This window comes from Pezoporus wallicus, unplaced genomic scaffold, assembly GCF_028554395.1.
Source record: "Pezoporus wallicus isolate ANWC-B61680 ecotype Strahan unplaced genomic scaffold, APGP_CSIRO_Pwel_v1 scaffold_6362, whole genome shotgun sequence".
Classification (NCBI taxonomy): Eukaryota; Metazoa; Chordata; class Aves; order Psittaciformes; family Psittacidae; genus Pezoporus; species Pezoporus wallicus.
In genome coordinates, this window is record NW_026637663.1 from 3,047,334 (window position 1) to 4,051,256 (window position 1,003,923).

Sequence of the window (1,003,923 nt, forward strand, 5' to 3'; positions counted from 1 at the left end):
GGAATCAGTAGAGAAACATTTTTGAAAACAAAGAGAGAAGCATTTTTCTAAATTTGCTGACTAGAGATAGAAATATTTCCTTACAAACTGTAATCAAGTATGATACAATGGAAAGTGGTAAATTTGTCTCTTTTTTGCTGAATCACTGTCAGTGCTGTTCTCTCAGATATATCTGGGTGAAGTTGCTGAAGAACCGTCAGGAGCAGTCAGACGTGGGGTTTCCTTCTGGCAGGTTTGGACCAGTGCTGTCTTCTTCAGGCTTTTCTGTTGCTTGAAGGGGAAAGGAAGGAAGCACAAGAATTTTGCCTGGGAACAGAATCTAGTTGTTTAGAGCTGTGCTGCAGCTCTCCACCTCTGTGTACAGTTTCTCTAGATCAGCCATCACAATACTAGTCAAATGCTAAATCAGATAAATTAAGACAGCATGAAGTGAACCAGTCTTCGGAGTTGACAGTACGCTTTATCCTTATCTTGCTGCAAGTGTTGCTTATTGAGCTTACTGCACTACTTGTGTAGTAGTTTGAGCAGCACTGTGAACATGAGGAACATAGCAGTTGTTACCTCAAAGTGTGAGAATATTTGGCACAGAAGGATAAATCTTCTCAGTCTTCCAGGGCAGAAGAATCTCTTAGAATCTGGCCTCTCAACTCCAAGTGCCCCACGTTCTCCCCTATAAATGCAAATTTCACTTCCATTTACATAATCTACAAAATGTGTAGGCAAAAGGCTTTGCTACTGTACTGTTTTGCACTATAGGTGGTACCTTACTAGTCATATGCAAAAAGCAAACCCCACTGCTTGCTGTCCTTTGAAAGCATGGCTTTTATTTCCCAGCAGTGGTGTAATGTTTCTTCTAGAGTGCCATTTACTGAATCTTTTTTAAAGTGTACATTTTTAAATGAAATTATTTGGCATGCAGTTTGTGACAAGATAAGGCAGACATATAAATGATTTTTTACTCAGAGTCACAGCTCCCAGAGTTTTATTTATGCTAAGCTTTGAGATATGTTTTTTCCTGAGGGAGCCAAGCTGTTACATATTATCTTCTAAATCTACTTGGTATTCATATTTCACTGCCAGCTGTAATTAAATATTAGACATTTTCATTGTTGTTATAGAGCTGAATTATTCTAAAGATAATTATTATTGAATATTTCAGCATACATACTGTACTTTATCCATTTAACACACACTAAAAGAAGCCCAGATTGCAGTACCAAGATCAACTCTATTTTAATCTGAAAGATGAAGATGATTCAAGGTAAAGAGAATTCAATTAACAAAGGCAAACCTAGATGTAAAAATATACAGACTTCTTTTTTGGTTTATATCACCATAATAAATAATCTTCTTGGAACATATAATTAAATTTTAGTGTTTACAGAGTGTATTTCTAGTAGAGAACATAAACCCACAAGCTCTTGGATGCCCTCAGGTTGGTTTCCCTCTTGTTTTGTGCTTGGTCCTGTTTCTCTTCATTACCCCCATGGGTGCCTGGGACAACTTGCAGAGATACGCATGCCCATGCAGAGGAAATGTTTGCCAAGTCTGGCTTCATGGACGCTAAGCAAGCAATGCCAGTTCATAAGTTTCAAAAAGAGGAAGGCTTCCTTCTACACATAAGCAACAGAGCCAAGAGCGCGTGGGAGTTCTGCAGTCCTGTTCATCCTGTCAGGAGCTGCACTCTGTCTCTGGCAATGATGCTGCCATCACACTTCTAGCCATAACTAAGTTTACTTAAAACTCTGCAGGTCCCATCATACACATGCACGACAGGTCTCCGTGCAAGTCTCTGAGGCTATTGAACAAATTATGTAGCTAAAGTTGGGTGAGATGAATTCCATTCTGATATTTCACAGCTGAAATAAGAGTAACAGCCTGAATAAACACTGCAGACTTAGTTTGTTCTGTTTTGTTTCATTTCAAATTACAAATTAATTAGGGTTTTTTTTAAAGTTTTAGATTTTTTTTCAAAAAAGGCATTTTCCAGTTTAGGAAATCTTAGATCCAGTTCACACATCTCTATAGGAATTCCAGCATCCTTACAGTGTCATCTGAGGATTAAAACTGATTTTTCATGTCCTGTAAATTGTGCAAACTATGAGACTCTCGCTGTAAACAGAAATCAGGTTTACAGCCTATACCATCTCAAACTTTGTGGATGTATGCATACAGATGTATATGCATTAAATGAGAGAAGATCAGGATGTGTTCTATTAAAATCTGGCGGATTCACACTTTCTTTTTAATGGCAGGATGTAAATCTATACTGAGTGAAGCAAACATATGTGACAAGGACCTATCAAGTCAGTCTCTAGAAGTGGATAATCTTGAGTCAATGCTGGAACTCCTTTCTTTATTCACCTTCCATGCCCTTGCTTATGTCTCAGATGAATGCTCATAATCCCATTCTCTGGCAAGTTCTTCCTAAGAAAGAGATGTTTCTAGTCTAGCCTTATGAATCACACCTACCATACCCTTTTCAGGCCAGAAAGAAATACAGGAGCTGATCTATAGTCCATTGACTTCAATGGACCTTGATCCAGGGGCATAAATTACATGTTTCTACATGACAATTAAAACATTGACTTGTTAGGGCAGTCTTTAACCCAGTGAAACTGCCTTACAGTGAACGAGTTTTTCTTCCACAATCAGACAGACATAAACACACACACACAAAAAAAAAAAAGATTCAGACTTCTTTTATTCCCAGTGTTTGTGGATATGAAATATAGTGATGAGCTCCTAAGTAACACACTATCAAAGTAAAATTAAGCATTGTGATTATGTCCCTAGCCTGTTGGCAACAAGCCATATAAATTATAAAATAGACCCAGGTATAAGAAATCAAACCATAGAATAATCAGGGCTCACAGTAAAATACTGCTATTAAGATAATGTACTTAAATGAGCTACATTGATTGAGTCATTCTGTTGCATCCCTGCACTTTAATGTAGCTAGCCACTTCTGCATATATATTAGCTCACCAGTGCCAAAAAGGAAAATGACCTTTAAGAAATGGCCATTGTCCTCTCATTGTCACTTTCTTTCCTCTCATTTTCTTAATTCTGCCTGATCACTTTTGGTACCTCACGCCTTCATCCTTTTGTTTCCTCAGACTTTTAATGTCACTCCTAGCTGACATAGTCGACTACTCCACTTCTTTGCAATTGGACATTTTTTAGTAAGCCTGGACTTCTTTATACCTCAAGCTTCTTGCTCTGCACTGAGTGATACCAGGCACATCCGTATTTTCAGGACTCTACTGTCATGCCATATAAAATATTAATTCAAAGTTGATAAAAGAAGTCCATGGCCCTGGACTTCATTGTGTGCTAATAGTATGTTTTAATCAAAGGGCTAGCTTCTTAGCTGGGAGTTCAAATCAGTCAATGAAATACATGACTAACATCTTTGTACTCACTTTTTATTCAAATGAAAAAGGAAATAAAGTTTAACATTTTGACCACTGCATTTATCGTGTTGTCTTTTTTTTTTTTTGTTTGTTTTTCAAAACTGAATTGTGCAAATCCTTAGTGGCATGTTGGATATGGACAGTATCCATTTCATTTCAGAATAGACAGTGTGTAAAGCACGTAAAACAGTAAGATTGTTCAGGCTTGGAAATGCTAGTAAGCTTTACTTACTGTGTTAACACTGTAAAATGAAAGATGTCTTTCTGCCCCTCAGTGAATGTATTTAGCTGTGAATGTATTTTCAGAAATACAACCATATTCTACTTGGAGAATGATGGTAGGGAAAACCCCTGAGAAGTCCTGCCTCCCCTTGCCATGTCCAAAGTACTGCTGTAAGCACAACACTTAATCAGAACCACTGCAACAATGGTCATGGTTAGAACTGAAACTGCATCCTTAGTTCGTCTTCCAATGGTAACAAAGTCTGTACTGAATATGTAGGCAGGTTTCGTGTGGTGTGTTAGAAATACACAAGCACAAGTATTGCATAAAGCTGGATGTTCTGTGTTAGAATTTGGCTAGAAAGCAAGACCCCTACAGAAGGAACCCTGTTAAAATTAGGAAGGAACCCTGAGAAAACACTGAAGAGCCGCAGTCTTCCCTGTGCCAAAAGAGCTGTTAAGAAATACTGCCTCAAAATCAAAAAACGTGCTGAATGAGCAAAGGAGTGGGCAAAGACAAAACAGCTGATGCAGGGGACACTCTCCAACCCCGCTGACACACACACACTCACACACACATATACAGGCTGCTGTCTCTTGCAAGAGTTGTTGATTCCTAACTGTAAATGTCAAGCAAAGTTCCTAATGGAACTTTGTCTGCTCTCCATGAGACAGACTGTGTAAGTCCAGAAAGGTGTAGTTTACCCCTCTTTGTACTACAATGGGCAAGTTTGTCCGCTAAAACTTTTTACTTAGTGGATTTAAAAACTTCAATGCGATTTTGGTATGATTGCATGTGCAAGAAAGCAAAAACCAACAAACTTGGCCAACTTCTGAACTCTGTGACCCTGAAACCACTGGTAATTTCGTTTAAGCAAGGGGTTCAGAAGTTTGCCCTGATGAAAACAAGCTTTACGCAGCAACACAGGCTGGCCTCAGCACCACTAGTCAAACCAGTGATCTCCCATGCAGGTTCTGTTCCACTCCAGGCCACAGTTCCAGCACCACTCAAATCTACACTGAGGGCGAGGACATTTCATGTGCATGCAGCCACCTGCAAAACAGCAACAGAATTAGATAATTTAATTGAGAATTATCAGTGTGAAAATCAACTTTCTTAGGTGCTCATTTATTAACTAAGTAGAATGTTTAATAAAAGAGAAGTACAAACCTGAAGAATATTTTTCCTGAGCTTTCTAAAACTTGCTACTCCATTTCATATTGGGGTGTAATGTGTTGGTCTCACTTAAGGGACTGCAGGAGTAGGAGGAAATTAGAAATGACTGTACTAGGGTCAGCAAAAAGAGATGACAGTCTGTGGCCTCTGAAAGCAGACATGGAGGTGTCTCCTCAAGGATACTCTACCTTAGTCCAGCTGTGAGCCAGAAGGCGAACAAAATGCAATTCTTTTTTTAAATTGGATTCAACAATTTAGGGATTTGCAGAGAGTAAATCAGGAGATACAGAATTTGGTGGCTGACTTCTGATTATATCAAAATGACAGTAGTAATTTAAGTTGATTTGACCTTCTTAGTATCTGAAGCAGTCTTTTGATCGTGTGTTTCCTGTGTGCTGAATTTCTTACTTGCCCATACTGTGAGAGCGGCTTTAATCTCTGCCCACAACCTTGATCAAATGTTTATCTTGTAATATATAAAACATTAACATTGTCAAATGTCATTACAGAAATATACTTCAAATGGAAATTATGTTGCTTACCACACAAAGAGATGTCTTGTCTAATTCAAACTGAAAGAAAAGCATAGAGTATGAAGAAATGCTGAAATGTCATCTTGGTTTGACTCCAGATGGTGATAGGAGGTACAGGGAGTGCTTGTTCCTGACTGTATGACCTGTTACCCTTACACCACCATTTTTATAAATACCAATCCAGAAGGATCCTCAGAAGGTAAAAACAGCAGGAGACACAAGAACTGGTCTGTTAAATTAGGCCTGCCTGCTTCATTTGACAGAAAGAGAAAACTAGCTGTGATCGCATGGTCTATTTAACTATTTATATCTTTTTTTAAGAGATGCAATTCACCAGACATTTTTGTCTTATTTAAATGTAAGCGTACCAATGGCCAGCCTCCATGTCACACTTTACTTATGGTTTAGGTCCAATCTTCTCTTCTGATTTGTATTAAGCAATCACTGGGTAAAATACGTCTCAGTCCTGGTGCAGGACTGAGACCTGTGGGTACCTTGTGGTCAAATATGTGCTCTACCTGCTAAGCTACATAAATCATGTTATTCTCTGCTACATGGCAATTGAGATCAGCAGTAAGAGTGGAGAGTGCCTCAAGCAGCATGGCTTACAGCTTTGTGGGTACAGCGGTCCTCTGAGAGATATGGATGGGTGTTTAAACTCACTCAGAGTGGGAAAGTGTTTCACTCTTTCACTTTGGCTAATACAGAAATGTTATTGGTGTACTGAAGTATTCTACAATGCCTATAGCTATACAGGCTATTATAGAAAAGTTATTGACATAGAGAAATATAGGCTATTACAGAAAAGTTATTGGCATCGTCACTGTCCCTTGTAAAAGACAGTGTCCACAGAAGCATTTGGGGAGTGAAGACACAATTATTCTCTTGTGTGGACTCAGTGTACTCCTCCCAAATGAGGACTGCTGGAAGATAGTGTAGAGTTGTCAGCCTCTTGACACCTGCTGTACTTAGGCAGGAGTGAGGTGATCCTTTCAGCTTACAAATGTCAGCCTAGAAGGTGGCACGTGCAGTACCCATGACCAGAGAAGAAAGCAAGCACTGCACTTTTTAAGCTTCACTCCTTAATTCGCAAGATCACAGAATCACTGGAGTGGGAAAGGTGACTTTAGAGATCATTCAGTCCAAACCCCACTGCTCAAAGCAGAGACAACAAAAGAAGGGTTATCAAGGTTGCATGCAGTGAGTTTTAAATATCCTAGAATGGAGACACTTTCTGGGGTATCTGTTCCAGCCTTCAATCACCCACATGGTAAAAGCATTTTCTTATGTTTAAGTGAAATTTCCTGCATTTCAGTTTGTGCCCATTGCCTTCTGTCCTTTTAGTGGGCACCACTGAGAAAAGTTTGGCTCTGTCTTCTTTGCTCCCCACACCAGGTATTTCTGCAGTCCTTTTTTTCAACTTTGTAACCTTCCATTGGACTCACTCCAGTCTGTGTACAGGGAAGCCCAGAACTGGATCCACCACTGTAGACGTGTCTCCCTGACCTGCTGCCGGTCATGCTCTTCCTGCATGGTGCTGCTGGCCACCTTTGCTGTAAAGGCATGTTGCTGGCTCATGTCCAACATGCAGTCCACCAGGACACTCAGGTGCTTTCCATCCTTTTGGCCCTTAACCTGTACTGGTACATTTCCCTTTATTGAACTTCATGAGGTTTCTCTCAGCCCATTTCCCAGTCTGTCAAGGTCACTCTAAATGGCAGCACAATCGACTGATTCCATTGTGTTGAAACTGTTGTGGCTTTGGCATTTTGCATTATGAGGCATTGTTCTGACATGGATCAGGGTATAAGCAAGCAAAGGTCTTTTCCTGCTCATTATCCGTTTTCAGTAAATATTTTCTTTCAAAGATAAAAAGTATAATGGCCTTTATTTCCTTTTTGATACACTGGGGATTTTACAAGCAACTTCTCTGAACATTAGTGGGAGTTGTGTAAATGGTGTCAAATAGGGATATCCTGTTTGTGACAAGTGACAACCTCCTGAAATTTAACAGTAAAGATTTTGTAGTAGAGTCCAAGGGAAGGTAAAGTACTGCCTCAAGTCTGTCCAGAAGTCTTTTTTATTTGGCTGCACACAAACTGTTAAGTATGAAAACTCAGGATTATTATTTGTCTGTTTCTAATCCAGTTCAACTTCTGTTTTCCAGCCTGTTTTACAAGCCTGTAAGTAATTTTTTTGACCTACCCCTCTGTTATCTCTCCTCTGCTGCCTACCTTGCTCTCTACACTTTGCCAAATCTTGTCTCACCTTCCCACTCTTGAATTCATGCTTTCTTTCCTTCTGCTTCTTGTGCTTGAAGAAGTCTCCCACTTTCCATCTGCCAACTGCCTTCTCTTCTTTCATCAAACCCTAGATCTCAGGATTTTGTCCTATTTCTTCCTCAGTAATATTACTGTGGTATCACTATTTGAAGTGTTCTTGCAGTTTACAGTGTCTTACTTGGTGTTTTCAGCATCCCACTGGAGTAAATGCCACAAAACTGAGAGGCATCCTCCATACTTAATATTTCCATTATATATAGGCAATAATTTGGGTATATTTTAATTAACATAAATACAATTAAATTTTGGAACAGTATGAACCTTTAGGGTTCCTTTTCCCCATTTTAACCACCCAAGTGCCAGTAGTTTGCTTACGTTCCTACATAGTAAGCATTGACTAGTGCAATCAGTTTGGCAGAGTTCATGTTTCTTCCTCTAACTTGTTCTTCTACTATGGGCATGTCACTGGGTTGAGATTAATCTCATCTAAACTCAGCTATATACTGTGTAGAATTCTGCAGCAGGACTAATTATCACACCCCACTTTTAGGTGCAATTCTTATGGCCTACACTAGACACATTCTGTTTCATTGTGAGATGAGTTTTACCCTACAAATGTCTATGTTTTACAGTGACAATGAAAAATCTAGACAACTAGATGAATATTCAGTCATATGAATGCTACATCCAGTGTCTCTCTAATGCCTCATTTTCCTTAGCTATAAAACAGAGGACATTTTGTGAGGCTTAAGTAGTGGCTTTAGAACTACGTGATTTAGATGTAGTGATTTCAAGATAGTTTAGTTAAAGTGACAGGCATTCTTTGGAATAATAGTGTGCGTGTGTACATATGAACATTCATACATTGATATTATAAAAAGAATTTTAAAAGATAGTTAAGAATGAAATATCTAATAAATTTACCGTTTTTCTCTACTGGAATATTGCAGTTGGGGCATGGCTTAGTTGTCTTCTTGATTGTTTCTCTAGATGCCTCTTCCCATCGAGCTTGCATGGCTGCATATTCATCAACTACATATCCCTGCAAAGAGCGAAAAAAACCACCTGTGGGCACAACACTGAAAGGCTGTACCGGGACATGATATCTACATTGAAGCAATAACTATCTATCCATGAGAAACAGACAGGAGTGATTGCCAGGCCAGGTAGGTTGGACTTGTTGAGAGATGCAGAACTTTGCTTCAAAATGCAAACTTCTTTTCTCCCAGTGTATTGGGTTAGATCCTGGGCTGCAGGATGGTGGGAGGAGATGCTGCAGCTGGAGCATGTGCCATCCCAGGGGTCCTTCTTGCATCCAGCTGCAGCAGAGGCTGCTTCCTCCACCCTGCTCCCTGCCCTGAGTGGAAGGCAGAGCCCACAGGAGGACACAGAAGGCATTAAGCCATGCTGCAAATGCACAAGACAGGTAAAACAGAAGGCAAAGAGAAGCAGGAGTCAGATGAACCCAGCTGAGGTGTGACATGTTAACACCATAGGCTTGATTCTGCTTCAGGAATTAAAGCCCTCCTTGCAAGGAAGACCAAAACATCATGGCTATGAAACACTTGGTAACACAAAATGGTGGGGTCCCTGGAAGGAAACTCTTTTTCATAATAAAGCATAATCCTTTGTTCCAGAGGTCTAAATGTCATTCAAACATAAATCCATATAAATTTAAGAGGCCTTAAGAGGCACAAAGAAGAAACACAAAAAAATTTGGAGAAAAAGTAAAAACACCCAACCCTAGTGAACAATGAAAGCAAGTAGCTCCCCAGATAGAGCGACACAGATGAAAAAAGTCATCATGAAGAGGGTTTTAAAAGGGACTCCTGTGTTTGTCCTATTTATGACTGGGACAAAATTATGTAATCTACACAAGTGTCCTACTTGGCAATTTCCTACCTAAAATGATAGTAGAAGGACAAAGGAGATGGCAGTGCCTAGGGTCATTTATATCACACAAGGTTGGTAACTATGTGAATAGCAGCTGTAAACAATGTATGTAGGTCCCAGCCTTGAAGTTCTGCTCTGTCCATTCATGGTGTGGTTTGTTGTTTTTTTTTTTTTTGAGCATGTGGGAAAATAATGAGCTTAAACTAAATTACATCATTTGCAAAAATTCCCCTAACTTCTTTGTGTATATCTTCAACATACTTGTAGGCTGTACATGGATATTTTAAATATATTTATTTCTATCAAGACAGAAAAATAAAACTGGCCCAGTTTTGAAACATGCAGCACAATCATTACTGCTTGATTTCTGCTCAGCTAGTAGAGGTTTTACTTAGATAAAACCTATGAGTTGTTGCAGTGTCAGTGAGTAAGACCTAGATTTTATTTCTTAGCTGAAGTCACCTGAGTTAAAATGGAATAACAAAGAACGATATCTGCAGAAACTAATTTCCAGCTCATCTGGTGGCCATTGCAAGGTGCATTAAAAACAAAACAAAAGAAAACAAATCAAAACAAAACCCCAAACCCACAAAAACCAAAACCCCAAGCCTTTTTAATCAGAAAATCTCAACAATGGTATTATTTTTTTTATTTTACTACCAACATCCATCTCTTCACACCTTGAATTGCTTTTGTTGCTCCTCACTTAATATTCTCCAACTTGCTGTTATTTTTGATGTCGAGGGGACAAAAGTGAACATAGTCTTCTCATCTGTATCCTTAGAAGTGACTTTTACTTTTGTTTTTCTGCATCTGGAGAGGGAACTCGGCTCTGCTCCCTGCTGGATTATTCAGCAGTTTGGCAAAAGGATGACCTCTATACAACATCACATTAGTAAGTTCTGGGAAACAGAAAAAGCAGCTCAGGCTAATAGCAAAGAACATTATCTAGTATTGATCTTGCAACACCTTGATCTTAAAGGATGACTTTAGTAAGCAATCTGAGATAACTCAGAGAGTCCTGAACACAATACGGGGAGAGTGGGGAACACCTGACCTGGGCCTCAGTTTGCGCAGTGACAGAATGAAGTTGACGTTAATTTGATCTCATTGTGATGGGAATTAATTGCTTAACATCTATACAGATGATTCAAGATGAAAATCAGTATAGCAGTGATAAATCTTTGCTATTCTTTTCAGAATAATAGCTATATGAGACCAGAACTATTTTTAGGTTGTAGTCAACCCAAAAGAGGTTCACAGTGGCTCTGTTTCTCTCAAATAGTCCAAATCCAAACTGTGTGGTTCAGCACTTGGAAACACACTTTTTCTCCATCTTCTTGTCTTTGTTGTGCCCTAATAGCAAATGAGAGTGAGGAAAATTTCACATGCCAAATTGCTAATTTGATTTGTATAAAGATACTTGATTTTAGTTCTGAAAACAAATGCAAACTCGTAAAAGCTTAGGAAGAACTAAAATAAACAACTTCAAAACACTCGTATGCAATTCACCAAGAAAGAACAAATTGCTGAAACAGCAGTCAATTATTATATCAATATTTTCCATTGCAAAAATTCTAGCATGAACTAGATGCAGAAGCATGATGTTTTCAGCCCGTTAGAGCTGAAATGTCCCTCCTGAGCCCAAAGCTGCTGAATGCTAAGTTAAAAACTTCCTGCTACAGGAAGCAAATGCAGAGTAGTACAGTGATGGAGTCCTGATTCAGTAAAGAAATCACACCATACTGATCTATGAGTCTCCAGTGTTCATGTGCTTTATTTAGCGCACCACATACAATCACTGCAAGCACACATAGATTTATCTGCATTTTTTCCTCAAACAATAAAGGAAAGGCTGTTCTCCATTACCAGTATCTACTTAAATCACATTCTTTCACCCTAAGATAGCAAATCTAGTCTCTTATTTGATAATGGCCTAGGTAATAGAGCAGGTTTATCAAGCAGAGGTGGCTCAGTTTATTTGGCCTCCTGATCTTGGGTAGGACGTTCAGAGATGCACATCAGTTTGACTTTAATCACGTGTGATACTGACCTCACACAGTATGTTCCCCAATTACTACAAAATGTTTGCCCTAGTAGTGAAAAGCTACTAGATTCTATCCATGCCGCTTTATGAATTATTTTTTTTTTAATGCTTAACTATGCTGCACATTATGACCAGGAATGAATGCCCCAAAATAACAGCAAGCTACAGTAAAAGCTGTTGCAAGCATTATTCAACATCCCCTCTGCAATATTCCTTGAGTGAGACAGTGGAAAAAGTCTGTCTTGCTATCTCTGGGTCACACTGAAGGGCATAGAGTTACTTCTGTTTCTACGCTGAGAACTTTGGAAAAGTTAACAGGGATAAAGAGATCAGAGAGACTGCTGAGCACCATGCAGCAATACAAGAACATGTACATGAAAAGCTTTTTATGGAGTTAATCAATACCAGTGAGTACTGGAAAGAGTCTTACAGAGACAGAAAGCATCTTGAAATAGAAATAAATTGTCCTTAAAGCAGCATCTCATTCAGGTAATAGGGGACACATCAACTTGTCGGTAGAACTACATAAAGTAAACCAAGTATGTGTTCAGAGTCAGCTACTAAGTAGAATCATAGAAGAGTTAGGGTTGGAAAGAACCTTAAGATCATCTAGTTCCAACCCCCCTGCCATGGGCAGGGACACCTCACACTAAATCATGGCACCCAAGGCTCTGTCCAACCTGGCCTTGAACACCACCAGGGATGGAGCATTCACAACTTCTTTTGGCAACCCATTCCAGTGCCTCACCACCTTTACAGTAGCACCATCTAGATAAAAAATTTATGGAAAAAGTTCTGTTCTGGAAGTATTAGATATATAATGTTTAAACCCAATATCTACTGCAGAATATAATGCAATATGTAAGCACACCTTTTTATGATCATGCTTATTTTACCTAGCATAGAAAATATCTGAAAACTGAAGACCCTTGATTCAGAATAGAATATGAAGCTGTTAACATTATGCTGTGTTTAGCTTTAGTACATGTAATTTCTAGACTTCTGCTTCTTTGCTCTTGGTGCTTAATTTCTTTCTGATAAGCAAAACTGGTCATGCATAGCTTCAAAAATGCATCCTAGTGCAGCTTCCTTTACATCAGAAATACCTATTCTTTTGATCAGAAATGCTCTGGTTTAAGTTAATTTTCCTTGGGAAAATAAGATTAAAAAAAAAAAAGAAAGAAATGTGTAAAATGATGATTTTATGTGACATACAGAATTCTAGAAAGGTTCAAAACAGAGCATATTACTCATTTTCTAGCACGGATGTGAGAATCACTATGGATATTTGAAAGTGTTTGAAAGGAAAACAAAGAATAATTCATTGTACACAAAGCAATGTTCAGCCCACCATAATACTTAGATTATCACAGCCCACTAATTATTTTGGGCTAGAGCTCTAAGCAAAAGCAGCTTCATCTGTTGAAGCCTGATCCATGAGGGATGGTGACAGTCAGACTTGAATTTCCTTTGTTTTCTCAGTATCTACTGGGCTGTTTTGTGAACATGTTCACATGAATTAATCTCCTGTTGTGTTTAGCGGGGTCTTTTGCTTCAGTTGTGGGGAGTAAAAATAGCAGATGTCTAGGGCACTAGATAAATTGGAGGGACTTTGGGTTAAATGAAGTTGTTAAGGAGTAAAAATCTCACAGAGGTGTACATAGCTATAGGACTAATGTTCTAGTCTAGAGAAAGTTTTGGGCTAATTAAAACACTAAAATATGTCTATAGATAAGGAACAGGAACGATATCTACCAATGGGAATATGTTTCCCAAGAAAACAGAAGTGTCAGTGCCACAGGGACGCAGTTAAATTCACATGAAGCAGCTTTGTGCTAGCCAATTTGTCTGGTGTGCCTAGGTAATTCTGCCATTAAAAAGAAGTCACTTTTTGATGGCAGCAACTAGCTAAAATCAAAGTGATAGACACATGGTATTGTGTCTGATACAAACAAAAGAGACTTCCACAGAATAAAATCAGAGAGCTCTGTTTTGGTGACACTGTACATCAAGGTTCTCGCACTGCCTCTTGGGGCCATTCATATCATCATGAATTAAATTCAGGTAGTTGTGAATATTGAATTTACACTGCTCTACAGCAGAAAATCTAATCTAATACAGGTCATTCTTGTAGGACTGTTTTCCATGAGTGGAGTAAAGATGTGCCTTCTCCCATAAATTGCAAAAAAGCTGCAAATGACTGTCAGCTTAACCTCATCAACAACAGCACCCTGTCAAGTCTTTTTAGTTTATTGCTGCCCAAAACAGGAATTCTAGAATTCTCTCTTTATAGTTCCCATCTCTTTCTCATTAGACAGAAAGTTAAGACCTATTCTCAGATTTCCTCCGGTGCATCTTTATTTATAACAGAGAGATTAATTTTACAGGACATTTCCTGGTTATAGTTATTTTTCTTGCTCCTTTAATTAGGCATCTGTGGGTTGAAATGTCCTGTTCTTGACATTGTGAATATACTAGGTACTAAATGCCCAAGCTTTTCTTTTACAACTGCTTAAGATACTTTAGAAATCAAGCTAGGTGAGCCATTATTTTTTTACAGCCATGTTTTATTTAACTTTTTAAATTTATCTGATGGAAAAAAAATCAATGGTCTAATAATAGATGTTCCATATTTCATACTGTGACTGAGGACTCATTGAAAGATGTTATATATGATGAACCTCTTCAGTAGCTTTTTCTTTCACTAAAATGCAGAGAAATTATTAATGTTTTTTGTGGTCAGCATTAACTATTTATCATTTTGATTAATGTCACCTCTCTTTTGAGTAGAGAAAGAAGTTTCCATACAAATGCTGTGTTTCTCATTTTAGCTTTTGCCTGTAGTACACCATTTCCAATACCTCACCATCTGTTTTGATGTTCTAAAAGCAGTAAGGAAAGTTTGCCGAAACAGTGAAGGAACAATTCTTAAAGTGATATTTGCAATATTTAGAGCATGTATACAAAACACTGACAGCCATGAACTGATTCAGAAGGTCATGTAAATGTGGAGTACAATATAATGTATGTTTTCCCTAACAACTCACTTTTCACTGAAGGTTCAAGCCAAAAAGGAGCTTGCTGCTTCCTTCATACAGTAAGTCAGGGGACACATAGTAATTCCATAGTTTTGTCAGCATTATGGCTTTCTGTTACACTTTAATATACACATTGCATAGATTTCAATTTCACAGCAACATTATAAGAAATACACTGCACCAAGACCGATTTTACTGAAGGTTTGGAAAATATTTCATGTCTTAGCATTCAGCTAAGGACATTTTGGAAGCACCTTTTTTGGGAATTCCACATTAAAATCAAATTTTGAAATATCTTGTTCTTACAGTGGGCCAATATGTTCTGCTATATAACTACACCAAACTGCCACCCACATAGAGACCCTGCATGCTTGCTGGAAACCTACAGGCATAAGAGATTAGACAAGATGCTGTTTAGTGGATGGATAAAGAAGCCTGGCAGGCAATAACTCTATATTTTATACCACCTACTGGCAACTTCAAGACCTGCATACGTGAGGCAATGGGAGGGAAAGATGGGCTAGAGGCTCACCTGCAGCCCAAGTGAGCTGGGAGCTTTAGAGGAATACATTACAAAAGCACTCAGCAGCATGCCAGGTGATGTGACAGGCTTTCCTGGATGTGTGCACACATACGGGTGTGCTTTTATGCTGCATCTGTGCAGCAAAAAAGCATTTCTGGGAAGTGATCAAATGGGTCTGCTTCAGGGCTGATTGTTTGCCTGAAGGCTCATGACTGAGTTAGGTTTGAGACCATAAACTATGGTTAGGGTTGCAGTCAGGGCCCCAGTGGCATGTGCTGATGAGCAGAATCAGCCTGCACTGATTCTGCTGAGGCACTGCACTCCTTTTGATTAGGTCTGATGGATTCCCAGGCTAACAGGGGTTCTGGATACGTTTTACACTGCCAGTGGCAGAAAATCAAAGTTACTGTCTGAATCCTGTTTTAGCTACGTTAGTACTGTAAGGACTTGGTCCCAAATAGCAAACAGCTGAGGTCTGATCTGAAGGTGGTAAATTTGGAGATAGGTTTTGGTATTTTGGTGACCAAGGCTTCCATCTTAGGGCTACAGCTGGGAGAGGCAGCATCCCACAGGTTTGGAGTGGCGTTGAAATTTTACAGCACTAGCTGTAAAATAACACCAAAGGTTTAGAACATGTAGCTTTCTGGCTTAGTAAAAATGCTGTTGCTCTTTCTTGTAAGAGGCCACAGCTTTTGCGCCAGACCAGCACCACAGGCCTCAGGATCCATCAGGCTTTATGTGGACTTTTCTTGGCCTGCCTAGAGATTTGGTTTAGCAAGTGACAGCAGTTATCTAATTACGAGGTGACTATTGCCTATTTTGCTTTTGCTCTTGTATAATTTTTATAATTGCATGTTTTAACAATGTTACATGTATTTTTGTAACTAACAGATGGCAAGGACAAATATAGGTATTATGGGCAGAATGAACTCTCTCTGACCCTACAGTAAAAAGTCATGCAGAGGCGTAAAGGCATGGGATGGTAGCAGAGGCCTTGAAAGCACAGGCACAGGATAATATGGGAGGCCCTGGTGTTATAAACAACACTCCAGTGGTTAGTTACCCAAAAGCAGCCTTTAGAAATCAGTAAAACAGTCTTTAAGGATAACAAAGAGAACAAAGACATAACTGACTTAGGCAGAACATTCCATAGATAGTAAATTTGGATCCAGTCAACCTGCACACCAGTGAAGGAGTGTGTTTACATATAAAAGTGACCCTGAACATATCATACAGTGAGAAGGAAATAAAACATCAATATCAACATTATTCTCTTCCTGGTAAAGGATTCACTATGCCAGGCCGTCGCAGACTGAATTGAGCCTCGGACCCAGAGGGGCAGCGGAGGGTTAAACATAACACCAAAGAAATGGGTTTTACCAGAAAGTTTGCATATCCATTATTTTAACTATATATAAATTGAACTATAAGACCCAGTGTTATTGTAAATGGATTAAAAATAGTTCTTCAATTACCTTTCTAAGACTTCTATAAGACTAACATTGAATCTTTTACTTTGCATATAGGATGAACCTGGTCTGAAGACCTTTAGCAAGTAATGAGATTTTCGATTTTCAATGTAATAAAATGGCAGAAATTCAGAAAACCTGTTCTATAACCTGTCACCAAAAAAACTGCTACAGTTTTTAGCTGCATCAGCAGCTAAAGGTGCATGGGTTTTGCTGGACTGCATGGTTTTCAGGGCCAGGGTTGCTAGAGCTGGCTGGAATTAAGGCTTGGACTAGCACTAGATATGGCCTGAGAGGATTTTTAAGGAGCTTGGGTTAGATCCTGGAGCAGAAAAGACCACTGGGCAAGTTTTAAGACTTCAGCCACCATGGATGTTTAATCCAGTTTAGATGTACAGCTGTTGCTGTCCCAGGGTTAATTGCGGAGTTTGCTCAAATGAGATGAACTGGATTTACATCTGGTCCTACAAAGACTGCCAGACTGGTTTTGTGGGATGATGAATTAGACATTAGATGTTCTTTTAGGTTCAAGCTTTTGAATGCAGGTAATTGGAGAGATTTGTGCACAGCTGTACTATAGAAATCTACCATGATATTTATTCTCTTAATTCACAGCAACCTCTGAAAAAGCAAACTTGCTAAAAAGTTGTTACCGTTTTATAATCACACACCCAGTGGCTTGGCAGAACAAGATAATCAGCAGCTAAACCATCCTGGGGAAATTTTTTTTTCATAGAACCATCTCTGAAACATACCTTTTTATAACCTATTTTATCCATTTTGTGTCTTTTTTTCCCAAATATTTATGTCTCTGTGCCCCACACTTTGGTCACTTATTATATATGCACTACTTTTATATTAGTGTCATTGCTATCGCTATTATGGTTTACCTTGCAGATGTCTTATCAACATGCCCAGCACCAAAACTGTCCTGGGAGCTACTCTGTATGTGTTCAAATCTAATGTGGTCATATGTTGTCCGGTTGCTACTGAGCAAGAAGATGCATTACTTATTGTGGTAAAAAGCAAACTGTCTACAAAGGTTTTGTGCTAGGAAAGTCGGGCTAATTTTAAGCTGGGGACTTAAAGAGGAAGCTGGTTTATGGCTAGATTCCCCACCAGCATAGACTGTCTCTGGGTGAGGTTAAAAGGGGCCAGGAAGCTTGGTTTTGTGGTGTACATAGCAGGGACTATGTGGTTATCTCTAAACCTAAATCTGGATGGAGTAACCTTTAGTGTCATTGATTCCATCATGAACACTGTGCCTTTTAATCCATCAAATACGATTACTTCTCTCATCCCAAACTTCAAACAGCTCCAAGAGGCTGCAGTGGTTTTAAAAGAAAGCTTCTCGACTGGAATTGCCACAGAAACATTTTATTTTCCCTGAAATTATGTATGTTTCACACTAAGAAGGGTTATAATCAGCCCTGCAGCAGTAAGTAAATGCTTAAGATGAACTTTCAATGGCCTATCAGAGCTAAAAGTGGGCATTTTGATAGAAAGAGAACATTCTGTCCACACCAATGGACCATGCAGTATCTGTGCATAGACCGGAAAGAATATGATATGCTAGTATTTAGAACTAGGCTCCTCTCTGCACGGCTGCTGCTGAGTTTGCCTTTTCTGCCCCAGGCAGCAAGCATTACCCTCTAGCTTCCCACCATTATAAGGTTCAGCCTCCTTGGTTTCGAATAGCCTTAAGCACCACATGTGGTACCTGCTTTATCCCTCTTGTTTCTTTTTCTTCCTCCTGCCAACTGACTCCATTTTCCCTTTCTTGATGCCTTCCCTCCCTTCACAATTCCACCAGCTCTGCTCCCCACTCTTGACCTCAGGCTTTTTCCTTAGTCCTTCTGATATCTACCCAAGCACAGGCCCCTTTCACCACCACCATTCCTGCTTCCTAGACCCTCATAATTGTTCCTTGTCGCTTAACAGGCTTACTCCCCTTCTTCTCTCTTCCTTTTCCTCTTTCTGAAGCTTTCACAGCAACTCTGACAGGTCACAGTCACTCCATCAGCTCTTGGCCTTCATGGACACTTGAATGCTTCTGTATCAGGCTCTCTTTCTGAGGGATTTCCTGCTCCAAGACTTCCCAAATGGGTCACACAGGCTGCTTTGAGTGGCACCACAGCTCTTCCCTCTCTCCAAGTTGCCATCAGCTCCTGGCTACCCAGATCCTCCACACACCACTCCTTTTTGTCTTCTCTTCCAGTGCTTTCACACCCCTAATGCTCCACCAGATGCATCTCTGTAATGCTAATTTCGGCCTTGACCTACCCACAGTGTTTCCTCTCATACTGGGAATGTTAGAGACATGCAGGCATTTGCAGAAATGTGAAGACAACAGAAAGTCTTTTCACTACTATAGCTGCTAGAGGCTAAAGTAAAACCTGCATTTTTCTCATAGAAAGTATTTTCATGAGACCATGTATCCTGAACCAGTTTTGGAGAGGAACAGTTTGGTGACAGAGTGTCTTGTTGACCCTGAAATCCGAGTGAAAGGAATTGTACCAATGAGATCTGTTTCTAAAATAAATAATATGGAAAGAATATGGAGAGGAGGCAGCTACAGGAGATGAAGACAACCCTGGAAGTGTGTTATTCCCACCTTGAAACAGATGACGGTCAAAGATAAAACAATCGTTCTCACTGCCTCAACAAGCAGCGCAATACCAGCAAGTTAACTCTGACACACAGGGTTGTGCATCTATCACAGGGCGGCCAAACAGAACAAAAAGGCTGAAAGCACAGATGGATAAATGTTTAAATTAATCCCAGTGAGAGATGAAGACACATGCCCTGTGTTCCATATATGTTCTACGAATGATTTGTATGCATCTTTATGCTTGCCTTAGTTTAGCTACCTCTCAGTTTGCTCGCCTGGTTAGAGAAAGTGAGGGAAAACATTCTTTCAGTGGCACATCACCATCTTGTGGAGAAGTTTAATTAGTGCAGCTCTCAGCTGGGAAACGAAGGCTGACCTAAGTCTCTTAACCTCAGATTATGCTGGAGTCTGAATGAATTTTGGGTACTTATGGTCTTGTTCATACTGGGGAACTGGCTTGCACAGTTGCAAGATTTATTCTGGTACTATCAGTTTGCTCTTCTGGAACAGGTCTTTGAGAGCACAGGAAATTTTTCTGGATCAGCAAAGGTGTCAACATTGCATTCAGACAGCAAAATCAGTTAACTTCCCTGAGTCAACGGATCTAACAGGGTGCAATTCATGTGCTGAGATCCTGGACCAGATGGATGAAGGGCTTCCACTGTCATTCAGGAGAAGCTAAGACAATATGCAAATATTTAAAATGAACCACTTCTTCCTATGGTATTCTCATTTTTCCTGGCACACTTACATCTCTGCCATAGAGCATGGAAATTATACAAACTAATATCCACAAAGCCAACACCGTTGAACTTATTTGTAAGGTTCCATGATGGCTTTCAGTACTCTAGGCAAAACTTTAGGTATAAATAGGAGTCACTGTTCCTGTTGAGATATATTCTAATTCTAGTTCTATTTAGTTCAGGTAAGGCATTGAGCCTTTGTCTCTTACTTTACTAGGCTTTTGGGTACTTCAAGCATCTCTCAATGTCTCTGTTGAAGTTGTTTTTACATAAATATGACTAGGAGCTGGAAGACTGTTGTAAGTCTACTGCAAAGAAAAGGAGACTTCTTTAGAGAGGCTAGTTAACCTGCAAATCTCCTTGTATATATATGGCTTCAAAAAAAGGTGTTTGCACAAATTAATGGAATACAAATTTGCTGATAGCTGCTAAACATAAAATACCAAAATCTAAATACCAAGTCACAAGAGGCTAGAAAAGTAGATGGATTTTGGGTCTCATACAGTACATGTTTCAGGGCAGCAGAGGTAGATAGCCTGACTACTAGGATACAGGCTGTTTAATTCTGCCTCAATGAGTGCTAATTGTTTTTATATATTAGAAGAGTTTCACTAAGAAAGAGTAAAGAGAAGAATCTCTACACAGCTCATAGCCTAGTGCAGTGTCTCCAAAGTATGGCAAAATGAACTGTCCCATAGTAGCACACAGCAAAAAGATTTCCAACAGGCCTCCAGCTCCCTCCCCAGTCTCTGTGGTCAAAGAGTGAGAGGCCCCAAAAGCCTGCCTCGGATAGAGCGTGCCTGCAGGCACTGACAGGAGCTGGACATGCTTTGCTGAGAGCTGGCTAGATGAAAGTCCATCAGCACCTGCCCACAAGCCTGTATCTGCCACATTGGACTATGTGGGGGCTCAGGATTTGAGTTTCCTCTTAGCATCAAGTATACCAGACATCAGTTTTCTGCTTCCTAGGTGCATATCCTGGGCATCAAGCTGTGAGATACTTATGGAGTATCTCTCCTGTTAGAATCATAGAATAGTTAGGGCTGGAAAGGACCTGAAGATCATCCAGTTCCAACCCCCCTGCCACGGGCAGGGACACCTCACACTAAACCATGCCCCCCAAGGCTCTGTCCAACCTGGCCTGGAACACTGCCAGGGACGGAGCATTCAAAACTTCCCTGGGCAACCCATTCTGTTCTTTGCTCCCTCTCTCTCTCTGAAAGACTATGATTTATTTTCCATGGAGATCAGGGAAACTTGAATCTCAAACAAAGAGAAATGCCACGAGAGAAAAACTATTTCCTGTCCAGGTCTATAGCTGCAATAGCTACAAAAGCTACAAGATTATAGAGCAGCCTAGAGTAATTATCATCTAACAGCTTCCAGCCTAGGCAATCCATTTCTTTATTTCCCTAATCTGAAACACAAATTATTGGCATTTTCTGCATAGGCTATATAAACCCCCAGTTATTCAGTCCAAACCCACATGATTTCCTGACTGGTTCACTGAAAATAAGCTGAAAGGCAGCAAGGCTACAGAAACACAAACATATTCATATTGAATAGAGACAACCCCAAAAGCCCATTGGGAAAGCTTTTTTTTCTATTAACTGATGGCATAGCCTGTGTATTCCTGAGAGAAATCAGCTACTCTATCAATCAAAGCGACTGAAATCTACTGCAAAGCCAATCTGGCAACTCCGATGGCTGCAGTAATTCAGCATGAATATAATTGCTTTTACTTAGGATTATAATTAGGACCTATTTGACAAATGTCACTCTAGTTGGGCCAGGGATAATGATCAGGAGTTGTGGGATCCCTACCTTCGGGGCGATAGCTCCCTGCAGGCTGAGGAGAGAGCTGCATTCCCCTTCATGGTATTCTTCTTTACATTCACGGCAGAACACAAACTGGAAAACAAACCAAAGCACGCAAGTCATAAAAACACATTAGGGATATAGACAGCAGGTTACAATCACGAAGAGTCATACAGCAGATGATCTCTTGCCCTTGTCATCCCATTAAATTCCCATAATCATCCTAATTGTGCATCTTATTATATACTCTGATCATTAACACAACAATTTGCTGTTATTTTTATACATTTCATTGGTGAAGTAACATAAATGCCATTATTAAAAATGAGATTTTGCTACATGGTCCATTTAGGTACATAAAGTCATACTAGATACTTTTGGGTGTGGTTTTCCTACCGTAAAATCTGTTTATACAAAGGGTGCTGGCTGAAACAAGCAGTTCTGCTTTATAGTGTTCGCTAATGGAAATAGTCTATTCATATTTCTGAATCAAATAATTTCTCTATGGAAAACTATTGCTGACTTGACTTTACATAGGTCATATGAAATACCATTCTTGAGAAAATGATATCTATACTTTTATAGAATGGTTTAAAAAAAAAATCCATAGAAGGAACACAATGATAGGTTACTTAACACAGGTTTTAGGTGACTATTTCTAGACACTTACTTCATTTCTAGCAATTGTTCTGGTTTCATCTTCCTTAAATTGCATGGTTCTTTATCTAAGGCTTCATTGAAAAGTAACGTCTTTTGCAGATGAGTAAAAGAATTGTCCCTAGCTCAGTCTGAGCTGTTTCTGCCACCTAAACTGATTCATATGTATCAAGATTGATGCCTTTTTTTTTGAACTCAAAAATGAAGATAGCTGTCTTGACATGTGTCAAAATCTTTGACCCATCAATGCTGCATTAAATTCTGTGTCCTTGCAGGTAAGAAGAAAAGTCAATAATGTAAAATGGGTTTCTCTTATGCTGTTTTAAAGCTATACTGTCTTGATGCAACTCCAGACTCTGAAAGATCTCTCAGCGGTAAGCCATTCTGACTGCCGTCATAAGCAAGACTGATATAACAGCCTTGATTTTTAGATACAAGCTGCATTCACATGTAATGAATAAAGGATATCAGGAGGACATGGCACTAGAACATTTGTCTGCCACAAATTCCAGCTGTTGGAATTTCATTTTGAACTCTTTCAAGCTGTCACTTTTCTAAGAAGCACTGAAAATGATATTTCACTGTCATGCTAAAGAAACTGCACTTTTATGAAAAGGAGCATTGTGCAAGTCTGAAAGGATTGATTCTGTTCTTCAGAAAGTCAGAGAAATGGGGAGCAGAGGGGTGGAGTTAGTGTTCTAACTTCCAGAGATATCAAATCTAATCACTTATTTGCTCTCTTGTCCCTTCTCTCCACTATTTTGACAATGATTTAAAACGTTTTATTTTACTTCAGGTAACACGGATTTGTTAATTCACTTGTGCTTGTTAGAATACAGCTTAACAATGGAAGCACTTTTGTAAGGTATGTTGTATGAGAGGCTGCATTATTGTAAAAGAGCATCATATGAATATAACAATTTGCACTACATTAGCAGTCAAAAGTTTCAGCTATGTTAAACACTGCTCAAACACATAAGGAGGGGTACTTGCTGTCTGGATACCTAATATCTCAAAGACTTGTTATCCTTTAACAAATAAGGTTATGGCCAGGTTTAACTGTATTTCCTACTATTTGTCCTATTCTCTGTTTCCTTCATGATTTTATTTCCTTATGAACACATCTGGCTGAAGGGATTTTGTGTACAATTGCTTTATCACTGCCTTATCGCACAATGCCTCAGCTTGTGTTCTGCACTCCAGTCTCTCTCACTTTTCCTACACAAGTGCAATTTTAAACCTTCCATAAACACTGAAAAGGGGGAAATAATGAAGAAAGAACACCACCACCACCATCCTCCAGGCATATATTTTGCAAAGAGTTTCCATCTGCCTCACAATGCAGTTTATGTGGCATTGCTATTTATTATAATAATAAAATTCACAAACTCATGCTGTATTATTTAAAGATGTGAAACGCATTTTCTCATTATAGAGCCCACTTTTTATACTTGCCTTTAAAATGGAAAGTCCTCAAGATCAACATTACCAATGTTTTCCCCACAGGATTGCTGTCCTAGAAGCATGCATGGGTGTATAACTGGGCCTTTCACTAACAGCTGTATATCCTGCAAGTATATCCGTGAGTGAGCTTGCCACATCCTTGTAATGAAACAAAGCCTGATTTTTTTTTTTTTTTTTGGGGGGGGGGAGTGAGACAGGATACTCTTTTCACATATTTTTAGAAAATGGATGAGATGTAAAATCAGTTCTGTGGCAAAAGAACACCCTGGAGGCTGATCAGTTTGTCAGAATAAATAGGCATCTCCCAACAGAAATGCAGTAAGTGCTCCCTTTTTATGGCAAAGCATGCATCATAAAGAAAAGGCATGTCACAGCAAAGAGCAGTTTGTGGTAGTTTTATTCATTTTTTACATTCTGATACAAAAAATATAATAAAGTTTCAGTAATAAAATACAGCAACTGCAAAAATGCTGTCAGTCAACTAGTGTTTTGTGGCTTCATTAATATTAATACACTTATTTTGCCCTTGGAGAAAAAAAAGGATTTAAGTGGTTCAGTCAGGATTTAAGACTTTTGCATAAATTTAATATTAGCAAATGTTTAAAATTACTATAAGTAGTGTAATTACTAATAATAGTTACACTTTCCTTTCATTTACCAAAAAAAAAAAAAAGACTGGCAGATTATTGTGATAATATCACAACAGCATATAAACTTTCTATGTCTTTGTGTATTTAGTACTTACTTTCATTACCCTTGAAAAATTCTTCAGTTGGAAACAACCAACACAAAGAATAAATACCAAAGGTCTCAAACCTATCCCCTAGGTTTATGCAGTAAAAAGAGGATTAGCAGGGAAAACCCCAAAGCTTTTAAGGGATTTAGGCACTGGAAATCAATATAACCTGTGTGTGTGCTATTACAGGCTTTTGAATACCTGTAAAAATGTATGTTACAGCCCTAAGCAGAAATCCTGAATCCAAGTGATCTTAGAATAGGAGGTATTTAAAACCTCAACAAGGATCCAGATCATGTTTTTAAAATCCTCCCATGTTTATGATCATTCAAACAACAGGTAAAATCAGATCAAACTCTGGTCAGCAGTATGGAATTCAAACCCCACAGATCTGCAGCGCCGACAGTGATGCCAAAAAAAAAATGAGAATAGTGAAACCAAGCTGTAGACTCAGTTATTCCTGACTGGCCTATTTATGGCGTTTTAAATTTGGGAGTGGCAGCAGAATGTAGCTTTATTTTTTTTTGTTTGTTTGTTTTTGTTTTGGATGAAAGGAAAACAAGTTTGTCATTTACATGCTATGCTGTTCTTTTGGAAACAAGATTTTGTCATTTTCTTTTTCCCAGCATTTCAAAGATCTGCTTTCCCTTGGATTAAGCACCAGAGCTCTCATTCTCCCTCTTGCCTACTGCAAATGCCTCTTCTTTGGTCTCTGATAGTATCTCCCTATAGTGATCATAAAATATTACTGTCAAAATTATCTTTCTTCCAACTTCAACACAGTACTCCCATTCTGAATCCATATACAAAGCTTCCAGTTTGAGCTCCCTACTATTATTTTAAAGTTATTCCTCAAATCAGAGATTCCTTTTCTTTTTCACCCTTACCTCCTTCCTGCATGTGTCTACACAGCAGCATGAAGGCAAGATTGCTGTGAGGTATCCATAGCCAAGGTTTAATCTGCATCACTGTAGGTGCACTGCAAGTACTTCAGTGTGAGCTAAGAACTCAAGCACATACCCAGATTTCTTACCAGGCTTCTGCAGTCCATGTTGAAATCTGGACTGCCACATCTTCACTCCTACAATTATTACTATTAGCTAAACTGTACACGTTTTGGCCAAAGTGTATCTTCCAAAACAGACATTCACATCCAGATTAAAGATATCAGGCGAGGAAAGATGCACTTTCATCTCTGATAATATCTCCCTGTAGTGCTCATAAAATATTACTGTTAAAATTATCTTTCTTTCAACACATAACCATGGCTCAGTGAGGCATCCATACTGTATCATCTGATAGTGATGAGACAATGCTGCTGCACAGACACCAAACACATCAGTTGGAACCCAGCCCCCTAAAGCCTTTTACTGATATCTTACGGTGATGATTTCTTAATCAGAACATTCTGTAGTTTGAAATCTTACAAAAAATGAAATTGATTTTCACAATTATTTTTTCTTATCAAACCTGTAATCTCATCATAGAATGAAATCAGTTTCCTCTGATATGACATGCTGTCATTAAGAATATATTGACTAGCAATCCTATCAAGATTGTTTTGTCTTCTCTTTCTTCTACCTTCTACCTTTTTTTCTCATTCAGTGATGTCTGTCTGGACCCTTCACTATGGATGTGAATCACAAATTCTTAATCTACTGAATGCAGGCAGGATCAACACCTCTGTAAGTACTGGAGCTTTCTGCCAGTACTGCAAAACTAGTACAGAAAGAGACACAAAGGTTCCTCAAAACAATGACTATATAAACAAAGAAAATCAACACAGATGTTTTCACCTTTCATTTAAAATGTAGCATACAAGCTTTATCCTGCCTTCTCAGGCAAGCAAGTACTTCAAGAAATCAATGCCTCTACTCACACTTTCCTCTAAAATCAAGTCTAAAACCAAGCCAAAAGAACACTACATTGTAATCATAATTCATTCTAAGGGTGAAATAAACCAGAGCTGACTTATTAATTTTATCATTTAATGAGCAGCCAGAAAATGCACATTAAGTGCTACTGTAATGTCAAAAGGCTACAGTATATTCTAAAGAGAATACAAGGGAAACCAAGTATAATCTAAGATATACATAGAACTAGACAGACTTGTTTTTATGTCTTCAAAACCAGTTTGGTTATATATTGCACATCAAAGCAAAATAATGTAGCATTGTAAGATACTTGGCGTGGCTTTGATCACCAGAGCATCATAGCATCATCCCTCTCACCGTATTCCTGTAAAACAGCAACATACTACTATTTCTGTTTTAGTGACTGGAGCCTAATTCAGAGAAATCCTTGGCCACAGATCCCTAAAATTCGAGGATCTTAATTAAGTTGATGTGGAAACACAAATGCCATTGAGGATCCACACCAAAGAGTCTTGTCCAAGATCACACAGCAGCACTTTAAGGGAGACTTCCAGTTTTTAAACACTGGAGTCCCCACTGCTCGTCCCAGGTCATTCATCAAAAGAACAAGACCTCGGTTTCAAAAGGTCACGACTTAGCCTAATAAAAGCAATCACTAAAGTATTTCCATGCCCTTTATTTTTCTGGGGGGAAGTGTAAATGAAAATATGATGGGGGAGTGCAAATAGCGAGTCGCCAATCACACAGAAGCTCCTGTGAGCTCTAACCAGCAATGTTTATATTGTATACAGCAAACGTATAGTTGTTTGTTTTTTTCATCAGGCTAACAGGATGTTTCTAATACATTTTTCTTACCTGGAGAGTGTTTTATTAAATAGTAACATAAACAAAACACTGGAAAGGCAAAACATTCCTTCTTTTCACCTGACAACTTGATCACTTGGTCAAAAAAAACCTTGAAAATGTTAAATATTATAAAGCACCAAGTTTCAATCCTAAATGAGCTTTTGTAGTCAAACTACAGGCTGCTGATTGGAGCAACAATTTATAGTGAAAATATAAGCATGACCTAAGAGAAATCAAAGCTATTAGAAAGTGACATACAGAATAGCACTGCCCATAATACTCAAAGGCATCTCTTTAAAGTGTTTCTGATTAGCAAAATATAGCTTCCAAATTCACTTTCCAAAGTACAAATTATAACATTATATTGTTATAGTGAGTGACACATACCTACAGATTTTTTTTTTTTAAGAAAGCCCCCAAACCCCAAATTTCACCAGGAAAGTTTTCACCATACAGTGTATCTTTTGAGTAAGAGAGCATTTGGATTCTTAGCTAGAGTTCAAACCTCCATACACACAGACTAAGCATTTTTTACCATGAAACTATGTATTATGATACTTATATCCATTCAAAGTCAATTAAAACCACCTCCCACGCTCCGCCAAACGTCACAATCCTTGTGTTACTGCTGTGAACCACATGTCTGAGTATTGGATTGACTTTGCCTCTGGCATTTTGTTATATCCAGCATCAAGCGTGAGACTGTCATCTGCACACCCTGTCTTTTGGTGTTTCTTGTGCTTACAGCAAGAAACTTTAAAAGCAGTATATTTGCCATCCGTAGTAGCTATGTTTACTTAGGATTTGTGACTTTCCCAATTGTCAGTTATAAAAAACCCTGCAAATTCTACAATGAAGATAAATGCCTCAGTAGAAAAAGTATCCATTTTTAATGATGCCAGCCTTATCAGATAGAAGGCAATTGAAAAGCACGGTAGTACTTTCAGAGCAATTTTGATTTTTCTCCTTATAATAAAGTGAACATATTTACTATGCATATTTCATCTAAAATCAAACTTTTGTGAGAAGCACAACAATCTGTCAAAACATGGTGTCAAAAATGTAGCTGCAGTCTCTGTGCAGCTTTTGAAATCTTCGGGCAATTTGTCATCAATACTATAAGAGGCAATTTTCTATAAACATTAAAAGCCTTAGGTGTAGGATGCATCAAAACATTTTAAGACATTTCAGTGTGTTTCTTTTGAATCTGAAGGTGAAAGTCTCCCTCCTGACTTCTGCAAAACAACCCATGGGCTCATTCCCTAAGATCTAGATGACGACATGTACATCACAAGGCTCTTCAGAGAGTGCTGATGAGTTTGTGTCTGCAGACAGACAGACTTTCCTGGAGCTTGCCTTACATCAGGCAGCATTAACCTGTAAAATGGATTGGTAAAATGGGCAGCCTAAGGTCAGAGAACCTGTCTCAGACCTCCCCAAATCTTGTTTGCTGATTTATGTGGATAGGCAATCTCACTTCTTCTTTCCAGACCACTTCTGAATTGCCTTGTGGACTAAGCGCTGCAAGGGACAGAACAGGAGGTTCACAAGGGTATTGCACAGTCTTGTTCTCAGCATGTTGACTGAGATGTGAAACTTACTAGCCTGTTCCTGTAAACAAGAATGAAAGCCGAGTTAGTAACAAGTGGTATATTGAAAGTACGAAACCCTGTTATTTGTTGTGCTATTATGTGTACATAATAGAGTCAGGTCTTATTGAAGAATCCCATCTGACAGCTGACTACACAAGCAAACGTGAGTTCAAACACTGCAAAATTTTCAAAATAGGCCATAGTTTTGGTTGTCTGAACAGGCACATCTAGCCCTGCCAGAGTTGCACAGCTTTACCTGGAAGCAGAACAATACTGTGCCCTGAAGCATTAGGAAGGGATGCCCAGAATGATGCCAACAAAGCTACCTCTGGAAAGGGAAGCCAAACAAGCTCCAACAAAGTAGGCAGCTGCCTACAGCGGCAGGCTGCTAAACACTGCAAGACATTTATGTCCTTGTTACTCACCTCACCTATGCCAGAGCTGCAGACAGCCATCAGAGAGAGCAAGTCTTCTAGCTTGTCAGGCTACAGGGACTACGACAAGACCTCAGATGTTAAACATCACTATCTTGAGGAGTTCTTCCTAACCCCAGGAAATGCTGCTGCCACAGACTCCGATCTGTCCTTCAGGACCAGCTGTCACAGGCAGGCATCTTCCCCTGCTCTTAATTCCTGCATACCCGCTTCTCTCTGCCTTCTCATTTCCACACAGCAATAGCCTAGCTCCTTTCCTTCTTCTTCAGGTGGCAAAACTGAAATTTATTTGCATTTTACACTGCTGAGAAGCTTTAAGGTAGCCCTGCTGGATGCCTTACAGCCATGTCAGTAACCTGTAGATAATGCAGCTATAGCACATTTGGTACCTGGACTGTTGTATCTGCATGGTGCTGCACTGTGCCGAGTAAGATGTTTCAGCACTGCTTGTAGCTAGCTTGGGGGTGCAGAGCAACAGAGATCCCTTACTTCACTGTATAGTATAGACATGACAAAAAAACGTAATTCAGTATTACGTTCTTGCTGGCACCACTGGAGGCAAAAAAACAATTGTGTAATGACTTAATTCTGTTCCCATTTGAGTAAGTCGTTAAGTGGTACAGACATCTAACCACATCTACCTAGGTATAATTTTGAGCAATTTTATGCCTGGATGACTAATAAAATGCCAAGTGGATGCAGGTAAATGTAAAATTTCTACGAATTATTTCCATAATAAATAATATTTATATGAGGAAACATTGAAAATAACTCAATATTATTGACACCTTATAATTTAATGAAATATATTGGAAACTAAATGAAAGGGATAAGGGAGTTAGTCACTTATGAATATGAGGAATATTTTTAAAACAGTCAGAGATGTAAAATGTATCAAACCTGTGATTTAAAAAAAAAAAATAGCATTTTTGTAAGATAGCGGATATTATTCTCTATTTTGAGTATCTCACAGAAAATGTAGCATTCCACTCATATCTCATAAAAAATAAAAAAGAAAAAAAAAAGTGAACCAAATCCCTAAATACATGATATGCAAAAGGCATATATTAAAACATGAACTGTGTATCTCTCTCACTCACAGTAGTACAAATCCACTGTAACCCTAGTGGAACAATACACTATTTACCCTAGAACAGATAAAGTCAGAGCAGGAGTTATGTTGTAGAGGAATAAAGCATGTTGTCACCACTGAAAAGGATACAAAGAAGAATAAGAAGTAAAATTTCATATAGAAGAAAGCATTATTTTTAAGGAACAAGAATGCAAAGAAGGAACATGATAGTTATCTTGAGATGGCTTTAGAAAGTATAAGACAAGGCGTTTTACAACTGCAACAGTGTACACTGTGAAGATATTCTTCCTGCAGCACATGCATCACTTCTTTACACGTGTGATGTCAAAATCTGGGTTTTTTTTTGCAACAAAGTGGTTGGAAGCTACATTAAAATATCACTTCGTACAAGCTTGAAAAAGATGTTTTGTTGCTGAATGCATAGATCAGCTCACAAGGGATGTCATAAGGAATGAATTTTATTGCCTGTGGCTTTAGCTCCTGCTCTAGAAGCTTTGGAGCTTTTAAACAGTACAACAAACCTGTTTCCATATGATAATATTGCTACTATGAATGCATGCCCTGGGCATTTGAGCATCTAGCCGCACATTTATATGTGCAAACAGACTTGGAAATCTGATGGATTCATTAACGTGCTTCTTGAAATGAACTACTGAACATGCAGAGTGGGAAGCTGATGAGAGTTGAGCAATTACCCAGTGCCTAATTCACACTGAATTGTAATAGAAATCAGGCCACTCACTTCCCTGAATGTTTTTTAAAATATTCCTAACAGAACCAACGCACCCCAAGTACAAACTTTTATTCCATGCATTCAGTCTGTGTTCCTCTAGCCATCTGCAAGAGGTGCGTATTTTGTTCATCTCCTGGCTGCTGGAATTCATCTCCATTACAAAAAGCCATTCAGCGGTATTGAAAACTTTCCAGAGGATGGCAGCAGTGACACAGGAATTGACACAAGCAGGCTTTGCTAATCTTTTGCAATTGAAAAAGGTTCTAAAAAATCATACTCAATAGCTAAGATCCTGTTCAGGGTTACTAACAGCTGACACATGCAAAACCAGCCCTGACAAAACAGTCTCATAAAGAAGAAATGGTATTCAGATGCACTGAAACACATAAAAAGAAGCAAGGGGTGCTCCTTGTTTCAAGGGCATTGCATTTTACTTCTCTTGAATCTGCTAACAGCTGAAGAAGCCCTGTGAAAAGAATATCTTTCTAAATATGACCATCTAGCAAATAAAATAGCATAAATAATGTATCTTGGATAACTGTGGTGCTGCTTTATTTGGCTCATGCTATCTCCTATGCGTGCACTTCCTTTTTATAACTATAAACACACATCTAGTCCATGTGCTAGGGAGAGCACAAAATAATGAACAGATTTCTGTAAACCTCTCTCTTCTAAGGAAATGCCTACCTTCTATACAAGAGCCCAGTGAAGTGCCTTACCTCTCAGTGATGAGATTAAGCAAGACATTAGGATATTTCCCTAAGAGAAATGTGCATTTTTCTTTTTTTTTTGGTTTGGGGAAGGAGAATGATCTTAAGCCTCTATGCAGCTTCTTGTTTAGGTTTGTCTTATGAAGAAGTGAATCCTTTAAAATTAGACGATAACTAAACTACAATAGTTAAATCCAAACCATGTTCTCTTCAAAGACCAGCACCATTCAGTTCAACAACTGCTTTGTTCAAATTCTGAGTGTGAGTAGTAATTTACTGAAAAACAAATCTTGCATTAGATAATTCTAATTAGAGGTGTTTCTAAGCCTGAATACTGATGCTGAGCAGCACTGAGAAACTTTGGGCAAATTTCAAAAGCTGATGAAAACTTCGTGTTAAGCCTCAGTCTAAAATTAGATGCAGCCAGACCTCGGAACTCCATCAACTCCAAGCTCTGAAGGATGGATTTAGACTCAGAATCTGCAATTGCAAGTCATCTGAAAGGGGAATAAAAATTGTTTAGGAGAGAACTGCAAAAGGAATTGCAAGAAGTTTTGAAAACCTTCATATCTGGTTCTTCTGAATGGGGCATCATCTCTGCAAAATGTTCTATAAACACAGCTGGAGAAAGTATTGGAATGAAAATGAAAATATCACGCTTCATCTTTCAAGGAAGAAAAGCAGTGCTTCCTGAGAGGCACAGGCCTGATAAAAAATCATTGATAGCTGGGCTGGTTCAAGCTAGGAGTACCCTGTCACAACCCAGAGCTCCCATTAAAGATCCCTCAATTTCTGTATGTTCTTTTCAGTGTAAAGGCCAGCTGTGTGGTTTCAAGTGATTTTCTTCTGAAACAAGAATGCTTTTTAAAACTTGCACAGTTTGTGCTAATTACATTCACAGAGTATATAGTTAGTCAATAATGTGACTTCTGGTCTGACCTTTTGAACTGATCCTTTTCTGGTTTCTTGATCCTAGACATTTTCTGTAAAGTAATTATACAAAGTACCAAAAACTGAGCCTTGAAATGTGAGCTCAGAATATTAGCTGGTTTATGGAAAATGCAGACAATTTTTCTCTTATCTCAGCATTGTTTTGGTGAACACACAAGAAACATTTTAGCAAAAGAAACTCTGTAATTCAGATTCTGAATACATATACATATGTGTATAAAGCCAAAAAATATTGTCCTGTATCAGCATATACTGACAGGTAGCAAGATCCCTGTCTACAAAAAATATGTTTAATGTTTATAAAAAATACTTTTACAACTCATCAATTTTATTGCTTTTCTTTGGATTTCTGACAGATCTACAAATCACCCAACATTCACTGTATTTCTCTCATGCCTGGGAGGGAACACACCATGTCATGAGCAATGTAGAAGTTTTCTGTAGTGCACTGAAGACAATTCCTTGACACAAATGATGGAGGTGCCAACAAGGGGACAAAGTCTGCTGTACCTTATACTTCCATTAAGGAAGAACTGCTTGGAGATCTGAAGACTGGAGGCAGCCCAGACTGCAGGAGCCGTGAATTGATGGAATTCAGGATCATGAGAGGGAAGAAACAGGACCACAAGCCTGGACTTTAGGAAAACAGAGTTTGGCCTGTTCAGGGAAATGCTTTGAAGAATCCAATGGGAACCAGCCCTGGAGAAAATGGGGATCCAGGAGACTGGCTGATGTTCAAGGATTGTCACCTCCAGCTCAACCATGGTCCACACTGACCATCAGTAAGTCAATAAAAATATAGAAATCTGCATGGAAATCTTCCAGAAATCTGTATAAAAATCTTCCTCACGCACATCAGTATAGATAGATGTACAGTGAATCCCTAGGACCCACAAGTAGCATAAATTTCACTGCTAGTAAACATATGATATATAACTACAATCTGTATGGAACAACAGATTACACTAAACCAAAGCCCAGATGCTCACCCTTTTCTCAGCACAGTCAGTAAAGCAGATGTGACTCTTAAATCCCATGGAAACATTCATCTGCACGTGCACTGGTACAGGACCACACCAAGCTGAACTTTCTGCACAACATGACAGTTCATATCTGCAAGTATTACTCTCTTCACATGCCTCCTGAACATAGGAAGAGCCTCATAATAGCTGTTAGAATTCAATAAAAACAGTAATACACTTCTAACAATGGTAACAATATCACCTTACCAACGCCAGTAAGAACAATACTACTGTTTAACACAAGTTGTATCATCTCTTCCTCTCATCCCCTTCCCTGCTTTGAAAAGGCTCAGAACCAGCTACACCTGGAAGCCTTCCAGCTATGAAGCCACATGACTTTGGAGTGGTCTTGGGGCAGGAACAAAAAGGTATGTTTGGCAACATTTACCTTTTCTACCTCCCAAGGTATCCTTAAGGTATTCTATGCAAATGAGTCAAGTAAGTAGGGTAGCATGAGCTAAATTCTGTATTCAAGACCTGCATAAAAAGCAGATAATTAATCAAGGGGAAAAAAAAAAAAAGGAAAGTTTGTTTTTTCTATATATTATGAAATTATAAGTTATATAAAATTATATATTACAAAACTGAGCCTGAGGAAATTATTACTGTATATCTAATCCCCACTACATGCCTGTGGTTCTATTCTGTTGCTAATCATGATATTTTGGCCCTTTTTGGGTTTTCTTTCTGCATAAATCAAAGAGAGAAGCATACTAATGGATCACTGATAAACAGAAAGGTATCATTTACCACAAAATAATTATAATCTCGGAGCAAATGTCATATTTTTTCTCTTTTCCTCTCAAAATTCAAAGCCCTTTGTTACTGGGAATTTAATGCAAAGAAAAAAGAAAATAGCCACTGTTAGTGTATGACCCCACTGTATTTTTGTTCTTCAGCTTCAAAGGCAACCTGTAGCTCACACAGAAAACAAAGAAAGGTTACTTTTGCAAACCATATTAAAAGCACTCGATAATAATGGCCCCCAACCACTATCTGCCTTACTGCACTATTTGGGGCTATTACTGTAGCTTTTTATTAAATAGGCATCATTAGCAAACCTTAAGTCTTATGTTGCGTTACCCTTACGCTGTATGCTTACTGCAACTGTGTGGCACAAGATCCTTCTGACTTCAAGCATGATTTTTGGATACATAGAAGGTCAGAATTTTTCTACAGGCACCAAAACAAAATGAGGCAAAGCATGCCTGCTTGCACTGAAGTGACAAAATCATGTTTGTCAAATAGAGGCGGACTTTAATTTGCCCTTGCAAGTTGTGATATGTGTTATTTTCCCACTGGAAAATCAAGTGCGCATCACTTTTCTCAGCTGCTGTATGAAAAAATTGTAGTTCATGGAAAGCTTGCAGGTATTAATGGGAAAAGGATACAGTTTGACTTACAGTTCAAGTTATCTTTATTTTCCATTACCAGAAAGTGTTATGTTTTCAAATTAAAAGTGGTCCCAAGCTACAAAAGTCAAGGTTTGTAAAAACAATTTGTTCAATCTCATGTTCAAGGAACAAGCTGGAAATGAATCCATGCTTAGGTTCAGGTCACTTTATATATCCTCTTCTTGCGGACTCTAGCGCTTGAGGAGTCACTATCCACTTTCAGGAATGTGGCAAATGCTCATCTCTTTTTAAGATAAAATTAGAAAGTCAGAATTAACAATTATTGGCTCTAGTTTGTCCACCATCCTGGGTGCTTGTAGTAAATACCTAGCCATCTGTCAGTACACACACACACACAAGCAGAATTATGCGACAGCACCTCTTCACGTTGAATCACATACAAGCTTCCAAAGGGAGATAACTTTACAAGATACAAACCCATGATTTTCTTTATTTATAATAATGTATATGCCATCTGAACTAGTAATGTGACAATAGATAAAAGAAAGGAATTGCCCCTGAAGTCAAATAATAATGTACACCTTTGCTATTTTTTTTTAAAAAGCTTAATTTAAACTAAAGGAAGTTTTGACAGATGTCACTGTCGCTGTGGGGTCCAATTAGATGTTTTTGTCTTGCATAATGACTGCTAAAGATACGTACACATGGCATTACACAAAGAATTAAGATGTATAAGTCTTAATCAGAGCTATGTCTAATGCCTGAGAGTAGCAGCCTAGGCATTAGGTCCCCATTAAGAATGAGCTTAATTTAAACCATTTGAATAGTCTCACCGAAATGGATCTCAAGTATAAGCAGATGCTTAAGTGAAATTTTGCATTAGGTCTTTACTCCTAGTTCACAGCAAATTTATTTAATTCAACTTTACTAAGAACTTGTATTAGTAACATATAAAGCCAAACAATTAAACCACATGTACTTACTTACATAAGGCTTTCCCAATACATTGCTTTTTACACCTGATAATTGACAAGTCAACCTACAGTGAGTCTTTGTGAATCTTTATTGTCTTCTCTACTGTTTGTTGTTTTTTTTTCTTAAAGAAGAAAATTATTTCAAATATTTATGGTGTTCTTGGTGTTGCTATTGGGCCATCTCAACCCCCTAACAGCTCTGCATTCAAATCTGTCCACACATTTAAGGGTTTTCAAAGGAAACTAGTGTTACGCCTATTCCTTTCTTGCCTTTGGTCTAAGGGTCTTCCAATTATACACATCCGATACATGATGGTTGCACATCTTGGCCCTGAACTGTAGACAATGGGAGAGCTATAAACATATAAAAGTAGTATTTCTGTCAAGACCCTCACAGGAAGCTTGTCCATTAGCCACAGAAACTGTAAGGCTCAACAAGATGTGTGGTACTCTGAGATAACACCTGCCTTGTGGGTGTTGCGAAGTATGAGGCAGAGGCAAATGCTTTTAGTGACCTGCCAGTGTTATCTTACAGTAGCACACATACCTTGGAATATCCTATGAAATTATAAAATAGCCCCAAACTCACAGAAAATTAGATCTATTTTTTAATTTAACAACTAAACAAAAGAAATGAGGTGCATAATAATTCAATGGCCAGTAAAGAGCAAATAGCTTATGAAATGTTTTATTTCTGGACTGGTGAGGAGAATAATAGGCAGGGTCACAGGTGAATGAAATAAAATGTCACATACATTCTTCATGCTATTCAAGCATAGCAATTTCCCAAAAGGTCCTTCATTAAAACAAAAATGAAATAATGGAAGAGATAGTTTGGAAATATTGTTTTCTGTTTTTTTCATGCACCTTCATTTTTCTCAAGAAGCCCTCCTATTTATAATTCTGACTGGGATTTGGAATACAAATTTTTCAGCCTGTAATTTACCTTATATAGATACATATAACTAGAATAATCTAATGTTTCCAATAATCTGTATAGCAAACAAAATTCAGTGGAAATACAGAATCCTTTCCTAAAGTATTCTTACAAAACAATAATCATTATTATTGAATTCTTAAAGGAGAGAAAATCATTTATCAATTTGTTCTGAAATCTTGCACCCTGCACAATGTTTAGGAAATATCAGGTACTATTCTGGATTTACAGTGTTTTGTTTTTTGCATTTATGAAAAAAAGCCTGTTCAGTTATATGGGATTAACTACTAAGAGATACTAAACCAGCAAGTTCCAGCTGTCTGTTGCAGCAACCTTTCAAAAATGCTGTTAACAAAATCTGTCAACCATACTCTTTGAAAGCAAAAAATCCTTCCTAATTTTGTTGGACAGTCAATTACAGATAAAACATTTTTGTCCAGACCACCACAACAACTAATGCCTCAGTTCTTTGTTGTATCGGTAAATAAATATTGGCTTTGTCTGGCATAACTGACCAAATATTGATTGCAACTCAACTTTCAAAAAAATCTCGCTGGACTCCATGTCTTAATGGCTTCTTGAATCAGTGGGTTCCACTTTAGTGAAGTACTTTACATTCAAGAGGGAGTTTCCTCTTGTTTTTCTGTGAGAAATGGTTATATAAAATTCATATGCCAGACTATAATACACCTTTGATACAAAAGGGAAGGAATGAATCAACATTCAAACAGTGTAACAGCAGCATAAGACTGCACATACTTAGAATTTCTTAAAAGTCTTACCTTAGCTGTAAAGATACATTATAAATCCACCCCTGATATTTATGCAGTTATTTCATATAGTATTATTTATTTCATAGCACATTTGCTGAAAAGTAGTATCTTGTTCAAGGGCAAGATCTCTGCAGACAGACAACACCCTTTACTAGGCCAGCTGGTACAGCTAGAATACTGAGCAGGGCATTGGGATATATACAGTCATCTTCATTTTGATCCAAACCCAAAAACTTCTACCTTTTAGGAGTTTCCCAGAATGAAAGAAATTAAGAAAGCTTTTCTATAAGCATTAGCAATCAAGACGACAGTTTTATAGACATTTGTATAATGAGTTTGAGAGATGATATGGATTTTCTGATGCTTAATCAGACTTGAGCTCATAATGCAGCTCAGGACATTTGAAAGGTCTCTCCCTCTTTCTCTTCCATCCCATTACTTAAGAAATTTGTGGAAATGTATCTGGTAACGTACAGTTAAAATAGGCCCCACAAGCTATCAAGTTACTACAGGGCTGGGAAAGATCTGCAAATACACAGAAATAGTGCTATTGCACAAGACTTATTTCCATGCAAAATCAGGATAAAAAAATTTGGGCTCATCTCACACTTTCTGACAGGCAAAGTCTGCTGATAAAGAGAGAACAAGAATGTGGAGCAGATACATAGTGATGAACACAGGGTAAGGACTTACAGAGTAGAGAACAGAGTGACATGTCCCATTGTTAAATCTGCTCCTCTTTGTGCTCTCTATATAATTTTCTTTCGTGCTCCTGTAACTCTTTATCCTTCTTGCTGCTGTATGTTCTGAAAGGCAGAGAGCTATCTTTTAAAGGCCCTCAATAGGTTTTTGGTAACCTATTTTATGTGATCGTTAGCCTTCATTATGTTTCCATCATCTGATTTTCACATTACTTAGCTTCATTTTTTGCTCTCTGTGAAAAAAGAACTGCACCTACATCTAGGTTGGCTTCTAGCTTTTTTTATGCTAATACTTTCCATAAATTACTTTAAAGGTTTTCTGTCGTTGTTGTGGTTTTTTTTTTGTTTTGGTTTTGGTTGGTTGGTTTTGTTTATTCCCCCCCCCCCCCCCCCCCCGAAAGAAAAACTTCTATTTTGCAACATTGTGGTGCTTAAATATTCGAAACTTGTTACCATTTTGGTCGTTCTGATTTGTTTCTTTTTTTGAAGAGCAATTATACCCCGAGGTGCAGAACACGACAGGGGTTATAGCATTTTTGATGCAACGAAGCTGGTGTCTTATGTAACAAGACCATCACCTCCCAGGCTTTGCTTCACTCTGTTTACCCCAGCAATGCAATCCAGCATCTGATTTGCTTCCAGCACTGCAGCTGTATTTTAGTCCAAAGGCTTTATGGACTTTTCTATAAACAGCTCCCAAATCTCTCTTGCATTAAATAATCCGTATTTTGTCCTGGGAAGAATTATTATTTTTTTTCCTGCGAGTGCTGATTATCAAGGTAGCTGAGCCGCAGTTGTTTCCTTTCAACCTTCCTACTGATTCACTTGTGGCAAGACGATAATGGGGTGCATGTGACACCACAGCTATTTCCAAGAGGCAGAATTTGGATGTCATAAACAAATGTGGGCTCATTTGTTTGAGCTATCAAGACAAAGCCAGTTATAAAGAAGAAAGCTAAAAATAAGCTTTTTCTCACACCATTATTAACTAATGGTAAGCCATGAATCATCTGTGTCTATTTAATGTTACTTCCTCATAAGTTATGTAGATTCTCCCCTAGAGATGACAAAACAATAACATTTAAAAGTATTTGTTTTATGGTTTTTTGATTGATCAGGCTGTGATCTGATATACTACTACAGCAAGTTCAGCAGAGGACATTGACAATTGTATGTGATATAAAGGCAAACATATTGACACATAAACACAGGCCATTTACCATGCTTTTGAGCCATTTTCCTATAAAGTGTGTAACAGAAGTTACAAATACATACTTTGCTTGTAGTTGACTCTGTAGTCACTACAATATTGTGGTTTTGTCAAAAAAGTTTGTAATGGAGAAAAGCTACATTTTGTCTTGCTGCTCTCTGGGTCCTGTTATATGCTCCCAGGGGAGCAGGGGCTCTGGCATGTATGGATGTATGGGTGTTGGTCGACAAGAAACGTAACATGAGCCGGCTTCAGTGTGCGCTCGCAGCCCAGAAAGCCAACCGTATCCTGGGCTGCATCAAAAGGAGCGTGACCAGCAGGTCGCAGGAGGTGATCCTGCCCCTCTACTCTGCTCTTGTGAGACCTCACTTGGAGTATTGTGTTCAGTTCTGATGTCCTCAACATAAAAAGGACATGGAACTGTTGGAACAAGTCCAGAGAAGGGCCACGAGGATAATCAGGGGACTGGAGCACCTTCTGTATGAAGACAGGCTGAGAAAGTTGGGTCTGTTCAGCCTGGAGAAGAGAAGGCTGCATGGAGACCTCATAGCAGCCTTCCAATATCTGAAGGGGGCCTATAGGGATGCTGGGGAGGGACTCTTCATTAGGGACTGTAGTGACAGGACAAGGGGTAATGGGTTAAAACTTAAACAGGGGAAGATTAGATTGGATATAAGGAAGAAATTCTTTACTGTGAGGGTGGTGAGGCACTGGAATGGGTTGCCCAGGGAGGTTGTGAATGCTCCATCCCTGGTGGTGTTCAAGGCCAGGTTGGACAGAGCCTTGGGTGGCATGGTTTAGTGTGAGGTGTCCCTGCCCATGGCAGGGGGGTTGGAACTAGATGATCTTAAGGTGCTTTCCAACCCTAATTATTCTATGATTCTATGATTCTACAATGCAGGAAAAGCTGTGGTAGTACAGAGTGGACAGAGAGCAGAACCTGACAGCTAGGGCATGGATACAGGGTAGGACTCTCTTGAGAGGTACAGGTGACTTGCTTGAAGAAGGCAGCAAAGCAAATGGTAAGTCCTTATAGAAAGCAGATGAGTTCTTAAAAATCTGGAGGGCTCTCTGAGAAGTTTGTTGTAGCCTACAAAGCCACTAACAATTGATGGGTTGGAAAGCAATATGGAAGTAATGGCACACTTGTAATACACACTGAAAGATTTATCTTCTCCCAAACATTTTTATTTAATGTCTTGGCCACCAGCTTTTCTCTGTTTAAAATTATTACTTTATCCTATCTCAGTATAAGGAATATAAATATGTATATGTACACAATGTATAGTTGTGGGTGCACATGTGTGTATCTGGTTTGAGATATTTTTAACAAAATTCCAGGGATGGAAAATTATTTTTTCAGCATGCTTAAAAAAGTGGGACAGTTCAACTTTATGGCTTTTCGTTAGTTGCACGTCCAGCCATAATATACAGCAAGAATGCATTACCATTTGGTCAGGTAAATGCCTCTTGGGTTCAAAAGACAAGTCAATTAGAATTTTTTTCCTGTCATTACCATTTTCTAATGATTAGTCTTCACAGTGTTTGTCTTTCAATCTCCTCATGAGAATCGTGTTTCAATAAATAAATGAATTCTACTGAAACCAAATCGCTGGGGAGAGGTTTTAATATCCTCTGAACAACATGAAGCCATTTATCAAAACTGACTTAACCTCTAGGACTATGCAATCACCTCTGGAGTGTGTTTGGGAAGGGTTCTTTAAAGGGGATCCTACAGCTTCAAGTGCAGAAGACACAGCTGAGATCCACCTGCAAAAAACTGAGAGTGAGACTCCCTGCATCAGGTTTCACCATGGGTCCAAAGTGTGTCTACTTCTGTCTCCCACATAAGCTTCCCCATTTCAGTGAGATATCTCATCAGAGATCCAAAGATTTACTGAGAGAGAAGCATGAAACTGGGCAAATGAAAGACTTCAGTCTCCTGACTGTGCAGACAACCTCAGCCCAACGTTTATCATTCTTTCAGAAGCATAGCCAGGTTTCCCAGTAAAGGACTGTAAAAAGGTAGTACCTTCAAATGCTTTTCTATCCTACTGCTTCTGTACAAAGGAACACTGTTGGTGTGTACTTCAGGCTAGATCCAATAAAGGACTTGAGTGCACTGAAGTTAAATACGCAGTATTTGATGTCCTAGAATGAAATACAGAAATTTTCACATGAACAGCAATTTGGTTTAGGTGTTTCAGAGCAGCACAAAGCTTCTGGCAGACAGATGTGTTGTTAGCCCATTGGGACTATATAGCGGCCACAAAGGGACTAGGTAGACTGACTATTAGAGCTTAGGCCTACACAGAAATGAACAGGTGGTACTTTGCAGGCAAACACAAAGCAGGGAGTAAACAGCCTGTTTTTTCAGTGCCACTGCAACATGAGTGGAATTCCACAGGAATGCATACTGGGAGCTGCTGTTCATCATGCCCAGCCAGGAGTCTGCAGTGAAGTGAGAGTCTGCAAATGACACTACGTTGTTTAGAGAAGCAAGGATGAAGGCTGATTCTGAAGAACTGTAGAGGAACCTTATAAGACTGGATGAGACAGCATCAGGTTAAATTCAGTATTTATTTTGTGGCTGATTACTCTGATTCAATACAAGATATAAGGGGTATCGAGGAAGATAGTAGCAATGGAAGTCAAAGCAGTTGACTGGAAGGAAGCTTACTGAGGACTTACTGCCAAATGATGTTATGCTAGCTAAAAATCACACCTTTTCAAGAAAACCTGGTCAAGTACAAGAGAAATCCAATGAAAGTAATTATAGACACACTGGTATTGGAAGCATCCTTAGCTAACTGGAGTCTGAGAAGGTGTAAGAGACAGTACCATAGATGCTGCTTCTTCTCCTGCTCTTTCCTAGGGACCTGCATAAGGCTACTCCTGGGGACACCATACAGGCTTGGTGAAGCCCAGATCCAGCGCAGCATGGCCATTGCCCTCCATAGAGGTGTGTGTTCTGCCTTTGCCTAAGTGCAGAGCCCAGGCATGTGCTGGTGCTTGGCCCTGGGGCAGGGGCTAGGGGTGTTTAAGGGTCAGGTGGGACTCAGTGAGGCTGGGTGGGTTGGACAGTAGAAAAGGGACAGTAATACTGTAATTCACTGGCACGGAGATTTAGAACTGGACATTATTGTGGTACTGCTACCAGGGCAATGGGGCTGGCAATGGTACCACCTACCCCTGCTGCCAGAAAGCTCTGGCAGTAGGATCTTGTTGGGGAGTAGACCGACAATGAAGCCCCAGAGCATGCCATGACAGCTATGCCAGCTGACTGAAGGAGCTACAGGAAACTGATCTACCCTGTGGCTTAAACTACATTGAGAGCCATGACAATGCCAGAGTAACTCAAGATAGAATGCATTCCTACACTACTACTCCTCCATTTGCACTAAACTGCATCTTTGGTGATGCCCCTGCTGAAGGAGCAGCGCAGGAACTTGTTCTTCATATATGAGATGCTGACTATGTAAAAACAGGTCTGGCACAACATTAAGCAATGAAAAACTATATATGGAATGAGAATTGAAACCCAAATTTAAAATTAAGGGCTTCAAACTCAGTTCTTCTTCCCAGTCAGTTACAAATTATATAGCCTTCAGTATTAGCCTAAAAGAACAGCAGTTCTTGACAGCAGTTAACCTCTTTTTTCATTACTGGGGCTCTCCCAGTTCCTCCAGATCAATAGCACTCCTATGTGTCTTTATAAATCTGAGTAGCAGATCTATTCTCATAAAGTTGACCCCATCTTGCTTTTCTGCTGAAAAGCAGAAAAAAAATGTATTTTAAGGGATATTTGAAACAAGAAGATTAAATTCTCTCTTAGTTATGCCATGAATAAAATCCAAAAAAGAATGCTACATTCCTTGGTTTTTACATGTTTTACCCTTGAACTGCCTCAGAACATAGTTATTTTTGTCATTTTTTTTTCACATTGCTTTTTTGCAATCCTGAAAGTTTTTAATGCGAATTGACTAGGTTAAAAGGTGCCTATATTTCATAACCTATTAAAAGAATGAAACCCCTTTAGTTTATAAAACTGACATTGTTTTTATATTCGGCAATTTACTTTTAGAAACAGCCTGAGTAAGTAAATGAGTCAGTGCAGGTCTATCCTTCTTCCCAGTATGTTTCAAACCACATTTTTATTCAGGGTCTTTTATACCAGCATAAATCTATTCCTTCTGTGCTCTAACGACTAATGTGGATATTAAAGGAAACAGATTTTTTCACTGATCAAAGGGTATTTCAAAATAAAAAAAGCACGAGGGAATGTGTATATTGATTTTAAGTTTCTTTCCAGATTGATTTTACAACATTTGTAAGCTAATCAAATTTCATAAGGGTCATAGAATGGTTTGGGTTGGAAGGGACCTTTGAAGGTCATTTAGTCCAAACTTCCTGCAATGAGCAGGAATAATGTTGCTACTCATTATATTCCATATAATATTCCAGCAGTAAAGCTCTTACCGTTTATCTCAGGTCTCATGATAATTTGTACCAGGTCTCACGAGTGTTTATACTTTTTCCCACTGCCTCAATCCCTGAAATCCCAACATTACAACCAGCTCCCATGCAAAAATGGGTAATCCTGGTATTTACTGAATTTAATCCTGGTATTTACTAAATTTAATCTGATAATTTAATTTTAAAATTCAGCTCGACTTTATACTAGCATTTTCTATGTAGATACTTCTCAAATGGAGGATACCAGGATGCTTATGCATGTATGCCCACTCATCTTTCTAAGGGTTTTGCAGAAACTTTGTCACAGTGAACAGGATAATAAAAAGCCTGTTTCCCAAGCTAGCTAATAGTTGTACGCACCACTAACTACAAATACAGGTAAATGTACTTCAGTGGAACGTAACTTAACTACTCAGACAGCTAAGTAAAAATGCAAGTTGCTACAGAATGATTTACAACTTGCTTATTTGTTAGTTGATGACAAGAAAACAAGTGAAATACTTTGGTTTCCTTTTACTGAGAATATTAAAAAAACCACTTCATGTCTTTTCAAAGACAACAGAGGAATTTCTGACAAGATGCTGAAGCCATCAGATATCATACACAGATTCGCAACTAAATTTGCTTTAGGAGCAGAGCCTCTTTTATGTGTGGAAGACATTATGAAGGCTATGTCTGTTTTTGGAGCTGTAAGTTTGCTTTTACAAGTGACACATCCATAGAATAATAATGACAGTAGTAGCAGTAATATTAATAAAATCTAAATAATACACCTGTATCATTGCTATATAAGAAATGGAAACTAGAGGAACACTGACTTTCAGTTCTGCTTTAACTCACCATGCTACCTCCAGCAAGTCACAACTTCTCAGTCTTGTCCCCTGCATTTCTGAATGACTGTGGGAAGCAATTCAGAAACTTCTGAATTGTACAAACTAAAATCCCTCATATGGCAAGTGCACTTGAGCATCTGCACTCTGTGAATGTGGAGAGGGCAGAACCTCCCCCTTCAAAGCACAGCTCAGCCACACTGGGGTTGTCTGGGGCATCCCGGAAACAGACACACAGACAGACAGATCCTGGGTGAGGTGATGTAGAAGGTGTGATTATTTACCAGCCTTCATAAGAAAGCTGTAACTAGCAACAAAATGGAGCCAACTGTAACCTAGGAAACTGCTGTGAAATAACGACAGAGCAATTGAGCACAACTGCTGCATGGGTTACATCTGCACAGACTTCAACATCTGTAAGTAAGCTACCAAAACCCCCTCAGCTTCTCACTAACAAGCTTTTAAAGGGCCTATATAGCAGAACTAGGAGTTTGGCCAATAGCTGCTCAGCAGAGAGCAGAAGGTGCTCTGTGCATAGCAGAAATCAGTCTTCTGGGAGTGGGCTCCAGTGGAAATGTGACAGCAGCTCTAATTCGGGGCCTTGGAAATATTTTCAGCTTATCTGTGAGGCTGACAAGCAGTTGTTCAAAATTTATATTATAAGGTATGCACTCCATAAAACTTTAGAAAAAGCCCTTGACCCAGAATGAACATGTTAAAAAAAATAGCTGTAAGACAAAGGTATATGTAGGCTGCATGCAAAAGAAAGGTATGTAATACAGTTTGGATACCTTTAAGCAGATTTCCTTATATTAGATAGGTGGGGCTTTCTGCAGGTGTAAGTAACTCTAAATTTCAAAGCTTTAGGATATACACTGGGAGCATTTTCTCCCTTTCCCCCAGTTTCTGGATTTGACAGACTCCCCTGCCTTCCCCTACCTACTAATCTCAGCAGTCCTGCTGACCTCAACAGAAGCTTTAAAAAACTGGAAAGCATTTCCCAGAACTTGGAAGGACACAGTATCTTTTGGATACAAATATCCCAGTGCCCAAGACCATAAAACATGTAAATTCTGCAATGTCACTAAACAATTCTGAGCCTGCATAAATTTGCCATGTGCAAAAATTAATATTTATTAGACTTCTACACTTCCTAACCTTTTGTAAACACACAAAATTCTGGCAACTTCACTTATTCTGAGCAATCCTCTTCACTACAAATATTCTTTTTGTTTTCAGTGGTATCACTTTTGAAGTAAGATACCATTTGTTGTGGTTTAAGCCCTGTCAGCAAGACAGCCACACAGTTTCTCTCTCATTGCCCCCCTTCTTGTCCTCCCCCTGCTCCCGGAGGGATGGGGAGAAGAATCGAAAAGTATGTAACTCCCACTGGTCAAGATAAGAACAGTTTAGTAACTAAGGTATAACACAGATCACTGCTGCTACCACCAATAATAATAATGATAAAGGATATAACAAGGGAAGAGAATACAATACCTCACCACCCGCCGACCGATACCTCGCCCCACCCCACCTGACCGAGCATCGACCAATACCTCGTCCAACCCCGCAATGAACTTGCCCTTCCGGGTAACTCCCCGTTACATCCTGGGCATGACATGCTGTGGTATGGAATACCTCTTTGGCTAGTTTAGGTCAGATGTCCTGTATCTGCTTCCTCCTGGCTTCCCCTCCTCCCTGGCAGAGGATGAGGCTCACAAAGTCCTTGGCCAGACTAAACATTTGAACAGCAACTAAAAACATTGGTGTTATCAGCAGTGTTCCCAGGCCAAAAGTCAAAAACACAGCACTGCACCAGCTACTAAGGAGAAAAATGACTGCTACTGCTGAACCCAGGACAGTATCCACCCCTTATTCCATACCATTCACCTCATGCTCAGATCCCACATTTTCAACATACCATCACTCTTATCTTAGTGCAGTCTTAGGAACAATCCCTATAAAACTGTTGAGTCCATCTGGTCCATGATGTCGGGCTCTATCTCTTGTCAGTCTTTCAGAGCAGGAGAGGCGGTGTTCACACTTATGAATAACCTAGGCAATAGCGTCCATTGCTAAGTCCACCCCTCGATCATGAGTCCATCTCTGTTGCATATCTGCTCTGATGGCCTGAAGTGTCATGGGACCACCAGGCTCAAAATATTTCACTGTCCCCTTCAGCAGTTTCTGCAACTTGTCACTGGGGACTCCATACAACTCCTTCCATCTCCAACGCTTCCAAAGCACTGGAGGGGCCCAGTGGACCAGATACTTGCCCATACTGTCCCACACACCCTGCCACTCATGACTGTCCAGCCTTGGGGAAAGTCTCCTGGTCCTCCTATATCATCGTCTAACCCTAGACAAGACCCAAACCCGACTCTGCTTAACTGTTGAGATCAGACAAAATGGTCGTGGGCAAAACACAGTCTGTATGTGTGCCAACATGCTGATCCCCATCACAATCAGCAGGCAGGTCCCAAGGGTACCCAAAGGCCATTCAAAACCTTCAGAACTCTCAAATGATGCTGCTGTACTTGTCACTGGGGCTGGTGTAGCTGCTGTGCTTGTCACCGGGGCTGGTGTAGCTGCTGTGCTCGCTGGCTCTCTCACCACCAGCTTCTCTTTTTCTGAGTCCAGCTCTTCCTCCTCTGCCTTGCTGGGAAATGCTGCATGGTCTCCTGCATCCTCCACTTGTTCTGGGTGCCTGATGCTGGACCCAGCTGAGGCTCCCAAAGGTGGTATCTTGCTTTCCGCATCCTCCCGGGGCTCAGGCTCCCGGGGCTCAGTGGGTGGCTGCTGGGGGATGCTCTCAGCCGCTGCGGGGCTGGGATTGGCCGTAGGGCTTGGCTCGTCCGCCACCTCCTCCCACTGCTCAGCAGCCGCCTCCTTCCCCTCTTCAAATGCCCCGACCTCCTCCACTGGCAGCCACTCCCTGCCGGCCACAAAACACAGCACTGCACCAGCTACTAAGAAGGAGAAAAATGACTGCTACTGCTGAACCCAGGACACTGTTGAACATGATTATTTCTTCTATTTGACCTCCAGGAACAAATCCGATGATTGCCTATCATACAATAATACAGTAGAGAACTAGAATCTGTATTTTGATTTGAAAAGCCATTCCTCTCATATTTTTCTCAGTCTCTTTTCCTTTCTTCCCGACGTGGAAAATAAAAGTGTCCTAACAGTGCACACATTTATTTGAAATATATAAAACACAGAACTTTGGAGTTACAGTGACTGCAAACAGAAAATCAGATATCAAAGATTTCCTACAACCAAATGAAGCATAGGCTCTTATGAGGCTACAAGAACAGGAAAAAATTGGTAAAGTTTGGATATGGATTTAAACTTTTGCTTTAGGGTTATCACAAGAGCCCCCAGATTTTAATACTTAGTAATATAATAAACTGTGGAATTTTGCTCCAAAGACCCATTTCTATGCTGAGTATTGTTGGGAATACATAGCACATATGAACCTGGCACATGAACATTGTTGGGCTCTGGAATATACAGAACATTTGTTTCTTGCAGCTGCTGAACCTTTTGAACTGTGGTGGGAAAACAGATCCAACCGCAGGAAAAAGGAGTTGTTTGGACCATTTCCTTAAACAGGTTTCATACTGTAATACAAGCAAACAAGGAATTGCTTGAACAAGGATTTTTTTATACATACATAGCACCATGTTTGGGTTTGTTTTTGTTTTTTTTTCAGATGAAGCTGAAGGCTGATTTGGTATAAAAGGCAAATTATTCTATCACCCATTAGAGGATAATAGAATCATAGAACAGTTAGGGTTGGAAAGGACCTTAACATCATCTAGTTCCAACCCCCCTGCCATGGGCAGGGACACCTCACACTAAACCACGCCACCCAAGGCTCTGTCCAACCTGGCCTTGAACACCACCAGGGATGGAGCATTCACAACCTCCCTGGGCAACCCATTCCGGTGCCTCACCACCCTTACAGTAAAGAACTTATATCCAATCTAATCTTCCCCTGTTTAAGTTTTAACCCGTTACCCCTTGTCCTGTCACTACAGTCCCTAATGAAGAGTCCCTCCCCAGCATCCCTATAGGCCCCCTTCAGATACTGGAAGGCTGCTATGAGGTCCCCATGCAGCCTTCTCTTCTCCAGGCTGAACAGACCCAACTTTCTCAGCCTGTCTTCATACGGGAGAAGCTCCAGTCCCTGATCATCCTCGTGGCCCTCCTCTGGACTTGTTCCAACAGTTCCATGTCCTTTTTATGTTGAGGGCACCAGAACTGCACACAATACTCCAGGTGAAGTCTCACGAGAGCAGAGTAGAGGGGCAGGATCACCTCCTTCGACCTGCTGGTCACGCTCCTTTTGATGCAGCCCAGGATATGGCTGGCTTTCTGAGCTGCGAGTGCACACTGCTGGCTCATGTTAAGTTTCTCATTATCTCTGGATGGTCTCTATAGATTAACATATCAACAGAGAACTGCGGTAAAATTCTTTAGCTGTCAAAGACTACATTATACGTGGGCTGTGAATGAATGGATTTGGTTCTAATTTCAGAAACTCCCATCACAGAAAATGAAACTTTTTCCAAAAAGGAGAAATATTGAGGATTCACTTTCTTTCCAAAATTATCTGACAGCTTCAATGCTCAATGACATACAGCCTGTTGTTCCTCAGAAAATCTGTGAAAGCCACAGCTGCTGTGTCACCTGAATTTTACTAATGCACTATTCACATCATTAATAAAACCATATGGATGGACCATGCTTTATCAGAAACAACATCAGCATACACAAAAGCTTGTATCCTGCCCACGTCTGATACATTGCCGATGACTGTGACTAAGACAACATGATCATATGTTATCTATGCCTGTGCAGTTGAGTCAAGGCTGCATATGCTAATATGACATTTTCTTAACTTTGACTTCCTAGCTGTTCATCCAGAATATTTTTGTAACCGTTTTTGAAAAGGAACTTATTTATCCATAAAAAAAAATTATGTCATTTCAGGGTCTTAATTCTGATTTCTTACTCTTGAGGTTCTACGGTATCAAGAAGGCTTAGTTGCAAGTGTTGAGGACCACAGATGAAGTAATATGAAGAAATATCCCTAAAATGAATTTTCTTGTACACAGAAATGGTGGTATTGTTTATTTTATAAAGCAGTATTTATGACTATATAAGTGCCTCTATGAATGTCTCCATGAGCCATGCACTAGCTACTTTTGTTGTGTTTTTCACCTATAGTTTCATCAAAGGCTTTAAGGAAATACAGAACAAATGTGGTCCCTCTCAACATTCCCATGTCTTTTCACTGTTATAGACAGCTACTACTAGGTAAATTTCTCATTGTGGTCTGAGTTCATTTTTCATGTCAAAACAAAATGCTGTTTATTGGCTCACATTAAGGAAAGAAGAATATATTTCTACCAATGTGGAAAATTCCTGCTTTGAGTTGTAAAATTCAGACATCTTTTGCTCTAAACTTGGGTCAACTCAATCCTCTTAAGTGTCAGATTATTCAAAATGCAGACTGAACAAAAATTAATAGCAGCTTATCTGACTGAAGAAGAAGAGATAGAAGAGATCCTCCTTCATGACACTCATTTCTATTTCTGCTCATCACTTTCTGTCTCTGTTGTCAACCATGCGTTTGTCCCTGTGCTGGACCGATTCTGCAGCACTTCCTGTGCCAGGTGTCGTGGTTTAAACCCTAGCCAGACAGCTTGTTCACTCACTCCCAGTGAGTGGTGCCGGGCTGACAACAATCACAACAATCAAGCCCCCCCCCCCCCCCCCCCCCCGCGGGCTCTCCCCTTTCCCCTTCCCCGCTCCTGGAGGGATGGGGAGGAGGATCGAAAGGGTGCAACTCCCACGGGTTGAGACAAGAACAGTCCAGCAACCAATGTACAACACAAATCACCACTGCTACCACCAACGACAACAATGATAAGAGAAAGTAACAAGGGAAGAGAATACAATACCACCAGCCAAGAAACGAGTTCCACCCGGAAGCCCGTGTCCTTCCGGGTAACTCCCAGTTACCCCCCACCCCGGGCATGACGCGCTGTGGTATGGAATACCTCCTTGGCTAGCCTGGGTCAGGCGCCCCGTCTCTGCTTCCTCACGGCTTCCCCTCCTCCCTGGCAGAGCATGAGCCTCACAAAGTCCTTGGTCAGGGTAAACATCACTTAGCAACAACCAAAAACATCGGTATCACCAGCACTGTTCCCAGGCTGGAAGTCAAAACACAGCACTGCACCAGCTACCAAGGAGAAAAATTGACTGCTACTGCTGAACCCAGGACACCAGGCCTGCCCGGCAGGGACACATCAAGGTGACCCTTTCTAGATAGAAATGATGGACAGCAGGGAGCTACTGTCTTCCCACAAGACTTGGTCAAGCTTCCTCACAAGACATTTAATAACGGTGAAAGCAGATGACAAGAGCTTTTTGCCTCTGGCTTTTCTTGGCCTAGGGCAGCCCTTGAATGTACAAGAGCACCAGCTGCTAGAAAGTCTTAGAGAGAAGCAGAGCTGAAGAAAAAAGCTCCCCAGAAGGTGAATGCAGCCCTGGGCACATCTGGGGAACAGACAGACATGTTGCTGAGCATACGTCTAGGTCACAGATTTGAAATACCAGGATTTCAGTTTCCCTTGAAGGAACTCTGGACCCAGAGGGAAGGTCTCCAACTGAGTTACCAGCCCCTTCTCTCCGCACCAAGATAATAAACAAACCAATGCTTCCCCTGCCAAGGGCAAGGGAAAAAGGAAAAAAAAAAAAAAAGAGAAAAACTGAGAGGATGAGGTTTTCCCTATTCGTTAAAGAGTGGCAGTGCAGTCCTGCCCTCACACCCTACTAAAGACAAAGTGTAGATACCCCTGGCTGGAAGAAGATACTATAAGAATGGCCATATTCAATGTCCTTCTTCACTTTGTAGCTCATCTTTACCTTCATGTAGAGGAAAATCTTGTGCCTAACACAGCTCCAAGTATGATGCAAGAATTGTGTTGGCTCACAGGATGACTGCTGAGGCAGTGTGCAATCTGGGTGCCTCTTTTTATACTCTTGACACCAGAGGAGAATGGAATAAAGGAAATTACATCTGAAATAGCAAATGCAGGGTTTTGAGTCACCACCCAGAAGCATCTTTTTGTAGATGAAAACTGCAATCGTTTTGACAAGCAAAGTGTAGTTGGGTGTTTTTTGTATAATTTGACTTATCTGGGTTTGCTTTTTATAGATCTCTTTCCTACCCACAATGGCAATTTCCTGTTTACTGTCTTTTCCAAGTAAAACATCATTTGTTTCCCTTTGTAATTAAGACATTAAAAATTACAGCAGTGTTCAGTCATAAAAGTTGCAGAGTGGTATAGGCTTTAATAGTAGAGTTTGATTCTTACAGAAAATGCAGGGGGAGAGAGAGAGAGAGAGAAAGGAAAAACATTTTTTCCTTGCATCACAGCAAATATGCTCTCCAGAACTAAAATAAATATGAATTTCTAAATTCTGACTTTGGTAGTGGAGGTCACTTCCATTCACAATGCAATAGGATTTGTTACGTGGAACTCCTTATTGCTAAACAGTTCAATGTGTTCTGCAAGTGTTTATGTGAAATATGACACACAGTTTGTTTTTGTGAACATTAGCACAAATAAAACTTGATGGAATTATATGTTTGCAATGGGAAAGTAAACAAGCCCAAAACATAGGTAGGATCAAACCATATTCACTTTAAAACTGAGTTGCTTTTTGAAGAAAAAGCTTTGCATAACATTAGAGTTCCAATATGAAATATCACTTCTACCATAAAATATGCCTTCCAAATTGGGCAATAATTAACAAATTCAGCTGTAGAGTATTTGCACTATTTTCAATGCTCTTTTGTAAACCAGCATTATTCACAGAGACTAAGGTAGAAGAAAATGCAATCAGACTGTACAATGCACTGCTTTGATAAGCTCAGTATATCATGTTTAACAATACTGGTTGTGTAAGTGCAATATTTGTATTATCATTTGTAAAAATATTTGATTCACTAATTGTGCAAATATAATAACTTTGTTTTTGGAAAGCTAAAGTGTGTGAAAGATCTTCCAATCTTAGTCCAATTTGGTTGTGTCTGGCTTCAGTTTTAAGACATGGTTCTTGTAAAACTCCTACATTATTAGGTTTTCAAATTCTCAGATGAATTAGAACATCCTTAGGAGCTTCCCCAGGAAAGGGAAAAATCACCCTTTAGATGCTTCTGTTGACTTATATTAATTGAGTAGTCTCACTTTTTAAGGCATTTTCTCCAGATCTAGAATAAATTTTGTGGCTCTTATCTGATCCTCCTCCTATTTTCCACTGTTCCCAGTCATGACATCCCTTTTCTCACATCACCTGTTCCTGCTGCATCATCCTGGGAGTGCATGGCCCTTATGACCCACAGGTCCTTATCAAGGTCTCCACCACTTTCTTAAATGTAGTCCTGTATTTTGCAGGCAGTTGTACAGCTGTACCCATATATTAAAGTGCACTTTTTTATTATCTCAGTTTCTGAGAATGACTGTGTCTTTGTTTACAGTTCCCACCAGTCTGTGTCACGCACAAGTTCTATGATGGGTCATTTCCACTCACCTCCAGATCAATGATTAAAATGTGGCTTTATACCAATGTCTATGAAAATCAAATGAAATCACTCCCATCCAGGATAATTTCTCATTGGCAACAGCTTTTTGACATCTGTTCAGTACATTAGAATGTCATAAGTTATGAAGTCAAACCCCTTGCAATAAATCATAGTGCATTGTTTCTACCCAATTATATTCATCAACCAAATATGTCATTACATCTGAGATTTAAATCAAGTTTGTTGACAAGATTTTCTCTACATAAAATCACCCTGTCTGAAATTGATTATTTTCTTGCCCTTTAACTTTTTATTAATTTAATTTCATTGGCCCTTTCTTGGTTTTGTCAGGGCTAGGTCCCTGACTAATCGGCATATTTACCTGGGACATCCTACTTGATATTTTTTATAGGGAGAAGATACTATGTATTGTAACAACAGCTACCACTTCATCATTGTTTTATTTCATTTTGCCAGAACCTCCTCTCTTCCAAGATTTATTAGAAAGAGCATCAGCAGACTTTAGACCTCCTTATCTGTCACTTTCGGGACTTCTGAATACACATTATTGAATGTACTTACTTAGAAATATTTATGCTAAGTACACATTTCTGCAGTCCTTCCAAGTTAGTAAAGGCTGGAAAGCCTGCATGCGAAATAAAATGCATTATGCTACCTTTTTTCCAAATAAAGAGCTAAAATATTTATAGAGCCTATTGATAATTTTGCTGACTAGATCTAAAGATGAGACTACCACACTTAGGCTTTCTTTAACAATGAATATATTAATTTTTGTTATTCTTATGTTCTTATTTATACTTGAAAACATATTTGTGCTGCAAATTTAGCAACCATATTTTATAAAAATACTCCTTTTTTATTGGACTCAAGTGAATACATAATACATTTTGTACCATTTAATGTTTATGTAAGCAGTAGTGTTTGCAAAACCTTACAGAATAAAGTGCCTTAGAAGGCAGGAACAAGCTTGGTGGTTTTGGCCTGTGCATTTCATTACTATGGTCACTCTATGACCGTCTGCTGTCGTATTCAAAGTATTCACAAACCCGCTTCCTCACTAAAATCTCTTACAATTCCCTTTAAATGGTTTTCTTCCATGCCTTCAAAATTTATCCTTGTAACTTCAATTAAGAACTTCAGCTCTATACCTGCTATTGTCAGGACAACAGGCTGAGAAATATACTTAATACCTTATTCCCAATTAATGAAAGTATGTGCAATTTTCTTAAAACTTCTGAGCACAGAGAAAAAAATATTTATAAAGAAATTTAACTGTATCTTTGCTGGAGATGGTCAGAGTTTGAGACAGGACAGCAACTTCCCACCAAAATCCCCATTTATTAAGACTCTCCTTGAACAGACCACAAAGAACTACCAGATAATGCAACAGTAGCCTTTGAAGCTATTTGAACTGAGCCTGCACAAAGAACAGGGATCAGTAAAGAGTAGTCGCCATGGACAGAGGGGTGGACTGGATGGCATTTCCCAACTGCCATTTCAGTGGCTCTGCAATGTATAAACCAATCATATGCCAAAATGATCAGTCAGTGAGTGTGAGACTGATAAGTGCTTACGTATACCTAACAGGACTCATCTACCAAGAAATGAGAAATTTTCTTATTTTGAAGCGCAGTTTATGTGCAAGGCTTAAAGTCATAATTACCCACGATCACAAACCATGTATCTCAGATTCATTGCAGCTTCAGAACAATTTTGCTTATATTTTTGCTGCTTGAGGTATCATGTACTGCGAGGGTAGTCCATGACAGCGTATTTCAATTAAGTGTCAAAACTGACAGTCGTCTGGGATGGGACAGCACACTATAAAATTATCTGTAATTATTAAAAGTGATTGCCATGGCCTTACCACTGTCCCATGCATGAGGGAAGATACTGAGAATGGGGCTGTGTCACTGTATTTCATTAACCTATCCCACATTTTAATCCAGACTGAACTAAGCCCTGTGGTTGATTACTTTCTACAATCTGTGCTAATTTGTGTAGGTAGCGATTCGTGTGGCTCTCTAGCACTGCTGCTTTAGAAACAGAATGTGATCCAGCAACTCAGACTTATTCCTTCCATTGCTATGCAAGTTCCACAGAGCAAGCAGAGAGAATCAAGTAGGACAAGTTGCTTCTCTTTTAATCAACTGCAATGGCACACAGGACAGACAATAATCCTTCTGCACACTGTGTTTAAAGGAAATTAAAGCTTTCTGAAGGATAAAAAATACATACACTTACAAAGTGAATTTCAGGGATTACATTTATCCACAGTTATATGCGAAGGAGATAAAAAAAGAATCTCCCTTTAGTTTTAACAATATCTAAAGGTGAAAACAATCTGTGACTGAAATTTACTGCATAAAATGTGCTTCACTCCCCCCAAAAGTTTCATTTGCAAGCTACTTTCCTATGTGGTATTCAACTTCCAAAATTCTCAGTTTTGAGGCTTGATTGCATAAGATCATATCTCCAATTAAATTAAACAAACAAAAAATTTTACTTTATGAGTGAAAACAATGAAAGCACTTAAAGGTTCTGACTATATTCCTTAGGAAAAAGCATTCTTACATAGCTGCTCTCTAGCACTTGCATCTAAGGTCCCCATACTAACGCAACTTGACTTTTGTGCATCATCTTTGATTTCTAGGAAGAAATCAAAATTTGGAATGCATAGGACAGATTAATGCTTCCCCCAGCTACTTAAACTACTGGATTTTGTCTATGCTGCCATTTAAACTTACCATCTTATTAAATTAAGCCTCTGAGAGATGAAGTGACAGCTAGAAAAGTCCTTGATACATCAGAAGTAGTGGCATACCAGGAAGAGATTTGACAGCACTAATGTTCTTGGGAATATGAGAATCTTCAAGTTACAGACACCTTGCACAGGTTTGGTTTAGTTTGATACCCTCAACTGAGAAAAGATGCCCTCAAAATTGCAATCTTGTTTTATTAAATTCACAGTTTTCAGAGTTCAGTGTCAAGACTGGATTTTCTTAAGACATTTGAACACTTGTCAAAGAGTATTATCTTAGTTTTGCTGTGCTGTCCTATATACTAAGATGTCCATATCAAGACTGATCTTGTGAGAAAATTTCTGCTTACATATGCAATAAAGGTAGTACTCTGTCTCCATCATAAAGAATGTGCAAATTTCTGCTTCAAAGAAACTCCAAATAAGTTTAAGATATGTTCCTTAAAGTCGATCTGTATTGCCGCAGATGTACATAATGCTGGAAACAACTTCGGGAAAGAGAAATTGCACTATGAAAATCTAATTTTTGGTATTGCCAAAGCAATAAAAATATTCTAAATCTAAGTTGCAAGCCAAAGATGCCTTTCAGTTATTCTCAGAACTGAGGTTTTCCCCAGGTTTACCTTCAATCTCATTTTTGTTTTCTTTCCTAATGAAAGGGATACAAATGGGTTGTTTTTGTGGTTTCTGCAGTTTTGCAGTTTCCAGGGCTACTTCAAAATATCTTCTTTGGAAAATATCAGAGCTCTAGTTTGAGGTCCCTCCCCTCTTTACTTTGGCCTTCATTATTTGAAAGGTAAAGTTGTCCTTTTCCTCTTAGCCCAGTCCAAAAATGTGTGTGGGTAGATAAAAATATATTCAACACTGGTTTAATATTTTTCTCTTAGTTCCTTACATGGTTTAACAAAGTTCTTTTCCTAAGGTTTTGGAACATGGCTTAAGGTGATTTAAATGTATGCCTCACAGAATGGACCTTTCTTTGAAAGTTGTTCCAACTGAGAAGGAAGAGAAGGAGATACAAGTTAAAATGGACATAGTGAATCTGCAAAACACACCAGGAATTCAAAGTAATCTGACTTTTAGAAGGACAGTGTTATCCATTCAAATACTTTTTTTGTGTCATGGTCTATTGTGTACATGCTTCCATATGTTCAAGCTGTTTTATTGTTAATTTTAATACAAATGGGAAGAACTAAACAAAATTAAAGAGTTCAGGCATAAGCACTGACCTGAGCTATTTATTTATTTTTTCTAGCAAAACGGATCCACATATGTCACTTAGGAATGTCATTTTGCAGGCTGACAGATTTGCTGATAACACCACTCTGCTATATAGAAAAAAAAGTTAAAGGTTATCACTGCTCCCTTTCTTTTTGTAGGCTTGTGTATGCTGGACATTTGGCAGACATACCATGACCTTTAAATCTTATAAAGGCTGCAAAAATGGCTGTGTCTTTTATATAAAGTTATACACCCCAACTACTGATTAACTGAAGTCTCGAAATTTCCTGGAGAATTTTTGAAATGTTTTCTCTCTAAGGCACTTCTAAGTGAGGGTGACAAACAAATTACTCTCAATTGAGTCTGGGATATTTGATAGTAGATTTCCAGTTTTATAAAGGGTTTACAGGTGCTAGCAAGTGGCAAAACCCATCCATCATTCTAAAGAGCTGCTGCTGGAGGTTTCAAATTCCTCTCTTTCAAATTCAATGTTTTGCCATAAGCTAAAACCATGAGTGATGCTTTGTAATCACTGCAGTGTTGCATGGTTGAATCAGGCAGCACTTCCTAAGTGTCACGAACCTTGGTCCTGACACAATAGAGAACAGACACTTTCTTCTTTCTCCTTTTGAATCAAACATATTAAAAGCAACTAAAACTTTCTCAAAGCAATCTAGCTGTTTTCTTCCCAAATGGTGCACTGAGTTTTTAGCATGTGACATGTCAAGAATGTGAAAAACATAAAAGCCTCACACTTTCACCAGCATATCTAAGAAAAGCAGACAGAAATTATAGCTGGAGCATTTGGGTGGAGTAGACAGACCCTGTGTGACTCTGGCTGACTTTAACATCTAACAGATGGGACTCCATATCACCAGATCCTTCTGTTGCTCAGCATTCATTCTGAAAGAATATACTTCTTACTGCAGCCTTGAAGGTCTTTAATTTACTGTGTTTTTTTTTAAATGTGCTGAACTAAAGCTGCATTTGATTGTTTAGGGATAAAGGTCTGAAGGGCTGTGTTTTAATTTCCAAGTTATTTTTCTAGCCACAAGCTCAGCATAGCAGCCTTCCAGTATCTGAAGGGAGCCTATAAGGATGCTGGGGAGGGACTCTTCATTAGGGACTGTAGTGAGAGGACAAGGGGTAACGGGTTAAAACTTAAACAGGGGAAGTTTAGATTGGATGTAAGGAAGAAATTCTTTACTGTAAGGGTGGTGAGGCACTGAAATGGGTTGCCCAGGGAAGTTGTGAATGCTCCATCCCTGGCGGTGTTCAAAGCCAGGTTGGACAGAGCCTTGTGTGGCATGGTTTAGTGTGAGGTGTCCCTGCCCATGGCAGGGGGGTTAGAACTAGATGATCTTATGGTCCTTTCTAACCCTAACTATTCTATGATTCTATGCGCTATAATATTATAGGAATAATAGTAATAATGCTCTGAAGATGTGCTGCAAGTCCCACCTTTTTTCAAAGACTAAAGAACACCATGAAATTACCACTCCTGCTACATTTAGTCATCTAAGCCTCCTACCACAGCTATATCCCTTACAAGAAGAAAACCTGAAAAACAGCCATTCTGTGGATCTGGTGTTTTTCCTACACCACTTAAAGAGTTCTATTCCACAATGTAAGGCTCTTGCTTACCTAAAACTTGGTTTAAGACACTAATTTAGCTGAGAAAAAGGAGGTGTTAGCTTTTCCCTATAAGAGCTTGCCATATCTTCAATTATAAGTGATGGAGTGGTGCTTTTCAAGCCTGACACTGCTTGAAACACTGATCCAGAATCTGCTAATGAACATTTAAAAAGTTATTTATCTCTGATCCACATGTCTGTGGGCAGCTGGATTCTCGGATCACTGCAACACTTACATATATTGCCTTGAAAAAATGTCAGATTACTTCCATTCAGGAAATATTTTGTCACATCTGCATTCACATATAGCTGAATACTTCCTCCTGGGAATACAGAGATAAAAATCAGTGTTTCATCAAAATCTGTGTGAAAAAACAATATAGAATTGGATTGTTTCACAGGGCAGAAAACCTGATTTTTTTTCACCATGATTCTTTATCAATGGACTTATTTACTCTCATCCACTTTCTACTGCTGATAGAAACTTTATTCCAAGGCAGTGCTGAAAGACATTCTCCTTCATCGAAGTTACATTGCTCCCAATATTCTTTTTAACATCTCTTTTTCATGTCCAATACCTTATCCCAGAGATAATTAATTATTCAGCTATTCAGGTTTGTTCTCTGATGGACTAAACCAAAGCAGCATCATTACTACTACTAAAAGAAAAAAAGATTCACTGTGATTTTGCTTTGGGTGGTTTATCAGGCTCTTTTTTCATGTTGCTGTGACCTTCAAAACCTCTTAGACTAGTCCATTGGTGCTAAAAATATTTTCTTTGTACATCTTTGCCAATTGTATGCAGAGTAACTTTGAAGTCATTGATAAAAGAAGTCATCAACAGGATAATGAACTGAGCTTCTCATTTCTTCCCACCAGAGTCAGCCTCCACGACTGTATTTTTTTCCTGAGGTACAGTTGGTAACACAAAGATATTATCATTCTCACAGTCTTCTTTCTCAAAGGAATAAGATTTATTTCATCCACCAAAGAACTTTTCCCCTAGAAAGGCAGATGGAAACGGTTTCACTACAACTCTTATGTGTTGAGACCTACTCATGAAGTTGCTGTTACTTCTTACTAAAAAATTGAATGGGTATGCAAACACTGCAACTGCTGCTAGCAGGAGTTGCCGCTTACCTAGAGACCACTTCATTTAAGAATTGTGTGCCAATATAGCTTCAAAACTACATACGTATACTGAGCTGAAATCTGTTAAGAGAAGTAAGAATCTCCTAAACTACAAAACATCTCATGTTCTGCAGCTCCCTTTCTAGAGCTGCCTTAGTGGGAAAGTCTACAGGAAAACCCTATAGGCTTGGAAATGAGCTTGGGAGGTCAGTGACTGGTATTACTGATAGCTTAACTGAGAACTAATGAAGTTCTACTATATCTTAAGATGCTTAAAAAGGCATTTTAGGCTTAACCTGACCCAATTAAATATGCTTACTTACTATTCATATAATTCCATGTAACTAACTTTAAAGCACCACATTCAAATCACTTATCTATTTTATTCAGATTCTGGTTTTAAATCCAACCTCTTTGTGGCACTGCAAGCTCAACATAAAACACCTTTAGTGTTTTCTGAGTTGCTTGGAATGCCTAAGTAAAAACTGTTTTCTTTGTTTCCTTATCACAATAACATCTTAAAAAAATTATGACATCTCTATATAGCTTAGCAAAACAAGTACTTGGCAGAGGTAGCATGCACTATACTGTTATTTCTAGCTAATGCTTCCTCCTGATACAATCCCACCATTTTTATAGAAAGAGTTATTCTGTCTAGAATAACCTATTGTGCCCATTGCATTACAGCCAAGAAATTAAACCTTTTCTACTGCTGGTATCTGAACAGTTGTGATCTAGTTTGTCTACGTATTACACACAGAAATAAAACACTTAGTATTGTACAACAGCCTATTACAGAGATAAAATGGTTCGATCCTGATAAAGTTATAGAAAGGGAAATGAAACATTATTTCACTGTGAGATTTTTTTTTTTTGTGGATAGCAAGCAATAAAGCAACATTATTTTGTATGCCATAACTAATGGACGGTGCAGACTGCAGTTTTGTATTTTTTAGGTCTATGTCATTTCTAATTGTCCTTTGGGGATTTTTTCACTGTGCAATCAGCTCCTTCCTTGAGATCCTCTTTCTCTATTTTGTTTTTTTTTAACTAAGTCTGTTTGCCAGTATATGGTTGGCTTGTACTTTTACTTGGAAATGTACTGTGATCAGCTCAAACAGCATTTTTACTAGGGTCTTGCGGTACTTTTAAAGATGGCGACATTGTACAATCACACATCTAACCCACACCTCAAAGAATCAACGCTTATTTAATAGTACTATGACTTGGAAAGTCATCCTTGAATAAGTTGCATTTTTGGAGATGCTGTGAAAAAGGTGAAGCAGAAAGGGCTGGGTAGAGCAAGAAAGTTCTGTGAGATCAGGATCTATGAGGACATGCAAGAAGACAGAACTCAGGGCTAAACACCTGTAATATGTGCATTGCTGATCAATCACAGGTGTTGCTTGTCTTTAGGGGACAGCACATGGACAATGTGCATGAAAATGTAATGTTTGATGGATTTTTGCTGACTGCAATGCTCTAGACTGATTTAAGGACGTGAGAGGGTGGGGATCAAATGGGAACTGTGTCCCCACTGTGGCAACACAAGCCACTGTGGAAGAGCTGCATGATCCTGAACTCAGCAGTTGAGGACTGCAAATTCAGGGACAACCTATGGCATTCCTATCTTAATATCAGCAGAAACAGCTTTTTTCATCTAGACTGCTCATCTAACAAAGTGGAGGTATCAGTTTAAGTACAAAACCTGTTAAATGTATTATAGTGGACAAGTAACAAACAATTATTGATACTTCAGTCTCTTCAACAGAATATGGCAGAGCATTAAAACACACATATTTTTATTCCTAACATAAATTGTTAACTACTTCTTATTCCTACTTGCTGCTCACCTCAAACATTTAGCCCTAGCTGACTGCAATATCTGCATGGCTTTGGAATCTGAATTCTCATCACACCATGCTTCTTCATCCTCCATTTAATCCACATATTTCTCTACTCATACCACAATTGGAATTTAAAACTCACTTTTGATCTATTAATAATATCAGACGTGTTTGTAACAGACCTTTGCCATACATTTAAGGCAATAGGAAGACTGACAATAACTTCTTTTTTTTCCAGGCCAGACTGTGCTCTAAATTCATTTTAATGATACTTAACTTGGGCAGCATGTTTTATAATCAGATTGTAATTTTGCACTAGGGACACACCACACCTGTGATGGGTGAATGTTGAAATCTTTCTAAACATCTAAGTATCTAAGACTTACTTCTTTAATTTATTGAGTTTTCTTTTTCACAGATCCACAGCTACTTTCCAGTAGGGTTTTAAGAGAAGATAGCTGTTTCATGATTCATAGCATAAGTAGGTAGCATTTAAAATAACAAACATTAAAGCATTTGAAAATAATTTTGCTGATATCTTATACATGTATTTAAAAGAGCATAATATGTAAAGATCATAAGAAAAAAGCTCTTTACAAACTCAGTACACATGAAGTGAGGCATAGATTATGTAAGGCTAAATTTTTAAATGTGGGCATCTGAAACTGAACACCTGTTTCTGCATTTATATTTTAGGGATATGTGAATTAATATTTACCAGAAGAAGATGTTCCTGCAATTAAGTCACTGTTTGGGGCACTAAATACAGAATCATAGAATCATAGAATAGTTAGGGTTGGAAAGGACCTTAAAATCATCTAGTTCCAACCCCCCTGCTGTTTCAATTTTTGCTGAGAATATTTTTGCTATGCCACAGTTCCCAGTGGTACTGCTTTACCATACAGGCTCAGGACAAGCCATCTAATGTGAAAAATGTATCTATATGCCAAGGTGACAAATACCACCAAGAAGCTATTGACAAATACCTACTTATTATAATAGTGAATAATAGTCTATTACTTTTTTTGTGCCACAATTTGGATTTTAGTGACTGTTTTAGACACTTAAATGAAAATATGTCCTTTAGCTACTTGTCAGGTTATATATTGACTTTAGCAGAGCAACCCCAAACCTCAGGGCCTTTGTGTTGAAAACTACACCACATTTACTCTTTAATAATGTTCCTCTTTTGATCAACAAATTCAAGACTTAAAAGATTATAGAAGCACAGAAGAGAAAGATTAATATGGACTCCTGATTTCAAAATAATAAGATAAGTAATTACTGTAATAATCTAAACCTGACAATGTGCTGAACTCAGGACACAATGGCTTAGATAAGGTAACAGTTTTCATGCATTCTGAAGGAATATGATGGGTATGCAATTTTATTCTTTTGCTGGTGTAACTGTCAAAATGGACAAAAACGTAAAGCTATATTCATTCTATTCCCAGGCGGCTCTAACTGCGGTATGAAAAGGAAATCATGTGTGGTAATAAGTATCAAAGAAATGCTACCATAAAAGCCTACCTATTTATATTAAAATCCTTTCTGTGATCTGGGAAAGAGGTAATGAAAAACTCAGTGAATACAGTTTACAAACCTATGTAAGCTTGAAAGTATTTGCCATGTAAGCTCAGACACATCTATCATTAGAGGTCAGCAGTGAAAAAGAAAACAGACTCCCAGAAGCCCCAAAGAAAAATGTTCTTGAAACAACAAGGTCACACAGCAGTGCGTACTCAAGATAAGGTCTAACATACCAAACAATGACAATGTTTGTGCTATTGAAACATGAAAGACAGTGGTGGATAGCTGCAGCATTGGAGTGCTAAAGCTTTTCCATCTAGATACATCTTGACAGTGTTCTTTGGTGATGCATGCCAAAGCCAAATCCAACCCCTTTATTACTTTGGTTGGTTCAGCTTTATCTTCACAGGAGTCTGCATAGCTCCACTGCCAAAACAATTTTCCCAGCAGATACAGCACGTATTGTGAAATGCACCCCCTCCACCCCGCCCAAACCCCATAACACATCTGTTGCTTATGGAGTGGTGAGTCCTGCTTCAATCTTCATGCTAGACCTATTCACAAGCATGAATTACATGGCACACATTCACATTAGCAAAAGCATGAGAAAGCAACTGCATAATTTAGAAGGAAAACCCCAGAAAATCTAAAATATATTTCTGTATTATTCCTATTAGTGTAGCGTGACTAAACATAGTGGTGGATTTATCTCTGTGTACCTAATCAAAGGCCTGATTCAACTTCCTTCAACGAGAACTGCTGAGCTGCTGTACAGTCACCCACACGGCCTTGCTTGCTGCCTCATGCTACTGTTCCTGTGTTTATACCTACACATTCACCTCAACAGTGTGAATACCTCAGCATCTCACTGAAGGACTGAGGCTTTTGGTTTACAGTTAATCTCTGTAACAAAGGAACAGAGACTTCGTGGAAGGTTATAACTCAGTTACTTTTTATCAGATAAATGAAACGTAAAAAAGCCGATAGATTTTTGCTAGTAGGAAATACTTTCAGTGCCATGGTATTCACTCTTGCCTTTCCTTCCTTTGAATGATTTGTTGAATGATTCATTTTTATGAAATAGTTGGGACTTCCCCTGCCTCAATATTGTCCCACACCAAATAATCTGTATTTCTACTCAGGAAAATGGTCAGAGATGTAAAACTGTCTTTATGCTTTTTATAACCTGTCACTTTCCTCTGTCATAGACTCCTGATCTACTTTGACAGGTTAATAAGCATCACTTATAGGCAATGTCACCCCTGCAAAGCTACATGTCTTGCACATAAGCCAACCTATTGCCTTGAATCAATTCTTTTCCGGGACAGAACACCTGAAACCAAAGACTCATTTTGTCAGTCCCATGACCATGCTTCCTGGAGCTCTCATCCCACAATTAAAACAAGTTAAAAAGGTAACAAGAACATAAGAATATTCTCAGGATCACATGAAAAGTAATAATCCTCAGCATCAGTCAGAACTCTGAAACTGACTGTAAACAGATTATCCGAGTCATAACCCTTGAGCCATGAATTTCTTCTGTTTTCCATTCTTGTGTTTTTGACATGTAAATTCCAACACATATGCCTTCCAGACACTTTTGTGAGACCTCAGTCATGATCAGCCTCTTAATGATCATTTGCTATTTCATATTGTAATTGAATATTCATTTTCACCTTTCTTCTGTGTTACATATTTCTACTGGCACTTCGTTTATAGTTGATTATTGCTACCACTTTTGCATGTTGAACTGCCACATTTTGGTGATTCCTACATTAAGCAGGGTCAGATGGTTTGAGTCTCAGATATAAAATAAAGTAACTCTGTTACAGACATACGTGAAACTAGATCTAAATATATTGACGTGTATTAAGTGCTTGGCATCTGTATTAGCATGGCGGTATACAAAGCATGACACAGTTACATTATTATAAGCAGTAAAGAAGATTAATATGTTCTATCTCTTTATGTCATCACATCAAAAAATCATATCTTAATCCTGCCTTCTATGTGGTGCAAGAATATACTGTCAATTATTAATGCTTCTATTTTATTTCTTAAACATTCACTGGATTGCTATCAGTAGTAATACTGTAATACTCATTTAGGATTTTGTAAAATAGAAAATCTATGAATGAATAGAAAACCTATTAATTCAACCTTCTCTTATAAAAAATAAAATGTACCTTCTCCTTATTTTCACTATCGAAAAACTCCCTTCTCTTCCCCTTGTCAAACCAAGGTGTTTTTCCTCTGTTTGCCTCTTCTGAGCCCTTGTGAAATAAGGACTTTGTCCTTAGTTCTATTTTCTTCTCTTTGTATAATCTTTTTGGGGTGATTAATCTATAGACATACATTTAACCTGACAACTCATAGACCTCCTTCTCTACTCCTTACTTGCCTCTGTCATCCACACTAAATTCTTCGTATATCTCCAATATCTCCTCAGATAGATTCCTAGCCATACCATGAAGTTAAATATGCTTAAATTAGAATTCTTCCTTTTTCTCCCTAGTCTATCTTTTGTTTACCATGGGTAAAAGAACTATCTTTAGATGAGTGAGTTGGTACTCACCTTTCATTTTTACATCTTTCATTTCTTTGTGATGCTTTGAAGTGTTTTTCCTATTCATACACATATCTGGAAATGTCTGATGAGAGCTGTTTTGGGTAGTGCTCTGATTAATAAAATATCCTCTTTTCTTGCTTCCATTTGGATTGCTGCTGCAGAGATCATCTACCTAACCAGTATCTCTAACTATGTCACTCTCCCTCTGCTTCCCCCTTCATCTTTTTTTAATTTACCGTATTTAGCCGAAGCTACTTGTCATCTCTTTCAAGACCTTTCATTGACTATTGTTTCTTTACATACCATTTGTCATTCACCAATACAAAATACTGATTCATATCAGCCCACTATGATAATGTCAGCCTCAATCATCTAATTGCATTATTGCTTTCTACCTTAGTGCATTTGCACCTCAGAAAAGCTCCCTATAATAAGCCACATAGAATTTTTTTCCTCCAGTTTCACATCTTTGACTGTGAAGCACATATTTGCTTTAATGTCTACCTATAAAAATAGCTGAGAATAGTTAGGACACTCATCTGCTCAGAGTCCTGCTTGTTGTCCAGTTGTGCTACTGCCCGTGCACTCTCACTTCTCTACCTCTATCTGTTGTCTTGTGTCTTATCTTTTTATTTTTGTTACCTTTATTTTGATATCTCTTATAGTGGGATTTGTTCCTTGGTCAGTCCACATGAATTGCATGGCACAAAATAACTGCGTAAGTCTGAATACAGGTGTAAGTTGGCAGCAACGTCATACTTACGGTCAGAGGGGAAAAGAAATAATGAAGTTAAGAGTTTCAAACTCAGAATTATACTTATGGTTTTACTATTGTTTAGAGTGCAAAACTCCTTTCAAAACAATTCAAAACTACAGCTGCTGCAGAAAGATTTATTTTAAAATGCATAAACCCAAATTTTTACATTAAGATATGAACTGTATTCAACAAATTAAAGTTCATTTTTTAAGTGAGATAGACAGGTGATGGGGTGAAAACCCCCCAGACCAGTTCTGTTCCCTTCCCCATCCATTCTTGCAAAACAGTATTGAAGATACAGAGTAAATACCAGCAATTTCCCAAAAAGCAGTTATTCCAACACTACTGCCTTGGCAATTGCCTATCACTATCCTTAATAACCCTATAGGAGACATTGTTTAAAACTTATAGCTGTGTACTTAGAAAAATCAAAAGCTTTCAAAAGCACATTGACATGCACTGGTTATTTGCCCTGAATGACAGCAATGAGATGCCCAGGATACTTTCTGACCAGACAACAGAACAAAAAGCACACAGCTCTGTAATTAGGTGTAAATCCTTTGGCTGAATGAAAGACTATTACTGAGCCTGAAAATAGAGTTTGGAAATCCAAAGCTCTACATGAGGAATGCTACACAGTACAACCAAGAACATTAGGGAGTCTATTATACTGAGGCAACCACACGCCCACACAATAAAAGTGGTGTGCTCATGTTGTCTTTCCTTTGTAAAGCATTTGGGGAAAAATGATAATAATAAAGAGCAATTTGAGTCAGGATTTCAAAGACTGGAAAATCATTATCTGACACAGAGAGAACTATCATATGGAAAATGACTACCTTTAGTATTACCTTGAATGCCTGGAATGCTTTATAGAAAAATGAGAAACATTTTTTTGTTATTACAAGCTTTCAAAAAAAAAAAAAAAGATTTTATACATGCAGTATCATTCTACTAGGAAGAGCAGCACTTAGCACTGCAGTGTGCCAGGCACTCAGATACCCAGGTGATAAACAGTATCAGCTGTTCACAGAAAGCCCTGGGAGTCTAGATGACTGTTGAAACTTCTTATAATATCTTCAGAATTGAGAAATGTCCCTTCATTTTCATCACCTTTGTGAGAAAGGAAGAGTGAAAGTTTAATGTGTAGAGTGAAAAGAAATATAAAACAACCTTTCAGCACTAAAACACTAGTCAGTGAGACATTATCTAGCTGTGCTTCCTGCAGTCTTTGAGATCCTGACCTGTTACCAGGGTGATATGACTCTTATTTACCACAAAACAGTAGCCTGCCTACCTACTACCCACAGCTTCTTCTTAAAAATGCCTAAGTTGCCCTTCATCATGTGTAAATTGGAAGAAATTATTTGCATTCAACTTAAATCATACTGACTAGACTCAGTGGCAGGAAACAAGGAATAGGACTGTTATGGCTCCCCAGCTTAGCCAAGACTTTGACCCTTTTAAATTCAAGTTGCTTTTTCTTGGTGGTACAATCAAGTTGTCTCTTCAAAGCACTGTGGCAAAGCCACAGTGCCATTTTAATAATGGCCCACATATTTTAATCTTTTTTAAGGCACTCTCTGCAACTCACTTTTGAGCTATGCACACTGCACAATTATCAGAAAAGGGGGAAAAAAAAAGCCCCAAAACAACAATACAAACAAAAAACCAACAGACCTGTTTCAGTTCTGCAATTTGTTTTAGTGGCAGAGAAAGTTCCATATGGATTTATACCTTCTTCGTTGCCACCAAATAACCTTTGGAAAATTACTTACAGTCCATTTTTCACTATTACCTCTAAGGCAGAAGCTACAGGACAGGTAGAATAGAATGTTAACCTCTCTCCATGAAGAGATCCGAATTATATTTTAAATGATAGGTCACCAATGAAATTACACAATCAGGACCTTAGGCTAGTCATTTTGAGTAGAACTTCTGTTATAAGAGGTTAGGGAAAAAAAGACAAAAGAGTAGGAAAGCAGTATCCATGCCAGAGCTGGTAAAAGATAGGTACTTGTTACTCTTAGATTCTCAAACTATTATTGTTTTCAATTAAGTAAATTGATGTATCACCTTTTTTTTAAAGTGGTGGCATGCCACTTTTGAGTGAGTGAAAAGAAGAACTGGGTTTGTTCAGCCTAGAGAAAAGAAGACTCAGGGGAGACCTTATCACCATGTTCCAGTATTTAATGGGTGGCTACAAAGAAGATGGATACTCCCTTTTCACAAAAGGTCACATGGAAAAGACAAGGGACAATGGGCACAAATTACTCCCAGGGAGATTCCAGTTAGACAATAGAGAAAAAATTTTCATAATGAGAACCATCAGCCACTGGAATAGTCTCCCCAGGGAAGTGGTGGACTCCCCAACATTGAACGCATTCAAGATTCAGCTGGTCAGGGTGATAGGACATCTAGTCTACATCATGCTTTGCCAAGAAAGGTTGGAGCAGATGATCCTTGAGGTCCCTGCCAACCTGGTATTCTATGATTCTATGAAGGTGCTAAGAGCAAGAAAATGCTTGGGACACTGCAGCAAGAGATGCAACCTTTAACATATTCCCCTGTCCCTGTGAGAAACCTGGAAGGTTCAGCCTTAAGCTGGTATTGAGTTCTCAGAAGCATGTGGCTTTGAGATTTTTACTTCAGAAACCAAGGCCCTTTTTGGTGTTTTTTTGAAAAATATTAAATATTTTAATATGGAGAGCAGCATGCTGCTCAGCAGGTCTGAAATCTCAATGCTGCTCTGCATTTCTGGAGCCAGACCTTCAGCTGGTGTAAACTGATATAGATGTTTTGTTTTCAGTGAAGCAAAGCCAATTTACAGCAACTGGGAACTGAATCTACAGCTGGTAAAGCATTCTTGGATCTTGGATACATAATTAATAAAAATTAATATTCATTCAGCAAATAGTTACTGTAGATAATTAATAACTGAAACATTTACTAAGTTTTCATCTAACAAGTGAAGAAAAATGTATTTCAGCTTTATACCAAATATGCAACTAGTTTCAAACGAAAAATATTTCTACTTGAAGAAATTACTTCATTTACTTTGCTAGGGCTTGTCGAAAAGTTGTTTTAAAATGCTCTCCTAAACAAGTTCTAGGAGGGTAAATTAAAGCACTCAGTGGTAGGTATTTTTAATACCATTTTTCTTCTTTCTCCTGTGTACTCCCGTACGATTATATGTTTGATGACATTTTCCAGGAGACATGCTGAGGTCAGAGTGCATGTGGATTTATGCAATTAAATAGAAAGAGCCCATGCTATCAATTTCTCATTTAGTCTATGGGAAAATCCAAGTTGCATAGCAAGCAATGATAAAAGATAATGCACTAAATCTGAATAGGTTCATAGGCACCAACAGAACTGGAAGACTGGTTTCAACTCATAATCAAGATGCAAATGTATAAATGTTTAAATTCACAGCACTGAAAGTAAAAAAAGAGACATTTTCTGTGACTTGGCAATGTGTAAGATACTGTTGAGCAAGACTGAACATCTCTCACCATTAATTACATATATATGAACGAAACACATATACACAGTTTTGCTTTGTCACAGATGCTGCAGCTTCACCTTCACATGGCACAGACTTTTTTTAGAATTGTGAGCTATTTTAGTTATTCATTTATTTTACAGTTCCAGGAGTAGAGTAGAAATTTTTATCTGATTTTGCACACCCTGGACAATGTGGCATATGCTTTCCTGTTACTGAATGGTTAATGACTTTCTAAATCAGTTTGAAGGCCTAAGGCAAGGAGTGTGTGGTTAGTACATTTGACCAGTCATTAAAGTGTCTCTTGCTGGAAAGAAAATCCTCTAAGCCAAAATTATACTTGGGTTTTACACTAGCAGCCTACCCAGTCCGTATTCCAAAATTTTTATGTAATAAGCAACTTATGAATAATTCTGTAAAAATTTGAGGAGGTAAGGAATCCTCTTTTCACCTCGTTGCAAGCAGAAGACACATCCTGAAATCCAAACTGCATGATAAGGACCTCTGTAAGGACTTTTCCAGTAAAGAGATAGTCCTATTTTCTGTAGAGGTAAACCACAGTCACTAAAACCTCCCAAACAAACCAACCCACCCCAATCCATTTTAATTTAACAGGATAAGCTTATTGCTTATAACCATAATGCTTTCTATTTTTTTTCTCTTCACTTAGAACAACCTTCTTCAGTACTGCAACCCAACAGTTTTGAAAAGTCCAGCTGTTGGTGTGGGAGACACAATGTCCACACTATGTTTCAGCAGTTTTATTTCAAAGCTTTAGTCTGTCTTGCAGACTGAGTGCTCATTAGCAGCAGGAATGCATGATATAAGCTCTTGGACCTCATTGTTCAGTTTAATTTTTTCAGGAAAAAGGCCAGTTGATGTGCCCTGAGATCATGCTATGATGTGAATCAAAGTTCAGTGAGTGGGAACAATCAAGAAGTTTGCTTCACATGTGCTCTGCTGAGATGAAAACTCTAAGGCCAACACATATTCTGATATCCGAGGTGTTATGAATTTTAAACAATATTATTTCCACTCTGAAGTTTGTAAATTTTTAATGGAAATAAGATTTTTCTCCCTCTTGTTCCTTCCAACCTTTATTCATCCTGTCACTTTGTGGATAGTTTTGAATTGACCAAATACTTACCTAAAGAAAAGAATGAAATTACATTTTTGTATCAGTGTGATATTCTAAACAGTATCTTTCAAAGTCCTTCTGATATGAAAAAAAAGATGGGGACACAGAAAATTATGAAGCCATTTGTATGAAGTGCCCTGAAATCTGAAAGGAAAACAGCATAATTCTTTTCTTCTGATCATGGTTTAAATTGGACCTACCTTATGGTGGTATGATTTGGCCTGGCTTTGGGCTACCCAGTGTTGCCTGGAACACCTGGAGAGTTATGAAGGAGTGGCTGGTAGTACATAAACCAGCTGAAATTTGGACTCTCAATTCATTCAGATGCCTAACTTTCCCATTACTTACTACACTGTGATCAATGATAAAACAGACATTGACGCATCTATAATGAGTTTGATCTCCAATAGGATTTGAAGCCCATTCAGTGTCATAACTCATCTGCCTAAACTCTACCCAATTTCTGTGCTTAGAGCTTCAGATAGCTAGTCCACTGATTTAGGCTATATTTAAAGATTAGGGCCCTAATCTTCAATTCATCCCTATCAGTTGTGTTCAATTTATTGTCTATTTTCTGTTCCATGTTTTTTATATGAGACAATGATATTTCCACTTCTAAAATGAAAAAACTGCAGAAAAAACTCACATTGTTGCGCACATTACATGGCCAAGCTCCCTATTTTTTTCACATTTTGAACCTCTTTTCCTGTATATCTGTTCACCAGTCCTGGTTTTTACAGTTAGTTTAATATTTTTTCCTCTCCCACTGCTTGTTAAAGCATCAAGATGCTGCCTGGACTACACTAGCAGTTTCACTGAAGTCTATGCAGCTCTGCCAACTTTCACCTTCTCAGAATCAGGCACATGACAACTCCTTACATTCAGGACAAAGAGCTAGAGCTCTGGCTTGCACAGCAAAGGCAACTCCCCAGGGTGTATTTAAAAGCTTTTCTTTCTCAAGGATGACTGCAGATGTCATGAGCATGAATTTTACTACTGACATGTTGATCTCCCTTATTGTATACCAGAGATGCCTAAAACACCTTTGGATTTTTAAGGCCTGTAAAAATATTTGCTACTCAAACCCCTAAACTGCTTCATGCATTTTTTATTCTTTTTAATTGCTTCTGACACATAACAATGGATAAGTTTTCATCAAAAGTCCTCTACGTCATTTGTTCTAGAAAAGGAGGACAGGGATGATTCTGCTTCCTTACCTATCAGCAAATGAAAAGGCATCAGACTAATTCTTTCTCTTGACCCATCAAAGCACCAGCTCTGCACTGCAGGGTCAAGGTATCTACATCTACAGAGGGGCTATACTTTGAAAAATAATCCAAGCAAAAACTAGGTTATCAATCACATAGCATTGTAATTATAGGTATATGACACAGGGACAGACAGCTGTTTGGAAACTTCTTTTTGGCTTGAAACACTACTATCTATAGCACCACTTGATGCTCCTAGATGGATGATCTCTTGGCTGACTCTAAGCCTGGGTGGAGCTGTGCCATCTGAACACATGTGCCATCTAAATTACTTGGCCAGTATTGCTAGGGGTTCAGTGCCAAGTGACTGTAGGTTTAGACAGGCAGCATACATAATATGGTAAATGCAGGCTCCTCTGTAAAACTCCTATCCTCTCTGACAATGCTGCAAATTTGGCTTTACTTTCCATCCAACATGTGACTGCACCTGTTGGTGCTTACAGAAATCCTCCTTCCCCAGACAAATCCTCACAGCAATAAATGACCATTCAAATGGTGTTAGGCAAGGCAGGTCCTCATCTACCTAGGAAATTAAACCCCCCTTTATATAGATATGAGAAAAATAATAGGTGTCTTCAAAACTGAAGGGTCTACAGGGACTCCTCAATACAATCACAACATCTCTTTTAGTATGTTTGATCTCATTGTGACAAATCCAATTAAATTAATCTGTTTTTTCAAAACACCGCAGTGTGATATCAGCACATCACTTAGGGAACCACACCTAACATGCTGTCTACCTGCGCTTGTATTCATACTTACTGGTAAAATCAGGACAACTATCCCATTACGCTTCATGTGTACACAAGCTGTGCAGAAAAGATGCAAAATTTCCAACAATTCAGGAAATGTTTGATTGCACAGAGTGCTAATGGAAAGAAATCCCAGCCAAATTGCTTATGCAGGCACCGTTCTGGGAATTTTTTGCTCTACAAAATAATTAGCTTATTAAGTCACTTACTGGAAGGTGATCAAATACCAAACCCTAGCTTCCAGTGAGTACACAATAAAGCTAACTAGTTTGGTTGCTATCATTTTGTCACCTAGGTTCTATCTGTCATGGTTTTATGTAGGTGCAGGTTTGAAGGAAGAAACTCTATGCATTGATGTGTGTGTGCGTGTTTGTGTGTGTTACAGGAGTAGGTTAAATATTATACTACCATTCTCCAAAGGAGAACCTTATTTTACAATACAGAAAAGAACTGTGCTGCTAGAAAGCCTTCCCCTTTACCTCCCTATCAAATCAGATGCATCCAGCCTTGGATGACTTACAAACTCAGTCAACTAAGTTGTAGAGAACGTGAAGCCTTTGAGTTAGTTCTTCTTGAATATGGAATAAAAGCAATTAATAATCAATAAGCTGAATATCTGAGGGACTTATTCTGGAAGAGAACTACTTTGAATACACTACAAAACCAATACCTTCAGACAACAGAATTTTCTATTTCCTAGGAAACCTACTGGAGAATGAGAGAATGGAAAAGACCTATGATATTAAATCCATGCAAGTATTAATAAAAGTGAAATTGCTAAAGAGAAATCCCTCCCACTTTTCACTACTGAAGGATTAAAATGGCTGCAAAACCAAAGCATTGCTGTGAATGAAACGGCTGCGGTCTCTTGCAGGACTTACTGAATGCTGCCACTGACATCACACAGTGATCAGTTGTGAGAGTGCTAGAGAAAAAAACGAACTACTGTAACTTTTCCACACTTTGCCCTGACTCTTCCTGGGATGTGCCACAGTAACAGAAGAATGAACTCCTACTTCACAGTTGTGTATCACCACCCATCACACACAAAATAGACAAAAAGTCAAAAACTGTATGTCAACTTACACACTGTTAACTGAAAACTACTGAGTGACCTAAGGTGAATCTCAATTTCAAAATACAAACTGGCATCCCTTACCCTAATTAAACAGTGAGATACTCAAGGAAACAAGGAGGTTTCTTAATTAACTTAGATGATGCCAAATAGCTTTTTCCATGATGAAAAGCCAAATGCACTTAATAGTCGAATGCAGTTAATTTTTAGAAAGAAGTATGTTTTCTCTTTTCAAAAGCATCAAGTACAGTTTTTAACCAAGTACACTGTAAAAGAGTTCTGGTTTTGTTTGAGAGGATTTTAAGTCATACCTGTTTACTTAAACAACGTTGTTTACATCCAGAGACACAAAGGCAGTTAAAGGACGGATCATCAGATTTTCCATTATCCACTTATGAGTTCATTTACTGCTTATTGGCAGAATTTAAATATTACTGCAATTAAATAGATTTTTTTTTTAACACATAACAATACAGTTTCAAACAATTCTCTTCCATTTCCTAGATTTTTACTCACTGCTCAACACCACGGTCTTTTAGTACCTTTTAGCAATTCAAGGAACAATGCAGTTAACGTTTTGTACTTATTTTCCTGCAGTATCCCCACAGGGAACTGGGTACATAGTCTTGGTCCAGTAGGAATTTTTTTTTTTTTTTTTGCTGTTTATATTAACAAGAATTTATATAAGTGCCAGGGGAAAAAAGGTCAGAGAACTGTCCCTCTGGAATAGTAAGCAGTATTCCTGCTGCTCATTTTATCAGGAATGAGCAAGGGAAGATTTTTAGAAATGATGAATGGAAAAATATCTTCATCTGTTTACACACACAAACACACAGAGACACACAGGCACATGTTTTATGTATGCATGAAAAAAATTGCCATCTTTGAAACAGCCACAGTCGTATGATTCCCCAAGATGAGGCTACTTCAAACATCTTTAGCTTATCACCTCAATACTGTAAATTTCTATTATGTTCTAGAGAAAGGAACCTTAATAGGCAGGTAAAGAACTTGCTTTGTTTCTGTCTCTTTTGCTCTGAACCAAATAATAATCACCATAAAGACAAATTGGCCACCTAGAAAAAGATAATGCAACACGGGATGGCAGTTTCTGTAGCATCAAAATCACTTAGGTACACAAGATACATTCAGACTCAGAAGGATTTGAGTTCCTAAATCTCTTTTATGCTTTTAAAAATTTCCCACAGTTTTGGTTTTCTTTTCCTAGAATCACCCCGGCAATTCCATTCACTGCAATGAAATAATTTGTGATTCACAGTGCAGTACATAAGAGGAATATCATACCCTTTATCTCTACATGACAAAAGAACTTCCTTTTTTTCCAAGGAAGAATTTGTAATTTAAATGCTAAGACTCGGAAGTGGGAGTATGGCACCCCTGAGGCTTTGAATGAGTTTCTGAATCTTGCAATTCCAGGTTCTCCATCTGTAAAAAAAGAGGATAATACTTTCTTGTGCAGTAACAAATAGAAAATAATGAAAGTACCTGCTGCCTCCTGCCATGGGACAGGTGTCTTACTGCTTGGGCCAAGAAAAGGAAAGAGATTCCTTACCAGCACTTTTGCTCATAATGCCTACAACAAATGCCATTCTGTAATTCATATATGCAATATATTCAGAATGCAGGTTGAATATAAGTACTGCCTTGGAGGTGTAAAAATACTGCATTAACTTGCACTTTATTTTAGTATTATTTTCCAGTTCTAGCAGTGAGATGTAATTGTTTTTCAAATTTGGGGCGCACACATCTTCTCATATTTGTTTCTTAAGGGTGTAATGGCTTAAGCTGAACCCAGGACATAGGGTTACTTACATTCATACTGAATCATACCTGGACTGCACCAGTGGGAAATGTATTTACTAGTTCCTAGTAAATACATCTGAGTTCCTAACTCAAAGCAGATTCTTGCATTACTTGAGATATTGAAGTAAATGAATTGGTCTCACAATTCATGTCCGACACCACCTTCAGCAAAAACTACCTTCCATATTATGCCCTGGTGGGCACATTGTGTTGGCTTTTGACCTTTTTCATTCCAGAAAACCACATCCTAGCACTGTATCAGTGACACATCCCTGAGACAGATTTCTGCTTAGGCATCATAAAAATGTATAACCTAAGACACAAAGAATCACGTAAGTGAAGAGACTTGTTAGCTCAGTAGTTACTGCCAAGGAGCTGGGTATTTAGATCAGCTCTCTTCATGGCCCTCTTCCCTTCCAGAGTGGTAAACACAGCATCTGCCTGCTCCAGCATGGGGATGTAGGTGGATATCTGCTCCACCATGGACCTCCGTGAGCTGCAGGGGAACAGCCTATCTCACCATGGTCTTCACTACAGATTGCAGGGGAATCCAGTTATCCTTGGGGTTTTAACCCACCTTTCTTAAATCTTTTGTCCCAGAGGACATACCACTGCTGACAGGCCTGACCTAGGCCAGTGGTGGGTCCATCTTGTAACAGGGTGACATTGCCTTTATTGGAGATGGGGGAAGCTTCTAGCAGCTTCTCATAGAAGCCACCCCTGCAGGCCCCCAGCTACCAAAACTTTGCCATGCAAACCTAATACAGTATTAAATACCAAAATGAACATCACATGCTAGTCTGTTATTTGTCTCGCCATTTAGTTTAGCATTTATATTAAGTCCCTCCCGCCCCATATTTAAGATGCCAAGAAACTCCCAGGGAGAATCAGGAACCTTGCCAAAGTGCCTAATTTAAGTTCAATTTGTTCTCAGACTCTGTGGGACAAAGCCATGACATAAAAGTACCACTATCACAAAGCACTTCATTATTTTTCAGGACTGAAACACTTGACAAATAACACATTCTTACTAGTGCATGTATGAAGGCTGCCTAAATCCCCATCTGTATTAATTATCTCACAGAGCTTGAAGAAGTTGAAACTTAATATCTCGATTTTTCAAAAACTTTTGCAGAATCCCCACCAAGGGTGAAGATGACGGAATTTAAGATGTTTTGAAACTTGCATCTTTTAGAAATCTCACTCTCCTGAATTCAAAATTTTAAACAGGAAAAAAAGGCTATGTTTGGATGCAAACGAAGCTGTGAAGTAGGAGCAGAAATAACAGCAGGAAATAAATCTATCAGCAGAAGCTGCTGCCTGTCTTTGGGAACTCATCTAACGAATCTTGTGATTCAATAACCTCCACTACATCAGTGAATCATCATTCCACTCTTTATTAAATTCTTCTGTAGTCACAAAATCCTATCAAGGGTCTCCTTTAATTTTAAATCTATCTGTTCAGCCTTCATTCCTAGTCCCCACAGACCACTTTTATGATAATAATGCTGAGTCTACATTAAGTTGGATAGAAAGAAAATGGAGAAATCCTTGAAATCAAGCAGAGCTCATCTTTCTTAAACTGCAATAACCTACTGTACACTTCAGCTGAATACTGTTTGTAATAACTTCCCTTGAGTACCGCAGTAGTGTTGGATACCAGTACTTGAGAAAATTGAACAGAAAATAATGTAACATTTCTTTTGGCTCTACCTTCTACTGATATAAGGCAGTCTTGTTCGTCTTTTTAATTTAGATTTTTAAAAAGAAACACCACACAAGGAATCTGCTGCACTGCCAAATCCAATATATAGCTGCAGGATGTGTCGGAGAAATTGCACCTAATTGCTGCTGTGCTAACATAAAAGAACAGTTCCTGCTCTCCTAGACATAAAGGAGGTGGAGGAATCATGTTCTCCCCCAGAGATCTAGGGCAAAGAATGACAACTCTTCCAGAAACTGTTTTATTGCGGGGCTGAAGATATGCTAAAACACCTTTTATGCCCCCTTAAGAAAAAGTATTTTCCAGCCTTCCTGGTTAATGGAGAAGAATACCTGTTAAAAAGTACCTTAAATAAATAGAGAATATTGATAAAGTAGATAAAATATAAATATGTGCAAGGACAGTGGCTTTTTGATTTTCTCAGTAATACAGCTTTCAGTACTTTTTTGAAAAATACAAAGTTTAAGCTCTACCTTGTTTAACAAAGAAAATGTAAAATTGAGCTGAACTGATTCATGACCAAAAGCAATTTTTCCAAGAAAACATGTAGAAATTGCTGAACTCTCTCTTTATGGTCCAACTAGTAAACCTAGACCCTTCCAAGGAATCGTTGCAGTTTTTCAAAGACTCTATAGAAGAAATTAATGCCTTTTGTCATCCTTGCACCACTATGTGGTAAATAATGGTCCAAAACATTTTCATGTAGGCTGATATAGAGCCAAGGGAGAAAATAGTTCATTAATCCTTTGGGGAGATGCAGTAGGTTCTTACGGGAATTCAAATAAAACCAAAGAGATGAACCTCGAATTAATATGTGTGATGGTTAAATAATGATGACTTGAATGCCTAATGCTGAAGGAACTACGCTTACTTGATAGACCCATGAAATTTTTCAAGATCATTTCACCTGTGTGAAATTCTTCATTGTGCATGACTGCTAACAAGTACTGCGCTAACTAGGACAGCCAACTTTTCCAGGAAAAAGCTAAATATTTTCACTCATGTATCTGAGGCTTTCACTCATTCAAGCTGAGTCCCACCATTGCAATCACAGTCTATCTGTTTTACAGTGTGCAAATCATCAGGCTTGATGAACCCTTGTTGCAGGATTCTCTTTGCATATTACAATTTTGTGTACATATTTCAGAGAAGTTATATAAACAGTACTAAATAATTCAAAACCATTGCCCAACATGTTTTCATTATATTTACAGACCAAAGACTCCATAAGCAAGAGTCCTTTGCACAGAGGAAAGGTCAGCTTTAGTATATGCTACAGTTTGACAGTGAATAAACAGGCATGGAAATGAATTCTTGATACAGAATTCTTGAAGCTCTTGTACAACTGATGCTACAGATGTGAATCTACAAAAGAATATAAAAACATGAAATGGAGAAGAAAAAATCACCAAGATGCACCTACATGAGAATTGCAGTTTGTAGCAAAAATATACTTTTGAAGCAGAACTCCTAGCCACATTCACCTAACAGGCTTTGATTCATGTTGTGACATGGGCTGGAGCATGAACGTGACTCTTTTCTGACATAACTGCATTGAAAGACATACTCCAAGATCTCACTTAATGCCATATGCTACTAGTGGGTATTACGTCGATAGGATAGATTAGCGCTAACCTGAGGTAGAACTAAAATGTTAATAGTATCATCACTGTCTCTAGCACCAACTATTTCACTTTACAGATCCATTATTGAAACTACATTTGCTAATGCAGATATAATTTTAGTATACTGGCAGGATTGCAAACTATACAGAAGTCAAGCAGGGAACGATTCTTGATACAGACCCCAAATTGGTATGTGTTGCAGCCTGTAGATTAAGTTTTGTGTGCATACAAATATTTGATTACAGAAACTGCAAATCCAAATTACTTCAGATTGAGAGTCATAGTGCTGCCATCTGAAGAAGTTTAGATGTGAGCTGAAAGTCTGGCTCCACAGTTTTGTCTTGGAGTCCTATCTGCTCTTTCGAATGCCTTCCAGTCCCACAGGAAGTAAGGAATAAAATCTTGACCCCAGTCAACCCCACTCAAATTCTGGTGTCAGAATTTTGCTACTGACACCAGTGGGACAGGGGTTTCATAAGTAAAATGCATTTCAATACAATAATTTTAGTCTGTTTTACAAAGCTCCTATTAGACTTCAGTTGAACTAAGTGAAAATAAAACATGCAGTCATCTAAGAACACACTAAATACTATTTTTAGGAAATTCTGCTACGTAATAAAGTAACTAACAATAACTTATAACAAACTAACTAATAAACATTTAAAGATTATGATCTAAGGCTTTTACGTGTTCTCTGCGTCATGAACATCTGAATACCTAGTACACTGAAATGTCAAAACAGACACACCCCCTTACAGAGCTCATGCACCTCAAGTAAGACTATCAGGCACAATGGTATCAGTTCCACATCTGAAAGTATAATTTGCAAACTTGCACTCAGCTCCTCCAGTTCACATTGTCTCCCACCAATACGCAACTGGACTCTGAAAGAATTGCTTAGGCTGTGAACTCTCATTACTTGCATTCATACACATTACTATTTCCACAAGCAGGGAGGCTAAAATAATGTATAGAAGACCCTTTTTTTGCACTGATAACATGCTATGATATAATACCAAGCTGCTAAATCCATTATCATTGATGGATTAAACCCCAAACGCTAATAACTGTAAGTAGTAATGGGATAAGAAAAACACTTTCATTTGTAAGGGGCTATTAATAATCCAGCAAAAAAGAAAGACATTTTCTAAATGATGCATAAATATGCAAAAATGACACCCTAAAGGCTGCAAATACAAATTTCTAGGAAAAAAAAAAAAAAAAAGGCTCTTCTTTTGTCCTATACTTTGAAATAAAATATATATCAAATTATAGAAATCTGATATGTTGGACCTAGGTTGTTCAAGGAACCGTCCTATTTCTATTAGGTAATAGTTAAATCATTACCATTTGATTTTTACTCATGAACTGCTACCCTGATTTAGTTTCCAGAGGACAAGGGTTCATACTGCAAGTACCAACTTCATTTGACAGTGTACGCAACAGTTGCAACTGGCTTATTAGGGAGAAACAAATTTTAAGAGACAGTAACTCATTACCTTTAAAGAAGATACTGCAAAGGGGACTAGTACTACTTTGCAATTTATATTGAAAGACAAGTTCCAGTGATGAGACATCATTTCTCTACCATAAAAAATAAAAATTAAAAAACTCACTCTTAAAAAAGTACATTTGATACAAATTCGACTCCTTACTGACTCTGTTATTTATTACAAGACTGATTCTAAGGAGTACAAAATTGACCAGATGGAATAATAGATGCTAGTAGCCACATTTGTTCTTTAACATCAACACCTGAATCACCATGAAAATCAAAGCATATTAATTAAAACTTTGCTCCTATACAATTTATCATGATTTGTTAGAAATCAGCAACTGTGATTATATAATGACTTGTATTCTTCCCTTTTTTCCTTTCCCTGAAAGCAGAGAGCACAGCAAAAGATCACTATCAGTAGATAATTTCATAATAAGGAAAACTGAATATTGCTTTCCAGTATGTGTAAGACTTACATGAATTCCATAGGTCTCAAAAGCATATTTTTCTATCAGGATCAAAAGATAATTTCATTGAATTTATTAATTCAAGGGGTATCCCCTGTATTATGTTCTAGTTACATACAAACAACAAAAAATGTTTCTAGAACAAAATCTAATTTAGTATTTCTCTTTATTGATAGGCTAGTGAAAAATATTAGGTAATCTTATCTACTTCCACTCTTTCTTCCAGTGAGGAAGCTGCCTTATAATAAGGGTACTTGTTTCATGACTTAACTAGCTTTCTTACTCCTTTATGATAATTACAATTTCGTTCTTATGTTTTATTTTCTCCATTTTATATCTGGTTCACTGGCTCTCAGAAGCCACTTCAAAACCATTCCTATTGCTCCATCATGATTTTGCTGTCTTTAATGCACTATTATCAATAAGAACCGTGTTTATTTTTCATGTATTTTAGTTTACCTTTAACAGACAGCAGCTTGATTTCTTATTCATTAGCCATAAAAAGAAGCAGTCTTTGTTGTAAGGGATCAAAGACCAAAGATGGGATTCTATGTTTCTGTATGAAAAGATGTATTTGATGAAATTCCATTTCTCCACTGTTTATCTAACAACCCTTTCATCATAGGCTAATGGTGGTAGCAGTATTCATCTCCACACAGTCACATAATACTGAAATTCTGCCTAAGCATACCTGAATAATCTTTTTCCTCAGCACTTCTGGGGAGTAAAGTTTTCAGCAAATTAATATACATGCATGCTCCTTGACTTCTTTGTCCTTAGTTGGTTGGGGTTGGCAGAATTTATTTTTAGCCTGTGCTTCTGCTTATCCTACATCTCTGTCCATTTTCCTGAAAAAAAGTATGCATAAGTACACATTCACCCATAGAAACAAACAAACTGTGAGCAACTCACAGAATGACTGTAATTCTACTACCAAATAATGGTTTGTTTTCTGGGCTATAAACATGGGAAACATAGATGTAAAAGAGAAGAAGGTGTTCTGATAAAACCTTTTTTATTTTTTTTTTAGCGGAAACACCAGCAAACCAACACTCATTTAACACAGAAGTACTTTAAAAGCACCTCTTTATGCTAATAGAAGGTACATATAACCAGTCTTTGCTCTTGGAAAGCATGGGATCTAGAAGTCCATTAATAATACTCCCTAGATAATTTTCTTTTGATTCTCCACATTAAGATTTGAGCATTATAAAAAAAGAGGTGCAGGTAAGGCTTCAAAATAATAAGCCAAGTTTGGATGTGAGTCTAAATGGGAATGAGTTGCTTCTTTTTATTCCATGTTAAGATTTAAGCCAACTGGCTAAAAGTTTTACTATTTTAATACATACTAAGAACTCCAGTAAGCAAAACTTTCTCCTGCCAGCTTCTGGATGTATAACCATGGTATTACACGCTAGTTTCCAGCAATGTGTTCTCTGTATAAGCATCTTTTATCTTACTTATTTTGTCTATTATGCTCTATATTTAACTCTAATCATCTGTACAATTTAAAGTGTACAGAGAGAGAATGTAAAGACAGTGAAGTGTAAAGACAGAGCCATCTCATTCAACTGAACCACTCCCTGTGGATGTTCAGTCATATCAGCAGCCTTCAATGGAAAAAACCCAACTGTTAATGCTGTCAGAGTTTTAGGACACAGCATAGCTACTAGTGATAATAGCTGTAACAGATAATAGCTGTGGTGATCTTGTTTCTACTTCTCCTGGTACATAATAAAATTATTCACTGAGCTCCTATCAACTACATGAATAAATTACATTTGAGTGAATGCCTTGCTTGATGGGGCTGATTGGTCTTTCCAATAGAAACTTCATCGCAAGAAATGGTCCCAACATAGCACGTTCATGTTGATATTTTGAATCCAGGTTGAGTTAGCAATAAACATAGGTTCTTCAGTTCAATGCGTTTACTTCATGGCGATGAGTATCAGTTGTATGGCAGTGACATAAGCAGTAACACAGCGTGGCTGAGCTTGCATTCTAGGTACCTTACAGATGTGAAATATAAAGGCAGTTCCTTGTCTCAGAAAGTTTAATGCAGTACCAAGCATCGACTCCCACAGTACCATTTTTACAAAGTGCATTTCATATGGTATTTACACTGTAAGGAACTGTACAGTTAATTAAACTTTTGAAAAAGCAGAATACTTTGCATACTTTTTATACACAGGCCTAAAAATCTTGGTGCAGACAAAAAGCAGATCATTCAAAATAACTGAACTTCAGTGCCTAAAGAGTCATTGACTACAGGATAGGCCAGCAGCTTGAATAAATCCAAGTGCCAAAGAGCTCAGGTTGCTTTGTAAATGAAGGTCTTTGATAAATAATAGATAATAGTGTGAGTGTAACAAGCAGAACGTGCTCTATAGAATCACAGAATGGCTCTACTTAGGTGTTACTTTGGAATTGCTAAATTGGAATAATATCTGTGAATTTATTCAGGGCTGCCAAATGTGTGACTAATTTGGAATCTGGTAATAGTAAAGTTTATCTAAATGCTTTAGCACCAGGAGCCACCTGAATAGTTTTGACTTAAATAAAAATATTTCCTTGAAACACTTGGGAACATGACGTATCTGTAGCCTAATGATTCAAAAATCAGGTTGTTAATAGAACTACCTGATTACTCATTAATAAAAAGCCATCATCAAAGTGGACAATATTCTTTCAGGCAGCATAATGCTAACTTCCTAATTAAAAATAAATTAATTGCTGAAGACTGTACTAAGTCATATCCAGAATAACAAAGCCTTTGTTCAACAGACAAGAACTTTTTTCAGGTATCTTCAGAAGCTCCTTAAAGAACTGGTGCATGAAGAGTAGACAATTATCACTAAATCCTGAGAAACATACTTGCATAATTTCCCCTGGACTACTGACACTACTTGTTGATTGAAGTTAATTACTTGCATGAGCTCCAGCAACCCAAAAGAGCAATTTTACTTCTATAATGGGTATTCAATAAACCTGTTCATTTCCTGACCACAGAAAATAGAATCTGGTTAAGTTCATAAAACATAAAAAAAAAAGATCCCAGAAAGCTTTGTAAAAGGGTTTCTCACATATGAATGATTAAAGCATTAAGGAGTGCTCACTGACATTTCCTTTTATTTAGTCTTTTAAGAGTGAGAAATATTTCCTTTACTAAAAAAGTAAAACCAGTTTGTGCAGACTTTCAGAAGAACTAGAATGGATATTAGTTGCCCCCTGTCTCTGCACTATAACAGTTGTACTACCATGTGCCAGTTCTGACCGATGGAGTGTTTCTCCTTGTCTCATAGATGGTGACAATTGCAAGAACCAAATATTCAGGAAAATACAAGCAAGTTTGTAGTCACTTAGTGATTTAATTACCTTGATTTTACATGCAACTAGATCATAACACAGCATGTCCCGGCTGGAAGGAAAGATGCAGTTCTAAAAGATGAAGTACAAAACCTATACAGTTAGTTCAGTGTTTATTGAACATAGAAATATGGGTCTGTCTAAATTACAGGGGGTTCTATAAGTTATTCTGTGATCTACAGCACTGTCCAGAGTACCTGTGGCACTCCAGGTTGTGACAAATGTATGTTGAACAAGCTCCTCCTTTTTTATGATGACATTTACAAAAGGCTCCTTTTAGACAGCTTTACGGCTGTTCTCTGTAAACCTGTATCAGGCTGGCAGACTGAAAGAGTAATACTTTATTAGTACACAAAGACAGGTCATCTAATGATGGAAAAATAACCTAAGGTTAGTCTCTGCAAACTTCTGACTGACTCAGATTGTGCTGAGGTCAAATACCTACTCAGCCATTAGCAGCTGGAGTTTCATTAATCCTCTTACCTTAGAAACCACAGGCAACTCTCCTGGAATACAGTAACATTAGCAATTTACTATTCTTTTATCATGGTTTAAAGTATTCTGGCTGTGATAGCCATTCCTTGTGGCTGATTTGTTTCTGAATGATGTAAGGCTAAAATGTATTACTACAAATTTTTGCCTCTCCAGAGAAGGAGGGTAAAGTATGGAGATTTTTTCTGCATTCCTTAATTATCATTACTACATTCTTCCTGTACATTCTTTTATACTCAGAGACTTTTACTATTGCTGTAAACGTTCATATATTTATCTGTTAAACTAATAGCTGTCGCTTTCCAGCTTGCACAGCTCTGTACATAGCATTTCTGCAGCATGTGTGAATAAGCAGCAGAAAGTACAGCAAAGTAGTGCTAAGTTTGCACAGTTAAAATAGCAAAATGTCTGAAATTCCCAAGTGAGGATCCAATAGCATTGTTAGCTAAGCTGGTCAGGTCTGTATATTTTGCAATGTATACTGCAGATTCAATTATGATCACTGAATTAAATGATGAAAAAAAGATGGTTATAGATAATGCTTTCTATAGATAGCATCAGTTATTATCTTGTGGACAGATAGTCTCTATCTTTATAGATAGATAAAGGTATCTACTTTCCTCCTCTTTGAGTTCTTCTCTGCTTCCCAATTCCAATTATTCATTAAGCAGCTTCTGTGAATCATCTATTGGTCTTTTAATTTAATTTCCTATGTTAGAACAAAGAAGAGAAAACATTTACAAACCACTCTCCTGAATTTTCTGAGTATCTTCAGGAGCTAAACAGGGTTGACCTGACTCAAAATGAACCATAATAATCTATAAGCAAGAATCAGCCAAAATGCAGAAGCATGTCAAAGGTCCTTGGGGTATTTCCTAATTGTTTTACCTTGCCCAAGTAGTGCAAAACAGTGGAAAGTTGAGGATCTGGTTCTTAGCTACTAGAAAAATGATCTCCTAAAATATTTCTGCACCTGGTATGACAGTTAAAACATTTGACATAGTAAATCCCCTAGGAAACCTTTACTGCACTGTGTAAGTCTTGAAATAAAGGGCAATAACTAAGCACAAACCAAACCTACTTAGATAATTGGAATTACCTGTTACTGTAACCCTCTTGCTTCCTTCCCCTCACTTCCTTTCATCATGCCACTTCTGAAGTTTCATCTCTGAGGCAAGGATATAAGTTTTCTATGGTGTTGTTGATGTAGAGGCAGCAGGTAAAATGGTGAATATCCCAATACAAGAAGTTCATAATTGTCCATTAGAATTATGACTATGCTATTCCAACACCCACACAGTAACAGAGGCCCAATGCTGTTCAATTATCCCCTAAACCACTCTGTAACTCCATAAATTCAGTCCAGTACTAATCATGTTCAATGAAACTGAAGGTTCCACTAGTGAGACATATATTTGTACCTATGCAAATGTTGGCCAGATTAGATAATAAACTCTTTAACAATAATTTATCACTCCATTCCTTGTGCTTTTTATTAGATTTTTTTTTTTGACTAAGTGCTTTATAATTTTCTTTTAATGAAAGCAGATAATCTGATGCCATTATGATACGAGATCTCTATTTAGATTACTTTAATTGAACAACAAATTAGGGCACTGGAACCTAATGTTTGCTTTATCACTCTGTTTTATCTGAATTAGGAAAAGAATTATCACCATACAATGTGAACAAGCATGTGCTCAGTAACTTCCTGTGAAGTTGATTAGAAGTTGCTGTGAGCAAATGTAAACCAACAGCTTCAAATAGTTAAAAAGATTCTTACGAGACCTTGAAGAAATGTAAGGTTGGGAAAAGTTGATGCAGGTAAGGGCTACTGTATAATTCTGGCAGCTGTGATCCCATTTCACCCCTCTTTTTGGCTTTGATGTAGATGTTTTTTCAAATGCAATGTGACTGGAGTAGGCAGAAAATTGAAAGAGCAAGAACAAGGAGCACAGTTAACACCGCATGGCACAAGCTGTGCAAAACCAGACGGCATTCTGCAAATAACATCTAAAATCGCTAGGTGCGTTAGACACTGCTCTGCAATTTGGAAGATTTAACAATTTTTGGGATTATAACTTTTCTCTTTGTGCTGTAAGAAAGATTCTAGAAAAAAAAAACCTTAACTATTTAGCTCTCACAATAGGTTTTATTTCCTTGACTACTAAAGTGCAATGTTCTGATACATTAACACAACAACAGATTGAGAGGTCTTTATTTAACACTAGTAGTACCTCTGGTATGAAATTTATTCTCTAATAATAGTGATTCTTGTTCAAATGCACAGAGTTCAGTTTGTTTCCCTACATGAGATTTAGAAAAGATCAACCTAATGTCTTAGTTGCTGTTTTCTATCTCTAGATTGATGAACAGTGACTATATACACTGCAGTCAGGTGAATTATCTTTGCTCACAAAACAAAAGAAATGGTAAGTTTCAGTTACCTTCAACATTTGGAGATATCAATTAAAAAAAAAATTCCAGTATCAAAACCTTCAGGTATTCATCCATTTATTTAACAAAAGAAAATTCCTAACGAAATAAAAAGGAATAACAACTGATAAAAAATTGAGCAATGATTTTTTTTTTATCTTTGAGGCTTTGACAGAGAGGGAGGTTTCTAAACTTGGTCAGATGTGAGTACAACACTATCAAAGATAATTTAAAATCTGGAAAATCTTAACAATTCTAGCAAAGAGATGGTTTTGGCCACGTTCACATACTAAATAGCATTCTGTAATAGAAATAGACTGGAGTCAATACAGTTCTTGTTATTGTCTGCACTGAAAACATAAAAAAAATTATTGTAGTAATGTCAAGAAACCCCATTCACAACCATGTATGGCTGCATCACTGAACAAACACAAAACCTGCCACACATTTAACAGTCATAAGTAAAAGGATGACTCAAGCTAGCATCACTGTAAACAATGCCACCATACTCTAACTCTTGGGAATATAATTACCCCTTTCAAAACAGCCCAATTGATTTATGTCACTTTAATCCTATGTAAACTCTGTCTAGCATATAAAATCATCTGAAAATCATGGTGTCTCAAACCTCTGAGGTCACAAACCACCATCAGGCCTCAGAATGTCCTGCATATACTCAATTTCTAGGGGCAAGCACTAGAATGGCAGTATTTATGATTCTGCAGACCAGCTATAGTAACTGCCAACATCCCTATGTACCACAATGCACTCACTGAACATCAATGAACTAACCTAATCTAGCTGTTCAATAACATTGACAGTCTACACCTGATGTTTAATAGCTTGAACTATGCTTTTCTTTATTAAATTATAGCAAATTTTAAACATTCCTGCTTATTAAAGGATGACATGGGAGCCTGCTGCATGGTTTTGGGAGATTCTGGAAACTAAATAACATTCTACATCACATCAACATTCCCAGCTCCCCAAGATACAGTAATGAACAACTAGATTTCTTTGTTCTTAATGTCTCAGTGACTTAATTTGTCTTTCTCAAGGGTATGCAATTTTAAATGGTCTTTTGTTCTATTCTTCACCCCCATAATATTCTCTGTTTTTCCTCTGATAGGTTTTCAGTGAATTCAGAAGAGAAAAAAAGGCTGATGTTATAATCTCTTTGACCTAACAATCTGTTAAAAATCAGTTAGACAACCCACTAAACTACACCATATGTTTTACGAAAGTGGGTGTTTAACACTTGTGCCAAATTTCTCCAAAAATATTTAGAATAGTCCTCAGGCAGTTGACTAATGTGAACCAAACAGGTTTTATTTCCTGATAGATTTTATCCAACAGTATGATGAATACCTCTTCCAAATGAAAAAGCAGGGGCTGTAGTTCCCAGCATTCAGAGGGCCTTCAAATAATACCAAGATAATTTTTGTTTATAACTCTGTGCCAGACTGGCTTTGTTGCTATGTTCCTAGTTATCTTAAGACCCTATTATCTCTTCTCATGCTTATCCTTTCAACAGAGACACTTGCTGTGAACATTATAGTTGAGGGAGAAAATAAGCTATTTTTCTGTTCAAGCCATCTGTCTGTTTTAACAAATTCAGCATGGTCTCTCTCATTTGCTCCTCTTTTAAGTTTCTTAGACAGCTTTGGGATAGTTACTGGACAGAGAGGACTGTCTGAAAGGCTTTTTTTGGGGGGGGTGGTGTTCTTTCTTTTGGGGGGAGGATGTTAGGAGCCTGCTGAAACTACAAAGGAAATAGTTTTGCCATTCAATTTTACTTTATGACACGACAGAAACCAAAATGCTTTTTTGCATGCCGAATAAGGAAAACAAATTTAGCGATGAGTTTTATTCACTAGAAAACTTGATTCAGACCCACCAACACTACTTGTGGATTTGGCCTGGGCTAGGCACATAGGTTTCATGGATTCTACTTTTTCAGGTATATTCACGAAATCAAGAATGTCTAGGAGCAGATGACAAGGAGACAGCAGTTCTCTCTTCTGACTGAGAAGCTGTGAACCTTTGTCTTTCAGAGGAAATACCCTGAACACTGCATGTCTGGAGGACTCTCCTTGAAAGTACTTCAAAGATCATCAGATGAATAGCTCAGATGGGTGTTTCCTACCTCCTGGGAAGATGGGAAGTTTCAGTTCCCCTTCCTCCTTGTTGATGTGACTTAAATCTAGCCCAGCATTCTGTTACTTTGCTGCTACATACATATTTCTTGCTACAGGAGCGAAACAGACTGTTTTGGGCCAAATATAAAATTTTTATATATGTTATTTTTCTTTGATGACTCAAAGTCTTCTTCATGAGATGGCTGAACCAAAAGATTGGTCCTTGATATGGTCCCTTTACTGATCAGAGGAATCATCAACAGTGAAAGAAGAAATTAATCCAGATTCAGAACACACTTCAGAAAGATGATCCATCCCTAACTGTTCTCTCTCATATCAAGTACCAAGCTCCACTGATCAGATTTCATTTATGTAAAGTGATCATCTTGATTCAAAGGGGAAAACAGCGGTTGTCCTGAATAGTAATGGAAGCAAAGGCCAAGAAAGGACAGAGTCTTTATTGTATTTTAAGTACAGAAATTTTTAAACTAAAGCAGGAAATTTGTTCTTTATGCAATCAGAAACACTTTTTACAGCAAGGACTGAGAGTCAGTGAAAAGCATCCATTGCTATATATGCTCACAATCAGAAATATCACAAAAAAGGAAAATAATCTCCCTCAAATGGGAAATAACCTCAATAATCTCAAAAGCAACCTCAGTAATATCAATCTTTTTTGTTTTAGTGACCAATTTTTCATGAAAAAGTAATGAAATTTTTTGGTACCTATTCCTTTAAAAATTTCACAGAAGTGCTGAGAGAATTGCCATTAGAAAGAACAAAGGATAAACTGTGTTAACAGGGCACGGTCTTTAGGGGAACGCTAATTTCTAGGAGCCCCTAAAACCTCAGATATTTACTATTGTCATCAGTTGCCACACACCCTGCTCTGAAAATAAATATACATAATTATTTCCTGGACTGCTTTATTTGCTTAAAATACTCTGATTTTATCACTCAGCTGCAATGTTACCATTTGATCACAGGTCAAGATCAGAAACAAAAGCACAAGCAGTGAGTTGCAAAGATTCTATGTGGTTCAAGCAGCAGATGGGTTGCTTTCTGAAAAAAAGAATCTGCCAACTGGCAGGAGAAATGTTAGACTGGAAAAACAGTGTCTCAGTTTTGTGGAGACAGCTCCTGCAGTGGCATTCATTTGTATCATGAGATGGACTTTGTCTCACGGTCAGCTCTCAGCTGCAGCATATGGAAGAATGTTTTTTATCCCCTCATTCTCTCTCACACACACACATCCTCAATGTCACTATAATAATTCTTTAATATTAAATCTCATATTAATATTAATTTGCTCACATACTCTGAATTTATTTAATCTCCAGGTACCAAAGTTTCAAATTACAGTTTCTTGAGTAAGGTTTAATATGCAGGTACTTTTTAATGATTTGAAACCTGCAGTGCCATAAGTGTGCTTAGTGATGAGATTCATTGTTCAAAAGTCAACATTTCTAGGAGAGTATTTGACTGTAATTTAAATGAGAATTCACACACAAAAATGACTTATGACTTCAGCAAGGCTTTTGGCACTGTCTCCCGTAACATCCTCATAGGTAAACTCAGGAAGCGTTGGTTAGATGAGTGGACGGTGAGGTGGATGCAGAACTGGCTGAATGGCAGAGCTCAGAGGGTTGTGATCAGTGAAACAGTCTAGTTGGAGGCCTGTTGCTAGTGGTGCTCCCCAAGGGTCAGTACCATGTCCAGTCTTGTTCACCTGCCATCGGTGGCCTGGATGAAGGGACAGAGTGTACCCTCATCAAGTTTGCTAACGATATAAAACTGGAAGGAGTGGCTGAAAACACCTGAAGCTGTGCTGCCATCAGAGAGACCTGGACTAGCTAGAGAAGTGAGTGGAAAGGAACCTAATGAACTTCCAACAAAGGTAAGTGCAGGGTCCTGCATCTGCTGAGGAAATAACCCCATGCACCAGTACAGGTCAGGAGTTGACCTGGAAAGCGGCTCTGCAGAGGACCTGGGAGTCCTGGAACAACTTAACCATGAGTGACCAATGTGCCCTTGTGGACAAGAAGGTAAATGATATCCTGGGGTGCATCAGGAAAATTGTGGCCAGCAGGTCAAGGGAGGTTACCCTCCTCTACTCTGCCCTGGTGAAGCTGCATTTGGAGTACTGTGTGCAGTTCTGTGCTCCCCAGTTTAAGACAAGGAACTTCTGGAGAGGGCCCACGGTGGGCTGTGAAGATGATTAGAGGAGTGGAGCCCCCCTCTTACAAGGAAAAATTGAGGTAGCTGGGCCTGTTTAGCCTGGAGAAGAGAAGAATCAGAGGGGATCTTATCAGTGCATACAAGTATCTTTAGGGTACATGTCAAGAGGATAGGGCCAGACTTTTTTTCAGTGCTGACCAGCAACAGGATAAGGGGCAATAGGCACAAACTGAAATACAGGATCTTCTATTTGAATATGAGGAAGAACTTCTTCCCTTTGAGGGTGGCAGAGCACTGGAACAGGCTGCCCAGAGAGGTTGTGGAGTCTTTCTTGGGAGATATTCAAACCTGCCTGGACATGATCCTGTGCTACCTGCTCTAAGTGAATCTGTTTCATCTGTGGGGTTGGACTACATGATCTCCAGAGGTCCCTTCCCATCACAACCATTCTGTGATTCTGTGAAAATGTACATTACTACATTTATTGTGGTAACTATTATTGACTTTCAACAATAATGGCTTACATAAGCATCTCAGGCACTGAAATATCTTGCTCTGCACATCTGCTTATGTCTGGTCGACAGCCCATACTACGCACATTTATAAAGGAATTCGGAAAGAAAAGAGCAATAAGAAAATCTAAGAAAGAAAGAGGAGATTCATCTGAAAATGCTGAGAATATTATTAATAAAACACATGCTCATAATGAGTGAGCACTTTGAAAAAGGGCAGCGTTTAAACTCTGAAAACTCAAATGGCTGAGTTAAAACACCTTAACAAAGAAGAACAAAAGTAATCTCTTACATAAAACCCATGAATCTGTAGAATTATCACCATCAGTAGATCTATTGAAAATTAGATTCTTAACCACAAAAGAAGCCCTTTACATCTTTCTGTGGGAGGGTATCCACTTGCATACAAGCATACATGCAGACTTTTTATCAAAACACAGGTGAATTCCTAAATTCTGAATTTTTTCACTTTCAGACTCTAAAATGAGAATTGCATGACAAATGTCTGTATGCTACCTCCTCATGTACAAACTCACATAATTTTGCTTTGGAAACTGTCCTGGTTTAAGTCCAGTCAGTAATTCAGAACCATGTAGTCACTCTCTCACTTCCCCCTTCTGGAGGGATGGGAAGGAGAATCAAAAAGAATGTAACTTCCATAGGTTGAGATAAGAACAGTCCAGTAACTAAGGTATAACACAAATCACTACTGCTACCACCAAGAATAATATGATAAGGGAAATAACAAGGGAAGAGAATACAACCACTCACCACCCACCGACCGATACCCAGCCCGACCGAGCAGTGATCTACCCCTTCTGGGTAACTGCCTCCAGTTTATACAGTGGGCATGACATGCTGTGGTATGGCATACCTCTTTGGTTAGTTTGGGTCAGGTGTCCTGTCTCTGCTTCCTCCGGCTTCCCCTCCTCCCTGGCAGAGCATGAGAGTCAGAAAGTCCTTGGTCAAACTAAACATTACTGAGCAGCAACTAAAAACATCGGTGTTATCAGTGCTGTTCCCAGGCTGAAAGTCAAAAACACAGCATTGCACCAGCTACTAAGGAGGAGAAAAATGACTGCTTCTGCTGAACCCAGGACAGAAACTCAGTTGTTCTTAGATAAACTAAGATTTCCTACTTTCATTATTGTCTATTTCATCACTTTGCAAGCAAAATGTCTTAAAGACGACTCACAGCTTTTCCTGTGTACAACGAGTAACGAGTCTATGCCTAGCTTTATATTGCCTTTATTTTAAGGATTTCCAGAGACAACAAGAAGAGTAAGCTCCATCTGAGAAGCGATTTAGCAGAGAACATATTTTAATTCTTACTCAGCTTCTGAGATAGGTTGACATAGCTGAGGATGAGTGGAAAAGGTGATTTAATGTTCCACCAAATCATGACCCAGTCATTTTCAGGCCAATTTCAGACACAGTAAAGTTTCAGTGAGGCTGCTTTATCCTAAATTGACTTTCCCTAGCACTAATCTGATTAATCCAGTTTTACTGCTGCGAACGGATGGATTAGCATAAAGAGATCAACAGTTAAGAAGACAGCCTGGAATATTTCAGATTCTCTTTTATTCCATTAATTTGTATATGAAACACAAAATCAAGTCAGGAGTAATTTCCATTAAAAGTTATGTAAGTACTCAAAGTATTCCTATGCAGTTTCTGAGTTCAGATTCTTTCTATTTTGATTATTTAGCTATATGCTGTACCTAAAGTTTGTTCTAAGCACAACAGCAAATAAATAAGCACAAGCATGTAGGAAACATCTACAGCCTCGTGCACCCTACCTCTCAAGTAATTATTTCCAAGGACTTCCCTTTTAGGTTACTGTGACTTTGACACCTTTAAATCAATCTCATTGTGTTAATATTAATCCTAGATCCAGACCATGAAGATGACAGGATTCTCTCAAGATACAGTAGGTAAATGTATTAATGCTGGCAAAACCTTGTTCTTACAATGTCCATAGAAATAAATCTCCAAAACAAAGTGTTTTAAAAATATAGCAACTTGGAGATTAAATGATATGTTTGGTAATGTTTGGTATTTTTATAATGATCCTACTAGGGAAAATATGTGGAAAAAATTAAAAAAGATATTGCTATGAAAAACTGCCTGTGAAAATTAACTAACAAATCATATAATTATCTGATTAAACATTTAAAATAAAAAACATAACATTGAAAACCATTTTAAAAAATGAAACATCACAATCTTTCATATACAATGTATGTATTTTGTGATTAAATACGTAATGAGATAGAACAAGAGGACTGTAGAGTGATTACATGATGTTTTTTAAAGAGTTTCCCAATGTAATTGGAGGAAATAGTAAAATTAACTTTTCATTTTTCCTTGCCAAAATAGAGGTCCTTCCTATCTTGCACCACACTATCAATTTTGCTAAACTACAGGCTGAGGTTTATGCCACTTCCATAATACGATATCAGCTATAATATACATAAAATCAACCAAACATTTGTCACTGATATCAGGCAAAAAGTGGGGCCAGGAATTTTCAGTGAAGTATGTCAACTCTGCAAGTTAAAACTTTTCTTTCTTTCTTTCAACTGCAAAAGTCTCTTATAATGTATAACTCCAGAAAGATGTTGAAAATAAAAATAACTAGGAGGAAAGCATTTATTAGACTCACTGGTGTATTTTATAATACAGATAGTGTAAGTGGCTGATTTTAGTAACAAGGTTAAAAAAAAAGAGTTGACATATCCTGGTCATATCCTACTGGGGTTAATTCAGATTAAAATCTGACAATCCATTTTATGTTTACAAACTATTTCTCAGCAGCTACCTTCTGAAAAATGATGCAGCTTTTGAAGTCCTAAAAGGTATCTGAAAGCATTGAGGAACAATTAAGTAAGCTAAGGTTAGAGCTGTTTTCTTTACTGAATTTCATTACACTGAGAGCTCAAACTATTTTGCAGCATCTCAGAAAGAAAATGAGTCCAGCTCTAACCAGACATTTACACACTCCTTATCCCAGAATTTGTTGACAGGGTTCTGATTAATTCAGTGACATAAAAATCATTGTCTCTAAGTAAAGAAGTTTCCTTCAGCTTAAGCTATACAGACAGTATCATTAAATATGTGGAGCCCTCATGAATTTTTCAAGGAGACCTAATTAAGAGGTACGCTTTAATATGCATGCATCTTATTTATTAGCAGGTTGTATCATACACCTTATATTGTACTTACCTGTACAATGATGTCACTATAGCCATAAAGATATAGACTTTCACCCTACTTGTACACTGCTTCCTCTTAAAATCACCAGAAAATTATTTCTGCCATAACTATAGCCTAGCTTCATAAATGTAGGCACCCCCATAATAAAGCTCTCATAGATCAGCTAACATACATTAATAAGCCATTGAAAGAGACCCCAGAAACATCACATTTCTCCTCCATTAGATGATTTAAAATCCAATTTGGAATATAAATGGAAGAAAAGACAAACTGACAAAAGTTACTCAAGGGGTTAAAAGTACTTTGTGGAATGTGTGCAGAAAGAGGAGAAGAGGGACAAAAATAATCCTCAATTTGTAAGAGTCTCTCCAAGCGGAGGTTTAAAACCTGACACTTAGCAAAAATGTTCTGAAATTGTGTCTCTGTAGGGCATTTTTTAAAAAAAATCCATTAATAACATGTTTGCTGTTGTTGAAGTGTCTATTATGCAGCTCAGGCTGTGTGAAAGCCTGTCTCTCCACAAGAGAGGTATGATAGGCTTGTTGGGAGGGAAAGGAGATGACTGAAGATGGATATGTGCTGCCCTGTTGACAAGTGGTGGGGACAGGCAAGGAGATGGATCAGTAAAAATTTCCATTAAGTCAAGAAAAACACAACTTGCCCCTAACATCACCTCTGATAGTTTCTTAGACCAGCTGCTTCCCCGACACCCTACTGAGGAACAAATTGCTTTCCTAGCAGGACATTTGGACACTCCTGCATTAATAGATATGGATCCCAGCATGCCAAGCCAAGCAAGAAGGCAATTTAATATGAGCAACACTGTCATCTCAATTTAGGACAACAGTTAGGATGCCCTACAGGGCACTGCAACAGCTTCTAGAAGCACACAGTGCAAGACATTCTGTCTGTCTTAAGGCTATAGAAAGCTGGTATTTCTAGTAAATAGCCAAGCCAAGGAGAATGGAAAATGTAAATGCATAGATGACAACAGCATTGTACTGCCTAGAAGCATCAGTTTCAATTCAAAGGGCTTTCATTTCTGTGGAGAAATGCAGCAAAATTTTCAGGGAAAGAAAAGAGAAAAAATTTCGAGGAGACAGGAATAACACCAGGTTGCAGGCATTTCACTTTTAGGTAGAGGCATATTTCAGAACAAAAAATTTGCCAGTTCAGATAGCTGTCTGGCATACGTGCTCACAGTGCTAAGTAACAGGAAGGACACAAATTTTTAGTATGCACTTTCTGACAGTGAATGCTTCTATAATCTGTGGTTGTTTTCAGTAACGTGCTGTTATTTTTGCACAAGTGTGCTCTTCATTGCAATCTCCAGTAAACCTAAATAGGAAAATAGTTTTCAAGTGCATACTTGAAAACAATGGGCAGTGTAGTGCAAAGTCTCCATGGCTATGTGGAGAGAAGGACTGGGGATTTCCTGAGTTACCAGCACCTGCACTCCTGCAAGTCTTTTGTAGTTCGGTGAGGCAATGAGTCTTTGATTATATGTGGTAAGAGAAGGATAAATAGTGGGATCATCTGATAAGGGAATAACAAGACTTTTTCTGAATCTGACCCTTTAGGAAGAAAATCTCCTCCAAATATGAGGAATATATTTTAGGATTAAGTGGTGTTGCAGACAGACTATATTGGAAGGATGCTTTATAAGGAAGTTGAAAACAGGGCTGTGGGAGGGAATTTAGAGATGGCTATGAGAGAAAGGGAGTGAGCAAACATGTCATCACTGGAAAACAGAGGTTTTTCCTCTATGCTACATACAAATATCAGATCTACATGATAGATAAAGCAAAGCTGTGACCCTTCATCTGGATATCTTGATCAAGGATGCTTTAGAGAATGTATGTCCTGGTCAACCATCTATCCCAGTTTTGCAGAGCAAACTCTGACTTGATCCATCTCCAAACATGATTCAAGTATATGGTTATTCAAAATGTTTCTATCAGCAATGCAAGCCCTTCTTCCTGATCACTTGCTGTTCCTGAAGATGGTCATCTGTGCATGACAGTGCACATTCTTGGTACAAGTGTAGAGTTATGGCACATGTCCAGACGTTTAACCAGTATCAGGAAGACATTACAGGGAGATTTGCTTCCCCAAGAAAGACATTACCAACCCCAGATATACTATTTCAAAATTTCTAAGTGAGCATGAAATTTCACAGAAGTGCTGAGGGTGAGTGTTATCCTCTGTCTTCAGGAGACCTGCTCAAGGTCCCTTCTCTGACTGGTTCATCTGCACACCATATAAAGATGGTATGACCAGAATTGGCAGCATGTGTTGACCACTTCCAGAAGCAACTATATGATGTCTGGATAGCTACTACTCTGACAAAATCAGCAGCTGCTATAGAGGGCCAACCAATTTTTTCAGGAGTATAAGCAGACAGGGGGCCTTTCTGACTACAATTCTCTATGGTCCTCACAATTTTCTCATTTAAAATGACAAGGAAATAGAAGGCTGGAAGCTCTGATGGCTTTACACATTGCAAGCCCATTGCAAGCCAACTAATGATGCAAGGGAGCTTTCTTCTTTGAGAAGAAAGAGAATGCAGATAATTGTTGACTACAATGCCAAAAATGGGAATCCCTGATTCTACTGGTAGCTTCACTGCTTGAAGCTGTTTCTGGTCTCCTATGCGTCACATATGTTAGTCAGATGGTTTCATTCAGTATTCTCTATCTCTAAGTTGATCTAAGCTGAAAAATGTCTTCAACGAATTCATGCAGCAGGAACCGGGTTATTTAAAAACATTAATAATAACACTCAAGGAAAATGCTGTGTTTGAGAGGACTGTATAAGGGGAGGAAATAAACTGTACATAAATAAAGGTAAAAGAACACATACACACAATAAATAAAAATGCTACATGAATAGCTAAGTGCTGAAGAACCAATATACAACAAATAAAATATGAAGGGAATTACGTGAATCTAACTGTACTCAGAAGTTTTAAGATAAATATGAAGTTTTTACCACAAAATTGAGGGTATTTTTCTGTTTTAAAGCAGAGATAGTTGAAAACATCCGACAAAGACTGAAAGACTTCTTCACTTGCTTAATAGCATGTCTAAAGGCTTTACTTCAAATGTGGGTTTTACAGAGACCCACATTTAGGTGAGAGGATGAAATCACAAGACAAATGATAGAATTGAAGTGGTACAAAAAGGCACGGAAAACCCACATCCATCTATACACACACACAGCACAGGTATGCATCATTGATTCTGAGAAAGACTCCTACAAGGAGCTGGTTCATCCAAAGAACAGAGTGAAACTAGAAAGATTTCTTTTTAAAAGGCTGAATGTTTCCTTCCTCATTAAATGTCCACACTGATTTTATGACATGGTGGCTAGTTTATTCTGTGTTATCACGAAGTATCAGCAGTGTCATCTCATAAGCAGCTGGCTATTTGAAGGAAAAAGATTATCTAATCATATTTTGGCAGTGGGAACTCACAAGAGAGATGAAAGAACTAATGTCACTGTGAGCTAGGATTTGCTTTCTGTATAGCAGAAACAGTTCTAATATTCTAATAATATAGTTCTAAATAAGAACGCCACAAGGGACGTGAGCTCTCCTTAGGTTTATGTATGTTAGTTGCTGACAGCATATAAGCATTCTGCAATACTGCACTTATTAGATTTTCTCTTTTTCATCTGGCTTTTATTTGGGACTTTGTATTGCTAAAGCAAAGTCTGCTAGAGACTGGAATGAGCAGAGAGTCAAGCAAATACAGAGAAAGGTGTTGACTGCACAAAACCAAATTGTTTGAGAAAAGGGTAGAAAGAAGACCCTTTTCTTGGATAAGCAGCATTTTTAAAATTGATATCTGCCTGTTTTAACTGAGTCATAACATCAGAAATGAAAACAGGGCCCACTGCTCAGGTTCGTGTTTCCTCACTGTGCATTTAATCTGCTATTTTGGATTAGGAGAAGTAATTTACTGTGATTTATACACCTCAGTCCAGCATTTGCTTTTTTTTTTTTTTTTTACACTACTATCCTCTTGACTTCAGATCAGACTGTGATCTGTTGCTGTTCCCAGATCAATTTTTACTGTCTCTTTAAGCATTTATTCTCTCATAACATATGGCTGCTGGTGTTTGTCTAACTATAGAAACTTTACATTTATCCTAACTGAATTGCTTTCGAGTTCCAAACTGTTTGCTATCCCCTTGGTACATATCCTATGCAATTTTAATAACCTTACACTATAACCATTCATCAAGGCATCAGAGAAAATATTAAAACCTGTCAACCTCAGGACAGATTTGAAACATCCCTCTGCTTTGATTGCAAAATGCTGACAAATAGTCTATACACAACTTTCCAACTAGTTACATATCAACCTAATAAAATTATCATCTAATCTTGTATTTCCTAATTTGCCTATGGGAATTTCATATGAAAAAATGCGAAGAGCTTTACTGTATTCAATACAGATGACATCAGCTACTTGTCTACTACCCACAAGTCTAGATTGATGTGATAAACTCTTGCTAAGTCCATGCTCCCTGAGGCTTCCTTTTTTTGTCCTCCTGGTAATTACCAGTAGTTTGATTATTTGCTACAGTTTTCCTTCAGGAATTCAAGTTAAGCCTACTCGTCTATAAGTCTGAGATTTTTTTCCGTCTTTTTACATACAGACTTCATGTTTTTGACTTTTTCAAAATCTTTCTTACATATTCTTAGAAGTGAACATTAATGTTGTGGATTTTCTTCAGTCATTCCCAGAGGAAAAACTCCATCAGGTCCAGCTGATTTGAAACCATGTCTCTATTCTGTCCTTTCCCCACTAGAGCTGGTATTTTTAACTCTGTTTCACTGGTTTTAGCTCTGCTAATCATCTGAGCAGGTCTGACTTTTTAAATTAAGTTTGAAAAAAAACAAGTAAACTTTAGCCTTCTTGGAGCTGTTTAATGACACATTTTCTTCTCCCATGAGGAGCTAACTTACAGCTTCCTTGACCATTCATGTTCCTGTTTCTATTACTTCTTTATGGAAAACTTTCTGAATATTCTTTGGTAGACTTTATATTAAAAGTATTTTATTTAATGCTTTCCACTTTATGACTTTGTCTCTGTTTTTTTTTCTGTTTTTCTAGCTGGTCCTACTGATACAACCTTCTTAAATTTTTCACAGACTTTCTTACTTTTCAGGTCGTAAAAAACATTATCGTTCAAGCAAGATGTTTTTTTCCTTACCTTTCCTAGTTCTCCTTTACATGGAGATAATTTACTATTGTGCCCTTAATATGATTTCTTTACTGAAGCTCCCTCTTTCTGCTTACATCTGATTTCTTATTAGTCACCCAAGCTTGCTTACTTCTGCTTTCCACAAATCACTGTTTATCTCTTGCTTCACTTGCAGAATTATGTTTTGATATTTTTATTCACTTTTGTCTAAGGGACTTTCTCTAAAAATAACCTCTAAAAGAATCAAACTTTTTATTTCAGGAGTTGACCACTGGACATCAATATGAAAGAATTTCAATACTGTTTCTTTCTGAAACAAAATGGAGAGAACATGTTTGAATTACACAGATAACATTTTTGCAATCAGGAAACATTTGCAAATGTTGTAGGGCAATTTATTTCTGTCATGTGTCATCTCTTCCGCAGGAATACTCTGCATGGGTTAAATGTTTTCTAATGCAGTTTTGACTAGTTATATGTCTCACTCTGAAAATAAAAACTGAGCTGCTAGTTCTCTGTTGACTGAAATCATGTAAGAGATCTTCTGCTAATAATGTCACATCCCACTGGGACAAACACTATTTGCATGGTTTATAATAAAAACAATTCAAAAACACTAATGTGTTTCCATGAAACCTTGTGATGCATATTATGAAACCACCACTGGTGAGAACCACAGTAGCATATAAAAGCCATTATTTTATTATACATTTATTGCTAATTTTGTTTGCTCTTTGATTTATTTAACTCGCCAATTAACAGTTGTTTTCACTCCTCTGATGGGAGGATAGGGTGAGTTATTAGCTCAGAACAATACCACTATTTGGAGCCACATTTTTGCCCATCTCCAAATCCGAAACACTTTCCTGAATAACCTTAGGAAATTACTCCATGCCCAGAAAAAGCTTCCTGTTGGTGGAAAAGGTTTTAAAATATGATAACTGTAGATACCTGAAAACACAGGTTCCAGTTAACTCCTTCCAGGCTGTGCCTACAAAATGCAGGAGCACTCTTCAAGTCAAGACAGGGGGTGAGGATATGGGTGGTCCTCTGAGAGTTCTGAATATTCAGTAAGTAGCAAAGTCTGGTAAAGCTTTCTTTATATATGATAATGTTGTAGAACACGCTACATGCTCATTTTTTTATTTGCAGATGATATTTAATATTAAGCACTGGCTTTATCTTGGTGGCCTAAACGTCCATCTTTTTTAATAAACCATTTCAGATGTGCATAAAAGACTTATCACTGTCATTATCTGGCATTACATATGTAAGCATTTTCACCGGCATAAAAGAGAAAATGACAGAGATAAGTACAAAACATACTATTGCTATTTGATATTTCTTGATGGAAAAAACGATCAGTTTAAACCAGCCTCTTCTACTGCTTGTCTGAACAAGTGAGCCACCAGTACCTTTAAACCTTACTCGTTATCTCTTCACTTTCAAGTGTCAGTGGAATAGATTTTCTATCATGGCAGTGACTGTCACCCTACTTAATGTGAGAGCTCTTGGAAAAAAAAATATAATTGACTGATATGAATGACTTAATTTTTGATAAATATAGGGATAAAATTGAGTTAACTGGGATTTAGTTATCCACCCATGATCTTCTGCCCTTAGCCAAGGCCTCCATTCACAGATATATTCTTTTAGAATCACAGAATCATAGAATAATTAGGGTTGGAAAGGACCTTAAGATCATTTAGTTCCAACCCCCCTGCAGTGGGCAGGGACACCTTACACTAAATCATATCACCCAAGGCATCGTCCAACCTGGTCTTGAACACTGCCAGGGATGGAGCATTCACAACCTCCCTGGGCAACCCATTCCAGTGCCTCACCACCCTAACAGGAAAGAATTTCCTCCTTATATCCAATCTAAACTTCCCCTGTTTAAGTTTTAAACCATTACCCCTTGTCCTATCACTACAGTCCCTAATGAAGAGTCCCTCCCCAGCATCCCTGTAAGCCCCCTTCAGATACTGGAAGGCTGCTATGAGGTCTCCACGCAGCCTTCTCTTCTCCAGGCGCAACAGCCCCAACTTTCTCAGCCTGTCTTCATACAGGAGGTGCTCCAGTCCCCTGATCATCGTTGTGGCCCTTCTCTGGACTTGTTCCAATAGTTCCATGTCCTTTTTATGTTGAGGACACCAGAAGTGCACACAATACTCCAGGTGAGGTCTCACGAGAGCAGAGTAGAGGGGCAGGATCATATCCTTCGACCTGCTGGTCACACTCCTTCTAATGCAGCCGGGGATACAGTTGGCTTTCTGGGCTGCGAGCGCACACTGAAGCCGGCTCATGTTCATTTTCTCATCAACCAACAACTCCAAGTCCTTCTCTGCAGGGCTGCTCTGAATCTCTTCTCTGCCCAACCTGTAGCTGTGCCTGGGATTGCTTCAACCCAGGTGTAGGACCTTGCACTTGGCATGGTTAAACTTCATGAGGTTGGCATCAGCCCACCTCACAAGCGTGTCAAGGTCCCTCTGGATGGCATTCCTTCCCTCCAGCGTATCAACCGAACCACACAGCTTGGTGTCACCGACAAACTTGCTGAGGGCGCACTCAATCCCACTGTCCATGTCAGCGATGAAGATGTTGAACAAGACCGGTCCCAACACCGATCCCTGAGGGACACCATTCATTACTGGTCTCCAGCTGGACATTGAGCCATTGACCACAACTCTTTGCGTGCAGCCATCCAGCCAGCTCTTTATCCACCGAGTGGTCCATCCATCAAATTGATGTCTCTCCAATTTAGAGACAAGGATGTCGTGTGGGACAGTGTCGAACGCTTTGCACAAGTCCAGGTAGATGACATCAACTGCTCTACCCCTGTCCATCAGTTCTGTAGCCCCATCATAGAAGGCCACCAAATTGGTCAGGCAGGATTTCCCGTTAGTGAAGCCATGCTGGCTGTCACCAAGCATCTTGTTGTTTTTCATGTGCCTTAGCATGCCTTCCAGGAGAATCTGCTCCAAGATTTTGCCAGGCACAGAGGTGAGACTGCCTGGTCTTTAATTCCCCGGGTCATCCGTTTTCCCCTTCTTGAAAATGGGGGTTATATTTCCCTCTTTCCAGTCGTCGGGAACTTCACCTGACTGCCATGATTTCTCAAATATGATGGCCAGCGGCTTCGCAACTTCATTTGCCAGCTCCTTCAGGACCCACAGATGGATATCATCAGGACCCATTCTATTATCCTTATCACAATTTTTCCTTTATTTTTCCCTGCGGATGTTTTTATGAGCACATACTGCATTCTGGTTTTCTATTATTTCCCGCTGAATTAGAGGTGGTCATTGTTCTCCAAATCTGTCTTTGCTTTTCATTAATATTATTATTGTGTAAGGGATGTCTTATTTAATTTGTTCATTATATTTTAATTTTATTTTATTTTCATAGCCCTCTCTTGACTTTGCAACATTTTCTTTACTCCCTCTATTACAGCTTAGTGAACTTAGTATCACGGTTAAGGCCGAGATGCGACTTCTATTCTAAACTTACTTTTACAAGCTTATAACTTTTCCCAGATACTCTCTTTTAGGCTGAGGGTTTTTAGATATTCATGCTTTGTTAGAAGTGGATTTTGTTTGAAGGTTCAGCAGCTTCATCTATTTGTTTTGAATTGTCCAACATGAAAACATAGCAGTTTTTCGGCAATCAAGACAGTTTTCAGATGTTTCTTTTTGACTCTGATAATTGAAAATCAGCTTTGTTTCAGCACTTCAAAATCAGCTTTGATTGTGGAATGGTGGCTTTGCTATCTCTTTGAAATGGTTTTGAAATAATAAAGTTCTGTGTGTGACATCATCATTAAATAACTTACTGAAGTAGTAGTGACAAGGAAAGTTGATCTCAGAATAACCCTGTTCTACTTCATATTATTTTAAAGAGCTGTTTATTTTCTGTGAAAAAATGACATTTAGTTATATTTTAAATCTTTTTTAATGCCATTTTCGTCCCACTTTTCCTGGAATGTAGCCTAACGAGATGCATTACAGAGTGCTCAGTCAGTTTGGAGTCTATACAGTATATGGAAATAATGCAACATGTGCAATGAAAAATAAACATTTCTCTTGTACTGGTGAAAAGACAAGCAGTTGTTTTGCTTCATTGCACAGATATACTGTTGCAATTATGAGAAGGTGCTGGAAGGAGCTTTTGCTTAAAGGTCCAGTAAGAAATCCTATATAGCTGTGAGCACAAAAGGAGCACTGGTATGCTGTAGACAACTTCTTGCTTGTCTTCACGGAAAAGTTGTTCTTCAGTGAAGAACTAATGCAGAATACCCCTAGCTTTTCTGTGGCCCCTCCCTATGGTATACTTGTACTCTGCATTTGTTGCCATTCCTTTTTTCATCACTAAGGGCTGCACAATCTCAGGAAGTAATAATTTTATGCCCTCCACATGGATAATGGTGTTGTAGCCTTGAAAGAATGAATCAAGAGCCTGGCTGACCAACAGAGACTTTACATATTTCAGAGAGTTGAGGTAAAGCTGAGATGAAATTCTTCGGGAATTTCTTTTATCACCTAATGGAGAAATATAAAAGCCTGAAAACATTTTTAATTGGGGTGCTCCCTTTAGAAGAAAAAAAAAAAAAAGAGGTGTCATTATGTCTAAGTTTCAAACTGACATAAACTGATGCTTTCCATATTTGCACTTACACAAAAGAGGCTTAAATCCCAAATCTCTATTGCACTGTTTCACTCTGACATCAAATGACGTGAAGACTAAAAGTGCCACAAAAGCTGTAGCTGGTTTTTTTTTTTTATCTATGAGCCTTGTGATTTACTTTTGAACTGGGCTATGGGCCAGAACTGCACCAGAACCAGACACATAATGAGGACATATTTTCTTTAGCGTTTCTAACTTTGAGTTTTTTTCCTGGCTAAGTTACAAATACCAGTCAATAGATTAATTCTAATCTATGATCTTATTGTTCTGGTCCTATCTTTTTACTCCATCATTTCTCATTGATTAAGCAGCTCTCGCATTTTACAATAACGTAGTGATACAATCTACAGTGTCTCAGGAGACCTTCATATGAAATTTCATATGCAATTTCATAAGCAATAAATAGGCTTACTTTGATTCATATTTATTTTTCTTTTCATTTATAAGTGATTTTCTGCACTCAGCTTGTGTTTTTCTTTCCTGTTCAAATACAGAAAGTTTTTAGAAGATTGCTCAAATAAGTCTCTTGCTCAATTAAAATCCTGCCCTTGGTGGCTGCCATTCTCAAGCAGCACATCCTCTGCTGATTGCATTATTATTCCCCTTCCAGTGATTCAGTGATAGATCTGTTTATTCATACCAAATCTTCCATTAACCCCCAGTTCTGCTAACTTACAAATTTATTTGGATTCATGATTAGAAACTGCAGCCAGTATGTCAACTGTAGAAAGCAGGAAATCTCAAGCACCTCTTTCTTGTGGTCTGGGACAGACTGTTATAACCAGAATATTTTAATCTGTTAACTGAAGGAATCACACACTGGTTTTAAATGGCTACTCTTTTCCATCGTGTGCAAAGTGTCTCTCTCTACCACAAAAGGGAGAATAATCCTACCCTGTATGCAAGTGGAATATGAAGTCAGAAGACAGAGCTCAGTTTCTCATACATGCAGAGTTAACTAGAGATTCCTATAAACAGTTTATTTCTTATCTCCTACTGTTGTACTCCAAGCCCTTCCTGATGGGCCACATGATAAAATATTGTCTGCTGACTGTCAGACATATTTCTAGGCACTTTCTTGAAGAGGAGAGAAATAGTAAGGAAAAAGTAGTTCCAAAACCTCTCCAGTCATAAACTTCCATTATATTTAAGGCTTGACAGAATTATGAGTTCACCTAATATAATCTCCTGAGCATCATAAGCTATTAAATATCACCCAGATACTGCTACATGGAGACCAATTATTTTAATTAGACAAGAGCACTTCAGTTATCAGGAGACTAAACTGTAATGTGCCACTGGCACAGACCAAAATAGTCAAAGATGTCATCAAAGCCTGAGGCTCTTGCAATAACAAGGAACTTCTAGGTTAGAAAAGCTCTCAGAATTCCTGGAGATGGTGTGTCACTCATCCATCAAGTTTGGCATGGAATGTCAAGTCCCTGCCAATGAGACTTGAGAGAAAATTTTGACATTTCTTTCAAATTTGGTGATCAATTTAATCCTGACCTGAGCATCAGAGTATCATATACTCAATCAGTACCTAAGAAAAGGAATCAGTCAACCAGAGAAAGCACTTTTTAAAGGCAGTCTGTGTGCTAAAATCAATTTCCAGTAAGTTGTGGACATGTTAAAATGTGCATATTTTTGCATTTCATCTACTGTAAAATGTTGTTCTCTTTACACAGGTGAAGAAATTAGAAGCCAAAGTACCTTCAGCTCTGGAATCTGAATACTGAACGAGTGGCAGAGTCAAGTGTTTTTGTTACCTCTAATATGAAAATCCCTAGTACCCTTCCAGAGGAATGGTTGATCTAGCAGTTTAGAAGGATAAGATTTAGTTGATAAATGCTAAAATCAACTACTAGAGTAATTTTAAACTTGACTCCTGCCTTATCTCAACCTCCAATTTAAAATGGGTCTCACATGCTTGCAATTTTAGCTCATTCCTATTTCAGACAAATTGGCAAATTTGGGATCATTTACCTTCATCAAAACATTGGTTTACAAATCCCAGTCTAATCTGATTTACATTCATAGAAACGAGGATTATCTTCGCTAGTTCCTAGGTCCACATGTCCAGCTTTGACTATCTTTACAAGCAGGAACTTGATTTTATCCTAGTTTTCTCTAATACAACTTCCCTGACTCAAATACAGTGTTATTCTACTATCTGTGTTCTCATGCTATCTTACAGAGACCAGCAGCCTCCATTCCTTTATTGGTTAACTATGTCTTTTACCTCCCTCCTTGCTCCTTCTTTCTCAGAACACATATGACAGATTTTAAATGGTGAACTACTACGTAAGCCACAGAATAATAAATCCAGCCAAAAAACTGAAGATAACACACATTCAGTACAAAATCTGCAATGTGCATGTACAACAGCCATGTTCCAAACGCCTGCATGATGCAAAAGTTAGGGAAAAGCTATACCCTGCATAAGCTAAGGGATATAGAATTTGCTCACATAAAATGGGACATTCCATAATATTCCAAACATCTAGCAGACAAAACTAACGAAGTTTCAATTCTAGATCATTTAGAGCTGAAAAGTCTCACATGTTGTTTTCTAGCGTTATTTTAGTAGCTAGTTCTTCGTGATTTGAGATGTAAAGGAAAAGGCAGTTATTCTTCTACCTACTGAATGCAGGCAGTAAATTGATTTGGTCTCCATATAAAAAGTAGTTGTTTCGCTTTTGCAAGTCTTATGAACTAATGTGATCCATGTTATTAATAATGGAAACATTCTCTGGATTGCTTCATCAACTCACTGCTGACAGTGGAGTTTCATATCAGCCACCAGATCAATGAAATGAAGCATGGCAAGACATGGGCAATGGAAATAATGCACCTTGACAATAATACAGAGGTTGTTGATTATATAGCGCTATTATAGGTTAAATGTTTTTATTAAAACATCAACAGTCTACTGCATCTTAAAAAGCTCCATGCTTTTACAGTTAATTTTAAACCACATAAACTAGAAAAAAGCTGCAAATCCAAAAAGAATTTTGGTCGGCCTGAGAAAGGCTGTCATATTTTAGCAATGAAACAACTTGTTTAGCTGCTGAAGCATAATGTGTCAACAAGATGGAAAAGATGGAATTCCACTTTCTAAAGGCTAGAGTGCCCACTCAACAGAAGGAAGCAATACATGATTACAGTTTAGAGCTTGTGGAACAATGCTAGCAACTCAGTATTTAGCAATAATAGAAAATGTCTGTCTCGTTTTCATTCCCCTTGAAAAAACTCCCTACACAATATTATGAGACACTCCCACTGTGAGTTGGTTTCTTAATCTCAACAATATCTTCTATTACTTTATCCATGGTAATGCTTTTCTGGTGAATTTTCTTAAAAGCAAAACTGATGACATACGGAACGACAGACACTTGAAATGTAATAACAAAGAGTAACCCTTCAATTTTACAACGTGTACTAGGTAGCAGCAATCTCCTATTTCCATTTTAGTGTTCTGCAAATTGCACAAAGGTAAATTTTAAGGTCTTTTATTTTCTGAATTATTCTGCATTTTTCAAAACATTGTAGCCTCTTATTTCTGCTTGTGCTTCAACATTCATTCCAATCTTAAAACTGAGACAAAAATTCAAATCATTGTGCACACAGCCCTTCTTCACCCATGACCTTTTATTCATCTCATTATAAAATTAAAAAGATTTTTTTCAGTGCAATCGTCTTCAAAGATTGTATTGAATTACCACTACTCATCTTGACAATCTTTATATGTTGAAATAGTTTCAAAGGCGCCTACTTTTTCTTTACATACATTCAAAATTTTCCTGGTACTGCTAATGGAGAAGCAAAGCACGTGTCTTGAACCAAACATTTATACCTACATCTCTGTTTGAAAATAAAGTCTTTTAGGTTAGTCAGACTTTTGAATTTTTGATCAGGCAACATATAAGGAATAATGTGCCAAAACTAGGCACAAGATGGATAGAAAGTGCACAAAGAAAGTACACACTGATCATGACAATACATTATGTTAGAGCTGAACTTTAACACCAAAAGACTTACTTAAAACTGCCAGATGTGAAAACCGCTTTTCACTTCTAGACTGTAGTACACTTACAAACTCTCATGCACTTTAATATACACAAAATAGTTCTGAAAAAGTAATTGCAAGCTAGTTCAGATTTGGGGGGGGGGGGGGGGGGTATAGCTACACTCACATAGCACTCCCATTGAGATATAAAACCCTAAAATAAACAACCCCACTCCAGAAGTTTAGAAGGACACAACCAACTCATAGAATCATGATTTGTACTACCAAACTAAAGTGGATAGAATTTGTTGCTTGGAATTTTCATAACTCAGATTTGTTTTCTCCAAACATTTTTTCCCAATTATTAGTTTGCCTATATGCATATTACTGTGCTTAACAAAGACATCACTGATCATGAAACATGCATGCTAGGAAATGCATGAACAGGAGATAATGGACCACAAAAAACAGCTTTGCAAACACCAGGAATGTATATTGCATATTGCACGTCTCATGTAACTATTTTAGAGTGTCCTCTATTCTATTAAGCTTTCTGAAAAGGCAGACAATTATTAATTCTACAAAAACGCTGCAATTGCTTTTGACATATGCTTCCTTAGCCATGGAAGAAGAATGCAAGAAGAAATCAATGGGGAAAAATTGCTGGGAGAAGCAAAATTGCCTTAGGGATTTTGTTTTATGTAATACAATGATCTAGAAATTCTATTTATAAGGAACACAGGGTATTTATAGCCATTATTTTGGGTGACTTCTTGCAGTCTGCGACGTTAAAATTTCACTTGTCTGAGAAGGGAACAAATCTTTAGTGAAATCTTGCTCTTCTTCAATGGCATTATGCTTACAGAACAGTAAATACAGTGTGAAAGAGGTAAAATAACCCCAAGCTTTGTGCTCCTTTTGCAAGGTTATAAAACTTCCTTTATCATTGCAAATTTATTACACTAAGGTTCAGTATACACTTGCAGACTGGAGTTTTGCATTAGGAGACAGAATGAAGGGCCACAAAAACATCACTTGTGACAGCTTGTTTCTATGACTGTTTAAATTGTCACCCAGACCTTGGGATAGTTTAGAGTTGTCTCAGGACTTCCATGAACCTTCAAGAGTCAAGTCTCCTAGCAAGGGATTTTCAAACAACAGAGGATCTCTGCAAATATATTCTTCTTGCTTATTCAGACTATGATAGGAATGAGTAAACTCAAGAGGAAAAGACTGTCAGAGGCTCTATTTCCACTATCCTCAGTCTCCCATCTCACCCCATACCAGAGGATATGTCAACTGATATGGCACGCTGCAAAATGTTTACACGGTTGTGGAACAAGGGCTGGGATGCAAGTCCCTCATTAGTCAGTTATCTCACTGAAAGATATTGACAGGGGATGTTTTGCAAGACAGATGAGCTGCATGTGTAGAAACAAACAAGTAGCACAGTCTGTTTTCAAGCTCCATTCTAACCTACTTTTAACCCCAAATTATTTTCTTTAATATGTAGGAAATAATATGCCAGTATAATATAAAACAAGACAAAAATGTTTATTCATAGAGCTTTTGTATGCCTCAATTACCACAGCTCTTCCTGCGCACAGGCCAGCTAATACAATATGTACTGTCTTCTAGGTTTTGTTGCTGATTTCTGATATTAAATATGTCAAAATTTTGTATCTCAGCAACAGAAGTTAGTAATGTAGGTCTGATGCATAGCAATTAAGGTCGAACAACAGTGTATAACAGTAGTATCTTGGTAAACCAATTAATACGTTTATGGCTAATGATAAAAAATATGAAAGATTAGGCAAGAGTGATGGCAGTCAATGGTACAGCATATCTTTGGTGAGGACTATTCATAATCATTAAAAACATATTTGCAGGCTACTTCTCAAGTCAAAATAGATCTCTTTTGTTCTATTTCTTTGCCTTAAAGCCTGAATAGATAGCAGTGCCTGAGTGCAGAGGGTACATATGGGGATGCTTAAATTTAAACCTTGCTCCTCACTTTTTGGTACAGTTGTCTTACCAGGCTGTTTCTGGGCCCCATATATTTCTGTTTCCAAATTTCCTGAGACAAAGCAAAATCCACTATCTTTACCTTTCCCAAAGGCCCCTGTGGCAATTACAAGCCTTCTCTTGAAGACTCACATTTAGCTTTGACACCAATAGCCTTGACTTTGGAAAACCAGATTCTAGTTCCTCATTTCAAATACCAGAGAAAGAAACTGAGAAAGACAAAATGTCAGTATCCTAGCCTGGCTCAGTTACCTGTTCGTATTTCAATGCTCTTTCATGTTGGAGTCCTTACATGTTTGGGACTGCTTTGCAGGGTTTTTTTTGCTGAATAATGGAATACGTATTTTGCTTCAGACCCCAGTGTCCAGTTTATTCTCTATTTCATTTTTTCTGCCTCTCCTTTTTGAAAATGGCTGCTGAAAATCCTTTTTAATTTACTTCTCTACTTTCTCTTGAAAACCTATCCCTCCTATCCCCCTTGATCCATCTCATCAGTTAATTAAAATCCCCATCTATTTAACAGTTGATAGCTACCCTTATACTGCAATTCCGACCCAAACGATTGGTCTGTTTTGTGCAGTAGACAACTATTTCTCTGCAAGGGCTTTTGGGTGAATAACAGACCACTGATGTTAGATGTAAATTCTGTTGACAGCAATATGCTATCAACTGTGAACTTTATCCAAAGACAGAGGTTCAAATACCCTCCAAAAGACTCTACATGTCTTACGCATAGCTTAAACGATGACATCTATATTCATAGAGAACCTCCTGGTTCACATTACCATCCTTATTTCTTGCTTACCAGCTTCAACAAGAAACCTAAGCTGTACATGTAAGCATTTCAAGGCTCCTTTTGCAGCCTTAATTGGGATGGACAAAAGGGACATTCTTCCTCTTGGCCTTTCTTTGAGCTTATAAATCATTGTGTAAACTCGTGAGGAAGCCCAGAGCTCTGAAGTGGATGTTCTTGGATTCCATAAAGAGTTCACATTAAAAAAGGCCAGGTTTGGGAGAAAACTCACCATAGTTTAACTTTCTGAATAGAAAAAACTCAAAATGACTTCAGAAAATGAAGCAGAAATAAACAGTTTTCCTAACTGTCTTGGTATCCTTGCAGGGGGATCCTTACCTGCAGCCAGCTTTGTCTCTGGCAACTGACTTTAGTGTTTAGACCCTCACCATCATCTGTAACAAATCTTCCTTGAGGTTATCATTTGTCAGGGTGCAAAGAAAGATTTAAAGACACATATTTTTCACTCTGTTCCATTACAGATTCTGAGGAAGGGCCTTAATGTTACCAAAATTTGGCTTGCAGACCAGCCTCTTGCTTCTAATTTCAGCATTAGTGAATTGTAACCCGTAATGTTCAAAGATGTCACGTAATTCAAAACAAAGGGTGAGGTTACACTCAAGGCTGCAGATTTTGTCTCTAACCAGCACAGCACAGAGTCCATAAAAGGAAACAGAACAGTTTGCTAAACCAGGCAATACATCAATCCTCTATGCTATGTACACTTTATTTACAGGGCATTTGCAGATTCAGAATGATGATGAATGAAGCTGCAAACCAGTTTGATTTTCATCACTTCAAAGCAGAGAGCAGAGTGAGAATCATTTGTGATTTTTAACCAAACCCTAATAATTAATCCAGAAGAATTTCCTGGTTTTTACTCAGTTTTGTTTCTTATTACTGTCCCACCTTCTGCTTTATTTCCTAGACCTATGTCTGCTCAGTGAGTCTGGGGATTACTCTGTTTTACATGCACCACTGCATGGACAGATAGGAAGTTTGACCAAGGTCGACAGATGCTAACCTACTCATAGAAGACAGGCTACTGCAAATTCCTAGTTCAGCAAACAATTATTCTTCCACGGTATCAGTTTGGGCAACACCAAAACTGCAACAAAAAGTGCATTTTCCACAAGAAAGACAAGGGCAAGAGCATGATAATATTTTATAAATATAGGTATTTTCTCTTTTCTCATAGCCTGCATGGAGTCACTTAGTACAAACATCAGTTAGTTACATCTTTTATTTAGATATTTCTCTCTACATATTTCTATTTCCCTCAAAGCTTGATTATCGTAAAGTACCTGTTTTTTTCTACTGCCCAAAAAAGTCACTGATCAAAAAAATACAATCTGACCTCCTAGCAAAAACATTTTCATGTGTCATGTGGTTTTGTTTTCCAGAAATCCACCATTATTTAAGCATTCACTCTTCTTAAAAATAATTTTATGAGCAAACAAAAAGATTTCTATATTTCTTTTCATTGTGTAGCTTAACACCTATAAGCAAGGTCTTACTTATAAAGAAAGTTGGTGTTTATAGAATAATGATTTGCCCAAGATCCCATTCATTTTTGCTGAGTGCAAGGAGAAGGTCAAAGCACATTTAGATTGTCATTTGCACAGTTCAGTTTCTTACTATAACTACTCAGCAACTTCTTAAACCAAGTAAAGCAAAGAATTCTGGAATGGACATAGTCTATGCAATGAAGTCATTGTTCCTAAGCCATGGTGCTATATTTAAATTGTTTACTGAGCTACAGTATCCCATTCTGGTGTGAAGGACAATTCAGTCACTGATGGAAAAATGAAAAATCATATTGTACAATATCCATTGTTTCCCACACACGAGTAGAAAAATGTATGCTCTTACCCCACAGCCTATTCCATTGCCTGGTTCACATACAATTTTCTTCACTCCTGGTTCAGGAAGCAAACCTGCTCCACAGCCGGGAGTTGGACACAGCACTCCTCCCATCTGCAGCACGCATTCCTCAGCCCCATAGCGCTGGTAGCGGTTGTACTACAATACAACACACCAGTGTTAAACTTCCAACAACACACAAATATACACCCCACTCCCAAACCTTTGAGCTTGAATCTACCCCACATAACCAAGTCAACCATCCAGATGTTAACCGTACATTCTGTGACTCCATGTCTTACATGCTAAGTTCAGTTATTTGCAGAAAGTGTAAAATTTCACAGTGTTGTTAAATGGGGTGTCACTCTGAGCTGACTCACATCATACACATCCTTTTTGTGACTCACAAATATCATTTGCACTACCAGAAAATTGTGGGGGATATTAAAATCGAGAAAATAATAGACTGTTTCTGTAAGTAACCTCAAGAACTCTTACACTGTTACAAAAAAAATACTGTAAGCATCATAAATGTAATCCAACAGCAGATACTGATAAATGCTGAATAGAGACTGAAAAGAAATTCTCAAAACCCCTCAAGGATCTATAGCTAGAAGTATCACATAATGATTTACAGCTAAAGTGTAGTAAAAATCGTGCAGCCAATTTTATTTTCAAAATAGATTTCATGAAACTGATTGGCAAAATAATTCTCTGACACACATTTATTTCAATGTTAGGTGTAGGTTTTTTCCAGGGTCTCCCAAGAAATTTTCTTAGTTTCTGCAGTTTTCATCTAGTTCCACCCTGATAGCCTAAAAGGCTATGGAAATGCCTTCATTTCAATGACGGAGACACAGACACAGAGCAATATTAAATAACATGCTCGGTGTATCCTCACTAACAAAAAAGCCCACTCTGAAATGACTGATGCCATTGCAATAAATTTCCCTGGTCTAACTTACCCTGCTTTCAGCTGGAGATAAACTGAGCAAGTACAAATTATGCTGTGTACATGTAAATCACAATCACTCTAGGGTTCTGTGTTGGTGCAGTTCCACACTAATGGCTATATAACCATTGTAAACCAGGCTTCAGATTTGCCTATAAATCTGGCCTACTGTAAAGTGAAATAAATGAAAGCATTTGGTTCTAACAGCCCCAAAGAAAACAGGAAAATCCAAAGGCCAAAGAGGAAGGAAGTAGCATGAGTTTTCTCCGCGAGTGGAATGAATTTATGGCGGGCTAAAGGAACAAAATGGAGCTTTATGTTACAGCACTCACAGCAGTATTTAGTGCTTCATAAACTTTTATCTCATAACTGCTCATGAAAATCTTGTTCCTTTTTGGGGGCGATAACAAACAAAAAAGTCTTTCTTCAATCTGCAACACTCCCCAAAGAAATCCCACAAGGAAAACTCAAGGACCAAATATTAGGACCAAAACCTCATACGCAAAGCATACAAAGAAGCATTTTAAATCATAACACAGGGGCTCCACTGCATGTTTTCTGGGTACATTTGAGATTTTTCTGCAAATATTGCCATAACATATCCTGTTACACTGTCTTTTTAAAAATAGTATATGACATCTTAAACCGTTATAATATAGAGACACAAAAGTGCTCGATCACAGGAAGAAATAATTAACAAACTGAAGGTATCTGCCTTTGTCAATTTACAAAAAATCCAAACAAAAGGAGGACAAAATCTAAAAGGAGAGAAAGCCTTCAATATATCACTCAGTGTGTGAACAACAGACAGAAATCCTGAATTAAGGATCTCAGATCTAGAAAATAACAGTATTTTGAGAAATGTAGGATAAATGTCTGCAAAATCTCCTTGAATACAGGGGCTCAACAAGTTGACTAGTGTCTTTCTATGTTATTGTTATGCTCGAACATAGAGTAATGGCATAAATATTTAATGTTGGAGTCTACCAATTTTCAGCAAAGTTTGTAATCCTTGCACTAAATACATGCTGAGTGCTCCAAGTTGTTCTGCGCGCCTTGAACAGAAATATGGGTAACCACAGCTGCAAAATTCCCTGCTGACCTAATTTTTCTTCAAGGCAGACACTGGACCTGAAGGTGAGGATGGTGACTTACTGTGTTAAGAGGGAACATTGTGCTGGATGTGGGATTGTTAGCAGCTTCTCATTACGGCAGCAAACACCAGCGACATTGTAGCTGAGATTCTGTCAGCATTTCCATTATAAACTCTCAGTAGAAAAAAGGGATATGCTTTCCAGTCATTAACAAGGCAAAAAAGGACATGGAGAGATTTCTCCCATCTTGCCTCCTTTTTGTTGTTTTAATACACAAAAATGTAAGATAGATAAGCTGGGAATCAATCTGTCTTGTTAAAGAAAGTTACAGGAAAGAAATGTCCAGTCTATCTACTGGCAAACTGGACAAAGCCATTATATTCTGTCTAAAAATTTGACATTTTATACTGGTTCAGCACAGGACTTCTACCAAATCAGTAGAGCTTGTCATCAGTGTTTTTCACACTATAAAATCCCCCTAAAATGATCCCATTTCAACACAGGAAAAATCCTACTGAATGCATTTCCACATTTTGACATCTAGTTACCAGCCTGTTTTCTACCTTCAAAGTACAGATACATTTATAAGGTGTCATTTTCCAATTTCTTTTTCTTTGTGCCTGCACACTAGCTCACATAAAATCCAGCAACCAACTAAACCACATAGAGCAGAACGCATATACTTTTGCTGCCGTAACACAGTCATACATAACATACATGGATTTATATTCTTTATTCAGTGTCCTGAAACAAAATGACTCACTTTACATTAACGGTGCATTTATAAAAGGCTTGTAAAGGACCAAATCACTTATTAATTAATAATTAAATAATTGCATATAGTCACAAATTATGTCTATTAGAGGCATTCTTTTCCTATATATCACAGCTATACATATCACACAAGACTGATACAATCAACATGCTTATAGCAAGTCAATTTTCAAAAGCCCTTAAATGTCTTTGGAGCCCATGACGTATTTTTGATCATATGCCTGGATGAGATATTTAAGGATACTCAGCAGACAACCACCATCAATCCATTTAGTTTGGATTTCTGTGGTTGTGATGCCTATAGTTGTGCTGGTTGCTTGGACTCTTTTTATAATTAACAGGAGAGATAGGACGCAATTAATCTTTTTCTTTTAGATTTGTATGTGAGAACTAAGCACGGGAGTGCCCTGTTCTATTAACAATAAAGAGAGATCAGACAATTTTTTAGATACTGACACCTGAAATCAGGTGACTCCCACAACAGCTGTTTCAGTTCCAATAATCCTCATCCTAAATCATCTGGCCTAAACTATTTTTGAAAATAAGGTTTAAGAACCTAAGTAGCTTGGACTGTGAACCACTTCACACCATATTAGCTCTTCACACCTTAAACATCTAACCTAAATAAGTAATATAGGCTCCAAATACACTGAATGAGAAGAATCAAGATCCCAAGAAGGGAATAGGGAATTTATCACTGCTTACATGTGATGTCTAAGATAGGTAGGATGAATCTCCTTGTGGAAGTGCTATAGTTGAAGCTAAGAAAACTAACTTAGGCTTGATATCTGACACATAAAGAGCTGTCATTAAAGAGGAGTCTATGAAGTCTTCTGTATGTTCAAAATATTTCACAGTATTTATTAGTCAATTACTATCAATGTGCCTCCTATTTAGAGATACACTCATCATCATCACAGTGTAAAATGGTTCTTCATTCTACAAGAAGCTAAAATATCTCCAATTATTTTTAGGAAAAACTTCTTAAAAAGTTTAATATATGGGGAACTTGACTGAACTGGTATTCATGGCACCTGATTTCATTCCTGGCAGCAGCACAGCCTTCCTGTGGTTTTCACATAAGGTACTTAATCTATGCTTCTTATCAGTTGCCCACTTGTAAAGAGGGAGAATGATACTTGCTGATTTCATTGTAGTGTTAAGAGGCAAAAGCCATTAATAGTCATGAGAACATCAAATACTATGGCAATGAGGCTCATAAAATTACACAGATATCACCAGCCGTCTCCTGCTGCTAGAAAGTAGCTTTTGAGCAAAGCACGTCAGCAATTTATATGCTACTGTAATAAGGACCTCAGAAATACAGGTAGATAAGTAGTTGTTGGATTCACCATAGAACCATATATTTCAATGCTTATTTTTTTGGGGAAAAAAAAAAGACCTAAAAAATATGATTTACCCTGAATCAACAAGGCTAAGACAGTTAAAGGCATATGAACAAGATAAACATAAAACGTTCTGATTTTTTTTTTTAATCTTGTGAACTTTCCCCTCAATTTGTGAATTGTCCCAGTCAACCAAAGCTATACTTTTAATGGAATAAAATTCTAACTGGAAAAGATTCACAGCTCTACTTATGGTATTTCAACCATATAATGAAGTTCTTTTGCACAATCTGCTCATAAAGACTTGTCAGGGCCTTTAGAAAGTATTTTTATAAGTGATTATAAATTACAGTATGACACAGATATGGAGGCTATATAACTGTAATCATTTATTCCCTGTTCCCTATTTTCTAGATGGGGATGGTTTTTCTTGAGTCATAGAATGGCACCTACTTGGTTTTCAACCAGTGGAAATTCAATCACTTGATGTTGTAAATCAAGGGTAATATAAATGAAATAATTGGGCTGACAAAAGAATAAAACAGGTTTAACTATAGAATTCAGTCTTTTCAATTACATTGAGATTCAGATACTAAGCAAAATGGATATTCACCTGGATGCACAAAACTTGCAAAATGCTCTTTGTGAACACAGTGATTCCTTACCATACTATTTAATTTGCAATATGCTTTAATATCCAAGAATCGTAGAACAGTTTGGGTTAGAAGGGACCTTAAAAGATCATGTATTCCAACCTTCCCTGCCATAGCACATATGCCTTGTGCTATTTTGCTTGTGCCTTTACTCTTTGGGCACAGTTTTATTTTCCTTTTTTTTTTTTCCCCTCACACCTAAAGGCATCTGCTCAGTAGTAGCCTTGCAGGGAACTTTAGACAAAAGCTTAATAGTAGATGTACAGCCAAAATTTTTAATCTTTGAAAGGTAATTCAGTTACTTGTTTCTTTTAACTGCATGTAATAGTCTCAAATGAAAGAAAATCTACTTTCTGGTGTCAGATTGTTTTTACTGCTCTTATAAATCAAATAACCATCTGTGTGTTTCAAAATTAGATTGTGGAGGCTATTAGTCCATAATGTAGACTAAGCACTTTATTTATATGTATTATACACACAAAAAAAACCTTAGAATTAGTTCTGTAATGTAATTAGGCAACTTAAAGTATAAACCCCTTAGTACTTATTGGACTAGTGTCATGGTTTCACCCCAGCTGGCAAGTACCATACAGCTGCTTGCTCACTCCCTGCACCCCGCTCTCCTGGGTGGGATGGGGAGGAGAATTGGAAGAAGATAAAACCTGGTACAAGTCAGGACAACTAGATGACTATACAAATATGTCATCTAAAATACAGATTAAAAGATGTGGACTGACATGGGTCTCCATGAGGCAACCTTATTTAATTTTTCCTGAGTTACTGGGCTCCTCTGCTAGCCAGTAGTAGGATAGGAAGTGGAGAGCATCAGCTCCTTGTTTTTCCCGCAGAAGCTCCACAAAGCAGACCAGAAAGACAACCACCTTCTAGAAGGCTGGAATTTGCCTGACTTTGGAAAGTCATGGAAAACTGGGTGAGGCAGTCTCAAGAAAATATTTAGATAAGAATCCCCTGACTGGATCAATGCAACACAATTCATGGATGAAATTAAACTGGAATAGAGAGGGGGAAAGAAAGGAAAGACTGCAGTTTGCAGAATGATATGAAAGAAAGCAAAAGGTGAGGAATATGAAAATAGAAAATAAAGAGTACTGAGAAGAGAGGACACTGAAGCAGGTTGAATCGGAGATCAAACTGAATATATGAGAAGCAATATGCTGCAATGAAGAAAGTGGACTAAACATAGTGTATGGCTTGGCACTATATTTACAAACCATTGAAAACTTGAGATCCTTCAGCTGGTATTTGGGTGATCACACTGAACAGACTGAATGCTGGAGATAAACATCCAGTTCCTTCCCTTCCTTGTGGAGCTCAAATCCATATTCCTTTCTCCCCTACAAGTAACAACCACCATGGCTCTAACTGATTTAAGGAAATATTTTCTGTTGATATTGTTGCAAATTGTGCAACTGAGATTCAGTCAAATAGATACTGGATTCCAGGAATTCCACTTCTCAGGTCACAGGAATAAATACATTCACATCCTGTGGAAGCAGATCAAGGTCTGTACAAAGGGGCACATCACTGGTCCTAAGAAAATGCAAGACGGTAAGCTTTGTTGTGTAATTCCAGCTATATAAAAAAAAAAAAAGTGATGTAAAGAGGATCAAGAGTTCAATTTTAGAGAGCAGGCAATGGATTGGTGATGACAAATCCAAAAGCTGAGACAAATGAGATAGACAGAATTCAGATATTAAGACAGAAGAAGTGGAAAAAAAAAGGAGATAAATGTAGGTATCACTCATGTTAAGTAGTAGCTGAAGCCAGGGGTCTGGGTGGGAAAGTGCAGAGGTGCAAGAAAAGAGAGATTTGAGAATGTTAACAAAATAGGTTTGGTTTAGTAATGACAAAGTGGGAAAAAATATGCAGTGATTCTGCCCCCGCCAAGTGTGTATTATTGAGAGGTGACTTTTTTCCAAGTGTAGTTACTAAAAATTCTTGACCCATAAATATTTCAGAAGCACTTTGTTGATCATATCTGACAGTTTCCTGCACTGAACTCAGGTGATTAATTTGAATTGTCACATGACATTATTTTTGCTGGAATGGGTTAATACATAGCAATTAGTTTAAGACTGATTTAAAATTAATATTCTGTAGCATATACTTGAAATGCACTTGCCACACATGTCATTCCTTTAAAACCTCAATTAATGTTAAATGATTTCTGTCCACACTGTGATCTCTTAATACTAGATTTCCACATTTCCTGAAGTTACAGCTCATAGCAAAGCCCACACACCTTTGAACAGCATCAGGACGTGCATCTGCAGATTTTCAAATCAGGGTATTCCTTTGCATATGTTTTCCCCAGCTGGCAAGGAAATGTGAAAAAATAAAAAGGAGCGCTCCCATTTGGGTTTGTTCAGATCCCAGGGATACAAACACCCACAACATTTCTAAAGAAAAAGTGAGCAGTAATATGAGTTGCAGTAGCAGCTGATAGAAGAGATCTGTTAAAACTGATCATTCCCCTGTCAAAATATCAAGAAACTGGCCAATACATTCTGCAAAGTTGTCAGAGCAGAAGATATAGCAGAGAAGCGCAGCTATACATTACTTAGCAGCTTCTTTTCTTGCCACTAGCATGTCATCTGCTTCATCTGCGCTGTGACCTGTTGGGGGCACTCAGGTATAGCAGCAGATTGCTTGCGATTGCATTATTTGTTTTCCCTTCCAGCCTTCAGATGTATCTGCTATTTTATTCATGATTCACAATATTCCATTTAAACAATTAAACAAGATTTTTTAATCACTTTGGGGAGAAGAGTGAAATTTCTCAGAGAGTCATTAGGGAGACTCCATAACAGTTCACTGCGCGTCATCTTACTATATTGGTATACTGTAGCAGTTAGGTCTGAATTAAAGTGTTTTCTCTGCTGTTTCTGGCACTGGCCTGTTGACTTACTTGCCTTCCACTGTATTTGGCCAGATCCCATATCTAGTGCATCTTGAACATATTTTTGTAAGCAGCTTATACTATCAACACTTGTAGAACTATTTGCATTTACTTGCAGAGACACCCAGCCTGAGAGGGCAAATGGCTACTGCCATTTCTTATATTGTACTATTTTTCAATGGCTCCTCAGTTAATAAATCTTTTATCCCAATACTGAGTGTATCTCAGGAACCTATGAAGTGAAGCAGTTAGCCAGCAGGTTGAACTGCACCCATTATTATGCTAGGGGAAATGACGGATTATGAACAGTGAGATCAAATTGCAAAAAAAAAAAAAAAAAAGATCAACAGAGCTAAGGACAATTAGAAAGCTTCGGGTTTTATCCTTCCTGGGGCTGCATGCCCAGGAGACTCTCTTTGCCTTGTACAGACCTTTGTGGACTGGGAATCTCTGTGAAAAGGACATCCAAACCAAACCTGTCAAAGCTGCTTTTGGAGAGTTTTCTAGGTCAGAGTCTCTGGCACTTTCTCAAAGCATCAAGTACCAAGTGGGGTAGCGACCTATTGATTAATGTATTTGTGTTGCGTATTATAGCAGCTACTCAAAAAAAACAGTTTTATGTGGTAAATCAGGTATCCAAAATGCATATCATATACCAGGGAAGCTTATACCCTTCTATTTCACCACGACTACGACTACCCTTCTATTTCAGACTACAACTACCTCTTTCCATAAAGTCTAAAAACAATTCCATCTTTAAAACCCCTCTTGTTGCCACCAACTAAACCTTAAAAGATAGGCTTCTCAGCTGGAATGAACTTCCAATAATTTACATTCCTGAGGGAACAGAAGACACAGGAAGTTTACATGTCCAGCAAACTACCAAAAAGTTTGACTACTTGGACAACTGTGTCAGTTTTTTGTACAACTGCGGTCAATTGATGAGGTGAGTAGTTCGAGAGAGGACGCTTTCCATAGCTAAGCGGAGGGAAGCTCAGCGTCCAGGAGCCTCAACTCAGAGCGGCGACGGCCAGCGAGGGAGCCTCGAGTCCCCCACATGACTTGCCCAGGAGCCGGCAGCTCAGCTGACGAGAGCGAGCAGCTGACTCACACGGGGCGGAGCCAGGAGGGACGGCACCAGCCCTGACTGGGTAAAATCCTGCCCCCAGGGAGCGCGGCGAACTGAGCGGGACGAGGAAACAGAGCGGGCAGGCGAGCGGGCTGGTGAGCATGCGTCCTATGACCAGGGTCCGGTCCGGGAGCTCTGCTCTGGCGGCGGCCAGCGTAGGCACCCAGACACAGAAGATGAGAGGGGAGGCTGCAGTGCAGAGCTCGGGGTGTAGAGAGGAGAGTGCCTGCACTGGTCTGGTGAGGGGAGGGTGCGCAATGGGCAGGGCTGCACTCGGTGCTCCCTGGTGGAGGTCCTCCTGCAGCAGGGGCTGAGCTGCGGTATGCTGTTAATAGGCTGCGAGATGTCAGGGAAGCTGAGAGGAAGCAGGAATCCTTGCTCCCGGCCCAAACTGTGCAGGGGCCTCGAGCTTCACCTCTAGATCATGAAGAAGGAGGCCGTTAACCTGGGAATTAGTGCCAAAAAAAAAAAAAACAACCCACCAAAAAAAAACAAACAAAAAAAAACAACAAAGGAGGAAGAAGACAATTAAAAGCAAGGGGCTTCCTCCTAAATCTGTTGTCCCCACCCAGAACAGCTTTGCTGTCCTGCAGGGGGCTGATGAGGAAACACACTCGCACCATGAACGGCTGATGCACTGGTAGAGAAGATCGCTATTGGTGCTGCCAGGAAAAAGTGGTGGGTCACAGTGGTAGGGGACTCTGCTTTGAAAGGAACAGAGGCTCCCATCTGTCGGCCTGACCCAGTCTCAAGGGAGGTGTGTTGCCTACCAGGGGCACGGATCAGGGATGTTGCAGAGAGACTGCCTGCTCTAGTAAGTCCCACTGACTATTACTCACTTCTAGTGACCCATGCGGGTGCTAGTGATATAGATAGCAGTAGCCCAGAGAACATAAAGAAGGACTACAGAGCCCTGGGAGAGGTGGTTAGGGGCTCTGGAGCTCAGATAGTCTTTTCATCAATTCTCCAGGATAAAGGAGAGGACCTTAAAAAGGCTGGGAGGACCTTAAAAAAGCTAGGAGGATTTGCCAGGTTAATAAATGGTTAGAAGAGTGGTGACATAGCCAAGGCTTTGAGTATCTAGAACATGGGATTCAATCTAGTAGGCCAGGTCCACTGGGGGCTGGTGGAGCTGGTCTGACAATGAAGGGGAAGAGTGGTTGTGGTAGGAGGCTTGCCAGACTGGTCAAGAAAGCTTTAAACTAGATGCGTTGGGGGAGGGGGGCATCATTCCATCCCAACACACGCAGTCAGTTGCCAGCACCTATAATAAATGCTCTGAGCAATGTAGAAGTACCCCAACCGCACCACCCAATGAGCCGGCTTCATTTGGAGCTTGGCTCAGTTGCCTCTATACAAACGCACGTAGCATGGGGAACAAACAAGAGGAATTAGAGATATGTGTACGTCTACAGGGGTATGATATAATAGGCATTGCAGAAACATGGTGGGATGGCTCCTGTGACTGCAGTGTTGGAATGGAAGGTTACAGGCTCTTAGAAAAGACAGGCCTGGCAGGCGGGGGGAGGGAGTTGCTATTTATGTTAGTGATAGGCTAGAGACTATGGAATTCTGTCTGGGGACAGGTGAGCAGTCAACAGTTTGTGGGTCAGGGTTAAAGGGAGAATGGTGATGGGAGACATTACTGTGAGGATCTGTTACAGACCACCTGATCAAGAGGACTCTGTGGATGAAGCTCTCTATAGACAGATAGGAACAGCCTCACACTCGCAGGCCCTTGTTCTCATGGGGGACTTCAACCATCCTGATATCTATTGGAGGGACAGTATGGCCCGGCAGAAGCAATCCAGGAGGTTCCTCGATTGTGTGGAAGACAATTTCCTTATGCAAGTAATAGAGAAGCCAAGAAGGAGAGGTGCCGTACTTGACCTTGTGCTCACCAACAGGGAAGGGCTGGATGGAGATGTGGCGCTCCAGGGCAGCCTTGGTAGCAGCGATCATGAGATGGCTGAATTCGAGATCCTCAGGACAGTGAGAAGAGCGTGCAGCAAGCTCACTGCCCTCAACTTCAAGAGAGCAGACTTTGGCCTCTTCAGGAACCTGCTTAGTAAGGTTCCATGGGATATAGCCCTAGAGGGCAGGGGGGGCCCAAAGACTGTTGGTTGATATTCAAGGATCACCTGCAACAAGCTCAGGAGTGCTGCGTCCCAACTGGAAGGAAGTGCAGCAGGAGGGCCAGGAGACCTCCTTGGATGGATAAGGAGCTGCTGAGGAAACTTTGAAGGAAAAAAGAGGCTTATAAAAGGCGGAAGCAAGGACAGGTGGCCTGGGAAGAATACAGAGATGTTGTCTGGGAAACCAGGGACCACGTTGGGAAAGCTCAGGCCCAGTTAGAATTAAAATTGGCTAGGGATGTGAAAGATAACAGGAAGGGATTCTATAATTACATTGTAAATAAAAGACAGACGAGGGACAACATAGCCCCCTTCTGGAAGCTGTCAGGAGAACTGGCTACCCTGAATTTGGAGAAGGCTGAGGTTTTTAGTGACTTCTTTGCCTCGGTCTTCACTGGCAAATGCTCTGACCATACCACCCAAGTCTTGGAAAACAGATGCAGGGACTGTGATAATGAAGACCTTGCGCCCACTGTAGGAGAGGATCTGGTTCAAGACCATCTTAAGAACCTGAACGTACACAAGTCCATGGGACCTGATGGAATCCATCCGCGGGTCCTGAAGGAGCTGGCAAATGAAGTTGTGAAGCTGCTGGCCATCATATTTGAGAAGTCACGGCAGTCAGGTGAAGTTCCCGACTACTAAAAAAAGGGAAATATAACCCCCATTTTCAAGAAGGGGAAAATGGATGATCCAGGGAACTACAGACCAGTCATTCTAACCTCTGTGCCTTTCAAAATCTTGGAGCGGATTCTCCTGGAAGGCATGGTAAGGCACATGAAAAACAAGAAGGCGTTTGGTGACAACCAGCATGGCTTCCCTAAGGGCAAATCCTGCCTGACCAATTTAGTGGCCTTCTATGATGGGGCTACAGAACTGATGGACAGGGGTAGAGCAGTTGATGTCATCTACCTGGACTTGTGCAAAGCGTTTGACACTGTCCCAAACGACATAGAATCATAGAATAGTTAGGGTTGGAAAGGACCTTAAGATCATCTAGTTCCACCCCCCCTGCCATGGGCAGGGACACCTCACACTAAACCATATCACCCAAGGCCTCGTTGAGCCTGGTCTTGAACACTGCCAAGGATGGAGCATTCAAAACCTCCCTGGGCAACCCATTCCAGTGCCTCACCACCCTAACAGGAAAGAATTTCCTCCTTGTATCCAATCTAAACTTCCTCTGTTTAAGTTTATCCCGTTACCCCTTGTCATATCACTACAGTCCCTAATGAAGAGTCCCTTCCCAGCATCTTTATAAGCCCCGTTCAAATACTGGAAGGCTGCTATGAGGTCTCCATGCAGGGTTCTCTTCTCCAGGCTGAACAGCACCAATTTTCTTAGCCTGTCTTCAGACATCCTTGTCTCTAAATTGGAGAGACATCAATTTGATGGATGGACCACTCGGTGGATAAAGAACTGGCTGGATGGCCGCACACAAAGAGTTGTGGTCAATGGCTCAGTGTCCAGCTGGAGACCAGTAACGAGTGGTGTCCCTCAGGGATCGGTGTTGGGACCGGTCTTGTTCAACATCTTTGTTGGTGACATGGACAGTGGGATTGAGTGCGCCCTCAGCAAGTTTGCCTATGACACCAAGCTGTGTGGTTTGGTTGATACGCTGGAGGGAAGGAATGCCATCCAGAGGGACCTTGACACGCTTGTGAGGTGGGCTGATGCCAGCCTCATGAAGTTTAACCATGCCAAGTGCAAGGTCCTACACCTGGGTCAGAGCAACCCCAGGCACAGCTACAGGTTGGGCAGAGAAGAGATTCAGAGCAGCCCTGAGGATAAGGACTTGGGGGTGTTGGTCGATGAGAAAATGAACATGAGCCGGCTTCAGTGTGCGCTCGCAGCCCAGAAAGCCAACCGTATCCTGGGCTGCATTAGAAGGAGCGTGACCAGCAGGTCAAAGGAGGTGATCCTGCCCCTCTGCTCTGCTCTCGTGAGACCTCACCTGGAGTATTGTGTGCAGTTCTGGTGTCCTCAACATAAAAAGGACATGGAACTGTTGGAACAAGTCCAGAGGAGGGCCACAACGATGATCAGGGGACTGGAGCACCTCCCGTATGAAGATAGGCTGAGAAAGTTGGGGCTGTTGCGCCTGGAGAAGAGAAGGCTGCGTGGAGACCTCATTGCAGCCTTCCAGTATTTGAACGGGGCTTATAAAGATGCTGGGGAGGGACTTTTCATTAGGGACTGTAGTGATAGGACAAGGGGTAACAGGTTAAAACTTAAACAGGGGAAGATTAGATTGGATATAAGGAAGATGTTCTTTACTGTAAGGGTGGTGAGGCACTGGAATGGGTTGCCCAAGGAAGCTGTGAATGCTCCATCCCTGGCAGTGTTCAAGACCAGGTTGGACAGAGCCTTGGGTGATATGGTTTAGTGTGAGGTGTCCCTGCCCATGGCAGGGGGGGTGGAACTAGATGATCTTAAGGTCCTTTCCAACCCTAACTATTCTATGATTCTATGATTATTATAGAACTCCTTTTAGGAAATTCTAGATTAATCAGCAACTCTTGAAGCTTCAAGTTAAAGCCTTTTTTTTTCTTAGCATTATTTTTCTTTCAGTGCTTACATTTAGATAGAAAAAAAATTATTTGGCGGGCATACAGAAGGTCTTGAGTGGTTTAATTTTGAAAGCTGCTCAAAACCTTTCTCTTTTAATGATATCAGTAAAAATTCTATTTTTTAAGTGTTTGCAGGAAGCTTATACTTGCTGAAACTTAGACTTGATGAAAACACTTAAGAAATGGTAGTGACCAGCATTTTGTATTAGGAAAAAGTTGCTTGACTTATTGAGTAATTTGACTGGAATTTTTTTATAAAGGTAAAGAATGATGGTAAAAAATTGATGAAGCAGACCTCTCTAAGGCATTTGTCATGATGCCACCTGGCATTTTGATTAAATATCTAGAATGGTACGAAATTATCATGCCATATACGAAGAGTTTGAAAACTTACCTATCTGGCATGTTTAAAATAATTGTAAATGGGCAATCAGTATTAAGCAGGTGTGTTCCCAAAAAGGTCCTTAAAGTATTGATTCTTGGCCTTATGCCACCTAAAGTTTGTTTCAATGACTTGGAAGAAAACCAAGAACATAAAACATCATAAAGAACATAGAACATTATAAAGCTTGCAACAATTTTGTAAGAGGAAGTAATGAACATGTATCTTGGATGGTTAAGTTCATGCTACAGAGATATCTGAACTGTTTTTCAGAGTTAAGCAAACAACTTTTCAGCCCAGTCACATGTAAAGTTATTTTTCTAGGAAACAATCTATTACCCATCATTACAGAACAGTATTTCTGGTTGGGAAGCATTGTGATGGACTGTGAGCTGAATCTGATCTATGTCCATCCATGTCCAAAAGCACTAAGGAACCACTTAGATGAATAAATAGAAATCTTTAGAAGGGAAACTGTATTTCTTCTGTGGCAGCCACTGGTTTAACCAAAATCCAAAACTTCCAGTGGGAATCTCCACTTCAAACTGCAAAGTTCCTTTATTCTGTCTGAAACAGATTTAGGTGAAAGTCACCTGACAAACAGCCATTTTACTGTATAAGCAATTATTTTAGTTCTGTTTCAGGGCTATGGTGACTTTTTTCTGAGTTGCATTCACAGACTGAAGTAATTTATTATGATGATCATCTATTACCTTGTGACAGGACAAAGGGAGTAGGAAATGTAAAGGATCTGAACACTGAGGAACAGGAGATATGCAATGTAGGGAGCATACTGGTAGGGTGGTGGAAAGAAAATAGGCTGGGAATTTTTCATCTTTCACTATGGAGAGGTATAATAGGATCTAATGTCTGCAGCGACTTGTAAACAAAGAACTGATGTTTTCCTAGGCAATATATTCCAGTTTAAACAAGAATTAATCCAAGAAAGTAATGTAATGTGCATTCTAAAGGAGATCAGAACAGATTATCACAATAGTCCATTCTGCTTTTATAATCTGGCCTTAAACACATAAGCATTTAAAAAATAAATCAAGATTGGACATGAAGCAGTACATGACCCTATTATTCTTTCACTGTTGCTTGGGGTGGAAGGTATATATGTTGGGTTGATAATACCAAAACTGTAAGCAGTCTGAATAAAACAGTGCTATAATTATGATTTTTTTTCCCATCTAGTATGCATGATAACAGAAAACACTCTATATCTTTTTAAAAAGCAAATATGTAACTAAATACAAGTAAGAAAAAGCCATATGAATAAAGACTTTACCTGAAATTCCTTTCTTTATTCATTTAGATGTATTTGAATTTTATTTCTTTTTTTACCTAGGTTTTGAACCAACTTCTGTCTGTCAAAGTGTGTGCTAACTTCAAGCAGGATGCGGTCATCAATGGACTCAAGATAACAATGTTTTTGTGGGGAGAGAATATAATTGTAATATTCTTTATACTTGTATGGGCTTATAGAATAATTAAACCATCATGGCAATGTTCACTACTTGCAAAGACATTAATGATAATCACTGTATGCAAATAGCCAGTTTCTGAAAAAGGCAACTGTTTACAGGTCAGACCCATTCTGCAAACAACTTTCCATCTGCACAGTTTTACGCTCCTAATGCATGATGACAAAAACTTTTCATCTCTTTAGGTGTATTCAATAAAAAGAAGAGTAATTTCATCATGAAAGTCTGAAAGAATACCAAAAATATTCCAAGTGTCAAAAATACTGTATTTATTTGATTAGCGAGGCTTTCCTTTTCAAACTCCTCTAATAACTTCAACTTCTCTTATTATTGGACAGAAATTGATTATCTTTTCTCCTGTGGTTCTTCATGGCTTACATCATCCCACTTCTGATGTTTGTGTAACCATATAATTTAGTGCTTTCTTAGTGCAAAGAAAGCATTAAAAATAAATAAACAACCTTAAATCTGATATTTCCTAATGTCTGAATTCTTCATTTGTACTCTTAACTCTTTTAGCCTTACTTTTTATGTCTATCAGTTTCTTTTCTAAAAAGCAAACAGAAAAAAAAAAAGTCCATCAATTAAATTACAATGTTCTGTCAGTGGTCATTAGCAAGCCTGAGGTCTGCAACCCCATCCTCAGAGCTCCTCTGAGCTATCAAGGTCTGCCTGGTTCAGCCGTCCCACTCATACTCAGTCTCTTGGTTTAGGTGTTCCTTACTTTCCCTTCAAGTCTCTCCCTTTTTCCCACTCCTCCTACTCTGCATAGCTTCACCTCCTTGTGCAGCTCATTAAGTACAGATCTTCCTTTATTTACCAGTCTCTTTAGCAAGTTTGCATAATTTGTCATTCTCTTTCAGTTCAGCCCTTCATCCTAGCTTCTTGTCTGCTTTCTCCACCTACCCTCTTTCACCAGGCAGCCCCATGTCTCCAGTGTCCCGAGGCTTCATCCCACCCTGCCCTCCATTTGTCAGCTGGCTGTAATTGGTCTATTGGCCCCATCAGTCCTGGTCATAATTTCTTTTATTACTTCTTCCTAAATCCTCAGTCTCACCAGATTCCTGCTTCCAGGATCTCCTTTGTCCTAGTCTGTTTACTGTCTTTTTCCATTCCTGTCAGACAAACCCTCCCACACTCCCCATCATGCTGCCTTCTTGCTGAGTAAAAGCTGAGTCCCTGAGGAATTTGGCTTTTGACTTTCTGTAACAACTGAAGTGGGGACTGGTGGGGGAAACCTGGAAGTCTAGAAAACGTACCAGCAGCCTCAGCTGTGATAAAAAAAAAAAGGAGAGTGAAGGAAAAGAAAAGCAACAGGGTGTTCTTGACAACAGAATCTGACCTAAAAACTAAGAAACAGTCTTTGAATTAACATTTCAGGAGCTGCTCCTACCTCTGTCACAGCCCTCACAAAATCTTGTCCAAGTCCCTTGGTGCCAGGTTCCTTAAGAAATGCACATATTCTCATGTACAACACGTTAATGCCAAGCTTTCAGGCCTTAGTACTTGCAACTCATTTTGGCTTTATAACCAGTACATTAGGAGAGATACTTCAGATACAAAGACAACTTGAATTTCAGAAGCATTCAGCATTTGAAAATTCAACCTATCTCTCAAAATATAAGGCCATTACTCAGTATATCTGTATGGTGATTTCATTATTGACAAAATAATAATTATGACTGTCTTGTGAGTATTGTAAAGCAAACTTCGCTAATGCTTTCCTAAAATCCCTCTACAGAAATAGTTTTATGAGTGCCAAGCACAACAATAATTATGAATGAGACACTTCTAAAAGAGAAAAAAAGACAACAAAAAGTATATCATGAATAGCTGTAAGTATCAATCCTTTAGTTGGATTGTTTGCCTGTCTCCTGTTTTAGAAACCCTGTTTACTGCTGTAGTTGAAAGCTGAAAAGCTGTGGCAGATAGCAGATGTACCAATTAATAACCTGTCAAGGCTGATGGATAGAATGAAAAGAAAATCTCACATACATCTCCTGTGTGGTTTTTTCCCCACATTTCAGGTCACTGGGGGTCATGAGAGACATTCTACCTCCCTGGAGAGAGATGAAACTGTCTCATTAGCGTCTATCTTCCATGACATTAAGATGCTGCCTTTGAGCTGCTGAGATGCTGCTAACTCACCTGTTCTTCTCCCAGAATCCTGAAGTGATGAAGCTCTTTAATCAGGGAGTCTGGACAGCCAGCTGTTAGAAAGAAACAAAAATATACATTTTAGAGCTTCCTGTCAGTGCAGTTTCAGCATAAGATACATAGATTCAGGGAGGACAGAATATACAGATTACCTTAGATAAAGAAGATTAGAAAGATTAGCCATGGTTCTGTGGGCACCAGAATGCTGAAAACCATGTATCAAATAATCCTTCTACATTTCTGAGCATGCTACCAAGAACACACTTAGAAAGGTTATATTCAGAATATTTTAGCCCTTTCCCCAAAGAACTACAAACAAAAGCAAGATGAAAAGGGCAGCACTGTCTGCCAGATACTGCCAGCCCTTCAGTGTAAGCCAAAAAGTGTTAAAAAAGGATCTCATATCAAAATCTTGGAGCTGCTCAAAGCTGAATTCTGATTCACACATCAGGTCTGGACTCATTTCTAAGCATAATACAGGCTTTCCTTGATTCCCTGAAGGATTTCATAGGCTCCACAGATCACTTTAATTTTGGCTGTCACAAATACAACCCATTTCACAAATACGTTGTTGTTACCCACAGGTATAATATACAAACCAACTATGCAGGCAGGGGAGTGATTTGCCAGAATTTTGCAATGAGGTTAAGGTTTAATTACTACAGAGTCTTGCATCTGTACCAGTCAGTAAGAAAGAATATGTCTTGCTAGATACCATGCACTTTACTGACATGCTCAGACTGTGATTACCTTCCTGGTGATGAAATCCAGGGCTGCTACTCGCTTTTGTACACTACTAGACTCATGTCTGGCATGGGATAAAAGTGCAGACTGTGAAAGCAATCTGTGTTTTATTCTTCTTGCCATAAATTGAAGCATCTGCTTGTGAATAGATAAAATTCCTTAAAAGGAATTAAGAGCATAGCTCTCCCCAGAATATGGAAGGAACTATGATTTTTATCAACTTCCTTTCCTGCTGATGAAGCTACAAATAGTTACCTCTCACTCTAAATGACTGCCATTAAAAGGATGGAAATTAATTTGGAGGCAGTTGTCAGGAAATCTCCATCAGCACTGTGGCTTCACTCAAAGCCAATGAGGCATGGCCTACACTCATGAATTCTGTTGGCATAGCTGTCTCTTCACACAGGATACAAAGAGAATAGCCTTTATACTTGCAAGCAGCATAACTAAAAAGGGCAAAACCCCTAGTATAGACACAATTGTCAGAGAATCATAGAATCACAGAATGGTATGGGTTGGAAGGGACCTTAAAGCTCATCTAGTTCCAAATCGCCTTCCATGGGCAGAGGCACCTTGCACTAGACCAGGTTTTGCAAAGCCCCATCCAACCTGGCCTTGAACACTTCCAAGGATGAGGCATCCACAGCTTCTCTGGGCAACCTGTTCCAGTGACTCACCACCCTCATAGTAAAGAACTTCTTAACATCTAATCTAATTCTCCCCTCTTTCAGTTTAAAGCCATTACCCCTTATCCTATCACTGCATGCCCTTGTGAGAAGTCCATCTCCAGCTTTCTCCTAGGCCCTCTTTAGGTACTGGAAGGCTGCTCTGAGTTCTACTAAGACAAATCTCCTACTAGTATAACTTCAGATACTTAGAGAATTGATTTAAATTATATTAGGATCACCTTATTGCTGGTAAATGCTTTATCTCCATTCAGAGGAGGTATGAGTGGAGAATGAACCATCAACACAACTTCATATTATCCAGCTATGCATAATTTTTCTGTCCATTTTCACTGGGATTTACATCTTCATCTTCCAGCTCATCTGAACCCTGAATGTATCTCTGCCTCACTAACTTCTTGACCTGATTTGTAGCCCAGAAATGTTGACTTCTCTGTGTTTCAGATTAGAACTCACTGCATAAAGCATAGGCCCTCCCTCCTAACCTCAAGCCCTTATGTAATTAATAAATTACATGTCATTTTCTCTGAAAGTATCTTCATTGACTCTACACTGCTTTAGGTATTTCTATGTGTAGAGGATAATTATGAGTTCATGTAACACGGTGTTAATCTTTGTTGGATATTAGCTTTGTAACGCCAACTACACATTGCTTTCTGCTTTTCTGTGCTTTTTGCAGTCTTCACAGCTTCTTCTTCAACCAATCATTTCTTTCTTCCCTCTTATCCTTTCCAATTTATTATTTACTATATCGCTTAAGATGGGAATGTTTCCTTTCTCTTGCTATCTTTTTCTTTTACCATTCTATTTCCTGAATGCCTGTTTCTCCCAGAAATCCATCCCATTCTGCCCTCATGCATAATTTATATAATCTCTCTTATGTGAACTGCTTATATGCATTCTCTCTTTCTTCCACACTCTGGAACCAAGGATCATTGTGAAAAAGTGTGAAGATATATATAGACATCTATATATAAACATGTATATGTTTATTTGAAGTATACTAGTTGTTCATTGCTGGATCCTCTTCGCAATACAGTATTTTGTATAGTCTATTTTTCAAATACTTGCCAATCTATTTTTCAGTCTTTTCATAGTACAGACCTTCACTGGATCTTGAAAGCTGATTATAGAAGAGATCCTGAAATTACTAGCAAAGGAGAAAAGAATGCTTAAAAAACATGACGCTGTTGGCATGATGCTTTCCAGCAAGAATAAGTTCAGAAATGTCAAATGTGTGTAATATTGGATTACACTGGCACACATGAAGAGTCTGCTGTCTGTAAGAAGTCCTTTCAGGTCTTCACACTGCAGAATCAATAATTTGCGGAAACAATGGAAATTATTGTTGTCAAACAATAATTTGAGGGGGAAAAAGGAAATAAAGTAGAAACATGGAAAACAAAAAAGGAACTGAGATGGAAATATCTTCCTTTCTTTTTGGATATTCATGGATTTATTTCTGATATTTCCTATTCCTACTTTAATTTCTTCTGTTTTGCAAGTGGAACTTTGTAAAACATGCTCCAATGCTTTGACCCGTTTTTACCAGCTATTTGGGAGTCTTGGATGATGTTGAATTCTTGCACTGTCATTAGAAACAAATGCTATAACAAATAGCCATTCCATTTATAAAAAGGAGATTAAAAAATACCTATTCTTGTAAAAAGCATTAAGAACTATTTGTTATCTCATCCACAAAGCTACCCATATATGTATCTCAGTATTCATCTATACATAAACACATGTGATGACTTGAAAAATATTACAAGTTAAGCACCAGACTCCAGTGGGTTCACTGGCAAACTGTGCATAGCAAAGTTTAAAAGAAAAATGTATTTTCTAAGTCTCTGATGTGCAGATAACACATGCCACATGAAATAAATAATCTGCACTTTATAGATTTCTGCTATTTTGTGTAGAATGTTTTAAGGATTAGGTTTTATGCCCCCTATAGTACAGAAGCCCTTATAATCAATGGTCTCAGCAGTCACTGAATCTTTCTGTTTCCTTCTTCTCAATTATTACTTGAAAAAGTACAGGTATACATAAAATTTCCACAGACATAAACCGAACCATAGGAATATTAAATAAATCAATCAATGACAATTACACATAGGAGTGTTAAAAGGAAATGATGTAAAACCATGAATAATTGCCTTTAATCAGAAGCCAAAATTTAGGATTGAGGACATCCGCAGACTGATAAAAAGGCAACTAAACTGTTTATTAGTTCCTTCTTTCAAGTCACATTCAAACCTATGTGTTTCATATGTTCTCACTATAACAACTGTTAGAAGCTTTTGCTAACTGTGAAGGCAGAGCAAGATGCAGAAAATATAAAATTGATGCAAATCTGTAGTATATTCATACCATTTTTTACTCTGAGATATAGCCATTGTCCTCAAAGCAATAAGACCCATAAAACTAATGTGATGTCTTAGGAATGAGCCTGAGTCTAACCAGGAAACTAAGTTATGAAGGGATGATATCCAGTTCATAGCATCAGCAGCTTTATAAACTCATCACAAGTAATTTCTTTGCTTCCTATCTAAGCATTTATTACTTAAATTAAATTTAAGCATATTGTTTGCTTCTAAATGTTCCATCATACCCCAGATTACTTGAATAATTTTGTTGTTGCTAAATTCTCATATTGCTTTAACTCCAAATGCTGCACTTATGAATAAAAAGTACATACAAAGTTACAGAAATTTTCAATTGTAAATTTACAGTTTACATTGTGGTATTCTCATCATAAATGTATAAAGATATTTTTAACCTGTTCATATATGTATCTCCAAGAGAAGAATAAAGAAGCAAAATTTAGGAAGGACAGTTTTATGTCTTCTAATATCATAAATCCCCTGACTTCAACTGGTCTGAACACACATTTTCAGCTTCACTTGTAATTAAACTGTGATTCTAACTACTACCAATTTAATTACCCAAGTCTTCACATATTTTTTTCTCAGACAGAATTAGCTTCTGGTTTTGTTTTTGCTCAAAATTATCACTTTGCATTACTTACATTCTCCAGTGAGAAGGCAAAGGAAAAATTAAATCAACCCTTTAATATTGCATAAACTGGCAAAATGAAACAAAAAAAATTACTGCTGTTACAAACAGAGCCAACTGAGAACCAGTGGAAGTGCCAGGGCCCTGATGGCACCACCAGCCCTGACTGTCCATGCCCAGCCCCTCTGGGATCCCCACAGCCCAAGACCCCATGTTAGCATCTTGGGCCATCAGCCCCAGTGATGCTGCAGCAGGGCTGGTCTCCATCTCCCCACAGCCCTGGACAGCCAAGCCATGGGCCTTCCTGAGCCACGTCCATCTGCAGTATGACATTCAGGCTTGGCCTCAGCTCATCCCCATCCCCAGGCAGGTGCTCAATGCCCACAGCTAGGACAGCCCTCGTTCCTCCAGCTGCCTACTCCTGGCTGGTGATGGGAAGGACCCTGGCCAAATTTTAGCCTCAGAGAATCACAGAAAAATTATACAATATCTTCACTGACTGTAGTTACAAGCACTTATATGTCTACTGTAGGACTGTGTGCTACATCTTCTACTATCATTTGGCATTACTTTCTCTTTGCATTTAAATTTCATCTTTCTATCTAAATTGTACAGTTAGGTGAGATTCAATTCACTGAATTTAAGCATCAAAATATTGGCTTTATGAGTCTAATATATTCACTGCAGGCTTCCTTTTTAGCCAGTAGAAGGCTTCACCTTCACAGGGTAATTTCCATCATCTAAGACAGGCCCAACAAAGGTATCCCATTACCTCCATTAATTTAGGAATCTAAGGTGACTAGGTAACATTTATAGAAGTAACGTTCAGGCTTTTAAATTTAGACAATCTTAATTCCACACAACAACTACAATCCCAATAATTTCTGCACATGCAGGTTGCCCAAAGGAATGGCAAATTCTTCATCCCTGGCAGTGTTCAAGGCCAGGTTGGACAGAGCCTTGGGTGACAAGTTCTAATACAAGGCATCCCTGCCCATGGCAGGGGGGTTGGAACTAGATGATGTTAAGGTCCTTTCCAACCCTAACCATTCTGTGATTCTGTGCTTAACTTTGAGCATGTAAATTTTCCCATCATATTTAGCTCTGTGTAAACTGAGCATTTACATTGTGAACACAAGTGTAACTTCCATTTCTCTCACTTAAAATCTATGTCTGCATCAACACTTGGTAATTCTGAAAAGTACATACCCTTATGTGAGCTCTGAACAAAACCATGTAAAAATATTTATCAGAGTACTTCAAAGGATATCTTTCCACAGTGCTAATTGTTAAACCAAGCTTGTGACTGAAAAATGTTTCAAATACCTGAGAATAGCTGCTTCAGCCTGAGAAAATAAATGGATGTGTGTCCTTTTTTTCCTGATTGCTCCTTGTAGAATCATATCTGATGAGTACAATTATGAAAAATACTCCATATTACCAAAAAAAAAATTCTAAAAGTTTGGAAATGCAGTACTCTAATGGCAGCACTTGCAATATAGCAACAATTACAGATATACATATATATATATATGTTCCCAGGCTGAAAGTCAAAACCACAGCACTGCACCAGCTACTAAGAGGAGAAAAATGACTGCTCCTGCTGAATCCAGGACAATGAGCAATACTTTTGTAAACAGTAAATTACTGAGGGTTTTTTTTTTTGTTATCTAGATAATTTTCTACTGCAACCAAACTTAAAGCTTCATTTATAGATGTATGCTGTGCCTACAAGATATCTTCCCTTGTATAAGAAAGATTCACGTTTTAAAGAAAGAAAGGTAATAAAACTGTTCTGAGGATAACTTGTCACCTCAAATCCCAAGCCTTATATCTGCAGATCTTAAAATTCGGAGGATTCATGTGGGTACACAACTTTACCTGGAATATCAAGATCAATTATTGCTAACCAAGCTTAATCATAAAATTACACATCAGAGTCAAAACTCTCTCATAAAATCAGCTTGCAATCACTAGGTTTACCTATTGATTTATTAGTAACGAAAGTCCTTATTTACCTTCTGAATTCTCAGTGTTGATTGTGCATTCAAGCCACATTTGCAAACTGAAATTCTCTGACCACTAACTCATGCTTACACTTCCACACCTGTTTTAATGTAACTGGGGTAGGTACAGTCACGGAACATTTTTCTACGAAGAAAGAAAACAGAACTACTTTCTGTTCAGCAGATGCACAGTGCTTATTCCCTTGTCTTACCTATAGGTATCAGAACTTTTCTCAGCAAGTATAATATGTCTTAGCTGCAGATTTATTTTGAAGTGCTAGATGAAGCATTCAGGCTGTTGGACACACTAAAACATCTGATAATTTTTTTTTGGAATATATTGTTGACTGCAGTCAGCAGTATGTCTACAAACTGGGAGACAACCCCTTAGTACTCAAATATCTTGCACTGGCCACCTTACAATTGCTGTAAGAAATAACATATCCAGTAAAAGCAAAAAAAAGTAAAGTCAGATATTACTTGGGGTTCTTTACTTGTACTCATGCCATTTTGATAACATCAGTTTGCAGATGCTATTTTTCTGTACAGTATTCTAGATAAGTAGATACAAGGTATATGCCCAGAAAGAGACATATTGAAGTGTCTCAATAATACAAAAGGAGGTCTTTTCAAAACCAAGAAATATTGAATTCTGGCCTTTAAGTCAGCAGGCATGTATTTAGGCTGCAAACCACATTTCTGCAGTTGGGGAATGCTAAACCAGAGAGCAGGACGTGTCCCTGCCCATGGCAGGGGGGTTGGAACTAAATGATCTAAAGGTCCTTTCCAACCCTAACCATTCTATGATTCTATGACAAGCAATTGTTGCATGTTATGAGCAGTTACCAGAGATGTTAGTTGCCAACCTGAATGGTTGTTTTTGTTTGTAAGCACTTAATTTCAAAATCATCTAAAGGCACTGGCATTTTTGCCCTCATGAAGTACTTGTGCAAAAATTCTGCAAAGGGAGTGCAATAGAGTTGGGAAAGTATCGCATAAAGTTTGACTACTGGCAGCAGAACAAAGCATTTCAGAATACAGAAAATTCTGCTGGCCTGGCTCTTTCTCCCACTGCACACAGTTCCGGACTTCAATGTGTGGCTCTCACCACTTTTTTTGTAATGATGTGTTAAAGCCAAATGACTAGAAGTAATGAACCACATTATTAGTAGCCACTAGTTTCTACTAGGGTCTTTCTTTTAATCCTTACAATAGAAAATATCAGCAGGAATACTGACCTGACATTTCAGTTTGCTTCCTTGCTTGCTGTTTGCATATTTAAAACAATATTTAAAACAGACTTGAACAAGTACTGTTTAATCACAAGAGCACTCAAACCCTGAACTGTGCTAAACTGAACAATGCCAGCATGCCACTGCTTGGTTTTATTGGGAGTTTTCTGTATATGCTGCACTGCTATGTGACCAACTGTTGAAAGAAAGAGTCTGTCAGAAGTGGGGAAATCTTATAGAAAAAATTCACTGTTGCCCAAGAGACTAAGACTTCAGGGCAACAACGGAATAGTGCAAACATATACGACTAATAGTCTGTACTATCTCGTTGCTTGATATTCCAGTTTAAATTATAGGTGTAAATTATCCATGCAATTCTCAGTAAAGTCAGTGAATACTATACTCACACAATAAAACAAAATCCTGTCTATCTGTAGTAATGAGAAATTGAACTATGACCTTTACTGCTTGAATACAGCAGCTTCATGAGCAGAAATAAAGAGAAGACTCCCTTCTTTCCATTCAAGTACTGACTTTTGTTGACTTGAATTTTACAGAAACAACTTTATTTGCTTCTTAATTAACGGAAGCTACTCCTACAGTTTTGTTATAGCATAAGTCAGAAAATCAGGATATCTAACGCTCCTAACATAGCCAGGTGATTTTCTTTTTATTTATTTTTTTTTTTTAAATGAGATACAACATAGCTACTCTGAACTTCTTTTCGAAGACTCAACACCTTCTTCTATGAAAATCTCATTGCAGGGATCTGGGCTGAAAGGAGTGCTTCGGTCTCAGTATGCTAGGTTTTTAGCTCGATCAGCTCAATTCATGAAAGGCTTTCTCATCTTTTATTTAAAAAGTAGTTGAAATCTCTAAAGCAACTGTTCTCTCAAATTCTCACCTTCATGCTGGCACTGGCCTCTGATGATGATCAGTACCTTTGAGCAGGTAAGAGAGAGGTCAGGAGCTTTCAGCATGTGGTGTAGACTTTATAAGAGAAGAGACTGTCTTCTCAGGGAAAATCCAACTTATCCCTCAATAAAAGTCAACACATGACAAAAATACCTATAGAAGAATTTAATTTCCCAGTTACTGAAGAGCAAGTCTTTAGAAGATCATAATTTCTGAATGCCAGAATTAAGCAGGTACAATAAAGAAAACACCTGAAGATTTCTAAGCTGAATTTAAACCAACGTTCACACAGCCATTTTCACGTTCACACAGCCATTTTCTATGTGATGGTTTGATAACAGAAGTTTACTGTAAACTCTAAGTGCAAAGAATGAGATTTGGGGAGTAAATATTGCTTCTTTTTCCCCTTAAAAGTTGAATGAAAGAAACAGTCTTCCTATAATTTTTTTGAATAACAGATAGAAAGAACAGTTTCAGTAATTTATGTTGCAATAAATTTCCGTTTCACTCGTATTTTACCAAGTGAGGTTATTACACTATGCAATGTAGACGATGTAATGTAGAATAAGCCATCAAGAAAGATGTGGCCAGGTGCCAGAAGGCAAACACATCTTTCCATTTCTTTAATTACAAAACTGATGTTCAAGGATCTTAAAATGCAATTTTTAAAGGTTATTTTCTGTCCATAGTACAGGAAAATCAATATGCCAAGCTAAAGAAAAATCTCTCAGAGAAAACAAGATGCACACATGTAGGTCTCACTCTTACTCACACATGCATAAGCATGCACAAAATTACTGTTGGTGGAAGGAAAATGGCAAACAGTATTCAGTGACCCAGAAACAGCAATGCTTTTCATTCTACTTTTGCATTATTTTTTTTTCCCCCCACAGGATATGATGTCATTCTGTATAAACAGTATAGAAAAAATGCTATTCCTTTAATCTGTGCAGCATTCATAAGACTTCAACATGAGCCTTTTACTGAGAGTTTAGACAAATATTTAAATTGCTACATAAATGACTCAGGCTATAAGGCAAGCCCAGGCTACTCTAAAAATAAATGTTCATGGACAATAAGCCCATCCAACCAAAAAAGGAATTTAAAAAAGCTATTGAATATATTATGTCTCACAGAATAGTACAGACATATCTGGATGAATGCCTACGATTTTCTCTTTTTCATAGGGATTTTATGACAGAAAACCGTTTCCAGAACACCGAAGAATGAGCTAGTTGTCTAGAAGTAAACTGCACTCTCACAATGGAGTTGAAGTCTTAATTGTTACCTAATTCTCATATTCCTCCTTCGCAAGAGCAACATACATATGCATATCTTATTGTTCTCCATAAGGGAACATGGCAAAATTCCACTTGTGAAATGAGGATGGTTTTGCATTTCACCTTAATCAGAGCAAATTAGGGCAGGTGGTAACCCTGCAGGCAACATAATTATGAAAAATACTGTGTTCAATACAAACTGCCCTTCCAGTCTTCAGGTCTAATAGGACGTCATAGTACAGTCTTCTTACATTTTACTGGCAGCTCAGAACACAGAAGTCCACAGAAGGGGAGGACTACATACTGCTCTCATTTTTGTCTGTGCAAATCCAGACAAATAATACGTATATTCTTCAATACTTACTCTAACGTAAGAGGCAGAGTGTTCCTGGGAGTGCAAAGGCTGGTATGGGATGAAAACTAAAGTTGAATACAGAAGAAAAAGAACTTAACTCACTCTCTAGTATGGTCTAATTCTAATAACATTGTGTGAGACAGGCTAATCCTGCGTTACAAACAGTGATTTGTTTTTCTACTATAAAAAAATGTGACAAGCAGACATAAATACAAGAGATCATGCTGTCTGTTCATTTAACAGAAAAGAATTGGAATGACCTAAGAGGTTCCCCAAAGATAGAGAGTTAAGGATTTTTCTGATTTTATATTGATATACTGTCCCTATTCTCGAACAGACCACTTGTGATGAATAGCTGGTGAAACACATCTGAAATAAGCTGAAAATTTAATGCAAAATTCTACTCTACATTAAAGGGATAATACAGCCAGGCTCATTTAGAATATTACTCCTCTGAAGACACCCCAAGCACTACAATAACAAATGTTATATCAAAGATGCACTCAGCAACAAATGCAATATGAGTCTCTGCGAGGCGATTTTTCAGTATGTCAGAATTATAATATCACTCCATGGAAACAAATTAAGCAGCAGAAACTTGGCTGTTGGAATCACTTTATTAGCAATGCAGTGTTTTCTCATAAAGAATGTTTTACTTTGGATCTGCCAATGAACATCAAAGATGGCCTATCTGTTTTTATAGTGCACAACTTATTATTTGCCTATGACATAAACAAAACACTTTAATATGCAGCTCTCTGCAGCACTGCAAGAAAAGAAATATTGACAATAGCAAAAAAATTCCTGATCATTTTTACTGTATGGCTGAAGTCCAGTCCAGTGTGGGGGTTTTTAATCAATGGGGATAAACATTTTAATCAGGAGGGATAAAACCAGTACACTAGCACCAGTGAAGGAATACTGAACAATTTCTACCTGGTGGAGGAATACTTATTCTTAAATACCCATGGACTTCTGAAAAATATTGAAAAATATTCTGCTCTAGTTAGTCATCATGCTGATACAAGAATTGACTTAGTTTTGTCCCTTGTGCATAAAAAAGAAAACAGCCCTTGCTAGGTGGATAGGCCCTTTCAATGCGTTGGAGAAGGATGCTGCTCCTGCACTGTGGGCATAAATTTTCAAGGCTCTTCCAGTTTACCCCAAGCTCAGTGGTCACACTGGACTAGGAGCACAGGGGAAAATGAAAATGTTTTACTATGTACAGGGCAGGAGAGAACCCCCACAGCTCAGCATTATGCCATCAGACTCATCAGGACACTGAAGTGAATTAGTGCAAGCAATTTCATGAGATAATGCTAGCAATTTAGTACAGAGCAGCTGCTGCACCATGCTAGAGGATATTCCTTCTAGTCTTTACTTACACAGCCACAAATAATTTCTGAGTTAATCCAGAGCAACAGCATACATCGTCTACCTTTACCACCTTATACAGAGATATGTTATGCCTTGTAATTAGTTGGTCTTGTCTAACATTTACACAATAATTCCATTATCACAAGCCCAATATATCTTCATTAAATTAGATGGTCTATGTGACACTATTTCTTCTAATATTTGAATTTCTTCCCAGCATGTCTATTTTTTCCCTCAGCTACCCTTTTTTTTTGTATTCTTTCAACAGTGTAGAGTATCTAAGCTGTGAGCCTGAAGCCAGAATAGACAGGTAGAGGAGCAGATCTCCAGCCTTATTAACTGCATATATGAAACCCCACAGGATACAGAGTTTGACTGCAGAGGACTGGTGGATGCTGGGTGCACATATTTGGGTTTTTTCCCACCTTAGGTACTGCTGTATCAATGATTTCGAATCAGGAAAAAAGAAAAAAAGGTCTTTCTGAAAATTTGTATCTAGTGGGATCCTAGAGTCACATAGCATAGCTTGGCACTATGAATGCTGATGCAGACACTAGAAATCAGGACTGGAACACCTCTGACCTCAATGCTAAGACTTAAGCAGGCTGATAAGCCCACTCAGATCTGGTGTCCCCCAGACATCCCTTCTCCCTCCCACACATGCAGTCTCCTCCTTGCCTGGCAACAGAGAAACAGAGCTCAGGCATGAGTGTACTCTGCTTTTTCTTTCCTTTTGCAAAATGGAAAGTCAAGTTATTGAAACTAACCATACAGTTCAGCAATTTTTTTTTCTCATGTCATTAAAATGATCACTTGACTTTGCTTCATTTCAAGTAGATCACCGAGTTGCAGTTGTAAAAAATAACACTAGGTCTCATCACCTGTATGCTTACCTCCTGACACCACGTTAACTACTTTTTCTGTAGAGTACTTCTTAGCAGCCATTTATGTGTTAAGTACTGAACTCTGTATCACTTTTGCCTTTCAAAATTACATTGCTTGCTATGTATTTTCCACTTGTGTCTGTTAGGTCATGCATCAGAAATTCATTCCTTCTACTTCTGTATGGCTCCAGAATACCATCATGCATGAAATTTCAGAGGTACATTTTTTCCTGACTAAGAATTATTTGATATACAGCTATAAAAGTATACATAAAAGCTAAAAGCCCCTAGAATTATTTGGAGAGCAAACAAAATATCCCTTAAGCATTAAATGGGTTGGAAATTTTTCATACTGTGCTTCTGCACCAGTTCCTGTAGGACTGTAGCTTAGCTCCTGCCAGCTTCAGGAAAAAGATCATCAATTATGATAAATGATTCTGTATAGAAGGATTTGGACACATGCTACAGAAAACTGCCTCTAATGAAATTATCTGATTCTTTTTTAAGGATCAATAATTTATTTATAGGCAAGGGCCTCAAAGGTTAATTTCTAGTGCTTTACTCACTAAGGTATCCAGCAGTCAAATGACTTGTAGGAGACACACAATCAGAACTGGGTAATCCACATCATCTTGTTTTAAAAAAAAGTCAGGTTAACAAATCAATGATACTTACACACTAAAAAATTGGTTTCCACTTAAAAGCTGACTGGATTTACAGAGTTCACATGTAGCATAAATCCTGTGTCCATGTAATTTAGCAGGATTCCAGGCAAAGTGATTCTCCCCTCTCTTGTCAATGTACAAGACATAAACTGGCCTGCAGAAATCCTATTGCAGTTTGATGGATGTCTACTGAAGGAAACAGGGGAAGAGAAAAAAAAGAGCGAAGCAGGATTTTTGATGTTTGGCTACAGATTGCTGTCACTGGTCATTTTCCTATCTCTGCTTCCACAGCTAACTGTGGCTTTCCATTTAGAGAGCTTTTCCCTGCTTTACTGGTTATGCCAAGAAGTATGTATGCTACATTCATGGGGTTTTCATCCATTTTATCATTTTAATTCTGCTCACACTTGTTGCACACGTTATTAAGGAGTCAACAGTGCAGATGCCCTCAAGCAGTCTGTAGCATTGAATGCAAAAGTTAACTTTGCTGCAACAATTCCTTGGTATGTGCATGCACGTCTCCTTTCTCTCTCTCTCTCTTTCCCCCTCTCTCTCTATGTCTTTACTGCACCCCTTTGAAGGTTGTGGAGCATTATTTGCTTTTATTTTTTTGTTACTTTTGGAATTTGATGGAGAGTGTGTTGCGGGAACACAGCACACTTGAGAACATTAGGAATATATCCTCCTTCACTGGGACAACAGCAAACAAGGTAGCAAACACCTGAAAGGCACAATGATATTTTTTTGTGCAACGGCCATTGAATTAGAAAACCTGTGATATAAACCTGATTTGGGTGACAGGTGCTTAATCAACTGAATCTCCAACAATTCTAATAATAGTTTCCTAACTTTTTTCTGTACCTGGAAAATATGATCTCAAAACAGACATAAATATTTGCAATAAAAAAATACACAGTGTCACTTTGCTTTTTTTCAGTCTTGTCTCTACAGATCAAGCTGAACTGAAGGTTAATGCTAACGTTTAAAGACAGGCTGTGCATAATGTAAGCAGACGAGACATTTTCAGGTTTCAGGCTAATGCTTTGTGTCTTTGTTGTTCAGGAGAGTTTCATGTAGGAAAATAAGCTAATGTCAATGACTATTTCAATATTAAATAGATAAATAAATAAATAGAGACAAAGGAAAACATGATGGCAGTGGCTGAAATGAGTGGCATGTGGACAGTACAGTAAATAATTCTGCTGAGCACCATTCTAATTTGTCCCAGTCTACTACAACCAATCACTCCTGCTTCAGAGACTCTATCTTAGATTTTTCAAGCCAGCTAGCCTCTATTTCTTGATAAAAGACACAGCAGTATTTCAGAAAATTGCAGACTAGATAAAGAAGAAACCCAGTGCTAGAAATAATTGCCTGCATTTTTTTCCTCAGCTGAGCTAATCCTCCCTCCAAACAGTTGAAAAGCTAACTATCTTCCAAGTTAGGTCTCAGTAATCCATCTCTATTGGCCACAAAATAATGGCCTTGACAATATTGTAGAAACACTGCTCTTTGCAATACTGTCTGCTAGAAAAAGCTGGGAATATAATATTTGAGAGGTCAGCAAGTGCAAAAAAGGACTGGCTGGAATTGTGCTCTCCACAATACTGGCTGGACATAACATGTGCTTGTGACACAGATGACACACTGAGAACCACAATGCACAAACGCAGAAATCATTCAGGCCTGCTTCTTCCTTCTACCTCTCCCTCCACATCCCCCTTCTGGGAAAGAAAATATAATTTGGGGTTTGGCGAAGCTGGAGCAAGAAGTACATACTACAAACAAACAAAACACTGAACCTTACAAAAGGTCCACCTCTTAGTATCTCGTCTCTGGTACAAATGCTATGAGAAATGCATAAGAAAAAAGAAGAGTTAAGTATCTCTCTATACCATCCTTATCTTCAGAGTGAAGTTTTGGGACATTCTGTGATAGAGGATGCAACCAGACCACTTTCTTCCCTTGCCACTCTTCAGAATTCTTCATTTAGTCACTTTGGGAACCCTGAATCGTTTTGGTCTCTACAATATTCTTAAGCAATAAGTGCCACAATTTTAATTTGCAGTGGGTGAGCTTCCTCTATTTTCTTTATATCTGCTGCCACATAGTTGTATGGCTATCTCCACTTCTCACATAATAAGAACGGGTAAACCCCAATTCATCTTTTATATTACTCTCATGATTTTGGAAAACCCTATCACATCTTGATCCAAGTATCTCTTGTCACAACAGAAAAATAAGCATCTCTTCACATACAAACTGTTGCATACCTCCGGCTATCTTTGCTGCCCTAAACAATAGCACTTTGTTTTTCAGAGGAAATAACCAAAACTGCACTTGAGAGCAAGGTGTGCTCTCAATTTAACACAGATAGATAAATAACATTTTGTCGTTCCTCAGAGTTTCTAAGATCTTAATTGCCCTTTTGACTTCCACTTAGTGCTCAGGTGATATTCTTAGTGAATGATCCAAACAGGACACCAAATAAAGGAGGCAGCAGATGAGAGACCAGTGCTGCACTGCCTGCTTTGCCCTTCTACACTCCAAATGATGCCACCTCTGTTTCTTAAGAAGCCTTACTAGAAAGCATGCTCAAAAATACTAGCTGTGTCATGCTGAGAGCTCTGTAAACTGTATTGCTTTGTTACACCAAACTTGCACTAATGCATTGCAGCCAAAGATGGGCCAAGGCCATTGACCTGACTTGCCTTCCAGTTAGGTAGGAAGGCTTGAGGCTCCACCTCAGCTCACCTCAGCTCACCTCAGCACTGGAACTTCCCTGCTGATAACAGAGCTACAGCTGCCCCTGCGCAGTGTGCCCCATTGGCATGTCATAGCATAGCACTGTTGCCAGGATCACTTTGCTCACCACATCCTGCCAGAAAGAAGTCACTATACAAGAGGTGCCATGCTTGACCTCGTGCTCACCAACAGGGAAGGGCTGGTTGGAAATATGACGCTCCAGGGCACCCTTGGTTGCAGCAATCATGAGATGCTCGAATTTGAGATCCTCAGGAAGCAAGAAGAGAGTGCAGCAAGCTCACTGCCCTGGACTTCAAAAGAGCAGACTTTGGTCTCTTCAGGAACCTGCTTGGTAAGGTTCCATGGGATATAGCCCTAGAGGGCACGGGGGCCCAAGACTGTTCATTGATATTCAAGGATCACCTGCTCCAAGCTCAGGAGTGTGGCATCCCAACTAGAAGGACCTCCTTGGATGGATAAGGAGCTGCTGAGGAAACTTTGAAGGAAAAGGAGGTATATAAAAGGTGGAAGCAAGGACAGGCGGCCTGGGAAGAATACAGAGATGTTGTCTGGGAAGCTAGGGAACAGGTTAGGAAAGCTAAGGGCTAGTTGGCTAGAGATGTGAAAGATAACAGGAAGGGATTCTATACATACACTGCAAATAAAAGAGACTAGGGACAACGTGGGCCCTCTCCAGAAGCTATTGGGAAAACTGGCTACGCTGGATTTGGAGAAGGCTGAGGTTCTGAATGACTTCTCTGCCTCGGTCTTCACTGGCAAAGGCTCTGACTGCACCACCCAGGTCTTGGAAGGAAGACACAGGGACTGTGAGAATGACGACCTTGGGCCCACTGTAGGAGAGGATCTGGTTCAAGACCATCTTAAGAACCTGAATGTGCACAAGTCCATGTGTCCTGATGAAATCCATCCGTGGGTCCTGAAGGAGCTGGCAAATGAAGTTGCAAAGCCACTGGCCATCATATTTGAAAAATCATGGCAGTCAGGTGAAGTTCCCGACTACTGGAAAAAGGGAAATATAACCCCCATTTTCAAGAAGGGGAAAATGGATGACCCAGGGAACTACAGACCAGGCAGTCTCACCTCTGTGCCTGGCAAAATCTTGGAGCAGATTCTCCTGGAAGGCATGCTAAGGCACATGAAAAACAACAAGGTGCTTGGTGACAGCCAGCATGGCTTCACTAAGGGAAAATCCTGCCTCCAATTTGGCGGCCTTCTATGATGGGGCTATGGAACTGATGGACAGGGGTAGAGCAGTTGATGTCATCAACCTGGACTTGTGCAAAGTGTTCGACACTGTCCCACACAACATCCTTGTCTCTAAATTGGAGAGACATCGATTTGATGGATGGACCACACGGTGTATAAAGAACTGGCTGGATGGTCGCATGCAAAGAGTTGTGGTCAATGGCTCAATGTCCAGCTGGAGACCAGTAACAAGTGGTGTCCCTCAGGGATCGGTGTTGGGACCGGTCTTGTTCAACATCTTCATCGCTGACACGGACAGTGGGATTGAGTGCGCCCTCAGCAAGTTTGCCTATGACACCAAGCTGTGTGGTTCGGTTGATACGCTGGAGGGAAGGAATGCCATCCAGAGGGACCTTGACATGCTTGTGAGGTGGGCTGATGCCAACCTCATGAAGTTTAACCATGACAAGTGCAAGGTCCTCCACCTGGGTCGGAGCAATCCCAGGCACAGCTACAGGTTGGGCAGAGAAGAGATTCAGAGCAGCCCTGAGGAGAAGGACTTGGGGGTGTTGGTCGATGAGAAAATGAACATGAGCCGGCTTCAGTGTGCGCTCGCAGCCCAGAAAGCCAACCATATCCTGGGCTGCATTAGAAGGAGCGTGACCAGCAGGTCAAAGGAGGTGATCCTGCCCCTCTGCTCTCATGAGACCTTACCTGGTGTATTGTGTGCAGTTCTGGTGTCCTCAACATAAAAAGGACATGGAACTGTTGGAACAAGTCCAGAGGAGGGCCACAACGATGATCAGGAACTGGAGTACCTCCGGTATGAAGACAGGCTGAGGAAATTGGGGCTGTTGAGCCTGGAGAAGAGAAGGCTGCGTGGAGACCTCATAGCAGCCTTCCAGTATCTGAAGGGAGACTCTAGGGATAATGGGGATGGACTATTCATTAGGGACTGTAGTGACAGGACAAGGGGTAATGGTTTAAAACTTAAACAGGGGAAGTTTATATTGGATATAAGGAAGAAGTTCTTTACTGTTAGGGGGGTGAGGCACTGGAACGGGTTGCCCAGGGAAGTTGTGAATGCTCCATCCCTGGCTGTGTTCAAGACCAGGTTGGACAGAGCCTTGGGTGATATGATTTCGTGTGAGGTGTCCCTGCCCATGGCAGAGGGGGTGGAACTAGATGATCTTAAGGTCCTTTCCAACCCTAACAATTCTATGATTCTATGATAAGACTGCAGAATGACTTACCTAGTTTCTAAGGGGTTAAGGATATTGGAGCTATGCTGTGGTGTGAGGCATGAGGAAGAAAACAAAATGGACAAAAATCTGATAATCTGAAACTAACACATGAAAATGAACATATCAAAGCTTTTATCTGAAAGTTGAACCCAAGGAACAAAAAATATTGAAATAGCACAGAAATAGGAAGAACAAAGAAAACGTCCATCAGCCTCCTCCTTTTCATCTTCTAAAGGACAAATACTTATCAAAGAGCAGTATATTTACTCTGTAATAAGTAGCCTTGTAATTTTCATTATAAAGGTCATGGAATAACAAGAAAATTACAAGGATCATTTTATTTTCTGACAGATTAAATAGCACAGGATTGAAAATTCAACACTAGACAATGACTGATGTCCAGTGGAATTTTTCCAGTCCCCAAAGCATGGTATTAAGTAATGTAAGAAAAGTGTAATTAACCCTTAACTACACAATATTTGCAAAGGCACTGTATTCTGCTGTATGTTGTATATGATACTGTCAGCATCTTTTCATCAAAGCAAAGAGAAATGGAAACAGAAAGCACTTTTTTATACACGCCTTACAGACTTGAATTTGAAAACTGTGAAGAGTGATTTCTCTAAACTCTAGATGTGAAACCCTGGAGTTTCATAAAGAGCACAAGGCTCCTTGCAACCTGACCTGTGCACCCATAATGCTGGAGCAGCCAGTGTTTATGTAAAGCCTGTATTGAACTCATGCAGAAGATTCCTGAAGATAATTTGTCTGGTGCCCTCAGTTTTCTTGTCTGTACTAAGAGAAACAAGGGCCTCAAACCTAGACAACATATGACCCACAGTAAATGGAAAATGAAATCTCCATTTTTAACTTAATCTTTCATCTGCAGGTCCCTCTACAGGTTTGGTTTTGTTTGGGGTTTCTTTTCATCTCCGTAGCTCTCAGGACAAACTCTTTTGCAATGGAAAATCTAACTTATATGAAGTACACTGCATCTAGCTGTGCAGAGGTGATATAGTATTTACTTTTATTTATATTACATTTGAGCTGAAAGTCTCCCTTTTGCTAACAACCCCACTGTGCTAAATAGAGGCTGAACATGTAAAACGGAACAGATGACATAGTCATTTTTAAGTCTATCAGAGGATGCCATGTGCACGGGTGATACAGAATCTATGGCAGATTCCCCAAGGGAGGGGGCTGAAGCAGAACAAGAGAATTCCATGTTCTTCCATGTTATGGATATAATGACCAATGCAAAATTGGGATTTTAATTGCCTTTCAGCATGACAAGATGTGAGTTTGGCCTAACTTAGTGATCTTACAAAAAAAAAAATAAAAAAATGACACTGCCAAAGATAATTATCCAGCTACCTTTTACAAGCAGAAAACCATAAATCCTATAACTTGAATTTACAGAATATAAACCAACAATGTGCAGCAGACTCAAATCTATGTTAGAGAATGACAAGGCAATGCTGCCCTGAAAGTACCTTGGGAACTTCAACTGGCAATGGCAATTGAAAGTTATAACATCTGGCTCTGAATCCTCACATTATGACTTTGTGAGGAAAGAAGAACAGTCATAGATGGGTGACAAAACATCAGTTTCATATTTTCTGACCTTTCTCTCAAAGTCTTCACAATATTTAAATATGGCTCACTTCACTTTAATGCATGTATTATACTATTGAAAAAAGAGAAGATCTGGATTCCACTAAACCTTTTATGGAATATACTAATGTACATTTTACTCAAGAGACTGAAGTCTTCTCTTCACAGGCATTTCAGCCTTTTGCATAAATGTAAGTTTATGCAGGATTTAAGAGAAAAAATAAAAAACCAACACAAACAACAAAAAAACACAACACAAACAAAATAACAAAATAAACAACCGAACAAAAAAACCCCACCTTTTTTATGTGCTCAAAAGACCAGAACAGTTGAAATTAGCGACTTCAGTATGCTAGGTACAGCCTGTTTCTTTTACCTAGCTTATTTATTTGCCTTACTGGGAAAGGAGTTATTAGAGCCCACACGTTACTGGCCCTAAAACCTGCACAAAAACACAGAGGATGTCATTTAAGTAACAGGTCCCTTATCATTCTTCTGCTTTAACAATATAACTATTTAAACAAACAAAAAAAACAACTTTAGGGCCTGAGGTAGCTCTATTTTTACAGTAAATTTTGCTAATATATTGCTTCATTGGCAGGAGGCAATCTGTAGCTTATGCAGTCTGTAATATTCTCATATACTAGTTCTGATGAGTGAGTTCAGTGCTCAGGAACAAGCTATCTCTGCTTTGAAGGAAGTAGGGCTTAGCTGGGCTGAAGGATAGATTGGAAAACCAACATCCTATATAATCATTTGTGTGTGGTGAACAGAGAAGAGCAAATGGGGATAGTTTCACTAGGAAATTGAAGGTAGGTGTACAGGAAGAGGAGATGGGGATTGAAGCATACAGAAAAAAATCAGAACACTGAAGACACTCAGCACCAGCAGAGCTATTTTTCATGTCAGATTTTCTTTAACCTGCAAGCTCTCAGGGCCAGACCCATTAGCATACTGACCATGATGCCTCAACCCAGGCACTGGGCTGTATTTGCAGGACAGTGGCCTACATTTTTATGACAAATGAGGTCAGGAAAAGGATGGGTTGCACTGAAGGAGCTGACAGCTGACAGCATCTCACTGATAGAGGGAGAGGTTCAGAACAAGGGGCTGTGCTGAGATACATTTGTAATCTGAGAGACCTCAGTGAGATGGTATCATTCATAGAGTATGTGGGGGATGTCCAAAGACAGAAGAGCTGAATGCACATCTCCCAGGAGAAAATGGCTCCTCTGCAGGGAAGAATATGACTGGTCACTTTGCATGTAGATTGTTATACTCCCTAGCAGTAACAGCTATGTGGAAGGAACTAGTAACAAGCAAAAAATTCAACCAAGAATTGGTGACAAGCATGAGAGTGACAAAAGGAGCCCCCTGCCAAATATGCTAGGCACAGTAGTGGATGTGTCACTTCTCAGAAGTATGAAGCCACTGAAAAATTGCTACAGCACAACACAAATGAACTCTACTCTTGTCCATATCAACCTGCGTGGACAAGAGCTATACTGCAAAATGATCTTGTGAACATCAAAAGGGGCTGAAAGCTCTGAGATGTGAAGAGATGGCAGTTCTAGGGCTATTCTGATTAGTCCTTTTGGACAACTGTCAAAAATCAGATAAAGACAGATATGATCTAGAGGTAAGTATAGGTAGTGTTCACAGGAAGATAATTAATCTTCTCAAACATGGAATGGTGTTCCGTGAATGCAACTTCCCAAAGTTCATCTCAGGGTAGTTAAAAAGTACGTGAAGCAAACTCACAACTTCTTGCAGTTTCCTTTGAGAACACAGGGAGAACAGGTTTTCCTCAGTAAAAAACAGAGAAAAATGTCTTTAGTCCTTGACTTATAAGAAATAATAACAAACTTAAATAGCTGTATTGACAGTATGTTCAATGTTGACAAGATCCTTGCCCCTAAGAAGAATTTTGGGCTGACCTATCACTCAAGATCCTCTGTAAAATCCAGTTGACGGTGATAGCTTCAGGGTCTGTGTTCAGTGTTTTTCATTTCTCCGTATTTCACATACAGTTTCTCCAGCAGTGACATATATTAACATTTGTGCATCTCACATAGTGTCTACGCAGAGGGAATCTGAATGAAGAGAGACATTGCATGGAAGAGGTATTAAGAGGTACAGTCCTTGCCCCTTCCACCCCTAACTTTTACAGCCAAATACAGGACTATTCAGTTTATGTCATGATTTAGTGCAGCCTAAGGAATAATTTAATTTTTGCCACCTGCATCATTTTAAAGATGTTTTGGCATTGAGGGACTGCTAAATGAGCCCTATATAGACACCCTTTTCTATTCCTCCCTCTCTAGGCTCTCTAATGGCAATTCCATAGCTCTGTGCTACCAGTCAGGAAGGGAAATCTCAGCTGACTACCTGATGTCACCTCAGTTTAGTAGTTTCATGAGGGCCTGGATATGCTCCATGACAGAATGTCAGCACTTAAAAAGATAAAAAACACTGCTGTTATAGAAAAAGGTAAATGGAGATTACTAAATATGTATGTGAGGAACACAGTATTATTTATCCATCTCTTAAATATACATTACATGCAAGTTTGTCCATCACTGAGAAAGCCACTCAGTCTCTGAAGAAAAACATGTGCAAAAATTTCTTTAGAGGTCTAAAACAACATCCATGTGTATCATATAGGACTTTTTAATGGAATCATATTTGTATCACTATAAGCCAATACATTAATAAATTTATCTTCTAAAAGGAAACCTTTTAGAAGGGCATACCACTAACCTAGAGGCAAACTGGCAATAATAAACCTACAATGGGTTTAAAATAAATGTGTGGTATGAAAATACATACACCAAAAATAAAATTGAAGATTCATCCCCAAAGAAATAATAAAAACAACTATCAATATATAGCAGTGTGAGTATCCCATAACTTCAACTAAGCAAACTCTAATGTCTACATCCAGAAGTCTGATTCTAATAACTAATCCACAGCATATGTGTAAAAAAAGTCCAGGGGCCCTTGGTTGCCTCACAAGAGTTCTGGACAGAAATAAATTAGAACTTTGCCTTATGTGAACTGGGATTTGGTATGACCTTCATGCTGCAGACCTGCCAAGCTGTAGCCATGATGAATGCAATCAGACAGCTATTAGTGTTCTAATTTAGACACAGCAAAACCCATTGAGTAATGTCAAGTGAAACAAAAAACAGGACTGAGTGTGAAAGTGCTTTAGTTCCCTTTAGGTAAAATTCAAAGGACTTTGTAACATCAAGGCCTTGCTGAGGCGGGCATGAAGGCCTTGGAAGTGATGAGGCAAGATTGCTGATCAAATGTGGCCAAATCCTGTTACAGTCCTCAGAGGAAGATTAAAGTTTCTGCAGGGATGCTGTGTTTTGCAAAGTTGAGCAAGACAGTTAAAATAATTTTGAAAGTTTGGCTTGTCAAGAATACCTGGAAGATTAATTCTTAAGCAAGAAACGCGTGAAGGAAAGTATCATTTATTTCAATACTGCTTTATCATTTTAGTCAAGACCCTGTCTATGAAGAACACTTGAACAATTTTCTGTGCGTCAATATCTACATAAGCAGAAAGACACAGGAGTGAAAATCTCTCCCCTGGATCTGACCTATTTTCAGTATTTTAACACGTACCTGAAAATGCTCCCCAAACCCCTACAAAGCTGTATGTGGAAAAAGTTCAGGATACTGCCAAGTGGGAAATATGTAAAATATTTTAAGAGTAAGGAACTACCTTTTCTCTCTACTACAGTAGACACTGGCTCAGGAATATTCAGTTTCTGTCGTTCATCCTTCCAAATTTACAAGAAAATAGAGGATGTTTTAAGCTCAAAAGCAAATTTCTGCTGATCAGATGTGATTAGATTTTCAGCCTGTTCTAGATCAGAGGAAGTCTCTAGATAAGTCCAGGTCTAACAGAAGGACTAAATGTAGTTTGGAAGCTATTTTAGGGGCAAATTCTGGCAGGGGCAAATTCTGGCAGGGACATAGGGTTGACTTTATTGTTTCAGAAGCAAATGTCTGCTGACCTCACCATGAAACCTCTACTGTCCCTGCCCTAAGTGATAATGGCATAATCATTACGATAGAATAAAAAGCATGATGTCAAATGCCCAAAAGAAGATTCAACAACCTATGAGATATCAAAAAATCAGACACAGAGAAAATAGGAGTTATAATTCTGTGAAGATTATTACTGCTGGTTATAATAATGCATTGGAGGGTGGTGTGGGTCTACACTGATCTGGCACAGCTGGTAGATGCAGCAGTTGGGTACATTCAGCCCTTCAAAGCTCACAGGTAATGTAAACCAGGATAAACCAGTCTGTCTTGAAAAGAGACAGCAGTGTAAGCAGACAGAGAATCTTTTTCATTTGGGCTTGAAACTGCTTGAATACTCTTTGCAATGTTTTCTAAAAACTGCCAAATATGTCAGAACCTAGACTTGAATATTGGGAGTGTGAGAATCTAGATACAAATATTTTCTTGCTTTTCTCAGAAATTTTGTTCATACAAAGGACTCAGCTGGCCAAGGCCAAGTCTACCCACGGGAGCTTTAGCGGGTTTAACAATTTGTGGGTGTTATATTTGCATTATCAGAGCTACCAATACAGATAATTTTGCTAGGCAAAAAAAAAAAAAAAGCCAAACAAAACAAATGAATGGGTTTATTCTATTTAGAAACAGAAACTGCTTTTCAGCTGTGAAATGGGCTCAGGTCCTCTTACAGCAAACCAGGTGACACAGGCTACTTCTGTTTTCATAGATAAATACAGTGATTATTTATATAGTTAAACCATGAGAATGGTCCCTGGTGTACTTTTGGCCCTTGCACTGTCTCCAAAAATATGTCAGAATGGTTTCAGAATAATAACATTTCACGGTCCATTTCCCAAAGACTTTCTGCATGCAGTTGCCCTCATCTGGAGGCTAGAAGAGCTTCTTAGCATAGACATAGCTGCTTTTGTGCCAGGTAGTCTTCACGTGCCCAGGTACCTTCCTTTTCAGTTTTAATTCACTGCTTTTGATACCAAGTCTGTGGAAAAAAATGCTGACCAACACTATGTACAAAAACCTCCTGAATGTTCTACTCTTTTGTTGATCTCTAGTGTCAGAACACAAGAACAGACCTGGACTAGAAAAAGGTCAATTATTCTCTCAGTTGTATTAAGTTACTATTTAATTAAGTAAAAGCAAAGTTAAAGCTCTCATTATCCTAAAATGGAAGCAGAGTTAGGCTAGAGTGAAATGGTTTTGAAAAGACAATACAGATGTGGTACTTAATGGCAAATAATAAATTCCTTTCAAATAAAATCTACTCCAAGCTAAGACTGGAAACATATTTTGCTATCTGTCAATTCCTATTAGTGAGATTCTGTACAACCCCACTTGCTGGGTGACAATTCCTGACATCTAGGTTTTGATTTATGGTATGTCCTGAGGATTAAACTACTACTTAAGATTTACAATAATTGCTGGAGCTGCAGGGAAAAGAAGAAACACAAATCATTTGGTATAATAGAACTTCATGTGTACGAACTGCTGTATTAGCTTATCATTCAATTGTTTTAATGTTCTAACTCAAAGGCTCCTATCAAAGAATTACTAGTCTTAATAACAGTATGAATTACTGGCAGTTTACAGATTATTCATTTCAGTGGCCATAAGCTCCCTTTCCTTTGAGACCTTGTGAACTTCAACTGCAGTAGATTTATAGCTCTACTTTGGGAATCGTTACTTAAATTCAGTTAAGACTTATTATCATCCCTTACAAATTGTTAACATTAAGTTGTCTATAATGAAAGGGTTTTATTATAGAAAAGAAATTTACAAGTTTAGATTTAATAAGGGCTTCACTTCCACTGGACAGCAAAATGCAGCAGTATCAAGTCTCAAAAGCAGTTTAAATGACTGCTAATTTCCTAAAATAGCCTAAAGTGAAACTTATACTTTTTATTTTTGTGCATTCTCTTCTGTTCCTGAATGTTTAAATGTACAAAATACACATAATCGTCAGTATGAGAGCAAGAGCAAGTTTGTATACTTCATCTAGTATTCCAGTAATTGTGCTATGGAGGGATGCAGAAACTCCAACACAAAACTCCTTAACTCACTCTGACTGCACGGAAGATCATCATTAGATACACTCAAGGGTTCAGCTATCATTCCCTTTCTAAGAGGAAGAAAAGACTGAAAAGGATAAATGATATCACAATGAATTAAAGTGAAATAAATGAGCACAACATACATAAGTGGAAAGTAGCATGGTACTGCAAGCCAAGGATACTACAGAACTGCTTAGTGCTCAGTAAGTATGTGGATACTTGAGCTGGTAGATTTGTAAGCAAAGCAGCAGATCTGGTCACTTTCCAAATAGCATAAGCAGCATCGCATAAGAAATATGATTTTCTTAGCAGGTGAACTCATACTTTTTCTGAAAAGCAAGAGGTCAAGGGGCTGCATATGAACCTGTTTAAAATGTATATTTAAAAAAAAATGTTTTAAACAAGCTTCTCAGAGACATGACTTTTTGAGTATAATACTTCTGTATTATACCTTCTGTTCTACGTAAATGCTTTCACAGTGACACAAACTTTCATTGACCTATTCTGTCTATTAAAACCTGCACTCTTACAAAAGTCTTGCTCTGTGATTTTTGGTGGTAGTAGAAATTATAATGCAATTATTTAAGACATAGCCAGAGCTGTAAACTTTCAAGGATTATTTGAAATTTTTTAATGGAACGCCTACTGCAGTATGACATTAAGTAACTGCATAAAGGTTGCTTCTTTACTGCTGAATTTTTCTGCTCTACAATGCTTGATTTTAGAAGAAAGCATAACAGCTCCATAATTCAGGATACTATGAAATGATGATAACAACCTTACTATCAAACTTAATTCATCTCCTGGAACACCAAATTTGGTAAAAAAAAAAAAGAAAGTTTATGAATATTTCACAACCGTCTTGGAAACTGCACTTACACGTAAAGAACCTTGCAAAAACAGTGCTTTAAAAATAAATATTTTAGATGCATGGTTTAAAAATATATTTTTAAAGTGGAACTGTAAGCAATTGCATCAAAAATTCCATTTCAAAATTATTGTTATATAAGTGTGTAAAACATATATCATGAAAGCAATAAAAACACTTCAAACTTGGAGTAATAAATACTTCCACTGCTTATAAGCCATACAAAGAATGAAGTTGTTCAAAGAAGTTGTCCAAAGATTTGAAAAACAAGCATCTTAATAGTTTTCAAACAAGTCACAAACATGGAATGGGTAACTTTCTAAAAAAACCCAAAAAAAGAGTATGTCTAATTTCAAAAGGTTAAGCTTAGCCTGCAGCAGAAAAGCAACAGATTTGGTTCTGTTGTAGGAACAAGTTTCATAAATTCATAACTTAAATGGTTCTAGAATAACTATAGTGTTATGATAGCTTAGAAATGACATTGGATGCCTGTGCAATTAGAACAAAAAAACATATTGCCATTATTATAACAATAAAATAAAAAAAAAAATCTGAAAACCAAGGATATTCAAAGTAGAAACATTATGTTTAGAACCCCACAGATAAAGCTATGTTTACCAATTAGCTAAAAATCCTTACTGCCTTACTTTTTTTCCAAGTATTAATGAAGATGCCCACCTACAAAAAAATTTCTTTGCTTCAGTAAAACTACCCACATATTTCAGCTGATGTTTTTACAGAACATTCGTCATTCCAAAGCTCCCTAATAAAATGTTGGGATGCCACCAAAATAGTTCTAAATGCCAGTATATTTCCCAAATTTTGACAATTATTTCAAAATGGTACTTGACTCATTTTTAAGCTGTTTTTAGATGGAAAATTCTCTCACGTATCGTGACCTTGAATTCACTTTTAGCTACCCACAGAAAACCAGTAATTCCCTGCTTTGATCCATGTATGTTAACCCATGACTTTAAAACCCAGAAATGAGTCTGAAGATATTGCCTCTTTCCCCCATTAGTTGCTCTCCTTCTTCCCCTATTCCACCCTGCAGACAGGATATGCAGTCATGATATCACACATGTTAAATTCCCCTTTTTACAATACAGGATAGTATTGTAATCCACCCCATAAACCTCAGAAAGAGTTCAGATTAGAAAATCAAAGTAGCTTTGCTAATATTCACAAAACAGTTACCTGTTATTAAAGTGATTACTATGTACACCTGAAGACAGCTTGTGTGACATAGCATGCCACACCGGTATTGTTTTCACTCCCAAAGATGGAAACAACACAAAAAATGAAGTATTCCTTTCTAATGTCCATTTCAAGTAATCTGTGTTTTCTTTTACCATTTCAAATAAAAGTAGCACTTGAAAACCTGAATTCCTCAAATTTGCCATTGTTTCAGTTAATGGATGTAACAATTAATAATGAATTTATAATGCAGTTAGGGTTTTGAGGACCTAATTGAGATTAGGTGCCATCAAATTCATCATTATCTCGTCAAAATACACAATAAAATTAAGTTAAATTCCCTTCTTTCTGGGCTTTTTATCTAAAGGACAGTTTTGTAAAGACCATCCAAAATTTGGAGGGCAACTGGGTTCGATCATATCCATAATGGTCTAAAAGAGATCCCAGAGCCATTTTCCCTTCCTTCCTCCCCTTTATGTTATCCTCATAATGAAGGGAAAAGATTGCAGAAATATATGACTTTATTTATTTTATTTTTAAAGACATTCAAGGAAACATTTTGCTCATTTCAGACCCACTAGTGGTCTCCCACCCAAACAAAATCACAGGTGACCGTGCAAACCAAAGGCAACTACATCAGTATGTGTTAGTGGAAGAGTTTTCCTGTTTACTGTTCTGTGAAGCGTTGGGTGTAGAACAGAGAAGGAGGGAGAGTGAACTATCCCACACAACATCTTTTCATCAGTAAAACTGACTTTAGGAGCTCCAAACCTGAACATGTGGTGAAAGAGTTTTGCTGCTCCAAAGCCGTGTCAGTGCAATTGTTGTGAGTCTACATTGTGAATTACACAAGGGAACTGTACATATTAAAATCAACACTGCAAATTTCTCACCATGACCCTGTTATGGTCAACCCAGCTAATTCCTCTGCTTTACATCTGAGTGCAGCCCCAAAAAAACTGCACTGACCCACTTACATGGATGGCCAGGATTTGGGACCAGGAATCCAGAGACAAACAGTTCAGGTATACCTGCAACTGGCACTGCTGTCAAAAAATTGGTACATAGAAATGCAATGTGAGAGAGACACAGCAAGGTAAATCCAAGGAAAGTACAGCTTTGAGAAAAGCCTAGAAAGGAATATATTGGGATGAGTACTCCCCAAAAGGCACTAGACACTGTGAAAAACACATTATCTTCTGCTGTGTCCAAATAAACAGGGCTTTCTTCATAAATTGATAAACTCTCCCAAGGTAACATCTGAAGCTGTAAGCATTCTTCTTCTACCCAGAAAACTCACAGGAGCAAGCAAGACAAGTGCTCCCCAAGTGGCTATTCAGTGAAGGGCTATCAAACACTTCCAAGCATAATCCTAAATTATGTATAATTGCAAGGAAGACTTCAACTGTAAACACAATCACCATGTTGTACATCAAAGAAAAAAATTCATTACATATTCATTCCTGATTTGGACCAATACAATTAATCTATACAATGCTGTAGCCCTAGACTTCTCTATGGACTGACCACATAAAGAAACTGCAGTAGCAAGGCTAGATGAATAGATTTCTCCAGTCCATTATCCTCTCAATCATATCAGTCCAACTGCTTGTAAACCTGATTATTGAGAGATCCAGTCACTTATGCTTTGTTGCTTCTTAAATAAAATAGTGATATGGTTTAGTTCTGGGCTCAGAAAGAATTGTATCGACTGAAGAGGTAGTAAAAATGGTGCAAGGGTAAGAAGAGGCTGGCATGATGGGAGGGGAGTACATATGAATTTCTTGAGATGTTTCTGCTACACATCACTCCATCTTTTGAAAGAAAAAAACAAAACCAAACAACAAAACAACGAAAAACCCTCAAAGAATGTTTAGGGAAGAGGTGATCAGCAAGAAGCAGCAAAAAGGCTTAATATCTCAAGACAATAAAAAGTATCAGAGATATAAGTGTTCAGTATGGAGACTGTTAAGTCCAGAACAATAACACTAGTTTTGATGGTATTATTTATATGCAGGAAACTTGTGACTCCTTGTCATTTTTTGGCTCATCATAAAAAACCCTGGAGGGATCTGGTGGGTATCATGTTAGGAGAGTTGTTGGCAAAGACAAGACTTGTGGAGTCATGAGGATAAATTTAAAAGAACAAACCATGAGACTTAAGGGATACATTAGCATTCTGTCTCTGCCCCACTCTGCACAGAATGAAAGGTGTATTTGGAAGGCCAAGAATGTTATAAATTCTGCTGCTGCTGTAAGGATACCTGCTTTCTTAGTGGGTATTTGGTTTACTTAAAACCTGTCAGAATGAACAAAGAAATTGAATATTTACCTTTAAATGTGAATACTGTGTAAAAAATTGTGTCATTCAATCGGGTCATTCTATTGTCATACCGGCTGTGAAGGAATATTACAAAATTCGCCAATATGTCATTGCTGCAAAGAAAGCCTTCCATTAATCCTAGAATCATAGAATAGTTTGGATTGGAAGGCACCTTTAAAGGTCACCTAGTCCAAACCCCTGCAACAAGCAGGGATATCACTGACTAAATCAGGCTGCTCAGAGTCCTGTCCAATCTGACCCTGAATGTCTCCAGGGATGGGGAATCTACCACCTCTCTGGGCATCCTGTTCCAGTCTTTCACCACCTTCATCATAAAAAATTTCTTCCCTACATTTAGTCTGAATCTACCCTCATTTAGTTTAAAAAAGAGGTTTCATTTTGCCGTTGTGTTTTTGTGTTCTGCTTTGTTGAGTTGAAAACTGTTAACAGCCATTTCCTAAACTAATACTACTAATATCGCTGTCCATATTTGAGCAAACTACTAAATACTGTTTACTTATTAGAACACAGTGTGCAGCAACAGCATTCTATTTTATGCACTCAACTCATAAATACGTCAGCTATCTTCTCAAATACCATAGTGTGTAAAAGCAAACAGTAGGGGAGAAATTTAAATTTAAGAGATGCCATTAAAGCTATCACAGGATTTGTCAATACGCATGTTGAACTTCTTGTGTATGAAATACTGTAACAGGGGAGCTACTGTAGAAAATTGGTACTTCAGGCTACTGGATGGAAAACTGTAGAATTAATATTGCTGGACTCCTAGAAATTTCACTGCCTTCACAAACTTGATTTTTTTTTTTGGCTGCTCCCTCCCCTTCCACTAAGCAAAAAGCTGCATTAGAGACTTACACTCTGTTTTATAGCTTAAGCCTACCTACAAACTATACATCAATACAAGACTAATTGTGCATAAAATTTAAATTCTATTGCACTGCTACATAAAAATGCAAAATGCTCCCGTGGTATAATGGCTGGCGCTGAGCTCAATCCAATAAGGGTTGCCCCAAGGCAAGTTATCCAAATGCAATTACCTCTCACATACTCGAACTGCGTTCTTTCACAACATTACTTTTATTATGCAAATGTATAAATCTAATTTTAATCCGCAAGACCATCTAGAAGATTAAAGCAATACTCGTGTCTTACCTTCACTAACTGTAATTAAAGATATTTAAAAATTTAGTCTTGAAGGAATGATTCTAATGCAAGGGTGAGCTCGATATTGCCCACAACTTAAATTATAAAAGACAGATATTAGAAGAAAGAAAAAATGCTTAGATTCAATATGCTCAGTTGCTCTCTCTTTTTCTTCCGCTTTCCTCCTGGAGCAAGGGGTCCTCATTGTTCAGATGAAGGCAATGTGGAAATGGGACTATGGACTAGAAGTCCCTGTTTCAATAAGGCAGGCAGAAGTACTGAATATTCATTGCCCTGCAACCTGTGTAGTCATTTTGATGACTGGTAGTTGCATTCCTATCGGGCAGCGTTTATACTCACTCTACACAACTGTGACTGACGATGGAAAGTGCTGAAACAATGAGTGAGCCATACTGGCTGTGTCAGCAGGGAAAGAGCAGAGTAAAAGCCTGTGCAGAAAAGTGCTAGGATACAAGGACAAAAGGGAAAGTGCCATTCACAATCAAGTGGGATGTGGAATGGAACAGACTACTGCTTTGATCTGGTACGCCTTTGTAGGATCCCATGATTTCTTATGATCTGCCTGGGGAGAGGGTTTATTCCAGGGCCAAATGGACCTGCTCCTTCAGCAGGAACGAGGGGTTTTAGAGCCTCTTCTATCAAGGCAGTCCTCTTGACTGGTGAAAAAGCACATCACAGATAATAACTGCTATCCTGATAATCCCTATTGAAAATTAACAGTTTTTAATAAACCCATCCAAAATGCACTCTGATTTCCTGGCTGTTATTTTGGGTTCTCTGGTAAGGACCTATTATACATGTCCAAGAAAATAATTTATATTATATAGGTCTCATGAATGCAGAAAAATGAAGGGATGGAAATTTCATTCCAGTTGTGTTTGAGCTGAAATACTGAGGAATCCATTTTTCAGTAATAAAAAGTACAATGAAAATTGAAATTAAAATAATCTTAAGGAAAGGTTGTGACAATTCCAGGAAGAAAAAGCAACTTACAAAATGCTGTGGTCCTCATCCCAGACAGCATCTTTTTCTTTTTTTTTTTTCCTTCAAAGAACTTGTTCTAAGTATTTTCTGAATTTTAAAGAGGAGTCCACACACAGTCACACAGTGTGCTAGAGATTGGAAGGGACCTCGAAAGATCATCTAGTCCAATCCCCCTGCCAGAGCAGGAACACCTAGATAATGTTACACAGGAATGTGTCCAGGCGGGTTTTGAATGTCTCCAGGGAAGGAGACTCCACAACCTCCCTGGGCAGCCTGTTCCAGTGTTCCGTCACCCTCACTGAGAAGAAGTTTCTTCTCAAGTTTAAGTGGAACCTCTTGTGTTCCAGTTTGTACCCATTACCCCTTGTCCTATCATTGTTTGCCACTGAGTAGAGCCTGGCTCCATCCTCGTGACACTCCCCCTTTATATATTTATAGACACTGATAAGGTCACCCCTCAGTCTCCTCTTCTCCAAACTATAGAGACCCAGCTCCCTCAGTCTTTCCTCATAAGGGAGATGCTCCACTCCCTTAATCATCTTTGTTGCCCTGCGCTGGACTCTCTCCAGCAGGTCCCTGTCCTTCTTGAACTGAGGGGCCCAGAACTGGACACAATATTCCAGATACGGTCTCACCAGGGCAGAGTAGAGGGCCACTTCTTGGCCTTTTGGCTAAGATCAAGTGTAGTGTAGTCCAAATACTTCTGAAGCCAAAATGACCACAAAGACAGAAACATACAAGAATCAGCAAAAGCATTTAGTTACTTACTTTCTTTAAAGTGATCTTTAAAGGATGGCACATCTAAAACGTCTTCCCCCTCTTCTCGTTATTTTCCAACCTTGCTTATTAAACTATTTATAATGCCGCAAATTCTCATTTTGTTAATCTACTGATTGATAACTTCATTCAAATAAACAGGACCCTTCTCAAATCTCAGTACATGTAAAACAGAATTTAAAAACCTAAACATGAATAATTCCACAACATATAGTTCATTTACCAGTTCAAATGTGCACATATTTTAGATTAAATGGTTCTTGGAAAAAAAACCCCAGAACTTAACAACTCAAAAATAAATGAGTGAAATACACAGATGGATGATATTCTTTATGTTCTGTGATGATTTTCTATTACCATTGTGAAAAAAGAAAATACACAGAATTTTTGAATTCCATAATTTTCCTATAGTTGTCACTGTAAATTAATAACATTTTTTATGGCCTATAATATTCTTTTTCAACTGCAATTTTTTTACTTCCAAGTTCAAAAGGAAATACACCTTTTCAGGCTCATTTCTTTCTGCATTACTTGCCAGCAAATGTCATAAAATATTGGTCAAACTATACTGACAAATATAAAAAGACAAAACCACTTCAGAAAATATCCTGTATAACATGTAATTTTTCGTCCCTAACTCTAATAAGGAAGGGCTAGCAAATGAAAGCTGATTCTCCATTTCCATAGTATGCTTTGTGTAGGTATTTCTTCCCTTCCCAACATACAGTCTCATGTAGGAAAGGGTGTGTCCCAGCATGCTCATGGAATTACAAAATACATTATAACTTGGATTTTTATCCTATTGCCTATTCCCTGTAGACTTCTGTAACCATCTCGCTCTCTTCCTCTTCACTTGGTTTTGAAAATTTTCCTAACTGCAAGGACTGCTGTGTTTCGCAACTTCACCCATTTTTTGATGTTATTTTATATTGTGTTTATTGTGTTATCATTTTTATTTATTAACCTTTCTCAGTCAGAGATGAAATAAGGTAACTGCAAAACACAGTAAATTCCTAAGACACTGTAAATGCGTGTAAAGTGAAGACAATGTAATTTACCCGTGCTGTGTCATGGCACATCTAATCTTTGGATTACTCCTATAAAATTAAATGAGTCAACTCCAGATACCTCATCCCAGTGGCTTAATTATGAGGTTTTTAGGTAAGTAAATATGCTTCTAAGAGAGGTTTTATAGAAATGCACCTTAGATGTAACTTTTGAAAGGAAAGGATAACATGAAGTGGAATAAACAAGTACTTTTTAGAAGTCTTAGAGGCACCTTGGAGCATGAGAGGCAGCATGCTTGCTGAATTATGTAACAGTAATTACAGTAATAACATCTAAAAATTTATATGTACTTCCACTCCAATATAAAACAATTAGATTTTAAGATGGTCTCAGTTGTTACTAAATACTGGTAGCTACTAATATCTCAGAAGACTGTTTTTTGTTCCAGAAATGAAAGGGCACGTAGGTCCAAAGGGATACAGTAGGCAAAAACATGGGCTTGTAGCTGCAGTAAAAAGCACTTTGACAGCTATTTAAATTAATAGGGATGAGCAGTGGATTGGAAAGTGATTGGAAAGAACAGTGATTTCAGTTTTATATACAGCAGCTACAAGCTAACACTGAAAATCCACATCTGTGTAGTGTTCCTAGTCTTAAAGGCATGTTAAGAAGCTGAAGAGGGTGGAGAAAAGATCCACAAGAATGATTGAGGACTAAAGAAAATATCTTACAATGATGGACTGATGGGCTTAATCTGTTAGACTTGCTGGAAAAGAAAATTGAGAGCTGACTTGATTACAACAGGTAAGTATCTTCATCAGGAAAAAAATACCCAACCTGGATAGGACATGATGCTACAGTGGAGAAATACTTGATGAGAACCATTGGTGGAAGCTAAGGCCAGGCAAATCCAAATGAGGATGAACCACAATTTCTTTTGTAAGAAGGTGGCTTACTAACCTTGAGCTAACTAGCAAGAAAACTGGTAGTTCCTTTGTGACTTCACAATACAAATCCAGTGCCTTTCTGAAAGGTGTGCTTTTGTCAAATAGTCATGCTTTGTCAGATTAGGGGGTTTCAGGAGCAATACACATGGAAATGTGCAAAATACGATGCTCTGTGATATACAGGGTAACCAACTAAATAATTTATGTACCCTAAAATTAAAATCTAAAAATCTGTGAAATCAGAATGATGATCTTTGTTGCTACAGTTTAAAGACTTTGACTCAGAAGCTGATGGGGACAGAGGATTCCTTGGCAGTGAAATCGTTGTGACTCAGCTATGCAAAAGGGCAAAAAGATACTAGATATCCATGAAAGACGGCTCTGAGGAGCTATAGAAACATTCAGCTGGCATCTCTAAAAGAACTACATGACCCATCACTACGAACTTTTGCAAGGCAGGGTTAATATTAATTGCTTAATGTCTGCATTAATTCTTAAGGTAGACTGTAAGTTGTCAAGTCAAGAGTGAACATTTTCCTCCCTTGCCCATCTTTGGTTCCTATCACCTACCTGGATATTCATATTTAAACAGCTGATATTGAATAGACTAGGGAAGCAGATAGGGAACCTAAATGAAAAACACGTTCATAATCTGTTGGACTTTTGAAATCAAAACCAAAAGCAAACAAAATATAAAACCATTTGCTGCAAAAAAGACCCCTAATAACAAATTAATAACTAGAGAAATAAATTTATCAGGACAATCCTGATGGTTTGCCTTTATTCTTACAGCTGAAAACATACTTTATCACATGAAGGAACCACTATGGAATAAGTGTTCAATCTCCGCCCTCTATATTTTAATGACTTAAAAATCAGTCCTTCCCAAACTTCCTGGATCATAGACTACCTATCTTCCAAATTTCTTTCATTTTAAAACTGTAATATTAATGTGTTAATTGAAAGTAGGTAATACAGTTCCATGGACCACCTGAAGACCATTTTCTGGCTGGGCCACTACTTGCCTATTTACAGATTAAGAACCACTGACTAAGACAAGGTTCCCCCAAGATCTACAGCCTCAGAATGGAAGACACTCCCCAGGCTAAAAACTGGGGTGTTTGAACCTATCGGTCCAGTGAAATAATTTTTATTTTCCATGACATTGAGGAATAAAATAATGCAATCACCAAGCCTGCTCATTCCCAATAATTTAGCCTTTGAACTGGGGAAATATACCCACACTCACCTTCTGCACACAGATTGCTATGATAAGCATTGTTGAAGCGGTGCAACTGATTATATAAAGGGCTTTTGTATTACAGTAGTATAAGAAGGAGAAAAATAGAACTTGACATACCTTGCTGACTAGAAATCTTCTTGGCTGGTGTGACAGAAACAGGAATAGTTTGCGCTTCAAACATTAGAAAACATTTTTAATTGGCTGAAAGGTGATAAAACACACTGCCTTGTTATGTGCTATCTGTTGGATCGAAAAGTCTTTAAAGTGCTGCAGAACTGTAGTGAAGATATTTTAACAAGGTATTTGTAGGGTAGGCTGTGCTTATACCAAAGATTCTCATCAGATATAAGTACAGTCAATGTAGCCACAGAGGATTTCAATAAAATATTGAATTAAATAGGTCACTGTGAACTAAATGAAGTTACAGGTACAGAAGGGAAGAAAACGTAAATATGTTGCTCTTTAACCAATGAAATAAAGCACCCAAAATGTATATTGAAACATCTCTCATTTAGACAGTTCTGTTTGTGAAAGGGCATGTTTAAAAAATAACACTCCAGAGCTCTTAAAAAAAAAAGTGTTTTTTTTAACAGCTATCAGTCACCTTGTTCTGCCAGAAAACTGTAGGATAACAGTTACATGTTATCCCAAAAGGGGGAACAAATTACTAGCAAGATCTGGCTTCACAGGAATGTTTCTTTGGCTTTATAAAAAGAGAGCACTAACTCTAATTCCTCATTTCCTCTTAAATTTGCTTGTAACTTTCTGTATTAATTTTAGCGTGCCCAACAGGAGTTGAGCCTTATAGAAGTAGTGTGAATTTCATTTTACCAGACTTGGGATAATCTGTAAGCAGTCTATTCTACAACATTCATACTGGATGAAAATCAGCTTTATAACAGTGATGCTTGTGAACCCTAGCACAGTCAGCCAGTATGTACAGGATGTTTTCTCATTACTGCTAATAAACTCTCTCTAAAAGCTAACATACAAATGAAACACATGCGCATACACAGGAATCTATGAAGACTAGAGAACAAAAGAAAGAATTAAAAAGTAAAGACATTTGCATAAACTTAAAATTACAGTTTAAATTACAAAATATGGTGCTGAATTATTCACATAAAATACTCTGAGAAACATGCAGCAAAGGCCCAACTTTAGACTATTAAGCACTGATTTTTTTTTTCTCTTTCAGAAAATTCAATTCAAACTTTAAACTACTTTTTTATGTCCCCTTTTCTGTTATCAGTCAAATTTAGGATTTACTCTCTTTAATATACTTGCAATAAAGAAAATGGGCCCCATAAGGATCCGGTCTCCAAACTTACTTCCCATGCTCTGAAATGCCTGAATGTAAATGAAAGATCAAGGAAGATAAAATGCAAGAAAGATAAAATCCTAAACAACTGTTTCTATTCAAAAGCATCTGGGCAAATTTGCTTGAGGTATACACAGCAGCCTTCATGCATAAGCAATATCATCCTTGGTTATTCATGGAATACGTTTGCTTTTACTGTCTTCTAATCTGCAGCAATTTCTCCCTTGTTTCCATGTTATGGTAAGTGCATAATAAGTGCCAGCCTTCTGGCTTCTCCTGTGTTGCAGTCTGTACTGCAGTGATACGTAAGAATGCATTTCTAAAAATATTTGTTAAAAATTAAAGTGAAACTAGTGGGAACTACAACAACATAACCTCTTTCAGCAACAGAAAACAAGGTACATTTTCTAGCTTGACACAGATGACTTTGGGTAAATTCTCAGTGTTATTGCCCAGCATAATCAGCGCTAGAGACAGAAAGAGAAAAAAACAAACCCCCAAACCAACAAAAAACCCAAAACTTACTCCAGTTTCTACTACGCTCTTGTGTACAATGCCATATTATTCCACTGATGCTTGAGCTGGAAGACCATTTTTTTTCTCACCCATTATTGTAACACCTGCATAGGCCCTCAAAGCTGAAGGTATATACATCCACTATTTCCTTAATACTTCAGTAAGTCCATTTGTATGGAAAACCAAAAAGATTCTCAAATGAAAAACACAGAAGAGAGCTTGTTAAACATGAAGAAACAGCATCACCTCTGTGCCCATACAGGCAGCCCCAAAGCTTTCTAGGCACAATCTAGACTATTTTAAACTCTGGTTACTAAACTTCTTGACTTGCTGGAATAGTAAAATTTTCCAAATGGGGCTCATTTCTGCTGTGCTATATCCCAGTTCTGCTGCTTAGTATAGGTACTGTAACTGTGAGGACAACTTCCACAGAGGGAAATTGTGTCAAATCTCAATCTGCTACAGTACATTAAATTTTGTCGGTTTTAAGCTGAGTCCTGTAGACACTAGCACAATTTTCTTTGACTTGATATGTAATAGGACATAGAAGTGTTAATATTTTTACTTGATGAATTTGGTTTTTGCTTTCAGCAGCAGACAGTTATGAAAAGTTACAGTGGTACATTAGTTACAGTAATTTGGTTTTGGGACACAAGCAGAAACAAAATCCATTAACAGAGCCAATAGCTATAACCAAAGCTAATAAAAAGGGCTAAAGGCAATTTGTAAAAAGGAGTCTGAAAATGTCTACAAAAGAAAGAAAAGTTAGAGTGATCTTTAAAGTAGCTGAAATAATACTTTTTTTCCAATACTTTACTTAATGATTTTCATTTTAAAACATTTAGCAACATATACGTGTAGGGTAATGCAAAAAATTCCTTTTGTTTTCTCTAGTTCCATATATTTATTTACTTTAAATGCTTATAAGACTTTTGTAATGCTTATAAGACTTTTTCATGTTAAGATGAAAAAATACACCAATCCAGAAACACTAAAATGAGATCCTCCCTATAATTCTAAGTCTGTATCCAGGTCCATGTTCCCTTCATCTTTCAGTAGTGGAATAGCCATGTATTATTTTAAAAAAGCATGATATGCGTGATTTTTCAGAACCCTTTTCTTTTTCTGTCAATCCTCTCAAGACAGAGCTATAACTTGATCCATCACGAATCTGACCTTAAAGATATTTGAACTTTTTCTTTCTGAAATTAAGTACTTTGAATGACATAATTAATTAAAAGACCACAAGGAATGATGTTCAAGATACCAGTATGAAAACGTGAGACAGTCTGCTCGTGAGAAAAAGCAGGACTCAAGAAGCAGCAGAGAGACTACCCATGGATCAGTAGTTATGGCACTTTAAAGCAGAATGAGATAACCTCATTTATTAAAGTATGTTACACACCAATTCTTTTTCTTGAATCAGAGAAGCAAAACACTATAGTGTTTTCACTAGCACTCACGCAAAAATAGCATGATAGGTGACTCAGAAATGGACTTAGGGACACTGGATACATATCATTAGTAATAAGACATATGGCTTTGAGTTCTACACATTATCTGAAATTGATTCAAGACACTATGGGCTACAGAAAGCACTCTAATGGCATGATGTATGTAGCCAGTAGAACCAAGTCCATCAGCAAAAACAGCCACCACACAAATTTATGTGCCACTTAACACTACTGCTTCTTGGCTGTGGGTGGGGCACAGTGAAGGATTTGCTCTCCTAAGGCAAATAAAGAACGGTAATATTTCATTGCTCTGGGGGACTAGAGCCTGCAGTATAAAAATCAAAAATGGTCATAACTAGAAGTAGGCTCTAGCACAAATATTCATCTCCATTAACCAACAGAAAAATCCGGTTATCTCCTCTTAATTATCAGAAAATTAAAAATGTCTGTGTGCACTTGTCCACACAAAGAGGGTAAGGCACAGTAAGCTGCAGCATAAAACTGCAGCAGATTTGTAAACTCTCTTAGCTCATTTTGGCCACCAAGCAACTTACTCCATTTGAAAAGTGCAGTAATGAGCCTCATGCAAATGCAGTTTTAGGTTATGGGTTTCCACAGGAAAAGCTAACAAGGAACATAGCTGGTAGACAGCTATTTGCCTACTCTATCTGTTCATACCTTAGGGTAAAAGTAGCTTAACCATATATAATGAAAATTCATAATATTTCATCATCACAAGCTTGGGATGTTCCCCATGCCATACAGTTAAAAAAGCAGGTATTATGCTCTCTGACAGTCTTTAGGAAATTGGCAGCCCTTCATCTACATAGTGAGCAGAGTACTAAAAGTACACCTGAGTAGGACTTGAATAACAAGCTTTTCAACTTTTAATGACCCAAGAAAAAACCGAAGAGAAACACAGAATGTCACATCCTCTGATACCCATCTTCTCCATTATTTTTACAGTACAAAATTGACTCTTTGAGTCTGTTGCTTTGAAAGGAACAGAAATTTCTCCAAGAGCAGGAGCTGAACATGACAGAACCACTTAAGACAATAACAGTATTCCTTTACACATATTATAGTGAGTGGAGGCCATCAGCATCATGTCTTCATTTGTAACTCTGCCTTTTATGCAGAGATACTTGGCCATTACATGACCATAGCAAGACAGGCAAAAAGCAAGAGGGAAAACACTAACTTTTAAAATAACATAAGTTGGACACCACACTAAAGAAAGTCCACAGTTTTATGATGAAAGTAGTTACTGCAGAAAAAACTGCCATCAGAAGGATTGAACAGTCTGTAATTTTAATCTATTACTACATAATGATACCATATTTTGGTTCACTGATCTAACATTCTAAGACCCCTATACCTATGTTCATACTCAAATTTCACTTACTAGCTTCTAGAGTAGCTAATACTTCTGAAGAACTTTACTTTAGAAAGGGTTAGAAGGCTATAAAAAAAATCCAAACCCAAACCAAACCACAGCCCCCTCCAGCTTCAATATTCAGTGCAATTCCAATTTCATTTTGCTAGACATAGCAATGGCAGAGATGAAGTGAAATGAAAGTAGGTTCCCTAATCAGGGTGTCCTAAGTTGCAGATGGCTGGAGAGTTATCTCCCAGCCGCATCTGGAAAGCTGTACAGGAGGAAGCACTACTTGCTTTTACATCCTGATACAATCTTGTCATAGTCTTTCCCTTACTGTCCTCTGAGGGAGATTTTGGTTTGACGCAGTATGTTAAAACAAAAAGAAAAAAGAGAGAGATCCCAGTAAGTTAATAGTTTCTACTGTATAAGTCCAGGGAACAGAAATCTTTCATTTGTGCTTTCTGTCACTAGAAAGAGAAGTATATTAAGTGAGCCTAGAAGCCATACCACAGTTTTGTATAAGTGAATCTCAAAAGAACTACAAAGAATTAGTGACTCTGCCCTTGTTAAAGGGAATTGCTAGTTGTATAAAAGCTGCGCTTCAAGTTCAAATTATTCTGAAAATCCTGACTCATATCATTATTACATTTCATGCCTGTCAGGGTGTAAAGGGTTGAGCTAGTTTAAGACCTTGCTCACTTGAGTAAATCAGCTCTTCAGCTCAAAAGCTTACACAAATTTTGCTTTGGTACTATTGAGGATACTGACGTTAGAGGTAAAGTGAAAGATTTCACCCAAAGTAACAGACATACTTGGCAGTATTGTGGGCTCAGAAGAACTCAAGCGGAGAAGGAGAACACAGATGAACAGAGCAATTCGCAGCCATCGGGGTCTTATTTCAAACTGTATTTATCTCCACTAGGTGTTCTCATCTAGGAACATCAAGGTATGATTAAGAGGCCACTTCATGTCTTCTGACACCTTCTATGCTGCTGAAACCAGGACCAATTTTGGTGCAGAACACCAGATATCTAATCCGCTATTCCTCGTTCACAGGTATGTGCACTTTAACAGCTCTGCATGCCTTTACAAGCTTACTACAAGCATGGGGTAGCAAGAAACTGGGTGGACATTTTTCTATCTTAAAACAGCTTGAAACCATAAACAGAAGAGGTGTAGAATTGAATCCTTTGAGTTACAACCAACCTACAGGGACAACATTAATTTCTATTTCCCTCTACTCCATTACAAACTTTCATTATTCCTTTATTCTTTTTGCAGATACTCAGCCAGAGAGGCCTTAACTAGTAAATGCTCCTTTGGCAGGAAAAGGAAAAGACTTTGCAGGTAAGAATTAATTAACCTGTATAGCTCCTTCACTGTTCAATTCCAAAGAGCTCATGGAGGAAATGGGGAAAAGCTGGGTTGTGGTAAAGGGGAAGAAGCCAGGCAATTAGAAATGAGGATGTGAACGTCAGAGGGAAATGAACCTGGTAAAATATCCATCCTTTTATACGGAAATAAACTGTGTCCATAAATCCACATATGAAGAGTTAATGATACAGAACAACATCTGCGCACACGTCCTTTCAGATCTGCTTGTCAGAGCAGTGGCAAATTAAAAGGTTCATTTAGAAGAAACCAAGTTCCAGTTTGTCAGCAGACTATCAGAAAAAGAACAGAGAGAAAGGATCCTATCCCCATGTTACTTCTCCGGTATGGAAAAAAAAATATGCTGGAAGGGCTTGCCCTACTAGCCTTTTCAAAACCACAAAACCCAAACAGAACCTACCTTACTCTTTTACCATTCCTGGATTAAAAATCCCAACATGTTATATGTGTAATATCTCTGTTACTTTAAATGGGTGAAATCACACTGCTTACTCATATATTAAGAAAAATGTTTTGCCATTACACAAAAGATGAAGTATGACTGCTATATTTATCTGTTCATGTATTGGTACTGAGAAGTAATTTACAAAACAGAAAAAAAGCTACGGGAAGGCCATTGTTTGTATCTAATATTCAATGCAGATTTCCAATTTATAGATAATTTAGACTGCATATGTTTGTTTTCTCTTAATCATATTAACACAATAATATTTTAAATAGTCTTACATGGTTTATGTACAATCATGTACTGTATATGATATTACCTACAATTATGTCACTGTGCCAAGCTTCTTATGAGATCAAAAGATCTTTGTGGCTTAAATGGACTCTGCTTAATGCATCTGAATTGCTTGAAAGAGAAGAATGAACAGGCTGCAGTAATTTAGTATAGAGAGATGGTCAGCGAGCACCTCTAAGAAAGCAAAGCAGTAACTTCTGCTAAACAAGGACTGCTTTCTAGGTTATAGCTTTGAGTTGTTGCAAATGGCAAAGATGATCTATTTTTCTACACGAGGAAGGGTTATCATTTTATTATCAATAAATAAGTACTTAAATGCATAATGAATGTGGCTAACATTTTCTTTCCCTATTTGGTGGACAGGAAAATTCATCTCCTGTAAAAAGGGAAAGGAGAAAGTACATCTATCATTAGACTAACCTTTGCCCTTGGAATTCATTTTGAGACATAACCTTCATTTACCCCTTACAAGGGCCCACAAACAACATGTTTACCATCAGACTGCCGGTAAATCCCATCTGTACACTAGTCCTGATATACAGAATTTAGCACTAAAATTAGATATATTTTGTCCTTCAAGAGGTACATACCCACTTATCATATCAGAACAATAATTTTACTCCAGTCTGCTCCATCTAATCTTCTTCCTCATCATTAAGAAGCATGGAGATACAGAGACAGACCTAGGATGACACAGTAGAGCATACACGATGCTTCCTGGTCTTTTTTTTTTATTCTTTTTTCTCCTCTGTGTTATAAGCTCTTAATTTCTCTTTTACATACTTTTGAGCATAGGTCACACTTTTGGTGACCTCAATTCTGAGCAGCTTATCTCAGCGAAACACAAACCTTCTCCCAGGTAAGATTCTGGCAATTGTTGTAAGTAACAGTTAATCTGGTAACTATCTTTTCCTTTGGAAACAGAAACAATATTCTAACAGGCTGTTGGCATGAACATTTGATAAATGTTAAAATTAAACTGACCACATCTGTATACGGAAGCACAAGGACTGCTTCACCAATTAGAAACAATATACGCACCTTCACAACACCATGACTTGCAAGCTGACAGTGAGAAGATCTACCCCCAAAAAATCCCAACAAAACCAAACCAATAGATTCAGTTTAACAATGCTTCTCTATCTTTACACATTCCTTTCATTAATATAGATGAGGCCTAAAGTTATGAAAGCTGTGGAAGAAGTAAAACTTAATTCATTAGCTGATTAGTCCAAAAACTGTACAGGACTTTAGGTTTTTTGTATGAGCAGATGGAGGCAGGCAGAAGTATATGTGACACAAAGCCCTCTACAATTTTCTCCAAGGATAACCTGATTTTCTTCCTCAATCTTTTCCACAGCAAAGTCCTAAAACTTAAACAGGCCAAAGAAATTATTGTTTTAAGGGAGTGTCGTGTGAAGGGGGGAGATTTTCTCAACCCCTAGTGTCTGATCTATTGGTGTCCCAGGAAAGCTGAGACCCTTGTGCCCGACCAGTCTGTCAGCGTTGCCTTACAGAGATCCTTCACCAATAGTCCTGCTGGATCAGAGGGCAATTCGACTGACTTGTTCAGGGAAATAAGCCAACAGCATAAGGGAAACCCCTCAGTGTGTCTGCTCACTTTATCTGCATATTTTACCCACTGCCAGAGACTGCTAGTGTCAATGAAGGACTAACACTAGCAGCTTACGGAATAACACTCTTTATTAATATAAAACCCTGAGAAATTAAGGTTCAGACACTGACGGTGATAGGGACTGTCTGCAAAAACAAGCTTGATGTGATACACAACCAGACTATAATCACTAATAACAGCTAGCATCAGTTAGTTATTTAGCATGTATAAGATAAAGTTTTTACCCAACAGGCATCCCTCAAGGGGAGAAGACAGATTCAGCCCATTCACTGATCCCAGAAGTTACAATGGAGTCTTCCCTGCTTTCCCTTTCCTAATTTCACATATTTATACAATTTGATTCAGGTTAGTAACTCCCTGTAACGCCAGTGTAGAGAGTGGTCAGTTAATCTGCATAAGGTTACATCATTTTCATCAAATGGACAGCCTAGTCATGTTTTGGTGATGTGTGAAGCTGTACGCTGACAATGCCTATGTGCTGAACCAGCCTTCAAGAACAGGCTTTCCTGAGTAGAGATTAATTAGCTCTGTTTCTTTGCCCTTCTACAGAAGGGCAAAGCATTCTCCCCCACTATCAGTTCTTTGTTCATAAGTGTTGTTCACCCTGACCTTGTAGGAGGCCTTGTATCTGTCCAAGCTTCTCCCTAGTAACACAAGTTTCAATTTTTTAACTCTGTGTCTATGGAGCTTGAGTGACTCTAGTCATACATACTGTGTTACTGATGGGTGTAAAATCCTGTCACCGCTTTTAGAAATACAAATCTAGTTTCCTTGTTTGGCAGCTGCTGCGTGGTTTATCAGTATATGGTGCCTTCAACTTCCTGCTTCTGCCTGGCCCCAAGGCCTTTGCTCCACTCCACCCTCTGTTCAAGTTTCTCTTAGCATATGCCAAGGTTGCAGGGTTGCCTGGGGGAGCTATCACTGGTAGACTCCATACATGCCAACCGCATCCCATCCTGGAAATAGCAGCTGCATTTTACCCTAAGGTTTCCTTAGTGTTATAATACAACTTTGGAGGACTGGGGAGCAGTAGTCTCTAGCTTCCCCCATTTTCACACAGAGAGTAAGGCATGAGGCTAAAGCCAAAATTTGTAAAGTTAAAAGCTTATAGATGAGCAACATTACTTATTAACAGGCCTGAGGTTTTTGTCTTTCATGGAGAGGTCTAACAGTTTAATAAACCATCAAAAATTAATGTATTTTATATAAAATTAATTTTACAAATATTTGGCACAAGATATACACAATGCATATTCTTTCTCTTTTATTATCTGTAATAATTTTGTAAGGAATAGTCACATGAAAAAAGGACACTTTTAAACAGCTTATTTGTTCCTGCCTGTTATTAAATCCTTGAAATCACAATAATGTTCTCATGACATCACAAGTATTTCCACATCAACCATTTGTAGCCATTGCATTTACTGAAATAATGAGATGGACATTTCAAATCCAAACTCATTTTTATGTAAATAACCCTATCATTGCAAAAAGAAGAAACAAAACTACAGAAAGCATGCATTTGTACAGTCAGAAGAGTCTGTAAATATAATGAATGTTTTTCTGTGTCTGCCACGAAATGCCAGTGCAGTAAGAAGTGAATAGACTTTCCGTGTTATAAATGAATACACAGACTGGGAGAAATGCTCCTTCCATTTCAACTCCAGTCTTCACTAATCAATTGCTGCACTGTACATTTTCAGTTTCATGGGAAAGAAAATTACAAACTGCACTATTTTGATGTTTCAAAAGGAAAAGGGAAGAAGGATGAAAAAAAAATATTGGAAGGACCTGGACAATATTTTTTTTACTCTTCACAACATAAAAAATACCACGTTCTTTGAAGTACAGTTCAGAGTGCAAGTACCTGATGCACAGATTTGCTAGGTTGTATTTGTGACCCTCTGTTGATTTAAAATGTTATCTGAGCCATCTGGCTTAATCGCATCTTCATCTTCCACTGTGCTCTAAAAAATGGCAAAGCAGCACCTAGCAGCCACAGTGCAGCCTTTCACATAGATAGGCAAGTATGGTACCTTTGTCCTTTACAGAACTCATTTGACTCAAAGATGGCTCTGTGAAATAACGTATTTTTTTAAATAAGATCCTTGCACAAGAAAAACTGCTTTTGAAAATGCTCTACACTTAGTTTTAAAGTGTACTGCTTTCTGCACAGCCTTGGGCCTATTACTCAAGACACTGTAGACTGACCCAATTCTCCCTCATTCCTCTAAATCCTCATCAGCGCATATGTGATCACCCCGGACAATGTGGTGTGAATTACTTTCTCTTTGATTATTTTTACTATCTCCCAGCACTTCTCAAATTCTTATGTCTCTTTTAAGCAATAGTACTCTAATCCTGTATGGTTACATAGTCGGGGCTGATTTAATCTTTACCCTACACTGCAGCTAGAAAAAAACTGTGATGCTACTGAATGTGAAGTGCTTTAATATTTTGCATTTTAGGGAATATTTGGGGCACTATCTCCCAAACTTATCTGCTTCTTCTGATACCATTCCCACATCTTCCCTCCAAGAGGTACCAACAACTTCTCCACATGAACAAAATGGCAACACTTGAAAGCTTTTCACTTGGAGCTCTTTAAAGAGAGGTTCTCAGCCACTATCAGAGTGACATTTTCAGGAAGTGATCTAGGCTTTTTAGACCTTCCTTTGAAGGTGCTGAGAAACTTAAATAGTCTCACACTAAGAAAACAAATTACACCCTCTAGACATTATTTAAAGACAAACCATTACCATCTTAGATAAACCCACAGTTCAGAGCTCTTTACTAGAGTACCTACAGAATGAAGCTTTAAAATAGTCTATTGTAATGAAAATTCAGTTTCTAAAAGACTATTGCAATTCTTTCAATATTCCCCTTAGTAGCATTCTCTATTTTGAACATCTGTTAAAAATCAGTAGCATTAATTTAATGGAATAATCTGACTGGGCTCTTTTGAAATTAATCAAACAAATTAGCATTATGGATTTTTAACAGAGACTGAGAAGAGCTGATTGGAATGCCACACACTAAAGCAACAAGCACATCTGTACAGGAGCACAGAATTTGCAGCAGATAAGCTTCCATGGTGCAAAAGCACTTTTAGGGTCACACAGTTGTCATGCATTCATAAAGTGATAAAGGAAGGTCCTATTCCGTCAAGTGAGATATAATTCAAATAAGATAATTGCCAAAATAAAAGCATTTCCTCCCTTTCTGCACCTTCCTCTGTTAACGAGGAAGTCGAATAATTGCATAATGATAAACGACCTGAGACACACTGTTCCCAGACATTCATAACAGCTAAGTGCTGTACTGATCATATAATACTGTGATGTGCTGGTATATGATTCAGTCAATGGAACAAAACAGCAGGGCAATGTTAGTTCTATCCAGCTTTACAGAATACCTACCTGATACATTCATCCTTGAATGAAAATAAAAATAAATGTGTTACAGTTGTACTCAATGACTGCTTAGTAATGCAAGTTCTTAAACCACAAAGCTTCAAATTTGGTATATAATACTGAGAAGACAAACAGTGACAAAATTTTTTAAATGTGATCAGGTTCAATACATGACATCAGTACCAATATCCAGTTTGCCTGTGCATCTGCAAAGTGTGAAACACAGAAGCATAATCTCTTGTGAAATTTCCAGGTCTTACACATTAATAGTAGGTCAAAGTACTGTAAGGAGAGGGCAATCTCTATCGCACATGTGCAATTCCCTTCATTCTTGGCCCTTCTCATAATAAAAAATATAAAGGAAAATAAAGATAAAAACTAGGGGGATCAAAATTAATTAATTGATTTTGAGACTGTTTTAGATGTAAATAATATAAAAATACAGAAATAATAGCAAAAAAGTTAAGCTGTATGAAAAATCAACTTTATGTATTCACTGTTCTCTAGTTCTTTATTCCATTTGTATTGCATTTCTCTTTTGAGAATGATGTTACTGAAGGAGGTTCCATACGGCTTTTGTTATGCAGGAGGTCAAACACTTATGATGACTATTTCTGGTCTTAAATTCTATTCACCTATCATAATACTAAGGTATCCATTATTTCTTATTTACTAGCAGGTATGTGCTGCTATATCCCTTGTCTCCTTGAATACTATTGTAATTGTTGAAGATCACACAATCTTAAAGTCCTCCTTTCCTAGCACCTCCTTTCCTTTCAGATTTCTCATTTATTTTATTCTTTCCCTTTTTACCTCATTTGCATTCATAAAACAGTTCTGAAATGCTAGAACAGATAAGCTATCTTCTTCCATCCACAGTTTTGGTCTGTGTATGTATTCTCCAACCTCTTTTCCTCTCAGTTTGGGTCTGTTTTGGTCATAATGCAGAGGACCTGTCTGCTGCTCTCCTGTGTGGGGGCTAGCATGACAGGTTCCAGTTTTCACTGGCTATAGCATGGTACTGGAATAAATATGTCTAATGACAATATTGGAAGGAAGGTGAGTTTTCTTTTCATTAAAAAAAGTTAGAGACTACAATGCATCACACAACTGAATGCTAACACTGAATATGCCGGGCAGTTATGGCTAAATGTTGCATGATCAGTCAAGCCTAGATAGGAAAGTTTATAAAGAAGAAAGAATACTTGGCTGAAGGGCTGCTGAAGGAATTTCACAGAAGTTAGAGCTATTGCTGCTCTTGGCAGAAGTTTCAGAAACAGGATTTTGTCCCAAGTGTCCCCTGATATCTAGCAAGATAGAATATGAAGCAGAAGAGCTGAAGGTATCAGGTCAGAAGGACAAAGTTCAAAACAGAGCAGAACTATGCAACTCTGCATCAAGTATTTATGCATTTCAATGCCACACACCAATCCTGATGCTGGCCTTTCAGGCTGTTATTAGTAATGCTACAATTCACAGTGACACCTGACAGCTACTACAGATTCTGAAAATCTGAAATGCACCTCAGTATTTCTGGCTATACTGATTTAGACCAGAAAAGTTCCGGTAACGTTAAAGATACTCAAGTAAAATTCAACAAACAAAAAACTGCAAAGCATAGGGATACTTAATCAGTGCAATGAACTTTAAAATAATTAATATTTATCATCTTTCTCTGTGATTTTAGATTAGATTGCACACAGAACTAACAGCCTTTACTAAGCGTGCCATGTCATCTCACACAAGTGTCTTATCTGAAATAAACAGCAACTGGTGGAGTATGAGACCTCTTATCAGAGTTAGTAGAGCATGACCAAGAAGAGGATTTGAAATATGATTCTAGAATAAATGGAACTTCTTGAATAAAAGTAAGAATGATTTTTAAAATCTTGCTTGGCATGTTTTGCTGGCTGATCATTTCCATTTTGTAGTTATACTTTTGCAAGCTAGATCCATGACATTCTTTTTATTTTGCTGATATTACTCCCCCCAGTTGTCCACTTAAATTTACTACATCTAAAAGCCAAAGCACATTACCTCCAAGAGCTCTGGGAGCTTACATAATCTGAATCAATTTCATTACCATAAATAAATGTCAAATGGCTGAAATAAATTTTCTCTGATTAAACTATCAAGGGCAAGAACATGCAGGACAAGTGTGTCTTTGTTTTATGCCTCTTAACAGTTAAAAAAAGGGGAAAAAAGAGTGATCATAAATGATCTTTATACAGTAGAAAAAGTAAGGTGATGCTTCTCAAAGACAAAGAATGACCTAGCAGTCCATTCATTGACTAAATAATTCTGTTTCAGGAAAAAATCTGAACACCCAGTATACTAAGTATTCATAACTTGAATCATATTTTGCTGCCTTCAAACCTTTGTAACAAGTTTTTCTGCCCCCAGCTTATGAAGAAAACCATGTTTCCATTTTCCTAGCTATCCCAAATAAAATACAGTGAACTCTAGCATCTTTATACCATCCTTGCTCAGAGAATTCACTCTCTTAAAGTGGCTAAAGTATTTCCAAGAATTTTATTCATAAATTATTCTTACTGCTCTAGTACCTGGAAATCCTCTAGAAACATCTGTTTTTTACCTCTGACAGTAAAGGGGCTTGAAGTGACAGGCTCAGTTGTCAATGTCTGTTTTTCTTGGCTGAGGTCTCAACCAAAACACAATCTCTCCTCTGGAAACAGATGTTCAGGTCCCCAGGTTTAGTAAGAAACAGCACTTTGAAAAAAATTCAGGTTTCAAAACAGTCACTTTCAAGGTACTAATCTTTCTTAAATAAAGAACTGTAGATGAATGGGATTAAGTGGTAATGCTAATTTTGAAATTCATTACAGAAATTCAGAAACATTTCTAGTATCAATATAGCACTTGTGACTTATACTGTACATGTGTATCGTCCCAACCATTATTCATTCCAGCTTCTAAAAATACAGCTATTATGAGTACTGTTCATTAGTGTCAAAACACAAGTGTACTTTAAATATTCATCTCATGCATTATGGATAAGAAAGAGTGGACTGACAGAATGTCAGAAGTAAATGGATTGAAAATAACAGTTTAGGGTTATCTAAAGGAGATGCAGCCCTTCAAACTGGAAGTATCACTAACTTACATGTTCTTTTAATCAAAATTGCCTAAGGCAAAGTACAGCTACATTAAGTAAACAAATACAGTAAATTGGTGGTATTTCCAAACTACCATCTCTGAGCTAAATCCTAAATAAGGTTGTTTTGAAAAAAAAACCCACAAAACCACCCAAAAAACCAACCAAACAACCAAACCACTTGGAACCAACTCAGCTGAGAATGTTACAGAGTTAGAATCAGGAAAGGGCTCAAAATGAGAAGATTTGGAAGAACAGCAGCCAGATTTTGATTATCTCCTGGTTGCATTACATTCCATCAACAGGAGAGAAGCTGCAAGCATTTCTCAGTACAGGTACCACAGGATAGTAAAACGCCATACTAGGAACAAAAGGTGTGATTTCTGAATGACAAGAGTGCTAGCTCCCACTTCTGATCATGGCCTCAGGGCAGCCCACTAAAGACAGTGAGTAAATTATCAAAGAAGAAACCCTCCAACAGCTGCTTTCACGGTTGTGTTGCCTATGTCCAGGCACCTTTTCTGTCCCAGCTACACAGCTCCCTGCTTGTTACAAATTTTAATTGGCTTTAGCTGATGAGCACAGTGGCTTCATCTAACTTTCAACAGGTTAGAGTTAGCTGTGCACCATTCTTGCATAAACTTTGCTTTCAGCTGAGTTTAAAGCATGTCCAATGTAACTGAAGGTGGATTTGGTTTAGTTATCAGACTAATGTAGATACTGAATTATTTCTGAGTTAGTATTGTATGATATGGCTGTATTGATTTTACAGATGGGTCTTCTAGGTCATATCTCAGTTTGGTTTTGCAATCTTTGCTTCCTGATTTATTCTTCATCTTGTGCTTAGTCCCTGCTGTTCACTTGTATCTCTGTTAATCACTGTACAATTTAAGGCACAATGAGTTTTTAACTGCAGCATGCGAAACTGGCCCCATGGAAAATGATGAATCACCTAGCCCATCCACTACCTGCCTCATGCAGTGCTGCACATACAACAGAGCAAACAGTGAAACCCAAACAAAATTCTCTCTGTATTAAGCCTATCCTATAACATTGGACATGAGGGACAAAAGAAAGCTTCCATCTCTACATCAGATTGCTGCAATGCCTTAATTCAGAATATTAATACAGCATAACTTCCATGCCTTAAAAAAAAAAAGGAAAAAAGAAAGAAAGAAAAAAGAAGTAAAAGAAAAGAAGAAAAAGTAAAAGTTGTGAATTGATATGGGCATTTGGGAAGGCGTATACGTGAACAGGAAAATGTGTGAAGTAAGAGAAGGAGAAAAGCTTCTCTTTCTTTCTGTTCAGGGAAAACTGCAAGTTGAGCTTGTTCAGCCTATCTTGGCTGATCTCACTGACTCAGTCTTGAACAATCTTTGTGAGTGACTATCACTGTAACCATAATCACCCCCCCCTACCCCATCCTGGCCACAAAGATGATTAGGGGTCTGGAGCACCTCCTGTATGAAGACAGGCTGAGAAAGCTGGGGCTGTTCAGCCTGGAGAAGAGAAGGTTGTGTGGAGACCTCATAGCAGCCTACCAGTGCTAAGTCCAGCTTTCTGAAGGGGGCCTACAAGGATGCTGGGGAGCGACTCATCATTAGGGACTGTAGTGATAGGACAAGGGGTAATGGGTTAAAACTTAAACAGGGGAAGTTCAGGTTAGATAGAAGGAAGAAGTTCTTTACTGTGAGGATGGTGAAGCCCTGGAATAGGTTGCCCAAAAAAGTGGTAAATGCTCCTTCCCTGGCAGTGGTCAAGGCCAGGTGGGATGGAGTCTTGAGTGACATGGTCTAGTGTGAGGTGTCCCTGCCCATGACAGGGGGTTGGAACTAGATGATCTTAAGGCCCTTTCCAACCCAAACCATTCTGTGATACTATGAATGGTAACTCGTAAGCAATCTCCCTATCTCAACCTATGAGCTTTCTCATCCTGTTTTCTCCTCTTGTTTGATGGAGGGAGGGATGCAAGCAGCCGTGTGGGAATCTGACTGTTAGTCAAAGCTACCCACAACAGTTAATAGCCTGGGTCTGTGTGGCATTGATTCTAATCTTGTAACCCCTATTGGATATTCATAAACTCTGTGAAGAGAAATGTATATTCTCCAAGGCAATTTGCAGCTTATCTTGCCATACATCAGATATCTGGGACATTCTTAATTGTCTAGTACCTTGGTTACTAGGAGGCTAACTGTACAACAAAGGAAGTGAATCTACATGCAATCCCATAAGCATGTATTTTCACATTCTGAAAATAAAATAGCCTATAAATTATTACAGATTATGACCCATCTTTCCAAAATTATTACATAATGGGAAATATTATTGGGAAGATTGTTGTGCCCATTTTTCAGATAAAAAAACAAACCAAAACACCAAAAACCAAATTTTAAATAGCATTAAGGAATTTCTCAAAGAAATATCTGGGAACTAAGCCTTTTTGAAAATCCTGATCAGAGCAATAAAAATGTCATCCATCCTTTCCCCTAACCAGCTAATATAACAGCTGCTATTATTGCCATTGACCATTGATAATGCTGCATTTTGATAAAAAACTTCCATCAAGGCAAACCCCAACATAATCCTGACAAAATAATTGAACAGTATCAGAGGTTAAAGCTTAAGTGGATTAGAAAATTGAGATGAAATTTCTAAGACAGACAAAAATATAGCACAAATGTAGGCTAACTTGAAGGACTGGGATGTCATTACTAAGTGCTGAGAACATATTTGTCTCATTAAGATTAGTTTTGCCTCAGGACAAGTTATTACACATTGCCTATAGAATTTATGACAAGAAAAAAATAGATAGCAAGAATAGACCTGGCATACATCAGACTATATCGCTTTTATGTTGTTTTCAAGAAATTAACATAGATGGTTGCTAATAAAGCTTAAAATCGTGCAACCTATTTAGTTTCTAAAAGCTAATTTCATAATGCCATAGATATCTGCATAAGCCATATATCAGAGAACTGGGAAAGAAATAACTGATTACAAACTATAACGTTCCTGAAAAGATTAAAAAAAAAAAACCAAAACAAAACAAAACAGAAAATATGACTCAATGATACTTTTTCCAGCCAAGTTTCTGCTTACAAAATCAATACACTATTAATTCACCTCTTCGGTTTTCGGCAATGGAAAGTTAATGCAGAAAGTAAGAAAAACCACTGTACTTTGAACAACTTGCATTTTCACAGCTTTAGCGCCATTTCTGCTTCTCAAAAGCATTCAGGAAAATAAAAAAAAAAAAACCCTCACAAAATTTGACACGTAAGTCTGAAGGACTTGGGGCATTCTAATGGGGCTTTCTAATTTCATATGATTATGAAAGAATAATTTGGAATGGCCATAGAGACATATGCAGATGTTGCAGAAGTCATTTTATACTCAGCAATGCTGAAAAAACAGACGTGATTATTAGAGTCAATTAGATAATATTGGTCTGAAATGAAAGCGCAAGGCCTGGCCTAATGATATCACCTTTTTCAGTTGCTGAATTAAAAACACAGCTTTTAACATCTACATGAATTAAGATTAAATATGCACCAGCACTTTCAAGAGTCTTTGGTTTAAATCTTATAAAACCCCTCGACCTTTTAGCAATGCAGCAGCTTTCTTGTGATAGATCAAACAACTGTTACAATTAGCTGGTTTTCTAACCCCTGAGTTCAAAATGAGGAGCCAAATATTCAGTATTAAGTGACAACCGTACTTTCTGTTTAATAATCCATATTTTAGTAAAGCCCTCCTTTGGAATACAATATTGGGGTGCATAGCAAAGTAGGACTGCAAGACCAGTTACCTGTGCTTGAGGCAATAATTTCTTGCGTAAATACATATCTGTATCTTTCTGTTTACATATTTGTATTTTTTGTAAAGAGAATAATATGGATTCTCTTACACCCAATTCTTTGAATCTGTTTAAATATTAATAAATTTTTAGGAGCCCAAGGGAAACTAATTTTAGCTGGACATATCTATCTAAAGAAAATTTCAGCTACTAAGGCAGGCATGTAGTCATGAAGTTCTTGTAAGCTATACGAGGCTCTGTTTTTAACAAGACTCTTCCAACAACTAAGAACTCCATTCAGAGTGAAACTTAGCCTATGACTGCTAAGTAACTTTCTAAGTAGTTCAGGCACTGGATCTTGAGACTGAGAAATATCTGGTATCATTTCCTGAAGGACAGCATCTTTCTCTCCAGAGACTCCCTACAATGCTCTTGCCCACTGCAGAAGCATTATGTTCCCATACAGGATCTGAGAATTCAGCCCATTTAGGATGCAACTCCAGATGACAAAGCCATATTCCATGTTCAATGAAACATGGCACTTAATGTCATTGCTGCTGTAAGAGCTTTTAAATTGTGTGGCAAAACTCAAACCTTCCAGTGGTTTTATACTAACTGAAAGAGGGCAATGGCAAGATTCAGTCCAGCAGGAAAAAGAAAGAAGCTGTGGAAAATCTATGAATATAAGCACAATTATTGGACTTGAGGGAAAAGCCTGTATGCTGAACAGCTACTATGATTAGCCAAGCCATATGTTTGCGAAAGATCTCACTGCTCACCCAACACATTTAATGGGCTCCCCTGACAATGCCCCTTGTTAGCACTCTCTTGGATACAGACATGAGGGGAGGAATCATGGAAACATGCACCTTATCAACACTGTAAATGAAGAGAAAGATATAACCTCAGAGTCTGCATCTCCCAGGGTAAACAGAGGAAATGAACATCAATTTCTGTAGATAATTTTGTCAGAATTAAAGTTGCGTTTTGTGTTACATCTTTACACAACCATTTATCTGCAAGCCTCCGTGACAAAATAGGTAAGCCAACTGACATGGAAAGATTGAAAACTTATAATTCATAGTATTTGACTACAGATATCTTTGTCAAAAAAAAAGTAGTACCACTATTTAATGTAGGAGAATGATAGTAGTATTGCCTATCACCTTATAGATTTGCTGCTCTGCAATACATGCTATAGCAGCTTGACAAAAATATATTCAGGCATGCTGAACTTGCTCAAAGCACATAATCTGTGAGTTCTTGGTCCAGTCAAATTGATTCTTCAGTTTCAAAGGAAAGAATCTTTGGTTGTCATCCTGAACAAAGAAAGAAAAGAAAATGGCATACCTCTGTAGAGGTGATGTAGTATCTCTCAGGAGCATGTGGAACTATGAATATTAATTACAGTAATTACTGCAGTTTGTATCAAGCAAGTAGAGGTCTGACTGATGCTTATTTTTCATTAAGGGATTCCTGATGAAAAGACACGATGGTTACAAACATCATATTCAAAGACTTGTATACATAGCTACATTTGTATAATCATATGACATATCAAAGCAAGGCAGGACTTTAATGCTAGCTAGTGTTAAAAGATTCAAAAGTGATTGAAAAGAGAGGAACAAAGCTCCTTCTATTAAAGAGGTTCTAGCTACCAAAAAGAGGTTACCAGCAAGTCAATTTTTGCTATTGTAAATGCCAAGCACTTGACAGTGAATCAGCTGTCAAACTCGGCAAATCTAAGACATTTAGATTGAGGTTGAAAGAATTCCTCAGTTGATGAAAAAAAGCTAAAGTATAATGATAGCATTCTATGAACAATCAGAGCCAAAGTCTTTTTAAAGATACTGCCAGGAAAAGAAAGATCTTAATTTGGTGGCAATCCCACTCTGATTCCAATATTAGACATAATCCAGTGTAACAATTTGATAATCTCTTGCAGGACAACAGATGTGATCTCACCACCCCTCTACAGCAATGGAATAACTCATTGAGATTATCTTCTGCATGTTATTTTACTGATAAAGAGAAATAATTTTTCAGTATCTAAGGCTGCTATTCACCCTCTGTTCTTTTCTGCAACCAGACATATTTGCTGCGGAGCCCCTTCCTCTGAGAAACAAACTCTCACCAGTTCTTTTACACTGGAGGCGCAAACATGACTGACAGTCCCGAGAACGGCACTGAAGAAGGAGGGAAGAAGCTTCAGAAGGTGGTAATGCTCAACCCCCCCGAACCTTCCATCTCTTTCACAGGATAGATAACTCTACTTGGTTAAAATACATGGCAGTCTGCTCACCAGAAGTTACTGGTTTAAGGTACACAGAGATTTTATTGAAGAAAGGAACAATAGTTTGTGCCTATTGATATGACTTCAGAAGCGTGTCCCTCATTAAGCACAGCATTACTCCATTCCTAGTGAACAGCAGCAACTAAACAGTTTAAAATTTTGCAGGCTCTTGATGCCTCAATTGCAAGAAAAATGATACAGCAGAATATGTGGATCTGAAACACAGAGAATATTGACAGAATATTTACTTTCTGGAATCCGTTGCACCTGTTACTAGGAATGTCTTCCAAGAACAACAGCTTGATGATCATTCACAGAAATTTAGGGATCTTGGAAAACAGCTGCAGTTGCAACTGTAAAAAGAATATCAGAGTCCTTTCCTAAATTCCTGCAGTAGAAACCCACAGAAAGACAGTAAGTGAGCAAGTACTTTATGGAAAAACAGTCCAAGAGAACCTCATAATGTGCAGCTTCAAGCTGCAGAACAGCTGCAGAAAACTTGCTCCCTGCAAGGAACAAATATGTGAAGTCTTAGTTTCATTGATCTTCTTAGCAGATTCAGCAGCTTTCAGAGAAGAAGAACTGCAAGAAATTTAGTATTTTATCTGGGAATGCAGGATCTTCTTCCCTCTCACCTAGACATTCTTCCCCTGCCCATCTTATCCCACTCCACTGTGTCAAATTAAACATGCTAGACCTAAGAGCCCTTCACTAACAGCCAAGAAAAGTTTAGAAGCTGAATAATGGTGGAAGTTCAAGACTATGTTTCATCCAGAGGCTTATTAAAGGGGAATAGTAAAAGAGGAAGCTAATCTATTTAAAAGCTCTAGGAATGACTAATAGGTGCCATATGCCACTATATGAATTACAGCAATTCCTACTAGTAATTAAAGTAGGCTTTCCCAGAAAAAAAGAATCTAAAGGCTTTGGGGCTATTGGCAATACAGTTGAGAACTCCTATTTTAGTATTGGTACACTGAGAGGAGGTGCAATGAAGCATGTAGCTGTAGTGTGACAGAAAAGGACTTTTCATCAGAATAAAATATCACAGGACAATCTGAATAAAATGGGGTCATGGTATACAGCAAAAATGCATATTTAAAACTTTGTAGTACTGTCAAAGCTGGGCCACTTTAACGGCTGTGCTAGTCTACAAGGAATACAGACAGGTCCTCAAAGAAACTATAAGAGGGTTTCAACAATAATGAAAAGTTAAGGGTACTCTGCTTTAGGCAGGCACAGAAGGACTATTTCCATTCAGCAGAACACTAGAAGAACACTGGAAGAAAGAGAGAAGAAGCACAGTATGCCCCTTTCCTTTTAAAACTACAGAAGAAAAAGCAGAGGCAAGTCTTTTAGAACATGACCCTCATAACACTGGCTAATGGTGCAAGAAAACACATGCTCTGCAGTGTGAATATGCATATACATCAACAGGGATGTATATGAGTAATTTGAAAATAGAACTGATTCACACCCCACAAAAAAAGAAAAATAAAAATGATGGGATGGAATGAAAAAAAAAATAAAAGAATTGTTAAATTTAACATGCAAGCCCCTCAGGATTATACTGGCTTTTGGCAGACAGATGACAAAGCAAAGCATAAAATTTCAAGAGGTATGCAGTACAGAGCAGAGCACTGTAGCATTCCTGATGCGAACGACAAAACACTTGCTAAAAAGTAAACAGAACTATACTATCTAGATGAAACAATGCAAATCAGAAATACTTTAATCATAAGATAGCTAACCATGCACTCCTTGCACAAATGATGTAGATCATACAGCACAGATTCATCAAAACCTGCAACATGATTCAAATATCATCTTAGAAAGACCAATAAAGGAATAAGATCATAACTTTCAAATTAAAAGTTAAGAATTCATTTCAAAGTAGATTGGAGAGCTCATGCTTACTAATTATTTTGTTAATTTGTTGAGATTTTTTTTTTTTTAATAAAAAATGGAATTTACAGTAATTTAATATTTTCAATTGGTCCTCAACTGGTAGCCTTGTTAAAACTCAAAAATCTTTTCTGAACATTAAGGCCTACAGAACATTTATGCTTTTTGTATTAATGAGAATACTGCAGATTAGCTAATGTGAGGTAACTAGTTGCTGCTGTTGTTTTCAGTTTATTATTGCAAACACCATTTTATCATTTAGTTCTGAAGAGTTTTACTAATCATCTGGTAGCAGGAAAAAAAATCAATGAATATTTGGAAAGAAAAGGAATTGCATAGAGGTGACAATGAAAACCAAAATGACAATCCAGGCAATTTAATCCACCCCTCTTTTGAGAAACAGTGCCAAGTAGGGAGTATAATGATGAGTGCCAACAGCAAATAGGTGTTTCCTTTAATCAATATAAATATTGAAGATTTTCAAATGTTTGAAATGCTGATGCAGACATCTTGTTTTTATAATTTCCAGGAATAGATATTAACTTTTAGATGAAAGGCTTGTTTACTGCTTTTAATCTTTCAAGCTCAGCAAATAAATCGGTTTTGTTTATTTACTCGAGTGTTAAGCACACTTTATCATAGAAATGTCTCTTGCAAATTTTGTATATTTTGAGCCCATTTTCCGGTTTATGCTTTTAGCCTTTTGGTGCCCTTTTTAAAAAAAGCAAAGTTAGCATGCAAAAAGCATAATTTAATTGAGCAATAAAGATCCTAATATTTTCATGCATCTAAGAAATTTAATATGCTCTACAGCTCACTGAGATAAAACCAGTTCAATAAGGTTTTGCTTTTTCCCCCTCATTGTTTACTTAAGCTTTTATTACCAGTGTGGTTCTCATGATGGGTGAAGAAATGACAGCACAGAAGCCTTGAGTCCCCCACATATGCACCAGCTAGGAATGGTTCAAGTGGAAGCAATTCAAAGTTATTCCACCAGTGCAGATCCACTTCACACCTGACCTAACAGTGCCATCTCTTCTAAAGCAAAATGGCCAGTCAGGTTTCACGTTCACTGAATTTTTTACCCTCATTGTGGACTTCAAGCTGTGCCAAACTGTGCATAAGGTTTCTATAATGCTCTTGCCAACCTACCAACAGTCAGTCTTCAGACAGCTCTGTAGGATTTGAATAAGAGCTTCCAAACCTGCACAATTAGGTACTGGACACAGTATTTCCAGTATCCTCTCAGGGAGAATGGTGAATATGAAAATGATCATAAAGAGATAATAAAGGCCTACATAAATGGACAAACACTGGTCTGACACTTAGCTGCGTATCTGGTAAGGTATCGTTTACATTTCAAGATTTGATTCAGATGTTTGTATTTTTTATAAGGCATAATTCTTCATATTTAATTTCAAATCTCCGCCAATGATTCTTTCAGCACAGTTTCTAGTGTAACATTATGTCCTGAAGCAAAAATCAAAGCTACCATGCAATATATGCCTCTTCGGTAATTTATCCATAATAGTCAAGAGCATGCATCAGATTCCAGTAATGTGGAAATATATTTAAGAAATAGATTTCCTCTTTTATTTTCCATGAAAAGCACAGTATGATATGATTTTCCCTAATGCATGCATAAAGCACTTCTGTAACGGCAACACTAATAAAAAGAGAGAATGTAAAACTCTACCTTTTCATTTGAAAGAAAGAGGTTCTTTTACAGACGTCATATTTAAATGCTTGTACTGGGATTTTAAAATGTTTGTACTGGCATATAGATATTATTTTAGCACGGTTGATATGGAGTTAACTTCATTCAGAGCATCCCAGATGGTGCTGGATTTTGGATTTGTGAGTAAAAGCACACCAGTCATTTGGCTTTTGCTGAGCAGCACTTGCATGGCATCAAGGTTTTCTCCTTTTCCCACTCTGCACCCCAGTGAGTAGGCTGGGGTGAGCAAGAAGTTGAGAGAAGAAACAAGCATGATAGCTGACCTGAAATGACCAACAGTCATACTGTATGATGCCATGCTCAGCAAGAAAAGCTCAGGGGGTAGGAGGAGGAAATAGGAATATTAACTTCTAAATAACAAAAATAAATAATGGTATTTCAAGTATTAAGTAACTGGTTGTGTGATGAGGCCCTACTTTCCAGGAAATGGCTAAGCATCTGCCTGAGAATGGGAGGTAGTGAGTAAATGCCTTATTTTGCTTTGCTTAACAGTCTTTATCTCAACCCATGAGTTTTATTGCTTTGGCTTTTCCTATTCTGTCTCCTGTCTCACTGAGTGACTGAGTGAGCAAGTAGCTGGGTGAGTCCTTAGTTGCTGACAGTGGCCAACCCACTAAAGTGTTGTTTTAGCCACAAAGTATAGAAGAAGCCATGTTTTGCCATTATTAAATAGGTGATCAGGAATGGCTGAGACTTCCTAGCACCACTTATGGTAATGCTCTTACACTGATATTTTAAAGTTGATTGGGAAATTAGTTGGTGTCTGCACTTCCGTACATACTTTATGTCCTTCTTTGCAAAAATCTGAACCCAGTTATGTTAGTGTCACCCATTAGGATGGGTGGAGCACGAACATAAACTGAATTAAGAGTAATCTGAGAAAAGTGTATGTATTATTCAGTCATATGACAAGCAATATTCCATAGTTTCAGTTCACTTATATATAGGTTTTATGTCATTAGACCTCAAGTCAGCAGAAAGGTTAATATAGTAAGTATCTATTTACAAATATTTCTTTATTTATTTTACCTGAGAGAGTTAGGCTTGCTCAGTCTGGAGAAGAGAAGGCTCTGATGAGATCTCACAGAAGCCTCCCAGTTCCTAAATGGGACCTACAAGAAACCTTGAGAGGGACTTTTTACAACTGCATGTAGAGACAGGACAAGGGGGAATGGCTTTAATTTGAAAGAGCGCAGATTTAGATTTAGATATTAGGAAAACTTAGATATTAGGGTGGTGAGACACTGGCACAGGATGCCCAGAGAAGCTGTGGATGTCCCATCCCTGGCAGTGTTCAAGGCCAGATTGGATGGGGCTTTGAGCAACATGGTCTGGTGGAAGGTGTCCCTGCCCATGGCAGGGGGATTGAAACTAGATGATCTTTAATGTCCTTTCCAACCCAAACCATTCTACGATTCTGTGATTTATGGAGTTGAACACTAAGGCACAACATAGGGTATTTTGCTAATCTGAACCTTATCAGCCAAATGAGTTTACCAATGAGCTGAACCTTTGCCAGATTTGTGCTGTATCTGTGTCACGAACAGAAGTAGTTAAAGAGAGGAAATGAACAAGTTTCCCATTCCTAGGTAATGAAATATCACTTGCCCTGCAGACCTTCATAGAAGATGAGAATAATGAGGCACCAGCTAGGTTCCATGAAATTACAGCAAAACGTAGAAGATGGGGCAAAGGATCTCACAGTAAAGACAGTGGTGGACCTATTCCATACCCTACCTCTGACTTGCTAAATGACCTTTCATTTTCACCTCTTTGGATTTCAATCTCCTTAACTGAAAATTGGTGGTGTCAATTATAAGGCACTGCAAAATCTGCAGACAAAATTGCCATCCAAGGCCCACAGAAATCCTAGTGCTATCAAACATATACGATCAGCTACTCTAGCCGTAAAAAGCAACAGCTGAATTGCCAAACATTGACTGATCATTGCTAACAATTATTTATGGTATTACTGTTATTAAGATTACTACTACCATCAGCATAACATCTAACTACAGACCAAGTGAATGATGCTGCACAAACACTGAATAAAAAGATCCTATAGGGTTTGCAATACAATAAACCCCCCCCCCCAAAAAAAAACAAACACAACAACACAACCCAAACCCCCAAGACAACAAAACACAGCAAAACAAGAGAACAAGGGAATGAACACTGTCAGAAAGATGAATGGACTAGTTTGATAGCCAGTAATTTTACCCCATTTATATAACACTTGTATACACCAGCTAAGAGTGCTAAAACATGTATTCACTTCAAGGAGTTGCACCAGTGCCATCTTCAATGACATTTTTGCTTTTGGCATTGCAGCTACAGCTGCTTCCTGTTCCTTTCATTTCTGCCTGCTCGGAAAATTAAATTACCAATTTGCTTTTTACAACTTGTTAAGGTTTAACTATGCCTAAGACTATTGGAATGAAAGTAAGACTAATATAAATCATATTGATTTTTTTCTGCATGTAGAAAGGACCATATACTGATGAGATGTATGTATCAGTCATATCGAGAAATCTGCTATATTTGTTTGTTACAGAGGGGACCTGATGAGAGAGCCGCATAAAGACTAACTACCACAAAGAACTGAGTTCTAAAACCTACCAAAACCAGCAGAGTGAATAAATCTGATCAGCACCTTTGGCCCTTACTAAGAAGGAAGTGTACCCAAGAGCAAAAATTTGGTTACAGAACAAACTTGTGAGTTCCATAAGGAGATACAGGAGCAACCTATTGCCCCTTCCAAGTCCCCCAAATGAGACTCCTTCTACGAAGATTTTGTGGGTTTTGCCTCTCCATGGGGTTTCCAAGAGAAGACACTTTTGCTGGATGTGAGTCAAATGAATATAGGATTCCTGTTATTCTGTCTGAAGTCTCCTGCAGGTATGTATTGCATAACTCAATTACTAAATATAAAGGATATCCCTTAAAAGCCCCTTGATGTAACGTGGACTCCTTGCATGCCAAAATGATGTTTTCACTGCACTCTGGTTGCTGACTCCCCTTCAGAAACCACTTGTAACCCTGATTCTCTCTAGTCAATAGGGCACGGTGCTGGAATTTTGACATTTATGTGCACAGAAATCATGCTTACTGTGTAAAACAAGTGTGTGAAACATGCTTGTGATTTTTGTTGAGCTTATTATCCTACGTATTCTTTTTCTGTCCTGATCAATATATGATCTTTCGACCCGCCAGGACACAATAAACAACAGAAGGCATTATTTAAAGCAAACTTTTCAAATCCTAATTCTTTCAAGCTCTTTATTACTGCACAAAGATCAATTTACAAATACAGTAGGCAATATTCCAACAAAATAAGAAAATTGCACTGAATAAAAAACAGCCATTCTGCTCTCCTAAAATCTCATTAGGAAGAAAACTGCTCACAGCTCAAAACCAGAGAAATAGCCATTTTAAAATAGATTCTATCTGCCGGCATCCATCATCCTTTCTCCTGTTTGTCAAGACTCTACGGCCTTCAGCTCTGCTTTAATTCATAATGGTAAATTAAGTTCATCCTTTATTTAGTCTCAATTTAATAAATTACTGCTAAACGGTCCTTCTGGTAATTAAGTAACATAAAATAATGGCTTTACAGCAGGTCATTTAAACTTGTTCTGAGCTACAGAACAGCTAGTCCACAGCATCATAAGGCTCCTCTCAGTTAATAGTTATCTACCAGTCATGAGTTTTAGGGGGTTCGGTTACTGTTTCTATAAGATTATATTTTTCCATGAATGCAACTTTGGATGGTTCCATGAACAATTTAAAACTCAGGAACAGATATTTAGTATTATTACAGTTCATGTTGATATTCATATAAGTGATTCTTAGGTTATATTAGATAAAAGTGCTAGAACTTCCCCTTCGATCTCTTGGTGTCCTTCTTAAACTGCTCAGAATAAAAGCAGCATCAAATTGGTCTGCTAAAGAATTCTAGACCCAACTAAAAAAATATCAACCTGCAGCTTAATATAAATCATTCTCAAAAGACAGGGTGGAAATTTCTATTTTAATGCCCAGAAAAATGGGGTTTCTTTTTATTCATTGAACTGGTGGGAGTTCAAAGCTGTTCAGGTTAATCACATGCACTGCAATATTAGCTAAAAAATTCTTCTCTATCAGATTTTGGTCTGGATGCAGTTGCAGACTATCTGGAGTAATGCATGGATGTGCATCTCCTTCCTCAAAGTTATGGCAAATGACAAATGAATAATGCTAATGAATGATAGCATTTTCAGGAAAGAGCATGGATACAGAGTCACAGTCTCCATTTTTTGAAGAATATTTGAGGTTTTTGAAAGAACATTAATTCCAGACAGCAGTACATTGATAACAGCAATGTATCTACAACATGGACATTGATATGGTGTCGTGGTTTAAACCCAGTCAGGTAACTTGTTCACTCACTCCCAGTGACATATGGACATTATCTCCATTGATATTAGCTGAGTCTTGTTATTAAATGTAAATTCACTTGCAAAAATTTATTGAGCTGTAAGGAGTTAAACATAATTCTAATGTCCCTGGTTTCAGCTAACCATATTAGATTTTCTTTGCTTCATCGTGAATATTTTGTTGAAGATAAAAAGTCTTAGCTGCTATTTTAACAAAAGAATATAAAGAGCTATAGTCCAAACATCCCAAGATAAGATGGGAAGTTTAAACCAGGAGAAATACTTTGCAAGTGAAAAATGCCTCAGAACTCCCTCCTGCCCAAACAAGATGTTCTGATTAGCTTACAGCAAAAGTATTTTCTTCTCCCTTCACCTTGAGTCAGTTTGTCCACCATTAATACAAAGTATGCACAGCTTAGACATATCAGATGATACAAATTATATTCTTTGAAAATAATACTCCTTGATATAATGGGAAATGAAGAAAATATATCATCAGAGAGAATGATGGGCATTACATTCACAGGCAACTTTGGCCACTTACCCAGTCACTGTGTATTATAGCTTCATATTCCAATAAAAGGATGACCATGTGGTTTGTTGTTTCATGGTTTGGTTTTTTTTTTAGTCTTTGCTTCAACTAAAATTACTATTAACCCAAACCAATTGGTTTATGGTGGTATAATCAAGTTAGTCTTTTAAAACAGAAATTATACTTGAAACATTACTTGTGCATATGCCCTTAATAACAATTAACAACTGGAAAATTTTCTCTTTAGAAGAAATTCTAAGTGCATGAAGAAGACTTTAGACAAAGGTCACACTTTTTATTAGGGTAGTTATGCATTTGTGCAAATCACAGATTCCTTTTGTTGCTAGAATTAACACAGAGAATCATAAAATCAGAATCAGGGTTGGAAAGGACCTGAAGATCATCTAGTTCTACCCCCCCTGCCATGGGCAGGGGCACCTCACACTAGACCATGTTGCTCAAGGCTCTGTCCAACCTGGCCTTGAACACCATCAGGGATGGAGAATGAGGTAAGCCAGTGGTTTTTGTGTTGTTCTGAACCTCTAACGTTATTAAGTTGTTGAAATTTAGTAGAAGAGTAAAAGCTAATCGATTGACCCAGCTGGTGTGCAAAGCATGGCAATGATCACCTCAAAGGCTAATCATTTTCCCAGAATACTCTCAGTGTCAACTTCAAGAAGGAAATGTGAAGCTTTACTATCTTCTGTCACACGGGCAGAATTCAGAAAGTAGTAGCTTGCGGGCAGTCTGTGTCTTACAGTACTCAGCTACCCCTGAGAGTCAAGTGTTCTTAATGAATGTCACAGTATGCATTAGAGATACTGTTTCCTAGTGATAATAAAAAGATTAAGTAGGTAAAAAGCAGCTATCAGCAAAATAAAAAATGAATGGTATGCTTTCTAAAGTGGACAAGGAAAAAAGTACTACGATGATGGAAAACCAAACACCATCAGAATGTCTTCTCGTAAACCCTGAGATAAAAGAGATAGCATTCTGGCACCTATTAATATAATAGCTTCATAACAGCTTTTGTGATACACAAAAGTATTTTGTGTATCAGAAGTATTATGTGGATAAATATGTCCATGAAGTCTTTCTGGGTGTCATATAATCATGCATTTCTAACTGCCTTAGTGTTCACAGGAGGGAATTTATCTCTTTTATATGTTTAATTTCTTCCCCATTCTCTGCTTCCATCATTCCACTGAACACAACAACAAAAAAACAACTTGAAAGTAAACTGAAAGTAGTAGTACATAGTACTTTCTCCTCAATACAAAGGAATTCTCTTTTGTTTGAACCATAACAAGCCAGGAAGCAGAACAGAAAGTAGAATCCAAGAAGTAACCACTTTCCATGGCAACCTCTCTTTAAATGCTTCATGGCAGGACCAAGAGGAGACAAGTCCAAATATTCACATATAGTTTTAAAACCATATCCAACAACTACAACCATATTTATTAAGTTCTGTAAACTTTCTTCCAATACCAGTTCACTCAGCTTTCTGTGAATGTGCACACAACAGCAGTTCAGTACACAAATATAAAATACTTCCAGTTTACATTCTTTCTGATGTCTACACATTTTTCAGTTGCAGGTCTACACTAGATATAGGAAAATATTACTGAAATGCTCCATAAATGTCCACTGTACTTTAAAGTAGAACGTTTACTGGCAAGATTTCCCCAGGACATGTAAGTTCAAATCAATATCCTCCAATAACTTTTATTAACTGGGGCAGTCCCTTTATCAGCTTCACTCAGAAAAAAAATCTACTTACACTGAAAGGAAAGGAATACTACAGAAAAAAGCTTTTGTTTTTCTTTTCGTAGGTACCATATTCTGGTGGGAGTTATTTCTCCTCTTTCAGTGAAGCTTGTGGTCTAACACTCATTCCTTTCTGACTTAGGTAAGAAGACCAGCAACATTAACAAATGCCTGTGCATGCTGCAGAAGCACCTTCTGAATGCAAGGAAGTGGTAATTATGGCTGATGGCAGCTGTGTTCTCTCAGCACTGTAAAGGCAGTACTGTGCATGTGTAGATCAGATTACCACATTAGGGACTACTAGAGCAACCTATGCCACAGGGAACATGAACAATCAGAGATCACACCCTTGCAAAACTAGTGTTTTCAGCCCAGCTATCTCCTAGAGGAAAAGAAAGAAAAATCAAGGTTTTGGGTGAAGCTAAATCTTAACATAACTTAGTGTCATAGGTGCAGTGGGAAAATCGTCCAAGAAAAATCCTGGTAAGTACTGAATAAACAAACAAATTTCTCATGTAGTTGAAGGAAATTCATTGAAATTACTTTTGCTACAACAATCATATGGGAAAGAAAGCTATTCAGAAGCAGAGGAGACATAGTACATGCTGTTTCATGTGTTCAAATGAATGGGTCCTGCTAGCAAAAATAGCAGTGTGACAAGCAAGTATTTAGCAGAATGGGCTACAAAGCCTGCAAAAACTTGTGATCTAGTCACAGTCATAAGAAAACCTGCAACAGCCCAATGGTAGGTCAGCAGTGCTCTTCAAGCCACCGAGGGCAGATGATCAGCTCTCATCAGCTTGGCTCGTATTGCTGCTGCTTCTGCTGCTACCTCCGGCCATGAACACACTGCTTGACTTTTCTGCATAGCAGTTTCCCTTACTGGCAAAATGTGAAGAAAAGTACTAGCTTTCCTTGTCAGAAATTTTTGGATTTACAAAGCACTCTAAAATAATCAAAACGCAATGCAGTAAGTTGGTATTTAATAATACTGTTGTATTATTGTGTTGCCATTCACATGGAAGTATTTCAAAGACCAAACAGATCTTGGTGGGTAAAAATTTGTCCTTAGCATGTTTTGTTGTAACAGCTTATTTGTCATATGCTGAGGTAACAGATTAGGTTTCATTTGCAAAACCAGAAATACATAATTTTGTCAAAGATAACAAGACTGAAATGATGAAAGAGTCAAATACTGCAACTCAGCATGTTAAGGATACATCATGGATGAAACTGAAGCTAAGATTTTTGAAACTGAGCTTTTTGTCATTCTAAGGATGTCTTAAATTAATATTGATCTATTTGGTAAGCAAATCAGTCAAAAATATAAGTTCTTCTTAAAATAATTTTTTTCAGTCATTGATTGTCTTCTGGTTTAGAAAATCAAGTATATTGAATACACACATCCATACAGAACAAGCAGAACATTTTAGCATGAGAAAATCTATTATGCTATCAACCATTACAGTTGTCAGGCAGGCAGTATTTGCAACTTTGTTTGCACATCTATTGTGCCTGACATCAGCACAATATGGAAAGGATTTTTCTACTACCACTTCCGATCATGGCAGTAGGATTAGATTTTAGTTTGATTTTTTAGGTTCAAATCCTTTCCTAAACCTTGTTGTTTCTGAAAGATAACATCTGTCTGTCAACTAAGCTGACTTACAGATCTATATAACTTGGTAGAATGAATGAGAACATTTTTAAGAAGCATTTTAAAAACCTGTTTCAACCCTCATAGTTACATTTCCATTACTGATAATTTTCCTGAGAAAGCATCCCACAATAAATATGCTAGCATTTGTCTCAGGCAAAAATGATGGATGTGCCTCTCCAGGATGAGATTTGTAGCAGGGCTAGAGCATGTCCTTGGCCGGATCAAGCAAAGGACACAAACAGCTGCTGTAATCAATTGATACTGTGAAACTGTCAGATTCATGATCAAAAAATTCTAAACTTCTTTCTTACCTAAATAGGTCTGGAATCCTTAAATGGGAACATATAGGATAGACAGCCATTGATATCCAAGCAGAGGAATCACATATATCCAGTGAAGCCTTAAGATGACTAACTTCTATTTAGGCTCTTAAATAACCATTGACTTGAATGCACTGCTAGGATACTCAATATTCCTTTGATTCATGACCAAGCACCGTGAAATGCCTGTGAAAATTCCAGTCAACAACAACAAATCTTTCTTATACTGAGATAGAAAACAAATTTGAGTAAGATGTAAGCACATCTCTGATTTTTAACTTAAAAAGAAATTTACTGTATCAAAATGCAGTGAACATAGTAAACCATGTTATGCATAAGCACATTAAAGTACTTCCTATTTAGCTTTAGTATTGAGGATGTTGATGATGTTGCTATTGTGCAATGAAGATGTTGAGAATACAAAAATTACCTGCATATATATACTAGTATTCCAGTTTCAAGTCTGTCAGACGTTTGTGTTTTAGGAGACCTAAATTATGCATGGAAAAAAAAACAGATTTTCAGGTAACATTTGACACCAGTTTACTGTCATAGTCATCAATTTATGAAATGTTGCTATCTGTCTCCTAAATGATCTGTAAGCTGGTAAAATCTAACTTAGGCCATTTTGTGTAAAGCAGAGGAAAAGAAATGGAAGGAATAATTCCTAGGCACAACATCAAGCCAATATATTAACAAAAGGAATATAGGGGTTTTCAAGGAAAGGAGAGATGGTGCCAGCTTCTCCACGTGATTATTCTTTCCCTGCTTTCCACTTCCTTTCCTTGCTTTCCAACTTCTTCCCCCATGGTATAACTTGTCTAGCCATTAGTTGAAATAGAACTTTTTGCTGTTCTTAACACTTTGGTTGCACAAAGCATTGCTTATACTGCTGATTTGTTTTCACCATACTGAGCCTCCTCCTGGGAGGCAAACAGGCTACTTATGTAAAACTACCCAAAATGAAACTCTTTGGAGTTAATTTTCTGATGAGGCCCTCTCTGTCTCTTGATTCAATTTAAACAGAAAAAAATAATCAAATTTATTTCTCTCAGAGTGATCTTCCTACAAATATAATGCAATTCTTTAAACTTAATGCCACTTCCTGTGAAATGCTCTTTAAGGCAAAAAAATCCCTTGAATTTTATTAGATTTCTCCACGATATATTTAATAAATCAGTCAGTTTATTAAAGCCAAGTAAAGAAGCTGGTGGTTTACCAACATAAATATAGTAATAATAACAACAACAACAAAAAACCCCATACATTTTAACCTATATATGCATCTTTAAATACTCAAACCAATAAATCTGTAAAATTAAAGTATATATGTAACAGAGCTCAGGACCTGTATGCTAATATGAGGTCTTCTTTGACAAAGACTTCCTTAGGAACGAAGGCTAAACAATTCAACCTGTAAGAGTTTAAAGAAACTGAAAAACACTTAGGAAATGTGATCTAAAAGAATTTGCCCCTTGTGCTATTATACCTGAAGACAGGATTAATATATTTCATTGTACTCTGTTGTTTAGTAGTGAAGATCTCAAGTCATTATTTCATACAATCCCTTTATATCTTAAGAGCAAAGTTGAAAATAAAGTGACCACTTTATACTTAATATTAAAATCAAAAGGTAAAAAAACCCCTGATGTGTAGAATTTACAAAGATCTTCAGGTGTAGGCCACTAACATTATTTTTATAAGATTATTTTTTCTAGTTACTACTGGGAATTTTGATATTTGTACATTTTATCTAATACTTTTGGCATCATGAAATCACCATCATGTCCTCTAGAATAATATGCAGTAAACAGATTACATAAATAATACTAATTTTACCAAAAAAAATCTCATTACAGTTACAGAACAAGGTGACCAACACGTGAAGAGTGTAGCAGAGACTATATGCCTGTCTTTGCAAAAATCCACTGTAACCACTACCCATTGGCTCCCAAGCCAATACTGTGAAGGCCCAGTGACACTGTCTGCTATAAAGAGCAACACTGGGGCACATTAGCAAATAGCATGTTTCATTTTAGCATTAAAAATGTAGGTAATGGAGGAGGTATTGGAAAAGAATGTTAATTGTGGTTGGATTAGGGGACATTACTGCCCCCCCGCCCCTGCCCCCCCAAGTAGAAGCCAGTTGTTTTTTCTTCAAATATTCTTCCTTCAAATACTTCATAAATATCACTCAGAACTGCCTCCTAGTTTATCAATTTGGAGATTATTTGTTTTCTGAATTCTCAGGTTCTTTGTCTGAATACTATTCATTCTCACTCCACTGGTTGGTTTCTTCTGCCTATTTCCCTCTGACATATATGTGTTTAAATAATATATTAATTCTGTATCTTTTTCAGCTACTAAAAATCTGTTGCCTTCTGCTGTAAGAATTACAGGGAATTCAGACCAGTAGAGGTTTTTTGCACATATATTTTTCTAATTTCAGTGTAGCTAACTCATCAGCCCAACATATGCAATCATTCCTCCACTTGTTCTTTCATTTGAGAATATTTAAGTACAGTAAACTGGCATTGGTCATACCTCCATATTATTGTAAGGGAAAGATGTTAAATTATATTCTTGTCTGTGATTGCTAAAAGACTGCTGAGAATACATCTATATTAAAAATCTGAGTTGAAAACTCAGATGAATCTGATGTTTTAAGAGACCGAAAGAGGAAGAAACTAATAAAGCTAAAAGAACCACAAATTAAGAAGCAAGTTTAGCTACATTTTTTTTTCTTTAACACAGATATATCTAGTTTGAAAATATCTATACATGCTATTCAGAACCTTGCAGCATGACTCAGCGTACCTCCCGTAAGTATAACCTTGTATGTGGCATGTTGAATTGCATTGCCTTCATGCTGCCTAACCCTCCAACATCATTAGCAGTCAGCAGAGTTCCTCAAGATTTTCTCTAGCCTGAATTTATTCACTTCATTTGAAAATGTAAATAAAATGAACCATTATTCAGAGTATTTGAGTACCCACAGCGCCTCATGATTTTAGTCACGGAGTCGTAGATATTCTAAATTTGTGAAGACCAATTCAACAATATATGATATCATGCTGCAGCCAGAAAAAGTTAATATGGCATAAGTTTATGTGAACAGAAATGCCATGCACAGAGCACACAAAGTAATTCTTCCAGCCTACTTAGACTGGACAAGATTGACTCAAATGGACTGTGTTATGTTTTGTGTAATGCAGCCCAAGACAGCAGGCTGGTGTAGTGTAGAAAGCAATGAATGGTTGTTTATTTGGGTTTTGCTTGGTTTTGTCTTGAAAAAAAGAAGACTGAAGAAAAGGAAGGCATGAACATGCAAATGTGCCTAAAGGATCTGCAGGGAGGCAAGAGGAGAGTCTCTGTGACCACAGCCAACAGAGGAACAACACAAAAGAATCATAGCAAAAAGAAATCCATTTCACCTGTTCTGGGAAGCTTGTTGAATAATAGACAGCTGAGAAGAGGTAGAACCTATGTCACTGGAATTTTTCGGTAAAACAAACCTGATTACTACCTTAAAAGCTTGGCATGGCATGACTGACTTGCCTTTGGGAAGGTGGTTGGACAGGGATCTCTTAAAGATTTTTCAGATTATAGTCTCCAATTCTGCATGCAAAGCTTTGAATTCTTTAAAGGTTTCACAGTCATATGCATATTCATCAAATATGCACACAGGCACAAGTAGTGCCTGACAAGGGACCCCATTCTATGCGCATAAACACTGCAGTTCCAACAACTATCACATTAATTCTCCATGAGAGAGAGGAGGCAGGGAATGGACAGGGATTGTTATTAAAATTCCTTTAGTAAGATAATGCTAAAAGGAGATTACTAATATGGAAACAAACCAGGGTGCGTTTCAACAGTCAATAGGAGGCAGTAGGTTTTCATAAACCTCCATATGGAGAAGATGGTACCTGTGGCACAAGATTCTTATTCTCATAGTATCAATAGATATTTTAAGAGGGAGCGGGAAAAGTCATGTATGTCTTACTTGTCTAAGACATCAGTTATCAATTTAGCTGGGCAGACACTAGTTCCTATATATTCCTATTTCCTAATATGAGATAATGCCACTATATACTTCTAATAAAAAGTCAGGGCATGCAAAAGGACATCACAAATGCAGTGCCTACTGAGTTGGCCTTCCCCAATTTATGGCTCTACTAGGTGTATAAAAATTTAATGGAAAAAAAGATTATGTCCCTAACACTCACAAAACTCACAGATTTAGCCAGCCAACATGAACATCACCATTTGATATAAATACCTCAGTGTGGGGAAATAATGTAATCAAAAATGGTAGAGAAGCAAATAATGTGAAAAACCTGTCTGTACCTTAATTAACAAGATGGAAAACAGGATATGCCAGTTACTTCTTTTCAGTCATTATACATTCTACCAAGTAATACTACAGCATAGAATTATATTAAAATATATCACTAATCTCTTTAGTCCAGAGGCTTTTGCATTCTAATAAAAGAAGGCATTACAAAGGTGGTGAAATATCAACTTTTGCTACCTTGCAAAAAATCTCAAAACAAGGTGAGAGAACTGGTATGAAAGATTACCTAATATGGCTAGAAATCCCCTTAACACTTCTCCTTTCCCTCATATCTCACTTTTCCAATCCCTCTCTACTTTTCCCACCTGAAATGTCTTAAAAGAGAATGTAGAAGTAAAATCCATATGCTTGGAATTTTATAATTAATAAGTGGGAAGCCAATTAGTATCTAACTGCTTTGGGTTCTGATGAAGTATTGTCCTTGAGCTGGCTATGCTGGCACTTGAATTTGCAAGTTTCTAGAAGTTTAAGAAGTAGTTTTAAAACACTTAACATGCTTGGCAGAGTTTCACTTTGTATCTTGATGCTTCTATTGCAACTCAGGCCCACATGGAGACATTAGTGAGTCATACTATTCACACTTGAAAAGAAACTAGAAGAGAAAAAAGTAGTGTGTGTGTATTTTAAAAGGAACTAGACGAGGAAAACAGTCTTGTTCTTTCTGCTAAGAAAAGAACAATGAAATTAGAATTTTAAATTCAATTCTCAAATAAAGTGTTACTACCACTCATTTCCCTTGCCACTAGTTTGTAAAATAATATCTGCATTGCAAAGGCAAATGTGCAGTATTTTAGACATATTTTGTCTTCCCTTGGAACATCAGTTTTTTCCTAAAGATACTGTGCCAAGCTATCAGAAGAGATATTTTTTCTGAATTTAATTTCTATAATCATGATGACATCTTTGTTTCCACTGCATAGAGCTATAAAATGAGAAAGCGGACTTTTCTGCTTTTGTTCTGTCACTTTGTTTTTACAGTCACTGTGTTTTTACAGTCACTGTGTTTTTACAGTCTCTCTTTGATTATAGAGAAAGTAAGTTACACTTTGGGCCTGTATGAGACTTATTTCTAGAAACTTACAAATATATTTCTAGCTCTACATGCAGAGCACTTTTTAAAAAGGGCTTTGTATTAAAATCTGAAAGACTGTGAGAGTGATAGTAGGCTATGTTTGTACTGTTTTCCATTCTTATTAATAAGTACCATCATAGTTACAGATTGAAACTGCAGCATTTCTCTCTCTTGTGGCAATCCATGGCGCAAGAACGAGCTATCAGAGTTTTAATACTTCATATATTCTGTAAGTTAAGTACAGTTCTGTATGGCTTTGACCTTTTCAATATTCCATAATTTGACTGACTGGCTACTCTAAGTTTTCCCCTGTTTACAGTCTCAAAAACCTGTGGGGAAGAAGCAAAATGCCCAGCCAATCAAAATAGTGAACACTGAAAAGATCAAAGTAGTAAAACATACTACAGTCTTTCACAGAATATATTAGGCATTAAAATTTTCATATCACACTATAAAAAGATAACATTTTCCTCTGCAACTCTAGATACTATAAAAGTGGAGACACTAGTGCTGCAAAGGTGATATCACTAAACCAAAAAACACCATTTATGCTACTCATACATTCTTGGTTTAGAATGTCACAAATTTCCCCAAATAAGTAGCTCTTTCCTAGCACTGAAATGAAATCAAATTCAACTTTATTTTGATAACTTTAATAAAAACTCATGACTTTCTAGTCTGCGTTCCAGTTTTGGAAACTGAAGGGCTAGATGCTTCTGATCCCGCTGAATGCATAACACAAAACTTCTGTCAACATCAATCAACATTTCTGGCTTGGCTTTATGTGGTACCATTCCTTTTCTTTGTGGTTCACAGACACGGGAGAACCTACTAACATAGAGGCAATTTTAAATTATTTTTTTTATAAGACTCATTTGCTTTCCTCTACTAGTGAATAAATAGTAGCATGAGCAGGTGACATAAAAAAAAGAATACATCACTTCATCACTTTGCCAATACAGCATTCTACTAAGAAATAAAAAAAAAGTCATCTAAGTCAAAGATGCTAATAGTACACAATAAACAAAAGAGATTAAAAATCAAATGTAAACAACATTCAGACGATATAATCTGAATACTTTATGGATTCATTTCCATGTAATCATTGCAGCTTAATTGGGTTATAGAACTATAATGTATTACCCTGTTATCACAATGCATGTTTCTTTATTTAGTTGTTAATGAAACAGAGTTAAACAAGATGAAGAGCACTAATATGATTTGATTTGTAATTCTTTCCTTGAAAATGCCCAAGGAACATTCTTATTACTAATACTCTTATCAAACAGGTTGTTCCATTTGCTACCTTTTGAATGCAAATTGCTAATGTGTATCCTTAACAAGTTGCCAAACCAACACACAGTTAATTAGAAAAGTTTATCCCTATAATGTGGATTTATCAGAATCTCTGCTCATCTTTAGAAGCAGACCACTTATAAGAAGGATGTTCAAATATAATGGACAAGTTGCTCACCTTGTTTGCAAAACTGCCTTTTGTGGCATGATCAGACAGCAAGCACAGTCACCAAGGAAACAAAGAAAGAGGCTACTCCAACATCAACCTTCATACTGGAATAGCAAATATCTTATAAGACAATAAGAAGTTACACTATTTGCAAATAGAATAATAATTTTTGTTATAAAATTTATAATTTAATACCTCTGCAAAGAGAAAAACAGAGACAATGGTGCCACCTAATTTGTTGCATTGTGATGGTGAGCAAGGTTTACAGGCAATGGTGCAGAGCAGCAAGCATGAATCTTCCTCGCTACTCTCTGTTATATTATCTCATACTGTGTGCTGTGCTGTTCTGTATTTCTCCCTTCATATTGCATTACAGTTATCACATATCCCATCCTGTTTATTTTTTCTTTTATCTATCATGACTGCCTCTTTTACTGTCTCATTGAAATGGCCCAAAAGAACTTCTAAAGGGCAACTCTCCCACAATTTCTGAGGAAAATGCTATCCTACATGTGAATTTGGAAAGAAAAATTTGTAACAATAGGTACAGTAGGACTCCACAGAGTAATACTAGTAATTTGGGTAGGGTCAAGGGGAAATTACCCATATGCTTGTATATCACTCTAGAAATCCCTGAAAGGAGGTTGCAGCGAGGTGGATGTCAGTGTCTTCTCCCAAGTGACAAGTGATAGGACAACACAAAATGGCTTCAAGTTGTACTAGGAGAGGATACTAGGAAAAGTATCTTCTCTGAAAGGGTTTTCAAGCACTGGAACAGGCTGCCCAGGGAAGTGGTTGAGTCACCGTCTCTGGAAGTATTTAAAAGATGTGTAGATGTGGTGCTTAGGGACATAGTTTAGTGGTGGACTTGGCAGTGCTAGATTAACATTTGGTCTGAATGATCTTAAAGGTCTTTTCCAACATAAATGATTCTATGATTCTGTGAGTATCAATAAAGAATCCAGGCAAGTATAGAGAAAGATTAGCAATTTGTGCAGGATATGAGACGTGACATGATACAGGTAAATGCCAGGCAGGAAAAAAAAAAAAGAAAAGAAAAGTCAATGGTAATTTGGTAATTTTCCCATAGAAAAAGTGGATGTAAGCTGGTTATGAATATGCTGACACTGGAAATTAGATGATGATTTTTAACAATAAGGAATACATTTCTGTAAAAATATCCAAACAGTAGCAGCTGAAGGAAAATATCCTCATCTTGAAATACTAAAGGAAAAATATATTGTCAAACATTTGTATTGCAAATAATTTTTTTGCATCACTTTCTACAGCCTTGGTGAAGAGAGGATTTACTTTTGCTCCTTATAATTACATTTATTTTGTATGCATACTTATTAAAGTATAAGGACTGATCTAGACAGATGTCTCACCAAGTTAAATGCTGTAAAATTGAGCCTGTGAAATTGCATGAGTCAATCCCTCTACAAAGCAATTGCAGTCATCAAGAGGAATATGGACTAAAAGAAAGATTATTTCCCATTTGAAAGCACCTGTAATTGTGCAACAGACATTAAAGGACATATAATTTCTTCTGTCTCAGATGCTCATCAGAAGAAAGGTTACACTGACCATCGCCATCGCCAGTCTCCTTGGCAATATAGGTCTAAAAACCTTGGAAACATACTCCTAAATACCAGCAGAACACTCATGTTCTCCTCTATTAAAATGCTAACAGGAAATTTAGAGTTACTAAATTATAAGCACTGTACTTCAGGGAACAGCTGAGGAATGAAGATGCCAAATCTCAAGCATTACTATCTGGCAGATAGCCTAACAGAAATCAATCCAGTTCTAAAGGAAAATCTCCTATAGACCAAGTGGAGATTTAAGGAGAGATGGCAAGTAGAAATGAAGTTCACTTCCAAGCAGAGTTGTTACTGCAATCAAAAGATATTGCTATTTTTCACTATGCCATAAAAGTTATTTGCTGACTCAGGTGCTAAGTTACCAATTTAGAAAGAGTGAGGACTCTGGTAAGAGGGGCTCTCTAATCACTTCCATAACTGAACTGAAAGTATCCCTTGCAGTTGGATGCATGGAAATATGGTGATATCTCCAACTGATTCTGTGTATCAGGTGAGACCTTGAGCTGTCCTCACAATCACAAGCTTACAGTCTGCTCTTCTTGCTATTTAACTGGATGTGAAAGAGGATGTTAACAAACAGGTTTATAATTTAATATGTTCACAAATATCATATGGAGTATTAGTTTTTCTCTGTGTTTGATGGTGAGAGCTTCATTTCTCCAGAGATCAGATCAAAGCACAAGCCTAATTTTGATGCTCTGTGTCATTAACTGGAGGACTTGCTATTCTCTCTTATATGGGAAGATAAAGGCACCCAGCTTCACAAAGCCAGGACTACCCTTTGTGACTATACACTATATTGATGTGGGAGAATATTTTCATGAATGAAGACCATGAAATAAACAACGTTAAAGTTTGAGGAAGAAAATGTGGGGGTTTTTAAATTAAGAGTATTAATTTTTAAAAATAGCCTGGAAAAATAATAAAAATTAAGATGTTCCTTTTCCCCTTCCTTACTCGTAGATTTTATATATATATTAGCTCACTGAAGAAAAATCTTGGGATATAGAAAATACTAAGACTAGGGAAAAAAATTCTATAAGAACCTTCTCTTCATCCTCTGCTTTTACTAAAGACTTTTACAAAATTTTAGGTTCCAATCCCTTTCCATTTTTGGAACTGAAGTCTTAGTGAGATTTGAAAAATTTTTATATGGCTTTTCATATGAAACATTTTTCATATGAGAAAGGCTATTTTTATGCTGCTTTGCTCCTACAGGACAGGCTGAAGAATTAATGGCTTGCTCTCAAAAGCCTCTTGTAGAGAGATTTCCAATGCCATTTAATAAACTCAAGACATCTGAATAAACATCTAGATTTTCTTCTTGCAACCAGCTAAGCAGCTTTTGAATTTTACTGAATGTATATTGATACCACAGGCATCAGGTAGCATTAAATAACCTTAGTGGATCAGTTGAACTGGGTCTTACTGTTAAATAAGGAAAGTATTTACAAGGATAAGTTTAGGAACAGCAGGCAGTTTTCTAAGGCTCCTTCTCTAGTTAGTGAATGGTGACAGAGAGTCTTAATCAGGGACTCTGCTCCTGGGTTCCAGATTTCTTGAGTTCAGGATAACAATTGTTCTGTTGTTGGCCACCTCTTCAGCAATACGTAGGTGGAAGACATATAAGGTAAAAGTCAAGAACTAAAACACCATAATTTCAGAGTAAGAACATCAGAATGAATGTGTATCACTAATAATAAATTACAAACATTTATCTACAGTGTGTGTTTTACACATTAGTCCAGTGAGGATTCAATGATACTCTAAGTTTTCCAGATGTTTCATAAAATGGCATATCAAAATGAAACTGTATTTGACAACAAGAGCACAACTAAGCACAAAAGTGCGAAGAAGTCAAGGACACAATGAGGGACACAATGAGTTGGTGGATACAGGCTAAAGAATAGCATATGTGGGCACTACCAATTGCCAATTATCAATTAAGTATCTGGCAGTTGAATTACTTGCTGAAATACTTCCCTTTTTGTGCTTCTCCACCCCCCCCCAATTCCCTTTAATCTATCTTTCCTTTTCCTTTTCTCTGACACACTAATATTTTCTAACCCTAAACTTTTCTCCTCACCACCTATATCCTAGGATAATTACTTCCTCCCCTTATGTAGAAGAGGAAGAGATGTGACTTGGAGAACTGTGCATGAGAAAAATCCTGGAAATATAGATTTGAAATATGTAATACTAAGAATTCTGTTATATTAAGACATGGATGTGTTCTGGCACAGATCTGTCCCAGGCCTTATTGAATGATGGAAGCCTATTAAAGAGAAATCTCAAAGCTACATTGCTGAACTAGCTTCTACGTTCCACCAGTTCAGATTTCATCTGCCATTTCTAGTAAATTCCCATGTGTTTGCTATTCTATTTGTTTCACAAATGACCTGATTTAAACATGCTTAATTTGTCTGCTGATAGTGAGCATACAGTCATATGATACCAAGCAGTTTAAAATCTCTCCATAGGAAATAAGCAAACTCAGCATGAATTTGATCCCAGGCCTCCTCTGCTCTTTCCCTTTTGTCTAATGCAGCATATGCATAAAAAGAACATAGGTTCAAGAAAAAAAATTAAATTCCAACTGCTGGGTATTATCACTGATGATATTTGTCAGAACCCTGGAGTATAAAATATGTTTTCTTGATAACAATGGTATTACTAGTTGCTGAGAGAGACCACAGTCGACATTCTTACAAAAAATGGGAGTGACGTAATAAAGTCAGCTGAAACAGCGGTAAGAAAGAGAAACATTATGTAATTATTACTGAAAAGCTATACAATTCAGACCAAATCTTCTCATTAATGAATGCATATTTATTAATAAAAAATGTTGAGTAATCTATAAGTCTAAGGGAGTATTATTGTAGGGATTTATTTAAGTCTCAATGTAACAACCAACAATCATTATGTCCTCCAACCTGTATATACACAGACCTATTTTTAGATGTTATTCCAAAACAAACAAAAATTCGAGATGCTTTTATACATGATGAATACAAATTGAAAGACTTATATAATAGCTTTGGTTTGGTTTTTATGCTGTTAAAGACAGGCTTAAATTCAGAGTGGATGCACAACTAAGTTCTGTGTAGGCAGTCATATGTAAGAAAATGTAATAGTCACATTAACTGTATCATCAAAGAATAGTTAACATGTACAAGTAGGATGTCATTACTGAATTTCATGGTAACTTTTAAGAGGAACAGAATTAAGGCGCAGCATGAATTATTTTGATTGGTGTTACACTTTTCACCTATGCTGTATATGCCTGTATGTATCACACTCCTTCCTAAATTCCCTCTGCCTCTTTTTTTCCCCTCTTCAATCTCTTTTGTTCCATAAGGCACTTGCTATCTCTTGAGGGTTAAAAGAGGAAGGAAGGAGATCAGAGACATACAAGTACTCTTATGTTCATGTGTCTGGGAAAATGACAGAAACCATTTGCCATCTGTTGACTCCATCTTACTAAGCAAGGGATCAACTGCACTGCTGTCCAAGGGAGGTGGAAGGCAGCCCTCTGTTATCTATTTCATTCTATTTCAAGAGTGACCCAGAAAACCACAGAATATAGGTCTTTATCAAGTTATAGGAAATGACACCATGCTTTAACAAGTAGATGTCTATGAAACTACTCTGCTTTCTCAAAGTCCTGGATAAATTGCATAGCTGTAGCAGTCAGTCAATAACTGGTTGTTTTGATACCTGTCAAAGACAGAGATGCCTCTCTCTGATCAAATATATATGGTGATTAATACTGTGAACATGCTGCAGAGTGCACCAGTGAGTGCTAAAATGGCAAATATGAATTTACAGTCTCAGATACTGTCAGACTTAAATACAAAGCTGAGTTGTGTTGTCCCTGTGAGACCACTCTACCTTCGGGAAACAAAGACAAGTAACAGCTTTATGCACATGTTTAGGTTTACAACAAAATGGATTACTTTGATTTGCAGAACTAGCAGGGACAAGTGTTAGAAGGCCTATTTAACAAACAATACCTCCTTTTCTGCTGGAAAAAAACCACAAACCAACTAACAAACAACAAAGAATAAAACAATGGCAAAAAAGATTTTGTATCACCATGCATTATCCATAGACAGGAAATCTCAGCAGCTTTAGGAAACAGAAATAACAAAAGCCATGGGGGAAAAAATCTTGATGCTCTTGCAAAATGAAGACTAAAACTGGAATTAAGTCAAGGCAACTAAATAGCAAAAATATAACATATTTGCTTATAAGGCTTCCCCCATCTTTTCTATTTTCTTAAAAAGTGTAATGAATATTATGAGCATCACCTAAATGCATGGAAGTCTGAGTATTTCTACTGACTTTAGTGGAGTTCAGAATGGTTCAATTCCTGTGCCATGCAGGTTTAAGTGCACAGTCAGGGTAAACGTACTGCAAAATCAGTGCACAATTTACCCAGCTAAAAAGACAACGGAAAAAACAATGGCCTGTGTGCTGAGAAGACAATAGGAGTAAAGAGCTGTATCCAACTTATGTTAAAAACCGAATGACTGGTACACAGTGAGGTGCTATGCTGTGAACTCACTATACATACAACACAGTAACTGTTCCACATAAAAAGCTGTGAAATAAACCTGCAAGAAGAATCTTTTACATGCTAAGGAAAACATCAAAAAGCCAGTTTTGCTTGTCTTTCTTCGACTGGTTAGGAAATGCATAATTATCTACATGTATCTACTGCTCTGTTTGCAGAAATGATCAATGCCAAAATTACTTTGCGCATGATTATTCACCAAAGAATTCCATAAGTACTACTGAAAAGTAGGACCTAACAGAAATAATGAAAAGTCACTAGATAGAAGGAACTGATCACAAGTCATTATGAGGTTTTGCATAGTAAGAAAACAATTTATCTCATCATAGTCCAGAGAAACGTGCTATGACTGTAACCGATGTTGAAATAAGCTGCATGGGAGGGAAATGGGCTACACACCAGGAATACTGAAATAACTCATAGTTTCCAAAAAACCTGGAGAGTCAAGGCAAATTTTAGAATTTAGCATACAGAAATCAATTTAAAAAATTGATAAATTTAAACAAATCACTAATTCAGATATCAAAGCGGAGAAACATAAGTCCTTTTGTGTGATTTATTAGATATCTTTAGCTTCCTCAACTACAAATAAAATCAGCGGATAATCTGAAAACATAAAAAAATAAATATTAGTTTCCTAATACTTAGGCTTTGCAATTTGCAGACATATAATCAATTTCCTGCAGCATTAAATGATAGGAATATTCAAATGATAGGAACGGGCTTCAAATCTGAACAGCACTCAGACACTGGTGAGTCACAATTAATGCTTTTCTTTGTAGTTCAGATCACTAAATACATACAACTTATTTTTGTGATGTGATGCATTTTCTTGTTGAAAAATACCACACTTGCTGAATATTAAGCTTGCAATGTTTAAAAAGGCACACTGCCATTTTAAACAATATATCTACCTACTGTCACAACATTCCGATGCAGGTATTATGCCACATTCTGACCACGTACATTACAAAATATATATTCGTTTTCTGTAACACAGCACTTACTGAAAACATCATAACAGCCTGTTAATGGTTTAACAACTAAATTAAAAAATAAAGTTTTTGAATAAGAACAGCCTGAGTCTGTCCCCAACTGACATGGCTTTATAAGGCACATGTTTTTTTCACTCACTTATGATCCAGACTCAGTTTCATCCACAGATTTGGAATACATTTAGATTTTTTTTTTGTTTCTTCCTTTGTGCACTACTAAAAGAAATTCTTATACCTTATTTTATTCCTTTTTATCAACTGTCTTATCATTTATACATACTTGGGTGCTGACTAGCAATGAAACAAGAGTCAAGATACTACCTGCAGACTTAGTGGTACAGTTAATAGGCAGAAAACTGGGATGTGAATTTACATGGCAGGAGTGGATGGCACCATGGACATTCTTATTAGTGGTTTTAGTATTTGAAGCTTTTGACTGCTTAATTTAGGGCTTTGTGGGCTGCTTGGATGAATCTTAAAAATGCAGCAATATACTGCAAATAGGATCAAGCCTAAAGCCAAAAGACCTGCAGCTAATTTTCAAGAATCAACTCAAGCAAAGAAATATTGAGGCTAATAACAGTATTACAAGACAACCAAGGGTCCACCAGGTACTAGAAATACATCTTCAGAACAATGGAAAACAAATCTCAGTTATTCAGCAAGTTTCCTATGTTGAAAACACAACAAAAATGTTTTATGCTGCATCAGCCACCGTTATCTACTGAGAAAGAATATAAAGTGGGAAATAGCTCTTTCTGCTTATAGAAAGTATATTTTTTCTGTATATTTGCTGCAACTCCTTTCCCACATAAGTTAATGGTAAAACGTCTACTGATCAGAATAGAATGAACAAAACTTTGATAAATGAAACTTTTCCAGTTTTTGTGCAAAATACATCTAAATTAGTTCAACACAAGATCTGCTAAAAAGGGTTTGAGTTTATGAACCTGTTTCTATGAAACAGGTTCATAAACATGGAAATTTAGTTCAATACACTCAAGCCAATATGCGTTTCTAGCAGAGAAAGAGATGGCTGAACAAAACGGGTCATCCAAGATGACATGATCCAGGAAACATGAGATGGGGAAAAACAGAGCAAGAAAAAAGCAGAGATCAACTAACTGACTTTGGACTTTCAAAAGACTACAATAATACAAAGTCAAAGCTGCCACTCAGTTCCATGCAAATAATTTGATTTCTTTTTTTTTTTGCAATGTATTACCTCAGGGATTTCCTTTAACATTTGGTAGTACAGCAAAATTTCTTACTTTACAATAAAGTATAACAATGGTGTTCTAGAAACCTCCACCATTTGAAACCTACAAGATGATAAGACACTAAAATTCCACTACCCCTTTTCCCTCATAGCATTTAATTTAACTAAGCTGCTGACTGACCTTGCTTAAAATTTGTCAAACATTCAATCATTATGTAAAATTGTATTTTTGGTGACAGAACAACTTTTCTCGGCAATGTACGCTGCAACTGTACAGAATATAAGGGGTTTCACACCCTAAAAAACGTTAGTCTTTTACAACTAATAGTGAAAAACATACTCTTTTGCTGAGCAGAGAGGCCATCCATCACATATATAGTATCTGGATTCAGATGGTTAACAACTGAGATAAAAGCAATCATACAAAATAAAGCTCTTCACTACAAATCAGAGCACTCTGTGAATGAGAATCATTCACTGTTCCCTGAACTTACAGTAACAGAGACTCTGAAACAACTGCCTGGCTGATTTCTTCTGCTTTCAAAACCAATTAGATAGATTCATTATAGTAAACTTTTGAAGAAAGGCAATTTTAGGTTTTCTATCTCATATTTGCTCCCTCCACTGGGAGGCTGATTTTCCTTAGCAATTTCTCTGAATGCAGTACCTAATGAAGATTCCCACTTTCATCATAAGCAGACTCCAAGGCCCCCAGAACACAGAGCAAAATTGCTACTATACCGCAGGGTAAAAAACCTACCATAGCAGTCATTACCAAGGGTAGGCAGAAAAACCAGACTAATTGGAGGAGACTTTAAGAAATAAGAATACATATAATAAGTGATAGTACATGAAAGGTCCCTGATATCCCCAAATACTGCTCATTTTAGATGTCTCTAAAGAGTCGTGGGGTATGTGCGAGGAAAAAGCAATGCAATCAAGATTGTTCCATTGACATCAGGTAACTAAAGCCTAGTCCTGTTTGCCTGAAATCTAGTTTTGCAGGCATCTCAAGATGATGCAGGCATCTCACTACAAAGTATTTTCTGCTTAGAAACAGAATTTACTGCTTAGTCTGCTTAGAAACAGTAAGACTCTTTGCTTCTGGTGCCTACTATTCAAGAATAGTGCTTGTTTTCTCTGCTTCTGTCTCACCAGGGGAGGAGATAAGACAATCTGGGGGTTGGATAAAAATGAAAACTGCTTTTTTACAAAAAATGTGATGCATACAGAAACAATCTCTCACAAAGTAAGGCAGTTATCTCATTTACTGCAACTGTACAGTAATGTAAAGGGTGCACAGAAAACACCACAGCTTCAGGTAAGCCTGAGAGAAAAGCCTAAACAGTATGAATAGACATGTATTTTCATATAAATCAATGGAGCAAGTCCTCTGTTTAGCTCTGATTTTCACTGAATCAGTGGCTGTAGAGTAATGACTAAGGAATCCATAATACTGCAGGGAAGTGATTAAACTTTAGCATGACAAATGTTTATGTGTTTGTATTTTCTATAACTAATGGCTGTAAGCATTGGCTTCAGGCATTAAAAAAACAGACCCCGATTTCAATAAAATGAAAGTTGCAAAATCTAAATGATCATTTATAACATGAATAAATGGAGAAAGGTACTTGAAAATAAAGGTAATTACTGTAGGAATTTCTGAGTCACCCTCTGATGGCATTCATTTGCCTGAAAAGTAATAAGATTTGTGACACAAGCTACACAGTTGCAAGAGATAAACTACTTTAAGAAGCGTCCATCCTTATTTAATACTGGTTGATGAACCACAGAAAAATATTCTACTCTTTAAATATTTATCATATTGTTAAATATTAAAGATTAAACTTTTCTTCTTGATTGCCAAATCAGTATTATAGAGTTGGAAATTGTTTACAGTATTCTACAAGAGGATCGCTACCTGTCAGTAGTAGATGACATAATTTTCAAGCCTCTGGCTGGTGACAGCTTTCTTGCTGTGAGATAGCAAGTGTAATTAAAAGTTTGGTTGCAAAAGCATTTCCATTTTATTCCTGGTGAAGAGTGTTTCTGCTTTATGAATCTTCAGACTACAGGGTTGAGCAAAAATATTGACTTTTCCTATAACTGTGGCTTAGGATTTGCAGGCTGAAGTGAACAACCATTGTTGAAAGTCCCTCAGAATAATTATTTCTATTTCTTCAGTGACCAATACAGAAAAAGCAGTGAATTTATGTCAGGGTAAAACAAATCTTGTGAAATTCTGACACAATATTTCTAAATAACACTTGTTAAATAATGGTAAACACATGAAGATATGTAAAAAATGTAAATCAAGTAATTAAGCATGACTATTAGTCAAGGCAATAAAAAAAGCAGACGCCATATTATCAGCAGATTGCAATGCATTACTTCTAAAGATATGATAGAGAAGTAGCAATAACCTGAACCAGACCTTTAATGCTAAATAAGCAAATGATTATGAAATTTTATACCTGCATCCAAGCTTTGCGGTTGGCTCTACTGCCAAAAGCTACAGATCTACACATTTATAAAAGATGCAGTATATCAGAAATACACATCTCAGCTTATTCTACTGCACAGTGTTTTAGAGAACTTGACACTTCAGAGTTGCTGTTACCAGGAGAGAAAGACAGAAGCAATGTTGTTGAAGAACGATGAGGTTTAGTAGGGAGGTACGCAAGTTATCATTTGAAAAAGGTAGATCTGAAGTTGTCATTACTGCAGGTAAAAAAAGGCAAATATTTTTAGTTAACAGTTCAGTGGAAGTCCTGTATTACAGAGCTGTAGTGGGCCTCTATCTAAACTTGCCTAGTAATTCTAACCAAAACCTATTGCAGAGCTTTTTATTAGCAAATGCCTTAAGCTATACACAAACCCACAGATTATATTTCTAGGAAAAATGACAGATCCTCCACTCTTCTCCCAATCACAAATATGCTTATTTCCAGTATTTCTGCAAGAGAAACAGGTATTACTGCTTGGTCAACATAACAACTGCACATATTTTCATATCCAGCAATGTATTACATTCTTGTGCCCAGCATTTTGCAGTATTATAGGATGTTATGTGATATTTATAATTTAAACACTGAGCAATTTTGATTATTAATATGCATATGTCATAAACATATAATTAATCCTCTGAAAAACACTCATTTCTACATAAAATTGTTTATCTAAAGATTCTGCCCACAGATTTTTTTAAATTATTATTTTTCTTAATTTCTATTTTATTAACTCATAAAAGTTGTTTTTGCAGTTTTGTTTTTGGAGACGGTTTAGGGCATTGGTTGTCTTGTTTTGTAAATTCCTAATCTATCTGCAATTAAAATAGTCCATAACTGTGAGAAATAGTCTTTAACTCTGTGTGAATCTCTGAGAATCAGTACTTAGGACTGGGTTTACCTTTTTCTCACAATACAGGCAACCTGGACTCGGTGATCCAGGATATTAGAGGAAGACAGGGACAAACTGGACCAAAATACCTTGTCCAAAGGATGTTGGAGCTCAGGAAGGCCCAGCACTACCTTTTCTGAAAGGCAAATGGATATAGCATGATCAGCCTGCTTTTTTTCTTAATTTTTTTCTGAAGCACTGGTGAATGATGGCTCTTGAATACCCTGGCACTCTACTGCAGGTGAACTTCATGTCTTTACTACTACAATGGTCTTGTGCTCTGTGATGGAATTGTAGAGTTTTCAGGCTTTATGGATGATTTCTATGCCTCCCAGTAGTTATTTCAGGAGGAAATAATAACATATATATATATCACAGCATATTCTTCCTGTGTCTCTTATATACAGTCAAAATACTCTGTTGTACTTTTTAATCCACAGGATAAAAGCATCCATCTAAACATTCCTTGCCTTTGTTTCTCACAGATTCATTTGTAACAAATCAAGAACCTACAGGTGAGAAGTCTCATGGACTGAAGCATGCTTTTCATTCCCTGTTTTCCAACAGGGAAGTGAGAATTTGAAGGCATTCAAGAGAGAAAATCAGACAAAACTGAGGGAAAGTTTGATATAATATTTTGAAATACCTTGACTCTTTGCTAGTCTATAAGCTGGCTTTAGACAATAATTTGTAGCATTATTAAATATCCTGAGGTTAATTTATGTAAACAATCAACTTAGATTTACAGTTTAAATTATGTGAATCTATGAATTTGAGACTTTCCCAGACTCTCTACAGCATTTTTCTTCCCAGTTCTTATGCATCCTTATACCAGAACTGCACAGGAGTAGTCAGAATGAAACTCTATTGGTCTTCAACTGCATTGTCACTACAGAATCCCCTCTTGGCAGAAATGAGAGCCCCTTCCAACCCTGCATCCCTTTAAACCAGCACAAAGGTGGTTCTCTAAACACTGTCTCACATGAGCTGTGCCAGTGACAGCGTATCATACCTCACATCAGGGAACTTAGTATTCTTGTCTCTAAGACAGTGGTAGGTAGTGATGGAAGATGGCAGTACATTCTGTATCAGCTTTAGGAGAGGACTGGGTGGTAAACAGCAGTCAAGAACTCATGCTTTAACATAAAAGAGACTTCCAGATCCAAAAAAATGGATAGCAACCAAACCCAAATTTTAAATGCATCAAACTGTATTTTGGAATTACTAGCAGAGAATAAGCACAGAATCATACTGTAGCATTTTCACAGTCACTTTGTAAAGCTGAGCTGCACCTTAAACAGTAACATTAAGAGTATCTAGACTCTAAAGAGTATAAAAATCAATTCCAGGAGTATAGATCACTCTATCATATACTATTCAAAGACTGTAATTGCAAGTTAGTGTTCCATCTATGTCTAAACCTAACAAGATAAAATTGCAAAAAAAAAAAATTTATTGTTTGACATCACCCATAATAAATAACATGTCCTTTATTCTGTAAGGGAATTAAAAGGACATACATTTTTTGTACATATTTCAATTTTATTTCTGATGCGACTCTATGGAATTAGACAAGACGGTATTTGGCCAAATACCACACAGAAAGAAAACAGGTTGGATTTCAAGGACAGTGTGTAAGAAGACTCAAAAGTCAATGCGATTATTCTATGCCTTTGTTTCCAGGGACAGTTTTTATAGTTTCAATAGTGGCTTCAGTGAAATCACACTAATTCCATGCTACAAAAAAACCTGAACAATATTTCAGCAAACAAATACTGCATGCTTTTGTTAGCTGCTTTCACGTTATAATGCCATAGCAGCAACTAAAGCTAAATTGGATATTTTTATTTATGTTTTTTTTAAATATATGATGCCAAACTTGAAGGCATTGCCTGCCTTCCTCAGTTGAGCCACAACATCAAGAACAGATTTTCATTCCACGGAGAACAACAGAATTTGACCCTTTGATCTTAGAAAAAGTTTTAAAGATAGTATGTATAATAAATATATGCCCATTGGAAGGGTATGGGTCTCATAAATTTGTCCTGTAATGGGTCCTTGGCTTGAACAAGCAAGAGAAAACTGAGCAGTAATAGTGAAGACAAAAGGTAGCATTATTGTTTCAAAGAGAGTGAGGAGGAGGTAAAAGAGCTCTCTAGAACTCAGAGAACACACTGGCTGAAGAACTCTTTCAAGAACAAACAAAAGGGATAAACTTTATTGTTCCATGAGAATTTACGCCATACTGATACTGCTTTGAAACAATGTGAACTTAATTCACAAAGAGCAGCGTCTACAACAAACAAATGTACCCAATTGCAGAAAAAAACTGAAGGCCACATTCCTGCAGCTCAAAATGTCATGAAAACCTTAGGAACTAGAATATCTTAAGGTCCTCTCCAACCCTCACCATTCAATGTTTCTATGATAAATGCATAAACATTAGTACTTCTATTTATTTGTAAGGCTCAGAGAGCTGTGCACCTTCTAAAATTAATAAGCAGTGTTTCAAACTACTCCAGCTTCCCCAGATTTAATCACCATTAAACCGTTTATGATGGTTCCTCCCTTAATATCCTTTGATATTCTTATGTATAATTACTTTTTATAATCGGTGCATAGCTATTAAGTGATGTACTGCTAAACCTTCAGGTTTCAAATGGATAAATATTAGCCTAATGTGCTCAATCAATGCATAGAAATAGCTTTAAGCACTTTTCCTGCCAGGGAAAATATTTACCATATATCATAGTTAGATTAGGTTGAGGTACTAAGCAGCTGATAGAGGAGGATTGAAAGCCTGGAAATCACTTTAAAAGTCCTTGCATTTCTGTGAAGGACATCTTCAACAGAGAGAGAGCTCTGTTACCTTGAACTTCCTATAAAACAGAGTACTTAGGATCAGCACCATGGCAGAATATTTGCTTCATGAGACACAAAATGCTCCTTTCTATTGAGAAAAATTACTAGAGAATACAAAGAGCTTCTCATCTCTTTCGTTTGCTGAATTTTTCAATCTAAATGACAGCTCTGGATTAGGTTGTTAAAAAAAACAAACTACTCCACTGAAGTTTACACTGTAGCTGGGGTCATGCCTGACAAGATATACAATTAATATAGTAGACTTAATTGCACAACTCTTAAAGAACATAGCTCTTAATAATAATAAATGAGTACCTTCAGTGCTTCTCAGTTTAAAGATGAGTGGCAGGTGGAATAATTTCTATATACCTTAGAGAAATTGCAATACTGTATTCAAATTGAGCTATTTGACTTTCTTCTTCATTCCCATTTAATAAAGTAAGAAAGAGAATGCAAATTACATTTTGCAGGTGTAAGTCAATTGTTTAGGAATTCTTTCTGTCCAGAGAAAAATTTACTTACTGTAAGAGTAGTGCTATAATAACAATGAGTTTTCCAGAACTGCTTGTACATTTAGATACAAAGTTAGAAAACTATACAATGCTTTTTCCACTGCAAAGAGGAAAAGTTTCCGTTAGCAAATATGTCACATGTAAATAATAATCTTAATATTTCTTGCTATCTTTTGGTTAACTGCCAAATTAATTCTTATTTCCTCAAATGTACTGAATATGAACTGATTGGATATGTTAAGTGGGCTAAATATATAATTTTCCATATTTCAGGCTGTTTACCATTTGAGTTGATTATTATTCTTCCTTTTGTCATTTATTATCGAAGTTGAAGATTTTCTTACACATGGGAACAAAAATATGGAATTCATTAATTTTACCAAAATATTCCTGGTAGCACTGTTAAAACACTTTTGCCATTGCTGTTTTTACTCTATCACTCAAAACTCCTGACACACATCATTTGGCATTCCAAACACTGGTCATCTTGCTTCTCCATTTGATTTTTTTCTGGTTATATAGCACATAAGTGACCACTGACAGGTAAAACACTAAAATGTAAATTAATTTGAAATTAAATACCCACTATTTGCCCTCCTTTTTAAGTAGATCACGATTAAACAGTGAGTAATTAAACTTTACAAATTACTCATCTTTCAGTTTCTTGAAAAGAAATTGTATTTTTGAATAATGTTGCAATCCTTCATGAAAGAAAAGTATACTTTCTTTAGAGCTTGACTTAATCCAGTAGTTTAGTTCAGTATTATTCTTTCAATAGCAAATAGATTCTACTGAATAACATTAACAACACCGAGGAATTACTTAAAAGCAGAGTGCAAGAGGGTAAAGTAAAATGATCTCAACCATGGTTTTGAAAAAAATTTTTGTAACTTTTGAGAGGCAGCTCCACAATGTGAAGACAGAATTATGTTCCTTTTAACTCAAACTCTTGTTTCATAAATTATTTCTTATTTCACATACAGAGTAATTGCTGTCACCTCTTGTAAATCAGGATATTTATTCCTTTTCTTTAGCGCTTTTTCAATACCTTCTTAATGAATACAACGGTAGGCTAAAACCAGCAAGGACAGGCACGACACATTTCTGTCATGCAAGCAAAGATATAGGATGAACAGTAACTGCAAGAAATGCTCATGCCATTACTATGTCTCAGCCTTAGAAAGCAGAGGAAAGACAGACAAAATCAGAGTTTTGGTGACTTAGCTGAAAATAAAATCATCAAATGCCAATTTTCCAGCTCAGCTTTTGCTAATTCAAATGTGATTGAACATTCCATTCATTTTTTTTCAGAACAAAATGGAAGAGTCATCATTTTAAGCCAGAATCCCAAGCACAGATAACAAAATTTGACATTGCTGGATCATGAGTGCTGGATTCACTGTGTTTTTCTGAAGGCATTCTTCATCTTCCATTAGCCAAAAAAATTTCTCCAACCCTGAGTGCTGCCAACTCAGTGAAGAAGCCAGCTACTGACTGTAAACAGACTAATTTCTTTCATTGAAGAAGATAGTTATTGTTCAGAGCTGAAACTGACTGGTGCAGGAAATTATTGGGATTCCACTGTTGTTACTCTTTTTTGTTACATCTTTATCCTCAAGATTTTTTGATCCTGTTTTCTAATGCAAGATTTACATGATAAATATCTAGCTTCACTAACCTACAGCATTGTTGAAAGGTTTTGAAAAATGGAAGATGCCCATGAACTGAGATAAATTATGCATATCAGTAAAAAAGGCAATTAAAAGTACTTAGAATGAAGGATATTTGCACAATTAAAACTTCATTTAAGAACAGATCTGGCATACATCTGCAAAAGCAGAACAGGAAAAGAAACAGCTTCTGGTGAAATAATTAGTTTTCTTTCATTTTCTGCACTACGTATACTACAGTTATTTCACCTCTTCCTACCCCATCCATTATACTAGTTAGTTCTTCAAACAGAAAAGAATGAGGTTATTTTGCAGCTGTAATACTAGGAATACTCTAGGAAGAGGTTTTGCACAGACGACAGCACAGAATTCCCTTGGCAAATACAATTTAAATTCAACTGATATGAACAACAGCTTAGAGTTTCAAAAATGCTCACTACTCATCAGCTCTCGTGTTCTCAGTGGGAACTGCTGGGTGCCGAGTACTTTTGAAAAAATCTGGTTTTGTACTCGGAGCTGTGGGTTATGAAGCTATTTTCAAAACCTGGCCCGATATTATTTCTTGTTGTATTGTAAGGAATGGTGACAAGATCCTTTGTCTAGGGCTATGAACTATACATATATTTTTACAGTACTACAAAGAATTATAGGAACATATAGCAAAGACAAAATGTGCATTCATGAATGTGGTTAACATAACTAATTAACATTATGCAAGTAAATGAGCTACTTGTTTGTTATTGCATTGTAAAAGAAATAATATTTGCATGCTCCATTTACCTCATAAAAAAAGATCTAAACTGTTCATTCCCAAATAAATTGTGAAAAGAAATGTGCATGTGAAATCAGTGGCTAATTGCACATGTAAACCCCACACTGTTTTAATTGTAATAGTTCCTTCTACCCATAAAAGTGCACAAATTCTGTTTATGCATTCGAATAATCTAATTTTACCAGGTGTCTATTAAACTGAATTTGCCACTGTGAAATGCATTTAAGGACATTAAAAAAACTTGCAAAGTGTAATTCTGTAATCCAAAAGCAACTCCATATGAATTTTATATTGCTCCACAACCACCTTATCCAGATTCTATCCTTATTAGATTTCAGCTCTTAACTCATTATTGAAGCACAGTTTAAATGAATGAACTACCTTATGTACATTATTTGTTCTCAGAATTATTTAATAAAACATTGCTACAGGTTTACAGTTGCGTTAGTCACTGATCAAAATAAAGAGGTTTACAGAGCGCATCATCACACAACAGTAGCGAAAAATTTTTGTCATAAGATCATTTACTCATGTGTCCTTAGAAAAAAAATCTCTGCAAAATCAGAATAACATAAACATCTCTTTCCTTGTCCCACTATTTCCAGTCTCACCACATGTGCTTACTGATTAGGCTTCAAATAACACAGAAAAAAAAATAATTCTGTGAGACTGAATTAAATTTTTCTTGCAGCATGATGCGTAAATGTCATGACAGTGATTCATCATAGACAGAAACATGAGGATCAGAAAAGTCTATCAGAGGAATCTTATGGATGGGGCAAGAAGAACATGGGATGAGGAAGCAAAAACCACCAACGAGGCATGGAACCAACCTTTATTTTTATATCATATGCGAACTATTTAAGTTTCAGGGTTGATAGAGAAAATGTTTGGTTTAGTAGCAGACAAAGTGTATTTACTATTACTTAAAAACACAATAAACATTGCACAGCAGTGCTTCATTCATCATTTGGAGTGCAATCATAGTATACAGGGTGATGAACAAACTCCACATTTTTTGTTCAGTGTCACATGGGTTTCATACTCCTTAGTGACTCCGTGTGAATGCATCATAATACAAACTATGGAATGAGGCAACTACACCAGTAATTCTGCACCTGGCATGACACACGACCTGCATATTGAGGGAACTGGCAGCTTTGTGATTCGTACGCATGACCTCATTATACAGTGATGAACTAATAGCTGTGTTAGCTGTGACTGCCAGCTCCTTGGACAGATGGAGAGCCAGCAGTGTCATAGAATGCACATATTAAAATCCTTGTTCCTGCTGAACACAAAAGTGCAAAGAGCAATTTGTTTTTCTGACAACTATGTCTAGGACATCACCTAGCATACAAAAAGGCCTTTGAACTACCACATTACATTGGCCTCTTTTAGGAGACTAAAACCTCAGAAATATTGGCCCTGTTGTAGGCCTTTCACCTGCATCCCAATATTCTTCTTGGTCATTTGATCAAAATAAAAATGGCACAAAGTACGCACATATAATTAGAGAAATAACGCCCTTCTCATTTTCACTGTGCCTCTGGGCAGCAGTGAACCTCCAGGATTCAATGATTATCTTCTTTCCAACCTGTCTAATCAGGACTAAGCTTCTTTTCTTCTAGTCTACTCCAGTAATTTCACTACTCCTGCACTGAAAACCTGAGATTCTAGAGGAAGAATCAGAAATCCCTATTTCTTGCTAGAACTCTGTGAAATGTACTGTGCTGAAGTACTGAGGAAATGTTTCCAAGGAAACCTCAGTGAAAGCAGAACTTCACCTAATTTTCTTTTTTTTTTAAATATCATATCAAATTCAATAAGAGGTGTCCTAAGGCTTGCAAACATTTTACTGAGCTTTGGCCAATTCGCAACTTCAAAGATACTGCAGAAAATAAAACATTTTTTTTCAGCTCAACTGGAAAACTAAGCATCAGACTCTTATTTGACTGAATTGCATGTGCATTCTACTATTTTTTAGAGCACAGGTAAACCTATCAAAAATATTTGGAAGTCAGGCATTTCTGAATGCATGTAAATGAAAATTAGGCCCAGATCTGCACCTTTGTGTGCATGCATTTGAAAACATTGTTTCATGATGCTAGTTTCAGTGGAGCTGCTTCTGAGTTACTTTCGGAAAGTATCACATATGGATCCAACCTCAAACGAACTACTGAGAAATAGTTCAGCAAAGGCTTAGTACAGAGGTTTTGTAATGGATCAAATTTAATTTTATTAACCAAACTCCATAACACTCCCTCTTCATTGGCATGGAGCCTTAATGAGCATTAGCTTCTGGATACCAGCCACTGACTGAGTTTTCACTTGCTCTGATAATTTTAAGCAGCTGGCTGCAAGCTTGATTTCATTTCCCATCTCTTTCTTTTTTCTCCATTACTGACTAGGTATTTCAGAATTAAATATGCATTTGAATAAAGTCTAGAATCCATGAGACCGTTCTCCTGGTCAGCTTACATTGCTTTTCTAGAGAAAAGGGGTTTTAGCTTCTCCAGAGAATGATGGAAACTTCTTCTAAATGAGTTTATGAGATATCTTAGGGCGCCAGACACACAATTCCTATGAACAGTCAGTGGTGGCCCCATACCTTATACATGTACATAGCTTTGTAAATAGCACTGTGACAAGGAAAAAAGGAAGCAAGCTAGGATCTCCCAGAAACCAGAGAATTCAGAATTAACAGACTAAAGCATTTCATAGTTAGTTGCAATTCCACTGATAAAGTTTCACCTGGTATTTAGCAGAATAAAGTGCGATCTGGGTTTCCTACAGGAAGTGAAAAAGACTAAGAACTAACATGAGTAGGTAGGGAGAGTTTTTCTACTCTGTACAAAACTCTCTCCATAGAGGCCAGGTCTGATTACTTTCATAAAGACCAACTTGAGTCGGATTTGTGGTTTCAGTAAAATATTTGCTTTGGTGTACATTAAGCCATAGAGATACCAAGGACCTTACAGCAGGGTATCAGGAGCACTGGAAAGCCAGAATTTTATGCTAGACTGACATTTAAATTGCTTTAACAATTTACTTGGCATTTGCATAGAAGCTGTAGACAGGAAGCTGCCTACATGCCAAGAATTTTGTTACAGATGAAAGTCCTTTTGTGACACATTGCACTGTTTGGTTTGTACCTTTGGTACGCTTAATCCCTCTAAAACCCAGAAAAAGTCCAACATATACATATGTGAATGGTCAATTCAAAATGCATCATTTTCTAATCAGTCACATCAGTACACAATTAGTCTAAAACGCATTTCAGTAGTCTGTTACCTATAAACCCCTCAATCTTACATGACCTTTAAATTGAGAAGGCATTTTAATTCAAATTGCATGTACACTTTAATTAAATATCAACTAGTGAAATAATTAAGTGGATGCCTGTAATTTTCAGTCTGAAATACATTCTTCCATTGTATGGTCTATGTGCTTGCACAGTTTGCTCTTCCCTCCCTCTTCCATTTTTTTTACTGTTCAAACCAAAGTGTTATCAGCAAGGATAAGGGTAATTAAATAAACTCCAACAAAAACCACTAAAACACCCTGGTTAGAAACATGGTTCCATTTCTAACATCATGATTACAGTTTCATGTCTGAAATAGTCTGAATGGCTCAATGTACTAGAACTTGGCCAATATGAATGCATAGGTGGTTTCTTTGAGACTCACAGAGATTAGTATATAGATATAAGGACTATATGTTAAAATTCATAATGAAACATTTTTCAGTAAAGTGTAAGTTTATACAGGCTGGAAAAAACCTTGTCTGTAATTCATCATATAAAGGTTTTTGTCTTCTTAAGCATCTAAGTACCTTTCCAGGAACTTTTTGATACAAAGCATTCTCTTTTACAGGAGAGAATGAATAAATTAGTAGACTGGCCCAGAAGGGAATGAAACAGGCTTTATCTGAAAGCTATTAAGTTGAGAAGAAATATTGCTATGTGTTAGTAATAATGATAAAAATGTTAGTAATAATGATAAAAAAAAGAGAAATTATGAAGAAAAATGTGAGAAAGCCAGAACTTCATTGACAACAGAAGCATGGTCCAAGTTTGAGATGCTAGTAGAAAGGGAGAGATTCCATAAACAGAGTACTTCTGAAGAGGTAAGGTTTATCCTTCTGTTTAAACCAAGAAATGCCAAATTCTGCCTATACAGTGAGACTTTAGCCCAAACCACAGAATGGTAAATATTCTTAAGATTATAGAATGCTTAGTAGGGTTGTTTTGTTGTTCGGGTTTGTTTTTTTTTTTTCTCCTCTCTAATTTATCCCATGTTACTCCGTGGGGTGTGTGTGTGTATATAATGAAAAATGAAAGGGTTTCATAAAAGAAAAAAAAGCTTTGTTATGGCAGATAACTCACATGAAGCATCTGATGAAATTGCAAACTTGATAGCTTTTGTTCAGAATGGAATAACACAAAATACTCTGCAAGAATAAAAATCTTGCTTTTCTTCTTAACTAGTACAAACACATTTTTGCCTTGGGACAATTCTAGGTGTCTTCTAAAATATTACTAATCAAAGTTGGGTACATCTAAAGCCCACTTTAAAACATATAACAAGAGAACTTATAATTTAATGTCTGGATAGACTAAATTTATATTTCTTTGAAACCAAGGAATTTCAGAGAAACTTTGATAAACTTAGGCCTGTCAGGTGAGAAGTATAAGAAGCAAAATGATTAAGAGTTGATGGTTTTGCTTTTGTGCAAGTACTACTTTGGGGGTTATAAAGAGTGAGGAAATGCTTTAGGAGTGCTATTTTAGTCTGCATGATTACTACTTGTGCCAAAGGTAGCAAGCACTGAGTGGGATCAATAACAACTCCTCGGCAGGTAAATACTGTCTCCACAAATTGTGTAGTTTATTTTACGAAAGGATAAAAGCACAGTGAAAGATTGCCAGCATCTTCCAACGGTTCTGCATAGAAAGCTGGAGGACAACATGAGCAGTACTACATAAACCTAGTATGTTGGCAACGACATGAAGAAATTAAAAAAGCTAGTAAAGGAATACACACAGAGAATGAGAAATAAGTGTGACTATGTCTGTTACTAAAATAAGATAAATTGATCACACAATTTTCCTTGTACACAGAAGAGATTTACTTCCATGAGCTAAGCTACTACACCATTCGATATCACACAGGAATAAATGCTTGGCCAATTTAGAAATATTTCTAATTTTTCATCAATTACACTAATTTTTTGAAGTGGCCTATATTATTATCTCTTTATGTTTCTTTTTCTTACTTTAACGGGTAAGAAAAGTAAACAAACCAGAGTTTCAGTTGTTAATCTTGTTCATTCTACCACGTATTGCATAAAATAGCATGTCTTTATTCAACTGAACTCCCAAATGTGTATACATCTTCCCTGCAAATAATTACTATTACATGAAATATGATGAGTGAAAATACATAAATGCCTTACTCCGCTGAGGGACATGACTTTCTAGGAAAATAGCAAGAACTGCTATCCTTTAGAATTGGGGTGCTGGGACCCAGCTGTGATAGGGAACATGCCTGGGAATAAGGGGAACTGTCCTTCATGGGGAAAGTCATTTCCCCTCTTCATACTTAACTGGAAAGTGAGAATAGAAAACACAATTTCTTTCAAGAAGAAAAGGCAGAAAAAGCATTTTAGAACTTGTGCACAATCTTTCAAAATTAGGAAGTTGTAAATATGCTTCTTGTAGAAATCCTATGAAGCAAATCAGGATGCTAGTAACGTGCAATACTGAAATCAGAGATTATTAAATTTACCTGATTGATATACTTGAAAATGAGAAAGAACCTTTGTGTACATGTGGCTTGTTAGACCTTCTGAAAAACATCCCTCAACCTTTTCAAGTCAAACACGCTTTTGTCCTTTAGGAAAACAATTAGCTTTTATTTTAAAGATGCCTGTGATGAAGAATCCATCAAAATCCTTAACAACTCAATCCAATGTTTAACTGCCTTCACCGTTAAAAGTACTGTATTTGCTTATCTTCAACACCATTGCTCAATACTGTGAAAACCCGCTACTGCCAAAGTTCTGTCTCCCAGAGATGCAAGAGTTCTTTGAAGTCATAATTTATAATTTTCACTATTAAAACTAAGACGACCTGGCCACTTATTTCTTTGTACTCCATGAAACTATTTTTCTGGGATATCTATTATCCCTCTTGTGATTTATGAGACTCTTTACCAAACCCTCCACTTCAAGCACGGAATTCAGAACTGCAGAAGCTCTCTGCAGAAGCATTGAGGAAGCTCTCACCACACTGCCAAAAAATGGGAGTAATGGCATGTTTTTCTTTATGTGTATTCATCTGATTATATAGGATCACTTCAGCTAAATATGCCATGGCACTGCACTAGGATCAGTGTCAGATTGACTATTTAATGTGACCTGTTAAATCTTTTTTAGACTAGCTGCTGTTGAGGAATGGATTCGTATATTCTATAAATATGATACATGTTCCTTTTTCCAGATATATTTTCCTAATGAAATGCCCAGTTTTTCTTTTCTCAGTTTGTCAACTTAGCCAGGTTGTTCCGTATCAATAATGTTTTCTCTCAATTACTGACAACTACTCAAACTTTATTTCTTCTGCAACTGCTTTTTTCATAAAAGTTAAATGCAACCAACAATATATTACTATTATACCTTATGTTTCTATTATAATCTATTAACTGTAATTCCTCATTTGACATGAGCTCTCACATAACCAAAACCCATGCCATGTACAGCTAGTGCTTCTAGAGCCCTTCTAGTGCATCAAGATATGCTGTCTTACTAAACTGTGAAAAAAAGGCTTTCAGAAGGCTGTTATTTTAACATTATTCATATTCTAACAAAACTTGTAATCTCATGACAATTATAAATATGAGTTCAGAAGCACACATTTTCCACAATTCATTTTTAGTTGTTTTTAACATTATCCTTCTCTATCTCTTCACTAGAGTCTGAAAGGCAAATGACAGGCCTTCAGTTACCTGAGTTTTCTGGTTTCTCCTTTCTGAAACATTTTAGCACATTAGCTTCCTTTTTCCTTCAAAACTGTTCTCTAAAACCTATTGTGTACCAATGTTAAGAGTCTGCAAAGCTTCTCAGCTAGTTCCTTTCAAGCAAAGCTGTTCAGCAAGGGGCTCTGGCTGTGATGCCAGACATCATTCCAAAAGACTAATGTCAAAAAATAAATAAATTGTTGTTTTAGTAAGTAGATGATGTCAGAAAAATTGCAAATAAGCTTTTCATTAGAAAACAAACCAGACCAAGAGTAGAAATGTATTGTAACACTTTCTAGCAGAGTCTGGTTAATCATGGGATCCTCTTTGAAAAACAGATTCAAAATGCTTAAACGGGGAGTCTTGGCAGGAGACCCAGATGTGCCAGGAAGTCTTCGTTTATTTACAGGCTTGTCAAGCCACTCCTGTCAGGACTGTCAGCCCGTGGTACAGAGAAACACTGCCTCCTTGCCCCAAAGTCTTAAGTGTGGAAATTGTGGCTTAAGGGAGAAATCAGTATTTTTGAAGAAAAGCCAGTAGCACCCTCTCAAAGCATGCTTCCTGCTCAAAATGAAGCTCTTCCACAGAATGGGAGGCCCTCAGGGAAGGGCTGCAGCAGCAGCAGTGAGATGCTGGAGGCCATCCCAGCATGGTCCTGGGGTGGCTGCTTTTACCCAGGCACTGCTGGTTATCTGCAGGCCAGCAGATACCTTGGGCTCACATATTTGATAAACCACTGTTAAACCAGTGAGGTTACGATGCACACATGTTGTTACACATGACTAAACGGCATTCATATAATTTTGAAGATAGCATATAGTAGGGCTAAATCAGCCTTAGCATTGATAAAGCTCATTTAGGATAAACTGTAAAACTATATTCACTCTGTCCAGACAAAACTTAGGATTCTGTTTTTCTTTTAAATATCTTTCTACCTGCACTTTCTAAACTTCAATGCAATTACACTCCTGCAGCTGCAAGCAGAATTGATAACTCTCTTCTTGTGCAGTAGCATTTACTGTGGTTTCCTCCTTGGAAATTCTCAATATATAAATCAGTAGCATCTGCTGGGGTTTTTTATATTTTTTTTTCTTTTTTTTTAGTAAATACACAATTACTGTGGTAGTTATTTCCTTACCTAAGCTTTGAGTCATCTTATTGCTACATATCTGTTGGCTTAACATGCTCTAAAGGACAAGAAATAATTACAGTTTGACTAAAATCACAAAAAAGGAGATATATTCTGACACAATGTCCATTTCTCAAAAAAATATTTGCAGTAATATTAACAATAAAAGGTTTATCATTAATATAGCTTAAGATGGCCAAACCAATTAAAGATGGCATTTGTAGAAGATTTTTCTTTACATTTTCAAAAATAATGAAGTAAGAAAAAAGTTCTTAGAAAAGAGGCATGACAGATAAATCAACAGAAAAGATAAGCTTAGGTTCAAAAAAACCTAACAAGCAGGCTAAATAAGAGGTAGAGAGCATTCAATGGAAGATGTATTGGCAACGATTACTTTCTAGATGAAAAGCCTGAGACTGATTTCTTAAAGCATTAATATTTAATAACTTTGCATTTGCACTGTGTTAGACCGCTACTTAAAAATGAAATTGGCTTATAAGTTTTTATAAGAATTGCTGGTCTGCCAGACACTTAAGGATACATTTTCAGCACTGTGCCTAGGAATTAACATTAATGGGATTTATGCAACAAAGTCCCTGAGCACCACTCTAAATATTACTCTGCTTAGTAACTAATTTAGTGTGGTTACATGAGTGTAAATAAAAGGAGAATTTTGATCTAATACTTTTATACTATGAACTAAGTATATGTAACAGTTTGATTCTGACCAATACAAAATAGCATAGTTACATTAAAACAGTGATTTATGTTAGAACACAAATTTCTTTGTACAGCAATTGAAAATGGTTAAATTCATCAGAATAATATGATAATTATCAGTACAAAAAAAAAATGACTTCTAGATAATAGTATATCATGGTTTAGATCCAGCCAGGAACTCAGCAGTGTGTAGCTGTTCGCTCACTCTCCTCCTTCCCCGCACCACCCCAGGGTAGGATGGGGAGGAGAATCAAAAGAATGTAAACCTCACAGATGGAGGTAAGAACAGTTTAATAACTAAAATAAAGTAAAATATGGTGAAAATAGTAAGAATAGCAACAATAATAATAATAGCAGGAAATGACAAGAGAAGAAATGAAAGCTCAGAAAACACAAGTGATGCACAATACAATTGCTCATGACCTGCTGACTGATACTCAGTCTGACCCAAGCAGTGATCAGTCCCTTCCAGGTAATTCTCCCCAGTTTATATACCGGCCATGACATGCTGTGGTATGGAATACCCCTTTGGCTAGTTTGGGTCAGGTGCTTCTGCTCCCTTCCAGCTTCTTTTGCCCCTCCTCACTGGCAGAGCATGAGACTGAAAAGTGCTTAATTGGAGTAAGCATTACTTAGCAACAACTAAAAACATCGGTGTGTTATCAGGGTTGTTCTCAGGCTAAAGCCAAAATGCAGCACTGCACCAGCTACTAGGAAGAAAAAAATAACCATTGCAGCTGAAACCAGGACATAGTAGCTCTAAGAACGGCTATCTAAAAAATGAACTGGAGGCACAAAGTTCAGATCTCCATGTTCTGAATAGTGAGGTCCAAATATTTTGTCTTTGACCCATCTTCACTACTGCTTTAACAGATAATATCATTAACTTGATCAAATGCAGGAGATAAAAATGGTTTAATATTGTATTCATGTGGTACCAGCCCATTAATATTTTAATTATATAGTATATTTTATGTTTTGTAATGTATTAATATATTGTTTCACTTAAAGGAGCAACCTTTTTTATTAACAACAAAAAAATAAATAAATTAAAAATAATGTCCAGTAAGCCCCAAACATACAGGAGAATTTACTGCTGTGCCACTTCTAAAACAGAATTCACAAATCTAAGTACTGGCTTCTATAAATTCTTACCTGTTTCCCTGTATGTTTTGACTTAAAGAAAAAACAGAAACGAGTAAAATAAATATAAATAAAACCAAAAGTTGAGCTATATTACAGAAACACACTTCTTAAGTCACCAAGTATAGATATTTACTTCTATAGGCAGGTACTTCTTACAATCCTTATCTGAAATTTATCAGGCTCTATCATAAAAGTGCTAAGGCTGTTAACCTCCACAAAATTTGCTCTAGAGCAGCAGCTTTCAATGGTTAGAAAAGTTATATTTTCCATCCTAAACTGATCTTTGGACAGTTTATAGCCATTTGGTTTTATGAGAACATATCACTTTAGCTCTTCTCATGCTCTAATTTTTATCATCTCTATGATATTTCTAGGCAGCAGTTACATCCCCTTCTCAGATCTTCATTTTTCTAGGTTAAAAGGACCAAATTCCTTTGACTTCTCTCCCACTACCCCTTTCACCCTCACAGTATGTTATACTTCTTTCAGTTTACATCAGATTTCCTGAACTGGCAACCATAACAACACGTTATGATGTAAGCACCTGCATAGACTACCATGAAATGAAAGATTACCCCAAAACTTTCACAACCTCTTATATTTCCATATTTATTTACTGTTTGGCACTGTAAATGTCCCTTACTGTATAAGACTTCAAATATATCACAAAGTTAGTACATCTAGACATGCTACCATCAGCTGTGAGAGCTGATCTATGATAACTGCCTGCACATTCAGTCTCCACAGAACGGTGCTGGACACACTCAAAAAAGTTAAGCAAAGTATCTCCACTGCTCTGAGCTAAGAGCACATATTGAGCATATATATCAGAGACACATTCACTAGTTATTTGTGTGGTAACATTGTTGTTCACTCAGTCACAGAACTACATTTTCATCTATTACTACCAACACACTTCAGCAAAAAAGCTTGCAATTTTAGTGTTAAGAGATGAAGGACACATTTCCCTTGGAATCAGGATTGTTTGGGTTGCTGCTGTTGAAACACTGTAATTTCCCACTCAAGACATTTTTTTGTAAGTCTGACTATGCTTTTGCTCTCTTTGATGAGATGCATGTATTCATTATTCATTTTTTTGTGTTCCTACTTCACATGCAATATATGGAAATAACAAAGGCCAATGCATAATATATACATAATTTTAACACATGAAATAACATTAGCTGGTTTAAAAGAAATTCTTAGATAAGCCTCAAAACAGCCTTACTGCAACATGCTTGTATATTACCTGGTAGCATCCTTGGACATGCATAAGTTCTCGTGGTAATTATTTCCAATGGGAAATGAATAATTCAGGGGCCATAAAATGGTGATTTCAGATTTGGGAATTACAAAAATACCCTGTGGGACATATACTCAGCTTCCTATGTGACCCTGGGCAAGTCAAAGACTTTATGGTTCGGTTCCCCATCAGTAAAGTAGGAATATTAATATTTTCCTTCTTTAGAAATCTATTTTAACAGCAGTATTGGAAGCCTTACAAGTAAACAGAATAGAAAATACACCTGGAAAAAGATACTATGTACTATTACCTATTAATAGGTAGAAATAAGCCTCCACCTGTGGCCGATTTATTTCTTACTGTGATCATGCCTACTAAATAGGTACTTAGAGCTTCCTTAAGTGTTTGTCTGGGATAAAGGAGCATAGATCTCTATTTCTGTGAAGCCTGAGGCAAAAAAGTAGGTATTTCCCCTACTGTTACTCCAAATGCAGGAACTGTGTTTCTGAAAGAAAGCAGCAATGTGTTTTCAGCTACAAGGCAGATACTGAATTGCACCAAACATGACATTTTTGGAAGAATTCTTTCTGGTGTTTATGAGAAGAGATAGAATTAGGAAAAAAATACTTAAAAATTATGTTCTGTAAAATCATTATGGCACTGTAGCTTAAGTCTAGTTTTTTACTTAACCTGCATGAACAACTGAGCTTATTTAGCATAATAAAAGAATAACAGCTCTATTTGTGATATATCCTAGGCATAGATTCATGAGCATATAAATAAATTGAAGAACCTAAGATGGGCAATGTGCTTCCAGCTTTTATTTTTTTACATGTTCTTGTTTACAACCAGAGTGATACAAGGATCCAACAAATAAAAATATAAAAGAACTGTACTGATCCATCAGTTCATCTAATCCTTCCCCTTTGACAGGGGATAGATATTTACACTCTCTAGTTTTAATCCGAGTCTACTTTGGTAAAAAGAATGGTATGCACTGACTGATCATAGATAAAACTGTATAATCATATTTATAGCATACAGGTAGTATGTTTTTACTCATGTCATACTCTATAGATGGGACTGCTTTCATAAAGTGAGATGAAGGTATTTTTACATTAATTAATGCAGAATGGCTCGCTTGAATTTTTTTCCACATAAAGGAATCTCCTTTCTTAGTCAAACATTTTTGTTCCATAAAATTTTCCTTCTTTTTGCCCTTCTCCCCCAAATGGAGTCACAAGAAACATGTTCAGATATTCAATTCTACATACACTGTGGTAGAGATAAAATGGAATACATTAAGAATCCCTCGAGGAAAATTACAAGGATACCAACTTTATAGGACAAAAAGATAACCCTCCATCCTTAATGTAGGAATGATTCCACCTTGCTGAACGTCCACAGATCACTATGAAGTATATGCAAGTATTCACATTTACTGCAGGAACTCCCTAACCTACTCACCCTGTCCCAAGAATAATAAATATCAGCCAACATGTGTTAACACTGATAGCAGCGTATTATATTATAGAATAGTAGCCTCATAGTGCTGCCAAGTCTCTAGTGATCATGTGGGGAATACATACAGAAGTACACAGAATATGTATATATAATGTACATACAATCTGCACCTAATACCTTATAAAGTGAAGCAGTACTATGAGTGCAAAAGAATTGCAAAGAGAAATGAATAAACCTCTTCTATGTGTAGTGAATGGCAAGCAGAAACAATATTGTAGCCATGCGTGTAAAAATGGCTAGCTGCAGAGGATCTCAAAGCGTAATATATCCTCCTGTTCAAGAAAATAAAGGACAGTTTTCACCTTTGTCTAAAATCAACTATTTTACTCAGCCAAGTATTTCTTAGTGAAACTAAGTAGCATTAGCTAAACAGCTCAGGAGAAGCCTCTCCTAAAAAGCACCTTATAATGGCACAAATTTATGTCAATTAATATTTTAACTATTAATTCTAGGGTAACTTGGACAGAATAATAATAGATACAAAACCAGAAGGACAGCTGTCTAGTGCTGGCTGAGAATTTCAGCAAGAACTTAGGCACTGCTTACAACAGTGTGCTGGTTTTGGCTGGGCAAGAGCTAATTTCCTTCACAGTAGCTAGTGTGGGACTGTGCTTTGGATTTGTGCTGGAAACAGTGTCAATAATACACAGATGTTTTAGTTACTGCTGAGCAGTGCTCAGGCAGAGCCAAGGCCTTTTCTGCCTATCACACTGCTCCAACAGTGAGGAGCCTAGGCATGAACAAGAAGCTGGGAGGGGACACAGCTGGGACCACAGCTGACCAAAGGGATATTCCATACCATAGGTATCATGGTCACCAGTAAAATTAGGGGGAAGGTTGGCGTAGGAGCCTGTGCTTGGGGACTGGCTAGGCAGGAGTTGGTTAGTGATGAACAATTAAAACACTTGTCTATCTTTGGTTTTATTTTTGTTATTTTCCTGTTCATTAAAATTTATTATTATTATTTTATTCCAATTATTAAACTGTTCTTATTTTAACCCACAGGTTTTCTCATTTTTACTCTTCTAATACTCTTCCCCATTGAGCTGGGGAGGTGGGACTGAGCAAGAGGCTGTGTTGTGCTTAGTTGTTGGCTGAGGTTACATCACAACAAATAGCTTTTCATTTCTAGATATGATACAACAGAACATGTGCTCATGTGATGTCAAACTTGCCGGAGGACTTGAGCCATGCAAGCTGAACACACCTGGAAAACTCCTTGAGCTTTTTTCTTCTTCCAGATACTAAGTTTACAGAATTTGGCTTCCCACAGAGCTGACTCTCTGAATGCCAAGGCTGAAATGTTTACTTAAAAATAGCAACCTATGTTTCCCAATGTAATTTCTGTCTTTTCATGAAGCCACCTAATAACTAAGTCTAGGCAGAAACTATTACTGCTCCCTTGAGTAGGTCTACATCTGCTCACTTTAATGTCATAGTGTAACAATCACAAACACAAACTAAAATTAGACATTTTATGGGCTTTTATTTAAGCTTACATGATTTCTTCTGACTGATGTGAGCCTTTGAGCTACACATAGACTCTACACCTGATTTCAACAGCAAAAACCACAGCTGTTTTAACAATATTGGTAATCAGATGATTTCTTTTTCTCAGAATAACTACCACAAAACATTAATTTGTTGGCTTGATACTACTGGTCCAGATATTTGATAGACATTAAAAGTGCAGCCAAGGTACCAAGCACTTAGTACAGACATCAGGTGCCAGGACAATAGAGTGCCAAAGGTACTGGCAAGCTCAGTTTTGAAATATTGGCCTGATCTGGGAAAAACAATAGCAGCAATCCAGAAAGCATTGGTAATACATCATGCTTGATCCAATACTGAAATTGCAAGCATTAAACATTGGGTGTTTGTTCTGCAAGTGAGGGAATTCTGTTAATTTTGTGAACTTTCTGAAAAACAACTGAAAGGTCCTGGACACAGCAAGCAAACCATAAGGAAATAAACTGCTTAACAGCAGGTTTAAGTAAACTCAGAGCCACATGCAACAGCATTTTGATATGCTTGGCAATAAGCAGAACCTTTGTTCCATCAAGCAAACAAACTGGAAAATTATTGAAGGCTTTCGAAGTTATGTCACTATGAAGTCCAACTGAACAGTGTATCAGTAACTCAAATGACAGATACGGCTGAAAATAGGATACTGTAGATTTCCTTTTAAAAAAATAATTCGTAAGTGAATGCAGGTTAATGATCAAAGTAAGTTGGCTGCCCTTCTCCTGTATTTAAAGCTTCAGGGGCCACTCCTGAAAATAAACACATGATGTATTCTCTTTCAGCATATCTTTCTTGGCATCCCTTGTGAAGGTGACAACATGCATGCCAAGTAAGTTAGCCAATTAACCACCAGCAACATTGCTCAGAATATTTATATCAGAGGCTATATAAAGTAGCAAAAGTCTGTTTATAAAACTGAGTACAAGCTGCTGACACACTAGCTTGCAATTTCAAGCTAGTGACATGGTACTTTATACACTGTGGAGAACTTCTGCAACAAATCTGGAACAGGAAAACCATTATGGTCAAGAGGAGAGAAAGTATACGATGCTCCCTGACAGACTCTAGCACACTAGCTTGCTACAGAAATATTTTTGAAGTAGCATAGCTCTTCACACTACTTTCATAGTTTTTGAATAGGCTTCTTGTCTCACAGAGTTTACATTCCTATCATAGTATTGTATCATGAAAAGAAAGGAAGGAAATGTGAATGTAAAGCAGAGATCATTCTAAAGTCAAAGAAAACAAGTGACATATCACAAGTGGGCAATAAAGATGTAAATGTTAATAAGCAAGGAATTTATTACAGCATCCAAAAGAGAATGGGCATCACAGGAGAGAAGACCAGAACAAAGAGTGAGTCAACAGGCATCAGATTTGGTGTTGTATTTGGTAGTAAAGAGTAGAAACATAAAAAGAAAGGCAGTGTATATATTGGGACCAGAGAGGAATTAAGTAAAGAAATGAAGATCTGTGTGGGAGGACACAAAAGTTCACATGAAGCAGATCTCGATGCAGCTGTCTGAAGTTTGGACTCATGAAGTCTAAAAATGGTTAGATAGCAAGACCTAACGTCTCAAGACAATAGCATGCCGACACCCGACTGATACTGTTTGACTACACCTGTATACATTTGGCAGAATCTAAATGGCACTACCTTGTGCTATGTGGACTTCAAAATAAGATGCTCTTAGAAATACTTGAATCACCCACACAACAAAGCTGTGCCTTGCTGTACAAAGGAGAGCAAGACTGGACAAGCAGCTAACACAGATTATTACTACATTCTTCAGAGAAGCTCACTGGAAGCTCCCATTTTGGTTTAAAGCTATATTATTCTATTGCATTTTATTCCCAAAAGAATGACTTTGTAAAACAATTACAATCTTGCAATATTTCTCATTCTTAGAGAAAGTTGATGAGGAAGAAGTGAGTTGTGTGATAGCCTGCAACATTTCATGCACAATTTGCAGCATTCTTTTACTTAATAAGAACCTATACTTAGTAGCAATAAAGAAAGAGAATAAAGGAAGGCATGGTAGCATATATGCTTGTAAGAGACGGGCCGTAGCAAACAATAAAGTGATGCAAACCTAGAGAGAAATAATCCCATATATTCTATGCTATAGTGTTACTAAATGGGACTCTCAAACACAGTCATGAATAATCCCCATTTTTTTCCACCCTGAAAAAATAAGCTGGCATTGTTTTCTAAATGGAGCATTACAATGCCTGTTCTTTGTTCAGCCCTCCATGGAACAGTATGGTGTGTAAAATCTGTCTAAAAAAAAGCAGTCTCTCTCTTTCTTTCTGCTGCCATGGATATGACATCATTTTTGCCAACCGTTGCTAAGTCATGAACAGAGGGAACATTTCCTTTTCTCACACAGAGGGCAGGGTATGAGCCAGAGCTACCAAGAGACACAATGTTCTCTTTATGCAGCCAGAGAAAACAGTAAGAGAGGGCTGCTGATGGTCTGGGAAATGGCAGGCAGCCACAGAGCAGACAAAGCTGACAGTGCTGCCTGGCCAGTCTCAGTTCCCACTAAATTGGTGGCCTGTTTTCTCATCTCAAAGAAAGGGAGGGAGCAAACTAAAAAGGCCTACATCTTTGCCACCTAACTCTTGCTGAGGCAATGCTCTGGTCCCTTGCCCTTTCCAAGGAAGGCTGCATCCTCTGGTGGAAAACAGGAGAAGGAGCACATAGGATGGATCTGGGGCCTGCTGCTTCAAACCCCATTGCATGCTGCACCTACCAACCATGAATATAATGGCTGGGGGGAAAAGGATTCTTTCAGAACAGAAAGAAGTTAGGACCCAGAACTCAGTTATAGTCAGATTAAGAAGCACTCTAAGACATATGCTTTCTGGACTCCTGTAGCCTTAAATGCAGGTCCTGAATTCCTAACTTGGTATTTCTTAGTAGGCAAAACTAATGTCAGTATCATATGAGAAAGGACTTTTGATACATGACCTTTGATCATTTCCCACACTTGCATAGCTACAGGGACATAGATTACAGTGTTGCAGTTTACAGTGGTCAACACATAAAACCTTCTGGTAATTGAAAGAAGCTCAACTTATTTACTTCTCAGAAAACACATTAATGAAGCATGTTTTCTGCAGCACTTCTGCACATCTTACAACTGAAACAATGGCTTTCTCCCAGATCTGAAATCTTTCAGAGCTCACATTGTGTGACTTGGACTGAGGAAGAGCAAATGTTCACATTTTCTTTAACAAAGAAGATGATTTCTTTTCCTTATTGCAGCTATCCATCACTTTTTTAACTTAAAATAGCCAGACTACAGTTATTTTTGCATGATTCTGTCCTAAAAGAAAAATAGAATTTCCTGCATCTCAGATAATGGCACCAACAAGAGAAATCAATTGCCTTTTGTTTTTTGAAGAATCTTTATGCAAGTTGAAAGGGATGACATTTTTAAAGGGCGGGGGAAGAAAAAAGAAGAGGTTGTATTTAGATTCAATCTAAAGTACTATTTTTCCATTCCACCATAGCCAAGGTTTTCACAAACTGCTCTCTTCCATCAGGATAAAAATTTACTCCAGCTAAGTTATCTCTGGAATAGGTAAAAATTTAAAATATGTGCTCCTATTTTCTCATAATTCTTAATTTGTGCTAGAAAACAAGAGAAGAATACAAATACATGTTGGCTCAAACCCTGCTTCAACTGGCTGTTCCTGTATAAACTACCAGTAGGGGACACTAAATGAGCGGAAGATTTTCACACTTATTTAACAGATATACAAGGTTGCTCTTAACATGGTTAATGGTGGAAAGCGCATACATTAAAATCAAAAGCCTCTCCAAAGCAAAGCCTCCCTTTAATATATATCTTTGGCCTTCCTATGGAAATAATTTTGCATAAGCAAATTTCATGAGCACAGACACCTATGTGACACAGGCACATGTTCCACTGACACACTGACGTGTGGTACAATATTGTATTTAAAAGATACTCTGTGTGTGTTTGCATTTCTGAGTACAGATGTTATGTGTAACTTGAGAAGTTTTAAGGGTGAACTTTCCAAAACAATGGTTATCAATTTACTAAAAAATGCACTCAAGTAGTTTGACAGGATGGGATTAGCATATAGTACATAGCCTGTGGCATAAGAGAGCCTAAACTTCTAGCTCCTGTTCACAGTTAGATACAGCATCATGAATAAGCAGTGAGCTTCTGTCCTCAGCCATCAAGGGAAGGCTTGATCCTGCCCTCAAATATGAAGGCACTGTCTTGTAAAATCAGCTACTTTACTAGTACTGCATTTGATATTACAAGACACAAAGAGATGCGTGCTGGCTTACTAAAGAGAAAACTCAAAGCACATAGAATAACACTCCTCCAACAATCTCTCCTGCAAAAAAAGAGATGAGTACTAAAAAAAGGGCTAATGGAAAATAACCTTGTGCCCCCATCTTCAGCGTAAGAAGAGAAAAAATAAATGGCAATAGATATACATATAAATTCCCAGAGTTCAACAGAATAACAGCATCAGAGGCAAGGAATTTATATTAAGCCTTTCAGAACACTTTGGACTCTACTGATGGCATTTGTTTTGAGTTCATTCACGCCTGAATGCCCAGGAAGGAAGCAAAGTGAATGTGCAATGTTGAGCTCGCAGGATATGTTGCTTGATAGGGTGCTGGCATCACCAGAGTTCATTTTCCTCTCAGACCCCAGAGCTGCACAAGTGTATTACTGTGTGCTTTTGTGCAACACTAGGGAAGCTGGAACAATTCCACAAACTATATGGATGAAAAGATGGAATGCATCATCCCACAAAAATGCGCTCCTTTTCCCCTCCTCCTTTCCCAAGAGGAGGCAGAAAACGTGATCTTTTTCGTAAATCTCTCACAGTCCTTTATTTTGTGTTTGCACTGAATTTCTCTTAATTGAACATACTGTTGGAACTCAAATATTATAGTAACATAAAGAAATTGTTCATGCTATGAGAATTCCCAGCACTGCAGATCCATGTTCTATTACACATGCAAACTCCATCAAAACTGCCTTACAGTTTTGCAGAAGAGTTTTAACCTAATCTAGCTTTCCATTGTTTTTTGGCACTTGCTCACTTCTCATTTGTTCAAAACTTAAATTTCAAGCTCCCCTCCTCCATGCCACAATAAGACAAGAAAAATTTACGTGAATCAACATAAAAGCCTGTGGATTAGCAGTGAAAATATCCTAAACCAAATAATTCATATTTGAGAGTATGATCTCATCAAAATTCACAACCCCGGAAGTCTATTTGCATTAATTATTTAGGAAGCTTACTAAGGAGACTATGAATACCATGTCTGTTTCTTTTTTTACTAGATGAACAACTTTTTGTTAATTAGATACAGTGTAACTAGCATCATCAGGAGAAAAATGTGCCACTAGGGAAAAGAACGCTACTAATGTAATGAAACATTGAGAGATAATGAACCTAGTCAATAGATAATCATGTACTTTTGGTTAAGAAAAGTATGATTTTACATGCTTGACGAGTCTAAAGCTTTGGACTCTTTCAGAAATTGCCACAAAGCATCTAACAAAAGTTCCATGATGGACATAGACCAAACTGGTTTAAAAATGTATTTAAAACAATGTAACCAGGAAGTGAGCTGAGTCCTCTGTTTCAGCTAACATAAATGTTCCAGAGTGAAAAATGAACATGAAGTGTTTGATGCATTTGCAGCATGATTATATCATATCAATGGAATGGCAAATGTTAAAACTTTCCAAGTGAATTAAACGGGCATCGTTAAATAGTTGGTCATTTTCTGAAATTAGTACATTCAAAGCATTAGTAACTTTAAAAAGGAAAAGGAAAAACTGACCAGCTCTGTGCTGAAGAAATCGCTACTCCCTGCAAGCACTACAACTTCACAGTACTAGTAAAAAGTAAAAAATTATTATTGTGACTAAATGCAGTAAATTTGCCCTTAGGCTCCTCAGCTCCTTAGATGGGGTGCTAATGATTGAAAAATATATTTCAAAATCATACTCTGATAAAAAAGTACTACTGAAAGTCCCAGTGAAATGAATCCTGCTGAACCTTAAGATTACTATCATTTACTTGTTTTATGAACCCACATTGCAGCTGCACTCAGTGACCCAATTTCTTATGCCAAATAAACTGTTGCAGAAATCCATTCATGTCCCCTCCAAATAGCAGAGGCTGCTGTACAGCAGGCTGACTTGCCTGAAGGGTAAATGAAAGAAAATGGAAATCACCTACAGAATAAATAAAATCTTGTGGTATGGTCCATGTATTAGAAAAGACTGAGCATAATGAGACATCTCATCAGTGAAAGAGTAAAAGGGGAAGTCATATTAATCTGAAATCCTCTTGGAAATGATTCATTATAGCCTGCTGCAGAATTTGGGAAGAAGCTCCTCCACTAAAACTTCTTGGACATTTTTCATTATAGCATGCTCTCAGGAAGCCCTGAATGACAACATTTATGAGTTATGATGGCACAGATTTAGAACTGTGGATACTACTACACATTTCCATCTTACCCTCTGGTAAAGTCAGGTTTATTGTAAAATGACCAAAACCACACTGGTCCATATTCTCTGAACCCTAAGACTGCACTTCCATACAAAAAATGAAATTTTAGTTTTGAAAGAAGCACTCAAACATTCATTAATAGGAACACACCCCACAAACCAAGTTGAATTATAGACCTAGAGAACCAGGGGTTTCCCAGTAACAAATGGTGCAGTAATTAAAGTAAAATAATAATTTGCCATCCAGTGCAAACTGAACACTGACCTACAAATGTACATTACGTACTCATCTCTCCTTTCAACCATCTATTTCCTAGCCTTAAAGAGAGCTGGAGAAACAAGCGTCTAGTGAGTAAACATGACCATATTTCAGCTGAGATAACAAAAAAAAGTGTTGAAATCCAATTTCTGGGACAGTCAGACTTCACTACATGTTTCCCTGAACAGCTATCCAAATTGAAATTTCAATTTTCCAAGCATTACTGCTTTCATTTTCTAAAAGTTTTAATGCTGATGAACTTTTCCATTTTCTTTCATCCTTATTCACAGTTCTGGGAGCCTGCTAATCCTTTGATTAAAAGTTTACATTTATTTAAAACCACACAGTTTCCACTTGGTGTGAGTGCAAAACCAGTTATGTTAATCTCAATTAAGTAGAAAAAATCTGATACCTCAGATACTGTACACCCATTTCAGGTGATAGTAAGAAGTCATGTGGTACCTGGAATATCTTTAGCTATATTTCTAAAAGTTGGATTCTAAAACCAGATGTTCCCAATATTTTAAACCGTAAATTTCTGATACAACAATTCAGGATTGGTTGCAAAATCTCTGTTGACAAGTCTGTATAATCTATTATTCAAAAAAACCCAAAATGCAGATCTAGGTTACAACTTGGAACATAAACATATTTCTGGTAGAAAATTACTATTATTTGGTTTAACTTATGGAGCAATTCAATACACTCTTGCTTTTTACTGGTAGAGAGAATCCTCCGAAAGTAATGCAAACCTTAAAGTGTGAAGGATAAAAATCAACATTTCCCTGATTCATACTGGCATGATATACCATTGCGATAAAATTAGTATTGCCCTTTCGAAATGGAAAACAATACACTAGCCTATTCATTCTTGATATAAAAATCACTGGAACCAATTTGCTCTGCCCTGTAGATAACTTGTGCTCATTCCCTTTAAAGTTACAGCAACAGTAGCCTCACAGCAACTTAATCATCATAAAAACAAAGTGCCTTTATTCCTGAAACATGAATTAAATTTCTGTAGAAATATTGATTGGATCACACTATTTCTGTCAAACAAGAACAAGTTTCTGTTTGAAATCCATGGATGGTGCAGAGTCTTCCATTTTACACAGAAATGAAGGAAAACATTTGTACCTAGTGGCCTCAAACACATAGGTGAAGGTGATATAAGGTCACCAAATGGGTGACCTAAATAGCTGAAACAGTATCAAGAGCTCAGCAGGAGAACTTTACTCATTAGTGAACACATGCCCTGTATAGTGGTATTCAAAACAGCAGAAAGCAGCACCATTTGTAACTTCTACACATTTGATACATACGAAGTTATATATACACAAACATATATGGTTGAAAGCATATAAATATGTACAGATACCTTTGAATATGCAATCATACATAAAGAAAGCATAAATTCTTTCTCATATGTGGATATTGGCCAACCTCTGATACGTCTGGGTCAGGAAATGCTTAAAAGTCCTCTAGTTTATTTAGGGATTATGTTTGTAAGAGGTGGGAGCTATAGGCTGCATGAATCTGGAAATATTCATCCATTTTCCTCAAAGTTAAATATCTACCATTCACCTACAAGCTGACCCCTGGTCACAGTTTGAGAACTCCAGGTTGTCAAGAGATCTTTTATCTTCAAGGACTGATCTTAGCCATCTGACTGCAAGGGACCTAGTGGGTGACCTAAATAGCTGCAACAGATTCCAAGTGCTCACCTGGGGCACTCTGCTCAGCAGTTAAAAAACCCCTTCAAACCACCAAAACCCACAAATAAAACCCTGTTTGTAACTACATTAAGAAAGCATTTTATTCAGTATATGTCTTTTCACTTGGGGTCCCAGACAACTGTTCTATGTTCTGATTTTATTCAAAATACGGTCTGGTTTATTTTCAAAGATAAGGGCCTGATCTGTAGCCAGTAAGTGTATTTTTAGCACAACAGGACACACATGGTTCAATAACTAAACATGACACAGGGTTTTAGATTGATGTTCCATGCCTTGCTTCTTAAAGGTTTACTTATGCTCAGTCTTTATTGCAACCCAAATCCTCAATTTGAATTAATATGTGATATAATACACTAACCTGCAGGAACAGTACTTTGCCCTTGTGCCCTGAGGATTGTAAGCCTCTCAGAAAGTACAAGAACTCTTATCAGAAGACCTAATAGGGAATCTAATCCTGCAGATAAGACTAACATGGAATGGGATACAGAGGAGGGAAGAAGTGGTACAGAATCCATTTAATCGCTTGAGTGATACTGTAAGCAGTTAAATTTATTACATTTATCTACTTTCACGGCCAGTTTACATGACTAGATAAACATCTTGCTTGGGCATTTTGATGGGATCATAACAAGGGAAGAACTTTGAAAAAATAAAAATCCCAGAGACCACAATAGTGTTTTACTGAGATTTCCAGTGCCCTTCCCCTTTAACTAAAACCCGTAAATAAAGAATCATAGTGTGGAATGGATTTATAAACAGCACTTCCAATTGATTTCAGTGGGGCTTGCTTTAAAAAATCAATGGTGTGACACACCATAAAGATAGAGATTAATTTTTTTCCTACAAAATACATTAACTATGACAAATTACAAATTGGTTTTTAATATTCATGTCGTTGGATGATGGCATGTACTATTTAGAAGTCAAAAATCAAATTGGAGAAAACAGACCCCATTTCTTACATCGCAAAAGCAAAACAGTATGTAAAAGACAAGTAGTAGAGAAAAACAAAAACAAAGGTAGTGTAGAATTCAGAACATTTAGAAGAAAGTTCATCAAAGTTACCTTCATAGTAGATAAAAGTATCATCAATACATTAAGCAAGTAAAATAGGAATTTAATAAACCTATTACACATTAAAAAGAACCCCCCGATCAAAAAAAAAAAAGAGTGAACTTTGCAAAGTTATTTATATGTTTACTGCTAGCGATGACATAAACTCAGATGATATTTTCATGAGAAAATACTGAAAGGGGTATTGGAGATGCTATATATACCCTCTGACAACCTAGAAGCAAACTCTCCACATGCACAGTTATAAGAAAATCAAAGATAAGCCTCCAGCGTGTTTCCTGTTACAGCGCAGGGGCACAATTATTCTGAGCTTGGAAACAAATCCCAATCCATAAACATTCAAAGCTGTGACAACTGAATGCATCCAGTGGAGACTGATACAGTGTACCATAAAGTTCAGCTTTACAACCGAACTAAAATGAAAATTACAACCAAGTTAATAATTGTACCTAAAAATACCCACTTTGCCCTTTGTTTTAATTTTCTTTTTTTTCTTCTGATTTTAAGGATATAGGAAAATGCTAAATTTTCTTAGCACATACAAACATAAGACACACAGCTGATAATCTTGCTTCCCAAAAACACCTTTCTTTTTAAAAAAATCTAAACCGAAACCATGACACCTACAGCCCATATTTCAACATTTTACTCTGAACTCTCTGAATACTTTAAGGGGTTTTCAATATCTCAATACCTGTTACAGACTGTCTGCTGAAGCACACAAAAAGTGTGGCTAGTTAGTGCTAGGTGAATATGGTTAGTCATCTGGTAACCTACTCACTTAAAAACAATTGAGAACAACCTAACTTCACTATTCAGTTTTTGATTCATTGTAACAAAAGATAACATTCAGACCTTTCAAAGACTTATTTTTTTATCTTGAAAATATGATTGCTTATTTCAACTGAGGTTTTGGGATTTTTTTTTTTTTTAACTAATTGCATCAGCTTTTTGAAGGAAACAAAACACTGGATTCTCTTTTCAAGAAAAGCAAAGGAACAGAAGACAAAACACTGCTATTTACATAGAAATATTTTTCAGTTTGTAAGCAACCAAAGTTCTAAGAATAATATTCTATATAAGCCACATTAAATTTACACTAAGTTGTTATGGTAACTCTATTTTTTAACAAAAGGAAATAACACAAGTTTGCACTTGGACATAAATGACGGAACACCATCCTTTTGAGGATCTTAATAAAACTACTTATGCAAGGTTATTCGTATAATTATTTTGCATTATATGCTACCTACCTATTCTTTCAGGAAAAGCTACAATGTTCCCAGGGAGTGCATGGACATGATCACTTGTTACTGTGATCTCTTTTCTTTTTTTAGCTTTTATTAGCAATAAAGTAAGCTTGCCAAAAGTACTGTGTATGGACAACTGCCATATTTTAATTTCACAATATCAGGAGCAAAAATGGATTGAGGAGGCACTCTGAACTCATCTCTGATGGTTAATGCTTTGCTGAAAAAAGGACCTCTGGTGTCATTTATAATGGTTTCCTGGAAATACCTCCTCATTAGCATCAATTCAGTTTTAAAATGACAGATTTCATTATAATATCAATGGTGCACTACAAATGGTAACATGATAACTTTGGTATTTCTATATATAAAATGATTTCTATAACTTTAATGAAAATCACAGTCACTGCACATCAAGCTCATTATTCATTCTAGCAATGAAAATTTACCCATTCATATTTCACAGACTGGGGTGGGAGGAATGCTAAATAAAAAGGAAAGGCCTTGGTACATGTTGCTGAAGATCTCCATTTTAGCACACATACAAAACTAGCCAAATCCTACCTACATTTTTTTTTTTTCTTTTTCCTTTTTCTCTTACATCCTCATCAGAGCCTTCACAACATAGATTTAATCTTCAGGAGAACAAATGTCACATGTGAGTCACTTTGCTTTGCTCCATTAATTACACTTTGTATAGCTTTTTGCATATTACAGCCAAGAAGCAGGTTTGTTCTGGTGGCCACGTACAATTGTGATAGAATTGGCATGTTACAAGCAGCTGTGATGTACAGCAATAAGAGACAAAAGAAAAAAAGAAGTAAATGTGACATTTTCCTCCTGAAGCTTAAATGAATAAGCCCTGAAGAAAACTAATGATGGGGCAAAGAAATACCGTGAGCCAACTCTGTTTTGATGTAGACAAACAAAAAGGAGGAAGAATAAATCAGGCAGAGGCTCCATTCCATTGATATTTCTAAGCTGCATTGAAGACTACTTTGCACAAAATTGTGCCCAAGACAAAGACCCAAGTTGAGGGCAGTGCAAAGACAAACTGTCCAAAGGGAACTCCAGGAGGTACTGTGCCTCACTGCTTCTGTTTTACAGACCTGGGGACAGCCTTTTATTCAAGCTGTTCAAAAAGCATTAACTCAGAGTCTCACCATCTCATTTGAAAACTGTGACATCTTCTTGGAAGTGCAAATTCACAAAAAAAGTCTTCCTTTTGGTGTAAGCTTAACAGTGATTTCATTGAGTAACTGCCAATTTTTCTACGACACATTGTTAAAAGTAACAAAGAAGTATGAGGAGGAAAGGAAAAAGAAAGGAATTCATTGAGCTCAGCAAATTGTACAAAGCTGGGTCTAGAGAGTAGTTCATTGAGCCCTTGCAAAAACATTGGAATTCCTCCAAACCGGAGACCTTACAGACTTTCTGCACAGCAGAGTATCAACACATCCAGGGAGGTTTGCCTTCCCTGGGAAGAAACGAGCGTTTGTCTACTCGTTTTCTGGTCCTATGAAGATGACTGTCTAGGCCTGTGATGGAGCTGGCATGGGTTATATCTATGGGCTGCCCGGGCCCATCATATTTAGTATGGATACATAAAAAGGATCACCAGTGTGTGTCTATTCATCAGCACCCTCCCACCTCACCCCTAATTTTAAGAAATTACATGTCCATAACCTCTGTTTATGGTTAAAAGAGTTCTGAGAAAATGAGGAAATGAAGACCCCATTTTAAATTAAGTGAGAACCCTTCTTCTCGCACTTTGCCTTCTTCAGAAGGCAAAATCCTTCTGTGGGCATATTACATACACTAATTTTTGCTATGCCAAGAAGCACTGCACTGTCATTGGATGTGGAGATTTTAATTCCATGTCATAGGAGAATACGCCTACATCTAGGGAAAAATAGCATTTATCTTCACCTAAGATTTCATGGAGGTTAAGAGAATTAGAAACCTTGCACACCTAAAACCAGACTTTTTTTGTCTTTCAAAGATCTATTTTAGAAGTGGAGGGAAAAAAAAAAGAAAATAAAAAGAGAGTATTAAAGATTTTTCCTACTTTCTGGAAATAGTTTCTCTCCAAAGGATATAAATAACAAATTTAAAAATGAAGGAAGAAGAAAAAAAGGAATAAAACACTAGATGCAGAGGAACTTATTCAACAACACAACAGTAGTGACTGCTGTCCTTGCTTTAGGCTTCAAAAATCCATAACAGCTGTGTCAAAATCCTACCCTGTGGAAACATGTAAATTCTGCTGCTGTTGCTGCTGGCATCACTAAATCTGAATGTTACCCACACTGTGTGACAGCTAGTAAATTTTCTTTTGTTCAGTAAGAAACAGAAGCCACAGCCCATTCACTAAGACTAGTGATTTGTAAGGGCATTATTCCAATGTTTGTCCACATAGAGGGATTCTTTTGGTGATATATTTTCTCTCTGAGAAGATTTTGTACTACCTTTCTGAGACCGCATTGACAATTTTACACTGTGACTGTCTATTCTCACGGCAAAACTAGACGCAATTCTCTTTGTGCATACACCTACTCAACTATGTACTTGCTGTTTTACCCTCTTAGATATATCAGAGGGAAATACACTACTTCTTCAAGTTGTAGAAAGAATAAGAAATCACTTAAATAATATTTTACACTTTTAAGACTGTTATAATGTATTCTCTTTGCAGCTTTGCAACATAAATCAAATGAAAAACATTACTTGATAATACACAGAAGGTGTAGTGGTTTAAGCCCAGCCAGTAACTCAGAACCACATAGCTGCTCTCACTCACCTCCCCCCTTCCTCCCCCCCCCCCGCTCCTGGAGGGATGGGGTGGAGAATCAAAAGAATGTAACTCCCACAGGTTGAGATAAGAACAGTCCAGTAACTAAGGTATAACAGAAACCACTGCTGCTACCACCAATAATAATAATGATAAGGGAAATAACAAGGGAAGAGAATACAACCACTCACCACCCACCGACCGATACCCAGCCCGACAGGGCAGTGATCTAACCCTTCCAGGTAACTGCCCCCAGTTTATACAGTGGGCATGACATGCTGTGGGATGGAATACCTCTTTGATCAGTTTGGGTCAGGTGTCCTGTCTCTGCTTCCTCCCGGCTTCCCCTCCTCCCTGGCAGAGCATGAGACTCAGAAAGTCTTTGCCAGAGTAAACATTACTGAGCAGCAACTAAAAACATTGGTGTTATCAGCGCTGTTCCCTAGCTGAAAGCCAAAAACACAGCACTGCACCAGCTACTAAGAAGGAGAAAATGACTGCTACTGCTGAACCCAGGACAGAAGGCCATTAAGGAAAGACTGTATGGACTAGGGTTCATGGCTCACATTCTAAAAAATAACTCATTTTATTTTAATCAAGTCTAACTCATAATCTTGGCTGCAAACCAGCAAAACTAACTGGCAGAATAGGGGCAATTTATGATATTTTAGGGAAGCATCATCCTCTGATTTGAAAATGCACAGAGGTTCACTGGACTCGATTTTACATTTGATTAAGGTGACTTCCAGACTGGACTTTTTAATTTAATAATCATCTAAACAAATGACTCTTTATTTTATGCTAAAATTCTTAATTTCAGTAATCTCCTCCAAAGCCAAAAGCCACTCACACTGATATAGTAAAAAATTGTTTAATCAGAGACTGCATATGATGATAAATTGGTATGGCATTTGTTCTTCTGCCCTTTTAATGCAAGAAAAAGAAGTGGCTTTCTAATCAACTTATCTGGTGACTTCTTCTAGACCTCTCCTTACCTTACAGGGTATTACAGTAAACCAACAAATACAACTGTGCTGCACAAAAAGCAGAAAAAAACAATGAACAAAAAATCTGAGACATTTCAAGACTAAAAGGATATAGCTAGATTACCATAAAATATAGTCAGTATCTCACTGATAGCAAAGTAATAAAGTGGAGTCATTACCCTATTAATAGGAAAGTAATGAAATAGATTGATAGCTATGATGAGAGACTGGACTGGATGCCAGGTGCCCACTAAAGCTGCTCCATCACTCCCTTCCTCAGATGCACAGGGTAAAGAATATAAAACAAAAGGCTAGTAGGTCCAGGCAAGGACAGAGAGAGATTGGTCACCAATTATTATCACAGGCAAAACAGACTTGAGTGGGGCAAATTTCTTACCACTTAAATCAGAAAGGATAATGACAAATAAAACAAAAGCTCAAATGCACCTTGCCCCCACCCCTACCTTCTTCCTAGGCCCAACTTGACTCTTGATTTTCTTTACCTCTTCCCCCACAGCAACACAGGGGGACATCCCTGTAGCCCCCTCTCTCCCTTCCCCTTACCACACAAACCCAATATACACATGCAGATTTAAAAAGCATTAGGTCTTTCAGTTCAAGATAATGAATTGAAATGCATGTGCTTAACAATGTAGATAGGACAGTGTGAAATGGAAACCAGTGCTGTGCACAAGGCTAAATGAAGAGAAATGCACCTATCCCAGACATGCCCCTCATGTGCCCGCTCTCTGGTGGTCTTCCTAGGGCTGCTGCTTCTATCCTGGCATCAGAATAACTGGGTGTCTGGAGACACTCCAAAGTGGAGGAGGATCCCATTGGAAGCACTAAAGGGAGGGTGGAGGAGAGTTGCCCAAAGTCTGACGGGAGCAAGAGGCAGGGAGGAGAGACAAGTACTCTTAGGATCAAAGTTGCTTTCTACATCCCTGTGCGCTTCATAAATAATGGAGTAGTTCTCTTTCTTGCACAGTTTTTACACTGTTATAACTCTAAAGAAATACCATTGGCCTGAAGCTAACTGTAAAGGGGTGATGAATCATAATAATTATTAAAACCAGTAAGTAGTACATAAATCCAAAATTCAAAGGACTTTTATAACTGCCAGTCTTTGCTGTGTATATAATGTACACAGGACCTGTATAACTGGATAGTATGTGGAATCCTTTACTCTCAAAGGAAAAAAAAAAAAAAAGAGGGAAGGTGAAATAAAGCCACCCAGAATCAAGAAAACATCTCAATAGCTCTTCCTACTATTTTCTGTAATCACAGACTTGTCTGTAGAACAGCATCAGAGCATACTCACTCTGCTTTCTACTCATATTCTTCATCTACAACTACTTCCTAAAACTCCCAAGGAAAGAAAAGAGATTTATCCAGATTCTATGTTCTTAAAGGGAGCAAATGGCAAGCTAAGGCATCTCTCCCAGAAGCAATGTAAACCTCTGCTTTTGCAATAGCTTAATTTATTAAAGTGCCCTGTATCTTTAAGTGACTAGAACTACAACTCATTTGCCTCAAAACTTTCCTAAGAGTTGTCTTAGTTTATGAACCTTTATGAATTTCTCCATTGTTGCTAATATTAATTGAAACAATTAACTGTGAAGAACAGTGGTGCAAAAATATTAGTAGCACATCATTCTTTGTAGTTAAGAAGTCCTTACCAGATTATTGCAGAAACACTCTGGAGTTCTAATTACCTATGGAAGTCCCACAAGGTTACTGCAGAACATGGTAATTAGATAGTTGTAATACAAGGTGTTAGCAGGGGATTGAGGATTTGTGCTAAGAAACATGGTGTTTTCATGGCTATTTACTGTGCAGAGTACCAGCATTTAATGGAATTTAGTGGAAATCTCCAATGACAAGTGTAGTTAAAAGGTGGGAGAAATACCTTAATAGGGATTCAGGAGCTGGTGAAGATGATTAAGATGATTAAGGGAGTGGAGCATCTCCCTTATGAGGAAAGACTGAGGGAGCTGGGTCTCTATAGTTTGGAGAAGAGGAGACTGAGGGGTGACCTTATAAGCGTCTATAAATATATAAAGGGGGAGTGTCACGAGGACGGAGCCAGGCTCTACTCAGTGGCAAACAATGATAGGACAAGGGGTAATGGGTACAAACTGGAACACAAGAGGTTCCACTTAAACTTGAGAAGAAACTTCTTCTCAGTGAGGGTGACGGAACACTGGAACAGGCTGCCCAGGGAGGTTGTGGACTCTCCTTCCCTGGAGACATTCAAAACCCGCCTGGACACATTCCTGTGTAACATTATCTAGGTGTTCCTGCTCTGGCAGGGGGATTGGACTAGATGATCTTTCGAGGTCCCTTCCAATCTCTACCATACTGTGATACTGTGATACTGTGAAATACCTTAATAGGGGATTCAGGAGCTGGTGAAGGAAGACTAGTTATACTCCACCATGACATTTATGTGAACAAAAATCACTCGTGTCAAGATTTTTATGGAATTTAAAAAAATCTTGACCATGTATTTAATGCAAAATACTTTTCAGTTTTGTGCACAAGGTGTTTTATATAAGCCAGGGCCATTTGACAATCCATCTATCACTCGTAAAAAGGATTACGTCCCTTTCTGGGGTTCACAGCACACAACAAAATTATTTGGCTCATACTGTGTCCAGAAGTCTTTGAATTCTGAACTCAATGGACAAGGTCCACAGATACAAGGTGGTGTTAAAGCAAAAGCTCAGGGCAAGGTTCAAGCTTATACTCCTGGCTCTGCAGCAAGACACGAACTATTATTCTCTTACTAGATTCCATGCAGTAGAAGCAGTTCAGCATTACTAGCTTTTTAATTTAATTTAAATGCATGCACAAATACAAAGGCAGAATGCTATTTAATTATTCTAAGATAAAGAGTATATTTGGAGTACCTAAAATTGAATTAAGTGGCACTACTGAAAACTCACACTGCTAAACAGGAAAGAAAAATGTGGTCCCTAGTGTTTCTCTTCTATATAGCTAGGACATTCTAAACACAATTTTGCAGTTCTGAAGCCATTCACATACACCACTACTCAGGAAGAGTAGGAGGACTTGACACAAGGCTCCAGCCTTTCTCAATCTTTTCTTTACAACTCTGTGAAGTGGATATACAACACTACAGATGAAAATTATTGGACAAAGAGGAAGGTAGTGGAGAATCCATCTCTAAACATCATATTAACATTTTACATGATTGTTACTATAACTCATTTGTTCATGATTGCTAACATTAAATCTGAAGAACCAGTCTTCCACAATGCTTTAGGAACAGTCTTTCATAGAACTCTCTGTATAAAGGTAGATAGCTAAGCATAGAGCAAGTTTAGATCTCCCTCTTTATTAAATGGTAATACTGCCATTTAATCTTCCTTACCCACTGCCATCAGTAAAATACACCTTTCAGCTTTGTATGTCATGCTGATTAATAGGACGTTTATACAATTCTGAAGAACACCTAATACTTAAGTTTTTAATTTAAAAAAGCACAGTCCTCACTGTCTAGATACATATATTTAAAACACATGTATTCTATAGCTATTACTATACTTAAGCAAATAACTACAGAGATGCACAAACATCCTAAGCTTCCCTAGTATTTTTCAGCTCTTTTAATCACAGAAAATATTTTTTGTTACGCTTATTCTGAGTCCATGACCTTTTAACCTATCATCTTGCCCACCTCAGTATAACTTTTGATTTGTGACAAGAAGATAACAGTTGCTGCTGCTTAGTTCATGATGGTGACTCCTCTCTGTGGAAGTTAAATCCTGGGTCTTATGATCCTGGCCCAATTAAAGCAAGTTTATTTTGCCATTTTAACTCAACATTAATTAAGAGTTTGTTACCTTCTGCAGATCTTTCTAATGAAGCCGGAATGCATACGGAGTGCTGTGGAAGAAAAAGCTGCCAAGATATGAAAATTCATGTGTGCCTATTTTTCAATATGAAAATACTCAAAAGATATGAAAATCCATATGTCTATTTTTCAATGAATCAATGAAAGAACTCTTTCCCAGACAGAAAAAAAGAAGAAAAAGAAAAATAAGAGGGAAAAGGAGAGAAATTCACCCTGAATGACTGTTGCCTTTCAGAAAAAACATCTTTCCCAACGTTAAAGCACAGAGTTAAAAACAAAGAGAGAAAGCAGCTGGGTTGCCAATTCTTACCAAAGAACTTATCCTGAAAAGATTGCCTTTTCTAATTTGATATGAAAATAATGCCAAAGGACCAAAGGAGGGAATGGGGATGAAAGGAAGATGTAGGTATCTACATCTACATTCCTATCTGTAGGTAGGAATGATGAAACTGCATGAAAGCAGGAACTAGGCTGAAAGCATGTACATCTCCTCTAACACATGATCTCGCAGCAGAAAGGTGAGATGGTTGGAAGGATGAGATATTTAGAAATCTCAGTGAAGTAGGGTTTTTCTCTCTGGGAAGTAAATATCGCACTTTAAGGAGGTTACAAAATACAAAGATATTCACTGAAAGTCACTCCTTTCATCCACTCAACATGCACATAATAAAGTTTCACATTGTTTAAGTTATCCATCTGTTAATGGGCATGACAGCCCAGAGTATCTCACAGCTTTCCAAAGGACATTGGGAAGTTTTGCTTATTGACTTATTGCAGTATATGAAGTGTAAACTGATTTTCTCATTATTATTTAGATGTATTCAAAGCTTTCACATCCTGGGTACTGACAGGACATAACTGGCTAGCAATTTTATCAAGTAACGCATCTATACCTTGGGGAAATATATTTTCATGGCATATACTGGAAGTGCTAATTGACTTTTATTTCCTAATAACTGTTGAAACTAATAAGTCTGGAAAAGCTGGTGATTTCAAAGAACTGTAAATCAGACATTAAGACATTCTTCAGCCTGTCAAGCCTATATGTAAAAATCTTAAAAAGTCATATTTGAACTTTTGTCCTCTGGACTGAATTAATGAATTCATCAATAAGTCAATCGTAACTGTCATAATGCAGGATGTTGAAAATCTAATAACATCATATATGTAATTACTTGTACCGTAAGTCATTGGAAAGGTAATGCAATTGCCTTTCCCTGCATCAGCAGAATGGCAGTATGGAAAAAACCTCAGCTGCAGCTAAGACATACAGGACATATTTGGCATTATGCCTCAGGAGTTGGACTCTTAAAAACTGATCTTACTGTGTGCATCTGACAGCCTTTTTCCTTACTTTCTTTTACCAGCCATTAACCCAGTTTTTAACACATTGGCTGATTTTGTGGAGGAGTACAAATTAAAATTATCACAAGACCTGTGAAAATCAGCAGATGGCCAGAGGAAGGGGACCTTGTAAGTGTCTAAAGGAAAGGTGGATATAAGAGCTCATAATGTATTAGATGGCAGAGAATCCACAAAGACAACTGACAAAATGTCTCAGCTATGAGAAACTTTTCAGTCAGTGCTTGTATATTCTTAAGGTACTGCAGTCAATTAACCAGGATTCACGCATCCAAGGGAAACCACTTTTCATGCGTTCTTGCAGTTGAGAGAAATCACTGCAATGCCAAGCCTGACTACCTTCTTCTTTAGCTTCTAGAACAGAACCTATCTTCAAACGTTTTTGCCTTAAAGGTGGGCAAAGTTAAAAAACGAAAAAAAAAAAAGGCATTAGAAAGAGAATAAGGAAATTTATGAATTGGGGTGGGGTGGGGGGAAAGAAGAGAGAGAACAAAGACCCCCTCCCTGCAACCTACCTCCCCTTCCAAAAAAAACCTCAAAACAAACCAACAACCCAAAGCCTGAAATACACAGATGACAGTGTCAGTGCTAAGGAACAATGTTAGGGGCTTCACTCACCCACTATGTTATAAATGAGGCTCAAATAAATTGACGAGAGCCAGACCAATGAATCAAATCGGTTTATTGAGCAAGCGACAGCAAGCAAAACAGCGCTGGGTGGCCGGGGAGTCCCTGCTCCGCCAACGGCATGCACCCCACTTCCCCAAAGTCACTGGTTTTACACTCTTCTTCATCCGATATATGTGTCCCTAGGCCACTGGAAATGGTGACACCAGGAATACATGGTTGGGACCCATGCTTTTATAAAATGAGACAGCTTCACCAAATTTAACTGGTCTGTTTCATTCACTCTGTGGGTTCTGACTCATTCAAAGTACATTAGCAGCCGCAAAGCTGACTGACAACTGCTTCCCTATTCAGTGTTTATAATTGGAGTGGAGGTGGGAGTTGATAAAAGCAGGGAAGAGGCATAACAAGGCCAAAGAGCAGAGTGAAAGGTAAAGCTGGCCGATGGAGTTAAAAAGAGGGGATGGAAAGCAAATTAGATACCTCATGCTGCCAAAGCAATAAAACAGTGAGAGTCTGGAAAAGAAGAGAGAAAATTGGTGAAGTTCAATCAGGAACGGAGAGGAAATAGCCCAGTTAGAATAAAATGACTGGCAGATGGAAGAAAGGAGGATGGTGCAGGGAACAATCAAAGACACAGAGTGCAGATAAAGAGACTTACAGAAAAGGGAATTAAGGAGTGGAAGGACAGTGTCCCTGCACTGAGGACATCGGGAGAGCTCAGCTTACTAAAGGTGAGAAGTAAAAACACAAAGGAGAGAGATAATGAGGGGAGAATGAGATGTTAAAACCAAAGAATTGAAACAATATCTGCCACTAAGTATTCCAGTAAACCTGAAGGAAACACTGAACTGGCAAGATCAGAACACAGGGAAAGTATGCCAAGCAGTGAGACAAAGGGACTTCAGTATGTGTGTACATCTGCATGACTCATAAGATGATCTAGTCAGCACTAGGAATTTCAGCAAAGTCTCCTTTAACACTGAATAATTTAATCACCTTTATTTTTTGTCCCAAAAGCAGATTCCCTTTTATAAGCTAGAGTAGCTTATGATCAAGGATGTTTCCAATACAACAACCAGCAACATCACTTCTTCTGGAGCTATCAGCTGTTTGCTGGTTTGCAGTTTGCCAGCATCAGGTGACTTTGAGACCTGAATCTAACAATCCATACTGTTGCTCAAGCAGGAAACTTAAGTTTTAGTACTGAATTTCCACTAAGAAACTCTTAAATATAAAGTCATATTAAAAGCCAAGTAAGTCACAATTCATATAAAGCGCACCATAAATTCTATAGAGTGACTAGACACAACAAAATTTCTGTGAAAAAATAACAGAAGTAATTATATTTTCAGTTTATCCTCTCAAGTCTATAGGGTTGATCCCACATCTAACCTGCAAAGGCAAGTTTCAGAGTGATTTCAGAAGAAATCTGAAATGCACTTGACTAATATTTCATTAATGATCCACACTGTTGGCTTGAAACACATGGGCACATAAAGCCAAAATACTCAAGAGTTACTTCTAACAGTACTCTTTGAAATCAATACATCTTTCCAATGGAAAACTCTTTCAGGACTACATATCTCATTGACACTTCGGCCATCACTAATGTTCTTTCTCTCAGCAAGGTCACTATTTAGTAGTCTTATTTCACAACTAATCCAGACATCCAAATTTCTAACAGAGGCTTTTTTTTTTTTTTTTTTCCCATCTGAAACCAGGTTTTAGAGTCATGGTATTAGCAGTTTTGTAAGCCTTAGCTCCATTGTGGTTTAACAAGGGACTGTAATGCTATATACAACTGTATCTATCACATCTCCACGTTATTTTCTCCTACAACTGACATCTGCGGTAAGAAAGGTCCTTTCCTGGTCACCAAGGATTTTATAAGCATTATCAGTAATGTAGTTGGTCGCATTATTTGCAGACAATACTCAGGCATTTACAGTGAAGAAACAGACAGATGCCATGCTGACCACTTCATAGAGCAGCAAAGGACTATCAGAAATGGGGGTTCTAATAGAGCTATTGTGTCCCATTTCACTTCTAATAACTGTGATCTCTTTGTGTCCTTCAGCAAGGTTTCAAGACACTAACCACTCAGAGCTTAATAGCCATATAGATTCTCACTAGCTAGCAAAATCAGATGACAGAATAATTTTCTACCAACTTTTTCTTGTGCTTATATTTATCTCAAATGTAATTCCCACAATATCTAATGATATTGCAGTTCTGTTTCTGTTTTCTGTGTTCAGTGACTCACCTAGAATATCTTTGTCTTGCAACATTATGCATTGTTTGATTAATCTCCCTATGCATATTTTAACATCTTAGTTACTGAGTCTCCAGCTTTTAAAATGTTTCCAGAGTCTTCCAAACTGCACCATTTTCTCCCTTAAAACTCCTTTAACTGCCTTTTAAATTTCTTGTGGAGATTCAAGCTTACGATACTAAGGACCAATAAAACTGCCCTTGAGGCAGACTGTCAAACAAACCCTTACTTTCAGCAAACAATACAGGTTCTATATAAATTAGGCACACAAGTACAGAATTGATGAGACATAAACATCACAAAGAGCTAGCATACCCCCAGTGTCAAATCTCATATATTTCTTAAATGTTGTTTCAGGTCATGAGAAAAGTGTCATTGAGAAGAAATATGATACAAAGAAGGAAAAGTGAATGGCCAGGTAGTCCAGTAGAAAAGGGGAATGAACAAAGTATGCAAAGGGAGTAATCAGGCAGCTATGGAGTAAAATTAAGGGGGAGGTGTGAGAAAACAGCCATTCAGCACAGGGAAGAGGCACTCACAGCAAAACAACAGCTTTCTGAATGTCCCCTTCAGTTTCTCAGAGCAGGAGCATTGGCTTGAACATCTCTGTAGTTTTAATCCTGAAGGCCAAATGTGGAGAGAATGGGAATATCACCTACACTGCAGCTCTCCCCAGGGTGGGGAAATCATCTCCCCTGCACTGTTGTGACCCTCTGAAGTATGGAAGAAGGAGATACTGCCAATTCCATGGCTTCTCCATGCAGCCAACAGTCTTTTTTACTTCTGTAGCTGTTTCTACTGGCTGGAGTCCACTTCCATCTTTCCTCTATGTTTGCTGATTTCTCTTAATAATTATTCTCACCTCCATTCCTCTTCCTATATCTACATGAGTTTTACCTCTATTGTATCACATTATGGTAAAAATGTTTTGTTTTGTTTTTAATGAAATGCTGAATGAATGAATTAATGAACAAACAAAGCAACAAACAGAAAAAAGAACAGAATATTCACAGTAGGGAAAAGAACGTAATAACACTGCATATAGTGAAAAATAGAGTCAGAAATTCCTACCTCAACTGACCCCCATGCAGAGTATGCATCATGTTATGAAGTTAAATGTTTATAGTTTCTTAATAGGCAAGGGTTCAATTCTTCTAATATAACATAAAGAATAATATCAAAATGACTTCATCTGGAGCTTCAGAGAAATATCTAAAAGGAAAATCTGACTACAGTAAATGAAGTAGCCAAGGCAGAATGGCAATTTCTGACATTTCTTAACTTCTAACCTGAAACTCTACCTTTCTGTATATCTATGTGCATGTGTGAGTATATACGTACATGTGTGGTTTTGAATATATATGCATAGTAGTCACACATACAAATATTTATGTTTATATAAAATTCATAATATGAATTTGCAAGGGATAAAATAAACAGTGGCAAAACCATGAAGGATGCTATGCAAGTCATCCTAACTGAGCAATATTAAGCCATAAAAAGCCATCATTCATCCTGCATCCTATATATATTTTACAAATATATTCCTATAAAAATGTTAAACGAGTTTTATAAATTTTATTAGGATTATATTTCATATCTATCTGCTTGTAAAAGCAGGCTCTCTTAGTACTAAGATTCCAACTGTAGAGGGCCCTGAGGGAGAGCAACAGTATAATCTTTTTTTCTAAAACCTCTCAAATTATGCAAAATGGATTTCCAACATATAAAAAGTGTAATAATCTTAAAGTCTGCTGTGAGCTAAAAGCATGTGCCAATGGAAATCAAGGATTCCTCCCTAAAAGTATAAACTTTCCATTTTTATTCCTTAGATTTGCAAGATAACTCTAATTGGCGCAGCCTTAGCACTAAACTGTGCACAGACCAGCACTTTAAGAAATCTAACTTTTAGCTGTCTTTGTGCACATTCTGAGAAGACAAAAACATGAAAAAGAAATGTTTCTTTTGCAAGCTGTACTAAACACTTTGCATTTGATATTCCTCAAGAGTCTGGAATTGTAAAGGTGTTCCAGTTAAATCCTGGTGGGACAAGGGCACGTTGATTGAAGTGGCTATAACTGCACATAACCACAAAGTATATAAATGATCACAGAGGCAACTAATGTGCGTGGCATTATACAATGTGACACATGAATAAAATGAGGGATATTTTGGGGAGTCAGATTGGCTAAGTAAACACAAAAGGAAAACTGCAGGGTGATATGTGGCAGAAGCCACACAGGAAGCTTATGATACAAGCAGAGTTTAAATTTGGTTTTTTTTATGTGTAGGCTACCGACATGTATTATAGATAACAAACAAAAATTAGAGGTCTAGTTTACACACACGGAAATGGAAACAAGTGTTTTGGCAGTAAATTTTTCAACTCTGGCCTCAACAAAATAAATTAACACTGTCAGAAAAGGACAGTTTCTGAGTGATGATTGTCTCAAGAAGCCTGGATGATCTCATTTCTCCAAGGGCAAAAGAGAAACTCTTCTAAGGCTAATAGGCCAAGTAATACATTTACATTTAAAAGTTACATTTCTCTAGCCACTTAGAAGGAGAAGGACTTTTACAGTAAGGGGAAAGCCTCATGCGACAGAACTTAACCTGCAAAATGAACTTAAGAGAATTGTCTTTCAAGAATACATGCTTAAACATGATAACTAAAGTAATAATTCATTGTTAAAAGCAGTCACTTTGATCGTAATCATATTTTGCTTTCAGCTGTGATAACTATATATAGATTTCAATATCTAGTAGGGTTACTAGATTTGAACTACGGTGTAAAGCTATTCACTAGTGGATTGAAGAATTCTGGGAAGTTGATTACTTTATAGCAAAATAATGGTCAGAGTAAGCTTTAGCTGATACAGTTAAATTTCTTTGATAAAGCTACATAATGTATGTACTTTAATGTAAAAATTTAAAAATGTAATGTAAAGCTAAACAAAAATGTACTTGTGCATTTGAATTGAATTATCTTCCCAAAATAAAATGTTCAGTATATAAATATAATATAATTATGATATAAAGTGAAAGCAAAATACAGATATGTAAACATATCTGTACACATATGAAACTTGATATGCAGGGACAGAATCATCAATCTAGAGTAACTTTAGTCCTTTCAGTTCATTTTATAAATACTCAAAGTAGCAGAACAGCAAGCTGAATCAGGACTACTCTTTACAGGTAGAAATCATTCCATTCTGCTTGGATTTGTTCAAATTCCTGGGTGTAAGTCTACGTCTACATGCTGCCAGATCAGCAGTTTGTAAGTGGGTGGCTAAAGCAAGCCAAGATTTCAGTGTTATCTCTTCCAGATTTTACTGGTGCACTAGTATACACTTTCTGGCTGCAAACAATAACATACTGTATGTGTCATATTGTTAGTACTATGCCTTAATTTCAGATGTAAAACTGCCTCTCAAAATAGAGCAAAGAATGAATTAAAAAAGAATGTCGTCATACCAGAACTGTGAGAAACTAAAAAAGACAGAGGACCATATTTTCAGGTTCCTTTGATATATCACAACATATGGTGTAGAGAACATTTTATATTTACAACTTCCCCAAAATACAGAATTGTCATTCATAAGAAAACTCTTTTGCACTTTTGAATTCTGCCAGAATTTCATCTCATTTTATCTTTATTATTGGCATAAATCCACATTTTCAAATAGTGCCCAAGATAAGACATTTAATTTATCTAAGAAATAGTTTTTTGTTTTCTGGCCAGGAAACTCTCTACGCACATGAGGGCCCACCAAAACCTAAGTTTTCAAATTTGTGAGCGCTATGTTACTGGGCTGAATTAATTGTAAAGAATTTCTGGTTTACCATTAAAACCTAACACCTATCCCCATCTTAGGCACTTTTTAATTTCAGGATTCAAATGACTTCCTGTCCTTACTTCTGGAAAACCAAAAGTATGAGTACAAATTTTCTTATGTTGCATATAATATCACTTCCATTATCCCAATTCCCTGTCAATCTGTACAAACTGATTATTGCCAATATTTGAATGCTTTGTGAGAGACAGTGATCTTAATATGCACATAGCAGCCATAGGAATATCATGCTAAAGTTAGGAAACTCTCCCACTGCAAAAGCAGCGTGGTCATGGTCCATACCGCACAGTATCTAAAGAACAAATTCAGCATAGAGCTGGCCTATACCAGAGGTATACTGTTCACTTCCCAAATTTCAATTAATGTACAGGCTCTTGCATGGCTAAAATGAAAGCATAAAATGAAAGTTAAACTATCTTATATTTGCTCTAAGGTTGGACCTTGCTATTTGCACTAAATCACAGTGTTGCGCTGCTTCAGTATGTAGCTACAGAGTATGAGACCTATCCACTGCGTCATATATTCTTTCAGCTCTACAAATGCTGTAAATGCCTACTATTTTGCAAACAAAATATAGATTAATCCAAGGTTGCTTTGTTTGGGTTTGGGAGGGTTTTTTTGTTTTCTTTTTTTCTGTTTTGTGTTTTTTTTTTGTTTTGTTTGTTTTGGTGTGTTTTGTTTTTTGTTTGTTTGTTTTATTGTTCGTTTGGGAATTTTTTTTACCATTATCAACCTGGATTTTTTATGTCCAATATTAAAATGTCAAATCTATTCTAGAATGGTGCTTAATTGGGACTTAGAATTAAAAGCAGTGGAACAAAGGAGGGAAAAACACCTTCATGAGCTTCATTCAGTACAGAAAATACACTGTAATACTTTCTGTGCATCTGGATAGTCATGTAGTATATGATGTGTTTTGAAACAATGCGTTTTTCAGGTTAGGATGCATTTCCAAATATGCTGTAAAAATACAAATAAAGTGTGTTTATTTAGAAGTAATAAAGCGTTTCATTGAATCAGTCCATCTTGATAGCACTAATGTTATCTAGCAGTGATTTTAATGCATGGAAATGCCTTTATCCAGGCAAGCATGCAAGTCCATGCATAAACATAAGCATGTGAGTACTAACCAACTGGGTTAAGCATGTGCAGCTAGTCATGCATGTTCCTGTGCACTGCAGATGAGCAATATGTTTTCTATTGGTGAAAGACTAGCTAAGTAGCAGCACATCCAGAATTTTCTTACAAGACGGAAGCAAAAGAGTAAGCTATAGGTTACTTGCAGTAAGAGCAATGAGTAAAAGGTGGGGGAGTCCTAGGTTACTTTAGGATGAAACACAGAAATGGGGACAGAATGACAGAAGAAAACCTTGTTACAATTTCTTCCTCTTATTTATTGTGGAAATCATCTAACTGAGCACATGAGGTTAGGCCTTTAAGAGGTAACATTATTACAGGCATAATGCAACTGTTTTCTCCTCAGCTTTTGATATTGATTCTGTGATGGGAAAAGAATTTTATGTGACATGCCCATAAATCCAGATGAAGTCAGGAGGAGATAAGGAGGATATGACTAGTTTTCAAGAATATTTGAACAATATTCTACATTTGGTTTGATAATTAAAACATCCTAAATCCTGACGCCATTTTTGATTTTTAGAAATAAACCTTAATTTACTTTGTAATAACATGCAATGTCACGAAATTGATTCTTCACATAATTCCTCTTGACTAGATTTATTATTATGAAAATTCTACTCTTCATTGAATAAATATACTATTTGTAAATATTTCTGCCTTGAGGTATTTTCTGATGAAAATTATTTCTAGCTTTTAGCAAAAATAAAAACTGATTTCTTAAGTGGATTTCTGTAGCACCTAAAAATGCACAGTCACACCAAGTAAATTCAGAATAGCTTTCATGATAGTCTATGGAAACTAGTCTATAAATTCTTGAATAATGGAAATAGCCCAGGTAAAATTCTAATTCTGACAGATATGTATGAGACGTTCTATTCTCTTACTAATAACTAGTTATGGTCAAAGTATGCAATTCATTATTCAAACAATTATAAGAGAAAACCCATCATGTCTAGTGCAACAGTGCTATGCAGTTTCTGACCTTAACTGTGCTATAGCTTTTAGTAACTGCTGAGTAGTGATAGCCTGATTTATTTGTGACTGCAGAACTCCCTATTCAGACAGTATTCACCTATAAATATGGCTGCTTGCACATCAAAAGACAGCTATGTTAGAGCAGAATAAAGTTTGAAGCCTTTATAGAAATCCTAAATACTTGATAGAAAAGTAGACAAACCACTGCATTTACTAATAATGTATTTTTGCATTCTTTGATTTGGTGTTCTGGAGTGGTGGGGTAGTTTTCTTTTTAATACCAGCATTCTCAAGCAGAACAGCTCTGCACGGAAAGTCATAAAATTCACACTACTTACGCCAGTAGCTAGAATGACTTCCTTCACAAATAAATAATTAGGCAGATTTACAAAACACACATTATTTTCCCAAGTGACTGGAACAGCTCCAAGCGATTAAATACGTAATTAGGTAGTTTTTCTAAAATGCTTATTATTTACCTGAGAGTCTCATTGCAGACTCTGGTAAATACTGTCTCCCTGTTAGCAGTTATTACCAAAACCACACCTCCATAATTTCCAGCCTTCCTCCAGCAGTGATATAAACAGAGGATATTACTTAGGGCAATGGATTATGAAAAGCAAAATCCAACTGTGCCAGGCAGCCTATTTAACTGACAAGCTGAGATTCTTTTGTACCTGGCATTACACTCTTTCATATTACAAACACAGTAGAAGGCAAACAGAAAGACTTTTCTACTTTTTGGTACTTTAGTTTGTGTTTTAGCTGGCCAGAAATCCTGCTGAAGGCTGTCTCTATGTATGTTTATATGCATGTATGGCTACAGAAAAAATGAGAGAAAAAAAGACTCAAACTCTCGTTATCTGTCTCTTCCTAGTGAAAGAAACGTCATGTGTTTGTCACAAAACAAATCAGAAAGCCCCTCAAGCCCCACACTCCTTCTGACATAGCATTTTCTTTCCTAAGCAGCTGTCTTGGGCCAAATTATCAGAAAGGACCAACCTTCATTTGTACCTTCTCCCATTGCCTCTCACTAGAGGATGCACAGTCACAGCCTGAGGTTTGCAACAAGTGAAATGTGAATATTGCTGTTCACAATTCACTGGCTGGTGTCTAAACTAGGCACAGAGAGATGGGAAAGAAAAAGGTCAGGCAATAAGACCTAGCTGGTTCACTTATGAAGCCAAGGGACAATACTAAATGCCCTTTTCCTAGTTATCACAGACAATAAAACTGACCCTTGGAAGTGACCCCTTTACATTACTTCACCACCAGAGTAAATTTTCCTTACGCTTTTATCTGCCCAGAGGCCTTACTGCTTTGTGGCCCTTACAGAAGAGATCAAAAGTGACTGGAATCTCAATTAGAAAAAAGAGGGCAGGAGGACACAGCAAGGCATGACAAAGTGAGGGAGACAAAAGAAGAAATGAGAAATGAAAAGCAAGAGTAAGAGTTGGGAAAAAAAGCAGAGGGTGAGCAAGTAATTTTTAGGCATCACCAAATAAAGCAACAAAGATGGGCAGACAACAAAGGGAATGGCAGTGAAGGACAGAACAGAAAATACTCTGCTTCTCAGAAAGAAGAAAAAAAGGCAAAAATAAATTGTGAAAAGGCAAAGTAGAATCAGGATAAGCTTGCTCTTGAGTGAGGGACACAGAAAAAGAGAGAAAGAAATCAGACCAACTATTCAAGAGGCTTTTAGTATGTATTTTTTTCTGTATTTCCCAGTAAGATGTTTCGTTTATCTGTTGTTTTATTTTTAGCACCTTCAATTAAGCTTTTTATATCTTGCACATATATAAAATGAATTCACAGTCACAACCAAATAACTTAAAAGGGGTTGAGAATTTCTTTGGAATACTAATCTGAAGTTGATATCAAATTCTGCCTTGGATATTTCGGGGATTTCAGTAAAAATCTAACAGTAAAACATTCTTGAAGCATTGGTGAGCATTTCATGCATTGAAAGGCACAGAACTGAAGATGGAGTAGATGAGGTGTGCACCAGACTCCAGCAACTGCACACTTTGCCAGGTCATTGCATTTATAGCAGGTGCCTCATTTTTTATGAGGTTTAAAGAGAGACATCTAGGGCAAAGGGGAACAGAGAAGAGAACAAAACAGGTACTGCCAGGCAGACACTGGGTGACTGAGCACACTAGGATGCTACTAGATGCTCTCAGTTTCAAATATAATTGTTCCCATAACATTTGGATCTCTGTTACAAATAAACACTGTAGGATGCATTTTGGTGCTGCATCTTGCTAAGCCTGTTCAAGGCCTATAACACAAAATATTCTACATATTATGTAATCTTCTGAACATGGCTGTATTACAACTTATTATTTACTGTTGAAATTTATCCATGAGCATTTGCAGTAAGCAAAGTATGCAAAGATATTAACATGGAATGTGCAAATACTGTTCAAACTTAAACTGTTAGTGAAGGACACAAAGAGCAGGGGTCTGGCAAGTTTCATTTCCATAAGCATTTCAGAAATGGGAAAGTCTTAGAAGAGAAACTCCTTCACCCTCATATTCAAGACACTGAAGCAACATAAAAGCAAAACTTGAGTTCCACAGTTATTCTTAGCTAATTGCATCCCTTTGTCTTTTAACCCTTACTTTGGCTATGAATAAGACTAAATCATGCACTAGGAAAGTTCATCTTTAGAAGATGTCCCTGATTCTGTCCAACCATGCTATTCACCTAAACTCTGCAAACTGCAATGTTAGTGCTTTTACAGACATTTAAAAGTCAAAACATAAAATATTGCAGTAAATATTAAATTGTTTTGGAGAATAATCTGTTCTATTATCCTCTTGCTTTCATTGAAATAATGAGGCTACATTGTTTTTAAAACTGGAAAAGGAAACATAAACATTTCTAACTAGCCCAAATTTATCAGGCATCAAAGTACAAAAAAGCTAACTGTAAGCATCCGAGTAATTCCTTTACAAGACCTTATTAAAACTTACCATCTGCTAAACACGTGCATTTTTATCTTAAAGAATCTAGACTTATTTACAAATAAGAGTACTCTGTTATATGGTGGCAAATCTATATTAGCACTAGCTTGACAGTTTAGTGGCCTCTTACTGTATGTAACAGGCTGGGACCCTGCAATCCACATTACCTCTTTCCATGGTCTTCTCCCAACTGCCTGTGTTCAGTGCCATTGCTCCATCTACCCTCTGTGCAATAGCACTTCAAAACCATCCAGCAATAAACCCACAACAAATGTCATGCAGGTAGATTACAATTGCAATAACAAAGGTCCAATTCTTGAAATTGGCCTATGGCATCAAATCCTAAGGAAAAATACTAAGGTGCAATAACTTCAGTCAATTCCAAGACTGACACAGTGCAATGTGCAGATGTTCAGATTCCATGAAAAAAAAAAAAAATCTCTTGAGCTAGCATGAAAGGATTTTGAATAAAAGCACTGCAGATTGCATCTCAGTGGCATTTCACCAGTGCAAACAACACCATTTGTTCTGACTTTGCTTCTGATTTCCACAAAGTGCTTCAGCTACAAGGAGCTGGTTTGACTTCCACACTTACAGGATCCTTTTCTGTGTTCTTAGGGAAGGAAACAAGGCTACCAACTAGCAGTAGATGACATGACAGCTTTTGTAATGTGAACATGGATTCCCCAAGGACCAGAATGAGAATGTTATTTCATCCACCACCACTTCTAGGCAACCCCTACATTGGAATGTATTTGACCCAAATAAAGAATGAAAATCTCTTTTCTAAATGGTACGCCTTATCTCCTCCCACCCCCCCCCCCCCATGACTTTCTTTTCTTGAAATACATTTCTGGGGAGATAGAATTTACTGAGATGCAGTTTCAACCATGTTACTTTTCATAACCCTCGCTTGCACCTACATTGTGCAATCATTTGACGTATCTGTTGTACCAAGAACAAATCTGATTTTAGAGTTTTAATAAGAACTTGCATCAATAAATTATAACAGATTGGTGATCAGTAGCATTATTTATATGCAATATTTTTGTAGCCCTTACAATGCTGATGTCTGCTTCATGGGGATTAATTATTTTCATAATTTTGTCAAAGTAGTAATATAGAAAATGTCAAAAGAAAATTAGATTTTCAATTTCCAGACCCAGAAATTTAATTAAAGCCAACTCCTTGTTGAAGGGGAATGTCCTTAGCTGGTTCTATGATATGGCAGCAGCTCTACATGCTGCAATGTGGGAGACCAAGTCTTGGAAAGTGACTCGGGGAATATTAATCACCAGACTTCAGAGACTAAACACATGCTGAATGTGCCACAGTTGGTCTCAGCAGGTTATACATGGAGTATATAAGTTAGCAGACAGTAATAATTTTTATAAAGGCCGCTGCACAGTCCACCTCAGAGATGGTGCTATACTGAAAGAGACCCTCCTCTGCTCAGGTAAAAACTGATACATTAGGAAATCTCTTATTAGGAAGGCATGAAAGGTCAGCTTCCCCTCCTGCTGCTCTAGTGTAAGACAAACACTTCAAGCACATTCTAGCTGCGAAAACCAGCATCTTCTACAGTCCACTGGACATTTTTAGAACACACACTCAGGTGTCTCCAGTCTGTGGAAGAACAGTCCACACATAAACCACTGAACTACTGTCATTAAAAACTAAATTCCCAGCCTTGCCAAAATGTGAATGAAGCTGGAGGCGTTATTTTCTCACTTTACCCACTCTCCCTCTTTAGAACTTTTTTCTTTCATTCCTTGAATAGACACTAACAGTTCTTAATGCACTGCTTCTTTCACCTCTCTCTCAGTCCCTTTCCTTCATGACCCTTCGCCCTTTTTTTCCCTGTATACGATTCCTTTCTTCTATTTATCTCCCTTACCCCCATGTTTCACCCAGACTCTTCCTCATTAACTGCCCATGGACTAGACTGGGAGCACCCAGAAAGGGGATCCAGGACGTCTATGCACTATCCAGGGACAACTGAATCTAGTCCTGGTTCAAAGTGAAATCTGCAGCCATGAATGAACACAAAAGCTTCCTGTTCAAAAGCTGATTCTTCTTTCTTAAAAAATATGTTTTTCTGGAGAAGACAGACTCCAAGGAGATAACGTCTAAATCACTGAACTTGCTATAACAGCGCTTTATATAAGACAAATTAGAAAACAGCTTGAATTAAAAGCCTATTCAAGTAATTGAGTGTAAAGTTGATGACTAACAAGACTATTACTTTATTTTATTGTTCATGCAAGTGATGATTTTTCTCAGTCAGCTGGCAGCTTAGAAGTGACTTGCCACCCATATACCCACATCAAGTGATTATTGTAAGATAAACCAATATGGGCAGAAACACTTCCAGTCAGAATGAATACCTTTCATTTCCAAAGACGAAGCCACAGCATTCACTGACTCAATCTGAGAGAAAAATTCACCTTCACTTCAGCTGGATGTGGATATTATGAAGGACAGACAGACCCCCCAACACACTTCTGCCATTGCTTCAGTATTTCTATATTTGACAGTGGACATCTTATTTCATAGGAAAAGAAGTCTGCTTTGAAAGTTGATTTCTAGTTCCTCTGAAAGCCAATTGATTTCTAAGCAAGATCTTTTCATTATCTCTTATCCTTCATTACTGCTAACCAGGGTAAGCCTATCTCCATACAATTCACAAATGAAATATATTTCAACAGAAGATCTAGTAAGAGATAAGGTAGAACACCTATGGTTAAGACATCTCATGTTGAATTTAATTACTTCAACTAATATTTTTTTAAGGATCACATGGCATGATTTCACTATAGCTGCTCCCAGAGAAGAATACAATGCCTGCCTCAAACACACCATGGGATCAAGCTCTGCTTGTTCTACAGATTGAAGCTGTTTAGATATGGAATTGGCAATCTGGTGCTACAGAAACAGAGCAGACTTGAGGGAACAAACCTCAGACATGGCTGCTTGAACTTCAGCCAACACTGAAAATGGAAATGAAGCAGCTGTTGTGACTTCTAAACGTATCCTTTGAGCTAGCCTCATGTGCCTGTGCTAGTAAAGAACACAAAAAAACCTACTTGATACACTGTTGGTTCATGTTTATTTCATGCCCACAGTGACAGTAGAACGTAGAAGACCATAAAAGATTCTTCAGTGAACTGCTGCAAATTCAATTAACTCTTGAAAGTAAAAATTTGGTTCATCTATGTGCTTTTTCCCTTCTCCACCAAAGCCTAGTTGCAATAAACTTGTAATTACTTGAACAAGGTCCGGTTAGCTTCACCTACTAGATGAGGACAGAAAGCAGCCTAGTTGTATTCCCTGAAAAGCTTCCAAAATTTTTTAAAAATAAGTGGACAATTTGGTCAACAAGGCTCTTTCCTCCAACGTGCTGCACAGAGCTATGCTATTTGTTCAGTGCACATACAGTCTTACAGAAAAAAATCATTACCCATCTTAGCATATTGACCAAGAGTTACAAAAAGTTAAAAGAAGGGCAATTAGAGGAATCTACTCTTAAAACATAAGGGGTGAAAAAGAATCAGGGATTGGTTTGGGTTGGAAAGGACCTTAAAGATCATCTAGTTCCAAACCCCCTGCCACAGGCAGCTTCCACCAGACCGGGCTGATCAAAGTCCCATCCAACCTCACCTTGAACACTTTCAGGGATGGGGCAACTTCTCTGGGCAACCTGTCCCACTGTCTTGTCACCCTGACAGTGAAGAACTTCTTCCTTATATCTAATCTAAATCTCCCCTCTTGTAGTTTAAAGTTATTCCCCTTGTCCTATCACTACAAGCCCGTCTATGAAAAACCCTCTTCAGCTTTCTTGTAGGCCCCCTTTAGGCATTGGAAGGCTGCTATGAGGTCTCCATGCAGCCTTCTCTTCTCCAGGCTGAACAGCCTCAACTTTCTCAGCCTGTCTTCATATAGGAGATGCTTCAGTCCTCTGATCATCCTCGTGGTCCTCCTCTGGACTTGCTCCAACAGTTCCATGTCCTTTTTATGTTGCCGTCATCAGAGCTTGATGTAACACTCCAGGTGGGGGCTCACTAGAGCTCAGTAGAGGGAGAGAATCACCTTCCTCAACCTGCTGGTCACGCTTCTTTTGATGCAGCCCAGCATACAGTTGGCCAGCTCACACTGAGCTTCTTGTCAACCAACACCCCCAAGTCATTCCCCTCAGAGTTGCTCTCAATGCATTCTCTGCCAGCTTGTATTTGTGCTTGGGATTGCCCTGACCCAGGTGTAGGCCCTTGCACTTGACTTGGTTTGTTGAACTTCACAAGGTTTGCACAGTCCCACCTCTCAAGACTGTCAAGGTCCCTCTAGACAGCTTGCCTTCCCTCCAGCGTGTTGACCATACCACACAGCTTGGTGTCATCAGCAAACTTGCTGAGGTTGCACTCAGTCCCACTATCCATGTTGTCAACCAGAACTGTCACCACAAATGCTCTGAAAACTGCAATTGCTTGTTTATTAATTCCTCAGAGTAGAAAAAGCCTTTTCTAAGTTGTACAATACACAAAGAAAATAAAAAGCATTTCTCCAGCATCTTACAACTGCTTTTGTATGCTCAGATATTTCATACCAACAAGAAATTACAAAAAGTTTATAGCTGCCAAGAATTTAACAACCCCTCTCTAAATATTCAACTTAAGGAGCACTTTGAAGAACTTCCTAAAACTGCAAATATGCGTGCTTTCAATCCCTTTTATTTTATTCCCCTTATAATCACTAATATTTCTTTCCTTTCCGGTTTCCTAAGTTACTTCAAATATTTTTTTACGCAGGGCTATTGAAGAACAGAGATTTCAGAAAGTGTTGATGTATTGAGGCTTCACAGCAGGTAAATCTTATTGCTTGTACCAACCAGTGCACTCTTCTTGAGAAGGCTCTGTCATAGATCACTGACCTTCACATTAAAACCCCTCGCACACACAGACCTCCTACATTTAATAGAGATTTTGTCTGTAATAGAAAAAAATCAAACATACTATTTGGAGTTATCAAATCCAATACAGTTTTCCTCCTCCCTTTTACTTGCCAACTGCTTAGGCTACCTGTTTATTCTCCCCTTTTCTTTTTGGGTATTATGAATTTGAAAGATGTTTCAGATCGACCACTGCAATGGCATCCTCCACAGGAATAACAAGGTGCCATTATTATACAGATATCATGTAATGGGATAAAGAACTTAATCTTAATATATATGCCTCCTTAATCAGTCCCTAGAAGCTTTCTTTCAATGGAACACGGCTCTCAAGGCAATTTATTATACTTTAAAGCTTTAGTCCTTTTTATTAGCAGTTCTATACCCAAACTGGTGGTAATTTCACTTATTTATTTATATATCTGTGTGGCAAAATCAGATTACTTCCAGACACAATAGTGTTTTGCAGTCATCAAATAGTGTTTTGCATCTTTTATCTGGATTCCGTTAAAACACATCATGCATATGATTACTCATAAGAAATAAAGTAATGACCAAGACATTTTGCAAAGTGCCTACAGCAGTGTAAAACCTTGCCTTTCCTTAGCCTCATCACCTTTTCTTCTACCAAAGATCTGTGGAAGTTTATTTTACCCTGGGGACCAAGACCTATAAAGCTGTAATGTTATTTTAAAAAGAAACAGTATTCATAGGAACAGCATGTGTTTAAATGGGCTAATACATTGAATATTTGTATACAATTCCTGCTCTGAGGTAATGCTATGAGATTCTTTGCCCTGCACAGTAACTAAATAACCATAAATGATCTTTCATGCATATGCAAATCTATCCCTCTAAGCACCTTATTAATTATTTCAAAGATACTTGGAGGTCACCACTCATGGAAATTTCTATGCATGAAGCCTCATTAGTACAAGACACCATACAGAGAGATGGGATAGATTTTTGCTGCCATTTAGCAAGGGCAGAGAGAGTATAATCTGTAGCGTTTGCTTTTTTATTTTTATGACCAATAAAATCCAGCCAGCTCCTATCTGTAAGTCCTTGCTCTGAGCTGATACAGTGGGTTTGAATCTTGGGGCTTCTGCTACACTACTCTCAACAGCTAATCCTATCAATGCACTAGTTATCATGCTCAGAACTGCAGTCCTCAACGCTGGCTGTTCTCAGCTGGAGTAGCGCTGCCTGGCAGCATTAGCAGCTAAGCACTAAGAAATTAATGTTGTTCTTCTAAAAATTACAGCAATGACACATTTTGTGTTGGAACAAAGCAAACATATGGAATTATCAAGGTGATGTATCACAGCTCATCAGCTGAGATGATAGCCTTCTTCTGAGCATGTATTATCTCCTGCTTAATTAGGCCACATAACAGAAATCAAAGAAAAGCAAGGATATAACCATACAAAATACCTGAACGCAGTAACAAAATGCATCTTCTGCTATATCTGTACCAGGAAGCAAGAAATTGAGCCTACTTGAGAAGCACTGTTTATCTGAAATGCCTAGATGCTTTCAAGCTCAAGTTATCATACACATGTGATGATAATGCTGATCTTGTCTGTCACTGTGACCCTTTGCTGTAGCAGCTGCTGTTTATTTTTATTCTGTTGTGTGTGGTGCTTTCACCTCTAGATTGATCCAATAAAAGATATTAAAAACTTGCTATGTTGGTACATTCCCTTGATAAAAATCAGGAACAGTGAGTCAAATGTTAACAGAAACTTCAGGCTATGTTCATTATGTTATCTCTATTTTTGAAAAACACTAGAATGAATGGAACTAATTGGAAGTGCAAACAATTTAAATAGGCTTAATTACAAAACCAAACCCTCCTGTACAGTTCTAGGGCAATGTGTGCACACATGCCTTGAAGAAATGGGGTAGTTTTTAAGGAAATCTGTTCTTACTGAAATGGAAAATAAAATAATTTTTACAAAGTCCAAAGTCAGAGTATTAGTATTTTGTATTCAAGACACCATATATGCTATTTCAGTATTAGTCCGTGATGTTTAAAAATACATGTATTAATACAGACTGTTTTGATCTGTCTGTGTAACCTGATCACCTACCATGACATAAACCTCATTACAGTAAATACAACTTTGTCTTGTATTCCTTTTAGAAGCAGGCTCAAATCAACCTCTAACCTTTCGATAAAGCTCAGGTCTAATATTTTTTGCTCTGAGTCATGCTCTGTCAGATATAACATGTATTAAACCAACACTGACACGGTAAGAAAGAGAAGTCTTTTCTTAGCATGTCCCATGATATTCATTCTTGTCAAGTGAATTCATTTTAGGCTTTAACTGAGGTAATTAGAGAAAGTTGTGTCAACAGTGCTTTACCATCCTCACATGCAAATACAAACTGGAAAGTGCAGTTGCAAAAATTAAGATTGCTAACTGTAGACTGCAAAAATGCTATCTTATACTATAAAGTAAGAATGCAAAGATAAGTGAAAAAGAAAATAACAGGATACCGTTTTGAATGTTTCTCAATTGAACTCATTGCTGAGGAAAGCCACCAGATCCATAGCTATGAAGCAGGCTAAAATCCTCTGTAGCTGAACAGTAAGAAAGAAAGGGTTGGCAACTCATGCATTACTCTTCTTCACAGGTCTGATGCAACCTCAGCCTCATGACTTTCTCAAAGAACAAAGAATAGTCATCAGTTCCTAACTCCAATGTAACCTGGTATTTTCTTGCATACCAGAACATAGCTGCAGAAATGAATCACTGAAGTTATAATAGCACTGCTTAAATTCTTCATCCTGCAAAGCACTCTGAAAGATAATGCTTACAAATGCCTTTTTTGGTACAGAACTGATAACACAGCAGACTGATGGAGGTAGAAATCAATTTTAGGTTTAGATGGAATATTATTTAAAAGTGCTGAATACTCATACACTGTGACTGAGAACCTCTCCAACACAAAGCATGCCATCGCAGTATAATGTCAATACTTCTTAGAGATAATCAGATTGGCTCTGAGCAAGCAGGTATGCCTAGACAGCACCACACACCACTGTGCAGAGACACTAGCACAGATCTCAAAGCAGTATTTGCCTTGTCAGTCCTCATCAGCCTACCAGAAGTGTCAAAGAGCCCATAATATGTGCTATACTGACACAACTATATTTCCTTCCCTTCAGCATTACAATTCAGCTTTACCTCTAGAAACTCTGTACTGCACAGCAGGGCACTACACTGTGGCAAACCTAAACTATGACCTCCACTGGCACAGGACAGCACCTCTGCAGAAATTTTTCCAAGAAACATTCTTACTAATAGGAGCTCAGAGAGAAAATGTATCAGTTATAGTATTATTATTACTACTGCTATTAGTACCATCTTAATGTATAGTATTCTAAAAACAACTTTCCTATTTGGGGAGTCCTGAAACTTTTAAAACTTCCATATTTAGCTATTTTAACACTTAAAGTACAACCCAGCTAAGGCTAGATTCACAGCAACAGCTGCTTTTCCATTACCACAGCTGAACACTATCTCACGTGAACAGCAGAAGTACCATTTATCTTTGCACATCTTTTACAATATTCCTTTCTCAGGCCAAGCCAATGTCTTCCTCACCATGCAAAGACTGAAATCGCATCTCTGAGCATTTCACTCTGTCTTCTTGCATCTTCCCCTCATGCCATACCTACTCTGTTTCTACTGCTCAATTCCCATAGAGTTCAACACATAGAGGAGAGAAAAAAACTAGCCTGCTACTGCCAGGCAGGGTTAAAAACTTTTGCAAACTTCTTAGTCTCCTCTTTGAGAAAAAAAAAAAGACAGACAAAACTTCTGAACAGAAGTAGAGTTAATTAGAGCTGCAAAAATCCTAATACAAGTTTTGTGGAGCATGACTAGCAATGGGTTTACAGACAGAAGTTGTGTAAGGGTCATTAGTTTAACATAACATCTAAACTGGAGGAAACTCTGTGATGCTAGCCATGGCAGCAAGAAGGCTCACAAGAGAGGAGAAAGATGAGTTGCTTGCTGCACCACTGGAACAACTGATCAACTTAGGGAGCTAAAAGGAAAAGAGGAAGAGAACTGATAAAAAAAGAGGGAAAAAAGGATGGATCCATCTCAAGTAGCTGATTAATTTGTGTGGGAGCAGAAAATGGGTTAAATTTTGGAGAAGCAAGGAAGGAGGCTCAGCGTACAGACTGCCACACAGTACTATAGTAATGTCAAGGTCAAGGAAAGAGAACTGGGTATAAAGTTCCTGTCAAGTTCTTAATGACAAAATTTCTTACACAATGTTATAAAGTGTTTCGTGCAGTATGAGATCAGTGTGTAAATGCAGTAGCAGAGCAAACTGTTGGGGTGTAAGTAAAATGAGACCTGGTGAGACAGCACATAAACAGCAATTTGAGTGGAAGGTGATGACCATTGCTATCCTGCTCCTGAAGCAATTAAAACCAAGTGAGTTTAACGGTTTTTACTACTGTTCTTTCACGTTCTTACTGTTCTAACATGTTCTCACAGTAAGTAAATGCCACTCTCCTAAGAAATTTTGTCTTTTTTTTCCCCTATCTAGTAATTTGAAATCTATTTGCCAGCCATTCATGTAATCAGGCAAATCTATCTTCCGTTCAGCTTCTAATATGCTGGAAAATTATACAGTACTTGTGAGCACATGTTCAAACATAGCAACACGAAAAATAAATTCTAATTTTTTTGTTCACAGCAAAATTTTTGAGAATTTGCAATGGAATCAATTCTCAAAACATGTCTTCAGGTTCAGTGTAAGCCTTTATTTTGTTAAGTTAAACCGTCTCCTGCTCAGGTAGAACAGATAATCCACCATCTTCTCAAGTAGAGATGGCAGATGTCATTTCATTCAATGACATTCAAGCTGACAATTAGTAGCAATAACTTCATCAACAGGAAGGCTATTTGAAATTCCCATTGCAGTCCTCTTTTTATTAGTACTTGAAGACAGGCCAAGAAAGTTAACACTTTACTTAATTTGAAAGTGGAAATGTGGAAGTCAAGGTGATATTTTTTAACTAGAGTGTAATGCTATCATCTGCTAACATTTTGTGATTATAAAATTCTAATGTAAAGAAAATATCACACAGTATCACAGTATACTAGAGATTGGAAGGGACCTCAAAAGATCATCTAGTCCAATCCCCCTGCCGGAGCAGGAAAGTATGCATTTGCTTTTAAAAGAAATGCCCTTTCGAATCCAGTTAATTCCTCAGTTCACATGTCTAGCAAGAAAGGCTCCGATATTCAAATATTTTCTCCATTAAATTAAACAAGTCATATGAAAACAGTATGATTCCACACATATATTCAAAACTAATAGGTGATTAAAAAAAAAAATCTTGACATGAAATCAAAATCACATAAATTAAAAACCAAAAAAAAAAAAAATCAGTTTAAACATACCTACACAAGGGAGAGAATAGCCAAGCTCTGGGTCATGGATGAACTGGCGGTCATTCAGCATAGTCACACAGTACAAGTGGAAACAGTCTAGGCAAATGACATGGCGATGCACACACTGGAACACAAGCACAGGACTCCTGTAAAAAACAAAAACAAACAAAAAAAAAAAACAAGAACAAAAAAAATCCAGTGAAAATGATTAATAAGGATGGGATCAAATCTGCAAACTGGCCACAGCCAGGAGAGGCAGCACCTTCCAATATTCTGCTCAGGACCAGCACACTGGAGATGAAAGAAAAAATGAGTAAGTTAGGAAATATTACATACAGGTGAAATGTGCCTTCACTGCAGTCTTCACTGCAGGAACACCTGATCGGTTTGCTCTAATACAGGTTAACTTCTGCTAACTCCTGATGGACGTACCTTAACTGTTAATTCTGAAACAATGACTATGAACACCTTGATAAAGCACTGTTTGTACTCTGTTATCCTATATTGCTTGCTTATCTCTCCTTCTTGAAGAGTATTATCAACCTTGAGTATCAAAACTGGAAAACTTGAGACATGTATAAGCTGAGAAAAATGCTGAACTACTTTTATTTGTCTGTGGGCAAACAAACAAATGGGTTATAGGTTAACATTTTTAGTAACTATGAAGAAAAGGAATTATTTTTAAAAGTAAAAGGACAAATTTTCACATATTCATGGTACTCCAGGATACAGGTATTAAAATACAACATCAAATACAGTAGTACTTGTGACAAAATCATTAGAGTTAACAATACTCCTTTAGCTTCTATAAATTCTGCTAGACGATGCTATGAAAACCCACTGAAATAGTAAATAATCAAGCCCTCAATGTAAGAATACAACTGCAAAATGTAATCAATAATAATTTCAGATACTGTATATAAGCATTTAATCTTCCATGAAAATATGCTTTAGAGCTGCACATACTATAGAATTCATGGCAGTGTGTTGGTATCTCCAAAAATACAATTTCTGTGTTTTAAGGATTTTGTTGAATAAAGCAGATTAGAAACTGAATTAAATAAAACCTCCCCATTACTAATCCTTATTAGTTACCCCCTTGCTGTTCTGAATGTAACAAATAATAATTTTTAAAAGACAGCTGTTAGGCAAAATGAGAAGCTGATCTATATCATTTTAGATCTGTATGGTCCCAAAATCATCTCTATAAGAGAACAGGAGGAGCAGTCATCTTGCCCTTTGGGACAAAAGTCCCCAGTGTTCACCAGATAAATGAAACCTTAAGCAAAACATCCCAAATATTTCTTTCTGAAATGCAGATATAATTAAAATTTCCTATAACTTTAATGGATACATCATTTTTAGGGTTAACTGCCCATTTTTATTACATCAGTATCTGAGTATCTTTTTTAGTTTCATGGGAAGCTCAAGGGATCTAAATTCACAACACTTTAATTTCAAAGACAAAACTTATCTTATGCATAAGAACAGATCCACAATAGAAAGCCATCAGAAGTTGAATGTCTTAAAAAAAAAACCAGGCCAGAAATAAAAATGGCATTATCAACACTTCCACCTGAAGTTGTAGGAAACCAAGACTGACAGCATTTCATTATGCCAATGAACTAGTACTGCCAGTTACTAATGTAAATTATTTTTTGACAAATATTTTTGCTTCTTAATATATTACAACTGTTTTTAAATAAATGCTCCATCTCTGGCAGTGTTTAAGGCCAGGCTGGATAGAGCCTTGGGTGATATGGTGTGGGGTGAGGCATCCCTGCCCATGACAGGGGGGTTGGAACTAGATGATCTTAGGTCTCTTTTCAACACTAACCATTCTATGATTCTCTATAGTCCAGAAAAAGCACAGCTATATACCTATACACTTAAACTGTATTGTTAGAACATTTTAAGATTAACGTTGTTCCTATCTTTTACCAGTACCAAACTTGCAAGCAACGCGCATGAACTAGCTATAAGTCTGGGTTCTGACTGTCACAAAACATGAGCTTAAGCTTTCACAGCTATTATACTGTCTGCTAATTTTGCAACCCACAGTATCTGCGGTGTAAGGCTTTGAGAAACTCAATCTGTATGCAATGCAGATTTATTCAAACTCATTTGGCACTGGAACAGTCACTGTATTCCAACATTTTCAGATTTTGTATCAAAAGAAAGCACTTCTATCTTAAAAGTGATACAGAAGTTCGGTCCCTAAGATCAGTAAAGACAGAGATGTAAAGATTATATTCATAATGGCGGGATGAAACTAGTAAGTACCCATTTAGGATAACCCCAAGAGTTATTAATAGAAGCCTTGCACCAAACACAATTTATTTTAGAAAGGAGTATTATGAAAGTCAAAAAATTTGCCATATAATGTAAAAAGGGCCCTTGCTCAATCTAACATAACAGTCTAGTAATGCAAATCTGGTATATATTTTAGAAGGTATTTCATAGGTTCCATTTACATAATACATTTGGCTGAATTAGAGGCTTCATGAGAATACTATATAAGAAAAATGTTTCTCACAGCAAGGGATAAATTGGTCCTTTTTATTCACCAATTACAAACGTAACCACTTTTAAAAATTGAAAATCCAACATTACAACGCATCACAGAGAATTCCCATAATAAGTCACTTGCTCCTGTGCTCTGATTTTGTCAGAATGTTATCAGCATGCATTTACTTAGAGAAAGAAAGGAGAATCTAAAATGTTTCTCCTTGATATTATTGCTGTCAGATACCTGTGTGGCACAACAGCGCCATAGCTGGAAGTACTACCTGGTCTACACACTCTTTCCTGAAAAGCATCACACTGCAGACAATTCTCAGATAGACTACAACAGTATACTAACGAAATAGACATACAAAGACTACATCTTTTTTAGATAAGAAGCTCACTGTGAAATAAATCTCCTGACAGTTATTAACATACTGTGAGTGAGCCCAGTGGCTATGAATGTGAGGGGCTACTTAGCATAAGGAATTATTTGCAGACATAACAGTGGATTAACTGATGTATCTTTCAATGCCTGCTGAAGAAAAATGTGGGCAACTTGTCCCTTGCTTGGTCTTTATCCTTCTTATTTTGAAAAAAAGCTTCACTGAGTAAAGGTTAAACAGCACACCACATACATCAATCCATTATTTTTTAGCAAATGTGAGTTGTCACAGTCTGAAGCACTTCAGATCAAAGAATACCTCTAAGCCTGTAGAAATCTGTGAAAAACATGTTGGACAAATCTGTGAAACCCCCTTGGGGTCATTTCTAGGTGACAGTTGGATTTTTCTCACCTCAATCTCAAAATCTTAACCAAATAATAATAAAAAAACCCTTAGCAGATGTCTGTAAGGCTGCCTTGTTGGGATTACAGTCAGCAAAGCAAAAAAACAGCCATTTGGGATTCATTTCTGTGCAGTAAATAAATCTGAATGCACACAGCTATATCACAGCCTTTAACCCCACCTATGAGTGCTGTATTTATCATAGCACACTTCTGCATTTCTAATACATTTTTCCATGTTGGCAATCTTCCTGTACTTCAAAAGGCTCTCTAAGTACCACAAAATAATTTCATTTATAAACGAATTTCTATGCCATTCCTTAAGCAGCATTCAAGCAGTTTTGGCTCTACCCATGCACCAAAACAAAGTTATAATGCCTAATTATCCAAATTATTCACCTACCATGTCTTCCTCATAGAGCTGTTATAGGAAGCGTTCTAATTCGTACAAAGCTGGTGGCACACGTGGTTTTCCTGTCTAATGCGTACTGTCCACAGTCTTATGCAAAACTACTGAAAGGATTGCTCATTTATGATGCTTTAAGTTCATGGTTTTCTTACCATTAAAATACTTCCAAGTACTTCCAGTTAGAGTAGATTATTAAATTCCATTAGAAAGATGCTACTAATTATACAAAATATATAGAAAGCACAGAAAAAAATCACAGGGATTTCTCTTTTAGAACTGAGGCAGTTTGAAGGAAAGCATAGCAACAAATTCTGCCTTTTAATGAGCAATACACCATTAAGGGTATTAGAAACAGTGACCTAGCAATTGCAGACAACCTGTAAATAAGAATGCAGACCTCTAATTATTTAGACAAGGGTAGGTATGTGAAATGGGTATCATACAATAAAAAAGAAACAATGATAAAATACCAAGAAATCTCAGTTACAACTTTGCAATCAAGAACCCATATTTCAAGGACTTTTAGGAACACACTAAAAGTACATCCCTGCCTTCCCTTTCCTAAGAGATGAAAATAATTCTTCACAGACTGTGCCAATTAAAAAAAAAACTGTGTATATAAATACAGTATTCTCAGAAAACTGACACATTAAATCCACTAAAACAACCAAAAAAAATCTGGTTTTGTGTCTTTGATCACTTGCCACACAGCACATCAAAGGTCATAAGGTGAAGGTTATGAGCAGCACGAGACATCACTGTGCAAGCTTACATTTTCTGGCTGTGCTTCTGTATAAAAAATGTACTCTGACCCACAGCTGTTAACTTAAAGGGGCATTGGCAAGTGAAAACTGACCTACTTTCTCCTGTATTATGTTACATGTTTTCCTCTAAAATGTGCTTTCATGTTTCTTATTTCTATTGGAAAGCAGCACCGTGCAGCCAGAACCCAGGAACAGCCTGACAGCAATAAACCAGAATATAAGAAGGAAGAAGAGTCACACTTTAAATTAGCGCTCATCATGGCAAGTGCTCTTTTCAGCAGTGCTCCTGTTAACTCTATTGTTAAGGGTTTTTTTCGTGCTGTGGAAGTGACACACATTATTGCCTGTAAAATCTGTGATCACTGTGCCAGGCAACAGCATCTGCCTCCCGACAACACAGGCAAAGGAATTCAATGTTATGTGCACTGGTACGTTCATATGAGCACCCAGCATTAAATATGTGCTATGCCTGCTTGCTCAGACATGCCTTGTATGAGCTCTGTCTTCAGACAAAATAACTACTGTTGGCACTAACAGCCGAATCTTATGTATCTAGGAAAGGACAGTAATTAACCTGGAGAAGAAATTTTTCCTGTAATCTATCAGATTAGCTGTCTACAGCACTCTGCACAGCAAATAACTGATAAATCAGTCATGCTTTGAAAGGAGATCAGTAGAACCTGCTCCTTTTCCTTCATCTGTGTTTTTAAAACCAACTTAATGCTCCACTGGAGGGAAAAGGAAAAGACCTCAGTAATGGAAAGAAAAGATGACAGAGGAAGCAGCTCATTGAACTGTCCTAACCCAAGCCCCAGTGCCAGTTGACAGTGGAAACACAAGAACAACCAATGGGACCAACCTAAATGTGGAAAGTCTTTGTTTTTCCACACGGCATGGAGGACTTTGCACGGATGTGGCTCTTCAGTGCTCACTCGCCCTTGGATATTGATCCACTCTATTCCTCCCCGCAATCCCCTGGGAGCTCAAGGATTGCCCTGGCATAGGGCTCATGATTTTTTTCACATGTATGTAACTGCACTCAGTAGTACAGCAGCAGTAAGACTGCAATTATCAGTAAGAACACAGCAGAGCAGCCTCCTTAAATGTTAACTCAGAACCTTTATAGCTTGATGAGCACCAGCTTACTGTGAACTGATCCATCAATACTGGCTCTTTAGCATGCAGTCACCTACTGAAGCCTTTGTCCCCAAAAGGTGGCAAATACTTCTTTCACCCTCCCGCGGATTTCAGTTGGCTCACAACAGACTTTCCTCTCCCCTGCGGCAGCACTCAGCCTTCAGCACCACAGGCAAAACTGCTATTATGGGTAGTCCACACAAGCCACACACCATTTTGCCTGGAGCCTCCCTTTCACAGGCTCCTAACTTACTGTTTGGAGCTACTCAACTTGTACAGACTAGAGATACGCAGTAAGAAGTCAGCCTAGTTTGATTTTCAGAAAAGGAAACCAAAACCATACAACCCCAAAAACCCAAAACCATCAGTGAGGTAACCAATGAAGTCAGGAGAATGACTTGATATCACAACAGGAGGAGGAAGGGCTAATTGCACCTGCACAAGCACTATCATGCAATCCTTCAGTAATTAAAACTGAATAAAGCCAAAATGCCTTTGCACCCTATTGCTTTCTTATTTCCCTGAGTGGTTGTTGAGGATCCCATTGATTTCTTTCAAGGATTTAAACTTTAGTCTTACTCCCTACATCTATGCTAGTAAAATTAAATTTGTCAGGAAATGTTTTTATGCTACTGGGACGCAATTGTCTATGCTCTTAAATTGCTAAAATGGGCCCCAGCATTGTTTTAAGCTTGCCAAATTTATAGTCCCAAACAGCTCCTGGTCACAGTCCAGGGTTTACCATGTGCTGTCTCCAACGGGCAACAGTAATTTGGCCACCCTACTTTAAAAACGAAGAGAGTTTAATAGTACAAATTTACAGTAGAAGAGCTTTATTCTGGGACACTTCTCTTAACACCAATGCTTACTGAATTATTCTCTTTCTTGATTTTAGATTTACTCCTCCATTCACAAACCAAAACTTTTAAGGCTGCCTGTGAAAATTACGCTGTATGTAAACACACTGCACAGAAGAAAAGTTTCCCAACACAAAAGACAAGACAGAATCATAACCTCTTTTTGATTTCTTGTGGATGCTGAAATCCCTGAAAAGATAAAAGTGGAAAAAAATATTGGGTATCATCTTAATGGATGCTGTCACATTATCCTCTTCATTCCCTGGGACTCCACGAGGGACTATGACTGTTGGATGCAGCATCTTTCACTGTGTAAACTTCAGTTATCCCTTTAGAATGTGTTTCTTAACATGTATAGAAGAAAAGACTGGAAAACAAGGTAAGGTAGAGAAGAGGAGGAAGGGGAAGTGTCGTGGTTTAAAACCAGTCAGACAGCTCGCTCACTCACTCCCCCCTCCCTTTCTCCCTCTTTCTTTCCTTCTCCACCCCCCCCCCCCCCCAGGGATGGGGAGGAGAATCAGAAGAATGTTAACTCCCAGGAGTTGAGATAAGAACAGTCAGATAACTAAGGTATAACACAAATCACTACTGCTATCACCAATGATAAGAGAAAATAACAAGGGAAGAGAATACGATACCACCTGCCGAAAGGAGTCTGACCCCCAAAAGAGACACCATGCCCTTCTGGGTAACTCCCAGTTACCCCCCCCGGGCATGACATGCTGTGGTATGGAATACCTCTTTGGCTAGCTTGGGTCAGGTGTCCTGTCTCTGCTTCCTCCTGGCTTCCCCTCCTCCCTGGCAGAGCATGAGGCTCACAAAGTCCTTGGTCAGAGTAAACATGACTTAGCAACAACTAAGTGTTACCAGCTCTATTCCCAGGCTGAAAGTCAAAACACAAGTAGCTGCACCAGCTACTAAGAAGGAGAAAAAAATGACTGCTACTGCTGAACCCAGGACGGGAAGAAAAAGGAAAGATGTAAGAGGGAAAAGGAGATACACCAGCTGTATCACTTCTATTTGCTCCTAGAGAATTATCGTTTACCACCTTGTTTTATGGTTTTCCTCATCTTTCTTGTCAAATATGAATATTCAATTTATATGTTCATCCAAACAATAGCTCAAGGGTGCTTCCCATTAAATGAGTCTTCAGTCTCAACCAAAAATGTTATTTTTATCTTAGAAACAAAAACACCCTCAAGTTACTGTTTTATTTCTTGATAGAAACCCCTCTTTTTCCAACTCACTATCATCATAATTTACAGATAACATTTACCCTTTCCTCCTCAAGGCAAATACCTTACCATAAATGTCAAGATGCAGTTACCTGAGAACGCTTTCTACATCAGCACCTCCAGTCAAAGGGAAGAAGAACAGGCTTTGGGCTAGCAAATCTTACTGAATGCATTTTGCCTTTTTAAGTGTACAAAGCAGTTAATTCCCCTTAATAGTTTAAAGGAAATGGTTTACAATGTCCACCAGAAAATTGTTCTAACAGTGAGAATGGCTTGCTTATGTCATTTTTCTATATTGCTTACAAGCACTATCATAAGATATTCATACTGTGATTTTTCTTTTATTCTGATCTTGCTATGGCACTTGCCAGAAGAACAAGTGTGGAATTTAAATGCCCAGCATCCACACAGCTCTATGCTTAAATTTCTTTTGCCTTCTCCATCTTTATCCCTACATGTCAGCTTACATTAATTACACAAAAGAGTAAATCAAATCAACTTTCCAATAAGGAAAAAAAAAAAAGAATGAAACACACAAATTAAATAGTAAAAAACCAGACATTATTACACGGTTTGGGAAGTATCAATTCTGAATTTGTAATTGAGCCAAAAAACCTAAACCAAACCAAAATTTTGCACAAAATTCAACGTTTTTTAATTTTTAGAGATTAAACTCAACTCAGAAGAGGATTCTAGAAGCCTAAATAATTTGATGTGCCTATTTCCTGTTTAATCATAGTATACATTTTCATTTTGTAGCGCCTGCTTAGGGGCTGGCTTGTCCTCTTTGTGTCTGTTCTTTCAAGGAATTACAGTATACATTAGAACTCAGGTAATTTACTGTTCTTTACAGAGAAATGTTCAGGAAAAATCTTTTCCCATTTGTCCACCTCACGTAATAATCTGTGCAACACCTAGGAAGTCTGACATTCATCCAAATATAACTTTCTGGTTTGTACAGTGAAAAACAACAATAAATAGGCACATATGAGATTTATCAGCTTTCCCACAACACATAGATCATTCCTACAGAGACTACTCATACTCTTCTGTTACACACTATTACAGGAAGTAACCTGTCCTCAGAAGAGAGGACAGGATATAGGCAGAAACTTGATATGTAAAAACTAATTCTAAATAAATTCAAAAATATTAATAGGCATTTACTAAGGTAAGATTTCCTCTGCCTTCAATTTCCTTTTGACACATCTGTCAACATGCTATACTTACTGCATATGACCTAGGGTCTGCATTACAGTCTAGCTACCAGGAAACAAAGGAGGTGTCAAAAGAACAAGAAAACAGAATGGAAAAAAATCAAGACAACATTTTTAACATAGTCAAACACATTTAACATGTGACATAATATCTCAATGTCTTGCAATCATCATGGATAACATCACTGCTCCATTTCATTGTCTGCCGATATTCATTCACAGTCTGATTAAGGCATAAACTATATTAGACAAATCTTTCATTACAAATGGTGGATTTCTTCCATCACAATGGCAAAGATAACATATATGCACAGGGAGTCTAAAAGCTGGTTTAGCCCTAAGAATCTGTACACCACTAAAATATGCCCAAGGAACACATTTGGACTCTGTGACAAAACCCTTCCTGCACCTTGTTTTGTTCAGGGAATAGAGACATACATCATTACTCAAAACATATTGATAAAATGAACACGCGAGCATCACTTAATTCAAAATGTAGGACAAAACAACAAACATTTCTCAAAAGAAATCTATCTGAAGCTCCTTCATTTTCTGTTTCAAATTACAGAACAGCACCAGAAATAAATGACAATCCCACCTTATATTTAAAATGGTATTTACCAATAATCATTGGAAATTAGATCACTTATGAATCTCTATCTTTTGCTTTTAAGTGAAACATTCAAACTATTGTACTTTTTTTCTAATCATTTAAAAAATATATAAGAAAACAGTACTTCGAGCTATATATTTTTACCCCTAAAATGTACTCTAAAGTTTTACTTGAAGTTTTACACTCATAAGTTTTTTTTTAAGTTTGTGTTTTTTTAAAAAAGACAGGACCTACTGAAATGCACCTACTTTCTTTCATAAACTGTCCCCTCCGTCCCGTCCCCCGCCCCCGAACTAGCAACAAACCACAACCAGAAATCAACAAACCAGGATATAGGGGAATAGCTTCATCGGATTTTGGTTTTTAATTTAGATGCTATGTAGAAATAACCTCTGGGATTAAGATTGTGCATGGTAAAGAAATAAACTTTTTTTAGGATGTTAGTAATCAAGAGTAAAGTACATCAACTAGATTGTAGTCTACAGATACTGTCAGATAAAATAAGGGGGAAAAAAAAAAGGAACACAGATATGCAGATTCCCTGCCTCAAATCTCTGCACCACACTATCTTCAGATAGAAAACCTTAAGAAATGCTATGTGAGAAAATGTTTTTAAATTAGGGAATCTCACTTCTTTATTCTGTTTCAAAAAAACCTAAGCTCATAATGACTCATGTAAAACATTACTCAATTACACTACTATCAAGTTCACATGTAACAAAACTCAGAAATGAAATGTCAATAGATGCTTGATATTTAATTTTCAAATAATTCTAATTCATCTATTTTCTAGCATATATATGATTTCTCTGCCAAATTCTAGTCTCATGAAGACAGAAACTTCTCTGGCAATGATGAAGAGAGCCTTGAAATTCAGTGATGAGAAATGGAGGGCTCATAGAAAATGCAGCTGTACAAATTACATTAACAAGTAGGGCTACTAGGAGTACAAACTTCTGAAGTCATACATCCTGCTCTCAGTGTCATTTCATGTCTTTGAAAGTAGTTCATGCAAGGGATTCATTATTTCTTCAAGAGAAAGAGTGCTGTATTGTGCTCAGCCCCACTCATTTCTATACAGATGGACACCGCACGCTTTGATTAGCATGAAAGCAATGACTGAAGCTGATAGGAATCTAGTGTTGCTTCTCTGAAGATACTATAGAAATGCATTTGGCTGCAGTCTGCAAAGGAGTATCTAATATTACAGCAAAAAAACCCACACAGGACACTGACAGGGAAGTTGCCAAAACGGCTAACAGAAAAGTTACAACTTGCACTACTCTCCTAGGTCTGGTTCTGTTTTCATTATAATCAATAGCTAAATTGTCATTGACTTGAGCTGACCAAAGTTTAGACTTACACTTTTTTTTAATAAATACAAAGACATAATTCAATGTGAAAAATAACATCATCTGAAACTGACAGGGGCAGACCAGGTGTTTTAATCCATCAAAAAAATTTATTGTGCAGCAGCTGTATACAGAAAATTTGTGTGTACCTGTACACCTGCTTAATTTTACCTGGAAAACATTCTGCTTTAGCATTCATTGGACATCTTTGTATTTTTAAGTGGAGGAAGACAGAAAGTTCAGTTCTGAAATAAAACTGATAAAAGCTTAACCAGAATTTCCTTTTCTGTCAAAATAGAAGCTTTCCCCCTTGTTCATACCACTTATTCAGGAGTCTGAGGGACTAAGGGCAGTATGTCTCAGTGCTATGCTCTGCCTGACCTGATTTAGTGTTCAGAATCACAGAGAACAAAGTTCATCAGCCTAATTAAAGCTGGAAGGGCAATAAGGGACCATTTTTATGATGCTCAAGCTACTAACTATGCTGGGCTTTCTAACAGTTACATCTTTGGCTGCATAGGTACTGGAGCTGACTGCCTCATTTCTCCTTTTGGCAACTTCGTAATCATCCCTTGGCAATGCACAGACTGGGAAGGAAAAAGAAAAACAAAACAAAACAAAACAAATGTAACCCTTGAAATGACAGCTATTAGAAATACTCAGCAATCGAAGTGTCTGGATTCAGTTCAAGACTCTTCCAGAAACTACCAACCCTGTGAGCATGATAGATTCCCCAAAGAAGGTTCAGGCCAATTCTTATCTAAACTGGCTCTCACATTTCCCACTTGTACAACATACCAATTATGCTTCCCGTTCTTTCTTATATTAGCTGACCTGACATTGACCTGTTCATCCATGTGTGATTCATCAGGTTTGCCTTCTGCTTCTTAACACAAGCAATAGAAGACAGCAGCCCTTGAATCCCAATCTGCTTTGGCGAAGTGTGAGAAGTCAATGACATTTCCTTGTCATTTGCCATCAGGAGCCCAGCAGTCTCCTGGAGCTCTGAATCACCACATTACATGTGCTGAGCTTACAATGGAGCCGCTCAGGTTTTATAAACAGTGTCTACACAGGGTTTCAGTGTACTTGTGCAAAGGACCTTTTTATTTAAGGGTTGGCCTCGCTACAGACAGCCTTGTTACAAGGGGTGAAGTTTATCGGATTAGAAGCAACACTGTTAGTATTCAGGACACATTTCAAAGTGCATATGACATGTCAGCTGCTTATATATCTTCCAATTCTGCTTCACATATTCCTTTTAAAGTTAAACATGAAGTGACAGAACTGTAGAAATATCTGTGTCCTGCACTTTGCGAACATAACAGCTAAAAAACCACCTTGACATGTCAGCTGACAACTGAAAAAATATCTCTGACCTCTGCTGAGGCATTCTGATTTTCTTAACATCAACTACTTGTAACAGAGAGAGGTACCGAAAATACATAATCATGAACACAATTATATATATATACTCCACAATTATACATATATATATATATAAATAAAGCATGAGGAATTTTATTTGCATGCCCCCGGATATAGCTTCTGTCTTCGCTCCTCTTTCTATGCCTGTACAACTACCTATTCTACTTTACAGAGACATCCCAGAGAGCTAAAAAACAAAAAACAGCTAGGTAGTTTATTTCACATCTTTGTAGTTATTTTCTTTTAAAATATATCTTCCTTCATCATCCATTAACAGATACACCACTTTCAGCAGCTAGTTCTTCCATCATTTAAAAAACAGAGCACTCCCTGCAGCAACTCCTTTCCTCCAGAATTAATTCCCTACTACACTGTTTTTTCTCTCTCTGTCCTCATGATTACTTATTTGAGATAACTCTAGTTCAACCTACAGCTACTGTTTCCATACCAAGGCTGGTGTGGTCACCCTGGGTTCCAGTGGAGCTAGGAATCTAGTGCAAGAAAAGAGATGACCCTCCCACGAAAGTGATGCTACATGACATTTTTCCTGTTAGCTTGAGTCTGCATTCTACATTTACTGTACAAATTCCCAATTTCTAGAAACAGAGGTAACAGGTATAGATTAATTTATGATAAACACCACATTGCACATTGCCAAAGGATTTTTTCTTAGCATTACTCACATCTTAATTTTATGTTCAATCAACTACCAAGAGGCTTTTGATCTTTTAATATTCAATATTTGAGAAGTTATATGAAGACCTTTCATTCACCTAATAGTTGGATGATAGGGTTTATTATGCTTTAAATGCACGCTTTGGAGGAGGGGGAAAGCTGTAGTTCTTTAAAAGCCACACATGCCCTTCACCATCCTGCACATGCTTGTTGATTGTATGGAGGCATTTGTTTTGTACCTTGAAAGGTAAGAGCTTCAGCAACCCTGTCAAGATTCTTATCTGTACTCAGAGGATGGGGCCTAATTTGAATCTTGCTTAGTTCTGCATTAATCAGAACTGACTACACACTAAGAACAGTAAAACTGGTCAACTGTGAAACCAGTGGGAGAACAAAATTTTGTGGCAAACCAGACACTTGTAACTCTTTGCAGTGTTTCTCAGATAATGGGTCATAATCAGAACAATGGGAAAATTGCAGTAAAAATGTCATTTCAATAAACAAAGTTAATGGAACAGTCTTAAAGAGATCAAAACCTTAAAAGTTGGGTGTTACAGGTAACAGCAGTGCACATTTCAAAGATAAAAGAAAAGGAGGCCTATTATAAAAATCCTTGTCTTCAAATTGGGCAAACAAGTCACCTGAAAAGTTTGAGAAATGAATCCATAGCCATTTAATCCGTTTTACTTATTTTTCTTTTGGTATTTGCTACAGTTATTTGGATAGCCTTCTTATTCTAAAAAGTCATTATCGCTGTCTGTGATGGATATTTCTGAAAAGTCTAGCTAAGATGAAGCTCATGTGCCTGTTTCAGGGAAGAAAGTGCCTTCAAATGTTCTTTGAAGGCTCTCCATAATGCTCTATAATAGAGATGATACTTAATCAATCTGGAGACCAACCATGTGCAGTGCAATATATGGTTGCTAATGAAATGTATGAATGTGTAACTTCTTGACCAAAGGGGTAGAAAAGCTATGAGATGTTCTGCAACCAGGGGCTTTTGGAGATGTAAGGGCTGAAGGCTGAAGGATCACCTCCTCCAAACTCAAGTGTGGTCCACCCCAATGCTGAAAGTCAGGCAAAAATCTCAGAAGGCCTGTATGGATGAACATGAGCTCATAGTAAAACTCAAACATAAAAAAGAAGCACACAGAAGATGGAATCAGACTGCAATCCCAAACTGAATAGTGTGCATGAGGGGTTCTAGACAAGATACTGGTTAAACAGAAGAAAGTTATGGGAGGAGATTATTTTATTTTGTTCGTGTTGGCATTGTATATACTAATTTTAGCAAGCACAGTATCCTTTCCCTCCCATGAGGGACAAAACTGCTTGCAGGGCTCCTCTGTACCCTTGTTTAACCTGTGATACTGCAATTGGAATTTGTCACTATAGGAGCTACATCTGATGTTACAGCCTGAAGCGGAGCTAAACCAAAATAAACAATCTGCTCTATTCTGCTTAGACTAATACGACAGTGATGTAAACCCCAGCACAGTGAAAAAATGCATAAACGGGCTGCCACACTAAACATGTACACATAAAACCAGCAACACAGCTCAGAAGTTTTATTACTAATACTTACTGAGTGAAAGAAGCCTTGTTTGGACTTTTCTATGCAACAGTATAATTTTTGTGAGTGCGTTAATGTGGAAAATATGCTTATTATTTCAAAAGGCCCTGAGAATTTTCTGCTGCACTGAGACAATATCTTTTTCGAAAAAAAAAATATATATAAAAATATAAATAAAATAAAGTTTAGTCAAGTATTTGCGTTATTACAACTTGTGCAAAGTTATTAGGGTGGGATAGCTAAATGGGATTATTTTATCATAAATATCCCACAGTGACACAACTGTGCAAATATTTGTCCCAATATCTTGTGCTTGAATACAGTATTCATCCCCCTCTCTATGTCTCTCTTTCTGGTTTTTGATTTAGGGTCTCTGGAGCTTTGCCAATGCTCAGCTGTTCATTCCAGTTGCACATACAGGCTCACTTATGCAGTCACATTGAAGCCCGAATATGGTTATTCCTTCTACTCAGGTTCACTTGATCAGAAGGGGGGGAGAAGGGGAAACATTCTGTTAAATTCATCAGCTGGAATGGCTGACCTTAAATCTAGAGACTTACATGCAGTCATTTTTCCTTTTCTCTCTCCCAAGCTAAGAAAGCCCTGCAAAGGCAACTGACTGAGCAGGTCACATTCTTCCATAAAGATACAAAGAGGTTATCTTGTTCAAATAATTTTATTTCAGGAAAAAAAAGAGGATGGAATAAAAAGGAAGGCAACAAGGTCAATTCAATAACACCACAGACTGTTTTCTAACTGCTTTACTATGCATATATTTTCAGCTCCAAAGATGCACTTTCACACAGAGCATTTTTATATAAAAAGGCAAGGAAAAACAGCAACAACAATAAGAAAAATGTGAGTAAAGCAGCTCAGGAAAGTTAAGGGACTACGAGCACAAAAGCTCCTCTTTCCACATCAGGCAGAATTTATATGGCATCAGTGCAAGCTTTTCCATATAGTCCTGCCTGTGACCTCAGCCTTCCATCAAAGGAGATGAGGTTATCTAGCCTGAGTGATAGCTCAGGTCTTGTGTTGTTTTCATCAGAGGCCCCTACATGAGCCGAGCTAAAGTGAAACAGCCAAAATTTAAAATTAATGCTACGGAAGACACTTAAAAAGCAGAAGATACCCTCTCGCATTTTGCAGAGAAACGGCTGTCATTTTACAAACACCCTGCTCTGCTTTCTTGCTCCTGCCTTGCTGATAACCCAAAGTGTGAATTGCTTGTTTTCCCTACTGCTGCAGATCATGTGCTGGGTGCTGGCAAGGCAGAACTCAGGTCTCACTTGTCACTTCTGATCGTGCCGTGGGACCACAGAACTGCAATATTCGCAAGGTTAGAATTCCTCTTGATGTTTCAAACTCTTGCTTTAAGCAGCTTTTTCTACCACATCCTACTAACAAAGGCATCATGCTTTGCTTGTACTTGTTTCTATTCTCAAGCTGTATCTCAGACTGAATCTGGGTATTTCCCTAAGTCTCCCTTCCCCCATTACAGCAGCCTTCAGGCAGCAGAAATCTTCAGAGCTACCCCTAGATGGGGCTACTGTCCACAAATCGCTGCACTGGGAATACAATTCACCGAACACAAGAAACTGAAATTAAATACTATTTATTAATCTCCTGCCCATTTATTAACCCCCTCATCCCTCATACATATTTCTTTGGCCTAGGCTGGCACACGGCAGTGATCATATTAAAACTTTTAACTCTCATCTCTTTTCTGCCATAAAATAAGAGCTATTTTCTAATGACATAAAACTAGACAGAAAAAGGAAGAGCTAGCAACTGCTTGGAGAAAGCTCTGGATGCTTTCAGCTTAGCAGCAGCCAGCAAGTGATGCAGGGACAATTGTGTCATGAAATCCTACACTGAGATATTTCAACAAGATATAATAATGTTGAAAACACCTAGGGGAAGCATATATTAATTTTTCTGCTTAACTTACATGGCACATAGCATCTTTCACATTTATTGCCATGCAAGTTCTCCTTCATATTATTTCCTATTTTCAGCTTCCCACTTGTTTTAGCTGTTTGCAATCAATGAGCATTACATATTGAAAAGCCAAAGCAAATCCCTAGAAAACATGTTTAATACCCAAATAAAATAGTTTAATGAATTCTTTGTGATTTTAGAAAGACTGAAAGAGTGATTTCACATACCGGAATGAACAGTGATGATAGAAACAGATAAAAAATTACTATGAATATTTACAGGTCCACGTCCACTTGATTGCTTCAGGGACCCATCCCATGCTGACCTACACCCTTAAGTCATTTCCACTTACGCTGAGAGTCCAACTCACTGTCATATGAGTTGGAATTTTTTTACATTCACTATGTACTATGTAAGTGGACAAAAACAGGAAGGAAAGAATTCAGTCCTCTATGATTACTAGTTACTGTCAAAGTGATTTTTATGCTGTTTTGTTCCATTCTAACTTGAAGACAGTGAGATTTTGCAGTTTTCTTCCCAGAACTAGTTTTAGAAATTTGAATGTTCAGCTTTCTGTAAAGGAAATTTCTAGAGGAGTTGGCAGTACTGCTATATGAAAAGATTAAATGATTCCATACTAAATACAAAAAGAAAAAAAAAAAAAGAAAAGGAATAAAGAGCATGCATAGTAGAACAAAGCAATCAAATAGAAGTAGACAGAATAATTATAGATGTCTGAATAACACTCCAGATGGCATTTGGGCATCACAGTTAATAAGCAGGCTGTTTCAGGGGACCAGCATGTTAGCACATTATTGCAACAACTGGAAACCAGCAGCTGAAGCATGTCTGTCTGATTATCCAGGGAGCAGGCTACATGCAGTAGCCAAACCCAAGAAAAATACTGTCAAGATGCTTACTTCTATGACAGGGACCAATTTTTTTAACAGTAAGGAAATACTTAAAAGAAGCCATAACTAACAGCCATAACTACCAGTCATTTCATGAGGAAGTGGTTTTAGGCCAGTTAATCTGGCTTAAAGTTTGGGCATTCAGAAAATGTATATTTTTTGTATTAATACCTACGTATTGAAATCAAAATTTCTACACTTTGAATCAACTGAAAATTAAGATGGTTCCTGTGTTCATCTCCCTCTGTGCAAATTTGTTTTACTAGAAGCAATGATAATAGCTGAAAGGGAGTTTACACTAAGATTTAATTTTATTTCCCTTTTCACCATTGTAATCCGCAAACTACTTCTGCAATTGAAACCGTTGAGGTTGAATGCGAAATTTTCTGCCAAAATAAGCTTGATACCTTGTCAGTTATCTTCTCAAATGAAATACATCATCTTCAGTACAGCAAGGAGTGCAACTGCAGTCCTCAGGAAATGTATTTCAGAGATGGAAGGTCTGATATTTCCATCAATAGAAAGACCCTTAGCAACACCCATCCCATAGTAAGCCCTGAATTTATTCTAAACCAGAAATTCTTTGAAAACATAAGATACAATATTCTCCAAAATGTCAAAAATTATACGCCTTCTTACTTTCAATTTCAAATCAAGGTTACACCATACAGCTCCTACAGAGCTGAAATCAGAAACAAACTCCTTGGTTTCAGCTCTGGAATTAGAAAGTTTAGTACTGAGTATCCTCATTCTTTTTCTTTGATTCCTGTCTTTAGGTTTTCCCATTAATGAATCTTTGAACCTAAACCAATCTACACATAAAAATCCCACCAAAACAAACAATAAACCCCTTAACACTAATCCCTATGGTATCAAAACAAAGATATTTGAAATAATCTCTTATGGTAGGGTTTTTAACTGTTTGTATTAAAAAAAAAATAAATAAAGTTCTTCACTGCTCCTTGGTTCAGAAAAAGTCTCCTTATAAGTGCTGTAGCATACAATTTTAAATTTAAGCATTTGCAGACCCCTCCTACCTCCCCAAAGATTTCAGTTACTTGCTCTGAAAACAAAAAAATAAATATTATGGTTTGTGGGTTTTGTTTGTTTTTTGGTTTTTTTTCCCTGGAATTGTTATGTCACTGTATCAGATGATGCTGATAACAACAACGTTTGGTTTGTAAAAGATAGTGAAAGTATGCGGTAGTTTTATAGCTCACTGTGTTATTAAATATATTTACCTATGTACACACATTCCATCCTCACTGAAGGATCTCCTGTTGCAATACGGAACAGTACCAAGCTTGAAGTACCTTAAGGTTGGCATGCACACACATTCCTAGTATCTTTTATCCTCTGGGAAGAATGAAAATATCAAATACATCATAAAAGAAGGCTATTTATGACTATTTCATAGTGGCTTCTTTGGTTCTTACTTTCTTACTTAGTATCTACTTCAGCTTCTCTACATCCATGTTAAAAGACCTACAAAAAAATCTAGACTGTCCTGAAAACAGCCCAGGTAGGAGCTTCGCTTGATAAATTATACTGGATCTCATGCGCATCCTGATTTGAGCGGGTACTGGAATTAGCAAGGTCTTGCCTTTTTTTTTTTAATCTTTTCTCCATTGTGTTTAATGTCATGGTAGAGAAAAAACAAACAAAAATATCCAACATAACCTGAAATGCTAAGAAATTAAACACAAGTCAGAAAACAGACAAAGGTGTTTGTTCTCAAAACATTACACCCTTTAAACATAATTAACGAAGATGTAAATTCCGCAAGGAAAATCAGAGTACTAAGTATTATTTATGTACAGCTTGATTAAGTAGAAGTCTGTGGGAGGTGTTTTTAGCATGTTTTGGACTATGAAACACTGCATGCCAGATAAGCCACAAGGGAAAGAAAAGGCATAGAAAGAAGCTGGAAAATTTAAAGGTTGCCAAGTCTCTTAGTGTCAGCTCAAGGGTTCCTAACCACCCTGTACATGGAAATCTCCTTGAGCAGCATCTAGATCATTAAAGTAAATTAGAGAAAAGCCAAAGAAGCATAAAAAAAATGTAAGAAAACTTTGGTATACCAACAGCAGAGCACATCTTACATGCTTGTTGTAGAGGTGAAGTTAGTAAGAAATGGCCTGCCTCTGCCAGACATAATTTTTATGGAGTTTAGATTCTAACATGCACTTCTCTCACCTCCTTTGTATTATGCACACCTTGCCTCTCTTCTCTTCCCTTTACATCCTGCCAAAACACTTGACAAAACTTCCGGAGACTTCTGCTGTTCTATTAAGCTCACCATCAGCAAAAAAGCCTTTTCTGTGAATTAAATTCCTTTAAATAAAACTCATAACAGGTACACAAAACTCTTCCTAAAGCCCAAGAACTCATTTTTCTCAGGATTACGGTTTATATCTTGCCCAGATTACCTTTCCGGTTTTTATTTCATCTGTTATTTATCTCAAATGTCTTTTTTGAAGTCTGTAATTTTTTGAACAGAGGTCTATTCAATGTAAACAACATATATAAGAAAAGAGGGGAAAGGAGAACAAAGGTGGTCCTCATACAGGGTATTTTCACCTGGACTGCATCAATCATGAATCACCACAATACTGAAACAGTACATGAAGCCATACCATGGTCTCCGGTTAAACACAGTAATATAATGTGCTTGCTGTCTTCAGAGGAAGTGTGACATTAAACTCAGAAGTGTGTCTTTGAATGGATTCAGTGATCGTCCGTGCTAAGGCCACTGAAAAGCCACCAGTGAAGATGGCTTCACAGTTCCAAAGTTTTTCAGGATTTTTCAGTTCTAAATGTATAAATCACCTACATTAAAATAAGATAAATCGTATTGTTCATTTACAACAGAAGGAAGGTACTCATGAAGCTTCTCTGAATTCTCAGCTCATGAAAATGCCACTTATCTACAAGATGCTTAAAGAAAAAGGAGATTATTTTTCATTATTTGAATTATAGTCATACCAAAGACACAAGGAAGATTGATACCTCATTGTGCTGGGCACAATATAAAATATAGAACGAAATACAGGTCCTGACATAGCCAAGATAAGAATCTAAATAAACAAAGGAGGTAAAAAAGCGTGAGGAAATAAAATTACTTGCCTTGAATAACAGGCACTTTTTTACCCCATGAACAACAGAGACAGCACATAGGTGTCCTGAATCAGGATGAATGATGTCTGTGCCTCACAGCATCACTGAGAGAACAGAACAAGTGTCTTTCAGAATCAGTCTAAATCAAAACATTAAACTCAAATTGAGAAAAATAACCAGAGCCTACAAATACCACGATTGTCACTGTCGCAAGTTCAGGCAATGGAATCTCTATCTTCCTTTCTCAGTAAACATTCAAACTGTTTAAAATTTACTCATTTATTGAGAAGTCAGGCAGAGGAAATCTCATTAGACAGCCACCTTTATCGGTAGACATATCTGCACCAATATCAGACAAGGATGGTGGGTGAAGGAAGGTGATCCTACAGAAGCTTACTTTGAATGGTTCCTGGTTCCTCTGGGTTCACAGACCAGAGGGAAACTGAACTCAGATATAAAACTTTGAAGAGTGTTTTTCTGAGAAAAGTAGCATTTACTAAATAGAAAATCAGATTTATCAACTGTTAAAGAAAATAAAAGGCTTTGAAAATCTTCAGAAAAACAGCTGTCATCAGAAAACAGAAAATGAAGTGAAACCATGATGTCAATGCAATTTTACACCTTTAAACCTTTGAGTATTTTTCAGACAGTAGCTTAGGTCACTAATGAAAATAGTTTATTAATGTTTAACCAGCTCCCTTGTGAGGCACAGCAAAACCCCCACAGTTCATTATGATAAGAGGCCTTTTTTGTTTGTGCTCCACATTGAAGACCCGAATTTTGAATAGGTGGGAAGCTGATCAGCATAAAAGAGCTTGTCAGAGTGCAGATAAAAACTTTTGAAACTCACAACTGCTTTATGTCTCACTTTGGGCTGACAGTCCCTCATTTTCAACATACTCATATTCTGTCAACAGGATTTTTGTTAACATAATGCTGTTGAATAGCGAGCCCATAAAATGAGACTGCTAAATCCCAGCTTTATTCTCTAATGACTGCCTATCAAATATGTTCAGATTACCTGTCAACGAGAAGATGATTTTAAATTTCTGGTTCTTCAAGCCGTGTGGGAACCCAAAATTCCCAGCACTTCTGTCTTTGATAATCATGCCAGTAAGAGAAAACAAGCAATCAGAACGTAGCTGACAATCACATTAATTATGCCAGCAAAGTGCAAGAACTTATGCCTTTGCAGCTATTATGTTTCCCAGACAGAAAAAACCCCACACTATTCAGTAAAATAGATAAATATAAATACGTTAGGGTTAAATAGTTACCATTTATTTAAAGCTTCCTTTTCGTAAAAGCACTGTGAGAACTCAAGGATTTGTAAAATGTAAGAATTTCCATAAAAGGAGTGATGTCCCTGCACCTAAGCAGAAGCTTAAGGTTTGGAAGAGGTATGCTGAGAATCTTCTGTCAGAGATTTTCTGGCTATACATGGAGGGAGGTCTTTTCTACACAGCCAACTAGAAGAGATACTCAGGAACAAATATCCCACAATAAATATCTTGATATAGTTACCATGTTTGAAGTGACTGTATTGTGCAGATATTCTGTTCTAGAAAAATATGTTCTTGCTTAGAAATTCAGCAAGACATGCAGATTGCAGCAGTTATTATGAGAATAGCTTTTCCATTTAACTCCCTTGTTGCAAATAAGCCTTTAACATCACTTATCCACGTTTTACAGATGAACAGCTGAAGCAAATAATATCCCTCAAAAAGGAGGATATAAACATTAAAGATTGTGTGTTTTAATTCCCTTAGTAATGAGCCCAATATAAAGAATTTTAAGTAATAAAGTAAATCGTGAAGTAAAGGATGTTGTATGTATAACTTCTGCTGCTTACTTAGAATCAGTTGAAAGGTACAGCATTAAACCCCACCTTTTCACTCTCTAAAAGTAAATCACTGCTTTAAACTGTATGAAATACAGCACACTTCGTTGTTATCACTGCACTACTTTAGAAGCTAAGGACTGAAAACTTCTAGGAGGGTGGGCATGATTTACCAATGGAATTTGCTGTAGTGATACAAGGGTGATGTTTATAAAACCTAAAGGAATGTTCTTATGATTTGGGTTTTTTTTTAACTTTTTATTTTATGACAAAAAATTCTTTTTGTTTGCATAGGCTTTCTGCTCAAAGAAGAGTAGAAGATAGAAGCTTCCAGGGCTCTGATATCTGTAGCAGCAATAAACAGCCTGGTAGCACTGTCAAATGCATCAGAAATCTGACAGGAGGAGGGAAGAAAAAGGCAAGGATTAATTCTAATCAGATCAGACTTTAAAATTTTCTAATGCAGATTATTTTTCAATATTATTATATTTTTACTAAAGCCATACAAAATAGACTATATACTTTTGCCAACATTTGTCATATTCCCTCTTACATGCTTCAATTCTACTTCACTGGTTCCTCTGAACTCAACTCTTTATACATGGCATTGAATTACAGTTATAAAGGTATTTATGGCTGCAGTTCAGGTAACCAAGAATGCTGCCAGTTTTCAAAGGCAAATGAACCTACGTTTTTCTCTTTTTCTGTTTCTTTTTTGAGGGGATTATGTTTGTTTATTTTTGAAGTAAAAGCTTCAATTACTTCTTCTGGAATGTTAATATTCCGAATAATAATGCAGATAATTTTCTAACACTTGTGTATTGCCAGATGAAGTTACAGAAAATGAAAAGGAAAGCTGATGACTGTATTAATTACATTATTCAGACAGAGCTACAGAGGACGTCTTCTTTACCCCAGAAAACACAACATAGTCCTGGTCACTGAGGGGAGATTTTCTGACCTACACTGCATATCTGCTTGACAGTTGAAGCAGTCAGAACGCTTTGAGGGAAAGTCCTTAAGTGTGTGCAAAGTTAAAAAACACTGTGGGGTATCAAGAGTCACTCAAGGACATACAATAAACTGTCTCCATCAAGGTAGGCACGCCTCAGGCAAATATCCTTGTATACATGCAATAACAAAATCAAAGAGCACCATATTCGCATATACAATAAAGATATACAGTACAGATCTGAAAATACACTGAAGACAAAGGACCACCCTAATGTTCAAGTTAAGTAGATTGTATGTTTTGTTGCACAGAATTTGGAAGCAAAGCTGTACAAGCAGCAGAGACTTTGTCTATATACAAGGCAATAGAAAATTCACCCATGGGAGGAACTACATACTGAAAAAACTAATGAATTAGGTTAAAACCACACTCAATAAGCAAAGAATTCAACTGTGTTCATTATTGCCAAATTTTTCAATTTCCCGACTTTTCAAAAAGCAAAGCACTTCAAATACAGTCTAACAATTCCGTTGAAAATTTTAACCAAACAAGAAAGCCTGCGTATTTTTCTCTCTTTCTTAATCTGTAATTCCAAACCACAGGTGTAAAATATAATTAAATAAAATAAAGACTTTAGTAATGCAAACAGAACAGTACCTGTTGAGGAGCAGTGATATCCCTTAAATACTCCTCTTGGCTATATTAATGTTCTGTATATTAATTTTGTCACAGTTGTTTTCTAAAAGATACTGTTTATATCATATCATGCAGATTATATTTGAGTCTATTTAAATGAAAAAAAGAACTGGCTTAAGGTTAACTCTAACTGTTGTTACAGCATAAAGTTGTAAAGACAAACCAGTGACTTTAAACTCTTCATGATATTTATGCTGCTGCAAAATGCATTTTTATAGCCTCAGCACTTGTTAGGCATTAAATAGCTGTCAGAGGAGATTTCAAGAGTAACCTTGTTAGGTTTTAACACAGGTTTCACAGCACAGCCAGCCTGACTCACTAAAATTGCCTAGCTCAGGTATAAGCAGCTCCACTGTACAGTCTTACATTAAGTTACTGTGTCCTTCCCTGTCATTATAGGATAGCAAAAAATCCCTCCCTGTGTTCAGTGGGACTGTTCACTAAAATTAATTGAAAAAATAAAGCTACCTATGTGAAATACTTATTTTTCACAGTACTGAATTGTTCTACTACATGTTGTTTCCTTAGTGGAACTTTTGACAACTTTGATTTTACCTCCATTTTTGGGCAAGTCCCACTGGCTGACTGATTCAAGCCCAGGATGCTGGAGTGGAAGCATTGTCAGCAAAACTGGCAAATAAACACCAGGTGGGCAATTGGGAAAGCAAGAATCTGAATTACTTTGGACCCATGTGATACATGAGAAAACAAAATTTTTCAGGTCAGCTAGGAGGACACCGTGGGCTTCTCCCATAGGATACAGACTTAGAATGGAGAAGCAGGTATAGAAGTAATTAGTAAAGACCCCCACAGGTGAAAACAGAAAATAAGGCAACAAAAGTCACTGAGAGCAAAATCTTAAAGCATGCCAAGGAAGAGGACTTCTATGGGAAAATCTTCAAGAGAAGCCACTAAAGAAATGGAGGGAGTGACGGCAGAGCCAACAGAGTGCTCCCATGAGAGCCAGAGAATAAGGGTGCCAAGGAAGGGAAAAAAAGAAGAAGCCCAGAAAGAGAAAACCAGGCAAATGTTTATATGAAGTTAGGGTAGAGTAAAACACTGACACCAAGCCAGGACAAAGTAGTTGATGGCTTCATTGCAAGCAGGTTCTCTGAAGTGGAGAGCATGGCATCTGTTGAAAACACAGAGGGCAACATGGTCTAATCTGTTCTGTACAGGTACTTACACCATGCTCACCACCATAATGCGAATGCCCTCCAGCAGTGCATTAAGCTACATGATTAACATCTGCTAGCAGTTGTGCTAATTTCTATCATTCTATCACATACTACAAAACCAGTGAGAGTTAAAGAAGCTCTTCAAATCAGGCCTTTTTGAGGCAGGAAGGTGGTTAATGGATATTCAGGTTAATGTACATCCCACTGAGTTCTGTCAAGACTGTAAATCACCATCCTAGGATAAATTTCTATTTATCCAGAGACTACAGTGTTCATTGCAGGTAGCATCATGACACAGCCCTTGAAAGGCTAAGTTACAGGAAATAACTTTTCAAGCAGACTGCCCACAATTTACAACAAAATTTCACACAGACCCATTGTGAAGTGCAAAGACTGCAGTTAAATCCCTGTGGCCTGATTCTTCTTTCATTTACAACCAGGTGATCCTTATGTAACACCCACTACTTTCAGTACTTGCTCCTCATTTAACTCTGTGCAAGGAAGGACAAACAGATTTTTTAAATCATGGCTGACTTCTCACTTCCCTATCTTAATTCATCTCCCAGTAGCAAGTTAGGTCAAAAAATATTAGCGGAGTGACCATCCAGTACAAGGGAGAGCTACATCACTTACTGAAGAGTTATTTAAACTGTGACAAGAATTAAAAACACTCTGGCCATTCACTTTCTGTCTAACAAGTACTTAGTATCGAAAATAATTAATCATAACCATTGTAGTGTTACATAAGAAACAATTGTTCCCCTCTGTCACAATTCGGCTGCATTTCAAGGCTCTTGATATAAGTTTTTCTCGAGCAGCATATTATTTCCTGATGGGGTGGGTACCACGAAGTCATACTTCTAAAAGGTCTCTATTCATTTCAAGAGGAGACAGAACAGCATTACAATTGTCTTTGGGATAACTAAAATGTGTGGGTAGCTGCATGGAAACAGTATTATACAGTGTGAGCAATTGCTTAGTCGTGCCTTTCAGTTAACTAAGCTTAGGCTTGTTTTTTTTGCCTCAATTAGCCACGCAAGTCAGCTTGAATGTTTCACTTCTGGGAGAAATTTCACAAGCACCTCAGTCTCCATTTTACTGTCTGAACAGAAATTATCAATAGGCAGTTACTGAAGGAAAGGTGTCAGAGATTTATTACTGATGGAAGTTTGTAACTCTCATTCTGGGTTGACAGCAGTTAAAATATTTTTACAGTACACAACTTCCCTATAAAGCCTTTTTTCTGCTGGGGTTACATCCTAAAGAGAAGGAATTAGCATAAAAATACTAGCAGTGTGCACACTGGTCTTTAGAAAAAATTGATTATTGCAAACTAACTGGAGGCAAAAGTCTTCAGAAAAAAAAGTAATCTTTTGATAAAGTTTATATACATAAAGAAAAATTAGAAAGTTTGACAGTGTTTTATTCCATGGGGTGGCTGTAACATTTTTGGCACAGAATATATAGGGAAAAAAAGAAAACAATCTGATTTCTAAACTAAAACCTGTTTCCAGCATTAAAATCTATTTCCCTCAGCTGTCACCTGTGATAAAGGGAAGAAAGACTCAAACTCCTTTTCTTTTCTTCTGACAGCTGCTGTTCCACAACAGGCCAGCCATCCTGCTGTGGTTTGACACCTCTTTGTCAAGCAGGCTGTTTCCTCTGCGTGAAGGCACCTGGTGCTGCAAAGACCAGACAGAGGACTAGCTACAACGGCAGCACAGCCACAGCAATGACTGAGGATGGGATTTTCAAAAAGGTTCAAGTCATTTATGATCAAAATCCCACTGAAAGTTAATCATTGTCTGGGCTCCAAAATTACTATATTCTTTTAAAGACAAACAAAAGAAGCCTACCTTCAAAAAAAAAAAAAATCATTATAACATTTTCTCTAGCTTACAATGAATGCAGTATGACAGATGATAGGGAGGTGTTTTACAGCTGTGAAATGCAACTCTTCCTTAGGTTTTAGTTCTTGCACCCTTTTTAAGAAAAGGTCTTTGTTTTAGGCAACTCAACTCCTTGTTGCAGATGGGCTTGTCCCTAAACACTCTAAAAAATGACTTTTCATTCTATAGAGCTCATATAAAGATTCAGACATTATTGCAAAATCTTGGACGTTTTCATTATGTGTTATGTTAGACATCTTCAGAAAATCTTACCCTGGATTCCCAAGCCGAAACCAAGCACAAGAAATAAAATTGTGAAGAAGGGCCTTGCTTTTGTGGTGTCCAGGGTGCTTCAGTCCTGCTCTTAAAGGTATATATTAAAGAAGCTTTTTCAGAACACCAAATGCTGAGTGCCTCAGAAGAGAACTGGGAAGTTCTTGACACTTCCATCTTGATAGATGCATTCTGGCCTTATCTTTTCTGATAGCAGCTTGACAAGGGGAGGCTAAAAAGGACTGTTAGGTCTAGGCTGCCCTTACATGAAAGAAGAAACTGAAAAGTCTAACTAAACCACTTGGCTGCATATTTTATGCTACTGAGACAAGAAATATAAATGGCAGAACAGAGTATCAACCTCAACTCAGGATAACTTATATTATTTTCCTTACAGAAAACCTTGAAAAAGTTTGCTTTGCTGCTTTGCATTTTCCTCTGGAGTATCAAATGTACTAGAGAACACAGCAAAAGGCCAGAGTGAGTTTGGGGCAAAAGCACTAAAGATTTAATCCTGCTCTGTTATCCTAGTTTGGTAACACAAAACACTTAAAAAATACAGTATGTCCTGTGCAGTTCAACATGCCAGTCTGTATTTTTTTGCCTCTGGTTAGCAAACAGTGCAACTTAACCACAACTCAATTTACAGCTGTGTGATAGCCAGCTTTAGTTGCTGTCAGTCATGCAGCCCCTAAGGAAATTAATCATAATCATAATTTTGCGCAGTGACTTTGCAAAGACTTTGTCATTAAAAAGCTTGACTATCCTTGTTAGTAAGGTTTTTAAACTTTTACTTATGACAGTTTGTTCTCAAAGCTTTGTATTGGGAAACACTTGCTAAAGATAACTAGGAAAAGTGCTAATTCACCCTTTTTTGTTTCCTCTGCTAGAATAGCTTCTTGATTCTAATTAATTAAAATACACTTGTCATGTGAGGAGCCATTGCAGCTGTCACGAGGATATTATTTATTTTTTAAAAGAGGAAAAAGCTCTGAATCATTCTGACATGAAGAAAGAGTTTTTCTACTTAAATGCCAGAGCTACACAATCGGTTTCGAGACCCCATTTTTTTACTGTTTGGCATTTTGGACGAAATGACCTAGAAACAATAAAATAATGTATACGCTAAAGTGGCATTACTAGTAAATAGTTCAGACCAGGTTGCCAGAAAAGTAAGGTTAAAGGAAAAAAAACAAAAGAGTTAGAGAGCTGATGCACTGCCTCAACTGAAATGGAAGACACAGCTGGACAGCTCAGCTCCAGGCTCAGGTCAAAAAAAGTGAGGATGCTACAGCCCCAGTGTGCAGACAGACCTGGAAAAGTGACATAGGGCAAAGAAGTGACCAAATCCAAGTTGTGCTAACACCTCCTTGGAGCCCTCAAGCCCACAAGTGGGGTATAAAAGCAACCAGGTTTGTTATTCCTTGTTTCTGACAAGAACTGAGCTTATCTTTTCACGCCTAGCAATCAACAAAGAGCAAGTAAAATCAGCTTCAAGTTTTTCTGGTGATACAAGGCAAACTGGCTTTAAGGATCTAGAACACAGATATACTGATAGAAACATGAAAGATGTGGTAGCAAGACAGTCCAGTCAAGTACCACGGCTGACTTGACTGGACTGCCTTGGAGATAAACTAAATCCAAATGTGCTTTCTTTGATGGTGCGTCCTTGTTGCTATTATATTTCTTAATTTACAGTGGTAGACAGATGCAAAAGTGCCAAAATAATAAAACTGAGGTAGTTGTATGGAAAACGCGAAGCATGTATTACCCATGTGCCTCCTTTAAACTTGTAGTCTTGCACAGAGCCATTTTACACTTCAGTGAAACTGTCCCTGATCAGAATTTCCTGCAACACCGTAGGGGAAAAAAATACCTGCATGCAAAATCACGTCAACAAATGCTTCTGAATGCAAAGGTCAGAGAAGAACCAAACTGTTATCAAGATTACATTACCAAGAAAGATTCCCAGAGTGTGTGAAACATCAATAAAAATAAAAGAGACCTGAGAACACAAGCTGAAAATTGTTTGCTTGCAATTATTCCATTTATTTTTGTGATGTGCCTTTCTGTTGACACATTTATCCCAAAAGGATACTCAATTTTCACAGTAGAAATATCATACAAAGAATATGGAATTCTCTTTCAATGGAAAGTGTGGAAGCACACATTCAAAATCAGAAAATAATTTTCCAGTGCTGACAACACTGAATCTTTATTTCCCTGGTTATCTCTGCTATTCAATGATCAAACAGCAGAAGAACTAAGATACTGGTATCTCAAATAGTGTAATTTGTAACCTAAGCAAGAACAAACAAAAAGTACAGAAGCCAATTTATCAATGGGAGGTGGAACTTATTAAGAATTCACTTCTGTTCAGCATTTATTATTTTAATATTCAGGTCTTTCATTTCGTAGTCTGCACAATTCTCTTCATTAAAAATTTGAAAACACACAAATATATATTCATACCTCAGGGACATTTTCCTGAAACATGTTTGTATGTATTTGTTATAAACATGGGCAAGCACTATTTAAACAATCTAGTCTAAATACGCACATATATACAAATTTAGAGTGTGTATCTACATATGCAGATCAGGTAAACCTCTGTGACCTTTTTGCATATTTAATTACCCAATTTGCTCACAAAAAAATGCTTATTTTTTATTCCTGGTGAAACAGATAATAGGTAATACTTCATAATTTAGTTATTTCTTCCTAAACCTATTAGCACAAACATGAGCACCCACGAATTATTTCAAGCACAAGAGAAGTGCTTTCCACAAAAGAAGTTACTCACGCTGTAACGCTTTGCCACACAAGTCTTTATACAAGGAAAAGGTGTCTAACCTAAAATGGCGTTGGACTCAAACTTTTCTCTCACAGAGTGAAACTCAGAATTTTAAAGAAATAAACTGCTGAATAGTTTATGAACACTGCGTATTAAGACAATTATTTTGTACCTTTGCAAATTTTTAGAAGAGGGTAAGACATCACAGATGAAGACAGGTGCCTGTACTAACATCAAATCTTTCAACTGTTTTCACTGCTGTCAATTAAGAAAGGAGTTGATGATGTTGAATGCCCTAGATTCAGGCAGTGCCTAAAAAAAGATCCTTTCAAGGATTTTGAGGGTTGAATTCATGGCATTTCTTGCACAAGAAATGTTTCTAGTATTTTCTGCGGATGATAATGTCAGTCCCAAATTAAGGAACACCTTCACCAGCCCGACATTTCCAAATATAAACTGTATATTGGAAGGAAACAGGGCTGCTCTTTAAAAGAATCTGATCATTTTGTATTTATTATTGCCAAAGAGAACTGTCAGTTTTTCCTAAGAATTTTATTATATAAAATGCTACAAGATTTCTGCTTTTTCCTATTGACAAACACGAATGAATATCTGGGTGCTAAAAGATAAAAGTGAGGATGCAAAGCTATTCATGATCTCTGCATAATGCTGGAAAGCAGCTGTATAGCCCCTTTTTCCATCTAACCCAGAAAATGCTGCCAAGTATTTTACAGAGCATGTGGTCAAGAGTGAAGCATATCGCCGAAGACTAGCTGGTAAAACTGAATCTCTGGGAAATGGATGTGATACCAGCAGAGTGGCAGAAAATATCAGAGTTAATGTCAAAATTATACATGACCCCTTTTCTGAGGCTGTGCCTACTTATTACTCACATTTGCAATTTGGGAATACTCTATCCCCTGTTGCTACTAGAGAATCAAGCTGCTGTGGGTGTTTCACAGCAGTATTCTTCATTGGTATGTAACCAAAAGACTCCAGCCATCCTGTTGCTTCCACCTATTTGCATTGAATTGCCATTCATTTCCAGTGAGCTATTCCAATCATGAGTTTATACATCCCTTTAGCTACAACACTGCACCTGCCTTAGGTGCCTTTAACATGTTATATGACAATTCCTCCTCCAAAATCCATGTAATGTAAGAGATGGCTAAAAAAAGAATAACTTGGGGACATGACAGTGTTTATATGATAGCACACAGAAGAGGAATAGCAAGAAGCATTTTGCACCAGTCTTGTTCTCTTGCCTTAGATTAATGCTTCATCCACTGGATTATGTTGCATTGCCGTGAACGCTTCCCCTCATGCAGTATGCAAGGTATGATTAATTTTGCATAAGCCATTTACAAATACTACCCTAAATCTTATAAACCATGGACTGTAAGGTAATTGCTCCAATTTGATTCTTTGAAAGCATATGGATTCTGTATTTAAGAACAAATCCTGAATTCCATCAATGATTTGTGGAACATGATTATCATACCTAAAATCTGAAGCCAGTAAAAGATAAAAAAATGAAAGCAGAATATAAATTATCCAGCATCAGTGCCTTCTCTTATAATGAGAAAAAAAATATTTAGACAGGAATTGATGATGCCCGAGATTCACACTGCTTTAGCCTGTAACAGGCTGACATGCTGTATTTCATGGTGTAATGTAATCACAGTTGCACTTTTTTATTGTCCAGCTCTTCTGTATCCTGTAAATAGCACTAGATAAGCCTATAAATAATAGTGTGGTAGCTAATTGGGCCACAGCCATATTTTTGTTTTTATTTCCTTGATGCATCCTATCATATAAAACCAACATAAACCTGGTAACACTAGGAAAAAATAAGCATGATTAGCCTTCCCTATATGCAATTGTATGTTTTAAGATCTGGCTAAGTGGCTTGGTAGGAATTCATATTGTTAAATAAAGTCAAAATTAATTGTGGAAAAATCTTCATATAACACTACAGCATTTTGCATTCCATACCTATGAGAAAACTTCCAGATCTTTTTGTGGAACAGCTTTCCTTTATCCTTATTCTCCTTTATTTGGGCAAGTAGCTTATGTGCTTAAATTCAGCTACAATGGGAGGATGAGAAAAAGAATATCAAATACAGTTAAGAAAAATTTGCTGTATCTTTTAAAAGTATAATACTACAGAAGTTTGTATAATAAAAAACATAGTCTTTCATAGTCTTCCAGGGCAAAAAGTAACTGCCAATTATAGACTGTATGAGCTGGCACTCCCCTTTCTGAGTCCCAAGTCTCCTTTGAGGAGTTTCAAGCTAATTACCCAACATATTATTTAACCAAACTTTCCCTCATGCTTTAACTACAATTTTCTGAATTAGATGTAACAGAAGTCTCAGCCTATTAACTAGCACGGCCTTATAGATTTATATGGGCTTAGAAGGAGAAACTGTATGGTCACCATAAAGTCACCCTGGTGATCTTTGCCCTTGCTTTTGAGTATTTGTTTCTTTTACAGCATTTTATTCTAACCTCTGCTGATAGGTATCAATGTTAAAGGAAGCTCAGGCCATGGTGGGTCTTTGAGATGTTAAAGTATCTCAAATTTTACACATAGATCCGTTGCATTCATTAAATTAACTTTGCTCAACGGTGCTCTAATCTTTATGGGTTAGCTTGCCTCTTTTGTCCTCAGATGGATCAGACTCAATTTACCTGGTGGATGAACCACCAAAACTCCAAGGAGCAAATCAAACAAGAAAGATTTTTTTTTTCTTTTAGTTTTTTTCCTTTTTTTTTTTTTTTTTTTTTCTTTTTTTTTTTTTTTTTTTTTTTTTTTTGGGGGGGGTGTGGTTTTTTTGTTTGGTTTTTTGTTTGTTTGGTTGGTTGGTTTTGGTGAGTTTTCTGGGTTTTGCTTGTTTGTTCTTTTGGCATATTTCCTTTCTCTGCATTTGAGCATTTTGATTTCAAAAAAGAACACATGATTTTGTAAGTAAGCTCCAAATCTTTTGGATATCATTACCAAATAAAAAAGGCTTTCTACTTGATATATATTTTCTTGCATAGTCAGACAAAGAAAGAAGCTTAGCACCCCTGTGAGCTCGTCAAGAGTACAAATCTCCAGGGATACAACATTAAACACGGAATACTAGGACACAGCCGGAACCAGGGGAAGCCAACAATCCGTCTAAACAATGCAGCAACAGTGTTTCCTTGGTCTCATTTTGGATGGAATCTCAACATCCATTCTTTCAACTCTTTAAAACTCCTGCAATTTATTTTCTTTCCTTCTAAATAAATTATGTTGTTGCTTTTCCTGTGTTCTGTTCTATATTTAGCCCAGAAGTCATATGCTGCTTAGCCATAGTTATCCGTCTAGCATTTCATACAGTTTAAAAATTGATTAAGGTTGTAGAAATTTACTGCCAGGAAATATTGCCTGTTGGATTCATAATCTAGTCTAGGTAGCTTAGAAATGAGGTATTTTCTTAACAGTGTCCTCTACAACATTCTCACAACCAAGCTGGGAAAACACAGTCCAGGTAAAATCTCTATCATGATGTGCACACATCAATTAACACTTCTGCTCAGAGCAATAATCAGTATCAGGCCTAGAATCTTCATCTATTCGAAGTTTTAAAAAACATCTTGTAGGACTGAATAGATGACATGCCTGTGACCTTTAACACTAGCTTTAGAAAGATTAAAATGCCACAGGGACAGGATGAGAGCTGAAGAGATAGCCCCAGATGAACCAGATAAAGGAAACAGAGCCACTTCAGAAGATCAAATGGGGACTAAAAATGCAGAATAAGTTACTAGGCAGAAGAAAGGCATAAATAAAAAGTTGAGTAGTTCCTTAAATAAATACAAACAATGAATTATACACAATAATGAGATCATAATCAGACATACTTCAACATGGCATGCACATGGAATATGTAATACACTCAGGGTAATTATTGTAATTTACCTACTGCTGAAGAATACTTAGCTGGAATATTCCACCTGGTTTTGAGCATCACAGTTTAAGAAAATATGACTAAACTTGAGCTATTTCAAAGGAAAACAAAATAACATTAAATCTTTTTTTAAACATGAACTATACAGAGACTGAAGGAATTAGGTTTTTTGAGATCAGAAAAGAGATAAAGGAGGTAGATATCATGGAGAGTTTCCAATGCCAAAAGAATACAGTAACCCTCTGCTCTTAATGTCTGCAGAAAAAAAACGTTAAAACATCAGCTTGCCTACCAGAGCAGACAAGCCATCCTTTCTCATAGTAAAGGACAGAAATTCCATGGAAAAGACTGCGTGAACAGTACAATATCTCCATCCTCAGAGGTTTTTAGGAGCAAGCTAGATAAATATCAGCCTGGATTAATTTCAGCATATTTGATCCTGCCATGGATGAGAGGTTTGATTAGGTAGTCTCATGAGGTGTATCTACTTCTGTATTTCTGTAACAGTCTTCATTCTGATTTTTGTTACTCAAATGAAGCCATAACTTTTCAGTTCATTATCTCCCTGCAGATTCACACAGGTTTTCTCTATTTTCCCCTTTCTAACAGTAATGTGTTAAAAATCCCCTGTGCTTCCCACAAGTTAACCATCTTTGGTATTCTCAGATAATTTGAGCATTAAACTAGTTCTCTCTGACTGTGGAAGTAAATGACACAGTTGTTGGGAACTAATGCAATGTACAGATGACATCTATTATTAAGGGCTAGTAGGTAATCCACCAAAGATGAAAAACTATAAACAACACAAACTCTGCACCAAAAGGGGAACAGGTTTATATTACTCCACCTTTAAACCATGTTCCAGCAACTTGAAACTTCAACTCCTGAAAAATTAGACTTCTTAAAATAGAGACAGAAAAATCAGATTGAGCTCCCTATGAAGAGATCCTTCTTATAGGGACTTAATTATTTCAAATATTATTTCACTTTGCTCATGAAACATGCCTCATTTTTTCACAGAAACTTGTAAAACTGTTAATATTGATGCAATTTGGAGGTAAACATTAGACAACTAAACAGACATTGAACTAGAAGCTCTTGTTTTTATCAAAGATTCTGTTGTAATAGTACTTTATATCAAATCCTTGATTAGCATCTCTCATTCTCCTGTCATCCAGAAGTCTTCATTATATGATCACAATCTTTTCTATATTGTAAACAGTGAAGAAAATTAACTAGAAGTGGGAACTTTAGTAACTAATGAAGAAGCCCTAAAAATACTTTTTCGAAGACAATTTCAATCATGTTCTCCAATCTTAATAATGAAGAACACTAAATGTATTTCACTAACACATGAAGCTCGGCAGATGCATTAAAAAAACAAGGTTGTAATAACTGGTATGAATCAGAATTGGTCTGCTTGAAACAAGACACACTCGCCCCCTGTAACTCCCATTAAATTTGACCATGACAACTTTTACAAGAATAATCAGAACCAAACCAAATACATGAGGAATAATATCAAGAACAGAAGTTTATCTATTTTTTCAGCTATAAATTTGGTTTGGATTAAGTTTATAATGAGTATATTCTAATTCTGTGTTTGTACAGGCTTTGGCAACTTGTCAATAGTTTGTTAAAACAGACAAATCCATGCTTGTGACAGTTTGATGATAAAGTCATTAAATTATGACATTTTGAGGATATTATCAAAGAAGATGTGCATAATATCAAATATGCAATAGAAATGATTTAAATTAATTTTTACTTTTAAAGTTTAATAAGAATATTGACATTCAAGTGACTGACTCAAAACTCCACTTTCTAACCACCTAGGCTGTAATCATTTTCAACTTTGTTAAACTCACTTACTTGTCTGAGTTATTAAAATGATGTACCCTGTGTTATTATGAGTTAACAGAGAAGTGCTACAATATATACCAAAGTTATTCTAAAGACAGGTAAAATTGAACCTATGATTCTTGTATGTATGATCCCTTTATGTGATTCATGTAACAGCTTTTTCTCCAGGCTGATTACAACAGGCAGTAAAAATCAGGATTTAACACAACTGATACTACATATTTACAGATATTCATTTCATACTATACACTTTATTCACTAACCTAAAACAACCCCTTTGATCTTCTCTTCTTATTCATTCTCAAGATATATGTACTTCAGCACCATGCAAAAAAAAAAAAAAGAAGACAATTATTCTCTGGGCTCTCCCAAAAGGTGGATGTGAAGGAATTCTGTCTCAGCACAGACTGCCAGCAGGCGTAGCAACCTTGTATGACGGTACGTCAGATAATTATTAATTTAAGGAATAACTAAAGGGAAATGGGATGATTCTGGAAAAAACATGCTTTAAGTACATTTGGAAGTACACTTTTTTCTCATTAAAGACTAAACATTTTACTGTCACATTCAATGTCAGATTCTGTGCAAGTTCTTGCTTGGGTTCATCTATGCTAGAAAACAAGCAGGAAGTTCACTTCTCAGAGCAGCAGAAACCAAGACTGATTCTGAAGTTGTAAGTTCAAGGACTTACCAATACCTTCACGGTGGTCTGAGAAGCACAAAGCAAGCCATGAAAACGATCTTTATCAACATAAAGCTAACAAACAAGTCATACAATCTCTCCCTGTAGAGCACCTAATTTATTCATCTAGGTTTTCTATAAATGTGTCTGTAGAACACAGTCAAAACCCATCTTTTACTATATAAAATACATTATATTATTAAAAAAATACATTATGTTACCCCACCAGCAATCAAGCTCCAACCTAAAATTAGTTAAGGATCAGGTAGGGTTCCCCAGCATCTTTCTTCCTCAGAAGCTCTCCCCTCATAGCTGACGTCCTTGAATTTCTAGCTTAAAATTTATTCATGGCCGGCCTATGTGAAATTGCTTTTTATTTTACCAAATTAATAAGTTTAGATGGCTTTTTCTTCAGAGCTAAAGTATTCTGTTTCCTGATTTTCTAAAATGAATTTCAATAAAATTAATAAACTGTAAATTTGATTCAAGTACAACACTGATCTAAGAAATCTTGAGGATCAGATCTGATTTAAATGAACTGCAAAAAACTTGGAGGGTGCCAAGGAGAATGTCTACAGCAGACATGGAGCAGGTCTGTTACAAATAGTTACAGACTAACAGAGGAAGCCCCTGTTGAAGTTTCTATCTAAGACAGACTGAAGTATTTATTAGTAAAGAAAACACACTATTTTTGTTTGCTACAAGGGCTAAAGAAGGCACTAAGGTTATTGTTACCATTTAAAGGAACTCCAGGGGTTGCGTCAGGTTGAACTGTGCTCATTTTCAATATTCTGTGCGTTCAGGTTTTTCTTTCCCTGTCATTCAGAATCTGCAACAAGTGCAGTAAAAAAAGGTAGCAGAAGCTGTACAAATACCCATGTGTTAACATGGCTGAGAGGATTAATCTGGAAAATTAATCCGGATATTAAGTAGGCATTACTTCATACTATCAGAAAATGAGAATTGTTAGATGCACATATCATATGTGTCTGAGCAGGGGAAAAAAAATGCTGTGATCAAGCTAAACTGTTTTTAAATAAAATTTAAAAGAGGATGGAAGTGGAATATAAAATGGGACACTTGCTCAAAGTTTATTATGATGGCTATGCCTCTATCTTACACTGGCCCATAGACGTAATGATGACACAAGGTATACCAGGATTTGATATCCTCAGTAAGTTACCCCAGAAGCTTTTGAAAGGGATTTCAAACTTCTTGAAAAGTGGTGATAAAGAAGCAGTGTTAAAAAATTCAAGGCTGGGATCTGAAATTCAGTGCAAGTAAAAGGGAATTCTCACTAGGTATTCTGGTCCAAGTTTACATCACTGGGTGCATGGATGTAGATAAAACATAGACCCAGGTGCAACACAATAGGAAATGAGAATAGTCAAAGTTCTTGTTAGGTGTGCTCAGCTGCTTGCCTAAACAGGACTCAACAGAAGTAATTTCTGAGTGACATTCTGCTGAACTGAAGGAGGAGTGGAGGAGTGATAGCACAGCTTCCCTGGCACACAGGGCTGCTCTTATCAAACACTTTAGCTTGTTTACTTACTGCCAAAGTTGCCTGAAAGTATTCTGTTATAAATGAAGTATGGAAATCTGGAAGAGTGAGACAAATCATTGGAAACAGAAAAGATGTAATAAACCATTAACTGATTCTCCAAGTTTTACTTTTAATTGTGCTGTTGACTCCTATGAAATAATATCGTTTTAAATAGGGTACAGAAAATGGGCAACTATCACACTGAATGCTTTGCAGATATATCCACAAAGACAGACACAGCTGTGCATAGGATGGCACAGATGTTTTAGCTTTATTTTTGTTAGCTCTCGGTCAGATTTTAAGAGTAGATTACTCACAGCTGTTGCACACAGAAAAATACTGTACTGACACTAATACTCATTTACAGTAGGACTCATAGTACCAGTACTAGATGTAGAGTTGCTGCTGTAGGTGAAGAGGTGAATATCCATTTATTCTGGTCTTTAGTCTTCCGGACAATAGTAATTAACTGTTGTAGCCCTAGGTGAATGTTTGTACAGTACTATACTTGTCCCTAGGAAGTACTGGCTATGACACTTTAGATGAGTAAGGACCAGTATCTGCAGTCACATTCAAGAGGATGAAAATTGTATGTTAGAAAGAAATTTCTCCCTGTGGTACAGTATTACACAAGTAAGTGCCTTATAGGATTTTACATCTTTCTTTCAAACATCTTCCACTGCTCCTTTCTGAGAAATAACATTACATGGAACGTAAGAATTGCCACACACAGTGAAGCGCACATCTTTATTGCGTTTTCCTCACTCCTGTCTTCTTTTAGCTTGAGTTAGTATCAGGTAACCAAACTCCTCAAAAACTACAGAAAAATATGTTGCACTGGATTCAATTAAATTAGCATGTATAATCTCATGTATATTTTCCCCTTGGTGTTCAGGACAGGTTACAATATTTCCCTTTCCATATTGTTTCCTGAGTAAAAAACAGATGATAATTCATTATTGCACCTTCAGAGTTAAGACCACAATTTTCACTTAAAATTCAAAGCAAAACCAAATAAAAAATGTTCTGCAACAACAATAACTGGTATCACTGCCCACACAAAAACTTATCCTATAATACCTGATATTTTATGTTTGGGTAGAGTTCTTCATAGGTACCATAATAATCATACTAGAAGGAATTTATATGATTTAACATTGCTGGACTTAATATGGTTTAAAATTAATTGACGTATCATGTAAATGTAGAACACAAGGATATGATTACTGCTGAACAGGTGAATTCTGATGTGTAAACGCAATGCCACTCCTTCCTCCATATGAACTGCATAAATTGAAAGTCAAATGTCTTTAATTCAGATTTGTGTTAGAAGTGGTAATTTTGCTATATCATCAAGGCTAAAATCCCAGGGTTAAAGTCCCACTCTTGCATAAACATGTATTTCCATTCATACTGTTTTTTTTCAAGCAAAATACCTGAAATAGATGATGCTTCCATATTCTGGTTTACTTCTTCCATTTGAGACCCTGCTGAAAGTCTTCCTCATGGTGACCTGCTCTCTGTGGCTAAGCAAGATGTATGGACTACTGACATCTACTTTTTCTTTTACAGAATAATCTGCAAAGCAGCAAGGTCTAGGAACAACTTAAATCATTTTATTTCCTTTAGCACTTTAGAGGAAACTGAACCCCAAAAGAGACACAAAATGTACAGCTCCTGAACTCACAGGTCAAACAAAAATACAACACTAAGGTCCTGTCTTTGTTATTTTCTCAAGTGAGTCATCTCCGAGTTCACTTGAAAGTAGTTAGACCCCAGTTTCTTCACTCACCTCAATAGCTAGCAAAAGATCTTTTAGACTTATTTGCTCAATTGTCAGATGTGGTAGTTACCCACATAGGGAGGCATATACCATGAAAATAATGTCTGAAAATTAAATTCCTCAGTTTTATCTCAAGGACACTCTGCTTTTATAAGGTATTCTTTTCAATAAGGCAAAATGTTCATTGTTAAGCTTCTTTTCATCTTGCAAAACCAAGGATCTGACCACACAAGTCAATGGTATGTTTTTATTCCCTGTAATTTTTATTCTGTCATTTTATTCCCTACTTTATCATAAGGACTCAATCTTTTCCTGAGACTGAGCTTGCAGCCCTGCCACCAGTACTGGTAACACTTCTGATTTACCATTCTCAGGGAAGCCCCTCATGACATGCTGTCTAGTAACATATATATATGTAAACAGAAATCATTGCCTTAGTGAAGACAGCAAAGCCAAATTTTTTCAGTGTTACTCAAATTCATTCAAAAAGATACTTATTCAATAAAAATATGCTTAACAAATTCCCAGAACAGCAAGCATATTTCATGGAAATTCAATGCCCTTTTGCGCTTTTACCCGAGAGAAATCGTGACGGCATTCCTTTACGATTCCTGAATGGATTATGCATTGTAACAGAAGAATTTTTAGAGTTTAGAAGGAAAAATGTTACGGGATTTCTTTCCTTGTATCCTGATACTGTTGCAAGCTTTGTCCAGACTCATATGTATAATCCTGAAGTATGACTATGGGCTGGTCTACCACAGAAAAAATATTCCTACTTTATATATAAAAACTCTTCTGCAGCTACCTGTTGAATCACACAGATTTAATTGTATTTCAGGATTCAAAGAGAAGTAACAAGGCAGCTGAGAGGTCCAGTAAGAGGAACAGAGTTTTTTTCAGTGAGTATATTCACAAATCACGGATTTAGGTGTGGTAATACTTATTTCTATCTAATCCCAATCACCTTTGTTGACTAGGGAGAGCAGGGCACTGTTACTACAACAAAGTCACCAGAAATGCTGCAAGGACGCAACTGTTTCTAGCTGTACTCATTTGTCATCTGCTTAGAAATGTCTCTAAAAAAATAGCTCATCCAATCAAGAAAGGGAAATAAAACATAAGCAGGCCAAACAGATAAGTCCAGGTATCTGGATGTGTAAGCAAGCTGAGCGGCTCGGATGTGTTTGGGGTAGACAGCTAGATCAAACTGAGTTTTTTTATGCAATTTGGGAAACATATACATTTCAAACACACACGAGAACCCTAAAGATATGACAGGAAATGCAATTTAGTAGGTATTTCAATTCCCACACTGAGATAGGATTCCAAAGCTGAATCAGAAATAGATATTTGAAATTATGTTTATATTGTGTTTCATACAAAATGAAATATGAAATACATTTTAAATATTCATGGTCATTACTGTTATATCAGAATGAAATTTATCTCCATTTTAGAGAGAGATTGCCACTCTAAGAATTTTAAATGGGAGAATTTTTCAGGGGAAGTTATTTTATGATGCAAAATAGGCACTGCTCTTGATTGGTGAGAAGTATATGAAAGAGATACCTGACAGTAATGAGATGCTTTTAATTTTTCTGTTGAACAGCTTACCACAGGGGCATCAGGATATGACTGGGCCTTCCTTATTTTGAAATAACACAGACTTCATCCATATCTGACATCTAGTTCATGTATTTTCTAACAACAATAAAATTGGTGCTAGTAGGTGTTAAGATTAATTTACAAGACATTGTTCAGAGATGAGTAGGATTTTTAACACAGATCTATTATGACAAGGCAGATTTTAGGTGAATGCAGTTCAAATAATGAAATGTATTGTGGGCAGTAATCACATCTGAGATGTCTAAGACTGAAGAAATCAATCTGATGAAAGAGGTGGGACATACTGAACCAGGTGAAACATGGATGGGGTCAGAAACTGTTAAAAAGAACAAGCTAAAGTCTTGACTAAAATATTTTGCAATCTTTGTTGAGAAAACTCTTGCTTAATTTGCACACTAAGACAGTAAATATGCACAGCTGCTCTAACTGAAGTGGAATAGGCTTCATACTTGTCCCAGATGACTTGCTATGAGTAAACTACATTTAGATTAAGGAAAACCTGTGAGGATACATTGAAGCATTTGAAACTAGATACACACAAAGTAGACAAACCTCTCTAGAAGTTCTTGTAATGTACTGTAACATTGTGTTTGGATTCAAGGTGAAATTTCATCTTACAAAATGTTTTTCTTAGTTACAATTTATTTGCAATTGCCACTTTTTGCAGTTTGAAATTCACCGTGAGTTCACTGAGGCAAGCATAAAGTGCCCAGCTTGCATTAGTAACTCCACATCTCTTTAAAATGCATGCAAAAACAGAAAGCGTAAAGTACTATCATTATGTTGTGCAGCTAAACAGCTGTTCCTTTTTCCTGTACACTGACTTTTCCGTTTCTAGAAGAGTGCCAAATGCCATTACAAGGGTTCATGGAAGATGGTGGTTTACTTGCGGTTTCTATCCTGGAGACAGAATCCTTGCTTCCCCCCTCCCTTTTTTTTTTTCCCCCTATACTTTTCTAAGACAAACGCTACTCAGAACACAAACACATTTGCTTTTAGTAATTAAAAAATAGGAGTTTCCAACATTACAACTGGTTTCAGCAGTATTGGGTCTTCTGCTTACAAATTAACCCTGTGAGACTTTGTTAATCCTTCCAATTTAGGAAAAATAAGAGGAAGCAAAAAAGCTACTTCAAGTAGAGTTCAAATAGAAGCCCGGGTGTCAGCTAAGCAAGAACATAGTCTGATACTTTCACCCAGACCAAATATGCCAAATATTTCTGCTTGATTACATTGTAAATAATAGTTGATTTTGCTACAACACCACATTCAACTATTATGTCCCAAAAAGTATTCACTAGCTTCATGATTACACTGATGCTTCCACGATGGACCACAGCCTCCTGACCTAGTGATAGAAAATGTGTGTGAAAGACAGCTCTAAACCAATAGAGAGCAACAGTGATAATAGCCGAAGAAACTTTCCACTTCCACAAGGCACTGCATCAGCATTTCTTAAGAGATTTTTTTTAAAGAATTTATCAGATAAAATATTTTGAATCCTTCATTTTTAATGAGAACAAGAAAAGTACAGATAACAGTTACTTTAAATTTGTGAAAATTGAAATTATTTTGCAAAGGATGTGTCATAGTCCATGACAGTTTGTTAATGGAAAAAGCTGTGGCCAGCCTGCTTTCAGTTTTGTTATTTTCCAGTTTTGGGAGTGCTTGACTTTTCGATCTTCATAGTCTTATGATGAAAACACCACCTGTACAGTACCTCTTATGAGGTATCTGAGGCTGTTCTATACAAGACAGGTTTCAGTTACAGTAATTTATACACTAACATGAACGTGTGATTTACCTCCTTAGTTATCTGGAATTATACACATATGTGTACATAATATTATAATTAGATTGAACTCTACGCCTTTTATAGAACAATGATTTCAAGTATTACGCATATATATCTAAAATAATTTATATTGAAATCATTCATACTTGAAATTATCATTATAGAAAAGAATTTAATAGCTCCAGCCAAGCACTGAAAACTGCTAACTTTCCCACTCAGTTAAGCTGCTAATCATTATTGAGACATCCAGAAATCTGCAGCTGTGAAGTGATATTTGAGGTAAATTTGCTTCCAAGGCAGATAGCAGGTGAGAAAAATCTGGAAGATTACAATACATGCCAAGGTCAGTCCTCATATACCGATACGAAGAGATGTATCAAGTAGCAAAAGCATCTCTGCTTCAACAGCAGTCATTCAGAATGGCTACTGTAGTTTCTACAGCTGGGTGTAAATCTGGGAAATTAATGGAGTTAGAGCAGCCAGTGCTACTACTAGCACAGTCCTGGGAATACAACAGCTACCCAGCAGCAAGGGCAAACTCGGCAAGAATCAGAATTATTTACTTCTTGAAGTTATGCTGAACCTCTGCAGCCTATTATAATAAAATTATCTCTCCCTATCCCTGCTTCTTAACAGCTTCAGTCCATCTTGTCTTTAGAATATATGTATTTTTTTTTAACTCTTCACATGAATGCAATCACTGTTTCTGAAAATTTGCTCTGTTCTTCTGCCAAATCTCAGGGGTAAACTAATTGCTAATGTGACAAAAAGGAAAACATTTGTCTGCAGCAGCAGGTAAATACACTTTATCTGAAGAGCAGGCAGCACTATGAAGATGAATTGTGACAGATTCTTGCCTTTGTTAGTTTATTGCTAATTAAAATAAATATTTAACCAAGTTAATTTTCCCTAAATTGAGTCTCTTTTGCCCATGACAGTAATTGGTAAGGGATCTTCCTGTCTTTATCTTGACCCATGAGCTTTCTTTCTCCTGTTTTTCCTTGGCTGGGGGTGGGATTAAATTGAAGGGTAGAGGGGTTGGAACCAGGTGATCATTAAGATCCTTTTTATCCCTAACATTCTATGAGTCTACAAATTATCCAGCACCTCTAGTTCTAAATATCTCTTTTTCTTTATGTTCTTCCTATTACTGTAACCATCTTTGTGTTTTCCTCAAGCCCACAACATACGGAAAGCTGATAACCTGTATCTTTTTCCCACAACTTAAACTTAACCTTCCTCCTTGTTCTCTATTGTCACATTTTTCTGCCTTAAATTCATTCATTAGCTCACGGTCACGAGTTTAGTCAGAATATCAAGCAGCAGGTCAGCTTGACCACGTCAGGAAATCAAACAGAAACAATTTTCAGGAACAGAAATCTCATTATACTTCCCAGCTCCAACTCACTTGGACTCTAGGGTGCTTACAGTTTAACACTAAAAATAAATAAAGCACAATCAGTTTATTTAAAAAAAATGGTGATCTTTAAAGAGATAACAAGGGAATTTCAAGCCTACCCACACTCAGAAGTACTGAACTCACTGCTGGGAAAAGACAGCAGCTGCTGCTCCAATGCTACACACAGATGAGCAGAGCACTGCATTTGCTTTGCTATGCTATTTTTCCTTTGTTGACAACATCACAACTGTGCTCCTGCATGCCCTAAGGGACTACTGGGAGTTGCTTCAGCTGCTCAGAAAAATAACATAAAAGTTAGTTCCGTCCCGTCCCCCCCCCCCCTTTTTTTTTATTCATTGAAAGACAGTTTGTGTTAAAAGAGCTAAGCGCAAAGGGACCAGGATGCATTGCCAGCTGCTTTTTACTCCTACCTATCTGTCATCATTCAGTGTGTATAGTCTAAAAACCAGGCATAAAAACAATCTTAGAAATGGCAAGGCGAGATCAGACACCATGATGCCAGAAGAGATCCTCCCATGCAGACTGAAATAGATGCTAAAGACTCTGGGTAAAGAAAAGGCCCAGTAAGTCTCAGCTGGCCTTTGTCTTTTTTTCTGTTCAGTAAATCTCAGCTGGCCTTTCTCTTTTTTTATACCCTAATCTCTGACCACCAATGCACTGCTTTCAGTGCAGCACCCTGCATTCAAATACTAGACCAAAGATATCACATTGCCAGTTGTGCCTGTCATGGCTGTGGTGCACAGTTACCTGTAAAAGCTATAATTATAAAAAGTATATATACTTTGCAATACAGACTAATAAAACCCATATGGTTTTCTAGTACTTGAAGAATACTTTAAAAAATAATACCTTTGAAGAAAAATTCTATAATACAGAGCTTTATTTTTTTATTTTTATTTTTAATTGGTGACTTCAGCAACATTATTTTTTCTGCTTCTCCCTGTTGACATTAATTATAACATCCATGGCAGTGGGCTACAGACGGGCTCTAGGTTACAGAGACATTTGTGATAATGAAAGGGGCTGAAGTCACAGATCTCTGTTTCTAGACTGAATCACCTTTTCTCAGTAAATGTTAAAAAAAAAATAAAACAACCAAAAACCTGTAAATGACCTGTAGGTTCATTTTAGTAGCATATATATAAAATAAACAACTTTGAAAAAAAGAAAAAGGCAGATACATCATTCCTACTTTGCAACTGATAAGGGATTACAGTGTCTCCAAAGTCTATTTGGTTTTATCCACTTCCCTTCTCTTGATTTTTGTATTTTGTCCCTGTCCTTAACCTATAGCCCACAGAAAGAGTAAACAGCTGCTAACAGTGCCAATAACATTCAATAGTTCATGTTCCCTTGCTCCTTACCCAGGCTGAAGTAACCACATTTGGTATGCGTTCCATTCTGCAGCATCCTGGAAACCTGCAGCCTGAACCTGTTTTTCAATTTAGCAGCAATGCACTCTGAACAGCAATATGTTACGGAGCCAGCTGGTCTTCCTTAGCCTTTTACCCTCTTTTAATCTTTTGGTGTTCTACGGCCACCTCATCTACTCTTGGCTGCTGTAACCTTCAATCATGTATCATATTTGTTGTATTCTTTTAAACTGCCTTAACCTTCCTGTTGTAAAGGACAGAGACACTGTGATTAGCATTAGAAAACAAAGTAATCCAATGTTCCAATTAATGCAGAGATTGGAAGGAAATTTACAGGTAAAAGCATGTGAACATTCTTTGGTGTGTATTTTAAAACAAAAGCAGAGGAACAAATCCAGACAGTTTATATTTATAGCTCCCTATTGCAGAATTTCATTCATAAGTTTATATAGATATGCATACTTCTACATAGAAGTATATACAACTATACATCCACACACCTGTAAAGATGGCCAACTGCACATGCCCTTGTTTGCAAGCACAGACACTGTTTACATATACAGTCACAGAATAGCAAAATGTATCGTTTTTACACAGTTATTTGGTTAGCACAATTATTACAGTAAGAAATGAACAGCAGAGAGGGAAGGAAGGTTCCATCTAGAACTTTAGACAAACTGACCTCAAAGTATAGAAACAGAAAAGGCTTACTTTGCCATTAATTAAGAGAACTCAGAGAAAAATATGGTATTTAAATTAGATAAGCATTAAAAATATCAGATTTTTCAGGTCTTCAGATACAGAACACTTTCAACTTGGGTAGGAGCAATCCCAGGCACAGCTACAGGTTGGGCAGAGAAGAGATTCAGAGCAGGCCTGCAGAGAAGGAGTTGGGAGTGTTGGTTGAGGATAAAAATGAACATGAGCCGGCTTCAGTGTGCGCTCGCAGCCCAGAAAGCCAACCATATCCTGGGCTGCATCAAAAGGAGCGTGACCAGCAGGTCGAAGGAGGTGATCCTGCCCCTCTACTCTGCTCTCGTGAGACCTCACCTGGAGTATTGTGTGCAGTTCTGGTGTCCTCAACATAAAAAGGACATGGAACTGCTGGAACAAGTCCAGAGAAGGGCCATGAGGATGATCAGGGGACTGGAGCACCTCCTGTATGAAGACAGGCTGAGGAAGTTGGGGCTGTTGAGCCTGGAGAAGAGAAGGCTGCGTGGAGACCTCATAGCAGCCTTCCAGTATTTGAAGGGGGCCCATAAGGATGGTGGGGAGGGACTCTTCATTAGGGACTCTAGTGATAGGACAAGGGTAACAGGTTAAAACTTAAACAGGGTGTCCTGGGTTCAGCAGTAGCAGTCATTTTTCTCCTTCTTGGTAGCTGGTGCAGTGCAGTGTTTTGACTTTCGGCCTGGGAACAGAGCTGATAACAATGATGTTTTGGTTTGGCCAAGGACTTTGTGAGTCTCATGCTCTGCCAGGGAGGAGGGGAAGCCAGGAGGAAGCAGAGACAGGACACCTGACCCAAACTGACCAAAGAGCTATTCCATACCACAGCATGTCATGCCCAGGATATAACTGGGAGTTAGCCGGAAGGGCTGGAGACTGCAGGGTTGGAGGAGGTATGGGTCGGTGCTTGGTCAGGCTGGGGGGGGTGAGTTACCGGTCGGCTGGTGCTGAGGTGTTGTATTCTCTTCCCCTGTTATTTCCTTTATTGTTATTATTATTGGTGGTAGCAGCAGTGATTTGTGTTATACCTTAGTTACTAAACTGCTCTTATCTCAACCTGTGGGAGTTGCATTCTTTTGATTCTCCTCTCTGTCCCCCCCTGGGAGTAAGGGGAGGAAAAAAGAGGGGGAGTGAGTGAATGAGTTGCCTGACTGGGTTTAAACCACCACACAGGGAAAGTTTAGGTTGGATTTAAGGAGGACGTTCTTTCCTGTTAGGGTGGTGAGGCACTGGAATGGGTTGCCCAGGGAAGCTGTGAATGCTCCATCCCTGGTGGTGTTCAAGGCCAGGTTGGACAGAGCCTTGGGTGGCATGGTTTAGTGTGAGGTGTCCCTGCCCATGGCAGGGGGGTTGGAACTAGATGATCCGAAGGTCCTTTCCAACCCTAACTATTCTATGATTCTATGATTCATTCGATAAAGTCTCTTTGCTGTTCTTCTGGTCTAGGGATGATGGAGAATCATATGGATTTTTCTACAGATATTAAGAATTTTAGCAATATAGTTAAAAGAAGTGACCAGAATTTCACCCATTAATCAAGGGACACCATTTAAGTTCTAGCATTGTTAGTTTATATTCTTAGACAAAATTCTCAACCTTTCTTAACTGGAGCACAAACGTGATTGTGAGTATGTGTAACAGAAAACAGTTTTAATCCTGAAAATCTTAAGCACAAAATTTCAAATTCTAATATACACTCCAGAATCTCAGAGTGTGCATCTCAGACATAAGCCTACATAGTATATATTGAATTAAATGCTAGCAGTAAAAAAGAAGTAATTTCTGTTCTAATACTGTCTGTCTCTCTTCCTATTTTAGCCTGACATCTGGTATCACAGCAGATTTCTGCCACCAGCAAGGTCAGGCAAACACAGACATCTTGACACTTACTGACTGTAGCAAGCATTATTGCAAAGATTCTTATATGGGTTTGATAGCTTCTATTTTTTCCCAAGTGTCTCATACAGAAAATAACAGCTATGAAAAAGACAATCTTAAAAATGTACAAAACCAGAAACCAGCATTAAAACGATCCAGCTAATGAAAGAAACAATTACGTCATACAACCCTAAATGCAACTAAGTTAGAGCACCACCATGAAGTGAGACATGACTTCATAGTTCGTTATTCTGCCATGATATACGTTAGTTTACACCTGTAGAGGATGCTGTGTGCCAAGCATAGCTGTAATAGCTCAGCAGTATATTGCACATAACCTCTACATCAAGCACAGATCCGATCAGCCTAAAGCCTCACATGCAGACTCAACTCCCCAGCTCCTAATGAAACACATCATCGTGCTAGAAGGTATCTCAAAAAAAACAAATCCACACACACTCACACACTTCTTGAGCAAATAAGTTATTGAGTTCATTAAGCTTAAGAAGCCAATTGCTTCCCTTGCCATCTGCTAACTTATTACATCCTGAAGACTTGCCTCAGTCTCATGCACCATGGTTATTGGAATATCATCTGTCCACCTGCAATCCTGATTGGCTGGAATAGAATATTTTTAGACACTAGTAAACAGACATTTGTAATACAACTTTCCTGTCCTTGTGCTGCTGTTTACAACTCCTCAGCTGTGGACTACCAGAGAACCCAGCCCCACTGAAGCAGCAGAGACAGGAACAACCATGATAATGAGGTAGGCAGCCAAGCCTAACCTGGCACATTAAATGATGAATCAGACCATATACTATAGTCACATGAGATTTCTCTTCAGAGTATTATTTTCTTTCCTGTTAAAATAGTAGACTCTCTGACCTCCATTTCAGGATGATGTGTAGCTCTTCCAAAGAATACAAATAATAGAAATAATTCTTCTTCTTTTAAAAATAAGATTGTCTTCCCAACATCATTTAATAAACCTAAATTTTAAAAGCATATTTAAATCCCCTTTCCAATATCAAAGTTGATATTTTTTCAACGGCTATAGCCACTTTCTTGTTTTCCCACAGAAAACTGACTTCTAGATCATATAGACTCAGTAGGTGAAAGTAATTCTTGCCTGATCACTGGAGCTTGGCAAAATTACACCAGAGAAGAATCTGGACCAAACCTTTCTGAGATACACCAGCAGGAAGATGCCCAAACACTGTACTGTTCCCCTGTTTTGCTCTTAAACTGAAATCCCAACCCATGTTCCTACACAACCATTTTGATTCTAAATATATATAAGCCTGTAACAATTATGAAAACAGTATCACCTTTTGGAAAGCAAAAGTTTTTTCATACTACTGGAGTGAAAAGCACTAAAGAATATATGCCTGTGATCCATCCTGGCCAAAGCCTGACAAAGGTAACTTGACCACAGAAAATATATCTGAAGTAAACATGGTTTCATTTACTGAGTTATTCTGAGCTGCAGTTTTAGCATTCTTTATTCCTGCTGCCTAACATTTAGCTGTAGAAAGAACTTCTGTATATCCAGCTGGATTAAACAGCCTCAGATTTTTTATTTATTTATTTATTTCACAGTATCACAGTATGCTAGAGATTGGAAGGGACCTCGAAAGATCACCTAGTCCAATCCCCCTGCCAGAGCAGGAACACCTAGATAATGTTACACAGGAATGTGTCCAGGTGGGTTTTGAAAGTCTCCAGGGAAGGAGACTCCACAACCTCCCTGGGCAGCCTGTTCCAGTGTTCCGTCACCCTCACTGAGAAGAAGTTTCTTCTCAAGTTTAAGTGGAACCTCTTGTGTTCCAGTTTGTACCTATTACCCCTTGTCCTATCATTGTTTGCCACCGAGTAGAGCCTGGCTCCATCCTCGTGACACTCCCCCTTTATATATTTATAGACGCTTATAAGGTCACCCCTCAGTCTCCTCTTCTCCAAACTATAGAGACCCAGCTCCCTCAGTCTTTCCTCATAAGGGACATGCTCCACTCCCCTAATCATCTTCGTTGCCCTGCGCTGGACTCTCTCCAGCAGCTCCCTGTCCTTCTTGAACTGAGGGGCCCAGAACTGGACACAATATTCCAGATGGGGTCTCACCAGGGCAGAGTAGAGGGGAAGGAGGACCTCTCTCGACCTACTAACCACCCCCTTCTAATACACCCCAGGATGCCATTGGCCTTCTTAGCCACAAGGGCACAGTGTTGGCTCATGGTCATCCTGTCGTCCACTAGGACCCCCAGGTCCCTCTCCCCTACACTGCTCTCTAACAGGTCGTTCCCCAACCTATACTGGAACCTGGGGTTGTTCCTGCCCAGATGCAGGACTCTACACTTTCCCTTGTTATATTTCATCAAGTTACTCCCTGCCCAACTCTCCAGCCTGTCCAGGTCTCGCTGGATGGCAGCACAGCCTTCTGGCGTGTCAGCCACTCCTCCCAGCTTAGTGTCATCAGCAAACTTGCTGATAGTACACTCAATTCCCTCATCTAAATCATTGATGAATATATTAAATAATACCGGTCCCAGTACTAACCCTTGAGGCACTCCACTAGTTACAGGCCTCCAACTGGACTCAGTCCCATAGACTACAACTCACTGGCTTCTCTCCTTCAGCCAGTTCGCAGTCCACCTCACTACCTGATCATCCAGTCCACACTTCCTCAATTTAGCCGTGAGGATGCTGTGGGAGACTGTGTCAAATGCTTTGCTGAAGTCAAGGTAGACCACATCCACCGCTCTGCCATCATCCATCCACCGTGTTATTTCCTCATAAAAGGCTAAGAGATTGGTCAAACATGATTTCCCCCTGGTGAAGCCATGTTGACTGCCCCTCATAACCCTCTTATCCTTGATATGCCTTAAGATGGCACCAAGGATAAGGTGTTCCATCACTAAATTTTGTTTGTTTGTTTGTTTTGTTTGATTTGTTTGTTTTTAATTCCTGTTACTCCTTCCTTGGCCACAAGAGGTGTATAAGAAAATCACAACACACCTATGTTAATGTAATTATTATTTATAGTGTTGTAGTAACCAGATGCCTTAGTTAGGGAGGTACATGGCTGTTCTAGATAAAATCAAAGGCAGAGGCACAGATGATATTACTCTTGAGGAGCTGAAGAACTAGACTACAGCAGAATGAAAGATACAAGCATCCTGAGGTTTGGATCTCTTTGCTGTCTGCTGCCCACAGGAGCTGCCCTGCAGCTGCCTGGCAGCACACCAAAACAGAAGCCCAGCACTGCACCATAACAGGAAGCATTCCTGAATCCTGTTGCCAGCAGGAGCAGGAGTCCAAGAGAAGACATTTGCCACTACTCTGCAATTAACTGCATCATCTGAAGTTCTCTGAATTAATAGCTTTAAATACAAATGCATGAAGATTAGTATTTTGTTCACTTGACGAATAGTCTTGCTGATAAAGGTTGTGAAAATATCTAAGTCCCTTGAGAGTAAGTGAAAGTTTGACATATTTTAAACATGCTCCTTACTTCAGTGTTGCCTTGCAAATTCATAGCTTTGGATGTGCTGGTTCTTACCCTTCTGTTTCACAATTATCTTGCCCGTAAAATGGATGCATTAGATACTCAGGTGGCATGGTAGTTGGCTTGTATCAACTATCACAATGCATTTGAAAAAAAAATAAATAATGACAGCATAACAGAACAAATCATACTTTGCAGGTAGGCAAAAGTAAGCAAGCCTTACACATCCAAAACACATTGTGGGGCATGTGGTGAGGACAGTCACAGCTATTCTGAAACAGCCAGTAATTCATCAGGAGCAAGATCTGGAAAAATATCGAGGACATAACTGTGTGCCTTTCTATAGTAGATAAGCAGTTAGCCCATTAAAGCCACTGGAGAGTACTTGCACTAATGCCGCTAACATACACTTGTAGAATCAGGATCCAATTTAATAGAATCATAGAACAGTTAGGGTTGGAAAGGACCTTAAAATCATCCAGTTCCAACCCCCCTGCCATAGGGGATTTCTCACACTATCAATGTTCTGTATCTTAGACTTCTACTCTGTGGGATCATGATTGTTTTGGGCAGGACTTCACCTTGGGGTGTGTCCTTAATTTATTACTGTAGGGTTGAGTAATGTACCCATCACAGAGTCATTCATGTTTTATTAAAATTAATTTCAAGGGAATGTAGTTTCTTAGGAAGCATGTATAGCACTTTTTAAATGCTTTGGCAAAACAATACCAGCAATAAGGAATAATGTTAATGTTTCCTTTTTTCATTCATTTTATCTTCAAACAAGTGAATTCTAGCCTCAGAGTATACAAAGGAAAAAAGCAATAGGAAACTCCTGCTATTTTCTCCCAGTTCGTCTGATCAGTCTGTCCTATGCCGCTTCTCCTGGAAAGAGTCCCCCTTTGCTAACACAGATCTTTAGGATTTATCTGCACATCAGGGTTAGCAAAATAAAAAAGTTGTTTGCAAGGCATGGCTCTCCCTACCAAATGTAGATGGGTTTTCTTTAATCTCATCTCTGATCTTCACATGAATGCTTCTTTTAAAGTGCCTGTTTTCAGATCTTTGTTAGGCATGTGGGAACAGCAGAAAATAATTGCTTTGTCTGGTAGATCTTTTATTGTCTGAGAGACCATTTTAAAGTGAAGAGATGCCACCTGCTATGAAGTTGTCTCATTTGGTAAGTGATAATTAAAGGCTGAAACTGGAAATGGCAAGAAAGAAATGTTGATGGTTTCTTGGAATATTTCAGCCACTTTAAAGTGAGGCTGATCCAGAAATTCCCATTTTACAAGGAAGAGAGAAAAGGAGGTGGGGGAGGGAGAGTGTGCACACATGTGTGTGCACTGGGCATGCATATACTCAGGGAAATATTCAGCAATACGATGGTGATTGTGACCACAGGTACAATAGGACTAACATTTTGTATGACAGGAAGCACATACACACAAAAAGGCAGTCCTATAACAAGAACTAGAGGGGATCAAAACAGCTATCACTGTTTCAGATGTACACAAGATGACAGAGTTCATACATCACCAGCACATGCCACCGCTGCGGGCACTTTGCATATGCACCAGATGTGGTATCAAGCTGGTCTATACAGAAGAATCATTTGTCAGTGCTGCATTTTCCACAAACAATATTTAGTGTGGTCAACAGCCTTTGCTATAAGGAGAGCAGAACTGTTAATTTTGTAATTGTGTCACAATACAGAGAAAAAGGAATAAAATTAAAGTACAAAATGACCTATCACATTTGTTTGACAGGTACTAATTCACTTTGATATATCCCTCACCATAATTTCATTGGCAGGGAAACCATACATATTTATAAGAGTGGGAGCAGGCTGCTGTTGTTCTGTTTGTAATTTACAGCAACAAAGAATTCATTTAGATTACCATACTTGAAGTCCCAAGGTGACTCTGCTGTGGTTACAGGCCCCCTGCTATGCAGGATAGCTAACATAATAAAGAACAAAGCAAAACAATGCTACACTGAGACCATGGCTCCCGGGTAATCAATTCAGGTATTTACAGCTGAAACAATAGCTCTGTGCAAATCAGCATCATTACTACAATTTGCTGATAGAAACCCCAGGGAACTCAGGAACTATCTGCCTGCGAAACAGCTGATTAATCCGAGTTACTTATGTTTTGTTAATGCGTTATTGTTTCCCATCATAATTAACAGTAAATCATTAAGAAAAGCACAAGGGAAGTATAACCAAATATACAAGATAGGCATCTCTTCTACCATTCTGGCCTTCCACATTGGTCATCAAACACATCTGTCATGAAAAGGAATGAGACCAGTTTCAACCTTCTATACTGTAAAGCACCACTGCCACACTCACCTGAGGTTTTTTTTTGTTTTGTTTTTGTTTTTTCTTAATGTTTGATTCTAATCTTACAGACTTCTGAAAAAATGCAACCATGGACTCTGGGAGAGCAGATTTAATCAGTCTACTGCTTCTTCTCCTTTTGAAAGCTTGCTGTCTCCCCATTTTCCTACTGGAAAAGCAAGGCACAGAAAAAACTTCATTGGCACTGCCTCTCCTTCAGTATTTTGTCTGATGAAGGAAAGGTGTCCCACAGGACTGAATCATTCATTCCTAGTGGAAAAGACCCTAATTCTCCCTATTCCTATGTTTCCTTAATTTTCTACTAATGTAAAGAAAATGGCATTTATGCACACTTCAGAATGTGCCTGCTCAGAACTAGCAATTCATCTTAAAGAGAGGATGAGGCAGACTGAGTTGCTTCACCTGTCCATGAAACAAAGGTGCACAACTATTCACATTGAGTGTGAATTAACCTTACACCGACTTGGAATCTGGCAGAAATTACTTCTTCAGAGAGGGATATTTTCAACACTTTGCAACACAGGGTTAAGAATGTTTCTACTTACAAAGAAATTAGATGGTCTAGTTGATACACCATTGCCTGTAGCACTGTCAGAGTAATAGTTGTTTAAATCTGCTTTTGCCTCAGTAAATGAATAGTCACCATCCAATTGTTCTTATGCTTGCTGTAGGCTGCACCTAAAACAACTACACAGTTGTACAGTGGCCAAAAAAACTCTGGATTTCACATTAAAAGGCAATTCACTTGTAGCTAAACTGAGACATGTCACAGTCACTATTTGTTTTCATGGTGAATATTTTAGTTTCTTCTTCTACCGTTAAATTTTGCAAAAGCATGTCTTCCATGTTAATCTGCTGACTGACAAAGTGCACAAGTATAAAACACCAGAGAAAACATTATTCTGAGCATAAACTGAAATTCTTATATGGATCCGGTATGGATCCATTCCCTTGTTGCAAGCAGAACTCTAAGGCAAGGAGAGAAAGTCTGGAAATGTCATGGCAAAGTAGGGAGTTCAGTCATCTTCCAAACATGATGCCAGGCACAATTTATGTAGCCTTGGAATCTGAAGAACCTCTAGAGAGTGGATGGAACTGTAGAATACTGCAAAGTGCATGGGGAGTCTCTTGACAACTGACTAGTCAACTTCCCTAATGAGAAACTGAGACATTCTTCCTTGAAATTGGAAAAGTATATGCTGAAAGTCTTACTTCAGTGTTTATGCCTATATGCACGCACTCAACAACTCTGTCACGAAAACAGAGTAGAATAATAGAATACTTAGACTTGGAAAGGACCTTAAGATCATCAAGTTCCAACCCCCCTGCCACAGGCAGGGCCACCTCACACTAAACCATGTCACCCAAGGCTCTGTACAACTCAGCCTTGAACCTCGCCAGGGATGGAGCATCCATAGCTTCCCTGGGCAACCCATTCCAGTGCCTCACCATCCTTACAGTGAAGAACTTCTTTAGATCCAATCTAAACTTCCCCTGTTTAAGTTTTAACCCATTACCCCATGTCCTATCACTAAAGCCCCTAATGAAGAGTCCCTCCCCACCATCCCTATAGGCCCCCTTCAGATACTGGAAGGCTGCTATGAGGTCTCCACGCAGCCTTCTCTTCTCCAGGCTCAACAGCCCCAACTTCCTCAGCCTGTCTTCATACAGGAGGCGCTCCAGTCCCCTGATCATCCTCGTGGCCCTTCTCTGGACTTGTTCCAACAGTTCCATGTCCTTTTTATGTTGAGGACACCAGAACTGCACACAATACTCCAGGTGAGGTCTCACGAGAGCAGAGTAGAGGGGCAGGGTCACCTCCTTCGACCTGCTGGTCACGCTCCTTTTGATGTAGCCCAGGATACGGTTGGCTTTCTGGGCTGCAAGTGCACACTGAAGCCGGCTCATGTTCATTTTCTCATCGACCAACACACCCAAGTCCTTCTTCACAGGGCTGCTCTGAATCTCTTCTCTGCCCAACCTGTAGCTGTGCCTGGGATTGCTCCGACCCAGGTGGAGGACCTTGCACTTGGCATGGTTAAACCTCATGAGGTTGGCATCAGCCCACCTCACAAGCATGTCCAGGTCCCACTGGATGGCATTCCTTCCCTCCAGCGTATCAACTGAACCACACAGCTTGGTGTCATCGACAAACTTGCTGAGGGCGCACTCAATCCCACTGTCCATGTCACTGACAGAAAAATTGAACAAGACTGGTCCCAACACTGATCCCTGGGGGACACCACTTGTTACCTGTCTCCAGCTGGACACAGAGCCATTGACCACAACTCTTTGTGTGCAGCCATCCAGCCAGTTCTTTATCCACCGAGTGATCCATCCATCAAATTGATGTCTCTCCAATTTAGAGACAAGGATGTCATGTGGGACAGTGTCGAACACTTTGCACAAGTCCAGGTAGATGACATCAACTGCTCTACCCCTGTCCATCAGTTCTGTAGCCCCATCATAGAAGGCCACCAAATTGGTCAGGCAGGATTTGCCCTTAGTGAAGCCATGCTGGCTGTCACCAAGCACCTTGTTGTTTTTCATGTGCCTTAGCATGCCCTCCAGGAGAATCTGCTCCAGGATTTTGCCAGGCACAGAGGTGAGACTGACTGGTCTGTAATTCCCCGGGTCATCCATTTTCCCCTTCTTGAAAATGGGGGTTATATTTCCCTTTTTCCAGTTGTTGGGAACTTCACCTGACTGCCACGATTTTTCAAATATGATGGACGGTGGCTTCGCAACTTCATTTGCCAGCTCCTTCAGGACCCACGGATGGATTTTATCAGGACCCATGGACTTGTGCGCGTAACACAGAAATGATTTTTCTTCCAATACTGCCAGCACTAGCAAAGCTGCTTAGTCAGTGACACTGCTTCACTGCACTTAATGGGATCATAACATATCCTGAGCTGGTAATGAACTGAAGTGTGACTAGAAGTTTTCATGAGAACACATGTGAAAGGTATTTTAGAAAAGAGCAACAAGAAGAATACAAAAAAAAAAAAAAAAAATCAGAAAAGAGCCTAAAAATAGTTTAGCAAGAAATCAATGACTGAAGCAAGTAAGGCACTCAACTTCTGAAGTTACCATGACAGTAGTAACATTTGGGGGGATATTAGTATTGTTTGAGCTCAAACTTTGAATGGGGCTGGAAATTAAGTCTCACGGCTACAGCATTAGGGGAGAGGGAGGTGGGGAATTTGCTTGAAGTCTTCAATTGTTTTTTAGAAAGAACAAAAAATAGTTAATTCTGTGAGATATATAATTAAAAAAATAAATAAAAATATATGTATATACACAAGTAGTAGTTTTGTGTCCATATTCATTCAGTCCCCTCCTGTATACTAAGCTAAAAATGCACACATTCAAGTTGAATCACCAAAAAAGATTACAATGCTTAGGAAGTCTTTTGTGTTTAAATTTTGGAACATTAAACCTAAATAGGCTGAAAAAGAATTATTTTGTTTGTTCCTTATATATGTATATGGGATAACCTCACAAAAGGTTGCTCAGGCCACGGCAAAGATTCTTTTCCACTGTGTTATTTCCTTATGTTTCAGATAGCTTTTTTGATATGCTCCCATGTGACAGGTTATCCACCCAAAGCAACTACTCTTCTCTCAGAGAGATACAGATAACTCGGTAATATCCCTCATGATTCAACCTGCATTTTCTGTTTCCTACTTTCACTCACTGTGCATGGTAATTTCCCACAGGATTACAGAGATGAAAGCTCCTGCTTTTCACTGCTCAAGCATAAAACTATGCTATTTTTATTGGTCACATTTCTAATACCAAATTGTCATACAACTGAGCTTTCAGAATCACTATCCAACAGTATCAGCTATTTAGAGAAAGATTATTGCAGAAACTTGGAAGCAGTAAAGAACAGAAAGTTCAGGTAGGACATCTGGTAATTTAATTGTTAGTAACTTAATTTCTCAAATGAACAGTAAGTCACTGTAATGAATTTCAACTGAAAATGGGGCAGAAGTAATCTGTCAAAGAAAACAAAAACACCCTGGTGGAATGAATTATCAAAACGTGAGTAGAATCTAGACTGTGCACAATCTCCCAGAAGGTGTTTATTTGGGATAAAAACAATTTTGTGGACCTAACAAATGAAATATGAACAATTTTTTGTCAGAAGTTGTTACCTTTCAGTTGGTCAAATTTAGCCCCACACCAAAATATTACATGCCAAAGGAGATTCATGTGGAAAGATTTTGTATACACTCAGGGTAAATAGAACTACAGGCAGTAAATAAACCAGAACTGGGACCAAATTCTAGATTCAAAGCATTATACTTTAAATTCCAATCACTTTAAACAACTTAAGTTTTATGTAAAATTCAAGAAATAAGAGAATAAATTGAGAAAACAAGTATAGGATGACAATAAATAAAAACAAGACAACCCAGCCTGGAGAAGTAAATAAGAGAAAGGATGAAAAAATAACAGATTATACTTTAAAAAGAAAGCATGTTTGGAAAATGGGACTGAGAATCACCATTTCTAAAATGTATTTTTCTGCAGCTAACTGATATTAGGAAGCATTTGAATTGCACATTGTTATGGTTTCCCTCCCACCCTAGGATATGTCTATGCCAGATAGATATGGCCTGTAAAACACACTGAAGGCCAGCTGCTCACTCCTTTCTCTATACTTAATGATTTTGGAAGAAGTAAAATATCATCATCTTTAGTGATAAGTTTGACAGTTGTCCTCTGCTTTGTACGATAGTGTAATATTAAGTACTGAAAGGTTAGAGAGTTTTCAAAACAATGAAGTTGTAAAGCACACAAGGAAAAAAATATTAAGGATGGTTAAATAGTATATAATAAAAAAGAAACAATTAGGTAAAAGGGAGTACATGCAAATTTAGCATAAACAATGAAAAAAAACTGCAGATGCAACCTTCAAAGTTGTAGAATATAAGCTTAAATTGGACATTCTGCAAGTCCTGTTCTCAAATTCCATTTAATCTAGACAAAATCTCAGTAGCTTTCATACAGAGCAATATTACCCAGTAAAGATAACCTTCCTATCCTTAACCGTTTTCTGGGGTTTTAGGGGGGTTGTATGATTTTTTTTCCTTTTCTGAGCAAGATGTAGCTAAGCTTAGTATATGTGACATTATGGGAAAGTCAAGTTTAGGAAACAAAATAAGTTGTAGAATTCTGTAATTGACACTAACCTGGTTGTAATTATGGTCAGGGGAATGATCCATCAGCAATAAGTGTAAAGAAGTACAGTGCAGTAAATCAATCTGCTTCAGTCCTTCTTTGTTGGGGTACCTTGTCAAGCACTACCCACGCTACTTAGCAGCATCTAAGACGTACAAGATTATCAGCTTTGTATTTGAGTCAACTATTAAGCACTGAATTTAAAAAAAACTTTACATTACAAGGCAAATATCTCTCTATTCTGGTATTTGGTGAAGATAAGCTTTGTGAATTATTTGTTTTAACCTCTTGAAAGGCAAAAGTATTTCATTTCATGAAACACCCTTGATTGTCAAAATATATATGTAGGTCACAAAGTGAGCAAAGCTTCAGCCACAAAACTGTGTTTTCAGAAGTCCCATGCAATTATCTCCTCACCTAGAAGGCATCATTAAAAGAGATTTAGAAAAGCAAGAAAAAAAATTAAAAAGAAATATTATCCTGAAGGTAGGAGTTGAGAGGTTTTAATATCTCACCCAGCCCAAAAAATTCATGTCATTGCCATTTAAAATCATGACAATAAAATAGCTATACTCATAAAATCAGCATATAAAATATTTCAATCTGTAAGCCTTTCTAATTGTATTTTTTTTTTTTTAATCAAACAATCAAAACTGAAGGTTGCCAATCAAATACAAATAAGCTGGAGTTCTGGAAAAAAGGAAAAACTTGCAGACCTCAGAAGAGATTAAGTCAGGGTTTTCAGGGTAGAATGAGACACAGAGGTACTTGGTACACTGAGGGTAAACATACTTAGACAACAAAGCATCAAAAATTTGACAGCAGTGAAGCAAGATAAGGGAAATAATATCACTTGAACCAAAACTGTTTCAAAGGTCTGAAATTTTCCATAGAAAGAGTATAACACCGCAGTGACAAAGATTACACCATGGCACCCTCAACAGACAACTATTATTCTGCTGTTTTTTCATGGTAACAACATCAAAACTAACCTTTCACTTTAAAAGGAAAACAATAAACACTGAGGGAAATACTATAACAAATGTTAACAGAATAGAAACAGGTAGAAAAGACATAAGTCAATAAGGAAGAAATGAAATAGCTCAGTTGCAATTTTAATCTAATCAGGGTGGCCTCCTTAAAGGTTTCTTCAGAGATATCCTAAAAGTCATAGCTGGTGGCACAGATTGCCGTCACCTCTAATGCAGCAATGTCTTTTGGGAAGGTTATATATCAAAATGGCATTTATAAATACAACTTTGTTTTGCAGGTTGCATAGATGACAGCTGAAGGACAGAACATACAGTTGCAAAAAATACACAGGTTTGATTCTAAATGAATCGAAGTACAAAACCAGCTTACTGAAGGGCAACATTAGGTAATTCAAAACATGCAAAACCCTTTGTTTCTGCACCAGTCAGGAATCAGAATGAATCCTGAGCAAATCTACTGGTGGTGACTTGGAGGATAACCTTCCCAGTATTCTATCAGCATGTGAGAGCAATGTGAGTCAACTTCAAAAGCTATTAGGATTTTGTCTTCTACCTCACATAGTTGGTCTAATTCCACAAAAGAATTTGAGTACAAATTGTGCCACTGCTATGCAGAAACCACTCATAAATTCTATGCAGTAGGGAAGAGGGGAGGGGAAACTAATGCTGTTCAAAAAGCAGCTATGGAATTATCAACATTTTTGGACATCATGCACTGTTTCAAAGCTGGCATTTATATAACAGCCTAATAAAACACTTTGATACTACTGAAATGCAGGCAATGATGACATTTTAGGCTTCAAAGGTGATATGAAGTCTAAATGATTCCCAAAGTAGGCAGTAGGTTTTCTTCTGTCCACACTACAATAAGTCAACACACATTCTAGCTAAACATCTGAGCTGAGTTTCCAGAAGACTAACTCCACATACACAGAGCAAGTACACTAGCATGTCTGCAGAGGCAAAAAAGATGTACATTTATTCAGAACTAAATCATCACTTTAAACATCTCATCAGGATAAACCATACCTCCCCAAAGCATGAGGTCATATAACACAATTGCCCCTTCACATTCTAAACCAGCTAAAGATGAATTATTTATTAAAAATAAAAAACAACCAAACTCATTAAGCATATTCCAGTACTATTTCTGGATGTGAGGACAGCAATCAGAAAATGTAAAAGGATCAGACCGAATGAGTCTAGGACCTGACTGAGCAAAGCACACACACCTGCATTTAAATCCTGCTGATTTTGATGGGATTGTTCAGATGCAATAAACTAAACACAGGTTTAATTGCTTACTGAGCCGAGGCCACAATTTAGGTATAGAAGTTCTACAGAACATCAAACAACCATGGAGACCCTAACAGCATACTGCAGACACCTCTATAGAAATATAGAGGTAACACTAAACATTGTATTAAATGAAAGCCATCAGAGAAAAGAAAATTATTTCTCAGTAGATTCAATTTTTGTTCTTTTTCCCAGGGTAGGGAGATGCACTACAACCAGAGCAGAAGTGGCCACATTGCTACAGCGGCACATGAAGCAATCAACTCACATCTAACTTGTAACACAGCACTTCTAACACATTTATGTTTTTTCCCCCCATTCTTTCTAGATCCAGGAACACTGGAATACCTTAACGTTGACAGACAAAAAGCCCTTAAAGTCTTAGGTTTTGGTTCTTGGGCTTTTCCATAGCAAGGAATAAAAGGCAGAGATGAGGCAGGAGGAGCACTCTAACACTTCCTGTACCTTGTCACATCACAGTGTCTTCAAGACACAGCTACTGTTCAGTCTTGTCATCAGCTTTCGTCACTTCCTCAAAAACTGAATATCATCTGTCAATTTTAATGATTTCTTGCTTGCTTCCCTGTTTGTGTAACACAAATTTGACTTTAAAGACACAAAACCTGGGAATAAGATTGAGAGGGATGTGTAGAATGCTTTAAGTCATTATTTTAACTTGCTCAGATTTCTAGAAAGTGATGTTTCATTAAGCAAAACATAATTCAAATACAAACATAGTTAGAAAGTCAAAGATGCAATAATTCATGACCCTCTAAATAACAAGTTAATTTTGGAACAAGATTTTCACAGCTTGCCACTGTCACTAAATAATAATAAATGTACTACTTTAGCATGTAGCAAATTAGGTATTTTCAAATAGTGTGTGAAAGAAATGAGGTCTTAAATCAAACATAAGGTATGCTGTTAAAATAACTATTCTGATAATTCAGCTAACTGAATATAGATACCTGGACGCTCTTAATGTCTTAAATAACTTTCTTTGAACTCATATACCAAAACGTTTTGAAATAAGTGTTTACAGTCTCACCCTTTTTCTTTTGTGGCTGGACAGTGAACATCCCAAAAAGAGAGTCTTTAAGCGAGGACTTCGTACTTGCAAAACTATCTTGTCCAGGCATTCTGCTGTTGCTGACCTTGCTTGATCAGGGAGGCTGGACCGCATGACCTCCAGAAGCCCCTTTCAACCTCCACCAATTGACAATTTTTAGATTCTGTGAAATGCAGCCTATCGAGGAAAACTAACGCTAGGTCAGAGATGACACCAATGGCTGAGACTGCAAACTGTTGAGATGAGCTGTTAGATGAATGACACTCGTTTAATTTCCAATATCCACACACTCCCCCTTTTCCTTCTTTTAATCAAAACAGAAACTCCATTTTTCTGGTTTTAGGATGAGATATATTAGCAGGAACAGAGAGTTCTAACCCCTTTGCTCTCTAAAAATACTTTCTAGATTGCTACTGGTGACAATCAATTTACTTGCCTGCTTAAAAATAAGCAAAACAAAATAATAATTTTATTTAAAAGAGGGAACAACAAAATTTTTAGTGTTATGAAGGTCACGTTATTTAATTCAGACACCCAGGTTCTGTAACACGTCTTTTCAAACGCAGATACTCTTGTAAAGTGAAGACACCCTAGTTTTGACCCAGCCATAATGGAATATCTAAATTCTGAAACAAGAAATGAATTATTCTTCCTCGGACCAAAGAACTCCTTTGGGCCTTTCAGAGGACAGATGGGGAAGATCATGCATTTTGTTGCTTATGTAGGCCAATCTGAACATCTCATACTGGGTGGAAGTCTATTAAAGTGCTGCCCGACTTACGGATAGACACCGCATTGACTGGAAGACAATTCCTGTGCCTGTATTATCAAGCAGGCACATCATATTCTTGATTTTTTTTTTTTTATTTGAATCAGTGAAAAAAGCTAGGCTTTTGCAGTATTTTGATTTTCATCAAAAGCTATACACATCGTACCCAGAATATTTCCTGAGGTTTGTTTGTTTGTTTAGTATTAAACAATAGTACCTAGAACTTACTGCATTAAAATGGACGAAATGCCAGTGAGTTGAATGTAAAGTTTTTTTCCTCTTAGTATTCTGTACTGAGAGCACTCTGCATGCTTTTCACAAGCACTACTTAATTTTTGAGTTTGGCTAATCATAACTCTCTAACTTTTCATCTTCTTACTGTGCAAAGTTTATGATATTGTAAAACCAGAATAACAAACCAAAATATTGTAATAGCTGGAGAGGATATTAAGCATATCAGACATATAGAGCACTTTGCATTTAAAACACAAAAGAGGGATTGTAATAGGGTAATTCATAAAATCTGTAGCACAGAAATTAAATAAAGATAAGAGTATTACAGACTGCCATAAGCCAGAATCACTTAATAGCATTAAAGAGAAAACAATGACCACTAGAGTCTATGAGATAATCTAGGTACCCCTCAAGGGCCTGTGCATGCTTCACTTGCTTTATGTGAAGCCTTTCATGCCCTTAGAGTACAATGTTGTTAAACAGTTCTCAAGGTCACAGATGAGCACAAGAGAGCCTGGTTGTGCATCTGTAGAAGATACTTATTTCTGGAAAAATTATACTTCTATTTATGTGAAAATGATATGCGGTTATGCAGCACAGAAGTCCAAACCTGCAAACGCTTATCCCCATTGACATCACCCAAAATAAAAAAAAAACAATAAACAAACCCACAAAACTGTTTGCAGAATCAAAGTCTAAAGGGTCAAATGAGAGTTGTTCAAGGTGCCTGCACACCCGTTACAGGGTTTCCAGCTGACAGGAGGAAATGCTGAAGGTAAAAGGAAGTGCACTATCCACAGCAATGTGTCATTCCCACTCAAATCTGGGTAACTATGGGATAGGTAGAACGAGGTGAAGAATGGTAGATTTAGCTTTATTCTCTTCTTCCTCCCTTACGTTATCCAGTACAGCTTCCTCTACAATTAAAGGAAGAAGTGGGAGAAGGAAGAGAAACTAGCCAAGAGGGTTCAGCAGGAAGCAAACCACAGCTCTGAGCAGTTGTTCTGCTTCTCCATTAATCCCAGGACAGCAACATTACAGAGAATCTTTGAGGAGACTTAACATTTTGCCAAGTGAACCATAACACATTATTAGGTATCAACATGCCAGATAGTACAAATATTAGATTTCTGAAACTAACGTTCTAATAAGAAAATACAGGCATTATAAAAATAATGGAATAATGATAACCCAAACTTAAATAGTGGACAAAATACTGTATTAAAGAGAAAAAACCAAAACAAACAACAAAACAAACCAAACAAGCAAACAATAAACAGCTTTCTTGGTTTTGTTTGAAGAAAACGGCCAACCAATGAAATATAATGAAGCAAGCAGCTGAAATAAAAATGGATCAGATAGTCAAGCTGATAAAGAAGGAAGGGAAGAGAATTACTTGGCATTACTTGAGACCCTGTTAGCTCCCAAGAGTAACTAAAATGAGGAAAACTTACTGGTGCTTTAAGTGACTATTAATACCAACACAACCTTTAACAGCTAACAATACTCACAGAATTTCTATGGGAGGGCAATTCAGGGAAGAAAAAAAGAAAAAAAGAGAAAAGAAAAAAGAGTCCAAAGGTTTAAAGGTTTCAGCAGTTACTCCAAAAAAGAGATGAAGAGTTGATGCAAGAAGGTAACCAATAGAGTGACCAAGGCATAAGATGGTAATCAGTTCTTCCTGGGAAGCAGCTTAACAACTTTGCCATTCACAACTGAAGGACCTGGTAGGGGCCAATTTATCTAGCTATATTATCATGACCATTCTTCACTAGCCATAGAGGCCACAAATACTTAGAGTCAGAATGCCTAGTCAAAAATTCCTCTACTCCTAGGGACCATCACACTTACCTCTCAAAGATGGTGAAGAAGTAAAAGGTTTTAAGAAAAAATTTGATTTAATACCTACTGCAGGATATTTATTTCTTTTTAAAACAATTACTTTAGCAGATACACAGACAAGAATACATTCCCACAAAAATATAACAACTATATATCCATCATTTCAGCCAATATTTGAAGTACAAGAAAGAAAAAGAACTACTTTTTTAAAAAGTCAATGACAGAAATGTTTGAAATGTCTTTTCTCTCTCCTTACTTCGGTATTTTACTTTAAACACAAGATTAGATTACAAATGCATTGAACTGAATAAATGACTTTTTGAAACTGTTTTATCTTTATATAACCAGACTGAATCATACTGTAGCTTCACTTTCATCACATGCTTCCTGATCAGGACATGGTCCGATTCCTTTTCAAGCACACATACCATAAGTGAATAAATATAACTTCTTTTGTTAGAAAATTCAATACAAGTCAGCCAGTTTGGAGGCCCTATTCTGTAGGGCAGCAAAGACATAGCCTTGCTCATGAGTATAGTTCAAGATTGACATCAGCATTGTCAATCTGTTTGCAAGAAGAGGCTGGCCAGATTCATAAAGGTAACATCTCTGAGTGCAGTCAGCCTTGCGGTACAGGGTATCTCAAGAGGCTGGCCATGGGTTTCTTGGCAGCTGTGTGTATGCTACTGACTTCAGTGGTCACAGAGAATGTACCTTATGGGAAGAGGTTTGACTGTTCTTTTTGTTGCTGTGAACAAAACAAGAAAAAAGATGAACTGAATTTGCAATCTGAAAACTGCAAATAGCATTTGCATACCAGAAGAGCAAAGTTTCTGGTTCCTAATTTTACCAGAAATATGGGCAGACTTGTCTCCTGTGCGAAGTGAAATAAGAATAGGGTAATTAGTGGGGAGAAAAAATGTTTTAAAATGTTTCAAATAACCAAAGATTGCTTATAGAGAACACAAAGAAAGAAAGAAGTACATACACCTATGTATTTATATATGCATATATTCACATATGTATACATATGCATTATATGTAAATAACTACGAAGAAATTTCACCACTCCATTTTGCTTAATAAATCTGTAGGCATACGCACACTTAGAGTGACACAGAACTGAAACTGACTCAGATAAGTTTTTGTTGAAATTTATAGTTTTAGAAAAACTCTGAGGAAGATCTGAAATTTTTGCACAAAGAAGCTGCACATATGCCAATTCATGCAGTCAGCAGAGTAGGCACCTTTTTTTCCTCTTACCTTCCTATCTAGCAATGCACATTTGTTCTACCATTTTAATCACTATTCATTAATACTGAGGTTTTTTCGTTAGTATTTTCAACCACAGCCTCAGTTGATCTCCAGGGATCAAATGTAAGACAGGCCCTCTCTGCAAGAGGAAGTTATGAGTGTTATTGGAGAAATTATTTTTAAAAAAGTAGGAAAAATGTTGATGGACAACTACTTTTTTCCATCCCACTTATTGCATTTCAGTTCCACTAGGAAGGAATTACTTTTGAATTTTTTTGTACTGATATAAAAACATGTTTTCATTGGTGCCATTTTTTTTTTGTAGTATTCTTACATTGACTTGCTAGTGCAATATCACTACCATGTATGAACTTGTACTGGGAAAATGGTCTCTATTGGCATCAGTCTTCAAACGTCTTCATGCAGCTCCCTTAAGGTGTCACAAACATTGATGGAACTTAACACGAAAACCCCTATGATTTATTTCTTGCCATTTTCAAACCACATGGCAAATCAGCATCTTTTTGCACCAAGTTCATAACAGTTATTTATAAACAATTTCAACTTGACTTTGTCTATGTTTCAAGTTCCACCAGGGGGCTGAATTTATTTTCATTGTCCCTACCTCACCTTGCTCTGGATTTTCCCTTTAAGGAAAATTTAGTTTTGTTGCTATCTTTGTTGATAACAATCTTGAGTCTGTCACATTACATTTTACACTAAAATGCTTATTGTCATTTATAGAAACACTATTTCTGTATCGCTTAGTATTTGAAAATTACTGTTTTAAAGTAAACATGTATTTAAGTACAATAAATGAAGTTTTATGCAAATACAGTCATTTGGAGGAAGAAGGGACTTCTCTGCCAAAGAGCTAAGAAACTTAGAACACTGCTGGGTTTCTCTTATAGAAGAAACTAAAGAACAGAGACTGGCTTCAGAAACTGCCTTGTCTTCAGAGTCAACCTTTAATAACATCCAAAAAATGAGGGAGGGGAAGAAACAGCTCTGAATGAGCTGCTAAGAAAAAAATAATCCCATTAAAATTACACCGATCGCTTCTGAACAATTACAACACTGTAATGCACACTCAGTTGCCTATAACCACCAACATAAAATACGTAAACTATTTTCCTTACACTGATTGTCAACTCAGTCCAGTCCTATACCAGCCTATTCCATACCACTGGTATAAAGAGAAATAAAAGTGTGTGCCCATTATACATACCTATTTTTCCCCTCCTTTTTCCCTTTGTTTTGGGGGTGTCGGGATTTTTCTTGTTTTTTTTTTGTTTGCTTTAATGTTGTCTATTTTGTTTGGTTTTGGTTGGTTGTGCTTTTTGTTGGTGTTGGTTTTTTTCTTTGTTTCATTTTGGTTTTGTTCTTGGTTTTGTTTTAAATCAGATTGGATTCTTGGTGGTTTTTGTGTGTGTCTTTTTGTTTGGGGGTTGTCTTTTTTTCCTTTGTTTGATGGAATTTGGTTTTGGTTTCTTTTTTTAATTTGTTTGTTTTGGTTTGTGTGTGTGTGTGCACCCGCATGTGTTTTTAGTTGTTGCTTTCATGGAGTTTTTTTTTGTTTTGTTTTTCCTAATCCATTTCAATGCTGATACTCACAAGCATAAACACAATGCACATGTCACAGCCAGGAGAAGGCTGATGAATTCTTCAATTGACCTTGAAAAAAGATCCCTTGCAGCCTGGCAAAGGCAAGTCACAGAGGTGCAGAGGGGAGCAGCAGATACACAAGCTAAGCAGCAGATACATAATCTAAGCACAGAGCAGAAGCAGCAAATGGTTCAGTGATGCCCTGTCAAGGGGCTGTCCTCTGTTCTGTAGAGGAAGGCAAGAAAACCCCCATGGACTCTTGCAAGCCCACTATAGGGGAAAAAAAAACAACACCTTCCCTCAGCTGCAGGGCACAAGAGGCCATCTCAGAGCAGCTTTCAAATATCTTAAAGAGGCCTTTAAGAAAGATGGAGAGAGACATTTTATCAGGGCCTGTTCCCATACAACAAGGGGTAATAGGTTTTAAACTAAATGAGAGAAGATTCAGGTTGGACATAAGGAAAAAAATCTTTACAATGAGGGTGGTGAAACACTGGCACATATTGCCTAGAGAGATGGTAGATGCATAATCCCTGGAGACATTCAAGGCCAGGCTGAATGGGCTTCTGGGTAACCTGGTCTAGTTGAAGATCTACCTGCTCATTGCAGGGGGGCTGGACTAGGTGATCTTTGAAGGTCCCTTCCAAACCAAACTATTCTATGTTTCAGAACATATTTCTGAAATGTATTTCTCTAGCCCTTCTTGTTTTTCCAGTCAAAACTCTGCACCTCTATGCCCCTGAAACTAATGCACATCAAAAATACTCTAGATTCTAGAACTGGGATTAGTACCTTGCCCCAGATGTCTATTTAAAGCCATATGTATACAAGTCCTATCAAATTTCATACATTCTCCTAAAATGTTGGTTTGAATTAGGCCTTTCTAAAATCTGATAATGATCCCTGGTGAGCTATTACACTGAGGAATTGAATTGTTATTTATTACCTACGACAACAGTTACTGTTCCATATTAGATCATTAAGTGACTCTGTGAAGTGTCAAGCTACATTTAATATTAAATACTATTAAATATATGACATATTTAGACGTATTACGATAGGTTCTCTGTCTTATGAGTAGTCTGTTGTGTTTGATTTCAGAAATTACATACTGGTACTTTTCCTCATACAGCTGTTCTCAAGTTTTGCAAAGTTTCTGCAAATTAAAATTATTTTTCCATGTGCATATTTAGGTTTTTTCTGCCTTGCTGCTTCATTCTATCTCTAATATTTGCACTCTTTTTTCACTATGCTGTAAATACCAAACACATCTTCCACAAATACTTCTTATTCTTCCCAACCGTTGTTAAATTACAATAATAAGAGTTTGACACTACTGCTATAGCAGATGTCAATGATTTTTATGACTCAAAAATGACCTAGAAAAACAAACCGCACTGGAAAGCCAATGTTCAGGTTCCTTTTTTGTTTTTTAAAAAAATGGAGTTTTATAAAGCTAAATATACAGAATATGTTTTCTGTATATCTAAAGCTAAATCACATTTATTCTTGCAGATTTTATTGAAGACATAGCAGCCTAAAGGGATTATTCAATTATCAACACAAATGCTAATCACCAACTCTTTATGACTTTGTTAGATTTAGTAGCTCTGTTTCTTTGACTTTAAACAATTTTTTAAGTTATCCTATAAAGATTAGGCTTTAATCGATTTAGTGTTCATAATTTTTCAGTGCTCTTTATAGCAGTGTTTAGGAATTTACTTATTTTTATTTGACTTCTGCTTCAGTGACAGACTACGCTCTCTGCATCTGTTTCAGTTCACTGAGTTGTCTATATCTTCTCCACTTTTTTCTTTGTGGAATGCACTTCCTTCCTGAAGAATTGATGATAATGCATTAAAAATTAAATTTCTCAAAACTAAATTAAATAGATACTCATTAGTAGCAACTAAAATAATTTGTTCTGTATATATTCTCTCTCTAGGACACTGACAATAAAGGACAAAACAAGAAGTGCTGGATAAAACAAATTGGGGAAATGAAATTGAGAAGATGCACTATATGTCTCCTGAAGTTAGAAATGCACGTTACATTACATCATTTCACAAAAGAAAAAACATTCAAATGTGATTCTTTCATATACTCCTAGCACTGTTTCAAAAACACTTAGAAGTACCTGAGTCATATATACCTATATGTACAAACATATGTATAAGTGTAAAATATCAGCAGTGGGTCAACAGACACTCCCTGCTATGAGATCTTCCTACCTTTGATAATTTCTTTCAGTTAAGCAGAAAATGAATGCAGTTTTCTGCCTTGACTACTTCTGCTAATATTCAGTTAATCAGAACAGAGCAGTTCTGCCCCAGGTAGCTGGAAAGTGGCTGAAAAGAGGTCATAGCTGGAAAAGCTGGAGAGACAGTAAGTACACTCTTTTTTTGGTACCATGGACTCCTGAGGATGTCTTAGAGTTCAAATCTGCCTCAATACAGTAGAAAAAACACAAACGTAAAATGGCAAACAGAGCAACATTCTTCATAAAATCAGCTTCTTAAAGAAATAAATTCATATAGACGTAAGTTTAAAAGACGTTTATTTTTTTGATACATGCTATCAATCCATGCGTACATGCACATTTTTGTGCATATATACACAAAACCAAAGCTTTATCTGAACTATACTTGAACTTTCACACAATAGACACATTATTCCTCTATACTTTGTTACTGAAGAACATCTGTCTCCCATCTTCCATCAATGATTCATTAATGACACATTGAACACTGGTTACTAAATATCAATTCATTAAAAACATTAAAGCAGCGTCTTTTTTTAAAAGGGCAGAGTTCTCACTGCTCTATCTGATATTATAAAATTTTCTTCAGCTGTCACATTTAGATTAAATATATTGTTACCCATTTTTAAAATATTACAAAAGAAAGTTAGAAATAGCAAAAAGTGATAGTCTGACAGCTCTCAGATTACTGAAGTACAAGGTTAGCCAAAGGGCCAGCTGCTCAGCAGACAGGAACAGCTGAAGTTCCTCCCCAGAACCTTCCCATAATGCCTCATATGAGATCTGAAAGAAACACATATCTGCTATTTCTGCCTCTTGCTCCTGCAGACCTCAGGTCTCTCTTGAAATTATTAGGCTTGCTAATTAGCTTCACCTGTGATGGTAAGGCTTTGAAATGTTAATATATCTCCAAAGACAACTGGATTGTGACCTCCAATAATATTTCTCATAGGTCATTATATTTCTAGCAGAAATGTGATAATGTTCAGCTATTACTAACCTTGCCTGGAGCAAAACTAACCAGAGTTGATAATTTTGCCCTCTGTGTAAAGTAATTAATTTTAAAAAGTAAGAAACAAAAGTCACCGATACCTGAAAATACCTATGAAGAAAAGACCTACTGTTGGCTTGCAAGTTTCAAAAATCTCTCTTTGAACAGCATTTCACAAACATCTGCTACTCTGCTTTTCTTAGACATTGCAAATGAATTCTAAACTTTAATACTCAAACTTACAGCACTTGCAGAAAATACATATATATATTCACTAGCTAACGTTCTTCATTGATTGCTCATATGCAAGCAGACATACTCTAAGGCTTCTACAGAATATTACAAAGTAAGGTCTATCAAATTTTGCACATTGTGTACTTGGTCAGATTAAACATTTCAGTTTTAGAACTATTAATTAACCCAAAAATATTTAAACTGTTAAGTTTGTGTGTCTTGCAACATGCATTAAAATATATAATCAAAGAAATCTGTAAAAGCAGTTCACTGTATTAATCATGCCATAGCTAAGAATGGCAGAGAAGACACAACATCTAAGATAGTGCTACTGATAATACTCTGCAATCGGTAGGCTTCAAATGAAAATTCAAATGAAAAATAAAATTGATTATATGTATTGCACCCCATATGAAACTGGAGATGCACATTACTGAAGTAAATGAAGATTTACATTAGAAACAAAATTCACTTGACTACCTTAAAAATTCTTAGCAGTAGTTGTTTCAAAAGCATGCAAGCATGCTACAAGTCATACGGATTTATATTCAAATCAGCAGGTAGTCAAGATTCTCCCTTCCAGTTAACCTTCCTGTCAACTGTACACTAAAATGTGAAGCAAATGTCCCAGAGGGAGCTTGACATGCTTGTAAGGTGGGCTGATGCCAGCCTCATGACGTTTAACCATGACAAGTGCAAGGTCCTACACCTGGGTCGGAGCAATCCCAGGCACAGCTACAGGTTGGGCAGAGAAGAGATTCAGAGCAGCCCTGTGAAGAAGGACTTGGGGGTGTTGGTTGATGAGAAAATGAACATGAGCCAGCTTCAGTGTGCACTTGCAGCCCAGAAAGCCAACCGTATCCTGGGCTGCATCAAAAGGAGCGTGACCAGCAGGTCGAAGAAGGTGACCCTGCCCCTCTACTCTGCTCTCATGAGACCTCACCTGGAGTATTGTGTGCAGTTCTGGTGTCCTCAACATAAAAAGGACATGGAACTGTTGGAATAAGTCCAGAGGAGGGCCACGAGGATGATCAGGGGACTGGAGCACCTCCCGTATGAAGACAGGCTGAGAAAGTTGGGGCTGTTGAGCCTGGAGAAGAGAAGGCTGCGTGGAGACCTCATAGCAGCCTTCCAGTATCTGAAGGGGGCCTATAGGGATGGTGGGGAGGGACTCTTCATTAGGGACTGTAGTGATAGGACAAGGGGTAATGGGTTAAAACTTAAACAGGGGAAGTTTAGATTGGATCTAAAGAAGTTCTTTACTGTAAGGATGGTGAGACACTAGAATTTGTTGCCCAGGGAAGCTGTGAATTCTCCATCCCTGGCAGTGATCAAGGCCAGGTTGGACAGAGCCTTCAGTGGCATGGTTCAGTGTGAAGTGTCCCCGCCCATGGCAGGAGAGTTGGGCACTAGATGAGCTTAAGGTCTTTTCCAACCCTAAATTTTCTATCATTCTATGATTCTAAGAAGAATTTCTACACCAAAAAGAAGGGAAAAGTAGGCAGGTTTTGGTCTCCTAGGTGGAGAGCAAAGATCATGCTTTATATTTAGCAAAGTTGATGAGTGAGGTTGTATAAAATCCTCCTCCTTTGTCCCCTGTCAAAGGACATGTACTGTATTGAAGCGTATTGAACAATAGCTTCACTAATCTATTCTTTTCTTCACAAACATGTAGAAGCTGTACGTTGTCTTAGTGAGATGCAGTTGCAATGCAGACCTTAATAGACTCAGAGGTAAACCAGTAAGAATTGCAATGTTGTTCTGTAACTGCCATACTAGTGGTTAAATTCAATGTAAAGGTTAAGGCCACTGGATTTCATGCATAAGGCATATGTTCCAGAAGCCCATGGTAGAAGTGTTTGAGTTTAAAACCTACCATATGCACCACTAAAGAATGAAGGTCTATTTTGGGCATTATTAGATTTTATTCACCTTTCAAAATACCAACAAAAGTGCCAACAAAATCTTTTCTTTGCATGCTCTTGCTTGTATGACAACCCAGTTATTACAGCTGTAACAATCAGTACTCTATAGACTTACCTTAGTGGGGAAAAGAAAAAAAGCTCTAAATCCATTAGTAACAGTTCTTAGTTTGAGATTTGATTAATTTACTTTAAACAAGTGATTCTTAAGAAATCCCATTAATTTCAGGAACATTAGGAGAGAAAGCAGTATGCATTGTCCCTGATGGTCATAGTACTTAGACAAAGTAGATTTAATTCTTAACATAATCTTTTCCCACTCTCCTCTTCGAACTACTCAAGGTATATAAAGACAATAGAACATAACAGCCAGAGATTCGGAGCAGAGACCACATTATCAACACAGGCCACAGCAAGGGAAAATGTTCTTTAAAAAAGATGAGCTAAATAAAGATTTAATAAATTGCCTGGATTATAACGGCCCAAAGGGTAATTTTAGGATGCTATATCGCAGAAGCAAAAAGAAATAGCAATTAGAAGTAGAGAATAAGGTGCTATTTACTCTTCTGAAAAAACAGCACATGGGTAGTCTTTTAATGGACACTGTCTGCATTTTGATCTCGAAGGGAACAGGAAGTTCCTGGTAAAACTGTTCTTCAAATAACAGCAAAAATGACCTGAATCAATTTATAGGACAGCTTCTTCACTTTAAAAATATTTATAGTTCTTACATTTTACTTCAAATCAGTGTACAATATTAATGAGCAATATGGAACAGCATATAGAGGTCAATAAGGAACTTGTCACACCTTCTATATCAACAATAGTCATAAACATCAAAACACAAGTTACTACATTACAAAAATCCTAAATCGTGTAATGAGCTGGAGTCTTCTTTTGTCAGGTAAAAAACTCACAGGAAAAGTCCAAAACTGAAAATCATTCTCATATAGATTTATTGCAAAGCAAATGATTCTATCCCTTACCACTTTGGAAATACTACTCCCCAAAAATAAAACTCATGAGTTGCAGTCTTGACTCTACACTCTATAGTAATGGACATGAGTAAGCAGAAGCGATAGGGGGATGGCACAAGAAAAAAGAAAAAACAAACACCACCACCCCTCCACCCCCCCAAAAAAAAAAAAAAACAAACCAATTAAGCCAATTAAGACCTAGGGAGAAGCTTGGGAAGCTCAAAGTAGTCCCACCAGAACCAGATTAATGCATAGCTATCCCTAATGACATGCATAGTCATTAATCCTTTATTGACTGAAAGAGAACTGCCTACTGAATTTCTAACAGGACTTCCTACAGCACATTCACTTTGAGATTTTCCCTCCAAGTACTGACCTTCTCCAATATTCTTCTGCCTATGCAATCTAATGTGATCACAGTCTGGATTCATTTGGCTGAAAAGAATTAAGACAAAGACCTTACATCGCAGTTACCCTTGAACATGAAGCATCCGCACTTCTAATTCTCATCACTAGCAAAATGAAGCTCTCAGTTCCAACTCTAGTGTTAGGAAGATCAAAGAGTAGAAAAATGTATTACAAAATTCCACTGGCTAAAAAATATTTTTTTTTCAAGATTATGAAGTAAGGATTTATTTGATAAATAATTCTAATAACAAACCAGCAAATACTACTACTTCTGGAGAATTATTTCTACCTGTTCAGTGACAGCAAGCTCCATTTATCTTTTACATTTATCTGTATTCTCTTGGAAGCTAAAAATAATGGTGCCTGTAGGAATTGTAGCCTACCTAGTTTATGAAAGATGACGTGAGGCACTTCTGTTCTGCACGTTTTATTTTTACACTGCTTAACACTGCTATTATTCCTGAGACTGATTTATCAGTACCCTGGGGTACTCCTAACCCCTTTTGATGTTATTTCTACTGGAAACAGTTGACAAAAGCAGATCTCCCCTTGAGGATTGCACAGTTTTAGTGTTTGTTTCAACTTTCAGCCATTTGCTCAACCTATTAAGCGCTTCTTCAAAGGCATAAAAGAGCAACCCATCACCTTGAATGCTACAGAAAAAAAAAAAAGCGTAAAGGCTGCCAAGTCACACTAACTCTGCTGTAGATAAGCAGAATACATTGGAAGGCATTACACTACATGGAATACTGCCTATGGATTTGGCATAACCCTGTAAGGGTATTTGGCTCTGAAGTTGGTCTGAGCTGCATGAAAATATTCATAGCAAATATAAACTACTATGCAAACAGAAAGCATGCCTAATGTAAATTTGAGAATAAAAATTGGCAATAGATGTAAACATTGCCTCCACTTTGTATTTTTTCTATATACCACGGAGTACACTACTGCTTTAATTCGATTTTATGAGCTCTGCAAACCTTGCTAAAACCATACAAAAGCCATGCCAAGAATCTTGGAGCTTAATTGCTCTGCTTGTGGTGGACTAACTGTCCATGATAAATGGACAGAAACAACTAGAGAAATTGTATATCTTGCTGCAAACAATATTTAAGAAATACATAAACAGTACCTGGTTGTCATCTTTTCTGATACAAATTTTGTTGGCAAAACAAAACGTATTTTGAAGACATTGTGAGGTTTCTTTTTTTCATTTTACTGTAGTGAAGGTAATACATAATAATAGTTAATATACCCAATACAGTTCTTCCCCTTTTGCACCTGAATGCTAGAGAATGACAACAGTAGGTTTCAGAAAATGCTACGAACTCCAGAGTGTCCTGGATGCTACTTTTCAACTGCATAGAAGTATTAGAAAGTAATCACCAGCACAACTACACATAGTCACTTAAATTTTTAACTAAAGTAAAAAGGTTATGGTATTTGTGCAACTTATGCAAGTTATATATAAATATTCCAAAAACCACTAAGCCAAAGAACTGGAAATTCAAAATACAGCAGGTTTCATAAATAGCCCAAGAATCTACAATGACCTTTGTGCAGCACTGATAAATTATTTCATTGTTTGATCTCTAGCTCTTTGCAAAATTTTCTCATCTTTGACCATCCTTGCAACAGAAAGAAAACCCAAAAAAACAGAGATTGAAACTAAACTAATTTCTTTCACAGCTTTAACTGGAAAATAATTTAACTCATCTAAACATAAAGGTGAAGTTTAGAAACTCACAAGATTTGCATATAAAACAAAACCAAAAGATAATATGGTCGTCTCAGTACCTCTGTTCTTGCTATCACCTACAAATGTTTAATATTACACAAAACTGTATAATAGGCTTGTGGCTTTAAAAAAATATGAAGCCTCTGAAAGATAATCAACATTTAATGCCTGGATACACTCTCAAAAATTTAGTTACCCTTGAACATACGCACTTCTCACCACTAGCCAAATGAAACTCTCATTTCCAATTCTAGGAAGATGGAAATGTGTATCAATATTTTGACATGGTAAGACGGAAAATTTTCTTCTATTTTACTTCCTGTAACATGGCCTAAAGAAAGTGTTTTTAGAATTTTATTCTTTTTTTAATAGAGAGGAGAGCTTAAGAAAAACACACAGTATCACAGTATGTTAGAGATTGGAAGGGACCTCGAAAGATCATCTAGTCCAATCCCCCTGCCAGAGCAGGAACACCTAGATAATGTTACACAGGAATGTGTCCAGGCGGGTTTTGAATGTCTCCAGGGAAGGAGACTCCACAACCTCCCTGGGCAGCCTGTTCCAGTGTTCCGTCACCCTCACTGAGAAGAAGTTTCTTCTCAAGTTTAAGTGGAACCTCTTGTGTTCCAGTTTGTACCCATTACCCCTTGTCCTATCATTGTTTGCCACTGAGTAGAGCCTGGCTCCGTCCTCGTGACACTCCCCCTTTATATATTTATAGACACTTATAAGGTCACCCCTCAGTCTCCTCTTCTCCAAACTATAGAGACCCAGCTCCCTCAGTCTTTCCTCATAAGGGACATGCTCCACTCCCCTAATCATCGTCATTGCCCTGCGCTGGACTCTCTCCAGCAGCTCCCTGTCCTTCTTGAACTGAGGGGCCCAGAACTGGACACAATACTCCAGATGCGGTCTCACCAGGGCAGAGTAGAGGGGAAGGAGGACCTCTCTCGACCTACTAACCACCCCCTTCTAATACACACCAGGATGCCATTGGCCTTCTTAGCCACAAGGGCACAGTGTTGGCTCATGGTCATCCTGTCGTCCACTAGGACCCCCAGGTCCCTCTCCCCTACACTGCTCTCTAACAGGTCGTTCCCCAACCTATACTGGAACCTGGGGTTGTTCCTGCCCAGATGCAGGACTCTACACTTTCCCTTGTTATATTTCATCAAGTTACTCCCTGCCCAACTCTCCAGCCTGTCCAGGTCTCGCTGGATGGCAGCACAGCCTTCTGGCGTATCAGCCACTCCTCCCAGCTTAGTGTCATCAGCAAACTTGCTGATAGTACACTCAATTCCCTCATCTAAATCATTGATGAATATATTAAATAATACTGGTCCCAGTACTGACCCTTGAGGCACTCCACTAGTTACAGGCCTCCAACTAGACTCAGCCCCATAGACTACAACTCTCTGGCTTCTCTCCTTCAGCCAGTTCGCAGTCCACCTCACTACCTGATCATCCAGTCCACACTTCCTCAATTTAGCCATGAGGATGCTGTGGGAGACTGTGTCAAATGCTTTGCTGAAGTCAAGGTAGACCACATCCACCGCTCTGCCATCATCCATCCACCGTGTTATTTCCTCATAAAAGGCTAAGAGATTGGTCAAACATGATTTCCCCCTGGTGAAGCCATGTTGACTGCCCCTCATAACCTTCTTATCCTTGATATGCCTTAAGATGGTACCAAGGATAAGGTGTTCCATCACTTTCCCAGGGATGGAGGTGAGGCTGACCGGTCTATAGTTACCCGGGTCCTCCTTCTTGCCCTTTTTGAAGACTGGAGTGACATTTGCTTTCCTCCAGTCCTCAGGCACCTCTCCCGTTTCCCGAGACTTGGTAAAGATGATGGAGAGTCGTCTAACAATGACTTCCGCCAGTTCCCTCAGCACCCGCGGGTGCATCCCATCTGGACCCATGGATTTATGGATGTCCAGATTGCTCAACTGGTCTCTAACCCATTCCTCATTGACTAAGGCAAACCGCTCCGTCGACCTGACTTCATCTAAGGTCTCAGGGGTACAGGGCTCTTCAGGACTGCCCGCAGCAGAGTAGACAGAGACAAAGAAGGCATTCAGTAACTCTGCCATCTCTGTATCTTCTGTCACCAGGGCACCCATCCCGTTCATCAGTGGGCCTACATTGCCTCTGGTGTTAGTTTTGTCTGCCATGTATTTGAAAAAGCTCTTTTTGCTGTCCTTGACCCTTCTTGCCAGGTTTAATTTTAAGGAGGCCTTAGTCCTCCTAGCTGCCTTCCTACATCCTCTAGCAGCAGCCTTATATTCCTCCCAAGTGGCCAGCCCCTCCTTCCATGACCTGTAAACTCTCCTCTTCCACTTGAGCATACCCAGCAATTCCCTATTTAGCCACGCAGGTCTCTTGGCCCTCTTCCTTGACTTCCTACGTGTCGGGATGCTCCGATCTTGAGCACGGAAAAAGCAGTCCTTGAATGTCAACCAACTATCTTGGGCCCCTTTACCTTCAAGCAGCCTTGCCCATGGGATTTCCCCTAGCAATTGCTTGAAAAGGCCAAAGTTTGCCCTGCTAAAGTCCAGGGTTGCAATTCTACTTAGTATTCTACTAGTCCTGCCACACAAGATCCTGAACTCCACCATCTCGTGGTCGCTGCAACCAAGGCAGCCCTCAACCCTTACTGCTTCAACCAGATCCTCCTTGTTAGTGAGGATGAGATCCAGCAGCGCTCCTCTCCTGGTCGGCTCATCCACCATTTGCAGGAGGAAGTTATCATCCATACACTGGAGGAACCTCCTGGACTGTGGCTGGGTTGCCAAGTGGTCCTTCCAGCAAACATCAGGGAAGTTAAAATCCCCCACGACGACCACGGCCTGTGACTGTGAGGCCGCTCTCAGCTGCCTGTAGAAGGCCTCGTCAACTTCCTCACCCTGATCCGGTGGTCTGTAACAGACACCTACAACAGTATCCCCCCTGCCAGCCTGCCCCTTAATTCTCACCCACAGACTCTCAACTCGCTCATCATCTGTCCCTGGACAGAACTCGGTGCATTGTAGTTCCTCCTGCATATAAAGAGCAACCCCACCACCCCGCCTGGCTGGCCTGTCTTTCCTGAAAAGGACATAGCCCTCCATGACACAGTAAGTTGTCAGGAACAGATGACTTTTCCTGCTGTCTAGAAATACTTAAAGTACTTGAGAAGCCAGTGGACACAGGTCCTGGACATAGATATTCTTTATCCCACAAAGCTCAGTTTTCAGTTCAGCAATTTTACCCCTTCATTGTACTCACAGTTTTTGTTGACGTGTTTTGATGCTTCCCGAGCCCTGCACATGGAATATTATTACATGAATAATCCTTTTGCATGCCATCTTACCACTAGGCTAAGAAGTGTACTCTCATTGCAGACCTAGTTTCTGCAATGAGCCTTTATGTTTTCAGCTTTAATATTATCCTAAGCTGGCTGTGATGAATAGCCAAGGCCACCTATCACAGCACTGTGTAGGATATCTGTCAGTCATTGCCATTTGGCTTGGAATCAGGATCAGCCACTGTACCTCTTTCATTTAGCAGGACATATGCATACCAGGGCTCTGCACTGCAGTAAGGCAAACCATTCCTTTTGCCCAATGATTTGTTCGGAGGCACAGGAGAACTAGCCACTTTTAAGTAGTTTAGTCTGCATCCTTGCTGCAAAATGCTGAGGTACCAATTTGGCCTTTAACCTGTACCTAGAACCCAGTTCTGTAAATATACCACAGAAGACAGTGCCAAAATAATCTCTTTCTAGAAGACACTTTATAAGAATCAATTCTGAGTTCAAGCATTGCTTGCAACTTTAATTTTGACCAACAACTACTTTACAATTTTCTTTGGTATGCATTTTAATGCAAGGAACGGTGCTACCTGCACTAAGACAGCATCAAGGTACAAGAGTTTAATGTTAGTTAACCAAGAAAGAGAGAAGTAATTGAAATAATATTGCCTACTTACTTCATTTTGTGCAGTTCTGTAGTACAAAAGACCTGCTTATGAGTAAGAGATTAGGAGGTGTCCAGAAGAATGGAGGTCACCCACAAAATCTTATGAACTATTCCATAAGGCAGAAGAGATATCACCCTCATCTTCATTTCACTGCATCACCTGAGGAACAAGAGAAACCTACACCTATAGCTCTAGGAAGTATAAGAAGTCAAATTCTGAATACATAAACAGAAGTCCATTTACAACCTTTAAAACCTCAAGAAGGCTGCTAGATTACTCTCCTGCACTCTTGGAATCACTGATTTCACTGCTGCCTGCCAAACAATTAATTCCACAGCCAACAAGACATACTGAGTCAGAATATTCTCCTGACTTTATGGAGACTGAAAGGGATAAAGACAGCCTACAGAGCAGTTGTATGATACCTGCCATCTATTCCTCTTATGTCACAGGATTCTGAGATCCTTCTATGATCAAATGAAATCTGTCAGCCATCCAGAAAACTAAACCAAACTTTCATTATATAAAAAGTTTCTCTATGCTCCATAATGGAAGACAAACCTATTTATGAACAACTCAATCTCCCAGATTGTGTGCTGAGCTAGAAATCTACTGGAACTTAGGTCTCCCAAAGTTACTTGATGCCTTAAAATAATGAGAATTGATATGCTTTTGTGACATGTCAACAAGAATATCACTAAACTTCACTAACACATTTTTGAAAACCAATAGTTAGCTCCAGGAGCTGTTCAGCTAAGCAAATCCAGAAAAGAGTCTTATCTCTTTCTTCCCTTTAGGATTTTGCCACAAAATGGAGGAAAAATTACAACTTCATGAATATGAGTGAATAGGCCTGTACTGAATATATCAATTCAGGAAAATACCAACATAACCATTTCAAATTTTATAGAAATAATTACAACAAGATCTGAAGCCTAACTAAGTATATTTATGGCTGATATTCTTCCCTCTTACTCTTGGGAAAAGGTGAAAGCTGGGCTCAGAATGGAAACTTCATATTATCCTTAATTACAGAGAGGTTAATAATGCTGCATACTTTACTGGGGACAAGCTATCTAAACTAATTCAGCATGTCCTGCTTGCAAGGTAGTCTCTGTATGTCAGTGCTGTAAATGCTGTGTATATGGGAAACGATGGACAACGTACTCTTCTCTGCACTGCCTAATTATCTTTTAATCTCTAAGAGTCATTTTCTTGAGCCAAATAATGTCAGCAACCAACCAGCTGTTATCAACGCAGTAGCATGCAAGCACAACACAATATAATTATGCCAGCTCTGTGATAGAATCAGAACAACAACCTATTATTTTTAACAGGGAGTTTACTTCCAGGAACCCAGCTTTTCTTCCCCCAAAAGATATCTGCTACCAGTTTCAACCATGCTTCCCCCTATCCTGTAAGATTTTCCTAAATTCCTTCTAATGCAAAATCCAGACTAATCAATAGCAGTAGAGTATATAACATGGTGTTATTAGTTTTGAATTCCACCCCAAAACATCTAATCAGGAGATAAATGTGTTTCAGGTAATTCTTCATAGCAATGGTAGCTGTCTTTCTTGGGCAATTAGTTTTTAATCCACGCATTTGCAAGTAACAGTGTTCTTGAATGTATGTGCCCACAGACCATACGATAAGATGGATTACAGTATTTAAAACTGCAGCAAACAAGAAGATGAGAACAGATTCACTTTGATTTATAAAGCAAACACCCAAAAGTTCCTTTCTGCAGGAAGAGTTTGTCCCCCTCTAGATTCAGGCTTTCTTTCATTGGCTCTTGAATACAGATTAGTATCAAAGGTCTACACACACTACTATCTTGAGCACCTGAGGTTGTAGGAATTTAAGCAGTTATATCTCCATATGCTACTCAATTAAGGTACAGAAATATAAATTGCAATCATGCCAGCAAAATAAAAAAGGCACACCTCAAAACGTGGCTCATATTCCACCATGATACTAGGGAAAACAAATGCTTAGAAGGAAAAACAGCAGAGGAAAAAAGCTCCTTGAAATTGATGAGTAGTCTGAAGCACTAAGACTGTGCATCTCTGACAATTTTTGTTGTACTTACCTAATATCTGTGCATGTTATACATGTGATACAGCGACTGTTTGTTGTAACGAGGTTCAAAGACACAGATGTTTCACTGTCACTGGTTGGGTGTGCTCCACATTTAAAGTAAAACTCCTGAAATATTGAAGGAGAGATAAAGAGAAGATCACATACCTGCTGCTCATGTCCTTTCTTTATCTTAAGCTAACTGACATATGAGACAACAGACAAATCACCACTGCCAACGGAAAAAGGAGGACAATCATTAGGAAAGGCTTAAAAGAAATTCTTTGCAAAAGTACCAGTCTAGGCGAGTATATTGTTCAGTGATTTCCTTAGCAAAGATCTACTTGTGTACTAATTTGGTATCAGTGTGGCACATTCTATGATTTTCTGGATTTATAGAAAGCAAATTTAGTCAAGACCAGAATACTAAGCATTGTCACTAAATGTAAACATTGCCACACTTTCCTTGTTACAGATGTTACCACTTTTGAACTCTAAATCACAGAATTTTAGCTGTAAGTTAGTAATGTCCGGCTTTGCTTTTGTGATGTTGGAAATCTAAACAATTTTTACCATTATATTCAAGGGAACTCACATTACATTGCAATTACATATTATATTGTGTTTGAATTAAGTTGCTTGAGTCCATAGTTCTTTATATAGCCTCTTAAGACTGTTTCCATTAGCATAATGCTTTCTATACAACTGCATGTTTTGTTCTCTTTTCCACTGCACCCCAGGGAAAGCCATACCAAACATGCTGTGCTTTGATAAGCTTTTGTTATAAGAGATTGTTTTAAATGTCCAAATCACTTTATGCATATGTAAATAATGGCAGTCTGAAGACATGCGCTTTGCAATAGGAGCCACAGATTAAACTCTGCAGTCCTTGTTCCTATAAGACTTCTTTTTCTAGTATCAAATTGTGGAGGTTTGAAATAAAAACTTTAAGTGCAGAATAAATGAAGCGTGAATTGGAAGGTACGGGTATAAAAGCATCAGAAGAAATGACAAGAAAGTGGCATAAATTTCTGACAGGTGTTGATGGCATCAAGATATTAAGATTGCAGATGATTCTCAGGACAACCAAAACGGGGGAGGGAAGGAAGAGGAAGGACAAAGGGAAATAATAAAGTACAGCAAAAGAGAAAGACATAGTGACAGTGAATAAAATCAGCAGCATTTCCAAGTGACTCACAGAGGTGGGACAGGAAGAAGGGAAAAAATTACCATTACTGTCAACTTCTTTAGGGTGCAAAAGTCACATTCAAAGCTCAGCATTAACAACCCAAAGCTGTACAAAACCATTTGCTTGGCAGTGTTTCCCAGCACCACTCTGAGTTCCTAGCTAGACTACCTGGACACATATTTTGGTGCTTGGTAGTATATGAAAGCAAGAGAGTGAGTGTGGCTGAAAGAAATCAGTTTTAATACAAAAATTACTTTCCCTTCTATACAGACTTGCACTGAGATTTCATGACAATACGGTATTAAAATGAGTCCATCGCCTTGAGCTTCACAGTAGGAAGTCCTTCATCTGCAAAACAGCTGTCAACCACCGTTTCTTCTCAGTGATGACCATTTAGAGATATTCTGCATTTTCACATAAGACACATACATTACTATGCAGTAATACCTCTATGGTGAAAACTGGTAACTGGGATATAAGAAGTGTATAAATACAACTTTCCTCTTAGGTTAAGTCAACCCTGCTTCTCAGCACCAAAATATACATGTGACACAAAATATTCAAACTCCACTATAAGTTAAGGACTAACTGTCTGAGGCATGTGTGGTAGCAGTTTAAGAGAACTAAGGGGTCAGAGTATAGTTTAAAGGCAAATAACTAAAGTGTCTTTCTGTCCGGTTTCCTAACATCAGGAACTAGCCCCAAACAAGAAAACACTCTTGAACATACCCTTATGCAAGACTTTAGACTTTCTGTGGTTTTTTCTTTTGTTCAAGACCCAGTTACAGACACTTTAAACATTAGCTCAACTTGAAGCATTTCAGCAGTCAAGAATGAGTCAGTGGAACTACACCTTCACCCAGAGTACCTGAAAACTTTACAAAAATCTGTAACTTTATTTTCAACCTTTAAAAATATATCCAGTAATCCTTATATTATTTAATAATGGGTTTTGAAGCTTGGGTTTTCTTTGCCTTTTAGTGTGATTTTACTTTTGTTTTAACTAAATGAGAAGAAGCATTTATTTCAATGGAGAAGTCTTGGAAATTTCTCCTTGCTTCAGTATTACTTCTGCATACAACTAAGGATATTGACAACTCACTATTTCAGAACAGAGAAACTACGAGCAAGGAAGCATACAAAAGAAAAACATATTTCTTTAAAATTAGTTATCCACTATAATAAAACTTCCTTTGGGTCAAAAGCAAAGAGAATAATAGAGGAACTGAGTTATAAAACACTACAAACAGCTTTAGACTTTTCGCTATAAAGCGCCTGTTTATTGATTCTAATTGGTTTTGATAATACCTAACAGTGGCTGTAAGTTTCTCATCATGAAGCCTGTTTAATGAAGATGAAAGGGAAATAAAGCAATACATTTCTTATTCCATACTCAAAGATATATGGGATATTGCCCAAAACTCAGAAGGGAAGGAGGAAAAAAGGAAGGAAATTCAAGATTCTTGTGCTACAATCCCAAAATATTTTTTCTGTAGTGTTAGGAAAATTACTTCTCTATACTTCTGTTTATCAGGCTGGAAACTGCTTTAAGAAAATTCCCCTATTAATTATATTTACAATGTGCTTTGGTGTTGTTGAATGGGGGACATTATAGAATTTGAAAATACTATTTTTATTATTTATATTAATTTGAAAATACTATAACAACAGAAAAACATTGTCTTCTCCAAAACTATTCACTGAACTCCCTGCTTGAATAAGCTGCAATTAAAGAAATAGCAAATTTTAATATTGAATGCAAACAGAACAGAGAGTTTGTTAAAATTATAGGGAAAAGAAAATCCCTGAACACTATGGCAGGTATTTGCTCAGAAGAAATCTTTGAGATTAAAGAATAAAAAAAGGTCATTTTTAACAAATGTGTTGAAACTAGCAGTACAGTAAAACTAACTGACATAAAATGATACCCTTTCTGTTTGCAAGGGTGATCATCCCACAAAATGTGCAGTTCTGTAATAGCAACACAACAGTCTTCATCTGCAGGCCCGAGACATCAGTGCTGTGATGGGAATTCAGAAATACAGAGAGAGACTGGAATCTGAAAAACTCCTTATGCTGAGCGCCTGACAGTTCTGAAATAACATGGGCTGCTTTTCCACTTTTTTATTTATTTAAATCATAGTAATAAACATTCTGAATGTTCAAAGGCTTCTAAGAAAGTCCTGAACTCAATTAAGTTTCCAGTTGCAAATAAAGATTTATGTGGCCTGGTTTTACAGGAAAAATCCACAAGTATTTTTGATACATCTACCACGTTTCCCAGAGACTTAACATACTTCTTGTAATGCAAACACAACTTTTTTTATGGCAAGGCATATACATATGAAGTTTTAAAGAAATATAACCCATCAGCACAAGTTGGGTTATCCAACTTCTTTCAGCAATAGATTTGCTGAAAAATATGTAAGGGGGAGAAGAGTTTTGTCACTTTTCACTCTTCAGCCTTGCATGTCAACAGGCATGTAAGTACACCTATTCTTTTATTTAGTCTTTCACCCAATGTATGATAGCCTAAGGAGGAAAATGTGCTGGATCATTTAATCCAAGTCATTTATGTTCCAAGGTTAATCTCCAAACAGGCAGAGAGACCCTGGAGGCAGCCAATTTAAGGCTAACCTTCTAATTTTACCGCAGTCAGTCATACAAGCAGTTGTCACTTAAGCTTGACATTAACATTTCTCTCTATACTTGTCTTCTATTATGCTATTTGAGACAATACCAGAATTTTAACTTTATAGTAAAAGGCCTTTACAGGGTCATTATACCAAACATAAAAGGGACGGTGTCCTGGGTTCAGCAGTAGCCGTCATTTTTCTCCTTCTTGGTAGCTGGTGCAGTGTTTTGACTTTCGGCTCAGGAACAGAGCTGATAATGATGTTTTGGTTTGGCCAAGGACTTTGTGTGTGAGCCTCATGCTCTGCCAGGGAGGAGGGGAAGCCGGGAGGAAGCAGAGACAGGACACCTGACCCAAACTGACCAAAGAGGTATTCCATACCACAGCACGTCATGCCCAGGATGTAACTGGGAGTTAGCTGGAAGGGCTGGTAGACTGCAGGGTTGGAGGAGGTATCGGTCGGTGCTTGGTCGGGCTTGGGGGGGGAGTTCGGTCGGCTGGTGGTGAGGTGTTGTATTCTCTTCCCCTGTTATTTCCTTTATTGTTATTATTATTGGTGGTAGCAGCAGTGATTTGTGTTATACCTTAGTTACTAAACTGCTCTTATCTCAACCCATGGGAGTTGCATTCTTTTTGACTCTCCTTTCCGTCCCTCTGGGAGCAGGGGGAGGGCAAGAAGTGGGGGGAAGCGAGTGAACAAATTGCCTGACTGGGTTTAAACCACAACAGACGGGCAAAAACTCATGCAGTTTATGTCACTATCTGACAACCTCTGTAATATTTAAAAACAGAACAAACCACATTATTCCTCCTTTCTGCACTTGTGTTCTCTCATTTGGTACAAAAATTTCTGATAAATGCATGTGTGGGGAGATTGAGTTCAGTATTTCTGTGCCACAATGAGTAAGGATATCAAGAAATTACTGCAAAAGCCAAGACAAAATTTATTGCTTTTCTTAGTTCGGAAAGCAAACAGTTTTATGGTCACCTTCTACTGCAGTAAATACCTTTAGATCACTTTCTTGCCTAAAGGCATAGGTCCCATGAAATTGTGAACATTCTATTAAACACTACAAATGTCTTCCTTTTGGCAGTGTACCTGACAGATTGCTGTTCAGAGAAGGGAGCAGGCATTGGTCTTCCATACTTTGTCATATTCTTCACTCCTGTTATCACTTTTGTGTCATATAGCATCATAAAATGTGCAAGGGGAAAGAACAGGTTCAAAAATATATGGCTAGTCTTAGCTACTTTTTATGAAACTCAAGAAGAAAATGCTCAAAAATACATATATAAAAAAAAACACAACAGAAAAAAAGAAACCCCTCGCAAAAAGAATCCCCTCCCCCCCCAAAAAAAAAACCACCACAAACCCAACCTAAACCTTCTCTGATATTTTCCCAAAAATATCTCTCTCTACAGTCTGTCCTTTCAAATAAACATAAATTTGCATACCCCTACCTGCTGACAAGTGAACTTCTATATAGATAAGGAACCAACATTAGAAAAAGACCAGTCATACATAAATTGAAGAGTCTTGGTCTGAAACAGAGTAAGGCCCAGAAGAAACTTTACCCTTTTGATACATGTTTCCCAGTCCAGTTTACTGCACTGTCAGAAAAAACAATGCTCTTTGCTAACAAGTACCGAGACAGCCTGCAACTCTGCTGATGCACAACATATACACATGAAGCTACAGGTTCCTACCCCAGCTTCTCATTCACTCATGTAAAAGACCCTATGTAACTCAGGCTTGGAATTTCTCATTACCATTTCTTAACAAGATGGGGACCCTACAGCATTTTTTCTCCAAATGAGACACTCTTATTTATTTAGGATTGATAGGCAAAGCCATTTATAAATATCCTATAGCCATTAAAGGTGTAGTTTTCATTTTTCAAATTATCAGCACTCTTAAATCTCCTTTCATCTGTATCACCATAATTATTCCCCTGAATGAGAGAAAACATCAACACCATTGTGGCACACTGCTCAGGTGATGCTTCATTTTACTATCCAGCTGAAAAAATCTAATATTCAGTGAGTCAGAGGACAGGCTGAAAGAAATCCACTTCAGAACACTTTTGAAATCAAGTATTTCTTCAGGAATGTTCTGGAAAAGATTAGGTTTAACTCTGAGCAGAGACACCTTAAAGTTCCCAGGAGAATTGCAGACTGTGGCTTTTCAGGAATAGGACTATCTCCACAGTAGGAATTATCTCACACCCATAACAGGCACTGCTTTTAAAGTGAAATAAGAAAAAAGTGTTATAAAAGCTGTTTGAATTAAACTGGCTAACTAATATGAGGAAGGCTGTACAGCCAAAAAATTAATTCTTTGACATTACAGCAATCAAGTCTTAAATAATTTTATGATACACTCAGGAATGTGTTTTAGTCATAAGACTGCTCCACTTCTGTGAGCCAAGGATATTTTGTCTAGCTCTAGCTACTGGAAAACATCTTCCTTAAAACAGTGGCATGCACTACCAAATTCCCAGTTCCCTTATGCAGCTCAGCAGGCACTACCAAGAACCTCAGATCAGGTATTTGAACATTGAGAGCATCACCTAGGACTAATTACTTAGTGAATGCTTCCCTGCATGGTTTGTTTCTACTAACCTAGTACTCCAAAACCTAAACAGCTGTTAAGATCAAAGGAAGAAATTTTTAACCATAATTAAAATATAATTGGGTTTGGAGTCCCAAAACCACATAAATACAACAAAAGCATCCCTACTGCTACCTAAACGTCAGAGAGCAGTCTTCTGTTTCTTTTTACATTTAAAGCTCATTCGGAGCTGTTATTGTAACATTTGTAGTTGCAAAACTAACCTTAGGCTCTGCTCCTGTCATTGTCACTCCTTTCTATTAACATGATCTCCATTCAAGAATATTTCTTTTCTACTTTAGGTCCCCATCAAAATCAAATCTCTCTGGATTTCCTGCAATTCATAAACTCCATGCTTGATCATGATACCAATACGTAAACACACTTCCAAAGCGCAGCTGACTTCCCTAAGCATGCAAGCCTTTAAGATGTTGGTCACTTCAACTGTTCCCAATGGTAACAGGAATCTTTCAAAAGCAAAATCACTACATGCAGTCAATATTTTTTTTTCCATATAGAAAAGAAAAAAAAAAAAAAAGGATTCTTGAAGTAGTTTTTCTATTTGAAAGAGAAGATCCTGTGGAAAACTCAGCACCTGATCTCAGACCTACATACTCAGAATTGCATTAGAATAATCAGCAAGAATGAAAATCAAATGATGTCACCAACACCAGTATATTTTATATACATTTCTACCCAAGTTTCCCCACCCTTACACTTTAAAATCACAGAATCTCTGCTGTAGGACATGCAGCAGAAGGGCAGATAGGCAGCTTATGGACGTGATCAGAAGTGTGAACTTTGAAATAAGTGCCTTTATGGGATGCAAGGAGAAAAACAGATACATTAACTCTGACCTGTGTGAATAACAGGGGAGGGAGGGAGTTAACATTTTAAATTATTACATTTCCAAGACAAGAACCAGTTTGGGGGCAGAAATGTTCCTCTCCTGCATTTTTCCAAACTTTCTTTTCTGTTCAACAGTAACAATTGCAATCTAAATGTCTCCAAGTGACTAAAACACACACAGTATTTCAGAGAAAGAAATATCAACATATCTTTACAGTATCTCCTTTTTATTCTTAGTCAAGGCTGTTTAAAGTTCATGGAAGAAAAACTTTAGAACTATACAGTTTTACTTCTTTCTCTCAGAATCAAAACATATTCACCATTTAGTTGAGGATATAAAAAACAATTTGTTGCATAGAAAATATTTGAACAGATAGCTTATGATATAGAAAGCATTTTGAGTTTAGTGGGATTATGGGATGAAAAAGGTACATGCTGTTCAAAATTCTTTACAAAACCCAATTTTTTCATCCTGACTGAGTCACTTAAAGTTTTAAGCACATAAAAATATTTAAACACTCATGGTAAATGATTTTAATACATTTTCAAGGGCTACAAAATAGATACAACCTCTACTCTCCCCCTGTCCAGACCTCACACTTATTCATATTCTTAAGAAACAACAGCCATAAACCCAACAAATAACCACCCAAAACAAACAAAAAAAAACCCCACAAAACAAACAACACCCCCAAAAAAACCACCTAACCAATAAAAAAAAAAATAGAAAAAGATCAAACCCCCCAAAAACCAAAAAAACACAAACAACCAACACACAAGCAAGGAAAAAAAAAATTTGCATCTTTATTCCTTCTGCAAAGGACAACATTTCAATGTTTTGTTTTTTCCAGAATTTACTGGAAGAGCAACAGAAATATTATTCAAAAACTAGTAATAGGACAGCTGTACGTACAATTCAGTTTTAATAAGCAGACTAATTTGACATAACCAAGATTATAATAATGGTTAAAAAGCATTTACTATCAGTTTCTGAAGGAGCCATAAATTCTTATATGTGATTTTCAGTGATTTATACTAACATGGCTGCTTTTGTACAATGATGCATACAGCTTATGTATCTATTGTCTCCACTACAAAAAAAAAACACAAGTATTACATTTCGGTTAATAATTTATATTCAAATATTAAAAAAAAAAAAAGAGATGGGTATAAGTAAGTTCAAATAACTGCCCTGATGGGTTATTAACTGTAAAAAGCTACAACGTCTGGCCTCTGAGGTAACATGCAACTATAGTTTTGTAGGACTTTTGTGAGTAAGAAAACTAATGAAAAACGCAGTGCCTATCATGTTATTCTTTCATTGTCTACTAGAAAAGACAAAGCGCACAACTGCCTTGGGAATCTCTTTGCAGCTGCTGCCCACACAGTGCTACCTCAACCACCAAGGAAAGTACTCCGTGTGAAAGTGACTTTACAGCAGCATTTCTCATTTGTTTTCCTTGTCTAAAGGCAGCCACACACCATACTTGCTTCACTTCTCTGCAAGCAGTGGCTCAAACAATCCTGTCACTAGTTCTGCTGTCATTCCTTCAAATAACAATATTTTCATGACACAGAATGAACAGGACTCCTCAGCATGATCTAGCTCTTCTATCACCCATTTTCCCACCGTATAGACAAAGAAATATGAAAGCTGTAGGGCATCATGTCTCATTAGAAAATTACTCTTTGCCTAGAATGTTACCTTGTAGTGGAATCAAAGGCCAATCAAAGTGGAATCAAATAGACAATAGCCAATCAGTCACCAGAAATGCGTAACTAACATCACAGGTACTATAATGTCTGCGGTTTGTAAAGATACAGTAAAATCATTGTAAGCAAACAACTTTTCAGTGAGAATGGCTATGCTTTCATATAAAATAACCTGAAAGATGTTAACCTTCCTTGCCCCGGATGTTCACCACCCTTCCCTCTCTCTGCTCTGAATTTATTTTATCCATTTTTCCTTTATAAGTACAATTTCTGATCAACACTAACTTCTGGGCTGAACCAAGACTGCAGTTGTCAGGAAGATTAAATTACCTAGCTGAGGCTCCAGAGCCCAGCCTAAATTGTTCTGTTGAATTTGTTCACCAGGTTTTAACATTTATGAAACAGTTTGTTTTGGAAAACTCCTTTGAATTACTTGAGCCAAAGAAGTCTCAGTTTCAGAGTAGCTACTTAAGATGTATTATAATAATCATATACTGAACATTAGTGCCGATTTGTAGGACTTAAACTTTCCATTCAGCCTCTTTTAAAGTAGAATCCAACTGCCTAAATTTGTTACCAAGTGCTTCCGGTAGAGAATCAGTCTTTTGAGCTTAATTTCCTCTGGCAATCAGACTTGAATTTTTATGTGAATGTAAACCACAAGAAGGGTTCAAGGAGACAAGAAACTCAAATACTATCTGATATTAGATCCTCAGGCTGTATTTCTTATGGCACAAAAAGCTGTTTGCAATTACAGGTTTGACTGACTTGTTTCGTTTCCAAACATGCTAACAAGCACTTGGGGTAAAGATCATGATCAAGTACTCAAAATGACTAGAGGGTAAATCTGAAATGCATAAGAAACAGGACTCCCATGCTTGATTTCTAAACACTGCACACAGGTGACATTATGTTGTAAGGTCTCCCATAGAATCTTACTTTGAGCTTCAGAGAAAATCCCACAGAATTAACAAATCACAAAATGTTTAGGTAAGCTACATCATTTCTTTAATTGAATGCTACTTTTCATGAGTATTCTGCATGACACCACCATTGCCATGGTCTAGTCTGTAAATATTGCTGAGTTTCTGCAATACATACAGTAGATTCACATCCATCTAGTCTTATTACAGCTGAAACATTTAAATTTTGTCCATGCCTTAATACTAAAGGAACTGGTCAGGTTCGAAGCTTAAAATAAATAAATAAAAGAATAATAATAAAAAAAGCATTTTTAACCCAACAGCCATCTTACAAAAAGTTAGTTTTGGTTCTAGGTTTTCAGCCTTCAGCTAACATCATCAATGTCTTAGAGCCTCACATCTATCCATTAACCATATGGATGATCTACAAGTCTGTAATGTAGCTGAAAGGAAGTAGTAAGACACCTTTCATTTAGCACTAAGGCTGCCTCAGGGGGAGCATCAGTATTTATGCCAGGATGCTGGGCAGACAGAATTAGGCTGCAATACTGCAGGAGTGGCTCTTTGCCTCATCACTGTGTCTCAGCTCTGAAAAATTGGATGGCTTGTTCTGTCATTTTTTCTACGCCTGCCATAGATCAGAATATGAATGAGGATAAACCAACCAGGCAAGACACTGCCCAGCTACATTGGAAACAATGAAAGGAGAAGAGGGAGGGTATGGCAAAAGTCTTATTTTCTCCCTTGGAGGTTCTTACACGTTCTAGATGTTCTTGAAAGTTATAGATGGCTGCAGTAAATGAAGTGAGCTGAGGTGACAAACAAACAAAACCTGCAAAAACACCACACCAGAAACCTCTTCCTTTTTGATAATATCATACTGCAAAACTCACTGAAATCTTAGCCATAAACTAAATTTGTTCCCTGGCATTTAATGTTCTTTTTATATATATATGTATATATATATTCAGTATATACAGATGAGCTAGATACACTATACATGTAAGATGAGCTAGAAGAATGTACACAAGTTTCAGTGGGAATTCCATTGTCTCCTCTATACTTGTTAGGGAAAAAAAAAAAACAAACAAACCCCAAAACCCCCCAACATTTGCACTGCACTCTTATCTATACTTTCTACCATAAGAAATCAGAAAAAATGCAGAAAATAAGGTTAAAAAAAAAAAAAGGCATTTAAATTTATTTCATGTGCATAGTAGTATAGAAGCAGCCAACATCCATCAGTAATTGACAGCACAATATCCGATCTGAAAATGCATTTTTCTGTTATTACAAACAGAAAAATGTGGACATTATTTCCAAGATGATTTAATAAATACACATTATCTAGTGCAGATGTCTATTTGCACAGGTTTAACACAATGCTGATGGTGCCTTAATAGACCATTTTCACTGAAGTGAATTAATTTGGTTTTCCCAGCAAACCACTATCTATTTACACTGCCTGCGTTGTAAAAACAAGTAGCACAAACCCCAAAGAATTGTTTTTTCCCCAGTTTAAGAAATTATGTCCAGGGAGAATATGGCTACATCCACACTAGCAAACAGCTTATGGTTAAAGAATATCCAAGAGCGTTTCTGGGGGACTGAGCAGAGTAATCCATACAGTTGTAGTGTTAGCAAAGGTCCCCGATACGTTTTGGCTGGAGCCATTTCTCACAAGTACTTTTAAGGAGCAGGCACACTCAAGCACTTTTCACAGTGCGTGGCTGGCCTCCCTGTTCAGGGTACCAACAAAACTTACCAGCTATAGATACGCTATGCTCTGCACTGCCTAGCTTTCAGACGTGAGGAATTTTACCAGCACATGTGATGTTGGGGTCCTGCTAAGAACAGTAAGCAGGGCATGGTTTGCATCTACTACCAGAAACACATTTTCTTGCTAGGTGGCAATATTTCCTGGTCTGATTTCCAATAGTCTTCTGACCAGACAGTTGACTATGGACAGGACACTTCTACCTTACTCTGTTGTAGAACACTTCGTACTCCCAGAATTTATTAAGTAGATTTCTACCTGTAGAAATAGCTGTCAGTCTTGTATAGCTAGGGACCCGAACTAGGCTCTAACTCCAGATCCTGTCAGGTACCCTGAAACTCCTCAGTGCAAGCCCAGACAGGCAGCATATCCAACCTAATGTTGCTAAGAACAATCTGACCTTCTCTACAAACATGATCAATATGTAAAAAATGAATACAGAACACAACTTCATGCAAGAATAAGCTTTTTTTTTTCCCCCCAAGAGATATTTTTGCTACAATATGCCATCTCCTAGGTAACCAATCCGTGCTCTCTATTCTGAGACTCCCCCAATCACAGCATTCTTTCCGAAAACAAAGTGAGAAACAAGCCCTCAAGGGGTATGTTCCAAGACACCAGTTAAATATATTCAAAATTATCTCAACATCTGACACACATTTTATACCTTTAAAATAAAAGCACCACATGTGGCAACAGGTGAAAGTGTTACTTTCAACGCAGTGGCAAGCATTACGCTAATGCAAGTGGGTTACTTGTTTTTAAGAGGTTCTAACAGTCTAATTTTTGCTACTTTTTTTTTTTGGGGGGGGGGGGGTGGTGGGGAGAAGGTGGTTTGGTTTTGTTTTGTGTCTGTTGCTAGCCTTTTTTTTCTTGTGAGAGAGAGCGAGAAGGTGGTGGGGGGTGGTGTAATACGGACTCAATATTTTCTGGCATGGTGGTTCTCCATATATTTTGAGTATTTATTTCTATATATTTTCAAAAGAATAATTATGACTTTTAAAGTTGCTTAGAAAGCTATGTATTTTAAATTGAAGTTTAACTGAACTGCCCAAATTTATCAGATCAGCTTTCTCAGTTAGAAAAAACTGTTGAAGATGATTCTTACAGAGTTCCAGCTATATATATATATATACACTTCAGAAAATACTGTGAATTACAAGAATTAAGTTATCATAGCAAATCCTTATTGACAGGTTAACAGTCCTGCAAGCAATGCATTATTGCCTACCGGTGTTTAAGATAAAGCTTCCAGAAATCAATCTGTTTGTGGGTCCCACCTTCAACAGACATAAAAGTCACAGCACCGTTATTAGATATCTCCACAGTGACTTTTGTTCTTTTCCCTCTTTAGAGCCTCAAATTCACAAGAGGCCAATATTTCTGTTTGAAAAAAAAAAAACAGAGATATACACTTACTGCTTCTCCTAATAGCACTGTGACATCAGTGCTTGCTGAGAAGCTATTTCTTGGTAATTACCACACAGGCACCAGAAGTATATAACTTTCTTAAAAGCAGAAGGCACTAAAACATTGATGAAACTTGAATATTCCTGTGCCAGCTGTGATGTTGCAATGGTGAGTTAGCAGGAGCACAAAACAGCTTTATGCATCTAAAGAACAAACACCACTTTTCACTAGAGCATTCTTTCCCCTTCTCCTAGGGACAGTTCAAGCACTAGTAGCTTTTAAATGTAATTTTCCACTGCATTTTTAACTGCAATTTTTAATTTAATTTTTAATGTTTTGTGTTGCCCATGTACACTTAAGTAGCATGATGGAAGAACTGAAGCATTTGATTTCAGAATGCCTCAAACATTTACTGAAGTCCCGAAGAGCTGCTATGATATACTGTACAACCGATCAGCAGACTTATTACTCAGAGACATGAGATTTTACAAAGATGTGAAAGAGAACTCCTGCAATGCGTAATGTCAAAACCATGGATAGCACACTCTTAAGTTGTTGGGGGGTTGTTGTGGTTTTTTTTTTTAACTGTATTTCTAACCATCCATTGTGCTGAAGCAAGGGGAATACCTTACTTCTATACATCCTCCCAGCAAACAGATGGAAATAACCGAATATTTCTAATGACACTACAAGCTTTACTAAGCCATTTTTATTTATACAGTTAATTAATATTAATGAAAATTAATGTCCCAAAGGGGGAAGTGCTTAAAGCATAGAGCACTGCTAACTTCAGCAGACTATTTGTATATTTGAAGCTGGATATATACTTTAAGTATCTTCCTTAGTTGTGCTATTAAGACACAAAATCATAAAGACATTCATTATTACAATTTAAGCTTTCTAGACTCAACCAGTCAAAACAACAGTTTTATTCATACCTGACTCTTCTGAGCTAGAAATATATGTTGCATACTGAAGACAAACATATTCACCTGTCCCCATTTAAATATACTGCTATTAGAACCCAGGCATTTCTGTCAGCAATTATTCAAGAGCTGTCCACCATATTAGCATGAGACAGAGCCCATAATCTGTAGCAGCATTTCCAACACGAACTCCCTTGCAGCCCCTGGTGAGACCAGCTTACAGATGATGGCACTATGTTATCCAATACCAGCACATCTTACAATCACTGCATGCTTATTTTAAATTTAGTTCTGATTTGTAAATATGGGCTTATTTCATGAGCTGCATGCACAGAAGACAGCTTACAAACTGTTCAGAAACCAGTTACAGGCACAATTTCTTAAAAATAACTAGACCAAAGGTAGAGCAGACAATTGTTAATCAAAACCTAACACCTTCACATTTTAGAGTCTCAGACCAGAACATTGAGCGTGGAAACCATAGGTGGGAAACAGATTTTATGCCATGGTAAATTTTATAGCAGCTTTTAGATTTAACAGAATATTTCACACAATGTGTCAGCCTACAAAATGACACAGTTATTAAGCACTCAATAACAGTACTTGCCAGATGTGAATGAAGAAATTGTGTTCTTCCATATAAACGCTGCCTGACATTTGAGGAGAGACTCCTATATAACCACGCTGTACCCTAACAAAATCACCTTCATCTGGTTTGATTGCTGATAGATGATTGCAAGAACATGTTGCATGCTTGAGTGAAAATCCAATGTTTCAATCACCAGTAATGAATTTGCAACAGCTGCAGAGAGCAGCATATTGTTTATATGTCATGTGCAGTGAACAACAAAAGATTCAGTGAAAGTGTTACTGAAATTCATTGAATTATAAAAAGCTACCCCTGAACACATTAGACGTGCTGCCACAGTGCATGCAAAAAAACATACCAAACAAGCTGTATTTGAAAGAAAATGCGGGTTTGATTTGTGAAACAAGGAGCAGAGTAAGCACAATATTAGGGGTTGGAACTGACTCTAGTGTATCTTCTTGAGGTTTTTTTCTCTGGTTTTAATATAATAGCATTTCATTCATACGTTTCAATTACTGCTTCCCGGTTTGAATAAGGTCCCTGAATGCCTGCATATTTTCTAAAATTCGAATAGATCAAACATATGAATAGTATAATCACCTACAAATAATATGTGGAAATGACTTGTTGAGCAACATACAACAGAAAACTGTAACACTGGTCTCACTACTAGGCTCCAGACCATGTTATGGTAGTAACATGGCAGCCAGAGTGACACCTTCTTCCCACATTCCTCCCTGCTATAAGTATACAATATACTGAACTGAGATTCCTCCTTCCCTTGCGATCTTGCTTGGTGTAACTAAGACTTAATAAATGCATATATTGGTCTTATTTATCCTTTATATCACAGCCTGATAAATCTGTCTTTCTTAAGAAAGCTGTTCTGGTAACATCTGGTTATTTCACCACACCAGATCATAGAACAAGCAATCCAGCCAAATCTCTCATCTCTAATAGGAAGTTAAGAGTAGCTGCTTAGGATGCGTGTGAACAAAACAAGACTTGAAACTAAAAAACCACCAGTGGACAAAACATAAAATAGTACCTGCCCAGAACATGTTCGTAATCTCCAGCAATTTGTTACTCAGACTTCCTAAACCAGGAACATCTTCACAGTTTATAGTTTTCAATATTTTGTTGTTTGGCTTTTTTTCCTTCCATTTGCCACTTTTTGAATGCATTGTAATTTCCACCATGTATCATGTTAGAGACTTCAGCAGTTTAATTATGTGCCATACAAAGAGGAATCTCCCTGTGGTTGTTTTGAACATTGCAATAACTGGAAAAGGACACAGTATGAGGCCAAAATAGGTACATTATAATCTTACAACGTTGTTAAGTCTTTATGACAGCAAACTCAGCACAGGTACAGAATGAATCCATTACTGCATGCAGTGCATCATCGACACACTTTACAGACATTTCTGGAAGCTAAACCTGTTAAAAATTTTAGAGGTGCTTTTACATTCAGTGTTGATTTGCAAATACTATCTACTTTTCATCACAGCCAATGGAATTATCACCAGAGTTGTAAATGATCTACAATTTGGTCAGATGAACACAAACTGTGCTCTGCTCACTTTCCACAAATCGGACCCTCAACACCGAGAGTCTAAAGGAGGATATAGAAATGATCATTTATAAAACATTAACTGCTTTCTAAGTGAATCTGAGGCATCAAAAAAATTTGAAAAGCTGTTGACTTGTTAATAGAAGGTATTGGTCTTGCCAAAACTCACCAATTCCTGTTACAGAACAAATATTCAGCTGACCTGAAACTGCCTCTCATCAAATGATGAAGCATCTACACTATCTGAAAAAATTTTCATTGAGGGAAATGTGAAGTTGAGTACAGAACAACTGCTTATTCTCAAAATGCAGTTTTTAAGGAACAGGCAAAACATAGCAGTTGAGCACAACCATGCTAAGTAATTGCTCATATAAGACAGAATAGAACACCACTTTCATCTAAAAGCATGATTAATGCTCCTGTTCACAAGATTAGGTTTTCTAGAACTGAATTACAGATGCAAAAATTAAGCAAATGAATTTTATTCCCCCCCATACCCTATGTGTTTCAGTGGCAGTGTTAACAACAGAACATCAAAGAGCAGAGGATTTGTTTGAAGAAAGCATTATAATCTTCAGCATACTTGGTTGGATCTTTTACAAATTTGTGATATTTCCATACATGTAAGTAGAAACAGTGGTAGCAATACATGCAAGATGACCTAAGCTTCCCAAGACAAAGTACAAACAAATGAGTTCCTCTGGGTTTGTGAGAACATCTATGCAAATTCCAGCTCATGAAAGGCTACTGGCAACTCTTAACTCCACTGCTGAGATCTGAAAACTCACAAGCAATTTCAAAGACCTGGCTTCATCTTAGGTTTAAAATTTTTATGGTGCCAAAAATAATGCATTGATAAAAAATATTCTTAAAGAAACAGTTAAAAAAATAATTTATAGATAACCAAATCTATCTGTCTGTATATATCTAATCATAACTCATCACTGTTGTTTGCCAGTGGTGAGTTTTGATGCAGACACTGTGACCCATCAGAAAATGTTTTCTAAAATACTGTGGCAATAGTCTATTTCTAGGCTGAGAAAGAAGGAATAAGTGCTCACTTTAAAAAGAGTGAATAGATCTTAATTTTAAACGCTTGAATTTTTATTTCCAAGATAAATAATTTAGCATTTTTGTCCTTGTATAGAAATAATTCTGTTTTATAATTCTTTTTTTAACCTATCATTGACTTTTCTGCACTGAGAAGTAGAATAGCCAAATTTATAAAGGAAAAATTGCTCTACTCCAGAATAAGGTTGCTTTGGGAGCAACTGTTAAAAAAAGTCTAATTATAGTTTCCTAAAGCAGTAACTGAATAGAAATGTAGACTTGAGATAATTTGCAACTAGTGTGAAGAACCCCAAAACATATTAAAGAACTTTAAATGCAAAGAAAAGTCAACCACTTAAGTTGTTGGTTTTTTTTCACTAATCAAATGCTTGAAGTATTTTTAATTTGCAATTGTGATTAAGTTCCTCAATTTAAAGGCCCAGCAAAAATTACCATAGTATAATGACATCACCATTGCACACTATTCCAAAGTCCCAGAGGTATTGTTTTCAGTGCTGTGCCCCCTCCTCATTCCTTCTTAGAAAATGCATTGGTAGCTAAACAAAAACACCCGCATTTAGAGATGATTTAATATAGAGATTTACATGAACAAAACCACATCACACCATCATTTAGGGCAGCTCTATATGAAGTAATCTAGATAATCATAGGCATGTAAGCCTGATACCAACCCTTGACAGCATAAATAGCTAATATGATACTTGATTAATAAAAGAAGGATGTGTAATTAATGTCAATCAACAAGGATTTATGGTGACTAAACCCCATCAAACTAACCTGACATTTTTATGAGATTACAAATTTAGTGGAACAACATAATACCAATGCTGCAACTTACCCTGATGTGTGTTGCATTTGATAGAGCACTGACATTTCGATTAAGAAACTAGAACATTATGAGATCAGTCTTAGATAGGTTTAACTGATATGTTTCAATATGTAATTGAATCGTCAAATGTCTGTTTTTCAAGGTGGTCTGGCACTGACCACCTTCTAGACCCATGCTATTGAAAACATTTTTTAATGATCTGGAAGAAAGCAAACTATTTACTCAAAGTTTTCAGATGACACAAAAGCTGGAAGAGACACTCACAAAGCCACATGAATAGCTTACTTAGCTGAGATCAAACACATAATGTACATTTTAAAACCACCAAAAATAGTCACACCTATAGATGCAAGTGCCATGCATGCAGGAGGGAGTCTGTCCATGGAGACAGCAATTTGAAGTGACTGAGGTTTTTTGGAGAATGAACTTGAACCCTCAGGAATGGCATTACAGTTAAACTATCTAATAAAAGCAGTGGATATCAACACAAGTAAGCAGACTGTAGCACCCCTGTAATTGGCACTGACAGCATTACTATTATAATTGTGCCTTATCCTGATGTGTGAAAAATGTTGAAAATTGGTAGAAGTACAGCAGATAGCTGAGCAAATGACTAAGGACTGGTAAAACGAAGTTTCATTGCTTAAGTTTCAGAACATTAAAGGAACGGATAGGGTATATCCAAACTTCAGTCTATGGATACTAACATGAAGAAACAGGAGTTTTAATAAAGGAGATTACATAGTACTATTTTTTTCCTAGCTTCAGCTTCTAAAATTTGTACATTTTAACTATTGATATGCATGTGACAGGCAAGGTAATTAATTAGTCACACAAATCAAGGAAGAGTTTTCTTGTTAATTAATCACCGGCTTTAAATCAAGGAGATAGGTTTTCTTGAATTACATGTTCTTACTCAAAAAAAGTCCTTAGCATTAGGACAAGGGGTAACAGGTTAACACTAAAACAGGGGATGTTCAGGTTACATATAAGGAGGAACTTCTTGACTGTCAGGGTGGTGAGGCACTGGAACAGGTTTACCAAAGAAGTGGTAAATGCTCCATCCCTGACAGTGTTCAAGGCCAGGTTCAGACAGAACCTTGGGTGACATGATCTGGTGTGAGGCATCCCTGCCTATGGCAGGTGGGTTGGAAATAGATGATCTTAAGGTCATTTCCAACCCTAACCATTCTGCAACTCTATATCCATGAATCACTTCTCACCCATGCCTGCCAATTACACACTTGGAAGTTTGCATTGCAAATAAATTGCCTTAGAGGGTGTTTTGGGCTTCATACTTTGTACCTCAGCAATTCCCAAACAATTGCACAGGACCAAAGAAGATATTGAAATGCTAGTGCACACACCAGGCTTCCTTAACAAATTACATTTTGGGATGCAACTGTTCAACATGGAAATAAAGGAAGAATAAAAAACAAGTCATACTCACTGATATTTTATTTTATTCATGGTTTTGTGGGGTTTGGGGTTTTGGCATTATTTGTTCCCTTTTTTATTTGTTGTTTTTTTTTTTGGGGGGGGGAGGGGTTGTGTTTTTTTTTAAGCATGTGATATTTAATCTCTAATGCAAAAGGCAAACTAATACAGGCAGCAAGAAAAAAAAGAAAGTCACACAGTTTCTTGGTATTAATAAATATTTCAGGATTCTTAGACTTACTCATAGCAATATTATGACCTTGCAAATAAGCACCAAGGACAGACAGACATGGTATGGTTCATTCCACAAACAGCAAACAATATCACTGTGCACACACACAAAAAAAACCCAACAATATATAATATAGCAAAGTATCAGAGCCTTCCTATAATGAGATGATAGGTCTTTAGTCAGCAACAATTGCATTCTGATAACATCACTAAATTTACTTTACTTTTGATACTCTGCTACAAAAGAGAAACTCTGCTATAAAAGAGAATTTATTTCTCTTCTCCTCTTCTCAACATAAAATGAGGTCTGGGCTGATCAAAGCAAAATGAGATAAAAAAAATGAAGTATATTTTATCTGAACGGTGATATTTGAGAACAACAACTTTGGATGCTTGAAAGATAAAAAAAATATTTGGTAAGCTGTATATTTAAATCATCTAAGTTGAATGCTATTCCCTTGATTGCTTAGTTCAGCCTATTCTAGATGAGCACAGACTCCCTGAGGAACAGATTGGCTATGAAAAGCTTACATAATATTGCTGCCCTGCCGTCAGAGCTAAACCTAATGATGGCAAACATGTAGGAGAAGGAAACATGACATGTTCAAAAATTTCAGTATAATAAAATTGCAAGATTCAAATCACAGGAGGAATGAGGAAAAATAGCAGGAAAAGATACATAAATAAACTAAATAACCCACTCAAAACACAAAACATAACGTGCTTCCTGCTTCCTTTTGCAAACACTTTGCCCCCAGACATACCCTGGAACATTGAACAGTGAGGCTACATTATAGTGGAATCCAACTGCTTAAAACCCTGTATGATGACCATATACTAATCATATATGTTTTTAAGATAAGTGACTCCACAGGAAAAAATCTTTGCTGTGGACACAAAAGATTGATATATAGCTTATTCAGAAGGGTATACTGATATTTAAGGAAACCCAATACTTAGGGGTGATCTATGAGATCATAGAAGTTCTGTTGCTCCTTTTAGAAACACTTTGCTGAAAAGTAACATCTTTTCGGGACTGAAGAAAAGAAAAACGCTATTCAGTTATAATGACAGACAGTCAAGGCAGTCTTCATCAGGAATAAATAAATCAAGGTAACAGTAGTGAGACATAACCAGGGATAGAAGTACAGTTTTATTTCCGTTAAAATGGTTATAATTTTTCCTTATTCACAATGGCTTAAGCCATATCTGACTTATAACCCTGTTCAACTATTCCATTATTGTTTGTTAATGTCTACAACTCCTTCTGCACACCAAGTGAGAATCTGAAGAACATTCCACAGGTTCATAGAATCATAGAATAGTTAGGGAGTTAGGGCTGGAAAGGACCTTAAGATAAACTAGTTCCAACCCCCCCTGCCATGGGCAGGGACACCTCACACTAAACCATGCCACCCAAGGCTTTGTCCAGCCTGGCCTTGAACACTGCCAGAGATGGAGCATTCACAACTTCCCTGGGCAACAAATTCCATTGTCTCACCACCCTCACAGTAAAGAACTTCTTCCTTATATCCAATCAAAACTTCCCCTGTTTAAGTTTTAACCCATTACCCCTTGTCCTGTCACTACAGTCCCTAATGAAGAGTCCTTCTCCAGCATCCTTATAAGCCCCTTTCAGATACTGGAAAGCTGCTATGAGGTCTCCACGCAGCCTTCTCTTCTCCAGGCTCAATAGCCCCAACTTTCTCAGCCTATCTTCATACAGAAGGTGCTCCAGTCCCTTGATCATCCTCGTGGCCCTTCTCTGGATTTGTTCCAACAGTTCCATGTCCTTTTTATGTTGAGGACACCAGAACTGCACACAATACTCCAGGTGAGGTCTCACAAGAGCAGAGTAGAGGGGCAGGGTCACCTCCTTCGACCTGCTGGTCACGCTTCTTTTGATGTAGCCCAGGATACAGTTGACTTTCCGGGCTGTGAGCACACACTGAAGCCGGCTCATGTTCATTTTCTCATCCACCAACACCCCCAAGTCCTTCTCTGCAGGGCTGCTCTGAATCTCTTCTCTGCCCAACCTGTAGCTGTGCCTGGGATTGCTCCTACCCAGGTGTAGGACCTTGCACTTGTCATGGTTAAACTTCATGAGGTTGGCATCAGCCCACCTCACAAGTGTGTCAAGGTCCCTCTGGATGGCATTCCTTCCCTCCAGCGTATCAACTGAACCACACAGCTTGATGTCATCGACAAACTTGCTGAGGGTGCACTCAATCCCACTGTCCATGTCACCGACAGAGATGTTGAACAAGACCAGTCCCAACACCAATCCCTGAGGGACACCTGAGGTTTATGAAGTTCAAAACAATTTACCCTATATTTTGTGTTGGAGACATGACACTGTGTTTCAGAAACTCACGTATGTTCACTGGAGTGCGAGACTGCTGTGAAGCTCATTCCTATGAAATCACTACTTCAGTGGTTTACAGTGGTGTTACAGCTCTGTCTCTGCATGCCTACGAAACAGCTGTATTATTTCTGTGGCTCTTGATGACTTCTGAATAGCATGAACTTATGAAGAGAAAAAATGTAATAGCATTTTTATACACAGAAATAGAATAAATTATACTTTCACAATTAATTCCATGGACATTGGATTCTGCATTACTGATATTTGCAAAGCTTTTTCTTTTTATCTTGGAAAATGTATTGTGATCTCACTATTACGATTTAGTCATTGATTTGGACAAAGTAATTATATAAAATAGTTCTAACATTATTTGAAAATCTTAGATAGCAAACAAATATGGAAAATTTTGATTAATTACTTCAAATATTCCACTGGACAAACACAGTTCTCCTTTACTGCAAAGAGAGTAAGTTCATTTCTCTCTTTTCAAGGGAGAAGAATAGGAGCTTGTTCACATGACTCCTTTCTTTAAACATAGCAGTAAATTTTGCTCTTTGATTATGCAGCCATTTGGGAATGTTTCTAGTCAAAGAATATGCTGGCTGACAGAAACGCAAAGTTTCCTCCTTTAAAGAATTCTATCCTTTAAAAAAATAAGCAATAATTAAAAAAGAGGCCAATAAAAACCCTGATGTGTCAGTGCTTCACAATTTTGTGACACTGAAATAACTACATTCCTGTAGGAGGGAAAAAATGGCTCTTCGTCTATAGAACAAGACTTCATCTCCCTCTGTCTACATCAAACTTTCTGATAACATTCAGATACAGCACAAGTTGGACCTCAGACATACAGATACAATTTCTTCATGACATAAAGAGCAGTTTGTAAATCACTTACTAATTAACCTCAGCTAACATATGCTTAAAACAGGTTGTCTCCTGAATTTTGTTCAGTGATGCCTTACTGAAAGATAACACTGATCCTTGGCTCTGCTAAGTATGTAACTTGCCAGAGGCATTGACAGCAACTGGAGTCATGGGACTTAGCTGACTGGGTAACACTTGTTTGCCACAGCATTAGATAGTTAAGATTACATTTTTATGGTCAGTGTTTTTTGGGTTCACCCCCCTCACCTCCACAAAGGCAGGATGATAAGTCACTCCATTTTCTGCTTTTCAGGGGGAAAACACAAAACCAAACAAACAATGATTCTGTGAGGGAATGTGTTGTAGCTCAGGAGCCAGGGTTGCCAAATGGCATTGTTTTTTTCACAGAGATTGAATTAAAAAAAAAAAAAACAACCCAAAATCACAAGCAAAAAAAACCCACCCACACCACACCAAAAAAACCCCACTGTAAGTAGTCAGGTATGTTCTGAGAGTCCCAGGGCATGACAAGACTGAGAATCTTCATTATGTGCATTTGTGTATAAGGGCTCAAGCTGATACCTGTCAAGGAGACTCCTGCCCTTGCCAAAAGCACACTTTATCATCTTAAGTTTCCTCTGTCTTTAAAGAAAACAGGAGGGACTTCTCCCCAGTGATGGTAGTAGCACAGTGACAACAAACAGGAAGCAAAAGTTGATCAGGCAATCAACTCTTAGGAGTAGTTCCTGAAGCATAACAGGCAGATACAGTCAATCTGCCCTGAGGCAAAGTGGTGCTTTCTTTTACATACCTAGCAGAGTATTGCTGAGAGAACAGCACATGCATGTCTACTAACTGCCACTTTCAAAAGAGTGGTTGAGCTACATGAGCAGCTACTATATGGAGCACTCTCAGAAGCAGAAGCCTGAAAACTGCAAGACTTCAGTTTTTTGGCCATGCATGGAGACAACTATAAATCACATGCTGTTAAAACAACTGTTTGGTACCTAAACCTACATAAAAAAATTCTTGACACCATCTGTGGCCAAGCAGGAGACACCTATGAACTTGCATGGATGTGCTACTTCACGACTGTCTTGCTGGGAAGACAAAGAGAAGACTGCACCAGATCAGATGAGTGCCTGTGAAAAGGCACTCATGTCACCCCAGTCTGCAAATATTTGATGAACAGAATCCTTTCATACATACAAAGTTTTGTGTTCACCTCTAAAAGCTACATCAAGAAAAACCACTTAAAACTAGGCTTTTTCCTGAGAAGGAAATACCTCTAAGATCTTGTCCTGGGTTTAGTAGTAGCAGTCATTTTTCTCCTCCTTGGTAGCTGGTGCAGTGCTGTGTTTTGACTTTCGGCTCGGGAACAGAGCTGATAGAGATGTTTTGGTTTGGCCAAGGACTTTGTGAGCCTCATGCTCTGCCAGGGAGGAGGGGAAGCCGGGAGGAAGCAGAGACAGGACACCTGACCCAAACTGACCAAAGAGCTATTCCATACCACAGCACGTCATGCCCAGGATGTAACTGGGAGTTAGCTGGAAGGTCTGGGGGACTGCAGGGTTGGAGGAGGTATGCGTCGGTGCTTGGTTGGGCTGGGGGGGGGGCAAGTTATCGGTCAGCTGGTGGTGAGATGATGTATTCTCTTCCCTTGTTATTTCCTTTATCACTGTTATTATTGGTGGTAGCAGTAGTGATCTGTGTTATGCCTTAGTTACTGGACTGTTCTTCTCTCAACCCGTAGGAGTTGCATTCTTTTCAATTCTCGTCTCTGTCCCTCTGGGAGTAGGGGGAGGGAAAGAAGGGGGGGAGCGAGTGAACGAGTTACCTGACTGGGTTTAAACCACAACAGACCTCTTCAGTACTAAACAATATCTAATGCATTAACAGATATAAGTTTACTGAAATAATGATTTGAAAAATGTTCCTTAAGAATTTGAGGTGTCTATGCTGCTTCTTACTGATGTCACTTCAAGAAGCAAAGGAAACAATGATAAGCATGTGGGAGAACAGGCTGTAAAATAACTGGTGAGAAGAATCTACTTCTGTGGGCAAAGCCTGAAAATCAGATTTGAAAGATTTGATATGTAAGAAGGTGTGTATATTATCACTGCCCTGAAAGCTTCAAATTTCTACGATAGTTATAAAATAAGCATTGACATAAATGTTTTAAGTATTACATTCTGCATTTAACCTATGCATACTTGAATAGGTAAGAGTTCTACTTCAGTGAAATAGATAATATAAAACGATTTTATCCTTCATTCCAAGCAGCAACTGACCAAGTTTTTCCCTTTTGCTAAACATTAGAGATGTTATCTGATGCTGAACAGCTCTTTGGAAGTGTACCATACATGTCAGTTTACATCTATTTCTGCAATTCTAACATGGTTAGAATTCCTACAAATACTTATTCTTGTAAGTGCCACCATACTTGAGGAAATATGTCAAAATCTTACCGCTACATTTCCGTTGCACCTTTGGGACTGGCAAACACCTCTTATTCTGTTGGGCATCAGCACATCATCCCAGCAAGATGGACCCTTCAGAATAAAACCAAAGCACATATAAAGCAAAGGCTTTAATCTACATAATAAATAAACATAAAAGTTGTTTTGTTGCCACTTTTCCTAGTCCTAAGTATTTTAAACTTCAGCTAGACAATTTTATTATGTTTATGATGAAAAAAAGCCCCATCAGATTATATTACAATATTCATCAGTAAATCTCAGTCACTGAGAGAACCTACAACCCCTCCATCCTGAGGCTGAAACGGCAGATATATTTTTTTTCTATCTTAAGACAGGGACTGACTTAATTCTGACTAAAAAAACACTACAAAGACTCATCTTCTGGTTCAACACTGTTTGCACCTTGATGTGCAGCAGAGTAGGGTGGGAAAAAGGGAAAAAACTCACAATAGTTGGAAGTAGAATACACAGTTAAAAAGACTGAAAACACAGAAACAACAAAGTACAGAAAAGCTAACCTAGTCTAAGTATTTAATGGCTGTAATTTCACTGAAATCTGTTTCTGTTTTCATGGGATGCTGCATTCATTTTCATGAATGTTGATAATGTTCCCTGTAAATGAATTAGACTTTTTGTCACCAGATAAAGCCTTTACCTAATCATAATACAACATAATGAAAATGTAAAGTGAAAATTCTTAGTAGATTCCTGGACATTTACATTAGCTTCAAGATTTATTTGTCACTGTTAATAACAACTTCCCCCATGTCCCCAAAAGACAATAACAAAAAAAGATAGAAAATCTTTAGCAAACTTTGCTTTCACTTCTTGAATACAAAGAATTAATTTATGTGTGTACTACAGAACACAGAGTAAAGATTATAATTATCTTAATTATTCAGAACTGCAAAACAGTATGGTTAACAGGATGATTTATCAAAGAAGAATATTTATATCTATGGCATATATAGGAACATTTATTAAAATATTACCCATCACAAAAATTTTACAATATGCTAGCAAGTCTCAATAGTAATCTCACACCAGCTAATACTTAATTAATAAAAAATTAAAATTAATCAGATAAAGAAATACTAAGCTACAGATATCCATATACATAGCAGATATGGACAACTAAGAAAAATATTTGCTTCTCGGATTACTCAGTGTTGTGGGTAGTGTCACTACTCCGGAATAAAATGAAAACTTTACCCAGAAGAGAAATTATAGGTCAGTCAAGGCATTTAATTGTATTACTGAAATTAATCCCTACTTAAATCACGTTTGGATTACAAAGTAATCTAGTACCACATCTAGATCCATCTTCTTCATACTTCTGTATGAGGCATTTCCTCAGTATAGTGCAGATATGTGTGAGATAGCTCTGAACTAAGTTACTAATGTAAACTTGGTTATAGAAAGACAGATCCAGCCTACCTAAAAACCGAGTAAAACAGCTCTCCTTCCTACTGTCATAGCTGAAGTCCTGGCATTTGAGAATGGTAAAAAAGAGCTTGAACATGTGTAAGTTGTACTGCAGGCATACACAGGGGTGGCTACTGTTAGATTTGCCTTGTTGGGAGAAAAACAGCTGCAGTATAATATAGCTAGTAAAAAGTAAGAATACTTGAAATTGTGGGAAATAAACCCCACCAAAAAAATCACCACAACAAAACCACAAATTCCACTCCACCTCCCCCCTGCCCCCCCCCCCAAAAAAAAGAAACCCAACCGAAAAACAAAAAGTTTTTTCCCCACACAAAATTGCATTAAATTATTCAAAACATTTATAGAAATCAAGTTTCCCACCAGTTGTTCCAGTGGCTTTTGACCTCTTGCAAAGTTGACACTTTGCAGGTAGAACAGCAGGGCCTCCTTCAGATATTGTGTATTTTTTCCTGTTTTCAACTCTGTAGGCAAAGGCTTAATTCAACACACCCCCATTTATTTGTTTTTCCGCATGCCACCCAATATTGTGTAGATCTGTAGCATACTTCTCAAGCCGTTTCCCTTCCATTCCTCATATAGATAAAAGCAGACTAACATTTAACTCTCTTGGTATTTTAGACAACAAGAAACATGACACAGTATACAAGACTTACATGCTGAACTGAAATGGAAAAACAGAGTCTCTGGATTTCTTTGTTTTTTGATTTTTTTTTTTTAATAATTATTAAAATGCAATTTGCTGGTGGTTACTAAGCACAGAAGCAGCATTTTGGTGAATTATTTATAACAGCTCCTGTACGTCATTCCTGAATGTAATAGTTATCGCAAAATCCATCGTGTGTATATAAAAATTCAGGTTTATCTTCCCAGTGCGTATCACTTAATATTAACATACATTAAATTCCATCTGCCACTTTGACACCAGATGAAGCCTGCATACTGAAGTCCACAGAGGGCCTTCTCATAGATGCTTCCTAGGCTTCTCCATACTGAGTCCATCTGTTTGTTCACAAGGACGAACCAGCTGTATATTGCATTCTCACCAAGCGTTTCTTTTATATAGCAATCATCTAGAGAACTCTCGTATGCTTTCTGCCCCTTTTATACTTTAAAAGAGCTCAGTAACAGTTTTCATGCTGTTGACAAGTTATAAACTTTTTGCTTGCCTAACTGCATTTTTATATTGAAGGTGCTGGAATTAGGTGCTTATTTTGGTAGTTTTTGCTTTGGTTTTTTTTTGTTTGGGGGGGGGGTTTGGTTGTGGTTTTTTTTTCCTAGGTTTTCTTGTGTCCCATTTTAAATTTCTCATTACTCATTTTTTCTGAAAGATGCATCCTTGATTCTAATAAGATTTCCCCATCCTGTTTTTCTACCCCTATAATTTAGCCATGCCAGCTTCTGTTCAGTTCTTAAGTTTTTGTGCTCATAATCTTTGATTCCAATACAACTCCCACATCTCCCCCAAAGCTTTAACTCTTTAGCTGTCCTTTCTAGCTTCTTCTCAACAAGCACTCTTTACTTCTATGTATCTTTCTACAAATTAAGCACAATACTTGTGCCTTTCTCAGATTTTGCGAAGTTGCTGAAAATATACTACAGTCATTCTAAAAGACTGTGTCTTTGTTATTGACATTATAAACCAGGTCCTCTGAATCGCCTTCTCTTACAGGTTCTTTGATCAGCTCTACCATAACACAACCTGATACCAACTGAAAAAGTTCACTCTTGGGATGATGGTTTGTCATGATACTTGAATAATTTACATGAAAACAATTCAAATATGCCACTATAAACTTTTTCTTACATTCTCAAGCTTTTAATTTCTGCAGTTTTAGAATCACTACCATCATCTGGTCAAGTGGCTGTTAATGGGAGTCTTACATATTTTTTTATTTGCTCCATTCCTGGCGGTGTTCAAGGCAAGGTTGGACAAGGCCTTGGGTGACATGGTTTAGTGTGAGGTGCCCCTGCCCATGGCAGGAGGGGTGGTACTAGATGATCTTAAGGTCCTTTCCAACCTTAACTATTCTATGATTCAGGCTCAGATTTTTGCTCCATGAGGATACTGGGTAACCCACTGACTTGCTGAAGAAAAGCAAGACTAACAAATTAGCATTTTGTTAAGATCTATCCCTCTTTCTTCATATGCAAGTTTGTTATTATACATTTATTAGAACATTTGTTTTTTCAGTTTAGAGGAATTCAGTAGGTTTGCATACATTTAGATAATCCTTACATAGTTTCCTTCCTTCCCATACTTGGAAAGAGGACGCTAGAAAGAAAGGATGAGAAATAAAAAGCAAGCATGCTTTATAAAATTCAGGGTCAGGTATGGGACAGGGACAGAAGGAAACACTCATTAGAAACCAAACAAACTAAAAACAAACCCTAAAGCTAAAAAGCCACAAATGCCCCAAACAAAAACTACCGAAACCCCAAGCACAACCACTTTAGTCCTGGTCATGACAACATCAGCAGTAAATCTTCCTGTTATTTCATCTTTGTGCAATTAATACAAGACTCTCAAAGTTAATGATACTATGTCAATATACACAGAAAAATAATCACAAGTTTGCTACACACCAAAATAATTTAAATGTCTTGTAAAAGCAGTTCCACAGGTATGTGTTACCGACCCTCATAATAATTATGTTGATTTCATAAGATGAAAGTATTTCAATCTTATCTATTTAACAGAATTAACAGTTCAATTTCACTGAATTTATTTCAGGAGAAAAATTCCCAAGTGTTCAGTAGTTTGCAAGTAAGAAGGCATAGTAATTCTTTAGCAAGAAAGAAAATACATGCAGAACCATTCATAAGGTTGAATAAGATCCTATAAAAATGCACATTGAAAACGGATTTGATACCGCATCACTACGTTGAGTAAGCCACAGTCTTATAACAGTTGAGAAACAGGCCGTTGATTCACGTAAGAGAATCAAAAAAGCATCCTTAAAGAAACCAGAACAGAATTGATGCAGTATTGACTATTGTTAAAATTCAACTACAATTAGTGAAAAAGCAGGTCCAAATATGCTTAATATAGCAATATATTTATTAATAGTAACAACAATAGCATGAATTTTGCTGTCACCTCAAGGTCTTGTCTATAAGGGAAAACTAGTGTGCTCTAAGGCCTGGTGTGAACTTCTAGCACTCTCTGCAACAGTTTCCTCATGACATTTCTCAGGCACACAAGGGTACTTTTTGCATGAAGAATCTGTTTGAAATAGGAATATGTCATCTTCCACTTATGGCATGCTAAAAGCACACACACAGGAAGGTAGTAGCACAGTTCCATGCTATCAGTGATTACTCAGCTGTTCATTCGTGCTGTAGCTAACAAATCCCTATTTTTTCCTTTATAGGAAACACACCCTATCCAACATATCTTTACATTAACTATTGTGATGGGCATAAACCCCATAAGTCTGCCAGAGCCAGCTTAAGTCAACAGCATTTTCTCTTTGTTCTAGCAAGTGTTAAAAGTTTTTAAGGGACAAATTAATTCAGCAGGAAAAGTCCAAGTTGGACTGGCAGAACACCTTGAGTTTGTCTAGCAGTGAGCAGTTGAGGGAAAAGAGTAACAAAAGAACACACCCCCCACCTCCAAAAACAGAAACCAAATCACCAAACAAACAAAAAAAAATAATCCCCAAACCTACAAGACATTATGCCTCACTTCCCAAATTTTTAAGAAGGAGCAAATCTTTTTTTTCCCCCGTGTCTGTGCTTGGCATTCTTCAGGGCCATATTTTATCACTACTGAAAAAGTAATACACTTCCAAAAGTTTCAACATGCTTGAGAATTTTAGTTTTCCACCTTCAAACAAAAACATAAACAACAACAACAAAAAAAAAAAAGGCAAGAAAGGCATTTATTTGCCCTAGGGGAAAAAAAGAAAAAAACACCACAAAAAACTGTGTATGCTAAATGTTAACGTTCCTTTAGCAACAGCGCTACTAAATGCCATTGCTATAATTGCATCAAAATAAAATTAGGAATTCTGGCGAGATAAACAATTTGAAAGGCAATTTCAGTATCCCTCTTTCTTGAGTCTAAGAGAAGCTTGTCAAACTGCAGGCCAGCCAATCACTCGTGGTGTTGTAACACTGCAAGCTGTAGTGTTTGCAATTATTACTTTGCATTAATCAAGAACAAACTGTGAGAAGAACAAAGCCCTCTGATTGCAAGATTAAAGCAACTTGCCCCTCTTGTACAGAACCAAATGGCTCATGGAGAAAGCTATGCATTAAAATGGATTTCTCAAAAAAGAATTTTCCAGTGTACAAATGGGAAAATGACAGAAAAAAGCCGTGTCAAACACAGCTGTGTATTGCCCAAATAATCAGGTATGGAAATTTTTATTATTTGGATGTATGGCAGTTGTTCCTTATGTTTTCCAGGGGGAAGATGTCCTGGGTTCAGCAGTAGCAGTCATTTTTCTCCTTCTTGGTAGCTGGTGCAGCGCTGTGTTTTGACTTTCGGCCTGATGTTTTGGTCTGGCCAAGGACCAAGTGAGCCTCATGCTCTGCCAGGGAGGAGGGGAAGCCGGGAGGAAGCAGAGACAGGACACCTGACCCAAACTGACCAAAGAGGTATTCCATACCACAGCACGTCATGCCCAGGACATAACTGGGAGTTACCCAGAAGGGCTGGGATTGCAGGGGTGGAGAAGGCATCAGTCAGAGCTTGGTCAGGCTGGGAGGGGCAAGTTATTGGTTGGCTGGTGGTGAGATGTTGTATTCTCTTCCCTTGTTATTTCCTTTATCATTGTTATTACTGGTGGTAGCAGTAGTGATTTGTGTTATACCTTAGTTACTAAACTGCTCTTATCTCAACCTGTGGGAGTTGCATTCTTTTTGATTCTCCTCTCTGTCCATCGCCGCGCGCCCCCCCCCCCGGGAGTAGGGGGAGGGAAAGAAGGGGGGGAGTGAGTGAACAAGCTCTCTGGCTTTCTGGCTTACATTTGAAATGAAGCTCCTATGCAGCATATAAAGAACAGGGATGATTGATGTGATTTTTTTTTTTTTTAATGTATGAGGGAAGTACAGAAACCCATGTACATTCCACCAGTATATTGTACCAGTACCCAGTACAGTGGACAATATACCCTGCTCATCTACTCTCAGTGTACTTCCCATCCAGTAGCCAAGATTTCGTATTGAAGAACTACAACTGAATTTTGGTCAATGACCAATCAAGAAAAAAAAACCCTCCAAGAACAGAAATACTGTCTGGAGACCCCACATGAAAAATTATTCAAAATGCAGTTGCTGACATAATTGTTGACCTGTGAAGTTAGGGAAAGGTCAGAAGCAGAGGTCAGCAACAGAAAGACTCTGAATCATTTAAACGGCAGGAAACTATCCACATATTCAATACTTTGTATTTTCCCTGCTTTATATTCAACTCCAGTGAAAAACATGCAGCAGAATATCATTAAAACACATCTTTGTACTTCCTAATATCTACATGAGAGACAAATCATTAAGATGTTGAGCATATGACCCAACAAAGGGATAAGTATTAATGGAGAAGGATTTTTAATATTATGTAAGAAATAACTTCAGGTACTTGAGAGAGTTTAAAAATCAGCATACAAGCTACTGGTAAAGTGCTGAATCTAATGCAAAACATGCAAGTACTCAGGCTCCTCTGCAAAATGATGACTACTGACCTATCTACATGAGAGTATTTGCAGACCTGTATGGTGACCCCTCAGTATTATTTTAGCCAACACTACAAAGTTCCCAAAATGTTAAGGTTACCTAATAAAAACTGACTTTCTTTTTGCCAGTGTAATGGGCATCCAAACCAAGCTGCTACAATTCACTGCTTCCCATGCCAATATAGACAACTCTGTCTCCCAGATATAGTAGGAATCAAGATGTATTCTGGCAGTAAATATATATATGCAAACACATATTAACACAAGCAATTAATATTACAAGAGCAGAATTAGATCTTGCCTACTGTCACAGGCCTAACCCAGCTTTACAGAGATCATACAGTCTTTTTGCTGTTGTTTTGTTCTACTCTTTTCTATACAAGTTTGAGCTCCCTTTCACAATACAAGCACTTCAGCCTAGTAAAAATATTTCATAAGGAAACACATTTTCCTACAACTGCATAGGCATTTTTAATAAATAATCAGAGCTGCTTCTCAATATCACCTGATTAAAGCTTGTCTGCTTCTCTAAAATGTAGCACCTTCCAAGACTTATTCTTATTATGCAACCTCTATAATATACCAAAGCAAGTGACTTGCAAGATGGCTACAAATAGATCCTGGAGGCTCATGAATGTCTTGAAACAGACAGGTAAGTCTGGAGAAGGGTCAGCAGCTAGTAAACTTCAAAATACTAGTCAAAGCCTAGAGTCTGTGAGAAAGAAGAAAGAATAGGGCTTTTCTTGGACAGAAAAAATAGTTAAGTAGGATGTTACTATTCCTAAACTAGTACATTCTTACTTTTTTTTCCCCAGCATCCCTAACCCAGAACATGATTTGTTCTTCACATTCCACATTTATCATTAAAGCAGTATTGCTGAATGCTAGATTGTTTCTTCTGAGATTCGTATGGATATGACACATTGAAATAAAAGCTTCCATCCTATTTTATTAGTGCAGTAATGGAGATGAAAAATTAAGACTTTGATACACCAATCCACGTTTTATAAGTTCTTAACAAGCTTAATTTAGGAGAGCAATCTGATAATCTTTTGAAGCACTTACTAAGAAAAATCTAGCTGTTAGGCAAGCAATACTCAATTAAACTCAGCAGAGAAGATTCATACGGCACTTCCCTAATAGCAAAGAGATTGGGTATCTCATTTCAGTTCAGAATAAATAAATCTATTTGCATCATAACATTAATGCAAAGTTCCATATATATTTCAGCATTCTTTATCTTGACAATTATGAATACAACTAGGCTACGTTTATCAAATAAGGTACTTGCTATACTTCTACTGAATGCTAGAATATCATATAGACATTATGATTTTGTTCCAAAATAAGACTCTGAACAGCAGTATCCAGTTTACCACAAAACACATTTCTCCAAATTCCCCAAGCACAGCCTAACAGCATCCACCACTAGGTAAAAATAAAATTTATAAAAGAGATTACTACTGATTTAGCTAGGAAGTGTTTGCTGGACTTTTATAGATGTTCCATTTACAATACTTTAAAATTTATTATACTAAATAATCTAACGGAGGTTAAACCTGCCAGACTGGCAACCTTCATAACCAAAATCCTCTGCTTAGCCACAAAGCTTATCACAAAGGCAGAGGTAATTAAAGCTTACCCACAGTTTACACAGACCTGTAGAGGCCACTTCTAGCAGCAATAGAGTAATTTTTTTGTTCCACAACTTTGTTTCCTTACATTTCTGCTAGGAGTGACACTAATAGACTAGGACACAACTGATAGGATATATGGATGTAAGAGACAACCTGTATGTTATTTAACAACACGGGAGTTTTCATTCTCCTACATCCTGCATTTAAATACATGCTACTGTGAGTGATGTTACTCTGCATGTCATACTAGAATCACAGTGAGAATGTCTCCTGTGCCATACCTCATTGCAGGTAAAACCAACCAATTTGCCACAGCCCCTTTGACATGGCACCTCCCATACAACAGGGAGCACAGTATAAAAGAAGACTACTAAGTTAGGCCTGAGTCTAGTTTTAAAGGGGTTTGTGGAATAGCAATGGGAAGACTTGCAGTAACAGACTACAGAATCCATCAGAAGAAATCTTTTGCTTATTATTGACTTTGGTCATTACAGCAAACAATAAAGCACATGAACAGCTTTACTTCAGTATTATTTCTCATATGAATAATGTTAATCACATGGTTTAAGTCTTTGTGGGATTGAACCTACTGGTCTGATTTCTAGTGGTATTTTAGAGATGAGATTTTCCTTTCAGAGTGCCCAGCCTAATTAGTACATTGACAGTTTTATGTCAATAGTTATAACTCTTCCAAAATGAAGTAGCTTACAATTTGCTGAACTGCTTGCAGTTGAGCAATTAGGAAGACTTCCTGTGTGCTAGTTATTTTCAAACATCAGAGAATTGCATCTCTAACTGAAAATGCAGGTAAGTACAGTAAAAATAATATCCATCTTGTTATTTTACTGATCATTACTTTTTCTTTCTTATCACAGGTATCTTTGCATTTTGGGTTGTTTTTTTAAATTTAAAAAAAAAAAACACAAAAAAGAAAACAAACAAACCAAAACCAGGAAAAAAAACAAACCTGTGAATAAGATGTTTCAGTAAGTTGTAGTCTTTCTTTTCTTTCATATTGTATTACAGGACATGGGTTTGTAAGAGTAACCCCACTGATTTCAACTAAATAATGAAGACTCGTACAGAGACACCCAAGATAAAAGTTTCCAGAGTCACCTCTTCAGCAACAATATACATTGTGTTGCTAGTGCAAACAATTTTCACACAAGTGATTCTTAATTTGGTTTTGGACAGCTATATCAGTGGATCTTCCTCACAAAACCAAATTCAAGTACAGTAACTGTAGCTGAGAAATTGAATTGAGTTCTGAGAGTTCCTGCTCTTCCCTTTCCCCCTCTGAGCTATTGTTCACTGCACCCTTATTTCCACTGTTTTTACTTTGTCCAAATGGTCACCTTTTCATTCCTGTGGAACGACTCATGCTCTGAGGATACTAGATATATTAATGAAGAAAATAAAAAGAATCATTCCACGTTTTTACTAAGAATAAATCTCAACTAATCCATGCAGGTCTAAAGCAAAAGGGCCACTAGCAAGAGACTAACTTCATAAGGCATTCAAGCAATTTTTTCAGTTACTGCAGTTATATACAACTGTAAAATCAAGATTACACACTGTAGTATCTGAAGAAATTAGATTGCTATATAGTCCATTTTTGATTTTACACATAATCAGACACCCTGAAAGACAAAACTATACCAACTTCAGCAACAATATTCTTATGTTCCAAAAAGAAAGCTAACAGGCTATCAAAGACTTCTTAAATAAAAATTAAAAAAAAAAAAAAATCCAAACTTAACAGCATTGCAGCCATTGCTGTTTGAGTGTTACAATGCCTACAAACTTTACATACCCATCACAGCATTCAAAGCTGAATGCATCTTTATTACAGTTATTCAAAAATACAGGAAATCCTGCATCAGGTGGATTATTCAGATTCATTTAAGATTCATTTAAGGTTATGTTGCAAGTATGGTGCTTTTAGGGTTTGGTTTCAATTTTTCCTCACCCAGCATGATCCTACTAATATACAAAGGAAATAAAACAATGATTCACTAAGCATTTTACACAAGCACATAGCTGTTGTTAAAGAATTAAGATTGTGCCAGGTGGGTCAGTAAAAGCTTTATGAGAGACCCCATCCATCACACAGAGCCCTTGGCTAGCAGGCAGAAATCTAAGCATACGAATGCTAGTGAGAGCGGTTAGCATGACAGCCTAGAAAGAAACTAAAAAAAAAGCAGGAAAAAGGACCAAAACACATACACAAAAAAATAAAGACAAGGGAGCCCTCACCCCTGTAAAATAAAACTACTGCTCTGGTGTTTCATGACAGATAGTACAGCATCTCTTCTCACAGCAGAAAATCCTTCAGCTAAGAACCTGTTTTGGATTATGGTACCTGATTTTTTTTCTGAATCTTATCTGCTATGCTAAATCTCTTGAAGAATACAAGCATTGATTAAACAAAAAACAAACCCACACACAAAGCCAACTTTATACAGCTACCCAGTAAATTCTAGAGGTCTGACCTCCAGAAGTTTGACATGAAAGCAAAGTTCAGGATCTTGCTTTTGCCATCAATTTATTGAATCAACTGCTCCTTGTACAATGCAAAGAGTCACTAAATCATAGAATGATTTGGGTTGGAAGGGACCTCTTAAGGTCACTGAGTTCAACCCTCCCTGCAGCTGCAGGGACATCCAACCAAAATAGGCTGCTCAGAGCCCTGTCCGATCTGACCTTGAATGTTTCCGGGGATAGGGCTTCTACAACCCCTCTGGTTAACTTGTTCCAGTGTTTCACCACCCCAATCATAAAATGAGTCTTCCTTATGTCTAATCTAAATCTACTATCCTTTAGTTTAAAATTATTACCCCTTGGCTTATTGCAACAGACCCTAATAAGAAGCCTGTCCCCATCTTTCTTACAAGCTCTCTTTATGTACTAAAAAGCTGCTATAATGTCACCCTGGAGACTTCTCTTCTTCAGACTGAGCAACCCAAACTCTCTCAGCCTTTCCTCATAGAAGAGGTGCTCCATTCCCCTGATCATTCTTGTGGTATAACACGATTTAATAACAGAGGCATATTCCTAAAATCTAGTATCAAATTCTGAGGCTACTTCTCCTAAAGCAATGCTTTAAAGACTAGCTCAGCCTTTTTTTAATCTCCACATCTCTGTGCATGCATTTTGAATTATTTTTTAATTAATTTTGATTTTTCTAAATATTGGCACTAAATGCTTCAAGTCAATCTTTATGGTTTTCATGCAAATCAAAGGAAAGGTGAACCAACTCAGGCTAAACGGGCATTTGAACACAACTTTCCCATTTACTGGCAGAAGGTTTTGTATGGGCCAATTCATAAAGTGCAAGGGTTACTGCTACCACCTGAATTTTGTGCCAACTTGATTTTGCCTTGTACAAGGTTATCTCTGTGAATGTCTTACAGACCAGGCTTTGAAGAATATAGAGAAATGCCTCATTTCTTTATAATTGCTTCGAATCGCTCACTTAATTCCAGGAGCCAATTGCTTAAATAAGAGGAATTTTAAGCTTTAGCATTGAATTTCCCTGTGCTCCAGTGTTCTGAAAAGACACCTGCAAATTTTAAAAGGCAGCTGAGCAAGGCATCACTTGGATAATTCCACTCTGCATCAACCCTGTCTCAGGCTCATCAGTGCTTTCCTAGATTAAGCTTTTTGTTTCCTCCTACTCAGTAGAGCAAGATACTTGCTGGTATAAAATCAAATCAGTAACTCTAGCCACATGTAGATGCCATGTCTGAAGTCACTTCAGAAGCATTAGAATGTGTAGAAATAGGTTACCTTAAAAGGTAACTGCTATCAAGATATTTTGAAATGTACAATTCGAGATAGAACAACAAGAAGCTACATTAAAAAAAATATATAAATATTTAATTTCATGGTAAACTTTCAATTCCCACTGAATTCTGAACAGGACAAATAAAAGTTTTCTAGACATGATATCTGCATTTCATTTATGGAGGTTATAACTTGCATTCAAATTACTGAATCCATTTCAGGCTGACTGCTACTGCTGAACCCAGGACACTGTTGCAAACCATGTCTGCCAAGCATTTTAGTTTTCAAAAAAGAATAGGCCCTCAGACATAAAACCAGGGTACATCCATATTGGCTTGACAATCAGTGCAAACTAATCTGCATTTCCACACACTTCATCACATTTTATTCTGAAGAACGAGTTTTCTTTTATTGCAATCTCTTTTAATATCCATTTCTTTTGTCAAAAGGAAAGACAACAGATAAGTTATTTGAATGCTTGGCATTTTACAATGCAATAGTAACATTCTAACTATTACTGTGATGTTGTTTTCCTTGCTTATGGCTCAGTGTAAACCGTGACAACAAATAAAATTGAAGTGATTAACTAGAATTAATATTATGACTAATTTATGGTTCAGTGCCTATGGCAGTGGTTTAATCAGTACTTTTTATTTATCAGACAGGTTTTGCTATAACAAATTTAGCTATAATGAAAAGGACCCAGAACTGTCACTTTCATCACAATATAGACGCGCAGTACATCACACTGTATATTAACAGAAATGTGCAGAAGTTCCTCAAACACTAACACTAGCCCAGCCACTCAGTTCTACACAACTGCTCTTTATATTCCCACCATTCCATGTCTTATACATTTCTCCAAGACTCAGTTTCTAATATTAGGCACAAGTTGTTCTTTGTATTATTCTATGCTCTTTATCTCACGTTTTGGTCCATTCTGGCCTGAACAAACACTGTATCTGCAGAGCAACTGCAACTCTGTACACAGGATAATTTCAATTTGAGTCAATTCTCTTTGCTACAATGAAGCAGAGTATCTCCTTGTTGCAAAATCTGGTACCAGTTACTACACACTGAACACCTCTGATGAAAACCAAAAGGTTTGAATACAACGGACCCTTTCTGGATGAGATGAAAAACAACTAATTGGTCATCTTTATACAGCTTCTTTGCCCCTACATCTCAAGTTATGAGGTTCTTTACTTGTCTCTACCCAAAAATAAGGGTATAAAACAATTGCCACAGGATGATTTTTTTTTTTTTTGGGTGTCAGGAAGTTAAACCAGGATTTAATGTTTCTTCTCAACATCTTCATTAATTTGGAATGCCGGTAATAGCCAAGATCAGTAATATGTTATATTATAAATACATAGAACTGTAATATAGACTAATAAGAGTGCCATTTTACCCATTAGTGTTACGCTACCTTCCTTCCTACCAATATTCTTCCAAGGGAGAAACCACTTGATTTTAAGATCAGAAAAAACAAATAATCTTTTACAACCACTTAAGCAGAAGTTAGATTAATTCTATATTTACTTTAAAGATAAGAAGTTAGTTGCAAACTATCAACTCATATTTTCTGTGATCATACAGTATAATTAGATGAAATTGACAATGCACACTACATAATGGAAGATACACATATGCTGATAAGTCTCCATGCATCCACTATTTTAGAGCATTTTCTTGAAAATGCTAACTCAAAGGGAGGGTGGACTACCACAAAAAAAAACCAACCTAGTACACCAAACCAAAACACCCCAGCTCTTAATAGCTGCTTTATAGCTCTTTTATGGTTTTCATCATAGTAATCCTTGTTATCTCAAATTTATGCATATGCCAGCTATATTCAGCCTTGCCTCATTTATTATAGAAGCAATGACCTTTCAAACACTCTCCTAGTCTTCCTTTAAAAGGAAGGAAAAAAAAAAAAAATCCACAAACAAACATGTGAGTGACAGTGAAGTGGAAAATTAGCCTTTTGTAACAAGTAAACCATCCTTCTCACCATATTAAGAAAACCATAAGACCGAACAACAAAAAGCATACTGAACCATGCAAGGCTGATTTCACTGTGCATGCTCCAAAAACGTCCTTGACATTGCTAATGTTTGTCATGCATACAGGTCCCAGAGCCAAACCTCCATCTGGAAGATATTTGAACTACCATCCAGAGGCATTTCAGAATCTGAACCAAAAGGTTTACAGCATTACAATCCAGTTAATTCTATTGCTTTTAATTCCAGCTGGACTTAAAAGTCTTATCTCTACACTCCAGGCCTTCAGATAGAGCCTATCACAGTAACACCAATTCCCAGAGAATTCAACTCCATGACCCAAGTGAGATTAAATCCCTCCAGATAGCCCAAGTAAATGGCTCATAACTTGTTTTTGTCACTTTTGCTAATGCCTTTGTATCATTGGGGGGGAAAAAAAAGGCAAAAAACCAAGAAAAAACACAGCAAAGGTGTAAATATGGACAAATTATTTAAACTGCACTTTCCCCCTTCGCTCCTATCAGCAATTCCAGTTGTCTGGTTCCTGCTGAGAACATCACAGATATTTACTGGCTGAACTCCCTCTTTAAGTACTGTACGAATCAGCTACTGAATATCTATACCTACCTGAGTGCTCTTATTTCTGGTGAAACACACAAACAGACACGGAAATACACTGTGGGGAAGAGGAGATGTATATTTGGTATCAGTTGTACTGAAACACCCTCAAATCAGGTATTTCCACAGCATGTCTCATGTTAAGCAGTTTCACCCAAAAGAGAGCAGACTTAAGCTGAAAGGGAGCACTTCAAGCCAACTTGTCATGACATATTTAGTTTCTACTCATCATGCAATATTTGTTTTAATGAGCTGAAGATATAATTCCCAAGTATTCCTTTCAGACAAATGGGAGAAAAAGGGAGTAACTTCTTAAAATACTGTAAGCTAATAATGAGAAATTCTGTGCAAATTAAAGAAAAAAACAAAACAAAACAAAAACCAGCATAATCCTGGAAAATACTCTCTTGGCATATTTTTTTACTTGAGGTTTTTCTTTTATTTCATTCTTTTTTTTCCCAAAGAAAGGAGGAGTTTAGAGGGGAACAAGAGAAAGGGAACAAAGAAGAGTCTAAGTTAAAGAGAGTTAATTCCCACAGAAATCACCAGCATTAAAAAAAAAAAATTGTTCCAACAGATTTTGAAAAATCCAAGTAGGAAAACAGAAGAAACATTTATCTAGACTTTGTAATTCCAATCTATTGAAGTTCCATATGTTCAAGCACTACAGAGAGACAGGTAAAACAATCACCTACCAGAAACATACCTCTCTTCTTTCCAGGATAAGAAACTGACCCCCAAAAGCCTTTGAAAGGAAGAGAAATCCACCTTCAAATAATATCATAGCACAACACTGATAAAATTCTCCCTCTGCTTCTGTCAGAAATATCCCACCAAAAACAATAGCAAACCAAAACCTGAGGATCATCTTACATACAGGTGAGCAGGATCATCACTGATGGTTCATATCAGCTGCAGCTGAGTTACCAAATCAGAAGGGAGACTGGTAGCTGGGGGCACTGGGCTAGTGCCAGGGCAATTGGTGGACCCTAGGTGAGGGCTGAGATGAGATGCAGCTAGAGGACAAAGCCTTGGTCATGTGTGCTGAGGCAGCACCTGGGCTCACTTGCAAATAGGCTAATCCAGGGAAAGACTGAGTCAACCTAGAACTGGATATAGGAGCTTGTGTCTCGGCAAATGCCAATGGCTATACTTAAGTCACATCCTTTCTGCTAGGGAATGTGGGTGATATACTGAGGTTAGTCATATCTATCCTTTGTAACCAGATATTGGGAGGCTACTGATATTATTTCTGGGTAGATGCATAGGCAAATTTTTTTCTGGTGGTAGGTCCAGAAAGCACTATGCCCTCAACCATGCCCAGAGTGCACACACCTAAACTGGCTAAACCAGTCATCTCAAAATTACTCAAAAAATGCTGAGGATGCACTTTCTGTTTGCAGCTAAAGAGTCAGGGATGTGTTTATGGCTCATTTAGATGCCTTTCAGTAAAAAAAGACATTGTGCCTATGCAATCCAAATGAAGTTACATCCACAGGGGTAGTCAGCAAGAGGGAAATGACTCTGTGCCAGTGAGGCAGATGACTCATCTTTAGTCTTAATACTGTTAAAAGATGACAATACCTAGGTAGTACAGGTCAGTCAGTTTACTGGTTGTAAGATTGCCACCATATATTAAACCACAGAATACCTTTGTAATGTGTGTGGCACAGCACAGTAAAGATACAAAACTTATAAATTTATTACAACTATTATTGAGCATTTAGTTAAGGCTGAAAGAACCTTTATTTTATAACATCTCAGATGTTGTATCTTAAAAACCTCTGAAAATTTATTACCTGAAAGTGATTTCCATTCTTACTTTGCTATCTGGCTTTCATTTTCATTTCATGATGTTGTGGTTTAAGCCCAGCTGGCAACACAGAACCATGCAGCAGCTCGCTCACTCCCCCCTCTTTCTTCCCCCTGCTCCCAGAGGGATGGGGAGGAGAATCGAAAGAATGTAACTCCCACAGGCTGAGATAAGAACAGTCCAGTAACAAAGGTATAACACAAATTACTACTGCTACCACCAATAATAATAATGGTAAGGAAAATAACAAGGGAAGAGAATGCAAGCACTCACCACCCACCAACCGATATCCAGCCTGACCAAGCAGTGATCTAACCCTTCCGGATAACTGTCCCCAGTTTATATACTGGGCATGACATGCTGTGGTATGGAATACTTCTTTGGTCAGTTTGTGTCAGGTGTCCTGTCTCTGCTTCCTCCTGGCTTCCCTTCCTCCCTGGCAGAGCATGAGACTTGGAAAGTCCTTGGTCAGAGTAAACATTACTTAGCAAGAACTAAAAACATCGGTGTTATCAGTGCTGTTCCCAGGCCGAAAGTCAAAACCACAGCGCTGCACCAGCTACTAAGGAGGAGAAAAAATGACTGCTGCTACTGAACCCAGGACAGATGATGATAATTTTTTTATTAAAGATGACAAATCCCTGGCCTTTTAATTCATGACAATATTTTGAACAAATTTAAAAAGAGATGTAATGTTTGGGCTTTCTTGCATGCAATTGCGTGCCAACATACTATAAGTCAAATTGATGAATATACCAAATGCCAGGGTAGCACAATCATCTATCAAGCTGTAAGGTGGCTAATGCACTTACATTAGTTAATAGTATAATGCACATAAACCAGAATTGAAATAATTAACAAGCGGATCCTAGCATGCCCTGGACAACAGGAATGGTCTTGAGCAAAGTTGCACTTTCCTCTTTCACCTAGGTCTATATGGCTTCTCATGGCGGAAGGTAGGGGACTACAGTGAATCTGGTTTATGGTTAATAATTTTTATGCACAAATATGCACTCCTATTTCTCTTGAGCCTTAAGTTACATGTCCGTAATGCCATGGCAATGCCTCTTTATTTGCGCAGGTGTCTACATTTAATATCAATAGTGAAACACCCAGAGAATTCCTGTGAGAGGTAACACTGGCTCAGCAACCTGCTGTCACAGCAGTCCAGCTGCTTAACCAAGTCAGAACATATTGCTGTGGTGTGTCAGGGAACAAATTAAGCTTTTAGAGGAGATGAAAAAGGCTATATTGAGCCCCATTAGATTTTTTTGCAAGTAAGAAGCAACGAAATAGAAGGCCTTCATAGAAGGCTGGTTAAGGTATCCTAGGAAAAAGCTTCCGATGAGAAAAATTAAATTTGATACTTGTAATTTTTGCCTTTTGCTGTTAGCAAAGCTGCTAGTGATTCTAACTATACCAGAGGCTTAAGAATGCTTTACCCAAAAGAAGTACAGTGAGTTTAATTTCATTCTTTTCCAGTTACATATTAGAGACCACGGCTGTTACAAAAAAACAAAACCAAAACTACTAGGATCCCTGCTTTTTCTGACAACACAGATAGGAGCATAGCTTTTCTCTTTCTAAAGAGCTTGCCATTTTCAACAGCAGAACATACTTTATCTGAAAGTCTCCTTTTCTAGAAATGAAGCTGGTATATTGCTAATGTATTTTACCAAGCAGCTCACACATTGTTGATATTCTTTTTATTTTTAATAGTATTAAAATCTTTTTCTTGGAGAGACATTTTGTGTTTTCTCCATCATTTCTGGCTCCAGGCTGCACCATCTTCTTAATCACTAATACAATACATTACAATTTGACATGAACAAAATACAAATCAGAGTTATGCACAAAGCTGAGAATAAATGTTAAAATGTAATGCCAAGCCACACACTGAATATGAATTGTGCCTTTGCAGAGATTTTTATTTCAAAACCCTGTACAAAATGCAATTCTGGGACTTTGCTGAGTGCAGATCACATTTTTAGATACCTAACTTAAAAGAGGACTTAAAGGTCATCAAGCCAGATTACATTCTGTTCAACACAATAAAGTGCAGCCATGTGTAAATTATTATTGAGCAAATTACAAATGATTCATGGCAGATTTTTCATTAGAATGTAATGTCTCCTTTGCTGTAAAGTCAACATTATGATCTACAGTTATTTCTTAGAGCCCTTTCTATTAAACTAAACAGGAAGAGAGATAATACTTTCATTTGTACCATTTATATCTGCATACAGTATAACCGATAGCAAAGTTAAATTCAAAACTGCCCATCCCTATGCTATTTCAAAACTCTCAATCACAAATTCAACAAGACTCACTTCACACAATATGTAAAAACTTTAGTATTATCCCTAGTATTTGTTTTGTCAAGGTAGGCTTACCATAAATAAATAGCTTCTTGTAACTTGCTTTAGCACTACTTTCTGTCAATCTGCAGCTATGTTTTTCACTCTATGCATGATCATCACTCCCCTCTATTTACTTCTTAAAGGTTATAGAAAAATATCCTTGCCTGCTCTTCAGAAGATAGCCACTTCAAAGACTCTTTTGAGAATCAACAGCCTTTAACAATGTTTGATACAAAGCCAGAAAAGGGCATGGGCTAAGTAACAGGAGAGGGAATGCTTAAGTTAGCACTGTGGGAAATAAATGCCAAAAACTGTTTATCACACGAATGAAATTATCTTTTCCCTAAATAACTCCCCTTCACAGATGCTTATAGACAACACTTCAGTGTGGATATCCACCCTGTTTTCAACACATCAACTACTTCTTGCTTCAGTACTCAGACACTGTTCTGCTTGCTGCCAGATGTGAACTTAAGCAGGCGCTTCACCCAGCCATCTTCTGTGGCTTTAGGAGCAGACAAGAGGATAGCACTTTGTTTTGCAATACATAGTGATGGGAGAGTGACTGGGATTGGAAAAAAAATGAAGGTAAAAAAAAAAGAAAATCCTTTTTTTCAATAGCACAACATTAACAGTAGAGAGAAAATTATTAAAGATCATTAGTGTACAACTACCAAACAAACTTTTAAAGAGAAAAAGCCAGTGTAAGACAATGAAATGGGTTTGGGGTAGCCTTTGCTAGTAATTTAAGTAGATTTTAAATCTTTACTTCAAGATTAATATAAATCCAAATTACATATTACAAAAAAAAAAAGTAATTTCTGCAAGAATTTCATACAAGATAGCTAACTAGAGGATATAATTATAAATTAGAAAATAAAATATTTCAAAGGTTTCAAGAGATAACTTTGGCTATCTTTGCATGCTGGAGGGGAGCAGCATGACAATAGCAAACTGTATAAAAGAACATTTATGTCACACATTATCATACTAGAGGAGAATGTGAGATGATTAGAGTAAGAATTCCAACTGGAATGTTTCTGGATCTTGATGATCCCGTTATGGATATGGTCATAAGGCAAAACTTTTAATTTCTACACCCAACTTTAGAGCTAATGTTCTCTCTGATACTTGGTGAATTTCTTAGTCTGAAACTCATTTTCAGAAACCTGACTTTCATGGTTGCTTGATACTACAAAACAAGCTAACTACAAATAGCTATTAAAAAATAATTCTGATTACCTGGCTCTAGAAAACCGGTTTAAGATATTGAACACTAAGAATCTATACATATATTGACTTATCTTAATGAAAAGGATCTGATTTTGCAGAAGGTAAATCAGTGGGTGAGTGGATGCTTTGCAAAAGTCGATCTTATTTTCCATTTGTTTATATATCTAGAAATATAGCTGCAATCTGCCAATTTTTGGTTTCCTTCTCCCACAGTAAAATTCCTTAAGATTATAAATAATTTTAATTACTAACAAGAAGTGAAAGGAATTTGATCAGTTCATGTTTTCTCTATATTTTAAGTTACTTGAGTGGAAGAAAAGTAGTCCGCCTGTGAAGAATTAGTACTATTAGAACTGTCCTGCAAATAAAGTGGAATAAAGCCATTTCACAGGAACACGTGCCCTGAAAAATGGCCCCAGTTTAGCAAAGTATTCAAGTGAATACTCAAGATTAGACCCATTGACTAGGCAAATATATGCTGAAAACTGAATCTAATTTAAAATGCGTATATGTGAAGAAAACATGAAACCACTGTCAATGGCTGCATTTTCCCAGTATCATTCTAACATAACTTGTGACTAAAACTCTAACAAAAGCAAGCAAAAAAAAAGTTATCCAGAATCTTAGTTTCTGGAAATATGCAAACAATATTTCATCAACTTCTGTTTCATAAGATTGAAATGTTAATTATCCAATGATGTTTTATTAATACATTGCAAAAATTAATCTGTTAAAACTACATCTATCTAGTTTTGCTAATGAAAAAATAATTAGACAAAGAAAGAAGCAAACAAACTAAAAAGATCAAGCTGATACAGTCTAGAGAATAAGGCTTGAGATCATGTTACCACTTCTCAATTTTCTCTCTCCTGCATTGCCAACCAAAGTTTCTCTTTCAGTCATCCAGGGGCTTTTATAATATCTAAAATTCTCACATACTAATAATGTTGGTTTTGTTTGTTTGTTTGGGGTTTTTTTTTACAAAATAGAAAACCAAAACAAGCATCAGTAGAATAATATAAAAAGTAATACCTATGAAACTACAATGATCCCTTTAACTACCTACTGCTTCTCACACCAGCTCACGACTAATGCAAGAAATACGGGAGGACTAGGTCAAATGGTAGTGATGGCTTACAAAGGAACACCTGACAGCCTTCAAGAAAAAGGAACTGTTACCTATGGCAAAGAATAGTCTTCAAGTTTTAATCCTAGTAGCTTCAGAAGTATAACAGTATATTTACCAGTACATAGTTGAGATCATAATCCTGTTATTGGCTAATGATTCATAAACTGTCACAAAGTAAGATTTTACAAATGCTAAGTATGGAAATCAGTCATTTCTTAACAAGACCACAAGATGCTACGACTGACCGTAAATTCAAGAAATCATCCTTAACCTTACTAAAATGGGTAATATTATGTCAAAACTAAGGGTTACCATGTATCAAAGATAAACCCATATTTCATTTTGCTTTTTCCAAGATGGTAAATAGTTTAGATCTGTAACTCCATAGTTATCAAAGTAATACATACAAAAGCCTGGACAATCATGTGCACTGTCAACAAATATATTAACTCTAATGCAAGGCGTTCTTCATATAACTGGTATATCTTTAAAAACCTTAACCCAGCAACTCAAGCACAGGGTTAACTTTCAAGCATAAAACACTCTCTACTGAAATAATGAGGTTTGCTGCACATGGGCCAATTATGTTTAACAAGTCTTACTCACATTCCTGAACTTACATAGCTGTTGCACATTTGAAGATATCGCTGATATAAGAAATATGCACAGTAAGCCATGTTGTGGATCCTAACATCCACAGCACTGTGCCTTCTATTATTTCTCTGAACCAGTGAGGGATGCTAGTTCACTGAAGGTGATATGAAGTCCACGTAGCTAATATGTGAAATGAATTTCTGATATATTCCAACAAAGGAAAAAGAATCTGAGGTAATGAGTTATGATGCATTACAAAGCAGGGTCAACAATTAACAGAATCGGATCTGCAGTCAGCTGGAGTATTTTATCAAAAGATCAAAATCTGACCTAACAAATTTATTCTGAATTCATCTGATCTATCGTTTCTGGTTTTCTCCCCGAGTAAGCTGTTTTATTTATAACAATTTGTCTCGGAATGCTTTCATCAATCCTTTAATATTTATGTTTTCCAGGGATAATAACTCGGAGTCATAGTGGAGACTAATTAATTAATTAATTAATTCCCATTTTTATGTTTGTTTGATCTGTAATTGCATTGCAGTAGCTTTCTACTCGGTCATGAGAGTAATTAAAATAAGGTGGAAGTATGTCCTATAACATATAAACTTCCACCTAAATGTATTGCAATGAAAATATTTGTGTGGCTTCTCAGATACTGTGGTAAGGAAAGTCAAGAGTAAAACCAAGAGCGACTTATACTAACTATTTAAAACAAGCATGTTGATAACCAGTGTTGCTGAGTAAAAATGTGGTTTAATGAAGACAGTTTGAAATCCACAGCAGAAATGTATCACCACATAGTTACTTGCTTCCTACACAGATAAAATGTGGTTCCAAAAATGCATGTGAAAAGACATATTTTTCCCTCATAAATGACAAGGATACTTTCTTATTTATTTTCTTTAAATTATCTCCTCGCTGAAATAAAAACAAAGGACAGCAAAGGGACCAAATGAATTACAAAGTCAGTTCTCTGCAACTGCAAATCTCCATAAAAAAGATGTTACATTCAAAGCTATCTATAAAATATCTACTCTGCATGCTATCAGACCATGAGCAACAAATATCTTTTGTGTCCTAAAACAAACTTAAGATGTGCAGTAAAAAAAAAAAAAAAGAAAAAGGAAAAAAACACAAACCCCCCAAAACAGGGAAAGCCACAATCATATTGTAACACAGGAGTTGGCAATGACTTTATCTCCAAGCACGAGTGGGATATATCACATAGTCAAAGTGAGAGATTTTATTATAAAAGAAAGCAACTGTATACAATTTTTATCCAGGTTTAGGTTTTTCCACTGTGCATATTCTAAAGAGGAAGACAACTGCAATAGTTCAAGTCAAATATATACCTAGGTACCAAAATATCCTTTTAGGCCCTTGCAAATTATTAGCAGAAACCCTGAAAGCATTGTATTAATAAAATCCAACGTGTTGCAAACAAAAAATACGGAAGGTGGAAATAATTCCACCTTCTTCATAACCCCTTGAAAATGTCCACACAATCACAGAAGTTCTGAAACAGGAAGCAACCTCTACAGATTGTCTAGTTCAAGCCCCCTCCTCTAAGTAGGATCAGCTGGAGCTTGTTGGTCAGGATGGTGTTAAGTTGGGTTTTGACTGTCCCTAAGGACAGAGACTACAAGCTCTCCAGGCAGCCATTTTCAAAGTATGCCAAGTGTTGTCACTGGACACCACTGAAAAAAGCACACCTATGTGCTAATTTTCCCATAGGAAATTAGGAGGAAATTCTTTCCTGTTAGGGTGGTGAGTCACTGGAATAGGTTGCCCAGGGAGGTTGTGAATGCTCCATTCCTGGCAGTGTTCAAGGCCAGGCCTTGGGTGATATGATTTAGCGTAAGGTGTCCCTGCCCACAGCAGGGGGGTTGGAACTAGATGATCTTAAGGTCCTTTCCAACTCTAACGATTCTATGATTCTATGATTCTATGTCTTCTTCATTCCATCCCATCAGGTGTTTACACACATTATTTGAATGCTAAACACTAACATTGTACTGATTTTTATTACAGTATTTTCATATTCATCTTTCTGTTCCTATACGTCCTCTTGCTGTTTTACTATTTCAATTGCTTCCCATAACAATGTTTTACAGTGGTCTCCTTTTCCCACAGTTTGCTACCTGTTTCACCCCCTCCAGTGTTGCTGAATCTTCACTGCCTGCCCTTCTTCCCTTCCTTGCACAACAGCCTTTGTTCCACAATCTGTTTCTCCCACCAACCTTTACTTCTTTTCTTCCCCTTCTGCTTTGGATGGTACTGTATCAGTTGCCTCTGTCTCTGTCCTCTCACACTTTCTCACTGAAAACGTATTCTCCCTCTTCTGCACTGCAGTACCCTTCTCTCCCAGATTTCAGTTACTGCTCTCCTTTCTTCCCCCCTCAACTGAGACTATTATTTTCCACAGCTCCACAAGATTTCACCAGCTCCTTTTAGGGACAGAACAGAGAAATGGCAGACACCACATGGCAGACACCTTTCTGTGGTAATGAACTCTGTCACGATTGAGATTCACTTGCAAGATAAGGCAAAACAAATCTCTGACATAACCACATGCGGATCTCCCACAGAAATACAGAGCATTCCTTCCAAAGAGGATTTTTGAGGGTTTACTGGCAGATGAGCAGTGAGGGGCCCAGGAGCTGCTTGGGGGAGGCAGCGGAGCAGTGCGAATGTGGCAGCTGCCTAATTACCCTGCAAAGAACTCAGATGTTTTCCACATTTTATCAGAAGAACTGTTGGAGACAGTGGAACAAGATGTAGATGATTCTTGGACATATTTTTTGCTGCTCCTCCAAGTGAAGAGAAGAAATGGTCTGATACAAGGGCTAGCTCTTGACGCATAGCACAGAAGCTGTTTTCATCCGCATTTATGGGCTACCTAAGGAGTTCTAAGAGGAAAAGCTTAAGGAGAGCATGAAGAGTCAGGTAAAAGCCCACGTAATCTTTTAGTAGACAGTTACAAAGAACAGCTAAACAATAAGACTTACAGAGTAAATTACATATATAGTATAGAGAATGACCCTATAAATAATTTGCTAATCTACATAATGATATGTCTTATAACCTCAAAATAATTCCTTTGAATATGGTACATCAAATTTTACAAAAGCACATATGAAACAGAAAATCCTGAAAATAAATGTTACCTGAAATGCTGTCCATCAACTTTTTCTCACCTCATATTCATTTTTTTAACACTTAAAACTTCACCAAGAGTGTCTCAGCCCATTATACCTCGAAGGTGAAGTGTGTTCCATACAATTTGCTATATGAAGCACCTTTCAGATAAAATATTAAAATCTGGTAATGATCAAGAGCACTGAGCACCAGAAACTCTTAAAGACTTAAAAGGAATTACACTTGCTCAGCACCTTGAAAAAAGACAAGTTAGTCCAGTTCTGAGTTAGTGTGCACACCAAAGCAGCTCTGCACAATTTGTATGCTCAAAATTATTACCTTATGCCTTTATAAAGACACTCAGTAATGTGGCACTTAGGAGCATTCAACATGCCTTAGATTTTATAATCAACACCTTTTTCTTTTTTTTTTTTAAAAAAAAGGAGTAAAATGCAGTTGCACCAGTTTCTCTGTGTAACTGTTCCTCTGTCCCCACTGCAGTAATGAGTTTCATGCACCATTTCTCTGTCTGCTTGCAGCTCTCTGACCTATGAATCAGGCACTTCTCTATGATGGGAAAAGTCATGCCTGACAGTTCTTTAAAGGGTCTTTATTTCTCTGCACCTTGGCTTAACCAAGTGCAAAAAATACAGGATAACATTTTCTATTTCACAGCATGATTACACGAGTACACAATTTGAGTTAAGTACTGAGCAATGATTAAAAAAACCACATCATATCTGGGAAGCTATTTGAGGTATTTGACAGAAAGATGAAAAGGTCACCACAGTGTGTAAAAAATACAAGAACAGGATATATGTATGTCAAAGAATCATATTTAATTTCTGCAATCCTTTCTTGTCAAGAAAATTTCAAATATAACGAGAAAAAGAACTTACAAGAAAATAATACAGGGAGAAAAAAACCCCAGCAAATCCAGTCTTTCAATTTACATTTTAGTCTACAATGTATTTGTGGTGGCATCTTTGTATGGCGAAGACTGGTCCTTTAACCATGCAAAGCTATAAAATATCTCCTGGAGAGAAGCTTGTTTTTTAAAGAAAGATCCTTTCTGAATTAGTATTTTCAGAACACAGTGTTTCTGAATTTTCATAAGAACAAGTGAGTTCAGTGAGGTAGTTTAAAATCTCAAAATAAAACACAGTTTAATATATTTTTATTTAAAAAATGTTTTCTGTGGATAAGCACATAGTTTTTTTTTCTTAAGAGTAAGATCTTACTCTGCCTGCTTACACAACCTATCTCTGATCTTGTCTGTGCTTCTGCTATCTTAATATATACAGTAAGACAACCCTGAAATATCTGGATCTTGCCTATAATACTTTAATAAGTTACATGATCCACTCATTTCTTTGATCATTATGGCAGTGTTTGCTATGCAAGGAGTTAATTCCAACAGGAGCTAATTGCTTGCAGACAAGAGATAACTACTTCTGAAAGCCCCAACCCCTCACTCTCAGTAAACCGTGCAGGTGCTGTTTGCTCAGGCCATGAAGAGATCAATATTGCAATTGTACAAGACAGGGAAAAGCCTGGTAGGAATTTATGGGAGGAAAAAAGCCAACAAACCATAAATAAATGAGAGATCCTGAAAATAGTGAGAAAAAAGTCCCAAAAGGAGAGAAGGAGAAAAAATCAAAGACTGCCTGGAAGTTGACTGAAGCCCACTTAACATAAGTGGAGTATTTGGATTGACAAGTACAGATATTTGTTTGTACTAAATTCACCTTTTCTTGTTATATGTTGTTCCTACTGTTGAATTAAACTATAGTTTTTTTTCAAGTAAGCTGGTTTGGTTCAAAACATTCACCTTTTCCCAACAAAAGTAATTGCAGAAATAACTCTAATCCACCATACTCTCTGGGCATTTACAACTGGTAGCAAGACTGCAGCAAACTGGTGTGGGAGTCATAAAAATTGGGGCAGGAACTATTATATTAAAGAGTAACATGGAATGTCTTTAAGAAATACCTGTGATGACACAAATAAATCTACCCTTGTGTAGTGGAAAGCTGAAGTTTCAGTTTTGATCTGAAATATAGCCATATTCTGTAAAACTTAAAATGAACTGATTCTACTTTTTATGTTGAGCAGGTAGCACATTAAAGAAAAGGGAATCCAATGTGCAACTGCTTGGCTAACTCTGTCTTTTGAAAATTTCTCTTTCCACAAGAATATTAGCTAAATATGAAAACAGCAAAACCAACTTCTTCCTGAAGACTTTCATCTTCCAGACTTTCAAAATATAACAGGACCATTAAGAAAATCTATTACCTGACCTGACACATTTACCAAAAAATATTAAAACAGCAGAATAGGAAGATGAAAGAAATGAAGCAAAATTCTAGAAATGGAAGTGTTGTTGGGAAATATCTACAGACCTCACAAGTCTCATAACATGGGCACAGTTCATAGGAAAAGTGCTAAGAGGCGTAAGCTCTAGTGTTACAGAATTGAGAGCACCTTTGTGGCAGGCCCATCTAAACATTCTGAGCCAAACGGAAAAAGGACAGTGAGTCAAATTGGTACTGCCTATCCTCATCACCCTGTCTCCCAGATTCATGACAACTGGAGGTTGTTGAGCAAATAGCCTCACCTGCCAGGGCTGGCCTTTGCCAGAAGCTATAGGAAGGCTAGCAACTGAGCATCTTAGGGAGTTGCTGCTACCAGTATGGGATTGCCTTGTGATAGACTTAAGAATCAAATCCACATTAAAAAAAAAGGCTTCTTTCCTGATGAATCCAGCCTTTTATTCTGGAAACATAGACTCCTTGCTGTAGTACACCATGCCCACAGTAAAAATGTCTAGCTTTGCAAAGTTTCATAACATGTGTTTTACCTCTCACTCCGCACGGCATTCCATATAGGAGTAATTAATTTCAATATATGATCTCTAAAGCTATGAAATATAGCTAGTATAAGAGGAGATCCTCAAAACAATTAATAAGCTATATGAAATGGATCTATTTCTAAAATACCTGGGACACGGTAAGAATTATGCAGATAAATTTGACTAAACTTGAAATTGAAAGGAAAGGGGGTGATAAAAACCCTGTGCAGTGAGCTTCACAGCCAGGCACGGACACTTGGGTTGTCAAGCGGGTATTTCGGGAATAAAAAGCAAAAAGACCCCAAATCTGTCTGTTCTGCAAAGGCTATATTACTACTTAATGTTCAAATCCACCTTTGTACAGTACGTTCTAAGCATAAAACTAAAATAATTCCTGTGGGTCTTATTTACAGGTTTAAACACTGAAACCCTTTATATATATTCTCCAATTATTAGAGGAGAAATATTATAAAGACACTTTGATTATCGCTCTGAACTTTACTCATTCCTTCATTTGTGTGTTCTGGTTTGCCTGTTTTTTTCTTTTAACCTTAGTTGCTCTTCTTCCCATATCTATCCTTACATCTCTTTATGGTGTAAATACCATTTATGCCACTGTTCTTACTGCTAAAAAGTACTTTTTCAAGTTGGTTACCTCTTGATTAACTTTGATATCTCTACTGTAAGAAATGAATTCAACTTCCCCCAGCAAAAATCACAACATAGTGAGAATGTAAATAAGTTCCAGTGGCTAGCCAGCTATGAAATGACACCAATTATCTGTTCAAATAGCACAAACTACACAAAGTAAGCTGGACTTAGCATCACCTAGGATGACTAAGTGCATTACTTTCTCTGGGGATAAAATGTGTCACCATAGGGGATCAAACAAAATTAAATATCTTCCAAAATCATTTTTCCATTTTTCCTAACTTTCTAAAATCTTTCTTCTTAATATCTTGCTGATAGTACTATAAATTGCACCCAGAAAAACTACCAAAAAAGGAAAAATACAGTTCTGCTATATTACTTCTTATATGTCTTGGTTTTCTGCAATGTTAAATTGCTTATCAAATTTTGCATTGAAACTAGTCACAGACAATAGAACAATATTCCTGGTTGTACTGAACATGATGCAGCTAGCACTAATAAAATTGATTTTCCAGCTTCTCTCCCTCACAACAGTTGGCAAAGTCAGATGAAAATTGCATCCACCTGTACTAAGGAGATACTGACTTCCAGGAGAGCACAGAAAAAGTTACTGACAGAAGAAATGTCTTACTGTGAAGGAGAGTCTGGAGGATGCATTTTTACAAAAAGCCGGCACCCTCAAGTCTTCCTTTTCTCTTAGGAGAATCATCTGTTTCTGAGGATGATGTAAGTGTGGAGGTTTGAGTTTACTTCTCAAGTTGTAACATTTCTCTGAATAGACTTTCCACCATCAAGAGAATATTAGACACAGTGAAGCACAGGTTCCTCAGCATTAATTGCTTACCTTATTTCAAAAGAAAACACCCACTTGAATTACAAAATGGATCACTGAACAATTTCAATCAAATCCATTTTCTGAAATCTTTTCAAAGAAGCTTTAAATGTCTCACATAAATTTCAAACTAACATTATCTTCCATTTCTTGAGACTTAATTCTTAGAGTGCAGTGGAAACCCATCCTTCCATTTTTTCTCCCCGGGAAACTTTCAGTTAGCTAAGCAAAATTACCAGATTAAACATATGTTGTAATTTGAGCTAATGCGGTATAAGGCTCTATGATGACAATTTCAGATTTTCATATTGATTTTCTCTAACTAGACCTTCAGAGTCACTTTCAGGTAAGTAAAGTTCATTTACATTAAGGAAAGTAAAGTTCATTTACATTAAGGAAATACAGAATCTTTGCTCAAAGATGTGAAAGATTTTTCATCATGTTTGTTGTCAGCATGTTAATTGGAATGATGTCAGCTATTTCTTCTAGTCTAAAAACGAGGAACTAAATTCTTCCTTGGCATCAAGTCATGCACTGAAAGATGAGGGCACCTTGTTTTCTTTTCTAGTCTGGTGTTTCAGAAAAAGCAAAGAACCAGAGAAACATATTATGACAGGTAATCATTTGCAAACATACAACTCTTTCAACATCTGCCATGTTCAACTTCATTTTATAGCATCTGTCTTGGCAATATAAATTGTGCTTGGCTTCAAAGGTGCTCTGTGCCACACAGTGAAGAAAAACAATCATGACAACTGAAAAATAAAGCACAGTATGGGGGCAGGGAGAGAGAGATGAGAATGTAAAAGCTGTTCACTTTTTCTAGCCTTACTTTAAGCAAGAGACTCTTATGTTACCTTTCCTGCATCCTTTAAGAACCAGAGTTTTGCCAATGGAAGAAAAGTGACAACTATTGCATTTATGAAAGGTACCAAACAACCTCAAGCATTTCCAAAAGAAAGCAATTTAGCCCAGCACACACAGACGAATAATGTCAGTAAAAATTTATTGCTACAAGAATTTTGTTTTTGTTTTAGACTCAGAGGCTACATTATAAACGTTCTGAGAAAAGTAAATTGGGAAGTGTGAATTTCACAAGAAAACTATGAGGGAAATAAGGTAACTTTGTGTGGAGTGCTACATCATCATCACAATTTACCACAAAAAAACTGTTGTCTTCATTTTCAATTTTAAATCTCTGTTAAAAGCTTACTTTTATGAGTTTAAATACATTAAAAAAAGCTTGACAATATACCAAATATAACACACTATATAAAAAAAAAAAAGTTGTAAATCTGCCTATTTCACTCCACCCTATTTTCCACAAATTTACAGACTACACACAGAAATGTTAGCAATGTTAACACATATTGTCAATGTCTATATGAGATGCTTTTCTGCTTTTGAAAACAGGTTAACCAAGAAATAAAATATTTATAATAAATTCTCATAAAGTACAACATTGTGCAATACAAACATCTGAAAAATTGGCTGCAAGCAGCAGTGGTGTTTTCCTTGACCAGTACTGGTCTACATATGTGCAATACACTACAGATGAAGAACTCTGTGAGCAATAAACCCTTGACACAAGACATAGATGAGATTCTTCAGTGGTGCATTAGGAAGCATTTCCAGTACAATGAAAAGCAAACCTTTCCTTGCTATTTGAAAAGACAAAAAACTTTCCCTGAAGCTCAAAAAAAAACCAACCCCAAACAACCCCACCACCCCCCCCCCAAAAAAAAAAACAACCAACCAACAAAACAAAAACAAATTTTGCCTTTGCATTAATGATGAAGAAAGGAAAAAAAGACATTGATTCAGAAGTTTACTACTAAAAGCAATATTAAAGCACTTACACAAAGTTTAGTTTGTGCTTGAACATAGCCTTTTCAAGAATGTATTTGAATGTGTGCTTATGCCTCAGTGGATTAATGCCTTTAATTATGTCAATAATTAAAGACAACAATTTACAAAACTTACCACCAATCATATTTAAAACGTCCACACATTTTAATCCAATATTCCATTTAATCATGTTAAGTAAAACACTTGTTTTTATCTATGATAAACCATCTTATGAAAATTACATTTTCATTTTTCTCCTCATGGTTTTCTTTCATTAATGCAATGTTTAATAATTAATGCAACTCAAGTAAGATGGAAGAGACAGTGTTACAGCAAAAGGATGCAAACTTGGAACCACTACACCTTGTAGCCAAATTTTCAGCTCTGTCTTCCTGACTGTAAGGATCTGTACGGATCTGTACGGATCTAGATAGATTTCCAACAGCAGCCATTTTAAAATGAAGCAGCTTCTTCCTTACTTCTAAGGAGCATCCAAACTTTACTGAAACACTAAGCTTGCCTCCTGCAATTCCCTGGTACTGCTGAAGAAACAAAAAGTTTCAAAAACCCGTTTCCAGTTTTGCAGTAGGTCATGTGCCACGGATCTATCAGATGAATGAAACAGAGTGCTGTGTTTCTTTCTGACCGAGCTCTTGGAGGCCACCACAGAGGTAAAGTCTCAAACAGAGTATTACACATGCCTGAAAGTCTGTCCACAGATTGGCTTGCAGGGGCTGGGGAGGGGGAGAAGGCATAAGTGTTCCAGAAACCACACTGCAAATAGCCTACTTTTGAGTGTATAAGCTAAATTTGTGGTAGTAGGTAAAGTATAAATTAAACATGGAAACAGATGGATATTCAGAATATAACCAAAGCATTGTGGAAATGAAAATATTCATCTTAGTTATAACTCATGTGTGTAATCTGTAATACAGATATTTATCTTAGAAGGACACTGTCAAGGTGCTCCTCATAACTTTTTCAGTATTTCTTACTAAGTTGCAAGCTTGTAGAAACTTTTGGATTGGCAGTTAGAGCCTGAGTTACTGACAGACCAGAGGCAATACTGCGAGGGGCAGTGCGAGCTTTCCTCACCAGGACCTATGCTACAGCTCATGCCTGCAGCACAGAGACCCCTTGTAGGGCTCCTTTTCACTTGGTTCCCCTTTTCACTGAATTCTTCGGAGTTGCAATCATAGAAGTAAATGATACAATGTGATATGAGTCTTATCCTTCTACTTGTGCTTTGCTAATCCTTCGAGCACATCAATTTAAATCTGGTTCCCTAACAGAAAAAAAGAAATCCCGAACAAGCTTGTCTAATTGTAAGCATAAGAATGCCAGAAAGATAGTCATACACTTTGGAAACAAACAAACAAACAAAAAAAACCCCACAAACAAAAAAAAAAAGGAAAAAAAAATCCCAAACACTGTTCATTTGCTTCCGTTAAAATGCAAAGAATTAAACACTCATGAAAATATAAAACCAGCCACTGAAATACAGCCTACATTTTACAATGACATCTTACCAAAGCAAGGCCTTGTTACTCTACTGATGCAACTGTGTTTTTGTCATGTATCTAACCTAGTTTTAACAAATGTGGTTCAGCTGCGCTTACCAAACAACTTTCTCTGTAGCAAACTACGCCATTGCTGTACTTACAAAATTTCTCATTAATTTTGCTTATATGGGAATTCTGAATACCTTATGACTCAACAAGAGACTGAGTCCAGGGAAAAAGCATGCGGAAAGCAGAATGGCATCAGATTAATGTAGTAACAACCTATGCTGGTCAGCTTTTTAATTAGAGGATAAATAGGAAGGCAAATAACATGCACAAGCAGGAAAAATAAATGTATGAATTCAAGTGACGGATTATAATTCTAATAAAAAAAACCCAAAACATTGTTGTTTGTCAAGGTGATTAATATAGTTTAATTATGTCACAGGTAAGATCTGTGTATAAATCATGTTTAGGGCATCTCACACCAAAGAGTAAAAGAATTCATTAAATGCATCTGGACAGACACTTTATTATCTTTCACAGTGTGATTATTTTTGGAAACCCAAAGAAAAAACACCTCTGTCTCCAAAGGGACTGAAATTACAAATGGGTACCTAATTTTTAAATCTTTTGTCCTTGTAGCAGAAAAAAAAAAAAAAAAAAAAATCACTTTCTCTATAGGAATGAAAGGAGAGAAGAAAAATTAATACATGGGCACTTGGGCATTTGGAATAACTGAGAGGTATTCACAGTCTTATGCTATAAGCAAGATGAATGAGCCAGGAGAGGAGAGGGATGGGATGAACAAGCCAGAGAAGAAAAATAGATATTGATTTTTACCATCAGACAGACATCAAACTGTAGCAGTCACGCATAATAAGCAACATATGATTCAAATTTCCCTTTAATTTCATGGATGCTCTGCCTAAGAGGGCTCATTGGTTTTGATTGTTTGTTTTTATTCAGGATGATTTGACAAAATTAGCTTTCGCTGTTCCTTCCTTTATTGTTGATTTTTTTTTTGCACAGCATTTAGAGAGAAAATGGACTGGTAAACGCTACTATCTCAACAAAGTCAGTGATATCCAAACCTTGAAATCCAATTGCTCAGAAGACATAATAATTGTAATTTGTTCAATAGCCACACAAATGAAACAAATGCTTGCTTGGTCTTTTAAAGTGAACTTTATGTGAGAAACTAGAAGGTACTTAATGTTCTCCTCTGACATCACATCAATTCATGGTACTACATAACGCTAGAAAGAAATGACATCTTTGGCACTGCTGTACTGCAGGAAGTACACTTCAGACATATAAGCTATCAAAACGTGAATTGATCTGATTCCTTTCCATAGAATCATTGCTGAGAATTTTGTCCTTCACTATATATAATAATACTGAATCTGTAGCTTATGAATCTTTTCATATGTTTTAAACATTTAATCTAGAGAAGAATGAGCTTTGGTTTTAAAATAGTAATAGAGTAACTTTTCATGCAACTCTTCTAGTAGTTTCCATTTTATGCTCCCTGTAAAAGTATCTCAGACTATTTGATGGAAGGAATATTTGGTTAATATCTAATACCAACTAGAATAAAAATGAATATAATAGTATAACGCTTTAGGCCTCACAAAAGTTCATGCTAAAGTAGATGCTACTGAAGAGCAGACTGTAACAATCTCAAAGGATTAAAACAGCTCCACAGTCAGAGAAAGAGCTTTTATCTAACTCTGGGGAGCACTTTTAATGACATGGCAAGAGATACAAGCAGAACATAAAACCAAGAAAGAACAAGAACTCAAAAAACTTAACAGGGAAAAAAAAAATATATATTTGGATGCAACCAAAGCCACAAATTGAATCTGATTAAAAACATGGATTAGCAAAAGATCTGATAATTCTATAAACCTACAGACATTAATTTTGGCTAGATCTGACATTACTAGGTAGTATTTCAGGAACAAACATACAGCAAAATAATCTTCCCTTTATCAAGTATGATTTTCCCTCTTACAATTAGTAGTTATTACTGACAGTACAGTAGGTGCATTTAACAACTTAAAAGCATTGCATTTTGAACTCTGAATACTGTTAGAAATGAAGAATATGAAGAATACCAAATTTCTTAATCTTCCCGCCTAAATGGATTTAATTTTTAAACAGACATGCTTACAGACTTCCATACAATTCATTCTGTGCTCAAGAAAAGGAATAATCTGTGGAAGGTAAAGTATGTCTCCATGAAAACAGCCAATGAAACAATGAAATGTTTTAACTACAGTTAATGACATGTCTTAACTACTGTGAAACCTCAGTAACAATGAAAGAAACCAATAAACCCCTTAAAAAAATATAAATATATCTGGTAGCTAGCCCTGTGGCTGGCATGACTGAAGAAGTCCTTCCAACTTCTAGCAGACCAGAGAACATGATTTCCTTTAGGGTCAGTCATGGCCCACTGTTAAGACCTGACTCAAACCCAATGAAGTCAATGGCAGTACCGCTGTCTGCTTATCAGTTGATGGATTGAAACATGAAACCTAAGCAATAACACCATCTTGAAGAATGTTGCCTCAGAATGAGGAAATCATGTCTGGAACATAAAAGGAAGGAATGTGATTGTCAAGTGAGCGTTGCAAGGGAAGTAATTGAAATTTGCCGTATACCTTCATTAGCAATTCAATACTGAAGATTGAATAAAGCAAAATCTACCTTCCCGGATTCTTTGGAAAGAGTTTTGAAGAAGGCTGATCCATCCATGAAAGAAACAAAATATTTGTGATTTCAAGGAATTTGAGAAGCAGCAGGGAGAATTATTATTACTGTTATTACACAAAGGAAAAGTATAATAATTTAAGGCATATGGAAAATGAAATAAGATCTTCTGATTTCCACTTCTCTACTAGTATGGTAGGACAGTATCGTCATGCTGCTATATGTACATATTGTGGTATAAAGTTGCACAAATATTTACTTAAACTACCCTTGATTTGGAGAAGGCTGAGGTTCTTAATGACTTCTTTACCTCAGTCTTCACTGGCAAAGGCTCTGACCACACCACCCAAGTCTTGGAAGGCAGATGCAGGGACTGTGAGAATGAAGACCTTGGGCCCACTGTAGGAGAGGATCTGGTTCAAGACCATCTTAAGAACCTGAACGTACACAAGTCCATGGGTCCTGATGAGATCCATCTGCGGGTCCAGAAGGAGCTGGCGAATGGAGTTGCTAAGCCGCTGGCCATCATATTTGAGAAATCATGGCAGTCAGGTGAAGTTCCCAATGACTGGAAAAATGGAAATATAACCCCCATTTTCAAAAAGGGGAAAATGGATGACCCGGGGAATTACAGACCAGTCAGTCTCACCTCTGTGCCTGGCAAAATCTTGGAGCAGATTCTCCTGGAAGGCATGCTAAGGCACATGAAAATCAACAAGGTGCTTGGTGACAGCCAGCATGGCTTCACTAAGGGCAAATCGTGCCTGACCAATTTGGTGGCCTTCTATGATGGGGCTATGGAATTATATGAGGCACAAAAAATTATCCTTAGATGACACAATGGAAACAGCTTCAAAAGTTGTTACATGTGACTCCTTGGAAAGAACCTTGGCTGGCCTAAATTTAGCCAACAGCCTTCCTTTGCAGTTTGCTTTTTTGTCTGGAATTTTCACTTAGAAGTTACAATTTATTATTTCAATGCTTCATCAACTGCCTGTCTTAGAACTGTGTTGCTATTGTTTGATTAGGCACAACAAACTTACTTTCGTACCCGGGACAGTTTAACACAGTGAGGTGCAAGTAGATGACTAACACGATGAGTTATTGAACAGACCAAATTAAAACAGAATACAATTAAGGCTGCTATCTGTCTGGATGATGGATGCTCTTTGTTTTCCTCTTTTAAAATCTAGTTTTCTGTCTCACCAGTTCAGCCTGTAATTCCTCCACAGAAGATTTTTAACATGCTGTGTTTCCAGTCAAATGGCAAATCCCTCCACCCCAATGACCTCTAATATATGACATTTTGTCCCCTACACCATTTTCCAGTATATGATTACATATAGGGAAAGGCCACACATTTTACTTCAGATATCAGTGTGCTCATGGGAGCTAACAATTGGAAATAAATGTAGAATGGAACAAAACCAACAAGAGTGACTCTCTACCGTCACCCCCGCAGCATTTTGGGATGTCTGACTTTCTCATATTAAAATTCCTCAAAATAGAGCAATAAAAATGAACTCTGTAATCTGGGAAGAATTCAACTTTTCTAAAAGCCTGCCATGATGGCAGGATAATTAGGAGTTAGCCCAAAAGGGAATCATAAAGAAAGAGATAAAGCTTGCAATGAAGTTTGCTCACATCATTAGAAAACCTGCAGGTTTTCCTCTGAATTAACTCAAGACACTGCGGTGTATCTTGTCCTTATGTCAAAACACTGTATCCTTAAAGAAACCCAAAATACTTTAATTGTTAAAAAAGCAAGAGATTTCAAATACAGCAGTGCTTTACAGTACTTTTACTATTTTCTTTACTGCATAAATAGCACACTATTGAGGTACTGATGCTCAACAAATGATAGTAATGTTCAGGAGGCTTGAGTAACTCCATACAGTATTTCTTAACCAACTGGTCCCTTGACATTAAATTTTAAAGTTCTGACACAACATCTCAGAAAATTTCCATGCAAATGTAGATATGCTTTGCTTTCTAACTGGCATGTTTGGAAGCTGGTTATAAAATGACAAGTAGAGGTGACAGCAACAGAGTACTGAAAGGTACCTAAAGAAGGTGCTGGTACATAAAGAAGGTGAATTGACTTGAGGCTGGCATCAGTTCAACATAGTACAAGCTATTGACATAGTCAAGTGGAGAATTTCTCTTTAAAGTTCTACTTTAAATGATCAAAAATTGGCATTCATGTATATAATAAACTGGGAGGAAGAGCTGGTACTTAAAAGATGTCTGGGCACAAAATAATAAAATACAATGGACCTTGAAACCTATCTAAATGATATTCTAGGGAATCTTTTCTGACTCCCACCCTTTCAGAGACAAAGATAATGCTGAAAGACATGATGGGATATGATGTCATGGCAATTGATGATGTAGAGATGAGCACGCAATAAGAATCAAAAGGGTCAATATATGTTTCATCTACGTTTGCAAAAGGTATTCTGTCACTGGAAAGAATGATAAAATGCATTTCCTATCTGGCTCTTGCATGACAGCACCTTTGCTTAATTCCGTTTCCAGAATATTATTGACAAATATGCATGCAACAACCAAGGTAACAAATGTTGACACATTGTAAGGCTGTACCTTGCTACAGAACCATGGTGATTAAGCATAGAAAACGGAAGCATCTAAGATTAACCTGATAAGCAGAAGAAATGCAAATTATGAAAAAAACTTTTCCTAAAGATTCCTTTAAAAGTTTTATTCTTGTTGTTTTAAAGTATGTGTATTTAACAAATATGAATATATTAATCCTCAAATACTCTAGTGAATATTTCTCTTTTTCTGTTAGAGAATATAAGTATTGGGTTTCAGTTCAGTGAAGTATTTACTTAAGTATTAAGCCTAAGCACTTGACTAATTCCAATTTTCTAACTGAACTACAAGTATCTTACTCATTCAAGACTAGAGCCCTTAAATATTCAGGTTCATGACTGAAATGCTAGGAGAGCCAAAATTTGAAGTTCTCAGAGGTTCTAACTCGATGCCTTAGCTAAGACTGCTTTGCCTTCTATTCATTAAGCTCCCAAAAAGAGCAGCAGAAGCCAAAGGCACTCATAAACATAACCAGGGGATTAGCAGCACTGGTAAACACTGAATATCAACCATTAGCAGAGAGATGAAGCAGCAGACTATCACAGAGGTTTTTTCCCACATCTTAGTCAATATTTCTTATATATAACAGTAAACACTCTTATGTTATTCAGTACATTCACAGTCACATCTATAGCATTAAACATAGATCAGAAAGCATGTTTAACCTGTATGCATGAATCTGAATTTACAAAGCATGCTGTAATGTTTTCCTTTTGCTCTTACTACTCAATATTTTAAAATTTTGCTCTATATAGTCAATCATTAAAAAAAACTCTGTAAAGAGTAGGACTGAATACCAAGTTTCTCACGGTATTATTCAGCAGGAAAAAAGAAGTCAACTTATGTAAAGGAATGGGAAAATCGTGTATTTATAATACTGAAATTCAACTACCATCTGTTAGCCTCTAAGGCAGCTTTCACTAAGGCCATCACCTCTTCATGAGTCACTACAGGGAGCTATCATTAACATTAGCTATGATTAATGAGGATGTTGCCTATTAGAATTATTTCACTCTAAAGCTTAGTAACATTCTGACAGTGTCACATAGCCTAACCACCGCCTTCATCCTCTCAGTAGCCTCATTAAAAAAATCCCTGTTGTAGTTTACTTTAGATTATACTGCAAAACCTTAGCAATCCTGGGAGTTTCTCCTTGGTTACAGACATAGATTGGTTCTTTCAGGCTGCCTTTGGAAAGTACTAAGATGCAACCACTGAAAGAAGAGCCTGCATGCACTGTAACACATGGGGTTTAACAAATTAAGGTAAAAGGTGAAGAAACCTTTCCTCACATAGCAAGTTGACACATCATGGATTTGCTTCAGCACCTGAGGTGTAACAATTCTTTTTCCCAAGCTATAATTCTTTTACTTATGAATGTCATACAGAGAAAAGAAAAATTATCTGAATTGCTAGACCTAATTCAGTCACAAGGCAAAGAAGCCAAAATGTTGATCTAGACTCCAATGCTATAAATCCAAAGAAACTTAATTCTAACCAGTATTTTCCAATATGCTGCTGTTAATAATGCTATTATTAAACACTATTCTAAAGAAGAAAAACTTTGAGATCCTACTTTTCCTTATCCCCTGAACACACTTGATTTGTTGTTGTTGTTGTTTTTTTATTGAAGCTAAATTGTGTGATGTTTTCCTTTTGGGTCCTTTGAATGTATCCAACAGGGAAAAAAATATGTCTTTTCTATGTGGTTCTTCCACCCAAAATGTCTCTTCTGTCAAGTGGGAAAACTACAGGACAGTTCAACCAGAAGTAAGTAAAATAATCAATATACTCCATTTCTCAGGAACAGGAGTGGTATCCTGCTTTGGTCTCCCCAGATTATAGCGACTGTATTTCCACTTTTCAGTCCAACGTTTGGGCTCCATCAAGTATGTACAGTAAAACTGGCACTACAATAAAACAAACGACTATTTTCATCACACAAAATGTCTGTTAGGTATAGGAAATATCTTTTGCTTGATAAAATCAGAGTACATTAGAAGAATGTACAAGCAGCAATGAAGGTACTAAAAGCTTCAAAAGGAAAGTAAGGAAAAGTATGAGAGCTGGACTTAATACACTCTTAAAAGCAAAAGCAATTATCTTGTTTTAAAATATATTTTAATATGATTACAGAATAGTTCAGCTTGTTGAAATAAATAACTAGTGCAGTAAAAATGAAGACTAGGTGAACTGTTTTATTTAATAACTTAGAATGAGCTATTTCGGGGTAGCCAAATAGTAACAAAAGAACTCACTGAAAAAGTAACGAACTCTAAAATAATTTTTTAAATGTCTATTTAGGCAGTTCTGCTCTGAGGCTTTCCAAAAGAAAATATATAGCTGCTTTGCTAAAAGCAATCTTTTTAGTTCCTGTTACTGTAAATGCAAAAGGAAAAAATGTCTTAAAATATAATTAAACCTGAAGCTTAATGTCATAAAGAAATCTCCTGTCATTAAATCCATGGTACTTCCCTGCTGAAGGACTTTCTAACAGCATTGGTCTTTGTGCCTCTTCCTTTCTCTTATGGTTGCACTGTCTTGGGTTGCCTGGAAAGGACAGTGCCACTAGAACAAACTGCTTCTGAATGATGTGATGGTGTTTCTCCTTCAAAAAGGGACAGTTCCTTACTGCTGAGTAACAAGACATTTAAAACATCATGAGCAGACTGACCCTTATTCTCACTTCACAGGCTCCTGCTTAATTTGGGCTTTTGGTCAGCTTAACTGCTCCCAGGAAAAACTAACTTTTGTAAATGTATTCCCTAATTTAGAAGGGGCACTGTGAAATCCTGGCTCTCTATAAATATTGTATACCAAATTTTATTTACCATTTTTGTTCCTTGTTTATATTCTTTACTCTGTCCACCTGAAACAATTAAACAAGGCTGGTTGGTTGCATAAACTAATCTAATACAAGAGTTTCAATAAAACCTAATTTTATTAAAATATGAGAAAAAATCACATTCACACTGCCAGTGTTGTTACATATAAAAGCGCTTCTTAAGAACTTTTTAGAAATTAGTAAATATTACTGAGAACTTAATTCTCCACTTTAAAGAGTTTCCTTTAAAAATCTTCAGTCTTAGTACAAACCACAAAAAAAACACCTCACCATTTTCATTTACCAGAAAACATCAGTATATTCTCTGGAGCTGTTGAAAATACTTAACTTCAAGCAGGAATATCCCTCCTTATAGTCTACACAGTGCTTCAGACTGAAACTCTAAGGAACTTTCTTTTTGCTTTACCAATAACTGAATGTACTGTCAAAAATCAATCATAATGTCTTTGCTGAACGTTTTGGTTGGATGACAAATTGACTGACACATAACTATTCATCTTTCATAGTCCCCATTTCCGCTGTACTGAACACTTTGCAAATATTGAAAAATAGATAAAAAATGGCTACCTTTTTTCTGCTTTCTTCCATGCATAGAAGAAAAAAAATGGATTTGTTTCTAAACCTGTTTGAATCTGTATGAGGAAAAGAAAAGAATTTTTTTAAGAAATTTGCCCTGCATTTAATTCTGAAATGGTCCCGTTCTAGCTTTCACTACTTTATGTTTCACCACCTACCTCCTCTACACCTTCTGCTTATACAGACAGTTTAAATCACCCCCGATTTTCAGAAGGGATGCACTATGTTCTACAACCTTACAATGGAGTCCTTAGCTTACTTAAAATTTGTATTTCAGGGCCAATCTGATCTTTTGGAATCACATAACCTGAATGAAACACAGAGTACTGGCACACAAGGAACTGAAAAAAGATTTCAAGAAGCAAGGCTGAAAGAATGCCTGGTCTCATGAATCCCAGAATCTTCCATCAAAGCTTTGTCCTACCCAATATAAAGACTACCTCTTCATTCCTTGTGATCTGCCTATTACCAGTTTTATGCTTATCAGTAACAAATTTTTACCTATCTAACTAGTCAAATTAAAGCCTAAAAATATAAGGTTCATTTTCTTCCAAATCTTGTCAGGTGCAAGCATACAGGATCCTTCACAATCAAGAACAGGATTTTTGTAACTCTAATGAGATTGACACATAAAATTGCCTGTTATTGACAGTGCTAGAAAATATTTTGCTGTGTACCAGCTAGCTTATGGCAAGATACACTATTTAATGACTTTGTATATTTCAAGCATTCTTGAAAAGCGAAGTCAAGATCTGCATGGTACATTCACAGTGTTGCTATGAAAGATGGAATCATAACAGTTTCGTAGCGAAAAAGCTGTTAATTATCTATCTATTAGAGACTTCAAACAGGACTGTATGCTCAGAGAAAAGTCAATGTAAAAAAGCAGAGCACTTACTCTAGATGTTCAAAGGGACCAGTAGTTCCAGAGTTGGGTACATTGCATCTGTAATTTTCCACCTCCAGCATGCTTGAATCTTAAACTGTTTTCTTGTGGGTAGTGATATTGCAGAAAACTGTACCTATTGCTTGCTAGTAGTAGGAGAGGAAAAGGCAAAGGTCCAAACACCTACTAAGAGTAGTGAAAACTGCCGAGGCAATTAGGAAATGTACATACACACACAACAGTGAAGAAGCTTGTGTTTAGGTATATTTACTGCTAAAAGTTATTTGAATGCCAGTTTAAAATGCCTCCTTTTATCTGCATAGTAAGTAAATATTTGCTGAAAACCTGCTGCTGTAAATGTTGCTCACTTTTTCTCATTAATCAAATTCAGTGTTTAAAACTGCCATAAGCTCCTACAACATTTTCCTAATGACTATCACTTTTGACTATATATCCCATGTTTTTTCTGTAGCTTAAGTAACTGTCTTAAAATCCATCTCCACTAGCAGATATACACAAAACTTAAATGACTGAGCTCCAGGCTGACAGAAGTAAGGTGGAAGGAGAACAGTAGAGCTAGTATCTTCTGCAGTTGAAGACTGATAAAACCCAGAAATCATGCTTCAGTTGACTACACGAATAGGCTAAGAAAAATTCTAATGGTTTTAAACCAGCGAATAACTCAGAAAATGAACATAGCACGTTGTGCATTCCTAAGCAGCTCCATAAAACAGTGTGATACTTCCAAAAAACACATTTAGTCCAATAGTGCTGTCACCACTCTCTGTGAATGAGAGACCGAATATCATTAGGCACTGTAGCTTCTATTATTACTGTCACCCACAGTGAGCTGCAGATCTTATTAATCTTACTAACCAGCAAATGCATCTCTCTATTAACATTGGCACATACTTAAACATTTTCCAGGCTAATTGTGTAGAAAATGTGCAGACAATATGTGCACAAGTGAATGGGAATGTGCATCCACAACAGAAAGCATCAGCCAATGGATACCTATGTGCATGCAGTGGTATGTTGCCTTGCAAGAGTCCATGCTGGCAGCAAGCCTAATTTCACATTTGGCTAAAAGAGAACACAGGACTCCCCAAAACATTTTTAAAAGCACATTTTTGAGGGTGTATGCATTCATATTTTGACTTTACGCTGAACAAATTATGGAAAGATTAGGTTCATTTCACAGTCCTCTTCACATCTCAAAGTCCACATGCTTCAGACAAATAGAAAAGACTTTTGTGTTACTCAGCAGAAGTTTCTTCAACTGGTTAATTGTTTCGATCAGCAGTGACATCTAGCCCTCTGCTTAGAAACCTGGCAGTCAAGGTATAGGAGTTGCTTGTGAGGATTAGCTGGAAAATGTGAGGTTTGCAATCACCCATAGTTTGCCATAACCTTTCTGAAGTTGCTAAGAAAAGATTCAGATGGTATAATTAGGAGTTTTCCAGAAGGAAGCCCAAATTGAGTTATTCTAACCTGATATTCTGCTTAGAATATCCTTAAGAAAAGCTGCTGGAATAATCTCCCCAGGGGGGTGGTGGATTCCACAGCATTGGACACTTCTAAGATTTGGCTGGGCAGGGTGCTAGAACACCTAGTCCAGATCATGCTATGCCAAGATAACCCTTGAGGTCACTTCCAACCTGGTATTCTAGACTTCTATGATTCTTGTATATTGAGAACATGAAGACAGCACCTTTAGATGAACAAGAATTTATTTCATTCAAGAGTATTTAATTCTAAACAATGAAATAAGAATACGTTCAGTCAATCTGGAATGGAGCTGGAGGAGTGGCTTCTCCTGTTGGAAATGCCACCACAATGAATCTTTTGATATAGAAGATTCCTTCTGCCTCTGTTTCTGTACTGGAAGAATGCTCTAGGCAGCGTATGCTAAGGAATACATTTATTTGCCATGCTGACTGTTGGACCACCAGCAGGCATAAGAAAACTGAACACAGAATGGTTTGAGTTGAAGGGACCTTAAAGCTCATCTAGTTCCAATACCTCTGCCATGGACAGGGTACCCCGTCCACTAGACCAGGTTGCTCAAAACCCCATCCAACCTGACTTTAATACTGCCAGAGATGGGCATTCATAACTTTTGTGGGCAACTTGTGGTGTTTCACACCACGTTCATAGTACAGAATTTCTTCCTGATACCGAATCTAAATCTGCCCTCTGTCAGCTTAAAGCCATTTCCTCTTGTTCTGTTACTACACGCCCTGTAAGAAAGTCCCTTAAGGCTTTCCCTTGAGCTCTTGCAGAGGGTCTGTACAGGAAAAAGATTCTGGATCCCTGAGTGTAACACTTTCATTACTACCATTTCCACTGAAGTTACCAATTAGCAAAGTTTTTTTTTCTTTTGTTTCAAAAACACCAGTGGAAACAAGAAGAGACTCAACAACTTGATACCATTCAGAGTGTGGTCTCAACTTTATCTGGTGCATTTCACTGCACAACAGAGAATGTCAGGATCTTAAACTAAAGGGATGAGAAGCTCTGGTATGTGGCCTGAGCTGGGAATCTGAGAGGTAGACATCAGCAGATTCTATACCTCACTAAAGTTTTGCATAGGAGACTAACAGGGCGTTACCCCAGATATAGCAAAAGATCAGAGAACAATATATATTAGAATTCAAACCCCACAGTTTTAAAGGAAGCTACATGTTGTCAGGCACTTTCTAAAGTGTTTAGAAACAAGTGAAAATGTACCAGTGGAAAACATAACACACCCCATCTCTAATAAATTCTATTTCACTCCACAACATTGCCTGCATTTTCTGAAGATCTTTGCCCCAGGTTAAACAGACCTACATTAATAAACACAGTAAGCGATCTTTCTGTGTTGTGTGGCAAATTCTGTCACGGTTTAGAAGCCCTCGGGAGTTTATGACATTCATGAAAATACATTCCAGAGAACTCACACATTTTTCTCAAGCAGTTTTCCTAAAAGATTGAAGCAGTTTTTGAGGAGCTTACAGAGTCACAGAAAAGCAGGAAAAGGATTTCAGCTATTAATAGCTCTGGCAACACAGAACTAACACGAAAACTATGATTCTATCTCCCTCAGTATCATGCTATAGCTATTGATGATACCACAGTTATTGATCCATCAGAACTTCCATTATAAACCTGCATTTTCAGAGGTGATAGAAAACATGCTATTTTTCCTGAGCCTTAGACATCTCAGCCCAAATGCCAAGACTTCATTGAATCTTCTGCCTCCAGAGGAAAAAATGGAACACTTCTAAGAGGATCTAAAGATCCTTTTAAGTCACACACACATTTTTATTCCATTTTTGAGAAATATTTCACACACAATAAGCATGGAGGTGAATTTAAAAACATCACATATTTACCAAGTGCAAGGTCCTACACCTGGGTTGGGGCAATCTGGCACAGGCTACCCAGAGAAGCTGTGGCTGTCCCACCCTTGGCAGCGTTCAAGGTCTGGTTGGACAGGGCTTGGAGCAACTTAGTCTAGTGAAAGTTGCTCCTGCCCGCAGCAAGGGGCTGTAACTAGATGAGTTTTAAAGGTCCTTTCCAACCCAAACCATTCTATGATTTACCAAATGTATGGTATAATAATACTCCAAAATCTAAGGCTATTTCTCTGAAGTACTTGATTAGTATGCTTCCCTCTTCATTTGCAAGTTTAAAAGCTTCCTTATACTCCTTTACTATCCCTAACAATCCAGTCACTAAAACATGTACCTTGCAAAAAAAAAAAAAAAAAAAAAGAATACGTGCATTTGATAAAATAGAGAATCCACACTTGAAGAATTTAATATAATTCAAAAAGCTGAATACTCTGATGGTTAGTCAAAAGTGATCAATACAAAAAAGCATCAATAGAAAAGATTTCCATTGCAAAAGACAAATAAAATCTGCCAGATTTGGTCCACAGAGATTTTTAATGTATGAACAAACCTCCCTAAGTACATATTTAAACAAATGATCAGAGTATGGCCTTTTGGGTAAATAATATTTCATTATAAAGACTCTGAGGGGATCATTCAGTTTCTTACATTCTGCACTGCACGTTAAACATACCTGAAGACATGGAGCAAACCTGCTTGTCAGGGGAACCACAATGGCAGTCAGAATTTTTTCCCCTGTGTATTTGACTGGCTTTGTTTACTGTCTTTATTTGAAAATCTCCATGAAGGGAATGAGGTCAGTGCTGTGTCACAGCAACAACAGAGCACACATTATTTTGCATTCCTGATTTTCAGGAACTAAATTTAATTGCCATGGTTAGGAATAAAAGAAACATTCTTAGAATCTTAAATAGTTTCAACAAACAGATGTGACACCACAATTTAAACTAAAAGGCTTAAATCAAGACTCTGCACTGAACTTGACATGCTACAGTTATCTTTCAGGTCTATGCCACCTTACAAGGCCTTTTTTTCCATATTTTTCAAGTTGTCTTATTTCAGCCAAAGACAGACTGGAAAATATATTTATAACAAATGTTTATTTATTTTTAAAATAAAATCTGTGTTATACTGATGATTTTTTTTCATAACTCACAAATATAAAATATCAAACTAAGATTTTGCTAGTGAATTGATTCTATATTTAAAAAAGAAAAACCTTATTTTTTCACTTCTCTGTAAAATCTTAAAGCATTTAAATTATTTAAGGTATACTTTTTATTTCTGTCCGACTTAATTCAGAGAGAATATTCTTTTCTCAATGCTGTACTCTGCTTTCAACAAAATAGTTAGGATTATCTTTGGAAATCCAGCTGGGTTAACAGAAAAACTAATTTGGCAATAGTCATTCACAACCCTAATAAGATTTCCCGTAACAGCTCCTGAACAAATAGTTGTCGTCCCACTGCCACTTGTTTTCTTGTATCCAGAAGTTTGAAGCGACTTTGACCAACTGTTTGTTTGCTTTATTTTAGGATAACGGTTTTTCCAACAGCTGCTCCACTGTAAAATTTCACATTTACTGGGAACTACAAGCGGAAAAATTATAATCAAGAAGGTGAGAATGGCAGTCTGGTACCTGAGAGCAGTTAAATGCAATGGCAAAGAACCCAGCAGTGTCCCAAAGAAAGCAAATAATGTAACCACATGGCTGCCTGCCTCATTACACAAAGAAATATACCCCTGCAAGTTTTGCCTTCACCCTGTGCTGTGTGGAATAGCAAATCCCAGCATTTCATACAACAGCTGTTACAGTGACTTTATGAAGTGTATACTCTTCATCTTCCTCTGTGCTGTCCCTCCATTTATTTTTTTTCCTTAATCAGGCATCAGCAAAACAGGCATAACTGAATCTGCTTTGTGGCTTTCCATTACTTATTTCTGTATATCTGTTCTGGGACTAGACAAGATGGTGGGAGATGTGGGAGAAAGTTTGCACATCGCTGTTTCAAGACAGTATTAGTATAAATGGCACTGATATAGCAAAGCATCTTCCCACAGGCACTAATTAAAAAGCAATAAGCTCAGTTGAGAAGTCCCTTTCTTTAGTACTGAAGTTTTCCTCCTTTCCTCCCCAATTACAACTACACATTAAAACCTGAGACAAAATAAAGGTAGGAGATAGATAGAAATTTTTAGCACAACCCAAGAAACAAATCTTGTTTTGTTACTCTCCTGTGCGTGCTTTTGTATAATGTGTTACAGCTAAATTTTTCTGACTAAATAGCCTTATTTTTAGAAATCTGAATGTGCAAGGGCTGCTTAAACAAAAGCCACAGTTCTGAATACAGGATAGTGACTTCACTGCCAGTGAGTAAATATAAATATTTTGGGTATTTTTTGTAAAATGTTAACTTTTTCAGTAGTTATCACATACCCATCACTGGCTGGGATGGTATTACAATGTGTGTAAATTGCATATTCCTTTGTGAACATACATGGTTAGCCAGATTATATTTTGATAGTAAAGCAAAAGCAAAATCAGTGTGAGGAAATGGAGATGGTTCACCATGCCTGTAAATAACATGCAGACAGCTGGCAGAGCACAAATTAAGAACAAGCAAATGATAACTCAGAATTCACCAGTGGGGAGAGAAAGGAATGGGGGAAGGAGGGGAGAAGAGGGGGCATTTAATTTTTATTTGCACCTACCAACAGCTTTACTTCTTGTAATTCCAAATTGCCTATTATCTCTTTGCTTATGCACCTTGCCTCTAGGTAAAGACATCAAATACAGAAACTCTACTTATGAGGTAAATGCCTCAGTTCCTAACAAGGGAGGAAATTGGGTTTTACTACTGAGGAGCCAAGGACCAGCTCCTTGCTTTCCTGATAAAGATGGGTGAAAAGCCTAAGCTTAAGGACCGAGCCATATCCTCTAACTCTATTTCCCCTAAATCTGTAAATCTCCTTGGTCTCCATCTCTCAGAGATAACGTAGCTAAATTCAATAAAGTGCACTTAATTAATTGATTAACTTTTAATTGAGACTCTAGTCAGGAAAGAACTGCCTGCTTATCCTTCGCAACAGGATGCTGAAGATCCTACTCTCTTTTTCATAAAAATAGGCTTTATTCCTATAAGTAGGCCTGTAGATGTAAGAATACAGACCTTTAAAAGGGCTATGTTAGGTACCGGTAAAAGTTTAGACAGACCAAGCAGGAGCTCAACAACGGTTACAAACATATCAGAGAAGTGGAGTTGACTCACCAGTACTGAGTACCTGACCTGCTTCTGTGGTCCAAGTTAGCAAGTTTAAAGCCCGCTCTAGTATATCTACCCTACGCTGCCGTCTACAGTGAAGAAGTGTAGGGAGTCTGGTTAAGATTTCTGTCCCTTATCCCACAACTGATTTCAATATTTGAGTTTGTTTTTCTCTCCCCATGTATGCTTATTATATTCTTATACAGACACCCAGAGTATAAAACATTTTCTTTTCCTTCTGAAAGAAAAATACTGCACAAATGTAAAGACTAGGTGACTTACCAAGAATTTCACTGCTATCTCACAGAGAAAGAAAAAAAGAGTTTTCTTAAATAAATAAATAGACTCGCTCCTTAAATCCCTAAATCAAGAACACAGGAAATACAAGTTCCTGATGGGCTGAAGACCAGAACTGGTAATACAGAAGGAACAGAAGTAACTTTGGGATTATGGTACCTTATCTGTTGAGGGAAACCATATGTTCTGAAAGTGATACGCTTGCTCCTGGGACTGGGGAGGTGGGAGGCAGGGTGTAGGGAGATAACAGATATACTTCACTGTGGCATTACATTTTAAAGTGCTTTACAACTGACCCTTCAGCACCAAGGTTGAAGAAACCACCAAACTGGGACAAAGTTCTACTCCGCTCTGTAACCCACGAGGACTATCTCACTGGCAAACAACAGGCAAGAAAATTAAAATTAATACTCAAACCCAAGTCAGACAGGTGGCAACAGGAATCTAAATCTAGGAATTTTACCATTTTTTTGTAATTTTCTTGGCATAGTTAATGCTAGTTTTGCTTTGCTTAGATGAAAAATTTTCAACCCCATCCTTGTTACTGGCACCTGAACTGAAAAAACCTGTGTAGTAAACAGGACAGTTTAACCAGTGGGGTCTACTCTTTAACTGTTCCATGTAAGGTTCTCTGCTGCAGCAGTCACAGAAGCAGTTGTCTCTTACTTTGAGGCTTTGTTGTGGTGCTGAGTAACTGCTGCAGCAAATTTTCTAAACCCTATTGCAAAGATACAAAATCATGGTGAAAAGATTCTACCACAATGCAAAGGCAGGAAAGGGTTCCTTCACTGAAAATAATTTCAGAAGGTGATGAAGAGGAGTGTAAAACTTTTGAATACTATTTTTTCATGAAGGATTAATCTTTCTTTCCATTTTATGTGTGAGGGTGAGGTATAACTTCACTCAAGTCAATTTATTACAGGTCTAAAAGTTTTACTGTAATGTAAAATAGGTATAAGTGATGGAGAATAAGGCCCTCTTTCTTTCATGAACTTTCAAACTCTCTATATACCTTCTACTCAATTAATAATGGCTAGAATGAATGTGTTACTCTCATATTTTTTACAGTACATATTTAATAAACCATGAAGAAATACTGTATGTATACTTCAAAAGAGCCTATGTACAGTAACAGTGATTTTCAAACCATGAACAGACATAATCTGTTAAAATAGAGAACACTGTACTTGTTTATTATACAACATCCCTGTAAACAGATTGTGAGTCTCTCCATATCAGTGTTCCCAGCATCACACAATGAGATTGGTGCCTGAGGAGATCCTCAGCCATTGGGACTTCCTGCAGATTGAAGTTGCACTGCATGGATCTTGTTGTTTACATGATTTTATGCTATACTAAAATTACACTGTAACTGTAAAATACCACAGCTGAAGACAGTGCTTTTTTTAAATCTGGTTTGCATATCTGTTGATATTTGCCCAAAAGACACCATCCTGACATGATTCTACTCCAAAGCTGAAATTTTATTCTGATGTAGACATGGTGACAGGGGAGGCAGATCAAGAGACCTCTTTCTTCCTTCATGATCCCTATTCGAAAGGGATTTTACAGGCACACTAAACCAAACCTTCCCCTGCCTCTCTCAAAAAGTCCTCATGTGTGTCTGCATTATCCTTTCTCTCGAGTCTTTGTTTGCAGAGTAAGAGCAGGAGGATAGCCAAGGAGTTGCTACAGTCCTACCCTTTTTCATTTCATATGGAGACTGATTACCAAGAAATTCATCAGAATTTTAACAGCACAGCTGAGGTTGACATGAGGTTGTAATGGACCACAAAATAACTTCTTTTTCCACCTGTGTGCTTCCAATTTCTGCACGAATATGAGATACCTTGTTAATAGGTGTGTTGCATTCTGCTGAGTTTTAGCTGTGTATGGAGTACAGCTATAAAGGTACTGAAACTAGGTAGAAAAATCCTTGTAATTCCATCTTAAATTTAGGGGGCATACTGATTTCATTCCATATCTTTCAGGGACAAAGACAGTAATCAACACAAATACCAAGAGATAGATATAGATTCCACAAAATAACAAAGCCACTTAAAACATATTAAAAATTGCATAACAGCAAGAATTAATAACATAAATCCTTTGCCTTTTGCACTTTATTCTACTGCATTTTGTTTTCAGGAGGAGAACTAGGGTTTTTCTATCATTGCACTAACCATATGGTCAAAGGGAGAACACAGTGACTAAGTGGTAGACTCAGCCTCAACAATTTGCATTTGAAAAGGAGCAAATCCATGTTTTCCTCCTGCTCTTTCTCCTTTTTTTTTCCCCCATGCCCTGTACCAGTTGCTACAGAACTTGTCTTTACAGCATAAGACAAAGCATTGTACAGAGACAGTTTAAATTCCTGACGGTACAGGAAGCTTAGGGTCTACTTATTAAAAAGAGCCTGTCCCAGATGTTAATCTACTAGCTTTACCAGCAGTTTTTTGATTTATGCACACTGTATAATTGGAGAATGTTTATGTATAATTAAAGTACATTCAGACAGGTAAGTCTAATATAAATGGATTTTCTAAGTGGGATGCATCTATATACACTAAACTAGCGACAAGATTGTCTCATTCTATATAGGTCTAGTTTCTGAAATTGCTTGCTACACATTGCTGAGACCCATTAAAAGTCAGTATCAGTGGCACAGAGATTGGTGAACTTTTCTTTATCATTAACCTCTGTGTCACTTAAAATACTGACAAAGACCAGGTTCTGGACCAGCTGTTTTCACTGATCAGGTAAAACCTTCTTTTCTTCAGTTGAAAGAGTAATAAATACAGGATCTACTGTTTTATACTTGTTAGTCACTTTATGCATAGATGATTCACGCGTTGTACAGAAAATCCTCGCTGAGAAGTAAAAATACCGGACAAGAGGTGAAGCTGTTCATGCAATATGCTCTAACAAATGAAGTGCATCACTCCTAACATGCTTGATCACATCCAGGTTTAAAAGTTTGGCATAATCAGTACTTTGGGGGAGAATCTTTAAAAAGGAAGGAGCAGAGAGTATTCAGTTACATTTATTCTCATTAGTATATCATTTATGGATCTCACATAACCTTATTACTGCAAAGGGAATAAAATCAAGGGCTGATTTGGCTCACTAGCTACAGTAGCCCTTCTTTTTTGAGAGAAGCCCCCAATTCAATTTCTCGCTGGAATGGATTTTTCGCAAGTAAGGATAATCCTTCATTTAGTGTTTACACACTTGGTTACCTCTTAGCATTCTTCCCTGTCATATCAGGTTTTAAAATTTTATTTAAAATTGGCAGAATTCATTTATGCATTAGCTGGTTTTATTGTAGTTATGGACGAGCTGGCATTCAACAAATTTAGCATTAGGAAAGAATAGTCATGATTTTATCAGAATATAACAGGACCCATACCCAATTTTACCTTCATTTTCTTGTGGCGTGTTACTGTTCATGCAGAAACAGAGCCAGCCAGCACAAAATGAGTATCTGTACTGGCAAAAAGTAAACCATTTATTATTTACTCTTCCACCTCCTCCCTCCCTTCTTACTGAAGACAGACGCACTCATGCCCCCTAATTCATTTTATCAGAAAATACATAGCAAAAATGGAATTATTGCTAATTATGTGACCCCCCCTGATGTATACAGAAAGATTCTGCTTATTGCACATTCTTAAGATTCAATTATATCAGTTATATTTTAAATAAGAAAGATACAAAATGTCAATTATCTTTAATGGGATTACAAATTGAGATATCTGACAAACATAAAAACGGAATAGAAACTTAAGAGTCACACTGAAGGAAAAGTTTTCCAAGTACAAATATTTTAAATAAAACTACACAATTTGTAGAGTTAAAAAAAGCTTGTAGGTTAGAAGAACCTTCATCTAGCTATTGTTGCAGTAAATGAAGCCTGTGAATTTTAATTTCCTTTTTAAATTAGTGCTCTGACAAAGACAGCAATCTTCATGTTCATCACTGGGCTTGAATTTCAGGAAACAGTTTTTTACATTAGCAAAAATGCAGCAGTGAGGCAGAAGGGGACAGCAGAACCAAAGAGGCGACCTGCTGGCTCCTGTTTCTGATCACAGCCTAGAACCTGAACAGCCTCTTCCTGCATTCCTCTTAATTGGGTTAGCCACCAGGATAGGGTGAAACTAGGTCTAATGTACTATAGCATCAGCTGAATAATTATGAATGCACATTAAGGAGTTATTATCACAAGATCAAGACCTGAAGCCAAATTAAGAGAAAAATAAAAAAAAAATCTCTTGTCACTGTTCAAAACTCTTGAGACTGAGGCAGCACTTGTTATTTTTAAAATCCATCCTCAATAAGTAATCCTGTGCATTAAATCAAGAATTGATGGGATTTTCCAACATTACCTTTTACAAAAAAAAAAAAAGTGTAGTGCTCTACATAATAAACACCTTACTTAAATTGTAAGCTAAATGTGATATTCTAGAGGATAAATTATAACTATTGCACAGTCGAAGCACATTTTCTTATATGAGTTGGTATTTTTGGTTTTGTTTGGGTTTCTTTTTAAGGATTTTTAATAGTACACAAAAGTACAGAGCATTTACATAGCCTATCCTATTAGCCCATGATAAAACTAACCCTCAACCTGTCATCTTACAATTGACTGAACTGGTTTATATCCTATAAGGCAGGAGATGTATAAACTGTTCCTTCTGGTGGCACCTGACTGCCCTGTTTTAAATCTATTTTGCTTCTCACCAGAAGTACTGTCATGCTTCAGGCAGAGGCTTAATCTGATGACTTGATGTCGACAGAAAGCTCCATGAGCCTCAAGACTCATGCAAGTAAATAGATAGTCTTTCAGTTTGGTGATTTTTTTTTACAAAATGGTATGAAATTATTCCTAACTGCATTCAGAAGGAGCTTGGAATGTCTGGATTTGAGCTAAAGTAGATATATTTACGGATCCAGAAGGGATTGAAAATTATTCTCCCACCCTTCAGCACCACATAAAACACCGGGCAAAGTTTGCATTAACCACATTCTTGAGCATTTGCCAGAGTTTGTTAGTTCAGAAGAAAGAAAGCAATCAGACATGAAAGGAACTGAAAACTTCCCCTTACTTCAGGAGATTTATTTTTTTCCATCTGAAACTAAATTTTTTAAAGCTAGCAAATCAAAATGTAAAAAGAGTATTAACACCCTGAACAAAAATGTTGTTCAGGTGAAGACACTGCACAATTGCACATCCTCTTAGCTGCACAGGTAGTAGTGAGTGAACAGACAGCCAAACTGCAGCTCAACATAGTTCAGGGAAATATTTCTTGATTTTCTGAGAACATGCCCTACCATCTATGACATCTCTATCGGTATCAGACAAATAACACTACCCTGTGTTAGTTTGTTGTTTTGTTTTCTTTTCAAAGTGATGGACATTATTCTTGGCAATGCTCCTGGGTAAGGATGAGACAGCAGCATTTTCAGCTGGTGTTTTACATGCAAAGCCAGATGGAAGAAAGCTAGCAAAAAATATCTATTGGTGCTCTTTACAGGAACCTGAGCCATGGGCAGAAAAGCACTGCTCCAGGCAACTGATCATATCTGGAGTCCTCCTCTGGACTTGCTCAAGCAGGTCCACATTCTTCTTGTTCTGGGGCCCCCAGAGCTGAACACAGTCTTGTAGGTAGGTTTCTCACAAGAGTGAAGTACAGAGGGAGAATCACCTCCCTCAACCTGCTGGACACACTCTTTTTGATGTAGCCCAGCATTCAGTTGGCTTTCTGGGCTGCAAACGCACACTGTTGGGTCATATTGAGCTTTTCATCAACCAACACTGCCATGTCCTTCTTCCCTGGGCTGCTCTCAATCCATTCTCTGTCAGCCTGTACTTGTGCTTGGGGTTGCCCTGACACAGGTGTAGGTCCTTGCACTTCGCATTGTTGAACTTCACGAGATTTGTGTTGGCCCGCCATTCAAGCATGTCAGTGTCCCTCTGGATGGCATCTCTTCCCTCCAGCATGTCTACTGCACCACACAGCTCGGTGTCATTGGCAAACTTGCTGAGATTTCCATCATATATTATACTAACAAAGCTCTGAGGAACAGTTTAACGAGTTTGACCTTAATACCTTTAGATCACAACCATATCCAACCAAGTCTAAACAATGTAACTTAAAATTAGCTGGTTTTTTTAGGTACAGAAGTCTGAGTTTTTGCTTACATTATTTTATAGTAACCTAAACCTTTTTTATTAATTTAGTCCAAACCTAAGAAAAAAACCCATAACTTCAGACATGAGGCAAAAATGTACAGATTTGGAGGGGCTTCTTCCACAATGATGTAGAGACCTGGTTATAGGTTTTTATTAGTCATCTTAATTGTCAAGAATATTAAAATATTATAATTAATTGTAATATAAATACAATATTAATAATATAATTAAATATTTTATAATTAATAATATATATAAATATTATGATATGAGCATAATATTAATAATATAATTAAAGTATAAATTACATCACCTTCTTAACAGAGATTAAGCTACACATTTAAGAAAATGGTCTGGTGTTTGCTACTTCTGGTACTACAATACCTTAGGTAAATATAGTTATTTTTTCCTCCTGAGCCAGCTGGTGCATTGGATGTTCAAGCACCTTAAAATTTAGGGAAAAAAATCCTGAGTCTTTAGAATTGTTTAATATTCATCATTATAAAAAAGTTGAAATAATGTATTGTGAGCATGATCTCTCTGTACCCCCAGCTACCCAAGGAATAATACTGGGAAGACAGAAGTTGAGCTGTACTTTAATAAAGAAAGCAAATTAGGAGACTTACACACTGGGATATCTGAATTTCAGTGGCAGATGCCATATTAAAAAAAGACCATTACACAGTCCAAGATTCATTTGTACTATATTACATCCCAGTAACACATGCATAACATATCACGGTCTCACTGAGTAGAAAAAGGGATGAGAGAGAGACAGATCTGAGAAGGGGGGACTGAGAAGATTTTACTTACAAATACAGCTTAAGATTAGAGTAGGTATGCCTTTAATGTTTAAAATGCCTATGAACAGTCATTGTATCTTCTTTCAACAGAAAAGGCAAAGAAACTTCAGAGAGAGGGCATTTTTTGTGAGGGAGGAGTTACTTCATGGAGAGAAGGCTCTTGTTACATCTTGTTAAGACAATGACAACAGAGCTGCCAATAATCAATATGTCAGACGTAAACTAAAGATATGCTAATTTTTAATTTCCCTAGCCAAAATAACACCTTTTTGCTGTCATGTTGTCTGCACATATGCCAACAGAGGGAAACAGTGGTCACTCTCCGGTTACATTTCTGCCCTCAAGAGCAGCCCAAACTAAAGCTGAGTAACTTTTACTCATCACATCTATTGGTACTCCCCCGCCCCCCAAACACACCTTCTTTTTTTTTTTTTTTTTCCCAGAAGTTATACATCTAAACAAGGATGTAAGTAATACAAATAGAAATAGCACAAGACCCATAAAGGAATGAGACAGATAAAGTCCACACTCTCATCTACAGGTATACATAATCCCATGCCACCCAATTTTAAGTGCTCCAAATTTCTAAGAATTTCAGGAGCAGCAGGAGTTATGAAACCCAGGTTCTATTTATTGAAGGATCCCTGATCACAATTCAGAGAATATGCAATGTTACACAAAACCAATTCAAACACAACTAGTACTTTGGACAAAACAAGTGTTACTCTGAGCATGGTATTTTTTTACTAGTCCAGGGGTCCTTTCAGAGGTGTTCACTGACAGGACCAGAGGTAACACGTATAAACTGAACCACAGAATCTGTTGCCTTGAATATGAGGAAAAACCTTTCTACTGTTAGGGTGACTAAGTGCTGATGCAGGCTGCACAGAGAGGCTGTGGAGTCTCCATCCTCAGAGATATTCAAAAGGATATGGTCCTGGGCAACCAGCTCCAAATAGCTCTGCCTGACCAGGGAGGGGCTGGACCAGGTGACCTCCAGAGGTCCCTTTCAACCTTAACCAGTCTGTGAGTTTCTGCTTCTGTGATATCACAGCAACTGAGAGGATAAGATATACTGAACACCATCTGTATTTCTAGGCATACATCTATCTTCTCTGGCACAAAGGGTTCATAAGACATTTGATTCAGAAACTAATGTAAAATTTCTCTGAAAGTAAATTTGGTAACTGTTTTACTTTTCATTTCTGACTGTTGTCACCCAGGCTGGAGTAACTCACTTTAGGCTCCACAATAAAGGCCAGTTTTATTTCACAGCATGACCTGAAGTGATACACAACACTGAAGTAATTTTCACTCTTTCCAATAATTGGTAATTTTTTTTACCAGCTTTTAAGACACTTTATAATGCGTAATCTCACTGAAAACACATACTGTAATAAATATTACAAATCACGCATAGATAACTTGGAGCTTCTAATAGAATTAGGAATTAAAATATACTTTTTTTTTCCCATTAAAGTGAATGAAAAACCTATGCTATTTTTTCAACACAGAGGCAAAACTGTTTCCTTTGCAAAGTTTATTCTGAATTAAAAAAAAATTGCTGTTTCTGTCTTTTGAAATGGATGGAATAACCTTCAAAAATAAAGTATGTATTCATTTTCATTTATCGTATATACATAAATTAAACAATTGATGTCCAGTGCAGTGAAATTTGCCTTAAGGGATATTAGAAAAAGAAACTAAAGAGGCAGCCAAAAACTTGAATAAAACTATATCGAGTTTTCTGAATCCTTACAGCTGTTCTCTTCAGATGGAGCTTAGCACTTTGGAGGACCACCTCAATGGCAGTGTCACTATGTAAGGCAGGTGCAAGAGTGAGGATGTCCTTTAAGGTGCTCAGTGAAAAGTGAGACTTGCAGCCGAAGAAAGAAGTGTAGAAGAAAGAATAAAATGGTTATAAAATAATGTTGCAGTCACCCAATATTGAGCTTTCTTATTCCTATAATTAGTGCCACAGTATCTTAGAAAGGCCCTAGGAACATTTGTTGGAGCAGACTTTCGATGGCGTGGCAGGATTTTGCAGATTCTAACATATTACCATACGAAACAGATTTTTAAGGTAGAAATGCAGGTTTTTGTTTGGGTTTAAGTTTCTTTTTTTCTTCTTCTGATACTCGTATTACTAAAAGCAATGGACTGTCTGAGCAGTGGCAGAATAAGATGTGTAGACCCCACAGGATTGTTCTTAGGAAAGCTCCACCAGTAATTCTGGACTCCGTGTAAGGTCAGAACTAAATTTACTTAATACTGATATCCTTCACCAGGTCACTGCAAGCAATAGGAGAACAATAAGGGAGAGTGGATGACACAAACTCCTCATGAGGATACCACCTGTGGAACTACAGTAGAAATACTAAAAAAATTGGCCTCCTTGGTCAGGCTAATTAGTGTTAGACTCTTCTATGATGGAAAAATATCCATTTCTGGAACAGATTTTGTTACTGGAAACTGTTCAAACTAACAGATATGAGAGAGTTTTTGTTTCTATGGAAAGGTTTTGTTTACCATGGAACTGGACATGAACTACAAACACCATTAGGAGGCAAGACTTACTATCATACTACAGTCCTGCATTAGGTTTCAGCAGTTCACGTTCTGCAACCCTGTCACTGTCAGATCGGGTCATGAGAGAAAGAAGTGCACAAAAATATACAGTTCCCTGTGTTATTTGGGTAGGGAAGGGATCAGACTATGCCCGATTTCTCTCTGGCATCCTGGCACACCTGGGCTTGGCCTACACAACAAAATAACTTATCTGCATCTTCAGATGTTTGTTCACTTACTCTCATAAAACACCGATTTACTGGAAAAAAAAAATAGGCTTATGATTTTGTTGACTTAATATAACTAATGCAGAAGGGTATCTTCAATCTGTTGACATCCTGGAAAAGAATAGGTCCAAGAGCCCTTTTTCTCTGCACTGGTCTTCTCAAAATGGCAGTAACACCAGTGCCCAGTGCTGATAGTTTAGATGTCAGAATTGAGACATTTTTCATTATTTATGTAGAAAGAAGCACATATATTGAATACATGTAATTTTTTGTAAGTACTGCCTTTGTAGGCCTAGTGCAGGGAAATTAAGCTATTCTTGTACTACCACATTCATTAGCCGTGACCCAACAATAAATGGTTGCTTCTCATTTGTTAGTTTGACAAAGGAGCACACATTACAGGGGTAACTTTCTTATGCACAGAACTCAAGAGAAGTATTTTAACACATAGAGTTTCTTATGTGTTAGCTAAAATATATCAAAACCATTTTTATCCTCACAGCAAACATGGAATTTTAGAGAGACAAATAACTGTCATCCAGTCTCAAAAATTCAATCACATTTTTAATATCTCCCCAGCTTTTGAAGGAGATCACGCTTTATCACATTGCACTCCACTGGATGTTTATTTTACAGTTTAGCTTCAAATGCCAAATTGATTTTTTGTAACCTGCTCTCAATATTACCCCAGCAATGGTAAGCGGCAGTAGGGAGAAGCTGCCTCAGCAGCAAGGGCATCATAACTGCAGAGGGGCTACTTGTCCCTTTCTCTTTTTCAGTCAGCCTTGCTTGGATACAGTAAGTAGTACTCCTTTCTTTCTCTGTCATCAAGGCAGGATACAGCTAATTAATTCCAGAAAAAGTATGTGATCGGAAATGAGAAGTGGTGAGAGGTCGTGCACTGTGGAATGGAGTTTCACAATGATACATTAAAGAAAGATCAGAAGTAAACTGCCTTTTTATTTTATATTACTGAATATCTCTTCTAAGTTTATATTCATTAAAAAGAAACCACCCTATTTATATAACTCAATTAAAATAGGAAGTAAGAACTTGAAGAAAATTACTGTATTAAAGTTCTTTCTTCTCCTACGAAATATGAAAGTAGGAAAATCAAAATACTATGCTACCATCTATTAGGAAGACCACTTAAACTACTTTGACCTGTCAGTCACTTGAAAGGCACTCAAAAGAATAGCACTTTTCCCTTGCACAGCTGCAATGTAGCATACAGCCCACACTGACTGACAAGGTACTTAAATGACAAGCTTTTCATGACAACAGAGAAACAAAAACCCGTAAATGTCAATTTCTCTGTTAGTTTTAAGACTAAAAGCCATAAATGAAAGCAATATTCCTAATATCACAAACACTGAAGGAGCAGTTCTGCGTCAGAGGTGGTTTAACAAAACCCATGAACTCAAGAAGCTCCTCTGGAGCCCAGATGGCAGGGACAGCTACAGGACTGTCAGCACCAACTGCTGAATAAAATCCATGATGTGCTGCAAATTCCAGAAACTAAGTCTCATATCTGCTGCAAGGAGTTAAATCAGATATGAATATAACTCCCCATGTCTAAGAAGAGCTGAAATAATGATGTGAGGTGTAAAGAACACTTGAAAAGTATAGAAGAAGTTGAGTAAAACTCCTTTGGTCCTTGTAATAGAGGATATACTGAAAACTCAACCAGTACTACCAAGGACACAACATGAAGATTTCAAGTAATGAATCTTGAATCCCCACAGTAGAAATGGCCTCACTGTAGCACCTGTGGCTGAGTATGGAGACCTAAAGTCTATTTACTGCACTTCAATCCAGAGTCTTACTCTGGTTGAATATATGACAAATCAGTCAAATTTTACTGTCTTCTATACCAGGAGTACGCCACAGAGTCAGTTACACTGAAAAGTGTGCTTTATGTGTATAGCTTGGTGTATACCAGTCTGCAGAATCAGGCATTTTGTTTGCAGATAGGCATTTTCCTTTTCACTAGAGAGTTAACATTGTGAATGTTAACACTGCTATGGTTAAAAAAAAAAAAAAAAAAAAAAAAAAAAAAAAAAAAAAAGGATTGTAAATCTGATTTTTTTTGTGGTTCAGTTTGTTTGTTTGTTTCTTGGAAAAGGAATATCCTTATCATCTAAATCATTGTTTCCGAAACAAATTGCAGTCTTGTATGTATTTGAAGTAAATAATTTAAAAGCTTAAAAGCAGCAACAACAACAACAAAAATAGTGTGAAATGAATGGCTAACATTTTCAAGCTATTTGAATAAAGTTGCTGCCAGGCTTGTTGGTGGTCTACATAAAACTCCCACATCCCAATCTTTCCATTCTTTTCTGATTGATTAATTAGAGAAACTATGGAGAGGTGGTAATTTTGCAGCAATTGATGTTCGCTTATAAGTAAATCAACCTGGTATATATCTCCCATAAAGCATTAGTTCATGAAATGTTCATAAAAATCAACCTAAGTGTCAACTGGAAAATCACAAATTAATTTAAATTACAAATTTAATATTTAGATGGATGTCTTTGGTAATAATAAAAACACTGGGCTTTTTAACTTCACAGAAATACAGCATCATAAATTTACTCTGAGCATCATATATTAAAATGATGCTATACAAATAGGCATGACAGTTAAATAAGGTTTTAGCATAAGGGTGTTTAAATGAATAGGTAATATTTTAATATGCCAGTCAACACACCATGAAAAAAAGAAAGCTCAGTTTAATCAGGTTGGTCATTTGTGGCATAGGTAGGAAAAGGATTAGCATGTAAAGTAAGTTAAGGCTGCCCAAATCTTTGTGTGGGTTTTACACAGGTATTCGCTTTCATCTCAATAAAAGAATTAGTGTAACCAGTGCTGGTTTACATGGCGCTTTGCTGCTTATGGCACAAGAGAGCTTATCAAGAACACTGCTGTGTTGACATATAAAGGTCAGGCACAGTTCACAGAGAACTGGGGAAAAATTAATGCAGAGAGGTCTCTACACCATTAGCAAAAAATAAATGGGACTTAGTACATATTTCAAACTTCCCCAGCTGGAAATATTTTCTGTCTCCTTGGAAGATGAACCAGAAAGTGAGAAGAAAAGAGGTCACAAGGGCCAGGGACATGCCAAATCTCCATGTAATTTCATAACCGCAGAACTGAAGTAGATGGTATGTATTTATAAAACAAACTGACTGTTGCATAGCACATTCACAACAGTAAGTGTGCTCATATTGTAAATACTGCACTTTGTTAAGTCCTGAGGACTGCCAGCCCAAAGTGCTGGAATGGCACATCCACTGTCCTTAGTACTGTGCTTTGCTTCAATTTGATAGGAAAAGAATAATAAAATATTTTCTTTGTTTTGGGGAGAAAGTAACAATAACCTTAAGTACAAATTATTTTTGTAGACAATCCTTTGAAAACTAAACCAGACAAAAATCACCATTTGATAATCCCTAAAAGATATTTCCCTTTTTTGTATTCTTATGCTGAAGTACCTTCTAAAATCATCTGAAAACTGGGATTTTTTGAATCAATCTTGAAAATCATCAGTGATTCCACTACAAGTTTCCAGTTACTTTCTTTTCTTTCCAGTTGTTTGCTTTTCTACTGTAAAATATGTTAACAGGAAAAAGAAGTAGCTGCACTCTGCTCATTCAATGGAAATTATCAGCTTGTGCATATTTATTGTGTTATTGGCCCTGCGTTTGCTGAAAGTATGCAGACCCCTATACATTCCAGACAATCAGATACAAAAAGTGTATTTAGAATATCCCATTCTGGAACTTTTTATAATAGAGTTTTATCATAGAGCTATGAGGGATTCTTGGAAGACAGTGAAGAAATTGATTTTTTTACTTTTTTAAGTCTCCAAAATGAAGAACATTATTTAGCAGAAACTGTAAAAACTTAAAAGTTCAGAAATCTATTGAAATCTACTACAAGGATTATAATGATTCCAAACCAATAGGCACAAATGGGATAGTAACAATTTCCAAAAGTTAGCATGCTGAAGAAAGCCACTGAGTCTAGCAAAAGACATGTTTTGTGCTGTCAATGCAACACATAAAAATTCAAACTCATCTAATGACAACATCAATGTCTTTCAGCAGCACTCACTGCTGGTATTCAAGCTGAGTACAATGTCATCTGTATTTTCATCCTGAAGATAATATCATTGGAAATGTATGCAAAAGTATGGCAACTTCTCTTCTTCTACACTTTATTCTTTTCAGTGAGAATATAGGAGCGGCCTTTTTAAAGTCTCACATGCTATTACATGTAACGACACTGAAGCACTGAGCTACATCAAGGACATGAAGTTGTAATTAACTACTTTACCTTGAAAGACAAATTTAAACACTTGAACATGTGCCAAATTTGAAAGCCTACCCCTAACCTAAAGCATGGTAAAGTCTCCTACAAAACTTAAGCCTCTCACAAATCAAACCTCGTTGACAAACACTGATTTATGAGAAAGGACTCTCATTCCCCAGTAGTACAACCAGTGAAATTCAGCAACGCAAAGAAACATTCCTCCAAAACTTAACACTACTGTGCATTCAAGTCAAACATCATTCTCTCATTCTAGAATAAAAAACAAGCTTGACAGACCTACTAACTTTCTGTCCCAGCAGAAGTCAACTTTCCCTTGACTCTACATGCAGCAGCTAGGCTGGAAAGATAAAGATTCCCAACTGCACAGCCACTTAATCCTTCCTTGTCTCATTCCATAATATTCACAATCAAGACATGAACTGAGGTCTTTCTGTGTCCTTAACAACTGCTTCAAGCTTTCTTATAAGCATCCCTAATTACAACTTTTTAATACACACGTATTTGCACACGTGGTACATAGTACCAGGTTAATCATTAAGTTCTTAAAATTTAAAGCTGAGTATTGGAGCTCTAGTCTGCAATGTGTTCCTTATGTGAGCTGGAAATAATGGAGATAAGCGAGTGAAATTTTCAGAATCCTTTGAATTACTCTTCTGAGTTATGATCAGCAAGAAAAAGAAAAAGTAGAAATGTATATATACATGTAGGTAAATAGGTAACATTAGATATATCATTTCCATATACTCCAAAACCTTGAAACAAACACACACAAAATCTTACCCTTGTCAACGTCAGTGTTCCTTGTTTACACTCACTGCAGCGGACCCTGAGTTTCCCAGGTTTCACAGATTGGCAGATACTTTTGCAAAAAACATAGAAGCTGTTGTAATTAGACACACCTGTCCGGAGGAAAAAAAAAAAAAAAAAAAAAAAAATGAACTAAGATTTTGATATATACTGAAAATCAGCAAAAAGCTGTTCTGAGAGGTTTCTATTTGATTCGCAAGTGATAAGTAAAATTAGAAAAAGTTGACTAATTTTCAGGCCTGAAAATAGCTTTGTGATCAACTTATCTTACCTGGTCTAGTTCCTAACACTTTCAGTAACTCCTGCTTCTGGATCAGTAGTTATGGGTGAACTACAACGTTACTCCTAGAAAATGCATCCTGTATTGAGTTTGAGCTTATCACTGATGAGCACCAACTGTAATCTTTGGCAAGTCATGTATGATATTAATTATCTCAGCTCTCCATAATTTGCATCTTCCTTCTAGTCTAAATTTGTCTAGCTGCAAGTTTTACTGAGTTCAAATTGCATGAAAATTTCCTTGGACAAAGTTTAAGAGATTGAGATTGGTTTGACTGGTATCACAGCAAGAAAACAAATATTTAATTCAGGAATTTTAGTTTTATTAATGGAAGACTGAAAACCATTTCTTTATTCTTCCTGGCAGCCGTATAACATAGCAAAGTTTGTAGACTGCTGCCAAGATATTAGGCCAAGTAAATTCTCAAGGAAAAATAAATGAAACACATTCTGTTCTGTGAAACTATGGAACAGAAGATGATATGCAGAGAATTGTGTAAGCCTGGGGCAATGCTAATGAATTTAATTTCACATGCAATCCTGATCACTGTTTTGAGTAGATCACTTTTTAGAATGGCTAGTGCTATTGCTTAGAAAACAACAGAAGATTCACTGCATGGTTTTAATCTAGACTACACATCTCCAAATTCAGAGATTCAAGTTTACTACCTGAACTTGACCTGAGACCAGAATAATTTTTTTAACAATTTTTTTCCCCTTATCAAAAGAAATGGTTGTGGAGATTTGACACATGAAGATTGGTGAACTTCATAATCAACAGCATCCCGTTAGAGATCAAAGGTTTTTCACTTTCTTCCCCATTCTCCTACTTCTCCCTATATTTATCAGCGATATACTTTTAGCATATATTTGAATCCCAACATGTTACCACAGTAGATGTAGAATACTAGTTTAAAGCATGACGGACTTGCTTTATTTTTACATTTTCTTCACATGATAAGGGTCCGACCCTGTGTTTTACCACAGAAAATACCTATCAATTTCATGTTACACCTCTTCAGAGGTGTGCCACAACAAATGTGCAACTAGTTTCCAAAACTCAACTTCAGAGAACCACCTCATCCAAAAAACTTTTTTTTCTAAGAAAAAGTATGTAAGTGACTTCAAAGAAGATGCACACTGCTGAAAGAATAAATCTTGTAACACTTTTTCAAGTATTTGGAAACATAAATTACATTGGAGTACATCAGTGATGTATCCAGTATTAAGTTAGTTAACTGATCTATCAAGTGTTTTCACTAGGCCTCCCCGGGGATTATTAATGATCAGAGTAGAACATAAAACAAAACAGAATTTAAACTGAATTCAGGTTTTGTGGAAAATTAAAATACGTCTATACATTCACATACATAAATTTTTCATCTAAGTACAATTCAAAAGGTTGAAAGCACACTTCTCAAAGCAGTCAAAACCACAGTTCTGAGATTAAAATAGTTATGCTAAAGTATTTAATATATGGTACAATGTTGAGAGGTGAATACAAACAAAAGATGACATTTGGATCTCTAGTCATTCATATTTTGCCTGAGGCTCCTAAAAAAGGATTTATTGCACATCTGGATTAGACTCTATTTAGCTAGAATGCAGAACAAAAATGTAAGCTACAGTAGTGCAAATGAGGACGAGTACACTTGCAAATGATTGAATTTTATCTTTGGTGGTTCTTATATACAGGATAAGCAGGTCAGTCAATAAAACAAAAGGGTAGTACCTATAGCACAGTTCAAAGGAAATGCTACATAGAATCATAGAATCATAGAATCATAGAATAGTTAGGGTTGGAAAGGACCTTAAGATCATCTAGTTCCAACCCCCCCTGCTATGGGCAGGAACACCTCACACTAAACCATGCCACCCAAGGCTTCGTCCAACCTGGTCCAACACCGCCAGGGATGGAGCATTCACAACCTCCCTGGGCAACCCATTCCAGTGCCTCACCACCCTTACAGTAAAGAATTTCTTCCTTATATCCAAACTTCTCCTGTTTAAGTTTTAACCCGTTACCCCTTGTCCTCTCACTACAGTCCCTAATGAATAGTCCATCCCCAGTATCCCTATAGCCCCCCTTAAGCAAGAATGCTACTTCTAGTAAAGACCTACAATAAACAAGATTATTTCAGCCAATTATTCCTGACTCGGTCTCAAGTGCAGTAAGTGAGACCAGAGCCCTTTACCTATTTTGGTATCACCAGTCCTCTCCCATTGCTGCAATTTCTTATGCAGGCAGTCTAATGAGACTCATGTCTGCTTGTATTAACCTGAGTAGATCTGTCTGCCAACACTCACTGTTCTAATTTGGCCCTGCTCACCTGCCATGACCCTAATGACCCTTCCAGTCAAACAGAACCATGCTATCGAGTACATAAGCCCTTACAGAATAAAATATTTTGTTAGTTGAGCTGACACTTTTCCAGATCCAGGCCCCCAATCACTGATGTCTCGCACCCCGTCTCACATTTTATACCAAGTTTATTTCAAGCAGTAAACTACTTGAGGAAGGAATCATGCTTTCTGACTGCTTTGTGCTCTAAATTCATTCTATCTGGACCAAGAGATAGAATTATATTATTGATAATACTCTGCAAAATATTCATAGGATAGTGTAGCATAAATCAGTATGACTGAATACTGCAGTAAAAAACAGCAGTCATAGGAGATGCCTAAAATGAGTCATATTGCTGATTTACTATAGAGGATAAATCATATGCATTAACTTGATAGTTACACCATGCAAAAACAGACTATGTTAGCTCAATACTCATTTTTCCTAGCACTTCTTTTTTTTTTTTTTTTTTTGTCAATTTTCATGAATATAAAAAGTGCCCCAAACTTTAGCAGGAAGGTGTAAATGGAGATTTTCAACAAATCATTCACCATTTTATGCAGATATGCCGATTTCATTCTCACAAAGTGCAGTTACATCATTAGGTGTATATACTGAGCAGCATCACCAGGAGTAGTGAATACTGAATTAAAAATGCAAATGCTGAAAGTCAGCATACAGTACTATACTGATGGCCAGCATTAAACTCTCTACTAACTTGTTAATGTTACTGCATATTTTAGCATGGCCCTTGGCTGCGACATCATCCCCTTGAATTTCTTTTTCAGAGAGGAACTGAAAGAAACAGGAACAGAGAAATCTGCTTTATGCATCAGGTCTGACATAGCAATATCAACAAGAAATGTTACGGAACCGTTCCAGGAATCACTGAAATTACTACATAACCATCCTTAGAACCTTGTCTTTCCTCACTCAGTCATGGTCTATAACATTTCATGAAGCTTTCCTTTAATATTTTATAATATTTGCACTGGGCAAGAATGTGCAGGCAAAGCAAATTACAAGTTGAAAAAAACAGAATTCCCTTTATAAATGCTGATTCTGATACTTAACATGAGCATTAACACCATAAATAAATAGATTATAACTACTAGTCTTTTTTTGCAAAAAGTAAAAAAGATGCCATGAGAAATTTGACCTTACAAACCTGAGTTTCTCACAGGTCCAAAAGCATTTTCAACATATGATCATCAGCTTTTTAAGAAGCCATCTCCCATAAGTCAAGCTTCAGATAAATCTGACTTGGAAACACAGAAATAAAATCTCTTTCATTTCACTGACACTTGATGAATTAGCAGCCAAATAAATAATTTCAGTCTGCATTGTTGACTTCCTCTCTTAACTTGTTTCAATATAGCAAAACGCATTTAATGCACAACAACCTGGCAATACTGGACTACCTTAACTACTCTTTGCATTTGGTGACAACACTTATGGGACTGAATCTTTCAGGGAAAGCAAGTGAATGACTCCTGTCTGAAGAGAAATGCCTCGCCTACCTACAGTCATAGAGAATTCACAACCTCCTTCCTCAGGTCATCTGTGTTAGTATTTTAATATCTTTGTCTATAAGAAGGTACTTTCATTTCTAATTTTCTGTGCTGAAATTTAACAATTGCATTCTCTATTTTCCACCATATATATGGAAGCCAATTAATTTTCTTTCTCTTTAGAACAGGCTTTTGTATTGGGTAGATATATTTTTATATATTAGATACATTTTTGCATAGATTAGTCAACCCTAATACAGTCATTCCATTCTTACATGTAATACTCCCTAGAGCTCAAAATATTCCACTTAGATTTTTCTTTAAATTGTTCTAGGTGCAGCTCCCTAAGCTTGTCATAATTTTCCAGCTGAAGACTTTGCCATGCTGAGCATAATAGGGTTCTTGGTCTCAATTTTTTTATTTTTTTTTTTAAGATCTTGAAGGTTATACTTCTGTTTATCTGTTTCTGTATATTATTTTGCTTAACATTATGGGCGTAACTGTTCCTGGTTACTGTTCAGTCTATGATCTAAAATTAACCTCCAAACCCCTGTCTACTTTACTTGTAGTCCATTCTGTATTTGTGTTGCTAAATACTGCCAGCCAAGTGCAATACCTTATGCTGGCCTCTTCTGGGCAAAATGATGCTTTTTTCTAGACTATGTTTCCAACTTGTTGCGATCATTTTACAATCCCAGGCTGTCCTCCCATTTATCTGCAGTCCCTCCTAGCTTGGTGATGTCTACAGCTTTAGTAAGTATTGTGTCAATTCCATCCCTCCTTTTTGATGATGAACTGCTAATAACTTCCCCAGATACAGGTTAGTAGACCAAGTCCACAGCAGCCCTAGTGTATTTTTATGTCTGGACTCCCATTTTGCTAATGACAGTATCATGCTAAATTATGAAAAATCTTATAAAGACGAATATATGGTATCTATTGCTTTCTTCTCTCCACAGTTCAATATTATCTGTTTTTCGACAAATTGCTAGTTGTTACTCTTATTCTTGGATTCTTTCAGATACTTGCAAGTGTTAGATTTTTCCTCCAAGCATTACTGGGAACTTCAGTTAAGCTTTTAGGTTGAAAATTCCTAGACTTTTCCTTTGCTTTCAAAAATAAAAGTAAAATTTCCTTTTACTTTTTAAAAATATACCCAAATACCCAGCTCTGTTCTTCCTATTATTTATTCCCTGCGAGTTCTAGAAGTTATTTCAATAGTTTTGTTATTCCATTTAATAAGGAGGCCATTTACTTTTAAAGAATACAAGTCATACTAATGTCTCACATCATAGTAGCAAATTTAGAATCATCCATGTGGGAGCAAACAGAAAATAAGTCTGAGTTGTTCAAAGTTTTTTTCTTGTTTTGCTTCTGCATCTGTTTTTAAACTACAAGAAACGTGTAGTGCTGATATTTTCGTAACAAAATTTCCTTACCAAAAAAAATGCAGTAAAACATAAAGCAGAAACTAATTGACCAAGAAAAGCTACTGAAGGCTCCAAGACTTTCCAAAACTCAAAGCAGAAGTATGCATAGGCTAACCTACAAAGATAGCTCTGGTAATAAGCTATAGCCTCAGGTCGAGCTACAGTGTTAGAAATAAACTATTATTTTAATATTTAGTATCTATATTAACCACTAAGTAACATGACAGAAGAGATAAAGTAACATTTTAAACTAAATTCATCACATCTCATTTTCAATACATTAAGAAATAATGTCTTTAAAAACCTGAGTTTAAGCCCTATGTAAATTGAATTACTCAAAGAAAGTCACCAGAGGGGTTAAGGATAAATTTAATATCCCTCAGTGCCAAGAGACAGCATCTCTGTCAGTCAAGAATGGATGACAGGTCAAGAAAAACAACAGTGATTCTTTAATTTTGTGCTAAATAAGAAATAATTCCCAGACATACTCATTATGAATATAATGTAATTAAAATTGTGTCATGGTGCTAACTGCCACTTTTTTCTACCAATGTTCTCATTTGAGTGAAGCTTGCAACAGTTGGAGAAACTTTATGTTTTCCCACTTGGAAATATCTAAAGTATGTCTGAGAGAAATACTAGAGTAAGAAAATGACAGAAAAATCAAGAGAAAACTGTTGGTGTAAGAGAAAGTATCAGGAGAAACAAAAATATCCTAAGGATTGTACCCACCTCTCTACAAGCTCCTTTGTAAGGATTTTTCCCTGACATTTCCACTTCAGGCTTAGTTATCTGTGTTCAAGTGTGTCAAAGGTACATGGCCCACCATTATAACCTTGGCTTAGCCTCCTAAGGAAATGATCAATTCATGAGAAAGAGCTGTGAAAAAGTTTGTAGAAGGATAAAAGTAAAATGGCAGAGAGAAGTGGTTGTGGAGATGGAGCCACAAGTCACTAAGCCAAAAATTCAAGGGGAAAAATACTAACATGGATAGTTATAAAATCTCTAAGGAAAAAAATGAGGGTGTTATTCAATCTGATGCTGTATGTTGAAAGCTTACAGTTTAATGATCCAAGACACACATATTGCAGATTTTACATATTCTCATTGGTCTCCATTAAAATCTCTCTTAATGTTTTTGCTGTTAGTTCAGGTTCTGCTTTTCTCTTCAGTGTATTTTCTGTATTAGCTATTTGTTGATGTAGACCTTCAAATTATCCATAGAAAAGAAATGAGGAAAGTTTGAAAAAGCCGTGCTGCAGGTTGTGTGAGAACAGACCAACTGCTTCCTCCTGTTTAGTTTTAGAGATACATCAAATAAATTACCCAAAACTTAATATCAGAAGTTTGAGGTAGAATTTTCCTAGTTTAAAAGCAGGAGTGGGACTGCTTGATAGACAAAATCTGTTGTCCACTTAAAAAAAAAAAATTATTCATCGTTTTATACCTCCAACATGTCCACTAATTTTTAAACACAGTAAATTTAACAAAGACCAGGCTAATATGTATCACTAATATGTATGAACATACACATACTTGTACATATGTCAATTATACACATATATGTATATTGTAAATACATGAGGCACACAATCTGTTGGTATATCACTTTAAAAAGTTTAATAAGAATTCAGGAAATAATCCCTATTTCGCAGTTTTCACTTTTAATTATCATCAGATAAAGCCATTTATTACAGGCTAGTTTTAAGAAAATGCCTGGTAGTTTTCTCTATCAAGTTTTTATTTAATTATGTTGCTTTCAGTAGCAAAAAAAAAAAAAAAAGGAAAGGAAAGAAAAGAAACAAAAGGATATGAATGCAAAAGGCTGCTCTCTGCTGGGACCTGTCTTCTCATCCCAGTGAGACACCCTCTCTTTTTTCTACCTCGTCAAAGCTAATTTCTACACAAATATCCCATCACAAAAACTAACTGTTCTCTTCCTTTAGCGTTTTATATAAAAAGAGAAAGTAGCTTTTCTGATGTCTATCCCAGTGTTTTGTACTGTCTCCCCATTTAGATTTTTAAGCTCCTTGGGACCTGAATTACCTCCCTTTTTTTCGGTATTGTTAATGATGAACATGCTGTGGGAGCTTTATACATGTTAGTGATAGCACAGACCAATTATTTTGATATGCATGACTAGTTAATCAGAAAACATTAGTCATAATGACTATAGACCTGATCCTGAAATCTCTCTTCAGTCAAAACACCCATTATCATCCACACAACTGTTTAAGTGAATGAAATCTGAATAGGGATATTAGGAGCTAACCCACTGTTTTCATTTGAACTACATTTTCATATAGATGATAATGGTTACAGAGTCTTTCCTTTAACTCAGCTATTTAAAAGCGGACACAGCTACAGGAATCTTTTAACAGATTGAAAATTACATAAAGCTAACATTGTTTCGAATTCCATTATATTTACTCTTAGACTAGTTGTGATTTGTAAAATGCAGACTGACTGTCAGAGACCTCTCAGACCATTTTAGCAATTTGCATCCACATAATGAAAAATACATAGAAGTGAAGAAAAAAGTATTTTTCTAACTATCTTCACTTTAAGGACTTTGCTTGATTCAACACAGTAGGAGGGAAAACATCTTCAATATAAGCCCGGGAGTCTCGAAGTAGTGAAAAAATTCCATATAAAGCTAAATTTTCTTTTTTTTCGAAGTGTAGAGGTTGCACTTCTGTGCCTAAAAAAAGAGATGTGACTTAAAAGATCCCATTCATTTTCCAAAAATAAAACTGGTATGCTCTGTCTTTAGCTTTCCTTTTTTAACTGCGCAAAGATTTCACAAAGCACATTGCTTTCCTCCCCAGACACATATATGCAGATGCACACATTTATAAAACTTTTCTACCTGTTCATGATGGCACTTATTCTTTATTATGCCTATCTAATTTAGATCATGAGAATGACATTTATTTGACAGGTAGACTCATCTAAACAGGTTGTGTTATAGTCTAGTAAGAAAAATGGGAAATTTTATGGTTTGATTCAATTCATCCTAAAGTAGATACAAAAAGATACAAATATGTCAGACAAATTGTGCCTAAAAGGGTCTGTTTCTCTCTGTTTTGGGGATTTAGGAATACTAGCTTTGGTAGAGACATCTATATTGCAAGCCTCTAAAATAAGGTCAGATGAATCCCACTTGGTGATGCTGTGCACAAGATCTCGTGACAAACAGCTGCAATATTTTGCACTATGGATAACAATATTAAATAGACTAAACCTTAAAAAAAAAATTAACCTTTTTATTGATACTCAAATACGATTTGTAAAGTGTCTATGGATCTCAGGTAACTAAAGTATATGGAAGACTCTGCTGTTTAGAAAAAGAAATTGACTTGCCACTATAACAAGGACTACAAATGAAAGTAAGAGAGGATATTATGAGTTGTCCTTTTACTGTAATACCTCTGTAAGAGGTAGAATATCGAAGTACTCGACAAAGATGACAGACGGCACACTTATCTTTTTAACTCCTTCCTTCTCAGTGAAAAACGTTTCTGTGCAAAAAAGCCAGGAGGCTTCTATTAATTAAAAATTTTAAAAATGTGAAAAAAATTCCATTTGATCTATTTTAAATGTCTGGAATTTGGAATGGAGTAGGGACAATGTTTATTAGGCTTTCTCTTTCAAGCTTTATCATGAAGAATCTTCTGTTTCCTTTTTCTGAGCTCTAGTATCACTTATGTTCACATGCTTTATTTCACCCAAATTCTCCCTTCATTATCTTGCTACCCAGCTAACTGCTGTAATTACCTTTCCCCCTTCATGTTCCTTCTCTTGACCTCTACATAAACTTCACCGTTCTCTGAATTCTCACAATATACTCTTCTCTCCTTTGGTTTGCTCTCTGATTTTCAGACAAAGGAGAAAACATAAACACTAAAGCTAGCACAGTTCATATTAACAATAAGGAGTGAAGTCAGCAAAAAAGAGCTAAAAACAATGGTGATGATTCTGCCAGACAGCAAAACACAGAGAAAAAAAAAAAAAAATTAAAAAAGACAATTTAATGAGACTGCTGAAAGCTTAGCAAGTGATACATGGGAGACAGTGATACGTTGTACAGCATCAAAGTGTTCAAGGTTAAGGACAGCAAAAGGTCTCCCTGAATATGTACTCCGTGTGCACAGGGAAACCACTAGGCACTAAACACAACATCCCCAGCAAAACCCCACCATGGGCTGCTTTTTACCCCATTAAAGGAACTGAATGTGACCTGCAGTGATAACTGGCTGGAACTGGCTTATTTGTAGCTGAAGGCAGGGACTTTTGTGTTTAAGCCTAAACACATAAGGGGAAGAAAAGCTGCTCCCGAAAACCAAGCTTGGGTGGCAAAGATCCTGCAGCACAGGCTTCCAGAAGAGCAGCAGATACAGTTGAGCACAATTTCAGCAAATGATCTAAGAAATGTTTACAAATTAAAAGCCAGTTGTACTGATCAGCTCCAGCATGGCTCTGATCTACTTGACGTAGTGGAATTTGAGAAGGTGCACATTTGTTTGAGATTTCTGTATGAATAGCAGCATGCCTTGGGAAATAGCCATGACTGGACAGCTCAACACCTAGAAACGTTGAGCACTCTGGTACCATGCCACAGCACAGCAAGGGAAGGACAGGAAAGCAAGAAGTCAATGGGGATGTTACAGGAAACAGCAGCCATGGTCTGGCCAACAGGGGCTCAGACCCACCACACCTGAGCAAGGTGAGCAGAGTAGGTATAGCAATGGTAACCCACAGACCAGTCCATATCAAGTCCATAAGGATGAGGCTGGTCCCAGGTCAGGCCAGGAAATCAAGTCAGCAAGTCAAGGTCAGGTTCAAGAAGATATACAACCAGACACAGCATACCCAAAAACATGGCCCAGGGACAGAACAAAGGTAAGGACTTGAGCTTAAAAGCAGCTCCCAGGTCAATGGACCCATCAAGGATGGGTGAGATGGTGACCTCTGTCAAGGCTTCCTGCAGCTCTTTCTCATACCGCTCTTCTCACAGAAGTCTGATCCAAGGTTACACAACTGCCCATTTCACAGCTTGCCTTTGACACAACCAGTGACAACTTCAAAAGCGAGAGTGAAGTTGAAGAAGTTGCAGAGCCTTTGGTGCCTTCACACCAAGCATGTGATATACCACATAATATCTGTGTTGTGTACAACAAGAAATGAAGTAGTGACAGATCACGGAAAGGGTAAAATATCGTGAAATCATCAGCTCCTTAATGGAGAATGAACCACTGAACTTAGGAAAAGAATTAAAAGAAATTATGTTAAAGTTTATAGAACGAATGCCTTCATTTGCAAATTGAAGATGAAATCGTATCACTTTATTTATAGTTTCAAATATATGACATTTCACAAAGGTTCATCTATATAGGGGATCATGCACAATTTAGGCAGCCACCTTTTTCACAATACAGAATGTAAAATTAAAATTTACTTTCTTGGTTAGATTGAAATTGCTTTCCTAGTGTTAGTGTGCAATCACAGTATCTAATTAGATATGTTTCTTTTGACTGAAAGTTCAAATAACAGCATACCCTCACTCAAAATAACAGCTCTTCCTACTGAGCTTATTCTTTGTATTAGCTCTCTATTTACTTCTAGTGTCCAAATATACCAGTTCTACTCAAATACTGCCATCCAGATAGAGGTAAGCTAACATATTACCAGTAATTACCAGTAACAATAAAAGGCTGGTAACAAGCAGCAACAACAGTATTGCTGTTAGCTTTGTTACCCTATTACAAAACATTCTGGAAAAGTTCATTTTTTAGAGCACCCAAGGAATAAGTACTGAGGTGGCAAGGTTTATGGAAGATAATATAATTATTCCATGTACTAAAACATTAAAAAAGCTTCTCCAGCAGTTTCTTAATAGAAATTACATTGTTACTGAATAAAAAGAAAACTTCCCTTGTGTACAAGTAACTGGTTAAAACACAGGAAACAAAGGTCACAAATAAACGATCAGTTTTCTCAGTGCAGTCCCAAAAGGAAATTGTGCTAGGACTTCAGTATTCACCATCAGAAAAAGAGAAATGAACAGTGAAATAACAAAGTTGGCTGGTGATATGATTTTATTTAGGGAAGTAAAAATGAAGGCCAACTGGAAAAAACACTGAAGACTGCAGGATGCTGAGTGACTAATAATAAAATGAGAAATGAAATTCATTGTAATAAAAGTAAGGTAATGTACATGGGAAAAATAATTTTACACAAACAGTGATGGTCTTGACTAGTTATTACCACACAGAAACAAGATCTTGGGGTTATAATAGTTCTATGAAAATGTCAACTCAATGCTCAGTAGCAATCAAAAAAGTAAATCGAATGCTAGGAATTACTAAGAGATGAATAGAACAAAAAAAAAACCCATAGAAAACTGTGCTGCACAAATGCTGTAAAAATCCATGGTGTGCTTCATTTTCAATAGCATGTGCAATTCTACCCTTTCCATCTCAGAGCAGAATATGGTAGAACTGAAAACATACAAAAAAGAGAGAATGGATAATCAACCAGAAACACTTCAATAGACTAAAAAAAATTAAAATCAACAGTTTAAAGAGAGTATCACAGAGGTCTACCAAATCATAAGATGCATAGAGAAAGTGACCAGGAGTAGGACAGCAGCCTGGAAAATATCATTACAAGACTGATTTATACAAGGTACTGAGAGAAGCCATGGACTGCAAAGAGGATACTACGCTAAATGAATCTTTGATCTGAGCTGGTATAGCCACTGCCATTTTTCACATGAGAAAGCAACGGAAGTAATCTGATAGTATATTTCATTGGGCTGCTGTGTGCCCTCAGAAAGACTGTAGTGTGGATCTGCAGTTACAGATGCAGTGGTCCAGCCTATTTTGACCTCCAGGCTGCAATGGGAAATACACAGGACAGTCCTCATTCTGTGCTACCCAGACCATGCCCCCTGTTGGAGGCATTCCTGCTCATGAAAAAATCCTGACCCACGAGTCTTTACTAAATTACTTGCAAAATTTTCTTTTAAAGGATATACATTTATGGTCTTGGTTTTCTCTATAAGAATCCACAAATACTGAGATATTTAGCTCTGTTGTAGCAGATACTTTAGTGATTAAATGATAACAGGCCTTTGTACAAGTCTTGTAAGTTTAAACTAGATTATAAATCTACATGTACTTTCTCTGAACCTCCTTGCTTGTTTTTGAATTTCAAGTTGTCATCTTAAGCTTTAAAAACTGATTGTGTCCTTCCCTGCACCTTAATCTTCTTAAAAGTGTTTTTCCGAAGTAATAATCTTTAAAGTATGGTCTTCATTGATTACAAAATGATCATAACTTAACTTGTGCACCAGTGTTGTTTATAAAAGTGTGCTTTATTTCCAGTTCTTTTGCTAATGCTTTCAGTCTTTTTATTAGTTCTGATCCCTTGTGCATTCAAAAGAGTAAGATCTTTCCAGCTATCTTTTTTGTTGTTTGTTTTACTTTTAGAAAGAAATGCTATTATTTTATTACCTTTTTTAATACTCAAAGACATTTTCAAAGAGATTCCACCTGATGTAAAGAAACATATACCAAATCACATGGTAGTAATGGACAATTCTGATGGTTGAGCATACAGAACATTAGTAATTTTGCAGCAACTTAGCATTCCTCATGAACCTTTTTAGGTTCAAAAGCACTGTAATTGTAAAAGCAAAATGTAATATGCTTTAGAAACAGTTAGAAAATACAGGAATTGACACTTTAAGTTTTATACATTTATATGAATTGATGATTCCACTGCCCTATGTCTACTCTCAGAGGCAATGAGAAAAAACTTTGGAATAACTGTTACCTCTGGGAAGACTTGGAAAGCCATGTCTTGCCCAGAGTTGCACATCAGACCGCACACAGGTAAGAAAATATAAATGATGCTCTGCCTAGGAGTCAGCTAGTATAGACCACTGGCAGATCAACTCCATGACAGTTACACACTGATATTCACTAGCTATGTAGATTCCTTCTCATATCTGCAATAAATTAATTCAACTGAATATTCTGTTCTGACTCATTTTCTGCTATTTTTAGATGAAAACAAGGAAACACTAGGGAAATGGAAGCGGCAGGAGAAAGGGAAAAGAAAGACACAGAACTAAACCTTAGTGAGTAAACAACATTGTGTAGGTAAAAAATGGCAAGGAAAAGCTTTTTTAAATTATTATATTAACAGAGCAAAATGAAAATATTAAAGTCTTACATGTGAAGAGATGCTGCCAGGAAAAACAGGGCTGAAAATTTTACAGATTGTTATGGATCAATGAAACAACTGGGAACAGTAGTAGTAGCAGTACAATAAACATAGGAAGCTGATACTCAAAACAGCTCCTTTCATAATACAGAAGAATCAGGCAGCAGCACTATCATTTGCTGATTTTGAACAAGATGACAGGCATACCATCAAAAAAGTATTTTGCATAAGCAGAGAAGCTGAGCGTTGGAGATGAGAGCCAGAGACTCAATCAAAGAAATATAAAAATAGTAGAGGAAATTAACAATGAAGTTATCACTTATGTTTTAACTCTGAAAAAAAGGCACACAATAAAGGAAGAATGATGAGGGAAAGGAATATTCTCCCTGACAGGACATATGAGGCTGAACAGCTGCATTATATCAAAGATGAGCAACGAAAGATAGAACTGACAGAGAACAGAAAGATTGGCAATTTTCAATAAGGATGCTACAACAGAGTGATTAAAAAATGCAAAAAAGTGTTTGTCATTTCATATGGCCTGTTGCATACTAGATGACAGTAGTCTGAGGGTTTGACCAGAGACAACATGATAAATAGTATTACACATTTACCTGCCTTTGATGAGCTCTTTGAACAAGAAATGCTTTCATCTTAATCATTCATCTCACTCCTAACTGTATATACATTTAGTAGGAATAACGGTACTCTTTATTTACAGCAAAATAGTGAAAAGCCAAGTATATCACTCTATATAGGGACTATGTAGATAGCTGCACTGCCAAGGAGCTTTGAGTTTGAATGCTGTCATCTTACCTCCACACAATAGAAATCAAATTTTTTACCACAAGGGAAATAAGGTAAGGTGAGATTATACCTTGGCATCAAACCATAGAATATTCCAGCATAATTAAAGAACATTATTTGGGAGTGGCCCCAGAGAAAGTTCACGTTAGCAATTATATGCTTCAACACAAATACTGTAATAAAGACAACGGAAATTAACTTCAACACAAGTTACTTCTCATAAACACCTTTCCACTTTTAAAAATTAGCATCCATAATGCACTTTTGCTAGCTGTAAAAATTTTAGTGACAGATTAGAGATCTCCTTGAGATCTGAAAATCTCAAAGTAACTCAAACTCCCAATCTATCATTCAGCAAGAATTTGAATTTGTCCTATTCTCCTGTAGACCCCTGGTGTCCAGGTAATGAAATCTCTTTCTCTGACTGAGTGGCTTCAAAATATACTATAAATATGACAAAACTACGGGATTGATCACCTCCTGCACAGATACATACAAGCTAAATCTTTTCATAGTTTCATAGACTATTTGGATCCTTCATTGAATAGCACATGAGAATCAACCAGAAATCAATGGTTACTGAGGAAGGAAGTGGGGAGGCATCTAGATGAAATCTTGTCTCTTTAGAGGTTTCAGAAATGTCTTCTCACTTACAGCATGACTTGGGAATTCAGCGCAAGAAAGGAGATTCCCCCAGCACATACACTTGTGAAACTGTCAAAAGAATTGTATGAGAAAGAAAAAAAATAAAAGCTAAAAAGCTGTCTAAAGTTCATGTGAGATTGGAGAAAGGGTACAGGGTTCTGGAGAGATTAAGGGGTATGAAGTACTTTTCAAGTTGAAGATACAAAATAGTCTTTAAGCATTTCTATTTAACTTCAACAGAACTATTCTCCAAAATCAATTGGATTAATTGATTGGGGAGCCACTATAGGAACAACTGAGAGTTAAGCTGTCAGCCACTGGCTCAGCGTTACACTAATCGGGTATAAAGTAGCAACCAGATGCTAAAGCTCTGTTCTGTACGTAGTGTGGCAAAGAATGGAGTCTCAACAGTTCATGCAGAGGGTGACTTCCTAACTGATAGGTTGAAGGACAATAGTAGGACTCAGTTTAAAATAATTACTATGCACTTTAGTCTCTAAAATGTAATGAATATTTAATACAAATATCACATTTAAAGATACTGTACATATAGTATCAAAAATATGAAATAACTGATGAATCAGGGAAGATATTCATAAAAAAAAAATCTGGTATATCAATAATATATCTTATTAAGAAGTCCCGCAGGACCTACATATTACTGCTTTGCTTATGGGTCTGCATTAAGGGAGAAAGGGGAAATCCAAGAGTTATAGTGACATATTTAGTTATAATCTTAGGAACTTCATCTGGAGGTATTCTAAGTAACATTAGCTTAATTCCTTCTGACAGATTAGCCATTGTATTCCTTCTGGAAAACAAAGTGTGGGTTTTGTTGTTTATGAAGATGATCAAGCCAATGGGTTTCCTGGATGGAGAACCCCTGAAGGGCCTCCTCAAATTCCAGTGTGTAATGGTTATGAGCTGAAGCTCAAGGCTTTCATAGGTGGAATCATGTATCTTGGCAAAGCAAGGCAGTTCACAACATGGTAGGTATCACTACAGGGAACTTTTACATGTGTTGAGGGAATTGTGAAAGTTGCAAGGGTAGGATTAGTCTACATCACTGTTTCAAAGACTGACTTATTTCCATTATCAAATAACAGATGTAGATGCTTAGCAGGCTGTACATGTAAACATGCTAGTGAGGATTCCTATGATTCTATTTTCTGTGCATTTAACACAATGAATCTTGCTGCTTCTCAGCTCACCTGAACATGGGGAATTCTGTTAGTCAATGCTAACTAACTGAACTAACAGGGCTAGCAAAGCTTTGAGGTTCCAGGTCTCAGGGCTCAATTCATGCTGGCCGTATCTACAGTTAAGACTGTATTTAAAACATTATTGATGTTTTAATTCAGCTAATTCAAAAATAATTTCTGAAGGATGAGAAAAGTTGCAATTGATAAAAACTCAGTTGCCAAGTGGTATAGCTTTAAATAAGAAACTATTGATCGTCACCAGCTAGAGGTTTTTACCCAGTCATATTGTTGTGGTTTAAGCCCAGCCAGCAACCCAGAACCATACAGCTGCTTGCTCACTTCCCCCCCTTTTTCCTCCTCCCACTCCCAGAGGGATGGGGAGGAGAATCAAAAGAATGTAACTCCCACAAGTTGAGATAAGAACAGTCCAGTAACTAAGGTATAACACAAACCACTACTGCTACCACCAATAATAATAATGATAGGGAAATAACAAGGGAAGACAATACAACCGCTCACTACCCACCGACCGATACCCAGCCCAACCAGAGCAGTGATCTAACCTTTCCAGGTAATTGCCCCCAGTTTATATACTGGGCATGATGTGCTGTGGTATGGAATAACCCCTTTAGTTAATTTGGGTCAGGTGTCCTGTCTCTGCTTCCTCCCGGCTTCCCCTCCTCCCTGGCAGAGCATGAGACTCAGAAAGTCCTTGGTCAGCGTAAACATTACTGAGCAACAACTAAAAACATCGATGTTATCAGCATTGTTCCCAGGCTGAAAGTCAAAAACACAGCACTGCACCAGCTACTAAGAAGGAGAAGAATGACTGCTACTGCTGAACCCAGGACACATATGTCTTGAGTATTTCTTGTGTGACAAAGCTAAGGAGAAAATTGTGGTGAACAAAAAGAGGGATGGGGGCGCCAAGTACATTCGTTGCTCAAGTGAACTTTTGATCATTATTAGAACTTTGTTACATCTTCACAGCAAATATGCAATAAAATAATGTCAGCCAGCACTGGAAACCAGGACACCAGTGTTCATCATTAAATCCTTGACAAGTTCTTCAGTGTCCCATGAAACGGAACAGTATATGGTGAACGGGCTCAACAGGGAGCATGATATCCTGGTGTTGCCCCTCCCCTCCACTTCAAGTGCCCATGCTCAGCAGATGTGCTGGCTTTCAGAGTCCTCTGGGACACTTTGCTCCAGGATGCAGCTGCCACCCTTGATTTTTCAATCTTTGTTTTGCTGGATAGGAGGGTAGTTAAAAAACATGAAAATATATACATATTAAAGAAAAAATATATATTACAAGATGGGCTTGCATTTTAAGTGGAAAGTAAGTTACAGATATTCTACTTCAGAAATGCAGAAATTATTTCAGGCAGATAGACTGACAATACTAAATCTGAAGCATTCATCTGCAAATACCAGTTACAGCAGCAGTTGGATGCAACTACCAAATCAAAATCTGACACGTTCTTAAGGTCAAAAACCTAAGATGGAATACCAACATAGATGCCAGCAGTACAGATAAGATACATTTTCAGGTGTACTGGTGAATAAAAAGATTCCTGTTTTATTTTGTTTTGTTTTGAACTAGAATGCAAAAATGCTAGTTTTGAATCTTAATGTTAACTATTAAATAGGGACTTCCAGACCCAGGATGCCTCACTAAGGAAACTATAATTCTAACATAGTAGTTGTACAAAAAATGGTGTCACAGCATATATAATTCAGCTCAGAAATATTCCAGACAGTTTCATTTGCAGGCCACTGTACCATTCTGTCTCATAAATGAAAAGCAGATCAAGGAAGAGATTTCTTCATTTATTTTCCTTCTAGTTTGATCACAAATGCAGTCCTACCAAAGTTCAGCTTTCTGCCCAGTGCCAAGAGATCCACAGAGTATCAACATTCCAGAACCTTGTAGCAAATATTTAATAATTAGAAAGGACAACGGTTGTTTTGCTCAACAAAATCTTCATTTTGTTCCAACTGGATAAAATCTTAGTTGCTGGGCATAATGTAGGCAGTGTTGTCTCATGAAGAACATGTAAGGAAGAGTGACTTTTAAGTATAAGGTTCAGTGTACCTCAGAGCAGGGGAAATAAACCCTACACAGAGGGATTTTTGAAATCCTTCTAAAGCTGATACAGAACCTGGGTTCCAATGTTATTCTCTAAAAGAAAAAAGGAAACAAAAGGACAACAAGAAACAACTGAGGCACAAAAGATGAGCAAAACAACTGCAACCCTTGCTGGCAGTCTCTGAAGAGAATCCTGAATGGACATAAAGGGCACTACCTTGGCATCTCTAACAATAGTTACTCAGGTAGCAGTGAAATGTGAAACCTTGACCGAAACAAAGCTGATTGCAAAATTCTAAAGACTTTTGGCACAGCAATGGAAGAGCATGCACTCACTTCAATTCTGGTTTTCTGTGAATATGAATTAGAACTTTTGAATTAAATTAACTCTCCATTTTCCTATCACAACAGTTCTTTTCTTAAAAATAATAAAAACCCCAACAAACAAAAAAACAAAAAAGCAAACAAAAAAACAAACCAGAAAATTTGTCTTCCCATGCCAAATACAACACACTTCTTTTTTTTTTTTCCACAGAAATGAAAGTTTAGTCCCATTTAAAAGAGAGCAGGATATGTTTTGTATGACTATGTTTTATTTTCTCGTGTGAACTGAATTTATTGAACTATCTGTTCCATGTAATTACTTTCTGTAGATCAAGCTTTTCTAATAGATCTGTTCTCCCAATGTCCTTGCTGTGTGCACAGAACTCCCAATGACATTAATGAATCTCAAGCATGTGACTTGAGAGAATATGTCTCATGTCATTTTAAGTGCCAGCAGCCCATAACAGAAACCATACAGTGCAAGCACTAAGCTGCATAGTAGCAACAACTACTGTTTTTTTGATGAACGTTAATCAAGCTTTCTTCTTACTTGTGCCTCATAATTGGACTCTTGCTGTTGAAAAAGAATTACCATATACTTCTATTGTTGTGCTTTTACACCTAAGAGATCTTTCCTAAGCGGTACTTTCCTTTCTTTTCCCCAGTGGCATCAGTAATTAATTCATACCAACAATTATTTTGCAAAACATAGCATGTATAGTTTTGTTCAACCAACACAGAATATTTTCCACCTACAAATGCCACCTTCATCTGGTGTCATACAGACGTGAGCAATGCATTTGCAGAAGAAAATCTACCTATGCTGTCACCCATAAAAAATCAAAATATATTCCAAGGACACAAGAGTGTTCCCACCCCATCCCTTGATACAGAGGAGCTAGCAAATGTTCCTTACTTCAGTTAACATGAAAAGGGCCTTTAAAAACAATAAAGTAATTAGAAATGTTCATGAGAGATAATTATGTCATGTAAACATGAGCATTCCCAGAAGTGCTTTTGGCTTTATTAGAAAAGAACATTTCTCCTTTCAAATGAATTTCACAGACAGGAAGGTGTGGGGAAATGGCACCATTCTCATCAGTGTTAAAAGCCTATGATACAAATGAGGTCTTCAGCATGTCACTGACTGCAATAAATTACCAAGTGTGTGTTCTGTTTTCTGAAATGGGCTCAATTTATCATTTTACTGTTGTTCCATTATGCTAATGTCCTATAAAATCACTTTTTGCTGTTGCTGGAAGGTGAAGAGGGGATATCAATTTTTATATATAGAACTTGGAAGTATTGCAGCAGTGAGTTGTCAAGGGTTAATAACCCTAACAGAAGATACAATATGCATAAAAGCAAACTTCCAAGGACTTTGTAATGACAAATTTTCATAACCCTACTGGAAGCAGAATAGCCAGAATATTTTTCTTAGTTTAACTATCTGAAAAAAAAAAAACAAAAAAAACCCGACAGAATTAGCAATAGTTAATTGCTGGGCTAAACATTCTCCTCCTGATTTCCAATTAACCCTTGAATTGACACTGGAGATTGTTTAGGAAGTGCTATTTCAGTGAAGGTCAGATCAGAGAATGCCATTATCATTCTTTTCAACCTGCCCATAAAGCAGACATGAAGGATAATGAGGCAGAGGTGATTGCTTGCAAAAATGAATACTCCTCTAAATATAACATTATATAATAAGAGTGCTTTCTTTCTATTGAAATACTGGATACAAACCAGGTAAGTAGTAAAAGAGGAAGAGAACTGGACTTAGATGGACAATTGTTTTTATCTTATATAATAGCTTTTTTGCGACTGAAATGTGACTTGTATCCAGAAAACCTCTTTTTGTCGAGTGCATCGAAAAGCAGAGCATTGTTTCAGAAATACTGTCATACTATGAATCACTTCTAATGGGAAGCATTGTTGACATGCCTTCCCTTACCTCTAAACATACATAACCTATGAAGCTAAGGCAACTAATCCAAAGGGATAATTTAACATACACTGACATGAACAGGCTGCCAAGAGAAGTGGTATTTTAATACCTCCCTGGAGGGGGTATAGATGTGGCAGTTAGGGTTTACTGGTGGACTGGAAATTATAGGTTAATGCTAGATCACCATTGGTCATGGTGATCTCCTTTTGGGATGGGGCAGGTAGTATGAAAATATCAAGCAAGAAAAGGGAAAATGAAGAAGAAAGAGGACAAGACTGGTTCTGTACCAGTTTCTCCTGTCAAAGAGCTCTAAGGCCTGATCAACACAATTTCTGTCACTACAATGCATCAGCACAACCAACATGGCAAGAGCTCTGTCGTATTGCACACTCACAGCAAATTTAGGTTAAAAGCTCTAACAGTTTTGTCTAACAGTTTTGTGTATGTATGTAATCGATGCATAGTGAAAATGATTAGCAATGTGCAGGAGCTAACAATTTGCACAGAAAGCTGTTACTGCGGGGGTTTTATTTTGTTTCAGGAGTTTGTGAAGAAATTTTGTTTTAAAGTTTAAAACAGAATTTTTATATACAGCAAATTTACACAGTGAGTAATGAAGCCACCCTTCCTAGAAAGTATTTGCCAAACTCAGGACTAGTATATTGTTGCTGAGCTGTTACTTTATTCTGCTTTTCTAAAAAAGCTAAATTAGTACCTTCCTTTTTCTGGATGCAGACTGATTCTCAAATTGATAGTGCATTTCATATTTAAAAGGTTGTAAAATAATGCATTATAAAAAATCTGAATCAGATGTAGACTAAATCACAGAGTGCTACATAATGCATTTTCATTTAAATTAAAAGTGGTTTAATCCTAATAGAAAAGTAAACTGTCAATGCATGAAATCTGAAAATACCATAGTAACCTAGCTTGACATTTGAGCGTGTCTACTCAAACAATACACTGGTTGCATATTAAGATATTTATCACTTTTCCTTGTACAGCAATCTGAATCTTATTCACATAAATGTCTGTCAAAAAAGAACTACCATAAGAACCATGCAACCACTATTAAATCAGGTACTAAATCAAGACATTTAAGAAAGGTCAGTGTAAGTACTCTGATAATTTGGTTTTAGAACAAAATGTTGATAACTCTGGGAAAATGTCCTAAATACTAAATGCAAATTGCACAGAATACTGATTCCCTTCTCCCCTTCCCCCCACCTTAGACTACTGATTTACAATATTGTGGACCTAAAGTGCATTTAATTAATTAATTTACAGAATAGAATCATAGAATATTCAAGTTGGAAGGGATCACTGAGCTCAACTCCCAATCTAGTCAACATTCGGTCAATTCAAGATGAAGATGCCACAGCTAAACAGGAACAAAAGCGTAGCTGTCTCTCAAATTCATAAGTAACTTACTTGCAGCATCACTGATTGATTCTTCAGGAAAGAAATATTTTCAGGGAAGGAGAACTGTTTCTAAGGGATATTTTCCCTTATGTGTGGAGAATTAAAAAATGACCCACATTCTGAAAAAGCCTTGAAATCCCTGGACAGTGTGCAGTGCTCCCTCATGCACTTCTGTCACAGGGGAATTAATCCACAAATTATTTGTACAGATGCCAAGGGAAACAAAGCCTTTTACTGATTCATTTCCCATGTAAAAATGCACCCAAATGATAGCAGAGAAATCTTAAGAATCTTTTCTAAGGGAATAGTAAATTCTTAGATATCTCATTTTGTGATGCAGCAAAGGAAAATTAGGTGATGAGAAAAATAACTTCATTGTTGTCTTAGGTATGTCTGGTGCAGTTGCTGAACACTTACAGAGCTTCATGTATCGGTGTATCAGCAGAGATGTTCTTGCAGTGCTGCAGGCCATTTTTATCTATCAGTGTTCACGTTTTGATGGCAGTCTCAAAAAGGTGATGAAAAAAAGCTGCAGTTTTACTCAGCTTGGTACTGGGTAAGGGTACTGAGCCTAACACCACATAAAAACAGGGAGGGAGAGATGCAAACCATACCATTGCCCTATCTGTAATTAATTTGACATTTTAAGTTTTACAAAACTGTGAAATAATTTTAAAATACTTCACAAGTTTAGAAAACTAAATTACTTCAAACACACCTGACACAAAAAGTCTCATTCTTTTAGGCTTTTTCATTAAAAGAATCATAATAAAATGTAATATCAATTACAGAGCACAGGAATTTTAACACACAGTCAACAGAACACTTTTCAAAAAGTGTTCGTACAATGTCTGCAATATCCCCAATTAAATTAATTTGCTGGATTTTTTAATTCATCAGAGCTTCTCTTGGAAGTATGAACAGTTTTGAGTACCCAAACCCTAAATTGTGGCTTTTCCTTCTAAAAGTTTTTGCCTGTCTTTCACATATCAGATATAGACTGGGAACCAGCTTATCACTTTATACTTTTAAGCATTGAGGTTTTGGTAATGACAATTTTACCTTCCCTAATTCATAGTTGTGCTATTTGTAAGTACAGGTGGTTTTAACATATATAAAGTTTCAGTAGAGCATTTCCTAACTAGGTGGAAAAGAGTCAATCCCTCTTTTTGCTAGAATTTATAGCTTGGCACACCAAAGTCAATGTATACCAGTACCTTATTTCCTCTTCTAAGAAAAGAAAAACATGGAAAGGTAACAAGATAGCGGCAACTTGCACACAAGCATTTTTAAAAGGCTAGCTAAAGAACACCAGGATATTCTAGCAAACTCAACAGAAAAGCCCTTTTTAAAAGCTATAAAGAAAAAGATGTAAGGTAATCATGACCACATCTAATCAATTCAGATAAAAAAAACTAAAGCATCTGATAATGGATTAAACTGGAAATTAAATACATAAACAAACAACGTTATTATTAGCTTACAGAAAACAAATGCCATCAAACTACTGTCAAACTACATATATACTTTTTTTAGATCACAGATTTGCTTGACATTGATATTTGATTGTCCTGGGTTCAGCAGTAGCTGAAGGAGAAACACGACTGCTACTGCTGAACCCAGGACATTGATAAATACATTTAGAGAAGGAAGCAATGTGATTCTGTAGTCTGATCTCCTGCCTAGCATAGTCCACACTACTTCTAGGTCATAGTCCAACCTTTTTTGCTGGACAGTTGTTTCAGAAAAATGTCCTATATTTACTTTCCAATGGCCAAATACAGATAATTCTTACAAGCCCGGATAACATGTGTCAGTGGTTGATTTCCTGGCAAATTAAAATCTCTGTGTGTTATATTTATATTTGCTGGCTTTCAGCTTCTAGATAATGAAAGCTTAAATCCTGAAAGTTTGTAAGATCTCCACTCCCATAAATGTCACAAGTTTACAACAACATACATAAGCCAATCATGAACTGCACTTTTGCACAATTCTTGTGAATCTTCTCCTGCACCTTCTAACATTTTTTTTCAGCAGCTTTCTTGAAACTTAGACATTAAAATGGTGCATGATATTCCAGATTTTGTTATGCAAGTGTCAAAAGCTGTCTGTCTCCTGGATTGTCTGGTAAAATTCTACAGTTTGACCTTCAAGCATTCAACTCAATACTTCAATGATGTTACTTTTGCAGTCAAATGGTGCAAAACCTTCTGGGAGAACATTTTGTGATGCAAAAGTTACCACAAACATTTTTCCTCAGAATTCAAAGGAGGACAAATAAAATAAAAGCAGGGCAGGGACACAGGAGCAGCATCCTCTGGTAACAAACAGGAAAAACTTGGACTTCAGAAAGAGATCAAATATTTACTGCTACAGTTATGGAATAGCTGTGCAACATGTTAGACTAAATAATAATGAATGAATACTCTGACTCTAAATTGTATGTTTAAATTTGTCCTCTACTCATTGTTTGCAACCTCTCACACACAGAAAAAAAAAGATCATATTTGCTTCAACTGCATAGGTTTCTACTGTACACTCATCACCACAACAACTATCCACCTTCTAAGACAATAGCTTGACAGGTATAATTTCAAGCAGCATTAGTGGCATATGAAAACTTCAGCCACTCATTCCCACTAATATTCAGCTGTGCAAAAGAAAATCCACACTATACGGTAAAGTTTACTGGAAAACTGATCTCTGGATTTATTTTTTTTTTCTTTTATTCTGGATGGACTATTTTTAATCCAGACTACTCTTAACTCAGTGAACTCTGACTACAAACTAACCTGCCTCTAACCTTAATAATAAAAACATCAAAATCCTCTATATTGAACAAAAGTGGTGGGACTGAACAGATCCAAGGACGAGTTTTCATAGTGAGAGTCAAAAAGAGACAAGGAAAAGATAACAGGCCTTTAAAAAGTACTTGTTACTAACATCATCCCAGGTGGAACTGTCAGTCATTAGATTGGCTTTTCTTTTTTTTGTTATGATAAAAAAATATGTTTAACTTAATCAAGGACAACACTTATGCACATATACTCTCAATACATTTTTTTTCCAAAGCTGTCACTCTGCCACGAAAATATTTGCTGCAATAGAAGACACCTATCACTGTGTACTTGGCTTCACAGAGTTTGTAGTCTGTGGAAAAATGTATCACATGACAAATTTTAAAAGGCCTTCCACATGTGTAAACTATTTTGTAAAGTCAAGTGCAACCATTAAAGCCCTGTACATATCATAGAACCATAGAATGGTTTGGGTTGTATGGGACCTTAAAGATCATTTAGTTCCAACCCCCCCTGCCATGTACACGGATACCTTCCACTAGAGCAGATTGCTCAAAGCCCCATCCAACCTGGCCGTGCAGTAGTGAAAAGATAAACAAGTAGTAGCACTAAAAAAGTCAAACCACTGCCTTGGTTTCAATAATAAGCTCAGCCTGAAACCCTGCCTTTAGTTTAACATCTCTAGATTTAAATCAGCATTTACCTCCCTTACCTCATTATTCATTCAGATTGGGAGATGTGGATCATTAAGCTGGGTACTAATTTGTTCCTAAACTGTACTCATTCATCATTAGTTGGCAGTAAGAGGTTGATCAAGTCAGTTGTGGAATACTTCTGTGACCCTCCTACAAATTGTATATTTTCTGCATGAGTTACGTTAACGGTTTTAGCAGCCATTTTGTTAAGCATGATTTCCGTGGTCAGGTTAGTCACAAGAGTTATCTCTGTCATATTCACAAATTGTGCTCTGTGTTCTGAACCTATATGTTTGTATTAACTTCTGTATTGTATATAAAGGGTATTTGTGTACTGTTCTTTCAAAAAATACATATCTGATATACCATTATGATAATTCACAACAGAATCTGGTATTGCACAGAATGAGGTCTCTTTACTGGGGAGAAGCACAGTTGTCAGGATTAGCTTGACTGTGTGAGGAGGGAGTTACTCTGAGAAGATTCATGTAATAGCTAAAAAGTTCTTAATTTCCTTCTGACTTCAGCTTCTCTCTCATGAACAATTTCAAATATTACAGCACAATCCATTTACAGTAACTTGTGTCTCAGATGATTTTTCATGATGAAAAGAAGATAATTCTCAGCAATAATTGGGTGGATGAAGAACTACTAAAATCTGTAGTATGAATCATCATCATAATTTGTGCCATCTATGTTTTTATAAATAATAAATCTATTGTATAGAAATACTTTCTTACAAAATGTACGGGTATGAAAACATCACAACAGATTAAGAATAAAGCAAATCTGCAATGCATTAGATGCTCAACATTCTAGTTAAGGAAACTTCTGTAATGGAAATTTTATAGAGACTTTGTTTTGCCTTCCCACAGACTTCTGGGGGTTTTGCCAGCTTCTAAAAATTTGTAAAAATATTAAAATAACTACTATAAATAATAGTATAAAATATTAAAAATATTATTACTCTGTTTATCCACAAAGTAAAATTATTTTGTTAGAAGACACATCAGGTGCTTATCCCTCTTAATAAAATTGCATTTTTTGTTTAATACCTAAAATAAACCATATGCTGGTTTGGCTGATTGGTTGGTTTCTTTTCTTTTTTCTTTTTTCTTTTTTTTTTTCCCCCCTGTGGTTTAGAACTGTTCACTCTACAAAAGCAACAGAAAAATATTCAGGTCTATGTATTGGAATGTACCAAATCAGAAATTTACCTGATTTTTCAGAGGGAAGAGAAATGCTGGGTTTTGTATTATCCAGAATAACAGCCAGTCCTGCAGAGAGTGATGGGAGGATGCTGGTACTGAGGTCTATGCGAGTTAGACTTTCAGTTTCTTTTTCCAAGGCTTTTAGAATACCTCCAGCACAGCTGTTTCCTGTCTCATCCTTGTTTGGACTGTTCTTCTGTGGACTCTGAACAATATGAATGATACTCTGCTGGGCCAGGTCACAGTTCTGCAACATGAAAGCAAAATCTCAATAAATAATTAATTATGACATAAGGGACGAAATCCCTCTATCTCCAGTTTGGTATGTGTTAAATGGTATCCAAGCCATTTTGTGTAGAATGTCAGTGTGCAGTAACGCAGCTTAAAACAAAGTGACAACTGTAAATTGCTGGAATTGGGATTACTTGCATTGGCAAAAGGGTTACAACACTTACAAATTCTAAGCATTTAACAAGGAAATGGTGGACCAGAGCCAACGTCTCTAAGTCTAGTTTATTGGCACAAAGTAAAAACTCCAGAGGGAGCACTACTAAACCAAGTGCTAAGAATATTCAACACCTAACAGGCATTTACACAGATAATGCTGATACACACTCTTTGCTGTAGCAATTTAGGGTCAAATTTGACAATCACAGAGAGCTCATGAGCAAGCTACCCCAATGCATCTTTTAAACAGAAACAGGGAAGATGATGCTACCAATGAAGATGGATACTTATTTCCTGTCCCTAATGTAATTTTCAATCTGAGTCTGGCTTTAGATGCACACTCACTATGTTGCGTTTCCTGTTCTTTCCAGAGGTGATATTTAACTACTCACTTCAGAATTAGAGAAAGCTTGTAGAAGATCTCATGACTGCTATAGTCTTCGGTGGTAAAACAGAAGGTTTCCTACCCATTATAACCCAAGAGTTGTCATGTATATGTAAATAACTTCCTTTTTCAATTAGAATCAGTAGCATTAGACAGTCTTACCAGACCTTGTGTCTAAGAAAAAAGCAGGCTGAATAAGTACCTTATGAAAGGTTTATCCATCATAAATCAAGATAGAATTCACATTTTGTTCACCATTTTCATAATTCAGACTATGGAACCAAAATATTGCCTCAGAACTAGAAACTACAGAGACTTTGGATGGTTTATAATTAATGAAGGGCTTTCAAGGCTTTCATTACTGATCCTTCCACAACACCATGCAACAAAAACTGTTCTTTTGGGGGTGATACCTCCAGCAGATCCACACCTAGTTCTCCAGTGTCATGAATGAGCCACGTGCAAACATCAACCTACAGACAAAGAAGTTGTTTAAATTTCCTTCAAGAAAACTCTTTGCAGCATCATTATGTTGGACATATCTGCCCTGAAATGTCAAGGAGGACTGTCAATTACATTTGGGAGGAACAGAAAGACAATTCAGAAGCATTTGTCTCAGCATCTATGCAATGTTCAAAACATTCAGTTTGTATTTGCAATTACTATATGCACTTTTAATTGAAAAAGATTAATTTACAGATATTTTAGTGCTGTTTATACTCTTGTTATTACCCCTTTCTCTCTCTTTAACCACTTCTTCTCCTCTGGTCTCATATTTTAAAGTGGTTACATTCCATTCTCTTTCTAATGCTTCCCCCTCCACCCTTTGTGTCTTATGCATTGCAGTTTTAAAAAAACAAAAATATGTTTTGGCTTTGGTTTTTAAATGGAATTTTTAATAACACAGTTTTTTTCTTAGTGAAGCAGTAATCAGGCAGATTTGTCAGTGCAAGGACACTGCACTCTTAATATTCAGACAAAGCAGTTATTAGATTTCAAGTTTAATATATTTTGTTTATATTAAAGGTCTCATTTCATTCTGTACAACTTGTTGCCCATAATATTTTAACAAGATCCATTTAAATAGCTCAATAATTTCCTTCACTAATACAAAATCCAAAACACGGCTGTCACTCTAAAACTTCTCCAACTGAGAACACTGCATACCATTGAGAAGGTAATAACCTAAAATATATTAATAATAAAATTAATAACTTAGGTAAATGAGGAACTCAAAAGTGATTTGCCCTGTACAGCTAGAATTACAAAGGGAAACAGGTATATATGTATAACTCACAACCTTGGAAACCCCTGATCAACTGTCCATCAAGCCATGTTTTAACAAGCATCTCTTCTGGCAGTTTTGCTTGCTTAAGCAGCCCCTCTTCTGCCCTTCATTTTTCGTCACCATCTACTATGCATCTCAGTTTGTTTCTTTTTAACCTTCGCATCAGTTCCCTGATACAGTTCGCAGCTTGATGCTGTGCTACACACACATTAAGGGGATGGTGAGAAAGAGAGAATAAGAGGGATAGCAAGGGCTGCTTAAATCAAACAAAATGCCCTCACAAAAAAAAACAACCTTTTTCAACCACTCTTGCTTGATCTTGACTGTTGTCCACAGTTAGATGTATGGTTTAAATAGATCAGTTCTTAAAATGTACAGGTTCCTTTCCAATTCTTTTTTTTGCAGGCTGGAGAGCATGTGGCTAGCTTAGGAACAAAGGGAGGGCTGACAAAACAGAGCCCCATCTTATCTACTATTCTCTCTACAATCATGTCAAGAATCACGTATTTTGAAAGAAGATATGAAATTTGCACTATGGGCAATTATACATCCAGATGATGATAGAAATAACATATTCCTGGATTTCACTTAATAGAAGTTTAATTTTAAAAGAGCAGATGAATGTGTTTTATCTCTGCTTTCTTGTATCTCTTTATCAAAACCAGGAACAAGCTTCAGAACATTAAACATCACTACTGGTGATGATAATGTAGATTATAGACACAGAAAAGCTTAATTAGAAGATCCCAGGATAACTTTTTAAAGATGGCAGCTTGGAAAACTGAACAACATATTTGATTTGTACACTGCGTATATTTGATATGGAATTAGGGTGATTAATGTTTTATAGCAGACTATACTTTGTAGACGGTAGGTCAGCTAGATCTGCAGCTTTTTTCTCTGAGAAAAAAAAGGTAGAATTCAAGCTATTTCTGTAAATGTTTAGGTTGTGCCTTAGGTTACTACTGTAACAAATCTAAATACAATTGTTTATGTCAGCGTCACTTTCAATTTCTTCAGGTATTTTTTTTTTGCCTCAGGAAACACTTCTTTTGAGAATATCTATTATTAATTATTCTAGAGACATTTTACTGTCTTAGCTGTTGATCCAAGTTAATTCCTGTGATCCATATTCCAAAGGGAAATACTGCAAGTACATAGTGTAGGTTAGGAAGTATGTCCTTGCACTGGACCAAAGGGAGCTGAGAAGATCCAGACTTGATGAAACCCAGTATTAGGGACTGGGTCTTTAGGGAGAATGAGTTTTGGCTGACTTGGAACAATGAATTCATGGCAGATGAAATTAAAACTTTTTTTCATTCAAGGCTCTTCATTTCTTTTTTTTTTTTTTTTCTGAATTCTGACCTTGAATTTCACAAGGCTGAGTCAGCACATCCTGAATGAAAAACACAATATCCCTGGCAGTGATCAAGGACAGTTTGGATGAAGACTTGGGTGTCACCAAGTCATGGTGTGACCATGTCATGGTCTAGGGTGGGGCATTCCCACCCATGGCAGGGGGGTTGGAACTAGATGATCTTAAGATCCTTTCCAACCCTAACTATTCTATGAGTGTATGAATATCCTTTGGTTCTGCTAGCAGTGAGCTAACTGAAAGGTCACTTTGGAAGACTGAGCTAAACTGTGAAGAGGGAGAAGATGACTCTGTTTCAGTAACTGAAATACTCTTGTTCTGACTTATTTCTGCTTGATATCTTCTTGACAACTCATTTTGATATGCCAATACTGAGTGTTCTCCATCCAACAAACATAAAGCCCACTTGAGAAATCATATTTTCTGATATGCAATGCACTTTATTTTGAAACATTTTATTTAAAGAAACACTACAGCAGAGAATAGTTTGAATTTGAGGATATGGATTTGAATGTAAAAAGATAATTTCTTGTGATATTTTCTCTTGAAACGGAATTTGAAATATTTTCATTCCATGTTAACCACCAGTTGGGATTTTTTAGGTGTTTGTTTTTTTCTATCGCCTATCATCTCAAGAGCAATTTTTCACATTCTACTACCTAAGATCCAGTTCTAACTATTCCTATTATCTGGAGAGCCACATCTTTGCCCATGAAGCCCTGAGGCCTATAGAGTGGAAACAATAACAGTTTGTCTAATTGCTGCTTATTTAGATTAAGCAGATAATAGACTGCCTGATGACACTCAGAAAGAGATTCACACGAGACAAATGCTCCAGAAAAGGTATTTTAAACTTCTAGGAATGATCAACAAGAATGAAAATGTTGGCTTTCCAGTTAGGCTTTTTCTTAACTGTATTTCAATATCAGATGGGAAAAGAAGTGGAACACTTTTGTCTTATTAATCTTCATAATTAATGAAATAATAAAAAAGCTCTCCAGAGTACCTACGGCACCATACACCTCTTCAAACCAATAGGACCCATGTAAAAGTGCAGATGGCACACCCACTATCCATGGAGAAGTCTTTTTCCATGAGCAGCTTTTTACTAACAGGAAAAGTCTTTTTCCATGGATAGTCTAAAGAAATATTAAAGAAGGTGAATTTCTAAGAAAAAAAAAAAAAAAAGCAACATGAGGAGTTCCCAGAAGAAACACCAAACCTCTATTACTGCTGTAACTCTCTTACAATCCAAGGACAGAGACCAAGTCTCAAAAGCAGCAGACACAGAAAGAAAATCAACTGGAAGAACAACACAATTTTCATTCCCTGTTCACAGACCAATGACTCAAAAAAGCAAGCCGAAGAAAGCAGGAACAGAAAAATATCCTTTATTATATAGGAAGGAAAAGCTGAAACATCACTGAAATTGAAAGTAGATATTACCTAAAAGTACAAAAAAAAAAAAATACAGACATGGTATTAACATTCGGTTAAGCCATGACGGTCTAAGAAATGGGAAGCAATATTTGCAAGAAAACTTGACTTTTAACCAGCTAATACAGAAAGAAAACCCAAATAAGCTTTTGGGCTCAGAGACTCTTCCACAGGTCATGGCACAGGTAAATCTGAAGGGAAAATTATCCACTGTTAAAATTATGAAGCAAATCAGCACCCTGATACCACCATCCATTTGTGTGAATTTTGGCTGCTGAGTGGCATTGAGATAAATATTGCTCCACATGGGTAAAGCAAAAAAGCACACCACCGGGCCTAAATTAGGCAGACCACTTAGCAGTTAGAGTACAGCAGTCAGAAACTATTTGCTTTTTTATAATGCTGTAGAATACAGCTAATATTTGACTTCAGTTCACCTTTTCAACATTTTCAGAGTTATACATTACGGAACTTGTCTAGTATTCAGACTATTGTGGGTGCTAAGCAACATCTAGAAATAGAAGGAAAAATAGATGTATTATTGAATATACCAGATATTCAAAAAAATGTGATGAATAGGCAAGAAAACCCTTCACTTGGCAGAATATTTTACCCTGATTTTTATAATCTCTTCCTATTCAGTACTTGCAATAGTTTAAATAGTGACTGTGCCAAAGAAATAGAATAAAAGGAAAGATACAAAAAATGTTCCATGAAAAAGGATTCATTGCTTTCTAAATGTAAACCCTAGTATCATTTTAAGGACTACTATTAGAGTTCCAAAGACAGACTACTGCAGCAAATGACGGTATGAGTCCATGGGAGTTCTCAGTTTTCAGTTCAGCAGATAACAGTGAAGCTTAAAGCAACCAGACACAAATAAAGTGACAGAATTACAAAATTTTAACACAACCAGCAGCAAACACCAGTGGATGGGAGGCAGGTCTTTAGAGTATTAAGATGTTGGGATATAATAAATTGCCTTGTTTTAAGCAGATATTGAATATATCTTCAAAACAACTTTAAAATAAGGATACAACATTCATACGGTGATACGGTTAAAACTTCTGCAATAACAGGTAATAAAGGTGGACACAATAATCAGCAATATAAACTTATAGTTTCCCAGATAAGCGACATTCATGGCAGCTTCATTGCATTATGAGGGGGTGTTTAATCTCCACTTCCTCCTTCGCATCCTCTTTAAATTTTTAATCGTGTTTCTATATCTTTTTGTTATCCCATTAGGAAGTCCACGGCTAACTGAAGAGTGCCAAGTCTCAAACTATTTATTCAGGTCAGAGTAACTTCTGAACAAACCTGGAGCAAAGTCTGAGAGTTTTGTTACTTACAGACGTTTTGGGAGGAGATGAAGCTTATAAAAAGTGTGGCACTGAGATGGGAGCCACTGGAGAAGTATGTGACCTGTGGGTTTCCTTACCACCTTCTGCTGTTGGAGGTGGCAAGATCTTATGCTGCCTCACTGGGTGTTATGAAGATCATAATTTTGAACTGAAGATAATCAGTAAACTTCACAGTGAAAGTTTCTTTTAAAAACAGGTATACTTGTCTGGATGATCTCTTCATGAGACTCCTCCAGTTCTCAGTCTAGTTTTCAGCTGCAAGAGCACTTTTGTGGAGCTTTGCACCCCAAATACCAATATAAGAAATTTATGACAGGATTTTCATTATACCATTGACTGCAGTGATCCCAGAAAACCACCAGCCCATAGCACACCTATTCCTCAAGACATCCCTCAGTCACTGCCCTCCTGGGGAACAGGAACAAATAGCAAGTTATTAAAAAACAGTAACTCCACTGCAACTCTGTTTGAGTGTCAGGGTATCTCTGCCAATGATTTTCATTGCTATTAATTCATGTTTCCTGCTACACAAATAAAATAGGCTAGAAACTGCCAAGATGCTCAGATTTTCTCCTTTTGAAAAGATAATCAGATCCATTATATCTATATAAAGGACAAGAATTTGTAATTACAACGTATCTGCAGAAATTTTCTAAAGGTTAGAAACTGCAGAGCCTTACAGGTATGAAATGAACACACTATATTTTTTCAACTCTCTTCCATCTGGAAAATTAAGAAGTCATTTATTAAAACAAAATTATTTTAGGAAGAATTCCTTCAAATCTATTCAAATAATAATGTGAATAGTAAAGTTATTAACTGCAGCTACAGTTTCAATAATGCACTAGAAAAAGTATCTGTTTCATTAAATTAGTGATTGTGTGGTGTATGATGACTGACTATAAGAGAGAATAAGCAAAAGATTTCTAAGTGGGTTTCATGGAGTGGTTAGTTCAGGCTAGCTAACAGGTGCCTTCTAACTCTGCATCATACATCAGCTCAGAATGCAGGATAGTGCATTTCGATGTGAATCTTACATGATCCATAAGATGGTAAATTGTGTTTGCTAACTGATAATTCAGGATTAGAGCAAACAGCAAGCACAGGTGTAATACTGGTATAAAATGCTATATATTTTCTCTTCCTGTGAGACTGAACTTTCTGAAGAGCTCTGTAAAGACTGTCCCATATGCAAGTGCCAGGTGTGAGGGAGAAAATTCATCTACACTTTGTAAGGTCCTCAGACATTTACTTAAAACCATAAATCTTAACACTGCCTTGAATTCTTACGTGGAACATGATATACTTACTACAAGAGCTGCCTGCTACTTAACTGGGTACTTTTTTATGTCATGCCATACAAAAAGGGTAATACATACACATTCAAATTAAGATTCCATTTTTTTTCAGCAAAGAGAACAATGGAAATTGGACAAGAAGCAATGAGTAGATACTGTGTGACTTACTATAGCTGCTGCAGCTAATGTCCCTCTGTGTAGCAGGATGCCTTGATTAGCCTTTATGAAAATAAAATTCTCTGATTTATAGCACAACAGAATAGGTCATATATTACAAAGGTTCTGCTATGAATGATACTCTTTAAAGCGAATTAGCAGACTTACAATTTTATACTGACTAGTCTCTTAATGAGTTAATAACTTGCTGGAAGTGGAAATGTATTCAACCAATAGTATTTAAACTTTCTTACACTAAATTTAAAGTAAGTCAGAATTCCCCCTCTTCCTCCACTTACAAATCATATTATGCTACATTTTCATCTTTTTCATATTGTAAGACACAAAACTTTAATGTTAATTTCTAGCTCAGTGGAGGGATTGCAGACATAATTCTTATTTAGCTACTTTGCAGGGTTATTATTTTTTGTACACAATCTAAGACCTTAGCAATGTTATACACATATTTCCAAGTGGCATTACTAATACTACAACATGATTAATATGATAACATTACCTGGATGTAGGCCTTCTAGCACAAATTACCAAAAGATGAATTACTCTTTAAACTAAATAAAAATGTTTTATTGGCAGCATATGAGATAGTTTGCAACATTAAAATACCTGCTTAATTATTGGTATTCCCTTAAAAACTTCACATAATGATCTGCAAAACTGCAGGCAAACTTTAATGCTATGTTTACAAAGCTATCAGGATCTCAATAGTGACATTAAGAATATATCATGCTGACATAAAATGGAAGAGAAATACTCAAACACTAAATTCACATGCAACTTTTTTCCTCAGTAAATGAACAGTTTTTTCCTTGTAATTTCATACACTGTGCACTAAGAACAACCTATAAAATTGCAATTTATTATCTCTGTATAGAAAGTAAAAGATCAATGAAAAGTTTATAATACTGATTTATGAAAAATGAATACAGGTATGTTTGACTGTTTGCTTGCCTTCTAAATGCAGTTGAGTGCACCCCATTATTATTTCATCTTCTGCACTGAAACCACTGACAGAACTTACTCCCTCTAAACATATTATCTCCAGCTGTAAACATAAAATAAGAGAACATCCAGGAATTAATCATATTTTCCATTTCTCTGATTTCTTCTCAAGCCACACCAAAAAAAAGCACAAGTAAAAAGTGTATGCTCTAAAGTACTTGAATTAAGTATATTTTGAATACATTTTGTCTGGGTTAAAATGTGAGAAAAGGTATTAAGCTCTTAATAGGTCTCATAAGCCACCACTGTTAGCAGTCTGCAGTGAGGCCTCAGGACTGCGGACTGTATGTTGATTGATTAACATGAGATTTAATTTTTAATTCTCTTTAAATTCCTTAACTTTTCTCACCCAGGTAGAAGCTGCCAGTCTGGTCACCGTTCCGTCTTTACTTAACACATACATTAAGCATTAGCGAGCATGTGAAGAACAGGTTATGTGAGGAAGCAGCCTCAAAGTGACACATAATAGATGCTAGGACATAAATGAGATATAGCAGAACTCTGAAAATGCCCTGAAGAGTTCAGTGGACCCTCATGCTGATGGGGGGACTACATTTGCAGCTGTAGGGCTGCAGAAAGGAATTTGGGAAATTTCCTTCTTTTATAGACTTCTAAAAGAATTCCTACACATAGTTAATACTCCATCATGGAAAGTGAACTTCCATACAAATTTATTGCCTAATGCATCAAAAGTTTAACAGCTATAAATATTTATTTCAATTACTTCAACTAGTCATTCACAGATGTCTTTTTCATGCTTTATGACCAGCATCTGATATACATCCCAATCAAAGAGCACTTCAGTCTTCTACTTACCCCACTGCATGCATCTATGTATCAGTTTGGGCAGCTGCTGTGAGAGCAGCCATAAATAAAGCCTACTGGGCATTCTGTGTGGGTTTACTTGGTAACTTGTTAACCCTCTAGCATAAAGATGAACAAGAAACACATCCAAGGATACACCAGGTACAGTACCTGTACTGCAGACCCACACAGTTCATGACTCCTCTTCTCTTATCAGCCAGTAGCAAACAGACCAGAACTGGTTTGGGGCCACACAAGACATGTCCACTGTCATTGCTCTACGTGCACTTACAGTCTCTTGCCTGGCCAACAAGTCACATACTATCTTGTTCCTCTGATGTCATCAGCAGTACCTTGACTGCATATGCACTTTGACCACAGGCAGGCAACTGATCACAAAGCAGCAGGGGTTTGCCAGCATGTGCCTCCCTCAACACAAAATTATGTATTTTCCCTATTTCTCCATGTCCCCAAGAGTTAAACTATCTGGAAGATTTAATCTGACATGTTAGTTCATAAGGCGATTAAGAAAGGGACATGAGCACAGCTCAATGGTCAGTCTTGAACCTGGACATTCAACTGTCTGTGGTCACCTATGCATACATGTAATATACTAACACAACTCTGCAAAAGGAACATGCAAAACTCACTGCAAAATTAAGACAACTGGTAAGGCAAATCATATGTATTAATTAAGCATAACCATATTAATTGTACCTGATTTTCTTTTCTGTATTAATTAGCAACAGTTTATGTTTATGTTGAAAGTTTTTATATACAAAATTGTTGCCATTTATCACCTTTAAAGATACAGCCACAAGGCACTCATAAAAATTGTGTTCATTTTCTCATGAACCAACACCCCCAAGTCCTTCTCTGCAGGGCTGCTCTGAATCTCTCCTCTGCCCAACCTGTAGCTGTGCCTGGGATTGCTCCGACCCAGGTGTAGGACCTTGCACTTGGCATGATTAAACTTCATGAGGTTGGCATCAGCCCACCTCACAAGCACGTCAAGGTCCCTCTGGATGGCATTCCTTCCCTCTAGGGTATCACCCCAACCACACAGCTTGGTGTCATCAGCAAACTTGCTGCGGGCGCACTCAATCCCACTGTCCATGTCACTGGCAAAGATGTTGAACAAGACCGGTCCCAACACCGATCCCTGAGAGACACCACTTGTTACGGGTCTCCAGGCAGACACTGAGCCAAAATTTAATCTAGTATCCAGCAAAACATCACTAATTACTTACATAAATTCCTAACATCCTGTGAGAGGTCTTCTCCCTCCAAGCCACAAAACAGAATTTTCTAAAACCTTCCCTATCAAAGTAAGTGCAATGATTTTCACTCTATAGTGCTTTTAGTTGTAAGAAACAATCATTTTTATTTTATATACTATTGCTTATCACTGTTTTTGTACTTTTAAAGAATACTACAATATTATATGTAGACAGACTTTTTGGGGCAGCAAGGAGGATTATGACATGAATTTCAATTAAATAACTGGTGTGCTTTGTAACAGTGATATGATGAGAAGAGAGGAATTGCTACACTGGCTCACACACTGGGTGACAGAGTAAGAGTCCATCTTGCTAACTATCAATTGCTTCAAGGGAAAATTGCAAGAAACTCTGCAGAAGGCAGTTACAGCAAAATCTGCCAATGGAAAGCCTTTTTACCTAACACCTGTAATATTAGTGTGAGGATCCATTTATTTCCTAATCTGTCAAGGTATTTTTATTATTTGTACACACATACACAGAGTTATAACACAAATGCAAAACCTCTAGGAAATCCTACTGCATTCTTTTCCAGTGGGCCTGTCCACATGGTAGCTGGAATGATATTTGTCCTCAAATTACAGCACTCATACTACACATTCCCACTACATCACAAACACAAAACATCTGAATGAAAATTTCTAGTCTACAGTCATTCTGTAGCTATTATGTTATATATGTTTATTATGTCCTTACTGATTTTCTCTCTCATGTAAACAGTTTGAGTCTTTTCAGTCTCTCCTCTTATAGAAAAGTTGTCTCTAGTACTAGTGACAGCATCTGTACTGCTAAAGTCTAGACTGAACAGTAATACAGTGTGGTGCAATCTTAATGGATGATGCACCTTCACTTCATGAAGCCCTCTTCTTCCCCTGCTTTTGCAGTTTGTATTTATTTTCCTGTTTGTTTAAATCAGACATAAAATCAAGTCCCACAGGACACAAGAATTCTACAAGAATATTGCAGAATACCTTCATAAGTAATTCCTTTTATTGATTTAAACCCTTAAGGTCTATTTAATGGATTTCAAAAGAACTAAATAGGGCAGACTGCCCTGGCACCAGTTGATGCAATCTAACACAAATCCATAAAAGAGGATTGATCTTACTGAGCTGGTTTACAAATACTTATTCTTAGTGTGGTAACTTAGGCCCTCTTTGATCTGAAAGATATTTTTATGACTACTCTCATACCAGATGGGCACGCAAGTATTTTATAAAAGATGACAGCAAAATTACATTATATAAATTTGGGAAAAGGCAAACTAATATCAAAACAGAAAGAAAAAAAACAATCCAAAAGTAATGAATTTGCCTGAACCAATCTCATATTTCATGACCTCATCATGCAGAAGCTGCCCATCTATTTCCCAGCAAGCAATAAATATGAAAATGAATTTGTTTTGCATGTCTTATCAAAAGCTTCCAATATCAATTGTTTTCACAAATGTTTTCTCCTGCAAGCAGTGAATGACTCTTCATCAATCTTTTAGCAAAAGCAAACTCGTTCTGATTTCAGTCTTACCAGAAAAAACTTTATCTTGTTTTGTTTTTTTTCTGTTTTTTTCCTTTCTTGGCAGAAGTACATGAATATCATTTTACACTTGACTGTGGCTGCACCTCCATCAATGAGGAAATAAAAAGTAAGGCTGAAGGATATGTCATGACCCTGCAGAACTCCAAATAACAGAAACAGACGTAACGGTTCCACTGTGCCTGATAGTGACAAAGGAGGAAAGCATGCGTGTATGCCCACATGAATGTGCATATAAACCTATTCCCAAGAAATGCTTCCATTGCCAAATATTTCTAAGAAGAGAAAATTAAGATTTAACAAAGGACTTGGTTTCTTCCTGATATGTTCATCAAGCTTGAAAGAGAATGCACATTATCAAAACACAGTTACAGCACAGAGCTTGGGCTTTCAGTCTTGTCAGGTGGGACACACATGGCAGGGTTAGGTAGTGGGACCTCTGGTGAGGACCTCTGCAGGAAGATGCCATGAGCTGCCTTCTCCAGTCACAACTGAGCCCAGCCACCTCTGGAGCCGGTGGTGGAAACACAGCTTTGAAGGAAGTTCCCCATTGCAAAAGGAGTTATTCACTGGGGAATTCAGCCCGCAGGTAAGCCATGCCAGGGTGAGGAGACCCCTGATGGACTACAACCCATGAGCACCCCACACCAGGGAGGGACACCTCTCAGGGACTGAAGCCCACAGGTGACCTATGCCAGGCAGGGACACCAAGAAAGAAGGAAAGGCAAAGGAAAACTAGGAAGGCGTGTCAGACAGAAACCATTACACACTTCAATTGCCTGCTCTGACCATTGCCTCATCAAAGAGACCAGGAGGGACCGAGCATAACCAAGCATAATAAGGGAACTTCAGACGAGGAAGGGGGAGGTGAGTTTGTTTGTTTGTTTATGTTTTTCTTGTTTACTAAATACCCAATTCAGTGATAAGATGCTTGTGTTGACAATAAAATATATTTAGTAAAGATTCCAAATCCCGAATGTTTTGCCGGAGAGACTTGCTCAACCTCCTTAAGCCCATAATATGCTGAAAACTTTTCAGTCTGAAGGCTTGTTTCAAACATCTAGGACTGTGGGGAAGAAAACATTCTGAAAAAATACCATCTGTTTTCTGCTGCTAAACCTGGACAGCAACCAAGGTTTGAATATATCTGGACAGGATCCTCAATTTGTACAGATAAATGTCACATGAAAAGACTCACAACACTCCAAGGCCACCACACAGTGACAGAGTTCCAGAACAAAGTGAAATGCAGCAGTGATAAAAGTTTGAATATATAATGATTTCCATGCTAAAGAGGAGGAGGCTCCAATGTTCCCCATTTCTGACTCCTGAGAAGAAAAAAATCACAATAACCATAAATGAAAACATTCTCTTAAGAGAGAACAAGGAGATAAGTTTCAAATGAAATTAAATTCATGGGCAAGTGTCTGGAGTCTTGTGCCATGTAGTTGTTTGATTTATAGGTATGCATGTGCATCAGGTTGCTCCTGCCTCTCAGAGACAGAATCTTGTTTGAATATCACAGACACAGTAGCACTAAAGAGATGAAATGCTTCTTTTAGATGAATCCATAATGAAATTCAGAAATGTAGAGACAGACTATACCTAAGCTGCCCCAACCAGGTTCTCGGCTGCTAAGGATCCATCATCATGGATCCCCACCTTGTCATGATGTCTTCTCACACAGGCAATACATATATGAGCACTGCTGGGGTTTAGGAACATGTTTTGACTTGATCCCACTCAGCAGAAAAGTGGCAGACTTGTGGCATATCAAGATAACGCTGGAGAAAAGCTGATGATTTGTTAGTGTTTACCCTTGAATGAAAGATTCCAGAGACAGGGAGGGCTATATAGTAATCAGTGGCACACAGAAGGTGAAGGAATCATAGAATGATTATTCACTCTTAAATAATAAGGAAGCACACAGTGAAAATGCCAGGTATAAGATGAAGGCTGTTATTCACAGAAATTTATATTTTATTTATCTGTAGCTGCCTTGTCTCAAGGTGCAGGGAGGTTGCAGGATGTGTGTTTGCAGGTTAGAAGGTCAGCAGACAGGTAAGTAGATAGATTTCTCTTAAAAACAGTACTGTGTGAAATCTCTTTCCTGTTATGCTATTTATATTTATTCCTGGCATTCTTTTTTAACTATTCCTATATCTGACAGGACGCCTACAGGATAGGTTGGCAGATTTGATAAATACTTTTCTTCCTAGGTGAGGTGTTAATAATGTAAAAGAAGAAAACAGATCAAGTGTGAGGTGTCCTTTCCCGTGGCAGGAGGTTTGGAACTAGATGATCTTAAGGTCCTTTCCAACCCAAAACTTTCTGATTCTATGAAAAAGACGTGTGTTATGGTGAGCAAGTTAACTTACATTTCAGAGATGTTCTTTAATTGGCTGTTCCAAACCTTCTATGTGTTTATCTTGAGACTTAAATACTGCGTAAAAAATATCTCCTGGAAATAAAATAATTGTGCAGCAAGTTGGACAAAAATGAAGAGCTGACCTTTACAAACCCCTAACTATTCTGTAGGAAACAGCAGTCTGGCTGTGTTAAAGGTTATATCATAAACCATGTGGACTATCTACAAGGAGATCTAAAAATCTAGTTTTCCTCTGAACCTTACCAGGTTATAGCGCATTGTTCCTTCTTTATTCCAAGACAAATGAAACTTGACAGAAATAATGTCTTCCTTTCCTTCTACATTACTTGGCTGTCCCTCACTGAGAACAGAGAGGCAAGAATGTTTTTAATGTTTGAATGAAGGACAGTAAAAATAGCTTATTTAGGGGAACAGCTATGATGGACACTTTCCTGTTTGTGTTTAAGACAGTGGCAATTGCAACTTCATCTGTTTTACTTGGGATATTAAAGAGATCTGAAAAAAGGATCATTTAAGATACTTTGCCGGACATAAGAAAAAGCTGGGTTTTGCTGCATCATAGTTATCTGGGCTATTTATGATATTTATTTGCTAATTGGTCACATTTAGAAGGATGTTCTTTTACCAGCTGTTACCAGATTGGTATGGAATTGAATGTAGATTAACATACAAATCACAAACTTCATTAGTAGCAAAAAGGGTCATATCTCCACATACCCAGAATAAACAAATGAGACAACATACAGTTGGCTAAACTCAAACCACCATGAGAACCTTCAGAATAATACAGAAATAAAATCTTGTTTTGAACTATAGCTCTATTTACATAGAAATGATTACTTTTTTCTCTCACATCTTTTTGAGAACTTCAATTATGAAGGAATTGCTTTTAAAATACCACAAACCAACAATTAAACCAACCTGTGCCATGAAGAAAAGAATGACTAAAACCTGATTTCCTAAAGATTTTAGTTCCACATCCCACTGATCCTACTTTAATAACTATGATTTCCCTGTGCATTCCTGTGATGGCTTTCTCCACTTGTCTTTCGCAATAACAGGTCAATCACATCCACAGATCTTGCTGCGTTCCTCTGAGCTCACTCACCCATCCTCTGACCCCACCAGTTGGCAGAACATGCTGTGGCTGCCTCTGAGCTACACAGGCTGACCAGCTGATCCTGCTGCCAGACGGAGTGGATGGCAGCTGAGCTCTGCCTGTCCTCTCCTCACTGGGGACACGTTTCTTTCTCCTCTACCAAAAAAAAAAAAAATAAATATGAATTTGCATTTAATCCCTGAGATTTTTAGCTTCCTGTCAAGTGTGGCTGATATTGCCCATCAGTTTAGAAAGTTAACAGGAGAGCAGACAGGCAGTTGAACAGGCATTACATGAAGGTAATGAGATAACAATAAACTGCACTTCCTTAGAAAACAAGCCTAAAAATTATAGTCCAATGTCAGCAAAGCTGTAATTTATCTTCAACAGTAGCTGAAGAGGAAACAGGAGGGCCTACTGCTTTTTTAAAAGATATTTTTAGGGATATTAGTGACTGATTGCACTTTTCATTGTAACAGCTGGGCATCTTAATTTGGTATGTCAGGTGTTTGCCAGTTCTCTAATTATGACACCATGCTCCACAATGTGATGTTTTTATATATTTTTCCTGTGTCACACAATGAATAATTGCACTTCCTTATGCTTGCTGTGACTTTCCCAAAACCAATACAAGATCTCATGGGGTTATCTATAACCAGTTAATGAATACTAAATACACAAAAAACCCGTAGAAGATTAAAGAATGCAATAATCTAGCCTTGTGCTGATGCATAATATATGTAGTTTAGAAAGTCCGGTAAATCCCTGAGCTATTAGACACTGCTTTATGCTAGGGGGATTTAGCAATCACTGGGTGGGAATGAATGTCATACCTGGGCAGAAGCCCCTCCTCCAGCCTCAAAACTAAAATCACGTCCATGGAATGCATCATTTTGTTGAGGATACATGACTTTAGCCCAGGGGTAAGCTGATGCATTCTATATGCTTGTCTGTATACACAAGGGCAGCTGTAGTCACCACAAAGATGTATTGCACCATGAATTACATTTACTTTTACGGTAATGTCAGCTGACTTTGCCGTTCTTTTGTCTGCGTACGCCTCTACTGAGTCTGAAGTCATGTCAGAACAAAGTCTAACTACCTCCTGGAGCTGAACAGGATGTGTCTTATATCCAGATGATACAGAAAAGTGAAACAAGGTAAAGCAGCGGGCCAGATTTACCCAGCATACATCGAGCAGTCTACCAACACACAGCATACATATAATAATCTCCTAATCATTTTCTTGGTAGCATGATCCAATCTGAGGACACAAGTGTTGGGTCTGTCACACTGCTGTCTGCAGGCACTATTTCCTCCTGCTGCAGCCGTCCCATACACAAACTTTTTCCTATCACTTGTCCAATGCTAATATTATTTCAGACTGGAATCGAGACACTTCGATAGAAGGGATCCTATCTGTTTTTTTCATATCTTGGTTTATGTATAGCAACATTTATTTCATTTTTTGTTCTCCTTGACACAAGTTATTCTTTCTCCATATCAAGTGCAGAATCAGCAAAACTATGTTATTTTCATATTTAAAAATCTAATACTCAAGCTAGCATGATCCAATTAAAAGAGAGTTCTTAGCTCAAGATGTGACCAGTTGTTTCAGCAAATGTAAAAAAATGTTCATTTATCCAAATGCTGCATTAGCAGTTTTCAGCAGTGACAAAGTTGTTCATGGCTGCTTTGATACACAGAGTGATGGAGGAAGAGGGAAGAAGCCTAGATATCACTTACAAAAGCATTTTCACTGTAATCTAAGATGGAAAACAAAGTTGGAAGGTTATTAAAGGCATTTCCATAGGGAAGCTTATCTCTTAGATATTATCATGACCCCCGTGAGGTATTTAGTTATTTGAGTGAACAGCTATCTGATTTTTACACACAAGTACAGTAGATTTTTGTCTCAGCATAGAAAGATACACAACTGGATAAACATGTATTTCTGTATGCTTCAGTTTTACAATAGCTTCACTATCTTCCTGTTCATACAATTCTGGTTTACTTAAATGTATTATATGAAGAATACACAATCTAAGAAGGGAAAAAGTAATTCTGGATCACGATCTTGCAAAGAAACAGCTGACACTGGAGACATAATTCAGTTCAATGGTCAATTCTGATGCTCATTTTGTCAGTCTTTGAATCTGTGTTGAAAGAAAAGTTCTTTTGAACAAGTAAAGCTTAAAGTCAGTGTATAGAGGAAAAGAGGATGCCATATTTAAAAAAATTATAAAGAACATCCAAGAGATCATAAATATATGTCACAAAAATTGATACAGATATTTTAAGAAAAGGAAAACTCACAAAGGTCAAAGTGTAATTTTGGAAGAAAATGCAGTAAGAGATAAGGGATAAAAACTTTATAAGTATGTAGTGCAAATGGAAAATGAAGGGACAAAGTAGAAAGAGACATGACTAAATGGAAACCTAGTAGGCTGTAGGCATTGTGCTATAAAATCACTACTTTGGAAGGTCATGACACAGCCTTTTCATTATTTTAGACACTCTGATGTAACAAGCTGCCACAAAATTATAATTATGCCGCAGAGACAGAGGGCAGAAACTAAATCCCAGCAGATGTTCAGGCTGAGCAGGTTTCTGCCATGATACATTGGTGTCATGGGTCTGAGCCAATCCACACCAACTGATCTTGGACCCAATACATCTCTCTGTATAAACAACACAGGCCTACCCAGTCCCATTATCTACCCATTATCTTTTTATAATCATATAAAAAATTCTGCTCCTCCTCTTTGGAAACAGCAGTCCCATTCTTCATTAATCTACAGATTTCTTTCCCCAGTATTTTTAACTTTTCTTTTGTTCATGGCTCACCTGCTTTCCATTTCGTCTTTTCACTGCTGAAGATCTGAATTTTGCCATCTTCCTTAATTCCTGTGGTTCTAAAATATAGCATCACATAAAACTGGCATAACTAGCTGACCTAAGAGTTCACTGTGGATTTGGATATGTATTTTGGGCAATCTGAATTTTGCTGACATTCGCATTTTAAGACTTTTTGTAAGTGTAGGGCTAGTCAAATCAGCCCCTCTTTGTGATCTCCTCCCTCTTTTGTTTTATTTGGGGTTTTTTTTAGGAAATTAAACACTTTCATCTTAATTACTGTTCTTGAGTTTTCTGTATGCTTCAAGACTGATTATCTTCAGCTCTGCATGTCCCAGTACAGGATCCACAAAGAGGAATGTAACTTCATGTGGATATTTGTGGACGAATGCAAACAGGATACATGTACCTCTATACACCAAATATCACTGCAATGCAGGCAATGTAAATTAGTACTGGTACTAGCTGAAATAATTTTTGCATACAATTATATGCAGAGATAGACATAGGCACCTAAGAGCTCTATGAAGTTTTCCAGTCCCTGATGTAAATCAAATGCTTAACCGACTGCTCAAGAAAAATCAAGTAAATTTATAGCACCAACAGAGGAATTTTCACTTCCTGGACCAACTAATAGGCTTTGCCAGCTATATCCAGGACTGTATTAGTGACATATAGCATTTCTAATTTCAATATATTATTTGTCTCATTTATAATCAGGCTAAATATAACTGAATACAACATGGACATACTAGATCAAAATGTACTTCCAATTAATAAATTCTTATTTCAAACTCTGCTGGCAAATTTATCAGAAAGGGAATTCCTGAAACAGATTATTGAAAACGATTGGACAAAATGGTCTGTTTCTCAGCCAAATCTGCTCTGAGACTGCCATGACTGCTCTGAGGACATGAGGAATAAGGAAATAATTTCTATTTCCATATCCGTGTTCTAGCCTATAATCAGATAAGTTACACGATTTGATGGAATAATTAATGTATTTTTTAAAAGCATTTGCAATCTAATTTATATATTATTCATACAAAGTTTGGATGTTTTGTGCAGGTAAGCATACTTTATAGATGCATGATGCTACCTCCACAATTTAGTCTTTGAAGGAAGATTCACTAAAAAATTACCTTGATGCCTCTTCTGATTTCTGATCTAACACATTTCAAAACCCATGTGTTCAAAGATAAATAAGGAAAGATTTTCAACTGCACACACTGCAAAGGTAATTAGTAAATATTATCAAATGAATGTATCTATCTGTCATGTATTAACAAACTAGTATGGATTTCAGCTGGTTTGCATGTTTTTGCAAAAGCTTTGCCTGTAGTATTTCTTCAATAAAAGTTTATCAGAGGATTTCACAGTCAAGAGGAATAATCACTTTGTTTGAAGTATACTACCTTACTCACCGGTGAAATGACAATAGGACTTGAAAACGAAGTGGGCAAAAATTTAGACAAATAGCACTTTATATTGATGTAAATATTAATGAAAGATGCCAAAACTATAAAATGAAATGTTTTTTCATGGGGAAATAAGCAAAGGGTTTAAAAAGTATTTTGGGATAAAAAGGGAATTTTAAGAGTGACATAGTCCACTTACAGACACAGACCAAAAAAATACTGATGATGCAAAAGAAGTGCACAAAATTTTTTTTCTCTCCATTTATACAGATGAATGAAGAGGCAACCATATCATATAACGATGAAGTAGTTTCCATCCTATTACCATCTAAGAAGGATGTTGAAACATCTATAAGCAATTTCAAATATCAAAAGACTTGGATAGTCCATGCTCAAGGATTCTAATGAAGCAGACAGGGAAGATCTCTGACTCCCTTATGCTAATTTGTGCTTAAGTGTGAGACACACTATTTTGAAATGCTGAAAACGAGTAAGCAAGATAACCTGCTTTCTCCAGTATAAGAAAGGTAGATGGAATTCAATGTGGATAAAAAGTAACTCAAATAATTACAAAAGAGGTACTTTAAATTAAAGCTTTAAAAATATATGTACTATTCATGTGGGCCAATAAAACTTTATGGAGGAGTAGGTCTTGCCAAACAACATGTTTCATTTGTTAACATGGAAATGAGCAGCTTGGCTGAGAAGAAGCTCTTTCTTTGCCAGCAACGCTAACTTAAGGAGTTGCCTCTTCTCATCACCCTGTTGCAGAGCTGTTCCAGCACCCCAGCTGCTGTTCCAGTACAACCTACAGAGCTGCCCTGTGAACAGGAGAGACTCTATCTACATCTGAAATAACACCTTCTATCTCAGTTATAAGGTCTGCCACACTTCTTTCTCCAGCTCAGTGATATTACATAAACTTTAATGAAAGGCACAGACCTGCACGACAAATGTAGAAATGAGAGACTGAAGGTGAAAACATACATTCCTTTGACCTAAAATTGCCACCAATGCCTCCATTTCATGGAACAACCATCTAGCTGATCTATGTCAATAAAATGTTGTTGTGAGGATTCATTGTCAAATGGGGCTCTTCTAAGACTTCTTCCACAGTCACTGGTACTAAGCCTGTTGTGCTGCAGCAGTTTTAAATCAATAGTATGTGAATAAGTAGACAACCATTATCTGATGTGTACAGCTTTATTCTTAATTATTTTTATGACATTGAAATATAGGAAGGATGCAAGGGAGAGGCATAAAAAGGTTCAACTGGTGGAAATAATTACAACTTAAAAGAAGACAGAGAGCTCAATCTGTTGAACTCTTCAAAATAAAACTGTTATATGACTTGGTTGTATAAAGTAGAAATATCAAATGCAGAATTTGCTGAAAAGTCATTCAAGCCATGGAGCTTAACAAGAGAAAGAAAACTAATGGTTCTGAGATTAACTGGTTCTGTGTCTTAAAAGCCACTTTGTAAAGAAGTTAGGAGCCAGACTGTAAAAATGAAAGGCTCCTTTTAATCTTACTCACATTACATTTACACTACTGTTTGCTTCAGTGACTTTTATGGAATTGTCAACACTGGTGAATACCTGATAATCCAAATATTAAAAAAACAGGTCCATAGGAAATCCTGCTAAACTGTTAAGGAGAAAAGATAAAAATGCCATCATAATTTGTTGAACTATTTTTCTTTTAAAGGAAAGATTGCTTCTAAATAAGGAATGTAAGTGCACCTGTTATGTACATGAGAAACAAAAGCTCATATTTTTTTTCATTACTTCTCTTTCTTAATAAAGCCAGAAACATTTTAATATTTTATAGTTTTCCATAATGCTAATTGCCACCAAAATAAAATTAAATAGATGGATGCCTCTATAAAAGTGTCAAGAGTTTAAAGTCTTCTTCAGTCAGTGCTGCACAGCTGTGCTTTTCTAACTTTCTGACTGACAGCAATTACTAGTCTCATGATCTTTCAACATGACCAAACTGCTGTAATTTGGTTTGGTAATGCTAACAAAGAAAATCTCATGCGTTGTAGCCCTATGTTTCTGAATGATCAGCCCAATGTAATTTCAGGAGGAATCCTTAATAACAGATGCCTCTATGGGTCTCTCAGCTCATCTGCATCCTCCCTTGCAGTGCTGTGGTCCTCCCTGGGCTCCATGCTGAGGACACACAGAGATGCGCGTCCTCTGAGAACCAGCAGAAAATGAACATGACAGTAAAAGGAGTAATTTCTGCTGGATTAGGGTGTTACACCAGATGGCAGAGGAGTTCAACTTGCTCAAGAGGTGAGCAGTGGAAGCATGTGGCTACTACGAGCAGGGAAAACATTGGAGTATACGTGGTGAAGGGAATTGGATAGATCCCAGCTGGTCACAAGAAGTTAGACTAACTCAGTCAAGCCATTTAACTGCTGTTTCTTACACATATGCTACCAGCTTTCTCTTTCTCCCACTCAAGCAACCTGCCAAGCAACCTCTCTTGAGGTTCTTGATCCATCAGACTTAGCTTCTGAACACTGGACAGGAATATTTTACCAACCTCACTGCATAAAAGAGCCTTATGAAGTTCTTTCATTAAACTGAATAATGGTGCTTAATACATACAAATCCATTAACTAGGTTTACAATTTTGTAAAGATCACAGAACAATCTGATGTCAGCAGTTACACTATTGCTTGTCTAAGCTCTTTAAACCAGCATAAATACAGCAATAAAATAACTGGATTTTTTTCAATATTACATGATGTGCTATACTATATCCATCTGGAACTGGAGGCATAAACTAGGATCTGATTAGAAATTGTAAGAACCATAAGCCACCTGCAAATTACAGCAATTACAAACAAATAAACAAAAAAAAAAATCTGGAACATTTATGTGTATATATATATATATATATATACATAATTCAAGACTCTAGCTGTATGAGAAACTATAGCAATATTTTTGTCCCTACTAACAATAGACTGATTAGAGAGGACCCATATCTTTATTAGCTACTTCCTGAATCATTCAGTATCACCCATCCTGCTACGCCAATATTTTTAACTGTTTTCTTGGAATTAAGAGTTGTACATTTTGTGTAAGAGTAACATATAAATAGAACTTTGTAACTGAAAAACATTTCCACGCTCCTGGCTAATCCCCTGACATTTGCACTCGGCATGATTCAGCACCTACCCTCAATTTGCTCCCCATATAGATAATTATATTAACACACAGCAATTTAACACTGTGAGACAAAATGATCCCAAGGGCTTTCTCTGGCTGGAGGTTTCCTTGACGCTGCAAAAGAGCAGAAGGCTCTGACTCTATAGCATGTGTTTTCATTTACAGTATTTGTTCTTACTGATGGCCTTAGAAGTGAGTCCCCACCCTAAACTCTATCCATGCTGCCACAGCTATACCGTATACAGCTATACACCCAAAACAGTTCAAAGATAGTGCAGGTACCTTTCTGGCTGAACTGCAACAATTCTCTAACATCTGTGGACACTATTTAAATAGGAATACACAGGGTGTTCTACCCATTCTCTAACATGGTGGGATCCTCTTGTTGAAGCAAAACCAATTTGGTCAACATGGGTCCTCCCAAACCATACAGGATGGAAGATAAACAAGAGGGTAAAACACAAAAGAACACAGTAGCATGTGAACCAGCTCACCTCCTGGCTTTGAACCTCTGTTCCACACTTTCGTCTTCCTGTCCACAGTGTTATGTTGAAAAATATTTTACATATATTTTTTTCTAGGCTGCAGTGGCCTTATCACAACAGGATCCTGAACAGTGCTTATTAAAAACACATACATCTACAGATATCTATATAGATCAATATTCACATACTGTAAACATTACAGAATTATTCATCCCTACAAATTCAGGAGATGTCTGTCAGAATAGATAAGCCAAACAGCAGTCTGAGAGGGGCTGATTAGACTCTCTCCTGTCCTTGAGTCTCAAAGACTATCATCAGAGTCATGCACTGCTAAAAGACATAACATCTCTGTATGGTCTTACTGGAGACTTGCCCAACTACCTAAAGTCAGAGTATACATAAAATGTATGTATGATTCATGTCTTTTCACCATCAAAATACTGTGAAACCTGGGCTGTAATCTGGCAACTGTTGTGACAGACTCAGCAGGTCAGGAAAGAAAAGGACAAAACCTAATCTAGTTACCACCACAGAAAACTGAAGTCAACAGAGCACACAATTACTCTTCCTAGAACTGAGCCAGGGTGTAGAAGCATGTTCTCAAACATGTCAAAAAACCCCTTAATCATCCTAACTTTCAGATTTCCTCTTTTCTGTCTTCTCTAAAGATTAGTGGCAATAGTCTGAAACAAAAACGTGGCATCGGTTGAAGACTGAACTACAACTACATAAATAAAGATTATAACATACATTAAAATAGAGCAAAATTCTCCCTCCCTCCGTCAGAAGTTTAGCCCAATCTTTGATCAAGACCTGGGGTAGCAATTAAGATGTTTAAGTTCTCATTTACAGGATATAATAAAGTCAGCCTTGAATTATTTATTTCGGTTTCTGTGATAGTGTGTTTCCTTAGTATCAGCATGAAACACCACTTACGACTTTAATATGCCATATTCCAAAATTTTAGCCTATTTCACAGCACGTCTATGCAAGGCAGGAATGCTTTAGAAATCACAATGTTTAATTTCAAAATGATCAGGCATTGGGATTTCAATCCTGCTGTCAAGGAAAACTGAAGTCTATGCATAAAATTGACTCACCTGAATTTTATCATACCAACCGATGTAGATGAAATGATATTCCACTCAACCCTTTGCTCCTTCCTTGTCTCCCACTTCACACTTAAACACCCACCCCCCCCCCCCCCCCCCGGAAAACCAAATGCTACTAATGCTACTACACTCCCATTTGCCTGGACAAATGTGTAGGCAGATTTGCAAAACTTTTGTAATGGTATGACCATTGACCCATGATTTAAGAAGGTTGAGGTTTCTTTAATATCATTTTTAAAACAAAATCAAATAGAAATGGGTGAATTTGGTCTTCAAGACACAAGGAAACAACCATCTGGAGCTTGCTGAGATACAAACAGATAAAGATTCCTTTCATCAAGGGTCATACTGAGGGTCACAATGAAGTGCTATCAACCTGCAGCTTCACAGGCTGCCTCCAAATCTTGCATGTTATGCAAGAGAAAAATAAATATTTATATATTATCTGCCTGGTAATACTGAAGATTAGAACTATTTATTTTATGTCCTTTATGGAAACATTATCCTTGCCACCAAAATCTATTTAGATGGCTTGATAATTCCTTTCAGGAAACAAGCAAACAAAAATAACTAGGAAATGTATGACAAATATAATTAAATAATATTTTGATATGTTGTTATGTTAAAAGATATTACCCAAAGGTGAATTCTAAAGTTGTCTTTTTATTAATTGCCAAAGGACTCAAAAATATTAATGATACTTAAAATGATGTACACCTTTTTACATTATGCAAATCCTGAACCTTGGCTCTAATCTTTTACTTAACAGTGAGAATTGTTCTTGCCTGAGGTCCTTACTACTTAGACTACAAGAGATTAAAACTAGCTTGCCAAACCATGTTACTTTTCCTTGATATAAAACAACCCCAGCCTTTAGGAAAAAGAAAAAATGGCAGTAAAGAACTTGAAAAATAATGATGTTCCTCTGTTAAAAAATGCTCTCATTTGAAACATCAGCCATTGTCTCTATGCCACTAGATTCAGAAACTCTGACTGTGGAGCTCTGCTGAAACACAACAGTCAGGTGAGCAGAGACTTCTGTGCACATAAGCACATTTGTAAGGACAGAAAAGCAAGCACACTAATTCACAGAAAATTGAAAAGTTTCTTTTAAGTAGTAGATGTGTCCACCTATTTTTGCTTTCTCCAAGAGCATTATTAAACCAATGGGGTCTATCGGGTAACACAGAGCAGATAAGTACCTTCTTTGTACTTTGTCAAACCATCCTTAAATTGGAAGATTTTATATTCAGCTACTGTTTAAGAGACAGAACTGGTTTGAAACTGGATAAAAAATTCCAAGGATGCAATTTAAAAATAGCCAGAAATAATTTACACTTTTTATCAATTTTGGAATGTGCCTGCGTACTGACTTTTTTGCAAATTACGTGTGTTGTAGGGTCAGAAGACACAAACAGTCATGATGTGATGTTAGAAGTAGGTAGTACAGGAGAGTAGCTCTGGAAATTATGATCACTTGTGGGATTTCACAATTCAAAAATAACATCTTCAGAGGTTAAAGTACCCAATTAGGAAACAATTTGGAATTTGCTGAGGAAGAAAGCAGACTCAGCAGATGTAGTTCATTAAATCAAGCATGGCACTGGGAGCAAAGTAGCCTGAAATTCCCTCCACATCCAAACTGTAAACCATGATGCATATTGGAAATGCTCCTGCTTACATCTACTATAAGCCGGTCTGCAGTCAAGAAAAACAGCTGGCTCTGCCTGGTGGTTGTCTGTGCTGAAAGTCATGACTTATAGGTACCTCTCTGTTTAGGCTCTCCTTGGAGACTTAACTCTTACAGGTCTATAATAGAATAAATAATTAAATAATTAATAATAAAAAATGTGGGTCTTTTTTTCATCAATCGAGTATCTTCCAGGTTATTTCCTCTAAACTGTCCAGAACCCTTATACTTCAGTTAGACTGTTTTCTGCACAGGTCCTGGCCATCATGTAAATAGCCCTCATTCCAGGCACAGCTACAGGTTGGGCAGAGAAGAGATTCAGAGCAGCCCTGCAGAGAAAGACTTGGGGGTGTTGGTTGAGGAGAAACTGAACATGAGCCAGCAGTGTGCGCTCGCAGCCCAGAAAGCCTGGGCTGCATCAAAAGGAGCATCACCAGCAGGTCAAAGGAAGTGATCCTGCCCTCTACGCTGCTCTTGTGAGACCTCAACTGGAGTATTGTGTGCAGTTCTGGTGTCCTCAACATAAAAAGGACATGGAACTGTTGGAACAAGTCCAGAGGAGGGCCACAAGGATGATCAGGGGAATGGAGCACCTCCTGTATGAAGACAGGCTGAGAAAGTTGGGGCTGTTGAGCCTGGCGAAGAGAAGGCTGTGTGGAGACCTCATAGCAGCCTTCCAGTATCTGAAGGGGGCCTATAGGGATGCTGGGGAGGGACTCTTCATTAGGGACTGTAGTGATAGGTCAAGGGTAACAGGTTAAAACTTAAACAGGGGAAGTTTAGATTGGATATAAGGAAGAAGTTCTTTACTGTGAGGGTGGTGAGGCACTGGAATGGGTTGCCCAAGGAAGTCATAATGGTCTATCCTTGGCAGTGTTCAAGGCCGGGTTTGGCAGAGGCTTGGGTGACACTGTTTAATGTGAGATGTCCCTGCCCATGACAGGGGGGTTGGAACTAGATGATCTTAAGGTCCTTTCCAACCCTAACTATTCTATGATTTTATGATTCCTGTGCTAGTGGGGCAGTTTGCCCACCTCCTCCACTGCAACAGCATGACTGGAATGGTCCACACTAAGCCACTCATTTCTGCAATGAACTTTTCACGATCTTAGCAATTCAGTTTACAGAATGGCTTCGGAAATGTCCTGATTCCAGCCGGGACAGGGTTCATTTTCTTCCTACTAGGTGGTACAGTGCCGTGTTTTTTCCTTTAGTCACAATAATGCTGAGTGGCTGTGTGGTTGCTTAGCTACCAGTTGGGTTTAAACCCAACAAGAAGTAATTGCACAGCTACAGCTGAGAAGAAAGCTAGAGAACACAGGCCTTAGTTAGACACATGTACAGGAAATGTTTGTGTTGCAATTCAAGATACTATTCAGGTACCTGTTTAGCTTAGCCCAGGCTGGAATGAGTGAGCCCCATCAGAAGGGTAAGAAGAATGCTCCTGCTGGAGGGGAACTTGGGATGCTCCAGAAGGAAAGCTGGAATAGACTAAACTGTGAAGTGTGTCAGGGAGACGAAAGAGTAAGACAAAAACAAGGAAAGAGACCACTAAAAGAAGAGAGTTGAAAGCTCTAGACATGATGGAGGAAAATCCATTTTTTTGTCACTGAGAACACTGAGTTGGCTGACACTAAATTGAATTCATCTGAAAGAACAGTGTGGAAAGAGCAAAGATGCTTATAAAATGCCTTTATTTTTATTCCTTTTTATCTGACCAGCTTGATTTTTCCTAATTTAAAAAGTTGATCTTAATTATAAGCTAATAAAAACCTGGAGTGTGGAGTAGTTGTTTGTGGGGGTGAGGACTGCTGAGTTTAAAAGACTTTGCCCTTCAGACACATAACTACAGAAAACGGTGTAAGGAAATCCTTTTCAACCACCTTTTAACCAACCTGGGTCTCACAGCATATTCAGCAGTAAACATAGTAATCTTTGCAAAGCAAAACCTACCAATTCTTTATGGACTCAGGATAATTCCTACTCTTTCAGCATGAACTGGAGCAGACTTCAAATCTTCACTTAAGTATCATCAGGATACTCTAGAGCACATTTACTGTGATTCAGTGCAGTAAATATAATTAAAATTAAACTAACTTATCAGAATAAAGAACAAAGTACATTCTGTGATGTAGTATCTTTGATTAGGTTAATATGAAAAACTGCATATTCCACAGTGCGTTTCCAAGTCATAATTAATTAGTGATTTTTGTTGAATTTACTTTTATAAATATTTTGTTTTAAACAGAACCCAAGAGCGCTGTAGATTTAATTTTCTTTTTCTTTTTTCTTCATTTTTTCATTTTCTTACCATTGCCATGAAAAGCCACTCATGACTTGGCTCTGATAATTGTTCAAAGAATGCCATGTAAGCTTTGAATTAATTTTGGAGCCTATTTATGATAACTGGTCATTCATTTAGCCTAACTTATTGTATCAACCAACATGGCAAAAAAGTACATGCAGTTAGGCCTTATTACAGAATGAAAGACATATAGAAATTTCATATATATCCTTAGATTGACTATAGGGATATATATATTCATATATATCCCTAGATTGACTATTCCTAGACCATGCCTAGCATATTTTTCCATATTCTTATATGTAGGCTAAATTATTATTTCATTTGGCATATATATTTGGTTTTGCTATGACAGATTTATATTCAATAGACATATTGAGTATTCATATTTTAATTATAAATATTTTATATATTTTTTCACTGAACCTGCATATATATTCTTTCTACAAAGAAGGAAAAGAATCAGTCAGATCACAATAAAAAAAAATCATTGTTTGGTCTTCAAATGACAGGGGGATAAATACCTTTGCATTGCCACAGTTTATGCTTCTGCAGTTTCTTAGAGACAAATATTCACATCACAAAAATACATTTACATTTACTTTTGTTGAAAATCTTTAAAAAAAAAAGATGGACAAAGACTAAAGATGACAAAAATAATCACAGTTTCCCCAACAGATTTGCACTTATGATTCCATCATCTTAAGGGAATTTAAACTGCAGATATGCTGTTAAATTATCAGAAAAAGGTGGTGAGAATATTTCCAGGGGAGAACCAACACGTTTTGAGAATCAAAGATGACAAGCTCAAAAGCTGCAAAGAAGCATAACTTGTACTGTGAATATTATTCATCAGGTTGAAGCCTTTTTCAAAATATGCCAGGGAATAGTACAAGGTTGACAACTGCTCTCTGGGAAGTTTTATTTTGTCAAGAATTTCACAGATGTGATTATGCTGTGTAATTTCAATACATTTTACCAGATTCTTTCAGGCATGGTTAACACTCTACTGAAAAATATATCAACAAAATTGGTGAAGTACTTGTACATATTCAGTGTCACTTAGATAAAGCTAACTAACTGAATAGTTGCAAGAGATTTAAAACTTCCTACTGATTTATTTGACAGCATTTGTTATTTGGCACTAACTGATTATCAAATGCAGTCCCTCACCATAACAGACTTCTATACAACATATATTTATCCAGAAACGTACACAAGAAAAAGCTACTTTGCCCTTCACACTTGAAAGTAAGAACTCTTCCTCAATGCATTATTCCACACACAAACCTGAAATATAAGTATCAAAATTAATAAATTAAAGAAAAAAGAGGACCAAGAAATAATGGAAAATACAGTTGTTCTATGATTGTACTGGAAGGGAATTTATCAGGCAGAGGAAGTTGAGTAATTCAATGACAAGAACTAAACCATGCTACAAGTGAAGACCAGAAAATCTCTTAAGTCTAAACTAAAAGATGGATGAAAGCTTCATCTTAGTCATCTGTAATTGCTGTATTGGGTTTGTGTGGCAAGGTTTTGGTAGCTGGGGGGCTACAGTGGTGTCTTTATGAGAAGCTGCTAAAAGGTCCTCCTATGCCCGATGGAGCCAATGCCAGTTGGCTCCAAGATGAACCCACCACTGGCCAAGGCCAAGTACATCAGGGACAGTGGTAGTACATCTGGGATAATGTATTTAAGAATGGGGAAAATTTGCTGCGTGGCAGAATCTACAGTGAGAGAGGAGTTGAGAATATGTAAAAGAAATTGCTCTGCAGACACCAAGGTCAGTGAAGGAGAGAGAGGCGGTGATCCAGGTACTGGAGCACAGATTCCCCTGAAGTCTGTGGGGAAGACCACGGTAAGGCAGGCTGTCCCCCTGCAGCCCATGGAGTGCCACAGTGGAGCAGGAAATCCATGAGCACCCCATGGAGGACCCCATGCTGGAGCACAGGGATGCTCAAAGGAGGCTGTGACTGGTGAGAAGCCGGTGCCGATGCATGCTCCTGGCAGGACCCATAGCCTTGCAGAAGGAGGACCCCACGCTGAAGCAGGTTTTCTGCAGGACATGTGACCCCATGGGGGACCCAAGAAGGAGCAGTTTGTGAACAACTGCAGCCCATAGGGAAGGGCTCACACTGAAGAAGTTCATGGAGGAATGTGTCCCATGTGAGGGACCTACATTGGGGCACAGGAAGAGTTTGAGGAGTCCTCCTCCAGAGGAGGAAGGAGTGGCAGAGACAGTGTGGGATGAACTGACCCCCATTTCCCATCCCCTTGTGCTGCTGTGGAGGAGGAGGTAGAGAAAATCAGCAGCAGGAAAAGGGGAGGCGTGGGGATAAGGTATTTTTAAGGTTTGTTTTCATTTCTCCTTATCTTACTCTGATTTAATGGGTAATAAATGAAAATAATTTCCCCAAGTCAAGTCTGTTTTGCCTGTGACAGTAATTGGTGAGTGATCTCTCCCTGTCCTTATCTCGACCTAGGAGCCTTTTGTTGTATTTCCTTTCCTCTGTACATCTTGAGGAAAGGAGTGATAGAGCAGCTTCAGTGGTCACCTGGCATCCAGCCAGGATCAACCCAATTCACATTCCCAATATACACCAAACAACCACCACTCCTGAGATATTTCAAAGAGCCACTACAGCTTAAATTACCAGTACCCCATTTCTGTCTGTGACCAAAAGAAAATGAAAACCACCTTGAACCTGTATCATACATAAAAATGCAACACTTTTTTTTTTCTATTCTCTGCAGTAGAACCAGCAAAACTTTGACCCATGAGATTATTTAAATACTATACAGATATGTTACACAAGCACAATGACCAGTATTTTCTTTGGTTACATCTAAGGAATATCGATAAATTTATCAGCTGCAGCTGCACTTCTAATGCTAATATCTCTAATTTCAGGACTGCACCTATTCTGTCATATACACTTTTCAATTTGTTCCAGGTATACCATCATGAAATAATTTTCCTTCTTTGCTTCCACAGCTCTTCAAAAACATTTTCTACAATTTAATTGTGGTTTTTAAAACCCCTCTCTATAATTACACAGGAGATAGCATTACGTGCCTCCTTTGTGGATTTTCAATACTTGGGTGTTCACACAAAAAAAATTAAAATCACAAACTCTTGCAACTGTACAGAAAGAAGAATTTAGAATTATAATTGTATCAGCTTTTACATTTGCAATAACTACACATTTCAAAAAGTGAGAAGATCAACAGAGGATAACTTGCATTACAATAATAGATAAAATCAAGGGAGCTCTCCATAAATTTCTCCATGATAAATTGCTGTGCCCTCAGATTATAGCTTTTTAAATACTGCATTTCTAGGCTCTGTCTCTTGGAGTATTCACTATATTGTAAAAGCTCAATATAGGTGAAACCACTATCTCACCAAAGTCAAAAAGGTGTTTTGACATTTGCTTCAACATGGCCTAGGCCTACCCTAAGATGAAGAGATACAAACACGAAAAAAAGAAAGGAAAGCCACACACAAATCCAGTGCTCTTACAGAATTTTCTTTAAAAAGCTATTTATGGTCTCCCCTTTCATAAACAGCTTCAGGATTAGACCAATCTCTCGTTGCTGTAAGGATAATCATGTGAAACAACATGTGACCAGATCTTTAAGACTGAACTAAAGTTTCCAATGGATGTGAATGTTTCCATGTATTCTTTTTCTAGTCCCTGCTATACAGGGACTAGAAACCTTTTTACAGCTCAAGTCCTCTGATGTTTCAATGGTGTTTTATGACATGCAGGACAGTTTAACCAAATATCCATTCCTGTTCTAAAAGTTAAAGCCACCCATCTGGCATATAACTTGGTGCCAACTGTTAAGCATTGAACTGATAGAGGCTCATGACAAAATGCTAATTCTGTTCATGTTTTGCATGAGAACAGTAGAATGAATATGGAGGTTATTAAAATGTGAAAATGATTGATGCATGCCTCATTGACAGCATTTCCTACTCTCAACTGAAGTCAATTATTCAAATAATGCCAAGCCAACATTTTCAGGAAGTGTGTAAGGAATTTGGCAGCTACTTCAGCTTTCCGGCTCATTTTATGAGCAGTTCCACAAAACCCAAGTTAAATCATCCCCTCCTTCAAAGACTGCTCACTGAAATATCTGGCTGGTGTTAAAATGAATGTACTAAAACTTGCTCCTGCTTTAGAAGTGGCAAGTTCAACTAAGTGCAAAGATGTATTTGAATCTCCAGAACAGCACCTTATGATATCAAGGGACATTTTAGAGGTCTTTCTGGGAGTTTTAAGTCCATAAATTTATAAATCTGTCTATTAGAGCTGGGACCCTGATGGCATCACCAGCCCCAACTGTCCCTGCTCGGCTCCCCAGGGCTCCCCCATGGCTTAGGACCCAGTGTCAGACCCTGGGGCCATTAGCCCCTGCCTCAGCCATGCCACAGTCACCAGATCTCCACAGCCTTGGCCAGACATGGGCCCGGTCGACCCTGGCTTACCCATGGCCCCATGTTCCAGCCTGTCTTCAGCCCATTCCCTGGGAGGTACTGAGTGCCCAGGCTGGGACTGTCCAGGCGCTCCCAGCTGCTGGCTCCTGGCTGGGGGGTGGGATGGTGAGACAGGCCCCAGCTGCCAGGCCCTCCCGACCACCCCACCATGGGGAGCCCCTGACACTCCCAGTCCCCAAGAAGCCCTGACACTACTCACAGATTCTTTGATCAGCTATTTCTTCTTTCTTATTAAGATAATTAAATAGTGTATCAATGTTGTTAAATTAACTGTCTTTATTATAAAAACCTTCTATTGAGTAATTTCTTTTATCCAGGAAAAGGTTCTATGAAAGAATGTAACAGTATGATACAGTGAGCATTTAACAGCAACTCTAGAAAGCTGGTTTCAATTGCCACCTCTTCTTACTAGTCTTCCTCTCTCGTTAAAGTACTTTGAGATTGGCACATGAAAACAACTCTTTGCCAAGTGTAAGACAAAACTAGACATTTAGTGACCTTTAATAATACAGCCTATCCTGTAAGCATACAGAGTTCACATCCAAAAAAGAACAGAGGTCTAAGTCCAAAAGACATGAAGCACCCTGGAAGGCCCTGAGGAAGATGGTTACAGGTGCAGAAGATTTGATGCTGCTCTCGTTCCCTTTTCTTGTAAAAAAAAAAGAAAAAAAGAAAAAAAAAAGAAAACATATAAAAATAAAAAATATTCATAATTTCTTAATTTTTCTCATTTCAGTCTCAGTGTGATTAAAACATTGGTACATAATTTTCAAAAAACAATAATTCATGTGTAAAACAACTAGAATTTTCCAGCTGCAGATCAGTGAATAGTCTGCCTGGTTTATTTTTATCTTACAAATAGGCTGTCCAAGTGCTTAATATAAACCTTAAGAATCAGTCTCAAAATATCCTCTTCCCATATGCACTGTCCTAGTCTTTCTTTAAATCAGAATATAAAGTCAGCTGGCCAAAAGGCCTTCTCTCCTAGCAATCCTTTTCTCAACAGTGGCTGCAAACAGCAGAAGGAAGAAATATAACAGGGCAAGCATATACAATACTTCCCTTTCACTCTTAAAAATCTCCAGTTATTTTAAACTCTGGGGTTTCCAAAGCTGGATAAGGATTGTGTGGATTTTCTGCTGGTGAGGCAACATTCAGCCTGTATCGTGGCAATATATTCCAGTTCCTATGTGTCAAAAGACAGTCCTTGCAATTGATAATATATTAACTCAAAGAAAATTGCTGGCTGTTTCTAAAGAATATGCCAGGTCATGACTTGCATAATTAAAACTTGGAAAGAACAAAAGATTAACTCTCAGAATAAAACCTAATCATGCAACAGGATGCTGAGGAATTCCACTGCAGAGAATGAGAGGAAAAGAAGACTACCCTTCATTTATCAAGAATTTGGCTAGATACAGCAGTCTTTGCATAGAAACCCAGAAAAATATACTGCTACCAGACCCATTAGTTAGGCCTCCTCAGTGCAGTCACAGCTCAGCTCTGGAGTTGTAGTTTTTTCCGAAGGTTCACATCCGTCCTGGTTTCAGTTGTAACAGTTATCTTTCATCCTTCTTAACCGGTGCAGTGCTGTGTTTTCAGCGTTAGTCAGAGAACAATGCTGATAACACAGCAATGTTTTCTACTGCTGCTCAGTAATGCTTACTCCGATCAAGGCCTTTTTCAATCTCATGCTTTGCCACGGAGGAGGGGCACAGGAAGCCAGGAGGAAGCAGAGACAGGACACCTGACCCAAACTGACCAAAGAGGTATTCCATACCACAGCACGTCATGCCCACTATATAAACTGGAGGCAGTTACCTGGAAGGCCCAGATTGCTGCTCAGGTCAGGCTTGGTATCAGTCCACAGGTGGTGAGCGGCTATATTCTCCTCCCTTGTTATTTCCCTTATCATCATTATTATTGGTGGTAGCAGCAGTGATTTGTGTTACGACTTAGTTACTAAACTGTTCTTATCTCAACCTGTGGGAGTTTCATTCTTTTGATTCTCCTCCTCAGCCCTCCGGGAGCTGGGGGTGGGGAAGGAGGGAAGTGAGTGAGCACCTGCATGGTTCCTCCTTACCAGCTAGACTTGAACCACAACATCTCTTTGTAATGCCTCAATTTCTCCTTCTGTTTCAGCAACCACTGTTAATGGTTCTGCTATCGTACAATTACGGATGAGAAAACAGCACGATTTTAAAAAATAACTTACTTCCAGATCAAAATCTATGTTTCTGACTCTATCCAATTTTAGGATGACATAAGGTCAATATTCCAAAACAAAAGATTCCATTAAATTTCAATACAATTTCTTAATGTAATTCATGAGATGACATTCGATTAAATATATGTTTTCAAAACTCCCAAGTGGAGACCAGAAATGTTACTAAAACTGTCTGGAGAAAGGTTCTGTGGCTCTGCAAGTATCAGTTAGTTGCTGGAAACTTCAAATTCTGCTCAGAGCTTATGAAAGTCATTGAAATTCTACAATGCCACTAAGTCATGTCAGCACGAATTGAGTCTTAACATCCACTTCTGCAATTTATGTGTCTAAGTGAGTAACTGTTATTTTTCTTAATCAAATAAAGATGACAGAATAAAAATCAGGGATTTTAAGTTGTCAAATATCTATGAGAAAAACTGGGAAAAAAGCCCCAAAATTTTATAGTAAACTTTTCTAAGTGTTCATTTTTGATTGTACAGTATGTGAGACCTCTGTGTTATGAAGTTTCTAGATAAATAATTTATATAATGTATATTTAAAGTATGGATTTTGAAATAATAAAAATAATAATAGCTGTGAAAAGCCATGAAGATAATATTTGTAGTACAATGAAGTCTTAAAGAAATTACTACTCTGCCTTCTCTCATCATCACTGGCAGCTGGAAGATCAGCAGGTTTTCATCTATATCATTAGTTGCTGGGTTTGATGATGATTATTACTGTGCCACTTGAGGCTGGGATCAAATAATTAGTACTTGTAACTGAGAATGTGAGCCTTATCACAGCTTCTGACACTCTCATGGTAATTGCAATGTATTTAAATTTAAAAAAAAAAAAATGCATTCCATGTGACTGAAGTTTCTACTGAAAGTCCCGATGGAGAACCATGCCGAGATCCCTGAAACGTTAGTGAGACATTCCTAAAAGTGGACATTTATTAAAATGAGTCTTTTTAGTACAATTAATAATGGATTTACATTCATAACCTGTTAATACCACCCTATGCTGAATCATCCAGGCCTGCATAGAGGCAAAGTTTGTCCGTGATTCTATCTTCTCTAACAGTTCCAGAAACATTAGTTCTTTATAGTGTGTGCTACCACCTCCAGTACACCTGTGCTGCTCTCACCTTACAGTCACCTGAAAAGACATACAGGATATATGTCAATATCCCATCAGTGCTGCTTTGGCCCCACTGCACTGAAAAAGAACTACATTTAGACTACACTGAATGTCTCACAGTTTGCCAACTGCCTGTCCTCCAAATGTTGCCTCTCACATTGTTTCTATGAATGTTCATGAATGTTTGCAAATTATGTCAGAAGGAACCTCAAGTTACAACTGCTCCCCATCCATACTCTTCTAATAAAGTCACATGTTCCTACTCACATAAAGTGCTATAAAACATGGGAAAATACCATGAACAACTTTAAAATAAATTCAAGCTATAACTGAAAAATCTGTAGATGTATGAGATGACGACAATTACCCCAAAACTTCCAAATATTATGAGATGATAGAGGAAATACGTTTCTTCTGGGACACTATCATAACATGCAAGGAAGAAATGCAGCACCTAATACGAATACCATGAAAATTTTAAAAGAAAAGCTTTAAAAAAAATCCTGTGATTATTTCTTAGAAGAAGAAAATGCTGATTTTAAACTCTGAAGAAAAAAACTTCATGTTTCTGTAGGATTACAGTAAACAAACTTTCCCAGTATAGATATAACTTATTTCATGCTATTATCTTCAAAGTAGGTTTATATTATCATATATTATTATTTTTAGAATATTTTCATCAAACTTCAAGTATTCTGCCAAGAAGCAGAAATTTGTTTAAATTGTGAAGGGTAAATTTCATCAGACTTTAAAATCATTAATCATTTCAACTTTGATTCCAGGCACAGACTTAAAGAACATCTGAAAAACTGCCATAAACCAATTATTGTTTGGTTTATACAGTGTAATCCGTTACTGAGCAATATTTATCACATCTACATCTAACAACTTTATTTCCTACATAGAAAAATTAGTGAACTGTGGCCACTTCAATTTTATATATTGGCACATAGCCAGAGTGCTGCAGTTCTCAAAGTTATGGAAAGTGATAATCACTGAATGGTAAAGCTTCTGGTAAGAAAATTCTACTAAAAAACCATAATCCACTGGACTATGAAATTTTCATATGCTTATCACATTTATGACTCAAAATTTCCAGAAATGAAGAGGAAGAGAAAAAGCAAAAAATCAGTACTTCTGTCTAGAAATGACAACTTTTTCTTTTGGTCAGATATGAGTAAGAACTTTTTCTAATTTTAGAATCATATTGTTAAAATATGTAAAAATAAAATAAGTGAAAGCTTGCCTTGGATTAGAAAATGTCAAGAGACAATATTTCGCCCTCCCTGCCCCTCCTCCCACCAACTATGAAAATGAGGATCTGGATAGTGGTTTGATGCTAGAGGCTGAAGTTTAAGTGTATTCCTGCAGCTCATAAAGGAGAAGAGAGAAAATGTTGAATCTTGGAACAGAGAATGGTTTGTCCAAGAGGCAATGCATCAGGGAAATGATAATAATCATTTTGGTGACCATGGTAACATGACAACCAACCTGCATGGTTTATTTTCATAGAATCATAGAATGGTTAGGGCTGGAAAAGACCTTAAGATAATCTAGTTCCAACCCCCCTGCCATTGGCAAGGACACCTCAAAATAAACCATGTCACCAAAGACTCCATCCAAACTGGCCTTGAACACTGCCAGGGATGGAGCATTCACAACTTCCTTGGGCAACCCATTCCAGTGCATCACCACCCTTACAGTAAAAAACTTCTTCCTTATATCTAATCTAAACTTCCCCTGTTTAAGTTTGAACTCATTACCCCTTGTCCTACCACTACAGTCCCACTACAGTGAAGGGTCCCTCTCCAGCATCCTTGTAGGCCCCCTTCAGATACTGGAAGGCTGCTACGAGGTGTGAACAGGCTGAACAGGCCCAGCTTTCTCAGGCTGTCTTCATACGGGAGGTGCTTATTTTAAGATGGAGGTTGAGTTTCTACACTATTAGAGGACATAAAACCATACATTATATTTTTACAGTTGGGTAAGCAAAGGAAATTTAATCCTCCAAAAACTTAGAATGAGATGGAAGAGGACAGAGCCTGACTCTGTCCAACTGAGGCAATAGCTGTTATTAGGGTACTCACGGAATACTGATTTTGATACCACATCAAATGCTACAAAGATGCAATTCTGTCTCAAATACTGTACTGGTGTTTCATTAAAACATTTGAATTTTATCAGCTATCCAAACCTCCATATTTTTACAAAATGGAATTTCTGGATTTTTTGCTATTACTACTGATTGCATGACTTCCACTGATGATTTTGACAGAATCTGTACTCTTAAGAAACATTTCTATGATGATGTAAAATTAGCATTTTCCAAGGGAAAATATAAAACCAGTTAGGATTATTTTGCTTTAGCACCATTTTCATACACTCTGCTTTTAAAAGCACAAGATACCTTATTCTGTTGTTAAAAGCAGCAGTAGTTTAATTTCAAAACAAAGATCAATGTGTTTAAATTTCCACACAATTCATTCTAAACTAACAATATCTGTCTTGGCAAAACTGCCTCATAAAGAAAGGCACATTGTAATTTAACTGCCTCAGATCAAATGAACCTAGTGACAACACCATTCTCATTACGGTACGTTCCCATTTTATCTTAATCCTTTTCTAAATAGTGACAAATTTATTAATCTCATCCAAACATTTCTCACTTTCAAGGTACAACCATTCCTTAATGTCAAACAAGGATGAAGCCAAATTTGGGTAATTAAACCAAAGCTGTTAAAGTACCATACAATAGCATATGTGCAGGTGCCGATTTTTTATACAGAAGCTCATTTGCCACAGTTTTCTTAAACATAATCCTTAGCATTCAAGAGCTACAAATGTTGGATCATTCTCTAGTAGAATTTTTCTAATTCCTTGGCAAAACACTATTAGAAAATATTGTGAATTGAAATAAATTTGTATAGATACCTTCAGGTCACATCAGTTTTAATCACCAAAGTTTCTAGTTACTATTAAAATCTCTATTATATCTGTATTTTTTCTATTATTGGTATTTCAATTTAAAAACTATATACACTTGATTATTCTTAGGCCCTTCAGGGCGTATTTGAAAAAAGCAGCATTCTACATAAGGGTTTGATATGCATCATATAAAAACTGAAGTAAAATATCTAATTTCATACCAAGTTGTTGAACACAGGATACAGGCATTTGACAACAGGGCCTTTACTTCCACGTTATGAGTTCAAATTCAGTGTCAGGCAGAAAAGATAAGGATGTCACCAGGTGCTAAACTGTCCATGACTTGTATTAAATGAATGTCACAGCTTTTAGTCAGTGGGGACTGTTATGATTCTCATATCTGGCTCAAGATTCAGCACAGGCCATAGAGCTTTACAGAGTAATTTCTGCATGCAACCTCTGAATTGTAGCAGGTAAATAATACCTTTCGGAAAGAGGTTCTTCTTGGTTTACACTTCATCTGATGAAGACTCTACACCACTGCAACATCCTCTTCACTATCAAAAGCATGGCCATGCCCATTTAGGTAACAGAATGTTACAAAACACATTAAAAATAAAAAGCAAAGCCTTTCAGTGGAGACGACAATGCAAGGGAATCTAATTGCCCTATGCAGATATAATATTGCTCACAGAAAAATATGAAGTACTGTTTGTAAATAAAACAAAAATACATAAGAAAATGGGTTCTGGAACCAAGTAAGTTGCACAGCATCAGCTCCCTGGGCTTTATACACTTGTTTTAGACCTACCATGTCCTGTCAGATCTGATGAAAGAAAATACATCTATTTTGCTTTTTCAGTCAGCGTTTCTCGTTGATTTTCTTGTCACAGAAAAAAACATTGCATTTTTTATTAAAGAAATATGTTTCAAATTGTATAGTTGAATCCCAGCCTATTAATCAACAATGCAAAATGTTATCTTTTGACTGCAAAATAGAGCACAAACTACTTGAAGTATTTTATTTTAATACACTCTAAGTAGTGGCTAATACCTCAGCTATATAAAATGAGTTATTGGTATTTCAGTGCATTCTTACTTGGAGTGCAGAAAGCATCAACAATTTTCATTTGTTTATATAACTAGGCTCTAAATTTCAATTATTTGCTCTATGAAGAAGGTAGAAAGTAGAAATATCAACATAAACTTTCTCCTGTATCCTTGTCACTTAATTACCATCATTTCACAGTCTAAAGTACAAAGCTTTTCACAACATTTAATGAATGAGGTGGTTGTGCAACTGAATGCAGGAATATAATTGTAGAGCAGAAACTTGTGCGTCATTTAAGAATACCAGTGGAAAACAAAGTATGAGAGCTTTACAGAATAGGCAACACTAGTGAGCAGTATATTTAGAATACCTTTCCACTCAGGACCATCAGGACCAAAAAAAAAAGATGCTTCCCTACATCTGTAGGACTGACTTGTTCACCTCACTGAATAAAGCTGTAAAAGTGCTTTTCTAGGTTTTCAATTTTTTGAAGTGTTAATTACAGCACAGGTAGAAGAAAGTAGAAAATATTCTCCCCTTCTTTTGTGCATTATGATTTTGACTGATCACTTGCCAGTAAATCAAAACTATGCAAATCAGCAGATAGTAAAGAAATCACATCTGTAGCATTGAATGTAGACTTGAAAATGGTGGGTTTTGTCTCTCCAACTTTCTGAGTGCTAATATATAGAAAATATATAGCTTAAAGCTCCAGCCTCAGGCTGTGTCTTCAGAGACAGCAATTACAATCTCCTTGTAAACTGAAAAATTTCAAATATGTAACTTGGAGAACAGAGAGAAAGTAGAAGCACAGTTTAAAGCTTCAAAGAATTTTTTGTTCAGTTAACTTACTTTTAACATATTTATTACTTTGGGGAGGAATTTATCTATTGGATTTCAAATTTTCAAGCATGATTTCCTACCTTCCTACACCATTTCCATTTTGTTTTTCCTCTTAGGAGATTAAAATAAATCACCACAGGGTTTTTTCCAATGGATTTTAGACATAACTGCACTGCAAACAAACATTACCAGTTATCCTCTCTATCCAGCTAGTTGGTTCCCTTCTTTTGAATTCCTAATATGCAGTCTCACAGATAAAAGACCAACATCCTTACTCACTCCACACTAACTCTTACTATATGCTGCTGGTGCATCTGAATGAAAATATTTCACTGTATGAAAAACATATTTTCAACATAGACATAGAACGGTTTGGGTTGGAAAGGACCTTAAGATCATCTACTTCCAACCCCCTGCCATGGACAGGGACACCACACACTAAACTATATCACCCAAGACTCCATCCAACCTGGTGTGCCAACTGCACTAAAAATATTATATATATATATATATATATATATATATATATATATATATATAAATTCTCAGTAATGTATCCCACAGTGTGGATTAAAAAAAAATGAAAAGGTCTCATCTGATGAGGTATCCTTTCTTAAGCTCACAACTCATATATGAAATCAGTTTTGATAAATTTGAAAAAAAAAAGTCACCTCTGATGAAAATAAGCACGTCAGACTTCAGCTAAAAGAATTTTTCAGCAAGTCGTGGGAGTCTGTAGAGAGATGCTTACAATAAAAGTGCCACTCAGATGCAGTGGTATTGTGCATTTAAGCACATCTTCTACTTTAATTTGTAGCCAAGATCCTGGAACAAAACTAATTGTCCTTCTATAGTTTTTCTTCCACTAGTCTGTTGTTTATTTGTTTTGATAACTGTAAGTAGTAGTGCACATGACAGGGCTGATAAGGTATCCAAATTTATACCAGCTCCTGTCTACATCTGGTTTACATAACTCCTTTTTAACTCCTATGGAAGCTGGCAGAGCTGTAAGAAAGACTATATGATTTATTGTGCCTTAAAAGACTTTGGCTTGCTTCAATCAGTTTGTCCTGCCAGTATTTCTAAAAAACAGCTTTATGGATAAGGACTTAAAGTCATGAACATTCTCATTTCAGAAACCTTAAGGAAGCATCACAACTGCAGCATGTTTCTGTTCTATCATTTCATTTTCCCATACTTGAACAACTGCACTGCATTTAAAATTCACACAAATGTATGTTAACACAATACTGGCAATGAAGTTCTTCTGCATGACATTTGGGACAGAAGACAGTAGCCGAGGAAATGCTTTGCAGTTACAACAAGGACAAGATTTGGATTAGATGCAACTCAAAAGCAAGATATGCTATCAACTCTTGAAGCACATTTTTTGTGAATTTCCCTTGTCATCACTTCAGAAACACTCTAAATTATAAGCGTACACATGGTTTTGCATTGCCACCCTCTATTACCCATCGATACCAGAAGCTGAACAAGTCTGACGCTTTAAAATAAAGGAAGGAAATTTCACTCCATTTTGTCTAATCTTACTCTCATTTTTTCATATTTAACTTCAGAGTTAGCTATTCATTTTGCTTTGGTATTATTGTTTCTGTCTTTCTTTGCCTTTTTTACCTATTCTTTCAACATTTAATCCCACTAAGGGTTGATTAGCAATGCACAACTTAATGGGGAAAATGACTACTTTCTTGCAAGATTTAGAAATGGCAATTATAGAAAGTTCCCATTCAGGCTTTTGCTCTGAAGCCAAGTCTTTCTTTGAAACCAAACTCATGCTGCCTATCTTCAGCAACTTTGTTCTGTGAGCTTTCCAGCAAGCCATTTCATATAAACTTCTCAGTAAGGCAGAGATTTTTTGCTTTGTGTCCATACAGGGACACAAAGCCTTTCACCTCTCAAAAAACTCCACATCTTTACAGATTTTGAATTAATTTTCAGGCTGCCTGACTGCCACAGTTTGTGTGCTGCCTGGTCTGTTACATTTGCTGTCAAATCCACTTATCCACAACTATGCTTATACATCTCAGTAGCATGTTTCATTAGGACTCATTGCAGAGGATAGGATTTTTTTTTTATTTGCATTACCACTAGACATATCCATCCTTAGGTTCTTTACAATCACACAGTATCTGCAGATAAACTGATGATCCGCAAACTGGTCTATGTGATATATGCTGATTCTTTTTATAGTATTAATTATACTCAAGTTTATCAGATGGAGAACATGTTCCTAGAATGGAACCTGGGTGTGCTGATTGACAGCCAGCTGAACACGAGCCAGCAGTGTGCCCAGGTAACCATTTCTGTATCAGAAATTGTGTGACCAGCAGGACTAGGGTAGTGATCATGCCTCTTGTACTCAGCACTGGTGAGGCTGCAGCTTGAATCCTGTGTTCAGTTCTGGGTCCCTCACTACAAGAGGGATATTGAGTTGCTGGAGTGCACCCAGAGAAGGGCAGCGAAGCTAGTGAAGGGCCTGCAGCACAAATCCTATGAGGAACAGCTGAGGGAACTGAGATTGTTTAGTCTGGAGAACAGAAGGCTTTGGGGGGACCTTATCACTCCCAACAACTACCTGAAAGGAAGATGGAGTGAGTTGGAGGTCAGTCTCTTTTCCCAAGTAACAAGCAGTAGGACATGAAGAAATGGGCTCAAGCTACACCAGGGAAGGTTTGGACTGAATATTAGGAAACATTTCGTCACTTAAAGGGTGCTCTGGTGTTGGAACAGGCTGCCCAGGAAAGTGGTAGAATCACCATCCCTGGAAGTGTTCAAAAACTGTGTAAATGAGGCCCTTACTGGTGGGCCTGGCAGTCCTGGGGTAACAGTTCGACTTGATGATCTTAAACGTTTTTCTTTTAAAACCGATTATATGAAAACTTCTATGAAAATGATGGCATGTTTTAGCACATCTTGATATATGTGTGCAGCTTTCTTCTCTCTTTCAAACATCGCTGCTTTTTTTTATTTTTATTTTTATTTCCTGGTATTTCCACATTTCCTTGAGCTACTTTTCAGTCTTGGTTTGAAAGTGAAGTTTTAAAAAAACATTAAGTCTTGTTATATCTTTCAGGTTTTTGAACAGGAACCAGATCTCAGAGAGGAGTAACGGATGGACTCTCTGAGGAAATGTGAAAGATGCATCTCCTGCAGTAGTTTAGGAATAGCACTGGGACCAACAGCACTGGGACCACTGTAAGGATAAGGAGTCGAAAATCATATGCTCACTCTCAAGATATCCATTTGACCTAAATGAACCTAAATATAAAAACTACTTCTATTATATAAATATATTAATATGAGAATGCTCAGTGAGGGATCTCTGGTCACTGAATGCCCGGTTCAGATAAAGGATACCATTTGGCCTAAAGACCAACCTGTGAAGGATATTAAGGCAGTAGATAGTCTCAAGCAAACCAAAATGACAAGAGTTCTTGTATATACCACACAGCTACCAGACTCAAAAAGCCCCACAGGTAAACTATATCACTTCTAACTAAATCTTTGATACTTTTGAGATTTACACTGTCCAAGAGAAGGAAAACAGTAAATAAAATGGACTAAGGATTAACCTCTGGTTCTTAGGCTGGCAACACTGCAGTTTTTATTCACTTGCCAAAATCATTTTATCTTCGAAATAGTACAATATCATCTAAAGTGCCTATTGGAAATAGATCCTAGCATATGCTGTTGACTCAAGCCACTCCTAAGAACTGTCTGGAAGTTTGCTAGGCTGGAGCAGATCAAATCTATGCCAGAGAGTATCCTAGCAACAAAAAGGAATGAGAGTCCTTGCCATGCCCTGTTTCATTCACTTGTAAATACTCAAGGTAGGTGACCAGTACTGATGCTCTGAAGTTGCCTTACTGAAAACAGCAATGGCAACACTGCCACTGCTTTGCTAACATGCATTATCTCTGTATGCCAGCTATGATTCACATCGTTACAGAAGACTCAAAGGGACTCAGCTGAAGTATTGAAGTCAGATTGAGGTATCTTCAGAAAAGTATTTCTTGGCATAAATTTCACCTCTTTTTATAGAAACACTAGCTGGGGTTGCAGTTTTCACATGTCAAGAGAGGTGTTACTTTTCACATGAGAATTTAAGTGATACAGCCTTATGCAGATCTAGCACAGAAACTATAAATGTAAAGACACAAGAATTGATCAAGATGAGGTTGACAGGGAACATTCTAGCTGGAACATTATCTATGAAATTGCTGTAGTTGGATTTGAAGTTGACCTCAGTTTATAATCTCAAAAAAAAAAAAAGAAAAAGAAAGAAAGCAGACCTGAAACATGTTTTTCCAGTCTTTAAATTCACTTTTAAGAGCTTTACTGTTAAAACATTTACTAAGGATGTGAAATTTCCTCAGATAAAAAGACATTTAGCTAATTTAGGCAAAGACATCAACTAATTCTATCTCAAATATCTAATTTAACTTCATTTAAGAGTGAAGTTCTAACAAGGTTTTTTTCCCATAGCAGAAGCCTCCATGCGTACTTGCATAGGATCACAGCATGTGCCCTGAAAGTACAAAGTACAGGATGGTATCAGAGGCCCAAAAGTACAAATTGCAAATGGCAAATTACAGTCACTAGGATTTAATGCCTAGGAAAGAGAACAAAAAAATATATATCCGAAAGAGATGAACTACACCATTCGATTCTCCTCTCCGTCCCTCCGGGAGTAGGGGGAGGGAAAGAAGGGGGGGGAGTGAGTGAATGAGTTACCTGACTGGGTTTAAACCATGACAACCATACACAGTCAGAACACAAAGGACGTAACAGGAGGTATACGACAGTGACAACCCCAACAGGAACAAGGAGAAAGCAAGAGAAGTATTGTTTCATCGTCTCCCTGATGCGTCTCCACACTGCGCCTGACCACTTTGCAACTTCACTAACAGCAAGGTGTATTCCTCCTCTCCCACCTTGATGGAGAAAGACCATCGCTTTTCAGCTGCTGATCACCAAACTTTCCTCCTGTGGACTCAGTAATCATATATAAGAATATTGTTACTTCGTAAGTGGGTTAAGTAAACAAGATTGTAAGAAGCAGGTTTTGTGTGCATGCATGCATGTTCTCATGTATGCTTCTATTTCCTGCTCCATCCTCCCACACTACACTACAAGGTGATTGACACTGCAGCATAGAGTCAGAGTAAACTCAGATGTGACATCTAGATATTATTGTAGTAAAGAAGAAAGAAAATCACTAACACAGTTTTCTAAGATAGGTAAGTTATCTTCTTTTGGAGGCACCTAATAAACTCCATTGATTAGAAACAGACAATTAGCTCAGGTTAGACATCTAATTTTTAGATGGCTACAATTTGGAAAACAACCGTGTTCCTTATATAGCTTTAATTTACTGATACAGCAGCTTACCAAAACAAAAACTGCTTCCACTGAAGACCTTCATGGCTCAATATATAAAGATCCATAAAGGACAGAAAGCTCCATAAAGAGATGGAACATTCCTAAATAAATGCATTAGAAACTATGCTGATAAACAAAACAGAATGAGGTTGAGGTGGTACCTGCTATTTAGCATAGATACAATAAAAAAATCAAGAACATTTATTCAGTCCCTAAAACAATAGTTGGAATCCAGGCAATAGAAGAAAATTGAATCTGTGGAACTGAGGTACCAATCTGTGCTAATCAGTGACACTAGTCAGTGTTTCATTACAGATAGGTGGAACTGCTGTTGTACACGTTTTCTAAACTTCATAATTCATACTGTGCATGATATCACTAGTTGCAAAGTCATAGTGGTGAAGCTTTCCTCACACAAAAAAATGCCATGCTATCTAAAACACAGCTACATCTGTTCATTTATAAAGGTATTTCTACTTTGCTCATCTCAGTTGCACCATTTATATAACAGATCTGTTAAAATTTATGACCCTTCTACTCAATAAATGGTGGAGGTTGTATGAAATTATTTCAGTCAGTATCTGAAGGGAAATTCAATACTGTAAACTCATTCAACTGGAAACCTGGATTTCAAATCATATAGCAAAATTTATTACAATGAGATCTGCAGCATTTCTTCTATTTATTTTTACCAGTTCTAGGCATGTATCCCCTTCAATCAATGCAACATTTTGACTTTGGCCTGTTTCAGTAATGAAATGGTTTTTACTCTTTCTTAGGAAACTTCTTTGAGATACTCAGTACCTATATTTTAACTTCTGCCATGTCTGCTCTATGGAAATTTCTGTAGTATTTCTGATTTTCTTGGCTTGCCTGTGAATAAGGTACTGCTTGTGCCTCTCCAATTTTTATAACAAGATAGTGGGAATCAGCAATTACCACTGGGAAGGCTAACATTTTAACACGAGTCCACCATCGAAAGAGAATAACGCATGTGCTGGAAAACCCAAAATGTTCGGACATACTGAGCATACAGTTTTCCATCATTCAGGGACATGTTCCCCACATACAGATTTTAATTTCTTGTGTGCTTACTTTCCTTATTCTTTCCAATATAATTACTCAGCTGTAATAATGTTAAATGTTTAATACAGGAAAGTATTCAGTAACTATTCAGGTAATTATCACCACTGAAACTTTTCAGGCAAAAGCTGACAGTTGTTAACCTACACGGAAGTCACTTTTGTTAAGACTTATGAGCAAAAAAAAATACTAAAATAAAATAATGAAATAATCTGTCTTGCTGGTTTCACTCTTGAAGTGTAAGCTTCAGTGTGCGTTCCCCAGCATAATATCTAGAATCTGGTGCAGACTGAACAAGCAGTTCATAAGGATTTTGGGACATCATAGATTCTGCCCAAATGTCACATCTTCTCTATATTAAGGCACTGTCTTTTTGAGTTTACCCTTCAGTAATGTTGGGGCTATTTGTTCCCCCAGTTTTAGAAAATACTTTTAAGAAAATCACTATCCATTTGTAGGTACTATTCTACGGTTTAGGCGTGCGCACCAAGTTGAACTAGATTTGCAGTGTGCCAGGATATATTTCCAGTGCTTGTATTCATTCCTTATGCTGCCTAATTTTCTTCACTAATTGATTACTTATCACAGAATAGTGGTAGAATATTGCTGATTATGTTAAATGGAAAAGACAGAAACACGTTCCTCCAGGAACTATGTGATTTAGGAGAGTCTGATTTCCAAGCATGATATCAAACAAAATTATTAGGAACAGTATTAATGCACATCTCTTCAAATAAAAGCTAAGAGACTTCTCCAAACAGGAGGAGGTTCAATAAAAAGCATGATATTTTCAATCTGCCTTTGATAAGGACTGATAATTTGGAAAATGGTACTTTTAACAGGGACTGGCATTGTACTTTCTTAACTAAATAGACCAGCTAAAACCAAATTGTAAGCTGTTAGGAAGTTAAAAGTCTGCAACTTTGCATCTCCTTTTCCTCTTACAAAATAAACATATTTAGCTCAAACCTGGAATTGATAGAAATTATGATTTTAGTTGAATATTGTTCTCACTTTTACTCTGAATTCCAATGGAAGCAGACAGTAGGCAAGGTTTGAATGATTCTGAAAATTTTCTCAAATGTGCACATACATCCCAGCATTCTCTGGTGGAGGAAAAGGGTAGAAATAAAAGCCTAATTTTATATTCTTTTTTGAAAAATATATTATATTAGTCAGTGCTGAATGAAGCTTTCCTCAAATATGGAAAAATTCTAGGTTGGTAAAGAAGCAAGGAGCAAAAGAACCATAGGGACAACGTAGGCCCCCTCAGGAAGCTATAAGGGAGAACTGGCTACACTGGATTTGGAGAAGGCTGAGGTTCTTAACGACTTCTTTGCCTCAGTCTTCACTGGCAAAGGCTCTGACCACGCCACCAAAGACTTGGAAGGCAGAAGCAGGGACTGTGAGAATGAAGACCTTGGGCCCACTGTAGGAGAGGATCTGGGTCGAGACCTTCTTAAAAACCTGAATGTGCACAAGTCCATGGGTCCTGATGAGATCCATCTGCGGGTCCTGAAGGAGCTGGCAAATGAAGTTGCGAAGCCACTGTCCATCATATCCGAAAAATCACGACAGTCAGGTGAAGCTCCCGACGACTGGAAAAAAGGAAATATAATCCCCATTTTCAAGAAGGGGAAAATGGATGACCCGGGGAATTACAGACCAGTCAGTCTCACCTCTGTGCCTGGCAAAACCTTGGAGCAGATTCTCCTGGAAGGCGTGCTAAGGCACATGAAAATCAACAAGGTGCTTGGTGACAGCCAGCATGGCTTCACTAAGGGGAAATCCTGCCTGACCAATTTGGTGGCCTTCTATGATGGGGCTACAGAACTGATGGACAGGGGTAGAGCAGTTGATGTCACCTACCTGGACTTGGGCAAAGTGTTTGACACTGTCCCACAAGACATCCTTGTCTCTAAATTGGAGAGACATCAATTTGATAGGTGGACCACTCGGTGGATAAAGAACTGGCTGGATGGCCGCACACAAAGAGTTGTGGTCAATGGCTCAATGTCCAGCTGGACACCAGTAACGAGTGGTGTCCCTCAGGGATCGGTGTTGGGTCCGGTCTTGTTCAACATCTTTGTCGCTGACATGGACAGTGGGATTGAGGGCTTCCTCAGCAAGTTTGCCGATGACACCAAGCTGTGTGGTTCAGTTGATACACTGGAGGGAAGGAATGCCATCCAGAGGGACCTTGACACGCTTGTGAGGTGGGCTGATGCCAACCTCATGAGGTTTAACCATGCCAAGTGCAAGGTCCTATACCTGGGTCGGAGCAATCCCAGGCACACCTACAGGTTGGGCAGAGAAGAGATTCAGAGCAGCCCTGTGAAAAAGGACTTGGAGGTGTTGGTTGATGAGAAAATGAACATCAGCCAGCAGCGTGTGCATGCAGCCTACAAAGCCAACCGTATCCTGGGTTGCATCAAAAGGAGTGTGACCAGCAGGTCAAAGGAGGTGATCCTGCTCCTCTACTCTGCTCTTGTGAGACCTCATCTGGAGTATTGTGTGCAGTTCTGGTGTCCTCAACATAAAAAGGACATGGAACAAGTCCAGAGGAGGGCCACAGGGATGATCAGGGGACTGGAGCACCTCCCATATTAAGATAGGCTAAGAAAGTAGGGGCTGTTCAGCCTGGAGAAGAGAAGGCTGCGTGGAGACCTCATAGCAGCCTTCCAGTATCTGAAGGGGGCCTATAGGGCTACTGGGGAGGGACTGTTCATTATAGACTGTAGTGACAGGACAAGGGGTAATGGGTTAAAACTTAAACAGGGGAAGTTTAGATTGGATATAAGGAAGAAGTTCTTTACTGTGAGTGTGGTGAGGCACTGGAATGGGTTGCCCAGGGAGGTTGTGAATGCTCCATCCCTGGCCGTGGTCAAGGCCAGGTTGGATGGAGTCTTGGGTGACGCTGTTTAGTGTGTAATGTCCCTGATGATGGCAGGGAGGTTGGAACTAGATGATCTTAAGGTCCTTTCCAACCCTAACTATTCTATGATTCTATGATTCTATACAGCAAAATGCTTGACCAAATGCACCAGGTCCACCAGATGTGTAGCAATCTTAACCAATATGCAGCTTCAGGGTTTTGGGAATGCATAGTGCGTACTATTATGTGAGAAATAAGTCAGTGTATGTTAGATGAGAAATCTGACTTTGTTAGGAGTATTGTAAACATCACAGAAATAGCATGGGAATAGAGTACAGTTAAGTTCAATTCCTACCACAGAAAGTTTCTAAATCATAAGAAATACTGTCTCTCTGTATGACATTTAATAAGCCCTACAACCTCTACATAAGACAGTTTGTTCTTACTTTTATGAGTCATAGTGCCAGAGCATAAAATACCTCAAAAACTGTTTTATAACCAGAAATCTAATTGCTTAAGAAGCTACTGAATATGAAACAAACCTAAAAAACCTGAATCAAATGAGGGAATCTGGAAGACTAGGGAATCAGCAAATTGCTGTATTTCAACAGCCTGTGAAGCCAACTACTAAATCAGTAACAATTAAAGGAGACTTTTATGAGTACAGCATGCAAAACAAAGATTCATTGGTATCAATTATATTGTTTATACTTCTCAAGATCACTCTCCTTTCCCTCCATTTTTTAACAATAACTGAGAAAAAAATGTGAAGCAGGTATTGTGACCAACAGAATTCCTCCTTCAGAGTTCATAAAGCAAAAATTAAATAACCTACTGCAATTATCAGGGCTGCTAGGAATAACTACAATAGTGAATCATTCCGTATTTCACTCCTTTTTGCTTGGCTTAGAATGAGCAAATGTCTGTCATTTTACTGCTGCACAACAGATTGCTGTGTTGGGTATTCATCCTTGATTGCATAGAAACAGGGTATCATTGTCTTTGATGTCATTGCCCCAAAACATTGCTGCTTGCATTAAATTCTATTTTTTTTTTCTGATAAAAGTTGTTACGTTTTATCAAATGACAGTAAATCTAATTTGGAAGACATTAAGCTGACATCAAAAAGCTTAGATTAGAAACTGCCTATTATAGAACTAAGAAGACATTAAGGATTACCAATTGTTTGGTTACATAGTCTGAAAGTAGTCTTAATCCTCTATCAAAACTGAATCTTCTATTTACAAACGAAGATGAGAAACTTGCTATTCAAGGAAAGTTATAACTCAATACGATTTTCATGCTCAGTTATAGCAAGACATGTTTTTTTGCATTTTATTTGGCTAAAAGATGGATCTTCAATTACTCTAGTAAGTTTGAGGGACATGCTGTCAAGATTATTACCTATACTAACATCAAGTATCAACTAGTAAGCATCAAATGGACAAAGAATAACTGGATATATAGAGTTTTTTTAAGATGAATAAAGAGGCAAACACATAAGAAAAATTGCAGAAATAGAAAATAATTTGTTAGTTTAACTAGAAAAAGAAAAAAAAAGGTCTTTTATTAGTATGAAAACCATTTTTAGTTATTTTGGTTTGATTTTCAGCATGAAGCTAAATGCCAGAATTTCTAGATCATACTTTCTGGGAGAAGAATCAAATAACAAAGAATAATATTTATTATAGTCATTCCGATTTTTCTCCTATTTAATGATTAAGGTGTGTGAGTATTCATCTCACAGAACTCTGATAAGAATTTTCAAAGTGAAGAACAAGTACAATGGACCAGTAAGTAAAATGCTGTACAGAAAGGAATACAAATATTAAAAAAAAAACAACAAACCAACAATATATTATCTGTACATCTGCTGAAGAACTAATCTGTTTTAAATGTCAAAGGAATAATCACAGTAATTGTCAAAGACATTTGTCAAATGGAATTTTTAAATCAACATCTTAAACATTAGGTATAAACACTGTATATCACATTAGTCCCTATCTTCCCTTAATGCAATGACAAAACTAATAACTTTCCTTAGTTCTCTGTGTTCATCTGAAAATCCTAAAGTGTATATCAAAGTTGTCCTTACAGATCTGTTTCTGTTTCATTTTCCTTTATCTTCCCCTATTTGTGTGCAGAGCTACGGGAAATGCAGATCAGCTGTCAATTTTGAAATACCTGCTGTTTCTTAATGTTGTGAGTTGTTTGGGTTGTTTTTTTTTTAATTTAAAAAAAAAAAAGGAGTTGTTTTCACAGACTATTCTTATATTACAATGGAAAAGAAATATCAAATCAACATTTTTGTCACTGAGGTATTTTTTGAACTTTTTAAGGAGCAATTACTAAAATAAAATCTGCTGAAAGAACAAAATCATGCTATAAGCTACAGCAAAGCTTTCCTAAAGTGCTCAGTACCTAATCCTATCACCTGATCATCAGGTAATGCCACCTCATGCTCTGCAAAAATGTTCAATAGTGAAGTACCTGAAAGCTTTAGCTATTTCAAGTTTCGACCAACCTTCCCAGAAGAAGATGAATGGAAACATTCTGGTTTTGCTTGATCCTTCAGTATAGCATATAAATCTAGTTGGTGAAAACCCATTTCACTGCTAATGCCACCATATGTTTCCCAGCAGGAGAGGCTGGAGAAATGAACTCACATTTGAAAAGATTCAAGACTTCTGCTGAACTCCAGGTTTTATTCTCTGAAAAAGGGCACCGTTTCTGGAAATGGTGCTTTGCAGACTTTATGTATGTACAGTGTTTTGGTACCAGCCAAAAAAGGAATAATTGGAAATGATACCTTTTTTGATATTTAAGAAATGAAACAGAAAACAAAAAAGCAATACTTTAAAAGTATCTTTAACTCACTTTGCTGTTTGCTGTCACCATGTAACAGCTGTCATCCTGATACCTGCAACTTAACATGTCAGGGAGAACTGATGTGGGTGATATCGTCTTTTGCATGGACTTTCTATGTAAAATGATAAAATTCAAACACTGTTCCACATAGGAAAAAAAAATAAAAATATATGTTTCCAGCCATCCCACCTTCAAGTATACTGAGACAAAAAAGAGAAGAAAAAAAGAAAAAGAAAAAAAACCCAACAAGTTTATAAGCCCTTTACAATCCCTCCTGTTACTCACTTAGATAGGTAACTAAATGCATTTCACGCTGCCACAAATTTTCAAAAGGTCACAGATTGAAAAATTCAAATCTATGAATAAGTGTACAAGTTGTCAGGTTTGAAGCTGGAGATTTTGGCAGCCAGGAGGGGTGCAGCTGGATCTTTGGCTACCTAACAAGTCGTGATAAATAGCTTAGACACTTAAGAGACCAAGGCTTTTAAGAGGTAATGTCTCTTTTTCCTTCCAGTGTGAACTTGGGAAAGGGTGCTCGGGATGGGAGTCAGCTCTCCTACGGTATTCTTCTGAAGAATTCACCTAACATTTTTGCCTAACCAATACAGCTGCAACTGGGGCTACTTTTTGCTAAACTGTGCTCAGAGGGAAAAAAAAAAATAATTATACAAAGAACGTGCAATACATGAGTGATAAGAAAATACACGGCACAGACAACAGCAACAAAAGGCAAATGGCAGAGTGAACTTCCAGCTCTCCTAGATAACATTATTATTCTCATGTCCATGCTACTTCTCCCATTTTAAAAGGATAATCTTCACATTTCAAAGATAACAGTTTGGATTCACAGTTCATATGACTACCTATAAATAAGGAATTTCCCTCCCCTCCATCTCAGAAACAGTATTTCAGGCTGCCTGAATGATCTGAAGGACAGCAATACACAATCATAGCTCCTACTTAAATTCTTCCCACAATATGGAAAGTTACCTTTGGAGCAGCAGGAAATTTTGAAATGAATGCTTAGAGCCTACCGCACCCTGCTATGATGGGAGATCACTACCGCAGATCTGCAGCTTTGCAGTTGCACAGCGTGTAGTCAGAGATGCATATATCGTTTTAACATAAAGAATGAAATGAATGCTGTTAGTGAATGAGGCTGAAAACAGTCCTACAGAACATCAAATACACAGAGTGGTTCACTAAGCAAAACCAGGTGGAAACCAAAAAAAAAAAAGAAACTACATTATTGCATCAGGTATGGCATCCACCATATTCAGCAAAGGGCTCAAGTGACCAGAGCAAAACAGTCAGTAAAAAATCAACTGCAAGGGAAGTCACTCCAAGTAATAATACATTTAGCATGGTGTGAACAGGAAGGGGGAGATAAAAACAATCACTTTTACTCTTGTTAAGCCTATCATTACAACAATATTAATTTTCACAGGTTTTTGAAGATTTTCTTCAGAATGACTACCATAAACTTTTCCAATACTACTTTTTTTTTGAGGCATTACAAGAAAGCTTCCTTAAAAAATTACTAGAAGCTGTACTTATATATCAAACACAAAAGGAAAAGAATTACATAAAATTGTAGCTTTCCCCATGAGACTACAGGAAGACTTACAGGATCATAATAAAATACTGTTTTATAACACATCAGTTATAACTAACATTTTCATAATCCCAGGTTAGTTCGTGATACTAACATTCACTTGGAGAAACAAGGATGTAATTCATTTTCTCCTTATAATTATCTGACATTTTGTAAATCAACAAACTTCAAATGTCAACATCCATTTAGATCAGTGAGAAAGCTGTAATGCCATGCAAATTAAAAGGGATCTCAGGAGGCACTAGAGTAAAACACATTGCTGGAAAGAAATCAAACCATGAAAATCTGTAACGTTTTTTCAGATGTCCAACTTCAGGTTTTAACCTTTACTTACAAAAAATAATCAAAGGTATCTGTGAAAGTATAAAATAAGCCTGGTAGGATGATATCCTGATTCTAATCATCAGTATTACTTTCATCTTTCCTTTTCCCACTCACAAGCTATTCCACCTTTTTCAATGACTGGAAGTTGGTCTTCCTGAGAAGGTAAATAAATGCCAACTTTTACAATGAAATAGCTTGGCAGTTTTGAGTTTTAGTGAAAATTAGAAGGGGAAAAGAAAGTCCAACATTTTAAAAGAGCCTTTCATCACAACTGATATATTCTCATCAGAAATTCTGGCATCTCATACAGTACCTTTGAAGTCGGCTGTAAAACAAGAAAATTCATCTTATTAGCTATGTAGGAATGTCCTTCAAAGAGTGCTGAAACGATTGTGTGTAAACATCAGTCAATTTGAAATGTCTGCATTTTTACTATGTACACTGGCTTTGTACTTACTGCATCAAAGATGAAAAAAGTATGTTTAACTTGTTTAGAGACATTAAATAACATTCTTTAATTCCAGAGCTAACCTTTTTAGCCAGCGGTGATGAAGTGATGACGTACATTGATTGAATATTTGTGGAGCAATCAGTTAAAAGTCTCCTATTAAACATTGGACCAAGTGTACATAGGTGAAGGCTATTACACCAAAATCTACTATTTTCTTCTGTTGTTCATGTCTATGTGAGCATTAAGTACCAAAGTTACACTTTGAAGGTAAATGGAATATAAGCACATAAAAACGAGTTAAAATGAGAACTAATATTAAATTAGGGTTCAAGTACCATCTTTATACAGAGAAGATGTTACCAAATTAACTGCTGAAATCACATCCAGAGCTGATATTACAGTATTCTAAAATAAAACTAAAGGCTCAGGAAAAAAAAAAATCAAAATAAAACATGAAGCGTTCCAAAGAAGATTATTAAAAATTAAATTGTTCTTAAAACTTATCTTTTCTAGATAATTTGTTATTTCTTAAAATGCATAACTGTCATTTCATGCCTTAAATAGAAATATGTAATTCTATGGGGCTGCATTCAGTGATACCATCAGTATTAGTCAATGTCATGTTATTTTTTCAATGCAGTCTTTTAAACCTATACAAAAATATCTTTATAGTATTTCAATTATTGTATCTCCATTTTTAAACTAAATTCCTTCTTGCAGTACTTTAATACATTTCTTACAAGAAGATTGTGGTGCCACCACTGAATGAATTTTAATTGACTACCTACAAATTTACTTACACAGTTATTATTAATGAGATACTCAAGCAGTATCTAAGTTACTGCATTTCAAGACAAATGGGGTCTTTCAGTACTTGTGATTCAGATAGAAAGATACTTAAACATTACTGGCAGCTCAAAATATTTCCTCTTCTATTTTGTATTTCTGGAACATTGACTAAGCAAAAAAAGCAGGAAAAAATTGCTCACTCAGATCAGGAAAAGATGCAGGAAAGAAATTTTGATTTATGACTAGATTAACTTTTCACAATATTTCTTCAGAGTCAATACAAGAGCCAATGAGATGTCTGATCTTGCACATCCTTATCCACCTGAAAGTCCATTTAGCATGAATATTTACCATGTCAGATGCTTTGAAAGAGAGAAAACAATACTGAATTTAATGTGCATGGAGTGATTGTAGGCTGCATTAGAAGTTGGCAGGCAAAGACCACCGTGTTCACCTTCAGAATATATGCAGAGTTGTGGAGTTGTCTTCACCAGTTTTTCATGTTAGTGTGGCAGGTGTTTTTCTGTCCACAGCTGTTCAAAGATATTTGAGACTGGATTTTAACAAGAGAATTGATGTCAAAATCAATCTGATAAGCAAAGTTTCTCTTTCTTCCAGAATTCAGTAATAGCTGATGAAGAGATAGGTCAGCACCACACACAGAATACCTAGGGCAATGTGACAAAAAGTTAAGAGATACCTTTCCTAAGGATCAAAAGATAGAGTGCTGATTGGGCACACTTAGACATCCGTGGATGGATAAGGAGCAGCTAAGCAAACTCAGAAGCAAGAAAGGAAGCTTATAGAAGGTGGAAGTGAGAACAGGTAGCCTGGGAAGAATACAGAAACATTGTCTGGGAAGCTAGGGATCAGGTCAGGAAAGCTAAGGCCCAGTTAGAATTGAGTCTGGCCAGGGATGTCAAAGATAACGGAAGGGCTTCTATAAGTATATAGCAAATGAAAGATAGACTAGGGACAATGTGGGATCTCTCTGGAAGGAAAAGAGAGGACTGGCTACCCTGGAGTAGGAGAAGGATGAGGTTCTCAATGACTTCATTGCCTCAGTCTTCACCAGCAAGTGTTCTACCCATGCCACTCAAGACTTGGAAGGCAGATGCAGGGACTGTGACAATGAAGACCTTAAGCCCACTGTAGGAGAGGATAAGGTCTGAGATCATCTTTAGAACCTGAATGTGCACAAGTCCATGAGACCTGACAAAATCCATCAGTGGGTCCTGAAGGAGCTGACAAATGAAGTTGCTAAGCCGCTGTCTATCATATTTCTAGTCACACTTCAGTTCATTATCGGTGCAGGATATGTTGTGATCCCATTAAGTGCAGCGAGGCAGCGTCACTGACTAAGCAGCTTTGCTAGTACTGGCAGTATTGGAAGAAAAATCATTTCTGTGTGGCGTGTACAAGTCCATGGGTCCTGATGAAATCCATCCACAGGTCCAGAAGGAGCTGGCAAATGGAGTTGCAAAGCCGCTGGCCATCATATTCAAAAAATCACGACAGTCAGGTGAAGTTCCCAACAACTGGAAAAAAGGAAATATAATCCCCATTTTCAAGAAGGGGAAAATGGATGACCCGGGGAATTACAGACCAGACAGTCTCACCTCTGTGCCTGGCAAAATCTTGGAGCAGATTCTCCTGGAAGGCATGCTAAGGCACATGAAAATCAACAAGGTGCTTGGTGACAGCCAGCATGGCTTCACTAAGGGCAAATCATGCCTGACCAATTTGGTGGCCTTCTATGATGGGGCTACAGAACTGATGGACAGGGGTAGAGCAGTTGATGTCACCTACCTGGACTTGGGCAAAGTGTTTGACACTGTCCCACAAGACATCCTTGTCTCTAAATTGGAGAGACATCAATTTGATAGGTGGACCACTCGGTGGATAAAGAACTGGCTGGATGGCCACACACAAAGAGTTGTGGTCAATGGCTCAATGTCCAGCTGGACACCAGTAAAGAGTGGTGTACCTCAGGGATCAGTGCTGAGACCGGTCTTGTTCAACTTCTCTGTCAGTGACATGGACAGTGGGATTGAGGGCTTCCTCAGCAAGTTTGCCGATGACACCAAGCTGTGTGGTTCGGTTGATATGCTGGAGGGAAGGGGTGGGATCCACAGGGACCTTCACATGCTTGTGAGGTGGGCTGATGCCAATCTCATGAAGTTTAACCATGCCAAGTGCAAGGTCCTACACTTGGGTCGGAGCAATCCAGGCACAGCTACAGGTTGGGCAGAGAAGAGATTCAGAGCAGCCCTGCAGAGAAGGACTTGGGGGTGTTGGTTGATGAGAAAATGAACATGAGCCAGCTTCAGTGTGTGCTTGCAGCCTACAAAGCCAACCGTATCCTGGGCTGCATCAAAAGGAGTGTAACCAGCAGGTCAAAGGAGGTGATCCTGCCCCTCTACTCTGCTCTTGTGAGACCTCACCTGGAGTATTGTGTGCAGTTCTGGGGTCCTCAACATAAAAAGGACATGGAACTGTTGGAACAAGTCCAGAGAAGGGCCACGAGGATGATCAGGGGAATGGAGCACCTCCCGTATTAAGATAGGCTGAGAAAGTTGGGGCTGTTGAGCCTGGAGAAGAGAAAGCTGCATGGAGACCTCAGAGCAGCCTTCCAGTATCTGAAGGGGGCCTATATGGCTGCTGAGGAGCGACTCTTCATTAGGGACTGTAGTGACAGGACAAGGGGTAACAGGTTAAAACCTAAACAGGGGAAGTTTAGATTGGATATAAGGAAGAAGTTCTTTCCTGTTAGTGTGGTGAGGCACTGGAATGGGTTGCCCAGGGAGGTTGTGAATGCTCCATCCCTGGCCGTGTTCAAGGCAGTTGGAACTACAGGTTGGAACTAGATGATCTTAAGGTCCTTTCCAACCCTAACCATTCTATGATTCTATGATGGCCTGTAAATTAAAATAGGAAATGAGACATAGAGAAATACACTTTAAAATCAAATAATCCTTTCTTTCTAAATGTACAATGTCCATAAATTAAACACAAATCAAGAAAAATGCCTGCTGTTCAAATAAATTACAGGTTAACACAAAGGAATCAAATAAGTCCAGCTGTAGCAGTTGTTGCAGACACCAAGTAAGGACAACAAACTGCTCTGGAGAAGCTAAAAGTCTCCATGGCAATTTATGTTAAAAGTACCATCAGGAAACTGAAATATGAGCTTGCTTTTCGCTTATTAAATGAGAAACCAACATAATTCATGTTCTTTATCCTTATTCATTTCTGAAAGTAATGTAACAAAGCCAAATCCACACCTTTATTGGCTTACAGTCTTAAGTGCTAAGGGAGAACATAAATCCCAGCAAAGCCTGGTAACTCCATTGGCCTCTTAGAAAACATAAAGAGCAGCCATCCACTTGTCAGACAAACAGCTGGATCTCAAACATTTCAGGCAATTAATTTTCCTCTCAGAGTTTAGGCTAATGTCTGACTAAGACACAACAAGCTTAGGACGTTTGTTCCAGTGCTTCTGTAATTAACACAAGCTCAGAAGTTACCTGCTATGTGTTACTCAGCAAGCTTTGGCAAACTGGGGACCAGCTGGCAAAGGAATCGCAAACTTCAAAGCAAGCTCTCAAATACCCGACTGCATAATAAAAAAATACTCACTCTTAGTACCTTATCTTGGAAGCTCACATTGGTTAGATGGTGACTTTTACAGGATTACCTTAACATGGAGGGAAATCAGCCCCTCTCTGAAGTGATCTCAAATTTGTAACAGAAAACAGCTGCATGAATGATGGAAAGAAAAGAAAAAGGCTTAAATATCTTCCAACATAACTGAACCTGTGATTTAAAGCCACTGGACTTTCAAAGGAATGATGAGAGACAACTGCCAATTTACAGCATGCAACACAACATATTCACTCCAGCAACTACACAGGGCGGAATGCAGCTTCCAGCTCCTTCATCTTTTTTATTTCTCCCCGCTCCCTCATGAATTTGCTCATTTTACCAATATGAACAGGCAGATTACTTCAGCTATTTTCTTTCCCCCGTCGCAAACAACTTGTTCTGCCTGGCAACAAGAAGTTTACAGAAAATTACTGTCGTGGTTTAAACCCTAGCCAGACAGCTTGTTCACTCACTCCCAGTGAGTGGTGCCGGGCTGAAAGCAATCGAGGCCCCACCCCCGGGGCTCTCCCCTTCCCCACTCCCGGAGGAACAGGGAGGAGGATCGAAAGGGTGCAACTCCCACAGGTTGAGACAAGAACAGTCCAGCAACCAATGTACAATACAAATCACCACCGCTACCACCAACTACAACAATAAGGGAAAATAAGAAGGGAAGAGAATACGATACCACCGGCCAAGAAACGAGTCCCACCCGGAAGCCCGTGGCCTTACGGGTAACTCCCAGTTACCCCCCCACCCCGGGCATGACGTGCTGTGGTATGGAATACCTCCCTGGCTAGCCTGGGCCAGGCGCCCCGTCTGCTTCCTCACAGCTTCCCCTCCTCCCTGGCAGAGCATGAGCCTCACAGAGTCCTTGGTCAGGGTAAACATCACGCAGCAACAGCCAAAAACATCGACTTCACCAACACTGTTCCCAGGCTGGAAGTCAAATCACAGCACTGCACCAGCTACCAAGAAGGAGAAAAATTGACTGCTACTGCTGAACCCAGGAGAGTATCCACCCCTTATTCCATACCATTCACGTCATGCTCAGATCCCACATTTTCAATACACCATCGCTCTCCCACATATATAGATCCATATACACACAGACCAAGAGAAAGAGATCATTTTCTTAGTGCATGGACCAATCCCTATAATGCTGCCAAGTCCATTCGGTCCATGATGTCAGGTTCCATCACTTGTAACAATCTTTCAGGGCAGGAAAGGCTGTGCGCAGTATTGGATTGCTGCCTGCTGATGCTGGTCGCTCCTTTACTGCGGAACTCATCCGGTTCTATCAAAGTTCATTCTCTGTTGGGATGATGGTTGGAGGGAAGTGAGGGCTAGTCGCTGGTGACCTGGAGACATCTAGTTGGTGGGCTATAAAAGTATTACACAGTAGGCGACAGCATAAAATTAAGTTCATTTGCTGTTTTCCCCTAAAATCAAATCCCCTTGAGGTATACATCGGACTTCCCCATCTTCCCGCATTACCCACCAAGTATATCCAGGTCCCTGAGCGAAAGCAATCCCACGAGTGGGTTTGCCTTTACCTGAAGCAGGAATAACCCAGACTGTCTTCCCCAGCAAATTCTTCATATGCACCACGAGAACTTTGTCCCCCTCTACAATATGTAAAAGTTCTGATTGGGCTGGGCCAGCCCTGTTGGCAGATCCTCTGGTGTTGACCAACCAGGTGGCCTTTGGTAAGTGTGTATCCCAATGCTTGAAAGGTCCCCCACCCATTGCTCTCAGGGTAGTTTTTAACAGCCCATTGTACCGTTCGATTTTCCCAGAGGCTGGTGCATGGTAGGGGATGTGATATACCCACTCAATGCCATGCTCTTTGGTTCAAATATCTATAAAATTATTCCAGAAATGAGTCCCATTGTCCGACTCAATTCTCTCTGGGGTGCCGTGTCGCCACAAAATCTGTTTCTCAAGGCCCAGGATGGTGTTCCGGGCAGTGGCATGGGGCACAGCGTATGTTTCCAGCCACCCGGTGGTTGCTTCCACCACGGTAAGCACATGGCGCTTGCCTTGGTGGGATGTTGGCAGTGTGATATAGTCAATCTGCTGGGCCTCCCCATATTTATACTTCAACCATCGTCCTCCATACCAGAGAGGCTTTAACCGCTTGGCTTGTTTAATTGCAGCACACGTTTCACACTCATGAATAACCTGGGCAATAGTGTCCATTGTTAAGTCCACCCCTCGATCACGGGCCCATCTATATGTTGCATCTCTGCCCTGATGGCCTGAAGTGTCATGGGCCCACCGCGCCAAAAATAATTCACCTTTATGTTGCCAATCTAAGTCCATCTGAGCCACTTCAATCTTAGCCGATTTATCCACTTGCTGGTTGTTCTGGTGTTCCTCAGTGGCCCGACTCTTGGGTACATGGGCATCTACATGACGTACCTTCACCACCAGGTTCTGCACCCGGGCAGCAATATCTTTCCACAGTGCAGCAGCCCAGATGGGTTTACCTCTGCGTTGCCAGTTGCTCTGCTTCCATTGCTTCAACCACCCCCACAGGGCATTTGCCACCATCCATGAGTCAGTATAGAGATAAAGTACTGGCCACTTTTCTCGTTCAGCAATGTCCAGGGCCAGCTGGATGGCTTTCACCTCGGCAAACTGACTCGATTCACCCTCTCCGTCAGCAGTTTCTGCAACTTGTCATCCAGGACTCCATACAGCTGCCTTCCATCTCCAATGCTTTAACACAATACGGCAGGACCCATCAGTAAACAGGGCATACTGCTTTTCACTTTCTGACAGTTTATTATATGGTGGGGCTTCTTCAGCACGCATTACCTCCTCCTCTGGTGACATTCCGAAATCTTTGCCCTCTGGCCAGTCCATGATGACTTCTAGAATGCCTGGACAACTGAGATTTCCTATTCGAGTTCGTTGTGTAATTAGTGCAGCCCAATCACTCCATGTAGCATCAGTTGCATGATGTGTAGAGGAGACCCTGCCTTTGAACATCCAGCCCAGCACGGGCAACCGGGGTGCCAGGAGGAGCTGTGTTTCAGTGCCTCTGGTCCTACCAGAGGCTCCAGGTAGGACCATTCTCCCCAGCTGCAGTATACAGCACATTTTTTACATCTGGCCCGGTCCGGACTGGTCCAAGGGCTACTGCATGAACTATCTTGCGTTTAATTTGCTCAAAGGCTTGTTGCTGCTCAGGGCCCCATTTAAAATCATTCTTCTTCCAGGTCACATGATAGAGAGGGCTTACAATCGAACTGTAATTTGGGATGTGCATTCTCCAGAACCCCACTGCACCCAAGAAAGCTTGCGTTTCTTTCTTATTAGTTGGTGGAGACATTGCTGTTATCTTGTTGATCACATCTGTGGGGATCTGTCTATGTCCATCTTGCCATTTTATTCCCCAAAATTGAATCTCCTGTGCAGGTCCCTTGACCTTACTCCGTTTTATGGCAAAACCGGCTTTCAGCAGGATTTGGATTATTTTCCTCCCTTTCTCAAAGACTTCTTCTGCAGTATCACCCCACACAATAATGTCATCAATGTATTGCAGGTGCTCTGGAGCTTGCCCCTGTTCCAGTGCAGTCTGGATCGGTCCATAACAAATGGTAGGGCTGTGTTTCCACCCCTGGGGCAGTCGGTTCCAAGTGAACTGGACACCCCTCCAAGTAAAAGCAAACTGTGGCCTGCACTCTGCTGCCAAAGGAATGGAGAAAAATGCATTGGCAATATCAATCGTGGCATACCACTTGGCTGCCTTTGACTCTAGTTCATACTGAAGTTCTAGCATGTCCGGTACGGCAGCACTCAATGGTGGTGTGACTTCATTCAGGCCACGATAGTCTACTGTTAGTCTCCATTCTCCATTAGACTTTCGCACTGGCCATATGGGGCTATTAAAGGGCGAGCGGGTCCTGCTGATCACTCCCTGACTCCAGTCTACGGACCAGCTGATGGATGGGAATCAGGGAGTCTCGGTTGGTGCGATATTGCCATGGGTGCACTGTTGTGGTCGCAATTGGCACTTGCTGTTCTTTGACTTTCAGCAACCCCACAACAGAAGGATGCTCTGAGAGATCAGACAAGGTGGACAGCTGCTCAATTTCCTCAGTCTCCAAAGCAGCAATACCAAAAGCCCACCGGTACCCTTTTGGGTCTTTGAAGTACCCTCTCTTGAGGTAGTCTATGATGAGGATGCATGGAGCCTCTGGACCAGTCACAATAGGGTGCTTTTGCCATTCCCTCCCAGTCAGGCTGATTTCAGCCTCCAGCACAGTCAACTCTTGGGATCCTCCTGTCACTCCAGAAATAAAGATGGGTTCCACCCCTTGACAGCTTGATGGCATCAGGGTACACTGTGCACCGGTATCTACTAGAGCCTTGTACTTCTGTGGGACTGATGTGCCAGGCCATCTGATCCACACAGTCCAGTAAATCCGATTGTCCCCTACCTCCACCTGGATGGAGGCAGGGCCCCTCTAATGGTCATCACAGCGTTAGACACTTAGGTAGCGGTGAAAGGGATTATTCTTCGTTATCACAGGAGCTGGAGTAAAATCAGCTCTTCCATTCCATCTGGGAAACTGCTCACCAGAGACTGAAGTCGTAGCTCTCATGGGATGATCAGTCTTGGCCCTTGCTCCCCTCTTCAATTCACTCACCCGTTCCTCCAAAGCTGAAGTAGGTTTTCCATCCTGCTTTGTCATGCCTTCTCCGTGATCCCGCAGGTGAAACCATAGGGTACCCCATGGTACCTCTTGTATCTCCTCTCTCGAACAATAGGATGCCTTTTGTTAATAGCTGAGACGTGTATTGGTACACGTGAGGAGCTGGATAAATCAGACTGATCGTCCCTCAATTGTTCGAGGTCCTGGGACAGTTTTTTCACAGCTTAGATGATGGAAGGGGTGATATTGTCTTCGAACTCTCGGAGTTTATGAACCATTTCATCCACTGTTAGTGGTACTATGTCATTCCAGGTTACTGTTGCCAAAGAATGGGCATATGATGACGGTGCATTCCATGTAAGTTTTCACCGCATGGGTCGTGTACATTCAACTTCATCTGGATCTATGGGTGTATCCCTGTTATTCGGCTTAATGTGATAGATCATCTCTACGATGGCTGATTACCTCAGAGACTGGATGCCTTTGTCTATAGTAGTCCACTTGGCCGAACGACTAGTAACATTGTCCTTGCATGGAAACCTTTCTTTCACAGATGCCAAGAGCCACCTCCAAAGGCTGAGGGACTTTTTCTCTCTTGCAATTGCTTTGTCAATTCCCCCGTCTCTAGCAAGTGATCCCAGCTGCTTGGCTTCTGTACCTTCTAGTACATGACCATAGGCCCCATTGTCCCAGCATCGGAGCAACCAGGTGATGATGTGCTCCCCTGGTTGACGGGTAAAATCTTTTTGCATATTCCGCAGCTCGGTTGAGGTCCGAGGTCGAGAAGTCACCTCTTCTTCTTCTTCATGTGATGATGACTCCTGATCAGATGCTAGATCAGGTGGTGAATTCATTGTTTCTTCATCTTGCTTCACCCTTCTTGCCTCTTTTTTTGCTTGTTCTCTTGCGTACAGGAGCAACCGATATTGGTACGAATTGGTCCTCTGGTTTGGCTGCAGTGATTATCACTGTGGTTTGAGTAGCGACTGTACTTGTTGCTGGGGGTGGTGTAGCTACTGTGCTTGGAGCTGGGGTAACCGCGCTGTCTGTTGCAGTTGAAGTTTGAGCAGCTGCTGTACTTGCCGCTGGGGTAGCTGCTCTGTTCATTGCAGCCAAAGTTTGAGTAGCGACTGTATTTGTCGCTGGGGGTGGTGAAGCTGCTGTGCCTGGAGCTGGAGTAGCTGTGCTGACTGTTGCTTTGCCCTCAGATCCGCCGACATTCTTTTCCTTTTGAAGGTGCTGGATAGTGTTGAACAAGGCCCCGTAAGCACAGGCCAAGCCCCAGTACGTTGCCATGATTTGTCCATCTCTGCTATGGCCAGAATGACCACACACCTCATTTAAGTGTTTTACTAATTCTTCTGGATTTTGCAGTTGTTCGGTAGTGAAATTCCAAAGTAGTGGAAGGGCCCACTGACCTAGATACTTGCCCATACTATCCCACACACCCTGCCACTCATGGCTGTCCAGCCTCAGGGAAAATCTCTTGGTCCTCCTACATTGACCCCAGACAAGACCCAATCCTGACTCTGCTTAACTCTTGAAATCAGTAGTGGTCAAAACATACTCTGTATGCGTGTTAGCATGGTGATTCCCATCACCATCAGCAAACAAGTCTCAACAGCATTAAAAGGCCATTCAAAAACTTCAAAACTCTCAAATGTAAATGGTCTGGGGGGAGGACTGGGAGGGTAAAAGGATGTCTCCTTCACAGGTTGAGCACCTGAGAAGAAGAAAAAAGATGTGTAATTGCCAAGCACTTCTGTTATATACCTCCCAAAGTATAAAGGTGGTGACCTCACTGGGAACATAAGCCAGATCAGTTTCATGATCAATGATTCTATTGCATTACAAGTCATTACCATAAAGTACAATGAGAAAAAAACCTTAGCCCATGCCCCACACTTGAAAAACACTAATACAGCAAATACCGGATGGAAGTAAGATACGATATACTGAAACTGTGAGATCAAGAGGAATAACCTTGAGAGTCAATAAATCAGCATTGTGACAAGTGACTATTAACCCAGTCAGATCTGTCGTTATCTCAAACCCTCGTGCCCCACATTGGGTGCCAAAAAAGCCTGCTGTGGTTTAAACCCTAGCCAGACAGCTTGTTCACTCACTCCCAGTGAGTGGTGCCGGGCTGAAAGCAATCGAGGCCCCACCCCCGGGGCTCTCCCCTTCCCCGCTCCCAGAGGAATGGGGAGGAGGATCAAAAGAGTGCAACTCCTATGGGTTGAGACAAGAACAGTCCAGCAACCAATGTACAACACAAATCACCACCGCTACCACCAACGACAACAATAAGGGAAAATAACAAGGGAAGAGAATACGATACCACCGGCCAAGAAACGAGTCCCACCCGGAAGCCCGTGGCCTTACGGGTAACTCCCAGTTACTCCCCCCCTGCCGGGCATGACATGCTGTGGTATGGAATACCTCCCTGGCTAGCCTGGGTCAGGCGCCCTGTCTCTGCTTCCTCACGGCTTCCCCTCCTCCCTGGCAGAGCATGAGCCTCACAAAGTCCTTGGTCAGGGTAAACATCACTCAGCAACAACCGAAAACATCGGTATCACCAGCACTGTTCCCAGGCTGGAAGTCAAAACACAGCACTGCACCAGCTACCAAGGAGAAAAATTGACTGCTACGGCTGAACCCAGGACAAGTACAAAGATTTAAAAGATATATTTAAAAGTAGTAACTGTTGCTGTCTTCTATTTTATTGACCACAGGTGGGGAGTGTAGAGCAGATCTGTCAGCCAGTTTTTCTGTCTTACAGAACTAAAACATTTCTTATGCTGAAAACATCTAGCTATCAATGATTTATGTATATTGTGCCTACTGAATCCTCAACAGATGTGGAAAACTTTCAGCTGTTCTACAGATTCAAGAAAGCAAAATGTCCTTCTATTTAAGGATACTAAAGATGTACTGCCTTCCTCCCAGCGTCGACTTCTTGGTAGTCCAAAGAACAATTTCTTCTCTTACTGCTGATATATTATGTTACAGAAGATAAGCCTTATTATTTTTCAAACATTCAGATACAGAGAATATGTAAACTGTATTTACATTAGCATTTTGGCTCACAGTACTAAAGTAGTCTTGAAAATAATCACCTCATTTCTCCTTTTTTCAGTACATGGGTCAGCTTTCCAGAGCAGTTTTGGTGCACATTTTTGGTCCTTGTGAAGAAAACTGAACAAGGTGTGTACAAAATGCACTTCAAACCCTAAATCCCTAAGGGGGAACAGTCCCTTGGACAGTTTTTAAATTGTATTTGTGGTACAGACCACCTCAGTCCATGGACCAGACTAAATCTAGCCCAAAATAAAATGCCTCAACTACACATTTTAAGATGCTGGTGCCTCAATACAAAATGCTTCACTTACTGATCCCTTCCCGCTTCACTCAATTGTTTGTTAATGTAGACAACAGCCATGCAAGGCCTCAGAAAACATACAAGCATATTGCTGAACTTGGACGGATATCAAATCTCACTCAAACGATTCTGAACTAAGGATGTTCTGAGCATTGTTAGTCAAGCCATGATAGCATTTACACAATACCATAACATTTCCATTCCCCTTCTTGGAATTGTTTCACTTGTATGTTTAGCATAAAAGTCCCTCCCTATGCGGTATTTTAAATTTTCAGCTTATCTTAAACTTAGGTAGCATTTCAGAATACACAGCAGATGCGTATAAAATATTCTTGTATTACTACTACTAGCATCAAGGGTGACATTTATTTACTGCATTTCATCACTGTTCAAAATAACTAGTTGTATCAGGCCTATTTAGTTTTGACCGATGAGATATAAACAAAGCTCCTGGGATGTGGTGGCACTTCAGGGACAATTTGCAGCAAGGATCAGAGAATTTTGGAACTCATCTATGACAGTGAAAGCTTGAGGATGTGGAGACAGCACAGGCACACATGGGGAAGCTGAGCAAAACCACTGTACCCTCTTCACTCTTTACTGCTTGTACAGTGAAAATTTTATATCCTTTTCTGCTAACAAAGCTCCTCCCTTGAGACTACAATCATAGCTCCTTGCAGCTGAAAAATCAGCAGGCAGTAAGAAGGACCCTGGGAGGCCAGACCCAGTGGCTAACATCAGGCAGTGCAGCATACAGCGGATCAGGCTGCTGAGATGGGGCTGTGAGCAGCAGGGCCAGTCCCCCTCACTTGGAAGCTGCTCTTCACCTGGGCCTGAGGGGCTGCTGCTATGCCTGTGCCTGGCCATAGGTCTCCTAGACCCCAACTTGAGGTCCTGGCTCCACCTCAACCTGTCCCACTGCCGGGACTCGTGTGATGCGGCTGGCCCTGCTCACCTTGTGTGGTGCTTGGCACAGCACAGCACAGGGGTAGCTACCTCACTGCACCCTGACAGTGACTCACTGGCATATTAGCTGTTGTGTGTTAAATACCTAATGAAAACAGTGCAAAATACTGTCAGAGGGTGAATTAATCAAATCTCACCTAATAAGGGCTAAAATGTTCCTAGCAGATGTATGGGTATACCTCACCCTGTGAAGTCTCAGGCTAAAGTTTTCTAAGATTAAAGATCCTGAAATTCATAAAAATTGTTATGATTTACAGTGTTTTCAAAGAATCAGTAAGGTGGAAGGCAGTTTCAGCAGAGAGTATAAGTAGGTACATGTGGTGGACACAGAGTGCCTGCAGCTATGACTCTGTATTCCCACAGTAGGTGAAGCTCGGTGTGCTTTGCCTTCAGAGAGACTCAAGGCAGTGACGCCTCCATCCAGCCCTAGCTCTGGTCTCACAGCTGAGTGCAGTCTGAGAGGCACTGAGATGAAAAATAGTATGTACTGTATGTACTGCTTTAGCTTTCACCTGTGGAGGTAAGGAAAGGTGAGCAGTACTATAATCTTTATAAATTATCTTTGACAATATAACTAACTAGAAATAAGAAACTATTTCCTTTGCTATGACAGGGACAGCAAGTGGATAAAAATAAAAAGTAGCTGTTTCTTCTGAAAAAGCAGCAAGGCAGAATCAGTTTCTAAGGGAAAACAGGATTCAGCAGTTCTATTCCTCACCTCCTTTATTACTGGACTTCTTTTCCTCCTTTTTTTTTTTCTTTTTCCTTCTTTGCAAAAGTGCATTTAATTTACCTGAAATAATTGTCAGAACAATTATTTTGTCTCTTATCTTTTACTGTTACTATGTACCTGTCAACTGCTGCTACTTGGATGTACCGTACTTTAGCTCCTTGCTTCTCATTTTCACTAACATTTTCTTCCTAGTACCCATCTCTTATTTCGCTTTGCTACTGCTACTATACACACCAGCTTATTACCTTCTTGTACAATTACAGGTACTGTTTCAATGCCCACTGTGCTCTTCAGTGCATTCATAAAGTCTCTGCTTTCCACATCTATTTCCTTTTTAAAGACTTCTGTCACAGAGGCAACACTACTGACTTCATATTTTTAAAAAATGCTTATTTCTTGGTTCTATTTCTCCTGCTGTTTCACAGGACTCAGTCTCTACCCACTTAAGTGCCTCTGGTAATTTCAAATTTACATCCGGAAAAGGGTAACACATGTAGCCATACCTCAAATGTACTTTAATTGCATCTACCTCAGGTAGCAATCACAATAGAATTGTAGAGGCATATGGTTTTGTACTGCCCATTTGCTCAGGCAAGCTTCTGCCCACACTGAAGCCTCTGCCCGTGCAGAATTAACATTGCAACTACCATCCACCCTAGCCAGACACAGACTATGGCTCCAGCTGCTACTAGCATAGTAACCCAGATAATGTGCAAACATATGCTTCACTTCTTTACAGTGGGGCTTCAGAAAATCTACCAGAAATGGCTGTTAGCTAATGTACCATGTTTCCAAACAGTTTGCCAGAAGAAGCTGACATCTCTAACTTGAAATGCCAGGTCAATCTAATGTTTCATAAAGGGATCAATAAATCCATAGTGTTCGGAGATATTTTGGGGTATATTTTCTATTCAGTAGCTGTTTTATTTTGACTGAATTATCAATGAGGTGGTTAAAAACTGCACAGTTAAAAATGACAATGAATGGAGCAAAATAAATACACAGCACTACAAGTCAACTATGCTAAATGAAATGATGATGTCAAGCATTGATTCAGCTGATACACAGAATGCATATTCAGTGATTATGATTTAATGTCTTGTCAACTGAAATCCATCGTTACAATTATACGTGACAGGCAAACACTATGAAGACAAAATTTTATGCAAAAGCAAAGAAATAAACAAATCATGAATCAGAAATGTACTGGAAAGATAGTGCCAACAGAGTGTGGTGCCAACAGAGTTATTCATGTACTAACCAACAGAAAATAAAGTAAAAAATAACAAACAAGGCTAGAAAACACTGTGAAAAGCAGGCGGGGGAAAGTTAACATGAAAAATACAGAAAGACTAGCCAAACTCTATAAAATCAGCCCAATACACTGATTAAACTCTAATTTTGCAAGCATTTGCTCACTTAAGAAGCTAAAATAAAGAAGTAACTTTCAAAACATGTATAGAATGATGTAATCAATAAGTGAGTAGCAGAGATAGAGTGTATTTTTTACCATTTCTATTTATATTTTAAGGAGTTTAAGTTTACACATTTTATTCAACAGATAACAAAATAGAAAAAAAAAAATCCACTACCATCTAATGTGAAATTTCATGAAAGCATCTCATTTCAGTCTAACAACACTTCAAAGAGAGATTTAGTTAAACCCAGGAAGCAGGATTACATGCAGATGTCAAGCAGTAGGTGCTCCATATTTATCTGTATTTTAAAAAAAATTGAAATTTCATGCTTAATAATTACTTTTTAAATGTCCTTCTTATCAAACATTGCTTGAATAAAATTGTGCAGAAGCATGTTACAATATGCCTGTGCTCTGCAGCTTCAGAGGAACATTAAGATATCGCCTTCAGTTTCACAGCACATTCATGTTTGTTAATGAATCCCATTTCTTGCCTGGAAATGCTGGGTATCACATATAAAGAAAAAACAAAAGATGCAAAAAAATAAGTGCCTAGGCAGATCTAGGGGTAGAAACAATAACAAAACCAAACCCCCACTATAGAACAACTATATAGAACAACCATGAATAAAAAAAATAAAGAAATCCAGACACAATTAGTTGTTATTGACATTTCCCTTTCAGAGATCTCTACTAGAACAGACTTTACTTATAGCTGCATATTAAAAAATCCAAACAAACGGCTAAAAAACACTTTAAATTTTACAGTTAAAAGTATTTGTAAGAGGTGGTGTTTGACACTGTTATCTGGTATTTGAATTCAATGCAGTGTAATTGACTTTATTCTGATGTTCATCTGAAAATATTGGCACACTTGCAAAGAAAAAAATGCAGTCCAACAAGCTCAGGTTTTACAGGAGCCTACAGTGAATTACAACACTATACTGGTAAATAAGCAAGCAAGCAAATGAAAAAGATTTACTTCTGCCTCCCATTTAAACAACTCTGCCACTGCCGCCTTTGTGCACACCAATTAAACTGAGTGATCAGTAAATCCTTCCAGCACGAGTATTCCTCTTAACCAGTCAAAGCACCACTCTAGTAGGCTTCTGGCTAATGTTTTGTATTGCTGACACAGCCAACTTTCTATGGCTAAACATTTGTCAGTGATAAATGCCAGAGGCAGCTAGCTCCTGGGATTTGACCGTAAAGGTAGCACTGTGTATCAGGAACTCACCCTCAAGCTGTAATAGGATGACAGCAAAATGGCAAATTTGCATATTTGCCCTTCTGTTTTCCTCCAGGATACAATTCAGTTAAATACATTCTCTGACAAATATCAGCAAGGAACTATTGCAGGCTGTATATGCTCTTTCATGGCTATCAGTGTGCAGTATGAATGGAAAATTGGGAAAAAAGTCCTAAGCCACAATAACAATGGAAATGCATGATACTACGCGATATTTGGCTGTACTAATGAAAAGAAGGTGAGAGAGTACACACAAAGCTTTAATTTTCTTTTGCAGTGGCCAGGTATGCTCATCTCTTTGGTACCTCCCTGTCAATACCCAAGAGGAGCAGCACTAAAGAAGAGAAACCAAATGGGAAAGGAGTTGCAAGTGCAGAGACCCACCACTGCCTCTGAGATGATCATAGTGCACAGGCTCTCTTGAGTACCAGAGCTACAGGCAAACTGCTTGTGCCCATGGAATATCTACTCCCAACAGACTGGCTGAAAAAAACTGATGTTTTTATAATAGTGCAAGCATGTTGTAAGGTAAAAAAGGACTGGGGACTCAGCCAAACAAACATTTCTTGGATCCCCCTCTTATCTTATTTAACTGCCTTTCCCAGGTATGTCATTGTCTGATCAACCCCTGCTTTCTCATTCCCACACTGCAAGACAGTTAGATAAGCACTCACTTAAAATTTGTTCTAACTAAGGAAATACAGAAAGCTAATTTAAGTCAAACACTGATAGAAGGACTTTCCATCACCTGGATGACAGCAGGATTTGAGTAGAAGTAGGGAAAAATACCAGCCCTGCTTCACCTACATACATACCTTTTAGGAAATGGGTCTACAATACTGTTTTATTCCAGGGAAATTACAAAAAAGTTCCACTAATGCCTCCATCAGTTCAGCAGAGCATCATACCCTACACTGTAGCCAGAAGTGCATTTTCATATGCCTTATTTTCAACTGAGATTAATGAAGAGATTCTCAGGGGCCTTCAGGATTCTTTTGCTTGGAAGAAATGTAACTGCTACTTGTGGACAGCCATGAGTACTTGAATTTACCACTCTTTACTTACAGTTATAATTTCTGTTCTTGTAACTGAACTGAATGGGTTTTTTCTATTCAAAATTTTACATCCCAATGGATGCCAAATTTCTTAACTTCCAGTTGACCAGGACCTCTCCACTTAGCCAGGACTGCTGATAAATTACTTGGTGAGCACTTCCGCCGGCTCCCTAAGTACCCTTGGGTGAATCCCATCTGGCCCCAGAGGCTTGTGTGTGTCTAAGTGGTGTAGCAGGTCACTGATCATTTCCCCTTGGTTTATGGGGCTTCACTCTGCTCCCCATCCCTGTCTTCCAGCTCAGAGGGCTGGGTACCCCAAGAACAACTGGTCTTACTATTAAAACCTGGGGCAAAGAAGGCATCAAATACCTCAGCCTCTTCCACATTTTTTGTCACTATGTTTCCCCCTGCATCCAATAAAGGATGGAATTCTCCTTAGACCTCCTTTTGTTGCTAACGTATTTATGGAAACATTTTTTGTTGTCTTTTATGACAGTAGACAGATTAAGTTCTAGTTGGGCTTTGGCCCTTCCAATTTTCTCCCTGCATAACCTCACGACAGCACCAAAGGTACTTAATTAACATCTATTTTATTCTATTACATCTTACTTGAAGCTGAAAATCATGCATGAAGAATTTTCCACGAATCCTCTTAGTTTAAGCTAATCAAGTGTCTAATGCTTGATAGCTGGAAAAAATTAAATTGCAAATGTGTTCTTAAAAAGAAAAACTAATTCATTTATAATGAAAATCACTGGAAGAAAATAAACCTCCCCACACATACAGTGTACATATTTTTAATTTCAGTTTTCTATGCCAGGGTCCAGATTCACAGTGGCTCCTCATGCTACTGCAAACAAATTACTATTTTTTTAAAAGATGGAATAAAATACACTATTTATTGTTATACAAGTCAATAGCGAATAATAACATCCAGCATCACTAAATGCTTTGGTTGTTTAAAGACTGAATGCATAAAACAGTGTAAACTACAACACTAGAACATCATATCAAGTAACCATTATATGCCAAACAGGACAACAAGGTCTACACAGGGCTTCCCAGGCATTTTTCAGCTATGCATTTTATTAGAGGATGTCACTCTGTAAAAACGGAAACTGCAGTAGCATAACAGTTTCAGTGATTCATTTCTAGGGAAAGTTTTCTTCAGTCAAGAAAGAAATTTGTGATGTAAATGAGATCCATCCATGGGCCACCCTGGAAGCCCAGGCTCTCACATCCCCACCCAAATCAGAGCCTGCATCTGTGCGCAGGTCCCAGCCAGCTATCTACTGCTGCGCTGGGGCACTTTGCAGTAGATACCCGAAGCTTTAATGTACCAATTAAATATGTTATGATTGTTTCTAAAGCTCAGGGGTTATGCCCGTCAGCTGAGGAAGACCCTGCCTCAGATTCCCTCAGGCCCTGCCTCAGATTCCCTCCTGCTTAATATTAACAGCAAAACCTACTTTGTCTTACAAAAAAAAAAAAAAAAGGAAGCAAGAAAACAGTCTGGCATGTTTTAAACAAAACTAACTTTGGAGAAGTTCACAGTGGAAACAGTGCATACAAGTTTGATGAAAGAGTGTTGAATGGCACATCTGTGTGCAGATGGAAAATGCTTTGTGGAATTTGTACTGTAAAAAGAGGAGGCTTTTCTCAAGTTTACCCATGAATGTTCAGAGTTTCTGTCAAATGTTGTTGTCTAGACTCCTAGTGAATAGAAAAGACAACTCTGATAAGTCTGCAGAGTTGTAGCAAATACACAGAAGTGTCTTACGTTGGTGAAAAACTCTTGACAATACCACACTGACACAATTCTCTGAATGGAATATCAATAAAAGAACAATTTTCTCTTCTCACGGAAGACTTGTGTCTCCATCAGGACTTCACCAGCCCTGCTGAATCACTCATACTTTTATCCATTTTTAACCTACACAGCTATCCCTGTGACTTTCTAAAAGCAGAGCAAACCTCAGTGCATATGTATTGGCAAATTATTCTGTGTGATAGTTATGGCTTAAAAGAACATAAAATGGGAACAGAATTAACAAAAAAAAATAAGTAAGAAGAAAATACTGAGCCAAGTGAAGGCAGTATGAGGATGTGTAAGGTAGTTGTTCCAAAATATTTTAGAACCACTGCCAATCAGCCTCCTCAGATACTGGGATCATTCAACACTCCAAGATGTTTCTCTGGTGTACATGAACTACACATCTTTCCGTTTTCTTCGAGAAATAAAATAAATATTTCTGTTTTCTATGTGAATATCAATGTATTGACAGTATATATATAAGTATATATGCATATACAGAACTCACACTTTCCTTTACGGGGACAATTTCTGGTACATTCAACTTAATTTATTATTTTAAACTTCAGAAAAAAAAGTAACCACAACAATAGCAAATTATCACGCTACAGTAGCAGTACTGACCTGTTTGTTATTATGCAGATGCAAATTAATGTCTTTTCTTACACTCTTTTACCTATAAACCAACAATTAACCTTCCTTCACATAGTCAAGCTTATGAAAAAAAAGGAATCATTACATTCATGTAATGAAAGAAATGAATGAGTTTTTCAGATTAGAAGGGGCATGAAACTTAAATGAACTTTAAGAATAATGAATACACAAATTGAAACCCCAGTGTATGTATTATTTACAGACATCTCTTTCACTTTAGTTGGCTACAGTGTTTCTTAATTTTGTGCCTAAAACTACCTTTAAACTCTGCACACTGATAGACAGAATCTGATTTCTTTGGGTGTTGCATTTATTGCTTTACGCATTAAAGATATTCCTACCACGTATTATGTAAGTAAGTGGAAATACAACCTAATTAAGCCTGCCAGTTAGACAATCCCATTTTCACTTGATTATAAGTCAGCACTTACTCCAGCCCTCCAACAGAGCAGAAATCCATTCCTTTGGATGCAGGACTAGAGTCTGATTAGTCAATAAGAAATCTGTATCAATACACTCTCTTCCCCCTTCGGCATTAGCAGCAAACTAATACATCAAGAGTACAATAGCGCGGAGGGCCAGCTGTCTAGTCTAAGAATTCAAATCTCTAACATGTCTAAAGACACTGTGAGACGAGGGGTTTGCAGTAGTACAGTCTATCACAGCTTCCTTCTTTTGCCTCTTAAAAGAAATAAGGAATTGTCTGCAATAGCATACTTTAGAAGCACATTGCAAGTGGGAAATGCTGGACTTATCCAGTTTCCTGTGTAAACTGAATTCTTCCCTCACTACATTCATATCTATGCATTGTTATATAAATTTTAATTACCCTATTGGATACAATTTTTACCACAGGACATCACTCAGCCCACCAGATGAATGCAGAAGAGGGCTAAATTAACATTGCACTGACAGTCATTAAAATAGCGGTTTTAATTTGCAAGTTCCTGACTTTGCAACCAAAGTTACATTCTTTTGACACAAATCTGAATAAAATTTGAATTTTATAAACGCACATAGATTTGAAGGAATAATACAGCAAGAGAGATGAATTATTTATGTATGAACGGCATCAATGCAATTAATAAGAATAGAAGGAGGTGTTAACATCTATATGGTTGAATATACTTCACAAAGACAAAGTCATCATCATAATTCAGAATTTCAAAACATTTAAAAAACCCACAGCATTATTACTTGTGACATTAACCCTTCAAGATAATCTTCAGAAACTCCAGTATAACAAAGATAATCAAGACCAAAAAGGAAAACTGGTAAGCACCAAAATGTACTGCTTATCCTTCAAGTTTAGCATATTCTGAAAGGGAAAAATATCTGTCCTTTTGTTAAAGGTAACTGGGTGTCTTTCTAAGATGCAATGGGCTTATACTGGCATTGGTTCTACAAAAATATTGGTATATAAAAGATACAACTGAAAAAGAACCAGAAACTGACCCAGGAGTTGCACTAAAGTCAAAAGCTCCAGCCCTATGGCATAGTCAGTCATCTGGAAAATTGAGGCTATATTTATTTTGCATTTTCATGCTTTTATTAGCAAAAATCAGCTATGGCTAAAACAATCACTACCAGGCTAAAATTGCTATTTCAGATTAAATGAGGTTTTTAAATGGTATTTGCTTGCTTATGCACAGAATGATTCTAATGTTTTCCCCAATTTACAAATTTCTGCCAAATTCAAAGACACATAACTGATGTCACGTCAAAGTTGTAACTCATTTTCTCTCATCACTTCTCACTATGATGCATCATGTTGTGATTAACTGTACTGCCATACAAAAACATTATGGAAATGTAAATAAAAAGGCTCTCATTTGGAAAACAAATCCTCACTGCTCTGCTGTAGTTTTATATATATAGCACTGACTTTGATTCAAACGTTTCCCTTCAGAGAACATATCTCAGTAACCAAGATCCTTTTTTTTTTCACTCTTGCCCTGGATACTTTTAATCTCACAAGTTCTACTACACACAAAAAGATTAAGAATAAATAAATAATAATCAAGTAGATACCTAAAGATATAATCATGTGAAATAAGAACCTGCTCTGAGAGTTTTCAGACTACAAAGCCAGCAGGAATTTCTAAACAAGCAGATGTTTTTTTATTAGAAATAGAACTAAATTATACACAGTCATTCTACTCCTGTTTTTAATAAATTGTCGCATCTTCCAAGCCTCATTTTAAAAAAAAATCAATCCAAAGCACTCGAGACTGAAGTTAGTCTTCATTACTTGCTTCCATACACTGCTGCTCCCTGAATTCACAGATTTGCCCTGCCAGCATCAAATCATAGAATCATAGATTCATAGAATAGTTGGGGTTGGAAAGGACCTTAAGATCATCTAATTCCAACACCCCTGCCATGGGCAGGGACACCTCACACTAAACCATGTCACCCAAGACTCCATCCAGCCTGGCCTTGATCACTGCCAGGGATGGAGAATTCACAACTTCCTTGGCGAACCCATTACAGCGCCTCACCACACTCACAGTAAAGAACTTCTTCCTTATATCTAATCTAAACTTCCCCTGCTTCAGTTTGAACCTATTACCCCTATGCCTATTTCTCCTCAGCCAACCCCACTGCTTCCTGTTCTACGTCCTAGAGTCCAGCCCCACTGCCAACCATCAGCCACATGGTTAGCAGGCCACTTCCTCCACTGCTACCAAAACCACATATAGTAAATTCATCCTTCTCTTTGGAAAAGGACAACTCTTATGGGAAGCAAATTTTATGCAGGACATCAAGTAAACTGATCCTGACATTACTGCAAATGTCAAGTTCCTTATAGCAGATGTTTCATCTGAAGATTGCTACATATTAAAATCTCAAAACAAATGTGCAGAGCATTCACCATTCAATTTAGTGTGTCTGCTCCCATGTTCCCAAAAGTGAGCCACTAGCAGCTTCAGGTGTCACTGCCCCACCCTTATATAGCAGGGGCAGGCTTCTGGCTGTGACGTCCCTGCAACATGTCTTTTCCCCAGCTGCTGAGAATGGTTGTTATCGGTGCTTGGACTTGTAAGATCCTGGTGAAGTACAGAATGCAAAAGTTACTGCTAATGCAGTTGGAGACTGAAAAGAGCTTGGCAGTAGCAAGGATCCTCTATCATACTACACACACTGTTCCAGGACCCTCTTCATTTGGAGGAATGAGATGGCATGATGCTAATAGATTATGTTGTTTCCTGTAAGCGTTTCTGCGCTGGAATTGAACTGCTTACGGTGTCTTCAACCAGAGAACAGCAGGTGAAGTCCAGTATCAGGAAGAGGGATTTCTGAGGCTCTTGCAATTTTGTACTCCAATCTAAACCAGAAAAACAAAAACCTCCCGTCTTTCATGCCCAAAATAATTTGCTGCAATACTTAATGACAACAATAATTGAAAAAAATAGAACAGTGTCTCAAAAAAAAAAATAAATAAATAAATAAAATTGAGTGGGTTTTGAAAAGCAGCTTCTAAACATTCTTCCTAAGATTATTATTTTTTTCAATAGCAGTATTAGTCTGATTTATAGGAATTTACAAACTGTAGCTGAAACTCTTCAAAAAAGCAGTAACAACAGTCTGAAACAGATTATGTAAAAAAAACTAGATGATCATGTGGGATCTCCCTCAATCTTACACAGGCCACAGTACATGGGAATCAAACACTGCTTTAGAGAGCAAAAGACTGTCGTAGCCTTATTCCCATGTAGCTTTAAGGTTCTTCCTTTCGCGCTTAAAATGCCCCTCCTCTGCCCCTCCTGGAATATGCCAGCCAAAAACCACTTCAGACAATGATCAAACACAGGATATGTTTAACCTAAAGATGGAAGAGTTCCGTGGGTGAATGAATGATTTAGGAGCCTACACGTGACTCACATATCACATATATGTTCACAAAAAAAGGCTAAAGAAACAGCAGAGGGATAAGGAAATATAAGAGAAAGAACCTGGAATTTATAGGCTTAGAGACCAGAGTTAAAATTTGGACACCAGAGTTAAAGCAACAATTCAAAGGCAATCTGCACTTTTACATATATATATATATGTATTAGCAATTTCATTTTAAGCATCATTTTAGCTGACTGAATAGAAAAGATCTGTGAAGTCTTGCAAACCATCTTGCAGAAGTCTGAAGTGTAATTGGCTCTAGTGAGACTAGCCTCACATGTAATCTTAAAAGCCAGGTCCAAGTTCTGGCAGATGCAGTTGCAGCATCCTAGCCATTCATAAGTCAACACAGGAATATACAGTTTCTTGCTGTTTGACACTTACAGCTTCACTGTTGTCAAATGAATACTCAATTGTTTCTGTTCTTTTAAGTCTATTACTTTGTCTGCTTCACAGTACTGCTAAAAATGCACTCCAATCAATGAAATTTTCATGCAGTAATCCTATAAAAACATATTTTACATTTAGCTGTATAAGGACATCTCAAAACTAATCCATCTGAGCAGAATCAAGGATTTAGTATACACAATTCAGTTCTGAGAGAGCAAGAAAGCATGGCTGAATTTCCTTTTTACATTTGTGTAATGTATGCCACCGTAAAAGAAGAAATAAACTAATCTTAATTTCATAACTGAAAACAAGTTCTCAGTTGAGCAGCTTTCACTGAGCCAGCACACATGGCAAAATACATTATCAATGAAAATAATTTTACTGCATAATCCAGCCTTTGTTTTTTCATGAACTACTCTAACGAATCTCCCACTCAATAGCTGTGTGAATACATACTTCTCATAAGAGGAAAAAAATCTTTTTTTCTGCTACAGAGATGACCTGCAAAGAATAAATTCTTGCCAGTTTTGTTATTGGGTTAAGTTTTTTCTGATAGAGATGAGTCCATTTGGAGGCAGCACAAATTCCACTGATACTTATTTTTTTCCAAAAGTATAGAGTCTTTTTGACCTGTTCATTCTTTCCCTGGAAATCACAACTGATTTACTTTAGACACTGAAACTCCTTAAGTCATAATAATAATGATAAAACACAACTTAGAATAAGAAGTACTTTGTCACTGCTCCTTTGAATGGAAAACTGCTCCTTGAGTATAACAGACTCATAATTTCAAGCTCTCCTCCCCTAAAGAAATCCACAGCAGAACAAAAAAAAAAAAAAAAAGGACAAAATTACTAATGCTTTAAGGTCACCCATAAAAACATCTGGTTTACCTTTAAGGTGAAGTGTTCTAGGGTCAAGCCTTTTTCTAGGCCAAGAAAAAAGAATAAAGGAAGGTTGTTTTTTCACTTGTGTTCTCTGTGTGCATACTTTTTTGTTGTTGTTAGTGCATTCTTATTTACTTTATACATCCTTTCCTTTAACAATACTCGCTGGATCTGCCCTATGTGTGTAGTTTTCACTGAAATAAAAGATAGTGTATGCTGCAGCCTTTCTCTGCTTTAGACTTTCCTGAGTGTAAAGACTCCAGTACCCTCTCTGCAGCTCTCAGGGGAAGTGATATTCTGCAAAAAATAGTCAGCCTTCTTCTTAAACTCCATAGAAAGTGGCCTGGTAGCCAGAAACAGAACAATCTTACAAGGTTTACAGCTGTTTCTTAGATATTTAGACAGGGAAGTACCACCCATGGTGAAAGTGCTTATTTTCTAGCTTTCTTGATTACAGATGTGAGCAGAAAAAGTCTTCTAGAAGGGACTCTTCCGTCAACAAACAAAAAGAGAGCCTGGTAAATGTGAAGAGACACCTCAGAACTACAAGAATACAGCTAGGCAAAAAACGCTGGTAGTTAATTTCACAACTTCACTGAAATTTAAACAACACTCTGAGGCTCTAAAGGAGATTGCAGTAGAGACCCTGTCCTGACAGACAAAACAGGGGGACAGGAGGAAGTGCATGAAAGATCACCTTGGAGGAACAGCTTTCTTCTACCATCCTGCTGAAAGTCATGACCATAGATTCAAAGGGCCAGTACATTAATGATGTAAGAGTTAGATTAATGCTCCACAGTAGGACTGGGTCTTTTATTACCAGTGCAAGGGAAGAAATGCACAGAAGAGGAGCCTCTAAACAAATCCTGAAGGGATCTTAGGACAGACAAAGAATAAATTCCCAGTGCATAGGAGGTATCTAGATATAGCTAGATAACATTTTGTGAGAAGTGCTAGAGAAGCTGCAACCATGATAACCAATGCAGAATAGCAAAGCTGAATGAAAAGGGGAGACTGACAGAGACACACGGTACACCAACAATCTGGATTTACCCAATGGAATTGTCCCTGCTATTAATCATGTCTTTCCTGACTGGGGACTGGCAAGAGTAGTCTAGTCTTCAAAGCTGTCCAGGAAAGTAGAGGCTGAGGGAAGAAGGTGGCCTTTCAGCATTTTAACTTAAAGAGGCAAGGATCTAGATCTTGCTACCAAAAATGTCTTGGTCATCTGGGAGCAGCCAAATCAAACTGAATCTTTCCTTACACTGTGCAGAGTGCTAGCAGAGAAGGCACCTCAGAAACAGGTTTATCAAAATCACTAGGGAATCAAAAATGTATTTGACAGGAAAACTGAAATAGAAAATTGACTTTTTCTGACAGTGTCAAAGACAAAGTGGCAGACACGTGTCCTGGAAAATGACTCTTGCAGTGATATCCCAGCCTGCCATTACTGATCCAGTAGTTCAAAATAACTCGGGCTGAACACTAAAAGTAAATATAGACTAATTAAAAAAAATCTCTTGTTCCAATCACCACATTGGCTGAATGGTCCAAGAAAGGTTCAATAAATCACACATTTTTGGCATACACTAAAGAGATGGAGTATTCCTGCTGTCTGTCTCAGAAGTGAGCCCTTTTACAGGTTCAGAGTACAAACCAACCTTCTTCCTCAGGCAGGGGTCCTCCTGATGCACAGGGTCACCATCCATAAGCTTCCAAAAACAACACTCATTTTTCAAATGGGGATCTAATCACCTTTCTTCCTCTTAGCAGTAGCTTTGTAGGAGCTATTCAGACAAGCACCTGCCAATGACTAAGGTTCTTATGAGAAAAGTACTTGGAAAGAAACAGGGAAGGGGAAGGCTAATGAATGAAAGCTTGGCCGAATACCCATATTGAGGCTTATTTAATTGGATTATTGCTGTTTTAGACAGCAATTCAAGAGCTGATCCCAAAAGGCTGTTGGTTTAAAGAGGTTTTTTTTATGAGGAAATGAGGTTTAAATTGTGTGTTGAAATCTTTCACAAAGCCAGTGATAGGTAAGAGTTTCAAAAACAATTTATGTTTGAAATGTCCCAGACAACAGACGATGAAGCCAGCTAATTTGCATGGGAAGGAATAGCAGTAAAGATAGAAAAGGGATTCCTAATTAGTAAATCAGGACTATGGTCACAGGAGGCTTGCCATCATTTTGTAATCTCTAGCCATTAGACGGGCTTTCAAATATAGAAGGTCTGGAGTAACCTTTCATTACAGATTGCTTTTACCAATTTACATCCTAAACAAACTTGCTTCCTTGAAGATGGTGAATATGAAATCTCATTTCTAAGAATCCATTAACTTGGCTTCCTAAGAGGCTACATAATCAACAGAGAGTGAGGAAAAGGGCTTCTCTCTTATTCTTCTCACCAGTGTTAAGGTTACTAATTGTGCAGGGTTCCAGGGATTTACTCCTTCAGGGAGCAAGACAGGAATAAGAAGCAAATTCTTGCCTTTCTTATAATTAATAACAAAAAGCAGTAATCACAGGCCCATCAATGCAATAATATAGAACAGACAGATAATGGAATTGATAATAGGTAATTGTGATAGAAAATGGAGTTTGTGCTGTTTGCTACACAGCTTGGAAGAAATACTAATGTAAGAAACCGAATACTGTAGAGTTGAGAAGAAATTTCATTTAACTGAAATAATACTGTCAAACAGGTGGCTTGAATATCATCCTATGACCTACCTTAACTTCTCATGGGAAACAAAAACCCCAAACTAAACAAAACCCAACAGTTTAGAAAAGTTTTGGAGGCAATGATTTTTTCTTTCCAGATTTAAATTCAAGTGAGACAATTGGGACAGAAGAACAATGCATTACTAATACCAGTACTTAAAATCCAGGAAGGACTTTTGCAGCTCACAAACTTGATCATATACAACTTGGCTTTCCTTGGCTCAAGGAAAGAAGAAACTGGCTCTAGGTAGAATAATCAATTACAGAATAAAGGTGGAGAACAAAACAGGACAGTATAAATTAGAACAGTCTGGCAAGTAGACTGCGGCAATTTTCCAGTGGCTCTTTCTTCATGCCCTGTTTCTGAAGCTGAAGTTTTATTCACTGGCAGCCTTCCTACAGCTCATACATGTAGCACATTGTTCACAGGACACACTCGTGTTTTTCCTCCCGCCTAACACAGGATACTTGGCTGGCAGCCACAGACATCATTAAGCTGTTAGTTTCCTCAGAAGGTCCTAATTTATCTAGAAAAAGAAGGAGGCTGCTCTATGCTCTCAACATGTAAAGATGCCAAGTGACATCCACTGCGAATTGAAGTCATACTGTAATCAAGGAGTGCTAGTCCTTGAAATCAACAAGATGCATGTGTGGCAACCTGCCCGATTAATGCATGGCTTTTAAACTGTAGTATTCAATATGCAATGTCAGAACCTTGCATAAACGGTTAAAGTCATTATGAAACTAACCAGACATATTGGCAAAAGACTTTCTGCTGAAAATATATGTGGAATTTTTAAATTCTTTGTATAATAGCAATTTTCCATGCATTAGAATTTATTTTACTGGGGACCACTAAGGAATACATTTTCCCTGACAGGGGGTGTTAGTTGATGAGAAAATGAACATGAGTCAGCAGTGCGCGCTCGCAGCCCAGAAAGCCAACCGTATCCTGGGCTGCATCAAAAGGAGCGTGACCAGCAGGTCGAAGGAGGTGATCCTGCCCCTCTACTCTGCTCTTGTGAGACCTCACGTGGAGTATTGTGTGCAGTTCTGGTGTCCTCAACATAAAAAGGACATGGAACTGTTGGAACAAGTCCAGGGAAGGGCCACGAGGATGATCAGGGGACTGGAGCACCTCCCGTATGAAGACAGGCTGAGAAAGTTGGGGCTGTTCAGCCTGGAGAAGAGAAGGCTGCGTGAAGACCTCATAGCAGACTTCCAGTATCAGAAGGGGGCCTACAAGGATGCTGGACAGTGACTCTTCATCAGGGACTGTAGTGACAGGACAAGGGGTAATGGGTTTAAACTTAAACAGGGGAAGTTCAGGTTAGGTTAGATATAAAGAAGTTCTTTACTGTGAAGGTGGTGAGGCTTTGGAATGTGAATGTTCCATCCCTGGCAGTGCTCAAGGAAAGGTTGAACAGAACCTTGGGCAACATGGTCTAGTGTGAGGTGCCCATGCCAATGGCAGGGGGCTGGAACTAAATGATCTTAAGGTCCTTTCCAACCCTAACTATTCTATGATTCTATGACATTTGCTCATAACAAAGAAGTAGTTGATACTAACCAATATTAATGCCTGCTACTAGAAATCACAGACTAAATAACAGCATTATGTGGTACAGACATTTAGCACCTACTAAAAATATTTTTTTATGTATACTTTCTAATGATTGTCTAATGAGAGAGAGTTTATGGGGAATCGGAAAGTATGTACACTCATAAGTACTAAACATATACATATATTGTGACAAACTGGCAAAATATTTGCCAGCAATCCACATACTGTGGGAGCAAGGAGAACAGAGAGGACATAAGAATAGCAAGTAAGTGCCTTAAGACAAAGCCAGGTTGAAGTGGGAAGAGGCCAACCAAGGCAAGCCAGGGGAATGAGGGCCCAGAGAAAGGAGGCAACATGAGCTCCAGAGACCAGGGCTTACTGGGGGAATTTCTAAGCACTAATTCTGCTGAAGTGGCCAAAGTGCCCCCAGTATAGCCCCAGTAAAATTATTTTCATCTATTTTTAGCTCTTGCATTTAGTTATCTACTGAGAAGAATGAAAGCACTTGTTAGCTTACTAAAACGTTAGCTCATACTTTGCCTTTCTGGGCCTGGGGATTGCAGTCTGAAGAATACTTCTTTTCAGTGAAGCAGAGTATGCACATGTGTGCCCATGTTTGTTTTGAAAGCAACCACAGAGTTCAATGTGGAAAAAACTACTTTGTTCCTTTTTTTATTTGTTGTGTTTCTGCTATTGATTGAAAAGGGAACAAGCACTGCTGAAGAGAAGTTATTCAGGAGGTTAGATTTTAACACTGGATAAAGAGAATAATGGCCTCTCTAAATGAGTATAAAAATAAAATCTTTCTTCAGTTATTTTTAATCAGCAGAGGGCATATTTTAAGAGTGATCAGCATATGCCACAAAAGTGTCTAAAATAAACAGAAATCTACTGTGACCTGCTTTAGAAATGCTGCAGCATGGGATATATATATATATATTTTTTTTTTTTGCCTGGATTTAACACAGTAAAAGGAAACAAATAGGATCACAGAAAGGAGTGCAAATTTTAGTTATCTTCCATCTTCCCTATCACTTTCAACTCAAGGCTTAGTTTGGTCTTTCCACCAGATCCTGAGCTTTAGTATGCATCCGAACCAGAAGGAAGTGCAGCCGGAGGGCCAGGAGACCTCCTTGGATGGATAAGGAGCTCCTGAGGAAAATTCAGTTGAAAAAAAGAGGCTTATAATAAGTGGAAGCAAGGACAGGTGGCATGGGAAGACTACAGGGATGTTGTCCAGGAAGCTGGGGACCAGGTTAGGAAAGCTAAGGCCCAGTTAGAATTAAACTTAGCTAGAGGTATTAAAGGTAACAGGAAGGGATTCTACAGGTACATAGCAAATAAAAAACAGACTAGGGAGAATGTAGCCCCCCTCAGGAAGCTCTTGGGAGAACTGGCTACACAGGATTTGGAGAAGGCTGAGGTTCTGAATGACTTCTTTGCCTCGATTTTCACTGCCAAAGGCTCTGACAAAACCACCCAAGATGTGGAAGGCAGATGCGGGGACTGTGAGAATGAAGACCTTGGGCCCACTGTAGGAGAGGAGCTGGTTCGAGACCATCTTAAAAATCTGAATGTGCACAAGTCCATGGGTCCTGATGAAATCCATCCGCGGGTCCTGAAGGAGCTGGCGAATGAAGTTGCAAACCCGCTGGCCATCATATTTGAAAAATCATGGCAGTCAGGTGAAGTTCCCGACGACTGGAAAAAGGGAAATATAACCCCCATTTTCAAGAAGGGGAAAATGGATGACCAAGGGAATTACAGACCAGTCAGTCTCACCTCTGTGCCTGGCAAAATCCTGGAGCAGATTCTCCTGGAAGGCGTGCTAAGGCACATGAAAATCAACAAGGAGTTTGGTGACAGCCAGCATGGCTTCACTAAGGGGAAATCCTGCCTGACCAATTTGGTGGCCTTCTATGATGGGGCTACAGAACTGATGGACAGGGGCAGAGCAGTTGATGTCACCTACCTGGACTTGGGCAAAGCGTTCAACACTGTCCCACAAGGCATCCTTGTCTCTAAATTGGAGAGACATCAATTTGATAGGTGGACCACTCGGTGGATAAAGAACTGGCTGGATGGCCGCACACAAAGAGTTGTGGTCAATAGCTCAATGTCCAGCTGGAGACCAGTAACGAGTGGTGTCCCTCAGGGATAGGTGTTGGGACCGGTCTTGTTCAACTTCTCTGTCAGTGACATGGACCTTGGGATTGATTTCGAGCTCAGCAAGTTTGCGGATGACACCAAGCTGTGTGGTTTGGTTGATACGCTGGAGGGAAGGAATGCCATCCAGAGGGACCTTGACACACTTGTGAGGTGGGCTGATGCCAACCTTATGAAGTTTAACCATGCCAAGTGCAAGGTCCTACACCTGGGTCGGAGCAATCCCAGGCACAGCTACAGGTTGGGCAGAGAAGAGATTCAGAACAGCCCTGAGGAGAAGGACTTGGGGGTGTTGGTTGATGAGAAAATGAACATGAGCCAGCAGTGTGCGCTCGCAGCCCAGAAAGCCAACCGTATCCTGGGCTGCATCAAAAGGAGTGTAACCAGCAGGTCGAAGGAAGTGATCCTGCCCCTCTGCTCTTGTGAGACCTCACGTGGAGTATTGTGTGCAGTTCTGTGTCCTCAACATAAAAAGGACATGGAACTGTTGGAACAAGTCCAGAGAAGGGCCGCGAGGATGATCAGGGGAATGGAGCACCTCCTGTATGAAGACAGGCTGACGAAGTTGGGGCTGTTCAGCCTGGAGAAGAGAAGGCTGCATGGAGACCTCATAGCAGCCTTCCAGTATCTGAAGGGGGCCTATAGGGATGCTGGAGAGGGACTCTTCATTAGAGACTGCAGTGATAGGACAAGGGGTAATGGGTTAAAACTTAAACAGGGGAGGTTTAGATTGGATATAAGAAGGAAATTCTTTCCTGTTAGGGTGGTGAGGCACTGAATGGGTTGCCCAGGGAGGTTGTGAATGCTCCATCCCTGGCAGTGTTCAAGATCAGGTTGGACGAGGCCTTGGGTGATATAATTTAGCATAAAGTGTCCCTGCCCACAGCAGGAAGGTCGGAACTAGATGATCTTAAGGTCCTTTCCAACCCGAATTATTCTATGATTCTATGATTCTATTTTGCTCTAAAGGATTCAAATTTTGATAAAACTGTCTACGGGTTTATCTACTTAGAAAAATTCAACCAAATAAGCTAACAAGAAGTCAAATTCAATTATTCAAGCTTCTAAGGTTTTATAGCTAACTGTCAACCATCTCAAAAGTGAGACAAGCAAAACCAAGACAACACTTTTTTGCACTGGAAGAAGGCTATTAACTTAGCATATAGCAGTAATGAGTATGCTACCTGTTAAATTCGATTGATTTCAAATCACATCCAGGTATAAATTAATATCTAAGTATGTATTTCTTTGATGTGCTTAACTGCCCAAGTGTGGTAGCAGGATTTAAAACAAAAAAAATGACATGTTTACTTTCTGCAGAGAAATACCAAATGGAGACAAACCCAATGTGTTCAGTGACTGGTAGGTATTTTATAGAAAAAAAAAATAAAGACCTTTTGAGAAGAAATAAGCAGGACTTTTCATCTGTTTCCTAAAAGGCACTTTTGACTTGAAGGTTCCTGTTTTCTACCCTGAAGCAAAATAGCAAAGTTGTCACAAGCAATGGCATAACTTTACATGAAAAACTGACATTGAGATTAAACTTATGGTATGTATATTGCCTTAGAACATAGTATTACAATAGCTTTCACAGCTACCCAGATGATTTTATAGGTTCTTTAAAGGCTTCCTAAAGTCTGCATGTTTCTCCTATTCACTCCTGTCAATGAACTGATGCAAAAAAGTCGCCCAGTACTTCCAACATAGCCTCCAGAAGTTTCAGAACTAAAATAAATAGTGAAAATTATGCAGTATTCTGCCATCCTGGAGTTGAGATAATATTTGTCTGAAATTAACAAGTTCAATGAATTAGTAACTAAATGTAAAGTAATACATCATATCCTGACAAAGAATATGGAAAGTAGCAATGAGCAATTGAAGAGTTTCTGTGTGTGGATGGTGGCTGGAATGTGGAACAGGGGACTCAGACCAGCAATTTAGCAGACATTTATTAGTTCAGGAAAGAATGAGCAACAAACATGCAGCAACAAATTGTATTTTTGTTTGCTTGTAATAGAGACATACAGATCTCATTTATATTTCATGAATTTCACTATTTTCTGAACTACTCTTTTCCTGGCATTTACCAAGCTTGTGTTCTTATGCATTAGAAATTTGCAGCAAAACATACTAAAATATCATTTGCTTGCAGTACCTGAAATTGGCTAAAATAACAGTTTTTACATCCCGAAACTGTCAATTAATTAGGTGTGTTATTTGGAAAAAAAATGACCTTTCAAGCTAAATATGCACACGCTTTTCCTGATTAATCCTAGTTAAAGCTATTTAAAATTCCTTGAATTAAAATTTATTTTTAATTTTATGCCTGTAGTTAGCAGGCAAAATATACTATTAGCTATTACACACTTCACATTACAACGGCAATCGCTCTATTACCAAAAATGTGATAAATCAGTGCATGGTCGGATGTTTTTTTTCCTCTCCCCACCTCTAGCAGCAATTATCTCTACAAGGTACATCTGTTAGAGATTCCTAGGCTTTCCAGGGCATGGAAGGAGATGCCACTGTTCCATGATGACTTTCTGCTGCTGTTCTGGTATGACAGAAGCGTGAGCTGCCTGACACCTCAGGTGTTAAGTACTTAGAATTCCAGATATTCCTAAATTATTCTGTGTCTGGATAGATATATTTCAAACGATTGCAGTTTCTGTTAAAACAATATTTCAAATAAATGTTTGAGCAAATATAGCTGCTCCCAGATTAATTCCATGTTACTTAAGTCTGGAGAATAGAGAGACATAGTTCATTTGGTGCTTGGCTATGCAACAAACCTTAGAATAAGACAGGGTATTATATTGTACAGATTGATTTCATGTCTTCTTTTCTTGAAAACTGTTAGCAATTGAAAATCAGCATAAAAGGGAAGGATGGGGAAATGATTGCTTCCAATTTCAAGCAATGCAACTCCTATCAAAAAGCTTTGTTTTTTCTGCTCATCTAGAATTTGAACACCATTAGTTTCTGAAACATTAAAAGAATCCAAATTGAAACAACTAAGCTTGAAATTATCAGATCCTGTAATACATAAGAAGCCTTAAAACAAAACCAGAACATTTTATGAATAATAATATAAAATGTCCTACTTTTTTTTCTTATGCTTACACTTCTACTATGACCACACAAAAACAATTAGCTAAAAGAATGCTGACTGAAAAAGGTTCTTAATCTGTATTTTTTTGGCTTTGCAAAGGGATCTCCTGTGCCAGAGAGATCCCTTTGCAAAAGGGATCAATAAACTTAAAGTATTTGCTTCTTCTTATATTTTGCTTAAAATCATTAATTATTATTGTTTACTCCCTCCTTCTAAGTCTGCAAGCAGAGTTCATTCATAAACACGGCAGCAATTTCTTCCTAGGTTATTCTGGTTTTGGTTAATGTGATTTCAAATGTTCAAGATAAGTCAGGCACTTGCCTCCCCAATCTTTTTCAGTTGTACAGAAACTCCTTAGCAAAAATTTAAGCACACGTTCAACCATTTGGGAAAGCATTTTGTCAACACTGATACATATAGAAAATCATTCAAAATTTGAAAAACATGTAAGAGATGCAGTTTATTGTGAATAAAAACAAGTAAGAACTGATGACTGGCAATGAAAGTTCCCTCCCTAATCTTCCAAATACCTACAACAGGGCAAATGAAACAGTGGCTTTGGGCTAAGTTTTTACTAGGGAACTTTGGGCTAAGTTCCCTTTCTAGGGAACTAGAAAGACAAGAAAGTCATAGACACACTGTACATTCAACCAGTGCAGACTATACAGGATGTAAAAATTGCTGATGGTTATGAAATTTGAAAATTTGCCTTAAAAAACAAAATGCAAATGAACTACACACCACAATGCCCAGAATATATAGATATTCTATATATACTGTCTGGACACACATATACACCATTTTGAAAGTATGGCATCCTCTAAAGAAAACTATAAAGAGTTAACAACTGTAACTGTTATATGAAACAAACCAGTCATGTCCGCAGTTGCAATTAAACACTCTTATACAATATTATGTCAATGCATTTTTCTCCAACACTTTGTAATAAGATATTTTCAAATAGTTTCCTTATTGTATAAGTAAGAAACACACAGTTATTTATTTCTCTGTGGAAATTTTTGGCATTCATGAGTTAGGGCAGGCAGGAAATACAGAATGGAGGTAAGTAGAATCAGCTATAAAACAGGATAGTTCAAAAGTAACTTTCAATTCCAAAACTAACAAGAGTGTCTTTTTTTGGCATTGGCAGGAAAAAGTGTTTGTTTTTCTCAGAATAGATTTTAAGTAATTCTAACTTTCATATTTATGTTAATTTTCACAAATGCTTATGGGCATCTTAGCGTATGTGATCATCATTAACGTATGCTTTCAGTTTCCCGTTGTTTTACTGCTTCAACACTAATACCTGAAAATGAACTGAATGATCAAATACACATCTTACCACTGAACTAAAAAGACTTGTAGGTGAGAGGGAGGAGTATAGCACCTCGGTTCTTCCACAGAACATTCAATTTAAAACATAAACATTGCTTTAATTGCAGCATTTGACTTTTCTTACATGAAAGTGTAATAAATTGCAGAGAGGTAAAGTACACAATAAACAAAACATCAAAGCCCACAATTCTAAATGGAAGTTTAAAATACATACTTCAGCCTCCTTCCAGTACTGTAATGAATTATAGAATCAGCTAAGTTGAAAAAGGCCTTTATGATCATCAAGTCCAATCATTACCCCTAGACTGTCAAGACCACCACTAAACCATATCAGTGAAGGCCTAAACACTGCCAGGGACAGTGATTCCACCACTTCCCTGGGAAGCCTGTTCCAATAACTGATTACCCCCTCTTGACTTGTATATGTCTAAGTGGAGCAGGAGGTCGCTAAACATTTCTTCCTGAATTATGGGGATTTCAATATGAAGTCAGGACATCACACAGTTCTTCAGCAACAAGACCTCACACACTGTTTCTGGAATGCACCTTTGGAAATGTCAGCATGCCAATGACTTTATAAAACAACTGAACATAGCTACCACAAAGAGATTTCAAAGCAGGCAATGACAAAGCAAGCCTCAAAAGCAAATCTCACCTTTTTCTCATTTTAAGGAAAGATTATTTCTCTCTCGAATCCTCTATTTTCTAAGCACTGGTGCAATTGCTCTCATGTAAGGAGCACTAGAAACCCTGGCGCTGACTTACAGCCTCCAAAACAGTGCAACTCCAAAGCTGCAGGTACGAGCCTTACTGTGAGCTAGTATATATTCTGCAGGGCTATTACTGTTCTCTGCGGCTGGAAAAGTTCAATTTTTAGCTTTAACTATAAATACACAATATATCATATTAAATTACCTTACAATGGAAGCACCATGTCTCCTAATGCAGTGAAACAACAGAACATATGAAAGTCTCCATGAATGCAAAGTGAACTTTCTCTCCAATTCTATATTTCATTTATTTACCAATAACATTTTTTTCAGTATTTTCCACAGGGACCTTGCAAAGTCAATCCTTCTTTTTAACAGAAAAAGAACATTTCCAAGAGATTTGAATTATGTCAGGAGATAAGTAATTCACAGACTGATTTATGACTGACACATACACACCCAGAGATTCAAGGAGACTAAATCCTGTGGCTACTTGCAGTATGAACCCACTCTGTGTCAATGTTCCTCCATTTGTTTCTGGAGACTGACACTGTGCAGGGCTCACCAGTCAGAAATGCATCAATCCTTCAGAGAAACAGAAGAGAGAACTTTCATTTGCATTCACCTAAATAGATGAGATCAGCAATGAAGTCTATCAGAAATGAACACTTCTGGGGATGCTGCTTTTATTACCTTTGCAGTGATAAAGGATGGCATTTACAGAATAGACCTTTGAAAAGCAAGCACACAAATCATTTCAGGCATATGGGTAGTTAAGTGTTACTGCAGCCAGTTTCTCCACTCTTCTGAAATCAGAATTAAAACTCATAGCTCTAATTTATAATAAGGCTAAGTGCCTAGCTGGCTGAATAGTGCTTACATGGTTAACATTTCTGTTTGAAAATATATTCCACCACATCAACAATGGTTACCAGTTCAACCTCCACAAATCTTGTTCCCTATAATGTATTTAGAATTGAATGCACATGTGCATTGAGAAATTCTTCAGTTGCCTTGCTGAATTACAGGATATATATGCAATTTTAAGTATCTGCCTTCATCCTAAATAGGAATACTGAGTATGCTGAGCAAGTTTAAGTGTAATACTTTGTTTCAATATATTGTTGCATTCACCACATAGCTCAAGTCAGGTAAATGAGCTGGAGTATTTCCTAAATTGGTTTTCCAGGCAATAGACTTGCATGGGTTACTGTTCTTCAGTTTGGATTTTTTTTCACTGCTTTAAAATGTACTGAAAATTTTCTTGTCTTTTTAATTAAAAGAAAATAAAACATAAAAAAAAATAAATCACTAATTTTGCAAGGGTGAAGTCTTTAATCTCACCTGATGATATATTTAAGGAATCAGCTGGGTCTGGTGACCCACTGAGTGTGTCAGCCACTTCAGGTAGATTTCTTTAACATAATCCACACCTCTTTTGAAGTCAATAACCTGTTCACTTCTGTTATTTTAGGTGTCGGGCCTTGAATGTAGTTCTTTATGTAATAGCCTTACATTGCAAATTATATTAAAACATGGAAAATTTCCCGTTCCACTAGTTAGTGGAAATTTTTTAGATGTGGGCTTACCAGTGGTTGCCATCAATTCATAAGCTTTTGCAATCCAATTCCCTGGGTTCCCTTGCTTTTTCAGCCATCTCTAATATATCGTAACCTTCACTTTATGTCTTGGTTTCCTGCCTGATAGGAAAATCTGAGATGCTTCTCAAACTCTGCTGTATAATGGACTTATCTAATCTCCCTCACATTTAGTAAATGCCATATAATTAAGAATAACACTGTCCATTAAACCTTTCAGGTCTACCTGAACTCTTTTTATCTGAAATTCCCACAATCCTTCTAGCTTTCTGATACTCAGTCTTGAAATCTTTATGTCAGCATGGCATTTATTTCTTCCCCTTGTTATTCTGCTGCATTGTTGCACCACTTCCTCTCTTACTGTGTTTGCCATAGCGACAGCACAAAAATTTATAAAATCATTTTGAGAAAGCTAACAGAAGTTTCCACTACTACTTGCTGCCCAGAAACAAATATTACATAAAACATTACATAAAAAATCCATACCCTAAAGCTCAGCATCTTAGTACATTCAGGAGAAATGCACTACTGTTTATTAATAAAGAAAAAGGGAACACAGTCACATAAAGTTTCCAATGACATACATCCAATTGGTTATTTTAATTTATTTATTGTCATTGAAACATTTTTGCTATAAAATTTTGACAGTAAAAACATTAAGATGTTTTAAAATTGGATTGATTCTTCCTTTCCTGAAGCTCAGACACTTTAAACTACATGTGCTTAAGATGCAGTAATAAACACACTGATGTAAGATAAATGGTAAACAAAGACCCCAAATCACCCTCTAGGGTAACAAATATACGGCAGGAATAAACGTTATATGATCTTGGTTAAAGAGGGAAGTAGCTATTATTTCCTGCACTTAAACATACTTGCATACATTTGCCTGTTTTGTACTCTCAGTATGCTGCATACTGTGAAAGACAAAAATGAATAGATTGCTATGTTAAAGATGCTAACTTAGTACAGTAAAAATATTTTATAGGACAATTTGGGATGAGCTGTATAAGAAGCAAATCATGAAGTCAGAGCTCTGGTATATCCCAAATACCAAATATACAGCAATAAAACTTTTATATGTTTCCATCATGCTGTTTTATATCAAATAGTTAATAGAGAAAAACTGTATTAGAAAAGTTTTTGAAGTTTAAAGATGTTTCATTATTGGTATCTTTTTTATATTAATTCTACCATATAACTAGCAACTGTGGTGTCATGTCTCTTTTCATGAGAAGTGCAACCTCATCAACCAAAAAATCACCAACATTTACATACCTCTTCAAAATAGCATGAAATATGGTGATAATTTCTTATGCATTATCACACACATATAGATAAACTGATATGAAGATATGCATTAACTCCAGTATCTCACAAGAGGACCTAGATGTTTTCCTGCTGGGAAAACAGCTCTCTAAAACAATTCTCTTGAGATTTCCCACAAGGCCTGCAGGCCTACCTATAGATTATCTTGTAGCTCTATAGTCTCCTGCAGATCTATCAGCTTCATGGTGAGATAAAGAAGATCAGAAAACAAAGAAGTCGACAGCTAGTACAGAAGCACATCATCCAACGAGGGACAGAAACCATAAGCAGAAGAAAATGTCAACAGGTAGAGCAGATCTGCAAGACAAATTATTTTTTTTCATTTTCTCCCTCATCTTTATTTCATAGACTTAGAGAAAGAAAGATTAGAAAGAACAATTACTATCCTACGCTGGTTTAACACCTCAATGGGCAACAGATGTTGGATGGAAACAGTATTTTAAAGAACTGGAATTGACTGGAAGATGCAGAAATGAAAGCAGGAAAAGTTACTTGATCTATGAGAAACTAATAACAAGAAAAGCAGTACAAGTGAGGAAAGCCATGGTCAACTTATTCAGGAACAGCACTGGAAACTGGAATCAGCAGGAGTCACATCCATACTTCTGTGAATGGAAGGTACAGCATATGTGTGTAAGAGACAAAGGGAGAAAGAAGAGGGAGAGAATGAGTGAGAGACAAAATGAGAGGAAGAGAGAATCAGAGGGAGAATGCTGGCTCGTGGAAAGTCAATGGCATCACTTTCACTAAATCAACAGAGCCAATGTTCTACCTGATAAAATGAAGTAACAGCCTGCTATGTATTATGAGGAAAGTGAAAATTATTTCATTTGTGGAAAAGATACATTTTCCTGCTTTATTTAGTTTAAATGAGGAGAGAAAATTGCATTGCTTTGTTCTGCTCGTTGTTTTTTTTATTTTTTTAAACACTTCACATTTATTTATTTACTAGGCTTTTAGAATTCATAAGAAAGCTTCTAGGAATTGTAAATTCATTGAGGGTTGCTCCAATGAAAAGATATGTAAGGAAATATATGCCTAGTTTTGCTTCAATAACTTCTAAAATAATTGTATTCTTTCTCTTTAAGCCTGTGTTGGTGCTATTTTTTTAGGATGACCAATGTTATTTCCTTTCATTGGGCTTTTGCTGTCAAAATGGAAAAACTCTGTCCTTTTGATTTCTTCTTCCCTCCCTACCCCCTCCATCAAAACCACTCATAACAGGAATAATTATATGTCTCCTAGTGCATGAAGGTTCATCTATGATGAAAACTGTAGCCAGCTATGAAGCATTTATATTTCCCTCCCACATTTTCAATTAAAATGAGTGGGAAAGCTTGAAAAGCAAAAATAAAACAAGAAGGAAATCCAGAATGGGCTTAAAGAAGCCAACAGGATGCAAGAAAGCCAACAGGATGCTGTGTTACATCAAGGGCATCACCAGCAGAGATAAAGATGCCATTATTCCACTCTACTCAGTTCTCATCAAGCCACACCTGGAATACTGTGGGGAAGCTTGTCATATATATAAGGAAAGAATGAGAAAACTCTGTTTGTTCAACCTAGAGAAAAGAAGGATTGGTAAAGACTTTATCACCATGTTCCAGTATTTAAAGGGTGACTACAAAGTTTAATTCCCTTTTTACAAGGAGTCCCATGGAAAAGAAAAGGGGTAATTGGCACAAGTTATCCTGGTAAGATTCCAACTGGACACAAGAGGAAAAGTTTTCAAAATGAGAACAATCAGCCATTGGAATAATCTTCCCAGGGAGGTAGTGGATTCTCCAGTGTTGGACATCTTTAAGATTTGACTGGACCGGGTGCTGGGACATGTAGTCTAGGTCATGCTTTGCTAAGAAAGGTTGGACTAGATCATCCCTGAGGTCCCTTCCAACCTGGTATTCTATGATTCTATAATTCTGTCACTATGATAGCTTTGTGACCTTGATAATCACAAATATTTATAGTATTACAGATGATATCTCAGATGAGCAGAGCTGTAAAAATCTAAATTAGTAAAATTAAAACTAAAGCAAAGAAATTACAATGTCAAGGGACTACATTCCACTTTTATATTGAAGAGGCATATTTGGTGTGCTACCTGCTATTTTAAATATATTTCCAACACCAAAGTTTCCATTCTTCTTTTATAATTTTATTTTCCAGGCACAAAATTATCAATGTTAAAAAACAATTCACAGATACTCTGTCCCAATTTCTCATTTCTTAACCCAGTATTATCAGTATGTAAGGTGTTAAATAAATCCTACTTTTGCTTGGTTTTTAACACAATAGAAATGTTTGACAGTGACTGCTCTATCCAGTGATGAATTAGAAAATACATAATCTCTATTGATCCTTATGAATGTAATCTACCAGAACAGTTAATAGCACATTTTTCTTTTGAGGAAAAGGGAGGAAGAAGAAAGGAAATACCCCCATACCCTTGAACTTCTGCTAATTCAACTATAGGTTTTGGTAATGCTGTGCAATGTGCTAAGAAATTTTACATCACAGCCATTTAGAAATGTGATGAATGAAAGATGTGGGCTGACCTTTCTTTTACTGTCATGATTAACAAACTCAGAAGTTACTACTCACTGCCACAACTCCAACAACTACAGTGTTTTGAAGTTTTATCTTACACCCACATTATCCCTCTGTTTACCTAAAGGGGGCTCTGAATCAAAACAATGTACAGGACTGTAAATGTATGAATTGGATTATACTCATGATGAGAAAGAAAAGTTCAAAAAGTGCCTAACACAAGTATTCAGGTAGAAAACAAAAGCACATCTAATATTAGGGCCATTTTCAGATAATTTCATTCTGAAACACTATATATACCTTGAGAACTACAGTGGTTTGCTGGAGGAGTTTCTCATCAACAAACTGTATTTCGTGCAAATAGTATTGCAGTTTCTCTATCAGTCCCATGCAAAGCAACTGCTCTTTCAGAAATGGATTTTGTAAAATTCACTTAATGGCCTCAATACAGTGACTTTTAACTGCCTAAGAGAAATGAAGCTAAAAAAAAAAATTCATCTGCCGCCTGAATATGTTTTCACATATAAGAAAGTAATAACAATCATAGATGGAATGGAAATTAACTCTATAATAGACTCCCAACTTACTGAAATTGTCAGCAAAGTGGAAAACAAAAGAAACTCTCATTTAGAAATTTGGAATTGATTCTAAAAGGGCAACACCGGTCATTCAGAAATATTATGAGTCCATAAGACTCCTGTAAGAATACTAGCACCAAAATCCTATTCCAGGGAACCATGCACCAGATTTAGCAGACAACACAGAATTCACTTAGGTACCAAACCCTTCTAGAAATTAAATACAAATTTGTAGAGAGCGCGCACTGCAAAAAGTTTGCAAAGAAAACCCTATCACACATCCTCCTCAACCATCAGTAGACCAGCTAACACACGTAAGAAATATGTCCACATTCATTATGGACGTATAATACCAAAAGGCCCAATGCAAATCTTGGAAAAACATTCAACACATAGAGTCTCTGTTGTCACATATAGTAAGTCTGCAGCTATCAAAAGACAGGAACGCTTTTAACCAAGTCCATATTACCCGCAACACATACAACATCTCTAGATTTCCTTTATTACTATAACATACCTAAATATTCTTCAGCTAGCTTTTTCTGTTTCGAAGTACAATATACATCTCTTCCAACTTTGCAAATAAGAAAAGATCCACAGGTCAATCAAATATTGATCCAAAATACTGATTTAAACACACACACAAAATAATTGTTTTCTCTTTGAATTTCACATATGATGATTGATTCTGTGAGCAAATCTTTCCAAACAGCATTTACATATGCAAATGTTGGCTCAACTGTATTCCATAACTTATAAAACTGCCAAATATCAAAGACATTCTGTGAGTGATCTGGTATCCTACATATGAAAATGTAGGTCGTAACAAAAAGCACTACTTGTTGTGTATGTCAAAAGACCCATTCTAATCTTAGTGCTCATGGGTTTATAACTAAAGTCAAGCACATGGAGGTTTGTTTTTTTTGTTGGTTAAGGACATATTTTGCACTGTGTTACCTGGTTTCTCCTTTGTACCTTCAGTAAACTGAAACAGGGAAATACAAGAACTTCTGGAAGCTCTATGATAATGAGCTATGCTTACAGTAAGAAAGGTGCCACACACTTAGGTATACAAGGTCCTTCTTCAATAAAATGCAATGTTCTATTGTTCAAATACCTGTTCCTGCTAAAAAAGTTGATCACTGAGAACAATAGTATTAATGATACCCTATTTTCATAAATATTTATAATGTGAGAGATATAAACTGAGACCTGATGTCACAAAGTGCCCCCTCTGTCCTTGAGCTTTCCACACACCAGCAGAAAGTGCTTTCAGTAGAGCCAGGCGCCCTCTGGACTGATCTCAGAAACCCTTCCAAAACGAAATATACTCTTTCCAAATCACTTTCAAAATGCAGCCCACTAACATTACTCATAGTGCAATTTCTCCCCCACCACTGCTCTTTTCCCTTCTCTGCAGAGATTATAATCTATGTTGCCACTTCAGTTATGCCACTCTTTTTCACTCATTTTCACTTACGCCTGTCAGCTCACATGCCAGTGTTTAACAACACTTCTAGTCATGTTTGTTTGTTTCATGAATGTGTGTATAAATTATTTCAGGAAAGCACATATATGGATGGATGCAGCCAAAGCCAAATTCAGGAGAAGCCTATGCTCCAAGCCTCAAGCCTATGCTCCAAGCCTCAAGCCTATGCTCCAGTCAAATGTAAGCTAACTCTGATTCAGAAGCTGTCCCAGTGGAGACTGAGGACACCAGAAACACCATCAAAAAGAAATGGTAATGGATTGGGAAACAGAAGACATAATTCTACCCTCCCTACTTTGCTACTGACTGTGAATAAGCCAAGCTACTGATTCCCATCACATCATTTGTCTGCCTTACTCATTTAGATTGTAAACTCTGCAAGGCAGGGAATATCTCGTGCAAACTGTTTGCAAAGAGCTTCTTCACACAAAGGAATTTTGAGTGGGAAGCCTGTATTAATATAATAGTGCTTCTATTAACAGTAGTAAATTTCAAATTGTGCACATTGAGCAAAATCATCAATCAATATATTTTACTTCCAGAAGGTTTGTTACTAATTTTGCTATTCTTGGAGGCAAGGACAATATTATTATAAGCAGTCACCTCCTGTTGCAACACTACAGTGTTCCTGATACGCAACTACCACCTGTTCATTCCTTTGGTGACCGTTACGGCTCTGTTCTTTTTCCCTTATGACTGGCACAAGAAGATTTTACCACTGTTCTCATATACTCTTGAGAGCTGCCTGAAAGAATTCCTATTTTGGGCATATATTAATTAATTACTTCTATTCATGCCAAAGTGAACTGTAATCAGCAGGGAGCTCTTCATCATTTTTCAGAATATTTAGCACCCTTACAGTGACACCATTTGCTGTGCTTTTAGCAAGCAGCTTATTGCTCTAATTCCTTCTTATGAGATCCAAATTTGCAGGCCTCATTCTTCATCCAGTCATTACCAATCTTTCCTTACCATGGCTCTAATACCACTACTTGCCCCTTAGTCACTAGCTAAGACACTGATTTCCCCTGTGCAGAGCAGAATCAGTGTCTAGTCTTCCTCTTATTTTTCAAGGACAAAACACTTATCTGAGGTACCAAATTAAATGTCTCCACACATCTTCCTACAGTTTTTCTACGGTTGCTGTTGGTATCAAATCACCTATTTAAGACCTCAACTTTCTTTTTTATAATAATTTCCCTTTAATGTTTTTCCATTCTATCTTCTTTTTCTGTTTGTTTTACAGGTTTCAGCTACCATGAAAGATCTTTCCTTCTCTCCAAACAGAAAAATAAATGCAGCTTTTACATTCTCAGTTATGTTTTGCATTAGCTGCCTGAGATCCTAAAGTAGCTGTCAGTCCAAATCTACTTGTTCTGTGAGCTGTGAAACCAATAAAGTTTGCTATCCTGGAGTATTTCCTATATCCCTGCCCCATAATGCTGCAATTATCCTGCAAGCTTTTCCCATGTCCTCTATAATCTCATTATCTGTAATACTCCTTCAGTCCTCCTTCCTGACCTCTACATTCTCCAACAGTATCTAAGACAAATAAGTTCAAAAGTAATTTATGAAAAATGGAAGGATAAAATGGACTTACTAGAAATTCTACATTACCATAAAATGAAATTACTTAAAAGTGACAACTCAGTACAAATCTGTTTTTTGTTTTATTCTGCATGCAAATCCCTAGGCCTAGAAAACAAGAGCTAGTTAATTTGTTCATATGTGATGTTCACTCCGAAATTACAGATGAAACATAAATGCCAGCAGTTAGTGTTTCAGTAGCACTCAAGTTTTACTAGCATTCAGTTCCTTATGCAAAAAGCCCCCAAAAGCCTACCATAGGAACTCAAACATCTCAAGCCCTCAACTGTTCTTTTTATGCAGACACATTTCCACAATAAAGAACTACACATACGCAAATATACGACAGAAAAAGCTGCAAACACAGAAGCAGAGTAAAATACACTTCATTAAATATCAAGAATAAAAATACAGTTGATATGCCGCTAATTATATTAATGCTTGCAATATTGAAGACAAATAAATAAAGGTGCTTGGATTATACTATCTGAAACAGCTTCTGAACTTCCTAGCTGCTTTAGAAGCCAAAAGTCAAAGCAATGAGTCTAGGTTCAGTTTCCTAAGTAATAAAAATTCTTGGCTACACATGGTAATTCTGACATTCAAATGAAATTAATCAAATCATCAGCAGACTTGTACACTTGAAAAGCAATTTTTAATTTACCCTGACAACAGATTCTATGTTGTAGCTGATAACAAACTTGGCTGCAAGTGCAAAAGTAGGCTCAAAATCTGTTTCATGCTGACATAAAATGGCAGTAACAGCAATACCTACAGCTTCCAGGAAATGTTACATGGTTCAGAGGCTTCTGACAGAACAACACAGACATCAAATTCAGCAAATGACAATTTCTAGAGTTCACATTATTTTTTTTCTTGCATTTTCATATATCTGTTTTCACATATAAGTAATTGAAGGCACAGTGCTGTTTATACCATGAATATGTGCATCAATATTATCCACAGGTGATGTATTGGAGACTGACAACAATTCACATTTCCATACCTTCCTTTGTGTGTTGGAACTCCCTAAAACCCTTTGCAAAGCAAAAAATATCATAATCGAGGAGAAACAGTGATAGGTCATCAATACGGTAGTGACCTTCTGTACCCAGGCTTAGCAGCCATTCTAAAGCAGTACTTCTGAAATATGAGCGCCAATTAATAGTTCTGCCTGTGAGGGATCGTTTATATAATCACATGCACTACTACAAACTGCATCTGCAGTTTTTTGATACCACTGCAGAAGGACAACAATTTCATTAAATCAGTATCTGTACTTTGTCGAGAGGCCAGTAGGTTTCCCAAAGTTCCCTAAATGTCTTAAATGTGTGTGACCTTATGCTAAGCTCTGGCTGAGTGAACTCCCAAACCAACACACCGGATAAATAAATATATTTATAAAGCAACTGCTGCAGCACTGGCAATAGTAACAAAGGTAACAAGGAAGAGAAAACTAAACCTATCTTTCCATGCTTACTACTGCTTACAACAGCTGAACACCCCGCTGAATCTCTCTAAAGAGAACAATTAGCTGACCTTCAGGAGCTGAAATTCAGATACCTACTTATAGCCGCTCTTCCATGCTCTCTGCTCCTCTCTTAGCTTCATAGAGTTTTTGAGTTCAGTAGTTCTGTGGGCTTTCTGATCTGGAACCATCCCTCCAGCAGCACACTCACCTGCACAGGCGCAGCCGCACATGGAGCAGCGGCAGCCCTGTAGCTATCCTCCAGGGGTCACAATTGGGTTACAAATTCTATAAAATGTGATGACTGTGCAGAGTGATTTAGAGCAATTTATTCACATCCTTCTTCATTAAGATTCAAATGGAATAAGATAGAAATTGAACAGATACAGAAAATGTGCATGGCTTGCTTCTGTAGTCAGTAAACATTTATTCACCAGGCACAGCTCTCTCTCATGTTCTCTCTCGTATTCTCTCTCTTCCCCTATCCTTCCTGCTTGCTGTTTTAATGCATAATTAAGAAGGTCAGAATTAATGAAGCATTGTGGAGTAAAGTTCAAGGGATCCCCAGGCACTATTTATTCTATTAGATCTCAGGCATGAATGCCAGATTGGCAGCATTAGAGGCAGAGGCAGTGTGGCTGGCAGCAGTCCAGAAGCAAAGCTACCAAGGGAGACTTACCTGCAGTGTCAAGTCATTGCTGAGCTCCCTCCCTGCAAAAATCACCCGCAGCTGGTCAGCTGGAACTCCCTGTCGCTGGGCAACCACCTCCTTCAGCTGGAGGATGCTGGCATCTGAACCAACCTCCACAGGGAAACCATGGCTAGAGTTGAACCTGACGAACACTGAAAAAGAGTAAAACACCTTTTAAAGCAAACATTTCTCATGACAAGTTTGTACTTGTGACTACAAGAGGCTTACTCTTCTATTTCAGGGAGCATGTACTAATTTCAGAGAAAAGCTATTAATATTCCAGTATAACATTCTGAAACCCATCACAGAATAGTTAGTGATCAATAAATAAAACCCACATGTTTTCTAACCCTTGGCAGTGCTAGAAATTAGAGAACAGTCAGAATCAAAAAAGACCCAGCTAGGCAGCTGTCTAACTAGTTGCTAATTGGTAAAATACATTTCAGTTCAGTCCTAACCTCAGTGGGCATGGCCCACACACGATTTCTGTGCCCCCTCACACTCTTGCCCACTGCATGTAACGAACTATTGCAGGAAACTGAGGTAGGCTTTAGAGCCAAATATATATTAAATAATACAAGGGAAAACCAATTCCTTGTTACACAGTAAAGCACAGTGATATAAACTGGCTTCCCACAGATATAATTCTACAGAAGATAATGATGGAGAGAAAATCACACGCTAGCAGAAATGTTTGGGAGTATTACAGCATGGTCTTTTCAGAGTTCACTAAAATATCAGCAGTACATAACTCCTGCTGGCATCCACCTTCAGTGCAGAAAATCACTACAGCACCAGTCACATCATTTTTAGAGCTGCAGCAACTGGTTTATGCAGCCAGTGAAGTCTGGCAAACAAACATACAAGCTTCCTGCCATTCAGCTGGCAGAGGTGTTTTCCGTAAGGAGTTTGAAAGCGCTCATTGAGCCCATGGTCAGGGGAATTACTACAAGAACTATGAAAGGGGAAAAAAACCCATTACATCCATACCAGTCACAGAGACTGTATGAACAGCAGACATGTCCCCCGAGGACTGCTTCAACCAATAGCTCCACAGGCAGGAAGCAAAGGAATTAGCAAAACCCAGTATAAAACAAAAAATTTCTATCAATTAGACAGTGGGCACCTGTCACCTAAACAACTTGGGTATTGATTGTAACAACCAGTCTTAAAGATTTATTTCCTGTTCCCACTGCAATCCTTTAGCTGAAGATGTTATTCCTTTGTATTTTTGATGACTGACAGAAGCATAAGCTCAAAAGTATTTATATTCTTTCAAGATACAACTCTTTTTAAAACTGAAAACTGTATTTCTTGTTAGTTTTCAAACACACAGTTTACCCGACCACTCCAAAATCAGGTATTTTAAGACCATTTCAGTATGGCTGAGAATGCTGCCATTGTCTTGCTGAGCAATGAAGGTTGTAAATATCTCCAATTTCACATCTTCAGTTCAGATTTGTCTAATCTTTAAGGGACAAGGCCATATACCAGCAAAATTTAACACAACATTTTAAGTTTAGCACTTGAAAATACCCTCTTAATATACTAAAGTGGAAGGTAAGATTGCATAATGTTGTGTCAGGCAGGGTGTAGTACATATGCCCTGCAGTGTGCTACACAGTCTCCTGTAGTACATTGAGTTACTGGTTATGATTTCTATTTAAAGGTGTTCTGGAAATAGCTAAACTATGAAAAGCTCAGTAAAATCAGCAGAATTTGGATTTTATTGTGGTTTGGAAAGGTAGGGAGGATTTATATGACAAAAAGGAGTTCCAGCCAATGGGAACTGAACATTCCCCATCTTTTCCAGGAATACTCATAATGCTCAGCTGTAAATAACATTATCTGGGCTGGTAGCAAAATATATAGTTAAATCAATGGAGAATAACGAACTTTTTTTAATATGCTAAGCTTTGACTATCTGACTATGGCATATATGCATACATTTAGACATTTATATAGATATGTTCACATACACACATAAAATGCACAATGTGCATCTCCAAAGGTTTCTTCCTAATAAATAATCTCCCTCAGTCTTACAAAATCCACTGCTATTGGTTTAGGAAATGAAAAATAGTTAGCAAGTACACTGACTGCAAACCAAATGTGTTAGCAAAAGGAAAGTGCTTCACAAAAGAAGCATAAACAAGTGTCATTTAAATTGATTATAAAGCATTTTTAAGGACAGTATAAATCCAACACATTTACCACAAGCATAATTCATGTTCATCGTCAACAATTCCCATCCCTTTCCTCAAATAAGTTTATTTTTATCCACTTCCAACAGATACAGTCTCCTTTTCCCAACCTATATGAGGCAGTGGAATTTTCAGTCTCACAATTGTAACCACAAGCAAATGTGGAAAACGGGTGCATGAGTCCAACACTTTGCACACCACAGCAAAGATTACACTACTGTCTTATAAGCCTGAAGAGCTAACTCAGAAAAATGCTAGAATGTCAAACTTCACTTGCTGGAAAGTTCTAATTCACAAATACTTTGCCCTTAAACACGTTTATTCTATTATGAAGTCTGAAATCCACAAAGCCTCTTTAATGTAAAAGAACAGAAGAGACCTTTGCTTACTTGCACAGAGCACAAAAAGATTAAACACAAAACTTCAGTCTGTGGAATAAAAACAGAATTTAATTAATATATTTTGAGCTTCTTTCTAAGTAAAAGAAACTTACTTTCTTTTTGACATTTCACCTCAATCGAATAATCACTATCAAGTTGATACATAGAACACGTTATTCAAGGGATCACAGGTGAAGTTATGCAGACATTTGAGACCTCTTCCAAAGAATACATACTTTGAAAAGTCTTAGAATTTAAAGTTTGTCCTGGAAATTAGTATTGGCTTAACAGAAGATGAGGCCTAAATTGCTGATTGAAATCCAAAAGAAATAAATCAAGTTACTAAAATTAAGAAGTAGCTAAACAAAGCTGAAAAAAGGAGGGCCCATTTGTATCAGTCCTCCTACTCCCACATCTGTAAGAGGTGACAAGCAATAAAGCTTGTCTGATAAAAGGAAACTTTGTGAGACTTGACTGTCATGCCAAATGATAATCTCTGTAAATATCACAAAGATCAGATTCCCACCGGGACCAAGACGCACCTAGGTGCTTTTGTAAATCTCTTTTGCATCTACTTCAATCTCTGTATATCTTTAAAATCTCACTTTCAAGTCCACACGTTAAGCATAGTACTGAATGAAGGAAAGCAGTGTAACTGAAGGAGCAAATAAAAAAGAAATATGTAAAGATTTCATTACATCTTTCAGATACATAAGGTGTTCATCTTCATGCAATGATTTTTATTTTACATCTAACAGTTGGACAGTAATAATCTCCTGTTTGGAAGGATCAGCAAGTGCTACATAAGGAAATACTTGTAGTTTAGTAAGTTTTGAATATTTTCACGCGAATTTCCCAATTCCTATCCACTACTAAAACTGAGTCAGCAGCACAATTCAATCACTTAGGATACAATATGATGAATAACTTTTCCCCATGAAGTAACAAAAGAATTGTTAGTGAAGGGAAAATAAGTTAGGATGATTGTGACTAAAATCTTGTGTTCAAGACAATCTTGGGTTCAAGACAATCTTTAGCTCAAGACAATACTGGTCCTGGCCATGGGTCCATCCGTTACGCTTGAAGTTGCTACACATGTAACTGGGATACTGAAAGAAATGTGCATCTCAGCTGTGCGTGTTTACAATTCAGCATGTTAATACCAACACAACTGAAATTTAAGCAAAGGTAGATACAAACTGGTTAAACTCAGACGCAAGTACATGGGGCAGGTTTGGAGGGGAGCTGCAGAATTTCAGGCTGGAGAAAACTGTTGGATCTCAACAGGCCATTTCTCGGAGCCCTGGCATTCAGCAGCCTTTTTTCTTTGGAATTATACCAAAAGTGCCAACACTTTAACCACCACTGCCATCAATCTGACAGGTTTTCTAGTTCTGAATAAAGAAGATAAATATTGCATTTTGGAGAAGCTTACGCCTTGCTTGTGAACAAACTGTGAAGGAACAGTCCCAATATATGGAAGCAAAACAATTGAACTGTGCCAATAATGCAAAGAAACTTGTTGATGTTTTTACATTGCTACATACAAAACACAAATTTCCTTTTTAGATTTGACAGAAACTACTCAATTTTTTTTCTTCCTAAAGTAGTGACTAAGACAATCCTGCTTCACTGCAAAACAAAGCTACAACCTACAATTTATGATCTGTTGCAAAAGAATGTACATATTTAAGATCTTACTGCTGAGCAATTGTATTGTGTCCATGATAATTATGGCTGCTTCAGGTACTTTTTATTCCCCATTCTTCCTAGATACAAAAAGAATATAAGCAAAGATTAACACAAGGATGGTGTGAAAAATGTGTAATTTTTTCTATTATTTTTAAAAGCCTTTTCCCTACTGAGCTCAGATGACAAGACCTTTGAAATGTCTTTTCCGAAGACTGGGGAAAAAAGTCTTGTGACAGTATCTGTCTGTGGTGATCAGTACCTCTTTGGCTCAGCACATGACTTCAGAACACTGCTCTTCTCCGCTCAAAAATCCACAGCCAAACTATTTCACACTAGAAAGTACTGTCCCTTCTCAATATTATTTTTTTCTCATAATCCGTGATTAATAATTTATCCAGTAAAATGAACTAGTTTAGCACAGATTAAAAACAGGAAAATGTACAGAAAGGATAAAGGAAAAGAAGGCGGAAATTAAGGTAATGCAAAATCCTAGCTACCTGCTAGAGTACTATGAAATGTTCTGTAAGTCCCTCCATTATGGCACGATTGCACATCACCTCTCAAGGAACAGCCTGGAGGAGCTGTTCCAAGTATCTTTTTTGTTTCAATAAATAAAATAAGAACATATTTTTCAGATGCTTGGGGTTCTTGCATACTCTATCTCATGGTGAGATACTGTTCTATTATTTTAATCTTTATATTTGATGAACATAAGATACATTTGTAGGCACTTTATGAGCCCCAAATGAAAATCAGTTGCTACCTGGAATTTCTATAACGTAAATTGTAGAAATGCAACTGTAGGATATATGTAGCGCAAGAAACTAGTAGTAGAACACAATATAATGTAATGGTAGTAAATCTTGTGCCACAACTTTTTATTGTTATTTCCTGGTTTTCAGTGTGTCAAGGGAATTGCAAAAAGGGAAAGAAGTAAAGAAAAAGATTAAATAGGAACAAAAAAGATGAGATGGGGAGACTCTGCAAACTGAGGTCAAGTCTCTAAAGAATAGTTCAGAGCTGTGTCAGGCTTTTATAAAACAGTCAGCACATGTTATTGAAAGTCCAATTAAATGGTTAAACAACATTGCGCAAAGTTCTTTGAAGTGTCTTTCCACAGCAGCTCCAGCAGCCTGGAACTGGTTGAAGTCTTTTTCTTCACAGATTTGTGTATCTAGGTTCTGCGTCAGAACAGGAGACCTTCCCAACCCTTTTTGCTCCCAGGAGCACTGGAAAGCAGGATGGTTCAGTCAGCTCCATTCTACCCTACTGCCACTGCATCAAGTGCAGCTTTGGAGGCTGTCCAAAGTTCTCACCAACTGGCTTGCCTGATATTTTTCTTGACATATATATGTCATAAAATAGAATCTCATCAGCATTAGAATAACCAGTCCCAAGTGGTATTCATATAGTCTTTTCATCAATTAGCAAAAATACCCTCAACTGTCTCCAAGAAAGCTCTCGACTTCATCAAAGAGCTGCCAAATTCTGACAAATTGGAACAACGTTGAGATAGCAAGATCCCCGTCTTGAGATGCCCTTGCACTGAACATCCTGTCAACAATTCCCTTCTTCTATAAAGAGCGAAATCCAACTGCAGAACCTCTTCTGTCAACACAAGGAGTGAGATAGTGTTTCAGAGATAATGATTTCACACATTCAGTCTGTATGGCGGAAAATCAACACTTTTAAACACTGCCCTGATATGAGTGTGTTGCTGCTGCAGATGTTGATGCACTAGCATGATGTTTTCCTGGCAAAATGACCTGCTGTGTATTTTGCACCAGGTCCAGACTGAGAGGTATATGCCATGAAGTTACCATGACTTAATGAGTTACCACTCACTGTTGAGCCATGATAACCGGCAGCATTAGGCCTCCCCAGTCACTGCATTTGTGCAATAAAATTAATGCACATTAATGTAAGCCAACTTCACAGCCACAGCAGAAAAAGAGCCTACACTGGCAACTCATTAAGCTAGAGTAATTTGCTTGCTTCTGATTATTTGTAAATTACCTTCACCTAACAAATGATTTTATGATATAGTCACACATAGAGAGCAATGTAGTAATCTGACATAAACAATGTCTATAAAACCCCATCCTTGGTGAGGTTATTTCTCTCCTTAGCAGGGAATAAACTCTCTGATGGAAACATCTTTAGTTCTAGCTAACACTAAATGAGTATCATAAAAATTGTTCCTTGATTATTAACTGAAATTTTAAGATTGGGTATCAATCATGATTGACTTTTATTCAAACAACTGTTTATGGAAAGCAATATAGTAGTATTCATAAATGCTATAAATACTGATGACAGTTTTATACAAGTCATGAGGAGCATGGAAAGGTTGAGCAGGGGCTGGGCACTGCAAGATTAGGGGGCATCATATTAAGCTGGTGGGAACTAGGTTCAAAAAAGGCAAAAAATGAGATGTTTGCTGACAGTACCAGCAACAGACCTTTGGGAAAGCTCTGCCAGGGAAGTGGTAGATGGAGGACTAATAACTTCAGCTGATGGGGAGAAAAGAAACCGGCAGTTACTGCATAGTCAGCTCAGTAATCTCCCTACTGAAAAGGACAGAAGAATACACACTGTTATGAAATAAATAGTTTATATATAGGTTTTGAGCTCAGGAATACTATGTCTTCAAGTCACATGCTAAGCCAAAAAGAAGCTTATCACTGCAAGGACATTAAAATTAACAGATACAGATACTGTCACAAGTATTTTCTTTTCCCATTCTTAGGGAAATACATTTTAAAGCTCATGTCATTTAATTAAAAATAGCTGTGAGAACATCAGGGAGAAATATCATCTATGTTTGCCCTATCATCCTTCTTCAGAAAGGTCAGTCTGCTTAAGGTCATTGCTGATGAAAGTAATACCTGGGGTTAAACAGACTTTTGTTCCGAACAACTATGGCAGCTCCTTTGTAGATATCCTGGGTTTGTATTTCCATACAAGCATTCCAACCAGTGTTACCTGAATGTAACACTGAGTAAAATCCAGTACATAGACAGGTTAACAGTTTCCTCCTGACTGCTCCTTGCTACCAAGTAATCCAAACCAAGAATAGAGGCAAATGAAAAAGACAACAGTGCAGCAGCACTTTTCCTCCAGAAATATGCATGCACATGCAGTTGCTTTCTTATATTGCAGTAAGGCACATTTTAAACTCAGCAACTCTCACAGTAACCTAATTTTATCCTAGGAAGTATGCCTCTTAATCCAAGACAGAAGCTAAATTTGTCTAGTGAATTACTTCCTGTAAATAATTCACTCGGTTTTACTATACCCAAATTCTCTATAGAGGAATGCAAAGCTAGCTAACCCAACACTACAATTATGTTGGCATTTCCTTTAAAAGTCTCTTGAAAATGCTATTTTTAGCTATTTTTATCTTGATTTACTGGCTGCTCATGTCAGCACAAAGCTGCCTTGAACTTTCTTGATATAGAATTAAGCTAAATTTGTGTTTCATCTAAAATAGACTTACGCCATTCTTTAATGTGCTTAGATGTGGGTAAGATTCTTTAAACTCTACATATTTCCAGCTACATGCTACAGCTTTCTGTATTAATAAGAAGTATTAGATTTAAAAATAAAATGTATATTATTGCAGCTTTTAAATTACCCCTCTCCTGTGGAAGAATGTGCCAGTATTTTTGCAAAGACTTCATGAGTTAAATAAAATTCGTAAGGGTCAGAAAATCTCAAGTAGAACTACTGCAATAGGTTTAAGGCTAGAAAAGGGACTGCAAGGTGAAGACTGCAATAGTGAGATTCCACTATTTCAACAGTTACGCTCGTTTGCAGTTCCCCAGGATATTTATCACATAATTCTTATGGCATCTATATTCTGCTAAATATTAGAAGCATTAGTGGATAGCTGATGACTCACTCAAACAAATATACAATTGAATAAAGCAGCTGTCAGACTTGACTAGGGAAGGAGCTTTCTAACTTCATGAAGTTTGTTAGTTGTTCAGTATACAACAAACACATATAAAAAAATTATACAATCCATATCAGAATACGAATTAAAATGGTGTCTATACCATTGGAATGTCTGTGTAGAAACAACTAGTTCCACATATAGAAAAACCAGAAGTTCCAGAGAAAACCTGCTTACCCATCTACTGACATGGAAACCTTTGTTTTCACATTGTTTAATTTCTACAAGAACTACTAGAAATAAAAACAAGCCAGAACTCAAGGGAATAAACATTGTTATAGCTCAGGACAGCGTTAGCCCAAGTAGGTAGCTGTATGCAGTACAGCCACGTGCACTGCTTGAAGGAAGAGGATGAAGCCAGCTTCTCCAGAGAACAGACACATAATATGGTTTCTTTCCTTGGTGTTTACAGGTCTAATGTTAGATTTTGAAAGTCTAAGTTAATTTGCTTTTACTCGTCCCATTTGAGGGGATCCAAGTATCACTACAATCATGTCCCAATTTGTTTTGAAACACACAATGCACAAATGAAATTATAGAATTATAGAATGGTTGGAGTTGGAAAGGACTTTAAGATCATCTACTTGCCATGGGCAGGGACACCTTCCACTAGACCATGTTGCCCAAGGTTATGTCTAACCTGGCCTTGAATGCTGCTAGGGATGGAGCATTTACCACTTCTTTGGCCAACCCATTCCAGTGCCTCACCACCTTCACAGTAAAGAACTTCTGCCTTATATCTAACCTAAACTTCCCCTGTTTAACTTTAAATCCATCACCCCTTGTCCCATCACTAAAGTCCCTAGCGAAGAGCACCCTTGTAGGCCCCCTTCAGATACTGGAAGGCTGCTATGAGGTCTCCACGCAGCCTTCTCTTCTCCAGGCTGAACAGCCCCAACTTTCCCAGCCTGTCTTCATATGGGAGGTGCTCCAGTCCCCTACTTATTATATTTCATCACTGAGCACTCAATTTTAAGGCTACATGCCACAGTCTCTTTAGCATCTTTCCAATTTACTTGTGTTACTGATGTTTTCTCTACTAGCAGAAAAATAAGCTACAATATTCTGGGATAGCCACATTCCTGCCCTTCACCTTTTGAACTGGGGGCAGGATCTCTCCTCTCTGTGACCTGTCTTCCTGACAGTAAATTTACTGCAACAGCAGAGCAGACTTCGGAGGGTGAGTGCTCTGCAGAACGGCCTAAAGAGACATTGAGGGCACTGGGGACACACAGCTCTGACTGTCCATGCCTGGCTTCCCTGGGGACTCCCCACTGGGCCCAGGGCACATGTCAGTCAGCCCTGGGGTCTGTCAGCCCCTGCCTCAGCAACACCACAGCAGAGTCTGTGATCACACCAGCCTGTTGCTGTTCCTGCCTCGGCTTCTTACATGGACATGATTTGATGTGCCACCTGGCGCTGACCTGGAGGTGGATCCATCCCTGCGCAGCCCATCATCACATGGCCAGCCTTGCCCTGCCTGCTGCAGGGCTCTGGGCTGCAGTGCTGCTCAGCAGGCCCAACCCCAGCCCAGCCGCCACTTGCCCTGGTGCCAGTTGTGGAAAAGGCAAGAGGGAGGCAAGAGGAAATGGAACATATCTTCAAACACAGCAAATCCGCCAGTCTCAAAACATGCTCTAAATCTCAAGTGTCAGGGAGGCTGCATGCATGTGCGTGAGCTGCCGGATGGGTTGTTTTTTTTTAACATCGACTTTTGCTATCACACAAAATAACAAATACAAACATTCCCGCATTAAATACCTCTAAGAACCTGACACAAGAAAATACCCAGCAGTCACTTGTGCCAGGCAAAAACATATGGCCAGAACTGACTGCCAAAATCAGTCTATCGTTCCCACTTTAAAACTGCTAGTCAACTGGAAAAAAAGCAACACAATTTCAAATATCCCAGTGTCACACCAGAATTCTATGAATTCACTATATTCTCTGAACACACAAAAATTAATTTGATCTGTTTAAAATATATACAGTGTAGTCATTTACAATCACCCTTTAATTATATCAAATGCATAAAAGTGGGTGTGTACACATATATAGAGATACATATGTATGAATAAAATCCCCAACTCAAAATGTAGTTATTTCACTACAGAGTGAAATACTTATTCACCAAGCAGATGTAGACAGGAACTTGCTGAGCAAGATGAGAGTAGGGACACAAAAATGCTTACTGGGAAGATGACACAAATACTATTCAAATATGAAAAATTAGAAATGCCAAATCATAATGAAATGCCAAAATAAAGCAGGAGGCCTTAGACTGATAAAGGGTGATGGATATAGTACATCAGTTGAATACGATGGGATAAAAGTTATGAAACATTTCTGATATGGTACAAGCAACTTTGTTTCTGTTTTGTTGGGTTTTTTTAATCAAAACTAAGCAGAGCCAAGGCATGCATATATTACAGATATGCACGCCAGTGAAAACCATGCGGAGCTATATTGTGCCACGTATTTATATCTTTCTTGACACTTTACCACTGCCAATCTGTTTTTCTGGATTTAACTTTACTGTCCCATACATCAGCAACTTTGAAAAGGATGACACAATGACTTGTTTCTCTCCGTCAGATCTAGGTCCATAAATGACATGAAGTTAGATATTTAAGCTTAAACAGGGGAAGTTCAGGTTAGATATAAGGAAGAAGTTCTTTACTGTGAGGGTGGAGAGGCACTGGAAGAGGTTGCCAAAAGAAGTGGTAAATGCTCCATCCCTGGCAGTGTCCAAGGTCAGGTTGGACAGAGCCTTGGGTGACATGGTCAAGGATGACGCACCCCTGCCCATGGCAGGAGTTGCAACTAGATAATCTTAAAGTCCTTTCCAACCCAAATCATTCTATTATTTCAAGGCCTGCAGGCTTACAATTTCACAGTATATTTTACTAAAGCTAAAAAATATATGAATATATGTTGTTAGGTTTTTTTATTAAGCACTAATATGGCTATATAGAGTAGTACCACCATTAAAAAGAAGGCCTCACAATCTGAAGTTTTAGATTGTCACCATGGTAGATCAAAGTACCTCTGACATCAGATAAAGAAAATAATTTTAAAGATTTGCTTTGACAAAAGCAAGATCCACATAAATTAAAATGAGAATTAACAGCTGAACTGATGATGATGGGGTGAATTGGTTCCTTCTTGCTGTAGTGAAAGCTTATGGCAAAAAAAAAAGAAAAAAAAATATTTTTCTTAGATCAAAATTCATACTTTTTTTCAAAGAAAAACAGAAGCTCAGAATTTTCATTATAACTAGCAAGGCATGAAGTTAAAATTTCTGCACAAGCAGAACAATAAATCTGTGTCTGATTAAATGTAATTCTCTATACATGGCCTGTTTTTTGCTTTACATTGGGAAAGCTGAAGCTTAGGGAGAGGCAGCAAACACAGGCTGTCTGTAACCTTTGGTAGTGGGTCATGCTGATACCAAAATGTACTTACATGGCAGAGTTCCACAAATTCTCATGCAAAAATCCCATTTTGCATACCTTACCTCCATGGGTGGAAGACAGAAATGCACCACCATTTCTGTGAGGCACATGAGGCACAATGCAGTTTGGAACAGCAGAATCTGTCTTAACATTGTTTGTTTTTTAATGCTGACTGTGCTGACATCTTTCAGCTCTCTGAAGAAAATGTGGGAGGCTGGTATAAGTTATTATTTTGGGCCATGTGCTGTGTTTCCATTGTTCATGTGGTCAGGAGGAATGATGCTAGAAGAGCAAAATAGTTTTCTATGGCATTTGGTCATTTTCAAAACCTGGTTTGAGACCTGAAAGAACACTCAGTCTTTTTTGCTGAAAAAAAAACCCCACCAAACAAAACCTAAGTTCTTTATTTTATGAATATTCCCATAAGATCCATTTCACAAACACCTCAACACTTCTCAAGATTTCTTTTCATTCTGTCTTTCTGACAAAACAGGCACACAGCTGCAGCCAAGCACTCCCTGTGCCAGTGCTTTTTTCAGTTAGTTTGAAGGAAATCACCAGCACACACGGCTGAGATTATGATCAGACAAGAAAAGTCTATTATGCAATTTTATTCTTGTCTGTGACTGACTGAACATCGAAGGGCCACTCAGTGCCAGCCACGGATACTTGTTAAGGTAAAAATAGTTTTGTAAAAGCAGATGGTGGAAGCAAGACACCAGTTGATCACAAATACTGGGTATGAGTACAGTATACTTTACATGAGGCTTTTAGAAATCAAAAGGAAGGATTTTAACACATCATAGCATTCCTTTGCAGTATATTGACATTACAAACTGTATGGTGTTTTCAGATAGAGTAGAGGTCTGCCAAGTCCTTCTGATCACAATTTTCCTTCCCACCCAATTCAGAATGGTCTGGGCATCAGCAGTTTTGTAACTGTAAATAGGTAAATTTTTTCATAGCATATGCTCCAGGCAACAGGACCAATGGAAACACAGCACGCACTACAAAGTAATATCTTAATACCAACCTTAATTCTTAGCAATCTGTGGGCTCAGGCTAACCTGGATCTTCAATAGTGGTGCTCTATTGTCTGCTCTTGAAATATTGGTAAGCCCTTTCATCACAAAAATAACTAGGACTGATGTAGAAAAGGATGTGTTGTAAAACAGAAGGGAGCACCAAACACCATGATTTAACGAAGTGTGAAACACCAGAAGACCTCAGAAGCCTAAGGCCTGTATCCAGACAACACTCACCAGATAATTACTCTAGTGACCCATGAAAGATTACTGGGAAAACATAGTAAATACATTTCAGCGCACAACAAAATTTAAGTGCACAACAAAGCAATGCAGAAGGGAAACAATGAGAATAATGAAGCTAAGACAGAAAAGTTTGAAAATGGAAAAGAAAAAGTTCAGAGGAAGAAAAGGCTTCTCCAGGAAGAGAAGGAGGGAGGACCTACAGTCAGTGCCATGATTTGAGGAATAAAACTCCAAATATCTAAATAACCTTTTCTGAAGACTTTTTGGTGATATGGAGAACAACCAGATTAGTCTAGCCCTGTATGTAGTTCATAAAATCACCAGTGCTAAATGATTCTGTGCCATTAAGTAATATAAAGAGAAAACTGTTTTGAACATTTTGAAATTTCCATTAAACCACACAATTCAAGAAGCAGTGCATCAGAGAAAGATTAAATGAGAAAGCATTGCTTTAAAAATTGAAGACAAAACCAATATAGCTGATACAGTATCAACAATCCTGACCCCATTAACTACACTCCAAAAATACAGAAGGATCAAGAGCCACAAGATTCATACTACACATGCTGAAGAGACAGACACAGGGGTTGCACTAGGTGTGCTGTAGTCCAGAGGCAGGACATCAGAAGGGCTTTCCAGGGATCCCTACCTCTCCACTGAAAGACAGGATGGAGTAGGATGTATAAATGAATTCTTACGTACTTATAGCAAGCCTCTCTAGTTCTTACCTGCTCATTTTCCACAGCAAGGGATCATCCAGGAGCCCTCGTGCAACCATACATCTCCAATCCATCATGTGCCGCAGCCTTACTACAAATGCTGCCTTCAGCTTCCAGGTGGCATCTGGCTCAGTGCCTCAGATCTGCTGTGCCTGCACTATCATGACTGACAAATAAGGTACACTGGAAGAGAGCCTGGTCCCACCACAGCAGTGAACCCATGCTCTCCACAGCAGGGCCAAAATTTCACTCAAGAGGTCCAAGACTGTACATGATTCTTCTTCAAGAAAGAAATTGCATTTTATATATATATATTTTTATACATATATATATTATAGTAGAACAGAATGTTTTCATTTGAAGTCAACCAAAGAATGAACACAGATTAATTAAAATAAATGAACATTTTTGTGTTCAGTATAAAAGTGTATTCCACTAATATACCCCTAAAATAGGTTTTAAAAGTATAAAATGTTGCGGGTATATTATTGCCATCTGGTTGAGAGTACAGAATTTTGAATATTTTAGAATCTATCAAATAAATATTTGGCTCACAGATCATAAATATTTATAAGCATGAAATCTGAACTTTTTTTTAAAAAGGATTGTTAGCTTATTAAGTTACTAAAAATTACCCCTTCTGGGTACTTTTGATATAATTTTCTAACATTTATCTTTTCCCAAGTCTGTGACCAACTACATGTTTATATGTTTTCAGGAAAATATCAGCATATTGAAACAGATTTCATTATATTGTGGCTTTGATAAGGATATATATTTCTTTAAGTACAAATAGGTACTTGCTAAAAAAATACTCTGGATATAAAGCCATACAGAATATTACTGATACTGTCATTCATATGAGTATCAGATATAGTAATATATACATAGTAAATACTCAGTCCAAGTAATAGAATAATATTTAATATACAGACTGAAAACATATTATGTAACTGTCAAAACAATTAGCATTCTGAAACCTAAAAATGGTCTAGCGTAAGGGAACTGCATCTGCCCAGTTTTGTTGCACTTGAAGTACTTTGCTTCTCTTCTGATGGTGTTTATAAAGGCAAAGCAGTGAAAGTAGAATGATAGACTTTAGTACTGTTTTTGAAAATGGTGGAAAGATCTGCTTTTTGGTGCTCAGGTAGGACATTACTCAAAGATGTGAGAAAACACAGATTACAGGACTGTTCAGGAGCTCTATTCATCAGTCCATTGAGTTTTTCAGATGGGATACACTCCAGCTCACTGGTGAATTTTGTCATTCATTGAAACAAGACTTCAAACAGTTCATGCTTAACTGTTGTCTTGAGTATCTATAATATTACTCTGTGATACAGAACAACCTTTTCAAGGTTTTGCTCCAGTAAATAACAAATATGTTACCAGAAAAAAACATCAAAACATGCTATTTTTTCTTTTACTGTCAACCAAAACTGAGATGAAACTAGGATGAAAATCTGAATTAACCTACACTGCTTCACAAAGCGTTTGTTAGTCCAAATATGCACCAATCAAACAATAAAATCAAATAAGCAGAAATATACACCTGACTGTACTGTATCTTAAGTTCTGTACCTGTGTTTAGATACACAGAAAACAGGAACTTTCTTGCTGATTTAATGAATGCAGCAGAGAAACTTTCTAACAAAATAAGTTGGCAGACTGAGCTGAATTAAGCTTCTAAATGACAGCTGTGTGGCTTTTTATTCGACTATTATGATGTTATTAATCTATTATTTTCTTGAATGTAATATTTACTTAGAAAAAATTACTATCTCTTTTTAGTCTGATCTGTGTTACACTCAACATTGGTATACACAGTGACTGCTGTCATCCTGATATCTAGGACCAGCTTGCCTGAAGAGTTTTCAGTATAGCAAACAAGCACTGCAATTCACTGCATGAGACACCATCATGTTCTTGTGTTCAGAGAACCATCAGCAGCACCAGGGATTCAGCTTGACTTACTTGTAGAAAAGAAAATTTCTTGCAAAGGTGCCACTAAGAATTTCCTAAGGTGGTAGACAGATATCAAATTTTAATTGTGTACCATTTTGAGCAACAGCGATCACTGAACCCCTACAATAGAAGAAAGAAGGCTCAGAAGGGATGACCAAGGGCAATGTAGTCCTAAGGCTCATGGAAGGATGTAGGGAGTGAGTGGTGACAGCTGCTACAAAAAGAACTGAACTTAGTGCCATACAAAGAGGCCTAGAGGGTGGCTTTCATCTAGATAAATGGCTTTATCAGCTGAGTGGAACAGCCAGCTGCAACCAGTTTACTGGATCAACTGGTTATGTCAACTGAGTGAACCAACCAGTTGTGTAATGTTCATCCCTGAATCAATCAAAACTGAGCAAATGTCTTCCTGCATGTGCCAGATGAGCACAGGGTGGTTTAAACACACCTCTGCCAAACGTAGAGTATAAAATAACAGAGCAATGAACAAAAAGAATTTTGAACAGCAATAGATTTGAGCTGACTTCTTACTCCATGTATTCTTCCCTGGCCACTGGGGACAGCCAATCGCATCAGTGAGCATATCATACAGACTGCTAAGATGCAGCACATTCACATAATGATTTAACTGTATATTAAAACTGCTATACACTGCAATGTGTAATTTGTCCTGACATTATGATTTGTGTGTATTGTTGTATTGCTGTGCTAACTCAAAATCCCACGTAACATCATATAACTTCAGATAAGTAAATTTATTATTAATCACTAAACCTTCCACACCTGAAATACCTCAAACAAGATAATCAGAAAGTACTGGGCTCCAACAGGAAAAAATACTCTCCCATGCTTGCCAAAATATCCATTTTTTTACTCATACCAAATCAACTTTGACGATCTAGTTTGTCTTTCCCTGATGGAAGGAAGTAAACAATAATAAATTGTGTCTAAAGGATTATTTTTAACACGGCAAGTAAGAAACAGGAGGTGCTTATTTCTAGCCTTACTTTTCCAGTGCTGTGAACTAATAAAACCTTTACTAATCAATATATTAAACATACTAAAAACAAACTCAGAAGTTCATAGACTACATGGAATGCACATTAAGACAAGCTCAATATTGAAATGTGACCCTGTGACCTTCATTTGGTTGTGCAGCTGTGCTATGAGGCGGATTTCACTCTCCCCTGTCTCCTCACTGAATAGGTGATACTCTGACAGGACATTTTCAGTAAATTATTTTAATCATTAGAATTCATGAGGTTAACTGTGGTGCTGACTGCAACAGAACTTGTTCTCCAAGTAATGTTACTTTGTTCAACATGTCATATCAGAATAAGTCAAAGCCCTGTAAGTAAGTTTTTGTGCTGAGGCAAAGCATACATTAAAATGATGAATTGTTGGGAATCCTGATCAGCGAGAGGTAAATTTGTATTTCTCGCTTGAATAAATTCCACTGTCTCACATTTGGTTTGTAGACTACAGAAGCATGCATTTGGTGACAAAACAGGCCTACTCAAGCAGGTGGATGCCCAGCCATCTCTCAATCATTGTCACAACTCAGGGAGTAACTGCATTTCTTTCAAGCAACTATTGTTTGTAGAAATAAATCACAGCAAAACAAAAAGCGGAAATGATATGCCATCTTTTTGTTAATTTTAATTGCATATCTAGTGCATCTGACATCTTAAAAAATAATTTTTCTAATAGCCCCTTCTAGTTGTGGAATAAGTCATGTCATTATCTGCTGGCCTCCGGCACTAACATCCAGTTCCTTTTACAAAACCTTAAAACCTCTACTGTGGAGAAGCTAAATATAATAAATAATAAGCTACTACAGAATTCTTCCAGGTTTGGTTTGTGCTAGAAATTTCTGAAGATGATTATAATCAGAAGTATAGAATTAACTTCAAAAACACTAAATAACAGAGTTTGTCAGAAGGGATTACAGATGTTTTCTTCAGCTGTCGTACAAATAATTCCCAGGGTTCTGATTATCTAAGGACTAATGTATATCCTTGAGAAGTTGAACTGAAGCTTTATCATATAAAAACCAACCAATAGCATACTAAAAAAAAATCCTGTTCTAGAATCTTTCCCATCTAAAAATACATGTCCCTCTGCTAATAACGTACAGTGATGGTAACAGTATTTCAACACCAGATCCTGCTTGAAGACCACACCTCGTATCTCTTTTCTGTAGCCTTTCTCTGAAAATATATACACACACTGCCTCCAAGTAAGGTCAATCTGAAGAAATACCATCTGTAGCAACGCTTTTGTCTACAATTTTAATTCCTGTGTTTTGAAGTATGTTTACTAGTGCCAGGCATGAAGGAATCAAAGCAAGTGTCTACAGGGGAAAAGAAAAAGCTTCAGGACTTCCACAGAGCCCTCAAAATCATGCCTAAGGGCAGAATCAATCTTTATATTAACAGAAATGTTGGGCCAGTAATTGTCTCTTTCAGAACGATCATCGCCTCAGGTAACAGGGTGACAGCAATCACTGCAAGTTTTTCCTTGAGCAATCTGCATAAACGTGCAGGCTGCTTGTTCATGCCTCACTCCTCACTGACTCCTACTAGTGAGCACATTCAGCTGCCAAGGTGAAAGCAAGGCAGAACCAGAACCCTGGAAGCAAGTTACCCCTTCTCAAATCAGATCCAAATATAGGCGCAAATACAGGTGACAAACTAATGTCACCACCTGCCTTTTCTTTTACCTTTTTTCCTTTTCCTTTTTTTTTCCCCTTGTATAGGAACTAAAACCTATCCAAACTTAAAATATATATTACATTAAATTATTAGTTACTGGATTTTCCAGTCATTTCATGTAGACTTTCACTGCTATGGTGCAAGGCAGAAAAAAGACTGCATGATGGAGAAGAAAAAAATAAAACCCAAAAGCTTACATACTGTTGAGCTTCAACAAAATTATAGTATCAAAGAATCATATTTTAGTCACAAATATCATAGCTTCATTAATCAATACCTGAATTGCATAAATCTGCATTCTGTGAGGTGTAACTCAAGATGAAACTTTTCCAGAAGTCTGAGATTTAACATCCACATTTGTCACAGAAATAACTAGAAGAATGAGAGCAGGAATGGGGGAGCAGCCCTCTCAAAAATTTTCACAATGTACTTATATCAAAAGTTCTTTCATATTGAAACTAATGTAATACAGATCTTTAAAGTGGAGGAAACATGATTTAACACCCTAGAAAACAACATGCATGGACATTTAGCACTACACCTACACTGACAAAAGAGATACTCCCAGAAACCTCTTGAGCCACAATCTGTAAACAAAGAATAAAAACATCAAGGAGACCATAATCACTTTTAGGGTCCATTAGAAGATAAATTGCCTTCTAATTAACATTATGCACAAACACATCTTGAAAATACTGTGCATATACTTCTGTGAAAACGATTATGTGAATAACGTGCATTTGCAAAATTGTTGACTGTGCCAAGATTTCTATTTATTCGAGGAAGCAGTCTATCAGGTCTATCCAGTAAATAACATAGGGTTTAGAAATTATCATGCATGTAACAATATAAATTTACCCAATAGCCAAACAGTTTTTTTAATTATGAATAATGCATATAATTAAAAAAAAAAAATATGCATAACTAACATCTGACCAGACAACTAATATATATTTTCATGTAACTAGTGTGCACATACAGGATGTAGCTGATTATTATTTATATATATATATATATATATATATATATGTGAGATGAGTCTTGCAGGTAAACACTACACATTTTTTCAGTTTGAATTAGTGGAGTGACATGACAGTTAAACTATTCTGATTTATAGACATGTTTTGAACGCTAAAAATCAACACGCATGCTCATATTGTCTTGGAAATTACTATCCTTGATTGCTGTAGAAGTTTAGTACTAAAATGTACAGTATTTTGTTACTGTATTTTTGTCACTTTACAGATATAAAATTAACACATATAAGCTAAATTCTCTAAATTCCCTCTCAGATCAACAGAGAGTTTAGCACCTGCAAGCATCCATCCCACTAGCTATAGCAGGAACTCAGACAAATAGGTTGGCCTTCTGTAACAGCAATGCACTTGTAGTAAGCTGATAGCCTAAAGACATGATCATGACAGTTTTAAGGAGATAGGATACCAACAGGCTGCTATAGACAGACAAAGAAGAGAAAGGCTTGCAGGCACAGAAGCACTTCCTCAGGTCAGAAATACCAGCTGCAGCCTTTGAAGCTACATGGAAGTTGACAGTGATGAATGTATTTTGATGACCTTGGCCCACCTAAAAGGTCTAGGTATAAATTACAGCAAATTGTATTAGCAGTGTAAAGGTTATTGGCAAAAGTGACAGCTAATGCGGTCCTAAGTAGTTGATTAGCTTTAGCCATGTAAAAGTTTAATCATTTATCCATGGGAGTATTTGATGCATTTAAACTACCACAAACACAACAGTCACCCAAGCTACATCTGTAGTCAATGGAGATAAACTGCTAGGATAAATGATTCTATCAAAGTGACTCAATTCTTTCAATTTGAGAAACTGTTTCGAGATCAATCCTACCCTTGGTAAGCATTTCCTGAAATACTGCATACTATTTCCCTCTCTCATTCATGCCTATGAACCCAGTAAGGCTGGCCACAGATATATCTCATATATCCTTCATACTGGGAAGTGATATTTGAAAAAATGTTGGGAATTAAATACAAAAGGCATCTTCAGATTATACGACATATTACAGCAATCATCTTTGTGAACACTGCCACAGGGTTCAATTCATCTTAATGCCGCAATGTATAAACCACAATATTTGGGATAATGGCACTTCACTGACTGCATCTCATGCACATGTTAACCTACGTGTGCTTGGATCTGCTGCATATATTATCAGTCTCTATCTCCAGTCTATTTAGAGAGATATTGTCTCCACCCTAAAAGACAACTTTAATAATCAAAATGTCTAAGTTAATTTGATGCTACTTTCTAAATATTCAATATAAGGTATAAGCCACTTACAAAGCATATGGTTCAGTAGAAAGATAAGCATCTAGTAAGCTTCAATTACCAGTATATCAACAAAATAAGCTGATGACATACGCTGACCTTTCTACAGACTTTCTCATGAAAAGACCTCCAATGTTAATGTAAGCATTTTACTATGAGATGGGAAGTACTAGACAGTATTCTAGCAATAAATTAAATGTACAGGGTGATATTTTTCCTAACAATATCCCTCTTTGTTTCATTCCAGCATAGTCTGCTTTTTAAGTATAGCCCTTAGCTATCAGCAGTTTTTATTCCCACGAAACCACAATGATTTTCTCATAATATAAATGCCAACACATTGTCGCAGAGAAAGAACGGAAGCATAGGACAAATTCCATGAGTTATAAAAGGTCCTTTGGGAAGCCTGTCTGAACTCAGTGTGAGCACAGAACCTCTGGGTCCCAGTTCACAGCTTCACTCATGGGACCATCATTTCTATTAAAAAAAAAAAAAAAAAGGCAGTGGGAATGTTACAAAGTGATTGATGAGAGCACTTAAGCAATTGAAGTTTGTACATGCTCATCAACAAACCCGCACTACTGGTCCTTTTGCTGGTGATACTGCTTTGAAGGAGCAGCCTCAGCGTTACTGTCCCATGATCAGCCTGACTTCACACAGTGCACAGCTCGAGAGCACAGACCAGGGTAGAGGCTGATCGCACCAGCATTCAACACTGACATACAGAATGGACATGATCTTTTCACCAGAAAGAATTACGGGGCTTCTACAGCATTGATGTGAAACACCAAACCAGAGGATTAAAAAATACAGATATTGTCTGGCACATTTTTCAAAGACAGCTATGTATACATCACACTCACCTAAGCTACTATTTGTTTTGTTTTACTGCTCACCTTATGGGTAACTAAATTCCATGCTGGCTTAAGCACTTCTATTTTTAAGCTATCTACAGTTAGATCTAGCTCTTAGTAAATTTATTAAATCCTTTGGGGCTTTACTTAGTTGAAGAGTGTTAAATAAATATAAATTCATCATTGCTAAATCAGTGGTGGTGTTTCCTGAAAGCAAATTAGAAAATTCTAACCAGAAAGAAGCAATCGGCCTTTACACACAATTAAAATTAATTTCTCCACTGCACTTCTCTGCCCTCCCTTCATTAATACTCAGCCTTCCTCTGAGTTCATCAACAAATGCTTATGAGGAGAACTTTACTTAAAGACAGAAATCCTTTCGTGTTCATAAAGGCCTCACTTTGACCTAAAAGATTTCAAATTAATAGATAGGCATCTATTGATCTATCTTCCAGAATTGGACTAAGTCAAACAAATGTTAAGAGACCAAATCGGAAGCATGGCTCCAAATATTCTTTGTGTTTCTAGTGGTTTTGTACCTGTGCTTTCTTACATAGGGAAAGTTGTTTGAGCATTTCAGTACCTTTGCTCACGACCATCTATTTTCTGTGCTAGAAATACTATGCTTTTGTTTAATTCAGTAACTTTCTTATAGTTTTCTTGGTATTAGTATTATAATATATCCTTGCAATCATATGACAACTTCTCCAATAAAATTCAAACTATTAGAAAGCAACTGCTTTGAAGAAAGAATTAACTCTGGTTCAGTCTGTAAAAACCTCCCAAGACTAAACTGCAGACCCTCCATAGACTCCATGTTAATGAGATGAGAGAACACCTTGAAGTAGAAGTGCATTTAGCTGAAAGGGGGAAACAAACCAATCAGCAGGACTTTTCCCTTAAGTGATTGCTTCATGTCATTCTGCATCTAGTATGGGAAGCTGGGATCTCAAATAATAGAAAAAGACTACTAAATGTATAGTTGGGTATATAATGCCTGTGACTTGACTGCTGGAGATTAAAGCAAAGAAACATAGATAACCTCTCAAAGCAGAAAAAGGACAGAGGGAATATTTAAGCTGTTCTCTAAGACATTAGAGATCACAACAGCATTTTCTGGGATGCCTACATTCTGGAGGCCAGAATGCACAACTGAGCAACTGAAGCAAATTTATAATTATTATGAATTGGGGAATTTCAGGAATATAAAGAGCAGGTATGGAAAGAATGAGCTTCAGCTGAACCAAAAAGGAAACTTAGTTGTTTGCACTCAAGTATACCAGATGAGAGAACAGTGATATAAACTACGGGGAATGCAGGCTGATACAGAACAGTCAAGTTTGGAGCAACACGTTCTTCAGAGCAGAGGGCATTAAAAGGTCTTCAAGAAAAGCTGAAAACATTGAGGGATTAAACAGTGAAGAGCAATCTCACCAACTGAAGTTCAGTTTAAATACCAGTTAAAACATCTGAGCAAACCAAGATCAAAAATTAGTGTGTTTCTACTCAGACACCAAAAAGATAAAGGAATAAAATGGAATGCATGGCTCTAATTGACAATATTAACTGAAAAGGCATGTCTGCCATAACTGAAAGAAGGTAGTCAGCAGGAAAGTGGTAATACCAAAGAATGAGTTATATTAATATGGACTGCAAGATGCATCTGTGAAGAATTGTTAACATATGTTCAAGAAAGTCTTGAGATTAATGAAGTTCACTAAGGAACAAGATTTCTAGAGGTTGAAACTGAGTGGCTAAAAAAGCAAGAATATAGCTTGAGGAGTACTCAGCTATCTGACCAACATAATAACAGTGACTGAGTTTGTGAAAAAAGATCATTGAGATGCAAGAGAAAAAAATACATATTAATGGGAGAATCCTCTTAGTAAATATAGTCTCAGACACTGGAGAACTGTCATGCCTAAATTTTGGATACCTTTAGTGACCATTTCTAATCCTGAGTGCCAAGGAGTCCTCCTGGTTGAAATACAAACTGTGATCATAATGCATAAAACTTAAACAAAATCATCCCTTTACTATTACACAATAGACATAAGAATCCCAGGAACCATAAGAAAATATTTTTCAGTAAAGGAAATTAAAAGGAGGAGCTAAAGAAAGAAGCATCGGCATCAGTGGAGTAAGTGTTTAAAAGCTCAAGCTCAGAATAAATGTATACCAGTTCTCACAAAAAATTTTAAAAAGTCAAAAAAAGTTAAATGGTGAAGCATAAGGTTATTTGACTTTAAGAAACAGTGCAATTTGAGAACATACAGAGGCAAACAGATCAGGGCAAAATGGCAGACTTAATGGCAAGTAGAAATCTGGCATTTGAAATCAGAAATGGATATGATCACTGAAATACAAAGTGCAAATGGAAGAGATACTGATAGATGCTTGCATGACCAGAAATAGAATAGAGAATATAAAGCAAACTAGGAAAGAAATGATTGCAAGAAAAAATAGGACTCGGAGGCATTAAAGCTAATACACGGTAAGATTTTTCACCAAGCTAATATGATCAACAAAACCAAATCCAGATGGAGGGTAGCAAAATGACTTGAAGGCTCTGAGAAATTACCCTCTCTGTTCCTTTTGAGATTCTAGCATTATACTGACATCAGAAAGCTGGAAAAAGCAAATGTCAGACTGAAGAGAATGCAGCTGGAGTGGGATAACAGGAAATCAAGCACATGCTTAAGGAGATAACTAACCAAAAGGGAAAGAAATGGAGAACTAATTCGCAGATACTGAAAAGAAGGATACATAGAGTTAATGGGAACCACAGAAAGAGGAGGACAAAAGGACCTTTGAGCAGGAAAGAAGAAATACAAAGTGGACTGTAAAGAATGACAGGTGAGTTGTGATCGGTCACACTGACAAGTAATCAATTATCTTGAAAGCAATTACTGTGCAACTGCTCCATAGTGCAATGATTCAATTAAGCTGTGAAGTAATTATATGATGAATCGAGTATTGTATGAAAGAGATACAGAGAGAAATAAAGTATTATGAATCAATAACATAGATAATCAGTAATGGAGTGAACCAGTCACGTCAATAAGTACATATGCAATGAATCAACTATGGAATTAAACAATTATTGGGGGAAAAAAAATAGTGAAAATTAATTAATATCTCTAATATGGAAAGGATATAGCTGCCAAAAATAACCCCATGCTGAATATATTGTTCTGGCCTTCCTTTTCAAACCCTCCTTCTCCATACATAGAAAAGCATTTAACCCTGTCCTTCCCTTCTTTTTGTTCTTTAGACAGTTTATTATCTTGCATCTACGGTAGACTTTGTTCATCAATAGCTGGGGAAGCTTAAGAGGTACCCTAACTTTTGCTGTCACAATCTCATAGTTGCCATCAAGCAAATACACTACTTTTGGAGAATTTTAAAGAAGAGAGATGCATAAGCCATAAAGTCTGTAGACTGCAGACAGACAGACATCTCCTAGTATGAAGGCATATGCTCTAATGCATTGTTACTCACTGAAATGTACTTCTTTTCCTTTAGGGTAGGTACCCTGTGTCATTTGAAATGCACCATGATGTCAGACTTGCATGTGGAGCTTGCAGAAAAGGCACAGAACACATCAGAGACCATTCCCTTGACCAGGTGGTGACACCTGGAGGCCAGGTAAGAAACAGAAGATGACCTTGAATGGCATAACACGACACGGTGTAGGAAGCAGAGTGTGGTGTCCCTCAGGGGTAGGTGTTGGGACCAGACTTGTTTAACATCTTCATCGCTGACATGGACAGTGGGATTGAGTGTGCCCTCAGCAAGTTTGCCGATGACACCAAGCTGTGTAGTTCCATTGATATGCTGGAGGGAAGGAATGCCATCCAGAGGGACCTCGACATGCTTGTGAGGTGGGCTGATGCCAACCTCATGAAGTTTAACCATGCCAAATGCAAGGTCCTACACCTGGGTCGGAGCAACCCCAGGCACAGCTACAGGTTGGGCAGAGAAGAGATTCAGAGCAGCCCTGTGGAGAAAGACTTGGGGGTGCTGGTTGATGAGAAAATGAACATGGGCTGGCAGTGTGCGCTCGCAGCCCAGAAAGCCAACCGTATCCTGGGCTGCATCAAATGGATTGTGACCAGCAGGTCGAAGGAGGTGATCCTGCCCCTCTACTCTGCTCTCCTGAGACCTCACCTGGAGTATTGTGTGCAGTTCTGGTGTCCTCAACATAAAAAGGACATGGAACTGTTGGAACAAGTCCAGAGAAGGGCCACGAGGATGATCAGGGGAATGGAGCACCTCCCGTATGAAGACAGGCTGAGAAAGTTGGAGCTGTTCAGCCTGGAGAAGAGAAGGCTGCATGGAGACCTCATAGCAGCCTTCCAGTATCTGAAGGGGGCCTATAGGGATGCTGGGGAGGGACTCTTCATTAGAGACTGTAGTGATAGAACAAGGGGTAATGGGTTAAAACTGAAACAGGGGAAGTTTAGATTGGAGATAAGGAGGAAATTCTTTCCTGTTAGGGTGGTGAGGCACTGGAATGGGTTGCCCAGGGAGGTTGTGAATGCTCCATCCCTGGCAGTGTTCAAGACCAGGCTGGATGAGGTCTTGGGTGACATGGTTTAGTGTGAGATGTCCCTGCCCATGGCAGGGGGGTTGGAACTAGATGATCTTAAGGTCCTTTCCAACCTTAACTGTTCTATGATTCTATGATTCTATGTCCCAGCAACCTGCTTTTGGTGTCCAAGTCACCATCTCCTCTCTGCTCCTCTCAGCCCTCAAAACTGCACTGTCCAGTGACATGAACAGGAGTACAGGCAGCCAGGCACTCCTGCAGGTGCCCAGACAAATGCATCTTAAGTATTTAAATCTTGGCAGAGTTGAACTGGATCTGACTTAATCCTAGTTAGTAGCCCAGAAGTGCCAAAAAGGCTTTTCCTTCCTGTTTCATCATCCACTAGTCTTTCTTGAATATGAATGATCAGAATGATAACCTACATGTGTCAGTAATAAGAATCATAGATTTGTCATGGAATAGATTAATCATAGAATAGTTTGGGTTGGAAGGGACCTTTAGGATCATCCAGTTCCAAACCTCTGTCATGAGCAGGAACACACTCCACTGGACCAGGTTACTCAAAGTCCCATCCAATCCAGTCCTGAACACTTCCCAGGTATGGAGCATCAACAGCTTCTCTAGGCAACCTATTCCAGTGTCTCACCACCCTCACAGCAAGTATTTCTTCATAAAGTCTAATTTACATTTCCCCTCCTTCAGTTTAAAGCCATTTCCCCTTGTCCTGTCACTACAAGCCCCTCTAAAGAGTCCCTCTACCAGTTTTCTTTCAGGCCCTCCTTAGGTACTGGAAGGCTGCTGTAAGGTCTCCCCAGAGCCTTCTTTTCTCCAGGCTAAACAACTCCAACTCTCTCAGCCTGTCTTCATAGGAGAGGTGCTCCAGCCCTCTGAGCATCTTTGTGGCCCTCTGGACTCGTTTCAGTGAGTGTACAGAATACACTCACTCCAAGGATATTCACTTCAGTGAGTGTACAGTATACAACATATCAGCAAGTGATAGTACCTGAACAGTTTAATATCCCAGTAGGACAGGATCATCTCCAATCTCTGGAAAATTAGAACATGAAAACATAAATCCAAGAACAAGTATTGCTAAAAAATCTAAGAAAACAACATATAACTGCAGAGTACCAAGTGCCATGTATATATTTAAGAAACAGATAAAAATGATCTTGGCAATTATAGGCTCATTAATCTTACCTTCGTAGCTGAAAAGGCTTTAGAAGACATTTTGAAGGAAAGTATAATTAAACCCATAAAGGCAAATTAAAAATTAGATAAAAGGAAAAAGTTTAAAAAGTTTTAAAGCTCTTTGCCAAGCTAAATATGTATTTTTCTATGAAGCAGGTTTTATTTGGTTTTTTCCTTTTAAGATTGGAAAACAAAGATTTAATTGGTCTGGAGTTCAGTGGAGCTAACACATGGCAATGAAAGCGTAGAACTTGTATTACTTTCTCTAATGTAAGATCTTAAAAGCTAAAAAAGGAGAAAACAATGAATTATGCTAGAATAATTTTATTATTAGAGTTTCTCAAGGATTGCCTTTGGGATTAATAATTAGAATTCTTTGACTTTACAGATACTTACATTTGTTAGTTTTGAAGTTCTTATCAAATTGGCAACTTTCTTCTCAAAATACAGACATCAGAAATGGACACAGCATCCCAGTAATGCTCTCATAAATGTACAGGTATTACATTTGCCTTATTAGCCACCACATCACACTGGAGATCATGTTCAATTGAACAGATCCTTTATGATGTTCTTTGAGTGATTTCCAAGTCACCATCTTGTAAAAGAGGCACAATCTTTGTTTCATGGACATATGACCTTGTATTAATTTTTATTTAAACAGATCCTGGTCAAATTAGCCAATGCTAATGCAGCATCCTGATCACCTTGTAGAACTGCTTCACTATAGCTATGTAACTTCCTCCTCCACCACTGTGAGTGTTTGAAGATTTTATAAACTGATTTTATCTCTCATCATCACTAAAGCATAGTCTTGCATCCTCCGGGGTAGCTTAATAGTGGAACAGAACGTACCTTTAACTCCTGCTAAAATTCCAAAAGGGTCATTTATTTATTCAGTGGAATACGTATTAATAATTAACTAATGAACATATGAGGCACGGACCTAGAAGTCACACAACTGAAGAAGAGTTCCCACACTGGTAACAGTTTTCTTGCACCAGGAATACTCCTACTGAGTGGATTTTGGGTTTAGTTATGAGTTCACATGCCACAGATCCCTAAATACTATTTCTTTTGGAATTGTCTTTCCTTGAAATGAGGATTCTTAGCTTGAGGCTGAATTCCTTACACATACGTATGTTGACTAGTTAGCTTAAGGCTATCCGTTTCATAGAAAATCGTATCCTTACACCTTGCAAACTCTGTGTCTGTACTATCTCTGACACCATTAGCTTAGAATTCAGTCATTTCTCATAGTCAGTGTTAGCTGACATAACTTTTTAAAAAGCACTACTTCGAGAAAATTACTTTTTTTCTACCTTTTACCACTCAGATTTTTAAATAAAAATAAAAAATAAATCTAATCCTCTTAAAGAGAGATTAAGGATGTCAAAATCATGCTGATCCAATCGTTGGAAGCCAAGAAAATCTTTTTATACTGCTAAAAGACCAGAGGCATTGCACAAATGAGCATGAAAATGTTTAATCTAAATTGCTCTTAAATTCTGACTACTTAGCAACTATTTTCAGCTTATAACATAAACATTCAGTGACACACTGGTAGAAAAATCTAGGGCAAATCTTTCTTTTATTTTTAACTGGTTTTAGAAAGGCCATTTCTATTTCAGAAAAATACAGTAAATTACGCTGTGAGAATGTGACAAACTTTGGTACTACCATCTTCATGACCTCCGATCCTCTCAGAATGTTTCTTTTCACTTTGATTTTTTAGCTGTCATTAGCCATATTTATATTAAAAATCCCACACTTTTTTATAGAATCTTCCATAAACATTAGTGGCTTGTGCTTGTAAGTGGGGATTTACTCTTGTCATCACTGCCATCTGCAGCAAAATGACAACTGAATTCAACTGATACAAGGTTTAAGAGGATTTTAGTTGAACTCCATTAATTTTGTTGCATGAACAGGGGCCTGTTGTGTTTAACATCAAACAAATGTAAGGAACAATTGCTATCCAGCAGAACCTGCAGTCTCATTATCTATTCACCACCTCCTACAAGTCCTTCCCTACGAAGTAACACAGAATTTTTTCCTACCTAGATTTAAATTGCTATTAGCACTGAATTGTTGGATGGGGAATTAAACTGTTGATACCCTCATGCTAATTAATTCCATACATATGAATTCAGTATATTGAAACGAGCCATGAAAGCTGCAACAGGGAAAACACTGAAACTTAATGGCCACAACTGCATGACTTCAAATCAGAGAGCTCTGAGACTAAAAAGCAAAGACAACTGCCTAAGAGCAACTTCACACAAAAAAAAAATCCAATCACAGAAAGAAAAAAAAATCGCATGGAAGAAAATTCCCCAGACTGCAACATTTTTGCTTTGATTTGGAATTGAATCACATGATGATTTTTTTTATTTTTTTTTTTTTTCAGTGGGTTGCAGATTTTCCCATGGTACCTTCTTTATTTGCTCACAGCCACTGTCAGGTTAAACAGGCAAGAGGAGCAAAGGAATGCCCTGACAGTTGCTGTATGCTTAAGTTTCTACTTAAGTAAAGTTTCTATTGTTTTACACAAGAGGGAAATTCAAACCTCTTACAGGAGGAAACCTGATTTATATGTTTTTTTTTTAACAATAGAATTTCTGAAGTATGGCTCAAGCATTACATTTTTATTAGATGTGCCATGTACTTTGAGTACAAAACCGAAACAGTAACGTCTGGAAAACCAATGTTACACATGAAGAATACTGCATGCACTGATCTATCACATTATTTCTCCATGACACTGAGAAAGAAAAGAGTATATAGTTTTATTCACACTTGTTATTTGCAGTGCGATCCCTATTAGTTAATTAATGGAATGAGCTACTTGTGGTTTGTATTTTGATATAGACAAGAAACACAAAATGACAGCCCTTTTCATAACAAGCATTTAAATGCTTACTTCCAGACCAACATATCTATCTATTATTAGTGAAAATCTGGAATACAGAGAACACAAAGGTTCTGTAAGTTTGGTGCTGAGCTTCTTTGTTCTATAACGTGACTCATTTAGAACAAGGATAAAGTGTATTTTGTTGGACAGCCTTGAGGAAGCTTATTCACTGCCAAAAATATCAAGACAGAGGATTAACCTGACTGAGCTAATTTTGTTACAAAAAAGACATGTACTAATTTATATCTTACTGTTTACATGTACATATTGTAGGTCAAAAGAAAATGTAGAATTATCTTTTAGCCTGTGTCTGAATGACTAGGGCATATATTTTTGTTAATAGATTACGTTAATATATTATGTACATTACATTCATATATATATGCTAAAATTTTTTCAAGCAACTAAACTCACAACAAAAAAGATTTAGAGTCCAAACATATTGTCTCTAATACAAACTGAATCTTTCCAGTTAAAATGCTGCAACCCTTCTTTGACTTTAATTGCATTACATACTTCTGACTAATGACTCCATTTCACTAAGGAACACTTTCAAAGAAAATCCAGCTATAAATTTAGGTGCTTAAAAATTCTGCTTTCATGAAATTACAGATAAATTGAAATGTTTCAATAATAATTTTAAAATTTAAAATATCCCTTTTCTGGTTTTACATAATAGTAGCTAGAGTTTTTGCTATTTTGTGAAAAGCAAATTCTGTTTTTACTTTCAAGAAGCAGGCAATAAAAACATAAGTACATATACAGTAACACGGAAACATGGGCCAACACACCACATGTCTCTATTCTTGCTATGTTATATAGAACTTACCCGCCTGTCATTACATAGAACTCTAAGTACCAGAAGAGACAGACCTTGAATCCACCTTTTTTTCCAAAAAATACCCTCTTACTATGCACATTAGATGTTAGGAAGAAGTTCTTTGCTGTGAGGGTGGTGAGACTCTGGAAGAGGTTGCCCAAAGAATCTGTGGATGCCCCATCCCTGGCAGTGTTCAAGGCTAGGCTGGAAGCAGCTCTGACTAACCTGGCCTACTGGAAGTTGTCCCTGTCCGTGGCAGGGGGTTGGAACTAGATGATCTTAGAGGTCCCTTCCAACCCAAACCACTCCATGGTTCTACTAGGACTCCTCTTTGTCTATCTGTAATGCAGTATATATAAAAATAGCAAACCAGCCATGGTTTCATTCAGAAAAGTGAATGAATATATGTGATGAACATATGATGATGGCACCAGATATTTACTTTTATATATATGATGTTAGTATCTTAAACAGTAAATTACAAGAAAGACTGCAGAGAGAGTAGAGAATACTGAATTCACAAATGCAGAATTTCAGATGCAGATCTGTAATTGGGCTGAGACCATTTTTTTTTTGGTTCTTTTCAGGCGCACTTGGATGCATGAGTGCTACGGAAAAAAAATAAAAGACCAAATCAGAAATTAGTCATTCCTGTACTAAAACTGCATGATTGAGGTTTTGAGAAAGCAGGAATAAGGATATCGGTATTTTATATACATTTTATTCTGGCTTTCTCAACCATTTTCTCAATCCAATGAAAAACTGAAGCAATTGATTCTTAAAATATAAGTCGATACGGGAGGACTTTTGTGAGATTACTCATAAAGATTTCTAGCCCACATTCTGTAATCCAGGGTTATTACCTGTATCATCATACTGACAGGTTTATCTTAATAAGAAATGTTTTGTGCTAGGAGAATTTATGCTTTTATGCTCAATTACAGTTTTATGTTGGAGGTATTAGGTAGGCAATAAAAAGGGCCCTTACATCTATTATTCATTTTTCCAATCCACAGTCATGAAGGTAACACACCCTTGGAAATGTATTTCTCTTGTCTTTATTAAGCAAACAATTTGTATTAATTCTGCTTATCTCAAACCTTACCATTTTCAGGTGGGAAAATGGTGCAACATAAATTACATAACCCTTCAAGAACGGTACTTTCCCTAGATGCTCCCAGTTAGAACTGGGTTCCTATTATGTGAAACACTGTGTAAACATAAAAGGACATAGTCTCTGCCATTAAATGTTCATAATTTAAAGTAAACAATATAAACCAGGAAAACTGGAAATCCAAGACTGCCTGCATGCCAGCAGATCTTGGTTGGGAAAAGGCACAATTCTCTTTCTAAGCAAAATAAAGACTACAACATCCAATTGTAAAACACTAATGGCAAATTTAAGAAATTATGCAAAATTAATAATAAACATCTGAAAGGTCCCTGTATCTGAATTTTTAAAAAGTGACCACACATTTTTCTTTCTCCACCCCACCAACGTACTGCACTTACATATGAATGAATAATGTGAGACACAAAGTTTGATTTAGGTTGAAAAAAAAGCCACAATAATTATGTTCATTACCATGACAGGTTAGAGTCCAGTAAAAGCTCTAAATGTCCTTTTGATTGCAATTAAGTTGATACTAAGAGGGATGGCTAAGTAGAAATTTCAATGTTACCTTTTACTTCTGCACAGCACACTGAAATGCCTAATGGAAAACCTGCATAACTCCCTATTCTTTATTTGAAATGATGGCTTCTGCATTAACTATGCCCTAATATTTTAACTTATTGGGCTCATCTACAGGAATCACAGGAAAGAACCTGCTACTCATCATTAGGTAGGTTGGAATTTTAGCACCTTCTGTTTTTTGTCCAAAGCATTCATCAAGAGAAAACACAGGACCTTTTAGCAGTCTGGTGATGCACATGCTCACTAAGGCTTGACAAGACAGCACAGTGAAACCCAAAGCCTGAAATGGGAATATTTAGTGGAAAAGAGTAACTCAACTGTTCGTAATTCATCAGTGAATTATACTGCTTAGATTCATTAAAGGTGTAGCCAGTAACCAGGTTGGATTAACATGACAGTAAAGAAAAATATACTTTGAAAGATCTGTTTATTTGAATGCTTGCAACGCTATAGCCTCACGATTCTTGTATATCCTCATTTATCATGAGACACTCTTGCATGAAAAACTATGGAGTGTATCCTCACGTCTCCAATCATATACTGGGAGGAGCAAATCCACCTTAAGCATTCAAAAAGGCCCAAATCAAAAACCTCATTAAATCAAACATGCATCAGGCTGGAGATGTGTTTAGTTATACACATACCTTGAAACCATGGGAAGATATTAATAAACAAACCCATTCTAGGAAGTATTATAATCTGTAGCCAAGAGGCCAGTATTAAAATCTGGGAATCATTACTGTATGTCTTCCAATCCATATTTGCCAGTCCTATATTTATATTGTGATTATCTGGCCACTGTATGATTCTACACTTTATTTTTTTCTTCCAGATTTATTTCTGTGAAATAAAGCAGTTTTGGACCAACATTTCTTGGAAATGGTATAGTGGAGTCTATACAGTCTGCTCTTGTTAACATGACCTGGATAACAGCAAGTGATATGAAAAGCCTGTGAGTGCAGCCAGTGTGTGTGAAAAGGTTTTTCACAACTGCCTCTGCTGAGAAGGTATTTGCCCCAAACCTGATAATGCTAAAATGAAATTAAGAGTGACATTTTGCTTAGGGTGACCACCAGCTGAATTAAACAGTAGCCAAGGCTTACCAAGAGACTAAAAAGAGGAATGATTTTGGAAGTATAAAAAAAAGCATGACAATTTCTGACTGGGTATAGACCTTGGTATCAGCAGCTGCCACACAGGGTCTGGTATTCCCAAAAGTTGCTCCACTGACACTGCAACATCTTCCTGGCAATTGCCATCCATGCCCTGCCCTCCAGCGAGAGGGTTTGGCAGTAGGGAGTGCAACAAGAAGGGACTCTGGAGCTGGTTTCTCACTAGGAAATTGATTGTAGGGAGCAAGGTAGGCACACAGCGGATGTGTGTAATTATAGGAACTGGCACTGATAGAAAAGGAGGTACCTGCAAGTAACACTGCCTGCAGGTTGCCTGCATCCAGCTGTGAGTTTGTGTATGGTGAGATAAGATCTTCCTCAGAACCAGTACAGAAGTGTGTTTAGCAAACTGTAAGAATATATTTACAGTCACTAGGTGTCTAGTATTGTGGTTTATCTGATGTATTGCTGACATTGATCCCGCAAGTATAGTTTACTGACTGCCGGTTAATTACATGTTATTAATAAACCAACAAACTCTTCCATACTGATTTGATTTAAAGTATGTGTTCAGCAGTTCTTCCCTGCAATGAGGCTATTCCATTTTGCTGTAATTCCTATGAAAGCAGACATAATCTGTTCTAAGAAAGTCAAGCAGCTGCCTTTCTGACTAAATCATGGCTCACTTCTGAAACAGATGGGAGCATCGGGGCCAAACAGTCTAATATATCACTATCTATATGGTAGTGGATCACTGTGGAATGGGGAGAGGTACTGTGGGAAGTCTTATGAAGGTGAAAAAACAATTCACTTTTGTTTACATGCCTGAAGTTAGAAATAAATCATTGTCTGTGGCCAGTAATAATGCGTTCTGCAGAAGATACTGTCCATATAACATCACCAGGGGCACTGCTAGCTTTGCTTAGCTGCACAGGTAGTCTTCGGGAAAATTTTAGCTGAGTGTGCTGTTCACTTAGGACTTATAGGCAGTATTTGGAGAAGCAAAGGAAAATTTTTGAATTTTAAATGGACTATGATCTTCTTGTGACCTTGTCAGCTGGTTGAGCCATGCTTATTGTTGCTGGACCTGTTCTAAGCTTATTGTTTGGGTACTGTGCCACTCCTCCCTTGCCAGTAAAGCCACAGTTTCTGCCTTCCATGCTATGGTGCTGAGCTCTCATCTTTCTTGGCTTTGGGAACAACCTTCTCCTTGCCGCTCCCTGACAAGATGTACTCAGAGCATGTTTATTAGGCTGGGTTGTTTTCTTTCAGGGACATAGACAGGGGCCATCTACCAGTTCATTAATTCCAAAACATCTGGGAAGAAAAACAGTTACAAAAGCACTTCCCGGCGCTCCCAAAGGAGCAGCCCCTCTGAGTCCATGCAGAAGCAAAAGTACTGGTATCAATGAAGGTTTACCAGCAAAATGCTTTCTTTTTAAATTAAGCACTCATATATTTCCTTAAACACGCCTTAAGAAAATCCCTTCATGAGTTTAGGCAACATGGTTTATCTCAATCTGTGTAAGAACAGAACTGAATTTGGGTATCCCAGTAACTCATTCAGCATTTAAGTTTTAACCCATCTTTCTTAGCTACCTATTTTGTGGTGCAGCAGAACGACAATAGGAGAACCAACTGAGACGGTGAGCTCTTGGCCTGGAAAATTGGAAAAATTAAGTGATACCAGGCTATTCCTTTTTTTTTTTTTTTTTCAGCAGGAGAAGGATTAAATCTCTGTACCAGCAAACCAGGCTGCAAGATCCTTCCTCTAAGGATTCCCTTCCTTTGTCTCTCAGAGAAGAGAGCACTGCCCTTGAACCTCTGTTCACTGGAAACCCCACTATAGATTTTGGCAGTTTGTGAAAGACTGTTGCAAAGAGAAAGGCCTAATTTGTTCTCCATGTCCATGGGGTATCAAGCAAGGTGTAAAGGAGCTTAACTGTAGCAAGAAATAGGTTAGACATTAGGGAACATTATCAAAAATGGGAAGGGTAGAGGAGTGCTACTGGACTAAAACTCAGGTGAATGTAGAATTTCAACTGAGGGATTAAAGAAACATCTATGAAGAAACACATTGGTAGAGTTAGCTGAACAGAGACAGAGCAGGGGAAAGGGAATTAGATGGTATGTTGAAGTCTCAGCTATGTTTTTTGATGCATTCTTTGGAGCACATAACACTTAGGTGATGAGCAACCACACTGCCTGGGTTTCCTTTGGGAAAAAAAGAGACTCCTGGTGATAGAAACTTGCTGATAATGCATCCAGCTGAGGAGGTGTACTTGAACACATTCAAATAGGAGCCAAAGAGGAAAATCTTATACTCCCTTACTGGTCCATAATCAAACCAAACAAAAAGAATGGATAAAGGGAAAGAAAACTCCCCTCTAAGAGATACACTTAGAGAAAATTACATTCTCAGATGTTGTTGATGTAGCTATAAAGAGAATATAAAAGCATCCATTCCTGATAAACTCTGTGAACCTCAAATCCCTGGTTCAGCCTCCCCAGCACACTGAGAGGTTGGCTGTTAGCTACACAGAAGTGTGACTGGGTGAAATGAAAGCACTTAGAATTTGTTCTGAAACTGCTGAGTTTACGTTTTTTAACACCAGAATTATTAAAACCAGTTTCTGCTCTCCCAAGTATATTAATACGTTATTTTCCTAGTTTGCCTGCTAAAACCAAAGGTATCCATAAGGTGTCTAAAACAAATTTAGATGTTATAAATGGAAGAATCAAAGAAAATGGACAAGACCAAACAGAGCACATCCTAAATTTTCCTTCATAATATATGAAGACTCTGCCATGAAAACTTCATGCACTATGCTGACTCCATCAGACACCGAACAACAGCAAAGCATGGTCTGCACAGCATATTATACTATCTCTTACTTGGATTAGACTAAAACCTAGTGAATGACTCTATACAGTTATCGATATTTGACTGTTGTTTTAAAGATTATAGGAAAACTGAATGGATTTCATTTGTTCTTTGAGAGACAAAGAAATAAGCCTTACAGTCAGAAGAGCTGTCAGGATTATTGATACACAGTGCTGAAGCTGGCAATATATCTGTCAATAGTGAGCAACTGGGCATTCAAGAACACATAAGCCTAGGTCATAGCTGGCACCTCTTGCCATTCACAGCCAGCTACATCCTGGCTTTCTGGTATTCATTACTGTCAACCTTCTGGTGCTTGCAATTCTGCTTTTAAATCCTGAATCCCACAATCAGCTTCACAGGCTAGAATAGCTTATGTACGAACTTTTTCACTTCATGCATCCTGCTGGATTTGGGACCTGCAGCTCCTTTCTCTGGGAACTGTGATAAATCACCAAAGTATTGTTTCCTCTAGTGGAATAATACAATATAGCAAAAAATAAAAATAAATAATAATAATAATAATTAAAACAAAAAGTTAATCATAAATACCTACAACTTGCTTTACCAAAAAATAAAGGAAGGCGCAACTAACCCAGATCTGTGATGGGGCAATTGCTGTGTCTCTGGAATTTTTTTGCCTCAAACCAACTGTAACATCCACACCTTCTCCCCCGAACACATTTTGCATTTTTTCCATATAATCAAGGCTCCTATATGCTTACTATCTCAAACAGACACAATATTCCAAGAGAAAACTGTTTAGCAAACTAGCTGATGGATCAAGTCAGTAATTCACAGGACACAGATCCAGCACTATTCTTCCTGTGTTTGGAAAGTGACATACTGGCCATGTCTTCAGTCCTAAAAATACATTTCCTATCAGAAATACCATATATCTTCATATCCTAAATAGTCTTTATTCCTATCACTGTGCCCTTGGCCGTGTGATGGGATTTCCAAAAGCAGCAGAATGCCCAGCAGAGTGACACAGAGCAAGGGATTCAAGCACACCATCCCAAAGATATTGCAGATATTCTAACACACAGACAGCTCTTATAAACCACATGTGTCAGTAAAGGAAACATGGAACTTCAGGTTACCAGCCAAAAAGTCAGTGTAAGGTAAGATAACACAGGATAACACGGAAAGACCAGACACAGAAAGACCAGCTGCATGAGACAGCTGTGAGAGGTCCCTCTATGTCCATGTGCCCTCAGAGGTGTGCTGTCCTGGACTCAGCTCTGCCATTGCCGTGGCTATGTGGGACACTCAACCAACCCCACTTTCACTTGTCTTCCCACCTCTACCCTCAACCTTTTTTCATTTTATTTTTATTTCACTAGCTATGGGGGGTTTATGATAAGCTGTCTGGCCCTTTGAAAACTGAAGGGTTTTGTTAATGACATTCAGTGTCCCCGGTCACTCCCACCTCCCTTCCTTATGTGCAGATGGCACGAACAGCCAGGATTACTGACCCAACTTTTGTAACAGAAGTCCCACCATCTGCTCCTCTGGTTGTTTCAAATGGCTTTATAGTCAAACCACATTAAATGAAGAAACTATCAGCTCAGCAGCTTTGAATGTACAGGCAAGTTTGAGTAAAGACAGGGAAAACGCCTCATCTTTATTGCAAACGCATATGGCAGCCTCTGCTAAGAAGTGGTTTTATCATGAGAGGTCTCATATTTCATGCATCCGTAGACACCCATGAGATTCCCGCCCCCCCATATTTAATCCTTCTGTAGAACAGTTAAGGAACAGGACAAGTGATAGAGCCATTTCCTTGTACACAGTTCCGACAGCTACAACTTCAAAACCTACTAGATCGCAAGAAAAATCTACAGGGATTGTCGTGGTTTAAACCCTAGCCAGACAGCTTGTTCACTCACTCCCAGTGAGTGCTGCCAGGCTGAGAACAATCGAGGGCCGCCCCCAACCCAAGGCTCTCTCCTTCCCCGCTCCCGGAGAAACGGGGAGGAGGATCGAAAGAGTGCAACTCCCATGGGTTGAGACAAGAACAGTCCAGAAACCAATGTACAACACAAATCACCACTGCTACTACCAACAACAACAATGATAAGAGAAAATAACAAAGGAAGAGAATACAATACCACCGGCCAAGAAACGAGTCCCACCCGGAAGCACTGCACCAGCTACCACAAAGGAGAAACATGACTGCTACTGCTGAACGCAGGACATTATCCACCCCTTATTCCATACCATTCACGTCATGCTCAGATCCCACATTTTCAATACACCATCGCTCTCCCACATATATACATCCATATACACACAGACCAAGAGAAAGAGATCATTTTCTTAGTGCATGGACCAATCCCTATAATGCTGCCAAGTCCATTCGGTCCATGATGTCAGGTTCCATCTCTTGTAACAATCTTTCAGGGCAGGAAAGGCTGTGCGCAGTATTGGATTGCTGCCTGCTGATGCTGGTCGTTCCTTTACTGCGGAACTCATCCGGGTCTATCAAAATTCATTCTCTGTTGAGATGATGGTTGGAGGGAAGTCAGGGCTAGTCGCTGGTGACCTGGAGACATCTAGTTGGTGGGCTATAAAAGTATTACACAGTAGGCAACAGCATACAAATAAGTTCATTGGCTGTTTTCCCCTAAAATCAAATCCCCTTGAGGTATATATCAGACTTTGTCCCCCTCTACAATATGTAAAAGCTCTGACTGGGCTGGGCCAGCCCTGTTGGCAGATCCTCTGGTGTTGACCAGCCAGGTGGCCTTTGGTAAGTGTGTATCCCAATGCTTGAAAGGTCCCCCACCCATTGCTCTCAGTGTAGTTTTTAACAGCCCATTGTACCGTTCGATTTTCCCAGAGGCTGGTGCATGGTAGGGGATGTGATATACCCACTCAATGCCATGCTCTTTGGCCCAAATGTCTATAAGGTTATTCCAGAAATGAGTCCCATTGTCCGACTCAATTCTCTCTGGGGTGCCGTGTCGCCACAAAATCTGTTTCTCAAGGCCCAGGATGGTGTTCCGGGCAGTGGCATGGGGCACAGCTTCTGTTTCCAGCCACCCGGTGGTTGCTTCCACCACGGTAAGCACATGGCGCTTGCCTTGGCGGGTTGGTGGCAGTGTGATATAGTCAATCTGCCAGGCCTCCCCATATTTATACTTCAACCATCGTCCTCCATACCAAGGAGGCTTTAACCGCTTGGCTTGTTTAATTGCAGCACACGTTTCACACTCATGAATAACCTGGGCAATAGTGTCCATTGTTAAGTCCACCCCTCGGTTACGGGCTCATCTATATGTTGCATCTCTGCCCTGATGGCCTGAAGTGTCATGGGCCCACCGCGCCAAAAATAATTCACCTTTATGTTGCCAATCTAAGTCCATCTGAGCCACTTCAATCTTAGCCGCTTTATCCACTTGTTGGTTGTTCTGGTGTTCCTCAGTGGCCCGACTCTTGGGTACATGGGCATCTACATGACGTACCTTCACCACCAGGTTCTGCACCCGGGCAGCAATATCCTTCCACAGTGCAGCAGCCCAGATGGGTTTACCTCTGCATTGCCAGTTGCTCTGCTTCCATTGCTTCAACCACCCCCACAGGGCATTTGCCACCATCCATGAGTCAGTATAGAGATAAAGTACTGGCCACTTTTTTCGTTCAGCAATGTCCAGGGCCAGCTGGATGGCTTTCACCTTGGCAAACTGACTCGATTCACCCTCTCCGTCAGCAGTTTCTGCAACTTGTCGTCCAGGACTCCATACAGCTGCCTTCCATCTCCGATGCTTTCCCACAATACGGCAGGACCCATCAGTAAACAAGGCATACTGTTTTTCACTTTCTGACAGTTTATTATATGGTGGGGCCTCTTCAGCACGCATCACCTCCTCCTCTGGTGACATGCCAAAATCTTTGCCCTCTGGCCAGTCCATGATGACTTCTAGAACGCCTGGACAATTGAGATTTCCTGTTCGAGTTCGTTGTGTGGCCTCAGATCCTTTGTATCCCCAAATCCAAAAGCCGAGGGGTCGACCTCGAGTCTCCCCTGGAGCTTTCTGCCAGAGGCTCCAGGTAGGACCGTTCTCCCCAGCTGCAGTGTACAGTACATTTTTTACATCTGGTCCGGTCCGGACTGGTCCAAGGGCTGCTGCGTGAATTATCTCACGTTTAATTTGCTCAAAGGCTTTTTGTTGCTCAGGGCCCCATTTAAAATCATCCTTCTTCTGGGTCACATGATACAGAGGGCTTACAATCGAACTGTAATTTGGGATGTGCATTCTCCAGAACCCCACAGCACCCAAGAAAGCTTGCGTTTCTTTCTTACTAGTTGGTGGAGACATTGCTGTTATCTTGTTGATCACATCTATGGGGATCTGTCTACGTCCATCTTGCCATTTTATTCCCAAAAATTGAATATCCTGTGCAGGTCCCTTGACCTTACCCCGTTTTATGGCAAAACCGGCTTTCAGCAGGATTTGGATTATTTTCCTCCCTTTCTCAAAGACTTCTTCTGCTGTATCACCCCACACAATAATGTCATCAATGTATTGCAGGTGTTCTGGAGCTTGCCCCTGTTCCAGTGCAGTCTGGATCAGTCCATGGCAAATGGTAGGGCTGTGTTTCCACCCCTGGGGCAGTCGGTTCCAAGTGAACTGGACACCCCTCCAAGTAAAAGCAAACTGTGGCCTGCACTCTGCTGCCAAAGGAATTGAGAAAAATGCATTGGCAATATCAATCGTGGCATACCACTTGGCTGCCTTTGACTCTAGTTCATACTGAAGTTCTAGCATGTCCGGTACGGCAGCACTCAATGGTGGTGTGACTTCATTCAGGCCACGATAGTCTACTGTTAGTCTCCATTCTCCATTAGACTTTCGCACTGGCCATATGGGGCTATTGAAGGGTGAGCGGGTCCTGCTGATCACTCCCTGACTCTCCAGTCTACGGACCAGCTGATGGATGGGAATCAGGGAGTTTCGGTTGGTGCGATATTGACGCTGGTGCACTGTTGTGGTCACAATTGGCACTTGCTGTTCTTTGACTTTCAGCAACCCCACAACAGAAGGATCTTCTGAGAGACCAGGCAAGGTGGACAGCTGCTCAATTTCCTCAGTCTCCAAAGCAGCAATACCAAAAGCCCATTGGTACCTTTTTGGGTCTTTGAAGTACCCTCTCTTGAGGTAGTCTATGATGAGGATGCATGGAGCCTCTGGACCAGTCACAATAGGGTGCTTTTGCCATTCCCTCCCAGTCAGGCTGATTTCAGCCTCCAGCACAGTCAGCTCTTGGGATCCTCCTGTCACTCCAGAAATAAAGATGGGTTCCACCCCTTGACAGCTTGATGGCACGTTGACAGCTTGATGACTGCTACTGCTGAACCCAGGACAGGGATGTTATTTAAAAATACAGAATCATTCAATATATATTTCCATATATTTTCAGGAGTTTACAGTTTCTCCAAACCCACAGACTTTTCACCTCTAGTGAGGACATCAGACATGTCATTTATGGGTTATTATACACAAGAGATTTTACCAAAAAAAAAAAAAAAGTAAAAATAAATACTATTTTTGGATCTTATTAATAGCTCTTTTAAGAATTAGAATGCAAAGAACATATTTGTTTTGCGGTATTTAGTTAATTTCCTGATAAAGGACATTTTCTTCAGGTTTGAGGGAGATGGAAATGTAATCTATAGTATGCTGTTCTCTAGACAGAGTCATAGCCTCACTTTAAACAAGACAGAAGATTGTATTGTCAGCATCAGTTCCCAAACTTCCACAAGCTAAATACCATTTTCTGGTCAAAGATATTTATTGCATGTATTGACATGCTTCTAACCTACCTATGAAATATATTTAGAAACATACTCTGGTACTGATATTCTTGTAATAAGAGTATGCTACTCATTCAATCCTGCCGTTTATAAAAGCAGCATTCTCATAGAATCATAGAATTGTTAGGGTTAGAAAGGACCTTAAGATCACCTAGTTCCTAACCCCCTGCCAGGGGCAGGGACACCTCACTCTAGACCATGTCATCCAAGACTCCATCCAACCTGGCCTTGAACACTACCAGGGATGAAGCATTCACCAATTCTTTCGGCAACCTGTTCCAGGGCCTCACCACCCTCACAGTAAAGAACTTTCTTACACCTGACCTGAACTTTCCCTGTTTAAGTTTAAACCCATCACCTGTTGTCCTATCACTACAGACACTGATGAGGAGTCCCTCTCCAGCATCCAATTTTAATACAGTTAAGTCAATGTGCTTTTGGTTTCATATCCTGCAAAGCTGTATTATCAATACCAAAGGACATTTCTGTCTTTACTGTCAATTATTTGTGTCCTAATTGTACCTCAGTATAAGAAGCTAAAACATGCGAGCTAACCTCTACTAAACAAACTAGATTTCTTTTATCCAGGTTTTAAAATAAAGGCTTATTTTGATTAAAGAATTTTGATTCTTTTTGTAAATCACCTTGGAAGAGGTAAACTCTTTTTCCTGTAAATTGCTGGGTTAAAAAAAAATGCATAGATGCTTTCTGTAGTCTGCTTTCCTTTACAGGTTATGACATCAGACACAAATTAAAAAAAAAAAAAAGAAAGTAGAAATATGACTTGCTATAATAATTTATAATGTAAAACACATTTGCTGTGATACAAGAGGAACAGCTCTAGCTAAAAAGCTTCTGAAATCTTTTTGTAATTTTTGCTAGAAATTATGTGTTTCTTCGGGGCAAAGAAAGACATACAATAATGTGTAACATCATCATTTTTTTCCATAGTATAGTAAATACGATCATCCACACAGAAGACAGTCAATAAGAATCTCACATTATGATGCTCTCAGTTATCATCTGAGCTGAATGCCTGAAAAATAACCTTGCACCTTTTGAAATGCTATTTTCTCAGAGTAATACCATTTCTTAGATTAAATATAAAGGATTTGATAAATGATGACAAACCTTGAACTGATTAACAAATCTATTTGTCTTACTCACTGTTTTTCTTTAAAATAAAATTACATACACCTGAGAAATAAACTCAAATAGTTTCAATCAAAACCAGACAGGAATTGTTTCTGAGTAAAACTAAAATATTTTAGCTTTATAATTACAAATTGAGAGAATAATTATTTTATGGCTTTTTTTTGAAATGCTATTTCAAAATACTACTAAAAGCAGTACTACTAAAAGCACCATATAGATGGTTACTATCAGTATACAAAGTAAGCAGTAATACTTGTCATCAACTGTGATCAAATGAGAAATAAACACATTAAGAGTTATTTTTTACTGGTATTCTTTTGATGTATTTATTTTAGTAATTTAAAGCTATTATTAAAAAAGAATAGAAGAATTATTGAATACACAGCTTTCCCAAAGGACTTCAGAACTGGCATTAGTACTCACTGCTGCTATGGAAGCAATGCTTTTCTTTGTGATAAAATGACTGTACAGCTCTGACATTTGCCTGACCACACATATCATCATTATATCTATCCCCTGTAATGATCTAAAACTCAAAAAAATATAAGGTAGTATTTTACAAAATCACTACTAACTAATAGTTGGGAGATCTGACACTTCCAGAAATTCAATTATTCTTGGGTTTATTAGAAATCTGAATTCTACAAGCATAAAGCTATAAAAATAGACTGAAAGTCTCCTGCCTTCTTTATACCAAACAAGGTGTTTGAATTTAGTTAGTTTTCTATATACTCAAATTATACACAATCTAACAAATGGTACATCTCGGTTTGGATCAAAGCTCCAGCTTTCAAATTTATATCTACAGGCAGTTTTGATGATTAGGTATTACTGATTCTGGTTTTAAGTAAGGGAATGTAATTGATTACTTTCTGGTGTTAGCGCCAGCCCTCTTATGAATAAATAAATAAATAAAAAATAAAATAAAAAAAATATGTGCAGTCGTATACGTTTCCAACCCACGTCACCCCACCTGTGAGAAGTGTAGAAGATAATAAGGGAAAATACTACTCGATTAGTCTCAGACTAAAGCTTAATTTCATAATTACTGGAGAAGATCTGGCTAAACACAGGTATCTCCCGCTTTATCTCTGTAAAGGGAAGCTGATATTTATCTAATAGTTTGGTAATGCTGAGAAAATTATCCCATTAGAGACCTCCTGAAGTTAGGGAATCCTGCCTTGTACTGGAGATTCTGATTTTATTCTCCTTTGCTCACTGGTAACTTCAGCAGGATTTTCAGAGACCAAGACACACATCAAGTACATTTGACGGCTCAGGTGACACACACCAGTATCTGAACACTGGGATGCTCCACAAGAAGAAATTATGCAGTTAATTGATCGTAATGCATAACACAGACTTGTCTCAGAGTGCAAAGTGACAATACTTTAATGGAAGAAAACCTGAACATGAGTAAAGCAAAAAAGCTAATAGTGTTTCTGTTAGTATTAGACTTGCCCTTGTGCACTTGTCCACCAAAAACAGATGTCTTATTTTTAATGACTTTAAGATTGAAGACATGGACTCTAGAGTAATGCAAGTAATACCCAGCCTTAGACTTGGAAACTGCTTCTCTATCTCAAAGTTTTGAAAATATCTATGGCTCACTCCTCTCTACCCTTATTCAATAATTATACGAACTTCTCATTCATTATTCACAAAGTAACCTACAATATCTAAACATGCATAATTTCCAAGCTCAGATAAGGCAACCTTTTATTCTTTTCATTTAAAAATCAACCAACCAAAAAACACATGAAGAAAAAAAAACAACAGGAAAAAAAATCACCATCTCAATTTCTTAGCAATACAATCATCATGAATGTCTTGCTTTCCTCCCCCTCCTATTTCCCACAGTCCAGCTTTTTACAGAAGTTCTTCATTCAATGAAGAAACAGCATATTATGCCCCCAGATATTCAGAATTGTTATGGCAATCTGCCTGAATGTCTAAAATACCTCTGAGATGGGTCATGCCTCACAGCAGACACATCCAACAGAACCCCTGTACTATTAGGCTCTCATGTGTGAGTACAGAAGACAGAACCATCAGAGAACGATCAGCCTGCAAGTCTGCAATTCAAAGAAACCACTTTTAATAAAGTTTTGGCCTCAGCCTTCCTTGATAAACATGCTGTAAATTTAAGGTTGAATTCTAATGTGTCATTTAGGTTGAAAACTATAGCTCAAATGGAAAACAAGGTTTAAGGCACTGTAACAAAAACCCAATAAATTCAGTCAGTTCTGACTCCAGTACATTTAGAAGACGTCCTCTTTTAAACGCCCTGGAGAATGCGATTAATTTCATATTTTATTCCTGGCAAACCCAAGTCTTTCACATTCACTGAAAAATGTACGCATTTTAGTGTCACCCTGCTTTCCAGAATATACTTATTTCTACTACTGCAATGAAATATTTCTGTTTTAAACAAAATTGATGCTTATAAGATGGTTTCACATGCAATCGTGTCAGAACTACTTTGCCCTTCTTTGATTTTTTTGCAGTACTAATTCGCAAACAATGTTGATGAGGTTCAGTTTGAGCTTCTAGAAGAATTTTTGTTCGTACAGTGATTCCACTTAGCATAATGTTTGGTGGCAGTGGTGACTTTGTTGTTTATTGATAGCAGATTATTCATTACCAAACAATCATTTCTCTGAACATAACTGAAAACAGTTTGTCCTCTCCCAGGCAAACTACAACTGGGTGTAACTCGAACAAAGTACAATGTTAGCTTTACTGCTACTAATAGAGAAATGATTTATACATGCACAGCTATGTTTCCCAAAACGAGTAATGTTTTTCAGCTATTGTATCTGCATTATAACACAGAATATTAAAAAATAAATAAATTCTGCAATGTTTTATATAGGGAAATAAACTTTATGTGTAAAGCCCATTTTCCTCAGCTTGTTAGACTGTATAACACACATATGACTTCCTCTAAAAGAAAACTTAACAGATGTCTTCAAGCTTTAGGTTTTTTTTTTTTTTCCTAAGAATCACTTTCAAGGTTTGTGTTCTTACAGCAGAGTTGATGAAAATATGATTGCTTTTCATGACTCCTCCTTTGCTGCTGGGTAGGCACATTAAAAAGACATAGCTGTCTATCTCAATGTACACATGCCATAGTAAAATGTGTGTTATTTACTGATAAAAACCACATGACAGCAGTTTAAAACCAGGATTTATTCTGTCAATCAAATTAGGGAGGCAGAATATCCTCTATGCCAAGTGATTACTGTCTGGGGCTAAGTGTGGCGAACTGCCAGATCAATTATAACGGTAGAGAAGAGGAAATATGAAGACAGATTGGCTCAATTCTAAGCAGAAGCACCACTAAAAAAGAAACCCAGGGACATTTTAATGCAACATCCAATTACTTAGAAGTGCATCTTTGGTCTACTCTGAAGTTTTTATTTATATAGTTTCTTTCTACATTGAGTATAAAAAGAGAAATCAGAACAGAGTTGGACAAATCTGGTGTAAATAAAACCCATGCTGATTCCACGGACATAACCTTTATGTTGATGCTTTTGAGATGTATCAGTGTCATTTTTTTATGAGAAAAGCCAGAAATATCATGGGACAACACACTCAGAAGATATCCAATAAAATTTCAGATGTGATCACATTAATATATAACCATTTTCCCGCTTTGACCTGTAACTAATTTCAAGGAGAACAGAAAAAAAAGCTAGATTGCCCTTCATACCCAAGCTTTTCCTCTGATATTCATTATTTTATGGATAATTTACCTTTCCAATGCTGGAGGAAAAAGGGTATTAGGTGGACTGGTCGATTAAAGCCACTTAAAAGTGATCTATGGTGTGAACTTTCTTATCATAAGAGGAAATTTTTTAAAAAAGCAGACAAATGTGTTCTCTGAGCCTTTTCATACTATTATTTTTATTGATAAAGGGATTCATCCTCTCAATTGCACATCTCGATTCCAGGTCCCTAAAACCAATGTGGGAAACACGAGTTTCCATGAAGAAGACAGACAGTTTAGTATTCTGGAGGATAAATTCATCAGCCTTTTATGGTCTGAGCAGTCTTCAGATGAAGCCGAAAAGAAATTGATCCAACTCTGCTACAAGTTGTTAAGGTTGATGCCCCACAAGTGGTGCAAAATTAGTGTCTGATCATTATTTCATAGTGCAAATGACATTGTTTTGAATGAGACATCGTCGCAGACCCTGCAGCCCTCATCATCATAAACAGCATCTGGCCAAATTAAAACTGAGTATCTAGAAATGGATACAAAATATTAACATTAAATAAAGATTTCATACTGGAATAACTGCATGATAATTGCTATTTTGCAAAACCTTGAAACTAATTAAAATTCACAGAGGTACAAAAATGTGAAACTATGAAGTTCAAGAGATTTGCACCAGAGCAAAGGGAAAATTAGGCCCATTATTTTGCAGCCTTGACTACTAAGATGATGCATAATACATCTTAAAGATATCTTATGCTAGACTTTGAAGAAGATTTATGACAAAAAAAGGAATGAAATAAGTTTTCTACTGAGACTCAGAAATGGTAAAAAGGCACAAAATGTAATAATATGAGAGCCTTAATATATTTTATTCATTAGGAAGAATGGTTCATCTTTAACAGAACAGAGATTTAAAATGAGTGATACTGCCATACAAAACCCTGAAAATAAGCACAGGAGAACCTAATGTTAAACACTGCCAGCTGGTACTCCACTTTCCATTTTTTAACAAACCATTATGAAAACATATTTATCCTACATAAATCTATCTTAACAATCTAACATATTCAAAAGAGAATTACAATTTTATACAATATATATAACTGGTTAACTGATGGCTTCACATCAGGAATCATCATGCCCTGGAGGATTCTTTGTTACAGGGCCATTTAGTCTAACATAAGAAACTGGAGGGAAAATACCATTCAGCTAACTGTAGCTCTTTGTAACTGTTCAGTTTCAAGCCAGCCTGTCAATGTGTGGAATTCATATTTCTATCTTGAACATATAAGCAGGTAAATATAACTCCCTCTATTTCCACTTTATAACTGCGGTATACAAAATCAGGAAGACCAATGCTGCAACGCCATCATTATTTTTGCCGTTATTCCTTTAAAAAGGATACTGAAAACAAATGGAAAGAAAGCTGTTTGAATGATTAAAAATTAGAAATAAACTCCAACATATAAAGACAACAAAACTGCAATCTACATTTTTTTCATCCATGAAGAGGTTAAAATTTACTCAATCGTCAATGAATAGAGACTAAAGACTTTTTTTTTTTTCCTGCTAAGTACAACTAACCCCTGAAATAATTTACCTGGGGTACGCAAGGGATAATCCATGATTTGAAGTCCTTAAATTATGACCAGACAACTGTCTTGAAGAAATGCTACAGTCCTGATAGAAGGTTTGGGTATAAACCAGAAACTAGTAAGCAGCACTCTGACCTCTGCTCAATAGATCAAGCCTGAAGATCGCCAATAATCCTGGTATTAAAATCTATGCATTTTAAATGGCTCTCCACTTTAACATCTACTTTTTCTAATATATTTCAGGACCCAGAGTGATTACTCTCCTCTTATGACTGCCTTATCTCTATCACCACTAACTCCTTTCTCTTTAAGGGAATTTCATTTTCCAGATTAAAAAAAATAAATAAATAATCAAGCTACGTTTCTCACAGTATGCAGCTGAAGCTGATCCTGTAATTAAATCAAGTGCAGAGCAACTTCTAAAACCACTCAGGCTTAAAAAAAGTATGTCTCACATGCTAGGCCAATAGTAGAACATATATGTGCAGAAGCTGAGGCCTGCCATCTGCTTTCTAAGACAATGCGAATGAACATCTGTCTGAAGTACTTGGCAAGGTCCCTTTCTTCTGCCCTTGCAAGCCAGGAGCACTCTCCCACTGACAGATTTCTAAAGAAAACTAAGGAAGCCACCTGCAGTTTCCTGTATTACTGATCTGGCTCCCCCGGTTCTGCCTCTACCTAAATCACCTGGGGCATATGGTCAGTAGATATTCACCTGGGGCATTCCAGTGGATATTTAGATCAGCTGAGCCCTTCCTGAACCTAGTGATGAGGTTTCCCCACAAAATTAAGGATACGTAATTCACACAGGAAATGATGTAATTAAGGATGCATACATGTGCTCAGCTACACGTGCTATATTTACAGGCTAGATAAGCTCTTTAATTATAATATCAGGTCATGGTTCACAGATGTTAAATAACTCGTTATGATTCTAACGTTGCATCCCCATGTGCAGGAAATTTAGTTTATGTGGAACTATTATTTATATGATTTCATCAGGTCTCTTGTATGCTATGGTAATTCAATCTTTCTAACAGTTTCAAGGGACCAAACACATCAAAATAAATTCTTTAAGAAATAGCATTGGTTTTTAAATTTGCTTACTATTAAAATATCTAGTCATCTGTTGAAATGTTAGTTTGGATTTCTTTTACAGTGTAATCACTAAGGATTAAGTTGCTCATTGACTCACTTCAGGCAATCAGCCTTTAAGTGTTGTAATGTAACACCATATCGATATCTGAAATGAAATGTATTACTATGGTCATCAGCAAGATTTCTAACAATTAAAATAGTTACTGTAATTGTCAAGTACTAATAACTATTAAAGCACTGACTTGGTAGGACCTTTTTGCCCTTCCTGGAAATTCCATTTTTATCCATTTCATTGGTGTAAATCAGACAAGTGCACCTCTAAGAGCTGTTCCTAGCCAGATGAAAAAAGGAAAACCAAACAAACCAAAACAAAAAAAAAAAAAACAATTTTTCAACTGTTAGGAAAAAATAACTAAAAAACATGAAGAAAAAGAAGTGTCTACTTATCAATCAAATCCTTTCTAAAAGCCAGAATACCAGTAATTCTGCCACTGATTTTTCATTGTTGGTTTGCGTTGAAATAAGGGACAAAGTGGCATACTCCTACCTTTCCATGCATAATTTCCACAAAGAAATAATAAATTCTCTCCTTGTTCTGATAACTCTCACCTTCAGTACAGCTATTATAAAAATCCTAGATCAAAAGACTGCAAGGTATAACCTCAACTCACACAGATAACAGGGAAAGTCAGTAGCTCTGCAAGGAAACTTCCTATGAATGGCAGATACAGATATGCTAATTGGTTTGGTATTATAATACAGTCACATGAATTTTATTATAATACAGTCCCATGAATTACAGAGCACAAAATTATTAGAGACTTTACAAATTTTTTTTGGAACTACTCAGTTCCTAAATTCAGGGGGTTAGAAATATTTTTCTCCCTGAAATTAAAGACAGCAGAACATCTGAATAAATTTCCTCTTCAGTAATATTATTATTCTGCTTGCTCACACCTAATAGGTCCATGAGCAGGAAATGCAATGTCCCCAGCCCTGGCCACTTGGCCTTTTAGATGGTCCCATTTGCCTTTCAATCAGTTCCATGAAAGAAAACTAGCCTCTTCTAACTGCTTGGTAACTTGGCAATACAGAATAATCAACCCATATAGTAAGTTATTTTGGACGTGACTCCTAGGGGTCATGCAGTAAAATACCCACCTCAGAGCAGGGCAAACTTCAAAGTCCAAGCAGGTTGCTCAGGGCTCTGTCCACAGATGGAGATTCCACAAACTCCCTGAGCAACCTGATCCAGAGCTTTGTCACCCACACTGCAGATTTTGCCCTCTACAGCTGACATAATTGATTATTGTGTTCTCACATAATATAAAGTGTCCCAGCAAAGGAGATTATTCCTTTTCCTGTGTGTATTATACCCTATTCCCAGTGGTTCCACCATTCACTTGTCAGAGGGGACATCCTGACTTGGTGTTTCCCTATCCATTTCAGTTACAACTGAATGGGTCAGGAGAAACCCAGCTATCAAAACTGCTTATGCAACTCCATGCAATTGACTTTTTCCTCCCAGCTCCTTCAACTTAAAATATGTAGTTTTACTTCACTGTGGTTTCACACTGACTATTTAAACAGCGGGTTTTTTTTGCATAATTTTCACAGTTTTAGTAACCTCACAGGTTACACAGTGCCTGGCCACACAGCCAGTCCCTTCAGCTTGATTTCCAAAGCAAGTGCAGTTGGGTAATAGTGCTTGCTTTGGCTGGGATAGAGCTGTTTCTTCATTGTAGCTAGTATGGAGCTGTTTTGTATTTGTGTTGAAAACAGCGTTTTCAATTATTCCAGGATGTTTTCATTACTGCTGAGCAGTGCTCACACAAAGCCAAAGCTTTTTCTGCCTCTCGCTCTGCCACACCAGCGAGAAGCCTGGGGGTGCACAAGGAATCGGGAGAGGACACAGCCCGAACAGCTGACCCTAACTGACCAAAGGGGTATCCCACACCATATGGTGTCATTCTCAGCATATGAAGCTGGAGGAAGAAGGAAGGGAGGGTGTCCTGAGTGATGCCGTTTGTAACCATCACATGTGATAGAGTCCTGCTTTCCTGGAGATGGCTGAACCGATGGGAAGCACTGAATGAATTCCTGATTGTATTTTGCTTATATGGTAGCTTTTGCTTTACTTATTAAACTGTCTTCATCTCAACCCATGAGTTTTCTCACTTTTAGTCTTCTGATTGTCTTCCCCAACCTACTAGGGGTGCAGAGTGAGTAAGAGGCTGTGTGGTGCTTAGTTGCTGGCTGTAATTAGTTTCCCTCTTAGTTACACATCAACAGTATGTATTTTCACTAATGCTCTGGATGTTTAACTATGCCACTTGGAAGTTCTACAGAAAAATGTCAGCAGGCTAATTCATTAGCAGATGAATAAATCAGCATTTGTTATAATTACATTGCTTCACTCTGAGTTATGATTTATTCCAGCTCAGGAACAGCTGCTCTTCCTTGTATACTACCTTGTATTCTGGACTTTTACATTCTAGTGACCTTTCTTGATGTAAAAATGTACCTCCTATTTTACCAGCTGTTTTCAAAAAGATAATCTACACCTCAAGCTTGTAGTGATCAATAAAGGATATCACTAAAGGCCCAGTTGTTATAAGAGAAATATAAACTTCCTAGTTCTGAAAAATGAACACTTGCATGACTGCCAGCATTTGAATGAAGTGACATCTGGTCAAGCTCTCCTCAATACATGTAAGTACACACAAACATGCCAGTCATGGTGCAAACCAAGACATCTGGGGGACTGCCAGGAAATCTTAAGGACACAAACTCACTATAGGAGGCATGCTGTACCTAAGATTACTTACCAGGGAACAAAATAACTCACTTTTTAAAAAGATGCAAGCCGTTGCCAGGTAATACCAAGTTGAATGCATTAAAGTTAATCTGAAATAATATTCCCATACAGCCAAGTCTTCAGGGAGTCATTTGGAAGAACTTATCATGGGCATAATGAGTACATACTATGTGCGTGATTCCAGCTAATGATATCCAACTCTGTTCCATTAGTGCCAAAATTAATCTTCTTGCTATCATTCAGAATACAAATTAATATTTACCTCCTAAAAAAAAAATTAAAATATTTCCAAGAAACAAAAATACCTTCTCCAACAGAAAACTTAAAAGTTACTTATCAGTGGTATTGACAGCTCTTGTCTTCTCCATAAAGCTGAGTTTGGGGTACCGTCATAAAAGAAAACAGTGAGGTCAGTAGAAATACTCCAGAGGATTATACACAGGAAGAGAAATTCCACTAAAATCAAAAGATTTGCAAGACTTTACATCAAATAAGATGCCCAGCAGCATGGAACTGTTGAGTACCAGGAAAGCAGAATTTAACTTTCTGCATTGTTTGAGAGTATTAAGGAACAAGTATGAAGGTCCCTATATAAGAGACCCCAATACATTACTTGGGTGTCTTTTTCACATGCTGCCATTCAGTATTTGAAATTAATCTTGCTTCAACTACCTCACTCTTCCATTTACCAGCCTAGAAGCAGAAGAAAAGAGCTTTCTATTTGAATTCCAGCTGCAGTAATTGAACTAATTCATCAGTTCTAACAAAGCCAATAGCTTTGTCCTACAATCTTCTTCCATTCAAACCCATCAACCATGCTAACATAAGTTAATATAGATCAGTGATCATGGAACTCGGAACATGTTTTTCTTCTCTGAATGTATAATTGACATATTTTCTTTTCCAATTCCCTTTTTTTTTTTTTTTTACTTCATATCGTCTGTAGCACTTTACAGTTACTAATGACTACAGAGCAAAGTCTGGACTTCACAAAGCACAAACTTCCTTGCTGGGGAAACCACTCTTAAGCATTATCCCTCACTGCATGTGTCAAAATCTATGAACTCTGAGAAAAATTCCCTTATTTAAGTCAAGGTAGATATCAACTATGCAAACAATCCTCTAAAATCTGGAAAGGAAACTGTAAAACCCTCAAATCATTACAGTTTGCTACGTAGCTGCCTGATTGAGTAGGTAGCATTTCTATTCATAAATCTTCCAGAGAATGGTTTTCACGTTCTTCTATTTTCACATTGATCATCTCTCTATTCTGCACCTGGAGGTGACCAGACTGCTCACCTTTACATGGACCATGTTCTTTTATATTAATCTTTTTTTCCTTAGCTTGCTAGATGAAAGTGTTTCTTTCCTGCACAAGGAATTCTATTTTCCAATTGCATCCCCAAGTTGTTGAAAAGTAAAAATAAAAGAAAGAAGCCTACATCACTGACAGCAGAACAGAGCTGCTGATTATTTTATACAGAGAAATGTATTTAACTTCTTCAACATTTTCTGAGCTTCATTAGTTCACACAAAGTTTTAAGGTACTAAAACTAGACTTGAATCAGAAGAGATGATGCAAACGTGTGCTAGTACTGCTCTACAATTAGGCACTTTGTAGAACAATCAGGGCCAGAGCTGGTCTGGAGTTGCAGATTTAATATATTGGCAGATCACTTCCAATAAAAAAATAGCTGTTTTTTTTTCTTGCAGAATTTATAAATCATGATGAAAAAATGACAAAACCAGTACTGGCCATTTCTATGGCTGTCCTTGCATTAGCAATATTCACTAGAAAATCCAGACTGCAAAAGCAAATAAGTCACTAGGACTATGAAAGGAATAATTTAAACACATTTAAAAATGTTTAGTTTGATTTCTTAGGGAAACAAATATAATTTTTGCCCTTTCTTCCCTCTAGTAACTCTTGAGTTCTTTGATTTTCAAGCTATTTTCACAAGAAGAGTAGAAATGAAAAAAACCAAACTGAAGTTTAAAGAAACCTGAAAGAAGTGTGGATCAGAAAGCATTAAATCATTACTTTCTGAGGAAAAAGTCAAGCAGAAGGTGGGTATTATGTATTCCCTTGGATGGGCAGAGGCCTACTTGTACAAATGGATGGTGAAGACTTCCTGGACAAAATACAACATGAGATGCCACAGCCGTGATAAAACTAAAACAATTTGTTTCTCTTCTGAATCTCAAGACAGTTGTCATATATTTTTTATCTTACAAAAGAGAAAATCCACACCAAAGCCAGTAAACAGAAGACCTTAATAAAGTAATCTGACAGCAGGTTTCACAATGTGATCTGTGGATGTGTCTGAACTTCAACAGTTAACATCAGCACAGATTCTTTCCCCTTTCCTCATTCTCATACATTCCTAGAAGTCCTCTTCAAGAAGGCAGGCACAGCTATCAATCACACAGTAACACTGAACTGAAAGACTATACAAAAAGCTTCTTAAATTCTCTTAGTTTTGACTGATAATGCAAGTGCATTTCATTGTAACTTATCCAGGTTAACTGTAAGATCTTTGGTAGTGGTTTCAAGTCTACACTGCAGTCAATAACTTCAGCTGACATATGGTAAATAACACCCATTGGCTCAGGCCTCAGGCAATTCTTGTGCAGCTACACTCATCAAAGCACTTCCAGCTGTATAACAAAGTTTCTGGGAAAGTGACAAGTGTTATGGTCTTTTCTGTTGGCAATTCTGATGCAAAAAACTTTTTACCTAAATGGCACATTTCAGTCTTTACAATACGAATTAATTTGGCCCAAGTTATTCCTTGCACTGTGTGCACAGGACACAACCATGGCAGAAGAGCAACTTGCAGAACTGAAGACATAATATAAACATGAGGCTGTTCCGGAATGATCCTGAACACATGACCCTCATCCCATTTCCACGTTAGCTTTTCTGTTTGATCCTAGATCATTATATGACAAAATGGCACCTTTCTTTGCTTTGCAGGGGATTGGAAGGCAAGTAAGTGTGGTAATATAGTAATTAAATATGGTAACTACCTATTAGTTCTGGTGAACTCCCCTTGCACTATATGAGGCATAGAAAAATATGAAAATAGTTAATACATTGGCAATTAATGTATTAAGGTGATTTTGATGTGATTTAAACTTCACCATGACTAATTCTTATATATCCATTTACAAATGTCTTATCGTGCAAATTACAGTTTATGAGTAACATTAAAATTAGAAAAGGAATCCTTGTTAAACACAACATAACTAAAGATATGCTGGATGCCAAATATTTCTACACATCTGACATATTACAGAACGACAGTTAGCAGAGATAGTTAGAGATGAAATTTTAAAGTGGGCAAAATTGGGATCTAAATTAGGTAAGCATCTCAGATGGTATTTAATTTGAATGCATTTGACTTTCACAGGGCTCCAGCCTATGCTGACCTGTGTAGCAATGTTTGCCTGGATCTCTGTTTTACATCTGAATTGCGTAAGATTAAATAAATAAAATCCTATGAAAGTATTATCTAATCAAAGTAAAACTAAGTACTTTATGTGCTGTGATACACTGCACATTTAATCCAGTATCTGAAAAGATGATGACCGCAATAAGCATTGGATCAGGTCCTGGATCAGCAATATATGTCAAATACTTAACTTTTTCCATCTTGTTCTTAAGTACCTATATTTATGTGGTAGAACCGTTCCTTTCAGTAGGTTATTCTACTACTCATATATTATGTTCCTTAATAACTCACCTAAACTTTCATTTTTCAGCTTCAGGCTACTGCTTGACTTTAGAAGACGAATAGTTAACTTTGTAGGTTTTTATATGCTCAGTTCTCTCCTAGACTACTTTAATTCAGTTTCTTTTGTCCCGCATGTGTCTTTGAAAAAAACTGTATAAGTTCTGCTTGCTTCCTTGGTGTTTTCTTCAGTTTCTTTTATTCTTTCTAAACTGTGGATACCATGGAATCAATATAGTGAAATTAATATGCAGTCTCTTATCTGCCTTATATCTTCATCTGACTACTTGTGTTCATTGACTTTTATCCCTCATTTTGTAATGATGGAATTTCTTCTGAGGTGTAAGAATTGCACTTCGTTAATCAGAATGAAAACCGCTCTATAGTTCATGCTGAAATGGAACAATTTTCTCTTTAAAGAATGCAGACAGCCTTTAACTAGCATAAAGGAACAATACTACACAGCATTTCATAGCATTACTGTCAAGCAGATCCTATTCTATCAAACTTCTAAAAAGTCTGCTTAAATTAATTTGCATTGAGGAAGTCCATATGGCAGAGCCATTATATTTTTATTGAGATGGCTGCCATTACAATGCAAAGAATCACTTTTTAGGCAGCTTATTGTTACTCAAACTCCTAAAGAATACTAAAGGGATGTAATTTAAATACCAGCAACAACAACAAATTCTACTTCCCTGTGAAAAGGTGCTATCAGATATCTGATTATCAAAAATGCCAAAGGTTAGTGACGTTTTGCGCAAAGCAGGTACCTTTTTCCTTACAAAGTGTTGTTACCATAAGGACAAAGAGCAAACAAAAATCAAGTAAAAATTCTTGTTTAATTTTGTATCAATGATAGTGTCTGCATGGCTACCATTCTCTTCATTGGGAAAATCTGAAAAATTTAAGGACTAGTGACTGAGAAAATCATTCGTCAAAGCATTTGCTGATCTTGCTCACAGTCTTTCCACTCTTGAAGTCTCGGTGCAAATCAAGATAAAAATGAAATCATCTTCTTTGCTTTATGCACTTTAAAAGGAAATCTGAAAAGCTATCAGGGCTGATTCTGCAAGTGTTCCATTTGCAGAATAAATAGGGGCTTCATAAAAAATTGGCAGGATATTCACTGAAATGTGAAGTGGAAATTCAAGCCAATGGGAAACACAAAAACTCAGAACATCACAAGTTTTTGGTGATGACATCTCAAAACTAAACAAAACATTTATCAAGGTCAGAAGATGAAATCATGTTAATGCCAATCAACTAAATTCTCTCTTTTACGATTTCAGGAATCATGAAAAAAAATAAATTAAAAAAATCCAAGACAAGTCTTTCAAAGACAAAGACACCTCCAGTTGAGAATCAGGGAAATTAAACACAGCGAAATACAACAAATTTTCAGTAGTGTTGCAAAGTAGGTGAAATAACATAAAGTACAAATTGTCATTTTGACATAAGAGAACACTTGGCTTCTGGGCAGAAGAAAAAAGTAAAAAACTTATTCCTATTTCCACATCATCAACTATTCTAGGAAGTAAATTTTTTACAATCTTTCATTTCTGTACACTCTGCACTGAGTTTTCCAGCAAATAGCAGTTTGGCACTCAAATACTTTTCAGTGCTGTTAGAAGTTTTATTTGCAAAATAAATTCACACATTCCCCACACCTTTTAAGGAAAAGGTTTTATACGAAAAGACTTCCTGGTGGGATAAAAAAAATAGTATGCATTCATTACAATACATTATGAATTGCATGCTTAAAATGCTGCTTCTCAAAACATACAGTTTTTTCCTTCATGACTTATTTATATACCTAGCAACCCGTATTGCTTCCATGTATAATGCACATATTAAATAACAATTTAGGATCAGATTTTTAAGAGCTCTTTCAATTCAAAAATCATGTGTGATATGCAAAGACATACATTGTCTAGGTATATAATTGAAAGGGCAGATTTCCAAAAACACTGAATATAGCTTCAACAGACTTTCCAACACATTTCTCTGTTGAGATCACAAATGATGCCAAAGGATTTTGCAAATACTAATTATCTGTAGGTTTGGCCATTTTACTGCTGCAGAAGCACAGAAGAGTTACTTAAACTACAAGGCATAAGTCAGCATCACAGCCAAGAATAAGTTCCAAAACTCTTTAATACTTAACCATTAAGAAATGTTTTTCTCCACACCATGCTTGAGCACAAAGGGCAGCAGTCATTTACTCAATACTGCTGGAAATGTAAGCATTTAAATATCATTTTGGCTACTTTAATTTTGTGTATTTCCTAAGTTATACAAAAAAATATAATCAGGTTCTATGTAACAAAATATGTGGGGTTTTTCTAGTAAGAAAACAGAACACTTAAACTTTTAAAATATTTTCAATGTAAACTGTGCTTTTAGCTTCCAGGCTCTAGAAACTGTTGCAAGCATAAATTAAACTTTAATTAAAATAACTTAATAGGAATTTTGAGTGTTCTGCATGCATAGTTTAGAATTATACAATTTTATAACAAGAGTGAAGTGATCAAATGGCTTGACTTTAATAGTTGTCATCACATTAAGTAGATTTCTAATTACACTATGGGTTCCAGAGAGAAAACCACAATTAATGAACATATGACCCAGTCATTCAAATCTACTGAACGGTGGGAATTTTGAGACATAACATGCCAAATGCTGGAGGGACAGTGAACAAGGAGGGTGGAATGGAGAGCATTGTGAATTCATGTCAAATTTTACTTAAGCTGTTAATTCAGCTCCAGCATGGGTCAATAGTGAGAAAACAAACTATATCTGACATAGGGTCTGCTCATCACTTTCCTTTTTACTGTCCTGTTCTCTTCCTATAGCTTTGCTAAAATGTTAAATACATAGGCTTACATACTCTATATCTGACATCCAGTTCAGACTGAACTATTCTAGAGCTGCATGCTCTAGATGCTCTTTGACAACACTTTATGAGGTGGTTTGCAATCGTGTATTGTTCTCTTTTTAATGCTTAATTTAGGTCCTTAACTTAGGATGGGGAAGACAGGGACAGAACACAGTTGCAACTGAAGTCAACAGATGCTGTTCTTTGAACACATGTGGCACTATAAATGGTGGTTAGATGAGGGCCTGTTTTCCAGACAACTTCAACATACCATCTAATTATCTATACCCAGAGGATGCTGAAATACATTTTTTTAATATATAATAATATCCATACAAAATGACATTCCCAAAGAGCAGAGGAACACAATAAAAGAGGGTATTCCCTAATTGTTCTCTGAAAGTTTTGGGGAAGAATCCTGACCCACGAGAACAGTGTTTTCAAAGCTCAGAGGCATTTCCAGAAGGAGTTCTGATAGAGACTTGTCCTGGGCTTAGCAGTAAGTAGCAGTCATTTTTTCTCCTTCTTAGTAGCTGGTGCAGTGCGGTGTTTTTGACTTTCGGCGTGGGAACAGAGCTGATAACACCGATGTTTTTAGTTGTTGCTCAGTAATGTTTACTCTGACCAAGGACTTTGTGAGCCTCATGCTCTGCCAGGGAGGAGAGGAAGCCAGGAGGAAGCACAGCCAGGATACCTGACCCAAACTGACCAAAGAGGTATTCCATACCACAGCACGTCATGCGCAGGATGTAACTGAGAGTTACCTGGAAGGCCTAGAGGACTGCGGGGTTGGACTAGGTATTGGTCGGTGCTTGGGCAGGCAGGGTGGGGTGAGTTATCAGTAGGCAGGTGGTGAGGTGTTGTATTCTCGTCCCTTGTTATTTCCTTTATCATTATTATCATTGGTGGTAGCAGTAGTGATGTGTGTTATACCTTAGTTACTAAACTGCTCTTCTCTCAACCTGTGGGAGTTGCATTCTTTTCCATTCTCCTCTCTGTCCCTCCGGGAGTAGGGGGAGGGAAAGAAGGAAGGAGGGGGGGGAATGAGAGAGACCCATCCGCATGGCTGGGTTTAAGCCATGATAAGACTACAATTTTATTTATTTATTTACCTGTTTGTTTACTCCAGGTCCTGAAAACTAAAAATCATGCAATTGCCTCAAATTTGGTAACATGAGCTCAAGTACTGGGAAAGCACATGGCTTTCCAACATTTTCCTCAATGAATGAGTAATTTTATACTGACATTGTTCGTTCTTGAAAATATTCTGATCAAATTTTTCTAATCTCTTTTTTTTTATGTTCAGATCTTAATCTTATAAACACACAGCTGCTTATCTTCATATGAATGCTTTCAGCCAGGTGAGTTTGTATTAAGAAAAAAGCTCTTAATTTTTTACAGTAATAATATACTCATTTCTTACTTTCTTTTACTACTTCTTTCATCTTGACAATTTCCTTTTTGAAATGCTCTTGTGCTGGTTTTCCTAGGTAACCATTTTAAGCACCTGTTCACTTATGTGTGCAGAAGAGCATAATGCTTCAGGAAAAATAAAAAAAAACAAAAGACTGGAGAGCAAATGCTGTTTGTTTAAATTGTATTTTTTATTTGAAAGAACTGGGTAGTATACTACAAATAAAACAAGGAAAATTAATATAAAATAAGGTAATTAGACTGGTTTTCCCCTAAAAAAAACGTAAGAGGAAACAAATGAAAAATAAAAGGAAAAAGTGACCAATATGTACACCACCAGGCCTTTATGATTCCAACACCCAAAGTATTAGACATAGCACAAATAAAACTGACTCTATTTTTCCTTTTCTAATCTGTAGTTATTTTTCCTTAAGTTTATATTTTCTGCTTGAGAAGATCCGGGGCATGATTTCTGTCCTCTTGCAGAAAAACAAACTTTTTTATTTTCAGTGTCATTATATCACAAAGTACATGCAACGTCACATGAAAAACTTTGTGTCTTTGATCTCAGAATCAGAGTAGACATACTGACTGTAATACCAGTACATGCTGCTTTTTCATGGTCACAGTAGACTTTGCTGGTACAGAAAAGAACTTATGGTCTCCTGAGCTCCCTATTTTGACTAAGAGATCAAATAAGATACACAGTTTTAAAGGACAGAGGCCAGCTAGAGAGTTCTCTCTAGTTGTACAGTCTATTTAGAGAAAATTAGGGATGGGTAAGTACTGGGTGAAAGGAGGAAGCTCACAAAACTCTGCAACATGATTAGTTAGTATGATCTACTAAATGGGAAAAGACGGACTTCTCTCACAGCAATTAAGTAGAATTTAACTGAGGTAAAGCAAGGGCACTATGCTTCTGTGAACTTACCAAAATTTTTGTTTTGCCATTTGCATTTTGAAAGTTTACAATAAGAGATGGAAAAACAAAACCTGAAAAAAGAAAATGTGAAAGTAGTGTTAGTAAAGCCTTAAAAACTAGGTCTTCTATGGTAACAACTAATGCTTTATCATGAAATAAGCTGTGCCATAAAATAAGTCTTTGGTCACTATGGATGGGTTAGAAGACAGTCTGACCTATAAATCAATCAGGAGATGGATATGATCTTATCATTGGTGCAGCTATGGAAACAATGAGAATCTATTACAGGTGGAATAGAAAAAGATGCTAAAAGGATTTACTTCACATGGTGCCGTGGATATTCCAGGCCTCATTCTGTTTTGTCCTTCTGTGATGCATTTTTTGTGTCAGTGGCTGCTTCCACTTTTGGAGCTTCCGCTTTTTGGCGGCTTTTCTTTGGAAAGAAAACCAGCATCTTTATGATTTACTGTAAGAAGTTACCTAGAAGGAACCAAGTAACAAGCAGCTTTTCACAAGTGCTGCTCAGTGACTGCAGTGTAAATACTTGTTACTGCTAATAGCAGAACAGTAGCTATTAAACCTGGTGGTGCCTTAGCCTTCCTTAGTGCTCCCAGCACTTCTTGCATTAAGTGTTGAACAAGTTAATAACCAACTTATACAATAGTTGCCCCAAACTGCTTAGAACAAATGCAGATAAAACAATAAAATAGATTCGCTTCAACACTGACAGGCAAATGCAATAAGGCCAGCGTTCATTTAGTAAGTATACAGGTTCATCGAAACCACTGGTAGAGAAAAATAAGAACAGGTTACACAAGCTACCCGGTGGAATAGCCCCACATGTGAAACCACAAATACAACTGACCTTCTGATTTTGTGCAACCAATCAAAAATGGAAAATTCTATTGAAAATGTTATGAGAAATATGCTCCTTCTACAGTCCAAAAATTGAGACCAGAACCTTCAACTTACACAAAGAACTGAGTGATTGCAGAAAAAAGGATTTCTAAAAATATATGTGCTGTTGGAGACGGCCAGCAATCTCTGCAATTTACTGTTTCAAGTACGCAATTTGTTGGATGAGCTGGTAGCTGCCACTCTCATCTACACTGCATGCCGCAGATGTGTAAAGTTATCCCAACACTACAAAAGCAGATATGGAACCTACATATGTGCTGAGATCCGGGCCACCGGGCAATTGTTTCAAGTTTTGCTGAAACACAAATCAGCTAGGAAGCTCATATATTTCCAACATAAATGCTGCATCTCATTTTTTATTTCCTTATATTTTTGTCTGCCAGGTAAGCATGTTAGGTACAGGTTTCATCTCAGCACCACTCCTTCAACTCCAACTAAAGAAGTCTTCACCAAACCAACATGAAGCAATTCATCAGTGTAAAGTGAATATATTTGCTCTCTGAAGAGTATCTGGACTCAAAAATAAAGAGATATTACACTTTAGAACTACAAGCTGTCCAGCACAGTTCTCCATTTTCTAATCATAGTGATAAAGAAAGTAGATCATGTATTTTATAGGACAGCATTGCAAACTGATATAGTTGATAAATATTAATGATTTAGCAATTATGTAACTGCCTATTCTACATTATCTACCAAGCTGTTTGAGGAGAACAGGAAAGCTGAAAAGTGAACTTCATTAAACTAATATAAACAATGAGCAAAATCTTCAGAGACTGTAAGAGAGTTTGTCATAAGAGTTTATCAGCCAAACAGGATTATTGAGCCTGGAGCCTGGGATAGATCTCTTCAAGCCCAACTCAGAGAATCTAGAGCCTGGATGCACGCAGGGGCTGAGCTGGCTGGTAACTTTCAGTCACATTTGCTTGATAGGAAGTGCAATGATCATAAATCTTACCTCAAGAAAATTAATTTTTATGAGAAAATGTGAGTTTTCCATTTGGAAGGTCAAAATGAAATCTTTGGGTTTGGGTCAGCTCCATCCACATCAAGGATTTAATTTCAGCTAACTAATTGAAACATCATGTAATAGAGTGTCTTTCATTTCCTTATTTGCAAACACATTTACACACATGGAGCTTGCTTGTACCATGTGTGACCTGACACGATTTTTCTGATCAGTATCTGATGATCAGTATCCAATGATCCATCCAGTTGTATAATTCTGCATAACTAAAAGCAAATACATTCTAGCCAGGGAGACCATGCTGAAGAGGAGACCTGGGGCAACAGGCTTTCAAACAAGAATTCCCAGGAGGTACAGTGCAACTGTGGAAACAAAGATTTCTCCCAACTGACTTGAAGCACACGTTAGAGGGTATATTCAATGAGTTAAAATAAAATTCTTTCTTTTGTGAATAGCCAGTGGTACTTACACAGACTAATCATAAGAAGTTATTCTAGAGCATTACTGATATGACTGTTAAAGATGCATTAAATTTCATTAAAAATTCAAAGATGATAGAGGAAAATTATTGTTTCCACTATGTCCTTCTTCGAATAAACTGCTCTTCTGAAAATTATTTTCAGTCAATAGAAAGGGAATTTTATTCATAACAGTGAGATAAGAGCAGCATTAGACAGTCATTTAAACTAGATTTTATATTACAGAACAGGAGGAGGCAATGCTGTAAGTTGTACAATATGTTGCTAGGTCTTGAAAAAACGTGTTTAAGTATATTAAGGTCTAAATGAAAAACGTACTTGCACCTGTTGATAGTTGCAGTCCTAAAATCTGATCATCAGTTACACTGAACATTTTGTTTTTATACAGAAATATCCAAGGTTATTTTCTCTGTTGTAATAAAACAGTAAGCCATATGAAGTGCAAAATCAGCCTTGGCATATTCATAAATTGTGAATCCTGTCCAGGAGGCCAGCTGCCAATACAGGAATAATCAATGGTATTTCCAAGTAACATCAAGTGCACATTGGTTTATTGCTCCTCTTATAGCATTCCTATAATATCAAGATCAAAGACAGCTGGGAATCCGACAGCAATTAAAACCGAGAAGCCAAAGTTTTCACGTAACTTATGTAAATCTAAAAAAAAGTCTCAAAGCCTATAAATATCTACTCAATATAGTGAATACATATAAAAACATTTTGTGTTTATCATATTTATTTATTTAAATATTGTCAAATGTTATGCTACTGTCCTGGTAACCTGTAAGCTGGTTTAGCAGTCAGGTGGCCTGGGTCATAGTGCTACAATTGCCTAGCAAGTGCCTGTAAGCTGCAGCAGTGGTATTTGAGTGTGATGATATAGCGGCAGCTAAAAAATCTGATCCAACAATATGCAAAAGAAACTGGCCAACTGTTTCTGAACTTCTCAGACAAGTATTTTGTACCCCCTTCAGACCAAAGGCAGCGGGCAACAGGTAAGCATTGTGTGAGCTTATCCCAACAAGCCATCAGCTGGACTCTTAAGACTGACTTGAGAAAATGAAGTAGCATTGAATAAAGTAAAATAAATGAAATTCATAACTAGTAAATAAATAATAAATAAAACTATGTCAATAAAATACTTTCTTTGCTCTTTTTTATGGGTTATGTCCCTTGTTTCCTCCCTTCTCTCAATATTTCATTATTGGAAATTACCGTTTTTTTTTCAGATGAGTTATAAGTTAAAGTATGGCTGTGATAGCGACAGTTATTTCTATACTCACAAGATGCTACACATCTGTTAAAACAGCCATAACAACCTGCCATGAAAGCTCATTCATTTAACCATAGACTGGAAGAGACCCCTGGAAGTCACCCAGTCTGATCTCATGTAAATATGCACAGCCTTTTCAGGGTATATCTTAGTTTTCCTCTGCCGCTTGGGTGGCCTGTTAGACATGGAGAGAGGAAATACAAATCTTCCTCCCAAGAAAAGCTGAAAGATCCAGAGGGCTTGAAGCCACTGTTCGGAGAAAGCTGACACCACAGTGTTACACAGCAGAGGAAAGGTCACAAGACATTATTGTGTTGCCTAGCTAGCCACAATTTATCCTAGAACGTAAATGAATTTCATTAGTATAGACACAGTTCAAATTTGACAAGTTTCTTGGAGTTTAAAGCCCTTGTTTCAAAAAGTGATGGGTTCATTAATGGCTAACACTGGTTGGTGCTTTCCATGCTGCTTCTGTTCCGAAAGGCAATTCTGCAAAACATTCAATTTTTTACTATCAAGCTATAAAAGAAGTGACTCCACAGTTGACTCAGAATAAATAACTTTATTAGCTGAGTAGGTTAGCTTTTACATTTAAATGATTGCTGCAAGCAGGTCAACTAGGGAATAGATTCATGGGATTCTGGCTGTCGTACAACACAGTTCTGCCCAAGACTACCAGCAAAATAACTTTCAAAGAATGAATTGTTCCAAATGTATTGCCTGAGAAATATTCAGTTCAACGACCAAACACAAAGATGAACCCTTATAATTTTAATACCTCCAAAACAAGGCTTTGTCAATTTTCTATTTGAAAACACCTTTATAATAGTATACCTGTGCAGCAAATATATACAGTTCCATTTGAGTTGCATTACTATTGCTCCTATTGTCTTTCAGTTAAAATGAGCAAATGTGCAAGAACTGTATAAAGCATGTGAATTATGTTAAGCTGATCTGCCTCTGATATGCTTTATTAAAGCCTTACAGCAAAGAGAAGGGAGTATTGGAGAGTCTGCTCATGCTCCTCTGCAAAGCACAATGAAGAGACTTGTGAATAATAGAGGAATTTGTTGCACTCTCTTTAATGTAAACTACCCTTCTTAAAGTCTTCCAGAGGCACTGTGAATCACAAACAAAGGTGTCCAGGAATTTTTATTTAGGTGAGTGACTTCTCAGCACTTGCTGTACATGGCCATACTTTAAATCACTACTCCAGTCTTATGTTATTAAGTCTTTATTAAATATTCATGTCTAAATTTGATTTTAATTTCATCTTCATTGTTCACTGCTACTCACTGAAATCTTCAAACAATTGGCAAAGATTCAGGTGGATCAACAATGTAACATTAGTGTCCATGAAAATATATTAAGTAACAAGTACTTTTATTGTACCATCAATATAATGACCTTACTTGGCACATCGTTCTTATTATTCTTTTTTCTTATGTTTTCATTCCACCACACTGCCTCTTCTCTTCCTTTTTTTTTTCCCTCTTGTAAACATTATTAAAATTCAGACACAATCTTAACTGGAAACACCCCAAAATAATTATTTTTTTTTTATTATCTGAAATAGCAGGCTGAGAGCATTATACTCAGAAATTAATCCTATTGTAGAAGGAAATTTTTGAATAAACAAGTAACTTCCTTCACAGAAGGAAAGAAAAGTTCCTAAAAAATCTCAAAAAGTATGAATTATTTACTCTATATAAGCCCTAAAGTCAAGTGTTAGAGTTTGATATTCATGCTCTGAAGCACTAACATAATTTGTACTGATTTAGTCAATAAAAAACATTAATGGGATTGAAAGTTCACATGACTAATTAAATCAATAAACCCAGCAATATTAAACCAGATTTGCATCAGTATCTAAAAGCCAATATCATCATCCAAACCCAGACAGAAGTTAAGCAGCTAATAAAATGTTTTTTGGACAGCATTACTCATACATTATTTGAATTACTATTATCTTTGCTTTCCTTTTGTGAGCTTTTTCGCTATTACAGTCAAGTGAACTGAAAATCAAAAGCACAATAGCTTCCCATTAATTAATACTTGTAACAATAAAATTGTTTTCAGTATACTTCACCTTGAAAGTAGTAACTACTGAAATGACATTATTTTTTTTATGCCTACGTACGTTTTGATTTAGTAACGTTTGCAGAGAGGCTTATGTGGGATTAGTAAAATTTGGCATTTATGAACTACACTCACCAATAAAAGTCAGCATTTTCCAACAGGAATCAAAATAAAACAATAAATTTAGTCTTATACTTACAGAAAGCAATTGCTTCCTTCAGATACCACTATTAAACAGCAGCTTATTATCCAATTTCATATGTATGGCACATAGATGAGGAATAGTTCTTGTTTACAGCCAAATGCAATAACCCTGTATTTGCAGATATATCTTCTATATCAAATACACCTCTTTTAGGCTTTAGCAATAGCAACTTTTTTTTGGATATTTTAAAAATCTAATATTCCCAAAATGGAAAGAGCATGCTGCTGCTGGACGTTATAAAAATTAGGTCCTGAAGGCTATGAAACACATGAGAATTAATGGTGCCTTGTAAGAATATCATTCTCAGGATTTTCAACCTGGCCAGACTGCAAAATATAGTTGTATTCTTGCTACCTGAAAGTCCCTCATCAGTTTGCCTTGCCTTATTTATGCCCCATATCCAGCACAATTCAAATGTATTTTATATTCTAGTTTCACTTCAAAAAAGATAGTTTTGACTAGTCAGTAGTGTACTTAACTTTACCCTTCCTCTTCTAGTTTTGTAATGCCCTGCAAGTATTAATTAAAAGACTGAGTAGAAACATTTTTCATGCTACAAACAATGCATATCATCACCTAGGTTTTAGCCACTACGCTTAGCTTTACCGAAAAGTATCTCAGGAAGTATGGCAGTTTCAACTACTACAAGCTTTGTGGATGCTCTGAAATAAATCTGAGACCTGCATCAGAAAAACTTGTGTACTTTTGTCCTCTCTCTCTGCCATAGTGGATCCTCTTTAAAGGTAGGAAAGGTAGTGAGATCATAGCCATTACTTTGTCTGTGGCAAAATTCCCATTCAAAATTCCCATTCATTTCACAGGGGCCAGGTTTTTGTCTACAATTAAGATATTCTACTAAACTGAAGAAAAGCTGGATCACGTGGAAATAATCATTTTAGAAGGTGGAATGATATGTGAAAAGAATACCTGAAAAGCTCCTGAAAACCTGAGACAATAAAATATCATATCAACAACCTCGACCCACTCTGGGAAGTGCAGGGAAGCAGAAGAGCCTTAAATGTGAACATTTACAGCCAGTACAACACTGGCGACCTGTGTCGGCAGAATGCCGATGGAGCATCTCAGATGTGACATCAAATTAATTTTGGTGATGGACAAACTCAGATGGCTGCATGACATTTTCAATATCATCACTGTTCAATTCTGAAGTGCTTTAAATAATGCAAGAAGAAGATTTCATAATACATAACAAAGATATACATATTGCAATGAACTATCTGTCCCAACTAGATACATTTCAGCAGTATTTGCTGAGACTGAAAGAAATTAAATTGTTTGTATGCAGACACATAATATTTCAAAATCTTGGGGAAATTTTATATAAGGGTAATAAAACTACAGTTAGGCATCAGATGTCCCTGAATTCTCATGTCAGCTAACTAGTTCATGCTGCGATATTAAGCTCAAAGAGCATTTGAAGGCTGCTGTGTGGAAACACGGTACCACAGGGAAACAGCTTGTCGGAAGTGTAATTCACTTGATTCTCACTCAAAAGTGACCTATATTTCAACCAAGTATGATGATGAGACAAACTAAAGAAGACAGTAAGGGCTTAGGTAGAATGGAGTGCCTTCACTCCATTTAGCTGGGGCCTATGGGATAGGATGAGCTTTTCATAACTTGATGGGACATTAAAATCTTTTCTTTCTTTAACTGGAAAGTTAAAACTTCATTTCTGATTCCCAGAAATTCTTGGAGACTGCAGTAAACACGTTCTAACTCCAAACAGTAACATGTATTATCTCAGGTACCTCTTGTAATCCTTATTTGTTGCGAAGCATTTGTAGAATAAAAGCATTCCAAGCTGAACAGCTGAGGCTACATCCATAGCTTTCTTCCCCTCCCAGTGCCCTACATGACCAAGCTAGCATGAAGTACAGAATATCGATCAGAAGTGCACTATGGATTCCTTGCGCTGCAAGTTAAATTACCGTATATTGTATATTTTTAATTTCCCACATATAACAATAAACATGATTGATTCTTCAATTTCAGAGCATCGTTTTGGCAATTAAGAAAATAAATACCCTTTCTAAGTACAGCTCGCTTTTTTTCTAAGTAAATGTCTGCAGAGTATTACCTCATGTGTGACAGACAAATAACTACCCCTCTCCCTGTAGGTCTCATTCACTTTTCTATTTCTATTTCTATTTATTTATTTATTTATAACCTAACATTCATTTTCACACCTGACGGTAAAATCCTCAGGACGTGGTTGTTGTGAAGTGGATTATCTTTCAGATCAATGCTGAAATTGATTCCAAACCACACTATTTATCAGACTGCAGCTAAAGCACGGGGAGTCAGGAAATTTTCCCTCTCCTTCAAATCCATCCTTATTTTGCTGCTGGAAAATCACAGTACTATGGTCTTCATTAATACACAGTTTTTCTGTTCCTTGTATATGTGGAATATCAATGTCCGACAACGCAGTTAGCTGAATTATCAAATTTGCTTCAAAAAGAAACAAATTAAGAAAATAGTGCAATTAACTTTTGCACTAGTACTGAACAGCTGCTGATGTTAACTAAGAATATAGCCTTACTATGACGTCATTTCTGAATCTCTTCTGTATTCCACATAAAACATACTGGACATTTCTATCGGTATCATACACTGATACAAGAAATACACACCAAATGTCTCTCTTCAAAGCTGTGCTCACACACCTTGTTTTTCATTGCTCGCAGACTGAAAGGAAAGAAAAAGAAGGAAAAAGCCCCACTGCATTGCTGTGACTTTATATACAAAACTCAGAAAATTAAAACAAAGAGATCCACCAAACTGTCTAGGCACCATACAACATTCATTCAGGTGTGCAAGGTCAAATCAGTTACACTATATCCTGCTTCTGCTATTAACAAACTTCATGATGAATAATTAGGGACAATCTGATGCATGGTGAAAGTTAATGTGAGTCTTCCAATTTATTTTAGGAACTATATTAAGCCTTTATGTGTCTGAGAGTATAGTGACACTGTTAGCTCACTATGACATGACTTAAATTATAGTTTAATACTGCCTGAAAGTACAGTACAAACCCTGTGGTGAAGTTCAATCTAATGTAGCACATAAGCTCAAAATAAATAAAAATTATAGTGCAATTTACAATAGATAAAGGCACACAAGGTGTAGGAAAATTTAAAGTAATATCAAATAATGTTAATATATAGTGAATATAAAGATGGCAAAAAGTAGTTAGATAAAGCAACTCTGGTTTCTTCTCACTTCATTTCTTTTAAAAGAGAAAGCTCTCGGCACTGCCAAGCCCTTCATGGCAGAATGAGGATGTCTGGAATTTCACTAGAAGTGCAAACTGAAAATTATTAAATTGCGATTTAATTAATAAAACCTTAATATTAATTGCACTAGCTTATGTTTAAAGTGCATACTAACTTCATATGTCTCAGATTCCGACAGGCAATTATATATTCATTGCCAAGATCTACGGGGTATTTATAGGAAGTAGGTGTTTAATTCTTCCTGAGAGGAAAGACCTGTCTCAACAGTTTCTTGAAATAATGAAGGCAAAACAGTAGCTAATTTTGCTCATTCAAGATATAATATTTAACATCATTGTGGCAGATTTAATCTTTGAATTTGTTTTAGTGTATCTCGTACTTAATCTTTATGTAAATTATTCTCTCCAATTACCAGATTATTACAAGCATGTTTTGATAACAAAAAATAGCCATAAGCCATCCTTAGAAATGGTAACTGGTATAGTTAATCCCCTATATTCTGCTTGAAATTTAATACTTGTTGGAAGCTGTAGCTTAGGGGTACACCCCTAATGAAGCAACATGATGCTAGAAGTGAACCTTGTGACTCATATCACTGCTGTGCATTCTTCCTGATTTTATAAAAAACAATATACCATTTCCATGAAAAGAAATTCATCCAAATGAATTACTGACACTCCCAGAAGACTGAGCTTGGAAAAACAGCAAACACTACATAACAAAAATCTCTGAAATATTTAGCAATCAAATCACTCTATGGGTACAGGAAGGGAACAAGAGATCTCTCACTAGTAGCCAACCCAGTAAGGTTTTCAGCATGATCACATTTTTCTTTATATTACCATTATGTTTTTTTTCTTTGTCTTTTTATTTTAAATTATTCAAAAATTCCAAACAAAATGTGCAGAAAAGTAAATCTGGCGAAAAAAGCCCTTCAGATTTGGGCCTTCCACCTTCCATTTCAGTTTCTTATACACACTATTAATATCAAAACAGAAGGAAAATGGAACACTGTTCATAAAATTCTGCTCTTCTAGAAGCACATAGAGCTTCGAGCATTTACTCATATTCAGAACAGCAAAGCACTCAGTAAGATGGAAGACTGCTATTTTTTATGATCTGTGCTGAATACACAAGCACTTATTTTAAGTATGATCACTACAAAACAAAACTCCTAATAACACTTCATGTTAGTTATGAATTGTTTTGACTTTTTCATAGAGAAATAAGAACAACAATGTTTTCAGAGTTCACAGAAATTCATTTATATCAAAGAAAAGAAAATCATATTCAAAGGGCATTTGTTTCTAGTAGAACTGAAAAATTATACCAGTTCTACTAATAGGAAATAAAGTCTTATCACATATATACACAAAATGACTGAAATTCACATTGAGCATTGTAGCATTTCATTTCTGAGATAATACTCTGAAAGCGGTTCACAACACTTCATCAAAGCACTAAAAATAAACTATTACTTATGTTAAAAAATGGTTTTGTACAGCTGGGCTTGCTTCAGAAACTGCATTTGTACCACCATAACCATGTCTTGAGCCTATCAGGAAAGAGTTATCACTGAAAGACTCTGATCAGTGGGAAAATGTTGGATGAAATAGCATTATTATTATATAGTAGATTCTTAGTAACAAAACCTTTTAGGAAATGATTTTACTGATTTACACAGCTATGCCTTTTACTTTGAGCATAATAGGCTACTGTTGGTTACTTTTTTATCACATTATGCAATTATTTCCCACTATAATTCTTGACTCATTGGTCTGTCTACTTATTTCTAATATAGATATAAAGAAACATTACCCAGATAAATGTGATCTTACAGCTACATATCACATTTAATAAAATCCCATTAGCCAAGGAAAATGCATCAGTTAAGAAATTATCAGAGACCCACAATGTCTCAGTAACTTCATAGCTCAATTTTTTGTTCAACATTTAAGTAAAAGGAGCTGGTTTTAGCCTTAAGGCATCCTCTGAAAGCCTGAGGAAAGGATTCAACCCTAACTCAAATTGCCTTCCGTGTTCACAGATACTTGCTGTATCTGTGTCTACAGGCACATATGCTTTCAAATTATGATGCAAAATACAGCTCAAGACCCTGGACATGACTGAGGGTACCTGGATTCTATACTTTGCCACAGTCCTGCCTTCTGATCTTTGAGCAATATTTCACTTTTTCCCTTTTTCTTTTTTTTTTTTGTGTCACTTCTCTATTCATATTTGAAGCCCTGTCCCACTAGATGTAGAATCTCATATGTAAGGCACCTGATCTCAACATGGAATTTACAATCTAGGCTAAGCATGCAAATGTCCTATATAAGGAAAGCTTAGAGTCTGAAAACAGCATTCATACCTAGCATGAAAAGCAGAAATCCTCCTGACCTACACACTAAGAGCATGTAGTTCTTGAGTTATACAAGGCCATGTAGACACAGGATCTGCCAATTACTAAAAAGTTTCCAGCCTTGAAACCAAAAGAAGCTGTGTTAAACTTCTCATTTACCAGAACTGAAGAGTTCTGCAAAGTGCGGGGCTAACTGGCCTAAGCATTAAGCTGAGCTACTGAAGGTATGTAATTTCCAGAATATAAAATATCTGTGTTCAGTGCAGCACTGGTGCAGGTATAGTATCTTTACACAGTGCTGCATGGCACAACATCGGAAGGCCTAGCAACAGGGGGAGAGGTTGTTCATCAGCCTAAGTTTCTGTAACAGACCTGAAGGCAAAAGATTAAAAGGTACTTGGCTTGTTTTTACATAAAACACAAACAGTGTTGAGAACAGGAAACAGACATCAGGATTATCACTTCATGAATACTAAAGTTAGGTCTCTCACAAGGCCAAAGCAGCCCCACGACTCTGCTATTTCTTGTTGTGCCATGTCCTTTCTTCCACCTGACACTCTCTGCCATGACAGTCACATCTCTACCCCAGGGGCCAAGAAGTGGCCAGTGCTCGAAAAGGTTACTGCTGCCACTACTACTGGCTGAAGCGTGTTTACAACCATGGTTATTGATTAAATGCTGTAACCTCCACGTTACGATCTAAGTGGTGGACAGAACAATTACTGTGACTGATGTGCTGAAAATCTGTTCTGCTACTACATGTATTAGGCATGGTCCAAGGATTTCTGCTGCTTTGGAGTGGAATATCTGATTTATAAACTCCATAAATGGTCTAGGTATGCAGTAGGGGCATACAGACGGTACCACTGCTACATACCTAGATGGTGAGTACTTTGAGTAGTACAGTTGCAGATATGTAAGCATATAAACAATTTAACTGTCAGAATACAAGACACTAGTCCACATTAGATGGATCACATACTCTAGATGTAACACAAGGATTTCTCCTTTGTTCCATGTCAGCACCTAATACTGGGTCCTGGCTACTCATGAGTGGCATCATTTGAATATTTTATGACAGTGATTAGATAGATACACAGACAGAAATCTTGACAGCACAGTGCTATTCACAGCAGGTGATACTCAGCCCTGCTCCTCTCTTCACAGTGGCACACTCTTCACAGCAGAAACTCCTCTTCTGCTTGCGTTTAGGGCCACTAATTCTGCTCCAGTTCTCTAGAAACAAAAATCTTTCCCAGAATACTACCTTCTCTTGTATATGGTCATATTCCTGAAATATCTTTATTTCTTTAAAAAACATGAAAAGACAGTGTCCTTTATAATTCAGAAAAATAAAAAACCTCTAAACATATTCATGTTTAACCAATGAATGCACGTTTTATCCTCATCATGATGAGAAAGTCTTCTCTTTGACTCTTAGAATTTCATACTGCCTTTCTTTTTTTTATTTCTTCCCCAGTTTTCTCTTTGTATTCTTTGATCCACTGGTCTTCTTTCATGCCATAACTTTTTACTAGAGCATTTTCTTGGGTCTTAAACAGCTGCCACCTTTTCATATATTTCTGATGGAAAGATTTCTGTATCTGTCTTTTAGGATGTCAGATTATTTTCTAATAAGTACATACATTTACAAAGACTAAACTTTCATTCAGTGTATGATAGGCAATTGAATTTTAAGACTCAAACTTAAACCAAATGCTGATGAAGTTGTATTAAGCTTGTTTATTTCTCAAATTGAGTGTCTTGGGTAGAGTACTGATCACACTGAAAATTCTCAGAGTATAATTCACTGCACTGGAACACTTTCCTTAGTGCAGGTGCTTCTTCACTCTTCAACAACAAAAACATAGTTAAAATATAGTTCACCACTGCATTATTGTATTTGTCTATCTTCATCTTTCAATTGCTTTCAGTGGATTTACACTATGGTAAAACTGAAGCAATGCAGTGTTTAATCAACCCTAATATATGCCCCTGATAGATTTTTGTTTTATTCTAGCCTATTAACAGGCTATCAGGTATGACAGTGCAACACCATTATGCCTTAATGAGGAGAATAAACAAAAAAAACCAAATGCAGCTGTTGCAAGATATTTGAACAGACTCAAGGAAACACCAGCAATATTTCATGTCCTATTCTAATACATTATTTGTGCCTTCAAACTTCAATTATGTAGTTGTAAATTATCTAAGATATACATATTCCTCATGTTAAAGCACTCACTAATACTTTAAAATACTGGACTACTTTTAGAATTATTTATAGGCATTGTTCTGATATTATTTCTATAGGGAATTGCTACATATTATTTTATTAATCTGTGCTTCCCAATGTCTGGCATTTAAAGGATGCACTAGAAATAAGGTTATGCTCAAATCTGAACTTTATACCATTTTTTTACCTGGTAATAGGTATGCTAGAGATTTCAGAAGAAACATTTCAAAACCAATGCTTACACTGACACAACTGCTGAAAATATTAAGCTTGAAAACCTGCATATCCAAAGTTACTCAGGTACCTACCTGAGTTGGGCCTAATGGTATGTCCAAATATTACTACTATTGTAATTCTTCTACTTTGGCCATATTGTCTAAAGTCAGCAACATCAAGAAAAACACAGGACTAGATTATGCATCTGAAAACACTGCTGTACCCCTGCGGATCCATAAGTGCTTCTTAAATTGTTGGTTTATTTATTCCTTAAGTCTATTAAAAATATTAAACTAAAACATAATGTTTTATAAAGTTAGACATTACATGCAGGAATATCTAATGAAAATCTAATAAAAATGTCTGTGGCAGAAAGAAACCTATAGAAGGCACTTCCTGACTAATTGTAAGGTTACTGACATAATTCTGCACATTTAAAACTACACATGTACATATAGGTGCACATATGCCTCTATATCCACATATGCATAATCAGTCATTCTGCTTACTTTCAGATGTAGATTGTCCTTACAAAATACTGCAAACAGATACTGTATGACCCATTTTCTCAGCATCACTGGACACAGCCCACTGGGTTCCCTGGACTTAGGTGGGACTTGACCCATGTCCACTGCTGGTAGTTCTCCTCAAACTGAGTCACTAAGCACACAAGCCTGGGAAACCTTGTTAGTAAAGGTTAAGGTAAAGAATACAATGAGTACCTTGGCCTTATGTCTGCAGGGTGAGAGGGATCATTTTTTAACCTGAAGGATGCTGTCCTTAAACACCTGACCATTTCCTGAATTCATTTACCCTTCAGAGCTGCTTCCCATGGGACCCCAAGTACAGTTTCCCAAATAAGAGGAAGTCTGTTTCTTTGTATACCAGGATCCACATTCTGCTGCTCTCCTTCCTCACTCCCCTCAGGATTTCAAACTGCATTTTACAGTCATTGCATCCCAGGCTGTCACTGATTACCATGTTATCACAACCATTTCTTTCCTTGTTAGTGAATAGCAGTATCCAGCTGTGCATCACTCCTGCTTGACCTAACCAGTACTGTATCAAGAAGTTACTCCAAAACCTATCAGAAGCCTTCATGGCCAGAATGTTCAAAAATCAATCAGGAAGTGGAGAGGCAGGGAGGAAAAGGGGAGAACTGAAAAATGGACTGATAGTGATCTTGAACAAGCCTCGCTTACCTAGAAAACTGGTTTAATTTTCCACAGAGAAAAATTTTAACTGCTGTTTCCAATGGAAGAGTAAAGCATACAACCTCTTATTAGCCCTTACAAGTACCTTGTAGGTACTTGGCCGTAGGTGCTTGGTGGATGGTATATTGTGTGCTTATACACAATTGCAACATTAAGTGGTGACTTAGCAGCACTAAACCACAAATGAAAAAGACATAAAATATAAAGTGGGTCTTTCAAAATGGAGTTCAACAGGCAAGCTATCAAATTGTCACTTTTTTTATGGCCACATGCAAGCCATAACACAATGTTTAAGTGTACAAATCCACTAATCGTAACACTTTCAGAAGTGACCTTAGCAAATATTCTACAGATATCCAGGGTATCCATATCCCCTAAACTAAAGGGAGAAGGGGAGGAAAGCCTAAATTATCCAGGATCTAGTGTCCCAGTAAAACTTTCCTCTCCTGTTTCCAGTATTATACATTAAGAACTTGCTGCCCTTTCTCCTTTATCCTGCAGCATTTGCATTTAAATAGTCATGTGTTCACATACTGAAAATTCTATGTGACTATAATTAAAAGATGCTCTGCAAACATGAAATATATTTTAAAGAATAAATAAAAATTTATTTCTCCTATGTTATATATTCGTTCCCCTAGATTTAGGAATCTAAATAAAATTAAGTCATTCTGGGGAAATTTTTACTGCAGATTTACACAGCCCTTAGTTTGATTACAAAAGTGCTGATATATATCGCTGGCATCACAAATGCAAAGCTGTATTATTTATCAATTTTAAAAACATATATTTCAAAAATCTTGAAAGATGTATTTAATTGCTCTTTACTTTCTTTTCCCCTCAAAGAAAAATTAATCTCTTGTCTATCAGTAAGGTATGCATCTTCTTTTTTATGTTTTGTGACTACTATATTCTAAAATGTAAAGAGCTATAGAATGATGAACATCCAATGTTCACTTGAAGCAAAGGTATAATAATTTCTTCACAAGTCTTGAAAGTGACTTGAACTAACTTGGTAGAAGTCTCAGTGGGATAAAGACAGACTGATATTAGGAAATGGTTATTTCTTGGTCTAGAATGTAATAAACCACAAGACTGGAAGACTTAGAAAATACGTACATTTATTTTTTGTCAAGTAAGCTTAACAGCACACATACCAAGGCAGGTTATGTGAGCAATTCTGGGATAACAATACAGTAGTTCTTCAAAGAAGTAGTTCTTCAGGAAAAATTGCTTGCAGCTATACTGTATATGCCCTGAGATCCTCACTGGAGCACCTCCACTGATCTCAGCTAAAGACTTCCGTCAGAAGATGGAATATATTCGGCCTGGAGTGATCACTCCATTTTATAAATAAAACCATGAACTCCAGTGAGAAAGCTAAAACACTAAATACTAAGAACATATGGTAGCTATAGCGTCTACGTCAAATGATTACATTCTGTAATGAGTACACCTCAGGGCAAGTGCTTAGTATAAGTTTAAAGACATGTAGGTCTGAATTTAAATGCAATATCCCGATTTAATGCCTCTTCCTTACTGCTGCTACCTGAGAAGTGGCTTAACCAGCTGTTAATCAAATTGGGTGACAACTCAAGTGTCCTGGGAGAAGAGGGGAATGAGCAAGTGGCTGCGCCATTCAGAGTTACTGGCTGAACTTAAACCATGGCATCAAGTTCTAGGCATGGAGAAAAAACGAACAGTTTGCAGGTGCAAGACAGGAGCTGTGCTTTTGAAAAGCTCCCTCAGTATCAGAGACTCGTCCTTACAGGCAGACTTTATTTGCCAACTGGTGATTTGCCTACTTGAAATTTGAGAATGAGTCACCTGAAGAGTCATATTTTTGTCCGTGACTCAGTGACGCCCTAACACTGAAAAATGCGTGCACCTGAATGTGCACTCAATGAGACAGAAAAACAACTATTATTTCCTCCTTATTTTTTCCTGTGACTTAAGAAAACTCATACAGACTTGGGAAATAGTCAAAATTTGTAAAATCTCTTCGCTGTCGTTACATAGCACAATTCTCTTCGAGCCAACAAACTGCCTGATTTACACCAGCTGAGAACAAGCTGTTTCTAGTAAATGTATCTCTTTCATCAATAAAGGGTCATCAATTTTCTCAGCTCTTTATATCCAATATAAGCATAACCAAGCATTCTTTATGCATAATACTTAAGTAAAAATAAACAACCAAACCAAACAAAAAACTAAAACCATGATGGATGCTGGCATTGGTAACACAGCAATCACAGTAAAAGACCTTACCAAGTACACTCTAAAACCACAAATAAGAATTCTCTGTGAGCTTATAAACTTCATAAATCTTAAGACAGGCTTAAAAGGAAAACAGCACATGAAAATGAAATAAGGGCTCTTTTATTATTGTTTTAAAAGGCTACAGTAATTTATTAACCACAGTGCATTCAGCAGAACTAGAATTTGACAGACCCATAGATGTTTTCATTCCTAATAAAACAAATTCATCATAAAACACATATAATTTTCTGCCCAGCTCCCATCTGTTAATCCACTTGGTAGTCTTAAATTCTAACTACCAATGCTAATTATGAACAAGTAAGAGCCATAACAATTATTTACAAGACCTGGCATCCTTGCTTATATAATTTTTCTATTTTGCTAAAACCAATGAATATATTTGTTTTTAAAAAAAGTTCCATGGCAGTGACAATTTTAGATAAATTACAGAAAATGATGAACAATTTAACAGTTAACTACAATATAGAAACAAATGGAGTAAGTCTTGAGCAAATGAGTGCTGCTGAATTTCTTTTAACCGATTCAGGATTGGTAAACTAGGAAGTCTGACTCCCAAATAATCTTTTAATATGAGAACATATTTGCACTGTAAATGTGGACAAAGAAAGTAACAATGTGGTGGATTTCTAAACTTATATTTCAGGTTATTAACTTTAAAAGCAACATGGACAAACTTTGGTTTGGACGTCTAAAGAGTCCAAGTTTCCTATAGGTTTCATGGGCAGCATAAGCTGATTCACAGAAAAATAAAGTGTCCTTTTTCCCCTATTTTGCAAAATTAGGTTTCAGCAGGGTCTGTAATATCTGATTCACCTTGAAGTGGCCCAAAGGTGACAAGAAAAGGAAGGTGTTACAGAGTAGCTGGCCATCATATTCATTGGCATCATGGTCTCAGAACAAATATAGCTTTTAGTGTAAGAGGTTTGGCTCCGAAGGAGAGAGAAAAGCTGAACAGATCCAAGATAAACGTGCTTTTGGATTGTGTTAGTCATTTTAAATTTGTATTCAGTTCAACTGCACCAATTTATTTCATTTTCTGTTTATTGTTCCTGTTCATTTGTTTGTACTCATTAAATATGTTTAGTTAAATCTTCATTGCACTGTGTTGCATGACAAAATCTGGATGAATGATCTTCACTTACCAGCCCCTATTTTCAGTCACAATGACAGAGCAAGATGCAACCACTTAGATTTACTTTCATTAAAGTATACTTCTTTTCCTTGATCTATAGCAAAAACACAGCTTGGTCTTAAAGAATAAGATACCTCTTGAATTCAAAGTAACAATTAGGTGCAATGGATGACATACGATATAAATAGGCACTATGTTCTATCACCTGAATAGAGGAAAATGTCTTCTGGAAACACAAGCAGAAATACTGCTACAAACAGAAACACTGCTACAAACAGAAACATAGCATGTGGATTCTAGTGACAGAAAAAGGGATGGAGATTTTCCAAATTATGTACAGGAAGAAGAATAACAGCAAACATGTCTTCTTTTAAGAAAAGTCAGCAGCACAGGGCTGAGATTCAAGCTTCATTCTATACCCAATCTGCTAGCATCCTTATACAGTTAAAAGTCAGAGGTTTTTAAATTTCACCTTGGGTGGAACAACAACAAAAAAAAAAAAAAAAGAAAATCACATTTTTATTAAAAAAAATATAATCCAAATTATTTTTGATCACACTTCTTTTAAAGTCATATTCTGTATTAATGCACAATTTCATCGAAGAATTCATGTTGTTATTGTAAATTCACAGAAATGTTGACATGAGCCAACTACTCAGAATAAAAAAGAATGTGTCTTCAAATATCTAGTGAGTAATGAATGCCAGCATTCATCATTTTAAAAAAAAAAAAAAAAATCATTGCTTTACTGGAGGCAATATTCTGTCAAATGAAGAAGTTTGGAAATTACTATCACAGTAAAATGATGGATCTGAAAAATTACTTGACCACAATGAACTGTGATGAATACTATTATATATTAGACATCTGCAATTTATACAAGAAACTGTTTTCAGCACATCGTCGCTAAGAATATTATAAAGCATATTTCAAAAAGAATGCACTTTCTTGAGTGAAATATTTTATGTTTGGCTTTATAATTCTTTAATGTCAAGCAACCTTTCAAATTGCAAATAGCATTGTAAAGATGACTATATCTGCCTAGTGATGAGCCTTTGAGAAAGATCTGTTGGGAAACACAGGTAAATTCTGAATTCCAAAAAACAATTTGGCAAAACAGCCTAAGAAAACAAGCACTGCATGTAGTATATTTATAAACTGAGTAGAGTTGTGCTGTGGTTTATTTTTCTTGTTGCTTTTCTATATGCTTTTCTTTGTTGCCTCAAGTCATTCAGCCATATTTTCCCTTTTTATGGGGCAGAACACAGTTACTGTAACAATTTTAATACATTGCTCCCTGAACTGCACAGTACTCAAAATATCTTTTGTGGCTGATGCATAGTAAATGAAAAGTAAATATTACCGATAGGTAAAACAGTTTTCTATTTGGCTTTTATTCTTATTGTTGGATATGAAAGATATCAAATTAAAAAAAAAACCTGGAGACTCAACTCTTCCATGCCTATGAATGGATTCAGAATTGGCAGTACAGACCTCTTTAGCTACTACAGACCTACTAGCTACAATTCTGAAGGACAGCTTACTCGGCATGACAATAGTTCATAGTCCACCCTTATTTGCTCTGTGCTCGGACTGGCACCAAGACAATGTAATCATGCAGTGTCATCTGTAAAGAATGACAATTTTTTTCTTAAACCAGAAACCCCAAAAGAGTCTGCTCTACTCAGACACAATAAATGCTAAGTGCTTTTGGATGAAACTGTAGATCATCATCTATCTGGATTGACTCAGAAATGACAGGAAAGACTATTCTTGCTTTCATGAATCCACTCGTAGAGTTGTAATGGTCTATTTCCTGTGCAAATCCATTTTAGTTCTTCAGTCACAAAATGCATCATCTAAATCCAACATAGATAAACATAACTACAATGATGACCATCAAACAACAGTGATATAATCCAACTTTGGACGTGACTTAGAGAACTTCTGGCAGGACAGCCCAGCATCTTTTACAAGCATGAGTTTGTTTATAAGACCACCACATGAGAAAGGCCAGATCTCCATGGTTGAAGAATCTTATTCTTTTATCCATCTAATCAATAACGTATAACTCTCAAATCAAATTTCCTCACACTATTATGTTCATAAGTCTCACTGCTTCTGTTCTAAGCCAGCAATCTAAATAAAAGGGATGAAGCCATAGTGTGTGGCACTTGGAAGCCAACAAAGAGTACACCAGAGTCCTCAAAGAGTATGAAGGACATAGATCCTGGGCTGAAGGTCTACAAAAGCCAGCGGAGAGCACAGATGACAGAGCTAGAGCAGGAAAAATGTAGGATAGGAAATTAAGCATAAGACAGAAGCATAACACTTAGATGTAGTCATCTTGCCTTGTAGATTTATGAATATTCATGAGATTATTTAAAGAGCTAGTCAAAGGCTACTCTTATAATTGCAGCACCTACTGATCCCAGTTGAGTCTTAACAAAAAGGATGTGAGAAAAAAAAAAAAAGTCTATAAAACATCTGAATGCGTCTGCTACAACAATCAACTGAGAGGCAAAAGTTACCATATTGTGTTCAGGACTACACTAACATTATGATGTGACGGTCTATATGCTATTCATCTTCCACAGTTTGAGCTAGTCTGAAGCAAGTTCCTATTTTGTCTTCAACAGTCTCTGTACATTCTTCTAAATCTTTCTCAAAAAGCAGCTGCTACCTCATGAAAAGGTGACTATCTCAATTTGAATTATTTTACTATTCCATTGACTTTGCCAATAGGATGACAGCTATGTTTTTTCACCTTTTTTTTTTTAATAAAGCAATTTACTAAAGTTCTGCATCACTTAAACTATGGATGCTTTGTTATTAGTGTTACTGAGCAGAAACAGAGATTCATTTAGTGGATTGCAACTTTGGCTACATCTAATCTCAGACAAACTAGAAGTAATGGACTGATAGTGAAAACTATTATAAACTATTTCATGTTTGTACCCTGAAAAATTTTAATATTAAAAAATACTGTAATAAACTGGGAGAACCAATGGAGCAGTGGCATTACACTGAACAATTATTTCAATTACCTGCTCTCCTGACAAGAAAAGCTGTCTCTGGCCACAATTCAATGTTATTTGATTCATAACCTCAATACGCATTTTTGCTTAATACTCACGCAAGTTTTCAAAGAGAGCATTTCAAAATTCAAAGACTTGCATATTTCCCTTTCCAGTGCTTTCTGTATTCTGAGAATACACATCTGCTTTCACTTTCTTTTCAAGCAATTCAAACAATTGATTAGATCTGAAGGAGAAATCAGGCTTATAAAAGTCATGCTTTCAAAATAATGAAGTACATCACTTCCAAGATATTTCAATACTTACAAAACACAAAGAATACCGATTCACGGTTTTTGGCAGTTCCAATACATTGGCTGTCATATACAGATCAATGGTCTTTGTATTTGAGAATGCTATATTGAAAATTTGTTTTAGCCTTTCCTATTAAGGATTGCAAGCATCAAAAGCAGGAAAAGATTTTGAAGAACAGAGGAAAGAGTATTTATATATGTTAGGTAACTTATTTAACAGATTTTTTTCATTAGGTTATGAATTTATAGACTGCCTGTAACAATCTCAGACTCAAAAACAGGTCCACGTTGAAGACTAAGAAGTGAAGACATACATACTGGTCAACACCCTGCTGCAATGCCATTGTTTGAACAATTCCTCTGCACAGCCTATTTGTGAGAAGTACTCCTAATCTAGTATCATCCACAATCATTACTTTCCAGAAGATATTCAATAAAATCATATAATGAATTCTATTTGATTTGAACTGTTAAGCTGTTGATTGCCTCCTGTACTCAATATTTTTTTAAAGCCTCATCTAGCTTACAGAATTACATGAAATCTTAAGCAATTTTTTCAGGTGAGGGCCTCATGGTGCTTCCCATATAAAGGATTCCACAGTGTATTTTAAAAGAAAGATTCTGATTATAAAGAACATATTTTCATAAAATAAAATGCTATGTGAATTCATTTTCCATAGTTGAAGTACCATCACAGATAATTGTACAATTACCTTAAACATATTAGTCATAGCCATGTAACTATATTCTAAATTACTTACTTTTGAGAGACTGCATGTATCCTACATCTACACACACTTATACACTCAATATCACTTTATAGAAAGCTATTTTTCAATTTCAACATAATTCAGCATATACTGCCTGCTGTTTCTTTCCTGCTACATGTTAATAGAGTATGATTTGATCATCCAAAAGTATCCTGTCAGCTTTCATAAGTGCAGTAGTGCAAGAATATTTGCTATGTGAATTGTAACTATCCACTTTCTCTCATTTGTAAACCCCCTAAAGATGGTATTAATAATTTTATCATGCTATATGTGTTGCTCTATGATGAAATGAAAGTTTTCTTAAATTATTTAGGAAAGAAAAGCAAGCAGTGTAGTTAAACATTACAGAATCACAGAATAGCTAGGGTTGGAAAGGACCTTAAGATCATCCAGTTCCAACCTCACTGCCATTGGCAGGGACACCACACACTAAACCATGTCACTCAAGACTCCATCCAACCTGGCCTTGAACACTGCCACGGATGGAGCATTCACAGCTTCCTTGGGAAACCCATTCCAGTGCCTCACCACCCTCAAGGTAAAGAACTTTTTCCTTCTATCTAACCTAAACTTCCCCTCTTTGAGTTTGAACCCGTTACCCCTTGTCCTATCACTACAGTCCCTAATGAAGAGTCTCTCTCCAGCATTCTTGTAGGCCCCCTTCAGATTACCCTTTCCTGTGATCTCTGATAAATGAAGGGGAACAGATGGCACCCCCAGAGACCCAGAAGTAATTTCTGCAATTATGTCATAACTTGCTCTGGATAAAGTTCACTTATAGCTTTTCTTATAGCTGTCTTCTCATATTTCTTTACAGATTATATTTTGTTATTAGGATTCTTCAATATTTGCTTAAAAATATTACCTTTGCCTCCTTTCATTATGCCTAGTATATAGAATACGTATCTTAAATACTGTAATATTTACTCACCTTTTTTCTTTTCAAGTTTTGTTCTCTGAGGTTAGAACACTGATTACCAAATGTACCTGTAGTGATTTTTTCAATATTCCCAACTCTAGGACAGCATTGCAGAATGTTACCTTATTGCCTGAGGCTCAAACTTTACAAAATATTTACAGACAATATAAAATATACTAAAACAATGCAATGAGAATTCTTTGTTCTGTATGACTGGGAAGCTCATCTTACTTTTTCAGAGAAAGCTCATCTTAGTTTTTCAGAAGAACTGAATGCTCATTTCTATAACTGTTGTTTGTAACATTGAGTCCTCACCTATAATTTCCACTCTTTGTTGGGTTAAGTACAAATAGGGTCAATCTTCAAAACTCAAATATTTTACATAACATTAGGAAAATTTTCTTTGGTTTTGTTTGACTAAAAGCTTATTAAAACCATGTTGGCATATAGCTTTATCTCCAGTAGCTCATAATAATCTTACTTCTCTCAATACATTTAAGCTAAGTTATAAAAGGCATGCTATCAAAAGCTTTAAATAAAACAGATTCAATTATGCATGCCCAGAGACTCAGTGAAACAATACTTGCTATACACATCTCAGAAGTGGACATCTCATCTGAGTGTGATAAATGGACAACTTCAGTAGGGCCAAACTACTTTTGATTTAGGATTTCATTTACAGTGTTAAAATAATAGAGTATTTTCTCTGAGGCTTTATACTACACACAGAGAAGAAGTTAAAATAGTTGTTGCTATAGCCAAAGCTTATAAAAGGTCAATTACCTGCATTCAAGTGATACACATGTGAGTCTTTCAGACTGTAAACTCTTTTGGCCAGTGATACACAGGGTATTCTGTATCATCCTCAAAAGCGTTACCTCTTTGCCTGTCAGAAGGCAGGAGAAACAACAGGATACTTATACAGGCAAGAAATCGCAAATATTTCACAAAAAGTTTTGAATTTTTTCACATACATTCTCACGTTTCTCACTCATGGTTCCTTTCCTTCTTCATTACACAATCTCTCTTGGAAGCAGAAAAATAATTCTTTTTTTCTTGCATTTTTTCTCTACCAGACAGATGGGCATATTCATTGCAAACAAAATCTAACATTTTGCTTGAGTACCTCCAACCTTTTTGGAATAGGGCTTTAACTCTTTGCCATTTACCATGATCTTATCAAATCTGTCACTCCATCACCACATACATGAGTATATGCATACATGTAAACACCATAAGCATGCAGATATCTGCGAAGCAGGTAAACATTTTGGATCAAATACCTTCCTATTAGTATGATCACTGCCCTGCTACTAAGACAAAAGTCATAGAAATTAATTAATTACACACACACAAAATATGATTGTTTCTTTTTTCATAATCAAGAGCTTTAGACAAAAATCAGCTCCCTTCGTGAATTTTTAAGAACATGATCCCTCCTGTATTAAAAATCCTGCCAAACAACTGCTCTTGATCTCAGAGAGCTGAAAGTACACAAAAGAGCATGTAGTAATAGGACAACGGGGAATGGCTTTAAGATGAGAGAGGAGATTAGGTTAGATACTAGGAAGAAGCTCTTCACTGTGAGGGTGGTAAGGCAGCGGCAGAAGTCGCCCAAAGAAGCTGTGAATGCTCTATACCTGGAAGTGTTCAGGGCAAGGGTGGATGGGGCTTTGAGCATACTGATCTAGTGGGAGGTGTCCCTGCCCACGGCAGGGGGGTTGGAACTAGATGATCTTTAAGGTCCCTTCCAACCCAAACCATTCTATGAAAAATTACGTTATGTATTATTTACTACTGGAGAGGAATATTAACAGCTAGCAGGTCAGTGTGCCTGAACTATAATGTCTCCACTACACAGTGCAACAGAACAGATGGGAAGTCCAAACCAGCTCTGAGGATGGAACAGTGCAGTCCTGTCAACATGAAGTTGGCACCAAACATACTTAGTCCTACTGAGGACACTGTGCAACACTGGCTCTTTGGACCTCACACCGCTGTGACAGAGATGAGCCAGAGCTGATTATACGACAGGATGTGTTGAAATATATTGCTGTCTCTAAATTGGAGAGACATCAATTTGATGGATGGATCACTCGGTGGATAAAGAACTGGCCGGATGGCTGCACACAAAGAGTTGTGGTCAAGGGCTCAATGTCCAGCTGGAGACCAGTAACGAGTAGTGTCCCTCAGGGATTGGTGTTGGGACTGGTCTTGTTTAACATCTTCATTGCTGACATGGACAGTGGGATTGAGTGCGCCCTCAGCAAGTTTGCCGATGACACCAAGCTGTGTTGTTCGGTTGATACGCTGGAGGGAAGGAATGCCACCCAGAGGGACCTTGACACGCTTGTGAGGTGGGCTGATGCCAACCTCATGAAGTTTAACCATGACAAGTGCAAGGTCCTACACCTGGGTCGGAGCAATCCCAGGCACAGCTACAGGTTGGGCAGAGAAGAGATTCAGAGCAGCCCTGTGGAGAAGGACTTCGGGGTGCTGGTCGATGAGAAAATGAACATGAGCGGGCTTCAGAGTGTGCTCACAGCCCAGAAAGCCAACCGTATCCTGGGCTGCATCAAAAGGAGCATGACCAGCAGGTCAAAGGAGGTGATCCTGCCCTTCTACTCTGTTCTCGTGAACCTCACTTGGAGTATTGTGTGCAGTTCTGGTGTCCTCAACACAAAAAGGACATGGAACTGTGGGAACAAGTCCAGAGGAGGGCCACAAGGATGATCAGGGGACTGGAGCACCTCCTGTATGAAGATAGGCTGAGAAAGTTGGGGTTGTTGAGCCTGAAGAAGAGAAGGCTGTGTGGAGACCTCATGGCAGCCTTCCAGTATCTGAAGGTGGCCGATATGGATGCTGGGGAGGAACTCTTCATTAGGGACTGTAGTGATAGGACAAGGGGTAATGGGTTCAAACTTAAACAGGGGAAGTTCAGGTTAGATAGAAGGAAGAAATTCTTTCCTGTAAGGGTGGTGAGGCACTGGAATGGGTTGCCCAAAGAAGTTGTGAATGCTTCATCCCTGGCAGTGTTCAAGGCAGGGCTGGACAGAGCCTTGGGTGGCATGGTTTAGTGTGAGGTGTCCCTGTCCATGGCAGGGAGGCTGGAACTGGATGATCTTAAGGTCCTTTCCAACCCTAACGATTGTATGATTCTATGAAATCTCATGTGAATCAGGGAGGTGGGTCTTTTGTGAGTTTTATTTAATCAGACAGTAATGACTGGAAGAGGACAACATGTCAACATCTGATGACCTGTGAGAGACGTGGTCCTGTAGTTATGCATGCATAGCTGCTCTGCTTCTATTCTGGCTCACATAAGCTACAGCTTCTCACATATCTATCCTGCAGATTTTATAGCAGCAAAGCTGACACAGAAACACCAAATGACCCCAGAGACCACATAAATAGAAGGCTCTTTGAAATATACCTACCAAGTAGATGTTTGAGAAACACTTCTTTCTTACTACCATTATTGTAATACAGTTATCTGACAGTGATTTATTCTTATATATTATCTCCATTGAAAGCTTATACATTTTTCTGACATTACACTTCTCCTTTAGCCATGATCAGCAGTTACACTGCAATTGCCTAAAATTCTTAAATTCAGCTGTAAAATAGTGAATAATTGTATACTTCCAATCTTTAAATTATCATGGTAATATTCAGATCTATGTCTCTAGTCAATGGCAATATATTAGAAACAAACCTAAAATTGTACTTCTACAGGTCTGCTACTTAAAATCAGACACAAGAATGAAGTTACACAGCTTTGCCATCTGAAAGCAAAAATGCATCCAAAAATAACCAAAGCATGTTGACATATTTACAATAATTTATAAATTACGTTTTATTTTAGCATCAAATATACTGCATAAATAAAACAATATTACTAAGTTAATTAGATAAAAGGCCTCGTCTGTAAGAATTTTTTTTGCAGATAATTAAGTAATCCATAATGCCTGACCATATGGTCTTTTTTGTCCTGTTGCCTAATTACCTGCAAATTGCTGTACCAATTTTTTTGATGCTGTTTTTTATTAACTGGAGTATGTTTTCTCCTGAGTATTGTTCTTCTCTTTCACATCGTTTCAACCTCACTAGAGAAAATGCATTTAGTATTCACACTGCTTATTGGACTGAATTGCAAAGGATACCTTCTACAACTGAACTCTGTAAAGAAGAGACACCACCCAAACAAAAAGCTGACTGAACAAAAGCTATGTTGTACTGCTTTAAAACTGGAAGTTCAAAATATTGAACACAGTCATATTTGCATCAGAATTTTCTCTGGCTGTGTAAAAACAATGTAGCCCTGGGCATATACTCTGACAAGCATTAAAATGATGCAGTAATGATTTTTTTATATAGAAAGCAATTAGCATTTTTTAATGATCCATTCTGTAGAAGCCATGTCGAATTTAGGGCATCTGCTTCTAACAATACTTCACCATTTCTGTATTAGAGTTTAAATCTTAATTATTGCTTTTGCAATATAAGAACTCTAACATAACTATCGATTATGGAAACTACAATCACTCGCAAAACACAGCTTGGGCATTCTTGCCAACTAGACAAAACTAAAGGGATACATAAAATCCTTTTTCAACCACCCCACAGCCCAGAAGAGCCTTGAAGTTCCACTCTTTGATTAACAACTAAGTATGCAAATTCAGATCTACAATTCAAACAGCTAAGAATGACTCTGCCTAGCTTATTTAGATTATGCACAGACTTTATTTTTCTCCTTCATATGTTTATATTGTTCAAGAAAGAAATCAATTTTCCAAGATCAATAATTATTCAGATGTTCCTCTAGCAGATGTCCTGCAAACATCATCACAGTAACCAAAACCAAAACCAAACAGCTTTGATGTACTATTAAACAAATGTGCACCAGTTGGACTTCCAGGTTTTTAGCTTGCCGAAATTGCTAACTAGAAGACAATGATTTGAAAACTTTGCTTTAAATCATTCATACAGGAACATCTCTGTATTATATAACACATCTTTTTCTTTATATATGCATGCACCAAAACTTTAGGATTCTATGATACTTTACATTTAGCAGTATAACTAATGCATCATCATAAAAATCCTTGGTTTCCAGAAAAAAAAAAAACACAAAAAACCCCACATAGTAATGTCTTCCTCACTTTCATAAATTGTACTAATTGCTAAGTTTCAAATAAATTCAAAAGCCAGTAATATCTTTACACTTTTGTTTAGTTGTTTGAAGTGCACTTAGTCATTTCAGCAGTGCACTGATACACCAGTTGTCTAATACTAACTTCTAGATCTGCAAATATTTATCCTTTTTTATTTCTAGGAAGGAACCTATAGATACTGGGGTTAAGTGAGGAATGCAAATTACCATAAGCAAACTACTAGTTATAATTCTATAATACAATTCTACCTACTTCTACTACCATCACAGTTAGTGATGAACTTTATGACTTCTCTATTGTATCTTAAGTGTGAAGGCACTTCAGTCAAGTATCTTACTTGACTTTACTAAGGCTTTCGACACTGCCTCCCGTAAGGCCTTCATCAACAAGCTGATGAAGTAAGGGCTAGATGAACAGATGGTGAGGTGAACTGAAAACTGGCTGAAGGGCCAGACTCAGAGGGTGGAGAGGGTGACCAAGCACTAGCATCAACTGCCCAGAGAGACTGTAGGGTCTCCATCCTTGGAAGTACAGTGGACTGTACATGGTCCTAGGCAGCCCTGCTTACGTAGGGCGGTTGGACAAGACCTCGAGACATCCCTTTGAACCTCAACAGTTCGGTGATACCTAAGCCATTGCAACTAAAATTGTATCTGCTGCAGTTCTCCAAATAACACCTCCAATCACCTTAATATTTATTCTGGCATCACATCACCTTCCATATTAAGTTGCCTTGAAGATCTTTACAGTCTTCAAGGTGGAGCTTAGTCTTACCTTTATTTTTACTATTTGCTTTTATTTCCTAACATCTGTCTCCAGTATTTAGTGCTTGACAGAAATGACCAGGAGAAAGATTTGCATCTCACAGAAATGCTCTGCTCAAAATTTTCAGGCTAGACAAAGAGGGAAGGAGGAAAGAAATACAAATAACAATGTGATAGTCGAACACATGCATTTGATATGGGAAATTCTAACAATTTTTAAGTTTGTTGTCTGCAAGAGGCAAAGAAGGCAACATTACACTCATGGTTTTTTTTTTCTGGGATAGGGTTACTATTTACCATTATATTTTGAAAATAAATTCCAGCAGAGCCTAGGAAAGAAAAACATGATTCAAATTCAACTGGCAGATGATTTCTGACAAAAAAGACATCTGCTCAGAAGATTCCCAACCAGCTGTTCTCTAATCTTTTCTTCTCCCATATTAAAGCCTTATAAGTCAGTGTTCTGCTCCCTGTTTCTAAACAGATTCCCTTTTCCCAGCAATTCTTAATGTCAGTGAACCCAAGTGTTTTTTCACAGAATTCTGACAAAATGTGCTTAAAATTTCCAACACCTTCCTGAGACCTATTGTTTCGGTTATTTACATGGCTCCCACTGCCAAAATACAGCTTACCGAAGTATTATTAGGTACTTTACCACTTCCAGTACCAGTTGTTAAGGTGACAGAGAAATCCTTCAAAATAAGAACATATTTATGCCGTGGATAACAACTTCAACAAATCTAATCCAAAACCACATCTTTGCTTGAGCAGAGTAAAGAATCCAGATGAAATATTTCTACTCCTAGCACCTTAGCCCCAAGGGCAGTGACAGCTTTCTTCTTTTACTCACTTCTTCAACTGACTGTTTCTGCGTCTTAGACGGGTTCAGCAGTGCCAGTCTGAAACAGTCAAATCTGACTTCATTGCAAAAGGCCTTCTGTGGCATGAGCCAATTAATGAGGAAGCATTATCTTTCTCCTGTCTGCTTTACTTCTTTCCCACAGCATGACCAAAATTAGGTTAATTAGCAATGTGCTGGGGGAAATAAAATCACTTTATTTAAATTAACAGTTTTGGGATGGCCTCATTATGAAGTATGCAACTATCACTAAAAAGGAATCATAACCCTGATTTAAGTTTTCAAATAAATTTCCTGTCAAAGAGGTGGCAAATTTGAATTAGTTTGAGTTCTCTTCTATGGAAAACAAAACAAAACATACAAACAAACAATTGAAAAAAAATAATCCCAAAACCCAAAACCAAACCATAAAATATAATGTAGATAAACTACTTCCTTTTTTTTTTTTTTAATTGAAAGAGGCACCTTCATACAGAATACAGCTATATTTTCTTAATGTTTACATGCACAATAAAGGCAGTTTAAAAAGTGGAAGGAAGGTCTACCACCCACCTGGGAAACTGAAAATATTGCATGAGTAAATTAAAAATGACTAAGAGTGCAGCTTCAGTACAACAAGCTGAACTAATTTCCATGAGAGTTCTTACTTCCAGAGTCAATTTAGCTCAGGAGAGCGCAGTTACAGTGAAATAACACACTGCATAGATTGTTTGCATTAGCAGCACCTAAGCAGTTATTGTGTTCCTACCTCTATCAACACTACTCTAACCCAGATTCAAAGCATTGCTAATCCTGAGCTCTACACTTATGTTTGGAATAAAATCAGATTAATGCAATTGCTGAATTACATTTTAAGATAACACAGGGAATATGAGCCTTGAAAATGAAACAATCAACTTTCTTTAGTGCTGAAAAATAGTACAAGTCTCTTTCAGCATGGCTATGTCATTTTACAGTATTTGGGGATCTGCTGCAAGAGAAGAGGAGAACAAATAGACTTACTGACCTGATAAGAAGGTCTTTAAACCAGTATGTTGGAGAAAGTTTATCATCTCAGTGAGAAAGAGACCAGCGGACAATGCAACAAGGGAGGCCCCTACACTTCCCCTTTTCAAAGCAAGGTGACTGAGAGTTCATCTCAAGCACCTCTACACAAATATGGGGTAAAAAACAAGACGAATGAGAAATCTGTCCGTTCCTGTAGAGCTATGATCTCGTTGGATTAGAGGGATTTGAAGCATAGCTCACATGACAGGAGTACTGCAGGTAAAAAAAAACCTGCACCTGGGCTGGAATAACCCAATTACAGTGGAGTCTGTGAGCAAGCTGGAGAGAAAAGACTTGGGGGTCCTGGTGCACAGTAATTGAACATGAGTCAGCAGGGGGCTCTCCACAGTCCAGAAACCCAGTGGCCTAGTGGACTGCATTAGCAATGGCCTAAGCAGAACGTGGAAAAGTGATTATTCCCCTCTCTCTCCAGAACTTGTGAGACTGTATCTGGAATTCTCTGACCAGTTTTGGTCTTTCCAGCCTTGTAAAAGACTTGATATACAGAAGCAAACCAGTAAAAGACACTATTTAAAGATGAAGTTGAGAGCACTGGCTCTACTCAACTTTAGAAGAGGCTGAGGAGGGATCTTCCTGTTGTTTGGCTTCCTGACCGGAGGGCACAGATACAATGAAGTCCCACTCTCCTCACTGGTGCCCAGGGATGACACAAGAGGCAACAAGTTGGAGGACAGATAGTTCTAATTAGGGGAATGGGAAAAAATTTGCACACTAAGGGTGGTGAAATTCTGGAATAAGGTTGCTAAGAGGAGTTGCACATTTTCTATCCTTGGAGTGATTCAAAACTCTGAGCAACTTAACTGACTCCAGTTTAAGCAGTGAGTTGGACTAAATGATCTCCAGCGGCTTTAACTTAAAACAGGAGCTAATATTTGTTTCACTGAGTAACCTACAGATTTACAATGTAATAAAGCTTTTATTAAATAGCTGTTTTGTTTGGTTTTCCCCTCCTCCTGTCCCTTCTCATTTTCTTATTTTGTGAGGAAGAAAATTAGATCTTATAAGACTCAAATCAAGTGCAGTAATATTGACCCTCTAGGGGTAAATCCATTAATACAATTAGAAATGCATTTCTTGAAAGAGGTACAGAACTGGCTATAGGACCAAACTTGTAAGTTTATGGGCCATTCTTGTCCAGCAATAATGTCATCTTTATACTCCATCTCAAACGCATTCTGACAGTACAGCTTTCTATCATGCCTTTTTTTATTAATGCTTCCCTATTTTACTTAACAAAATACTGTTTTCATTACTTTAATGTGGAAACGTTTGCTCCTATTTGGCTGGCACTCAGTGCATTCTGCTGTCTACGTGATTTATGAGTTTGCTGATTCTCAGTTGTACTACAAAAAAAAAAAAAATCCTCTACAAGAAAACATAATTTGGAATTGCTTAATATGCCCTGATGAGTATGCTAATTATTTCAGAGAAGCAGATTTACTGTCACCTTTCATTGCTGAAAGCAACACACTCATGGCAGGCTTTAGTGCTATAGAAATAAATACCATAACCGTTTAATATATGAAAATGTGATTGGCTACATACAATGAGTGCTTCAATTTGTTCACCAGCCGATGAATTTGCACAAGTCTTTCCCATGATTTATAGCACAGACTGTCTTATGGCCTATAATCTGTCATACTTTGAAGGGTCTTGGGATACAATTCTATGAAAAGTAATATATTAAAGTTAGTCTTTATTGTAAAATGCTAGAAACTTCCTTGCTGCATCATATCACAGCCCTGGAGCCCTATAATCAGATTTCAAGGGATGAAGTGAATAAGTGATTCCTGAGCACACAAAGGAAAATTTTAGGGAAACCCAGAGTTTAAAGGAAACAAAAAATAAGTAAAAAATTATTTTCTTTTAAGATACTGCACACAACCATTAGACAGCTAGCTTTAAAATATTCACGTTTTATTCCTTAGAACGTTGGGACATACTACCCTTATATTATGATCCTAAATATATTGTTTCAGAGGACTGGGCATAGAGCACAATATTTTAGCTCTTGATAACACCTGTTAGCATATCTTAGGAAGTATAATATATTCTGGGCAGCAGCTCTGACCAACAGCCAGACTTCTAACTGCAGTAAGTTAATTTTCTTAATGTTTTCAAAGTAAAGTTTAATTAACCAATAATCATATGCTACATATTAGTCGGCAAGTGCCTAAAATATGCTTTTGATTTCTCAATTCCTTGATTTTAGATTATTAAAATATAAAACCTTTTCATTTCTAAAATATGATCACTTGTTGGAAGTGGCGCCTCAGCAGTCTTAATTTATGCCTGCAGGTTCATGTATATTGTTTGCAGCTCTAATGCTATTTGCCACATGGCCACCTAAAACCAAAGGTGTTTCTTGTGAAAGGGAGATACATGTTCCACTGCATCAGGCAAGTAATGGCTATGCAATCTTTTATGTTAAGTGTGTCTCTATGTGGATGCTAGCTTTTAAGGTTTAGACTATATTCGCTTTCTGTATTAAGTTGCAGAATTTTTAGGAGCATTAATGTTATAATTTTTCACATTTAGATATAAGTTGAAAATGCAGTGTATTTAAAAAACAGTGTATTTAAAAAGCAGTGTATTTAAAAAACAAAATCAATTACAGATTAATTCGGAAACTCCAGAGACCTAAGTGTTACAAGTTCATTTCAGCGCAATTTTTAATACACTGCATACTTGGGATTCTCAGATATACAGCACTTCCATCTCCAGCCAAGCATTACACAAACATCTAGTCTGAATTACACTACTTGTACATTTTGTTTAGTAAGAACATCTCTACTCAGAATTGTAAACATGCACTTAAATACTCTCCTGATATGTAGTTTTTTTGTGAATTAAGAAATAGTCCCAGTATCTTAGAAAGTAAATCTGAAACACTTATCCATATGACTCCAGATAAATGTGTCCTGCAGATATAATGTGCAAAGCTTTAGCCTGCTGCATTATTCTGTCTGAAGCTTTCAGAATGAGCGTTCAAGGCATTTCTTAGACCTGTACTTCCAAGTACCTGAACTGAAATTCATACTCAGTGTAAATGTTCTAAGATTTTTGGTATTTGAGGGTTCCCTCAAATATAGCTCCTGATCATCTTACTAGGAAAGCAAAAGTTTGGCCATCCTTCTCCATTACTAAAGGCACTGAAGTGTCCCTGAAGAAACGGTCTCACCCCCACGCCTTCCCTCTTCTTCCTTTACAGCGCAGTAATCTGTAGCTCTGTTTCTAGAGCAGTAGCTGAGGGACGTGATGAGGAGATATGCAACAACTAAGGGAAAGGGGAAGCAAAATCCATGCCAAAGAAGCAAATTTGATAATTTAGCAACAACCTGCAATCTAATTTACTGTACTGAAAAATAACACTGTGACAGCAGATTTCAATGCCCGCTCCAAACTACAACCAGCTGTAATATGATTTGCTTCATATTTCAATGTGGCCATCAGCAAAAGGCTTGCTATCATGAAGATTTCTGCTCTGTGAATGTTAATTTTAAGTACAGCTCTTTACTCACAGTTTCACTATTTTATGTTTTACACGTGTCGTGGTTTAAGCTCAGTCGTAAATCATGCAGTTGCTCTCTCACTCCCCCATCTTTCCTTCCCCTGCTCCCAGAGGGACGGGGAGGAGAATCAAAAAGAATGTAACTCTCACGGGTCGAGATAAGAACAGTCCAGTAACTAAGGTATAACACAAATCACTGCTGCTACCACCAATAATAATAACAATAAGGGAAATAACAAGAGAAGAGAATACAACTGCTCACCACCCGCCGACCGATACCCAGCCCAACCCCAGCAGTGAACTCTCCCTTCCAGGTAACTGCCCCCAGTTTTTACATTCTGGGCATGACGTGCTGTGGTATGGAATACCTCTTTGGCTAGTTTGGGTCAGGTGTCCTGTCTCTGCTTCCTCCCAGCTTCCCCTCCTCCCTGGCAGAGCATGAGACTCACAAATCCCTTGGTCAGTCTAAACATTTGAGCAGTAACTAAAAACATCAGTGTTATCAGCACTGTTCCAGGCCGAAAGTCAAAAACACAGCACTGCACCAGCTACTAAGAAGGAGAAAAAATGACTGCTACTGCTGAACCCAGGACAACATGGCACGAGAACAGTTCAAGAAAAATTCTCAGTAATCCCCATTCCAAATATTTCAGATCCTGAATTCCCAAACTACTGGTAATATTAGACTTCCGAACTACCTTCCAAGTGAACGGCTGCAAACCCTTAGCAGCAGACATATTAAAAAAAATAGAAATATTTTATTGGAACGTAACATGGAAAAATATGTATCAAAAACCCATTCTGCAACATTGTTTTGTAACCCGATGAATAAGGTAAAGAACTATGGGATGTCAAAAGAGGCTTTTCCACCCTTGCATATGTTGCCTTGCTTCTAAAGTCTTTAATTGTTGATCAGTCAACTGACTACTTTCTAGCCATTGACATAGCTTACATGAAGATAATAAATTTTTTATGTTTGCCCTCATTTCATGCCATAAATGCTTTATATGAGTATTCATTTTGCTCATGAATATTCATTTTGTTTGTTTTAAAAGTTATTTAAAGACAAACGGGTTTCCCAGGGTCCTTTAAACCTTGCTACTTTGCAGTCTGTTTTGTTTCATTTGAATTATTTTGTATTATTGTAGCTGATTAGCTCCTGTGTACACAGCAGCACATGTACACCAAAGTGGCAGATTTGTTTTTTTCTTGGCAACATTTCACCAAGTACATAGGAAAAATATTTCACAACATAGTAACTGATCCTGTAGCCTGCAAGCCAGATTTCCTATCACTATTTGCAGCAGCCAACTCCAGTAAGTCTCACCACAGAAGTCATTTCACTTTGTAAATAACCACAGAAAAGTTTAGATTGAGTAACCAAACAAGGCAGCACTTGTTTTGACAATTGTCCCCCTGAAAACGTTAGAGTCATCAGTTGGAAAAAGAATAGTACATCGTCTTACTACCTATTAGCAGTTGTTACTTTTAGCAAAAAAGATGATCTACCGATTTAACAGTGTTTAGATTTGTGAGCCCAATTCTCTGCAGGGATGGAAGCAGAGAAACAATATTTGAACAGCTGCTGCCAGGAGGTTAGAAGCAGATTGTATTCTGACTTCGTTCCTTGCATAGCACACACACTCAAGGGCTACTGTTCAAAGTCATCACCCTTCTGAGAGAATGCTTTCAGACTTAAATTATGAAAGCTGTATTTACGAAGACTGTATTCATAAAACCCCAATCCTGTAAACATCTTCTAAAGAGTACAGTGCTCAGGAGTATGAATAGCCTTTTGGCTTCAAAGAAATTCATTCAACAAAGCACTCCACGACAAGTGTTTTACTGTTGTAGATAAGTATTTGAAAACTGTGTTTATAAGCACTAGGTCCCAATGGCTTTTGAGAATGCAATGATTTGAGCTTCTGTGAAGCAAGACGTGTTTCTTTGTCTTATACTTACCCCACCCCAGGCCTTTCCACACACAAAAGACACACTTTTTCAGTTTAATCTATTTAGAAACCAACACAAGGCAGTTTTCCTGAATTAATGGAAAAGTCTTCTAAAATTGTACGCTTACATTGATGCAGCTTTCACATGTAGACACTGTCTTACAGACCTGTTACTGACAGTATCTGTCACTGTCAGGAGATTTCAGTTTCACATTGGCCTTCAGAGTGTTGCCTTTGATACGGGGCTATCGCCTCTCACAACTCAGCAGTGTGCAGCCTCTCACAGAGCCTAAACACAACTCTGCTGTACAGCATTAGCTAAACGTTCAACTTAGTATGGGGAACCAGGGAACTGGCTTCAGTGTTACCTACTAGCTTTCATCTTAGAGAATGCTGCCTCAGTAAACACCTTGACAACAACAGCTGCTCTCTCTACAAAGCAGGGCCACTTGGAGGATTTTGCTTTTTTTCCATAGTAGCCTTGCTGCACCTGCTTCTTCAGAAAACCCATTTACTGGAGTTAGGCATCTGGCTGTGACAAAGCCACTGCCCAGAATACATTATGCTTTCCAAGATACAAATGCAAGCGTTACCAACAGCTAAAATAGTGTGCTTTACACCTGGTCCTCTGAAAGACATTTGTGCATCAGAAAGATTGAACTACCACACAGACATCCTTACTTCCATTGAATTTCCAATTCTTTTTCATTTGAATTTTAGGTATGAATCAATAGATTAGTCCTGCACTAGTCTCTAGGCCACCTTTCTGAAATGCATGGGAGCCCAGTATCAGAGACAGAGAAAGGGAAAAAGGAGTCTGACAGCGTGATAGACACCTAGTATACGCATCACTGATAGGGACACTGGACTGAGTCACAGAATCACAGAGTTATTAAGGCTGGAAGAGACCTTCATATGGGGGTCATCTGGTCCACACCACTGCCTAAAGCAGACCCAATTATACTAGGGTGCTCCGGGCTGTGTTAAGGTGTGAATATCAAGGAAGGAGATTCTACAGCCTTCTCAGGCAGCCTTTTCCAATATTTGAGTAGTCTCATGATTATTTTTTTTTCCTAATATTAGGGACATATAGTGAGATATATATATATATATATATATATTAGTTATATAACTTTTATTTTGCCTGTTACCTCTTGTCCTATAACTGTGCACATGGGAGAAGAGCTCCATTTCACTGTATATGTCCCAGTAAATAGTTCTGAACAGCAATAACACCTCTTCTTAGCCTTGCCTTCTTAAGACCGAATACAGCCTGTTTTGTCCTTCTCATACATCATGGATTCTATAACCTCAAGCATTTTGATAACATCTTACTGGATTCATCCACATGTCTACAAGGAGCCTGTGATACCAAACTGTTTCACGTTATAGCATCCGTTCCCTGCATCAGAAACCCACTAGTACAGTGCAGTTATGAAGCACATGCATGGACTGCCAAACAGCTGTATCCTATGCATTGGCTCCTAGAGAAAATGAGTGGCAGTGGTGATGAGCAGCCAACGCGCAAAAGACATCAGGATCATGACAGAAGAACATGAGAATAAGGGATGAAAAAGCACAAAATTGGTGTTTACAATATTAAAGTTCACAAATACACTTTAGCTTTTCTTTGAGAGGGAAGGTACTCTAAAGCAACTGTCCTGGGTTCAGCAGTAGTAGTCATTTTTCTCCTTCTTGGTAGCTGGTGCAGTGCAGTGTTTTGACTTTCGGCCTGGGAACAGAGCTGATAACAATGATGTTTTGGTTTGGCCAAGGACTTTGTGAGCCTCATGCTCTGCCAGGGAGGAGGGGAAGCCGGGAGGAAGCCGAGAGAGGACACCTGACCCAAACTGACCAAAGAGGTATTCCATACCACAGCACGTCATGCCCAGGAGGTAACTGGGAGTTAGCCGGAAGGGCTGGGAGCCTACGGGGTTGGAGGAGGTATCGGTCGGTGCTTGGTCGGGCTGGCGGGGGGGGGGCGAGTTATCGGTTGGCTGGTGGTGAGGTGTTGTATTCTCTTCCCTTGTTATTTTCTCTTATCATTGTTGTCGTTGGTGGTAGCGGTGGTGATTTGTGTTGTACATTGGTTGCTGGACTGTTCTTGTCTCAACCTGTGGGAGTTGCACTCTTTCGTTCCTCTTCCCTGTTCCTCCGGGAACAGGGAAGGGGAGAGCACCGAGGGGGGGGGGGGGCCTCGATTGCTCTCAGCCCGGCACCCCTCACTGGAAGTGAGTGAACGAGTTGTCTGGTTTGGTTTAAACCACGACACAACTCAAAAGGCAGCCTTGCAACTTCCAGGGTCTCAGTCTTCACAGCACAATCTGTAGCAAATGCGAATGATCAGTCTCCTATTTTGAAAAGGCTGCTATAAAGCAGAACATTGTTATGAAAGCTGTCCAGTAATCATTATTCTTTCTGGATACTCCTTCCAGAGGTACACACATCAGATCATTATTAGTCTGTGCATATTCTTGCACCTGCCACATTGCATTACAAAACTCAACCACTCCAAGTTAATTCGTTCCTTTAAAATTAGCATCACATTGCCACCAAGTTAATACCCAGTTCTTCACCTGGCATTGCCTGCTTCACCAATGGATTATTAAAAAACTGATCTCTGAACTGAAAGATCAGAAGGACAATATGTATATTTAAAAACAAGATACAATCATTCACAAGCGTCATTACTCTGAATTAGCCCTAGTATTCTATACTATCCCAATATTGACATTCACTGTTCATTTTCATATTAAAATACATCATTACAGAAACACTGAGCTAAATCTGGCTCCTACATTGACTTGGAGAGGCAAAAGTTCATTATATGATTTCAGGTGTAATGCTGATGTAGTAGTTCTCTGAAACACAATTTCAAAAGCCCAAGAAAAAAGAAAAAAATACATAAAACTCAAACTGCATTAAGAAAAAAATGGGAAGCAAAATCGCTTTAACTGAAGTCAAGTAGCAGAGACTGACATTGTTTAAGATAATAAAATCACAAGGCTGCACAGATTAGGGCTAACTCAGAAATGCTAATTTTATCATGCACACCTGAAAATTTACTTCAAGTATTAATATCCATAAGTTTGTTACAAGAAAAGCTGTATGCTGGTCTGTGGCAACTCCATTCATTGGCAACAAGGAAGTGCCTCATGCATAAACAAACAAACAAAAACTAAAAAAAAAAAAAACAAAAAAACCCTCACCCTAAACAGACAAAAAACCCAAAGCTACAAGTTTATACAATCCTGCTGAAGAAAAGGCCTTAAAGTCTATTTTGTTGAGTCATAAGTCTGTCAGTAAATTGATTTATCTCAAATAAGGACTTCTTTCGCATATTCTACTCATAAATATTCAGCTATCTAGGTTTAGTAGTCCATCTATTTCTGTCAAAAGCACCATCTACTTTAAGATAGCAAAAGAAAAACTGTTTCTTCTTTCCTTCAGATATTCCTTCATTGTTCTCTAGCACCAATAAATGAGATATGCCTTGAAGAACTCTAACTCAGATGCTTCTTCAAATGAGCCCTCACCTCAATGTGTGCTATCAGGTATTATTAGAGTGCTGCACAGTTACACAAGGTACCTGAACTGGGAGTACTCACTGAGAAATTCAGGAAATGTGATCTCCTTTCCCATTTCTGACAGACAGGGTTAGACCACACTGACTTTAAAAATTGAAGAGTATGATTCAGAGAACATATTTTCAATTCAGAACTTAGCTGCCTTTGAGATAAACCCCCTCCTCAACTTACCACAGTTGGATATTCCTATAGAACTTCCAGGACCTTCAGAGATCTCATTTTAAGAAATACAAGCAGAGTACTCTCAACAATGCTTCCTTTAGTTTGAACTGCAGATTTGTTTTGTTGTGGTTTGGTTTGGTTTTTTTCCTAAACAGCAAACCCACAAATTTCTTTCCTTGCCTACAATTTTATAAGAGCTGCTCTTTATCAGACCCAATTAGTAAAGCAAAGCTAAATCTCTTTTCCTTCCAGTTAGAAGGCTTTCATATTTAATTTGTGTCTAAAGAAATTTTACTAACATAGAGGCCCTGGGATAAAAAATTTTATGGCTATAATAGAAAACAGGGGAATTGAAAAAGCCTCTTTGGAGTTCAGTCACAAAAAAGAAAGATTCAATTACTTTGAAAATCTTTAGAACCACAAGACAGAAATATTGGAAATGATCAGCCAGACTGGGGGTCATCATCAACTGTAATCCCAAATGGCATTTATTCCTCAGCTTGTATTATTATTCATTTAGAAACATAATGAATGAGGAGATAACTGCATATAAGGAAAGAAAGTAAGCTCTCTCATAATTATTTATTAATTGAATAAAAGCAAATGTTAACCTTAGGAATATTTTCATTGTCTGCCTAGTGTTCAGAGGCAAAACTGAATTTGCAGGAAAATTACAGTTTCTGAATACGTCTATTTACGCAAGATCCCTAATAGCAATATATTATTATAGGGCAAATATACAAATAAGAGTGTTTAAGATATGTTTTAATTCCATAAAGATTAATAAATATATATAGAAAAATACTGTGATATTACAAGTTAGCTGTACTTTCACAGAGTGACTCTGACTCACACAACTTTACACCACTATTGTTCTATTAATTTTAGTCATTTACTCCTAACATACTATACAAATATGAGCTACATGAAGTTATGTGCATATTCCTCCAAAATGAATACTTAGAACAAGAATAAAAAAAAAACCTGAATTATTAACAGGTAGCTACTTGTATCAAACATTTATGTGAATCACTGCTATCATACAAACCTATGAAAATGTGACAAAATTAACTAGAAACAGTTTGAAAGCAATCTTGTGGAACGGACTGGTTCATTTGAAGTGATTTGTAGTTGGACATTAAACCTATGTGGAAATCTAGATTTATCTTTTTGGGAAACTTCAGAACTCAAAACAATCATCTTTAACATTGTCTTGGCAAGGCACTGATCATTCTTTTTTAAAATACTACTTTATGTAACAGTGAATTCTGTTTATGGTTGAAATACATTCAGCATCCAAAAAAGTCCTTCTCTATGTTTTACTGTTTATATTTTTTTAAGCGTAAATTCTTTACTATCCTAAACAACCTGTAATTTCTTTTTATGATCCTACTACTTATATGCAAACCAGAAATTCTTCCTTCTTACATATTCAGATCCTTAAGTGTGCGCGAACTGCGAAAGTTAGCCCCTGTCACCTGAAGCCATAATTGTGCCTGACTGGTATAATACTGCAAAAAGTCCACAGATACATTAGTTAGCATGTAATATATTAACATACTAAATTAATGTACTTTAAACTGCATGTGCAATAATGACTATGATTTGATGTTAATGATGACTGAAAACTGGAAGCTAGACAATTAAGAACAATGTTGTAATTTCATTTCTGTGATCTACTGTTTAACACGTGATCATTGTATCTTGAACTTCACTGACCAATAAACTACCAATAAAACCAAATTCTGCTTATGTATGAAGCATTTTTCTATTTCAAATACATAAAGAAAAAGAAATGACAACTCAACGAAAATCACAGTACTGTCAATTAATGCACTGTCTTCTAGAAATAATTTAAGGAATTATCTAGGCTATTTAATTAATCCATTAACAAGAAGTGACTTTATCTGTTATAAATTGATTTCTCTCCTACACACTCAACTGATCTTGCCATTGATCTGTCATTCTGTTCCTGAATTATTTCAAATTAAGTTCTTCATTGCACACTACTGCTTAGGACTCTTAGTATGGAATTTCGAAACACCTAACCTAAAAAAAGCCTCCTAAAGATTCACTAGACAGAAGCCTCTGGATGAAGGAATGCTAATAAACGAGGAAAATAATATAAAAGTCAAAATATTTTATCCAATATCATGCTGTCTTCCTTTGGAGACTGCTTTATAAGGTTTTTGTCAAAGAGCAAGTTTTGCCAACTACTAATAATTTTAAAATTCTACATGTGGCATTAACTGAGGTGGCTAATTCCTTGCTCTACTTACAAGAGCTCAGTAGTAAGAACATGCTGGGTGGAACAGAACATCTGCATCCTTTCTTATGGCTCTGCTGCAACCAGTGAACAGGCAAAAAATCCATCTTTAGTGAATACCATGACTTGTTTTGTTTGGTTTGTTTGTTTTTTAAATACCTAATATGACTGATCAAGACAACTGAATAGGATTTCAGTTCTGTGATATGTTTAACTTACCCTGGGTTGCTGGGCACTCTCAAAAGCCATGTATTCAAAGGGAACTGATGATGTTGAATATTTTTATATGGCATAGCCTCACTGGGGTTTTAGAACAGATTAATTTTTATTATTTTTTTTTATTAAATGCATCTACCTGCAGAAGCTAAATTCTGCAAGTTGAGTTTAATTTAAGACAGACTGAGAGGGTTGGGCTTGTTCAGCCTAGAACAGTCTTTCAGTATCTAAAGGGGGCCTACAAGAAATCTGGAGAGGGACTTTTTACAAGAGCACATAGTGATAGAACAAGGGGGAATGGCTTTAAACTCAAAGAGGGGAGATTTTGGGTGAGGCACTGGCACAGGTTGCCCAAAGAAATAGTAAATGCTCCATCCCTGGCAGTGTTCGAGGCCAGGTTGGACAGAGCCTTGGGTGACATGGTCTAGTGGGAGATGTTCCTGACCATGGCAGGGAGGTTGGAACTAGATGACTTTAAGGTCCTTTCCAACCCTGATCATACTATGATTCTACAATCACTTCACTTTTCCTTTTATCTACTAGGTCAAGGAGGATTATTTTAATAGTTTTAATGTTATCCTTACTTTACCGAGTTTCATCTGTCTCTACTATATCCCATATTTAATTTACAAAATAGCTATCATCTTTGCCTTTTTAATTGTATAATATGCTAAAACTACATATGTTTTTAGGTACTAAATCAGACATTCCCGTTCTTTCCAATATTATACGCTTGTGCTTCACAGAGAAATAGTTATGTGTGCTCAAACAGCAGAAAAGTGATTTTAACTTGCTGGATGTGCTGCTGATCATAAATAAAACTAATGAAAACCCAAATATTATACTAGTTATGCATTAACCCTGATTTATACGTATAAGGCCCAGTTTCTCAAGGTTTCAGTATGGAGCTCAGAAGCATGACCCACTGGATGCTACACCCTTCTTAAACAATTATACCCAACATTTACTTTCCTGTGAATAAGTAAGTTGGTGAACATTATTAGTTTCTGACTTTAACATTTTCATTTAAAGTTTCTACACCTCTCCTTAAAATCTCTTCATGAGTCACTTGCTTTACCTTTTTATTCCCCCTTGACATCAAGATTTCCTTAATTGTGCCCTGTTGCCATTGCTTATATAGAACAGTTTCCCTCTCATGTTTCCGATGACCATGGTCTCCCCCAGTCAGTCCTTTCTGTGTCTACACAAGGATTCAGAAGGTAAGTAGAAGTACAAGGGAACAACCTCTATCAGTGCCCAGCAAATAAAAATGCAGCTTCAAAATCTGGTTTAAAAAAACCCTGAACTGCAGGGAAAGACTGAGGAATCACTGAACATATGCCTTGTTCTAATGTCCTTCCAAAATGACATCCAGCTACCATTTGCCCTGAAAACAGAAAATTCTTGGAATACAGCAACAGGCAGAACTAAAAATATAACTATAGCGTTTAAGACTAAATAAAGGGGTACTAGAATGGGACATTGGGAAGAATAACCTCAAAGTGCTCACTGACTTCTGAAGAGACCATCAAGTTCAACTAGAAACAGAACATGGGCAAACTGAAGCTGGTGCTATGGTCACAAAATATTTATCATTAAGTCTTCTAAAACAGCTAAACAAAGAAGATGGAATGAATATACTTATTTTATCACGACATTACATACAGAACCTACGTCACCATTCTCAGTCAAATCATAAATTTTTAGAAGCAAGAACTGAACCTTCCAAGTGGGTTAGCATTGAAGTGTTTGTCTTTATATCCAACCCTTTTTCTTTTGATGTGTTCCTTATTAAAAGGGAACAATCAAGCCTTGGAAGAGGTTACCCAAATTGGCTGCAGTAAAGCCATTCTTGAAGATTATCAAGACCTGGCTGTATTCAAGAACTCAGCAACCTAGTCTGAATTGACTGACTGTATTTTTCACCAGGCTAGATGACTTCCTGAGGTCACTTCCAATCTGAATTATCCTAGGACTACATGAAACACGTACTTCACAGAAAATCTGTCTGCCTTTGTTTTCCCTTTTCAAGGCTTGTAACTTAATCTTAAAAAAACAGCAAACAAACAAAAAAATAAAACCAACCCACTAGTATCACTATCTGCATTATTATACTGCCAAGGAGATAAGTCACAGGAATGTCTTATTCCTTACATTTATAGACAATTTTAAATATATTGACAATTGTAAATTATTACTGCAAATTATTAATACACACCATAAATGCAAATAGTTTCTGAGAAAAAAAGCAAGCTCTGCCATTAAATTATTTTTGAAACTACAAGTGAAAGATTTATAAATCCCTTGGCTCTAACGCCATGCAAAGTATGTGTAAAAACATTATAAGTCCAAAAGATTAGCAAAAGCCAATCCATAGTTACCCTCTTTGGTTGAATAGAGCATTACAAATCTAAAACAGTTAACCCAAAACCCAATTATTATGGGGCATGTGAAAAGACTCTTCAGTAAGTGTTTTCACTTTCAGACCTGAACTACTTTTAGTCCATCTTTCAAAGGTTAAAAGAATAGAGAAAGGAAAAGGGAAAAAAAGGAAAAAAGAAAAAAATCTCTCTCTGTCACTTTCTTTAAGGTTAAAAATGAGATGGACAATAAATTAAGTAACAGAGACAAGAAAAAAATCATGTCTTGGGAAGAGCAACAAAGCAACAGAATTATCCTGCCCTAGAGTAAACATCTGTTAAGGAAAGTAAGAATAGATAAAGGTGCTAGCACTGTTTTAGCAGATACTCTATTGAAATGGAGGATGGAAATCTCTATTATACCATAGTGTCCAACTCTGCAGGTCAAGAATCTTTTTAAACATCCTTAGTGGCCATTTCTTCTCCCTTCCCATACCAAAACTCCAGACTATAGATACAAAACTCTTCCCAGGACTCTGAAAACTAGAGGACATTGCTCGAAATTGCTCTAAAAGGATTTTAAGTAGCTTTTATTAATACACAGAAAATTTACCAAAGAAAGCTACTATAATATAGAACAGTACTACACATTTAAGGGGACAACCATAATAATGCTGAAATATCTGTTTCCCTAAAACTGTGATGGCAGAATGAAACTCTGACAGTCTTATAACAATATCTGTCCAGTATCACCTTAAAGTACATTTTAGCTGTGCTTTGAATGGTAAGGAATTAAACGACTGGAAAAATGGAAATATAATCCCCATTTTCAAGAAGGGGAAAATGGATGACCCAGGGAATTACAGACCAGTCAGTCTCACCTCTGTGCCTGGCAAAATCTTGGAGCAGATGCTCCTGGAAGGCATGCTAAGGCACACGAAAATCAGCAAGGTGCTTGGTGACAGCCAGCGTGGCTTCACTAAGGGCAAATCCTGCCTGACCAATTTGGTGGCCTTCTATGATGGGGCTACAGAACTGATGGACAGGGGTAGAGCAGTTGATGTCATCTACCTGGACTTGTGCAAAGTGTTCAACACTGTCCCACACGACATCCTTGTCTCTAAATTGGAGAGACATCAATTTGATGGATGGATCACTCAGTGGATAAAGAACTGGCCGGATGGCTGCACACAAAGAGTTGTGGTCAATGGCTCAATGTCCAGCTGGAGACCAGTAACGAGTGGCATCCCGCAGGGATCGGTGTTAGGACTGGTCTTGTTTAACATCTTCGTCGCTGACATGGACAGAGGGATTGAGTGCACCCTCAGCAAGTTTGCCAATGACACCAAGCTGTGTGGTTTGGTTGATACGCTGGAGGGAAGGAATGCCATCCAGAGGGACCTTGACACACTTGTGAGGTGGGCTGATGCCAACCTCATGAAGTTTAACCATGCCAAGTGCAAGGTCCTACACCTGGGTCGGAGCAACCCCAGGCACAGCTACAGGTTGGGCAGAGAAGAGATTCAGAGCAGCCCTGCAGAGAAGGACTTGGGGGTGTTGGTCAATGAGAAAATGAACATAAGCTGGCTTCAGTGTGTGCTAGCAGTCCAGAAAGCCAACCGTATCCTGGGCTGCATCAAAAGGAGTGTGACCAGCAGGTAGAAGGAGGTCATCCTGCCCCTCTACTCTGCTCTTGTGAGATCTTACCTGCAGTATTGTGTGCAGTTCTGGTGTCCTCAACATAAAAAGAACAAGGAACTGCTGGAATAAGTCCAGGGAAGGGCCACAAGGATGATCAGGGGACTGGAGCACCTCCCATATGAAGACAGGCTGAGGAAGTTGGGGCTGTTCAGCCTGGAGAAGAGAAGGCTGCGTGGAGACCTCACAGCAGCCTTCCAGTATCTGAAGGGAGCCTATAGGGATGCTGGAGAGGGACTCTTCATTAGGGACTGTAGTGATAGGACAAGGCGTAATGGGTTAAAACTTAAACAGGGGAAGTTTAGATTGGATATAATGAGGAAATTCATTCCTGTTAGGGTGGTGAGGCACTGGAATAGGTTGCCCAGGGAGGTTGTGAATGCTCCATCCCTGGCAGTGTTCAAGGCCAGGCTGGAGAGAGCCTTGGGTGATATGGTTTAGTTGTGAGATGTCCCTGCCCACAGCAGGGGGGTTGGAACTAGATGATCTTAAGGTCCTTTCTGACCCTAACTATTCTATGATTCTATGAAATAATCTACAAAAATCAGCAAGGGATGTTGTAAGCAGAAGCCTCTTCAGCCACTTCATGTACAAATACTGTTTCAGAGGAAAGATTTCCCGAAGCTTTTTGAAAACCTTTATCAATTCCCTCGAGTAGCCCATCAGTCATCTACTGCTCATACTGAAACCAGTGACCTGAATTTCTCAGTCACCTGTATCAGAGAGCAACAGTAAAACAAACCACTTTCATAGACAATGCTGTCAAAGAGCTATAGACCAAAACAATTACATAGAATAAACCTTTTATTGGAAGTCCTCAGATAAAAACTTTTTCAATCTTTTGTTTTCATTTTATGAGTAGCTTTACTTTAATGGCCCTATGACAATTAAATGACTTCCAAGTAGAATAACATGAACATACAGGAATTTATGGAAATAAAAATCTGGAATGAAATCACCTGCCAAGGCACAGTGAATACACTCAAAGATACATTGGTATTTACAATAACCACAAAAAAAATAGTGTTTTACACCTGTAGTTCTAACTATTCAGAATAGATTAGAACTCTCCAAGTCTCTTTCTACCCCTTGCTTTAAACTCTTAAATCTATATTACATTGCTTCCTACACACAATATTGAAATTGTCAGAAATTATATCCCAGCACTGAATCCTCTGGTATATATTCTTGTTCTTTACAAGTTAGTCATAAAAGATAGGCAACTCGGCTATAAATTAATGTGTTTTTTTATCTGAAACTATTTGAATAACTCTCAGTTCAATGCTTGTTAGATAAAGCATCCCCACTATAAAAGCAACTACACACCTGGGGCAAACGGTGCAATCAGGCCGGTAGTTTTCTAAAGAGAGCTCTTCCAGTGCAACTCAGGTATACAAAGGAGTTGAAATTCTTAGCACCAGCTGAGATGACAACTGCTGAAACAGAGAAGTAAATCCCCATAGAAGCAGCAAGAGAGAAGCAGAGAATCATAAGACAAAAGACTAGAGAACAGAGGTGCAAGGAGAACAGCAATAGAGGGTCATCGAATATGGCTGAAATTAATACAGAGAGATAGGAAGCTTGTGTAAGAGGAAGACTGAAAAGTCATCTGTCAATTGCAAATATTGTGATGGGGAAGGGGGAGATACTAGAAAACATTCAAGAAGTACAGTTGGGGGAAGGAGAAAGTAATCAAGTGTTAAAAAGAAAGCAAATGGAAGGGACAGCAAAAGGACAAAGTACTGCTCAAGAAAGGTCACAGGGAATACACTGACACAAAAAGTAAAGCAAGAAACATTCTGTATACTGATCTCTGAGGTCATTAAGAGCTACAGTTAGATAGCTTTAAGCATTTCTCTGTGTACTCTGAATGGAAGGGAAAGCTGTCCCAGAAGAAGTTCTTGTCTCCTGGAACAGGAATATTTCTGTCCTACAGGGCAATCGATGAAAATCAATTGGCTGATAATTGCTTTGCATCAAATTAAATTATGGAGGACTACATGGCTCAGAGGGTTGGAAATGAGATGTGGAACCCTTCACCTCTAGATCACTGCTACAAACACAATCCAAGTCAATAATGACTAAAAGTTGTTACTGTTGTATTAGTAAAAAACCTGATTTTAAGCTCTACTAAAACACACCTTTGGTGCTTTATAACCTCAGAACTTTGTTTTGCCAGTCTCTGAACAACACTTCTCATGTGACCTTTGTGCTGCCTGTGATTACAATCTAGATAAATCCTTTTCAAGAATGCTGGTTTTCTATGCAATTCCTCTCAAAGAATACTGTTCTTACCCTTTCAACAGATTACAACCCAAATTGTCCAAAATTACAGTCTGTAAATAACACACAAAGACCACAAAATCATGTATAGTGTTTCTTCTTCTAGCCAGGATCATACACAAAAAGAGAAATTTTGAGCGTTTTCTTTGATTCTCTCAAGAAAACGCCAACACAAAAAAACAAACCAAATGAAAAAAAAACAATCCCAAACCCCACGAAGTTGTGCTTCACTGTCAAAGCAGAAAATCAGAAGGAGATAATACAACTCTTTGAAAACATCAACTGATGTTAAGTGCAGGGGGGTTTTTTGATGGTAAGAGAGTAGGATTTGTTTTCATTTCAGTTTAATTTACGCATGTGTTCCTGTTTGCTAGTTTGTTCACAGTTTGGACAGATCTAACTGAACTACAATACTAGTTGAAAAGGAAAAATACATTTGGATAGCTATCATGGTAGACTAACCTTTGCTGTCCAATAATGTGCTACTTTGTAAGTCAAGAAAGTTTAAAACCACATGGTCTCATGCATTATGTACAATTATCACTGCAAAGGCAATATTGACTCTGTTTTGGCTGATGGGGACTACAGACAAAAACTCACTCCTGTAAGGTTAACCAAGGTAGGCAGCTAAGCCCCACACAGCTGCTTGGTCATCTCAAGCAGGATGGGAAAGAGAATCAGGAGAGCAAAAGTTAGAAAATTCACAGGTTGAGATAAAGATAGTTTTATAAGTAAAACAAACAAATACACAAACCCCAAAACCCAAAGAAAAACCAAAACCAAGTGATGTAAAAAAGCCCTCTCCCAAATGTTCACCACCAGGCAATCGAAGCCCAGCCAGTCCCTGAGCAATGGCAACCCTGGCCTAAAATAATCAGAATACTAGCAGAGTCAGTAAGCTCTAATGCAGAAGTAATCAGGGAAAATACTTACCTCCATGGAAGAAAACACATATTGATGGAGGCCACTAAAATAAAGGCTATTATAAAGTTTCTCTTCAGCTTGTTACCCCCTAGGCCGCAGCAGAAAATAGCTGATGTACAAAAATTTGCTAGTTGTGGTCTCTCCCTTCTCACTGTTCAGACGAGTGAAATGTTGCTCATGACCTCAAAGATTTCTAATCTCTACAACAGATTCTCAGAGCCTGCAGCAAAGGGTAGCTTCTGTGACCACACACACTGCCTTGGACTTCTAGCATAACGTTTCCTGAGAAAGGTGAAAAAAAGCATTTCTTTTGGCAGTTTTACATCTTTGAAGGTTACAAGTGCTCTAAGTAGATTGTGAACTCTGCTTTTGGCAGACAAAAGATAACTCGGTTTGATTGTGAAAGTAAAGCCTGAACAGTACCTCTGATACTGCTGCCAGCTAAACCTTCATGCACATACACACTTGAAGCCATGTATCTGGTAGTGGCATTCTTTTACTAAAATGCATCCTGTTTTCTAAGACCTAAGTTTTATTTCCAATTAGATTCAGGAAGCTATCATTATTTTTAGTTATGGAGTTTCAAACTCCGTATTTGACTTCATTCCTAATTTAAACTTCAGCAGCCAGATAGTCTGTTACTATCAGCTCTATGACATTCATAAGTATCACTAACATAACCAGTAGATTGATGAGGACAGCCACATGCAGACAGAATTGCTCCAGGATCTAGAAGACTGAAATGAGGATTTGCATGTTCAGAAGACTGAGAACATGCATTTTCTGGAGATAACTTTTTAAATAATGAAACTTAAATTCTTCAGCCTGAAACTCAAAACTCAGGAGGAGCTCTAATTCCTAGAACAGAGGAGGTTTCTGGCCCCTTGCTTGAGAGGGGTTGTCTAAACAAACAGATGTTCTTGTCCAACACTATTGATTAGTCTTCATCTTTGACAACTAGGACATTGTCACACTACTCTCTTCATTCTTCAGGAACCCCCATGTCCGTACACATTCCAAGACTGATGTTACAAATAGTTCGTAACAGGGTATGAAAACTGATGCACTAAATGATTAATTTTCGGATTAAGGAAGCTAACAGGTTGTTCATAAGCTGTAGCACAATCTATTCAGATGATTATAGAATATCTACAAGTCGTGTTAAGGGTGCCTTTAACATACCTACAACATCTATTGCTTATGAACACGTCTTAAACTCCTGTATTTATAAACACTCCCCTAATTTGAAGCTAATTTTCTCACTAAGATTAGAATAATTATAATGCTTTCCTCCCACAGGAATCTTATTTTTTACAATTCATTATTTTAAGAATTGCACAGCAAATACCTTTACAAGGGCCATAGCTAAATGCTGGGGGGGGGAGGAGGAGGTGAGCTCCAACAGCCACAAGTAGATAGGAAAGAACTAAATTCTTTGTATTTCCCCTTTCTTCCCTGTATCCTGGCAGCAAAGAATGCACATCCCCTCCTCTGGTCAGTCAGGCACCTCCTTAAATAGCACATCCTGCAGTATACTTAGCTTTACTCAAATGTACCAAATTATCTCTAGAAAGCAAAAAGCCATGCCTAGTATTTTAGTGTTGAAGACAATCCATCATAATGGACCTCATTATGGAAAGCAGTCTCCCTGTAGCTTCATGATACAAAGACTGATTAATGTATCACATTCTTAAGTTGCCACTCTCCACACTGCTGCAGCAGAAGATCGGCTCATGGTTATGATGTAAAAAACGGATTAATTTAAAGAAAAAAAAAGAAAACAAAAACAAACGTGTCAAAAAACTTTCTCAAAACATCAGCACTGTCTCAGTGCAGTTTATACAGCACAGTTATAAAACCCTTACAACACAGAGACAACAGACCAATTTGGGGATAACAAGCAGCACAAGGAACAATGGCAATATCTTAAGCAGGCACCTTCCATCATGAGGCCCAAAGCATTTCATCCTCTGTTCACAAAGAAACAATCCTCATAGCTCAGTAAGTTTTTTTTAAGTAGTATTAAACATAAAAAACTCAATAGTTTACAAATGACCATGCAAAACTGTGCTAACAGCACACTGATACCGGTTGCACTGCAGTTAGAAAAGACTCCTCCTTTTGTACAATAGTACAGTGATTAGAGCATTCATCTGCAGAAGCGCTGATTTCCTGCCACATTCACCTTGAAGCCACAGCTTCTTTCCAGGAAAAAGCTTTCAGCCATAGAGACGACCAGGAGGGGGTGCTTCCACTCTCACCATGCACACAAAGGGATCACCCCAGGCATACAAATCACATCAATCTCAGAACTTAGAGATGCTATCTCCATTGCCTCATGAAACTTGTACTGCTACAAAAAGTCCCAGTTTCCTCTGCAATGATGGCCCTTTTCCCTGTCCTGGCTTGGCTAGGAACTTGGAACACATTTATGGAAGCAGAGAACTATACATGCAGTTTCTCTGTCTATGGACTTCTGTTGATGCTCTCTAACCACCCACTGCCTGTATGAAAGGTCAGTGTCACAGGAGTGTTTTGAATTGAAAATGATGCCAAGACAATTAGCTGTGCTCAGAGCCTGCCCAAGAAGCCAAATTATTCCAGGAATTTAGGTGGAGGTAAGGTAACCTTCCAAAATGCATGCAATTTATGATCCACATCCTCCTGCAGAAAAAACAAAGATCTCTCACCTATAGGAAGGTGCTGTGCATCCTGGAAAATATTATTACTGGTGAATAGTTACTAATCTTGAGACTTTTTCATCACCACAAATAACAATGCTATAAGTCTACAATACAGATCCACCATAGGTAATCTTCAAATTAATACAGAAAATAAATATTGCTGTATGAATCATGACCTGGAAACTTGAATGAAAGATGTTTCAACTTATAGTACCTAAATATTAGTCTAATTCTTCACTGTACTTGAAAGCTAAATCTTTTATACTTATTTACTACACTTTTTTTCCTCTGGCACAGCAACTGCTGAAATAATTTTTCAGCAAGCTTTGAAACAGTCTGTCGTAATTTTTTAAACATACTTTTTATTCACATAAACCACTTTGATTTCAGCCTGATTTATAATGTAGGTTGTGTAACATTGTGTTTCATTTTTCTACAGCATCTTTTAAAAAGCCATTTCCATTCACAGCTACATTGCAATGAACTTACATGTAAAAAGTAATATGCCAGTATAATTTGAAAATATTCATCTCATTCACGTTTCCCTTCCTCCACTAAAAGTTTTATAACACATCTAAAACAGGAACTGATGAATTCATCAGTGTCTGGGACATTTTGATCATAAACAATAACATAATTTTACCCTTTAAATGGGATTTCATTAAACTACATTTTTTCAAAGTATTTTTATCATAAAAAAGTTCCTGTGCAAATCGACAGCATTAACTCATTTAATACCAGGCACTATGTTGTGAGGGATGATAACCTACACAAACAATGATAATACTATACTTAAGACATATAAAATTCATTGTGCTGTTTCATAAGTTAAATATTAAAAAGCAAACCATTCATTCAATAAATAAGTACAAGCATAAAAGATCAAGCATCATTACATGAGTTTAGAAGCCCATTATCCAACCATGATGAATCTAGGGGCCACAACAGAGTATCAGTGTAAGGAAGACAGGCTGGCCTGGCTCCCACAGATTAAGCCTTCTCTTGGCTCTCAAGAAAACACAGGGCAAGAAAGTCTAGTAGCTTCCACAGAAACTCAATTGAAAAGATTTCTTGGATGGAAGTCTGCCAGGAGCAGCAGAAATGGAGCAGACAGACCACCCCTAGTCACACCAGATGATATTAAATGACTACATCCAAACTTATTTTATCTCTTCAGAAGCTGGTGATATTTGGCTAGAAAGCCGCCACAAGGAGATGAAACAGGGAATGTTTTAATTTTAGTATTTTCAATACTACACAGCAAGAAACTTTAGAAATAAGAAACAGAAACAAAATGTAACAGTCCGGAATAAGATGAACGAACAAATATATATATGAAGCCATGCTAAACCAGAGGTTTTGTGGTCCATTGAACAAATACTCCTCCTGTAGGAAGTAAATTAAATCAAGTGGTGTGATCTGATTATCTTCAAGGATTATTTGTCATGGGCAAACTACTGGTCGAGGTAGGAGCAGACTGTTACCCTTCAACTAAGTGGCAGTTATTGATCTTTGTTGGCACAGCCTCATTGTTGCATGCCTTCACTGTTACGGAGAGGATGCTAGCTTAATGTCTGTCAGTCTGGGAAATAAAAGTAGCCCTTACTTAGGAAAGATAAAGGGAGGCAATTTCAGGGGGTTTCACCTTTTCCAGAGATATACTGCTTAGAAGCCAGCAAATATATTTTCTTTGTCTATGGCAATAACTAAATCTTGAACATCACAGAGTTTTTATTTTTTATGGGTGGACAATAAGTATACCTAGACATAGGGAGAAAAATTCTGGCTCTGGTATCAATGGAAATACAACTTCACCCAGAATCATCACACTTCATCAGGACACAGCCCTCAGAACAAGGGCAGGAGGGAAAACAGGTAACTATTTGAAACCCCCAGAATTCTGGTGTCACTTCTGAGAACTTTTGGAATCAGATGGAGAAAAAATTGCATAGAATTTGAAGAGGAAAAATAGGTTTCTGTAGCTCTAAGAATAGACCAAGGCCTTGTCCAGAGAACTGCTTTGCATAAATCTTCACAAAGTCTCTGAGAGTAAGTACCCAGGACAGAAATAACCTGAATTATAGCTATTTCTCAAGCTTGAGTATCCAGCTTATTTTGAGGCAAATGTCAAATACATTAGAACTACAAATTAGAGAACTGTGTTAGACGCTAGCAAAATAGGACTACAGAAGCCCAGGAACAAGGGCATGATACTGCTGCTTCTTTCTTTTGTCAAAAAATATTTTCAAGTTTCACAGCTCTCCACATAATTGTAGAACTGAAAGTAATAACTTGGTAGCAGTCTTGGAAATTTCACTCCATTCAGCTTGGGGGTGGGAGAAGCTGTAGCTTCCCTTATACTATTCCAGCCGAACAAGCAATCAGCTCCTGTTAGTCTACATTTGGAAGACAGTCCTGAGAAGCTTCATCATACAGGAAAACCTTCTTTCTATGGTAAGCAGCCAAACAGGTATAAATCCAGTACATGAATTATCACTGCAGAATGGTAAATGCACAGATGCAGACCAATTAAATACAGAGAAATCTTGGTCTGATATATGCCCCCCTTAGCAGAGAAGATGAATTCCTGTGATGCACCATTCCGAATAGCTTCCATCATTACTTTACACATCCACCTAGGCTCTTCGGTGCTGCACACTGAAGTCCTAGCTGGGAGATCTGAACGTATAATGACATTCTAGTGAGTTTCTGAGCCTCAGTAAATCTGGCGGGGGAGTCAGGCTCCTCGGAAAGGAATGACAGCAGATGCCTTCCAGGGGAGCCACAAGCCATGAGTCACCCCGGACTGCCACCACGGGCACACGCCACTGACTCACGGAAAAGAGCTGACAGGCAGCAGCCATCGTTTCAGATGTTTCGTTTAGGTCTCTCCCAGCAGATGTCACCCCGATGTAGCACTGCTAGAAAACCCTGAAGTAACAAACAGAAAAGCAGCTGGGTTTCCCCGCCCCTAAATGAGAATAAAAGCCACCCCTGTAGACTAATTATGTCAAACCTGAATAATCTGCAGAATTCAGCTTTGTGCACCATTACCACCTTCATACAGCTAATTTTCTACTTGTAAAACATTATACCTCTGGAAGAGATGCCTCTAATGAAGTGGTTAATTCAATGCAAAGACTCAGCATTCCCTTCTTAACAGTAATGTACACAGACGGCTGTATACCAAAATCCATCTATTTCAAATTGTTATAAGATGGCTGTTGAATTCTGTTCTTTGGAGAGAGAAAATATGTTCACAATAAATATGGCACCCACCACAAAGTTTTCTAGCAACTGCTTCTGAAAATAAAAAAAAGCCCCACACAAGAAAATGATTTTTCATTTCAAAAACAGTCTCCATGCAGACTGACTATCCTACCACCCAGCTACTCTGCAGGCATTCAGACACTTCACTGTAATGTCTCAAAAATCAATAGCAATTTATTCTCTCTTTGGACCCCAAGCAACACAAGTAAATAATAGTGTCACCTCCAGTCTGCCTTCAGAACATGGTCACAAAACAGTCTTGCTACTACACTGCAAACCTACAGAGCTGCTTAGCTACACTGGCTTCATAAGGGGAAAACACTCAAGCCACCAACACAAAGGGGTCAAGTTCCTATACTCCAACCAGCTAGAGTGCTGAGTGAGAGCTCAGAGACAGGCATGGCATGTCTTCACTTTTACTTTTTTTATTGGAAAATTTTGTTTTCCCATGCAATAAAAAGGAAATCCAAGAGGCAAAAGTGGAAAAAGATGCTGGGACTTCAAACCTTGGCAACATTACAGGTATTTCTTCTTTTCTTAAAACTGAGAGTCTTTAAAAATCATATTCCTCACAATGCTACTGAACATATGTCAGAATATTCAAAATAGTCAAGAATATTCAGACATATTTCCTTCAAAATCATCACAATTTGTAGCCAATACTAAGAAATCAATTCCTGTCCTATTACATGGCAGCCAGTCTCTTTCAACTGCTCATAGCATGAAGTATATCATCATCACAGGGACTTTTAGCAAGTTTCAAACACATTCAGTTTGTTAGATATGAAGATATGCTCAGTCAACAACTGGTGCCCGTGTGTACATGTGTAAAATTGACTGTTTTTTCAGATAATAGTATTTAAATATGCTTGTACCTTTGCATACCTAATTATGTTCACTACTGGATGCTATGTAAGCCTGTACAGCAGAGAAATTGTCACCATCACCATCCCACCCCCAACACCAATTCTGTTTCTCTTTGCAAATACCAATTTCCATGGATTCACATATAACGAGTCCAAGAAGCATCACCAGCTTGTAGAGGCATCAAGTCCTGATTTAAAGGAGTCCATCATTTCTTCTGTGGCAGTTTTTATCAACAAGCACAAAGACAGGCACAAGCTGAATGCAAAGCAGGGACTATATCATTCAGAGCAGAAAATCTACCTTCTATTCCTCCAGTTCTCACTGTGGACAGTTGAAGCAATTTTTTTCCACGAAGCAATCTTCCACTCTAAATTGATAAATTGCTGAAACTTAAAAAGAACAGTAAAAATATCTAAATTTAATACATCTCATAAGAATTCTCATCACCAGCCAGGGCAGATTTGTAATTTTTTTCCAATAGGGAATAACTAGTAAAGAAAATGGAAAAATCTAAAAGAATTTAGGTTAACACTTTAGGAAAAAAAGAAAAATCTGAGTGGATTTTACATGACTGTTTGAGAAAAATTGAGGAGATACCAAGACTGTTTATTTACATAAGATATATAGACAGATATACTTGTCTAATCAAAGGGCACACCGAATCAATGTTAGCAAGGAACTCTAGTAACGATTATGGAAATCAGGTGCAAAATGCAGGAAATTCAACAGCCACTATTGTGAAAGAAAAGCAACAAAATAAACTGAATTTTATATTGAATCATAAACCGAAAAGGTAAGAAAGCTACAGAGTTCTAATTCTTGTATAACAGTCATGTAATACACAAAGTGCTTTGGATAAGAGATGCCTGGAAAGAAGGTAGGACTGGAGATGGAAATGAAGCCACAGGGCTTCCTTTTACTGTGAAACACAGCCACAATAAATGGGAAGTCTGCTGCTGTAAGAGCCAACAGTCAGGGTAGAGAAAAGACAGTCTAAACAAAAGTTATTATTCAATTATTTAATTAAAATCTGTAGGGCTTTTTAAAGATTATTTAGCAAGCATAACAGGCATCTGAAATCAGACTGTTGGCATATGACTGTCTCATCGGGACCTATGCTGGACACTCATTCAATCCTATGCAGGCTCTTATTAACCTCTTAAAAAAACAAACAAAAAAAAAACCAACCTCACAAGATAAAAAAAAAGGTTAGAAATAAAAATCTCACAAGAAATTAAAGAGCATATGAATCAACAAAGCAACAGTAAAAATCTCTTTACTGCTCAATTGGTATCCCCCAAGAAGTGCATTTCATTTAATGTACTACTTACTCATTTTACATTTGCTATTTTCTACAGGTGTCAGTGAATGCAATGCTAACTACACTTAGTGCTAGGCACACAAAGCAGAGGTTGAGATGGGTTTATATCATTCCAGAAATTCTTCTGTGGCTTTGAAGTATCTCCCAGTAAAGCTCTGACAAGCGAGATAAGCTTTAACACTTTCAAGAATAGTTCTATTGTGCTGAAAGGAATGATTCTATGGAAATGCTCTGGAGCTTTAGGATTCAATAGTTCTTTAGGTAACAAGAGGGCACAGAGCAGTGAACACCAGATCAATGAGTACCACAGTGCCTGGCTAATACTGTTAGTTTTGTACCAGCAAAACTTGAAAAGCTTAAAGCCAATATCCCATAAAGGATTTATACACAATGTCTTTTTCAGGACCAAGTTTACAAAACATCTAAAATACAAATCTGCTCCTATGTTAATCACAGACACGTCCAGGAGTGAGAACTCCATACCATGACTAAGGGACTCATTCAGATCCTTGGGAAGTCAGCTGGAGTTTTGCCATTGGCTTCAATGAGCATCATCAGATCACAAAGCAAACAAAATGGGTTAAGTCATACAGAAACAGGAATACCCTAATATTGCATAATACAGCTGCAATAGCATACAAGACTTCTAAAAGCTGCTAAGCAAGCTACAAAGTACTCACACAAGTGAAGGAGATCCAAGTTTACAACAGACCCTCAAAAAAATCATTCGGACAACATCCCTATGGTGACCAGTTTAGTATTCATCTAAAATCCCTGTACGGATGCCAAATATTTGTAGAAGGTAAAATTTGGCTATAACCCTGAATAATTTGTCCTATTGGTGGCCCTTACTGCAACACACAAGCCAGAGTTCAGAGTTCCTCTCAGGTGTATTTTTACTCTGCAACACATTAGACAGCACATTGTAAACTGTTACCTAATTTCTAGTTTTTACTCAAAAAAATCAAGAGTAAATCTATTTATGCTAATTTTCAGAGACCTTTGTATCAACAAATTGATTTAAAGTAGTTTTGCAGAAGTACAAATAGGAACAAATATTATTTTGGTGCTTGTTTGCATTTTTTTATGTATTTCAAAATACAGTACAAGCCTAAATCCAAGTGTTACTCATTATACTCACAGAAGTATATATGCACACCACATATGAATGTTACTACCCTAACAAAGTTCCTCTTTATAAAGAGTCTTAATTAAAAACACTGCTGAGTATATTTCATTTCACTAACCTGTCCAGTAAAAGATTTGTTATGTTTAATAATTTATTCATCCATTTCCTGATCTAATCATAAATTTGAAATGTGGGAAGAAATTAACACCTGATGTTTGGAATTAATGTGACCGAGGCAATATTGATTTAATATTTTGCCATATTTATTTTATCTGCTGGCCATCTACTACTCTCCTTGATGTAGATTCACAGTAAATGGAAAAATAAATGATAAAGAGAGACCAAGAAAAAACAAGAGGAAAGAAAGAAAAGGTTGCCTGTGTTTTTAGTTTTCATATGCCAATTCTACCACTTCAAAATCACCTCTTTTCTTCAGGAAGAAAATAAAAGACTAAGAATTCAAATGATCTGCTGCAGCCCAGCATTGCCATTTTAAAGAGGCTACAACTTCCAAAACCAAGTGTTCTAATTGGTTAATATTCTGAAAATATTACATTGTATTTGTGTCTGTTGTCTGATAGGGAAGCTTCTTATAGGGCCTCATCTACTCCAACATATATATGTGTGCATGTGTGTGTGAAAGAGACAATTTATGATATGACTTTAAGCACTGCTCTGTTACAAACTTAGTTAAAACAACATTAACCTACAATAATGGTTAATTTTAATGGACTATTTGGTTTTGGTATACTTTCTAATGCTATTGCAACTGAATGACAATTTTTGACATTTTTATCCTTTTTGAACCTCTGACAAGAGATGATATTTGAATAGTTCCAGCATTTGCCTTGCTGAAATCAATATGTCTAGTGAAGAATAGCAAGCAGGTACATCAATTTGTTAGCTGGATTTGAAAGAGTACAAGTTTATAAGTTTCTTGGAAAAATGAAACATTAAACGTCTTTAATTTTAAGGTTCTTCTCAAATCTATCGACTATCTGTGAAACATATGACACAAGACATGCCATTCTGCACACACTGGAAACCATATAATGAAAATAACCATGATAAAATAAACAACTACTCTTAGGATAACAGTTATTTACAGAAGGAAACAAAATCCACAATCCAATGGATTCTCCAGCTGGACAATTCCTTCTCTCCTGCCATTATCTCAGAGAAATACTTTCAAGATTGTCCCATAACACTTAGATGGGAGACTTGAGATATTTCTGCTCATCTCTGCACACCTCACCTTCAGCCAGAAGCTACCATTCTCCTTAGAATGACAGTAGAGATGCCATGTGTACCAGCTCTACGACTACTGTAGTTCAGTGTAACACATTGCCTCCAAAGCACCTTGTACTGTTTCAACCGAAATCCTGGACTGAATTTCAAAAAATCTAAGCTGTTGAAATTGACAGTTTTCTGCTAAAACAGGGTAATGACTTTTACCATGCATTATATTTCTCACATTCTGTTCTCTTCTTTTTTAACTAGTACTAATGGTAAAGCAAAAGTAATACTGTTTCTAGTTAGCTGATAGCTGCTGAATGGGAATTATTTATACAAAGAATAAATTATCAAAACTGCTTTTTTACTAGGATAATATTCCCCATCACATAAAAGTGGAATTAAAAGTTCTATTCTAGGAAATCAGGCTTGTAAGTAATGGCAAGTCAACCTGAAATATCCCTTCAAATCACACACAGATGTGTGTAACAACTCTTGGTTTAGCTTAATAATATAGATTATCCCAGAGTACAATACCTCCTCATCAGAGGTATTTTTTGTATGCAAAAGTGTTTTCAATAATAGGCCACAGAATATTAAAATGTGTCTTGTTTGGCACTACTCAGGCACTTTGAAACTGTCCAGCATTCTCTATAGCAAGTGGCAAAAACCAAACCACCCTGCATGAAGAAAGATGCAAAATTTTCCAACCTTAAAGAGCTGGAAATGCATTGCAATATTTTCCGAAGTTCACCATGCTAGCTGATACTGCAAGTTTTCAGCATAATTTATGGAGACATTTTTTTTCCAAAAGTTTCCAAGTTAACAGTGTACCTGCACTGCTCTCAGTAAAGGCAGCGTGTAGAGGAGAGGATGGAAGAGGGGGAAAAAAGAATGAGTGAAGTAACCTTTTCTAAGGTACTCCTCTGGGTGCAGAGAAATATAAAATTACTTGCTTGGATAAGAGACACGATTTGCATTTATTGAGCACACAGGTACAGCTTAAGACACTACTTTCCTGGAGCTATTTAGTTTCTTTGCTGAGCATCAATACTATGCAATGGTTAACAGAGGAGATGCATTTTTGCACCTTCCTTTCCCATACATTTTCTCTGTGGTTGATACACCTGCAGACTTCCATCTTTTTACCCTTCATATCCCTGGACAGATACAACTCCAGTCAGGCTTCTGTTTTCCTAAAGCTCTCCTTGCATGTTCAAACAGTGTCTCTATTCATCCTGTATCACCTGCCCCTGCTTCCAGCTCTTGCATATTTCCCTGTGTTTTAGTGTTCTACCAGGAGCTCCTTGCTACCCATGCCACATTTTCCACATGTTGCCATGGACCACTTGAACTCAGAGGAGATAATTCTCTAGGTGATGCCATCCATGCACTGGAATAGCTGAGGAGAGCCTTTAAACATGCCACTTGTTCTGCTGACTATGCTCGACGGCAGTAGCCCCTGGCAGAAGGACATTGTTGACTGCTGCATGGAGTAACTAACCTCTGAAGTGCCAAACTGTTGGCCAGATCTCATCTGCCAGAGCCTGGAGATGAGTCTAAAACCCCAGCTGCAGTAAACAGCAAATTTAAGTTCTTTTGCACCAAAGTGGAGTGGCATGTATTTTGCTCCAATTACACAAATCAACAGTAATGAAAGCAGCTGGGGAGTCTTAAGATCTGCAGCTATTTTGCAAATTATTACAATACCATGTAATAACAAATGAATTACATTAGAATTTACTCAACCTAAAAACAAAGTCAAACTAAGCCAGACAGCAACCCATAAGAACAAATGTACATGCTGAAAGTACAAAAGTGGAATTGTATAGAGATACTTCATGTATCAGTTTACCGAAAGAAAATTATTGTACAGTGAGAAGAAAAGCCTAAAAAGTGACCAAGACAGAAAAACTAAGAAAAACTACCATACTATATAAAGGGTGACTTATTGACTTATTTTTTCAATTAATTATTTTCCTCTGTTTGAACTACTGTTGATTTGTATCTTGTAAGTTTCAGCATGTTTGTAAATAGAGGAGTAATTTCACGTCAATACAAAATTAATATACCTTTTGAGAACCAGAAATTGCATGGTACTATAAAACCAGACAGAATAGAAATCCCAGCAAGGCTGTTGAATTAACTGCTCACTCTGAAAGGATTTATAAACTACTTCATCTTAAATTATCAAAATTTAAGTAGTTTAAGAAGAGAGCTCTTGCAGTAAAATCACCATTTCATTCACAGCATAGCTGTCAGAATGTAATTTACAGTCAACAGTCACTACAAGTAACATTAACCAATGCACATAAAGTGAAACATCCTGCTTCTTATGAGGAAACTAAACAGAGGTTTTACAAATCCGCACTGTTGGGATGGGCACTGCCCAGTACCATCTCCACTGGAGGTACAGCTGTGTATGCTAAAAGAAAGACACTGCTGAATACACAGACGACTCAGTTACGCTTTCTGGTGACCAGTGGTAAACTAGTCAAATTCAAGCTGGATATTAAAGATCATTATGCTTTTAAAATACGTAGTTAATGGACAAATGAATAAAAATAAACATAATTGAGAAAGATTAACATATTTCCAAATATTAATATACTACAAATTTCATTTTGAACAGTCATTTCAAAGGTAATGTTCTGGAAACAAGCATTTTTTATCAGGTCTTTAAAATGTCAACACAAACATTGCATATGCCACCAATTCTGGAACTCTTAATGCATTTATAAAACAAAGTTAGCTTAATTTATCAACTGTTAAGACAATACAGTTTTTTGAAATCATTGGGGTTTTTTTGCTACCTATCATATTGCTACAGAGAACATTTTTAACTCATAGCATATTATCAGAATAAGCAATAGATTCAGTGTCACATACTTGCCATTTTTCAGTGAAATAGAAATGAAACTGTAAAGGTTAACTTCACAGAAAAGTATTAGCTGACTTCATTAAAGCACAAAGATAGGAGACATTTATGGAACACTATTCACCATTATAATGTTCAAATTCTACAAGAAGGCTAAATATCGATGCATTCCCAAGTCACCTTTCCCTCTCTTTAGTTTTAACAAGTAGGAGTATGTTTTGATGCTTCCAGTTTGTCAAGATCAGGTGAACTGAATGGTTTTACAGAGTACACAATTTCAACTCCTTCAGGGGCTATAAAACCACATTAAACTCAGCTTGTTATTAATAATTCATGTCAACTTCCTTAGTTCACTACAGGGGCATTACTCTTAAGGCATCATGCTTATTTAAACAATGTAACAGGAAAAGTCAGGTAAACAGTGTTACCATGAACGTGAAAATAAACCTACCATGAACCTGGGGACACTGAAAGCCCTAAAGAATTTCAAGTCTTATGATTTTCAGGCTAAATATAGCATTCTACACCCCTTTCTAAAACTGATATTAATTTAATAGATCAGTAAAACTGAAAAAATTCCTTCTATCTCCCAAAATTTGGCTTATATGCAGATTGAAATGTCAAATTTCCACACATTTAGCTATACTGCAAAGGTATTAATGCTCCCATCACTCTGATACAGACCCCTTTAACAAGAATATTTTACTTTAATTAAGGATTAAATAAAGTATATCCCATGAAACATATCTATGATGCAAAACTTTATGAATTAGAATACTTTTTTTGAATACTTTATGAATTAGAATACTATAGGTAAAAAAAAATGCTCACTAGTAAAGCAGTTACAATCAACACCAATTACATAAATAACACAAGTCTTCATTCGTCATGGTCACATACTAGATGGCTCATACAGGATTACAGCAATTACTAACATATTTGACTATAATACACAATACTAAGCAGATGGGCAGATTCAGAAAAAAAATGGCATTCCATATAAGCACATTAAGGCAGGGATTGAACATCCAAATTTTTTTTTTTTTTTATTTACTCAATAGAATAAAATTAATTTTGATGCTTCAGTAAACCACCATGGAAAAAACTCATATTTATCCTCACAGAGTTCGTTAATTCTGGTGTGGAAGGAAGGCAAATGCACTCCAACAGCTTAGTCTGCTCCTTGAATAAATTAATGACCTAGACATTACAAACTTTTAGTTGTATGGAAGTTAAAAATCCATGTTTGATTCTTTTAAGTAACAAGAAAAAACACCATTAGTGTTTCAACTGCCTTCTCCCTTCTTTCCCCCAACACTTTTTTTAATCTGCTACTACACTAGTGCAGGATTTAACTCGTGTGAGCAATAATGTTACTTAGTGTAGGCTTTATGCTATCTTTTACATTGGTGTTATAAAGGAAATGAAAAAAGACGACCTTGGAACCAGTTGGATAGGACAAAAACCTAATCCACCGCATGGAAAGAACTGTCTGTATCCTCAGCTTTATGACAGTCCATTATTTATGTGTGCTCATATGGGGGGTGGGGAGATAGTTTAATACAAGTACTTGTCACTGAGTTTTGATTTTTTTGTTGCTTTCCTACAGAACTTATCTTCTGGGCTTTGAAGACAAATACCTAGTACAACCGATACTCTCCATTCTGGCCCACACCTGTAGATATGAATGAAAAAAATAAAACAGGATGTTCTGTTTGAAGAACTGAGAAGGAGACCAATTAGTGTGACTGGTAATTACTGAAGAGTATTGTACTCACACACATTTTGGCAATTTAATCCTCTAAAGGAAGGGTAAAAAAAAAAACAAAAAAAAAGAAAAGCTGTAATTTAAAGAAAAAAAAAAAACAACAAACAAAACAACCAACCAATCAACAAATAAAAAAAAAAAAGTCAATACTAACTTCATGCTTCTAACTAATAACTTAAAATACTGATTTTCAGAAGCACATATTACTGAAATACTTACTGAGAATTTTTTATCTAGAACAGTCTGAGAAACAGACAAAAGTCCCAAGTATATATCATCAATACTTTAGGTCATTCATGCAGCATAAGAGACTGCACCTTCTCAGTCACCTGTTTAAGTTCCAGAAATACTGTAAAAATTTTTAACATGAGATTTTTAGAAAGCAGCTGGACTTCAGACATAGTCAAATGCAAAACTCCAAATTACATTAGGCTCAAAAGAAGCACAGACCTATCTGCTATGCATGAATTATAACTGATTAATATCTTCATATGAGGTTACTCCCTCATAAGAGGCTATAAACTCCTATGCTGCCACAAAAGGATGGCAGAGCCATTGCTTATATAAAATTCTTGTAAATATACACCTTTGAGAACTCAAAATGCTCTACAGTGCTAATTTTATGTAAAACATCGGACCCCCATAAGCCTCCACATGAAGCTCCAACTCACCCAGGCCTTCATCACTTAATTCAAATAAAGGGAAAGAACAGCCACAATGGCCACACAGCCTATGGAAGAGCACTGGAAATAGGAAAAAAGCAGGCAGGAAAAAGTTTATTTTCTTAAATATCACTACCAAACTGGTATGAATGGTGAATGAAAAGAAAGCTAGAAAGCACCAGGAAGCTTGTTACTGATTTTCACCTCCAGCAAACAGTTTCGACCCATCCTCATCTCTAGGCTTAAATAGGCTTTGATCTGGCCTTCCTCATCTGTCATAATTTTCAAATGCTTGGTCTGACTTTCTGGAGAAGTAGTTACAGTATCTGAAACTTGCTATAACAATCAGTGTCTAGCACAGATAAAGGCTAAAAGGGCAAAGCCTCAGAGTACGTTAGAATAAGTGTTTTACTGCTATGCTTTTGATGTACAAGAAAAGACTGTATTGCCTGTATCAATCATTCTACATACACGTTACCTATATATTAGCAAAGGCAAATTTTAAACAAATCTGTTCCGATTATACTGCAGAAAACAAGGAGGGTCAGGCTATCTACACAATACATACTTCCCGGATATTTCTCATTCCCTCCCTGTTCAGCGTGTATTAGCCTAGGAAGGTTGTCCTTCCTGACACTAAACCCCAAGGCCAAACAGAATTTCATTTCTGCCTTATGGTACAGTTGCCAAGACTTCTCAAGAAGTCACTTATATCTCCTTGATGTCTAAATCCAGCTAAGAACCAATAAAAGCAACCCAAACTTTCCTTCTGAAGAAGTCAGCATTGTCTTATTTGACTATGCCATCACTGTTAACAAAGTCTACTTCCCTAGTAATGATACACAGCAAGTAGACATGCACAACAGTTTCATGTAGATAAATGAACAAAGAAAACAAACGTTCCTTGATTTTGTATCTCAACCCCCACATTTGCACAAATGGCAAAGTAAATCAAAATTCCTCCTTGTGCACACAGCTCTTTGTCCTCAAAGGGCTGCCTTAATCATATTCATGTCTAGAAATGAAATAAGATTTCAAAAGCTGTATTCATATGAAATCAACTATATGATTTTTGTGTGTGTGTGGCAATTGCATCCTAAATTGGTTTACAGCTGGCTGTCTGCTTTCTCTGAGTTTAGGAAACTGATTATATGAACAGTTCTAAAATAACAGATTTTAAATGAAATGGAAATTGACCTGAATACTCATTCCACATAGTGATAAGCAAGGACATCTTAGCTCCTTAACAGAATTATAGCAATAGTTCCTCTATCGCCCATGGAGAGTGCTTAATTTTTTTCCATTTTACTTACAATAAAGAGAAATGCTGATTTCTTTCTATTGGAAAATCAGGAATGGAAACCATGTGTTGGAACTATTATCACTGTCAGACAAAAGCAGGGAAATGCCAGTCTTTCAGAAGTGGAATGCATCATGAGAAACATCTGAGTCCAGGTTGCTCACAGCCCCATCCAGCCTGGCCTTGAACACTGCCAAGAATGGGGCAGCCACAACTTTTGAGATAACCTGTTCCAGTGCCTCACCACCCTCACAGTAAAGAGCTTCTTCATAATATCTAATCTAAGTCTTCCTTGTCTTCAGCAAAGCAAGTGAACAACATTCTCGCCACAGATGAGGACATGCTGCTCTAAGACTCACAAGTATATGACAAGGATCCAGTGTGAAAGCTGCTATTGTAGCACATGGGTGGGGTTTTTTTGCAGTGATAACTAGATCTGCTAATCATACCGAAATCTTCAGACTTTTGAGTCATGTTTGTGCAGATAGTCAGATGTCCATTGATGTTGACTTCTGATCCCGTAAAACCTTGATCAAATACCTAGAAACAATTGAAAGCAAGTCCATGTTCTTTTGTTTAACAAGACAAAGTCTACTCTGTGCCACAGCAGTGCATGAAAGATGGTTTCTTCTGTACCGTATGGAGGGACAAAGGGCTGATCACTTCATTTGACAAATTACTTTCCCAGACAAAAGAATAAACCATTGAAACACATGACATGCATTTCTGTTCTCTGGTATGCAGGGGATACAGTGTCTGACGTGGACAGCTGTGTTATTTACCAGCATTTGAGTATTAACTGGCATTTTGAATGCAAACCCTTACACAAATAAGAAAAAAAAAAATCCTAAATGTGCTTGTGACATGATTTTACAAAGCTCATATCACAAAACAACCTGTTCACTTTAATGGAGGTTACATCTTCTGCGGTCAGGACACCGGGTGAAGAACCCAAAGTATGTGAACGTACAGCAGGTGTTCACTGATTTGATACAATGTTACGTTAACTGTGTGGTGCTAACAAGAATTTACTGATGCTTACTTTTTAATGTGCAATTATTCTTATCTTCATATTAATAACAAAAAATAGTAAATTTAATTCAGAGGTGCAGTTTTATAACACCTAAGCACAAACACTACAGTCAAATCAACCTGTGGTAAGTATACATAATTCTCAAGAATATTCAGGTACAAATAGAAGAATAAAGTTATGGACTGAAGCAATCAAGTGAATTCAGAGAGCATAGGTAAACTTTCAGAGCAGTGCTGGGATCAGCTGTGCAGTTCCCACTGATTTTAGTACAGATTACTCAAGTCTGGTATTTATTTTCAAACATGTAAGGCAACAGAAACAGCTCTTCAAGTGCATCCTTTAAGCTTCAGATGTTTAATGAGACTGATGTGGCCAAAGCAGAGTGCTACACTTTAAAAATCGGAGTTTTAATGTTATTTCAGAGCAGCGTTTGGTACTTTTATAAAGTAATGCATTTTCATTTTACCTGTAGTGAGGGGGGAGAAAGGGGGAAAGAATGGAGAACAGCAGGAAAGCAGCTATTCTAAGAAAGGAAGGCATAAAATGTACACACAATGCAACAAAGAAGCAAACGAAGAAACTCTTCTTTTCCTGTATTAGAAATATGGGAAACAGATTGTGCTCATCTTGCTTAGGGCCAAGAGCCTCATTGTGTGGAATTCAGCTAGGCTTTGCCACACAACTCACTAAGTAGTTTTGCTGTGTTAAAGAGTAAACCAGATGGGATATTTCCTTCCAACAAGAGAATTCTACTGGGAATTGTTAAAAGTACTGTAAAAGAAACTTTTCAGCTTCATCTGCTATTTTATTGTGTACAATGAGGGCAAAAAGAATGAAAAGTAGACTTATGAAAAGAAAAGCCCAGAAAATTTAAAAATTCACACTACTCATTAACCAATTTTAGAATTTATCTGCCTCAAAACTCCATCTGCTTACATAAAGCATACACTAAGCTGAAGCTAGACCTCAAACAATAGTAAGAGTTAGTATCAATAAAATACCTTAAAATTATGCACAGTAAGTCAAAGTACTCAACACAAAGCTGCCTGTAACTTCATACAGCTTGAAATAAAAATATGTAGCATGTCAACAGACTGCTACACCTAGGGCCTGGTAAGACCATAACCGACACAACCTTTTGGTTCAAGACCATTAAGATGATGTTTCATGTTCTTAAAAGACTCCATATTTTCCAGATGAGCTGCAAAAAATACAGAAGGGAGATTAGGTATAGTTCCTGTTTTTGATATCTTCTTGTAAATCTGACTAAATTTTTGAAGTCTTCTGCCCTAACTGTGCCAAAGTAAAATGAAAAGGATTTTTTTTTTAATTTTTAATCAGTATCTTGGACTGTAGACCTGAAAACTGTTCCATTTGGTCACAACAGCAAACTTATTCTTACAGAATGAAAAAAATAAAGCTAATAAATGTAGTATTTTGTAAACAAAGTAGCTCAGATACATCTGAAGCCTATTACTTCAGAGAAAGAGGGTCAATTATCACACAGGGGCAACCTTATGCTTCAGTTACTCCCATTTTGCCAAGCAGAGGTACCTACAGCTAAAAATTTACCATTAAAATGGGCAATACATATAAATATATATTTTTTTTTTAATCTTGCCCTCTCAGACTAAAAACTGCTCTAAGCTTGCTTTTCTTCTTTAGCCTTTAGTACCAGGCAGACGCTCTAAACAGTCTTTGACTTTGACCTGCCATGTTTCTTCAATCAGGCAGACAGCAGACTGGAATGAAATTGATATGATTGGATAAAAGAAAATCAAATTTTTTCAACATTTAGTTTCAGTAATCTGATTATGAATGTTTTAGTAATAGCATAATTACTTTGAAGTCCTGAACATATGCTTCCACTGAAAGTATTCCACAGAGGACACTGTCTCACAAAAGGGAAGAAATGCAAACATAAATGTACCAAAATATTTAATCTCATAAAAAAAAAAATAATAAATTGAAAGGAGAACCATATGCCAGAGATGTAATATGATGTTCAATATGAACCACTTTTGTTTCCATCATCCACAGTCCCTTTATTTAACACCAGTGAAGAAAATGGAAAATTTTTTTTCCATGACCTCCAAGCACATAACCAGAAAGTTACAGGATTGGCATATTTAAAAAAGGAAAAAAAAACACACAGAAAATGTCTAAGACAAAAAGCAGCTGAACACTGTTTGAAGTGAAAAATTCAAGCAGTGCTAATGTTTCCACTGATACAAAGGGTGCCTTAGAGAAATAGCTCATACAGTCATCTTGAAAAGCCCAGATGTTTGAGTTTCTTGTGATTCTTACTCTTTTGAATTTAACTAAGTGTCCTTTGCTCTATACACTTAAATTTATAAAGTCTGATATATTAGGTCTGACACAATACAGTTCTATTGCCTGAATTTACTAGGAAAATCAATGAACTAAGAGGGAAAATTCACCACTAAGCAAAATATTTAGAAAGGCTGAAAAAAAAAAAAACCAAAACAAAACGGCAACACAAACAACTGGAAAATATTGGAAAAACAAAGAAAAGGAAGTAGTGGAACTATGTCATCATGCAGAAAAGCCTCACCCTTTTAACAAAGTAATATTCATATTGGTCATCAAAACAGTGATGGAGAAAACCAAGTTTATCTTTTCCGCATAAACAAGTTTGCTTTATTTGTCCTTTTGTGGTTTTATGTACCACAAAAAAAAAAATTGCAAGCATAAGTTAATTTGCTTCAGTGCTCATCTATGTCATCATAAACAAGCTCAGTATGTATGTCTACTGTTTTAGGTAGTACACAAAAAAAAATTCAGACATTTGTAATCACATGAATAAGTTTTCATAGATAAACTAAAGCAAACAAGGATGTCTAACTCTTCTGATAACGAATGCACTGTTCGTATCACCCCCACAAATAACAGCACAACCAACACCTTTTGATGGCAACTACTCTCTAAAAAGCTGTGCTTTCATTTCCTGCACATTAATACAGTATAACGTTGCTGTCCTTTAAACTGCCAACAAATGACAAGCTCTTTCCTCAATTAATATCTTCATTCATCTTTACCAGCTTCCGAAGCTCTTAAACAATAAATCAACTTCTAAATGCTTTCCTTTAATATACTCATGTGAGGACTGTGTGCCCTCCCAGTAGAGGGGTCTGGCTTAGAGCTTGGAGGCAAAGACAAACTGTGACCTCAAATCATGAGACAATGTCAAAAGAATTTCCAAAAGCATACAATAAAACACATGAAAATATCTGCTGTTTTCTATAGCAAAAGGTCTATGCTATAGTGGCAAAAAATACATAATGAAAGAACTTCTGACATATACAGAAAATAAACTCCTTGAGGTCATTGATTTGATAACCAGCTTCCTTTCATCATTTCAATTTAGCTCAAACCAGCAAAGTATAGGAAATAATCAGTCTTCCTTAACAATCATAACTGGAATAAAGCTGAGAGGTGTGGGTAAAAACTGTGTGCAGAATCCAGACAATTCATTCTGGAGATGTCTAACGGGCAATGGCCCATCATTCCTTTTAGATGTGTGCGTGTCACTCTTTCTCTCACCCCACACCAAAGATAAATGGAGAAGAAAATAATGGCATATAATATCACAATTTCACAGGTCACCAGAGAGGATGAAAGCTTTAACCTATTTTAAAGTTTAAAAACTTTCTTCCATTGAGACTGTTAGCATGAATAGATGCACTAATTTCTGCAAATAGCCTCAAAGGGTTCCAAAGTCCAAGACAGGGCTTTTGCTGTAAAAATTTACTGTAACTGCTTGGAGATTCCAAAGCAGAAAAACGGTTAAAGTGGTTAATTTCCCTGAAGCATATAATTTACAATGCCACTTCTTTTGGAAGACATTGTGATATATTTAGAATTGCTGAAGATTTTGTGGCTTAACCATGATAAGCATGTAGCCACTGTAAAGGAAGACATCACTGAAATGTACTATGTAAAGCTATCACGTGCTTAATGCATTATAATTGTGACCAGTTATTTACTGCAATCTTTTGGCTGAATTCATAAGAATTCATTGATCAGACTGCCTTATTCAGAAGAGATGCATGTTTACCAGCACAAATACCAGCTACCACCACAAAAAGAGCTGAAGAGTATGAAATAAAAGCCAGTCTCACAACTAATTGTTCATTAATTTCTACCCTTAAGATCACTGAACTCAAATTTAGTATTTGACTAATGGCTGGAGAGAACTCAAATGATTCCTCTCATCCTTTGTCTTTTAATAGCTATTTCATGATTATGTGGCAAATCTCTTAGTTATTTTCATACGCCTCAAAGAACAACTTCTGTGCTACAATTTTTCCTGGGTCAAATTTTCACAATACTAATGCAGACATGAACATGCTTATTGGGAAAAGCAATACAAAATAATAAGTCTGCCTTAAAAAATACACAGCACTGAATTCCCCATCTTGTCCTGCATCAAGAATAAAATGCACGAGAGGGTACTGATGAATTCTTCTACGCAAGATAAAACTGATGGATTTTCATCCTTATTTTGTAAGGTCATCTATTTTTCTCCTTCTTTTGCACTGATCAAAATATAAAGGAACTGGGAGAGGTCTAAGGTACAACATTTGGAAACTGAAATATTACATTTTAGAGACCATAATTTACCATACTAAAATTTAGTAACTTTATGATTACCAAATCCTCTTAAATTCAAACACTTGCAAGATACCACACACTAGTTCAGAAGGGAGAAATCATGTATTGTGAAACAACTGAAAACTGTACAATTAAGTCTTGCCTGCTAATTATCTCCAAATCAACCTTTGTAGTAGCACTCTGAATTCTGGGTATACAGCTGCACATTTCCATTTTTTAGTTCCTTTAATGGAAAATTTCTAACATAATTGGCTACATTTTGTGTTAAAAGTTGTAAAAATTTTCAGTCCAACAATACTCACACACAGTGCATCACAAAAAAGAAAAAAAATAATAATAAAAAAAAGTTAATTGGAAAGAATTAATTGTATCTGGTTTACATAAACCTGTTTGGCAAAGAACAACGTTCCCACTAATGGTTTCACTCTCCCTTGGGCTTCTACTAAATAAACTTGCAAAACCTGCACCATTCTTGGTATTGTTTGCTTCTGTGACCTGAGCACTTACACAGCTGACAGTACCATGACACTATGACACACTGTATGGTAGTGCAATTGATTTATTTCAGTAGACAAGGATACATATGTTTCCAATTAAGAAGGCTACTCCACCTCTTGAGACAGTGTTATCAAAATAGAATCCAATAATGTCTCCAGCTTTCAATGTACCTACAAAAGCCACAGTCATTACTTTGGCAGGGACTTTCAAGCAGCAACATTTGCTGTTAAGCTTTCCAAAGTACCTTTTAATTTTTTTTTCTATTTTGCTAGTGCAGGTGTTCTCCTAATCTTTTGTGGGAATAAGTGGAATTTTAAATTCTTCATTTTATTCTCATCTCACAGACTGGACTAAATGTTTTGGCAATCGATACTATATTTACACATCACAAATGCAAAAGTTTATCCTTCCCAATACAAAAGTTGTTCTTGGTTTATCTTTCTTGGCCACTCAGAAAAAGAAATAGGAGTTTAAATATAATCCCGTCCTTTATAATGCCTTTTGTCCAAAGGACTGTGTAATCCTTTGTCAGCTGTGGATATGTTTCCAACATCAGCAGGAGCTAAACATACCCTACAACAACTGATGGTGAAGATGCCAAAGGACTAAACAGATCAAAAAAGCACCCTGCTAAAATTACTTAGTGCCATTTTTGCTATCTCCTATTGCATTTTCCACTTACCTTGAGCCAATTTTGATGTTTACTGGGCCCTTCTTTGAGGATGATATCCAGTGAAAATGGGCAGGATTATTGCTGCAATAGCAAACTGAACCAGTTCAACAGTCAATATTATAGCCAGTGACAGGAAAGAGGCAGGATGCACAAATGGCATCAGAGAATGGGAGGGAGTAGCAAGAGGAAAAAGAAATGGTAGCAGAACCTTTTAATGACTGATTCAGCTGCAGCAGAAGTCATACAACCCTATCACAATAAGAATTTAGCACAGAGAGAAATCATAACGTGTATGTCCATCCATTATTCTCTTTACAGATACATCACCAGGTAACCAAATAATATAGAAAAGGATGGAGATTTTGGCAATGAGAAATGATTTTTGAAAACTGACAGATCTCTATCTGTAGGGCTCTATCCAAAAGGCTCAGAAAACATCAGAATATCATAGCCATTGCTTGGTCAGTCTTTAATGTGTCTTGATATTACAATACTGCTATTCTGTGGTCATTAAAAATGAAACAAACCAACCCAACCAACCCTCTTTCCTCCCCACTCTGTTACTTTTCCTTCGAAAAGAAATCCAGGCGAAAAGTCTTCTAATTCCTCTTCAAGGAACAAAGTATTCCAGAATGCTCACATTTACCTTACAGAACTAGATGTCTTTTGACGATAACCTATTTCATGATACTAACTATCTAAAATCTTTCTGATAATTACAAAGCATTATGTAGGAAAGTAACTAATGAAATACAAATATACACACAATGTTTCATGATGCAGTTCTGTACACACACTACAATAAAGTGACCGCAGCAGAATAAAAAGAGGCTCAGAACAACCCCAGCAAAGCAGGTAATGCATATGAAATGTGAGGAATATTTGATGTTCAGAGATTTAGGTTTTGTTTAATCAAATTAACTATTAGAAAGATTATAGCACATGTTCATGACACAAGTGTAACAGTGACCCTCAACTCAAGCTATCATTCCAGTGAAAAATAGGTATTGTAGGGGAACTATCCATGGCATTACATAAGCAAAATCGAATGCCAAGATGGCAACAACAAAAGGGAAAAAAAAAAAAAAGAAAAAAATCACAACATGAGATCCTAAAAATATCTAAGAGAGAGTTCCTAAAACACTTTTCCTTTGGCTGCTAAACTGGCATCATTATTTTCTAGTCTCAATTCATTCAGAGAAATTCTGAAAGTTTGTCACTTTGCTTCCTTAAGATTATATTCATAACAATGAGAAATAGAAATACTTATGCAGAAAGATTACTGACACACTGAAAAAAAGTGTAACACAGAGGAGTGATTGGTCATACAGATAGCTAAAACTTTCTCCTAGGCTCCCATTCTCCCTTAACTTGATTACTGCTGTATGAATCATATTTCATTGTCAAAGCCCTTTGCAACCTGTTTCTACTACTACTTTCACTACACATTCACTACAGAAATGCTGACCTGCCACTCTTAACTATCTAGAGCCCATCTTCTAAATTTTTAACACAGTTTGCGGTCTTCTCCCATATTTCTGCTCTTTGAGATACTTCAAAAAAAATTCCAAGAAGTTGCCGCAGTACATTCCTTAAAATTCAGTTTTAATCGTTTTTTTTCACCCTCCTGTAATACCTATTGAAAACTAAAGAACACAACACTCTCCTTACACCAACACTGGTTCTCAGCTGACCCAGTAGTAAACGTGTCAGGTGAATGAATGTTAGGTCAGTGAAAACAAACTAAAACACCCCCTACACCCTTAAATAAGTGGGGATTTTCACAACGCAGGTCAGTAACTAGCTCTCTCTGGAGTCAAATTAATATCCATGTCAAATCAGTTGAATACAGGGCTGGGGAGTAAGGGGGAAGCAAAGGCAAGGGAATGTTCTCCTTTAGGCAGCACTCAACTGCCCTATTCACCACCACTTTTGCATGTGACTCAGCAATTTACAGTCAAGCAATACAATGAAGCAATGCTCCCTTAGTTACATCCTTGTAACTTCCGTGTCACCACAGTGTGAATCAGCTCAGGGAACTGTTCCAGATTAAAAGGAAACTATTTCTTCTGGATTATTTTTTGACTTCGCAAAGTGCCTGAAGCAGAATGAAGCCACTAAGAAAATGTGAACACAGAAAAAAAAAAAGGGAATAGGAAGTGACAAAAAAAGGCACAAATCTGGATATACATGAAGTATTGTAAGCTTGAGGTAAAAGGCAATACAGAAGTTGTCCACAGAAATGCTTTCATCTATAGCAAACTCCTTTGACAACTGGCTGAAAAAAGACAGTAAGTGTGACAGAGGTCCTTCAAGCAGCTGATATTGAGCTCATTTCATTTGTTTCATTTCATTTCATCTGTTATAAATATGGAAAGCAGCAGGAATATGGCTCCCCAAAGGTCAGTAATTTGCACAAGGATTTCTATCTTGCATCAGTCAGAATGTAGACATATAGCATTCTCTATTCAAAATGAAAAACACCAACTTAAACACTCCTTCTTTGGTATAATTATTTTTAATTATTAAAATAAAATTAAATAAGTTTCTATAGAGAAGTTTTCCCAAAGTCCTTAATGGAAGAGCCAAGCAGCAAGCAATATAAATAAACTGTAAATGTAAAAAACCCAATATACCCATGAATGAAAAAAAAACACTCAAGAATCATTCTGGCAACTTCACTTAGAAGTGAAGCCCATTAGAGAACAATCTTCTAAAAACATTTATAAAAGCAACAGTCATCTTTACCATTTACCTTCATAAATACTTATAAAGATAAAACCAAGAATTAAAATCCCAGAAGCACTCATGAACACACTGCAATGCCATGCAAGTGGCAGCTGCCATGGACTTTCCAGATATATTTGTCCACAGAATTTCTACAAAAGTGGACCGCAACATAATTAACTTGATATTGTAATGTGGATTTCACACTGATGAAAATAGTTACATATTTTGAAGGCCTTCCTCATGGAATAATCTCTTACTGAAAATAAGCGTATACTTCTTTTTTTCTTTTCTTCAGGTAATATGCTAGCACTTAGAGATACATTTATAAGCAAATCTTTCTTCACAAATCTCTATTCAGTCAACAAAAATCTAACAAGGCAGGAGAATGTAATAACAAGCAGGATGGAAAATCATATGAAGATTACGAAAAGCCAAGTCAATTGTCTAACCTCTTCTGGAGCAGTAAGTGCTACAGAGAAGGATCTGCCACAGCAAAATATCTTAAAAAACTTCCAGCAGAGGGAAAGTTCAAAAAAGAACCATGAGCACAGTCAAACACTTAGGGGAAGATGGAGTAGAAAGATCCACCTCTTTCACTAGACAAAAAATAAAAGCAGAGAAGAATAAGAAAAAGTAAGAAAAAACAGTAATACTAACATATTAATCAGGCTTATTGTTCCTATTTCACAGCGCAAGAACTAAGGAACATAAAAAGAAAGGGATGGGAAATTATAAATCAATTAAAGGAATTGTCATGTATTGCACAATTATATTATAGAATTCCTTGGCACAAAGACCCAGGAGGACATAGATGTGAGTTACATCAGAGTGATTCGTGTCAGCAACTCAGAGGTCCTAGTGATCACTGCACTTTGTGTGGAGATGGAATCCCTTGTGATCATTGTGCTATGTGCAAAGGGTATGATAAGTGTCCCTGTCAATGCCACAGTGAGGAGGAAGAAGAAACAAGCGAATAATTCCCCTGGGTCAACCGCAATATTGTGCAAAGAAATGTTTTGTTCATTGTTTAAATTGCACGAATGTTCTTAGAAAAGGAGGGGGTAGGTAACTTAGAGATGTGTCCTGTTACAGAACATTGTGAAATCTGCGTGTTGAACAAATAAACGCGTAAGGAGTGGAATTTAGGGGGGCTAAGATGGTGGTCAGACTTGTGATAGACATAGTAATTCTTCACCCAGAGACAAGACCCCAGCAATAGGTGAAGAAGCCCGGGAAAAGAAGACAACAGGATTGGCTGAAACCCAAGAAGCCCGGGAAAAGAAGACAACAGCACTGGCTGAAACCCAAGAAGCTGGGGAAAAGAAGACAACAGGATTGGCTGAAACCCAAGACAAAAAAGTATAAAAGACTATCCCCAGAAGTTCCCTTCGTGCGTCCCCGGTGGAGCGGAGACTCCCCGGCGCACCCAGCGCTGCTTGCTTATTGCCTCTCAATATTAATTATAATAAAAATCAATTAAAACAGATTGGCGATATTAGGTTTTTATAACAATAGAGCATTTCCAAAAATATGACACTAAAACATTTTGGAAAATACGCCATGGCCTTCATAGGATAACTCTTTAAATACTCGGGTCAAAAACCTGCACACAGATTACACAAATTATTTCACCCTTCACCTCCTGCCCCCAATATCACCATGTCATTCCTAACTCAGAGATGTTTAGAGGAGACCTCTAAGAAAGCAGGAAAGCAGACTAAGTCTCTGTATCATATAGTTTAAAGACAATTCTTACATATCCAGGATCTGAATTTTAATTTCCCACTTCCCCCAACAGGTTGCTACTTAAATCATTTAAGATTGCAACTCATGTAAAACTGTGTTTATAAATATGCAACTAATTTCATAATTAATATTCACAAACATTTCCATTTGCCACAGTGAAAATGAAATTATACGTCCTCAGACATATAAATATTATCTTTATGAGCTGTAAGTAAACATTTAGAATTCAGTATGAGGGCCAGAGGCATCAACTCTTAACCACATGGGCAGTCCCTTACGTACACTCAACTTTTCAAAAGCACTCAAAACCAAACACACACTGCAGTTCTGTAAAAACATGTATAGAATCATAGAATAGTTAGGCTTGGAAAGGACCTTAAGATCATCTAGTTCCAACCCCCCTGCCATGGGCAGGGACACCTCACACTAAAACATGTCACCCAAGGCTCTGTCCAATATGGCCTTGAACACTGCCAGAGATGGAGCATTCCCAACTTCCTTGGGCAACCCATTACAGTGCCTCACCACCCTTACAGTAAAGAACTTCCTCCTTATATCCAATCTAAACTACCCCTGTATACGTTTGAACCCATTACCCCTTGTCCTGTCACTACAGTCCCTAAGGAAGTCACTGTGCAGCATCCTTATAGGCCACCGTCAGATACTGGAAGGCTGCTATGAGGTCTCCACGCAGCCTTCTCTTCTCCAGGCTCAACAGCCCCAACTTTCTCATCCTGTCTTCATACAGGAGGTGCTCCAGTCCCCTGATCATCCTTATGGCCCTCCTCTGGACTTGTTCCAACAGTTCCATGCCCTTTTTATGTTCAGGACACCAGCACTGCACACAATACTCCAGGTGAGGTCTCACAAGAGCAGAGTAGAGGGGCAGGATCACCTCCTTCGACCTGCTGGTCACGCTCCTTTTGATGCAGCACAGGATATGGCTGGCTTTCAGGGCTGCAAGTGCACACTGCCGGCTCATGTTCATTTTCTCATCGACCAACACACCCAAGTCCTTCTCCGCAGGGATGCTCTGAATCTCTTCTCTGCCCAACCTGTAGCTGTGCCTGGGACTGCTCCGACCCAGGTGGAGGACCTTGCACTTGGCACAGTTAAATTTCAAAAGGTGAACATCAGCCCACCTCACAAGCATGTCAAGATCCCTCTGGATGGCATTCTTTCCCTCCAGTGTATCAACCAAACCACACAGCTTGGTGTCATTGGCAAACTTGCTGAGGGCGCACTCAATCCCACTGTCTACATCACTGACGAAGATGTTGAATAAAACCAGTCCCTGAGGGACACCACTCGTTACTGGTCTCCAGCTGGACATTGAGCCATTGACCACCTTGAAAATGGGGGTTATATTTCCCTTTTTCCAGTAGTCTGGAACTTCACCTGACTGCCATGATTTCTCAAATATGATGGCCAGTGGCTTTGCAACTTCGTTCACCAGCTCCTTCAGGACCCACAGATGGGTTTCATCAGGTCCCATGGACTTGTGCACATTCAGGTTCTTAAGATGGTCTCGAACCAGATCCTCTCCTACAGTGGGCCTAGGGCCTTCATTCTCAGAGTCCCTGTTGTCTGCCTTCCAAGACTTTGGTGGTGTGGTCAGAGCTTTTGCCAGTGAAGACTGAGGCAAAGAAGTCATTAAGAACCTCAGCCTTCTCCAAATTCAGGGTAGCCAGTTCTCCTGATAGCTTCCAGAGGGGGCCTAAGTTGTTCCTAGTCTGTCTTTTATTTGCGATGCAATTACAGAATCCCTTCGTGTTACCTTTCACATCCCTGGCCAAGTTTAATTCTAATTGGGCTTTAGCTTTCCTAACCTGGTCGCTAGCTTCACGGACAACATCCCTGTACTTTTCCCAGGCTGCCTGTCCTTGCTTCCACCTTTTATAAGCCTCTTTTTTCCTCTGAAGTTTCCTCAGCAGCTCCTTATCCATCCAAGGTGGTCTCCTGGCCCTCCTGCTGCACTTCCTTCTAGTTGGGACACAACACTCCTGAGCTTGTAGCAGGTGAGGTGATATTTGAATACCAACCAACAGTCTTGGGCCCCCCTGCCCTCTAGGGCTTTTTCCCATGGAACCTTACTCAGCAGGCTCCTGAAGAGGCCAGTCTGCTTTCTTGAAGTCGAGGGCAGTAAGCTTGCTGCACACTCTTCTCACTGTCCTGAGGATCTCAAACTCAACCATCTCATGATCGCTACAACCAAGGCTGCCCTGGAGAGTCACATTTCCAACCAGTCCTTCCCTGTTGGTGAGCATGAGGTCAAGCACCTCTCCTTGTTGGCTCCCCTATTACTTGCAGAACAATTTTATATACTATAGCAAGGTGTCAAGAGAGACAACACTGCAAGATGAGAGATGGTAGAATACCTGACCCTGTGTTCTTTCCTTAAGCCAAGCTCTTCATTTAAAATATTCTTTGTTACATAAAAAAGGTCCACTTCGCAAGAAAACTGAATAAGATCCCATTAGAAAGAGACCAGTTACATAAATAATTAGACTGAAAATACCATATACATAAGTTTTTTAGCTGATGTAAAACTGAAAGAAAAAGAACATTTCCCAAATACTTGTGTTCATATACATATAATTTGAAAATATTCTGTCTAGTTGAAAGATCCATAGGATTCTTGGTCACTTTTGAGATGTTTATTATAAAAAACAATAAATACTTCAACAACAAATGCATGCTTTTCGATTTGATCAGGTCTTACATATACAGCAACTATAACACCCACACTCAAGGTGAAACAGCAAGTCTGAGGAAGGCAAGGAGTTCTTGAAATACAAGCACGTATTTTACATTTTACAGCTTTTACTTTAAATAATCCACAGAAATGAGAAAGTGAAAGCAAGATGAAATGTGTCATGAGATGCCAGGACTACAAAATGGATCCTGTGATTTGTGGGACTCCCCAGGTACGCACCGATCGTATAAACAAGATTAAAAACCCCACTTCTGAAACAACCTATTCACATGTCATATCAGCATTAGATGGTACAGAAGCCAAATCAAGGGCCGAAGGGTCAAACGTCCAACATGACTAGGCTTAAATTGCTTTTTCAGAGCACCCCCAACAAGTACCGTGAAAGACCAACACCATGTATGTATACAAGGCAAGGGCAAAAAAACACCACAGATCACATACACCCACCCAGAAATATTTACAAAGGAGAGGCAATAAAAAACAACTTTAAAACGACCTCAGTCACTAACCCTGGGCATGCCGCTGATGGGTCATCCCCAGCAGAGGGGTAAAGGAGTGCACTGACACCTTGACACTTTCGACCCCGCGCCCTCCGCGCGCTCTGCCAAGCGCACCGAGCGCTTTCCCTAGAGGGGCGGTAACGAAACAAGGAGGTGCTGAAGGCACCACCCAGCCAGCGACCCCCGGGAACCGCGAGCAGCGGGCGTTCCCCGCCTCCCGCAGCGTGGTCCCAAGAGGCCCATCCCACTGAGGCATCAGGGCAGGCTGCGCGGCCGGGCACGGCGACCTGGACCAAGGGGAGGCAAGCCCGCCCAAGCCGCCCCCCAGGGCCGATGCGCCCGCAGCTGCCGTGGCGGCAAAGGGGCGGGCAGGAAAGGGCGGTTCTGCATCCGGGCTCGCTCACTCACCTATCATGGCGGCGATAGCGGGGGAGGACGGCAGGGCATGGAAGGGGAGGCGGGCGCGCACCCTCACGTACATACACGTACGCCGCGCGCGTGCACACGCACCCTTGCCGGCCGCGCGGCCAGCGGCATGCGCACAAGGCCCAGGGCCCCCTGGGTAACGTAGTTCTCGCTTCTTCACACCGCCTGTTTCTCCTCACGTCACCATTTCTTCCCCCCCCCCCCGCGTTAATGACTTCGTGTTAACTGCTGTCGAGCCGCCCCCGCTTTTTGAGTGCACCTGCTGGTGGGCAGCGCGGGGGGAGTGTTGCCATTGGGGTGTCTCTGCTTAACCCCGTACTTCCCCAAGCGCTCGTGGCGCCCGCCGGCAGTGGCGGCGGGTTGTTGACGCGTTGCCTAGTGACGGTAGCGAGGCCGGGGACGCGTGCTAGCGCCGGTGATAGCCGGTGGCCGGTGACGGCCACCGCCCGATCCCGGTGCGGGAGCCCCGGCAGGGAGGTGAGGTGCGGTGCGGTGAGGGAGAGGCAGGTCGGGATGAGCAGGTGGCGGTGGAGGTGGGGTCGGGGATGGGAGAGTAGCGGTGCCGAAAGGGACTGAGGGGGCAGGCGGGGAGGCCCGTTAGGGGCAGGGAAAGCTCCTGGAAGGGGGTTATAGGAGGGTGTCACTGCTTGGCAAGGGAACAGAAGCAGTTCTACTGCTTTTTCTAACTTAGTGGGTCCGCGGCGTTGATGTTTGTTTCTTTGCTTTCCAGTCTGTGTTTTCCATCTTGCCGTGGTGGAGGCAGGTGGGGAAATGGTAGAGAAGAAAGAGGGCTCGGGCCCCTCAAAGCCCGCAGGTGACAGGAGCCCTCAGCTGCAGAAGCCTCTGGGGCATGTGAAGAAAAACAAGCAGCAGGTCTCCGAGGGATTCACGATTAAAGCCATGATGAAAAACACCGTGGTATGTTTGCTGCTAGCATAGAAGTGATGTTAATTAATTTGCTGTCATGTGTCCAGAAAGCATGGTTGGAGCTGAGGATAAAGCATGTCAGGAAGGTGTGTGAGTTGCTAAAACTTCATCTGGAGTTTGCTGGTTGCTGAAATTGCCTTCAAGCTTTGCAGAAGTATTATTGTAAGGTAACTTTGTGCCTGTGGAAATGTTGTTGCTTCAACTCCAAGCATATTGATTTGGTACAACAATTCTTTTATGTTGTTTTGTATTGGCAGTTCATGTTCCATTGTATTGACAGCCTGCAGAACTGTGTGCAAGGCCCACTTTTAGCAAACCTCACTTTTAGCAAAATGCTGTCAAATGATACTGTAGTATTATTTGAAAGTGTTTTCATATACTGGCATGCTGTGATACAAAATTTAATGTGAATGTCACATAGGCTAGCTAAGATCTAGCAAATACATTTATTTTAAAAATAAGCCTAAAAATAATAAAAAGCTTCCACTCAATATAGGAGAACACTAAACTGGAAACAAACTTTAGTTCTCAAACTGTTAAAGACAAAGATGAATTGACCCAGCACGCTTCTCTTTTACTACCAGCCCCAACAAATTTAGAGGTACATGAGTGAAAATACTAGGGTAAAGGCCTTTGAAATTGCTTTATATTGTTTTATTTGGCTACTTTTGTAAGATTTTAGGAATAAAAAAAGTTTCAGCTAGTACAGAAAGCAGATATTTGACATGTAAATCTATGAACTAATATAAGCACATCTTATGCGTGAACTCCTCAATTGTATCTTTCTATATTTGGACACAGTTAAAAGTGCAATTGCTTGAACTAGAAAAAGGAAGTTATTTAGATTGCAGTTCCAGATTTTCATCCTTCTGTCCTTCATTTTGGAGTCTACAGTCTGTATGTATTGGAATGAATTCTCAACTGTTGTTTAAACTCCTCTTTCAAGCCATTGTCAGTAGTGTGTGTTGAGAAAGACTTTCTTACCCTTTGCTCTTTTATAATAAGTCATAGCAAGGTTTTTATCCTAACCATAGAGATAATGTGAATTGATTACATTCTGAAACTTGTGATTCCACATTATATTCAACCACATTCTGTGACTAAAATGGCTTTGTTTACCTTGTAGCAGTAACAGTTTCTGATCTGAATTTAAGGCATTTTTAAAGCATTGTTTAAAAGAAAAAAGGTTTTACCTTTCTATTATATTAGCTAATTTGTTGGCAAAGGCAGTACATTTTGAAGCAAGTAGGTGTCAAGTTAAAGGAATGTGTTGATAAACAACTTGGCCGGTAGTATGTCCATCTTGGAGAACCTGCTCCACTTTAGCAATTTTGTAAAATCTATGAGTATACTTTAGTGAACCCTATGAGTCAATTTAAACTGTCAGTGCACTGGAAGGCAGTCCTGTCTTCTTCCTGTTTCAGGCTGTTTATTTCTGCTGCCCCTTATTGTGCCCACATTTGTACAATATTAACTGATCAAGAGATGATCCTGCTGCAAAATAGCATCCAACTGCAGTCTTGGGAATTGAGGCAGACAAAGCTGCTGCTACCATGAAGTTCCTCTGCCCTGCCCTCCTCCCCTTCCTAACGGCATGCTTCTGTCTCCCCTTTTGCATTTGTGTTTCTTGCAACTATGGAGGAGGCTGTATCAGATCTAACAGCTGTTAACATATGCATGGGGAAGCAGGAATATGTTGTCAGTGCAAGCTGTGTGGGTGGGAATGTCCCTCTCAGCAACACTGAGGTCTTAATTCATTTAAAATCAATTACAAAACTGAGTTCCAGCAGAGTAATTCTGCAGGCATTTAAGCATTGAAAGGTGTGGTTTTCATTCCTGGACAGTATGAACTTTTGCATTGCTGTGTAGTAAACTAAAGTGGTAAACCTAGATTAAAAAGAGCTCAGATTTTTTTTTTTTTTTTTTTTTCATGGCAGTGCAGGCTTGACCAACACTTCAGTAACAGTAAACTAACAGAAGTTGTGGCTGCTACAGTTCTGCTTGCTTCTGCCACATATCTGTACCTCCTCCTCTGTGTCAGTGCACAGTCATGCAACTGAATTGATGAGGCACTTCAGTTGCATTAGGTCCAAAAATGAAAAGCTTCAGTGCAAGGAGGCTTTTATTTCCCCTCATAAAGTTATGTTCCTTTCCAATTCCATGCTTGTTTTTACTGTAATGATCACATTGAAGTAGAATGTAAAAGCAGAATACACAGGAAAAATACTAATGCTTAAGACCATAATGTCCTCTGAAAGCCTGTGTTTCATATTATGTTTTCCAGCTGTAACTTACATGGTTTAATCATACTGCCCTTGTTATATTAAAATACTTTAAAATCAGCCCTCAGTTTTTGCAGGTGTGGGGAGAAGTTGGTATTGTTCATAGTTGCAGTGCTAGGGTGATAAGATTTACTTGATATGCTCAAGCATGAAGAAATTGTGCTGGTTTGTGTATGAAAATCTGTTGCACACTTGACTCTCCAGTAAGCCTTTTTTTCGTAATTCAGTCATAATGCTTAAAATAGATAATAAATCATCAATTAGACTCCATGTCATGTTTTTTGATTGACATTTCAGGATACATTACATAGAAAAATAGTTTGGAAGGTTTTCAATTTCATACCTAAAGGAGGTAAACATAAATTGATTTTAAAGCATTGTAACTGTGATGTTTCAAGACTCTTCCACTAACCACTTTTTATGAACTAATGGAAAAATATTCTAACTGAAGACAATTACAGAGATAATTGTCAAATTCTGTCAATTCTTGAATTGGAATGCAACTTCTAGACTTTGCAAACTGAAACATATATAAGAGCAAATGGCAGACCATTTTTTTACGTACATGAGAGGAAAGGTCTTAAGTGTTTACAGATTTCATACAGGTTAAAATCCTTTGATGGTCTGAGTATGTCCGTATCTTTGTCTGATATTTCACTAAATGAAGGAGTTCAGAATAAAAAAATAGCAAATAGCTAATACAAGAGGCTCAGAACAAGATTTTAAGCTGTCAAATTGCTGAGTAGGGAATTTTCTAAGGTCAGCATTTCCTATACCTCTAGAACTACCCAGTAGAACATCATATTGTTGTAATAGTTGTATAGTTAAATGCATTGTAAGTGTAAGGTTAACATTATAAATACAACTGAGTAAGCGCTTGGGTAGCAGCAACACATACTTAACATCTGAGATCCCTACTGCTGCTAATTCTTATATGGTCTGCTTTTACAAGTGTGCAAGTGAGTACTCAGTGAATGCTCTGAGGAATTGAAGCAGCAGGCCATGTCTCTAGCTGTCAACCTCTGGATGCTGTCCTTTGTCTCAGAGTCACCTCTTGTCACTGCTATAACTTAAATGACACTGGAAGTTTTAAGTGGGTGAAAGAAATAGGAGAGGTAGCATAGTGGCATTCACATTAGAGAAATTAGTGGAAGAAAGGTGGGAAAACAGGAGAGGAATTAAATGTCACTTTCCAGAGTGGGACCTGGATGATCACTAACCCAACATGGGTTTTGCTCTGGCTGTGCTCTCCAAACATATGTGCTGATGTGCTGAAGCCAGTTGTTGCCTTATTACAGGCAGAGAAGACTGGAGTTTGTACCAGAAAATAGAAGTTTTCTTTCTTTTTCCATTTTATACTTCCAGTTAATATATATGCCTGGTCTATGTTTAACTGAAGTAACCTGGTAAGGCTTTGAAGGGGTCAGGAAGGTTTTAGTTTTTTCATGAAGTTTTCTTAGCCATTTTGAAATGACAATTGCTGCAAAGCCAAAAAATAGTAGCAAATAATACTGCTGGTACATTGATACAATTTCTAGACAATGCAGTAGAAAAAATACTGTGAAAGACTGAGTGGTTCATCCCAGCAGTAGTTGATTCTTTGATATACTTGATGTTCATATAAGCAGTTTGGCATAGTTTTTAATTTTGATAGCATAGTTACATATTTTTTTCCTGGAAAATGCACTACTCTCTTATAACTTCCTTTCTTAAATAAAATATATGTCAGGTAAGATGAAGTTATAAAGGTCCAATATACTATCACATAGGCTGCGTTATGGAAGTCTGATGTTTAATAGTTATGCTCTGACTCTGGATACGTTACAAAAATTATGCTTATTATAGTTGCACATTTTGGTGTCTGATGTGTGTAAGTACAGGGGATGTGTGTAAGTAAAGGACTTGCTCTTGAGAGCAATGCAATTCTAGAGCTAGATAAACCTTCTATATAACTTCAGTCAGGCATCTTACTTGCCAAAATAGCATTCTGGGCTATAATAAAACCTGTCTGAACTGTAGTAGGATAGCAAACATAATTTAGCTTTTCATATATTTGTGATGGTATTTTTTAATGTACATTTTGCAGTTTGCATGCTTGTGTTTGAAAGAAAAGTTTTTCTTTAAAAAAAATTAGGTACTCTTCATCCATGTTTCCACAGCGTGATGTAAAGATCTTGATAGCAAGAGTGAATACAGGTTTGTTTTCAGGTTGATAATAGAAGTGCGTGGTAGTGTGTTGTTGAAAGCTAATGTCATTAGCCTGTTTAGGATCCAGACTAGTGGGGGAAGGGGGGGGGGGGGGGTTTGGAGGTTTAGAGAGGGGGATTGTGGTGGAAGACTTTTTATTACTTGCATACAGTAAACAACTGTATCGTGCAGTAAATGCAAAAGTTCTGAACAGTGTGTGACAAAGTTAAAACATATCATAAAATACACTATAGAAATGACTGTGCAATGAGAACTCTTGCATGCCTTGAAGCAAGCATGGCATACTGTTACTTTCCTGTGTAACAACCATATGGAGGAAGAATAGCTCTTTAAACTTACATTTTGATGCCTATTTCATTAGTCATAAGCATAGGCAATACATAATATTCTGCACCAAACCAAAGTTTAGAAGTGTTCTAAATAATACAAGAGCTATGAATTAGTTTCCTTACATTATAAGTCTTGTTGCATAATATTAGGGGAGATACTTTATGATCCAAGTTTTCTGTTTCAAGAGTAATGTTTGTATACCTTCTTAGAAGAGACTGGTGGTCTACATTTAAATCTTTAGAAAAAATAAATTGTGCCCTGGCTTTTCTTACTGTCCTATAGCTAGTGGTTTAATGTGACATTGGCATTTTATACCGGATGTCTTCTCAGCTAAAACAATTTAGGCAAAGGTGCTTGTATACTTTACTAACACTGGTAGCCAGTATTTGATAAACCTTCTTGTTTTCCACAGAAGTTGAAAACATACATTACTACTTCCCAGAGCAGACTATTGATCTCTCTCTGCACTCTTGTCTGCTGCTCCATGCTCACTTTTTCTCTTTCTTTACTTACCCTCCAGATGTGTTGTTTTTTTTTTGTATCAGTTGGTTTCTCTTGCGATAATGGTCAACAGGGTTGTTTCTTTTTTCAGGGAGAGAAGTTTCACGTAGCTAGAAACCTTTTAGGCAATGTACTTTTAATACTTCAACCCAGAACTTATTTGAATACTCTAGACATAAATTTTACTGTAAAGAAAATCTCAAAGGAATGAGCTAATTATACTTTTAAATTGCAGCTTTGTACGGTATGGCTTGAAAATAATATTTTTCACAGGAAGTGTACATGTAATAGCTGATTTTTTTTTTTTTTTACATCTTTTATACTAACTTAGTGTTTTACTAACTCATCTTATGCCCTTCTAATTTTTTTTGCCTTTCATTTATTTTGTCAGGTTTTAGATTAATAGTTTGAGGTCAGAGGAAAAATTCATACAACTGGATTTGATCTCCTGTCTAATATAGTCAGTGAAATTCAGAAAGTGGTTTCTGCATGAGAGGTGGAACTTCTAGGTGAGCTAGAAGATATGGTTTTTGGAAAGTAATGCAACCCTAAGACAATGGTGGCCTCGGAAGGTCCATTTTATCTGTAAATGGTGCCAATGCTTAATTTAACCAATGCAATATGATTAGAAATCTGTAGTCCAGACTTACATGTCTTTACCACAAAATAGTCTAATTTCACTGTGTAAATATTTTAGTTAGACAGCCAGCCACTTACAGAGAGATACTATCTTTAAAAATCCATGAAAGTTTTAGCATGCTTCAGACTTCTACCTAAAACCTATTTAAGTCACGATTATTTTCTGAGCTTCTAATATGCCTCCAGACATGCTTAACATGTATTACAATACTATTATTCGGGACAACAATTAAGTTTTAATATTTTATTTGATAGCATCTGAAGGCTTTTGGTCATCCAGTTGTTTATCCAATATGAAGAATTCAGGCAGTACACTAAGATTGTGTGACATCTAACACTTGAAAAAGGCAAAATAAGTTCAGTTGTATCAGTGGAAATAAGCAAGTTACACATTTAAGTTTGCATGAGATTTCACAAACTCTTCTTTCTATTGTCATCTGACAAATGAATCTTTATATCAGTAATGTTAACTGTTTGTCAGCCATTGACAATACTGTACCCACCAATAGTATACAACATTTCTGGATATAAATTTTGTTGAGGAAATTGCTGGTTTAAACAGGTTTACTTTGTTTGAATTGTCATTTTGACTTTTCCCTGTCATGGGATAGAATAGAAGTTTTTCTCAGGTTAAGTGAGAATAGAAATAGCCCATTACTAGCAATAGAACAATTCTTCCTCTCATAGTGTACCACTAGACAGTAATAATAAAGCATGTATTGGAGGAGTATATAAAAATACATTTGCACACGTAATCACAAAATTGCCACTAATAAATCAGTTAACTCCAGATTATTTTTTTTTTCTCCATGTTTGATATTCCTTAAGTTGTTCTTTATCAGGTCGTCTTAAAGTAGCATTTAGGTGATTATTTGGTACATTTCATCCTATTTATTCTTTTGCTTCTGGCAAGTGGAACACTATGAGCTCTTGTTCTTGTATGTTATTAAATATTCTTCATTTTTGCTAGTTTTAAGTTAATACTCTTTTAACATTGGTAATTAAAAAGCTTGTTTAGGACCAGTGTTTAGCCAGCTGCATGGCTAAGCTCTTCTCAACTTGTGAAATATAAGCAAAATGTTTGTAGTGATTGCCAAACTGATTTCAGTTCCTCTGAAAGCAGCTCTAGTTGAGATGTGCATATGACCTTATCTGCTTGAAGTCACAGGCTGGAGTTCACACGTCAGAGAAGCTAGAGACACATCAGCTGACTTCTAACTGAATGCTCTTCCCACTAACTGGGAGGTAGACTCCCTTGTGTAAGAAGTTCTAAAGTCTTAATTCACACATTCTTAACTCATGAGGCCTACTGGGCAAAGATAGTTTTGCAGTTGGATTATCAGGATATGCTGCTGGGAAGTGAAAGTTGTAGACTTGAAATTTTGTGAACTGCAAAGAGAAATGAACGAAGTTATTACCTCCCAAGCTTGTATTCTAACTCCTAAACAAATATGCAAAAATGGAAATATTATTTAAGAGGACCTTCCCAAAAGGTTTTAGTCTTTGGAAAAGAATTTCCTGGTCTGCATTTTCAATAGGTATGTATACCAATTTTATTGTCTTGATTCAAGTGACTAAACTCCAAAGAGGAATGGCAATTCAGATATACCCTTGTATTCAGCATCCTGTAGATATTTAGTATGTCTTCCTAGCAGTTAATATTTTTGAATTGCTGAAGTAGCTCATTCTCTTCACCAACAGTTGAAGGAGCCTGGGTTCGGAGCCTAATTTAGACTCCTTGAATTGTCCTGTTGTTGGGGGCTGGTGTGAATTATTGGACTGTATTTTTCACTCTGAGTTTGTATCATGTGACTCAATGGGGCAAAAGTCTTTTATTAGGTATCTAGAAAATATTGTAATGCAAATATTACATTATTATTAGTGTATTATGTTCATTATATGGGGGGATACTCTTGTATCCACTATTATCCATTAAGCCTGCATTTTCAGGCTTCTTTATTCTTCCTTTCTGCATTCTGTTTCATTATTTTCTTCATCCCTCTCTGACTTTTAGATGTATGCTGACTTGACTTTAGGGTCCCATAGACCCACTCTTAGAGACAGAGTATTTCATAAAATACTGATTGAAGAAGCTATTATGGCATCTTCTTTTCTTACAAGTTACAAACCGTCTGATTAAAATGATTATTTTGCATCATGTTTTTCCAAAGAAAGGAAATAAGATGTGTTTCTGAGGGAGACCTTCTTAAATATTGTCATGGTTCTTGTGGTTTTAAAATTACTCTCTAAAGCTGTGTAACATTTGCAGCCAAACCCCTGGAAGATTATGCACTACATGAAAACCCACAAAGTGGAAAAAAAACATTGCACTAAGAAAGGCTGGTATCCTGCAGGGTTGGGTTGGTTTGGTTTGTTTGTTTTGTTTTGTTTTTTTTGGCAGATCAGTATCACAATTAAGCTTTTCCTGCTGATATTTAATAAGGTATTTGGTGTCTAATGACATGAGAGATAAGCCGTTTGGTTGCAGAACTCTTTATCAGTTCTTTTTTATTTCCATAAAACATAAAGGCAACTTTATACTTGAAATCTGCCTTTTTTTCAAATTCAGATGAAAATGACCAACAGATACACATTCTTTAGAAATGAAGGCAGGCAAGTGTACACACAGCATAGATGCATAAGCCTTGTTTCCTTATGAAGCTGTTTTAGAAAGGATACCCATATGTATTCATTCTATTTGCCAGGGAAAGAAAAGAAGAGATAACAAAGGAACTAAATAAAATTGCAATTTTGCAATATTGCAATATCACAACTGAATCATACAAGCAAGAAAAAGATTGAATTCATTTCAATCAGAAACCATTGCTTGAAGATGAAGCAAAATGTCTGAAAACTTAATAACTTACATATTTTTATTGCAAAAATAAACTATCTCGCTCAGACACTAGACTCCAGGTTTGGAACTACAGAAACATTAGAGACGTCAGTGTTTTCCCAATGAAGTGACTGGTAGTGTCACCAAAGTAGACAGTAGGGTGCATCACCAGCACAATGCAGAACTTCTTGTAGAATCAGAATATCTGAAGCAGATCCTTTTTGTCACTTCATTAGACAGCTGAAGTTTTCCTATGATGATAGAGGAGAAACATCTGTCCAGCTTTCTGGCTTCCACGTTTAACTTGTAGGTGTTATTCCACATAATTAAAAGTTAAAGTATCTGTTACTAAGCTTTGTAATTAATCACTAAATACATTGTTGTTTATTTGGTCCTGTTGTTTAACCTCCTGATTTTAATTTACTACTAGAAACATGATTTTAATTAAAAAATATTACTTAAGAAACTTTATCAAACCTTACTACATGTCTTCTGATAACATACATGTGTTAACACAGAAAACTAGTAATCATGTAACACTGTTAGTTTGCAGAGATACAAAGACTGCAACTGCAAAGCTTCCAGTAAGACTTAAACATTCTAATGTATATTGAATAGTTTATTATAGAAAACATTTGTGTAGTATTAATGAAAATCATCCTTGCAACAATAAATTCTTGAAATAAAGTAGAACAAAGTGGTAGATAAAAATCAAATGTATGGAGGAAACAACTGCTTTGTGTATAAAACCAATATCTGTGTTCCCATGTGACTGAGAGTATGACAAGAACTTGAGCTTTATCAATGTCCATTAATATAAAATATGGGTTTGTAATTTATGTATTCTATATGAGTAAATCTGTGAGACTGAAGTGGTTTTGCTACTTATGTAGGTAAAGGACAATTTATAAGATGGAAGTACTACTTAATTTCCCAGCTCTTGTGTACAATACTGTGTCTTGGGAAGAATAATAATAGGAATTCTTCCGGGAAGAGGCATTTTATGGATAATTACCATTAGAAAACTTAATTTTATAGATAAAATGGTATGAATGATAGAGGTAAGATGGTATCATAGGATAATAGATTCTTACCACACTGATAAGAATCCATTTTGCATTATTTTTTTTAAAAGCATTTATTCAGTGATCTGTAAGTTCAGTTAATAGACTTATGGAACATAAATATTTAGTGACAATTTTAATTTCTCGTAAGGTGCTAAATGAAATGTCTTGGTGAGAGCTGTGGTAAGTTTCATAGGTTTCAAGAAACCAGAATTTTAGTACTGGCATAGGAATGCATATTGGATACTTAATTTCATTTTCTCAGAGTAGATTGAATTTTTTTTTAATTTAGTGTTCTAAATAGGTTCATGTACTACATTTAAAATATTACTTCTTAATGACTAGATATGCTTTGCATGGGCTACCAAAAACTGAAAAGAAACTGATAGCTGAACATTTTGCCTATGAAGAGCACAGAGTATGGAACAAGTATCAATAAGCCTTTTTTCTTTTGCTTTTATGAGTCATGTATTTCTGCTGCCTATTTTCTCAGGACAGTATGATTTTCTGTTTGTGCTGAAACCAAAACTAGGCTATCAAAATATAATTCTTTCATCTAAAAAAGAAAAAAGGTTTTGCTAAAGGTTTGAGTAGAAGTTTCAATATTTTCAGAATTAGTATACAAAAACCTTAATGGATGTAAAAAAAAAAAAGAAAAAAGGCAAAATCTTCCCATTTTCACTTTGGTGAAAAGAAACCACTGCTCAGAATTGTCTTGAAGATGACTGATAGGAATTGACCTATCCAGTTCAGGGTGACTGACTCGTTTCTGCCAGTCTCCCAGGCAAGTCAGCAGCACATGCTGATCTTCGGTGTCAAACACTGCTGATAGTTTTAATGAAGTAAGCATGGATATCTTCCTCTTAGCTGTGCCAGAGAGGAAATAGTTCACAAGCAAAACGAATGCACTATGAAAGCTGTTACCAAGTCTGAAAGCCTGACTGCCCAGATTGAGGTCACTGGCAGAGAATTCAAATTCTGTGAAGATGTTGGTTTGGTTTTAATTAATTATTTTTTATGATAATTTTTACCCAAAAATAAAATGCTGTATTATGTAGTAGCTGAACAGAACATTCAGACTAAGAGGTTTTTTTTAACCTAAGCATTAGCAACTAATTTTTCATGTTGGTTTAAAAAATATGATTTAGATTCAGATTATGTTCAGATTACATTAGGCTGCTCAGGGCTTTGTCCAGATGGGCTTTGACTGTCTTCAAGAATGGAGATTCTACATCATATTTGGATAACCTGTTCCAGTGACTGCCTTCATTGTGAAAAAGTTTTTTGTACTGTCTAGTCAGAATTTTCGTTATTGTATTCTGTGACCATTGCCTCTTTTCTTTTTGTTGTGTATCTCTGGGAAGAGCTTCAGTCATCTCTACTGTGCTCTCATGCTGAGTAACTGCAGACAGCAATGAGAAATCTTGTTAAGCTTCCTCTTCTTCAGGCTGAACAAACTGTTTCTCTCAGCCTCTCCTCAGGATTCGCGCTCCAGCCCTCTCTACGTATTGGTGGCCTTCCACCAGCCTTGCTCCAATATATCAGTATCTGTCTTGTACTGCGGAGTCAGAAATGTGACCTAAATACAGTCTCACATCAAATAAAGGGGACTGCTGAATTCCTGCAATGCTTTTGATGTAGCCCAGGATGCAGTTGTCTCATCTCTGTCATAAGGGTATACAACTGTTCATTTTGTTGTTCACAGGGATCCCCAAGAGCTTTTCTGCTAAACTGCCTAATCTTTTCTGCTACATTCCTGGCCTGAACTGGTCCAGTGCAGAACTTTGCTTTTACTATTGCTGAACTTTGAAATTCCTGTCAAGATATTTGCGAATGCCCCTCCAAATTTGATGTTATTCACAAAGTCTCTCAGGATGCATTCTGTCCCATAGTCCAGCTTCTTGAGATGTTAAATAGCTCAGTACTGAACCCTGAAGAATGCTTCAACCCTGTAGTTGGTCAGCTAACTTCTATTCTTCAGGCCCAACAGTCCACCATTTTCCACCCTCATTGTGGTCAGTTCCTCATGGAACTTACTTGAAGTGATTGGGATGTAGACTGCCAAATGGCATTAGATGCCATGCTACACATTTATGGATGTCTCCATCTCATTAAGAACATGGGTCATGCATAAACTCATTTCTACATCAACTCCCTGATCCTTGAGAATAAGAATCAACTGACTCACTACTTTTATACTATTTTTTACTGTATTTTAATATAATCTCATTCTGTACCATTTCCTGAAGAGGCAAATCGCATATCCTAGTGTGATGAATATAAAGACTATAAATCTGACTTTTTTATATCACTATTATTGCTCTATAATCAGTGTATCTTATATCTATTATTACTCCTGAAATTGTGCATGCTTTTCTATATCTATTATGTAAAACTTCAATTTAAAAAAAATATATACAATAATATTTCCATGATGCAAGAAGGGTTAGCAATATAATTAGTATTAATAGGGCCACACAGATTTTACTATGCATTTCTAGATTATGTGGATTTCTGGTTATGCAATGCAAGTACAATTTCAGCATTCTAACGACACTTATAAATATTACAATGCAGCGTCTGAAATGCTTTCACAGTTTTGTGGCATTTGAATACTAGCTATTTTTCACTCTAGGATCTAGGCTGGAAGGAACTTGTAAATGATTGGCTTTTCTGTGTGGAGAAAGACAGATGGGTACCCGCTACTTAGCTATATTATTGTACTTTTATTTGATGCTGATTAGAATAATGTTGGCTGAATATACTGTTATATCAGTAAGTTAGAACAAAGCTAGATGAATAAATTAACCAACATCATTGGAAAATTCAGTTTTCAGGCATCAGGTAAACCAGACCTACTTTATTAAACTCTGTAGAAGGAAGATAACTCCAGAAAGTGTCTTTGGTATCTCCTTCATTCTCCTTAATGAAAGAAAGCTTATATGTATAACTTCTCAAGCTTAATGTACTATTGTATATCTTGGCTTCTGTTGATTTTATTCTTTGGAAGTTGGCCTTTTGCTTTTTGTCATCTTTCTGAACATAATTTCATTAAAAATTTATAAAATCTGTCATGTATAGGAACATAAGTAGAAAAAACATGTGGAAAAGTTTGGTAACCAGTCTTTATTCTGTAATAAACCTAGGGGAAGAATTACTTACTCTTTTTCTATCATTACAGTCTGACTTTTTTGTGATAGTCTGACTTGATTAGGTATAAAGATTAGCAGTCTTCTGTATAACGTTTCAGCACTGTATAATCATATTAGCTGTTCTTTCATTACTATTTCAGTGGTTATAATAAGATGGTGGCAGTGTATAGTGGACATTTGGTTTGCTTTTGACCAAAAGGACTGCAGTTACAAGTGAGCAGGGGTATAACTGAGCAACAAATTACAGTGAATATGAATTAAACAAAGCATCCCTAGAGCTACATGGCAGAAGCCAAGTGTTACTAATTCTCCAAGTTATTACCTCATAATAACTAGCATCCTGAAGATGTTCTTCTGTTATTAAATTCTTGCAGACTGTTTCTATGAAATACTGAATTAACATTTTTCACAACATGTGATTCACATTCAGGACTTTTATCTCTGGTAATCAGATCACATTGCAAAGAAAAAAAGTTTATGTGCTTGAATCAAGCAGAATTGAGAGGAAGCATCATATTTTAATTTCATTTGAAATAATATTTAGAAGAAAAATGCATCAAGCAACTTTTCTGCATGTTTAATGGATCACATCATACAGACTTCTGCAGTTGCATGGTTGTCAGAAAATTATTCAGTAAAGGGAAAAGCCAGTGGTTAATCTTTTTTAATTTTACCATCTTTCCAAAACCCTCTACATTTTATTTTAAAAAGTTATGTTCAAATTTCTAATGCAATTTGAAACTTACCTCCAAATCCGTAAAATAATAACGTTTAAACCCTATGGTTTGAAGTATCTATTATAAAATATCATTGCATTTAAGCAGTTGTATAGATAATGATCCATTCCTCTTTATTATAGGCTAATTTATAAGAATTAACTCTAAACACTTGAAAAAATTTAAGGGAAGTCAATCATAATGGTGGCTTGTGTGGTAACTCAGAACTAAATAGAGACACCAACCTAACTCAGCAAATAGTAATCATGTATATACAACTTTCTCTACTGCTGTGAATAAGGTAAAATGTAAATAGGGCTAAAAAAGCCTAATATTCTATTACAGAATGTTAAGATGTTAGAGCTTCTGTCTGTATTTTCTCCAAATGTTGCCAAGGAATGAGGTCTTTTCCCTAAATCTTAAAAAATGATATTATGTGTTGAGATTATTTATAAAAACTTCAACATAATAAATAAAAATGTATCGTCTTCATCAAAATATTCATTTTAATTATACTCAAAGTAACTTATGAATAAATAATATATTTACCGTAATGCTTTTTCTTTTAGTAATGTTTGCTTTATCACTTACTATGCTTCTACAGGATTTAGGTGGTGGGTATAGAGTTCCATCATTTTGCATTTTTAAGGCTTTTACACAAGTATTTAATGAAAAAAAACCAAAAGTAAGATACATGGAAGCTGTTACTTTCCTGTGCTTCATAAATTTGATTTCAGCATGAGCAAGAATGTGAAACTTCATGCTGCTGTAGCATGAAGTGCAGTACAGAGAAGCTTCTGAAGTTAGTACTGGGGAATCGGATGAACACTTTTTTGCCAGAAACTGCAATCCTATTGACAGTTCCACTACCTGTGTCAGCTCAGTGAATGCTGGTACAGGGTGTGCTTACATGTGTTGGGATAATCCTTCTCACAGTGGAGCACCTTCACAACACAGGTCTACCTGATTTTTGTGTCTAGGTATGTTTAATATGGTGTGTATTAATATATAGAATATGTTGCTAAATTATAAATACATGTAGTTACACAGACACAATATACATATATATATAATATATATATACAGTTATACAGACACAATATACATATATATACAATATGTATATACAGTTACACAGACACAATATACAATATATTTATACAATATATATGTTACGCAGTACAAATATAAACAAATTTGTGTTTAATTTAAAAACCAAACTAAAGCATTTTCAGACACAAGTCAATCTTAAAGCAAATTTATCATTATTTATTACTGTGCTTACCTAACTAATTACATTGTATAGATGTGCAGAGGTAATTATTAAGTATTTTAAAGAGGTTAACCTTTAGCATAGAACTAGTATGAGAAAATTTAGCCCAAAGATTGTTTTTCCCTAGTTACAGGTCTTTAAGAGTTCATAATGGCAGTATTTCTTGTGGTCCTTCTTCTTACAGCCTTCATAGCATAACTTGTTAGCTAATAGGGGCGTTACTAGCAACCCTAATACTTAGATGGCATAACCTTTTCCATTTTAATAGATTCTTATATTCTTTTCCTTGAGAAGCTGTCACATTTGCAGTTTGCAGATCTTTGTTGTAAATAAAACCTTCAGGCTGTGGTGTGGTTTTTACAGCATAAATTCTCTTCAGCTTTTGCTGATACATAAACTTGAATGTTGAGATTTCCTGCTTTACGTGCAAAACAACTGTGGCCAACTGCCAGAATAATACTGCACCAAAACTTGAAGGCAGACAGGCCTCTCTGCTGAAGCGAGTGGTTGAGAGCTCTCTGAGCTGCTCTGTAGTGAAAGGGTTGGGACAGGAGCCAAACCAAGTCAAACTGTAATGTCTTCAGAGCTTGGCTTTATCCTTCCTGTGATAAAACTGTCTGCAGAAGGAAAAAAAGCTCAGTTCCCACTCCCAGTAAGTGTTTCCTCATGTCCAGGGCATTTTGTTCCTGCATATAATTTCCCTTCCTTTTTCCTCCTTTTCTGCCTCTGATACAACCATCATATGGTCATGAACTTATCTTAATATCCCAACAAAACCAATGAGAGGTGGAGGACAAAAAGAGAGTGCAGTCAGTTATTTTCATTTGTCACAGGTAGAACTGTTTGCTTGTTTGCTCTTTCCTTTAAAAAAGCACATAAGAGTGATTACATAGGAACAAATAATATAATAGTTGTAACATATACCAAAATCAGGAAATGCCAGATTCCATATTGCTCATAATATCATAATTGCTGCTTCTTTGTGCATTTAGAGTATGCTATAATTTTTAATAATGTTATAGGGCAATTATTTTTATTGTTCAGTCATCAGGATAGACTCAGAAGGGTCAGAAAAGATATTGCATGTACAGTATTTTTGTGGGGTTTTATTTTATATTTTTTATAAAATTGTTCAGCCTGGAGAAAACAAGGCCTCGGGGGAGACCTTATAGCAGTATTCCAGTACCTTAAAAGGGGCCTACAGGAAATCTGAGAGGGACTTCTTGCAAATGCATGTAGTGATTGGACAGGGGGAAATGTTTTTAAGCTGAAAGAAGGGAATATTTAGATTAGATATAAGGAAGAAATTCTTCACTGTCAGGGTGGTGAGGCACTGGCACAGGATGCCCAGAGAAGCTGTGGCTGCCCCATCCCTCAAAGTGCTCAAGGTCAAGTTGGATGCGGCTTTGAGCAATCTGGTCTAGTGGAAGGTGTCCCTGCCCATGGCAGAGGAGCTGGAACTAGGTGATCTTTAAGGTCCCTTCCAACCCAAACCATTCTATAATTCTATGAATCGTAAATCTGCTGGTTCCATACTACTACTTTCTTTTGCAACATTAAAATCTTTTGCTCAATCACTGCATGTATACAAATGTCATGAAATCTAACAAGCAAGCATCTGGGAAATGAATATTTTAGAAATCTGTTCATGTCAAATGCATTTTCAGTTATTTGGGAAAATAATTGTTCAGGAATGCTAAAATTTATTTAATCATAAAAAAATGCTGATGATAATAATGATTAATGAAATATGTGTCTAAGTTTATTTACCATTGCTGTGTCCATTCATGCAATGAAGACAAAAATTTCTAGTTGTAAAATTCTAAGCTGCTGTTATAAACAAAGCAAATTTTAGAAAACATAGTAAAGTTCCTGTTATATAAAATTAACATAACTCAAACTCATTATGGTGATGAGTGCCCCTGCATTTACATCTTTACTGTATGCAGATTAGCATTACATTTATCAGATCATAATAGTTATGAATTTTGCATGTTCATTCCGTTGAAGCTCGCAGAATTCTTCATAGCATAAAGATTTTTTCATTTTGTCTGATTGAAATTTTCAATTTCAAATGAAATTGAAATTGTGAAATTGAATCACAAATGAAATTGTGATTCATACTGTTTACACTGTAATTCTGGCTAATGGTGTTCACAGATCTTGTTCCATTTTTTTTCAGTAGTTCTAAAGAGGCAAATTGAGAATAGAAAAGCTGTGAGTTAGCTGTCCTTTCTTATGACTCAAGACACCAGTTTTTAATATTGTAACATTTTTCTTCTACCCACTCAACTTGCTGGTTGTTCAACTTCCTTCTTTCTTCCCGACTGTAGAACAGGCTACTTTCAGCACATATTTAGAGGATATGACACACTTCCTTGTGTATATGCTTTCTAGAATATACTTCCAAATGATTTTTTGTTGTTGTTGTTGATCCACCTTTCATTCCACAAAATGTTTTCTGTGCTTTTAAACCTAGTTTCCAAAGAAAGAGAGAGAAACGAACTGTGAGCAAGGCAAGATCATAAGGCATGAGGTTGCTGTGGTGCTGGCTACTATGGGAGAGAGTACAAAACACTAGGAAACTGCAGTTTGGAAGTTTCCCTCTTCTTAGGACAACTTCTTTTCTATATTGCCACTGTAGAATTGTTTAAACTTGCCCTTAAAGGGCTATTTAACATTCCAAAGGGATAACTAAACAGGAAAACCAGGGTACCAATTCCTTTCCTGGAACACAGGGGTTAAAATAGAGCTATATGATATCTCACTGAGTTTGTTAAGGCCAAAGTACACTTAATTTTTTTTAAATGATTTTTTTTAAAGATATACATATAACTAATTCATACAGGATGCTGTATGCATATTTACTGCTTTTCTAGCTATCAAGCAACCATAAGTAATCATTATTACAAGCAACAATTTTTACTTCTGTTGCTTCTCTGTAAATTGATGTATATTTACATTACAGTTTCAGTGAAAAAGGCAGTATTCGAAATCTTCAGTTACAAAATCAGATTACTTTTTTTTTTTTGTAAATGTTGATTTTTTTAAAACCTGACATGCAGTTTGTATGCTAAGAATATATGGGGTCTTAAAAATAGTTATGAAAAAAATCTTACATAAACTTGTGATTGACTATATTACTTACAATCATTAAACAAACTTTCTCTAAAAATACTAATTCTAAATGGAGGCAGCCAAAATGGATCATAAGCAACAACATTTCTTCTGAGAAAAGGTACCTTTTGGAAAAACACGACCTCAACTACTCTGTCATTACCTTTATCCTCCAAATGTAAATTATTTCAATGTTGGATTGACTTATTTTGAAAATTCTTATTTCAACTTCTTTTTTTCCTCCTTATCAGACACATAGGAAGCTTTTATTAGTAAAAAAAAAAAAAAAATTGAAGTCCTAAGCCAGTGTTCTAATATTAGTTGATAGCTCTGAGTAGTTCATATAATTGTCTTATGTGTGTGTGTGCGCAATTTTAGGGAGGATTATTCATATGATAATATTAAAAATCTCACAAGAACCCCATTGCTTGATTTCCATTGTTTAGAATTGACCAGAATTAGAAGGTTTCAAAACCAGCTGTCATGTGGAAAAAGAAAAAAACAAACTGGTTCATAGGTACCTGGAAATAAGGTGGGTGTTTTTATCTGAACAATGGCATTTCAGTTTCTGCCTTTCTTAATTCTGTGCTATATTTCTGCACCTATCCCTATTTTATTTTATTTTTTAGTAATTCCTTTAAATTAAGATATTGACACATAAATTCCTGTCATAAAGGAATAAAACTCAGCTGAATATACATTTATCTTTCTGTACTTTTCAAATTCTACTTGATGATTCTATAGTGAAATTACCAGTTAAGGAAAACATGCATAACTCTTTCTTTGAACACATGCTATTGCCTTCATTTATAAAGGTTACAAAAGTTAAAAAACATTTAAAATAGCTATGCATACTCAAGGATTGAGACATATGACTGGCCCTGGTTTCGAATCACTAGCTTGTTCAGATGACTGCTTTGTTAAATAAGAATCATAGAATCATAGAATAGTTAGGGTTGGAAAGGACCTTAGGATCAGTTCCTTCCAAACCCCCTGCCCCTCACCCTAGACTGTGTCGCCCAAGGCTCTGTCCAACCTGGCCTTCAACAGTGCCAGGGATGGAGCATTTATCACTTCTTTGGGATAGCTGTTCTAGTGCTTCTTCCTTCTATCTAACCCAAAAAAGAAGAATTATTTAAAAAAAATGGATTCTTTTTCTGCCATTTCACTGTCTCTATACTATTCAGAATGAATCTGCTTGCAAACACTATTAAATGTGTATTTTTCTCATTTATGAACACTTGTAATTTTGAGGGCGCTAAGCAACTGACTGTCTAAATAGCTCCTTTCTTTTGATACGACATTCTTAAGTGGTCAATGAGGAAAAAAAAGAGTATTGCATTCATGGTGAATTCTGCTACTTTTAGTATCTCAATGTAGCAGTCTTTAATAAGCTATTCACTTAGCTGTATATGAGAAAAAATGAAGTTCAGTTACTCTGTAGATCTCATTTCAACTTGCTGTTTAGAGCATTTCTTCAAATAGTAGTCACTCAGACAAATATGTTCTTGAAATCTTCTTAAAGGCTAATTGCATATCCTATACTGAGATACATGTTACGTCGATGAAAATACTGTAAATCAAGACATACTTATGAAGTTTAGTAGAGCTAAAAAAGCAAGAAAAGGAAAATTGAGGATTAACCACAGTTACCATTCTACTTAAAGTTCTATGATTAGCATAACTGGAATGACCCTGGTAAAGATTTATGCAAATCTATAAAAGATAAATGCTGATTCCTATAGATTTTTGTATTTTGGAAGCTGCCATAGAATACAGTTCACTAAAATATTTTTTGTTAATTTGGTATGGCATGAGTTATTCTCAAATATAAAATGTCATTGTAATCATCTGTTACTGGGATTTATCTCTCCTCATCCAGTCTCAAGAGAAATATAACTGCTTGGCTCTTTTCCAATAATAAAGTCCTTGTCTTGAGTCTGGTTTACCCTGTGATGATGATTGTATAACATTTTCCACTTTCAAAAACCCTGTGGTTTTGCACTGCCTCTTGAACCAGGTACCAGCTGTTAGATTAGGCATTGCCATCATCAAGAGGCTTTGCAAATCTCAATCATGGGCATAGAATGCAATCCTAAATTTTAGGCGCTCGAATTCTCAAGGAGGAATGTGGAATCTGCAGCTTAGTCACTAAGCTCTGTATATAGCATCTTGAGGATAAGTGCTAAAAACAGATAATCCACAAAACTTCTGTTCTCAAGAGGTGCCTCTTGTGTTTATTCAATAGGAAATGTGAAACATATGGTGTCATATGGTATCACATCAACTTAGATTCATCATTTCTGGCTTAGAAGTACAGTGAGGTACCCTCATTCACTCGAAGTCAAAAGATTAAAGTGTTTTTCAGAGAATAAACAGCTACCAGTCTTCTTTGAACAAATGAAATCAGGACTTGCTCCTGTGCCACTGCTACAGTTGCTTCTTTCTATATAATAAAAGAGTGTTTAAAGATTTTGGCTTACAGGTGGAAGGTCTGGATTTGATTCTCTTATGTTGAAGAGATTATGGTCCGCTTCTTACAAGAACATCCATCCATCCTTCCATATATATCCTTTACCTTTCCTACTGCTTTCCGATAGTCATGTCAAACAGGAACGTGACCAGAATGAAAAGATTTCTACTTTTACACTTGTGAGGAGCTGTTTTAGCATGCTAAATTGGCAGAAGAGTAACCCCTCTTTTCCCTAAAAATGAATATTGTTTTCTGATTACTTTGTGCATGGAAACAGCTTAGCATAGCCAGATCTAAGGCAAGAGAGGAAAAGAAACACTGCACCAAAGATAAGGCTTTTGTGGCACAGCACCTTTGAGCATACTAAAAGACATTTTAGTTAGAAGAATAGATATATTTACTTCTATCTTTGCATTATTCCCTATCATTTTATAAACAGTTTTGGTATCTAAATTTTCATAAATAATTGACAACCTTTAGAGGTTAAGTAAAATACCATTATAAATTACTGTGATTACACTTTTAGAATAGCAGGTGAAAATACTGGACGTAGTTAAAGAATGATTTTGGAAATATGAACAGCTTAAAAATGGCAATAGAAGAAGCGACTGGAGAAGTAAATTGCTGCAGTATAAATGTTTGATTCCCAGCATCTGTGCACCTTATTCCTTTTGAATATTAGAGACAACCTGGAATGGATGCTAGCAAATTTACTTAGTATGTTACTTGAGCCAAGTTCAAAGTAAGTTTCTTCCATATCATCTCTAAGCAGTGTCAGCATTCATTTACCATTTAATGAAATACAGACTTACAGTGGCTGGTTGAACAAGAAGGCCAAATTGATATAACAGGTTTACTATGGTATTTTCAGCACCAAGAGCAGTATTTTATCGTGCTGCATTTTTTTAGATACTTAATACCTGAGGGGAGCATACAAGACAGCTGGAGAGGGACTATTTACAAAGACATTTACTGACAGGACAAGGCAAAATGGCTTTAAACTGAAAGAAAATATATTTAGATTAGATATTAGGAAGAAATTCTTAACTGTGGTGAGGGTGGTGAGGCACTGGAACAGGTTGCCCAGAGAAGTTGTGGATGTCCCATCCCTGCCAGTGTTCAAGGCCAGGTTGGATGGAGCTTTGAGGAACCTGACCCTGCCCATGCCAGGGGGGTTGGAACTAGGTGATCTCTAAGGTCCCTTCCAACCCAAATCATTCTATGGTTAATAGTGCAAGATAAAATTTCAGATTGTGATTTAAGTACCGTACCCATTTTATTTGTTTGTTATTTTTAAACTTCAAAATATACTGATAGTTGTCAGAGCACAATTACTTGTGAATACTTACGCTACCAATTATTAAAATGAAGTATGGTAGTGTCTTCCATTGTTTGCCAACAGAAATGTAATTGAGAATTGATGCCTTTCTAGAGCTTTGTTGGAAGAGTTATGCTGTCAGAAGAGTTAGTAGTGACTTCTGTACTGAATTGGCCATGTCATTTATTTTTATGAAATTTGAGTACATCTTTAAAACTAGTTTTAAAACGTTATTGCAGTAGGTACATGCAGATGTGATGCTAAAAGAGTCATAATCTTTTTTTAAAATAATGTGATATACATTTACACTGCACGCTTTATAATCTGTGCTGTTTGGTGAGGTTCCTTTGCTCTTAATTTTGAATTCTACTATATTTAAGTTTCATTGCTATAGATACAAATTTGGTCAATATAGCACTACAAAATGGTCATGCAGTCATAACTAAGAGCTCATTTCCAGTGTACATATTAGAATTAGTGAATGAATACAGTAAGCTCTCAAAAGTTCATTTCAGATGCTTGCATCTGTTCTTTTTAGAAATTTACAAAGAAAGCTTTCATAGAAAAATTCCATAACAGCTCAAAATAACATACTCCATATAAAATAATTTTAAATATTGTTACAGCTACATAAGCCAGAGAAGGAAATCTGCAAAATAGAATAGAAAGCAGATTCTGTGGTAGTTAGCTCTTAATTTTCTGTGTATCTTTTTTCCTTTCATCCATATTGTGTTATAGAGAAGTGCCGATGGCAGTTGTCTTCAAGGATGTGATCAAACGTTATATTTAATAATACCTACAAAACAGTCTTTCTACAATGTAAGTAGGTTTACAAACCACCATTTTGTTTAAAAATCATTATCATAAGGCTTGGAGTAATCAGCATAGCAAATAAATTAATGAATGTGAGTGGTGAGGTACTGTGGCAGATCAGCACTTGTGGAACAAAGATGGGAGTTCAGGGTATTACAGTACTTTGTCACAACTGATGTTGTCCTTAATCAATTATCATCTGAGGTTTTATTATCATTGTTCTATTGAATCTTCGTATCCAAGATAAAAGGGAAGTCTTATACTTAATGTTTATGCTAAGATTCTGTCTTAATGCACTGAAATCAAAGAAGACGTTCACTAAAAAGTGTGGTTTAATTTTTTTCTGTTGCAGTAACACTGAGATAGAACCCATTTCTCCTGAATGTTGATGTTCATTATCTATAGAGGCAGTAGCAAATTCAAATGTATTTTGATGTGCATTATCTACGCAAATCTTAAATGCCCTTGATTAATAAAAATATATGTGACAGCAAAGGATAGCGCTGCTTTTAATCTGTTACAAAGATCATAAAAGCACTGAATGTTATGACTCTAAGATGTTTCCTGAGAGAGAGAGAAATCTGCACTTTTCTTAAGATTGACCTATCACCTTGAAAAGCAGTCAGGAAGGAGAGCTGCAAATGCAAGACCACTGTCAGGTCAACCTGTCGTGGTGCTGACAGGTCTGATATAAAACCCAATTTACTGTTTAAGAAGCACATCCATTATCCTTCTGATTTTAAAGTAGAACATACATCAGCAGAATGATAAAAGAAAGCGCTTAGGAATTATGAAAGTCAAGGACTATTTCATATTAGAAAGTCACAACCTTTTTTGCATATTACTGATTGAAATTACAGTGAATGTTAATATTCATCTGTGTCTGCCTTTCCTCCAGAAAGTTAAGAGTTGGCATCAGTTGAACTTTAATCATTGTAATTCTACTTGTATTATATTTCATTTGGATTAATCAGACATTATATTACATTATTCTTTGTAGGAGTTGAAGAGGTATTTGGAAGTGTATCTATTTTTAGGAAAATTGATGTGTTGGTTTATGGGGGGGGGGGGAAATATCTGTCTTTTTGATCCTAATGAAAAAAACTTCACCACCACCAAGCTATGTTTTTCCTAACATTAAATTTAAGCTTCATCTCCATTTGTAATTTGGAATAGAATAGAATTCTGAAGTGTCCTGTGTAAAGAGGATCTATAGACTCTTTTACATAGTACAGTTTCAGTTCTTGAAAATAGAAAGTTTAAGGCATTACTGAATGGGCAATAAAAGTAAAAGCATATTTTAATTGATGACCTTAATGGGTTTAAAAGTTGAATATCCTAAAATAGAAGGAACAAAACACTGACTATATTACTGAAATGTCCACCATGGCTGATGGAAAAATAAGATTATGGATTTCTACTATCAAAGCAGCTTTCAGCCTTTCAGTTTCCAGTGTCATCTTACTTATTTTAGAATAGCTGGTTTAACTTGTGCCTGTATTTGATCATACCTTTTCCCTGCTTTTTTTTTTTTTTTTACTGCTAGTTAAAGAGGGCCTTACTACATAACTCATTTCTGTAGAATAAGCATAAGATTGCCTAACTGTAATTTTTATCCATAAAAGTGCCCTGGGGATAAATATGCTATTGGTTTCATATTTTCATTTGCTTTTGACTTTTTTAAAGGTTTGTCCAGTCTGTTTGTAAAGGATTTGCAATTTTTTAAAACTAGTAGGCTTTTACATTCCCAAAGGGCTCTAAAATCTTGACTTCATTTTGTTTTAGTTTAACTTCTACTGGTAAACATCTAAAATCATTAATCTGCTCTGATTAGTGTAGCTATGTTGCTTTTGTCTAGAGACTCTAGATAAGAAAAAAGATATTAATCAAGTTTTCAAAGTTGAATTATGTTAATTAAATATTTCTAAAGTCTCAGGAGATCTTCATATGGAGTTATTTTTAAAGGCAGAAAATAACTGTAATTTTAGCCAACTGGCTCAAGATGTGTTTTGTTCACTTTGCATGTAGTCGCTATTACAGTCTGTGCTTTCATTTATGTCGTGGTTTAAACCCAGTCAGGTAATTCGTTCGCTCACTTCCCCCCCCTTTCTTGCCCTCCGCCTGCTCTTGGAGGGACGGAGAGGAGAACCGAAAAGAATGCAACTCCCACGGGTTGAGATAAGAACGGTTTAGTAACTAAGGTATAACACAGATCACTACTGCTACCACCAATGATAATAATGATAAAGGAAATAACAAGGGAAGAGAATACATCATCTCACCACCAGCCGACCGATAACTCGCCCGCCCCAGCCCGACCAAGCACCGACCGATACCTCCTCCAACCCTGCAGTCTACCAGCCCTTCCGGCTAACTCCCAGTTACATCCTGGGCATGACGTGCTGTGGTATGGAATACCTCTTTGGTCAGTTTGGGTCAGGTGTCCTGTCTCTGCTTCCTCCCAGCTTCCCCTCCTCCCTGGCAGAGCATGAGGCTCACAAAGTCCTTGGCCAGACCAAAACATCGCTATCAGCTCTGTTCCCAGGCCGAAAGTCAAAACACTGCACTGCACCAGCTACCAAGGAGGAGAAACATGACTGCTACTGCTGAACCCAGGACAACTTAGCATTTCCTTTTTTCTTGAAGAGAGTGAGCTAATATCTATTGGTTTGGTTTCTTTTTTTTTATTTCATGCATCAGAAAATGTTAGGATGTTTATAATTTAAATGAACTAAGAAGAATACTCTCAGCCATGTAGCCTATACACTATTTGGCAAGATTGTTTTTTAATTTATCATACATGTAACTGCATTGCAAGCAGTTGTCCTATGGACCTTTGGCCTTTGGCCCTATGGACAGTTGTCTTATGAACCTTTATTTACAAGGTTCATTGTTTTTATTGAAAGGCAGCTGCTTTCTTAGAACAGAAGTAATTCTGCTCTAAAAAGTGAAAAGAACCTTGTACTTGCACCTGAATTTAGCTAACAGGTAGCAGACCTCTGTAGTTAGACATTTTTTGAAGTAATTACTCTGATGATGAAAGTATGTCATCTACCACAAATAGCTTTTTTAACCTGAGGTTTTCTAAGAGGTACCAGACAGCCATTCTTTAGAAGGTGGCTTCTATTTTGGTTGGCTTTTTTTTGATTGTTTGGGATTTTTTTCATGGAGATGAGATATAGTAGAGCTTTTTTGGAATTAAGGTAAAAAATTTCAACTCTAGTCATAAAAGTTGAATTTCATGCATTTTTAATTTCATGGAAATCTTGAAGAGTCTGTGTTATTCTTCTAATGACTGCTTGAGGTCAAACAAATCCTAGAATGCATACTGTAGTTCTTTGAAGTTCTAATTTCAAAAGAATTTAAATAATAAAAAATAACATTTACTTTGAAATTTAAAAAGCTTTGTACCTGTAAAGCAAATTCTGGATTTTTTTGCAACATATGTTCTATTCCCTGTTGATTAAGTTGCTTAGTTTTGATTTCCTGAGGCTTCCCTACATGACTTGTTTGAGCTATTACAAATGTTCCAACAAAGTGTGGTTTTATGCAGCTCAGGGCAAGGTTAGGCAAGCTGCAAGCAGGAAATACAGGCCAAATAGGCAGAGCAGGGTCTATATAAAGCAGGCATTCCAAAAAGCTGCCTCTCAATACCAAGAAAGTAATAACAGGTAGCAGCAATTGGCTGTAGTCCGTAATGTATCTAGTGGACTAATATGAAATCAAAGTTTATAGAGACTAAATGAGAATTATTTTGCACTTATATATAATATCAGCAGTTGGGGATAGGTCATGAAAGGTAATTTCTTGCACTACTTGTAGTTCTCTTATACCACAAGACATATGGAAAGGGAATGTTTATGCCTTTATTGTGTGTGTTTTAATTTTTTTCCAAAGCATAATTATTGTTGAATAATTCTCTGTGTGCATACATTCCTCCTAGGTGTATTCCCATACAGAGTTTAGGAGAAAGAGCTTATAAGAAACGATTGTTCTCAACTAATTAGTGCGTATTAAATATTTTGGAAAATTTCCAACTACAGATGAGTGTTAATGATGTACCCTGCAGCTTGGTCCAGAGCCCACTGGTTTTAATGAAACTTCAACGAAACTTCTTTCAGAACTACTGAGCCAGCTTTTAATATTTACTAGAACAGATACAGTTAAGGCAATTTGCAAATTTGAATAGAATTTAATGGGGCATTCAGATGACTTATCGAACTCTCAAAAGTGTTACACTGACTAAGTTTCTTTGTAGTTGTCTTTCTCCACAGTGAAGGGAGATATCCCTCTAGTCATTAACACTTTTGTGTGTTGCAGCAACCATTTCTACCAGCTTTCTTCAAAAACCAGCAGTAAATACTCTTATCTGCAGGTACGGTTCCATGAGCAAGTGAGCTTATATAACACTTTAATTTGGCCAAAACTTACACTATTTTGTCACTGAGCTGTTGTTATTGTTAAGGTTTTAGATGACTTTCAGTATTTTTGAATATAAGTTTTACCTGACATCTAACACTGTCATTGGTCTAATTTTGGATTTTTGGAATTCACTATGTAGTTACTTCATATGGTTTTGGTCTCCACAGAACCAATATGTTTATGGGGGCATTCTCTCCTTTATCTTCTTACCTGCAGTCTGCTAAAACTCACAGAATCGCATAAAAAAAGTACATGGAACCATGTTCTTTGATACTGGCTTTTACAAACCTACTGGCTAACTGTACCTAGTTGTTTTCTTTTTTTAATTATTATTATGTAAACTTCTTTGGAAATTTATTCCAGATTCTTTGGGGAGTAGATTCTCTTTGTTGGTGATCTGAAGAAAATTATTATAGGCACTCTTCATTTTGATAATTCATTTGACTGCTAATGACCTCTTTGTCAGATATCTGTAGTACTACAGAATATTTCAGCTTCTTAGAAAAAAATCTTTATAAGGTATAGGTATCTTCTGACTTCTGAGTGTTTTATGCCCTTCATCCTAAAGTGGCAAAATTGCTTTGGTTTAATGATGTTCTGCTTTTTCAAGGTACTTGCTCTTATGGCAACATCTTTACAAGTTTGCATTCTTGTTTATTTTAAGCAGATCTTTTCTTAAAATGGAATGTGCCAACTATCAGTTCCTTCCACTTACTAGTTTCCATATACCTTGACAATCTTCCATCTGGTTTGGTGACTGACTGATTTATTGATCGATTTATTCCATTTTGAGATTATCTGACAGGGCTTTTACATAATTATTCACAAATTATTTGCATTTCATTCTGTTGCTGAGTGTTCTGTTAAACAGTAGCTGGAGACTTAAGTCAGTATTCAGCTGTCTTCTGAAAAGTATCATCTTATATAATGTTCTGTATATTATGTAATATGTAATCTTATATAATGTTTCTGTACTATTGTCTTGCCTGTGTTACACAAAAGTTACATTTTTAGTTTAATCTTCAAAAATTGATGGAAAATTTGCTCTAGAGTATATAGCCTGCTAAAAAAAGTTTCCTGTTTTGAATTACATTCCTATTTTTATGCCAGTATTGAAAATTCATTTTGTTATGTGAAAGATGAACGTAAACATTTGGAGACATTCAGTACATATGTTCACATATTGCACAAAGGATCAATTACTGATTTTTCCTCGGCTTTCAAAATATTGGTCTTTATTATGAATATGCATGTTTTTGTCTACATTTGGGATAGTAGGACTTGATATTTCTAAAGAAGACACATCTAAAGGTTATACAATATGGCCTATGATATCTGATTTGTGCCAGTATCAGTTGTGTTTAGTGTGATAATCCCTTATATCCTCTTTAATCCTCTCTAAGGCCCTTTCTTATTGCAAACTCTGGTCTGTGACATCGATATTTTTATTATGCTTGTTACAATCTCGATTAATTTAGGAAATTAGGTTTTCTAACAGGTTGCATGCTCTTCCTCTGCATCTTGGCAGTTTCTTTTTGTGGCAATACTGCATAATCTTCTAAAGCATCTTTTGCTGAGATTTGTAGGAGTTGTAATCTTCACAGTAACCATATGATTAGTTTCCTCCTTGCATTATTGCTAGCTGTGGAAGTATTTTTGATTGATAAAGCAAAAGGTGACTGATCACATAAACTTGAGATTTTAGAGCCTCATGTTTCAGGAATAAAGGAAATAATAATAAGTAATTCACTCATAGAGTTGAAATGAGTTTACCTTCTACTGTTTCTAAAGTGTTTGAGAATATGTGAATTCTCTCAATCTTATTTATTGTACTGATTTGTTGTGTAAATATTTTCACCAATTGGGTAATGATTTTTTACTGCGAATATTTAGGTTTATACTAAAGTGCAGCTTCAATTAGGTGAGCCTTCTAAAAAGTCTCTTCAATTCATCTTAGTCAACACAGTAACTGCCTAATGGAAGGTCATTATTATTTAAATAGAACTTAAGACTATGACTATTGTATACTTGACAATAAAATGTGAGACTGCAAGTACTTTGGCATATAGAATGCAAAATATAATGTTTAATCATCTGATTATTTTAATTGTGTTCAATAATCACATAAATTCACTAAGGGATCTGTTGTTATTCAGCTGTGTAGAAAATAGTTCTTCATTGCACTAGACTTCTTTTTCACAGAAAGAAAGCTTTCTGGAAATGTAAATGTCATCCATACACCTTTGTTATGGTTTAAACCCAGTCAGGCAATCCGTTCACTCACCCCCCCCCCCCCCCCCCCCACGTTCTTTCCCTCCCCCTGCTCTTGGAGGGATGGAGAAGAGAATCAAAAGAATGCAACTCCCACAGGTTGAGATAAGAACAGTCCAGTAACTAAGTTGTAACACAAATCACTGCTGCTACCACCAATGATAATAATAATAAAGGAAATAACACGGGAAGAGAATACAACACCTCATCACCAGCCAACCGATAACTCCCCCCCCCCAACCCGACCAAGCACCGACCTCCTGGGCATGACGTGCTGTAGTATGGAATACCTCTTTGGCTAGCTTGGGTCAGGTGTCCTGTCTCTGCCTCCTCCCAGCCTCCCCTCCTCCCTGGCAGAGCATGAGGCTCACAAAGTCCTTGGCCAAACCAAAACATCATTGTTCCCAGGCCGAAAGTCAAAACACAGCACTGCACCAGCTACCAAGAAGGAGAAAAATGACTGCTACTGCTGAACCCAGGACAATCTTCTTATTAGACACTATTTGCCAATAAGTTTCTAGAGAATTTAATATAAAAATAAGGATTGAAAATTTGGACAACATATTTGTAATCAAGAAAATAAAAAATCATCAGCAGGAAAACATATTTTTCACAGTAAGAACAGCATTAAAATTAAAATTCTTATTAAAGTAATTTATTGTAGTGAATAAATTATGACATTTCACACTTCCCAACCAAGTTTTAATTCCTTCTGCACGGTATACCTCTGAGGAAATTTATTTGGTGAAAAGAAAGACAGTGAAAAATTGTTCTGCTTGTTTCCTTTAAAAGTTCCATCTTTCTAAAAAAAATGCCTCAGCTGGTAGGGAAAACTTTCATCTATTGGCACCAATTTTAGCTATTCCTGAAATAAAATAATTTTTTAAAAGACAACTATTTTTTTTAAAATAACCACTATCTATTTTTAAATATAATTGAACTATAAATAGAAATGTATTTTTATCACAAAATACTGTATATTTTGAAGAAAAATAAATGTGTGATCTGCCCTTAGCTTTTGTCTGATATCAGAAGAAATGACTGATTATTAGATTAATAATATATGTGTAGCTTAACTGGGTTTTTCTTCTGATTTTGTCAGTACCTTAACCGAATGAATTTTATTTATTTTTTTGTGATGTACTTGTAGCTTTATTACCTGTTAAGCAAATACAAACATTTGAGCTCTTTAATAACAAACACTTTGTTTCTTTGTCTCATCAAATTTCCTAGATTGATACATTCTGTTTGATTGCTACAATCCTACTGCACTAATTTTTGCAAGATACTGAAATAAACTAGTAAAGGCACTAAAAATACATTCTTTTTCTTTCTTAGTTTAGTTATATGAGTTCTGTGCTATGATTGAAGGAGCTTTAAACCAAATCTGAAGGGTGAATAGGATAAAACCAGGCTTGCTAGAAATAAGTCTGGGGCAGCATGCAAATGTTTGAGGGACAGTCCGCTAGTGAGCTCCTTTGTTCTGCCCTCTCAGTGGAGATAAGGGGTGGATATCCATGTGACAGCAAAAGCACAAGGGTTCTTGATGTGTTAGAAACCACGGGAGCACCTGAGAATGGAATTAGGGCTTCTTCCCCCACAAAGGTGATGGGATTAATAGCCCAACTGAAGTGCATCTACACCAGTGCACACAGCATATAAAGCACTGGAACAGGCTGCCCAGAGAAGTGACTTGAGTCACTGTGCCTGAAGGTATTTGAAAGATGTGTAGAGAAGTTGGGACATGGTTTAGTGGTGGGCTTGGCAGTGCTGGGTTAACAGTTGGACCTGATGATCTTAAAGGTCTTTTCCAAGGTAAATGATTATATGATTCTGTACTGTGATTCTATGATTAGCTGCACTACTTACTTTGTTCTGACTTCCATCAGTGTTATTATTAGGTAATCTCAGTTGACAGCTGAACTGTCAAATACTGTATTACTGAAAATTAATTTCTTCATAAAATGTTAGTAGGTCTGATAACTAAATAATAGTTACTCCTCACCTTTCTTTCACATCTTTACTTCACAATTTCTTGAATATCTTTTCTTTCTGAGATGATGCAACCGATCTATATCAAACTAAATTGTCTGCAATTTTTCTCAATTTCTGTTTCACTTTGAAGCTGCAGTTTCTATTACAGACCTGAAGGAAGGCTTCTGGTTTGATTTTGCCAGTTATACCAATTCATCTAATAAAAGACATTCACCCTGTATTCAAACCTTGTTGCTGGATTCTGTGAATACCTCAAGTCTTTATATACATTGCTTGCATGTGTCAAGGAAAATAGAGCTGATAAAAAGTTAAATAACTGCAATAGGTTAGAAAAAGTGATTTACTACAAATCTATTTACAACCATTATTTAATGCATAGTCTTCCATTTCATCAATTTGATTTTATAAAATCTGCATCATAATGAGTTACTAGATTTTGAAAATTAGTGGAAATAAAGGGAGGCAATGGGCATAAACTGAAAGACAAAAAATTCTATTTAAATATGAGAAAAACACATATGCTTTTTTTTGCTTTTTTTTTTTTTTTTTAATCCCGGAAAATGATATAGTGACATCACAGAAAAACCATTTCAGAAACTTCCTTGACTCAGGACCATAGTTCTTGTTCATTTGTGTTCATAGGAGAACTGCCTTCTGATAAGCTCAATACATTTTTATTTGAATCCCTTGAAATTTATGGTGAGGAAAATAATTTGTATTTCTGGATTTTGGCACTTATAAGCACCTTTTCCCTTAACTCCATCTACTACTAGATTATGTTAACTGTTTCTTCTATCTTCATCCCTACCTGAAGAGTCTGCTAGTTCCTCAGAACTGTGCTTTGTCATGCTGAAAATTGAAACTTTTACTGCAATTTTGTTTTTCTTAAGGATTGGCTGATTTATTTTAAAATATTTTCATTTATAGTACAAACTCTAGAAATAGTATTAGTTTGATTGGCATGGTCTTCAAAGCACGGTATCTTTGTCTTGAATTTCAAACTGGTGGTTTGAAAATTAATTCCCTGCATTTAGATATACTAGTCTGAGAGGCTGCAAGGACATACAAAATTATAGTAGACAAGAGTACCCCAAACAAATAATTAATGAAATTGGCAGTCCAGATGTGTCTCGGGAAATGAGAATCTGAATTTTCTGGCAAAAAAGTAAAGCTGAATAATAAAAGTCTTAAACCTCTTAAAAAAGCTTAATAAACAAGGGTTGTCTCTAGTAGCATAGTAAATACATGCTGTTGCATCTGAATTGCAGACTAGGTCACCTGCATACATCAGTTATTGCACTGAGATTTAATAGGAAAGCCTTAAGGGCAAGGTTACCAGACTAAACACCCTGTGCAGTTTCTGTGGGCTACAGAAACATAATCTCTGTGTGAAACCAAGAATTTATCATTCATCTAATTAAGTTCTTAACAGAATTATTAGAAAACATTATCACTCTAGGTAAGAAGATACTTACACTTATAGTCAAATTATCCAAATATTACCGCTTATGAGCAATAACGAAACTATTAAAAATGATACACACAAGCTTTCTATTACCTATGCCATACACTGGTCCTGTTGTCGCCTTTCTAATTCATGCCTAGGTCCTGAAGTTAATGGTGTTATTCTTCCTTAAAAGAAATGGTTATGGCAAGTCATCAGTACCCCAACTTTTTGACAGGAGGAATGTGATATTTATGTTCATGATTTCTTCTCCCTTGCAAGGGGGTGGTCCCTCTTGCGTTTACTTGGCATCACATTTGTACATTTGCTGACAGAGTTGGCTTTTTCTTCATTGGTCTGCATTTCTGCAGTATATCCTAATTTACTATAAATTATATGTTTTGCATATGCCATATACTTGTTCATGTCTCGTTGGAGGTGGGGGACTGTTACAATCCTGGTTTTAAGCTGTAGCTTTCTGATAAACTAAATTATGTTTTACTAGGATAACATAGTTATGCATATATGCTTGTTCTGAGGACAGTAAGTTTTCAAATATAGCAGTTCCCTAGAAGGCGTTATATATAAATATATACAGAATCAGATAGAATGTCCTAGTAACAGCTTGTCACCAGTATCTGCTAGTTATGTCAATATCACTGATAATGTTATCACAGCTATTTCACAGCACAGTGCTTGTCATAAACTGTAATCTATACTGTTTGTCTCTGCTCAAGAATGAAGACAAGAAACATGGTTTAACAAGTGTGTAGTATTATTAAGCCATTTGGGAAAATATCCACCAAAAAACCTCCCACCCCAAGCTAGGAGTTTTATTTCTAAAAGTGACTTTCTAATACGAGCGAAAACATTAATATAGATGCACTCAATGAGTTAGCAGTGGAAATAGTTATAAAGTGTCTGAACTGCTAAACCACAGTTTCTGTATTTAATTTCCTGTTGTTATCCATGAAGAAGGTAAGTGATGAGATTACTTTTATTCCCCACATACCAATTTGCTTTGGGGTCTCCAACTATCCCCCATCTTATTTTAAAGACTCTGGTACACTGAAATACTCTAGACATATAGACTTTTCACTCTTAAAAGGATATATTTCATATTTGAAGTTGAATTATGTATGTGACTTAAGTGACTCTGATGGAAAAACGTCTCTATCTGAGATCTGTACAGTTTTACCCTGAACTTTTATTTTTTATATTTTTTATTTTACCAAGCATTGCCAAAGCCTCCAAGTATTAATTTGAATTTGAAAGAACTGCCCTTATCCCTCTATATACATAAAAATTCTAGAACCTTCCTTCAACTAAATAGTGGCTCATGGGGAGCATAAATTGAAACTTGGCATGTAGTAAGGCAGACAAAAATTTAATGTTAGTTGTAAATACTGTTCTTCAAAGTATGTCAGCTGGGTGTGTTATTCACAGCCCCTTTTCTGTCAAATCTAATAAAATCTTAAAATTTGAGGGTTGAGAATTAGAGAGGAAAAAGATGATGCTGCATTATTGATGGACATACATCTAAAAAAAAGCTACAGCTCACTGCAGACAAACTGCAGAGACAAATACTTCTCTGGATTTCACTGCTCAGTCTTAGAAACACCTACAACATACACATAAAAAAGTCGGTTACAGGAAAATGACTTTTCCATTAATTACCTGACCTCATCTGCTTACGGTCTGTTTATTCATATAAATTGCCATTAGTGCTAGTAATTTGGCTTAATACCCTTGTGTTTGATATCTTGTGTTGACAGAAGAAAACAAAGTCCAAAGGGTTTATTCTGACCAGATTAGATACCACTGTTCAGACAAATGTGTTGTTTGGCTAGTTTCTATTCCAGATATTTTTAGCACACACTTTTGTTTCCCCTTATTTCATATGGATAATTGCTGAAAGACTAGATCCATAGTTTTCTAGGAGGAATATGAATGTAGTGGTGCCAGAGTAGGGAAAATTTAAAATGTATGGTTTATAGAATTATTGAATCATTCAGGTTGGAAGGGATCTCAGGAGGTCCGTTGTTAAACTTTCTGCTTAAAATAAAATCAGCTATGAGATTAGGTCTCAAAGGATGAAATCTGGACAACCTCTCTCAGAGCAACCTAGTAGAAGGTGTCTTATTTCCGTTTACACCTCATCCTCCTCTTATGATGCAGCGCCACAAAGAAGAAATCTGGTTTGGACACATGAGGTAGTGAATGGATTGAAATAAGAACCAAGAAAAGATGAGCGTAGTGCTATTAGCAAAAGCCAATTTATCAAAAGCATTTCTTGTAAAGGTTCAATCATAGCATAGATCCAACAAAATAATCCCAGTGGGTCAGAGACAAGAATAAGTGCCATGACTTTTAAGAGCTGTAGAAGAATTGAAACAAATTTAGAGAATAAAAACCTTGCAGGATGAGTCTGGCTCATTTATGCAGGGGAGGCATGGACTTCTAAGAAGAAATATAGCAAAAGCATAGCATAATTTAAGTTGGAAGGGACCTCTGGAGATCATTTGGCCCATCTCACTGATCAAAGCAGGGCCAAACTCTAATTTAGATCCAACTGTAAAGGTCTAAAGATTGATCAGGGACCTGTCCCCAGTCAAGTATCTCTAGTGAGTGAGAATTCCATAAGCTCACTGGACAATTTATTTTAATGTTTGACCAACATAATTATGAAAACTTTTTTATTCCTCGCACTTGATCAGAATTTCTCACATTGTAATTTAGGAGGCAGCTGTAGCTGCTGCCAATGTGTATATTGCTGTCATTATTTTTGGTGCCATTGACAGTGGCATGACTATGACTGGCCTTAGCCTGAGAACTGCTGACTGCAGCACTGGGTGAGACTAAAGAGTCACTGACTTTCTAATGCAGAAGGCTGGTGGCAGAACTGGAAATATTTTGTGCCTCCTTGGATCTCACCTGTAAAACAGCAATAATCTGAGCTCTACTGAAAAAAGATCTATGTATATAGATATTAATTATTCCTGGAGAAGAGAAATTGAGAGTGCAAAAACCATTGTACTTATGTATTTTGATCACAGTACTAAAAGTAGATAGAAAAATAGTAAAAGGTATTTTCAGATTATATTCTTTACATATAATTGATAGAAAAAGAAGTAGAGCTGGATGTCACACACTGGCTGTTGGACTTCCGAGTGGATAGAATGCTAAAACTTCCCAAGCTGGTGTTAAAATATTTCTAAATATTTCTAAATATTTACTTAACCTCTAGTATGCATAGAGAGGTGTATGCTGATTTTTCTTAAGCTACATTAGAAACTTGGGCCTCCTGAATCTGGAAGTCAGTATGAGCTCTACCTGAAAAACAGAAAGATATATTTTAGATGAGAACTGTAGCTAAATTTTCCCCTCAGTGTCATTCATCTTTTATATAACACCATTTCCATGTGTCTCAAGTACTCATGCTTCTGTTACAAACTAAGCAGACAAACAAGAAGAATCTTTCATGTTGATCTCATTTCTTTTCAGGGTACAGCATTACCATCTTTTCAGTTTCTGTTACTAATGGGAAATTTAAGCATGAGATGTCTCAATTTTCTGTAACATGTTATTATTCTATAATTTATTTGTATTTTTTTATTTTTAACTAATACATTTGCTTAAACCTTGAAAATACCATTATTAGTGTTCAGTAGCATTGATGTCATTCCATAAACACACAGAATTGCTGTTATTTCATTGGACATACATGTGAACTCCCTAGTATACAAATTAATGAAATCCTCAATCAATGCCATAGATTGTAAAGAGTGTTTCTGTAAATGTTGTTTCACAAATATTCTAAATTTTTTAAAGTTTTTCATTAGTTTCTGCAAGATATCATAACTCTTAATTTGGATAGATTGCATATCCTAATTAGTTACGAGTAGGTAGGTGTTATTTTTACCTTATCAGAGAGAATAATCAGTATTAGCTAAAGTATACAGATGCCTACACTGTTCTAGTGATTGAATTATAAAACTTCTAGGACTATATTAAAATTTAGATAAATAGTTTTCTAGTATAGTATACAAAACCTTGTATTACAGTGGCTTCCGTTTATAATCTTGGTACCATGATGTTTGCATTCTTGGTCACCGCTGACTTACACTTTCATGTCCTCTTCAATATGTCTGTGCTGCATATTCTTGATCTTATGGCTCTCAAGCGGTAGGAAGGTGGAGGAGAGAACAGAAATGTTAATACAGTCCAAAGAATCTTTTATTATGGTTTCACTTCTATTCCATGGAGATACCTTCATCACCTGGGTCTGTATAATACATCCTGAAAAACAAGCAGTTAAGAGGTGTTAATTTCCAGTATCAAAATAGGCATGGAGTTAAAATACAGTGAACTATAGCTGCCTCCTGAGAAGAGGGAGCAAATGTTTTTGGCCATAGAACCTGGTGAGAATGATCACCTTTAGGAAAAGGAATTGAACCTTTACTAAAGCTACAGCATTAAAACTAGTCCTTAGAGGAAAGGGAGATAATTTAAAACTCATTTCTTTCCTGTTTTGTTTTGTTTTGTTTTGTTTTTTTTATCAAACTAACTGTGTTTCTCATACCTTTTCCCCTGAAATTCTACCTGGTTTTTGTCTTCCATGTTTCCCAAACCCTCCTATACCTGCTGTCTGTTGACTGGGAGAGTATATCGTGCTGGTGCTCTTTATGAGCTACATGTGCTCAGATAGTACTGGGCAGATATTACAGCCAGGCAGAATAGCTTACAGCAGCTACACAGAACACTAAATTGATACATTCATATTACCACCCCTCCCTCGATGGAATATAAATTGAGATCTGCCACCTTTACCTGGCTGCAGGTTTTCACAAATCAGCTAGGATTCTACTTGTATCTCTTTAAATCTCTGTTGGTTTTGGTTTGGTTTGCTTTTTTGGGTTTGGTTTGTTTTGCAGTTTTTTTTTTGCAGTTGATCAACGTCCTCAAAAGTCACAGAAGGGGGAGCATACAGCTTAATAGAAGTCTGGTTAGATTCTTTTCTTAAAATACCAGGGTAAAAAATATGGTGATATTGATTCTATGATTACAGTGGAAACAATCTTCCTGTCATAAGCATGGAAAGAATGTGATTCCCTGTGCCTACTTTCCAAGAATTTTTGTGAAACTCAAAAAAAGAGCTTTGATATTACATTGTTAATTGTAATTGCAGTGGTTTGTTGGTAGTGGATTTTGTGATGTACTCTGATTTCTTAGTATCCATATTAAGGAGCTAGGACTCAAGAAATAAAAAATGCCCCCTGAAAGTTTCCAATTACTAATTACCAGCATTAGTAAACAAGCTATGTGTTACCTTAGTCTATAATGTATACTTTTCAACTCTTAGTGGGTGTCCTGGGTTCAGCAGTAGCAGTCATGTTTCTCCTCCTTGGTAGCTGGTGCAGTGCAGTGTTTTGACTTTCGGCTCGGGAACAGAGCTGATAGAGATGTTTTGGTTTGGCCAAGGACTTTGTGAGCCTCATGCTCTGCCAGGGAGGAGGTGAAGCCAGGAGGAAGCAGAGACAGGACACCTGACCCAAACTGACCAAAGAGGTATTCCATACCACAGCACGTCATGCCCAGGATGTAACTGGGAGTTAGCCAGAAGGGCTGGGAGACTGCAGGGTTGGAGGAGGTATCGGTCGGAGCTTGGTCGGGCTTGGGGGGCGAGTTATCGGTCAGCGGGTGGTGAGGTGTTTTATTCTGTTCCCTTGTTATTTCCTTTATCATTATTATCATTGGTGGTAGCAGTAGTGATTTGTGTTATACCTTAGTTACTAAACTGTTCTTATCTCAACCCGTGGGAGTTGCATTCTTTTGATTCTCCTCTCTGTCCCTCCGAGAGCAGGGGGAGGGCAAGAAAGGGGGGGAAGTGAGCGAACGAATTACCTGACTGGGTTTAAACCACGACAGTGGGGATCAGACTAACATACAGTAATCTTTCAGTTTAGCTGTACAATTTTGATACAGTTTTCTATTTGAAAGTTTTATTAATAATTTTTTTTATTAACATTCTTTTCTAGATACCGTGTCATAGCTCCACCTTCATTTATTTTCTAGTTCTAATTCATTGATAATCAATTCTGGAATATGTTTTTCAAGAAATATTGTTCTGTGATAGTATCCTGGAGGTCAAGACACTCATCTGTGATATGGAAATCTTAGATTTTTACAGAGTTACAGCACTGGAACAGATGAACTTGGGGTATGAATTATTTCTTACTTAATCAATTAAAACAATATTGTCAAGGGTTTTAGAACCATAGTGTGTTGTAGTTGATGTTGACACTGTTGAAGTTTATAGGAACTACTTGTATGCAAAACATGCAAGAAAAAAGATAAAAATAACCAGATTAGGGCACTCCCTGTTGAAACTCTATACCTTTATTCCAGTCCCCGCTCAGAATAGCGTATGTAGCACTTAAAACTACATCAGAAAAGCATCCCAATACCATGTAGTCCCATGGGTAGGTCATTCTCTATTTTCTGCCAGAACCTTCCCTTTTGTTGTGTAAGGACTCTATACACAGTAAATTGGAGGTGTCAGTTTAAACTGAATTAGATTATGAAAATGGATGTTACAGTGCAAAAAAAAGCAGAATGTATTAGACATAATTTGACTGAAAACCCACATAACTTCTAAAAGGATCTCTTTCATTCTGGAAAGGGTATGCACATTGTGCATACCTTTGTGCATGCCATTGTGAGTACATTTCAGTCAATCCCATGTAAAAAAGTCTTTGTTAATTTTTAAGAAACTACAAATCACTAAAGAAAATTATCATTAAGTTTTACGCATTCACCGTGTAGGTAGTTATGGCTGGTTTGTTAATAAAATATACTGAAGATACTCTGTTTCTGTCCTTTGACTTTCACCTGTGAGTATCTTCTTGCTTCCTGCTAAGCCCAAAACTGGGGGAGGTTAAAATTCTGCTCCCATCAGCATCAGAGCAAATCAGATGCTGAGATGATGAGGACTATAGAAGAGGAAATATCATGATGAGGAAAAGAAAATACATAGTTGGTCATATGTGCTGGAAGATAAAAACTCTACATCTTTTATGGGGATTCATGGAGCACAAAGAATGAAATGAGGCCCAAAAGTTTTCAAAACCTGTGTTTTGACTATCTAGATAGAAGCTATCCTATGCAAAAATACATCTCCAAGAAGATTCTTATGAACCATAGGAAAACCTAGGTCATTTTTCTGTATTATTTCAAGTCTGGATGGAATAAAAGATGTATGCAATAACGAAAAAAATAATATCTAGTTGAATTGATACATAAATATATAGGACAGGAAAGCCAGCAAGCTGCTGAAGTGACATTTTAAGGTCTAATTGTCTTATGTGGGAAAAAAATGAGGAAATTACAACTGAAGCAGTCTTATGTCAGTGAATGATGATGATGCTAAAAAGGATCTGGGTCTCAGACTTTTCAAAATGGAAAAAAAAAAAAAAACAAAACCTGATAGTACTCTCCAGTCTAAACCTAATCAGCTTATTGAGAGACATTTGTAATATTTCAAGACATTTTTGGCATGAAGTCTGAAATAATGGATCACAAAAACAATACTAAGGTTTTTTTTTTTTTTAAAAAAAAAGGGGGTGGTGATGTGACATTCACTAAAGGAAACTTAATCTAGCTCTATTTAATCACATACCTGAGAGACCATGATGGCCAAACAGTTAATATCAAGTCCTGCCCAAATGGTCTTTTAAAAATGATGGTAGAAATCACAGTCCATTAATTTCAGATAATTCTGAAGAGAATTCAGTAATTACAGCAGAAGGAGAGGAGGCTTCAGAAAAGGTCTTAAGGCAAAGAGTGATTAAATAGATTTAAAGCTATTTCTTAAGTCACAGCAAACATAAATGAAGGAACTGCTAGAGAAAAGTATGGGACTTGATATCAAGAGGTTTTAAATTCATCAGTGAAGATCAACAAAAAACAACATATGATTGCCAAAATAACAAGTGTGAAGATGATAACTTCATTTTAAGAATTCTTTTTATATTCATCTTCCAGACCTCAAAGAGATCACAAAAATCCTCACTGCCCTGAATATGAAACAGTTTAGCCTGTACTTTGGTTTAGTCCATAGTAACAATGCTGCATGGATTATAAAGATGCTACATAAGAGCTTTGGTATCAGAAATAGCTATATTCAATGAATAGAAATAGTAATACGAGCCCACAGAGTAGAAAGTTCAAAGTTTCTGGTTTAAATATTTCATATGTTCTGATCAAGATTAATATATTTCTATGCAGACTTAGTAGACATCAGTAACAACAGTACGTCTTCAGCTGTGCTGAAATTATTGCCATAAGTATAATCAAATTTTATCACCTTTTCAGATATGAAAAGAAAAATTTCAAGGAAAAAGCATGCAAAAAATTAGTAAGTCTAGGTGTTATAGAGAATTCAGTGACTAAGTTATTAATGCTGCATTTTGCAAATATGAAAAGCATTTCAAATAAAATACGAAATAAAATGACGAAAGTAATAGCATTATCACCTATGAAAAACATGTCTGTCCCTCCACAATCACAACTTAGCTGCTGTCAGTATCTGTGAAGACATCTCTGGGAGAGCCTTTTTCACTTGCATCTTACTGTTTTGGATTCTGATATGAGACAAAATTGACTCTTTTCACCAGAAAATTTTGCTAGGGGGAATTCTTTTTACCTATGTGCAAAGTAGACAAAAGGAGATTGTTAAAAATTTTTTCAACTGCATATAATTTGAATTAAACAACTATTCTTTTCCTACTACGGTTCCTCTTGTGAGGGAATGATTTTAATTTAACATTAAAGCAAGCCATCGACCTGTTGTCCTTGCAAAAAGGACAGATATTAGCAGGTTAATACATACCTTCATCAGCAATATTAGCCCTGAGAGAAAGGAAAAAAACCCTGCCATACACTGTATGAATAGAGATTGTATCGTGTCCTAAATTCTACTCTCAGTGCCAACGAACTTTTTTGCTACTGTTTTGTCCCAATAATATCTTACACAATTATTTGTAATAAATTTGAATCTAAATAACTAAGGCAATTAGATAAGTAGAAAAATTACTCACATAAATGAAACTTTACACCCCAAGCCAGGTCTAGACAAACTGTGTCTATATATGCCTAAAAGAGCGGATCTGAAGTGAAGGATTCATGTGTGTAGGGTTTCTATGTTTGTTTCTAATGATAACAAAGAAAAATAAACCAAAATGCTAGCCTGGCTTTCAATTAACTGGATAAAGATAAGGAAAGAAGCATGAAGATAACTCAAATATTAAATGGAGATAAATTTTAACAGATAGAGGTAAAACCCCTCCTATGTAGAGAACCTTTAAGAATGTTGATTCTCCTAAGACTTTAGGCTCCTAAAAGCCTTAGAACAGCCCACTAAGTCAACTGAGAACCCCACTTGGATATACAAAAAGGCTTTTCACATGTGCTTTCTGGTATGCTACTTTTTGAAAGCTGGCTAAACTACCGGTAAGTGTAGTGGCACATTAACTGCAAGTCTCTTCTCTGTATTCTCACTGGAAGTTTAATATTTGTGTAAGGTGTACTTTGTAAAAGGCACAGATGGTCAAGTGGCAAGCAGCTGACTGGGTGCTTGTGGAAAAGCTCTTTCAGAGTGGCGTCAGTTCATGTGGCAGTGATTTCTACTGTTACTGGTGAAAATGTTCATAATAGTATAAGAAGCTGCTATCATTCATATAACAAATCTGAATAATATTATCATGTCCTAATAATTTTACTGTGAATTGTGCCTATGAGGATATATTTCAGTAGAAATCATCAGATGCTTATAGCCAGGCATGTTCTTTTATATTATGTTAAAGCAGAACTGTTTTCTTTACAACACAGTATCTTATTCATAAAGTAATTTATGGAAAGAAAAATATGTAAAATAAGTAACAATTGTTTTCTGGGGAGTTTTTGATAAATACAGGGTTTTTTTGAAGTGTATTATGAAAATGCAAGATTTCACAATTTATTGCTGCAGTCAGAGCAAACATGCATATAATGTAGTCTCTCACCATGAGTTAACTGCCTTCACTTCTGTGGCTTAAGGTCTCAAAACCTGGAGTATGAAACTGTCTTCTGAGCTTTGCTCATCAAGAAAGGTTGGCAATTCAGTTAATAAGTGCAGCTGACTAACACCTGCCTGGAGAGTAAGGTGAGACCTACTGTCTAATGAGTGGTCAGAGTCATAACAGAAATGTAGTGGCTTGAATTTGAACCTTAAGTATTTGAAAATGAAATAAAATACACTTACGGGCAGTTGGATTTATTAATAATTTCATATTGGTTGAAATAACATCTTTTATTTTGCCAGATTTCAGAAAACTTTTCCTGTTTCTATGAATAATGTTTGATATATTATTATATCTGATTTTTATGATTATAGCACACCAGGAATTATTTCCTACAGGTGAGATTTTCTACCTAGTTAAGACAGTCAAGGAAAAGTCCTTAAATAAGCAACTACTAAATGCTTTATATATATTTCAGCAGTAATTCTCAAGCTGAACAACAGTGGGTAAACTTATTTTATCAAGTCACGCAGAAGAAGCTGGTAATTAAAACCAGTTCATTTCCTTTATGTTTGAAAGAGGTGAAGTTTGGAGGATAATTTTACATTTGGCTGTTAGTATCATCTCACTTTCAGATCCATCTTTCTATTTATTTTTGTTTTGGAAGCATGTCATACATGGAGTTGCAAAGCAAATGGAACTGCTTTGGCTGTTAAGATAACCAAGTTTTCGTTCCTTTTAAGTTTGAGTTACCTTTGTTGTGTTTAATAAATAATTACCTGATAAAGTGAATAAAAAATGTAGTAGCTTTTTAAGCAGTTTCTTAATCTCTTTCAGACATTTCTAATTTAGCAGTTTTTTCTAATAGATAATGATTTCTTGCAATAGTTCAGTATTCAGTTCTACCATTTGGTTCTTCATGTTTAAAATGTAGTAGGTAGAAAAACATATACAGGACTATAGGACATATGGGGTCTGGTCGTAGGACTGTGCTGTTTACTCAATATGGGGCAAATGGGGATAGGTAATGGGGGTAATGAAGAATCCACCATTTCTTTCCTCTTTAACCGTTGTTTTGCTATTCCATCTCTTGAGATGCAGTCAAGTAATTTGCTGTTGAAGACAGACATGGGATGGTATTTTGTGCATTTTTTTTTAATTGTGGGAGGATAGGGGTCCCACATTTTAATTGTGGGAGAATAGGGCTCACAATTAAAAAAAAAGTAACTGCTTTGCTAGCTGAAGCCTCTAGGCATAGGAAGTTTCCAGGTGCATGCAACAGAGAGCTAAAGCATGACTTTATGAAAACTGACAGCTAGCTCTTTGCAACCCCATTTGACTTTCTGGATTTTTACAACGTTGGTAATTCTAATCCAGTTCTAACATGGGGAATTAGTGCCAAAATGTTGTTTCAGCAAAACCATGGATGGAGTCTGTCACAATCAGATTGGGTTTATTCTTTTCCCTAGAAATCCTCTGTCAGGGTCACAATAATAAGTTAGGATGCTAGGTGTATTCCAGCATGAACCTTCATACACGTGTGTGATAGAAGTGTAAAATAAGCTGAGAAAAGCTCTCCTAATATTTTACAGTTTTATCAGTTTTTTTTTTCTTTGAAATACACACAGATATGCATCTTAATGTGTAAGAAAAGCATTATAAAGAGCTAAAGATTACAGAATTTAAAAAAATATAACTGAATTATATACATTACGAAAAAAAAAGCCATATTTCATTTTGTTTCATGGCCAACAAAGTTCTTATAACTTTCAGTATGTAGATTTGGCATCCGAAAATACATACGCAGTCGTAAAGAATGATGTGGTTCCTTCTACATCAAGGAGCAGTGCAGGCCAGTAGGAGAGGATCGCCAAAAGAGAAGTGCTGATACTGAAGATGTGCTGGTTTACACATTTCAGGGATTTTCTTCTTTCAGACTGGCTGTTATTTGAAACGACTACTTGATTCACTTAGAAACTGTTTCATGATATAAACCACTTCAGAAGCACACTTGTGATCCTAGGTGAAAAATGAATGCAAATGTACTCACAGTGAATTTATGTTTTTCTAAACATTAGACTGCAGAGGGAAGAATTTTCACAATCAGGAAAAATTTAGAAGGCTCCTAGATTTAGTGCAATTGAGGTACCAGAAAGCCTTGTGATACTAATAAAGCAAGAAAAAAAAAATCTGTATTCATTTGTGAAGTGGAAGAAGGAGAGAAATATATTAGCAGTTGTCACTCTTCTCTCTTTGCATTAAAGGAAATTGCTTTGCAAGCCTCAGGAGACAAATCTAAATGATATGAAATAGTTACGCTATACTACAGCAGAGAACAAAAGATGGAGGACTTTCTAACAAAGTGCTGTAAAGCAGTTTGTAGCACAGGCATATCTGTCTTATCAAATCAGCTTATCTTTTCCGCAATCAAAAATAACATTTCTGAGGTGATAGAGTAATTCTGCATGCAGCTTGTGACTTACTTTCAGTAGTGTCTCAAGGCAATAATGAGATACAGTATCTTTGTACAAAATCACGTCTGCTTTTTCTTTCAAGTTCTGGTGCTTTAGAAGCATTTGTAATGTTTTCTGACCTTCTATCAGTAGTTTCATTTTGGGATCTTAAAATTGATTTCTCTCATTCTGACTTTTGAAGCTATGAGATGGGCTTTGATCTGTTGTCCAGATTTGTGTAGTAGCCCCAGAAGCAGCTTTTAAGCATTAGATGTGGCACCATTTAAAGCATATCAAGAGTGGCACATGTGAAGAAAGATCTCCCTGGTTTTTTTTGGATATAAAAAGCTTTTGTCTGATACACGTTGATGAATCATGGTCTTTTTGATATTGAATGCTTGTGATACTGATATTAAATAAAAGGAATTAATGTGGAACTCAGGAGTACCAGTTGGGACATCTTACTGTGCCTCTCCTGTCATTTGAAGTTTCTCGTTCAATTTTGGTATGTCTGCATAGCAAAATCAAAACGTAATTATAGTATGTATTAACCCACCTATGTTAGTTTAATCAAATTAGGATCAGTAGAAGAAAACAGAGCAGTACAGGCTTTGTTGCTTATTACCAGTCAGAGTAGACATTCTTGGGGATGCCCAGTGCAGATTGCAATTGTTAACACTTGCGAAGATTTGGGTTTTCAAGTCTTTACTACTACTATTACTTATGTTTATTACCAAATCTGTGGACATGTCACCAAATACTGTTATCATGCTGTTCTGTTGTGGTGGTAGGTACCTGCCAAAATCTTGATGTTTTTTCATGTATGACTGCTGGGCTTGTCTGATGATGGGCTTGTCTATGTTACAGGTATGGAAACACATAGGGTACCCGTGCATGTAGTAATTTGAGAACCGTAAACTGGGGATCAGGGCTTTTGCACCTAGGCTTGCTTTCTGGGCACAAGCTGTAACTAGGCAGTGTTGTGACAATGCTTGGTAGGCCAAGTTAAGACCTCTGTCAGACTATATGCATGAGGACCTTGCAGTTGATGGTTCTAGTAAAGCTTTGTATATGTCAGCAGGGCACCGCATAGTGCTAGGTGTATTATTTGGCCTTTATTCGTAATAGCTTGAATATTTCTTCAGTGAATGGTGTAATTTATTTCACTTATTTAATATATCTTGCATTTTACTTGAGGTTTATATTAGGATTTGGCTTCTGGCTTGGGTACACAATGAAATGAATGGTGATCTTTGCTGTGGGGAAATAAGTGGCTTACCAGTTGGACTGTACTGCATTAGCAAGTAGAGTGTTAGTTTAACACCAATACAATACCATAAGACAAAGACCCTGTCAGTGGTTCCACACACTGCATTTTTTAGGTGAGACAGTTCTGGTCATATAACTTTTTATCCCTATATCTCCAGAAAAAAAGAAATTAATGAAATATTTTTGTGAGGTAGAAACATAAAGGGTTTGGTTAAGTTCCAGTCTTCCTGTAAGGAACTTGGCAGGCAAAAAAACTGAAGTTTTTTCATTCTTTCCAATCATCATCTAAATACATTAACCTGGGTTAATCAAATGAAATATCTCTTTAACCATTACATTTGATTACAATATTACTGATTTTTTTTAATATATGAATCATTATATAGCAACAGTAGGATCCCAGTCCATTCTACTTTTAGGAACTGAAAACATTGGTCTCTTAATATCCTTAATCCCTACAAATTTATATGTGTTCACATATTTTATTTTCCAAATAGCACTTGAACAATTATTGACTTCTGATTTGAATAAAACAGCGTATATCTGCATAGACAAATGAGAAACTGTATGTCCGATTAGTTCTTGGTGTTAGATTTTACCAGCACCGCTCCTTGAAGAATTAGTCACCTATTTCTTCCTGTCCCACTCCAAAGTCCTGTCTTGCTTGTGCCAGCTTAAAGTGTTCACTCGTTTTTCCAGTAAACCTCCTTAATGAGCTGATACTTCAGAAATCAACCTAAAAAAAACCAAACCAAATACAAAACTACCAAAAAAATCCAAACCAACCAACAATACCAAGGGAGAAAACAAGAAAACCCATCCTTTTGTTCCTGATCTGGTCCTCTGAATACCTACATGAAAGCTTTTGTCATTCATGGAGGGCAGTAAATTTTGGTGGCTTGCAAGTGCATGAGGTGGGGAAGACCACATGTCTCCATACCAGTGTCAATTTTTGTCTGACTGCTCATGAAGCTAGTGTTGATTTTCATGATGTCCTGGGTTCAGCAGTAGCAGTCATGTTTCTCCTTTGTGGTAGCTGGTGCAGTGCTGTGTTTTGACTTCCAGCCTGGGAACAGTGCTGGTGAAACTGATGTTTTCGGTTGTTGCTAAGTGATGTTTACCCTGACCAAGGACTTTGTGAGGCTCATGCTCTGCCAGGGAGGAGGGGAAGCTGTGAGGAAGCAGAGACGGGGCGCCTGACCCGGGCCAGCCAGGGAGGTATTCCATACCACAGCACGTCATGCCTGGGGTGGGGGGTAACTGGGAGTTACCCGGAAGGACACGGGCTTCCGGGTGGGACTCGTTTCTTGGCTGGTGGTATTGTATTCTCTTCCCTTGTTATTTTCCCTTATCATTGTTGTCGTTGGTGGTAGCAGTGGTGATTTGTGTTGTACATTGGTTGCTGGACTGTTCTTGTCTCAACCCGTAGGAGTTGCACTCTTTCGATCCTCCTCCCTGTTCCTCCAGGAGCGGGGAAGGGGAGAGCCCTGGAGGGGGCGGCCCTCGATTGTTGTCAGCCTGGCACCACTCACTGGGAGTGAGTGAACAAGCTGTCTGGCTAGGGTTTAAACCACGACAGTTCTTTTTGGCGCCCAATGTGGGGCACGAGGGGTTGAGATAATGACAGATCTGACTGGATTAATAGTCACTCGTTACAATGCTCATTTATTGGCTCTCAAGGTTGCTCCTCCTGATCTCACAGTTTCAGTATATCGTATCTTACTTCCATCCGGTATTTGCTGTATTAGTGTTTTTCAAGTGTGGGGCTTGGGCTAAGGTTTTTGTCCATTGTACTTTATGGTAATGACTTGTAATACAATAGAATCATTGATCATGAAACTGATCTGGCTTATGTTCCCAGTGAGGTCACCACCTTTATACTTTGGGAGGTATATAATAGAAGTGCTTAGCAATTACACATCTTTTTTCTTCTTCTCAGGTGCTCAACCTGTGAAGGAGACATCCTTTTACCCTCCCAGTCGTCCCCCCAGACTATTTACATTTGAGAGTTTTGAAGTTTTTGAATGGCCTTTTAATGCTGTTGAGACTTGTTTGCTGATCGTGATGAGAATCACCATGCTAACACGCATACAGAGTGTGTTTTGCTCACAACTGATTTCAAGAGTTAAGCAGAGTCAGGATTGGGTCTTGTCTGGGGTCAAACAACGATGTAGGAGGACCGAGAGATTTTCCCTGAGGCTGGACAGCCATGAGTGGCAGGGTGTGTGGGATAGTATGGGCAAGTATCTAGGTCAGTGGGCCCCTCCAGTACTTTGGAATTTCACTACCGAACAACTGCAAAATCCAGAAGAATTAGTAAAACACTTAAATGAGGTGTGTGGTCATTCTGGCCATAGCAGAGATGGACAAATCATGGCAACGTGCTGGGGCTTGGCCTATGTTTACAGGGCCTTGTTCAACACTATCCAGCACCTTCAAAAGGAAAAGAATGTCGGCGGATCTGAGGGCAAAGCAACAGTCAGCGCAGCTACTCCAGCTCCAGGCACAGCAGCTTCACCACCCCCAGCGACAAGTACAGTCGCTACTCAAACTTTGGCTGCAATGAACAGAGCAGCTACCCCAGCGGCAAGTACAGCAGCTGCTCAAACTTCAACTGCAACAGACAGCGTGGTTACCCCAGCTCCAAGCACAGCAGCTGCACCAACCCCAGCAACAAGTACAGTCGCTACTCAAACTTTGGCCTCAATGAACAGAGCAGCTACCCCAGCGGCAAGTACAGCAGCTGCTCAAACTTCGACTGCAACAGACAGCGTGGTTACCCCAGCTCCAAGCACAGCAGCTACACCACTCCCAGCAACAGGTACAGTCGCTACTCAAACCACAGTGATAATCACTGCAGCCAAACCAGAGGACCAATTCGTACCAATATCGGTTGCCCCTGTACGCAAGAGAACAAGCAAAAAGGAGGCAAGAAGGGTGAAGCGAGATGAAGAACCAATGAATTCACCACCCGGTCCAGAATCTGATCAGGAGTCATCATCACATGACGAAGAAGAAGAAGAAGAAGAGGTAACTTCTCGACCTCGGACCTCAACCAAGCTGTGGAATACGCAAAAAAATTTTACCCCTCAACCAGGGGAGCACATCATCACCTGGTTGCTCCAGTGCTGGGTCAATGGGGCCGATGGTCACGAACTAGAAGGTACAGAAGCCAAGCAGCTGGGATCACTTGCTAGAGAAGGGGGAATTGACAAAGCAATTGCAAGAGAGAAAAAGTCCCTCAGTCTTTGGAGGTGGCTCTTGGCAGCTGTGAAAGAAAGGTTTCCATGCAAGGACAATGTTATGAGTCGTTCGGCCAAGTGGACTACTATAGACAAAGGCATCCAGTCTCTGAGGTAATCAGCCATCGTAGAGATGATCTATCACATCAAGCCAAATAACGAGGATACACCCATAGATCCAGATGAAGTTGAATGTACACACATCAGTCCCACAGAAGTATAAGGCTCTAGTAGATACCGGTGCACAGTGTACCCTGATGCCATCAAGCTGTCAAGGGGTGGAACCCATCTTTATTTCTAGAGTGACAGGAGGATCGCAAGAGTTGACTGTGCTGGAGGCTGAAATCAGCCTGACTGGGAGGGAATGGCAAAAGCACCCTATTGTGACTGGTCCAGAGGCTCCATGCATCCTCATCATAGACTACCTCAAGAGAGGGTACTTCAAAGACCCAAAAGGGTACCGGTGGGCTTTTGGTATTGCTGCTTTGGAGACTGAGGAAATTGAGCAGCTGTCCACCTTGCCTGGTCTCTCAGAAGATCCCTCTGCTGTGGGGTTGCTGAAAGTTGAAGAACAGCAAGTGCCAATTGCGACCACAACAGTGCACCGGTGGCAATATCGCACCAACCGAAACTCCCTGATTCCCATCCATCAGCTGGTCCGTAGACTGGAGAGTCAGGGAGTGATCAACAGGACCCCCTCGCCCTTTAATAGCCCCATATGGCCAGTGCGAAAGTCTAATGGAGAATGGAGACTAACAGTAGACTATCATGGCCTGAATGAAGTCACACCACCATTGAGTGCTGCTGTACCGGACATGCTAGAACTTCAGTATGAACTAGAGTCAGAGGCAGCCAAGTGGTATGCCACGATTGATATTGCCAATGCATTTTTCTCAATTCCTTTGGCAGCAGAGTGCAGGCCACAGTTTGCTTTTACTTGGAGGGGTGTCCAGTTCACTTGGAACCGACTGCCCCAGGGGTGGAAACACAGCCCTACCATTTGCCATGGACTGATCCAGACTGCACTGGAACAGGGGCAAGCTCCAGAGCACCTGCAATACATTGATGACATTATTGTGTGGGGTGATACAGCAGAAGAAGTCTTTGAGAAAGGGAGGAAAATAATCCAAATCCTGCTGAAAGCCGGTTTTGCCATAAAACGGAGTAAGGTCAAGGGACCTGCACAGGAGATTCAATTTTTGGGAATAAAATGGCAAGATGGACGTAGACAGATCCCCACAGATGTGATCAACAAGATAACAGCAATGTCTCCACCAACTAATAAGAAAGAAACGCAAGCTTTCTTGGGTGCTGTGGGGTTCTGGAGAATGCACATCCCAAATTACAGTTCGATTGTAAGCCCTCTCTATCATGTGACCCGAAAGAAGAATGATTTTAAATGGGGCCCTGAGCAACAACAAGCCTTTGAGCAAATTAAATGCGAGATAGTTCATGCAGTAGCCCTTGGACCAGTCCGGACCGGGCCAGATGTAAAAAATGTACTGTACACTGCAGCTGGGGAGAACGGTCCTACCTGGAGCCTCTGGCAGAAAGCTCCAGGGGAGACTCGAGGTCGACCCCTCGGCTTTTGGATTCGGGGATACAAAGGATCTGAGGCCAGCTATACCCCAACTGAGAAAGAGATACTGGCAGCCTATGAAGGGGTTCGAGCTGCTTCGGAAGTGATTGGCACTGAAACACAGCTCCTCCTGGCACCCCGGCTGCCCGTGTTGGGCTGGATGTTCAAAGGCAGGGTCTCCTCTACACATCATGCAACTGATGCTACATGGAGTAAATGGGCTGCACTAATTACACAACGAACTCGAATAGGAAATCTCAGTCGTCCAGGCATTCTAGGAGTCATCATGGACTGGCCAGAGGGCAAAGATTTCGGAATGTCATCAAAGGAGGAGGTGATGCGTGCTGAAGAGGCCCCACCATATAATAAACTGTCAGAAAGTGAAAAGCAGTATGCCTTGTTTACTGATGGGTCCTGCCGTATTGTGGGAAAGCATCGGAGATGGAAGGCAGCTGTATGGAGTCCTGGACGACAAGTTGGAGAAACTGCTGACGGAGAGGGTGAATCGAGTCAGTTTGCCGAGGTGAAAGCCATCCAGCTGGCCCTGGACATTGCTGAACGAGAAAAGTGGCCAGTACTTTATCTCTATACTGACTCATGGATGGTGGCAAATGCCCTATGGGGGTGGTTGAAGCAATGGAAGCAGAGCAACTGGCAACGCAGAGGTAAACCCATCTGGGCTGCTGCACTGTGGAAAGATATTGCTGCCCGGGTGCAGAACCTGGTGGTGAAGGTACGTCATGTAGATGCCCATGTACCCAAGAGTCGGGCCACTGAGGAACACCAGAACAACCAACAAGTGGATAAAGCGGCTAAGATTGAAGTGGCTCAGATGGACTTAGATTGGCAACATAAAGGTGAATTATTTTTGGCCCGGTGGGCCCATGACACTTCAGGCCATCAGGGCAGAGATGCAACATATAGATGGGCCCATGATCGAGGGGTGAACTTAACAATGGACACTATTGCCCAGGTTATTCATGAGAGTGAAACATGTGCTGCCATTAAGCCAAGCGGTTAAAGCCTCTCTGGTATGGAGGACGATGGTTGAAGTATAAATATGGGGAGGCCTGGCAGATTGACTATATCACACTGCCACCAACCCGCCAAGGCAAGCGCCATGTGCTTACCATGGTGGAAGCAACCACCGGGTGGCTGGAAACATACGCTGTGCCCCATGCCACTGCCCGGAACACCATCCTGGGCCTTGAGAAACAGATTTTGTGGCGACACGGCACCCCAGAGAGAATTGAGTCAGACAATGGGACTCATTTCCGGAATAACCTTATAGATATTTGGGCCAAAGAGCATGGCATTGAGTGGGTATATCACATCCCCTACCATGCACCAGCCTCTGGGAAAATCGAACGGTACAATGGGCTGTTAAAAACTACACTGAGAGCGATGGGTGGGGGAACTTTCAAGCATTGGGATACACATTTATCAAAGGCCACCTGGTTGGTCAACACCAGAGGATCTGCCAACAGGGCTGGCCCAGCCCAGTCAGAACTTTTACATATTGTAGAGGGGGACAAAGTTCTCGTGGTGCATATGAAGAATTTGCTGGGGAAGACAGTCTGGGTTATTCCTGCTTCAGGTAAAGGCAAACCCACTCGTGGGATTGCTTTTGCTCAGGGACCTGGATATACTTGGTGGGTAATGCGGGAAGATGGGGAAGTCCGATGTATACCTCAAGGGGATTTGATTTTAGGGGAAAACAGCCAGTGAACTCAATTGTATGCTGTTGCCTGCTGTGTAATGCTTTTATAGCCCATCAACTAGATGTCTCCAGGTCACCAGTGACTGGCCCTGACTTCCCTCCAACCATCATCCCCACAGAGAATGAACTTTGATAGAACCAGATGAGTTCCGCCGTAAAGGAATGACCAGCATCAGCAGGCAACGATCCAATACTGCACACAGCCTTTCCTGCCCTGAAAGATTGTTACAAGAGATGGAACCTGACATCATGGACCGAATGGACTTGGCAGCATTATAGGGATTGGTCCATGCACTAAGAAAATGATCTTTTTCTCTTGGTCTGTGTGTATATGGATGTATATATGTGGGAGAGCGATGGTGTATTGAAAATGTGGGATCTCAGCATGACATGAATGGTATGGAAGAAGGGGTGGATAATGTCCTGGGTTCAGCAGTTTACCCTGACCAAGGACTTTGTGAGGCTCATGCTCTGCCAGGGAGAAGGGGAGGCCGTGATGGGGCGCCTGGCCTGGGCTGGCCAGGGAAGTATTCCATAGCACAGCACGTCATGCCCGGGGTGGGGGGTAACTGGGAGTTACCCGGAAGGACACGGGCTTCCGGGTGGGACTTGTTTTTTGGCCAGTGGTATTGTATTCTCTTCCCTTGTTATTTTCCCTTATCATTGTTGTCATTGGTGTTAGCAGTGGTGATTTGTGTTGTACATTGGTTGCTGGACTGTTCTTGACTCAACCCATAGGAGTTGCACCCTTTCAGTCCTCCTCCCTGTTCCTCCAGGAGCAGGGAAGGGGAGAGCCCCGGGGGGGTGGGGCCCTCGATTGTTGTCAGCCTGGCACCACTCTCTGGGAGTGAATGAACAAGTTACCTGACTGGGTTTAAACCACAGCACATGAAAATCACCAGTTGTCCTTTGCAGGTCTGTGTTTAGATCCCTGAGCATGCACAGTTTGACACTCAGGAAATGTGGAAAAATCAGTCTTCAAATAATTACTGTTTAAACCTGGCTTCAAATAATTTTTCTTAGTTATTTTCCTAATGTGCCATCACTGAAAAGTCCAAGAATGCAACCTGGCGCAATGAATTTAAATGCCCATGAGTCAATGAAAGAAATATGGTCTTTCTCTTGCTTTTTTTTTCTTTTGCTTAATGGCTTGTATCTTTTATCTTGTTGCATAGTTCAATGGGATAGAATTACAATAAGTTAGTTTTGCAGTTATTAAACTCTTCACCTTCTCTTTGGCATTTAACAAATCTGAAAAGCTGTTTCTTGCTTCATATATTTTGCCATCGTGAATAGTACCCTTTAATTAACGGGATCTCTAATCTTAATCTTTCTAGCTATGACACAATAAAATATTTTTGTTAGATTGAAGAAGATAGTATTTGTTACTGTTTTCCCAATAAACTGAATACTTTCAGAATTACATTTTTAGTCAGTAATTATGACAATATAAAATACTGTAAGAAGACAAAACTCATATTGCAAGGAAAAATATTATATGATTTCTTTTTGTATATTTTACTTAGCAACATAAAACCACCTAAGAGGAACCTCTGGAGATCATCTGATCCAGCCTTCTGTTGAAAATTGGTCTTAAATTTGTTTTTCCAGGTCCCTGCCAAGATAGATCTTCAGTATTTCCAGGGAGGTCCCACCACTTATTGGGACAACATATTCCAGTGTTTAATTTTTTCCATTGAAGTTGCATGGCTAGAATGATGCAAATAGAGGTTTGCATTAGAAAAGTATTCAGAATACCAAATATGATGTGATGGTCTCCCTAGTAATAAAGATAGGAAAGAAAGAAAACTATTTGCAATAGGTAAACAGTATTAGCTCAGGGCAGCCACTCTAGTGAATGTCTCATAATCTTCTTTTATCAGGTGCAAACAAAAGGAACAAGTCTCCATGTAATAAACTTAAAGCAGAGCAACAGTACTCTTCAGTCATGCAAGGTACCGTTTCTTCAATTCAGGGATAGTTCCATTCTCTTCCTGATCATCGATATTTCTTTGTTCGAGGCAGATCTTAGGCTCATTCCTGTCTAGGTTGTTTCATTGCTTTGTAGTCACTTGCTCTTCCTGGTATTTAAAAGGTCTTTATGCCTATTACAAACAAAACTGACAAGAAAAACATCTTGAAGACAAATGGAAAAACAACAACTCTCTCAAGTATTTGGTATGCTGCTACTTCTCTAGCTGTACACACTACTTTGCTAGTTATATAGTAAAAGAATTATGAGATGCTTAAGATGGGTAAGAAACTCCATATTGAAAAGGAGACAATAATGACATGTAACGTTGAAATGAGAGATATGGTAATAGATGTAAGTTATTAATAGAACTTTTATGAATGGTTTTAGGGCTAACCTAATATAATATTTTCATCAGTGACCTGGACAAAAAATAAAATAGGATGTATAATGAAATTGATAGTTGACATAACATTTGGAACTGTTATTAAAACAGATGAAGATCACAGTGTCATAGAGATGGAAATGAAAGCCCTTGAGAACTGGTGTAATAGAAATGGAATTAAATATAACAGTGCGAAGTATAAGATAATGCACTTAAAACTGATGACAAGAAATTCTGTTATTAACATAGAGCTCATCAGCTGGAAAAGATAGATGCTGTGGCAGTTACTCTGCCACTCTGAGATTCCAGTATGATGTGGCTATGAAAAACTAAAAGTAATGCTAGATCTCTCAGACAGATTGTATTGTGTGAAAAGAGATAATATGCTTTGTATTTCCATTCACTGATCGTATGGATTTAGAAAACCTGAATGGATTTCTCTTTCATCAACTTTTCCGGTCACAGCTTGAATGCAGAGAAACTTTTAGGATTTCCAACACTGACTTTTGGCACTACTTGCTGCATGAGTATATAACTACTTTTGTTTGTTATGAACTTGTTAGTTACTAGATTTTTCTTATGTCCAGTGCTTTTAATGAAGGAGACAGTGGAAAATCTGTCATTATTCATCCTCTCCATGAAGTCATGATTTTATAGATCTTTATGTTATTCATCCTTAGTCATAATTTTCCCAGTTTATTCTTTTTCACATGAAAGCTATTCTGTACCCTCAGTCATTATCCTTGTCTGAGCCTTTTCTAATTCTACCATATCTTTTTTTGAGGTGGTAGATATGAGTAGGCATTCTGTTTAAGATGTAGTTTCTAACCACTGAAGTAAGGATAATGCACAACAGCATGGATTCGATAACCAACACCCTTTTAGTCCTTCTAGTTTCTTTGTTCCTGAATAAACAATAGGAAGAAGTAGAATTAATACAAGCATATTTTCTAGAAAATTTATAAAGGTGCAATAGAAAAAGGTTTATAGCAAATTTGCTAACATGAGTTGGGAAGAAGAAAACGTTTCATTTTAGGTAAGATGCAGTTTGGGATTGCATTAACCACCTCTAATGATGATAGTCTGCAAGAAATAATTAAGATTTTATCTGATAATCAAGACAACATATGCTTTATCAATAATTTAAGATTTAATAGAACAGTGATTCCTAATATTGTAAGAAAACAATGTTTTAAAGGACTTGTGAAGGTCCTGTGTGTGAAAAATAACCGAAATGAACATGGATGCATTTCTAGTGGCCTCAAATAAGCAGTGACTCATAGACTTGCCTGAAATGCAAAAAAAAAAAAAAAAAAAAATTAACAAGAAGTGAAAGTACTTATACTAGTAGCACAGAACAAATTGCTCCTCCACGGAACAGTAAACGGAGATTTATTTACATTGGTTAGAAATGCTTTTCTTGGAGCATTACTCTCAACTGCTTCAGATGTGTTTGCTAAGCACATATCAGATGTGTTTCCTAAGCTATGCATATCAAATCTATTTTTACTAGACATGGTCTATCAGTGACAGTAATATGCAACAATAGGTCACAGTTTAGTAGCTCTAGTTTGAGCAATTTCTAGCAAAGTACAGTGTAGGCATATCACTGGTGGACCCCTCTACCTCAGCCAATGAAAAATTATAGAATCACAGAATCATAGAATAGTTAGGGTTGGAAAGGACCTTAAGTTCAACTAGTTCCAGCCCCTCTGCCATGGGCAGGGACATCTCACACTAAACCATGTCACCCAAGGCCTCGTCCAACCTGGCCTTGAACACTGCCAGGGATGGAGCATTCACAACCTCCCTGGGCAACCCATTCCAGTGACTCACACCCTAACAGGAAAGAATTTCCTCCTTATATCCAATCTAAACTTCCCCTGTTTAAGTTTTAACCCGTTACCCCTTGTCCTATCACTACAGTCCCTAATGAAGAGTCCCTCACCAGCATCCCTATAGGCCCCCTTCAGATACTGGAAGGCTGCTATGAGGTCTCCATGCAGCTTTCTCTTCTCCAGGCCCAACAGCCCCAACTTCCTCAGCCTGTCTTCATACAGGAGGTGCTCCATTCCCCTGATCATCCTCATGGCCCTCCTCTGGACTTGTTCCAACAGTTCCTTGTTCTTTTTATGTTGAGGACACCAGAACTGCACACAATACTCCAAGTGAGGTCTCACGAGAGCAGAGTAAAGGGGCAGGATGACCTCCTTTGACCTGCTGGTGATGCTCCTTTTAATGCAGCCCAGGATACAGTTGGCTTTCTGGATTGCGAGCACGCACTGAAGCTGGCTCATGTTCATTTTCTCATTGACCAACACCCCCAAGTCCTTCTCTGCAGGGCTGCTCTGAATCTCTTCTCTGCCCAACCTGTAGCTGTGCCTGGGATTGCTCTGACCCAGGTGTAGGACCTTGCACTTGGCATGGTTAAGCTTCATGAGGTTGGCATCAGCCCACCTCACAAGTGTGTCAAGGTCCCTCTGGATGGCATTCCTTCCCTCCAGCATATCAACCGAACCACACAGCTTGGTGTCATTGGCCAACTTGCTGAGGGTGCACTCAATCCCACTGTCCATGTCAGTGACAAAGATGTTAAACAAGACCAGTCCCACCACCAATCCCTGCGGGATGCCACTCGTTACTGATCTCCAGCTGGACATTGAGCCATTGACCACAACTCTTTGTGTATGTCAAAAAACTTTGGAAGAAAAGGATGCCAAGTCAGATTTGGATCTGTAGTTAGTAATTAAATTACAGAGTAGTGCAATGGAAACAAAGGATGTTACATGTTTGCATTCTGTTCACTGGAAAGTTGAATGTTTGTACTGCTAGAAACTAACATAAGAGTGAAGACAGACAAATAGAACAGTATAAATTACTCTGTATGATTTATGTTCCTTGAAGTTATCTGAAAATGATACTTCCTGTCTTATAAAAGGTAGCAAGTCAAAAAAGCATTTTTGACAAAAGAGATATGCAGAGAATTGTAGAAAGTTCTTGTCCCAGAAGTATGTCTGTAAAACCAAAAACAGGCAAGAGTTTTTCTGGGAAGATTCAGTTGTCAAGGACATTTGAGATTAGTTTAGCTCTCTCAGTCTCTTTTAGCATTTGAGATTAGCTGTGTTAATTAGCTTAAACAATAGATTTCTTATAAGTACTTGAAATTCTATTACTTTAGTGCCACTTCTTAGCTGCTGTTACTACTATGTTTGTCTGAGAAAAAAGTTCACACTTGTGCATTTTGGAATTACACTGTCATTCAGGCACTCAGGCTATGCAATATACTAACCAGCAATAACTCAGATAAGGAACTAGGTGGAGCTAAATCAAATTTCTTCACAAACAGGGAAGGGAGTTCTGAGAGAAGACTTTCCTTCATTTCTTCCATTCCTTCATTTCTTCCAGTGCTTCAGCCGTGAATACTGAAGGACTGGAAGTCATATGAAAGCCAGATCTGCAGTAGCTGAGGAAGGGATACAATGTAGAGATTAGGTAATGACCAGGGAAGGGCAATGGAATTTGAGGATAGTTAGACAGAAATTGGGTCAAATGACTTCTAAAAAGAAACAAACAGAAAAGAAGAAATGCTTAATTTTCCAATTTCTACTGCATAATGTCAATATGGTGTCAGTGATGCTCTTGGTGTTCTGCGTAAAAATGCTCCAGTAATAGAGATGGCTACTTTGAAATAGAAATGGGTTTTATGGAACAATCTGAAAGTGGTAGTTAAAAAAAACAGCAGTTAACAAACCTGTAGGTCATTGCTGAAGTGTACTTTCAAAGAAGGGAAATATAACATATGAAGAAGAAACCAAATTATGATTTTGGAGATCAATTTTATTATTCTTTCTTATCTGTTTCTGGTTTGAGCCATATAAATTAGGCTTTTTCTAAAAATATATTACCACTGAACTATGGGGGTTTTTGTTTTGTTTGGTCTTATTTTTTTAAGGTAAGAGGGCCCCCATCTGCAGGAGCATTTAAGGAAAGACCACCAAAGCCCACAGTATTTCGCAAGTTTTATGAGCGAGGAGACCTCCCAGTTGCCCTTGATCATGATACTAAAGGAAACAAAATTGCCTGGAAGGTAAGTCATGGCACAGCTGTGACAACCAGCTGAGCTTATTGAAGTGACATCTCTCATTGTCAAACAAAGTTACCTTGTAAGTAAATAAACTGAAATAATTTCTTAGCAAATGGAAGATGGTGGAGAAGCCATTAGAGAAAGGCCCCTGAGTCAGCTGTCTACCTTGGCTAACAATTAAATTATATGCTGCAAAAAGGAAGATGACAGAGTTGCTTTGCCTTAGAGAATTGTTTCCTGCCCAATTCATCTCTGTTTTTATGAGGATCTGGCAATGCAGCCTGTTTCAGGCAGTCCATCAAATGATGGAAGTGGCTGGATACAGTGAGCAGCAGCCATTTATCTCCCCCAGATTTCACCTTCCTGCAGGACACTTCCAAATAGAAGCTTTAATAACCTAAATGGATAGGTCAAGATTGCCTGCTCCCTGAAAATGCAGAGCAGAATACAAACGAAGGCAGATTCTCATTCCACAGCTGTACTCTCAGTCTACAGCATATGTCAGACAGCATAATCGCTGTCATACGTGCCTCTGTTACAGGCTGACCTCCACTGCTGAAACCATTACAGCTCCGACATTTCTCTGACAAAAGGTTAATTGGCTTCAAAATAAATGTATTGCCTAATGACTCCATCCTAATGCCGCTGTGTTTCTCTCTAAAAGGCTTGGTGATGCTATTTGTAAAACTTGCCAATCTTCTAAGTAACTACCGCAGACTTTTAAATTTAATTTTAAAAATGAATGCTGATCTTTAACCTGCTCCTACTATTTAATTATTTTGGTTATCATGAATTACTTTTTTGTGTGTGTGTGTGTGTTATTTATTGGTCTACAATGAGATTTTGCTGGGAGCAGTGATAGTTACAGAAAATGAATTATATGTATGAGCAAAATATGTCAGATTTGCAGATTGTTTTAAATTTTTTATGCCAAGAACGCAATATCAATTTTAAATGTAGCTGTGTTAATTCAACACAAACAGGAGGGATTTTGCAATTTTAAAGCTGATTCTACTGATGAAGCCAACAAGATTAGACCTATACTGCGGTAAGTGGTACTATGCAATTTGTTAGTAACTAGATTTTAAGGTAGCTTTTCTAGCTGCCTTATTGAATATAAAAGCTTATTGAATAAAGAGGAAGGAATAATTAATAGTTCTTGCAGGAAAGGGAATCTGTCCAACAGAACTTTACTCATAATCTGAATGAGATTCCAGTGCAGATGGTCTTTAGGTAACCCTAGAAATGTCCTTTCTGGACTAAAACTCCCAGGTTTACAACATGAGTCTGCACTCTAATCTTTCATCACCAGGTAAGACCCAAAGGTGATTTGCAAGCAACTGCAAACAACCTGCAGAATTTAGTTTTTTATCTTGAGGCATTATAAATTATAATTTCTCAAAATTAGACTGAGAGGTTCAGACAATTTACCTAATTTTAATTGCTATTTGATGCATGTATTTACATCATAAGGACTAGCATTCCACTAGATGAAGCTAGTGACTGCTTAGTTGACTTAGAACATGAGGAAATGGAATGAAGCTGCATCAGGGGAAGTTCAGATGGGACATTAGGAAATGGCTCTTCACTGAGAGGGTGGTTAGTCACTGAAAGGCTTCCCAGGGAAGTAGTCACAGCACCAAGCCTGTCAGCATCTGGACAACACTCTTTAGTCATGTGATTCAGTTGTAGGTAGTCCTGCAAGAAGTAGGGAGTTGGACTCGATGATCTTTATGAGTCCCTTCCAACTTGAGCTATTCTGTGACTGTGACATTTTGCTATTCTACCTACAAGCCTTACAACCACAGCTGAATGTCTAAAGTGTTTGCTCCCAGCATCAAACAGTTTGAATTGTTCAAAACCATACTACCTTAGGAAAGTCACAGTGGCAGAGTCTGTAGCCATTGCATGATCCAGCATGTATTTGGATGCAAAGATCGTCATGCATCCATATAACCTAAATGCAAAGATCCAGCATGTATTTTTTTCTTAACACAATTTGCAATCTTATAGACCAAATGTTTCCCTAGTGTCTCCCTACCACAGTAGAACATTGTCTAGTTAGCTAGCTAGCTAGTCCAATGTAGGACCAAGGTTTCATGCAACAGTTGCTTTTGCTATTGTTGTTAATCCTTTCTTTCAAAACAAATTATCAGTACTTCAGCATGCATACAAGAAGGCAGCATAGTAGTGGTCTATTCCATTCTTACATTACTGCGTGTCAGGGTCCAACCGTATCTCCCTTATTCTATGCCATTTGATTTAGTTACAAATCAATCCAAACTGAGTTCTGTGGCAGGCACTCAAGAAAACAATACTGAGTGGTAGAATTACTTGAGGCTGTTTAATCTGGCATGCAACCATCATTGATTACTGTGCAGTTTAAGTAGATGAAGCAGGCAAATAGGAGTTTCCTAGTTCAAATTTTACATTAGATAGCTTCTAAAGTCTTAGAGGCTGCCCACCACTGCAAAACGGTGAGAATGTTGTTCATCATTAGCTAATATTTAAAGGTGCAGATAAAGTAAGGTCTGTTTTTTTCATTTGTTTTAAGGACATGCAACTAGTCAAAATACAAAACATACCTCTAAAGGCTAATTTCATCAGTCCACTCTATTTATTTGTAAATCTGAGTAAATAAGGGTTTTTTTTTAGAAATATATTTTACTCAATACTGCTTAAATTGATAAAAATGATAAGTACTTTAATAATGAAATGTGTCTAGGCAAAATGTTCCATGAAATTTTGTCTGAACTATTTTCTTTGCATGAATTGTGATTCTGGTGAAAGGATAAAAAGAATAAATAAATGGTAACAGTGATATTTTAATCCTGCTATAATTGCACAATATCAGTGTTTTAATGTGAGGGGTTTTTTTGCTCTGTTTAGATGTAGTGTATGTCATGGTTCATTTCACTGTTATTTTGTTTACCAGTTGGTGCATGAGATACGAAAATGCAGGGGGTTCTCAAAACCATGATTTTTTTCTGATAAAGACAAATTCTACAGGATTTTGTTCTTTCCTGCAAAATAAACAGTTGGGTTTTGTTTGCATTTCATAATTACTGAAAAAAAAAAAAACAACCCAAACCAAAACAACCATAATTGTCAGAGATGATAAAATCTTTTTTTGAAAATACTTTGAATTCTTGTTCACTATATTGTAAATCTGTTGACAGAGTACAGTCATTTTCAGCTAGAGCAGAAGAATATGATAGATGTTAATATCCGTAGATTGTGTAAATATGTAAAAAAAAAAAAAAGGCACAAGTGACCCTTAATTTTGTAACAGTTCTGCATATCTCTAATTTTAAGTCCATGATTAATTTTCTGTAAGGGCTGGCTACTTATAACTATGGTCATAGGCCCAGATAAGAGAGAAATTTAAAGTTCAGGAACTATTCAGAACTATTTCTGAATAACTGCATGTGTTGATTCTTCAATTCTGAAATAACAGTACGTTGTTCTTGTTGTTTAGCTTAACTATTTCCAAAATGCACTAAATTTAGAAGGAGGCATTCTTACTCCGAATTAATCCTAAACATAGTGAAGATTAAACTGTGCGAGTAAACCATGGTGTTTACCTCAGTGTGTTTTCTTTAAAAGAAAAGGAACCAAAAGCCAGTTAGATCTCACTAAAAGATCATTAAAGCAAGATGTATCTTCTATGTGAATTCTCAAACTAAGTCTTTAAGTTTAGAAAGGCATCTCTTTGAAGATTCCTTTAATACTGGCATTCTGCTTGGTAAGTTTTACTATTATTGCAAGTTCACATAAATCTGTTTCAACCTAATGGAAGAAAACTTATGAACAGATAAAAATGAAATGTATTTACAACATGTAAATCATTACATACAAGAACAGGAAACTGAACCTAGTTCTAAAGAATACCATTCAGAGGAAAAAAAAATAAGAACCACAATGTCGAAAGATTTGGTAAGACCAAACTAAAATCCTCTGGTGCTAGAGGCTGTAATCATGTTTATGTTGCTTGGTTTTCAAAACTGAAGAAAAGTTGTCGTTTTCAAAAGGTGGATAAAGAGAATGACTTGTTAAAGAAAAGTAACCACTATCTTTGTAACTCGCTACACAAATTTCTGTTTTTCATTACATTTAAAGTGAAAGAATCCCTATGAAATGGATTCAAGTTTTTTCATCCCCAGTCACAGGGTCTACTAGCAGTCAGTGAATTCTTTGCTAAATGTCACACACACAGTGTAATGTTTTAAATACCTAATTTAAATTCTTTGTTTTTATGCTCCATCAGTGGTCAATAAATAGAACTGTATCAATATTAATTCCTTAAAATTGCTGCAATTACATAATACTCATATTTTTTTATAAAGCAGTAGCTTTTAGGATCTAGAAATAATAATGTTCTTTGGTTGTATTATTCAACAAATGTTCAAGGGTCTTTCCAATTTTGAAGCCTTTGGTTTCACCCACTAAGGGAGAATTAATAATAATGGTACAGTTTGAAAAGGTCTTTCTGACGTGTATCAAATAAAAAAAAGTTTGTAGCATAAATTGTTGTCAATTTTAGACTTAGATAATAGTAGAAAGTAGAAAAATAATGTGTTAAAATGTTTATAAGCCCTTTAACTACTTATGTGAGATCCTGCAGTTCTCTCTTAGCCTATGTATATCACAATTTCACTTCAAAATGTAGTAATATATTCTTTTGCACAATCTCATACCAAGCTATGAATAATAAAAGCTCATAGTTCAGGTCTGAAAAGGACTTCCATTTTTAAATATATGTTACTGAATTAAAAGAGGTCAGAATGCAATTAAACCTTAGGCTGAGAAAGTTGATAACACTGAGAAAGTATTTCTGAATTATTAAGAAAGAATGTGTTTGAAATGCAGTCTTTCTGAATCTTACAGAAAGTCATCAGAATGCTTGAAAAAATATTTTTTAGGGAGTAGGCTTAGTCATGAAAGTCACTATGTAGGGGGAAAAAAGCTGCTATTCTTCAAAATAATTTTATGAATTTCAGAGAAGTGAAAACCAAAATCAAAAATGCAAACTTCTCAAGTGAAATGTCAGAATGAAAATTATTTCCATCTTTGGGGGTTTATGTTTTTTTCCCAGAATAGCTGTGTTCAGTAAGGATGTGACTTTTAGCATTTTAATTTATGTTCATCCTCTCTTTCCTACATAGCTTGTTTTTTTCAGGGGCCAGTATAAGCTACAGTAGCAAAATTACTTCTTGGTGATGGAAATTAGATGCAGTGGTAAAAGAATGTGTTCTGCTCTTAATGTCATGAATTTGGATTGTGCAAAGAATTTTTTCCTGTTCAGACACTTTTTCCTTGTGCAGACTATTGAAGGTTGCTTTACAAATAATTTTAACATGCCACAGAACTGAAATTTTTATTAGCATCTCTCATTCTTTGGTTTTATTGCATGTTATTTTCCTGGTCTGGTTTGATTTGGTTTTGGGGTTTTTTGGGGGTTCTTTTTGGTGTTGGATTTTGGTTTGGGGTTTTCGCCATAAAATGGCTGGGTTTTAAATTATGTTTTCTTTTCCTGAAAGTGCAACCTTTTTTTGCTTGTTTGAGGGATAAGTTTTAAGTGAGAGAAAATATATCTTTTTATATCCACCGATATAGTTGGGAGACAAGTACTTTTCATTTATGTGGCATTGTCTTGCCATTAAACCACATGAATAAACACTCTATGTTATTCCCTATGTAGTATTAAGTAAACTTAAGTGACACTTCCCAAAGTTCAAATCCCAAAACAAATTAAAAATAATTTGAAGGAGTTAATTTACCCCGCAGAATGACCCCATTATTATACTAATGTCTTGCAGTTTATACAGGTGGGGTGTAATTCTAGAAATAGAAGGGGTTTAATAGCTTATTGCCATCATGAGAGGAAGGTCCAAATTTCTTTCACCTCTCCTGCTCTCTATTTCTAAGGCAAACCTGGCACTGGGACTGATTCTTATCAGAGCCTTCAGTGAGTAACCTTATCTCACTAACTGGGGGAAAAAAGGCAGATGTGTTTTTTCTCAATGAGCAACATGTACACAGTCCTGGGAACTTAGATTACAAAAGCATGCAGGAGTGCTGAAGGTGTGTGTTGGTGAAGGAGGGAGGAATGGTAATATAAGTAGAGGGAAGAATGGGAGAGAGTTGAAGGATTTCAAAACTTTCTTTTGACAGCAATGAACTGCCAGATTAGTTTAGCTGCTCATGGAATTGTAGCCTCAGACATCTGAAAGCAAAGAGCACAAACTGCCTATCAAAAATAATACTTTAATTTTGGATTTAATTTCAGATATAGGGATATCTTTTTCTGCTTCCATTCTTTGTTAAACTATGTTTTATATCTTCTTAATAGAAGATGTTGAGAGGACACTGTCATCTTAAAGAAAAATTGTAACCCCCCCAAGTGTTGCCATGCACAATTAAAGCTTTTTGCAAGATTTATGCAAAGAGGAGCTGCCATGTATCATGCTTAGGCACAGTGAGTACAGCACGGAGTGGTGTTAGTTTCTATTTGATTTAACGTCTTCGTGCATGTTTTAAGAAATACCTCAGAGTTTTCTTCTGCAATAGACTTCTGTTTATCTTCTGCAGAAGGCTCCTTTTTTTTTCAAGCATTTCAGTGATTCTTTATAACAACAGTTATGTTGTTATAACAGCAAGTTGCCGTGTGGATTCAAAAGAAGTCAACTGAAAATAGAATTTCTTAAGCCAGAAATAATATATAACACTACAGAGACACTAGAAATATGAGTTGAGGTAAAGAAATAAAGTTTTGGAGAATCACATTTTAAATGCTGTCTCTGGGGAAAAAAAAAACAGCAAACAATTATATTAACAGATTTAGTATAAATAAATAATTTGAAAAATAATTTTATTAAACCTCAGGTTTTTTGAAGCAGAAGGGAACCTGTAATACAGTGAACTTGAGGTGTGGCATGGCAGCAAGAAAGAATTGTTCAGTTTTAAACTAGAACTGTAGCAATAGGTCAGTTGCATCATTTTAAATAAGAAATTATTAGTAATCCATATACTATACTAAATTAGTGTCCCGAGTTATCAAAGTTGTAAAGTTACGATTATTCTTTTGATAACAGCAGACTTAAATCTTTCTCTTATAGCTAAGAAGTTTTAGCTTGCATCTAAATATATTTATATTCAATAATATGTTACTTTTATACTTATTTTCAATAGGAATGTAGGGCTTTTTTTCTTCACAAGTCACTATTTATATTGACTCCAGCATTTTATGTGAGTTAGCTAAGATTAAGCATCTTTCATTTACAGAATAAAATAGGGCACCAGGCTGGTGTCCTTCAGTTAAGGCAACATTTTTAAAGCTCTTGAGTAACTCTGGGTGCTTACATGTTCTTACAGTTTCCATGTCATGTTCTAAATTTCTGTGTTGATTTGTTCCCACCAGTAGGTAACATTAACTCCAAATAAATTTAGCCTGTTCAAATCTTGCTTTTTAAAAGCACTATACTAGAATTAATTTTCAATTGCAAAACATTTCTTAATAATAGTGCATTAATTAATTGCGTGCTTAAAACAGGCATCAAAACTGTGTGTAGCCAATGGCTTCGTAATATGCATTTTTCTGTTGGCTTACTACTTCTTAATACTAATCTACAAATCATTCAGGACTTTACTCTTTTCTGTTAAGTTCTTTTTCACATCTGAAAAGGAGATGTCTTTGCAGGCCTTAAAAGAAATGTGTGATATTAGAGATTAAAAAAAGGAATCTTATCAAAATGCTATTTCAAAACACTGTAGCAAAATTCTATGTGTTTGCGAAATGCCATAAAATTTGAAGTAACTATTTCAATACTTACCAACATTCTCATTGGTTGTTTTTAGTTTGTATATTTAATATTTATGGTGAAATACTGGATTATATCACGTTATGTATTAGAGGTTACTCAATGCGATCTCTTTCTTACCATTTTGGCTCACAAAAACTTAATTCTTTCTAGACTTAGGTTTTCTACAGTCCTCTCATCTTTTTCCATTTCTTTCATATTTATAATTTAAGAATCTAATGAATTGTGTCTTTTCTCCATGCTCAGATAAAGTACCATATTTGTTTAAAATATTACATGTGTGTTTGCTGAACAGCTGAATAATGTGTTTCCTTTAAAAAGTAAAGAATGTTTTCCTGGAAATGACCAAGACTGCCTTTCTTTTAACAACATCAGTGCTGAATCTGGGGATTACTGTTCAGCTGGAGTCTAAAATGGGCCTTACAAAGAGTAACAACAGTTTACCTGATTCCTACAGTACAGAGCTGCCATATTTCAATTGTTAATTCCTCTATAGCTAGTTAATAGCCAAAACTTAACGCAGGATTCTAGGAAACAGTAATATTGTGGCAGTTAATTTACTGTTCCTTTTTCCCCGCATTCACAATTAAAGCCATTCTTTTATTTGATGTAAATTGTCATCTCTTGAAAGCATATGAAATGAAAACACAACTATGTATCAGAAATAATTTTAATTTAAATTTGCTAAATGACCTCTGGAATCTTGATGAAAGATTTCCTGCTGAATGGGCTGGTGCTCCCTGCCTGTATAATTTATGTGAGAAATTAGTGTGAAACGTTCACTTTTATGGAGCAGTGCTGCTTGTAGCAAGCCTGCAGAAGCAATTTTCCCCCAAGCCTCCATCTGTTCTTCAAACCAGGGCATATGCCATCTCATCGAGCTTGAAAGTCGATATAACTCCTGAAAAGTGCATGGATTGAAAAGAAAGGTCGACTGCTGCAATGTGACAAAGATTTGTTGGGCACTTGGATAAAGACACTTCACATTGCTGTAGACCTGAGAGGACACAAGTGATGTAAGCTTCAGAAACTTGTAGACTGACAACCAAATTCCTCCCCCTTCTTTAGTTAAACAGCTACTTCTCTTCTTAAAGATGGAAACTTTTTAGAAGATAAGTAGATAATTGTCGTGGTTTAAACCCTAGCCAGACAGCTTGTTCACTCACTCCCAGTGAGTGGTGCCAGGCTGACAACAATCGAGGGCTGCCTCCCCCAGGGCTCTCCCCTTCCCCGCTCCTGGAGGAATGGGGAGGAGGATCGAAAGAGCGCAACTCCTACGGGTTGAGACAAGAACAGTCCAGCAACCAATGTACTACACAAATCACCACTGCTACCACCAACGACAACAATGATAGGAGAAAATAACAAGGGAAGAGAATACGATACCACCGGCCAAGAAACGAGTCCCACCCGGAAGCCCGTGTCCTTCCGGGTAACTCCCAGTTAGCCTCCCACCCCAGGCAAGACATGCTGTGGTATGGAATACCTCCTTGGCTAGCCTGGGTCAGGCGCCCTGTCTCTGCTTCCTCACAGCTTCCCCTCCTCCCTGGCAGAGCATGAGCCTCACAAAGTCCTCGGTCAGGGTAAACATCACTTAGCAACAACCAAAAACATCGGTATCACCAGCACTGTTCCCAGGCTGGAAGTCAAAACACAGCACTGCACCAGGTACCACGAAGGAGAAACATGACTGCTACTGCTGAACCCAGGACAATAATATAGCCAAGTCATCTTGTGTTTCAGACAGAATAAGCTTTTCCTAGCTACAAAGGTTGCCATCTAGAAGTGCCAGGACTTGTTCCACTTTAAGCTACAAGCAGAAGTATCTGTCTTTAAAAGTTGCTTTGTCAGAAAGTTTTGTTCAGTGCCACAAACACAGCATTGATGAATTTCCTGTATCTACTCTGAAGGTGATTTCTGAGCTCTATCCCAATTAATGGATGGCTTGTTCTCTGTCCATTACTTGTCAGCCTTCCTCCTTTTACCCAGATGCTGCAGAGTTCTCTGGCAAGTGACAGAACAAATGGAATTGACAACATAAAAATCAATGTGTGTTTGATGTTTTCATTTCTGGTAGTCAGATACTGTGACTGTTCTACTTTGAGGCTGAGAGACTGAGTAAGTTTTTCAACTACTTTGTCTTACCAAGTCTGAATATCTTTTTTGTAGTTTCAGGTAAAAAAAAAAAAAAAAAAAAGGCATATAGTTAAGTGCCTTTTTAATTTAAGAAAGGTAATGTAAAAATTATATAAGTAGTCTTTTAATGTGAAAATTTTGGGGGCAGATTTTCCCTTCAGAAACACAGACATGTAGTATAAAAAGTTCATGTGAATATAGCAGGAATCTATACAAGTATGTGCTTATATTTTGTTGAGGTATCTGTAGCGTCTGCAAGAAAAAAAATGGCTTTGTAGCATTCCAATTCCGCAATCATCTGATGTTGTGTACCCATGGATATCCTGACCTAATTCACATAGATGAATATAATTTCTGAACCATATATAACTCAATGAAAAGAAGTAGAGCAGTGCAGATTAACTAGATCACTATTATGAATTATTTCTACTGCATAAATGGAAACTCAAACACTTAGAGCCAGTATGCAGCATACATACTGGGTATTCATATAATATATAAGCTATTGACTGAGGAAAGAAATGAAAATGTAGTACTAATAAACTGTGACAATTAAATACAAATTGTAAACATTTCACTGGTGAAGAGTTGTGTTAAATAGTTATAATATGGCTTTATAAAATCATAAATTGTGTAAAGGAGAATGTGAGATGTTTAAGAAAACTTCACTCTATGTCACACTAATTAATAAAGAAATGTTCACTATCACTGAAAATATATTCTAAAAACATATTCAACAAATGTCTCTAGAGATGTACTATAGTGGATGTCTGTTCTCATCAGTTTTGTGATAAATGCTATATATTTTGTTACCCTTTCATTGTTCTATTTCGGTTTTTCATTACGTGTTAAGTATTTGCATGGGGCAAACTTATCTCTCTCAGTCCCATTTCATTTCCTATACTGTTTCAAAACCATAAATTAATTCATCACCATTTCAGTGTCAATTTCTCATCACTAGCTTCTATAAGCCTTTGACATCAAATTCATGTTCACTTACTATGCTTCAGTGTTCTCATCTGAGCTCAGCACTGCTCCCATTCCTCATTTTGGTATTCTGTTTGTTAATAGTATCTGTGATACTATTATACTAATTAACAAATGATACTAGTATCTGTGATACTATCATACTAATTAACAAATAATATCTATGATACTGACATGGGTTTTCTTGCACTGTGTGTTGTGCAGTGGTGTTAGTGAGATGTACCTACCTCTAAAATGAGAAAAAGATATTTACATATTTTTTTTTCAATCACAATGATGTAACTTTCTTAATAAGTGCTAGTTTCAAATTCATGTTACTGCATCTTTAAGATACTAATGAGCAAGACCTGTAAAAATTAAACTAATTTAAATGTGTCTGATAGAAACTCTATTGAGGTGGTTGAATTGTGCTTTTTCTAATAAAGAATTTGAGTCAATATTTCCATTTCAAATAGCAGTGTGGATTTTTGACAGTAGTAGTAGCATGTGATAGGTTATCAGGGCTAAAATAAATTATCTTAAATATTTAAATGAGGTAGTTCCCCATGGCTTTCAGCTTTTGCACGTTAATGCTCAGGAAACAGGCAATTGTAGGGAACTGTAAATACTGCATTTTTTGTACTAAGTGACATAATCTGTGGGTTGCTAGTTTTCTGTCCTGTGACTTCCTTCAGTATCGGGCCAAAAAATGTATCTTACTTTGGGTTTAAAGGAATACCAGCTGCATAGTTTCTATAAAATGAAACAATCTAAATGCTGTAGGACCTGGTAGAAGTCTATAATATCAGAGTTAAGCCTCAGAAATATTAACTGGCACATTATAATTTAAAGTAATTGAAACCTTATACATTGGACTTGATTTTCTATGTTTTAAAATTTATATTTTGTTCATATGTGCCTGTTACAAAAAGGTAGATAAAAAAAAAATCCTCAAAAGATCAAAAATAATGACCTTTAAGTAGATATGAATATTCAGATGAAAATTTCCTGAGGATAGAATGAAGCTAAAAAAGAGTGTTGCTTCCAGTGTAATCTTCAGCCAAAATACATATCTCTTTAGGAACATGAGTTGTATTGTAATGAAGACTAAGTGCACTGAAGTACACATGTGCACATATTATAACAAAGACTAAGTGCACTGAAGTACAGTCCTGCTCTGAAAAAGAAACACAATCAATGTTGATGTATTCTGTTCATATCCTAAGAAATTTTGTTAGGGTCAGAAGCCAGTGGTCATGCACTTAAGAAATCATAAATACCTGTATGAGCCTGAAGAGTAAGTGATGTTCCCACTCTGTGTTTCTTATCTTCTCCTTTGTCTCTTAAAAAGGCAATTCATATGGGAGAGCTGTGCTTTGCCTTGCCATTTAATACAGCACTGGAACCTTGCTGCTCTTACTGTTCTTAGGGTGATAGACTATGGCCCCAGATAAAACCTAGCGGATGGGGCAGAAACAATCCCTTTAACAAAGCCTGAGCCAGAGCATCAATTTCACACTTGAAATCAGGTGAACGTCAGTTTCCTTTGAGTTCTTGCTTACCTTGCACCTCCACAATGTGAAAGACAATACGCATTACCTAATCTTTATATGCATTCTGTGCTTAACAGCGTCACAGATGGGTTCCTACGCTTACTGGAGGTGGGGAGGAAAGCCACATATTAACCATGCGAAAACTGCAGTCCTTTTTATGTCTGTGCTAAAGTCTAATCTTCTGCTTTTGTGAAGCAGTTTTGGTAGAAACATGCGCAGTTGTAAGTTGATACAGAAGGCCACAGTATACGTATGTTTGGGAATTTGGATGTCACAGTTATTAGAGCTAGTTTACTCTCCACAGTTGAAGTAAACCTGCCTTTTTTAAATTCTCGCCATCACACAGTTCTCAGGGGTTGATTCAGTCTGAAGTCAAATAAATCACAGTTTTGTGATTTAGCTGGAGATTTCTGGTTTAAGCTAAAGATGAGGGAAGCTGCATTTCTTCTTGGAGAATTAAACCTGTATTTTATTTCTTGTTTCTGCTACACTATTTTTCATTCCTTATGCTTTTTTATGCTTTTCTGGAGACATGGGAAAAACAGATGTCTAAAACTCTTCAGTAACATACTCAGTTTGCCTCATTTTTTCTTGACAAACTATAAGCAGCAGATAGCCACAGTCATGATGCTACAAAACCTTTCCAAAATGAGAAAAGAATATATTATCTGATGAGGAAGAAACCTCAATCTTCATTGAATTTCTGCATGCAATTTTACTCATTTTTAAACTTGAACTTATTCAAATCATTCACTCACAAATTAAATCAGAAACGCATAGCAAAATATGTGCAATATATTTATCATCAGCTGTGATAAACTGGATATATTATTTCTGTGAGATAATAAAAGACCATAAAATTCAGTCCAGCTACAATAGAAGTCCTTATGCTATGTATAACACGTATGAAAAGATGAAGTGAATACTACTGCCTGTTCACATAGCTCTTGCCATCCTGTTTCACATAGTCTGTCAGAGATCTCCTGTCTCCAGGCATTTCTGATTACAGACAATAAGGTAGTATTTTGCGTACAGAGTTGCAGATAATTAGGACAATAAGTCTGCTTGCTCTCAAGGCCATGGAAAGACAAACAGAACAGATTATTTCAGTTGGAATGCATCTACAACAATCACCTAGTCCAGCTGTCTGAGCACTTCCTGATGCGTTAGACAGACACAGCAAGTAACCATCAGTAACAGTCATGGAGAGGAGGAGCTTTGGCCCCATACCTTTTCCCCGGGTAATTGTTCCAGGATCCTAGAACATTAATCTAGTTTCTTGAAACATCATGACCTTATGTGGTGACATCACCTAATATGGTGATTACCAGGTTAGAATAATTCCCCCCAGAAGTAGTTTATTTTTTAGATATACACAAGCTGTGGTCAGAATTCAAGTTATTGGTTAGCATAAGATTATTTGATGAAAACTTAAAGCTAGCTAATACATGTTGGGACTGCTAGAACAGTGCTGTTGTTCTTAATCTTTTATTTTATCAAAGAGCTTTGCTGATAAACCCTAGAATGTAAAAGTGAGTTCTCTCTAAGAGTGAAGCATGTTTTCTCTGCTTTAATAATTAATTCTGTACCCATGTATATTTCATTATAAAGTGGCAGCCTTTTACACTGCTGTTCCTTCTGTAACAAAGTCAAAACTAATCCCCTATCCTTATGCAGGATAGGCGAATAATGTGAACAAGCATGTTAGAATGTTTTTTTAAGTTTTGAATTTTAGCACATTCCTATTTTTATATCAGCTAAGAAATCTCTTTATTTATATGCATATAAAGAAAATGGTGGCATAACAGGATAAGCCTCTAAAATATTAGCTGGATAAAACCTACTGCCTTCTATTTCCGACAGGTTTTTAAAAACAGTTATGTCTGATTTGATATAATCTTATATGAAAGATATGATTCATGTCTTCCATATCTTGCCATACATATCAAATTTCACTACACCAGTAGAAGATATCATGGCTTATCTAGAACTTAGCAAGAAATATTATGCATCTGTTTGGAATTCTTTACAGTCATTCAGCAAAACATAGTGTCCAAGGCCTGTTGTTTGGTCAGTATTTGTTACAGAACACTTTGAAATACTTGGTGAAGTTGTTAAATAGTTGAGTTCTTTCTTCACAAATTCCCATGTAAGTCAATCTCTCTAATTCATAGATTTATTGGGCCAAATACTTTCTAATAACTATACTGACATTTTGCTCCTATTTATTTCTAATTTTAAACCTGTTTTTTTCTTACAGAAATTTTTATTATTCTCCAATAAATGCTACTTTTTATGAAGAACTATGACAAAGCCATTTTAATGACCATCTAAAGAAAGATCTTCTAATTTAAAGCTTAAAATATAAAGTATTTCTCAGTTGCCTACATTACTGATCTTCCAAGAATTCTAATAAGTTCAAAACACTCATTCCTCCTTAGCAAGGAGGAATATATCCTGTAAAATGTCCATCTGAGTATTTATTATTACTTTTTTTTAAAAAAGTTCCAACATTTTTACCAACTAGGGGTGTAATAACTGTTGTTCTACAATTTCTGGAAAGTTATTACATTTCCTGGCCATCAGAATTTTGGCCCAGTTGTTGCTGTTAATCACTGTGTGAATGGTGAATGTTCTCTAGCACGTTAACCACTCTTTACTCCTTTCAAACTCACACCACCTGGTTTAGTTTGTGAGTTTATTCCAGGATCTTCTCCATTTGGTTTGGTTTGTGTTTTTTTTTCCATATCATTTACTGTTGTTGATAATTAATTTTTATTGTTATAAACCAAAACTGTAACAAAAATGGTATTTACTTTCTCATCAAAGACCTTGCCTTTCTAAATTACATTCAGAGATCCCAGATGCTTTGGAGTTTCCACAAATATTTTGTCCTGGCATTTTATCATATTTCTCACTGTTTGTCTTTATACACTTACGTATTAGGTGTTAGTTTGGGGGGGGGGGGGGGGGGGGGGGTAGGTTGGGTTTCTTTTTTACAGGTGTCTTTTTATAGCTCATGCTTAATGACTCCAAGAGAATTTGATTTTCTTTTTCCTTAAACTGAATGAAGTGAGATGTTGAAGAATGACTGACTGGCTAGTAGCACTTATACACACTTATACAGAAAAGAACCTGTAGGTCTTGGTGAACAGCAAGGTCATCATGACTCAGCTGTACACACCTGCGGAATGGAGGCTAACCACATATTAAATGACATCAGCAAGATAAAGTCAGGGACTCAGGGGAAGGATTATTCCACTTTACACTAAGTAAAAGAAGTGATACATGAAGTAAAAGTATAAGGCTGCAGCTGGAATAGCTGGAATTCTGTGTCTGGTTTTGGACACACAGAAATAGAAGACAGATATTAACATAATTGAGGGGGTTTAGAAGGGAGACCCCCTGGGAAATGACCAAGGCGCTGCAGCATGTGACACTGAGACACAGAAGAGACACTGAAGGAACTGTGAAGACACTGAGATCTAACTGCACTCTTCCAGTACCTAATGGGCATTATAGTGGAGGCAGAGCAAGACACTTTTCAGTGGAGCAAAATAAAAGGGCAAGGGGTAGCAGTCAAAATTTGCAATAATGGAAATTCCAGTTGGATAATAGAAAAATAATTATCCATGTTTGGGGCAAGGGTTTGAGCAAGATGATCTCCAGAGGTGTCTTCCAATGTAAATTATTCTGTGATTCTACGAAATTAGATGGATGAGCATATTATTCTGTATTTCTGAATTGCCTTTCTTTTGAAAAAGTCAAAACAAACTACTGCTTAATGAGTAAGCCCTCCCAGTTCTTCTGAAACAGCTGTTTTACAGGGAAAAAAACTGAGGCACCAAAATAATGGTACAGCTTTAAATGCTGTTCATGGACTTAATTTGTTCCATTATATTATTTATTATGCCTTTAACTTAAAACCATATTTTTTCCATGTGCAGCATTATAACATATATATGTGTGTGTATATATACATATATTCAGCCCATAATTGTAATCACTTTCTAGCCAGACCAGGTAAATTTACAATTGCATTCATAAGATGTCTGGGATTTGTATTCATGTTCAGTTTACCATAACTGAATGCTAAATGTAAAAACACCTCCAGCTGTAGATCCTACAGCCAACACACTGTAGCAGCTCTCTAAACTTGTGTCAGTCTGATTCTTCTTGAAGACTTTGAAATTGATGTAGCTTACTGAGGAAAATCCCCTCTTGATGCAGGAAAGCCAGAAACATTTAAACCGACTGTGATTATTCTATTGACATTGTACAAAGTTCTTTAGGCCTCTAGATTTCATGTGATTTAAATGAAAGTAGAAGAATTTTAACAGTCCCTATCATGTAGCATTAGGTTCTAAAAGTGACTCAAGTAGAGAGGCTTATCTGTTTTCTTTTCAAGTTTAAAAAAATTGAAGAAAACATAAAGTAAGTCATAAATCCCTCACGAAGTTATTGAATACCAGAACCTAGAAGCAATATATGGAATAATAATATATCTGGTAACCATCTTGTTAGCCATCAATTGAATCATCTCTCCAGTTCCTCAATGTCATTTTTAAGGTTTAGCAAGGAAACAGGATATAATATTCTACATAAAGCCTCACCATTGCCTGTTAGAGGAGGATAGTTACTTTCCTCTACCTGCTGGCCACATTCTTTTTAATGTGGCCCAGGATGTGATTTGCTTGCTTTGTGATAGGAGCACCATTGGCCGTTAGCCAATGATCCCCATAACCCTCAAGGGGGCAGGACTGTTGGCCAGGTGGTTCCCAAAGTGTACTAGTGTATGGGGTTGTTCTATCCCAGCTACATGGCTTTGCATTTCTCTTTGTGGAGTGCCACAGTGTTTACGTTTGCCTAGTCCCTCTAAATTTAATCTCTGTTATACAGTTACTCATCATTCTTAATATCAGGCTTTGCCTTTAATGTTTTGGGGGGATGTAAAATGGAAATATAAAATCCACATATAATAACAAAGTCACTTTAGGTGTTTCTACAAAATTCCTTCTCCAAGGTCTGTGGGTGTGTGCACAAGTGTATGTGTATATATGCTCACACACAGATGCACAAACTATGCATCCTGGAATTGCTTAGCTGCTATTGCAGTAATGAGGATTCAGTACTGCAGTTTAAAAGTTTTTTTGGATAATAAGCATTTGAAGGCAAAAGGTGAAATATCCTTCTGTAGTTGAACTTCACTCCTAATAAAAAAACAAAAGAAACTATTCCAAGCAAGTGCCTAAACTACTGGTGTAGGGTTGAAAAATATGTCAAAGACATGAGAAAAACTTGAGACAGACAGAAAGAAGCTATTTTTTAAATAGATGTTAATTATAGCAGTCTCTCAATATTTAGGGAGAAGGTGATGTGGAATATAACTTCTCACAGAAAGAGGAATAACCTTAAGATACTATTTTCCAAAGAGTTAACAAACGTGCCAAAATTCTTCTTTTAATGTTTTCTGTAATCTTACTTGAATGGAATATGGAAATCCCACCATACACACTTTTTATTTAGATTGCATGGGAGAGATGAACTTCACTCTTCATATTTTGATAACTTTTGATGCAGAAAAGTGTTAAAACATTTGTGTGAAATATTTTAATTATAAATATATATTGAACAGGTTATAATAATTATAATTCATTAATAGTTTGCATCTTATTCCATATTGTTACAATTTAACAAATAATGTTTTATGTAATGAGCTAAAAGCTTTTTTCTCTACCTTTCAGTTTTAATGAAATATTTTCTTTGCTGTTATCAGTATAAAGAATTTAGTTTTTTTCTGTAGTTATTATGCAAAACATTAGTCAAAAAGGGAGGATGAAGTCCTAAAATGTAAATTAAATAGTAAAGAGTAACATAAATCTTATTGAACTGAGTAGAATCTCTTTCACCAATTTCCTTTACCAAAAGTTACTTAAGAGGCATGCTGCAGAAGTATTAGAAACTGCTTGTTTGCTTCAACCGACCAACAAAACTGAACCTAAAGAAAGTAACAACACTTTCTGAATTACTAGTTCCTATTGTTAAATGGTTTACATATTAAGGTAAGGGGATTATTCAGCATGGTTGTTTACTGAAGGGCAGGAGGTGATCTTGCAATGTTGTTATGTTTCTAATCATGACTTCAGAATACAAATACCCTTATGGAGTGTTTGCAGCAATAGGCAACAAACATATCGAGCTGTAACCAAAGGAGAGCCCAACCCCGGGTTCCAGTATAGGTTGGGGAACGACCTGTTCAGTGTAGGGGAGAGAGACCTGGGGGGTCCTAGTGGACGGCAGGATGACCGTGAGCCAACACTGTGCCCTTGTGGCCAAGAAGGCCAATGGCATCCTGGGGTGTATTAGAAGGGCGGTGGTTAGTAGGTCGAGAGAGGTCCTCCTTCCCCTCTACTCTGCCCTGGTGAGACCGCATCTGGAATATTGTGTCCAGTTCTGGGCCCCTCAGTTCAAGAAGGACAGGGAGCTGCTGGAGAGAGTCCAGCGCAGGGCAACGAAGATGATTAAGGGAGTGGAGCATGTCCCTTATGAGGAAAGACTGAGGGAGCTGGGTCTCTATAGTTTGGAGAAGAGGAGACTGAGGGGTGACCTTATCAGCGTCTATAAATATATAAAGGGGGAGTGTCACGAGGATGGAGCCAGGCTCTACTCGGTGGCAAACAATGATAGGACAAGGGGTAATGGGTACAAACTGGAACACGAGAGGTTCCACTTAAACTTGAGAAGAAACTTCTTCTCAGTGAGGGTGACGGAACACTGGAACAGGCTGCCCAGGGAGGTTGTGGAGTCTCCTTCCCTGGAGACATTCAAAACCTGCCTGGACACATTCCTGTGTGACATTATCTAGGTGTTCCTGCTCCGGCAGGGGGACTGGACTAGATGATCTTTCGAGGTCCCTTCCAATCTCTAGCATACTGTGTGAAACTGTGTGTGAGAGCAACTGCAACAGCTACCGCCACAAAACTTTGTCTGTCTTGCTTCCCTCGTTTCTGTTTGTCCTAAGGTAGTGGAGAAGACCCAGGTAACCTAAACCTCTATGTTACTAGGTGACTTTATGTGGCAGCTTGCTGAACATTGTATCTTTAAAGGTATTTGCTAGTCTAATAAAACAGTACTGATATTTTTCAGCATCTGGGAAAGATTCTCCAGCATGGACTGTAAGGGTTGACAGGGAAATGGTTGCCATGGAACTATTTTCTGAGCTGGTACAGGAGAGCAACTTTTAGCAGGATTTAATTTGCATCTTTTCTGTGCTGCAGTTTCCTCAGGATTGGTATGACCATAGCTTTCACCAGTCTCACACAAAGTAGTTGCATTTCAAGTGAGCACTGAAAGTGGTTGTTTCCTCAGAAACAGTACAAGTGTCAACCTTCCTAGCCCCACATTTAGCAAGATTTCTAAAAGCAGTGAAGATCAATCTACAAAATTATTTAATAATATAGTAGTTATCACATTTATTAGTTGCAGTAAGTTCTGAGCTGTTTTTCCATGAATGTTGGACTTATTTCTCTGAGGGCAAAAAGATGTTAATTACAGCAATTAATAATCACTGACTCATGACTGTAAGTGTTAAACACTTGGACTTTCCATTTCTGCTACAGTAGAGGCACCTACACATAACAAATTGTTTTTATCTTTATCTTCTATTGAAATTTAGTTTAATACTCTGAACTGAGTTTTGTGCTTATTTGAAGAGACTATTTAAATTTTTACTTAATCTAGTAAATAATTAACATTATTAATTATACTGTTAATAGAATATTTGTGATAAAAGTATAATTTCATGACCATTCTATTAAGTTGGAGGATCTGGAAACAAGAAATAATGGCAAGAAAATAAACTAACTAATATATTAAATACAAGTAAAATAGTTTCAAAATTAAATGTATTAACAAAGCTGTGAGCTTATCTACTAAGGTATCCGGGCATTATTTACATATTACTATTTCCTCAATAAACAAAAAAAATCAGTTTTTATTCGTTATTCACAAAAGGTTCATTTCAGGACTGTACAAGTCAAAGTTTCATTTCAGCTTAGAGGTGTGTGGCAACTTAACCAATAATTCTTTTTATTTGACATTTAATGCGCCTCTGAGACTTCTTCTGACCGAAATATTGCTAAACGTGTTAAAAAATTTAACTAGATCGTCGTGCAAGAGCTGCGGTCGTGGAAATCGGTGTTTTCCCACCTAACTCCCTGCTTTGGCAGCAAACAACTTGGACTGTGCCTCAGAGCCTGTGGCAGGGCTGCCTCCCGTAGGCACCTCGGCCCGGACGTGAGGGGGAACCGCCATTTTGCCACCGTTAGGTGGCTCACTGGGAGCGCGGTTGTGGCGGAGGGGTCCCGCTGCCCCTCCTCCCCTCTGCCCGGTTCGCTGCCTCTGGGCCGTGTCTGCTGCGAGGAGGCTTTTTGCAATGTGTGAGTCATTTACAGAAATGAGGAGAAAAAGGCCCTGTCTTTGAGTGCCAGAATAGCCGAGACCTGGGTCTCACTCTGAGGGAAGGGCTCACAAGCTGCAGTGTAAAGAGAGGTCTCTGCCTCGCGTTGCTGCCTGCCCCTTTGTTCCTGTGTCCTTGGCAGAGGCTGAAAGAGCTGGGCCTCTAACACTCGGGCTCTGCTGTGCCACTTCAAGGAATAATAAGCCATTGTCTTCATTAAGCAAGCCTTGTTTTAGCAAACAGAATTCCGATACTAAAAAGGGAACATTTTAAAGGGGGGAGAATCAGAGACAGGGGTGCCTTACAAAATTCCCTAGAGAAACTGCTTTGTTTCCACTATTTTATTGCTCCTTACTGAGAAGATTCATATTCAAATACGTTGGGGTTGTGAATCGGTCGTTTGCACATTCTCATGCACCCAGGAAGGCTATGATTAGGGCTAATTACAATGAGGAATGAAATCCTAACAAGAGTGCTCAATCAGATTGCTGTTCATGCATGAAGCAACGGAGCCTCGCCAATGGAGGTGTGATTTGGGTAATTACCAACAATGGGGAGAAGTTGGAAAAAGCTTAGTAAATCTGCCCGAGACAAAATAAGGGCTAATTAATCACTTTAAGTTCTGAATTCTCCAGATGATATGCATGCTCTGTTCTCTTTAGCAGTCTTTTAATAGACTTAGTCTAAGGGGTAAGAATGCGTCCTTTTTTGCTCATACTTTCACTGGATAAAATGCAACTGTTTCAAAATATTCTGACTTTCCCTTTGTGACAATCGTGTTGCAACCTGTTTTTCAGGCAAGTAGATGGAATGTTCGAAAAATAAACACGCGTTTTTTTTGCCTTGCTAGCACTGCCATTATCTACGGTGAGAAAAACAACGAAGTTTCTTTTAAAGTTGTCATAGTATTATTGACCTAATTCCAAACTTTATTTTGCTGAAGTAAATGGGAATTTTGACGTTGCCTGCCAAGACTCCAGACTTTAAATCTGCTGTAAAAGATGGTTCTGCTCTGGCTAATGTGAATAAATTACTCAGAAATGGGAGGGTTTTTAATTATTACCTTATTTTACCTTTTTTTTTTTTTTAATAAAGAACTATTAGCAGCATATATATATCAAGACAGTTGAAGTCTAATCTTTTGGCAATGAGACTTTGAGGAGAGGGCAGTTTTGTGTATTAATACTCCAAATTTTATTTTAAACATTCTATTACATGAGCCAATATTTGCATATCAAGAATTCTTAGATTAGTTTGTCCAGAAGCACTGTACTGGAGAGAAAAATTTGCAAATAACCTGGCATAAGTACTTCAGGGAACATTTGAGGAACTGCTTTTTTTTCGTGTAGATTCACTTGGCGTGAAGGGATCACCTGTGCATTTTACTTTAATAAAACCTTGTTTTGATACAACCTTTGAGAGAAGCCATTTGGGTTTTGCACATCTAAGAACACCAGTTGTTTAGATTTATGTTAAATACTAGTAATTCTTCATATTAAGTCTTCTGGTATTTTTCTGATCATCCTCAGAAAGCTGTCTGTGTCTGTCTCTGTTAGGCATGTTTTGAAGGTATAACATACTCAGAAAACCTGTAGAATAAATTCCTTTTATTGTACTGCCATGTGAAAAAAAAAAAAGCAGAAATCATAAAGTAAATAGCATTTGTTTTGTTTGGATAGATATGTCTTCTCTGGTTTCACTGAGTTTTCTTCTAGACAGATCAGTTTGTCAAAAGGCCTTTTTATTAGAAAGATCTTTTAGAATACAAAATATCTTTTCCTTGCCAAAAATGTTAATGAGGTTGATGCATGGGTTCCCAATTTTACTGCATATATGAGTTTATGACAAAATAGTTTTAATCAGTGATATTTTCTGAGATCTCGGTGTTAGAAATTATAAAGCTTAGATTTGAAGGGCTAGAATAACAAATTAGTCTAAGGGTTTTTACTGGTGCTTGTTTCAACATGATCTTACAGATTTGTTAATAAGTTTGCCACTAAGAAGTAAAACTTCTGTCCCTGATTCTTCTGAAATAATGTCACTTTTATACCACAAAATAATGTCTTGCCTAAGTTGCTGTACTTCTTTCAGTGTCAGTTGTCTTAAAACATGTGATTTTCATAGTGTGGTTTGGCTGTGTTTGCCTTGGTGGAAATAAATAGTAACTTTCCGGTATGCCCTGTAACTAATGTGGTAGGAATTCTGCCATATTGAGTTATGAATGATAAAGTAATGCACAAACCTCTCATTAAGGATCATGGAACCACAACGTTCATACTTGTAGACTTCTCTGCATAAGCCATGATCCATAGTGCTTCATAAAATGGTAGAACAAGCAGAGCGATGGAAAGGTGGTTTATGTCCAGACACGGAGCTGGAGAGAGGAGGAAGTGAGACCTCACCTCATCATCTATGTCAGGCAGTTATAGTGATTTAGTAATCTCTTGAAACTATATCCTATGTAAACCTTGACTGTATTTAGTGCGTTTAATTCCTTCCGTTAACAAAATTGTCCAGGGAGTGTCTTTCAAAAGCTTTTTGCCTCCTTTGATTACATGTAATGTGTCTTAAATACCTATGCTTTTGTGTGGAAAGCCTTTTGTAATCTTCTCCTTTGATTTTCTGGAAGTCCAGCAAATTAAAGCCATCTGTGTTGTATGCTAAACACTCAGACATCCTACAGTTAATTGGGTGGTCCCATAGCTCAGTCATACGCACTGTTTATAATCTAACAAAAAGCAGAAGTAATCATTTTGCCTAGTTGAAGTTTCTCATTTGGTGTAATATAAATCCGAAACTCATTTGAATATGGCCATGAGCTTAACTTGAAAATTTTATGACAAATTCTGTATGTGTTGCACATACAGTGATCTCACCTGTGGACTTACCGACTGTGGAGACCAATTACTTTTGTCCCTGCTTCTGTGCATCTTCAAATCACTACTTCTTATTTTGATAAAATACATGAGTAGGAGGAAGAAGACTATTTCAGCCTTTTCTCGCCATGAAAAGAGTCTCTTATCCTTCACTGATGTTAAAACCAAGATAGGAAATGACAATTCCTACATCAAAGTCCAGCAATGCATAGGTTATTGACACAGGTAGTAATAAGGGGTTTCTGCTGTTAGCCATTGCTATCTATCTGCTTTGTTCCAATGGATTTGAAACGCTCTTTTAAGCCTTGCTAGATGGTGAAGATTATATTAAAATATATATGAAAAAATTATTTTAAATGTATTTGGTTTCATTTTTAGAAGATCATTATTTTTGTTAAATTTATCGTTACATGTAATTTTAGTCCTAAAGGAACATTATAATTGGAGAGAGAATAAAATTAGGACCAGTATATTGGCATTACTAGTCTATAAAATAGAATTTATTTAAAGTATGAAACATTTCTAGAACACATAGTGGTGTGGCGCAGTATAAAAGTTTGTGTTCGTTTATGGATGTCCTACATAGTGCCTATAAAACCTTTATTTTGACAGATTAATTCTTTTTCATAGTAACTGTATGGAGCTATAGTAGGGCCTTTGTCTTATAGTAGCTCTTTGTGTTATCAAGAAATTAATTTAGCAAATAGGCTTCTTTAAAATGTTATTTGAAGTAAATGCAAAGAAAATCTGGTTTTATTTCTGTTAACATTCTGTTACAGAATGTTGTCGATTTCATCTTGTTATCTCCCTGTATTTTGTTATATATCCTATATCCTATATATCCTTCATGAAATAAGAGTAGTTTGGAGACCTCTAATAAACAGACTTACAGTTACTTTTTGTATTCTTAATTGAGTTACTGTAACATAAAAGTGCAGGTAAAATGCTATATAAAGTTACTTCAGATATAAACAGATCCATGCACAAAAGAAGGAAAAAGAACCTTTTCAGGTGCTTTTTTTAGGCACTCTGACTTAGTTAATTTATTCTGGTTGTCAGAAACTTTTGGGATATAGGCAACTCAGCTGCTTTAATGGCATCTCTGACAATTTATTCTCACAAGCATCAGCTCGGATATTTCATTTTTGGAACAGGAGACACTTAATTGACAAAGCATCCTGGAAAACATACTGAGGTTAGAACAGTACCCTATGCTCTCTAGTGACAGAATTAGTTATGAATCAGGGAGCTATATCAGTTTCATAGCTACACTACTCCTGCCTATCTCAATGACACTTAGGGTAGGAGGAATTAGAGACTCTAATCTGTGTAGGTTAGTATGTATAATTCATGTATTATGTAATGCAGCATATGAAAGATATTATACTGGTAATGAATAAAATTAATCATTAAATCTTTGATGCTGCCAACCATTTTCTTCATAGTTATTTTCTCACTATTTAAGTAACATTTGTTTTGCTGGTACCCATTATACTCTGTAATTGTTACCTTTTTCTTGAGATATTTGCAAGCCTTAGTGAGAGGACTAGTAATACAAACTGGGAAGGTTTTGCTAATGCAGAGGGAAACCATAAATAAAAGTTAGACAAGTCTGTCAGCTGGTGTGCTAGAAGTGGGTTGAAACTTAATACCAAAAAGTTATGTGTGTAGACAGTAAAAGTTACTCATAGTAATATTAACCTGATTCTTAGGGATTTTAATGTTTTTTTTCTCAGTAAGTGGGAGTTTGTGCTTAACATGTAAACCAGTAGATAAAGTTCTGATAACATGTCAAGTTGACTGGAAGATGGCTGTGGGATGCTGGCAGGATGCAACTCTAGGGCCATTTTGCAATGCATTAGTGCATTTAGGAGTGACAGGGAATACAGTGTTTTGCAAGGCCTTGATAAGACCTAATTTGGAATATCCTGTCACCTCTGTTCAGGAGAGGTGTAGAGAACTCCCAGGATGACTAGGAGAATGAAAGACTGGTTTTACAGAGAAATATTTAAGGAAAGTGGTGTATTTAGCTGACTGTCTTGTATGTCAAAACTTTAATTCCTGGAGGTGATAAATTCCTGGAGATAATAAAATAAATTACTTTGAGTATAGCTCCATGTGTATGTGTGTCTCAAAGGTTTTCAAAGGTAAAAGAATTGCACCTTATTTGTACTGTTTTTATTCAATTCATCGGGTACTGCCACTGGGAGTGCAAAACAAGAACCTTTTTACTAGAATTACATTTTTCTCTTGGTTTATCTATTTAATTGTTTGTTTGCTTGCTTTGAAGCACTTAGCGTTTCTATAATTAAAAACAGGTTATCAGGACAAGTTTTCTCTAGAAGTTTGACCTATGCTTGTAACACAAAAAAAATACTTCTTGTAGCTGTGAGTGGATTCCGCATGAAGCAATGTAAAACAAGACAGATAATTGGAAGTAATGTCAGTAGTTTTATTCTGTAGATTTATTGAGAATGAGACATTTTTTAATAATTTCTAGCTTTACCCAGTGATCTAGAAGGTGTGGCAAAAATTTTTCTCCTCTAACCACATTTACAGATCGAAAAGCTCTTTAGCAATATTCTTGAGACAAATTTCAGTAGTAATAGAATAGGAATATAGTGGTTGCAGAGAAAGGTCATATCATGATTCCTTATTCTGTTGATACAAATTTTTCAAAATTGCCCAACAGTCAAAGAAATCCTGCAGTATTTACTAGAGCTAAAGGTCCATTTTTTTTTTGTGACAATATGCCTACATTATTATTCACAATTTCCAGAAGATTCCAGGGCTGACATGTCAGTAACTATTGAGATAAAAAGTATCATTGGATAGCTAGTTTAGGCTCAGTAACTGTAGCCTGAATTAGATTTTCTTTTTTTTTAGTGTCTGTAAATTACCATAGAATATAGATTGGAAGAGACCTTCAAACCCAAATTCAGAGGTCCTATAGTCCAGCCCTCCTACAATGAGCAGGGACATCTTGAACAAGCTTTTGCATTATGACTGTGAAACAACAGTATTCCCTTTGGAGGAGTTTGAAAGAAAGGAAGAAAGAGAGAAAGGCAAATATGACTGATTTCTTGCTCTTGACAGAGGACCCAACAAGAATTGATAGGAACTGGTTGCTGGGTAACATACAGCTGCTCCAGTAAGCATTTCTTATGGCACACATTTCTCTAGGCAGTGATATTTAGGACCATGTCAGGAATTAGAAAAAATACAATCATAGAATCATAGAATAGAATTATAGAATAGTTAGGGTTGGAAAGGAACTTAAGATCATCGAGTTCTAACCGCCCTGCCTTGGGTAGGGACACCTCACACTAAACCATGTCACCCAAGGCTCTGTCCAAACTTGCCTTGAACACCGCCAGGGATGGAACATTCACAACTTCCTTGGGCAACCCATTCCAGTGCCTCACCACCCTTACAGTAAAAAACTTCCTCCTTCTATCCAATCTAAACTTCCCCTGTTTAAGTTGTAACCCAGTACCCCTTGTCCTATCATTAAAGTCCCTAATGAAGAGTCTCTCCCCAGCATTCTTATAAACCCCCTTCAGATACTGGAAGGCTGCTATGAGGTCTCCACACAGCCTTCTCTTCTCCAGGCTCAACAGCCCTAACTTTCTCAGCCTGTCTTCTTACAGGAGGTGCTCCAGTCCCCTGATGATCCTTGTGGCCCTTCTCTGGACTTGCTCCAACAGTTCCGTGTCCTTCTTATGTTGAGGATGCCAGAACTGCACACAGTACTCCAAGTGAGGTCTCACAATAGCAGAGTAGAGGGTCAGGATCACCTCCTTTGACCTGCTGGTGATGCTCCTTTTGATGCAGCCCACACACACTGCCGGCTTCTGTTAAGTTTCTCACCAACCAACACCCCCAAGTCCTTCTCTGCAGGGCTGCTCTTCTCTGCCCAACCTGTAGCTGTGCCTGGGGTTATTCCAGCGCTGTGCCTGGGGTTGCTCTGACCCAGGTGCAGGATGTTGCACTTGGCATGGCGGGACTTTAAAAGGTTGGCAGCAGCCCACCTCGCCAGCATGTCAAGGTCCCTCTGGATGGCATTCCTTCCCTCCAGCGTATCAACCGAACCACACAGCTTGGTGTCATTGTCAGACTTGCTGAAGGGGCACTCAATTTCACTGTCCATGTCACCGACAAAGATATTGAAGGAGACTGGTCCCAACAGTGATCCCTGAGAGACACCACTCATTACTGGTCTCCAGCTGGACATTGAGCCATTGACCACAACTCTTTGCGTGCGGCCATCCAGCCAGTTCTTTATCCACTGATTGGTCCACATATCAAGTTGATGGCTCTTCAATTTAGAGACAAGGATATCATGTGGGACAGTGTCGAACGCTTTGCACAAGTCCAGGTAGGCGACATCGACTGCTCTACCCCTGTCCATCAGTTCTGTAGCCCCATCATAGAAGGCCACCAAATTGATCAAGCAGGATTTGCCCTTAGTGAAGCCATGCTGGCTGTCACCAAGCACCCTGTTGTTTTTCATGTGCCTTACCATGCCTTCCAGGAGAATCTGCTCCGAGATTTTGCCAGGCACAGAGGTGAGACTGACTGGTCTGTAATTCCCCGGGTCATCCGTTTTCCCCTTCTTGAAAATGGGGGTTATATTTCCCTTTTTCCAGTCGTCGGGAACTTCACCTGACTGCCATGATTTCTCAAATATGATGGCTTAACAACTTCATTTGCCAGCTCCTTCAGGACCCACAGATGGGTTTCATCAGGTCCCATGGATTCAGATTCTTAAGATGATTTCGACCCAGATCCTCTCCTACAGTGGGCCTAAGATCTTCATCCTCACAATCGCTGTGTCTGCCTTCCAAGACTTGGGTGGTGTGGTCAGAGCATTTGCCAGTGAAGACTGAAGCAAAGAAATCTTTAAGAACGTCAGCCTTCTCCAAATCCAGGGTAACCAGTTCTCCTGATAGCTTCCAGAGAGGGCCCACATTGTCCCTAGTCTGTCTTTTATTTGCAATGTAATTACAGAATCCCTTCCTGTTATCTTTTGCATCCCTAGCCAAGTTTATTTCTAACTATCTAACAAAAGTACTGAATTCTAACAATCTAAACACAAGTACTGAAAAAAATGCCTTCTTTTTGCTGGAAATTTTGCATGAACATATTCATGATTCCTTTGATGTGTTATTAATTTTATATTAATACAGTATAGTTGAACTAAAGTAAGACATACATGTCACTGAATCATGTCAAATCAGTTGCCAGAAACAATATTGCCACAAAAGCAGACAGGAATGGCTTAATTAACCTCCTTATGATAGCTCTAAAATATTTTTAGTGATTAGCTAGAACTGTCATGTGGCAATAAATATTATCTTAGTAATTACTAGTGTATAGTTTAGAAGCTAAAGGAATACATTACAGTCAAAGCCAGAACTGTATATTGCTTTGCTAAGAACATTTTAATGAGTTTTAAATCATAAAACTAGTTTTATAGTTAATTTTTTCCTTTTTTTCTCCATCCTACTTAATACCTCTTCCTGAAGCTTCTGAGAAAATGCTGCCATAAGAATTAACTTTATCTAGTTAACTTAATCTTAAACTAGTCTTATTGACTGATGTGTGAGAAGAAGAAAACAGACCTCTACTAAGAAAATACTTTTGCATTTCACTTTTAAAATAGTGATTTGCCAGAAGCAGCTATCAGTTCCTTCAACACAAAACACTTTCCATGCAACTTGGAAAAAGTTTATAGTACAAGTCTAATAGTCTATTCAGACATTAAACCTATAGATTAAGATATATTTGCTAATAATACTGGTCATAACATAAAGAATGATACAATTCTAAGAGAAGACTTAGAGACGCTTTCATATCATGTGTATATAATTCATTTTATAATGTCTATATAATTTGGTTTAAAATGTGTGTTATTTAATGGAAATGCAGGAGGCCAGAACACTTTTAATGAGATTTAAAACAGTCAAGGAATACGTATCTGACAGGAGAAATGATTTTAAGAAGTACTGGGCTGTGGAAATTAGTAGTTTGAGGAAGTCGGTACTGCCTACTATTCCTATATTTCACTTGAAATGAGAATATGCATCTTAGGGATGCTTCTAAGGCCTTTCTGTGATAAATATAGCTGTGCGAAACAAGACTTACTTCATATTGCAGTGAATGAACATGTAATGAATGCCATGTAATAGTTCAGTACCAAGTGAGAGAGATTTTGCATACCAAATTTTTTTCCCTTAAGCAATGTCACATTGTTTTTTAAGAAGTCTTACTATTCTTACAAAATAGTCTTTATTTATCTCAAAGTAGGGGTATTCTTAATGGTTAACATAGTTGCCAGTCATACTTCTACCTCTGAAATAACTTCTGACAAGCTTTCTTCTAGAAATAAGAAAAAAAAACCCATGTATTAACTATTACTGTTAATGAATTTTGCAGTCAAATCAGTATTCTGATATCATTAATTTCTCCATTATTTCTTCTCCATTAATTTTCCTTCATTTTGCAATTAGTTTCTGTGCATGGTAATGAAGTGATGCTTATACTTTCTGTTAGGGAGAGAGATAAGTATGTTTCTCTGGTATCTTATAACTTTAAAAGTTCCTTTGACAAATAAATAGGTGCCATTTGCCTAGTTGCAAGGTAATACCTGGTTTATTTCTACTACTAAATTGCATGGAGAAAGAATTGACCTCTCTTTAATTTTTCATATTCAGTTCATATATTTGACTGACAATTATACATGTCACTTCAAACTAAATTTCAGGCCTGTTACTGCAGTTGATAAAAAGCCTCCCATTTATTTTAATAAGCATGATCCCAACCTTGAATGAGAACTTAAATTCAGTGAATATTAAAAATGTAGATTGTTACCCAAAATAGATTTTGAATTTCAATGATCATATTCTTTTTTCAGTTCAGACCCCGAGAATATTTTATATATCATATTACACATAAGAGCAAGAGGCTGTCATATTCATTCAAAGGTCTGTTTGTCTCATTTCTAACAGTGATTGGGATGAAACAGGGAAAGTATCATCAACAGGGTAAATATTTCTTCCATATTGCCCTGTATATCCTCCTAGTTTCCAACTATGAGTGGCTTAGCAGCTTCCTAATTGGGATGTTGAATTAAAATTTTTGCATTTAGGAAGACAGGGTGGACCTTTCCTAACCCTTTTAAATGTATGTATTAAATGAGGTCCACAATATTCTTTGTCAATAAACTCTGCAATCTCATTACACGTTGTATGAAAAAATTCTTCCGTTGATCTTAAATTTATGCCTGATTTTTTTTCTCGTGTATGATGAAAAATGTTAGAAATATCATTATTGATTCACTACACCTGTACTGTTCATGACTTCTGATGTAACCTGCTCTGTCATCACCTGTTCTAAAGAACAGTTCTAGCCTACTTAGGTCTTTTGACTATGAAAATATATTCTGAACTTCTGATAATCCATGCTGCCCTTTTCTTGATTTTCTCAATTCCTTTTGCATACTCTTTATGATAATATGACTACAAAATTTTGCATCAAGCATCTTGGATTTGCCATCTGACATAATGAAGTCTTATGACAAGTACTAAATGTTTAGTAATAATTGCAACCATTTTATTTGTCTTTCTGACTGTTGCTAGACACTGTGCCTACATTTTCATATGTCTGCAGGGGCTTCCAAGATCCCTTTCCTGAATAGTACACTGGCATAATTAGGATTGTTTGGCTGTTTTCCCTCATATATATTACCGCATTCACCGATAAGGATTTTAATCTATCATGCTATCACCCTTTTCTAGTTATTTTTTAAGTATAATGAACAGCATTGGCCAGCACATATCTCTTTGGAATCTTACCAGTAACTCCCTCGCATTTTGGAAACTGACTGCTCACTTCTATCCTTTATTACTGTACTTCAACAACTTACTAATTTATTAAAAGGTTTTCCTTCTTATCTTGTGAGTGTTTATTTTCCATAAGAGTTTTGTGGTGGATATGGGGCTCTGTGCACATCTGCAATTTCAGACACTTCCTTCGTGGGCATCTTCTGTAGACAATGAAAAAGAGAAAACCTTACATAGGACAGATTCAAGCTATCATACCGTTAGCAGAAGTGTATGGTGCAATAGAAACAGGTCTGTAAAACAGTAATGGTAACTCTGCATCCATATGCTGTTTGTTACAGGCGACTTATTTCTGACTAACTGTGGTTTGATGTCGTGGATTGAATACCCATCAGCAGTTGGAATAGACTAAGTATGCTCTTGGAGCACATCTTTTGATTTAGCTTTATCTAAAAGAAATCTGATTCAAGAACTCCCAAGACCACTTTATAAGTGAGGATGATCAGGAAATTTGCTTCAAAAGCATACTTCTCCTCCTAACTAATCCACTAACATAGATTTTTTTTCCACACAGAATAAGATGTACTCCTGTCCAGAATCACCCCCAGAAATAACCTCTGTTTCTCTTCTCTATCTGTAGTGGGCTCTAGAGATCTTACACTAGGGTCTTACCGGTATGTGAGGTTTCCGGAAATACAGATAAAGACAGAATCATCCTTGTTCATGTAATTGGTGGCTGTTGTATGGCTTGGTTGTTTTATGATTTTTGAGATTTCTTTAAATCCCTCCAAATCATATTCATATATGTATCCATTAATTTTATGATCCATTTTACCAGTTCCAGTGCTGTTATATTTCTCATGTTCTGTTCTGCTGTTACTGGTATCTATGTAAGTGATAGGATGTGGCCTACAGTAGGTGTTGCAGAAATTTCATAGTGGTATTTTCCTTTAAAATTAATTGCTTTGAGTAGCTTTGATACAAATACATTGTTATGAAATGTAACATTTAAATCTTCAGAGCTTCTGGTATATCTTCTTAGAGTTAACATTTACTTCATTGTATTTGCTTCCTTTAGAATGCAACAGCAGCCCTCCAACAGCAGGACTCAGTTATAATTTGTACCTTGGTAATACCTCTCACTGGTTTTCTTCCTTCCACCATGTTTCCAAGGCATCTTTTTCAATCTATCTCCCATTCACCTCATCCATTACTTTGAAAATTTGTAGGTATCAAGCAGAGACAAAAATTTCCAAATTCAGTATTTATAATGTCTGTTGCTTCTGAAGAGCTTCCCCTAGCAAAATCAAAAAATAAATGAACAAAATGTTCTTCTGTGTTTCTCTTCTGCTTTATTCCTTTAAATAAACATGGTTGCTTAATGTGCAGGGGCTTTGGGAGCTTTGTGGATAAATTTGTCCCTGCTACTGCATCTTCTGTAGTGCCCAGAATTTTGGAGTCATTTGATCTCTATTTGTTTATGATTTCAGACCTGCCTTTACATGCAGAGGAATGTATGATCTCATGAAAAGAATCCTAAATCAAACAACAAAACCATGCGGTATCTTCAGCTTAAGTATTAGGACTTGCACCATACTTATGAAGCAGGTAGCTTGTTTCCTTTGATGTAAAAATAGCAGAACTTCAATTCTTAAGAAAAGATGAGCTTTGGTATTCCTAACTGCAACTCTGGACACTATATACTCATGGGTAGTCCATCTTTTTTTCTATCTACTGTGTACTTTGTTTTGATGTTTGAGCTCAGACAGAAATTTTGCATTCATCTGTGCAGTCCTTCCTCCATGGCTTGATTGACTTTGGAGGGGTCAACATGCTTTGAAGAGTTCATCCAGATGTTTTGGCCCCCTTTGTCCTGTAGGACAGTTTTCCATTCTTCTGTATTCTTATTAAATTTTTTGATCCATCTGTGATGGCGCAGAGATTCTGTAGAAGTACGTCGGTTCATCTCATCAGAAAGAATGTACCATCACTGCAAACTGTCAGCTTGTACGGAAGAAATGTATTGTAGGCATAACTGTAGCTTGGTAATCTCTAACCTCTGAAAGGTAATCCAAATTTTGAGGAGAAAAATGGAAAATTGAAAAGATTAACTTTATTCAAAATCACATAGACTTGTAGGAAGTGTATTCTTTCATATAATGGAAGAGAGTCCCATGAATATCATCATACTTTCTGAAAGGTAGTGACAATTCTGGCACTACTAATGGAATGAAAAGATGAGGTACACAGGCTGAAATGTTTGTTGCTAATTAGTACTTTCAGTTAGTGGTAAAACATAGCAGTCCATCTCTGTGTGAATTGTGTTTAATAGACAATAATAAAAGTAAAAATCTTAAAACAAGATTTTCTATCAATTGACTGCTAGGCTGAAATCTAATTTAGAAATGTTTTTTAATTTTTTTAATTTTCACTCTTTCAGTTGTTTTACTGCCTCATTGTCTAATGTATTTTTTAACACTGAGTTGGGTCTTTCGCAGTTCTAAATATCAAATCTTTTAAGAATACTATTTGTCTTCTATTGGTTGCGGTGTAGCATTTCTTTTATCAGTAATGGACAGTTAATGTAGAGTAGCTGTGTAGTATAAAAACCCTTCCAGTCCTTTCAGTTCAGCTATTGATAGATACAGTGTATTTCAAATGAGTAGGATATTCTACTTTTATACATGTCAGGACTATGCTGTAAGTGGGTAAACCCTGAACCTTTTATCCTGGGAAGATGCAACTGATAATTTCACATACTGAAAGAAAAATATTGGTCTTTAACAGCAGATGATAAGAGTATAACTCATAATGGTTACTGAAGTTAATTCCCAAACAATGCTTGGGGTATTTTTTTGTTTGTTTGTTTGTTTTTTCCCTATCAAATATATATTTTCCCTTCTGCTAGTAATTTTTGATGTTATAAATGATTGTATTGCATTTTTGAATGAAAAGTAATAAGGTTCAAGGTGACAATCATCTACAGTTTCTGTAGCTTTTCAGAAGGTCAGCTTTTTTTTGGTTTTGAATACCTGGAAAAATACAGGAAAAACAAAGACTTGGCTTCAGCTTACCTGAAGCATTGTTTCTTTGTCAAATTCCTCGTCTGTCCAATAGCATTATTTCCACATGACACTACTAAACACTGGAATTGTTATAATAGATCAGAGAAAGGCCATTCCTGGCATGTTATGTTCTGGATTCTGGTTCACCCAGAACCAGTGGGAAGCTCCAGTGCAGAAATATAAAATTATCTGATAGTTTCTACTTGTAAGTTGTGAATTGACTGAAACTCTGAAGTACAGGGTATCCCAAACTCCAAAGTATCAAAAATACTTTTTAAAGGATTGACTAATGTGTTTTGTTGTATGTTTGTGTTGTATTATTAAATTCATCCCAGGCAGTGTTCAAGGCCAGGTTGGATGGAGTCTTGGGTGATGCAGTTTAGTGTCTAATGTCCCTGCCGATGGCAGGGGGTTGGAACTGTATGATTGTAAGGTCGTTTCAGCCCTGACCATTCTATGACTCTATGATATATTTTCAATAAGATAGTGAAATGATCATTCAGTCATTTGAATCTCCCTTCATTTTTGCAAGATTATATGATGAGTTCTATGCATTAATTTTGCACCTTATTAATAAAATTTACTGTTTTTTACATTATTTTTTCATATCTTGATTTCACTCACTGCCCCACTCTTCATTACAGCAGGAACAACAGAATGTCCCAGTCTATCTTCACATATGCTATGCATTTTTTCATGTATTTCCAATAGGATCATTTTTGTTTATCACCTTTTTGAAGTAATCAATCACAGTTTTTCAGTTCCTGAGAGTTTTTTTGTCTAAATCCTTAACCAATCTCACTGTTTCACTGTCTTTGAACTCTCTTTAATCCTGAAGTTTCTTCTGAAGGGAAGTGATCATTGCTTCCTACCTTATTCGAGATGATTGGCATTGCCTTTTTTTTACTGTAAATTATTCTGTATTTTTTTAAATTCTAACTTTTTGTTTACTGCTTAGACACAGCTCCCTAATGAACAGAGTCTTTTTCATTTATGTGTGAATGATTGGTGAGTTGGCCTTTTTCTTGTGGTCATTTAGCCAATTTTCTGCAGTATTTTTTTTTCACCTGTATGGCCTGTTTTGCATTTAGTAACACTCATTGCATTTCACATCATGAGTTCATTCAGTCACTTCGGTAATGAGCAGGACACTGGCTGTTGTTAACATTTTATTCTCTCCATTTTCTAGAATTTTTGAGGAGCTCAGTAGAAGGATGTCCCTTTTCCTGAAAATTAGGTGAAAATCCATTATGAGTTAAGCAGATCAGAATGCTAGAGCTCCTGCAGCTGAAAGTCCATTTACATGCAAACTGAAATAGCACTTTCCTATACAGGAAAAAACAGTTTGTATTGGAAAACAGGTCTTTAAACAATTCATACCAGTGTGATAGAACTTCTTACAATCTTTCTAAAGTAATTACTTTCTTTAACACCTATTTTTATTATGTCTTTATTATTATCCATGTAACTATTTTCAAAGCATATATAGAATCTTTGTTCTTTTGAGAAAAAAAAACAACAAACAAAAAACCAACACCCCTTCCCCCCCCAAAAACAAACAAACAAACAAACAAGCAACCAAACAACAAAACCAAAACCCATATGTTTTAGGATAAGTGGATTTTGAGTTAGTATTTCTGAGAAAGACTTGAAACTTGCCAATAGTAAAACTTCAAGTCTGTAACCGCATGTTATTCTCAGCTGCTGCATTAAACAATAAAAAAGTGATTTATTAGTTTTTAAGCTGGATCTCATAGATATCTTTCTGCAGTAATGAATGCAGACTGTTTACTATCTAAATCAGCCTTGCTGGAGAAAAACTGTCCAACAATATTTTAAGTCAAAATAAACTAATGAATTCCTTTGTGGTCTGCAATCAAGCAATCATGGATGGACATTTTCTTTCTTAGAGTTGCATATTGAATTTGAGCAAGACACAAAGCTACCTAGGCTCAAGTGACTTGCAGCCACTGCTTTAATCAGTATCTGCCTAATAAACTGATAGGACTTTTATATTCTGATTATTTTCTATTTAAAAGTTTCTTTTAAGGTATTTGAAGTTTGTGTTTATTATATCACATATTAAACCTAACCTTATCTGTAAAATATTGGAAAGCACCAGCAATGCTAATATAATTTTGCATATTTTCTTTGAGATCAAGCTACGGCAATAAACAACAATGGCATGGACCTGTATGGCCCAAAATAAAAGAATTAAAACCTATTAAGGAGACCTGAATACATATTTGAAAATTGTCATTTAGGAAAGAAATTACTAGGCACTATTGCTCAGATAGCTAACTAAATTGGAAGATTAAAATGGATTTTACTCTGGGAAGAATTCTTATAAACTCCCAACCTAAGAATTCAGTAGCAAACAGGTCAGTGATTTTTTACTTTTTTTTTTTTAAATTTCTTAAACCTAGATGTTTGGTTTTTATTCTGCATCCAAATCCAGTATACTGAACTTCAAGTTGTATGTCTCTCTCTCTTCAGTAATACCTGTACTCTCTGTTTTTTGGGGCTTTTGGCCACAAAATATTTGGATAAACAGTTTTCACTGAATTATTTCAGGGTGTACTTCACAGCACAGTGTTTCGCTAGGTAGACTAGAGAGAAGAGTGAGGTCATTGAAGATGTTTAACAGAATGTGTGTATTACTTCACACTGCTAGACTATTAAAAACATGAGACTTTCTGGTAAATACATTCCTTGAGAAAATGCAGCTATGGTGGGTCAGCAGAAATGGTATCATCTCAGTTCTAAGAGGGAAACAAACAAAAAAGACCAGCAGAAGTCTCCTGGTTTTGGCTTTTGACACCAAATAATTTATCTTCCTCTAAATCTCCTTTTTCCATTCATAACCAACCATCATGAAATTAATACGGAACTAGTTGGATTTCACCCAAGTAAAGGGTGCAATTTCTTCCATTATACATAATTGATATGTACGTGAACATGTGAACAGCCTGTTGAGCATCATACTGATATTCCATGGGGTTTTGGGGGTAACATTAAGAAAAAATGGTAGGAAAATTTACATATCGTACTTGAATTGTGAAAGCTGGAAAGCTCTGCTAAAACGAGTATCCTGACATACGTAGAAAAAAAGTTTGCAGAATAATTTCTGAAAAGAGGAAAGGTATCAAATGGATTGAAATGAAAGTGAAAGAAATAATTTTAATAGCAGTGTAAGAGGTAACATGAGGATTGATTAATGTACTTGTTTCTTTAGAATGTATTTAGTGAGGTACATTCATTGATTTGAATAAAGTACTATGAAGCTGCAGCAGGGTTATAGGCCTAGGACTGAGGAAGTGTAATGCTTTACAAGGTGAGACGTGGTGTGACAATGAATATTGTTTTGTATTTCTGCATTCCAGTTTTTCACTCTTTAAGAAAGATGATGTGATATTAATGAAGAAAGTAAAATTACATGAGGCGAACATTTAGAGGGGAGGGAAGAGTGGAAAAGTTTCACATAAAAGAGCACTGAGTGTAAAAATGGATTAGCAGAAATTGGGAAAAAGGGTTTGTAGAAAATAGGAGATTTAAAACTGAATTTTAAAAAGCAATGCAGAAAAATAAAGAGAAGGAAGAAATAGATTCATGGCAAAGGCCCACCTGGGAGAAAGAGGCTGAGGATGGTCATCTGGGGTTTTCTAGGTACAGGTATAGGGGTGACCTCAGTTATTGTCTTGGACCTGTACATCTTTTATTCTAGGACGTAGGTTTAATAGAAAGAACTGAAAGAAAGTAAACTCTTATTAAATGAGTTATTCCACCCAAGAATTTGCTGGTTTTCTCTCAGCCAATGTAAATGCATATTGGACGGCGCCTAGAGCAACCTGGTCTAGTGGATAGTGTCCCTGCCCATAGTACGGGGGTTGGAACTAGATGATCTTTCAGGTCCCTTCCAACCCAAACCATTCTATGATCCTATGATTTTATGTTAGTTACATTCTGATTGCTATATCATGTTATTTTTAACATTAGAATGTTCAGTGAAAGAAACTCCATTGAAGTGTTTCCATTATATCTCATTCAGTTTCTCAAATAAATTATGAAAATATTTATTTAAAGCTGCAGGAAGTCTTTATCAAAATCTGATGATATAGGGCTTATTTTTGAAGAAATCTTTGAAATTGTTGCAAAAAGGTAAAGATACATATATTTCTATAAAGCTAGTGGTTAGTGAGAAAATTACCTACTCCCTGAGGCATTATTTTTTGCCAAAGGAAATAATATTTATTTATATGCATATGTATACTTAGGTGTATTTATAATAGTATTTATTTATATACATATGTATATATGTATATAAAAAAAGTGTGTATGTATACATAGACATGGAAATATATTTTCTTTAATCATTTTTCAATTCAGTAACTAGATGATGTATTTTTTCCCATCTCAAAACCTCTTTCATATAAAGTAGAAATACCTCTTGACAGCATCAGAATAAACATCTACTCAGAGAAGTGATTATATAAAAATGTCAACTCCTTGTTTGGTGGATCTATTTCTATTGTGGCATTTGAGTCATATCTGACACTAGTGACAAAAATATTTTTAATTTGATTACCTAGCTTTAGTTACAGCAACAGGGGCCCCACAAAGAAAAGAAGATTGAATAACTTCTGTCAGCATCTGCCTTGCAAAGTTTGTATTATTGGGGAGTGCTGATGGGCAAGGTATGAAAACTGATGAAAATCAGACTGCAGATGACATTTTTTCCTTCTGGTAAACTTTATAACCTAGGAAACAGAGAAATCATTACCCAAGAAGAATGTGACATTTTTGAGAATACTTTCATGTAAATTTCCGCATTATTTTTTAGTTCTTTAACTGTTTTCTAAATATGATCTCCAATCTGTATTAAAGTTCCCAAGTTATGGGAGAAGATGGAACACATTTACATAACAGTAGTAATACATCAAAGGTCATCAACAACTAAGCATTATTAGTATTTCTGAGTAACAGTTGCAACATCTAGTTGAGGTTGACAGGATGGACCATAAACTTCGAACATCCTCTGAAATCAGCCTCACTTGAATGCCATGAGCATAAAGAATCCTGGAATGAAAATAAAGGTAAGTATCAGGTCATTCTTTAGAGAAAATGGGTGCTCTGTGGGGTCACAGAGAGGCAGAAGCTTCAGGTGAGTGAGTGTAGGGCACCTGTGGGAGGGGCTGTTTCAAAGATTTTGCCCATGCTGAGGATTGCTTAAGGTCTGCTATGATCTGGCTATTCCATTCTTTTTGTACACAGCCTTTGTACAAAGCTGTTACTGTACATGGCTTTCACACCTCTTTGTATTAGAGTCCCTTTGCATATGGAATTTATTTGCATATGGACTGGAGCTATTCTTCTGGGTGACTGGAAGAGGGAATAGCTGCCATAAAAATACAGAAACTGTGTTGCCCCATGTGATATATTTTAAAGGACAGATTTGGTTCCTTTGAAACTTCATTCCATTATATGGGACCTCTGACACTGCCAGGATTGTCTGATGGCTCTTGGAGGGCATTTTATAGTTAACACTTTGTGATCTAATGTTTAAAAGGTCTTTCAGTGGGAAGGAAATAATTTGCATATTGATATTACTTGGTTTGCCTTGGTGTGTGCAGTCTTCATTAAAAAACAGTGCTGATAAAGTTCTTTGGGAAAGACTAGGTATTTTTTCACATATTGACTGGATGAGTAATAAGTAGATGCAAAACTGGAATTTTGGGAAGTTGATCTAAAGATACTCAATGCAGTACTGGTTTTTACCTTTGTAGGGGTGAAACACTCTTTCCAGTCTATAAACAGCTGGAAGTTAGATCAGATCACTTACAAAATGTTCCTGAAAAATCTGTTCTCAGAACACTAATCAGCAATAACTCAAATTCAAGGAGTTTATTGTTGGCAGTATTATTTTTGTTGGGAGTGTTAGTTTTAGTTAGCAACTAGGAACAGTTGTTGTTAAAACAACATTCTTAGGGGAGAAGAAGGAATTTTTGCATAACAGAAAATGTCAGTATTTCCCAAAACTGTAAATACACATAATCTTGAGGAACAATTGTTAATTCCACCAAAGGTCCTATTTCAGTCTCCCCAAATGCTTCACAATAGGATCCTTCTCCAACCAATGAAGATTCCCTCAAAAGCCCTCCGATTAGTTTTGTCAAACATTCTTCTGTTCTGATGACTCATATAACACATGATAGGAAACACCATCCATTCCTGATGAAACTTGAAAGAACTTCTGTCTTTCTTACCTTTTGTATTTGAAAAATTGATTGCAGAGTTGAATTGGTGGCAGTGAGTGCCCAATGTTTATAGAAAAGTTCAAGTGAAGTTTATGAGATTCATTTCGTTCTCTTGCAGGCAATGAGTCCCATGCTTTCTTTTGCTCTTCATAAGCGAAAAGATAATAGCATTTAATCTTCAATTTTTCTGTCATTTTGTTTCAAGCAAAGACATTACTCTAATGATCTACCACTTCTCTACTTTTCTGGGATCTAGCTACTTGAATTTAAGGGGTAGTGTGATTGCTTGTTCATACATAGTTCAGGATTCTTCATCATGCAGTTAGAGTTCCTTTATAATGGATCAAAACATTAATGCATGTAAATAGATAGATGCCCACAGAACAGTTTTCCAGCCCTGAGATATGTTTGGTGATAACAAAGGCTGTAAGAAATCTGATATATCCTTTACTAAGTGCATTTGACTTATACCGGTATTAGAAAGCATGATGTTCATTTGTGTTTATAACAACTTGTTTTTTATTATCAAAGCAATTAAAACCAGGAACTAAATTATTTTTAGCAAACAAGTTCATTTAAAATTTACCTATTTCTGTTGGAAATAGAACACAGCTGCACTGTAGTGTTATCAAGCACAATAAAAGCTGCTCAATATTATATGAATAGCAGAACTTTACAATCCAGGCATATTTACTATTATACCTTTAATGTCTTGAAAGTAGAAGTTTCAGAGATAAAGTTTAAAACTTTCAGTTAGTTTTTGCAACTGACACTCTACTTATATTTAAGGGTTTTCTAGCTATGTCATTTACTGAATTAATCTCTTTGCTTCTGTCTGTCTTGAGGTATACTTATTTGAAATCCTTGACTGTGATATAGTGGTACTTTTTGGCACTGAGCTCCATAGCAACTAATTATGAATCAGATGCATGTATCCTGTACCAAAGACCTTCTGATGTATGTATGAGATCTACAGCCTTTGGCTTCCATTTTCCTTGCTTAATCTGGCCAGATGGTCATGTATAATATTAAAGGGTTAAGAAATAACATTTATCTTCTCCCTGGATAAGAGAAAAAAATATAATCAAATAATCTTCTAAAAAAAAAAAAATCAAAGTTAAAATTAAGCTGTAAATTTTAAATAAAGATTTTTGTAGTAAAGAGAAAAATCAATATCTTCCATTTAGAAACTCAATTTATATATATTTACTAGCAATTAATCATTATGTTAATTCTATTTTATACTGACTTTGTTACTAAACTTACAAGAGAAAAAAAAAACCTTGTAAAGAAAACCTTCATTTTTTTTTTTCTTTTTAAAGAAAAACCCAGACTGAAATAAATATTTGATGTGTTGTTAACTTTGTAGGCAGGTATACTGAAGTACTCATTTTGAGCCTTTCTGGAGAATGGTTCCCTGTGAAATAATCTCAAGCCCTGGAAGCATTCTTTATTTAAAAGGATAAAATGGAAACTTTGTGAGCAGTGGAAATTATGGTATTTCAGTAGGGAGAAAGAGCATCTAATGAAAGACATGAGAGGTAAAGAGGTATGGAGAGACAATAGCCTTCATTAAAAAAGAAGGACGGGACTTTAGTTCATTTATAGGTGGGCAGCTTTCAGGAATATTACTGGATCTCAGTAAAAAAAAGTACTTAAAATGCAGTCTCATGGGACTGCATATGACAGCTATGCTAGAAGAGCATTATTTGAGAAGTAGCTTTAAGAAATCAGGAAGTACCAGAGATACAGCTACCTGAATAACTCAAATTCTGATCATTTGCACCTTCTATCTTTGCACTGAATGTCAGGCTTAAAGTATAAAAAACAGGAGCACAGTGGTGTAGATACAAAAAGGCAGTTAAGTGTTGTGCAGACAACTGAATCCAATTTTTTTAAAGTTGTCAACTTTTTAATCCAATAACATTCTGAAATAAGTTTATTTTGTTTAAAAGCAAATCCCTAGGGTTCAAATGAATTTGATTTTTTTTTTTTTTTTAAGGAAAGAGGTACAATAAGTAATTTCTTTTCTAAGAAAGTATAACAACATTGCATGTCCTTAGGAAGTTTTGCACGCTGAAGTCTTCAACAGCATGGTAAAGATAGTGGCAGGATGAGAGTCTATATACATCTTTGTTCTGTCTGGTTTTTTCTCCTCCGCAATACCTTTGGTGTCTCCTAAGTATGTCTTTTGTGGGAGCTTTAGCCCAGACTTGTAAAGTACACGTTCAACTGATTTGGCAATCTGCTAAAATTTGTTTCCACACTGCAAATAAGAGAAAGGAGTTTATTGTATTGAGTGATTTTATACCTTTTCTAAAGCTTGTGTTTTGCATCACAAAGGAAAAACCCTTTTCCAGTCTGAGTGGATTCTCTTACTAAATCATAGAATAATTTGGGTTGGAAGGGATCTTTAAAAGTCATCTAGTCTGACCCCCCTGCAACAAGCAGGGGCATCTTCAACTAGATCAGGTTACTCAGAGCCCCATCCAACCTGGCGCTGAACACTTCCAGGTATGAGACATTTCCCACCTGTCTGGGCAAGCTGTTCCAGTCCCTCACCATCTTCACTGTAAAAAATGTCTTCGTTACATCTAGTCTAAATCTACCCTTCTTTAGTTTAAAACCATTACCCCTTGTCCTATGACTACAGATACTGCTAAAATATTTGTCCCCATCATTCTTGTTGGCTCCCTTGTAGTACTGAAAGGCCCTAGTAAGGTCTCCCATGAGCTTTCTGCAGGCTGAACAACCACAGTTCTCTCAGCCTTTCTTCATAGCAGAGGTGTTCCAGCCCTCTGATGATTTTTGTGTCCCTTCTCTGGATTCACTCTTAACAGGTCCTGCAGCATTCTGTGTTAAGTGTTATGAAGCAGGAAAATATTAGTCAATTACTGTTCATCACTGATCATATTCACTAGAGGTCAGAGATGTATTTCCTGAACAAATCAACCTTGTAAAATTGTATTTATGGGAAACTTGAGTAGATCTTCAGGAATCGTAGCAGAAGTGTCTAAGAAGGTCAGCTGATACTCTCGTCATATAACTCAGCTTCAAGAAGGTGGCCATTGTTCTTGTAGGACAAATTTAGAACCTGTTACCACTGAAGATATGTAAATACAACAGATGATACTTTGTATGTAGCTGTATGTATGTATCTATAATTAATGCTAATATTTGTTTACTGATTAAGTAATTATAGGTCTGCTTGTAGTAGCAACTTTGAAATGTTAAAGCTGTGTGTGTTTTCAGATGCTATTATCTTGTAAACAGGTGTTTTGCAGTTCAGTCTAGGGAAAGTAAAAGGATGACTGAAGTGACAGAGGCAAAGAGAAGTTTTCTAGAGGGATGAAAATTACAACAGACTCCCCATTTTCTAATGTTTCTGCTAATCTATTATTCATATTTGTTCTTTGATCTATCTCTTTCAACTTGATGAACGGCTAAACTAAGAACACAATGAATAGCCACATTATGTGGCTAAAATAAGACCGGAAGCCAAGATAAAATCTTGAAAACTTACTGATTCAGTAAAGTAGGGTTGGGTTTTTTAGAATTTAGACATTTACCCTAAACTAAACCACTTTGACAATATCATGGAAGAAAACAGAAAAGGCATAAAGCATGATCTTATAAAATTTTGATCATGTTACAGTAACTGCATCTTTTTCTATTTGAAAAATTTCTGGTTGAAGTGTAATGCAATGAAACTAATTAGTCTCAATGTAAGTAAAGTTTTTGATACAGTCTTGTTTCAAAAAAATACTTATTTTTGCATTTGGTTATTTTATATATATTTAATGTAGCAATAGGGATTAACAGGATCCCAAGCTGATAAAGAGATGGGTAAAAAGGAGATGGTAAATTGAAAATTATTGGGATATAAAGAGTTTTGTAATAATATTTGTCAGGTATCAGATTAGAAACAATATATTTAAAGATTCTTGTAGCAAATAATGTGAAGTTGATGGGTTTCAGCATTACTGAAAAAGACCAGATTATAATACCAAAAAATGGGCTGACCTTGGAAACTCAAATAATTAAACTGAAATGGAATTTAATAGATCTCTGGCTTCAAACAATGGACTCTCATTCAGAGAAAGTGAAGAAAATATGTTTCAGAGAGTGTTGCATGATTTTGTAATGATTGTAAATTGCCAACATAATTCAGAAATGCTAGTGGGCTTCTGGGATGTGCAGGGTGTTTTTGTAAAGACTCATTACAGAAAACATTGATAAAGCCTCACAGTCGAGGTTGTATTTTGCTCTCACAATCTCTTTCCAGAAGATACTTCTTTTAAATTGAAGTGCAGAGAAGACTAGTGAAATGGTTGAGGTATACGAAGTCTGTTTTAGGAGAAAAAAAATCTGGGTGTTTTCTTTAGAACAATAAAACAAGAAAAGATGAAAGAGAATGTTGACAGTGGGATGCTCTTAATGATTTTAAATATTTCTTGGCAGTTAGTGCATCATCAAAATTTGCTGTTCCGCCTAAAACTTGAACTGCATGAAACTGCAGACAGTGATTAGGATTGGTAAATTTGGTGTCACCTGTAGATTTTTCAGGGACTAATGCATAGACTCATGTATCAGTTTTCTGTCTTACTACCTGCCTAAGACTGTAAGAATGTTTGACTGACAGCGCTTACGGTCTCTTATTCTACTTCTTCTGTCATCCACCAGTGAATGCCAATTATTCAAGCTTAAACAGGAAGAGATGACACCTTCTATACTAAGAAATCATTGATAAGCAGCTTTAATTCTGTAGTGACTATTTGTGTATATTCAGAAGTAACTGAAACAAACTCCACTAGAGAATTATATTTACTTGGCAAAACAGACACTATCTGAAAAGGCAAAGGGAAATTAAAGGCATTGTAGTTTTTAGTTATAAAAAAATCTTGAAGACCTGTGAATTTGGCGTGTCTCTGAAGAAACATAACCATGATTTACACTTGGACAGGAAAAAAGAAACAAACAAGGAACTGGCTATATACTAAAACTTTCACTTCAGTTTGTCATTGTGTTTTCCCAGGTTGGTAATGTAGGATATAGCACAGGATGCTAGGTAGTCAGTGTAAAGTGTAAAGCTTGCTCCCTCTAAAATGTCTTGTTGATTTTTTTTAACTCTTAGCAGCTGTAATTAAGATAAAATAACCCTTGTTACACCATCCAAGTAGTGTTAATGCAAAATTCAAAGATCTCATCTATGCTCAAATAACAACTAGATTTGTATTTTTAACATTTTTTTCTTTACATACTGACATTTGACTGAAAGCCTTCGTAAAGAATCAAAAATAAAATCTGGATTTAATGTATTGTTTTCTGCCGGAGTAAAATAGATGGGTAATGAAATCAGGTCACCTTACTTTCTTACCTGTTCCAAACCCCTTGCTTGGATTGCAGAGAATCAGTTTTGAAAACCATTTTAATGAACTTTTTGGTAGACATTGCTCCATATGAGAACAGTTTGGGAAATTATGTTTTATAGATGCCTAATGGAAAACATATTTCTAGCAGTATCTGTTCTAGTCTGTGTAATAAATCATAGCATATATTCAGTAATTAGATCCCTACTGTAAATTTATTTTGTTTGGAAAACATATGTATTGTATTTCTAAGTATTCACATAAACCTTAATGGTGGCACATTTTCCATCAAATATATTAGACAGTAGTTTATATAAATGGTAATGAACATTTGTATCTTCTTAATAGCTACTTCCTTTTTCACAAGGAATTATTTCAGTTCTGTAGCAAGTTCTATAGCCTCATGATCTGCATGCCCAAGTCTAGCTCATTGTCAATGAACTAGTTGAATCCCTGGATATTCTAAAAATTTTTTGATGCTATGTGGCTATATCCAGAGGACCAGCCTCCACTGGTACTCTTCTAGTCAAGATCTCTTTTTTCGTTGCCTTTCTAGATTTCAAGTGTATCCTGCTTCACTGCAGTTGCTGTTTGGCCACAAAACAAACAAACATTCAATTCCCCATTCCCCATAGTAGAGTTTAGCCCTGGATCTAGATAAATCCGTGTTGGGAGATTGTTTCTGTAGAATGATTGAAGTTGGTCGTTAGGGCTGGCTGGAAAAAAAAATCCTGTTTCTGTCCATCTTTTCCAGCTCTTATTTTTTGTTGTATTACACTGATCCAGATCAACCCATGGTGGTGTTTTCAGAGTTAGTGAGTAGGGGGTTGCATTGTACAAGGCTGAAAATTTAAAAAATATTTTCTACACAGAGAAAAGCTGACTTAAAATGAGAGATGGTGCATAATGTAAAGGAGCATTTTGTATCTTTTTACTCAAAAAATTTGTTGTGTCTATTCAGCTTGAATTTATATGAATCCTTTGATAAGTATATTACATCATAGCACAGAGGCTGTGAAACTAACCACAGTTATTTGATTTGCTTATGAGTATCCTTACTGTGTTCCTCTTCAAATATATTTCTATGTCATGTAAAATGTAACTCTCAGTTAAACACATTACTTGTTTGTTATGTCTTCTGACCGAAGTGATTAACTAGAGTTAAAAGTTTTGCACATCATTTCAGCTAGGTGGAAAAAGTGTTAATGTAGTTCATGTTTTTAATGGAATTTCATTTATTTACAAGAAAGTGTGAAGTCCTGCTTTCCTAAACACTAGAGGAATTCAACAATGAGAAGCAGTTTCTGCTTGACTCCTGCTTTTTTAGGCTTCACTGTGCAATAAAAGCCTTTCAAGCTTTCTCCTAGAACAGGTACACCAGATTTGTTGTCCTTTTTCTAGAAGTTGATTATCTCCTTCAAAAACTGGCCTGCCTCATTCACACGCAAACATACTCTGCCCAAAATGATGCTCAGAAAAACTGTTACGTCCACAGAGATCATATGGGTTAATAGAATGAAATATTTTAAAATAGGAGTTTTTCTAAGGCTTGATCGAACCTATTACCTAATCTTTAACTTCACTGTGAGTTAAAAAAATTACTAAAATTATCAAACATAATAGCAACTGAAGAAAACAGCATGTGGGTATGTGTATATTTGTTTTTTCTTGATTTTTTAAAGTGTTTTAGGGCTTATTTTAGGACACTCTGTAACTGCAGGTATAGAATATTAAAACTGCAAAAATCATTCTTACCTTTGAAGTATTCTTCCCAGACCTGTATGATAGAGGGTCAGATTATGCAAATTTCTTTTTATATCAGTCACAAAGTCTTATTAAGTTACTGAAATATGGTTTTCAAATGTTGTTAATACTAATTAAAACGAGTTATAAAGCTATCGTGGCACTTAAAGGCTTTCTGTCACACGCATAGTAAAGTTACAGAAAGCTATGCTGAAACATCTCTTAGCAGCATCAATGATCTTGTTTGTTTGACATGGGAATCACATTTACAAAGCTGCTTATTTCAGTTGTTAAGATTTTCAGACTAATTTTAGGCATTCAAGTTTGAGATGTTTGAAAGTATTAACTTCAAAATTTTTGTCTTGTCACATTCACTGTTTTCAAGCTTGCAGTTTTAGAAGAATTTTAGTGAGAGGCTGTAAAGCCACAAACAACTGAACTGAAGAAAAAATTAGATGAAATTCACAAAGTATGAAATCAATTGTGCAGAGTTCTACTGATAGCATTGAAGCTGGCACCTTTCTCTAGAGCCTCTTGAATTTCAAAAGCAAGAACAATCAGATGCCTGTCATTGTATTTACATGCACCATGTGTGGAATAAAATTTGTTTAATTAATCTGTTGAAAAATAGGGAATTTTTGTAATTCAAATTCGGTTTGGTCAGCTAGATATGTACTATTAGATCTTTCTTCTGTCAGTTATTACTGTAAATGGTTGGTCTCTTCTGCCGTAAATGATTCTGTGATCCTATGTAGGAGCAGATGAATTAAAAGTAAAGCCTTTGGATGTGGTGTGTGGTTGGATCAGGCTGAATACAACCACAGGATCATATTAGGGGCATTTCTAGAGCTGTGCCATGGCTAATGGAGATTTTCTGGACATTGCAGGACTGAGGATGTGAAACTCTTCTTCAACAAAATGGTTTTCTTTTGTATAGTCTGGAATGTACCACGGTTATTACTGAAAAGTCACATTGCTCTTGGACTTACAAAGGGATTTTGTCCAATGTCCTGTGCCTTGTTTTCATTCTCTATATGATCAGAGAAGGAAAAAAAGTATTTTCCACATTCAGGTAGAATTTAAAACTTTTGATAAAATGAGGTGAAATGACACTTTCACATGCTCCCTACTTTTTTACAAGTGGAAATATTTAAACACAGATATGTTAATTTTTATCTTGAATCTGAAGCATTTTGCAACAAATATTTAGGTATTTTCAGCCTTCATAGCTGAATTTGTATTGAGGCAATGTGTTCAGGAAGCTGTCAATGCAGATATGTTTACAAAGCAGATGTGAATGCAGATTGTAGTAATAGGTCATGTGAAAGAACTGGAAAGTGAAAGCTTAGTCCAATTTCCTAACTCTCCTTTCAAAATGTAATTTTTTAATGTGGGAATGTGAAATCATAATTCAGCTAGAAAGGGTTAAAGTTTTGAATTCTTTATTTGAATCATCCTTAGTATATTTCCATGGTGTTTGTTATAGTAAAAAAAAAAAAAAAAAGAAACTAAAAAACAGTTCAGGTGACAGAAAATTTTCTGTCTATATTTTGCATGTTTTGATGCTGAAAAGGAGTAGTTAACTAATCAGATGCTTGTGATTCCTTTGATTTATACTGTTAGAAAGCATTTTTCATGACATGCTGGTTTGATTCAGCTCTCACAACACCTTGTAAGAGATAAGGATGTCAGAAAGATACTATTGGATGCTCAGGGACTGCTTTTGATATTACTCTGAGCTGACAACTAATGAGAACCTTATTTTGATAACCTACCCTTCAGTGTAGATAGATGTTATTTTTAATTTTGTTTGCAAACTGGTGGATTAAGTATGCTTTACTGTCTGTAATAGAAAATCTACCCTACCACCAAACAGTTTGTTAATTTCCCATTTTAGTTTTGTGGGGGGTTTTTGCTAGTGTGGTTGGTTGGTTGTTTCTTTTTTTTCTTTTCTTGTGAGTACCTTCTTTACTGTGTGTTAGACCTACACAGCAATGTTTTGGCATATTGAATATGATAGGAAGTCTGAATTCAAAACTGAAGTTTTAGTGTAATTTCAGTGAATGTGTTTAGCGTGACAGCAAGGAGTCCTTTTTTTCCCAAAAAGGAAAATACATTTAGTAAAACAAGCATACTCCTGTATGTGAGGAGCCTGTAAGGTTTCCTGGGATGTATTTGACTGAAATTACATGAAGAAGCAGCAACTGGTTTTGTCTGCAGGTGCGCTTTTTAGTAATCCTTTATTTATTTATTATTTTTTTTTTACCTCATAAGCACAGTAGATAAGATACTTCTGATGCCCATGATAAAATTATAAAATAATACTGTTGGAAGCTGAAAGCATTGTGACATTAGTGGAGAAGGCTCCAGGGAGATGTTATAGCAGCTTTCCAATATTTAAAGGGGTCCTAAGGGAAATCTGGAAAGGGACTTTTTACAAGGACATGTAGTGACAGGACAAGGGAGAATGGCTTTAAACTGAAACAGGGTAGATTTAGATCAGATATTAGGAAAAATTAACTATTATGAGAGTGGTGAGACACTGGAACAGGTTGCCTGAGAAGCTGTGGATGCCTTGTTCCTGGAGGTGTTCAAGGCCAGATTGGATGGGGCTTAGAACAGCCTGGTCTAGTGGAAGGTGTCCTTGCCCATGGCAGGGGTGCTGGAACTGAATGATCTTTAAGATCTCTTCCAACCCTAACCATTCTGTGAGTCTATGATTCTATGAGATGGAAAGAGCAATTTTTAAAGACTTAGAATTTTTATTCCAAGAATATATAGAATGTGAAGGAAACATGAAATAATACAAATAGCTTCAGTTTCAATGTTCTCAGCTGTTTTCAGAAGGATTAGTTGTTCAAGAATTTCCTCATACAAATGAGTAAATGTATTTATTAATGCAGTATCAACCATGTAGAGTTTTATTAAAAACAGACCTGAAACAGACTTGGCTAAATGATTATACGATAGAACCAGTTCTACTCAGGCAGTTTTGCCACAAACAGAGGAAGATAAAAAGCGAGTTCTTATTGTTCTGGTTTCATGAACAGTTTGAGAGCTCTCAAATGAAATTTATTAGACACCATATCCATTTTCAGTAAAAGATTCTGTATTGAATCATGGTAGAACTAGTGCTCATGTAAGATTGTCGTCTTTGTGCCATAAAGTTGTTCATCAAGATATTAAATCAGTTCAGTAATACATGACAATAATCCATGATTTCAAAATTAGTGTAGCTAATGAGCCTTTGGAATAAGCTGAGGATTTAGGTTCTGACCCATCAACAAGGATTTCCATAGACTTCACTGATCACTGAACCAAACTATCATGAATAGGATGGTACAATTTTAGGTTATTTCTGAACTGTGAAGTAGGTGCTTGCCACATTATATCCTGGGACACTGAGGGACCTGGCATTGCAGGGAATGCTTTCCAGCCTTCCTGTTTAGGTGCCTTTCCCTCTGAAGTAGGGTGGAAGTTGATTATTCAGTGGATTATCCAGTGCTGAGGAGCTGGAAGATATTCTTCTTTCATATGCAGTTTAAACCACACCTTGGTCACAGCCTCAGGCCTTAGAACTTACATTTGGCTGATGGTTAGAAATTGAAGGATTGGGTATTACTGTCACAGGCCTAAAATTTCTCACTTGTAGAAGGGCATAACTCACTGACAGACAAAACATTTCTAAACAGTGACAAGAGAAACTGCAACGCTTGCAAGTTTGAAATAAAAAAAAAATCAAATGTTGATTATACAGTGCATAAGAAATCCTTATGCAATGAAAAGTATCTGTACAGGAAACCACTGAAGCTATGAAATTATTCATATCAAGAGTCAGAAATTTAATTTCTGGTTAAATAAAATTTTGAAAATGTGAATGAGACATACATATGATTATAAGCTTCATATAAGCTTCATTCATCATCAGTGTTGGAGAAAAACATGGTTTTTACAGGCTTTCTTGCTCATTCTCCTGAAGTATTGGTATTAGCCAGTATGAGCCATGAGATAGTTAGCTGCTGTGACTCAGAATGGGAGATTTACATTTCTCTTGTTTAAACCTAACAGCCATTATCACTTTCTCTTTTTCCATTTTTATCTCCTTCCTCTTTGCAGAAATATGCACAAAAGGTGCATATATGAACTTTGGGGTTAGAGTATGTCTTTGGACACTCTAGAGTGTCTTTGGGGTTAGAGTGTGTGTTAACATCCCAAACCATTCTGACTGCATCTGAAATGGAAACAAATGGCCTCTGATTTTAGAAAGTAAATTAATTCTCTGAAATGATAGGTCAATACCTTTGACTGCCAGACAAGTTCACTTGTGTTGATGAACTAGGAACATCAACTGCATTTGCGCAGATGACTATTGAAGCTTGGACTAATGGCCCAGTTATTAAAAAACAAGTTTCTGTCTCTAGTTCCCATAGAGAATTGTCCTAACATCATGTTATTTCTCTGTTGAAATTCCAGCCCCCGCATATGATATGAGGTAGTTTTCAGTTATTAAAATGGAGTAGAGTGGGGGTTTTTACACTGGAAAGTGTTGGTATCTAAATATTAAAATTCTTGGTTTGGTCTCTTTAGGTACTCTCAAGAAGACATCTTTTGTTATGATGATAATGCCATGGGAGATAAAACCAGAAACATCTATCTTAACAGAGTATTAAGGCTGAAATTCGATTATGATCGCTTAAATCTCAGTATGTTTAATTATTTTTAGTGCTCATTATTCTAGGAGAATATCCATCTTGAATGCTTGTCTAGTGTGATTAGATGAAGTTGTTATATCATAAGGTTTAATTGATCTTACTAAATTTCTTATTATAGGAACAAAGCCTTAAGTAAGTGTTGTGGCAGGCACTGACTGGTCTGTCAAATAGAATTTATATTACTCAAATAATGAAAACATTTGTTATTCTTTCTAAATATTAAGAGGATTTTGACTAATTACTCATTTAAAACTTTTTTGGTTCACTGCAGAAATTTGGGTAACTGTGGCTCTTGAGGTACTGTTAGGGCATAACTGATACTTAATGATACTATGGACAATAATAAAAAAGAATATTGGTGTAGCTTTTCTATAGCATTCCAGCAATGCACCCTGTTTTCAACTTTACTTTCCACAGCCCTTTTGACAACTATTAATATAAATCTTTATCAGATTCCATTTTCCATCTTATCATTTCCCTTTTTGAATTAATGTTACAGTTCATATAAATATATGTTTATATAGCCTTTATAATACATCTCAGTCCCAACTGATCTTACAAGCAGTCTGGAAGCTTATTGTAGTAGGGTGACAAATAAGCCTCCATTGACCCATAAAACATACTCCCAAAAAAAGACAATGTGGGCAAAAATGTAATGACAAGCTTATGGTTTTAGCTTATTGCACAGCAAAATTATTTTTCTGCCCCTGAAAATTGCTGAGACAATACAGACACTGTTGATGTACTGGTTGAAGCAAATGCCTCAGCTCAGTTCAAAGAGAGATTCATGTAGAAAAATCTGTCAGGGACACACCCACTTATGTCACTGCATCTTCCAGACAGCAAATTGAGTTACTGAAGTAACATTACAACAATGTAAAAATTGATATAGCAATGCAAAAATTGTAGCCACTTTTTAATAAAATACACCAGTATTAGAAACATTTGCATAATGGCTAAAAAGATAGAGGATAATTAGCATTTTTCTGCATTACGTAGCACCATTTTGGTAGCTAAGCAGACTGGGGGATAACTTGTGTGATTAAAGCCAGTCCATGGTAGCCTGTCTGCTTTTTTTATTGTCTTTTTATCTCAAAAATGAGTGCAGAATTCCTCGTAAGATTGCTCAGGCTACACTATATTGCATAGCAAACACACCACATTATATTGATTGCTAAGGAAATAGGTCTGTGGAAGAAAAAGTTCAAGGAATTTCTTCATTGCATGATCATTGTCTGCTGAGGCTTCTAAAAAATTGAGATCCTCACTGTAATGGTGAAGTCTGTTTATACTTTAGCAGTGTGTTTTATGAATCTCTACTGTGCAAAACCATTCAAAACCGTAATAATGGTATATTAGCTTAGCTTATCAGTATATTTACAAATTCTGTCAACTCTAATTAGTGATAGTATATTTAGTCTCTTATGTATTGCCTTTGAACTATTATTCCAAAGTATGATATTTAACATGTTTATTGCCAATCCGATTGTACATCTTATTCAGATTATAGTTTGATTAGGAGACAGTCAGATAGTCATAAAGCTAGTGTCTGTGAAGCTTCTGCACTTGATGATGTTAGCAGAGCCTGAATTTAGAATAACTCTTATCAACAAATTCTTTTGCATTTTCATCTCTTTTTGAGAAGTTCAGCTTTCACATTAATTTCCTGAATCAAAACCTATCTAGGATATCACAGTAGTAAAATAAAAATTCTAATTTCTTTGGTTGTTTACTTCCATTCTGAGACCTTTTTTGTATGTCCATTAGAATCTTCACTGTAGCAGTGAGCCTTTCCACTGGTTTCAGTGATCCCGCCTGTGGTGGTTTAAACCCAGCCAGACAGCTTGTTCACTCACTTCCCCCGCTTCTTGCCCTCCCCCTACTCCCGGAGGGACGGAAAGGAGAATCGGAAAGAATGCAACTCCCACGGGTTGAGATAAGAACAGTTTAGTAACTAAGGTATAACACAAATCACTACTGCTACCACCAATAATAACAATGATAAAGGAAATAACAAGGGAAGAGAATACAACACCTCACCACCAGCCAACTGATAACTCGCCCCCACCCCAGCCTGACCAAGCGCTGACTGATACCTCCTCCAACCCTGCAGTCCTAGCTCTTCCGGGTAACTCTCAGTTACATCCCGAGCATGACGTGCTGTGGTATGGAATACCTCTTTGGTCAGTTTGGGTCAGGTGTCCTGTCTCTGCTTCCTCCTGGCTTTCGCTCCTCCTTGGCAGAGCATGAGGCTCACAAAGTCCTTGGCCAAACCAAAACATCATTGTTATCAGCTCTGTTCCCAGGCCAAAAGTCAAAACACTGCACTGCACCAGCTACCAAGAAGGAGAAAAATGGCTGCTACTGCTGAGCCCAGGACACCGCCCTACTACTCAGAGTTCTTTACCATCATCATTAACTTTATTTTGAAGATCGCTTTAAATGGAGACTGTTCTTTTTCCTTTTTTCTGTTTTTTTTTTAATTTGCATGGATTTGCAGAACTTATGTTATTAAGGTTTAGTGACTTTTGGATGTTTATGTTTGAGAAAACATAATTAAATAGATAATGAGTAGATCTTAGTTGTCGATCTCTGCTTTTCAAAGTGACTTTCTTTTCCCTTGCATTAATAGGGCTACTCTACAACCCTATTAACAAACAAAAATGCATAGGACCTGAGAACTTGACTGTAAATTGTGCATAACACCATATCATCCATTAATCAACTGTGAGTACTGACATGACAAGCTAGTCCATTGTAGGACTTACACACAAAACAATGTTAACCAGAACAAAGGCAGTTGCTTATTGTACCTGCATTAACTTCCTTTCTCCTCCTAATACATAGTTTTATTTCCTATGATCTGGGAACCAAAGAGGTGGTTTTTAAGCCTGTAATCTTACCTTAATATTTAGCATTGGGTTTAGTCCATTTAATTTTTATGTACAGCTTACTGATGCTACTTATTTATTAATGCTATTTAACTGTGGATGAATATACCTATGGCCAACAAAGTGAAAAAAAAAAAAATCATATGTATCAGCATGATTTATTAAGTTGCCTGTGCAAAATTTATTGCCATTTCTTCTTCTGGTCAATGTGAAAACAGAACAGCATTCCGATTGAATCTATGAACTCTTTTAAACATAAAACTCTTAGAAGTAGGAATCAAAATACCTTAAGTAAATGTATGAAGATACATATGTAGAATGTAGATCAATACTATAATTTACAGACAGATATAACATGATGTGTTGACCTCCTCAGAGTATTTTTTTCAAGGACAGTTTAAAAATCCAATGACCTGATCACATTCCATCTAGTGAAAACCACATTATAAAAACCTGTTTGTTTCAAATTCAGTTTGCAACACACTGGAAGACACAGTTCATCTTTCACTGATAAATTGAATAGAAAAGACAAAGAACTGGGCAATGATCCTGTGAAATACACTCTGACTTGCTGTATTGTGGGATAGTAGATTTCATATAATGTAATTCTTGAGGTTTGCAGAGATAATAAAGCATAGTGCTAGCAACCATTTTGCTGTTAGTTATTTTACTTAAGTTCAGTCTACTTTCTGCAAATTTGTCTTTGGTTTGCACTTTTTATTACTTTCAAAGAAAATAAAAAATCAAGCAGAGTTATCACTGCCATAGTCTACAGTTGTTATTTATGTAAGCCTCTATGGTAGTTTTTCCCTTCCCATAATTTTCACAAGATACTTGTCTAGCCAGGAAGAAGTTCTTGAGTCAGTATGCTGGATGGTTCAAATTTAAAGCATTGGGAGCATACAAATAACTTTAGTAAACATGGCCCCCATTTTCTGTGGTGAGAAGTTTAACTTTGAGTGAAGAATGCAATATTTAGCTGCTTTCTTAATTGCTTCTGCTTTTGAAGGGAGGTGATTAGGAACGATTTTCAAGTTTGCTATGCAAATTAAAAATATTATTATTTATATATATTTAAAGTATTATTGTCTTATCTTCATTTCATTGTCTATTCATGCTTTTATGTTAGGATTTTATATTGGCAACTACTGCCACAATGTCTGCAGTATGGTTAGACCTCGAGTAGATGTATTTTAGCAAGAATATTTTACTGATTTCCATGAAGACTATAGATATGCCAGCAAAGTAGATCCACAAAATGCAAGAAGGATGCTGGGATCTTTTTGAAAATAATTTGGAGTTGTTTCTTCATTGTTTCACGTCTTAAAGAGCACTATTAAAGTAGAAAAATGCAATAATACAATATATACAAAACTATCATGTTTCATAATGGAAATTCAGATGCAGGGACTGTGAGAATGAAGACCTTGGGCCCACTGTAGGAGAGGAACTGGTTCAAGACCATCTTAAAAATCTGAATGTGCACAAGTCCATGGGTCCTGATGAAATCCATCCGCGGGTCCTGAAGGAGCTGGCAAATGAAGTTGCAAAGCCACTGGCCATCATTTTTGAGAAATCATGGCAGTCAGGTGAAGTTCCCGACGACTGGAAAAAGGGAAATATAACCCCCATTTTCAAGAAGGGGAAAATGGATGACCCGGGGAATTACAGACCAGTCAGTCTCATCTCTGTGCCTGGCAAAATCTCGGAGCAGATTCTCCTGGAAGGCATGCTAAGGCACATGAAAATCAACAAGGTGCTTGGTGACAGCCAGCATGGCTTCCCTAAGGGGAAATCCTGCCTGACCAGTTTGGTGGCCTTCTATGATGGGGCTACAGAACTGATGGACAGGGGTAGAGCAGTTGATGTCGTCTACCTGGACTTGTGTAAAGCGTTCGACACTGTCCCACACGACATCCTTGTCTCTAAATTGGAGAGACATCAATTTGATGGATGGACCACTTGGATAAAGAACTGGCTAGATGGCTGCACACAAAGAGTTGTGGTCAATGGCTCAATGTCCAGCTGGAGACCAGTAACGAGTGGCGCCCCTCAGGGGTAGGTGTTGGGACCGGTCTTGTTTAACATCTTCATCACTGACATGGACAGTGGGATTGAGTGCACCCTCAGCAAGTTTGTCGATGACACCAAGCTGTGTGGTTCGGTTGATACGCTGGAGGGAAGGAATGCCATCCAGAGGGACCTTGACACGCTTGTGAGGTGGGCTGATGCCAACCTCATGCGGTTTAACCATGCCAAGTGCAAGGTCCTCCACCTGGGTCGGAGCAATCCCAGGCACAGCTACAGGTTGGGCAGAGAAGAAATTCAGAGCAGCCCTGCAGAGAAGGACTTGGGGGTGTTGGTTGATGAGAAAATGAACATGAGCCAGCAGTGTGCACTCACAGCCCAGAAAAACAACCGTATCCTGTGCTGCATCAAAAGGAGCGTGACCGGCAGGTCAAAGGAAGTGATCCTGCCCCTCTACTCTGCTCTTGTGAGACCTCACTTGGAGTATTGTGTGCAGTTCTGGTGTCCTCAGCATAAAAAGGACATGGAACTGTTGGAACAAGTCCAGAGAAGGGCCACGAGGATGATCAGGGGACTGGAGCACCTCCTGTATGAAGACAGGCTGAGGAAGTTGGGGCTGTTGAGCCTGGAAGAGAAGGCTGCATGGAGACCTCATAGCAGCCTTCCAGTATCTGAAGGGGGCCTATAGGGATGCTGGTGAGGGACTCTTCATTAGAGACTGTAGTGATAGGACAAGGGGTAACGGGTTAGAACTTAAACTGGGGAAGTTTAGATTGGATAAAAGGAGGAACTTATTCTATGATTCTATGATTCCATGAATTCTGATGTTTACAGAGAAATGACAACATAAAATGGCATACCTTTCAATATTTTATGCTTTTCATATTTATTTTATAATATATGTCATAATGCATGCATGACATATATGTATTCCCTTGTAATAATAAACTTTTTTTTTTCTTAACTTTATCTAGACTTTCTATAATGTGAGCTCTGTTAACAAGAAATGAAAAACCTTTAAAGCTCTACATTTTCAGCTTTACAGGGGGTGTTAATATAAATTTGCAAGATAAATTTATCATTGTAACAAAAGAAATACAATCAAGGAACATAAAATGTATTATGCCAAAGAGAAAAAGACCCATACTTTGACATTTAAAGTAGGGTCATTAGTCATGGTTTTAATTAGAAAATAATCCTTTACTAAATCATCCAGTTGCTAAGTAAAAATAACATTTTACTGTAAAATATTTCACTTGAACAGTCAAACGACCATTGGGTTTACTAACATTACTGAAGCTGGTTTACATTTTAAATTTCAAATATAACTTTGTCTTTTACTTTTTAACCCAAAAAGGAAAGCCTTGGGTATGCAGTACATTTCACCAAAACTACTCCTTCTTTCCAGGGACTTACTCTGTCTTGCTGAAATGAATGCATTTTAGAAAAACTTTTCTTGAAAAAGCAAATAAATGCTTAAGAAAGCAGCTAGAACTCCATGGATAAGGTTTTCTAAATTTAATGTCTTAAGCTGATGTTTGATCAACAGGTGACCCCTTTGAAGTGCCGCAGTTTTTGTAGCTATGTATATATTTTTTATAGCTATGTAAATTTGTTACGGGTACTAAATTCAGAAAGACCTGTTAAATTATCTGATCGGTATGAATGTACTCAGTTATCATAACACTAACCCTATATTCAGTATCTGAAAAAACCTTCTGTTTCGGCTGGCATGGCATTTTGCACAAAAATCCAAATGAGTACAACTGGATAAATGATCACAGGTAAATGGGTATACCACAAAGAAGCAAATGAATAATTTAAATATCTAAGTTTCTGTTGAATTTGTTGGCAACATATGGTCTCCAAAAAAATCAATAAAGGTCAAATGAATGTATGGACTGAAAGTCATCTGAAGACTTCTTTCCACCTGTGAAATGCCATTTTCAGGAACACCATCAATGTAACAGTTATGTTCAATGACTCATTTCACAGACACCCATGTCAGATGCCAGAAGCAGCTGTAATCTCCTCCTAAAGCAGGGTTTATTTTTAACATTTTGAGAGTAATATTGTCTAATCAATTCAACTTGCTTAATAGTCTTGAGTGATACATCTGCACCAAATATTTTGCTTATATATTCTTTGATATATTCAATATAATATTAAAAATGTTTCCAGCCATCCGGTGGTTGCTTCCACCATGGTAAGCACATGGCACTTGCATTGGCGGGTTGTCGGCAGTGTGATATAGTCAATCTGCCAGGCCTTCCCATATTTATACTTCAACCATCGTCCTCCATACCAAAGAGGCTTTAACATTGCAGCACATGTTTCACACTCATGAATAACCTGGGCAATAGTGTCCATTGTTAAGTCCACCCCTCTATCACGGGCCCATCTTTATGTTGTATCTCTGCCCTGACGGCCTGAAGTGTCATGGGCTCACCCGGCCAAAAATAATTCACCTTTATGTTGCCAATCTAAGTCCATCTGAGCCACTTCAATCCTAGCTACTTTATCCACTTGTTCGGTGGTGAAATTCCAAAGTACTGGAGTGGCCCACTGACCTAGATACTTGCCCATACTATCCCACACACCCTGCCACTCATGGCTGTCCAGCCTCAGGGAAAATCTCTTGGTCTTCCTATATGATCGTCTCACCCCAGACAAGGCCCAAACCTGACTCTGCTTAACTCTTGAAATTAGACAAAATGGTCATGGGCAAAACACACTCTGTATGCATGCCAACATGGTGATCCCCATCACAATCAGCAAACAGGTCTCAATAGTATTAAAAGGCCATTCAAAACTTCAAAACTCTCAAACGATTCTGTAAACTGTCGGGGGGGGGGGGGGGGTGTGTTGCTGCTGGGAGAGTAAGAGAATGTCTCCTTTACAGGTTGACCACCTGAGAAGGAGAAAAAAGATGTGTAATTGCTAAGCACTTCTATTATATACCTCCCAAAGTATAAAGGTGGTGACCACACTGGGAACATAAGCCAGATCAGTTTCATGATCAATGATTCTGTTGTATTACAAGTCATTACCGTAAAGTACAATGAGACAAGAACCTTAGCCCAAGGCCCCCAGCCAATAAACACTAACACAGCAAATACCAACTGCAAGTAAGTCACAACATGCTGAAACTGTGAGATCAAAAGCAACAACTTTGAGAGCCAATAAATCAGCATTGTGACAAGTGACTATTAATCCAAAACAATGAATGCTTATCACAAATAAAATTAGACACACTCTGGTCAGATCTGTTGTTATCTCAGTGTTGGGCGCCAAGAAGAACTGTTGTGGTTTAAGCCTGTCAGCAAGTCAGCCATGCGGTTTCTCTCTCCCCTGCATCTTTCTTCCCTTCCTCGCCCTGCTCCCAGAGGGATCGGGAGGAGAATCAAAAGAATGTAACTCCCATGGGTTAAGAACAGTCCAGTAACTAAGGTATAACAGAAATCACCACTGCTACCACCAATAATAGTAATGATAAGAGAAATAACAAGGGAAGAGAATACGATACCACCCGCCAAAACAAGCCTGACCGAGCAGTGAGTGCCTTTCCGGGTAACTCCCAGTTACATCCCAGGCGTGATGTGCTGTGGTATGGAATACCTTTTTGGTTAGTTTGGGTCAGGTGTCCTGTCTCTGCTTTCTCCTGGCTTCCCCTCCTCCCTGGCAGATCATGAGACTCACAAAGTCCTTGGCCAGACCAAACATTTGAGCAGTAACTAAAAACATCAGTGTTATCAGCGCTGTTCCCAGGCTGAAAGTCAACAACACAGCACTGCACCAGCTACTAAGAAAGAGAAAAAATGACTGCTACTGCTAAACCTAGGACACACCTTCATATGTTTGATATCAGCCAGCAGGTGGTGCAGTATTCCCTTCTATTTCTGAGGTTTTGACAATGGGGTTGGCTCTTTTAGTATTTGATTCACCTGTCTGCAGTTTACCTCTGGGGATGTTTCAGCATTGCTAGCATATTGTCTTAAGTATTTAATTGCACCAGACCATGACTGAAAAGTGTGAAGTAACTTCAGAGCCATCACCCATGATCCTTGGAGACCATGGGACAAAGCATTTCTGGTGGTTAACCCCTTTTTTTTTGACACTCCTCTAGTCCAAAACTGATCTTGGTCCATGCTTCTTCTCAGACACAGTTACAGTCAGTGAGAATGTTTTGATTTTCCTCTGTATTATTGCTGCAGTTAATGAAGATTCACACATTTTGGTCCTGCTTTCTTCAGCTTGTCTCAGAAGATTTGATTGCATAACTTCTTTGTTGGCAAGATGCAAGAATTCCTCGCCTAGATATACAGCATTCATAGTAACTGTCCTGGTGTATAATGCAATGTATTTTAGTATCTTTCTGAATTCTGGATTGTTGCCTGGAAATGTTCAGACATTGCTTTTCATTTGGGAAGAATGTAATCTTTATGTGTGGGAAATTGAACCAAATGGGACTATTAGGCCAATGGATGGAACAGATTTCCAAACGGATGTACCACTATCTCACTTTAAAAGTTGGGGAATGATTTAGAAGAGTTGTCATTTGAGAGACAATCAGTTATACAATTACTTTACCATCATATGCCACAGACCCCTTACAGCTTCTTGGCACTTTCTGAAAATCACTTGGTCTTAAATATCAGTAAGGGTTTAACCAAAGTTTCCCCCTTTAAGAGATCCTGTTGATCAGTACAGAGGTTAATCTAGTTACTGTGGTTCTGAAGAAGCCACATGGTAGGTCAGGCACTTTTTATGTATGCTTGACTTCACCTTAATGGAAATGCATTTCTTCCAGTGTCTATAATCGATTCCAGGAAAGTGAAGAATTCAGATGTTAAAGAGGCACACATCTTAAAATATTCCAGTTACTGGAATAACCTTATCCACCCTCATGAAAGATAAGAGCTTTTATATATTTCACCATATGTAATATCCAAAATAGTATTAAACATTACTGTGATGCCTTTTTACATGAAATGCCATTAAAATACCTATACTGAGCAAACTGCACAGGATGCAAACTAAACAGTTTCTTGAACTCAGTTGAAATTTGGTTTGTTATATAGTTACGCTATCTCTAGAGATACATAATTAGAAGTCCTGCATGATGGGGTCACCTTTACATGTATTTGTTCTTTTGTTAAGTTTAATTAGCATGAAAATAAGTATCAGGAGCCCCATGTTAGGGCTTCTAGGAAGTGGAGTAGCATTCACTAGCTTGTGTGTCTATTTTTATGACTTGATTTTAAAAATTGAATAGTTAAGTCTGGCAAGAGATTGACTACATGTCAGTGTTTTGATTTTTAAACTGATATTGTTGTGTTGATTTTCTTTTAGGAGTAAGTTCAGCAAATGCATTGATAGTAATGACTTGCTTTGCCATATTTTACGTAACACAATTTGCTGTCACATATTATTCCCTCATCTGAAGCTGTGCTATATATAATTTTGATTTTCGTATATGCATTTAAAATATTGTAGATCTCAGCTTCTGTGTCCAAAGGATTAATTGTGGAGGGGGTATAATCAAAAGTAGCAAACTTAAATTCATCCAAAATCAGTTGAAGTTGCCCACCAACCTTCTATGAGGAGCACTCTTCTTTGTGACAGCTCACATAATTCTATTCAGTAAGCAGAAACTTGTATTTAGCTCCAGTCAAGAACTTCTAAGTAGGCTAGTATGGGACATTTCAGGACCAAATGGCATTAGTAAAACTGGAATGAGTCACCAGAGGATAACCTGACCTTCTGTGGCAAACTTCCTCCTGGAAGAGAATATGCAAAGCAGGACCTCATTCTACTGACAGTGCAAACAGAGCATGTCTTGCAAGGGGAGCCCTGGACCTAAAGACAGAGAACTGTTCTCACTGGCCCCACTTTCCTCCCAAATAAGCTTCATTTTTTATGAGAACTTAATGAACTTCTCCCCGAAACTCTTGGAGAAGATGGTGTTACCACAGTCTGTAAAAATCTTAGTCTTCTTTCCTTGGCTGACACTGTGTGTATAATCACTTTGAGAAAATGATATTCCACAATTCAGAATGTTTTATGGCTTTCAGAAGTTTCAAGATGGTGGCAATTAGAAAAAAAGTATCACAAAAATTGAATCTTAAAAATTGTTAATTTTTAAATTGCTTTAAAATCATAGATTCAAGGAAGTACCCATATGAGAAAGTAGTCTTTCTTAATATTGCCTATGTTGTTGAACTTTGCCTGAGGTTGGGCTTTTTACAAATCAGACTAGGTCTTTGAGATAAGAACCACCTTTCCTATATGTTTGCATAGTTATCAAATTGATTTGGCCTTAATATTAATTGATTCAATTACCAGAAGCTGCAGCATTATAAATTGTGAAAGTAATCTATACTTTTCACTTTTCCATCTTGCATTCTGTCTTTATCACATTGGTAAATAAGTTTGTCTGCAAATTTCAGTTCCTTGCAATATTCCATAATTTCTATGATTCTGAGTAATACTTTTAATTTTAAATTGTTGTGGCCTGTAATAACATACAGGCCACAGGATCATTTCTGCTAATTCCCAGGGCACTCCGTCATTAGCCTTTTGCTCCAACTACTATAACCAGCTTTTAATTGATGAAAGGACTTCATTTAGCCTCCTGTGGCTACTAACTTAATAATCTCCTGAAAAAGAATCTATTGAAAGCTTTTTGAAATCCTAATGCAATATCTATGGACCCAGATATCCTTCATCTATTATTTTTTGGTAACTTAAAACAGTGCCTTAGATTGCTTTCAGCAAGCTGAACCTGCAAAGTACAGATTTCTGCTCTGTGTCTAGCAAGGCTATTTCATAAGAGCAAGAGACCTACAAAAATTTTAGTTTACTGTTTTAAACCAGCTTCTCAGTTGTTGCTGAGTTTATGAGACAACCAGTTTAGTCACTGGGCTCTTATGCATGTAAAATTCTCATTATACTTCTAAGAAGTATAGATTCTTTTTGAAAATGTAAAAAGTAGGTTGTTCTCATTAAGAGATAGTATCCAAATGATGTTTAAAATCAATAAGATTAACTATATAATAAGAAATGAATGATCACACTGTGGACTATGTCTTCTTTCCTGGTTTGTACAGTTTTTCTTGCTTAATGATGATGTTATCCACAAATACACAGTTACATCTTTGGAGATTAGTAAAATGTGAGGGAAGATTTTTCTAATGTTATTGGTATAGAAATATAACCTAAAAACCTTCATGTTGGAACAGGTGTAGCATAGTTATGATTTTTTTTTCTCTGACAATACTCAGAAATCCCCCACAGCAGTACATTTTTTGAATTTGTGAGCAAGACTTTAACATATCTGTTCCTGCAGGGAACCATCAGTAACCCCTTTACTTTGCTCAGAATAAAGGAATAATGGGAAAGACTTTAAAAAATAGCTTAAACATTCATATACAGAAATGCACTTGCTTCAAGTTTCCTCTTGTTGCAAAATGCAACTATTCCCTGTTTTGATCAACTTTGAAATTGCACAATGTCTCCAAAGTAATATATTAATGTAGACTCACCTTAAATGCTTAAAAAAAAAAATCTTTTCTACTTTGCTTTTGGGGAGAATGAACCCAGTACCACTATTTTATTCTATTTATTATGGCCATTCTACCCACTTCCCTGCCTACAGGAAAGTCAAGAGTCAGAAACTGAGAGAACAGTCTTGTAGAATGCCCTTAAGGTAGAAAAATCACTATTCTAATTTGCCTTTCAGCCATTTGGTTTCATCATTTTTATTACATTTTAAAAAATGCTGTGTGTGAAAACACATATGATAACATGTAGTGACATGTTTTACAAGCTTCCCCAATTTCTAAAGCCGTAAAACTGCCAGTTTTTCACTATGTGTATGTCTGAAACTTATAACAAAATTGGATGGACAATTCTAGTTGTACATTACATTATAGAAGGTTTTCTAGTATTTTGTGCTGTGATTTAATTATTAAAAAAAGTAAATCTTCAGATAGTTGTTCTTAAGTTTTCCCACAGACATTTTTTTCTTTTATTCCAATGTTTATCTCTAATTTTTAATTTTATGTTATTAAAACAAAAAAAAAAGTTCAAGTTAATTTGACAGACAGCTTTACATGATTGGCAAAGGGAACAGAAATTAATACCAAAAAAAAAAGAAAAGAAAGAAAACAATTATTTGGACACTAGCTTTCCAAATGGGATAGAATCAATTGACATTCTGTCCTTATTTACCTTCACAATTAGTTCTTAAAAAATAGCATAAGAGTGTTAAGTTTCATCTTATCAGAATGGTAAAAAAAAAAAAAAAATTCTTGGAACTAAAGATAAATATTTTTTCCAAAAAGTCAATTCCAAATTAGTTCTGTACTGGCAGACTGCATTGTATATGTTTTTGTTGGTATGGACAAATTGATTCACTCTTCTTCTGATAAAATTTAAAATGAAATCCATATTGCATGAAGTAAATAAATTTAAGACCAATCTGTCTTCCTCAACAAGGTAGTGAAAGTCTTGCTGCCACCTCCTTATTGTACACCTGCTTTCAAACTGCCTTGGAGGGGGGCAGGATTAATCTCTACCTAGCCTCCTTCCCTTGCCTATTACTGGGACAGGATTGTCCTCTTTGCTTTCCTTTCCAGAGAGCAGGTGATAACTGGTGTCTAATTAAGTGTGTACAAAACTGAAAATTTCTTCTTAACAATGATAATCCTGTGTGCATTCGATAGTGAAGCAACAGAGTTTGTCCTCTGCTTCTTGCTGATGCTCAAGCGCAGCTGTAAGGGATTTCTCAGATGTTGCAGCTGAGAGTGGAACTTAATCTACCATGGGCTATGGACCCCTGAGGAGTTATTAATTCCCACTCACCTCTCAAAGTAGGTGTATATACTACATATAATATTTCACAACTATCATAATTGCAAATTATCTTTACATGTAATGTCATGCTCGTATTAGGCAATTGCAAATAAGAAAGAATAACAAAATGTAGAGAAATAATGCCTCTCTGTCTTAATTTGAAGTTACACATTTATTTTACTTATGGAACTCTTACAACATACTAATAAGTAATGTAAAGAAAAAAAATGGGACTGTTGGGTGTGGCTGACAAGGTGTCAGCAAGTCTTCAAACAGCAAGAAAAATATAAATAGATAAGCATACATTCTGAAGTAGTGGAGGTACTTTTGTCTGCCACTGAGGTTATCGTGTGGTCCATTATTTGCTTTACAGAATTCACAAGTATGTTTCACATTTGTCAGAATCATGTTTAGAGACCACTTTTCTCAGGGTGCATTCATCTTCTATTTATAATGCTTCCATTCAATTGAGAGAAAGCAATCCTTTAAGCATAGCCTATAGCTATTTGCCCTATTAGAAGAATAGTGTATTTTACATGCTTTTTTTGGAAATCGGTTGACTGAGATAATCTAATGTGATCAGAATCCAAACAAATAAGAACAAAGTAACACTTAATTTCCTTTTTTTCTTTTTTTTTTTTTTTCAGTTTGGAGTATTTCTATGTATCAGTTTGTCCCTGTTATTTCCAATGAAAAATAAATGAGAATAAAATCTGGATATTTTACATTAGGGCAAATTGATGATAACAGATAAACTCTCACAGCTGCCTTGTGTGGTAGCACTCATGCTTTCCTATCTGTACCGTGCATACCTTATGCATTTTAAATAATATGTTCCCTATTTGCATCTGCATCATATTGGTGGCTCATAATGATTAATTATTCGGTTCAACTCTTTTTACTTTCTTACTGTGTTACACTGATGAACTCTTATACTATAGCAGAAATCCTTGCTATTAGTCTGCCACATTAAAATTGCATGTCATAATCTAGGGAGTGTTTGTTTCATCCTGGTTTTTGTTGTCTGATATGCTGATCCTCCTCTATATTGGCAAGACCTGCCTGATCTGTATAATCAGCAAAGTATATATTTACAAAATCTAAATCCAGGTAGTACAATGAAAAAGATTTATGAAAATGCAAGAATGGAATCCCCTCCCCCCCGAAATGTCCTAGATTATCTTCTGGATGGCAACGCACAGACTGTTAGCAATTCACACGTGTAAATGAGAATTCTTTGTTAAATAAGAATTAATTCTTAGGTTGCATTGATAGGAAGATATTTCACATTGTTGTTTTTTTTACTGTCTAGCTGGGGAGAGGTTTACACAAATTTGTATCTTTTTTCACCTTGCCCCCATTTCTCAGGGAATCACTGATCATCTAGTTACTTGGGGAATAATATGACCTTGTTGACTATTAGTTTTCCTCACTTCTTTAACCCTAGTAAGATTAGATTATTACCTTCAGGTGTGGCAATTGGAAATAAAATGTTTTCTTTTTCATATGCAGGACCATCACTGCTGCTAGTAGCAGTTGTTCTCCAAATAATATCTGTGTAGTATGTCTGCTGTAATGCCATAAATTGGAGAATTTGTTTTTCAGAGTTCTATCCAGAGATCATATCCAGTTCTAACCATTGTTGCTTACAGTGGACTGTGAATAGTTTTGCCATATTGCCAGATAATTTTGATCAAATATTTCTGGTTCAGGAATGTTTCTCCTCCATACATATCAAGCATGAGCCAAAAGTAAGTGGATGCTTTTTATTAGAGTGTTTCCCCAGAATTTGAAAATAATCCACATGGGTCAGGCAGCAGTGTCAGTTGAGAGAAGGCAATTAGTCTGCAGGGGTAAGGAGTTCTTTTGCTTCAGTTTGGAGATATATGTAGAAGGAAAATCATTGAGCAGGTAGAAATAATAGCTGGAAAATAATTACCAATTATATGCACCTAAAATTAGAATGAGAAATTTGTTTAGAACTACATTTGCTTTAAGGTACGCATCATAGCTGAGAATTTTTCATACCATAGTCAGTGTTTTCATACCATAGTCAGTGTTTTCAGACTTAAAAGTTACTGTATTCCAGCTTCATTTAAAAGAGCAATAGGACTAAAAAGAGAGTAATACTTGCTGGAAAACTTGGAGGGACTAAATGAAGAATTAAGCTTTGTACCATAAGCAAAGTTACCATATTAAACACTCCATTTAATCAAGTCTAGTGAGCATTACTTGCTCCATAGTGAAGATTAAAACTAAGATCCCACTATGAATTAAGAGACAAGAGCCTTGAATACAGAGATGAAAGCAGATCTTAAAAGGAACCATATAATCCTCATGAAATCTTAACAGTCCTCACAAAAACACCTGGTTTTCCTTATCAAACCTGCAAATCCAGAGCTTCTTTTATTATACCTAATTTTAATGTCTTAGATAAAGACATTAAATGAGTACATAAGCAGTTATATGTAATGTTTCTAGGAGATCAAATCCAATTTTTGGATAATCATATCAAAGACATAATATTATTTAATCAGTTGTGTGAAATGGGATAGAAAATTATGTATCTTAAACACTAGCTTCTAAAACTTGTGTTTGCCTTATAGATTACCAGATTACTTAAAATATGATTAATTAAGAAAGGCAAATTACATCCTTATTGTAAAATGTCTTTACCTCGAGTTCTCTCAAATACCTTGGTTTCTTCAGCAAATAGGCAGATTAGCCACAAAGCTTATTTTTGCTCTATACAATCCAGACTCTTTACATTGGTTTTCGTTTTCTCAGCAGTCTTGCCTCTCAGTATGAGTTGCTTCATAGGAACAGATTTTCTGCTGGACAAATTAACTGTGATACTGCAATCATTTTCCTCCCATCTTGTGCATTGGTTATACATATTGATAAAACAACAATTATGAACTGTATTTTGTTTCTTTTTCACCTAGAGAGCATAAATAGTATGGAAATTTAATGAAACAGAACATTTTGCTGATTACAATACAGTTGGTTTTGTTGTGTGGTCATACTTTATAGTAATATATCAATTTTTATTGCTTGACCTATTTACTGAAAATTCAGAAGCTGAGTTATCACAATTTACAAACCATTAGTACAGAAGTTCATAATTATTGTGAGATTTTTTAGCATCCATGGTTAAAGCTTTATTGTCACATGTGGACAAATTTTGCCAAGAATTCGGTCTTTAATCAGCATTTTTGTAGGTGGATGTGGAAAACAAAAGAGTTTTTGTGGGTGTAAACAGAAAAATCACATTTTTCTCAGAACAGCTGTATAATAGCTGCTTTTAAAAGCTAAATAGTAAACACAGAAGGAAAGGGTTTCGCACCATAGAATGTGAGGCAAAATATTTCTGGCTTCCATGTTGTGGGAGTTATTATAGAGCACAAAATGCTAAGTAAAATTGGCTGTATTGCTGGACAGCTGACACTTGAAGAAATGAGTTAGAAATCAGATTCCTTTTCAGAGCCATGCCAGTTGCCATCCACTTAGGGCTTTGGATCTAACTGAGAAGCAAGGAGTACACACAAATGCTTTATGATCTACAGCTTGTCATATTTTGTAGAGATCTTTTTCGTAATAAGGCTTTTGTGTCATGTAAAAATCAGATTTGTTTTTAAACCCAGAAATCGTATACAGCTTAAAGTTATTATATTATTTCTACGTATGCGTAATGTCTAACTCTAAGACAGAGCTGCTAGATGCAGGTAATATCTTTTATTGACCGGTTATAATAATTGAAAAACACTGACAAGCTTTTGAACACATATGCTTTATTTATATCTGAAAGAGAAAAAGCATATTTCAAGGGCAAAAAACAGCTGAGAAAAATTGCTCAGAGTAACAGAAATACCACGTCTTTCAGAAAAGATAACTGGTAGATACAGTTGGGGGGGGTGTTAGCAAAGAGATTACACTGTATGTGTTTTGAGCATAACAGTTGCAAATCCTGATTCAGGAATCTAACATGGATGTGTATACATCAAGGATATTTTTCCATGGAAATAGTTTGTAGTTTTGAAAGAGTTGTCAAAAATCCATGGAAGGAATGATTTCTTAAATAAACAAAAGGACATCATCTGCTAAAGGTGTTTTTCCTTATGAAGCCACACCCCAAGTTTTATGAAAACCACATGCATTACTAATTGTATCTCTGTCTTTCATATCTAAACCTTTCCCCAGACGCAAGTAGCTGTTGCAGATTTTGGTTTTGATTTTCTGAAATGAGAGGATTCAGTGACAAAAAGTGCAATCTGATAATCTTATAAACAACAAATTAAACTATAAAAAGGACATCTTATTGGCCTATGGACAGAGAACAGGAAAAAATTGCTGCATTTGATCCTGCTTTTTTTGTCAATATTTTATGTCTGCTTAGCCACTTCTTACCTGATAGAGGTTTCTTGCTGTAATGAACTACTCAGACTTAGGCTTGTCACCGGAAGTTTGTAGTTGTACTGTTGTTTTCTGTTCTTAGTGACTTTGAGGTCAGACTTCTTTTGCATTTCGCAAGTATTGTCTGTGTAATGCTGATTGCCCTCAAGAAATACAAAATCTATCAGTTAATGAATTTAAATGTCTTCTGATTCTTGTTTTGGAAAGATTTTCGTACATGGTTGCTCAGTATAGATATTTTCAAACTTTCTAAAGAATTGACCCTGGAATATTAAACTTAAACAGGGGAGTTCAGGTTAGGTACATGGAAGAAGTTCTTTACTGTGAAGGTGATGAAGCACTAGAACAGGCTGCCCAAAGAAGTGGTAAATGCTCCATCCTTGTCAAGTGTTCAAGGCCGGGTTGGACAGAGCCTTGAGCAACATGGTGTAGGATAAGGCATCCCTACCCATAGCAGGGGGCTTGAAACTAGATGATCTTAAGGTCCTGTCCAACCCTAACCATTCTATGATTCCATATGATTCTATATAGACCCTAAAGGCATCTTGTGAACCAAAAGCCAATGATGAAAATTTACAGAGAAGCCATCATATGAGGTGCTGTGAAAATAGGAAATTTAGCTTTCATTTGTTCCTTCTTCTGTATGGTTCATTGCAGGGACTTGATTTCACTTACATAAGTGTATAGGTGTTAAGTAATTATTCTTTTTAGTCTCCTATAAGAGTTTAACAGTCGATGTATGTGAGACTATGTAAGTATGTAAATGGCTTTATGTCTGCCAATAGTGGGATGCTCACAGCCTATGTGAAGGACTTACTTTCAAGTATCTGTTCCAGTTAATTTTCATTTATCATGGATGCATCAGTTTCAACATGAAAGATTGAAGCAGTCAAGTCAGTAGTTAAGGCGTGCAAGGAGAGGATTCAGATCTGCTCAAAGCCAAGCAGGAAGGAAAATGAATCCTGGTTGCAAAGAGAGAATATATATCTTCTGGTTACTAACTATGGGATTTGCCAGTGAAGTGTAAATCCCGAAGCTTGTTAGGTGTGAAGGAGGAGGCTTCTCCCCTGTTCCAAAACATAATCTCACTGGAAAATAGGATGGCAGCTAAGCAGTGTTTTAAAGGTGGAAATGGATGCCTAAAGAGATGGCTTGGTCTCAAACCATGTCCCTAAGTGCCACATTTACACATCTTTTAGATACCTCCAGGGATGATGGCTCAACCTCTTTCCTGAGCAGCCTGTTCCAATGCTTGGCAATGATTTTGATGAATTTTTTTTTCCTAATATCCAATCTAAACCTACCCTGGTACAACTTGAGGCTATTTCCTCTTACCCTGTCACTTCTTACTTGGGGGAAATGACTGACAACCACTGCAACCTCCTTTCAGGTAGTTGTAGAGAGCAATAATGTCTCTCTCCTTGGCAATGCTATGTCAACAGTTGGACTCAATGATCTTAAAGGTCATTTCCAACCTAAAATATTCTATGATTCTATTATCTCCAAATTATTTTGAGGCTAATATTCTGCTCAGAGAAAGTGCTTTGCTGTTGAGCCACTTTGCTGTATTTGACAGGCTGAAAGCAAACTTCTGGTTCTCTCTTGCTATCCTGACTGTGTGTAACATCAGGGTACTGGTGAGTGGGAGAAGGAAAGGGGAGCAAAACTAGCAGTTTGCAAAATCCTTTTCAAAATCTATAACTTGGGAAGGTTAACACACTTTGTATTTTAGGATTGGAGGGAGATTCCTATTAGAAAGAGGTACCTAAGTTTTCCACCTTTTTTCACAGTAGAGACTCATGTAATTTCTTTAGAATTTTGCTCCTGAAATTAATAGGAAATAAAATTAGGTCAGTATTCTAGAAAGCTGGGAATTCTGTAAAAATATTTATATTTGTGCCATGCTGGATATCTGTTGGTTAAAGGATTCGTTCTCTTATTTGTTGTTGGCTTGATTATATTGTATCAGTATTGAGAAATTGCATTCATTTTCTTATTTATTTTGTATTTTCAGGTAGAGATAGAAACCCTGGACTATAATTCCTATCTGCCTATTTTTTTTCATGGCCTTTGTGAAATGACATTTCCACATGAGTTTTTTGCTCGTCAAGGAATTCATGACATGCTGGAACATGGTGGAAACAAGATTCTTCCTGTCATTCCTCAGCTCATTATTCCAATAAAAAGTAAGTAAATATGTGCAATAAAAAAAAAATTATAAAATTGCATTTCTATAGTGTAGATTTTGATAAGTTGCTAATTAAGCAATATAACATGACAGACTGTACGTTTCATGGAGATTATTGCAAATGTGAGTAAATTGTAAGGTGTAAGGACAGAAGCTTATGTTTTCAATCACCTGGTACATACAGTAATCCAGAATAGACTGTCTGGTTAATATTTTTTGATTATAAATGTGGGTCTTGGTCTTTGTAAATGTGAAGTGTCTTTTTCTTCCCTGATTTTGTATATTATATAAAACCATTACTGCATAAACCAGTTCATCTAAAATGACAGAGGAATGAACAGATGAAACTTACAGAATTATGTTTCTTTCTGTCCTTTTTATTTATTGTACAGTTGTCAGATATCTATTTACTAGATATCTTTTCTATCATCATTCTTATTGCTTTGCATATACATATATCTGTCTAAATTGGAAATTCTGCCTGACTAATGTTGTATGTAGAATTTTGGCATTTAAAGGTATTAATTTTAAATATTCAGACATAATTCTTTGTAGAAAAAATATGTGAAAGGTACTAACTCCTTTTAATACAAGTGTAACACCACTAAAACTCCAAGTTTAAAAATCCCCTAAACTTATTTTTTTGAAACACCTCATATTTCAGACATATTGTTTTGTCCTTTCCTGTTTCTTTAGATCATTGTCTTGAGGAGATATGGTTCTGAACCATCACCCTTTATTAGTTAGGTATTATTCTTAAGTCTGCATGCTACACCTGTACTGCTAGATGCTCATATTTTTTAAGCTTGGCTTCTGTTTTAGCATTGCTCAGTATCATTGGTATCATTGCTGTCCTTCCTATTTTTGTGAGATGATTCAGCATCCATGCTAATACAGAATAAAATGGAGTCATTGTATTTGTGACACAGAACGGAGTCAAATACAGTTTTGGAAAAGGGGAAAGGGAATGTCATTTAAGGCTGATAATACTGAAATAATAATGTTGGAAGGGTCAGAATTGTGTTTTGTTCACTCAATTTATTGCCATTTTAAAAGATTAATTATAGAATTCATTATCTGTAGATTTTGAAAATGTCAGAGGGAATATATAATATTCAGAATGGTTACTCTGAAAGTGACACTTGTGAAAGGTTTACGAAAACTATCTTACAGATTTTTTCTCTGAAAAGGGAACACATAGAGAAATCATGTATTTTCTCTAAATATGTTTTTCCAGCACAATCCAAATATATTTATAGTAGTACCATTATTTTTTTTTTTTGAAAGCTTAAATAATTTCTTTGGAAAAGACATCAAGTTTATGACAGCAGCTACACAGCTAGGATTTAAAAGTCTTGCTGAGACCAGAATCTAGCTCAGAAATAATTATCTGGAAGCTTTAGCTGTTACACAACATTTAGCATTAGAAAGAGACTGCTAGGTAAGGATATTTGTATGGGTTTGATATATAGACTCTTAAATTAAGTCATAATTTATTATTCTGGAACACATTCAAGATTCTGCTAGCTCAATATAGTTGCTGGTTCTTCTGTATCGACTTTAATGTGTGAAGAGTTGAAGTATTCTCAGTGATAAAGGCTTCTTCCTAATCAAAGACATATTAATATTAAAAAGACACTGCCATCTCAAGGAATCTGAAAGTGTACTTCAAGAGTTTCTAAATTTACTATGACTGTGTAGTATAGGAGTCAGAGCTATACATTTCTGTGACTCAGCTGCATCCACAATAAACTCAGCTATGTTTTACGCATATTACTGTCTCTAAAGTCTGCCATGGGGTGAGTTATATCTGCTTAACCCGTCATCTTCTGGACAAATACCATATTTCTATTGTGAAAGAGTGAATCAAGTAATGGTTAGGCAAGATAATATATGCAATAGAAGGGAAAGGGATAAAAGAAAGACAGAAAAATAGCTTTTTAAAGCATTTTTGTCTCCTGCATGTTCATCAAAGGAAAATATTGGTAAAAAGCTGTTCTCTAAAAACATTTTAAATTACATATTAGAATTCTGTACTATATTTTAATGATTTAAGAAATTATCCTCCACCTGTTCTTGCTTAATGTTCACACTTCTTGAACACTATATCAGAAAGATGAAAAATATTTATATATTATTATCTTCTTTCTTATAATAATATATTTAATGAATCTGGGTTTCAGTTTCATTTTCACTGTAAGCCCAAACCAAAATATTTTCAGAGTGACATTACTTTTAAACTCAGATCATTTCAGTGATCTAGTTTATACCTGCACTGTTGCAGATGAAGGAAGAGATGATGAAAAGGAACATCTTCATAGATTTTCTAGTGAAGAAAATAATGTGAAATTAAATCCTTAAGTATCCTGGATCACTCAGTTTCCAGAATCCTTTCTGTTCTGCACTGTGAATCCTAAAACAGACACATAGGCAATCTGAACTTAGGTCTAGGAGCCAATAAATCTTACATCTTTACACTTAAATTGTAACTTAGATAGAAATACTGTTTCTACACAGTTGCAGTCAGCAGACTGGCACTTCTGATTGAGTCCAAAAAGAGTGATTTCCATCCTTAGAAACACTGAAGTTTTCCTTTTTCAGGCTTTTTCCATGCTGTTAAAAATTCTGTGACACAGTACATCAAGGACTTTCAATAAGGGAAGCAGATTTTTTGTGATTCAGGTACAGAGAAATACTCCCTCGGTGTCACCATTTTTTTGATGTTTAATAAATTCATAAATTAAAATCATTTATTTTTTCCTATTTCCCACGTTCTATTTGCATGTAAAATGTGGATTGTTGTCTTGGACAGCAGTGTAGTTAATTTTCATTTAAAGTCAAATCAGTGTCAGTGTTGCATTTAGACATGTAAAGTTGAACCTGTCGCTAGCAGTTGTTCTGAGCACATTTATATTTGTTTCTTCATCTATCTTCACTGTATTTGAGATTTTAATAGTCATTATATTCTTCCTTGAATACTGAAATATTTTTCTTTAATAAATATTGTTTTCTGGGCTATAGTCTTTTTCTTTCTGCAAGTCATGTAAATTAATTTCTGTCATCTAAAGAAAGTAAATTAAACCTTTAATGGAATTATTACCTTCCTCCCCACTAACTGTTGCTCTTGAGAACCAGTTCTGGTTATTAAGATCACAGGCCGAAAATTGAATCTAAACAAACTTCTTTGTATAGACCCACAATGCTTTAAATAAAGCAAAGATCTCTCGTTAAAAAAATAGAAAAAATTGTCTTGATTCCTAAATACCAAAACATTTCCCTTGTAGGCTCCATCAACCAGCACAAGTGATTGCAATTAGAAAGTCTATGCTAGATTCTTCCACTCAAACCTGATCATTTCAGGTAGTTCCAAATGGTTTAGAAACTAGATACTTTTTCACTCCTGTCTATGAGGAGAAACTGTTTCTCGTTCAGTAGAAATAGATCTCATACATGTTTGGAAAGTGAAATCTGCAGTTAACATCTCTCACTTTTGCAGTTGGAGATCAAGCTACTGTCTACTGAATTTATTAATTTATTGGGTTTTAACATTTAGTACTGAATGTCATCTGCCATTTTATCACCCAGTTATTCTGTATGATAAAATCCTTCTGCAGTTTTTCAAAGTCAGCAGTTTGGCATCTGGAATAACTTTGTACTATCAGAAAACTTTGTTATCATTAGTAAACATCTCTTCCAAATCATCTCTGAATATGTACTGAAACACATGTGCTTCAACACAGATTCCTGCGAGGCTCTACTAGCCTAGGAGATACTCCTGCTCTGTGGCCATTTATTGTTGCCCTCATTTCCTATCTCTAAGAAGTTATTTATTTATATGGAATCCATGGCAATAAAAATGTTTCAAAAGCCTTCAGTGAGGGACCCTATCAAATATGTTTTGGAAGTGTAAGAAAACCATATTATCAGAGGCTTTTCTTGTCCACATTCTTCTTCTTCAAGGACCTACAGTACATTTACAGCACTATTTTTTCAGTACAGATGCCAATATTACCAGTTTCTGTTTTTTTCATATCTTTCCTGAAATCTTTAAAAAATGAAGTCACATTTCATTAATAAGAAATCTTTTTTAGTTGAGAGGGTGGAGTGGATACTCAGTGCAGTTTAGTAGCTTGAGGCAGCAGAGGGGAAAGGAAGTACATCTAGGTCCGGACTGAAGCTCTGTAAACTGGCATAGCCACTGAGGTTTGGGGGCTTTATTCTCCTTGTATTCTTTATACTAGTTATTCTTTATATTAATTATTGTTTTAAACTAGTAATAATTAACTAACTAGTTAATAATAATTCTGTATAGTAAGTAGGGCTTGCAAATATTAATAGAATTCAAGTTTTACAGATGCCAATCTAGTAAAATACTACAGTTACAAGCACAACTAAAGCTGAAAAAAAGCAACTGACTCTCATATTCTGCTAGACCACGTTCCTTGCAAGTATCAATTATCTGCTTATGGATTTTAGACTTTTCTGTGTCTTGGGCTTTGGCTTCACAGGACAAAATTGGCCTACGGTTTTCATGCTTTGCCCCCTATTCCTTTTTCCCATCACCTCACTGTATAACATCACTCATTCAGTTATACTGGAAATAGTATCTGTACATTTATATTGTGAATTGGATCAGGACCTTACCTGACTAAAAAAATTACACAAACACAAGGTTGTTATTCTGGTTTTTACTCACACTTGATTGAAACACTTTGTTTGTAACAGCCTTCATTACTGTTCTGTAAAATTAATGTAAAACTTCTATTATATCAGTTCAGGTACTTATTTTTAAGTTTTGAACAAAGTTCTCTGTAAGAGAGGTACGTATCACTTTAATCAATTGCATTTTGAGAACACTTCATGTTAGCAGTTCTTTAACCTGACCCTCTGAATTTAAAAAAGAAGCCCTTGATCAACAAGATTAAGTAGATCACAACAATTGAAGCATCTTTTCCCTGACTGCTTGTTGTCCTGCTGGAGACCGGCTCTATGTATCTTGTTCTGCTTTAGGCAAAGAATTTTCTAAAACAGGTACCTTATTTACAAATTGGCAGGAGGGAGATATCAAAGCAAACTAAGCTGGTTTTAATCCTTGGTTGTGAGATCTAAGGAAAAAAAGGAAACTCAGTGCGTTTCTAAACAGATTCACAGGTGTACTTGGAAAAGGGGTTGAATATAATTGAAGGCCAGTGCAAATTAAAGACGATTAAAATATCATCATAATTTTAAATATAACTACCAAAATCTAAACTTTAATTTTTAGAGAATATATGGAAGTTTGGGGAATCTGATTTGTTTAGACTGTCACTGTGCTATCTGGGGAAGAACATTCTGATTCAGCCTCTTCTGTGAAAATATACTATCTCATGGAAAAGATCAGCTGTATACTGGGAGAAATTCTGTCATGTTTCCTGGCTTTTAAAATGTGTCAATTCCACATTTCATTATATACTTGCACTAAGCAGGTAGCTAAGCTAGAGGGTCTCCTGGAAAAGTGTTTATCCTAATCACAAGCAAAATTCTCAAGCTTATGTACCGTTAAAGGAGAAAACACCAGAACTGCCACACACCGAAAGGGAAATATATACCAGTGAGGGAAGTCCTCTAAAAACCCTTTAGGGAGTAGAAAGGTATCTTTAACTGAGAAGCAAACTAGTCATTCACTTTGCTATTATTGTGAAGATCCATGTCTTATAGCAACTTCTAGGTCAGGAGGCAACAGCCTACCATGCTTTCAAAGTGGAATACTTTGGATATTGTGAATGTTTCCTTCTTCAGGGATATGTAGCTGTACTGTGCCAAGAGTTTTCAATGGTCTGCTTTATTCCTGTGTGAGGATGCTAGTACTTTCTTGCATTTTTATTAACCTCTGGATATCACTGACATTTTTCAAAATGTTGATATGTACTTATTTCATATGCTGCATTAAAATTTTCTTCCTTTGATTCATGTGGGAGAATAGTCTCCAGTGATGGTAGTACACAAAAAATAATTACCGGATTTTTAAAAGATAAACATATGTTTGAAATTGATGTATCCTTGGGGCAGGGACTGTCTCTAATTAAGTGTTTACGAAGTGCCTAATATAATCAAGCCGGGAGCTGTTTGACTGCGATGCATGCCACAGTCCAAATATTTAATAATAATAACAACACTTCTGCAGTCAATTTGATATTACTTTTGATATTTGCAACTGTTTTCCAAACACACACTGAAAATTTCTGCAATTTGAAGGGCTTCAGGCTCAAATTCTTTAGTCTGTTTTATTCTACCCTATCCATCTGCATCAAGATCTGTCCAGGCCAAAGGGTCTGACCTACGTTTATGCCAGTATCAGACAGCAGCAGTAAGCACATCTGTGGGAGGTGTACCCAGGCAGAGGAACTCCACTTAGCGACAGAGCTCTGGGAAGCAGTGGGAGAGAGTGAGAGAGACAGACAGGATGTCTGATACAGGGAATTCCCCATCTTTTCTCCAGCTGGCTGAACACAGTGACTTAAGGGATAAGCAAAAACGGCAAGTTCCTGCCTGGCACAGCAGGACTGTTTCCTCTGTGAGTACCCAACCTTCCCAGCTGCCTTTCACAATAGAATCATAGATCATAGAATAGTTAGGGTTGGAAAGGACCTTAAGATCATCTAGTTCCAACCCCCCTGCCATGGGCAGGGACACCTCACACTAAACCGTGTCACCCAAGGATCTGTTCAACCTGGACTTGTTCCAACAGTTCCATGTCCTTTTTATGTTGAGGACACCAGAACTGTACACAGTAGGTGTGAGGATCTGCAAGAGGAACTGAACAATAAAGAGGATGATGGTTTGTCTAGCTTGGAGGTGTTGCTGAGGTTGTCAGCCTACATCCTCTGTCAAAGCTGCTTCTATTTAGAAAAAGAAGATTGGTCATTGTCACAGAGACTCCCTTCTGCAGGCAACAGAAAGCCCAATATGCAGATTGGACCCACTTCTTAGAGTAGTCTGCTGTTTCCCTGGGACCTGAGTTAAAGATGTGAAGAGAAAGCATCTTAACATGGTACAGCCCTCAGATTATTATCCATTATTGATTTTTCAGGTAGGCAGCGATGAAGTTGCAACAGGATGTCCAAGGCCAATTATGAGAGACTTCAGTGCCTTGGGACAACTGGTTAACAGATCAGGAGCACAAGTAGTGTTCTACTCTATCCCTCCAGTTGCAGGAAACGATAAGGGAAGAAACAGAAAGAGCCAGCATAACAATACCTGGCTCCAAGCCTGATGTCACCAGCAGAATTTTGGGGTTTTTGATTATGGGTCAGTTTACATAACATTCAGGCCTGCTGGCACCAGATGGGGTACACCTGTCTCAAAGGGGAAAAAGGATCTTTGCACAGGAGTTAGCAGGGCTCCTTAAAAGAGCTTTAAACTAGATTTGAAGGGGAAAAGGAATAAAACCAGGTTCTCTAGAGATAAACCTGGGGATAGCACTCCAGTGTTTTAGGGACAGTGTGCTAGCAAGATCCTTCAGTCTGCCATTGCAGTGGAGGTAGGAGATCCGTGTAGCAGCAAAGACACAAGGTTTGTGGTGTTAGAAACCATGGAAGTGCCTGAGAATGGACACAAGCATGAGAGCTTATCAAGTCCTCCCCCACAAAGGTGGTGGGATCAGTAGCCAACTGAAGTAAATCTACACCACTGCATGCAGCATGGGCAACAGCAGGAAGAGCTGGAAGCTGTTACGCAGCAGGAAACTGTGGTTTAGGATTAAGAAGCTGCGATTTCTGTCATATTGATTAATTTTGATGTCCCTTAAGTTAATTACTAGTATTTGTATGTTTAATTAATTTTATTAATATTTTTAATTGTTAAAAAAATAATTATTTTATTTGTGTTTATATAAATTCATTCATACAAGTGAATACAAATATTCATGTTTGTATGAATAGCAAATAATTATTGTACTGAAAATTACAAATGTTAAGGATAATTATTGGTTCAGTTAGCTGCTATTTCTGTGTATGACAGCTAAGTCATGAATAAACCTGTATGTTGGAAGCCCAGAGCTTTCTTTTCCGATCACTCTTTTAAAAAAATAAATATTGCCTGTTCCTCTATATAAGAGAATATTTTCCTGCTTGAGATTTGGACTGAATATTTAAATTTTTATCTGAAGTTTTCTCTTTGCTAAAGTAGCCTTAGAACATCCACCCATGAGGAAAGCTGGAGAGGGATTTTTTACAAGGGTGTGAAGTGATAAGTCAAAGAGCAATGGCTTTAAATGGAAAGAGGGTAGACTTAGGTTAGATAGTAGGAAGAAATTCTTTACTGTGAGGGTGGTGTGACACTGGAGCAGGTTGCCCAGAGAAGCTGGATGTGGCTTTGAGCTGCCTGGTCTAGTGAAGGGTGTCCTTGCCCGTAGCAGAAGGGACGGAACTAGATGTTTCAGGTCCCTTCCAACAGAGACCATTCTATGATTTTATGGATTTATGGTAGCATACCAAATTTGACAACAGATTCCAGCTGCATAATTTCAGGGGTCTTATAACTAGACAGTTTTTTCAAGAAAATAAACAAAACAGATTTCAAGCATGACTCATTTTTAATTACAAAAGAGAACGCAAGGTCCTTTTTTTTAGTAAAATTAAAAGACAAACAAAAGGTATTTAGGAAATATCTTAGTATTGTAAGATTAGAAGCATGATGCTGAAAGCTAAGAGAAAAATCTAAAGTAGGCAAGACAAAATCCTTTTTTTTTTTTTTTTCACCTAGGATGTTTGTCTTTTAAGGAAAGCTACAGGGGGGTTTTGTGGATTTTTTTTCCCTATAAACATTTGCTTCATTGTACGAATTCTCATAATAGAAGGCATTGTTAGTTGAATGAATAAAATGAGCATAAAATAAATGAGTACAAACATACAAACACTAATTGTTGCACTAGAATGTAGCTGTTGTCAACCTTCGCAGGTTGTCTTGCAGTTGTACAGTTCCATTGGCCCCAAATGGTACTTACTGCACATTTATTTTTTATTTGTTTGGACCATGCCAGTATTACGCAGGCACCATGAGTGAATAATGAGCTGCATTCTTTGGGTTACTGAACAGTCATCACAAATTGTGGGAACAAATAACAATCAGACAAGGCAGTGTTTTATAACATCAGGACTGCAATCCATCTTTGGGATCTTTCAAAGCTGCACTAATAAAGAGCCACTTACATTCCCCAGCAGAGTACAGTTTAATTAAATTTGTCCATTAGAGGACTTCTCCCCCTCCCTCTACATTTTAGAAATTAATTCTGCTTTCTGCCTGTTGTTCTTTCTACATCACAGATGCACTGAACCTTCGTAACCGACAGATCATCTGCACCACACTGAAAGTCCTCCAGCACCTGGTGGCGTCAGCTGACATGGTGGGGAGGGCCTTGGTGCCCTATTATCGGCAAATCCTCCCAATCCTAAGCATCTTTAAGAATATGAATGGTGAGTTATTCTAACAGACACTGTGTCTCTCAACTCCTAAGGTAAAAAGGGGCTTGAGGCAGGGTTAATTAAGAATGTATTTAAGATTTATTACTGCATATAAACTCAAATCCATTTGGAGCTCTAAATAATGTAACTACCACCCCCTCCTCCATTATTCCCTAAGGATGCACTGAAATTAACAATTTCATTTATTACTCCTTGCACGTACAGTTTATTTAACACAGTACAGAAGCACTGAAGCAGTTCTACAATCTTCCAATAATTAAATTGTAAAGTTTTGTAACAGTCTTTTGAATGCATTAATAAATTGCAAAGGTTTTTTCCTCCCTCCAACACATTAGTTCAGACCAGCCTTTTTATTCCATTCCATGCTCTTCACAAGAAAGTCACTGCTACCAGCAAGCTTAGGAAAGAATAAAAGTAAAAGTAACAAGCAGACTAATTAATTTGAGGGTCAAGAGAACTACTTGCAGAAAAATTTCAAGTTACATAATGTCTAACAAAATGCTGAAGTTTGAAGTTATTACTGAATACTTAGAAGGTTTTATAAAAGAGAAATTTGGAACCGATTTGTGTCTACAGTGGAGTATGTTGTTTTCTTTGTAGCGCAAACCTCTATTGCCACTTTTGGTCTCTAATAACTGGTAGCTGTGTGTACTGTGACTGCTGTATACTATGAGTGCATTTATACCACAATCACCAGCTGAAATCAGTGTGATGTATCTCACTTTTTCCAAATTACTCTTTATTTTTCTGTAGTAAATCTGTCTGTACTTATCTGTTCAATTACCTACCAAGTTAGTGACTTTAAAGTTTCTATTACTGACATGCAACTATTTAGATCAAAAGAAGTTAATTCCTTACATTAAATTAGTGACATTTTAATAGCTATCTACAGGACTGCTTCCTCTTATACTTCTGTGTTCATTACTGCATAATGCGTTATCTTATTCTTTGGTGAGTGTAAGGTTCACTTCAGATTGAAAAATGCTTGTCCAAAGATTGACATGGAGACAAATGAGATTTCGATTTTAGATCCCTTTATATACATATATATCTGTGACTCTGTTTTGCTTAGTGAGAAACTTGAAGCAACATATGGAATTCCATAAATGTGACATGGTTCAGATGACAAGTATGGCTTTTTAGAAGTTGTGGGTTGAAAGGTTATGAAGAAAACCTGTAGGTTGAACTTAAGTAATTTCAGTAGGGCTCTTTATGAATTAGAAGATTCCCCCTTAACAGATGCAAATTCAGTATCTGACACAAAACAAGACCATAAAAAGGACTCACTGATTAATGAATATACAATACATTGTTTTTCCAAATTTCAGTCTGAAGTAGCCCATAAATTCTCTTTGACTGGGCTTTTTTTGTAGTCATTTCAGATTAATAATAGAGAAAGCTCGTGTAACCAGGTACATAGCCTTACAAGGCATTAAACGCATTCTAAATATATCCCAAGTTTTGATTGTATTGTTAGCAAAATCAAACATATTTTTAACATATTTGAATGACATCTGTGCTATGTGAATTTGTGCTTATATCAAACTACACTAAATCTTGATATTTGGCATTTAGGAACTAAAAAACGCAAAACCAAATGAAAAGTAATAGTTCAAACTTAACACATTTTATTAAAGCATTACTTCTTTAGGAATAAAGGTTTTGAAAATTCTGTATTGCCAACAATGAAATGGATACTATTTGTGAGGCCTACCGTATGAAATTGTTCAGTTAGTCAGTAGATGCATATGGGTGATAGGGAAAGAATCTTGCTCTTTCTCCCTCTGCCTCAAAAAGCTTGTATTTCTTTCATTCTTCAGTGGTGATTGCACAAAAAAAGTATGCTCTTTTCCTTCTCCTTTTGATCTCCCATATGCTTAATTGGCAACTGAGGTGGAGTTCTTTGCTCCCAGTTACAAGGAAGGTGTAGAGACTGATCCAGGCTATTTTTTCCACTGCTTGTTCATACAGGGGAAAGATGAGGTGAGGAATGTGATCTCTTCTTCCTTCTATTATTTAGAGCTTGAGAAAGGAGGAAAAATGGTAGATCTTCCAGGAGTTGTGTGAACTTCAACTGTTAAGTCTGACACTATGGAAGTTTGTCCAGAGTTAAGGTAGCTGTAAGGAGCCATGTTTTTTTTGTAGTGAGCCTCACTACATCAGTATCTATCTGCTGATAGGAACTCTTGCCCACATTCCCATCTGTGAATACTACTCTCACTCTAAACAAACCTCAGTAGTTAAGAGAACAATAAAAAAAAAAAAAAAAGGTGTAAATAACATATTAAGGTCAAATTACCTGTGACCAAAACAAGCCAAAGTGATTCTTCATGCACTGTGATGTGAGGCTCTGGAACACCTAGCAACAAATTCTTTGGATACCAAAAGTTTACATGGGTTCAGTGGAGGCTCAAAAATGTCATAAAAAAGAATCTGTTTCTTGTTTAGTAAACCACATGATCACCTCTGGTTTATGACATTCCTAAACCACAACATGGTGGAAGCTGAGAAAGCTGAGAAAAACCTTAAATGCTTGTCCTGTATTCACATTTCCTAGTCATCTCCTTTTGAGAGACACACTTTTGGATGAGACGGGCATTTGCTATCATTTAAAACATCTGTCTTTATGTTCTTCCTACAATGGTCCGTAAAAGACTTGCAGAAAACACTGAATTTCCATTGAGTTTAAAAACGTTCTGGAATATGGGTTCCTCAGAAATTTTCTTCATTCTACAAACCTCTGATTTACCTGAAAAATGATTCACCTCACAATATTAGTCAGGGTTATAAATAAAACAGTAAAAAACTTGCATGGGTAAGATCTTAAGGTTAGGATATCAGAAACAGGTATTTAATAAAACAAATATAGAATGTAGCTTGCCATGTGTTTATGTCCAGTTGTTCTCCAGCCACCAAAGTTGGTAAATCATTGCTCAGAGTTACAGTGTGCTCGGAATATAACAATAGTTTGAGAAGTTCTCAATTCTGTCCCCCTTCAGTCTAAGCAATTTTTTTCCGAATTCCTATCTGTTCCTCAACACGGAGGCTACAGTTTCACTGTCAGCAACAGTGTTGTGTAAAACACATTGCCATTGCCTTCAAGGGGCATTCTGTGATAAAAGAGAACTACCCTTGATGACTCTCCCTGTAGGCAGCCATTTGGTGCAGCTGACTGTTATTCCCACTGCACATTTTTACTGGATTAGCCAGGGAGGTTCTAAAGTACGTAAAATCCTCTTTTCTGGGATCTGATGTCTTTGGTGCTTAAAGATGGTATCTCCTTGCTCCGATTCAGCCTGCTGGCAAACTGCTTCTCAGCCAGCCTCAGGTGTTCCTTTATGCAGAATTATTAATGCATTCTTTATACATGTACACAGAATATTGATTGTGCACATAAATACAGTTTCTCATATGTTCCTTTGCTTTTCCATTTTTCTTTTGACATTTCTACTTCTACTTCCATCTGTTACCTCCAAATCACCCTGTCATTATTTTGTAAAAATAGCCCTTTTTGTAAATTAGCAGGTTCTGATGCTGATGTCTTTTTCTATCTTATGTTGTGTCCCAAACGTGCTTGTCTCTAAAATTGGTATCTTCATGATGATTATGATGTATAATACTAGCAAAAAATGTTAAAGCACTACTGGCCTTTTGGAACAGGAGATAATCTAGGTATTTAATTTTAAAATTTTCGTGCCCATATTATAAATCTTCATTAAAAGATATTTGGCTAATACTTCACAAACTGTCTATAGACTTCTTCAGCATAACGCCTTTTAGTGAAGTACATTTTTCTTATAGTTTCATATATCAAAGAAGTAATTTTGATTTTGTTTTCCAAATTCTCTATAATTTCATGGCAGTCTGTGAGAACACATAGTATAAATGGAATTGCTGTTAATCAGCAAAGTAAGGTACGCTGAATATATCTTATTATTAGAGTTTGTGGGCCACAAAATAGGCATTATTCATGTAAGTGATTGCCAGGCATATGTTCTGTAATTTGGGTCTTTGGAATTACAGAAATGGAGAGGAAGGTCTGTTGGTTGGATACGGGGAAATTCTGACATTTTCTATCCATTCATATTTCTTATATGCAGATTACTATTGGTAATTTTTATAAAATTAAAAAAAAAGTGCATTGATGAAAGATGAATTAAGAGCTTTAATTATTGAAAATATCTAAATCACACCCATCTGCATTGTAAGATAAAGGTAAAAATAGATCAACACAACCTAAGTTACAAATGCCAGGGTTAAAATCCAGGCCTCCTAAGATTGTCTGAAAGCCAGAGGAGAGAGCTCAATGAACTTGTAAAGAGTCTTGGTAGTGAGCAAGGGGTTTTTTAGGTGCACAAAGCATATTTGGTGTATCTGAACTTATGCCCTCACTGGAATTTAAAAGCCTGACTTACAGTAGACATGCTTTCCACTTGGGTTTCCGAGTGCTCTGATGCAGAGCATTAAGACGTAAAAGAGCAAAGTTGTGTTCTTGGTGATGCAACCACTAGTGTCTTTATATAAGTGGAGACAGTGAGAGCATCCTCACCAATTGGCTATGTTGTGCTCTGAAAAAAGGGTTGAAGCTTTCTGTTAAAACTGTTAGCCAGAGTTGTAAGGCTGCCAGGAGAGCAAGGAAAGGGAACACAAATTCATCACAGTGATTAGGGAATATTTAACAGGAGGAGCTGTTTGTCTCATCTCTGCAGACTGAGAGGGGACTAGCAATCTCTAAGCAAGCTCCCCAACATATAGACTACTATGCAAATGTGCTATGATATAAGAAACAAAAAAAGTCATGATAATGCTTACTAAGTCTATTATGAACCCTGTAATCCCACTGTAAATGGCACATTTAAATGTGTAAGCTAAATGTACTTATGAAAATGCATTTCAATCTTGTGAAGAGGGAAGAAAAATATGTATAGACTCAAATGTAAATATTCTTTGCATCATAAAACCTTTTCGTGTGTCTATTTTTATATGCTGTCATAAATCTGTGACTTCTCTGAGGTAAATACGATTTAAGAACAAATAGAATAAGTTTGTTATTTTATGAAAGCAGTCAGAAGATAAAATTTAAAGGGAAAAAAAAAGAAAAGTCTTCAGAACCTGGAATATGGTATTAGGGTATAGGTATACCAGAATACTGTCTGAAACAGAAACCCATCTATTGGAAAGATTAAATGGTTATGAACTGCAAATTTCTCTTGTTTAATTTACCTTACTGGTAAATGAAAATTTCATTGATTTGGTTTAACAACTGTTTTATGCTGTCAAATCCAAGCAGTCTTAACAGCTGTACTACATCAATTCTTGTACACAAAAATATTTTCATGTCATTAATTTCTATTATTCAGCAGTGATCAAAAGCAGCTTTGCAAATAAAATAATGTAGAATAGGTGAAAACAAAGTATTATTAGGAATTACATGCCTCAGAGAGAGAAGTGTGGAGTGGCACTGCACTGTGGAAGGGACCTCTCCAGCACGGTAATTTTGTCTGTGACTTATTTCAGTCACTGTGAGGCAAAGAGCAGTAACAAGGCAGACTGAAGCCTAAGTTTCTTTTGGCTGCAATAAAAATGCTTTGACAGTTTCAGTAACTTAAAATTAACATAAGCTTCTGACAGCCTCTACCTATCTAGTCAGTCCCTTAAAATAAAATTTTAGATATATGACTGAAAATACCTAATGGAGATGAATCAAAGCCTTCAACAAAGTGCAAAGCCACAAAGCAGAATTCTACTTTGTGCTTTACAGCACCTGAGCTTCACTTGCGGAAAAACATTCTCATGTCCAAAAGGTAATTCACATACTTTGGAGAACTCTATTTTACAAAATACAATCGTACTGCATAGACTGTAAAGGAAGAAGCAAGACTCAAGTGTTTAATCGCAGAAGCAAGAAACTGTGCCTACAGACAGGTACAAGTATTCCCTGTATTGGAGTTGGAGTATTTTCAGAACTGCTTGTGTATTCCAGAGGCAGTGATACTCCTCAGAGCAGTTCATGGTTATTAGTAAGAGGCAGCAATTATCCCTTAATGTGATCAAATGCACCCTAAGGAAAATTGGTAGCCAAGAACATTTCAACTGTTTGCACCTTCCGCTGGGAAATTCAAAAGTGCTTTCACACAGAATGTCAACCCTGTTCTAAAACACTTTACAGTTTGCAACTCTGTTCAGAAATCATGTTTCAAATTAAAAAAAAAAAAAAGAAAACCTGGATGGCTTGATCATCTGCTTTTATGATGTGATGTACTTGAGGTTCTCTTCAGTTCTCCTCTGAACTTGAAGATTCCAGATTATTCTCAGACACCTTTTCTCAGGGTTCCCCTGGTACTAAGACTATATGGTTTATCTTCTCTTTTTCTTAACAGAAAGTGGATAATCCTGCAAAGTTAATTTATCCATGGCTGAGATTTCGATAAAAAACACCTAATGCCATAAAGTTATTGATAAATAGTGCACACTAGTATACTATTTGTATCAGAGCAGTAACTTAAACTGTGTTCTAAACCCAGTTTTCAAACTGTTCTTATACTTCATTGTGACACTTATTCTTTGAATTGTTATGCATATTTTGCAAACTGCTTCATTATTTCCAAGCTTTCTTTGAATTCCATTTTCTGAAACTAGTTATGATTTCTGAAAGTTAAAAACAAAATGCTGAGATGGCTTTAAGGACACAAATTTTAAAGGAAACTACCATGACATCTGAACAAACAAATAAGCTTTGATGAATTTTCTAGGTTTTGGTTTATACCTTCAGCAAAAGAGGATTCAGAATGTTCTGATTTGTCAACTTTTAATGAAAAATACTGTGTTTTTCTGAAAATGGAGTCTCTTGTGCCAGTAAATCACTTTTTTAAGCAGATAACGATAAATTGATTGCACTGGTGAGAAACAAATTATATTTCTGTCATTGTGAAGTGTAATTAATGATATTATTTCAGCAGGCTTCCTACGAATTCCAGTTCTAATAATATTTATTTAGTAAATATACTTGAATGATTTTAAGAACATTAAAACATTTTTCTTGTATGAGATCAGCTGATAGTCTTTTTAAAAGGTATTTTTCAAAAATGTCTGTTTGTTCGTTTTGTGAAAAATCTCATCTTGACAGCAAAAATCTCCCTGTGTAATGTTTCATGCACTAATCAAATATAGACTAGGATGAAAGTAATCCTCAACAGTTAACAGGTGTTTTCTTGCATATTTTATTGCACACTGGCCAATCCCAACCTGTTTCAATGACCATTCTTGCATACGGAGTTACAAAAACCCACTGGGACTGTGAAGTATGGAAATTAGAAGTTGCCAGGACCCACCTGTATCAGAGCATTTGATGCTTTAGTGTCTTTTATTACAAAGCATGTGATCTTAAGCTGATGATATAGTAAACATTTAATGTATAATCAAAATCCTGTCAGGTACTTTATAACACATTTAGAGAATTATCACACTTACATAATAATTGCTGGGTAATTTCTAATTACTATATAATGTCTTAGCTAAAAATACATCATCAGTCTGTGTAAAATAAAACTGACTCAGCAGTGATTAAGTTAATAACACTTAGCTCGTACTTTTAATGTGTTAATAGCCTTATTAATTCAGCATCTTCAATTCTTGATAAAAGAAAAATTTAAAAAATTAAAAACTTCCCATGTCCGAGGGTCTACAGTGCATCCAACATTTTATTTTTCCTTTTTAAGTTTTTAATTTTTTGAGCATGTTAACCCAAGGAAAAGAGTGCTGTCTATTTGATGACACACAGACGTGAGAGTTAGGACTTCAGAATTCACAGGAAATCTGTGGACAAGTAAAATAGTGGAAATGACAAATTCTTCCTCTGCTTCACTGTAAACATCTGTAAAATGAAGTTGGTGAAGGGTCTAGAGAACAAGTCCTATGAGGCATGGCTGAGGGAACTGCTGTTGTTCAGCTTGGAGACAGGCTCAGGGGAGACCTTATCGCTCCCTACACGTACCTGAAAGTGGGTTGTAGTGAGGTGCATGTCAGTCTCTTCTGCCAAATAACAAGAGATAGGAAAAGAGAAAATGGCCTCAAGTTGCACCAGGGGAGGTTTAGACTGGATATTAGGATAAATGTCTTCACTGAAAAGATTGTCAAGCAGTGGAACAGGCTGCCCAGGGAAGTGGTTGAGTCACCATCCCTGAAGGTATTTAACAGATGTGCAAATGTGGCAGTTGGAGACATAGTTTAGTGGTGGACTTGGCAGTGCCAGTTTAACAGTTGGATTCAATGATTTTAAAGATCTTTTCCAACCTAAATGATTCTATGATTCTATCAAGAGAGTAAACGTAGGCATCTCAGCTCTTTCCAATGTTAAAAGTCTTTCTTTGAATCTGCCCCTTACAAGTAATCTAGATTATTAAAAGTTTGACTACCGCCTTTTATTTCAGAGTTATTCCTTTTTGTTGTGGGCAGTTTATTTCTACATTTCTCCTATACTGGGACTGAGAAGTTATTACTTCAGTTGGATTGACACTGCTTGCTTCATTTAGAACTGCTTTCAGACAACACATTAAATAATTCTGAGAAAATCATAGAATAGTTAGGGTTGGAAAGGACCTTAAGATCATCCAGCTCCAACCTCCCTGCCATGGAGAGGGACACCTCACACTAAACCATATCACCCAAGGCTCTGCCCAGCCTGGTCTTGAACACTGCCAGGGATGGAGCATTCACAACCTCCCTGGGCGAACCATTCCAGTGCCTCACCATCCTTGCAGTAAAGAAGTTCCTCCTTTTATCCAATCTAAACTTCCCCTGTTTAAGTTTTAACCCGTTACCCCTTGTCCTATCACTACAGTCTCAAATGAAGAGTCCCTCCTCAGCATCCTTATAGGCCCCTTTCAGATACTGGAAGGCTGCTGTGAGGTCTCCACGCAGCCTTCTCTTCTCCAGGCTGAACAGCCCCAACTTTCTCAGCCTGTCTTCATACGGGAGGTGCTCCAGTCCCCTGATCATCCTCGTGGCCCTTCTCTGGACTTGTTCCAACAGTTCCATGTCCTTTTTATGTTGAGGACACCAAAACTGCACACAATACTGCAGGTGAAGTCTCAGAAGAGCAGAGCAAAGGGGCAGGATCACCTCCTTCTACCTGCTGGTCATGCTCCTTTTGATGCAGCCCAGGATACGGTTGGCTTTCTGGGCTTCAAGCGCACACTGAAGCCGGGTCATGATCATTTTATCATCAACCAGCACCCCCAAGTCCTTCTCTGCAGGGCTGCTCTGAATCCCTTCTCTGCCCAACCTGTAGCTGTGCCTGGGATTCTCCGACCCAGGTGTAGGACCTTGCACTTGTCATGGTTAAACTTCATGAGGTTGGCATCAGCCCACCTCACAAGCGTGTCAAGGTCCCTCTGGATGGCATTCCTTCCCTCCAGCGTATCAACCGAAACACACAACTTGGTGTCATCGGGAAACTTGCTGAGGGTGCACTCAATCCCACTGCCCATGTCAGCGACAAAGATGTTGAACAAGACCGGTCCCAACACCGATCCCTGAGGGACACCACTCGTTACTGGTCTCCAGCCGGACATTGAGCCATTGACCACAACTCTTTGTGTGCGGCCATCCAGCCAGTTCTTTATCCACCGAGTGGTCCATCCATCAAATTGATGTCTCTCCAATTTAGAGACAAGGATGTCATGTTGGACAGTGTTGAACACTTTGCACAAGTCCAGGTAGATGACATCAACTGCTCTACCCCTGTCCATCAGTTCTGTAGCCCCATCATAGAAGGCCACCAAATTGGTCAGGCAGGATTTCCCCTTAGTGAAGCCATGCTGGCTGTCACCAAGCACCTTGTTGATTTTCATGTGCCTTAGCATGCCTTCCAGGAGAATCTGCTCCAAGATTTTGCCAGGCACAGAGGTGAGACTGACTGGTGAAGGTCAAACCAAATATTTGTTTTCTGCACAATTCTTTTCTTTTCTTTTTAGGTATGTTTGCAAACAAATGTGGCTAAGTTTGATGGGACACATGGTTTCAACTTCTCATATTAATGTAGCATATTTTGTATTTTAAATTTGAATCTGAAATATGTGTTCATTTAATAATTCTAAGTGGTTTATGTTTGTTTATATTAGATATGTAGATGTATTTGTATGCTCAAATGGGATTTCTCTTCTGAGAAGACTCTTTTTGTGAAAGTCAGTGTGAAGTTGCTAAATTGAAGAAATTGGCTCTACACACCTGGCTTTCTGGTTTTATGTGAGATAAAAATCCACAAACAAACAAACAATAAAAAACAATGCCACCACCTCCCCAAAAAAAATAACACTAACTAGACCAACACAACAACAACAAAAAAAGCAACAAAACCCACAAACAGGTAATGGGGAGAATGAGCTTGGGAGAGAGTGAACTCCTTTTCTGGATGGCAGTTCTCCTTGTAGCATCTCTCTTTTGCCCTCAAGGAAAACAGATTAAAGCCCCATGTAATGGAATTATACCAGTGGGAACATAAATATTGCACTGTGATTAAACCACCAAAATACTCAGGTGATTAAAGTGCTTCAGGTCCTTCTGTTATTATTCTGTTATATTTCATCTCATTTCAAGACACTGTTTTTCTCATAGTTTTTGAAGAACACTCTAGGCAACAAAGTTGATTTTGTGAGGCCCATAGCTTTGGACTACTGATTCTTTTTTCTATATTTCACATCCATCATCCTTCTTTTTAAACACACCAACAAAAATATGTATTTTTATTATAATATCATCTGGTCATTCCAGTGCTGATGCAATTAGCACATGAGAATCTCAGTTTCTTTGGGAGCACTGTACTGAGAGTATCTTGAGAATTTAACTGAGACATATCCTTTTGACTTCTCTGAGATTGAACGTACTAAATTAGACATTAGGCTAAATTGGAGCATTTGAATACTACTGTCTGCATCTAATCCAGAGACTTTTGTTTCAGCTAGAAGTTACATTTTTCAAAATAAAACAAAGAATGAAACAACCAACAAAAAAAACAAGAAAAGCAAACCAACCCTAAACCACCTGGATTTACATTGATTTTTCCCTTATACAGCACATCAGGTTCCCTGTTATTTTCTCTTTGAAAGCTAAATTAAACATTCAGGAAGAGGTATGAAATGCCAAAGCTAACACTCAACTCTATTTCTTCTGGCTTCATTTTATGTATTATCATACAGTTTCTAATCAAGTCTTTACTTACGGTTTATAACAAAATGGAACTATTTTGTGCAGGTTTTTCACAATCTCGGATACTGCTGTGCTGATTCTATACATTTTACTGTCACACAGTTTCTGTATTCATTTTCTCTCTGTAGTATATAGCTACATATATTTTTATTATTTAACAAAATTTGCTGCAATTTGTTGGCCAAGTGCTTATGAAATTGTATGTATTAGAACATATTTGGGAAAGACCACCTGGGGAGCCATTGGGAATAAGTTTAAAATTTATTCTCTCCACAAAGGATGTAGTAGGGGTATTCAAGGGAAAAGTAGCCACAGTGAGGACAATATGCTATTAAATACTTTCCCTTATTTTGAAAGATACATAGGTCTCTTTAATAATTGCATACTGCTCATCTGTCTCCTTCACTGATAAATTTAAAGTCTGGTAAAGAGGAATCTTACCAAAACTTTTGAAATTATTAACTATACATCTTTTTACAAAAAATGTAGACTTTCTCTTTAAAAATAGAAAACTGTAAACTGCTTTTGGTTTTGAGGTGAAAACAAAAAATTAAATCAAACGCAAAACATCAATTGGCTCCAGAAAATATTTGTCTGCAGTTCCTGCTGCAGTTCTTCAAGTTTGATTTTGATGCCTCATGCTCTCATTCTCCACTGTATTCTGTGTTTTCACCCACATTACACTCCCCATCACAGTCCTCATCCAGGATTTGTACAGATCACTCGTTAATCAGTTGCTGCCTCATGAAAGCTGTAAACAAAATGAGAAGTGTGTGAAGCTGCAACTTCAATGAGCCATGATGACTGAATTCCCAAATCAACATTTTCTTAATAATCTTAAGACATATGTGTTGCTTTGAAATACTTTTTGTAATGTTCCTTGAATTGGTGTAATCAAGTACTTGTTGTAGGGAGCCTACTGTCACAGACCCCTATAAGAGATATATATTCAGCAAAGTTAAATGATCAGAAGTGTTTGACATACTTTTTTCCAAATACTTTTCAGTTTGGAAAATTATAAAATGAAACAATCCTTTACATTTGCATTATAATATTCTTAATTGCAAGACAGATAGAAAATACAGGTTGCTATTTGCTTCATATTCTGCCCTTTGATACAACCTAATAGTTTCAGAATTTACTGTCCACTTTTTGAGGACTCTGACATGTAATTCCAGCCATGTCCCAGATCTTTGAGACATCTCTGGACCATATAACACATATGAATAAGACTGACCACAGGCTTCAATCTTCAATCATTATGCAGATACTGAGCCCTTGAGAGCTTACTCAGAATTGAGGGCTGTGAAACTGAGTGTCAACCTCTCAAGATAAAATTTGACATCACTGAATCCATTGAGAAATTTTCCATTTTTCAGAATCGTATTCCTTTCAAGTTAAACACTGTATTTGTCAGCAAGGGTCTGTCTCTACTACATTCTTTGTATTACTTCTTAGAGGAAGCAGGGATTTTTGTGAACTGTAATTCACAAAGCTATCAAAACAAATAAAGTAGAAATACAGGGCCAATTGCTTTACAATACTTGCTCAAATCTTTGTTTTGATAAAAGTAACTCTGAGGAGTAATATTTGATACATGGGTGAAAAATTACTTTTTTAATATGTTGTGTGCTGAAATGTAATATAGTTCTTTTGCTCAGATTTTATTCAAGAAAAATCATGCCACTTTACACATTAATTTTGTTATTTCTTAACCCCTTCCTAACAATGCATGAACTCACTAGAGAGTTTTAAACTGGAAGTGAACCAATCAAATTCTAACTTTTGTGGACTTTTATTTCTTACGACTTTCTGAGATAGATTAGGACTATCAAGAATATACCACTTGATAATTTTAAAAATTAATATAAGTGATCACTTACCATATTAGTTTATTATTTATGGTTGACTTTTATTTCTGTTTTGCTTTTATTCATTATAGCTGTATCTGTTCTTGTATCTCGTATCAGATATTATTACTATATTATTACTGGTTTTAATCTTATTTTTTCATTACTAAATATATATTTTAGGTTTCTGTAGATTTTTTTTTTCCAACTTGTTATTGGTTACAAAATAATCACAATAAAATAGACATATTTTAATTCCTTGCCTCTGAGAAAAAAAAAAAAAGAGTAAATACTTTAAAGTCTGATGTATTAAAATTAGTGAATTAGAACAAAGATGGTTTTATTTTGCCCTCATTTAATACAGAACTGATGCAGCCCTACAAAGAAAGATTCAGGGTGCTACCACTGCCATTACCTGATGTGCTTATGAAAGCAATAATAAGGATATTGCTCTTACCAAAGATGGATACATTAATTATCTGTATTTAGGAAGATTTTTTTAGGCAGCAAGACGAGGCTTATTGATATACATGATCTGATAAAGAAAAATGAACTTTAATAATAATTCAGAGAGTCTAGAACCATAACTCTTGGGACTCTTATTTTCAAATTTGAAGTGCTGATAGTTAAGAGAAACTTGCTAGATAATTTTTTCCCATTCTATTTAGACACATTAATATTTTCTGCATTGCCTTCATAAAGCCATGTTCTTCCATCTCTTTTGCTCACAGAAAAGAAAATCTAATTTTTGACCTTCAAAATTGTAGAAGTAAGTCTTCTTACTTTACTATACAGAAATTAGCATACATTATTCATGCACTTTATAATAATATGCAGTGCTCCCTGCTTGGGTTTTGCTTAGCTTCTACACTAAAACCAAGTAGTGACCAATTTTTTTTTCCACAGGGTTGAGACTTAGGCTGCAGTTGAGACAATAAGCTATATACTTTCCTGCTAAGTAATAGAAATAGGACATATTGAGCTCAAGTGATGAATCCCTGATCATCCATGTCACTTTCCTGTTAGCACTGTGCCTGGCATCGATGTGGCCTATGCCAAGTGGCACAACTGCTGCATGAGGGCCATCAGAGATACATAGTACATTATTTAAGGGCAGGATTCTGCACACTTTTACTCTCTTGTGATTATTATTTAGTATGTTTTGTCCAGTGCGATTGTTCACCAACATACTGAGAAAATCAACCCTTTTGTTGTATTATTCTGTGTAGTTACAATGGCATGTGATATATTATTGTTTATGTAAAGGAGCCATTTAGAGGGCATGAGTCCCAGGTCTCCTACCCTCATTCACACTGAGGCAATACTTTTTATTGAACCCAAAGGAACAAATTGCCTGGGGGAGCCAGGGGATTTCATAAATGGAAGGCCTGTTCAAAGTCTTAACAAGAGCAGAAGTGTTTAAATGGAGAAGCCCAAATTGTCAGATGCAGAGTCACCATGCCGTAAATTAATCTGAACACTAATTACATTAGTTATGCATATACTAATTATATATTATGCTTATAATTATATTATGCTTATAATTATATAATGCTATGTATATAGTAATTTTTTATTATGTTTCCTTTTACATAACATTGTTTTCACATTGGAAGTGGTTGTGAGCATACAATATTGTTCTGACCAGGCCAGGAACAGATTGCACCTTTTCTACTGTACGTTGCTGGGCAGAAGATCCATTTAGCTGCTGCTGTATCGTCATTTTGTCTTTAGAATATGATTGTTTAACTTCCACCATAGGATGGGTGTGTTTTGAATATGAACAGAAGTAGAATTTTGTGAATTCTTGCAGAATGGCAGGCAAGTCCTGCAATGGTTTCAGCTATGTCTCTAGGTAGCTCTCTGGGGTCAGGAGTTTTTATATAATTTACCACTGGGATACTCCACTGTTCTTTCAAGAAGACAGTTCCTTTGGAAGTAATCTCTTCTACAGATTTGTGAGTTCTCACTGCAGGCTGGGGAAGTCTCAAGTACAGGCAGAAACTGAGAATACTTAAAATCTGTCAGACAATTCAGATTGAGTTGCAATGTTTAGCAATTGGGTGAGTAGAATGATAGAATCATAGAATTGTTAGGGTTGGAAAGGACCTTAACATTATCTAGTTCCAACCCCCCTGCCATGGGCAGGGACACCTAACGCTAAATCATATCACCCAAGGCCTCGTCCAACCTGGCCTTGAACACTGCCAGGGATGGAGCATTCACAACCTCCCTGGGCAACCTATTCCAGCGCCTCACCACCCTAACAGGAAAGAATTCTCCTCCTTATATCCAACCTAAACTTCCCCTGTTTAAGTTCTAACACGTTACCCCTTGTCCTGTCACTACAGTCTCAAATGAAGAGTCCCTCTCCAGCATCCCTATAGGCACCCTCCAGATACTGGAAGGCTGCTATGAGGTCTCCACGCAGCCTTCTCTTCTCCAGGCTGAACAGCCCCAACTTTCTCAGCCTGTCTTCATACGGGAGGTGCTCCAGTCCCCTGATCATCCTTATGGCCCTTCTCTGGACTGGTTCCAACAGTTCCATGTCCTTTTTATGTTGAAGACACCAGAACTGCACACAATACTGCAGGTGAAGTCTCAGAAGAGCAGAGCAAAGGGGCAGGATCACCTCCTTCAACCTGCTAGTCACACTCCTTTTAATGCAGCCCAGGATACGGTTGGCTTTCTGGGCTTCAAGCGCACACTGAAGCCGGCTCATGTTCATTTTCTCATCAACCAACACCCCCAAGTCCTTCTCTGCAGGGCTGCTCTGAATCTCTTCTCTGCCCAACCTGTAGCTGTGCCTGGGATTGCTCCGACCCAGGTGTAGGACCTTGCACTTGGCATGGTTAAACTTCATGAGGTTGGCATCAGCCCACCTCACAAGCGGGTCAAGGTCCCTCTGGATGGCATTCCTTCCCTCCAGCGTATCAACTGAACCACACAACTTGGTGTCATCGGCAAACTTGCTGAGGGTGCACTCAATCCCACTGTCCATGTCACCGACGAAGATGTTGAACAAGACCGGTCCCAACACTGATCCCTGAGGGACACCACTCGTTACTGGTCTCCAGCCGGACATTGAGCCATTGACCACAACTCTTTGCGTGCAGCCATCCAGCCAGTTCATTATCCACCGAGTGGTCCATCCATCAAATTGATGTCTCTCCAATTTAGAGACAAGGATGTTGTGTGGGACAGTGTCGAACGCTTTACATAAGTCCAGGCAGATGACATCAACTGCTCTACCCCTGTCCATCTGTTCTGTAGCCCCATCATAGAAGGCCACCAAACTGGTCAGGCAGGATTTCCCCTTAGTGAAGCCATGCTGGCTGTCACCAAGCACCTTGTTGATTTTCATGTGCCTTAGCATGCCTTCCAGGAGAATCTGCTCCAAGATTTTGCCAGGCACAGAGATGAGACTGACTGGTCTGTAATTCCCCGGGTCATCCATTTTCCCCTTCTTGAAAATGGGGGTTAAATTTCCCTTTTTCCAGTCATCGGGAACTTCACCTGACTGCCATGATTTCTCAGAAATGATGGCCAGTGGCTTCGCAACTTCATTCACCAGCTCCTTCAGGACCCACGGATGGATTTCATCAGGACCCATGGACTTGTGCATGTTCAGATTTTTAAGATGGTCTTGAACCAGTTCCTCTCCTACAGTGGGCGCAAGGTCTTCATTCTCACAGTCCCTGATCTGCCTTCCAAGACCTTTCAGGCCTGTAACTAGTGGAGTGCCTCAAGGGTCAGTACTGGGACCGGTATTATTTAATATATTCATCAACGATTTAGATGAGGGAATTGAGTGTACTATCAGCAAGTTTGCTGATGACACTAAGCTGGGAGGAGTGGCTGACACGCCAGAAGGCTGTGCTGCCATCCAGCGAGACCTGGACAGGCTGGAGAGTTGGGCAGGGAATAACTTGATGAAATATAACAAGGGAAAGTGTAGAGTCCTGCATCTGGGCAGGAACAACCCCAGGTTCCAGTATAGGTTGGGAAACGACCTGTTAGAGGGACCTGGGGGTCCTAGTGGACGACAGGATGACCATGAGCCAACACTGTACCCTTGTGGCTAAGAAGGCCAATGGCATCCTGGGGTGTATTAGAAGGGGGGTGGTTAGTAGGTCGAGAGAGGTCCTCCTTCCCCTCTACTCTGCCCTGGTGAGACCCCATCTGGAATATTGTGTCCAGTTCTGGGCCCCTCAGTTCAAGAAGGACAGGGAGCTGCTGGAGAGAGTCCAGCGAAGGGCAACAAAGATGATTAAGGGAATGGAGCATCTCCCTTATGAGGAAAGACTGAGGGAGCTGGGTCTCTATAGTTTGGAGAAGAGGAGACTGAGGGGTGACCTTATAAGTGTCTATAAATATATAAGGGGGAGTGTCACGAGGATGGAGCCAGGCTCTACTCGGTGGCAAACAATGATAGGACAAGGGGTAATGGGTACAAACTGGAACACGAGAGGTTCCACTTAAACTTGAGAAGAAACTTCTCAGTGAGGGTGACGGAACACTGGAACAGGCTGCCCAGGGAGGTTGTGGAGTCTCCTTCCCTGGAGACATTCAAAACCCGCCTGGACATACTCCTGTGTGACACTATCTAGGTGTTCCTGCTCCGGCAGGGGGATTGGACTAGATGATCTTTCGAGGTCCCTTCCAATCTCTAGCATACTGTGATACTGTGATACTGTGATACTTGGGTTGTGTGGTCAGAGCCTTTGGCAGTGAAGACCAAGGCAAAGAAGTCATTAAGAACCTCAGCCTTCTCCAAATCCTGTGTAGCCGGTTCTCCTGAGAGCTTCCTGAGGGGGCCTACATTCTCCCTAGTCTGTTTTTTATTTGCTATGTACCTGTAGAATCCCTTCCTGTCATCTTTAATACCTCTAGCTAAGTTTAATTCTAACTGAGCCTTAGCTATCCTAAGCTGGTCCCTAGCTTCTCGGACAACATTCCCATGCCACCTGTCCTTGCTTTCACTTATTATAAACCTCTTTTTTCAATTGAATTTTCCTCAGGAGCTCCTTATCCATCCAAGGAGGTCTCCTGGCCCTCCTGCTGCACTTCCTTCTGGTTGGGATGCAACACTCCTGAGCTTGCAGCAGGTGATCCTTGAATATCAACCAACAGTCTTGGGCCCCTCTGCCCTCTAGGGCTATATCCCATGGAACCTTCCGAAGCAGGTTCCTGAAGAGGCCAAAGTCTGCTCTTTTGAAGTCCAGGGCAGTGAGCTTGCTGCCCGCTCTTCCCACTGTCCTGAGGATCTCAAATTCGAACATCTCATGATTGCTGCATCCAAGGCTGCCCTGGAGCGTCACATTTCCAACGAGCCCTTCTCTGTTAGTGAGCACGAGGTCAAGCACGGCACCTCTCCTTGTTGGCTCCTCTATTACTTGCAGAAGGAAGTTGTCTTCTACACAAACAAGGAACCTCCTGGATTGCTTGTGCCGGGCCGTACCGTCCTTCCAACAGGTGTCAGGGTGGTTGAAGTCCCCCATGAGAACAAGGGCCTGCAAAGTGTGAGGCTGCTCCTATCTGTCTATCTGCTTCATCCACAGGTTCTCCTTGATCAGGCGGTCTGTAACAGACCCCCACAGTAATGTCTCCCATAGCTATATTCCCTTTAACCCTGACCCACAAACTCTCTGTGGACTGCTCACCTGTCCCCAGACAGAGTTCCATACTCTCCAGCCTGTCCCTAACATAAAGGGCAACTCCCCCTCCCCGCCTGCCAGGCCTGTCCTTCCTAAAGAGCCTGTAACCTTCCATTCCAACACTCCAGTCATAGGAGCCATCCCACCATGTTTCTGTGATGCCTATTATATCATATCCCTGTAGATGTGCACACATCTCTAATTCCTCTTGTTTGTTCCCCATGCTACGGGCACTTGTATAGAGGCATCTGAGCCGAGCTCCAACTGAAGCCGGCTCATTGGCTGGAGTGGCTGGGATATCTCTACATTGCTCCAAGCATTTATTATAGGTTCTGGCAACTGATTGGGTGTGTTGGAATGGAAAGATGCCCCCCTTCCCCAACACATCTAGTTTAAAGCCTCCTTGACCAGTCTGGCAAGCTTCCTACCAAAACTGCTCTTTAGAGCAGCTCCACCAGCCCCCAGTAGACCTGGCCTACAAGCTTGGGTCCCGTGTTCAAGACACCCAAACCCCTGACTATGACACCACCCTTTTAATCAGTTCTTAACCTGGCAAATCCTCCTAGCTTTTCTTAGGTCCTCCCCTGTACCCTGGAGAATTGATGAAAAGACAATCTGAGCTCCAGAGCCTCTAACCACCTCTCCCAGGGCTCTGTAGTCCTTCTTTATGTTCCCCAGGCTACTACTATCTATGTCCCTGGCACCCACATGTATCACCAGGAGTGGGTAATAATCCGTGGGACTTAGTAGAGCAGGCAGCCTCTCTGCAACATCCCTGATCCATGCCCCCGGTAGGCAACACACCTCCCTTGAGACGGGGTCAGGCCGGCAGACGAGTGCTTCTGTCCCTTTCAGTGTAGAGTCCCCTTCTACTACGACCTGCCGCTTTTTCCTGGCAGCACCAGTAGAGATCTTTAGCAGTGCATCAGCCGGCTGTTTCTGGCGCGAGTGCGTTTCCTCATTAGCCCCCTGCAGGACAGCAAAGCGGTTCTGCGTGGGGACAGGGGATTTAGGGGGAAGCCCCTCGCTTTTAATTGTCCTTTTCCTTCTTTTTTTTTTTTTGTTGTTTTTTTTTGTCACTAATTCCCACCTTCCCGGGTTAACGGCCTCCTCCTTTCCTTCATGAGCTAGAGGTGAAGCTCGAGGCCCCTGCACAATTTGGGCCGGGAGCAAGCATTCCTGCTCCCTCTCAGCTTCCCTGACATCTCGCAGCCTATTGACAGCATCCCGCAGCTCAGCCCCTGCTGCAGGAGGACCTCCACCAGGGAGCACCGAGTGTAGCCCTGCCCATTGCGCACCCTCCCCTCACCAGACCAGTGCAGGCACTCTCCTCTCTACACCCCGAGCTCTGCACTGCAGCCTCGCCTCTCATCGGCTCTGTCTGGGTGCCTACGCTGCCACCGCTGGGGCAGCCAGAGCAGAGCTCCCGGACCGGGCCCTGCTCACACGCCGAGTGCTCACCACTGTGCTCACCACTGCGCTCACCACTGCGCTCACCACTGCGCTCACCACTGTGCTCACCATCCCGCTCCCCTGCCCGCTCTGTTTCCTCGCCCCGCTCTGTTCGCCGCGCTCCCTGGGGCAGGTTTTTACCCAGTCAGGGCTGGTGCCGCTGCTCCAGGCTCCGCCCCGTGTGAGTCAGCTGCTCGCTCTCGTCAGCTGAGCTGCCGGCTCCCGGGCAGGTCCCGTCGAGGACTTGAGGCTCCCTCGGTGGCTCTTGTCGCTCTGAGTTGAGGCTCCTGGACGCTGATCTCCCCCCCGCTCCGGTGTTCAAGGCGTCCTCTCTCGAGCTACTCACCTCAGCAATTGACATATGTGATGAAATGATATTCTGAAAATCAAGAGTTTCTTGTACAACATGTATGAAGTGTGCGAGTTCCAAATATTAAAGACTATAAATAACAGTAAAATCTACAATGAACCACTTTGATCCATAGCAGAACAATTATTGTTAAACATAATTTTGTCTTTGGAGAGGTGTTAATTTTATTTCAAGACCTTACTCAGTATGAAATTTATTTTAATTTTAAAAATTACATAAATGGCAAAATTATTGAAAGGAAAATGTTTTTTAAGGCTCTTATGTTTGTTAGACAAAATGACTTTCAGTTGCAGTACAGGAAATAAACATATTCAATATTTGAGTCTTTTATTACAATAGTAACAGTTTTGTTTCATGTCCATCTCTTTTCAGATTTTTTTAATTTTTTTCTAATAAATTACTCTGCTCTCAAGAAAAGAACAGAGACTGATTACAATGAAGAATGACATTTCATTTTTTCTTTGGTTAGAGCTAATGCAGATCTAACCTACCTCTAGAAGTTCAGCTAGAAACATATTTTTATACCAAAATGGTATGTGTGACCTGAAGGTGTATAAATTTTGTTTATCTATCTTAGACGTTTTCTACATTCCAGTTTGTTTTCATCAGTATTTATGCTCTTACACTCCTGAAGAGTGGAAGAGTCCAGCTATATCCTAAAGAAGTAGTTATGTGCAGACATTTTCTCTTTCCTTCTAAGATGAAGACATTATAAAATCCAAATTTCTTATTTTATATATGAGAACACATAAAAACATTTTATATATCTTCATTAAAACTAAAATAAATATTACTCTTTATGCTGTTTCTATAAGCATTGTAGTTTGGTAAACGTGGATTTTTACTTACTGAAAAATTTTGGTTGAAGGGCATTGTTGGTTCAGTTTAAATACCAGCTTTGTTTCAGAGTAGAATAATACATTAAGTTTAGGGGATTTTTTTCTTTTTAATTCATGACAATTGTTTGAGTTGTTTAAATCTAGTGCTGTTTGCAACATCGTCCAGGAAAGAATGTGACAAACAATTCCCTACTGTTGTGTACTAGTTTCTTATCTATACATCCTTTCTAGTTGTTGATTTTGCTTTATATTTTTGCCATTTTATTTGCAAATGCCTATGTACTAAATCAAAGTAAGTATAGTAAATTGTTATTTATGAGGATGATAAGGGGGCTGAAGCACCTCATATACAAAGACAGGCTGAGAAAATTGGGGATGTTCAGCCTGGAAAAGAGAAGGCTTCATGGTGACCTTACAGCAGCCCTCCAGTATCTGAAGGGGCCTACAGGGATGGTGCAGAGGGACTTTTCATCAGGGACTGTAGCAATAGGACAAGGGATAATGTGTTTAAACTTAAACAGGGGAAGTTCCAGTTAGGTATAAGGAAGAACTTTACAGTGAGGGTAGTGAGGCACTGGAACCTGTTGCCCAGAGAAGTTGTGGCTGCCCTGTCCCTGGAAGCACCACCAGTGCCAGGCTGGACAGAGCCTTGGGCAGCGTAGTCTAGTGTGATGTGTCCTTGCCCATGGCAGGGGTGTTGGAACTAGATGATCTGAAGGTCCTTTCCAACTCTAACCATTCTATGATTAGTTAAACAAAAATGTATGTTTAAGAACCTCTGTAATTTGTATGCCTTTATGTATTTACAAAAAAATCTAAACACATGTAGGCAAATCCTAAAATATTATTTACTTTTTTGTATTAGCTATTGTTAATTTTCCTTTTTCCAACACTTTTAGTTGTACTGTGTGAAATTTTAAAATCTGCTGCAGCAGCACTGGAAGATGAATTATGATGGTACTTTAGCCTTAAGTAAAGAATCTATTTTTGTGCACAGTTTTTTAACATTTGTTCGAGATTTTAAGTGTTTACTCAAATGGCAAACTGTTTCCACCACATATTGCATATCTGAACTTTATTCTGTAGGTGGTGAACATCAGGGATTAAAATTAAACTGGTGATAACGATTTTACAGTATTAATTGCAGATGATCATTAGAGCCCTGATAAACTAATTACCAGGGAAGCTCCTCAGTATGCTATTTTGCTATGCAAATTATATTTTATTATAGGGTCTAATAAATAAAAACCGATTAGAGAGGAATGGTGATGTCAGATTTTACAGTAACCAGAATCACATTTTTCTCTTGTTTTTCAGTGCATTCTTTACAAGATTTTGTGCTCTCTGCCATACATTTCTGTCACTTATGTGCATAGTGTCAAGCACTGTACAAGTTGCAATTGGGTGACAGTAGGAAATGATCTAAAACTGATTTTGAGAAGATAGGGAGTAGAAAAGGTGGTACAATGTGTTGTTTCTGGGTTATGGACAGTTTTACAAATGTTCTGGGGACTGGTGGGGTCAAAAACACTGGGACAAAAACAAACCTGTAATTCCCTTTGTTCATACAGCCATCTCTTGCAGTAAGCAATCTCAAAAATTAGAATAAATTTCTATATGATAATGTAGATATTGCATGAGAATCTCTTTATCTTAAGGATCATTGACAGCAGTGTAGTATTTAATTTTAAAAACCACATCCTGAAGTCATCAAGGTGACTGTTTTTGAAAAATGCTGGGTTTTTTACAATATTGTGCATATTGGAACAGAAGGATGGTTATCTTTTAAACACAACATCCTCCACATGACACACAGACTGAAATATAACTGTTACACAGTATTTGGGTATTTCTTGTGTCTGTAATGTTTTCTTAGTTTGATAAATTGTATGTTTATAAACTCATACCTACTAGTAGTTTCAGATTTTGGCAGAGAATTCTAGGATTGCCTACTGCAGATAATAGTAAAAGTTTTATAAATAAAGAGAAATTGCCATAGAATCCAGTCGCTCAGTCTTACAGTGTCTTTCAGGCATCCAAAGCCATTATTAATGACCTTGGTAGCTTCATTAAAAAGAGACAAAACAACTTTCATGTGTGTGTCAGTACAGATGGTGATAGCCCCAGAACTGTTGCTTCAAGCCACAGATCACAAGCTATTTAAAAAAAGAGCATATCCCTCGACATAGTTCCTACTGCTCATGGTCCATTAACAGTACAAAGTTCCAGCGGGAGAGTGGGCTAGTCAAGAACTCTGCTTGGCTGCTTTAGGGCAGAGCCTGTGTTATGCAGTTTACTGCACTAATTATATACTCTTGATGAGCTCATTAGAGGACAATAAAGGAAAATTAAAACAGTTTGCAATATGTGTGGTCAAATTAGCCACACAGAGAAATTATGGTTTGTACTTAAATGCTGTTTAGAAAGTGTCCATTAAAAAAAAATGTAGACACTCATGTATGTACACTGTAATGATGCCGAAACTAATTTTCTTTAATGTGTTTATTTTTCAAATTGGGAATTGGACCCTGTTTCTATCTGATTAGAATGCAAAGGAAAGATTTAAATGAGACAGTCAATGGGATATCTACAGTCATGTAGTTCATGGAAGTATACTGCACAGAAGCTGTTAATTGTGCAGATTGGAGTTGGTGGTCAATATGCAACTTGTTTTATTTTAACACCAAAAAGCTGAAGTTGAAATATTGTCTCCATTTAAGAAAGACACTATTCTTAAAATGATAGACTCCACTTAAGATTATCAATTTAAGACTATCCATTTAAGTCCCAATTTAAGACTATCATATATGCATTTAAGTGAAAATAAACTGGACTTCACTGCAGTTAAGAATCTACTTTAACTAATTGATGGTAATTTGAAGAAAAAACACTTGAACTTTTTTTTTTTAATAAACACTATATATATGTACACACAATTTCATATACAAAATATCAGCATGGATAGAAGCTGACAGTGGTAATTAAGTTTGTAGGCTTTACTGACCTTGAAACTGCAAGTTTTTCTTCTCTGTAGGTGTACAAAAGTTACTGAAATTTATAAGTGGGAAGGTTCAGTAGGTGTAGACACGGTTTATGACTACAGCTAAATCATATCAAGATAGTGCTTGACAGAAGACAAATAAGGGACCTTCCACCAGTTGGTGTAGTTGCATGTGTCATTGGTCCTTGCCCCAGATCTATAAAATAACTCAGAGTTTTAAAGTCTTTAACCTGGTTTGTTCTAATAGAACATGGTTAGGAAGCAATAACATGTGCAATCATAGTGATAGACTTGGTGGCGGAATTTATTTTCAGTTGGGTATGTATATAACAGGTATAATGGACAGCTGAGGGCTGGCAGCCTTTCCACCAGGTTCATCTTAACCAGAATGGAGTGTGTCATTAATGCATATATTGCTCAGGATTACATAGTCAGTGGCAAACCAGATTCCTGGTACTTTGACCAACTGCATTAGTTCCATATAGCAGTTTTCAGCAAAAATGCATTTAAAATTTCAGCCCAAGTCTAAATTTCTAAATGAGTCCTGGTGTGCCTTGACCAATGAGTTGATAAATCACTGTTAATCTGAAATTTCTATTTTGTTCATTATAGCTTTTTCTCTACAATTGTTTTCTCTCTCTTCTGTTTGGTCTGCTGTAAAGAAATTCCTTTACCATAAGATAGAAATACCCTACAGAGCCAATACCATGTTTTAAATTTCTTATCTTCATTGTTATAGGCCTATTTCATTAAGGAAATAACTTGATAGAATTTTTTTCCCTCCTATTCTTTCTGAATCAATCCAGTAATATGAAAATTTTGAATGAACTTGTATCAAGAATTCTCATGTATTTATAGATTTGATCACCTTCCAACCACTCACTGTATTTGTACCAAATTGACACTGTAGTAATGCTTATAAAGCAACCACTTTCCAGTTTTCCAGTAATCTATCTCTTTTCGTTTCTTCTTAGGAATGAAATTTGACCAACTTTCATGTTAGAAAAGCTAATTTCCCCACTGCCACCACTTTTTGTATAACTCAGTCTGAGAATTACTAAAGTACACATAGTGTAAAATTATTTTTAGAAGGGCTAATTTATTGGTAAATTTTGTATTTTTTGGTAAATAAATTTGGTAAATTGGTAAACTTTTTATTATTATAACAGATAGGTATGATATTATAAGCCTCTCTTCAACAAAGCTTAATGTAATTTACTTTTAATTACAGCTGTTATTATCATAAATTTATGACAGATTGGTTTCAAAACAATATACTTCCCAGGATATGACCTATTATACCTTATCAGAGTGCATTGTGACAATTTATGGAATAGGTAATTGTAAAGTACATCCTTAAAACAGGAAAGTCCAAATAACTGAATTTTCATTTGTAAGCTGGGAACAATAACTAGGCAAAACTTAAATTGTGAAATCACTATATTTTTATCACAATAGGTTTTTTTTCTTAAACATTTAAGGTTATGGATTATCACAAATAATCTCAGTTTTTCTTTGGGATAACTGAACAGTGTCATCTTCTTCTTCACTAATTACCTAAAGTTCTTTAACCTTAACTGAGCCCTACTGTATTCAACAAGCCAGAAAATTCATTGCCAAAAAACCCCGTGAGCCTTCCTTTACGTGAAGAATGCAGCGTATTTTTTAAAATACATTTTCCTGTTACCATGAGACAAATTTATTGCCCGTTTTCCATTCCTGAACTTGGTCCTTGCTGTGGGTGGCAGTGCAGTCCAGACAATTCATGGTGGCTGGTTGTACTTGCAACATTAGTGGATTTTCTGGATTTTCCTTAGAGGTGCATGTTGCGGTCAGTAGGGAGAGGGAAGGAATAGGGCTACTTCAGAGATAAACTAGCAGGGAAAATGTCTACCTTATACTGTATAACTCTTTAGTACTTGATTTTACTACGTTTCTTCTGTCAGTGTTCTCATAGCTTTGCTGCCCATCTCTCACAGCTTTAATGTTTTCTTAAACTTAGATCATAATATCCTTCCAAACTCAGCAACCGGAGTACAGCCTGACCCAGTTCTCAATAAGGAAGGATTCCCATTGACATTAATGAGAAACGGATCAGCCCATAAATGAACAATTTGTATTGCCATTTAATTAACTAAAGTGGCCAAGTTAGTCATCACAACAGAATCACAGGACTATGTGTACAACTGGTGGTTCAATTTCTCCTAACTGAAGGTCTACATGTGCTATTAGAGGATATAATTCATCTTATCAGAGTGTAATCTGAACTATTCCTTAAATCAATAATAATTTGAAAATAAAGAGGCATCCTTTCTGCCAAACTGCAGGAAACCACAGGTTCAATAATGAAATGATTGACTCTGTACTTCTTCCAAGAAAACGTAGTTAAGCTGCACGCAGTTTTCTCTGTACTTGGACAAAACATTAGAGACTGGAGTTGTATTTACTCCAAATGAAAATTGAAGATTCCATGAACTTAAATAAGAAATAAATCTTGATTTGATACTGTAGCCAAAGCTTTGGGTCTGTGCTGGAGCATAAAGAATATGAAGCTGTGTCTATCTGGCTGCTACATGTTACTGTCCAGTTTTTGGTTTATAAGAGCTACACTGTATATCTAAATTTTTAAATTCTTTTGGGGTTCTCTGAGATGATGTCCACAAGTTCAAAGTGTGCTACAGTTATAAATTACATTACTTAGGAAAAGATAGTGGTTTTCATTCTTATCTATTAAACTGGTTTATAATTCACAACTAAATATTAGTAATACAAATCCAATTTTAATTATTTTTTTAAATAGTTATTTTTAGTTTCTGTTTCCACATAGTCTTGCCTCCAGAGTAGTGGTCAGAGTTTTGAATGCAAACATCTCAGCAAATACTTAAAGTGGGATAATCAGCCTTTCCTCATCTAGAATTAAAGACAATACAAAATTCTGTTGAGGCTTATGTAGGTTTCATGCTGATTTGCAAAGTACCTGAAGTGCTTTGTAATGGACAAAAAAAAATAAGGTGAATAAATAACACTAACCAACCCATGAGTTTTACTTGATGTAGATTCTAAATTCTGCTTGAAATGGTATAATAAATACATGATTATGTGCTAAATGCTGTAGGTTTTAATATAAACAGAAATCAATATTTTATATCTGCCAAAATTAGTGACTCTCATTGACTAGGGAGAATGGAATTGATCCTGGAGCATAAAAGATAGTATGAAATGTTAATCTTACGAAGAAAAGCAGTTCATGTACTGGGAACATTTTAAGAAGTGCTTTTGTCATTTGTAAACTATTTGCAAGCGTTAGTTTGCTAACTAGATTTAGTAGAAAAATATGAAAGACTTCATAAATAAGGAACTTAATTCTAAAATTAGCAGGGAGGTGATCCTCCTTAACCTGAAAGTCTACTTGCTAAAGAACCAAACAAAACCTGGCAGGTGTGGATTTGAATTTGTCCCTGCACACAGAAAGTAGATCTGAACTGTAGGATACTGTATATCTTCTGACTATGTTTTTTCAGTTTTTTTTTCCTTTAGGTGTTATTCCACTAAGCACAGAGAACTTAAATATTTCTCAGTGCAAGGACTTGAGTGTCAAGATTTTGTATTTTTTTGTTTAGAGTTGGATATCCTACATGTTATCTGTGTCAGCAAGCATTTAAATAGCCAATGCAAACCAGATTTAACAGGAGTGACTGAGAAAACACAAACTAATGCATAAAACACAGGCTAACACATAATATAATGATCAGAGCAGTTTCAGTGGGAAGCAGGAAATGCAGATAGAAGTCCTGTCAATTTGATGAGAAAGCCTGAGTGTTTCAGAATTCTGGACGATTCTCTACTATTTTCCTAGGTACAGGAGAAGCTGTGACCATCTCCTTCCAATTTGTGAAGTTAAATATCTAGGGCATAGGTCCATTTGTTCCCTATAGTTTAAAATGTCTAAGATGGAAATAATAATTTTCCCCATTTTTATTGCAATGACATCTTTTCAAGAAGATCCAGATGTGCTTGTTTGGAGAGATAAAAGGCGAAAGGGAAGGCAATCTTTAGATTTTTGGCCAGAAGAAGACTCAAAAGACCCATTTTTCATGCAGCTTTAAGGTAATTTTATTTCTTACATAGCCTAAATTTTGTTCTGCTTTGCAACAGTGTCTAAACATATTCATGTATATATTATATTATACAGGGCTATGAACATAAAAAAAAAAGTCTGCTTTCTATTTGCTGTTAAAAATCTACAGGTTCAAAATTACGTTATTCATACTGGTTGTGCCATTCAGATGCTGTGTATCAGGGAGGCTTGAGGCCAAATTTAGCCTAAACTACTTCTGGTCATTTCAGGAGGCAGATAAATGTCCTTGCATGTGGTCATAGTAACTTGTCTGAGATTCTGTATGAATTTCACCATTAAGCACTCAACTGCCATTTCTCCCATACATATCTGGTTTACCTCCACGCTTGAGGAGGCTGAAGAGAAAATAAACCACGGCCTCTTTTCTTCAGGAATTGCTTCCAATATCTAACAATCAAGTTCCATTTTCAGTTACTGAAACATAGGCTTAAACCACCTGATTTTAACTGCCCAGAAGTCTAGCAACTTTGGCTAGGAAGTCAAGATACTTTTGTGAAATTCTGTAATCCCAGTTGAACCTCATGACATCTAAAAGTTCTCAAAAACAAACAAATACATAAAAATTAGAACAGATTTTAATTTTTTTTTTCATGTTCTAAGGCTGTTTGTCACTGGAAACAGCTGAACTAGGGAGTAATGGATTAAAAAATTCTCATGATTCTAGCAAAGTCAGATTTGTCGGGAAGCTGTACCTTCTAATTTTATTAGAACAGAAACTACTGATAGTATACTTGGTTGGTTTCTCATGGAGAAGTACTATGCTGCAGGTAACCAAAATAATTTAAATCTTTTCTTGCATATGAACCTTTATTTTTCCTTCTCATGTGTAGTATAGATTTTAAAAGTAAAGTCTTTATTTTCTTCCTTTGTTTATTCAATGGAAGCAGTACTCTTCTTACATAAAGTCCAAGTAGTAAACTTGTATTTCTTTTACAGCAGTTTGACCACATCATGTAATTGCCATTAGTTTTTTGTTAGTCATCTAACATTAGATGGTGTTAGTTATCATACTGGTACATGTTAATATTATGATAGCATGCATTCCAAACATAGTGATTTAAAGATAATAATAAAACTCAGACAACTTGTATTAGATCTCCTAACCATCCACAGCTAGTGAAGATCTGCTTTCTACAGTAGATTAGAGGTATAATCGAGAGTAGTAATAAAATATTAATAGCTTTGTTTTTCACTTCTGAAATATAACATCCATTTATAAATAGGCTATGCAATGATATTAGGTATTAAATTTCCCCATGTGTTTTGTTTCTTGAAGTAAATAATTAATTTAGAGGTATATAGGGCTTGAAAGGAAGAAAAACAACTGCAGAGGTCTAGCTTAAAATGTGAAGACTTTCATGACTATAAAGTAATTATAATTGCAGTGAATAAAAATGCTACTGATATATTTTTATTGGACTGAAATAAATTTGAGAAATTCTGTAGCTATTACTTGAGGTCAGACAAGCAGATTTAATATTTTTTTTATACTACACTCAATATATTAGCTAATATAAAGTTCAAAATCTTTGAAAAAGTAATATAAGAAGGTAAATATTTTTAACGTGGTCATACTTAGTATTATTTGATTGAAAATATTTAAGCAGAAAAGATATTATAGAATCTGAGTCATATACTATACAGAACATGCATGCTTGAGCAATTCAAGGGGTTGAAAATGCTTAAGGGATTTCTGCATTTATTAGAAAACTTTAGTTACATTGTCATATATATTATTTATAACAGCATTGCTACTGTACCATCTATAGTCACTACAATGCAGCTGAGCATTTTGTTAATTGTGTAAACATGAACAATGAAAAGATTGTTTATTCCCAGAATGTGAGAGAAAAGTATTCTAATTACAGTTTGCGTTGTTTTGCCTGTGGCCTCCCCAAGAGCCATTCCCTGATGGGAAGCTGCTGCCTCACATTCAGTGATGCACGAGCTCAGGCTCTTTGTTCTGCACTAAGAAAAAAAAGTATCTGTGCAGTGCTATTTCTTGACTAATGCATGTAAAAGGTTATTGTACTTGATTCCTCTGCATCTGCACAGAGCTGTCACAGAATCTATCCTTTTTTCTTTCCACTTCTGCATGTAACTATTGTTAGGTTTTTTTCTTTTATCATCAAAAGACATAGTCAAAATAGGGAAGAATCACTCTCTTATTTCTCTGGTAATGAAAGAATAATTTTGTGAACTTATATGTTGACATCTGAGTAATCACTTACATAAACTATTCAGAATCTGTAGGTGAAGGGAAAAGTAAACTCATAATCACCTGTTTCTCTGGGAAAAATACATAAGCTAAACTAAGTGCAACCAAATGTTATATTATTTACCTGTCATGCAAATTTATTTTCAAAAACATATTTGACATAGTATTGAATTTACAATTATGAGTATATAATAGATCTCACACTGAAGCTCTTTTTTAAATTATATTCTGAATAATTAAATCATATGGAAAAATGTCAGAAGGTAAAATAAAATGTATTTATTCCAGCCATATCTTCCCACAGCATGACATGTCATCTGAAAACAACATTAAGCATTTTATGCCATCTGCGCTGGTTGTGGATACATTTACAACACATGTCAACATGGAATATTCCTTTTAGAGTTACGCACAGTCGGCTTATAGCAGTAAGCACCTAAATAGAGCAATCTACAAAAACAGACAGCCATTGATTTTTAGTTCACTTTCATCCACTTTATCTTTGGGAGATGGAGTTTGTTCATCATGCCGTCATTCACAGCTTTATGCAAATAAAATACTACTACAAAAATTTGTTTCTGTAGAGTAGTGACTAGATTTTTATGAGATGCATTATACATTTTTAATGGTTGTTTGTAAAAAATATTAAGAGAACGCATCAAAACGTTCAGAAAAAAACCATCATTTCCCAGGAATTGTACAAAAGGCATTTGGTAAATGTAAGAATGATTAGCTCCTAGTTGTAAGTAACTGATAATCATTGTATACCAGATCTCCCTAAGCGATCTGTAGAATCAAAGAATATACTGTTTCAGTCTGCACGTGTTGTGTAAATTGCATCTTTCAGGTCACTCTCTCAAACAAGCTAGTGTGTATGTTTGCTACATGTAATTATTACCAATGAAATCACAACAATTCGATGTCTACATTTTTTTCTTAACAGTTAAATGGTTTCACAACACACACACACACACAAAAATGGAGATCAAAACAGTCTTGATTCTCTATTTTGTTCAAGCAGAGCTTTGACACTTGTGACGGCCTGCTAAAAAGGCCTGCTAGAAGCTCTGTTGCTCAGAAAGGTCCATCTTCAGCATAAGGTAGAGCTACAGAGGGCAAAGCTTAAGAGAAGTTCTTTCTGTCATCCTACATGTAGAGTCCCAGTCTGAGCTGAGGCAACTAACCTCTGGGGGTTCTTTTCTTACCTAGACTGTTTATTGTGCAATAATTTTTCTTTAATAAGTAGTTATATATTATTTTTTATTTAGTATTTGTTAAGTATTAGTTTTTTTAATCTTAGTACTTTGCTTGCGTTAAGTATGCTGTGCGATTTCACAATAATCGAGCAAGAATTTCCATAGCACAATAGGAAAGGGCCAGAAAGCTACTGCATTACAAGAAAAATTTATGCATTTTGAATAATAAGAAATAAGATTTTCTTCTTCCAGCGTTAATCACTTATGTCCTGCTCCAAAATGCCAGTTATCAATGTCAGTGCCTCCTTAAAGGACAATCAATAGGAAGCAATCAGGCTCCTTGGGGGAACAAAACCAAAACCTCAAAAACAAATAATCCAACCCCACAACCACACCCTCCAAACCCCTCATAACAAACACAAGAATATAACAGGATGCATTGATTATAGCCAGTTTCTACTGTAATTGAATTTATAACTAAAATTTGGTCTTATAGCAATTTTTTTTTAGTTAAATCTGCCTAGAAAAAAGTATTCAGGCTGCTTAGTAGCTCTGTTGTTTTGTCTCAGTGATGGACTTTTAGCATATACATACTGTGCATGCTGTGTATAATATATGTGCTAATGTCTGAACAAGAACATTTAAAAATGTGTTATGAACAGTTCCATCTGGTGGAATGAGCTGTCAAAATGGCTTTTTTTTTTTTTTAATTAGAGTTGAGTGAAATTGTAAGAAGGTATGATAGGCATTATTTGTAGGGAAATATCTTTCATTAAAGCACCTGATAAAATTGGAGAACAGGATGTTTTCTGATATTCAGACTCCAGGTTCACTCTAGACTGCATATTTGTTGTTCTACACTGATTTGCTAAATTACATCTGGCTTGAATTTTCAGAGATTTCCCCATCACTGTATTTCATAAAGACTGTTCTTTAGAATGACCATTAAATATTTCTTCTTCCCAAGAAACAGTCTTGTACACGGAGTTTTGCAACATAGTTTCTGTGTAAACAGTTTTTGCATGTAACCAATCTGCCCCTCAGCAATAGCCTTAAATCCCACCTTTTAGATCTTTATACTTAGCACATTCCGAAAAAATAAGTAATGCGTTTCTTCTGCATCCTGCTATGAGCAAAATTATCAGCCTACTATGTTCCAAGTGGTGACAGTGCTATGTTACTTTTCTCTGTTGCTTGCAGATTGTTCAATAAAATAGAGCATATTCCAGACAGATTTAAAATATGCAGTACTAATTGTGTAAAAGGCAATAGGAGGATAAAATCAGTGGCAACAAGATAAACTCCTGGTAGTTCTCAGTCAGCAGTTTTCTTTGAACAAGGACACAAATGCATTTTGCAAATGTGTTAACAATTGAAAATGTGCATGATATCTCAAAGGAAGAGGAATACTGGCCAAAGTGTATTTTGATCTGAAATAACATTACACATTTAGCTTGTGCTACTTTATTTCGCAGTTGTAATAATGGTCACTGACGATTAAACTTGCTCTGTGTCAGAGAAAATAAATCTACCTGATGAAAAACTGATGATAGGTAGCATATTAGACAACTTGAAGTAACGTAGGTGAGGTACAAAAATACATGTTTTAGTTAAACTAGTTTCTAGCTGTAAAAAACCTTAATTGCTGAAGTCTGTAGGTGCATACTGTCCATATCCAGACAGGTGGTGGATAACAGGTTGGTTCTGCTCTTAGCTCTGTAACAGCGTGAAGAAAATTGTTCACAGCAATACAACTCGTATACAATAGGAGTAACAAACACAGAAATCAACTTAATCAGAAGCATATATGCCTTTTTATTTTTATTTTTTTTTTCTCCCTGTAGTTCTGATTAGGCTCAGGATGAGAAATTAATCTTCAGCCATAGAGTAAGCCCTGTATTCTTTAGTAACATCTGCCTTTCTCCCACATTAATGTTTTTTAGATTGAAGGAAGCATTTGCACTTCTGAGTCACCAGTCAGTGGTGACAGTTTGCTCATGCCTCAGGATATTGAGTCCTTTGGTTTCATGCGTATTAGTCATCTCATTTGCAAGATTCTGAACATGTCCTCTTCATGCTTACCTTACTGCACAGATTTTTTTCAGATACAAGTTTGGTAGACTTTCGAAAGCCATATAAAGAAAGGATAAATGGGAAGCTACAGAAACCTGTACTTGACAGCATATGAAAAGTAATTTAAAATTTTCATTTTCTTTTGCAGTTTTTGAGAGCAGTACCTTTTATTTCCTTGAAAAATCAGCTTGTCTGTGTTCAGTTTAAGTTATACATGTTAATTTGCTTACCTTTTACACACTCAGTACAAACTCCTGAGTGCTGAAATTAGCAGGGGTTTTGCTGTCGACTTCAGTGACACTCAGTTTTCTATGCACGCCTGCCAAATTTTGTTTGTGATGCAGGTGGTTGGCATTTTCTATGGTTAGGATCTGGCTTTCTGCATTTATTTTTTTTTCTTTGTTATTGAAAAAACAGGAATGTCTGGGTGGTGTAAGGCAAAACCATTTCACATTTTCATGTGAACAGAACATGGGTAGAGAATGGATTTACTATCTTTTCCTATAAGGTATTTTCTAACACTTATTAACATGACATGCAACAAAAAGTACATATATCTGAAAATGATGGCATAGAGGCTGATAAATACATTTTGCAGCTTGCTTAAATAGCTTGCCTTTTGCAAAGTTTAACTCAGTGGCAAAAGAAGTTACAAACACAAGAATGGCAACAAAATTCTATTACTACTAAGAAAAAAAAAAAGAGAGGTAGAGAAACTGACCTGTTTTGATTTGGCTCCCAGGGCTGATAAACCAGTTCTACCTGCTGAATTACAGGTTTAAAAACTGTGTTAGCTGATACGCCTTCAGGGCTCCCTGGCCGCTCAAGAAAGTTCACCAAAATCTTGCACACAAAAGAATGCTGCAATATCAAATAAAAAAAACATTCCATCAAAGAACATAGTATGTCACAACACATTCTCTTAATTTTCATTCCGCACAGTTAACAGATGAATCACTCAGAATAGAAGTACAGGGAATCACATGCTGTTCGTTATTGATGCTTCAAGTGTGCATTCTTAAATCAGCACTAAACAGTCAACTATGTCTTCATTTAAATTAAGATATAACGAATCCCATGTACTCTGATAATTCTTCAATATTATGGAACCTTAATTCTCTATAACATGGCTTTGGCTATGTTAGAACATAATGAAAGAAGTGAGATTTTACCAGAAACGTCATTGTTAAAATTTTTCTATTACAATATTTTATTATATTCTTGTTGAACTTCAGCTACTAGAAAACAGGATCTTCTCTCCATTCCTTGTAATTAACTATGAACATTAAGCAAAAGACAAAATCAATGATCAAATTTGAATTCCAGTTTGTTTTATGATTGCTAAAGCTGCAGATGATGTGCTAATATGTAGTTAGGGTTGCTGATACCAATTGCTAAATACAAATATTAAAACCCCAGAGCATCATGAGCTATAATTTGTTCACCAATTTAGCAATCATTAACTTTTAAGACATTTGCATACCTAAGTTCAAGCAAGCTACCCAAATTTATAGAACAGTCCTTATTGTGATTGTGTGTATATGTTTGCATGGGTGTTTATTAGCATGCATGTGTGCATGTGTATCCCTTTCTATATACAAATCTCCTATCACATGGTGCTTTAGAGCATTGGGAACGAGACTGAGGGAAAGCGAAACATCTGACAAGTAGCAAAGGGGGATGGAATCTGTGACAGTAGTGGGAGTAAGGGTATAGCATGGATTTGGCTGTAAATACAAGATATTTCTGTAAATCTTTGTTCTTTCACAGGTTTTAAAATATGTAGAAAAAATATGGGTAAAAGGTATACAAATACTTTATATCGTTACTTAAACCACAGCCTATCTGGGAGATTTTAATCAATATTTATATATGTTATAAATAACACATTTATTAAGTTTTAAGTACTTAAAATTAGAGAAACCCAAAGCAACATATTTTGCGTCTGTTTTGTTCTGTGTTATTTTAATCACTAATTTAAAAAAATCTTTTTAACTTAGAATTTTTCACTGAATCACAGAAAACACTCACAAATATTCAGTCTAATTACTGATTTGAGTTAGGGAAGAGTATATCTAATGATTTTTTTACCATTGCAAAAATCACCAAAATTAATTTTATCCACATTTGCAATGCACCTAGAACTATGGATTTTCAACTGGCATACCCAGAATAATACTCATTATTCTAATCCCATGCAGAGAAGATTTTAACAAATAAAAAAAAATGAATAAACAGAAAAGGTAAACTCTCCCAATTAATTTAAGATTGTTAAATTGATGTTAAATATACACAGCATCTTTTGCAAACAAGCTATTTAATGGTGCATGTTGACACAGTATACATGAATCTTTCAATTGATTTGTTTTGGTGATGTAATATGCGGAATTAATCAGATCTACTAGGTGAATTAAGGACTGTCTTACAAGCAGTTGTCAAAATGCTGTCATTTGTGGGAAGACAGCAATGGCCACAAGCAAAGGGATCTCTCAGAGGGAATTACTTCCTGACTGGTGTTTGTCCATGTTTTGATTGATCATACAAGTAATATTACAAAGCCTTTGCAGCTAAAAAATGTCTGTTAAGGTATGAAAAAAGGATGACAAATCAAAAGCTCCCTAAATCACCAGATAGAAGAGAAATTGTTTTAATATAGCTAGGTGCAGTTTACTAAACCTGGAAACAAAGTATACACCTTGTACTTACATAATACAGCTTGCCTTTGAAAATGGCAACTCAGGAAAGAACATAAGGTCATTGAAGATCACTACCTAAACAGGGATTCTCGGCACAGTGCTATGGTTAAATGGGATAATACAATGTTTATAAGAGGAGGACTATCAAGTCAAAGGTGTCTGTGCACATTTCACTATAAACTATTGTGACATTGCTGTGTTCAAAGCTGATGCTCACACTTCAAGAAGAATATTGGAAAGATTTCAAAGTGTTCTAGAATGAGAAAAGATCCCCTGAAACATGAAATTTACAGGTTTCACTTTAGTCCTTCATACACAACAGAAACTGTTGAGAGAAGACATAGATAATTACTCATGACAAAGAACAGTAGAAGCTCTTGGTAGGTCTTAATTTTGCCGACAGAGGATAATACAGTTTCCAAAGACTAAAAGTTGTTAGCTTCAAGCTCAACTTACATTAAGTTCTAGTTGCAAGTGTAGATATTGAACCCTAGAACAATTTATGTATCATATTCAGAATTCTGCAATGGCATTTAAGATAGGATTGAACAGATTGATTAAAGAGATTTATTTATTAAAAGTATTTTAGTCCAGTTCTTAGGGGATGAAATTGTCTCATATAAATAGCCTTAGATTCTATGGCTTATGTCTGTATTAGCAAATAAAATATCCCAAACCTCTTCTCTAGTGGCTCAGCTTTCGTGCCTGGTAACAGTTAAACAGTATAGGCAATACAGGAGCAGTGCTTGTTCCATTAATACAGCTGCAGTCTTCTTTTTTTTTCTTTTCCTGCAGGAGAGATGAAGCATATGTCTTGAAAACATCTAGCCTCATATCTCTCAGTTTTCTTATCTGCAGCACAAAACTTGTAATTATTAGAATTCCTGAGATGAATTAATAACAGAGCCTAATTTTGCTAATGATCCTGGTCCCCAAAACCTTAACAAGGAAGAAACTTCATAAACTAATAAGGCTTAGTAAGTTCTATAGTTACTAAGCAATATGAGGTACGCTTTCTACTTTGCCACAGATTTGGAAGCAGGTTTTGAGATTTCAGTTAATAATATAAACTGAGTACTTCAAAAGAACCTTCTATATTAAACACCTGGTCATTGCACAATTACTGTGGAATCAGGAGAAAAATGCACAGGCAAGATTGGTAGAACTGAGGGCACTGGGTTGCTGAATGTCATGGGATTCATAGATTTCAAAGCCAAAGAGATAAGCAGACCACCAGCTCTGATTTTGACTGCCTGATAACATGTGTTTGTATTAAACATGCCTCCTATCAAAAAAAGAAGAGCTCAGAGGTTGACAGAATTTTACCTTCCACAAAGGCATCCACACATTATTTGAAGCCCCTGTTTGGTTTGTATTTCTTCTAGTACCGGATGTTCTTACTGTTGAAATAGCATGCCTAATCTGCATTGAATTTTCCATTTGCATTTGAATTTGACTTTGGTACTCAGCATCTTGTTCTAGTGATATTGCCCTTCATAAGATCAAAGAGCTTTTTAGTAGATAGTGTTTTTTTTGCCATGAAGATATTTATGTACTGTCAAGTTACTTTTCAGTCTTCTTTCTGAACAGCTAAATCATACTGCACTTCTGAAGTCTCACACTGTATGATGTTTTCTGAGGCCTTGTGGTTCTTTGCTGTACCTCTGCCAACTTTTCACCTTTTATTTTGAGCAAGACAGAATCAATACAAATATTCAAGAATTAGCCTCTCTGTGACTATAAAAATTCTTTCTGCTTCTCTCTCTGCACCTTTTTAGTACCCCATAAATAAGTACAAGCTTCCTCGCAGCAGAGATCTACATCACCCATAAAGCCAAAGGTGTGAGGATTTACACTGAACTTAAATATTTTAGGTAGTATTTCATTAAAAAAAAAAAAAAAGAAAGAAAGAAATCCATGTAGGAGAACAAGTGAAAGAAGATAGAGCAAAAATGAAAAGCAAAAAGGTGTGGTTGAAACTGAAATAAATACAGTAAGAGGTAAAACAGAAAAAGGCTGGAAGTTGAGGAGAACAGGTGAAATCAAAGATAAGAAGATGTCAAGAAACTTTTTAAAATGGCAGTCTGCTGTCAAGGGCTAGGAACCACAATGACCAACAAGAAAGCCAAGAAACGAGAAGTTTTGCTGGCTAAGAGGGAGAAATCCGTTCACTGAATCAGAACAAAATAATACTCTCCTATACTATACACTCTACACTCTCCTGTGCTTCTGAATATGCTGTTTTCTATGAGGCTCAAGAGCAGCTACTTCTAGAAGCTCATAGCAGAAATTGTCCAGCTCAAATGCTTAGCCACATTTTCATTCTGAAGATGATAGTGTTAGTAACTGTTTTTCATGTCCTTTATTGTATTTTTCAATAACAGATATCAGAGCCATTTTATCACATTTTACTCTGATCATGTACTGAGTGTAGTATATTCTGACTTTATTGTGGTATTTCACTAGATGATCTGTAACTGTTTTTAAAAGGTAACATTGACCTACATAAATACATGTCTAAAGAGAAATAGAGTAATATATATAAACATATCTTATTTATATACCAACCTATTGGCTGTGCCAAGAATACCTCTCTTATTGTGTACTCCAACCACTAAATTACTTGTTTGCTATTACATCTACCATCTTTACTTTCTCCTAAAGTGCAATGGGTACAATAGAAAGTAATTTTCTTTCATAGTATTATAAAATACTACGTCCTGTGCTTTTGGGTTGTTTCTGCAATTTGATTCAGAAACAACTTTTCAATAGTGCCAGGAGTCAGATAATTTGGCTGTTATTATTTGGAAATACATTGTCTAGTAAGATAAACAGGATGACAATATTTAAGATAGATTAACATATGATTTTTCTTTTCATTTATATTTTAAAACTGAATTTAGCTAAATATTTTGTCTGAAAACTGAATTAGACTTGATTTTGGTTTTCCTTACTGAATTACTTTCTTACTCCAGCATCTCATAAATAGAAGCCACATAGTTTAGAGAGGTAGAATTTTATTTTATTCTTTAAATCAAAATCTATGGATTTAATTACAATGTGTTACCCCAGTTTAATCAAAATATGTATTAGCAATTCGATTGATTTCCTTTTTTTCTGCAGCATTATATAGCTAAACCAATGAAATGAACTGTCAGACTAATTTTGATAGGGCATATAACACAGTAGATAATTACTTCACTTTGCTTAATGTAATTTCAATCCATAAAAAGACATTTATTTTATATGTAAAAAGTGGGCTGCCTGGTAGAGAACAGGAACAAGTAACAAAGAATATTCAGTGGCAAGTACAGACTAAAGAATAAAAGTTGATTCATTCAGAAATTTTATGAGCTGTTTATTCATTATGCTGTAGTGCCATGTACTGCGCCAGAATTCTTTTTCAGTTGGGTTTCCTTCTTAATCAATTTCAGAACATTGTTCTCTTCTGTTTTCATGTTTCATAGAGTGCATCACTGTATGTTAAGATTCTTTTGCAAGATCATGTTATTTGTCCTGTATGTTATTTTTGTAGGATCAAAAAAAACCCTGTCAGAACTGAATTTAAAGGTTAGCTCACATTTCAGTGTTTATGTTGTCAGCATCTGGCACTATAGAAAAGAAGTTTCTGGAGTAAACTGTAGAAACCACCCAAAATATATATTCCTTACAGTGCTAAATGCAACTAGTAGTATGTACAAAAGGTAGGCACACATTGTCCTTCGAAGATGTTAAGCATAACTCAGTTGGCAGCTCAATAATTGTACCTTGCACTCACTTCCAGAGCCAAATCTTGGCAGACTAACATCTGGAAATCTGAAACAATACTACATTTTGTCCTGCAAAGTTGTTTTTTTGTACATCAGGAAATTCTGTGAATGTCCTGAAAGCAGAAAACAAAAAATCTGATTTTATGTAGGTCTGAATAATTCCCAGAGCCTCCAGTGACATTACTGTGTATCTCACTTCTTAGCATTGCTGGGGAAAGACAAAAGAAGGAAGAAGCAGAGCATGGCCAGTGGTTCAGCAGACTAAATATTTGGAAAAAAGGCTGCTATACTTTTTTCAGATAAATAGACATCCAAAGTGGTTTGATGGCAGAATGTAGTAACTACCTTGCAAAAATATACATCTCTGCAGAACGATCAGGGAGATGTGCACTGTGAAGGTATGTTAGAGATGCAACTAAAAATCTTGATCTACTGGATCAAGATATTTGACTATGTCATTCTGCTGTCTTCCAGCACTAAAAGAATGGGAGGACAATCTAAAAGTGTTTGTTTATTCTTTCCAGCCTTTAGATATTATATCCACATGCTTTCAGTACTGTCATGCATCAGTAGAACAACAATAGCCAATCAATGCATGCAGTTACAGAGCACAGTACATGCTGGTAATGGATAGAATGGATTCTTACAGGAGAATATTTTTAGGCCTGTATCAACCAAATGAACTTGCCATCAAATATTCTTCCCATCTTTTGTCCCTCCATTGCTTTCCGTCAGTGTTTCAGTCCATTTTTACAACTGGAAAGGATAGGGTGTCTGTAGCAACTTTAACTTGATACAATGCTTAAACTATGTATTTCATGGCATATGAATAGTTTACATAACAGCATATTCAGGCAGAGAAGGGCCAAACATACCCCTATAGAGTCGATCTTGTCAGAACACCAGTGCATTTGCAAAATTTGAAGTTCTGAAGATTTTCTGGGGCAATAATCCTCCCTTATTGCTTTTAAGAATAATTTGATTCAAAACTGAACTTTTTCTCCCCTCCCCCAAAAAGAAGCTTTATTCAGATTTTCTAACTCAAAGATCAAAGTTTAGCTGCCATGAGCTTTTTTGGTAAAGCATTAGAATCCTTTTGTTATGGAAAAGCGCACTTGACTGCTGGACCAAGCACAGCATTTACACCCAGAAAACAGGAGGAACTTTTGACTTTTTTTTTTCCAATTATAATCTCTAAAATTCAAGCACTGAAAAATTCACCCCTAAATTTAAGAGCATACCTCAATCTTCCCCACATGACAGGTTTCCTCTCTTTACAAAATCAGTAAGTATAGGTTAAACTAGGTGTCTGATGAAGCTCTTCTCATTCTCTATTAATTTATTATGTTTTCCCATGAGAAACTTTGTCTCTGGAATGCTCTCTTCATGCTGGTCCAAGTAACTTGGGTCTCTTGATTTTATAAAATCCTACAAAGATGTCTTTTGGGATAAATCTGTACGCAAATGGGATTAATTTAAACTGTAAACACGTAGTAGCAATAAATCCTTAGCACTTGTCTTCTCAAAAGTAACTGGAGTAAGTGTGGGAGTTTGAGGTGCAGAAAAACTGCTGTTTCCATTATATAGTTTAATTTCTCTCAGATACTGAGGTACTGATATATGGTAATTTACATATGTATACTCTTTGCTTAGAAGTTTTGACAACTGGACTAAATATATTTTAAAAAAGAAGAATAATAAGATAAAATTATATTCCTCTAAAAAAAAATTGCATCCAAGAAACCCCATAAATTATTTGCAACCTTCTTAAGATTCTCTAGCATTTGAAGGCTATAATTACTGTCTGAAAATGGAAAAAATGTTGTTCTCACTGTCAGCAGATGATCTCCTGTGTTTTAAAGTCACTTTTCTATACGTTTGTTGAAGAGAAGAAATGCAAATAGCATAATGTATATTTTGTGACTTAATGTTCTTGAGATCCTATCAGTTTCATATGAAAATACATTTAAAAATGATTCACATTTAATTTATGAACAAGTTTTCATTTCTTTCACATTGGAATTAAACTGTGATATACTTGCATTTACATTTCATGCAGTATCAGTCAAAATATCAAACAAACTAGCAAAGAAACTTCTTCACCATATGTCCTGCTCTCTTTCAACAAAACCCCCTTATTTTTCATCTAAGTTTCTGAAGTTTCCAAGCTCTCTTGCAGTATCGATTGCTTATTAAAAGTTCATCTTTCCATGCTTCTCTTAATGAATCTGAATCATCAAGACTAGCAGAGTAGCTAAGAGAAAACAGGTTCTTTGAAAAACCTTCCAGAAAAAAGTTAATTCCACTAAAACTGGGATTTTTCTGGGGTGTGTTCACAATCCCAGAAAACATCAAATGCAAAAAAGCATATTCAGAAATTAATTCAGTAGCCAACTCATGATGAAGTCAGTGAGTTGATAGAAGAATTTCAGGGTAGGATTGCTGGACTAGGATTGTTGTACAGTTTGTCATTATGGATAGTGGAAGAAATTGTTACTTGGAGTGCTACATGCTGTCTGATCGCCTACTGATATTAGTGGCAGAGGTCAGAGGCTTGCCTTTTGGTCAGAGAGCGCAGCAAATGCAGCTGTCTGAAGAAAAGTGCTGCGGGTTAGAACATGTAAAAATAGTGGGGGTACTGTTTGTCAGACCAGGTGCAAGAACAGAAAAGATCCCATGTTTCCCCAGAAAGAGGAGGAGGATAGAGAAAATGCACACAGAAAAGAACAAAAACATTCCTTTTGCTAAATACTAAACTATAGTCACTGGAAAGAATACAAGAGGTTATTCCAGCTCCTTTGTTGACTAAATTGTATGTTCTTCCTACAGATAGTTCCTAAAAAAGAACTGCTCTTTGTTTTCCTACGTACAGACACAATATCTGTTGTTTATGACCATAATCATAGCATGCATAGTTTAAAATGTGGGACTAAAAGATAGGCTGTGTTTCTCCTTATGGTCTGTCAGACACTGAAAAACCTTATTCATTACAACTTCTTTGTGATTTACTAACAATATATCTGTCCTTAATTTCTTTTACATTGCTTCTACTACCCTGATCTGTTTCAAAACCATTGGACTTTTTATCATGCCTTAAATAGAAAGCAGATATATTTTGTCCACCACCATTTTTTTTTCCTGTTTTTTTTTAATATGAAAAGAATTTTCCTAAAATTTATGGAGATGGAGTATCTCTAAGTTTTCAGGGTCTGCTTTGTTGAAACACCCTGTCAAGCTTTGGAAAGGTGCAGACACCTGCAGCTTTATAAAGCTTATTGCTGCTACAGGATTAGCTGTTGTAGAGAGGATCTTGAGCTCTCAATTTACTGATTCTGCTAGACTACCCACTACCTTCTAGCTCAAGCACATGTACAGAAATTCAGGACATGAATGCAAAGTTAGTTATAAATTGAAAGCAGTTGAAGGCTTACCTATGAAGGAATCATTCCGACTCATTGGGGAAAGCTCAGGTGATCGTAATGTAGCATTCATGTTTTCCTTTCCTGATATTTTGCTTAATGGCCCTATACATCTGTGGGCCTCTACATCAATTTATAGTCCTTTCATGCAGAAGCACACTGAAATAATACATTCAGTGTCTGATTATCAGAGAAAGCTCTACTTAGGTTTAAGTATACTCATAAACTTTAAAGCGTTTTATTGCAGGGCTGACTACCTTCTGACTTTATTAATGTCTTGGAAAAGAAAAACAACCCACCACGATTTTTATTGTTCTGTATCAGCAATCCTCATGCTTGCTGACTCCATTTGTAGGTTTATGGTCAGGTTACTATGTATTGCAGCACTGGAATTTGTTGCTTTCTTTTGTAGCCACATACAAAAGGCTCTAGTCAAATTTTTGGAAAACTGTGAGCTAAGCAAATTTTGCTTGTGGGTTGTCGGAGAAGTGAGTGCATGGCAGAGCTGATTATCTACATATTTTCCAAAAGCCTCAGCAGTATGCTTCTATGCTTTTGCGTTCATTTGAGAGAAGGGGGAAAGAACCATAGATGTGATTATTTTTGCAGCTTGTTTTGTTTTGTTTTTTTTAATCCACCTATCTTTGGACATTGCTGTTTAGAATATCAGACAACTTTCACAACTTATGGGCTTTCACAAAATTACATCAAAAACCAGGTAACTAATGCTGCGCTACTGCAGCTAGGACTACAGTGTTATACTTGCTTTACATAATCCAGGACAGAGATTTTAGTCAAAATAGTTCAGAATAGATAACTTACCCTTTCAAGTAGCTCTTCTTAACACAAGAAAAGAAAAGCTTTAGAGAGAATATCTGGTTTCTCAGCTTAAGTTAACTGGCCTGGCCCACAGACATAGTTTTGTAGCCTACTCTGTCAAGAAAGTATGTTATGTGGTAAGCGTGGTCTCTTTCCAGGAATTTCTTGTATTTAGGAAATAAGGTCAATCTATTCATTAGCATACTAAAATTCATTTCATTATTTGAATAGACCTAGTAACTCTTTTACAACTAAAAAGGCTAAAAATGTTATAATCAGAAAAGTGTCCTGAGCCTCAAGTGGAGCTTTGTTACTGATTTCAAAGGGAGCTACCCAGCAAATCAGCTGAGTAGCAGACAAGAATGCATAGATATAGGAGAGTACAGTGAAGGAAGGGAAAGAAAGAGCAGAGCATGAAAGGAAGCAGGGTGAGAACACAGCATAGAAGGCTTGTTACAACTTTCTGGGAGGTCGGATTTCTAGACTTCAGACTGGACAGATTTACAGATTTGAAGACAATCTATACCTAAGAAAAGCAACACAGCTTTCAATTACATCTAATATGAAGCTCATAGCTACTACATCATAACAGCAAATTGCTGCTCAGCTCCATTATGCATTATGAGCTTCAAAATAAAAAAGTATTAACCCTGAAATACAGACGGCAAGATCACAAGCTAAACTGCGTTCATGTGTCAAATGCTTGTGAACTCATGCATGCCTGCATAGCGGTACATCCATGTCTGGTACCAAAGAATTGCATTCACCTTATACTGTTCAAGATCCACGGATAGGAACCAGGGCTCAGAAGCAAATGCCAATCACCAGTGTATATTTCTCGGGTGGGGGGGGAAGTGGAGGGGGGGGGGAGCCAACATACAGCAACAATAAAAACAAACAAAAAACCCACAGAAAAATTTTAAAAATGCAATTTTGATACTAATTTTGAGAACATAATAGGCCATGTCTTTCTGCTATGAATGCATCAAATATGAACATGTTTCGATATTTTTATTTCAAGCATATTCTCTTAATATGTTTCCTTTTTCTTTGTTCTCTTGACATTGTCTTTTTCACCTCTGTTTCTCTAGGATCATAAACAAACATTGGCAAGTCAAACAATAGTGATTATCTTCATATCTTAAAGGCAACAATAACTTCCTGTAAATCCATAGCTCCTACTGGGCAGGGAGTCTTCACTGTAAGACAAGCCATTTTACAATAGATAGGACAAACAGAGATGAAAAATGTCTTGAAAAATTAAGTGGTATTGTACATGCAGGCATGGACAAAATTTTAATGGCCTGAGCACCCCATTACTCTAAAACAAGTTTCAACCAACTGAAACTAAATGGTTTACACAAATACAAACACAGAAGATAGAATTGATTAACAGGATTTGGAGGAAAAAAATAGACCATGGTTAGTTCAGAGTATTGGGGCTTTCTCTAAGTACAACCTCATCTTTGAATTTCCTGCAACCTTAATACTTAATTTGGGACAATTACTAAAACTTTTAGTATGTTAAGAAACATACTCTCAGTTTTATCTCCACTTAATACAGATTTTCTACCTGGGAATTAAGGTAGTTACTGTGAGGATTTTTTTTTTTGGTGGTAAGAAAGGGGTTTCTTGTTTGTAAATCCATTCCTTCACAGCACTCGCTAACAAGGGATATAGTACTGCTGCCATAGATGTAAGTGGAAGGTTTGTAATTGATTCGGAACATCAATATTAAGGATTTAGATGATGTATTCGTAAACTACACTTAGCCATAAATATGCATTTTTCTGTTTTGAGTATCAGCATATTTTTTTCTTATATCTTGAGTCAAATGTTATTTTCAGCTGTTATGTGGGAATACTTACTAGCTTTTCTATTTCCATAAATCTCTCCTTATGCTTATCATGACACCAAACTGGAGCATAAATTTGTTAATTTTTTTTTTTGTGACTGCCAAGTAATTTTTGGACTTTGAAACTGGGACTTCATTGAACAAGTGAAGATGCAAATTTGTGTAGTTAAACTACAGTTGTAGCCAGACACCTGTCTCAGTCTGATTCTCAGAACTGATGCATTCAGGGAAATAAATCAGGATTTAAGTGTCATTTTAAAATCCCAGCAGTCAGTTTTATAGGTGCTTTTATGTCATGATGTAACACTGAATGTGTATTGTTTTCTTTACTGTATGAAACATAGTCAAAAGGTTTCTAAAATAGAGACATCAGGGAATCCATTCAGTTTCCTGAATGTAATCTATTCAGTGGAATGATTTGCACCACACTGGAAAAGAGGAAATAAAATGGTGTAAAATTAAAAATCTCCAACCATGCTTATAATGTGAAGAAGTTCAGAGGAAGCTATGATACAGATACTTTGAACATTTTCATTTAGCAATAATTTGATTTTTAAGTGTAATAGTCACCCTTCCTAACCATTAGATATGGAATATTAAAACACTTGGCAAGTATCTTGCTTTCCAATAGCTGGTAAATAACAAGGATATTTGTTATACAAAGTGTAAGACAAGCTACCTCTGATAAACCTGGTTGAGGTACAGGGACCATCACAGCCAAGTAAGCTTGCTCCAGGAATTGAACCCTTCAGCAGAGTGAGGTAAAATGCCATGGTAACTTGTAGAGTTCAGGTGTCTCCACAGAGTACTTGAGTGTAGCGACTACCATATATGCCAAGTACTAAAGAGGCAGGTGTTGTGACAGAGTAGCTAACCAAAGCATCAATGCAGAAAATTTCTATTTACATGTGTATACTTTAACAGGATGTACAAAAATAGTCAACTTCACCATTCAATCGGTAGCTACTCTAAAATGAACAATGAAATTAATTTTTTTCTGCTATTGCTTGACCCTCCAATGAAAAAGCAGCTGTTGCATTAACTTTCAAGCCTTCCCAATAATATTTAAATGATCGTCCAAATTTTGAGGAAGCCTCAAAAGCCTGTCTACTCTCTGAATTCTTGCCATATTTATAGCCTCTTAACATTCACTGCTATCATAGGGTGCTGCTCCAACAACGCGAGCAATGAAGGGAATGCTTGCATAGGCTGGCTGTCAGCATTCCTGCTACCATAGCGTTTCAGCTTCTGAGACCAAAGCCAGCTGAAATGCATGACAAAACATCTTGTGACCTCTCTGCACTAAACCTCCCACTTCTGTGTGACACTGAATGCAACAATGGCAGTTCTTATGAAAGAGCTATGTGCTTAACGTTTGAATGCTCTGTTATCAGGGAATTCAAACCTTGTTAGGTGTTTAAAGGAGAGCTGGGTGGAGCTGGCATATGACAAACACTCCACCATCCAGGTATTTTTCAAGTGGATACTTTATAGCTTTTTGTTGTCAGGAAAGGAGGGGGCAGCGCATGGTATTAGGTTTTTGTACTGCTGAATACTGCTTTTACTGACTGAAATCCTCAACGCTGTAAATGTCATTAAAAAAAATAGTTCCCAGAAGATGCTCTGAGCAAGAAACTTTTACTTGAGCTGACAGCAGAGCTACTTAGGATGAGAGACAGAAAACTCACTCACATTCAGCTTTACCTAGAGGACTGGCTTCTCCACCATGCCATTCTGTGACTAGGGATGGTATCAGTCCCGTTGGAGGTACTTACTGATTTTGGATCTGCATCTCTGTCAGCAAGAGCAGTGCTGCTCCATGAAGAGCTACAAGCCAGAAGCCAAGCACAATCCCTGCGCAGGCTAGTGACACTTCGCACTGGGGCACAGTCTACACAGGATCTAGCTACAGCAGACAGCTGGCAGCAGAGTCTACCAGCAGCCACATACAGCAGTGAGCTGGGGTCCATGCAGCAGTCACATCTAGAATTGAGGCTCCACACAGGCACACCTCCTGTGCAGCAGACAAGAAACAGCTCCCCAGTCCTGAGCTTAAATAGGGCCCACGGGCAAGGATGTGGCAAGGCGGGCCCTGGTGGAATTGCTCATGGCAGTTATGGCCTATTAGTGCACCTAGAGCCCTGACAATCTCATTTGTTGTTAAGGTGAATTATAGATATCATAAAATAGAAAGTCTGAAGTATAATCTACTTTTTAAAAATAAGTCTCTTGCCTTTGCTGTTTGTATATTTGTGTTTGTGGCTACTGGGAGACTCTGAGCTACCTTCATTAGCCTAACTTAAAGAAGAAATTCTAGTAACCTCACTTTTGTAGTGTCAGGTGAGACAGTTAACGAAAGATGATAAGCCACATAAAAGGTCCAGCCTGTTGTCATTTATTTACTCTTTTTCAGTATCCATTTGTTCCATATATCATTTTATGATATCAAATAATATTTTCACCTTAAATATGAAAGGTGTTTATTCACCATGTTTTTATACAAATGACAGCAAGAAATAGCAAATAAAGATAGCCACAAATCAGAAATTTTGAATTAAATACCAGATATGCAGTAACTTGTTCTGTATGCAATTTTGTTTTGATACGTATGATATCCCGTATTTGAAGCCTGTATTAAAATGATCTGTAGCTCTCCCTTAGTCTTTTCTGATTCTCCCAGCCCCGTTTTTTCTCTTGACTTTTCTTAGTACTTCAAAATGCATTAGGCATCCCTGGGGAGGAAATAGCATCTTCTTTTCCACTTATTGTCAACACTGAGTATGTCATATGCTAATCTATAGCTTAATTAATTCAGAAACAATTATTATGGCTGTCCAGTATGTCTTGCATATAATTTTATTTGTGCACCTTGATTATAAGAATTGACTAGATCATAATGTCCCTGTTATCTTCATGGCAGGACATCAAGGGCATTTCATCACTTGTGGTGTGGGAAAAGGGTATGTTGTTATTGTTGGTGACTATCACTGGATTACTGAGTTGTTCTGAAAATAGTGTGAAATTCCCTGTGCAATGGGCACCTTCATCGTTTCAAATTTCTTCTGATGCAAAAGGGCTGTTTTCAGACTTGAAGAATTACAAAGTGGCGTTCTTAAAAGGATTTAGAGATCACAAGATCTATGAGGATCTAAAGGAAGCAGAATGGCATTCTCAAGATATTCCCAAAGTTGTCATGACTTTTCACTCAAACCCCAAAGTCCCAAGAAGGACACAACAGAAATAAAAATTCAGAACGTTTGTGATAGTTAACAAGCGGAAAATGAAAGTCAATTTGAGAGAAGTTTAGACAGAAAAATTCTGATGTAAACTTCTATATGAAGCCGTCCTTGGGACAGTCAAGCACTGGAGCAGACTGTCCAAAAGGGCTCTGCAGTGTCCATTCTTGGAGGTATTTGAGACCTAACTGAACAAAGACCTCCGCAGCCTGATGTGAGCTTATAGCTGATCCTGCTTTGAGCAGGAGGGTGGATGAGAAACCTCATCATGTCCTTTCCAACTTGGATCACTCTATGACTCAAAAAATCCATGACTCTTGTGACTCAATTTACATCAGGAACAAAGCCCATTACAACATATTTCACACCAAATATAATTCTGGATATATTCCCCATAACATTTTTATTTTTGAATGAAGTATCAAATAGAACTAACAATTGCCTAATACAGTTACATGCAGAAAATCAGACCACAGCTTTTACTGAATGGTAATGTCAAAGCTCTACGTTCCATATGGATGTCACCAAAAGGAATTGTGATTTCATCAACACAGCTGCTAGCTTTTCAATGACATATGGGAGTAACTTTTTTTTTATGAACGTTCTTTATGAATGTTCATTATGAATGTTTCCTCTGCCTTCTGCATTTTTCCTGACATCATGAATTTAAAAGGCAGTAGTAATTTCTGACAAACTCTTTGCGCTGGTGTTAGCAATCTAACTTATCTCCAGAATTATCATTGTCTCAAACGATAAAACTTTAATTAATCTGTAATTGTAAGATAAATATTTTAGTCTAGAATCTATTTTGTCTTGTACAGCTGTATGTGAATTTAGATTTCTACAGACACACACATGAGTCAAAGCCTTTCTGAATTTTACTTCTATAAAATAGATTAGGGAAGAAAAATAATTACTATAAAATAATATTATCAAGGGTGTAGCAAGGATCTATTGACTGTTATTGCAAATAAAATAATAGTATACCAAATTGGTAAATATGATGACAAAAACATAATAACAGCATAATAACTTGCTATATGCTATGCTGTATTTAATGTCATCTTGGATTATGTAGGTGCTTCTAAAAAAAAAGATAAAACTACAAAATTTGCACAAAGGCAAAGGCCTCTGTACAAAAGCACTCCTTGTGATGCTGTGAATCTCTGACTTATGCGAAACAAATCAAGTATTTCAAGTATTATTTTTAAAAATATGGAAAAATATTTTTTTTTATGTCATTGATAAATTTCATGTCAAGCCAATTGAATTATCATCTTTTGATAAGCATTTTGTTTCACCCTGTAAGAGGATGAAAAAGAGAGATGTTACCTTTTGAATGTGCAGTATTTTATTAGACAGTTGTACTTTTAATTACATCTTTATGGTATGCATTTTATTTGTATGTATTTTTTGCTTTGATCAATGAATGGTGTGCAAGGACATGCTTGTGTTATGCTGAGATCTACTCTAAACCTTCATAAATTATGAAAGCTCCATCCATTCAGTTATCTTCCAGAGCTGAAGGTGTGCCAGCAACATGATATCCCTAGCATTTTTTTTTTTATTTGGTGTATTCATATTTCATTAACTAAAGCTATCTCAGAGGCCTTGTTGACTATTTTATGACCAAAGGGCAAAACCACCTCATGTTACCAGTCAGAGTGAAAACAGTGAGGGAATGCATTTCAAGAGCCACAGATGGGAAGGTGTCTCATACATATAAATGCTGAGATATGCAATGAACAACATAGATACAAAGATATAAACTCATATAAGGAATTAATACTGTATACACCATAGCAACGAACATAAGTTTTAAAATTCACATTTAGCTGTGAAATGGAAAAGTCCAGTTCTAACTTTTGCGAGAGTACGGGGATGGAGGAAAGTAGTGCTGTATTAAACTGAAATATAAAACGTTAACTTAAAAAATTATTGTATATACTGTAAACACATACATAACCTTTATATTATGAAATATCACAATGGATGTCAAAAAAGTTTCAATTCAAACAAAATACACATTTAAAGAAGTGAAAATTTTACTTCAGAGTAGGGATCAAATATTAATAAAAATTCTGTTCAAATATTCAGTCCGTATCAGGGAAGAGGTTCATTTCCTTCCTTTCTTGGGATGTTCCTTCTTAACTCCTAGCAACCTTAATACTTGAACTGCTTGCATCAGGCACTAAGACAATAAAAAGTCTGATTTTTCTTCCTTTGCTCCCTGACTCTGTTATGATACAGAGAGAAACAGTAAAATATCCATGTGAAATGGCTTTTTTTCTAATACACCTATATGGGGTTTTTTACTGGGTCAGAACAAGTCTTCAGAAGGGTCCAGTAACATGATATGATAACAAATATATTTTGAACATTTCTGCAAGTGTTGTGTAACACCCAAAATGAATTAACTTTGATCACTATAGCTGAGCAGTAGCCTTCACTGACTTGTTGAACAGCTGTGTTTTTTGCCCTTGCTGTCTGTAGTCACCTCCTATAGTGCATTTCTTTGAATTGGCCATTCTGAATGACACTGCCCCAACTTCCCTTCACCAGTGTCAGAAGAGACTTGAAAGCTCACCTTTCTCTGCAGCAGTTTCTTCATCAGTTTCTTTGTGGAAGCATCTTTATCCCCAGTTGACATCTGTGAGAGTATTACTTGAGAAGGAGTCAAAGATGGCCTCTGGGGAACTGGAATTGAGGTTGAAGGTCTCACATAAAAAAGTCATTTACTTCTGGTTTAGTTTTGCTCTTAGGCATTATTCACAGCTTTGCTCTGTCTTCAAACAAAAGGAGCAGTGGCCCCACTAAAAGAAAAAAATCTGAAGCTATTGAATGTGCTTAGAGTTAGTAAATATTAACTTGGGCTTTCAGGAGTCAATCCACAGTATGTCTTTAAAGCAAGAGAGCCACTGCCTTTCATTGCTCTGGCCTTGTTTTTCCTATTCTATTTTAATTTCTTTCTTACCAGACAAGATATTTTTAATAACATTTTTTCATGGCATATGGGTTTGTATGTCACTGGAGTAAAATTGTTCTTCCTTAGTTGATTATAATCATGATAGTTTGTTTTCGTGTTGGTACTAACTAAAATAAAAGATGAATGTTTACAGTGAAATGCAGAAATGTATTTGCTTCAATACTTCGTAGTTCTGGGCTAGACATCTGAAGCTTCAGTATGTATTTTAACATATCTGGTGCTGACTGCAAAAATGTTCCAGAACAGGTTTGATCTCACAGTCTTATTGTGTGCTTTTGATTACGGGAATGTCAGCGTATTTGCTTTATCATTCTCACGTTAGAGGATTTTTCTACCTAACTATTTTCATGTATTGTTTTCATATTTTTTACTTATCAAGTAGCAATAAATTGAATTTATTTAAGCAAGGCTTATTTGGCAAGTAAGTAGGCTAGGGTATTTTCCTCATTGATGAAAGTGTTTTGATAAGAAGTGTAAATTTATATCTAAAGAAAAAGCACACAATACTGACTGATTTCAAAGGGAATTGTTTCCTCTCTTTCTAAAGTAGATTTGACCCAAATAATTTAAGCTGTCAAGATAGCCAAGAGTTAAAGTGAACATAGCTTACACACTGTGACATTTTTGTCATTGTTTTTCACTTTCAATTAAACAAAGGACTGCTAATATTTTCAAAGAACAAATTTAGCAATTTAGTAAGTAATGCTGATTCAGATTAAAATAGTCTTACCACTGTTATCTCAGTAGGAGTTTCTATCCTAATACAATATCAGCATACTGTGACCAGTCTTTCTTTGTAAGATGCATAAACATATGTGCAGATATGAATGATACAATAGCTTGCAAATCTATAGATTAATTTTTGCTATTCATAGTCTCTGCAGTCATTACCTGTATCACAGCTACTGGCCCTAAAGTTCTACACTGTCTCCTAGCAAATAATTGGAAGTGTCTGAACTGCACATTGAGATGTCTTAGCCATGACCAAGCAAGCTGGAAGGGCAACACAGTCGGGACAAGCAGAGTTAGTAACTTGAATCAAGATGAGTGTAGCTGAATCACTGGGTGATGATGTGGGGGTCTGTCAGTAGGGTTCCACTGCCCTGTGTGGGCATAATCAAATGATTTTATTTGCCACTTTAGGCATTACTGATGGATTCCTCTAAAATGTTCCCATTACATGGTTACATATGTGGCTAACTTTATATTCAAGTATATTTCACTGAGGACAGTTACAATATTTGATACGCAAACTTAAATGTTCATGTGCTTGCAGGGTCAGAGTTTAAATGTCTGTGCAATTTAAGCAAAAAAACCAAACCAAACCAAAACATTTTATCAAATTATCTCTGCCATATTGAAGGCTTCTGCTTTCTAATCTCTTATTTTGTACATTTGCATTTGAGTTTCTCAGGTGAAATTTTACTGTAAATAGGGAATGTCTTGTTTCTGGGAAAAGGGAAGGAAAAGAAAACAAAACCAAACAAGTCATATTCTTTCTCATATTTTCTTGAGGCTTTGTTTTCATATTTCGAAAAGTGGTCAGCCTAGGCTTTGTTTATCCAGAGTATCAGCTGGAGCATTGCAGGCATCTTTCTGTTGTGCTTGTCAGGAAAAGATATTTTAAAAAAATAAATCTAAAATAGATTTCAATAGCAAAGAGAGATTTTCACAAATATCCTTCCCTTTAACTCCTTCTTGTAAAGCAAAGAACTCTCACATTATAGCTTCTGCTACTATTTTCAAAAGTTTTAGCATTATAAGATAGCCTGGAATTACAGTATCTTTTGTCAGATCACCAGAAAATCTTTGAAATACATTAGCCTCAGTTTGAATTCCTTGTCACTGTCACTTGCAGTTTTAATATCACTGTAAAGTACTCCGATTTTTCTTTCTAAATGGCTCACAGAGTCAAACTTTTATTCTGTTTCTTCCTCCATAATCCTGTAGGTTCATGTGGTTTTTAATGAACACAGCCAAGGACTCTGCTGTACACAGGAGTGATCAGGTCAGATCCAGAAGGATTTTATGGGCCAGTTTTGCACATTTTAGAAGCAAGCTTGTGGTTACGTGGTAGTTAATATCTAGCATAAATATGGGCTGCTTCCAAAAAGGGAAGTCCTTTACCACTGCCTGCCCTCTGTCCCAGACACCCGCTATTCATTCCAATCACATTCTCAGTGCCAGCTCATGGAGCCATGAGGGGAGTCAGATCAAAGCAATGGCTGGAATCATAACAATTCTCTTGGTTTTAGGTTTCATGTACTGATGGGGAATATCAGGATTTGTTCCCCGTACTAATCCTGTACTAATAGGTTATATGTCTATAAATGCTCTTTATCATAAAGTGTCCAAGTTCTTTAGTTCAATACAGGAAGAAATTGAAGACATTTGACTTAGAGAGCTATGTTCACAAGAGGTACATTTGCCAGTACTTTCTATAGATTAGGAGCTATTGTTGTTGAGGGAAATAGTCCTTTGCTTCCCCAGAGAAAAAAAATCAAATTCTGTAATTTGGAATGAAATTGTTTGAAAAGATAAGTAATCCTAGTAATAATCTCTTTTATGAGCAGTCATAAACATAATAACTAATGAAAATGAGTTTTTAAAGACTGTTTTCCAAACATTTGTATACAAGCTTAAATTGAAGACATAGGTTCTGTTTGCTTGAAAAAAACCTCCATGTTCTCAGGATTGGGACCATCAGAGATAATATTTTCTTTTCTTTTGTTGTTCTTCTGGTAGAGTGAATAATTGCTTAACTACATTCCCTGACTTCTGACTTCAAAAAAAGGAAATGCTATTGTTCTGGAGAACAATTCAGTACATTTAAAGTGCTGCTTTCAAAGGTATGCTAAAATTTTGATGACATTAATATCTGTTTTTATTAAGAATTCTTGTACTAATTAGCAAATAAATGATGTTAGGTTAGATCTGACACACCTGCAGCAGTCATTATTAAAGAAGTATAAAACCCCCAATTTTTGACTCAATAAATAAATGAAAAAAAATTGGAGGAAACTTTATTTGAGAATGAATTAGACACTAGTTAAATCAGATCAGCATGTTCCTTTTCAGTGTACCATAGCATGAACAAAACAAAAGTAATGAAAGCTGTGGACCTTTCCTAAGTGTCCTTGCCAGACAAGGGGCACAAGATATTGATATCATTACCAAACGGTTTTCTAACAGTTGCTGCTCATTATGGCAGGGAAATTGTGCTGAGTTCTCTCCATTATTCTTAAACAGTATGTTACATGGAAAAGGAAGGTGATCTGAACTTAAAGGTTAGAGAGTGTGTTGCTCAGTCTTTTCTGCAATCTCTTCCTTGATGTGTTAGTAGCAAATCCAGGCAAACAAAATTGGACACTAGGTTCAGGGCCTCTCCTACTCGAAAGTAACTCTCCTGAAAGGTGGTCAGTGTGAATTCACAGATGGTTCAGTGACAGTTCATTGAGAACTGAAAGTTGTCTTTAATGTCCTGTGGAATGGTACCCTAATTACTCAGCTAGTTTGGAGAAAGGGGATGTCATTTTTGCTGTACCATTATGCTATACCAGAATGTACAGAATGAACTCAGACTGTTCAATTAATTCAATATAAATATATAGTTTGTTTCTGGATGACTGAGGCTTTACATCCGTTATATTGTCCAAACCAGAAACTAGCCTGCCTTTGTCACTGTTCTGCTAATTAATTTATTACAGTGTTGGGAAATGAGAGTTGTGGTTAACCATCTCTAATTGCTGGTTTTGAAATAGTTTTATTTTATTATTCAGAATTAAAAAGTCCATTCAGAAACAACAGTTTTCCTAAGTTCAATATCTATGAACTATTTTGAAAATATTATTATAGTTTCCTTTATCTGCTACAATTTCTCTATCTTTGATCTGTGCTTCTCATGCAGTTTCTTGGGATTGCCTCATGTTGATGAAGCTGCACCCCTTCAAAATGTACCATTGATTATTTTGTGCTGCTCTTTTTAAAGATGCCTTGCACTAAAATTAACATTTTGATGTTTTATTGGAAGCAAGACCATACCTCAGTGTCATTCTTTAGGGCAAAAAGCATAACTACATTGTCCAATATGATTTCTATTCATAGCTAAATACCATATTGTACATAGCTCTATAGAACACGTAGATGATCAGATGCAGAGCTAGTTCTGGATATGTGATTCTGTATCTCCATTTCTGCCTCCGTGTTTTCCTGATGACTAATTCTGACACAAGTACAATAGACCTGAGCCAATAATCTTTTTTTTACATCTGTGATCGTTAGTCATAAAAATAGTCCTTTCCAAGCAGGCACTTAGGATTGAAGAGAAACATCACTTATTCAATACTGGGTGGTAGGCAATGTGAGATTCAGGATGTGAGATACTCATTTTCAATTAAAGTTTGCAATGCGTATCAGGCCAAGTTACCGCAAGCAGCACAAAGTGAAAATTTTGTCTTGCTGTGCTGCTAGCAATCACTGTACCGTGGTAGTAGTAAAAAGGTGAAATTTCAGAGAAAGAGCAGTTGGCATATCTGCTGTTATGGGCCTGCACACATTTTGGGAAAAGCAGCAATAACTGTGCTTTGGGCTTAATCAGATGCTGGCCAATAGAAGCAGCTATGGAAATGCACTGAAGTAATGCATCTTCTGGTACTCTGGTCACACTGTCCCAGAGTGTTATTAATTTTTCAGCTCTAGTAGCCCACTTCAGACTTGGTAACAGAAGGAAAGTTGTTGCAGTTTTGCGTGTTTTCATTTCTATCCAGCTGTCTTTCTGCAATTGAGGACAGTGGGGAGTAGTCTAAAACTAATGTTCATCAGTAATGATTAAAACAAACCGGGGTGATGATGGACAATAAATAAGTTTTCAGTGTAATGTGGAGGACAAAAATTGCTGATTCAACTTACGTAAACAAAGCCTCTTAAGAGCTAGGAAAATCATGGTCCCTCATATGTGCATCTGGTGTCACAATTTTTGGAATACTTCTCAACTTCAGGTTACCAGGAAAAAAAAAACTTTTTTGAATGCAGGCCACCTAAAGGAAGCAATAAATAATCTTAGAAGCTAGAGGAACTGATACATGAAGAAAGACTATATGAATACTTTCCACAAGGCAAGACTTTATCTTAAAAATATTTGAGCTCTATCAAGGAAAGAGAAAAATGTGGATTGATACCATGGGGCTGTAATGATGAGTGAAAGGATGAAATTTAAAAAAGGATTTATCAGACTGAAATTAGATAAATAGTCCCTGATATTTCAGTTTGCAGAAAAATCTCTTGAAGGAACAGTCTCCTAGGAGTTCCCAAACTAGAGGAGATGAACTTGGAAAAACACAGCAGAGGAACAGTTATGTCACTGAGGAGATGTGAAAAGTAAACAGCCCCCTCTCTACCCATATTTCTATTGTAATGTTTCTATATAAAATTGCTTTAGGTGACAAAAGGGGAAGTTTTCACCTCTAACAAGCCAATATGATCTTTAAAGCATCTATTACTACAAATAAACTGTTTTAACAGAGAACATCGCAGCAAGTGTGTTTTAAAGGCAAGTTTAAATGTTTCTCTGAGGACTGTTTATGTAACCAGAAAATCATCAAGAAGGGAGCATGTTTGAAGCCTATGCCCATGAAAGAAGCAGAACATATTTTTAATAGTGCTTCATATTATGGTGTCTAGTCAAAACTCAAGAACCTTAAGCATCATTATACAACATCCCAAAACATGATACCATATTACTAACCTTTGTTTACCACCATCTCCATCAAAAAGCTGGCTCCAGGAAGTAATACATACAATGTCTGGGTTGAGGTGGTAGTTTTATGAGTCATTGAAACTTTTTTTAGCAAGAGCAAGAAAATGCAAAAATACTATATGTTGATAAAATTACAACTTCATGCAAGAGCAAAACCAAGAAGTTCCAGTGTCATGCCAAAGAGGAGACAACACTGTATGTTATTGACACATTTACTGCATTTATTCCTCAAAATGATGCTATTATTTTTAATAAAATAAATACATAAAGCATCATAAATTAAACAAATGAAAGGCCACAAATTCTCCATGATATAGTCTGCTGTGTCTTGAAAATCAAGTCCCTGTAGAAATCGTGGCATAAAATTGATAGTGTTTTGTTGAAAATGTTCTTAGTTTATATTTTGGTCTGTATACCAGCCATTTAATTAACAGAAACTAACCAGTGCCAGCAACTGTTATCCACTCTGATACCTCTTGTTTTATAGTACTTGAGATTTTATTTATTTATTTCTTCTTTAAAGCAAATGGATTTTATGTTTAATTAAATTTGGTTTTGGCTCCAACAGATCAACAAGGCCATAAAAAAATATACTTAATGTTTTAGACAATGACTGTAGAAGGTAGTGTTTACACATCTTTTATGTTAGATTTTGGTAAAATTTCTCTGTTGATTGATGGCATAAAACCAATTTCTGTTAACACTGTAGGCTTGCAGTAGCAGTTTGGTTTTGTACTAGCAAGGAATTTATTTGAACTTTACACAGCTTATAACAAAACCACCATTTAAATTTTGATCTCCTTCAGAGAAGTTAGCTCTGTAATTACTAAAGACTGTCATTGCTGTAACATTTGAGACTGCAAAGATTTGCAAAGGTTTCCTCCTCCCACAGGCTTTGGCTATATTTGTCAGCCCAATAAAGACTGTAGGGTGAAACCTGAGGAGTGCAGATTCCATGTATCTCCTGCTGACACCAGTAGGAGCTTAACACCTATCAGCATCAAAGTTTTGTTACTGCAGCTGACTCTCAATAATGGAAGACAATTAAAAATAATAGCAAATGGAACAAAACCCAAATGATCCAGTAGATTCTGGGAAAGGTTTTGAGGATAATCTTAAAATTCAGAATCATCTTATTTTTACAATTCAGCATTTCAGTCAAGACCAGACTGTACCATGAAAAACATGATACAGAATTAAATTAAGATTCAAAGCTGAAGTAAATTGCATAATGATGAGAGTTTGAAAAGACTGGCTGTGATCTATACACAAATTAATACAAAGTCAATCTAAAGTTACACTGTGATAGAAATCAGCATTGTTTCTGCTGTCAGAAATTATTTTCACATTTCATTGACTTGTGCATTCATCGTGAACATTTAGCTTTTTATTTTCTGTCCACCAGCCTATCTGTTTTGCTCTTTGACACAGGAATGATTTTTTCACGTGACTTTACACAATGGAAATTCTGAACCATAAGTGAAGCTCCAGTAAACACATAACGAATAATAAGAAGTAGCGTTGCTTACACTGTTGAGGCTTTAGTCCCCACATATGCTTTCCCAAGTTCTAGTTTTAAGTGTAAATCTGTCAAATCTTGGTTCTTTCTGCCATACTACTTCTCATCCTTAGGAAGAGGTTCATTACTGTGATCTGGTGTGTTTAAAATCTTTATTTGAGTGGTCAAGATTTACTTGGGATGAAGCTGATGGAATGTCACACACCTTTTTTAAAGTGGGCAGCAAGGCTTAGCATATTTGCACTTGCTTGTGCCTTCACTGAGTGTAGCTAGGACTTCGATCTACTCCTAAGCTATGCTTTGATATCCAGCTAAAAAGCTGGACCTGCACAGAAGTCCTAAATTTATTTGTCCTCTCAGAACGTTCAATATTCTAGAAGCCCTGCAGATAAGAAATCACAACAGAGACATTTTCTGGTCATGATAAAGGCACAGCTAAGCCTGATCGTAACTGGAATTGCAGTTGCAATACCACATTAAAACCAAAGTATGAAAATGAATCACAGAAAGCCCAAGAAGAAAAATCAGACCTCTCAACTATGAATTAAAAAGTAGGATTTTGCCACAGAGCATAAGCATCAACCTGTACTTTCCTTTGAAAGCTACTGCAGAGATTAAAAAAAGCAGGGACTCTGGGTCTAACAATAACTCAGTAGTTGAAAAGGTTTTTCGAATCTACAGTATCCAATGTATAAAATCAGCCAAGATCTCTCTGAAGTGGATTGCGTCTCATCTTTACTGCCAGCTAGCCTTTCAGCCTTTAATATGTTCAGAATGCATTGCTATGGAGAAAATCACTGAAGCATGAGCTGGAATACGAGCTTTTACAGTCCTGTTCATTACTTCCAAGTCCCGGCTGCTGTTTTTCCTTTTCAGACAGGCAACCTATCTTCTCTATCACTATCTTGTAATAGTCAGCCTTCCGTGCCCTTTTCTTCCTTATTTCCCTCTTTCCTTTCCCTTTCTTTTCTGTCTGCTGAGACATCTTCAAACACAGGACTATGTGTTCAAATAACAACTGTGATAAAAGTTGCAAGAGAAGTACACTGGCTTGCAGACATGCAGCTTTGTAGTAAAGTATCAAGTTTTACTGCAATGTCTACCTAACTGAACATTCATAATTGCCAACTTTGTAGCATAGGCTACTGTTTTGTTCATGGACGTTGCAGACATAAAAAGCTTAATTGCGAGATAATTCACTGCACTTTCAAATATCTAATCATATTGTGGTATTGCAATAACACCCCATTAATTTTCATAACATTTCCATCACACACTGCACAGTCCTTCCCAAAGGGACCAGTGACACAAAGGGACATACAGAGCATGAGCTATACACCAATTTATAGTGAACATATAGTTCTGAGAAAGTACCTCTATGCCTGCAAGAAATTACTCATTGTTAATTAAAATGCACTGTTCATTTGCATGCAGCTACTGTGTTTCATCCACTGTCTAGCACTACATGGCTGAGTAAAGCCTACCCATGTATATAAGTCATTATCAGCATCACTTTCCTGGGAAGAGTCATGCTTGTTCATGTATCTGTGATATCTGTGATATCGGCCTATGTGAAAAATATCCCTTTTTATACCATTATGTCAGGCAAAGAATTCAGGTAATTGGAACTGTTTTTAAAGGGGGTGGGGGGGGTCTTGTTAATTTCTAGTTTATAAGCCATTTCTTCGTAGTTTCAGAGTATTGGTGGAATACTCTGAAATTGTGTTATTGCGCCACTTGCACATATTCTCCTGTCTGTAGCCAAAAGATGTACCAAAGATGTATGGCTTCTTACAGGATATATCAGTGCAAACATAGATTTAGCTCTGCTAAATTTGTAAGAATGACTAATTATTAATTTTCTAGTCCATTAATCAAATACATTTTCTTTGTTGAAAGCCTCTTCCTGCAATCATTACCTGTTTTAATAAGACATAGTGAAAATCATGAAATATGTCCAGTCTAAGAGAATTTTGCACAGTTTGGGAAAACTTTTCAAATAAGGGTGATTCTAACGTGACTCAGAGTCTTTCCATGAGGGTAAGCGGAATTCATCCCAAAATAATACTGGTATAAATATTCTAAAGTGTCTAGGACACTCTCACTTTTGCGATGGACAGTGAGATTATTTGCCAAAGGTGTTATCATTAATTCTGGAGGATGTACAGGTGATTTAAAATTATTGTATGCAAAATGCAGTGCAACTTGTGAGTGCAATTTGTTGCATTGTTTATGAAATAACATTTTCAGCATGTTTTCAAATCAGGGGAAAGTCTTGATATTCCATCTAAATTTCATTACTTCTGAGATGGATGCATAATTAAGGATGATGAACCAGAAGGAACAATCTATTACTTATAGTCATCAGAGAAAACTAAGCACATCAATCAACTAGGTTGTGTAGATGTATTGTATTGCACTGATAGCAATTTCCATCAGCTCTGAAGTGGACCAAAACTTGAAGGCAACCTGAAGGAAAGCCATTCAGTTAGTTGCATCAGAAAGATTCTAAGTGCATGTTAATTTAAACTGGCTCTAATGATATTCACCATAGTTTCACAGACCTAGATAATTTTTGAATTTTTAGTTCACAAAAATAGAGCAATTTCAAAGTCCTGTGCCAAAATTTGTAAGATCATTGTTCATATAAAGTAGCTGGACATACATGAGAGAATTTGATATACCAGGCTCTTCTATTTACATATGACATAAGACAAGGTCTCCTTTTCCTGTTCTTGATGGACTGCTCAGGTAAATGATAAAGATCTAATGAATTAAAAACTAATAGCTAACAGATGTACAGATGCTATCCACTCATTTAATTAATGCTGCTGTACATTATGTGGAACTAATGCAAATTACTGTATGCGAAATGTTTACAGATCGGAATTGTGCCTAGCAACTCAGTCAGCACCTCATTTCAAGAATTTCCACCATATTAGGAAAAGTTGGGTACCAGCTCTGTGGCATTTATTCATTAATCAGTTTCTGATTATCTCTCCTTTCTTAAGGCTGCATTTTATCATTACTTTTTAAAAGGTAAGAAAATACTGAATTTTTCTACAATTAAAAAAATTGATAAACACAGAAAATTAGTGCTGATGAAATGGTCTTCTGTTGGCTTGTTTATTTATGTATGTCTAAAAAAAAACATATAAGATGTGGCACTTCTAAAACTCATACTCTGGTGCCAACATGTCATTCATTACATGTCAAGTTTTCAGGCTGCTAAAAATTATTTTTCATTCACTCCTCAAAAAGGAAGATTTGTCCAAATATTAGAGGAAATTGTCTCTTTTGATACTGAAGGTGATTCAAATGCAAACTAACATTTAAAGGGAACTCAGTGATGAGTTGCAAATTGTAACTGAAATGAATCTTGTATGGTTGACAAGTTTAGTCAACATCTATTTGTCTGTTTCACATTAAAGCTATGCATACTGGAGTAGGAATCTTAAGTTTTTATTTTTTTCATAATACGAAAGTATGTTTAAACAAATTAATTGTTGAGTTTGGACAGTGTTTAACGATTGTCTGTATCCAGCTCAAGCACTGGAGCTGACTCTTAAGATGAAGAAAGGAAAAATAGTAGTAGTTAACAGAGAAAGAGTGAGTAAAACAAGTGCACTTCACCCAAAGCACGGAAGTTAGGTATGACATGTTCAAGTAAGAAGTGACAGATTCGATAGCAGAAATCAATACAAATTTGGTGTAAACTCGTGTCTATACCACTCACAGGATACCACTAGAACAGGTGTCATGATATTTAGACACCATGTGTAAACATTGCCATTTATAATGCCTTTGGAAAAAAAAAGATTTTCACACCTAATAACCAAAGCCAGAAAGCTAAGTAGGATTATGGTATTTTTACTGATTAAAAATATATATAGCTATTGAAAACCTTTTCGCTTTCCTGGTATTTAAGGGAGTTAAGTATGGTTTTATGTGTTCTTAAATGTGAAATTAATTTTTTTAATTCTCATCATGAGCAGATATATCTGCCCAGTAATAGTCATGCTCAGCTTGTAAGCAGTAAAAAAATGTTTTCCTGTTTTGCAATAAGGTCTTTGTTCTATTTTGTATATCAGTTATGGAATTAAGTTTGATCATTAAATCTACCACCCAGACATTTGTATTAAATACACTATTGTAATAATGATATTTTTTGGTCTTGAAAAAGCTAGTTTCTTGGAGACTTCCAGTCTGAATTCAAGGTTTCACAGTAATACTGGGATACTGTGAATTGAAAACCCAAATCAAACAAAACCTTGTTGTATATCTGCTGCAGTGTTTATAACTCCACCTGATCTCTGCTAAGCTGTGTGTTAAATTTTTATTTAACATAGTCAGAAACTCCTGAAGCATTTGGCAGGATTGTAGAAGGGAACAACCACTTGAGGTTTGGGCTGCCTGCAGTCAAGTCATTAGCTTAACTGAATAGCAGAAGTTTTGGGATGAGATTATTTAGGAACCTAATTGACAGCTTGCACTGGTTGACCATAGGAAAAGGAAAGAGATAATCTAAAAGGAGGAAAAGCTACCCTTAAAATGGAACTATTACAACAATGAAATTACTTGATTTGCGTAATTTCAATCTTCTTCATTTTATGGTTGCCTTGCTGGGAGAAATTTTGCCACTATCTGTTGAGAAAATGTTATTTTATTTTAAAAATTCTGTTGTGTCAGCATCCAAGATTTCCTAGTGCACTGTTTAACATCTCTACACTGTTTGTTTAAACATGATAAGCTGCCTTTCACACCTGACCTAACAATTGTCCTAATGCAAATTCTCTTTCCTCCTCAAAAATCTGACAGTATGTTTATTATAAGAGATTTCAAAATGTCTGTAATTAGGGTCATTTTGGGATCCTAAATGGGTTTTAACTTTACCCTACCAAAGCTTCTTGTGCTCTGTTTTCTTGTCCATAAAATGATACTAGTGACACATTATTTCCTGTTAGGGCAGTTCTGTAAATAAGCAAACATATATTGTATGAACATTCAAAATAAAAAGATCCTTGCAATATCTGAGTAAGTTTTCTATTTATTTGTGATATTTGTTAGCAATTATAATAAATAACTACTCCTTAACCTCTTGAGAGTCTTGGTTGAAAACATTATTAATAGGTCTTATTTGTAGTTTTCAAACAAAGAAGCAACAAAGCTGTCGTTACACAGATATTTTCACTGACTCAGATATAGTATAAAACCTTGAATACTTAACAGCCGTTATCATCTGATTTCCTAGATGGTAAAGGTCATCATCAGCATAAACTAAACCATAAGTACTAAGATTTAAAGCTGAATAAGTAGAATCAATTGATAGTTAAAGACCTTAAAATAGCCTACTGTAGCTTCTGGTAGCTATGTAACTAGCATACACAAAATTTCCTCTGCTCTACTCCCTGCTTTTTTGACACAATCATTTGATAAAAAATGAGCACTTAATATGAAGGTACTTTTTCAAAAGAAGACATGGAAACTGTGTGAGAAATCAGCATTTGAGCTTTGCTTAATTATTTTAAAATATTACTGTCAGACTGCTTCTGAAAACTGCTAGATTTAACAAACAATAAAAATAGCTATTGCATTTGACATTTCTCTTAGTGTCTATTTACTAAGGAGGTTAAAGTTTATCTACATTAGGAAAGAGATTTCTTTCTTGTCAGTTCCACATCCCTCTCCATAGTCTTTCCCTTTGTCCCAGATAGAGTGTGGAGCTGCAGGGGTTTTTGATTCAGCCCATGACTTTCACACATTTGAGCAACTGTTTGTGCACTGCAAAATTCTCCCAGAATTTGTATGTGGTTATAATGTGTATGTGGAAATAGGAGCATCCTTCTTTCATACAAAAGTTAGTGTCCAGTTCTCTGGAAGTCTTCCATGCTGCTCCATACTCATTTTCTCCAGCATTCCTCCACACTCTTCATTACTGGTAGCGGGATAGATATGGTTATAGAAGGATATAGATGTTAGCAGGACAGAAGGGGACAACATAAATTATACCAATTTAATTCCCAGTTCAGAAGGATCACAGAACCTGCTAAGAAAGAAAAATGGCCATCTTCTCTGTGTCTGCAGCTGTAGGTTCTCATGAGCTCTCCCCCCTCCAGCTTTAATGGAAGTGAGGGACTTCCTTTCCTGTCCCTCAGATGGATATCACACAGGCACTTCTTGGGGAGTTTCTGGCTCATGTAAGCTCATGTGAGCAAAGCTGGAAGGCATGAAGGTGGATTTGCATGCATACCTTCCACTAACTCATTCATTTTGAAAAATTTTATCTGCTGCTCCTTGCCAAAACGTCTTACTGCACTGAGACTGACTTATCTATTTAGTCAAATTTCTTTGGCCAATATTTTCACAGATTTTTAAAGGGAGCTGACACACATCAGTTCTTTCTACAGTTCGCTTAGCAGCTGCTGTAAGAAAATTGAACAGCTAGGGTTGGTATAGATGTTGATATTTTTTCCAGCTCAAACTGCAGAGGATTTTGAGCACACCTCTGTCACCTCTTGATTTGCTCTTCCTGTTTGATGATTTGTTCCATTTGACACAAAGCTGGTTATAAAGAATAAGGTGAGTAGCATGGAAATTGGAGTAGGTTGTTAAGTGGTGAGGGGGTGAGTAGAAGAGGGACTGAGATAGTTATGGAACCAGAACTCTGAGTCTGAAACAGTGAAAAAAGGTAAGCTACAAAGGTGTCCAAAGAGGGTCTGATGCTTTACACCAGAGCTCCAGGCTAGGAGGATGACAGCAGATGTATTTTGTGTTGGGTTGAAGAAGGAAGAGTCTCTGTCAAGGAGACTAAAACTGAAAGAATTGTTGTCAAGATGCAGGGTTATAATGAGGTTGATATGTTGTAATTCTGTTAGTCAATAAGATGAAAACTACCCAATGTTAATAAGCCGGCAGACAGTGAGATTGATTTTGCTTTCTCTCTTTTGAAATTTCATTTTGTACAATGTATCCACTGTCTTCTTTACAGAGTGTGTGTATCTTTCAAAGGTTTTTTTCATCTAATTATTTCCTTTCTTGTGGTTGCTTTTAATATTCAGTCAATGCAATAAAACTATTTTCTTATGTGTTTAGAAACAATGCACTTTCTTTATTTTCAACATTTATAATTCCAATGTGAAGTTCATGCCAGACTGTAGATTTTTTGTATGAAAATTTCAAAGGACAACTTTTACACTGATACTTTTATTATCATTATTTCTGTGTGACAATACAACATATACATATTTTTAATAACTATACTTTGCTCTCTACAAGTTTGAGTGGTGTCAGCATCAAAGGCTACAGACAATTTTATTCATTACTTTTTTCTTTTCTTTTTTTTCTTTTCTTTTTTTTTTTTTTGTGGCTAAAGCAAATTAAAGGGGAAAGTGAAGTAATGATAGAATAACTTCTTTCTGGTCTTATAGCTACATTCTCCTTTGAGGCAATTCACTTCCTCTGAATTTACTTAAAGGACGCAGAATCCAAGATGCATTAATAGGATTCACTTTAGCCAGATCAGACTTTTTTTTTTGTTTTTTTTTCTTAAAAGGGAAATAAAGTCAGTTAGACTTATAGAGCCAATGATATGACACTTTCTTTGCTTCCCGTATGCAATTTCTTCCACAGGGAATAAATGACTGAAACACCATCCCCCCAGCCATCATAACAATGTGTCACGCAAGACCATTATTTTTCAAGCACTGGTGGCATCCTTACAACTGGCTGTAAGGTTGCAGATGTATTTTTTAATCGTTACTTTGCCTATTGCAGGAAGATGAAGTCACACCATCTAATGTGTGCTCATGATAAATTTCACCTTGTTGGTAATAAAAGGGAAGCTAATGAAGCACAGCACAATGGCGGAGAATTAGACAGCACTAGAACAAGGCAGGAGAATACCCAGTTATTGACATTACCAAGCCTGTCTTAAATGCATTGACTTTTAAACTGACTAATATTCAATTATTGAAAAGGGGCCAGGGGAGCATACTCTTGTCTTCCTAAGAAAGATTTTAACAGTTCATTAATTACTAATTAATTGACAGTCTCATTGCTCGATGTCTTTACATTTAATAAATACTTCCGTACCCAGTGACTTACTTCCATCCATTTTATTTTTGATTTTAATGGCATTTTATTTCTTCTGTCCACACATATGAGAGGGGTTAAATCATCATATTTTAGCAATTTGTATTAAGATGATTCCAGTGTCAATTAATATATTTACAATATGAGTTGGGTTTGGAATTAGTAGTATTTTTTTTTTTTAATGCAGTTAGACAGAAGAGTAAAAGACATCTATCTTTTTTTACTAGAGATGAAATTCAGGCGTTAAACTTGTCTTAAGCAAGCAACAGTTTTCCTGAATAGAAGCTTGTGGGGAAAGGCTGGAGGGAAGTGGGGGAGATGGACCCCATAAGGAAAACAAGAGGCTGCGATGTTCCCAGAATAGAATGAATTTGGCAACAATGATTAAGAGACAAACCTCTTTATTCTTCCATAAATTATTGTTTTACTGTAATTTTTACTCACAGCAATTAGAAGTAGAGATTTTTGCTGCTCTTTTATACCCCATCCTTCCAATTTACAAGCAATAAACTATTGCTCTTACAATATCTTGAAGCAAGGAAGGCGTATATATTCAGGAAAGTAATGCCTTGCTTAATCGCATTAATTTAATTCCAAAATCTATTGATATTTATTAAGTCAGATTTTTGGGAAGGTACAGAAAGACTATAGACACTCCTATACATGTGACCCAGTAAATGTCCTCAGGGCAATGTGACAGCAGCAACTATGACTGCTGTATCCCTCGTGCAGACATACTTCTTTTTTTTTTTTTAATCATAGATTTTTTTAAGGTCCACTAATACTATGGACTGCTATGAACAGAACTAGAATCGCACTACCTCAGGGCCTATATTTGTTAATTCTCATAGGCTGAGGTCAGCCCTGGTGATAGTATCTAGATGATTGAGAGGGAGGGAAGGAACAGGTAGAACCTGGGGCTACCAGCAATTCAATACGTACTATAAAACAGTATTTTGCTTAAACCAAACCAAAAAACTTGCTATGCTGATGACTGTAGGTGCTGTCACTCACAAAATTAGTGATGTGCTAGTTGAATCCTTACCATCTTTCAGCACATAACTATAATGTGCCTTAAGTATACAAAGATAAAAATAACTCAGATCAATAGCTTCTCTTAAAAAAGGTTTTCCTTATTACTTTTTTGCTTATCTTACAAAACCTGTATATGGGGTGGTCAATGAAATACAAAGAATCTGAGAGGATCAATGGAGCAGTGATGAGTCTCTAAGGCTGGTAACTTTACATTATAACTTCTTAATCAAAGTCAAAGGGTCTATTCCAGCAGCTGGGACTGATCGTCTGACCACAGTCTCAGAGTGGCTATAGTATTTTGCTACTGCTAAAAAAGGCAGTTACGTTCTTACCTTCTCTCTTGGTTGAGAGGTCCTTCTGCTTCATTCAGCTCACCCCTCAGAGAGCTGATTCAAGTAATAATTTTAGCAGAAAATTAATCTAGCAACAAAAAGGAATGGTTGGTATTTCTGCTGTGTTTGTGAGCTGTATCAGCCTACAAGCATCTGAGAAAACGTGCAGAGAAGGTGACATGAAGAAATGTTTTCAGGACCTATGGAAGAAAACCAGCACATGTTCAGCTAAATCTAGGGCTCCAAAACATAAAATAATTAAGTACAATAAAATACTGGATCTTTTAGCACTGTGCATATACAAAAAATGAAAATCCTGCCTAAAATGAAATTGGAATGCATCCAGAATAAATGGTTTTAACAGGAAAGAGGAAGAAGTAGAATCAAAGAGTGTCAAAAGCTTAGCAATTAGGCTAAGGAGGGTTTTTTCCATAGAGGTTCTCTTTACTCATTTATGAAAAGAAAGCCTCTCCAGAAGTCAGTTGCAAACAAGAACCTAATTTTAGGTATTTTGATTCACCTCAGGAGGAATCTAATCTCTTTTGGTACTATAAATGTTGAGAAGACTAAGAGACTAACCTTAGGCTAATGTTAGCCTTTGTGATTGCCTTTCAGTGACTTCAGCAATGTGCAAATCAAATTCTAATGAGTGCAAATGCTAAGAATGAATATACTTCAGTGCAAAATTCAGCTTTGGCAATTTTAAGCAGATTCTTGATTTCATGTAATGATTCAGAAACCTAAGAATAGTGTAGAAAAAGCTTGTATGGATTGAAGAAACTTGTATTTGCTGGAATTGATTTGCTTCCCCCCCCGCCACCACCACCACTACACATACATTACCCTGGAGGACAATGTGGACTGTTTAGCCAGTAGTCAAAAAACTGTCTGAAATTGCATCTAAGGCTGGATTTGACCTAAAATGTCCTAAATTCTAGGATGATCTCTATGTTTTTTTTCTTTTTTATATTCTAATATCCTAAAATTTTACTATTTGCCTCACATGAGGTAATGTGCGTCACTAATATAACTACTCCTGTGCACTATTATAACTCCTGGGGGGTTTTTGACCTTACTGACATTTTGCATACATTACTATACAGTAGGCCTTTGTGCTGTGATACTGTGTCTCCTGATAAGCCATTGATTATATTTCTGTAATGATTCGGCATGTCACAGTTTTGTGAAAAATGAAGTAGTTGTGTAAAAATTCTTTCCCCAAATCAAAAAAGAAATTCAGAATGGACGTATCATCTCTCTCTTCACATTTGATAATGTAAGAGATTTCATGATAGAATTCAGATGTGGGTAAGAAAGATTTAAACATTCTTTCTCAAAAAGTGAGTATGCAGATATATCTAGCTCAAAATAAATATCATGCTCTGTTATCTGTAACCTGTAAATATCTCAGAGTTCTAGCTTCAGTATTGGTTAGGTTGATTACCAGTTCTGATTTTGGTTGGTTTATTTGTGGAGGGTTTTTTGTTTAATTAAGGAATTCCTACTGTGCAAAAGTATTCTTTAACTATGATGGAATAAATAACTTCAACACATGCTTAAAATAAATAAACTAACACTTAACTCTAAATCTAGAACTAGAACGAAACATTCAAAAATACATTTTCCACAAAGTTTCAGGATGACTTTATATGCTGGTGTATTACAAACAAATATTTTTAGGGGAGTTTGGCAGACAGTTGAAGGAAAACCACTACTATTTCTGACAATACAGAAATGGGAGTAAGACAAAACAGAAAGCAAAATGTTAAGTGTATCTCTGAAGGTAAGGCTAAAGACTTTTTCTTCTTCCATTATGATTTCTAAAGAAATAAAAATGGCAGTAATGCGCTCTGCCATGGTTCAGGAATCTGTAGCTTATACTATGTCAACTCAGATTTAGCTTTTCCTTTTTTTTTTTGTAGCAGCCTACTCATGAGGAAAAGATAATATCTTTTTTCGCTTTCTCAAAAGAAGGAAAACTTTCAGTCAGCTGGGATTTATCTATCTGTTTTACATGCTTTATAGCACATCTACTCTAGTTCACGCTATCCTCTACATTAAAATTTTAATAATTATTTTAATACTTGCATTGCTTTATTATCATTTTTTTGTGTATACATATGCAGATGTTTGCAAATCAAAGCTTAGAAATGTGCTCAGCATTAGGCTTAAATGAAAATAACTTTCGCCTAAAGAATATCTTCTGAAAAAAAGCTAACTCTTCCTAGTTTGGCATTTTAATTGAAAAAAAAAGGCAAACAAGGGTTAGAGTCAGTAACTGAAAACTTCCATTCTTATGTTTACATTAAAAATTATGATCTGAACAATCAATATTTCTAAAATTTCCATTCAGATTACATTTAAAACCTAAAAAAGGTATAATTTATTTAAGAATCCTAATCTAATTCTGTTTTAACGTGAACTTTTTCAGCCATAACTAACATTTCAGTCAAAATACCAAACCATTCTATGACTATTTTCCATAACATCTGAGTATTTGATTTTTTCTTACTGAGAGCCAAATCTTCTTCTTACATAAACTGACATCATTCCATTTGATGCTAAATGAGCATCATTCCACTGTATCAGGTAACCATCAAAAAATGCTATATAGTCCTGGCAAAAATTATATTCTCCACATGGTTTAATTTTGTAAAAAATCTTACTTCAATATGGTTTTTAAATTTTAGATGTCTAAGATATTTAAAGAAGCCATAAATTATGAGAATAATAGGACAGTATAGACTTTTTGAATGTTAATTATAGAACAAGCATCCCCTTGCAGTAATTCTTACAGAGGACTTTAAACTGTAACTTGTACATGAGAATTTTAAGTGTTATGTTTATTTAGTATCTTCAGTTTTCCTTACGTTTCCTTTTTTTACAGCATATCTTCCTTAAATACAAAACAACCTGTTTCCTTGGCTCAGTATCCGGAAAGTAATGAATCATTTCAGATAGTGATATGCTGAAGATGGTATGAATATTTAAAATGTAGATATACAATCTATCTCTAAATAGAATATCTATGCCTGGAATTCCAAAAGTGGCTAGACGTTTTTGAGCTTTTACAAAAGTACAAGTGAAAATAGCTAAGTTGTGAAGCTGAAAGTGAGGACTTGAAAGGACTGAGAGATCCATTCTTTCTACCCATTTCTGCACACTGCTCCTTTTTGGTTTAATGCAAGCTTTGTGTCAAAAGTTTGTTGCAGATTTTAAGTCATAACTTATTTTCACTTGTCAGAATAATATTAAAGTGTAAATGTCTATAAAAACTAATTCACATATCACTGTGTGTACACTTCATTATTAAAAATCTGATGCTTTTCAAATTAATCTTCTCTTTTGTTTAAATTAAATTCTGTGATTTCATCTTTTCTGCCTTAGGTTAGAGCATTGCCTTGCACAAAATTAACACGTCTAATTGCATAAATATTTATTCATAGATGATGTTCCATCTAACTCAGTAGAATCACTTATTTTGTAAAGTGCTGGGGAGTCAGACTTGGGTCCCTCCTTCCTACTAAAATATAAATTTTTTAAGAGAAGTAAAATACTCTCTAGCCAGACAGAAGCACCAAAATGCCTGTTTTCTTATTTAGTGCTGGTTTTCATATTTTTAATATTGCTTCTTAATTCAAGAAACAATTTCAAGTGAAACTCTGCTAATGCAAAAATCTGTTTTCCATATGTATTCTTGAGCAGTAGGCAGGATCTGACTTTATATTTCTTCCAGTTTTGTTTATAGCCAAGAAAAGGAAAGGCTGTTCAGATTTGCATTTTCCATGTTTAAATCCAAAATTTAGGGTTACAGTATTTTCCAAGGTTTGTATTAAATTAACATGGATCTTCCAGGTAATATACGGATGTTTCAGAGACCTCGCATGAAAAGAGTTAAAACGTGGGCTAAGTAGTAGCCTTTAGAGCTTACGTTTCTGCTAACCAGGAGGCCAGGGTCATAGTTCATCCCCGAAATTCTTGAATAATCAACTAGCCTAAAATCTTCCAGAAGATGCCTTCATAGAAAGGATCATGTAATTCAGCATTTCACAATTATCAAGCCATGATTTGCTTGATCTAGTCAGATTACAACCCAGAGCAGTAAAGAATGTAACACTGTGGCATGAGAAGAATGTGGCACATTACCCATGTATGATAACCCAGCCCAGCATTGTCCCTGCCTGCTGACTGCATGGCTGGCCTGTCTGCAAAATGAACCTGAATAAGCAACAGCATCTTTGTTTGCTTTGCTATTATTCACACCATTTCAGTGCATTTCATACCATTTACCATTTCAGACCACCATGAATGAACGTATTTACTTGTATATAACAGAAAATAAGTGTGCAAAAATTAGCAAATATGATCCTGAATGAAAGAGTATTAAAATCCTGTACATCTAATTTTCAATCTAGCAGCATAGGTTTGGATAGTGGATGTTCCAGCAGCTACTTGGGAAACTGTTTTTTCTTGTAATGAATTTAGCCACATGCTTATAAACATTTGAAGTAAACACTGCATAATGAACATAAGCATTGTCTTATTGTTAAGCACATAATCAAGTATATTTCCTAAACTAGGATAGACTTAAACATGTTAACTGATTTCCTGAAGTAAGGGCGTGCAGCCTAAAAAACAAGTGCTTTGATTGCTTTCTGGTTTGACTCCTAGACCTTAGTTTGTATTCATATATTTAAGTGAGCATGAGTATGTTATCTCTTATTTAGCATAAAATCTGTCTCTCATCATTCCAATTGTCTTCATGGGGGAAAATAACAATGATGCATCTTTTTGATGTACTCTTTCAGCTTTAATTGATTTAACTGTTGTCTGATGAAGATATTTGCTATCAAGCTTACTGCTTAGCTTCATTTTGTTGACTAAAGACTGCAAACGCTTGGGGACAGGAATGACCAGCACCTGTAGCCTGTAAACATTAAGACGTTCAAAATTTTTGTTTGCTTTCAATATTTAGCCAATACAGAGAGCAAGTGGGTCTTTTTAGAATGAGAAATGGGCCTGTGATACTGCAAAGTTGAAAGGAGTTCAAATAAAACTTCAGCTAGATTAGCTAATTAGGAATGGACAGGAAATTCAACAGAGGAGCCTTTCTGATGCTAGGCTGACAGTTCTGCACTGGCTAAAGTCTATGTAATTCTCTCCATTATTTCTGGGGGAAGTGGCAGACAAGAAGACACCAGGAACAGGAAGATAAACTATTTGTAAGTGCACCTCACTGGAAAAACATGACACTTGTGTTGTCTCTGGTCATTAATGGTAATTAATATTACCTACTAAGATCTACATTTCTTCAGCCTTTTTGTGGGAAGAAAGCTCAGGCAGTGAAATTTTTGCCTAAACTACAAATAGATATGCGCCTTATACAGTTCTTCCTGTGGACAGCATTCATTCTGGAAAAGGAGTCAGTGTTTTTAGAAACTAATGTGTTTGAAATTTGCAATATCAGCAATCAAAAAGGTAGCTCCTATCTGCCCACATCCTTAAGTTTATTTGCATAAATGGGCTTACTGGTTTCCTGCTAGAAGTAAACTGTGAAGTTAGTAGTGGCAGGAAGCCACTGCAAGCAGCAAAAGGAGAGATTTATCTACTGACATCATAATAATTTTCTTAATTACCTGAAATATAAATCAGTTGTGTTTAAATGAAATCTGATTTTTTTATCCTCTTAAATATGCATAATCTTCCTGAAGGCTTCCTGAAGGCTTCAAAAGGCCTGTCACACAGCATTTCCTTGCATTACTCTTTCTACCCTTTCATTTTACTGTTATTTGGGGGGAAGGAGGAACTGTTTGTCCTTGCTACTTACGTTTCTTGTTTTGTGTGCGATGTTATTTCTTGGAAAAATAGAATGCTGTTTACCACGGAAAGGAGATAAATATAGAATTATCATGCACCCTTACCTTTCTACATGGATATTGTAGCTTTCTCATTTTACACAGCTTCTAGGACAGTTCCAGACTATTTGAATACAGCTGCCAATCATAGTTAATCAGAGAAAATTATATGGTGATTTTGTTCAGTGAACAAATGGACATGAATGACATCAGAAAATGCATTTCATTTACACAGCGACTTTGACTTCCAAATCTTATCTTTCAGGGTGAAAAGCCACTTAGTCTGTCAACTCACCATTCTGCTTGTATTTCTTCTTTTGTCTTTGTCTTCTTACAGTTTGAGTCTAAAATTTACTTGATAATACTGTTGAAACATGCTCTCCCTTCATACAGAAGCTGATTTAACTTTTTGTACAGGCCACTGATTTTGTCATGCAGGAGACTGTGGCTGCAGAATAAGCTTAGATGATCTTTATCTGATGTTTTTTGGAAAACCTCAGGGTTAGTTGAGTAACCTTGCTACTGACTAAATTGTGTATGTTTTATTAACTTCCAGATCATGTGTGGAAGGAGGAAAAGGTTTTTTTTTCTCTTGGACTAACTGATTTTAGAGAAGATCCTGTGCCTTATTTGGCTTCTGTTTGCAGTTGTTTTTTTCTGCATCTTTTTTATTTTTATGCTATTGCCAATAATCCAGAAAGTATCATATATGGGTAAAAGCCTGGTATTAATATTACTAAGGATTGTAAAAATTAACATGCATATCAAGATCTATAGCCCAACTGATCAGCTTCTAAATAGTAAAGGCAAAAACTTTTCTAATTGACTGACGCCATGTACTATAGCCATGCCCACTTTTCTTACATGTTAATTACTAGCTTGTCATTTAAAAACATACTTCAAATTAGATTGCTAAGGTAGTGTAGCTCACTGAAAACCATATGTACATGCTAGTTGAGCCACAAATGGGAACTTGCTACAATAGTTAATAAGCCATAAAGTAAGCAACCACTGACAAAAAAATCAAATTATACTAACTACACATCTGAAACAGATGAGAAAAAGAAACGTTATTGTGGGATCCTATTTATAAGTGATGCATTTGAATGCTAGTCAGTGTATTTATCAAAAAGAGTCCCATGTGGATTCAGGAGTTTAGTGGAGCCCATTGTAGAAGTGAGGTAGGCAGCCAATGTTCACTGATGCTCAGGACCTTTTGTACCTGGGTTTCTGTTCTGGTTTTCATCTTTTTTGTGTTTGTATTTGGTCACTTGTTTGGCGCAAACAAAAGATGTAAATTTTATTTGTTCAAATCCATATCTGAATCATGGGATTCAGAAATATTGATGTTATGAAAGAGTTAAAGTATAAAATTTGTCAGAAAAAAAAATCAAATTCTTGGACAATATGCTATAATGATGGCATCAGAAGTAGAAGTTACTGTGATTTAATGGTACAAAATATTATGTGCCAGTTAGTCTCTACTTAATACAACTTGTGATCTACAAATTTAGAGAAAGAAATGAGATTTCATTTCTAGCATACATGCTAAATTCAAATTACATCTAACAAACATGCTGACAGTGTACTTTTCATTTCCTCATTCAGAGAGACAATCATAGGATCATAGAATGATTTGGGTTGTAAAGGACCTCAAAGATCATCTATTTCCAACCCTCCTGCCATGGCCAGGGACACTTCACACTAGACCAGGTTGCTCAAAGCCATGTTCAGCCTGGCCTTGAACAGTTCTAGATAGGGCAACCACAACTTCTCTGGGCAACCTGTGCCCGTGCCTCACCACCCTCATAGTGAAGAATTTCTTCCTCATATTTAATCTAATCTAATATACCGTCTTCTAGTTTAAAGCCATTTTCTCTTGTCCTGTCACTACATGCCCTTGCAATGTAGTATTACAAGGGTAATACTTTTGGGTATTGGAAGGGTGCTGTAAAAGATCTCCCAAGAGACCCAGTGTATTTAACCAGTTTAATTGTTCAATATGAAGCAATGATGGGTACCAACTAAAAAAACCCAACCATCCAGTTCTTCAGGAACATTTAAAATACATGTTTCCATTTATAGTATATTGTGTACAGTAGAATACTTCTGAATGGTGGGTATTTTTCTCGTTACTTGTAAGAAAAAGATATCTGAAAAAGTAAGACAAAAATTATTAGTGCATTTTAATAAATAATGTATAACTAAGAAATGCTATTAAAATTATGCAAATAGATGTATAAATGTATACAATGTATAGCTGGAGTACAAATGGTGATTTTACAGTCAAATAGCTACATTCTGTATTTAAGTTCAAATTTGTAAACTCCATGAAGGTCATACATTATACTAATATCATACATACATTATACTAATGTAATTTAAAATGGTAGATTGGTTATCTTAGACTTGGTATGTAGGCCTATTTGCATCTCCATTAATTACAATAGAAGACATGCATATACTCATTAAGTGAATTTGACCTTAGATAGTAGGACTAGGAAACACTTCTTCCTTAGTCATTTACTTAATCTTCCTGAACAAAAGCAGATTCATGTTTTTATTATTTAGGGACAACCCTAAAGACCATGATCTTGCCATTTCCTTGTTCACATAGACTGTGGTGAATCAGGTCTAATGGCAGTATTATAAATGAAACACCTACAAGGAACAATCTCCATCACTGAAAGTTCATAATATCAAATAGCAGGCTATATCCCACATTACTAATACAAGTCATGATCTAGACATCTAGAAAGCTCACTTTTTCCCTCATTGTATTAGTCCTATTACTTTTCCTGAAACCAAACTGAATACTGTGCATTTTAAGATAAAGGTCAAAGGAGGTGATCCTGGCCCTTTTCTCTCGTGAGACCCCACTTGGAGTACTGTGTGCAGTTCTGGTGTCCTAAAACATAAGAAGACATGGAGCTGTTGGAGCAAGTCCAGAGGAGGGCCACAAGGATTATAAGGGGTAAGGGGGCTGGAGCACTTATACAAAGATAGGCTGAGAAAGTGGGTGCTGTTCAGCCTGGAGAAGAGAAGGCTACGTGGAGACCTCATAGCAGCCTTCCAGTATCTGAAGGGGGCCTATAGGGATACTAGAGAGGGACTTTTCATCAGGGACTGTAACTATACGACAAGGGATAATGGGTTAAAATGAAACAGGGGAAGTTCAGGTTAGATATAAGGGTGTTCTTTACTGTGAGGGTGGTGAGGCACTGGAATGGGTTGCCCAAAGAAGTAGTAAATGCTTCAACCCTGGCAGTGTTGAAGGCCAGGCTGGACAGACCCTTGGGCGACATGGTTTAGTGTGAGGTGTCCCTGCCCATGGCAGGGGGGTTGGAACTAGATAATTTTAAGATCCTTTCCAACCCTAACTATTCTATGATTCTAGTTAAGGAATAGGGGGATTTTGGTTCTGTTATATAAAATAATAATGGAATTCTATTGATGTCTTTTACTATTGAGTAGGCATTATGAAGCGTTAAGGAATTGATGCCCATGTTCCATTTTAAATCTGTTGTATGAAATATTTGAGATGTGCGTACAACATCCCACTATTTGTTTGTAGGAGTCAATTTAAACTATTTCAGGCAACATACGCATTACATATGAAATACTCAAAGTTCCAGCTGAATAAACACTCAAGTTTCCCATCAGCTTCAAAGAGCTACAAAAAACTTTGCACAATTTGAAGTGAAAAATGTGTATTACATGCATCTGACCTTTTTCATTTAAAATGTTATTCTGCCTTATCTAAATTACAGATGTTTAGATCTTTCTGTATTAAATAATTGTAGGTGGAAGGATGAAGAGCTTCATAGCTAATATTTCACCACAATGCATATTTATGGGCACTCAGACAGGTTTTATTATCAACACTTATTGTATCAAGTGTGAATTCATGTGTCGTGAAACCAAAAACATTTCAGAATATATGGCTAGTAAAGCTGTTTTGAATGCCTATTAATACTTCTAGAGGCAGGGTGAAATATTATGATAGCTAGATGGTTTAGGGGAACAATACATTTAAATATTAGGTTTTTTTTTTCTTGAAAGATAAAATCCAATTACATTTCTAAAGCATAATTTTTTAATTATCATGTTTTTATCAACTATAACTAAAATGTGGCCTTAAGTTGTTATGTGAAAAACTTAAGCTGCTAAATGAAAACACATTCATTTGCAGCAAGAGCTACATTTAGAAACAAACCAGCATGAATTAAAACCATGTAAGTAAGAAATGGTTAACTGACATAGGCAGTTGTTAAAATGAAGTTCTGGTGGATATTGCTGATGATGCTGAAGAGAAAAGAATGATTTTTTCTTTGTTAAAGGAATGTGATTTCCTTCAAAATAAACTGCATAGCACTAATCCTTCCAAAAGCAAATGGGCAGATTTTTGAAATATACCCTCAGAGAGAAGAATGATTGTATTCTGCTTTACATTAATATAAAAACAATTTCACAACATGAAGAAAAAGTTAATCCACACTCCTATTAACACTTCACCCATGAAAATCAAATCATAGCATTTGATCTTGCTCTCACTGAATTCAGCGCACTGAAGCTAAGAGAAAGTCAACCTCATCACAGCTAAGTCCAGTACTGGCCCTGCTGCTCTAATTAGACTTTAACAATGTTAGTTTCTTTTTTCCCTCATCTTTTTATTTCATTTCCCTTGACTGGAGTGCAATTTCTCAAAAATGTAGTCAACTAATCATTAACTGGCAGCAGCATATAGACTGAAACTTTAAATTGACAATTGCAGCAGTAGAATAGCAGGAATTTATAGAAGCATAACTGTTTCTTCTGCTGGCTGTGTGATAACTGTTTTTCTGCTCATTTACATTCAAAAGTAATTAAACTCTACAGCAGAACTATGCACTGTAATGTTGGTGCAAACTCTGGAGGTTATGCAGAGATTCCATGAAAACATCACGGTGGGAACTGTCATTTGTTGGTATTGTCACTTCCTAAAAATTTGCAGAAATATATCCTTGAAAGAATTAGGTCACACAAAATGTGGCCTAAGGGCTTCTTGTTTCTGTTTTCCCCAGTGGAGTTCTGCAGCTGATGCAATAAAACCGTTCTACATCAATAATTTCTTCAGTTTATGTTTCCTGAAAAATTTGGCGTATGGAAATAAACCATCTTTGTCATCCAGTGGGAAAACTTCCCTGTCTTTCCTCTACAGATCTGGTTTCTTGATACAAATGCAGTTGTGTTACAGTGCATATAAAGGTGCGTAATAAGTGTTGGCAACTGTAATGATCTTCTGAATCTTCTTCAGACAGTTGTAGTTAAAGCTGTGCATTAAAAAGCACATCAGTAATGTAAAAAATGATTATAGCAAAATTTGCTTTCCTAGACATTACAACTTATATATAAATAAAAGCAACTTAAAAGCTGAGAAATTTTCTTTCTCATGACATTCCTTACCAAAGTCTCATAGTATTTCATGGTCATGTGTGCCATTTCCTGTTAGAGGGGTAATGTATAGCTGTACTTTTGGCAATGTGAAAAAAGTTATAACAATATACCTAGCACTTTTCATATTGAAAAATAAGCTATTAATCACTGTAGTGGGCAGAGAAAAGGTAACTCCCTCTCTCATTTAGTCTTCTCACACACACTGATTTACATGGTGAGGCATGAATATAGCTGGCAGCAGTATTAGGTCCTTCATTTCTTAATACTTTGTGTATGCTTGCCTTGCTTGGTTGCTTGCTTCTTTAGTTAGGACATGCTTTTGGAATAAATAAACACCCTTTAGTCCTGATTTTGCAATCACTTACACACTTGCATGGCAGTTTCCTGAATCAGATGAATCAGACCTGTACCTGCTTACGATACCAAGAACTGCATTTTATGTATGAGATTTATCTTGTTGAGAAATTTTGCATTAATTTTGTTGACCTCCATTTTCTGAAGCTTCTGCTCAAATATTTTCCTTATCTTCCTCTATTTTCTCCTCATTTGTTTCACTTTTTTTAATTTTTTTTTTTTATTTTATGGTAACATTTTGCTTAAGCTTACAATGTTACAGATGATGCTAGCATCTAGTTTATGTTTGTCCAACTTGCCTTACGGTCACAGCAGTTTTTCTTGAATATTTGGAAGGACCTCTTGTGAGTAGAACACAGAAAGACCATCTTTATGTAATTTCTATAAGTTGTGCAGTAAAATAATGCCTTTATCTGTTATTGCAATATAAATAAAAAGACAAAGAATAAGCTTGTATCACTTTTAGATCAGTTATTACATCTGTAAAACCATAAACAGTCATAATTAAATGAAGATAGATGCAGAATAACCATCTGTTAGGAAGTTAGTTTAAGTCAAAACACTTAAAACTTGGCACTGTAGATGTATTCATGTAAATGTGTATTTAGGCATTTAAATACCTAGCCTCATGTACAGATGTTCTGATTCACTGCAGCCCTCATTTAGGAACTGGTAAGGGCTCAGGATCAGCCCACTCAGCTACTGAAGACTGGATTCAGGTGTAAACTTTGGGTCTCCCTCAAAACATTGGCACAAGTTCATAGTCTAACAAAGGCCTATCTTACTGATTCTTCCTTGCCAGATCATAATCATATAGGGCACAAGAGCCTTTCTCTATAGTAACTGATTTGATAATTAGGTAAAATCCCCCTGATCATGAAAGATGTAGATTTGAAGCTACATAGGTACAACAATGCTGTGCTTATTTCCTGGGAGGGCACTTCACCACTAGGTTTTCAAACTATAAAAACTAAAGCAGCCATTGCTGCCTTTGCTCATGTTTTTTTTGTTTTGTTCTGTTTTGGTTTGGGTTTTTTGCATGCCTTTTTAAAAATACAGCGCTTAATGGGCCACAAGGTTATTCTGTCTCTCCCCACCCCCACAGCTCCCACAACTTTTAAACTCATTGTGCAAAATTCAAGGGGTCAGAGTTTGTGGAAAAATAGGGAAGATCCAAATTCATGCCCCCTGGTAAGAGAAATGTTGGTAGGGTGTAAAACATGTAAAAGGTGTCAAAACAAGCCTTAGCTTATACTATAGGGTATCATTACTGCCTTGTGCCACAACTTGCTTTTAAAGAAATCAGTCAATCTCACCCAAAAGAAATGGCAATAGATACCTACCCTCAGGAAAACTGGGCTGTAGTTCCAGGGTTGATGCAAACATTTCAGTCTCAGAAACAAAGCAAGATTTTAGATACTATTCTGCTCTCTGTTCCCTGCTGTCTACCTTCACTGATCAGCCTTTCACTCACTTGGACTTTGATCTTGGGAATGTAACTCCTACCTTACGCTGCGAGGTAGGTCTAGTACAACCCTACCAATTCTCCTGCAGATCCCATGTGGCAGATATAAAGTGTTGCAACTCCTGACTCGGTCTGAAATTTCTATTATGACTGTATGAGAGTTATACAATGATGTTGCCTCCTGCTCTGTGTCTCTAATTCTGCCTGTTTTCACAGTTGTCTTCCATGGATGTGTGAAGTTAAGTCAGTCTGTTAGCTGATAACTGTGAGTGCTATTATTGTTCCTCTCCTACAAAATCAAGTTCTTATTTTGCCTACAGAGCTAGAACCATAAGCCATGTTTAACTCAATCTGGGCTGATAGATATGAATATATTACAATAGTGAGAAGATGTAAATAAACTGATATTAGCCTGACTTCCTCTATGACTTCTGAGGATTCAGTGACAGTGGTTATAATCTCTGCCAGACAACTATCGGCAGTTTTAGGAGCTGTTGAGGCAGATGGCTGAAGCACTAGATCTGATAACAAGCATGCCTAAAATGACTTACTGACTTTTCAGCATTTTTTGATATTAAATAGAGAGGAAAGCTTATGCCCCTCTAAAAGGAGGATATTACCAAACCAGCAAGAGACCTCTGTATAACTCTATTTTTTATCCATATGATTAAAAGGATAGAAAAGGAGAGGTCTCAAGCACTGTGATGCTGTCGGTACCTCTCCTGTCATGGACTGGTAACAGTCTTAGTTCACCTCCTCCATCTTGAGAAGTCAATACTTAAGCTGATAGCACACATTCCTGTAGAAGCCCTATACTTACATTACTAAGGCTGACATCCCCTTCTAATCATTTTCCAAAGCAAGCTTGTAATATTCTTACTTGTGAGATTCTTACTCAGAACTGTAAAGCAGAGATATTGGATCCTAGCTACAGACATGCAGCTAAGCCTATTTACCTTTTAAGAAACATAACTAGCCAAATGCATGTGCTTGGCTTCCTTTCCTCTACTTTCAGCACTTGTGTTTCTTTGTCTTCTGTTCTTCCACATTCTTGTCCCTGGGACAAGAATTGTCTGATTTACTTATCAGTCAAGTGCTCAATATACTTTGGCTGTGCTGGCCAATTTAATTCAGAAGGACCTTTCTAGATATCACCATTCAGTGATGAAACTTCTTGGTGACTCAAGAATTTTACTCACATGGATTTATGGAGACTGGTATAAGTTATTCTTTTCCCTTGAAATAACATCCCATAGTTTTCTTCAAAAGTCATCATTCTGCAGCAGCCACTGTTGTCCAAAAATGCTGTGATATTTTTCTGAAGCAGAATTTTCTATTACTCTCGATGTAGTGCTTCCATGGGTACCAATTCAGCACTGCAGCTGCAGAGCTGGATCAGAGACCTGTAAGCTTACCACAGCCACTACCACTAAACAACGTAGGAGGTGAAACAGACATCTGTGGGCTGCTGAAGAGAGGTGATAAAGGAATTCTGTGAGGCATTACTTCTCCCTTTCCTGTGGAGGTTAACCATATCCACTGGGCAATAAGCATTCCAAGAAAACTGCACAAGAATATTACTCTTTAAATATGTCTCATTTGTATATTAGTCACACTGTCTTCCAGGTTATCTTTTCAGTGGGTCCCAATTTTATCTAAAAAACACCCACTCATGAGTTTCCTTCATAGGAATGGCCATATCATTGTTATTAATATAAAGCTAGTAATAATGTGTGAATGTACTCTCGGATCATCCAAGTGTGAGGAAACATAAGTTGCTGGGGAAGAATTGTCTTGAGAGCTTTTTACTTTTGTTCTTCATTATAATACATGAAAATGCAAACTTACAAATATTCAAACACATTGTGTTCTGCCGTGCTATTTAACTGTTTTCTTGGCTGTTAGTTATAAACCTCTAGGCTAGCCTGAATTGACCAAGAGCATTCAGCCATATCACTTCTTGTCTTGTCTCTTCCTCCCTGTCCTGACATGTGTGTGTGTGTGTGTATGAGCTGTTTTCATTCTGAAGCTGAACAGCTGTAGGCTTGTCAGGCACCAGGGCTTGAAGGGCTGTAAGATGAGTGAATGGTGAATAAAAAATTAAGATTGCAGTCACAAAATGTAGCATGCTTTAATGATAAGCTGGAGAATGTAAGTGCTATGTGCCAGGATTGGCAGGAGAATAACAAATTACAAAATTTCTAATCCTGTGTTTTAAGCCTCTGTCACAGCAAGATGTTGGGACAGCAAACACTCAAATAACCACGGCAAGGGAGATGAACTTACTGTTAACTAGTATATTTCCATCAGTCTACAGATACCTGCTATTTGCAGCAGTTCAGGACAAGCAAACGCAAGTTCACCTGAGAGCAAAAAATTCTTTTTCCAGCTTTACTGTTCAGGTTCATTGCTTTTGTAATGAAGTGAAAGTGTATTAAGCAAAATATTAGAAACAGAAGTGCTGTTTGTTAGCAGCTTGATGTTTTCTATGTGATGGCACTTGTACAGATATCATAAAGGTATTACTACTGTTAACCAGGTTCCAATTTACTCTGCTGAGCATGTCATGTATCCTGCTTGTACACAGAAAAGCCATTTTCACTTCTATGTATAGTCCCAGAATAGATAAGTTTAAAGGTCTTTTTCAGTAAATGTGTAAAAACAAGTACAGCCTTAAGAGATTATGTGCTTATGGATGATTGCAATTCTTCAGGTGTAAGCAATGTAAGACACAGCAACATTTTTTTTTCCTATATTCATACACACCAACATTAAAATTGTATCAGAGCACTGTAAATCAGAAAAATATATTCTTGATTCTTTGTCCTATAGCTAGGATGTATGATTGCTTTTTATTTTTTTCAGAGAAATACTATCTGGAATAGGAAAAAAGATTCTGCATTAACAGTTTTTAGTGGAACACCACCATTGTCTTAAAATAATGAACAAAAGTAATAAAGTGTAATAAAATAAATTCATATTTTTATGTATTAAAAATTATTTTCTCTGAAAATATTGTAATATATATGAATAATAGTTTCATCTCAAAAACAAAGCCGCTAATAATTTCTCACCCTGTGGGTTTTATACACACCTATTATGCACAATTAATTCTTTGTTATGAACAACTGTATTTAGGCATCACTAAAATGCTCGTGTTTTAATAACACTACAATCCCTTTGTGAAAAGTTAGGAGGGCATTTTAGAAAACACAGTCTAGAGCCTATGCTACCTACAATGGCATGGTAAGTAATGATTTTACGTTGGATAGTAAAGGAAGTAATCTTATAAAAGTTGCGTAAGTGGTGAAACAAACGAGTTTGCTGTGTATTTCAAGAGCTGCTAAATCTCAGTAGGTGGTCTAAGTACTGGGTCAGGTTACTGGAAAAGCATGTGTAAATATCTTCTGTCTTTGTACATGCCCACTGATGTTATCAATAGCATAGTTACTGTTAACTGCCATTGCAGTTCAGTTTCTTTCTGTTGTTGCTTTTTTTCAAATTCAGCAAAGTTCTTCTCAGACAAATGAAAACAGCAGACAGGCAGGAACTCATGGTATCAGTATGCTCCACTATTTGAGTTCCTGCAGTCTTAATGGCAAGCTAGACAAATAAGCAGTTGTACCTGAGGTGGCTGAATTAGTAACCACTGAGATGGGTTAATGCAATTTCACAACATGCCACCAACCAACTTCCCTTTGACTGATTTATCTCAGGAGAAATACATGTTCAGAGAAATAGATGGTTCCTCTGTTCACTTAATATCAATAAAAAGTTCTAAAGTGATCTCTAAAGGAAGATCTTTAAAGCCAATATTTAAAATAACATGTTTAAAATTAGCTTAGGTCAGAAAAAGGTTTGAAAAACTCACTAAGCTATATTGGAGAGCTCTCATATCCCCACTCCTTAAATCACTCTCCCTTCAGCTTACTACTTCATAATTTAAAATGACACAAGAAGATGCAAAGAGTAAATGTCTGAGATGATCATCTGCTGTACTTTATTTTTGTTCAGCTGTAGTCTCAGGCTAGTGGTAGTATGTCCTCACTAAGCTGTGTGCCACAGAATACAGGAGTGGTTTCTTGGCCTATCAACATCCAGTCTCTTCAAGCATCGCTTCTAAAGATTGAAGTAGTATACAAGAAGAGTAACAGGATCAGTAAATTTCTATAACCTGAGATATTGGGGTTTTTGCATGCCACTTTATTACCCCCATCTACAAGAAGGGCCAGAAGGAGGATCTATAAGGAAGAGGAACTACAGGCCTGAAGAAACTCCTGGAGAAACTGGCTGCTCATGGCTCACGGGTATATTCTTCACTGGGTAAAAAAAACTGGTTGGATGGCTGATCCCAAAGATTGGTGGTGAATGGAGTTAAATCCAGGTGGTGGCCAGTCACAAGTGGCATTCCCCAGGGCTCAGTACTGGGGACAGTTCCATTTAATATCCTTTATTAATGATGTGGACAAGGGGACTGCATGCACCCTCTCTAAGTTTGCAGATAACACAAATTTGGGTGGAACTGTTGATCCGCTTGAGGGTAGGAAGGCTCAACAGAGGGATCTAAACAGGCTGAATTGATGGGCTGTTTTATGATGTTCAAAAAGGCTTAGTGCTGGGTTCTGCACTTGGATCACAACAACCCCATGCAACCCCCCAGTGGCCTGGGGATGAGTGGCTGGAAAGCTGCTTGATTGAAAGGGACCTGGGGGTGCTGGCTGACGGCCACTGACCGTAAGCCAGCTTGTGCCCAGGCAGCCAAGAAGATCAAGAGCATCCTGCCTTGTATCAGAAGTAGTGTGGCCAGCAAGGGCCACAGCAGTGATTGTACTGGGCACTTGTGAGGCCACACCTTGAACACTGTGTTCATTTCTGGGTCCCTCACTACAAGAGAGATATCGAGGCTGGAGTGCATCCAGAAAAGGGCAACAAAGCTGGGCAACAAAGGGTCCAGAGAACAAGTCTTATGAGGAATGGCTGAAGGAACTTGGGGTGTTTAGTCTGGAGAAGAGAAGGCTCAGGGGAAACCTTATCACTCTCTACAACTACCTGAAAGGAGGTTGTAGTGAGGTGGGGTTGGTCTCTTTCCAAATAAAAAATGATAGGACAAGAGGAAAGGGCCCAAGTTGCACCAGGGAAGGTTTAGGTTGGCTATTTAGAAAAAAATCTTCAATTGTTGTGAAATTGTTGTCAAGCATTGGAACAGGCTGCCCAGGGAAGTGGTTGAGTCACCACCCCTGAAGGTATTTAAAAGACGTGTAGATGTGGCACTTGGGAATACGGTTTAGTGGTGGACTTGGCAGTATTAGGTTAATGGTTGGACTTAATGATCTAAAAGTTTTTTTTCTAACCTAAACGATTCTATGATTCCCAAAGAACTACAGCTTTCTTTATGAAACTGTCATCTTTGCTGTGAGAAGATCTCAGCCATTCAGCACATTGGGCTGGGGGATGATGGGCTTCATGCTTTCTTCACGCTCAGGACACCTCTGAATAACAGGTCAAGCAACAAAAGGTACAGGTGCAATTTTGACAAGATTAGAGTATCTAATTGAATAGTTCTTCTTATTCACTTATCTTTCTTCACACCTAATGAAGCAAAAATGTTGAAAAAGATAAGAGACAGTTTTGTGAGAGATTCCTAAAGCCTGCCTGTGGTGTCTGTGCAGTTCCTATATTGCTCTCGGAGGCTGCAATGTTCACAATCCAAAAGCTGTGAATCTACAGAAAAACCACACCTAGGGGACACAATTTTCTTTCTTTTTTATCTGTTTTACATTCTTGTAAGTAAAAACTACACATTATAATACATTTTAGTTGTATTAAAATTGTTGTTTTTCTGTTTGCTTGAAAAGCTGTTATAAATTCGTATGTATGCTTTTCTTAATGTAAAAGGAATGGCTGTTAACTAGCTTTTGATAAGTATTTATTTTTATGTCTTTTATGTTCTTCATAAAAAGAATGCAAATTCATATCTTGGGAAGGTAATTTTTATTAATTATTTTTATCTATGATATGCACTGATCCAACTGAAGAAACTCAGAAACAATAGTCACATTATCCAGTCTACTTTAGAAAAATATGTATTCCAAAAATTTAAAGACAAACTAAAAGGACATATACTGACCCTTGTAAGTACACGCATCTGGGGGAGCAGGGTGTTGCTTTCTGTCTGGCTTGAGGATAAAATAGCACATTCCAGATTCTGTGATATCTGTCCTTCAAAATGCATAAATTCTCTCCTTGTCCCGTAGCAATGAAAGAAATCTTGGCAAATCCACAGAGTCATTCACAGCTTTCATCTCCTTGTCCCTTCTCAAATCACTGCTAAAGCACTCTCATTTAACTTCAGGTTCTTGCTTATTTCATTTAATTAGGGAACAGAAAAAATAGAAAATTGTCAACTTCTGGCATATCCAGCAACTTATAGGCATATCTAACAACTTGCTCCCATAATTCTGATGGGGATTTTTTTATATATTGACCTACTTTTTATACGGTTGCATTTCAGTGACAACAAAGGGCTTGCCCTTCTGTCACAAAGTTATGAAAGCAGTTACTGAATCATTTAGTCGTCAATGAAAGTTTTGATGGGCAAGCTATAACAAATAGGGTCCTTAAATAGTAATGATTTTGAACAGTGAATTTAGACACAGCAAATTCTATTAGTACATGACAGATGTACAAACATATCAACAGTTATTAACATGAAGAAATGAATTACTGAGCTTTTTGCTTGTGGAAAAAAAACTAAACCAAAAAAACCCCCTAAGGCTTCCCCTAAAAAGCATTCTGGTTACATTAATAAAAATATTCCAATGGGAGAAGGAGGATGGATTGCCGAGAAGCTTAAGTTTAAATATGAATAAACTCAGTGTTAAAAATTGGCTGTTGTAGGGTTACGTTTCATACTGAAATCAGCATTCTTTAAAGCATTTTGGGATTTTCAGCTTTGTCACTTTACATTACATTTAAAAAGAAATTATGTTTGTTCCACACACACACACACACAAAAATTTCTTTCCATGGTTTTAATTCCTCTTGCATTAATTATGCTATATTTGGGTTAGAAAGTAATGTGACAAACAAATGTATTTCACATCAGTCCAGCAAAGCTATGCAAATTTTGCAAACACAAACATGATTTCTAGCTAAAAGAAAAACCAGCATTTGTTTTGTACTGGCTTATATGCATCCAAAACAAAAGGAAGAACATCAGATTCACATAAATGGTGCAACTCTTTTTGCACTTTAAGCATGATTTGTAACTAATGATCATTTTGCAACAGTAAACAGTGTACCAGGGTCGCAGAGATCTCAGCCTCCAGTTTCTGTTCCCTTAAGCATGCTGTTTATCTAAGATTATTTAACTTTACTTTGCTTGATATTGATCTGTAGCACAAACATAAGCAAACTTCAAAGTCTGCATTGATTGGAGAAGTTTAAGTACATATAGAGGAAAAAAAAATCACAATAATATTCTCTGATTTTTTAACGTCACTGGTCTAATATGTTTGCTAATATGATTTGTTACAAAAGCTGTGATTTCATTTTCATTATTGTACTTCTATTAAAAAGAATAAAAAAGAAAGAAAGAATTCTGGGCTTAGAAAGGATTACATCTGATGTTGCTAACGTTTCCTGGAAATGGAAAACTGTGATAACAGCTGCTGTCTTGGCTCATTTTCAGATGGGTTTTTTGGTTTGTTGGGTTTGGGTTTTTTTTATACTGCAGCAATTTACGAGTGGTTACAGCTATCTCTAGCAGGCTTACATCATTAGTAAAACATCGTAAGTCAGTCAAATGTTTCCTTTCCAATCAGAGCACTTCCTCCACTTACTGAATTGTTGACTTTTGAACAGTATTTATAGTAATGGCACTTAGATTTTAAAGTAAATGCTTATTTATGAAATAACTAAAAGCTAGCTGCATATGGAAGATAACTATAGAAAGAATCTGTATTTCATGCTAAAGCAAAATGCCTTCAATGAGAATTAAGAAAATCATGGAAGCATCTTACTTAGATAATACTTAGCTGATTTATATCAAAAGTGCAAAATCATTTTTTTCTGAGACCTATGATGAGCAGAAATGTCTCTCTATTATTATTCTTTTTAAATTCCAAGCATAGATTCTTTCTTCTTGGATTGAAACATTCTGCAATCTCTACAGTAGCACTGTAAAGTGATAAGCACTCAGAACTAGTGGTGAAAAATAGAAGGAAGAACCAAGTAAAGAGAGAGAGAGAGCTCTGTGTGTTGATAGTATCAAAAAACAGGTCTGTGCATATTCAAAGGGTTTGGCCTCTTTAAGGTATAAAAGTGCTTTCAGTTTTAGAGTTTTCAAGTGCTTTGAAAGATACATGTTAATTTTTTTTAAAAGTTGTGTTTTCATAGTTTCAAGTCAGAGTGTTAATGAAATTTTATTAATTTTTCAGCCAAATCTGTGCCTCTTGGTTTGTATATGATTAAGATTCCAACAGCAATGCTACATACAAAGCTTAGAATCTGTTACTAGGACAAAAGTTTAGGCTTGTTTTCTATCAAAACAAATAAAAATTCTCCATGTGAAGTCTGCAACTTCAGCAAATCTTCCTTCACCAAACACGTTTTGATATTTAAGGAGTAGTGCTTCCCTTCATCACATTTGAAATGGCGAATGAAAAGCTCTGCCAGCTCCAGGGGATCTCTGCACCATTTCTCATTCTGGGATTACTCTGCTCTGAGCAACTGCAGATATTTCACCCTGAGCAACCTGACCTAACTTTGAAAATGGAGCTGATATTGAGCCGGGCATTTGGACCACTTGGCTCCAGAGGTTCTTTCCATCACAAATTATTCTATGAGCTCTTTTTTCCAGTGCTCCAGCTTTAGGACCAGCCTGCATGAAGTCAGTTTGTGCTTTTGTGTCCACCTAATATAGACATGCCCTAAGAAACATTTAAAACTGCTGTTCACACTGTTCCGAGCCCTCAGGAATGGAATACGGGGTTTTCTGTCTGGGTTAGTAATGTCCAGAATTTGTAACCTCCTGGTGGCTTTTCCTTCACCTAAGCCAAACAAACTGGCTATTTCTTAGCAGACAGGATGGTTTAGAGTCCTACCCTGGGACTTTTCACAGACTTTCCATTAAATGAATAGGGAGATGGAACTACCTTATTCTTCCTGGAACTGACAATTTCAAAGCACAGTTGAGTCACAGTGAGAGAAGCAGTGGTACGGAGCCCTCCTCCTCCCTGCCAGACTTACTCATTAGGGGCTTCCATTTTCCACACCAGCCAGGAAGCCAACATATTTTATGACAATTAAACTAATCCTAACAAGAGTACATTGAAAAATTAAGCTCTGAACTGTATCTGAACGGTGAACACTATGTGAACCCTGACATAGATACGTGTCAATCTATAGCTAAAATCAGCTTCTGTTTCTTTCTTCATATTGATGCTAACTCCTAGAAGAAAAAAAGTCCTGAAATTTTCCACAAAATATTTAAATGCTAGTTTGTACTGCTTAACTGTATATTGTTCTGTGTCAGGCTTTTCTGTAGAAATACAATTCTGTACTGAGAAATATATCTGCACCTTACAATCCAATCACTGCTGGCTTTTTGAAGTAAAAACCTTATTCTGTTAAGTGGTTAGCATGCTGGATTACTGTAATAATTTTAACTGCTGAAAATAGCTGTTGATTTTACTAGGATGAACAAGCAGCTTAAAAATTATTTTTACCATAGTTGTATTTTACTATAAATAGTACTTTCATTGTATACATTAAAAAGTCAAAAAGCATGATTTGTGACTAATCCCTTTCATGACTTGGAGCAAGCCACTTTACCTTTTGCTATCTTTGTTTCTCAAGATTCAAATAGGGAGGAATGATAACTATCTTTCCAAGCAGGTTTATTGATTTGTATACAAAAAAAACCAGCCCAAAACCTTTATACAAGAGCCCTTAGTTGTTAACTAGTAGTTAAAAAACTCTGCTAGGACCTACTTGTTCCAAGACAAGTTGAAATATATGCACGTGTATATATGCACTTAAAAGTTCATCAGTAAAGAAAGGAATGGCCTTTGAGTAACAATTTGATTTAAAACATTGCTTAACCTAGGGACACAGGGCTTCTTTCACTGTCTCTTCAGAAATCTCTTCTAAGTATTATTCTGTCCCCCACACTAAGCATTCCTCAGATATTTAACATCTGTGGAAATTCTAATATCCCAAGATCTACAGCATCCCTACAGCAAGAAGTGTATTGAAACTCCGTTTTTAATCTGTGTCTTCCATGAAGCAGAACCTTAGGAACAGCCACCACTCTGTTATCTGTAACATACTTGCAGCATACGGTACATCAGCATATTCAGGGTATTAGAAAAAATTCTTTTCAAGAGCTGACCTGCCTTGAAGTGAAATATAATAAACTGAAAGAATGTCTCAGACACTTTCAGATGCTAACAAATGTCCCTGTTCTTATTCAGAGATAAGAATAGATCTGCCTGAACTTTGAGGGTTGGTTTACATTTCTCGTCCACTCCAGTACTTAAAAGTTGCCACATCAAGTTCTTATTGCATTGATAGAACCTTGCTTGTCCTTCTTTAATGAAGTACAGTATTATATTTGTAATATTAGCCTAATGAAATTTTAAAATGAAATTAGATGGAATACAATTAGCACCAGATTTTCATTAATATCCTGAATCATGAATAGAAGCATGTCTAGACTTAAATGCAAACCATGTTTTAAAGCAAAATTCAAATCCACCTCCATTCCCTGCCAAAGCCTAAGTTCAGTCCCTGAGGGTCTGAGCAGGGTTTCCTTAGCTACAGCAGTTGGCATCAACAGTGCTGATGGTAGGGCAGGGAGTGCCACTCTTGGGCTCAAAGAACTGGGTGATTTCATCAGCTAGCACAGGTCTTGACAGGTGCAAAGCCTTTCATTTAATGTTAAGGACTATGAAACCCTTGGTGCATGATTTAGAAGACTAGGAACTAACTTTTTTATCCAGGAAGTGAAAATGAGATCTTTTCCTGAGTGTAATCCTGTAGATCTCTTTCAATGCATTTCTTCTAAATACAGAAATAACATTTGCTGTGAAAAGAGTTCTTGATGCATGCTAAATTTGCCAGACATTTCACTTCGAGACAAAGATATGACAAATGTGCTTCTTAGCATTTTCATGTTGATTTATTCTTCCTCACAAAGGACAGCTTCATAAAAAGCTTGAATCAGATTCATGTTCACACTTTACATATGCAACGTTTTTGTGGCTGACAAAGTTGGCTTCTCATGCAAACTAACTTGGAAATAAAGTCAAACCATGCTGAGACTGCTATACTTCAGCAGCTATTTTCTTCCAACTAATCATCATTATTATTGTGACTAGATATTTACCCTTAGGTGCATTGAGCAGATCATTGTGACTCATCCGTTTAGTGGATGTTGTCCTGTTGGGTTAATGATTATCTTTTTTGTCTGAAAGATTTGTTAATTCCTGTAACTGCATAGGATAGCTATTTTAGTACTTAGCTGGTGACCTCGATTCTGACATAACCTTTCTGGTATTATTAGTTGTAGCTTGTGTCATGACATTAATGTGAATTATGGCTGTCTTGAGGATACAAACCTTCATATAGCACAAACAGTCTGTAGGGAAAAAAAATGTAATGATGGTCTGCACATCACGCATTCAGTTTTCCCTTGCATACTATTTCCATTATCATTGCCTCATTCTCTTAGGCACCTTTTAATCAAGCACCTAGGGCATCATCTTTTGTACAGACTGTGCTCTATAATGAAGACTATAACAGGGGATTTTGGAAAATACTTCTGCTACAAGCATTATTATGCTGTCTTGTTGGCCTCCTCCAAACTTGCTTAGCAATATATCACCCTTACTTCCAGAGAGCTGATTTTTTTACTACTTCTTTGAAAGAACAATGAAAGCTGTGTAAGCTCATTAGCAGAGCATGTGTGTAGGCTTAAAATTACAGGTAATAGACAAATGGTTGGAAAGTCAGTAATCCCTTTACATATTTGCCAAAACTTAGGTCAAGGTTCAGGGTTTCCTTTCTTCAAACCAGTGAAATGAGAGATACGTCCAGGTGTTCTGGGGAGTGCTGGCAGCACACATGCAACACAGGTGATGAGCCGCAGTTGTTATCAGTTGTTTTCTCTTTTGTCTAAATTGCACTCAATTGTAAAGGGCTTTTCTTTTTGCATCAGTATTTTGTACAAGACAATGCTTTTATTTAATAGGTCTTGCTGTTTCCTCTGCACTCGCATAATCTGTTATTTTTAACATTACAATAAATTCATTGTAGGAAATTTTGATGTCACAACTCTGGCTCCTCATGTCAGTGAAAAAAACAGTTAATATATAGGAAACTATTCATTTGCTTAAGAGCAATCATAAAAAAATATTACTGTCTTTCCACTTGAAGCCTAGTCCTTGTATGTCCCATCTGTACCTGTGTAAACATTCTGCAAGAAGCAAAGTGACACAAATGTGCGTAAGGAGTTTGAAAAGCTGGTGCACATATAATTAACTTGGAGTGCAATCAGGTATTTTACAGGAAAATTCAGCAAAAGGATGATTTTTACCCATATTCATCAGCTCTTTCTTCATGAACATAGTTCTTCAGTTTTTACTGGTAACAAAGTCACAGACTTTAAATCCAGATCCTCAGGATTAAATCCTGGACAGGTTGTGAGGATGGGTGCAGTTGTATGTCTATGCCCCACCAGCCTGGGGATGTTGAGGCAGCAGTGGGAGCAAAATCTACTCTCATCCTTGAGTGCACTGTGTTTCTGATGTGAAAGGCAGGCACTACCCACGAAGATGGTTGCGTTGTCTTGACAAATGTATCCTTTGCTGGCTGAGAGTGTCAATAAGCAAGCAGCGCTATTTGAGATGTTAAATGTATGACATGGGCACAAGGCCACCACTGCCCACAGTGAGACCACTGACTGACTGTGTGTGGACTACCCCAGAGCAGTGTGACAGCCTCTCCCCTGGCCACTGCACCACAGCTGATCTGAGTATGTTATGCTCCTACTAAATAATTTTTATATATATATATATATATATATACACATATATATGAATCTTGGAATGTCTTTTATATACAATATATATTATATATATAATGTCTTTTATATATGGAATGCATTAAGATAGCTTTCATATTGTTTCACCAAAATGAAATGTATTTTCCTCCTTTAAATCTCTCAGCATTATTGCCAGTTATTTTTTATTCTTGTATTTTTTATTGTCACAGTTTGTCATCACAGCTGATGTTTTTAAAGAATTAAGCTCTGTGTGTACAAATGTGTGTCCTTGCTACTCCATGTTAGAGAAAGCAGCAGAAAATGTTACTGCATCTGGGGGCTGCAATAATTTGTCCTTTTGACACTGACTTAATTTTACACATTTTTCAGGGAACAGAAATGGAATGTGTGTCATGTCAAATTCCAAAATCTCTTTTAGGCCACATGACATCTCCTTGATCAAAAAAAAAGTGTGTGAATATGATGTCTGACATGGAACAATCCCAAAGCAATACCTATTTAAGATTTCAAACCATAACAAGTCTAGCTTAAGTCACATTTTGTACATAAGCGTTTCTGCATCTGGCACTGGAATTTTGTCCTAAATAAGCAATGTTTAAAATAAAGACGTAATGGTCTTAAGAGATTAACAGTGTAAGAGAGTCCATCTTCACGTTATAGAAGAATGTGTTTTCTTTATTTTTATTAGGATTTTTGCTTAGATACTGAAGTAATGCACACGTAAGCAAATTTTAAAGGCATACAGAGTTGGAGCCTGATCAGAACCTAAAGAGATATCAAGCCATCCTGTTTTCAAATTCAGCTCTGTTTCATGTTGTAGAGCAAAGTTTCCGATAAAGGCACAGTGACAATTTCCTATGTCATTACTTCAAAGCATAACAGTAAATTTAATATAATTTTTGGTTTTTTTTTCTGTTTTATTAACCAGTTAATTCAGGTGATGGGATAGAATACAGCCAGCAGAAGCGTGAAAACATTGGAGATCTGATTCAAGAGACACTGGAAGCCTTTGAACGCTGCGGTGGAGAAAACGCGTTTATAAACATTAAATACATGATCCCTACTTACCAGTCGTGCATATTAAACTGAGCTGTATCAAATGGGATAATTCCATTTGTGTTCTAAAAAAACTGTGTCTGACTCTCTATGGCATCTTGTTAGTCATGCTTTTTTCTCTACAGCTGCTAAAATAGTGGCTTCTGGGGCATTAAAGTGTTAGCACTATTGTGAACAAGTCTTTCCAATAGATAAATAGTGCCTGTTCCTCTGATTACAATGGTGTACTGTGCTTGTTTGTTCCCTGAAAGAATCGCTCCCTTATAACAGAGCTGACTCGAGCAGGAATCGGAGTTAAACCTTCACTTGTATAGACAATAAAACTATAATTTTCATACGCGATTCAGCAATTGCTGTTCTGTGTTCGCTTGCCCTGACGGTGATGTCAGAGGCTATAACAAGAAGAGTTTATGCTGACCGCTTAATAGGTGTTTGTCATGGAAGAGAAACAGCAGTTCAGCAATGCCTCTCTAGCAGCTGTGCTGAAAAATGTGCACTGACATCATATAACAAAACTGTTGAATGTATATAGCAATTACAGCGGAAAAATATATATGGTCCATTATAAAGCACTGCCATTAAATTAATCAATGTTTCTTACACACTCCTCATCTCAGCTTCCAGGTGTTTACCTTTCTATAGAACTTCAGTTCCTCCTGGCAAATATCAGGCACGACTATAGTTTTGAAGACAGGAAGCCCAGAAAGAACTTCAATAAATTAGAAGATACAGAGTACATAATGTATCAGTCCCTACAAACACTGTTCATCTGGGTAAACACAGAATATGCACATATATTTTTAAAGGGCACTGGGTATTTTTTGTAACTGCAAGGTTGCTATTGCTTTTCTGTTGTTATTATTATGGTATATATGTGTACAAACAATGTACGAACTATTGTTACAGAAATCCTTACAATTTCCTACTCAGTTAGTTTCTCTCTGCATAACCACCACATGGAATTGATGTAATTATGGATTAAAGCAAGGCTATTGACGTTCACTTTATTGCTTTTAAAGCATTTCTATGGAATAAACCTACAAAAAATAAACCAAGTTTTACAATTCTCAAGGACAACTATTTAAAAATACCAAGTCAGCTCAAAAGCAGGAGATAACAGCTTTATCTGCAAAGCCTGAGATTCTTAAAAGTACAGATTTTGGGCTCATTTTGCTTTTATTCTGGTTTCTGGAAGCTCTTAAAATATATGCAAGTTGCACTTTCAAGTGTTTCTCTGTAACTGTTAGAGCTCGAAATGCACTCTTTGGTGTTAGACTCATGAGCCTTTTCCAAGTGATTTTCCACATCCATATTCACACCCTAAAAGTCTTGCCTGTGTGAGAGACACAGCCCCTACAATGCTGTGTGTTCCCTTGAGTGCATACTGGAAGCGTGGGGAGCACCTTCCCACCTGCTGATACGTTGAGCTGGATCTGTTGTTAGACTCACATTAGACTTGCCTTTTTCTGTCCTGTGGGATTTTCAGCCTGCGTATCTTTTTATTATTATTATTATTTCTTCTCTTTCCTTTAATTGAAAAAAAAAAACAAAACAACCCAACAAAATCAACCAACAAAAACTAAGGGGAAAATCTTTCCTCCTCCCACCTCTTTGAGGAACTGCAGCATCAAGTGATGCCACTGGCCACAAATGCTCACCATCCTTGTTTTAGGTATGGCTGCTGCAAGTGTACCCTTTTCCCAGGCTTTCTAATTATTTTTTGGCTCTTTCTGAGTGTTCTTTCACACATCACAAGGATTTCCCTCAAGTCCCTAGAGCTTAGGCAGTGTCTATCCTATGACTAACACACACCTAGATGGACGAGCACATCCAATATGCTGCCTGGGTATCTGTAAATCTTTCACCTCCCAGGCAGAAAGGAAGGTGAAGTTTGGCTGTAGGCCCATGTCTGGGGAAACTCAAGAGCTTTGTCTTCAAATTTGCTGCACAGAGCCTAGCAGGACATGCAGGGAGGCTAAGACCACATCTTGTCACAGCCACTCTGGCACTAACAGCACAAACTTTGCTTACAGTTTCTCCCCATTTCCCCTCAACAGACCCCTGTTCTGCGCTGTCCCTGGCACCAGTGAGCTATAATTTTTCATTTACTGGCAACTGTGGGTTTGGTTACTGTGGCATTGCAGGTTTCTCAGGAGTACAGAGTGTGCTGGAGGACTGCTGCTTGGAGTGAGCAGAGTTATTCAGCTCAGAAACAAATGAAGCCCTTCATAAAAGGAAAAATCCCAGGCCACCTTTCACAACTTAGCTATTTGTATTCTGTCCTTAAAAGAAAGTCCAGTATGCTCTTCGCCTGAGATCAAAAAAAGTCCTCAATAGCTGGCTTCAGCTCCCTCGCCACCGGGCTCCAGCCACAGAGCTGCTCGTAGAAAGGACAGTGCGGGAAAGAGCTCTTGTTCCTGGGATTTCCCCATCCTGTCAACCCTCTGCATCCCAGCAACGCTGCCAAGGATGAGATGAAGTTGCAGGCTTCTCACCAGCTTTGTAACTCTCTTCCCTGACTCTTTTTGCATTCTCTGCACTTCAGATCAACTAGGACAAGACTACAGACTGACAGACATCAGAGAATGGGTACTTCGTGCAGCTGCAGGCTTGTCCAGACCTGAGCCCTTCAGCCCCGTGCTCACTCTTGAAGATTTCTTTCACAAGATGTTATTTCAACAAGGGACGACTTTATTGCAAACCGTAAGGGCAATAGAGGTTATGCCCATTCACATCAGGAAAAATAGGTGTTACACCCAAGTACTTTTGCTTGCATGTTCAGGATGGGAACATTAGCCTCTATCATACTATTTCTTTGCCTGGACTGTTGCTTTAAAAGTGAACATTCTCCAATAACCTTATTAATTCTAGGAGCTGGACTGATAAAAAGAAGCATGATAAAAACCACAGGCTGGTAATTTAGGAACACTGAGAATAAAACTATTTTAAGATGTCATTTTACTAAGCCAAACTGTAGGTCCTCCAACCTTGACAGTGTCCCTTTAAGCATGATCAGCAGCATATTTATAGGCAATTACACACAGCTCAGAGCACTTTATAAAGCACAAGATCAAGGACCTGGGTGCTTAAGCATATGAGTAATACTATGTCATTCAATACACTGCTTAGCTATTTTACTATGCTCAAAAAACGGAATTGTGGTTAAAAGATAGTAACTGCCTCTCTTTTCACTAGATGATATAATTGTGGTCACTGACACTAGGGGCAAGCCAATCAACAGTTTCTAATTGCAATCAATTAAAAGGCACTCTAGGCCAGCTGTTTCAAGGGATATAAATTAAGCATAGTGCCAGTAAGTGTAACTTGGCTTTACAGAATTGATGTGATTTGTGCTTTACTTGCAGGTCTTTTGTGGCTTTCTAGCTTTCCAGTGATTGCAAGGTAAGGAGTGTCAGTAAAGTAATCTGCGTCATAGGTGGTGGCTGTATGAAACTATGTGTTTGAGATGTCTCTAGTTTATGTTGACAAACACATTAGGCAGGCTGCCCGGTAGCTATTTAGCTTGAAGAATAGAAAACATATGCTAACGTTAGGGGGAGAGAAAAACAGACTACCTGTGGCTGTCTTTGTCTTCATAATCATCAAAACAGGAATGAAGCAGATCTTTTTAATGATTCTTCCCCAAAGCTGTGTAAGGGAACTCCATATCAAGTGTCATTGCTTTGGGAATTCTGGCACTTGGTGAATGTTGGTGGGCGCTACAAAGCTATCTCTGTGCAAGCTGTTGAGCCACGGACTGGTACAATTTATCTATATGAAGATGAGCAGGGAAGGAGGTGACTGCAACTCCTGCCCAACTTGGGCCAGGAGGCTCCTGTGGAAGGACTGAGCTTGGCAGAAGATGGGGCAAGCTGCTGCCAGCACTGGCAATGGGGAGCTGGAGCCAGGCTTCTTGCTGGTAGCTTTCCAGTGTTTCAAAGAGATGGAGCTAACAAAGAGTTTGAAAAGGGCCTCCCAGGAGTCAAAAACAAAAGGGTTATGGGAAGCTGTAAGTAGGAGAAAAGGTAGGGGACCCTGGCTGGGGGGGCTGTGGGGAGGTGTAAGCCTCAGCCAAGCAGAGTGATAAAAACAGCTAGGGCAGACACTACGTGGTTTCCTAATCCTGTCTGGAGACCCTCTGACTTCCAGAAAAGCATTCTCCAGTCCGAGGGGCTCTGCAAGCAGTGGGGCAGTTCACATTTTTCCACTCATCTGTAACATCCTGTATTTTCTGCTTTAAATAAAAGCAGTGATGTTTGCGGGAACTCTGTACAAAGCCTGTCTGCTTGCAACTGCTCCGAGATGCTTTGTGCCGCCTGGAGACCGGGTGAGGAAGGTTCATGCCCTGGCAGGACAAGAAGTTCCCTGCACAGCCCCGTAATCCTTCCGGCGTTGGGGGGGGAGGGAAGGGGAGTGTGTGTGGTGAGGCATATCTTAGCTGGGCTTGTTTTTGCCTAGCGAATACAGCCTGGTTATGTCTGTGGGGCTCCTCACTGGGAGCTCTCCCCTGCTCAGGTCAGTGTGTCCAGAGGGAGGAGTGGGCCGCCCAGCCCCTCTGGGGCAGCCGGTGCCCTCCAGCATAGTCTCTGGTGAGGTGGGTGGAAGTCTGAGCTGAGGGGGACTATCTGCAGCCTCGGGGAGGAGAGGAAATGTTTGTGGCGAAGCTGGGGTCAGCTGTGTGCCTGGTGTCCCTTTTGTGATGACAGTTTGAGTGCTGATTCCCCAGATCAATGAATACTTAAATTTTACCAACACTCGGGAGTGACTCAGGCAGCAACGAACCGCGCAGCCCTTGCAAGCCATCGGTTCATCAGCCCCTGTGTTCCCCTCATGCTGGGGGCAGTGGCTGCCCCAGGACAGTGCAGTGTCAGCTGGAGCCATGGTGCCCAGCACAGGCAGTAGCACTGCTGCCCTCTCTGTGCTTCCCATTAGCAGCAGAAGCCCCTCATCTCTGCCACCCTGCTGTGGCACTTGCCAGATGGGCCCATGCCCTGGGTCCCCTTCCTCTGGCAGAAAGGGAGGGCTGATCAGGTATTTTGCTAACAGAGCCCCTCACATGGAGCAGAAGCCTCAAGCTACAAAAGAACAGGCACCCTCATGGGGAAGGAAGTGCAGGGCCCAGCTGTACTGGTGTGGCCAGGGGCCTTTTGGACCTGCAACCTCCCCGACAGTGCTGTGGGCACCCATGTGCACAGGAGCCCTCTGCAACTCTGCATCTGCTGTGGCCTGCTGACCCTGGCTGCTGAGGGTGTGGGGTGAGAGGGGGTGAAATGGGAACTAATACTGGTGCTTTACAAATGCTGAAAGAGAAGTTAAATCCCAGCCTCTGTTCTCTGGCTTAGTGAGTGTTCGTTAAATGCATCGAGCTAATGGGAAGAAAGGAGCCATCTAAACAGAGAATCGTAGTGTTGAGTGTTATATGCCTGTCTTGAGAAATGCGTATGACATACCCGTAGTGTACTGAAAGATCTCAGCAATCCAAACTTCCTGTGTTTGTCTGCATCAGCATAATGTTAAATAAAATCAGAAGTTAGGGCTGTTGGAGGACAGAAAGGGAGCAATTACATATTATCCTGCTGCTGCCACCTCCTCTGTGCTGTGGCACAGTGGCAGCATGTTGGTGTTGGGTCTCATCTCTGCACCTCTGCCACCTCCATAGTCATATGAGGTACAATTTGGTAAAGATGAGTTGACACCACTGTACTTAATGTGATTGTGGATTAATGCATGGGTGCTTTTGGTAGCATATCATAGAGCCACAGGATGGTTTGGGTTGAAAGAGACCTTAAAGCCCAGTCCGTCCTGCCCTTGAACACTGCCAGGGATGGGCAGACACAACTTCTCTGGGCAATCTGTGCCAGTGTTTCACCACACTAGTAGGGAACAATTTCTTCCTAATCGAAATCTAATCTAAATCTTCCCTCTTTCAGTTTAAAGCAATTCTCCCTTGTCCTGTCACTACATGCCCTTGTAAAAAGTCTCCAGATTTCTTGTAGGCCCCCTTTAGGTATTGGAAGACTGTTACAAGGTCTCCCTGGAGCCTTCTCTTCTCCAGGCTGAGCAAGCCCAACTCTCTCAGCCTGTCTTCATAAGCAAAGTGCTCCAGCCCTCGGATCATCTTCACGGCCTTCTCTGGACTCACTTGAGTAGGTCCATGTCCTGCTTGTGTCAAGGGGTCCCAAAGCTGAATACAGTACTGCAGGTGGGATCTCACAAGGGTAGAGTAAAGGGGGAGAATCGCTTCCCTTGACCTTCTGGGCACACTCCTTTTGATGCAGCCCAGGATACAGCTGGGTTTCTGTGCTGTGAGTGCACACTGCCGGCTCATGTAGATATGTTGCAGCCACTAGTATCATAACCACTGTAGGTCTGTGCTCTCTGTGGAGTCATGCTGACCTTGCATGAAATCATGTTACTCTCTTGTATGGGTAAAATGATTAAAGAAAATGTGGACAAACTCCTCATGAAAAAAAGAAAAATCATCATGAAGCTGAAAGAGGTCTCCCAATAGCAAACGCATCATGTCAGCCAGGTGTACAACAGTGTTGGATGCTGAATCCTATGGGTATAGGGGTACAAGCTGGACAAAATTAATGACTGACATAAAGCAGCTAACTGATGTCACAAGCTACTGCCTTAATTGGTGAGGGGAAGGGGGATGGGGGTGTTGGCTTTAAAGTGTGAACCATCCAACTCTGTGTCAGGTTTCAGTTTGTTTTGCGGGTGTAATTCCTGAGCAATTACCGAAAAGCAGCTCATCTTGCCTAACTCCAGCCCCAGAAGCAGGGAATGGTATCGTTCCATCTTGTGCATTAGTTGCATTACTTCATTATTGTGTGTTCTTGCTTCCTGCTTCTCCCAGGTCCCTGTAGTGTTGTATTGAGCTGGAAGAGGCACTGAGAGACTGGGATGGGTAGAGGAGCAGCTGATGAGAAAAGACAAGGAGGGACCAGCTATTCTGGCAAAGGCTTGTCCCTGGCAGTTTGTTTTGGGGAACTTGTGTCTCTTTCACCCCAGAGCTATTCCCTGGGCATAGCTTAGACAGAACATTTCTGGAATAAGTCCTCATTTCTCTTTGTGCATAATGCTGTGGTGTATGGGAGAGAAATAGCAGCTCTTTTGCAGGTGGTGAATGGCAGTGAGAGTAAATGGCAGGAAGCTCTTGGCTCTGAGTGCTAGCCCAGCCTTTTAGGCCCTTGCAGCTGTGCATCCCAAACCCCTGTCTCTCTGGGCCAACATTTGTTCCCCCAGATACTACCTGTGTGCTTTCTGTGGCTGGGAGTTTTCTGGTGTTTCTTTGGTGGAGCCTTTCTTAGGTCTGCTCATTGTGAAGGCCCCAGAGATGGGACGTGGGACAGCCTTTCACCCCTCACTTCCTACGTGACTTTCAAGGGATGCTTGGAGCTGCTGATGCTGGTCCTTCCCCAGCAGTGTCCTTGGTGGACTGGATGTTGTCACTATCATAGCTAGAAAATCATCAGGCATTGTAGAGCTGAGCCTGGCTCCTCCTGGCCAGCAGCGCAACCTGCTGAACCTCTTTGCCCCTTTGCCCCCCAGGGGCTGATGGAGCTGCTGGTGATGGTGTTGCCCTAGGGCTGGAGCAAGCCAGTTCGGGGGGGAGGCAAGAGACCCTGAGGTGAGTAGTCTGCAGTCCCGTCCCGTCCCCCTGTCGTCCTCATGTCGTTCCCCCCCCCCTTTAGAAAGCAACTATATTCTTCCTGAGGGAAAAATATAATAGTACGTAGTAAAAATAGTGCTTTATGTGCACTGCTCTAAGTCCAAAGATAAACCCCAGATCTCTTCAAATGGTCTGGGTGTGGGGAAGGGGAATATTTGAAGCGCTTGTTCAGCCCCACACTTCACAGTGTGAATTATTTCTTAGTTATTCATTTGAAGAATTCCATGCCTGAAACTTTTTATTAACACTGAATCATTTATATCTGTTATAAAGGAAGAAATTGCTACTGCACTGCCTCAAGAATCAAAGGAAAGGGAACATCTGCTCTAAACTTCTTGCATCCGATTATTGCTTGCTATGCGTTATTACTTACAGGAGTAATGTGGCTGAATTAAAGCTTTTTTTCCTTGTGCCTGCTTTTATGCATCGCTTTGGCATAAAATGTGTGGCTTGCTTAAAATCAACCTACAGTTAAAACTATGTCAGCATAGAGCTGAGCCCACGTGTACTTTGATGCAATTAAGGGCACAATTGAAGCATTCTGAAAGATTGTCTTTAAAAGGCCTTTTGTTCACTCCCCCATAGGGGTTGGGTGTACAAGCATGTGAAAATGCAACATTAAGGAAAAAAACCCTCTGTGAAGGATTCTGTAGTTGTGGAGCAATGTTTTCTGCAGCTCAGCAGCTGTGTGTATCCGAAGGCAGGGGAATGACTTGCACTGGGAGGGTAATGATAGTTTTGATTGGAATCCCCCGCATCACAAGAATGTTCCTAACGAGGGAGGAAAAACCCACCAGAAACATTCCAGGGCTGTGAACCTGCAAGCTACTGTAACCAGCGTCCAAGCTGCTCTGCAAAGAGCAGCAAATCTGGCTACTTCTGCAGGAGGCAAGGAGAGTTAGGTTTTTTTTTCCTTTTCCTCCTTTCTGAAGCACTTGTGGTCTTACCAATGAGCTGATTGAAAAAACTATCTGGAAAATAAAGCTCTTGAACTTGCATGCCTAGAAACCTACCGGCATCATGTGCATAGCAGAGGCCACGTATCTTGCGAAATACCACAACGTTTCAGAGGAGGTTTATGAGCTCCAATTGAATAAAGCTTTCTCTGTGAAATATCTTTATGAATCTACAAAGCAGTTAAACCCTCCTTGGGAAAAAAATGTGTATATCTCTTGGGCTGCAGTGGCAGTGGTGTAGCTACCACTGGGGCCTCGTTAATAAGGCTTTTTCCTTATCACTAGAAGGAAAAAATACATCCTCATCACAGAAAAGAAATCTAAACTACTAAATTCTGACCATTGCTTTTAAACCCTACCTCTCTCTATATATGAAACCCCTATATGACAGTGCTCTGGCCTTTGGTAAGAAATGAGTCCTACTTAAAGCCAGCAATGACAATAACAGGGCCTAAATTAACTCGATAAGACCTTTTTCTATCAATAATTTTATGACTGACATAGTGAAGGATTGGTTTTTGTGTTGTGTTATAGCAGCTTTTAATTATAAGGCAATTTAGGTATCACATGCAGTACTAAAACTGGGCAGTTGGAAATCCTGCAGTGTTCCTTCATCTGTACTGTAATGGTTGGGTTTTCTCCTTAAAGAAAGAAAAATAATATTCTTGTTTTCAGTGGGATTTTTTTTAAAGCTTTTATTCCTCAAGCATTTTTCAGCTCCCCAAGAAGATGGCTGCATTGCCTCTGCTCAACAGCTTCCCCTCATAACTACAAATATTTCCAGCTTTTTATTACCAGTGTGTAGTGTTGCACTCACTGTTTTTCATGTCGCCCATATTGTTATAATTACATTTGGAGAATGGAGATGGATGGTGTGTTGAGTGTGTGTTTGGCTTCCCCACAGGCCTCACTCATGGCTGTTTTCTGTAACTTGATGAATAGGAGGCAGTTGTACAAACAGTAGTTTTTAATATCCAATTTTTGGTTTCAAGTTTCTCATGAAAATTAAATGTCTTTCTTGCATAATACAGTGCAGTTTCATTTGCTTTGCCTGAGACATGTATCTCATGAAGTTGTCTCCCTCTCCCTCTTGAGAAACCACGGGGCTGACCCTCCTGGGCTGCCTGATCCATGCAGACACATGCACCTGCCATCCCAAAAGCTTGGAGAAATAACTGCTCCTTCATAAATGTTCCTGAATAAACCTCAAAGGGTGGATGTTGCCTCTGAGGTGCAGAGACGTCTGGAAAATTGGCTGGAGGTTGGGTGAAATGAGCTGCACCCTGGCCCCAACCTGGGGCTGGTCTTGTGAACCAAACTGGGAGATGCCCTCAAAGCTGTGGTCTCCAAGGAGGTCAGTAAAACGACTTTTCCTCAGAGTCCTTAGTTTAGTGGCCACCTCACACAGCTGTTTATGGTCCTGGAGGTGGTCAGGTGCTGCTGAGCCTAGTCCTGCCACACCAACCAACCTGCTCCTGGCAAAAGGAGATGCTTGATGTGCCCAGTGTGCACTGAGCTGCCAAAGTCTTTGTGCATCTGCTTCCTTCTTGCCATGACAGATGGCAATTGGCATCAGCCAGGCTTGGTGGCTGTGAGGAGGTGGCAGAAGCACCAGGGCAAGGGTTTGAACATGAGATACTTTTTCAAGGGAGATGTCTCTGCTGCTTCTCTCTACCAGCATTGCTCCAGGCAAGAACAGGAGCAATATACATGCTGAAAATACAAGGAGATTGGGGAAGAGCTGTGACCGCTCACTTCTGATGCTTGCAAAAGCCCACTTTCCTTTGTACTCCTTGTTGGACATGGTGGACCACTGCAGACCCGTCTTCCCAGGGGTCAGCAGTGCCCTAGGGACAGCTGGAACCTGAAGTGCTGCTGTGCGGTCAGGAAGTGTTGCTATTTCTGCTTTTAGCTGAGCAAACTAAAGTCGCACAGAAAACATATTAGAGCAGAGGGTGAAACCCAGTCACTTGCACTAACAAATGCTGATGCTGTTCTGGTGCCAGGCCTCTCCCCCTTGCTTCTTGGTCTCAATGAGAGTGAAATGGGGAAGTGATGCCATGTGACTGCTCTGGTTTCAGTTCAGCATATGCAGAAATGGCTGTAGCTGCACTGAGCAGCTAAATATTGCCTGTTTTAGCCTTCGGATTGGCCTTAATGAAGTTAAAGGGACTGTTAGCATGAAAAATGAGAGCAAGAACTGGCCCCTGGCCTTGCCTTATACTTACATTGTTGCTGTGTGGTAAGTTGCAGGTTTTTATTCCTGGGTAATTTTTCTTCTACCCCAAGAAGTGCTTCAGCAGAACCGTATTTAAGTTTAACCATACCTCCATCTTACAGCTGTGGGGTCATTTCAGTTGATCTTTGCGTCACTTTGGTGTGCACAGTTTTAATCTGGTTTACTCATTAGCTCTTAACCTGCATTTTACCATCGAAATTGCTTTCTACAGAAAATGTCAGGAGGCTAGAGAGCTCAGTCTCTTGTGTCATGTTGTGATTTGGTATGAGTATATAAAATGTATAAAATAAAAGTATAAATATAGAACTAAATATGAATACAAAATGAACACAAATATGTCAATATATATTATGGGCAGAGAAGAGGGTCAGAGCAGCCCTGCGGAGAAGGACTTGGGTGTGTTGGTTGATGAGAAAATGAACGTGAGCTGGCTCCAGTGTGTACTCGCAGCCCAGAAAGCCAACTGTATCCTGGGCCGCATCAAAAGGAGCGTGACCAGCAGGTCGAAGGAGGTGATCCTGCCCCTCTACTCTGCCTCACTTGAAGCACTGTGTGCAGTTCTGGTGTCCTCAACATAAAAAGGACATGGAACTGTTGGAACAAGTCCAGAGGAGGGCCACAAGGATGATCAGGGGACTGGAGCACCTCCTGTATGAAGACAGGCTGAGAATCACAGAATCACAGAATCCTAAGGGTTGGAAGGGACCTCAAAAGATCATCTAGTCCAACCCTCCTGCAAGAGCAGGGTAACCTAGAGTACATCACACAGGAACTTGTCCAGGTGGGCCTTGAACATCTCCAGAATGTTGGGGCTGTTCAGCCTAGAGAAGAGAAGGCTGCGTGGAGACCTCATAGCAGCCTTCCAGTATGTGAAGGGGGGCTACAGGGATGCGGGGGAGGGACTGTTCATTAAGGACTGTAGTGACAGGACAAGGGGTAATGGGTTAAAACTTAAACAGGGGAAGTTTAGGTTGGATATAAGGAAGAAATTCTTCACTGTAAGGGTGGTGAGGCACTGGAATGGTTCGCTCAGGGAGGTTGTGAATGCTCCATCCTTGGCAGTGTTCAAGTCCAGGTTGGATGAAGCCTTGGGTGACATGGTTTAGTGTGAGGTGTCCCTGCCTGTGGCAGGGGGGTTGGAACTAGATGATCTTAAGGTCCTTTCCAACTCTAATTATTCTATGATTAAAATACATAAAATAGCATGCACCTTGCTTTAAGGAATCAGTAATACGATCTATTTGTTCAGGAATCTATACAAAACTGCTGCTATCAGACAATAGCAAGAATTGTGAAATCTGCTATGAAAGACTTTTTTTTTCAAGTGAACTTTATGCCTCTTCACTTCATTTCAGCAAATTTCCAATAAAAGTGCAATGAACCCAATGCCATAAAAGCACGTATAGAGGGTTTGCACTACCGAATTTGCAGCTGCCTGACTTTCCTGCTGCATGTGGCACCCAGCCTGGAAAACCCCATCTCACCTGCAGCACATGATGCCCAAGCACACCTTGTCATGGGCTGCCCCCCAACCCGATGCTGTGCTTCAGGGAGGGGGGAAAATAACCACAAAAACCAGAGATGGCTGATGCCCAAAGGCACCTGGGAAGGGAGTGGGGCAGTGGCTGCACACCTTGAGGACAGAAAGGGGTCAACCCATTTCACAGGTAAATGTGGAAAAAACTAAACAGGGGGGAGAAGGAACAACACACCAAACGTGTGATAGCAGCTGCTTGTTCTGGAATAGGGGATAGCCTCTAAACTTGAATTTAACAGGGAAACATTCAACTGTATGTTTATGCCTTACTCATTTTTCTCCTATGAAACCCAATTCAAATAGCAGAAATGGGAAGGAATAAACCCCAGATAAATTAAGGCTGAGCCAAGCTGAAAATAACTCACCTGTTAGACTGACTAACCTTGTGTCTGCAATAGCGGGAATGTTGTGGGATGCCTCAGTGAGGGTGGGGGGATGTGATCAGGCAGGGTGATGGTAGGGACCACTGCAGCAGCTCACATTTCTCCTAGAGCAAATTTGTGTCTGCACCTACCCAGGTGGCACAACTGCTTCTTCCAAGACTTCCTGGCTACAAAAGCACAGTGTCCTCTGCAGCCCCAGCTGGAAGGGTTGCCTCTCTTGAACAGGATTGACATGTCAAACCCCAAATTTTAAATCCCATACAGGAACCCAGATGTGGCTGCACACAGGGTTTGCCTGCTGAGCTGAGAGAGTATGTTTCAGGGTGGGATGTGCTGGAGAGGTGTGCCATTTGGATGTGGACATGCTGCTGCAGAGCAAATGAGAGTTCAGCCTATGGTGTAAGCCCTGCTGAAATATTTGTCCTTATGGCCAGAGGCTGGGTCCTTGGCTATTTTCTATTTGTTTTGTCTCTGGCTTCTCTTCCAGGAAAACAAAATCTAGCACTGAAGGCAAAAGGCAGAGCTCTTTTCTTTTGCCCACCCTGTCTTGCTTTCTACACTGCCTCACTAAACCTGATTTATAGCTGAGTACAGAAGAGCAGAACCAGCCTTCCCAGTTGGTCACAGTAATTTTTTTAGCTCGGTCCTATCTATATTTATATGGGATAATAAGTTATCATATTTGAGCTGTGTTCTTGAGCTGGGTGATGATCTACTGCTTCCGTCTGAGTCAATTACAGCAGCCTTTTGGACACCAAATGAGAAACAGTAGTAAGTATGCTGAGGAGGTGGCTTGGTTTGCAGACCCTGTATGTTGGGCTTTGTCTCCCCATCTGATGGCCTGTTTGGGCCCCAGTTGGAAAGTACTCCCATGGACAACTCCATAGTGCCAAAAGAGAAATACACAACTGCTGTTTCAAGGGATGGATCTGCGCTGACCTGCAGCTGGGCAAAAATATCCAGACAGATTATGCCTCAGTGAATGCCAGGCTGGAGAGAGGCACCAGAAATAAACTGCTGTCCCGGCAAGTGCTACTTGGATCTGTCCACCTGGTCCCAGCCTCTGTGGTGTTCAGCTCAGTGCACCAGTGTGTGCTCAGAAATGCCTCTGCACAGGGACAGAGTCCACTGCAAGCAGACAAAATGGAGCTGAGCTCCACTGAAATGAAGGAAAGAGCTGAAGAGGCAACGTGAGCATAGGAGGAAACTATGGGGCTGAAGGACTGAGAGGTTTTGCTTTGTTAAGAGGAAGGTGAAGACAGCTAATGAAAAAAGCAAATGTTCTGGGAGGAGAGGGAAGAGACCAGTTGTGTATGGGAGGAAGGAGGCAGCAGAGGGAAGAAGGTTAAGGCAAGGAAGATTGATGGTGAGAAAGAAGGAGGAAGATGCAAATTAACTAAAGAGCAAAGAGAAGTATGTATCTCTGTGGCAGGGGGACAGGAGGAGGCAAAACTTATTGGGCTTTCTCTGCTCTAACAGGAGGATGTGGCTGCTAGATCAGCATCCTTATAGCTGCCCACTCGCTCCTCCAGGAGGAGCTTATACTGTGGGACACCACGGTGCTGAAAAGGCATTAAGCGGATAAAATTGTGATACAAGACAAATAGATACTTATCCCTGTGTAAGAAAGAGAATACTGCTTAAATATTTAATAATGTTTTGGTTTACAATAGTTTAATGTGTTAAAGCATCCAATACATGCTCACAAAAAAAAAAAAAAATCAGCATTTTGAAGCTATAAATTATTCTGGCTGATTTTCTTCCCCCTCTAGGTAAAAGTAATCATTTGACAACAGATGCTCTCAAACAATTCAGCCCATGATAGTCTCATTACAAGCTAACATATTCTCTCACATGTCTGAACCAAACCACTGAGAAAGTAATAAGTGATCGTTCATAGATGCAGACTGGTAGCTAATAGCATCCTCACTTACCTTCTAAACACTGAGCACAGTTAAAATAAATTCAGGGTGTATGCATGCAGAAAACTCGATTGCAGTCGCATCAGAGATGAACCAAAAATGGAAGCATTAAGAATAGCTAGTGTAAAATAATGACCTATAAAAGCCAACAGCCAGAGAGGACAACACATACCCTGTAATCATCTTAAAGGGGCTTTGTCAATTTGTTCAGGGCCCACACCCCAGTAATTGTCTGTAATTCTGTCCAAGTAGATGCTCTATATCATTGAGCGCTGAAGCTAGGTGGGAATGCGTCTCCCATTGAGACCTCAGGAACTGTGTGGTGTTTCCTTTTCTAGACACATGTAGGCTTCAGTCCCTGTTGTGTTACTGGAGAAGTAAACCAATGCATCTAGCAGATAGGATGAGTATGGTGGAAAGACAGATAAAAGTGGATGTGCCACCCTGTTCCTCTGCTGAGGCTGTCAAGGCTTCCAGAGCCCATAAAACTGGGAAGTGTTTTAAAGATCCATTTTTTAAAAGTATTTTTAAAAAGTGAAGAAAAGCCTATGTACACCTTGCAGTCTCTTTAGGCTGTGGTGGATGCTTCAAGTCACTGATGTTTTGGGAAATAGTCCTTCAAATTTGTCACGCTTGATTTGTGATTGCTTCTTCACATAGGGCAGCAGCGTGGATGTGGTGCAGATGTGTTACATGGGTACAGCGCCAGGTGGCCTGGCAAAACAGGAGAGCTGTCCCAAGTTCTGCAGTGCATGGAAATGGCTATCTTATGGATAATAGTGTGTAGTGATTTATTAAAAGCTGTGATCCTCCAGCAGCTTTTACTATATCATCATAAACCAGTCTAGTATAGTACATTAAGCTGGGTAATTCTGTTGGTTCCTTGCTAGGGCTGGCAAAAGTATATTTAAGGTTGCTTCATGTGGGCTGATGAGCTGTCTATCCTAAAATGATCATCGAGAGGAGGGAAAAGCCAACTGGGCAGCACAGTGTGGATGTTTTGCAGGCAAGGGAACCTAGTGTGGAAGGGTAGATCATCACATGAGTGTCAGTGGCTTACATACGTACTGCAGCACCAGTGAAAATAAAGGCAGAATGCTTCTTTCTGGGTTTAATGATTAAGGCAGGTAATTAGAGCTCATTGTTTCCTGCTGCTGCTCTCCTATTGACTTGCTGTGAAATGCTTGGGTTGCAGCTTGACCTCTTTATGCCCCAATTTTCCTTTCAACAGCATGGGAATACTAGCTGTTTTGTTGAGGTGTTGTGATGCTCAGTTAATTGAGGGAACATGCCAAATGTTCCCTCTAATGTCAAACCCGGTGAAAACGATATTCAGAGTGCAGCATCATTAGGAAGTATGCAAGTCTGCATTTTGGGAAATGTTTAAATTCCACCTCTTATATATCCTTTGCAAATGGAACTTTTAAAAAAGCAGGGCAAGCACTGCTAACACAGCTTTGCCACACACTGTCAAGTGCTTATAAACTCTATTTATAGCTACAGTTAAAGATTCAGATATGCAAGTACTCCATTAAAAGACCACATTAATGAGCCCTTAGAGAAAATATCTCACAAAACCTTTTGAGCTCATAACTGCTCAGTTGTGCAGGGCTTCTTGCTTGTTAACATTCATAAAATATAAATACTGTATACTAAACACCAGCACTTTGTGGATTGCAATGACTTATCTCCCCATCAACAGTGCAACTAGTGCAAGTGGAGGGCAGCAGCAGAAATGTCAGTGGGGCTGCAGAACTCTATTGCAGGCTGTCAGTCTGCACTAGTCACTCTCACACCATCTTATCTGGGGGCCTTTCTTTCCAGTGTTAAGCCAAGTGTCAGACTGACTCGCAGGTCAGTATCTGTGAGTATAATTTTAGAGTCAGCAATCAAACCTATTAGCTGAGAGTGGCAGAGCTGGGCCTGCTGCAGCCACAGCTCCAGAGTATGGCACGTATTCAGAGCAAAATCCAATAGATAAAAATCACAGGAGATCTTTCCTCCCCTCCCCTTTGACATAAGCTGGGAAGTGTCATTTGAGAGAGAAAAGAGTTGCTCTATTTGAGTTGTCCTTATTTCCCTGTTGTACTTTCCTGTCCGCAATTATGCAGTTCCCATTTTCTCTTTCTCTCCTTTCCCATTTTAGATTGTGACAGATACTCTTGCTTAAATGTTTTTGGCATATATTTTTACCTGCAATTGCTTTATCAAGTCTGCATTGTGTAAACAAACATCCCTTGAGACCATTTAAGAATAATTCTCTGTAACCTTTAATACTGCATTTTCACCCATCCATGAGTTGCAGAGCACTTGAGCACTGGGGAAGACCATTTCTGGTTTTATACCTGGCTCTCCACAAGCTGAAGAAACTGAGGCAGGGAAATATGAAGTGATTTGTTGGGCACTGTTTGCTGTCACTAGTAACCAGCCAATCTATGTCCTTTTCTTTGTGCTTTTGGTCCTGTTGCCTTTCAAACAGAAGGTGCCCTCCTGGAAGGAACACTTTTGCTTCTGAAATGAAAAATAAGGACAGCAGGCTTAAAAAAGCTTCAGGGCAGTTCTTACTGTTCAAATGTGTCATTGATTTCAATAGTGCATTAGCAGGCTTGTTAAGCAGGACCTGGAGTGTTTAGCTTTATTTTATGGTGGTGAGTACCTGATAGTTCAAAATATTAGTATCTCGTTGTAACAGCAAACTGGTTAGTGCCATAAAGTACCCAGTCCTGTGACTGCTGCCTGATTACTGACTGCCTGATAAAACAAGGTCATCTGCATTCAGTTGGTGATGTAGATGAAGTCAGGGCTGTGGCACCACGATGGACTCCTTCCTGCTGCTCTCCTCGTTAATTTCCCTTTATCTGCCTCTGTCTGTCCCACGTCTTGTGTGCCAGCTCATGCTGAAGCCCTCACCCTCAGCACCACTGCATTTCTGCCCATCCGTAGGTGAGACTTGAGTGTCACCTGTGACAATAATCTGGGAGACACTGGGAGGCCAATCCCATGACCCAAGTAGTGGCTTGCTGTGCTGGGAGACCTGGGTGGACTTCACTTGGCCTTGGGGAGCTGATCCGTTGCGCAGGGAGCTGGCGGTCCTGGCCTCAGGGTGGTCAACAGGGATGGAGTCAGTGCATCAGCTGGCCAGATGGGCATTTATTAGGATGTGGTGAATCACTTTCTTGACTCCACTGGGTGTGCAGGCTGATTGCCACTAACTAAAAGGGGAGAATGATCCCTGGTCTGCAGGTTCCTGTTCAAATGTGTGACAGAATCTTATGGTGGTGTTGTGGCTGAAGCCCAGCTAGTAACTCAGAACTGCTTTAACATCAAAGATTAAGAGAAATTCAGTCTAGAGTGCCTGTGCCTCATGTCATCCCACATGTTGTCAGATAAACTCCTCATGGAGCTGCGGATGAGAAAACCACCAGGAATAGGCTGTACCCTGACTTTAGAATTTCAGTGAGCCACTTGTGGCCTGCAGCCCTGAACCTGTGCACCTGCAGGCACAGCCAGGGTAGGCTTCCTGTTTGGGATGTCTAGGATCCTCAGACAGCAGACAGCAGAGTAAGGGTGAGGCAAAGGGGGGATGGAGGGGGCACAACATTGGTTTTGTAACCTACTATCTCAGCACCAGCAAGGTTTTTGTGCCTGTCTGGGCAGAAATGGCTCCACGGGGTTTTAGCAGGGGAAATATTAGGGTCTGCAAGTTTTACGGTCTTCCAGGAGCAGCTGGCAGTGGAGCAAGGGGCTTAGGGCTTACAGCAGCATCAGGCTTTTACATCCAGAGGGATTCAGTGTTCAGGAGGTTCATCTCCTCTTTTTTTGTATCTCTGTAGGAAGCAAATTCAAGCAAATTCCCACCACTGAGGAACTGAATACTTCAAACAGCTACAAAGCAAACGGGTCATATCCGTGCCCTCCATGCTTTAGGTGGTGTGGGAAAACAAAGCAAGCTGAAAAAAACCCTGCTATCAGAGTCCTGCCTTGCTGGAAGTGATGCTGACTGAGGGCTTGCCCAGCCTTCAGCTGTGTGAATTAAGGACATATACATTAAGCTTCTGTATGAGAGCAAAGGGGAAGACAAGAGGGAGTCATGTGGGCATGAGGAATTAACAAAATAGTGCTGGTGGAGCAGGATTTGCATGTGGGACAAGGGGGCTGGAAAGTGTTAGAAAATGGGAAAGCAGCCGGGCTTCTGAATCCCAGAAAATCCCAACCCAGTAACTTAGAGAATCAGAAAACTGTTTTTATTTTCAGCTGAATTAGTTACGCACTTAAACACATTCACAAATGTGGATCTTAACTTCTGTACCTTGTTTTCCCTCTCCATAAAATGTAAATAATTACACTTTCTTTACTCACAGAGTAGTATGAAAACAAGCTTGCTCCTATCTGGGAAGCTCTTATATGCTATATAGGAACTATAGCAAAGGCTACGTATATAGAGCTAAATTTGTGGGCTTGCATTCTGGCACTTGGCATCTGCCCAGATACACTACGCATCATGCTGAAGGGCTAACGGAGGAGGATATGAAAACACAGGCCAAATTTAATGAGTTCTGAAATCAGGAACATGTGACTCACCAAAATTAGAAGTGAAAAAGCTTTGAACTTACAGAAGACACTGACAGAGGCATACGTATTCTTAAATAAACAGCAAAGACAGTGAAGTGGTAGGATACAGGGCGGAAATGCTCAAAGATGTAGTCCTTGGAGTTCAAGAAAGCTGTATGCCATTGAGAAAGAAATCTCCTTGGAGTAGAAATGACCACTGTAGATGACCAGGAAAACACAAAGAGCAATAAAGAGAGAAGAATATGAGGCCTATAAATCAGCAGGGTCAGCACTGCAGGAATGGGTACAAGAGCCTATTGTGAAAGAAGAATGCAAGAAAATAATCCAAAAAGCTAAGAAAGTAAAAGAAGATGGGAAAATATGTGAGCACAATAAAAGGTTTTATAAATTTGCTATATAGGAAACCAAAGGTCACTAGGGGAAACAGCCATCACCTTCCTGAGCAACAGGGAGGCTACCTTGACAAAAAGAGGGATATTGCTAGGAAAATGAATTACTACTTGGTACTTCAGTGTTCAGCAGGGAGAAGTGGAAAGTCTGTCACAGTTTCTATACATTTTCCAAGGACAGGAGATAAACAATCATTAACTCTAAAGGCTACGAAGGAATCAAGCAACTGCCTAAACCCACCAAAATAAAGAACTGTTACAAAAGTGGGCTGTTTACACCCCAGATTTGTTTAAAAAAAAAAACAGATGCTAAAGGAATTAAATCAGCCACAAAACTTTAGCTGACTAAGGGAGAGGTACCTGGGAAATGAGGGAGAGACATTGCTGCATCCCAGACTTTTAAAAGAGAATAGTGGGGGAAGAAGTATCTATGAGCTTCAGGGAGCACTTGAGAAAGCTGATTATCATTGCCAGAAAGGCAGATATAAATGGAAACCAATTCTTTTACTTCATTGCATAAAAGAAGGAAAAAAAAAGAGTTTGAGGAATCAAACTGAATTTTAGCATCCTCAGATTTCAAGAATACAGGGATTCAGTGCTCCATGAGACATCACTGTGTAAGATGGGAGGTATGGGACTGAGTAGAGAATGTTTAGGTTAGAGATGGATAATGAGGTGAGATGCTTGTCTGTTGAACTCTGTGGCACGGTATAGCTGTCACGTGGAAGAAAGCACAAGAAAGCGAGGCTATCAAAGAAAGAGGCATAACTGAGAGCAAAGAGGAGAAAGGCTTTTGGCAGCAGAGGATGTTTGTATATGGAATTTAACCTGAAAACACGTGAAGCTGCAAAAATGAAAGTCAAGGTAAAGGTACCTTAAGGAGATAGCTGGGCAAATCAGCATAGGAAAAACATCTGAGGATGGCAGCCAAATTTCTGTTTGTGTTCCTTTTTGACATTCAGGGAATGAAAGAACTAGGTGTAAACATCACAATATCTAATTTTTGTATACTTTGATGGAGTTCATAACCTTAACACATGCATTTACAGTGCATGAGGAGACATAGCTTCCAAGCAATGGGACCCAAAGCTTGTTTCACACTAAGTGGGCAATTACCTCACAAGAAATGCTGCAGATACCTAGTGGCATAAGGTGGTTCAGTGCCTATTTCCATTGGGTGTTTGCTGCTGTGAAGCCAGAGCCCGGCTGGAGCTGAGTTACAGGTGCTCCTTTTGGCTGATTTCTCATAACCTCTTGTTATGACAGTAATCAGAGCATGTGGTTGGGATGCGGGGAAACTGAGTTCAAAGCTCTTTCTCTTCCTGGAGGTGTTTCAGCCCATAGTTCTCCTATGTAATGCCTTCTTGGATTGCGTTTATCAGATTTCCTCCTGAGGAATCTGCAATCATGCTGCAATTGGTTGACAGAGAGAACAAGAGCCGATGGCTCAGCAGGACCAGCCCCCATGGCCCAGGTGTCCTCCAGCATGATATGAAAACTGGGAAAAATTGAATGTATTAGTACTGAAGTTCCAGCATTCATCTGCAGAAGGAGGGATGCAGAAGGGAGGTAAGGGAATATGGGCAATCTTAACTCTATGTAGAGCTCCAGCATAGTTTTTGAAAGGAAGAATATTCAGATACATTGAGGTAAAGAGAAATTGGAAGAAACCACTACATTTGAGTATACTGCAGTAGATTGTGCCAGATTGACTCCTACCTTTCTTTGATTAAATTGAGCTATGTCCTAGATGAAGGAAATGCTTAGTTCTCCTGCTTAGAAAAACATAGGTGATTGGTGAAGCTGGAGGACCTGAGGATAAAAAAGGGAACTGTGAGACAGAAAAAGATATAGCTAATGAGGAAATGACAGTGGGCAAGTTCGAGAATGAGTGTAATAGAGTGCAGTTAACAGAGGAGTTTCTCAAGAATCATCTTGAAGACTCCATGACCTTGGTTCAAAAAAGAGGCAATGATGACATTTCCTGCAGCTACAGCATAAGTGGAGAGGGACAGCTGATGCTCCAGGGCCCTTGAGCTGATGGCTGAATGCTTTGGTGTCTGTAGAGGCAGCCTGGGGATCATAGTTAGGCACTGAAGTTAGGTGCTTACAGTGAGCTGCTGTAAATGGCTTCCTTTCCCCTGGAAGAAATTCTTCCCTTAATGAATGAATTTTACTGTAATAATGTCCCTATGTATTTCAAATTGGTATTGTTAAGCTGTTATTGCAAATGACTTGTAGATCAAGGTGCACGTGTTGCCAGCTGTATCCTCATGCACCTTTTCATGAATCTAGAAACAAAAAAGATGAAAAAATCTTTACTAACTCCCAACTGTGACAAAGCAAATCAGGGATCCTGACTTCTAACCTAACTTCTGTTGGCATTTAACTATTTTCAAAACAATTGTTTTTGCTTTTTTGTGTGTAGATTGTGAGACAGGAAGGGACACTAGAGCTGCATTGTTACAGCTGCAAAGCCTCCTTGAGCATTAAACTCTTCTGTGCAGTCTAGACACTTACATATTTACATTGTATTTCCATCAGCAGATGTGGACTTTTCTTCTGGGAGACCTTTACCCTTAGTGAACTCAGGCAGTAATATGTCAGGTGTCAACACCAGGCCTGTCCTACACTTAAATATTACACAAACCTTATTTTGAAACAGGGCTCAGTCTTGACAGACTTACATGGACAAAAAAAAGCCCACATTCCTCAGCACTGAAGCAATTTTTATCTCTGAGGGCCTGGGCTTTGCTGACTTAATTATGCATCTTCACCTTACTGACCAAAATGCATTACAAAACGCCACTCCATACCATGGTCCTTTTTTTGCCTTTCTTTATTTTTTCCCTCTCCTCTCATTAACTTCAATCATGTAATAAGAAAAACCCAGTTATGTTAATTGGCATGACTCCCCTCAAGGGCATTGTGAAGCATGAAATAATTCCATTCATTACTGACAATGCAGGGACAGGAGTTTCCCTTTGAGGGTATGTCTTGTCTTGTGATTTGGTGACCATACAGGACAGCAATAGGATTAGGGACATATTGTTTTAAAATTAACAGTTTGTCAGGGAGGGGTTGAAAGTTGGTGGGGAAAGAGGAAGCTTAGAATTCCAGAGATTACGTTTGACTTTGAGGCCCTTGGAGGCTGATGCATCTGACCAGTATTTATCAGGCAGACCCAGCTGCTGAGACATTGTTAGCCCCAGTTCTTTTTTTTGTTTTTAAAGGCAGCTGAGCTGGTGTTTGAAACATGCCAGGGACCAGCAGAAAGCTGAATCAATGTAAAGCTGCTCAGATTCATTTCTCCTTTTGTATTTTTGGAGGTCAGAATTTCATTTCCCTAAAATGCAGTAAGAGTTCAGACATGAGCTCCCAAGCTGTCCCAAGCTCAGCTCAGTAACAAAGCTATGGCCAATGGCTTACTGCTGTTTGTCCTCTGCTCTAATAGATAGCCCATAGCCTGCCAAGCAAACACCACAGTCCTGCTGAGGAGGGAGGAAGAACCAATCTTCTCTTTTTCCTTTTTTTTTTTTTTTGCTGAGCTAGCAAGAAAGCTTCTATTGCTACTTTGCTGCATTTGCAACATTTTCATTAGCAAAGGAGGTTTTTTTGGAAACCAGGCTGCCTTTTGTGGAGGAAGTGAACCTCCTGATGGCTGTCATTTCCCTTGTTTCCAAACAGCTTCTTGTCTGAGCATAGGACCTCCACTTGTCTTGCTTAACATCTGGCTATAAAGGAGCAGGGAAGTTTCTGTCAGCTGTTCCTCTGCTCTTTTCCTTGCTGTTCTCAGATGATGTCATCACATCTTTACTGTAGCTTTAATTCTGCTGGATATGCATACTTTTTATATGCATACTTTGGGGTATTGTCCCTTCTGTGCCCTGGATAGATTTACTGGTTTGACAACATCCTTCCTTACCACTGAAGAATAGGTCCAAGCCAGCAGTGATCCAGCACAGCCAGCATGGGTGTGTTCGTTAGCTAAGTGCAAAATACAGAACAGCGTCAGCCACGTAGATTATTCAATCTCTCGAGCAGTCTCTGTGCTGAGGATTACTCATGAAAAATAATCAGTAAAATATGTTGCAGATGAAGGCTATGACACGAGAGATAACCTTGCCATTAAAGGTCCCATAATGCAAGAACGTCTCCCTCACAGAAATGGAAACAAGGATAACATGTCTTTTAACTGAATCGATAGAGATCAATGCAAAGACAATAACTCAAGAAATGGATGCATTAACCAGAGAGTAAGCACCAATATACTCCCAAGTTGAACCATGGCCCTGTAATTAGATATACTGAGGGGACACAGACCATATTATTAAAAACGATTGAAAGAGTAAGCAAAAACCTGAAACATAAAAATAATTACAGGTTTTCATTTTAATCGTATTGTGTGGTGGAAACTGAGATTTGGAGGAGGGAGACACCAGAATAAATTAGTTTTATGATCAGGAGTGAAGGACCTATTTGCCCCCTGGTGTTATCTACAAGTTAGCCATCTGTAACATAGGATGTGACTAACTGACTTGGCGAAAAAGGAGCAACATCAGCCAGGGACCATATAGTCACCTTCTCCAGGCTACCCTGTGTGAGAGCAAGCTTTCCTGTTGCATCTGAGTAAAGGCTGGGAATATGTATTTCATGCTGCTACTCACATGTTTTCAGAAAGAAGAAAACCAAACAAATAAACCAGCAAAAAGCTACAACAGTTCCATGTTTCACAAGCGTTTTGGAAAGGTTTATGCAGTTGGAAGAATGGTATCATACTAAGCTAATATGCACATGAGAGCCAAAATCCCCTCTGGAAGAACTGGGCAGGAGGGGTGGAAAAGGCAGGGGAAATACACAGTAAGTGTGGCAGCTGACAAGCATATCTGCTGCCACTGTAGGTATCCTGTGCATGACAGAACTGCTGAAAACAGTGTTGATAAGAGTCTACCCCAAGATTTGGAGAGAGACACTGACTGTATGCAACTCCCGCAGTAATCACTGGGAGATGTAACTGCTTTGCTGGAAAAAAGAAAAAACAGCAGACTATAGACATAAGTATAAATATACTGACTGTGTGATCTCTGCTGGGTCTTGCTTTGTCAAAGAATAGACTGGAATCCAAAGTTACAGGGAGTGTATGTTTGCATTCCTGAGCCCTGCTATCACACCCACGATGATTGCTCTTTCAATTTCAATGCCTTGCTCTTTGCATTGCACTCTCCCATTGTTCTTGGAAAGCTGGTGGGGAATGAGCCAGCCGTGCTGCTGCACTGCTAACCTCCTGCCCTGCCTGCTGCTGAGCAGGATAGTGGCTCCTCAAGTGTGTCTGACCAGGGACTCTAAGGTGCAGCAGGCTGGGAGTGGCATGCTGTAGAGAGGAGGATCCCAGACATTTACTTGACTCCGGAGCTGGCTTCTGCTGGGGCTGAAAGCAAAGGCTGCAGAGCGCAGTTGATCTGACAGTCTTCTAGCAGTGACTGCTGCTTCCTGAGGACTGACAGGGATCCCAGCTAGGCCCCTGGTATAGATAATCCTTAAGGCAGTACAACTGCTTACAGGGATGGTTTCCAGCATACAGTCTTAGCAGCTCACTGCTGGGGATACCTACAATTTTATATTCGATCACTGGAAGACCCCACAAGAAAACAGAAGAGGTAGAAGCCAAAAAACAGAAATCAGTTTCTGGAGATGCAACTGCACCTTTGAACTACTCATTCTACTGCCATAGAGCAAGCAGAAAAATCTTATAAGACACACTTGAACCTCTTGGCAATAATGACCTCTCATGCATATTTATGTACAGCACTTAGCTTCATAATAGCCACTTGAAAGACATTTAATTCTTTTTTTGCCCAGGAATGAAGCTATGTAGAGTGTGACAAAAATGTTCCAAGGTCCAAATATTAAAATCCAGAATGGTCCTGGTATTTCCTGCATGCTCCAAAGCTACCTCCTGGGAGTATACAGTTAAGAATTTATGTACTTCTTGATTAAATGAGTATGTGTTTCCAAGCATATATACATACCCACAAGAGTTAGTAAAATCAGGTAGCTGCTACAGGGCTTCAATCAGGCTTTCCTGGAAGAATTTCAGACAGGTTCTAGGGCTTTGGTTTGGTTTGTAAAACCTTTTTGTTGCACAGAACTTAATGTTATTCATTATACACTGAAAGCAAAATCATATGACTACAATTTCCTAAGTAACATGATTATCTTATTGATTCTTATGGGGCAAAACACTACTTTTATTGTTAATTAATACTGCTAAATCTGGTTATGCAATTCTGGATATAGGAATTTCAGTTTAATGTGTGTTTGTGGGGGGAAAGTGTAAAAATAAATGCCTTAACTTTTTCTTTTCAGAAAGTGTGACTATAGGTATTCTTTTGTATTATCCCTGTTCTTAACTACTACAGGAAATAAAAACTATTATCAATTTTCATCAGGGAGAAACAAATACAGATAAATGTTTTTTCACAGGGCATTTTTGTTTCATTAATAAGCTTTAAGTAGCTGAACAGAAATACACAAGACAAAGTAACACAATCCTGCTGTTTCAGAATCAAAGTAATTGTATGGAAAATGAAAGGAATACCCGCAGTAATTTCAACAGCTTTCATTCTTGTTTTAAGTGGAAATGTATCATGAAATTCTTACACAGAGGGCATATAAATAATATCGTGTGTGCCCCATGGAAAAAACACTATGGAAGATTCATTAGACACTAGGACATATAACGACATCTCGATTCTTTCAGTTCTTAGCCAGTGCTCTAATGAAATTCAAACCCGCTACATCTGCCATACTACACTGTTAATTAGTTTTCTATTTATTTAGCAGATCTAGAAGTGGAAAGCAATCTATTGCCAGTGAATTGTTTGACTTCTGTGCTAAGTAGGCTGCATTCCAATCCTCTGATGTTGAAACTAGCATGAATCCAACTTTCATCTCATTGCCATGTCAAATTAGCACCCAGCAGATTCTAGATACAAAGACTTTTTTTTTTTACCCCTTTCATTTGTAAAAGTCCAACAGTTCTTGGAAGTCAAGAAACAGCAGTTAGGCTGTTTTCCTGCAATATCTCTTTCCCCTGCCTTACTTGCTACAATTGATTAAATATAGGAGGTGTAGAGGCTGTGGTTTGTTTATCTAGAAGGAAGAATATGATTTTAAGCAGACCATGTTCATTATGCAAAACAAAAAATATTGATGTGTGTTCTGTAAAACTTTGAATAAAATACCAGCCAGCATAAGAAGCACCCAGAATGCCTTTGCAAAGTTGAGATGACTTTTGCACATGCTTTGCCCTTTTCTATTTCTGTATGTATTCTGCAATATATTGCAGCATCTAAACTCGACATTGTGTGTGACTTACTCCTATCTTGCAGTGTCAATAGAGACACTGGATTGTGAAAGTGCAAAATAAAGCCAGATGAAATTAGAAAATATATTAGCTAAAAATGAAGCCATTAATCATAGCATACTGCACTGCCTGAGCTACAGTGTGTTAGAGAGGGGCGTGAGAATGCAAACTTACTCCCAGACTTTGGAGTTTGCCTTGAACTTTGGGTGTTTTCTAAAATCCAGATAGAAAGTTTGAATGTGATTTTTGGATCAAGATAGACCTAAACAAGCCACTATTATACAGTGAGGAAGCAAAATGCTGTACCGAACTTTAGCAAAGTGATGACACAGTTGATCTCCTACAGGACTGTTATTTGCAGAGCATCCTTGTTAAAATTCTTATCATAGGCAAGGTGCTGGTTTTGAGTAATTTATGATTTAAATCAGAGGAATACAGTATACCACACAGGACAGTAGCATACAAGAGCTGGGTCCAGGCACACACTGGTGGTAGTGTTTGCAAAAGAATAGCTCCTTTCAGAGGAGAAGAAATAAATCTCTTTTGCAAGACTCAACAATATTTTTGGAAAACAGTTTTGGATTTCAGGTCTGAAACCTGAAAGTTCCGAAGGACTGAACTTTGGGTGAAGTACTGGTTGAAAAGCACTCTGTGTGAATTTAACTTTATTGTGTGCATTGATTAAATGGGTTGACAGTCATAAAATATTAATATTATTTTACTATTAATTTTAATATTAAAATATTTGAAAAAAATTTTAAACTAAAGATCTGATACTTGGAAATAAAGTTCAAAGCCAGGACTCAGACAACAGGGGTGGAAAGAAGAAGAGATCTGAAGGAGAAAATGTGGGAGAGAAAGTTGAACAGGAAGGTAAAATGTGCAGGTCTCAACTCAGGAGAGAAAATCCCGGAAAAGCCAAGACAAGTCAATACTTCTTTTCTGATTTAAATTCACTGCTGTCCATCTTTCTGCTGTTTGAGGGTGTGGGATTGCCTTTTTGTTCTGTTTTTCAGTGATAACCTATTTTCTTCACTATGCTATTATTTCTTTAGTATGTTCCCCTCTTTCACCTTTGGGAAAGGCACCCTAATAAACTGGTAATTTTAAGTCAGGGGAAAAAAAAGCCCACAGCATATTGATATGTTTAGTGGACTCAGCTGTGACATGAATTCCCTAGTGCTCCCCAGAAGCCTCCATTCTTACAGCTCAGTGTTTCATCATGGTAGAAAAAAGGAAACAGACTGAATGAGTCAGGGTAATTTTCCTATTTTTTTTAAGTTGTTTTCCTAGGTTCCTGGCATATTCAAAAGGACTACTTAACAAAGCATGCCATTAAGTAAATGCTGCATTTGTAATGGTTATGTTTGAACTGTTGGTAGTCAGGAATGGGAAAGACTATAAAATAGGATTTATTCATCTTTTCCAGTGTTCATAGAGCTGAATGGACTGAAACAAACAGCTGAGGTTGGAGGCAGAAATCTGAAGGCTGGAGTTCTGATAATGAAGCTTTGCGATGTATAAGCATGTTTTATGATGATCTGGAATAAATACATGAGTTTCAAGAGCCTTAAATATACCTGGTCTGCCGTTTTTCCAAATGGATAGATTATCTGCATACCCATATGAAACAGTTGCCAGAAAGACTTCTGCTTATTACAAACTGTTCGTAATCTTCCTGTAAGTTGCCAGAGCTGAATCTCAGCCACAGTGCCCCTTGTTTCTGCCCAGCTGGGAAAATTTGGCTTTATCATGTCTGTCCCTGAGTGCCTGGGGTGCATGGTACAGTACATACAGTACATCCTGTCTTGCTGATTGTTTCTGCCCCAGTTCAGAGGGGGCAGGGAGCTCATCATGCAAACAAAGCTGCTGTAGTGCTCCTCTTTTTGATCAAGTTACACACTTGTGTCTTATTTTCTGCAGCAGCATAAAAAAGGAGTTTGTCTAAACTCCCGTATGCAACCAACAGATGCTTGTGACCATGGATGTTCCATAATCAACAAATGATAACTTGTAAAACCTTTAAACCTGCAGAAAGAATTCAGAATTTCAGCAAATTTCTGTCTTATCTGGATGCTCATTTCGATTGGCTATAGAAAAAATTACCAGTTGTGCATAAACTCCATCTGTTCTTACAGAGTAATATGTATATGGTTGGGAAGGATATTTGAGCAGTGTTACTGGAAAAAAAGAAAATGAATACAGGATCAGGAGTCCATCTGATGCACAGGGGAGGCAGCAATAATCAACACTTCAACTCCTTGTGAAAATGTTGGCAGAAGAAATTGATCCTGAAAGTCTAATGTACTCCTTGAAAGAAATTTGGTAAGCTATTTAAATTATGCCCCCATTTGACAATGCTACATAATCTGTTATACAAACTACACCTCTAATTCTTGCCCATGCAGATGTTGCACTAAAATGTGTCTCAGTAGTAAAACAAGGTACAGAATTTACCGAATTGTGAAACAATAGGCAGAGAGCTAAGGTGCCATTTCATGACGTGACTGACATAACTCAGACTAATCGCTCTTCTGGTCTGTGATACATAGGCACAGATCTTCTAATACCAAGATTTAGTGGAGAAACATCCAAAGTATGAGCAAGGACAGTAAAGTGTAATTTTAATTACAAGAAAGATAAAGGATATGTGGAAGAATAACAGGAGGCATATGTCTCTTAATTTGTGCTCCTTACTTCTGTTACTTAATTCCTTTTTAATAGGGGTAGTTAGAATAAGATGTGAACTTAAACTCTCAGTGTACTAATAAACAGCAGCCAGTAGGCTGCATTATCGTAAGAGAGTAACAGGTACCCCAGAAACCTCTACATTTCTTTGGGTCTGATGCAATTTTGTGGAGCTGCAGAAAGCCCCTGGTGAAATCATGTTTGTGCCAGGAGATCCAAATGGATCAGAGGAACAGTGAAGATGGGGGATGAGAGGAAGCGCTGAGCTTTACTTTCCACAAAATAAGGCCTCTGGAAAGAAGATGGTGCCAAAATCTCTGCTTTTGTTGTTATGTGCTTCAAAAGGTCCTTTATAGTTCAGACAAGAAAGATCCTTGTCCTGGCAAGCTTACATGCTAATGGAAACCTTTGTGTGTCCGCACAACACAGCAAAATGGAGAGCTGTGGTGACAGTGGGGAATACTACAACATTGGTCAGCTCAAAAGATAAATTTTAAGAGTATGAGCTGTGAGAAAAGGGTGTACATTGCTGCAGGACAAGGGGTTATGTGGTGTGGGGAAGCTGACCAGAGTAGCACAGCTAAGGAGTGGCACCATGTGAGAGGTCCGGATAATTGCGCAAGAAAAAAAATTAGCAGGAAGCTTGGAGAGTCAGGAGTTGTGAGATAAATGAAAAGAGATGCAGCAGAACAACAAACAGAGTAGATCTGATTATTTGAATTGTATGTTTGGAGTACCAGGTGAAAGGAATAAGGAAGTTGTGGCCACTTGAGTGGCTTTATAGGGGTCATCTGGGGCTTAGAGGCAAAAGGAAGGGGAGAAGTTGAACTGTGAAGAAGTAGGAAAAGAAATTTAAGGAAGGAGAAGGATGAGGTATGTCTGTTCTGGAAGCAAGCATGGTAATGGAAGATTAGGATAAGAGGAAAAAGGGAAGTTGAAGATGTGAGATGTGTATTGTGGGGACAGAAGAAGGAACAGAGGCATTAGAAAAGGGGGTAAAAATGTCCCTTATAGCTGGGAGAGCAAGGAACACTAGATCAAGTAGATTATCTATGCATTACAGTAAACAAAACAGTAGCAGAGGATAGAGAGCTACCCTTGCTTTTAATGGCATATCCTTATCTATATGCAGTATGCAATATCATTATTTATGGACTTGCTAGTAATAGAAGCACCGGTAAAA

The 1,003,923-nt window shown here is 37.5% G+C and overlaps 2 protein-coding genes and 1 long non-coding RNA gene across 4 annotated transcripts; 1 reads left to right on the forward strand and 2 right to left on the reverse strand.

Annotated features, from left to right (window-relative positions):
• Nucleotides 1–4,388: 4,388 nt before the first annotated feature.
• On the reverse strand, nt 4,389–733,174 carry PRKN (parkin RBR E3 ubiquitin protein ligase). 2 transcript variants are annotated; one of them, XM_057406908.1, is made up of 12 exons: nt 733,073–733,174; nt 588,696–588,859; nt 484,051–484,291; nt 457,075–457,193; nt 392,433–392,516; nt 366,983–367,098; nt 283,507–283,643; nt 132,607–132,668; nt 115,026–115,175; nt 21,779–21,865; nt 8,555–8,672; nt 4,389–4,692 (listed from the first exon to the last, which is right to left on the reverse strand). In XM_057406908.1, the coding sequence occupies exons 1-12, from the start codon at nt 733,143–733,145 to the stop codon at nt 4,583–4,585; spliced, it is 1,461 nt and encodes a 486-aa protein (XP_057262891.1). In that variant the 5' UTR covers nt 733,146–733,174; the 3' UTR covers nt 4,389–4,582. The 2 variants fall into 2 exon arrangements, with proteins under 2 accessions (XP_057262891.1, XP_057262892.1); XM_057406909.1 differs by lacking the exon at nt 115,026–115,175.
• On the forward strand, nt 733,119–973,022 carry PACRG (parkin coregulated). The gene is made up of 7 exons (XM_057406910.1): nt 733,119–733,139; nt 733,821–734,008; nt 793,502–793,636; nt 866,632–866,803; nt 876,108–876,257; nt 959,105–959,153; nt 972,883–973,022. Exons 2-6 carry the CDS (start codon nt 733,862–733,864, stop codon nt 959,146–959,148), a joined length of 648 nt encoding a protein of 215 aa, XP_057262893.1. The 5' UTR covers nt 733,119–733,139; nt 733,821–733,861; the 3' UTR covers nt 959,149–959,153; nt 972,883–973,022.
• Nucleotides 907,883–924,690, reverse strand: LOC130597938 (uncharacterized). The gene is made up of 3 exons (XR_008971889.1): nt 924,600–924,690; nt 910,987–911,126; nt 907,883–908,497 (listed from the first exon to the last, which is right to left on the reverse strand). It is a non-coding gene; the product is annotated as an uncharacterized LOC130597938 (long non-coding RNA).
• Nucleotides 973,023–1,003,923: the final 30,901 nt, after the last annotated feature.

Bases quoted from the DNA above. Each gene is read 5' to 3' on its own strand.
- PRKN (XM_057406908.1), bottom strand. From the start codon at position 733,145: ATGTACGTGAGGGTGCGCGCCCGCCTCCCCTTCCATGCCCTGCCGTCC. The intron at 367,099-392,432 runs GTAAGATTTTGA...TCAATATTTCAG, and splicing joins GGTGCAACGGAAATGTAGCG to GAGTTTTACTTTAAATGTGG. The intron at 21,866-115,025 runs GTAAGAGCATAC...TTTGTTTTCCAG, and splicing joins GCAATGGAATAGGCTGTGGG to TTTGTGTTCTGCCGTGAATG.
- PACRG (XM_057406910.1), top strand. From the start codon at position 733,862: ATGGTAGAGAAGAAAGAGGGCTCGGGCCCCTCAAAGCCCGCAGGTGAC. The intron at 734,009-793,501 runs GTATGTTTGCTG...TATTTTTTTAAG, and splicing joins CCATGATGAAAAACACCGTG to GTAAGAGGGCCCCCATCTGC. The intron at 866,804-876,107 runs GTAAGTAAATAT...TCTACATCACAG, and splicing joins GCTCATTATTCCAATAAAAA to ATGCACTGAACCTTCGTAAC.